Source organism: Pagrus pagrus, assembly GCF_965226575.1.
Source record: "Pagrus pagrus genome assembly, chromosome: 1".
Classification (NCBI taxonomy): Eukaryota; Metazoa; Chordata; class Actinopteri; order Spariformes; family Sparidae; genus Pagrus; species Pagrus pagrus.
In genome coordinates this window covers 16288796-17327892 of record NC_140185.1, presented here as the reverse complement: position 1 = coordinate 17327892, position 1039097 = coordinate 16288796, and the positions used below count along the sequence as shown (strand labels likewise).

At 40.7% G+C, this 1039097-nt stretch overlaps 53 protein-coding genes, 4 long non-coding RNA genes and 1 pseudogene across 107 annotated transcripts; 19 read left to right on the top strand and 39 right to left on the bottom strand.

The window, feature by feature from the left end:
* Window positions 1-11880: 11880 nt before the first annotated feature.
* Window positions 11881-24011, bottom strand: rbm26 (RNA binding motif protein 26). 2 transcript variants are annotated; one of them, XM_084349509.1, is made up of 22 exons: window positions 23534-24011; window positions 23202-23320; window positions 22963-23081; window positions 22753-22844; window positions 22392-22663; window positions 21496-21768; window positions 21156-21398; window positions 20067-20207; window positions 19811-19951; window positions 19435-19543; window positions 19133-19289; window positions 17347-17544; window positions 16148-16249; window positions 15981-16049; window positions 15779-15877; window positions 15602-15676; window positions 14981-15148; window positions 14629-14733; window positions 14228-14431; window positions 13230-13316; window positions 12998-13111; window positions 11881-12614 (listed from the first exon to the last, which is right to left on the bottom strand). In XM_084349509.1, exons 1-22 carry the CDS (start codon window positions 23590-23592, stop codon window positions 12525-12527), a joined length of 3036 nt encoding a protein of 1011 aa, XP_084205635.1. In that variant the 5' UTR covers window positions 23593-24011; the 3' UTR covers window positions 11881-12524. The 2 variants fall into 2 exon arrangements, with proteins under 2 accessions (XP_084205635.1, XP_084205636.1); XM_084349510.1 differs by having other exon boundaries at window positions 16148-16246.
* Window positions 24012-24463: 452 nt separating this feature from the next.
* On the bottom strand, window positions 24464-33953 carry cyp27c1 (cytochrome P450, family 27, subfamily C, polypeptide 1). The gene is made up of 9 exons (XM_084350139.1): window positions 33516-33953; window positions 32099-32289; window positions 31595-31794; window positions 31022-31231; window positions 29529-29692; window positions 27255-27421; window positions 26886-26964; window positions 26467-26670; window positions 24464-26061 (listed from the first exon to the last, which is right to left on the bottom strand). The coding sequence occupies exons 1-9, from the start codon at window positions 33804-33806 to the stop codon at window positions 25942-25944; spliced, it is 1626 nt and encodes a 541-aa protein (XP_084206265.1). The 5' UTR covers window positions 33807-33953; the 3' UTR covers window positions 24464-25941.
* A 1530-nt stretch (window positions 33954-35483) lies between these two features.
* Window positions 35484-43504, bottom strand: ercc3 (excision repair cross-complementation group 3). Its single transcript, XM_084349719.1, has 15 exons — window positions 43334-43504; window positions 42543-42742; window positions 42168-42404; window positions 41988-42037; window positions 41754-41889; window positions 40614-40784; window positions 40053-40257; window positions 39427-39741; window positions 39156-39340; window positions 38337-38539; window positions 38136-38232; window positions 37699-37816; window positions 37459-37577; window positions 36570-36719; window positions 35484-36455 (listed from the first exon to the last, which is right to left on the bottom strand). Exons 1-15 carry the CDS (start codon window positions 43359-43361, stop codon window positions 36318-36320), a joined length of 2352 nt encoding a protein of 783 aa, XP_084205845.1. The 5' UTR covers window positions 43362-43504; the 3' UTR covers window positions 35484-36317.
* A 528-nt stretch (window positions 43505-44032) lies between these two features.
* On the top strand, window positions 44033-46845 carry gpalpp1 (GPALPP motifs containing 1). Its single transcript, XM_084350377.1, has 7 exons — window positions 44033-44231; window positions 44342-44471; window positions 44548-44652; window positions 44758-45022; window positions 45127-45291; window positions 45396-45497; window positions 45632-46845. The coding sequence occupies exons 1-7, from the start codon at window positions 44144-44146 to the stop codon at window positions 45848-45850; spliced, it is 1074 nt and encodes a 357-aa protein (XP_084206503.1). The 5' UTR covers window positions 44033-44143; the 3' UTR covers window positions 45851-46845.
* A 110-nt stretch (window positions 46846-46955) lies between these two features.
* LOC311255837 (general transcription factor IIF subunit 2-like) lies at window positions 46956-53673 on the top strand. 2 transcript variants are annotated; one of them, XM_084350489.1, is made up of 9 exons: window positions 46956-47089; window positions 47662-47735; window positions 47974-47998; window positions 48686-48824; window positions 50430-50489; window positions 51692-51773; window positions 52311-52410; window positions 52526-52669; window positions 52836-53673. In XM_084350489.1, the coding sequence occupies exons 1-9, from the start codon at window positions 47024-47026 to the stop codon at window positions 52956-52958; spliced, it is 813 nt and encodes a 270-aa protein (XP_084206615.1). In that variant the 5' UTR covers window positions 46956-47023; the 3' UTR covers window positions 52959-53673. The 2 variants fall into 2 exon arrangements, with proteins under 2 accessions (XP_084206615.1, XP_084206616.1); XM_084350490.1 differs by lacking the exon at window positions 50430-50489.
* A 2577-nt stretch (window positions 53674-56250) lies between these two features.
* LOC311271038 lies at window positions 56251-58649 on the bottom strand. 2 transcript variants are annotated; one of them, XR_014624334.1, is made up of 4 exons: window positions 58523-58649; window positions 57333-57529; window positions 56916-57011; window positions 56251-56502 (listed from the first exon to the last, which is right to left on the bottom strand). It is a non-coding gene; the product is annotated as an uncharacterized lncRNA (long non-coding RNA). The 2 variants fall into 2 exon arrangements; XR_014624335.1 differs by having other exon boundaries at window positions 57333-57526; window positions 58523-58636.
* A 2184-nt stretch (window positions 58650-60833) lies between these two features.
* LOC311258669 (protein TANC1-like) lies at window positions 60834-101538 on the top strand. Its single transcript, XM_084355165.1, has 29 exons — window positions 60834-60921; window positions 61146-61250; window positions 62629-62838; window positions 65274-65366; window positions 66903-67033; window positions 71100-71400; window positions 72467-72748; window positions 79286-79402; window positions 79569-79859; window positions 80720-80847; window positions 84152-84383; window positions 85207-85373; window positions 88242-88550; window positions 91635-91835; window positions 92062-92165; window positions 92270-92378; window positions 92781-92903; window positions 93557-93793; window positions 94058-94267; window positions 94487-94568; window positions 95843-95976; window positions 96058-96181; window positions 96274-96449; window positions 97054-97186; window positions 97623-97652; window positions 97736-97827; window positions 97926-98072; window positions 99084-99184; window positions 99352-101538. Exons 2-29 carry the CDS (start codon window positions 61175-61177, stop codon window positions 100700-100702), a joined length of 5691 nt encoding a protein of 1896 aa, XP_084211291.1. The 5' UTR covers window positions 60834-60921; window positions 61146-61174; the 3' UTR covers window positions 100703-101538.
* LOC311258676 (WD repeat, SAM and U-box domain-containing protein 1-like) lies at window positions 101356-115293 on the bottom strand. Of its 3 annotated transcripts, XM_084355178.1 has the most exons (13): window positions 115227-115293; window positions 113314-113726; window positions 112897-113084; window positions 111921-112007; window positions 111379-111472; window positions 110540-110573; window positions 110368-110408; window positions 105849-105955; window positions 105719-105736; window positions 105203-105229; window positions 104608-104787; window positions 103107-103241; window positions 101356-103008 (listed from the first exon to the last, which is right to left on the bottom strand). In XM_084355178.1, the coding sequence occupies exons 2-13, from the start codon at window positions 113709-113711 to the stop codon at window positions 102857-102859; spliced, it is 1461 nt and encodes a 486-aa protein (XP_084211304.1). In that variant the 5' UTR covers window positions 113712-113726; window positions 115227-115293; the 3' UTR covers window positions 101356-102856. The 3 variants fall into 3 exon arrangements, with proteins under 3 accessions (XP_084211304.1, XP_084211305.1, XP_084211306.1); XM_084355179.1 differs by lacking the exon at window positions 105719-105736; XM_084355180.1 differs by lacking the exons at window positions 105203-105229; window positions 105719-105736.
* Window positions 115294-117070: 1777 nt separating this feature from the next.
* Window positions 117071-186172, bottom strand: baz2ba (bromodomain adjacent to zinc finger domain, 2Ba). 11 transcript variants are annotated; one of them, XM_084381874.1, is made up of 38 exons: window positions 185957-186172; window positions 172452-172494; window positions 149343-149528; window positions 144748-144939; window positions 144495-144659; window positions 143687-143883; window positions 143294-143494; window positions 141882-142490; window positions 139157-139925; window positions 138695-138964; window positions 137304-137364; window positions 137033-137141; window positions 136169-136270; window positions 135386-135608; window positions 134213-134305; window positions 132801-132862; window positions 132459-132524; window positions 131691-131756; window positions 131379-131423; window positions 131045-131077; window positions 129093-129158; window positions 128615-128755; window positions 127802-128056; window positions 126814-127037; window positions 126243-126317; window positions 125932-126163; window positions 125785-125847; window positions 125013-125157; window positions 123877-124679; window positions 123502-123754; window positions 123101-123256; window positions 122731-122891; window positions 122094-122431; window positions 121366-121501; window positions 120854-121000; window positions 119920-120221; window positions 118690-118833; window positions 117071-118507 (listed from the first exon to the last, which is right to left on the bottom strand). In XM_084381874.1, exons 3-38 carry the CDS (start codon window positions 149524-149526, stop codon window positions 118351-118353), a joined length of 7245 nt encoding a protein of 2414 aa, XP_084238000.1. In that variant the 5' UTR covers window positions 149527-149528; window positions 172452-172494; window positions 185957-186172; the 3' UTR covers window positions 117071-118350. The 11 variants fall into 11 exon arrangements, with proteins under 11 accessions (XP_084238000.1, XP_084238006.1, XP_084238003.1 ...); XM_084381880.1 differs by having other exon boundaries at window positions 122199-122431; XM_084381877.1 differs by having other exon boundaries at window positions 131051-131077.
* A 13326-nt stretch (window positions 186173-199498) lies between these two features.
* On the top strand, window positions 199499-209819 carry marchf7 (membrane-associated ring finger (C3HC4) 7). Of its 4 annotated transcripts, none has more exons than XM_084341052.1 (11): window positions 199499-199719; window positions 201743-201935; window positions 203227-203373; window positions 203525-203696; window positions 205611-205799; window positions 205907-207089; window positions 208379-208548; window positions 208644-208747; window positions 209001-209105; window positions 209371-209419; window positions 209580-209819. In XM_084341052.1, the coding sequence occupies exons 2-11, from the start codon at window positions 201750-201752 to the stop codon at window positions 209669-209671; spliced, it is 2397 nt and encodes a 798-aa protein (XP_084197178.1). In that variant the 5' UTR covers window positions 199499-199719; window positions 201743-201749; the 3' UTR covers window positions 209672-209819. The 4 variants fall into 4 exon arrangements, with proteins under 4 accessions (XP_084197178.1, XP_084197177.1, XP_084197179.1 ...); XM_084341051.1 differs by lacking the exon at window positions 199499-199719 and adding an exon at window positions 200011-200034; XM_084341053.1 differs by lacking the exon at window positions 199499-199719 and adding an exon at window positions 200030-200110.
* Window positions 209820-211172: 1353 nt separating this feature from the next.
* On the bottom strand, window positions 211173-236022 carry ly75 (lymphocyte antigen 75). The gene is made up of 35 exons (XM_084352964.1): window positions 235740-236022; window positions 234081-234449; window positions 232176-232349; window positions 231739-231900; window positions 230109-230228; window positions 229202-229342; window positions 228174-228377; window positions 227766-227926; window positions 227490-227597; window positions 226268-226356; window positions 225907-226076; window positions 225259-225458; window positions 224928-225070; window positions 224373-224451; window positions 224057-224128; window positions 223361-223484; window positions 223092-223127; window positions 222765-222934; window positions 221713-221780; window positions 221498-221574; window positions 220338-220474; window positions 219950-220058; window positions 219663-219823; window positions 219224-219353; window positions 218636-218856; window positions 218375-218537; window positions 217357-217521; window positions 217097-217219; window positions 215780-215965; window positions 215468-215691; window positions 215106-215313; window positions 214773-214934; window positions 214564-214680; window positions 213594-213776; window positions 211173-213173 (listed from the first exon to the last, which is right to left on the bottom strand). Exons 1-35 carry the CDS (start codon window positions 235834-235836, stop codon window positions 212998-213000), a joined length of 5229 nt encoding a protein of 1742 aa, XP_084209090.1. The 5' UTR covers window positions 235837-236022; the 3' UTR covers window positions 211173-212997.
* A 1475-nt stretch (window positions 236023-237497) lies between these two features.
* Window positions 237498-264556, bottom strand: pla2r1 (phospholipase A2 receptor 1). The gene is made up of 30 exons (XM_084352975.1): window positions 264295-264556; window positions 261994-262374; window positions 261707-261880; window positions 261333-261497; window positions 260978-261091; window positions 260059-260208; window positions 259568-259762; window positions 259301-259464; window positions 258276-258386; window positions 256537-256649; window positions 256263-256432; window positions 255960-256168; window positions 255255-255400; window positions 254300-254384; window positions 254071-254206; window positions 253952-253987; window positions 252952-253112; window positions 251133-251197; window positions 249043-249146; window positions 248823-248959; window positions 245907-246024; window positions 245602-245741; window positions 244882-245023; window positions 243180-243415; window positions 241284-241464; window positions 241047-241181; window positions 239910-240032; window positions 239646-239822; window positions 238653-238688; window positions 237498-238505 (listed from the first exon to the last, which is right to left on the bottom strand). The coding sequence occupies exons 1-30, from the start codon at window positions 264437-264439 to the stop codon at window positions 238288-238290; spliced, it is 4467 nt and encodes a 1488-aa protein (XP_084209101.1). The 5' UTR covers window positions 264440-264556; the 3' UTR covers window positions 237498-238287.
* A 1790-nt stretch (window positions 264557-266346) lies between these two features.
* On the bottom strand, window positions 266347-280318 carry itgb6 (integrin, beta 6). 2 transcript variants are annotated; one of them, XM_084352987.1, is made up of 16 exons: window positions 280130-280318; window positions 277416-277485; window positions 277016-277095; window positions 276481-276679; window positions 276141-276387; window positions 275868-276033; window positions 275590-275751; window positions 275340-275435; window positions 275042-275131; window positions 273625-273759; window positions 271989-272406; window positions 271689-271911; window positions 271115-271209; window positions 268518-268634; window positions 268266-268432; window positions 266347-267101 (listed from the first exon to the last, which is right to left on the bottom strand). In XM_084352987.1, the coding sequence occupies exons 2-16, from the start codon at window positions 277468-277470 to the stop codon at window positions 267000-267002; spliced, it is 2352 nt and encodes a 783-aa protein (XP_084209113.1). In that variant the 5' UTR covers window positions 277471-277485; window positions 280130-280318; the 3' UTR covers window positions 266347-266999. The 2 variants fall into 2 exon arrangements, with proteins under 2 accessions (XP_084209113.1, XP_084209114.1); XM_084352988.1 differs by lacking the exon at window positions 277416-277485.
* Window positions 280319-285054: 4736 nt separating this feature from the next.
* rbms1a (RNA binding motif, single stranded interacting protein 1a) lies at window positions 285055-306005 on the bottom strand. The gene is made up of 14 exons (XM_084362395.1): window positions 305394-306005; window positions 301715-301857; window positions 299559-299617; window positions 297961-298052; window positions 296661-296818; window positions 296074-296153; window positions 295856-295956; window positions 294024-294073; window positions 293841-293931; window positions 291321-291371; window positions 290350-290451; window positions 288829-288897; window positions 288538-288612; window positions 285055-287235 (listed from the first exon to the last, which is right to left on the bottom strand). Exons 1-13 carry the CDS (start codon window positions 305442-305444, stop codon window positions 288544-288546), a joined length of 1116 nt encoding a protein of 371 aa, XP_084218521.1. The 5' UTR covers window positions 305445-306005; the 3' UTR covers window positions 285055-287235; window positions 288538-288543.
* A 4288-nt stretch (window positions 306006-310293) lies between these two features.
* Window positions 310294-314788, top strand: psmd14 (proteasome 26S subunit, non-ATPase 14). Its single transcript, XM_084350454.1, has 11 exons — window positions 310294-310427; window positions 311346-311401; window positions 311739-311810; window positions 311923-312042; window positions 312210-312280; window positions 312516-312666; window positions 312810-312917; window positions 313262-313336; window positions 313420-313545; window positions 314237-314299; window positions 314614-314788. Exons 2-11 carry the CDS (start codon window positions 311354-311356, stop codon window positions 314710-314712), a joined length of 933 nt encoding a protein of 310 aa, XP_084206580.1. The 5' UTR covers window positions 310294-310427; window positions 311346-311353; the 3' UTR covers window positions 314713-314788.
* Window positions 314789-334533: 19745 nt separating this feature from the next.
* On the top strand, window positions 334534-356164 carry fn1b (fibronectin 1b). Of its 2 annotated transcripts, XM_084362093.1 has the most exons (46): window positions 334534-334820; window positions 335093-335218; window positions 335535-335672; window positions 336589-336720; window positions 337049-337186; window positions 337272-337418; window positions 337511-337693; window positions 337863-338045; window positions 338192-338368; window positions 339292-339447; window positions 339557-339685; window positions 339819-339962; window positions 341180-341301; window positions 341984-342152; window positions 342238-342414; window positions 342905-343033; window positions 343151-343240; window positions 343330-343524; window positions 344927-345205; window positions 345285-345548; window positions 345641-345735; window positions 346228-346396; window positions 346529-346615; window positions 346807-346998; window positions 347645-347932; window positions 348155-348346; window positions 348463-348552; window positions 349012-349278; window positions 349577-349693; window positions 349783-349944; window positions 350033-350188; window positions 350305-350421; window positions 350629-350898; window positions 350988-351175; window positions 351260-351347; window positions 351444-351623; window positions 351711-351800; window positions 352511-352699; window positions 352820-352909; window positions 353334-353773; window positions 353867-354005; window positions 354417-354578; window positions 354672-354797; window positions 354884-354990; window positions 355085-355180; window positions 355420-356164. In XM_084362093.1, exons 1-46 carry the CDS (start codon window positions 334679-334681, stop codon window positions 355495-355497), a joined length of 7395 nt encoding a protein of 2464 aa, XP_084218219.1. In that variant the 5' UTR covers window positions 334534-334678; the 3' UTR covers window positions 355498-356164. The 2 variants fall into 2 exon arrangements, with proteins under 2 accessions (XP_084218219.1, XP_084218220.1); XM_084362094.1 differs by lacking the exon at window positions 347645-347932.
* Window positions 356165-356720: 556 nt separating this feature from the next.
* On the bottom strand, window positions 356721-364784 carry atic (5-aminoimidazole-4-carboxamide ribonucleotide formyltransferase/IMP cyclohydrolase). The gene is made up of 15 exons (XM_084361520.1): window positions 364600-364784; window positions 364276-364402; window positions 364004-364147; window positions 362365-362453; window positions 362032-362183; window positions 360499-360655; window positions 359487-359612; window positions 359295-359402; window positions 358815-358900; window positions 358631-358720; window positions 358422-358547; window positions 358224-358316; window positions 357952-358134; window positions 357292-357447; window positions 356721-357094 (listed from the first exon to the last, which is right to left on the bottom strand). Exons 1-15 carry the CDS (start codon window positions 364616-364618, stop codon window positions 356975-356977), a joined length of 1776 nt encoding a protein of 591 aa, XP_084217646.1. The 5' UTR covers window positions 364619-364784; the 3' UTR covers window positions 356721-356974.
* Window positions 364785-372075: 7291 nt separating this feature from the next.
* On the bottom strand, window positions 372076-376447 carry mnx2b (motor neuron and pancreas homeobox 2b; the record flags this gene model as incomplete). The annotated part of the gene is made up of 3 exons (XM_084350242.1): window positions 372076-373099; window positions 374640-374800; window positions 376030-376447. 3 exons carry the CDS (start codon window positions 376445-376447, stop codon window positions 372695-372697), a joined length of 984 nt encoding a protein of 327 aa, XP_084206368.1. The 3' UTR covers window positions 372076-372694.
* Window positions 376448-402746: 26299 nt separating this feature from the next.
* Window positions 402747-409338, bottom strand: stk16 (serine/threonine kinase 16). The gene is made up of 8 exons (XM_084354056.1): window positions 409229-409338; window positions 408722-408834; window positions 408251-408470; window positions 408034-408167; window positions 407250-407337; window positions 406215-406343; window positions 405940-406061; window positions 402747-405406 (listed from the first exon to the last, which is right to left on the bottom strand). The coding sequence occupies exons 2-8, from the start codon at window positions 408805-408807 to the stop codon at window positions 405268-405270; spliced, it is 918 nt and encodes a 305-aa protein (XP_084210182.1). The 5' UTR covers window positions 408808-408834; window positions 409229-409338; the 3' UTR covers window positions 402747-405267.
* A 251-nt stretch (window positions 409339-409589) lies between these two features.
* On the top strand, window positions 409590-412555 carry pcnp (PEST proteolytic signal containing nuclear protein). 3 transcript variants are annotated; one of them, XM_084354073.1, is made up of 5 exons: window positions 409590-409699; window positions 410372-410598; window positions 410719-410793; window positions 410890-410945; window positions 411092-412555. In XM_084354073.1, the coding sequence occupies exons 1-5, from the start codon at window positions 409651-409653 to the stop codon at window positions 411201-411203; spliced, it is 519 nt and encodes a 172-aa protein (XP_084210199.1). In that variant the 5' UTR covers window positions 409590-409650; the 3' UTR covers window positions 411204-412555. The 3 variants fall into 3 exon arrangements, with proteins under 3 accessions (XP_084210199.1, XP_084210198.1, XP_084210197.1); XM_084354072.1 differs by having other exon boundaries at window positions 409599-409699; window positions 410369-410598; XM_084354071.1 differs by having other exon boundaries at window positions 409639-409757; window positions 410421-410598.
* A 155-nt stretch (window positions 412556-412710) lies between these two features.
* Window positions 412711-421693, bottom strand: LOC311258007 (interleukin-18 receptor accessory protein-like). Of its 2 annotated transcripts, none has more exons than XM_084354037.1 (12): window positions 421429-421693; window positions 421026-421236; window positions 420220-420379; window positions 419973-420138; window positions 418097-418168; window positions 417832-417961; window positions 417554-417708; window positions 415955-416092; window positions 415693-415803; window positions 415466-415609; window positions 415276-415391; window positions 412711-413106 (listed from the first exon to the last, which is right to left on the bottom strand). In XM_084354037.1, the coding sequence occupies exons 1-12, from the start codon at window positions 421520-421522 to the stop codon at window positions 412870-412872; spliced, it is 1734 nt and encodes a 577-aa protein (XP_084210163.1). In that variant the 5' UTR covers window positions 421523-421693; the 3' UTR covers window positions 412711-412869. The 2 variants fall into 2 exon arrangements, with proteins under 2 accessions (XP_084210163.1, XP_084210164.1); XM_084354038.1 differs by having other exon boundaries at window positions 412982-413106; window positions 415203-415391.
* A 2716-nt stretch (window positions 421694-424409) lies between these two features.
* Window positions 424410-430144, bottom strand: LOC311254738 (interleukin-1 receptor accessory protein-like). The gene is made up of 10 exons (XM_084348678.1): window positions 430026-430144; window positions 428163-428409; window positions 427838-428024; window positions 427486-427630; window positions 427330-427395; window positions 427106-427235; window positions 426858-427003; window positions 426043-426186; window positions 425649-425801; window positions 424410-425052 (listed from the first exon to the last, which is right to left on the bottom strand). Exons 1-10 carry the CDS (start codon window positions 430069-430071, stop codon window positions 424715-424717), a joined length of 1602 nt encoding a protein of 533 aa, XP_084204804.1. The 5' UTR covers window positions 430072-430144; the 3' UTR covers window positions 424410-424714.
* Window positions 430145-432168: 2024 nt separating this feature from the next.
* On the bottom strand, window positions 432169-476502 carry LOC311254717 (interleukin-1 receptor accessory protein-like). 4 transcript variants are annotated; one of them, XM_084348629.1, is made up of 10 exons: window positions 476426-476502; window positions 435406-435661; window positions 434373-434559; window positions 434079-434223; window positions 433923-433988; window positions 433722-433845; window positions 433457-433602; window positions 433170-433313; window positions 432936-433079; window positions 432169-432850 (listed from the first exon to the last, which is right to left on the bottom strand). In XM_084348629.1, exons 2-10 carry the CDS (start codon window positions 435612-435614, stop codon window positions 432498-432500), a joined length of 1518 nt encoding a protein of 505 aa, XP_084204755.1. In that variant the 5' UTR covers window positions 435615-435661; window positions 476426-476502; the 3' UTR covers window positions 432169-432497. The 4 variants fall into 4 exon arrangements, with proteins under 4 accessions (XP_084204755.1, XP_084204753.1, XP_084204754.1 ...); XM_084348627.1 differs by lacking the exon at window positions 476426-476502 and adding an exon at window positions 439818-439930; XM_084348628.1 differs by lacking the exon at window positions 476426-476502 and adding an exon at window positions 439818-439930 and having other exon boundaries at window positions 433170-433247.
* LOC311254705 (coiled-coil domain-containing protein 81-like) lies at window positions 441187-453019 on the top strand. Of its 2 annotated transcripts, XM_084348606.1 has the most exons (16): window positions 441187-441413; window positions 441580-441641; window positions 441747-441900; window positions 442947-443131; window positions 443220-443294; window positions 443379-443550; window positions 445148-445262; window positions 446151-446244; window positions 446643-446789; window positions 447981-448079; window positions 448863-449032; window positions 449120-449198; window positions 451224-451334; window positions 452035-452144; window positions 452225-452350; window positions 452600-453019. In XM_084348606.1, the coding sequence occupies exons 1-16, from the start codon at window positions 441338-441340 to the stop codon at window positions 452736-452738; spliced, it is 1914 nt and encodes a 637-aa protein (XP_084204732.1). In that variant the 5' UTR covers window positions 441187-441337; the 3' UTR covers window positions 452739-453019. The 2 variants fall into 2 exon arrangements, with proteins under 2 accessions (XP_084204732.1, XP_084204733.1); XM_084348607.1 differs by lacking the exons at window positions 448863-449032; window positions 449120-449198.
* On the top strand, window positions 476462-480322 carry LOC311254753 (serine protease 23-like). Its single transcript, XM_084348703.1, has 2 exons — window positions 476462-476738; window positions 477841-480322. Exons 1-2 carry the CDS (start codon window positions 476713-476715, stop codon window positions 479024-479026), a joined length of 1212 nt encoding a protein of 403 aa, XP_084204829.1. The 5' UTR covers window positions 476462-476712; the 3' UTR covers window positions 479027-480322.
* Window positions 480323-480594: 272 nt separating this feature from the next.
* tmem39a (transmembrane protein 39A) lies at window positions 480595-495440 on the bottom strand. Of its 2 annotated transcripts, none has more exons than XM_084348680.1 (9): window positions 495145-495440; window positions 490067-490280; window positions 488851-489073; window positions 488421-488504; window positions 488125-488279; window positions 486073-486430; window positions 485735-485922; window positions 485528-485648; window positions 480595-484462 (listed from the first exon to the last, which is right to left on the bottom strand). In XM_084348680.1, the coding sequence occupies exons 2-9, from the start codon at window positions 490177-490179 to the stop codon at window positions 484223-484225; spliced, it is 1482 nt and encodes a 493-aa protein (XP_084204806.1). In that variant the 5' UTR covers window positions 490180-490280; window positions 495145-495440; the 3' UTR covers window positions 480595-484222. The 2 variants fall into 2 exon arrangements, with proteins under 2 accessions (XP_084204806.1, XP_084204807.1); XM_084348681.1 differs by having other exon boundaries at window positions 488851-489067.
* Window positions 495441-506696: 11256 nt separating this feature from the next.
* ildr1a (immunoglobulin-like domain containing receptor 1a) lies at window positions 506697-514274 on the bottom strand. The gene is made up of 9 exons (XM_084354854.1): window positions 514083-514274; window positions 513226-513396; window positions 511961-512110; window positions 511378-511497; window positions 511027-511173; window positions 510176-510298; window positions 509859-510034; window positions 508065-508676; window positions 506697-507906 (listed from the first exon to the last, which is right to left on the bottom strand). Exons 1-9 carry the CDS (start codon window positions 514141-514143, stop codon window positions 507868-507870), a joined length of 1599 nt encoding a protein of 532 aa, XP_084210980.1. The 5' UTR covers window positions 514144-514274; the 3' UTR covers window positions 506697-507867.
* A 2978-nt stretch (window positions 514275-517252) lies between these two features.
* LOC311257671 (immunoglobulin-like domain-containing receptor 2) lies at window positions 517253-538140 on the bottom strand. 3 transcript variants are annotated; one of them, XM_084353485.1, is made up of 10 exons: window positions 537973-538140; window positions 533782-534165; window positions 530181-530300; window positions 526646-526702; window positions 524099-524245; window positions 523818-523985; window positions 523238-523366; window positions 522500-522845; window positions 521574-522309; window positions 517253-519800 (listed from the first exon to the last, which is right to left on the bottom strand). In XM_084353485.1, exons 1-10 carry the CDS (start codon window positions 538088-538090, stop codon window positions 519765-519767), a joined length of 2241 nt encoding a protein of 746 aa, XP_084209611.1. In that variant the 5' UTR covers window positions 538091-538140; the 3' UTR covers window positions 517253-519764. The 3 variants fall into 3 exon arrangements, with proteins under 3 accessions (XP_084209611.1, XP_084209613.1, XP_084209612.1); XM_084353487.1 differs by lacking the exon at window positions 523238-523366; XM_084353486.1 differs by lacking the exon at window positions 526646-526702.
* A 3074-nt stretch (window positions 538141-541214) lies between these two features.
* Window positions 541215-546529, bottom strand: LOC311256773 (cell surface A33 antigen-like). Its single transcript, XM_084352073.1, has 7 exons — window positions 546298-546529; window positions 545226-545398; window positions 544832-545048; window positions 544555-544719; window positions 544330-544446; window positions 544087-544213; window positions 541215-543079 (listed from the first exon to the last, which is right to left on the bottom strand). Exons 1-7 carry the CDS (start codon window positions 546359-546361, stop codon window positions 542650-542652), a joined length of 1293 nt encoding a protein of 430 aa, XP_084208199.1. The 5' UTR covers window positions 546362-546529; the 3' UTR covers window positions 541215-542649.
* A 1083-nt stretch (window positions 546530-547612) lies between these two features.
* Window positions 547613-552089, bottom strand: LOC311256783 (cell surface A33 antigen-like). The gene is made up of 8 exons (XM_084352084.1): window positions 552011-552089; window positions 551259-551431; window positions 550865-551081; window positions 550375-550539; window positions 549291-549410; window positions 548922-549086; window positions 548021-548137; window positions 547613-547887 (listed from the first exon to the last, which is right to left on the bottom strand). Exons 1-8 carry the CDS (start codon window positions 552072-552074, stop codon window positions 547778-547780), a joined length of 1131 nt encoding a protein of 376 aa, XP_084208210.1. The 5' UTR covers window positions 552075-552089; the 3' UTR covers window positions 547613-547777.
* A 1356-nt stretch (window positions 552090-553445) lies between these two features.
* On the bottom strand, window positions 553446-565794 carry LOC311268726 (inactive tyrosine-protein kinase 7-like; annotated as a pseudogene). The gene is made up of 14 exons (XR_014624876.1): window positions 565697-565794; window positions 564948-565120; window positions 564554-564770; window positions 561399-561563; window positions 560301-560420; window positions 559932-560096; window positions 558813-558932; window positions 558444-558608; window positions 557329-557448; window positions 556960-557124; window positions 555628-555747; window positions 555259-555423; window positions 554402-554518; window positions 553446-554268 (listed from the first exon to the last, which is right to left on the bottom strand). The product of XR_014624876.1 is annotated as an inactive tyrosine-protein kinase 7-like (transcript).
* Window positions 565795-567585: 1791 nt separating this feature from the next.
* LOC311268652 (cell surface A33 antigen-like) lies at window positions 567586-574744 on the bottom strand (the record flags this gene model as incomplete). Its single annotated transcript, XM_084372401.1, has 6 exons — window positions 567586-567831; window positions 567965-568081; window positions 568539-568703; window positions 568816-569032; window positions 569210-569382; window positions 574603-574744. 6 exons carry the CDS (start codon window positions 574742-574744, stop codon window positions 567725-567727), a joined length of 921 nt encoding a protein of 306 aa, XP_084228527.1. The 3' UTR covers window positions 567586-567724.
* A 2331-nt stretch (window positions 574745-577075) lies between these two features.
* grpr (gastrin-releasing peptide receptor) lies at window positions 577076-585273 on the top strand (the record flags this gene model as incomplete). Its single annotated transcript, XM_084348057.1, has 4 exons — window positions 577076-577383; window positions 582732-583083; window positions 584348-584461; window positions 584992-585273. 4 exons carry the CDS (start codon window positions 577076-577078, stop codon window positions 585271-585273), a joined length of 1056 nt encoding a protein of 351 aa, XP_084204183.1.
* A 4778-nt stretch (window positions 585274-590051) lies between these two features.
* On the bottom strand, window positions 590052-595708 carry vegfd (vascular endothelial growth factor D). 2 transcript variants are annotated; one of them, XM_084349958.1, is made up of 8 exons: window positions 595354-595708; window positions 592512-592713; window positions 592307-592427; window positions 591607-591676; window positions 591335-591462; window positions 591123-591238; window positions 590404-590566; window positions 590052-590314 (listed from the first exon to the last, which is right to left on the bottom strand). In XM_084349958.1, the coding sequence occupies exons 1-8, from the start codon at window positions 595465-595467 to the stop codon at window positions 590296-590298; spliced, it is 933 nt and encodes a 310-aa protein (XP_084206084.1). In that variant the 5' UTR covers window positions 595468-595708; the 3' UTR covers window positions 590052-590295. The 2 variants fall into 2 exon arrangements, with proteins under 2 accessions (XP_084206084.1, XP_084206085.1); XM_084349959.1 differs by having other exon boundaries at window positions 595366-595708.
* A 2041-nt stretch (window positions 595709-597749) lies between these two features.
* pir (pirin) lies at window positions 597750-611340 on the bottom strand. 3 transcript variants are annotated; one of them, XM_084350477.1, is made up of 10 exons: window positions 611202-611339; window positions 610128-610224; window positions 609955-610047; window positions 606362-606442; window positions 604019-604225; window positions 602099-602183; window positions 601242-601286; window positions 598371-598453; window positions 598142-598207; window positions 597750-598030 (listed from the first exon to the last, which is right to left on the bottom strand). In XM_084350477.1, the coding sequence occupies exons 2-10, from the start codon at window positions 610218-610220 to the stop codon at window positions 597911-597913; spliced, it is 873 nt and encodes a 290-aa protein (XP_084206603.1). In that variant the 5' UTR covers window positions 610221-610224; window positions 611202-611339; the 3' UTR covers window positions 597750-597910. The 3 variants fall into 3 exon arrangements, with proteins under 3 accessions (XP_084206603.1, XP_084206602.1, XP_084206604.1); XM_084350476.1 differs by having other exon boundaries at window positions 611206-611339; XM_084350478.1 differs by lacking the exon at window positions 601242-601286 and having other exon boundaries at window positions 611206-611340.
* A 742-nt stretch (window positions 611341-612082) lies between these two features.
* Window positions 612083-617272, bottom strand: LOC311273031 (uncharacterized protein). The gene is made up of 10 exons (XM_084379881.1): window positions 617199-617272; window positions 616680-616893; window positions 615579-615772; window positions 615276-615491; window positions 614320-614698; window positions 613574-613707; window positions 613228-613467; window positions 612918-613079; window positions 612386-612475; window positions 612083-612297 (listed from the first exon to the last, which is right to left on the bottom strand). Exons 2-10 carry the CDS (start codon window positions 616891-616893, stop codon window positions 612127-612129), a joined length of 1800 nt encoding a protein of 599 aa, XP_084236007.1. The 5' UTR covers window positions 617199-617272; the 3' UTR covers window positions 612083-612126.
* Window positions 617273-620236: 2964 nt separating this feature from the next.
* LOC311254482 (uncharacterized protein) lies at window positions 620237-625010 on the top strand. The gene is made up of 7 exons (XM_084348266.1): window positions 620237-620277; window positions 620363-620481; window positions 621772-621868; window positions 622099-622474; window positions 622576-622701; window positions 622832-622971; window positions 623871-625010. Exons 1-7 carry the CDS (start codon window positions 620266-620268, stop codon window positions 624087-624089), a joined length of 1089 nt encoding a protein of 362 aa, XP_084204392.1. The 5' UTR covers window positions 620237-620265; the 3' UTR covers window positions 624090-625010.
* A 960-nt stretch (window positions 625011-625970) lies between these two features.
* On the bottom strand, window positions 625971-636609 carry ace2 (angiotensin I converting enzyme 2; the record flags this gene model as incomplete). The annotated part of the gene is made up of 17 exons (XM_084361711.1): window positions 625971-626073; window positions 626168-626362; window positions 627074-627288; window positions 627402-627460; window positions 628999-629177; window positions 629290-629412; window positions 630053-630151; window positions 630383-630527; window positions 631457-631683; window positions 632352-632524; window positions 632685-632782; window positions 633831-633936; window positions 634021-634136; window positions 634425-634568; window positions 635980-636073; window positions 636172-636330; window positions 636421-636609. The coding sequence occupies 17 exons, from the start codon at window positions 636607-636609 to the stop codon at window positions 625971-625973; spliced, it is 2424 nt and encodes an 807-aa protein (XP_084217837.1).
* Window positions 636610-643118: 6509 nt separating this feature from the next.
* On the top strand, window positions 643119-699337 carry nhsb (Nance-Horan syndrome b (congenital cataracts and dental anomalies)). Of its 4 annotated transcripts, none has more exons than XM_084359782.1 (12): window positions 643119-643708; window positions 687565-687717; window positions 687811-687947; window positions 688316-688363; window positions 688655-688699; window positions 688928-688972; window positions 689697-689889; window positions 690109-690240; window positions 690927-691079; window positions 691415-694600; window positions 694844-694967; window positions 695076-699337. In XM_084359782.1, exons 1-12 carry the CDS (start codon window positions 643429-643431, stop codon window positions 695701-695703), a joined length of 5124 nt encoding a protein of 1707 aa, XP_084215908.1. In that variant the 5' UTR covers window positions 643119-643428; the 3' UTR covers window positions 695704-699337. The 4 variants fall into 4 exon arrangements, with proteins under 4 accessions (XP_084215908.1, XP_084215907.1, XP_084215909.1 ...); XM_084359781.1 differs by having other exon boundaries at window positions 694826-694967; XM_084359783.1 differs by lacking the exon at window positions 688316-688363 and having other exon boundaries at window positions 694826-694967.
* On the bottom strand, window positions 671305-689711 carry LOC311261307. Its single transcript, XR_014623132.1, has 3 exons — window positions 689657-689711; window positions 684606-684699; window positions 671305-671685 (listed from the first exon to the last, which is right to left on the bottom strand). It is a non-coding gene; the product is annotated as an uncharacterized lncRNA (long non-coding RNA).
* LOC311261304 lies at window positions 689773-700202 on the bottom strand. Its single transcript, XR_014623131.1, has 3 exons — window positions 699999-700202; window positions 690087-690216; window positions 689773-689863 (listed from the first exon to the last, which is right to left on the bottom strand). It is a non-coding gene; the product is annotated as an uncharacterized lncRNA (long non-coding RNA).
* A 3122-nt stretch (window positions 700203-703324) lies between these two features.
* On the bottom strand, window positions 703325-735308 carry scml2 (Scm polycomb group protein like 2). 4 transcript variants are annotated; one of them, XM_084354620.1, is made up of 14 exons: window positions 735152-735308; window positions 729654-729741; window positions 729320-729385; window positions 727475-727545; window positions 726965-727199; window positions 726029-726117; window positions 725005-725248; window positions 710807-711123; window positions 710404-710533; window positions 710100-710306; window positions 708766-708939; window positions 706979-707197; window positions 705661-705812; window positions 703325-705444 (listed from the first exon to the last, which is right to left on the bottom strand). In XM_084354620.1, exons 2-14 carry the CDS (start codon window positions 729673-729675, stop codon window positions 705319-705321), a joined length of 2052 nt encoding a protein of 683 aa, XP_084210746.1. In that variant the 5' UTR covers window positions 729676-729741; window positions 735152-735308; the 3' UTR covers window positions 703325-705318. The 4 variants fall into 4 exon arrangements, with proteins under 4 accessions (XP_084210746.1, XP_084210744.1, XP_084210747.1 ...); XM_084354618.1 differs by having other exon boundaries at window positions 705661-705815; window positions 735152-735307; XM_084354621.1 differs by having other exon boundaries at window positions 706979-707194; window positions 735152-735306.
* A 4964-nt stretch (window positions 735309-740272) lies between these two features.
* cdkl5 (cyclin dependent kinase like 5) lies at window positions 740273-788257 on the top strand. Of its 7 annotated transcripts, none has more exons than XM_084353213.1 (21): window positions 740273-740587; window positions 743924-744294; window positions 749092-749126; window positions 760806-760851; window positions 760938-761074; window positions 761488-761608; window positions 763410-763469; window positions 764408-764498; window positions 767470-767572; window positions 769653-769739; window positions 770299-770379; window positions 770510-770685; window positions 772733-773562; window positions 773825-774165; window positions 776051-776152; window positions 776467-776572; window positions 777997-778132; window positions 778743-778848; window positions 781214-781375; window positions 782821-783087; window positions 784239-788257. In XM_084353213.1, exons 2-21 carry the CDS (start codon window positions 744258-744260, stop codon window positions 784644-784646), a joined length of 3432 nt encoding a protein of 1143 aa, XP_084209339.1. In that variant the 5' UTR covers window positions 740273-740587; window positions 743924-744257; the 3' UTR covers window positions 784647-788257. The 7 variants fall into 7 exon arrangements, with proteins under 7 accessions (XP_084209339.1, XP_084209341.1, XP_084209337.1 ...); XM_084353215.1 differs by having other exon boundaries at window positions 740273-740592; window positions 781214-781336; XM_084353211.1 differs by having other exon boundaries at window positions 740273-740592.
* Window positions 788258-788313: 56 nt separating this feature from the next.
* On the bottom strand, window positions 788314-796030 carry rs1a (retinoschisin 1a). The gene is made up of 6 exons (XM_084352276.1): window positions 795656-796030; window positions 795252-795277; window positions 794845-794968; window positions 791707-791848; window positions 790297-790492; window positions 788314-789824 (listed from the first exon to the last, which is right to left on the bottom strand). The coding sequence occupies exons 1-6, from the start codon at window positions 795708-795710 to the stop codon at window positions 789672-789674; spliced, it is 696 nt and encodes a 231-aa protein (XP_084208402.1). The 5' UTR covers window positions 795711-796030; the 3' UTR covers window positions 788314-789671.
* A 1121-nt stretch (window positions 796031-797151) lies between these two features.
* On the top strand, window positions 797152-797931 carry LOC311262595. Its single transcript, XR_014623278.1, has 2 exons — window positions 797152-797513; window positions 797660-797931. It is a non-coding gene; the product is annotated as an uncharacterized lncRNA (long non-coding RNA).
* A 1067-nt stretch (window positions 797932-798998) lies between these two features.
* On the top strand, window positions 798999-813665 carry ppef1 (protein phosphatase, EF-hand calcium binding domain 1). Of its 2 annotated transcripts, none has more exons than XM_084352692.1 (19): window positions 798999-799183; window positions 800927-801083; window positions 803235-803267; window positions 803535-803662; window positions 804644-804704; window positions 805945-806108; window positions 806200-806314; window positions 806748-806794; window positions 807646-807812; window positions 807916-807952; window positions 808040-808189; window positions 808854-809005; window positions 809098-809341; window positions 809439-809624; window positions 809708-809850; window positions 810284-810390; window positions 810486-810649; window positions 811592-811676; window positions 811787-813665. In XM_084352692.1, the coding sequence occupies exons 2-19, from the start codon at window positions 801029-801031 to the stop codon at window positions 811996-811998; spliced, it is 2250 nt and encodes a 749-aa protein (XP_084208818.1). In that variant the 5' UTR covers window positions 798999-799183; window positions 800927-801028; the 3' UTR covers window positions 811999-813665. The 2 variants fall into 2 exon arrangements, with proteins under 2 accessions (XP_084208818.1, XP_084208819.1); XM_084352693.1 differs by having other exon boundaries at window positions 800905-801083.
* Window positions 813666-814393: 728 nt separating this feature from the next.
* LOC311268581 (uncharacterized protein) lies at window positions 814394-821168 on the top strand (the record flags this gene model as incomplete). The annotated part of the gene is made up of 9 exons (XM_084372277.1): window positions 814394-814586; window positions 814829-814993; window positions 815128-816300; window positions 817026-817178; window positions 818216-818338; window positions 818444-818572; window positions 819154-819366; window positions 819563-819679; window positions 819913-821168. The coding sequence occupies 9 exons, from the start codon at window positions 814394-814396 to the stop codon at window positions 820065-820067; spliced, it is 2421 nt and encodes an 806-aa protein (XP_084228403.1). The 3' UTR covers window positions 820068-821168.
* Window positions 821169-827268: 6100 nt separating this feature from the next.
* LOC311262242 (uncharacterized protein) lies at window positions 827269-854655 on the top strand. Its single transcript, XM_084361507.1, has 14 exons — window positions 827269-827498; window positions 836002-836172; window positions 838419-838662; window positions 839271-839407; window positions 839605-839866; window positions 841416-841544; window positions 842045-842068; window positions 842261-842302; window positions 842902-842933; window positions 843581-843665; window positions 843976-844110; window positions 844299-844397; window positions 844894-844999; window positions 854328-854655. Exons 1-14 carry the CDS (start codon window positions 827440-827442, stop codon window positions 854351-854353), a joined length of 1551 nt encoding a protein of 516 aa, XP_084217633.1. The 5' UTR covers window positions 827269-827439; the 3' UTR covers window positions 854354-854655.
* LOC311269863 (tripartite motif-containing protein 16-like) lies at window positions 833439-835109 on the bottom strand (the record flags this gene model as incomplete). Its single annotated transcript, XM_084374353.1, has 1 exon — window positions 833439-835109. The coding sequence occupies one exon, from the start codon at window positions 835107-835109 to the stop codon at window positions 833439-833441; it is 1671 nt and encodes a 556-aa protein (XP_084230479.1).
* LOC311262235 (uncharacterized protein) lies at window positions 845540-856663 on the bottom strand. The gene is made up of 3 exons (XM_084361500.1): window positions 856553-856663; window positions 856163-856203; window positions 845540-853819 (listed from the first exon to the last, which is right to left on the bottom strand). Exon 3 carries the CDS (start codon window positions 853808-853810, stop codon window positions 847547-847549), a length of 6264 nt encoding a protein of 2087 aa, XP_084217626.1. The 5' UTR covers window positions 853811-853819; window positions 856163-856203; window positions 856553-856663; the 3' UTR covers window positions 845540-847546.
* A 14712-nt stretch (window positions 856664-871375) lies between these two features.
* On the top strand, window positions 871376-882672 carry LOC311252187 (troponin T, fast skeletal muscle isoforms-like). Of its 3 annotated transcripts, XM_084345124.1 has the most exons (12): window positions 871376-871774; window positions 876638-876655; window positions 876922-876942; window positions 877568-877586; window positions 877682-877727; window positions 879082-879198; window positions 879403-879480; window positions 879764-879877; window positions 880019-880128; window positions 880374-880464; window positions 880979-881019; window positions 882400-882672. In XM_084345124.1, exons 1-12 carry the CDS (start codon window positions 871564-871566, stop codon window positions 882434-882436), a joined length of 903 nt encoding a protein of 300 aa, XP_084201250.1. In that variant the 5' UTR covers window positions 871376-871563; the 3' UTR covers window positions 882437-882672. The 3 variants fall into 3 exon arrangements, with proteins under 3 accessions (XP_084201250.1, XP_084201251.1, XP_084201252.1); XM_084345125.1 differs by lacking the exon at window positions 876922-876942 and having other exon boundaries at window positions 871377-871774; XM_084345126.1 differs by lacking the exons at window positions 876638-876655; window positions 876922-876942 and having other exon boundaries at window positions 871377-871774.
* A 1400-nt stretch (window positions 882673-884072) lies between these two features.
* LOC311254323 (myoblast determination protein 1 homolog) lies at window positions 884073-888919 on the bottom strand. Its single transcript, XM_084348034.1, has 3 exons — window positions 885734-888919; window positions 884887-884959; window positions 884073-884554 (listed from the first exon to the last, which is right to left on the bottom strand). Exons 1-3 carry the CDS (start codon window positions 886751-886753, stop codon window positions 884361-884363), a joined length of 1287 nt encoding a protein of 428 aa, XP_084204160.1. The 5' UTR covers window positions 886754-888919; the 3' UTR covers window positions 884073-884360.
* Window positions 888920-899287: 10368 nt separating this feature from the next.
* On the bottom strand, window positions 899288-952670 carry otog (otogelin; the record flags this gene model as incomplete). Its single annotated transcript, XM_084372162.1, has 55 exons — window positions 899288-901819; window positions 901966-902045; window positions 904574-904619; window positions 905457-905576; window positions 905912-906016; window positions 906829-907007; window positions 907361-907436; window positions 907808-907848; window positions 908044-908142; window positions 908492-908593; window positions 908683-908787; window positions 909300-909404; window positions 909517-909726; window positions 909887-910075; window positions 910655-910793; window positions 911040-911260; window positions 911421-911607; window positions 911727-911816; window positions 911915-912066; window positions 912207-912384; window positions 912685-915443; window positions 916425-916504; window positions 916761-916878; window positions 918373-918651; window positions 920244-920420; window positions 920521-920547; window positions 920778-920934; window positions 921119-921235; window positions 921550-921669; window positions 922343-922489; window positions 922745-922879; window positions 923192-923330; window positions 924017-924124; window positions 931828-931993; window positions 932314-932357; window positions 932710-932784; window positions 933851-934016; window positions 934832-935044; window positions 935144-935268; window positions 936902-937079; window positions 938584-938716; window positions 939642-939787; window positions 940586-940632; window positions 941009-941117; window positions 941378-941503; window positions 942629-942738; window positions 943479-943585; window positions 943719-943849; window positions 944426-944634; window positions 944780-944901; window positions 946213-946370; window positions 946966-947067; window positions 948022-949318; window positions 951297-951351; window positions 952612-952670. The coding sequence occupies 55 exons, from the start codon at window positions 952668-952670 to the stop codon at window positions 901619-901621; spliced, it is 10866 nt and encodes a 3621-aa protein (XP_084228288.1). The 3' UTR covers window positions 899288-901618.
* Window positions 952671-957096: 4426 nt separating this feature from the next.
* aph1b (APH1B gamma secretase subunit) lies at window positions 957097-961605 on the bottom strand. Its single transcript, XM_084357048.1, has 6 exons — window positions 961312-961605; window positions 960425-960595; window positions 959119-959192; window positions 958413-958535; window positions 957974-958101; window positions 957097-957812 (listed from the first exon to the last, which is right to left on the bottom strand). The coding sequence occupies exons 1-6, from the start codon at window positions 961422-961424 to the stop codon at window positions 957645-957647; spliced, it is 777 nt and encodes a 258-aa protein (XP_084213174.1). The 5' UTR covers window positions 961425-961605; the 3' UTR covers window positions 957097-957644.
* A 1131-nt stretch (window positions 961606-962736) lies between these two features.
* On the bottom strand, window positions 962737-966636 carry LOC311257090 (troponin I, fast skeletal muscle-like). Its single transcript, XM_084352539.1, has 6 exons — window positions 966498-966636; window positions 966362-966398; window positions 965030-965158; window positions 963630-963719; window positions 963216-963392; window positions 962737-962946 (listed from the first exon to the last, which is right to left on the bottom strand). Exons 1-6 carry the CDS (start codon window positions 966503-966505, stop codon window positions 962860-962862), a joined length of 528 nt encoding a protein of 175 aa, XP_084208665.1. The 5' UTR covers window positions 966506-966636; the 3' UTR covers window positions 962737-962859.
* A 2873-nt stretch (window positions 966637-969509) lies between these two features.
* On the top strand, window positions 969510-992912 carry LOC311263203 (Golgi apparatus protein 1-like). Its single transcript, XM_084363123.1, has 26 exons — window positions 969510-969855; window positions 975646-975675; window positions 977896-977982; window positions 978357-978572; window positions 978694-978897; window positions 979357-979428; window positions 979505-979691; window positions 980137-980354; window positions 980620-980741; window positions 980989-981090; window positions 981463-981616; window positions 983460-983597; window positions 983798-983884; window positions 984000-984062; window positions 984314-984427; window positions 984958-985046; window positions 985202-985319; window positions 985638-985730; window positions 985890-986027; window positions 986398-986521; window positions 986616-986758; window positions 986944-987045; window positions 987256-987363; window positions 987498-987618; window positions 987791-987897; window positions 989243-992912. Exons 1-26 carry the CDS (start codon window positions 969523-969525, stop codon window positions 989408-989410), a joined length of 3438 nt encoding a protein of 1145 aa, XP_084219249.1. The 5' UTR covers window positions 969510-969522; the 3' UTR covers window positions 989411-992912.
* A 1876-nt stretch (window positions 992913-994788) lies between these two features.
* Window positions 994789-1028368, bottom strand: pacsin3 (protein kinase C and casein kinase substrate in neurons 3). 2 transcript variants are annotated; one of them, XM_084349326.1, is made up of 11 exons: window positions 1027853-1028368; window positions 1022750-1022816; window positions 1010829-1010929; window positions 1009936-1010092; window positions 1008850-1009085; window positions 1008378-1008533; window positions 1007291-1007466; window positions 1005127-1005247; window positions 1001279-1001421; window positions 999326-999495; window positions 994789-996986 (listed from the first exon to the last, which is right to left on the bottom strand). In XM_084349326.1, the coding sequence occupies exons 3-11, from the start codon at window positions 1010880-1010882 to the stop codon at window positions 996871-996873; spliced, it is 1329 nt and encodes a 442-aa protein (XP_084205452.1). In that variant the 5' UTR covers window positions 1010883-1010929; window positions 1022750-1022816; window positions 1027853-1028368; the 3' UTR covers window positions 994789-996870. The 2 variants fall into 2 exon arrangements, with proteins under 2 accessions (XP_084205452.1, XP_084205453.1); XM_084349327.1 differs by lacking the exon at window positions 1022750-1022816.
* A 772-nt stretch (window positions 1028369-1029140) lies between these two features.
* Window positions 1029141-1035743, bottom strand: ero1a (endoplasmic reticulum oxidoreductase 1 alpha). The gene is made up of 15 exons (XM_084349683.1): window positions 1035429-1035743; window positions 1034547-1034666; window positions 1034369-1034452; window positions 1034246-1034287; window positions 1033818-1033894; window positions 1033478-1033551; window positions 1032468-1032588; window positions 1032201-1032262; window positions 1032083-1032109; window positions 1031901-1031993; window positions 1031483-1031729; window positions 1031016-1031085; window positions 1030216-1030302; window positions 1029965-1030101; window positions 1029141-1029710 (listed from the first exon to the last, which is right to left on the bottom strand). Exons 1-15 carry the CDS (start codon window positions 1035498-1035500, stop codon window positions 1029650-1029652), a joined length of 1374 nt encoding a protein of 457 aa, XP_084205809.1. The 5' UTR covers window positions 1035501-1035743; the 3' UTR covers window positions 1029141-1029649.
* Between the last annotated feature and the right edge of the window lie 3354 nt (window positions 1035744-1039097).

The following is a 1039097-nucleotide window of genomic DNA, read 5'->3' as shown; positions in this document are numbered from 1 at the left end:
GGGTGAGAGTTTGGCTTAGCTATTGGCATGGGGTCACAACTCCTGCCCAAAAGAGAGCAGAGATAAAGCAAGTGGAGCAGCAAGCCCTGTTTGGGTCTAAATTTTGCATGCTGGTGAATGTCAGTCTCATGAATAAGCAAAGCAGGAATAAAGCCTTCCTTGGTCCTCAGTTTGTTTTGAAGTTTGACCGTCTCAGTGGGGAATACGAGGCCCGAGTGGGCGATTTGACCCCATTTCAATCATCAGTGGGGCTTATGCAGGTAAGTAGCCAAATATAAGTCAAAAGAAGGAAGAGGAGGAAGAAGTGGAGGAAGGAGAAAACTGAGGTGCCAGCCGAGATTAAGACAGAAGAGGAGAAGACGAGACAGCAGAGATGGAGTCAGGGAAAGCGTGTGAAAGAGACAAAGGCTCGGCTGTTTGCTCTCTGTTCCTGCTGTCCCAGGTCATGCGTTTTTATATTAATGGTTTGAGGTCATGTGTCAGGTCAGGGAGAGCTAATCTTAGCTCCGTGGCTGCAGGGCACCTTCAACCCACGGGGCATTTAGGTATCTCTTCAACCCAACAGAGAACCACCAGGCTCTTCTCTTAGCATGCAAATGAGACAGGAACAAATGTCCCGTCACTTCTGGGGCTCCATGTCCCAAAGTGCTTAACACTCTTCCTGTCAACTCCCCCCACTCCAGCTGCTTCAAAAACCCCTCCTGCACCTCGCTCACTCTTTTTTCCTCCCTCTTATGTTCTTTAAATGAGCTTTCCAACTCCACTTCTTTCTCGCAATTCAATTTTACAAGGCCATTATCCCGGGTGTAATGTGGAGGTTAAATATATCGGGGCAGACATTATGTGAAAATAATTAGTGCTAATGAATAATGCACTCATTCAGCTGATGAAGGATGGTTGGCAGGGTAATGGAGTGCAAGGGAGGGGCCCCTCTGACAAATGAAATTAAAATATTTAAACACTGTTTTACGATATTACCGGGCCCTCACACTCACTCCCTGTTACCTACTCGCTACATGGAGCAGGCCGGCCTCCACGTGACATGATAGTTGTGTCATTACTCATGCACAACATCTGTCTCACCAAAGACAGGGCCCGGATACAAAGAGGAAATGTCCCCGCACTACACTTTTACAGTACCTCACCCCACAGCTAATCATCCTAGCCCCGATAATCACTTCGAGGACATCAGAGACGCCAGTCTTATCGACAGCTCCTGTCTGTCTGCCAGATTATATTTCGTTCCTTTTATTTATTGCCACTACACTCATTCGGCCTCTTACGATCTCATTCTGCGCCCATCATGTGACAATGAAGGATGCGGGTTTTAAATCGCCCAGTTTACAGCACCCTCCCAGCCAATTGGCCTTCTCGAATCAATAATGGTGGACCAAGCGCTCTGCGACTGATAAATGGTAAAGCATCAACACCATTTCATTAGACATGATGGTGAGAGGAGGGTGTGCCTTTGGCAGGGGACAGATATCTCATGAGCTGATGATACATATCGCAAAACTGTCAGGTGCAAAGGTTTGATGACACTTTTGATGGATCCGTTCACCCAATTTGGGAAAAAGCATCCACTTCCACTAACTTTAGCCATTCTTGTACTTTTAGTTTGTTTGCTCAGGTTTTGAGCAACTCTGAGATGTCTGCTTCCAGTCCAATACAAATGAAGTTAATGGAATTTCATTTGTGGTGCTAAAAATAATATTTAAACAAGAGTCTGCAGCCATGCTAGCGGCAGTGTTGGCATGTTATAAGCTCACTAACATGCTGATGCCAAGCAGGTGTAATGTTTACAACCCAGTCCCCAGAATAAATGTTAGCTAAGTGTGTTTCTGCAAAGATGCACAGATGAGTTAAAACTGAACTTTTCTTTATGTTGCAACTTTACGTTTGTTTATTTCTGTTTCACTCTTGTCACGATGCTGTGCTCATGCTCTGCTTTGGTTTAGGCGCATTTGGTTTACGATCATCTTGTTTTGGCTTAAGATACCTGTTTTGGTCGTCACGATCACGGATGGAGATTGTTCGACTTCCTTTGACAAATAGCCGGCTTTGGTTGCCACAAAATCTGCTGGACAAGTCCACAGGTCTCCTTAAAAAACATCCACTTTTGTCACAACAAAAATGGATGGAAATATCCCCAGGTGTCCTCAGAAATATCCACTGGTGTGGCTCAAGCTGCAGTCAGCTGTTGGGCAGCCTTGTTCGCCGTAAAAAAAATCCTTCCCCTCCACCCACTGATGTGGAAGTCAGCTAATAAGCATTTAATGTAAACATGATATGCCATGTTCGGTACAGATGTCAACCTTGGACGCATCTGCAGTTTGCAGAAACATTAATTGCTAACATTATATCCTGGTGACTGGGCTGAATGTTAACCCTGATCACTGTCTTGATTTAGTGAGTTAGCATGCAACATTTGCTAATTGGCAATTAATACCAAATGCAGCTGGGGCTGATGATGTGAGTTAGTCACAAACCAAAGTACTCGACATATTGAAATTTTGACCTGATGATGGCACTATATTAAACTTTTAGATCACTGACGTTATTAGTATTCATTTTGAGGGGAACATGAATGTGCGTGCCAAATTTCATGGCCACCCAACCAATGGTTGTTGACACATTTTACTCAAAATCGCAAATGTTAAGCTCACGATGGCTGTCAGGACGCGGCTCTGGAAGTCGCAACAAGAAGGGAGAACGTACCATGACAAACATTTACAAAATATTTGTAATATTTGAGACACAGCCAAACTAAAACCTTGCCAGCTAGGAGCAAACAAGAGAGATGAAGAAAGAGAAAAAGAGATATCCAGCCCTCTTATAGAAATCAGGAGGAGTTAATTCGGGTTTGGCTCATTCTCCTGACACACCTCTGTCACTGTGCCTCTAAACAGCAACACACAAAACACACAGGAAGCCACAAACAGAGTGGGATGGCCCGTCACAATGGCACAAGAGGAAATCAAGCAAAAGCCTGACATTGCCATCAATAAAGCCTCTGAACTAGCATTGATAAAAAAAAATGTTTTAAAAAACTGTTGACAGCGACGTCTGTGTAGGTATAAGTAAGTTAAGATTTTTTTAGATGTAACGTTTTAATGCACTACAAAGGACATTTCAAAGCTATTGTAGTCGAGTGGAGGCAGAAATCCAGATATCTTAAAACTTGGGCAAATAAAACCAAAACTGTTATCATGGATAGACGCCACTTTAGGTAACAATGGGGTTTTCTTGGCAATATTTGTCAACTGGCCCCTAAAAAATAGGCAAGGGAAGGCACGTGATATGACGCACATGCCCTGTTGAAGCGTAAAAGGTCACAGTTCTGACAAAAAAAATGTCATATTGGATCTGAGATCCTTACAAATCATGCAGCTCTTTAAGTCGGGGTTACGTTCAGTTTTCACAGGACAATGGGCAGCCTTTATAAAAAAGTCTGTTAGCACTTCAAGTGTGCTGCTCTTCCCCTGCGGCTTAGCAGAAACAGCCAGCACACCATACCCCGCCACATGTGACAACTTTCTTTTATTAATCTCATATTTTGCAGATTGGCGCCATATACATTTGACTTGTAAAACAGACCTAATTACAGGGCCTGTAGTATGCGAGCCACACATCAAACAGTAAGTTACAGTAAAAGCCTATGATCTCAGTCGCCGTCTCCCTTTTTTCTCCTCCCCTCCCTTGCCTCCGCACACCAGAAACACTGATTATAACAGGGACATTAAAAGGGAATTACAGCGAAACAATTTACACTTAATGTAGCAGTCATATGAACAGGGAAGAAGGATGGACAAAGATATAGCAGTATTAATAATACATGCTTTAATTAAGCAGCTGGGAATGCATGGAGCAGGATCAAGGCACGGGGAACGACGAGTGAAGGGAGAGTGGTGGAGATGGGGGGGGAAGCAGTGAGAGAGAGACAGCTGAAGGAAAAGAATTGAGAGGCCGACTGACAAAGAAAGTGTAAAACAGAGAAGAGGGTAAAAAAAGTGGAGGAGGGAGGAGGATCGGAATATGTTGCTATGGGTTTTCTGCGAGCCGTGATTCATGGGCAGTAAATATGCAAAGCCTGATGGCCATAAGGCAATCAGAGTAGCGCCACTCATCTACATGTTGCACAGTGGGCTATAATCCATCTGAGGGGCAAGGAATAATGATACCAGGAAGCAGGAATAAGAGCAGGGTCTGTTTATTACCTCAGACAGATCCATAATGCATACAGATGTGAGGGAGGCATGCAGCAGCCTCTGGCCAGAGCTCCCCATTGAAAAGTACAGACAGTAATATTGTTTTTAGTGTGAATCAAAGGCAATCTGATTTAAGCACCTATTAAGGCGAATAAGTCAGCTGTCATATAAAGTTTTAGAAGAGCAGGAGGAGTTAATCAGCAGCAGTAAGGTCACCTGAATGATATGGATTTTGCAATATGGATGTAAACTCATATATAATAAAATGTGAGGTTATAATTTGGTCCAAATATGCACATATAAGACCTTGGCCATCATTACGACCAGACCTGTAAAGATAAAATATACCACTAGCAATAAACCTGTAATTTCACTTCTTGGTGTCATTGTGTTGTGTTTACTTTTCTTTATTTGCAAAGAGACACACATAAACACACACACACACACGCTCTCCAACACAAAGACCTCTCTTTCCTGTCTCCTCACAGAGGACATTAACACCAGGATCCTACTGGTGCCGGAGTGTGTAATAAATTGTGGTGAACATTGATAAACTAATGCAATTACCTGCAGGGCAAGCAAGTCAGCTAATTTAAAGATACCAGGTTGTGTTCATGTGGTGGGGGGCTCTGAATAGGCCCCAAGGGTGAGAGATGGCACCTTTATTACATCTGAGAGGTCAGCTTGGTAGCACTGTATTAGGATTGATCTTTTGATCCCTGCCTGGAACCCCCTGTACTGTACCGACCCCATCTGGCTGAGGAGAAAAAAACGCTTATCTGGCGCAAAGGGTTAACTCTGCTAGCCAGGCAGCCTAATTGAGCACCACACATCTCAGCTACACAGCAGAAACAGGAACCCAGAGGGTCGTAACAAGCCAGGCGTGACTTATTCACATAATAAACCGAGCAGATATCTAAATGAGCCATTGAGCTAGCCAGAGGGAGGGAGGCCATTAGGGCGCGCGGACCATGGGTACATATTTGTATATCTACAATTGCCCTATCATTTGCATATGTGGCCGGCTATAGAAATGTTAGTCGGTGCTTTCACCCGGGGGCCTAATGACACAACAGAACAACTTTATGCTCACTCACAGTATCATAAACAAGTCAGAGACACGTTTCTTTTAATCCTAAAAAATAAAACAAAAAGTGATGGATCATTTAGGTCAAATTGAAACAGAGCAGCTGGAGGTCTGAAGTGTTCAAAACACATAAGCCCTCGACATGCCATGACTGCACATCCTCCTGGTGAAGGCGGAGTCGTTTTTATTATCTACAGCTCAAATATAATCACCTGACTGACCTCTTGCCCTTTCATGCATGAATTATTAATCAAAGATCAAAAGTGAAAATCCTTCCAATAACTTTTTTTTAATATATGTTATTTTGAAGGAGTTGGATGTCCACCACAGTGGACGCCATGCATTCACAGTATTAAAAAACACATTTTTCAACAAAAAAAATGTTATAAATACTTTTCATCCAGATTGAAATGATATTTTTTCTTGCACATCTTTTTTCTGTGCAGTGGATGTTATGCGCTAAAGGGTATCTTCTGCCACTTAGGCCTAAATTTAGATAATATCTGAAGACTGATGAAAATGTTGGATAATAGTATTTCTAACAACTTATTTACTTGAAACTATCTGGTTTTCTGAGAATAAGAGGATTTAACAGTTATTCCAGAGGTACTTCCTGCATCTCCTCTTGTCTATGTCATTTCACATTTATGATGCCATATCTCAAAATCTCAAAGATGATAATCAACTGGAATTGTGGACATGACTTTGGAGGTCCTCCACCTGGTAGTTTGGACCTAAGACTCCATCTTAAATGGTTAAAATGGTTTCCAAGTAGTAGTGGAAATCATGCATGAAAGGTCTAGAGTGGTATCTTCTTACACTGCTTGTTCAACCTCCGATAAATCAGACTTAACAGGATTTCAGCCATTTCTTCTTCAAACTTCAATGTGTGCCTCACCATTTCTTGGCCGGAAGATGTTACCAGGCATAGAGCGAATACACATATTCCCCAAAATGTCGAACTATTCCTTTGGCTGTGTATGTATGTAGATGTGTAAATTCAAATGACTCATTGATTATTTAAAGTACAACATGACTTTGATGATTCAGGATGAGTATTGACAAAGAAACCCAGCTGAGGTGTTAAATTAAATGTCATGTCACGTTGAGCTTGTTGATTCCTTAACAATGCAGTTTCAAATAAAGGTTTTAACAACAATTTTAGCCTGTAAATGTTTTATGTTTGTATGTTTTCATTAGGATGTAATAAAGACACTGTAGCCTCACCAGCTGTCTGACTGTGTGGTTATTGACACGAGTATTTTTGACAGGGTAAAATGATAGATGTTTTGGTTGTTTTGGGATTTCAGGACAGTGTTTGATGATTGTTTTAAGTTATTTTATCTCTTTTTTTAAATAAGTCTATTTATTGATGGATTAATACATGACAAACATGAAAAAATTGTAAAAAATCCAATCCTAAAAAATAAAGGTTCAAATTACCAAACACGACGTTCACACACATTTTTATGAATAAAAATATGGTTCGGAGAGCCGTAACAAACCACATACTGTACAGTACTGAGGAATCAACCTGCAGATTGGATGTTTGATTTATTATTTCAGAGACCCCATAAAAGCACTGATCCTGCATCAATGACCTGTTATCTACACTCGTATTTGTCTGTTATTTTGTTCATTTCAAAGAATAACACGAGGTTGTCACTAATCAGCAGAGTCCTGGCATGAGGGGTCAAGGGTCAGCCTTTAATGTGACCTCTGACACATAATTAAATTGCCATCTTTAACCTCAGTTACAACCTGTCACAGAGCATTGGATTACATGCTGCAAATCACTCCACCAATCAATGACAGGGGCCAGGGCAGAGGGAGGGGCCTGCTGTGCCCAGCCACGTCTGCACAGAGATTATCTTTAATGGAGTTGAACTGTACAGTGATCATGTTAGTGTAAAGCCTAATTAGATTGTGAATGACCTGCTGCAATAACACACACTCATCCTAACGGGGAAAAGGAGACTGCAGATAAGGTATCAGAGAGCCACTGGCAATGTCCAGTCACATGACTTGTTTTCAGTTTAGCTATTAGTTATGCAAATGTATATGTGAAAGAAGATACTCCAAAGTTATGTCAAATGAAAGCTTCCTCTTGGCTTTATACAACCAACGTGAGGACGATCTGCAGCTCTTGTTGTGACTGAGAGGCCTTCATCACTGTCAGGTCACAGAGGGAAAAACACTGGTGCAAATAATACAATTCATTCTGGCTGAATTCCTCTTAGCTACTTCAGTTTTAGGTACTTGATATTGTGCATGTTGGATTGCTGTCACTCTGTATTGTCTTACGGGGATATTTGAATAACAGCATTGTTAATGATGTTAGTAGAACCTGTGCTTTTTCTACTATGCTTTGAAAAAACCTTTTAGGCAACCCAATCCCCAGAATAAATGTTAGCCAAGTACGTTTCTGCAAAAACCACAGATAAATTCAGACTTGACGTTTCTGTTTGTTGCAAAGTTACGTTTCTTTAGGCTCAATTTTCACTTTTCCTTGTCACATTGCTATGTCTGTGCTCTGGTTAGGCAAAGGCACGAAAACACTTGGTTAGGGTTAGGAAAACATCATGTTTTGGCTTACAATACCTGTTTTGTCACTACAAACGAAGCTGCAGATAGCCCAGCTCCCTGTCAAAATGATCCGTTCTTTGTCGCCATAAACACGGCTGGAAATATTTCCGAGGTATCCTTAAAAATATCCCGAAGTTTACAAATGTTGAAACACAGTGGACCCTCATCTAAAAGTGAGGGTTTGTATCTATAGGTTTTGGATTGTTGTGTATGTAACAAAGTCATTTTATACCACTGTATTGGTGCTTTTTTTGCTGGATTAAGTATAACAGTGCTGATCTGTTCCGCACATTTGAAAATAAAATGAAAGAAATGGGCAGAATTGTCATTCTTATTCATTTTAGATCATAAATTGGGATTGAATCGGGGGATTATAGTGACATTGTATTACTTCTAAATTTCCATGAGACCTGTCTGGACCACCATCCCCCAAAAAAGGCACAAAGAAACTAAAAGTGAAAATTCAGGATAAACCGGCTCAAAGTGTTTTCAGGTGTAAACAGATTAGCTGCAGCTTCTGGTTGCAGCATCATGACTTGAGGGAGATTTATCGTGATCTGCAGGTTCAGGGCAGCCGTGTGTTGATTTATTGATGGTACTTCCCTGCTAGCAGAGTTACCTGGGGTCTGTGGTCAGTAGACAAGGTTAAAGGGCTTTGTTATGTCTAACACAGCAGTATTTCCAGACACACTGAGGATGATGGAGAGGGGTTTTTGTCTTGCAGCTGAGTGATAACAAAGATCTCTTCTATGTTACACTAAATTGTACTAGTGGAGTTTTACAACTGAGGCTGCCGTCTTCACGCAGATTCCACACCAAAAACTGCAGCCGGTGTTACAGAAAGAAATGTGTCCCCAAACTCAAATGATCCTGAATGGCTATGCTGATTATGATTTAGGGGCTGCTAGTTTTGTTTCAAACTGTGCCTTGCTTTGTGGCTGGGGGCCCTGTGTTGTTTAAAGGGTTGTCGGGGTATAAATACTAAATTAATCATGCTTTGGCTCAACTTGCTAGCGACTGAAATTTGCTTATGGAGGCCCATGATCACATAAAATATTAATGGCTTTACAGAGAGCTGGCATTGTAGCGATGGGGGCAAGGCATGTGAAAGCACAGAGCAGTGTGTTTAGAGGGGGGGGTCACAGTTGATGTGAGACCAGAAACACCTTCTTTACATCTTCACCTGAAATGAAAAAGTGACAGTGACCCAAACATTGTGTTATTGCACATTATCCCCCCATTAGGTTGAATTTTGTACGTATTATTCTACAAAATTGGTTAAGTGGTAATTGGTATAAATTGGCGTGTAGCAATGTTTTTGTGTTGTGAAAATGAGGGGGTAATATTCAAATGAATCTGAATAAATACATTAGAAGTGTGTAATGTTATGCATTTTCCTAGTTGTTGCATATCCATATGACCGACTTCTTGAGCTCCCGAGGGCTTCTACAAGAAACTACAATCATTTTCAGTGACAAGCAGCGAATCTCCAAGAAAACAAAAGTGAGACTTTGAACAAATGTATTCTATTTTTTTGAGACACAAACTTTCAATTTCATCTTCCTCATCCGAACAAAAGAGAAAAAAAGAAAAGCATCATTACAGCCCACTCCAAAAGTCCATGCCATTTGTCTCCCTGACACAAATCAGAAAGTAAAGATTTATATAATTGATGACACGGATGCTGTAAACTTGTTAGCCCATATCTTCTGAGCTCACACAGAGCACATAAACATCCTCGGCCCACTGAGACACAAAGGGTGGCGGGCAGAGCTCTCAGACATTCCTGCATGCTGGTCACATCAGCACTGAAGACAACATGAGGCACAGTCTTCAATTTTCTTTCCATAAAGTGCTACTCAACAATTGTCAGGTAATGTGGTAAATGTGTCAATCAAATAAGACTTATAGGTACACGACACAACTACACATGTGAAATTTTCTTCTGAGTTCGGTGGCACCACAGTAGGTAAATGAGACGACAGGAGGGGGCATTTAACACTCCCACACTGAGAGACGGAGGGTATTTTTGGTGGCGGCGCAGGGGAAAAAGGCTTAAATGATAAACAGCAGATATTCTACAAGCGCAAATCGGATTTCTCACAATTATCTCTGCAAGCCTGACAGGCACCAGGGGTGGGCCAGGAGCACTGAACTGGTGGACATTGATTGGGTTATTTGTCCTCTCTTATTCGAGGCTGAGGGATTGTGGTATCTGGACTGAGGAGAGCCTCTCTGCAGGTGTGAACCAACCCCTTACAGAAAGCAAAATCCCCTTTCCCTAAACACCAAGACTCATATTCACCCATGGTTTGAAGAAATCCGAGGAGAACTAGTTGTAAAGTACATATAAACCAATGTTAGCTCACATTGATAAACTCAACAATAAATTAATGCAAATTTTCAAGGCGTTGTTCTAGATCACTCATAAAATATTTTTATCCTGTTTCAATCTGTGAGTTAACGTCTCAGCCAACCTGAATTTTGAATTAAGTACCACTGTCACAGAAATGTGGTAGCTACCTTCTAGGTATGGTAATGACACAGCACAAGTCAATACATTTTTTTGGACACATTCCTGCAAATATTTCACAATAAAAGCCTTGTGAGGAAATGAAGAAAAATGCTGAACTAGGTTTGAAAGGGATCCAGGAAGTGTTGGGTTTGTGGTAACAGCATAATGCAGTAACAAAATTTAACAGGTCAAAAAGGGAGCAGGGTAGAAAACAAGGGGGCTTTTTACTGAAACATGACCAAATACACTCATCAAGGAGAGGCCTATGAAATAAAGGCCTGTCTTTATAACAAGGCTGATTTGAATAAGATGCCGGGCTCTCCTTGCAGTTGAGGTAAAGAAAGGGGCAACTATTTGAAATACTACGAGAGCTTTAAGAAAACAAATCATCCCAAATGTAATAATAGCTTTGTCGTGATGTGAATGCTATTTTACATCAACATTAACATTACAATTAGCTCCAACATGATTTGAATGCGGCATAAGTACATCATATGAGTTGACACTGCTGGCTTAATTAAAGCTATATACATATAAAGTGCTTTAAAGCCCCCCCCCCCCCCCAAAAAAAAAAAACTTTCTCAATCAGCTTCTCACAATAACCAATAGAGAAAGAAAGACATAGAAAGGACATCAATGCAGAAGATTTACCAATTAGGATTTTGGCCAATTTTGATGATACTTGCTTTTGCAGTCAGGCCATTGTCAATCAAATATGATCAAACCACACCCACAACTGAAACAGACCAGCTGAGTTTTTAAACTTTTAACTCTCGAGAGTTGGCTAAAATAATGATAAAACATTAACTTTGATTTGTGCTCATTCAGTCACCACTATTTAATGTTGTATAGAAATATTATGTTCTAAGCCAAGACTTTGGGGCTTTGATCAATTTGATCACCTGAATTTCAACCAGGGATCAATATGGATAACTTTTAAACCCACGTGGCACAGTGCACTGAGCCAAAGGTCTCCACAAAGAAGCTTTTCAACTTATATCAGGTTATTGGTGCATTTCACTAACCCACAGGTAAAGGAGGGCTCAAGCTATTATGACATACAACATGAACCATTATGAGTAAAAAATGGATTTTAATACAGCAGCTCTTTGTTTGACACCAAATAAATACTGTTACAGTAGATACAATAGTAAATACAATATTACATTAAAAAATGTTGATCATTTTCAAAGACATAAGCGTGGATGCACTGGACGGACAGCTCCTGCAACAAAAAGAACACAAACAACATTAGTAATTGTTATTTTAGTATTTACATCAAATATGTCAGAACTTTGCAAGATTACCGTTAAACTGGGCAATAATTAAAACTCTTTTTAGCAAAATTATACAGTCAGATTATGTCATGGTCTTACCTCGGCATGAGTTGTATACATTTGGTTACCTTACCGATCCTTAACAAAAATAAAAATGCATCAGGAGGTAGGAATTTATAGGAAGTTTGCTCTCTTTAGGGGAGGAGGAAGTTTTTTGTTTTTTGAAATGGTCTTTTTTTCAAACTCTTTTAGGAGTGTTCTTTTTTCACTGCCACAGCATTTTTATCTTTTTTTGTCTTTTTTTCTTTTTTTGTTTGTTTTTGGCAGGATGTTTTCAGACCATTTCAATTCTTTATTTTTTTGTACAATCCCAAGTAAAGCCAAGAACTGAGAAGCCAAGCTTTCATACAAATCATTTAAACACAGACATAAAATATTTACATGTGAGCATTTAAACCAGTCAACTTAACACTATCCTGCAAAAGCTACCGTCTGTTATTCAGTTAAATTACATCACAGGTTTTGTTTTCTTAAACTGACCGTTTAACCTGTGATCAGCTGTCACGTGTCCAGACAAACTATTTGTGTTTTGTGAACCAAAAAAGAAAACAAAAACAAAAAACAGAACTAATTCTACATTAAGAGCATTAAAAAATTCACAATTGTTAAAATGAATCAAACTCACACATGGTTGTTCTGCCAGTTAAACATTTGTGAAGGAAAAAAAATGTCTAGCCAAAGAGAAAACGTGCCTTGTTAATTTATAAACAGGCATTGAAATCTTATAAATTTGCTGGATTGTTGCTCCTCTTCCACTGCTGTGCCTCCGGGGAAGAGCATCCGACTGATCTTCATCTGCGCCAGGAGCGAGGCTCGTTGTCATCCTCTTCCTCATCGTCATCCTGCAACAACGCATCGTCACTCAGTGACTCTTCTGGGTACTAATGGCAGGAAAAAATTTGATTAGTGACTCTATAGATGACAAAAAATGAACAAAAGGCAAACATCTTCTATTTCAAGCTCAGCAACACTTTCACCATGTACTTAAACATGTCAAGAGAGACTACATTCTCAGCTTGAGAATATCATGCTGCAGACGGACCAGATGCTTAATAAAAGTGGCCATGCAAGAGCCACATGGCGACAATCCTTGCTGTAGTGTGTAATGGCTCCCTCTTGTGTTTTCTAAATATAACACAACAGGAATTTTAATAAGTTTTTCTGATAGGATATCTGAACAGAAATCATCCAAATGTCTCCACTGACCCCTTTTCCTTAAGGCTCATCATCTTATGTATGCAAAGAGAGAAAACTGTCTACAAACCTCTTCGTCCTCTGGTTCTGCTTCATCAGCATCTGTAGCACTGAGATTCATTACAGCCTTATGCCAGGCCAGGCGCAAGACCTGGTTGTTGAGCCTTACTCCATGAATAGCCGCCTGACGGGTGGTCGGAACACAGGGAAGAAAGAGAAAAACATGTTTAGAGATTATGAAGTCTAAAAAAGAGAATAATGGGCTTAATCAAAGTGTGGTATGGCTGGTAGAGCTGACTCACCTGTTCTGCCTCTGCTCTCGACTTGTAAGTGATGACTGCAGACAAGTTGTTTTCATCAATCTGGCAATCTTCAATCTCTCCATATTGCTTCAAAATTGTGAACACAAAACATGTTGGTCACTTAATAAAAAAAATGAATTCCTGTGCAATTATTGAAAACTTATATGCATCTTCTGTCATTACCTAATGAACCAAAACAATCTCAAGTGACATTCCCTGGTGTTAGAGGGCTGTATTATCTACAAATGGCCTTTTTATATTGCAGCTGCGTTACCTTATTCTTACTGTTAAATATAATTTGAGATTAAATGACTGGTGCTGGTTTCATTGCTGCTAAACTCAGCAGCATTTCCATACGACAGTCACATGGTGTTTGTGGTTCTGACATCCTAGACTACTGACTGGAAGGATTTTGTATTTGTAGTTCAAGTATTTGTTCTGGTGGTTGAGTGAATATTTAACCTTAATATGAGCCAATTATGTAGGTGAATTATCACTTTAGTTATTACGCCGATGATGTGATGTGCCATTTTAGCATTTCTGTAATTTGTATTTAGACAGGCTGGCCTGTGATTGTGTGTGCACTGTGCAATTGTAACCACCAGAGGACACTGTTGATTGTTTTTGCTACACGGAAAAATAGCAATAATCCAGTGTTCTTGGTATTACTGTATAAAATATATCAAATATATAAGATTAGCTAAATTAAAGCCCAATAATTTTTACTTAAATTTTCATTTGTGTCATCACTTCAGTACATATAGTAAAATAGTACATGGGATTTTTGCCCATTTAGGTTTTTTATTTCTTCGTCTTTTGCTCTATATAACCACATTACAAATGCCTGCATTCAAAGTAAGATCTGAATTTCCATCTTCTCAACATTTAAGCTTGAAGTGCCCTTTAACACAGAGTCCTCTGAACTACCACCGAAAGGGTCCTATTGGTTCAATTGTGGATACTAAATCTCATTTTCAGTCAGTTTCAGTCCGACTTACAGCAAAGTGTGGCAGCAAATCTACGCAGTCCGTTCCAACGAAGCCGGAAATCTCCAGCGCTCTTGGTCGATGGTCCACGACTGCATGCAGTGGCACACCTCTCCCCCGACCTCTGGAGCCCCTTCCCCGGGCTCTGAGAGCCCCACGGCCCCGAGTGTGGACCCCGCGGCCTCGCCCAGGTGAGAGGATTCCCCTTTTAGCTGCCTGAGCAAACAAAAATAGGGACGGAAAAGAAGTCAAACAGAGCACAAATAACAACACATGATTAGAGTTGTGGAAATTTGAGATCATTTCAAGTTACAAGAGCACAAGTGCCCTCCAGTGGCAGGTGTGTAAGTAGCATTTTAGCACTTGATTATAAGCTTGAGGAAAAGTTTTCATTTTCAAGATCAAGTGATTACCTCAATTTGCAGCTGGGTATACTTGATCTTCAACATAGCAGTGTCCTCTCCAGACTGAGTCTTCTTGTACAGGTCAAGCTCTGCATCCAGCAGTTCCTTCTGTGCCTGACCATAAAATAAACTCACATCAGGAAAGACGGCATTGCAGATCAAACATAGTAAGTCAAAGGCAACTGGATAGGCCAGACACAGAAAATCGAGTTGACTTTGAGACGAATAAAGACGCATTTTCTGCAACCTCAAAGGAACAAAAATTCAGAATGAAAGCTGGTTAAAGAGGAAGTGTAATTCAGTATATAACTGCTTGCTAGTTAGATGTCTGGGTGTCTGTGTGTTGCATGGACAACACTACCTGAGCCTTGCTCTTGGCTGCGCGTAGTGGGTTGTTGCTGCCTGAGATTCCCTTTATCTCCTCTTGCAGTTTGGTGATGCTCTTGGTTAACATTCCCAAAGTTTCCATGATCTTGGCTTTATCCTCTGCCTTCATTGCTTTGTTCTTCTCAAGTTTGGATATCAGGAGCTGCAGAGGACGGGGGCAGAAAGACAGAGATTCACAAGTTTAACTATTGTTTGTACTTGAATAACTATAAACAAATCAAGTGGATGGGAGACAGTGTTCGATTTATATGATTGTGGTGAAAATATGGATGATTTCACTCTCAACAACAAGTGGTTAACTTTTTTTTGTCACATCACTTTTACAGGCAGAGACAATATTACAAGTCGACACATGATCTTAATAATGAGTAATGAGTCACAGGTCCCACACAAAGCTTTCAAACACTGTTGCTAAATCTGTTGAGCCAGAGAAGACTCCACTGACTGGCCTGGGGACTCCGCATGTTGCTTAAGTGGTGAGTCACACTCTTGTATAGCTCACACACTGACATTTAAATCTAGTGCTGAGAGGTTGCATCTGAACCTAAATGCAGAGTAGAAATGGGGACATTTGAATGTTCAAAAAGTCTCTTACCTTCTGTGTCTCAATGTGCTTCTCTAGTATCTCCTGCTTCTTTCTGCGCACATCCTGCTGTAGCCTTAGAGCTTCCTGTGAAGGAATTATAGGCGATGATTAGGTACTGCCTTCTGTTCTTAGTACTAGAATCAAAGTTGCTCGTTTCTCCCATTATCCCTCAATTTGTCCTCTTACCTGCTTCTTCTTCAGGGCTTCCTCTGAGGTTTTCTGGGCTGCCTTCAGTGCAGCAGGATTGTATACAGTCTTTGTGAGGCCCATTGACGTTGAAAACACCTGAAAAGAGGAGACAAATTATAACAAATAACATTTACACATTTTGAAAGAGGACGGATTCAAAAGGGAAATCATTAATCCTGAACAGTGAGTGGATGCTTACTTTTTCAACAGTAGCTGCTGGTTTGGCAGAGAAACCCAGACGGTCCTTCACTGACAGTTTGGAAGGATTCTGCACCAAAGAGGAGAATATACATAATGTTGATACACACCTACTGCAGATTTGGACAAGTGTATGTGAAAAAGCTCAGCCTCGACACCATCACATACCTGAGAGGCTACACCGGAGTCTTGGGAGGGCTCTGAGTTCCCAGAGAGCAGGGGTCCGAGGCGGTCTTTAACGGACTGCTTCAGAGACGTGGCTGAGGGCTGCTGAACGACAAAGATGTTTATCACATTAAGTCTAGTGAATTTTAACACACCCACAGTCAGAAATCAATTCTGATGTTTAATTATCCAGTTTTCTTGCCATCCTGAATTTTAGGTGCATGCGGAGCATCTACTTTATTAACTGTCTTCTGACGTTTCCTATAATGATTCACAAAAACCCTCATTGAAAGACTGTAAATGAAGGCAGCACTGGCATTAATGCAACAGGTTTTTCCAAGTGACAAAAAGTGAAAGCAGGAGAGAACACTGCTGTGTGCCTTGCCCAGTTTTACAGATGATCAAAAACACCCTTGAAGCGGGGTGTTACATTTCAAACAGCAACAATGACAGAGCAACAACAAAGCAAGCTGAGGCTGCACTGAATTATGCTCCATTAAATCTGATGATAGCAGAGGAAATGGTATCTCTGCCTCTTCTACAATGGATTTCTCAAATCAAGAGAAGACTGTTGGATGTTACTGCAGTAACAGTAACGGTGAGCCCTAAAAGAAGCCTCTTAAAAAGAAAACATGACTGTAAAACTGTACTGAAGTTGGACATCTCAAAAATATGTCTGTTTCCAGCACATGGTCACCATGTTGCCAGTCTTGATTAATAAGAGCTAAATAAATACTTGGAGCAAAATCGCAGCAATAACAGAATTATGCTTAAACTGTAAACAAAGCTTTTGTTTACAATCCAGAATGTATCACTCTCCAACCAGTAGATGTGTTCAAACCTGCACCAGATATAATGATTAATGTGGTTAATTCGTCAATGTCAATAAATCTGTCTGATCCTACAAGATCATGCAAGCATGATGTTATTCACGTTTGGCCAGTTAACAACTAACAAGTACAATACAGTAGCAAACTAGGGTTGATGTGATTCTCCAAATCCACGATTGGATCAGACATTTTCGAAAGAATCACATGGAATATACTTGTTCATTCACTTCATTCAAGTGCACCTTCCTTCCAGATATTTACTCTTACTGGTAAACACGACGCAAACACAGACAACATTTTTTGTTTGTGTTGGCACACAAAATTATACAAGAACCACATGTTATGAATGACAGTTTTAAATGAACTTTTTACCATGGTTGGTTGTGTCTGAGGCTGCTGCTGTGAGTGTGACTGGCCCTGGCCCTGCCCATCACTCCCATCGTCACGATACCAGTGCACCCTGATGAAGCGGTTATTGAGAACAGCCTCTGTGCTTTGCATAGCCCGCTTGGCCTCGTCGGGTGAGGCAAACTGAATCAGTGCACCTTCTGGGTCATTCTGGTAGGCCACCTGTGAAGAAAAACAGCGGTGATCCAAATTGAAATGCTCTTAATTTCATATTTAAATCTGGACTCTACCTCAACACTGTCAGGTTATCAAATGGACACAAGAGCAACAATATGGAGTGATTTGACATTATTAAATGTGCAACACTCTTCAAATGGAAGAGAGTAAGTACATTATTATAGTCTTTAAGGTACCTAAGATCAGTTACTGGTTGGTCAGATGGCTTAAATGCCCTATTTTTGTCCATATAAGCTACGTTTTAAAAGCCGACAACAAAGATTAAATCTAAACTACCACAAACTCCAAAACTTCTCTCGAACACATTATCCTATGTGTTGAACATTGATAATGAAGTTGTTTTAAAGCTCCTTCAAGTTCTGATTCTGGATTCACACATTCATATTGTTCACATATTAGCTACCTATGGTTAAGGGTGCTCCTATTGAAAGGGTAACAATCATTATGGGCTGATATACGTTGTATAAAGTTTGATTGCTGGTCTCTATAGAACCCGATCAATAAACACAGGAGACAGTTTCTCTGTGTGCTGCTAAAATGTCACAGCCACACACACCACAGGACTCTGCTGCTCACTGGCTAACTTTCCTCCTGCCATTATCAATATGGAGTTTCAGTGGCCTCTTTGTGTAACCGGCGGCAAACATATTAGCAAGGTCATGCCAGCAAGCTGTTTGTGACTGAGGGGATAGATGGACCGGTACTACGGAACCATCCTCATAACGTTAGGTCTCGCAGTGAGTGGCCAGCCAGTGATTATAATTAGCGCTGACACAGTGTACGTTTAATCATCTCTCCCTGGAGAGAGATAACTACGGTAACAGCAAAAGAAGACGCGCTCCACTGGAGTCAGAAGTAGTCTGTTCAATTTATCATTTGGGATTGTCTTTGTGATAAGTATATTTTCTCTCGTCCTGCGTGAGAGCTAACAGCTGACTGAGCTAACGGCTTACAGTGGAGGCACAAAGCGAGAATGAAAGTTTCTGTTCAGAGGAACATTAAGTGTGAAACAGTGAACTGCAGTTTAATGCGACAACACAACAAGTTTACACTAAATAAATGTACTGAAGTAGACTACTTATGCTGAATATAGTTGACTTTGAGTTTGGAGTTACAGACACTTTACATCAGTGTACATTTTATCAATCTTCTGTCAGAGATGAATGTAACCAGATTCAAATAGTGAGCCGGTGGTGGGGTACTGGCTTCAGGCCACAAATACATCACTACAAGGACTGAGACAACCCAAATTATGTGTTACTGAATTCTGTGTCCTATTTACTTTTTTTATATATACATATATTCAATGTTATTATTTATTTCTTCAGCATTTTAATGACACTAAACTCAACAATGCGACTAAAACCGAAGAACTTTAGATGACAATAAAGTAAAGAAACGTCCTTTTGATCTGTGATAGGTCTTGGCGGATACCGCTTCCAGCAATAGGTGATCGGCCACAAAAATCCTGATCGGATCACCCTCACCTATGGTACTGCATAGTAACAACATACTTTATCGATTGCTAACCATCAAAGCTGTGACTCATAGACACCAACACACAGGGACTGACCTGTAGGTTGACGATGGTGCCAAACTTGCTGAAATGTTCATTGAGTTTGCTGATGTTGTTGAGCTCGGAGGGAATTTGCCGAACCAGCAGCTTGGTGTTAGGAAAGAATGGAGGTCTTTTGTGGTAACCCTGGTGGTTGGGTTTGTTAAAGTTGGGTCTGAACAGCAGAGGAGAGAAATAATCAAGCAATTTAATGAGGATGCTGTTAAACATCACTCTGTCAAATGAGCTTAAACGGCAACTTTAAAGGCAACATATTACTTTTATATTGATATTGGTATTATAAGAAAAAGATCTCTTACTTGTCAAACCAAGGTTTCTTGGGGGGAAGGCCTACATCGTGGGGCATAGATGGTCTTTTCCTTGAATCAGACTCCATAACGATCCTCATACTGTTGTTTGGAATCTTGTCTGGTAAAGGACAAACACTGACATGTCAGTTCTACAGCACACAGCTCAGAAAGAGATCACAGCTCTAGGGCAAAACGTCTGAACACTCAGCTGAAACACAGATACAGTAGCATGTACTGAATACTAGTATTCTACGCGTTTGTAAAGCAGCAACAGGTCATCACAATGGCCAAAGTACTACGCATGTTAATGGCAGAAGGGACAGGACAAGCATGTTTTTAGACAATCTGCTCAAAGCCCAGATTGTTCAGTTGATGCGAACAATACCTCTCTGCGGCTGGTCCACCTCCCCCATTGTGAGGCCAATCAGATTGGGTCTCTGGGCATTGACCCGGTGGCGGTAGATCGGCCTGGAGGTATTAGTGATGCTGGGAGCCTCAGGATTGTACACATCTGTCTCATAGTTGTCTGGTCAGGAGAGAGAGGACACTTTAACTCATAAAACTGAAAGGCAAGCTACAGTAGCAGCGATTTATTGGTACAAAATTAAATCTGTAACTTCAAAAAGACACACAGTCATTACCAGAGGGGAAGAGCGGCACTGAGGCCTGGGGAAGAGAGGGGCGCATCCCAGAGGTGACGATGGTGGGAACAGAGCTGGTGATGGAATTGGGAGGAGCATCCATGCCTGACGGTTGCAGTGGAGGAAGTGGAGGAGGGGGACCTGTATCAGAGAGAGAAACAGAAATACAATGCAATTTAATTGACATTTGAAGGGCTGTAAAGGTGATTTTCCCCTGCGGTTATTTAGATCTGATCAACAGCACTGTATGCAGTATTTTGCCATTCTTTCATTTGTGTTTGCAAATTGGGCTCCTGCAGTGGGATAATGTTATCTTTGGTAATTCAGTGTTTCATCTTGGTATCTGCAGGCACTAATCACCTGCACTCTCTCTTCTCCTGCCTCCTGAGTCTTTCAGCCGTGGGACACAAACTCCACAGCTGTGGTGAATTGGGTTAATTAGCAGACCAGTCGTTGATTATACAAAAAAAATGACACTGTTGTTGTTTCCAGTCAGGAGCACCACAGCAACTGAGCCTGAGGCTAGATGATTTACTCCTTTGTGACGATACGATTCTGAGGCAAAATTTCCATCTGATCCTGGGACACTGTTGTGCTCTAACTTTGCAGGGAGGGAATCCTCCTGTAACCCTCCTTATAGCTTTTCTGCCGTGTCGAGTCTTTTCAGCCTGGCCATCCTTGGATGTAGATTTTGCATATGGCCTCGTCTAAATTGGCTGGCTCTCCCTTTTCATTCAGTTGAAAGCCTTGAAAGAGGTTCCAAAACTATTTGTATCTTAAAAAGAGGCTGCTCGACATTAGCATGTTATTTCATTTTTGTGGTTATTGCGACAGCCATAAACAGTGGTAAAAATAAATAAATAAATAAAGTCTCACCCTTGCCTCTTTTCCAAATTGATTTTTTTTGTAAATTCTATTTTCTTGTTCTTATGTTTGTTACTATTCTGCCTGTTTAATATTGTGTTAAATGCTTTCACTGTAACTCACATTTTGAAAACTGTGTATACTTTTTAAACTTTACTTTATCCTGAACTCATGTGTCATCAAAAAACAACAACTTTAATTTCAGAGTAATATCTGAATTCCTACCTGCAACAGGTGGAAGGCTGGGTGGGAGGGCCCCCGGTGGGGGCACAGGGGGCCGCAGGTTCACAGGTGGGGGGTTCATGAGAGGTGGTGGTGGTGGGAGGCCTGGGGGCGGCGGTGCGTCCACACCTGGGATTGGTGGAGGTTGGAAGGGCAGCATATTGGGCAAATTCACATCCTCCACCACAACTGGGTCACTTCCATGGTCAAAAGGACACATGTCCCCTCTCATGCAGAAGCCCTTTTCTGGAAAAGGGAGCAGACATTTGTAGAACATCAAACACACAGAACCAAAACAATACAAGTCTACACACAAAAAATATGTTTAATCATCTTTCCCTACCATCATAGTCCCGACATCGCTTCCTCTGTTGAGGGGGCGGTCCCCGAATGAAAGGGCCACGATCCACAGGGTGCTCAGGGCGAAAGTTTGACCAACTCTCAGTGGTGTTGTTACTGTGATGATGGGTGGGAGCGATGACTGTAATGGTGCTGCTCAGTGTTGGCACAGGGAAGTGTGACGTGGTTGCAGTTGAGACCAGGGCTGCTGGAGTGTAGCCATCACCACTCTCTGACCTGTGATCGTGATCATACTTCAACTTCCCAGAGTCACGTTCTGTGAGGAGACAAGAACAGCCAGGTCGAAGAGAAAAATGAGTTTCATTATGGCACGTACACCTGTGAAAACCTTAAAACTTTAAACATGATCACATTTTTAAACTTGTGTTCATAGTTTTTGACCTTAGTTGATCCATTGTCATTGTTTGTCTGCCTTATCTACTTATGATCAGCTGTCGCAGCTGCCATCACTGTTGGAATGCATCTCCCAATGCTCAGCTCAATACAGATAGGTCTTTTTTATTTTCAAGTAAAAATGGGCTGGTTCTATATTCTATATCTTTGAATAATGGCGAAAATAACCGGAAGATCAGTCGACAATGACAATGATCATTAGTTGAAACCAAAATCTAAAGTAAATTCGACAAATTCATGAGATAAGCTTTGTGGTCCGCTGTAATCTGTCTCGACCCACAAATGTCAGCAACATAACGGGGTCATAGTTCAAATGAATTGAACTTTGAGCACACTGAAGGATATTATGCAAGTGGTGTCTCAAAACCTGGGTTTTGGTGTCATTGCTCTCTCCAGAGAAAAAAAGCTTCAACTTGCAAAAACAGATCCTGCTGGTGATCATGTGAAGCACCTTAGATCATTTCAAATCCACCATTCACTTCTTACCTCTACTCCTGCTTCTAGACCGAGTTCTGCTGTGGGATGGGCTTCTGCTGCGATCTCGATCCCGGTCTCTGTCCCTCTCTCTATCCCTGTCCCTCTCTCTGTCGCGGTCTCGGATGCGATCCTTGCTCCAACTCCGGCTGCGGCTACGACTGTAACTGCGACTGCGACCTCTCCTGCGGTTGTAGCGATCACGGTACGAATCCCTTCTTGGTGGGTTGCGGTCATATTCCCTCTTCCGTGGGCGATCGTCTCTCTTACGATCATCTCCTCTCCTGAAAAGGTGGGTAAGCAAGGATGTGATAATTAGTGAGAAGTACATACACACTGAAAGGGAAAAAAGGAAACAGGCAGTTGCACACACCTGCCATCTCTGCTGTAGCGAGAGCTTGACTGTGGAGGGCTGTGATTCATTCGTCGAGAAAACTTCTTATCCCGCTCTTCATCCCGATTTGTCTGAACAAAGAAAAAGACATATCTATTTAAAAGATGGCCACTGACATGAGATGCCCTCCACATTTTTTGGTACCTTTAGGTGCACATGTGATTGTGATGGACCTTATAATGAGATTACCTCATCTTTCTTCGGCTCCTCTTTCTCAACCTTGGCCAGAGAGGATGCCTGCTCTGGCTGCGGGAGGTAGTTTTTGTTGTTAATGGCTTCAAACAGCCTATCCACAAATGGCTGGGTCTCTGAAAAAAGGCAGTAGTGTATATGTTAATACACAGACAAGTGACGGAACAGGCTGAATCACATGAAAGAGTAAGGAGGCTTGTGCAATAACACTTTAATGAAACAAGTGGATTAATTACCTTTCTGAAGAAATACATCCAACTGGTCTATACACAAGGCTTTGAGTTCCTTCTCACTTTTGTCTTTCTTCACCAAAGCAACAACATACTTGGCAAGGGCAGAAGGGTCTGCATCACAGCTGGAATTGAACAGGAAATAAACATAAGACACATGGATATAAAAATAAGTCATAATTTAAATAAATTGCGTTATCTGTAATTAACGATACTCTAGCAGCAGTTGCACTGTGTGTGTTTGTTTGAATAAACATTAGGTTGAGTAACAGACTGACTTAAAGTGCCAAAGGGGAGTTGAGAAAATAGTTGTGTCGCTAATAGCTAACGTTACTCACATAGGCTCGAGGGTATCAGACAGCCATGTTTTCAAGGCATCAAGGTTTTCAATTAGCATTTTAAATCCAGCCGAGCTTCCTCTCCACCGCGGCCAGGGTTAACATTAGCTGGGGTGACGTTAATTATGCTAAAAAAGGCTAGCGTAAGGAGAGATAAACTGGTGAAACTAGCCACTTGTGGTCTTTGGCTAGGCTGTGGAGCTAAAAGCAACGTTAGCGAAACCGCCGCGTTAACGTTGGCCAGACTAGCCACGTTAGCATACGTCTTTCCAGGCCCCAAACGTGCAACACGATTCCTCCACTCTCGTGTCGTATTTATGATGGAAATGCCGACGGACGCGTCTATCATTCAACAACGTTCAACCCACTAATTCTTCAGGGTGGAAATTACTTTATCCGTAAAACGTAAGGAGCATCCACGCTTCACTTGGTACTTTATCCCCTCTTACTAGCTAGCCATGCCATGGCGACTATTTACTTCCGCTTGTGTTCTCGTTGGTCAAATATCGCGAGAAGAAGTTTATACAGTATGTTTCTCCCGTTCTGTAAAGTCACTCAGAAAATGTTTCTTGATAGCAGCTCCTCATGTCTCAAGGCGAGACAACACACAATAAAGATTCAGGCTAAACCAGAGACACATGATTTTTATAGCATAGTATGGTTACATTATATAGATATATTATCTATTTAGATGTATTGTCCATCATTTTGTACAAATTACCTTGTTATTTACATAACATACAGTATGTGGTATTGTTTGGCACCTTGGTCACTGGAATAATTCACTTATTGGTGACAACTCTCAAAAACTACTCAAAAGATTCATTTTATTGAGTTGTTCCTTGTTTTCATCTATTACTCTCTGTAGTATCTTTTTTTATATAAACTTCTGATTTGTGGACACAAAGATCTTGACAAAGACAATGCACGCAATGTTTAAAATAATAATTGGATAATTTTTATTGTTTCCCAGTTTTACTGGAACTACAGTAAAAAGGTACAGAAAGACAAAAGTGATAAAGATAAATACAAAGATATAAAATGTTTCCATTTTCCTCTAAGCAAACCAGTGTGATTCTTCATTATGACACAGTCCAACAACTTGTCTTATCCCCCTTGCACCTCTGTAACATACATTATCTCTCTCAATAAAATTGTAATGTAACCCACGTTCTGACAATACTCCACACAAACAGCATATAAACCAAATCCTCAAGACATTTTTTGGATCCAAATATATTGTGTGAAAAAAACAAAATGCAAAGGGTTTTTCCTAGAATTTTATGTTTACATTTTAAAATATTACTAACTGTATATTATTAACAGTTCCATGAGTTTATAGTACATGGACTAGAGTTTATAGTACATGGATTAAAACATGTAATGCCACTTCAATGATTAAAGCAGCATTACGGAGAGATTGGCATTTTGTGTGATTTGTTGCCCCCCCCCACAGTTTCCGAGTGCAGCACCACTGTCTGACAAATTGTTACAGACCTGGGATTTGTATTTACACAGACGTAATGTAGGTGCTAACTACAAACAAAACTGAATACGTGTTAACAATGTTATGTGTTGAGACATTGTATCTTGAAGCAAACATGTATGCAACGTTGTGATCCTACCCTCTCACTGAAGTTACATAGTGCAGAAACAAGTGATGGGGGGGAGTGGCTGAGACAGTGACACCATTCACCCTGTTACAAGACACTGCACCATCAAAATAATTTGGAATAATTATGGTAAAAAAAAGTTACATAATGTTCCTTTAAATGTTCTTCCTCGGTCTGAATAAAAACATTGTGATGCCAGAAAAAAAGAGAGCTACCTGTAACAAAATTTTGGTTTGCAACACAGTCTTAAAATAAAGCTCATTATATACATACTGGACCTCTTAAAACAGCTCATTTTCAATACATTCATAGTTGCCCTTCAACATTCTTAGTGAATTACACTCTCAAACATAGGGAGGAAACAGTCTGATTATGTATTAATGTGTGTGCACACATTATTACATACATGTATGCACATTAATATAAAATAATACAGGTTGAGTACAAAGATTATAGTTCAATTTACACTTACTATTTTGAATAGAATGGTTGAGAGGAGTACCGGTCCAAACTGCAGTGGTTTTCACTAAGTACAAATAATAAAAACATACAAGGACAGCCTTCATCTTTACATTATCAGTCCAGTACTATTTTTGTGTCCTCCTCACTAACGGGAGAAGGTGAGACACATTTTTTTGCCTGAGTAAAACCTCAGCGTCAGCTCACTATCGACAATCTAACAGTCAAAGGTGTACTAAAAGCAGTGTATTTCTAAAAAATAAAAAAAAACCCTAATAACGAATCAGCGCTTTTGACACATACAGTACAGTAGTCCTTGTGGAGAGGAGTCTGTGTCTAGGTTTCCCTGTCGATGAACTGCAGGTTGATGGGGGCAGCAGGGCAGAGCAGGCCGTGGGTTTTGGCCTTGACATCATCAGTGAGGGGAGACATGCCAATGTGGAACCTTTGAATGAGCTGGACAAGGAGCGAAACCACAGAGAGGTCAGTCAGATTGTTGGACTCATGTTTACAGCAGGCATAACATTTAAACCAAAAGATCTTATGGGGCACATCTGGGAACTGGTGCTTCCTCAAGGGTTGGCACATTCAGAAATATTCAGTGACTGTGAGATATGTGATCTGGGAGAAGCGGAAAGTGAGTCCCATGTTTTTGCGCTTTACACACGATTGCTTTTAGGTACTCTGAACGCTCAGACTGGAGAGTACTACACAATGTTTGCCACGATCTGATTTCTTTGAATGCTTTTAAATGCATTTTGAGGAACCTGATGCCAGAATCATTTGTGTGTTGGTGCTAAAACTGAATAAACTCTTGTGTTCTTCATTTGAAGACAACTGATAAATGTCCCTGTAGCCTACCCTTGTGAGAAGAAGATGCATCTCTAACTCTGCTATTCTCCTGCCGATGCAGCTTCTGATGCCGTAGCCAAAGGGAATTGAGCCAAAGTTGTCAACACGATCTGCGGTATGTTTCCTTATCCAGCGTTCCGGTCGGAAGTCTAAAGCATCAGGGAAGTTCTCTTCCTCCAAAGATGTGGAGTAGTGACACAGGGCCAACTGAGTCTAACAGAGGGAATAAACAGAAAAAATGTGAGTTGGGTAATGAAAACAGCTGGACTATTGTACATGCATCTGTACGAGAGAGATGAGTAATGCAGGATCACGTTACATCTTGTTCCACTGTAATGCTTTTTTGGCTGACGCTTATGGTCACGCTTTTTCTTCAGCACATGCACACACTGGAAGGCCTGCATCTATTATGTCTTCATCAGTCTTACCCCTTTGGGGATGAAGTATCCGCCCACCACCAAGTCATCCTGGGTAATCCGTCCGTTGCCTGGGAGAACTGGAAAAAGCCTGCTCCCAGGGAGGGGCGCACAAAAGAGTGTTATTCAACAGCACTATACATTAATCTGTTACAAAGTTTCCTTCTTAGATAACAAATGGAGGCAACACAGCGAGAAAGATAATGAAGAGTCAAATTAAAAATACTCATGTGAACATGTATAACAAATGTGACCACTAATTTTAAAAGTCTGTTGCCGAATTGTTTCTAACGTGACAAGTGACAGCAAATTATAAAAACTTTATTATATTATATATAATTAATAGCCAAAGAAGAGTTTAAAAATCCATGCAGTCTGCACCTCAGAGTCTCTTTGACCAACCCTCTGATGAGAGGCAGACGAGGTACATCATCGGCTGTTGCCACCGCTCCAGGTCCGAGAGTCCTCGTCACTTCTGTAAAGATTTGCTGCTGTATATGAGGGTGTTGCGCTAACAGGTAGCTGGCCCACGAAAGAGTGAAGGATGTCTAGGAGAACAGAAAAGGGTATTTTTGAAAAATGATATCCAGTATACTACTATTGTTCATTAGCTCTTCTATTAAATCTGTTTTGCAACAGGTTTGACTGCAATACCAGCTGATATAAGAGTGACTGTGATGTTGCGTAAGCGTTAGGAAACAGAGAGGGGCTTTGAGGCAGAGGGGGCTAATTCCACGTGCTGAGCAGACAAACACTCCAGTCCACTCGACCAGCTGCACTCCCCGGCCCTTTAGCCCAAACAGCACTGAAGTGTGCCACATAGTTTGGAGCAGTACAGTGTGCACTTTACATTAAATGTAACTAGCATACACAGAATTAAAAACAATCCAATTAATTAGGAAATGACAAAAATCTAATGGAATTTTAGGCCAATTCTCCCTCCCCCTATTTTTAAAATTTCCAATATATCATTACTCGAGCTCTTCCTCCTAAATCTTCTCCCACACATGTTGTGACACTATGATCATTTTCATTTCCTCTTTCCGTCATTGCAACCACCCTACGCCCTCATTACAGTTATCTCCCTGATCTCAATTGTCCCAACTCTTCCTTCTTCTGACTCGCACGTCACTGACATTTCAATTTCAATGACGTGGGCAGATGAGAAAACGATATGGAAATCGTCTTTCTCGTGTTGCCATCCTATCTTTACCGTATGCTTTGTTACCCAAGCCCACATCTCACTTCTCTTCCTGGCATCCTGCTCTTCCTCCCACTCTGTTATCACCCTCTTCCCATCTAACCAACTTGCACCTAATCAACCCCAGCTGGGACAGATGCTGGCAACACCTCAGACAAAGCCAGAGAGGAATCATATGACACAAGCTCATCCAAACACAGCTCTTAAAGGCTTAGGCCTCTCCCCGCTATCGCCCCACATCTTCTCTTTATTTCCTAACAACCATCTTACTCCCAACCCCAACCCCCCCATGACGCCAATTCTCCAATCTTCGATGTATCACGTCAGCGTCCCTCTTCCTCGAGCCTACCCCCTTTATTCTCCCCCTCGTCTCACCTCTGCCCAGTCTGTGCTATAACTCTGGCTGCGGCTAACGTGTCTTGACAGCTCTTGTGTGTGCCGAGTAAAGGCAAATGCACCAAGGGGTCAGGTAATGGCTCAGCTACATCCACCCCCTGCCGGGACGTGGCCGTTGCAACAAGTTCAACAAAAACACACACACCCTTTTATCCCGTGGCCCCCAGTCCAGAACAAAACACTCTGCAGACATAATTCTCATTAATCTGACAGTACCCCAAACAAATTAGGCAGTAGCTATGCACGTGTGCACGTAGTGCGCACACAGATGCAAATACACACACATATGCACCAGATGAGTGTGACAAAGTTGAAAAATCATCCTTAATGAGTACAGATCATGATTTTTGAGTTTAATTCAAGATATCTTAAATTTTCTGACTAAATTGTGTCTTGTGGAGGCGTCTGATGACTCAGTGGGCTGAACCATGCAAAAGTAACATCCTGGATCCAAATCTGACCCAGGACCTTTCCCATGTGTCACACCTTTGCTCCTTTCCAGCGTTTCCCCATTTCTGTAATCTTCAATGTGCCAATTAAAAAGGCATAAAACTCGCCCAGAAATGATACTTCACTGACATTAAACCAACAGTCTTAATCATTCGCCAGTGCCATCTAATTAAGTTCTGATGTGGCAACACGTGAACACACAACACAGATGTCTCGCAGAGGAAAAAAAGAAGACAAAAGCCCCCCTGTGTAGATCTAACAGACAGAGACAAATGACAAGAAACTAAATCTGAGTGAGAACAAGTTTGTCAGTGGGACACCGTGTAACCCCCCGATTCACTGCTCTGACCTGACGCTGGCACAGCTACACAGGCACAGATATGGCGCCAGAAACCCAACCCTTGAAACTCAACACTGACTCACACACACACACACACACACACACACACACACACACAGACAGAGACACACACACAAAGACAGAGACACACACATGCACCTCCCAACCCCTCCACCTCCAGCTAAAGCCACACTCACTGCATCTCTACACTCCTCAAATCCCTCTCTGCACGTGTCCTTTCAAACTTCTGCTTAAAAAACACACACACCGTGTCGACCCCGGCCAGTAGCATCTCCGTTGCATTGGCGTAGATCTCCTCTACGCTCATCTCCCTGGTAATGAGCATGTGTGTGAGCAGCCCTCCCTGCACCTCCTCTCCCCGCTCCAGCTGGGTCTTGATCTCTGCAAGCCTCTTATCAACGTGAATACGGCCTGCGATCAGACAAAGACGGAGAAGGTGGGATGAATAGGAAAGAGGGGGAGTGGGTGAGGGGAGGTGAGGGATGGTAGTGAAGGAAATGAAGGCGAGGAAAGAACAGGTTATGTAACAGAGGAACCCCACACTGCCACAGCCCCCATGGTACAGCAATGGAGATTTACATGCAAATCAACATTCCTTTCTATTGATGCCAGGCTATTTGTCCAAAAATAGAAAAAAGTTTGCAGACCTAAACTTTACTTATTTGTGTTTCAAAAAGCACCACAGAAACAGTATTATCTAATATGTTTACAACACGAACACGATCTAGGAAAGATCTAACATGATACTTTACTTTTTTGGATAATGCAACAAAAAGGATGAATAAACTTCAGTAAGATTCAAAGCCCTCGTGGTCACTGGAAAATGGAAAATCTGGAAAATCTCACAGGGGCATTACATTTCAGCCTGTGAAAATATTTGTATAATGTCTTCTGTGGCTCTGGAGATGTTTTGTCAAGTCTGAAAGATTGCTCCTGATGTTGGCTTTAGTTATATCAGCTTCTGCTTGGAGACTACAAATACATAACAAAGACTCCACAGCATCAAGTGTTTTTGGACCTTTATCCTTACTAGTCAGGTTATATCTGCTTCCTCTGCCAAGATTTCCATTTTTTTAATCTTTCCTTTGCCTCCAGCTTTTTGGAAGTGCAGCACTTAATTGCTGGAATACCCTTTTAATCTGAAAGTACTCGGGGTAATGTAGGCAGACAGTTCACTGGAACAACAATATGCAAGACTCAGCCTCTTGTCAATTTCACACTAAAAACAAACTGGGTAGCATATCAACAGGGTAAACACTAACTGTAGCTGTCATTGACCATAATCACAGGGCAGTCCTTGTCCTCTGACTTCACGTTCAGGGATGTTGTACTGCTGTGTTCCTGGTTGCAAGTCAAATATGTTGTTTTACCTTGAAATATGGCCGCCGTGTGAATATGGTCTATTAGCTAGTTAGCTCAGTTTCGAATTCATCTATCAGTCCGAACTGGGAGTGTAAGGTGTTTACACAGCTAGCACAGGAGCTTTAGTATGGGACGGGTCAGGGCTGGCTGGTTAGCATAACTGGAGATATCCCTACAGCACAATACATAGACATCATAACCTGAAAACTGTCACTTCTACCCAGTCTGTTGGTAATTTAAGTTAATGTTTGAATGTTTTCAACTAAAGAGGTGGGTCTTGAGCTGTACAACTCAATAGAGGGGGCAGATCTGATGTAGGGGGGCAGTTTGTTCCACGGACTGGGGCACCGTGAGCTTTATAAGCTTTCGACCACTTACTGAATTTGAAGAGGCCGTCCCAGGAGAGACAGAACTCCTCCCACGGTTTGGGGATGACAGGTCGGAGCCACTTGGGGATCGCCCCGGCGTACATGGTTGTCTTGAAGGAGCTGAACATGAGGTGCAGTGCACTGATGTAGTCTTGGGTTTCCTGGGGAATGTGGTTTTCCAAACAGCCTAGTCGGCACTCATACAAAATGGCTGCCACACCTGTATAGACAAGCGCGACGCAGAGGGAGACAGAGTTTCATTTAACTTTTCGGTGTAGATGGAAAGCAGTGAAAAGGATTCCTAACCCATCACTGGATACATTTAAGCATTAGCACGTGGCAACTCGAGCAGTTGTTGATTGTCAGGACTCGCCATCGCCATGTGTAGCCTAACTTTGAGATGATTGAAAAGTATTTTTCTTATTCCTGTCAACTTTCTCTCTGCTATTACTTCTTTGCCAGCCTTTAGTTCTCTCCAACAGCCTCTCCTTTCCCCCCTCTATCTATTTCTACTACATCTGCACTCTGCTTTTCAGATCCACCCTGCCAACTTTGAATTCCTTCACCAACAACCTCTACCAACCTTCCATGGCGTATTTGAAGAAGAGGTCATTCACATTGAAGACAGTCGCTCCGTCAGAGTGCTCGGTGCGCAGAACACAAATGTTCTTTATCAGGTCGTCTACCACCTCGTTCACGTCATCGGAGAAGACTGCTACGTCACGCGGACGCATGATGAGCTGCCTGAGCACGCTACGCATCTTTAGCCAATCTTCTCCCTCTCTGGAAAACAGGAAAAGGGAGACAAGGTGAATTTTTGGCATTCTCGTGAACCGTCTCATATTAACACAGCACATTCACAGACACAGCAGTGAATCTGATGCCAGAGTTTATAGATACAAGAGCAGAGTTTTGAGGAGTAAAGAGCATGCACGCTAGACATGAGCTGATCCTGGAAATGTACCCCCCAGAAGCTTTGTGCTGTGCCCATCTGCACATATGGAAACTGAAGTGATTATCCTGTCAACTCTAAAGTCAATAATGTCAGGTGGTGCTTGTCCAGACTCAAAGGTTAAAGGGGACTCACGCTGAGATGAGTCCAGTGGATCGGCCTCTCATGTCTCTGTACTCCTTCCAGGACTCCATGTTGGCTCTCTGAGGGGCCACACCCTCGGCCCTGAGTACTTCCGCCACCAGGTCACGGTCCGCCACCGACACCACCAGCTGGGGCCCGAAATGGGATTTGAAAATTTTGCCATACATCTGCCTGTGCTTCATCTATAAGGCAGTAGTGACATCAGTATATTAGTTGTCGTACGTATTTCTTGTTTGACTAAGTTCACTTTTGAAGCAACATTATGTAACTTTTTTTCACCTTAAATAACAGCTTCAAAATCAATTCTATGGTACAGTGTCTTATAATAGGGTGAATGGTGTCTCTGTCTCAGCCACTCCGCCCCCCTATCACTTGTTTCCCCACTATGTAACTTCAGTGAGAGGGTAGGATCACAGCGTTACATACAAGTTATGATGTAATGAGTTTTGTTTGTAGTCAGCACTAACATTACTTCTGAGGAACTGTTACAGACCGGGGATTTGTATTTATGGCAGTGGTGTTGTACTGAGAAACTGTGGGGAGCGCTAAATTGCACAAAATGCAAATTCCTGCATAATGTTGCTTTAAACTGGCATATTATACATAAAATCTAGAAGGTAATGTAGAACATTTTGGCTGTTGCAGCCCAATGCAGATCAAATAATAATTGTAATAGCCAAACCCCTCTGTAATCCAATCCATCATCCAAATATAGGCCTGTACTTAGAATTGTCATAATGTTGGTTAAGTGGATATCTATATTTGAATGGAAAATGGTGCTGTTCAAACAGCTGTTATCAAATAAACCCCTATTGAAGAATGTGATGTGCCATGATCTGCATTTGATCTGATCTTATCCTCTGTCCTGACTTCTCAAGTACTGATTTGAATGAAATCTCTTTGGACATCATATCACTTGGATTTATTTCCAGATTAAATTAAGAAATATAGTAGTAACAAATCCTCTAATAAAATGTATGTGTATACTCCACTTTTACACATCAGCACAATGCTTTGGAAATAAAGAATATTCACACACATTAAAGAAATAAATGAATACGTGTAATGATATAATAGGTCTCATTATCAGTTTCTGTCAAGTCTCAAGACAAGATCAGCAACACAATACACCAGAGGGTAATGACACAGGTACTCGTGTGTCGTGTTTTGTCGTGTTGATTGACACCTGAAATGGCTAATTTGCACATTTCTTCCCTCTTATCTTCAAAGATGATTACGATGACGATTACAAACTCGTACCTTGAGTGGAAAACTGACCAGCGGCCAAACCCCCGGTGCGCTTTTACGCAACGGTCTGTGCCATTTTACGCATAGGTGGCGAATTTGGCAGACTCTTTGCCACTGGTTAGAAACAAAGAGATGGTCTCAAGTTGAAGGCCGTCGTTACCTGAATTTCATGAATTCTGCTGAACCCGTCTCTCCAGAAGAACTCGACCAAGTTGGATAAGGTGCTGGGTCCAGGCATCTCCTTCAGGGTCTTGACTGTGGTTTTCTCGCCGACATCCGCCGGCGTGATCAATCTCTCAGCCATGGTTTCTTCTCCAGCCGCGGAGATCCCAAAAGCCTCGCTGGCTGCTGACTTGTGTAAGGCGCGTAAAATGAAGAACAGCTGCCTGTTTGGCCGGTCGCCTTGAAAAGTCTTCCAGCATGCTGTCGTGAATTTATTCAGGATTGCCATTCTGTGGATACCTATCGGGGTTTCCGTGAGCAAAAGCGTTGTATGATGATTGTGTCTCCTGAAAAGTCGAAGGGCGCAGAGTTCACATCTGCAAATGCACGTTCCTGGCACGTGCAAAACGCAGTCCTCCGTGTGTGGTAATGTAATGTAAGATGGGATTGTGTTGTGGAACGCTTTTAAATAGTTGCTTGTACAACCTCAGAAGTGGAAGAGGATTGGATGTTCGCTTCAGAAGAAGGGAGGGATAACTCTGTATTCGGTTGTGGGCGTTCCCCCCCCCCCCCAAAAAAAAAGCTGCTGGATCCATCGTGTCGTTGGAAAAGGAGTGGATCACAACGTGCCAACACGCAGTTACATCACACCAATCAATCAGCCTTACACACACACTCTGAATTAACCTTAAAGTGATTAACGCCACATGAAACCACATTGTAATGTTTACACTGATCATAAAACAAAAGGAGAATCCCTCCCACAGGCTGGCTCATGTAAGCACGTGCACAAATCATCAGCTGTTTATACCTACAAATGTAAGAGCTCACTGGTTTGTTAATGTTTAGCTGATATATTTTAGGAGATACTGACAAGACCGTGGAAATAGAACAGTTATCCGAGTCTGGAGCTCATAGAGGGATGAGATTTATAAGAGCCACATTTCTCCTGAACATGAGAGGTGATTAAAACTTTCCCAAAGAGAAATGGAAGGCCAGGGCGAGATGGCAGCTCAGCTAATGTAAAATATTTGCACATTAGTCTTGTCTCTGTCTAAGAAAGTATTCATACTGATAAGAACTTGGGCTAAAGCTTTCTCTGTTGACTTTTACAGATCTTGAGGTGGAGGTTTAGACCCTAAACTCATCGCTGCTTTTGAACTTTATCGGCTTTCTGATGAATCAAAACTGAGCTAAAACAATATCACAAGTTACAGATCTCACGAACCATGCATCAATTAGGATATGCATCGCCACACTAGATATCCTGATGCCTTCTGTGTACATTTTTTCCCCTTCACTAGGATGGTCCATCCTCTCACTCTTCTCATCTCAGCGGACACGTGAATTCAGATCTACTCGTCGCTCCCTCCGAGCCAATAAGCATCAAGTCTCCAGGGGACACATAACAAGGATTAACCAGCCCAGGCCACAAGAGGGAATTGTGCCCTGTGGTCTTCTGAAGGGTGGCTGAGCAGAGCCGGGTATTTTCCCACACTCACTACTTTGGCAGCTTGCATAAGGCACCCGGCGGTAGATGTTGTTTTCTTGGCAAGTCATTACCAAGCAGAGAGGGTAGACCCCCAACCCCTTACCCCTCTGTGGCCCCGGCTTTTACTCATGCCAAGTCCAAAAAAGGCTCAAAGTTTCCCTTCTTTCAGTCTTCAAGGGGGAGGAAGCTTGCAGCTGCACTTTGCCTACTAGAACAAATTCAAAGAAATGTGTGCACAGGGAAAGAAAATGTGATGTGTGGCCTTCATTTGATGGTAGGAACAACAGTTATTTATGTGTTTTTATAGTTTCATGTTAAAAAAAACATGATTTTAATTACGTCATGTTTCATTATGCTATATTTTTGTGTGTTTTATAAAGTACCGTTGTATATAACAGACAAATTGCTCCTCCAGGCCTCATGGCTTGCGGAAAAAAGTGGAGTTTTAGAATCAGAGGCAGAATCACAAAAAAGGACATTTCAAAGACATTTGTTCTTTATAAAACATATTTAACAACATTTCAAGAAGGAAATTCCAGAGCAAAACAAACGATTGAAAATGACCACCAGTAGGGCTATCAGGAACAGATTAATATCCACCATGTATGGGCCACAAATGAAGCCGCATTTACAAAAATATGTATTGACAAAGTCCAACATACATCCTCGTTTTTCCTCCTCAGATACAGTTGTCAGTGAAGCAACCGCTGGCAGCACATAAGACACCTTATTCCTCTCCAGCCAAATGACTGAGAGCTGATCTTTAGCTACTTAAAGGGCTCACCTATCTGACTGCCATACTCCAGTACACATCCTCCGTACAGACATTTGTGGCTGAATTGCACTGCAAACAGCAATTTGAAGCCTTTAAGTGTTAATAACTGGCCATGATCAGAAAGCCATATAACGTTCTTTTTCCTTTTTTTTTTTTTAAATGAGAGCCAACTGTTGTCAACACTTGGAGAGAGTTTGCATTTCATCTGCAAATGTCATGCATGTAGGTGTTTGAGGAAACTGGAGCTGACACGTTCACATTCATCACATGGAGCCCTGCAGGAATTGTACGCTGCCTTCTTAACCAGATGAAGAGGTCATTTCAGCCCTCTTCATCAGAAAAGCAATGTACAGTACATTATCAGTAGTTTCAGATGATATTCAGTTCCAGATTATCTCAAGGCTTTACTCTGTTCTCTAGAAAATCTGGACTATCTGAACATGCTGCTTGTGACCCGCTCCTTAGCTTTCTTTAACTTCATCCTATTTGCCCTCTTGTAGCCGAGTACGTTTTCAGGTTTTGAGTTAGTGCATCTACTTTCTGAAGCGCTTGAAGAGTGGATGAACGCCCTTTGCTAACGCGGCCGCTTTGCTGCCTCGACTGTGATATTCCATGTAGACGGTGTCATCTGCACCCGACATGGAGCTCATGGTGCATGGTCGCCTTGTGAACTGATGAGGAGAGAGAAAACATGTGGAAATATATCAACATGCAATAGCACAACAGCAATCATGCAAAGGGAATTATGTGTTATGTGTTGGTCCACGCTTGGTGCATGTACTCACCTGTGGTTTCCCACCCAGCTCTCCCGCCACCACTTCCTCCTCGGCATCAAGATCTGAAGCAGCTAGGACCTTCTGAAGCAGCAGCTGTTGGTCATCTCTGTGGGAGAACATCAAGTCCTCTTCCTCCATACCTGCCAACTTTGTGATCACCTGTGAAGAAGAACATGACAACTTAGAAAAGGTGTTTGTGAAGAGAGCAACAATGAGGTGACCAAGGATGAAACACAAACACATTCATAAACATTTTCCTATTTGACCTAAAGGGTTTGTCACAAATACATCAGATTAAATGCAGCTTCCTCTGGAGCCGCAAAAGGCTTTTAGCTACTTTTTCACATATGCAGTCGTACTCCACATGACCTGTAAGATAAGGTATCTACAGCAGAATAGGTGAAGTTCTGGGTGTTAATCATTTCTGTGAGTAGAAGATGCTCTTTCTGAAACCAGTGTATTTTCTGGTTCATTCTTTGTTTTGTCCCTGTAAACCTGCCAGAATGACTAGGATTTCTTGGTTCACCTTGGCCAGCCTCACACTACACAATGCCTGCCAGACTGGATCGGATGAAACCAAACCCATTTACACATCTTATATCAGGTTTTAACTAGCCTGGGGCAAGTGTATCCACAACAGAAATGGAAACAAAGGAAATCCAACATTCAAAATTGATACTGTACTTAAATCAGGCTGTTCAAAACTAAGTGAAATAAATCTCAGCCCCTTCAGATTCTGTGTCTAATGTCACTCTTGTATGAATCATGAGTTCCATAAAAGGAACGTACAATCTGGTGTTCGAACGGGGTGAAATTAGTGGTGTAATGTTGTGAGGACACACAAATAATGTGAAATGTGCAGAGATGATAAAATGCTGTAATGTAAGGGTGAACACACCTTAAAGCTGTATCCCTGATCCACCAGGAACCTTTGCCTCTTGGTGGAGTAAGCCATCTCCTGAGTGTCCTGGGACACCAGTGAATAGAAGTATGCATTGTACTCCTCTGCTACCATCCCTAAAACAAGCAAACAGATGGGGTGAGAAAAACTTTATTTATGGTCATGAACTAACATATGACAGTTATGTCAGCATGTGTCACGCAAAACAACAACAAGGTTTTTTTTTTGCAAAATAACCTTTTTTGGCTCGTAAAACTCTTCCAAGCCTCTGGGCCTCCTGTCTGCGTGATCCACCATGGGAGGAGATTTGGATCAGGACATTGGCTTCTGGCAAGTCAAATGAGGTGTCTCCAACCTGTTTCGCAAGAGAGATGTGGTATGAATTCAAATACAGGAAATATCACCACTTCATCACTGTGTCTGCATGCATTTGCTGTTTTAAGAACATGTTTCAGATTTTCTCTTACAAAAAGGTCCAAACCTCTGAAGGTGAAAATCTTTCATCATACTTACATCAAGCAATAACATTAAATATAGGCACAGAATGCTTATCATGGTTAGGTAGTTGTCTAGAAACTCTGGTCTGCCCCCTACTGGCCATACGAGCATGGTGCATGGTGGCTGAATAAACCCATATTATATACACAAAGTCCATTACAGATTGATTGGTTTACCTTGGAGATGAAAATGGTGTTGATCTTGGGGTTGTGTTTGAAGTTCTGTAAAATCTGCATACGTTCCCCCTGAGAGGTCGGACCATAGATGTATGGCCTTGAGAGGAATTGAGAGCAGAATTAAAAACATTAAGAAATCTGATCTCAGCAGGAAATTTACAGAAACATTTAAAGTGCTGCTCTTGTTTCTAAATAATTTACTTGTTGAGGCGAATGGCGTATTCCTTCAAGGCAAACACGTTGTCAGCAAAGACGATTATCTTGTCATTGCGCCGCTCGTGAAAGCGAATGAGAAACTGGCAAGCACGGAATTTGTTGGGGTTCATCGTGTAAAGCAGGATGCGCTTCTTCGTCTTGATGGCCACATACTCTCTGTAAAACTCTGGAGACATTGGGCACCACACCTGAAGCACAGACAGGGGTACATTGTTCAGATAGCTTTATCAATGTGGATCATGCTCACTTGGTAATGCAGTCACCTGTCATCATGGCAATTATAAAAACAGACTATGTAGGAATAAAAGTAGTAGTTCAAGGCTTAACAGTAAAAATTTAGTGCACTTAATGTGTTGGATTTTGGAAATCCAACACATTAAAATAGTGAAAGCAAGCTGGGTAATCCTTTATATTGACCTTTCTCAAACAAAGGTCAGCTTTCAGATCTCTGGCACAAAGACGATACTTAAACCTTGTTTGCAGCGAGAACACAGAGCCTTGGCCAAATATCACTGAGTCATATGATATTGAGGTTAAGACAACCACAGTGTTGTGAGTGTCTTGTTTCACAGAGAAAACACTTGTTTATTCAGCTACATCTAAGAGTCCAAACTCTTATATATGTGAGACATGAGCCCAACTTATTCCATGATCAACTTTTTGCACGTGGTGCTGCAAGCACTACAGCTCTACATCAATCATGTATCAAAGTCTACACAGACAGAAGAGCACACATCAAAGCTGCCTAATTCATGAAATATTACGTTTATGTCCCTTTATCTTAATTAATCTTATATTTCTCACCTCTGCACACTGGACTTTGGCGATGTAGCCGTTGTTCTGCAACTCCATCCAGTTGGCCTCAAATAGCTTTGGCCCAATTAGGAAGTTGAGGTCCACAATCTTGTCATCTTCCCTGACCAGTGTGGCAGTGAGCCCCATTTTGCAATGCGCCTGGACGATGGTCAGAACACGACGAAACATTTTGGCTACAGAGAAAACACAGAGTTAATAAGTTAGCATAACGTTACGAAAAAAAGTTACACCGAGAACACGATGTACCGTAACAGCTCACCAGGGATAGTGTGCACCTCGTCCAGGATAATCAGTCCCCACTCCTGGCTCCGCATCCACTCCATGACCCTCTCAGCCTCCCAGGAGCGCTTGGTGGTGTGACCCAACATAGAGTAGGTGCTGATGGCCACAGAACAGCCGATGGGCTTGTCCTTTGCGTCGGAGGTGAAGCGGCAGATCTGAGAGTCGTCGATAGTGGACCACATCTTGAACTGTGCCTTCCACTGCTCCACGGACACTGAGGAGTTACCCAACACCAGGCAGCGTTTACGCACCGTGCACGCTGCCGTCACACCCACCAGGGATTTGCCCGCTCCTGGAAAGCAAAGGGAAGATAAAATAATTGAAACGTACAAGATTTATGCTACAAAATGATTCGAAATAGTAAGTAATAGGCTGGGTTGCTTAAGTGGATCTAAGAAAAGATCTAAGAAAAAGAAAAATACAAGAGCATATCCCTTTTTCATAAGGACTAAGCTATTATTTGTTTAACACTTTATATCATACATCCTTTCATATGAAAGTTCTACTATTTTTCCATTTCTGGTTTGTGATTTTATTGAGATGAAAAGCTCTGGTTGTGTCTTTTCTGTTGTGGAACTCAATGTTCCAATCGAGCCGTCTCACCGCAGGGCAGCACAATGACCCCAGAGCGAGCACGTCCATTTCCAAACATCTTGCGCAGACTCTTTTCCTGGTAGGGTCGCAACACAGCAGTGGGCTTCAGGTCTATGTTGATGTCTGGGTTGACTGTGTCGTTGCGAAAGTCGTACTCTGCCAGGAGGGGGTACTCCAGCTGAATGCAGCGCTTCTGCAGCTCTTCAATCATCTCCTACACCAGATCAGAGAAGAAAATAGTTCAGAGTAGTGCAGGAATATATGATTTCATTTTTTTAATGCATTGCACTTAATTTGAAATAGAGCCACAATAATACAGTATCATCTTGCGGTAATACAATTGCAAGTAGAGTGCCAGATATAGAGTTTATTTTTACTCAATCAATCATAAAAATAAGGAACAGATTGTTCAATAATAACTAAAAGTTGTCAGTTGCAGACCCTCACAAGATTACTGTAATAGATACTGCTACATACATATCAAGAGACACAGAAAGTCAGTTTAAAAAACAGTCAGTAATGTATTTTAGGGTCAAACAGCACAAATTGAAGAAAAAATCAGATGACTACCTGGCGAATCTCAAAGGACACAGTCTGAGTCTCTTCCTCCTCCTCTTCCTCTTTATCCATCTGTTCATAGTAGCTGAAGATGTCATCCGGGACCTGCTGGGTTGACGTTTGTTCATCGCTCGGCTGTTGTGAGGTGGAAGTACTTCCCTTATCCTGAACAGACTTTGAGATCTGTCAGAAGGAGACACACAGGGACATTTGTCAGTGTATGATTAAGGCAAACTACAACTCCTGTTGGTCCTCTTCAAAACCATTGCCAAAACTTGACTGGGGTTGCTTTTCAATTGAATGATGTTAAAATGTACTTAAGGGCCTGATATAACTGTTCACTTCCTACATCAGACATCTTTCCTCATGTCATCAATCATTTTTTAAATGTGTGCATAATGACATTTTTAAGAGTAGCTACACACAGGTTGAAAATCCTGGTTGTGCTGCCACCTAGTACACAGTACACTGCACTGCACTATAGTGCAACACTACATCACACATGGGTGTGATATCAGTTATTGTCAGAAGTGTAACAGACATTTCTAAACATCCAAAGGTCTTTAAAATTATCATTATTATCAAAATGAAGTGGCAGTAAGTTGAGTCTTTTGTACCTGGGCTAGAGCTGATTGGCTGATCAAAAGAAATTAATTTCCAGCTATTTTGATAACTCATAAGTTGATTTGTCATTTTTCATGCAGGTCTCAGCATTTTAAATGTAAAGACTTGCTGCTTCTCTTTGTCATTTATGTGAGTGAATGAAGAGTTTGGGGTTTTGGGGCAATTGTAAGGTTCAGGAATATTTCAGAGAGCATTTTTTTATATATATTTACAGACTAAACAATCAATGGATTAATCATAAAAATAATCACCAAATAAATCAATGATATCTGGTGAATATAATTATTGTGAATTGCAGCCCTAAACTGTATCCCTACCCAACATTGGGTAGTAAAGTCAAACATATACCTGATTAAAACATGTTTAAATTAATAAATTATTTACATCTTATTCTATATAAAAGGTAAAGTTTATGTCGTATAGCACCTTTCACAGAGCAGGGTCCCTCCTTCACAACTTATTCATGTTATAGTTTTTATTGAAATGATACAACTGTATGGGGGTAGAAAAAGGTGTTGGATGGCATACCGCTGACTTGCTGTGGACGACTTCAGTAATAAGCTCCGTGTCTGCCCCGTCTGCAGTACGGAGACGACATTCACGGATCACGTTGTCCTGCAGAAGCCGCTGGATCACATCAGGGAAGGCACTCTCAACAAAATACCTGAGGGTAGATAAGTAGCACAGTTAAGGAAGAGCACTGCACTGAAGGGATAATTAAAGATGCAAAGACAGAAGGAATGGTTGTTGAAATGAATTTACCTATTGTGTTTGAGCACCAGCTTGACTTTGCCGTAGCTCACTGTGCAGAGCTGAAGGGATTAAATGCAGTGATTAAATGACCACATTTTGCAAACATGACATCAAAAGCGCGTTGAATATTTTTTTCATTAAAATTCCCCTCCTATTCCCTCAAACCACCAGAACCTCTCCCATTCAGACCTGAATGAACTGCACGATCCCATCAGGTACAGATGTCTTGCTGAGTTTCTGCAGATACTCCACAATATCAGAGGTCTGCAGCCCGACACTGACAGCTGCATACAGGGAATAGGCTGTCAGCTTGTACTCATGGACATGGTTAGGCCTGCACACTGGCTCCGCAATGGCCACCAAGAAGTCCTGGGCGTACTTATACACTGGTGAGAAGGCTTCGAGAAAGATGTGCCCATCTGGGGCCTGGAGGGGAGGAGAATTACAAAAAAAGAAAAAATGTACAAACAGAAAAAACTTGTAAAACTGCAGGAAGGGGAGCAAAAGATTTTGAATTTGTAAACTGCCTCATGTGAAGACAGCAACAATCCAAAAATGTCTTACCACCCAGAGGGGGCGTGCCGAGTGATCATTCTTCAGTAGCATCTGAGCACGGTAGTCTTTGGCTCCATACTCATCCAGTTTGGTACTGGACTCATCCACTTGTTTTCCTGCAGCAGCAGGGATGGCCTCCTGAGACTCACTGCCCCCCGCCTCTTCTTCATCATCTTCCTCCTCAAAGAAGCGCTTTTTGGACTTCTTGTCTGTAGCCAGACAGTATGAGTTAAAAACATCCAAGGTAATAGGGTGGAAAAATAAGTGAACTATTTGTAGATTCTCACAATCCAAGCAATATCATGATACTTATTTTCTTAAAACAAACTGATTATTAGCATTTTTTTCCATGTCCAAGTGTGTTTGTTTGATAAAGGACATATTTCAGTCAATAAGTCATACGGTTTGTGGCTGATTCATGCTTTTTGAAATATAATTAACCATTCTAGGCTGCAGTTTATTCTTTACAGTTAGCTGGATATCAGTCACACCCATATAAAGCCCCACTTTTAACTCACATTTATTATCTCTTCATTTGAATATAGTGGTGATACAAGAGGTAGCTACCAAGTACAGCAAGACATATATCATAAGATATTACCATAAGGAACCATTTCACTATCTGTCTGCCATCTTTATCATCAAATGAGGCGTCCAAAGACAAGTGTGTTCAACAATACACAACAGAGAAATGTGAGTTTCCGTTAACACCTCAACATCATCATCTGTCAACTCGCCACAGAGTTAGCTAATAGCTAGCAAACGTTAGGGTTGGTTAAGCTGTAACGTTAGCAACTCACCCCGATCTCCTCTATCCTTTTTGCCCATTTTACAGTTTTTGGTAGTATCTTTCCAGCATGCCAGCTATATCCTCACAACCGGCTTGATGTACTCCTAAAATACCCTGAACGAGACTGCGTAGTGACACGTTAAGGTAACACCGCCGGCATAAGTGTCGAGTACTTCCGGTCCCAGACTTCAAAATAAAAACTCCATTTAGATGCACTAACGTGATAAATAAATTAATTAAAATATACATACATATAATGCAATAAATAAATAATACAATAAATAAAAACATTTAGTAATACAAAAATAACTAATAAATTAATTTTAAAAAGGTGTACATAAAGGGGAGATGAATATACCTAACATTACAGTTTTTCTCTTCCCACCAAAATGGGACACTTTAATACATGAAAATATCTTTGTTTTACTTAATTTCTAAGAAAAAACTTATTCAGTCTATGGTACACACAGAAAAAATAAAGACATTACAAATAAAGACAATAATCAGGAATGATAAAGAGATATATAGACTACGTTTGTACAACACCAGAAATCGTATTCATGGATGCATGTTGAAAAGTAGCTAACTGCTATAGCAGCAATCACATATAATTTCTAGTGCTTTTATTCTTGCAGCGGGATAGCTTACTTCTGTTTTCAGTGCGGCTAACTTTAGCTAGCTTGATACAAGATGCTAAAGCCTTATTGTTTACTTCCGGGGTGAAAGGTCGAAAACGTCCTTCGGGTTTCCTCCGGTTTATGGGGCACCCTTTTTTATTCACTATTAATTGCTTTGACTACGTGACTGAGTATTTAACAAAATGTCGTCCGACAAACTAATCGGACCTGCCTTACCCCCGAGGTTCAGACAGGAGGAGAGCGATGAAGACTCTGATAATGATGACGAATGTAAGTATCAGACAAAATACCTTTCACTGTGCACTATAAATCAATAATTTTTGTATCAGGTTGCTTTCCCCATGGTAGTTGATGTTTTTTCATCTCTCAACCTGTTGTAGTCTCCGGCCCTGCTTTGCCTCCCGGTTACAAACGGGGGGAACCGTCGAGCTCCTCGGATCAGAGTGAACCGGAGGTGGCGGTCAAAAGAGCGAAAACAAGACACACAGATGCGGACAGATCTACAGAAAAGTAGGTTCAATACGGACTAAAATTATAGAAATAAACGTCTCAACAAACAAAACAGTAACAGTTAACTTTTGAACAGAGTGGAGAGCACAAAAGAAGAAGAAGAAGAAGATGATGATGATGATGGTTTCTTTGGACCAGCCCTGCCACCAGGATTCAAGAAAAAACAAAATTCACCAGAAAGGTGAGCAAACAAATACTACAATGTATTCCAGTTAATTATGACGAGTGTAAATAGTTATTTTAAATGGTTAATCATGGAAGCTGTGACTTCATGGTGTTCTCTCAGGCCACCTGTACTGGGACCAGCTTTGCCTCCTGGGTTTCGCAGAGCAGCACATGAAAACGATGATGATGATGACCATGATAGTGAAGAAGGAGAGGACATCCCAGGGCCTGCCCTTCCCCCGGGCTACCAGGCCGAGTCCTCCAGCAGCGAGGGAGAGGATGAGGATGTGATCGGACCCATGCCGTCCAAAGGGCCGGTTCAAGACTCTGTGGCTCTGGACTTTGAGCGCAGAGCACGAAGGATGAAAGAGAAGCTGACAGGAGATGTGAGTCCTCCACTCCTCCTGGTGCTGTTCCTTTTTTATGCCTTTTAACGTTTTCCGTTTCTGCTAGCTGAATGTGTTTCCTGTGTGTATTTCTGTGTAAATAGGACACTCCTGAGGTGCTCACCAGAGAAACATGGATGACTGAGCTCCCACCAGAACTGCAGCACATTGGCTTGGGGGCTCGAACTTTCAAGAAGAAGTCAGGTCCGGAAAACAAGGATCGCTCTATGTGGACAGATACACCAGCAGACAGGGAGCGCAAGATCAGGGTAATTAATTAAAAATGACTAAACTAATATCTTTTTACTTAATATTGTCAATTCTTTTCAAACATTACTTTCCTGTATTTTATGGATCTTTCCTTGGCCAATAGGAACGCCTTGAGGGAAAGAAGAAAGGTGAGGTGGAGAAAGATGATGCCCCACAACTCTCCAGAAAGGACTTGGAAATGGCAGAGAAAGTGTCTAAGTATAATGTAAGTATCATTACATTATCTTTTTTTTTTCTTCAATGTCCCAACATATAATTTATGCCAGATGAAATGCACATTTTAGAAGCGTTCATATGAAACTCAGGACTGAAAGTTCTCTGTCCACTCCCTGTCACCAGGACACTAAACGTGCCGAGTCTCTGATGACTTTACACACAAAGACGATGAAGGAAAAAGCAAAAGAGAAGGTTGACAAACCAGTGGAGAGGAGACCATTCGATCGAGATGAAGACCTGCAGGTGAATCGTTTCGATGAGGCACAGAAGCAGCGGCTGCTGAAGAAATCTCAGGAACTGAACACACGGTTCTCCCACAGCAAGGACAAGATGTTCCTGTAACACTTGTCAGAATGTTAGAAATGTGTTGCTTCCAGTTACAGTCTGGCTGGTGATATTTTCATTCAGGGGTTCTACAATATGGACTATGTTTCTATGGATAGTTGTGTTACACAAATGGAGAATTTATTTGTTTTTGTTTGTCTATAAGGTAAACTAAACTGGACTTAATGGACTATAAAGACATGTCCATTTATGAGAGTTCATGTCACTGGCTGGGCAAATGTTGGAGCTTGTATTTTTTCAGGAAACACTCTCAGGCCTGATGACATGGAAGGATATATTCAAATAAATTCAATATTTTTCCTACATTGGTATGCAGTTTGTCAGGTTATCTTTTGAAAACCGTAAAATCACCTGTTGAATTTAGTTTGCTTGGTTTTCATCCTGTTGGACTGATCATTTTTATCTTATTTGCTAAAACAATTGCATAACTACACTTTGAAAATGCAGATTAAGCAATTGCTTAAAACGATTAATTTTGACTAAATAAGCATCAATAATGAAGAACAATCCATCATTGCAATTACAACGATAGGTGATAAACAAGTATGAATGATGTTAATCACAAATGATAAATCGACGGGCGTACTGTAATGCTGGATTGTTCAATGCTGCATGAGATCATCTCCTTTTAATATAGCTCAAGTTTTGAGCAATATTTAACAAGCCTGTGAAAGTCCAACCCTTTATTCTTATTTGTAACCTCTAATAATGTTTGTTATATATGAGTGGCTTTTTAGAGCCAGACATTGCCCTTGATTGCCCTTTGGCCAACCAAATCACTAAAGAAATCAGTCTTTCAATGCTCAGCCTTGCTAGTTATGTGGCCCTTTGTAAAATTTTGATTGATTTATTTGTTTTTATGTCAAGCCTTTTCCAGATTGCTGTAAAATGCATTGTTATGCTGCATTATCCTGTACCTTTGCAATCTTTCATGTGTCTGCTTCTGACAGTTTTTTTTTTATATAGTTGATTAAACTTTGTCTTTTTTCATATATTTGTTATTGTTTTGCACATACATTCTTATAATTGAGCGTATTGGTTACATATTGGCAAGAAACTCAAAGAATGCGCAGTAGATATGGACCTTCTATGTTGCCGTACTGTCGTAGTTCTTTTGCGCATGCGTGTGGCGGTTGCATTAATAAGCTAGAAGAAGTATCATTTTAAAACATGTCAGAAAAAGGAGAAGTGGATTTAACTGGTGCCAAGCAGAACACGGGTGTGTGGCTTGTAAAGGTGCGTATTTAACCTTTTTGGTAACGCCAGTTCATGGGCTATAGGGACAGGTATTAATTTAAACCGCGAAGGCTAACAGTAATGTAGCTTAGCATGAGCCGCTACAATGAAAGATGCCGTGCGTTGAGCTAACGTTGGCTAACTTCATGTTAGCTAGACAAGTTAAGCTGCTCTCAACTCACTGTATATTTATTTTTTATGCACTCCACTGCTTCTCTTCTATTATTTTAAATGCAGGTAAATCACCCAAAGTAAACAAAAGGTGGTCAGAGTTATAGCCTGTTAGCAGGGAAGGCGATCGATGAGCTCTGGAGAAATGCACTTTGTAAGGAGGGATGTTTGGCAACTGTCTGTACAGAATAAATAACTTTGCACAGCCCGTCATGTAGCTGACAAAGTACTTTTTCCTACTGGTGGCAGAGTAATGTAGTGTTTTCGTTAACGTCATGTTTTTCGCCAAAATTTGCAGAAATGTAAATGATTAGCTCCTAATATGTCTGTCAGAGCCACAAGGTCTTTTGTCAAGGTGCGAAAGTAGCCCTCGTAAAATATGCCCATGTTTCTTCATGCAGGTGCCCAAATACCTCTCTCAACAATGGGCCAAAGCGACTGGAAGAGGAGAGGTCGGGAAACTCCGAATCTGCAAGTATGTGAAACAACTGAGCAGCAATTAAATAGCCTTATGTTATTTAACTGTCTGTGTTTAACACAAGTGTTATCACAGCATTTGAATATGCAATTGGAAGTGAAAGAGAGAAGTGTACATTTTGTGTGTGCTGATTGAAGCCTATACAAGTAGTGTTTTGTTGTTGTACTAGCACTAGAATAAAGTTATTCTCGACAGTCAATTAATTCAAATTTTGCTAATCTTTTTTATCTCCAAGGAAAGGAAACCAAGGAAAAGCAGAGGTAAGTGATAATGAAAGAAGTTACATATAATGCCATGCACAGTGAGATAATTGTGTGATAGTTAATCATATTGTGATTATTTTGACAGATATTGTGAATGCAATATGATTACAGAATAGTGAGAATGATATTTTTTGCATCACAGTTTAAATTTAACTAGTGAAAGTGTAAAAATCATGAAGATGGGACATTTATTCTGAAGAGCAAGATTTGTTGGCCAGAGCATCTCTGCAGCCCCACAGTACTTCATTATAATCCTTCACTGTAATCTTGCCACACATTTTATCTTTATCAAACATTTTCAGCTTCTTTATTGGACATTGCACTTAGCTATATTGCAATAATAAAATATTTTCTTTAGATTAATTACGCATCCTAGGAAATGGGTGAGATTATGCAATGCTTTTGTTTGTAAGAGAAACTCACATAATTTATGATAGCCATTCTTGTGTGATTTAAGAAAAAAATGACATGGTCTTGGACATCATTATTGTCAAAGAAGTATGTGATAGATTAGGTAGGTTATCTCGTCTTTTTTGTTTCAGAGCAGTCAGAACAAGTGACTTTATTCGTACCTGTCCTGTTATACTGCTGTACTGGATTTGTGATAATGGCAGTAAGATTTTTTTTTTTTTAATCTGGAAAGGGGCTGAAAAGATTAAATGTAAATGTTGCTGCTCCTTACAGGTGTCTTTCACTTTGAACGAAGAGCTGACTGTGATAGAGGGTATAGAAGATAAGACGGTGTCTGCACCTCGTGAGCACCCCTTCACCATGCAGTCAGTTGGTGGTCAGACGCTGGCGGTCTTCACCGAGACTTCATCAGGTGAGTTTCTGTTTTCATCTGCCAAGTGTCTGACTTCAACACCTCTGCTGCAAGATGAGGTGCTCGTGACAAACTACAAATTCCTTTATACGTTTTCTGTGATGTGAAATATTTGTTTGTGTTTGAGCCAAGAGGTAAGTTCTGTGGTGGCTGAGGCACCCATCCTGCTGCTCTTTGTACAGCTTGCTCTTCCCGCACAATCTTTCTTTTGCCTGCCCTGCTTGTCTCTGTGTGTTGTGAACTCTCAACAGAGTGTGAGGTTGTCCACAGTCCTAACAGAATACATATGAAAAATGTACTGCTCAGTGGATAAGTGACACTCAGTTGCACACAGAAGAGAGCCGGTCTGTTGGAAATTGTTTTCATCCAGTCTGATCTGTGTTTCTGTCTCTACGTATATGGGAATTTTAGTTTCAGTGTTTGATCTTCTGTCAGTCATTTCTTTGTGGTTTGACCTTTTCGGTCCACCGCCAATCAACTCAGCAGATTGGGTATCTGATCAGGTGCAATTGCCCAATTTGGGATTCTTTTAACATAGAGTAGATCAATATCAACACAAATCCTCACTGAATTTGTAGTTGATTTAATTTGTGCATGTGTTTCTTCGGTTTGGTTTGAATTTCACCAGCCTTGTCTGCCCTCTGTGATGTAGGTGTTTTGTTGCTACGGGTGCTGGTGAGCTTGTGCTACTGTACTTACTTTGGGACACCGACTCATGTGTGTGTGTGTGCGTGTTTTAGGGCTGCACAGTTGAATTGTTGTTTTTGTTTGTTTTCTTATTTTTATAAGCATTTAAAAGGGATGACTTGATATTATTCTGTAATGGAGGCTTGGCCAAGAAGGCAGCTGCTAAAAAAAAGTTGGACATAATGGACATAATAAGACATCGCAACTGTGCCACAATTCTCAGAATCCATGATTCGATTTTACTTTTGAGTTTAAGGTCACAGTTTGATATCATTTGATCTAAAAAAAAAAAAAAAGAAAACACACAAATCAGCCCTGACGACCATGCTATTGTTAATTACCAATTCATTAATTTGTAAAGATCAACAGATCAATTTAGATTTTCAGATTCTTTCAACAGATATGCTACATGGTATTAAGTGTGATGTAACCTCTATAGATGTATTGACTATGTAGCACACTAAAGACCATATGGTCACATTTTAATTATTTAAAATGTAACAACATTTCACCAGTTTATGGGGCTGTAAAACATAAAAACAAATGTAAGATTCACTAGATGGCAGAAGGGTATTTTACAAGAACAGCTTGAGTTTCTACACCTGCAGAAACCCACCAAGATAAGAATTTCTTATCCTGGTGTTTTTTTTGCAGCATGTGTCTAGCAGCAGAGCTTCAGTGTTTGTGCAGCCCTCTCTGGTGGGGTAGGGATCTGTGCTCGCTTATTTTAAGGGCATGCTTGCTTTGCTCATACGCACGCGTGTGTACTCGTCACATTGAGCCGAGGGGCTCTGTGTGATCAAACGTTTTCGTGTGCGACTAAACCCTGGGTGTGGTTCTCACTGTTCGATCCCCTCCTCCCTCCGTCTTCCATCCCCTGTATTTTCATGTTCACCATCCCTCCCTCCCTTCCTGTAGGCCAATCAGAAGAGAGATCTGATGGCAGCAGCTCAGGGTCTGGGGCGGGGGCAGGTCCAGGTGAGTCCTCCGTTTCGCCAGCAAGTGACAAAGTTGCACACTTAGGAATCAGACATACTGAGTGTCTATTATTTTTATTAATAAATAGTGTTTGTAGTACCACAATAGTAACCCACATACATGCTTTGGAAGATGCGTGTATTGGTATCAAAACTGTAGACACCTTGTGCCCATGTAGCGCCCAGTTTTGACCTGACGCAGCTCACGGGCCTTTTCTGTTTTTGAGCACAATTATATAATCCATATGGAGCTTCTGCACCCTTGGCTTGGAGGAGAGAGCTACCTGCTCGTGGTGGTTGTAATGTCAGTCAAGTTGTGACATCGTGTTGGCAAAGATAATTAATATTTGACTGCTCTAAATGTTAGTTTAGATCTACTATACAGTACATTAGCAAGCTTTCTCAAAACAACATGTAAATAAGCTAAGACTGTGATCAAGTGTCACTTATAAGATTTGTTGATGATTTGGCTATTTGATTTTTGTGTTTCTTTTCTTCTTTCACTTGTTTAGTGTTTATCAAACTAATATGACAGAATCACTCATTAACGTGATTTTCTTTTTGATGGGTGAAACTAATAAAGCTGTTTATGTATCCAAATGCCCAGCAGCCTATAAACAGCTTCACATAATGCATATGAAGCAGGCTGAAGGTTTTTTTGAAATGTTATTTGCCAAAATACTGAATAAATATTTGTTGACAGTATAGAACTATATAGATTTTGCATAAACCTTTTAGCTCTGGCTCAAACATTTTACTGTAACCAACCGTAGTTGCTGGTTTGGAAATAGCTTTGAATAAGTGGTAATTTTCAAGTACTTGTAGAAAAAAGGATAATTGTACTGTACTGGGATGTTTTTGGTAGAAATGCATTGACTGAGTTGGAATCAATCATGGGAGGAATAGTAGTAATAGTACAGTCTATTGTGGAGTTTGAGAAACTGACTGTGGATTGCTCTAACATCTTAACTTCGACTTCAGAAGAGAGCCTGGGCTGAACTAGATTCACGTCACTCGCAAACTGTTGGAGTGTATTTTTTTCTCTACAAACTGACTCACTCTTAGTGTATTCTTTCATCACTTCTCTCTTACACACATGCAACGGCTCAGTCTTCACTGTCTATGAAGTAAACACTCACCTTAAAATGGCAGTGGGACGCGTCGACTTCAATTGAGGTATTAATTAACGCTTTTATTTTTCAGATAAAATAGCCTTGGAGGGAGTGGTAGTACAGAGAGCAGAGTGCAGACCTGCTGTTAGTGAGAGCTACATGAGGCTGAAGAGGTGAGTATTTACAAAATAGTGTGTTAAGAACCTGAACCTGCAGTCAATTTGCAATGTTAGATGAATGATCATTGATTACCATTTTAAAGGGGAATTTTGGTATTTTTAATCCTATATTTCAGTAAATACAGGCCCCAGAATTTCCCGTTTCAGTCTAACTTGTTGTGCACGTTTATCTGGAATTGTATGTGGACATACAGTATAAATGTCATTTTTTCATGTGTGTTGCATGTTCAATCTTAATCATGTCCATACATATGGGTAAACTGGGTTACTTGAAAAATGGAACCCCCTGTATAATGAAGTATACACTATAGCCCTTTTTATCATTTGAATAATTCAAATTACAAAGTTTGACACTTTCAATTTTAATTTAAGATGCTGAAATCACATAAAAAAGTAACAAGCAACACACAAAATGTATTAAATTTCATTACATCAAACTGGTGTTTCTATTTCTTAAATTTTTTCAGGTCACTGTACGCACTATGTCATGTATTGTTGTTGTCAATTAAAATCATTGTCGTCATCCAACAGGTTACAAATTGAAGAGTCCTCCAAGCCAGTCAGGCTCTCACAACAGTTGCAAAGTCCTGTCACCAACAACTACAAACCTGTGGCCAACCACACGTACAATGTAAGAAATAAATCCTGTAATAAGACGCATGATGTGCAAAGCCACTGGTATGGCTCTGTAATGTGTAGGTCTATATGTGATACCGGATCTGTTTTCTGTTTACTTTTTGCTGCAGCTCGACTATATAAGGAAAAAGAAGGAGGAGGGCAAGAGAGCAAGAGCTGACAAACAGCAGGTGTTGGACATGTTGTTTTCTGCTTTTGAGAAGCACCAGTACTACAACATCAAAGACCTGGTGGATATCACCAAACAGCCTGTGGTAAGACTGGAGGGCAAAATCAGGGCTGTTTATACCGACTGATTTCAAACAACACCATTGGCCACTATTTGGTGCAGAATTTTCAAAGTTATTATAGCTTTCAGTCACACAGAACGAGAGCTCTGAGTTATCCATCTCTTCTGATTTGATTTTTTCCCTCTTCCAGATTTATTTGAAGGAAATCTTGCGTGATATCGGCATTTACAATGTGAAGGGAACACACAAGAACACCTGGGAGCTCAGGCCAGAATACCGACATTACCAGGCCGAAGAAAAGACTGATGAATAGTTTCTCCCAAGGCTGATCCACCACCTTCATTTGTTTCGGCGGTGAAGCCTTCCCAGACCAGGCCTTGGTTGGACCTTGAAGCTCTCTCCTGAGTTCATTACATCAGGACTCAGAACACACTGGAACATGAGGTCAAGCGAAAGGAAGTTGTACAGGGAGATGTTGTTGTGTGTTGTTATTTTGTATGAAGAAGAAGAGGCGCTGGGAAACAAACCGGCTCTTCCTGATGTGGTTTGTCACAGCTCCCGTACTCCCTCGAAGGAAAACCAGCCTGTATTTTGAATTAGATCTATCTATCAGAGGCAAGGGACGTAGCACTCTGGTTCTTAGCATTGAATTATGTTTTAATATTGTTAACACAAGTATCTCCAGAGGTAAAGATACACCTAAAGACCACAAAGGATGCGACACAGGTAATGGCCCTCATCACTAATTTGATATGTGCAGAGCAAGTTTCTTTTTCTAGATATTTTATAATCTGACATCTGACTCTTTGACACATGATGCTTTTTTTTAAAAACAAAAAACACATCTGCTCATGTTTCTGCACCATGTCTTGGGAAAACCAAATTCAGCCTGAACTTATGTTGGCTAAATTCTAAGACAGGCACCATTGCTGTAATTTCTGAATTTGTGCTTCAGGTTTCTTTGCATTTGCCCATTTTCACTGTAATTTTAATTGTCTTATGTAATAAATGTTTCATTAAAAAAATAATTTGACTTTTTACTAGAACAGCATCACAGAACACCTCTACAGCAGTGTAAATCACATAATTGAAAACAATGCACTAACCAGCCATTACATATTCTTCATAAAGCTCAGCTCATTTTATTTGAACGAAATCCTCTGAGCTCATATTGCTCTAATCTATGACCGACATTAATGTTTAAGTGGCTTTTCATTCAATGTATTACACTGCATAAATGCTGGAATTTACCACCTGCTTCAAACCTTTACCTGTCTGTACAGTATTGAAGTCTATAGCTCAGAGCAACTGATATCTGATTCATAAATCTGCCAATACTTTTGCAATAATCCCTCAATTGTGGTTAACACTAAACACCAAATGTGTAGTGGTGGCAGGATATTTTTAACTAACATTAAATTGTCTAAAATGACAAACTTTTGCATAATCAGCTCTAAAAATAAAGCTTTCACAGTGGAGGTTACCAAGTGTGCCAATCATGGATGTATTATTAGTGGATACAGGACCGGAAAATGGCCGCCGTTGATTTCAACGGAGTTGCTCGCCTGGCGCATACGCCGAAAAAGTTTCTGACTTCCGGGTTTACTTCCGCGTTATGGGGCCCATAGAGCATGCGCAGTTGAGTCACCCCCCATGATGCTCTGGGGCCTCCCATCGTGCCCTGGGGCAATGAGAACGAGCAAATTGCGTTCTGGACAAGCGCCGCGCGCTCATGAGTGCTTGTGGATGAGTTTGAGCGGTAACGACAAATCTACACAATCAAATGATGGATTTATAGCGCACATCAACCGATGATGTTCTCAAAGTCATGGTTATAGACTACACGTGGTTAATTTGTGTTGTGTTATTATTTTTAAGTAAGGATAAAACGTTGTTCTCCGCTGTTTTCCTAACCCTCCTCCCGGTCGTATGCATTTGTTTTCAGCTTAGTCAATCGGTGGATCGATGGATTATCATATTCATGTTATGTTGTGTGTATTTGTGTAGTCCGATCTGTCATAAACAACAGATTACATGTTACGGGGCGCGTAACGTGTCGTGGACTCACGGTGCCACAGAGATGGGAGCTTTTTTTTTTTCACCGAGATGAGAGAGCTGAGCCTGTGGCCAGAGCGACTGTCTGTTTAGTGTTTCATACTGAACACAGTGACTCAACTAAATGCACACACCTATGGCACTATATTCTACACATGTGAGACACAGTAATTATGGCACATGTTCCACCAAATACTAACAAAGTGATACAGCATGTCCAGTCTCCCTCTATTCAGGATCCTGACTCTCCCTTTCAGGTGGAGCTGCTGTGATGTGTAAACAATGTTGTGTGCGAATCCAATAAAGTGCAAATATCTACCGAAGTGCAAGTGCCATTATTCATGTGCATTAAGTTGATTGTTCATATATGTATAAAAAAAATAATTGTAAAATATTTCCAAGGCTCAAACAAATCTGTCCCAAGTAAAAATTGTTTAATTTGTGATTACAGTCTGCAAACCTGAGAAAAATAGTTTGTAAGAGCCAAGTGAGAGTATAACATGTGACTGCATGTTGACTGTTGTTTCTTACTTTCTTTAAATAGAGAATGCTTTGACATTACGTAACTAAAATGTGCATTTCTTAATTCATTTTATCTTTTTTTTCTATTTTATTCAGCTTTATTATTTATTGCGTTGTCGTTTATACTTGCATCATCATCAGTATGCTCTGCTGCAGACTGCATGACTCCAGGCCATCAGACTGAGACGGTTCAAACCGTAATAAAAGGTCGTTATGACAGGATGAAAAGGATATTAAACAGTCATCATCACCGACACTATCACATGCATGGTAAATAACTTTTTGACTTTTCCACAGCAGTGGACGGCAGTAAGTGAAAATGTGGTCATTAAGCGGGTGATTTAACGCCAAAATACCTTTAAAATTGCATTTAAAAATACATGCCATTAAAATATGAAACTTGTATCACAACTCTGTCTCGAAAAAGACTCACCCTGGAGTCGTTTAATTCACTGTTCCCACCACGTTTAGCCCCGTTCAGAGCTGTCATTAAGCCAACAGGCATCCTCGCTCCCGAGACACAGCACGACCGCGCTTGGGAGTTCACGCACACAGCTGTGACGTCACCATTGAAAATGAGACTTTGGGGGGGCTTTTCTGGCCTTTAGAAAACTTTTTGACGGTTTAAAAGTCCATGACTTAAAAAAATGGAATACAAAGATTAGCAATTAACAGTGGTGACAGCTGGAGGTGTCCTGAGAACAGTTTTACAGGCTTCTCTTTTACTATTACGGCTTATGGGAAAAATGCTTTCTGGGCCCCATGGGATTTTTTGTTGCAATACCGCGAGTGGCCACTGGAAAAAATCGGCGTGCCTGCTGAGAGGCGTCGTCATATCCAGGTTATATTATAGATCCATGGTGCCAATACATCTTAGTCAGGCTCCATTTTAAAAGTATGGTGGCAGAGTAGCTGAAAGTACAGTTTGCTCAAACTGCTCATGTTAACTGCAAGACTGCCATGCATTGATTAAAAGGGTCTAACATTATGCAACAAGATCCAGAATAAAGTCACAAAAATCCATCAGATGGAGTTTAAAGGTTTATTTAACACAAACAGCATTAGTTTGACATGTTACATGTACAACATAACTGTACAACTTGGATGAATTCTGTTCAGACAAATGCTGCTAGCAGATAAAATTTTTAAAAAGTTGCCAGTGATCAGATAGGGCAAACTAAGTGCAAACATTTGAGGAGGTTTGTTTGGCATCAGGGGGAAGAGAAAATGTTCCACTGGTCCAAATCTCCATCAGGCCTTCGCAGTGTCTCACTTATTTGCTGCAAGAAAATGAAAAAACTATTAAGGACGCACCACAGCATTCGAATGTCACAAAAACAGTAATTCTGCAACAAGCACTTTAGCCTCCAGATCTTAAGATACAGCAAGTAAATGGAAACATGCTTTAATAAGCTGCATTATTTACTCATGCAAAAATTAGCACAGTACAGAAATAAACTTCAAAATTTAGTGGGTGATGTAAAAATATCCATAGGTCAGACTAAAAATGTGATCTGGGAAAGCTTGCATGTATTCCTCAATTCAATCTGTGCTGCTATAGAATTTAGCAGTCAGAAAGCACGAGGAAAGCTCAGTTTAGCATCTCTATGCAAACCCAAAAGCCAATAATGCCTGCTCCAGGTCTATCAGTGGATGCAAGTTCACTACAACTAAAGACATTTCATGTGCTCACCTTTAAAGATAAGTTCTGACCACAACTTCTCAACGGTGTCAGTTAGATCTGCTGCAGTATCCTCTCCAGGTTCATCTCTCCAAACAAACCTTGAGACTGGAAAATGGAGAAAACATTTACACTTTACAGTATGGCACATGTGATTTATGCACCAATTAAAAATGGTTTCACAGTTCAGATGTTTATCTGGAATTACAAGTTTCAGACATTGTTTTGGATTTATCCTCCCCGATTCAATCTGAGACGCCACGGAAAAGAGGCGGGCAGAAAGCGCAGGGACATTTAATATTGCATCTGAAATAGTAAAACCCAGGATATCTCACACCAGAGAGCCCAGGCTGTCAAAGATGCAGCTACTGGTCAAGGTAAAACATTATACTCAAGTATACATCCTGACATCAGAAACATTTTACATACATTTTTACACAGCACTGGATCCAGATGGTCGGCGTCCTCTCCTTTCTCGGACACATTTTTCCAGTAATCATACCGCCATGGCAGACTGTCACGTTACATCAGCACCATCATCTGTGGGACTTTGTCAGAACTGGTAAACAGCCATCATCCTCCTCCATCTGGCTCATACAGGTGTCCACCACATGGCATCTGATCTGCTAGGAAAAAGTGCAAGAGAAAAGCCATTATTTGCCAGAGAAGCAGATAGTTTTATATGCTGCAACTACACAGTGCCCTTTCAAAGTAAGGTTTCTCAAGCCAAATCTGCATTTCTGACATTACATTTAGAAAACACAGCTATGGGGCAAACTATTGCAGTTCAGCATCTCTGTGCAGTAAATCAAGTGTTTTATCTGCCATCAGATAGGTGAATAAATACTTTATTTAATCAGGAAGTCGTATTGAGCTCTGGATCTCATTAACAAGCAAGACCCGAGTACAGAATAAAGAAATTAAAATGGTATAAACACGTCCTCAGACCAGGATTAAACAATCCTTTATATTATGACATACTACTAACATGCTATGCTACGTCACTGAATACAACCACGTATTGAAATGATAAACAAGTCAATATATCCTTGACGGAAGCTTGTTTTATGTGAAGTGAATGCGTATTTTGGGCTCACAAGGCTAAATTAAGGTCAGTTACAGCAGTATAAAAAACTATGACAGTTAAGGCAACACATTGCTCACGGAGTGAAATCATCCAAGCCATTTAAGATGGCTAGTATCAAGATAATACACCAACTATCACGTCGATGTTAGTTAACCGTGATATTATGATCGCTGCAAAACTCAACTTAGCACTACCGTTAGCTGGCTACATGAGGGCATGCTAGCAATGAGGCATATCCGGTGCCATGCTAACTCTGGTATGCCTGTTGGAGATGTGCTCCCCTTCCCCGAAAAACCCTTCGGAACCGGGCCATATTTCGTCGTCGTTAATTTAACTTCGCCGATTCAATCATTACGAGAGCTAACTTTGCTGTGGTATCCTCGAAAGTGAACTATGAAACCGATTCAGACGGTGATTAAAAAAAAAAAAAAATGGCACCAACACGTGTCAACAGATTGAGATTTTAAACTAAAACTTCAAACGCTCCGTTAACTTTTCTTTCTCTTAACAGTACGCGACGTTATATACTTACAACAGAGCTCGCCGGTGTTGAAGACTGGACCGCTGCAGTTGTTTTGCATTGTTAGAGATTGTTTTCTGAGCCTCCGCTCCCACTGAGAGCGCAGCTGCTGAAAGGACCGCTGAGAGAGGAGCAACCGTTTAAATAGGTTCTGGCTCATTTCCGCCCCCTTCAGGACGGACAGGGAACTTCACATTGTCGCCCCCTGGTGTTCACAGGTGGACATGTCTCGTTATGTTCAAGATGACATAAAATAGTCCTCAGTCCCACACCAGGGAAATTAGCTTTATTACAGAAGAGAGCATCAATTAGAAATAGTAATAATAAAATAGTAAAAGCAAAACTTCAAAGATATTTACATTAATTGTAAGTGTAAGTGCACTGGATGAAACCTTTCCCCAAGTGAAACCATTTTCATATCCAGATTCAATTTATTTTTAATAAGGCTGGGTTGCGATTAAATTTGGCCTATGTTGTCTTCTTGGTCTAACTGATATTTTGACAGAGAATCAGAATCTGAACATTTGTAATGGTCAATCATGTGTACACATTCAAGGTTTTTCCATAAATATCAATGTTGCACACAGTTCTGATAATGATTTCCAGGAGGACAGATAGAAATTGACATACATCTAAAAAATAAAGACAATAAAGCAAATATAAACCTAAACATGTAACTTTAATGTGGGATACATATAAAATGGATGTTTGTAAAAAAGGTGAAAATAGTTGGAGGCAGAGTGCAGAGAGTGGTGGAATAAATACTGACAGAGGTTAATGTGACAGGTCACTTTAAATTAAGTATATGTACATTATATCCTTGTATAAATGCAGTAAAACAATGTGCTTGGATTTATATTTGACAATGATCAGGATTTTTACAATATAAATATAAAATGGGTCATATAAATAATCATTTGTAGGTAATGACACATAATGACATGCAGGGATTTTAACCCTCATGCAACTGATGACACATTTTATGTTTTTTTTTTTTTCAACTTTCATTTTTGGATTATTTTTTGCTGTATTAATGCATATTGCATACATTTTGGCAAAGATGTTTGTTTGTTTTCATTTCAACCAGAGCTCATATAATATGTTTACAATATACTGTGTATATTACAGACAGACAGCTAAAACTGTTGGATATATTATGAACCATTAAAACCCATTAAAACATTTTTCCCCATCTCACTGTCATTACAGCACACAATCATGCATCCCATGTCATCAGACTGTCATTGTGTGGTCCTGGATGAGTTCTTGTAATTTTTACTATTTTTCACTGGATAGGTAATTTTACCTGTATATTTTCAACTGCATGCTATTTCCTTTGTGTCCTATAGGGGGCTTTGATAATAAATAATAATAAACTCATATATATATAGCACCTGTAAAAACAGAGTTTACAAAGTGCTTTGACAATCAAGCAAACGCAGGAAACACAGGAAGACAATATTACAGAATAAACACCCAACAAACACAAGGAAGTCTAGACGAAGGTGAATTAAAACAAGAGGAAAATGTAAAAACACTAAAAGTCAATATGAGTCATTACAAGTAAAATGATTACAATTGATAGAACAGGCAAAATCACAGAAAAGGAGGAGAGAGAGAAGAAAATAAACAAATAAATAAATAGTAAAATAGAAATAAAAGAATAAAATCAATAAAGAACAATTAGAGGAGACTACATTTAGTACAAAAAAAGTTCCAGAAATATTGAAATCAACTTATTTTGTCATTTAACAAAACAGTGGTGTCATGTAAACAAACTAGTATTTAAAGGGTTCAAATCCTGAAAGCGACTGAATATTTGTTAATAATTGTCAGCACTGGTGTTGGTTGAAATATGTAACCCAGAAAATAATATTAATATATAATATTTTTTATGGAAGTTTTCTGACATGGAACATTTTTTATACTAAGTATAAACTATTTAGTATTTATTTAAATCTTATTTTTTAATTTTCAGTTGCTCGAGGGTTAAATATGCTGCAGTCAATTTCAGCTAACGTTATGTAAAGTAGTCAACACGGGTTCAACACAGATTTTTTATTTATTTATTTATTTAGTAGGTAATTAGGCCCGTTATTCGTGGTGTTGTGGTTGCACGATGATATAAATAAAGAAGTTCAAAAGAAAAATAGCCCACACTTGTAGGTTAAGGGAAGACAACGGGTGAAGATCAACATGAAATCATTAAGCACACATCAAATGTGGAGCATATGGCAAACACGCGCGTGCACGAGGCGCGCGCCCGACTCTTCCCCCAGCCCTGCGTGAGTTGACTGAGGAGCTGCAGCACTTCTTAATTGGACTCCATCGAGTTTAAATGGTTCCTCCTCCATCAGCTTCCTGTGGATTTATGTGACGACACGCAGGCATCAAAGGAGACTTGAGAGCAGGTAACTTCAAGCTCCATCGTGTTTTTATGTGTGATTACCCTTTTGTGTGATGCTTAATTTAAAGAAATGACTCATTTTAAAAAAAAAAGACTAATCATTCTCTCAAAAAACATCAATTCATTCTGGTTACCCAGCAGCTGAATTAAGAGCTAACAGGGGGAATTAATGGTGCCTGAAATAATGTGTTCCTAATTCAAATTAACATTTTGCTTTGTCTTCCACAGGCGGTCGACAGTGAAGCAACAGCCCAGCTATGTTCAGAGCAGTGTTTGGAAACAAGAAGGAGGGAGGAGGAAAGCGAGGAGACAAGAAGAGCCACAGGCACCAAGGTAAGAGGAAACACTACCTGTGTAACAAAACTGTGGGATGTCAGCACTGTAATGAGCCAATATTGCACCTTTGGGCTTATATCTTAAAGAGATTTATCCCAGTTTTTATCATGTGGATGCTTTCTCTTTTTGTATCACAGTGCTGTATATTCACTAGCTCTTGCATTATTTGATGGCAATATTCAGGTTCTCTCCTCTCCCGTGATTTAAGTAGAGCCATTTCAATTAGCCTAATTCATCAGCCTGTTCTGTCCTTCACACAGTGTCCCGCTGCTTGCATTTAAAGTGTGTCAGGAGAAGTTAGAGTGGGTTAGGCAAACATCCTGACCTACTAAAAAACATACTGAATTTCACAAGAATTTATGAGTGGGCGACAACTAAATGAGAGGAGTCTGCAGCCTTATTATGAATGTGTTTAGTCTGTTGTACACAAACTGCACGTTCGGTTGTCATATTGTGAAAAGTGAACAGAGCTGGAACATCTTGCTGTTCAGATGAAGCAAAGGAGATTGCGTTCCTCGCAGGGTGAACTTGACAACTTTGCTGCAGTACAGAGGAGATCTCAGACTGCGCAGTGGAGATAGATGAACATGAGTAGAGCTCAGTATTAGAGCAACCATGTTGCCCATTAATATTTAATAATTTGCTGCTCTGGGACGCAAGAACGGAGAGGATGATAGAGAACTGTGTCAGTCTCATTAAAGTGATATAGTATGTTTACAGGGTGGCTCTGATCATTAGCAAAGAGATATCACTTCTCCTCAAGAGCTTATCGTGAAAGGTTTCAAGGCAATGATCTTTCCATGCATGGCCCTCAACAACATATCGTTTGAATTTGTAATGTTAGATGGTGGACCTCTTAATCCTGGTTTTGCTCAACAGAAACAGACTCATTTAAGGAACCGCAAAGTGAATGGCTGAATTATACCACAGGGGAAACTACTGCAATCTGGTGTGACCATTATAAGTGGCAGTAAGGTCTCTATAATCACCTGGCTTTGTGAGTTCTCATGCATAATGTTTATTTGAGGGTGCAGGATGAGGCTTAATGGCTGCAATACGAGTGGACATTAAAATGATTCAGATATTGAATTGAAATATAAGTGTAGCCTCTTTATTGAGTGTGATCCCATTCCTTTAAATAGATGTTCTGGCATTGCCGACTTTCCATTACCTCATTCAGCAAAATGCCTCCAAGACAAGATACGTTTGCTCTGTCGCAGCCTTATGTGACACATATTTTTAAACAGCTCTCACTGTGATATGTTAAATCTGTTCTGTTGAAACAACTCGGCCTTTTGAACTCTACTGATTATGTTTTTTTTAAGCTGAACACCTTCCCTTCTGTATCTTTCCTTCTCACTCCCATCATTCCCAGGTGCAGGTGGCGAGGTGTACACCCACAGCACCTTGCAGAGGAGCAGCGGCGGACACGGCACGCGCTTCCAAGACCATGACAGCGGCTACACCGACAGCCCAGTAAAACTGATGAGACTGACCAAGGGTGTGTCCATTTCTTTGCCGTCCTCCCCTCTTCTCCCTCGCCAGGCTGACATAGTCCCCTCCCAGTCGTGCGTCAAGTTCACAGGTGGGTTCAATTGAAATAAAAACAAAGCATGGTCTCATTACGTGAAGCAGAGAGTGACGAGAAGCTGTGCATCAGGGAATAGATGCAAAAATAGCAGAACGCTTTCATGGGTTTGCCTTGATTAGCAGAGAGCTTCTGTGCGTTCAGCTGTTCCATACATGTGACAGCAAATACAAGAGCATACAGACTGTGCCCCCCCGGGCCCAAAACCATGTGACAGATTGTCAGAGTAAATGATTGAACAAGATAACTTAAGGCAAGGAACCCAAATTAGGTAGGTCCATTTTTGAAACATTTTATTAGTTTAGATCCATAAAGACATGATCAAAGATAACTTATCATGATAAAAAATCATGCTCAAGGTCCACTCACGAGTTTTTGTGCTTTCAGCTTTTTTTTTGTGCCTCATCTGTACTAAAATAATCTTTATTGGCAGGTTTCTCAAAGCAAAGTGCTGTCATATGCATTGTAGGTAATAGATGTAGCGATGCAAGTGTGTCATGTATTGCTCATGTTTCATGTCAGGTTTCTACAATCAACTGTCCAGTAAACTCAGAATGACAAAAAAAAAAAAGAATCAGGTCTGCAAAAAAATAATTACTCTAATCCTTCATCATTAAAAGAAATCCACAATGAATAAATATGCAAATATAGTTCATTTAAAAAGTATTAACTGATCAACAGAAAATGTCCCCTACTTCATTAAAAAAGTCTATTCTCAGTGTATGTCCTCTGGAGTATTCAGATTAACATGTCACACTTGGGTAAGTTGAATACTGGATGAGGATTTGTCTCCAAACTAGTTGTGATATCATGAAATCATACTTGTTAATGTTAAGATAAGACAAGATAAGATAAGACGTACCTTTATTGAGCCCCTGAAGGAGAAATTAATTTCACACACCAGCACAAGGGAACAAACAGTGTGCAAACACAGAAAAACGTAGCAGCGCGAGGAAGTAATTTACTAAGAGAAAAATCTAATAAAAAAAAAAAAATATACTCAAATAAATAAGATAAAAAAGAACAGAAATGCTTAATACAATAGATTGATCTGTGTGCATATACCTGTGCAGTGTTCATGTAAATGTGCAATGATTACACTTGTTAAAGTCAGATTAAAGATGAGTACGGAGGGACTTCCCCGTGAGGAGATGAGTGTGAAAAAACTGCCTTCTGATGTCACAATCTGCACATACATCATCCTACACAGTGACGGTTAAAGGTAATATATATGACTGTAAGCAAAACACAACTTTGAGTGGAGGGGACTTTAAAAATGTCTTTTCTGAATGGATTTTATAGCATCTTTTATTAGAAAATGGGTCAAATTTAGCATGTTCTACAGTGTACATACTGCTTCTTGAATATTTTATAACTTAATCAAACTGGCACATTTTTGCCATGTCTATGCGCACATTACTAGTTGAAACAATAAAATTCACACGATGAAGATGTTATCTGCTGTTTTAATAAGTTTTGTGACAAATAAACAAAAACAAAGTTGAACATGCATTTTAAGGAAATGTGAGTTATTGTAAAATGTTCTATATTTTCTTAAACAAAAAGTGTAATACTTTAAGTTCTGTAATCATGTAAAGTAAATAATTGTTGTATGGAAAGAAAACAAACTCCATGTTTACCTGGGGGAGGCCTCCTTTTAAAGGAAGCACTAGGTGGCAGTGTCCTGCAGCAAGTCCAGCCATTCAGAAAATGTGCTCTTACATTTCATCGCATGCAGCACTGCCTCGTCTTTCCCCCCCAGTACACAGAACGAACATGACGAGGAAATTTACAGCAAGTAAAAATATACACTGTCATGGTGTCTTATATTTTCAGTAGTCATGCAAAATCAGATATCAAGCTGCATGTTAGACTGTTTCTGAGTCTATCCACACTCATGACTCAAACACCGAATAACCTTGAGTGTAAAAATTCAGTACATCTGAGTGTTCGCAAACATCTCGTCCCTGTGAAATGATCTCCAATCCTAAAGAATCTGTGCTTCCAAGAACCCTCAGATGTTGTTGCATAAATTGAGACACACCCACACACATCAATATGAGTGCACCGCTGTCCCTGCCATCTCACACACACACACACGCACACACAAACACACACACATTAGCAATGTTAATATATTATAGATAAACACCCACGGTACAGTGAATATTGTACTGTTTGCATGCGTGGCTTGCACTCTGTACATACTGCTTTATACTCCTGGGACACAATTCAAATTCTGCACCACAGATCTCATCTGGGGAGGCTTAATCTCTCTCTCTCTCTCTCTCTCTCTCTCTCTCTCTCTCTCTCTCTCTCTCTCTCTCACTTTCTTTCATATCCATCCTTATCTCCTCCCTCAATCCCTCCCTCCCACCCACCCTGCCTGCTCACCCTCCCTCTCCCTTTCTCCCTCTATGCTGTGGCCAAAGGACGGGTAAGGAGGCTGGAGTATGTGGATGGCTCTTCCAGTGTGCGAGAACCTCCTGTCTTTGCCTCGTGCCGTGGCAAGGCAGACTACAGAGGTGAGAACGGGAGCGTGTTGGCGTGTGTTTAGCATCATGTCTGTTTATCCAGGTATTGATCAGGGAAGCTGAGTGAGAATGAATCGGGGTGGAGGTGATGAGAGGAGAATGAAGGATGAGATATTGGAGAAAGTCAGTGTGTGGTTGTGTTTAAATTACAGCTAAAAGGCTTGACAGTAAGTTTTTGCTTTCAGATGTGTGTGTGATGTGTGTGTAATCCTCAGTGTATTATTCAGAGCGGATTTGTTTTATCACAGTTTCTCCTGAGTCTCTGTCCTGACTTATCTGCATGCTGCTTGTATAGTTATAGTTAGATTAAAGCAGTAATGGTGTAAATACCCTCATCTCAGCCAGCTCTCATTGTGTTTGTGACCAGAGGGCTACCCTTAGGCTAAACACATTTTATGAAGCATCTTCCATCCCGGTTGCCAGGCACCTCTCAGCTTCCCGTTTCCAATGGCAACTGCTAGGTGGTTTGATGAATAGTACTGGACATTCAGTTTGTCCTCATGTTGCTCCAGATTGGATCTCAGTGGTCTGCTGACAAAATGCAAAGTTTTCCCTCCCCCCCTCTCTCTCAAACACACATCCACCCTTCCTTACCCAAGTCTTCAGCAGCTCTACAAGCTGTGAAGTGAAAAGAGTATTGACAAAGACTATCACTGGGGCGCTGTGTGGAACAAAAGTTGCCAGGCTCGGCTCTCAAAATTGACCTTGATCCTCTCAAGGCTAGGCTTATGTTCTCACACAATTGAATGTGAGAGCTATGTGATGCAGTACCTTTCAAAGGAGAGCGTGATCCAGCAAGACGGAATGAGAAAGAAGCAGTGGAGGGAGTGCGAAAATGAATGTGATGTCTGAACGCAAAGATGTTTGTGAGGAGGAGTGAGCTGTTCCTGTAATCCATGATGTCCTGTCATCCTGTTAATATGCCTACTCAATATGCATGTTACTCAGCTGATAACAGTACATAGGTGAGGCGTGAGAATGGAGAAATGTATTGCTCAGCTGGTTAAAGCACAGAGATGCTACAGCCTTGCTCTGCAGAGGTGAGCGTGGAGGAGCCGGGGTTGGAGGTCAAAGCACCAGGGAGCCTTAAACAGTGATAAATGAATGCAGCACATGGCCTGTGTCAGCCAATCTCTCCTGGAGCAACAACGAAGGCAGAGCCAAGGCACTCCTTCTTTCTGCTCCGGAGTCGACACCGAGCTCATTGAAATTCACAACCCGTCTCTTAACCGGGAGCACCTGGCAGGCGTGTGCACAGGCAAACTCACAACCTCACACAACCTCTCGCTGCTGCCTCAACCAGGGACTGGAAAGCCACTGTCTGTGAATTCGTAATCAGGGCAGCTGGAGCTGTGCTGACCTGTGGATGCAGACATTTCTCTCAGTCCACTGGCGATGCTGTTGGGTGGGAACCTTCTGAGCGAGCTGAGCTGAAACGAGAGCGTCAGTTAGATGACGGTATCATCTGGCTAGCCGTGTTTCTGTTTGCTTGTTAAGGTGTGTGTCCTAAATGTGCGTGTCTTCCAGATCTCCACGTGGAGCCCCAGCCGGGCTCCTCCCTTTCTACCCAGGAACTGATGACCAGACTATGCTTCTTATTGGGAGAAGTAACACCCGGCACTGCTAGCTCCCCTATGGAGGACAGGAGGGAAAAGAAGGTAGGGCAGCATATTGATTTAGTGGCCCTTTGCTGTCATGTCATATAAAAAGATGATGGATGGTTTATGAAACGACCTTCTGTCTTCAGCCCTCACATTGCCATCGGGATCTTAGTTTCCTTTTCAAACATTTAAACATCACCTACTAAAGATTAGTTGATTGTGTTCTGAAAATGAAGTTGTGTCCAAGGAAATACTGTGTTAAATACTGTGTGCGCTACGAGCACTCAAGTCCCCCTTGGAGAAATGGATCAATATGTATCCGAAACATTATAAACTGGTGTTGCTATGCCTCCGCAGGGCTCCTTTTCTGTACTCGGTGCCCTATTAGTTTAACCTGTATGAGGGTTATTGTATGCGCTTACGTCTCTCCATCTCTATGCCTTTGTGTTGCTCAGCCATGGCCCATTTTCTCAGCCTCATTCCACCACCTGAGCTCCAGATTCAGTCAGTTTCACAGAGATAGCGACTCTCATATGAGGAATGTGGGTTGTCCTGGCTAAGATAGATGAGGCTCTGGTATAAAGGGAATAACAGTGAGCTGTTTCAACTCTGCTGCCTCGTCTCCCTACAGTCTCTGCGTTGCAGAAATATTGCATCAGTAATGAGGAGACCTGAAATGCACGTGATCAAACTACAAGGATCAGGAATACAAAATAAATACTACCTGTTATTCTTAGAAAATGTGCATTTATTTACACAAATCTCTTGATGTTGTGAAATGAATGTGTAATAAATACTAGAGCCTTTATTTTTGGGTCAATGCCAATACTGATGATAGGACGTTAAACATCCTGATATTGATATATTGGCTGATATACACATATATTATTACAATGATCATTTAAAATGTGGTTATCAAACACTTGTAACAAAGATGTACCAGAGGCAGGATATTTTTAATTGACTTTATTGTCTCAAATGACACCAGAACACTAAGACAGTAAACTTGCTCGGAAATTATTAATTATAAATAAAGGGCCCGTGTCCACATAGTGTTTCTTTTTGGGCAGAAAAGTGCTGGCTGTGCGCTCAAGAGCGTTGAGATGAAGCATTTGTGTGCCGAGAGAAAAAACGGTGCACGTGCATCTTGTCTCTATGACAACAATATCTTGCCAACCGCCGGTATATGATCGACACTGTCTGTTTGTTTTTTATTTGACATCGGGACATCAGAGCAAGGAGGATGTGGGTGCATCCAGGCCAGGAAAAAGAAAATGAGTGGTGGTGACCTCACCAGCACCCTTTTTGAAAAGTTGAGATTTTTAACTGGAAGTGCTCGGAGCGGCAGCACAAAAAGGGCGGTCGCCTGCTGCAGCAGACGCTCGCTCCTCATTGGGAACAATAAAAAAAAAATCTGGCGCTCAGAAAAAAAAGCAATGTGGACACAGGCCCTAACCCAAGAACTTTCTTTTGACATTATAATCTCTGGAAAAAGAATATTCGGTACTTAGACCTTCCTCAGGTTATCTGAGATAACAACAATATACGTTTTCAAAATGTTGTCAATAAACTTAATTGCAAGTGAAGTGGACAGTGTCTTTCCTACGCACCTGACGACCTTAAGGTGTGCAAAAGTGAATCTGGCGCTCAGAAAAAAAAGCAATGTGGACACAGGCCCTAACCCAAGAACTTTCTTTTGACATTATAATCTCTAAAAAAAGTCTTCATATCGGACAATTTATACACCAAGAACCATTTATGCTTAAGAACCTTTTCCTGCTGTTCAAGGTTCTTTGGGGAACTGAGTGCAAAAAAAGAGTTCTTTAAATCACACATTGCAGCACTGAAACCCTTTTTACATTAAAAGTATGTATAGCTGTCATTAATGGCTACTGACCCCTTACCTACTGGCAAACTTGTGGCTGTGCATGTAAATGAACTCCCGTGATCAAACGCTATTTCACGCCATCATCATTCAACTACATTTTTTGTTTGAATTATTTTGATTTGGGTGCGTGGTGCATTTAAGAGACATGGGTATACACTGAAATAAAAACAGCATATGTTTCTCTCTCTGTTATTATATAAAGGCTTCATAAAAGTATGTTTTTTTGCACAGCTACAAAATTATGTTGCGATATATTGTGTAGATGTACTTGCTAATATCTATACACCAGGTGTATATATACTTTACTCTTAAAACATGGACCTAGAAGGCTCTGCATCAATAGATGTGAGATGGAGCTCTGATAACAGATTGAAAAACCCTCTCAGCTTTTTCCATCCTGGCTCTTATTTGTGTAGTTGTTTTTCCATCGTGATGACTTACTGTGTTCAAAATCAATTTGTATTTTGCTTTGATGTAGAGCTTCACATGCAGTTGCTGCACATTGCTATCCGAAACACACACACACACAGTGCTAACTCCAAAAAGCAACTTAACACAGTAACACACACTGTAACGGTGCCTTCATCTAATGTCAGATTTCCCATTTCATGAGTCTCTGTATCCTCATTCAGGCAGTCTGATGCTGCTTGTGTGTTCATTTGATTTTTCATACTTAAAATACACCCTGGCAACTGTGAAAAAGGTTCATATTTCATTTCCGTCTCTGTGAAATCAGGCCTGTGTGGAACAGAAGAATGTGTGTACAGTGACTTTTGCAGTAAATGTCTATAGCGAGTGATTTACTTTTGAACACAGCCAGCTGTCATTATGAAAAAGTTGGAAAATGACAGCCAGGGCGGAAATAACTGGAATTATCATTTCATTTCCCATCTGTGTGCACACAAACACGCTCAGTCACAAACACACAGAAAAGTGTGCGTGAAGGCAAACACTGTCATGCAGAGTGGAGTAGTGCTAAGCGGGGTGACAACTGACGCTGTTAATTTACTACATTTTTCAAATAGAATAGTATCGCTTTGGGTGTGTTTCTGCCCGTTCTCTCCCTGTTCTCCTGGTGCAGAGTTGATCAGGTTGAGTCTGTGTGTATGTCTCAAAGGGACAGTTCACCCAAAATGAAAATTACCTGTAGGACTATTTATTCACCTAGGTTATAGTGTGAGTTGCTGAGTTTTGGAGGTAGAGATGTCTGCCTTCCCTCGAATATAACTCAACTAGACTGCACTTGGCATGTGGTGCTCAAAACACCAAAAAATACATTTGAAAGACTCAACAGGAATGTCCCTTTCTAAAAAGATTAGTGAACCGGTTACTCAGAATAATCCATAGACCTTGATGTTAGAAGTCTCATGCCGAGGAGGACGCCATTAAAGTTTACATACCGCACTGTCATGAGCATGAGCCTCTCATCCATGAGTCGATCGATGCTTCCTTTTGTGCGATGATTCGGTTGGCAGGTGTAGTTTGGTAGAAAGACAATAGTTCCCACATGAAACTGCTCACAGCAACGTCTGTGGATTACCTTGAGTAATGGGGTCATGATATCTGGAAAGAGACATTGCTGCTGAGTGTTTCAAATCTATTTTCTTTGCCACTCTGAACATCACTTTTCCCCCTTTTTACAGCCTTTTGGAGTATTATATTATGCATATGAGTGTCTTTTCTGTATGTTGTAAGCATGTAAACATTTTTTACATGTGTGTCATTTCATCTCTTGTTATTTGACTGCTTCAGTAACTTTTTGTTTCACCTGGTATGTCATTATCTGGGTCATGTGCATGCCTCCTATTGGCTGTAGTCACCATATAGGTGGGGTGTTGTTTGTTTGGAGCCCTGATGAAGACTTAATGTTCGAAACATGTTGCCCTTTTCATGATTTAGCCACAACAATAAAGGGTTTTTAATATAACCTTCCTCGTTTCTTGATATTTTGTTTTCTGGAGTGCCTGCATTGCCTTTTGAATCATTTTTTTGCCACTTTGAGCACCACAAGCCGAATGCCATCTTGCTCATTTATATTCGGGAGAAAGCAGAAATCTCTACAGATGATGCCTCAAAACACTGCAACTAACATCAAAACCATCTAGATCGTCAAGTAGCACTACAGGTAGCAGGAAAAATATGTCTTTTTGATTTAGGGGTGAACCATCCCTTTATTTTTCTAACACTTAAACTTCTTGGTCACGTCTCACCCTCTTTCTGCTCTCCCTTTCTCAGTGTGACACCTCCGCTCAGGGGGGGAGTCCCAGCTCCACTCTGACCTGCAGCACTGCCTCCCCCTGTTCAGAGAGCCCCTCCTCCACCCTGAGCACCAGTGCTGGAGGCCAGACTTTGCCGCAGCCCTTAGCCTTACCTTCACCGCTCTGCAGCTCCAGCACCAGCCCCAGTGGAACCCTCTCCAGCCCCATACCCAGCCCTGCTCCTTGTCACACTCCTGGACCCTTCACTGGGAGCAGCCCTGTGCCTCCCTCTCAAAGCCCGACCTCCACCCTGGAGAGCAAGGATAGTGGAATCATAGGTGAGAGTTGCTGCTGTGTATTTGTTCGACATCCTGGCCGGTTTTTCAAATTATGTCTATCCACATTGTATGGGCTCTGATTGGTTTTCACACTAGGCGAAGCATGTCCAGCACAAAAGCCGAGCCATGCATCAGTGGAAGTAAAGAAGAAAAAAAAAAAGTGAGCTATAAAAACAGCAATGGCCTATTTAACTCAATGTGGAACCACTTACATTATCTGCAATCCCAAATCTGGCTGATGTCATTAAAATGCCACACCTTCCTTAGTGGTGATAGGAAGTTAGATGCCACATCACTCAAGTTGTAAGTCAAGTGCGGACCCCTACCCCACAGCTAGTTTGTCTGTGTAGCCTGTGCCACTTCAGCCTCAAGGCTTCAGCTCCCTCCTGTCAAAACTGGGACACTGCTGTCTTTGTTGCTTATGGGTCTGATTCTCCTAAAATAGGACACTTTTTTTCTCCCATAAATAGAGTTTGTATTTATAGTTACATACAAAAGTGCAAAGGGCACATCAAGTACAGTAAAACAAGATGATTGAGGAGGTTTGAGTGTGCAGCTGATAAAACAGTATTTTATTATTCATTGAGGTAATGTGATTTCTTGAAGTTGAAGGTAATGCTAAATTTTGGGCTTTTAGTCAGATAAATCTTTTGGCTGATATTGGCCTTTCACAGATATATCGTTGTTGTGTTATAGATATGTGCCGATATGAAATCTTTTTTAATATAGAAAAAGACACTTCTCATTTCTCATTATTAAATTCCCAGTGAACTTTACTGTTTCAGTGCAGTTATGTCATTTTGGACCATAAAGTTTAGTGTTAAACTGTAAAATATCCTGCCTTCATTAAATATGTATCGTTAACACATTAAAGTCTGCATTTATTCATTTATTCTGTGTGTTTGAGAATATTGGCGATTTATCAACATCAGAATTTTTTGTATTGGCGTTGGCCCCAAAACTCAAGTATCAGTCAGGCTCTAAAGAAAATACAACCAAGTTATGCATGCCATATGTTCTGTTCTTGGCTGTCTTCCCTAACCCATATTTTCTTGATTCGGCTCAGCAACCATCACCAGTTCCTCTGAGAATGAGGAGCGAAGCGCCTCCAGTGAGGTTCTGACGAAGGATGAAGGCCTGGGGGGCGGTGCTGGTATAATGGGCCACGCAAGCAAGGACCGCCATCCTGGGCCAACCAGGGACAATCTGACCGCCCAACCAGATGAGGCCTTACCTAGGACTGAGATCATGGAGCCCAGGACTCCTCCAGCACCGAAAAGACCACTCCCACAGCACCACCTACACAGCCTTTCCTCCCTCGTGATGCCCCGGCCAAATTCTGTGGCAGGTACGTTGACTTTTCTCATGCGGTCACCTATTGTTTTGTGATTACAAGAAGTAGTGCGGTGACCGTTCAAAACACGCTGTTCGGCACAGATTATCTGGTAATGTGCGGGGTTTACAGATCCAGTCTTAAGCCTCCTGAACTGCCCTTTTAATATAATATTGATATTCACCATTTAGAATCTGGATGATCTCATCGATACTTTCCGAACTGAATCGCAACAACTGATGAGGGAGGCATCCTGGAGCAGCTAAGGGTGTTGCCAGGCAATGATAAACATTCTAGCCCTTGAGGAGCGTGTTAGCTAGCATACTACTTTTGACAGAAACTTCTCACCAAACATCTCACCTCCAGTTCTTACTGAAGAATAGAAAATCTGTGTTGATCGCATCTCCCCACTCATCCAGGCTCGTTTAACCTTCTGCTTATGTTTTTTTCTCACCGCAACACCTTACTACAACAAGTTGTTGCAACATGCTTATCTCTATTTTGTTTACGTCCGCTTCCTCTTGAGCTCACGTGAGAGTAAATATGTGTGCTCTTAGCATCAGTCTGCAGAGCCATGAAGCCAGAGTGCTGAAGCCACGCCCCCACTGCTGTTTATTCAAGATTTACTAATATTCAACATGTCGCATGTCCAAATCCAAACAAATTTGACACTGCACTTCTGTGGGTCCTCAGCAACAAACCTGTCAAGTGAGAAGTAGATTGGATAAATGGTTCTCAAGATATGTGAGCAACAGACAGACAGACAGAGATTCCTTGCTTCATAGTTAGATAGTTTTGGGGTAAGACACTTCACTTTCTTTCCAAGAGTTTCTCATTTCTGTCAATTCAATATGAGACTGGAGCCAGCAATAGCTAAACTCAGCATACAGACTTGAAACAGCTAGCCTGGCTCGGTCCGAAGGGAACAAACTCGACCTACAAGCACCTCTAAAGCTAATTTATTTACAAGTTCAATTCTAGGAAGTCACTGCTCCCAGCCAGGAAATAGTCCCACTCGAACCCCTCCCCATAAAACCACTGTGTCATTTGCACACTTCCGTTTTTGTACGTATTAAACAAACGAGACTTAATGTTTTAATTAGTGAGCTATTGAGTGAGCTGCTAAAGCCTCCATTATTTCGGAGATGAAGAGGGTTAATGAAGGAATAAATGTGACAGCTGTGACCTGAGTGATTTATTAACAGACTGATAAATATTGACTGAATGACAAACTGATTGGATTGATTGTTGACTCGCCATTTTCCAGCTATTCATCCGATGCAGAGGAGAGCATAATTTGCAAGATCTCCGTGATGCAGAACCAAACTTCGTTGCACCATGTGCTGGTGCTCTACTTACCACTGAGGCTGGATACACACTGTGAGCAGTACCAGTTAAATGTCCTGGGAGGCCTCCAGTTGTCATAAAAATACCCCCCTCCCTCTCTAGTCACGATCTTTGCTGGTGCACTCGCCTCTTTTTCTTTCCTTAGATGTCAGTTCATTTGTGGTGGGAGCAAAAGAAGAGATTCCCTTAGGAGTGGATTCACAGTAACGCCTGCCAGTTTCTTCTGTCAGCTGGTGCTTTCATTTAGGCACTCTTGATGAAATTCAGAATAAAGATGAACAAGCCACAGAGTACTGTAGCCGCTAGAAATTTACTCTACATTAGACCATAGAGTGAGGCCATAAATACACATTATGATGCACATTAGGAGATAAAATTAAACTTTAATTATTCACAGATGGAAAAAGTAGTTGTTATAGCAGCAAAATTGTCAGGATGTAGTGAAGAATTTGCTCCAGTATTTTTTAATATCAAGCAAACACTATAGAAAATGTATGATATAATATGTTTAATGAAAATGTATTATGAACAATGCATCATGTATGCAAAACAGCAACATTAACAGCAGCACAACATCAAGAGCAAACAAATGAACTCAGAATATGTAGATTACAATCTGCGCATAGTCCATATATATTAATAAATGTAGAATTGCATATGTTCGGGTTTAATATAGCAATTAGTCACTGCATGTGCAATGTGCTTGTTCCTCACTGTCTGTGCTCATTAACATCTTTATAATCGCAATTTATTGAGTGCATGGGAGTAGCTCATGTTCTTTACGTTCCCTGAGATAAATGCTGATTGTCACAATCACAGGAATACAAAACGTAGTCAGAGACAGTTTAAAGAATCAGTACAAGTTACCTGCTTCATCACCCCCCTAGTGGGATGATATTGGGGCCATTTTGGCAGGAAGCATTGTGCAGTATGATGGCTGTCAGCAGAAAGAGCGCCTTCTCCTTTGTGAACAAGTCAGAGGCAGAAGCTGCGCAGTAGCTGCATCAGCTACAAACATGATGTTTAGTGTTGTTCGTGCTTTCACTTTGTTTTCCTGGTGTTAATCAGCGAGAGACCAAGGAGTCTTACACTAGGAGCCTTAAGATGATTCAGTAGCAGCCTGTTAAAGGTTTTTACTATGAGACGTTTCAGTGCCACTGGCCTCTAAGAGCACTGGAGTGTCCCATTTTTAATAATGAGACAATGCAAGAGGTTTTCCACAGTGGAGGGAGCATCTTCAAATTCAAGTTAAAGGAAATGTTATGCATTTTAGGAAATACGCTTAGAGTAAAGAGTTAGATGAGAGCATTGATACCACTCTTATGTTTTTCTTCCCCTAAGGAGGCTATGTTTTTGCCTGTGTCCATTTATTTAGTTGGTTGGTTTGTTAGTAGGATTACACAAAAACTATTGAATGGATTTCCACAAATCTTGGATGATGGATGGGTCTCAGCCCAGAATAGATCGTAATAACTTTTGGTGTGGTTCTGGATAAAGGGTCAGATCCAGAAGTTGTTTTCTCACTTTCTTTAACATTGTGAGATAGGGCATTTTTTTGTACATTTTACTAGGAATAATGCATGGATCTTGCTTAAACAAAACAACAACAAAAAAAACAAAAGAAAAACAGGCGTATTCAGATGGGTGGTATCTATGAGTAAGTACAGTTCGTACAGATCCAAAGAAATCTAAATTTAAATATGTTTTTTTAATGTATAGTATATTTGAATAGGCTTGATATAAAGGAGACTGTTGGGCCTTGGTGGACATATGTGCTTTACTGTGTGTCATTCTAGTTTAAGCCTGAAATTGACAAAGGTTGATCAGAAGTTGCTATTATTATTATTTTTTAGAAAATTATTCCCAGAGCTACCTCAGAATTGATATTCAGATTCATGGTTTTTATCACAAGAGGTAGTGAAATATTAACAGAACATTTGTGAATAAGCTTCATTCAGCTACCCAGTGAGGATTTTTCTTCATTGTGAGTACAGATATTGACACATTTTTCATGGGTGACACTGAAAAATATTCTTTACCGGCACAACAAAAGATAAGCAGCTTCATTTTCCTTTGGACATAACCAGGCTAGCTCTTCCCCCCTGTTTCCAGTCTTGTATAAGGATGTTGCCATATACTTGTCAAACAGATGTATGAATGGTATCAATCTTCTCATCTAACCCTAAATTTCACCAAATGCCGTACTGTTCCTGTATGGGTGAATAGGCACTAGGTGGGCTGCTCATGATTGAAGTGTTCTGTGGCGGATGTTATCAGGGATGCTGGGAGCTTGGTTCCAGTGCTGCGGAGTTGACCTTTAAACCAATGACGGATCAACAGGGGTTGTAGGATAATCAACCACACTGTCCTTTATGTCCCGGGAACATAAAGGTAAGCAGTGCGCTTGGAATGGGTGGTGGTGAACAGGGTCCCATCAGGCCGGTCTTGTCAGGGGTGGAGGGATGAGCTGTCCTGGTGTCAAGGCGACTGAAAATGTGATTTAACTCTTTCACTGAATCCTTGGTCCACTCAGCCATTTGGCCCGGCTGTCTTTAGTCAGCAGTCTTTCTCATCCCACTCCACACCTCCTTCACACTGTTCTGCTACAGACTGTTCTTCATCCTCTCACTGTGGATGTTCTTTCAAATCCTCAGTTCTTCACTTCAGCTCTTGCTCGACAATTATGGCAATATCCTTCATGTTCCCCATCTTTAAAGCCCCTTTCTTCCTGTTGAAAGGGATTTCTTGTTTATCATTCCCAGATTGATTTTATTTTTTATCATAATTGGGGTTCACACTTTGACTCGTTTTGAACGAAGGGAGAGCCTCTTTATCCGCATGTGCTCTTTACAGCCCTGTAGATTATAAGACGGCCTCAGTGGCTTTCACCCACACTCTGGGTGTTGCAGGATTGATGGACACATGCAGGGATGCTCGATGTATCAGAATATGATGTGATTTGCTCAAGTGCTGAACAGGTGGTGGTGGTGGGACTCTTTGTACTGGTGTTGCAAAAGGATGTTCAGTGTGTCTGTCTTCTTGTTTTAGATAAAGAGGAGGGGGTAATAGACCTGTGTTACACATGTAGTTAACATGATACATCGAGTAAAAGAGCACAAATGCTTACGTCTGCAATGCATTGCATTCAGAGATTGTCTCATGATGGAGGGTGCTTACGGACATCACTGGCCAGCATCTTCAGGCTGTGACCTTAATTGCTGCTTTAAAGCTTTAAGCCCATAACAGCTCAGAGATGTAGTGCAGCTCCCTCAGATGCTCTGAGATTACCAATGACTGCATTTAACATGTGCTGTACATGATTATTTACGTGAGCTCATCATCTGTCTAGTGGCTGCACTTTCCTGTGCCTGTTTGACTGGTCTGTCTACAGTATTTTATACAGTATATGAGTGCAACGTGACACAGCCCCTTTTTATATCCCACTCTGAGGGATTAGAGGCAAAAGTAATGCCAGATTTTCAGATTTTACAGAGGATTTTATATATATATATATATATATATTACAGAAATAAATGAATGAAATGGACCGGTCTGTCACTTGTCATTGAAAACAAACTGTTAAAAAAACAATAGTTTTCCTGTCAGACACATTTTTCCAGGCAGCTTGAGCCTTTTCTTTTTTTTAGCAGTAATACTGTTTATGTTAATACTATTCACAACAGTGTAGATGCATCCTTCCTGATACACAACCCAATAATATAAATAAGAGAAAACCAATATCATCACGACCCCAGAGGTCCCAATAGATACTTCCGATTGCAGTGACTGTAATCTAGTTGGCTGCTACTCTGCCATGCCTGGATTCATAAACCACTCGGATTAGATTCCCCTTCATCAACAGAGAGAAAGGGAACTAGGAACAGTCTGAGACCAGACCAGGACAGTGGTTCTTGACCTTTTCTCTTGCCAACTGCTGCAAGGACAGATGAGCCTCTGACCAAGAATGACATTTTACTTTTGGAGCCTTAATGTGAGGAAGTGTGCTTGTAAAAGACACATACGTTAGTTTTTAGGGTTTGAAATATATCCATCTTTGTTATGTCCCCTAGGTGAATCCTGGCAGCGATTAAATAGAGGCAAAACTGGCAAAACAACAACAACAACAAAACAAAAAACTGATGAAAGTGCAATTTAATCAAACAGCCCTGAAGCAAATTCAGCCTTATTTAAAATGCTCAGCTCAGTTTTCAGACTACTTCACTTGTTATGTGTTAAATGGACTGTTTTTAAACTATTACTTATACTGATATACTGTATTACTTATCTGCAATATATCAAAATATCTTCATAATATCTTATCTACAATATGCATTGTCTAAAAGATATTGAAAAATATTTAGTCCACATTATATACAAACACTTTACAGCTCAGTGCAATCAAATACAATAACCAGCAGAAACTACAGCCTCAAAAATGACGATGACAGTGTTGTTGTAAGTGTATTTAGACTGTATTGGATTGTATTTAAGTGTGCAGCACTTTCTACTTTTACGTCACTGTGTTTTGCTGCGTAATGATATAATATTAATTGTTGCAGGGATCAAATTTAAGAACCAGCTGATTGCATGAAGCCCTTTTCTTTCTTTTTTACAACAGCCCGCACTAAAGACTCTAATAAATGTCTTGAAAACTGCAGAAAGTAAGCCAGGCTGACCTGTAATCTTTGTAGTCTGAGTGGGTGGATGGATAGGCGAATGTAGGAGTAAACAACTCTTTCTTTTTGTTTCTTTCCCTTCTGTACGACATGTTCTTTATTTTATTTATCATGCTCGCTTTTATTTGGCGTATGTAGTCATTTCGAAGAATGTTTCTAATCCTGTTATTGACAGTCGATGCATTCTTGCATTACTGCCGCCGATGAGTTTCCAGTTATTATCACCGATTTGGTGTCCTGATGTGTGAGACGGTATGAAACATGTGGTCATTTCAGACCGGTGTTAACTTGAGATTACACAACGCGAGAGGAGTTGTTTTCCTTTCTTCTTGCTCTCTCTTCCCTCCTCAAGGGCACTGAGCATTTATCATTGAGAGCAACAACTGTTTATGTCTCGCGTCGCCATGGTAACAATAATTTGACTCGAGCAATGAATTTGACACTTGTGTGGTATACATGTGTATCTTTGCACAATTCCTGCATCTCTCTCACACCCTCACTCCATTCCCCACCCGCTCTCTCTTTGCAGCAACCAGCTCTACTCGGCTGGAGGATTTGAGTTATCTGGACAACCAAAGGGCTGCTGGACACAGGAGCTCCGTCCGTAAACACAACACAGCTGGACGCACAAATGATGACTCCAAAGGTATTTTGTGGCTTAACCTCGGGGGTGAAATGTAGTGTGTAAATATAGCTTGGCACAGCTGCTAACCTGTGTGGACCATGTATGCACTCCCCCAAAGTCACTGCTTAAATTACATAAAGTCAACCATTCTCATATAGATTTAACTCCATCCTCTCACTTCATCTAGGGAGGTTGGTGCCATTCAAACAAGCCGACATCATGCTAAAACCACTGCTGTTTGAAGTCCCCGGCATCACCGCGGACACACCTTTCGTCGGACGGGATTGGCTCTTCACGCGTCTGGATGAGGTCCTGAGAAAAACGAGCAGCTGTGAGGGACGGGGCGCTGTCATCGTGGGGAACGCAGGCTCAGGCAAGACTGCCATCATCTGGCGGCTGGTGACGCTCAGCTGTCACGGCATGCGCACGGCACAGGGAGGTCCCAGCATCCCTCACAGCCCCAGCTCCTCCCCTAAATGTAAGACTCCTCTCTGTACTCACAGCGCTGTAATTTGTTTTTGTTTGCATCGCAAAGCATTAAAGGAGAACGCTCGAATTTATACATGTGCTCCAGTGAAGCCAGAGTCTTGCAAGATACTGGATGAAATATCACTTTTTTTGGGAAGGAGTTGGTAACTGGGTCACGCACTTCCCTTTCAAGTTCTCCCCTGAGGTTTCGCTGCTGATTGCAGTTGTGTAAGGGGACTGAAATTGTTGTTTTTTTCTCATCATGAGTGGCACTGGTATGCTACTTTTGTCTGGGGGAAAAAAAAGAGAACAACTCTCATACAACCAGATTCCGCTCATTGCACTATAAATGCACGCTCTGAAGTGCTGGTGATTTCGTTTTCTGAATAAATTGTGACACACCTGGAGTCATAAAGAAGGAGAACGGCAACAAATACAGATTTTCACCTTCTTTCAGCCTATTCCTGTTGTGTAAAAATGAGTATTGTTAAGATTACAGGCTGAGGGAAAGCAGCATAGAAAAAGCAAAACTAAGATAGCGTTCAAAAAGAATACTGTGCTATTCATTTTTCAGCATCATTGCATTATTCATTGATATCTGTACTGTATCTTGTCATTTTGATTTACGTTTAACCGAGGGTGTAGCATGAGGTGTGCAGGAATCCAGACACGTCATCCAGCACTCTCACGCTGCCATCTAATGTGGTTTTGCATAGTCTTACTTACAGATGCACTAATTAATCGCAGCAGTTAACTGTGTTTCTTCATAGACTTCGCTCCTGACATTCGCAAGCTTACACCAGAGACTTCATCTAACGAGTGTAAATGGCAGCTTTGCGTTTGTTGTGGTTGCTTTGTTGCTCTGTTCAGGTGCTGATCGGCAGGGCAAAGCTGGCTCCAAACAGCCAGCTGATTCCCAGCCCAACCAGAGTGCAGCCGCAGGAACAGGCGATAGTGCTGCACAGAGGAAGGAGGCAGTCAGATGCCTTGCTGCCAAGGTACCTCAAAACACACATGCACACGTTTCTACCACTATACTCTAGTTTGACATTTTGACAGTTAAATGAGAAGATAAATACCGCTTTCATGTTCTAATGCTTAATATGACGCAAAGCCAGGAGACAGTTAGCTTAGCTTAGCATAAAGACTGCAATTGTGATGAAACACCCAGTAGCTCAGTTGGTAGAGCCTGCAGAGGCTATATCCCAGGTTTGATTCCAACCTGTGGCCTTTTGCTGCATGTTGCCTAGAAAACCTCCAAAAAAATAGCATCAATAATCACTTAAAAAAATCTTTGGCTTCAGTCAGGCTTTCTCGCATGAATGGTCGCGAGGACATGAACAGAATTGAGACAAGGAAACATTTGGACTTTTATACTACGTGCAGGTTTCTATTCTCCTCAAAGTTCTCAATTTTCTCTGCCCATTCACGTGCGCATAGTTAGAAAATGTTGGAGGTGCAACAAACAGGCAAAAACCCGCCGCATGGTTTCTGACTGTGTGACGTCACTTTGGCCCTGAAGACACTCGCAACCCTCGCTGATGAATCTAGCATAAGTCAAGCTTCAATGAGCCATTTTTCATCTTTAGAGGACAGAGCCAGGCAAGCTGTTTCCACTTGTTTTTAGTCTTTATGCTATGCTAAGCTAGCAGCTAGCTAGTAGCTTTTATATTTAAAGCTGCTGTAAGTGTTTGGTTTTTTTTTCAAATTAAAATAAGAGTTAATTAGCCCTATTTTCCAGCAGTAATCACTGTTATAGAGTGTTTGGTCTGTAACCCATGTCTCTCACTATGCTCATGCAGTAAAAGAGAAAAGACATTTTCTGGTATCCCTGCCCACTTTATCCAATCAGGATAGAGAACTACATAAAGAGCAGGATCCTCTTGTTTGCTGCCATGTCTCTGCAAAACAGACAAGAAGTTAGCTAAAACAACAACAACGGTTACAGCAGCTTAAACTAAGTGTAAATACCAAAAATGTCAAACTATACCTAACTTAACTCTTATCATTTCAACGTTAAGCCAAAAAACAAACATTCCCACCAAACAGCATTTTAAAGAAGCAAGTACTACTGAGCAAGATGTTCACTGTCAAGGACTGAAATAAAAAAATACAATAAAAACTGGGTTTGGTACTCACAAAGACACAATACACACATAACCACACTATGCCCTTCTGTATAAAGACTCTTGTTATTTATCCTGTAGCTGAGCAGGCTGCTGACTCACCTGCAGTTAAAACAGACAAAAGGAAGATATTATGTTTACATTAAAGAAGTGCTCCTGGATTTAGCTTTCTTATTATGACTCTTTTGATTGCCTTGGATTTTTTTATTCCTGCACTTCTCTTCTCTCACCATATTTGCGAGTAGGGTAATAAACCACGGCATGATAAACAGTACTGAAGGGAGCTATGACTTTTAAGAGCCTTCACCAAAGACTGAAGAGGGATTGGTTCAAAGCGATAAACACACATCAGCAGGAGTGCCGTTTTCAAAGAGCTGTGGGGCTGCACATTTGTGACACGAGATTTTAATGTCAGAGTGTTCCTCTCTCTTTTTTCCGGGCACATGTAGAACATGCTGCTGATTGCATCACGTAGATGACATGGAAGCTTCTAAATTTACTAACTTGGCCTCAATAAGAGTTTCCATGGGAACTAGTCAGACTACTTATGACGGTGAGGATGTTCGCTCAAAAGTAAAATCATTCATAACGTTACATATGATGGCCTCTCATGGTTTAGGGTGGGACCCCTCTGAGCCCCATAAAGAGTGAGTGAGTGAGTGAGTGAATACTGCTGAAGATATATTTTCCTGCAAAAATGCATTTAAAGTTTACAGAACAGCTTTTAATCATCCAGTAAGACAGTTGCCATTTATCACAGTGTTTTTGCATTTAAGGATTTTGTTCATCATTATTGATGTGTGTCATTTCTCAGACTCTTGTTTGTTATTCAGCCTGCTGCCTGAATACACCACCTTGTCTATTTGCTGAATATATTTTGGAGAAACTCTGCAGTAATGCGTTGAATTAAGCTCTTGTTGTTGAGTTTCATGGGCGGAAACTGAGTTATGACTCTGCTACTTCAATGATTTCCGCAAATATCTGTGTTTACATCCTGGTGTTATTTTATTGTTACTGTTATTGTTTTTATATTCAGCGTTATTAGTCTCATATATTGTTTTTCGTCTTTTTATGTCTTCCTTATAGGGATATGACCAGATAATGTACTCGGAACAGATGCTGTACAAACAGCATCTGAACTTGTGCAGTGATATTTGTCCCCCTCGCCCTCCATCTGACAGTTCACTCAGTTGATATCATTAATCAAGCAGCACAGCACCTCTTGTTACAGTCATAACCAGCAGTGGGAAAAGTATTCAGATCATTGACTTAAGTAAAAGTACTAATATAATTCTGTGATGCTGTAAATGCTATTATCAGGAAAATGTACTTAAATTGTGAGGCCCCTGTGACTATGATATTGTATGTCATTAGATTGTTGTTGCATTAATAGAAAAGCATAGATTGAACTGTTGTAGTCGGTTGAGGTGGAGCTCATCTTCGACTATTTTGTGTCAGACTGCAATTAATCTGCTGATTATTTTCTCGTTAAAGCAGCTTGACTTTTCCTGACTCAGGTTTGCCACAATGTGAACAAACGGGTCATATTCTGAATACATTGAGGCAGAGCTACAGCGGTTTATCATTTAGTTGTCAACTATTAAATTAATTGCCAATTGTTTTGAGAGTCGAATACTCAGTTTGAGTAATTTTTTCAGTGACATGACAGTACACTACACACAAGGCGTTTAAGGATGTCGTGCTGGGCTTTGAGAAACACTGATTAACATTTTTCACCATTTCCTGACATTTTAAAGACCACGCAACTATTCAATTAATTGAATTGACTATGAAAATAATCGTTAGTTGCGGCTCTCTATAGAGGTGCACATAGTTTCAAATTCAATACTCAGATGTCCTGCAAGGTTTATCCTTTTTCCAGATACTGAAGCCAGCACTATCTGCACAGTAGACAAATACCTACGAGCTTTTAAATCTAAAAAGTGCAGGCGTTCCCAATAGCTTTCTCATTTTTTCCGTCATTTCAGACCAACTTAACATTCATATTGGATTCCTTTCATTTCAGCACCTCCAGCTTTTAAAGAAAAATCATTTATTTTGTTATATCTCTTCTATTTCCCCTTTCATTTCCATCCAGTTCACTAAGAGTTTAGAGCAGAATACAGATATATATGTGAATTTTCATTTTTTTTAACCTGCTTTGTTCTCCTCTCAGGTCGTGGCCTACCATTTCTGTCAGGCTGACAACACTTACACCTGCCTGGTGCCGGAGTTCGTGCACAGCGTTGCCGCCCTGTTGGCCAGAGCGCCACAGCTCGCTCCATACAGGGAGCTGCTGGTACAAGAGCCTCACCTACAAAACACACTGAGCCTGCGATCCTGCGTTCAAGACCCCATCGCTGCCTTCCGTAAGGGTATCCTCGAGCCCATCGCCAGCCTGCGCAAGGGTAATGAAGTCTACACACACACACTCTTTAAGAAAAATGTGATATTCAACTTTAAAGACCTTTTTAAATTTTAAAAAGGGATCAGTTTTAAGGTGGAAAACTGTCTGCTTCCTTCACCCCGCAATTAGGGAGCCGACTGCCATATCCTGTGTGAAATAGCCCATTAATGACTCCGTGATGGGCCCATAGATTATTTTCCCTAGTTAAGGTCAATGATTGGAAACACGGTAGAGTGTGAAGCAGATGTTCGGTCATTTACATAGGGCGATGATGAGTGTTATTTTTGCCCTGGTGAATCATCAGCATCCCACAGGATATCAAGGTCACAAAATACTCCAGAGGGGGCGTGAATGTTACGGACATATTAGCCAGCTCAGTTTCTCATGATACAGTCAGTCAGCTAGATTGATGTGTTATTATGGCCAGGCCCTCCACAGTCTGAGCAGAGGAGTGTTTTGTCTACTCCATCACTATTAAGCAGGTTAGGAAAAAAATGGAGAGCCCTTGTGCTTGAGTGTGTGAGTCCTCACAGGCTTGCAGGGATGCATTGACAGCTTAGATAATGTGAAACATGATGGATATGTCCTGTTTTGAGCTAATAAACAACAGTGGCCTGTGGCCCCTTTCAGCAGAATATAATCAATATCAACAGTGGGTACTTTTCTCAACAAATCCTATGCTGGAAAACACAGATGCACCTATTTCTAGCCATGAAAGGCTCTGGATACAACTATCATACCATCTTTCTCTGGCTAATGTAATAAATCTGGTCTTTGAACACACTTCGACCTCTTTTTCTCTGATTTTTGCTTTGTGTATGCAGAGCGCAGGCTACCCGAAGAAGACTACATCATATTGGTTGACAGTCTTAATGAGGCAGAGTTCCACAAACCAGACTATGGGGACACCATTGCCACTTTCATCACCAAAATAATCTCCAAATTTCCACTCTGGCTGAAGCTTGTGGTCACAGTGAGGACAGGCCTGGTGGTAAGTGAGATCATTTTCATCTTTAGCATTACCACAACCACAACACACCTGTTTAAAAGGGTTGGTTCACCCAAATTACAGTTAACATTTCTCATTTATCTCTAGTTGTATCTAGCCACACTTCTAGCTTCCACACTTATACAATGCCTGATACTGGAATTAAAGATAGCCCTGCATATGTACATTAATGTTCCTCTTCTTGGCCCCGCCAACTCAGTGCTGTTCAGCCAATAGATTTTTAGACTGGGACGATGTCACACACATTTGTTTTACCTCCGCCCAAAGATCATTGTCACCAAATTCTGCTTTGGCGCCAGACTTTGGTGACAGTTGTATTGAAGTCAATAGGAGATGCATGGAGAAACACACTAAAACCCAACCTATGTACGCTGTATGACTTCTGATGAAGACAAGCCTCCACAAAATGAAAGAAAACACTTCAGAGAGGAGGTTAACGGCAGATTTCCCCCCCCCAAGTGATTTAGGAAAGGCTCCTGTTCAGGCTGCTGTTGGCAGTGTTAGTTCGGTCTCGTCAGCAGAAATCAGTCGGACCTGCCCCGTTTGATCACAATATTATGAGCCTTGTCAGTCATTTGGGGAAAAAAATCTGCCGTTAACCTCCTCTCTGAAGTGTGTTCTTTCATTTTCTGGAGGCATTTCTTCATCACAAGTCATAAAACGCAGATATGTTGGGTTTGTAGTGTTTTTCTTCACGTGTCTCCCATTGACTTCCTCCACCAAGGAAGTGTTCAGCCATGTCCATTCGTCGGTTGGTTTGTCACCTTTTGTTGTTGGTGCGGATCCGGAATAAAGGGATGGATCCAGTATTTTTTCCTCAGTTCCTTTAATATTGTGAGAGTGAGGGTGTTTCTCACAGAATAATGCATTAATGTTGATGAAAAAAAAATCTGTCCTATTTAGGTGGCTGGTATATATGATATCCAAATAAAAATGCAGATCTAGCAGATTTAGATGTGTTTTATTTGATATTGGACTAGGCTTGACTGAATTAAAGGAGACTGTTTGGCCTTGGCGGAGGTATGCGCTCTACTGAGTGCCATTCTGGATGCAAATGTAAAACCTTCGTGGCTAAAAATTTTATAATGAGGTGACCTGGAAAAATATCTTTTGAGGCCCAAAGGATTTTTTGTTGCAGTACCACGATTGGCCAACGTTGCAAATATGCACTAAGGCTGCAGGCAGCACTGTGTCCAGTTTAAGTGTGTCCACCTCTATCTCAATGTTTGCTGGGATGTGTTCCAGCCCCTGCAGTCCCTTAAAGATTAAGTGGGTAATAGAAATAGAAAGTTGGATGTGTATTTCCCAAAGGCCGTATAAAACATGGACGTAATCTCCTGTGATGTCACTCATTGATTTCCGATGATCCATTGTGAAGCTCAAGCTGTCACCATCTTGGCATCGCCTGACTTCGCCTAACTTGGACATAATGAAACCTTGTTGCTGACAGCTAGCAAGACAGCTAGTGGCTAGCTGTCACTAAAAGCAGCCATTCCTTTAATGAAGCGTTACTTTAAGTCATAATAGAACCTAAACGAGTGAGTTACATAAAATTTCACCCCACAGAAAGTTGTCATGATAGAGGAGAATAGCTTCAGGGTCTATGGGGATTAACTTGCCTTCGAAACCCGCCTCAAGTTTTTCTGCATTGGCTTCATATTTTAGCCCTGGAGATTGTCGCTTGGTATTTCAGGACAAAACGTCTCTGGATAGTTCACAGATCTCATTGTGAACAATGTTAATTGAAACTTCTTTTTACCAAAATAAGTCTGGTCTCTGAGAGCTGTTGCAAATGTTGCTTTGACATTTTTTACATGTGATTTTTAAATATCACAAATTATATTCTGTTTATCTCTGACGTATCGGGATGACCTTACACAAATTGCAAAGGTATTCCCACTAACTGTTTCTTTTGGTCTTAGTTCCCTGCATGCACACTGTAGTTCACTGTTGTGCTTTTACTGCCATGGTATAGGCATTGTGGTTTTTGGCAGCACTGCTCACTCTAGTCTGATGTATTTTTTCTCAATCCGGTTGGTAATCCCACCAAACAGCAGACGCATCTGTCCCATGCCAAAGCCAAGCCTCCAAATGCTGCAAGGATTATGCCTTGAATAGATGGTAATACTACTGGGAGTCTGCTGGGAGTCTGGAGCTTGACAGCCAGCCAGCCGGTTACATAATTTGATTAGTGTTTGGGAATACACAAAACACATTTCAGGTCATTTTCTTCGTGATACATTGAAGTCAGCAAGCATTAAATACCAAAATTTGAAATGAAGCATGCAGCTATTATACCACCCTCCCAGTAACCCCACTTCCCGATTGGATCGTCAATCACCCTTCCCCTTTTTAAAAGCCGTTTCAGAGAGAGTGTTTTATAAGAGCCTGAATATTTCACAAACAGTTGAGAAAGGGTTAAGTGGAGCACAGTCCACGACCACAAGTCAATTACTTGTCGTTGCACTAAAATGTCAGTCGTTAATGAGGAACTGAGCCGCAATAACATGGATTTTTATTTATCATTCATGGCTGGTTTTGGCCGGTGTTGAGCAGTTAAGGATGGCAAGAGGGGAGATGAAATGTGACTCTGAGAGATGCCTGTGAGCAATGTTGGAGCTTGAGTCATTGTCACACTATTTACTGTACTGTATCCCATGGCTCTGCGTGAGTCAGAGGCAACAGCATCTGAGGAATGGGTCTTGTTTTTAGTGCTTTTAATTTGTCCTTAGCTAATGCACCGCAGACGTGCTGCCTACTATTCTTTTAATATTGAGGTGTTTGTGCTTGTATGTGGTTTCTGTTTTTACCAACAAGCACACATGATTCACCTGCGCTCTCCTCCTGCAGGAAATCACTACCCTCCTTCCCTTCTCTGGCATCTCTCTGGACATCCTGCCAGACAGCAGCGATCTGGGAGCTGACCTGAGCGACTACATCCATCACCGGGTCAGCAGCAGCACCCAGGTCGCCGCTAACGTCACCACCCCAACGGGCACAGCCCCCGATCAGCTGCTCCTCAGCAAGTTCAGCAGCCACCTGTCAACACGGAGCCACGGCTCCATCCTCTACCTTCAGCTGACCCTGGATCTGTTCCACAAGGGCCACCTGACTCTAAAAGGAGGAAACTACCTGGTGGTGCCTGTCTCGCTGTCAGAGGTCAGACACGGAGAGAATTGATTCACAACAAGCAAGGGCTATTTGTGCCCCAGGGGCGTGCTTGTATTTTAGGTTGTCAGGGCTATGTGGAAAGATCGTTGAAGCTCAGCTTATTTGTAAAGATTAATCTTGTAAAGATTATATAAAAACACAGATTGTGATTGAGAGTGCAGAAAAACAAGAAGCAAACAAGAATAGGAGTTTAAACAGTTAAGTAATGGATAAACAGTTGAAATAGTTAACTAACGTGATTACTAAATGGTTGAAATAGCTGAAAAACTGAATTAGTTAACATTAGCTAACAAAATATACATATAGAAATGTTCTTGACTTTGTTTATTGTGTTTTGAAAGAGAGTATGTAACCATAAATGTCTGTTGTTTCTATATGATGAGTTGCAGCCACACACCAGATCCATGCTACGTAGCTAACAGTTTTTCTGTTGTATGGTGGTTGGTAATCCGTGTTAAGGTGTATTACCACCACCGACTATAACAAAGCGAGAACAGAAAGAAACAGTAAAGATTTAGGAGGTGCTGGATTATTTACACGATATTATCACGTCTATTAGGAACACAGTATCAGCATTTCATTTTTTGAATATCACAGTTATTTTCGATACCGGTTATCTGCGACATGCCTAGCCAAAAGTAATGAACTGTCGTAGCAGCTAATGCACATTGTTGCCAGATTTGTTTGATGTTTTCCAGTAATTGCTCAAAATCCAACCGAATTGATAAAGAAAACAAAGTCCCAAATAGTATTGATAAACAATACATATTAATTCATGAATGATAGCAACAGCATTGAGGTTCATCACAATTTTTCAACATGGCATAATAATAAAACGTGACAAGTGTAAAGTGAGGCTCCATCGTACAATTAAATCATAATTGTTTTTTTCCATTTCTGCCCTCTGCCTTAAAAATTAAGAAAAGACAAAGGAAACAAAACAAAACAAAAATGATCAGTTTCATCTAACTTGGTAAACTGCAACAAATTGACATTATGCCACACACACACATACACAAAGAGGGAGGGAGAGAGAGAGAGGGAAAGAAAGCGTGATAAATAAAGAGAGAGAAGGATGGACACAATCCCATGCTATCAAAAAGCCAAACAAATAATGATGTAATGTTGGAAGCATAGACGATTCTGTTACAAAGAAAATACAAATTTGCAAAAACACTACAGCTCATGTGTGTTTACAGGGTACGCCACAGGTGGGCTGTGCTGAGTGACTGGATGTGTTTGCTTAACTAGCCTAATGAATGCTTAATATAGTTTAATGTAATTTATTTCAAAACCTGCCACACTCACGGTAAACCAGCTCAAATCCGGCCCACCTGCCCATTGAACCCCACAAAATGCGACCCAAAACTGCCTAGCAACACTGGTAATGCAATGTCCAACAGTCCACCACTCCAAGTAGTAGTCTGATTATGTCTGACAAAAAAATGTTAGTAATGTGTATTTCATTAAGTAACCAGTTCATCTGCTATGTAAACTACAGTGTTTAATCCTCTTCAGCTAAAAGGACACGTTTAACCTTGAAATGTCCATAAAATCCCTGCACAAGGTACACAAGCGACAACCGTTGTTCAGGCATGTTTTTCACTAAAAAGAGGAAAAAGTGTACTCACGCGCTATTCAGATCAACAAAAGATAAAAATGACAGGATCAAACACTTTAAACAAAGTGCTTAAAATAGTCCACAGTGACTAAGTAAATGACAGACGCATTTTAATGTTACATAATCATCAGTGTAAAATAGGACAACAGATGAGCAAGTGTTATTACACACACACAAAGGCCTGGAAATGGGATGATTCAATTATTGGATAATGGATGTGGATAAAGGTGTGCTTAAGATGGGAGTGAACGGAAACTGTTACATACGAGAAAATGTGCATTAGTGCGGTATGAAAAATAGAGCAAATTTAACTATTTAAACAAATGAATTAACTCCAAATGATCCCTAATTACCAGACTTATGATATGTCTGGACTGCTATTGTTGTTATTGATTTAATAAATGGTTTACCTTCTAATCCAAGGTCAATAATTGGGGTTTTGCCACTGGCACTTTTGGCCGCGCCGAGTCAAACCGAGCCGCAATGATTTGCATTTCCATTACCAGTTTTACTGCACCGCGTTGGACCGAGTCAAGCTCGGGATGGACCTTCTCAGGAGAGGGGCCAAAGTGCGCCCATCCTGTCTCCAAGCAGGCTGCAGTGACGTCAACTCAAGCGTGTGTTGCGAGACTCAATTCAAGTCTGTGCAGGAAACATGGGAGAAAGGCATTTTTAAAAGTGTCTGTGTTCAGCTCTCAGAAATTTGGCAGCTTCTTATTGAATCCCTGTGGTTTGAAGTTTAGTTTCTCTCCAGTGTCCCCGTTCGTGCTTTCAGATATCTGCTGTGTTTTTCTGTTTCATCATGTTTGCTTTTAGCTGTTTCGGATTAAGTTACTGCTGGTGAAAACCTAAGATTTCCTGATTTTTCTGCCTCATTGTAAAAGCTTTTAGATAACTAAATAACGGAGGGCTTTTGTTGTGAAGAATTCATAGGAAATAAACGTGTTTGTCAAATTAGCTGAACTTTGTTAGCAGCTTTTCTTCGATAGTACTGCGGGGAGGACGAGTATGTTCAGCCGCTTCTTTGACCACTGCTCAAGACAAGCGAGTCATCAGTTAGAGTTGCTGTAATGGAAATGCAGATCCCTGCCGCGATGGGCTGACTTGTCGAATCAAATCGAGTCATGCCAGGCCAGCACAGATGTGTAGAAAAGCCTACGAGATGTCAGCTACTGATATTACAACTTAATATGTGACAACATAATAAAGAACTCAAATGGCACACAGAAATATTGTACACCCAAAAAACTACTGAATTTACTGATATGTTAACTTCACGCAATCGTAAATGGACAGACTAATTACATTGGTGGGGTTGTTGGTTTTGTTAATATAATGCTGCATATTTTCTTAACTTTCTAACTTGTCATCGGTTAAGGAAAAATGGAAATCCCTGACAGTCTGACAACAACATCATTAACGACTTGTGCTAACTTCTGAATATCTGTTAGGTGTACCTGCTGATGTGTCGTGTGAGCTTTCCGGATAAAGAGCTCTTTGAACGGATACTTCCGGTGCTAAATGTGGCACTGGCATCTCTGCACCCGCTGACTGATGAACAAATGTTCAGGGCACTGAATGCAGGCAGTGTGAGGGGGGAGCTGGAATGGAAGGACTTCCAGCAGAGATTAGACAGCCTGACTGGATTCATGGTAAGACTCTTGATATGACTACATGGAGGGGAACATTATGTTTAAAGCTTTTGTTTCAGAGGTTTGACTGTGGTGTTTGTTTTGCCACGAAGGACATCAGTTTCACTTTCATACCTCGTGATTCAGAGGAAATCTTTTCTGATGGACAATCTATCTCTGGAGGCGGATCATGTCCATTAATTGTGCCTTTCCATTTAAGAATCTTCTGTATCATTTGTGTTTGCAGGTGAGACGCAGGGATGGCACACGGATGCTGTGTCATCCCTCCTTCAGGGAGTGGCTGGTTTGGAGAGCAGATGGAGAGAGCTCAGACTTTCTCTGTGACCCTAGGTGAGACTAAGATGTGAATATACCAAGAAAAACATGTGTAACAAGACATCTTTATTTGCAAAGAGGCCATTTCCGATTAATAAGCAGTATACACGTGATTACAGGAGCGGCCATGCTCTCCTGGCCTTCATGTTCTCCAGGCAGGAGGGCAAGCTGAACCGGCAGCAGACAATGGAACTGGGACACCATATTCTCAAGGCTCACATATTCAAGGTAACAGGAACTGTGATTCTCTGTATGTAACTTGCTATGTAGGTGTACGACTGGAACTGATTGTACCTACAGTAAACCCCTCTGGAGCCCCTCGATTCCCAAAGGCTTCACGCAAACAAGGTCCTGCACTTTACTGTATATCACTACAGCATAGAAACACACATACAAGCGTGAACCTGTATCCCTCCCATCACCCACACACATTAGCACTACACATATAGATAAACGCCCACTGCACAGTGAATATTGTTCTGTTTGCATGCATGGCTTGCACTCTGTACATACCATTGTGCTCCTGGGATACAATTTAAATTCTGCACCAGTGATCTCAACTAAGCAAGTGTAATCCCTCTCTTTCTCTGTCTCTCTCTGTCTCTCTGTTTCTCTCTCACACATTCACAGGGTCTGAGTAAAAAGACAGGTGTGTCCTCCAGCGTTCTTCAGGCCATGTGGGTGAACTGCAGCACAGACAGTCTGTCCGCTGCGCTGGCCTCCCTGAGGAACCTCTATACTCCTAACATCAAGGTGACATTTATTTATTAGGTGCTCTACATTAAAGGTGCGATGTGTGAGATATGGCCAGACTTTTGGATTAAAACATTCAAAAAATTACATTATTATTATTATCAACATTATCAAATGAATATAAAGAAACAACAGTGTTGATGTGACAGATGTCTACATATTATGTTGCTCAGATGTCTACTGAAGTTAACGTGCTAACCAGCTAGCCCTTGCTCCTGTCTGGTAATAACACTTTCTACCTCAGGAGGCCACAGTCCTGCAGTTACAGCTGGAGTATGCAAACAGCAAGTTCACTACGTTTCACAAGCTCTCCCATTTTGGTGTAAAAGATGACTCCCCTTGTGATCTGAGGTCACAGTCCAGGCAGGCTGTAGTTAGCGAATAGGGCCACTAGCTGCACGGCTAACTGAGCTAACTAGATAATGGTAGCTAGTGACTACCAAGCCCCAAGGATGTATCCAAATATTTATTGTTAGATCCATGGTTGCTACAGTCATAGCAAAGAGTATAGTGAGCAGCAGTTAGCGGTGACTCTGGTAATATATTTTTGGAGCTAACTTCAACAGGTGGCCATATCTTAACACGTTACATCTTTAAAAAACATACCCAAGTATACACTCAGAAACATTTTGCTGATCTTTTTCATTCTGCAGGTAAGTCGACTCTTGATGCTAGGTGGCGCTAGTGTGACCTGGTGTACAGAGGTGGTAGGACGCGCCCCCATTCTGGCCGTCCACGCCCATCTGGGGCATGTGGAGATGGTAGCTCTGCTGCTTGAAAATGGCTCTCCTATAGAAGGGACAACCGACAATGGCATGACACCCCTCTGCCTGGCCGCTGCTGCAGGACATGCCGACATTGTCAACCTGCTCTGCAAGAAAGGGGCCAAGGTCAGTGTCACAGACAATGTGGATTTGGTGGGCGTGACCAGCATAATTACCATGGATAAATCCAGTTTTAATCTGTGACAGAACCCCCTGTGTCTCAGTATCTTTACACCAGTGATCCTGAACAGCGCTGGTTTCACATTCACACCAGTTTTGGGTTCTATTCTGGGAGACAGATGACATAAACAGGCCTAATCTAGGCCAGCGCATTACAGGCACCGGCTCGGACCAGTGTTGTAAGTCCTTCTGTGTACCCCTCTGTGCCAGGTGGGACATGCTGATAAGAATGGCCAGTGTGCGCTTGTCCATGCCGGACTGAAGGGCCATGCTGAAATCATCAACATCTTGCTGGGCCAGGATTGGGGAGCTGAGATCCCCACCGACCCACAGCAGCATCACGGCAATGGGTCTGTGACTGGGAAAAAACAGGCGGCACAGCAGGCGGTTACAGCTGCAGCTAGCGTTGGACACACACAGGTATGAATCAGCTCAAGGTCCTAATGATGATGAAGCACCTTTAACTCTTGGTTGAAACAGATTGTTTTAGGTAGAGAACGGTGCCTGTTCTTGCTTGATTTAGAGGATTTATTGGATGCGGTTTGCTGTTTGCTCTGGTCAAGGTCTTTGGGTGCTTTAGTTTTCTTTATGCACAGCAAGCCGACAATACAGAGGACTGTAAATTGTGTTTTCCTGCAGGTGGTGAAGAGCTTGCTGGACTTGAAAGATGAACAGCTGGCAGTGCAGATGGACGCTCACGACTCTCTCTGGGGAGAAACGGGTACATTTCTCCTATCAGTCAGATAAATTTAGCTTTCTCACCTCTTTCTGTCCATCAGTGTGGTTCTAGAGTCAGGCTCGGAGGCTCGAGGGTTGCATGGGCACATCTTAGCTCTGTGCAATGAATAAATATTAAACAGCTAACTCACCTTTGAATGGAGCTGGAAAGGCTCAGAATATTACCCACTAGATTTCCTTATTATGATTTTAGGATGCTATGGTTGATAGGAAACAGCTGATTCGATTGTAAATAGTTTTTATGTTTGGCAGATATGAAGCATCACATTTATCACCCAGGATATCTTGTCCTGCCACATTTGTAGCATCTAAAAAGCAGCTGTTATTCAATTGTAATACTTTTACCTCCATCACAGATGCGATAGCGCAGCTTGCAGAATTCTGTTAGGTCCATTTCCTGAGAGCATGTCGGATGAAGCCTGTATCTCTGCCTGCAGCACCATTAGAGTGTAATTCTATTACACAGTCCCCTCCAGTGCTGAGATAGAAACAGTGAGAGCATGAAATACCCTCTGAAACATTCACCTTTGCATGTACACTACAAGGGCTTTGTTTCATGTTTATGTTTAGTGTTAGCGTGATTTGATTACAGTCCATTTGCACAGATAAAATGATCAGTAAAGGATGCATGTTACTCAACCAGGGACAGTGCATACGTTTTTGAATATACTCTTTCGTAACAATAATAATCCTCCTGGTGTAGTTTGTGTATTTTAAGCAGCAGCTTCACTTACCCTGTTGCTATTTTATGCAGCTGTGAAAAGTCACCTCAAACAAAACCTACTTTTGTTTCACATATGACGATAACTTCTCTTTAAAGGCAATATTATACATATTGATTTGTTCACTGAAGCATGTGGTCACATGAGACACGATGCCATTAATCAAGAGGACTAAGACGAGGTTAGAAAATGACATCAATACCTTGCCCCAGCTGCTCAATTAGCTTAAGACCAATGCCGTTTGTCACAGTAACACTGGCTGGTTAAGGAGGGTACAATTTATCTAATGTGTGGAGTTATGATTGGAAATGATTGTATTTTCTTTGCTCTTGTTTTGGAAGAGAAAGTGCAGGTGTCTTTCATCAGTTTCAATGGCTAGTTCTCAGATATCTAGATTTGTAAAGAAATCAAGAATCATAAAGATTATAGAAATACCCATCTCTCCGTTTCTCACTCATGCTTCTTCTCTCCTAAACGTGTCAATTACATTTTCTTCTCCACCTCGCCGTCTCTCTCTGTGCCGACCCTCTGTCAGTGCTGAGCGCAGCTTCAGGGAGAGGGAGGATGGAGGTGTGTGCGTTCCTCCTGGAGCGAGAGCCAGACTTGGAGATACCCAACCGCCGGGGGATGGTCCCGCTGCTTAGTGCCGCCAAACATGGACACACGCAGGTGAGGAGTCTGGTGACCGGCATGGGTTTTTTTTTTTTTTTATTTAAACAGTTTTCGGGATAATTTATCTCTCTTTTCCAGATTGTAGAGTTGCTGCTAAAACAAGGTGCAGATATCAATGTCAGCGACAAGCTGGGTCGCACTGCACTGATGCTGGCTGCCTGTGAGGGCCATTTGAGCACTGCAGAACTCCTGCTGTCGAAGGGTCAGAGTCCCCGCCTTCCCTACTAATAACTTATCATGTTTTCTGAATGTATTTGAATTGCAAAACAATATTTGTATCGTTTGTGGTTGCAGGTGCCTCTCTGTCCTCTGTTGATCAGGAGGGGTTGACTGCGCTTAGCTGGGCCTGTATGAAGGGCCCGAAAGGTGCCGTGCAGCTTCTGGTGGAGGCAGGCGCAGACCTGAACCAACCAGACAGACAGGGACGGACTCCTCTCGACCTAGCTGCCCTTAACGGGGATGCAGATACAGTGGGTTTCATGCTGTTGTTTAGATTAAATCGTGTTGATAATGGAAAAGATAAATGGGGTCTTTATTTGAAATATTTTTTTATATATATTCTGTAAATATTCCTGAACAAAAATATGAATTTTCCTTTCCCTGTGTGGTTGGGATGCAGTTTATAGACCTCGGTATAGAAGTGTGCACTTGGCAATAGGTTGCTTAATATTATAATTATTAAAAGATGATTAGCAAAGTACAATATAATTATCTCTCACTCACAACAACACCATTTTAGCTATTTTTGACAAATGGAATAAATCACAATTACTAAAATAATTATAATTATCATCTTTACCTACAACACAGGACGTCAATTTGCAATCAGAGTTCATGTGGAGTAGAAAACTTGTGACTCATGTAATCTAATTATCAGCGGGACAGTAATCAAAAATATCTAATGATTAAAAACTTCAATCATCAGTGAAGGAAGGAGCAGACAGCTGTGTTGGTAATGTAGTGAAGCATAGTGTGTAATCAACTTAATGATTAAAATATCAAACAACTTTTTAATTGCTCGAATCTTAAATTTAAATCTAAAATATATGTTGTTATTATTCTATGCACGACCAGGTTCATTGCCTGGTGGAACACGGAGCGGTGCTGGAGAGAGCCGACAACAACGGAACCAGAGGTTCAGACCGGACAGCTGGCTGCCAGAACCCGGCCCTGGTGGCCTCGCTGCTTAAGAAAGGATCCAAGACGGGTATAGACACCGTGCCTATCATAACAGCCCTGTAGTAAATCCCACCTTTAGGCATTTTGTATTCAAACAAGATGTTCCACAAGCCATTGAACATTATACGACACCATTAAACGGCTCCACAAACCGCAGCGCAGACGCTAAAATGAGCATAAAGTTGAATCAACGCTTCTTTAACTAAACTCCCTTCCCAGAGTGGATTCATATTTCTATCTGACTTTAACCAATCAATGAAGACTCGGCTCACTTGGATAGATTTGTGTTATGTGCTATACTTTTGCAGCTGCACACTCTGCATTTATTACTCTATAACCAGCTATTTTACTCCCATACAGTATACTGTTACTCAGTATTCTGCAGCACCTGCAGTTTTACATCCACTTCTCTAACTCCCTCTTCTCCCCTCTCTCTCTTTCTCCGTCTCTCCATCAACCGAAAGGCTATAGAACGGCTCCACATGATCGATCAGGTACATGATTTATGTAAGACACAAAGTAAAAGAGACAAACAAGACAGATAACAGAAAGATAAATATTTGTACCCCTCCATCAGGTCACGCTACGTGGGCTATGGCTTCCTCCAAACCAGATATTCTCCTCATCCTGCTGCAGAAGCTGATGGAGGAAGGAAACATGCTTTACAAGGTGTGTTATGATGAATGTTAAAGAGTGGCTTGTGAGAGTGTAGAAAACATTGCAGGTTGTCAATTATCTCCCCCCCCCTCTTTCTGTGTGTTTCTCAGAAGGGACGTATGAAGGAGGCAGGCCAGCGTTATCAGTACGCCCTGAGGAAGCTTCCTCGCGAGGGGCAAGGAGAGGAGCTGAAAGGGCTCAAAGACCTGCGGGTCTCCCTCTATCTAAACCTTTCCCGCTGCCGCAGGAAAACCAATGTAAGGCCCCACAGCTCTATCAAACTGCTCATGCACTATTTAGCACCAGTAGGTTTATTAGGCGCTGAGGGGATGGCAGGAGGGCTGGCAAGGCAAGGCAAGGCAGATGCCTTCTTAAGATATATAATTTATCTGTATCGGCATAAAAAGATAATGTCAGCAGAGGTATAGCTCACTGTAAAAATATCTCTGCTTTTCAGATCTGATTTCACATCTCCCTGGTAAACAGAATGTACGTGTAAGACCTGGAAGCAGGTGGTGACATGGTGAATAACGGTGTGCTGTTAGTGTGGAGATAGATGTGTGTGGCCTGCAGCCAGTTTGGAACCCACCCTGGTGATGACAGACGTCCTAACAGACTGTGTAAAAATGCCATCCTTAGGGTCACTGTGGCCGATGAATAATGGAGCAGATAATGTGATGTGATAAGGTCACTCTCTCTGGCAGACCAAGCGCACTCTCTTTCTCTGTGTCTCTACAGGGGGTTATTTACAGTGGACGTGCGAGTGGGCTGGCTAAATCCACATATTATATCAGAATGCAGGCAGTAAGGGCCAGCAGAGAGACTACATGATACCGTCATTAAACATTCAGCAGCAACGTTCACAATCTCACATTCAAGGCTGCCATTTTGACCTTCCTCTCAAGGACAGAATCACAATGTGTTGGTGTCATTAAATATTCACCTGAGAGCGACGATGAGCGCAGTAAAAACCTGCAGAAAAACAAGCTGCTCTCTGTCTGTTTCTCTCCCTCTCCTTCTCCTTTTCCGGTCAATAAAAATGATTGCAGCGTGAGCTCTGTCTCATTAAACGAGCTTCGATCCTCTGATCCGCGTATGAAGATGCGAACACAAACACTATTTTTATTGAAATTGGCTCAGACCGTTTCTGCAAAACAAACACTTTCCAGTCTAGTCACTTAAACACACAGCTGATCATACAATGGCTTTGTTTTTTTGATTGTGCTGCGTCTAACATTTAAATGCACTTTTCTTATCTGAAAACACAGGATTTTGGCATAGCTGAAGAGTTCGCAACCAAAGCCCTGGAACTCAAACCCAGGTCTTACGAAGCGTATTATGCCAGAGCACGAGCCAAGAGGAGTAGCAGGTACCACCATATTAAATGAAGTATATTAATTCAGAGCACAGCCGTTTTGCTCCATCGAAAGTTATTTTTGCGGGAATCAGCAATTCACTGGGATGCTACATCTCTGTGGCACTGTAAGTTAAGTATTTTTAAAGTTTTTCTTTGTTCCTTTTCTCTATACTCCCCAGGCAGTTTACTGCAGCGCTGGCAGACCTCCACGAAGCAGCACGACTCTCCCCGTCCAACCGAGAGATCCGCCGCCTGCTGGTACGGGTAGAGGAGGAATGCAAGCATCATCTGAAGGCATCCAGCAACAACATGACACAAGGTTACAACAGGGACTCTCACACCCACCACCATCAAGCCACAGAGGAGGAGACAGACGTCTATTCACAGGGAAGTCTGGAGAGGCAAGTCCCTGCAGAGCACACTGATGCAGAGAAGGAGGAGGAGAAGGAGGAGGGTGAGGAGGTGAGCCTACAGTGTGGGAAAAGTCCAGAGTTTTGGCCTCTGAATCCGTACGCTCCAAACAGGACTCTCCCTGGAGGTGTGGCCTTTGGCGATCAGTCGCCGTGTTTCCCTCAAGAGGAATATGTGCGGGACCAACTGTTTGTGGACCTGCCCGAGCCTGTTCCTGCCATCAACAGGCAGAGCCAGAGCAGCAGGACTCATCACCACTGCCACTCCCTCCAGTCAGGGGGCAGAGTTGGAGGCAGGCCTCTCTCTCTGTGCGGCCCCTCCAGTCCTCTGCCAGGCAGACACATCTCCACCTCCCTGAGGCCTGCACCGGTGATGGGTATCGACATCGGCCCTGGATCAGCCAACGAACACTCTGGACACAGCCCCACCGAGCACTACCACCCCATGTCCCCCAACAGCTCCTCCCCACCTGGGCCTCTCCAGATGTACCAGCCCCGCTCCTCCAGCTTCTCCAGGGGCTCTGACAGACTCTCCACCCACTCTGTGGCTCTCGACGGCCTGGCTCTTGCTCTGGGGTCTAGTATGGAGGTTAGGAGGGAGGGTGGTGGTGGTGGAGGAACAGCAGGCTCAAGGGGCTCCAGCTCCAGTCAGGCCTCCAGTGGGAACCTGTCAGACGGCGGCAGGCAGCAGGTGCCGGACGCCCCATGCCCCATCAAGAGCAGCGGTAGCTTCAAGACAAAACCAGAGCTAAAGCCCCGGCCCTTCATGGGAGTAATGGACAAATCAGTGCGAGTCCAGGGCCAGCAGACCTCTGGCATGAGCCGACAGGGAGGAGGAGGGGTGGAGAGTTTCAGCATGTCAGTAATGGAGTTTCAAGGATTCAACAATGAGTACAAACGCGCTTCATTCCAGGAGCAGCTCCCTGGATGTCAGGCCAACAGCCAGCAAGGCCGGGACTTTGGAGAGCGGCTCCACCAGAGAGAAGCCAGAGGCACCACGTCCTCCCAGCTACGCTTCCCTGATGGGAGGCACAGACAGGCGAGCTTAACAAGAGACAACCCGGCTCTGCATATGGCTCCCATCAAACCCAAACGCTCATTTATAGAGTCCAACGTCTGAGTATATTTTAACGAAGCACAGATACAGGCTGTTTTCAACTAACTGTGCCACATAAGGTAGCAAGGGAGGCTGGTTTGAGAACAGCTCCCTTCCCTGAGCCTGTTTTGTAGAGTTATGCTGCTGCACTGCATTTACAATCTAGAACCAGTGTTCAACTCAGGCTACTATGCTTTTGCTTACATGTCTACAGCTAGTGTATTGAAGAAAACCAGACATACCTTAAGTAGGGATTTAAAAAAAAATAAGTATTATATTGTCTAAACATTTAATTTATTATATCAAATATAGAAGTCAGAGAAAGCTTTGTGCACGAATATGAAAAAAACCTCATGCTATTTAGTTGCAGAATATGACCATTTCTATTGTCGAGTGTCTTTTAAAAAACATTTATATTTGTACGGTGTACACTATATTTGCAGATTATATATTTCCCTGTAAGTGGTTATCTGTCAGCATTACAGGCTTCAAAAGAAATTACTTTGTGTACTCGAGATCCTTTGTCTTGGTACATTTGATAAAAAAAACAACAAAAAAAAACGCACTGTACATGACATTGTTGGAAACTTCTTGTCATAATCTACTATTGAGTTGACTGCTTCAATATTCACAGTATATGTTATTTATTTTTGCATAGCAGAGAACATATTCATATGGAGTGTGTATCGGTTTATTTGGACACAGAGAGCAGTTACAGGACCAACAGTCGAGGTTAACAAATCTTAAGAGACTTCTTACATCGCTGTTTGTCCATAGTTGTTATATTCCATTTTCAGAGTCATACTATGGATTACAGATTGTTACCACATTATCATTGTGGTATAATAAAAATATTAATGGAGGACTACATCGCTACATCTACTTCTTTCACAGTATAATCCATAAAATGTTTGCTAAGTTTCAGAATGTGTATGGATGGATAAATGATCTTGTCCTTTAGAAACTTATCTAAACTGACATTTAACCAAGCCATCAAAATAAATGAATTGTATAAAAATGTCGACAATGCACTTTCTAAATATTTTACAAATATGTCTTTAGAAGATGGGTGTTAGCTTGTACAGGGAAGTTAACCCCAAACTACTTGCCAAGCACTACTCCCACAGGGTTTGTAATAAGAAATGTTAAGACAATCTGAAAAATACGTAGATGAATGTATGATGTGTAATGCTTACCAGCAGATAGTGCAAATAGTGTTTTCAGTAAGATGACCAATATTACTAATTTTCATTACACGCTCCATTGAGCTATATTTCTAGGGGTTAATAATATTACTGATCCCACTGCGAATCAACAACCCTGTCAGTAGCTCTATGTAGCTTTCAGACCCTTACAGCTCAAATTCAAAAAGAAAAAAAACTGGTCATTATCAGTCAAAAGAAAGCACTTGTGCACAATGATCTGCAAGTTTAGCAAGGCAAAGAAACTAAGGTGCGTTTGTGAGGAGTTGGCAGACCAAGCCTTAGATAAAAGTCAAGTGAAAATTAAACTGGCGATAACTGATTTTTTTGCCACTTGGGGTCAGCAGAAACAAGTTGTGAGCACAACATTTGAAAGCATCAGCACAGTTTAAGTTGATATGGCTAACTTGTTAGCAAGCAGTAGCTAACTTACACATCCAGAATTTTCTATTTCAGAATCTTGTTTGTGGAAACCTGGTAAATGTAGGTGTCCAATATTTGCTGTCTTTTAGCTCCATTTTTGGTCTCCACCATCTCCTGGGTGAAATGTCTGGCTCTTTAGCTGCTAAATGCTCCACTATGTTCACCAAGTAGATGTTAACTGTGTCTGTCTGACATTTGATGCTGAGCAGCTGGTGTTTTTTTCCGCTGTAAACAGGACAACTTAAATGACTTGAAGCTCGCTTTAAAGCTTTGATTGTATAAAAATATTGATTATAGCCGCTTTAAATGTGCATTCTTCAGGTGGCCAAAAGAAGCACTGACCCTGGGGTGTCCAACTCAATGAGATGAAAGTACAGTTACACCTGTTGTTTCAATTTTGCCTTTCTGCTCACCAGCAATCAAAAATGGCATATTTTTATGCACAGTTTGCAGATGCCTCAAATTAAACAAAATCAGACACACCTGTGGCTGCCATTGCTGTAAGCACTGTATTTTGGTTTCTACTTAGAGAAAATATTTGGTCTTTCGGATGCTAGTGGGTGGTTTTCCAGCGGCCGATGGCCATCTTCAGGGTGTGGTTAGGGGTGAGCAGAGTGGTCAGCAAAGGGAGGTTGGTCATGGGGCTGGAGCGGTTCTTGGTGTTGATCCAGCTCTCGATGGCCTCTCTTTCATACGAGTATCCATCTGTTGGGAAACGACCACGGTTGACTCATGAGTGGACTCATATGTTGTGTCATTATATGTAAATTGTGTAAATTGGACAAGGTCTGATCTTCTCTTACCTGCAGCAATGACTGGTTCCCTCATAAGCTCTCTGGTAATCGGACAAAGGAACTCATCAGGAATGCCTGAACACACTGACTCACTCTTCAGCTCCTCCACCTTCCTCAGGAGTTTACTGCGCAGGCCGACTGACTCTACAGACAAACGCACACAAGAAAGAAAAATAAGGAAATTTGCCAGAAGAGACAACAGAACAATCGAGACTTTGTGCTCTCATTAAAACAATGGGACAAGATAAACTGAAGCAAACACTTAGATATACAATAATATCAATATCAAGGTTTTGAGCATTTGTTATTCCTGCCTTTAGCTCTGTTCACTCTTGGATGGCGAATGTAAGTGTGGGTGAGGTGGTGGGAGCAGATCATGTCTGCTGACTGTCCAATTCATAGTTAAATACTGAGCAGGTGCTCGAGGGCATTTTTATTTGAATACTGCTGTTTTATTAACATTGTTTCGTAAAACACGACTGCCAGAGAAACTAGAAGCATTTATTCAGATTATTCACAACATGAATGATCTGATAAAATAAAGAGCTAACCCCAGCTGAACAGGAACATACTTTGTAGACTCCCTGATCATCTCACTGGTGCATTTTGGTTTCATTTTGTCATTCTGCCTCTTTAGAAGAAAAGCACGCTTTATTGATTTCACTCCCACCTTCGACAAATATGCCTGTTTCTCTGTCTTTCATGGTGGTAGATAAAACACGTTGCTGCTCGGCACTGTTCTCGAAGTTGGTTTCTGCTAAATAGGTGAGATTTATGCTCCGTTACTAAAAACAGAACAATGTGAACACAAGCTGTCGCAGCACTGAAGCTGTGTAAACTGAGGGGTGATTGACAGCGACTGTGGGATGGAAATGACGGCATGGCAGTACAACAAACATTTGCTGACAACTACATGACGAATGCTGGGATAGCTGGTAGACTGACATCGACAGCACAACACTCCTACTTTAGTGGTTGCAAAATCTTGTAGAAGAGGCAGAAAAATATAGTCTGTTCAATCAAAAAATGCCTGAAATAAAAATAAAAACCTGACGTTCAGGAAGACTTGGAAACAACCAAAAAGGCCTTTATGATATTAGGTGTAAATCCACTTTCATACCTTATGGGAAATACTGTTTTGGGGATTGGGTTATGTAACTGATGAAGTGCTCCAGATTAAAGTCAGAACTGCTGAAGCCCCAAAGCTGAGCACTTTTGCAGGGCAGCCTAATATTATGTAATCTCACTGAGTAAAACCCCCATCATCATCATTCATTCATTCCTTCCTTACTTCACCCTTACTTTAATTTAATGTGTCACTTTTATCCATGTAAATAGGTACAAAAACCCTAATCCACACATGTTCATTCTTAAAAGAGAGCAGGCGTGTAATACCCATACGACTGGGTTTACATTCTTACATTTCGGACAAGCGTTAGGTCTGTGACACAACGAGGGACTGAAGAAGTGGCATAGCACCCGCTGAGCAGTGTGTGCCTGTCATCCTCACCTATGTGCAGCTCTGACGCCAGCGTTTCCTTGGTGAGATTGAGCAGCTCCGTCCCGTCTATGTTGTTGGCCGTGAATTTGTCCACCAATCCCCCGAGGCCTTCCTCCACTAGCCACGATGACACATCCTCCTCCGACCAATCGCTGACCAGCAGCTTCAATTGGCCCGCAGTGGTTCTCCCTGAGAGGGTGAATCAAAGCAGAACGTCAGTCCTTCACGGCTGCAGCACCTTTAGAAAAATGGCCAAATATTCTCCATGCAAGAATATCCTGGAATCCTGCAGACTAATTATTGATTAGGGGGCCGTCACGGGCACAGCTTGTATAGTAATATAAATAAATGTCTGGAGGTTTCATCGACATTTTAATTGACACAAGATGAAACTAGAAGGTGAAAAGGAGCTTGTGCATTGCAGACAAATTACTAGATCAAACTTGGTCTGGACACCTGCTGGTAAACACATTAAAATTACAAATTATTTTAGTTCTTTTGATCCACATATATCATGAGGACTAGTGTCTCAATGACTGATTTTTACTTTTTGCACCCCAGTGTGACATACTCTGCAGTACAGACATATTTTCTTTCTTCCTACCATCACTTGATGTCAGAGCAGACCGCTCTGAAACACAAGAAAAGGAATTAGTCAGTGTAAATATGAGCGATGCAATGCAATCCTTGAGCAAACCTCCAACACTTGAGACTGAAGGGTGATTAAGGAAAAGAGAGCACACAACACCTGTGTCCTTCACATCAAGATGAACGTAGTTTAACACAAGACATCTTAAGACACCGATGGAAGAAGGGGGACTGGCATTGAGGTGCAAGTCTTCCAATAAGACTGCTACAGATTTAACTGACTTCACTTGATGGTCTTTCTTAGAAGAGCCATATTTAGCTGCAAATAAATGCAGCATCTTAAACATTTTCTGCAGGTTTTTACAGCTGGCAAACAGAACGGCACCTGGGAATACAGACAGGAGCAATAAAACCAGGTCTGTGACTGCCGAATCGTGTTTGCCGTTACTTAGCGTACATCGTCATTGTAAAAGCAATTTCCTTTCGAGTCTCAAATGCTGCAGAACAAAAAGAACAGAAAAAGAAAACTCACCGGGGATCGACTTCCCGCCTTTCCATCGGACACAAGGTGGGGTGAAGGAGGCAGACAAAACAAATATAACTAATCGTCAAAATACACTGTAGATGTTACTCTGTCTGAGTGATGAGTGAGTTTTTCCCACCATTGGCACTGCACCCGTCCTCCAGCCTCCAGATGTTTACTGTCTTATCCATGGATCCTGTAGCAATTAGCGGTGAAGTCGGAGAGAAGGAACATGCTGTCACGTACCTGCGGCAGAGGACAGAAATCGAACAAAGAGGTTTAAAAAGAGACTAAAAGAGATTTATCAATCAAAGGCAAACAGCTGAGTTGTCAACGCACAATATGTAAATTCTGCCACTAGAGATTTCCCTTTCAAAACAAAACAAGAAAAGGCAGAGGGTTGTGGCGGAGGCAGACGTTCTGGAGGAATAAACACCTGGAGTCTGAATTCTGCTCTGATCAGGAGTCATTATCTGACAGGACGAGAGCTCAGAGATTATTTTTTAACTTCTGGGGTCGGAGTCTCTGGTGAGTGCTGAGTTTAGTGAGAGGTTGACATGAATTCAAAGACAACGACACACATACAGTACACAAGCTATGTGTGCTCCGTTGCTGGCTAGCTTACGACTAAAGCACAGTAAAGTAATCTGGCTGTTTGGGGCAAATTAACAATACAACAATTGATCCTGCTGCCAAACGCACTTCACTGGTGGTGAACACATTATTAAACATGCACCACTGCTGATGAAAATCTATCCGACATGACTCGGGCACAGATGTTCACAGATGAGGCAGACTTCCTTACTCACTCTATCCCGGAAGTTACAGCAACAGGCGACCAAATTAAATATGATCTTGAGTAAACTTGGATTTCTCGGGGTTTGAACATTGCTGGAAACATTTGGGATGATGTAAGTACAAAACTCCACAAAAGTCTTTGTCTTACATATTATGTCTTTAATTCGAGAAGTGCGATATTATCGGGACATCATCTACGGGTCGACCAATATGGCTTTTTCACGGCCGATACCGATTATTAGAAATCAAGGAGACTGAAATCGATATCTGGGAGCGATATTCATGTGTCAAAATTTCAATTTTTTTCAAAGTACTGTTCTTAGGTACAATTTTGAGGTACTTTACTTGAGTATTTCCATTTTGTGCTACTTTATACTTCCTCTCCACCTCATTTATTTGAAAGAATTGAAGTACTAGTTACTTTTTCAGATTCAGATTATTCAGTGTTTATAGGCTATTCATTGTGACGTGTTACAGATCAGACAGTGTTGTCGGTGGGACATTGTGTGAGAGGACGTCGCATCAACACCAAAGCACCACATTTTTAAATTTGTTTATTTTATCAGCAATCTGACAGAAAAATCACCAACACCGAAATGGCCTGAATATCAGCCCTGATAATCAGTCGGGGCCAATAATCGGTCTACCCCTAACATCATCAGCATCAGCCAATAAAGGCTTTCAAATGAAATATCACATCGGGCTGGAATAAACATTCTGCTGATATGACAGACTGATAAGATGATGCTCATCTTATGCACACACAGTGCAAACTGTTGACTGGATGTTCCTGGTAATTAGGTTGAAAAAATTGCCATCTATCAGTATCTGCAATCAAGTTAGAAAAAATGGGCATATTGGATACAGGCAGAAATCCAATATTGTGCATCCAAATGTTAATATATCAATTATAGGCGAAGCAAGAGAACTGACAGAGCAAGGTTTTTTACAGTTAGTTTAAAGATAGTAATGATTCCTCAAGCAGGTCCATTTAAAGCATTCAGAAACTGAAGCCTGAGGCCCCATTTCTGAGTCCTGAGCTTATAGCAGCAGTAAGGACTCAGTCTGAAGCTGCAGTTCAGCCGTTACAAGGTTAAAAGGTGGGCGCAATGACTCAATACCAGACTTAAATATGTAGCAGTGATGGAAATGTTCTCCATCAAAGGGCCAATTTAGAGATGACTTCCCACGTCAAAGACTCCACTGAGCTCTAAATAAGGACTGAAATCACATTTTCAGTAGATTCAAGAAAGTCAAAACGTTAATGAGGACGATGTCTCTCAGACCTAAGCTGGCTCGCTCAGAGGTGTTGATCCACTAAAGCTAACTGGCTTCAAACAAACGTCTCTAAAAACCTCCCATAGGAATTCGGTGAAAGGCTGCACTAACCCGAGACACACTGTTATATTATCAGTTTGTCTCGAGTCAAATGAGTTTCCTCCTGGAGGTATTTTGTCAAGTGTTGTCATTCACTTTTTCACCATTTATCCACTTTCTCTCAACTCGCCGCATCTACTTCCACTTCACTGAGTGATTTTCTAACATGACTTTCATTTTCCAACTGAAAGGAACTGAGCTTTCTGCCTTTCAATCACAGGTGGCTTGATGGACTTAAATAGCTTGTAAGTGCAATCATTCAGCTGTGGCTTATATGTGCGTTTATGTGTGTGTGGAGGGAGAGAGACAGTGATAGCTGTCCTACGTTTTTCTAAAAAAGGCATGTTTTATGACCGCGCTGGGTCATAATCTGTGAAAGGGACTGTCTCTGCCTTCACTGCAGGTGATATCTTGCTGTAAATGACATATACTTCTCAAGTTTATGTGACTGAGCAATTTGTGGTATCAAAACCTAATAAAACTAGACTGGAAATATGTCAATGTGTCGCCTCGTCAGTTGTTCGGTTATATGAAATACCAAACAAAACAGGTCCAGAAACACAAGTAGTCCACAAATACCTGTGTTGTTTATGTGTTAGCATTGCAAAATCATCTTGCAGCGAGTTTTAACCAAAAATATGTTCATTGAAGACAGACTGAATGTTATGTGTGCAAACAGGAAAGGTACCAGCAGTTGCCAGAGAAACGGTGTGAAAGACCTCTTTTCAGCACAAACAACATCAAGTGTGTGAGTGGTGGAGCATAAACAAGAGTGGACAGAATGGGCAAAATTTAGATTGCACAAATTGTGACAGAATGATCCCATTTTCTTCTGAAAAACCTCTCACAGTTGAAGGATTCTTGCCGTCTTGTGTAAAATGGAAATGTATGTTTTTAGTTCTGTACAGTGGAATTGTGCTGGATTTTCATTATTGCTGTGACCTTTTTTTTAAGTATTTGTTTTGGGGAATGTGACTTAGTTGGATTCTCCACTAATAAGCTCGTGATTATTTAAAGAAACAACTGCTGGTAATCAAGCACACAGAGCGAATGTGACGAGGCAACATGTGAAACACGTAGTTTGCTTCTTGTTGTTTTAATGTAATTGTTAATAAATTAGTGTCAGTCGTATCCTGGTGTGAGCTGGAATATTGAGTTTTTTGTCCCATTACCAATATATTGTAATATTTCTATTTTATTGATATTTTCACTATTACATAAAGACAACCGTTGCACATCCTATTGATTTAAAAAAAGAAAGTAGTGTTTTACTGGAAACACTACTTCACTGTTAATGTTCAAGATCTTACGGAAGCCCTAAAGGGCCATGCATTCATACATTTTATTTCCTCCGTTTTCCCGTGATAATGAGTTGATTTCATTTGTTTTCTCGAGATCTCGAGTTATTATCTCGAAATAACAACTGCCGTTTTCCCGAGATAACGGGATAATTTTCTCGAGATCTCGAGATAACGAAACTTTGTTTTCCCGAGATAAAGATATGATTAATTCGAGATCTTGAGAAAACAAAAAGATAGTGTAGTATATTAAATCATCGCAGGAAACATCATTCAGTGTAGCAATGTCAGAGGAGCAGGAGCATATCGATCACCGCGTTACATATCTTTTCAATCAAGGCCTGACACTGGCTGAAATAGCATTATGCCTTGCTATTACAGATAATATACACATTAGTGTGCGTCATCTAAAAAGACGGTTAGCAAGGCTTCAGCTATATCGGCAGCGCAATCTAAGTGAGCCTGATGTCGTCGTTAACTACAGAGCTGACCAGCTACGAGGTCCCGGGCGTCTCCATAATCTCAGGCCTATCATATCACAGTCATTATCTCGAGATCTCAAATTAATTATATCGTTATTTCAGGAAAACAAAGTTTCGTTATCTCGAGATCTTGAGAAAATGATCCTGTTATCTCGGGAAAACGGCAGTTGTTATTTCGAGATAATAACTCGAGACAGAAAACAAATGAAATGAACTCGTTATCACGGGAAAGCGGAGGAAATAAAATGTATGAATGCATGGCCCTTTAGGGCTTCCGTAAGATCTCAAACTGTGACACATGTTATTCAAATTTTCCATCTTATTCTTTTACACATGGAAACAAAAATATCTCCATATGAGAATTTTGTCAAACAACATTAAATAATATCATGAAATAAGGAATAATACACCAGATATTCTGTCTGGCAAGTAGAGCCTGACCAACCAGTTTTTGGGGCTGATGCCGATATCAATATTAGGGAGTAAAATATAGATATGTAGATATTTTTTAAATTAGTATAATTTTCTGCATTATAATCTCTATATCATTTTTTAAAAAGTTTTCATATCGGCTCACAGATAACTGATATGTCGGTCAGGCTCTACTGGCAAGATGAGAGAGAAATCTACGCATTAACCTGGGACAAAATAATATTTAGATTCAAGAACAAAAAAACAGTTAAAAAATATAGTCTGTGTTTACCTCTCGTGCTGGTTGAGTGTGTACAGCAAAACAGCATTTACCTGCAAACAGGAAAAGTGTGGCACATAAATACATATATATATATGACATTATGTTACGAATGGAGCAGAATATAAGTTTATGGTAAAACTTTGGACAACCACATGAATCAGTGAAAAGGGGAAGCACTTACAGCATCATAGACTGCAACAGTTTTGTCCACAGAGCTGAAGGAAATAAAAGATGAAACTCTGTCAGGAACATGTTGAAGTAACAGTATTTGGTACAGCATGTTCAGGTTGAAGAATACAACAACGCATGTCTCCCTCCAGTGGTTAAACTGAAGTACTGCACTCTTATAGTTGTGGCCTACTTAAAAATCCAGACAAACCATCTATATTTTACATCAATCCCTTGATCCTAAATAGATCAAGACATGGCTATTAATCTATTTAAGATCAAGAGATTGATGTGAAATAAAGTTTTCTTTCTTGTGATTTTTCCTGAGGGAATCAGGATGTTTAGAAATCTTTTAAATGAGTCTTTTAAAGTAGCACAAAGGTGGCATTTACGGTACATGTTTTAGCCAATTTAATACAAATGGTAGTAATTTATAGGACTGCTGACAGTTCCTCAAAGTGTACCAAAGGATTTTAGATTTTCTTTCTCACATTTCAGGCAGCCACTAGCTTGAAATAGACAATATAATGTCACAGTGAACAAGCGTATCCTTTTTTTTGACTTATTCATGTGTGTTTTGAAAACTCCTTTCAGCAACATTTGGCTTACTTTCTGAAAACCAAACTTTTCTTTTTTTTGCCCAATAGTGACACTAACTCTTCAAAATAACATTACCATGCAATATTATCATAAAGATGAGCAAATCCTAACTGCTAAAATTACTTATTTCAAGCAAGTTTCAGTCTCAGTAAGATAATTTTCATACTGCACTGGCATAAACAGAAAATATCGGCTGCCTGGAAAATAAGAAATTCAATTTACAGTTTCACATAAGCTTCAAGCAGATCCTACCCAGACACAAGCAGCTGGCCGTCAAAGGAGTACGCACAGGAGAGGACTGGAGCCGACTGGCCGGTTAATGTGTGCAGCAGCTGCATCTTATAGGCTGCGAGACAGAAACAGCTGTAGTCAAACACACAAATTAAAGTCCGATGCACACAAAATAGGATTTTTTGTCTTTAGTTTTAGTTTTGCCTGCACATAATGCTGGTACAGAAATAGTCACTGAACACATCTGTAATGCTGTTACTATCTGTGCAGCTTTGGACAAAAAATCTGGATGTAGATCTGTTTTTTTATAGCTTCAGTACTTCTGATACTATAGAAAGGATAATAAACGGAAATGGTATCGTGGTATTAAAGAATTCTTGAAGTATTGTTACTTTCGACGATCTTAGTGTATATATGATGTCTGAAACACAGGAACAGTGTACATTAGATAAAACAGGTTTACAATCTTAGCTATAAAAGGTTGTAATAATGACAGAGAGGTTCATATGAGCCACAGAGAGAAAGAGAGAGAGGGTCAAGTAAGCATTAATATATCCCTCTACCTCCAGAGCTCAACCTGTTTATGGCCCAGATCTTCAGGTGACTGTCTTGCCCACAGGACGCCAGACGAAACTGCACAACTTGACCACCTGAGAGACAAAAACATAGAAACAAATAAAATGAAATCAGCCTTGATGAGAGGCGATCGTCAGATGTTACAGTAAAGTTACAGGAAGGCCAAACAGATCAACCATTGATAATTGTTAACTGATTGATAATTGATAATTGTTGCAACGATTGTTAACGATTTAACCTACGGCAGAAATGTAAAACACAACTGGTGCACCAGAGGACTAATGTAGGGATATCAGTTTGTATGATGATATATATGCAAGAGACCGTAAGTTTTACGGGCTGTAGTTTCATGTACAGGCTGATTACCTGCTGGAGACGCAGTGTGTGTGCGCCTGTTGGTTTATAACCGTTTTGAATGACACTACTAACTTATTTTGTCACCAAATTCACCCTGCAGAGACGCAGAATCAATAGATTTAAGCACTCACTGGTCCCTGCTGTTATTGGGGTGTTAAATAACATTATGTAAGTCCCTGTTTTTATTTTTTCTTCTGTTTGTTTCATGTCTTCATTAGTGTGTTGACTGTGTGACTGCTGGCTGTGCGATCCCTCAGGGATAGTAAAGATTACTTTGACCTTGACTTATTTCTCTTAATTATATTTTAATATTTGCATAGTTATTTGTAGTTACACATATTAATTTAATTTCCAGTGAATTACCAGTCAAAATGTAATGTCAATAATGTATTTTATATTAGCTGTTGCTCTAATCAATTCTGCCTCCGTGCAAATCTCTGTAAAACTTTTTAATAATCTGATTTGAGGGATTCTTGCAAAAGTTATTCAGAAGTTTACATGAAAAAAAAAAGAGTATAGATCAATATAATATTCAGCTTTCATTATTCAGATTTCTTTACTCTCAAATGTTGCCAGAAACACCAGAATAATCCGTGAAGATCTCACCACTGAGGATGCTGGGAGCGAAGGTGCAGCAGGTGACCCCCAGGTCGTGGGCGTTCTTCTCTGCGTGGAGCTGGTTCATGTCCAGGTTCCACAGACGCAGGTCTCCATACGTGGAGCCGGTCATGAACACCTGACTGCAGGGGCTGAAGGAGCAGGCCACCATTGTTGTGTCATTCACCGCTCCGGTCCTTCACAAAGACAAAAAAACAGCAGCTCCATCATCAGGCACATTACATTTTAATTCCTTTATTCAAGTCTAACAACACCAGAAGTGGATGCTGTCGGGACAGTGCAGATCATGGTACTGCCAACAGCAGTGCGAGGAGAGGTTTTCAGCCTGTGATTGATCAACATTAGTTTTGCCAGTTGATAGTCTAATTGTTTCAGCTTTATTATAATACAAGCTATCATCTTTACCTGCGCAGCTGCTTGGAGGGGAAATCCCACAGAGCCAAAGTGCCGTCAGACGCTCCAGAAACCAGGTGGACAGAGTCCGGAGAGATGGCACAGACCCTCACAGGACTGCGACCGGGATGTTCCAGGACGGCCTCGATCTCCCCCGTGTCCATGGACCAGACCAGCGTGGTCGCATCAGTTGAGCATGAGGCGAGGAACTGTCCGCAGGCGCTGAAGCAGCAGCAGTGGACGCCGTAGCCATGTCCCGTCAGTGGTGAGAAGGGCAGCTCTGAGAAGTCCCGGGTGTTGTATATCCTGAGAGTTTTGTCCCCAGAACACGTGGCTAACAGTTTGCTGGAGAAGGCACACCAGTTGACATCATCTCGATGGTCTTGTAAAGTGCAAATCAGAGACGTCATTTGGAGAGCCGATTCCTGAGGAAGAAAGACAGTGGAGCACATAACTTAAATCACTGCTCTGGCTTCCTGTGTGTCAAAGGATACATTTTAAAATCTTATTACTTGTCTAAAAATAGAATTTAAAATGTTCTTACAGGTGCACTCTGTAGCTTTGGGGAGAGATTTTACTGATGAACTGTTTTTCATGCCTAAACAAACTAAATGAATGAACTGATCTTAAAGGAGAACACAATTTCATTTAAATAATTAAAATTTTTAAATAATTAAACTCTTATTTTTATTGTATTTCAAAGCCCCTGTAAAAAACCTTGAACTGCCTTGTGTCTGAATGATGCTATATAAACTTGCTTGCCTTGAAATTAACATACAGGGAACGTAAAAAATATATAAAAAGGAAAGTGTTTCATTAAAGCTAAATAACTCCATGCCAAGTTCACAGAGAAGTGATATAACAACATATTGCTCCAGTTTCGTTTTCCCCATGCAGCACCGCAGGGATTTAACAAGTCCTGAACTCAGAAAACAAGAAATGATTAATGACTCATTTTGTATTCCTGTCCTCAGATCTGAGCTGTTTTTAATCTCAAGTTCTGAAGGGCAAGTCCAGGTTTAGTCTCGGGCTACAACTAATTAGTACTAACTTTTAGTGTATTATGTCAAGACTGTTATATTATCATTATTCTTATTATCTTATTTTATTATTTTATTTTTGTCTGCTTTCTTTTCTCTAATTTAATGTAATTTTTCCTTGTTCTAACCTTTTATTTCTCTCTTTTTTTATTATTATCTATATATTCATTAATTTATTAAATGTGACTAAATAGATTGCTCTGCTTTTATTTGCCTCTGTGTTTATTTACCTTTGTGTCAAATCAACTATTTATTTACTTTCCATTTGATTGTCCTTTTTATTTATTCATTTTAAAATGTATGTATGTATTTATGTAAGCAGTTACTTCTGAATTATTTTCCACGAAGATCTTTATGCTGCATTTCCTTTTACATTTCTTTATGCATTTTTGCTTCCCAAAGGAAGAGGAGTCAAATCTCTAGTAAGTCAAGTCTTCAGACCTGGTTTTTTGAGCCTCAGGTCTGCAGCTGTGGCCTCAACATCAGTTAGTCACAGTGTATAGGTATAGCAGCCTTTATGATGTCATGTCTACAACCATTTGCTCGCACAGCACTTCACAGACAGACCAGGGAACAAGGAAAATCCACGTACATTCACTTTGGTAACATAAAAATTGTGACAAATGATAAAACGTCACATCACTCAGCTAAGGTAAGAATAAAACCCAGCTGACAGAGCAAAGTAAAGCTACAGGGATGCTGCTGTCTGTAGATACTGTAGCTAAGGCTGAAGCTAACCGTGCAGCAGAGCCGAGAGGAAACTTTCTACTTCAGGTTTTAACAGTCAGACATGAACCAGAACCAGCTGAGACAGAACAGTCCGAACAAACGAACCCGGACGGTAAATAAAATGAAGTGTTATTTAAGTGTGAGCTATGGTTTTACCTTTCTCCGTCGTGTTGAGCGTTCAGCCGAGTGTTGTTTACTTCCGCATCGAACAGCTGACCGTGACGTCATGCGAGTTACGTCACCCTCTCTGCAGACTTGAAAGTATGGGAGCTCATTTCTGACCTAAAGTCTTCATTTTTAGGAGCCAACTGGTTTTGTCTTTTCTCCTAACCTTGAAGATGTTGTTTGGTGCTATAATAATCCAGATGATAGCACTCACGAGGATGTGATCAGCTTCATCAGACTGGATGCAAAATGTTTCGTGCACAAACACAATCTAAATTGTCACTTTAAGAACTAAACTCACTACAAAAATCACTTAAGTTAATAAATAACCAAACTGTAATACATGAGTAATTTTGAAACCTTTTACCCTGAAATCTCTTCCTGATGATGTCTAAACTCATCTAAATATATAATTTTTCTGTCTTTAATTTTCATCTTACGCTATGTTTTGTACATATTTGTATTCTCCTTGTTTGATGTCCTTATTGTAGCTTTATTTTCACTCTTATTTGTTTTGTATGTGCTACTGTTTGGTCTTTGTAAACTTTTCAATAAAAGGTAAAACAAAAACAAAAACAAGGATGCACATTTCTGCCAAGTAGAAAAATTAATATTAGGCCTTGATAATAAGAAATATGCTCAGATAAAAAGTCAAAATAATGTGAAGTTGTAATTATGATACAATAAGTATAAGAAAGGCAATTCCACCAGTAAAAAGAAAAAAGAACAATGAAAACATAAAAAATATAATTGAACACAAGCATTTTAGTTTTCATCGATGAAATAGGGATTTAAAGTAAAAACAAAATGAGATAAAAATTTGAAAATCATAGGTTAAAACTCATAATTATGTCATCAATGGTCGTAATTATGACGCAATATATCTAAATTATGAATTGAAAAAGTCAAAAGATTCCTTATTTCTTATCCTTATTATATCATAATAAAGACTTTTTATCACATAAGTCTTTTTATCACATAAAAGTCTTTATTATGATACAATAAGGATAAGAAAGGCAATTCCACCAGTAAAAAGTAAAAAAGAAAGATGAAAACTTAATAAAATAAGACTCATCATCATTATGGTCATCATGTTGAGATAAAAGGTTTAAATTATAGTTTCAAACATGTAACAAATAGTTTTAGTAAACTAATATTTAGTAGTTATGATACTTAAGTCAAAATTACGTTAAAAAGTTTAAATTATGAGATAAAACCTGAAGATCCTGTTGTATCTTCAGATGAATTCACACTTAGAGTATTTTTCCTTCCATCCTTCCATCAGTGTACTCCAGCTAATGTATAGTAAAAGCTGATTAGGTGGGAAAAAACACAAATGAAAAACTCACCTTGCTGATGAATGCACCATAAAAAAATCACTTTTGATGATTAAAATCTAACGTGACTGAGGAACAAATGTTCACAGACGTGGAAGTGTTATTCATGTTAAGTATAGTCAGGTTTGCAGACTTTGCGACCGAATGAAAAGCACCGGATTTCTCAGGGTTTGAAAATTGTCTAATTTTTTGTTTTGTTTATGCCAGATTTTAATGCAGAATTCTTGCATATTAAGTCTTTAATTTTTTAATTTGCATTATTTTAAAAACACATTTTTAGGGTATCAAAATGGTTTTATGTCTCTGTTTTTGGCACCAGGTGTTGATTAAACTACAATACCAACGTTTAACTGTTACCTTATGCAATAGTCTACACCTTGACATTGAATAACATGCATTTCTTTCTGATATTTCAAACTTCAGAGAATAAACAGGATAAATCCACGGAACAAAAGCAGCTCTGTAGGAGGGAACTGAAATAAAACAAGTTTGAGTCAATTACGTTGAAAAACATCCTTTTAATAGGTCCGTGCCACACACTAGTGAAAAATAAAGCTCCTACAAAAGAATGATACTTTTATTCCACAATATCTTAAATAAAGTAACTTCAAGTACTCTTGACTTGGGTACAAAAAAATCTAGCTGCCTCCATCAGGCCACAACACACAGCAAGGTTCAACACAGTGGTTACAAATGGCCTTAGGTCCTCTGTATTGTGGCAGATTACGAGGAAATGCATCATGGAAGCATAACTGAATGCTTGTTGTTCCTTTTTTTTCTTCTTATGATGAGGAATGATTTCTGTGTCACTGTCCAACTTTGGAGGCCTTGTTGGATTGAACTCATATTAAAAAAATAACGTTGTGATAAGAATGAAAACTAAAAACAATAACATCCCCTACATGCCCCTGTTGGAAGGGTAGGCACTACCAAGATTAAGGATACCACAGTGTTTGCAGAGGATATGTATATACTGTACAAACAATATTTATGATAATGTTTTCATCACGTTCACTAAAATAGAATGCTACAATCATTCTAAGGCATAAACAATATCTTAATATTCTTAAACAATTTTTACACATCGTTCCAAACAAGACATAATATTGACATTAATAAACAGTATATACACATGAATCGCCATTGTCTAACTGTTCCTCTGCCGTTCCTGTAAATAAATGCAGTTTTACAGTTTGATCAAATGAATACAGTCCTCTGATGCCCCAAAGCACTGAACAGTGTAAACAGTTTTTTTTTTCTTGGCTTTGTTTTGATATTTGGGAGAAAAATTATAACACAAAGACACATTCCTTTTTTTTTTTAATTCAAAGCAGTTCAGCTGATTCTTCCTTTTCATAGAAAATGAAGTGGACCTTGATTCATAAATAATTATTACAAAATTAAATACATTCACTATAATACGATTAAATAACAAAAGACTATTTACAAGTAGTGGAAAGTATTCTAGCGCAGACACATCAGTGACAGTTGAGGATTAATTCAGTGCAGTGTTCTGAGACAGGGAATGGTATTGCACTACGACACCCCATTTCTCTGGGACTCTTTGGGGCTTTTATCCCTGTTGTAATAAAATCCAGCGCACCTCATGTAACGACTTTTTCTTTCTTCTTCTCAAGGTGACACCCCGGGTTCCTTATCAAGGATTTGACTTCTTCTTCCATCCCGCAAAGCCGCATTCTCCATCAGAAAACAAAGTAAAACCAGGTGCTCCGGTATGAAAAGTTGAATGGGTTTATGGGGAGAATCTGAACAGACGTTTAGTTTGTTTGTTTCAGAAGCTCCGTCCAGCGCTTCTCAAAGAACTTCCTCATGTTATGACCAGCTCGACCAATGTCTGAATTGTCTTCATTGAATTTTTCACAGTTATCAAACACCAAGTTGACGTCAATGATGAAAGTCTCCAGGTTTTGATACCTGAGATAAAAATAAAACATCTTACTGTTAGAAAGTACAACTTACATAGAGCTGATGCATCACATGCTGCAGTGTAACTAAAACTCATTTTCTCAAAAACACCACTCTGACTTTAAATTCTGTGCAAAGGCCCAGAAGGCTTTCACTAGAGAAGAGAACAAACAGAAGTGAAGGGAACTTACTGGCTGCTCACAAGCTTCTCACGTATGGTGGAGAAGTCCATCGGTTTCTTGATGACCTTCCTGTAGCCGGGGACCGATTTCAGGTTGACGGGTGTGAGAAAAGGCCATGCATCCTGATGCCGCTCCAACTCAGCAAGGAGTACCCTGTTGGAAACACAAATACACATAAATACACACACAGTTAGACACAAGCCGAGAATTTCATCTGTGAGAGGAAAAGCCTTCTTTGTCTTTTCACGGGGATTTTCTTCTTCCTCATAGTTCTTCCAACTATAATCTATATGTTTATGTTAACAGTGGATCACATATGTGTTGCTTGTAGTAATGAACCACCAGAGAATTATCAACTGTCTCTGTCCTCCTCAGTTCTACAGCGACTCGAAGCATCTTCAGCTCACGGTTTTACAACCAACATAACTTAATCTGTATCTTTGTATGTGCTTGCTTGTGTTTTTGATGTCTTTAAAATGCAATTTTAATATTTTCTTAATGTCTTTTTTTGTTTTTCAGTGTATATAAGTCTCCGTAAAGCACTTTGAATTGCCTCATGTCTGAATGGTCCTATAGGAACTTTACTGTTTTTGATTCACAAAATTTCGGCCGCAGCTAGCAAAAAAACAGGCTCAACAAACCAACCTGTTCATCACAAAAACTGCCTACAAACAAAGTAAGTGACTGGCTGGTGATCATAGTGGAGCATTTAGCAAATATAGAGCCAGATTTTTCCCTCAGGAGGTGGTAAAACAGAGCTAAAAACCAGTGAATATTATATACATATTCATCAGGTGGACACAAACATGACTCCAAATGAATGATGATGGAGCTCTGCATCTCTTGGATGTGTAAATAAACAGCTGTTTGCAAACAAGCTTGCCATATGAACTTAAAAGATGTTAATAATGTCAGTGTTTGTGTTTACAGCTTGTTCCTGCTGCCCCGAAGTGGCCAAGAAAATATTAGGTAATGTCTGTGTTTTTATGAGCTAATAACAACCAACACCACCTTAAAATAAACCAGACTTATGGCTACAACAAATGAGAGGTAAACATTGCTAGAAAATAACAAGCGGACAGGGTTAAACCAACAAATAATTTGATTTACTGATAAATGAAATAATCTTGATTCAGTCTTACAGTTGATGGCAGTCACCGTACAACTGTTGCGAAGAGCGCGATGTACAAATGAAGAATTCAACAGACAGACAAGTATGAGCAGGCCAGAGACACATACCTGCATAGTCCCAGGTCCCTGTTGTTGTCTCGAGCCGTCTTGGCTCGCTTCACACATGCAGGGCTCTCCTGATTGGCTGCTGGCAGAGCAGGTGAGCTCTCCTCTGTTTTTCTCTTCCTGCTGGTGTCTTTTGCTCCTTTCTTGGGTGTGCTGCTGGCGCTGGCCGGGTCATCCTCCGACACGTCGCCGTTACCCGCCTGCTTCCCGTTCTTCTTTGTCTCTCCGCCTTTCTTACCACCTCCAGCGGTGGATGCTACTTGTTTGCTTGGAGGTTTTTTGTTTTTTGGAGATGGACCACTTGCCTGCACAGAGTGAAAAATGCATTGACTGAGTTCTGTTGCAATCAAAACTAATAGAATAGCATCCACTTACACAGATTTATGATACTAATACTGGCCTTTTCTAAATAATGTCATACACCACCAATATTTTTTGTTCCATCTCTGACAACATCTTCATAAAAAACATTCTGTAAAGCTTGAAATAGCTTCCAGCTTCTCAGAATTTTATTAGTATGAATATGAATGGATGATTTTATTGTGACTTAATGGGATACAGGCCAAGTCCAGACTGCAGACAATAAAAGATGAGAGGGAACGTAATAAAACTTTAGGGGAAATGTATAATCCTTGCAGTTGAACCTGTGTTACATGTCGTTTTCTCTCCCTCTCCTCTTATTTCCTCTCGGCTCTCTGTCCACTTTCAAATAAAGGCATAAAAAGCCTCAAAATATTTACATAAAATAGTCCTCGAGCATGAAAGTGGCTGAATTTTGAGTACTTTTGCAAAATAACAAAAATATCTGTTTTGGCTGTCGTACCAATATTTACCTGAACCTCTAAATTACACAGGAAGGTGTGAATTAAATGCAAAACATGAACACAAAGTGATCCACTGGAGAGAGATGGCAACGCATTATAAAAGGCTCTGCTACCTTGGATATGCAGGCTGGGCAGTACCAGTCTCCCTCTGGGATACTGGTGATCTTGGGTTTGTGACAGTAAGTGTGGCAGCCTTTATCACAGCCATCACACAGCAGGAGGAGGTCCTCGTTATCCCCCTTCCTGCATATCTGACAGTACTGAAAAAAAAAAACAAATGCAACCATTAACATCGAATGTACACTTCCTGAATAGACTTTGACTTTAATTGCTGTGATTCTAGAGAGAGATGAAGTCCCGCCTCTTCCGGTGTGCCCTATGTGACCTTATTTTGTACAGTAGTCAATGGGGAGAGACAAATAAGCATTTGATGCTGTTTGAATTGTGCCATGAATTACACATGATGATGTTTGTGTCGTAAAGATAAAATACCATTTGGTTTTGTGTAAATGACATCGTCTCACTCAGTATACATCACAAACATGACCTTCACCGTGGTGCAGAGAAGTATTTAAAAAGGTAAAAATCAAAAGGACTCGACCCCTCTATTTTATCTGCTGCTCACCACTTTCATGATGGACCTCTCCCAGGCGATGGACTTCTGCAGTTGCTGGATACACATGGCCAACTGGGCAGCACTACGCACTTCAGTCAGGGCCTTCCTCCACACCTTCATACCATGGGCCACCTCCTCCTCACCGCTGAGAGAAGATAATGAGGTGATGAGAAACAAGAATGCACACACATATGTGAATTATGCTGGTGTATTTACACGCGCACAAGCAGTAAACTGCATCAGTTGACCCGGCCGCCAACAAGACAGCAGACCTGAAAGAGCTCCAGCTGTGCAGAGACAGGCATGAGGATTTTAGGGGTGTAGGGCACCAGGGAGAAGTTCACACCGATTTTTGTTATGTTAAGGGGACGTTCATGCAGAAAGAGTGAAGGAGTAAAACCTGTGTAAGTGTATGCTGAAGAGTGGGAGCCATGAGTATGCCCATAACCAAGGTTACTGATGCACAACACCATGCAGATGACTGCAGAAAGTAACAGTAAACCAGTAAATAATGCCTATAGAGGAAATGAAGCTGAGTGGAGTCCCCACCCCTCCCAAAAAACTGCACAAGACCAAAGAAACGAACAAAAAATGCAACAAGCCACCACAAAAAACCTGCTGTGAAAGCAGCAAAGACCCTCACTTTTTGAGTAGTATGGGAAACATGAAGCACACACAGAGAGAGGAAAAGGGTCTCAGTGGGAGAGTGGGGAGCTTTGGTTGGAGAAATGACCTACCCTTCCCTGTCAGCACTAGTGGATGGGGCGGGGGCAGGGACAGTGACCGTACCCACATTATCCAGCCTGATCTGAATGGTGGTACCTAAGGGGCTCCTCAGGTACCTTCTCTCGATGTTGCGCTCCAGATCGGCCAGACGTGTCACTGCTATGTCCAGCGGGTTGTCCGGGTGACGCATCACCCCGCCCTTCTCCCCCCGCTCCTCTGGATGCTCCTTGGAGTCCTTGGGTTCCTTATCTCCGGCGTTCGCTGACGCTGGCGTCGTTTTGGTTGGCGGCTTGTGCTCGTAATACACCAGGTCCTCCCGCTCAGACTGAGGGTCCGGGAACGTCCAGCCCTGGGGGAGGAAATCAGCTGTTCAGTCTTTTGGCCTCTGATTACACGTGTTTAACCCTCAATGACCAAGAACTATTTTGGGAAGACTCTCTAAAGCTCTCTAAAGCTGAGAAACTCCACTTTACATGAGTTTTTAAAGCATTTGGATACGATTAGCAGTTCAAACCATATTAAGCATTTTAGAACAATAGTTATTTTTAGCTGCTGGCAGCTGTCGAGGTCTTTGAGGGTTAAACACATTTTTTACACTTACTAACAAAACTTAAAGGGGGTATTTGTGTTCTTGTGCTAGTTTTTTACCTTGACCTGCAGGCTGGCTGCGGTAACCTTCCTCTCCAGCTCCTCCACCTGCTGCAGCACGGCAATGTCCATCTCCATCGCCTGCTCCTCAACACACCAGCCCCGCACCGACTCCACGCTGACCTGGCTTTCCTCCAGCTCATGCAGCTCGATCATGGCCACTAGATGGATGAAATGACAGATATCAGTCAGCCAGAAATACACAACTAATGCAGCTGAACACAGGTTTTCATGTGTCTGCGAGGTGTTCAGGGATCATTAAGAACTTTCTTCTTTACCTGTATCTATGGGTATAAAATCTACTTTCTTGTTCATGAAGCCAAGCTACATACAATAATTATATGCTGAGAAGAGGTGTTGAGACACTCACCATCTCTGTGTTTGGTGCAGACCTGGGGGATGATCTCTATGTATTTCTGCATCTGCCTCTGGAGGCCCTTCTCTCTGGTGCCTCGGCTGTGTAGAGCACTGACTAAAGCCCTCAGCTCGTCGATGTCAGACACCCGCCACCACCCTGTCAGCAACTCTGAGACAATGAGCACAAACAGGCATGTAAGCCAGAAGACACTCAACATACATCACTGTAAAAAGGTGCTTCGTTCAGCTTTGTTATACCCAAATGAAATTGCGTACAGCAGAGCAGAACGTTCCCTAATCCAATTATATTGGATTATTCAAGCAAGTGAAATCTTTTCAGGCAGGTGAAATCTTTTCAATTAAAAAACGGGGGTTGACTACTTTCATTCCTCTCAATGTATCGGTGTCACTCACCCTCTGGAATAGGACGAGGTAAGGGGTGGTCCAGGGATTTGGGCATCTCCAGGGCAGGAGAGGGCATGGATGAGGTTTTCTCAATGCGAGGTAAAGGTGATTCACTCTTACTGGAGACACTTGCTGCTGTGTTGCCCTCCAGAGAGTGACCTGGCATGGGGCTGGGGCTGCTGCACAGAGGCAGGCTGGGACTCATCATGCCACTGGGCCAGCTTCCAAAAGAAACTCCCAGCAATGAGCCACCTGACTTCACCTGGGGAGAAAAGAGGAAAAACAAAAGGGTGAGGGAGGTGGAGGTAGAGGAAAGTACAAGTCCCAGTCGATGTGATATGTTAACACAAAACACAGCTATCTCTATTTGGCCAGCAGCCTCACCTGCAGGGCTGACAGTGGGTAGTTGAGGAGGCCAGCTGGGTGGTGCGGGCTGGCGGAGGCTGAGGCAGCAGAAGGGGTGAGAGGCAGGGCAGGGGACTGAGGTGGGGATCTGGGCCTGGCTGGGGTGGAGGATGCCTGGGGAGACACGCGGGGTGCTCCTGTAGGAGTCGTGGTGATGGAAGCGAGGTCACAGGGGTTGCGAGGGAGCAGACTGAACCAGTGTCCGCTCCGCTCGGTCAGGACTCTGAGTAGCTGGTCATTGTTTTGGAATGCGAGGTATTGAGACGGGGAGGAGGTTGGAGGAGTGTTCCCTGGGCTTTCACGTGGGACAGATAGAGAGGTTGAGGCCAGGGGAGGGATGTTTGTAGTGTCATTAGTGGTCACAAGTGAGGGGGTTGTTGCTACTGTCATCGCAGAGGTATTGTGAGCAGGGGACGATGATGTCACTGTGGCTGTGGCAATAGGAGTACTCGTGGGGCTGCCATTTTGCCTCACATGGGGACTCTCCTTGTCCTCCCCCTTCACAGTTTCTTTGCCAACGTCCTTGTTGACTTCCCGGAACGTGCACAGTTTGGATACACAGCCTGGTTGCTGGTAGAAGCGGGTCGGGGAGTTTTTCTTCTCGTCATGCTCCTTTTCCTCCTCATTCTGCTGCTCCAAGCCTTGTGTTCGAGGGTTCTTCGCATCGAGGTTGGCGGTGGTTTTCTCCTTCTGCACCTCGATCTCCTGAGGTTCATCTTTGACCTTGACCTCCTCTGCTGCTCTCCTCCTCCTCTGTCGCTCCTCCTCCAGTTCCTCTGGAGCTGTAGGGAAATGAGAGGTGGTTGATATTACAATTGAGTACTCATTATTCTTTAACATCTTTCTATACTTGCTTTTGGAAGATAAGTGGAGTTGTGGATCACAGTTTAGAGATGAAAGCTCAAACTAGTCTTCAAGATTTAAAATTAAAATAAAGTATCATCAGCGTATCTCACACTTTCAAAAACAGCTGAACGTGCAGCTAAACAGATACACAGACGATAGTCCTTCCTTCCTCTTCCTGCAGCATCAATGCTGTTATCATGATTTGTATTTTCTAGATGTATTTTCTGGCATCTTCATATAAGAATTCATATAATTGTGTGTGTAACTACCTTCTCCACTCTCCATGGCTTCAATGAAGACCCCTCCGCAGTGGGGAAGCACCCAGTACCGGCGGCGGTAGCGGTCCTGGCCATACATCATGGAGCGCAGAGAATGGGATATTTCAAACAGCTTTCTTCTGGTCTGATGATGTTGCTGCAAGGTTACAAGACATCAAACAAACTCAAACAGTGATTTCTATGCATTATTTTGATCTATAGACCGTCAAGAAAACAAAAGACAATTATGGTACCTAATGTCCTTTTGTAATCAGTGTGATATATTAAGCATTACATGGTATGTTAATGAGGTAATTTATTAAGCGAATTAATGCCTTCATTAGCAAATAGCCCTACATCAGCGTACATGTTCATAAAATGTACAAAACACATTGTTGTTTTTAATACACAGCATATATAGGTTGCAGCTATTTTAAGAAAAGAAGTTCTCCATCATTTTCCAAAATGTAATCTATTATCAAAAGTGTAGGAGGCATTTGTGTTGTTAACTCTTTAGTATTGCATTTAAACAATAAACACATCTTCATGGGAACATACAGTGAAGACCTGTACAACCAAACAACAATAATACCCGCTTTTCTGTGCTTTATCTCTTCATAGTTGTTTCCCCAAGAGAATTTGTTTATCTCTCTGTCTGTCCCGTTTTTTAATCAAACATTATCAGTGTCAACCAACCATGCGTTCATTTTCTGATGCCTTATAAATTTATGTTAATGGGTATTAACTTTGTAACAGCACTTGCACAATTCAAAGAAGAACATACCTTGGCTAATTTCTCAATCTGCTTCTCCAGCTCCTCGAGACTGGTGGCTTGATCAACTTCATCCTGACAGGACAAAACAAACTTTAAATGTCTGCCAGCAACTTTTAAAAGTCAGTTTTCATACTGGATCTGTCGATCTGTTTTTACCTCGTCATATGTTTCCACTTTTTTAACCTTCTTCATCTCTTCCTCCTCCTCATCGTCCTCGTCCTCTGCCTGGTCATCGCTGTCTTCATCGTCATCATCATCATCATCGCTGTCTCCACCCAGTTTCCTCTTGCGTTTGGCGGCAGAGGACGGAGTGCAAATGGACTGGTTCTCTTCCACACCCATACTGGCCTCCCTCCTCCCAGTGCGTTTGGCATAAATGGTCTTCAGTCTGTGAAAACACACACAGGTTCAGTATGATAGTGTACAGATAATTAGATCAGTTCATTTTAGTATTAAAGTAAACTTACTTCTTCAGTTTTCCCTCCATAATGATCTTGTCCTTCCTCATGTTTGCCATCTGATCCAGGCTCTTGTCAATCTCGCTGCAGGAGGAAATGCAATGTTGTTACATATACATGTAGATATTTTTGGCATTCTCAGAAAGTAATGACAAATATATTGAGAAAAATATAAAAACTCAAGGGGACTCAGAACTAGCTACAGGCGAAGTAAAAAAGTTTAATAAGCTAGAATCCCCGAGCACAAATTAATACTTGCATAATTTGCTTACAATCAAAAGGACCCTGCAAATTACTGCTCCCTACTGCAGCTTTATTAAGCATTCTCCACTGCATCAATAAAACATACCATTATCGGCTAATGAAGAGGTTTAAGCAATATAAAAACACATACAGTGCACGGTAGATGAATATATTCTTTCAGTGGTGAACAAGAGTGTTAGATTTCTTATTTAGTTTTTTTTAATTATGTGAGTCCAGAGAGTAGACCAAGTACTGCAGACCACTTTATAACCATCTAACAATGCGTCCCTGATGCAGAGTAGGTTAAGAAAGTACTGCACAGTACTTCTTCTCCTACCTGATAACAGGTTTGCTGCATGCCAGCTCATTAGCCAGGAAGCCCAGGATTGAGGCCTTCTGGGCAGGCGTGTGGGCCTGGAAAGCCTTGGTCTTCAGACTGAGGGCCAGAGGGGCCAGTTCTGTGTTGGCACAATGGGCTCCCATGTACATCTGTAGCACCTCAGACACATTATCCCTGTTGATGCCAACGTTGGTCAGGTGATCCCCAAGCATGGTCTTTGTCTGATAGAGAAGAAGAGGATCAAGTTATGAACACTTCCTTTATAAATTTAAATTTTAGGCTTGTTATTTGCCATTTTAACATTATTATCAAAGTAATGTGCATGTACATTTATTTGCATTAAAGGAAACCTTTAATCTAAGCAATAAAACCATAGCACAATGGACAAAACATCCTACACACAGTCCTGCATTCAACAATTGCTTTAGTAAAAGTACAAAAGGATCAGTGCTTAAATGAAATGAATGACTAGTGTGAGATATCTTTAGACAACATATAACTAAACTACTGTATTTCATATCAAATGTGCTTCATTTTCTTTAAATACATATACTTAAGTTTTGAAAGTACAAGTAAAAGTATTATATAATACTGGCCTGGTCTATTATCTGATCCAATATTCAGCATTTTTCTGATTATCAAAATTGGTGGTTTTGTTCTATTTATTTCAATTGTAGATACAATAAATTCATTTTAAAATGTGCTACTTTGGCTCTGATGCAGCACACAATCTGGAAGGTAACTAAAGTTTTCAAAAAAAAAAGGAGTGGAGTAAAGGAGTGGATGTTTGCCTCAAAAATGTAGGGGAGTGGAAGTATAAAGTAGCAGAAAATAAAAACACTCCAGTAAAGTTCAAGCACCTCAGTTTCAGTACTTGAGTAAATTAAATTAGTTACATCCAACTTCTGAATAAGACTCCCAGATAGAGCAATAAGTGCCATATTTCCTTCTCAGATATAATGCATGACTTAATGAACAAGCTCACCTTTTGTCCAGGTGGCAAACCAGGATCACAGACTGCCAGAGACAGCAGTTTGACCAGAAGGTCTTGGACATGTCCCATGCTGTCCCCCACATTGAGCAAGCCCTCCTGTAGCATTCCCAGGGTGGGCACATCCGCATTCAAATCGAGACCCAAAACCTTCCCGAAGCCTCGCAGGAACTGCATCAGCATCAGGCAGTCGGACACGGCACGTCCTGGTAGTATGAGTCCAGGAATCCGTGAGAATTCAGGGAGAGGCTAGACAAAGGAAAATGGGTAAATTAAGGATTGTTTCATGTTTTTTGTTGTTATTTGTTTTGCGGTGAGAGAAATATATTAGATCCACTTTGAACTACAGGCAGGCGTGAATTATACAAACTGGGACATGGGAGGAAAGCTGTCATTTAATCTCACATCTCCTGACTGTTATCGAGATGGTGCTTTCCAGGTTAAAGTAATGACTTCTCATCTTTTTCACATTAAGCAGTACTCTCCTTTGACCACTTGGGGGCACACACTTCCATATATAAAAGTGTTCAACACCATGAGGTCTTAAGGCACTTACTGACCCCCAAGAAAAGGCTCATCTTAATAATAATAATAACAATAATAACAATAATAATAATAATATTAATAATAACAATATATAATAATAATATACCATACAGTATGATGATATGTCATATTTAGCAGCATTTAAACAAGGAAAACTGACTCTTCTGTGCATCACAGTGCGTATGGATTAAAACGTACAATTTTTTTTGTGATCAACTTAACATTCACAGCACTGACCGGATGAGCTACTATCTCAACTACCTTATGATCAGACAGACACATGTCTTCATTTGGCTTCTTCAGCTCCCTCGCTATCTCCAGCTCCAGCCTCCGTTGCTCCAGTTTACGCTCTTTGTTCAGGCGCTTCTCATCCCTTTTCTCCTGCCGCAAGCGCTCTCGCTCCTAGAGAGTCCAAAATTCAAGGGAGCATTAGGGAAGCAAAGTGTACGTGTGTGTGTGTATTTGTGTGCGTGTGTGTGTGAAAACAGACAAGAAGGTTTACTTGACTTTGCTGAGCAGTATTAGAATTCAGCCTAATGCTGCTGTGCATTCAAAGGAAAAGTGCTTGAGGGCCAGAATCTTTTGACTTGGTAAGTGTGTAGGAAAAAAATGAATGGGGGGAAAGAGCGCACAAAAAGGAGAGAAAGCGGGAATCCATCCAGGGAATAATGACTTAGGCTCTCTTTATCGAGTGGACTGTGTGTGTATTCCTGCATTTACTTGTGTGCATATGGACTACCTCTGCTTTCTTGCGAGCCTCAACAGCCTTCATCAGCATTACATGTTGCCTCCTCCTCTCCCTCTCCTAGAGTGGCAGAAAACAGAGGCACATTAACAAGCACACATTGTGCATACGACGCTCAAGGTCGACTTTATTAAGCATGTATTAATGTAAAATTGTGATGCACAAAATTCAATAGAGGTACCATACTTGAACAAACACAAAATGATGCTTCACATGTATACACTTTCACATGTATGGTGGAAGCATAAGTGAAGAGTACAGTAGTACGATGACAACCAAAAAGCAACACATAGATGCGATACAAAGTAGATGTGATGACAGGCTCAAAAAAGAGAAGCAGCTGGGATCGGTGACGGCGCCTCTAAACTAAAGCTGACACAACAAAAGCAACAAAATGCTGGTTGCCAGAAGTCTTCTGATATGCCACATTGGTGTTACAATCAAAATAATAAATACATGAGTCGATGCTAATGTTCATTTGACACATCATTCTCATAATATTTGGTGAGGGGACGACAAATACAAATGGATGGTAAAGGATAGCTTCAAACTGAGCAGTTCCACTTCAGTGGGTTTGGCAGCTTAAGTATTAGCGCACTATGCGACTGCTGCTGAGGATGAGACATCTATGTTGTTCTTTGGTGCATGATACACAGTCTACTGCAAAAGGGCACAGGAATCACCGGTGACTGACTATCATTTCATTTGATCTCTTTAGGTTTCCCGCTCCACCGTATCAGGCTGTCATTCCCTCTGTGATCCACCAGAAAGACACAATTGCTACTATTAGAGCTTGCCAAGGACATTTCCAGCACATAGTGACTAAAATGTGCTGTTTGGGAGGATTGTTTTGTCAGGCTAGATGCCAAGCACTCTGCTACAATATTTCTATGTCCTTCTTGGTTTGATTTATCTACAAATGGAAAACCTCAAAAAGGACAACTTCAAAAAGGACATAAAGCCTTTGGCATTCTGCTTTTTTCTAGCTTTCCAATTCATCAAAAACATTAAAATGTGTTGAGGGACACTATGATAACAAACTAGAATAAATCAAAAGCAATACAATTGCATGTGACAACCGTTAATACCAGGATTATTTCATGTATCTCAATTTGCCCCCCTTCATTGTGCTCGGAGTGAAGGTACGACAACCGGATCAGAGTCCACTGTGAAACAGATAGGCAGACCTGTGGATTCAGCTGCGACTTTGTATGAGTGAGAAGGGCTACAAGCAAGACAGCCAGGCCAAAACAAAATGCTACGCAGAACCATGTTTGTCCCCATGGTGGAATTGATTATATTTCTGTTCTATCCGGTCTATTTTCAAGCATTACTTCTGCTGTACCCTCACCAAACTGTGTATGTGGGGGGTGAATCTGATTTGAAGTATCTCCACCGTAAAGACAAAATGATTCTCAGTAGCCGATTTCATTCTTTGTGCAGAGTACAGAAACAGTGAATGACAGAGAGGCTGGGATGGGGCAGGTTAAAGTCCAGCACTCTGTGGACTGCAGAACAGATGCACGGACGAACAGACACAAGCTCAATGTCTGGGCCGAAAATCGTCAAGCACTCATGGGTAACACAGGCTACTCCAATACAACAGTTAGACAATGTATGTGATGGATGGAAACTCCTCGAGTGCACTTTCATACAGTGAGTGTGGATTGGCTAGCAGTCTTTGCAATGCATTCTGAGTAGAAGGGGGGAAGGACGGGGGAGGGGGACAGAAGCTGCCTGGCCACCGTGACAGGGTCAGTTGTCCCTCAGGACGAGCAGATGGAGGCAGCATACTGACTCTTTTTCTCTTTTGTTGGTTTTGCTGGGAAGCCATGCAGAAGAATGTAGTATGACAGCAGCCAGTGCTACACTTAATGCATTGCTATGACAACCATAACACAACCAGTTACACGATGCAGGTGTTAGATGTACAAAAATAAACATACCCATACCATATCTAGTCTATGCCTCTCCAACTCCTGGCAGAGAGAGTTGGCAAAATATTATGGAACAGAAGTGATATCCAACACCAATAAGCATGGGGTTTAATAATAAAGAGAAACACTGAATGTTTGCTAACTAACCACATTTCTATACACTCACACATGCCTGTATTTGAATGCACATAGATGCACAAATACACTCTCTCTCTCTCTCTCTCTCTCTTTCACACACACACACACCTGCACATTCCTACTCAAGTGAAGTCTGGGGTAAATAGTTTCATTCAGCAGTAACTATTACGTTCAAGAGGCTGAGCAAGTAGTAGTGAATGCCTACCTGGTGTTTGAGAATCTCCGCCTGCTGTCTCCTCAACTCTTTCTCCTTGAAGGCAAGAAAAGAGAAGATGAGGGAAAAATCAATATGCTTCCATTGTGCCAATATTACGAAAATCACTACAGACTGATGGAATTTCAGCCCGTTTCAAAGGGCCGCTCTAATTTTATTGCCAGCTGCTTCTTAAATGGAACAAGGCCCTCATCAGGGTACATGTGAAATAATTTAATCCATGTGAATTTTTATTAAAAAAGACACGTGTATGAATATTTATGGCATCTGTTTCAAGGGTTTTATTTAAAAATAGAATCATACCTTTATGCGTTTTTCAGCCTCCAATATTTTGGCATTTGCGGCTTCTTGCTTCTTTTTCCGTTTGGCCTATGAATAAAGATTAAGGTCAAGAATCACACAGACAGACATATATCAATCAGTCGTGGGTGAGGGCTTCGCTGCACTTTAACTGATTGTTTGCAGTTTTCTGGTTTGAGCAAAGATTTTATGCTTCTGAATGCCAGTGAAATTTGTAAAACACAGCGAATGAATAATGTATCTCTTTAACACCTAATTGTGAATATGTTGAAGCCTCCCGTTAAGAGTGGCTTGTCAACCGTGTCAACTCAAAATTGATTTAGTCCTGCTAAAACACTTTGAAGCTCCTACTGTATAATTGTGTGCGCCTGCATGTGTGTGTGTGTGTGTGTGTGTGTGTGTGTGAGAGTGTGGATGTTCATGCATCTTTGCATGTGTGTTTGCGCGTGTGAAAAACAGCACCTTTTTTTTTCTCTCGACCCACTTATGCTAAACTGTTACTGTTGTCTGATGAAAAAAAGACTTTTCTGTCCAATTTAAATAAGGTCTGAAGAGGCAGCAACAGCCATTTTAATATTCAACAGCCGTCAACCAAGACCAATTTAGCATTAGTTCCATGTGGAATTATGCCTAAGAAGACGCAACTCCCTCCAATGCATGCTGCTGTTCAGTAATGAGCTTTAGGAAGATTAAAACACTATAGACTGAGGGGCTGAAGCTATCCAGGAATGTTCTGCTTAATCAGAGGTGCTGTTGGATCAGATTCTGTACCTCCAAAATTTGCTGCGCCCTGAGTTCCTTCTCCATCCGAATCTGCTGAATACGCTTGATCTTTTCCTGCAGAAAAAACAACATAATCTCTTAATATTTTAGACATCGGAAAACATCCCGAGATAAAATCACTTTCCAACCACTCTACTCCAGTTGGGCTGGGCAAAGAGACAACAATAACTTCAGCAGGAGAAGTAAATGATGGTAATTAAAAAGCTTTAAAGCATCACAAAATAAGCGTTCAGCATTTTCTGCAGTGAACACAGGGACTACGTGTGTCAGGACACTTAGATAAGGAGAAAAAAGATTTGTCAGCACACACTGTATAAAAAGCAGACCCACCTGCTGCTTGAGAATCTTGATCTGCTCCTTCTGCTTCCTCCTCTCCTCCGCTGCCATGATAGCTACAAGAGTCAAGTCAGTGTTACATTAGTGTCGACAGAAATGACCTACAAAGCTGCGCTACAAACTGTATTCATATCTGAGAGAATTGCAGTTGGTAATCGTTATTTATTCAGGAGGTCTCACTGAGATCAAGACGTATTTTAAACAAGAAAGCAGAACAATTCTGAGAACTGGATCACGACTTAGATGAGTCAGTCACATCAAACAGTAATGAAACACGCAGACACACTCATTAAAACAATAAACATAATTAAAGATAATAGCATGTTCAATTTTGAATTGTCTTAGAGGTATGAGTGACTGTCTGCAAGTAAGGTGCATAGAGAACGAACATAGAGAAAGAAACGTATCTAAAAAATGTTGTGAGCATCGACATCCAAAGTTTTAGACCGCAGGTAGCAGATCCAACTACAACCAGGCCTACACTTTACCTTTTTAATCATAGTTAATGACCATCATGGAGGCTTTGAATTGTGAGTTGACCAGCAATTGTAGGATTTTAAACAGACAGGACAGCTTAGATATCAGCAGATCTTTTTAAGGTCACCATTCTCACCACATTCACGCAATTTATCTCAGCTCATTTCCATTTTAGCAGCAGCAAAAGTTGAATTACAAACGTGTAACAGTGATTTTGTAATAGGATCAAAAGTGTATTTACCAGTTTAAATCTATTGGTTTATTATACACTTCAAAAGATTAGGGATACAAATTAACAATTACTTTCACTCTTGATGTCAATTAATCCATTGAAAAATGTTGATCGGTGTTCTCCAAAGGCTAAGTTAGGAAATCATAAAATATACACATTTAAGAAGCTGGAATCAGATCATTTTGATCTTTTTCTCTTAAAGAAAATACTCAAAACAATCAATGGATTATTGCGATAGTCTGTGTATTATTTGAAAGTTAACAACTAATCAATTAATTGCTGCAGCTCTACAGAATAACATTTCTGGTTTGAGTTGTGAGTTTAGGTAAGAGTTAAGCACACAGTCCTGTGAATGTTTGTTGATTTGATTGCTTATCTTTGACGTCGTGTATAGGAATAAAACAAATGTATGAGCATAATGTTTGAAACCAGCAGCAGCACAGCAGCAATAAAGATTAGAGCAGAAAGAAGATTAAAGCTTGTGCTGTAAAGCGATGAAAATAAATATGTACATATATACAAACAAAGGCGATATAAGCAGTGTGAGTGTCTCCAGAGGCCCTGCTGCTGTTCTTCATACATCACCCATATAGATCAAAGTGCTTTGAAGTGACCAACTGACCAAACAAAAAAACAATGCTTGCAAACTTGCCGCCCTGCGCTCTTAACAACAAACAGGAAAAAGACTGGAGTTTACCTTGCTGTTTCCGAGCTTCTTTGGCTGCACGCGCCAGTGCCTGTTTTTCCAGTTTTCTCATCAGTTTCATTTGGGCGGCCTGTCGAGCGATTTCTGCACAGGTAACGGGACATTTCAGGACAATATCTCAATGTTGTTATAGCCTGATCAAGCACATTTGACTGAGATAATTCTTTGGGGCTTGTAAAAAAAAAATTGCCATTTTTGGTTACTAAATAATTTGTCCTAATTCTTGAATACTAAACAAAGCAATATAACTCCATTCACAACAAGTGTGGCTTGCCGAAAGATTCTGCTATCTAAAAGATATAGTGTCATACCTATTATATTAGATTACCTATATTAAGAAACATTAAATATACTTTAAGAGGATCAAAAGAACGTTTTTACTCAAATGGCAGCGTTTCCTTTCCTATTTGGCAAATCTATCAGTATTACCCTTGGAGTAAGGACTAGGTGGTGATGAGAGATTTGTCATAATTTCCACAAACCATGCCGAATTTGTCATTACTTATCTATGCATTTGCAATTTTGGCTGGCCTGCCTTCTTTTTAACATGTATTTACATGTTTTAATTAATACGTTTTAGATGCTCTTGCTTATGAGACTTAATCGATGTAAACCTATTACGAGCAGATGAGACTGAGACAGGGTATTATAATTTAAATGCTATCTTTTTATTTAGTTTCTGTTTTTGTTTTCTGTTTCATTGTCTAATGCTCTTGCCTATGAGACAAGCTGTGTCGATATGCCAACCTACAGATGAGACTGAGGCAAGGTATTTATTTGTTTTCTTCAATATTCCTCCTTTTGTTTGTTCTGTTTCGTTTCTCTTGAAAATATGAAGAATTGAGATATTTGGTACTTCTGGATCCTGTATTTTTAGCTACATGTCAAGCAATAAACAATACTTCTGAAAATTTCTGCAAGGGTATAACTGATTATAATTACTGGCTATTTTAAAAGCAATTCATCTCAAAAAGTATCTCTGTTACTAGAGAGATGATCTTACAAACAAGCATGAATCAGAAAAAACACCCCTCTCTACATACTAAAAAAATGTATTAAAACAGCAACTCCTTCCTTGGCCTCTGCTATCTGAACAAATGCTGGTTGATTAATGGCACACACACTTATGACAAACATATTTCAGGGCTCATTTCCTCCGCTAACCTTGAGCCTCTAGTTTGCGCAGAAGTTTGACCTCACTGGGACTGGGGCCTTCGGGTACCAGCGGATCGCCCACATTGGGCGGCCGCCCCTTCCGCCGTCGGCTAACTTTGGCACCGTCGCCTGCTGACTGACGGTCTGAATTAGGGGGGCGACCCCTACGACCTTCCATGGCCAAAATACGAGGAATGACCTCCTCTTCCTTCAACAGGCTCCACTGTAAACCCTAGAGAGAGAAGGGAAGTAACGATGGAGAGATTGGAAGGGGAAGTGAGAGATGAAAGAGTGAACAACGTGTTGACATTTCATGTGAATACAGGACAATTCAATCATTAGCTGGACTGATCTGAGTGTATTCAACAGGAGGTAGAGTATGATACATTATTATATTTTCTACAATAACACACTAAAAAGCTGGCTAACCGATGCATTAAAAAAGATTTACTGATTTGTCATGTATCATCTAGTTCTCTCTGGCCCCTCAGCACCAAGTATGTTCTCTATTCTGCTTCCAATAAGACACACGTCTATTTTCTTTTTTATCTCTGTGTAACACACACATAACATGGCATATATCACTGGTCACCTGTGGAAGTAATGTCAGCTGATTATTACATTTATCCATGCACAGTGAGAGGTCTATGAACTAGGACTAGTGAGGGTTTTGGTTGATTCCTATCCATGTCCTGACAGTGACTGCTGAATGGAGCTTTGCCTGCCGCTAGATGAAAAAGATGAACAGGGATCAGGGAGAGGGAGAGACAGAGAGAGATGAAAGGCAGTCACCTGGGGTCCTTCTCTGGCTTCATAGAAGTCACCAACCCTTATCTTTGCACTGAAGCTAAAATTATCGCGCGTGATGCCACTTATTCCATTTCTGGATAGATACTACAGAAGAGAAAATAATAATGGCGTTGGTTTAGGCAAGGAAAAAAAATTGCGAAATTAGCGACATTGAAAAGCAACTGGGAAGGGACTAGATTGGAGGGAGTTAGGTTACAGTGAGCATCTGTGCAGTGCTACTAATCATTATAAAAGCCAGGGGACAAAAAAAGAGCAAAAGCTCTCAGGGGAGAAAAACGGTTCTGACCTTGGGGTGCACAATTCAGGCCCTTTCTTATTTATCTGTGGCTTTTTACTGCCTTCTGAATGACTAGGAGTGAGTGAATGAGTACAAATTTTTCTCTTTGGGCCACTACACTCAACAGCGGTTCTGACGATTAGTGTAGTTGAGCTTTTGATGAAGTAAACAAAGATTATAGACTATGAAATATTGTACAAATAGGGGCTGAGGCTGTGCATCCCAACACTAACCATTAATCATTTTTTTAGGGGAAGGAGAGGTGAGAAAAGTGACACAAGAAGTGGATCTAAGAACATCATCTCTCACTATTAGGGTCACAGAAAGCGGGGTGGGGGTGGGGGTGGATTGCAGCAGGGGCAATAGCAGAGAAAACACACAACAAAACCTGATACACAAGCATTTGTTTGAGCAATGTGGATGAGCAATATCAGCATAAATATCCTTCAATAATAAATCTTAAATAATGATTCCCACTGTAACCGCTGTTACAAACTGCTCATCTGTATCCCTCAAAACATTTGCTTCAGTATCATTAACTAAACTGCAGCGCTGTGAGGCCGCAGTACCTTCATCACATCTGGGTACTGCCTTAGTTTCTTGCCACACGGGGCATAGTAGGCCACCTCGCCCTGCGGCTTCCCCGCCATTGATTTGATTCTTGTTTCTCTCCGCCACCTGGGTTTTTAAGAATGAAGAAAAGAGCAGTGTTGTTCAGAAACACAGTGTGTATCGTGCAATTGTGAAGGTTGTGAGGATGTGATCATGAAAGTGAATTCAGCACTCTCTGAAGTGAACTGCTTCATGAGAGCTTTCTTTCTCTCAGACTCTTGTACATACCCCAACTCCAGAGGTATCATCAACTCCTTCTCATCCATCACCCTCTTCCTCTTCCCTAAGCCTGTGAGGAGACAGAGTTCAGCCATCAATTTTACAGCACGGCTTATGACTGGTAACCATACATATACAGTAGCAGCAGTCAAAGCCCCTGAACTGAATAGATAACCAAGAACATATATCAGCACTGGGCTTTCAAAGAGGCATTTCTTTACCAGCATCACGTGACCATAAGAGTAAAGGGGAGACACAACAGGTTAAATCGGGTAAAAAAAAAATGCAACTACTAGATTGCCCAGTTGATTGCATTAAAAAAACTTATTTTTGTATTACACGTTTTCTGGAATTGAATGTCTAAATATGCAAATGTATCATTATCTAATAAAATATGTGCTAATTTGCTGACATTTCCAGATAAAACATTTTAACATTGAAAGCCAGGTTCAAAATTATCATTTCATTTTGTTGAAATATTAGAGTCAAAGGTTTTTAGACTCAATCAATCAAAAATGTTTGATTGAAAGATAATCCATTAAAAAAGTCATTTTCGTCGTGTTTTTAGGAATAAAATGTTACATAAATTAGGCTTTGAATGATATATGAACAAACCCCTCTGTAAAAACCTTCAGAATATACGTGGGAATAAAGCTGTAAAGTTCGGTGTATGCAAGTACGACTGAAGGTGAGATTTCTAGTTCAGAAAAAAATCTTTTTAAAAAGCGGCCTTTATAGATATATATTGTAAAATTCCATCCTTTTTAAGACAAAATATGGTGAATAAAGGGGATTTTAAAGGAGGGACATTAAAAAAAATAAGCAGAAGAGGAAAAAACAACAACTTATAATTGAGGAAAAACTGGAATGTCTGCTTGAAACATTCTTGGCAAGCTACACATACGTCCTATTTTGTCTGATCTGAATAATCTCTCATTGAAAGAAGGCGGAGATTAACCCGGTTGCCGTGCCAAACAAGTTGTCAGGGCTCTTAGGCATGTACCTACAGGACTTCAGTGCTCCGGTTAGGTCATCACAACCAACCTCCTTCTTCCCTACCTCCCTCACAGTAACAATCCCTTCTCACAGTCATCTGAGGATGATGGGCTGTTCTTGCTTTGGTAAACAAAGCTAGTGTTTCTGTACTGTATATGCCTGTGCGGGGAAATTAAACATCTGCTGTTCACAGTATGACGGTGAATCGGCAGAATAAGCAGTAAAGGTCGCATTTTGTTTGGTTTGCATTTATTCAAAGTCTGTTCTTAAATCTCTAAAGTCATTTCCTTCTGCAGCACATCACAACTTTATTTAAAAAAATCTTTTCTAATATGAGATCCTTTAAAAACCATCCTTCACCCCTCATTTTTCATTTTCTGTGAACAGATTTTCAAACACATTACCTAACGGAGAGGCCAGGCTGTAAGAGGACGAGCCTGGAGAGCTGTGATAGGCCAAGGCACTGGAGCTGGTGACAATGGTGGGACTCTTGATGACCTGTAGGTTGAGAGGGGAGCAGCTGGTGGCGGTGTGATTGGTTGAGGTGTTCAGTAGTTCTTGGCCTTTGGTTAGCCTGCGGGGAGTCATTTCCTTCTTAGATGATCCAGACGGCAGCAGCTTTAACTCCTTCACTCTCTTCCCAGAGATGTCGCTGTCTGAGTTGCTGTCAGACTCTGAAATGGGAGTCCAGGACACAAAGCAGGTAAGGAGTTGGTAGTTCAAAATGAATTGATTGACTAATCGAAAAAAATAATCAAAAGAGCAGTCAGTTATTAAAATAACTGTTGGTTGCAGCCGTGATATAAACATTTTATGGTCAGCTCATTATTAAATTGTGAAATGTACTATTACTAGAAGGTGCAAACCTGAAAGACTATCATCTGAGTCCTCCTCCTCATCCTCCTCCTCCTCCTCCTCCTCAAGGTCGTCATCCTCATCATCATCATCATCTCCCGAGTCATCAGATTCCTTGTTAGCCGGGAGACCAGCTGTGGGGTTACACATCCCAGGGATCCCCACTCCAGGAATTCCAACTCCAGGGATACTAACTCCAGGAATCCCAATCCCGGACTCTCCGCCACGAAACAAATCTACTAGAGACTGTACCAGGTGGTTCTGAGAGAAGCCCTTCCAGGCAGCTAAAGGGTCTGCTTGTCCCTGTCCTTGTCCCTGTCCCAGCCCTGGTGTCTGTCCTTTACCCTTCGGGGTCTTGTTCTTTCTGGATCCATGGCCTGTGGCATGGGGTGAGGTAGTGGAAGGCTGTGACGGAGCCCCAGCCTGGGCGGTAGCTTGGGTCCTGCTCGCCCCTGTGCTCAGATTGACAGGCATCGACCCAGCGTCGGGGTCGCACTGAGGAGACTTGCCTTGAGAGGCAGAGTCTTTGCGAGGTTTGGTGATGAGGGCCAAAGGTGCGTCCTGAGTGGTGCTTTGGATGACTCCATTGGGGTGGTGGGGTTCAGGGAGCCCCAGCAGGGCACTCGAGAGGAAGAGGTTGGAGTGATTGTTCTGGGGCGGAGGAGGCGGAGCGGGTGGCAATGGCGATGAAGACAGAGACGTCCTCTTGGGAGACTTGTTTGGCCCCTGCTGCTGCTTCTTTAGCTCAGCTGGGAACGTCTGCCCTTGGGACATGAGAGTCTGGGAGTGAAGGAGGAGGAGAGAGGGAGAAAACAAGGGAAGGCAGGGAGTCAGTGGGGAGGGAGGGCGAGGGAACGGCAGAATGGGAGGAACAATGAAAGATTTGGAAAAAATTAGAAAAGAAATGGGACAAAGTAGAGTTGCTCTAGCTGTCAGTTCACATCACTGTTGATTGTTTGAGCAGGTGACAAAACTACAATGCCGAACACTGGTACAGTTAACTGTGTCTAAGCCCCTTTCTGAGAAACAAAAAGAACATAAATGCAATAACCAAAGGCATTGTACTCGGCCAAGTTCACAAAAAGAGACACTGAGTATCTCTCTAAAATTGTAATTACTCGTCTGCACATTTGAAAAGCTCCGTCATCATTATTATCATGCAGCTGAGCATGTTTGCCTCTTTTACACTGATGATAAGTTTGGCTCAATATGTGTTTAAGCAAAGGCAGGTTAGACTTTAACATTGCACTTTCAACTGGATGTGATATGAAGTGAAACAAATCAATTTCACAGACCATGAAATACAGTAGCAGTGCTGAAACCACAGGGGGAATTTAGCTCGTTGTAAACTTCTCTATACTGGTAAAACAGGAAAGGGGAAATGATTTTCACAGAATAAGCTGATCTCAAAAGGTTTAGCTTATTGATTATTGTGCTATCATTCATATTTCATCTGAGGAAAAGGGATTTGAGGAATAAAAGCAAAGAAAAATGTCAATTTTTATGCTATTTCATCTGAACCGATTGAAAAACATGAATAATACAATAGCATGTGTGCAGACAGAGTGGTAATGAAAGTAAAAGCACCACGTTATCAACAGGCTAATCTTTGCAGCACTAAGCAAAGTTGTAGAACAACACACCAACACAGAGATCGTAGTGCTTAGCATGCTTTTTTATAAAAGGAAGTTTGAACTTGATAAAACACATTTGGCCTATAGCAGCTATTAGGTTAAACTACCAGCTGAGAGAGTGTGATGGACACTTAAATCCACAAGAGTAAGATGTTAGAGAGAAAAGAACTGGCTAATAGCTAACACATTTAATCAAATAAGCTGCTACAGGAAAAAAACTGGGGGAAAAAAGCCCATGTAAGTACTAAATAAACTGACACTAACAAGGCACTAAGCACTACAAGGCTGGAGGATATCAGTGAGAATTGGTTGCAGAGTTCATGTTTTGAACATCTCTAGTGTTCATTACACATTACTTATTAGCAATGAAATGTGTAAAAATATAGTCATGAACAACAGCACATGACAAAATAATCACTTAATTGAAACTCTTTTCCTCTAACCAGTGTTAGCACAGAAACTCAAGACCGCCACATCAAATGTATGAACAGAAACATTTCTTGGTAAAAGCTATTAACACATCTAAATGTCTTCGATGTTTAGCTGTTTTTCTATGTCAAATCCTTGCGCCCCACAAGTTTACTCAAACAACTTCCGCCTCCTTAATCAACTACACAAAACAAATATTCTCTATGATGCCCAACTACATTTGTGAGACTTTGCTTAAGGCGATGTTATAATTTTAAAGAGGCCCTTTGGAGCATGTTTATCTCTGATACAAAATCCCAGCCTCTTGTGAATGAGAAAATGAAATAGTCAATGTTCAGATTTCACTTTTAAATTGAGTGTGCAGCCTTGCCACTAACAGTTCTGTAGCTGTCTGTGAGCTGCTTGGATCTTGCGTTAAATAAATGGTCTAAATGGCCACGGGATTAAACGAGGTGCTGGTTATGGTGATGAAGAAAAAAGAGAGAAACTGCAAATCTAACTGCACATTCAGCTCTGGTGGATAAATTCATTACTGTCAATTTGTTTGGAATAACTTTGTTCATTTAAGATGACTGCGCAGCTAAATTTATCCTGTCTACGTCTCACTGCTTACTGTGTTTATGCAAACTACTGTGTGGCTATGGTAAAAACTGTTGTTATCAGGTTGGCTTACCTGTTTGAGCCTGAACTCATTGATCTGCGCTAGTGAAGCTTCCAGCTGTTTCCTTTTGTTGGCTTTGGCAGAGCCAGGAACAGAGTGCCGAGGTGGCTTCAGCGAGGACTTCTTGGAGATAGTTACAGATGAGGTCAAACCAAAAGGTTTGGGGGAGGTAGACGGCGGGAGAGTCGAACGGGGCGGAGAGGGGACGGAGAGAGGCTTCGGGGAGGAGCAGAGGGAGAGAGGCAGGTGCTGAGGGGAGGCGGAGGGCAGCAGTTTTGGAGGTTTGGGAGAAGCAGTGCTTGAGAGTGCCTTAGGAGATGTGGTGAGGGCTATAGGGGAAGTAGACGGTGAAGACTCCCTACGGGGCTGGGCGAGGAGTGCCAGGGGCTTTGAGTTGGCAGCCAGGCCGGTGGACTGGATCACACTGAAGTGCTGCTGTGGCCCCTCTGTCCGGGACCTGGAGCTGTGCAGGGCCAGCGGCGAGGTTTGGGACAAGGCAGGAGGGGAGACAGAGCAGGGTAAGGGCACAAGGGTTGGGGGGTTGGAGGAGACCTTTTTGTCCTGGGGCTCCCCAGAGAGTGGTCTGTCAGTTTTTGCAGTTCCAGTGCTTGATGTCAAAACCTGCAGATGAAATTTAATGAAGAACTGTTACAAGGAGTTTTAGTAAATAAAGGCACTGAGATCAAGCTGCTTCTAGGGTTGAGTAGTAACGAATTACATGTAATCTGTATGCAGTTTGCATGTTCTCCCTGTGCTTGTGTGTCAGTTAGGTTAATTCTCCGGTCAGTGCCCTTGACGAAGGCAGAGAACCAGTTTCACTACTTTGTAACTTGTATGATTTTATGTGAGTAAGTCTCACAAAATGGCCAGATTACATTTGAATAGTTTCACCGTCAAGGATCATTTCATTACATTTTTAATTACGTCTTTAAAATATCTCAATTTAGAAATGTGTAATTTATACTGACATTGAAAATGGAGGATGCGTGTTGTGTGTTACAAGAGCAACGTCCTACACGCACCATTTAATAAAAACGTACATGAAAGAAACAGCATCCCACGTATTGCAGAATACACATAGTACAACTGTAGTACTGTTTTTGTAAGGGTAATTTGACTTTACTCTCTGTACGTACTGAATATGCGAAATGCATTTTATTTGCATTTTATATGAGATGTATAAAAGAGAAAAAAGAAGATTTGTGGAACTCAATTTTTTGTGTCCGTATTAGGTGCAATTTATTTGATTCAGAAGTAATCCAAAAGTAATCTGAAAGCAGACAGATTAGATTACACTTTTGTAATCCAATAAATTACATTTCTGTTTACAAATACCCCGGCAGCTTCCTGCTTTACATTCTTCTCTATATGTAATTTTTTTCAGTTGACCAAAAACGTATTTATTATCTACTATTCTCTTTTACCTTTGTTTTCTTCTTTGAGTCTGATAATTCACTCTGTTTGTCCTCTTCCTCGTCATCCTCATCGTCATCATCATCGTCTTCATCATCCTCTGCTAGGTCTTCCAGATCGCTGCTGAGGGACCCGTCACTCGAGCTGTCTGAGGATGTGCCTGATTCGCTGTTGCTCGCCACACAAGTGTCTGCCGGCTTCTTTCGTGGCTTCTGAGTCGAGAAAAAGAAAACTGCATGAATCAGCCTCACTGTATAATGCATAACTTGTGCATTTCACATGTCAATTTGAGTTATTTTTGTATTTATAGCCCAGAATGACAAATCCCATTTTGCCTTAAGGAGCTTCACAATCTGTACAGATCGATTCAGATAAGTAAATACAAAAATATTCTCTGGACTGACCTTCTCTTTAGTTTTCTGAATTGGCTTTTCTGCCAACTCTGCAGGATTGTTCTGAGGGCTGCTACGATGACTGTTGGAGGTGTCTGAATTTTTGGTTGGCTTGGTAGATGTCTGAACAGGAGCCGGACTCACAGAAAAGCTCCCCGATTGTGTGGTGGGAGGACAGACACCGCTGCCATTCACTGCCCCATTCACCCCTAGAAAACACAAAACAGATGTACTGTATCACTAATCAGCTCCATCTTTGCAGAGAACTTTGCTACGCAGGATAATGAAATATCTGGAACGAACTGCAGAAGAAAAATATTGATTTATACATGTATCTCATCAAACATGCTGCCTGCGCGAGGCACAAGCCCAACATGAGTGGTTTACATAATAAAAGATAAATTAAAAGATACTGTGAAATTAAAAGAGTGCAAGAAACAGAGATTACGACAGGGAACAAGAGAGAAAAAAGGAAGGAGAGAGAGGTTGACAGAATCACTAAGTGAGGGCTGAAAGTCATTAAATGTGTCTTGAAAAGAAGAAATCTCATCACTGGAAAAAGTGGATTTTGGTTGTGGAAGAAGGAGAGGAGACAGGAGAGAGGGAAATAGAGGTGAGTTTGTTTATTTTCAGTGCAAAGTGCCATGAATAAAGCAATTAATACACATATGAACACCTACATAATACATATGATAGGGCAATGTTGACGACTATATAGATATGATGAAGTTTAATTTAAAACAGATTGAAATCACCTGCTATTAGTCTATCATAATAAGCATTTTTATCGATTAATGAGTCATCCGAGTGTGCACTGTACCTTTAGATGGGGTGTGGCTATTCTTGCTGGGCATCCTGATCTGAACAGGACTGGTGCTGTGGTTGGGCTGAATGTGAGGGGTGAAGAATGGAGGGAAGCCAATGAAAGAAGGGAGAAAGGCAGCAGCAGCTCCCCGTCCATGGGCTTCAGCAGCTCGCCACCACTCTGTTAGTGAGGAGAGGAGAGAAGAGGATTAAAGATTCTTTCCTCATTAGCCAAAGTGCTGCCCAAAACTCAAAAGTCCCCGTCTTACCAGAGAGGGCTCCTAGCTGGGGGTGGGCAGCCAGAGCAGCTGACATGCCCAGTGAACCCAGGCCTCCGAACTCAGGCCTGCCTGCTCCGGCAGTGTAAATGGCTCCGAAGGCTGGGTGGTTGACCAGAGGGAAGGCACTTGACAATGTGGAGCCAATGAAGGGCTGCTCTCCTGCTGCTCCAAACAGACGGCCTGAGATAGATCCAAACCAAGGAGGACGTGTTGAAATGGTGTCAGATGCAATGCATAACAAATACTTGTGTATAACGACACAGTGGCCAGTGATACAGAGCAACAAGTGGAGATATGTCCTCAACTTTTGAATGATTACATTTTAATAAACACACTATCTCTTCTTTAAAAGGATAAATGCTGTTTCAAGGAATTTTCAGCCTTTCCATTAAAAATTCAAATTCAAATAAACACCTGCTTCAGTGATAATCAACTTACGACCTACCAGCCAATTCTGGCTAAGGTGTCGGGTAGCCCACCCACCATTTTCTAATTCACAATGAAAATTAATTCATTCGCACTGGTGTCCTTTTTTGTTTGTTTGTTTGTTTATACCAATTAGTAAAGGTTCATTATTATCCATTGGCTGACAGATGTGCCAGTTTTGGATGACGGGTAAAATAAGGCGGTTAACTGAGAGAATGCTGGTTTTGTGTGATGGCCATTCAGACTGTGCAAAATAAATGCAGTAGGATCAGACGGTGAGCTATGCAGGGAGGACAACTATTAACTGAAAAGAAGCAAAAGTTACACCGAGATGAGGACAAGTGTGTATATCACAGTGCGATGAGTTATCTGTCATGCATGCCCAGTTTCAATCCGTGTAACAAGTTAATTTGGTTAATAATTTAAGTTAATATGTCGGTTAGTTAATTACATTGAAAATAAAAAATACAAAGAAAGATGAGCTAAAGGCCTTTAAATGTTTATTACATTTGTCTGAATTTGTGTTAATGTTCTTTTATAAACTGGCCCCTAGCCTCTTGTTGTTTTGCAAAAATGGCTCAGGGCAAAAGTTGAGTGTCCCTGACCTACTTCTTTAACAGTAAGTAAGATGCTGATTCGTTAACACAGAGAGGGTTTGACTTGTAAAAATTGCACATTTTCTTGTTGGTGGTTGATAGTATTTAAAGGTATTTGTGTTGTTTCAAGCTGCCGTTTCAGTTTCACATACTGACTTAAGTCCTATATCACAGGAATAAAAGAATATTTCAATACAGGGGTTGAATTTCAGCTTGAACTTTAGTGTCTAAAAATACTCAGCTCTAACTTGATTTTATATTTGTACATATTAAACAAATCTTTTCTTCCATAAAGTGCACATGAAGTGACATTAGTGTACAACTGGTGTGACAGTTGTTTATTGCACCTTTAGCACAACTCATTGCCCTACTGTTAGTTTTGTATATGTTTATTTATGTAGACCAAGAACACTGTTCTTAAATTACCTCACTGAGCTCTTTTCATGTAAGGACCGACAGTGTGTGAAAACTAGACTTAAACAGCTTTGAAGGCGTCGCTTCTTATCCACCTGACTATAGAAGAAATAAATACAGAACAACCGACTTCTATGTGTGTGAGAATTAACTTCAGATTTAGCTTTCACTGAGTGCACATTGCACCTAATTTTAAGAGGCAGCCGTACTGTTTCTGAGCATGACGGACTGACTATTGCTTCAGCATGACGCTTATGTCTATATAGTAGAACATTTACATTCAAATTACAGCATTTCGCTATAATCCAATTTGAGCATAGGGTACGACTATTTGTGTATTGATATTTCTTCAGTTTAGAGTTCTGTGACAAAGACTGGATGTTGTTGGTGAGAAAAAGAAGTGTGTGTATAAGGTGTAAAAAGCTAACCTCCTTCTCTCCTTTTGGCATTCAATTTCAGCACAGAAGAATACTTCATCAACATCATCATCGTCTAGCGTTTTCCTGAGCACAATCATTTCTGGCAGGGTCGACTGCCACGTATTACCTCCTCCCAGAGTCAGATGCAATTTGGTGTGAGCATATTTCATGCAAATTCAATTTCTATTCCAGAAAAAGGGAGAGCAAGCCTGCTTGATGCCTCCGCATAAGCCAGGTAATGCACATGCAAAAAAAAGAAAAAGTGATGACTGAAGAAAAGGAAAGCGTTGTACACAGTGCGGATGGAAATGTCAAACTACTATACACTTGCACACACCACAGAAATGTAAAACAGAGTGACACTGGAGCACTGTGTTTTCTGAACTAATGCAGTCTGGGATCTAATTATCCAGAGGGAGACACAGTAGGGCCAGTTATGTGTACTCTATACCAAAACACTGAGGTAGACTGTAAATGAACATGATTCTATAGATGCATCTCAGAGTCTGTTTTTAAAGTGAGAATCAAACCGTTTGTGGTTATGTGGTGAGAAACAAAGCCTTGCCTGCATGCCAGCAGTGTGAGAGTATAGTCCTTTGTGTTGCCTTCAAGGCCCCTCTCTACCACCAGACAGCAAAATCTGCCTTTTGAATGTCATTAGAATATGCTGAATATGTAGAGGCCGCCTTGCCAGCGTCAGCTAGTGGATACGAAGATAAACGACTGCATTGCAACCCCCAGAAAGGCCAGCCACAGCATTCACTTATGCCTGGGGTGCCCACCTCTCCCCCCCCACACACACACCCTTTCCCTTTCTAGGCATCTGCAAATGCCTTTTCAATATTAATGCAGGCTTCCAGAAGGCGAATAATTAAATCTAAAAATTTGAAGCGAGACAGAAGCACAGGAAAGACATACCTAGGATTACCTACTCTCTCTTCCTCACTCTGTGTCTCTGTCTCTCTCTCTCGCTCCCTCGCCCTCTTTCTCATTCTGTTTCAATCCTTCCTCCACTCTGACAAACTGCACCGCCTGCTTTTTTCATGTTTGGATGCTGCCGAAGGGGGATTAATTTGTTGTTTGTTGCAGTCAATCAAATTTCCACAGACAGATTTAAGTTAATTGCATCCGTGAGTTGATCCCCGAAGAAGAGAGTGCTACAAGCGCCGATCAGCTTTTATTCTCCGAGTGATATCCTCATCAATGACACACGCGTACATGTGCATGCGCGCGCACGCACACACACACACACACACACACACACAGAGAATCCGTGCTCATTTTTCTGTTTGTCAGATTTTCTTAAGTGTTATTGGCACATTGGCAAAGGACCTTGAATCAATGCCTGCACAGTCTGTGATGACACTATATCTCTGCAATACGTAATTACTGATGTTACCTGCTTACACAACACACTTGACATATTCTTGTTGTTCTGATTGGGAATGTTTTTCCTTTTAATTATGATTCTCGGATGTGGGAAAGCGACACCATAGACTTGAACTCTTTTGGCTTATTTGTGCGTGTGTATACTTGTTTGACATACAGTCCACACAACGTACAAGACATTGCATGAAATGAATAAGAATTGGCTCCCTTGATTCCCACAAAGCGCAGCAGAAGTTCAGAGCTAACAGCCTGCCTCTCAGCATTTCATTTGACGTTCAGTCCAAAATCGCTTATCTAGAAAATCTGAGCACACGTAATGGCACAGAGGGATAAGAGGGATGTATAATGCATAAGGAGGAGATGCTCCTAATGGCTTCTTCTTTGGGGCAACACTGAGGAGATGGAGGACAAAACAAGGGGCTTTATTTCGTTCTCTTCCTCTTCTCGTAACGGAAAGAAAAGACAACAATCATGGAGAAAGCTGGATACGTTATTCCCTGCTCTGTGCAATCTTGGTTTATGTGTGTGCATGTGTGTGTGTGTGTGTGTGTAGTTGGCCTTTGAAAAAACAGCAAGACATTAAGAAATGAGGAGAAAGAGAGTATGAGCAAATGATTCACTCACTCTCACAAGGGATATTTGAGAAACACACAGAGATGCAAACACACACACACACACACACACACACACACTAACACACACACCCACACACACACTAACACCAAATATACACACACTTCTCTTTGCCTAATGGCTTTGACCAATACATGGAAAGGAGTCTGGATGCCGGACAGGGCTGACTAGACACTGAGTGGCTGACAAATGTTAAATCATGCAGGCAGAGGCTCTCTCTCTCTCTCTCTCTCTCTCTCTCTCTCTCACACACACACACACACACACAGACACACACACATGCATGCACAGTGTCGTGCTGAGCCTGACTCTGAGGCAGCTGGAGCCAGAGAGCTGAAGGTTGTCAGGAGACATGGCGAAGCATGTGTGTGTTTCTCACACAAAAGAGCCCCCTAATTGTTTGGGATTCATTAATGCAGCAGCTTTTCAATTGCAACCCAAGCTGTCAGGAAAAAAAAAATCTTTGTAGCTGGGAGAGAGGTGTATTCACACAGGCTGCAAAATAACTGTATAATTAATACTGGAGGAAACTCATTCTTTCTTCATGGTAAAGAAATGAGGAGGATTGTGAATGCTATCGAGACATGAAGGTGACCATATTTGACATGTTTTTATGCTTACATAGAGACTGTTTGCAGCGTGTTCTGGTATTTTTTTGGTCTTTGAGAGACAGAAGATTGACAGAAGGAGAAAAAGTGTTTCTTACCAGAGGTGCTGAGGGTGGATCCCAGTGCTGAGGGGCTCGGGGCCAGGCTGCTCTTGGAGTGGGGAGCAGGGGATGACGAGGAGGAAGAAGAGGAGGAGGAGGAGGAGGAAGAGGCCGCAGGGGAGGAGGTGCGAGCAGCAGACAGGGTGGGCGCAGGGGAGGCCAGCCGCTCTCCAGACTCCATATCTGTCAAACACAATCCAATCAGCAGGGTTACAATAGCAAAGCACACCCGCCCGAACACTCGCAAACACACGCACTTAAACACACACACACAAATGCATACTGTCGCACCTACACAGCACACACACATCTCCTGACACTTTTCCTTTCACATCTCACTTCCCCTGAACAATATTTCTATTTAGCCATGCTCACTGGCTCCCAGCCTCCATTGATTCTATATAGGGCCGGGAGGAGGATGGCATCTTCTTTGATAAAAAACAACAAAGCTAGTATTAAACATACCAATGCTTAGACAGAATAGTCACTTTTTTACCGAAAACCTACTCAGTAAAGGGTCGAAGTGGGATGTTAGGACTGACAGAGGTTAGCAAAAGAACTCAGACACCAAATGGACAAATAACACATTTTTCACTTTTCTGTCATTCTCCCTCCCTCAGACAAACACGGGGGCGTGCATGCACAAACAAACTCACACACACACACACACACACACACACACACACACACGTGCACACCTGTGTTTGAGATCCTTTTACACGCCCTTGATAAAAAAGACTGTCATTTAAATTTAAGAGCTCTTTTAGGCCTTTAAAGACAACATTGCTCCCCGAGTCCTAACAGTCAGAAGTAGAACTAAATGGAGAGGCTTTTAGATGATGGGTGCATTAACTAACACGGTAGCTCTCCATTATCAGTCTCACACAGTCATCAAGCCAGCCATTATCAACCAACCAACAACATAAACCCTCACAAGAAACATTTGGTCATTCTGCAGCCGAATATTTCACTTACATTTTTCAACTTTAAACCCATTTTGCTTACAACTGAGAGCACAATGTGTCTGTGCCCACACAGCTGCTAACTTGTGCAGCTAAATAAATACAAAACAGTCTCAAAACACATGAATTTGTACACACACGCGTGAACGCACACTTCACACAATTCAACCCCCACTGCACACACACATACACAAAATCACCTCCCCTGTCTATCACATCAACCTGACTCTTTTTCTCTCTTCTCCTTTTCCATATCCCTCTGCCTGACACTAATCCTGGACTGAAAATCCCCTTCAAAAGCACAGTTTGCAGATTGTGTTTTACAGGCAGGCTTTGTTATTGTGTCATTACACATAAACAGTCTCTGCCTCCATCTCTCTTTCGTTCCCTCTCTCCTGCCACCCCTCCGCCACCCTCCCTCCCTCTCTCCTCTGCAGTGGGAGCAGAGCCACTGATTAAATCTCTGAGACAAAAGCTGCTATCCTCTGAATATCAAGTATCAGCCTTTCGCCAGGAGCAACACTGACAAGAGAGAGGGAGAGTGGGAGAGGGAGAGAGGGAGAGCGAGAGGCGAGGATGACAAGAAAACCTGCTGCAGTCCACGGGGAGGAGGCTGGTGTGCCATCGGACTTGGGCAGCCATGACTGCCATTGCTGCAGTGAAACGACGGTGGTTGTGTAATTATGAGCAAGGTCAAAGGTCCTTCGAGCGGCCTCTCATGCGAGGTGACAAGATGTGGGTTAAAGAGCCAAATTATCAACCCAAATAGCAAATAAATGAACATTATATGTTAGCTAAACATTTTCTGGCTGAGTGAAGATGAGGAGTTTTATTGTAATCTTAACCAAAAACTGTTGCCTCTCTGCCACATTTTGTTGCATGAATGGCTGTCACACTCTGTGCTCCTTTCACTTCGGCTGTCACCCTTTAAATGTCAGGTTAGGGTGAAAAACAAACATGAATAAACTCTTTCACAAGAGTTATTTTTCCGTGGTTACTCCTGACAAAAAATGTAAGTATCATTAGACGTGTGATGAAAATGGAGAGGAGCTGTGGCCCTTCATAATTATCATAATGCACATGAAAACAAAAGGCTCGTGTCTCCGAGGACGAGCAAGCTTATGTGGTGTCAGCTGGTAAGTGAAGCGGATCATTCCCTACCTTTTCAGGGGGAAGGAAAAACAGAGAAAGAGAGGAGAGAAAAAAAGAAAGATTTAGACGGGGGAAAAGGGATAAGCAAGACAATGCGCTCTGATTTTGTTGTGGAGAAAAAGACAGAAGAACGAAAAAAAGTAGAGAAGATGAAGGACAGGCTGTAAACCATTCCTGTCGTTTCTCAATATCTGCACTTAATGTCTCGCCTTGTCAAAACGTGATGATGTGAACAGAATTGATTTCCCCTCTAACAAACAACAAAAACGCAATCCCTCCTTTGCAGAGGTGTAAAGCAGAGCTACCCTCCCCCTCATCTCCTCTCATCTCTCACAATCTCTCAAAGGGCCTCTTTCTGGGATGAGAGATGGAGAGAGAAAGGACAGTGGGGGAAAAAATGACTGCGAGGCAAGTCCATCTTCTTCCGACAACTGCAAACTGATCACTTAGAGCAATTAAATCTAATAACAATAATAAGATTGAGCTCAGCAATGTACCACCAAATGCACAGCCACAACAATGATTGCAACAATAATGGAGCGCCAAGGTATTTAAGGATCCAATCCTGACTTAATTATGAGAAATTAAAATGGATTTAGCATCAGAATTAGCTTGATTTTATAGGTAATTAACGGCACACCACAGTGGCGGTATAAGGCAAGCATTATAATCTCCGTGAACGGCTAAATCAATTTGACTTGAACAACACCAACCAATCAACACGGAGCGGTGCAACCAGAAACAGCAGGTCCCGCAGATGCAAGGAGAGGGAGAATTTATGCTAATGACTGAACTATGATTTATAAGATGTCTTCCAGCGCCGGATTCAGAGTCACGTCCACAAATACACCACAGCACCCAGCTGTCAACGCATGCAGCTAATAGTGGCTGGATGCAACAGCCCTTCAGGAGATAGTGTAGCTATAAACAGCTCTGCGGTTTTATGATTGCATGTGGCCTTCATATAGGAGCCTTCACATGTCAGGATCATCTGAAAGGAGAGCAGAATTGTATAAAGGAGAGATGGAGTGTGTGCATTTGGTGGCAGTGGTGGTGTAATGGCCTGTGCTGCCTGGTATGTGGCCTTACATCACGCATTTGTTTTGTGGTGTTGTATGTCTGTGTTGCATGTATGTAATGGTGCTTGGTTACTCGTGCAGGGGTTTTACAAAAGCCTGCCAATACATGTGCCTATAGAAGTCTATGTGTGTGTGTGTGTGTGTATGTGTGTGTGTGTGTGTCACAGCCTCAAACTATTCAACCCCCTGTGTGTCTCACTCCTGCCCCTTTTCCTCCTCGCCCCTTCAACACACACACACACAAACACAAAAAAACCACACACACACACACGCACACACAGTAACAGATGGCTGATACTAACTGAGATAATCCGCCAACAGAGTCATCAGCATGGATCAGTGGTAATCAGAGTGTGGACACAATGTCTCTTCTCCAGCCGTAATGGAAGGAGCGCCTGGCGCAAGAGAAGGGAAATGCATTATTCCCCATGATGCCCTGACCCCATTCAAAGACACACGGTGGCTCCCAGCTCTCTTTCTTTTTTCTCCGTACCGCAGCCGACAAAGACTGTCTCATCGCTGCTTCCGCAACATTCACTCTCTCCTCTGGATCCCTCGCTCCCCGCCTTTTATTGTGATCTGCAACTGTGTCAAACGCAGACCTCTATTTAGCTGTGTCCTGCTCCGAGCGGCTAACGAGAGAAATGTCAACATAGCAAGTGTGTCATGATGAAGGTTGCTGGTGAGGAAGAGGATCGGAATGAGTAATCCACCATTAGCACTTCCTGTTAAATCACACACAGTTATTTTCTGTATAACTGAAAACAAACATACTGACTTGTTTTTATATTAACATTTCCAGCAAATAAAGAAGTACTTTCTGAGAACTGATAATATTCGTCATTTCCACAAGCTCCTCTGGTGGTTACCACGTGCTAAACTGTCAGTCAATTCTCAAGAAAACCCTTCTGAGGCACTACACACACACACACACACACACACACACACACACACATACCTACATACACACACAGACACACATAGAAAGGTACTTTCTGTTGCACTTGTGTTTGTAAACGTGAGATCATTGACTCTGAATCAGGAGGAACATCTTTTATTTCTGACCTTGTGCTGCACTGTGTTTGGACCTCTCATCTCTCTTTCTGTGTTTGCGTTATGTTCGTGTGGCTGCGTGTCTTTGCAGGCACGACATGTGCATATGGATGTGGATGTTTGTACTTTGCATGCTTGTTGGCAATGAACACTAACTGAGCAAGATCATCTTGCTTATAGCAGAGTGCACGCACAAGCTCGCTTGACCCCTTTTCTCCTCCCTTCATCCACCCCCCCTCTCTGCACACACACCGTCAGCCAGGAAATGACATAACCAGGCGTCTTGGCAAAAAAATTAAGTGACAACCTTTGTCCAGAGTCAAACATCAACTCAGAGAACATTTAAAGAGACAGCATGTCCTGAGTGATATCATGCTAGACCCACTGGTTGCAAAGTCTTGAAGGTCATAACAGGAATAGTATGATTGAGCCGAGCTGTAGTTTGATCATTTGCTCCATAAATAAGTGAAAATTGCTCAAGGTGATGTCATGCTTCTTTTGTCAAAAACCCAAAGAAATTAGGTTTTAAAACAGCAAATCTTCCAAACTGAGAGGCTAGAACCAGGGAATGTTTGGTATCTTTAATTGAAACTGACTTTATTAATCGCCTGATCGTTCCAGCTCTATTTTAGTGGTGGTGTAATGGCCTGTGCTGCTTGTGTTATATCACTGCAGCACTTCATGACACTTTGGAGGAAAGAGCTTAATGAAGTACATTTTAAATTCATGAAATAAAAAAATCTATACTGAATCAAGATATCAAATGGGATATTTGCAGAACTGCATAAGTGCCTCGAAAACTGACAAAGGATAGAGCCAAGGCCTGAAAGGAGTACAAAGAGACAGCATGCCCCAGAGTGGCCTGTCTAGGTGACAACAACTAGAGTGACTCAGACCCCTCCCTCGGCTCTACTCCTGCCCAGTGACAGATGGCAGAGCAGGGCATGTAGGGGATGGGCACCATCTCTCACCCCGCCTCAGCTAGCCTTGGCAGCGGTGCTGGCCACAGGTCTTATTACAGCCACACCACTGCTTGCCTGCCTGCCTCCATGTAACACTGGAGCTTACCACGCTAGAGCTGCTTACTGCCTGCCAGGGCAAAAAGGTAATGATATGGTCCTGTGTGTCGCGAATGGTGGAGCATGGCGGTAGCATTGAAGAGTTTCCAGCCTCAGTATTCCTGTCTTTAAAAAAAAACACATGCGTATCCATGTCGCTGTAAGAGGCTTTAGATAAAATATAAAACCAAATGGCATGCCACACGCATTCTGTATATTTTTGAAATGACAAGAAATCAGCTCTTGCCAAATGGCTTTATTTGCCTTTTCAAGCATACTGTAGATGCCAAAGGCTGGAATCAACACCCCTACTCACCATCCGTCTCTGCTGGGTTCCCAGTGACAATAATGTGATTTTGGGACATGGTGATGACTCGGTGGAGAGGAATAGGATAGGCTTGTCACTTGTGTTTGATGTCAAACCTATGTGTGACAGAATAGTGTTACTCAGCTCAACCAGACATAGCACTACTCCCATTTCCTGGCCATAAATAGAAGAGAATGAGCCGGTAGTGAGTGTGTGTCTGTGTTGTGCGTGTGTTTGAGAAAGACTATCTGTGCGTGTGTGTATCTGTGTGCACACAAGCACACCCATATGCGCCATTCTGAGTATCATGAAGTAAGCTCAATAAGAAAATTCCCATCTCTTATGCTCATTCGCATCTGCATCCAGCCAAAGCTAATTATTCTCCCCATGGTAACCTAGCAGGGTCTTCACATCAAAAAACCAGAAGTGTGCATCAGGCAATCATCCCTGATGAATCTGCCCTTCTCCCTCTGCTAGCCACTCACACTCATCTGCCAGTCTCACTGCTCATTACAGTTTTTCTGCAGACTGAACCAGATCTGCTCGCCACTGGCTGCATGTGTCTACAAGAGTCCATAATGACTTTGGAGCAGTTTGGAAGCACAGAATAACACCATCTGAACGCCTCGGAGAATACACACATACATCCATGCGCACACACACACTCGCACCATGCATTGGAGGCAAGGTGAGTGGTAAATCAATGCCTGTTGAGGTTATTTACCATTTAAATTACAGACTGCAGTATTTTACATTTGCTCCACTCCAATTTTCAGAACCGAGCATCGCTGCATGAAACTCAATGCAAAGTGCAAACCTGATGATTTGCAAAAAATGTACCCCGAGGCCTCAAACATTGAGCTTAGATACTAGGTGTACAACTCGCTTCACAAAATACATCCCACTTATTAAACACAGTTGCTAAAATTCTCCAGTATTTAACAAGACACCTGCAAACGTTTGCAAAATCCTGCAGAACTAAAACAACTTCAAATGCATTTTTTATTGTGTCTTATAATTTCCACTACTACTGTGATTTGAGCAGTACAGGCGAGCTACAACAAACTAATGCTTTTCAGCAACAATCACTTAATGTGTTTGAGCTGTGAACACACTGTTTTGGTTTAGAGCTGCAACGATTAGAAGATTAATCGATTGGTTCAATCAAAACAGAAAATTAGTTGCCAACTATTTTGAGGGTAGATTGTTTCAAAATCAAACATTTGCTGGTTGCAGCTTCTCTCCCAGATAAAGTGACTGTGACCAGAAAATCCCAAATATTAAAACATTATATTTTAAAAGATGTACACAATATAAATATGATCTTATATATATTGTGATTTTTGAGCTCATATCGTAAGCAATCATATAAAATCTCACAAACTTTCTGATACGAACCATGGATTATCACTGTTGAGAGTGATTTCCTGTTTAAATCTGAATAAGATATCCCTCATTCTGCGAGCTGCACATATTTAAATAAATGCAGGAAATACAAAAATACATAAAACTGAATAACAGGAAATAGCATCAGTTATCAGGGAATATCAAGGAAAGGAGGAGGGTGGGGGGGGGGGCGGGGGAGTGAGAGGAAGGGAGGAGGGAGAATGAGCGCAGTACTCCAGATATGCATAATGCAAATGACATGCATGTCAAATGGCAAAACAAACTGACAGTGACAGAACAATGGAATAGCCAGAGAGCGGCAAGCCTTGCTTGAGCAGTCGTTGGAGCCCCTTCTGTCCATTTCCATGGGAAGAAACCATTTAGAGTCAGTTCTGTTCTGCTGAAACTTTACTTGTAGGAGATAGGTGAGATCACTGTGTAAATGTGACAGAATTCAGATAAGTGGTGCGATGGCAGAAATAGCTTATTCATGACTACCAGTAACAAGAGCCTGGATGAATACCGGCCCTGGTGCACGTGTTGTCCGGAAGAATAGGTTGAACAGTCACAGAGCCCAATTTTTACTGCTCCCTCAACCACACAGAGCTTCAATAGTCAATGTTTCTTCTTCACTGGATAAACTGCCACTTATCCAGAGAGCTGCGCTGTAGAGAGATGCAATGACTAGTTGTCAACTAGTAAATTAACTGCCAACTTTACTAAAAATCAATCGGTTTTACAGATGTTTTTTTAAAAAAAAGTTCAAAGTCTCTGATTCCAGCTTCTTAAATCAAATGTTTTTCTGGTTTCTTCACTCTTCTGTGAGAGTAAACCGGATATATTTAGGTTGTGGAAAAAACAAATCTTGTCATACAGCAATGAATGATAAGTCGATCAAATGATAACTTATCAGCATCTACTTTGGTAACTGAAAGATATTGTGAGTTAGTTTTCAAGCAAGAAAGCCATCATTACTTTGCTTCAGCTTTTCTTTGTTTTACATGATAATAAACTGAAGGGCGCACTGGTTGCTCACCTAGGTAGAGTCTGATTTCAGCTCAATGCCCTTTGCTGCATGTCATCCCTTCTCACTCTCACTCTCTCACTCCTTTCCTGCCTTTTCTGTCTTTTTCCAGCTGTCACCATCACAAAAAAAACAGAAATGCCAAATAAAATAATTCATAATAACCGTCATTAGATTTATAGTTAATTATGCTTCAGTTAATAGTTATTTCACTGTTAACAAACAATGAAATGCTTCATAAAACATTTATTAAGAAATTGTTTCCTATAAAGTTGCAACAGAGGATTATAATACTTTTTAAATGGTTCATAAACACTGTTTAGTTCATTTATAAAAATTACTTGGATGACCATTATAAAGTTGCAACTGATGTTTATAAACATTTACAATTGCTTAATAAATGTTTTAGAAAGCATTTAATTGTTTGTTAAAAGTGAAAAGGAGATGAAAAACGTATTAATGATTGTTATTATTACGTGTAACCATAATTTGTCATCTTGCAATTATAGGCATCACTTTCCGACATTTTATAGATCAAATGCTTAATCGGGAAAATAACTTTCAGATTAATCGTGAATAAAAACCTGCAGCCCTAATTTCAACCATAACATTTCCAAAGGCCTTGACTAATTATCAGTAAGTTAATGTAAAACAACACTCTTACACCTGATCTTGCTGATTGTCTTTGTGTTTGTTTTGCAATACCACAATATCACAGCAAAGCCTGAAATATAACACTGTACACAGTTTAGGCGCAGTCATATTTGTTCTTTCCAGTTGTACTAAACACATAAAATGCAAAATTATTATCAGTGGGGTTTTTTTTAGTTCCTATAACTTGCATACAGCAGTTGCTGAAAGAAACGGCTGCTCACATCTGTGGCTTGATGCTGTGTTTATTATCTCTTCTGCGACCCCCCACCTTCACACCTTTCTCCCACCCAGCCTCTCCTCTCTTGCTCTGCTTTTTACCCTTAGTCTTTTGTTGAAATCATCATTAATAACACCTTCACCATAATGGCTTCATTACAGGAGCTTGGCTCTCTGTTCCACTGCAAACAGACAAATGCTAAATGAAAGTAAACATGTGCGTAACATCGGCTACTGGTAAACAGAAAATACGTTCAATGGCACATAATCCACAGTGTTACATGTGTGTCTGAATGCTTAAATCAATCAAATTAAGGTTTTAAAAGCTATTGAGCGGTTTCAGAAGAACGATCTGGCAAAGTGACGAGAGAAAATCCACCAGCAATAAACTCAATATGTCAATCACTTGTATTCCTCTGTTCAAACGGCTGCTTTACTTAATGTTAAACATGTGAAAATGACTGGCTGGAAGAGAATAGTGTTGTATTGACAGAGAGGGAGGCAAAGCAGCGGGCAGTCAGCCACTCTGTTCTGCTTCACTGCAACATGGGAGGGAGGCCAGCGTGGACACACACACACACACACACACACACACACACACACACACAGATGTAAAAACACACATACAGGCATGTACACACGGGCAAGCACACACTTGCACAAATGCACACACGCTGATTCTCTCTCTTCCTCTCATGCTCCCTCTCTCTCTCACACACGCGCGCGCACTCTCTCTCTCTCACACACACACACATACACACACACACAGTGCAGCAGGTGAGGTGCCAGCACATCACAGCGCTGCCATTTTTCAGTGTCTTGCTCAGGGAGAAGCGCTCTGACATTTTATGAAGCACTCTGCAGAAATCAGCAGCTTGTAATGGCGGCTGGACTGTCACTCCTTTCCACTCTTCACACTCCCTCTATCTCCCTCCCTCACACTGCTTTTAAGATATAATCTCCCGTGATTAGCATAATCTAATCAATTTTACAAAATTGGCTTTTAATTACAAAGAACAATCTCTTCTTCTTAGTCTCTGTTAAAGATTTAAATGTCTTTAATTTTTTTTTAAATAGCAAACTGGGGCGAGAAGTAAAACACTGGTGAGAGGTTAGAAAATGCCCATCAGCCTCAAGAGAGAGAAATGAATGAGATTAATGGTATAGATGGCATAAAAAGCATCATTTAAATTGCAGGTTTTTCTAAAAGAATATTTTCTTTCTGATTTGACATTATGAATCAGCAATCTAGTGAATGCTCCACACTTTTTTTTGCATGAAAGCTGTTATTTTCTCACACCTTAATTTAAAGCTTTACTTACTGGATAGGCTTAATAATTAGAAACCCAGCTGTTAAATATGTCCTCTGCACAGAAAAACAGGGATCTATATCCATGATTAACTCTCAGGCATGTTGTTGTGCCTGACAAGCTCTCTGTTGAGCAATGATTAACAGCTAGTGACTCTACAAACCACTGCTAGCACATTAACACAATGTTTAGATTAGCCAGCCTCTCATTGAAGCCATTACTGCTGGAGCTAAGCTAACAGCCGTCTTCGGGAACCAGGCAGCCGACAGCCTGTGGCCCGACAATTTACAACGATGACAGAGCTTGGCAACCATGCTCTAAACTTTTCCCCCAAAGTTTGACTCAGGGCCGGTACATTTTAGAGTAACTCAGAATAGTATGCCCACAGGAAAAAATGTGATTCAACTTGAAATATGTGGGAAGTGTCGAGGCCAAATCTCTGAGTGTAGGCTACGCTATAAACCTTAAACTAAGCCGATTTCATTAATGTGACATTAGCATTTGTAATGAGAAAAGGGGAAAAAACCCTTGGGACATCTTTGTACTGTTACAAAAAACCACACATAAACATGCACGCGCATGCCCACGCACTCACAAACAGATTCACAAATACACACGCAAACATAAACACACACAAGCACATAAGGCGCAATATCAGGCACTAATTTACATCCATATTACACAAGAATGACAAAATGCAGCCAAAACACAAAAGAGGGAAAATAGTATTTGCGTAGGTTTTAAAATGAAATATCTCAGCTTAGTGTCTGTAAACTATCTGTGACAGTTAGTAAATCTGTTCAACCTTTACTGATGAACTGAGCAGACAAATAAAGCCTGGCATTCACTCCCACTCTGTTGCTGCAGACGGAGAGTAGGGGAGGAAGACAGTGTCAAGAGCTAATCTTCAACTATCTCATCACTTTTAAAAGAAAAAAAAAAAACTTGCCAATACACGTTTGTGGTACTCCACAACTCGGCGCTCAGGCGATGTGTGACGACGCTCCTTGTTTCCTCTTCAACAAAACAATTGCTTATATTAAGCTGACCTGTCCCTTTTTCAGACCCACAGCAGTCCTGGCAAGCATCTACATGTTGATTTGTTGGTTAAGTGACTGTAAGGTTTTCATTAAGTCTATATCGAGCTGCACATTTCCAAATTGAACAAAGTGGCATTAGGGCCTGACCAATGGTTTGATTACTTTAACTGTTTGTGTGAGTCATTGAAATTAGGACCTGAAGATAAAGCTGAAAGGTTGGCTTTTAACTAACAGTGAGATAACATCGAATAATGGTACTGACAGATGAATGCGCCACTTATGTGTTACAATGTTAAGATGATACAAACCTACACAGGTCCAGTTATTTAAAGGTCCAGTGTGTAGGATTTAGGGGCAGAAATGGAATGTAATATTCCTAATGTGTAATGTTTTCAATAGTCTATAATCAAGAAGAAGAAGTCACATAGAGATGTATATATGTATTTGAAGACATTCAATGTAAAACAACAAACAACAAAACAAAAGCATGACAGCAGTGACTGAAAACAAAAAGTAAAATGTGTAGCAGAACAACTACACCTCACATGAGCGATGTAACTGGGTGAAGGTTATGATGATAACACTGATCTAAATCCATTTTTACTGGGACCAGCAGTAGAGAGTCACTTCATCAGTTAATCATTTGACCTTTTATAAATGTGTCTCAACGCCATATAATAAGCAACTAGCACATTGTATACTTTGGTTTTGGTTTGTATCACAAAGATTTTTCTCATCTAGACTCTGAGCACTGAGATGCTTACTGACTTCAGTGACACGAAGTCTTGTAATGATGTGTGCTTCCCCACATAATGAAAGTGGTCTATAATCACAGACTAAACACTGCTTTGTGTGGATTTACAAGACTACAAAACTAATGACATAAAATGTCTTTTGAAATGAGTGACATGTAGCAAAGATCCCCAGTCAGAATTAGACCAGAGATGTCGTGCATACTTTGTCTGGGGCATCTGGACACCCCATATGAAACATATTTCCCTCATAAGCCTGTAATTGCATTAATAAAATCCTTGTTGAAAGATTTGTGTTTTCCGTTTTTATGACAGTGTTGCAATTGTTATGTCACCTGCCAAAATGCTGGCAAGGATGAAACTAGAACAAAGACACTTTCGCATGTGTGTTTCCAAACATTTAGGCAATAAATTAAAGCACAATGCCAAGTCAGCGCTCATCAGGAATGATAAACAGTCCACTATTAATCAGTTTAACTTTGAGCTCCACTGATCCATGCAGTTGTTATTTGTTGAACAAGCTTTTTGGACTTTGGATTGTGCCAAAATTATATAGGTATGGAAGAAGAAAAAAACCCCAAACACTTGTGTTACCCTATGATGTTAAACATGCGTTTTTATAGTGAACGATCTTTGTCAACTAACTGTAAAATGTGACAATTGAATAAGTGCTACAAAATGGCAAGAAACTTAATCATACAACACAAATTCAAGACCACTGTGTGAGAGAGAGGCTTAAAAAGAGACCAAGTCATGGAAACCCACAATTCAGTGAGCTGAGATTAAGACCAGAGCTGTACAACATGGTGGTCACCACAGTTTGCCTCAAGGCATGGATAATGTTACTTTCACACAGTCTGTTCGCTCTTTCTGCTCTGCTATTGTGACATCTGATTCAATGCACTTCTGAAAAAAGCTGGTCCCAAAACATCCTGTGAACATGTAACTGTCCAGTCACGTTCTGTGCTCATGCCTACCCTGTCATCATTGTCAAATGACAAAATCGAGCCAGAAAATCAGGAAACTTCAATTTCAGCTAAATAATTTACATTGGTGAGAAATGGTTTTTATTCTCCGCAGCTCAATGTGTAATAAAATATGATACTTTTGCCCTAACATGCAGAATATAAAGATAATAAATGAGTGTCATAATGGGAAACAGCTTCACTCTACCATTTTGCCAGTATCACCTTTCTGCTGCTCTATCCAGGACACTTTTTCTCCCCCCTGGGGGCAAATGTAGAAGACCCTTTTAAAAGTCCAGCTGTGCCTTTAAAAGAGTTGGTCACGCCAGCTATGGGGTGCTTTGAAATGCTGTGCAGAATATCCACAAAATAGAGCTCCGTTTTTTTCCTGTGACATGGCCCTATTTCCTGTGTCACCACACTTCCCCTGCATGATTTCATAGAAAAAGTCAAAATATTTGAGCCTCCATTGTTGACTGTGTCAAACCCAGCCTTGACATTACTGCGTTGCAATCACACTCACACAGGTGGATACACACGTGACAAAACACACACACACACACACACCAACACACAGAGTTAGACTGAGCGTCACCAATGTGTCACACTATCTTTTCATGTGAAACTATATCCACTGGCCCGTCCTCTAGATCCTAACACTTCCTCATAGGTGAACCAATCACAAAGCTTGACATCAGGCCCCTTCTGTTACCTGATATTATTTAAGGAGGAGCCAAGCTGGGAAAAGAATAATAGCTCTGGCTTGATGTGAATGTATGCTTGTGTCTGGTGTGTGTATCTGTGCATATGTCACGACGAGTGGATTTCTTGTGTGGCAAGGATGAAACCAAAGCTGCCTGGGCCTGTTGTTGATAGCCGTGTCTCACCCACTCACTGCCCCAGAGGGAGTCAGGACCAAGACCACTGCTCAGGGTCTGTCTGTTCACACACATGAAACACGGGCTTGGATTACACAGGGCTCAAATATGACTCATCCCAACGAGAGGGGGTGGAGGAAGGCCCTGTCTGTTGTTTTGTACAAATGCACACACACACACACACACACACACACACACACACACACACACACTGCACGCAATGATAGCTACATCACAGGCTCAGAAAGAGGACCTTGTGGTTCCACACACCTGCCAAAGACAGATGTTAAGAATAAATCAGAGGGAAGCTTAGACTGAAGAGAAGCTCCACACTGCCGTATCTCCACTAACTCACTACACAGTACACTTACTGGAGAGCAAACAGCTGCACATGACAACACACACACCAGTAATGAAAGTAACAATAGCATGCATGCACCTGACATGCATACAGAAAGGGAGTACTTTCCAGTTTCCGTCTCACAGGCTCCACTTGCATTTTTGTGTTTTTAGCTCTGTTCTGTTGCTGTGTAACCAACTCCTCAGGAGCTGAGGGTTTTTAAGTGCAATTGTTCAGGAAGAAGCCGAAATCCTCAAACGACAGACAAACAAGTCACAACAAGGCTGAAAGCAGTGTGGGCGGTTAGGAGAGGAAGCTCTTTTTTCCGCTGCTGACTAGGTGAATTTCATGATTTCTTTATTTAAATATAGCTGCACTGGGTTGTGGAGGATCGACACACTCACAAAGCCTGCTCTTTAAGTAGATGTGTTGCACAATAATATACTCAAAAAGCTATTTTAGGGGACTGTGACCTCTAAAAGCACAATTCAAACACCAACGCAACATCATCCTACATCCTGTCAGTCAGTGTGGCACACTTCCTGGTTCCAGAAAACTCAGATGCATCCACACAACACACACAGCTTTTGTCTACGCTGGCAGCCGTGTCTATGGGCATCTTTTGTCACTTGTGGGTTGTTTTTAGCCTTTGTCGTCTAACAGGCTGAGAGAGGCAAAGTGGTCTGTGAAATGGTGTGTGTGTGCATGGTATGCATGTGAGGCGTGTGTGTGAGTCATAAACAGACACCCTTCACGCTTTGTGGCCCAGAAACAGGATAAAACAGTGAGTTAACCAGCAGTGCACTGACATTATCTCTTCTTTGCTGTCCTGGAATGCCAGCCTGCTGTGAAACTCCGAGTATGTGACGTCCTGTCACACCACATAATGTGTCTATGTGTATATGTGTGCGTGTGTGTGTGCTAACTCAGGAAAGGAGTGAGTGTGGGTGTTTAGCTTTGTCTTCCTGCATTAAAGGCACAAAGCCAAGTGTAAATGTTGAGGTCTTACAACTTGATACGTCTTCAAATACTAGAGACCTTGAGGCTCACAAGGACTATGAAATTATGTTGGTAAAGAAGTCCAAATCCAAAGAACCACTCAAAAAAGCAGCAAACAAACAGCTTTGAAATGAAAATCTGCAACAGAAACATGACAAATATGTTGACAAAGAGTGTCTGTGTATTTATTTATTGGTTTTTTTATCTTTGATCCAAGAAAGTTTGCTCCCGTCTGTGCTTACAATCACCGGGCAAAATAAAGCCCAACTTTGGCCCTTGTGATGTCGATGAGTCTAACATCCATGACTCAAGAGGTCAGGCAGCCCATCCAGGCTGAGCATTAGGGGTTAAGGGGATGAAACCAAGTGTGAAATGTGAGAAGACAAGCCAACATGGTTTCTCAGGCAACAAATAGAAAGGCGACAAACATATCTCTGTGACTGCGAGGAACGTGAGGTATGTTAGGAAGAAAGGCCGTCATGTCATCCATGATTCATACCAGAGCAAGATGGAAAAGGAATTAGAGTGGCTTTTTGAACTGACTGAGTTTAGACATGTTAATCAGTAATAGCCTGTTGTACTTCAGACGGGAGGAGTGTGAGCGCATTGGTGTGTATGTGTGTGTGTTTGTGTGAGAGTCTGGCAAGTCCAATGCCACTTGGATTTGAGCTGGTTGAGGCAACAGAAAGCTCCAGACCAAGAGATAATCCATCTGGACTGTTTCCTTACAAAACATATGGAAAAATGCAGAAGCTTTTTTTTTTCTTTTCCGCCCACAATAGCTATTAATATCTCACACAGAACATTTGCTCATGTCCCACTAAGGACTGGAATTCCTGCTGAAACACAGTCATCTCAGAAGATTAGAAAGAGGCAGTCAGGCTTTTTCACGCACTCTCGATATGTATTCTCTGTGTGTACGGATGAGCATATAGTCGCATAAACACATATAGTCACTAATGGCTTTGCACTCATCTTTCTCACTCTCTCTTCCTCTCTCTCGCTCTCTCTCTCTCTCACTCACACACACAGAGATTTAGGTAAATTGAAGTGACGTAATCTGAACCCTCAGACACGACACGACTTATTCCGCTCAAGTAATTTAAACAAAGATAGCCTTTTCTTTGCCGCTTTGGAAATAATTTACTCTTATATCAACAAGGACACCTAAATAATCACAACAGCTACCTGACAGGAATTGTTCACAGCAGTGCCAAAAACCTGTGTTAAAATGACAGCGCTGTAAATTGTTTTAATTATAGCCGACACAGATAACAGCCTGTGGAAACATCAACCTTTTCTTCAAGCCCTCTACAAGATCCAAACGTACAGTATTCCCTGGAAAACGCCGTTTGTTGTGTGTGTGTGTGTGTGTGCACGCGCGTGTGAATACAATATTCATTTTGCTGCAGGAGGACAATCTATGCATAACAATGAGAGGCGCTAATGAAATCAGCCATCAACCTGCGATACATACATATTAAAGCAGGACCTCAGAGTGTCATTCGCTTAGTGCATCATTTGTTCCCACTCGTTTTTTTCCTCTCTGCCACCTGACCTTTAGAGTATGTACCCCCTCCTTCACTTCTCCACGCTAAAAATAGGAAGTGTACCTGCAGTACTGTGGCATTATGCATACATGCGTGTGTGTATGCAACATCGCACAGACATGACAATACGTTTCAGGATTGATTCATGCCCTTAAGAGCAGGAAAAATATACTCTCTCGAGATTTAAATATAGACAACAAATGTTTGATTATCCAGAGTTTAGGTATCCAACTGTCACCTTTTAACAGATGACATTCAGCATCACAAACCATAACCACTGGCAGAGCTATACCTTCAATATAATGTCATATCATCCCAGCTGCCAGGGAGCGACGCTCCTCCCTTCCCTCTAAACATGCTTCACAGCTCTGGTCTCTCTTTCTCTCCCTCTCTCTCCCTAACCCCCACCCCCACGCTGGCAGGGAAATGGATCCCTCCACCTGACAGTGGCCATTTTGAGCCTTCTCTCTCCTCTCTACTCCTGCTTCCTGGTAAACAATGGGAGAGGGATAATTGATCAAACAGCCAGGGAACCCTCCGAGCAGGGGAAGGTCACCGCCCGCCAGCCCAGCTCACTAAGGAGGGGAGGAGCAGAGAGAGAGTGAGCGAGAGAGGGGGATGTATGTGTGTCAATATGAGTGTGTGTGTGTGTGTGTGTGTGTGTGTGTGTGTGTGTGTGTGTGTGTGTGTGTGTGTGTGTACATGCATGTACTGCATGTATGCATGTGTGTGTGTGTGTGTGACCAACTGTGCAAAAAAAAGACACAGAGGTAGAGACGGACAGAAAGTGGTATGTGCATAAGTGTGTGTGTGTGTGTGTGTGTGTGTGTGTGTGTGTGTGTGTGTGTGTGTGTGTGTGTGTAAGGGGGGGGGGGGGTCTCTCTGACGCTCTTGAGCTGCCATTTTTCTTCCCTGACAAAGACTCCATCTGCCACAGAGCCATTTGCTGCCTCCCGAGTCGGCAGAGCATTCTGCACGCCGTGTTCACCTTGATGTCACCTCTACACGGCTCACGCCTTGCTGACGCTGTACACACACACACACACACACACACACACACACAAACTCACACACACTCTCAAGCGCACAGCAACACATTCCTTTTCCTCCCGTATACGCATATATTCTCATTGTCTGCCACTCACAAACAAACACACTTTCGGTTACTGTCATGCTATCTTTGCACTTTCTCTTTCTCTCTCGCTCTCATATACACACACACACACACACACACACACACACACACACACACATATATTGAGTGTGTATGCATCTAGGCAGCGGCCCTCCCTCTCCTCTGCATGGCTGATATCACTGTGCAACCATCAGCGCTGTGCATTGTGGGAGTGTCTGTTGGGGCAGAGAGACGCGACAGGGGCTGAGGGATTCACACGCCTCTGAAAGACAGCCAGAGGGAGGGGGGGGCAGGAGGGGAGGGAGGCAGAGAAAGAGAGAGAGAGAGAGATACGGAGGGGGCCGGTAACTGGAAATGAGAGATGGCATTTTAAAGAGGAAGCTGAATTTCACCTGCAATTACCGTAGCTCCGGGGCACATGGCTCGGTTAAGAGACATTTCATTCCAAAGCCACCGCGTATAGCTGCCGCACTGAGCCCTGAGAGGCGCATAAAGACGGAGCGAGAGAGAAAATAGAGCAGTGGAAAACTCTCCTCTGCCCAAGATGGCCCTCAGCAGATGCAGTGATGAAAGAGAGGAGGCAGCCAGGGATGTAACTGGTAAATGAAACCCAGCAGAAAAGGCTGGAGAGGAGAGGAGAAAAGAGGGGAGGAAAGGAAACGAGGAAAGATAAAGAGACAGAGGAAAGCAAAAGGGGTATCTCATTCAGCAGGCCCCAACTCGGCCATCTGCACACCAGACCAGACAGCTGAACTGGGCCTCAGAGAGCACACAAACACATGCACACACACACACTGAACAAAGAGCAAATAAAATCCAATAACACAGCTACTCACACTCTTACAGTTAAGTACAGGGAAAGCTGGGGGTGTTTAATGATTAATATATTTCTTAGTATTCGTTCTCCTCTTTCGATGAAACCTTGCTCTCTTTCCCTCCCTCTCTCTGTCTCTTTCTCTCACTCTCTCAGAACTCCAAATGGAGCCGTAATGGTTTCCCCGAGGCTCAATGTCCAGGCTAGTTTCACCAGGAACACTGCTGTGTTTCATAGGAGAAGTGTGACTGCACAAATACAGTAATGAGCCCTCGCTGGGATCTGGGGGCCTCCTGGCACTGCTAATGGCTCCTCTGGACTGCAGCTGTATCCAGGTTACAACCTGGCCTGGCCGGCAGGCACAGAAGGGACAAACTATTCGCAGCCACAGGCACATGCTATAGTCAAAAAAACAGAACCATAGTGGACTATGTGTTTGGTGTGTGGGTGTTTGAAGTGGAGAAGGAGGAAAGAAGATCTGGGGAAGGGGGTTAGGGGGCAGGAAGCTGTGGAGGATGTCAGGAGACAAGAGGCCACAGTAGAGACAGAGAGCAGGGCATAAAGACAGTTGAAGATATGTGGTTTGGCCATAAACCAGCAGATAGACCCAATAAACCTGGAGGCTCTCATAGGGCAACAGCTGGCATCGGGTGAGCGTGGTTTGTGTGTGCGTGTGTGTGTGTGAGAGAGAGAGAGAGAGAGAGAGAGAGAGAGAGAGAGACAGAGACAGAGAGCGTGTGTGTGTGTGTGTGTGGTCTGCTTAATTAATCTCTATAAAAGAGACCCTACAACACTTGCATGTACAAACTATGAACAGAAAATAATACTCCAATTCAATTAGGCCTATTAGCAGTCATGTAAACACATTTAGTTAAGCTTTAAAAAGTAAATCAAAATCTAGATATTTAATAAACAAGACAATAAAACCAGACTCAGCACTCAGCAGGGACTCAGCAACAAAATGTAGATGTGATTGCATACGAGCTGGTTTTAACCTTTGAGCTCAATAAACCATGTGACAGATTCATTATTACAAATGTATGTTGAGTAGCCAACTTTATTTCAGACAAAATCACATGTTTCTTAAGATATCAACAATTTGGTAGGTTGGTAGGTAAGTGCAAGTGAGGGCAAAGGCTTGGTCATCTCTTGTTTTCGAACCTAGCAGGGAAACAGGCATTAGGGCTGAGTCCAAGGAGCTCAAATTGCAATCCCGCTTGTGTGGGGGCTAAAAGGTTTGTGATGTATGGGGTTTGAAGGTCCACTCCTAATGTTTCATAAATTACTGGCATGCAATTATGTTACATTATGACACCCAAAACTCAGCATTGTGTGTCCAACATCTCCCCTCTACTACTACAACAAACACATTAACACACACTCACACACACAGCCTGCTCCCATTGTTGCCCTCTCTGGGAAAGCTCACAGCTTGGGTTCTTTAGCTCCTGTTTTGTCTGGCCCTCCATTCAAAATGGCCCCCTCATGACCATGCACATTATCGTCCGGGCAGGCAGCCCCCGAGTGGACTGAGGCTCCCCGGGTGCGAGCAGTGATTCATGGCACAAGGGTCTGTAAAAGAGCAGCCTCGCCCCACGCTGAAGCCCTTCATAAGGACAAGGAGAGCAGGGGCTGTTTGGCAATGGGGGTGAATCAAAAGTCTGGCTAGAGGACTGAACCCTGTTGAGACCATGCGGGCTGAGGGGGAACGGTCAGTGTTTTCTCGTGTGTGTGTGTGTGTGTGTGTGTGTGTGTGTGTGTGTGTGTGTGTGTGTGTGTGTGTGGAGAAAGAGCGGGAGCCAGAGTGAAGGAGACAGAAGAGAGACATGGATGGGTAAGCCCCAAACTAATGCTGGAGTGTGTCTGTTGAATCTACACTGCTCCCTATCCCGAGGACAATCTCGCAGCAGCTTTTTAACAATCTTAGCTCCGAGGCAAGTACAAAGTACTGAATGTTTAGGCGTTATCTCTAACACTTCCCCAATCTAACAGAGCACCAGTTTAAAGGGCACTGGGAAAAAGACGCTGTTGGAAACAAAGAGGGCTCATGAATAAGAGCTGAAAAATGATAGTAGTTGCTGGGATTGATGAAACCCTATTCAGGTTTTTGTGACAGGCAGAGAGGCACACAAATTCTTTCCCCTCAGGCTAGAAGGTGTAATTTCCCCTTCCACTGTCACCAGAGCCATGTAAAAAATTATCTGTAGCTCAATGACTGACTGCTTCAAAGTCATTTGTAATGTACAACATGTATGCACAAATCTATCTATCTATCTATCTATCTATCTATCTATCTATCTATCTATCTATCCTTCTTGCGGATTGAGACGCTCAGAATAGTAACACTGCCATGCTTCTCCGTTGTAACACACGGTGGGATGCGGATGGAAATGCTGGCCCCATAGGACACACACACACACACTTACACACACACGCACATAAAGAGCGGACTGCTGTGGGGCTGACGCAAGACTATCTCTGTCTCACGTGTCTCTCCCCTACGGCCGCCCGCTGCTCCTGACCTTCGAGATGTTTTTCTCTCTCCTTCTCCCTCTCCCTTTATTCCTCTCTATTTCACACTCGGTACAACACACAGAGACACACACCCTCACTCACACATACACACACACATATACACACATTCTTTTCTGCACACCTCCCAGCCACTCAGTATTTTGTCATTAAAAGGCATTGCATTTCAAGCTTGGATCAAGCAGATGGGGCTGTGTAAGCATTGCTGCTCCTTCGCGCAGCACCTTGGCTTAAGTACAGATAGTCCACATGCATTACAGGCAGCGCTCTACCCGGAAAAAATGCATGCACACAAACACACATGAACACACGCCATGCACACGCACAACCTTCCTGGAACCGGAGAATCCGCCCGGCTGTGGATGGCTGATTCACGTGGGTACTGTGTAGCTCTGTGGTGTAATGCCGATCTGATGTAGCTGAATACCTTGAAGACATGCTCTACAAAGTAAGAGCGCTAAACAGCAGACAGAAGTATCATCTCCCAGTTAGTCGTTCTTATCCTTGTATATTTTTTAATCCTTTTCTGGAGACCAGTAGTTTGTGCTCTAGTGGCAAAACACTGACAAAAATACAAGCATAAAGTTCAATGGGTTCATAGCACACACAATTACACTGACACACAAACACACACATACGTGAATGTAATATAATTATATCTACGTGTCATTAGACACATTTCTCTGTCTTTCTTTCATTTTTTCTCACTAGTCTCAACATTTGCATATTCCTTTGGGTGTTTGAGTTGAGCAGCTCTTTCCTTTTCCCTTCTCTTGTCTTCCAAGCAACAAATGTCAGCTAATTACACCATAGCTGTTTGGATGGGCTCCATCTTTCCCTGTGCTCTGCTGTGCTTGCTCTCTATGGGGCTGCAGGGAAAGTCAGGAAGCCAAGACACCAGTCAGGAACAGCCAGCGGTGGGGGATGAGCTACAAGGCTACACCCCCGAGAAATTGATTCCCCAAGAGAGGACTCATCAATACTTATCATAAATGATACAACCAGCTCGCACCAACCTGCGGGGGATGTAATGTATCATTCACAGCTAGAGATGAAGCAGTAACGCCTAACACACAAGGCTAAAGAGCCAGTCACAAGCGAAACAGGTATTTCCCTGCACTCTTCATTCAGTAAAAAACCTTCTTAGAAAAGATCCCATTTCATCTAGTGACACACTCACAGGCACAAGGCCATCAAGTCAGGCAGGAGAGAAAAGTGCAAGTCATTGTCTGTGTGTGGAACAACAAACTGCCACCTTGGTGTGTGTGAAATGAAGCCTTGAGGACGCAGCCGCGCCCCTGAGTACAGCTAGCTCTCACACCGAGAGAGAGATAGTGAGAAAATGAAAGAAAGAACGAAAGAACGACAGGAAGGGACAGAGAGAGGAAGAGATTAAGGCTGCGTGTAGCAATACACATAAACAACTAAACCCAATCCAAGATCCTAACCTAAAAGCACTGTAGGGCACAGTTAACAACCATTTACATTCAGTGTTGGCTCTGAACAGATAGTGAACTCAAAGGATGTTTATTAGGCGCGTACGTTTCAGACAAATATTCTGATTAGAATGGGAGAAATCTAATTAATTGCTTGATTCACTGAATGAACCCCGAATTTGTAATGTAATCATAACAACTGCTTTTCAAGGGGCTCTTGTTAAATTTAATTGGGGGAGAGAAAAAAAACATCCTCTTTCACTGAATGAATGAAAATCAAATTAGGCCTGAAACTGGAGGAGTCTGCAAGTTTGTTCTGGCGTGCCATAAAAAAAAAAAACAGAAAAAAGCAGAAGTGGGTGACAATATATATTTTAAAAAGTCCCGCATCGACTGTTTTGTAACACGTAAAACATATACCAGGGGCACAAGGTGAAAAACAAGAGGAGTGACTGTGTACTCACTGTTAGAGATGTCTTCAGCTCTTTGACATAACTGCTGTAACACCTGGAGAAAAAGCGGAAACAAAAGATGAGTGTGGTTCAGGTTAAAAATACAATCTGAGTCATAGGTATTAAATGTTTTTTTTCCCCAGCATGGGTTGATTTATAAGATAATAAAATGTTTAGATTATGTACAGCATTGTGATAACTCTTGAAGTGTTCCTTTTAAGAGCCTAAAGGAGATGAATAAAACTACCTGGGTATCAAAGTTACAGTAACACAGCTTAGTATTTTGGGGTTTTCAGAAACATCAAAAAGAACATACAGTGACATCTGAAACACAGCCGTGGCTGTACACACTCACACACACAGAGAAGGATATTCACACACACAAGAAGTCTCTTTCTCCCCGAGCCTTTTCTTGCAAAACCTGTTTGTTAGAAATGGATCTAGACACTGGAGCTTTGAGTGTGTGGATATTTTCCCCAAACACAAGACAGTTCTTGTAGAGAACCAAGCCTTACCAGCGTTCTCACGCCCATCTCTCATGCATTGTCTCTGAGGCCCTCCTGTGCTCTTACAGCCTGAGCCTAATCTGAGGAGTTCACCAAAACAGACACCACCCTGCTACACACACAATATCATACTACAGATTTAACAACTTTTATTTATGCCATATACATATACATTTAGCATATTCTTGAACTTTTGATCCTCTAGAAGAGTTTTCAGCGACAATGTTAACAATGTCGGTTATAACTTGCGTCTGCATGATTAGATGGTATCAAAACACAGTTCAAACAAACTTGGAGCCTCCTCACACACATGCACACAGACACAGGAAAGCAGGCTCTTGTAGACTTTTTCAGACCCACACACAGACACCAACACACAAACAGTGTTAAAGCGTGTGTGGGCAGCTATCTAACAAGGTTTTGTTGACAGTAAACACATCCATCTGGTCAACAGCAACAGAACCAAGTCTGGTGGACGCTTCATCAGCACGAGATGTGACCAACTCTTATATTTTTACTTCTTATTTTAGAGACAGAGTTCAAAAGACCATTTTAACTGCTGTTTTTTTTGTTTTTTTTTGTAATTCCTGTTAATGTCACTTGTTGTAATCGCAGCCATGGTAAAATAAGAAACTGGTTATATTCATACTCATGAGCCAAAGTCTGTGGCAAATAATACAATGCACATCTGTCATTACAGCTCGATCTATCACTGACCAGAAATCACCTAGACTGGAGGTGTTGATAATAACCATACTTATTGAACTGAAATGGTTCATTATCTACACTCTTACACAGACAGACACACAAATACACACACACACACAGAGACTACAGACACACAAATACTTTGATAACTCATCGCAGTGATAATGATAACAGAGAGCCAGGTAGGCTGAATTCATCTTCAGCTTTTTCATAAAGGCCTATTAGTGGATGATTAAAGGATCTCTGCTCATAGGGCTTCAGCACAGAAAATGATTTGCCAGCCACGAGGCAGGTGAATTACGCTGGAAAAGAAAGCCAGTGCTGTCTGCCATCATTTGCCTGACTGAGAATCAGGCTGTTAGTCTATTAACCTCATTTTACTGTAAGATCTTCCTAGTTTTACATCAATGGCAGATGGATAAAATATCTCAAAAATATCCCTTTTTTCCAAAGACGCCTTCTTCAACTGCAGTGTCCTCATAAATCATGTCAGTACATGTTATCACATGATATCACTTCAACTAACAATTATTTTCATTTTCAATTAATCTGAAGATTACTTTTTCATTTAATCAATTATTCATTAGGTGTATAACATTTAGTAGTAGTAGTAGTAGTAGTAGTAGTAGTACAAAATACCAATTTAAAATCTTTAAAAGCCCAATATATCATCAAATTGTTCCTTTTGTTCAACTGACAATCCAGAAGCATACAATATTTAGTTTACTATCAAAAAGACAAAAATGGCAGAAAATTGTCACAACTGAGAAGCTAGAAAAAGGGCTATTTCTTTGTTTGAGAAATGACTAAAACGTTTCATCAATAGTTTGGATTGATTACAGGATAGTCAAATAACAGCACAGAAATAGCATGAAAATTGAAATAATTACAAAGATTTTACTATTTTAATCACCAAGGAAAAAGATTTGCCTCAGCATAACATTAATGACAGAGAATAAAGAAGTTACACAAAGCTATTTGTTATATCTTATAACAACAGAGTGATACAACAATTACTGCCCCAAGATGTCAGTGAACTTGTAACAATCAAAATGTCATTTTTATAATGATCATTATTACTTTCATTACTTAGCAATTTCCATCTAATTAACTTGAAAGGTAAAAAAAAAAAAAGAAGAAAGAAACAGAAAAACAGGAACTGTCTGCAAAGTTATAATTACCTGCATTTAGACTCCAGGCATGCATGCACATGGACAGTGCACAACCTCACTGTTATGATGTCTCTCTGAATTGTCTTGTTTGGCTTCCCTAATCTATCCGCCTTGCCTCAGCCACACATATGTTGACTTTACTTTAGGATTCATACAACAGCGTTCAGACAAGACAGAAAGAACGAAAAACAGAAAGACAGAAAGAAAGAAAGAAAGACAGAAAGAAAGAAAGAAAGAAAGAAAGAAAGAAAACAAACAAACAAACAAAAAGTAAGGTCACATCATGTTTCCTGTGCGCCTTCTTCACAAAAAACACTGTTGGTATTTGAGCATGGAAAACAAGTGTACTCTGAAAATACACATATTGAGATTGGCCTAAAATCCCTTGCTTTTTAATATTTGATGCCTTGTTAGAGGAGCGACACTGGTGAGGTGTTTGTCTCTGTTGTCTCTGTTGATCTCTGGCACACCGGGCCCTGTGGGAGTGAGCTAGTGAGACTTGGCCGCAGACATTTTCCTGAAGCCCCCAGAACAAAACAGGCAAGTCTTGACAGTCTGTCCGCCACCGAGTCGTCACACAATCAGTTGCAGGAAACCAATCCCTAAATAGCAGTGATTCATCTCTTCATCACACACAATGCCAGTACACAGTGCACAAAGAAGCTCTCTCTTCCCCTCTCTCTCTCTCCCTCTCTCTCTGTCTTACCCTATCTGTCTCAACCCCTTCCCCCCCAGTGTGGTCTCTCATGCTGCTTAAAAATAAGTGCTTCTCCCAGCTTTCTTTGCCCTGTGATTTACTGGCAGTGTTTAACTGCAGGGCAGCATCTTTTATTGTTACATGATCTGGGGCTGAAAGCTGACAAAATGGAATCTCTGTGCGTGTACCTTTGTATGTGTGTAAGCGTATGTTCAGGGCAAAGTAAGGAGCCGTTGGAGGAATAAAGAACTTGTGTGAGAAACGTTAGTCTAAGTGCAATTCAAATCCGCCCAGCCTCCCGGTGCTGTGTACGTGTGCGAGTATATGTGTGTGTTTGTCATTCCACTAAATGGTTTCTTCCTTGACTTGATGGAGCAAGTGCCATCTCAAGGGAACGGGTTACACCGCACACACACAAAGTAAAGCGCTTTGAGACTGGCGAAAAGCTCTGAACATTAGCGCGATCCATTTGTAAGAGGTATATGAAATACCAGGCTGGATTGTGCGCGTCTGTTTTTTTGTCGGTGTACATACCTATGTTTTTGTGTTGCCATGATAACTCTTCTCATTATGGCACAGAGCCCATTGCTGCATTACCCAATCCACTTCCTTTTCTCGCTTCTCTTTGGAAGATAAATCTCATTCACAAATGCAGTCAAGCTGGCCTTGCTGGTGACTGTCCACAGTTGGAACAATGATATCAGTACAGTATGTGACCGGATCATCACCAGCGGATAATCAGGCTAGCACAGGCCCACACAACAGGTTCGGTGTATCGTTACAGCCTTGATGATCCATCAAGATGACGTGTGAAGGTCAGTGTAGCCATGACCAACACAGCTGTCACATCTCTTCCCAGCACCCTTTTGGCTAACTGGCCTTCCAAAACACTCAGCACAAAACACGGCCAACTGGGGAGCGCAGGGGCCAAGGCCAACAGAACATGCCTATAGCCCAGGCTGGGCTCATAACATGACGTGATTACCCTCCATACAACAAGATGTAGTGAAGGGACGAATCAGAGCTGTTTTGGTTAATGACATTGCAAATCTGACAAGGAAACTGTTGGTATAGCTCACAATGAAAACACATCATGGGGTTGAACAAAATACAGATAAGGCAGTAAGAGGAAGCAACATAGTGTCTCACCACTGGTGCCAAATATCGACATTTTTATTAAAACATGAATGACTCATCGTGAGGTAAACTTATGTAAAGTTCATTTACACTGATTTATACAGATTTTAGTGAGGCGTAGTTGTATGCTTTACTCAAACATTTTAAATACATGTTAAATGTTCTGCTTTCTGTTTTTCTTCCCCAGTTTATGGCTATTTCACATAAAATGACAGCGACTAGCTGCCAGCAGCAAGTAGCTCAGCTAGCTGTGATAATGGGGGGAGTAATCACAGGTAATGTGGCTCAGTCAACCGGCCTGGACACCAAACTGGGACTGAACACAGCCTCTGAGACAGACAGATGCCAGTTTGAAGACAGCGGATACAGTACAGAGGCGATTTACAGTGGCTCTAACCAGGACTGTGACTCCGGGGACGAGAAAACAATGCAGATGGGAACAGGAGAGACGTGAAGCTGCAGAGGAGTGAGAGAGAAGAACCAGAGGTGATTGTGGAGAGACAAACCAAGACTGTTTTGGTGAGTTTTATTTCATTCATGTTGAGTTTGAAAAAGTGTGTTCTAGTTCGGTAAAGGATTCCGAAGTAGTATGGTTTTATTTTTCTTGACAAATTGTGAGTTTATTTTGTTAACTTATTAGAATAACTAGGGAACTTGCTGCTTTTACATCTCCCAGCTGAAACTGTCGGACTGTCACCTCTTGAGGAAGTGGTATTACATGACAGGACGGGTCAAGGCTAGCTGGTTAGCATGCTGGCATCAGTAGACATCTCTGTGACACGGTACATCGACGTCTTTGACACAGTTGTTTCCTCAAACTCTATTGGTATTGTTAGTTCATTTTTTTAAATGTTTTAAACTTGATTCTGGCCGTATCTTACAAATTGCTCTGTTAAATGACCTTTTTCCAGTTTGTGACTATTTTACATTGGAATAACGGCACACAAACATGGACAAGTTGCAGTCAGTGTGTTTGTGTTGAAGAGGCAATAAGAACTTTTTTGTCCATTGCTTCATTTCACTTTTGTGGTAAACTGACACCACAATGCAGTGAATAAATACTGGGCGGCTGTCGTCCACTAATCGGAAAGGTCGCTGGTTTGAATGCCCAGCTCAAGACGAGTGTTGTAAAGCGCTTTGAGAAGTCAGTAGACTGGAAAAGCGCTATATAACTGCAAGTCCATTTAGCATTTACCATACATAATTCCTTCTTTTCGCCTTGTTAGGGGTATATTTTCCTCTTCAGGTACAAAGACATTGTGACATTGTCTCTATATTGTGAGCCCATCGTTAATCATGTCCAACATATCGTGAAAGTTTCGTATCATGAGTTACTCTGTGATTCCCAACTCTTATGTCTATCAGTATTGGCTTTCAAAATTTAATCAAACACCCAGTATAGCAACAGTTTTAAATGACTACCGGCTCTGTTGTATAAGAGGGAAAGGCTACAGTGGTGCTGTGTGGAGAGCAGATGTGAATCCACTTTGATTTCAATGCCTGTGTGTGTGTGGAGCTTCTATTAAATGGATCTGCTGTCTCCTTGATCAAGGGAGTCAATAAAGGGCCAGTCCTGTCAAACCCTCAGGGGTAAGTGTGTATGCACATATGTGTCCGTGTGTGTCCGTGTGTGTGTGTGTGTGTGTTATGGACAGAATTTGAAGTGCTCTGACAGGTGAGTGATTGAGTGCTTTCATTTCCCTCCAGCGACAACAAGACACGCACACACAAACACATACGTAATACACACACACTCGCATACACACACATGTGGAGGATGGAGAGACCAAGAGCTAGAGAGAGAGAGCTGTTGTTTCCTAAAGGATGCTGCTCCTGCCTGCATGCTTAAATTAGCTCTAAATGTTTGGATTACACACGGGAGCTCTCACAGAGGATTTAGCAGCCATAGCCTACAGTCCGGGGAGTGTGTGGATGTTTCCATCTACATCTAAGCACGCACGCACACACACTCACAAAGTGTCCTTCTAGAGATCCTACCATATGCCACTCAAATAATACTCACTATATTCTGTAAACACTTGAGGGTACAAAATGAGTTGCATCCATCTAACTCAGAAAAAAGATGCCAGGACCTAAACAAACATCACACACTATTTCATTCATTTGGTTTGTGCTAATGGGGAGACTTTTATAAGAGTGCAGTCTTGGCTTCTGTTGGTGGGGGGAGGATAGGATATGCTTGCAGATGTAGAGACAGGGAGAGAAAGCAAGAGAAAAAGAGAAGGGGAACGAGGGAGGTCAGCGCCCCCAGTCTCAGATAAAGGCCCTCTCCCTCCCTTCTGCCTCGGCTTTCGAAGCCCCTGCCAGGATCGAGAGGCGTCTCACGTTACAGCTGTCTCTCAGTGTCATCGTTCAGAAAGAGAGAGCACAAGCGGGAGAGAGAGACAGACAGATAGAGGGAGAGAGAGACAGACAGAGGGAGAGGGGGAAAGCGGGACAATGCCACAGACAGAGCGGGGCTAGGCTTTCATAGCTGGACAAGAGAAAAACAACAACAGCAGCAGGTTGAACTGGATGAGGAAACCTTGTGGCTTGGCTGCCTGCTGGTGTCTTTTAATAAGAGATGTTAAAGCAACATACATTTTCACTACAATGTGGAAGCATTTTGAAATCACTTAAATGTGCTGTGACCTTTTCAAGACAAATTCTTTCGAAATGTAGTATGAACACAGCTAGTCAGATCATTTCCTCTACACCACCTGGGACTAACTGAACACTCTGAAGATTTCCTAAGAAGAAAAAGAGGAAATTCATTTTTAAATACCTTGTTTTGTGTCCAGTGTGAACCGAGAACGAGAAACACACCATTCTCAGAGAAAGAGATGGTAATGACTGTAAGACTTTGTGCTATAGGGCTTCTGTGGATTAGATAAGTCGCCTCTTCACACACAGGCATCCATTTTTAACCTTAAAATGCTAAAAACAGCATGTCCCAAGTCCAGTAATGACTAATCCAATGACTGCTAGCATTTCAGCCTGCACTACTAACAAGGTAAGGCCATGTAGGTCAGCAGTGAGTAAAATTAAATTCAGAGTGAATGCTTATTTAGTTTCTGTAACTTTTTCTGGCGAGGAATAAAAGACGCATATGAATTCCAGATAAAAACTTCATGAAGGAAAAGGGTGCTGTATATGCAGATTTTCACTCCAAACTGTAGCGCTTACACCGCCGACACATTGAGAGCTGATTGTACCAGTGCAGTTTACATAAAACACAGTTCTGAACAAATACACATATAGCTATTGCGAGGCTCAAAACTGCTCTCCTGTTTGTTTTTCTCTATCCTTGTCATTTCTCATGGCGTTCTGTAGGAGTTAAATATTTAAAATTCTGGCTTAGCTTGGAGCAGGCTTTGCCAGCACAGCTAAAATAAAAAGCCTTTGTGGCAGCAGTGACCAGATTTTAAATGCTGAAGAAGATCAATAAATGGGGGCTGTCGAGGCGCAATCTCATGCATTTGTGTGTGTATGTGTGTGTGTGTGTGTGTGTGTGTGTGTCCTGTCCCTATGCGTAATGCCTGTGTTCTGACAGCAAGTGTGTGTGTGTGTGAGGATGCTTGTGTGTGTACGTGTCTACGTGCATCTTAACACCCACCAAGGCTCACAGCTCCCCTGCCTGCTACAAGCTATTCTATAGTATCATCAGGAACCCCACTGACCCAGGAGGCACACCAATAGAGAAACCAATATCATTCCCATTGCTACTTCCGAAACCTTCTTCCCATTTCGTTTCCATTCCCAGTATCCTTTTCCCATCTGAGCGCAGCGAGCATGGGTGAATTCTAGAGAAAAGTGTAAATACAGCCCCCCGCTATAGATTGAGATTGTCAAGGTGTGGTAAACATCAAACTTAATAGCAGGTTTTTCCAGCCCTCATCGCTATTTCCATTATCAAGTTCCTGCTGAAACAAAATGACGGGTGACGAGACAGGAAGGAGAGAAAAATGACAGAAAACATCTTGTTTGGTTTTCTTCAGAAAACAAAATCCTCTAACATCATCATTAGGCGGTTCAAATTCAGCACGGTTCAGCTAATGTTAAGAGACTCTGAATGGCTGTGTTTCATGAAGCCAAAAAACACTGATGTGATTTCTTTTAAAGACAGAAAAGCATTCATAATGCTGCCATGTCTTTCTGTTTGTTGTCACTCTGATGTTTTAGAAAGACCACATTAAATGGATGCTTTCAGCTCACATAAAGTGATAACCTTCTTCGCCGTGTCCTTACCACATGAATATGCGATGGAGACAAATTATGAGGACTGGTATTTGCATCAGCTCTATGGCTCCACAAAACAAGAGGTACATCTGTATTTTCACCTCCTCACTAATGTACAAGACAAAAACAGCCCTGAAGTGGAAAAATCATCAGGACCTTTTGAGACTTCATTAAAAGAAACTAGCCTGGACTTTCCAAACAAGGCATCTCTTTGGAGGGGGAAATCAACCTTTTCACCTTGCTGGTGGAAAAACAGGCATCCCAACGAGACAGAGCATGCACAAACAACCTTGACTTTCATCAAGGAAATTCTCACATTGAATGATAAATAGAGGCCCAGGGGACGAACAGCAAAGAAGAAGCTTATCGCCTTTCCCTCCCAAATTTGGCTGCTCTGTCTTCTGTCTCCTGAAAGTCAACACGGGGTGACCCACTTGCACTTTACACTGCTTATTGTTTGGTAATTAATCCACCATATGTAATCCACACAGAAATGTAGAGAAAACTAAAATGGGTGTTGAGTTGTTTAGTCCTAATTAACAGTTGAGATTGTTCATTTGTTTCTACAACAGCGGGCATATGTGCCCTATCTCATTAGCTTAGTTTACACAATATAGATTCATTTCTCATTATCCAGACTCAGGCAGACATTTATGGTCAAAGACAGCCAGAATATTTGACACAGCTCACGTTAAAAGTGGCTGTCACTGAGCATGCACTTTAGACAATTATTTGTGTACCCTGATGATTATCAGGACATCCAGTGAACATGCAGCGTTACCAAAATAGCAAGGTAACACAAGGTTAGGTAGATCATCTGAGAGCTAACCAACTTTCCAGCTGAGAGGACATTAACCTGCCAGGCCGTGTAAACACGTATCAATAAGCAAACTGCCTGCATGGTCCTGTAACACAAGGCATAAAACAGCACATCAAGACAGACACACAGCACCCCCAATTTGATCTGGAACAATACAAAGCATTATCAATCTAATGCCGAGAAGCTTTTAGGGCTTTCACTAAAACATGGCTTTTTCTCAAAGGACCATTAGTCCTTATAGGATTAATGTCTCCTTCAAAAACATGTTTGAAGTCCTGAGTTTCTTGGTACATTATTTCATTTGTCATTATTGTTTTCTGTGTGTGTGCATACACATTCAAATGTAAATGGCTGAACGATGGGGAGGGAGGGAGGGAGGGAGGGAAGAGGAAATATGATCGGGACTCTGTCTAACATTAGTTCTTCAATCTTTTGGTTAACACAGAGCAGACCTCCACTTCCTCTCTTACATTCACAGCTCTGTGTCAGCAGCGCTAACACGCAGAGATTTGACAGGGCTCCCAGATGGCCTTTATCAATATACTGTTTTTAGGTCTAATTCATTTAAAATACTGACATCAATTCCATGAAATATTTGGGTTAGGAGTTATCCAGAGACTGGCTCTTAAGCTCTTTATATAGACCATCAAAAAGTATCAGAATTTTTCTTTCATTAGAAGTTTAGTCTTCTGTTATCATTCCTAAAGCACACATTGCTTACATTATGATATATCTTCTAGAAAATGTTCAAAATACGGAATATAAACAGGGTAGAGTAATAAAAATCAGTGATAGACTTAATAGCTGGCAAACTCACTGGGATGCACAATATTTAACTGACCATTTCTGTGGCCATTTTTGCATCTATAAATTGAATATTCAATTTCAGATTTACCTCCTCAAAACACTACATGGTAAGCTCATCTCTTGATTTAAGATATAGCAGTTTTAAGGTATCTCCCATCAATAAAGGAGATGAGGACACTTGATATATTTTGTGTAGTCTTTACTTTGTTCTTACATTTTATATCTACAGCAGGTGAACCTTTAAATACCACCTGTCAAACGGTTGCCACAAGTGAGCTCTACTCACTACACTTCATTACAAAAGTTTCTGGACACACAAGAGAAAAGTAGAATTGAAAGCCCAGCGGTTGTCACATTTAACGGAAAGAGTGCGAACTGGCAACAATAAGTTTAAGTGACCACTTAGTAACAGATGAATCATCCACGCGCCTGACCGAGTGGACATAATTTTGATATGAACTCGTACTGTAACATATTTTTACTGACTTGATCGATATATCATGCACACCTAATAAATCCCACTTCACTTAATTTTCAACAAAACGCACACTATGGGTTTCCTCAAAAAAAAAAAAAAAAAAGATAGCCTCATATTCAATAGTAAAGGATTATGGAGAATACAGCCATGTGTGCACATGGGATTGTCTTCTCAAAAGCTGTCCAAGTTCTGTCAGATTCAGCACCCCCAGACACAGAGCTCGTGAACCTAATTTCACCTAATCAGCTTAGTCAATAGCAACCGTTTGCTGTGACTTTGGTAGACATGCAAATAGGGCTTAACTATGTCTATCCTTAATTCCTGAATGTTCAAGTCAAGCGGAAGTCCTCCTTTATCTCTTCAAAAACAACAGTTCCAATTTGTGAGAGAGGAAGAGAAGCAGAGAGAGGGAGAATAAAACTCCAGCCGAGAGTTGATTTTTTTTCTCGGCCTGGCAAGGAGAGACATCTCTGATTTGAGTGTGCTTGAGGTAGCACAGTGTGCTTTCATTTCAAACCAACATGGCAAACAAACTCTGACAGATTTGTTCCCCTTTTTTCACTTTTGCTCTTGCTCCCTCTCTCAAATTATGGGAAAACACACTGCACAAATATATTAGTACTTCTTGTTGGTTTGTATGTTCAGCTGCAGCACTTGCACGCACACACACACGCGCACACACATATATTCAAACCAATCTGCGCAAAATGACGCTAACAGTAGACAGTTGTAATAGTGATAGAATAAGAGACACTGTTCCGTCTCAATTCACTGATACCACTAATGGCTTCTTAGCAGCTCCATGAAATCAAGCAGCTGTCATGTCGATGCATCAGCAGTGAGAGGAGGGAGAGCCATCCCCATAAGGACAGAGGCACCGCGCCTTCATGTTTGGCTAAACATCTGCTCCTCTGCACTCCAGCTTTGCAGCAATAAACGGGCAAACAAAAGAGGTGGGAGGTGAAATGATCAGATTTTCCATTTCAAAGCATTTGTTCGGGTTGTTTTCTCCCCCCACCCCCCCTCTGGCTTTTAAACTGCTTACAGGACACGGGGAAGAAAAAGTGAGATCCAAGTTTTAACTCTGAGGGACAGAGCGAACGCATGAGCTAAAATAACACCTTTTGTAAGATGGATGACAGAAATAAGGTCACCGTTTCTTTCTGCGAGGAGTCTCCTTGTCTTAAATGTTGCAAACCAGTATAACAGCTCAGTCAGGGGTGATTCAAACTGTGTGTGTCTGTGTGTCTGTGTGTGTAACGATGACGACAGAAGCATGTGTGTCAATCTGGCAAATCTATCAACCATACATCAATTCAACTTTGTGTAAACAACATTACACTAATTCACCAACAGACACCTTTTTAATCACGTAATTATTTCAAACACCTGTGTAATTCAAAGGAGGTCTAATCACTGTTATTTGGCAGTTGCATCCAGTTAAGTTTCATTTTGATTCTTCTTCTTCCCTTAATAGGTTTCTTGGTAATTAATATCCTTCCTTGCTTCTTTCCTCCCTTCCTTCCCTCCTTCCATCCGTCCTTCGTTTATTCATTCATGCCCGCATGGTCTGAGTAAACTTAGAAATCACATTTAACAACACACTAGGTTCAAAATAGCACGATTACTTTTATTTAATTGTGGCTGTAGAAAAACACCACAGTCCACCTGCCTCTCCATAGAAAAAAAAACAAAAAAAAAGCAGCATCCTGACATGTAACACTACGTCACTTTATATCTGCTTTTTAAAGCAAACGTCTCGGGCACAAACACAAACTGTCCTCTCTCGGAGATAAAAACTGGCTTCAAACCATCTCTGACAATCTGTTAACCACGTTCATTTCCATCCTGAAACCACAGGCAGTGCGCGATCCGCTGTCTCGTTTAAGTCTTAAAAAACTTTGGTAAAAACTTGCGAAAGAAGAAAAAAAAACGTGGATCCATTTCCTTTTAAAGTAGCCCGTGTGTTTGTGTGTGTGTTGAGAGAGAGACACACAAGAGGTGGTGGTGGGGGGGGAAAGGTAGGGGGACTTTGAGGGAGGGGGGCGAATTTTAAAATAACCAAGATGGCGAGAGGCTTGTTGTTTTGGACGGGGCAGAAAAAATGGAGGATATTGTAATATACACAAAGGGATAAATTTCAACAACTCGGCCAAGCGGCTGCTAGCTTGCCTGCATGCCTCTCGGTTTGAGGAAGCGACCGCGATAGCAGCTCCCCGGCAGGCAAGGCAGCGCTGGCCAGCAGTATGACTAGCAACACGAAAAGCTCAAACTCTTGACCCGCTGTGGGGGAAAGAAATGAATATTATACGTCAAAGTTAATCCGAACCGAAGGGGATATTTATGTATTTGTCGCTAATTGTTTTATTTTCGCGTCGAGGGACTATTAAACTGGATGGATTTCTTTTAACGGACGGACCAACGGCAGTCCAGTGCCTCGTAGTTACCCCCCTCGTACGTGTTGACGGTTTCAACATCCAGCCAGCAAAAATACGCACCCAAAGCCGAGCACAGCACATCCACACGATTCACAAAAGCAAAGCAGACAACACTATTAACCGATAAAAAGTTAAATTTCTCCACGATAAGACAAGTTATCAAATACAACAGCCCGAGTGAACGGTGCGAGAGAGAAAAAGGGGAGAGAGGGACACAAAGACGATTCCCACTATCAGGTCACCACTCAGAACAGAAGAGGAAGAAAAAACACTTCGTCTTTTTCACATTAAAGAAGAAAAAACTTTACGGATTTGAGCAAATGTACCGCTACGGAAGACACACACTGAATGAATTACAGCGTAACAGCCGACAAGAAACTATCTATAAACCAGTTTAAGCCAAGCTGAGGGGGGAAAAAGAAGCTAAGAAACTAGAAACGGAGCCAGCTCTACGCAGCTCACCGCTTGTTCTGTGATGTGAAGGCAAAACAGCGTCAGTGAAATAAAACACTTACCTTTTTTTAGTTTCGACACTTTACTTATTTCCAACGTGGGTTTTTAGTTCAACTAACACTTCGGCTTGGTCTTCTTCTCGCCTCTTTTTTTCCTTGGTCGGTTTTGGTTATGAAAGAGGTCGGGGACGAATGATAAAGAAGGGAATTGGGCAGTAATTGAGTCTCGGTGTGTGAGTGTGTGTGTTAGTTACTAACAGCAGATTGAAGGAGACTCTTCTCAAGGTTTATTCAGCTCCACTTCAAGGAACCGACCTGACGTCAGCTCACTACTGCCACACAAAGAAAACTTATTATTTGTGCAGCGGCTGTAGTAAAGGAAGGATATAGTCATTGACCGTTATTACTTTAAATGCGACATTGTCATTAGCTTCGCGGCTCCTGCAGAGATGTAGCGGTAACTTTATTTACTGCTGTTTGTTTTTGTGGCATCTTTACACCACACGGACCTATGACGATTATCAGCCACCGGTGTAAACAAATAACACAATAAGCAAATCGGGCTGCATTAAAAAAAACAACATTAATTTAGGATTTCTCTTATAAAAGTCACAACTTTTATTCAACTTTGATCAGTTTGATTAATTATTATCATGTTGATTTTTTTTTCTCTTTTTGCTTTAAAAGGCAGTTTTAAGTAAAATACGTCAAATTACGCGTGAGTGCAAAGATTTTGCAGGTCACAGAGGAGAGAAAAGTTGCACTGTCCTCTTCATATTTCAGACAAAAACACTTGATTTTCGTTTTCTTTATGGGTTTTATTTTTGAGAAGTGCTATATAAAACAAGTTGTGCACATTATTACTACAGCTCAGAACTGAGAATATTTGACATTTTTACTTCTCAAATGACTAAATCAAAATAGTTATCGATACATTTTTTGTCAATCTACTAATTGATTATTGTAAGGGCTCAGTTGACGTTTGTCTAAAGTGATTAAATCAGTTTTAAATAAATGTAACATTATAATACACACATTAAAGGTACACTATGTAGCTTTGGGGAAGACATTTTAATGAGAAGAGAAAGATCTTCATTGACTGATTAAATGAATAAACTCTTTTTGTTGTCATGACTGACTAAATAAACTGATCTTAAAGGACAACACAATTACATACTGTTTTACTTTGCTTATATGTGGCGGACCCTGCCACCTTTCTAGCTTCAAATGGTGTTCTGGGGACTTTATTTTCCTCTGAGATCAGCCTGTTTATTCAGTTATGGAAAAATAAATATTTCTGAGTTCAAGTTTGTATTATTACTTCATATTAAAATTATGAGTTTGCCCCTTTAATGAGTTTAAAATGTATCTTTATCTATCTATCTATCTATCTATCTATCTATCTATCTATCTATCTATCTATCCTCTTGTCTCACTGTTAACTGACCAAATGATCAATCCTCAGAAGATGATACGTGATCAAACAAATACAAATCGGTTCCACACAGTCTCTAAATTAGAAGGCGTTTGCTGAAACAAAAACAGAAATGGGACAGATCTTCCTCGGGATAGGATCAATACATTGCTTGGCAAAGACAGCCATCTGTGCCTAATTGTATGCTTTACCTCCTCTTCTGAACACACAATAAGCAACAGGCTGAACGCAGGCCCTCTGACCCAGACTGGGTTTCCAGACGGAGGAAGATTATTTCATTCAACTGGAAAACAACAAGGGGGTGGAGGGGTGGAGGGGAGTTTTTTTTTTTTTTTTTTGTTGCAGATGGAGTGGGCAACTGTTCTTATATGCCCCACCCATGACGGGGATGAGGATGGGTCACAGAGCCTGAGCCAACTGGTGTGTCTCTCTGCATGTCACATCAGCCCTGCTTGTACCCATTTTAACAGGTATTATAGCGGATTAACAAACTGTTCACTGTTAGTTTATAGACACCTCATAAATCACACGCAAACAATGAACTCATTGTTAGCAGCTTGATGGAGTGTTGCTTTACAGGCACATTCATATTAATGCTTCATAAACATTATAAATGACCATAAATGTATCCTTGCTTTTCTTCTCTCTCTCTCTCTCTCACTCCGTGTCTCTCTGCTGTTATGTCACAACATCCAAAAGTGTCACCGGAACATTTTTTGATGCTATTGCAAGAATTGCAACGATGTTGCTCAGAAGTCAGTCATTTTCATGCGTAAAAAATAAATGAAAAAAAGAAAAGGTGGTGGTGGCGGTGTTAGTGGTGGGGTGGGGGTTTGATAAAACATTCATGATCACCCGAGTTTTAGAGGATGGACACAGAAACCCCTTATTCAGCTTGTGGCGTGCAGTCAAAGCCATTTTATAAGCTCGCTCTCCATGTTCTTTGGCCATTGATTTTCTTCTCTGCCCCTTTCCATTACCTGTTGAGATGAGGGGGTTTTGCTCTTCTTCAAACACACACGACACCCACACACACAAACACACACACACACACACACATATACACAATCCTCTATATCTGTCTCTCTAGCCACTGGCACCCTGGTGTATTTCTCCATCTCCTCCGCCTCTTGTAGCAGGAATGACAGGCCATGAGGAATGACAGTGGCTCTGTTTGTCATACAGTAGCAGCAAGAAGCAAGGATTTTTAATTGCATTGGAGAATCTTCATTAAAGAGAGCACATGGGGGCGGGAAATGGGGGAGAGGGCTGCATGGGGAGGCGTCGGGGGGCACTCTGAGCATCGTCATTAGGAGAAGGCACTAGCAGCATAGAAGGGTGGGCCCTCTTTGCATGCACACTGAGAATGCCTGCCGTACCTCGGTCATTTGTAACATAATAAGTGCCAGCACAATGACTGCAATGCGAGAAAGCACACCACAGGGAAGAGAAGGGGGAAGGGAGACAGCATGTCTGTCTAAAAGAGGGACTTTTTTTTCTTGATTAGAAAGTATAATGAGCCACTAAAGAAACAGGAAAAAAAAGAAGATCTCTCCTGAGACTGATGGAAAACAAATTAATCTGGTGATTTGGATTTAATTATTATTTTTCTATTAGTCCACCATGCAAAGACAGGGACAGCCGTCAGAAGCGAGGAGCTGTGCTTGCATTTATTGATTTTCGCCCAGACACATTCAGGGAATACAGATTCATCTGCTCTCTTCCCCAACACAATCCGCTGTGTGGGATTCCATTAACACAAGAAGCTTCCAGCAACTCCGAGATGTTTAATTTGAACACCATAAATGGAGCTTAAAATAGTGTTCGCATACAAGAAAAGTGGCCTAAGGATGCCTTTTTTATGCAATTGAATTAGTCCTCACTTATTGTTGTGTCCTACATAATAACTATTAAATAAACACTCCAATAAATTGAATTAAGACAATGTTCTGCTGTTTAGAATGAGACGAGCTCTATTGTTCGTCTCTGCCTCTGACGTCTTGCGCTGCCATAAATGTTGAGTTTAATTTAATCTTTTGTTTTGGATTACTGTAAAAACCCTGCAACTGGACTCTAATTATTCTTCCCATGCATGTAGTATCTTCTCTTTGTTGCATCCCTTCAATACATCAGTAGTCCTGAACACAATGCCTTGTGAGATGTAATGATTTGCAAAGTCAATGATTTGAACTGCCTGTGTGATTAAAGCACAAGGGACCAATTTGCGGCTGCTATATGTAGAATATCGGTGTGCCTCAAGTAGCCCTCATATTCTCTCGCTGACATGAAATTCAGCAATTATGCCAGATGAACGCGGTTATTGATTGCTATCCGACCATCTCTTTCTGAAAAAGGTTTGCAATAAATGTAATGGCCTCAAGTGTGCAGACCCAATCGCAAATGTTCTGAAAGCCGAACTGCGCCTAATGGTATATGAGAATCCATCTGACAGTGACATATGCATTAATCCTTGACCTTTAACCCCGGGGACATCTACAGGAAGCAGGTTCAGGGATGTTACGTTGAGTGTTTTTGTGACACAAATGTTTTAAGCCGCATGATCAACTCCCAGCTTGTAAAAACATTTTCGGTACAAATTTAACTAGATAAAAAGTGATTTGGAAGATCGACCGAATAATGTTTTCCATGCGAGGTTGACTAATAAACCCCTGCACGGTCTAAATGAGTGCACTCGGAGGCTGTTTACTGTGGTGAATGTAGCTGAGCAGAACACTCTGTTGCATGATGTAATACACAGAAGGGAGAAATCATTATAATAGCAGAGTAGTAGAGTGACTCATTCGTTGATGAGGTACATTCACACTGTCATTCAATGAGCAGATGCAGTCTGTGTGCACATGTTGTAAGTGTGTGACCGATAGAGAGAGAGACAGAGACAGAGACAGAGGGAGAGAGAGCGAGAGAGCATTAGCATGTTCCTTTTCTGGGAATGAGGAGTCATTTGTGCCAGGAAAGTGGAGAAACAAGTCCCAGCCCCACAGTGATGCATCTCTCCGTGAAGAATTAGATCACAAGCAAATGTCACCCCAACCTGAGCAAAGCCAAATGACCTTGAATCAAATAAAAACACATCTCTTACCCACGTCAGTGTGTACACACGCCGCACAAAATGTCAGCACATTTTCCATTTGCTAAATCTGTGCCTAAGTGCAGGGGTTTAAGCACAGGTAATCGACCTAGTATTTTCCTGCAAGTCCTGAATATCACCCTGGAGGAACCCTGCTGTTAAATACAGCTAACTACAGTTACTTACTTATAATTTAATCAATTTAAAATAAAGTGGCGTGAAATTTTCCTTACTTATAAAGCCAATACTAGAAAGAGGAAGAAAAAAACACACAAGCTGACATTACTTATATCCTGTGACTATACCATTTCTCTTATTCTGCATTTTGAGACACATGAAGCTGAGGGGATTTTTCACGGGAAATGACTTTCACAGTTGAATTTCAAGCTTCAGTGCTTTACTTTATCATAGTTTGCATATAACTAGCTTTGATTTCTGTCCACTGTAGCCAGCACATATCTCTGACAATGAAGTATACTTTGATATATATGTACTCTTTCTATCATCATTACAGAGGTTTTTCCGGTTTCTTCTCTCCTCTCTGACCTACATAAAAAGCATGATATTAGACAATACTAAAGTGCAGGTGTAACACCAGTCAGTTTGTTTTATTTTTCTTTTAGTTTACATGGTCTATTATACATAAATACACTCACATTACTTGAATAACGCATGGTCATTACCCGTAAAATAAGAAACATTATTGTAATTCCACGGAGACCAGACCTGCTTCTCTTAAGTCACCCACTGGTGATTTGTAATGCAAAGGTAAGCTACCTTTTATGGGATTCCACTCAAATGCTTATCCACAGGAGGCTCTCAACTCATATTGACAGACATCATTGTTGGCAAAATCAGTCATTAGAGACTTAACAGTGTTCAGTCTCTGCAGGCGGAAATCTTTCTTCTTCTTTTTTAAGCGATGACTTTGACAAGTTTGATTTGGCAGAGAGTATCCTGAAAATATGGATCAAAGCATTGAAAAGGAATACTGCCATTTACACTGCAGTGTGCTGAAAGTGGAATTCGTAACTAATCTCAAATTAGATGTGCTTTGTGTTACACGACCGGCATTTAGTGTGAACACCGACTTTTTTTAGGGACACAGCAAACACATACGAGTGAGAATTTGGCACCTTTATTGAAGGGACATCGGGCCTCATTATGCAACAACTCCAGGCGACTAAGTGAATCATCTAATATGAAAAAGAACAGTTAGCCAGAGTCATGTTGAAACTGCTCACTTTTTTTAAAATTGTGAAACGTATCAGTTCCTTTTCCATTGAAAGCAATCAACGAGTATTTATGAAGAAACGAACCTCTCATATTTTGAAACTTAATTAGATAAAATAAAAATAAAAACAAGAGTAAAGTGTTTGTGTGTAGGAATTATTTTTTTGACGACATAAAACGGATAGTTAAATTATGCATCTGAAAGGTTGAGTGAGAACTACATGAGCTTGTTTCATTCAATTTGAATGACATTCAAGATAATGTACACTCTTATATAAGAAAAAATATCATTGTTGCCACATACATAAATAATGGTAAGAGCTGCCTGAAATACAAGTGGTTTCAACGGCCACACGTGACCACATGTGATGCATAGCTTACTTAACATAAAGTACCTGTGTGCATCTCGATGCGGACGCCATAAATAAAAAACCCTTTGAGAGCATGTGTGTATTTGAATTAGGCTCTGGTTTGTCCACCATGTTGATTCTCACAGATATTTGTTTCCCAGCAACAAAACAAGAAACATAAAAACAAATCCAAGGTAAATTTGATGCTAAGATATCAAAATGCTACTTATGGTCTAATTATAGACCTTAAAGTCTCATTTGAATGTGGAGAAAAAATGTCCACGCTTACCACATGAGCTATTTTCAGAGAGAGTGCGTCAAGGCCATCAGAAATCCATCTATTGAACAAGCTTTCATATTCATTCGAGAGGTGTGTTTGAACTGTGCATAAACCCCTAAGAGCTATTATAAAATGTATGAAAAAAGACCCCCGCTGCAGATATAACGTTGCATAATGCTGGCCGGCATCGCTACTCTTTTTAATCAGCAAATGCATGAAAGGAGAGAAAATGTTTTGGACAGTAAGGTCGTTACTGGTGTTGGATCAAGAAATCCAAGTTCCTGTTCCTGTTTTGCACCAAAACGGATTGTTTGATAAGAAATCCTAACAAAACTGTCCCACGTGGTAATGTTAGACAGTCAGAAAAAGCAAACTGAGAAATATTAATGACTTATTTCCAGATCAAACAGATAATTTTGAGTTCATTTTGAATACATTTTTCTCTGTAAGACAATCCTTAATCCCTCAGAGTGATAACAGCTTGGTTTATCTGCATTGTGAGCTGACATTTACCTCCGAGCCTGATCGCTGAACGTTTTCCACTGCTTCAATCCGAAAAACAACTTTGTGTTTAAAGATATACACCTCCTTATGGCGCCCAACAGCACATTCAAATCCCCGGCTTTCCTTCAGCTCACTGTTGATGTTTTGAAACTCAGAACATCAACAGCGAGCTGGGAGGAATTCTGAGAATTTACGGGTGTTGTTGGTCACAATAACAAAATCAGGGAGTGCATTTTTACCGACCTTTTAACTGCTAAAGTCCTTCTGGGAGTGGATTCTCTCTGTAAGACAGGTGCACAGGGAGCTTCAACTATATAAAAACTTAGAGACAAATATAGAAGATGTTGTCTTCGTGCTGCGAGTGACAAAGATTTCAGATAGTGAAGATAACGTCTGTCAGTCAGACTGCCACACCTGCATGTTTGAAAGTTTCATTATGAATAATGGCTGTTAAATGAACCCTTAAAGTACAGTAGTGTCAAAGAGAACATCACCTCCTGGAAATGAAAATGAAACGCAGGTTTGGTGTGTAATAATGATCTAATTTACAATGATATTACTCTCTATATACGAATTCAGCCTTTGGCCTTTAATTAGCAGGTTTTAAACTAAATACACGTATATTCCCTGAAGCAAACTATTATTTATTTAAAAAACATGTAAACATGTCTATTTATATATGTGTGACTGTGTGTATTTGTTTTAATGAAATAATTAACAGTCTCTATTAATTACTTGATTGGCAAATAAATTATTCAGCAGACATGTTCACACCGAACCGGAGTGTTAAAACAGCTACTGAGTAACAATAAATAACATGTGGCTGAATGTATGTAGAGCAGATTTAGGTCCGTGTTTAACTAAGATGTGCTAAAAAAAAAAAAAACGAATACATGAGTTATTACAGTGCTTAATCAATGAAACTAAAACAAAAGAGTCCGGACCACGAGGCTGAAACCACATTGTCAGATTGCTCAAATGATCTATTTGTTGAGGAGCATCTGAGCACAGACTTAGGTGGGCCTGCGGGGGTGGTCTTAAGACGATTTTAGGACTGATGAAAACAGGCCCCGCGTTAATTAATACTGGCAGGCCACTGTTCCTCCTGGCAGTGTGCAGGCAGACATGCTGGCCTGCCCTCAGTGACGCCTGGTCAAAAATAGGGCACCACACAGCACAGTAATGATCACAATGGTGACATCATCTCTGCCTTCAATGTGCTCTCCCCTCAGTGCTCTTCTGAACAAAGAGCAGCAGGCATGCAGGGAGCGAGGCAGATGTCACTTTGTGTCTGGGGAACATTAAGACCAACAAATGTCCTCTGAATCCCTCGGAAAAGCCTTTTAGTGGTCGTGTGGGGTAAAACACTGCTCTGCTAAATGACACTAATTGAAAAATGGGCGCCTCCTCTGTCAAGAATCAGTCGTGTGATTTCTTTTATTTCATCTGTGAGTTCAAATCAAACGTGTTGTGCTCGCTGATTGCGACAGAGCGAACCTATGGCGAGAGAAGAATGTCCGCAAATAACTCGCAAGCATTTTTAGATGGTGCCCCTCAAACATGTGACCTAAAGTGTTAACACATGTGGCCTTGCTTTTTAGCCATTGTTACGGTTCATGTGTCTCTAAAAGTGTGTTTGAAGCAGGCCCATACACACTTCAAATACACCCTAATATCTTCATCAAGTGGACAAAGACTTCCCCATCATAAAAATACTTAAACATTGTCTGTCACCTACAGAAATATTGCACTGTAAGCAAACAAGTGAACTCCGTAAAGCGTAAATCTTTGGCCACATTTAGCCCACGGTTTGTTGTTCTGCCCAATTTATGAACGTTAAAGTAAATTCATCCGCTGGTGAGAAGGTTTCTGAGAGCAACACAACACAGGAAAGTCCCACGGGACAACAACTTACAATATGTGCTTAGTAAGTTCACTCAACTCAGCTGTGTTGCCTGTTTGTTTCCATGAATCTTCTGTTTGACTTTCGCCGGAAATAACTCCCAACTGAGCCTGGATGCTCCTTCCTAGAGGTTTCTCAGAAGACTCTTGCTCTCTGTGCCCTTGAAGACACTGAGCTTGTATTGTCGTTCTCCTATAAACCAGCCTTTTGTGGTATTCATGCGTCTCCACAAACAGAGCGCAAGAGAGAGAGAGAGAGAGAGAGAGAGGGAGGAAGGGAAAGACAGAGGGAGGGAGAGACAGGGAGAGGAAACAGATTCTCAAGACCTGGACGAGCCGTGGGAAAAGAGGGGTCTTGTAGAGGAAAAGCAGAAATGTCTCAGGACATTCCTTTGTGATTACACAGTGCTGGACAAATCCAGACATTCTTGTAGTTATTCTGTGTCTTAGGGCTTGAGTTAAAGTGAATTTCATGAGCAAAGTGTAAACATCAACATCTCCACATCCTTACAGTTATATTTTCTGATTTTTAAGCCATTCGATTGGGATAAAAAGTCCAAAACTTGCACTAATCATTCATATTTATTCTACAAACTATTCTGGAAACTTTGCACCGTGCCATCCTGAACAGCTGAAAAACAAAAAACAACAACAGCTCAGAGAGATAGGCAGGTATGCGTCTCATATCCTCACCACATAAATAAGAGGATTCAAGTAAGAGGAGGGCATTGTGCGCCAATCTCAGGTTACATGCCCGTGATCTTAGCTGCAAGAGTAAGCTGCCCCCAGTGAGGGAAAAAAAAAAACATGCTCTTCCCTTGTCACAGCTAGCATGAATGAGAAACAGCTCCAAGGAATGCTCCATTATCGTCCTATCAGCAGCACTGGGGGAGGAGAGCTTGTAGTCTCTCTTTACGTCGCAGCAGTGTGCAAAATCATGTGTCTGAAGGAGGACGGAGGACGGGGGGTTTGTGAGTGGCATTGGCCTACAGACCCGCAATTGGGCTGAGCATCCTCCTCCCCAACTCACCAGACCTTGCACTTCCTCATTTGTCTAGGTCAGGCGTCCTTTTTGTCAGCAATTAATCTGCAGCCCCGCCCTCCTATATTTATCCCCTTTCACTCTCTGTTTCTCCTTCACCTCTTGTTCCGTTAGCCTTGAGGAGATTTACACTTGGTTTGATCACTGTTCACCGTTGTATACATGCGACTTATAATGGATCACCGGGCCTTTTAAGTGCTACATTTTTTCCCCGAGCACGATGAGTGTCTTGTTGACCTTCCCATTATTATGCATCTGCTGTGCAACAGTGCTCCCTCTCCGCTCCGAACTGACCTTTCACGGACCCCCCACACACTTAACATGATATCAGGGTGTTACAGATTTAGATGGTAAATGATTTTTTTTTTTTCCTCAGTGATAACAGAAAAAAGAAAAACATCTATAATATATGCAACATTGAAAAGAAAATGAATAGAAAGTATGTGTTTGGACTTATCTTTGATCAGTGCTTCCTAGGGTCTACTAAATTAGATGTGAGTTAAAGTATGCAAATCAAATGAATGCTGCTAATCCTGGATTTACTGTGATGACGGGATCGACAATGCCTTTTCAAAGCAATTATTCAAATCAATTTAATTAAACCTGTTGAAATTGGCTTTAATTGCCTCCCTGACTAAACAAACACTAAGTTCTGGCATGCAAATAATGGTGCAGCTCAATAGCTTCCTCCGAGGATGCGGAGGGGGAAAAGTGTGAACTACAGCGCCCCCGAGTGGCTAATAGCGTCCTCTGGCTTTCATAAATAATGACGTCAGCCCTGGACATTACTGTGTACACACTGTCTGTGTGTGTGTGTGTGTGTGCAAGTGTGTAGATTACCTTTGTTGCACATGACCCAGTTTCTGATTATTTTTCGAGCGAAGAGGGATCATCATCATCAACAACACCTCCTCCAAACCACAATTAACGGTCAGTGGTTCTTCAGAGATCTGCCTACATTTTTTGAGTTTAATCAGTGGCCGTTAGATGTAATGTTTTGTGTATATTTTAGATAAAGACACTAAATGTCCCCTTTCTTTTTTTGGGTCATTTTTATCTGGGATATCATTATCTTTCACTATAGTTTGAGGCAACCGACAAGGTCTGTCTGTACGTGCAAGCTTTAAATGAGATAAGACACTGACGACGACCTTACTGACCTCCTTCTCTGCCCCTCAGGATACGTGACACCACTTAAAGATCCAATATGTAAGATTTAGGGGCAGAAAGGAATATAATGTTCAAATTATATTTTTATTTGTCGGCTTTCTCCCTTTATGCTGTGTGTCTATCACCACTTCTCCAACACATATCACTATTTAAAGGGGCTCTGTGGAACGTCTGTGTTGTGCTGGACGACGGTCATTAGGTCATGTTGGCAGATCACATTTCTAAACTACGGTTGCTCTCTGTTAGTGGAGCAGAGATAGGCACTGAGACGAGGTACTGGACAATGTGCAATAAGTCACATCCTTTGGACTGTCGCAGAAAATCTGACCCGAGTCCTTCACAAAGAAATCCACAGTCCAGCAGCATTCAACAACTTAAATAAATCATCCACAGGCTTGTGTTGACAGCTGAGAGACAGGAAGGTCTAACTGTTCACCTCACGTTACAATCCGCTCACATATAGCCAATAAAACATGATTAATACATGCGTTAAGTGACGTGTCTGCATCTTGCACGGTTGTGACATTATCATGTCAACAAAAATCTGCCCGCAGACGGACAAATAAACATCTGGCAAAGTGCTCAACACTGGACCACAGATGTGGGGCAGGGGCGTAAAGTGAGGGGGCCAACCCCTAATTCCACCTCATTGCTCGGTCCACACCCATCTTTGTATTTAGCCGTCCCTTTTATCTCAACTACACACCTGTATAGTTATGTAACTGCCTCTTTAACGGCTGGGTGCTATCATGCTGACGGACAGACAGACAGACAGACAGACAGACTTTACAGGTTTGTCATTTGGCAAAGTACCCAGAACCGCTACTCTGTAGTTTTCAAGGTGTGTCCAGGGCCACACTTTGCCAAGATGACACACACACACACACACACACACACACACACACACACACACACACACACACACACACACAGACTCACAAGGTGAAAACGTTACCAGCAGACACTGTCTTGGACAGGAAAAATACATTTAATTAAATACTACAAAAACAAAAATCACACCTGGCTAACTGAGACTCTCATCTAATATACATAATCAATTATTAATGTATTGATTTAATAAAGACTGATGCGCAGACTTATTTACAATAATCATGACTGTCTGGCTGTAATATGTGAGAATGCTGCTGTTAGGATGAGGATAAGTGTTTCTCTCATCTCCATGGTCGTACATAAGATTGCTCACAGTTTAGTTTTAATTTACGGAGGATTTGAGATGTCCGTCTCTGAGATTTCTGCCTCCACCCTAGAAATGGATGAGAGTTATTTTGTGCGGCTCAAACCCTTTTTCCAGAAACAAATTTACTCTGGATAATCCACAGACTTTAAGGCAAACCATTTTCATTAAAAACAATCTATGGAAGAAAAAGTCCCAACAGTTCATCTCTCTGCTTCTCATCCACTGTCGCTAAATTATCAGAGGTGTTTTCTATTTTCATGACTCTCACAGAAAAACATTTGTTCAGTATTTGGCATTTGCCGAGCGCTGCTGAAAAGCGTGTAAGTAGCCGTAAGCGAGGTTTTTACTTATTAATTTTGACTTGTATTTACAGTGTCTCCCTTAGGGCAGTCATTTTGAAAATGTCAGAATGCCACGATGCACACAAGATGCATCACATGCCCCAGTTTTGTCAAAATCCAATGAGCGGTGTGTATGAGATATTGTACTTGAAAGACAGATACTCATAACGCTGTCGTGTCTTTTTTACTTCATCCTACAGATTCTGTGAATCTTCATAAACTCTATAGTTGCTGTTTTCATTCATACTTGTTTCGCCTCACATAGTTTTAAAAAGTCAGTAAAATGTGTTTGCTTGTGTTTGCGCAGGGACTAAAAATAATTTAGTGGTGAGACTATTTCACAGCTGTACATGGCGCTCTTCATTTAGTAGATGCCCGTGTTTAAATACTGAAACTTAACCATGGAAACAGAAGTAACAAAGGATGTTTGACGCACTGTACAGTATATATCTGTCATATTTTGAGAAAGTACATTTCTGCACATACGTCACAGTTTGATGTGTAAAAAAGGGGGCGTTAACCTTGAAATGCTTTTTTTTCAAAGTTCAGCACAGACTTCAATAAAACACCATGAGGGTTTACTAATGACTCAGCTACCCACCAGTATACAGAGAGACTAACATTAGACCCAGCTGCACCATGTAGTTCTGGGGAAGACATTTTAATCAGAAGAGAAAGATCTTCATTGACTGATTAAAGGACAACACATACCGTTTTACTCTGTTTATATGTGGCGGACCCTGCCACCTCTTAGCTTAGCCTCTTGTGTTCTGGGGATTTTATTTTCCTCTGAGAGCAGCTTGTTTATTCAGTTATGGAAAAATAAATACTTCTGAGTTTTGTATTATTACCTCATTAATACTGTAAATAATTCTGAGTTAGAATTTCTTCTCCAAAACTACATAGTGCCCCTTTAATGCATCACTCATTATAAATCTTACACGGTGGTATTTTTAAGCAACAAATCTGACTTTCTTATCGGAACCACACGGGGGCGCTGTTTGACTTTCCTTATACGTTCATCAGTCGTTGTGAGGTTTCAGGTCTAATTAACTCGGTACCGTTGAAGTGTCGGTTCTTCTCGAGGTGCACTGATGTAACATCTGAACATCTACTCACAGAAACGTGGATGGACCATGTGCACGAGGAGAACGAACCACCTGAGAGCAATCTAGTAAACCACGCCCTCCGGGTCGCTGTGAATCAGCTGACCTTGTGTGTCAACAGCAGTCAATACGGACGCCATCGTTCCTGTTGTGCTACTGAAGCAAGGCAGCTCAAAGGTGAGGGTGTGTGCTGACAGCGCGCCGTGTTGTGATTCATCGAGTGAGCTGCCACTTGTCGCTGCAGCTTGTTGTCTCAAACGAGCATCGGCTAATGTTTAAGCTAGCTCCGCTGGGTAGTTAACACAACATTCCAGGACTTCTTAACGTCATGCTAACCAGCTAGCTTGTAGCTAACGAGGTTGTCAACCGCAGTAGCTAACGGCCCCGTCAGAACACATCATCTGAACTGCAGCATGTCTAAACAACCACTGAGGAGACCGTTTATGTTTTAAGGACAGATACTTTCCAGATGCTAAACACGCTTAACGTTGTGTGCGTGCTAGTACCCAACAGCTAAGTTAGCGTTGTTTTGTTGCTAACGCGATCAGACGCCTTGAGCAAAACAACAGTAAGGGGAAGTTTCGACAAGGAAACTTTAACGGAAATAACACTCGGGTGATTTTAATGCTAACGCTTGCTAAATGTTGCGGTAAAGATGTTGTCCAACGCTCGTCAGTTAGCTAACGCCAGCTACGTAGCTAGCTAGCTAACTAACGTTTATAACCTTAATTGCGAATTAGCAGTGGAAACGAGACGGCTCGTAAATTATCGATCAGCAAATGGATCAGATAGAGGACAAGGCAAGCAGGCAGGCAAGATAGTGTTGTTTCACCTTGAAAACACAAGTTTTTTGGTGAAAGCCATCAACCAAACTGTCTCTGCTTAGCTAAACGTGTTAATTAATGGTGATTGATGCATGGGCAGGTTAGCTGCAGGGCTTGTGGTCTGCTGGTATTTCTTAAGGTGGTCAATGTAATAAACAAACAGCTCTCCAATAAATCATTATGTTCATTTTAATTGGAGGCTTTTTCATAGTAGTTGTCCACTCATCTATCAGGTCATTAAGAAGACTGTGGTTTGTAGTGCTGTTGAATTGCATTGCCCTCATTGTTAACCTAACTGGTGTGGACTAAACATTACAAACACCACAAACCACAACACATGAAGACATGACAAACTTTATGAAGGAAGGATGTTTGTTTGTTAGACTGCATTAGTTTCAGATTTCCCACATATCTGTTTGGGTGATTTTTCTGTCAGATTGCCGATTTGAAATAAATAAATAAGTAAGTAAGGAATTAAAAAATGTTTCTGCTTTGGCTCTGATGCAACATCCTCACACAATGTCCCGCCCACAAATATTTCTGATCGGTAACGCGTCACAATGAATAGCCTATAAACATTGAATAATACGAATCTGCAGTGTAACTACTAACTAAATGTTGACACAAAGACTGCATTTTTTACTGCAAATGGGTAAATATTGGTCCCCTCAATTTCTAATAATCTGTATCACTCCTGAAAAAGCCTCATCAGTCAGCCCTCGTTCTGTTGCAGGTGGTTTAACTGTTAAAAGTGCTGCGATGTGGATTAAAATGTCCGTCTGACAGGCTGCTGCTTCCTGAGTTATCTTTTACCACAGGTGCTGTAGCTAAAGTCCATGGATCCATATCACTGTCAGGGAGTAACTCATACTCTACTACCCTGTCTGAAACTCTCGAGTCCTCCTTTTAGGTTGGCTTTCGGCTCAAACGTCAATAGCACGTAAGAGAAGATTACAGTTTACTTGAATCTGTAGCGTGTGTTGGATTTAGTAATGCATCTTAATAATAAATGAACTCACGGTCTCATAACTGTCGGAGAGCAACTTGTTTGCTCGAACACGCAACTCGGAGCGTTGCTGCACGTTTGAAGTGTCATATTCATGTGACAGAGTTCAAAGTCCCCAAGATAGGCATCGTGACTCTGATACCGAGTCCGAAGAGCAGCATGGTGGCAAGTTTTGATGTTTACAGACACACTGTCACGTGTGCTGTGTCAACATCTCAGATACGCCGGCCCTGCGATCCTCATTACTTGCTGCGCTCAGCGGTTGCGGACACTTTCAGAAGTCTGTGCTGCATTGATGCGTTCGTGAGCGACATCTTCCTGCTTCCTGTCAGCACATCTCAACCATCGTGCTTTCATATTTTCACCACAGGCAATCCATGATGGACTCCAGGTCTCGCAGACTTCCTTTTTGTCTGCCCAGCTCGAGGTCATCCTACACATCCAGTCCAGCGGTCTCCTCCTCGTCTCTGGGCTCCAGCAGGTTGTACGGCAGGGAGACATCGCTGAATAATGACCGCTTCCCGAGGGCATCGTCAGCTTACAAGGCAGACTTGGAACAACAGGTAGGCTGACGGCACGGCCCTCTAAGGCCCGCTAAAGGCTAGGAACCATGCTTTGTCATTTAATACACGGTGCACACTCCCCTTTGTACATTGTCTACAGCGTATCTTATTCAACTGGACTGCAACACTCCCTTGCTTGTTGTATCAGTGTTGTTGTCCTGTTTATGTTGCTTCACCTAACATGCCTGATTTTTAAGCTGCCATGGATGAACACTAGTTTTATCTAAAGCAGCCTGGTATACAAAAGTCACGCTGTCAGGTGGAATAATGTTGCTTTAAGTCGGATAAAACAGAGCAACATAAGCAACAGCTGGTCTTGCTTGGTGCACATCATCCGACTGTATCCGTGTCGCTATTACTTATCTGCCTTTCTGGTGTATCCCAGAGAGGGAGCGTGCAAGTGAGCTCTTTTCTCACAGCTTCCCTCAGGAGCACGGTACAGTAGCTAACTACATTTATGCGTAGTGCAACAGCAGACACTTTCGAGGTCTTTTTATAGGGCAGCCTAGATTCCTTGGCACACGTTGTGTGTATTTTAGTCCCGCTGCTCGTCAAAGCCCGTCTCGAAAGATAGTGTTACTGTTGGCCTGGCTGATCGTTTCTTTCCAGAAGAGTCGCGAGCTAGGTGCAACAACATGCCACTCAAATATGACGATTTCATTTATTATGGGTATAAAGAGCAGTTTAAGCTGTCCTCTTGAAATAGTAGGAGTTTAAAGACAAATCGACATTGGTTTATTTATTTAATTTATTTTGAAAGTCACCAGTTGATGCACCGTACCAGATGATATCAGATCATCTGTGGTTCCTTGACAGGTCTGAACACAGAAGCAGCACAGTAACAGATTGATTTCAGCATTAGTCACAGTCATTAGTTTACAAGGTAAAAGAAATCTGTGTGCATAAATGTTTTTGTTAGTTAGTTTCCTACAGTTACCGTCTATTACAGGAATCCTGGGTGGTTTTCTTGTAAACAAAGTTATGTTTGCATTCACTTTTTCTCACCAGAACAATTAACTGGTTGAATGCATGTCCATCCTCATAAAACACTCCCAGAGCCAGTCTTTTGGACCTGTTGCGTACGTTCCATCTTAATATTGGCTGGCAGTTTTCTTCTTCCCTGCTCTTTTCTGTGTTTCTAAGTTTCATACAGCCATCAAAACAAGCGTGAGACTGTTGCTCCACAGTACCACTAGTGACGGGAACAGACAGGAAGAGTAACTTATCTTTGTTTGCCATATTTGCCCAGACACGAGTACTAACTATGATTTACCTTCTTCCCCTCCTGCAGAATTCTCGTCTCCTGAGGTCGTCCAGAGACTACACCAGCTCTGACAGTCACTCCACCAGCTGGAAGTTGCCGTCTTCTCTGACATCCTCCAGCAGATCTTATGACCGCCCGTGGGCTGAATCCTCTCTCAGCAGCAGGAGCAAACTGGTACTAGAGTTGTACTGTCATGTGTTTATAACAGGCAAAATACAGCCTGGTAAAATGTGTTTTGTAAAACATTTCAGGGTGGAGGTTAGAGGAATATTTCTGAATGATATCATTGAAATGTATTTCTGTATGTCTGCCTTCATTTCCCCAGACTGATTCTGAGGGGAGGTTGGGGATGCGCTCAGTTCTGTTGAACGCCACTGATGATGGCGATACTAAAAGGGCCAAACTGTCATACAGCAACAGAGGACTGTACTCAAGAACGCCCAGCACCTCAGTTACAGGATCCACCTATTCCAGTAATGGGCTTAGCAGTGGCAGAGGTACAAAATATCATATGACTTGCGGAGGTCATAAGAAGGAACACGTCCCCGGTTTTGCAACCTGTGTCTTGTCTTGTGCTGTTGTGGATGTAAAGATCTTAATTCACACTGATACAGTTTGTCCAGAGCGCACCCCAACCGCCTGGCTTGAGCTGCACATTGCATTTCCTCATTTCAGTCAATGTGCCTGCAGTGGAGGGCGTCTCTGAAATCAGACGGCTGCTCCTTTTTAACGTTTTATTGGCTCATTAGCAGTAGAAGATGAAATTACACTGAGTGGTTATAATTATTCACAGTAAATACACAGAAAGTATTGAGCATTTGAAGCGTGTCACTGAGTCTGGTTTGACTTCATTTCTCTGAACTTCAGTGATTGACTACTGGTGATCATATATGATTGCAGCCTCCAGCCTCCGACACAGTGACACAGTACTAGATATGTTAATTATGAATCGATTAATTGCCGTTAGGAATTTAACCAACAATCAAAGATGGGCACAAATGCATAAAAAAAGTGTCTTGTTACAAATGACAAATAATTGCTTATTTAAATGTATAGAAATAAAATATAAAATACTGGTATGAAAAAGTTTATTTGATTAAAAAACAAATAATTTGTAATTTTAAAAACACATTTTATACAAATGTTTAGTAATCTTAATATGGATTTTGTTGGGCCAGTTGTTGAATAGTTAAAAGCTTTTGTGTTATCTAGTTCATCATTCAAGTAACTTGGTGTTTACTCCTCCTGCTCTGTTCACTCTTAGTGTAGCCTACTCTGATTGTGCATCAAACAGGAAGTCACAGCAGCATTACACAATCTGTGATAGGTCTCCCAAACATGAATAGTTGTAAGAGGCCAAACGATACTTTAAACTTAACTGATCTCATGTAAACGTAGATATGAATGTTTGTTTCACTTGTAGGATTCAGGGAGTTTAGATTGAAAGGGAAATCTGTGATTATGCTGCTGTTATTTGTTTGAATAAAGCTTTGTCATCTGAGGTATGTCATGTTGACATTGAAAAATATAATTGTAATAACTCGGGTGTGTATACTTAAGAATAACATCCTAGTCAAATGTCAGGACCATCCCATTACCTCTCTTTCAAACAGGTTATAGTTAAGCTAACGAAAGCTTTGTCATTTGATTCAGTTGGCTACGTAACCGTCACACCTGGCACTTAGTGTGCAAATACTGAGTAATAAGTAATCTCTTCTGCTTTGTGTGGTGCAACCGGTTTTGATTCAGTGATGCATGAATCTTCACTTGGAAACCCTTCTGTTACAGCTCGGCTAAGTTCAAACTTGCAACCGGCTCTAGATGTTTATCGTGCTGTAACTTAGGCAAGGCAAGTTTATTTGCATAGCACAATTCAGACACAAGGCAACTCAAAGTGCTTTACAGGAGCATACAATTACAGTAAAAGCATTTAAAATACATTAAAACAATACATTAAAACAAGTTAAGAAATAGGAAAGTAGGCTAAAATAGAATAGATATCCTAGATATCCCATTGTTCTACTTGTCACTCGTCCCAGTGCACTTTATATTTATCCTTAAGATCCGGTCGTCACCGTGAATTCAGTTTGTTTACGCTACAAATTCTTAGGAGCAGGTTGTCAGGAGAAGGCCTCTGTCAGCTGTAGATTTAGTTGCAATTCATCACGATTTCAACCTGCAGTCACCAGACATGCATCCTTACTGCTAAAATGTCTGGGCATAAAATAAATTATTAATGAGTAAACTGAAAAAAATACATTTTCTCTGCTTAGATTTAAAAATGTAAAATAGTTCATGATGTGCCTGATTGAGATGTCAAGTCAAATTCAGTCAATTTCCTTCAATATGAAGCTGATTTGAAAAGAGATCCCAGCAAACCTCAAACAGTTTGTCTTCTCTTGTCTGAACAGGTACAGGTGAAAAACAAAGTGACACGTATGATTCATCGTGGAGCTCGCGCCGTTTACTCTCACGGTCGTCATCATCCTCCTCCACAAAGCCGCTGTCATCCAGGAGAGAGCTGGAGACGAAAACCGAGCCAAGTCTCTCAGGTTTGGGGGAAGGAAGGATGAGGACTCCTGGACTGGCTTCCTCGTTGTGTAGGCACACTTTATGAAATAAACATACACAGTACACAGTCTGCTTAAAGGTATCGCATATATATGTATAATCCAATAAAACACAAACTGCTCTTCTCTCATTTCAGATCAAACAGACAGGGTGACCTCCACATATGCACAGGGAGCTCGGCCTAAAGAGACTGCCTACACTCCCTCCTTCTCCTCCTCCTCTTACGCCTCCACTGCCAGAGAAAGCTCCCTAAATCGCCACCTCTCATCTTCCACCTCCCACCGGTCTCCTCCTCTGGCGCGTGACTTCAGCAGCAGAACGGCATCACGTTTCTTGAATGGCTCATCCAGCCTCCGCTCATCTCAGGAACAATCCAGAAACCCTGAATCATCCACAAATATCAACAGCTCTTACTCCTCCCGCACTTCGTGGTCTACCACTCCTCTGGCCGTGTCAGAGGCCACGCTCCCTACGAGGCTGATCCCTGAAGGTGGAGAGCCAGAAGGCCGTCGCTCCACTCGCCACTTCCTGTCCCGTCTCTTTTCACGGCGCTCTAGCCAGGACTCCTCTAGCGGATCTTCCAGCGTTCGCTCCCTTGACGACGACAGTCCGTCAACTGGCGGAGAGTCTGTGGACAGTGACGAGGGAACCAGGATGCCGAGCGCGGAGCCTGGCACTGGAGGGTCGGACGCGACCTTGAGTGGCCTGAGGAATCGCAGAGCAGACCTCGCCCCGATCAGGGAAAACAACAGCGATGGCTACTGTAGTGGCCCGGCTCAGTCCAGACCATCATTGTGGAGAGAGCCTGGCGTTGGCAGCACTAATAACACAAGCAGTGCAGGAGGAGGCAGCTCCTCCTGGCTCTCCTCCTCCCTCCGTGGCCGCTGCCCTCCCCTCCTCTCTCGCCTTCGAAGACACGTGAGGGACGAGAGCGCACAGTCAGCCGCAGGCTTAGAAGAAGGCTACAGTCGCCCGCAGCATTTGCTGAGAAGGTGGGATAACCTAGAGCATAAAGCGTCACAGGACGATGAGGATGAGGACGATGAGGATGAGGACGAGGAGGAGGAGGAGGAGAAGGAGGATGGAGCAGTTGGTGTAGAGGCCTTTGGTGCAGGTCATACCTGCAGACTCGAGGATGAAGCATTACCTGAACTGGAGGATGCCTCGGTTGGGTTTTCGCCACGCCGCAGAGTCGGAGTGTATGAAAACATCTCAGTTTCTAGGGGTCCATTGAGCGGTGTGGAGAGCCAGCTGGACGAACAGAAGGAGAAGCCCGTTTCCAGTAGGGATCAAGAGAAGCTGCGCAAGATCAAGGAGAGGTAATGGAGTTTCATCTCCCACATTATCTGCATTCATTACTTCTTGACAACTTAGAAAACTGGTGCTTAATAAACAATGTTTGATTGCCGTCTAAGTATGAGTTGGATAACATGAATATCAGTTTATTTTGTATTTTTAGTACAATGATCCTGTTCGTCTTGGATGTCTTTAACCTCGTTTAGCATGTTGTTATCTCTGCTCAGTTGTGCCATCTTTCCACTGCAGCGTATGACTCGTATACCCCTTCAAAGTAGGCTGGATTCTTAGGTGATCGTCATAGTGACGTCAGGTGAAACTGCTGCCACATCATCAACAATAGAAGATGGTTTGGTGTGCAGCATGTCCTCGTCATGCAAGTGACTTTTTTTTATTGACGATTCACTCACCAGTTAGTGGTGCAGTAGCTAGAACCTTGACTGAGGTGATACCAAAAAGAGGACCAGGTACTTCTCACAACTTTTGCCAATGGAAAACCGAGTTAGAACGGCTCCAAACGAGTCGAGTTCAGCCGAGCCGAGCCGAGCCGAGCCGTACCATGCAGTGGAAATGAGTCATTAGAGGTGTCATGTGTGACATTTATTAGAAAGCCTGATGTTCTGGGGCTGTTGCTGTTTTAGTTCAGCTCACTTTATCACAAACTGTTCTGGATCTGTGGCGATGTATAGATGGTGTTTGTTTTTTTTGTATTATCCATTGTTAAAATTGAACTTTTTAGTATTTGTATTACTTTTACTTATTATGAATCATTATTACTTAGTATTACAAGCATCAGTTTTTATCAGGTGTATACTCTTTTTACAACAAACATACTGTAATTTAATTTAATCTGACAATGAAATGCTTTATAACCTTTTCTTAACAACCTACTGCTCTAAGATCTCTGAACTATCATCTTACATTAAGTTGCAGGTTGGTCTTAAAATATACATGACTGTTTTGTCTCTGACATACAGCCTCAGTTGACTTTCTTAAGCACAGTGGATAACGAAACAGTAGCTCATGTAAAACTTGACTGACAAACGTGCTGCATGTCCACCTTGCAGCTACTGAACATCAAATCTGTTCAGATGATCTTCAGATGATGATCTTTAGTTAGTCAAAACAGAATGGCACATGAGTACTCAACCTACAAAGACTAACTGTATAGTCATTGTATCTCCTTCTCTCTAAGGCTGAAAATTTTAACGTAGAATATAATTTAACCACTGAAGTTTTTATGTATGAAATGATGTAAAAACTAAGTGTTGCATCTCCAGTGGAACTGAATGATCCTCCTGTCCTGCTTTAGGCTGCTGCTGGAGGACTCTGACGAGGAAGAAGGCGACCTGTGCAGAATCTGCCAGATGGGGGAGGAATCTGCATCCAACCCCCTGATTCAGCCGTGCCGCTGTACAGGCAGTCTGCAATACGTCCACCAGGATTGCATCAAGAGGTGGCTTCGCTCCAAAATCGGCTCAGGTAAATATAAACCTCTTGCTCGGCTTCAGCTTTCACCAAAACTACATCTTTTTCAAACAACTCATGTGTTTTGTTTTTTTTCGCTCTTCTTTTAGGCACAAATCTCGAGGGCATCACAACATGTGAACTCTGCAAAGAGAAGCTGCGTTTGAACATAGATAACTTTGACATTCAGGAGTTGTACAGGACACACGTGCAGGTGAGTCACTGTTATATCAACATTCAGATCTCCAGCCAGTTGAACATCTATGGTTCATCAGCCAAACACTAAATGAGCAAATATGGAGTTTGAGAGACTTTTATAATCTGTCAAGCAGCATTGAAACTATTCTGGAGGCTCTTCCTGGTTTCCTGACGCGCTTTATGTTGGCTCGTCTTTCATTTTGTCAACCATAGTGTGCGTGCTCTGGATAAAAACCGTTGGGTTAAAGATCTGTATTTTTGCCTCATAGTCAGAATATGATGAGTTCATCAGCAGCGGTCTGTATCTGGTGGTGCTGCTGCATTTCTGTGAGCAGAGGTTCTCTGATGTTCTCGGAGCGGTCGATGCAGCTGGGGTGAGAACACAAACATGCACACATTCACAGACACACACTAGATTTACCCACAGTGCTAATTCTGTATGACGATTGATTACACACTGGTCTTTCTTAACACTGGCCGACTGATATTTTTATTTCTAGTCGGTGCGTAACTCATTTCTGCAAACATTGAGCGACAGCGGCTCCGAGTCGATCCTGATTTACAAAACTGAAAATGTTTAAATGTTGAATTGTAGAATAGAAATCTTGAAAAGAGAAACTTCTTCCCTTTCTCACCCAGTTATTCAACCTGGTGAGAATTCTTCATGAACACATGGACAATCTTGAAAGTACGTTGCTCACACCTTCCCTCCTGTGCTTGTGTATTTATTGAAAGGCCAGCCTCATGTTTCTGTACATCACATTCATCTGCAGGTCGCTCACTCGTGTATATTCTTGTCATGTTAATAACGTGGCCACAGAATTTGACTTGATGTCTCTGGATTGCAGTTCCCCACGGCGAAAGTGACGAGGAGATTCGAGACAACAGACCATCGATTGAGTTTTCCGACCTGGACGACGATCTTGAAGAGGAGTACTGATCACGTGAAAGTGGGGGAACGAGGGTTAAAAGAAGAAGTGGGTCAGAGTTGCAGGGCTACTCCATGCCATATGGTAGCTCACCCAGTTTTAGCACATGCTTCGACATTATATTCATCTAAAATGCAACGGCAGTGAGAAACGCCGAGTGCACAGAACGCGTCTCGCCTTTGTCACAGGTGGCTTTTGAAGTTATGCAAACTTGAAATGAACTAGTGCGTAAAATATTTTGGTTGACACCACCGTCTTTCTGTTTCTGAGAGTGCACTTTATCCAATTATAATAAAAATGAAAATGCAAGTCTTTTTAACTGTTATACCACAAGTGCTTTAAAATGAAACGGCAGAAATTGCGAAAGCATCGAAGGGCAACAGTGACAAGTGTTGATTTGTACTTAAGTTGTGAAGGTAAGGATGACACTTTTCAGAGAGGATGTAAAAAGTGGTGGTTATTCCTTTTGTTGTCGGTTTTCCTCTGAGAATGTTTAAAAAAAAAAATAAGATCTTACCCCATTGTTGATTTTCTTCCTCTTAGTTTCAGTGTTTGCTTTATGTATGTACAAATCTAGTTTCATGCTTTTCGTTTTGGGAATAAAGATTGAATATGCTAACTGTCTTTTCTGTTCAGTCTTTATTTACTATCATACTTTATCGTTCCAATGTGTCTGTTGTTGATGCTGCAGGCACAATATAGCTGACAAGCATCCTTACATGTCATCTATACGTCATCCACTTATAATTTAGGTGAAAAACGGAAAATCTAAGAGACTGAGAGCAGCTGTGGTGATTTGATTGATTTACAGCTCGAAGCCAAACATTGAAATAAGTTGTTTATCTTAAAACTAACTTTCCATTGGACTAAGTCCAAAAGACATCGTCAGTTAAAATGTAATGCTGATTTCTAGTCAGTTGTCTGTAATTAATCAGTGATGGAATGTAATTAAGTACATCTACTATTATTTGTACTTTGAGTATTTTCTGCTACTTGCACTCCACTACACTTTCGAGGCAAATATTGTACTTTTACTCCACTACACTTATTTAATAACTTTGTATTTATTTTTAAGTCATATAAAACAAAAACAAAGCACTAATTCCAACAGTCAGTCAATATGCTGAGTATCTGAATTACCTCTACTTTTGATACTTTAGTACATTTAATATCAGATACTGACCTTTACTCAAGTAGTATTTGGCTGGGTGACTCACTGTTACTAAAGTAATATTTTAACAAGGTATTCTTCGTTAAGTATGATATACTTTATAAAAGTATGACTTTTTTGGTACTTTCTACAACACTAAATCATTATAAATATTTACTCTTACATCTTTACATTCTGTTTTAGGGTGGATTTTTCCCTTTAAAATACGTCTATTTCTACACGTAATGGTAGTGAAGTGAGTCTAACCTCATTGCTAACTCAAGCCAACATAATGAGATGTAAAAAATACATAATAGTTTATAACCACAGTAATCACAGTGAATGACATTGAGACGAGCAGGTGTTTGAAGACAGGAACTTTTATTTGGAGGACGCTGTACCTGATTTGAGCTGACAGATCTCTTAGGGAGTGGTGGGACAGTTAAAAAAAAAAAAAACTAAAAACCATTTGGTTAACAACTTGATATGAACGGGTTAACAAGCCGTACTGAGGAAAGCTCAGGCTTTTGACATTCAAACGAGTCAGAGCATCTTTGGTTCATTCTCAGTTATAAAACAAACATCACATATTTACAAAGCATTCACAGCAAAACGGCAGTGCAACATGAACGTCTTTAAAAACTCTTCAAACCTCGTTGTGCTTAAACATAGCAGGAACTATAGCTCCACGACATTTTAAAGTGCGATCTTACTCAGTAGTTAAGTGCATAGGAAAGTTTGATCGACATAAACAGACACTTCATACACACAGGTGTCCGATTCATTTTAAGACAGTGTCCTACACTTTTAAATCAATCAGCAGGACTGAAATGTAGGATTTTTTCCCCCATCATTTCTATATTGACAACTGTTAGGTGTTAATAAGTCAACTGGATCAGTAAATACACTGAACATTACTCAATGCAGTGGCTTAAAAACCTCAATTTCTTCTGAAGTTATGATGCTGAAAGGCACAGTCAGTGTTTGAACTTGTTTAAAGGCACAGTCCAACTAAAAACACGTAACAAAAATGTATTTTCTTTACCTCTTGAGTGCAATCTCTCAATCCAGATATCTGAAGCAATCATAGCCAAAAAACCCAAAACAACATAAAGAACTCAACAGCAACGTTTCTTGTAAAGTATAATTGAATTAAAGGGGCTCTATGTTACAGTATAGCCATTTACATGTATTAATCACTCATGTGAGGGGATTGTAATGTGATGCGAAAAATGCGTCTGTTTCGGTTTCCTGTACGAGCCTGTGGACGATTTGTTGAAGTTGTTGAATGCTGCTGGACTGTGGATTTCTTTGTGAAGGACTCGTGTCAGCACAACACGTCAGTTCCACAGAGCCCCTTTAAATATTGATATACCTGTATGGCGAACAGTCTTGAGTTTCTTCCCTTTGTTTGTGGACAGTTACGAGGCGTACCTTGGTAGAAACTAGTTGTAAAACTGTTCACAGCCACATCTGGGGAGTATTTGGAGGAGAAACTATCCAAATACATCACACTCAAGGTCAAAGAAAAACAAGTCTTCCTGTATTTTCAGGTGAACTGGCCTTTTAAAAGTATATCGGTGTATTGATTTATTGAAGCTATGTGAAAATGAAACCTTCTGTATTTGAAAATTAAAGCTTGAATAGTTTGAGTTATGTAAATACAGTAGTAAATCAATAAATGCACATTTTGTTTCCGGTAGTTTGGAGTCACTCATACATCAGTGCAATTTAACCCCGGCCAGAGGGGAGTGTTTTATCAGGCTGCATGTTTCTGTAAATAAACTGAAAGTCATTTTACAATCTATCTATATTATTTTTAAACACAAAAAAAAAACAACAACAAAAAAAACCCAACAGAACTCTAAAATCCCACTTATCTCAATAATCATCATTTACCAGAAAACATCAGCCCAGGTATTTACATTAGGTATAACACAGGGCTCTTTATAAACATCTAAAATAACCCAAATTAAGAGACTGAGTTTTTGGCCAATATTCACAATTCTCCAACAATATTTACAGTTTTACACACAATTGTAGAAAGTTTGAATCTGTGAGCAGTTTGAGCATGATAAATAAATAATTTAAAAAAGGGGGAAGGCTGCTTCTTCTCTTGCTCAAATTAACTAAAATGCACACGAGGCAGGCACATTAATACTCCCTGAGGCCGATTCCTCAACGAGCTCAATCAGCTTCTGTTATAATACTGGTGGTGTCCAAGTCATCCAATGTCCTCTCGTAGCGGACGGTGGAAGTGAAGTAGCCTCTTTTCTTCTTATAGACGATGAAGCCGATGGCTAAAATGAGAGCGATGAGGACCACGATGAAGAGACCCAGTGCCACAGGGGAGCCTGAAGACTCTGAGGACGAGAAGTTAAGTCAGTCAGTTTTGTGTTCCCACTGAATAAGATGTCATCATGTTGAGTTGTTGCCACTGTTGTCAATTAAGTTTTGTAACTTTTGAAACGGTGGAACTGCGGCTGAGATGAATTTAAATATACACTTGCTTTCTTGCTGAGAGTTAAATCCGATGATCAAAACACTCTCATGTTTGTACAGTCGAGACGAAGCTGCAGCCAGAAGCCAGTTAGCTTAGCTTAGCACAAAGCCTATTTTTTGTCAGGAAAGGAAACAAACACCGTTTAACAGCTCCTCTAAAGCTCACTAAGCTCTCTGCTGTTTGCCTGGTAAAATTTTACGGACAGAGCTAGCTGTTTCCAGTTTTTGTGTTCAGCCAACTGGCTGTATGTATTTTTCTTTACTGCAGCTGTGATACTCACTTGTTTCAGTTTTGCAGACAACACGACTGTGGCTCGCATTGCAGTTGACAAGACTCCAGCTTGCATCTTCTCCCACCGTCATGACGGCACATAGAGGCTCCGACTTCTTCCCAATAGACAAGGCCTTAGACCTCCAATTTGAGTAATCCAGAGCTGAGCCGTCCTGCCAGGATACAGGCTCACCTGACAGGAAGGAACGAGGATGTTGATGATGTTGAGGGTTAACATTCGACTCAAATGACTCACATAAATAATTAACTAAATAAATAAGTTTTAGCTGTTTTAGTGCAGATGCGACAAATTTAAGGTGAATCGTTCACTTTTTCACAAAGGCATGAAACTTTATGCAGTTGTACAGTTTGAGGTCCTGAACATTTTCAGATATGGAGCCATTACAAAAATGTCATGTAGCAGCCATGGTGGCCATTTTACTCTCCGCCATCACCAAATTATGTATTTTGCATCATATCTCCTGAACCGAACATGCAAACACAAAAAAGGTGACGTCTACCTCTATGTTTTGATGGTCAAGAATTACAATGATACCATATACTACATCATAAACTTTTCAGGTGAACACTCAATGCTGAATTTAGTGACATTATGAAAAGCAAATGACAGTTTCTGAGAGCCTGGGTGAGACTTATTATCATGTCAGGTGCATGCATGTTGTGAAGATTTTTAAAGCTTGATCCTGTTATTAACCATGCTGACACAGTGACTGTAAAGAGTGGAACAATATTCAATATATATATTTCTTAACCTTAATTTATCCAGGAAAATCAAACCAAATCAAATCAATTTAATTTATATAGCCCAAAATCACAATCACATCGTTTTCTATTGCTGTAAAATGTATTTGCAATTACGCTCATTTGAGAAACAGAGCATGCTTTTCCTTTTTGTACTTTCTATCAAAATCCTCATCAATGATTTACTGTCTTGCTTCTATTTAAATTATGGGGTTTACCTTTATCATCGAGGACCACGTCCAGCCATACGCGACTGGTGATGAGAGGGTTATCATTCATGTACTTTGTCACAAAGTCGTTCTCCTCTCTGGTTTTTACTGTCAGCAGTTCAGCCTCTGGCAGCAGAAAAAAAATAAATAAATGGTGAACTACAGCTGCTTTAGATGAATACTAGTTATAACCCTTTGTACACCAAACAACAGCTCACCCAAGCCCTGACAGATGTTCTTGGCCTGCTCCATGCTGTACACGTTGTAGTTGTAGAAGCTCATGTTGAAGGCGTAACAGTGATCCTGGTGCTGCACCCACTGGGACATACCATTGCTCTGAGGGCAGTAACTGGCCTCTTGGACAGCCTGCAGTTTGGATTCTGATTCATAACACAGAAACAAGTTAGATGACGGTCACTGCCACAATGGTACAACTTTGTACCAAGAGATACAGTGGTGCTAGTATTCTTCTCTGAATCAGTAATTTCCCTTATCCTGCAAGTTGAAAGAGGAACAATATGCCTCTAGATATATAAAAAAAAATGTCTTACTCTGGGAAGTGATGGTGTTGCTGGTGGTGTAGCATATGGCTCCCTCTACCAATGCATTGCAGCTGGTCCTCACCCAGTCTCCAGCAGGGGTTACAGAAACACAGATGGGCTCTAGTTTGTCTGAGCTGGATCTCTCCTTTGAGTCAGAGAATGCGACTGTGAAGTCAAATTTTGTCCCATCGGACCACTCGTAGTCTGAGCCGCTGAGCTGCAGAGAGAGAGAGAGAAACTGTTGTGTTAGCTCATCTTGTTTTTACAGCTGAAGTGAAATAATGAGCAAAGAATTCTGAGGTACCACCATGTGACAGAAATCTGACGCTTGATTAAAACTAAAATGCACAGATTTTAAGTGAAATTCTTACATCCTGGTTTGACAGGCCGATCCAGAGCGGGAAGCCATCCGTCTTGGCAATGAGCTTCACATGTGAATTGTGCTGGGTGTTGTGGACACTCGCTAGGTGGCCTCCACGCTGATCACACTCTTCCAGAGCCTGGTACCAACTCAGCTTTCGGGTGATGACCTCATACGTTAAGTTGCCATATTGTTGAAGATCCTTGGTTGACTGGTTGTACTCCTTTTTTGAATCTTGGAAGGGAAAGGATATAAACAAGTAACATTAATTTTGAAGTGGCCAGAGAAATATGAATTATGATGTAAAGTGTGATACACCAACCGTTATCCAGTTTGCAGGTCACAATGCTTCTTTGTTTGAACTCTGGGAAAAACTTTGGGTTTGAGACGAGAATCCAGTCGTTGTCAATGGTGAGACCGGCCATGAATGGTCCATCTACGTCTGGTCTGCCTTGAGCCCACTTGGAATATTGGACATTTGTGCCATCATACCACTTCATCTGCTTATCTACAACAGAAAAAAACAGACATATATACAGTATATAACCATGTGCACGACCAGTATCAGTATTAATATACTGGACATCTTATTGCACAGGCCTAAAAAGACTGCACAAGTAACATGAGGACTATACTACACTACAAAAACAAAGAAAATTTAAATTACAAAATTCCACACAGCAACACTAAAATCCAGCACTCTGTCTGAGAAAGGAAATCTTGTAGAAAAATTGGTGGCTCACAATCAAGAAAACAGCATCTAGACCATATATATGCTAATATAGCCCCAGAAAAACAAACACCAACCACAGGACTCTAGTAGCACCTCCCAGCATCCATATATTTTGAAGGGAAACTTTACTCCCAAATCAAAAATACCTAATTTTCCTTGTACCTGTCATGCTATTCATTCATCTAGCAATGTCTTTTTCCAGAAATCATGACCTGGTAACTCAAGATAAACCACAGACCTTGTTGTGAACTGTTTCATGTAGGAATTACTGTCTTTCCACCAAGCTACACCATATCACCGCACAGATGGAAGCAAGCATCTACTCATAGACAAGAGGCTAGCTAACTAAGCTAGCTAAAGTTATAGATCAGCCAAAGAGGAAGTCAATATTTTTACATCCCACAGCGACATTGCTGTCAAGTTTCTCAGATGTTATTTTTTTTTGCCACTTTAAGCACCACAAGCTATCTAGTTCCATTATACTCAAGAGAAGTCAGACATTTTTATGGCTGATATCTCCAAAACTCTGCGACTTGCACAACCTAGATGGATAAATAGCACTACAGGTAAGAGGAAAAATATGTATTTTTGATTTTGGGGTGAACTTTCCCTTTAAGGTCAATGAGCTCTTTGATGGAAACAATGAAGTCAGCCCGAGTTTGTGATCCGACACACCTGCGTATAAGACTTTCTGGCCAGTATCTGATCAGTATCGGCCAGTGCAATGAGTTTAGGTATCGAGATCTGTATTAGAAGAAACATGTCTTGCGGCCCCTTTACACAACACACCTACTGTGGCTTGTAAACAAATGATTTTACACAGATGTCAATAAAAGTAGCTACATGTAGGGATCACAGATACATCTTGTAAATAGACATCTGCAGTAAAAGTAATAAAATACAAACCGTTTTCATTCTTGAACACCCCCAGCCAGACAAACTGGACCAGGTTTTTAAAAGGTACGAGCTGCTCCTTAATGAACTTGTTCTCCTCTTCATTTCTGATGGTCAGGATGTCTGCATTTGCGTCTGAAACATAAATGCATCGTCGTTAGCATCATCAGTCCATTATAGAAAGTTTCATAATATCTGTATTTTTGTCATCATAATATATACCACTTATTTTTCAACACATGGCCGGTGTTTTAACAAAGTAAAATTCGTACGTAGTTTTTTGCAGGTCTCCTGAATCCGTCCTTGGTCAAACTGCTCCCATCTGGTGGCTATCAACTGGAAGGAGTAGCAGTTGTTCTTGAAGGGGATCCAGTTTGGGCCGTTAATCTTATGAGGGCACTTCACTGCAACGTCCTCTGGTGTGGTGATGATCTCTTCTGTAATACATAAGTTTATATCTTTATTCAGATAGTTTCAAAATATAAGTATTTGTAAGCACACTGATGCATGCCAACAGAGAGAGATTTTTGAGGGTATGAAACCTGTAAAGTTTTCAGAACACGAGACGAACGTAAAGTTAACGTTGATTAATCGATCACTCAGTCTATAGAAAATGTAATGCCTTCTACTTTTGATAATCACTTAAGCTAATCACAATTTTTCCAGCAAAGTTAACAAACATTTTCTGGTTCCAGCTTCTTAAATTTAATGATCTGCTTCCTATCTTTGTCATTTGACCGTATATAAATAGTCTTTGTGTTTTGAACTCTTGGTTGAACTAAAGAAGCAATTTGAAGATGTCACTTCTGGGACCAGTCCCAGGTTTCCAAAGGACAAAGTATCAGACATTTAACATGGATTCAATTAATAAGGGATAAGGGTGACAAAAAGTGATTTAAAAAACAAACAAAAAGTGTCCCAAGACTTATAATTTCAATCGAAAATAAAAATGAATGATGTGTCATTTCTTTCTTCTTTGATGATGTCAAAACAGAAAACCCAGGAATATTTATTAGGTTTAATTTTATAGACTCCCAGAACTATCTTGAGATGTGTTTTGACAGAAAATGTCATTAAAACACACAACAGCTTTTCAACTGTCTAGTCATTGAGCTAGAATTGACACAGTTAGAAGAGGAAGAAGATCCTTTCTATAATTACGATTATTCCAAAGAGATTCCCCTATTCACTTTATTTAGAACAAATGTTTCATACACTGGTGAATCCACCAGGAGCAGCAATAAGCTGTATGAGTGTTTCAGTATGTGTGTATTCAACATCTCCCCTCACCATGTGGTTTATGACAGATAGCGCCTCCCAGCTCTTCCTCACACTGTGTGGCTTTCCAGAAGCCGTCAGTGTCGAGGAAGACACACGAGCCACTGGTGTCATCAGAAGACCAGCGGCTGAACACAGTGTGACTGTGGTCGGTCCAGCGGTAGTGGGTCCCATCCTGAACACAAAACCAAAGACAACAGAAACTTTTTTTTAAAAAGAATCTTGTAAATACAGTGGAATAAAATAAAGGCAGCCATTCTTTGGCAAACTTACGTCTTCACTAAAGAGACCGATCCACATGGGAATGTGCGCACGGCTCACATGCACAGTGAGGGAAGACTGAATGAAGGTGTCGGCCACACTTGCCAAATCCATGTTGTTACTCATGCACTGCTCTAAGGCTTCAAACCAGGTGAGATTTTTGACCAGCAGCAGGAAGGTGTGGTTATTGACAGTGAAGGGCTCTGTGGGGATGTGGGGCACCTCTAGTTTATCTGAAATGAGAAACACGTGTTAAAAGAACATCAGGTCACGTTATATAATGCATCCTGTTTGTTTTAGTATTGTGTATGTATATTTGTATATTGTTATTTGTAATATTACTGTCTTTGTTACCTGCCAAGGGACTACGAATGTAAATTAGCATTCTTGCTTAATCCAGCATGTTTACTGTGTGTATTTTTATACAGAGAGATGGAGGTCCATGTGTCATTTACTGCTTTTTCACATGTATTTTCCAGGCATCATACCCGATATTTAATAAAACCTTAATCAGAATAAATCTGAAGAGGAACCAACCCAGATGAAGAAAAAAATCTATGTAATCAAGTAGTATTTGAAGTGTTGGAAGTGGTGATTTACCTGCATAGTGCTGGCAGACGGACAAATGTTGATAATTAGTGCAGGAAGAATAGTCCCAGGTACCCAGCATGGCGGAGTTGGGGTTATTGATCATAAACACACACAAATCCATACTCTCTGGATCCCACATCTATCAGAAAAGAACAAGTACAAGTACAAACAAAAAATAAATAGTGAATTCAAATCAGGCTAAGCCTTTTTTATTTGTTTGAAATGTTCCATTATAATGAACTACACTATCAGTAAATAACTATATCAATCTACGGTCTGCGGCTGTAATGCGGACTGAGTCCAGGGTCTTCCTCTGGAGCTACACAATTCATTACGCAACTTTTTATGCCACATGCTGCAGTGCTCTTCAAAACCTGTAAACAGACTTTGATGTGTAAGATCAGTGGAGTCACTATTTAATAAAGAAGTGAAGATAAGAGGGACTTACATTGACTTTGATAGACCTGTTCATGCCCAGAAGCAGTGGGTTAAAATGGCGGTAGTTCACAGGAGACTCGTCCATCCACTCAGGGTCGCCTCGTTTGATTTTCAGTCCGATCCAGATGAAGTCCATGTTTCTCATGTTCGGCAAAAGGGTGGTGATGAAGTCTTAAACAAAAGTATGTACAACAATTTTTAACGTTCAATAGAGCATCGGATTTGACTTTGAGAAATGTTATTAGACGTAGAAAGAAAGGTATTTAACATCATTTGAGACATGACAGATGTCCTCACCTTGCTCCACCTGATCTGATATAGTAACCAGGGTTCCCCTCAATGACTGGCACTCCTCGTTAGCATACTTGAATGACACAGGCTTCATGCTCCTCATCAGCGTGTAGCACTGAAAACAGACATCAGTACAACAATCATTTGAGCAAAACCTGCTTGTTCAGCCTCTCCGTTACATACTCTGCACTGTCAGATAAAGTATCTCAACAGACTTCCAAGTTAAATTACGGTTAAATTAAATAAAAAAAACCTCAGTGGGCAGATACAAAGCAAACCAATTTTGAATTTGTTAAGCAATAATCTTTCTTTTAACAGCAATTCTGTTGAATGTGATTGAAAAGTTTAGTGTCTAAAATGTAGCTGCAGTTTTAAATGTGTTTAAGAATCGGACCTTATTTCTGAAGGACAGGGAGCTGTTTCCACAGGGCAGTCCTCCAGGCTGAGGATCCAGAGGGTTTATCTCCACCGACGTGACATTGTGTTTCTCACACACAAAGGACAGTCGCTGCTGGCAGCTGAGCTCATGATCTGGGAGGAAGCATACGACAGTAAATGTTGTGTATTTGTAAAAAAAAAAAAAAAAAAAAGAGGAAAAGACCATAAGCATGGCTATTCTGTATCAAATCGAAACGAAAATAAAAGTAAGTTCATCAGAGCTTTTTTGCTCTCTGACAGGATTAAAGTGAGATTAGTTCCTGATAATTTTACCTTCCTGTTTTAGACTGCTCTGGCAAATTGTCCACTTAAATATTTGCTCATTTCTCTTGTTGCAGTTATTTTCCAACTAAGAACTGTAAAATATCTTACCTCTGTTTCACTCTGTATCTTTGTCAGAAGGTTTAGACACATTTGAGGGATCATTTTAAAAAAATGTGTGCGTGTATGGATTGATATCTGAATTTTTCGCTTAGGCTCTGCTTTAAATCCACTGAAAACTGTCAGGCTGTACTTTAAAGCCCCTAAAAACTTAAAGTCTTTAGTACTTCTCTACATTATTAAATATTAATCACTAAAACGGAGCAGTGAAGTTAAAGTTTGGAAAATCCATTAGATTTCTCTGTTAGGACTACAACACAGCACATGAATAAAACAAAACAGTCTGCCATCAGGTTTCGATAAAAATGTTGATGTTTCTAAACTCTGATGAGAGCATGAAAATATATGACATAATCTTTTTCCAGCTGAGTCTCAACCACTTCAAACCAGTGAGAGGAGGGAGCACAAAAACACAAATCTCTCCTTTAAAAACAACCAAAGCTGTTCCAACTCTGGCAAAACATCTTGTTTTCACATAGGACCCTGTCTCTCATAGTAAAACTCTCACTGAGAAATGTTTTCAGGGCCTTTATTCTCATTTTATCTTTTGGATTAGACCTATGGAAAAAAGATATCTGACTCTTCTTATATTAAAGAACATCCTGGATTCCCAAAGCTGTGAGATGCTGATACTTAAAATGACTTATTTCAAACTCTAAAAAATGCCTAACTTTCTTTGACTTTGACATGGCAGCCAAATGCATTGTGGGTGATGACACAATGATGTTTACGCACCTGGAAAGTAGTTATCAGGACTCATGGAGGTGCATCTGCCCAGGAAAACTGAATGATAAAAGTACATCTGGGTGTACCTAGAACATGCATTATTTCAGTCAGTCAATCTCCACATCACATTTTACCACATATATACAGTACAGGTATAAGCATCATGAGTATCTGCTTGATGTACAACATGTTCAGTATATGTGTTGATGATTAAACTGGCTTACGACATGGGAAATATCCGCCCGGGCTGACTCAAATCGATCCACCAGCTTTGCTTGGAAGAAGTTGATATCTGTTCAAAACATGACACAATAAATAAGTTATGTAATCAACTTTAATACTGAACAGAGTTCATAAAGTACTGTACAAAAGAGAACTTGCAAGGCAGTAATCATTAGGACAACACACAATGAAAGGGCTATATTTTTAGATGATTTTTGTGGTGAGCTTGGGGGCAGAATTTTGTTCCACTTTATTTTGACTGCTTCCAGCTGTGTTCTCATGAAAAACTGTCAGCTTTCCATGACCAGAAGTTTGTGGAAAGAATTCACTGGGTCGTTGTCCCCCGTCTCTACAAATCAACTATGAAAAAATGTAAACAAATGAGAGAAAAGGACAGGGTATTCCCATTTATTCCTTTTGTTACTGACTGTACAGCAATTTCTATGAACTTGGAGTCATCCAGGTAATTTCACCTTGAAGCACACAAGGTGGAATTAACTGACAGACTGCTAAAGCCATGTCCTACCAGCAATTGTCCAATTTTAGCTTAGCAACCATAACCAGGGCTGGCAGACCGGCTATCTAAGGAGTTTGCAGGGTAGAGGGTGGTGTGTTTCTTAGACTTTGGAAAACCAAAAAAATAAAAAATAAAAATGCTGTAACATGAGCTGCAAACATTAGCATGGTTTGTTTTTGTAAATGTGTTAGCTGGAATCATTGAAAAAAAGTTGTGTGGAGACAGTTTTCAGCCACCTCAATTAGCTTTAGCAGCAGCATTAGCTTATAGTAGGTACAAACAGTACAGCTGATAAAATCTGACAGTCACTTTAGCCAACAAAAATAAACAGTCTTTGCCCACAAATGACAAACCTGCTTTCGTCTAATGTGTTTTGAATCATGACCCATTTTTTCTAAATATTCCTTGCCATTTTTGCGTGGTGTATCTGCTACCATTATCACTGTCACCTGCATGTGGGCCCTTCTAGGACCAAGAGCTAAACAGGCAAAGCAACAGTAACTAACAGACTACAAAAACACACATCCTCTCACTTACATTTTTTATCTCCTGGTGGATCTGTGAGCCGGCAGTTGAGCTCTGTGGTGCAGCCAGTTTGCTGTCATTCCTACTGCAGTAGAGCTTTGCTTCCTCAAAAGTTAGTTTAGGCTCATCAACAAACCAAAACTCTGCTCCATCTATGAAGATTGATGTGTCATGGTGCCCACCTTAAACATTCAACAAACAGCTTTAAAATCAGGACACAGTTTAAACAGTAACGACAGACATATCAAAGAAAAAAAAAGTTGAGTCTAAGAAATCCAGGCCACTAGCAGATCTAAATTACAGACTCTAAGCATAATTAGGGAAAGATGTGTTCATTACCTGGATTGTACCACTCTGGGTTCTTTGGTGTCTTTCCTGTTGAAGCATCAGCAAAGAAAAGGAGTTAGAACCAGAATATAACCAGAAACACACAGATAAGATCACGTTCCAGTAGATTTATGTATTAGCCCAGATGGCACATTATTAAAAAGAACTGTACAAAAGAAGTCAACAACTAAAGTCTTACGACACTACAAATCCCTTTACTGAAGCAGTCTTGATTTGGGCTCACATATGCCTCACATAAATTCTTATATGTGTATTCTTACCTCGGGGTATTTGGCAGACCCACTCTAGTTTGGCGTCACAGTGAAATGGTGTGGCGAAGAAAGGAGTGGGGGGTAAGTCGTGGAGAAGAAACACAAACAGGTGTTTCAAGGAGCTCTTCATTGTCTAATGAGGACACAGATTGTTTGTTTTCAGTGACAATTTCTCTTTATCTAACAACACAATCACTAACTGAGACTAACTAAATGAGAGCAGAGATCAGAGTCTCGAAAAAAACCAAACTCTTAAATGTAGGGCAACGGCAAGAGTGAATCAGTTGGCACGCCTTTCTGTGTGGGACACAGAAGTCAAATAAACAAAAGGAAGTAACAGTGTCCTTTTGATGGGGAAACCCCTGTTCTGACTGGCTGTCTTTGTGGGATTTATTTTCAAGACAGCATGTAGGACATTGAATCACTAAGTGTGTGGGGGCAGATTTCAGCTGAAGGGCTTCTCATGACTCCCACGAACAGCTGAACAAATGGCCTTGATTCACAGGTCAAGCTGCACAGTATGGACAACAAGATTCCACGACACTAAACACATAAAAATATTGAAAAAACATGCAGAAACACAAGATAAGAGTCTATAAATTAAAATATATATAACTGGGAATGAAATGGAGAATAAAGGCAAAATAACAATATTTATTTCTCACTTTGAGAACCCATTTATTAGTACAGATCTACCCAGCCCACCTTGAATGCAGTGCAGTCCCGACTGTATATATCATCCTCGTGGAAATCCTGGTGTAAAACATCCATAGATACCTGTTGTAGAGACAATGAATAAACAGACTTCACACTCAGAAATAAATACGATGCAAGAGAGATAAATAAAGGTGCAGTTTCAGCTGCAGGTTTATACAGATATCCAGACTCATTCCTATTGAAAGAGTATAACTATAAAACGCTGGATGATCTGATATCAACACCGACGTGTTAAGATGCAAACTATACTGTATGTCTTCTCTTAATGTGTTATGTAGGAGTTTAGGGTCAGGGTCATACTCACAGGCTGGCCGTTGCTCCACTGCCACGAACGATCGGCTGGGTTTCTCTTGTTCAGGCCAACCCAGAAGTACCGATTATCACTGCAACAAGAACACCAGAAGAAACCATTATTATTCATGACACTAAATTAAATCTTCCTTCAAAGAAAAACATAAATAGACAAATCATCTTCAGTACTTTTAATAGGGATGCTGGCATCTTATTCTTACATACAACAGATTAGACTCAACTCAACTGCTCAAAAATGTAAGTCAGGAGAACTAATGTGTTTATTTTAACACTAGAGTAAAGTGCTGAATGTTTATGTGGACACTGAGAGGAGGATGAATTCTGAGGTAATGTCTGTGAAGAGAAGCTGGCCTGTTTAGCATTCATCTCTCTGCTCAGTGACCGGTAGTAGCAGTCTGATGGGAAATGGTTATCAGCCATTATAACCCACAATATTTTTCATTAAGAGTGTATAAAACCTTAATTGGTTAAAGTCAAAATGATCAAAACCCTGATTAGGCAATGCTAGTAAGGCTTCTTCACAGTACTTGTGTGCATGTGTGTTTACCTGATGATATTTCTCATGATGCTGTGCATAGCCCTCATCTCAACATTACTTGTGAAGCTGGGCAGGTTGGCACCCAGAGCCTGACAGAACCTCTCAGCCTCCTCCCAGGAGCGCTTCCTGCTCAGCCTTTCCTCATGAAACACCTGACAAGGTGAAAGAACAATTTACAACCACTTTTAAAACACATCCAGTAAAGGAACACACTGAACTGTAAAGGAGAGCCAATTCAACTGTTATCAGATCAGGCAATTTCCCTTTAACTCCCACTACAACCATTATCACCCTTGCCAAATGACTGCATGACTGCAGGTGTTCAAAGTCACACACACACCTTGTAGCAGTATTTGATGTTTGGTCTGGATACCCATCCATCAGGACAGGTTGCGTTGGGGTTCGGCTCTGGTTCTGGGGGTGGAGGTGGACTGAGATCTGTTTTACAGATGGTGCCGGCCTTAAAATTGGTGCAGTTCTGCACCACCCACTTGCCCAGGGGTTTTGTGGTGGAAATCGCTGCACAACCTCCATCTCGCTCTGAAATACACATGTAGATGACACACAAAGAAGTCAAACCTACTGTGTGGAACTGCTCAATGAGTTTTATTTTTTAACATAATCGAGGAGTTTGACTTCTAGATGAAAAAAATCTGCAGTTTTTGTATTTTATCACATTAAATATAAAAAAGGCCTGTTGTCCTGGTACACAGACATAACTTACAGAGCGCAGGGAGATAACATTAAAACGAGAGTCTAGTCTTTTGACATATGCTGTGTATGAAATATAAATACTAACTAGCAGTATACATAATGCTAGTGTGCTGTACATAAAACAGTGAATGGTAAAAGCTTTTCTATGCATTTTTAAATTATATCACTATACATTAATCATGAGTCTGTTGTTACATTGCTAGTCCTCCAGCCTTGAGCCATTCTGTCATTATGAACTGAGTGGTGCAGCAGAAGCAGTGTGACTTCTACTTACGTGGTTCAAACAAACCCCAGTTGGTGTATGTAACCACACCCGGGGACCCATCCTGACTCAGCCACTGGTACTCCCCTGTGTTCTTAATGTCCTGCAGCCCTATCCAAAAATACTGAGGGTTCTTGCTGATCTGCTCTCCAAGCAGACGGTTGATAAACGCCTGCTCAAACCTGTAAAAGACAGTCAAATATGAGTGACAGTGTCCTGCTCAAACATTAAAAATACAGTTAAAATACTGTAGTGTTTAAGAAAGCATATGTGATGAATGAGTTATAATCTGCCTCAGTTAGAAAGAGAAGTCTTCTATTGAAATGTTGTGAAATGTGTGGGAAGCAGCAGTTGAGTCACCAGCTGAACAGACCTGTTTCTTATTGTGATGTTACAGCGATCTTTGAAGGATACTTGTGCGATGTTCACTTGATAACAGGAGTTGCCGTGTCTCCTCCAACTCTGGGGGATTAACAGCAGTAAGACTTAAGATGCATTCAAATTATAAGAAGTTGCATTCACATATCAGCTGCTAATATAGCAACAAATCTGCCTTTATCCTCTTTATCAGTGAAAAGCTTACCAAATGTCATCTGAGCTTGATAGCATGTGATATCAATAAAAATACACACTTGCATGGCCACTCCATTCTAATGATTTTATGATTTGCTGACGGATGCATGCAGGTCGAGCACAAGATGTCCAAATGTGGAAGGACAGATTTCACACATAGATTAAAAAATATACAAAACATTTTTTAAATTTGATTAAAAACTCTGTTGGTCTGACCCTAATTTACATGACATAATAATTCTATAATGTCAGTTTCCAAGTAACACAATTTAAAGGATAACTACCGTTTTTTACAACCTGGACCTTATTTCTAGCAAACTATATGGTCATTTACTCACCCAGATAACTTTGGTGTCATTTGAAGTCGTTCGGACGAAATTAGATCCAGCGTAGCGCCGATATATCCATATAATGCGAGTAACGGGGCAGCGACACACAGCCTCTATAACGCATTATCTGCCACGAAACTAGTTCATTTCACCAATATTTTGTTACGATATGCTAGCGCTATTCCCCTCTGAGTCCAGGCTCATCCGTTATCAACATCCGGGGTCAAACTAGCAGTAGCCGCTTGTATATATGTCTATGGCTACAGGTAAACAAGCTGGGCTGTCGCGGGTGCGCGCGCATCTCAGAGACGACATCTTCCAGGTCAGAGGTAGTAGATCAACCTACAGACCCCGGATGTTGACAACAGACGAGCCCGGACTCAGAGGGGAATAGCACTAGCATATCGTAACAAAATATTGGTGAAATGAACTAGTTTCGTGGTAGATAATGCGCTATATAGAGGCTGTGTGTTGATGCCCCGTTACTCGCATTATATGGATATATCGGCGCTACACTGGATCTAATTTCGTCCGAACGACGCCGAATGACACCAAAGTTATCTGGGTGAGTACATGACCATATATTTTGCTGGAAATAAGGTCCAGGTTGTAAAAAACGGTAGTTATCCTTTAACGGTACTACAAAACACAGCAGGCTTCCCTGGAAAGTCACGACATTTAGACAATACTCACACCCTCAGGGGGACATCCAGTCTGTGACGTTGATTCCTTGACCTCTCCTTTCTTCTGGCACATGAAAGGTAGCCTCAGTGAGCAGTTCCCAATCCGCCAACCATGAGACTGTGGAGAATGGACATAGGTTTGATTTTCATGGTCTCATATAAACAAACTTGTGCAGCAGATCAGAAGAAGAATAAAAGAGAGCCTTGGCAGTGTACAACACATGTCTGACACTAAAAGATTGGACACAAGGGGAAGGGTTACACAAAAATGCAGACACAAACATACCTCTCTAGCGTAGAAGACACAGCTAGGATGCTGAGTGGGTTGGACTGGTTGGTATTTGTCCCAGTAGGTGAAGGTGACGGGCGCCTCATCGATCCACTTGAAGACAGTGGGGCTCAGGTGGTTACCAATCAGACCGATCCACACATCCAAGAACTGGCCATCTGATGAATCATAACACACATAAGAACATTACTCATGGAAATGTTTAAAGTCAGTCAGAGCAGGGGTCTCATGAGAGAGAACATTTTGAATTGAGTCCTCATTTCCACCTTGTTTAGTAGTCCAAGTAAATCATGAAATCCACAGATTCAGGTGATGCATTAGTAGATATTTCATTTGTTCAAAGACAGATGTCTACTTCAGGACTAAAGTAAAATAATATAAAAAACCTGAAACACAGAGATTTACCTGAGTGGAAATTAGTGCTGATCATTTCTTTGCTGTCGATGGAGTGGAGGCTGGCCAGAGAGCCTCCCCCTCCTCCCTCCGTATTGTTACAGTGCAGTATGGCATCTGTAAAGTTTCTGGGATTGTCCTTCACTAACTTGTAACACCAACCGTCCCATGGGACCCAACCCTCGGCACACGCTGTTTCTTTATATACAGAAGACTCTGTATAGAAGGAAAAAGACAGATAAAGCCTGTGAGGAGAAGTCAGGTTAATATTATAAATGTATATTTAGAACAGAAACAGAACAGAGGGATCTCACTTCAAGAACAAACAGCAGTACTTAATATGCTGGTTGACAACCACCATTAAAAACCAACAGAAAAAAGAAGAAGAAGCGAAACCATAGCATCGCTGAGTGTGTTAAAATCAATTTCATCCACATTACTGGGAGTGTGGGGCTTCAACAGTCCTCTCACTACATTCATTTGGCTCAAACACTTTGGTCATGTTGGATCTGATGTACGTATGTAGCGAGTAGTCTAGTCTGAGGGTCTGTCAGCTCACCACTTTGGACCATACAGAAATATCTCCACGCCTAGTTCCCGGATACATTCCTATGATTTTGGGTTATGACCAAATACCTGACAAACTGAATTACATTCCCTTCAGCTTCAACTGCAATTTGTTTTTATTACTAAGTAGCTAATGTTAGCATGCTATCATGCCAAACTAAGATGGTGAACATGGTTAACTATACACCTGCCTAATTAGAGCCCCACAGAGCTGCTAGAATGGTCATAAACTCTTAGTTTTACTTAAAGACGCTAAAAGGAACTTTTATTTTTTGTTGTTGCCCCCTGTGGACAAAACTGGTATGAGCACCACCACTTACTGTCTTAACGATCGTGATCTTGCTGGCGCATGCATTTGTTTTAAATGCGAGTAAAAGAAAGACTTTTTTATCTATTTGATTATATGTATTTTAATAACTGTAATGCGACACAACACTTAGGTAACACATAATCCTAAGGTAGCAGTAACCTACCTGTTGTTCCTGTGTGAGAGGCATTGACACTCTTCTTGCAGATGTACGGCAGCTGTTTGTCGCATGACTCAGACTCATAGTTCTGTTTGGAGTTCAGTACTCCACAGTCTGACTCAGTAATCAGAGAGGTGGATGGCATTCCTGTCAAACACATTCCCACACACAGTTAATAAATATAAAATCACATCCTGACTGTGACAGCAGAGCAGAGGAGTGGTGTTTACCTCTGGATATATTTCTAGGTTTCAGCTTATCAACTGTGTTTCACACAGAGAGGTGTAATGAAAGAGACGTTTTATGTTGCAGCAACGTTTCACCACAGTGCTGCTAACAGCAACACTGACATGCGGTAAATTACAGCAACCACAAAGAGGCTCATATCAGTAGAAGGCCAGATGGCTGCAATATCCTTAACGCTAACACTAGAGTTAAGAACGACACCAGAAGAAGAAAAATACAGCAAGCATATTACAATAGCTGGATGGTTTTATAAAGCCTTCCATTCAGTGCTATTAATGGGTTATTCAGCAACACTAACAATCCCAATGCCACACTGTGTCCAAAAACCAGGCACAATGAGCTTCTTTTTTAACACTGGACTCATTGTTTCTCTGACTGACACCAAGTTTGGAGTGCAAAGAGGAGCAGGTGCTGAAACCGGTTGCCTGTGGTTATGCAGGCGTATGCCGACAAATTAAGCTACAAAATTTATATATAGTATATCTTTTTGAACAGATATGTTGAGCTTAGGCACCTCTTTTTTTAACCAGCAAGAAATGTAACACTTTTTTCGATTCATGCACGTTTACATGTCATTTACATACATACTCTCAAAAATGGGGCAAAGCTTAGAAAGTAGCACAGGGGGAAGACATAAGAAAAAAAAAAATTACAAAACCACCATCACCTGTTTCCCAGCGCAGGACGGAGAGAGGGGAGCCATCTGACCACTGCCAGCCCTGAGAAGTGTCTAACTGGTGAAGGCCGATCCACATCCTCTCAGGCATTGTGTTGAAGCCGTCCAAGACTGCCCAATGCAAAGTCACAGCACACAAGCCAAATATTGCACACATTAAAAAAAAAAGGCAATTAGTCATTTGCACGTGTGAAAACAACATGACAAAACACAATCACAGGATAAAAAATAAATTGACCTAAAAGGAGACAGTCAAGCCCTTACTGCCACATGAAACCAGTCACACTTGTGATGAGGGTTTTTTGACTTCCCAAAACAAGTTAGTGGCTACAGCGACACAGACATAATAGGAGGCAGTTGCAACAGCTGCACACATAAACTCAACTTAACAACATGAGATTGTGTGGGTGCTACCTATGTGATATCCTGCAAACTCCATATTGCACACAAATGACTGTGGGCTGGTGTTTTGATTTTAATACTTCTAAAGACGTGCATCCTTGAACCAACAAGACTGTTTAGTTGACTATTCAAATATTTGCAGCGCACTGTAATTGCAATCAAACTGTATTTCTAGTTTATTTTATTATTTCATTGATCAAATTAATAAAAAATCTATCCTAATCTACCCTATTTTATTCTGGTTTTTATTGCCTATCGTTTTGAAAATCTCATCCTAATGCTTTTCTTTGCCTTTGTGAAACACTGTGTCTGTTTTGCCTCTGTGTTCAAAATGTATCTTACATAAATAAAGCTGCCTTGCCTTGAACTTGTCTCAGTTGTTTTCCGTTTTTCTCTTTTTTGACGTGACAGTGAAAAGCCAACAGCATATTGAACACATTTTTAAAAAAAGAAATAACAGAAGAAGAACGAAAAGAGGAAGCAATAGACCAAAGTGGCCTGTCTCAACATCCATTATTATTATTTGCAGAACAACGTATGAGGCTCTAAGAGTGGGGTGTTAATGTGGTCATGCCTCCATTGACACAAACAGATGGTTCTTAGCCACTATAGCTAATAAGTTTGACAGTAAAAAACACACATATGGGGGGCTGAAGAAGTAAAACAACAAAACAAAGTCATTACATGGAACCACTTTAGAAGCTGCACTGGACATAAACTGAATAGGTCATAACATTTTTAAGTGACCGGTTTGTGAAAGAAAGTTTATATGATGTGATAATATTCGATATAATAGTGATAATTTGTGATATTACTCATTTCACTAAAATCTTAAAATCACCTTAGTTCCTCGTGGTATTTGGGAATTAATACAAAAGCTGTTTCTCTTTCTATTCTGTTGTTTTTCTTGAAATAGTTTGGTACATAAAACTGTCAGAGATCTCCTCAAAATGAACATATTTCCTTCAAAGTTCTCAAACAGTATACATATCATTTCTAAGCTTGAAAAGATACAGTCCAGTTATCTTTAGAATAGGATTTGTTTTTAGTCGTTATTTCTCTTTAAAGATCACCAAAAGTGAGCGGGAGTCCAACATGTCCAACATGAAGTTGATGACTGTGACTGTGACTTTGTGTTTCTGCTTTTAACGGCTCATAGGTAGAGAAGAAACAAGAACAGATGAAGAAGAAGAAGTAATAAAGAGTAAATCAGTCTCACAGCTTTTGGAGTGGAGCTCTTCGGGGCCAGACACACTCAGCAGGTCAGCTCCCTGACTGCGACATGAATCCAAAGCTTGCTGCCAGGTCACCGCGGCACTGGAAACAAACTCATAGCAGGATTCCCCTTCCGGCCCGGCAAACAGAGTCTGGCAACCCTCCTCTGCAAAGTCAAAGAGACAGTGTGAGTGTGTGTCATTCAGTTTTATGGCAGACATAGTTTAACATGATTAATTACAGACAAATATAGATGAAAAAGAGAAAGTAACTTTGCAGACGTCAGTCTTGAATCGCATGATTAAATCCTGGAAAACATCGAGCTTCTTACAGTAATGACACATTTTTAAACCCGGCTGCTGAATGTCTCCATAGTCAGTTTCTTGATGAGTAAAAGTGCCAAATATCATGAAATATATGATAAATGAGAGCTCAACATACCAGGTGTTAGACAGTGTCCGATCTTTCTGTCTTGATCATTGCCCGATGAGGTGGCACACCAGGACAGTCCAGGTTGATCTGTATCTGGGAGGCATCCATGATGCCAGCTGCCATTGTATTTGAAGGGGAACTCACAGGGAGCCCCAGCAGAGTTCCCATTGGTGGTGTGGACAACTTCACAGAAAGGAGAGGAGAGTAAAGAGCAATGTCAAAGAACTCCTACAAGCCTCTGGTATTTGTGTCAACCAAAAACATGTGTAGATTTAATTTGAAGAAAATGTCACTCAAATAATAATTAACTAAGGCCAAAGGGGATCTTTCTTCTGAAATGTTGATAGACTGAAGTTTGTTTATATCTGGACAACAAAATCACAAAGACAAAAGACCTTTAGACATTATTAGTTTAGTGTTGCATTTTTGCAGAGGAAAATGATGGAACAGTACATCTAACACTCAAAATAGGTTTCTACAATCCTCACCCAAAACTTGCATCACATCCCGTAAGTTGGTAAATTAAAGGAATGACTATAACTAACACGGAGAATTAACATAATACAATATACTGTATATTATATATATAATACAACAACACAATATCTTAAAGAGGACATATTATGCTTTTTGGGTTTTCGCCTTTCCTTTATTTTGTTATGTAGCATTTTTGTACATGTAAACGGTCTGCAAAGGGAAAAAAAAACCCATGCCAAAGGGAGTTACTCTATCCCACAGAAAACACTGCCTGAAACGCCTGGTTTCGAATTGAGCCTTTACTTCCATAACTTATTTGCATCACTGTATAACAGACATTACATAAATATATATTTTTAAATATTTATCATAAAGTATATACACTCTGATCAGTCAACAGACATACAGCGGTAGCGGTGTTATTTTAGATCACACTATCTTTGCTCGGCATGACCCAGCCTCTGATTGGCTACATCCTGCACAAAGATTGAACAGAGGCAAGATGTCTCACTCTGTAGCTAAAACGGGGCATTCAAGACACAGTGTGAAAGGGATGCTGCTGGATACCACATGAGAAAAATAATGTGTTTTATATTTTTAATTGTCTTGGTGCAGAAAATCTAATTATTGAAGACGTGACACTTTGAGTTTGTTGTTTCAGAGACAGAAAGCAAAAATGGGCTGTCAAGGACCTAAAAATATTCAACCCTGACTACACCTATTGATAATTTTGAGTGTAAAATATGTTAAACTTGGATTTATTGTAATTCCTCACATTTTCCTCGCATGTTTTTAAAGGTTAGCTGATATAATTTGATTAATTGTGTATCAGTAGACTCTTGTTGTTTCATTGCCTATGAAACAAAAGTGAAAGCCAGTAGTCATGCTGCAGACCTGCTGCATATGAGTGCACTGACACAGTTACAAAGAACACTAAAAGGAATTCCCCAATAATTCAGAAGAGGCATTTTTGGATTGGAAATGTTCTTCTAGTGTACGTTCTTTCAGGTTTCAGAGGGAGTCCTGCCTTAACCTGGGATTTGACAAAGTTGTTACCTAGCATAAAGGAGTAATAATTGACAGGAATGAAGATAACCCATAAGTAAGGCTCTGTTGAAAAATGTACAAGAACCTGTTTGGTCAACTTACACAAGAGCCAAAGGAGGTATGACCTGTATATACAAGGATGTAACGCATCATAGGCTGAAATAAATTCACACTGAATTCAGGAAGTGGATTCTCTGGCACAATTTACTGTGTTGCACTCAACACAAACTGAATTTCTCACTACTTTCCTTTCCTCACTCATAATTTCCTCAAGCATTATTCAGTCCTCAGAGCTTTTTAATGGACAACTTGAAAGACTTTATGCAGTGCTCAGGTCTGCAGCTTGTAAATGTTTTCCCACTCAGATAAGATAAGTGAAACCACACTCACTGCGGTATGGCTTCTGGCAGATGTCCTCCTGAGATCCTCCTCTTAGCCAAATCTCATTAGTGTCCCGTTTGGCGGCAACTTTGCCCTCACTCGCCGCCAGGCCCATCTCGTAAGCGGTGAAAACAGCTCCATCCAGGCAACGCCACCACAGCAGGGTGTAGCCACAGTCAACCAGGGACAATGTCTTAGAGCGGACGTCCAATGTCAAGCAGAGTGACGTGGCCACATGGAAGAGCCGGTGACCCGAACCCCACTTCCACAGCTGGGACCTGCTGTCTGTGTCACAGGTGGTGAGGCTGAAGTCTACTGAAGTCCCTATCTCCAGGCACTTCCCTGTGCTCGAGTGCTGGATGGTGAAAGCATCCTCATCTGTGGAAATGGGCAGAAACAAAAACACACTGTTAGTTTATATGGTCTTTTTTAATGGCATATAGGCAAAATGACAAACAAAAATCATTTATAAAACTAAGTGGCTTAGTTTTAAAACGTTAAGATCACATCTTCTGTACTAAGGCGGGAGGCGGGGTGCACATTCTCTACTTAAAATTTAAAAAAAACAACCCATGGGAACAAAACCAAGGCTGGAACAAAAAGAAATGGTTGATTGATTTCATATTTCATGGGCTTGTTTTTAGATTCCTTCATTTTGGCAAGAGATAGCGAAGGCAAGGAGACAATTTGAACAGAATTTGATTACTTATTTGTCCTATTTTTCCAGGGAAAATCCCAGATAAATCAACGGCACGGGATGGATATCTTTAAAACACTTGTGACAAGAGCAAGAAAGCCATCATAAAAGGAAAGGCTGCATTTGTCAAAGAAACAAACTGTATGGAGAAACCTACCTTTTTTTAACAATATGTAAAACAGTGGGGGGGGGGGAATGACAACATATAGAGTAGTATATTTTTAAACCCTTAGTCTGGATGGTTATTTTAAAGGGCTGTTTCCAGTATTTGTCTAGAGTGTAAACTTGACTACTTTGAGGCCAAGGAATAAAAATACCAATCAAGTTTTGAGAAAGGCATCGAAACAACATTTGCATCTTCAAATTTTGAATTAAACTGCACATGTAAGTCTCCAAATAGAGACAAATGGTCAGTACGTAAAATACTCTGGGTAAATAGTTATGGGGGATTACAGCAAAATATGAAGCAGACAGATAAAATCTGCTGGCACACATAGTAACTACGCACACAGGCTTTCTAATGTAGAAACCAATATCATGTTACAGCTTCACTGTATAGTACTTCAGTCTTTCAGGCTTTGATTATATACTATTACTGAGTACAGCCTACACAATATGAGAGCTGTGTACAGATGTAAACATTGAGAGAGCTACTAGAGGAGGGAGGGCGGGAGGGATGAGTATGCAGTTTGTTTGAGCTGTCAGACATGGTGTGGCATCACACTCACTGTGGATTGCAACAATATCAAACTGCTAAATAACGAACTTCAACTAAAAGCTGGTTTGTGCGTATCTGTCTCCACTTGTTCTAGTCGAGCAGGTTTGTAGCTATTGTCCTCGGTCCCACGCCGTTGACAAAGTTATCAAGGCCAATGGGTCGAGTGTGAGTGGCAGAAACAGCTCAGACATCACTGAAAATGCCATTTACGACGCAGAAAGGAAAGGGAAAGTGGCGTAGTTAGATAACTTACCGAAGCCTGTAACGCTAGCCGGCGAGCAAGTCCCCGGGAACAACACCAACACAGTCAACAAACAAAGGCAAAGTGTCGCTTCGGATATTTTCAGCATGGTCACGGCAGAGACTTTTTGTTGGATTCATAAATACTCTGCCCTCCCGGAGTGTTGAGCTGTGAATGTAGGCCGGTCGATAAGTTAACTTCAAAGCTAAAGTAATCAGATACAGTAGCTAACCCAACTCTAACCCAGTTCTCTCAACTGTCAGATGTGTCGTCCGCTGTCCCGCTCCGAACACACTTGTTAAGCTAGCACGAGCCACAATGAAAGAGCAGACTTCCGGTGCAACGTACAAAAATACACCCGACAAACTGCTCATGAGAAATCAGACCGACACTATGAAGACGATCACGTATGTTCTGGTTTTCTATTTAAACTCCTCATTCTATTAAACATCGTCATTTATTGTTGTTTATGTGACGTCTCTTCCTTCAAAGTTAGCTAACCGCTAACTGCGCCACTAGCTAACTAAAGCTAATGTTCCAGATTCTGTGCCTGAGTGTATTTTATAACCCTATGAGCATTATGGAGTCAGCTTTGTACAGTTCAATAAGGTATATTAGGTGGTGATATAATGCCATATAAACAGCATAACAGATGATATAGAAGCACAGCAAATGTCAAGCGATGCTTTTATTTTGAAGGCGAAATCACTCGTCTTCCTGTTTGCCATGTTTAACTCTCCGGCTCTTTGCGTCGGTGCCATCCCTTTTACACTCCCTGTCCCGGAAATGCTCTCCATATTAAACCATCTCAGTGACTTCACGCCCACTCGGTAGTTTCCGTAAACTAAAACACACACACGCATATTGTGTTTTTCATCCCCCGTTTGCAGTGTCGAAAGTCCCTATTATGAATAACAGCAGAGCACTTGTATTGTTTACGTGCAGTGGAAGTTGTTTTTTTTATCTGTACAGGCACCAGCTGTTTTATTTACTGAATTATTAATTGCTTGTCAGATGCTGTCAGCAAAACTGTCAATATGCACTTTGCTGTCTCATTTATCCATTGTATAGTGCTGCCTTTGTTTAGGCAATAATGGCTTGGAGTGTGTTTTATTTAGATCAATCAATCAAACCTATACTGATTATTATATTTTTACACAAAACCCTTCAAACTCACACTCAGACTCCACAGAGATTATACTTGTGGCGCTGAAGAGATTATTCCAATTCGATAAAACAAGAGTGACAAGGACAATACTCAAGGAACAAAGATAAATTATCTCATTTTAAAATAACAACAATGACCTACTTGTCTCAATCTATATCAGTAACAGTCCACAAGGACAACCAACTAATTTAACTCAGCAGCTAATATCTGAACATGCAAGACCAGAGAGCTATTTTGTTTTAGGTCTATCTAGTAGTTTGTTTTTCTGACCTTTGTTATGATATTTAGTAGTGATGGTGAAACACTACAAGCAGCAAGCCTGTAGACTAGTATTTTAACATCACTCTCCATTAAGGATACAACACAAGGACCAAAACTGTAAACAACTGGCCCCTCAAAGATGTGGTTGGATTGTATTACTACATGACTTCTTGATCCAAGTAGTCATGAGGATGTTCAAAGATGACATAGCACATTATGGTCTTGGTCTGTGGAAAATTACAGAAAGTGAAGTGATTCATGGAATTGAAAGTGGGAATTAACTTTTTTTTTTGTATTCCTCTGTTATTCACACAGCAAGACTCAGTGATAAAAAACTGGAATTGTTAGGCCTAACTTCAGTTTATTAAAACACAAAGAAAATTGTGCAAAAATACATCTAATAACTTGCTATGCATCAGCAGACAAAAGTGAACAAGAGGACAAATCCAGTCATCAGTTATAGGCCATTTTCTATTAGTTTCGAACATACAAAAAACCTCTGGTATCAATATACAGCATGTACGCTTAAAAAAATAAAAATACAAAAGTAATACTGACAAAATTGCTGTAGCACATGTGCAGCTCCAACAGCTCCTGAATTCTTGAAATATACAAAATTTTTAAAAAATATCACTGTCATTTCTATTTTGTCTTTCGATCTGCATCTTTTTATTTAATGATAGTGAAACTTACTTTTGACACTGACAAGCAGACCAAGATTTTTCCTCAAAATATTGTTTCCTCCACTAAATATTGTTTGACAGTGACACACAACAAGTGTCCAGTACCTCTTTTAACAAGTTTCCTTCTCAACATTCTCATGTATGTACACTTGGTTAGTCTAGAGATTCAAATGTGGGCTCTTCAGTGTCAACACAAGAAACATCTTTACAAACATTTGTCTCCTTGACATGATTGGAATAAATGATAACCGCAGAGAGCAACAGGGATCCTTCAAGCACATTCTCAAATGAACGAACGACAAGCTTGCTTTCATCATCTCACCACTGTCCTGAGGAGTCAGCGTCACAGCTTTACAGTGTCATGTGGCATTTATACCTGATGGTGAAATGGTGAGAGACAGACAGAGAACGTGAGACATTGAAAAAAGGGAAAAGCAGGCATTGAGTGCTATTCTCCTGAGTGAGCCTCCAGGTCTGTGATCAGCACATTTCCATCCGACTCCGTAGCCTGTGAGCTGGTTTGTCTGTAATAAGCGCTGGCAAGAGTGGGAAGCCCCTGAAAACGTGTAGCGCTCCTCTTATACACGAACCACATCGCTCCTACCAGCAGGGCAAAGATGACTACAGCCACCAGCACTGCAGCTGGGATGACACCATGATGTAAACCTGAAAGACACAACATGATAAGCTTTATGTTTAATCATGCACTGTATCCTCACTGAGCTTCTAGATAAACACAGCTTCACATGTGAAACCATGTGCATGAGCTCGTGGCACAGGACACATATAATCGTCTGAAGTGTAAATCGTTACCATTTAGCGGCTCCACCTCCACCTCACTCACAACATCTGCAAAAGAACACATACAGTAAAGTTCAACTTAACTTTCAGCATGTATTATCTTCGTTAGTAGACCAAGATCATCACTATGAAATGTGTTTTTATTCCAAATACCAATCTGTATGAAAGGCTTATTTTTACCTTATTATCTTAATTAGCCTTTCCAGCAATTTTGTCTATCTTGTATCTGTGTGTAACTCTGGAATTGGGCATACATAGCCTACAGTGGATCTTAGTTTTACTAAACATTATAACAGTAATGAACAATAACTTTTCAGAAAACACATCTATCCTGAATAAATAACCACACATTTTTCTGCATACAGTAGCGGTGTTATTTAAGTATCTCGCCGGCCTGTTTTGGAGAATTTATGATTTATGAATTATGATTTTCAAACATGCGACTTCCTTTTTTACGTGCTCATTGTGTCAGCAGATACACGCTGTAAACACTGATTTAGCATAAACTTTTAAGGTTTTATGACCAACCTGCAAACGGCTAATTTACACATCCATTGTGTACAGAGCAACTTTATTTTGCAGGTGTATTTCTGAACACTTATGGACTGTAAGTCCAGTCTTTATCTGCTTAATGCTCCACTATGTTCACCAGCCAGTTGCTAATTGTGTCTTGTTTGGGGCGGTGTAGAAGCGTACTCCGACAATACTCTAACAAACAATGAGCTGGGAAATGCTGATATGCTCCTGAAAAGTACTCTGCCAGCCTACACTAATTGTACCATCCTGCTCTCTTGTCTGGTTTGTCGTCTACCGTCTGCCTGAGTCTTAATTAATTTTCTCTTTTTTATTTAATTTCATCCCTGTGGCGTTATTACTGGAGTAGAAAGGTACAGATTTTGGGGACTCACAGCTAGAGAGGGCCAACACATTTTCCAATATATTGTGTGAGTTCAATGCAGGGTATTCACTCTCCTTTGAGAAGCTTCAGCCCCAAATTCAACTTACTTGAGATGGTTTTGCAGACGAAGCCGAGCCGCTCGGTGCACTGTGACAGGTGCCACACGCCGTCAACCACCCTGGTAGTAACACAGGCATCTGCAGTCAGCAGCTTGGAGTCTGGAGCTTTGCTGGGCCAGTTGGTGTAATCCATAGGTGAACCATCCACCCAGGACAGAGAATCCGCTAAAAACAGAGATTTCTATTTAATGAAAAGGGTTTTGAAAGGGATCGTGATCATCTGAGGGGTACGGGAGAGTGACAGATCCTTACTGTCGATGTTGAAGTACATCCCCAGCCACACGGTGTGGTGAAGGAAGCCCGATGACCACAGCTGCTCCAGAACAAAACGGTTCTCTTTCTCACTCTCAATGGTCAGGACATCTGAGGTGTTTACTAGAAAGTGACAAGAACAAAAGAAATTCACCATCACCGAGGAATAGTTTGACATTTGGGGCAAAACATTGCATTAACTTTCCTGAGTTTTGATTCCATCCACATTTTTACAGTGAATATGAAGCTACAGCCAGCAGGATGTCAGCTTAGTTTGGCAGAGGGACTGGAAACTGTCTTTTCAAACTACAACAATACTTTACATTCCATTTTTTGTACAGATTAAAACTAAAAATAAATATTGTGTTAATTAGTGAGCTTTAGAGGTTGTGGTGGATGGATTTTGTTACATCTAGGGATGCCCAAACTTTTTCCTTGGAGGGCCAAAACGGTAAATTAATGGTGGGCCATGGGCCAAAAACAAACATCTATTATGTTGTATTTAATTTAATTTAATTGAATTGTATTGTTAAGATGCAAAGTGGTTCTAGGATCCCAAGACTCTCTGCGCAAAGTATCACTCTGCCCACCGCTCTCAGATTATGAAAAATAATGGAATCCCATACATTTAACAAACACATTTACCCACATAAACGGGATTTGCATTATGAGATTTATTTTTTTATTTTTTATTTTTTTGCTACTTGGAGAAAAGCCAGGACAGGAGCTGTTTCCCCGCTGGCTGTGGCTTCATATTTGCTGTACAGACATGAGAGTAGTACTCATCCCCTCTTCTAACTCATGGCAAGAACATGTAAAAGCATATTTCCCAAAATGTAAAATGTTTCCTTTGAAAACAAATGTAGATTTTTTTCAGATCAAGCAGGATTTTACTGTTTTTATCTTTGTCCTCTGAGTGACATTTTCAATCAGGAACTCAATCACAGCTTTCTATTTTTCAGAGCAGCTCCACCGTTTGACCTGTAGGGGGAGCATGTCACCTATCCTGCACATAAAGAGGCTGATTCTTTCATTTATATTTCTAATTTTCAATCATGATAATCTACATGTAGACAAATGCAACACAAAAATGAGTCAGATAATTTATAGCAAAAATCACATCTGATGAATCCCTACCTTTCTGCCTGCAGTGCTCTCTTGCCTCTTCAAATGTAAGTTTCTGCACCACAGGCTCAAAGTTGTAACAGCCTTGTCCAAATTTGACCCACGTGGAGGGACACGCCACCTCGTATGAGATAAATGGTTTACTGCCTGTGAGAGAGAGCAGAAAATGTTGTGTAATGTCACGCATTATCAGTAACAGAAACAGCTGAAGAGAGGCTGTGTCGAGTATTTCACTGAAGTAGCACTGACTTGCTGGGGGAACATGACAGAGGGCTCCTGGTAGCGGAGTTTCACAGTCGGCTCTCCGCCAGCCTCCGTTCACATCCATGTACACGCATTCTCCTGACACGATGTCTTCATCGTCATCGGCTGGGTCCCAGTGTGTGTACACCGTGTCACTGCCATCTGACCACTGATAATTGATGCCACTCTGTCAAGAAGTACCCACATGTCAGTCAAGAAGTTGTGGTGGCCTGTAACACCCGACACTTACTGAGAAAGCAGGAGTGGAGGTCAATCTGTGTAGACAGCAGTTTGATTAACAAGAACTTGGGGGAATACTTGAAAGACTTTTCGGATGTCTGTGTTGCCGTTCACATTGACCTCTGACATTATTTTCTTTATTGCATATTCTGTACGTACACTAACATTATCGTATACAGTAATATCAGATTCTTGTACTTAATATATGATGTACACTAGGGGGCGAGTCATTATTGACCTGGCTGGTTATTAGAGCCGATATTCAACATTTTTCTGTTTATGTTGTTGTTTTTTTTATTTGATTGCTGATGAACTAAATGAATTTAAAATGTGCTACTTTGGTTCTGATACAGCTGGTAATCTGCAAAGTAGCTAGTAACTACAATTATCATATAAATGTATTGAGTAAAAGCATAACATTTGCCTCCAAAATGTAGTGGAGTGGAAGTATAACGTAGCAGAAAATGGTAATACTCAGGTAAAGTACCTCAAAGTTGAACTTAAGTACAGTGCTTAAGTAAACGTACTCAGTTACATTCCACCACTGGTGTCAGCAATGTGTGGACAATCTATTTGAATGTTTTTACTGTAGTGTATACAGTAAAATCAAGTTTGAGTTAAAAATTAAGAAAACTTCACACCAACTCACCCAAAATATTGGTTCATGATCACTTTTACTGAAATATCCTAGATTTGGTTGCAAGTTAGAAACAAAATCTAAAGCTCAAATTAAATTACTATTTTAAGCCTTTTAACAACAAAACAATCTGCCCCATGCTTTAGTTACGGGAGATTCCAGTTACTGAATTAACGGAGGTGACGCACACTCAAGCAGCATGAATGAAGCAGACATAATAGTAACCAAACTATGTCAAAAACACTAAAGGTATTTGTGAGTATTGAACGATGGTTACTTTGGGTGGTTCACGAGACAGAAATCGAACAAGATCAGGCAAGAGTGGCAGAGCGAGAATCAGTTCATTCACTCCCTGCGTTCATTTCCCTCCATGACTAAGACATTCCACAGGGACTCAGTGATAGTTGGATCCGAATGTTAAGTCGCTGACTGTCTGTTGGGAAAGCACACGCCTGTGGATAGAGTACCTCCACATGGGGCAAAAGGCCAGGAGAAAAACCCATGAGGCATGTGAGATAACTGTAACTAGCCATCAGTGCAGGGCATCTATGTGACACAAACAAAACACATGAGGTGCCCAGTGAATATTTTAGGACCTCTTTTTTTTTTTTTTAATAATAGTTTCCTTGTTAATTCACGTATGTTACTGTTATAGCTCAAACTTAAAGTTAAACATTTTTAATCTTCAAAATGTTCCCTCAGTCTTGTCAGGTGGTGCATCATGGTGCAGCAAACTACCACACTGCAAGGATTTAGGCTGCTGATGACATGCTGACATGCTTTTAGTGAGAAAAAAAGAAAAAAAAAAGAGAGAGAAACACTTTGGACAAAGCCAGGCTAGCTGTAATCTTCTCAACTCACTTTTGGTAAAAAAAGTTAATAAGCATGTCTCCCAAAATGCTATTTCTTCAAACATAAACTGTAGGAAAGCAAACAAACAAACACAATGCCACCTGTCCAACACAAACATATAGCAGTAGACACAGCAGATGTATATAGTACATATTGCATGAGAGGATACATACGTCTTGACTATACAGTCCAATCCAGTGGGGGACTGCCAATCTATTGACAAGGACAGTAAGGAAAGCCTGGTGGTAGGCATCTGTAACGCTCACTAGGTCAGAATCATTCTCTATGCACATATGCATCGCGTCGTACCAGCTCATGTTGCCAGACACAACCTTGTAGCTGCGGCTCCTGTATTCAATGTTGTCAGGGAGGGGGTGGTGATTGGAGTGGGTGGGGGGTTTGGATGTATCTGAAACAAGAAATAAGGAAACAGAGAAGAGTGTGTGAAGTAGGTAAGACACTGGTAGACTTGGATGTTTTGATCAATTGCATCAATTAAAGGAATAGTTCCACATTTTGGGCTTGTTTTCTTTCTTGTCGACTCTGAATGTTAGAAAATTGTTACTGCTTTCCTATCTGAGTTGTGACTTCCTTGAGTTTTGTTGTTATTGATTCTGGCACTCCCAAAAATGAGTTATGCACATAACATCTGAGCTAACTGTATTCTGGCTGTAGCTTCAGACAATGGAGGGGTGTCAATCTTCTCATCTAAATCTTGGCAAGGAAGATAAGGAATAAACTAATTTCACAAAATGACAAACTGTTCATTTAAAAGTAACAATCAAAGGTATCAATTACTATACTATTTCTAATCAAATTTGGCACATGAAAGGAGGCGCCTGGTTTATTTCATTAAAGGAAAAAATATTTCAACCTTGCAGTCTCCAACAGATTTTTATATGAATGATTTAAAACGCTTGTCTCGCATCTGACTGAAGTTGAACACAGAAATTAGCCACCTGGAATAGCCATTACAGCAAGAGCCTGACCGGTACCTACTTTTTGGGGCCGATGCCAAAAATTCCAATATCTATACACAGGCAGATATACCGTTAGATACATTTTTTGCAGTGAACCCTCAAATAATGTAATCAAAGCCTCGGGCTCTAATCACGGTTACCTGCATGTGTATCTGCAGCAGAGCTATTTAACTGGAGGCCTGGGGGCCAAATGTGGCCCTCTTACAACCTCATTCTAGTCCTTCAATGATTTTGTTAGTAGGCTAATTAGCCTATTAACTATTCATTAGTTATGTCGGTTGCTAAGCAAAAAATACTCTTTTTTTTATAAAAACGTTTGAACCCAGGCTGTTTAACAGAGGAAATATATACAAAAATCAAGCTGACATCATTACATCTGAGATTAAAAAGGTAATTTTTCTTTGTCAATTGTGAAAACATATTTAACTAGAAGCATTAAAGGGCAGATATAGGGACTGTAAAAGTCTGTCCCCTTAGCACTTCACATTTTTCCAAATCGGGCCCTTCTACAAAAGAAGTTGAGTAGGCCTGATCTACAGTATATACTGGGTCAACAAAATCTGGAGTCACAACGTTGTATGCAACTCAACCGAAGTTTGTTCTGTTTGCCTGTTACTACACTGTGGTCCCACCACACTACAGTATGTGACTTTAAGGAAATGAAACACCTGCCAGAACTCAAGATTACACTTCATGGCAAAGGCTTTTTTGACTTGCAGAGAGAATAGGTTATAAGACAAGTGTATGAGAGACCATTCCGGATGAGAGAGTTAGAGCGGTCTGACAGAAAAATTGAAAGACAGCTGAAAAACACTCAGTGGGGCAATGAAAGGTTGGCGGTGAAGGAATGAAACCAAAGAAAGTAGTAAAGATAAAGAAAGTGAGGGGATCTTACCTTGAGGTTTTTGACAGACAAAGCCATACCCACTCTCGCTGCACTTCTCATCGTACCACTTCCCTGTCAGGTGGAAGTTGTGGTTGTTGGACAGAACAGTACACAACGGCTCATCAGCAAATCCACTGAGCCACTCGTCCTCCTGGGGGTTCATAAGACTGATGTTACACTTCAACTAATGTTTGCACAGGGGATGGTTGTTTGCCTTATATCATTACCAGCAACTGGTCAACAATTTTAATGGGATTTATGTTTTGTTTTTACCACCAGTTCAGGTACTACCAGGTCACTTAGAGCGCTTAGAGCGGAGTCACAGCAGAGAGTTTAAAAAAAATATTGAATGGTGTGTTAGTATGGACAGAGATTATTTCTGAAACCATAGTGAAATGCTTGTATTGATGGGGATTGTTTTTGTTTTAACACCGTTTTCATAAATATGATTGTGATCCTTGATCGTGTTACGCTATTGAAAAGTGATCGGGAGCCGTGGTGAGTATACTTGTCTTGTTTAAGAACAGTATACATATATCACATGTCCATACACACATTGGTAAGGTATTTTTCTACTTTTGGATGCGAATAGACAACTCACCTGTAGACCTGTGAGGGACACATATTCACACAGACACAAGAGATAGCTCTTTATAGTAAAAATAGACAACAGATTGTTATGTTTCTAACAGCAGTGTAGGCAAACCCGAAGAATTCACAGTAGCTTACAGTGAGATAGCTCTTTGGTTCAATTGGAGACCAGTTGGTGTAGCTGACTTGTTTCCCACTGATCCATCTCATGGTGTCCTCATCATGCAGACCAATCCACACACCTACAGAGCTTCCCTGGAGCAACATGGTGATGTATGCTGCAGAAGGACGGCACGTCAACAAGAAAGTAAAAGAACAAAAGTGTAAACAATGAGCAGTAATCTTCTCTGACGTGCTTACAAACAGAGCTGGAGAGGAGCTTGTCTGATGATGTTTTGAATATAAAATTTATATTAGTATTGTGTAGTTCACTTTTCCTCTACCTTGTTCAATCTCATCTTCTATAGCGACCAGTGTGCCTTTAAAGGACGAGCAGATGGACTGGGCATCTTTCCAACTCTTTCCCTCCTTTGGACTGCCAGGAAGGTGGAGTAGGAGACACTGCCAACACACACACACAAGTTCTGCACAAAACATGAACATCACACTGTGAAATACTAATTATTATTCCCCCATCACCACCTGGATTCTTGTTTGGCGAGTTCAGGTTTCCAATCCCAAGCATGTAGTCGTCTAACATCTGCCATAATTACAAGTTCCTGTTGAAACTAGAAAACAGCTAAAGTTTGGCAGCTGATTTTATGCATTGCCTGAGCTCTCCTTCTTAGGTAACGTTACACGTTATACACATTACACTGTTATATCCCAAGAAATTAAGATGCACAAGGTTAGAAAGGTTACAACTCGAGTACTTTTAGAGAACAAATCTTAGCTTTTACTGTGGGCAATAAACGTGTTTCAGCAGGAAGCGCACATCTTTTGCAAACAATAAAAGATAAGAATTGTTCTTTGTTGATTCCTGCCACTGTCATATAAATTATTTTCTTAGCTGTGGAAAAGTGAGGGCTGCTATTTTTTCATCAACCTTGAGCTGCAAAGTCCACAGTTTGATTCTGCCAGGGGGAATATAGTTTGATGTTGATGTAATCTCTCTCACTGCCCTCACTGTGCCTCCCCAAAAGAAAAAAATTAGATAATTACTCTTTGTTCCATATTTTATGTTCAGAGAGAGAAAGGGCAGACATTGCTACAAGGCTTTCCACTGTGTTTAATATGCAGAACAATGATTGTGCTAACAATAGCCATTTTCCATCTTTATGTTAATTATCATAATCGTTGTAGAATTTCGGCTCGCTAGACCAATCAGGAGAGACGAGGAAGACTCAAAGACTTAAGTTGAAATCGTTTATACAAACTTGATCAAGGAGGAACAACATAACAACACATCTGTGTGCACAGTGTAATGCCAAATCATTCCTCCCGAACCTTCTCCAGTTTCAGGTTATATCTACAGCTCAGAAAGCCTCCCTCCCATACATGGTTATCTGTTTAACAACAAGGAAGGGAGAAGTTGCTGCATGACCTTCTCCCTTTGTTCTCTGAAAGTGCTGGAATAGAAAGAAAAGATCGAAGGTCATCTTACAAGTTTAGACAAACAATCAGCTTTGGTTTGTTTTGGTTTGTCCGGCATCTGTTCTGTAGACATATCTACAGCTTTGCAAAGACCATGAGATATAAACTCATAGAGCAGACGTCCCTCATCCAGACCTTAAGGTTACAGGGTACGTATGACATCGACATCCTATCGTATGAAGACAGAATGTCCTGGGAGAGTCATATTTTTCTCCCACAATAAAGTTAGGCGTTTTTCTTACATGTGAATGAGATGTGAGGGAGTTGGATCGGCAAAAGTTAACGATGACATCGCACTGCTCTCTCAGTACGCAGTTCGTGATCTGAAGAACGAGCCGCTGCAGAAGCAACAGATTTGTTGCTAACACAGTAACGTTAGCACGAAGCACACAGCCACTGATGCACCGGGTGGCCTTTTCTGACTGAGGAACGATCAGCACAGCTATTGTGCTTGTGTTTATGTGATTATGACATTTAACAATTGTTATTTATGTATTTATTAGACTAAAAAAGTTAAGAAAGCTGGTTGAATGTAGCGAACTAGCTACTCACACACTGGCTAACGAGAGCTTCAGTGCAGTCAGTGTCGGTGTAGTCAGGCAGTCCGTGTTCATGTATTTTGAAAGAGTGGCTTTGATGGAGGCCTGAAAGGAGGATGTGGACTTTTTTTTTGGATTGGATACTTTTTTTTTTTGGATTGGATACTTTAATCATTTTGCTTGCTCTTGCTTATTTGTCCAATCTTACCAACCCCAGGTTTAACATTGTATTCAGAAATGTTGTTTTGTTGGAACTTTCTCCTTCAGTTTAGATGATTTTACATGTTCCCGACGGAGACTCACTTTTTTCAAAATATGTCTTTATTGAGGTTGACTCAGCTTGAGTGTCATCAGCAGGGGGTTATTCTGAAGTTATCAACAGAACTCAGTCAAGAACAGTGAATGTAAACACAAACATCCTGCATGAACCCCAGAGGCAGCTGGGGATTCAGAGAAGGGATCGTTTTACAGATTACAGATACCAGATTTTTTGGGGGAGAACGAGTTGAACTGAGACAACTTGTAGCAGTGTGCAAGTGAATAATCGTTTAAAACACAACCTTTTTACTTTAACGCATCTATTTAGCATTTATTAGGACTATAGAAGCATTTAACACATTTTTAACACAATATAATGTAGTAATAAGCATATATAAATACATTCTAAGTGTATGTCAACGATTATTACTTCTCCAGTAAAGACATATTATACAGAATTACAACTGTGCTTTACTACTATATCATCATTTATTGTCTGTTTTCTTTAGACACCAGCCTCCATTTATGGATATAGGGTGGTTAAAGAAGGGTTGTAGATTAATACACTAATAAATGCTTATGTCTGCTTACAACTACATTATTATGTGTTATAAACCATTTATTAAATGTTAACATACTGCGTCTCAATGCTTAATTGTGGAATTTAATTAGTATTACCTTCGCATCAATAAAGCACCATCATTTTAAGTCCATCATGATGTTTCAGCTCACAGATCTCAAAAGACGATCATTATTTATTCCCTATTTGAGGCAACTGCTGTGACTCACAGCTAAAGCTAGTGCAGAAGTGGTGCGGCTTCCTCCGCATACACCTTTTGTTATCTAGGCGAAGACGGAAACCTCCAACTTCTCTCTTGAAATAAAGCGATTAGAACATAAATAATATATGTGTGTGTGTATGTGTGTGTGTGTGTGTGTGTGTGTGTTTGTACAAGCGTATGTCTCAACCTTGTGTCCAAAGTACAGCCATTTTTCTGGACATCCTCCGATGTAGTGCGGCTCCCTGGGAGTCTCCACCACAGACACCGTCTTTCTCTTGCAAACATAACCATGGAGATCGCTGCACTTATTCGTCGACCACTTCCCTGCAACAAATCAAGACAATCTCAACAAGTTCTAGCGTGTGCAAATATACATGCATCAGTGCGTGTTTTCTGAATGTGTTTACCTGTTGACGAGGACATGGTGACGCACAGACCGTTTTTCCTAAGGTCATCTCCAGCAGGCCGCTCTGCCCAGTTCTGAAACTCTACCTCTGTCCTGTCGCTCCACCTGCGAACAAACACAAAAATACATTTAATGAACAGCCCTAGCTGATGTCCTGGTCTTAATGAGCCTGTCAGTGGGTTTACGTGCATGCAACTCATGCTGTGATGATCCTCTTCAGCTATTAAGATACCACCAATCCCAGACCTGGTCTTCATCTCAACACCTGTCCAACTCCTCTGACTGTGATTAAACTTCAATACGAGTCCAATTTCCAACCAAATTTAGCTCAAAAGAATTTCCAGAATAACGGCAAAATAATGTTTTTTATCAACAACAGTTCTGTAAATATCAGGATCGGGCTGCATTGATATGAAAAGCTCCAGTTCAGTCAGGGGCAGTTTAATAACAGGAAGAAGAAGAAGGTGCAACATGATGATTTAATTAAATGAGCGCCAGTCAAACATTAAAACATGATGGAGGTATGGTTACAGTCTCATCTGTCAACACAGATTTGATGTTTTCACCACAACACTCTAATTAAGTCTGCTCACATTGCTCTTTGTTGCGTTTTGCTTTTACATATACATCAAGTTTGCCACCTCATCCAAGCATAAAAACCTTTTTGAGACCTTTCATATTTAGTCATTTACCCTCTATTTTTTATGCACCAATTGAAAATGTGCATTAAAAGTGGAGGTGGGGGGTGCCCTGGTGGCTCAGTTGGTAGAGCGGGTGCCCCATGTACAGGCTGCGTCCTCGCTGCAGCGGCCCCAGGTTTGATTACACCCTGTGGCCCCCACTGCATGTCATCTGCTCTCTCTCTTCCCTCACCTCCTGTCCAATACTTTAGCTGTCCTATCAAATAAAGGCACAAAAGCCTCAAAACAATATTTTAACAAAAAAAAAGTGAAGGTGGAAGGAAACACACTAATCATTGTCTTGCTCAGCTCTAATGTTCATATTTTTGTTTCTCTTTGGTACCTTTTAAATAAGTATGATTACTTCTACATTTTCCTCCCCTCAGATTCTTTAAGAGCTGTTTTCCACCAAATCTAGCTGTATAACAATTTGCAATAAATAGTCAATTTCTTGTCATAAGTGTCCCTCTGTATGGATGTTATTTGTGTTATGATTTGTTTTTTTGGCTTACTTGTTTCCTGTTTTATCTTAGTAAATGTATTTACTGTGTCATGCTTTACTTTCCATTTCCTTTCTGCATGGTTTCTCCTGTGTTTGTTGTGTGTCCTCAGTGTTCCAGGTTGTTGTTCCCCTTTCTCATCTCCCCTTCACTTTATGATTCATTGTCTTTTTTTCTTGTTTTTTTCTTGGATTCTCTTTTACTTTGTAAATAAAGCTTGCTTTTTGTTTCCAACCTGCCTGCCTCACTGTCTCTGCATTTGGCTCCTCACATTTTGGAGACTCGCACCTGTGTCTCCTTTTGCCTTTTGTTTGACTTGTAACTTGTAATCTGTGGATCTGAGACACCTGCTGTTAGCTTCTCTGAGACTGGGCTAGGATTAGTAAAACTCTTTTTACATAAAAGCTGTTGTTTGGGGAGGAAAGCAGAAGAGCATCTCAGTCAGCTGAGGCTTTATTTTTATTTCTTTGTTAGCTTAGACAGGTTGGCAGCTTATAAAAATCTTGAGGCATTTTTTCATCCAGCAACACCTGTACGCTCTTTTCTTTTGAAGCTAGGCTCTCTTTCTTAATATGCCAATTCAGTTCAAGTTTGTTCAAACGATTTGCAGTGAAATTAGTCTACTTTAGGGCCAAACTACGCCTAGAGACCAGGGGCACATTTCATTAAATTTGCAACATGAGATCCTTGACATTCTTTATCGATCAAAACACTGCGAACCTTCCAGCGTTCGTAAACCTTGTAGGTCTCACTCAAACTTATCTGTAATTTGAAAGTGGCTGACGCCATTTGCAATCTGTACCCAAGCAGTGCTGGAAGTTTACTTTTATTAAACTGCCCCCTCATTGTATCTTCATCAACTACATCTGCTTAAAGATACAGAATCCGTGGCAGCACCAATAAACACACACCTGGCCTCCTCTCCAGGCTGCCCAATGGACAGTCCGATCCACCAGTCGGTCGGGCCCAGGGAGAGCTGAGGAGACAGAGTGAAAGGAGCAAAGATTTAAAAAAAGAACTTCACTTTTACCCTCCTCCTTTGCAATCCAGCCCTCACTTGGCTGGAGGATCGCCTTTTCAGAGCCCCTCTTACATGAGCTGCCATTCAGGCGCTCTCCTTGGCCCGTGCTTCGGCTCTTTCATCGCCGTGTTTTGTTCCCTTTATCCCCTCACAATCCCCGACACCACAAGAGACTCCTTTAGTGTCGTCAAAAAGGCCGCCGCCAAAAAAACAGCCTTTTTCTTGCTTCCTGTGTGTAGGAGCACTCAAGCATGAAAGTGTCACATATGAGGTACATTTTAACTCGTCGAAGTGTGTCTGTAAACACTTGAGATTGTATGAGGAACGAGTGTGTCATTTGTGTTCACACTTGTTCATGCACGTGTTTGCTTTTCAGTGTGTGTGTGTGTGTGTGTGTGTGTGTGTGTGTGTGTGAACTGTTAGAAGAATGGGATAAGTGGACCATTGAATGGAGAAGAGCCTCTGTGATTAGGTACATCACTTTGGCTGTGTGCTCCTGTGTGAATTTGTGCTCCTGCCCACTAAAAACAACAAAAGAAGTGTTTATGTCCAAAGATTCTGGCATCTTTTTGGTCACTGCGATTAAATGGTGAGAGTATTTTCATGCATGTTCTCTTAAAATCATGGCATGAGAAGTAAAGAGGTGGTCAAGAAATAACTCACTAAAAAACTGTTAAAGTTGTACATCGACAGAGATAATATTGTTTTCATGTGAAGCAAACTGTGTTTCAAAATAAGCAAAAAATGTTAGATTTCCTTTTAAATAAGCTCTATTATTTTGTTAAACACAATTATTAAAAGGATTAAAAAATAATAATTAATAATTTTCATAGAACATGTTTAAGAATGAATCATGTACAATTTTAAATACTTCTATGCAAAACAAAAACATGATTCCTGTGTGTTTTTTAAAATAATTCTCACGCACTCACTCATTTTCTTGTCTGCTATATCTCTATTTTGGGTCGCGGGGAGTTGCCGCTTTATCCCCCCTTTTGGGGGGTTGCGTGGCTACTGGGGCCAAATCTAATTCTCAAGGGGCGAAGGCCAAGGTACACCCCTGGATGAGACGCCAGCTCATCGCAGGGCCCTCTGATGGCAGAGGCTGCCTCGCAAGGTGCCAACTGCGCATCAGGAGCAGTTTTAGGGGTTCAGCATCTTGCTCAAGGATGCTTCGGCATGTAGCTCAGTTCCGCCCAGGGGAGCCGGGGTTCGAACCGCTACAGCCGCCCCCTTTTAAAATAATTTTTGGTTTTAAATGGGAACGAACATGAAAATTGTACTGTTATCAGTGGTAAATAAAATAGCAAAAAGTAATATTCTGGATAAAATGAATACTATTAGAGTAGTGTTTTGTCCTATATTCTAAAAAGGATTATAATTTAGATGTCTTCTGTTATGAATCTTTATATACAGCTAAAAAAATATATATTCCAGTGCAAACCAGGATACAATTGACGCTATTTTATTAAAAGATACACCTGATTGAATTACATGACGCAAGATGAAAAAGGCTTAGTTTGCTTCTTGTTGTTAGTGTCAACTGTATCCTGGTGTTCACTGGAATATTGATTGGGTTTATTGGGATCACTGTTGTGTACTCTGTACCAGCTGTAAATGGGGTATCTTCTGTTTCTTTCTCTATATATGGCTGGAAATATTACATTTCCTAGAATGTGTACAGTAAATAAGCAGTGGCAGTGACAGACCCGCCGCAAGCGCTCCTTGATGAAGTGCAGCTCCTCTCTGGAGTGAATGGACAGCAGGTAGCCTCCCATCATCTGGCAGGCCAGTGAGACAGCGTCCCAGTCAAAGGGCTGCTTGGCCAGCAGGTACTCAGCTCCGCGGTAAAACACCCAGGGCTCGCTCTCTGTGAGGGAGGACAATTATAACACAATACACATTTTTAAATAACACTAGTCTAAATATAGACATGACGTTACTTTTGTGACTTCCTGTTTTATTTTGTTCTTATATTCTCTTGTGTTTTGTTGTCACTTTCTACTTCCTGCTCATAACAGTGTTCCCAGTGTTATGTGTCCCTCCTGTGTTCCTGTGATCCTCCCCAGTCTCATCCTCCCCCCCCACACCTGTCTCACATCAGCCTCATTAGCACTTCCTGTTTGTTTAGTTTGTATTTGAGCCTGTGTTCTCCCCTCACTCTTTGTTTGTTCATCTGTTCTTGTCCTTACCTCAGTCCTGTTGTCACCCTGTTCTCCAGTCCTTCTGTTTTCCCTGTGCTCCTGATTTGCTCCTCGTGGTTTTCTAGTTTGTCCTCAATTTTTGTATGGCTTCTGTATTTTCCTTCGACTGCCTTTTTATTGTTTGCAACCCAATTTAAGTCTGCTCCCTTTCCAAATCAAGTCTGAAGGAATTTATTTTCTGAAAAACTATATTGCAAATCATCTAAACATTGCGTCTAGTCCAGCGGCAAAGACTTGAGCCTACATCTCTGACCCAGAAGGTCCGATTAGGTTCATACCAGCAGTCCTTTAGCAGATTCTTTTTCTCCTCTGGTTACAAAGCAGCGGATTAAAGCTCTGTATACAGATCACATTACTGCAGTCCTCACAAACTTTATCAAGTGTTTACAATCTGTACAACATACAAGACCATGTACAACAAGGTGCTGTAAAACCAGATTAGACAAATCTAAGATGAGAGAACTGCAATGTGGTGAAAAATGGAGTAAATAAAACTTCTACTTACGCTCTGTGTACCAGTAGGGTTTTTTCAGTTTATCACCTGCAACATGAATCAGAGTTCGGTAAGTAATGCAGTACAGATGTACAGTATGTGCTGTATGTCTGTGGTGTGACGGTGTTTACCTCGGGACATCTTGCAGATCCACTCGTGTTTGGTGTCACAGGGCTGCGGCATGAGAGTGTTGGTCAGGTCACTGTACACGCCACAGTCCCTCCTGTCGTCCTCCTCATTCTTATCCTCTATGAAGGATGTCACCACCTGAGATAAAACCATAATTAATACACTCTCAGGTTATTACGCTGTGCTACAAAAAGGCATGTGAATACTTTCTGAACATCTCTGCGTACTCACAGGGGATCTATCAGACCACTCCCAGGCTCCGAGATGTGCGGGGTCTCTTTTATTTAAACCAACCCAGAACCAGCGACCCTCTGTTCTAAAAAAGAGGAGCAGAACAAAAAAAACACTGCAACATAATCCAGCTGAGCAAGTCTTATAACCTTTTCACATTTGAACTCACCAATACATAGTGGAAGTCTTTTTAGTTGTATCTGAGTAAAATTAACTGTTTATAAAATACAGAATTTTAGTATTTATTTAGACCAAAAAAAAACAAAAAACAGAGTCTTATGTCTTGTATGTGTACACATACTTGGCCGATAACGCTGATTCAGATTCGCACATGTCTCCCTGTGAAGCACAATGACCTTTCTGATCTGTCCTGTCTAGTTAGATGTCAAGCAGAGGTGAAAGACCGTATGACTTTCTTCTATTAAAACCTGAAAACTAAAAGGAGACTGTTGTCATTGACCTAGATACCATGTATTGGTGCCTTTGCTAACAACATCAAACCTTTTGAATATCATTTGAGCAAACTTGTCCAGTCCTGTTTTCATCGTCTGACGAACATTTTCGTGGCTGATCCTTTCTCTAGGTTTCAGACTAGAGGGGGTCATGCTTTTCTTGGCATTTACCTGATTAATTACTTACTCACTGTGGTGCATCCACCATTGTTCACAATTTCATTTCAGAAACTTGTTATTTTAAAATGTTATGTTTGGTTACATGACTTATTCAGGCGTTGTTTTTTCCACTGGAGATGTTGTTTCTCCCTGTAGAAAAGTAATAATCTCTAGACAAATTATAAAACAATCCCAAACCACATTCTATCTTCAGAAGCCAATAAATGAAATGGTGTACTCGCTGCTCTGTGCACATAAAACCTCAAAACATAACTCCCCGACTGATGCATTTGTCAGTTCACATAACATTCCTGCACTGACGAGGCCCAGAGGGCTGTACCAACCCTTCAAACATGGTACTGAGGAGCTGCTTAACAAACACCTGCTCCTCATAGTGGTGGAAACTGGCCAGCTGAGCCCCGAGGGCCTGGCAGAAGAAGTCAGCCTCAACCCAGGAACGCTTCATCAGGACTTTCTCATCGTGAAACACCTAAAAGAGCAAAACTTGGTGTCAGCTGAGAGTTGGAGCTTGAATTGGCAACAAACACTGTCAGATGGGGCATCATATATATGTTTCTTTCTGTATATTTTAGAAATAGTTTGTTCATTTTTCCGTAAGTATCCGTATTCGTAAGCCAAGATTGTACATTATTCACTCAAGTGTCACATTTGATGCAATGTTTTTCAATCATGTTGAGCCATTGTGTATTAATTAAATAAGTATATGTGTAATATACTACGAGATAAATAATACATTTGAAATGCATTACTTATAAGTTTAATACTTGAATAAAGACACTATGTTTATGGAGATGTTCCCCTTTACTTAACATGTAATAATTGAATAAACACATCTGGTGATCCATTTTCTAAGTCTTATCTAGATGGTTTTCTCTCCTGAGTTTATGACTTGAGAACTGGTGGAAAAAAAAGTTTTGCTAGAGTAATGATGCGTGACTTGTGAAACTTTCCGCTTGTACAAACAGATACGTTTGGATTAAAGATCAGAAACAAGAGTCAGGATGGAGAAAAGATGAGGATGAGCCAACCTTAAAACAGTAGAGCAGCCCTGAGTGTGATTCCCACCCTGGAGGACAGGGGGCGTAGGCATCAATGTGGTGCTCTGGCAGCTGGACATCGTGGTAACTGCTAATGCTCTGCTTGCATAATGACAAGGCCTTGTGGGACTTGCAGTCTTTCACCTCCCAGTGACCCAAAGCAGGACCACCTGACATGGCAACACAGCCACCGGCACTGACTAGTGAAAGGAAAAGAAAAGGAGACGATTAAGGAGTTGAAACACAATCACAGTATTCATAACTAGCAAAAAAAAAAAAATCACGACTGTCTACCCGGCTGGTGTTTGTTCCAGTCTGTGAAGGTAAGAGGCAGAGAGGAGCCATTGTGAGGGAGCCATCTGTACTCTCCGATATTCTCCATGTCCGTGAGGCCGATCCAGTAGGACGTGCTACTGTTGGCCCCACTCTCACTGAGCAAACTGTTGACGAATGCCTGCTCAAACCTGAGAGGAGAGGAGAGGAGAGGAGAGGAACTCAAATGCTGTATGAACTACAAAAACAAATTAAGAGAATGTCAACACAATAAGTCATTTGCTCAATAAAACACCTGTTTTCCACAGTGAGAAGAGGAGCCTGGCAGTAATATCCCATTAGTGCGTCTCCATAGTTCTGTTCATGGCTGGTCACCATGTAGCAGGAGTGGCCATGTCGCTTCCAGCCCTGCAACATCAACAACAACAAAACCACCAATCAAACTCCATCTTTGTTGTATTGGAAGTCTTTTTTCTACATTGTGCGAGGCAGAAACATAATCAAATATGGTAAATATTTTTTAAGCAAATTTCATGGCAAACCTATCAAATAGTCAAAAAAAAAGAGGTCAGCCACGTGTGAGAAAAGTAAGGACATAAATGAAGTTAGTGGGCTTCATCCTCAGTACAGAATCTCATAGTAATCATCCAATAGACAAAAGGATCGACAGACCAACTATCAATAGAGGCACACCATAGCTAAAAAATACATGATGTTTATATTACTCAGGCTAAAGCTTCTTTTTGGCATCAGAACAGAATCTACAGTATTGCATTGACACGACTATTGAAAAGTTTCATATCCACCCAGTGTAAATTTGGAGTGTGGTTATTCTTTGTGTTTGTGTGTATGTGTACAATTTATGTAGGTCTTGGCGTTACTTTGTGTGCTGGGGGTGTTTTGACAAGTGGTGTCAATTTGCCCCCCTATTCTAGTCCCTTTTGCTTGCTAAAACCCCCGGTAGGGATCATCAGAGACCGCTGATTTTGTGCCTGCAGGGCAAGTTTCGGCCTCATGTTCCAGCGTAGAAAGTAGTCTGATGACTCAGGGGTCTGATATTCTTGCAACACGAAGGCCAGACAATATGTCAGCAGTGGAGTGAATCAGCTCATTGTGCTTCTGAAGGGGAAACTTGCTCAGAAGTTGAGGCAGCCATGTGGGTCTGCCTGTGCACGTCCTCATCTGTATGGATCTATTGTTGAAGTGCACAGCCCATAATCGGCTTGACAGAGCTAAAAATAAGTCACTTCCATATTAGTCAGATATATATAAAAAAAAATTTAGTGCGGGCAAAGCATTAAAAGGTTGTTTTAACTCAACAAGTCAGATTTTCTTGTAAATCATTTGCTCATGTGAGATATTTGTGAGAGGCTACAAGGAACTTTTATTTTTTGGTTGATTCTCGCAGCCCCTGTGGACAAAGACAGTATGAGCATCATCACCTCCTGCGGCAAAGATCTTGATCCGTCAACAAAAATAGCCAATCATTGCACTAATGGTTTATGAAGGTCATACACAGGCATCAGTTAAACACTCTTGTATTATGTTTAAATAATGCTTTTTGCTATTTCAGACACAACTGTCAGATATTACCTTTGCTTTTTTGGCTTGACCGCAGTAAAGCAGAGCTGGCGCTATGATCACAAAAGCCTGTCCCTGACCAAGTGATTAAGTTGCCCCATTGGTCGGTCAAGTGTTGGAGTTTCCCCATTGGCTGTTGCTCTTTCAAAATGAATAGGTCGAGCAGTGCTGAATTATGTCATCGAGAGGCTTTTGAGGCGTCGACAGCCCTCAATTATGTCCTCACGAGCACATTGACCATACACGCTTCAGCTAAATGCTAGGTTTCCACCTAGTCTTGTTTAAACCAGATTTTTGCCACATTATGGGCTGTCTGTAAGTGCAAAGCTACTGTTCAAAACTGTCCCACTGCACGACAACATTTCCTTGTCTTGCTCCAAGAGACTTGGGCCATTCAGTACATGTTGACCTGGGTGTGTGTGAGTGTGTAATTGTTCATTCATGCTCTCCTACCTCAGGACAACCCTCATCCCAGGTTCCACTGTGACGAACAGGATTCTGGCTCTCTCGTCTACACACTGCAGGCAGTCGTTCATCACATGATGCTAAAAGCCAGTTAGCTTCCTGTGGAAGAGGTTAACATTTTAGTCTCACACAGAAAGCACGAAATGAAGGAGACCTATTGTTTTACTCTTTTCCTTTCCTTAAGTGTTTTATAGTGGATTTAGTGCATGTAAAACATCTTAAAAGTTAAAACAGTTCAAAGTCTGCATCAACAGAAGCTCCTCTCTCCCACAGAAAACACTGTTAGTTAATTTATAAGTTGATCGATAGAAAATGAATCAGCAAATACGGATTAATTTAAATTATTGAATAATTATCACGTAATTAGTCATTTAATGATTCCAGTAACTCATGTGCTTTTCTTTTAAATTATAGTGAACTGAATATTTTGGGGTTTTAAACTGTTGGTCTGATGAGACATTTGAAGAAAACCTGACAGGCATATAGACTACTGTCTACAGAAAAATGACACCATCTGCGTTTGGATTGGTTCCCCTATAGCTCACTTTCATCATGCCATTTTGTCTGCAAGCAGGAAGGAAATCTCCCAGGAAACAGAAGGCTAACTGGTGATCCAGTCAGGCTGACACCATTTCTGTCTGCTTTCATGTCTCCATTACAGAGTAAATTACTAAATAAACTCATGTTTTGTCCTGTGTTGTTGCTATTGCTATATTACTCTGGGGAAAACAGGGAGTGATGCATTTTGGACTTTCATTGGTATCGTTCTTTTCCAGGCTACTGACCACTTAAAGGGCTTTACAACACTTGTCACATCCACCCATTCACACATAAATTCACACACTGATGGCAACAGCTGCCATGCAAGGTGCCGATCTGCTCATCAGGAGCAATTTGTTTAGTTTCTTGTTCAAGGACACTTTGCCGTGCAACAGTCGCCCCTAACTCACTTGTTATAATTGAGCTTCGAGAGAGTTCTCACATAAAACAAGCACCAACACAGGGTTCCCCACCTTTCTGTCAGCTTTGGCACAGAGTGTTGCATCTGTCAAGTTGTTCGGGGGCTGATACTGGTGCCAGAGAGTGAGAGTTACTGGTGATGCATCAGACCACTCTACAGTCGGTGACGATGCCTGTTTCCAAAGACCAATCCACACCTCCATACTCTCCCCGGAAACTGCAAAAACCATTGCATTTACAGAAACAAATCAGTATTTAGAGTATCTATTACAAAGAGAACTTTGTGTTTCTGTATTTCTGTATTGCACGATGCTCCTCACAGTTAGCCAGGAGGTTGAGCAGCATTTCCACCTCAGACAGGGAGTGGACGCTGATGAGGTTTGCCCCCTGAGAGCCACAGGCCCGAGAAGACTCCTCCCAGCTTCCTGCTTCTGTTTCTGACAGCAGCCTGTAGCAGAAACCATTATGAGGCCACCAGCCCTCAGCACACTCTGTATGGATATACTGCCAGCTCTCTGCAAAAAAAGGAGGAGAAATCAGACCACGACAGACCAGAATAACACAGATTCACAGCAGACATTGTTTTGGTCCAGCCGCCAACAGCGCAACAGACAGGGAGGTCAAAGGTTCACTCCCCAGGTGCAGTGCAGCTGTGGAGGCCAAGAGCCACAAAAAAGGCTTCAAAAAAGCTTCTCATACATTTTGCACTGACTCATTATTTGTCCCTGCCACAGGCTAGGACTCCTCTAAAGATGTATGGAGGGAGACTGCATGTCAGGTGTTCTTGCAACGTGTGCGCAAATGCTCTCACCCAGTGGCTCGGCTCTGCGGGTGTCGTTAGGCGTCTTCTTACAGATGTAAGGCAGAGCAGACTCACAGGACATACTCTGCCAGTGACCCTCGTAGGCCGAGTTGTACACTCCACACTGTCTGTCGTCCTTCAGCGGGTGGGCCGGCAGAGCTGACACAATGAAGGAGAAGATCAGTCGTAACTCTTGTGTTTTGTTGACATTCTCTATTCTTCTCCCCAAACATCAACTACTGACTAATGTCCAAACCCAACTTGAACCTTAATGTGAGCTGAATGAAAGTTTTTTCCTCCTGGAAAGTTACAAATAGCTTCTGTGTTGTGTTTAAAGCTCTGTCAGGTAAATAACAATCGCCAGGACTTAAAAGATGACTATGTAGTTGGAGCTCAGAATTGTATTATTTACAACATTAATGAGGTAATAATACAAACTCAGAAATATTTATTTGTTCCATAACTGAATAAACCAGCTGTTGTCAGAGAGGAACATGGTCCCCAGATACACTGTTTGAAGCTAGAAAGGTGGCAGGGTCCGCCAAATATAAACAAAGTAAAACAGTATGAAACTGTGTTGTCCTTTAAGCTCAGGTCAGAACAAAGAGATTTAGTTTCATTCATTCTGCTGAGCCATCATTAAAATGCAGTTGGCAGCAATTGTAATGGACTTAGTTAATAGTTAATCAGTGGCAAAGATTTATTTAGCAGATTAATTTAACACTCGACGCCTTCCAACACCACGTATCAGAAAAGGAGCTGGTGTGGTTTCTCTGGCTTGTACATAGATCTATGTCATGCACACATTTTACAATCTGTCAAAGAGCAACACATTGAAGGAATTTGCTTCTATTCATGTTAAAGCCTCATGAAACAGACCTCGCCCTCTCATTTGGCCCTGGAGTATACCGAACAAAATAATCAGCACCTGTGGTGAAATTGACCAGTGACAGAGGTGCTCCATCAGACCACTGCCACCCCCGCCCATCCTTCAGGTGGTTCAGCCCGATCCACACCATCGCTCCGACACTTGCAAGTCGATCTACCATGAAATACAAACACAGAAAGGTTTTAGGAGTTGGCAAAAAAGTCTTATCAGTTAGGCAGTTGGTAAACAATTAGTCAGTCACACTGGGATTTAAAAATAATCAGATCAGCAGGTGGTAACTCAAATAAATACTGAGCGCTAGAACAAAAACTGAAAAGGGAGAGGGCAAGGCCTAACCCTAACCCTAACCCAGCAACTTTCTCATCCTTGTGTGTGTTTCCTACCAGATGCCTACCTCTGATGTACCTGTGCTCTGCCAGGCTGGTGATGCTGAGCAGACTTCCACCTTGAGCCAGGCAGCTTGACTGTGCCTGGCTCCAGGTGAGGATGGTGTACAGGTTGAACTGGTAACATGCCCGCAGCTCCTGGTTTGACTCCCAGAAACGCTCGCAACTAAAATCTATGAAGAAAACAAACAAAAAGAAGACAAGTTTGCATTACAATGGGTTTGAATTCACATGCAAAACTGGGAAGAGATTCAGTTATGGATCTTGCACTGTGCATGGTGGCATTACAATATGTAAACAGGAGGCGTCCACATACTTTAGGCCATGATGTGTAATTACTCAAGCTCCTCTTTTACTCTGGTGTGTGTGTGTCCATTTTTACCGAGCACCGGACAGAAGCCCCATCTCTCAGCTTCATCATAGCGAGCGCTGGTTGCACACCATGGAAGATGGTCCTCACGCCCCTCTGTCGTGCACTCGGAGTACCATTTGTTGTTGTATCGAAAGGGCAAAGCGCAGGGCATGCCATGTGCATTTCCCAACAAAGTGTGGATATCTGCATATAACACACACCCAAAATGATCATTAAGAGAGTAACTAAGAAGACTGTTTGTTTTATGTGTCTAATCTCCCCAAAGACGTGTCACGCAGGCTATTACAGGCATTTACCTTCATATGGATATGCACAGGGCCCCTCTCTGGGGGTGTTGTACCTTATCCACTCATGATGAGAGTTCTTCTTTACCACCACCAACCGTCCGGCCACAGCCACCTTCCACTGGGACGGCCCGTACAGCATGTTTCCGCTGCAGCGCCACCACAGCACGGGGAGGGCCATGTCGCACTCGAACGTGCCGAGAGGCTGCGTCGTGTCCGACATGTTGAGGCCCAGGCAAGTGCTGGTGCCCAGATTGAAGAGGCGATGTCGGGAGACCCATTTCCACAGCATGCGGCGCGTGGGCCGCTCGCAGTCCTCCAGCACCAGGTTAGAGCGATCCACTGTGATGCAGCGTTTCAGAGGCTTGCTCTCCAAGATAAACAGACCTTTTTCTGGAAAGACATGGATGAGATAACAAAGAAGAAGATGAGATGAGTGATAAGTGTACGAAAGGAGAGGAAGGGGAGGTATGAAGAGAAAAGGGGTGAGGGAGATGAGGGAGGAATTGATGTGAATGTGTTATGAGGGGAGGATGAAAGCCTGAGGCAACCTTTTGTGTAACAAAGCTCTTATGTAACTGGATACTCAAACAAAACAGAGGATGTATACTGAATGTATACAACTGGCAGAGATGAAAACAGCTGGAGGAATGATCTCTTCCTTCATGTCAGTGTTGCATACTGGAGAGGAAAAACAATGTGTGTTACAAGATCTAAACTGAATATTCACATTGGCTGTGTTGAAATTACAGAGTTGGAACGATTGTTTTAGAAGCCTGAGGTGAACTTGAGGGATACGACACCAACACTCTTCTTTTATGTGATGTTATATTCAGTGTCCAGATTTCCTTCCTCTGTATTTATAGTGGCATTCTTACCATCACATTAATACACACACAATATTAAAGTTTGCACAGGAGGGAGGGAAAGTTGATACGTATGAATTCAACAATGACTTATTTTTATCCTGGATTCATCTTTTGATTATTTGTTCGATTAATCAAGTTACTGTTTTAGTATATAAGATATCAGAAAACAGTTTTTCCTCACAAGATGACATTCTTGTGCTTGTTTTGTCCGACCAGCAGTCCAAAACCGGAAGGTATTCAATTTAAAATCACTGAAAAAAAAAAAAAACCCAGCTGAAACCAGAGGTTATGAACATTGTTTTTGTTTAACTGAACAACTGTAGCGATAAAATCAAATTTTCTGCCAGTCATCTCATCAATTCATAAACTGCCAACTCTTATTTCACATGAAATGAGACACCAGCGATTACAAAAATGCTGTGGCGATGTGCTTCTTGGGCATCAAATACATAATGATTTAATATTTACAAAAAAACTAAGTTTATCAGCTTGAATCTAAATAAATTGTCTTTCGACATTTTTTAAAATTAAATATAGGTTAAAATGGATTTACAAATTATTGTACTCTATTTGCTTTAGAGCCTGACTGATATTCAATCTTCGGGGACGATGCCGATACTGATATTAGGGACTTAACCAACTCTGATATCGATTTATCAGCCAATATTCTTCTAAAATAGACAGTAATGTATATACACAGTATTAGAGCCTGACCAATAAGCAGTTCTGGGTGCCCTTTCTGTCTGCCACTACCAATACCGACATTCAGCAGTAAAAAATATACACACATTTTTTGCGATAATCCCTAAATTGTTTTTATTTAACACAGCAGCCCAATTCTGGAGGAATCTGGGGTGGTTCTGACATCATTCCTTCATAAATGAATTGATTTGCAGAACTGTCATTGATTATCAGTCATTGATGGATCATTTCAGCCCTATTGCAAACTTCATCCCATGCTAACCAGATTCCTCTCTTCAGTTTGAGCTGCACCATAAATAGCATCTGCATTTCCCCATGCTCAGACTGCAAATTATTATGTTTATCTCTATTAATGAGCTGATCTGAGGGACATAACAACATGGCCAGCACAGACTGGAAGAGCGTTCATTCAGCCTCTGACATGTCCTTTACAGCAGATGATTAAGAAATCACTGCTGGTAATGTGAGCCAAGCTGCAGCAGAGTGGCTCAAACTGTGGTCCAGAGCCCAATGAGGAACTTGAAGATAAGTTTAGCTCAGGGCAGGAAGAGTTTCACTTCAGTCATCACAATGACAACATGTAGGAATGATAACTCAGCTCTCTCAGCACAGTTACATAATTATCTAGGCTACCATGTTGAAGACAAAAAGCAACCGCAGTATGTATAGTGTGGATTTACTTTGCAGGAGGTTATTATTATTATTATCATTATTATCATAAAAGGACGATGTTTCAACTTACTGTAAAACTCCACGAGCTGTTTTTTCTCCAGGACCTCGCCGTCCTCCTCCGCGACACACATGCAGCTTTTCGCCAACAACACTGTCCCGCAAATAGTCGCCACGACAGCCACGGAGCCGACGAACCGAGACAACTGCGTGAACATTTCGACGGCGGGATGCGGTGCTGAAGCGCCAATGTCCGCACATACCGAGGCTCCTGGACAGAGGGAGTCTGTTTCTGGGGCTCGTTGTTTTTCCTCCTCACAGAAAAACTTTGGCCGAGTCAAAGTTTTTCAGCGGGGGACCAGCGACGTCACGTCTGACGGAGGAGCTGCTGCTGCTCCCCGGGCTGGAAGCTGCATTCCTGCCGCTCCGGACTGTTTTCACTGGGTCACAGGAGCCACAATAACACGGTTTAGACATAAATAAACCCACTTACTGCAGGCCTGTGCTTATAAATAAATAGTCTACCTCCGTTATAGGGAGGCTGCTTACTTTTTACTTCACTACTTACAAGTGAGCTGCGGCGTGAGGAGCAGACAAGTAAGCACAAGTCAGTAAAAGTAAAGATACTGTGTTCAAATATTCCTTTTGTAAAGTGAAGTCACCCATGTGAGTAGTGTCTTAGAGATAAAATGTACTCAAGTATTCAAAAAATACAAGTTAATTTAAATTATACAAATATTTACATGTACACTGGACACCATGAGTCGACTGATTATCGCCTAGCGTCGAAGATACTTAAAACACTCAAGTACAATTACCTTGAAATTGTATTTAAGTACAGTACAAGAGTAAATGTACTTAGTTACATTCCATGATCACCGTTAAGAAGTAGGCTACTCAAATGTTTGACTTAAGTGGCCTAAAAGTAGCAATACCACATAGTACAGATGCTTTAATTAAAGGTCATGTATTTAAAATGTTTATTTAAGTAAGATACTAAAAATACTGTACTTGTATAAAGTAGGCCTACAATTACCTCAAAATGTATACATACTGTACACCATGAGTCGACTGATTATCGCCTGGCTGATTTTTGGAACTGATATCCAGCTTTTTTTTTTTCTGATTATTGGAATCGTGTATTTTTTTAAAAGATTGCCAATAAAATAATTAAATTGAAAAAATAGGCATCCTCTGATGCCAAAGTAACTAGTCTATGCCTAAAATACTTGAAATACCTACCTCAAAATTGTACTCACTGGCAACGAAGTGCTTTTACTAAAGTAGCCTAAAAGTAGTAATACCATAGTGTAGAAATATGTCATTACAAGTAAAAGTCATGCATAACTTAAAGTACCAACGTTAAAAGTACTCATTTTGCAGAATGGCCCATTACAGCACAAGAGTAAATGAACTTAGTTACATTCCATCATCACTGCTAATAAGTAGGCTACTCAGATCTTGTACTTGAGTGGCCTGAAAGTAGCAACACAGAGTAGAAATACTGTATTACAAATATTGTCATGTGTTTAAAATGTTTACTTAAGTTAGATACTTAAAATACTCAGGTAAAGTACAATTACCTCGAAATTGTACTTCAGTACAGTAGTAGAGTAAATGCCCTTACTTACATCCCATCACTGGTAAGAGGTAACTTTACTAAAGTAGCCTAAAAGTAGCAATACCACAGAGTACAGATGTTGTATAACAAGTAATATCATGTATTTACCTATCTTGGAGTATTAGCATCCAAGATACTTAAAATACTCAAGTACAATTACCTTGAAATTGTATTTAAGTACAGCACAAGAGTAAATATACTTAGTTACATTCCATCATCACTGTTAAGAAGTAGGCTACTCAGATCTTTTACTTGAGTGGCCTAAAAGTAGCAACACACAGAGTAGAAATACTTTATTACAAGTAATGTCATGTATTTAAAATGTTTATTTAAGTTAGATGCTCAAAATACTCAAGAACAATTACCTTGAAGTTGTACTTCATTACAGTAGTAGAGTAAATGTACTTAGTCACCTTCCATCACTGATAAGAAGTACCTTTACTAAAGTAGCCTAAAAGTATCAGTATGAGAACGGAAACACTCCACAAGTAAAATACGAGAACCTCAAAGTAGAAAATGCACTTTAATTTTCCATCACTGGCCTGGAAAGAGGGAATGAGATGACTCTCACCGTAAACAAAACTTTAAATCCTCCAAATCCAATCAATCCCATCAATATCTGACACCCTTAAATGCCATTTTACAATAAGTCAAAATTCAACTTTATTTATGTGCCATGCCACTAAAAATCTTAATTATCAACATCGAAGGCTCAGCCTTGCTTTACGATAAAACAACAAACACAATATTAGAAAAAACATAATCATCCACCTGCATATTTACATTCATTAGAATAAAACATTTGTTTCAGTAGTAGACCACTCGTACGCCTCCTTTCCAAGCTGCATGTTACAGTAGACACAAACGTGTGAAGAGTTCGTAGGATCACGCAACAGGAAAGTGCAGTGTTTAACAGTACATTAACGGCAGTGCACTTTAACAGCAGGAAATTCATCATAATCTGTTCACAGTGTTGTCTACTGTGTGACAACATCTCTGAAACAACACAGAGATTCATTCAAAAACACTCCTGGTACAAAACCTTTCCCTCTTACTCTTCGTCTCACACAAACTCGCACACACACACACACACACACACACACACACACACACTTCTAAGTGCACTCAGATGTTGGCTTTCCATTGTTTCCAGTTTATCATCGGTGGTGATCCAGTGTAATAATCTTCTCTCTCACATTGTTTTTATAAGTTACATTTTTAAATGTGGACGTTGAGCTTCTGAACAGAGGGTTGGTCCCCTGAAGACAGACAAAGAAGAAAGACATGAAGCCGTTAATATTGATAATCACATTGAATTAACACAATGGATAAAAATGTTGTCACAAGAACATTAAGATCATTTTTGGTCAACAATAACTTCATATACCAATATACCATCCTGTCTGTGGCTTGTAGTCCCAAGCTCATTTGTTCTGACTGAAGACATAAATATTTAAACACAGGTCTGTAATGTTTTAGCAACATTACTCAAAATGCTTTTTTGTGGGACTATTTTTTGCTGTGGATTTTGCTGCTTGCGTATATTTACAGCAGCAGGATAGTTTGAAGGTCCCATATTATGCCAATTTTCAAGTTGCTATTATTTTCTGTGTCTACTTGAAATGTTTCACATGCTTAAAGGTACCTTATGTAAGAATTTTCCATCTGTTGAATTCATACTCAAAACAAGCATATTGATAGTGTAACCAATAACTGCTGCTGCTTTTAGCTAGTTAGCTCAGTTAGCTGTGCAGCTAGTGGTCCCGAACGGGAGCTCAGAGCACAGGGGGAGTGTAGGTGTTTAGACCACTAACACTTTGTGATATTTCACAGTATCATATAAATGTGAAAGAATGTCAGTAACTAAAGATAAACATGTAGTTTGGATGGGTTTTAGGGCAGAGGCTTTCAAACTGTGAAGCACACACTGTACACTCCTTCTCCGAGTCATAACTCAGTCAAATATGAACAGACATTATACACATATTTTTAGATTCTCTGTTATTTACACCTTCTAATCATATAATTATCTTTGATGTCATCATGCAAAAACATTCTTAAATCATCTGATTTAAATGAAAGAAATAAAGATGCTACTTATAACAGAACTTGCCTTAGAATCACCACATTTTTAAGTTTTCTTCAGGATCAAAGTAATCCAGCCACAGTTGTCTGTTCATACCTGGATACGGTGCGAGCAAGAACTGCTAATAGACAATTCGGCATACTTTTAATGCCAATTTGCCAAAATGTAAACAATCAGGCTTGAGTTGTAGGCTACAGCTATGTAGCTAACTCCGTGTGTATTATACTTCCTGTTCACATCTTCCTCAATGTGAATTGTAGTTCCCAAATTGTCAGCATTATTTTACCCTAAACAGCATAAGACAAAGAATAACAGTAAGGCTACTTCAATGACTTACCGTCTGCCATTTTGCCTTTGACCTCTCAGCCTCGAACTTGGCCACCTCTTTCTTGTCGTGGACCGACACCAGCAACTTCCACACAGCCAGCAGAATCAGGCCAATACACACGACGGAGAGGGAGACGCCCAGAATAATCATGGGGATGTTGGGAGGCTCCGGGCAACCTGGGACAGGACAGAGGATGAGATGAGACTCTCGCCAGAACTCCTTCTTTGTTTTATCTGTTTCGTATTTCACTGTAAAACTTACCGTACATCTCGAGGTTGTAGGCAATGATCCCCGTATCACCTCCTACCACATTAAACGAGATCCGGCACTCGTTCTCTGTCATCAGCGTGCATTTCATAGAAGGGCCCTTGTCATAATCTGAGAGGAAATGAGAACATGCATATCCATAAGGAAGCCATGAATCCACCGTATATCATCTTCCCTCTCCACATTGTGCTGAGAGTGTAAAAGGATACACTCGCCTCTGTTGTGCTGTCAGTGTGATTTCCATATCAAAGTCTAAAATCTGGTGTGTGTTCATGTGTGTGCCATTGTATTTCACATCTGAAGCCTGAAAATCCTGGGCGATAATCAGATATACCTCTCAACTCGCACAAGGTTTAAAATAATCAGGTCTATAAAGGAAGACGAGGTCCTGTGGCCATTCACATGCACTACAATAGCTCTGCCTGTACGACAAGGTAAATAATATGTTCCCCATTGTCCAGTGCTGCCTGAATGGACATGGATGGTGTTGTGTTGGAGGCGGGGGGGATGCAGGCTACAGACAGACACCTGAGTTGGTGTGGGTCAGCATTCCTCCAAATCTCTGACCCATGGGGGAACTTAGCATGGCTCTATGTTGATAGCACTATCAAAAACACTGAGCCGAGAGGACAAACTCCAAACAACATGCATTTACAGCACAGGTAGGAGGTCATGCTAAGAGGCAGGTGTATATGTAGTGTTAATATCAGTGCACATACTGTAAAAATAGACTTCTTTTATTTTCCTATCCTATTTTACTGTATCACTAATTTGTATGTCTTACCTGGCTAAAAAACCTTTTGCTGCTGGCCAGTTTTTCAAATCATATCAAGTTATTTCCTTCAAGCTATCCACTGATTTCATCTGATGCCAGTTTGATATGAATCCTGCCTGAAGTGTTCTTTCGGAGAGAGGATTTAGGTTTTCTTTTCTTTTGTTTTTTTTGCTGTCGATGTTATGTTATATTATTTCAAGGACAGTTTTGAATGTTCTCCCTTCTTAATCTCTTCCAAGACACCCTGACATCAACGCTTTGGCTGCCAGAAAAATCCGTGCTGTCCTCAGCTACTGTATGTTATCAAAAAACAAAAAAGAAACAAGCCTGGATAACAAGTAATAAGCAAACATGGACACTGTTTCTTAAGTTTCAGATTTTGAAGGTTCCCACGTGAATTTTGTAAACAATACCCTCCCAAAACTGCATCAGATGTTACATGATGGGAACATAATATTCCCTGTGATACGCTGACGATCTGAAGCAGGTTTTAAGTATCAGCCAGTTGATTTTCACACTATAGTGACATCTAAAGACACACAGAATGCCTTGGAAAATAGATAAATAATATTAGGTGCATGCCATTTGCAGTTAACAGTTTAAAACAAGCTAAATCCATGGTATTGTCCTCTTAAATGCCTGCATCCTCCAGTGGTTGAACAAATCATTTACCTTTTCAGTTATTTTACATTTTCAAAATCAACTAAATCACATCTAAAGTTGAACATTTGACATATACTTGACAAGAACTGGACAATAATTCAATGTTATTGTTAAAAAAATTTCAGCAAAGTCATATCATGCTGATTTGCAGGGGTGGCAAAAGTACACACAGTCTCTGCAGTGGTAATACAGATCCTCACTTCATATTAATATAATTCAAAGACCATTAATCTTATAGGTAGAATCAGTAGGATTTGTCCAAGCTGCTTGTAAACGCACCAGAAAGATAATTGATTGTTGAGTTTTATTCCAAGGATGTAAAAAAATGAGAAAATAAGAAAATACAGGCAGAGGGCTGCAGGGTCTCTGCAGATACGAGATAGTAAAACGTCTTTGACTCTCATTTGAGTCCCCGTCTCTGTCTGTTTCCGTCTTGCTATGCCTGCGTGATATGCCCTGATAGGTTGAAATCAGTCTTGCTGATGTTGAGAAGGCGGCGTGCAATGAAGCAAAAGTAAAAATAATCTATTATTCCCCTCAAATGCATTAAAACTAAAGGAACAAACCTGCTTTGGAAATGTGAGGAGTAGAAAGTACAGATACTGTATGTGTGTGTTAAAATGTAGGGAGTACGTAAAAAAGTAGTATTAGTGAAAATAAATACTCAAGTTAAGTACAGATACCTAAAAAATCTACTTAAGTATAGTAACAAAGCAAAAAAGGTGATTAAAGTTGATTAGTGGGACAGGTACAAAGCCTTTTGTTCTCATGTAATGCTTAACAGTCAAACGTGCAGTGAGACATTGTGATATATCGCCACGTTAGGAAATAAGCTGTAAGATAAGTGCAGAAAAGAAGCAGAAACTAAAGTATATTCAATCTTTTTTCAGGGAAATGCATTCAATTGTTTACAACCCTGATTCCCACAACTTTCCCAGTCTTTTGTCGCTCCTGTCCCAACTTGTTTGAAACGTGTTGCTGGCATCACATTCAGAATAAACATATATTTACAAAGATTAGGTAAAACATTAACTATATTTCCTTTGTATGGTTTTCATACGTCAGAGTATCACAGTCTGTTTTACACAGCGTCCAAAGGTTTTTAGAATCAGGGTTGTTAAGCAGCTAGAGCCTTTTAGCTCGAGTCCTTTACCTGCTGTTGTGTTGATGAAAATTTTAGGGACGCTGCATGTTTGATCACACGTCTCCACATCGTCCTTATCTTCCAGATGGCACTCTACACAGGCCCTGGTTGCAAAACAAGAGGAAAAACAAAAGGTCAGGTTTTCCTTCGGGGCGATACGGTGCCTCTCGGGAAGCTGAGGTTTAATGAGGCTTCAATCACTGACACAGTGAGTACAAGAAATCACAGTGTTGTACACTTATCACAGTTTTCCCAAGGCTTCGCTCACTCTCTATCACCAGCCTTGCCCTATAACAGTGGTATCAGATGGCACTGGCCCTGACAGCTGCTTTAAAATGTAGAAAGGAAATCTCTTAGTGCTGTGTTGGCCATTAGTTGTCTTTTGATGTCACATGGAAGGTGTAGACACATGTGAACAAGAGGACCAGAACCTGATAGGCCTGTACTCAAAGGAACAGACGGATCATGTGGCGTAAGGAGACAACATCTTATATCTTTCAGGTAAAGATACAACAATTACAGCCGACAAAAGCCTCTACATTACATCCTTATTCAAGAGCTGATGGCATGAATGTGCTCTCACCTTGCAGAGCTACAGGCGTCTCCACATGTAGCGCACTTTTCACACTTGTCCCCAGATGCTCCAGGTACAGAGCAGACGCACCGGCCACACTCGCATCTCCCCCGGTCGCTGCAGAGAGCGCCATCCTCTGAGATGCACGTCTCCGTGCTGGTGCTGCAGTTGCAATACTCCCCCGTCCAGCCGCTCTCACAGTGACACTCTCCGCAGTCACACACTCCGTGGCCTACGAACACAAAGTCGCTCAAGCAACAGGCTCAAAAACATATGAATAATGTATGACATTCACACATAATCACTCACCTCCGCAGAGCTCCCCACGGAAGCGAACACAAGAGTAATTGTCACACTCGCAGTACGGCCCGTAGATGCGTCCAAAGCTGGATGCGTCACACACACACTGGCCACAGTAGCACTGTCCCTGACCGTTGCATATCTCAGACCCATTGTTTGCCAGGCAGTTACTCAACAAAGCGCTTTCTTCATTGCATTCGCACTCTGCTCCCAGGAACCCTGGCTGACACACACACACGCCGCACTGGAAAGCCCCCTGGCCCTCGGTGCACTGGCTGCCGTTTGCTTCAGGAGGCTGCCGGCAGTCGCACGAGCAAAGAGACTCCAGTTCCACCTCCAGACTGTCCTGTAGACCCACCGGTTTGAGGGAGAAGTGCCGGACTCCTGAAAGGCATCCTGGGAGCGCCACAGACACGTTGAAGACCACCTGAGGAGCAAAGAAGCTACAGTTTTTTTTTCCACAAAATCTATTAAAAACATATCAACAAGCAGTGCCCAGCTGCTATTTTAAAAAATTAAACTTTGCATGTGTGATTTTTTAATTAAAAAAAAAGAGACATAGACAGACTGAGAGTCAGAAACTATTGAAAGATCATTGGTTTTAGTCCTTTCATGAGTTTGTTGCCAACTAATTGATTATTTTCATAATCGATTATTCTGTTGATTATTTTCTCCATTACTCCATTAATCATTTTGTCTTTAATATATCAGAAAATTTAAAAAATGCTTATCATAATTTCCCACAGCCTGGGGTGATGTCATCAAATTGCTTCTTTTATTCCCAGTAATATTTGCTTAACTATCATATCAAGCGAAGATGAGCAGGAAATCATCATATTTGATAAGTTGTAACTACTGAATGTTTGAACATTTTAAGCGATTAATCGATTATACGATCAATGACAGCTGCTCGAGCTCAGAGGGAGAACACGGCCTCAGAATTATATTCACTACGACGCAATGCTCGGCCAATGGGGAGCTTGAAACACAGGTTTTCCTCATGTAGTGAATGTTTTATCGCCTGTAAAATGTAGGAGTACAAGCAGACCACACATTACACCCATCTTTTTTTATCAAATACGTAAGCTTTTGTGTTAAATAAAAAATAATTTTATTAATAAATGAGCACATGCTCTTGCACTAGTCTTCTCTTTGATGTGTGAACCATGTAGTCCTCTGACATGAAACTTTAAGTTCAACCTGATTGCAGAGCAGAAACCTTTCATGCAGCAGCGTTTTGCTGAGGAGCCAGAAGTGTTGATATCATAAACATAACCTTTAAACCAACCTCCTTAACCTCAGGCTGCTTCATGATTATAATGTTTTTATTGTTTTTGCTGTTTGGCAAAGAAGATTCATTTATTTTCTCATTTTTATTTATAGTATCCTCATGGTCTTGTTCTTTTCTTCTTCTCTGCCCCGCCACTGTTTGAATGTTTACAAAGGAGGGGACACAGACATGCCGGGGGAATTTAAAAATGGATGTTTTCACTTTGCATCACTGATCCGATATGTCAATCTGGATCGTTACACCTGTACTTAACACTCTCATTAGTTTGCTTGTTACTTGTAAAGCACTTGTCTGTATGAAAGCCAGGTGTTATACAGAGACAGAGGTAGAGCGCTTGAGAGTAAAATAACTGACCATCTCTCCAGGTTTGATGTTGGAGCAGCGTTTTACATCGGGCAGGACTGTCCCATCCGGACAAATGGCTGTAAAAGACATCTGCAGGTCTTCTGTGTCTCCGAGGGCCTCCAGTTCAATCTCTGAACGCAGTTCCTGGAAAACAGCGCACACACATATATCATATACTGTACACATCAGCACATTGTATGGAAATGCCATTGGCAGTACAGACCTGCTACTGAACAAACTAGCAAATCAATAAACTGACGTCTATTATTTTTGCATTGCTGCTGTTGCTCCGCTGTCTGATGAGATTACCTGTCTGAATGAAGTTAAATAAAATAAACTAATCATGGGGAATTTCCAGGGCTTTAAGTGGAATCACACTTTGACCCTGCGCTGACCTGTAGCGTGCTCAAACCTCCTCTATAGCTCTCTCCTTTTGGGTGAGTCATCATCCCAGGTGTGCTGGGCTGCACAAAAGCACCTGAGGGAAGAGTGACAGCTAACCTCAGCCGGAGGAAACACAGTGTTTGACTGACTAATGAACTCTGTGACGGACTGTCTGGGGTGCTAGCACAGGGTTAATTGTGTGTTTCCTGCAGGCCTGTAATTGTACTATGTCTTCGGCGTTGCTAAGGAGGAGAAAACAGGGGGATGTTTAGTGGATACACCCAATTTAAAGACGGATTAAGGCGGAGTGGGTAAAACAGATTCATAAGACTTTAACTCTTATTCAGTAATACGTTGCAGGGTATTTAAATGTCTATTCGCTGAGCAACAAACATTAATCCAAAGATACAGGTGAGTATAATTAAAAGTCACATTTCTTCTGTAAATAAATAGGCCTCTGTTTAAGAACCGCAGGTATCTACAATCAAGACTCCTCTCTTCAGCGTGGTTAACGTGGCACAGACTAAAAGTAGGTGTCAGCGACGTAACTGATGAAGTAATTAGAGGACTCGCCGCCGTTCGCCGCCGCCAGGGGGGATTTAAAAAGAAGGACACCGAGTGCAAAGAGGTAGACAGACAGAGAAAGATAGAGATAAAGAGAGAGAGAGAGAGAGAGAGGGAGAGAGAGAGAGGGAGAGAGAGTGGGGAAGAAAGAGCAAGTCAGAGTCGAGGGACGAGGAGATCAAACAGCTGAGACAAGCAGAGACTTGCTGTCAAACATGCTGATGCAAAGCACCGGGTGGTAGAGGGAAAAACGTGTTTGAGGAAAGAATGAAAGAGGAAGAGCAGAGCAGGCAGAGAGTTAATTCATTAATGCTTCATGTTTATATGTGTTGTGGTTCAAACTCAATAACTTGATTAAATCCAATTTAGATTTTAGCAGGTGTTCTCTATCTTAATGCCTGCACACACACACACACCACACACACACACACCACACACAGTCAACCCGCACAGTCCAGATCACCGGCTGTTTATTTACCTTGTATGCCGTCACAATCAGCTCCAAGACATTCTGGGAATCTGTCGCCAGGACTCCGACTGTGGCGCCGGGAATGAGATTTGCATAGTTCTGTGACAAAAAAAACAGAAACAGTTAAACAGCAAAGCCACTGTTACAAATGTGGACAGACTTGGCTCGGCGTCCCAAAAGCAAAGAAAAGTACGCAAAGGAGCGGGGAAGAGCAGAGGGCCAGTTCGAACAGGTTCAATGAGAACGCAGCTCCATGAATAAATATGCAAACCTCAGTAAACATTGTGCTCCCTGACAAACAGCTTACCTTATAGTTGTGTGTCTGTTCTTTTGTCACTGCAAATATCAATAAGACATTGTTCTCCACCACTTTATCAATCAGCTGACCGAGAGTTGGATACTCCTGGAATAGAAATGGTGAAATGTCACCAGTGAGTGAGCTGTGAGGCTCATGATGAGATGACTCATCGTAGATGACCCTGAAGTGACAAGTGAAACTGAGGTCGTGTTTAAATGAGCAAAATAACCCCAAAAAGTCTTTCTAAACGAGGACGTACCTGCACTGTGGACATGGCGTATACGTTGTTGTCATCCAGGTGACACTGGCCATCATTAGGAATCACGATGCCGGCCATCTTACTGTCCATCCCAAAGTGTGAGTCAGCATCACTGACAAACACCAGCAAACGCATCGAGTCATTCCTCCAGCCGATCTTGTCCTGTAATGAGACATGTATTGTGTTGCTCCTGACTCAGCTGACTAATCGAGTAATGAGGCTGTCATGACATCACATAATACATCTTTTGGTCATTTTTTTAGAAACAAAAAACTGACCCCACAAACAGCCGCCTGCATGATGGCGTCAAAACCACACTCCGGCACATCCGTGTTTGCAGATACTTGCTGTCTTGCAATTATCTCGTTGAACTTGTCTGTGCTGCTCGTCAGAGACAAGACGTGTTTATAGCCAAAAGTTGGCAAGCACGTCGAGCCAACCCCGCTGCGACAAGGCAGAAGTGAAAAACAGAGATTTGTGAAATAAGAATACATCAGAAATCAGAGGATTTTGTTGAAGTGCCTGGACATGTTTTCATGTTTACTGCATACCTGCAGGGGTTGGCCAGCTCTTCTTCTGTGATCTTGATGAAGGGCAGCACAGGTTTCTCCACAAAAGAGCCAAAGCCCATTCGAAATTTACTGGTGAGGTTGGCCATCTCTTTGGACAGAGAGGAGCCCAGGTCTTTGATCTTCTTCAGATCGTCGAACATGGACGCTGACAGGTCCATCAGGTAGTAGAGGTCCACAGGATAGTCCTCTGTGTGTTGAATCTTGACCTGGAAAGTCACCTGACTGCCTGCGCAAAAACAAAACAAACAGCTTATCTCCAGCTGAAAATGAGGAAACCACTTCAGGAGGAAAATCGTCAGATCAAACTAGGTTTACGTACCAGGTCGCAGCTTGAGTGCCATTTTCTGTGGCGAGATCTGAGTGCTGTTAACGTTGCTGGTCTTCTTCCCGAGTGGGAGATCCTGCAGGATTTGACCTTTAGAAACAGGGAACTGCAGCTGGCTCCGGGCGCATCCCTTTTCTAATAAGATATCCAGTGTGTCACATCGTTCGCTGACTGAAAACCAGTCTGTGAAATTCTAAAAATGAAGGGAAAAGTCACATGTGCTGTTAGATGGAGGATGGTGTGATAATGTGGCATAAAATATTATTATCACCATCATCATGTGCAAACATATAAACAGAAATAATAATAATAATAAAATACTGATAGTAAATACTTTTAATTATGCACAGCAAATGACAGAAACAGACATGTTTCAGCTCTGGGCCTCCTCCAGCGTTACTGATCATGAAACATCTCAACAAGTCATTTTATTTTGCTCATCTGTGCCCAAAAATCCAACATTTTTGAACGCGTTATGGTCTCCTGCCAACATGTTGTGGTTTCATACATGCAGACGCTGTTTGTTTACCTCCTGTGTGCACCAGGCACATTGAGAACTGAACTGCAGACATTCATCACAAGTCACGGCGCTGCCAGATGAACATGATCCTGCAGTAAATATGAACACAGTATACACGTCAACATCTGCCAGAACTTCCTGCAACAATTAAAGGTCCCTCCAGGGAAGAGATCTTGAATTTTTAAAGTGTGTGACCTGTTAACATTAAAGAAAATGAAGATGTAACACATTTACTGACATGTATAACTATCTCTTTAACTATGTGTGCGTAAAACATGTTAAGAGAGTCATAAATACCAACAGAGAATTTATGGTTTGCTCTTGAGTCACTGTTACTCTTTGTTTGCACATTATTAACGTGTTGCCCTTGATTGTTAAAGCCGACAACAGTCCTCCCACTGCTGCTTACCCTCCACGGTGTTGATCCAGTACCGAAGAATCAGGCTCAGCAGTATAAGCCCCATTAGTCCGTGAGGTTACTGGTTATGAGGAAACAGAAGAAGAATATTTCAAGTTGTCTCATATTTACAGGAGTGAATCACGTCCAGTGGCATGCCTCCCGTCCTCGACCGAGAGCAGACTAGAGAGCGGAGCGCTGCCGTGCCCACTACCTGTACGGAGCGGGAGGAGGAGGAGGTGAGAGGCTGTCTCCACCTGAGCTGCCTTTTATGTTCACTTCCGTCCAGGTGAGAAGGCGGGGCGGGCGCGAGGAGAAATCAAAGCCACATGCTGACATGCTGAACTCATCTGTTTCCCGCCCTTAACGGTCTGATCATTAATCAGGTCATTTCACAGAGCCTTAGTCAAATACTGAACTGATGCCAACAACATGGAGGGACACTAAAACAAATAGTAGAGTAAAAAAAATTAGATCTAATCAATATTTAGAGTGTAGTAGTGTAGTAATCAGGTCTACAAGTACATTTACTCAAGTACTGCCACTTTCTGATGACCTATTCTTCTTTCTAGACCATTTCCTTTATCTGACAGCTAGTTACAGTAATTCCCAGGTTAACATTTCAAGTAAAACATGTAGTTAACCTTATATACAGTACAGTGCATTGTTAAAGATAAAACCTGCGGTTCCCTTTTTGGAGTGTGTCCCCGTACGAAAGCAGCACTGTGTCTGTCAAAGAGGAGTTTCAGCGAAACCTTTCAGGTGGTTTTATTTAAATAACGGCTCGAGGCCCAACGAGGTCGAATTATCCAATAATTCAATGCAAATTATTATTCAATTATTCAATATTTCAATCCAAATATATTCAGCAGAACTTTGTTTTTTTTATTTCTTTCCCAGTCAATCATCTTACAACCCCTCATTGACAGAGCTGGCCCATATAGGTTGAGACCACTGGACTGAAATTGATATAAAGTACTTAAATTAGCTGCGCCTCAACCAGCTTCAACCTTTAAATGCTGCTTACACATGAATGGTTTAGTATTAACGATATCTCTCTGACATGCTTGACACACTTGTGCACTCGCTGATGGAGGAGGCAAAGCAGGGTGAGGAGGGAGAGTGATAGAAACCAATGACCAGCATTTACTTGATGGAGAGCACCGGTCCTGTGTCAAAGTCTGTTCCCCCGCTGATATGTGTTCCCCCTTTCCACTAGGACTTGAGATGGTTCAAAACTGGCATTCTGTCTACTAGATCAATTAAAAAAAACCCTGCCTATTTATTAATACAACCAGGTGTTTAACTCAGATAGATAGATAGATAGATAGATAGATGGTGTTACTGTATCATCAAAAAGCCATATTAATCACAAATTAAACTTCTAAAGGACACTCAGAAAGCGGGGACATACCCTAAATATAGTGAATTAGCAGTGTAGGTCTAACAGTAATATAATAGCAACAATATTTCTAAAGTACACATACCCTGTATAGGCTGGCATTTATATAACTTATTACTCCAATCCCCTGAAGCTCTAGTTGTATTAAACAGTGTTGTACTTTATATGACTCATGCACTTATGAAGCACCTCGTGGTTGTGGATTTAAGAGGTGCTGTAGATATAAAGTTGACTTGCACATGACTGAGGGGTTGTTTACACCGTCGCTACTTAACTGCTTGGAATTAATTCCCAGGTGAGCTTCACTCTCTCAGTCATTGAACTATGGCCAGAGAGGAATAATAAAGTACAGACAGGCCACGCCATGAGCAAATACAGCCTGTGAACCTCCATTACCCAGACACCGTACGTTAATCTTTAACCACACAAGAGCGTGAATCACCGTCTTTAGTCGAGGAGGAATTTTTTATTGATTGACTCAAGACTAAACCAGTTATGCAGCCCTAAAAACAAGATATGAATCGTGAGTGTGTGTATGTGTGTGTGACACAAGGGGGTGAGGAGGGAGGGAGGCGTGGGGGTGCGTAGGTGTTGAACCATTGACAGCTGCAGTGCAAATATCCCTACTCACAGGAATCTCACAATTCATCACCACACCCCTCTGGATCTGGGTGAGTCCCATCTGTCACCCCCAAACCAAACCCCACCTCCACTGCTCTTACACTAATCCCCTCTCACCCTTCTCTTCTTCTCCTCCTTTCTTCTTTCACTTCCTCTCTCCTCCCCTCTCTGCATTTTGATCCACCTTGCCTAGTGGCCCTCTTGAAGTGTCGGCCTGTGAAATTTCATTTATAACCCCTTTGGGCTTAATTCCTCTCATTTTCTACCTGTGATTCGCTCCTCTCCCCTCCTTTCCTCCCTCGCAGCCTCCATCTTCTCCTGCCTGTCATTTTATTCTGAATTTCTCGAGAAGCATCTCAGCATGACGCAATGAAACACAGTTTTTTGAAACCTCTCTCTTCTTTAGGTGATTTCATGTCCTGTGTAAGAGTGTGGTCGAGCGGGTCGGATGTTTAAAGTGTAATGCGGTGTCACAGTTGCACCATGCTGTTACTGACTTTGCTCTAAATTTTAAAGCTGTTGCCTTTCAGTTTGTTTTCCAGGAAATTCTTCTCAATGAATCTGACAGTGTTTGAAGCATACCATGACATGTTTTTTAAGGAGTCTCATCAAAATTCAGCCACCCATAAATTATTCTCTCACATATCTCTCTCTCTCTCTCAGCACTACATGTGTAGATTAACCCTGCAATGAGCCAACTCACCTTCAGGGGCGTCCTCTGATAACATGCTGTCCCGTCTCAGTCTGTCTTCCTTGTCATCAAGTGAAAAATGTAGAGGAACAGGGAAGCATCAGACCAGCACATTCAGTCTTATTGTGTCCCGTCAGTCGTCAGAGTAACAGTAAACCTATTGTAACGGCGCCCTTTATGAAGCATGGCGCTAGGGTGACCCTGCTGCCCATGCTCCTTGGCTCATGTCTGCTTTTGTGTGTGTGTTTGAAAGTGAGTGAGCGTGTGTGAATGCATGTGTTTGTACAGGCTCCAGCTTGCCCATGTGTGTGTATGCGTGTGTGTATGTGCGCGCACAGGGGGAGGCTGTGATGATAATGAGTGACAGTAACAACTGCTGACCACGGGAACCGGCTTCTTTATTAAGAAACAACCTGACTGATGTGCTAGTGTTGCGCTCTAGAGGCTAAAGCTGGTGTCAACTGCAGCACAGCACTCCAGACTCAAAGCAATGGTGTTTGTGATTAGTTTAGAGAGAGAGTCTGTGTGTGTGTGTGTGTGTGTGTGTGTGTGTGTGTGTGTGTGTGTGTGTGTGTGTGTGTGTGTGTGTGTGTGTGTTTGTTTTTTTGTGTTTGCTCAAGTTCAATTTCTTCCTGCAGTGAGGAGGAGGAGGAGGAGGAGGAGGAGAGAAGGAGTGCCTGTGCTGTAATACAGCAGTGGTATGGCTGGAATGCAGGTGTACACATGGATGTGTGAGTGAAACAAAGTAATAGAGCACAGGCCTGTTTACAGGAATTAAAGATTACATTGTCCCCAAAACCACATTTTTTTGTCTCAGAGGACTTCGTACAACAGGCAACACTTTCTATGTGCTTCGACTGTTAATGGTTTGGATAAAACCAAGACTACTGCAGCCAGTCTGGTGGCTCTTCACCGTCCTTTATATAAAATGAACCATGGCCTGTACTCCTTCAGATATCATGGTGAACTGTTGTTAAGACCTCGTCATCTCTACAAAATAAAAATAAAAAAACTTTTTTTTGTGTATCTTCATTGTGTTTTTTGTTGACGTTTGGCACTTGTTGTATTTTTATAATCATCTGATTTTATATATAATTTTATTATGATATTTTATGTGTTCAAATAGTTTTAAAGTTTAAAAAGTTAAAGTTAAAAAACAACTTTATAATGCTGTATGTGAGCTAAATGCTAACATACTAACATGCTATACAAAAACCATTACCTCAAAATGACCAACTAAAGTAGACTAATCATTTTAAGTTAATTTAATAATCTACTTTACTGACTTTTTCAAAGAAAAGTCAGCTTTTAAAATTTACACTGCATTGGCGGAAAGAGTACTAAAAATCTGTATTTGCGTAGTAGTACAGTTACTTTACTGAAATATTACTCAATTACAAGTAAAACCACTGGTTTCACTGAGTCTCTTTGTGTGTGTGTGTCATCATGGCCGAATGTGGTCCTGGAGACACTTTTCATGAGAACTAACACTGAATACTTTTCCAGGTGTTCATATGTCTGTCTGTCTGTCTGTGTCAACGTGATGGCATCACAACTGCGCAAAATCTGACGAGTGTCATGGCTGTTGTAATTCCCTCACAATAATCTGTTTAACTGTGTGTTCATTAGTGTATAAGCATCTGAACCTAAGACTTGTTGTGTTTTCGTTACCTTAGAATGAGCCCTTGTTTCTACAAAGGGAGCAAATCCTCCTCTACAGAGTCTGCCTTGTTTCTACAGTAGCCCAGAACAGATAAACAAAGCAGTGGCTCTAGAGAGAGCCTTTTGTTTTGTTTTGGGGTTTTTTTGTGTGTGAAAGTGCTACCTGAACAGTTACTATGATTCAGTGTCTGATGACCATGAATGCTTGTATGGAATTTCACAAAAATTCACCCAATTGTTGTCCAGATATTTCAAAGTCGACCTCATGGTGATGCTACAGGAAGAGTCAGAAAAAGACCCAAGTCTTTAGAGGGTAACCTCTAAGCACCTTGAATTTCATGGCAATCTATCAAAGTGGTTGAGCTATTTCACTAAAAGCCAAAAATGTCAACTTCACGACACTACAGAGGAAAAGTCAGGGGTCCAAAAAAGTCTGCAGGATTCATCCTGTGGGAAACATGAATATCTGAACAAAATGTTAAAGCACTCCATCTGATAGTTGTTAAGATATTCAGTCTGGACCAAAGTGGTGGGCTGATAAACATTTCCATCCCTAAAGAAGTCTAAAAAAAAACCCTTTAATTAACAAAAACAGAAAGCTCAGGAAGAGCAACAGAGGAGGTTAACCTTTCCCTGGAATAGACAAACATGCAACACTGTCATATGCGCAGAGATACCATCGCTGTTCCAGGAAAAGCATGTGTTGAATTTTTCTTGAGCTGCGAAAGAATAACAGCTTTGTTTTCATCTCTGTGACATTATCAGACAATCCAGAGAGTTTTTGAGTTGTCAATTGTATATGAAGAAGTATTTTCTCACTAATAAAAAACATTTAATCCTTCCAATTATCTAAAAAAAGACTAAATACCAAATGACTCTTGTTGAAAGTACGGAGTTTACAGGAAGAAGATAAATACAGATAAACAAGAAGCTGTTCGTACCTGTAGTCACTGCTGTATGTGCAGTATGTTAAAGTGATCGAGATGAGGAACAATGTATAAAATACTGTTAGGTTAGAAGGAACAACAGAAACGGAGTGTGGCTTTTAATTTCCTTATTTAATATAAGTTGTTCTACCTTTACATTATATCTGATGACCACTACTGGTATTCAGTCAGACAATGACACAACTAAACACGGCCCAGGCTTGCTGGCAGATGAGGTTAACAGATAAGTTCACCCAGAAATGTTATCTACTCACCCTTGTGCCGATGGAAAGTTTTGTGGTCCACAAAACATTTCTGGAGCTTCACAGCAAAACAGAGCATTCTCCTAAACAACTGAAGTTGATGGGGACGTGTTTAAAAATATTAAAATAACAAAACTAGAAAAAACATAAAATGGCTTCATACGAGCTGTATGAAGTCTCCAAGTCTCCAGAAGCCCCACATTGACTTGAAAAGATAAAATCTTCACTGTAGCTTCTGGAGACTTGGAGTTTTTAAAAAACGTCTTTAAAACAAGTCCCCGTTGACTTCAGTTTGCTGTGAGGCTCCAGAAATGTTTTGTGGACTACCAAACTTCACCTGACTTTCCATCTTCTCCGTGAATAGCTAATGACTGTTTTTTTCTTTTTTGGGTGAACTTATCCTTTAATCAATCCAAGTCAACCAAAATTTGAATAGTTTGAACTGTTTTGTTGATCTTTCAAACATTTTACGTTATTTTTGGACTGTTGGTCGTAGAAAACATGACACGTATCTTATAAACCAGATAGTGAATTGAGGAAATGATCTGCAGGATTATTGATGATGATATAATTAATTATTCACAGTGCAGCGGACTGTCTGTTTGACCACCCCTCTTGGGGTTATGTCCTTTGTAACATTCCTTAAAACACTTGAATTAATTTGGAAATTATAGCACTGAGAGCAGCACATAGTAACAGTCTGCATCATCAGAGGAAGCATCCCATGTGTTGAACTGCTGATGAGTGTCACACTAAATGAATGATACTGGATACTGGAGCAGGCCTCCCCTCTTAACGTCTGTGCCCCGAGTCTGACCTTGGGCTTCCTCGAGGGATCAGTGCCATGTGTCCCCTCAGCTGTGGAGAATTAAAGGAGAGACGGAGAGCGGATGAGAGGAAAGAGAGGGAGACTCTACTTGTATCTTATGTTCAAAGGGTTGATGCCCTCACAAAAGGCACTTGATTGACATGTGTGTGTGCATGGGTTACATGGGACATGTATGTATATTCCTGGATGGATGGTGTGTCTGGAGGGGGGGGTGGGTGGGCGACAGTGGGTGTGATGGCTAATCTTGCATCCCGGCGGTTTTGATCTCGTTGACTGGTAGGAGATGAGAGCATGGTGCCTTCATGTCTCTGGGATCAGCTGTGCTAAGTCTGAGCTTAAGAAGGGAGATCCGGTATAAGAGTGAAAATACAAAAGCTGTGTGCCTGAAATAGTGCTGGAGAGGGCTGAGACATGAGCACACACACACACACACGTCGCTCATCTGATCTGTATCACACACAGTCACACAAAAAGCTTGAAAATGAGTTCTTGTGTGAATTGTGATGGACAGTTTTGGCTCACAGCACCCTCTGCTGCCTGACGACCAGCACAGCCCAATTATCACAGTTTAAAGGTGTCTTCTTGATATTTGTTGTACGCTCAGAGGACTTGAGTGTGTTAGGGTTACGTTTCTCTTCGTGTGTATTTATTTATTCAGTTCTGTTATTAATTGTTGATTGATATCTTTATGTGAGGAGTTGAAGAAATCTTAATGGAAAGCCCGGATTACAAACCTGAGATGCAGTTTAAAAATCAGGCTCATTACTTTATTGTGGTTTACTTCTACAATAGGTTTACACGCTTTAAGGCTCAATAAACACATCAGTTTTATCATACTGTTGATTGCTGCAGCAGTGAAATGCTGTTTAAGCTCCTGTCTCTTTAACTGTTGCTATGTGTATCCTTCCCACTCCTGTTTGTTGTTCATTAATTTATTGTTATTTAACTATATTCTTTTCTTTCTGTCAATGTACTGCTTTTATTTTTGCTAGATGCTTTTATTGAAGTACTTGCTTTTATTTAGGCTTGATAAATTCTCTTTCCCCTTGTTGTTACTAAATCTGTATCTTTCTAGCCCGTATGAATGTGAATTCAGCTCAATGTTAAGTACTTTCCCTGAATAAACAAATGACCTGCAATGTAGAAAAAAATATAGAAAAACACCAGAATTATTCTTTAAATGTCAAAATACACAACATTTAAAGGAAGAACACAGAAGCAAAGAGACGAGACAATCAAAGAGGCGGGAGTCGTATCTGAGAAAGAGCCTTTTATTCAGCATTGTTTTTATTTCAATGTTTTCAAAGGAGAGAGCAGGGATTAGAAGATTGATTGAGAATCAGTTGAAGGTGACAGGGGAAGCAATGAGGATAACATGTACAAGATTTTTTTTTTTTTTTTTTTCATTTTTACATTTTTTCCAGCAGCAAATGTTCAGAATGGGAACGCAGGCTCAGTAAAACCTTTGTATTACTGCTTGTATTTTCCGATAGAGAGCATTTGCTGCGACATTACTATTGATCGGGGGAGAAGCACCGCGATCGTACAGCTTTGACCATTTTTCTTGTTGTAGTTTAGAGTTCTTAAATCAGAAATCATCAGATTAAAGAAAAAAGCAAAGCAAACAATAAAACTCACTTATTTTTCACATTTGGCCCTGAATGTGTATAATTTACAACTCTTATTCTGAACAAACCAACCTTTGAAGAAACAGTCATGTGATTTCAACTTCCATCCAACTCTGATGAAATACTGCGTTTTTTGAAAGTATTTCATACATGATTGTTGCATTTATTTGCATGAGGCAACATTTGAAACTTTTCCACTCATCCAAACTGTTTGGCATGTACACTATTACACTGCTTTAACCAAATGACCAAAATTTGGTTGAATCCAAGCGTTATTTTTGGAGAGCTTCACAGTAGCAGTGTAACCCAAGATAGTGACTTTTAGTCTTTCTTAAAGGAAGAGAGAAAAGGAAAGGGAAAGAGGTGAGTCATCTAAGATCTGTCTAGAATGGCAAAGGCAGAAAAATGCACCAAGTAAATCCACATAGCCTGCATTCATTTCTTTCAAACACACCTTAAACCAACAATTTTAAGGAGTAGCTAGTAGTTTGTCTCATTTTGAATCTCTAAAATGGAGCCTCACAACTCAACGACACTCATCATGTAGAGAAATAGAAACACCAGAACAGAAGCAATGACAAATAAAGATGAAGCAAAGCACAATGTTTCTTTGCAGATCAGGAAGAGAAACGCTGCATGTGGGAGACAAACGGCAGAAGTCTTATTTTAGCCAGCTCCTGAGCGTGGCTTTTGTTCTGCTTCATCGACTCTGGTGAAAAAGGGGGCTTTACCTGCAAACCCCACAAAACCAGCAGATTTCTAGCAGAACCATGAGGTAGATCACTGGTCAAACTGACCACAAGAGAAAAAAACAACAACAACAACCCTCCTAAAAGATGTCCATTGGGTGTAAAACTTTCATAAAAGCACATCTCTTTTTTTTCATGTCTTGAAGTTTTAAAAAAAGAAGGAAAGAGGGAAAATAAGGAATTACCTTGCTCTGAGTTTGTCACCGTTCTTTTTTTCTCAGTATTGCCGTGGGACTCTCATTGTCTTTATTGCTACCAGAAGACTAGATAGCGAAACACTCAATGGAAATCTCTGTCAATGGATTTCACACACACATTTGATCAATCAGATAGAAATATGACACCTGATCAAGTTCGATGGAAAAGATGTTGGAGAATGTTTGATGTGACGTAAGGAAGGCACCTTTTTTTTTTTTTTTTTTTTTCCAATAATAAATTCATTAATTTCCTAATGAGGTGGTCACCCGTCAAGTATCAGCCGTCAAGTTCAGTTGAACAATAACTGATTTTGTGAGCTATTCTGTGGCAACTTTGAAAACCAAAATGAAGCTAGTCTGAAACTTCAGTGCAAACAAGGTTTTTCATGTATTACAAATAAAGGAACTATAAAATCATAGAAACCTTGAAGGGGGGAAAATATCTCAATCTCATGCATTTTAACATCACATCATACTCGGGGGAGCTGGGGACGGTGAGGGGGGTATGTGTGTGTGTGTGTGTGTGTGTGTGTGCGTGTGTGTGTGTGTGTGTGTGTGTGTGTGTGTATGGGTGGGGTGGGGGGTCCTCTGGCATTTGTTTGAGAATCCTTGATAAACGAGAAAAAGAAGAGCATGTGGTTTCTTATCAAAATAAATCTTGTTTTTTTTTTGTTGTTTTTTTTTGTCTGTGTGTGTAGCCAACAACTGCTTGAGTCCATTTACACTGTCCTTATTTTCCACCACAAACATCGAGGCTGTGCAAAACAGTTCATGTATCTGGTCCAATCAGAGAAGGTGGTGACTGTTGTGTCACTGTGATGTCATCAGCAGCCTGCCCTCTGGCTCACAGAGCGGGAATTTAACCTACAATGAAGACATTAATACAAAACATGAGGATGTTATTATCTTTGACCTACACAGTGTGGCGCTATTTTTAATAAATGAGGGTGGAACAGCATGATACGATAGAATTGGAAATTATTTGGAAAGACATTACGATTGAAATGTGATTCAGGATTAGTGGGAATTATCTTTTTTTTTTTTAATCCGATTTCCATTTTCACTGAAAAACCTATTAAAATCATAATGATTGCGCTAAATTACAAAGAAACATTTTTTTTCTAAGAATATTCCCTTAAAGTTAAGACAAGATCTTGGTAAAGATAAAAGTTAATCACAAGACAAATGATAGATGTTAATTGTTCAGTCATAAATGAAGGTTACAGGGACTCAGTAACTACGCTCAAAAATTTGTTTTGTTTAGTGCTACTTCAGTTAGATTTCTTTTTTTACATCCGTCTACTGAATGAAGAAAATATCTGTTTTTCTCGCCTTCAATCTGAGCTTCACAATCTCATAATCGCACACGTGAAGTGGGAGGAGGTATTTAGACAACAGTGGAACACAACAATACTTCTATCGAGGAGAGAACGTAGCTGTAAGAGTGTTTGTTGTTAAATTTGCATCCTGCTGAAGAATAACTGCTGCACATCTGAAGGTGAGAAAGAAGCACGTCACTTTAATATAATTTAAAGATATCCATCCATTTGTGGCTCATCTTGTCTACATGTTTTGGTCTTTAAACCTTTATTTTTTATCTTTTATGTATCTAATTAAACTGGAGGAACTTGAGAGGAAGAAGGATAAATACTTGTTGAGAATATTATTGGTAGCTTGTAAGAAAACCTTAAATAAAAGGCTTAAAAAGGGCATACCAAGTGTTGACGAATGGATCAACTTGATGAACAATATCCTGTACATAATTACTTTCAATGTGAGAACAGAGAAGAAGACATTTCTTGAAAACAGGGCAGAATAGATTATTTACATCTAAATTTAGTAGTATTTGTTAACTGTCCCCTTTAGAGGACAAGAAAATTACAAAAAAGTTCACGTTTTTTTAGACATGTCTAAAGGATGTTTTTAAGAAACCCATCTTTTCCGAGTAAGAGACCCCACTTTAGAAATGATAACTTTTTACCCTGTATTTCTTAATTTTAATGGTTTATAACTGATCTTTAAAGCATTAAAAAAAGCAATTAGGTACATCACATAAATTAAAAACTGGCACCATAACTTTTATCATCTGGCAGCAGAGTTGCTGAATTAAACAACCTGCTGTCTTTCACGTCAGACGCTTTACATTCAGACACACATTCGGCGTACCTGTGATTACTTGCTGAGCTGACTGTAAGGAGACGAGTTGTTGGAAGAATCAACTTGCTGCGGCGTGCCACTTTCCTGGAAAGCAAAACAGCATCTCTCATTTAGAAGGGAGTAATTACTATCTTCCCCGCGTTGGCACTGTGAGATAATTGATAGTTTTAGATGAAGAACACCTCGAAAAGAACTCAAGACTGCATGAATGGGAACAGGACTGTTGAAATTATTCCAAAACAATTATTGTTTTAAGATTTAAAATACAGTGAAACAGACTCAAAGATATAATAAACTTACAGGTGCTGCCTGCAGGGGAGGATACTGAGGCATGTACGCTCCCTGGACACCAGGGTTGGCTGAAATATACTGTAATTTAGGAGAAAAATGACATTAAAACCAAATTATTCAATAGTATATTATATTTAATCGGACCTGCCTGGCTATACATGCATTTTGTACTACTGAACTTTATTGATACAGCACTTTCAACAGAACACAGTTCATCCAAAGTGCTCTACTCCACAAATAGACACCAGGGAGGAGAAAACATGAGAAAACTATAATAACATACCAAGAATCACATGTTTACACCATGCATATAGAGATAACAAATTCCTAGAGAGTCCTCAGGAGGATAGGAGCAGATTAGGTCAATCGACAATAACACAATAATGGGCAAAAGTGTGTTCGAAGTTGACCCTGTCGCCCTAACAATAAGTTGTAAATCTAGAGCAGGGCTGCCTCAAGCGGCGCCCGTGGGCCCAATTCTATGCAACATAAGGTTCAATATGGCCCGCCAAAATGTTTCTAGTTAAGAAAAATTCAAATAAATTTAAATATACAGTATATATAATACAAATCAGTTTAAGCTGTTTCATTTTTTGTGAGGTGGAAATGCTCTTTAGGATGCCTAATTATTTATTATTTTCCATAATCTGAGCATGGCGGGCAGGGTGACACTTTGCAGAGTAAGTCAGTCAGTTAAAGGAACTTCTGAATCATCGTACTGTTTTTTCCTTCGTAACCACAAAATACTAAACAATACAAAAGGTGTTTTTGTGGTTGGCTGGTTGCCCACCATTAAGTTTCAGTTTGTGCCCGCCAAGGCTGTAAGGGCAGGCACCCCTGATATAGAAGATCTCAGGTTTCTAGTAGTGTGGTATGGAGACCTTAGAAAGAGGGCTGTATTTATATAACAAGCAATGCACTGCACATGTAAGTGTCCAGTCCACACGGACGTGAAAGAAATACTGTTTCAACTGGGAACCGTTATCTGACATGAGTGTAGCTCCTCTCACATGACATTATGTTTCAAACAAGAAACTTTGTGTTCTGTCCCAGATTCCTAATGGGTAATAAAACATGAAATGGACTTTGTCTTCAGTCTCACCCAAATTACATAAAAAACAAAAATACACAAGTATTTTCTCTTGAGGGAGACCAATAAACCTTCCTTTCTTTACAGCCGATGCTAATGTACAAGAACATCACTGTGAGTAAAGAAATCTTTCATTTCGGTTAAATTTGGGTTCACATAAGGATGTTTGTTTTTGTTTTTAAAATATGTTTGTACTAAATACCAACCGTCTTTACTTCTACATTAGAAATATTTTTTTAACAATATCGTGCAGCCCTAATTTGTGCTGAGGAAATTAAAAATGTAACCTCACTGATCCAGGGACAATCTTGCAAAATATTCAAATTGAACATCTTTATAGTTATAGTGCCATAATATATATCCTATTTAATCACCCTAATACAGATTCAATTTGATCAGTGCTCTGTATGTGACACAAGATATCCCAGAATTGCACTCACCGCTCCAGTGTTTCCCAGTGACAGCTGACCCATCTGCTGAGTAATCATGGCTGAAGGGTGCAGTGACATGGAGGGATCCACAGAGGGAGACATCACAGCAGCCTGTAACACAAGGCAGCTGTGTTATTACCACATATCACATGATTCCACAGACTAAATCAACTAATTCTGATAATAACCCACTTCATAAAATGCTGTAACAACAGTGGCAGGCAGTGTTGGGTGTATTTAAAGCGTGAGTGACTGTTTGAAACCCTTTGAATATAAATAGGACAGGAAAGATTTCTGTGGCTTTGAGGTTTGACAAAATGTGAAAATGAAACATTTGCAGCGATATCTGTGATCATATGTCACTCTGAGGCAAACATTAAGAATCCCACGGCCCCGAGGGAAGTTAAGGGATGGAAATAAGTAAAAGGTATGGCGTCGCCTGCTCTAGCCAGATGGGGTGTATTCCTTAAAACATGACGCCTTTAGGGAATAGACCATTTCCTAGTAAGAAGTGGGGGAGGGGGCAGATCAGGAGAGACACTTGTTCCACTGGAAACCATCTGTTGGAAGAGTCAAAGAGTCACAAGACTGTCTCTGCTTCAGGCATTTCCTGCTGGATCCAGAGAGAGAGGGAGGAGGAGGAGTAGGAGGAGGAGGAGGAGTGGGGGCAGTGGCTGAATGTCTTTTTAGTTGTTCCATTTCTCTTTTCATACACACTCCAGCACTCACTCACAACACGTAAATACACCGTGGCTATTTCCCAGAACTCGTCTCAGTTCTGTGCTTCTTCTTCTACATTTAGGGAAGTTTTGGACGCTGGTTTGATTGTGTCAGCAGAACGGGACGATTAAAGTAACAGAGTTACTGTGAGCTCAGAGCTTAAGCTGTGGCGGTGCCACACACCCATTTCCTGTACACAGAATTGGAGTGGGTGTATGACTGTATGAATGAAAAAAAAGCAAGTGCTGTTGTTCTCTTACCGGGTGTTGCATGATATATGGCTGATGTGCCACCCAAGAATGACTCTGTACCTAATGGATTGTCAGACAGGAAGGGAGAGGCAGAATAAGAGACAGATGGAGAGAAAAGAGTTATTGACTTGTCCTGAATTAAACTTTGATGTTACAAACTAACTTTATAATTGCAGTAAGCTTTGTTTTGTTTTTAAACAGAAACCCAAGAATGTCATCAGTCTGAAGAATACATTTGGACTGCAGCAGCCTGTTCATGCTCAGTGTCATTGGTCAACAATGACAGCCAGAAATATCCAAACCCTTCAGCTTTTTAGGGCCAATCTGGTTCCCCCTCTGCTGGCATGGGACAAAGGAGCTGTAAAACTACCCGTTCTGCTTCCTGTTCTCGGGGCATGTTTATCTGATTAGGTCAGCATTATGCCACCTTGCTGACAGAGTTCAGCTAGATCCTGCCTCTCCCTCCTGAGGTTCTACGTGGTTCTGGAGAACATCTTTGAGACGGACAGAAGGTTGTCCTGGCTCCTGGAAAATTACTGTGATCATGTTTTAGGCACCACGTGGGCTTTTTGCTATTCACACATGCAGCTACATTCAGGAGCGTTTCCGTCTTGCGCCTTTTCACACATGCCATGGACATGGCAGAATAGAAATGGATGCCAACTGCCATAAATCTCAACCAAGGAAGAAGATGGGGCAAGGCTGGATGTGCATGTAGGGGGCAGATGACTTCTGTTATTATTTTCAAGGAACATGGGTGAGGAGCTGTCTTTGTCCAGCGCTCTTGTGATGTATTTAATATTCAAAACGTTCGTGTGACAAATTATGTTTTTTCATGACAGTGAACAAGTCGTGGATTTAAATATTTAATCAGCGAAACCTAATGATTGGTTCACAAGCTCCACGTAACCCGTGGACGTAACCTTTTATGTGCTTGTCCCTGCAATGTTACTGCTTTCAATAACACACTTCCAACACAGCTTTACCAGCAGTTGCCATGAAATGTTACTCGGTCTTGAGGTGGGAATATGGCGGTACAGATTATCCCTGAATATCAACCTCTGATCTCATTCACACATGCAGGAAATGTTCCGAAAGATTTTGGAGAAAGGCTTCATGTGTGAAAGGGGCTTAAAATAGGTGCAATATCAACTATCAAAAATCATAATAATATCAAATAAAGCCATGAAAAGGCCAAACAAACTTACACTCCTCAAAGCAAAGGGTAGGAATCTGGTGTAAAGCCCAGTGGGAAAAGGGCAGGACACTGAAATTAGAGGGGTAGGAGCTGAAGTTTAAGTGGAAATTTGCCACGTCTTTTGTGGATGTCCAATCAGAATTGATGGTAAATGTGTCCTTAGGAGCAGCGGCTCAATTCTGACATGAGGCCCTTTGCTGCGTGTCATCTCCTCGCTCTCTCTCTAGCCTTGTCTTGGCATAATCTCCAGCTGTGAGTATCATTTTAAAAAGGCACAAAAAGCTCAAAAACATCATTTAAAAATGAAATGTTGCTAGTTTACAAGCAAGAGAATAGGTTATGTTCATGAGCGGCAGGATGCCCTTTGAGCTGAAATAGCAGGTAGGTCTTCCTTAACACCAATTGTATCACTGGTGTCAGAAGAACACATTTTGCAGCAGCTGTCTCGGTCAACGTAGCACGCACTTAAGAATTTATTGGTTGGATTGACTACATTTACCATCAACACTGATTGGACAGCCACATAAAAAGTGGCTTGAACTCTCCCAGTGGATGAGAGGGATGCTTGGATGTGAGAGTTAGGTCCTTGAGAAAGCTCTAACTGCTCCATATTCTCACTTGAAACTTCAGTGTTCATACTAGCAATAAATAAGGAACCTGGAGAGGAGCGCCTGAGATGAACTGCCTCTCCATCTGATTGATGAGGTGAGCCTTTGTCTGATACTTTTTCAAACACAAGAAAGCTCAAGTATCCCAGAGCCCTTAAGGTGCAGCCAGTGATCGACTTTGCACTCGTTTCATCAAATGTCAGCTGTCATCGTGACAGGAATCTGCACCAGACAGGCCTGGTAGACCCAAATATGTTGTGGGTTCATCTGAAGAACATCTGGTAGAGGGCTTCATTCAAAACCTCTATGTTTATGTTGCAATCCTGCGACACAGACGCCTCAGATTCATCCCTCATGTGTAAAATACTTTCAAGTGACAGATCTTGTCAGTGGTGGGAAGTGTTTCTGCTGCACCAAAAGTAATGAATCAAAACTTAGGAGTGAAATATTACGAAACAGTGAGCAAGAATCCGATTCAGAGAAGATGGCTGTAGCTGCTTCACTCCTATGAACCCCTAGGCTCGCAGTCATATTACATGATTTCTGGTTGAGCAAGCTCTTGCACCTTTTCCTACCTCTTTAGCACCTGTACAACCCACACACTCGCAAAAATACACCCTTACCCACATATACATAACCTCAAATGCAACATAGAAGGAGAGAGAGAGACAGAGATGGAGGATTTATATTCAGCTCTGGCTGGATCTGGATCTGTTGCTGTACCTGGTAAGCAGAGACTGGAGACATGTAGGGCGACATCGCAGGCTGCACAGTCATTATCCTGTTGGTAACGGGATACGGAGAAGGATAGTACCTAGGAAGCAGACGGTATTTCAAAATAAAGCTCCTGTATTATGACTCCAGTTAGACGTTTAGTGTTGTCATGACCTGCCAGGTGTAACTTACCCATTCTGTATAGCTGCTGAGGAGGGGTCATAGGTAAGAGTCATTGCGCCCTAAGGTGAGGAAATAGAGAATGATGTGGAATTACATATTTGTGTTCTACTATTTTATAATAACAAACCCAATATGAAATAACAATATGTAAGCATGAAATCCTTCACTTTATCACTTTTAATGGGTTGATATGCAGTTAAATTGAGCATTATAATTATTAATTCATTTGAAAAGAGAGACAAAATCATGTCGTATTCTGGTGCACAGATGATCAACACTCAAAACTCTGTAGAAAAAAAGAGATGACTGGTTGCTCCATGCGATACAATGCAGATGAAAATTGTGTTGGGTGCTTTTGGAAAATGGGAGAAGGTGTACTTCACAGACCAGAGGCAACCCAGGCACTCCAGATAACAAACAGCATCAGAAACGAGGAAGGAAATATTAAAAAAGCTGTGATACGAGTGGAAAAAATAATTAAACACAAACATGTTGGCTTTTTAATGATTTAGCCACTTTAATAATGGCTTTTTAATATTTCCTTCCTAGTTTTTGATATTTTTTTTCTTATCTCAAGTGCCTGGATTGCCTCTGGTTTTTGAAGAAATTATGTGTTTTCAAAGCCTAAAAGAAGGTGAGATAGACGGTTTAATTAGGATTTACACAATTTTCTCAGGTATTAATTATAACATGTCGTTGCTAGTAATCTATGAGTTCTGGGTAAAATACGAAAGGTCTGATATTATTGCAATATTTTTAGTCTGCATGGCAATATGCAATTCAGTCAGGAACACCTTCATCACATTAACCATTTAAACATTTATGGCAACAAATGGAAATGCTCTGTGCTGATGGCTCCACTCTTATGATGCTCCCCAAGCCAAAACAGGGAGTGCAATGCAGAAAACCCTGCAGGGTATACAAGAGTGAGCCCTAAGCGAGCCAATGAATGCCATTTTTTAACCTTTGCGCCCCTATAAGATTCAAAACTAGCGAGGTGGAGGTCGGGGGGGTGGCAGCGGAAAGCTTCACCAGCAGCATCAGTGTGTGACAGCATTTGTGTAGGAGGGATATGATTGAGGAGGGAGCCATATTGAAATGGATCGTCTTGTGGTGAGAATGGCTGTGATTGGTGTGTGACTGATTGGTAACAATGATCCAGTTGTCAGGCTGTCAGCTGATTACAGCTGGGCTGATTTTAAATATATATTGATATTTTGAAATCTCCTCAGAAACACTTGAGACAATGAGACACAATGAGAATTTTGATAAATAATCATCGGTAATGTGGATATAATGAGTAAAGAAGGAAAAGGCAAATGATAGAACAAGTAGAACAGTCTGGTAGATTCAGAAATGATTCTGTAATACATCCTTTAAAACCAGGAAGAGACAACACTGTTGCCGTATCACATTATAAAGATATCCAAATCTAAGACGATATACAGTCTCATATCACGCTAATGATATAATATCGATATAATTCTCAGCCCTGTGTACAAATAATCATTAAAGGGAGGGACAAAACCTTCACATATTCTGTTTTACAAATGATGAAAAACTTAAATGATGTGTTTTAAGGGCCAATATGTAAGAATTTTAGTGGAAAACAAAAGTATCAACAGAATGTGAAGAAAGAGAAATTTTGAAATCATGATGTCTATGTGTTGTGTTGCAGATACATAAACATATATGTAGCACTCAGCTTATGGTGTCTTATAAAGGCATAGTTATATGTCGGACACAATAACAAAAACTTAGTTAACTGATTCATTGTCACCAAATTAACGAGCAGTGCAGAGGGGGCAAAACGTTTCAAAAGAGTACAGGCGGTTACATACTAGTCTGAGATCCCCTGACTGTCCATTGGGAACAAATCCGCCCTGAGCATGTTTCTTCCTCTGACTGTCCGCAAACTTACACAGCAACGGCTGAGACGGAGCTGGGGGCAAAGCACAACAAAAACGACATATTAACAGTCACTCAACAATCAGTCATCACCGCCTCCACAGTTTTTATCGGAAGGAAAGTGTAGAGAAAGGTAGAAATTCTTTCCTACCCAGAGCTCCAGAGGCTATCTTGATGAACTTCCCATTAAAGTGGGAGATGACGGCATTACACTGCTCTGTTGTGTCCATCCTGACGGGGGGGAGAAGATAAAACAACAATGACTCAGTATTAAAATCACAAAGAGACAATTTACTGGAAAGGTTTCTTTCACAGAGGTCGGTGTTGTGCGGCGTGACGGAAATGGGGAGAATTCTTTGCTCCCTTCGTTCTACAGTTAAATCGCTGTTGATCATGAGTCCGTCGCAAAGTCAAAGAAAAAAGTCAACACAAACATTGCTTTCATGTTTTTTGCACATAGAAATCAGATTTATGCTGGTTGCTTTTACAAATGTACTGACAGCAGTGTGATACATCAGGAAATGACTGAATCCAATTCATAAGTATGACTGTTGAGCTGTGGACGACGTCTTTCTCTAAATTGCTATAAAACTCGTGCACCAGTGATTTATTGTGCTATATAATGTCAGAGATGTAGAGTTTTCTCATTATCCATCATCATAGGTTTGTGATCACAGCTGTACTTTTATTCTACAAAAAGACATGAGTGCTCCTTTATGTCAATCTTCTGTGACCGACCTGGCGAAGCCCACGCCCCGGCTGTTGCCGCTGTAGTCTCGGAGGATCCGCGTGGAGACGACCTGTCCGAAGGGCTGCAGCATGTTCTCCAGCTCTTTCTCATCCACAGCGAGAGGCAAGTTGGAAATGTACAGATTTGTGGGGTCCTGCTCCTGTTGCTGCTCACATCAAGGACGACAGAAAAGAAGAGAAAGTATATTGAGTGTGTTTTACATTATATTTTGCATGTGGCATCTGACCCAAGAGAGAGCCACATGCTGAATCGCATGAATCAGGCAAATTTGTATTGAGCCACAGAGAAATGCTGACACGACTGATAAATCTATATTTCTCTGCTGTGAAACGTGTCCGTGTGGGTAAGGATTTGAGAATAATTTAAAATATATAAAAAGGGTCAGAGGAAGACATTTGGTTAGATAAACATTAATAAGCTCCCCTCAACACACACACACACACACACACACACACACAAACACACTTCATCTGTACTGTGCAGCAGCTCAGCGCCTCCACGGTCTTCCCTAGAAACAGCAGGAGAGCAGCGTAGCCTAGCTACCACAACACACAAACTGTGTTCTGCCTTGTTTGTTCCAAACAGAGCCGCTACATGCAGTTCTCCGGAGAGCAGCCGCTTCATCAATGAACTCTCACCCACAGCAACACAGGCTGGGCCTGGAGAGGGAAGGGCCTGAAAGACATGTAATGATCGAGGCAATTTCTGCTGCCTACTACGAGACAAATCGCAGATGTGATGCACAAATAGCCTGCTCGTCTAAAAATATTTTTTGTCAAATGAAAAACTGGTGTTGTTAACTTTGTATTAGTCACAGCGAACGGAGGCTGGCTCCCAGCAGCAGTACTGTTGCTATAGTGCTTCGGTGCAGATCAGTATGCATGAACGATAATCGGTGACATACTAATAATACTGGTAAAAATCTGTACAATCCACAGAGCGTGGCCTAACAAGGGTGGTGTGTTAGTGTGGGCTGGTGGTCCTGTGTGTAACGTGTCACACTGACTGACAGGTTATTTGGCAGAGAGACGTGACATCTGGTTTCTACAGTGAAAGTAAATGGGGTCACGGGAAGAACAGCTTGTCAGCTGAGGTCACGTGACCAGTCTAATGTCATTCTCCATCATCACACACACACACACACACACACACACACACACACACACACACACACACACACACACACATTACTGAAGCACAAACCCAGAGAGATGTTCACAAGCAATATGCGCACACACACACACACCCACACCCACACACACACACACACGTCTGCACCAAACTCACCTTGGCCATCTGGGCCTGTATGCCGCTGGTTTTCAGAGCATGTACTGCCTTTAAAGCAGCCGCCGGGCTGTCAAAGTCCACAAAGCCGTAACCTGTCGTCGATGGAACAGTATTTACATTCATTAATAATTAGAACAACCTCCATTTTGTACCCTTTAATATTACTGAGGGATGAGTCATATGTTCATTCTTATTATCTCTTATTTCATCAATTATGAAACACCATTTTGTCATCTACATGAACACTAGAAACAAAAATCAAATTTGATTTCTTAAATATTGTAAATAGAGCCGAACTGAAACGCAGTAATTGTGGCCGATGCCCTTACTGATATATCGGCCGACAGACACACATTTTTTGCATGTGTGGTCGTCAAATACTTATGACAAAAATATATAATGGAGGCAGGATATTTTACAGTTTAACAATAAACGTTATTGTCATCAAAATCATGACATATTATGATTTATGATTACTGATTAAGTGACATCATTGAACTGAAACAACAAGCTTCATTTCAAATTAACAATCATAAATCAGTCCAAGAATTGTTTTTTTGCACTGTGTTTTGGAAACCAAAAGGCTTTCATATCTACAAAGTATACACAGCCATTGATATACCTGTGATAGGCAAATATCAACAACTATATATAAGTCTGGCACCCTAACCCTAATCCACTTCCTTTACAAGAGTTAGACGAGAAGATTGACACCACTCTCTTGTCTGTAGCTGGAGCTAGCATCCTGTTCGTTTAGCTTAGCATAAAGACTAGACACCAGAGGAACAGCTAGCCTGGCTCTGTCCGAAGGTACATTTACCCTCCCTTCGAAAGCTCAACGTGTTATATCTTGTTTGTTTAACCCATACAAAACTGAAGTGTATTCATGGAGTGTTGAACTGAACATGTTGAACTCTCCCCTTAAGGACCAAACCAGTCGAACCAGATTCATAACAAAAAGCACAGACTTTGCTTTCCTTTTCCCAGTTTTCTGAAGCAAAACCTGGTGTTTCTCATTTTGAATGTTTTCCCATCACCCAATCACTCAACAGTTACCCCCATCTGTTTGCAGAGTGTCTAAACCTGCTCGAGTTACGTAATCCGTCATAATCTGCTTTAGTTTTAGTCAAATTTATATTATCATTGCATTGTAATGCAGTGCAGACTGAGCAAATCAATTTGCACGTCTGGCTGCCATGTCATGCAACAACATAAAAAGTTTGACAGAAATAAAAGTAGACACGTCCACGGTTCATGTTCACGGTGATGGATTACCCAACCTGAGCAGGTCTCACATCAGCGCAAATTGATTTTCATACACTTTGGAAGTGAGTAAAAAACCAGAAGCTGCCTGGAAGGTATGAATGTTCATTCAGAGATTTAAAACAGCGCCGTATGTTTTCAAATCTTAGAAGGATGCAGTCATAAAAGTGTGAATAAAATGTATGACATTCAAAAACACTGCAAAAATCTAAGTCACTTTTATCAGGTCAAGTTTCCAAACTTAAACATGCTGTGGAGAAATGTTCGAGTACTGGAGGAGGATTTAACTTATACGGGTTATAAGGGGTGCATGGTGAGTTAATAACCTTACTGACCTTTACATTTGTTGGTTGTCTTGTCCAGGATTGCCTTCGCTGACTGAATCTTGCCATACCTGAGATCAGATCAACATGTAGATTACTGTCAAATAACTCGCTCTGACAAAATAAAGTCAGCAAGTGAGACTGGTGATATGTGTATTATCAATTTTTTTTGCCTTGGACTTCCTCATTCTGGTTTGTTAATGTCTGTGAATGAATTTGTAAAGAGGGAACCTTCACCATTCACAAAATACAACACAAGCAGACAAAAAACAAGAAAACAACAAACTGATCATATTAATGGGACCGCTAGTGATTTCAGAGACACATAATAAACATCACTACACTATAAATCCGATGACAATGTTTTAAGCTTTGCTTTATCTCTGACTTTATACTCAAGTTGAACTGTGAGCTGCTATCTGAGCACACAGTCACCATACAGACTGAATGCCTAGCTTACATCACCATTCAGACCTTGTTGCTATGAAAAGCGCTTTCATTTCTGCTTTGTGCTGGCAAACACCACTGGGAACATGAACAAAAACACAAGCAAACAGGACACAAACAGCTGCCGCTGCTGCTGGTTACATGGGTGAATGCCTCTTCTCCATATGTTTGTGATTCAGAGGGAAAAAGGAGACAAAACTCTGCTAATTATGGCCTCCACCACACTAACCACTCAGACTAAAGCCTATGGTATAAGGTATCTAACATGTTCACTTGGCTGCTTTACACGACTCTGCTTTATCCTTTTAAGTATACAATCATTTCTACAGTCCGCTTCCCATACCACAGTTGAGCTATGACTTTATGTGTGTTTATAGAAGTATGATGGTTGGAGCATTTTAACGGTCCATGTTGGCTGGTGGTTAAACCAGTTTCTTTTTGTGTCTGCCCTACAACTGCAGACAGTATTTTTTTTTGGGTCAAATTTCTGTTAAATTTATTTATCTACAGCCATTAAAATGCAAAATAGTTCATTTGAAATTCAGTAAATCTTCCCAAAACTTTCCTCTTATAAAAGTAGAAAACCAAGCTAATGATATTTTAGCATTAGAAGCTTGTTAAATAATAATCTGACATTTTTAAGAAATACAGGATTGATACAACTCCTACATTCATAAGGTAAATATGAAGCTACTGCCTGCAGATGGTTAGCTTAGCTTAGCACAAAGGCATGAAGCAGCTAACATTAGGGGCAAACAGCTAGCAAGGGTCTCTCCAAAGGTAACAACATTCGCCCATACCAGCCCTTTAAAACTCTTCTTTGTTGTTTTTTGGCCAAATTTCCGTTAATTTCCTTTATCGATAGTCATTTAAATGCAAAATATTCCCTTTTATTTTGTATATTTTCTCAATTTTCCCAAAAGCCTTTCTTATTAAGAATGAAACCTACCATAGACAACTTTAAAATGTTTGTGAGTGACCAAAACCTCTGTTAGATGTCGGATTGATACAACTTTTATCTGCATGGTTAATACAAAGCTACTGTCTGCTGGTTAGCTTGGCTTAGCACAGAGATTTGAAACCAATTACAATGTTAGCATTAGCTAACTCTCTCATATGTGTACGGTCATATGTGTACGGTAGCCTAAATATGAAGTTAGGTTACCGCCCACAGGGGGTTAGCTTAGCTTAGCACAAAGACTAGAAACAGGGAGGAAACAGCTAGCATATGGCTCTGTCCAAAGGTTGCAAAACTCACCAATTAACATTACAAAAACTTTTCATGAGCTAGCTGTATGTAATGTTAGGTGCATTTTTTTTACCCTTGGATAGAGCCATGCTAGGTGTTTCCTCCTGTCTCCAGTCTTTGCACTAAACTAAACTAAGCTAAGCTAAGCTAACCATCTCCTTGCTGTGGCTTCCAAATGTATCATACAGAGATGTTGAAATATTCTTTTAAATTTAGAAATGATTTTGAAAAAATATTACTGAACAGACAGCGTGCAACTGAAATGTTCACAGCCAGTTTTACAGTCTGTATTTTTGCACAGTATGTTCCTGTGGTTGGGTGTGGGCTTCATCAAATCAGACTGGAACGACATTGGTATGTGAGATCTGGGCCTTTTTTTTTTCAGCAAACAAGCATATCAGTGACAAAACACTGGCGTGCGCACACATATGCATGCCCATTATGTTCATACTGTATATGTGTGTGTACTCACTGGTGACAGAGTTTGACGAGGTCCAGGTCTGTGGTGGCAGGAGGCAGCCCGCGAATATACAGGTTGGTTTTGCTGAGCTGCTCCAGGCCTGTGCTGCTGCTGTTGCTGCTGCTGCTGGGACTGGACGGAGTCATGGGGTAGGACTGCACACAGAAAACACACTGTTAGGAAGTGTACGGGAGCTGGATAATCTAATTTAAACCCAGGTCAACAGAGATCACAAGAGCATCTCATCTGTGCGTAACGAAAATGCAGAAAGCTCACAGAGAGGGCACATTCGGATTTTTTTATTTCATGAACATGGTACATTCAAAGTAAGTCTTGTATTTCTCTTAAAATGATAATCATCAGTAATCCACACAGCAGTATATACAGCTTTAAGTGTTTCCACACTGTCACACGCCTGAGATAACATCAGGGTCCTGTGCATTTACTGATTCACTGTAGTTTAGAGGGAAATATTACACATTTCTCTCAACAACATTTAGATGAAACCCATGGTTACTTTACAGATGGAGATTTTAAATGAAATACATATGATGATACTTGATGTGTATTTTAAATTCAGGTATTTTTGGACTGTAACATTTCTGCTTTTACTTTATGGATTTCTGCCACTAGGGGTCTCTCATTTAAAACAAGTAACACAAAAGATGTAATTTAATAATGCCTTGGTGTAGCGTGGGCTCATGGGAGTTGTTTTCTTCATTGTTAAACAGCCACAATTGCCGCTGAAAATCAATCTTACGTGACTCAGGCAGAAATGTTCAAGTTTTATGGTGTTTACAGCGAACATTGTTTCGGTTTGAACATTGTTGGAAACGGGGCAAGAATTTCACGGCAGCCATTTGCCCCCTCAGTTTGGCCTTTTGCCCCCTCAGAAAACGACGTGCCCTGCAGCCACAGCGGCCTTGATGCTCGCGCCCGCACTGCCCCAGTGTTATTTCGCCATTTTCTCCACTGCCTCAGTCAGTCAGTCAGTCAGTACTATATTTAGAAAACTGTGTCTTTTGTTGACGGTCTGATTTCTTTTATTCTACGACACCAAGTGAAACGTTGTGCACATTACGAGTGGTGGGTTCGATTTCTAGCCTGGTATGAACCGCTGGAAAACCGGGCTATGTGAGAGAAGCTGTGACTGAGGGAACTTTTGAGAACAGATGACCCACTGAGGAACTGAGGTAAGAAAGTCTGATAAATTAACAGTATTATAGCCTTAAGTTAATGTTTGCAACATTACGTTTATGTTCACAAAGGTAACGTTAGCTAATGCTTGCTCGCTAAAATGGGTACCTGGCCTCGTTACAACATTAATGTTACGTTCATCCTTTTTATTCCCCAGCAGCCATCACACCGAACAAGCAGCGTAGGAGAAGATTTATACTATATTTCAAAAATAAATTCATCCTCCTAACCCTTAAAGGTGCAATCTGTAAGAATCGGCGTCCTGTCAAATTCAGACAAATTGGCGGCAGCATATCCAGAATAACCACTAACTGCTGCTAGCTGTAGCTACCTTTAGCTAGTTAGCTCAGTTGACCAAACTGTGGCTGTTTAACAATGAAGAAAACAACTCCCGTGAGCCCACGCTACATCGTGGCATTATTAAATGACATCTTTTGTGTTATTTGGTTAGCATGCTGACTTCAGTAGTTATCTCTGCAGCAACATACACAGACGTCCAAACGTCAAAACGCTTAATAATTCATATTCTGTCGATAATTTTAGTTATTTTTTTTATGTTTTCAACAAAAATTGGACCTTGTTGCACCTTTAAGCTGAATCCATTATTACTGCGGACTTATAATCACTGTTTTATATGATGGCCTTGCTCATCGGCATTTGGCCTTCGTGCCGTCAAAAAACTGCATCAAAATGAAATTCCAGGCCTTGTTGGAAACATTTGTGTACATCTAAGTACACAACATAATATATCTGACATTTTAATGTGGAAATGTTACGTATAATATCTTGAACACTGCCAGTTCTAGAGAAAGATAGCTGATGGTTGAGTCTTATTCCCAAGTGGTCAAATTCTGACGCTTTAGGCTGGTATGTCGGCAGGAAATCAACCCAAGGCGACCTGGGAATGAGACTCACCAATCAACTATTTCACAAATGAAAGAAATGATTTAAATTCTTCCTCCACCGCCTCCAGGGTGTCAATGACAGGTGGGTTTGACCTCTGAGCTCCTGGTTGCTGTAAAAAGGTGATTTTGTCCACCACTGTACCGCAGAGTACATCAAAATATATCTATTCTTGTATGTGGGCCTTTATGACTCACAAACTGATTAAATCTGTGTTCGGATCTCACATTATACTGGAGTGTTTATCAGAAAGCCACAGTTTTATTCATACTTGCGAGCCAAACCACGCAGCTCTGCCCCGCAAAGCATTTCCTTCCCCTTACTCATTCATTAAAATAGCTCCGGGCCACCCCAAACCCTCTCCGGATCAGATCAAAGACAAAGCATGGCAGAATCACACCATCTGTCCATAACCAAAGGACAATCCACTCCAAGAGCCGTGGATGCAGCGTGCCAACCAGAATCACTGATGTATTCTTCCGCCGTCATGTGATGGTTAAATGTTCATAGCAGCTATTTTTTCTCTCACAGATGAGGAATTGATCGCTGTGGCAGCAACATCTGTTAGGCCTGTTATGTCTTCAAGTGGAGGCCTTGCATTTTTGTTGGTGTGCAATTACCGCACTAACTTTGTTAGAGACCATCAAGGGTTCACATCAGGCCTCCGAGACTCTACGCCTACTCCATTAGAGGGCAGCTACGGCGGTACATTTCACAGAGGCAATCATTACACCTTATAGCCGACCAAAACCTGCGTTACACCCACACTGAAAACTCATTCACTGCTTCCCTGCGGGGATTCATATGTGGCTGCTTTCAGATCCCTCTCCTCCAAGTAATACACAGCACCTCTTCTGATGAATAAATATTACAGTTTATATCTGAAAGGTGGATATTTGGGGTCTTCCAGGCTGCAGGCAACGAAAAAAAACTGAATCATCTGCTCACACTCCCCATCATCAGAGGTTATGATCACAGCTGCTGCTCACCTCTGTGCCGGCTTTCTATTCCCATCTTCCATCTAAATCAAAGGGTGTGATGGGAGAGCAAAGGGGCACGGCCTTCAATTACATTTTTGTTCACCTGTGAGGTCAAAATGAAGGATGGAGGCAGCACAGTTCACCCCAGCACACTGACACACATATCATTACTCTCTCTCTCTCCCTCTCTCTCTCAGCCAGGATGCATTAATCTATAAAATGGACTACAATAACCGCCATGCATATTGACCAGAGTGGGCGAGTGACTGGGCAAACAAGGTTATATGGACATAATAATTTAAGTCTCGGTAGTAGAGCTATAGATCGGGTCAGCAGCTGGTTTTATCTCTGCGTGCAGCCTATCAGAGGATCAGCTTCCCGTTTGATAAGTCGACTGAGAGCAGGGGGGGTCTTTTATTCGTTTCTTATTTTAAATCTATTTCGTTTCTATTACAAGGATGATATTTAAAAAAAAATGCACATGAAGGCAAACAGGGGGCTTCCCAATGTCATTATCCAGCCCCTGGAGTGTGAGCAGAACAGAAAAGTAGGCAGAAATAACACAAAAAGAGAGTCATTACAAAAAGCAAATGGTGTGTTTTTTGGCCTACCTGCTTACGGTTGGCTGTCTTCAGCGGGTTGCCCGTGTTCGCAAAGATCATCCTGGAGGTTACTGATAGATTTTTAATTCCCACAACAACACACACACACGCACGCACACACACATACACACACACACACACAAAAAAATAATTTAAAAAAAAATCGCAACGATGAGCCACTGGAGACGGGATCCGAGCGGGAGGAAGGAGCTCTATAAAATATCGAGTCGGGCTAAAACATCCGCATACTGAACGGGCTGGTTAACAGTGATAAAGCCTCGGTCCTGCATAGGTATACTGACACATCTATACAGTCAGATGCACACCAGGCGATGGACCAACCCTCCGGTCCGGTTCATTGATCTACGACGTCCTGCTGCAGACCGCTCGAGCAGTCCCACCTACTACAGACCAAACCATCTCCGCCTCTGCAGGGTGTTTCGCATCAAACAAACTGCGCGGCCGCCGTATTTCACGTCGCACCGGCGGTTTGTTTCTCGCGACAAAGGCGCGTCGAGACGTCTGGTGTCTGTGTCGCACTTTATAATCGGACACAAAGAGCTGCGGGGTTTGATTTGTAGGCGCACAATCGGTCGGGCTCAACGCTCGTCGCCTCTCATGTTGTTGTCGTCCGCACATACCAAGCATTCTTCACCCCCACCTCCACCAACCACACACACACACACACACCCTCTTCCTCTTCCTACCCTTCCCCCCATCCAACACACTACATGTCAGAGAATCAGGATGCAATGAAATATAAGCAGGGAGCTGGCCTGGGCTGGAGGTCACAGGCTCACTATAAACCTGTGGAGGACCAGCGACTGGATATTTGGCTTTAACACACATTGAAACACCTTCACGTGCTCTGTCTCCAGTGTGTTGTTTGAATGCAATGCAGCCCGATGTCCTATAGACTTCATGTCATGTATGTAGATCATGTGACAGAGGCAAAATATTGACTCACAAGCCAAGGGAACCATTAATATTTTCACTTTTGAGTGCATTGGCAGGATTGATTTGCTTACATGCAGCCTGTAAAAAATGTAAACTAAGCGTTTTCCACATATGGCACGTAAATTACTCAAGCTGCTGAATGATGACAAAAGAGGAACTATAGCTTTCTAGCTTTAAACACTCTGTGGGATTGACTCTTTTTGGTTTGCTGTTGATGTTTCACGTAAAAACAGCCTCTTCCTAGATTTCTGGTCTCCACGTTTGACCTCTAAGGCCCTTTAGGTTCATTAGGCGCGGGCTTAAATAAAGCTTTCAGTTGTTGCACCCACATTGAGGAACAGCCTCCCTCATTACACCGGGGTCACATACCGTCAATCAAAAGGCGTTTAGCTCTGTACTTTATCCGCCTGCGTGCAAGTTTGTTGTTTTAGGTCTTTTTCTCAGTAATTGGGATCATATGATGAGCCGTCGACATGTCTTTGCGGAGGGAGTTTCTATAATTAAAACATTTTCCTGCTATGATTCCAGTAAGTTCAATATGATTTATGTTTAATAGTTATAAACTACCTTAAGCAGCTTTTTCTGAATTATGTTCTGTGAAAAAAGGTTTTATTTCAGACAACATGATACGACACATCCCTGTCCACTTTATCCAATCAGGACGGAGAACAGCACAAAGAGGCGGGCCTGTTTAGACAGGATCCTCCTGTTTAAAGGGAAAGCGACTTAAACTTAAACTACAAAACAGGCACAGCGAAGAAAAACGTTTGAAGATAAGAAAGAGGCAAAGAGCCGCCTCCAAAAAAGAAAGGAATCGTGCGAGTGTGCTGACGTAGAGAGGAGGGAGGAAGTTAGCTAAAACGATGACAACGCTTACAGCAGCTTTAACTGTGGTTCAGTACCCGATGCTACATAGGATCTTTGTGTCTCCGTCTTGTGTCTATTCCTGCGTACCTTAATGGGATTTGAAACGGCATTTATAATGCAGCGACATGACAATTTCATACAATACGACAATACATGACCATACAATGCATTAAGATTCAAACCTGAGCCACAAGCGCTGCAGCCAAACTTATTTCAGACACACCGATTTGAATCCGCATTTTTTAATATTTCACTGAGGGTTAGGGTTAAAGCTTCTATGTAGAGCTGGAACAAGCTGATGCAAAAGAATAAGATGATCTTTTTGTTTGTTACTGTTCGGCCTTGTGTGCCTTTTTCTTGCCTCTGGTGCTTAAATTATTTGAGCAACATCTTTTTGCAAACATGTAAAAGCCAAAGGGAAACAGACTTTACACTTGTGGTGTGATACAGTCCTCTTGTTTTCATTTCTCAAAAGGAAACTGGACAATCCCACTATGATTTTTGAAGTATCTCTTGGACATTTTTATTTAAGAGACGACAGTAAAGAGATGACAGTAATGAAAGGCGAGAGGGGTAATGATGTGCAACAACCTAGTCAGAATCGGACCACAGACTTTGCATTGCGGTTCACAGACGTTATATTTATCCAGACAGCTAAAGTAGGCAGATTGGTAGAGATGCAGAAGAGAAACTTAAATCTTAAACTACACAAGCACATATGTGGCCCCAGAGGTGTAGGACTTAACTCTCAAGATACACATTTACCTTTCACTTTTATATAATTAAACTCATTTTATATTCAAGTACGAACACTTAAGGGCACAAAAGCTGCGCTTGCCACTAGCAGCCATCCTGCTGCAGGTCCTGCTGGAGATTTATAAAGCGAAGCTAAATCCAAATCCCATCAGGGTGCAGGGAAGCTCTTAAAGCATCAAATTTCTTTCCCTTATTTCCTCTGCTGGTAGGATTAAGGTTTCATGCTGGTGTCGTGTTACAAGCTACTTGTGATGTTCTGAAGTCCAATCATTCCTATCTGAATAATCAGCTTCCTAGTCTTTATATAGATTGCTTCCTGTGCTATATATTACAGTTTGGTATGATTTATTTCTAATCTGATAACACATAAACTGCCCTTTTAGTGACAGGTGAGGTATTATACAGGATTTAAATGTAAATGAGCTGTATTTCACAATGTAAAGATGTGTATTGAGCATCCGTTTGCATTGTATTTCTTAACCTGCTCTGCTTCAAATGTAACTATCTAATAGGTCAAATGATCTGTAGCCTTTGTCTAATCTATCTATCTATCCATTGTTTGTCCAGGTCATTTATCAAAAAAGATTTAGAAATGACTCAAAATGAAATGGATGAATAGTTTCAAATTGAACCACTGGGAAGTCGTCAACCAATCAGAAGCAGAACTGAATTCAATGAGACGACCCGGTCAGCAATAATCATTCACCGAACAATAAACTCAGTCCACCCCCAAGGAAAATAATGACCGTTTGCTTCCTGTATTGTTCTGACTCTGATCGCTTACATCAGATCCTTTATTGGCGGATGTATACCTGCTAAAGTGTCGTTACAGGAGACTGCACTAAACTGTGTCAGCAATAATCTGACAGAAATGAGATAAACACTGAAGGAACTGGATCTAAAGGCAACATTAATAATATATACCTTATGTAGGTTAACTCTCAGCAGAAACTAGTTTAGCCTGTCATAAGGATGCACATCCTGAACAAGACTGCTGAACGTATTGAATCATGTCGAGGTAGCAGGAGTTTCTGTGGGTGTGGAGAGGGAGGGACTGAGGAATGTGGATGATTATCAGCCCCTTCCTCATCAACTGAGGAATTAAGGAATTTGAAGTTCCCATTGAACACCTCAGCACGTTATCTGACTAGTCTGGCTGGTCACTGATGACGGTGATGTTGCAGGGTGAGATTGTACAAGTTGTTCTGCTGGATTGTCAACTGTATCAGTAAAGAATACATGAAAGCCAACAGAGGAGCTTTTTCACAAGGCCAGTGATCGTGTGGTTTGGCTGAGAGTTTGTGGCTCCTCAGGGAATAATGAAATGCTCGCATGTTGAAATATGAGAAACCACACAAACATCACAGCTGCTTTCACTCTTTTTTAGTATTAAAAGGGAAACACTGTGTATTATTTTCATATCAAGATAACACCAGTACTGAAAGTGCTTGAAGACAAGGTCAGAGTGCAACTTTACATTGAATTCAATCTAAAATTGAATAGTTAATTAGTAAAACATGGACTTAAATATACCAGTAATACGCAACGTTAGTTTAAGCATGTAAGTATGTGAAGTTTATTTGTGTAGCACCTTTCACAGATACAAAATCTCAAAGTCCTTTACATTAATTTACATTTACGTGAGCTTGAATACACAATTACTATTTAAAAATGAAAAATAGTGAGAGACAGCCCGGAGCTGACAAGTTAAAATCACAGCAACATCAAAACAAATGGGGGTAGAGACACAAAAACAAAGGAGGAAGTAAAACTGATGAAAGGTCATAAAGGTTCACCACCAGTCTCCTCAAAATAGGCCCCGTTCATTCAGTTCTACTTAGAAAGCATAATGCAGTTCATGTAAAAACTTCCTATCGCCTAAAACATCATAACTTCGAAAATATTCCTCCTGTCAAAAGATCAGATGTCCTGTTTACAGAGAACACAGAACCGTTGATATAATAATACATTAAGTAAGTGGTCAATCATCATAAAGCTCACATGGAAATTGTAAATTGTGAAGCATTAGGTACCTGATAAAACATAACCTACTACATTTTAAAACGTTAGAAATATAAACTGCATGCAGTAATCAGTATAATGAATGTGACGTCTACATCTGCACTGATATAACTGCATCTTATTTTACAATAATTACATATTCATAATTATTAATTTCATGTTAACAGTAGTTGTAGCCGCTTGTTGTTGTATGCTAGCAGAAGCAGCAGTATGTGTATCAAGTACAATGGCTTTGGCGCCCCCTTGTGGCTGATCCTAGAGTTTGCAGTCGGCAGGCGGGCTGCAACAAAACACGTCATATGTGCGACGGAAGTAGTTTTTCTGACAAAAAAAAAAAGAGAGAAGAAGAAGACAATTCTGGCTGATTCATTGTAGGCAGTCGCTTTGATTCGACAGAATAAAAAACAGACTTTTCTGAACATCCAAAAGATTTGACAACAGGTAAGCAGACCTACAGCTTTAGCACAGTCAGTAGCTTTCATAAAATACGGTGAGATGGACTCGCTGTTGACAATTTGTTGCTACTTTTTTGTGCGAGCTGACAGAGGCTAAGCATGAGTAGGCTAACAGGACGCTAACGCTTTGGGTAACGTCACCTGCCAGTCAATTAATCCAGCGATTTGATATCACTTAATGCTACATTTGACAATTGTTTTAACGCTAAAGCTAAAACACACTAAATGATGATTTGAATCAAAGATAAATGTATGGGTATCTGGCTCTTGTTGCTGTGTTGACGTGACTATGGGTAATTAAGCTAACTTGGCTAACTGAAGCTAACTAGCTATTTGGTTGCTAACTTCAGTTTTCTTTAAGATTTCTATGGGCCCTTTAATAACTTAACTTCAGTTTTCTTTAAGAGTTAATAACGTTAAAGCCATAATGTCCCAAACTGAATACACGAGCCTCTGGCCTGTCTCATACACCAAAATTTACTAGTTTAGGTCATAATTTCAACACATATTTTGAAACTCCTCGGAAAAAGACAAAAACCGATATAACGTTAGTTATTAAACCCAATGCTGAGCTAGATAATGTTTATCAGTAAACACTTACGACACCTGTCAAGTCTCTTCGTAGAGAGAAGTCCAAGCAAATCATAGCCATGATACACAGATTTCCCACTGTAGTTCAATTTTAAAGTGAAGACCTTCAAGTCCAGCCCCCTATGTGTATATTTTGACATCTTTGTACAGGATCTGTCTTAAAATGCTTCTTGGTTTGGTTATAACTTATATTGTGAAGGACTTATGAAAGATAAAAAGCGTATCTTTGATGTATGACAGTCGTACAGGTTGCCGGTCAGTTGTATAGTCTGAAGGCAAGCTAATGTCTTTATTGTGTGTGTTTGTTTGACAGATCCCGATATGGACCGGCTTCTTAGGCTCGGAGGTGGAATGCCAGGGCTTGGCCAGGTAACACAGTGTTTGAATGGTCCTTAGATGAAGAACATAAACAAAAATGATGTATAGGCTTAAGCTTAATCTCGAGGTATCATTAGATAAGATTCACAAAACATTTGGTGGGCTAAACCCACGCTTCTGCCCATAGCACATTTGGGATTCATGCTTGCACAAATCTGTCAAGCCATCAATTTAGCATACCACATTATTAAAAGATCCAAAGTGATAACCCATTATACATTACATGCAGTAAAATTCTGAACAATTGGTGTATTATAATGATAAATCTGAGCACCTGCTGTATTTGAAAGACCTGAACTGATAAATAAAGTTGGTTTCGATTCCTCAGGGCCCCCCGACAGATGCACCTGCTGTGGACACAGCTGAGCAGGTGTACATCTCCTCTCTGGCTCTGCTCAAGGTAATCACACTTCATCTGCATTAAACATGTCCTTTCAAAGTATTTATATATGTTTTTGTAATTATATTAACATTTCTGTACCTTTTATCTCCATGTGTTTGCGCCACACCAGATGTTGAAGCACGGGCGTGCTGGTGTGCCGATGGAGGTCATGGGACTGATGCTGGGAGAATTTGTTGATGACTACACAGTGCGAGTGATTGATGTGTTTGCCATGCCCCAGTCAGGAACAGTATGTATCCTAATATATACATCTTTGTGGATCCAATATAGGAAATACCTAATCTAATCCCAGTAAACCTGACTTGTTTGATATATGCAGTGGGATAGTAAAGTTGTTGAATGCTGATTTTGACAATTTTACAAGAAATTTCATGGTGACAATTTTCTACTTCACAGGGTGTAAGTGTTGAAGCCGTGGACCCGGTCTTCCAGGCCAAGATGTTGGACATGCTGAAGCAGACTGGCAGGTAAAACTATCAACACATATCTACATTTGCAACATTAAGAAAATAATCAGTGTTTATTTGCCTGCATAGCCCTAAAAAATAATAGAATCAACTTGTAAAAATAATAATCTACCAATTTTTGTGTAAATTCAAAGTTGAGTTGTTTAATGAAACCTCATGTAGTCGACGAAGCATCAAAAATCTTGGCTAATTTTTTTTTTTTTTTTTTTTTTTTTTTTTTTTTGCTGTTCATCAGACCAGAGATGGTGGTGGGATGGTACCACAGTCATCCTGGTTTTGGCTGTTGGTTGTCTGGCGTGGACATCAACACACAGCAGAGCTTCGAGGCCCTGTCAGAGCGCGCAGTCGCAGTGGTGGTTGATCCCATTCAAAGCGTCAAAGGAAAGGTAAAGATGTGTGGCTGCTGCAGAAGTACCTTGTAACTCTTTAGCTCTTATTTTAGTTAAATTCAAGATCTATTAAGTACTGATTTGCTATTAATTGTGAATCCAAATTGACCAATTCAATAAACTGCCCCTGTCTCCTACAGGTTGTTATTGATGCCTTCAGACTGATCAATGCCAACATGATGGTGCTGGGTCATGAACCAAGACAAACCACATCAAACCTGGGTCATCTGAACAAGCCTTCAATCCAGGTAACACGCTGTAAACCACATCATCACCATAGTTTCAGGTGAATTTCTTCTGAAAGGCCTTGAATGGTTTGGTTGGTCTTTCCCCACCTCTGAGCCACACAGGCAAAATACTTGTGTCCCGATGAAGAGGAGCAAAGTTTCATCCTAATGGTTGTTTGAGTGAAATTATGTTTAATTTCTGCTGATTGAAAGTTTTCTTTGTTACTTCTCACGTTTCAATATGAAACTACTTTATTGTGACTCAATCCTCTGTTGCTGTCAAAGATCCAGTTCGGCATATTAACACTAATATTTAGGATTTTTCTGTTGGCACAGATACTAAATATTTGATTTCATGTTTTCAGGCTCTGATTCATGGACTAAACAGACATTACTACTCCATCACCATCAATTACAGGAAAAACGAGCTGGAGCAAAAGGTTTGAGAATGTACTCATCACACAAGGATTTATTTGAGTGTTTTTAACGGAGCATTAGATGCATAACTTTTATTATTCCTCAGATGCTGTTGAACCTGCACAAGAAGAGCTGGATGGAGGGTCTGACCCTGCAGGACTACAGTGAGCACTGCAAGCTCAATGAGACCATTGTCAAGGAGATGCTGGAGCTGGCTAAGAACTACAATAAGGTACAACTTTTAGACCTTATCCAGTCATTTTAATATATTTATTCATCAATTTAGCACAATCAAAACAACTATCAGCAATTAAACGGCATAAAAGGAACAAAGATATGCATTACTTCATGAGTAATATTTAATGAAGAATTCTTACAATTGATTTAAAAAGTGCACTATAGTGTTTTGGGAAAGAAATTTTAATCATAAGACAAAAATTGTTATTGACTTTCTTGACTCAATAAACTGATGCAAACCTTCATTGAAGGGCAACACAATTTTGTACTGTTTCACTTGGTTTATATTTGAAGTAGCCACCTTTCTAGCTTTAAACACTGTTCTGGAGAGCTAATTCCTCTCTGACGACAGCTTGTTTAATCAGTTATGGAAATATATTCATCAAATAAATATCTCTGAGCTTGGAGTATTACCTTATTAATATTGTAATTATTACTTTTTGGAGTTTGAATTTCTCTTCCAAAACTACTAGTGCACCTTTTTAAAAAAAAATAAAAAAATCGTTGTGCAGGGAATAAAGAGCAGTGGTGTTGGCGAATCACTGCTCCATCACTTCATTCAATTGTTCAGCACAAAACCTGTAAAAAGCATTGCATGCGTGTAAATAAGCACACGGTGTGTGCTCCTGTTGTGCTCCCGCTGTGCTCCTCTGCAATCTCAAGACACTGTTGTGTTTCCACCTCAGGCTGTTGAAGAAGAGGACAAAATGACCCCAGAACAGCTGGCAATCAAGAATGTTGGAAAACAGGTAACAATCTTTTATTTTATTTTTTTATTGTATGACAAAAATGTATACAAGTCAGTGTTCGTCACTGGTGTTGTTTAGAGGTAAATGAGAGAGAGAGAGAGAGAGAGAGAGAGCGAATTGGATTAGAGTCAGATTGTGCAGACATGTCGGTACGAGCAGAGATCGAGTCACTTTGTCATTAAAGTTTCCTGAAGGTAGTTGAAACCAAAGGCTTGTCAGAACTTGTGTGAAACATAGTCATCACAGAATCACTTCTCACCGTTGTTGTTTTTTGTCAGTTTTTCTTCTCTAATTTTATTCTGTGTTTCTTGCAGGATCCCAAGAGGCACTTGGAGGAGCATGTAGATGTTTTAATGACATCCAACATTGTTCAGTGCCTAGCTGCCATGTTGGATACGGTCGTTTTCCAGTGATGGCCCTGTGTGAATAACTGTTAATATTGCAACCCTTGTTTTCTTTTATATAAAATAAATGTATGTATGAAATGAAGTCTTGTGTCTGGTTTGTTGGTTTTACTCTGTAGCTTTGATAGGATCAAAACATGCAATGTATTTAAAGGTAGGACATGGCTGCATTGGTGCCTTTTGTACTGATGTAATACCCGTCCTAACCACGGGATGGTGCAAGAGCTGCAATTTACAAGGATAAAAACAAGAAGTTGTGATCAAGATGGAGAATGTCGAATCATAACAGTTTAACTCTCAAACAGGCTTTAGTTGTTTCAGTTGAAGGTGATGTCACTTTAAGATTGTATACAACAGTTATTGTTCGAGAGTTAAATAGACTTCCGAGAATTATTTGACAGTTTTGTGGAGTTTGATTTAACAGTTGGCAGAGAAACACCACGGATTGTGTTGCCAAAGATGACAAACTTAATATCCTCTTAACTGTGTCCACTGTAAAGTCTTACTGCTCCACTGGCTGTTGACACACTGTATGGCTCTTCCACTTGCTGTGTCTGCATATCACAGTTGGGATTCCTTCCTCTTTCTCTGTTGCAGACATTAGCACATAGTTTTAAGAAAAATGATGAGCAATGCTTACTTCTTGTCCTGTTTGGGGTAAAAAGGGCAAATCAGCAAGATTGAACTGTCCTTTTGTCAGTTTATGTGAAAAATGTACAGTGGACAGATTTTGAAGTGAGTAATCATCAGTGACGACATGAAAAACCTTTATTCTGAAATATTTCCACTGAACTGCATAGATTGCATCTTTAGTCGAAAAGCAAAGACACATGAAATATATAATTGTTACATTCTGCAAGACAAATGGTTTTGTTTACGAATCACTTGGATGAGCATACCTTCATCGAGAAGGAGTCAACCAACAAGAGCTTATCCAACCGAGTGTTTTCTTGTGAGAGGAGTCATGTTCTCATAGTGGAGCAGCAACCGACATCCCTCTCAGTTTATTACAGTCTGAAGGGAAAAAACTTTCCATAATGGGTTCACAGGATCTCAGCCAGAGATACAGCTCTTGTTGCAGTGACAGTTGAGAACATGGAGCATATGGTCTTTCTCCACCCTGTCCAGTGTATACTAACTTGACAGAGAGTTATGGCAGATGTGGCCCCCTGCCATTAAATCAGCCTTAAGGGTCCTCAGGTTACATCATTTTTGTCCCTGACTGAATTCTTCACAACTCACTCAGGACAAAATTGGCTTTCTCTTGGAGAAAAATGTGAAAGTTTAAGGCTGTGAAATGAAACACCTCTCTATGGGAATGAAAGAGTGGCCTCCGCCGCTGTCCACAAGGTAAATTCATAACCTAAAAGTCGAGAGTTTTTAAAAAAAACTTGTGACTATAACTGTGAAGTAAATCTAGCTGAATAAAAAACACTATTTCCATCTAAATATAGTAGAGTACAAGTATAAATGTAAAACATAAAGTACAAGTATGCAGTGTTTTTAAGCTCCCTGTCAGATATGTTTTAAGAAATGTAAAAATACTCAAAAATATTATGGAACTATTCTATAAAAAGATAAGTAAGGATATGCATTTAGTAACCACACTTGTTTCTTTCCATCTTTGTGTGAACCCAATAGAGGCAACTACCTTTTTTGTGCGGCTGATAGAAAAGTTCATATGATGCTAAAATGTGTGTGAAGCTACTGGAAGTTGTTGGGTCAACGATATAAGTTACATCGCTGATGTCCTTGGCATTGAGGGAAGATGAAAAACCTTAAAAATGTTTTGCTGTAAGCTCTAAAAGTTATACAAAGCTTTTCTGCATGTCCACATTGGTTTGTGTACTCCTGTGTCAGCTCCATTGTGTGTTTAAAGTGCTGAATCATCACAGTGTTTTCATTCTAGCCAGCTGAAATCATGGACACATTTTCAGACAAGGTCTATCCTGTTTAAAATGTCGGGCGATGTCTCACTGAGATTACAGTCTCAAATGAAGCCAGCATGCGTTCTGCACAGAAACCATATGAGACAGCAACAACAACACAATGTTATCTTTCTGGAGCCGGGATAAGAGACTTCCCCTCAAAAAAACACCACTGTAGCACACAAGTCTGATCTAGTTTTTTTTGTGCTTGAAAGCAGGATAAGATACGCCTCAGCTCTCTTCTCCTTAGATGTGTCTAGAAAACACTACATAGTTGTGAGTGTTACATAACCAGCTGATCCTTTGGGGTTCGACTTGGTCAGACATCTTTCTTCCACCTGTGCAAATGTACCACTTTTTCTCTTACTCATTGCATTGAGGCACAAAGGGGAACCAACTCCATGCTCCTCTGCCTGCTTTCCTCTCGTGGCAAACCACTTCCAAGCAGATGAGTTAAAGGGGGAGGCTTTCAACCAGACAGGGGCTTTAATAAATGCTGGTGCTGTTTGGTGTGGTTTTAAGAGGACAGATTACTCCCATGAGGCCTCGACCAAGTACACAACACTCTGGCCCCGCCTCGGTGGACGGAGCCAGAGGATGACAGAGTTGAGGCTTTTTAAGTGTTTGCACTCACAGATGAACATTTAAAAGACTCATAAAACGTGAACAACACGGCCAGAAACATGCAGATAAGCCAGGTTTTGTTTTATCTGAAGAGCTGAAAAATTCCTCGTTGCTGAGTCAGAGTGTAATGAAGCGAGGAGGCACAACAAATCCAAAATGATTTGTTTGAGAACCTTAGCTCTTTGAGTTTTAGAGCTCATTCTTGACCTCAGAATTAAGCTGTTGACAAAACACGGCCCATTTATCAGCTGTTCTGGAGCCTTTGATCATATCACGTAATCTTCACCGCCAGGGCTCGGCTCTTGGGATACTAATGACTGTTTCTCCAGTGCCACCATAAAGGAATATTTCACTGTGTTAAACTTTGCTTAATGAGCGAGTACCTGCAAAACTAATACATTCCCATCAGCCTCAACTATACTTTGTGTTTTGTGCTGATTAGCAAATGTTAGTATGCTAACATGCTAAACTAAAATGGTGAACATGGTTAACATTATTGTAACTACTTAAGGTGGCTGTGGGGAGCGTGTGGTCCACTCATCAGAGGGTCATTGGTTCGCTCCTCCACTAAACTAAACTGACTGTGCAGTGTGTCAATCAGAGATCAATACCCAAAAAATGACTTGCCTTTTCAGTCCCTAAGATGAGGAACAATAAACCCCTCTCCCTTTCCTTTTCCCATCCCCAAACCCAATGTCCCCTCGTACCCTACTACTTAGTTTCAAATTGTTTAATATTATTATTATTATTAGTTTAACTTTATAAGAAGTATAAAAATGTGCAATAGAGTCTGACATAAATAATTGTATGGAAGATGATCAAAAAAACATCACAATAAAGCCTTTATAGCATGCAGCATTGTCATTGTAAGCATATTAGCATTCCGACATTAGCATTTAATACGGCCTCAAAGCCTTATAATAATATAATAAAATTGCAATGTTTTTTAGGCTATATCAAGATTTACATGAAACAAGATATACATCTTGATATATTGAAATCTACTATGCACTTCATAATTGCTAGGACTGCATGCCACAATCAAATATCACAATATTTTTTTACCAAATACTTCAATATCAGTATCAGTAATATTGTGTGGTTGACTGTTGGTACTTTAACATATTAACACAATGAGATTATTGATAAATAATGGTCAGTAATGTGGATGTAATGACTAAGTGGGTAAAGGCAAGTAATAGAACAAGTTGAACAGTCTGGTAATTTCAGAAAATTACATAATTTTACTGTAATGCAGCCTTTAAAAGCAGGAAAAGACAACACTAATGCCACTGTCATGATTTAACAATATCCAAATCTAAGAAGATTCATAGTCTCATATCATGATAACAATAAAATATTGGTATATTGCCCAGCCCTAATAGGTAATTTAAATGCTGAGATGCTATATCTATAAAGAATCAAAAGCTCTAGAAAAGCTAATAAACTTGACGAGATTGTTTTGCGTCTCTTTCCTCTGCACAGTAATTTGGTGTAAGGACTGTGCATACTGGACTGCATATGTGAGAAAGTATGAATATTTCTGCTTGTCCATTGTTGCACATGTATGTGAATTTCTGCATGTGTCCTCTGCACATCTGGAGCTGCATCTCTTTGGGGTGATAAACACTCACCCGTCTATTCCAGATCTGCTTTCACACAGTCTCCATGGAGCACTTACAGCACCCCAACTGTATCCCACCTTTCCTCACTTTCGTGGACCGTTTGGGTATTTTAGAGTAATGCAGTCTGCCAGCCAGCTGTGTTATATCAGCTTAGAGTCTGACTCCCTTCTTGCATACCCTGCCCCATCAGTTAGAGTGCCCTTAACCTGCAAAGATCCTCACTCTCTAAACACATCTGTCCGGCCAAGAAATAAACAGCTCTGCACTCTCTGCTTAGTTCAGCTCAGGGTTAGAGGGCAGTTCATACCTGCTGTGTTTTCTGGCAAATAGTAATGTATACAACACATAAAAAATGGTGCCTGCTACTGTAAAAGGGGGCATGACATGTGTGGAATGTGGACTGTATTTGTACTCAGCTCTGAATCAAACTCAGAACCAGACAGAAGACTTAGATCATAGTTTGAACAATCAGTAATTGTCTGCACAGCTAGCCTCACATGACAATACCAGAAGTATGAAAGCATGAATGAATGGCAGAGAAGGCAAAGTAGTGACGCTGCCTCGAGCATGCCTCTTCAACCGTATTTCACGTCAGGAATACTTGTGGTGTGACAGTGTTTTGCTCCTTAAAAGGGGTGAATGAAAGCAAGTGGAGCTTTGTTACCAGGCAGAATATTTTAAAGGGTGACAAAAAAGAAGGATCTAAGGCAGGTTAAAAAGCTGAGTAACACACACTTAGTGACACTCTTCATGATGTCAATCTATAGGATGAGTTAGACAACAAATGAGGAACAAAATGAGAAGGAAATAGAGGGTGTGGTTGGCGGCTATGAAAGGGTCAAAAACACATCACTAATAGGACAAAACATAGTTTGAAAAGTGCATCTGGGTGCTGAACACTCCCCGAAGCTGAAAAATTCTCTGTCTTTCCCCAAACGAGTTAAAGGAGCCTCTGATCTGTATTTAGTAAAGCAGTGAAACAATGGACCATTTCCGTGAGCAGAGGGTTTAAAAGTGACTGTGCTTGTTGTAGCCTTTTAGACAGAGTGTGACCTCCACTGACCCCAACCCACAGAAATGATTCATCACAAGGTTTAAAGACCCAATCCAAACTTTTTTCAGCCATATACATTTGAGGTATAAAAATATGAATGAAATGAAATAGAAACAGCATCAGAAACCATTAGTCAACTTAGACAACTTAGTTTGTTTTCCACTTTTGACCTTGAGTTGAGTTTGTTTTAGGTGTTTCCAGGATCAAGAATGAACTTTCAAACTCGAAATTAGTAGCATACGATCTATTGTGTCTATTGTGAGTCCATGTATTGAAAGACGTATCAATCAAATCAAGTTTTTGGTGGTGCGATCCTTTAATTACCTCCACCAAGGAGGTTATTTATTTCTTTACCTGTGTCCGTTGGTTGCTTTTTCAGCAGGATTACACAACAACTAATGAGCAAATTTCCACGAAATTTGGATGGAGAATGGATCTCAGCCCAGAATAGACCCCATTAACTTTTGGTGTGGATCCAGGAACTTCCCCCTTTTAACATTGTGAGTGCACATTTGCATTACATAACCGGCAGGTTGTAGAGCAAGGTAGTGTGATCTAAAATAACGCTGCTACAGCAGTAGCAACTGTATGTCTGCTGACTGATTGAAATGTATATATTTTATAATAAATATATAGAAAACCTGATGAAGGTCTAAGCACTGAAACATTGTGGTCATTAAAAACTTAATTGCAAGTGAAGTGGACAATGTGTGGGAGTCGTTTTCCTGGTTTTTCCATAATAAATATACATAAAATATGTATTTATATAAAGACTGTTACATAGTGATGCACATAAGTTATGGAAGTAAAGGCTCAACTCCAAACCAGGTGCTTCAGGCAGTGCAGATTGCAAAAGCTGTTTAACATTTGAACACTGAATGTGCATTTTGCACCTTCTATGAACTGAATTATTTATTATTCTTAAAAACGTATAAAATCCCTTGTTTTCTCCTAGTCTGTGTTTGTATTCTGTGGTTTGCAGACTCTGACCTTGAAGGATTAATTAAGTAATTTAAAGTGATAAGAACTGAATCGTATCTTACAGATTGTGGTTTAATGCAGCAGCGTGGACGGGGAACTCTTTGTCCTCTGTCCGGTGTCAAACTGTGGTAAACTGCTGATTCCTGGGAAAAGGAAACACTGACTAAGCCTCCATTTGTTTTCAGGCATGTGTAAAGAAGCTTGTGTTCTGCAGCGAAGGCCAGTGGCCACAATTCAAAGCTGTAGCCACACAGGGAGCCTACCGACCTCCCTTTTCATATAATTATGTGAAGTCGTTTCTGCCCATGTTTGCCCTCTTCGCCTATGTTATGCAATGAAGCCATATGTTTCCAATCCACAGGAGAGAGTCGAGAGCAAATATGCACAAGAATTTACCAGAACCTCTTATCTTCCAAGGCACAGATAAACATATCAAAAAGTAGCTCACCCCCCTGGGAGTGTTTGTTTAAAGGTGGCTCTTGAGATATTGGATGGATAAATGATGGAAGGGAAGGATGTGATAACAAACAAGTACACAAAGGCCATCCGGTGCTGTCCAGAACATGTCATTTAAGCCTCGGTGATTCAATCCTTAATGTTTTTATCATTAAGCCGGATTTTCTGGAAAGAGGAGAAGACTTGAGAGAATAAATGAGCTCACTTTGTCTCCCGGAGAGATGTTTTTGCTCATTTGTGCTGTGTGTGTGTGTGCATGTTCCTCGATTGTTGCCTTTGCCTCCGTGGTTGTGGTGCAGTAATGACAGTATCACCGTGCCGCGGTGATGCGATGTTACTCGTTGCCCGGGACTACATTTCCACTCTTTTCTGTAATGTTACTCAGTGGTCTCGGAATGATGATGTCACTGTCCACAGAGTTTCCACCACAGCAGAGAGCCTGCAGAGATGAAGCGAGTGGGCGTGCGAGTTCTTGATGTGCAGTTCGACCGGCTGCGTTTGCACAGGGAAGAGGGTCGTGTTGAGCACAACCACAAAAGAGAGGCCCTGTTTTCATTGGTCTAGTCTTCAGGGACTCACCGTCTGGGTCGGTGTTATTTAAGTCAATAGTGAACTCTAACACACTCCTACACACAGCTCTCCATCTCACAGTATATTTGCTCTTCCTCCTTTAATTTACGGTTACATAAGATTTTCCCTCTCAGAATGGCAGTAATGAGATATGAACGACGGATACATTGGAAGTGGTTATAAAATTATGAATTACATGCTCGGATTGCTGTTTAATTTCCATAACTCAGCTGGAATTATTTCAATTTAAGTTAAGTTTGCGGAAGCCTAACATTTTGGAAAAATATTGGTGGGAAAACGAGTCAAAAAGCCATTCTGGTGTGTCTCCACCTCTTTCCTGTAATGCAGACAGTTGGGGAAAAAAGTGAACCAAATATGTCAGCTGGCTGCAGGAGCCTCTGTTAACTTAACACTTCTGTCAAATAATGATGTTGTGGAGTCTGAGTCACGGGCTAATAATTTTTATTATGACCAAAGTAAGATCTGTATGCAATTTGATTAATAGGGGAAAATCCTGATGCACTTTAAGAGAGTTATAAAAAACAGTAGATTAAGAAGAAGCTAAACAACTCTGGAAAAAAAACAAAAAACATTAATTAGACACATTCCTGTGGACGAAACACCAAACAGATGTCCTGAAAGAGACTCATATGTGATGTCAGAATTTGTTCTTTGAGAAAACGAGTTATTCACAAGCTTAATACTGACCTACGCCCTCCATCTTTAATGAGCTGAATTCACTCGAATTACACACACGGATGTGCCCGTTTCCGTTGAAACAGCTTCATAATAAAGTCATAACTCCAAAGATATGAGACAAAATACATTTGGAAAACCCCGTAAGACAGCCCTTTAGGATAAAAAATCCATATCTTCATATCTACCCTTAGTTGACTACGTGTGTTGTGCATTTGTGCACATGACTGTATTTTCAGGTTTCTTAGCAAGTAAACACATTTTCATAAGTTTTACTTCCTATTTTCAGAGAATTTCCTCAATTATTAGCCAGTGCGACCTCTCCTCAGTGACCTCACCTCAGACCTCCAACCTCCACACTTCCTCTTTGGTTCTGAAACACTCACCACAAACCCAGACATCTCCACAACAAACACAAACTTTCACAATTCTTCTCCATGTCGCTGTCGCATTTCCAAAAGCTGCAAGTTATATTTAGTTTGTACTGTATATGATTCAAATACTTCTGTGTCTGGAGGCATTTTAATCCATTTATGCAATGTTTAGTTCAACTATAGTTCAAACTGATATACAGTATCTACATAAATATCAGGAGAGACTTTTGTTTTCCATATAGGTATGCATTGAAATCACTGATATGTCACTTCCTCTACCTGTATGTGCACCTCACACCTCCTGTTGCATCTCAGTCTCCAGTGAGTCAGAGGTCACAGCAGCCTCTATAATGTGTGAACACGTGAAGATGTTCCAGCTTTTCCCTTTTGAATAAGTCACTTGCTTGTGGTCTGTCTGATGTCATCTGCTGGATGCCTTCAGGGGAGTATGAGCTGTATAATTATAGGAGGTTAGAAATGGAGAGAGACATCGAACACATAAACAGCGAGGCACAAACACACATGTATGCACATGTGATGATATCATACTTGTTTTTATGAGGCTTCTATCATCATCTGTTTAACGGCCTTTGGAGCTGCAGGATGAGACAGATTACCCTGAGTTGTCCGACAAATAATTACAGACAACCAAAGTGGATGTGATGCAGGGGTCAACGTTTTTAAGAAAGTCTGATTGAGGTTCTTCTTGATTGTTGCATCTTGTCCTCTTGCTTGTTACTTTTTCTCGTAAGCATACACAAATCAGAAATTTCACTTCCTGACACAACTGAGTAATGAAGTAATAAGTCATACATCAAACTATTCTGGCTTCATAACAAGATCATTTTGTTTCCAAGAGTGTGAAGTTGTTTTAATAGACTTGTAAATCTACTTGAAGCGGTGAACTATGATGGTGTGCCCGCTTCGCGATTTAACAGCAAAAGCTTTGGGAAAGTCCTTTCAATTCAGTCTTAATGTTTCCTCCATGCAGAAAACTATTCTGCTGGGAAATAATGTAATAAGGTCTGTCGGTGTGCCCATCCACAGACTGTGAGTCATTCTCTCACAGCTTGGTTATAATTTTTTTGTGCTGAACTGCCATACATGTGAGTCCCAGCCAAGCTGGAGTATTTCCACAGCCATAGCCAAATGAGCTTGGAGTTTATTATTACTACCATAAGTTTGCTTTATTTGGCTGTCAGTCTGAGAGGTCCGTTAACCATTAACAGTCACATTTAAGTAGCAAGGACACTAGACTTGAAGTGGTTATAGTGTTTGGCTCTCTGTGGCACAGTAAGTTAAACATTCTGGCATTTTCTTCAGAAAACAGCACTGTGGCAAATGGTGTGAGGCGGGCTGCAGTCAGTCTCACATGGAGCCAAATGGAGAGAGGCATTCAGACTGAGACCAAAAAAGGTAGTGGAGAGGAAAGAGGAGTGCGGGGGATGGTTACATGAGGGAAAAAAAATGAACGGATAACATAAGACAATGTGGAATGATATCCTCACCCACGTGAACATACTCTTTGATGATGTTTCTGTGATGTGACCGACTTCACTTTCCCTTTTGTCTGACCACAATTTGGACCAGTATATCTTGATAGTGGTTTTATTTGTTTTAGCCATCATAATTATTTTACCTTACTGCTGACCTTTAGGATTACCTGTCTATCATCCAGGTAGCCAGTGAGTTCAGTTTCTTACACTTGTGAAAAATATGAAAATAGATAAGTTTCTCAGTCAAGTGTCGGGGTAATGTGGCATCAATGTGTGAACAGCCCATAAAAGAGTGTGGGAACTGCTCTTCTCGTCAGTACAGTGAAACCACATTTCTTGTAGTATCTCAAGCCATAATATGAAAAATCCACTTGCAGAGACTTGTAACATGCCTGAGAATACCAGATAACAGTTAAATCAGCATAGCAATTACATGGTACTGCAGTCGTATGTTTAGTCGCGTGTTGAGAACTATTTTGTTGGTATATTTAAGAGTTTGCTTTGCAATATTTTAACCTTGTGAGGCAGCTTGATTCATAAGATCATGTGATCTTGCTAATCCGTCCTGCCAGGCTTCAAGCTGTGCACTTGTGGCTGTACCACAGTGCTTCAACCACGCAGCGTCCTATGAGGAACCACTGACAGCGACGGGCGTGGTTAAGATGTGGTGACCAGCACCGAAAGCAACTGTTAGTTTGAAAACATCAATGGCAGCTTGTCAAGAGGTTAGCTAAGATGCTTCTGCAAGAGTTATCAATTACCAATGGGCTCTGCTGTCGGTAGCAGCACTCTCCTGCTGCTGATGTCATTGGATGAAGTTAGCCTGTGATGGACTAGGATAGACAAATGGTTCATCCAATCTATTTTTTAATATTTTTAAAAAATCCCTGCCCTTTTCCAAACCGTAACCTTGGGTCTCAGGTTGGCATTATTTGATTTAATGGAAGCATGTAAATGTTAAATAATAGTGGCCCAAGGACTGAGCCTTGAGGAGCCCGACTCGGATGCATAATCAGATAAGACAAATAGTTAATGGTGACAAAGAGCCCTAGATCAGGGGCAGATCGGTGTGCGCTTCCGTGAACTGATTGAAGACATGATCCAGGAGCTTTCCCACATGTTTCCCACATAGCCCCTTGATATCTAGCCACCTAAATATCTGGCTGAGTCGCCGACAGGTCAGAGCATGCAAATTACAGCCAATGACAGCAGACAGTCCTCTCCTTGCTTCATCTGTCCTCGGCTGTCATCCGGAGTAGCTCTCTAAAAATTCAGCGCTGATGCAGTAAGAAGTGGACTCTTTCTGTAGCCAGGCAGATAGTAAGGGGGTGGAGGTCAGGTTGGTGGATAAGTGTTTAAGCACTGGATTTGTATCCCGTCACAGATTTGCATCTAAAACTTGCCTTTTAATTAAATGTAATCACAGTTTTATTCCTTTGTTCAGTTGCTCTAACATAACTCTACCTAAACCATAGTTTATTTAACACAACCACCTTACAGATTGTTCATCGTTGGCAATGAATGTAACAGAAAGGTGTAGTTTTTCTGTGGTGAAAAGTTTTTTCAGTCATGTAAAATCTACGTTCTTGTCCTGGGATAGGTTTGTAATTTGGTACTTTGGTCTGTCTTTGCAGGCGAGGTCACACTTTACAGTCTCAACATCATCACCACCATACCAACGCTGAGAAATGCTATTATATCCCTCCTGCTAGCCACTGGTAGAATAAATGTCAGGGTGTGAACTGTGACCCAAGCTTCACTCAGCAAGACAGCTCACCCTCAGCTACTCTGCCCTTCCTCCACCGTCCCCCTCTGAATCAAGCCTCCGCAGCCCTGCTGTGCTCACGCTGGCACAGCTACCATGTGGGCCCGTGTATCATTTCTAGCGGTGGTGTCAAAACAGGAGGCTAACACAGGTGTGTCTGCAAAACCGAGGACAGGGAGGAGAGATTTTGGCGGGTTTACACTGAAATACTTCTTCAATTCATGTTTCATTTATGAGATCCTTGCGTGACCGCATGCAACACACAAACGTGGTGAAAAACAAACAGCATACTTTGCAGACGATGTTTGCTGAGGTGTCTGTGTATTTCTGTGCATGCGTATGTTTGCGGAGGTGTCTGACTATGTGTGTGTCAGTTGAAAGGACTGTGTTGGTCTGTACTTGAGTGCTTTCCTCAAACCTCCACACAGACTTCTGTCAGTGAAGCTTCGTTTTTTCATACTCAGCAGACCAGTTCAGGAACGAGCCACGCTGTTGTCCCTGAAAAAGGGTTGTTTGCTTTCTGTTAATCATTAATTCCCCGCGAACCCTGCCATTTAATGTTAATAGAATTAGCGGGGGTTGTCATGCAATATATTTCCCAAAACAGGCTGACCTCACCTGTGATGAGGCAGGTGGGCCTCCTCCTCTTCCTCCTCCATACAGCCCCAGGTGAGCTGGCATGTCCATGTCGTCTAGACGGGAATGAGTGAGTAATGGTGATGCTTACAGCAAGGTACACAGTTAATGACATTTCCCCTCACTGGCTTGGAAAGTGTGTCTGCATCATCAGTGCTCGGTTGCAGAAAATATTCAGGGTTGATGGTCTATGAAAGGCATTGCTGAATGTTTGTGTACGTGTGTTTGTGGCACACACAGCGGGTGAGTTTCGACAAAAGGATTTCTGCCTTGGCAGAGGAATAGTTTTGTCTTTAAGCCTTAAAAGTACACATTGGCAGAGAGAGGGGGGAAAGAGCCGACAATGAGAAAAACACACGGCAGTGAGAGGGCGAGACTCCGAATTACATTTCCTTCACTTGCTCGGGTCTCGTAAACCTTCATTCTGCTCCCCTCAGGGGTCGGCACTGTGAAAGTCTTCTTTATGTCTGTGATGTCGTCACAAAGTTTTAGGAGGCAGGCAGGAGAGCTGGAATACACCTCACTCTGACCTGCTGTATGCTGTGTGCACGCCGGCCTATCATAATCTAGAGACAACAAGTGATTGTCTAATAAAACACATAGTGAAACTGAGCATAATGAACATAATGCTTACTCGTTAAGGCTGAATGTTATAATACGTGGGGAAAATACCAGAAGTAAAACAACGAGGACAAGGATCCAAATTGGCTCAACATTTCGGGCACAAACAACTTTTACTGCAGTAGGGAATTATTGTACAAGTGCGTCTTTGTGTTTTCCTGTATGTGTTTTGTCTGACTCTTGGCTGGCTTATTTGTTTCTTTCACCTCTCCTGAAGGCCAGCGAAGGTTCTGCCCACTCAAAGCCCCCCTTTGTCTCCTTCCTCCTGGAGCTTTTGGAGACAACCTCCTCAGTGAGAGGTGATGAGGAAGGCAGGTTGTTGCGAAGGGGGCCGAGCACAAACGCACGTCGCAGACACTCACCAGCAGTGTGAGTAACACGACCGACCAAGGTCAGCGCTGAATGATTCTCTGCCCTGCTGACTGTTAGTCCTTTGGAAATGTGCCCTGCCTGTGTGAATATCATCACCTTATTTCCACTGGCGGCCTAATCAGGAATTCATTAATGTGATGAGTTGTGGCCTCTGTTTTATAAGACAATCAGTCTTGGCCGGCGTGACAACAGGAAAAGGGACAGACGTTTTCACATGGGTCCCAAATTCTGCGGACGTCTGCGAGGCTCATTTTGTACCACTGACAAAGCGGCTACTTTTTCATTTCGGTGGGTAAACAAGATGCAGACTTGTTTCCACTACATTACCCATTAGTCTTATTGGAACCACAGGGACAGTCTGGGAAATTAATCCTACAGGGAAAGCACATGCAAGCGTGTGAGGGCAGAGGTTAAAGAAGCACACTCGTAGCACACAGTGTTCACTTCCACCGAGACCACATTCCCCTCTTCTCTCCTCTTTCACACAAACACGACACACGGCAGAAATGGAATCACATGTGTTAAGGTCATGCTTATTTACACCTTTTGCGTCATTGAAGGCTGCCGTCCTGGAAATGGCAGCACAGCTCATGTCAGGTTTGACTGGCGGAGGTATAAACTGTGAATAAACTGAGAACACACGGATGTCTGCAGAGGTGGAGGGTGTAGGGAGTGCTGATCTTGGATCAGAATAAACCCTAAAGAAAAGAGGTGGAAGATTTCCTCACATTCCACCAGTGAACAAAGTGTCTTTTAATGCGCGTCCAAAGCACAACAAAAGCACTCGTGTCTGAAAGTTGTTGCTTGAAGTGACGAACCAACAGATAATTATCTTAGTAACCTTAAGCTCTGTGGATCATTTTATTTTTTTCCACAAAAATGCTCTAAAAACCATCTAACCGCCCCAATCCAGTCACCAGAATAAAAAAACACTTGGTTAGGGTTAGGAAAGCATCATGGTTTGGCTTAAAATATCTGTTTTGGTCGCTACGCTCATGGTTGGAGATGATCCGACTTCCTGTGAACAACACCCGGTTTTGTCACCATGCCTTGTGGCTCGTCATAACGCCAACACCTTCCCCTCCACCTCCTGCTACAACAGGTGGCTGATAAGTATATGATGTGAACGTGATAGAGAAATCTAGTTTATTTTTGACGTGGTACAATCTCCAAACACAAAATAAACACCTTGAGATATTGGGCCTATGCATTAGCAGGACTTTGTCTCAACAATGTTAACGTAGCTTCAGAAGCATGAATGTTAAAAGACTTGTAATTTTCTTAGCATTTGACTTGGAGTTTTCTTTTGAAGGGTTGTGCCTTTGCTTGCGACTTGTTTTGACCCGAACATCCAAGAAAGAGCTCTGCAAATCACTGTAGACTGTATAAAAGGATCCAAGAATTGAATGATAAAATATTTTGTCTGCTCCCTGTGCTCCTCTTCCGGACTCCTGACACTGAGGTTACCTCATCTCAAGGGTGTGTGAGTGTCTTGTGTGACTCAACATATAATTCAGTCGATGAAGCACCGCCATCAGTACCCTTCACTTGTCAAGTCAAACCCTCGCTGTCACTCTTCAATGACCCCACCCGATCTGGTTTTCATGGTAACGCTGTATTGTAGCACAGTGTTGTGGAATCTTGGGAAATGCTTCATCAGAGCGTTCGTCTCCTCACGGGCCGCCTGCTCCCAGTGACCTCTGGCATTTGTCGTCAGCAGACGAGCAGATGCTCTTCACATCCTGTGCAGAAAATCCAGACTGATTCAGACTAGAGTGATGACAAGGAGCAATGAAAATGCTGACAAGCTCATATTACGTTGCTCAACCGTTTTCTATTCACCCCATAGCTGTTTGGAGTTTGAGCTTGTGCATAAGTGTGTGTTTTCTATGTCATGTTTTGAATTTGGGACGCATTCTTCCCTTCATATTTTAACAGAAAATCTGCAAATTCCCAAAACATACCACTTTTACAGCTCCAGGAGGGGAGCAGGAGGCAAACAGCAGGAGAACAGTCAGACATGGGTGTGACCGACAGACAGCCATGGTCCCACTGCTGCTCATCTCACCCTCCACCCTTCTAGTAAACAAACCAACAACCTTAACCTCCAACCCCTTTTCTCCTCTCCATCTATTGAATCCTCCCCTCCTTCCCCCAATTATCCCATCCAGCTGTGGCCATCTGGCACTCACTCTCCAAACTGCCAGTCCACAGTTTGGTTAAGCCGGGGTGGAGAACTTCACATAGCAAAAACAAGCGCTCCCAAGGGTCTACACGTGTTCGAGCCTGGCACACATTACAAAAGCTTTTTTTAAATTTGGAAATCGCTGGAGACTACTCAGGAGACAGCTGTTTTTACCAGTTTTATCTCTTAGTCACCGAAGCACAAACACACGACTCATTGGCTAAATACTGGCAGAACATCAACGACACATCATGATGATGACAAAACTTACTGACTACAGCAGCATTGGTATTTGTTTACCCTGTTGACTTAAATGAATAGTTTGACAGCTTATTTGTTTTCATGCTGAGAGTGAGATGAAAAAAAAAATGATTACACCCTCATGGGTTCAACCACTAGCTGGTCATCTTAGCAAGAAACAGTCTTGTGTAACCTGTAAAACCACAACGTGTCCTCTTTACTTTTCAGGTATTGCACAAATCAAACAAATGAGGGGGGAGGGGGAACGTGCTTAAAGGAAAGGAAACATTATGCATTAATGTCTTGGGGAATACTACTTTATGTGAAAAACTAGTATAAAGTTGTTTGTGGGTATAGAGGGAGCTGTGAGTCAGCTTTGGCTGAAAGCAATTGACGGGTTTCACCGGAGTGAGTTTAGCAGAGATCTGTTGCTGCTCCTCACCGCTCGCAGGCATTGGGTTTTAATGGACGAATACATGGAATAAAATAAATTCTTCTTCTGCTACCGCTGAATTGATTTTTGTTGCTTTTTAAATTGGTTACGACAATGTTACAGGAATGAGATGCTAAATCAGTGAAGTATTCTTTTAATTAGCGAGCTTCAGAGATGGTGGGAGGAGGATTTTGTTGCTTTTGAACTAGCCTGACTTACCAGATGTAGACTGTTGGTATTAAGCCTGCCATGTGAAACAACAGTGGCAACCTCCAAGCTGCTAACCTTCATGCTGAAAATGTCAAGTTACTCTAAAACTAACCAGATTTACTGCTGTGCTGCTGATTTACTGCTGTGGAAATCTGGCTATGCAAACTACTGCTGAACAGAGCGAGGCTAGGTGTTCGCCCATTTCCAGTTTTTAATGCTTTACAATAAGCTGGCTGTAGCTTTGTATTTACAGCAAAGACATTATAATGGTAAATAAGTTTAAAAGAAAGGAAATAAGTGCATTTCCTAATAAACATTGTCTTTTAAAATGACAAATGCTTTACATCACAGCTCACAATTTAATGCATATATTTTGGGGGATTTCCATGAATTACTTTACAGTGTGAACATAATTTTTGCTTTTATTTTTGTCAAAAATACATCATTGTTGCTTGGTAATGCACTGCAGACTTTCCTTGCAACTTTATTCCCATGCTGGTGTTATGCAAGAAAGACTTACATCAGTAAATCCAGACGTTGGGCTAATTGCAATCCATTGTCTAATTCATTTTCTTTGAAGTTGCTTGGAAATTAATAGGAAATCACGACCCTCTGAAAACTAGGAAAGCCAAATCTAAAAGACTATATCATAACACTCTGGAGAAACAGTTCCATTACATCAAGGATTATCAGATTAGACTTCCACCGCTCCCAAATACAAATCACTCACACTGAGGATAAACAAAAAATCACTGTAAAAACATCCAGAGCGTAGATAAATCTCTGTTGAAATATTGATGTTACATATGGAAAACAGACAGAAAGAGCAGAAAAGATGAGGTTGTTCACTTTGATATAAGCCAGGCAGCCTTCCAGAGGCTTCGAGAGAGACAGCTCATAAATCTGATAGTGAGACCTAACAGCTCAGGAAATTAAGTCATGCCCCAAGTACACCATTCTAGTGCGGACTGAATGTCTCTTTTGTTCACAAATATTTACACGTTCTTTTACACCAGTTACTCCCCTATAAAGCATAAGTGCACATTTTAGGATTTCAGTAAAATGTGTTGTTTAACATCAGTGAATATGGAAGTTACACTTTCAAAGTAACACTTCAGATCCTGCGGCTTGAGACTGTCCAGTGTTGTGAGCCTCCACAGTTTGGCGCTGTTTCACAAGTGGAAAGTATGCGGAGGCTTTTTCCACCAGGGAGAGTTTTGTGACTCATTTTCACTCACTTCAAAAACAAGGACAGTATTTTCTGCTGTTCTCTTTCTCTATTTCCCTAAAACCATCTGTTTCATTCTTCAGCCCGGAGTTACATCTTATTCCAGAAGCTCTCTGACAGGAACTCGTGCACCGCAGTCTCTCACACACAGTAGCTGCTCTCCAGACCAGAACCATGAGTTTAGTGGTACCAGAAGCTCCTGCACCATGGCATGGCCAAGGCACCAAGCTGTGGTCAGCTTCTATTTTTCCCCTCTTTTTACAGATTGTTTTGGAAAACATTTCATTTCTTGGAAGAGAAATTAAATTAATCTATTATCCATTTATAAGACACGAGGTTTACAATAAGATGAGCTTAATGAATGATCCATTTAATGCAAAGGTGCAGCCATATGAATAACGAGCTTCAAAAGGTCAAAGGTTCATTCAATGGTCATTTTACAACAACAGGTTTGAACAGCAAAGTTTTCAGTTCAAGTCCCTTTATGCTACATGAGAAGAGTGGAGTGCGGAGGACAAATTGAGGAGTCTCACAGCCTGGAGAAAGAAGTTTCTCTTCTTTCTCTGGTGGTACGGCAGCGGATACTTCTGTATCTTTTGTCAGATGGCAGCAGTGTGAACAGACTGTGGCTGGGGTGGGTGTCGTCTTTTAGCTTCCTTTGGGCTCTGTGGAGACCTCTCACTTTACAGATATCACTGATGCTCTGTAAATGGATACCAATAATGTTCTGGGTGGTTTGAATCACCCACTGCAGAGCCTTCCTGTCCTGGGCCGTGCACAAACCATGACAGTTTGTTAAGTTTCAGTTAGGATGCATCTTTGATGCTAATATTTAACTCATTGTATGTCTGATAAAGCTTCTACTGTGAAGCACAGGGACAAGTTTACTTTTATATCTGATGTGTGTATCAAAATTAAGGTACTTTCATTGTTAAACAGTCAAATCAATATTAACTGAAAACTAATTACACGTCACTGAAAATTCATTTGACGATCAAGAAATATTTATTACGTAAGGCAGAAATATTATCCTTGATGCTTTAGTGAGTCGTAATGTAACTTGTAGCGACCTTTGTTTTATGAGCGGAGGTTTTTTTTTTCAGAACGCTTTAAATCACTGTTGCTTGGAGAAGTCACGCGGACTGATCGTGAATTATGGACGCAAAGGAAAGCACTTGGGCTTTTTTTCTCTGTTACACAGACACATTTGACAAAACCAGACAGATGACGAATAAGGTAAGCAAAAACACTGTGATGGATGTGGAGCAGGTGGAGGGAAAGGAGAGAGACTGTGTGTGTTTACGTATGTGTGGTGGGAGGTGAATGGGGTTTAGATAACGCTGGCTGAGATGTCCTGTAACACTGATTAGAACTGTATTCAATTAACATGTTTTTGCACATATTTAAGGCATGTAGCAAGAGATTACCATTCAGTGTGATAGACAAACAACTATGCTATGGAAAAACACTTGCTGAGCAATGACTCAACGGACAGTCTGAAGAAAAGTGATGATTGTGTTTGATTTCTCACCATGGAAAGAAATATATGGCTGTGAACACTGTTACACTGTTGCCTTCCTGGAAGTTTTTTCTAATTTAGGATGCACCAACACAGACTAAGTGTTATTTCTAGAGCCAGCTGCTCAGGGGCCATCATCCTCCATGGCCCCCCAAATGAGTTGAATGGGAAACTTTATCAGACTTAATGAGAAAATGTGGACATTTGCTGTCTGATGTTGTTACAATAGCAAACTGAAGCACAAATTCCAATTTCAGATCTGGAAATTGAATATTTCTTTAAATTATTGCACATTTTGTGGGTTCTGTACCACATTTTGGAAAGTGCGAGCACTAGAACCAATCCTATCCGTCACATACATGGCACTTTATGACTACTAAGATAAAAAAAAAAGCTTTTGACAGTAATTTTCAGTGTCAGGGTGCATCTAATTGTTGCTTTGAGCATTTGCACTATGCAAAGGTGATAAACTTGAACATAAATCTCATTTCCCCAGAAAAAGACTTGCCCTGATAACCTGTCACTAACATCTATAGTGTGTATCTGGGGTTTCTTGTCATCACAGCAGGTATTAAGGCTCCTGCTGCCATCTCACCTGAACTGATCCCTGCCCTCATTCATCTTCACATCTTCATGTTTTTTTTTGTCTTGTGGTTCCTCTCTGTTTCCTGAAAGTGAAGTGTGGAGAGTATGAATTGCCCACATTCGGGCGGGTCATCATCATCATCATCATCATCCCGGCTCCAGGCAGAGCCCTCCCCCTCAGAGGGCTGCAGCGGTGTGTCGCGGTATAAAAGCAGCGCGCTCCCCGCTCCCCAGCCTGGTACACCAGCTGCGAGGAGGCAGCGGTGAGCTGAGAATAAGGGACAGAAGTTAGATCTCTCCAAGCTGAACTTTTGCACTTTTCTGAAACCTTTGTTAACTTTTTCTCCCTAACTTGAAAATCCTTATTTTCCCTCAAAATGACTGGCGGCCCACTGACAGGGTTGCTGGTTGCGCTGTGCGTCAGCAGCGCAGTGCACGGCTTGCCAAAGAAGAGCAAAAGACAAACCGGCCAGTATCAGGTGTATCCTGAGCTCCGTGACGCCTCGGCTGTGGCTCCAGGTTGGTTCAAGGACTCACATACTTTTAAAACAAAAAAAGTATTCTTGAGTTTTAATGTTTGGAAATTTAAAGATGAGTAATTTTTGGGGTGATTTTAAGTGCGTGTTGAGCCAATAAATGCAGAAATGTTACTGTATCTCTTCCATATCTAATTTTATTTTAATTCGGTCAACTTTCTTTTGAGATGAACCGAATCAGCCAAATCCTTAAACAGCCATTTCACGGTGTTGAGTCACTTTTATGTAACAATATTCTTATTATATTATTTCTAGTCGGCTGTGAGGAAAACGGTCGATCGTTCAGACAGAGCGAGCAGTGGGAGAAACCCTACCTTGGTAGTACACTGCTGTGCACCTGCAATGGAGCCTCTGGCATCAAATGTAAAACTAAGCCTGAAGGTCAGTGAGAGACCAGCCGGTTCAATAGAGACATGTCTCCGCAGGACATTACTATTGAAAACCAGTGGAAACTGATTATAGCCTGGGACAGTTGATTCCCCATGTCTAAGACCACTTGTTTCATCACTGTTGTGTCAGTAACAAGTACATTGAAAATATCCAGTCACACCATGACTGAAACACCAGACCTGATGTACTTAATTAAACTTGGGAGCAGACGCATATCTCCATCTGTGCGTCTTTACGCAGCAAGAGAAATATCCACAGCAGCTCTACAGGAACAACGTTTAACTTTCAGTCTCTGTTTCTCCCTCAGTGGAGGAGTCCTGTTATGATAAGTACAATGACCGGACATACCGAGTCGGTGAGACCTACGAGAGACCAAAGGACGGGATGATGTGGGACTGCACCTGTATCGGTTCTGGTCGGGGCAAGATCAGCTGTACCATCGCCAGTGAGTAACCAAACTAATAAACAGCATGCAGTTCAGTGATCAACACTCAGCAGGAGGAAATGGTTGTTTGTTTTGTTCCTTGCTTCTTCCATGCATTGCCAGCACATAGCAGTACACTTAAAGGTCCAGTGTGCAAGATGTAGGGTCAGAAATTGAAGGTAATATCCATAGATGTGTTTGAAACATCGTGGTTGTGTTACCTTAGAATTAGCCTTGCTTCCAGTATTGCCCCGTGGCAATACGGGGCATGTGAGCTATCTAACTATCTAACTATCTAGTTTGATTCAAATCTATGATGAAGACAAAAAAAGCTCAACTTCTCTGGTTGAAATTTACTTTGTGGGCCCGATAGAGTGTGTGCAGTAGAGACCTCCGCCTGCCGAGATGACTAACCTCCGGTTGAGCCCTTTTGCTAACTTGACTTGGGATAGAGTTTTTTAATTGTGCGGCTCTTCCAGATTTTCCAAATGTTTTCTGACCGAATGGACGAAGTACGATAGGGAAATGAATCATTTCCCAGGGGTTGTGCATTAAAAAATATACCCACCATCACACAGCCGCTTCTTTCACAATGTAAGCTTATGGGAAAACGTCTCTTCAGGCCCCAGTGCATCATGTGATACACAGTTTGGCCACTGAATCAAGTTTGCTTTAAAGCCTGGTACTATTACTACGGGCCTGGGAGCAAGCTCTACAGTAGCCCAGAACAGACAAACCAAACACTGGTTTTAGTTTTTTTAGTTTTTTAATTTTATTTTTAGCATCCACCGCAGGGATCAGTGGGATGAGGGGTGTCACTGCTAGATTCCGGGAAATCCTACACACCAGACCTTTAAGTTTTTATGATTTTATATAAAAGATTGATGGATATGTGTCATAGTCACGTTTTTTTAAACCAATGGCACGTCGTTCACAGATCGTTGCCATGAAGGAGGGAGGTCTTATAAAATCGGGGACACTTGGCAGAGACCTCATGAAACTGCTGACTACATGCTGGAGTGTGTGTGTCTTGGAAACGGCAAAGGAGAGTGGACCTGCAAACCTGTGGGTGAGTCCATTTGAACCAGGATGCCAACTTTTTCCATATGAACCCTGGAATGCAGATGCACGGGAAATATTGTGTAGTAATGTGTATTCAGCTGCCACCACACACTCATACACACACACAAAGCTACAGACAGGGTAGTTTCTCAGAAACATGACTGTTTGATACCATTGTAAATATTTAACAGCAGTCCAGACAAATAAGGTCTGTGTGTGAGAGAGCACGCCTCTCCTCTTTGCCCATCTTACGCCACAGATATTGATTCTTTTGCTCCTGGAAACATCTGGAATGATTTTAATGTATATGAGGCTTTCGTCTGATTTCTGTGCAGCTGAGCGTTGCTACGACAATAACGTTGCATTATCGTACGTCGTGGGGGAGACCTGGGAGAAACCGTACCAAGGCTGGATGATGCTGGACTGCACCTGTCTGGGAGAGGGAAATGGACGCATCACCTGCACCTCAAGGAGTAAGAAGGAAATGAACAGACGCACACAAACGCATACTTTACATTCTTGATTGCCAGCTGTTGACCGCTGTTGTTCTTCAACCAGACCGCTGCAACGACCAGGACACCAGGAGGTCCTACCGTATTGGAGACACATGGACAAAGCTGGACGCAAGCGGACAAAGTCTGCAGTGTCAGTGCTTAGGAAATGGCCGTGGAGAGTGGAAGTGTGAGAGACACAACGCAGGCAGAAGTAAGACTCAAAATCTAAACTCTTTCTCAAGTCTTGCCAGCAGTCACAGCCCTGACATTCATTATTCTTCCATTGTGTTTGTTTTTTTACAGCCACAGGTGCCGTCATGCTGACCCCCACCCGTTCTCGGCATCAGCCCGAGCCGCCCATCGAGGGGACGTGCCGCACAGACTCTGGAGCCACCTACTACGACGGACAGCGCTGGTTCAGAAGCCAGGGCAGCAAGCAGATGCAATGTACCTGTCTGGGCAATGGAGTCAGCTGTCAGGAGTGGGGTGAGTGCAGCAGGGAAGAAAGAAAAAAATGGTTTTCTTGATGTGAAATAAGTTTGAGAGCCCCTGATTCATGTCACTACAATCATATAAACATCATTATTTGATGCATATTGCTTTGACTCTTCTATAATTACCATCTTCTCTCCCCTTCCTCTCATTTATTTTTCAGAGGCCAGGAACCAGGCGTATGGTGGCAACTCTAACGGTCAGCCTTGCGTGTTCCCGTTTGTCTTCATGGGAAAGACCTACTACTCCTGCACCTCAGACGGACGCACGGACGGGCAGCTGTGGTGCTCTACAAGCTCAGACTATGAGAAAGACCAGCAGTACTCTTTCTGTACTGAGAAGAACGGTGAGACTCACGAACAGGGACTTAATCAGTTTCACACTTAATTCTATATAATATTGGTGCAAATATTATCAAATCTTTCACAAATCACTAAACACAAAAGTCCCCAAACATGTGCAGTTACTCTTGTTTTTCCCTCTCTATTCCAGCCATTGTGGCAACACGAGGTGGAAACTCCAACGGCGCTCTGTGCCACTTCCCCTTCCTCTACAGTGGCCGTAACTACACCGACTGCACCTCTGACGGGCGCCGTGACGGCATGAGATGGTGTGGCACCACCCACGACTACGACACAGAGCAGCGCTATGGATTCTGCCCCATGGCTGGTGAGCGTGTGCAGTTACTTTGAAACTCGTCAGTTAATACTCATATGGCGCATTGCTGCGGCGTCCCTTTACACACTGTGTCTTGAATGCTCCGTTTTAGCTACGGAGTGAGACATTTTGCCTCAATTCAATCTTTGGGGAGAGTTCCACATGCGCATTACTTAACGGGCAGGATGTAGCCAATCAGAGGGAGAGTAGGGCGGGTCATGCCAGGCAAAGTATTGTGATTGAAAATAACAACGCTCCCATGGCTGCAGTACAGCCATATGTATTTTAATAGATATACTTAACGCCTGTTACATAGTGATGCACATAAGTTACAGAAGTAAAGGCTCGACCCCAAACCAGGCGTTTCAGGCAGTGCAGGAGCAGTGTTTGCTGTGGGAGAGAGTAACTCCCGTTGGTGTGGACTTTGGGCCTTTTGTCTTTGCAGACCTTTTACATGCACAAAAATGCTACATAACACAATAACGGAAAGGCACAAATCCAAAAAGCATAATATGACCTCTTTAATTCTGGCACTAAAGCGACAGACACATGTTGGTGCACTTTATATGTTGTTTTCCCACAATTTATCCTCAGTGATCTGTTTTTGTAGGAGATGTAATTACACTAAATGTTTTGGTCTGTAACTCATCTTGTTGTCAGATGTCAATGACTGTTTGGTTGCATGGGTCACTTGTGGACAATTGGGGACTTAATAACTGTTGTTTAAAGGAGAGGGGGGTTTATGGTCATGGGACAGTGATGACTCTATCTGGGCTGTCATATGTGATTAATTACATAGTCGTGACACTGGGCTAACTGGACCAAGGAGAATTCCCTGTCAGACCACACACAGCTGCATGTGAATGTACAGACGCACCAACAACACAAAGTACTTTTTGTTTTTGATTTCTTCATTCCTGTGTTTCTTTCTGTAGCCCATGAGGAGTTGTGCACCACCAACGATGGACAGATGCATCGTGTAGGAGACAAGTGGGACAAACGCCATGAAGTCATGGGTCACATGATGGAGTGCACATGTCTGGGCAACGGCCGCGGGGAGTGGAGCTGTGTTGCGTACTCACAGCTGCGAGGTCAGAGAGCAGAAACAAAACTTCTGAAGTTGTCTTGAAGTAGTTACAATCTGACAACAGATCATAAAAGTTTTGTGTTGCTGACTTCACTCTTTTGTTTCGTGTCCAGATCAGTGCATTGTTGACGGCTTGAACTATGAGGTAAACCAGGAATTCTCCAAACGCCACGACGAGGGCTACATGATGAACTGCACCTGCTATGGACAGGGACGTGGGCGCTGGAAGTGTGACGCTATCGGTGCGTTCTTGGCTCATTAGCTCATCTGTTGGGGAATTAAAATGCTAATGCACGTGTCAGCTGAGAATTAAAACTCCACCCTTCTCTGCCGTGACCAATCATCTCTTCTGTTTTCTTCTGGTTTCTACAATAGATCAGTGTCAGGAGCCACAAACCAGGGCGTTCCACCAGATCGGCGACACGTGGGACAAAGCCATCCATGGCATCCACTACCGCTGTTATTGCTATGGCAAAGGGATTGGAGAGATGAGATGTGAACCTCAGCAGTCCTACCAAGGTGCCGTATATCATCCACTTAAAGATGTAATCTACTTCAGTTTATGTCATCTGTGCCCTACTGATGCAAATTGTGTCAAAAATCCAAATCTGAACACACAGCATGACTTGGATTGTCACTTTTATGTTACTGATTATATAAATCCATATAGAAATCATAGAGAAAAGATGCTCTTCCTCGTTTCAAAGTTTTCTTCAGAACTAAAGAAATCCAGTGAAAACCAGAAGTTAGTGAGTGCAAAAAGGAACAACCAATAACTAATTTGGCGTGACTTTTCATGGGGAAAACTGCCTTCAGAGATCAACCTCTGTGATAACTCTGAGGCTCAATCGGGGTGAGAGATTTAAATTCTAAACCCCCCCATATTTTTTACTTGAAAAGGTTTTTTGAGCTTTTTTGTTCACTTCTCCAGCACCTCTCAGTCCTTCTCCGGCAGCTTTTCCACTAAGTCAGTCAGCTGCCAGTGCTGAGTTTGTGTTTGCTGTACTCGTTCAACTCCCCCACATTATTGGCCTCCTTCCTCTCACCTTCCCCTTCCCTCCCATCACACGTCACTGAAATGAAAAGTTCACTTGCCAGGTTAGTGGAGGGAAGCGGGGGTTTGGGTTTTTTTTTTCTCGACTTTGAAGTCTGGCAAATGGAGAAGTGTCGGCCAATAGAATCAGCCCCGTCTTCCCCCTGGTCTTTGTAGTTGGAGTCCTCCCCCCGCCTGGTGTTGTTGTACCGACCTGCTGAGGGTGAAAGGGATGCTGGGCTGGGCGGAGGGTGGAGGGGTAGCCTTATTTACACACTTCCCCTCTGGTTGGGTAGAAGTTGCTTAATGTGGTACTTTGTACTGCGGCAGATTGTCTGGCCTGAGTCAAACGCTGACCTAAAACGTTAAAGTTGCAACATGATCTGTGGCAGATAAAAGTTTGAAGCCATTTGTGTGTGTGTTCTTGGGGGTACAGCAGCTAGATCAACTGTGACGAATATAGTACTCAGGTGTTATGTCACACTATAAGATGTCAGTGGGTGTTTTGGCTGGTTAAGCACCGTCTGGTGGTTTGGTTTTGTCTCAGAAAGATGAATCTGTCCGACAGAGCCTCACCAAAATGTAGCCAACTTTCACCCACACGCTCTGCAGGTAACACTGTTGTATTATGTGTATTTGACAGCGTGTGAGTCTTTGAGCGTTCGTGTCTCTCCTGATGCCAATCTTTTCTCTAACTCCTCAGACGGCCACAGACCTGTCCAGGTGATCATCACCGAGGCAGGAAAACAACCAGACTCTCACCCCATTCAGTGGAACCCGCCTTCATCTGTCCACATCACCCAGTACATCCTCAAATGGAGAGTTGTGAGTGTCACTTTCAGTTCAAAATGCCTTTTCAATAATGCCCTCCCACCTCCAAATGTTGTTTTAAATGTGCTGACTGGTGAGCAAACAGTCTGACAGACTGAGTTCCAGGTGCTTTTTGTAATGCTGACTGGAGTTTGAGCACAGACAAACAAAATGATTAGAAGAGTCCCCTTCACAGTCTGCATACACAAACACAAAGTTTTTAAGCAGATTCCAAGGAAAATATCCCCATGCCCTGCGATTTCTTTTCTCACACATCTTTTTCTCTTTGAAGACCTCAAACTGGTTGAAGTCAGTAGAAGGGGTTTGTATATTTTGGAAAAGTAAAGTCACTCCAAGCCCTCATCTGGCCCTCCTGCTGAGAATGTTTGAAGTTGTGCGACAGAGTGAAAAGCCAGTTTAAACACCTCTTAATCAGGATGTTGCAGTAAGTGGGTCAGAGACAGGGTTCAGTCCAAAATATACAGGCTACCATATAAACTCTTAATTTCTGGAATAAATGGAGGATTCCAGTAAATTCTGACAAAACTTTTTTTATTCAGCTTCATCAGTGCTTTATCTGTGTTGCTGGGACTTTTAACCATAGTTATCATTTATTTGTAGATCTTAAAAGCTGAGATTTAGAGGTCCGCATACTTTATGTTGTTAAATCTTGACTTAAAACTCATTCACCTTTCAGAAAAATAGCGGTTCGCCCTGGAAGGAAGCCACCATCCCCGGCAACTTTAACTCCTACACCATCAGTGGGCTGCGTCCAGGCGCCACCTACGAGGGGCAGCTCATCAGCATCCTGCGCTACGGACGCCGCGAGGTCACACGCTTTGATTTCACCACAACCCACGGTTCTTGTGAGTAGACTTGAGCAGTGACATTTTCTCAATCCCACAAATCGCAGGAGGAAGTAAGGAACATTATATCCCTTTGTGTCTCTAGTGGAAACATCTGAGGGAGAGACGAACGTCCCTCCTCCAGTGTTGGACACCTCTGAGTCGGTGACAGAAATCACCTCAAACAGCTTCGTTGTGTCCTGGACCTCGGCCTCTTCTACCATCTCGGGCTTCAGGGTGGAGTATGAGCTCAGTGAGGACGGTGCCAAGCCGCAAATCCTGGGTGAGATTCTTTGATGAGCACTGAGACCTCCTCAGTGTCACATGCAATGTTTTAAATGGATGCTTTGATTGTGTTGTTTTTTTTGTTGAGGTTCTGACGTATCTCAGGTTAAATGTGATCATCAGATTTGTTGTATTGCACACAGTGACACCAATTTCATTAGGAGCAGGGTTGGGTGGTAATAGATTACACGTAGACAGGATTACACAATCAGATTAGAAAACATAAGTAGCTATAATGAAGGATTTCTTGATTTTATGTTTGATTACGTCTTTAAAATAAGGCAGTTTTAGAAGTATGAAACTTTCTAATGAATATGTTGAATATGTTCTGCTGTATATCAAACTGAGGTTCTCCTCTCAGGTTGCTAGATTAGTTAATGGTGACTTAACTGATATTTGTTTTCTAATGATGATAATGGTAATTGAAAATGAAAATGAAAATGGAAAATGAACACTTTGAGTAAGTGCTCCTCTTGTGTTATCTCCAGATCTTCCTCGCTCAGCCTCCTCCGTCACCATCTCTGAGCTCCTGCCAGGACGCAGATACAACGTCAACGTCTACGAGCTTCCGGATCAGGGACAGCCCAACCTCATTCTGACCACCTCACAGACCACAGGTGGGAAAATCCTCCTCCTCCTCTTTGTCATGACAATTTGCTCAGGATAATGCAGATATAGCAATTTTTTACAAGAAAATGTGACATGAATGATTCCAATTATTGTCCTTTCCCCAGCTCCTGACACGCCTGCTCAGCATGCAGTCGATGAGGTGGGAGAGAAGTCCATCCGAATCAGCTGGTCCAGGCCTCAGGCTCCCATTACTGGTAAGGATCTTGTCTTATATATGAGTTGGTCATACTGTCGAGATCCTTTTTATTCTGGCTGTGTGTGACTGTGTGTCTGTGCCTGCCAGGTTACCGTGTGGTGTACACACCGTCGCTGGAAGGCAGCAGCACCGAGCTGAACCTGCCAGACTCAGAGACCTCAGTGACCCTGGTTGACCTCCGCCCCGGTCTCCTTTACAACATCAGCATCTACGCTGTGGAGGAGGACCAGGAGAGCGAGCCTGTTTTTGTGCAGGTCAACACCGCTGGATCTCCTCTACCAGGTACACATTTTTAAAGGGACGTTTAAGTTAGTGCAAAGCTACATTTACTGAAAACTGCCTCATAGATTGTGTAAGTCTGTGCTTCATACATCAGGCCAATGGCAGTTTTTTCAGTATGTTCGAATCATTCTTTGGCTTTTGGCTGTCAGAGAGAGCTGAGCAGATTAAGTTTATACTCGTAGCTGAAGATTCCTTATAGGGCCAGGGAGCTTTATGAAGGGCTTTCCAGTGTTTGGGAAAGACTGAGCTTGTCAAAACATTGTCAAAATATGCTCTTACAGCTTTAGCTATACCATCGGGATATCTTCTCAGAGGCCTCTTATCTTCATCTCAGTTTGTGGCCTCTGAATGAACTCTCTTTAATTCATGGTGGGCTCAAAAACACCTGCTCAGACATAGTTAAAACACTTACAAAGGCAAGCATGCATGTACAGCCCACACCTGCACAGAGGCACACACACCTCATAAATCCTCACAGTATCTTATATTGGATTTCTCTTTCTGACTCTTTCCTCTTCGTGCCGGGGTCGGAAAATTCTACAGTTTTATTATTCTCAGGAAACAAAACCAGATGCTGTAGGGAATAGCTCTGAATTGTTATTAACCATGTCTGGTCGAGCGTTACATTTTCTGCTTTATCAGAGCCATTATTGTTGAGAACTGCACACTTTTAAAGGTCTTCCTTGTAGTTTTGGGGAAGACATTTTGATCAGAGGAGAAAAATCTTAATTAGTTGAATAAATTAACTGTCCTCAATGGACAACACAATGTTGTACTATCTTAGTTTGTTTATATCTGCAGAATCCGTTCTAGCCTTAAATAAATAGATAAATAAATATTTAAATAAAGGTTTGTATTATTACCTTATTAATATTGTAAATATTACCTTTCTGAGTTTAAATGTATTTTCCAAAAGTATATAGTGCATCTTTAAAGCCTGATCTTTCATGTCACAGACTTTTGAAAAGCTGCTGCAAAAAGAAACACAGATTTTTATATCATTTTACTGGCCTTGGTGTTTTTAAGGCGACTAAAAGGAACTTTTTAGAAAGGAAACTTTGTTTTAATGCCCCACAGTACCACCAGGCTACAGGGCAGCTTCTTTCCTCCAGCTGTGCGACCCCTCAGTTCATCCTATTACCTAACTATAACCAGACTTTTTTTTTTTTTTTTTTACCATTTTTACCACTAAAAAAACACAATATTGCAATAAAGGAAGTCACTTTTTGGAAGAGCCAAATGTGGCTCTGTGATAATGTGTAAACAAAGGAAAGAGGACATTAAGTATTGCGATCTCTATGATTCGCCCAAAAAATAAATGTGGACACCTTTGGTATCGATAACGCGCCATATGTTGTTAAAACGTATACACCTTTCAATTAATACCACTTCCTGTCCGCAGAGGTGGTCCCGGCGCCCACAGAGCTGCAGTTCTACGAGGTTTCAGATGTGAAGATCACCATCACCTGGACTGGTCCACCCAGCGAGGTGACCGGTTACAGGGTGACCTACTCCCCTATTGGCTCTGAAGGCAGAGAGCTCAGGCCACTGCAGATGCCCATTTCACCAAACGCCTATGCTGACATCACCCACCTGCAGCCAGGCACGCTGTACCGCTTCTACATCTATGCCATCAATGGAGGAGTGGAGAGCGAGCCGCTGGTGGGAGACAAGTCTACCAGTAAGTATCACCACAGACAAAGGAGCCTCAATCAGACCACAAAATATATAACATGTGTTTTATTTTCTAACCTCTCCAGAACCTGACTCGCCCACTGATGTGCGTTTCACCGACGTCGGCCACGACAGCGCATTGGTCATCTGGCAGGCTCCCCGCGCCATCGTCACTGGCTACCGTCTCTTCCTCAGCATCGAGGGCTCCAGCCCCGTCGAGAAGAGGATCCCGGGCGGGGTCAACCAGTACCCTTTGAGGAACTTGCGTCCAGACACCCGATACACCGCAGTCCTCCACTCTGAGCTGGACAACGAGCTCAGCGAGGGCGTCACATCATATTTTGAAACTAGTCAGTATTAAGATTAACAGAACATCAGCAGAGTAGAGTATGTTGTTGGAATGAATTTTAATTATGTTTTCCTCATTCCATCCTCCTCCCAGCTCCTCAGATGGGAAACGCTCCTCCTTTCAGCACTGAAGTCACTGATACCTCGATCATCGTCACCTGGATACCTGTCCGCAGGTTCAGCTATAAGGTAGATCTATTTGGGCCAGATGGTGCTTTTTAGCATCTATAAGCTCATTGTTTTGGTTTTTATGGCAAACAGTTTGTGATTCAGTTGCATCCCTCTCAACACGGTACACTACCTTCTCAGCACCAAACGGCAGAGAGACACAGTTAGAGACTAGCTGGCAAGCACCATTGATGGAGTGTAACTAAATACATTTACTGAAGTACTGTGCTCGAGTACAATTTTGAGCGATTTTTTTTATTTTCTGCTACTTTATTCTTCCACTCCACCACATTTTGGAGGTAAATATTAACTTTTTACCAAAGTAATATATGAACACAATATCTTTACTTTTACTCAAGTATGACTTTTGGTCCCTGCTACAAGCAAAACAGGGCTGAAAGCAGACTAAATACTGGACTTAGACACTGTAAATACATTTTAATGTTTCTCTGTGTCTGCTAGAAATGTAAATAGGCTAACATGTTTCTGAACGCCTGCCTCTTTCTCCCCCAGCTGTCTGTCCTCCCCAGCCAGGAAGGCGAGTCTCCCAGAGAAGAGACCTCTGACTCCGGACAAATTTATATTCCCGGCCTGATTCCTGGAACTCAGTACACCTACTCTGTTCAGCCAATCTTCAACGGACGCAACCGTGGAAAGCCCATCACCCGCAACGTCGTCACTTGTGCGTATCTGTTTATTTTAACCTAGAGAAAAAGCAGTTGAAAAAAAGCCACTATAAAAGAAGTTGTAAAACTGATCTCAAGATTGATTTAATTCTGCTGTGCTAATTTCTCATGCTCTCCTCTCCTTGCAGCCCTGTCTCCTCCCACTGACCTCAGAGTGGAGTCAAGCCCAAGCACAGGAGATCTCATTGTCCACTGGGTCGCCTCCAAAACACCAGGTAAATATTGACTGTGCTCCCCACGCACGTTGGATCGTGCCAAGTCTAGACCTTGGCCTCTGAAAGTTTTTTTTTTCACCATTACAAATGGCTCTTCCCGGTATTTCCTCTTCATTTATCACACTGACTCATAAATTGTAAAAACCTCTTGACTTTATCTTCTATTTGTCAACTTTCCCCACCGTCTGCAGGCATCACAAGCTACAGAGTAATAAGCACGCCGACCAACGGCCAGCGAGGAAACTCCCTGGAAGAGTTTGTCCGAGCTGATGAAAACTCCTACGTGCTAGAGAGCCTGAGTCCCGGTGCAGAGTACAACATCAGTGTATTCACTACCAAGGGTCATTTGGAAAGTGTGCCTGTGTCCACAATTGTCACACCAGGTAGGAGCCACCAGGAAAGCATTCACACAGGCATCAAATACACAAGTGCGTCCACAGAAAAGGCCGTAGCATGTTTGTGTGCGAGAAAGAAGAGAAAAAGATTTGTGAGGAGAACTTCAGTCACCTGCGCCTGCATTACCCACAATGCAATTTACCCACTGAGTGATCTCAGTGGAGGCAATTTCAGCTTCCTCTGCAGCCACAAAAGACTTTATGCTACTTTTTTCACATATGCAGAAGTACTAAAGGTATTAAACCAAAACAATCTGCTGAAAGAGGCTAAAAAGCTGCATGCAGGGTTTGTTCTTTAATGCAGCTTTAATTAACATATCCTACTACTAATGTGAACATTGCATGGGGATCATGTTTAATAATTGGGTTGGTGAATGTATTTGTTTGTTTATTTTTTTGGAGCATGCCCAGAACAGTCATATTACTCACTGCTTTAATTATAATTTCTAATTGTGTATTGACTTAAGTGGTGTGTAATTATCTCTACCAGCATGGCTGCTGTTACACATTGGATTTCTGACTGCTTTACTGGGAATGAAATGAATGTTTTTTTCATATAACCAATGCAATTATTATGGCTTTTCTTTCTTCTTTCTGTCTGTCTAATTGTGCCTGTGCATGGCAACTAACCCAGCCCTTCCAGACATCCCCACACCCAGTCACATTGACTTTGTCGACATTACCGACACCACCATTGGCCTGCGCTGGATCCCTCTGAAAAACGCTGCCACTACTTCTTACCTGATAACGGTAGTAGCGTCAGGCGAGCGCTTGCCGATTTTTCAGGATATGGTGCGAGCATCTGCTGGTTATTACAGGATTCATGGTTTGGAGCCGGGCGTGGACTATGACATCAATATCTACACTATTACAGATGGCCGGGCAAGCGGGCCAACCACATACAGAATTCTAACACAAGCTGGTGATTCAACTCTTTGACTCCATCAGTGGGAAGGGCTTGGGTTTTGATCTGAGAGAACTGATGAAGACACATTAACAACCCTATTATTAACATACATGATACATTCAAAAGCTAGAGTAAATTTCAGATATGCATCATGTTATTAATGTTTTCTTTATGCCATTTTTATTCAGCCAGACTATTTCTGTGTTACCAATGGCTTTTAACTGCTCACTCTTCCAGCCATTCCAGCTCCCACCAACCTGCAGTTTGGAGGGGTGGGTCCTGACCACATTAGGGTGACATGGACAGTCCCCAATGTTGCCACACCAAGCGATATCTCTCGGTTTGTCATCCGTTACCACCCTGTGACCACAGATGACGACATCAAGGAGGTTAATGTTGGCGGGGCGACCAACACATTCCTGCTGCAGAGTAAGACGACATAAAAATCACATCTGTTTAAAAGTGTCTGACAGAAAATGAGTTGTTTTTCTTTGCGTCATGTCAGGCCATTCTAACTGTATAGTTATCTCTCCATTTTCATAAAGACCTGCTGCCCAACACTGAGTACAGCATCAGTGTGGTTTGCGTGTATGGTGAACGAGAAAGTCAACCAGCCACAGGGACTCAGAGGACAAGTGAGTATGACAGAGCCATGGGTCCCTCAATACTTGTTCATGTCCATTTTTCACCTTCCAGTTTTAATGTTTCATCAAACAAAAGTTTTCTTCAAATGTGCACAGCAACCACACCTACAACTGCTGACCTCTTAAGTTAATTAAAAGAAGGCCTGTACTGTATATTAGACTATGTACTATTGATTTGTTGAAATATGTCACATATTTTACATAAATGTTATTTGTTCTGTTGGTGCAATAAAAGAAATTGACATTCATGGTGTCAATTAGTAGCTTAGGTTGTATGTGTATGCATGTTTTGTAGGTCGGCATGTGTTGATCACAATAATCTGGTGCTATGGTATCAAAAGGACACCAGTCTAGAAAAAGTCCAAGTCAACAACCTACAAATTGTTGAAAGTTTTGATATAATGCATGTAATTTAACATTTCTCTTAATCTTCAACCCTTCTCTCTTCAGCTCTGGACTCCCCTACTGGCTTGGACTTCTCCGACATCCGCACCAACTCCTTCACCGTTCACTGGCTGGCTCCGACTTCTGTCATCACCGGCTACCGCATTCGCTACCAGCAGACGAGTGGCGGACGGACCAAGGATGAGAGGCTGCCCCCAACCAGAAACTACTTCACTTTGACCGGACTGACACCGGAGACAGAGTATCTGGTTCATGTGTATGCTGTCCACAACGGTCTGGAGAGTCTGCCCCTGACTGGCACACAGGCCACCAGTGAGTTTCTATACTGGTTTCTCCTTTAATTTCTTCCTCTCTTCCCTTCTTTGATTGCTCAGCTGAATCTCCATTAAAATTTTAGAAAAAAATCACAGCTATGTTGTGATTGACAAGTCGCTAAAACTTTCCTCAGATTTTCAGTCAGATCCAATCAGGATATCCTCCCCAGTTACACCTTTTTGTCTTCATATGGTCACTTCTGGCTCTATAAAAATAAGAAGGTGACGATCGCAAACCAATGGGTGATGTGATGATGGGTTTCCCCTTGACAATAATGCATCTCTTTCCTCTCCAGTCTCTGATGCTCCTACTGACCTTGAGGTAACATCGTCCACCCCCACCAGCATCACCATTCGCTGGGACGCCCCCTCTGTCACAGTGAAGAACTACAGGATCACCTATGGAGGAACAAGTCTGTACATGTGTTTTAATACATAGTTTTCTCTAAACCTCCAGCATATTCTGAGTTTAACACCTGGCCCTTCCTCAATCTCTATCTAGGCGGCGAGCGTCCTCAAGAGTTCACAATCCCAGGCACTCAGACCACTGCCACCATCACCGGGCTGAACCCTGGTACTGACTACACCGTCACTGTCTATGCTGTTACTGGAAGAGGGGACAGCCCTGCCTCCAACACCCCGGTCTACATCACGCACAGGACTGGTACAGCACCGTGACGGTTTTTAAAATATCCAATTGTTGAGGGGTTGAACTAACTCTGAAGCTCATAATGTGTCCATCTCCTCTTTAGATACCGAGCCCCCCACTGACATGAAACTGACTGACGTGAGTGACAACGCTATCACAGTACGCTGGTCTCCTGCTCAGGGACCAATCAGAGGCTACAGAGTCACCAGTGTCCCCAAAAATGGCCTGGGACCCTCCTACTCTGAGGTGGTGGCCCCAGGTAAGACGACAGACAGCTGATTAGAACCAGGATGTGATGCTTATTTTATATCTAATTTTAGATTTTTCCAACACAGTATCCTCTTCTCATTGGCTCCTTTTCTGATCCTCTTGCAGATCAGAGAGAGATGACATTCACAGGTCTGATGCCCACTGCTGAGTATGTCGTGAGTGTCTATGCTCTGGGCAATGACGGACAGCCCTCTTCCCCTGTGGTGGGAAATACAATCACTGGTTAGTTTGACTCAATTCAGTGAAAACTGATCATTTTCACATTTTCATGTTCATAATTAAATTTTTTGTTTTTACTGGAATAGGTTTACATTTATATTATTTCATTTATAGGCCTATATAGCCTTTGAAGTGTTTGTTCTTCCGTTAAAAAAAAGACAGCTGCTCAGAGCTGAAATGAATGACCTCCTTCCTTCTCCTTTCCTGCAGCTATGGACCGTCCCAAAGACCTGACCTTCTCAGACATTGACTCCACCTCCATGCGCATCACTTGGGACAGTCCAGACGGCACTGTGACATCATACCGCATCATGTACTCCAGCCCAGAGGAGGGAGAGAGAGAGCTGCGTCCAGCACCCAGAGGAGACCAGGACAGTGTGGTGCTGAGAGGTCTCCGCCCCGGGACAGAGTACACCGTTAAAGTCATCGCCCTCCACGACCGCACACCCAGCAAACCGTTGGTGGGAACCCAGGCCACAGGTAGAAATACAAAGAAGAATCAACACGTGACTTCATTTATACATTCCCATGACTCCAATCCTAAATCTGTTTTTTCTTTTCTGTCTCAGTGATCCCTGCTCCAACCAGCCTGATGATCTCAGAGGTCGGTCCCTCCACCTTCACCGTGTCATGGCGAGCCCCCAATGCACGCCTGACAGGCTACCGTGTGGTCGTCAACCCCAAGAACATCAACGGCCCCGCCAAAGAGATGAACGTTGCTCCGGACACCACACGTGTCATCGTACCAGGGCTCATGGTAAACATGGTTCTAGTCTCAGTGTTTACATGGATTCATAGTCAGTCAGTGAGTAAATATCGACTGTATGTCTGTGTATCGTAGGTGGCAACAACCTACCAGATACACGTCTACGCTCTGAAGAACTCTGTCACCAGCAGACCGCTGGAGGGAGAGACGACCACACTGGAAGGTAAGTGGCAGCACCATAAATGGACACATTTCCACTCATCACCAGTTATTACCCTCTGCTCTGTTTAATTTCTGTTTTCCTTCCTCCTCAATGCAGAAGTAAGTCCTCCTCGGCGTGTGCGTATCCTTGATAGGAAGGATACGTCTTTCACACTGACCTGGCGCTCCAAGTCGGAAACCATCACTGGTTACCTCATCGAAGCCACACCAGTGAGTGGCTCACATCCCACCATCAGCAGGAACATCCCAGGACAGACAAGCACCTACACTTTCACAGGTACACCACGACCTTTAAAAAGTCGCAAGTGTGATTCTGGTGTTTCGGTCTTGTTTGAGAGGTTTTTTTTGTTGTTGTTTTTCTAAGGTCTGCAGCCAGGCACCAGCTACCATGTCAGCATGTACACTCTGAATGGCAACACGAGGAGCGCCCCAGTCACTCTGAATGTTCAAACAGGTACCACACACACCTCCGTTTCATTGTGAACACATTTCAGGCTTCTTTATCTGAATAATCATCAGATTTTTCCATGTCAAGAAATGTTGATTAAAATGTTAGTTGCTGGTGTCTTCTCTCTATCATTACATACAGAAAATAATGTAGAGTCAGTACAATTGGAAAACAAGTTATTTAAAAAGAAAGAGATGGAAAAAATAAGGCACTTTAGATTAGAGGTGCTCATTTTTCCTTTGGAGGGCCAAAACTGAAACTATTATTTTGCATTGCTAAGATGTAAATGGTGTGTACGGAGGCTTTGAGAGGCAAGTGAGAAGAAAAAACTTTACTGACCTTATTTGCAAAGCACCTTTTATGCCAAGATGCAGCCCAAAGTGTTTAACAAAACAGGGCACAAATTAAACAGTAACAATAAGTTAAAACAAGCAAAACAAACAAGAAACATCTGGCGGGCCAAATCAACCATTTTGTGGGCCAACTTTGGCGCGTGTGCCCCCCTCTGGGCAGCCTTGCTTTATTTAAACGCAGCCACAGTAGATGCACCAGTTTTCAAAATATGGACATACAGTGTAGAACAATGTTGGTCTTAAAGGGAACATTGTTGTTTACACATCGAAGCCTACATATATAGAAGAAGCTGTACAAATCTGTACGTTGCTCCAGACTGAGCTCCACAATCAGTTGATCTAACATGATATTTTTCTCCATAGATGAACCGGTGGTCCAGGCTCCCACCAGCCTCCATTTCACATCTTTCACCCCCACCTCCATCTCCTTCACCTGGCAGCCCCCTGCCACACACATCACAGGATACTACATCACCTATGAGGAGTCGGGAAGAGCACCACAAGAGCTCATCCCACGACCCCACGCCGGCCAGAACTACGCCACCATATCCGGTATGCACTTGTCAACTGGTCCATTTTCAGTACAAATAATTAACCCACTGACAATATTTGTCACTAAAATAGTAACTATTACTGACAAGTCCCCTGTGTGATGATTTCTCCTCTTCTCAGGCCTGAGACCATCCACAGAATACATCATCAAGATCATCGCCATCCAGAACACACAGAGGAGCACCCCTCTGGTGGGAAAAGCCAGAACTCGTGAGTATTTGGGGATATCTGCTCTGTACAGTGACACATGTGTTAGTAAAGGTGATGCATTAAAATGATGTGATAAAGTCCAAAATTCAAATGAAAGTGTAAGGGATGGATTGGCAGCTTTAATCTGCTCAGCTGAGCCAAATGTTGCTGTTGCAGCTCAGAGGCCTTGAGATAAACTATGCAGTGAATCAGCGTTTAGCTCCTAAAACAATAATACCTGTTTTTATTTTGAATGCCTCCAGAAATGCCATTCAAAATACCTGGTGTGTTTGTAATACTGCATTGAGACACACTCATGAAGCCATGAAGTAGCAATGCTGCTTAACCGTCGCCTCCTGTTGGCTGAGACATGTTATTGCATCTCTGCTTTACCTGCCGCCTGATCTAACCTGCTTGCTTCCCTAACCCCGTCTCTCCCGCCCAGAACCAGACTTGCTTCTCCTGCCTCTGCCCAACCGCCCCGGAGGTTCTGGTGACAGGCTGGATGTGCCTGAGGACAACACAGTCCAGGTAGTGGGCAACAATGGCCAGGATGGGCAGGGTGGGCTGAGCCAGCATGTGGAGTACACAGAGTACAACAACAACGGGGACAACAACAGATATAATGGGAACAGTGGCAACCCACAGTCTCCCTATGGGCAAGTACGTGAGCCCCTGGTGTTTGTACCCCTTCCTGATGCAGAGGGCCGCAGACTGCCCATCCTGAAGCTGAACGTGCCCATCGGCGCCACGTTCGATAACGAGACGGATTTGCCCCAAGAGGTCCAGACTCAGACCTCCATCTCCTGGAAGCCTTACAGCCAGAGCAACGCCTACCTGGTGTCCTGCTCTCCTCTCACACACTTAGAGGAGAAGATGTTCCAGGTAAGAGACGAGCTCAGTCCATATTCATCAGTCGCATTTGATTAAATCAATTATTTAATGTGATAAAAACCTTTTCTCTCTCTTCCTGTTCAGGTCCGCCTGCCAGGCACAGCCACCACTGCCACCCTGATAGGACTCACGCCCGGAGCCAACTATAATGTGATGGTGGAGGCTCTGCTGGGGGCGCTCAAACACAAGATTCTGGAGCAGGTCGTCACTGCTGGAAACACGAGTAAGCTTCTTACAGAGTCTAACTGAGCGGATTTAGTCAAAAATTCAGTGTATAGCAACTCCTGATAATTAACTTGAGGCACCGCCTGTGTGAAGGAGAATAGTGTCTGGGGCAGATAAAATCTCCTGACAGGTAAAGTAATTAAGCACAATTTGGATTCCAATACACTAATTCTATCAGTTCAACAACACAGTCATGTCATATTCAACACTCGCGCAATAAATACTGTTTTTATTTAGCAAATATTCCAGTTGAGCTGGCCTATATAGATAAATAGTTAAATAAATAGAGGCAAATTAGAACAGAAATATCTATTTATGTCACATTTTATATATTAATGTTACTCAGGCTTATCAAGCTTCAATTATCAAGTGGCTTACACACATTGTTCCCCAACCCATCTTCCTTCAGTCCCAGAGGGAGTGCCCTCCAATAAGGACTCATGTTATGACGCCTTCACTGCAACCCACCATGATGTTGGTAGTGAATGGGAGCGGATGTCTGAGACTGGCTTCAAGCTGTGGTGCAGGTGTCTGGGCCTGGGCAGTGGCCACTTCAGATGTGATTCATCTAGTAAGTTTTGGGGATATTTTTTTCCTACATAAGCATATTTGAAATTATATGATTAGATAGTTTCTCTAACTACTATTTTTCTTCCACTGTTAGAGTGGTGCCATGACAACGGAAACAACCATCGCATCGGAGAGAAGTGGGACCGCCGCTCAGAAAACGGCCAGCTGATGAGCTGCACCTGTCTGGGAAATGGCAAAGGAGAATTCAAGTGTGAACCACGTGAGGACTCTTCAGACTCAAAGAAACGTTCTATGACTGTATCACAAAAGACGTGAAGGAGTAAAATGTGTGATGTGTGCCCACAGATGATTCAGTGTGCTACGATGATGGCAAGACATACCAGGTTGGAAACCAGTGGCAGAAGGAGTACCTGGGTGCTATCTGCACCTGCACATGCTTTGGAGGACAGCAGGTACGACACAGCTCACCCTGGCTTCGCGCCTGATGTTCAGTGTGAGTTATTAGAAGCATGTTTAAATATAAACTTGTGTGTCTGGTCTCACCAGGGCTGGCGATGTGAGAACTGCCGCAGACCAGGTGCTGATGTTGATGCTAGTCTGCTTCAGCCTGTTCGATATGGAGACAACACACTACGCAGAACGGTGAGTGGAATAAATCACATTTATTCATTATTTATGTTTTTTTTTGCATTATTTGGCCCTTGGCGCCATGTTAAGTTCAAAGATTGTTAAGTTGTCATACAAAAAGAGTATATTATTCTTGTTTTATGCATATAAAATGCACCTACTTGAGAAACAGATGAGGGGTGTGGACAGTAATGACAATAGATCGTTTGTTTCTAATTTGGCATGTGATCACACCTCTTCAAATCTTCCTCCAGAATATCCATTGCCCCATCGAGTGCCTCCGACCCGACCTGCTGGCAGACGCACACGTTCCTCAAAATCCTCGGGAGTAAAAGATCGGTCTTCTGATTTCTGCTTCGTTCCCTCACCGACCAATCGCTGCACTGTCCCTGCGACTAAATTAACTGCCTTATCACTTTCTGACACATTTTTTTCGCTAAAGGTGTTAAACTGCCCTGCTGCCTGATCAAAGTGATCCTCTTCTAAAGCCAGTCTTTTCACTGTCGACTGTCAAGTCTTTAAATTCAAGCTCTACTGGAAGATGCAGACGCCTGCCATTGCCATATTTTGTCTAACAGTGGAAGTTATATAGGACTTGTCACCCAGTCAGAGTTCTATACTTTTGTCAAATTGGCATTTGTTTTCCATTTAAGTATCCAGAAACATTTCTTCATCAAAGAGCAGAAACTGTCAGAAAGTAAGCACTGTGTTAAAGAATGTCAATGTAGTCATTAACAAAATGTTTGTCCATGAAAATGTGCTTTCCTTTTCTGTCGCCCTTCTTCTGAGGGGTCGCACTGTGTGTGATTGACACGTTCTGAAATCTGATGTCTGTTTACTAATTTATCCCTTTAATCTCAACGTGTGAATGTGTGAACTGGGATGTGAGAATTTGAACTGTTCTATTTTTGTACTTTGTTGTCCGTTCCAAAGTTGTTTCTACCTTCGACAAAAAGAAGTCCCTTATTTTAATAAAGCTGGAGAGATCCTGAAACCCAACTGCAATGTGATGTTGTTTTTATTTTGTAAAGAAGATATTTAAGGATGTCCTATATACGCTTGCAAAAAAAGCTTGCAGGAGACACCAGCTGATTGACGTTTTTGAAATGTGAAGTATCTAAACAATTTTTTCAGTGGATCATCGTGATATTTTGTTCAGTCATCAGCTGCCCATGTAGGATGAATTTTTAAATCACTTATTTAGGGCAGTCCCCTAAATATTTAACTGGGCCATCATTAGGTTTTAGTTATTATTGCCCCAGTATATTGGTTTATGACACTCCCATCCGCCTCAGCTCTACTGCTATTTATCAAAAAACAGCAAGCTAACACAATGAACAGTCTAACTGCTAAACATCAGCTGAGGCTGATGGGAATGTCATAAACCAGAGTATTGGGGCGGTAATAACTTTGAGCTGATGATGGCGCTAGCTGAACATTCAGCGGACCACAAAAGTAATTAAAAACATGAAAAATGATGTACCGACCACCAACATTGTCATGCAGAGAGACAGAGACACCATGGCTTAAAAATAACCCAGGCAGGATGCACATGAACTGTCATTAAGAGTTTATTTCACAGTAAATGCTACTGAACCAGAGTGAACAACAGTTACTGTATCTCTTTCTCTAACGTTAGGACCACAGGTCAGGAATGCAAATCAAGTGTTACAAAATGTGCATGTGTAACTTCTACACAAGATGCTCAGGAATGTTTTGAGTGTCAAGAACGTTAGAAAGAGTTTGACTCCCTAATAATGCTAAACTGTGAGTGGAGTTTAAAGAACACCTGGAAGAGCGTTGAGGTGTTCAGTGGTGGAAGAGCCGGAGGTTGGTGTGAACCAGGGTGATGGCCTGCTCATTACAGGCATTAATCACAACCTCGTCAGCAGCAGAGCCCGCTGGAGCTGCGATGTACTCAACGCCGCTCTGCAGACAGACACACAGGAAGGAAATGTTAGTAACGATGGTTGGCAAGCTCGTCAGCACACAACTGTCTTCATGATTAATAGTTTCCAAACTAGAAGTGACACGTGTGTAAAAGGCGCCTGTAGGCCATTCCCATGCAATTTTTATGGTGGATACGGTATAAATCTATGCTTTTGTGAGAGGTGTGTTATATTTACCCGTTTAGCACGATCTATGTTATCTCTGAAGGGGAAGAAGGCGTCAGAGCTGACAGCTACAGCCTGTAGGGAGCTGATCCAGTTCTTCTTTTCAGTCTCTGACAGAAGCTCAGGCACCTCGTCGTACATCGACTTCCAAACTGCCAAGTCTGGGCCCTGTCAACACAAAATACACACAATGCAAGACGTTTCGTTCATTTGGCACATTTTGTGATAAGATGTGACGTTGAAAATCAGTCAACACAGAGCAGACAGATGGACTGTGTGGAGCTGACAGTCACTGTGAAACCAATTTATTCAAATAACGGGATGTCTACTGTCGCCACAGCCAACTTACTGTAGTTTTGTTTAGAGTGGTGGCTAATGGGATAACAATGACCGGCCACTGACATGGATACCATTACACTACTTCATTAACCACTTTATAAAATACAATCGGAATCGGTTCACAAAATCAAATCCTGAATTTTTCTTCTGAAAACAAGTAACTATTTTTGTAAGGCTCATCCTCCTGCCATTTTTCCCCCACTCAGTTTCACACATGAAAAAAAAAATCTCAGTTTCTCATAAAATTTTTTCCCCCACATAGAGAAATTCATGATTATTTTTTTCCCCCCTGCATGTTTTACCGTAACTGCTGCTTTATCTGCCTTATCTTACCTCTCCAATGGTGTTGCTCACATACTGGTCGATTGCATTGGCCATCTCCGCTCGCTTCACTCCACTGCGAAACTTCATGTTCAGGACACGAGGGTGGTGTCTCAGCCACCAGTTATCAGCTTTGTCACCTGCCAGCCGCGTGCAGTGGATACGAGACTGCTGACCCGCGCCGATACCGACAACCTGTCAATTGCAGACAACGGGAAACATTTGAGAAAAACGGTACGATTCAGCCAGATTCCTTTCTCCTCCTTTCAGCAGCCTGTTCTTACCTGTCCATCTTTAGCATAGCAGACAGAGTTGGACTGGGTGTACTTGACAGCGATGGTGGCCACAGTGAGGTCACGCACAGCTTCCTCAGAGAGCTTGAGGACAGAAACAATCAAATAGTCAATTCTTCAGGTATGTTGTGTAAAAATGATTTAAGTACATAGCAGAATGAGCCTAAAATACAATAAGTAAACACTCACAGAGCCCTTGGAGACAACGTTGCTGAAGAATTTCTTATCGATTAGTCCTCCATTCCTCTTTTGTTTGAGATAGAGACCAAACAACACCCTCACCTCAGTCTCATCAGGCTCATAGTCTGGATCCATCTGGGACAAGATACACATTTTTGAATCAGAAACTGATTGGAAACACCCTTATTTAAAAACAGAGATTGATAGAAACCTCTCACCTGAAGCACACAGTAGTTGCCATTCTTCTTTTTGGAGAGAATCTTCAGTGCCTCCTCATCATAACCAGGAGCAATTATGCCATCGGACACCTGAGAGAAATCAAATTGAATCACGATTAAGCAAAACAACGTCACAACAAAAAGAAAACTTAATCTGAGTTTGTTCTTTGACACACGATTTTACCTCTCTTGATATAATCTTGGCAGTGGGAACATCGCACACATCTGACACAGCGATGAAGTCTCCAAAAGAAGACATCCTGTCTGAACCTGGGGGTGTTGAAAGAGTTAAACTCTGATTAATCTAATTTAGTTATTTGTACAGCACTTTTCATACAAACAGTCAAACACAAAGCACTTCACAGGGAAAACAATAGTCCTCTCACCCCATTCCACACAGAGTAATCAACAAAAAACAGGAAATGATGACACACTTTAATAAAACACATAATTAGACAAATAAAGTTGAATAAAAAGCCAGATTTTAAAAAAGTAGGACTTTTTGCTTTTTAAAAATACCAACATTCTCTGCTGCCCTCAGGTCTTTAGGAAGGCTCTTCCAGAGATGTGGATGATAGCAGTAAAATGATGCCTCACTGTGAACGTAACATCATACACTCCAGGTTATGTACTGTACTGTACTATACAATTCATTGTTCCCGACCTCTTGCCCTGGCGTAGGCCGTGGCCAGCGGAGTCAGATCCTTTAGCATGTCATGCACCATGCACACTTTGGCTTCCTCCTCAGTCAGAGGAACTCCTACTGCAGCTCCTTCAGAAGAAATTTGTGACGAGTTATTTCTGATATACATTTACTACATTTATACTGTGAAGGGTGAGTCTCTTCTGGCCTTACCTGCAGGGCTGACATGTTTGAAGGAAGTGGCAGCAGCCATGCCAAGGGCGCCCTTTAACTCTCTGACCAGTTGCCAGGCGTTCAGAGCATCACACAGGTTGATGAAGCCAGGGGAACCGTTGACGACTGAGAGGGGGCAGTCACAGGAATAGAAGCAAGAGCAAAAATCAAAGACATTTAAGGATAAATTTGTAACTTTCACTATTTCAAATCAGCATCATACTGAATTATCTCCCTCTCATCCTGTCAAAAAAAAAAACTTCTATCTTACACAGGATTTTATTTCTGTTCAGTGTTTCCCCTGGGTGCACTGTACTATTCACTATACACGTAACAATACAATATGACAAAAATCTTTGTTTTTCCCCTTTACCCTCCCCATCACACATATTCTGAGGCTAAATAAATTTATAAAACAAAAACAGGTCAAATTAGAACAGAAAATACATTTTGCACTGAGCGTATGTCTTCAGCTCGGGTTACTGTCAATCACACCAGATCCTCTTCTTTGCTGTGTGTGAGCAGCGATAAGCCACACGCTTGGTAGGGACACGTGAGCGTTCACGGCTCAGGAGTGAAACGCATGAAAGACGCATGCTTTGTCCCTTTCTTTTGGGGGGGCGTGCTTTCCCCCCAGTTGAAGGGTAGGGGAAACACTGCTGTTGTCAGCTCTAATCTGGGAATAATGACAGGCACAACTGCCAAAACCCCTGCTGTTTCATTCATAATTTAAACTCTGCTGTGCTGGCGCTTCTTCTGTTGCAATCACTGTTAGTTGGTCTGGACAAAACCATGGGTTAATACATTTATTTGCATTCAAGCAGAAAGTTTGCTCAGAAGATCAATACCACTCTCATTGTGTCTTTTAAATACAAGTCTGGAAAATATGAAAACAGCTAGTCTGGCTCTAGGGTAATAATAGTATTTCCCAAAAGTTCAAACGACTCCTTTAGAGACAAATTGCTAAACAGTGCTAACACTGACACGTTGTTGTGATGTGATGCAAGTCTACCTTTGAGGGGGAGGGCTGGGCGCAGGGTGTAGAGTTGGGCAGGTGCTTGGTGAGGGTTCATGCCGTAGCGTAGAGGCAGCTGGGAAACGCCACGACTGTACTGTCCACGAAAGTAGTCTGATATGGCCTCATCGTACTGTGCTGTGTGTGTGAAGGCCTGAAGAGCAAAGACCATAAAATACATGCAGATGAGAAAGACTACATCTTCGACTGAGTACCAAAGAAGAGATATAAACCTCAAAGCATTTACAACTTAACATTCGACAATTACGAATTTCATACAAGGTTGTGGCGACATTATGACGACTACATCTGCATCATTTCTGTGGGCATCATCCCAAAGCAAAGCAAAGCCATTTCTGAGCTCGAACGGATCCATTTAACTCATTTAGTTTAGTGCGTCTATAGAAGGAAAGTTCACAGGCTGTCAAATGTTCAACTCTGTGACCTAAACACAAATGTCAACACAGTGATAACAATCCTGAACTGGACTTTGCTTAGAGATGAGGGTCAGTGCAGGAGAAATGACAAAATCAAGGGAGCACAGGCTACAATCAGTACTGACAAAGACACAACTTGGTGACATAAACTGAGTGAAATGTAACATATTGATTATTTTAACTGACTTCTGTCTCAGAAACCTCCTTGCCTTTTAATGCGTTTCGTAACAGTCTATCAGCATGTCGTTACTATTGTGCAACCGTCATTTTAAGCCAGAGGCCTGCACATTCATTAAAAAAGCCAAAAGGCATGAATCACCTCTTATTCCAAACCATTTGCTTTAACTGAGATAAGACTGGGACAAGTCTGAACAGTGACAGGGTGGATTAACAATGTTTGAGGTACATGTGATTAGAAGATCAAGGAAGTCTGATCAGTAAAACACAATTTAAGTCCTTCTAACCAAAAAAAAAAAAAAAAAATTCATGTCTCATCAAACTTGTTATAGTTTAAGAGAGTGAATTTTACAGATTTTAATGTCGGGCTGCTGCCAACTATTATTCTCATGATCAATTAACAATGCAACCATTGTGTCTGCAATAATTTGGTCAATGAGATGTAAGAAAATCCTGAAAAATTCTAGTCATGATTTTCCAAAGTCAAAGATAAAAAAATATTAAAACAGCTTATTTTGTCAGAACAGTCTAAAACAAGATATTTAATTAATTCTCATGTGAGAAGCTGAAACCAGTGCATTTCTATTTTGAAATACTTTTAAGACGATTTTTAAAATTGTTGACAATAGTTTTTGGTAAATAAACTCCTTTCAGCTCTAATGTAAAGTGTTCTGGTTCTGACTCACAGCCAAATGAATATTAAATAAATAAATAAAGTGTCCATAAAACTTTGAGCTCATGAGTCCCTTCCTAAAACGACCCTCACATTTCTAAAAGTTAAGCACTGGGGAAGAAATACTGTTAATCTTGTAGCTTAATGTGCGCCAGAAGTCACCCTAAATGTGTTAGTCTTGTACAAACTCAGTTCATATACTTGTAACTCAAAATGGTGTGGGAAAGAGAGCAGCAATGTTACTTTGAGGGCCAGCGTCTTGCGTGTTTCCAGGGCTGTATCTTTGTCTCCTGAACTCTCCATCTCCTTGGCAACCAGCGAGTAGTCAGCAGGATCACACACCATAGTGACGCGAGCATGATTCTTGGCTGCTGCTCTCAACAGAGTTACGCCGCCTGAGAAGAATCGTAATCATCATCATAGTACCTTTCATATTAGTGAGGAACACGTAGTTTTTAATGCAATGTGACATAATTATCTTTAGGTGCTGTGCATTAGCATTATTTTTACACATTTAATCTAATTTAGCTTATCATTCTGAAAGTAAACGCACGCAATCTCATCTGCACAACTCACCGATATCGATCTGCTCCACAGCGTCTTCCACTGTGACGCTCGGATTAGAGACAGTCTTCACAAATGGGTAGAGGTTGCACACCACCACTCTTAAAATGAGAAACGCAGAATAAATGTCAGTCTACATGAAGATCATCATCATCTGTTTGAAAAAAATCCAAACACCATACACATACTTACCACAGAAAACAAGACTACATTTAGGATGACCTTTCTAATTTAAATCATGCGATATCAGTGTCAGAAAGTACTGGGACCTCTGAGGCCCAACATTCAAACAGTTTCCCTTGTGAGTGCACCTTCAGAAAATGTCTTCGTGATAAAAGGTAAGACTTGCTCTTTACTCTAGCTTTCACAGTGTGTTCATGCTCATGGCCTCTCAAAATGAACCAATGGAGAAACTCGTTTGACTTTTTAAAAAATTGGGTCAAATGTAAAAAGAGTATATGTGACATCATTTGGGTCTTTTGCAAAGATTAGAAATACCATGTGAGGCTCTGTGCACATGGATCCTCATGTGCTCAAAATTACGCTGTTAAATCCATTCACAGTTCAACACTCGGTGCTTTGTCAGAGAAAATCTACAACGACTCCAATTTATCAGTTTTCTTTCATTTATTTTGTCCATTTCAGATGGAATAAACAACAGTAGGATTCTCTGCTCTAACTGTGCGGAAAACAATTAATTTCATTGACCAATTTATGGATAATTTTCAGCATTTCGTCTTGCTTATCTAAAAAGAGTGATAAAGCCCACAAGACATCTTCCAATGCTTCTTTTGTCGACCCAATAGTCCAAAACCCACGGATATTTAATTTAGATTTTATATAAAAAAGAGCCAGCAAATATTCACATCTGAGAAGCTGAGACCAGCAAATGTTTGGCTTTTATAAATGTCTTCAATGATTAAAGCAGCAGTCAAAGTTGGAGTTAATTAATTTCCTGCTATTTTACTGCCTCTGATAAAGCAGCATGTCAAACAGACTTCCCTTTCGGCTAAAACGTTTTCAACATTGTCGTCTACGTCTCTAAGTTGGAGGGCCAACACTGAAGCTTAATGGAGGGCCACAGGCCAAAAGCAACCACCTATTTTTATGGGGTCAGTGTGACTCCCTGTACGAACATCAGCTGCCTTGCAGTATGAGCTTCATACTTATTCTTCCATCCTAATCAAACGATCCATTCAACCTTTATATCTCATGCACACAAGGAGAAAAAGACAAAGACATTGATCCTATTATCTAATCTGGGCCAAATTCTGTCACCATCATGTGTGTAGTTTCTTTCTGCAAAGACAACACTGACATCTCATACCTAATCACAGTCTTCCAGTCCTGAACAAATAAGAGTCACAAGATGAGTTTAAAGCAGGAACAGCAGTTTTCCAATTAACCAGCTGCTAAATCAGCTACATGTGCTTCCTAATAGCACAACACCAGTCTATACTTTAACCATATTAGAGTGTGATACAAGTGACACACGCTCTTTGATTCAACATAGTTCACTCAACTCTGCAGTGATTATTTGTAAGTTTATTGTACATAGAAATAAATATCCACCATATTATAGTACAGCCGAGGCTTTTTTGAAAATGTGAATGTTTTAGATGTTTCCAGTGGTTTGCAGTGCTTCTCTCACCTGACCAGGCTGTAGCCCAACTTCTCCATGTCTGCTGAGTCGGAGGGGGTTTTCCTGGCCAGGATGCCTCCATGGACAGCAGGATGGAGGGTCTTCACTCTGCCTCCCAGCATCTCCGGGTGTCCAGTCAGCTCAGACACGTCCCTGACACACAGCAGAGACACTGACAGGTCAGAGGCCATCCACAGGTGGCGAGGCTACAGGATTTAGTGGATTTAAGAGGTAAAAAACAAACACAACTGCACTGGATTTCACTTTTATTCAGCACCCACCTGACAGCCAGTCCAGCATCACGCAGGGCTTTGGCTGTACCACCTGAGGCGACCAGAGACAGACCCACATCCACCAGCCTTTTGGCGAAGTCCACCAGTCCAGTTTTGTCGGACACACTCAAAAGTGCTGAGGACACACGAAGAGGAGACCGAACAAACATTTACACTCACTTTTTAAATGGAGACATAAAGCTGTGTGTTAGCTTAGACTGCACTGACCACGTTGGCTAACGTTAGCTAGAGCTAGCAGCCATCCTGCATGTCGCAGCGCAAAACTTTATAGTGACGACAGCGAGTTAATCAAAGTGAAGAAGAAACTCTTACCGAGCTCTGAGGAGGCCATGTTCACAGTCAGTGTTTGTCTGCAGTCTGTGTGACGTGTTTCTGACGAGTCTGCACTCAGATCAGCTAGCAGACGCTGCAGAGTGAGGATGAGGAGTTTGAGAGTAAAGTCTGCACGCTTTTCATTTGGTCTGTCAGGCGCTTCCAAAGCAGGAAGACCCGCCCTGCTCAGGTCGGCCCGCCCCGCCCCTCACACACAAGCGCTCCTCAAAGAGCCGAGCGGCGCACAAAGTGCGCATTTTATATGCGCAGAGAGGAGCGGAGATATTTAAGAGAAGAAGAAGAAGAGGCTAAGAGATGTAGGCATTCATGTAATATATGTAGGTTATTTGGGTCGTACAAAAACGACAACAAGAATGTAATAATAAAAATAAGAAGAAGACAGAAAAAGAAGAAACAGAAGAAGATGAAGAAGAAACAAAAGAAGAAGAAGAAGAAGAAGAAGAGGAAGAAGAAGAAGAAGAAGAAGAAGAAGAAAGAGGAGACAAAGAAGAAGAAACAGAAGAAGGAGAAGAAGAAGAAGAGGAAGAAGAAGAAACAGGTGAAGAAGGAGAAGAAGAAACACAAGAAGAAGAAGAAGAAGAAGAAAGAGGAGACAAAGAAGAAGAAACAGAAGAAGGAGAAGATGATAAAGAAGAAAAAGAAGAAGAAGAAGACAAGCTGTATTGTAAACAATAGCATCCGCAATCCGCAGTTAAACTGAGGGTTGTCAAAACTTCTCATCTCTTACTACATTGTGACTTTAAATAATTATTTTGGGTTACTACTAGAATAGGTTTACATGCTTTAAAGCTCAAAACACATCAGTTTTCTCATGCTGTCCACAGCAGCTCTGTCTGAAATGCTTTGTTACAGCTCCTGTCTCTTTAAGGCCTCCCTCCTGTATACCAAGTCTTCTCTGATTGGTCAGCTCACATATGCCTGAGCCAGCACAGATAAGAACAACAGAGCAGCTGTGCTAAATCAATTCTCATGCGGAAAACTAGACGCTAGCCATACATTATCCAAATGAGTGACGCAGTGTGATGACACAAAGTCACAGGATTAAAGTCGGGGCTACTGCCGAGGCGTTTCATGAGCAGTGCTTTCTGTGGGAGAGAGGGGCCTCTGTTGGTGTGGACTTGGACCTTTTTAACTTTCACCATCTTTTACATGCACAAGAACCTTTAAAACACTGAAGGAAAAGAAAAATCTTAAAAAGCACAATAGATCTCCTTTTAATACAAACTGTCAAGAAGTTAAATTGATATAATTGTTAGTTCTAATCCTAAACCTAACCAGTCTATTAGCCTATTAGTTACAAATCAATCACGGATGTCTAAAACTAGCATTATGACCTGTCTTTTGCAGCAGCTATAGGCTACTTGTTTTTATCCCTCAATTAACAACTGATGTTATTGGTTGACTATTTAAATATGAGGAAGCTTTCTAAAATGCGCAAAAGCAAATAAAAGCTGCAAAATAGTCTGTGTGAGGAAACATATGGACATATGTTAAGCTTGCTGTTACCCTTATTGAAATATTACTTAAACAAGTCAAGATGCATAAAAAAATAGGTCAAGTCAGGCACAGTGTCTTCTTTCATTTTGCCACTAGAGGGCAGACACGGACCTTGTTGGTTAAACGCCAGTGGAAACAGTTTGGTGCTCTTTATTTATCAGTATCAGAAATGTCATGATAGCTAAATAAAATCTTTTTATTCCTCCCCAGCTGTTCTTTCTTCATTCTTTACTGTCAGATCAAATTGATTTCACCCACAGTAAACACAACAGGGTTTTTCGTTTCCTTTGGTTTGCTGCAGGTTAAATCTTTTCGCTGATCAGCAGAACTGAAGGTTACATTGACACTATATCCACTGTTATTTGTATAAAAAAAACAACAACACCTGTAACATTTCCTGCAACAATAAACGACTCTCATGAATACATTCCCCCCTCGGCCTTTTCAATAAACTTTATTGGTAAAAACGGAGCCTTTTCCACGCTTTAGAGAGCGTTTTGAGTCGGACAGATGTGAATTTATTGGGGCCCGTCACTCTCTGCCTGACTCGCCCATTAGTTAAGTGACAGGACAGGGCCCGGGGAAACCTGCACCAATACGTGTGATTACGTTAAAAGATCGCACAATCTGTTCATATTTACGTAATGAGCCCGACATTTCGCTGATTGATTAAACTACAGGGTGTAAATATTTAAAGGGGCTCTGTGATTTACGATCCAACAAAGCTAAAAAAAGAGGCCGATTTATTTGTCTAACTATGAAAACGGGGAGTTTCTGGTAACAGCTCCGTGTTTGAGGGCCGAGCTGACATCTCGGGGGTGACTTGAGTGATTCAATAGACAGTGAAACGTCTTTATAGAAAGACACAGGCTCACTATGCGTTATTGGTTTAAAAAAGACAAGAGGTGGAGGGAGGCCGTCAGCACTTTTTGTCGGGCTGGCTGTCGAGAAAACTGACAGCATTATCAGCAATAACTGTTATTTACGCGGGGAATTTTTAATCAACATGACTGGTGTATTCAGATTAAATTAGAGGAGAAACAGAATCAATGACCTCCATATATTGCTCCACTGCCTTATCAATTAGCTGTGATTTTTGTACTGTGTCAGAGGAGGGCCCGTGTCATAAAACGGGCCAAATGGCGTTTGTCATGCAGCTGACAAGTCACACAACTAAACGAGCTCCTATCGATTCTCGTGATTTTTCATCAGGCAAATTAAAAGCCGCAGTTTGATCGAGGTTCAGTCTGCTGCCGGCTTGTTGTGAATTCTGTTCTCGCCCATTAAATCAAGTCTGAAAAGTTCAATGAAGACTCTTGAAGTCCTTTAAGTGAGACGTGTAAACTGTATCCATAATGTGGTGAGCAGGGCGGTGTAGGTTGTAGTCCTAAAACCCGGAAATCAGTTCCCTCGTCTCAAAAACTGTGAGAGTTTTGAATTATTTTCGATTAAAAATGCCTGAAATAAAGTCTGTGGTCACTACAGGCTCAAGATATTTACATGTTTTGTTCTACCACATAAAAAAACATCATCAAATGTCCCACAAGTTCATTATAAAGCGCTAACGTGTCCTAAAAACGGCCGTTGCTAAGAAGTGGCTAATTGAGACTACAGACGTCGCAGACATTAAACGTCTTCACACCGTTAAAGGCTTTACAGGTACAAACTATACTAACTCTAACTTTTAAACTTGTAGATTGATCAGTTTATAGAAAACCTGTATCGTAACTGTGTAGTAAGATGCCTGGTGGTGGTGACGTTTAAATAATGTGATCGCCGTGTAGTCAGTTTATAGCCTGACATTAGCTTTTTACTTCTAGCGATTTAATTTACGCCCAAAAGTGGCGTTCATCTGTGAAGATTATCTTGCTTGAACAAAACGTGAAGGAATCAGGCACAAAAAAATGAAGTCATAACTGTAAATGTGTTTTTATTATTAAGGTGGAAGTAAATAAAAAACAGACACACCGTCTCAAAAATTAGCACATCATAGGCTGCTATATTTACATTTGCACAAAATGTGTAATAGCACATTCACATTACATCTTTATTAGATTAACTGACGCTCTGTTTCAACATTTGTAAAAGTGACGCCACTGGATATTTTTAAGGTGAACTCGAGAAGCTTTCTAGCCGTGTTTGTGTTGACAGAAGACGTTTTATTACAGGCAGTCGAGCCATTTGCAGCTGTTTGTGGCAACGATGCTGGGTGTTTTTAAGGATGCCTGGAACATGTACAGCCCTGTTTGTGGTGACGAAACAGGTAGCTATTTAGAGGTAAAACTGAAAAATGTTTTTTCTGGCACAAACTAAGTGGTTTTTGAGCTTAAACCTACCATTTTGTGACAGGAGAAAAATATAATTTTTTGACCTTCAGTTAAGTTTTGCAGTGTAGCTTACTGCCGTGGTTAGCCAGCAGCATGACCACACTCCCAGAGTCTGCTCATGCTGAGCGCTGATGTGTGTGAGGTGCAGGTTGATTGGCAGTGGACCAAACCACTGTAAGAGGGGGAACCCATTTTCAAAAACTTAAAAACATTGTTTTGCCTTTTTAATTAGTTCAAGTGTTTTCAGTGCATATTAATATATGAATTTAAAATTAAATGTTTTCACTGATAAAGGTTGTTAAGGGGGTTAGTCTCTGCCCCTCACTCCCCCTAAAATGAGTGTTCAACACTTCAATAGAGACTTTGTGCTAGAAACTCCTAATAGCCTATTTGATTAAATAGTGAATAATCTCATAGATTATTGTTGATATTCTTTGGAAAACCTTGAGAGTCTTATTAGTTTCTCATATTTTTGGAGTTGAACACATGATTAAGCTTCTTGCATCAGTGTTTAAAAGCACTACTTCTAATCCTTGCACAGTCCTGCTTTGTTTTCTTTTTTTCACAGGAGGGGGCCGGTGTCTGTCCAGCCATTAAGAATGCATTTAATCACTATATAAACATGTGACTGTGGTCTGAGAGGGGGCTAAATGACTCCACACTGCATGTCCTCCAATCTGCTCTTTAATCACAACCCTTACATGGCTGCCCAATAAAAACGCCCCGCCGCAGTTACACACACTCATCACGCTGTTGCTCCTGGAAATTAAATTGGGCCTGTGTGACATCACCATCAGGCTTTTGATTGCTTTACTTCCTCTTCATTAACTTAATTATTTGGCTATCAGTAAACCCCACTGAGTAATTAATATCTGAGAGCCTCTGTAATAAATTAAAAACAGTTAACTGAGAATTACTTTTGATCTGATGCAGCAGACGGAGTGCAGTAGCTGTGGAAGAACAGGGAGGAGAGGAAAAAGATGTGAAGGTAAAAAGTTTTTTTTTCTTTTAATGCCGGATTGTTAATGAAAACATGGACCTTTTTCCTATGAGTGAAGTTTTCATAAACCTTTGTGGTATTTCTTTCTTTCTGTTCATGTCCCCGAGGAGATGAACACAACTGACTTTGGTGATCCTCTGAGCTTTCTTCTAGTACCACCAGCAGGTTGACATTTGTGGTTCTGTGTCAAGAAATTAGACATTCCCGTTCCCCTTCAGGATGAATGGTTATCTTCCCTCTTTGAGCTCCATCAGACAAAAATGTCTTCTTCTTTGGTTTATGGCCGAATTCCAACAAAACAAATGACGTTTGCTTTGTTTATAGTGCTAATTAGCTGATGTTAGCATGCTAAAATGCAAAACTAAGTTGTTGAACATGGTAAACATTAGTCCTGCTAGACTTAAGCATGTTAGCTTTCTCACCGCGAGCAGGTCAGAAAGTTGGAATTAGCATTTAGCTCAAAGCACCGCTGTGTGCAGACTCTTTCGCTATGTTTCACATTGCATACTTTTTCTTTTTACTTTTAGCAGCTACACACTGCAGCTGCCCTCACAAAGTACGTACTTTGTATAATGCCTGAACTTTGACTGTCTTGCCAATACATCTGTCAGTCTGTAGCGTGAAATTCGCAACATAACTGAGCTGACATCTCTTGTCGGCTCAGTCGATCTGACAAATCTTCTGCTGTACAGAGATTTGTGGGTCAGAATGGGAGCATGCCTATGTTCCCACAGCCCTATGTTCCTACCCTAACCACTTCCCCTTCCCTAACCCTAACCACTTCCCCTTCCCTAAACCCAACCCTTCCCCTTCCCTAACCCTAACCACTTCCCCTTCCCTTAACCAAACCCTTCCCCTTCCCTAACCCTAACCACTTCCCCTTCCCTAAACCCAACCCTTCCCCTTCCCTAACCCTAACATCTTCCCCTTCCCTAACCCTAACATCTTCCCCTTCCCTAAACCCAACCCTTCCCTTTCTCTAACCCTTACCACTCCCTCTTCCCTAACCCTAACCTCTTCCCCTTCCCTAACCCAAAATTCTTAGAAGTGTGGGAACATAGGGCTGTGGGATCATTGGGCTGTGGGAACATAGGCATGACCACGGTCAGGATAGCCAGAAGAACATGCTGGCTTGCATAATGTGAAATATGACTGGATGCAGTTCAACATCCTGGTATTTTTTGACATAGTGCAACTACGTGATAGAGAGCGGCAGTGATGACATATTTTTGTAGGCAAACCCAGAAGTTATCCTGGTTCCCTCGTCAAAATGCTTATGGGTTTTTATCATTGTAATTTGGATTATTGCATAAAATAAGGTCTGCAGCAAACACAAGCTTATGATACTTTTGATACGTTATGTTCAGCAAGATAATCTTCACAGCACCACTTTTATGATTTATGAATTGAAATTAAATCGCCAGAAGTAAGAAGCTAATGTTAGGCTATAAACGATGTACATCGTGGTTGCACGACTTCAACGTCACCACCTGTAAGCACTAAACTATACATACTCCACTATAAACTGATCAATCTACAAGTTGAAAAGTTAGAATAGTTTGATAGTTTATAGTTAGTTAGAACAGATTGCAACTAAAGTCTGCCTGTAAAGACGGACTTGCAAGTAGGCGAGTCTCCGTGTTCGGCATGATTACGTTTACTGTCCGCGACGACCTCTGTAGTCTCATTTAGCCACTTGGATTAGCAAGAGCATAAAAACTATTCACGTGTTGGGTATTTTAATGATGTATTCTATGTCATAGAACAAAACATGAACATCTCTTAAGAACATGTTAAAGGTGGGGCACCCCAGTATCTCAGTTGGTAGAGCATACTCCTCACGTACAGGTGCTGTGTCCTCGCCATGTCAAATCTGACCTGTGGCCTTTTCCTGCATGTCGTTCTCTCCCTCTCTCTCATCGCTGTCAATCCTACAGCTGTCCTATCAATAAAGGCACAAAGACCGGCCCGGGGCTCTTTGTAACTCCTGTGCTGTGTTGAAGGCGGGTTCTTATTTTATGTTAGCGGACTCCACTTCGAAACTAACGTTAACTATTGTTGCTCTCGGGTAGCGGAGCGAAGAGAGGCACTGAGACGAGGCGATCGAGAACGTGCATAAAGAAACATTCTTTAGGTTTTCTGTTGCAGGAAAGCCGACCCGAGTATTTCACAAAGAAATCCACAGTTAAACAAAACGTGATTAATACATGTATATTGCTACAAATTCTTTCACAGAGCCCCTTTAACCACGGACCGTATTTCAGGCAATTAACCAAAAACCCACTGACTTTGAGACGAGGGAACCTTAACAAACTAAATCTTTTTCCTGGCATACTAAACTGTAGTCATTTGTTCTTTTCTTCGTCATCTTAAATTAAAGCAACACTTCAAGGAGAGCACGACAACTTCCCCGAGGACAGTTGATATTGATCTGATCACTCATTACTGGCTGCTCTTTGCTATTGCTGTTTTATTAATGTATTATTAACATTTGATGGGGCAAACCAAACAGGAACATCGATCAAAATGTGATTCATTTTTCAGCTCTTCTTTATTTCTTCAAAGCTGCATTTGTTTTTAATTTCACAGTTACACCACAAACAAGTTTCAGATAAATACATGTATGATTCATCTTTGCAATCATTCAAATAAATTAAGTTCATTTACATGTAAGTGACAGGAACAAATTCGTAAACATCGTCGAGAACAAAAAAACAAACAAAACATTGTTATTCACAGAAAATGCACAAAAGTAAATGACAGCATTTGACATGTTTTTGTGGTCATGGTGCAGGAGAGGCTGTGCCCACTGTACATTCTCACGCTGTCTGAAACGCACCACAGTTCACTCGTCTTACTTCACATCCTTCATTCACGATACGTGTTCACTGGGTGGAGTTCAGCTGTCAGCGGATGGAGCGAAGACACAGTGACCAGAAGGTGATTTGGCAGATGCTCGTGAAAACAGATAATTTTAGGGGTGAAATGAGCATCTTCTTTTCGGCATGCTACGAAATGTACAGTACTTAGAGATGAGTTTATTCAGAGATGGTTTACACAGTATATTTGTGTAGTGATCCTGTGAGCGTGTGAATGATTAGTGATTCCAACAAATGTCCTGATTGGAGCACATAAACATTCACAGAGCAGACGAGACAAAGATCTTTAGGTCTGGAAACGGTCTTCTCTAGTAACCTCAAACACAGACATGTCCCAGTGAAATGTCTCTGTAATGTCTCTGGGTGTCTCTTCACAGTCCTGCCCCGATCTTCCTGTCACCTCCTCCCACTTGCACCCCCTCCAGCTCATCGTCAGAGAAAGGGCTGTGGGGATTGTAGCCAATGTCGGTGCTACGCTGCAAGAAGTCCGTGGGTTGTGGCATCCCAACAGGAAAACCGTGCCTCGCTTCCTCCTCTTCTTCCTCCTCCTCCTCCTCGTCCTCCTCCTCTACCTCCTCTTCTCCGTCCTCCAAGTCAAGATCAATCCCTCCGTCGTCTGGATTCGCGGCTCGTCTGCTCTGGTCAGGTTTGTTGGTGGCTGTTTTTCCTCCGCTGCGTAGTCGCTGTGTCTCAGACTGGGCCGAGGCGGTGGCCTGCTCCTTCGCTTTCCGGCTGCGTTTCCACTTCATCCTCCGATTTTGGAACCAGATCTTGACCTGTGGAGAGATGACAGAGTAAAGAAAAGGTTATCAGAAGAAAATATAATCTAGAGTTTGTCCGAACAGATTTAAATACATGTTTCTGTTATTACATCTATCATTTGCAGCTCGAGAACAGAAGTCCCTCTCTTTCTTCTGGGTTTAAAAAAAAAGAAAAAAGAAATTCTCTGCCAGTCCTGGATGAGGGATCCCTCCTCATCTGAAGCAGTGTCTATAAATAAACTTGACTTGACTGATGCTGAATAAAAAGAGAAATCTGTCGACCTCAATATTCACTTTTTCAACAATAAAAAAGCAAATAACTTTAATTTATGAGTCAAATCAAATTCAAGAAATAGTGAAAAACCTCTAATATGTATTTGTATTAATAAAAAATAGTTTTTCTGTTAGGGACACCTAACAATAACAGCAACCTATCGTTGAACGTGCACTATGTAGATTTGAAAAGGAAATTCAAAATCAGAAAGGAAATATTTACAAAATTAATTATTATTAAAGGTAATAATAAAAACTCATATATTTACTTGATTTATTTCTTTAACTTTGTTCAATTTGTTCAGTTGTGAAAATCAATGAATGCACATTTTTTTTTCCTTTTGAGTAAAATTTCTTTCCCAAAACTACGTAGTGCACCTTTAAACAATGTAAAAAAACAACAACTATGAATCCTCTGGTTAATGCCGTGGGCTTAAAAGGCCTTTAAATATTTCACCATCCATGATCAAATACGCTGTAATTATAATTCATCAACATTACGAGAGTTAGAAAGGAATAAACGACCTGACACACGCAGAGCATTAAAGTCCTGCTCGTTCTCTGTGAGATAAACTCAGCAGCTGAGGCTGAAAACGGTCACAGACGGTCGAATATCAACACAGTAATAAAGTGGAAATACACAAAATGTGTCTGTTGTGCAATGTGCTCCTCTACACAACTTGTTCGCCCTTTATTTTAAATAATATATAGACCCCTCTTTGTTAAATCCGTTGATGAGATGATTTTTAGCAGCCACATCAGTTTTAAAAAAAGGTACAATGCAGTTTCCCAGAATGAAAAGATATTCAATGAATGTATCTGTTAATGGATCCCACACACTACTGACTGACTGTTATTTTTATGGTTTATACAGCTCATGGGCTTCTTTAAGGAGTCATTTATGTTGTTTTTTAGGTTTTAAATATTTAACATGACAGTAATAGAAATGTTATTCATGCTTTTATAATCACATTTGTGTTATTTGTCCTTTGTGTTAATTGCTGCATGTCTCGGCCAGGACAAAAGAGATTTTTGATTTCATTCAGGCTTTCTAAATAAAAGATACATAAGTGTGTTACCTACAGGAGTTATCCAAGAAATGTGCCTGCTCTTATTCACTTTAGTATGAGTCTGTTAAAATCCTGTTATCCTTTTGGATGACTGTGCTGTGTTTGTTTTGGAGTATTCATTATGTTGGTTTCCCCCCCTCATTCTTATTTCTGTGAATGTTCCCCTTGAAATGAAGCCGTTGGCTCGTGCAGCGGACCGGTTTCTCTCTTACCTGTGTTTCAGTCAGCATGAGTGAGGTGGCCACTTCGAAGCGTTTGGGTCTGGACAGGTACTTGTTGAGTTTAAACTGGTTCTCCAGCTCCAGCAGCTGCTGACTGGTGAAGGCGGTGCGGGGCCTCCGGCACTTCCCCAACAGACCAGACTGAGGGCCCGCTGGAGGAGGAACACAAGAGTTATCAGTCTTTGGCTTCATGGTTTGACAATTTATTTCTTATTTGACACTGGCCAACAAATCCTCATGAATTCACTCGGTTTTTAGTGGAGTTTTTATCCTGAACACATTAGCCTGAATTGTTTTGATAATCCAAGTTATTTTGAAACATCTGGAGAAGATTCAAGTCTTAAAGCAGTCTGAAATATTTCCCCAATAACTGCCACTGTAGTCTTATTTATATTACACCAAGGACATAGGAAGTTCAATGTAATTTTGTGGGTGGGAACAGGCGCACATATGCCCGCACTCTGTGGCCATCATTAACTGTAATAGCTTTACTCCAGTTTATTGTTGACGGGGGGACGCGGCAGAAGCGGGCGCAGAGGCCATAAAAACACAGGCATGCCATTAACTTAATGAAAATTCAATGAAGGCTTTTGGGATTTTATTGATGAACTACAGGACGTTTTAGGTGTTTGTTTATAGTTTCTTCATCACACAAAGACAATTTTCATCGGGTTGGCGTTTATGGAGGAATAAATGGGCCAAAATTAAAATATGACACACAGATAAGCAGTAAAGCGAAGCCAGTGTAGCTGCGGACCGGGACGATGTGTGGCTGTAATTAACACAAAATATATGTTTTTTTTTACCTTGAGTGGGATATTACACACAGCGTGCTGGAAAACTTTCTTTTAAAAAAATAGGCTGTAAATCATAATTAATGTGCATTATGTATTTTTTCAGCTTCAGTAAACAAAACTGCCCGTTTCTGTCCGATCTGAGGCGACACCATCGACATTTTATTAGTCTTTTTAAAACACAGGGACAAATATAATTTAAATACTGAATCAGCTGTGATTATTCTGACAATGAAAACAAGAAAACAAACCAGCAAGAAAGAGCTTCTGACGTAAAATGATTAATCAGGCATATTGTAGCTAAAAATAGACCTAATAATAATCTTGTTCTGTGGAAACTTCACTCAGTTTTATGTGACAATCACTCTGTGTTCAATGAGTTTATGACGCCTCGGCAGTTCTTCAGAAGTGAAACCACCTCATTAAATCCTCTCCTTCCTGTGACACTGATAACAGAAAACGGTTCATAACTGACGGACTTTTTCTGTCTTTGAAGAATTTAAAAACAAACACTTTGCACCTGTTTATCAAGCCTTATGTTTGGATATTTTGGGGCCTTAAAAATACTCTTATCCGCTCATACTCACAGCTGTAATCTGGCAGTCGCGGCATCATGATCCCAGCGCGGATCCAGTGCTCCAGGGGCAGAGACCCCGCCATGGCAGCCGCCTTCAGGTGCTCTGGGTAGGTCTGTGTTAGCTGTGTGAAGCCGGTGTACGCGAACGCGGGGTGCTGGCCACCCAACGCTGACAGCGGGTACATGGGTGCGGGATACATGCCGGGAATAGAAGCGAGTCCTGGATGCGGGAGATTGAGGATACCCGGTTTGGGGATTAGTCCGGTCTGAAGTTGCGCGGCCCGCGGGGACGGGGTGTCCGCACGGCGGCAGGAGACCGGGCTGCCTGCGGGGCTGTCGCTGCTCAGACCCGGGGAGAGGTCTCGGCTCATCCGGTTGGTCTCATCGGCGAGCAGGGCGTCAATTCTGAAGTTTCTCGATTTCTCCATGGCGGCTCCACTGAAGGGGGACTGCAGAGTAAACGCGTAAAGTTTGGCGGGTGCGCACCTGTGCCGTGCGTCAGCGCGCAGGAGCCTCTTCCACTCACAAACTCATGTGCTCTCCTTCTTCTCAGAAAACCTCAGACTGGACGGATAAGTTACAAATAAACACAAGACATTCTCAGCTTGTATCTTATTAACTGATTTTCTTAATAAACTTTTTAAATCACTGACGTTTGCACGCGCACCTCTCCATCTATTTCCTAGAAAAGCACCCAAACACGTCACTCTGCAACATCGCGCCCGTCCTGATCTTCAACACCAACTTCAAACAACAGAGGTGTGTGTCTCACTCCATCAGCCGTCCTCCTCCACCCCTGCAAGGCCGGTGTGAGCAGGGATTGGCTGGAGTCTGCGCTGCTCTGACGGGCCTCTAATCAGCTAATTACTCGCTCGTTTCTCCCCCCAGAAAGCATTCAGAGTGAGGTAATGTCCAACCCTTGTCCCGCCTGCGAACACCTTCAACTGCATCAAAAGCGCGGAGGTACATTAGAAGATTGGCCAATTGTATTTCCAGTATCTATCTTACTGCCAGCTCCTCGTACCCACCATGGCTGCAGCCTCCACCTCGCCATAAACAAAGAATTATATACACCAAACTCATTATCGGTGCTGCGAACATCCTCCACACCCTCCACACGGATACTGGCTGTTTTTCAGCGGTCTTAAGGTTATCGGATACCTGACTGGTGTCCACTCCACTCCAGTGTTTAAATCATTAATATTAACAGCTTGCTTCATTCTCATACTAAGGCCATACCGATGCTGTTAAACTTTACGATCAAGAACTGCACACAAACCGTATAAAAGTGTAATGGCTCGGCAGAAGAGGCTGTAAGTTAATTGGCCTTCTGCTTAAGGTGAACTAATGTCGGTTTAAGGCCTGAAGGAAGCTGAAGAGACTTCTGATGGCCGCATGTCTGTCAGCTGATCGAGGCCTAATCTACTTTCTGTCGAGCTCCAACAAAAGCAAAACCTTGTGGAAATAAAAGATATAGGTTATAATAAAGTGTGAACACCTGGTCTGATTGTGCTGCAGGTGAAATCTCAATTCAGACAACGCTGAGAGTTTTAATCAAACCATTTTATATTGAAAATGCTCAACATTTAAGAGTAAACTTAATATAAAAGACAAATGTGAACTTTTTTTTATAAATGCAACGTGCAGGCCACGACTTCAAAACGTTTTTCAAAATAAACTTATTGCTGATCCCCAAACAACCAAAGCCCTCCTCCCCCTCCTCAAACTTAAAGCCTGTATATAATTATTTTATTTTATTTATCTAATTATTTTTATTATTTTACGGCTGTCTAAACACTGTTTCAAAGACCAGTACTAAATCTTTTATTTATTAATAAATGTACTTATTTGTTGGCCTAAAACTGATCGTTTTTTTAATGCTGAATATAAAAATAGGTCTACTGTGATCCTGGAAGCCTTTTCCCCTCATATAAACCCTGCGGTTTAAGTTGTAGGATGCAAAACACATTTAAATAGTAGAGGAGATGACCTCAGTGTCCTGAGGCCCTGCACATCCTCTGTTGCAGACTGAGGTGTGGTGTCCATCAGACAACAGAACTAAAACAACTGCCTCAAATTAATTGGCATCAATTTTGGCAATTAATTCATCTTTTTTTTTTTAGCAACATTTGGCACAAATTCACAACTTCCAGCTTCCAAAATAAAGGAAGCTGGGAACATCTTTGAGTTTTTGCCTGTGGGTCAAACAAAACAAAACATTTTCAGATGTCACCTTGAGCTGGGAAGGTAGATGAATAATTTCCACCAAATGATTCATTGAAAAAGTAATCAAATTAATTAATGGTGAAAATAATCGTTAGTTGCGGCCAGGGATGTCACAATATCAGATTTTCACTACACGATTTTCATGTTCAAATAAATTCAAGGTAAGATATTATGGCGATATCTATAGAAATGTGGAAAATAATATAATTAATATAACTTATTATAAAATAGTGGTGTCAATCCTATCCTGGTGTGCACTGGAATATATATATATATATATATATATATATATTATAACATTTAATCTTTTACATTTTCTTTCTTACATTTTTTAATATCACGATTACGTGAATATCGCGATATTGCGACACGCCCAGTCGCAGCCCTCAGACAATATGATTAAATGAATTCCCTGCAGAAATGAAGCCTCTGGTCTTCAACACGCTCACTGGAGGAGTTTCATCAGCTTGCACGAGGCCTCGTCTGTTCTTCTCTGCTCGTGAGCAGTCAGACACCTTCAGCAACAGCCAGCACAGATGTGTTTGCTGCAGATGTCACAGTGTTACATCTAATCCAGACTGCAGCTCCAGACTCCACCCAAACAGCTCTAAATCGTGTATCTGAGGAAATTGGAATCCATTCTGCAGATATGAATAAAACCGACTCATTTCCGGACCCCCACTCACGATATGTAATTGGCTGGTGCGTGAGCGTGCGCGTAGTTGACCTCCAGGAAATTGGAGCGGTCTCTCAGGTCCGCCCACCTCTCTCTCTCTCTCTGTCCTTCCCCAGTGTGGCTCTGTGTCTCTCACCCTCAGCTCTCTGTCAGGCACATTGCCGCCTGTCTGCTGATACAGAGGTAATTTGCTCCGGTGGAAATCACAGTTGCTTTCTGCCTGTTTCTCTCCACCTCTTCCTCCCTGCAGAGCCTCCTTGTCTTACTTTTATGATTTGAAAGTAATTTAAGTAGCCAGTCCAGGGATACATCCCTCAGCCGGGCCTGCTGACAGAGGCGCACAAATTAAATTGAATGGGAGGCTGCAAACTGCTCCAGTGTCAGCTGAGCAGCGCTTTGACCACCGTGGTCCTCCCTGAAGGGATCAAATGGTGCTGTGTGTGTGAGCCGATGAGCCATGAAGTCCAACATTAGTTTGTTTGTTTTTAATTAAAAACTTTCAATGCTTTAGATTTACGCCTAAAAATGCTCAGATGTAGGAAAATGCACATCTTTAAAGAGTTGAAACTGAGAGGCTAAAGTATGTAAGCAAAGTAGTTAGTGAGATGGGAAGTCAGTAAATGGATAAATAAAGAATAAACTATTAAGAAACAATTTTTGTGACAACCATTATGACATGCAGGGACTCATTTAATAACCTGTTTGGTGTCTCCAGGAGAAATTATTGTCACCATTCAAGTTAGCCGTGTGCTAAACCGGAAGTTAGCCGGCTCAGCTGGCTGAAGTCTCTAGCGCATACGCTCCATGGGCCGGACAACACTGAAGATCCGGGTATTTTCATGCCCAGGAAGTCAAGCTGTTTTGGCTTCAAAACGCCATTCAGCAGCTTTCATAGGAACAACTCTGTGTCCAATACTGTGTCCAGATTTAATGTAATGTACTTGACTCCCCCCATGATGATGGAAAGTTGTGTGATTCTTTGTAGTCCACAAAACATTTCTGGAGCTTCTCAGTAAAACAGCGTTGCAACATTCCCCGCAACAACTAGAGTAGATCAGGACTTGTTGTAAAACTTAACAACCAACAGAAAAAACAGTAAATACATCTCAGCTCATCCGGCATAATACAAGTTTCCAGAAGCCCCGAGATCCCAAATGCATTTGAAAAGACGTTATTTATGCCCTGGACATGCAGTCGACCTCATGCACCCACTTCAGATGGAGTGCCCGCTAACGCTTTTGGCTCATGAAGATTTCAGCTTAACGAAGGGAAATAACTATTTTTCTAAAGCAATTAATGGATTATGCCTGATGAGCTGTACGAGCCATTTGTTTTCTTTTTGGATGTTTTTTTTAACTTTTAAAAGTAAGTCCCACATCTACTTAAAGCAACACTAGGTAGCTTTTCGACCTTAAAATAATATTTCTAAACTCAGTTAAGTGGTAGAATGACGGTTAATAGGATGAACGGTGACACCTCTGCAGCCTGAGGGGGGTCGTGCAGGCAGAAACCGCACTGTGTAACTTCCCAGAGCTGGTAGGGACATACCTGACGTAAAGAAGTCTAGTGCGACCTGCTTTACGGCGCGTTTATTCGTCGGTGGATTTAGCCAGCAGCCATTTGGGATTTTTTGTAAACCAACGCCATGGCCAAGCCAGCTAAAAAAACCAAGAAGGTATTGTCTGAGGAGGCGAAGAAAAGAAAAAGAGAAAGTGATATAACATGAGCCGGACATGGATAAATATTGGACCAGCTTACGCTCGGTGGTGCGAGCTGAAGGAACTGACGGCGACCTAGCCTAGATGCTACTGGATTTGTAAGTCATATATTACATATATACATATTTATTATCTTACCGACTTTTACTTTGAGTTGATTTGTTGTTATGTGGTGTTCATTGGGGCACTATTTGTCCACAGTTTATAACCATAATAAAGCCGGGAGATAAGCTAATGCTGTCTGTTTTGATAGCTTGCTTGTTTTCATGTAGTGACTGTAGACGGTGACTAACTTACTAGATTTCTTAGTTCATGCAGATAATCAACATAATTGTTGAACAGTGTGGTCGGGAGGTAACATCAGGCTATTGTTGTTATCGGTAACGTTAGCATGCTACTTATGTACTGTTGCCGTCCCGAGTTGGTTGTAGTTATTGCACCAAACACAACGTCAGCTTGCACGTTTTCATGTAGTGACTGTGGACGATGACTAACTTACTAAAACACTATGAACGTCTTGTCTTGAAAAGTTGCGGATTCCTTAGTTCATGCAGATAATCAACGTAATTGTTGAACAGTGTGGTCGGGATCGGGAGGTAACGTTAGCATGCTACTTACTGTTGTCATACCGAGTTGGTTGTAGTTATTATGCTGAACACAACATCAACTTGCGATTGTACTTAGTAACTCCCGAAAAACGTAGTTATATTTTCAGACGTTACTAAACACATTCACGCCCAAGCGTCGTGTTTTGGAAGTAACTTAGTCGGTGCAATCACTACAACCAACTCAGTATGAGAATAATTCTAGCATGCTAATGTGCGGTGCAGCCTATATGCTAACAAACTACCAACTGCTATCTCTGAATCTAGCTTGTTGTTGGCACTCAGTTGAGGTTTTTTCCAGACCATTTTGTGATTCGCCGGCTCTGTCAACAAATTCACGTGTATTCATTTTCCCCAGGGATACTCGTACAGCGACAGTATGTACGACTCTAGTAACAGATAATTGCGCCTCTTAACCAGCCGGGGGTAGTAATGAGTCCAAACTACCTAGTGTTGCTTTAAGTTGCAACGCTGTTTTGCTTGGAAACTCCAGAAATGTGTGTTATGTGGACTACAAAACTTCACCCAACTTTTCATTGGCAGGAGGTTGAGTTAGTAATGGCTACATTTTCAATTTTGGGTGAATTTATAACTTAAATAAAATTTCAGTTAATGAAATTATGACCTTACTGACAGTGCCTTGCGATGCCCCTGAAGGGGGGGGGGGGGGACGTTGGAGATTTGTAGTAGTAGTTTGACTTTACAAAGGTATCCAAGTTCAGCATTTTTAGCCATGCTAGTGGAGTGGCGGTGTTGGTTGGTCCACCACTTTGACTGAAATATTTCAACAACTATTGGATGGAGTAAGATAACTTCACTTTTTTTCTAGATCAGATCAAAATGTTATTTGTCCAACAGGCCTTCCACGGTTCACGAGAAAAAAGCCTCAGCTGTACTTTGTGTTAGTGCTACTTAGCCAATGTTAGCATGCCAACACATTTAACTAAGATGACTAATAAACAGTATACCTACTAAAAATCTGCATTTTAGCAATGTCATTGTAATCATGTTAGCATGTTAGGATTAGCTCAATGCACTGTTGTGCCTTCGGGCAGCCTCATAGAGCTGCTAGCATGGCTGCAACGCTCTTGGCCTTGTTTTCCTTTTGCTTCACACCTATAAATAGCCGAGGTGGTGATGTGATCCTATATTGATCCATTAGGGAAGAAACCTTTCAGAGGTCAGGGTCAGCCACAGTGCATCACAACGGGACTAGTAGGATTTACTGTGTTGTTGATGGACACTTCAGCAGTGTGGACGCTGCTCACAAGTGAGTCAAAAACAGCAACAAGCAGGTCGTAGATCATCAAATGAATTATCTGATTGCATTGATCTCAAGGCTTCTTAACATTGAATCAGATATGCCTAACTTACCCTTTCTTCATGTCCTCACATGCACGTGCCCTCTTGAACCCTTTGCGGAACTCTTGAGATGCAGCGCGCAGCCGTCAGACCGTGAGACAATTGGTTCAAAGAGACCGCCGGCCCTTGACGTTGCACTACAAAGCCAGAGTTTATCGACGAGTTATGCGTCAGTAAACTTAGCGGCCAACAGGAGTTTACTGAAACATTAAAGAGCTTATCAGCAATTACAGGCATATTTTTCAATCATTACCACAGCTCTCAGACAGCTTGCCCTGTCCTAAAACTAATCCAGGTGCTCTCTGTGTGCAGGCCTAGTCAGCACATTGTTGACTCCCGCTGGGTCACTGATCCTCGCTGATTTATTTAACCTGCTGATAAGCTCCTTTCACGCTGCTGATAGATGAGAAAGTTCAGGAGCTGAAATAAAGCAAATAAGGACCTTCCAGGGATTGTTAGTCTGATAACATGGTTGATATAAAAACAGGTCAGCAACATGCAACGGGCCATGAAGACTCAGATTCTTTCATTCAACTTTCCAGATGTGTTGATTGACTCTGAATCAGCGCGCTTTGAAAGTGTGTGTTTGTTCATGTTTGCGCATTCCAGCATCTGCTCTTCCTTCAGGTTTGGTGTGACGCTGTCGACCAGCACCGGTTTTCCCACCAGACCTGGAGTACGATGTCCGGGCCGCGGCTGTGATGAATGATCCGGGTGCACAATGGGCTTTCTGTGACGTGAAAATCAGCTCTCCATACTCTTGGTAATTAGACTAATTCCCACAATGTTAAAGGCAGACGATAAATCAGCTCGTGTTCTGCCAGACCTTGAGACCAAAATTAATGTCGTCTCATTAAGGAGATAAAAGTAATTTATTAGAGTTTTACTTCTCGTCTTAGTCTCCGTGCCCTGTCCCCATCATTTATTAACCAATATTGAGCTTTGCCATATGACATCTAGCCTGCTGGATGTGAATCTCCTTTTGTCTGTCTTTGCTACTTTGGCCCGTTCCCACTCCCATCGCTCTCATCAGGTGTGTATCAGCACTTTCAGGAAATGCTGGTGGAGAGAAAGTGTTTGCTGAGCCGGGAATTCATGTCATTAGTTGAACTTTTTTTGTTAAATTGGTGGTTTATTTCCCAGGGAGAACAACTTGGACAGCAATAATAAAGAATATGTTCATTTTAAAGAGCCAAAGAAATGCCTAACCAGACCGAACAAATCTCTCTTGGCAGAGTTAATGCTCCTGGTGAACAAAACCATTCCAGCATTCCAGCAATCACATTGTGTTTTTCAAACTGTTATTATGAGCAGCCAGACATCCAGATGTCAGGGAGCGCTGACAGCTACAGCACCATACTTCTGATTTGTTGAAAAGGCCGACAGATGTGTCGACAGAGCCACCATCACTGGGAGTTACAGTACATCTTAATAAAATCCAAAATATCAGCCCCTTTAAGCCTATTTACATGGTGTGACTACAAAGCTAGCAGGCAGAGGTACCCATCCTGGAACAATTCAACCCCAGTCGAAATAATGGGAGGTTTTCCTTCTCTTCCCGTCCTTCCTACATTGTGTGAACACAGCATTATGCCAAAGTGATGGTGTCTGACACCAGAAAGGCTGACACTGGCCTAAAACTGGCCCTAGTGCCGCTAACTAGAAGTAATTGAGACAGTCCTCCTAAAAAATGATAGAATCACTCAGTATTAACTGCAGAATGTTCAGTTATGTGTCGTTGTAATGGTCTGTCTGTACCCTCAAAACCTTGGCATGTCTTTACTATATATCACTGTGTGAGCCCATTTACATTTGATCCTCCTGTGTCTGAAGAGTGTCCTGACACTCAGCCACACTCGGCCACCTGGGATGTATTTTCAGTATAACATTTATTCCTATTGTGAAGTCCAACTGACGCTGCTGAAGGACCAGGAGTCAGAAGAGGGACGGAAACGCTTGTTGATGAAGGTTCTCAGTCATCCAGGTGATGGTAATTCTAAGTGCTGTATCATAGACACCTGGACTTGTTTCAGTTTCATGAAGCTGTTTGAAACATTAATTGCTATCATGGACAACTTTTACTGTAGTTACAGGGATATAACAAAAAGAAAATTAAGTCCTGTTAAACTGATATTTAAAACAAAGGCTTGTATTGTGCACTTCCAAAGATGTATGGATTAAAAGATGGACTCTTCATAGGTCTACAAGAAGCTCCACATAAACAAGTGTTGTAAGTAAGTGTCATATTGGTGACACATTTAAACTGTAACGGTTGAGATACTCACCCTACCTACCTGGCCTTTAGGTTAGGTAACACTGTTTCTGTAGTACTCATATTATATAAAGATATCTAAATGAATGCATAGGGCTGGTATTTAAAGGATTAATCTAATGACAGAGTATCTGATCTGAATAGCTCCCATACATCTTTCAGATACGTTCTTAGCTAATCAATGGCAGCTTAATAAAGTCGACACATTAGATAAACCACAATGGAGGCAGAACAAATAAAACGGCACAGGTTCAGAGTCTGCTGAACATCTAAATTGGGGAATTCCAACCTTGCGACTCTCCAATCTCTTTCCCAGCTCACCTGTTTATTTTTTCCACGCTGGAAACAAAAGCTTCCTTTCAACATTATCCAGTCCAGTGTGAGTTTTACGACCATTTAATGGGTCCTTCCATCTAACAGCCCTGGGTTTTACTGTCACCCATACAAGGGCCCATTGTGAATAGACATGGGAAGATAGGAGATAAATACACCTTATCAGCCACAACAACACATCATTACTTTCACCCTGCTATCTCACCGTCCCTCTATACCACGCATTATCTGGCCACTTATGAGGACATTCAGAGCCATCAAGTGCTTTGAAGATTTCCGCCAGTTGGCTGTTTGCTCTCTCTGTCTCATTTCTGCAGATCAACTCAGTTTCGAAACTGAACTCTTTTTGTCTCTGTGATAGTATTTTATGTGTGTGAAGGGCAAGAGTCTGCTCCTCTCCGAGAGAAACATGTGGCTCAGAAGAACAGAAGGAATTGTCGGCCGATCGGACCACGACCACCTTATAAGAACAAGCCATTAGTCTCAGTCTTTCATTCTGTCCACAATCAGGCTACTGAACACAGACAGTCACTTTTAAACTAGTTTGTTTATATGAACTATAACAAAATGTTTTATTACATATGTTATCTTTCCTGCTGCTTGGTGTATGTGAGTTGTGTGTTCTGCTTCCCAAGGGATCCAGAAAGTTGTCTGAATCTGAATCAGTGTCTTTCAGTCCACTGAGAGCCACACCTTGCTGTGTAAAATGACATTCAAATCTGCATCTAATTGCTACTCTGGGGACGAGTCTTATTGCTCCTGAAAGCATGTTTTCTGCCATGCTTTCCGCTGTGAGGAAATCGCCCACTGCCATTAGCGCTCAGGTAATGTCTTCTTATTGCCCAATTTACCTGTTAACACTAACCAAAGGTTACTGAGGGCACGAGGACAGACGAGCAGTGAAAGATAGTGAGAGCCAGACACAGGCAGTTTTGTTTTTCAAATAAAAAGAGTTAGACTTATCTTCATTTTTGTTTATTATCTCCGCCAAGGAGGTTATGACTTTACCCGTGTCCGTTTGTTTCTTGGTTGGTTTGTCAGCAGGATTACACAAAAACTACAGAAGGGATTTCCATGAATCTTGGATGGATGATGAGTCCCAACCCAGAATAGACCCTGTTAACTTTTGGTGAGGATCTGGATAAAGGGATGGATCCAGGATTGTTTTTCTGTAAATTGTGAGATAGGGCTAGATAGAAATAGTAAATTTCTCAGGGAATAATGCATGGATCTGGACGAAAAAAATATCATGTATTTAGGTGGATGGTATCTATGATTTGATGTGGATCCTAGATAAATAATGGTAAGCAGTTAGGGGTGGTTTAAAATTCAGAGTAGGGCTATCTGAGAGTTTGGGTTTTTTGGATTAGGCTTGATTAAAGGGGATTGTTGAGCCTTGGCAGAGGTATGCGCTCTACCGTGTGCCAATCTAGTATTTTTGTATGGATTATAAAAGCAAGATATCACGTGTTAATTTAGCAGATTTGTTACCTTTGGATTGTTTCCCATGTCTCGGGTATTCATTCTTAGCCAAATAAACTGTCTGCCACCGTTAGCTTACTATTTACCGCACAGACATGACAGATTTATGGATCATCTTGTTCTCAAGAAGACGGCAAATTAACTTACCTTCTTTAAGAGTTGGAAGAAACAGGTCTAATGTCCTGTTTATGTATAAATGTTTTCCAGCAGTTTTAATACTTTATTTTTCATAACTATAGCTACTAAAGATAAGGATAAGAGGGGATCAGGGTTTTATATTAAAACATAATAATTTGTGTGCATGTAAGCTGTCTCTGAAACATTCCCACACACATGTTGTGAGCATGTTAGCATGCTGGTGTTAGCATTTAGTACAGTCTTTACACAGTAACTCAGGCAGCTGTAGACTCTCGGTCTCGTTTAAGATTAGTTGTTACCTTTTCTTTTAGTTAATCACAGAGACACGCCACAAGCACACAAATGTTGAAATGAAGTTTCATTTCACCAAATTAAATCTTAAGATCTTACGTTGTTGTGAGCTGTGCATGACGGGACATGCAGAACAGAAAACAAATTCAATCAGGCTAATCTCTTAAGCAAATGAATCTCTTTATGGTAATGCTAGTAGTGCCACCTCCCATAAGGTAATTTCTGCTAGGACGCAGTCAATATTCCAAAAATTTAAATGAATTGATCAGTCACTTGACTCTGTCAATAGACTAATGGAGCGCCGTTAGGATTTGTCAATCCATGAAGTTATGGCAGAGGTAAATCACCGCATTGTGGTGTATTTTAATGGCTCTCGATTGATCAAAACGTCGTCAGAGGTGTGACAAAGTACGGTCAGTCAGGCTCCTTCGGCAACACTTCTGATGGAGTGACTGAACAAGCTGAATACTCTCACAGAGTACAAACAGACAGATTTCTAGTCATTTAACTTCATCTTAGCACATTTTACAGGTAACACAGTTTATTTTTTTACTTTTATTAACTTTACAGTATGGGGCTGTATCAAAGTGTCCAGTCCTACAAGATTTCATCCAAACCAAACACTTCTGTAGCTAATCTTTTGTTTTAGCCTGATATGACAGCACAATATTCACTGACTTTAAGGGAACAATGTTTGAAGTGGTTTAAATACAATCGTTCAATTCACGTTTTTTTTCTTCACTCCTTGTTCATTATATTGGCTCTATTTATGGCTTCAAGGGTAAAGAGGTCAGGGAACTCATACCTCTCTGTCAGCGTGCTAATTGGTTTGAATAAGCCGCCCCTCCTCCCGATAAACTACATGTACTCAATCTTTAAGGTAGCCTAAATCAGTTTTAGTTAGCCTGTCACAAAAGGACAAATTCTTCACCTTCGCTAAGATTCAAAATGTGCTTTGCAGGTGTCAAACATGTTGATATTTGTTTTATGTTCTAACTTCAGTCTTCAGTATTTTGTTCATTGTGGTTTTTGTGTTGTAAAGCACTTTTGTTTGGCGTGCTGTATAAATTCAGTTTACATCCTCTTTCCACGTCTGAAAATCATTTGGGGGAAAAAAAAAAAATTGACACCTCCCATATTTACATAGCTAAATCTCATGTTTATTGACATTTGGTTTTGTTCAAATATCCTTATGAGATTAGCACTGTTTGTGATATTCTGTTTGCTCTTAGTTCTCTGACGTGTTGAGTTTCTGGAAACGTTGCAGATGTGCCAAACTGGGACTGGTTCTGAGTGAGCTAACTGAGGAATTAGCAATTCCATAATTGGTGGTTCTGTCAGAGGTTCTGACATGCTGAGATGATGAAGCGCTCACTGAGTGATTTGTCTCCTGCTCTGTCTCACACTGTGCCCAGAACAGAAAACTTCAGTCATTAATTCAAACAGGGGTGTCCAAACTTTTTCCCTTAGAGGGCCGACAGGGAGACTTAAAGTCAATCTGCAATGAAAAATGCCCTTTTAACCATTTTAGATTACATCCACGATCACATTGTGCACCTATTTAACAATATATGCCAACAAATGTACAAACCCCCAATTTCTTTGTTTTTTTTAGGTCAACATAACTCTTACTCTCACTTAACTCTGAATGGCAGAGCAACGATGTCTTGCCTTGTCTTGTTTCACTGATTACTGTACAGAAACAGTAATTTATAACTTTATTCAGTGATTTGGGTGAGACCAGCTCATATTCTTGGCTGTTCTGACCCAACATGAGAATTTAATATATGTGATAGTCTTCCTGGCTGAAAAAAACACCAACGGTTCAATATGGAAGCACTGAGAGAGAGAGAAAAAAATCTTGTGATCTATTTACTAAATCTGATCTGAATTGTTTTCCCTCATGTGTTCATGAATTAAGAACAAGTATGAAAGATGTTTTGCTGGGATAATCTTTCAAAGGCCCTTTATTATTATTATTATTATTATTATTGTTTGTATTATTTGTATTATTATTATTATTTGTATTATTATTATTATTTGTACTGCAGTGTCCATAGATCTAGGATCACAAGTTCCTTTAACTGAACTGACTCCTCCTGTCGTGCTCAGATAATGACAAATAATTAATAAGTCAGGATCCTACATTTTTAAAGGGCACTTTTACTTCACACAAAATAAAACAGCATACATAGCAAGTCATATTATAATCTTTAAAAATCATTTAAATATTTTTTTGCTTGAAACTTTGTTGAGAAATGAATATATTAAGCCTAGTGAAAGCATAATGCTGCCCAAACTACAGTAAAATGTAAATTAAATCTTTTTTTTTTAGACATTTTCATGTTAAATGAAAACTATTTGCCTTATATGTAATAAAAAGGTTGCCATTCCCAGGAAAATAAATGGCAAAACCGGGTTTTTGCAGCCCGGTAGTGTATGACCCAAGGCCCAGTACCAGTCCACGGCCCGGTGGTTGGGAACCCCTGCCCTAGAAGGCATGTTGTATTTGTCATTGTGTGTACTTGGCCTCGTGTGGAGTTTAACATGGTGAACTTTGACCAGCGAAGCGGCAGCCACAACCAATAGCGAAGACGCATGTGTGGTTGACCCCTCAAACGGACTCCAGACCAGCAAAGTTCTGTGTGTGTCACATCCTCAACACTCATTCAGTACAAGCGGCTGATGGTCATCCACGCGTCTGTGACGATACCACAACATCAGCTGAAATGTTTAGGTTGTTGTTGGTTTGACCTCGACGTGGTCAGAGAATGACTGCACTTTAACTTTCCAACCATTGAATAGATAAAATTTATGAGAAATAGTTCAGATCAGCAATCAGTGGGACATTAATCATCTTGTTTAAAGAAAACTTAAGACACATCTGCGCCTGTGAACCTCAGGGTCAACAGGTGTTTAACCTTGTCCTGAAAAAAGTCCCCAGTAGTATGACAGGCTCTCAATGTTTGTCACATAGCTGACTACTGTAGTCAAACTGTTCTGTAAGGTTGGGCTGCTGATCGTCTGTCGATTGGAGACCCCAGCTAGTTTACAGATGTACAGTTGCCTTTCAGAAATGTATGGTGGGACTTTGGATTATGACGGTAGAAACGTGAATAATGAAAAATAAAAGATCCTATTTCATCTTCATTCTGCCTTAAGTCTTAAATAATACTATAGTTACACCCACTACTGTTTTCAAAACTCACTGAATTTGCCTTTAATGTCCTTCATTGTCCTCTCTGTTTTCTTTCACCGGCTCCCTCTCCTGCTCCCCCTCCCTCAGGCTGTGGGCACTGACAATGCAGCATTATGGAAATAAATTGTTCCATTAGGTGCATTGTGTTCTGTCATCAGGCCAACCACGCTGGGTTATTAATGGACACAGCCTCCGCTTTGATTAAGACGGGAGATTTATGAAAAAACACGCTCCGGTGGCGTGTCACTCAACATACTTTCCTTCACTGAGGTGTGTTCACACAGAGGTTCACTCACAGGAAGTGACCTTAGGAATGTCAGCAAAGTGGAGGACCCGTTTCCTTTTGGACATACTGATATTAAAAGACATGGAGTAAGCGGATTAGAGCTACCACAATTAATAGATTAGTTGATTAGTTGTCAACTATTAAATTAATCGTGCACTATTCTGACAATCGCTTAATCAGTTTGAGTTATTTTTTTCAGAAAAAAGTCAAAATGCTCTGTTTCCAGATGATTAAATGTGAATAATTTTAGGTTTCTTCACTCATCTATGACAGTAATCTTTGGGTTATGGAAAAAACAAGACATTTTAGTTTAAATTAATTGTAAGTTGCAGCCCTACTCTAACTTCAGGTCATTTAAATAAGACGTAAATGTATTGGATCTGTTTTCATTTGGTACTCTGTCTTTTTAACAGTGCTGATGTGTTGGCTCTGAGGCTGTAATAAGGCACAGCAGCGTTTCGAGCTAAATGCTAATGTCAGCATGCGAACACGTGCACAACGACAGTGCTAACATGATGGTGTTTAGCAGGTGTAATGTTTATGTTCATCAAATTAATTGTTGCTGAGTGTTAGCATGCTAACATTAGCTGAATAGCGTTAAACCCAAAGTACAGTTCAAGATGACGGGTGGTTAAGTTATTTAGTGTTTGTCGGCCATTGTTTTGAAGCCTCGAGTTTGACATTATGGTCGATGCCATTGTGTTTTTTTGAGCCAGAAGTGACCATAATTAGATGAGAGGGTGGAGCTGGGGAGGATATCCCAAGGACATGCCGTGGTCATGACATGTCATTCACAGTGTAGCCACATTTTACTCTAAATAGGACCATAAGTTACTAAATGAGCATCATGCTGTATTGAAGAAGACTTGAAACTAACGATTGAGACCACAAACTCATTCAGAAACTGTTTACTGAGGTAATAAATCAAGTGAGAAGTAGGGTCATATTCTCATAAGCTTACATAGAGTCAGACTTGTTTTAGATCAGTGGAGTTGCCCCCTGCTGGCCATTAGAAAGAATGCAGATTTCAGGTGCTTCCACATTGGCACCTTCTATATATTTTATATGGCTAAAAACTGGATAGATGAACAGAAGACTGCCATCTACCAATCTTCAGGTTATACTGAATATTTCTAAGACTAACGTGAGGAAGTGAGGGTGTTTATGAGAGCTCGCAGTTGGACATAGAGCCAGATACATCCCCTTAAATCTGATGTGATGGAAGTTTGAAATTCACAAGCACCTTTCAATGTCAATGTCACCTATCCAACACTTAACGAGCCTTCGCTTAGGTTCGCTTACAAAGACTTCTGCAAAACTTGACATCGATGTAAGAGTATGTTTGCGTGAGTGCAGCATATCAGTAGGCTACATGTTGTTTCAAGATCTGTATCTTCCTCCATTCTGTTGGTATTATACAGGCCTTAGTCATTCCCTCTCCACACAGGTGTGTGTGCGCGCGAGTGTGACTGATCCCATTTATCAGGCCAGTTAACCCTTGGCAGCAAGTAGTAATTCGGAGCAGGAGACCAGAGGGGGATGCAGGCACTTGCTCTAATTAAATCCCCCCTCCACCTACACAGACTGCCTCCCCTCCTCCGGCAGGAGAGACACTGACCTTCCAACCCGGCCTCCCCCCTGCTGCCTGCATCTCCCACCTCAGCTCTGCAAACTGCAAAGTGACACATAGAAACAGTTTTCTGCCCTAAAAGGAGTTTACACTTCAGTCTTTAATGTCACTAACTGAGGCTACAAAACATTATTTCACTGTTTAGATCATAAACTACAGATTCAAATAGACTACAGATTCAAATTAGATTAAAGTGTTTATATGTCACATCACACTGAGTTCTTGTCACTCATTGCTCAGTGTTAATACATTAAGAGAAATTAAGTTTACACATCAAAGTCACAAGGCCTCATATAAACACACAGTGACTGAAATTGCCTCAATCAGATTACAAATAATCAGCACCAGATTTTTCTATATTATAGTCAATATGATTAAAGATAAAATAGGCAGAAAATGATGGAGGTCCAACACTGAATGTGTGCTTATGTGTTTTAGCCACAGTAGCTTCTCTAGGGACAGCGTCGCTTCACAAATATTTGATGGATTGCCATTGAAATCATGGTCCCCAGAGGATGAAGCACTCCTCTAGCACAACCATTAAGCTGACATTTTTGTTTTGTGAGTAAAATATCAAACAACTATTGGATGGAGTGAGGATGAAATGGACACATTTCGTGATTCCTTATGGAGAAAAATCTCAAGGTTAAAATTTGAATGTGTTCAGAGCTTATTAGAAACAGTTAGCATGCTTATACCCCTAATACCCCCTCCACACAGGCATAAAAAAACCCACTTAGACCCGCTAACATCTGGCTTTTATGTGCAATGTTAATGTAAATTGTGTAAATTAGCCGTTGACTTGTTTATATCTTTCCATCCGTCTCTGTCAAGCAGCACTTGAACAGTGTCCAGTCGGCGATGAGTTTCGAAGGGAGAGTGAAGTAAAATATATTAAAAGTAACCGCTGTTTGTGTCTGTGTGGTCGGAGCCTCGTCAGCTGTCTGATCGGTACTGTGTGCATGTGTAACTCATCAGAGATCATAAAGCAACAGCAACATCTGTTATCAGCTCCAGAAAAAATATGTCTAATTTAGAATATTATTAATCAAGACTTATTAAAACAAAGCAATGTGAAAGGAGTTAATTGCTGATTATTAGCAGGTTTAGTCGTGTTTAAAAACACCTGTGTATACACGCTAACTTCAGTGTAAAAGTGGTGTAAGATGATTAAATCTCCTAAACATCAGCGTGTAGTCATTGTGAACTTGCATTTTGTAGCATCCCAGAGCTACTAGAATGGATTTATACTCTACCACTGTTTATGTGTGAAAGTCAAAATTCTGTGTCTGGTTTGTCTGTTCTGAGCTACTGTAGAAAAATGGCGGTGCAACATGGTGGAGTCCGTGGAAGAAGACCCACTTCCTCTGTAGATATAAAAGGCTCATTCTAAGGTAACGTGATTCTTACTTTTAGTTTTTTACACTAATGAAAACATACTTATAAATCTTATATTCCATTTCTATCAATATATCCTCTTCAGTCCCTCTAAATGGTTCACAGTGGACCTTTAAGATGCTTCCCAGTATGTCAACATTCAATCATAACACATCATTCTAGACTGAATACAGTGATGTAACCGTGGCCAGCAAACAGCAAATTAATCCATTTAAATTCTAACAACAGGAACATTGTGATCAGCTGTGTAATACATTAAAAATACATGGATCGATTTGAGTTTTCGCTGTCATAACTTTATTTGCTTTCCCAGGACTGTTGAGCTAATCAACACATGATGATGATGCTTTTCCCCTTTCAACTTTGTATGCCTTCACTGAACTGTTGACCTCCTTCTAATCCAGCCTGTTTTCAGTGTGAGTGACATATGATCTTAATGCTGACTCAAAACAAATGTGTCCTTCCTTCACTTGTGGAGTAATGACAGTGAATAAAGTGGCATTAATGTGTTTGCACGGGTATGAACGCTCACAGCTGGCTTTTGTGTGGCACTCTGGGTTCAAAAGCGGGTTAAGAGCAGGGTAATCTGTCTGGCTGACAGCATCAAAGCGGCTGGCATCATTAATACAGTTCCGGGCTGAGGCGTAGTCGCAACGGCTCCATCCACTGTTTGTGAAGGTTACACATGACTTTGCATGTCCACGTGTAGGAACAGGTATCTGGATTTGTGTGCACAAATTAGAAGAAGAAATCCAACGTTGTTCGTTTAACTAATGGTGGTGTTGCATTTCTTGGCCCATTTTGTGTTTGGTACTATTTGAAGCTTATCAACACAAAGTACATGAAATTTAATGGCGTCAAAGTGTTGAACTCTCTCTCACAGCCATGATAAATAAAAAATGATTCTCACAGTTCTTTCCACACATTCATCACTGATGTTCGACTATGACACATGAAGATCCATCATGAAAAAAGTCTGATAATTAGCGTGCTTATCACTAAAGGTTATCACACAGGTTCTCAGGCAAGCTAACTTTGTGAGCCATCTCTGTAAAGGAACTGTGAGGATACATTTCTTCTGAACCAAACCCAGACTGGGAAATATATAGTTTGGTACCTGAGAGATTTTAAATGGCACTGGAACTTCTGCCCGAGTGCTCTGTACTAAAACATAAACATTAGCATAAACGTTGGCAAAGGTAATGTTGTGGTCATCTCTCCAAACCTGCATCTGCTGCACTGTTTTGAGTTTTCATCAGCCCGTTTGTGATCAGACAGCGTTATTGGCTACAGAAATACAGATGAAAGGTTTAGATATTAATTCAGTTGTGATTTTAAAAGATTTTAAAGATTTGGTTTCTTGGTGTAATGCATATTTAAGTACAAGTAAAATTACAGACTTGAAAAAATATTCATTAAAGTAAAAAGTACCCAAAAATTACTTAATTACAGGACTGAGGTTTTGATCTGGGTTGCAATTCAGAGCAATATGTCATTTTTGTATTTTCATATCTATTCATTTTTCTTCCCAATATTACTTCATCTGTGTCTGTTTGTTTGCGAGATAGGGGGAAGAATAGGGAGAGGAATGGGATATAATGCATGGATCTTGGTGGCTGGTACCTTTGAGTGAGTGCAATTTGATGTTGATCCTAAATCTAACGATCTTAAATTATGGTTAAGCGGTTAATGGTAGTTTAAAATTTAGTTTGATATTAAAAAATCCAAAGTTTGATATTTCAAGTTATGTACAAATTATGGAAGTGTTTCCTTTCACTGACAATGTCGAGGTGCTGTAAATATTTGAAGAACTGTTATAAAGAAAAAAACAATTATCATAGTCTTGTGGAATAAAGGGCAGATAATTAATTTCTTCAGTTTACTACAGTGCAATACAACCACAACATTGTGCACTGCAGCTGTTGGTTGACCTTGAAAAGCTCTCACTCTCTTACTGAGCTTTTACTATACGAACACTTTCAACCTACAAAATGGGTGCACTGCATTGGCTCCTGCGAGTATCGGACACCTTGCTGAATGTCAAATGCAGACCTTTGGGGTGCCAGTAGCAGGTATGTTTAGATCAAATAGCAGGTAGAGTAGCAGGAGTGATACCAACTATACAGTATGCACAAGTAAAAGTACATATCAATTATAACAATGCATTGGAAGACTTTATTTTAATCTACATGCAACTGTCATTCAGGCCCCAGTTTAAGGCATATCTGCTAATATGTACCTGCTCCCATCCAATGAACTCATCTTCAGAACTTCTTCAGGAATGGCCTCTGTGGTTCGTTGAAAGGTGATCTTGGAAATGTAGTTTGAAGGTACAATTTGAAGGATTCACTCAGAATTAAAAATTCAGTCCTTATATACTCACCCTCATGCCGACTGAAAGTTTGGAGAGATTACACAGTCCACAAAACATTTCTGGGGCTTCAAAGCAAAACAGTGTTGCATCCTCCTCCTAAACAACTGGGATAGAAGTGGACTTGCAAATCAATTGGAGAGATGTTATTAACATCACCGCCACGCAGTCGAGCTTGTGCACCCACTTCAGACTGGGTCTATGCTAACACTTTTAGCTCCGCAGCTACAGAGAAGATTTCAGGGTGCAAATGACATGTTTTCAAATCAATTTGTGAGCTTCCAGAGAATAGGATTACACTGGACGAGCCATTTAGTTTTCATTTAGTTTTTTTGTCCTCTGTTCAACAAGTCCACATCTACTTTTAGGAGAATGCTGCAACGCTGATTGCTGCAAAGATCCAGAAATGTTTTGTGGACTACGAAGCTTCACGGCATGAGGGTGAGTAGATAATGGCTGAATTTTCAATTTATCCTTTAAGTAAAAGACAAACGTGCAAAAAACACTTAACAATAACTAAACTGATTGCGCGATCGCATTGCAAAAAAACATTATAGATGCACAATTAATGAAAGTGTTTGTCGTAACGGTGAACACGATGGATTCAGGTCATTTTCTAGATTTGTATTCTATTTACATGTGACTAAAGAGATACCAGTGTGTTTCTGCATGCATGCATACAGAGGTTCACGTCAACATCTCATTTATGTAATGGCTCCACATTTATTGCACGCTGACATGACTGACAGGTGGAAATGACATCACTAACATTTAAATCGTTGTCCTTCTCTCTGCAGAGTAATACATCCTAAGTGATGCATATTCCACCGCCGAGCTATTTCTACTCTCATCTACTTCATCTTTACTCCACCTTTCTCAAACACACGCGCACACACACACACACGTGCACATGCTTTAATCCCCCTCTCACTTTCTGTGTTTCATTTTATTGTCCCGGCAACCTCACAGTGTCACTGCGCTATCCAATTGGCATAATTGAGCCGGGTCAGATGATAAAGAGACCTATAACAATCAATGCAGGTGAAATAAAAAACAGCTCCCAGTTATTACTTTTGTCCTTTTCAGACGTCAATCAATGCCCCTCCCCTCCCCCCCTCTCCAACACACACACACACACACACACACACACACACACACACACACACACACACACACACACACACACACACACACACACACACACACACACACACACACACACACACACACCAGTTTAACAGACTGGGACTGCTACGTTTATTTAAGGGAAAAGGTTTGACATCCCAGAAGGAGGTGTAAAGAGACATGAGGAGGTGAAGGCAACAGAAGAAGAGGAAGAGATGGAGGAGGAAGAGGAGGAGGAGGAGGAGGAGGAGGAGGAGGTTGTTCAGGAGTATGAGAGCAGAGATAGATGAGATGTGACAGGCTGCCACTCTTCTCTACACCTTCTCATCAGCATGACACAGCTGTCGTAGCCCTATTTCAGGAAAATTAAACAGCCTTACGGTAAACTGGCCTGCCTGTGGGGGGAGGGTGTGGAGGAGCGAGGAGTGTGTGTGTGTGTGTGTGTGTGTGTGAAAATGAATAAAGCTTGTAGTATGCAGATGGCCTTTCTGCTTCTCTCCTCCCCCAATCTGTTCCCCTCCCTCAAGCACCATCCTCTCCTTTTGACATGGTAATGGCTCCAAATTGATGAAGACACTTCACTCATTCAGTGACAACTCTACTGCCAAGCGACATAAACACTTCCTCCACACCTCCTCAACCATCAATCACCATGAAGACCCTCCCTTCTGACCGCTTGGCATTGGCTGGGCGGGACGATGTTTAATCAGCTAATTTGCTCCTCTCCGGCCGCAGTTAATGACTGTGCCACCTCGGGATTATCTTGTCATCCCATCCTCTTAATCAGCGCTGATGAACTGCTCATCAAACTATTAGCCTCCTTTTGACTTTTGCCTTGGCAAAGGTTAAAGGCCTGTGATTAAAACTAATCTGTTGGGTCACATTTCTCTCTTTAATTGGCAGAATTGTAGGCATTTCAGTGGCATTCCTACAGTGGCCGAGAGACCTCGACTCTAAATCAAAAACACAAGCAAATGAAGAAAACGTCTCCCCAATAAATAAATAAATAAATAAACACAATAAGGATCTGTGCCACAAATAGAGAAAGCAAATAAAGAAATGTTGCATATTCAGTATTCTTAGTTTGCAGCAGTTTTTCCCCAAATGCTTCCTTCCTGTTATCATGCAATGATATTTTCCATAGAATAGGTTCCTCGTAAACACATTTGAGGACACTAGTAATCAGTCTAATTAATCGTAGGTGTAAACAAACCTTATCAATAATAATTTTTACAAGAATTGGATTATATTTTTAAAAATGTTTTAAAAAGAAATCTGTAATTTTTACAATAAGAATATCATTATTTTTCAATCTGCTGACAAATCCTACAAAGCATATTGTTCATGTTAACATAGAGCTGAGATGGTGAACGGTCCTCTTGGTTTTCCTTAAAGTTATCACTATATTACAGATGATCATCAATTATTTTCCATTGGCATACAAGTAGAAATATATCAGTTAAGATCCCTGCTATTATACTTCCCCCTTGACCAAGGCTAAATAATTATAAACTAGTACACCAATAGTGAAGTTTATCACCTTCTGAGACTTAAAAAATAAATTAGCTGGTGCACACAGACAAGAATAACTGACAGAAACGAGGGAATTATGTGGGCAAAAGTCAGGGTAAAATTTCACAGTAAGAATGCACAGATCAGACACAGCAGGTTGATATCAGTCATTATCATCAGTTTCTTTGTCAGTGTTGTTATAAAATTGATTGTTTCCACTAGAAGTTACATCCTTAATCCCAGTGAGTCAGGGGGTAAAGAGAGTGCCATTATCGACTAGTGCTTGATACGGTCAGATACCTTAAACTGGCAATAGACAAGTTTTTGCTTTAACGTATCATTGTGAAGTAAATGTTTATTGCACAATGTAACGGTTAAAGAATAATAATGCAGTCTGACATGCGATTGGTTCCCTATAAACCTCAATTACAGGTTTCTTGTGATCTACTCAGGCTGGCACCATTTCTTCCTTCATGTCTCCATTATAGACTAAAGAAATGAATAAACTAATGTTTTGTCCTGTGCTGCTTGGTTAGAAAACAGAAACAACCCACTCTTTGAAACAGCGGCACTATACCAATAAGAAAGAGGGAGAGGGAAAAAAGTTGTCCGTTTCCAGTTTGAGTTCAATTAGCTTACTGGTGTCAGGCAGTGATGGAATGTAGCCAAGTTCAATTTTGAGATACTTTTACTTTACTTGAGTATCATGTTATCATACTGTTAGGAGACGCACAGAATATCTTTCCTGCTCTGTAAAGTTCAGGATAGTGTTGAGCGCAGAAATGAAGGAATCCATCACTACGTGCTGGTTTACGTGATTCGGGTACACTGGACCTGTCCACTTTGGAGCTGAAGATCTTGTCCTAGCTTCCAATTTAAGCTACTTTCCGCTGCTTCAGCACAACCATGCAGCACTTTCGCTTTAGGTAAAAGAGTTGTGATGCCTTTAAAAGAATTCATAACATCCAACCTGTACTGACCTTATACGGCAAATAAAAACTATCGATCCTCCCTCCCCAACTCCCACTTTAAAAGACTTATTGTGGAGCTCCATTTCATCTAATCACTTGGCAAAAGAGTCCAGGGTCTAAATAAAGAAAGAATAAATAAAAAAGTCCCTGGGCCAACGTGTTGCTCTCACCTTTGCAGATGAAATTACCCGAAAAGCTGTTACAAATCAATATAATCAATGCAATCAGCTAACTGACACAGGCAATCTCCTGCCAGTAAGTAAAATACCCCCGGCGGAGATCTTTCAATCTCTCGTGCCATAATTGCCCCCAAGGGCGACGTTAGGGTGTAGCATTTTGTACACTTAATTAAATTAGTGAGCTCTGTGGACAGGGTGGGTTGCCGATCTCACAGAGAACAGATTGGTCTGGCCCTGAGCCAGTAATTAAGGCGATACCTTTCCTGATTACGCCAATCCCCCTTAATGAACTCATTATGCATTTTAACCCAAACACTCCCATGAATTAATGAGCACAAAGAAAAGCTGCTGGATGGAAAAGGACGCCACGATCACGAACACAAGGCATAACTCATCCACTCAACGGGGGAGACGTAATGTCCATATTTCTCCCTCTTTCAGCTGCAGCCAAGACTAATTTGGACTTGAGTGACAGCAAAAGTTCTGGGTCTGCACACATAAAGCTTTAAAGAAATAAGACCCCTCGTCTGGTAAGTGACTGCAGAAACTTTACTGGGCCCACTTTACAAGGTCCCACTGGGATCAGGTCTGAATTCACTCTGCTTCGAACTTTTGTATGGTCATCTCGCACAGACAGGACCTCATGCCCACACCCAAACATATGTGTAAAATGATTTAAAGAGACCTAGGAACACTGCGGGGTGGGAGCAGCTCTGCGCTGACCCATAATGCTTTGCTAATTAAATAATTCACTAATTGATTCATTGCCAAATCAATAAAGCCTTCAGATGGTTTATGGTGTGAGAGCTAAAGTGTGTTTGTGTTTGAGGACTGGGGTGGGATTTCAAATGAAACACACACACACACACACACACTCCAAACTGCCAGTGCACACCCCCCTGACTGAATGATAAGCAAAAGCACATGAAATTGGTGCTAAAATGCAGGCGAACGTTGAGTTGACCTTGAGCTCGTGTTGTATGACATCATTTCAGCCCCTCACAGCCAGATGATGGTGAATATAAAAGGAGGGGACAGAGTGTGACAGTGGGTGTGTGTGGGCACGTGTTGAACCCATAAACACAGCTCCGTCCTGAACACAGTCCCAGGGGAGTCTGGGGTTTGAAGGTGGGCCTGAGGAAGAAATCAGCAGGGATATCTAATTAAAGCGTAATGAATCCTTAGGGTGTTTGTGTATAAAAGGGTGTACGCACTGTAAATATGTGGTGTGTTATGTATACTTTATGACTGGTCATTTGGGTGTGTGTGTGTGTGTGCTTGTGTGCCGGGTAAGGTCGGAAAGTAATTGGGACAACAGTGAAGTGTGACATCTCACTGATCTGAGTGGACGTATGGGAAGTAAATCCCGCTACATGAACAGTTTGATATTTGTTTCCAAGCATGTGGGCACAAATACAAACACACAAAGAGAGATGCAGAGTGGCCACCAGTGCACAGTCACATGAAGGTTGTGCTCGCAGTCCATTGGAGATGATTCTTCCAAGACTGAGCCAAACTGAACTGAAACTGCCTTACTGATCAGAAACCTTTAAAAGCTCTAACTTAACAGTGTTACACCTAAAGGATTCAAAAACAACAATCTGTATTTAAATAAACAAACTGTTACTTCTCATTCTTCCGATCATCAGTAACAGTGGTTTTTCTGTCAGACTGCCGATAAACTAATTTAAAAAATGTGCTTCTTTGGCTCTGATGCAGTATCCTCTCACACAATGTCCCGGCCTAAGTGGAGAGGAAGTATAAAGTAGCAGATAAAGGAAATACTCAGGGAAAGTACCTCAAAATTGTACTTAAGAACAGTACTTGAGTAAAATGTACTTAGGTTCATCCCACACACACAGAGACTTTCATTTACCAAAAAGGAGTATTGCTCTTAAATATTGTTTTTTTGTCTCCTTGATTTCTAATAACTGGTATCGCCATAAAAAAGTAAAGATACAGTAAAGACATATCGGTCGAGCCCTATTAATAACTTAAGAAAACACATTTTTATGTGTTTTTAAGGAATGAATCCCACCTTGAGCAGCACTAAAAAACAAAACAACATGAGACAATTATTCCTCTCTGTCCAACCAAAGTGTGATTCATCACCTGAACATGACAACACGTTTCGATTGCTCCAAGCTCCAGTGGTGCTGTGTGTTTATGCACTACATACGGCGAGTATCGAGTAGTGAGTGTTGAAAGAGGAGCAATGATTTTTGCACAACCCAGCACTCAGCAGTCCTATTCTGAGCCTTCGCTGTTAGAAACTAAAAACATCTACGCCAGTACTGCACTTAATTAGCAATCTGAGGTACTTGTACTTGACCTGAGTGTTTCTATTTTATGTTATCTTTTAAATTTCATTTCAACATTTCGTAGTAAAACATTTGTGCTTTTAATTCAAACATTTATTTGAGCAAGTGAAGCTCGATTTATACTCGATTTAACAGGAGTCTTGCTGTAGGTACCCGAAGCAGTTAGTTCAGAGTTCACCTGTTGATGGCATCTACTGCAATGCTCGACACACAATTCCTACGTGATCCGGCCCTGCGGTATCTCTATCTCTAACTCCATCTCTGTAGCCTTCGCTGTAGTTTCGGATCATACGCACATAGCCACCGAAGGTAAGGTGTAACTCAAAATGCAGAAGTGTAAATGAAGCTCATGTCCCTAATAACTTTACAGATTAAGAATTTACATCCAAAACATGCACGATGAAACTTCCCAATGGGATTAAATTCTTATAATTTACTCCACCGCAACCAACTTTGACAATAAAATGCCACTTACACATTAATGCATCAGTTATAGAGTACAAAATATACACTGGGGTCTTCTTCTTTTTAATTATGAGTACTTTAAAAAGGTCCTTTTTGTAAGAGAATTTTAACTCATCAAATGCTGGTAATTGTTTCTGAGTACTGATTCACATACTTTACGTGACTGATACTTTTTCATCTGGGGTGCCATTTTATTTCACAATCATATTAAAAACTGTGTACAGACTGCTACATATATAACGTTCATTCATCCTTTACTGTGCAGTGAATAAGAGATAAAGCATAATTTAAACAGAATTTTCCATAATCAAATAACACACTCTTGCATATAATATCATCTGTGAACTTTACTAGTACACTTAAAAAAATCCTTAAATTTACCAGCCAGGTGATAACAGCATTAGTTCTCCATTAACAACCACACAAATATTCGTAGCCATTTCACAAACTTAATGCATTAAAAAGAAAATATATTTAAACAGTATGTCAATTACCATTCCAACAATTAACTGTTTAAGTTAACTGTCCATCAATCAAATATTTTGGTTCTAATATGGTTCAATATCAGCACATTACAGAGTCATCAAAGCATTTGTCTTCACTTGAATGCCCAAAGCATAATTTAATCTAATAACAGTTTTAAATGGTACCATCTAGGTCTACTACTTAAGACGGTCAGACCCTTTGAGATGTGGATGAACCCTGAGAGAACAAAAGTGTGACACCACATTCACACATGACATGGAACGCAATAATGAAAATGCAGTCATTGTCTGCTCACCCTCATGCAGATGGAAAGTCGGTTCAAGATGCGTAGTCCACAAAACATTTCTGGAGCTTCGCAGCAAAACAGCGTTGCAGCATTCTCCTAAATAACTCAAGTAGATGAGGACATGTATAATAATAAACAATAAAAAGGCTCCTGCACCCACTTCAGACAGGGTTTGCGCCAACACTTTTATAAAGGGTGTTAATAACGTCTTTTTTAAATCCATTTGCAATCTTGAACTCACTGTTTGGAGCCATTTTATGTTTTTTTTCTGTTGTTATTTTAGTTTTAAAACATGTCCCAAGGCAGTTTAGCGAATGCTGCAACGCTGTTTTACTGTGAAGCTCCAGAAATGTTTTGTGGATTACCAAACTTCACCTGTTTTCATCGGTATGGTAATGAATCGATAATGACTGAATTTTCCATTTTTGAGTGAACTTATTCAACATAAGCAAGGCTGGAATGGAGAACAGTTTAAAAACACAATACAGAGAAAAGTGAAGTACAAACAGGGTTAAACTGCAATAGGAGACATGACAATACCTTTGACTTACAGTTAATAAAATATTTCTAAGTCATTCCTTTAACTTATTATTTCCTTTTGTTTACGCTTTTAACAGTAACACTATTCTTGTTAAATGTTTTTTTCCTGTGTGTAAGCAGATACTGTTCACCTTGTTTTATAAAGAGCCCAATCACACATAATCAACTGTGCAGGCAGAAACATGGTCAATCATCACGTCAACATGTGGGGCAGGGGAATGTGATGGTGGAGCACCTCTGTGTGTTCAAAAGCAGCATTGCAGGTGAGGAGCACCCTGCCTCTCAACTTTTCCCCAGTAGAGACAAACAAGATAGCAAGGGTGGAGAAAAGCTGATGGCAAGGTTGTTATTGTGACACACGTGTAATGACAAGATGTTACACACATAAAACTTAGGAATACAGTTAAAAATAATAAAGTGAATTGGACCATATTCCTTCATTGTAGGGAACCTAATCTGATATGTATTAAACTCGGTTAGCTTTCATCAACTGGAAAGTTTGGCAAAGCTTTTATGTAATCCCTTTTACTGTATAAATAACTACAATTTTAAGATGATTTTATTTCTTTAAGAATATGCTAGACATACAGTACATGTATTTGTGAAGGCTACAGCCTGTTAGCATAGCAAGTAGTTAACAGCTAGTGTAGCTCTGTCAAAAGGTAACAAAATCTCCCTTCCAGCACTTCTAAAGTTCACTAATTATCACGTTATATCTTCTGTGTTTAATCTACACAAAAGCTGAATGAACCCCACAAATAAACCTCCTTAAAACCACCACTTGTCATCTTTACATTTTGGGTTTTGTACAGATTAAACAAACAAGATATAACAAGATAATAAGTGAGTTTTAGAGGCGCTTGTAAGGGATTTCTTTACTTTCAGACAGAGCCAAGCTAACTGGTCCCCCCTTTTTCCAGTCTTCATGCTAAGCTATGCTAGCAGGCTGCTGGCTATAGCCTCACAATGAACACACAGGCATGAGAGTGATGTCTATCCTCTCATCTAACTTTCGGAGAAAACAAATAATCACATTTTTTAAAATGTCAAACTATCCCTTTAAGATTACACGGTAAAGGCATTTCATTATTAGAGGCAACATTTGACCATTGCAAAAGCATCATATTGGATAATTAAATTTAAGGCCCTTCATTAGATATCTCTAAGTTTATGACAATCCACTATCGTACACTGGCTGGATCAGGTCAATCAAACCAAAAGTTGATACGGTTGCCAAGCTTCCCAAGCTGAGAGAAAGCCTGTACCAAGGCCTTTACAGTAAAGTCAATAAATAAAAGGAATATTTTTCAAGCTTAAAATTAGAGATGTTTATTTATGTGTGCAAAGGTCTCCCATATTCAGTGCACCGTGCAAGATCAGACCATGTTGGTTTGGGTGTTGGGGCTGCGACTCTGCAGGTCCTGTACCTGGTCAAGAACCCAGCTGATGTTTGGTCTCTCCTGGGGATTGGACACCATTATGGAGCTCAGCAGCATCTGAAGGCCTTGCGAGTAACTGTGCACAAGACAAGCCGACACCAAGTTAAAACAGCTTGACATTTGATGTGTATTTAGTTAGACAAAACTTAATGAGTGACTTTTAAACTTAAGCACAAGCATGCATCATTAACATCAATTTACAGGACTATTTTGATATGAATAACCTCTTTATACTAAACAGAACAACATGAAGTGAGGTTTCCAGGTCAGATCTGAGTTAATACACAAAAAACCTAAACTACAAAATATACCAACTTGAGTTTTCACATTGCAATATTGTATTGTTATTAAAAAGGGAACGGTCAGTGCAAGTTTGGAACACAAAAACCCCCCAAATGCATAAGGATACGTTTCTTTTCATCTGGGTCACAAAATGGTGCACCACTAGAAGATGCAGGTAATGCAGAACCAAAGCTTAAAGCTTTGGTTCTGCATTACCTGCATCATCCTACAAACTGTGTACTGTGTACTCAAATGGTACTAACCCAAAGGAGCGATCTGCTGCTACACTGTTACACTGCAGGATAATGTTACAGTGTGAAGACTCACCTGCAAGACTGTGGGATTGACACTGGATTCTGGACTGCCAGGGCAACACTGTCCCCCTTCTGAAATACCATGTCATACGGCCCCTCCAACATCATCATGCAGTAAAGCACACAGCCAAGTGACTGGTGGGGTATGGGAAGACATCAAAAGACGAGAAACAGAAACAGTAAGTGAAGGATTGATCACTTGATTTGAGAGACTTAAGTGGTCTCACTTGACAATGCAATATACACAAAATACACAAGTGTAAGGGGATGAAGAATACAAGACTTTACCCAGATATCAGTACGCTCATCTATTATGCAGTGGCTCTCGACATTAAAGAGCTCAGGAGCCCTGTAGGAAATGGTGCATCGCTGGGCTGCCCAGTCCTGAATGGTCATGGCTTCTCTGGATCCTCTGACCTGAAATGAACCAAGTTTTATTAAAATTACTACAGGGTAAGGATCACGTAGTTAATGTTTCATATTTAGAGGACAGGCCCTAAACAACACAGCCAGCCAGAAACAAACAGACTTTTTTTGAAGGATATGTGATGCTCAGCAGACAGGTATGTTGCCCGCTCTACAAATGTTACATAAACATTTATTCTTTAGCAACAATTGCCATGGTCTTGCTCTTGCATTTTTGTCACTTGTAAGCAGGGAGAAAAACAAAAACATGACAAACTTCCTGGGTTAGGTAGCAAAAGAGCAAATTATGACAATAAGACTACAAATTAATTGTGCTTCAATAATATCTCCTGATAACATCACTCGTTCTTCTGTTTGTTACACTCTTTATTTTTTTTTACATTGGTAAAACACGGGTAAAGTTAAAAGCTATACTATTTTAGACAATACCTGGTAGCTGCTCTTTGTGGGTTTAAATGTCTACCTGACCACTCTACTGTTCGATCTCTCACTCTCAAAGATACGTTATGTTATCGCAGGTTTCCATAAAAGCTGCTACCTATGGATGGTTTAATGTTGTGATTGTGAAGCATGACATATTGAATATGTGGTTCATCGACATTAAAAAGGTAACTCTGCCATCTAGAGGCAGAAATCTGGACATATTTTGTACAACAATGTGAAGCATAGTGAACACTTGCTCTCAAAACATTATCTGCACATGAACTTGATGAGGGGCCACGGTTTGTGACGTTGTAGTATGTGGAGATTACACATCTCCCAACATTGCAGATTTGTCTTTGTTTGCCTGGATGTTTGTTTTCATTTTAAGACTCCTTTCTTGTAGCTAACCAAGCTTTTTTTTTTTTTTTAAATCAGTAAAATATTACACACTCTTTGTAGACCCTGCACCCTTACCTCAATCCTGGCACGGTTCATAGAGCCCAAGTCCATCAGAACCGGCCTGTCATCCTCATCCAGAAGCACATTTGTGGGCTTAAGGTCTCTGTCAAATCAGAGCAGACAAAAAGCATTCAGATGCAATTTAATAATGCAAATATTAAAAAACAAGAAACACACTGAAGTTGCCATTTGGATAATTAAGTCAATGATTACATGACAGTTTAAAAAATGCAATCTTGTTCATTGAGCTAACATGATGTTGTTGCTGTTGACATTTTTTCAAGTTAAATGATCAACCAATTTGTGCCGAATACCTTCACTGTCATATGAATGGTTTTACAGTATACTCAGTCACACTTGGTACCTTAATATCTGAACAATCCACATGATTTTTTTTAACCGCATTTTATAAAATCAAACAAATGTAATGCAATTCTCTATTAAAGTTTACAAAAATATGCAATTCTCACTTGATCAAGACAACGTACAACATGGCAGAGGGCTACAAAACGTTAAACCTGTTAAAGCACTTTTCAAGACAGTGGTCCAACATTTAGTCTAACATTTGACGTTCATATATAACATCAACATTTGTATCCCCACTGTCTCGTGGTGGGCAATTTGATTCATTTGGCAGAAATTGTTTTTAGCACTAGAATAACATATTTGGACGTCCATTTTGAGCACTCATTGATACATTACTAGCTCTGGGCATTTTCCCATGAATAGTCAGCACAAGAGTATTTATGCTGGTCATATGTGTCCTATGCACATGTGTGTGTATGAGGAGACAGTTTACCTGTGTGCATAGCCTTTTTCATGCATGGCCTTGAGTCCAGAGCAGATGCCACGCAAGATTTGCAAAATCTGTTTTTCAGGCATTGAGCTCCCCTTGTCTCTTAGCTTCTCCAGAACAGACCAAAGGCTGCCTTTCTGTTCACACAAACACATCGATTTATCAGAATCAGATCATTTACCTGGATGTTTTTTGGACATACACCCCAACATCTACTTACTCTCATATAAGGCAGAAGTAACCAGGCTTCAGTCTTGCCTCCACGATCAACAAAGGTGTGAGCAACCAGGCTCAAGATGTTGGGGTGATTAAACGCCTGATGCATCTCCACCTCTGTCTGAGCCTCCTGACGGCCTTCACGGTCATGGCACAGGATCTTTTTCAGGGCATAGAAGCGTCCATCCTTTGCTCCCTCCACCAGATCGACAAAACTGAACCCACTGAAGAGAGGACACACAGAGATTAAAGTCCAGGGGGAAAAACATTCAATGTCCATGGTTACTCTAATGAAGACAGACGTCACCCACACTCAGTTTTTTTTTGTGGAGGTCAGAGGTGTAAACTATAATCAAGCATTGGCTCTACAGACGGGACTCGTAGGATCACTTCAGTGTTGGTCTGGTCTTTTTATGGGAACAAATAACTAAACACTGAACCTTAAAGGTGTAGTTAACTAGAGTTTAAAACTCACCCTTCGTCTAGTTTCTGGACAAAGTAATATGTTTTGTTGTCAATGCTGATGGAGCCACGGGAGCACATGCACAGGGTCTGCCCCATCTTGACTGGTACACATTGTTTAAGGGCCTGGGAGAAATGAGACAAGTAAAAGTTTAGAGACACAGCCAGTGAAATACAGGTAGTGATCCAGTGTTAGCTACTAGCTAAAAGCCATTATTAAGAAACTGCGAGACAAGCTATGGGCCCATTGTAAACAAACAAACAAACCAACAAGACAAACACATGGTAAGATAGCAAACAAAGTGTCACAAAGCAAACTTCCCCTGTTGACGTTAGCTAACACAGCATATCACCCACATCTAACGTAAGCACAACAACTTTCAGGCTACAACTGCGACATGGACGTCATCTTATCAACGTTAGCTCGAGCGCTGTGACATTTTAATTAGTACCTGACAAAAGGAGCAGATAAATATAGCACACCAGTTCTGTAACATCAGGTTTACGTCTTTAATCTTACCAGCTAGCTGTCTGTATGCCAAATTAGCTTACTGCCATATTTTCTCCTCCTTCTTCCTCTGCCTCCTTCTTCTTCGTCTCTTTTGGTTTAAGTGGCCGTCGGCAGCCAGAGGAGGCTCTCGGGTGCATTAGCGCCACCTCTCGTTTCAGTGTAGACTCACGTAAAAATCTTGTGATTCACTTGACAGATTCACACATGTTTTAATCATAAGAGACATTATCCACCACAAAACAAGATGAAATTCCCAATCCTTACAAAGGACGTTATGATCATACCGATCCGTCCTCACAATACGTACCTGTCCATGTTGGTACTTCTTCTTCTTCTGTTTAAACAGTGTACGTTTCAGCGTCTTTGGCTCACAGCGCCAAAAGAAGACTGGCGGACACGACTTCACTGAGCTGGCAAGTTTCAGAGGAGATATGATGGCGGACTACAAGCATAACAGAAGGAGTTTCACCGAAGACGGAGGTGATATTTGTGCTGGTTTAACGACTAACACACGGTTAAGAAAAGAGCAGTCGTTCCTGTTAGTTTCATTTGCTGAATATCCATTAAAACTGACCCATTAAAACTAATGTCAGAGGAAACGTTCGTAAAACTTCACTCAGCTAACTCGATGTTAGCTATGTAACGTTATCATTGGCTAGCCAATGCTAGCGAAGTTACACTCAACACAGTCTTAACGTTTCTTCTTTTAAACTGTATGTGGAGATGTGGCTGGTTCTGACTACTTGGTTTAAGTTACTGTTAACGTTAGCCTGGCAATAAAGCAAAGTCTTGCTTGCAGCAGACAGTTATCTTGTTAGCTTGCTAACTTAGCATTAACCTAGCTAGTGTGCAAGTAGCTAGCCTAAGCTATTGGACGCAGGTTATTGCCATAAGGATGAGTAACAACGTTATTATTATTGCCAGACCCTGCGTACAGTACCCCTAGGTTAACTTAAAGGCCGATATTGTCGGTAGATTTTACACATAGTCCCCTGGCTGACTTATAAAACAGGACACAGGTTATCTTTGTTTCGTTGATGGGTAGAAACGTAACATTAGCCACACAGGTAAAGGTGATATAGGTGGTTTATATTATTCTCCAGTTCACAGGAAACTGTTGTTCACCTTGGTGAGTTGTCTTGCCTCAAGCAGGGCCGCAGGAGGAGGAAGGCAGAGTGAAAACTAAGCCTGTCTCTTGTAGCAATGTGGGAGGAGAAGGGACAGCAGTCAAACGCACATCCCAGCATCTCACGCCCGAGGATGAGGATGAATCCTCAGCAGACCCTCCAGCACCCCGCAAAGTCTCCAAGATAGGCTTTAGCATGAGCAGTCCGCTGGGAAAGAAGTCCAACCCCATATCTATCAAACTTGGAGCAACAGTGAGTGTGTTGCAATGGACCTTGTGTAAAAGAAAGTTTTACATTTGATCTATTTGCATTTTATTATCTTAAGAAAGTGAAGATATTAAGTGCTGTGTTGTTATCCCCAACCTGTTCCAGAAACCCAAGGAGCCTGTACCATCTATCCCTCCGAAAAAGACAGGGCTGGCGTCTGTTTTTAACGAAGATGATGATGTAAGTGTGCATGCAAACAGTGACGTCCTGATTGTATAAATCCATAAACAATAAATATGCAGAGGCTCACCTTAACTTTCTCTTGCCCACATGTAGAGTGAACCTGAGGAGATGCCTCCGGAAGCAAAGATGAGGATGAAGAACATTGGCAGGTATAAACACACTCCTACAAACATGTTTCCTCACTTTCTTCTTTTATCAAAACATTAATGTTTTGAATATTTTTTTTAAATAAATTGCTGTTTCACATTTAGTGTTTCTACTTAAGTTTGGAGTGACTAATCTGCTGTCTTTTCAGGGAGACACCCACATCTGCAGGACCCAACTCCTTTAACAAGGGCAAGCAGGGCTTCTCCGATCATCAAAAACTTTGGGAGAGGAAGATGAAGGCCCAAGCAGACAAACTGTAAAAAAAAAAAAAAAAAAAAAAAATCACGTTTTTGTCTCTAATGGATAATTTTCTATAATTTGACAACATGTGAGTGATACCTATGAAGGCTCAAATTATTTCTCACTGTAGCCTTGTGTTTGACACCTTCTCAGCATTGTGGACATGAGATGAAGAAAAATGTAAGCTTCCCATGATACTCCATGACTGACTCACGTTTACGTTTTTAACCACTACGGGCTGATGCTAACTGAGAGGAGAGGTACCAGACTGTTAAACCTCTGTGATGAGAGGAGACGAGTTGGGAGATGGGACATAGAAATTAGCCAGAATATTGTTCAAACTGTGTAGAATTTGCTACGGTTGCTTTCAGCTGGCTAATGAGAAAACATAGTATTTTAGAGCCCTCGTGCCCCTTTTGTGACTTGCTTGTTCCTATCTGAAGCTGGTGACTGTGGTCCTGAGTGAGCTCTTAGTGTTGCTTGTCTTATTTTTGTGTAAAAATGTACATACAAGTGTGATAATGTTTTATTTTTAAATCCACAAATGGGAGTGTGCATTTGGGTATTATGTTAACGTGCATGTGTGTGTGTGGGGCATAGTCTAGACGTACAGATTGTTTTATTTCACTTAGTTTCTAAATGTACAACCCTTTGTTTTCACCAGCTGTGCCACCTCATAGGCATTCTTGTTTGATTTTTATGTTTGAGCTTTGTGCCAGTATTTCTGGTTCTGCTTGTTCAGTACCAGATTCCTGCCTGCTTCATTGAAACTGGCAAATGGAAGGACTGATAGTGTGTTTTTAGTTTTAGTTAACAACTGTGTGAAGAACAGAGTCATACAGCTGTGATGTTGACACCAGGGTGCTGGTCATGTTCAGTGATTTCTGGGTGGTTAAGATATACGTTAGCAATGATAAGGCTCACTCAAAACTCTTTATCGTCTGCTTCTCATCAGAAAGTCCACGCTTCAGAAATAAAGCCCCAATCCTTTTGGTTCAGGTAATTGTGGTACGTCTGTGAGTTTTTGAAAGATCCCCTTTATCAAAAATATAAACTTTCAACTCCCCTGTACGTTACCGTTCTGTTGAGAAGGGGCTTTCCCTAAATGAATACATTTCCACTGCCCCAACCTGATTTATCAAACATACCTCTAATGAAAAGATATTTAAAAGCCAATAATAATAAAACACATGGATGAAACAGTGTGTCAAATTTTCATTGCTGATGTGTCTGCTGTAACCCCACAAGTTGTTTGCGTTTAAGCTGGTTAACTAACAGCCGTATGAAAACTAATTCTTTGAAGATTTATTGTTAATAGTGTCCATTTTTTTCTGTACATTTTGTCATTTATAAATGTACTAGAAATCAGTGAGATTGATTCTTCTTGATGTTTTTAACAGTAGAGTTAAAAATGAATAGATAATTCCACACTGTTTAACTGATGCAGTTTATTTAAAGAACGGGTTCACTCCCTGATGATGAGTTTGGCCCAAAGAGTGAATCATTTCCCCCCTTCATTTGAAAATGATACATTATGATTATGTGTCTCTACCCCTACCTCATGGGGATTTCCTCTAATTGCACATGCCTGCAAACAGTTTCAGTGAAGAATGTAGTAATACAAGCTGCATTGTACAATAAATATGCTGTGAATATCGTTAGGAGAAAATGTTTAATGCAGTCTTATCATTGGGCCGATGAGTGAACCAGCTGAACTCTATGATCGGGCAGTCTCTTCCTCAAAGTCTTCCAAAAGTTGCTGGTGGCTCTGCCAGGTTTTCCTGATGTCCAGTCCAGACTGGGTAGCACCTTCAGGGCCCTCTGGACCAGAATGGGCAGCGGAGGCTTCGGCTGGACAAGAGATGCTGAGGCTCTAGTGGTCCATATTAGCAGGAGTTTGAGGCTAGAGTTTTGCAGCAGAGCCTAAAGATATGGACCAAGTTACAGATCATTAATGAACTGTGTTTTTCTGAGTGAAATATTAAACCAGTTCTTTAAAATAATACAGAACCACTCAACAGAACTCCTGTGTAAGAAGTTGAAGTGATATGGTTTTGCTTGTGGCTTTATTTTTAGAACAACTTTCCTATCACCCACAGATCTTGTTTTGTTGTCAATGATGTTTTAAAAGGAAACCAATGTGGTTGTCTTAGGCTTGCATGGATTACTGTTACTGGGAACTACAGCCCAGAAGAAGACACTTTCTTAGAATAGAAACATTTACAATTACAGGAACAGGAAACAGTACAAATACCAGAACGTGGCATAAACAATATCAGAATGGTTAAGGAACTGACAGAAAAATGTTTGACAGTAAAGTGTATGCGATCTGTAGTTAATGCGCTAAATATGCAAGTAAATCCTCAAATTCCCTCCTCTTAGCACATCTTGACGCAGCCTTACCATTAAGGCAAAGGTAGGCAATTGCCTTGAGCCCCTTAACCTGCAGGGGCCCCCAACCAGCTGCCCTCTCCCCAACCAGCAGGGGCCCGGGGCCTCCGGCCAGTAGCCCCCCACCATTGTCTTTGTAAATTATAATTGTGTACTTCTAAACAGAAAATAAAGAAAAAACAACAAAAAAACATCAGAATGCCCAAATCATACTATCTGCCCCCCTCCCCTTTCATACTATAATGGATGAGTCGTCATGACCGCGAAAAGACGAAAGACAGCAGCCAGGAAGTGAAGTGCTGCGGTTTGTTAACGAAAGAGGTGTGCGGTCGGAGTTCTGGTAAAATGAGGGTAAATATCCAAGTGGGTCTAATAAGAGGAAAACGCGAGAAGAAACTAAAAAGAAAAACACCACACTACCAAAGTTAACAAGTTTTTTTACTGTGCCACCACCGGTTGACACAAATAATAACGTTAATGTCGAGGAACACGTCGTTGCAGACTCAGAGCCTGAGGAGCTAGCCCAATGTTGTGGCGAAAATGAGGAGCTACAATCCGCTGTTCCCGAGTCCGATAGTGCAGACAACCCAGTAGAGTTGTGGAGGAGCTACCAATGACTGATGAAGACGTGTGATGTGGTGGTAAGTAGGCCAAATAGCCCCCCTTCTTCTGACCACGAAAGTGATGTTGACCTACTGGAAGATGACTCCCTCTACTTCTCTCCCTCTCAAGCTCTCTAGCATTAGTTGCTTTACACAATGTCCGTTAATAATTACCATTATTACAACCTCACTCCCATACACTCAGTCTCTACTAGTCCAACTAAGCTCTCTCTCTCTCTCTCTCTCTCTCTCTCTCTTTCTCACACACACACACACTCACACACATGCACACATGCGTGTGTCTGGTGAGATTTTTACAAAAAATAAATATTTGGCACTTTGACACACTGGTGTTATATCTGAAACTTAATTCTCACACTCCAGTCACTCTTTATTTAGAGCGAGTGGTGACAGGTGCCTTTGGGGTGGCCCTTCCTACTTTTTTTGTGTTAAAAAAACAGATGTGGAGGGCCCCCTAGCTAAGTTCGCCTTGGGCCCCCAAAGTGCTAAATCCGCCACTGAGCACATCCCTGTGGTAGCAACATGGCTAACTCATATGACCTGTTTACTTCCCAAAGCAAAAAATCAACCGTAGCAATCCAAATTTGACCTAAAATCCTGATCTCAGTACTACAAAAAGGCAGAGTAAAGCACAAATTAATTTTTAATTAGTTAATCCATCCATCCATTTTATGCCACATATCTGGGTCCAGGTCACGTTAAAGTCATTAACCCTTGATATTAACTTCATTAACTGAGATATTAATACATCTAGGCCATATCTTCCTTACTGGAAACTTTCATACATTGACCTATATGACTGTAAAACAGGTATTAAAATACCTTATATGTCCTTTAAAAACCTAACATGGTGAACACTGCAGAAAACTGTGGACTGATGATAAAAAAACATTAAACATGCGCTGAATTGCACTGAACGGTTGTCTTTGGCAAAAGTCTGTTTTTCTGGCACTAATGAATCAACAAAGTGGACATATCGAGGCTTTAATAAAAATATGAATTTACCAAGCAGGTTGGAAACTCTGGATTACTCTGATGTGACAAGAAAGTGTCGTCAGCCTGGGAAATATAGTCCTACCCGAACTCCTGATTCCAGTTCAAACACTGCATTGCTGTTGGACAGGTAGTCAGCTGACAGGAGACAGATAAGCATTCGGCTTCTCTGTACTGCAAGGACCACATCATTTGTGTATGCTGAAAAACAAAATGGAAACCATCAGGATAACTTGCAGTCAGGACACACAGAGACACACGATCGATCCTCTGACCTCCTCCAGGAAGCATGTCCCTCTCCAGCAGACAGAGGCGATACCCCCACCGGTCCTCTAACACTTTGGGAAGCAGCACTTCTAGTGGTCTCTGGGTGGCTTTACCCTCCTCGCAGTTCAGTGGGTCCATGCTGGACGAACATGCTGCCAATAAAAGTGATTGTTACTGTATTTTACGAGTGTAGCTGCATGAAAATGAATCAATACAGTGAACTTGTTGGACCTACTTTCGGCATCATTTTCAGGTCTTGACGAGAAGGAAGGCGTCAAAAGTCCCTCCACGTCTGCTGATGTGGGGCTCAACACGTACGACAGAAACACATCAAACTCTTTCTCGTCTGATTGGTGGTGGGATATGAAAAATACAATTGTGGCACCAAAACATTAGAAATTTAAATCTGGGCTCTTAAATGTATTTCTTTCATGCTACACGCAGCTTTGGCAACACTTTTAACAAGTGATAAGTTAGTGATAAGTTGGCATTCTCACCTATGTCACATTTTCCATGTTGGAAGCGGGATCTGTAGATCAGCTGCAGCTCCAGCCACTTCACATGCAAAACAATTCCCAGCCCAGCAACCAGCCCCAAAGCCACAATGGGATAGCCAACCAGCGACGGCCATTTCACTGAAACCCAGTCCAAAATACACTCATTAGATCGTATGATGTCTTTACAGCAGCAATGTCACCTTATGGAGTTATTGAGCAAACAGTTGCTGCAAACATGTCGAAACATTCGCAGTAATTCAGAGTTGCGTTTGGAGTCCACCTCCAGCGCTTTCTTCTCTAGCTGATTTCTGATTCTACTTGTACTGTTGCACCTCGAGCTGTTGTAACATGTGTATTTCCACGTTGTGGGATAAATAAAGACAATCTTAATCTTAGCTAGTATGTCTGTCTGCCAATGGTAATGGATAAGTAGAGTACAGTTGGTTAATTTGAGCTTTTTGCTAAAAAATGTTTGCTGTTTCAGAAAATGATTTGTGAGATTGAACCAGAAAAAAAAAAATTAGCTGGGAGACACTAAAAGGCTGAGGGAGCAATACATCTCTCTTGAAATCTCGATTTCTAATGGTGTGTTCCCAATGAAAGTGAAGCAGAAGAGTCAAGGTTACATACAAAGTCGATGCAAAGATGCTAACAGATGCAGCGCGAGTGATGCAAACACACTAAATTTCTCCTCCAGTTGGGGATGAGGGGGAAATGAGGAGAGGGGAAAAAGAAGAGAGAGATCTTGATGTCTCTGGTGAGTGCTGAGTTCATTGAGATACTCATCTGAATTCAAACACACACACGCCCTCACTGCATGCTGTTGCTAGCTAGCTTATGGCTAATGTACAGTAAAGTGTTCTGGCTGTTTGGGGCCAGTAAACAAAAATGATTGTGCAATCAAACCCCCGCTGATGCAAGGAGGACAGTTTGCATCACTTGTAATTCACCAAATTTCACAAGATCGATTACTTTCACACGATGCATGGTCATTTGATCCCTTGTAAATATAAAAATATTGATTTGTGCAGCTTTAAGTGTTCACTGCACAAATAAAACCTAATGTTTCAAACTCAGTGGCAGACATAACTGTGTGCACATGGATGTTTGAAAATAGCTACAGTTTTTGTGGTGTCACTGTTGAGCCTCTGGATTGGTTTCATAATCTTTGAACTCAACAGGTGGAACTTTTTCGGTTTGAGTAAAGATATCAAAATGGGTCAGATGCTGCCTTCTTTCCGACCACAACAGATTAAACAGGAGTTAAGTCTTCAGGTTCATAGCTCACAGCAATGAGATTTGCCTGCACAGACACATCCAGCTGCCTCAGTGACTGGTTTGAGGCAACAACCTCACCTTCAACTCGTGTTCCCGTGGTGTAAAATGTGTAAAGCGTCTGCACTTTCAGGGAGATGCACTCGGCTCTCAGCCTGAAGGGACTTAGATTATATTTATTTTCTATTATCTGTATTGTCATTTAATGTTGATATCTTTGATCTATATTTAAAGAACTATTTGCATTGTAATGTAACAATTTTATGTAGAAAATATAGTATGAATTAAACAAAGACGAGAATATAAAAATAGAAACAATTGTACCTTTAATTTTCCTCTTGAGCTTGATGGTGACACTGCTGTTTCCAACAGTATTACTGGTGATACAGGTATATGTGTTGTTCAGGTGTTGTAGGGTCACATCTTTTATGATGGCTCTTTGTGTGACCTTGAACCCTTCAGGTTCTACCTTCTCACATCTGAATCACAAAAAGAGTTTCAGGTAATTGATGAAACTTCAGAAATAAAACCTAATGAAATGTTATCGTGCAAGCCGACCTGAAGCATCATGTCTACAAATTCACAACCGACTAATAACTCACTTATGCGGCTCCAGGGGCAGTGGGGTCGCATTGTTCGTGTTGCCACCATAGTTCATGTACCAAAGCACCTCTGGTGAGAACTCCATCTCAAAAGGAAAATTAATCTCACATATAAGAGTGTGATTCCGACCTAGAACAAGTACAAAAACATGGCCATTATAATCTTGCACTGAATGTCCTGATCAAAGTGACATTCAATATCTTATGTATATATAAGTATGAGCTACAGTTACAACGGTATCATAGCATGTTTGGACACACTTACCAAGCTCCACTTTCTCTGCTGTTTTGCCATCAGGATGCAAAATTTTGGGACGCTTACTTGGTGAGAAATGAGCTGTTGGGGCAGGGGAAAGAAAGTCACACAGTGCCGAATTATAATCTGTCTAGTGTATATTGTGTCTGAAAAACATTGATTCTGTATGAATCAGAACCGACCTCTACTTCGCTACACCCACGTGTAAGAAAGTAACACGTCAAGACGAAGAAGAATCACGACGTTCAACTTTTAATAAAAAAAAGAAACTTTTGCCATTTGCAAGTTCAACTGAGGGCTTAAAATGACTACATTAATAAATCAAACAGTTAAAGTGGAATACATTCAATATGTATAACAATCACAACAGGGTTTCATCAGGAAACATCAGTAATGATTAGAAAAGTGAAAGCTAAAGAAAACATCAAAGGTGTTACTGCGACACTCTCTTATGCCATTGTCACTACACAACTTTCTATCGTGTAATCGGGAGTACTGCATTTTTTTTGGTTCGCGCACTACATGACTGATCCACGACAGGGGGCACACATTACAAGATCACACCCATGAGACGACCCATGAAGTCCAAGTTGTTTGTGCGCTCATCTGCAGCGGAAAAGAAAGACAATAATACGGGCGAGAGGATGGATTATACTGCGAAGGTTTGTTAACTGCTTACTCATAATGCGGTTCGGCAAGGATGACTTGGTTACAAATACTGAAAAGCTTGCGTGGATATATCAGGATATATATTCAAGTTGGTGTTATTAAACCGTATGCATGCTTAGTAGTACACCTAGGTGGTAAAAACAAGTGTTTTTTATTAGATTTGACTGGATACTGGATGTGATTGTATACATGCAGTTTTTATATCCTGGTGACCATTGAAAGTGAAGTTACAGCTCTCTCCCTGGTCTTGTTAGCGTGGTACACTCAAAATGTCAAATATTTTTTGTAATATTGTTTATTGATATTAATATTATTTTAAGTCTTTATTTTCACTATTTATAAAAACAAAACACAATACGAGTATTAAGCCTAATAACCAAAATGACTCTTTCCACAATCTGTGAGACAAAGCCTTAGTTCATAGGACAGAGAAGAGCGGAGCTAATGAGCACAGGTGTTGCTGCACCCAGGTTTCTTACGGCGAGGGTATCCGCCCCCTCCCCAGAGGAAATTTGGGAAGAGAAAGCCTCGGTTTGTGTCTTCATTCCTCTGAACTTTCACCTGTGTTTTTCAGGAACCAGAACGGCACCGAAGCAAAAATCATTTGTTACTGAGGTACTTACCGTGTTGAGACCCGTAACATTAGCACGAAATAACTGCATGGGGTCGTTGCCAATATGGCTGCCGAGTGGCAAGACTTTCCTGAAAAGAATTTGATAGTACACAGCACCTGAGCCAGCTAGATAACCCAGAAGTACTTAGCACGCGGCCCTTGAGCTCAAGATTAGAGCAACACACTCGTTTAGTGGCTAACGTTAGCACAAAGCACACACGTACTTAATTGCCCTTTTTGGACTGATTTGTGGTCATGCATGATGGCTATTGTAGTATTTAACAGACTTGTTTATGTCTGTATTTAAAAGCTTGTGGAATGTAGCAAACTATCTGCTAACACGAGAGCTACAGGGCAGTTTGTGTCGGTGTAGTCAGGCAGTGCGTGTTCATGTCACTTCGAAGTGGGATTTTTTTCTGTTGGATGCTTTCCAGCTTGCTCTGGCTGGTTTCTACAATCTTGCCAACCACAGCTTAAGCTAATGTTCCCTTGTTAAGTAATAAGGGAACATACATTTCCACTCCAGTCCCTCCAATAGAGTGGTGACAATTCACCCAGTACTTCCCCTCACCCACTACACATGCAGAGAAACACAGCACTTACGTACTACTCTGACGTCAACACTCCTCCTGAAGGTCCACCTGATTCCTTGTTCATTCACTTGTCTGTCACAGAAAAATACACCAGTATCCTGTTCCTTGACTTGGCAAAGACGTAGCCAGCCATTCTCCACACAGCAGGTTCTCCGCTCACACACTGTTTTGCTACCCTTTAAGAAAGCACACACATTTAACTTGTGCTGTAGTTTATATGTTTCCATTTAAAAATCCTCTACCTGTGTTTAGTCTACCTTGTACCACCTGACATCTGTGTTGTCACTACAGTTGAGACCTGGGCAGGGGATCTTCCCCCCGGCAGCCTGGCGCAGGCTTGTACTGGTCTCCTCAGGCTGGAAGCATCTCAGACTGCTTTTCTCCACCACCTGTAGATGGATGGACAAATTGCTGCCACTGGAGGGCAGAAACACGGACAACACACATCAAAATTACCATTTAATTTGTATTCCAAAGGTTTTTAAAGTAGCTACTAATGGAGACAACTTTTGCGGTTGGAACAAACAGTAATTTCAGCAATTTTGAGTATTTTTAGATGAATATATGTCTCTGTATTGTCAATATACAGTATGTCATACTTTTATCAGTGTGATAGCATCACACCTGTCCAAAATAGCAAGGGGGCTGGAACTAGAGAGGTAGGAAGTAGCAGCGGCCTCGATAGAGAGGGTCGCAACAACAGAAGTTCAAAACGCAGATCATCATGTGATTCACGGAGAGAGACAGTTAAAGGAAGTTTTAAGTGGTCAACTTAAATGAATGAATCTAGAGATTGGTTTAGGACTGCTGCTTCCTGTATGCAGGTATCAACCACGTCATTCACTGAAACCAGAAAACAGAGTTCAGACCTTGCTTTGTGATCAGAAAGTCATTACCAATTACCAAAGTCATCATTGTATACACATGTAGTTGTGCTTTTCTCTATTTTATTTGTATTTTTTGTGTTCTTTTGCTGCCACACCTGAATTTCACCCTCTTGGGATCAATAAAGGCATAACCTTTTATTTTTAATTAGTCATGACAGTGAAACATGATTATTTACCATGTGAGGGACGTGTATTTTCCAGAATGTTTGGCTTCAGCTGAGAACTCCCTCCCACAGTGAAAAGATGGCTGTTCATTTCCATCTCTGCCTTCTCCAGTCCTGGACCACACCACCGCCGTGTTCGGGTTCACACATTTTAAGCATGGCATCATGAATCTTTCCCCCTCCACAACTCTGTAGTGCTGGTGTATGATATTCTGCTCGAGCCCTACAGACATGATCAGTTCTGCAGTTGGTACAGAGTCGTATGTCTGTTTCATCTTAGTTGTACAATGTAAAAATGTGTGGGACGTCCTTTATAATCACATTTATGTTTCCTTTTAAACATATGAACAGTCACATTGAAAAAAGCCTCTTTTAGAAAAAGTATTGAAATACAATTTGAGTTGAAATGACATACCTGTTCTTCTCTTTTTAAAGTTTCCCACACAGCATTCCTCCGAGAAAACAGGAACGATTAAAAAAATAACAATGACAATGTATCCAGGCGGCATCCTGTAACCCTGAAAATGTAAACACTGCTTGTTGATTGACCACGCTGATGAAATCCGTTTTCTTCACATTTCAGCATTTTTTCCTGTCAAGTAACCACATTCGGAGTTTTTGACGAATGTTTGCTCCTCGCCTCTTCGGTGGTAATATGAGGTGCAAAATGTTTTCACACAACATATAGATGTTCTAGTCGGTGGTAGCTAGGGTTTCCTGTTTGGTTGGGTTCGAACATCGTTTCACTGGAACCTGCTCTAGAACGGTGCTCTCGTTAGTTGCGAGGGGCTTCCTGTGTGAACTGCTATGGCGTAACATTTGACTGTGTTGTGAAAGAAAACACTGCAGCAAAGCTTCCTTTTTTGATTTTAAGCATAAAAAATGTAAATACTTAGTAGGCTACAGTGATGCACAGAAAATATGGTACTTTTTTAATGCTTTTTAACATGATAAAATTCAGGAGACTATACTAAAGGGAGACCCAAACACAATTTTCTAAACATAAATTTAAATGTAATTAGGTTTAACCTGAATGTGGTGTACACCCTGAATTTCTGGGTCACACCTGTTTTTCATTGGCCTGTATCTGTAATCTTAATTTCTATCAACGCAGAATGATTCGAACTCTAGCGTAAACTTGCATAAAGCTGTGGCATAAAGTAACATATGCATACATAGTCATACATTCGTTTTCTGCCCCTGCCCTGTGTTTGTCAGCCTCTCGATAGAGATTGACGTGGTGCGACCCGGCCGGTTTCACTCAAGGAACAGAAAAGGCCAGAAGAGGCCTTCGAGAAAAACCTATTATATTGAATATTCTGTTGTATACCACCGTTTACTGCTTGACTTCTCATTACCCTTAACTGGCCAGCGAAGACGGTTTCAATAAGTTCATTTTTTGTTTCTTTCGAGTTTGAATGACACGTTTTTTGAATTGTTGTTCAATTAAAAATATGTATGGTTGTAAGGATAATGGGTGATTATATTTCCCCTCCACACTTTGTCAGTTTATTTTGTTTATTTAAAAAACTAAGAGCTTGTGGAACGTAGCAAACTCGTAGCTTGCTCACATCTCCCGGCTGAAACGGGGGTTTTGTTTGACACGTCAACTGTAATTTCTTCTCATTCTGTAATGTTTTAAACTACATTTTTTACATTTTGCACCTTTAAGCATGTCCTGCTCCTGCTCCATACAGACACGAGAGTGATATTGATCTCCTCACATCGGTCTCGGAAAGAAAACAAATATTACCTGGCAAACAATTGTCTCTCTGACCATCTGACAAGTATAAATTCAGTCTTTAGAGGCATTTTGCTCTGTCGAGGTCTCCAAAGCTACTGAAAAGGTCTTTCTGAGTGTGAGCTGCACAGTAACATCTTCCGTCTCCATTTGGTTTATGAGACCCTCTTTTTCTGAAAATGAAATATGAACCCAAATGTGCACGTTTCTGTTGAAAGCAGGGTTATCAAAACCAAAACACGGAGCTTAAAGAGGCTAAAAAGCTTTTAAGAGATATAGTCTGGACAAAATTTTGGTGGTGTTACGATTGAAGATACAGTTTATTTTGAAGCGCAGCTTTAAAATATTTTGCCCTTGGGCGTCACAGTGGCACTTATCATGGTACAGTAAACTCAGGGAGCAGAGCTCGCATGTTCAAGAACAAATTCAAGTGAAAGTTTTGCACACAGTGGTATGGCAAGAAATGTACAATGATAAAGACAAAAAATCATGTTACATCTTTCAAATACAGGCTACAACACCGCTCTTGTTCGAATCATCTGCCTCATCATGTGGTTGCCAGTTTGTACACTTAGAGTTAGAGACTGTATACGTTGCTACCTTAGCCAACGTTGCTCATTCTAGCAAGCAAACATTAACATTGATAATGCTAGCTAATGTCAACATCGATAACCCTTGCTAATGCAAATGTGACACTAGCTAGCAAATGTTGCTAATGTTAGAGACTTAAGATAATACGTTGCTACCTTAGACAACGTTGCTAACGCTGGCAAGAAAACAAAAGTTAACATTGCTAACGCTAGCTAATGTAAACGTAGATAATGCTAGCTAATGTTAGGCCAGTACAGTATGCTGAGTGCGTACTGTAGAACTATAATACCAAAGGGGTTTTTATACTACTGTTAGAATTCTTCCACAGACACAACAACACAACAACACAATCTTTTTGTACACATTTTTGAAAACAATGTAAAATGATTAATTCACATTCCTGATAATGTTTTAAACAGAGATGCTTTTATTTTTCACCTTTGTAAATGCTCTGTAGATGTATTAAAACAAAAGAAAAAGATTAATCTCCACAAAAATGTATCAATATGACCTTTAAGCAATTATATGCCTGTAGTAACAGTGTATAGCCTGATGTTATAACAAAAAGCAGTTTCATATTTTTATATTACATTCATATGTACATACATTATATGCATTTGCGGCCGAGACGAAAAGTTGCTTGCATCAGCGGCCATACAAGAGGAGTTTTCGACTGGGCAATTCGAGAATACAAGATGTTATATAGGATTGAAAAGTAAGTAAAGTTAAAGGAATAGTTCACTCTATAACGAAATTCAGTCATTATCGACTCACCCTCATGCTGATGAGAAGTCCAGTGTAGTTTCTTATTCCTCAAAGTGCAGCTGGAGACCTGCGGGGCACTATGGAGGAATATTACAAAGTTTTTGTGTAGTTTTATGGACCTTTTCGTCTTGGACACCATTTTACGCTGTTATATGGATTTTTGCTGCAGGAGGGTACCCCGCGAGTCTCCAGCTGCACTTTGAGGAATAAGAAACTACACCGGACTTCTCATCAGCGTGAGGGTGAGTCGATAATGACTGTATTTCGTTCTAGAGTGAACTATTCCTTTAAAGGTTCAGTGCATAGGATTTAGGGGCAGAAATGGAATATAATATTCATAATTATGTTTTCATTACCATGTAAGCACCTGAAACTAAGAATCGTTTAGTTTTCGTTACCTCAGAATGAGCCTTTTATATTTACAAAGGAAGCGGGTCCTCTTGCATGCAGTCTGCCATGTTTCTACAGTAGCCCAGAACAAACCAAACACTTTTTTCACATTTTTAGCACAGATACAAGGGCTGTTCAGTTGGTTGCAATCTGCCCTCTCACCCCTAGATAGCACAAAAATCCTACACATTGGACCTTCAAATGAATTTGGTATTTATTTAGGTAAAAGCCTTATTTTTGATGCATTCTGCGGGGCAGGTAGGTAATAGCGAAGCTGCTTCCAGAAGGAGGAGGAGGGCGACATGGAGGTTACGCCCTTCCAGGTGACGCAGTCTCCAGCCTCGCTGAGGAGCTGTAAGGCCTCTGATAATGAACCTGAGCTCCACACCTCTGTTGCCTCAGTTCTGATGAAAACCAGGCCAGTCTGTCGCTCCACAAGGGCTTCATGGATAGCACTGAGAAAGCCAGCTCCTGGACCAGGATCCGAAGAGGTGGGAACCAAAACAACCGTCCGGCTCTGCTGCACGCAGTCTAACACAGCGTCCTGTACAGCTGCAACCAACCAGAGAACAGATTTCACTTCATGAAGAGTTTTAGGTAGATTTTCCTTAAAGTATATCCTTAAGCTGCTACAGCTTTAATGTTTTTGTTGTTTCTGGCAGCCCCTGTGGATAAAAGTGGTGTGAGCTTCTTTTGTAAAGATCTTGATCTGGCTAGCGTGTGCATTTGTTCTGAGGCAACACATAACAGACACAAGTCTGTTACATGGATGCAGGATACATGCTGATGAAGTTATGTAAATATTTGTGGCTATGTAAGATTAATAACTGTAATATGATGATGGGGAAACAAAGTAAACTGTGTTTTAGTGCTGTACCATAATATGAGACTACAGGACAGGACAGCTTCATTCCTCAGACTGGGAGACCCCTCAATTCATCCTCAGCACTCCACCATAAAAAATATTTTTGTAATGGTGATTTATGAGTTATCCAACTGTAAGTGACAGGCATTAAGAAGAACTATAATAACTCGACAAAAATAGCCAGTCTTCTTGCTGATGGTCTTATTTGCTTAGAGGAATCAGTATTAAATCGTGACAGTTTCTAACCAGTTAAAAGTTCCTTGTAGTACATTTAAACACGTACCTTTCCCCGGTAAGACGTCACGATCAAAAAGACAGAGACTGTAACTAAATTTCTCCTCCAAAACACTTTCCAGCCATTTTCTGTCATAGTCATTCAGTCCTGCGTCTGTGTCGCTCTTGTAACACATCAAAAAGGCATCGTAGCTCTTTCCATCTAAGCAAACAACAACAAACAACAGCGTTTTCACTGATATCACATTGTCCAAAAAAGTATGAATGTGTACCCCTCAAAGGTCCAGTGTGTAGGATTTAGTAGCATCTAGAAGTGAGGTTGAGGTTATATGTCCCTTTGTAGATGTAAAAGGCTCCTTATATTACATTTTTGCCAATAGATCCTGCTATATCCCACACAACTGACCTTTAAACATATGTTTTTAGCAAAATAAAACAAATACCTGAGGTGCTGCTATGGCAGCCAAGAGTGTCTCTTAGGAAAAGAGTGATGTAAATTTTGAACTTCACGTAGATAACTACTGTCAAAACCATCACCACCACAGTGAAGACGATACCAAGGGCCAGGGAACCGTAAGAAGGGCGAGCTGTAGGGAAATAACAGAGAGAATACATTTATGAAATAGTAATTAAACGCTCATTAATGGTAGTACACAACAAGACGGCAGTCACTGTGTGAATAAAAGCTGGATAAAGTATCGTGATGAAATGGTGAGTCAGTTAATTGATAAACAACATTGACATTTGCAAATACACAATTGTTTATTCTGAAAATAAATGAATAAACACGTTAAGCAATAATGAGAATAATTGTTAGTTGTGGCCCCATTAACAAGTGAAACCAGGCAAGATGATTGATAAGGTTTGAGATTTAAAGGTGCAAAATGTAAGAATTTTAATTTAGAAATAAAGTACAATTTTAAACACAATGTGAAGAAATAACAGTTTTGACGTTATGATGTCTGTATATTGTGTTGCAGAGATATCATCTAAATTTAGCATGTTGACCAGCTAGCTCCGGCCCGTCCCGGTCCAAGCTCCAGCGATTGCGGTGTAAAAAAACAATTCTCCCCTGGTCCCCAAGCTCCCTGTCCGTAGGGTTCGCTGCACAGCTAACTGAGCTAACTAGCTAATGGCTGCTACAGTTAGCAGCAGTTCACTCTTACTCTGGTGATATGCTACCCCCCTAAATATGATTCTTACATTTTGCACCTTTAAGGTATCGAACACTTTTGATCTGTCCATCCATCTTACATACGTTTTTGAACCAAGGTGATGGTGACAAAGCTGGAGGATTGGCGTTCAGTTTCCAGCTTACAGGTGTAATTTTTTAACAGATCGTCTTTCGACACCTTTTTGAAGACTAGAGATGCCGTCAGCTTAATCTCTTCAGTACCACCTTCACTGAAAAGGAAACCAAGGAAATAATGGAGGATTATAAAAGAGAAGTTATTTTGTGTGTGAAGAGTGTTTATGTGGCCCTGTGTCACATATTAACTTCCAAACCTGGAGTTTGAAGTGTTGTAGAAAACTGGTAAGCTGTCGGTTCTCCCCACAAATGATTTGTCCATAAACCAGGACACCTCATCATCCTTTGAGTACACAACAGCTCGACAGTCAATCACCACCGTTGAGCCTAGAAATAGCAGACACACAAGATGTAAAAGTAGTAATTTACAAAGGTAGTGAATGCTTGTATGTGTATTTACGCTACAAGAAATAAAACTCACCAAGATCTACAGGAAATTTGTCACTCATGCGTGGTGAAGTGATCATTGCAGATTTCTCAACTTTTGCTGTGTGAAAAAAGAAAAAACACTTTACATCCATCTTTTTATTGAAAATATAAACTTCCTTCAAGATAAACCAAAAAGTGTTTCTCTTACTGCTTGGTTGGACATCAAGCTCCACCGTAAAGGTCATGTTGTATATTTGACCACGATACAGGTAAGATCTGATACAGGTGTAGACACCACGGTCATTCTCCTTCACACTCGGGAAGTATTTAGCTGTTGAGGATGACTCTCCTTCCTACAAGATGGATATTGTTGTAGAATTTTTAAGCATGCAGTGAAAGAAAAAGCCTTAAATGTCAAAGAAAAATAATAATTTGCCCCCTAAATGCTATGGTACGCTGTGGTATGGTTAAAACATACAGTCAGAAGATCACCTGATTGCACATCTGGAGCTTCTTATTATATAACCATGCACATTGAAAAATTTGCTGTGTTTAAATACCTTTTGCCATATAGTGCTGTTGAAGGTAATATTCCTGATGTTTTCAGAAGGTGTATTTACATCAGGGCATGTCAATCTGCAGGACTCTAGTGTGTAGCACGTCTCTGGGTACGTTGTCATCTCTTCATACTCTCTGGTCTGTGTTGTATATACGATCAGCTCAAACCAGAACTGTCTGCTGGCTTTCCTGTTATGTCATTAAAGAAGAGATTAATATGAAGGTTTAAAGGATAAGTTCACCAAAAATATAATTATCACAGTATTATTTAAAGATATTAGGATACAAAACAAAGTCAGGATCATTGTTAGACTGTCTGTACTTTACCCCTGAGAGCATGAGTAATTCCCCTGATGGTTTACAGAAGCATTGAGAATCACAAGACTCCTTCCATGAACCAGCACTCCCATCTCCATCTGCTCCGCTGATGACATGTTGCTGGTCAGATCCATCTCCTGGGTGGTGTGACTGGTCCAGATCAGTTTGCCAATACCACGATCGTACCCTCTGTAACGGGGGCACTGCAGCGCCACCATCTCACCTGCCCTGACATATTTCTTTTCGGGATACACACCTGCGAATAAGTGTCACAAATGTTCGCCAGTTTTAGTGCGTAAAAATATCACATGAAGTGGTTGGTGAAGCAAATGTTAAAAATATCGTTATTGCTTTGTCGTACAGAGAAACTTGGCTGGTTAGAACCAGTATTGGTGGGAACGCTCGCATTCTTGGTGAACCACAGAAAACCGGTGGGAAGAGATAAGATAGAAAGATAAAGACAGGAAGTACAAAGTCAAACACGACACAACATTATCTACAAAATAAAACAGGTTAGGTCAGTTTATAAATAATCCATCATAAAACTTCACATCCAGTGATGGATTGTAACTAAGTACATTTACTGCAGTACTGTACTAAGTGCAATTTTGAGGTAGCTGCACTTTGCTTGAGTATTTCCATTTTTTGCTATTTAATACTTTCACCTCACTACTTTTTGGGAGCAACAGTGTATGTGTACTCCATAACATTTATTTGATGACTTTAGTTACTAGTTACTTTGAAGATTGCATGCTGCGTCAGAGCAAAAGTGGAGCATTTCTTAAATTAATTTATTTTATCGCCAATCAGATAAAAAAAAACTATAATTCTGATTAAAAAAAAGCTGAGGATTGAATCCGACAATCTGCCGAACTGATAACCTGATAATCCACAGAACAATATTTACAGACATGTTAACATGTCTAAGTACATTTAGTGCCAGAAAATGACTTTAAGAGACTTTTACTCTGGTTTTATTTGTACGTGTGACTTTCACTTTTAAGATTTTAACACAATATACTAACTTTAACTCAAATATGACACTGGGGTACATTTTACAACACTGTTCTAGTCAAATAAATATTCATTTATTAAGACGTGCAATATACTTAAAGCTGATAAGAAAGCAAAAACTCAATTTCTTTTCTGAGTGTAAGAGCTAAGTGGGTCATCTGTGAAAGGAGCTGGGCAGATGCCACTGTCAGAAGCACATTGGGGGGATTCTGAACCACATCCTAATTTCTAGGAGCCTCTAGTCTTGTGATTTCTGTGTGAAGAAAAAAACGAGTCGACTTTGTGCTGAGTTTTTAAGTTTCCATGTTGTGATATACTGTATGTAGAGCTGGTGATTATATCTCCATGCCACAATGTGGCATAGAAGCAGCTGTCTGTGTGGTTGTTATCAGTTTTGCAAGGGTTAAGCAACGTTAATGCATCAACAACTACAATGTGAATTATTCTGAAATGGGTCATTCTGCATATTTAGTTCTTTTACATTTATAACTTTAAGTAGCTCTTTTTGATGCTGTATTTATGTCGTTTCACAGAGTATTTCTACACTGTGGTTTTGGCTTTCACACAAGTGAAACGCGTGTATATATTTCATCATCTTCTGGTAGTGCATAATGCTGTTTTAAATCCAGTCTATAGTGGATTATATATTTTAATGTAATTTCCAGTGTTGGATTGAATCTGCCTTTTGGTTTCCTTCTTCCTATTTTTCTTGCTGTGTCCATACAGAAGTGCGTCAAATGCGTCTTCTTTATTCTTCATTTCCCTTTTTTACATTTTTTTTTTAATTTTTACGACAGAATCAAATCGGACAAAACGGTGCATTTCCTCCCTGTAACACCACGAAGAGCCCTCTCTTACCTGTCACTGATACAAGAAGGAGAAGCAGAGGGATCGCCACCATCATGTCAAGCCTGCAGCACCGCACACCGAACTGTCAGGAGCGTCGTCAGACACGCGCTGAACGATCCCCAGATGCAGTTAGGCGGAATTAAAGTGGAACATTTCCCCAATCTAGTGAAACCACATGGGGTGGTGATGACGAAACATGAAACTTAAGGAAGAGCGTCATGTTCTAGCTGAAATATTAACACCCTCTGATTCCACCACCAACATTTATTCTCTATCAGTTCAGTCATCTCACCTATTTATAGACTGATGGCACATTATTTTCAAATATACCGTTCTTGATAACGATGTTTCCCCTCCACGATGAATGACATATAGTGAAACTCGAACTCAAAATCTCCTTTGTTGTAGTTTCGTGGCAGTCAGTCCGTGAAAGTGGCTCCAGTATAGAGAAGGGTAGAAGACTATACTATGTTGTTCACACAGCTGTGGAGGGACTGATAACTTTAATGTAAGTGAAATAAGCACAACCTCAAAATAATACTCCGTTCAAACTCTTGGTTAAGTCAAAGTACACAAGTAGTATCAGCAAAATGTACTTAAAGGGGAACTACCGTTTTTTACAACCTGGACCTTATTTCTAGCATAAAATATGATCATTTACTCAGCCAGATAACTTTGGTGTCATTTGAAGTAGTTCAGACGAAATTTGATCCAGTGTAGCGCAGGTATATCCATATAATGGGAGTGATCCGGGCACTGAAGCGCAGCCTCTATGAGCATTATCTGCCACGAAACTAGTTCATTTCACCAATATTTTGTCATGATATGCTAGCGCTATTCCCCTCTGAGTCCGGGCTCGTCTGTTATCAACATTTATTTTATGCTAGAAATAAGGTCCAGGTTGTAAAAAACAGTAGTTCTCCATTACCTGTTTACTTCAATATACAAGTTTAAACACATAATATTGTTATGATGTAGAGAGTTTTGTTTGTGGTTAGCACCTACATTGTCTCTGACAAACTGTTCCAGACCTGAGGTTTGTATTTATGACAGTGGTGTCGCACTGTAGGAGAAGTAGTAGCAGTTAAATCTATAATAATATTTTTTTTATAAACTGATCATATAGGTTGGACCAACTAGGACCATCTACAGGTACCCTCCCCACAGCATGAAAAAAAAGGCTTAGCTTACCTGACTAAATCGAGGGGAGTTGGATTGAAACTACTCAACTTTCCCTCGCTTTATTATAAAGTTTCGTTATTTTAAATGTTTGTGCGGTCCTGTGACAGAGGAGATTTAGATTTTGATGTATTATTTACTATGTATCCTTGAAATGAACTGGAAATCCTGTGTTTCAAAGAATATCCATTCTTTGTAGCTGCACTTGTGGATTCTTCCACTAGGTGGCAGACAAACATCAAATAAGCTGACATATAAACTGCACTCATCATGTCATCTGCTTATAAGGTTCTTAAAGTTGATGACCTACTTATTCAGGAAACATGGAGCAACAACATGTTTCCAGTCACCTGATGAAGAGAAGTTCAATACTCACTGGCCTTTTGGCTCAGTTGTTGTTCCCCGAAATGTGTGGGTCAAAGCTGATGAATGGGTGACATGGATCACTCTCAGTATTATACTTCATTTTACTTGAAGGGACACAATATAGTAACTACTGATTAAGTAATTAGTATTTAATGAGTCTTTGGGTAATTATTCAGTATTATGTCTCACTTTACTTGAAGTCGCACAAAAATAGTAACTATTGATTAAGGAATTAGTAATTAAAATTCTACTTGGTAACTACTTAGTATTACTGTGCTTGAATGTACACAAAAAGAGTAACTACTGATTAAGAAGTTAATATTTAATGAGTCTATGTGGGTATCTACTCAGTATCATGTCTCACTTTACTTGAAGGTACAAGAAAACAGTGACTAATGATTTAGTAATTAGTGAGTCGTCACTAGTTTGTGCCAATCAGCGGGTACTTGATAATTAATCAGGAACATGTCGATTCACAGATATTTATGAACTAATCATTATCCAATGATTCATTAATGTAGAATCTCCCAGTCTGCACTCTAGTAACTCATTATTATCTACTTAATAGTGCTCGGATCACAGTTATTAAGAAATGACTCATTAACAATTAATTCAATGTGCTTTATTTCATGAATGTTACAGAGAGGAGAGAGGGAAAATAAGAGAGAGAAGGGGATTCTCTGGTGAGCTTAATTCAGCAAGAGGTTGACCTGAGTTCAAACACGTGACCTCACATAACTCATCACAATATGTAATAATAATGCAGAAATGTACATGTTATATCTTAAAGTTAAATAATAATTTTCTGTTATAAACATAGCAAAGATGTCAACCGTCTTGCAGTGTGACTTAGCTTAAAAACAGTATATTCAGTATATAAATTACAGTTGCATACTAAAACACATTGATATATTTGCTGTGGCATTGCTTAATATTTTAACAGTTATCACCCTGGGTAGCTGTCTGAGGTAAAAGCGTATTTTTTACTGCATGCTGTGCGGCAGGTAGGTAAGACCGAAGCTCCTTCAAGAAGGGCGTCATGGAGCTTTTGCCTCTCCAGGTGACACAGTTTCCAGTCTTGTCGAAAAGCTGTAAGGCCTCTGATAATGAACCTGACCTCGACGCCTCTGTTGCCTCAGTTTTGATAAAAACCAAACCAGTCTGTTGCTTCACAAGGACTGCTTGGATTTTCTTCAGCATTCCAGCTCCTGGACCATGATCTGAAGAGGTGGGAACCAGAACCACCGTCCGGCTCCGCTGTACGCAGTCTAACACAGCCTCCTCTGCAGCTGCAACCAACCAGAGTCCACATTATACACTATTTCATTTAGATTTTTAGGTAGATTTTATTCAAATTGTATTTTAAACACGTACCTTTCCCTGGTAAGATGTCACTACAGAGACTGTAACTAAATGTCTCTTCCAAAACACTCTCCAGATATTTTCTGTCATCTTCATTTAGTCCTGCATCTGTGTTGCTCTTGTAACTCATCAAAAAGGCGTCGTAGCGCTTCCCATCTAAGCAAAGACAAAAACCAACAACAGTGCTGTCACATTTTGATACAGTTCGAGAGGACTTCACTGACGAGCCAAAATCATGAATCCCACCTGAGAAGCTGCTATTGGAAGCAAGAGTGTCTCGCACGAAAGGAGCATTGCCCATTTTGAACTTCACACCAACAACCACTGTAAGAACAATCATGACCACAATGATCACAATGCTGAGAGCCAGACTGAGGGAGAAAGAAGAAGCTGTAGGGACATGAAGGACAAGGATCCCTAAAAATGACAATTTATTTGAAGTAGAAGGCGCCAGATGAAAGTTCCCTGTTACTTGAATGTACAGATAAGAATAACAATAGTAAACCAAAGCTCTATCCGTGTACCTTGCATACCTTTTTGGGCGAAGGTGATGGTGACAAAGCTTGAGGGTTGAGATTCAGATTCCAGTTTACAGGTGTAAGTCTTTGCTAGATCCTCTTCTGACACTTTATTGAACACCAGAGATGCCGTCAGCTTTATCTCTTCAGCATTACGTTCCCTGGAAAGGAAAGGATAAGGGAAGATACAGACGGACAACTGTAAGCTATAGTGTTGACTGTTGATGTGGCCGTGTTAGTCTTAGTTGAAAGAGCTGGAACATCTGTGTGAAGTGTTTACTGTTTGAATTTGTAGAAAACTGGTAAGCTGTCGTTTCTCCCCACAAATGATTTGTCCATTAACCAGAACACCTCATCAGACTCTGAGTACACAACAGCTTTGCAATCAATCACCACCTTTGAGCCTAGAAAAAGCAGACACACAAGATGTAACAGTAGTAATTTACAAAGGTAGTGAATGCTTGTATGTGTTAAAACTCACCAAGATCTACAGGAAATTTGTCACTCATGTGCGGTGAAGTGATCACTGCAGATTTCTCATTTTTTTCTGTGTGAAAAAAGAGAAAACTCTTTACATCCATCTTTTTATTGAACATTTAAACTCCTATCAAGATAAACCAAAAAGTGTTTCTCTTACTGCTTGGTTGGACATCAAGCTCCACCGTAGAGGTCATATTGTATATTTGACCACGATACAGGTAAGATCTGGTACAGGTGTAGACACCACGGTCATTCTCCTTCACACTCCGGAAGTAATTAGCTGTTGGGGATGACTCTCCTTCCTACAAGAGGAAAAAATGGACAGAAAACAGCTTTTTCATTTCTACATAAACTATGGTAAACCATAATATTATATAAACAAATGATGTATCATGCAAGATAAGCTTCTTTTACTCTCATGAACACTCAACAATTTGCTGTGTTTAAATACCTTGTGCCATATAATGCTGTTGATGGTAATATTCCTGATGTTTTCAGAAGGTGTATTTACATCAGGGCATGTCAATTTGCAGGACTCTAGTGTGTAACACGTCATTGGGTACGTTGTCATCTCTTCATACTCTCTGGTCTGTGTTGTATATACCATCAGCTTGAACCAGAACTGTCTGCTGGCATTCCTGTTATGTTAATAAAGAAGAGATTAATATGAAGAGTTCATGTTATTTTAAACATTTTGCAGGTGCTTTGAACCTGGAAGTAGAGACAGAAGGATCAGTCTCCAAAATAAAATCCCTCTTCGCCCCTGAGCTGTTTCTACATCCAGATAGTTTTTGTATTATTTTTCAAGACCTGTAGATGTCTGCCAACAAAATTTTAGAACAGACCTAAATGGCATTTTTTTTGTCAGGTTCACAATTTTATTTTGGGTTACTACTAGAATAGGCTTACATGCTTTAATGCTAAATATATTAGGTATAGCATGTATTGTCAAACACATGAGAAAACTCCATATATTAAAATATTAGAATGTAGTTTTTAATATATTACATTATATTTTCATTCTATGTCAATATGCTTGTTCTGTAAGGGAGAATTGCTATGACATTACAAACATTAATGTCCCCATTAGGATGAACTGCAATCCCTTACTTTTCATTCAAGTAGCTTCATCATCAGGTCAATTTTTAATTTTTCCAATACTTTGACCAAATACCTGCAAATCAAAATTGCCTTCAGCCTCAGCTGTTCTTTGTGAGTCAGCAGACTAAAAGCTAAACTAAGATGAAAGACTTTGTAAACATTATCCACTTAACATCAGCATGTTAGCGTTGTTATTGTTAGCATGTTTGTGCTCTGACTTCAACTTCTAGCTGCAGGAACCTAATCTGAATCATTTATGCCGCTTTTATAGTCTTGTTTAGCGTATGACAAAGTAACAAAAGCCTCTGAAGTTGAAATCTCTGGAGATATTATCTCCCTTGTAGTAGAGGAATGGTGTTTATCTATTTGGGAATGTACTTTACCCCTGAGAGCATGAGTAATTCCCCTGATGGTTTACAGAAGCATTGAGAATCACAAGACTCCTTCCATGAACCAGCACTCCCATCTCCATCTGCTCCGCTGATGACATGTTGCTGGTCAGATCCATCTCCTGGGTGGTGTGACTGGTCCAGATCAGTTTGCCAACACCACGATCGTACCCTCTGTAACGGGGGCACTGCAGCGCCACCATCTCACCTGCCCTGACATATTTCCCTTGGGGTCTCCGGGGACACACACCTGTGAATAAATGTCACATATTTTGGTTCATGTTACTGTGTAAAAATATAACATGAACTGGTTTGTGGTCATGAGAATGAAATGTCAAAAATATTACTTCATCTGACATTTTCATCTTAAATCAGTTGCTATAGTTTTTCAAGAGGAAGGAATGGCACTCCTGATCTCTGATAAACATTATTATTTACTACGTTTTTTATCGCCATCTTCTGTTTTTTTTCCATTAACATGGCATATTTTTCCTCACTCGAATCGAGGGTCTAAGGACAGAGGATGTCATTCACTGTACAGATTGTAAAGCCCATTGAGGCAATATGATTGTGATTTTGTATAAATAAAATGGATTTTATTTGATTTGATTAAGTCAGTACGGTTTGATCACCATTATTCACATTTCAGCAACACAAAAGTGATAATAGACTAGTACACAGGTAATAGAGGTATCCATAGGATATGCACTTTTAAATCCAGACTTGTATTTGGTTGCAGTTGTGGATCTTATTCATAGAATTTTATCACAAAAACATCAAATGTCATGATGCTGATGATTTATTATCGATATTATTGTGATGTTTTTGTTTTGTTTTTTATATTAATATTATTATTATTCAGTCATGGTCTGATTGCTGAAGCGGGCTATAGCTTAAAGCACAGTCATTCAAGCCAGAGCACGAGGCGTCTGTCTGTTTTATGTGCACACATACAAACAAACTGAAGGCAGTGAGTAAAGGCCTTTAGATTTACACTTGATAGACTTTGGTGCCCCCTGGTGGCAGCATCAAGAAGACACTGTAGCTGCTGAATGTACCTGATTACAACAAATGCATTTCAATGAATGAATGAATGAATGAATGAATGAATGAATGAATCAATGCATCATTCAATCACATTTCAAACAAAATACAAAAAAACCCAAACACTTGACTCATCACTAAATTGCGTGAATATCGTACAGCCAATATATATGTGACTCTAACAGGCACTGCACAACTTGTGGTCAGAAACGGTCTCGTCCCTGTCTGCACGCGAACCAGCAACCTTCTTTTCTCAACGGCTGAGCGCATGCGCACTGCGAACATTCGAAGTTATATCTATTGAAACCGCTGGGCCATCGCTGATGATGGTCCCCTCCATTGTGGAAAGAAGGGGTGTCTTAGGTGCTCTTAGTGTCAGCGTCTCAAACCTGTCTGACGTACATGAACTCTAGCATCGTCCTCGTATCACTCATGGTGCCAACTTGAATTTTTTTGCCAATTAAATTAAATTAATTAATTTAATTAATTAAAGAAGCACAAATCAGGCACAGATCAGGCCCAGACAGACCCAATGTCAGCAGTCCTGGCAGCTCCGAACCTGGAGCTCGCCAGGCAAGTCAGTGTGGTCAGACGCAAGGCTCCAGGGTCGCACGACAGTGCACGTCATCGACACCTCAGCCCATGTCACGCAATTGCAGGGACATCGGTGACTTTGACTTACAGTACATAGCAATGGAGGTGACAAAAAGTGTACCCTCCGAGGCGTCATGCTGACAGACCCCAAATATACCGTGGTCTGTCTAAATTTGTGGACCTAGCCACAAAAAGGACAGCGGTTTCTGTCCAGTATAAAAACGCTTAGTGACACACGTACGTCTGCCTCTGAGGAGGAAGACAGTGAGCCAGAGCTGCTAGGAGGAGATGCCACCGAACCCCCCACATCCACATCAAGCACCACATATTGTGCACCTAAAGGACCAAGTGGGGCCCATACCTACTTACCTATCTCTGAACCTTTTTTTAACAGCTGCTATTATGATATGACATAGTATGGTAAACACAGGTGCTACTAATGGCATTAATTAGCCTAAGGTCCAGATTCAGCTTCACTTAAATTGAACAAAAGCTTTTGATGTCAAAACGACTGTTGTGCAAATGGTCTACACATAAACCTATAAGTTAGCCACTGTTGGCCACAGTACTTTATCTTGTATTTAAGTATTTCAGTATTTAATCCCTTGAGATGTGTGTCCATAACTACTTAATATGTATTCTGGACATGTCAAGATCCAGAGAGGAGGGTCCTGTTCAGCCATGTCTGAGAATGTTCCCAAGAACTCAACATGGAACAAGGAAGGAATTCAACAGCTCTTGGTGTAGGAACAATCCATGGCTGGAGTCCGAGTCAGGGTTTTCCAACTGGAAAAAAGCCTTGTTTAAAGATGCCGGGTTTAAACTTCACTAAAAGTCAGAACATCACATGAATGCCATGTATGCCTGGAGTGAACCCAAAAGGGGCCATTGAGAGTAACAAATGAATATTGGACGCCTTAAATGAGGGTAGAAAAGTTACATAAAAACAATTGCCGAGGTGCTACTGCTCCGAGGGGTCAGTAGCTGGACCCCGGACTAACGGTGACATAATATTTTCCTTCATTAGTATATGGACCCCCTGATGAAGCCTTGCCCACCCTCTGGCCACCCCTTGTATAAAAGTCTAGTTCCGCCCCTGAATAGTGTAGGTTGGCCCCTTGTGAAAGTATACCATGAGGATGTGACTATTAGGAAACATTGTGAGCAAAGGGACCACATCCCTGTTCTCCAGTGGCTAATGGTCTTGTGATGTCCAATGTGATAGGAATAAGGTCAACATATGTGGAAGTACTCTGACTAGGGAACTCTTATTCATGTTATTTGACACGTCTCGTAATGTGCTGCATTACCACATGGAGATTTCACAATGGGGGGTTGTTGATATTGTGTGTATTGGTTTGAAATTCATAGCAATAGCACTATAGTTACATCGTCAACAGAATTTTAATTTCACACCTTTTTGTCTTGATATTGTCATATAAAAGTTGATGGCCTCTTAACCCCTTTTTGGCTCGACAATCTTCAGAATCACAAGATCTGCTTTAATGCCTGTTCTTTTATAATAAAAAGGTTGTTTCTCTCACATAAAATTGATGATTAGTCCTTTTTAAGTGTGTTACTACATTAGTATTATTATAATCCACTTACTTTTTAAGACTTTTTAAGACTTTTTTTTAAAAAACCAAATGACTGCAGTGTAATATCTGTGTTATTATCAAACTGGAATGGCACTGAGTGGACAGCATACTTCTGCCAACAGTCCCCTTTAATTCAACTAGGCTTAAACCAATATCAAATAAAACATAATAAATCTGCTAGATCCAGATTTCTATTTGGATCTGTATCAGACCAAAAATATTCAAGACTTTTTAATGCCTCATCATGCCTATTTTTCAAGGGAACTGAATTCAGTGTGTTCAGATGCAGATACCCTGGTAAATACTAAAATAATGAAAAATGACTCCATTATAAGTTCAAAACTACTATTTACATCAAAGTCACAGCAAAATGTTAAAGTCATTACGCAAGAAATTCACCCCTGCCAGTGATGTTTCACCAGACTTTTAACCTGATGCAACGTGTAAGTAGCATTTCACTGTTGCAGTCCAGGTAGAGCCGGTTTTAACTACCTTATATTAAGTAACTTTAGTCAGGTGGTTTTCAACAGACAGTGCTGAATGGTTCAGCGATAGATAACATTGCATGGGTTGTGAGATGATTAATGAGGGGTAGAAAGAGGAAAAAACTAAGTTCTGCTGCATAAATCTACCCTTTTTTCTGCTTTTCTTTGAAAGATTGACCATTTACTCCCCTGCGTGTGTCTGGGTGAGTTATTTACAATGTGAGAAGATAAGAGGGGCAATGTCTCTGGTGAAAATGAAAACAAGTAGTAGAAATGTGAAAATGGGGAATGAGTTGAAAGGTTGGGAACCACAGGTTTAATCTTTAACAGTGTGATGATGGTTATGTAAGATCTTAATCAAATAAGTAACTAACAACACTAATAAAATAAATGTAGTGAAAGAAAAAGGACAATGTTTCCCTCTCAGAAGTAGAATAAAATGCTATACAAATGAAAAGTAAAGTATAAGTACCTTCAAAAGTTTAGCCAAGTAACAATAAGTTACTTTCCACCACTGAATATGTATATTTAAGTGTATTCATATAGGACTATACATTTATTAACACCCACTTTAAATTTTGAATATTTAACACCATAAATAGTTTGGAATCGCCACCTGTTACCGCTGAGAGATTTACACAGAATTCAACCTGTCTAATTATGACATGCTGTGTCAGTCACTTACCTGTCAGTAAAGTGAGGAGGAGAAGCAGAAGAGCCAGAGGTACTTTTGCTGCCATCATGGTGATGCTCACTGCAGACTCATTGAGCTTGCTTAGAGGCGTGCCTTTTTATAACCAGCTGGCACACTTCTGAAGAAATCAAAGGTTGTGTCAGGTGTTCAAAAACTGAAACTATAAACAACCACACTCCCTCTCTGATCAACTGAGTTTAAAAGCCTTCAGAAACATGTCCTGTCCTATGTTTACAGTAAATGTCATAGTGTTTGTTAAACATTTACAAACAGGCACTAACACATCAAAAAGCCTCAATAGCTCAGCATTAATTAACAAAGATGCCTTTCTCATGTAACGTTTCATTCACGGTATCTGAATATTGCATGTGTAAAAAGGAAGCTGTTGGAGTCTTATCAATGTTCAGCAGCTGCCGCAGTTCGCCACATCCTTCCAGATCCATATCATAGTTTCTTCCTGATGGGGTAACCCCCTGAAAACAACCTGTATCGCCACTTCCCAGACAGCACCACTCATTTCCTCAAGGGTTGGCTAATCGTTGCCAAATAACCCGTGATGATGATGAGGGTGAGCATCACTGGGGTGATTTCAGACAGCTCTGTAGCAGACATGCAGCTGTCCTCACAGGCAATAACATGGTGCAATAACATTTATGTGTAAAACCAGTGAAGTTTCAATTTCGGGACAAGCTGGTTCCTCAGAAGTGTATTTAAGAGTACTTGAGTAAAGGTACTTTCCTTTATTTACTGTTATTACTTTCCTGTAATTACTATATTAATAATAATAATAAGTATTATTATTACCATTATTATTATTATTTTCAATCATTAATAATTAATAATAATTACTATAATAATAATTTGAACTATAATACTTTGAGGTACTTGTACTTCACTTGAGTATTTCTATTTCTATTTTCTGGTACTTTATACTTCCCCTCCACTGCATTTTAGAGGCAAATATTGTAGTTTTTTACTCCACTACATTAGTTAGTTACTTTTCTCATTACATGCTGCATCAGTGCCAAATGAGTGCATGTTTATTGACAATCAGAATAAAAAGAAAACTGATTCCACTAATCAGAAGAAACATGCTGAATATCGGACCTGATGATTGGCCAGGACGATAATCGATCCATACATAATTTACTTTTAATATCAGATGCTTTAAGAATGTTACTCTAATACTATTTGTATGAGTGACTTTCACATTTACCACAGTATTATTTTTAACGCGATATCTTTATTGTGACTCCACTGTGACTTCTGGGTACTTCACACAGCGCTGCTCATCTTAAAACCTGCTCTGCTGTATCCGCAGTGACAGAGAGACTCTACGACGCACCGGTGCGCTCTGGAGAGCCCTGCATTGCATTGCATTGCATTGCATTGCTAAGGGATACCGAGGCGCTCAGGTGCTCCGGAGACTGTAGACAAGCAGGATAAATACAGCAGAGACTCGTTTTGAAGTGCTTCACCCTGTGAGGATTCTTCCGACGAGTTTTACAGAGATGACTGACATACTGCGGCTGGTGTCAGAGGCGGACAGACGGACTTTACCGACTCTCCGCCAGCTGTCTGAAAACGGTCCGATTAAAACTTTTGTCTTCTGTAAACCAATGACACTTTGTTTAACTCTTCGTCCAGCTGCTGCTAGTTTATATGCTGTGTATACAGAGCCAAGAAAGTGCGCATTTGCCTTTCACGACGTCTCCATGTCGCCAAATAACCAAACAAAATGCGTTTCTTTCAGATATTAACTGTATCTGGGGCGATGTATCCGGCTACATTGAGCGTCAGATGACCTTACAGAAGGTAAGTCTATCTATCTATCTATCTATCTATCTATCTATCTATCTATCTATCTATCTATCTATCTATCTACAGTATCTAACTACCTACCTACCTACCTTCTACTAGGGGGTCCACCTGGCAGGACTAGGGACCTTCACCTTCTCTCAGCAGAAGGTGGACACAGGAAACAAGTTCACTATGATCCAGAGACCCATCTTCCTCCTGGCCGGGAAGCTGGTCCAGTCTCTGGGTTTGAAGCAGGTCCGACCTCTGGCTGCAGGTGAGCACATTTTTAAATGAGCCGCAATAACAAAAGCAAAAAATTACAGCCTTTGTTGTGATATATATTGTAATTTAGGCTGTATAATAACGTTTTAAAATGCTTTAGGTGACCCTGTTCCTATCTGGAAAATTGGTAGGAGAGTAATTGTTGTTGCTGATGGTAATCCTATTAAGAGTTCAAATGTTTCAGTGTCCCTTTACAGCTGTTGATGGCATCATGGCAAACGCTCTCAGTTGGACTTCAATAAATAATTCAAAATTCTGGGAAATACAGTCATTCACTCTCTTGCAGAGATTTAGATGAGAAGATTGATATCTTTCTTGAAAGGTAAATATGATGCTAAGCTAACACCTGCTACCTTAGCTTAGCATAAAAACTGGAACCAGGGGGAACTGTTAGCCTGGCACGGTCCAAACATAAAATCTTCCTACCATTACTTATTAATAAATGCATTGTCTCTTGTTTGTCAATTCTATGCAAAACCAAAGTCTAAAAACACCAAATCACAGCTGAGCAGAGCTTCAATAGATTTAAAGCTAAATGTTGAACTTTTTATTAGAAGCTGCTGTAAGTGTTGTTTTCTTATTAAAATAATTGTAAAAAAAAACTCTGACAACATCGCCAGCTAGCCCTGGCCTGTCCTGGTCCAAAGCCTCTGGGCTAGCAGTATAAACACCGACACTTCCCCAATGCTCTGAGCTCCCAGTCCGGGCCGCTAGCTGCACGGCTAACTGAGCTAACGGCAGCTACGGTTAGCAGCAGTTAGCAGTTACTCTGGTGATATGCTGCCCCGTATTTGTTTTGAGTATGGATTCGACATGTGGCAAATGCTCACCTGTTGCACCTTTAAACACTTACTTGACAATAACTGAAGATGTTATGTAATACTACAGGGAAATGAGTAGCCTTCATTTACTATAAACAGGGAGGATATGCTGGAAAATCATAGCTGCCCTCATGACAACAGATACTCATTTGAAATTGTATGAATCTTAAAGGGAGGTGGATCAATCACGTTAACTGTGTGTGTGTCTCCTTTGCAGCAACACATCTACCAGTGGTGCAGCTGAACTTTGCAGCCGTGTCACGAGAGACTCCGTTCAGTCGAGACGTGGTGGAGGGCTGCGTTAGAGAAACTCTCCTGCTCCTCTTCAGAGCTTTGGCCTCTGAACAAAATGTGTTCCTCACCTTACAGGGAATCGGACTTTTGTCCTTTAAGAACAACAAGGTGCTCATACTGTATTTCTCATGCTGTGATTCACATTGTTTTCGACTACGACCACTGTTTCGTTAATCTCATGTGATGTTATTGAAAGGTGCGGATGAAGTTCAACAGAGATTTTATAAATGCCATGGATGGAACTGGAAAGCTGCTGTTAGCCTTTAACAACGTGAGTATAAAGAAGCGCATGTGTGTGTTTGTATGTATGTACAGTAAGTGTTATTGCAGATCATGTGTACTTTTGCCCCCCCAGAGACCTGGCAGCAGCGTGTCTTTAATGTCGGGTGGACTGTCCAGGCTTCAGAGGCCACAGACTACTAACCCCATCACCCTGCCAACTGTCTGCTCTTCTCCGCCAGACAACAAAGCTGGTGACAAAGATCTGTGGAGCTTGTCACCAGCTCCAGACCAGAGGAATGCACGAGGTGAAAGAGCTTTTTGCACAAGGCTGACAATTTGGGATTTGATTGCACTTTAATGAATCTAAATTAAGTATTGAATCAAATCCAAACTCTTTGAAATCTCTTATCAACTTTCTGCCAAAAAAACCAACTAATTTGTTCCTCACTGTGATGATGATCTTGAGCAGCAGTGGCTGTAGAAGCTGAAATAAGCGTGATGTGATGGAAATGGTAGTTCTTGTTCATATGTCCGTATGTGCGAAGGGCTTTAGCTGTTTGGAGGAGTGGATACCATCGATATTTTGGTGAATAAGTCTTATTTTATTTCTCGCTGAAATGTTAGCTGACTCTGGTATCTCTCTTTAAAATATGAACCTACATCCAAGGGCCAATTAGCATAGCTTTACATAGACTGGAAGGAGGGGAAAACCAGCCTGGCTCCGTCCAAAGATAACAAAATCCCTCTACTAGCACTTTTATACTTGCTTATGAAGAAATGATATCTTGTTTGTTTAATATGTACCAAGAAAAGAAGTGTAAAAAGACAATTTGTGATTTTACGGGGAGTGCAGAACTTTTTCTCAGGGCCCTGACGCACCAGGCCAACGGTTGACTGTCGGCCAATGTCGGGGCTGTCGGGGTGCATCTGTGACCCCAGCTTGTGTGGCGAGATTAGTGTGAAACAAGTGGCTAATGCTTCTGTAATCCGGAGCCTTCCCTTTTCACTTTTTGAATGACAAATACTGACTACTGCCACCTGGTGGTATCGGAGGTATTTCCTCTCATGCAGCCGCAGAAGATACGAGCTAGTTGGTCTTCAGCTGTCGTCTTTGCGGTGTGTTTAAGTGAAGCACTTTGGCCGAGGAACAGGTGACATGAGGCGACGCAACAGTCAGCCTTTGTCACTGCTGGTTCTTCGAAAATAAGGCTCGAGGAGGTTTATGGATTCACAGGTCAACTATTTTACCCTACTTCTAGCCTTTATGCTTAGCTAACTGTTTCCTTGCCAAAGCTTCATATTTGTCATACATTCATGAAGGCAGTAATCTATCTTCATCAGAAAAGCAAATATTTTCCAGTGTCAAACCAGTGTTTCCTCTACATTCATTCAGGAGTGGTGGACCAGCACGATAAGAGCATTACCACAGCAGCTAGATACAATGGGAAACAAAACAAAAAAACACACGTAGAACAAATGAAAGTGTACCTCCTGCCAGTACTGCTGCAAAACAAGTACAGAGGAAACACTGCCGACTATTCATTTAAGCTGTGATCTTGCAGTTCAAGATGAACTGGTTGCACCAACAGGTTGGGGTGGAGCCCTGTTTCAAATAAACCATAAATAAAGCTTTTAGTTTCTATTTGGTGCATATAGAAAGCTGGTGATAGTGAAAGCTAGATAAGAGATTAGATGAGGCTTAAACATTGTACCAAGTTGGAGCTGGCTACTGAAACTCTCTTCAGAACATAAGTAACACAATGTAGCAGGTTGAGATACAGAAACGAAAGTGTAACTATTGAGTGAGGAATGACAGAATCAGTGATGATGTATCTGGAGCATGATAAGTGCAGCTACTTTTAGGAGCAGTGAACCCCCTCAGAGTGTTGTGTGTCTCTACAGAAGTTCCCCAACAGAGAGAATCTAAATCCCATGAGACTCCGCAGCCTGCCAAGATGAAAGCTGTCAGCCTGACTGAAGAACCGAATCCGAAACCCCCAATGGAGGCCACAGACAAGTACTTCACACACAAAGACACACACAGAGAGACAGATAAAGGACACACAATCAACAGAGAGGTTCAGTTTGCAGTGCACAGAGCTGTTGTTTGCAGGTGGATGAGCCAGTGAGAACTGAGAGCTCAGTGGTGGTCTTGTATTGTTACTGGCCTGAGGCCGTTTCCAGCCCCATCAATGATGCACAACAGGCTGTGGGACAGATTTCTCCTCTGTCATCACCTGCCTGCACTGTCAGCCTCCCCCCAAGGTGCTTCACTTGAGTATTTCCACTTTATACTTATACTCCACTACATCTCAGAGGGAAATATTATACTTTTTACTTCACTACATTTGTCTGACAGCTTTAGCTACTTTTCAGATTACCTTCCTGCCCAGTGAAGACAACACGTGTTGAAGTTAAATCTTTGTGATAATCTGACAGTGTTGTAAAAAAGTACCCATAAGTCATACTGGAGCAAAGGTCTTAAAGCGTCTGATGTTAAATGTACTTAAGTATCCAAAGTACAGGTAAAGTTAATTATTTACTGTACATACACTGTATACTATGAGACAACTGATTATCAGAATTAGTGTTTTTTATCTGATTGTTGGTCAAATAAATTAATTTAATTAATTAAAAAAATAATTGAAGTGCTACTTTGGCTCTGTTGCAGCATGTAATCTATAAAGTAACTAGTAACCAATGTTATCAAATACATGTAGTGGAATAAAAAGTTTAAAGTAGCAGAAAATGGAAATACTCAAGTGAAGTACCTCAAAATTGTACTTGTACTTGAGTACACGTACTTAGTTGCATTCAATCACTAAAGAAGATGACACCAAACTGCACATGTACAACGGAGTCATTCCCTTTATGTATACAGTGGTAACAAATCTCTCACTCACAGGCCCAGCACCTCCATCTCATCAACAGAGGTCGCTCCCAAACTGAAGGCACCTCGTGTGAGTGTTAGCTGCTCTGGCCATGCCCGAGCTGGACAGGTGAGTGTTTGTGTGTGTGCGTGTGTGTGGGGGGTAGGTGCAGTCATATATCTGTGTGAAAGTGTCGATCTAATCTAACTTTGATAGCATAGACTCTAAAAATCAAAGTGAGTGATAAGAATGAGATTTTATTGTTATTACTCCAGTATAACGTTGCCCTGGTTCTACCTGCCTCTTTGCTTTGACAGGCACCATCCTTCTGAGACCATGCAAGTAGAGCTTGACAGTACAATGCCAGATAAAGCTTTATTGCTTTTACAGGAGCACAGGACTTTGTCAAGGGAGCTGTGGGGATGTAACCACACAAATGCATTCTTTACAAATAGTTCATATTAGAATGCCTGTGCAGAAAATAATAAAAAAAAATACTATAATTATAATTCCTGTGGCCTTCATAGGAGCTGTGCTACCTGTGTATGCAGCGGGCCCAAAAAAATGCTCCAGTGTACCTGAGGGAGCAGCAGCAGGCAGAGGAGAAAGCTCAGGAGAAACTCTTACTGCTTAAAGAACAACTGAGAGACAAGCAGCACATGGCCGAAGAACAGGTAAGATAGATGAACTTTAAGTAAATGCTTGTGCCAGAAACTGCTCCGAAAAAAAAAACTTAAGTAGTACAACCAGTAACAACCAATGGGTTCCTTGGGTGAGGGTCACACACTGGGACCAGTTAAATTTAAGTGAAGTGTACAAAATATAAAGCGTTTAAGGAGTATAAGCAAAAACCAGTGCCTAATGGAACAACAATAGAAATTCTTTTACAAAATTTGATTGCAGAAAATACTCACATGACATCAAGCATCCCGTTTAACTACTGTAAATCACCAGCTTGTTGCTGTTAAAGTGGAAATGCATTGTAGGTTATATACACCTCTGGAGTGACACTTGTAATGGCAGCAGGGAGGATGAGGTCAACAATGCTATTGTCAGCATAGTAGCGTCCTCATAATGACAATGCTAACCTGCTGATATTAGCATTTAGGCCACCATCTAAATTGAGCATGCTAACATTTGGTAATTAATGCAAACACAAGTAGGCCAACAGCTGAGAGCTGTAGAAATGTAAGCAGTTTTGCAGGTATTTGGTCATGACCATGAGATGACCAGAGTTGACCAGAAGATGTAACTACATTAGCATCCCCAGAGCTATGCTGCTAGTGTGGTTAAAACTATGATTATGTTTGCCAAGTGGGCGAGGGCTTTCTCACCGTAAAAAAATCTTTTAAAAGTTTGTAAAATGCTTGAATAAATATAGCCTTTTTATATTTTTTCATAGGCTCTTTGTAAGGACCTATTTCATGCTGTCTGCTGCAGGTTATTGAAGGTGGTTTGTGAGTGCCCTGGGGATTTGTCAGGAAAAAGTAAAAGCTGCCATAAAAACAAAAACCTTAACCAAACAAAAATGGAAAAGATTAAACATCTTAAAAATTGAGGAGTAAAGGGTGGTTCCACACTGGTCAGGGCCAGAGAGCTGAGCAAACGGCTTTATCCCCTTGTGAGAACTGAAGTGTGGAACATTATAACTTCAAAATTAAACAACTTTAAGTGCATGTTGTTTTTGCCAACATTAACAAAATTCAATAAAACAGCCTCTAAAACAAATCAGTGTCCCCAAGAATCGATTAAGGAGCCAAAGAGAGTCATTTTGTTTACCCTGTGATGATATGTTATGTTCTCGATGTCTTAGAACGAATACAAATAGAATAAAAGGAGCCTGTTTCTTTGTGTTCATCTGGCAGGCAAAGCTGAATGAGCAGCGTGAGCATGCAAAGCAGGTTGCAACATTCAACCTGCAAATGTCTGAGAAGAAAGAGAAGACTTACTGTCCTCTTTACCCTGTGAGTAGAACCTGGACACTCAAGTTTCAGTCTTTTTCAACAGAAGAGCAACTGTTTTATCTGTTTACAGTGCAGCCAAACACAAAAGAAGCCACATGTCAGCAATGAGAAGTATAAGTGCTTCTAATAACTAAATGTAGTTCCTTATTCCTGTTCCATTACTTCCTGAAACATTTAAAACTGTCCCACAACACATTTTTGATTAACCACCATGCTGCTGCTGACCTCGGTGTCAAATGTCAGTCTGGTAGATAAGTGTAACATGCACGTAACGGAAAGGCCCGCTTTCGTGCAGAACATCATGGACTTGCCTTGCATGGTCACTTTGACAGTAATTTTGTTGGCAAATGTCAGGCGTTCATTTCATTTTTGCACCGTCAGAAGCAGAAACAAGGAAGTGAGTTTGGTGATGTACATGAATGGCTCAACATTTTGCATGGTGGACCGCTATGATTGGAAAAACTTGTGGGAAGCTATGATTGTTGGTCAAATTTTCAGTGATCGGACAAAATGACAAGGTTGCGCTGGCCATAAGGATTGCTTGAATTTGGGTAATTGTTGTGATTGTGTGGTGTATACTAGAGAGTGCTTTGAATGTGAAGAAGCAGCAGTGGGATGTTTGATTTAACCGAATACAGTTCTGATAGACTGTGGGAGGGTTAATAGTAAAAGTACTTTAAAAACATTAAACCATACTTTAAAACTCTTGTCACTCACTGCATCTTTTTAGTGTAACAGCAGCTTGCTAAAATTCAGTGTCTTCTCTGGGCTTCATGTGTTCAGACTTCATTCATCTTCCCGACCCGACCCCTTACTCCTGTCAGGAGGATTCAGCAGCATCGTTACATGAACGAGCTTCAGAGTCAGATAGAGAGCCGGCGGCAACATGAGGTTCGAGACCAGCAGACCCGTCTCCTCATGGAGCATCTAGACCAGGTCCAGCTGGTCCAGGAGTGAGTCTGTGACAACGGTACTGCTCGGGCATTTCAGATAATCATCTGTGGTGATAACTAGTGCATCATCTGTTGTGTGTGTTTTAGGTTAGCTTTGCAGAAGGCTCAAAAGCTCCAGCAGAAACACGAGAGAACTAAGCACTACAAGAGGGCTCTGGACACTCAGGCAAGAACATACCACACAAAGCTGACTTTCAGACTTGACATTGTCGTGTATCGACTTCTTAATCTTTGTTTGTCCAAAAAGGTGTTTCAGAGTTTCAGAGTCACCAATAAAAAGGAAATAATCTCCAGGAGTCCTCCAAAGCTGAGTGCAGTAATGTTTACTTGTCGACAATTAAAGCATGAGATCATACAGACAGAAGTTCATCTGATAAGACCCAACTTCTCAATACAAAACATACTCCTTATATTCATTAATTTGGGGGCTGGGCCCCAAGGTTTGTCCAATCCTGGCTCGTTCTTTTGTTTACATCCAAATTTTGCTGACTTGGGTACTTTCCTTCTCGTGGCAAAAACACGTGCCCCCCTCCCCTTTCTGCTTGTGCCCGTCTTGTGACCTCTCTACGATATTCTCTACTCAACATTAAAACGCGTGCCCCCTCCCCTATCGACTCTTGCCCGTCTTATGACCTCTCTACGATATTCTCTGCTCATCCTTTTGTGCTCTACCATGGCGGCAACTTCAAATCTTGGAGGCCAGGCAAGGCGGAGCTGGAAAGGCGGGGCTGGCAGCTGCACTGACTCCTTATCTACATGTTTGACCTTGGCTTCTCTGTGAGCAGAGCAACACCTTCTCTCCTCCATGATCTGCCCTACTGACTGAACAACAATAATATAACATGACTTCACTCTTTCATTTGTGGTTATATTTCACTCCAAAGTAACACAATTCAGTCATTTAATCATCACTTCAATCAATAGGTGCCTGTTCGATCAACTAGTTCATTTATGATTCATTCACATTTTGATTAGATTCTTTAATATTTCAGTACTTGTTACCAGTTGTTATATGTTACCACTAACTACTTATTTATGATTATATGGTTATATTACACTACAACATTTTGCAAATGATTGTGTTCCCATACTTGATCACCAGTGACAGTATGAGCAGAGTAGGACACGGCCATCTTTTTAGTCTGGGATTGGTTACTTTTTAAAGTTTAGGCGAATACACAGTGATTCGTTTTCATTTTTATGTTTTATCCATAACTATTGTTTGGTTAACAAAATAAGCCTGGTGTTGGCACTTTAAATATATATTCTGACAGTGATTATTTATGAAGAATCTCAGTTCTAAATATGGAAGATGAAGGACGTCCACATGTGCTGTTGTGTTGTTCAGGCTGAGGAAGGTTGTAGGTCAAAGGAAGGCAGCAGAGTAAAGCTACCGCCCATCCTGCCAGTCAAGGGCCAGAGTGCAGGCGGGTTTACCCTTCACGTGAATACTAGAACATACTGTACAGTATGTCTTATATGATCTGTCACATATTAGGTTATATGTTTAACATCAAACTCTACTATGAAAATTGTGAAACAGGATCTGGTTACTTGTTTTATTGCAGCATACTGTGTTAGAGTTTGGTCACTGCTTCTCTTAAAATTCCTGTTAAATAGTCTTGTTCTGGCAACAGTACTCATTAATAAGAAAGAAAGAAGAAGTAAAACAGGGGCTTTCAGGGAAGTTACTGCTCTTCTAAAGACTGCTTCTTTGCACAAGGCGGTTGAAGGATACATAAACCAGTACCAGCATAACAAACCCAAACCTCTGACTGCACTGTTGGTGGTGGAGTTGCATTGGGGATAATGTCAGCTCCAGATTTTGAGGAAGAAGAATGCATTAAATAAAAAAATATATTTTGGATTCTGCTGCAATGATTTTAATGTCCATTTACTGTCCGTTGTGAATAAAATTCATGCCAGCTGTTCTACTGGTGGACCAAAATCATGCTTGTGTCCTATGTTCAACATGCTCAGGTGCTGCGTGTGTCTCATCAATTTCAGAGAGAACTTGATTTTACAAAATTCTTCAATATTTTTTGGAATATCAACAAACAGCAACACAATTTTCATTTGGCTTTGTTTTGATCTCTTGGGTGAGAAAAGCCACATCCAGCACAGGGAGATTTTTTTCCATGATCTGCTCTGTGTTAATCTACATCCAAAATGCATCTGTTCTGTCCTTTAGGTGGGAGATAAGAAGTACACAGACCCTCCAGAGTGCCAGGCTGACAACTGCGGGTTCAACTGCTGTGAGACAGCAGCCAGTAACACCGAGGGCCGAGAGAGGGCGCAGAAGGTCACCTCTGTTTCTGATTGCTGCCATAAAGATTGATTTTCAGTCACAACCTTATCCAGATGTCAGAAATAACCACAAAGATGTTAAATTATATTAAAAGTGTCGGCTTTGTTTTGTAGTGGAAGAGGTACTGGGATCCCTGACTTAAAGGTGCAAAATGTCTGAATTGACTGATTTTTCATACTCAAAAAAAAAAAAAAGCATATCACCAGAGTAACCACTAACTCAACATAACGTCAAAAGGTTTTAAACTGAAATTAAGTAAACATAGTAAAACTACAGTGTAAAAATACCCTTAGAGGTAAAAGTCCTGCATTTTATTTTTACTTAATTAAAAGTACATACAACATACAACACCAAAATGTAGTAAAAGTATCAAAAGCCAACCATGTTATATTATTATATATATTATATTGTTGCTATTAATAGCACTGATGCATCAACATGTAAGCAGCAGTTTCATGTAGTATCTAGCTGAGGTTTGGCAATAGGATGGCTTAAACTAAACGTCCATCAGATTTTATTTATCTGAGCTTTGTATAAAATCTTACCCAGCATTTAGTGGAGTAAAAAGTACAATATACAATAAAAAGGTACATTTCCAAAGGTATAAGTACACTACTTGAGTACTTTAACAGGTATTTTCAGGCTACTAAGACGCTTCTTTAAATTGACGCGGTTTCATTCTACATGCTGGCAGCTCTTCCAGGTAAACTTCAGCGCTGCCACTCAGAGGAAAAAGGAAGAACTTTACAACCGTCAAGAGCAGCTGGAGAAGGAGAGAGAAATTCTGAAACAAAACAAAATGGAGTGAGTAAAGAAAGTTGGAAGTGAAAGAGATACCAATGAGAATGTGTAAACTATAGTAGTTTGATATGTTTCCTGTCCAGGTTACTACTGGATCGCATTAATCACTTTGAGAAGAGGAGGGACATCAGTAAGTCACTGGAGGATGAGTGGAGTCGCACTACGAGGCTCAAACATCAACGAGAGGAAGAGGAGAGGCGCTTTCTGAGGTGTGTGGATGTAGGATCGCCCTGAGCCACCATCAGCATTCACCCATGCATTTACATCTGTTCATCTATCCATAGTGCTGTAATCAAAAGTCAAAGTTCAAATTCAAAAGACAAATTTGAAGGTCAGAACTGCCACAACACTCATCTGATTGCGATCTACTGTACTTTGACTTAGAGGATATATCACGGCCTTCGTCATTCATACAGGACGACATGATTTCCTGCTGTGTTCTGTCTCCCTGTGGTCAGGTCTGCTGGTCAGCTCCTGGTGGATAAGCTTGAAGAGTACAGGCGCTGCTGCCAGTGTAAGAGGAGGACCACCAACTGTGGAGAGACCAACATCTGGAAAGACTCCCACTACCTCTCTGGCTCCCAGTTCATGATCTGATGAGCAGTGGAGCCTACAGCAGCACTTGAACATCGATACCTCACAAACTAAACAGGACCTCAACCCTCGTAACTCATCGTGTGACGGCAACTAAAGATTGAATTTACAAGTTAAGTGTTATTGAAGCATACTTGGATGTTTTGGTGTGTACTGTCCTCTCTTCTTGCTCTTTTCCAAAATCAGTCTGTGGAGTTCATATTTGTTGCTCTTTTATTTTCCCTAGTATATGGTTGTTTTTGGTATTTGTATGTACTCACCCACATATTCAGTCAATAAAATATTTACACATATTGACTGATGGTAGAGGCTTCTATACACAGTGCCAGCTGCTCATCAGGGGGAATCCACTGCTTCCTACGCACTATTTTCTTTCTACCAAAATACTGTAGAAGGAAGCTTGCATCTACGCATTGACCAGACATCGTCACTACTGACATTAATGGTTTCCTTCTTGGTGGAGTTGTAATGTCAGCTAACTTCGTCAGCTTGCCTCTAGTTCATGAGTAGATGCGCACTTCCTTCTGTGTGGTGATAGAGAATGAAAGTAATTCCTACACGAAACTGCTCACAACAAGGTCTGTTGGTTATCTTGAGGAACCCGGTCATGATTTCTGTGAAGAGACATTTTTCCAGTTCTTCAAATATATATACACCTATCAGCCACAACATTAAAACCACTGACAGGTGACGTGAATAACATTGATCATCTCATCACAATGCGATGTTCTGCTGGGAAACCTTGGGTGCCACCCATCCAAACACGGTTGTGGACTAAGTACACCTCCTCATCACAACAACACTACCCTATGGCAGTGCCCCCCCAGCAGGACAATGTGCCCTGACACACTGCAAACACTGCTCAGGAACAGCTCGAGGAACACAATAAAGGGCCCAAGGTGTTGACCGGGCCTCCAAATTACCCAGATCCCAATCTGATCAAGCATCTGTGAGACATGCTGGAGCAGGTCTGATCCATGGAGGCCCCACCCCCCAACATACAGGACCCAGAGGATCCACTATAAAACGTCCTGGTGCCAGACACCACAGGACACCCTCAGAGGTCCTAAGTCCATGTCTTGACAGGTCAGAGCTGTTTTGGTTGCACAAGGGGAACCTTCACAAGCGAAATGCAATCTAGTTGCATTATAGTCAAAAGAAGGCAGACCAGACATCTCTACGGCCGATATCTCCAATACTCAGCAACTCACACCAAAACAATCTAGATGATAAATATCACTACAGACAATAAAAAATATATTTTCTTATTTCGGGAAGAACTGTCCCTTTAAGTATTTTATATAAAAAAAAAACTGAAGAGGAAATAGCATCACTAATCAACTTACAATCAACAAGCAAAGCCTTATGTCATTTAGCATACACCCTGTATGCTGCACAGATTTAACAGCCCGGTGAGATTTCAGGTTGTATAAATAAAACTGACTTGACCCCAGCAAAACATTTGGTCAAGGCACACAGCAAATTAAAATATATTTCCCTCAAAACATTAAATGCAGTAAGCCTCTTTTTTGGCTTTACCTGCACACCTGTTGTTTCTGTGTGTGTTTCTTGAGGTTTAAGCCTTCACGCTCACATTTATTTTTTATTTTGTAAAGTGCAAACGGATAAGTAAACAAACAAAGTTCTGTGGTTCTCGTTTAGTTTGGTCACAAGGCACAGTGTATCAATGTGGGACTGTGCACTTTTCGGAGAGGCTAATCAGCTACAGTAGTTAGCATGTAACCTGCATAAGGGCTTCGATGCATTTTGCAACAAACAAGAACCCTCATCTTTACTCAGTGCGGTCTATGAGAGAATAAAGCAGGCTAGGTCATGTTAAGTTTTTTGACTGTGAAGTTTTCTTCTTAAAAGGCAAAGTAACATGGCTGTTATGATAAAACGATATTTTTAGATTCTGAACAGCTTTGGAAATTCATGTTTTTTTGTCAGTGCCTGTCCTTCACATACTTTGAAGGTTGGCTGTCCCGTCTCTGACCCTGACAAGTAATGAGAGAATGTGTTTGCTAGAATACAGAGAAGTACGTTATTTACAGAGAGATCAAATGCAAGAGGACCCCAATAGGCCTCATGTTTCTGAACACTGTGAGGATAAAAGAAGCAAAACACAAGTCTTCATAAATCATTGTTGTTTTCTTTATAAATGTTGATTGGATTAATCAAATTGGAGCAAAGAGAAAGTGAAGAAAATAAAAGAAGATGAGGATGAAAGGAGGTATGCGTCTTTCATATGGGAGTGTATGCAGTTTCTCTGGATGATAAATGTGTTGCAGGATCATGACAAGATTCTTCTGGCTGAGGTCCCAGTTCTCTGTGAAGCCAAAACTCCTTTTTTAATCAGTTCATGGAGGCATTTTGAAGGTCTTTGTACTGAAACAGATGCACCACACACTCCAGCTGATTAATGTACTAACTGGGAGATGTATTGTGTGTATGGACGAAGAGATGTGTGTGTTTGTGGCTGCATGTGTGTGAGACATATCTCATATTCTCATAAGTTTATAAAAATGATCTGATGAGATACGCACGGGGAAATCCAGACACGAGTCAGAGATAACGTCATAAATGTGCAAAAGTGCAAAAACTAAACCAAATACTGTCAAATACTCCCACGTCTCTGTGGTCCTTTGCCTCAAGTGTTTGGATGTGACTGTGTACGACCCACCCATCGCAAGCAAAGTCCAGTGGTGTGTTATTGTAGGGATTTAACAAGCCCATGTTGAATCTCCCGTAAGTATTGTTCCAATACTCTCAAAACTCAAGTGGACTTGTTCGAGATCAACCCTTGAAGAGGAAACGACCTATGTTCTTTGTGAACATAAGCATGCTGCTGTTTGGACTTGTGCTCAAGGAAAAATGTGTTTAAAAGTCCAATTTGTAAGAAAGTTGATTTTTGAGCCTCATTCTCAACTTCAAATACTGAAACTGAAGCCGACCCGACCTGCAATCAAAAAGCGTCAGTGTTTGACGCGTTGGAAATGAGACTAAAAAAACTGCCACTGTCACGAACACAAACCTCTTGTCCATGAGTGGAGGGATGCTTTCTTCTGTGGGATGATACTGTTGGCGGGTATAGTTAAGTAGAAAGAAAATAGTTCCTACATGAACCTGCTCACAACAAGATCTGTGGATTACCTTGAGTTACTGGGTGATGATTACTGTAAAGAGACATTACTGTTGAGTTTTCGAAGCAGAGTACCGTCTAGTTCCATCATACTCGAGAGAAGACAGACATCTCGATCGCTGATATCTCCAAAACTCTACAACTCACCCCAAAACAAGTTGGATAAATTGCACTACAGGTAAGTAGAAAAACATGTATTCTTGATTTTGGGGTGAACTGTCCCTTGAAGTTAAAGTCTACTAATCTTGTGTCTAGCAGAGATCACGTCCTCTCCTGCTGTTTGGACAATCATTAGTTGTGTGTGTGGACTCATCAGTGTCTCTGGTTAGGCTCATTGAGGGTATGTCGTCTAAGCTGAGTCATTGGAGTGCATTGTGGGGCCATTAGAGGGGTGGAGGGCACCGCCTCATGGGGCATCTGCGTTCCCCTCTGAGAAGCAGACAGCAGGAGACCAACGACAGCATACTTTAAGTTGTTTGTCATGCACACAATGACTGTGAACTCTCCGGGGGGTTATGTGAGGACGAGTAAAATTATATTTGGCTGAAATGTAAACCTCTTTCCTCTGGAGTAAATCTGTGAAATGTGTGAAATTAAGGAATCTTGTGAAAAACTAGTGAACGCCGCCGTTGCCCTTTGTTTCTCTCTTCCATCACCCTTTCTATTGTGTGTGTGTGTGTGTGTGTGTGTGTGTGTGTATTTCCGTGTTCCCAGATTCCCAGGCCTAGTACATCTAAAAGATATCCATCTTAGTTTTGCTGGCAGACAGAATGTGGTTGGCTTTTTGACAGTCAGTCCAGACCCAGATGTTCCCACCCTGCCCACACGCCAGCCCACAGTGACAAGAGCACAATCCCCGTTAGCCAAACACATTGTGAGAGCGGGTGGGCCGTGTCACTGAAAGACAACTAACACATGACCACTTGTTTTTACTCTGAGAGACACTAATGGGGAGCAACATGTGTTTATATCCTCTGTATGAGCAGCCACTGTATGGATTTCTCCATACTTTGAAGCCGTGTGAATGGGGCTCTTGAGAGCCATTCAATCAAAAACAAAAACACAAGAGCAACAGTGTAAGAAATTGGTTGTTTGTGACTGCCTATACTGCATTTGTTAGCATATCCGGATAAGTAGCATTACCTACTGTTGTACCCAAGGGTTACTTACAAGACCAAGAGCATATCATTCCCTACGTACAAGAGCATCCCAGTCGCCAGAATAAAATGTTATCAGTTAATATTACTGCAAACCACAGACACCTCCAAGTCATGGCATAGGCTACGTACCATACTGACATTTGTACAAAACATGCCATATCGCGTTCATATTACATGTTTATTAACTGACTTTGACATCAGGGGATGGAAGGGACAGTGGTGGAGTTACAGCTGATGAGGATGCCAAATGGGACCGCAGTTTGAGTCTGCATTGCAGCATTTGTAATCGTGAAAGAGGTATTTTAAGCCAAACCATGATGTTTTCCTAACCCTAACGAAGTGGTTCTTGTGCCTAAACCCAGCCAGAGCATAAGCACAACATTGTGATAAGAGAGAAACAGAAAATTTAACCTGAACAAAAGTAAAGTTGCAGCATAAAGAAATGTACGACTTGAACTTATCTGTGGTTTTGCAGAAATGCACTTAGCTAACATTATTTATTCATAGGCTAAAAAACTGAATCAAAATCTTTCTCAGGGACAAAAATCAAAAGGACTTTAAGATATCAGACAGAACTGATGCAGATTAGAAAAGACAAAAGCCTTCAAAAGCGAGATCTGTTATTGATTAGACTCCTTTTCAGCTTGTCTGAGAACCAAAAGCCGTTTCCTGTGATGAAACCAGTGCAGGCCAGAGCCCAGAAACAACCACGCCTGCTCCCTCAATCCCTTAACAGTGTGTCTTACATATGAACACGTGAGTGCGTGGAACACACTCACACACATGCACATACAAGCAGAACAGACACAACCAGAGGGCATGCCATGTAACACACTCTGCATGTCAAAAAATCTAATTTCCTGTAAAAAATATACTTGTACCGTTCTACTGAAGCCTCCTCCTTTCCTGTTCCTCTTCCGATCATAAAGGTACAGCCTAATGGTTCACACATGAATAACCTCAACACACATACACACACAGATACGCACTCAAAAGTGCAGCTCGCCCCTCCCCTCCTGATCTCTATCCTCTTATCCACATTATCCCTCTGCTTCTCCTTCTCGTCACTTCTTCTCCTTTTTGACTTTGATAAATTTCTTCTTCTAGATGACTGCCGTTCCTCCTCCACCACCTCTCTACATATTTATCCCATCTTACTTCCATCTATCTCTTTACGTTTGCCCGTCCCCAGCGTGTTATCTGTGGTTCCTGTCCACCTTAACACAACACACATGTATTCAGTATTAAGTACAAAAACACAGCAGCTGCATGGAGCCCATCTTGGCAGCGTCGCAGAGAGGTCAGCATGGATGTGCCAAAGCGTGTGCACGTGCTGTGGTTTGCGGTACAATGCGGCTAAATTGTTCTGCACAGTGCAGTGTGTCATTAGAAACTATTTTTCAAGCTGACAGTTGATTCACAGACAGCGAGCTGCGATTCATTCTGAGCATAATGACTTCCACGTTAAGCAGAGGTTAAATTAGCTCTGCGTATGTGCATGTACTGCACATGCACTGGTGGACTCAGGGAGGGGGGTCGGCTACCCTCAGCTAAAACGCTGAGGAAGTGCCCTCTTGAATGCCCCTATGGTAGATAAAACATGATAAGTGCCCTCTACGGTGCCCGCTCAGTACCTTTTCTGCCCCACCACATATAGCTGGTGCCTTTTTTATTTTTCTTGCCCCTGCCAATCAAACATCCTGAGTACATGACATGTTTGTGTGTAGCTCAGAATTCAGCCCTCTCCCATGCCTGTTTATGGGCAAACTATGCTAGCAGGGTCTGTCAGAGCACAGCCAGAGGATATGGGAAGAGTGAGAGAGTGACTGAGTGATGGAGAGAAAGAAAGAAACAAAGTATAACTTGCCTGTGCAGTACAGTTTAGTTGCTTTATGTAATATCTAACCACAACTCCTCCAGATTTTTCATTAGATTTGTCCTGTGAAACATGAGCGAGCTAAAAAGCCAGAGATCAAATTCAAGGCTCCCACTCTTACTAATTATCTCACTCTGGTTTGTACTTTATGCCCTGGCTTGAGGTCACTTCAGTGCTTTACTCTTCCAAAGGGGAAATCTGATTTGCAGACATTTCACAACATGTGTAAACACAAGTGGTGGATAATTGAAAAATGTAAAAATGATTCATTACATTGAAAAAGGTAATTGCATTCCTTAACTAATTACTCAAACGACTCTAACGCATGCACACCCATATTATTACGTCCACTAAGGAGGTTCTTTTTCCACCCTGTCTGTTTGTTTATTGGCTGGTTTGTCAGCAGGATTACACAAAAACTGCTGAACAAATTTCCAGGAAACGTGGAATATGGATCTCGGCCCAGAATAGACCCCATTGACTTTAGGTGCAGATCCAGGAATTTATTCCCACTTTCTTTAACAATGCAAGATTTTTTTTTGTAACATTATCATTAATTTCTCAGGGAATAATGCGTGAACCTTGATGACAAAAAATCAGGCGTGTTAAGCTGAGGGAGTACAATTTGATGCCTTGGCAGAGGTATGCGCTCTACTGAGAGCCCTTCTAATTTCATATATGATGATGCGGACCATCAGTAGTGGAAGTACAGAGATCATTAACTAAGGTAAAAGTACCAGATACAACAGTGTAAAAATGAGTACTACTGTTAGAATCTTGTATAAGTAAAAATACAGAAGTATTAATGGCTGCTATAAATGTGCTTAAAATAAAGTACTCATTCTTACTCATGGCCCCATGGCTGATAAATATACTGCATATGGCCTTATGAGATTGTTTACATTTGCATCAACGCATAAGCATTTTACTTGTGTAAGTCAGGGTCAGGTACCCTCACTCAGAGGGTCACTACATAAATGTGAGGGGCTGTAAAGACGAAAAAACAAAGTTTATGTTTTGGATTTTTGATTGTTTTGGGATGCTGGGATATTTTACTTTGAAAAATCTTTAACCTGTTTGGGCCTCGTTATTCATATGAAATCGTTTAAGAACATCAGAGGTACAGTATCTGAGCGTATACCCCAGACTAAACACATGTCAGTCCACTATCAAACTCACAGTAAGACAGTGAACAAACGCAAAACATTGTGTGCTAAGGGGGTGAGTCAGTGTAATGTAATATCTGAGTTTCAAAATAAATCCCTCACACTGCTTGTCACATTACCAGAACACTTTGCTAACACATAACTGCCAAACACTGAACAACACTCACACATATTAACTTAACAAGCCTTTATGGAAAACTGTCAGTGACAATAAGGTTCACAAACAAGGCATGGAAAGCTCCCTCACACACACACACACACACACACACACACGCTGAACTGCATGCAGGCCAGTCCCCGTGTCATCACTTAGTAATCAGCTACACTTCATTCTCTCCGATCCCTCTGCACTTGTTCTGCGTCCTTTAATAACTGAGACAAAGGGTGTCTCCTGGTACCATGAAGGAACAGTGGCCTGCAGTTTCAGGTTGAGTCTGACAGCACAAGGTGGAGATACTTTTTTTGCAGCAGCAGTTTGGCAGATAACAACAGGGAGGAGCCTCTAGAGATTTGATCCAGCTGCAAGCAGATCATGGTAAAGGTATTGCAACAGTATGACTGATTACACTGCTGCTCTGCCTGAACACAAACACCACATTCAATGTCAGTGTGTCCATGTGTTAGTGTGTGTGAGCTTGAATGGGATTCAGTACAAAAACTCTATTCCAGCCCTCTAATTGCCTGCTGTTAATGAGTGGAGTCTTGATAGATGTGAACAGCTGGGAATGAAGGGGAAAATAAAGGAAGATGGAAATATTGTTGATAATCTGCCAAAACTGAGAAGCCAGGCCACTGTGTGTGTGTGTGTGTGTGTGTGTGTGTGTGTGTGTGTGTGTGTGTGTGTGTGTGTGTGTGTGTGTGTGTTGACAGGCTGCTGAAGAAGATGTCTCAAGTTGTGAGGACATTTTGGTCTTTCCCCACAGCATGAACATTTTAATTCAGGGTTTAGATTAAAATTGATTACGGTTGATTAAACCTGCACTAATCCCTTTTGTTTTGGCTCGATCAAACGTGTATGTGACAGTTGTCATCATCATCCGACTCTGCAGTTCCTTTCAGCTCTTATTCTCTGACCTGCAGCTTTACTGTTTTAGTTCACTGCCACTGCCATACTTGTGTTGAAAATATAAAAAGAGAGCTTGAGAAGGAAGTTTAATTGAATCTTTGATATTGGTAGGTACCGAAATTGTCGGATAGGGATCTACCCACTAATCCTATGGCAGAAAATTGTCGGGGTTGTTATCGACAATCCACATAAAATTGAAGGCAGGCGACACAAATGAGAAAAACAGTCTTGGGCGAATACAAAAAAACTAAAGAGAAATACAAAACTGAATGAAGCACAGATCAGGATGAAGCTTGGGGAACACAAGCAGGATGCCAAAAACATGAGGGGCAGAAAACACAAACACAGTGACAGAGGGAGGGAAAAAGACAAGAAAAGAAAAGAAAAACAAACAAGGGCTAGTGTACAAATGAAATGCAGGTGTACACAGAAAAAAGGAAGGGAAAAGGACAAAGACAGGAAGTGGAAAGTCACAACACGACACGTGAGGATGAATTCTACAAAATAAAACAGGATGGAAATGAGTGCTATCATTGTTCACTGTCGGCAGACATGTTTGCTATATCAACTTTCCAAGTAATAAAGATGAATTTACAGCTTGTTCTGCTTCTCCCGAGTGGCCGTTAAATCGATTTCTGCTGTTTCGAAATAACGGTTCGGCACCGTGTCCTCACAACTATCACAAAGCCACGCTGTGTGTGTGCGTGTGTGGATTGCAGCTCAGGTCCAAGATCAGCATGTAACATAACATGATTACTCACTGACCTGAAGTCGAGCCAAACTGGCTACAGGCCATTTCCTGTTGAGCCCCTGATCCGGACTGTATGTATTCAATATTACAACACTTCAGCCGTAGTTTGATAGATTACAGAGAAAAAGTGAACTGCAATCAGAAACATGTCAGGCACAGGCCCTTGGAGGAAATGTTGGCTTACGTCTGAATCCTACTGGGAGACAAACTGTAATATGCACATCCATCTTAGTCAAAAACTGTTTTAAAATTCTGCTTTTTTAAGTGAGTTATTTTGCCAATGGGAAAAGTCTTGTTTCCACAACAGTAACACTCTCAAGAAGTGTTAAGAACCTGAAATGAAGCAGGAGAAGAAAGGTCAGATGAGCCAACTGAGACTCTCTCAAAAGATGTGAAGTAGCTGATGAGATGAAACAAGTGGAATTATATACAATTAAGTATGATTATACCTATTTTATCAAGTACACATAGTTTTGAAGCGACAGAATAATGTCCACACTTTGGTATGTGGAAATATTTTTTAAGATATGACGCACAATAGACTATACATAGCCCAGACAGGATACAAGAAAACACCCGGAACATAAAGTGTCCCGGTGGTGCTGTTTGTACCAGCAAAATAACACTGGAACAACATTCCCACTGTCATAAAAACACGGAAAACCCCTTTGTCAGAATGACGCAGAGGTCTCCCTCCTGCTGTGAGCACACCCCTTCCCACACGGAAGCTCTCATTAACCCGAAATGCTCCACACTTCCTGCTGGTCAGCGATTGTGCCCTGGTTAAAGGGTTACTATGGCAATGGTTGCTTTGTAGGAGCAAGTGCGTCTGGGTAGAGAAAGAGGTCAAAGCAGGCAGTATCTGTATAGTCTTGTATCTGTATCTCTTTCAAATGGGAATTTAAAAGGGCACTATGCAGCTTTGGAGAAGAAATTCATACTCGGAATTTTGATATTTGCAATCAGAAATGTTTTTTTTTTCTTTAACTGAATAAACCAGCTGTTCTCAGAGGAAAATAGGTCCCCAGAACACTGTTTGAAGATAGAAAGGAGGCAGGGTCTGCCACATATAAACAAAGTAAGACAGCATGAACAGTATGTGTTGTCCTTTAAGGTCAGTTTGTTGATTCAGTTTATTCAGTCCTGAAAACAAAGAGAGTTTGTTTAGGCAGAAAAGAAAACAGTCAATGATTACAATTTCTTCCCCAAAACTACAGAGTGCACCAAACCAGTTGATCCTGAACAGCAGCTGGCAGTGTAAGGTGAGGACACACATGCACACACACACACCTCAGACATCACATCAGGAAAGGATGCGAAAAAATGCAGAAGATCGAACCTGTTCCGAAAATCAGCGCGTAAACATGATTGACAACATGAGGTCATATTTGGTTTTAAACGTGAGGCAGTTTAAGAAAAAAAACATGAACCAGACTGTGTGCAAGGGTCTTTAGACACAGCGGTATTTCAAAATGACTTCAATACAAACCACTCAGCGCCAACCCTAGAAGCGTATAGCCACCGACCAGGCTGCTGTATTTGACGTGTATGGAGTCAGAGTCTGAGTCATTCAGATAGTCTCAGTGGACCAACATGTACATACAGTGTCCCTGCAGCTATGTGTACAACAGCCCTGTGTAGAACATGTCTCTGTGGAGCAGATGTTTGGCAGAAGTTTCCTGCCAAACACCAGCTGAGTTAATTGTGTTAATAACTGTGAAAGTGGCCATTATCTTCATGAGACAAACATCTCAACCCTTCCAGGGACACATAACTTCTGAAAGGGAAAGAGAAACTTCTGTTTCTTCTCATGATCACATCATCAAAATAACATTATCAAAATAAGATTATCTTTGGGAGGACTGTTCACAGCAGCCTTTTAAAAACAATGTCTACTGCCAGCTGCCTACTGGATGCTTGAAATTTGAGAATTTAGGCTCGTAGACCATTGCTCCGTACTGACGTTGTTCTGGGTGACCCTGAGGGTTAACTGCAGAATGTCTGTTTCTCCAAAACCACTCCAGTGAAAAAGGAAAGCAAATTGCTCAGCTAAACTCGTTGATTATTTCTGTGACATATATTTAATGGACTGACAGTGACGCCTTCCTTTGAACACAGATAACAGCAGTGGACTCCCACATGGCTGTATGGATGGCAACGGCCATTCGGTCCACCACTTTGGTCCAGACAGAAATATCTGATAGAACTATTTGAAGGATTTTCCAGATGATCTTCTGACCTTTTGACGAGTACTTGACTATACTTATATATGACTAAATGCAAACATAAAATACATTCCCATCATCTGTGTTTTGTGTTTAGTGCTGATAGGAAAATATCAGCTCACTCACAAGCTAAACCAATTGTAAGCTAACCAAGAAGTTGGCATCGCAAGGTAATTGTCTGAAAGGAACACCACTTTTATTATTTTTGAAGCGTAAATGCAAAAGCCAGAGGAAAAAGGCTAATTTTAGGTTATAAACTGCAGTTGCATGACTTTAATGTACCCACCAAAGTTATTCAGGAGCATTTTGTTTATTTGCGACAAAAGGCAAACAACTTTAAAAACTTTTTTGGCACACGACTGATGTTTGTGTATGCTCCACCGGACTGGCCTCATTCAAGTGAATAAAAGGGCTTCGTTTGTTCAATCAGAGCTGAACGGACCTGGCCTGGAAGTGACTCACAGGTCCCAAATCCCAACCCCCATCAAAAACATCCCCCACACCTCCCACAGACACACACACACACACACACACACACACACACACACACACACACACACACACACACACACACACACAGTACTGTGGAGATAATTGGGTCTGGACCAGAGAAATGGAGATCATTTCATCATCAGAAGTTCATAATGGGGCGATTGTGGTCTGCTGGGTGCTTATTATGGTCAGAAGTGATCTTGCTGGTATGCTAGTAGACTCCATGTTCAAGCTTGCGTCGTGTGGTCAGACCACCTCTGCCTGGCTGGAAGAGTTTAACCTCTGACCTCTGAACTATGAGGTCATCAGAAATTCAGAAATGAATACATAACAGGAAACCTGCAGCTGAATAATAGTCATTGTGTCGATGGTGCTTTGGGTTATCTGAGTCACACAGCTACAAAAATGCTACCATGCACCGTCCCTGCAGCTCTGGAAAGAACATTTGAGAGATTAATACGTCGTCTCCTGAGCAACAGATGCTCATCTCTTTCCTGACACTGAACCACTTGTTGCTCCCTAAAAAGTCCACAAGTACACACACGGCTTGAACTGCTGTGGGGCGAGATATTATCTCAAGATGTGCTCGACTGTGAGAAATTAGTATCTCAGTCACACATAACTGCTACAGACTCAAGGATAAATAGCTTTTGCTCGGAGAATGAGGCAATCCCTGGATGAAAGCACTAAAAAATTCCTTTGTGATGACTTGCAGGTTTAAAGATGGATTTGATTCACAGGAATTCTTGATATCTGGGGTCTCTCTGTAGCTGAAAGACTGTCACTTTTCTCAGTGTGTGGTTGCTCTCTCAGGGATGGGTGGATGCTCGCAGTGACTCAACTTGGATCAGGATGGGAGCAACCAGTCACAGCGTCCTTTGGCATGCAGTGCAGTTGGATTATTAAAGCATGTTGCTTATATGCTTTGAAAATGAATGTAAACAGTATGATACAATCAAGATTTTACAAAATAAAACAAAATGTGATAATCTTTGGAAGTGGGGTTCTAATGAAAAGACAAGCTTGTGTTTTGTCGTGAAGTATACGTGGTATGCTATCCATCCATCCATCCATCCATCCATCTGTTCATCCACATCCATCCATCCATCCATCCATCCATCCATCCATCCACATCCATCCATCCATCCATCTGTTCATCTACATCCATCAATCCATCCATCCATCCATCCATCCATCCATCCATTCATCCACATCCATCCATCCACATCCATTCATCCATCCATCCATCCATCCATCTATCTGTTCATCCACGTCTACCCATCCATCCATCCATCCATCCATCCATCCATCTATCCATCCATCCATCCATCTGTTCATCCATCCATCCATCCATTGGTATGAAAATACAAGAATACAATGTTCTTCAAGGCAGGTGAACCAACTGATGTAGCCAGTATTTTGCCTGTGGCATCAAAGATTGCAGAAAAAGTGGTAACTGAACAACTAACTGACTTTCTAAATTCTGGACAAGCCCTCCTTCATCCTATGCAATTCCGCTTCTGAAAAAACCCTTTGACCGAAATGGCTACCTGCTATTTTCTTGAAAAAATCAAATCAAAACTAGACAGTGGGAGTGCTGTAGGAGCTGTTTTTTTGGATCTGAAAAAAGCTTTTGATACAGTAAATCATAATGTTCTTCTTTCAAAGTTGTCAAATTTTAATATTTCTGATGACGTAATGAAATGGATGGAATCCTATCTTATTTTGAGAAGACAATGCACCAGAGTTGGGAATAAAATGTCATCATTGATTAACTGCTCTGTTGGTGTCCCGCAAGGCTCAGTCTTAGGCCCTTTATTATTTAGTTTATATGTAAACGACCTACCACTTGCATGTCCTGAAGTTAAAAACTCAAATGTACACGGATGACAGTTATCCTGGCACATGGAAGAGACAGATGTGAAGTAGCAGCCAAATTAAAAGCAGTGATGGCCAAAATTGCCACCTGGCTGTCAGAGTCTTGCCTGACACTAAACGTCAGTAAAACTGCATGCATCTACTTTTATATAAGAAAAAATGGAAATCAGCCAGATATCTTTGTAAATGGGTAAAAGATCCAGACTGTGTCACATTTTAAATATCTGGGAGTTACTGTTGACGCACAGTTGTCTTTGAAGAAACACATAAAGCAGGTGTGTAACACTGTAAAATTCAACCTAAGAAACTTCAGACACATTCGAACTCAGCTACCCTTAAATGCCGCCAAATGATATATGCACTCAATGATTTTTTTCCCATATTGCATACTGCATCACAAGTTGGTCACATACTGGAAAAACAACACTTGCTCCACTACAAACGCTCTATAAACAAACTCTCAAGGTATTAGACAAAAAGCCATCAAGTCATCATCACTGCAACATCATTCAAAAGCACAAACTCTTGACTTTTGAAAATTTAGTATGTCTTGCCGATGTTAGTTTAGTGTATAGGGTAATTCAGAATCTGGCTGCTCCTCCGTTAAAGGAGTTCATATCACTGCGCCCAGACAACAAGAGAACAACTAGGACGACCAGCAGAGGTCACTGTGCAGTACAACACAGATGTACTGAGTTTGGCAGATCAGCCTTTTCTGTCAGAGCCACTAATTATTGGAACTCAGTACCAAACGAGATCAGAGACATTAGTACATTTACTGGTTTTAAATCTAAGATAAACTCATGGCTTAAATCTACTCAATCATGCACCCACCAACCATAAATTCAAACATTAGCTCACTATCTTGTAATCTTTTGTGTTGTATCTCAACATTGTGTTGTTGTGTCTTAACATTGTGATTTTATTCTTGTTGTTGTGTTGTATTGTGTTTTAAGAGTGGGAAACTGTGTTATTGTTGTTGTTTGAAAGGCTGCTTGTGTGATGAGTTTTTATATTTGTATGTGCTTGTCTGTGTTAGATTCATGTTATTTATTCCTGCCCAGGGACTACAGATGAAATTTAGCTAGTAGCTAATTCTGGTACGACTGAGAGCCGTGCACTGTCCCTGTTAAACAAATAAATAAATAAATAAATAAATAAGAATACACTTATTTGCTCTTTTTCCTCATGTTTCTCATGTTTGTTAAATATGTAGCTGGAGTCAGGACAACATTAGCCTAGCTTTGCATAAAGACAAGAAGCACGAGGAAAGAGGTAGCATGGGTCTCTAAAGTTCAAAACTATGCATCAGAGCGCCTCTAAAGCTGACTTAATTTCAGTACACAGAGTATCTTGTTTGTCTAATCCGGACATAAACCAAAATGTTTGAGCAGCAATTTGTGGTTTTATGGAGAATAATATGCTGTAAATACTTCTTGAAGAATAGTTTTCCCATTTATCAAAATGTGTGGGAGTAAAGATCCCAGTAAGTTGTGCGTGTGTGTGTTTGTGTAAGGTGGGTTTTTTGATTGGGTGTTTTCAAAATGTTAAGAAAATATTTGTAAGAGAGTTAAGAGTGTGTGTGTGTGTGTGTGTACATGGAAGTATGTTTATGTATGGGTGAATCATATATGTATGTAGGCGTATATATAAATGTATGTGTGTTTGTATGTGGCTATGTATGTGTGCGTAGATGTATCTTCAAGTTTAAATTTTGCACAGAAATTGTTGAAATGTTCTTCTTTTCTTCTCATTGGTAGGTTACTCTCCAGATGCACACGATGAATAGGGAAGCACATTGATATGGGTATTTAATGTGGGTGGAAGGGGGTAGGAGTGAATAAGTTTTACACTTCTTCCTTCTCCTTCTCGGACATGTTATTTAATTTCAGCACTGTTATTATTTGGAGAAGAGATGAGACAAAGTGTCATAATTATGTCGATGTCCACGGACAAGTTCAGCTAGAGCTTTATCAAACTGGTAAGCCATGAGTGGAAGTGAACCCGCAGGCTGCAACACTCTGAATTGCGTTACAATTCTTGAATGACATATTCTCGAACACAACGATGCGCGCCATTGATTTTGCGTAGCTTGAAGCATCTGCGCCACATCTCCGTGTAATTGCAAGGACACTATTTCTGGCCTTGGACTAGAAGGTTTTCTGGTTATTTTGGCCACCACCGGAAAGTTTCTTCTGCCTCTTGATTATTAGCAGGTGCCTTGGACAAGGGCTCTGACCAGAGAAATTACCCAATAAACATGTTTTGAACCAGAGCCCCCACAAGGAGAACATGCAAACTCCACACAGTGAGGTCTGGCCCTAGCTGGGATTTGAACCCAGCACATTCTTGCTGTTGGGCACCAGTGCTAACCACTGCAACACTATGCTGGGATGGCCCCCCCACACTTTATACCCCTGGTCCAGATACGTTTGGATGCACCAAACTTTACAAGTGTGTAGTTGAGGCATAATTTGATGGGTGTGGTTGGACCCATGAGTACTGAGTAATAATATTGTGATGATAATATTGCAGTAACTACTAGTCATATAGTCATTACAGTATTAGTAATATTAATATCATGTAGTCATAGGCTGGAATGTCAACATCAAGTTGTATTATATACGAAACATACATATAAACCTGCTTAAAGGAGACTTTAGTGAATTTGTCAGCTAAGGTGCAGCAGAGTCTGCTGATCGGAGGGTTTTTAGAAATTGTTGAGTGAGTTAACTTATTGTATATTTGTGGTGTTTAAATCAGAAGTAGACACTTCTTAAAAGTAGTAACATTCAGTTCAACCACACGATAAGATTAGGATTTTTTATGGCCCATCAACATCATATTTCACTTTACGAAATTGGCATCTCTGAGACTATTATTTTTAATCATTCAGTTGGAAACAAGTTTTCTAATTATATCGAACACCCTGTTGTCCAATAAAACATGACAAGTATGACGCAACTTAAACGTATTTTACACTTGAAAATGATGATGTAGGACAAAGAATAATACAACTAAAGCCAGATTTAGCAGCAGTCACATAGTTTGACATTTATTTCTTTAACCTTACATCACGCACAGGACCCCTCAAAGGATTTGAAAGGGTCACATCAGCCAAAGCTGTCAAAGAAGATGAAAAGAAACGGCACAAAAAACCTCAGCAGAAACGAAAAAATTAAGAAATCTCAGGCGAGGCAATGCAAACTGAGCCAGAAGTGCGGCTCCTTCTCATCATTCCCTCCGTCTCATCCGTGATGTCAGATCATGAGTCTTTTTGCAATAAATTGTACCCATGACCAGCATTCCTATTGCTGAACGGTAAATACCACAGAACTTTGTATAATGAAAGACCCGATGTTTTGATTAAATTACCCTTTCATCTGATTATGTGCCCTGGCCTTAGGAGTGAAAAATGACTTCAGAGGAGTTCAAATAATCTTTACCTTCTAGATGAAACCAAATTACGTATGCAAGGACATCAGATTAAATCAAATTGTAAACCAAAAAACTAGCAACAGAAGACCACAACTCCTGCTAGATGTCATAAATGTTTTGCCATATCTTTCACAAGGATGTGAGTCATTTTCCAGTGAGCCAGAGTATCACATGTCATGCCAAGCCGAGGGTTTTACCCTTAGTCACGGCGCAAAACTCCTTTCCTGTAGGCGAAAACCATTTCGAAGGCCTCGGTCATCAAAAGCATTTGTATGTGAAAGGACACTGAGGGAGAGAAAGAAAGGCCTGAACTGAACTGTTTGCGTGCTGTTTCACATTATAATTCCCCATTTCTTTTACTTCCTCTATTAAACTTAAATGCCATGCAGTGATGTGTGCGTGTCAACCTGTTGTAAAAATATGATTACTAATGAAAATCCTTACACATTCACCCCAGCAATGATGTCAGACACTGACCACACCATGGAGTCACGTCTATATCTGCATCAGGGTGAAAGGTTAAACAACTGGTAAGCCAAAGGTTCAATGTGATTTATTTGTCATTATACAACACAGGATTGTAAAACCCAATGAAATTTGTAAACTCCTTCATGCTACGTAAACATAAGCATACAGTTTATACAGTTATTTTTATACATATAAACAAGACACTGATGATAATATGGTTGGCATCATCATATCATCAGTTTGACATCAGGACCGCTGTCCTCAAACTTTGACTCGTTAAAGCACCAAGCATCAATGATGTAAACAAAAAAACAAAAAAAAACTAAAAAAATGTAACGAAAATTGAAGCATCTGCATATGCCGATGATCTTTGAGTTGGTTTTAAGTTGCTCTTAAAGATTTACTTCTCATCTTGCTGCAGTGACGTACAGGTGGACCACACCCAACTCCACCTGCTGGGTGTGGTGAAACATGAAACAAGCTTGGAACTTTTAATCGGAGAAGGCAGCAAAAGAAAGCCCGCTGTGAAGTTACTCTTTAAAAATTAACTGTACCCTCAAATTATGCGAGGACCATTCCTTGCAGCATATTTTTTTAGAAATATAAGAGGGAGTGAGGGAGCAGTGACTGTAGGTGGCTACACAGTATGTGACGCATATGTAGCGCGGATGCATTGTCTGAACTATAGAAAGACGGAGTCGTGGTGCTTTGACAGGCACTAGAGGTACATGTATGACCCTCGGAGAGAGTTACTATGAAGGCAACTGTGTTGCTGTCTATCATCTCTACTTCGAGATGTGTGTTTCTGTGGGGTAGAGCCAGCAGACGGCAGGAAGTTATGCTGTTCGGCGGACACATGTGCTGTGTTTGCTGCCACTAAGGAAGAATAAATCTTGTTCATGCACAATGTGATCTCTCTGCCAGCACTTCTCAGGCATGCTAACCCTACAGCTATGCAGCCATGTTTGAGAGGCTTTTTATGAATGATACAGCAGTTATCAGGGCTCCAGACTAACTCTTCACATCGGTTGCACTGGTGCGCCTAACTTTTTCATTTAGGTGCACCAGCACATAATTTAGGTGCACCCAATAATACATTTTAAACAGGAATAAAGATGCAAGAACAAGAACAAGAATTTGCAATAACCTCAATTGTTTAATAAATAAAGTAAAAAAAAATACTGATGTTTAAAGTGCTTGACAAACTCAAATAAATAAATCAACCGCAAATCTTATTGAGGTATTATAAAATAGAGAGAAAAAAAAGTTTACAATCTAATCTACAAAAAATATGTTTATAGACTAAAATATGTTCATTCTTTAATTAGTCATGCTGAAAATCAGTGTGACCATTAGGTACAAAATACTTTGTTGGGCCTTAAGGATGAATAGTATACTAAGGGAGAAACACTAAATCTAAACCTAAGTGTGTTTAGAAGTAAAGTCCAGAAGGTAATTTTCAAATCTGTCTCCACCAAACAAAAAAATAGACGATGTCATGTCAACATTTGATCCAAAACAATAGAGACTGACTTCCAACAGTTTGCAGTCAATGTGTAAAGTGAAGGCTACACCTTGAAGTGATTGTTGTGGCACCAGGATGCAACTAATTTATGCAGCAAAAACAGGAAACAGGATATGGCATAAGGTATACATGCATGGCAGAGGAAAGTAAATGCAGTAAACTAGAGTAGAGAATAAGTGGGCGAAATGAGCATCAAGAGTGGAAATTTCCTTTAGCTTCAGCTGAACGAGACAGTGTTTACCATCTTTTATATGAGGCGTTAAAATGTATATATCAAATGTCCTTGCCAACAGTTATATTATCTTCCTTTGGCTTTGCCTTTAGCATTAAACTTGGCTTTAGTTCCCCCCTTGATTTCACAGCAAATAACTTCTCAAAGGAGCTCTGTGGTTTCCGCGTTTTGCCAAACAGCTGTCTCATGGCCTCTTGGGGACGAGCGAGAGAAGAGAGAAGAGGTCCAGGATGGGAGAGACGATTCAAACAAGAGACAGAGAGGCACAAGGACGGGAAAATACAAAGAGGGAACAGACAGACTGACAGGCAGACAGACAGAGGGACGTAAAGAGAGAAGATTCAAACATGTGAGGACAGCCACACTTGCTTGATTGTGTCTGTGGCCAGAGGAGAGAGGAGGAGAGTGGGAGGAATAAAACAATTAACATGAACAGTACTCCGGGGAATGTGGGTTTCCCTGACAACAGCAGCCATAGTCAAACAAACGGGCCCTTTCATAACAATTCAAAACAAACACAAATGTCTCCCTTATTAGCACCCAGGCACTGGTAGAAAAAAAGGGCATTCCTTCCTGTTTTCCTAAGGAGGAAAAATAATCATCTTTTTCCCAAAATTATTCTGGTAATTTAATTTCAGCTTCCGAGCTCCGTGTTTAAAATGTGCACAGATAAAAAGTGAGAATAACAAATAGCAAAAGCTGATCTGCAGGGAATGTAAGAAAACATCTACTTCAGGTACTTCAGGAAAATGTGAGAAACCAGCAGAGCTGTGGAGGACGAGGCGCTCCTCAGACCGTCCTGCCCCAGATACTGCTCCAGAGAGAGGTATGTGTGTGCGAGTGCTAATTGTAAATTTGTGTTGAGGGATGGGTGGGGTGTTGTGTTCTTCAGAGTGGTGTTTGATGAGCCAGCAGGTCCACCCTGTGTCCTGGCAAAGGTGCAGGTCTATAATCAGTTGCAGGAGCCCTTGAACAGCGTTTGAATCTTTTTAAAGCAATACTTCAACATTTACTTTGCTCTTCAACATTTAGATGAGAGGATTGATATCACTCTTATGTCTATATGGTAAATAAAGAAGTGAAAGCCTGCAGCTGGTTAGCTAAGCTTAGGATAAAGACTGGAAGCAGAGAGAGACAGCTAGCTGGGATCTGCCAACTACTGAACAAAATCACTTTTAAAGCTCACCTATTAAAGCATGATAATTTTTTAAAAATCTGTACAGAAACCTAAATGTAACAACTACTATTCCCCATTTTATGGGTTTTATGTGCTGGACTATTTCTCACAGGAAATCGCACAGTAACTTCCTGAAGATGACCCTGGTTGTCTGGCGACCTCATAGTGATGAAAAGACTGAATATATTAATGATGTGTTAAAAACTTTAGAGGGTTCAGACGGCCACTAGCTCAGCTGGTAGAGCAGGTGTCCCATGCACAGAGGCCCTGTCCTTGCTGCAGCTGCCCAGGCTTGTAGGTGAACCTTTCGGCCAGGCTAGCTGTTTCCTGTTTCCAGTTTTTATGCTATGCTACGCTAAGCTAACGGTGCCATGCCATTGCCTTCTAGGTCTGTTGTTCCAAAAAGACACACTCTGTCATTACCAACATACACACACCAAGTAGTTTTGTTGATTAAACCTTACAAAACTGCTAACATTTCAAAACTTTAACCATATGTTTATTATTGTTACCATGATGGCAAAGGTCACATGACTTCGTCCTTTCCTGCACGCGCAAATACTCTAAGACCACTGTTTTCTAATTGTAGTAGTAATAGTAATTGTAGTACCGCTGGCAATCTTCCTCTAGTGGTGCGTAGAGGAATCCAAGAAAAGTTTTTTTGAAAAAGAAACAAGTTAATGTAATCAAAATACTGCAGAGTTTAAAATAAGAATACTGAAATTGAAATGTGATTTAAGATAAGCTTTTGTCTGTCCTGTAATATTTTTGTTTCAGCGTGCTATGTAGTCACGTTCATGCATGTCGTGTGTGCACACGCTATCCATGACTAGTTAAGTCTCAAACAGCTAAACTCAAACTGTGATGGCAAGATGGCAAGCGGAGGTTAAATGAAAGGCCACTGAAGCTTCACAACACCTGCTAAAGTTAGTAGCGAACAGCGCAAAACAGTAAGCTGAATAGGTCTACGCTACTGTATCTTATCGTCGGTCATAACGTTGAACCTTGGACAGACTAATATTTTCTGAGGTGGTGCACGATGTAAAAACGTTTTAAGGGTATAAAACTCCAGCGAGAGTGTCTATTTTTAGAACAACCTACTAACCGGCCTTCGGAGGAGTGCGCTTTTGTTTTCAGGATAATGGGCTGTTGGATGAAGGGGCTTTCGGTCCGATCAAACATTTTTCAGACTGTTGGAGTTTTGGAATAATAGGCCATCGAAACAATGGGCAGTCCCTGAGCTAACAGCCTGGTGGCTCCAACGACAAATTAACCACATGAGAGTTATCCTCTCATCTGACTCCCTGCCAGAGAGTCAATAAACATATTTTCCAAAATGTCAAACTTTTTTGTACTAAGACACTCAGCTGCACATATATTCTGCAACGTTTTCATGACAAAGTCCACTTATGAACAAATTGCTGCAGGACAGGGAGAGATGGGTGGAGGTTGGCTAACTGTTCAGCCATGCATGAGTCCCCACTCACCGCCCCCGCCCCTCTTGTTCTTTCTTTCTTTCTTTCTTTCTCCCTCTTTCTGGTGGCTGCTGAGCCTAATGAAATCATTACATGGCATAATTTCTACCACCAGCTTGCACATTTTCAGCATGGGTGGGTCAAGTGGAAAAAAAAAACTTCCGACACTGGCATCAGAGCTGCTCACTGAACTGACTCCTACCAAGAAAAAGTCCCGAAAGAAAAGAGGTCACTTTTGAATGTAGATGTCATATTTCAGAGAGCTGCATGATGTGAACTGAGCGAGGGTTTTTGTTGTGAAGTAAACAGCTTTCTACCAACTGAACCATGTTTGTGACTATGCCAAGAAGAGTCATGAGGGCGAACCAACAGTGTGAAAGTTTGTTTAGGCAAAACAGTGATGTATGAGCGCTACGTAATTATTTAATGAGTAGTTTGATGGCGTTTGTGTGAGTGACACAAAGCGAGAGGGAAAGGAGAGAGCAGGAGGGGGGCTCTGGTCGAGTCCCCCCAGATAACGAATGAATGTGGGTCAGTGTTTGTGTGACGAGTAGGTCGAAGCATTCGCAATGTCGCAATTTTTTCTCTCAAACACAAACAAGCCCACACACAGAAACACACCCCTCCAGTTCCTTGTCCATCATCCTCTCTGCACTCGCACGTTTCCTTTCCCTACGACCTCGGTTTTGGACAGGCTGCACATGTCTCCGTCCAGCTGTTTTGGCCTGTCCTGTTCATAACAAAACGTCAAGTGGCTGTAAACTCTGAGCAGCCCCTCAGAGGATCATCCTCTGCAAGACTAAAGCAAAAATATTTTGATGAGACTGTATTTATGTAATGTAAACCAAGCATAACTCTATCCTTTTCCTAATAAATAAATAAATAAATAAAGGGTTCGTTAGTTGAAGTAATGACAATCTCATTACAATAAAGGTAAGTGTAATGGTTAATAAATCAGTTACTTTTTCTTTATATATCAGTTAAGAACAACTTTTGGGGTGCCAGGTTGTGAAAAATCCTCCAGCAGGTTAGAGTTAAAGTTAAACCTCCAGCAGGACACTAAAAGCTGTTTAATTCAACAGGAAGACCCTCTGAAGGACCACTTATCTTCTGTAAACTCCTGCAGAGAATCTGGAACAAAATCTATTTCACGAAAACATATTTCCTCGGTTGGTGCTAAAATAAGTTGTTAAAGCAGCCAATCAGTCATTTTTCATTTTGAAGTGTTTGCATTGAATCACTTAAAGATGTTTCACTATTGCTCAGACAAAGAAAGCAAACTAAATATGCAGTCTTGGTCACTGGGGGCTTGCAATGTCATTGTTTCTGAAACAAAACAATTAGGCCTTACTCATAAAAGGGAAGTGATCATTAAACGCAGCCCTAATGAAATCTGAGTGATGTGCGATACCTAAGTGCGTTGAAAATTGCAAATAGTTCTGAAACAAATGCATCAATTTTAATTAAAAAAGCAACTTTTGTGCATTTGATTCAGTCCTCATTAACCTTCCTGTTGAACCGCAGAGAGAGGAGTCGCCTGTAACCAACACGATGAGCGCAGTAACCAGCAGCAGTGATGGGATGTGTCACATGACCGTGCTGGGATCAGATAGACTCACTGTGTGTATCCTCGTCGGCAGATGTGACAGTGTGAGCTCAGGCAGTCAGGAGACCTCCTCCTCCAGCAGCGCACGATGATCCAGACCATCAACTTTCGGACGACTCCAAACTGTGCATGCGGATTAAATAGAGCCGTCCGTTCCTGAGAGAAGAGCCGAGAGCTCTCTTTTTGCAGCAGGACTGTTCATCAGCTCTGCTCCCATCGCGGGCTCTGCCTGTTCTGGTTTGAGGGGGTCTTCCCCTCAGTGTTCAACCAGCAGCTCACCTGCAGATACCAAATAAAACCATGCGCTCCCAGGCTGCGCTCCCCCGGTAAGTCACCTCTTCATCAGGTTTGTCTGTGCGTAACGGAGGATTTACAGAAGCTAGGGGAAAAACGTGTTCAGGACAGGAGTTACATTTTAAAGATGCAGTGCTGACAGAAAAGGATAGATAAACAATATTTTAAAGGGGCACTATGTAGTTTTGGAGAAGAAGTTCAAACTCAGAATTTTAATATTTACAACATTAATGAGGTAATAATACAAACTCAGAAATATTTATTTGTTTCCATAACTGAATAAACAAGCTGTTCTCAGAGGATAATAAGGTTCCCAGAACACTGTTTGATGATAGAAAGGTGGCAGGGTCCGCCACATATAAACAAAGTAAAAAATGTGTTTGTATACTCAATAATGAAAACAAAGACAGTTTGTTTATTTAGTTTGTTCAGGCACAAAAAACAGTCAATGTAGATCTTTCTCTTCTGATTAAAATTACATAATGCACCTTTAAAGATAATTCCCCCTACAATAAAGAAGCTAAACATGATAAGATGCAGATGTGCCATTCTGAAGATTTTATGAACATGATGCTTTATTTTTTATCTCTGCACTGGTTTCCTATGTCTCCTAATTAAAATATTGCCTGTTGAAGTCCAGACAGGGCTCAGCAGTAGGAGAAGTCTGGGGAAACGAAAGCATGACTGTGTCTAAGACACCAAACTTTGGCTTTAATCACCTATAACCCATTTACAAATAAGTAAAGTCCATATTCAGTGCAACAGAAATGTTAAACAGCCACTCTTGCAGGCTCAAGGCCAATCCCTCAGGCCGCTTCAGGAATTTTCCATCAGAGCCTAGTAAGGCCTGATCTTTGCCCCGTCTGTCATGTTTGCAGCATTAAAAACAGTGGAAGTACACAGCTGCCAAATTCCAGCGCAGATAAAAAAAAAAAAAATTCGAGTCGAAACGCTCTCCCTCAACTCCCATGCTTGTAAATCCGTGATGCTGGATTTGGGAATGAGAGAGTTTTTTCAGGGGACCCAGACATCCGGTCAGAACCACTTGAGGTCTGTAGAAGTGTTGGTTCTGACAGTGGATGAGTCAATCACTCCGATGAATCACATTTCATCTTTCTTTTTTTACATCCACAGGTTTACCTCCCTCCTGTTTCTCCTTATCCTTCCCCTTGTTTTCTCCTCCTCCTCTTCCCGACCTCAGTGGGTTCTCCAGCGTGTCCCTGTGGTCCTCCCACAGCAGACGGAGGTTCGACCAGCCCCTCACTTCCTGTCTCCGGCCCGCTTGGATGTCAGCTCGCCCTGTGACCCTGAATGCCACAAGAAAGCACCTCGCCCGAGCTACTGGGACCTGCGGCGTCTTCTGGCCTACGAGACACTTAACTCTGATGGCCAGCTTACCGAGACCGCCATTGGGATCTACGGCTACAAGCCCACTTCAAACACCAGTCCGGCCGACTCCTCAGGGTCGTCTGGGCGGGCTGAGCGGTCTCATGTCAGGAGAAAGCGCCAGATCTTTGGCCACGATGGGCGTTTTAGCATTGCTGGGCAGGACTTTCTGCTTAAATATCCGTTCTCAGTGTCCGTGAAACTGTCCACTGGGTGTTCTGGTACGCTGGTGGGGGACCGTCATGTTCTCACAGCAGCTCATTGTGTTCACGACGGTAAAAACTATGTGAAAGGAGCCCAGAAGCTTCGGGTTGGGTTTCTAAAACCCAAGCAACGAGAAACACAGTCGTCCTCCTTTTACCTTCACTCAAACTTCACCAACCATGTTAAAGGTGGCCCTGCTCCTTACGCCCCGCCAACCAACGACAAAATGAAGTTCCAGTGGATCAGAGCCAGGCGCACCCACGTCCCCAAGGGATGGATTAAAGGGAATGCTAATGACATTGGCATGGACTATGACTACGCACTGCTTGAACTCAAGAAACCCCACAAACGCCGCCACATGAAGTTAGGAGTGAGTCCCCCGGCTCAGAGGCTGCCCGGTCGACGAGTCCACTTCTCAGGATTCGATAACGACCGCCCAGGCCAGCTGGTGTATCGGTTCTGTCGGGCCGGAGAGGAGACGTCAGACCTGCTGTACCAGCACTGTGACGCACAGCCCGGTGCCAGCGGATCAGGAGTCTACGCACGGATGTGGGATGGGCGGCGCCGGCGCTGGGAGAGGAAAGTGATAGGTGTGTTTTCTGGGCACCAGTGGGTGGAGCGACAAGGGGCGTCTCAGGAATTTAACGTAGCGGTGAGAATCACGCCTCTCAAATATGCTCAGATCTGCTACTGGATAAAAGGAAACTTTGTGGACTGCCGAGAAGGGTGAGGAAGAGATGGAGACTGAGGACGAGACACCATAGTCCTACTACATCATCAAACATCATACTGCTATATTGGGGCCCCAAGAATCTTCACTTTTCACCCCACTACACGAAGCACTGATGTAACTAGAGCTGCAACGAATGATTATTTTCATTTTTCGATTATTTTCTCGATTCATCGATTAGTTCTTCGGTCTATACAATGTAATAAAAAAGGTAAAAACGTCAATCAGTGTTTCCCAGAGCCCAAGATAACGTCCTCGAATGTCCTGTTTTGTCCACAACCCAAAGATATTCAGTTTACTGTCATAGAGGAGAAAAGAAAACAGACAGTATTCACATCAAAGAAGCTGGAATCTGATCCTTTTGACCTTTTTCTTAAAAGAAAAAATCACTGAAACTTTTTAAACGATCATCAAAACAGTTGGCGATTAATACATCAGTTGAGAACTAATCGATTCATTGTTGCAGCTTTAGATGTAACATCAATATAAAAAGCTTTGCTGCCACTACAAGTGAAGTAAAAGGCAGACACAGATTCAATTATGACACTAAATTATGCAAGAAGGAGGCGTTCATTTCATTTAGTTTTGCATCGTCACTCACATTTCAAAAGTATGAAAAGGCAACATTGGTGTTAGCTGGGGAAACGCCTCGTGGTTTGACAGAACAGAAGCAGGTTTATCTGCTTCTTGGAACATTTGTCTGGATAATAAAGTTATCTGGAAGATCATCAGATCTGGAATGTGGACTTATGAAGATGTTTTGGAACAAGGGGCCCTCAGATTACAAGGAGCAGGACGGTTCAAACTGTTTCACTATAGCCTTTTTATCGTGCTCATACTAAAGATTGCACTGTTAAAACTCTTGAAGTTTTTCTACTGAAACTGATTATTTTTGTGGATGAATGTACAAGTCAGCTACCAAAGGTGCCAACAGTTTATCATGTATCTCCCGTCACTGGACACACTACTTATCTACAAGCATAGTGTACTCTGCCAGCTAAATTAACAGTGTTTTGGAAAGAAATATATTAAATGTTTGCAGATGACTCTTGCCACAGCTGCAGAGTACATGTCATATGAAGCACATGTTGTTGAATGTTGTACTTTAATGTTTAGCTCCCTCTGGTGGCAAAGATCAAACATTGCAGGTGTCCTCAATGAACATTATGCAGACTTAGACTAGGCCTACATAAGCACTTTTTACTTTCTCCTCATTTAACATTTGTGAAAATGCATTATTTGTGTTTTAGAAACAGAAGACTGCGGCGATTTAATGAAATATATGCTTTGAAATAAGCAACTGCGTCCCAGCTTTCTTCTCAGTCTGCTCATTCGACAGATCACACACACACACAGACAACACAATCTTTGTTTAAACACCATTTGTTTTATTTCAGATTTCAAAAAGCATTTTTTAGAAATGCTGTGGGGAAACTGAACACTGTAAAAAGCCGAAATATGAGGACCAGCTCCTATGACTTCTCCAGCACCGACACATTCATCAACAGGTTCAACCACGACTCTGAAACTGCATCCTGGGATATGGCACATACAAAACAAACTGGGACTCAAATTTGACAACTTTTATAATTATAGGGCAAACAGATCAACATCAATTACAAACTTGTCTTCCAATTTTATGGAGGCTAGAAGAAGATCAAGTACACTTCTGAAATCTGAAATCTTTCCAATTCTCGTCTCACCAAACCAAAGAAAGCAAACACAACGTGTGTTATTTGATACTTGGAATTCAAGTAAGAACTGACGAAGGAGGAGGAGGATTTGCAGCAAACAATACGTCCATGAAAAATAATTATTTCGGTGGATGCGCTCCAATGAAGGATGGTGCTCCCAACTACAAAAACATGCCAATTCAAGTCAGCAGCATTCAATTAAAAGTTATGCTACATTCAAGTGGAAAACGGCTGCAAACAAAACATAAGCACCAAGGAATTGATTTAAGGGCCGAGTTTGCAGACAAAGCAGAATAATGGGCACGTGAATGGTAGTTGTGATTCATCAAAGATTCCTCACACATCTGCTGAGGCACAGAGGAGCACCGGCAATCCAGGTGTGCACACTGGTTCATCTCAAAAGTACTTTCCTCCACCTTGTTTACACTCAACCTGAAACTGAAATCAAAGCGGTCACGGTGAAATTTGCACAGGAAATGTTAGCTGCAGTGGAATAGTCTTCTTTGTTGCTTAAGATGGTTTCTAATCGGGATCACCCCGAAGTATCCAAGAAGCAGCAATGATGCCAATTCACCAAATTCTCTACATGCTCAGGAAAGGAGCTTCAATACTTCCTTTCTTATCTACTTCAAGATAGTAAACACACTGAACCATTAAGCAGATAATCCCAAGTGTGAGTACAGTCTGATTCTCTTAGCACCGTGGTTGTCTTTTCTAAATCCTTACTTCTTCTCCTTCACATCTTTTCTTGACCTCATGACGATATCCACCGACATCAAACAAAAAGGTTTCAGAAAAGACACCCTACCTAATTTCTTCAACTATCCAAATGCAGCCATTGATAATCAGATTTGCTTCTCCTACTAAAAGAGACTTTCAGTTCAAATTGTATTGATCTCTATCTGACAACAGTAATTTAATCAGTAATAATCAGACAATAATCCTTAATACCGCCCCAAGAGGAACCTACTTGAGAGTAAGACGATGTTCAACAAGTGTGACTTAACAGAAAGGCAACAACATGCAAGGCAACCTGTGTGTAACACCATTCTGGTAACTGAGAATACATGAAATGGTAACAAGGTCTTCTTCACCCTTTGATTTTCATCGCCCATGGAAATGTCACTATTAAAACATCCTCTGCTGTCTAATCCGAACGGGAGCGTGATGATTGCAGTGGGAGAAGGGTTAGGTCCTGGGACGTACCACCATTAATCTTTATTATTGGCCACATTCGTTCTGTTATCTACATCCAATCCACAGTGAGATGGACCCCGTGTGATGTGGTCGCCCATTGTGGTTTACGCATTCAGGCACCAAAATTGAATAAAATAAAAGTGAGTGGGTGACCTTTGAGAACACAAATGAATCATAGAAGATTTCAGCATGTCAAAGTGTGGTACGACATCAGTATGACTTTGTACTTAAATAATCACCTGGTACAGCAGCAGCCCTTCAAAGTAATCACAACCAGGGCAGGAATACTCTGTATGACAAGATAACACCACCCATCTGTTTTTGACATTGTAAGGTGTGCTTTGAGTTCAAGGGTAGAATCTCAATCCCTCCTCACTTGTTGACGCCCTGGTGTGAGTTTTCAAAGGCTGGTACTGTAACTGCCCTCCAGACAGCCAATGGTGAGAGACAAGCAGACACTCATAGTAAAAACACAGTAACAAAGTGAGTGAGGAAGAATACAGCATTCTTTGCAGAGGCAGTGGACGAGAGTACCTAAGGTGTTTTTCCTGCATGCTGATCTAAAGAGGTCAGTTTGTAGGAACATTTTTAAAAATCCCCTCTGAAGCTCTGCTTAAAGCGAGGTTCAAAATCATGGGAAGTACACAATTTTCTTTCTGGCGGCGAGTTAGATGGGAAATTTGCGGCAATTTCATCAGCACATCAAATGTGAAGCTGAAGCATGCAGCTAATTAACTCATCTGGTAACAAGGGGAAACAGCAAGCCTGGCTCTGTCCAAACTAGGTTACAAAATCTGCCTACAAGCACCTTTAAAGCTAACTAATTAGCATGTAATGACTCCTTTGTTTTAAAATTGATCAAACATTTTCTATTTTACGGGAGGAAATATACCATATACCAATATGGAGGTTATGCATGTCTCTGGCAACGGCAGATAACCTCTGTAAAATTGTAAAATTGTTAGTTATTTTTGTTGGAATTAAACAAAGAAGACTTTATGTGTTAATTAGTGAGTTTTAAAGATGCTGCAGGCAGTTGTTTTGAGCACTGATAGAACTAGGCTGGCCGTTTCCCTTTTCCAGTCTTTGTGCTAATGATAAAGGATAAGTTTTGTAGTCCTCAAAACATTTCTGGAGCTTCACAACTAAACAGTGATGCTGCATTTCCCTAAACATTAGAATTAGATGGGGACTTGTTTAAAAACATAAAAAAACAACTGAAAAAAAAAAAATACATAAAAATAAAATGGATCCATACATCTTGTCCAATATAATTCAAAATGCCTGACTCCTGAGATCCAAAATACATTTGAAAATATGTTATTTACACCCTTTTTAAATCAGAATTATTACACTGTAGCTGCTGAGCTAAAATTAGCAGGTGCAGAGCTTGACTGTGCTTTGAAGGTGTAAATAATGTCTTCAGTTGGATCTGGTAATCCGATGGATGAGCTGTATGGTGCCATTTTAATTTTTTTACGATTCAAAACAAGGTCCCTGAAGCTACTTCAGTTGCTTATGAGAATTGTCCTTGCCATTGTGCCGAGAAGCTCCAGAAAATGTTTTGTGCACTACAAAATTTCACCCAACTTTCCATCGGCATGAAGGTGAGGAGATAATGACTACAAAGACATTTTGGGTGAACTTATCCTTTAAACTTCCTGTCTGCATGCTGTGGCCTCGCATCTGATTATTCTCTATCTTCTCATTTAACTCTCAACCAGAAAGCAAACAGCACATTTCCAATAAACTGCTTTAAATTCCCCAGTGAAAATGTGCCTAGAGCAGTGACAGTGTTTGCGTACTGCTAACATTAACCCAAACAGCTGTTTCACCGGCTCTAGTGCCTCAGGGCTGATGCAGAACAGCCCAATCAGGAGTCAGGATCTCAGGCACAACTCCTTCCACTGCTCTGAATTGCTCGTCTGGATAAATTGACTTTCAGAAGCCAAGTACGCTCTGTGATTGGCCACCTGCACTTAAAATATCTTTGGTGAAAGTCACCTCCTGGCATTCCCTGACCTCCCTGTCGCCTAGCAACAACATAACACAACATGCTAATGTCGTCAGCGTGGTAATGCCCGGCGTAACTCGAAATAGTATACAAAATAAAAATATTCTTTTAAATAGGTATATATAAACATTGCATTAAAAATAGAACCGTATCAAAACACGAACATGAGTTCACAGTCTGTCCCTTAACCTCCAAGCAAGAGCGCTAAATCAACCCCCATCTTTACCAGGCCTTCACCCAGCTCCCCTCCACGTCCAGAGTTCGTAGGTGAGGTCTCACTGTGAAGAGCCTTTACTGCGACTTCAGCCCCAAACTGGTGGAGGACAGAGGGTATGAGTAGGCTTTGCCCAGCACTATGCGGTCTCGGAGCAGTTTAAAAAGGACATAATAGTTGCAGCAGAGAATAAGGCCCAGAGACAAGGTGTGGTTCCAGCGCTCAGAGCGCAGCAGAGAGTATAACTGGTACAAAACCACACTGGACTCGATCCAGATCAGCAGGTTCAGGATCCGCAATGGCTTGTGGAAGAGGAACTGAAAAGAAGATCAGAAAAGAAAATCATGTCAAAGATACAGATATGTGATATGCAGGGGGTGGACATAATAAAATGGACACCTGTACTATGTAAAACACGGCAAGCTTTATAGAGCCAGTAACTGTATTCATGATGAACATGATGGACTAAACCTCAGAATCTGGTCTGGAGAAGGAGACAGTCAGAAATTATTCTGATTGATTCAACAGACACAAATCTGCTCACATCAAATTTAAGCTGCACTGATTATTTTTGATAAATAAGTTAATCAGTTGATCGACGGAAAATTATAAAGCAACTCTTTCAACAGCTAATCAATTGTTAAAGTATCTTTTAAGCAAAAAACAAGACTGGGATTGAAATGTTAACCACTTCATGACATTTACGGACGGAACGGTTCATTTAAGAAGAGAAATAATTATTAGTTCCTACATTAAACAGGCTTGCTAGTCAATGTGTACCTTTAAACTAACTTCTATTTATTGCAGACCACATCAATTAAAACGTAATTAGCAATTATCAAACTATCTTCAAGCTAGTGTTTGACCTGCTGTGCTGCTTGTTCTTTTTTGCTATTTATTTACAAAATCCCACCAGAATGTGACTGATCGAGCCATTTGACACAACACATTGCTCTTATTGATTATTGTGGTGTTGACATGATCAATAAGTCACATGGGAGAGCTACAGTTTTCTGAGAATAAAAGGATTGAACAGTTATTCCAGTGATACTTGGTTCATCTGCTCTTCCCTCCGGGTCTGCCACTTGGTGGTTGGGACATGGCACTCCAGCTTAAATGGTAAATAAGGTCTTCAAAATATCTGTCCACTGCAGTTGACACCATGCATGAGAGGATTAACATGTGGCTCTGTGATAAAAGTATCATTCTGCTGACGTTAACAAGAGTGGCCTTTCACATGTGTGACAGCAGATTTTTCAACTTATATGCTTCAGTTCAAACACCTCAAAGGCTGTGTTCTGCACTGTATTAATGTTCTTACTATTGTGAAAAATGTACAGGCTACACCCAAAGTCAACATAACATAAAGCAGAGGTACTCACATAAAACCTTGCATGAGAGACGTCAGAGGGCAGAGCGACATTATAGGGCCCAACTGCCTTATAAAGAGATCGACTGTGTCGTACCAACACCCCCTGAGGCCAAATGGTACTTTCTGACCACCTGCAAAATATATCAACACCACAGTTACACACAAATCATTAACGGAGTAATTTAGAACCTGTGTGTGTACAGAAAGATCCACTCACACATGCTGAGGTGCGTTGCTGTATGAGCCGTGCTCCAGTTTCTGCCAGCGGCCCAGGTGAGCTGCCGAGCGATGAAGCAGGTCACAGTAGCTGGGGGGCAGCAGCTGACTCATCAGCATCACAAACGCATTGATCCACACCATGATCAGATGCTCACATGACCAGCGCATGTCGTAGTATTGGGTGCTCTACGGAGACAAAGTACAGAATTAGAGACAGATAAACTCAAGAATACAGGCAAGATTGTAGGAAACCTTTACTGAACGGATGGTGGAGCATGAAAGCAACCTCAACAATAAAATCTTAAAGGAGAAGAACCACAAGTGGCTGATACCAACCTTGACAAAGCAGAGAGGCAGGAAGGCGACGTAGTAAGCACTGAACAGGGAGTTGAACAGCACTTCCTTGATTCGCCGGTTGAAGTCACTCTTCAGCTCCTCCACCTCGGCTCGAATCAACTCCGGCGTGTGCGAGTGTGTGTGTGGTGGACAGGTGTGAATAGGCATGTGCGGGGGGCTGGAAAACTGCTCTCTGAGGTTCTCTCGCAACAGGAAGAGGAAGTCACGTGGGCGAAAGAACGGGGTCTCCGTTAGTTCAGTCTGCTGGTGGTCGGCTGGGTAATCACAGTCAGATGGTGCCGTTTGGCTTTTCCCCCCCTCCTGATGGAAACAGCAGAGCGGGACGTACACACCAAATCTGGCATGGGAGGGAGGGTGTGTGTGGACAAGGACAAAAGAACAGAGCAGCAAGTTTTAGTTTCAAATGATGGCAGGATGAAAAGGAGATGTATAATGTGAAAACATCATGCATATTTAAAATGGTGAGACACTTTACGGGAGGGTCCACAACTTCTAGTGCCATTAGCACACACGAAACAACCAAACAGGCGTCACATGCTCACAGATTAACAGCTCTATTGATCGTTTGTTTTGAAAATCAGATTCATATCACGAAAGAGAATTTATTTGTTTTTTTCATGTGATAAATTTTGTTTTTTCTTCCAGACGCAATTTCATTTTCTATGTATAAAAGGTTTAGTTTTTTTTGTTTTTAGTCTTTTCTTTTAGACTTAGATGCTGCCGCAACTAGAAAAACTGGTATCACATAACTTATCTCTTGTGCATTTTTTATGTTCTTTGTTTTAAATTTGTTGTTTGTTCCATCATGTGGAACTTTTTATGCTGCTTTCTTGGCCAGGGCTCCCTTGTAAAAGAGATTTTGAATCTCCATGGGATTATTCCTGGTAAAATAAAGGTAAAATAAAAATAATTAAATAAAATTATAATTTGCAACAGAGATAACCTTGGTCAGGTGTTATTATGACAATTGTGGTTCATGTGCATCACAAAGATTTCACATGTAGGATGGCAAAAAATATTTCAGCCAGACACCAATTTGGCTCCAACCCATAAATGTGTATGAGTTAAAGCATCAATATCCTATACTCATAAAAGCATAGACGTAATCTCTGTGACGTTATCCATACGTTTCGAAAGAGCCATTGTGTGGTGGCTCCAGCCGTGATGTTTAATTATGACCTGTCAAGGGACTGCAGATGTAAATTAGCTCCAAGCTAACTCTGGTACAATGCATCAAATGGCAACATTGATTGCTTAATATTGTACATGGTCCCTTTACAAATAAAGATGAATTAAGTTGAATTGAATCATCAACTTGGAAGTGCCTGTCTCCACCAAAAAATGGGCAAACAGGTGGAGCATCAAAGCGGCGACAGCCTCAGTTATGCATAACTTTAAGCCATAATATTATTTAAAAGAGAGAGTAAGACAAAAAAAATCCCCCGTCATACAGTTGTCATGAATGGGGAAATTAGCTATAGATGCCAGAACTCTTCTTCTTACCAGTCTATAAACAAGTTTATTTCTGCTGTAAAGTTGAGCATTTTAATATGGGGGTCTTATGGAGATCGAATCCTTTTAGGAGCATTTGAGGAAATGCAGTTTTTGGAATTTTTGTTTTGGCTTCATTTTTCAGCTCCGGAGGTTGCAGCTTGGTCACTGTGCTTCAAATAAATTGCTTATTTGATTGCCAAGCAACCGACCAAACCCTACATCTGAACAACAGTGGAAGATGGGGCTGCATTCAAGAAATTCTGTATCTTTTCAAAAACAACAATTTGCCATCGCTGCACAAAATGAAGTAGCAGAGGTGAGAAAATAAGCAGAGGCTGAACTTCACACAACTCCTTCGGCTTATGTTTGAACAACTATGTCTATATTTATTCCCATTTGTATGATTCATTACATCTTACTCCTCAGGCCTTTTGTCCCTTCAACAGGTATAAATACAGTTGTTTTCGTCAGATGACAGCTTGTATAAGCACAACCTGGCCTTTAGAGGGTGGGGGATGGCGGTTAAGAAAAACTCACGGGTATCCCAGGAAGAGCAGGTTGAGCACGGAGTGGTTCTTGCAGAGGTTGACCAGCGTCCAGCAGAGAACCCAGCCACACATGGTCAGCAGGCTGAGCCGAGCTGCAATCAGAACCACGTAGCGGAGCAGTGACCCACCGCTGCTCTGAGACACCTTGGCAAGACAGAGGATAGAATTAACTCAGAGCTTCCAGAGATACTGTGGCACCGACTCTGCCCCAAGTGGGGTTTGATTACCACAGTCATATGTGGACTGAAGTCTGTTAGCTGAGTGGATACAGGTCTGTGTGTTTACCTCTGAAACTATCGTCCAAACAAGCCTCCTGGCCAACATGACTGTGATGAAAATAGCCAAGTGGTAGTCCATTAGATGAAAGTTCTGCAGGAGCAAAGCAGATTTTTTTTCATCTTTCATTATCAATTTTCCATGAAGACATTTTTAAATTGTACATATTTAAAAATGTGTACAAAAATAAGTGTTTAAAATAAGATCTGAACCTGCCTAATAAAAACCTGTTATGTTCCAAAAAAATTAAGAAATCAGTGTATAGAATATTTTTCTAAAAATAAAAACTACATAGAAAGTGAAGAAAAAGCAACTGATTTTGCAGCAGTAAAAAACAAAAAGAAAACAAATAGTTAAGTTACAGTTCATAGGTATTAAGAAAGACAAGGCAGTGATTTCAAGTTGCCAGAAACAACATAGCTAGTGTGGGAGTTCTTACCAGCGAGGTAGAAGCAGCAGGGTGGCTGTATGGGTACCACCAGACCGTCCTGTAGATGTTGATGTACTGGACAAACAAGGCCACCAGCAAGTAGAGAAAGAGCAGGAACTCGAACAGCAGGCTGCTATCCAACGGCAGCTCAGGGATCCTCGAGTGGCGGACAGGCTCTGGAGTGATGAGGGCCGAGAGAGGGGGCGCAGAAAGACCCACCGAGTTACTGCTCCTAAGAGAAGATGTAGTTAATACTAATCTCAGACAGATGTATCTGTGATGCAGAGTGTGTTTAGAACAATGTGTCACATCACACCTTCTGCAAGTTAAAATAACAGAAACATTTACATAACAGTTTCTAGCACTGTAAATTAATGTACTTTAATGAGCTCTTATAGTCAAAGGATGTTAGAATTAAAGCTACAACTACAGATAGTAATTATTTTTTCATTATCAGTCAGCTAACTCACATGGAAATGATTAATATGTGAATGCTGAACATGTGTAGGTGATGTCTGCTGTTTCCTCCTAACTCCCCACGAGGAAATGCCTAGCTCAGCTTGGCAGGGAGGGGGAGGGAAAACACTAACATCCCCCATAGGTGAGGATGAGTCGGAGCCTGCAGGTGGATGCTGGTGTGTAAGTGGAGCTTTTGAAATACTGAATGAACAGCAGCAGAGAAGCCACTGATGGCTTAAGTGGACTGACGTTTTTAAACATTAGCATTAGATATTTGCAATGAGAAAAGTTAACCCTTTCAGTGTTACGGCAGACTCAAGTTGGCTGCATAAACCAGCCTGCAGGTTTGACCTTATTCGTCGTTTTTGAAATTTAAATGTCACACAATTCTGAAAAAGCTCAATTATAGTCTAAGGTGACATCTTCAAAAGACTTGTTTTGAGGGACTCAAAGATGGTTTAAAATTGGGAAAAATGAAGACACTTACACTTAGATCACTTAAAATATTGTCGATTAAATTTCCTTTTCTTAGATTAATCAACTAATCATTCAGCTCTTGCAAGAATTACTAAAACTAAGATGAGTTAAGACTACTTTATTTAATTAATACAGTTTTTGAAACAATTTCAAACAAAGTGGACAACAAAGAGGATTAAAGCCTTACTGTCACAAGCTCTACAGTGTAAAATAGACGGTTGGTCTACAGACTGTTCAGATAAATTGTGTGTCGTTATCAAAAATCATTTTAATTCATCAGTGTGCTCACCTGTTCCTGAGTCCTGTACCATTGCCAAGGTTGCCTCCAACCAGAGTCTGCAGGGACGGCAGAGCAGAGCGACTTAGCTGCTGTCTGCTGGGACCCCTGCGACCTCCTGGCATGGTCGCCAGTTACCGTGGCAACCACGCACGCCGCCCACCAACCAACAGCCGCTGGGACTTCCCTCGTTCTCCTCAGTGAGCCACCGTGTACAGCCAGGCCACTGCAAAGGAAACCAAAAGACAAGACAGAGTCAGAACGAGAAAAGTAAGATTAGATCAGGGAAACAAAAACAAACAAACCTGAGGCTCTGTCAACATTTACAAAACATTTACAGACCACATCAGTCCCAAGGTATTTACTTTACATGGCAAATAAGTAAACAGTAGTGCTGTTAATAAGGCAAGGATTATAAGAGCACTGGTCCAGTTTTTATTTAAGCTAGTTCTTATTTTATTTCTTATCTTTTATTTTATTTAGTCGGCAAGGTCCCCGTTAAGATACAAAACCTTTTCCAGAGTTTATTTGTTAATCAGCAAAATTGCTCGAAAATGTAAAACTGATTTGATATCTGAAAGGGGAAATTACTGAACTACAGTACTACTGGGCTTTAAGTTAACCATCTGCTTGAAAAAATTAACGAGAAAATGTTCCATCATCGCTGCTGTTGACAAAAGATAAAGCCAAACAGATTTTTACTGCGTTGTGTAATTTGTGTGTCTTTGAAAAAGACACAGCACCTGTGTGACAGCCTTATGTGAATCTGCCTCATATTTAAAAATGTAAACACCTTAATGTTTATTCACAAGAGGTTTAAAGAAGCAAACTGATGTCAACATTGTCGGACTCAACACCAAACCACTTCTCGTTTGGCACCGCTTCCATCAGTCCTTATCAAACCTACTTTGGTTGACGGACATGACATGTTATCATGACATAAACCATGTCAGACAGTGGTACATCTCAACTCTCTCAACCCTGACAGGGTTTTCCCCAGGAAATTACTTATCAGGGGTGGTGAGCCATCCATATCCTGACGCATCTTGTTTCATGATCAATTTACTTAGTAGATGACTGCCAAAAACAACAGACACACTCATTTAATACACGGTGCTGGTTGTGTAAAATGTTAATATTTGATTTTGTAAATGAAGATTTATTTACGATGTTAGAAGAGGTTGTGTTTATTTCAATATTTTACAACACCTGCTGGTTTTCTTAGCCATATATGACAAAATTTCCTTGGGTTTTGGCGTGTTGGTCGGACAGAACAAGTTTTTGTTTGGTTTTGTTGGTTTGATTAATTGCCATCTTTCAATGAATCGTTTCATTTATTTTTCGTGGACAAAAGGTCAAACATTTGCATTTTCTTCTCTGCTTTTCTGTTGTCACTTTTGGATTTCACAATTTTTGTAATAGACTAAACGATTAAACGTGACAATAATTGGCAGATTAACTGACAATGAAAACAACAGTTAGTTGCAGCCCTAATTTTAAGGGAGTGGTTTGAAGAAGTGGGCGAGCTGATGATTTTAGATCATGGTCACTCTTGAAGGCATCCAAAATCAACTTTTCAAGTGAATTGTAGAGATCCAGTATTAAATGTCCTCTTACTTCTGTTTCCAAATTTCACATAACCTCATTGACAAGCAGGTCGGTGACATGAATAAACCAATAGAGTGATATAGCAAACTTACCGATTTATTAGTTGGCCGATATTGGCCTATTACAGTAATATTATATCGGAAAATATGTTGCCCATTATGAGAAGATATAATAAAGAGACAGATGCTTGGATATTTTATAATTATTTAATTCCCAGAGAAGTTTACTCTTCCAGTAATCTGTCATTTTGGACAATAAAATTTATTCTTAAACTGTAAAATATCCTGCATCCATTTCATATCTTTGTCATAAGTGTTTGATAACCACATTTAAGTTTCAAAAAATGTGTGTTTATCGTCCGATAAAGCAGACATTTTTACTCCTTAATATCAGTATCGACATTGGCACCTTAAATCAAGTATTGGTTGGGCTCTAATGCTGACTGGACAAATTACTTCATGTGTCTCATCCTTTGGTGATGTATTGTAAATGATGCAAGGTGAGTTACCGCTAGCAGCGTAGCAGTGACGGAGCTTGTGCCAGAAAAGAACGATCTTTGATGCAATATTCTGTTTTTAATGGTACAAATGGAGAAATGGAAGTGGCGTGCTGTTTAATTGGTTTACAGAGAAGCGTTTCTAACATTTAGTCTAACCACACTGATATAAATCGGGTGGACAAAACATTAGACACCCCACTCAGTATAATGCATTAAAGCTTTACCACTACAGCCTCTTAATGATCATACAGTTGAATTAACATCTCTTCAAAACAGTATTGACATACACTAAACATTATAAACTCCATGAAGACAGGATTTATTGCAGGACTGTTAAATCAGACTGCGTTTATTTTAGCTCAATGTTCTTAATAAACTGGAAACTGAGTGAACAGACACTGAAGTAACTTTTCCCCTGAGGTTTCACTTCATAGAGACAGTGTACCAGACCAGAGAACCATCCTGAAGCCTTCCTGGTGGCATCACTCCTGGCCAATGTCAAACCATTTCTTAACAAAGCAAACAAACTACAACTACCCAGAGTATCAGGCCTGTGTATTTGCAGTCTGCCTGCCTAAGGCCACAGTGAGGTCCTGGAAGTGTTTAAAGTACAATTTCCAAGTGTATGTCCACGTCAAATAACTGACCAAGTCAAATACTGAAACTGCCAACACTACCTGGAGAATATAGCTCAGCCACTCCTTGCTATTATCAATAAATGTTAATAATGGCCATTCTTCTTCACCACTCACATTTGACCTCATCGTTAACGTCACCAATGGCTCTTCAGGCATGCCAGTGAACTACAACAACAAATAATACTGACACACCTAAATAAAAGACAGCCATTAAGTACAGATACTTACACAACACTCTGGTAAAAGTAGAGGTACCGATTCGACTTCTTTACTTAGGTTAATATAAGAATGTATCCCTCTGAAGGACATTTCTGTGCAAAGCTTACTGAACCTCACATCATATTAATTTAATTCAAAGACTATTAAACTTAAACTTAATAGTACTTACTTCCAACCTCTGGTTTTAAAGCAGAAATGTTGACAATTCTCTCGTTATTGAGGATTTACTCTTTATGTGATAGTGAACAGGACATTTTTGTGTCTCCTGGACTATGGTGGACATTATTTCACCATTTTCTGTCAATTTAAGGAAAAATTTATGATGAAAATAATTCAAGACATTCAATTAAGTCCCATCTGAACTAGGGTTGCAACGTTATGTCATGGTATTACACAATAATATAAATCATTATTATTATAGTTACAATAACCCTTGAAGGGATGAAAACAGGAGGTTTTTTTTGGATGCTTTATTATAGTTTTACAAATTATTATGTCCTGACAGACATGAAAATGGATATAAACCTTTTTAACAACACTAATATCATAGAAATCAATACCATAGATATGCAAGTACACATAGTATAATCACCATTTGTTTTCATACCATGTTAAACCGATATGCATCTGATAACTGGTCAATATGATTAAGATAACTATGATAGATAAAAAATGCAAATAATGGATTTATATGTTTGATAAGGATAGTATATCAGTAATGAATTTATATTTCATAGTAGCAAAATGTATCATTTGCATTTAACCACACATTGTTGTTTACCTTGCACTGTTTTCTTTCACGTATTGACCTATAACCTCTCGGTTTATTACACCTTTTAGCACTGTGAATTATGACTGTCCTAAGTATGAACTGTTGGACTTGGGGGGGAGTGTTTGTGCACAGTAGCACTCTGTGCTCCCCGGACGCATGTCGGCTGTTGTGGGTACATCCAAGGCCGTCTGGCCAGCTGCATATTGTTTTGGGAAAATTAATTAGAGTATAAATTTAGACCATAAGGGAAGTCATTGAATGACTTATGGAGAAGGGGTGGGTTTAATAAATGTATACGTCTTCTCACTCCTTTTTTTAAATATCTAGACAAAGTCATCAAGTGTTTGACAATTTCTTTTGCTTTATGCTTTTCATTGTTTGTAAATATACATTTTTTTCCATCTGTCTGCTATTCTTTCAGATTATTTTATTTTATTATTCTTGTCTGTCATTTCTTGTTCTTTACGTATTGGAAATAAACATTTCCATATCATACCTCTCATCTGAACTAGTGTAGCTGTAACTAAAACCCATAACATTTGGTATCATCTCCTCTCATCACTGTTCAGTGGGTCTAAAAAATAAAATAAAAGTAGTCCCGCCCCAGTTCATCAGCCAGTAACAGGCTCCTAAAGCGGAACACAAACCTGAGGCAGATAACATCCAGCCCCTGTGTATATCAGCATTTCCTTTCTACAGATAAGACTTGATGGAGATGATACTACAGCATGCTCTGTAGACAGTGTGTAGCCCCAATATTAAATATCAAAGTTGAATCTTCAACAGGAAACAGCCGTTAGCACAACCACACACACACGCACGCACACACACACACACACACACACACACACACACACACACACACACACACACACACACACACACACACACAAACTTTGAGTTGAAAGTCAAGAGTGAAAACAGGAACTGTGAGATCGAGAAATTAACTAGAGTGAAGGGATTGCAGGATGGTATTTTGCCATTTTGTGGAAGTGCAACACGTTTCTGGTTTTCACCTCACCACAAGTGCTTTAAAAGAAAAAAAAAGTGCTTTTGAACACGAAGCTGTGTTGAGCTGGTGTGTTTGTTGGACTGCACTGACTTTTCTTCAGGGAACACTTTGTTAAGAGGTGGGTTTTTTTTTGCTGTTGCAGAGACCTGCTAAGACATGTACTGAAGCTGCCTGTCTCAATCATGACATCAGGCAGCGTTGTCATTTTGTCCACCGCGGAAACTTTAAGCACACTTTAGCAAAGACGTTAAAAATAGACAGATTGAAGCTCGTAGCTAGCTCTTAGCTTGCAGAATCAACGCTAGGGAGTTTAAAAAGCTCTGTAAAGCCACGGCTACTCACACAACATCGACAGCATACGGTGGGGTGAGCTGAACGAGGATGCATCAGTCAGTTGTGTGGCTTCCAGCCTGACGAGTCCAGACAGCACCGAGCATTTCTCCGCCTTCCAGCTTCAATATACCCGACTGCACTGCTGTGGCGAGGAGCTACGACGGCACCGGTGACGCTGGAGGGTCTCTTTCTCTCCGGTTGTAAACATAAAACGGCTTTGAAAGTTAGCTCTGGGCTTCACGAGCAACAGTGTAAATGCGTTGCACAGAGACCGACGTGGCAAACCCGCACCTCCTCTCAGTGCGACGTCATCAGAGCGCGACTTAAACAAGACTGCACTGCACAGTCGCAGTTTGACAAAACACACGGCTGGTCTGGAGTCAGTGCTGCTCACATACTCTCGATTTTTGTTAATGGTTGTATTTATTATCAATGACATGTGTCGGCGTCTTTCAGCTAGCATTTTCCAATCAAAGAAATAGCCAACGTCGCATTTTTTTTCTCACAACTTGACACTGGAAGTTAAGCTTATTTGTTTATTAGGTACATGAATGTATTAAAGGGAAATCCACCAATTTCACAGGTCTTTGGGTACCACTGCATTATAAGCAAAGGTAGTGTAAAGCATTTTGTGGCTCCAGAGTAAGCTGCTTGAGTCTGATAAAGTGTATTGTACATCTTACATTTGCTGTGCATTTCTCTTTGTTATGATTTGTTGTGTACTGCTCTCACACTCAACTTTAAAACATGGTTCTCTTCATTTTGAACTGGACTTTTGATCATCTTTTCTTCTCTGAGGACTGCAGTCCGTCTATACATTATTAAATTAACACTCTGCCAAACCTCCAAAGTTAGGTGCACCAGTGAAACCAGTTAAATAAGTTAGTCTTGAGCCCTGATTGGCAGTACAGATACTTGTGTAAAAGTGTGCATTTCTCTGCATTTTGACAGGGCCAATTTGGGCTTGCACAAATACACAGCGGTGGGAATCAGGTAATACAACTAATATACAGTAAGAACTACTATACAACAATAAATTCTGAACTTCCCATTATCACTGTCTCATTACAGTCCAGGCCTTTCTAAAAGTTTTATTAAATAAAACATTTAAACAATCTGAATATATTACATACATAAAAAAAAATGTATTCATTGAATTACTTTCATATAATCTAGCTTTGTGGATGTATCGTGCGGCTTACATAGAGAAGATCCCTCAGTACGCTACAGAGAAGTGCTTCTCCTGCTTCTTTAAAAAGGAGGAACTGCAAAAAAAAGTAATATTCTACAACGACTCTGAAACTCAGAGCTCACGTGTCCTAAACAACTCTGTCAGGACACACCCACACATAGTTTAAAAGCCTGCAAACTCCCCTCCACTTAGTTAGAACAAGATTTGCTAACTTAAATTAGCTTGCCCTTTGTTTCAGTGAGTGATTTTAACTCTGTCCAGTAGTCATTAGAAATTCCCGGTTAGTCACTGTTAATGTGTACATGTAACGTGCATTTATATTGTCTGATAAAGCTACAATATTCATTGTGAATTATTGTAAACACATAAGTTGTTTTCTTCGGTAAGGAAGTGAACTAAGTTTGGTTCAGTAACGAATTCATTATAGGTCTTCTAAAAATGTGACCAAACCTGCTGGGTCAGAAATACAATACAGTAATTCTAATATTTGTTTAAATGTCTCTTGGTCATTTTCCCTTCAATAAGGTGCTTTTGATAGCCATCCACAAGCTTCTGGTAGTCGTCTGACTGAATTTTTAACCACTCCTCTTGACAGAATCAGTGACGTTCAACTAAATTTGTCGGCTTCCTGGCACAGATTTGTTTCTTCACCTTCTCGCCTCTAAACGTATTGCTGGTCATTGTGGCCAAACAACTCAATTCGTGTTTCATCAGACCACAGTTTTCCTCCAGAAGGTTTTTCTTTGTCCATGTTATCAGCAGCAAACTTCAGTCAAGCTTTCAGGTGCCGCATCTGAATCGAGGGCTTCTTTCTTTCACGGCACCCTCTCAGCCCATGGTTTTAGGTTGACTCTGGGCCAACCTGACCAATATTCTCTCAGCAGCAGGTAGGGCTGGGCAATTAAGCGATTTTGAACTGACCTTGTGATCAAAATTATGTTGATTTCGGTGAAAAGCCTCGTTCATTTTTACTCGAAATGGATCTAACAGCCTATCACTTGGCAAAAATAAACGCGACTGCAGCCAGGGACTGAGTCGGCTAATTTCCAGTTTAGCGCCCAGCCCACTTGAATGAGGATAAAATAATTTAATCGAGTAGCCCTTCTAGATTTTCCAAATTTTATTGGACTGAATGGCTCAAATTCTGCCAGTAAAACAAGTCATTTCATGGGGGTTGTGAGGCTCAAAAACAATTATGCACCATTTAACCGACGCTTCTTTCACAACGTTAGCTCATGGGAAAAGGTCTTTTTGGGCCTGAGTGCATCACGCCACGATGTAATCACACAGTTTGGCCACTACGAAAACTGGCTTCAAAGCCTGGTGCTATTCATGGGGGCTTGATCTCGTGAATGAGGCCAGCCATCTTCTTTGCAGAGGAAGTTCCGGTCAAGCCAACAGTGTAAATTGCTCCTCCTCTTCTTTGTCGGTTTTACCGGCAGACTGAAAACCACACCACTTTCCATTGTATGGGAGTATGCTCTTCACTGATGGGTGAGAACGGGAAGCGCAGATCCAAAAATTAGAAAATCAATTAGTGGCAGCCAATGTAGATATTGTGGTGGACTGCCATTAATAAATGAATGTGTGGGAAACACTGCATGATCAATATTACTTTATTTTATTGTACAGGTGTACTTAAATATGCCAGGACTGTCGTGATCCACTTTTTTGTCTAGGTTGTATAAACATTTGAGATGATCAAATTATATATTGTGATAAATATCGTTATCGATCAATATGGGGAAAAAAAATCACGATTATATTTTTTGCCATATCGCCCAGTCCTAGCAGCAGGTGATAGTTTTCGTTTTCTTCCTGATGGTGGCAGTGACACAACTGTGCCATGCCCTTTATACTTACAAACAGTTGTTTGCACAGTTGATCTTGGGACCTGTAACTGCTACGAAATGGCTCCAAGGGACTTTCCTGACTTGTTCAAATCAATAGTGAGCTTTTTCAGATCAATGCTGAGCTCCTTAAAGGACAACCTTTTATTTGCACTGCAACTTCCCCCAAGTAAACTTAAGCTTTGAATTCCCAGGGTAAGAAGAAAATGCTTCCTGTTGTTACTCCAACAGTGGTGCACTACTACAACTCTCTGTGGAGTGGAGGAGAGGCAGCAGGAGACGTTCTTCTTCTGGCGGTCGACCGGACAGTTTACAGGTGTAATACCTCCACCTGCTGGACTACAAGAGTGGTAGTGAAATAAAATGGAATAAAACTGATCACACCTTTACACATGTCTAGCAATATCGTATTTTGATCTTTCATTATGCTGCTAGTTTCTCCATGGCCTCTTTTATATACAGTGAATGTCACCCATCTTGCCCTTAACGAGATGTTCCACTCAAAGCAAATTCTCATTTACCTCCAATGGCATCTAGCCATTTATTATTGTGATGTATCAGCTGAGGATTTTAAATATGTGTCTGTGAGATGTTTAGGGCCACTTCACCACAGCTGGGAAGAATGAAATATTGTTAGTGGTAGAAATCAGAAGCTCTTCAGCACCACGATATTGACGACAGGGCAGTTATGGAGTGCTGACCTTATCATATGTTGATCAATGCAAAGTTAGCTCAGACCTGACTTTCAAACTTCTGTGTCATTCTCTTGACATTCTCCCATCCCTTATTCAGTTTGGCAAAGGTTTGGGTAAGGTTGTGGTCATGGTTTATGATTAGTTTGAGAACCTTGTGTTGGGCACTGGGGAGCCGAGGCCTGAAGGCACATACCAAGACTACAACATTCTTGGTTTGATTCCAGCTGTGGACCTTTGTGACCAGCCGTACCTGTTTCATGCTCTTACTATACTGTCTTTTTGTCCTTTTTCCAAAATAATGTACTCAAAGCACATCTGAAGAAAGTGCAACACTTGGGTACTTGTGGGTATCAGTGTAACCGGTTACACCATCTGACTTTTATTACATTCCTTTTGGTTAGAGGCTGATTTTGTCAAATATCAGTAGTTTATAATGCTGATTAAAGATGTAATATGAACTAACTTACTATGTGGAACTATTTTCAAGTGTTAAGTGTTATATTTCTTATGAAGAAGTGGTGATTTACCCACAACTGTATTATCAAAGCTCTGGGACGTTAGGATAAAATTAATATATAATATATATTTGTATTCCATTCACTTGCAATTTTAAGCAACATATAGTGCAATATATGTAAGTTCATAATGTAGCAGAATGACGTGGGTGAACAGTGACAATGTTGAACATGAAAAGCAGCTTTAAAAAGACTTAAAACTCTAATAATATGAGAACTGTGAGAACCTTAAAACAGAAAAATACGACTTCTTCCCTGAGACCAGGAGAGATTCACCTGCCCTCAGGCAACTTCTGCCCTGAGACCAGGAGAGATTCACCTGCCCTCAGACAACTTCTGCCCTGAGACCAGGAGAGATTCACCTGCCCTCAGGCAATTTCTGCCCTGGGACCAGAAGAGACAGTTGACTCCCTTTTGTCCAACTACGTTGCCTTAAAACAGAAAAATACAACTTCTGCCCTGAGACCAGGAGAGATTCACCTGCCCTCAGGCAACTTCTGCCCTGAGACCAGAGGAGACAGTTGACTCCCTTTTGTCCAACTACGTTGCCCTGAGAACAGAAAAATACGACTTCTGCCCTGAGACCAGGAGAGATTCACCTGGCCTCAGACAACTTCTGCCCTGAGACCAAGAGACATTCACCTGCCCTCAGACAACTTCTGCTCTGGGACCAGATGAGACTAAACAGCCATGAGTAAAATCCTACAAAACAACTTCTGCCCTGAGACCAGAGGAGACAGTTGACTCCCCTTTGTCCAACTACGTTGCCCTGAGAACAGAAAAATATGACTTCTGCCCTGAGACCAGGAGAGATTCACCTGCCCTCAGACAACTTCTACCCTGAGACCAGGAGAGATTCACCTGCCCTCAGATGAAATTGTGGGAAACAATGGTCTCTGCCCTGGGACCAGAAGAGACAGTTGACTCCCTTTTGTCCAACTACGTTGCCTTAAAACAGAAAAATACGACTTCTGCCCTGAGACCAGGAGAGAATCACCTGCCCTCAGACAACTTCTGCCCTGAGACCAGAGGAGACAGTTGACTCCCTTTTGTCCAACTATGTTGCCTTAAAACAGAAAAATACGACTTCTGCCCTGAGACCAGGAGGGATTCACCTGCCCTCAGACAACTTCTGCTCTGGGACCAGATGAGACTAAACAGCCATGAGGAAAATCCTACAAAACAACTTCTGCCCTGAAACCAGAAGAGACAGTTGACTTCCTTCTGTCCAACCACGTTGCCTTAATCACTGGGGACAGCGTGACCCCTGAGACATGGGATGTAGGTTTAATGTGAGGACAACAGGAGGGTTAAGAATTGAAATCATCGCCATTTCCTATTGGGTCAGAAAAACCCCCTGGTGTGGACAGAAATTTTTAATCACTGGGGACAGGGTGACCCCTGAGACATGGGATGTAGGTTTAATGTGAGGACAACAGTATGGTTAAAACAGAAAAATACGACTTCTGCTCTGAGACCAGGAGAGATTCACCTGCCCTCAGACAACTTCTGCCCTGAGACCAGAGGAGACAGTTGACTCCCTTTTGTCCAACTACGTTGCCCTGACAACAGAAAAATACGACTTCTGCCCTGAGACCAGGAGAGATTCACCTGCCCTCAGACAACTTCTGCCCTGGGACCAGAAGAGACAGTTGACTCCCTTTTGTCCAACTACGTTGCCTTAAAACAGAAAAATACAACTTCTGCTCTGAGACCAGGAGAGATTCACCTGCCCTCAGACAACTTCTGCTCTGGGACCAGATGAGACTAAACAGCCATGAGTAAAATCCTACAAAACAACGTCTGCCCTGAGACCAGAGGAGACAGTTGACTCCCTTTTGTCCAACTACGTCGCCCTGAGACAGAAAAATACGACTTCTGCCTTGAGACCAGGAGGGATTCACCTGGCCTCAGACAATGTCTGCCCTGAGACCAGGAGAGATTCACCTGCCCTCAGGCAATTTCTGCCCTGAGACCAGGTGAGACAGTTGACTCCCTTTTGTCCAACTATGTTGCCTTAAAACAGAAAAATACGACTTCTGCTCTGAGACCAGGAGGTATTCACCTGCCCTCAGACAACTTCTGCCCTGAGACCAGAGGAGACAGTTGACTCCCTTTTGTCCAACTACGTTGCCCTGAGAACAGAAAAATACAACTTCTGCTCTGAGACCAGGAGAGATTCACCTGCCCTCAGACAACTTCTGCCCTGAGACCAGGAGACATTCACCTGCCCTCAGACAACTTCTGCCCTGGGACCAGAAGAGACAGTTGACTCTCTTTTGTCCAACTACGTTGTCCTGAGAGCAGAAAAATATGACTTCTGCCCTGAGACCAGAAGAGACAGTTGACTCTCTTTTGTCCAACTACGTTGTCCTGAGAGCAGAAAAATATGACTTCTGCCCTGAGACCAGGAGAGATTCACCTGCCCTCAGACAACTTCTGCTCTGGGACCAGATGAGACTAAACAGCCATGAGTAAAATCCTACAAAACAACGTCTGCCCTGAGACCAGAGGAGACAGTTGACTCCCTTTTGTCCAACTACGTTGCCCTGAGAACAGAAAAATATGACTTCTGCCCTGAGACCAGGAGGTATTCACCTGCCCTCAGACAACTTCTGCCCTGGGACCAGAAGAGACAGTTGACTCTCTTTTGTCCAACTACGTTGCCTTAAAACAGAAAAATACGACTTCTGCTCTGAGACCAGGAGAGATTCACCTGGCCTCAGACAACTTCTGCCCTGAGACCAGGAGACATTCACCTGCCCTCCTACAACTTCTGCCCTGACATCAGGAGAGATTCACCTGCCCTCAGGCAATTTCTGCCCTGAGACCAGATGAGACAGTTGACTCCCTTTTGTCCAACTATGTTGCCTTAAAACAGAAAAATACGACTTCTGCTCTGAGACCAGGAGGTATTCACCTGCCCTCAGACAACTTCTGCCCTGGGACCAGAAGAGACAGTTGACTCCCTTTTGTCCAACTACGTTGCCTTAAAACAGAAAAATACAACTTCTACTCTGAGACCAGGAGAGATTGACCTGCCCTCAGACAACTTCTGCCCTGAGACCAGGAGACATTCACCTGCCCTCAGACAACTTCTGCCCTGGGACCAGAGGAGACAGTTGACTCCCCTTTGTCCAACTATGTTGCCTTAAAACAGAAAAATACGACTTCTGCTCTGAGACCAGGAGGTATTCACCTGCCCTCAGACAACTTCTGCCCTGGGACCAGAAGAGACAGTTGACTCCCTTTTGTCCAACTACGTTGCCTTAAAACAGAAAAATACGACTTCTGCCCTGAGACCAGGAGGTATTCACCTGCCCTCAGACAACTTCTGCCCTGAGACCAGAGGAGACAGTTGACTCCCTTTTGTCCAACTACGTTGTCCTGAGAGCAGAAAAATATGACTTCTGCCCTGAGACCAGGAGGGATTCACCTGCCCTCAGACAACCTCTGCCCTGGGACCAGAAGAGACAGTTGACTCCCTTTTGTCCAACTACGTTGCCTTAAAACAGAAAAATACAACTTCTACTCTGAGACCAGGAGAGATTGACCTGCCCTCAGACAACTTCTGCTCTGAGACCAGGAGACATTCACCTGCCCTCAGACAACTTCTGCCCTGGGACCAGAAGAGACAGTTGACTCCCTTTTATCCAACTACGTTGCCTTAAAACAGAAAAATACGACTTCTGCTCTGAGACCAGGAGGTATTCACCTGCCCTCAGACAACTTCTGCCCTGAGACCAGAGGAGACAGTTGACTCCCTTTTGTCCAACTACGTTGCCCTGAGAACAGAAAAATACGACTTCTGCCCTGAGACCAGGAGAGATTCACTTGGCCTCAGACAACTTCTGCCCTGAGACCAGGAGACATTCACCTGCCCTCAGACAACTTCTGCCCTGAGACCAGAGGAGACAGTTGACTCCCTTTTGTCCAACGACGTTGCCCTGAGAACAGAAAAATATGACTTCTGCCCTGAGACCAGGAGGTATTCACCTGCCCTCAGACAACTTCTGCCCTGGGACCAGAAGAGACAGTTGACTCTCTTTTGTCCAACTACGTTGCCTTAAAACAGAAAAATACGACTTCTGCTCTGAGACCAGGAGGTTTTCACCTGCCCTCAGACAACTTCTGCCCTGAGACCAGGAGACATTCACCTGCCCTCAGACAACTTCTGCCCTGGGACCAGAAGAGACAGTTGACTCCCTTTTATCCAACTACGTTGCCTTAAAACAGAAAAATACAACTTCTGCTCTGAGACCAGGAGAGATTCACCTGCCCTCCGACAACTTCTGCTCTGGGACCAGATGAGACAAAAACAGCCATGAATAAAATCCTACAAAACAACGTCTGCCCTGAGACCAGATGAGACAGTTGACTCCCTTTTGTCCAACTACGTTGCCCTGAGAACAGAAAAATACAACTTCTGCCCTGAGACCAGGAGAGATTCACTTGGCCTCAGACAACTTCTGCCCTGAGACCAGGAGACATTCACCTGCCCTCAGACAACTTCTGCCCTGAGACCAGATGAGACAGTTGACTCCCTTTTGTCCAACTACGTTGCCTTAAAACAGAAAAATACGACTTCTGCTCTGAGACCAGGAGAGATTCACCTGGCCTCAGACAACTTCTGCCCTGAGAGCAGGAGACATTCACCTGCCCTCAGACAACTTCTGCCCTGACATCAGGAGAGATTCACCTGCCCTCAGGCAATTTCTGCCCTGAGACCAGATGAGACAGTTGACCCCCTTTTGTCCAACTACGTTGCCTTAAAACAGAAAAATACGACTTCTGCTCTGAGACCAGGAGGTATTCACCTGCCCTCAGACAACTTCTGCCCTGAGACCAGAGGAGACAGTTGACTCCCTTTTGTCCAACTACGTTGCCCTGAGACAGAAAAATACGACTTCTGCCCTGAGACCAGGAGAGATTCACCTGCCCTCAGACAACGTCTGCCCTGAGACCAGGAGAGATTCACCTGGCCTCAGACAACTTCTGCCCTGAGAGCAGGAGACATTCACCTGCCCTCAGACAACTTCTGCCCTGACATCAGGAGAGATTCACCTGCCCTCAGGCAATTTCTGCCCTGAGACCAGATGAGACAGTTGACCCCCTTTTGTCCAACTACGTTGCCTTAAAACAGAAAAATACGACTTCTGCTCTGAGACCAGGAGGTATTCACCTGCCCTCAGACAACTTCTGCCCTGAGACCAGAGGAGACAGTTGACTCCCTTTTGTCCAACTACGTTGCCCTGAGACAGAAAAATACGACTTCTGCCCTGAGACCAGGAGAGATTCACCTGCCCTCAGACAACGTCTGCCCTGAGACCAGATGAGACAGTTTACTCCCTTTTGTCCAACTACGTTGCCTTAAAACAGAAAAATACAACTTCTGCTCTGAGACCAGGAGAGATTGACCTGCCCTCAGGCAACTTCTGCCCTGAGACCAGATGAGACAGTTGACTCCCCTTTGTCCAACTATGTTGCCTTAAAACAGAAAAATACGACTTCTGCTCTGAGACCAGGAGGTATTCACCTGCCCTCAGACAACTTCTGCCCCGAGACCAGAGGAGACAGTTGATTCCCTTTTGTCCAACTACGTTGCCCTGAGAACAGAAAAATACCACTTCTGCCCTGAGACCAGGAGAGATTGACCTGCCCTCATACGTAATTGTGGGAAACAATGGTCTCTGCCCTGAGACCAGAAGAGACAGTTGACTCCCTTTTTTCCAACTACGTTGCCTTAAAACAGAAAAATACGACTTCTGCCCTGAGACCAGTTTTTTCTTCATTGAAAATAATAAATAAAAGTTCAATTGACCTTGTTTACTGTCATGCTTGATTTTTTGTGCCAGTTTCTTCAACAAACAATGGCCTTTGACTGTAGAAGCAACATAGTCAGGTGGTGTAACTGGTTTGTGCCAATTGGTGTAAGAAATATTTTTCATAAAAATACTATAATATACAGGAAAATTCATGTGGAATAAGATGTAATCCTCTATTGCAGTGTATTAACATAATTTTTTAACAGTTTATACATAATTTGTCAAATATTATTTAGAAAACACAAAGTGTTTTTCAGCATTTGTCCTGCTCTATATTACAAAAACGCCTACAATTTTAATTTAAAAGAATCATAATAAAATCTATTTTCATGTGATATTTTAAAATTAAGTAACTGTTTTCATAAGTACACTTGCATACCCTCTAGGTGGAACGAAATATTTATTATTTCTCCTTTTGTTGTGGTTACACCAATTGATATTTTCAGGGACAATCAGTCTTACCTTTCGTAAAAAAAAAAAAAAAGCTCAAATGCTATTTCAAATGACATGAAACCAACATAAATACAAAATATACATTTTAGCAAACCTGATGCAAGCTTTTAAAACAATTTTTTAAAACATTTTTGAATAGCTCATAATGCAAACCCTTACACTTTGAAGTACAATTCAATGAATGCATCCACCATGTAAGAAGAGTGAAATGATTTACCATGTTTGAATTGATTCCACTTCTTAGCAGTTAAACTGTATTGGCATGTAATTAATACAATTGTATTGCATTTAATCATCCACACTTTTTTTATGTGAATGCCTCTATACATATATAAATCAAACATTTGACTTGTTTAACAATTTAAGGGGTATTCCACCAATTTAATGCACTTCCAAAGAGTGGAGGGACTTGCAAAGGACAGATTTAAAATGAACGGTCAAATTCAAATCAACCTGATTTTTAGTTAATAGTTGCCTATGGGTTAAATATCCCATTGTCTGGGCTCCTTCATGATGGTAGAAGGACTGCTTTTTCGACAGACCGAAGGGCTCTCACCCCTTTGTCTGGACTCCTTCACGGTGGGAGAAGGGCTGGTGTTGCCTCCAGGAGACAAAGGGCTCTCACCTCTTCGTTCATCTCCTGAAGACCGAGGACTTTGAAAGGAATTTACTCCAGAAATTGAAGTAAACATTCTCAGTGATATGCTTCTTAAAAAGACGCTGTTGAACTGCAGACACAAACACGCAGCAGACATTAAATCAAATTTTAATGAATTAACATTGTTGGGTTAACATTGTCAAAATAACACACACAGTGGGGATAAAAATGGAGAAAAAAGCCTTTCTTGACTAAAAAACAACTACTTAACTGTTTAACATTCTCGGCTTATAGCTTCAGAAAATACTACAAACCTGTCTTCGTTCTGACTGTGCCATGTTGATATTCTCTGTGTTGTTACCTTTGTCATGCAGCTACCAACACAAGATAAAACTGTTATCAAAGTTCAAATGGTAATAAGGACAATAAACAGTTTTGTTATACCCAAAGGTAAAACATTTATTATCAATATTCTCCATAAAGACAAACCGACTGTACAGAGTAAAAACAAAAACAAATGAAAAAATGCTTTTAAAACATCAATGGAACATCCAGCAAGTCTTTAAATCCATGTGGATGTGATTTTTATTCCACTGTTAACTTCTGAAATTAACCATGATACAAGAAAGACAGGAAGAAAAGAAACCAGGTAAGTTTCCAGAAATGTACACTGAAAAAAAAAGAACCCAACAACCATCGTGCTGACAAACATCGTTTCAAAAGAAAAAACAACTGTTTTTGGACCGGTAACATTTATTTCCTCTGTCAACACCATTCAACTAACTTATTTACACACTGTGTTTACAGTTATTTAAAAGCACTTAGTGTAAATACTTCAAAATGTACAAAAAGTTTTAAACCACTTGAACAGAGGCTGATGTTAATGCTAATAAACACCTTTTCCTTCAAACCATTACTGAAACAATACATTATAGTCACTTCAACTTATCCAGGAGACATTAAAAAATAACTATTTACAAAAATTATAAAAAGCTACAAACTTATTTAAGCATTCACAAGAGTCTATTCATATTTATATGGGTTTTAAAAGTACATGGGAAATTTTTACTTGTTAATTAACTGGCCCTGAGAGTCATTTCTTCTGCACTTAATGTTTATTTTTTATGGCTTAACAAAAAGTAGGAATTATCTGTGTTACTGCATGACAAATAAAGTGTTTTAAAAGGAGAAACTTCACTTCTAAAAAGAGACAAGAATAATCTAACAGGAAGCTTTTAGTCCAAAGCTCCTCTGAATATTTTCATTACACCGGTGAACCAGCAGAGGGGAATATTATCCCAAAAATCTGTTTAGTAGTCACAGTAAAAATTTGCTGTTTTCCTTAAGCAATATCAGAAAAAAAAATATTTATAGGCTACCAAATAGGTCACTTGTGAATCTCTCGATCTCACATTTTATAAATCCTTCTGCCGGCTTTTCACTTCTGAACAAAGGTAATAAAAAAGTTGGCTCTTGACTATTTAAATACATAAAGATTGTGTCATTTAAAAGTTTACCAAAAGCCAGCCAACAAGGCTCCCAGTTCTAGTGAGGTGTGCATGTTCTCTGAAACAGAGGTCGCGGGCGTTTCACAGCTGGAGGGCTCAGATGACGATGCTGGTGCCACTGCGAGAACTCTTGTCCTGAGAGAGACACACTAACTTTAGATTCACTTCACTAGGAATCAGTTTGACTCAGACTGTCTGTTATAATTACTGTTATTTGAGTGCGTGTGCATTTGTCTTGATGTAAGTGCGTTGCATGAATGTATGTCTATCAACTAAAGCAGCGTGTTTCTTACGGAGTAGCGTTCATTCCTCCGTGCACCTGGTTTGTGTCCAGGCTCGTACTCGCTGTAGGTGGGAGGTTTATCAGGCCACCCTCCACCTCCTCTCCTCCCTCCTTCTCCTCCTCTCCTGCTGCTGTCCTCATCGTCCGAGCTCCAGGACCCTCTTGAGCGTGAGTAGTTTCCTCTGGACCTGCTGTCAAACAGGTCATCCCTAGAACGGGAACGGGGGCGGTCCATGCCTCCTCGTTCCCCATTGCGACTCAGCCCGTCCAGTAAATCCTGGCTGTGGCTCCTGGGAATACCTCTAGACCTTGGTGGTGACGGGTAACGCCTGCCCGCTGGTCCTCGTTCATCACGGCGGCCGAAGCCACTGCGGCTGCTCTCGCTGGAGCTCGGGGGGCGAGTTTTGGGTGCAGGTGGTGGGATTCTGCCCTGTTCTCTTATCGGTGGAAGTGTGATGACACGACGCTCCATCGGGCCATCATCAAGGGCAGAGATCATGCTGGGAGGGCCGGGGGCAAATGGGACGTTGGTGGTCATGTGCTGTGGAGGAGGTGGGATCTGCTGCATGTGGTGGGATGGAGGTGGGATCTGCTGCATGTGGAGGGATGGAGGTGGCTGAGACTGATGGGAAGAAGAAAATAGATGGACATAAATCATAAATACAAATGACAACCACCAATTGCACATTTCAGTGAAATTTACAGGTATAGTATAAACTGTGTTGGCAGTTATAACATAAGCAATGCTGCAGTTTAACCTTTTGTACCAACAGGAAATGACTCAGTCAGTGCCCTGACAGATGTGGATCAAAATAATCAGAAAGTAACACAAAAAGCTAAATTCTTCTCTAAAGATTGTATCCTTTTGCTGTTCAGTGGTTTAGAAGTGTTGCTTTGCTAATGAAATGAAACATTATTGGCCTGTATGCTCCATCATAACTGCTTGTCCGATGGTCGAATAGCTTTGGTGACCTCTCTCTGTGACGGATGACTTTTAACTCTGCCTTCGACTGTGGCTCTCCAGAATGACTATTAACTCTGATGATGACAATGAACAACACGCCTTACAAACTAGTTCTGATTGAGGATAAACCAACCCTAACCCTACCATGACCTCTATGAGACACCCAAAGTCTCATTTCATCCACTGCCATGATAATAATGTTAACTTAAAATCACATTGATTAAGATTGCACCTTCTGCACTCTGTGTTGACTTTTTTTTTGCAAAAGCAAAAGCTTTGAAAATAAGTTTGGTAGTTTGTGCAATTGCAAAACTGCAGAAAAAAATTTGATTTTTTTAAAGATATATTGAGTGACATTTCTGCATTAACATGTCTAAAAACAACTAGACCTTTGTTTTATTTTGCTGAGTTGTGCACATTCTCCAAAATGTTTCTAACAATGTTCAGAAATCCATTATTCTGCTCAAGGTAACGGTGTGTTTCATTTGGTCGCGTGTCTCTAGAGCTGCTGGTAGAGGTCTGTGAACGTTCCTGCCTGAGTTACATAGATACATTTTCATCAGCAAAGATGGTTGTTAAACAATGAAGACAACTCCCATGATCCTATGCTACTTACATCTTCTGTTTTGTTTTGACTGAGAGATGACTGTAGCGGCAGGAATTACATACTGTGCATTAAACATACTAATTTTAATCAAAATAAAATAACTGATAATGTGATCGCCTCCCTGGAACTGATACTAAAATACCAAGCTATAGTAATCAGGAATGGTCGTAGAAAGGGTTTACATACATGATACATATCAGATTTGAGATATGAGAACATCTGTGGTTACGTACCTGTAGCAGAGGACTGTTCATGTCCATCCCTCTCACCTGGCCCTCCAGGTAATCAAGCATGTGATTGGTGTTGGCAGGCGTGTGGTTGCCACTGGGAGGGGGCATGCTGTAAGCTGAAGACTGAGGAGGAGGGAGGGGCATGGGCTTCATGGGGAAGCTCTTGCCTGAAACAGATCCTGGAGAGACAAAGACGTTCACAAAATAAAGTTACCTGATACAATGAATACCCACCTTCAGGCTGAAGGTGTTAAAGCCACAGTGTGCTCATTATCTGACTTACTGTGTAACATGATGTGTGTGTGTGTGTGTTTGTGTACCTGCATAGAGCAGCGGGTTCATCTGGGAGGAGGGATGGCTCATTGGTGCATAAACCGGCTGTCCTCCTAACCAGGGGGCCATGGCCCTCTGAGCCTCCTTCATCATACGGTGCTGCATCACCGCTGAAAGATGAGGAAGCACAATATTCTTATTTAATAATACAGGAAGGTTTTCTCTTAGTATTCATGCTACAGAAAGACATCTGCAATGTGAAGCTATGAGCCTTCAGCCAATCTAAAGTTACAGTGTTTTTTGTGTAATATTGTTTCCTTGCTGAGCTCCAGTGGAGGATAAGCAACACAAAGAGTGAATACTGTACTCAAAACACATCTGATTTGACTAATACAGACTCACGAAGCCTTCTGCTAAACTTAAAAATGCAATTTTACACAAAACAAGGAATGTAGATTTTAAATCACCCATCGTATTCACATAAATTGTGATGTTTTCAGGGTCAGTATGGACAGGAGGAATGCTAACAACGATAAATAATTCTCGTAATGTACACATTGTCGTGTCAGTATTGTTTTGAGATGGACTTGATAAAAGTTGAACTTATCCCTTAAATGCAAACAACCAAATTCAGAATATGTGTTTTTACTTTCCTTCCCTGCTACAAGAGGTTTTCTGTCAAGGGAGTTTCTTTTTTTTTTTTACTAATTGAGAGGATTTTAGGCCAAATAAATACAATTGACTTGACACGACAGAATGTGTTGACGTGGCGTTTATTGCCACCTACTGGCCAGGCCAGTGTGAACAGAATTTTTTTTTTTAAACCAGGAAACAAAAATATCTGTTTAGAAAAATCCCCATTTGTGTGTGGACCAGTGAAGAGTTTTCCTAATGGTACCTTTTTCAGGACAGCAGCATTGCTGTGGGCAGCAGGGACAGCGAACATAGCAGCAGCATCTCTGAGGGCAGCACTGGCAGCAGCAGATACCGAAGAGGATGATGAGGAGGAGGGCTCCGATGACGATGAACAACACCGTTAACCAATCTGAGAGAGCAAGGAAGAGACACCATTACTGTCTGTGTGCTCAAAGAAATGGAGCGACAGAAATAGATGGGTATTTCCGTTACTGATTTTTGTTATAGCTCCCAACAGCAAACCACAAAGCCACACATATTCGAGGCACTATTCAGGGCTACCATAAAATCAGTGAGTGGATCTTTGACCATGTTTTTTCTTCTCGTTTCTTACGGTAAACGATGAGTTTGACTTCTTTGTCAGAGTCTCCAGAGGTGTCTCCAGCAGCATCGACCGCGCAGAAGTACACCCCGTTGTCCCACCACATCACCTCGTTGATCACCAGGTCTGCCTCTGTACAAACACACACACTTCCAGTTAAACAGTGGCAGAGTAAACTCTAAAGCACTTTTTAAACAATCCAAGTATCTCCTTGTACTGTGATAAAGCAACACATCGGTTAGGTAGCAACTAGCAATTATTTTTTTATTAATATGTGGATCATTTTCTCAATTATTAATTCATTGTTTGGTCTACAAAATGTGTCCAAAACTGACATTTAAAAAAAAAATTACTGACTAACATTCAAAAAGACAAAAACATGTTCACTAAACTAAAATAGAAGACTAAGAAAACTACAAAATATGGCAAATAAGTAGCCACAACTAGTGACTTTTTTTTTCTTTTGGCATCACAAATTACTTAAATTATTAATCAATTATCCAAATTGTTACAGATTAATCTTCTGTCAATCAATTAATCAGCTTTTCATTTCAGCTCTATTGTGCAGTATGAACAGGTAAAAGTGAAAACTCACTATTCTGGATGGTGATCCTGCGCTCACGGTAATCTGCTCCCAGTGTCGGCTCGTTGCTTCCTCTCTTCTGGATCACCGTGCGCACCGTCCGCTGACGATCTGGACAGTCATTGGCTGGGTCCTGTCCCAGCTGTAGTGCAGACTGGTACGCTGCAAAACCAGAGGCAACACGCTTTCATTAAAACAATAAACGACAATCGTTCCTGTGATTGGCAACCACGCCATCCCCTTTGTTTTATACCTGTGTGCTTGGTAGGTATGATGAGCAGAGCATCTTTACTGTGAAGCATCACACAACGCTACAGCCGTTCAAGATGAGTATTGACTATTCAAATAGTGACACCAGGGAAAATTATGGAAATAAGTCCAGGACTTCTAAATCTGACAAAGTTGGAAATTTCCATTCGTAGACATTAAAGAATGAATACTACTGACTACAACTACCTACTTTAATGATTCTCTCACTTTTCCTCTACATGTATTTTTAAGTGAAATGCCAAATGTGAGCATGCAAACCAGGATGTGTTAGCATTTAACTAAAAGCACAAGCTTCACATAGTTGCTAGCATGACCACAGACTCTCAGTCTCATATAAATATATTAAAATATTGAAAAAATAAACCAAAATCCAGAGCGAGAGCCTTTATCAACCATTCAAAATCACATATAGCTTAGCATCAGCAAGTCCCCACATCATAATTAAAGGATTCAACAGATTTATTTCTCACATAAACAAGCATAATGAGGAGTGAAATGCAGTATTATGGCTGAAAAAATGAGAATGAGACAATATAGATTTAAAAAAATGATATAATTTGATTTGACATTTCTCATGGTGCGCTTATACTGTGTATATCCATATATATGGCAATAAAAGAGGTGAATGAAGAATAATCTTCATTTGTTGTCTGTGAGTGTTTTTTTTATGGGAATGTCGTTCTTTCAGATCAACCTGAGGCGTGCCTATGACTTGCGAGTTCCTTATTTTATCAGACGTTGTCATGTGAGTGTGGGACTTGACTTATAGCTACAGAGCTAGAAAGTCTGTTGACAAGGATGAATTCTCGATGCTGAAATCATTATTTATCATCAAACACCAAGTGTTTATGATCGGCAAGAAGATAGTTGGAGCCTACAGTTAATACATCATCTAATTACAGAAAGAAATCTAATATGCATATGAGGTTGAAAACATACTGGAAGTGTTTTTCTCTTTTACTCCACTATGCTTTCTTCTGATGTGGGGGGTATGTTGCTTACTGTACCTGTGGAGTAGTACTCCAGCACGGGGTCCTTGCAGAAGGACTTGAACCTCCAGGTGACCAGAACATCTTGGAGGTTTGCTGAGGTGGAGAAGTCACAGCGGAGGATCACCGAGGCAAACAGAGCTGTGCTGCGCTCCTGCTGGGGAACAATCACCTGAATACACACCGACACTGTGGAGGGACGGGAAGCGCATGTTTACTTCTGCAAGTGTGTAAGAATAAAGCCATGTGCCCAAAAGATGCTGGCAGCTCACAGAAACAGTGGCCTGTGTCATGTCAAAATGTGGAGGAGGAAAAGTGAGGTCAGAAGGAAACAATGTGTGTGTGCGGGGAAAGGGGTTGTTTCTCTCATTTCAAAGCGGCAGAACCAGAAAAACAGGTGACACAAAGACACAGGAAGTGGCTTACTGTGAAACTACCAAGCAAACATGGAACCTGGAATGAAACCTGTTGAGTCAAACTGCCTCTGAATGTGGACAGGTCACAATGACTCACTGAAATATGATGGAGGACGACAGAAATCTTAAAAAAAAACACAACTGGATCATCTGATACCAAGCTGCAAAGTACTCTAAATTAAGAAAGGACATTAATAATAAAATGGTGGGGAAAACTCTACAAAAGATGCCTTTATTGGCTTTGTCTCAGCGCATTTCAACCACACACAGGAGCCTCTGAGCAGGCCGCTGTAAACAAGATATCCATCTCTGCGTCAGATAAACAAAACGGTCATGTGACCGATACCTCCAGCTTGGCTAGTTTCCCTCGAACATTTCGACAAACTTTTAATTTAATAAACAGACAAACAAGATGTAATTTAAACCAACATGAGGTAAATGTACAGAAATAAAAATTACCTTGTAGTAGCGACAGCAGGAGGACTGCGGCGGATAGTCTCCGCATGGTGACACGAAACATAAGCTCCGACTAAAAAAGTGTGAAACAAAACTCCTCGACTGACGAACTTTGTTCTAACAGAGCTCAGATCCAGCTGTTCATCGTGCGGTCCTGTGCGTTAGTCTGAGCTGTGGGTATCTTCATTCCACACACCGCAGTCACCGTCTCATCTCTGGCCACACCCCGAAACAGGTGCATTCATCCCGGCCTGTGACGTAGCCAGGTGCACGGAAGTCCCCTCCCCCCCAAATCAGGAGTGGATGACTCAGGAAGGGCTGAGGCTAATTTAGCACCACATACATAAATAAATAAATAAACAAACGTGCTATTATGAGGATTTATACTTTTAAACAATCTCTGCTGCAGGCTGTTTAGGCCACATTCAAACTCTAGTACAATTATGACTCATGGACTTTATTTTTGCTTACAAATGTTGGCCGGTTAATTAAGATGAAAATGATTAGCAGATGATTTTAAGTCCTACAAAGCAGATTTCATTTTCCCAGTTCAAACTCACATTTAAAGGGGCACTATGTAGTTTTAGAGAAGAAATTTAAACTAATTTTTTTTATATTTACAATATTAATGAGGTAATAATACAAACTCAGAAATGTTCATTTTCCTTGAGTGAATAAACAAGCTGTTCTCTGAGGAAAATAAGGTCCCCAGAACACTGTTTGAAGCTAGAAAGGTGGCAGGGTCCGCCACATATAAACAAAGTAAAACAGCATGAAATTGTGTTGTCCTTTAAGGTCAGTTTTATTATTATTATTGGTTTATTCAGTCATGAAAACAAAGAGAGTTTGTTTAATTAGTTTGTTCAGGCATTAAAAAAATCAGTCAGTGAAGATCTTTCTCTTCATGAGAGGTGAAACGTCCTCAAGAAACTCCAGGTGCCTATGATACAGCACTGACCATGACCTGGATGACTGAGAACCTCCATCAACATCTTTCTCTTGTATTGTTCCTTGGTATTACTTTTAAATATAAATAATGAATCAGTATTATTTGGGTAGATCAACCTTTCAACTATAAAAAAATGAGTCAGCGTTTTCTTTAGGTTGAATCAACCATTAAAACTATAAATAATGAATCAGACAGTAGTATTTGGGTGATATCACCTAAAGTTGGGCTGATGAACGATGCCATCGTCCATCGCCGATGGCTGACAGCCGTGGACTGCTAATCCCTGACCATCGTAACATCGTGATTTAAAAGTGAATTTTATTTGGGTGGAATAAACCTTCAAAACTATAACAAAAAGTACTAAAGTAGGGTCCTGGAAATGCAGCATCCACTACTGCAGGAACGTAGTACTGGGGGTGTTTTCTTCATTCATCAACACTTAGATGTAACTCTGAAGTATAACCACTAGATGTCAACCTCAACGTGGTCTAAAACCAGAACTGGATCTGGATTATTCTGTGAATTATGTTAAATTCTCTTCAGTTACACTATAAAACCAAGCTGTTTAGTCCCTGGAGGAAAGACGCTTTTCAACATGTCCGCCCTCATAAACGTCTGGGCCCATCTGCATATGAATCACAGTACTCTACCAGTGAGTTGTGCTGAAGTACTTTCCGAGTCCTTCAAATTGTCAGACATTGTTTTCCCTCTGAGCACTGCACCCAGTCTGCACCTGCGGCACTTCAGAGCTTTTCTTTCCTGGAAGCTCTGCCAAGATCCACTTGTTCTCCCTTATATCCTGTCTGTCCTTCTGCTGAGGAACTGAGAGAACAAACACAACCTCACTCATTGTTCACTTGAGATGATTGCATGCAGATGAAGTTTAAATTGGCCTGAACACTTTGCCAGCTCATCTAAATCCACATACATACTGCAGCTACTGTATCTATGTGGAGTTATATAATTAAAACAACCATCACTTAAACATGCACACAGATCAGTGAAATAAATCTGATTTTATCAACAGAGACCAAACAACCCTCCAAATATCACCAGATTTTGATGAACTTTGATTGCTGATTGGGGCACAAAAGTACCTGGCATCACATTTCGCCGTCCATGTCGACCCAGTGAGGGGCGCACCAGCAGAAATACAAACAAACCTCTGGCATTGTGGTATACGGTGATGTCATATTTCCTTGATGATGCCTCCGTAAAGCTCAGGAGGGAGTTGCTCAACAACATTCCTGACATACTCTCAAACTGTGAGTGGTCACTGTCTGAACCGATCCCTCCCATCACAAACAGACACTACATGAGCTCAGATGTACATACAGCCTCTCTCAAACACACAGAGAAGACTACATATACGACAAGACCCAGAAGAATGAGTGTGAATGTGATAGTAAAAATAATTCCTCTTACAGTGTCTTATAACCAAACCGTTCCTGCCGTGGTGGAAGAGGTATTCAAGTTTTTAACAGATGTAAAAAAAGTGATGCCAAACAGTAATAGTCCTTCACTGAACTGTCATCAACTATTCCTGTTACTTTATAACTTATAAAAGACAATTTAAAGGGGATTTAAAGGTGGAACTTCATTAGCAGCAATAAACGACTTAAACAAATAGTCCACAGGCTGTATAGGCAACTGAGAGACAGGGAAGGACTCATACAAGTACATGGAGAAAAAAACACAATATTTAAAGATCGTGAAGTAGCAATATAAAGTACCATAAAATGCTAATACTCAAGTAAAATACAACCGTATAAGAGGTGTACTTAAAGCTACTACAAGGAACTTTGATATTTTGTTATTTTTGGATAATCAACCCTCCAGTTGACAAAATCAAAATCAAAACCACAAAATATGTCAAAAATAAAATGATCTAAGGAAAAATCTCCTGCTTCTGTAACTTGTGTAAAAACAGGCTCTTCTAGTCAACAGTGGACCCGGTGGCTGCATCAATATTGAACTGAGACTGTTTCATAACAAGTTAAAAACTCCTGACAGTAGCTTTAAGTACAGTTGTTAAATAAATGTGCTTAGCTGAATTCCACCTCTGCTTGTCACATAATTCCTTGAAATAAATAGCTTGGTTTAATGATTTATGCTAAGCTAGTTCGCTAAGAAGACGGAGATATAAACCCTTTTGGTCTTCATGTTTGTGTTATGCCAAACTGGATCCTGCCGGTTTAATTAACAGACACTTTATGGACTTAAGTGTTGTAAGAAATTATTTATGTGGACGACAGAACAACTGCGACACAGATAACTGTGGTTGAGCTGGCAGAAGTGATATGTGAGTTTTGACACAGCTGTGCAGTAAAGACAGGCAGTCAGTCTGTGATTAAAACAATGAACAAAGACATGAGTCATACTCAATTACACATTGTCTCCTTTACAGAAAAGTAAAGACTCATCTCTCTCTCTCTCTCTCACACACACACACACACACACACACACTTGTCAGTACCAGACAGCAGAAAACACAATGAAAGAAAAAAATTAAACACTGACATTAGACTTTTCTCAAGACATGCCGACCCAACGCTGAGGCAGGAATAATAAAATACTGCATGGTGTAATGTTAGACAAAATAAGCAACACGACTGATAGAGAATCAGTACGCTAATGTGTGTTTTCTTTTGTGTATGTGTGTGTGACTGCTGCTGATAACACATGAAGGTGTTGGTTCAGCTGTTGACTCAGCAGCGATAAGAAAAGGCTGAATTACAGTAATCAACTCAAAGACACTTCATCTTATGTACACTGAAAGCTTAGACAAACATAATCGTTTACAGATTACAACAATCGTATCACACTGCACACATAAATAGGTCGAGTTTATATATAAAATGTTTTCATTATGTAGTACAAAAATGTTTTAAAGGCGAGAGCCTGCTAAATACCTTAAATGATTTTAAAAAATACAAAATGTCTTCAGGTTTTAGTCCGTTGGAGAAAATAGTTACTTTGTGCAAACTAACATGTTTTAATAGAAGATGAAAAGCTCCACTGACACACAGGGTGGAGACAAAATAATGTTACTGCTTCATGAATGAGGACCGTGACTTGGAAATCATTACTGCAATGCTGCGACACATGTGGGTCATACAGGGTCAGAGGCCAGACTGCAGTATTAGTCCTAACCCATATCAATTTGGTACTTTGTCAGTGTAGTTTTGGATTATACTGTATGTTGTCATGAATTTCAAAATGATTCCCATTAATAAAATACATTATCAAATACTTTTATGACTGGCACTTCTGCAGTTTGAGCACAAATTCATTTCATTTCTTTAGAAATCCTCTCTCATCTTATGTGTTGCCTAAAACACTTCACTAAACTAAAAACCAATAAACATCTAATCAATTGACATACTTATTTTCTAGCTGATAAAAGGTCATTTACATTTATGACTAAGTCACTTAAAGCAACGTAAGTTGGTTTTATGGCCACACAGCGGCAATAGGAAAAGCTGTAAACACACTGGGATATTATCATCTTCTAAAGCTGTTAGGGGAAACATTTTCGCAAACAGTTGCTTATTTACACATCCAGTTACAGAGCAACAAATTCATTCATTTGGAGTCGTGTTTCTGTTCACCTGATGAATAAGTCCAATATTCACTTTCACTGTAGTTTTGTTTTGGTCTCCCAACAACTCCTGAGGGGAACAAATGCTCCACAGTTTTTACCAGCTAGTCGCTAACTCTAGCTCTTAACTTGATCAGGAAGCACTGCAGCAAGGTAATAGGAATCAGAGAAGCTAGTCTGCCTGAGTTATCCAAGATAAGACAAGCCCACTACACACAGAGACTTTCCTCACAAGTACCCGTTTAAAGGTACAGAGCATTAAAACAAATAGATAGCAACAGCTATAAGCTTGCTAAATAGATAGGCACATGCACCTTGCTGTAGTAACGCTTTAAGCTGAAGAAAGAGCTGAAAGAGGCCACAACTCTGTATAGTTGAGGGGAACTGCAGAATTGAATAATAAATAGTCAGCACAAGTGACACTTAACACATTCGATCCATTGTCAATCTAAAATATTGCCGAATGCAGCTTTCAGAGTTACCATCCCTTTCCCTGTTTGCATTATTTTGTCCACTCCCACTTTAGATACACATCATATCAACATTTGGAAATGTTAGTTAGTAATTCCAGCTTTAGTCAACATTAAAATCTCCTTGCAAAAGCCTTGTGAATTAGGCGCTTTAGTCCCTGAATATGTTACTGAATGACACAACTGAGGCTACAATACGTCCTGTACAATAATGGTGTTGTCATATACCTTCTGTTCGACCACTGAGCTCTTTAAAATGCAGATATCTCATCAAATGGAAATGAATGCGCTCATTGTGCTGGAAGCGTAAAGCAAGTCTCTCCGTCTCAGAGCCTTTTCTATAGAGACGAGGGGAGACAAACATCGTCCTGCTGGGCGGGACAGTCCAGGTCATACACCCAGCCCACATTGGTTCAGTGTTAGTCCAGCCGAGATACATATGAGGCAGTCGGTGACAGAAACTGAGCAGTGATGATTTCATCACTCAGCGACGTCACAGGCAGAAACCCCAGTGACAGCCTCGATAGTAAAAGTCTGTAGTCCATTTCTTCATTCAGCTTTCCTTCAAAGTTTGCTGTTCTTTGCATAAATCCACACTCATTTCTGTCATCAGCTGACATACAGTTTCTGCAGAGTCTGTTCGAAGTGCTCGGTTTGAGCGGCTTTCAGACGATGAGGGAATCCCGGCTGAGAAGAGTGCTCTGGTGAAGATAAAAAAAAGTGTAAGCGATCAAAACAAGAGAGTTTATACCAAAGGATGAAGATCTTTTTCAGTAAAATGAGAGAGTAAAGTGATAGTAAACATTAGCCAAACGGGGTTATTATGGTGGAATAGAACCTGGGACAAACTGCATTTCAACTCCTTTTTTCAAATTAACTGAATATTTGATCAAAAGCTAGTAAATCAATTGATCTTATACAGGAAGTCTTTGATGTTGAAAACCTATTTGGCCCAGGTTTTATCAGGGAGGAGACAACCAGTTATGATTGTTATGGAGAGTAGTTGGATACAGAACAGAGTTTTCTACCTAGTTTTCACTGTAGTAGCTTCTGAACCTGACCTGTCAAAGGTACAACAACAACACTTACTGTGGGCCTAAAAACTTTCTCAACCTTAGAGTTCATGATGAGTTTGAGTACTCCATTGTTTTTTAATATCAGCAGGTTTAAGATACATCATCCAATCCACATGATAACTTAACTCTCTAAGTGCAGGGCTCATGAACATTTCAGGGGTCTCAGTTTAGTTTTATTGTCAGAAATATTTTCAATAACCGCCAATTACATTCCTTGAAAAAAGGATCAGCTTGAAAAAAGGATTAGACGAAACGTAATCTTGGATCACATGTACATCTAAATGTTCAGAAACTGATAAGCCTGACTAAAGATACAGAACAAATATACTTCCTATTTAAAGCATGTTTATACGTACCTGCAGCTTAAAGCGGTAGTTTAGCTTGAAGGCAACTCTGTTATTTCTCAGCTAGCAGTACGCTTAACTTTGATCGCTTTGTGTACTTATGTTATTTGATGAGCTAAGCCTCTTCTGGTTTACTTCATGGATGTCCACAGGACACGGAGGACATCTACAGTGCTGTATATCAATAAAGCTCATCATAATTACCACTAACTACTGCTACTTGGTGGAATAACTCCAGGAACTTTTGAACCAGATAACCTAAACTCAGGAACTAAACTAGAAACTAAAAGACCCTTTTGTGCATTCTTGTTTGAGATTTTACGGCATTTGAAAAACCATGAAAATAAGGCACTTAGATCTGTGACTGATAATAAAACACCTGCTTTTGAAACCTAATTTTCACAAACAAGAAAGCAACAACACAGAACAATCCTGTTGTTCTTTGTATTTACTGTTACTCTGATTTAAATTAAAAGGAATTAAAAGGAGACTGAAGTGGACAACCTGTTTGAGTAAGTTTATTTATATCTGCTTTGAGCCGTGATGACACAATCAGCAAATCGAGTTTTATATCTATTGTTTACTTGTTTGTTCTCATATCATTGCTCCCTCTCGTGACCGCCTCTCTCCTTGTGAGCAGCTACTGGGTCTGTGTTAACCAGTCAGCCCCCTGCAAGCTTCTCCCCAATACTTCCAAAATCATCAGAAAACTACCTGTGGTGTCAAGACTTTTTGCGACCTGGAACTATCATGTAGGAACTAAATTTAATCTCTGGTTGTCCAGTTAAATGCACAGTTTACTTCCTAAGTTCCTCAAAATGTTCTTCAGGAAAGGTCCTAGTATACTCCCTTAAAGCAGGGAAATACAACTCTGAGTGTTAAAGACTTTGTAGTTAGCCTAGTGTTAACTTTTTTCAAACATTTTTGGAAGCACCATCAACTTGTTTTAAATTACTAGAAAAGATGCGAGCTCTACTCACTGCTGTTGATCTGCAGATAACTGTTACTAGAATACAATCCTGACAATAATCTAAAAGGCTGAAATGCAACTCACCACTTTGCGGCTCTTGTCTCTGGGTTCCTCTCTGCGCCCGGGCAGAGAATGAGCAGGAGGTTGAGGTGAGCGAATGTGTGCTGGGGGCGGCCGTGGAGACGGCCTGTCAGGTCTGCTTCGCTCTGTCTCTGTATAAGGAGGCAGTGACTCCACCTCAGGTCTGTTACTAGGAGAGCGGCTGCAGTGCCGACTAGATTCCCCGCTGCTTTTTTTGCTGCTGCTCTTTGAGGGTGTGTCTGAATCATCCTCACCCCGGGTCCCACTCTTGCCCTGGCCGACCCCTCGCAACTTAGCCTTACGATCGAGCAGGCTGTTCAGGAACGTGCCATCATAATCCCTCTCTTGAGAAGAAGTAGACGGTGGACTGACTCTGGGAGGAGGTGGGACAGGGCGCTCGCTGTCCCAAGTGCCACTCCTCTTTTTGGGTGATTGAAGTGGACTTATGGCATGTCCGTTTTTCCTGTTTCGTCTGGGATGATCTTCACGGTCGCTGCTGTCTTCAAACTCATTTTCATCATTGTAATAATGCTGAGCTGGACAATCCCGGTAGGAAGGATATCGACTGAACTCCAGAAGCTCCATGTCATAGTCTCCCCTGTCTTCCTCTCTTTTCTCTGTAGCTCTGCCTCCTCTCTGCTTATAAGTGGCAGCAAACTCCTCCAGCTCATCCAGTGAGCCAGTTCGTCCTGCAGTACGGTACGTCTTTCTCTGCAGATGCTCTGAACGAGGGTTCCACCTGCAAAACACAACACAAGGCCAAGAGAAGGTCAATAAGATTGTGATTATTGTGTATGCCAACAGAGAATATGTGTTTGCAGTCATATGCTGCTACACTTTCATGCAGGTAAGTAAATGGGTTACAGTTGGCTTTGCTAAGTGAAAACTGTCCTCTTATTTCACCCTCAGTCTGCTCTCTCTTTCTGTACCTGTTGGGGTTTTCCTCCTCACTGTGATTCTGTTGCCGCTGATTTCGGCCGGGCCTGCGCGACTGAGAGGAGGACGGAGGGTCGTCGCTGTACCGGCGTGGAGGAAGGGGCTCCTCCTGGCAGCGGCGAGGCTCCGAGTCAGGGTCATCACGATATCGTTGCGGTGAAGGGGGATTGTCACGGTAACGCTGCGGCTCTGGGCTGCGGGTGTCACGGTAGCGTTGGGGTTCAGGCTGAGGGTCGTGGTCGGGAATGGCAGGGAGAGCTTTCTTCTGGACGTTTCTGTATGTTTGGCGGAAGCCGGTTTCTCCCTCGTGGAGGGAGCTCAGCTCAGACATGCTGCAGGCTGGACGTGTGAAAATGAAAGATTAATAAATAACTGAGAAATAAACAAATAAATCAGAAATTTTCTCTGTGAGGAAGCACCAGATTTGATGAAATGAAGGCACTGTAGAAGAAGACAGTCAGAGTCAAGGCCTGCAAATTTGAGTGAGAATTGTTAAAATGTATCGTCTGCATGCACACCTGCTGCTATGCACATCTGAACTATAGGAAATTCAATAGGCAGAATGCTTGTGCAGAGAGGCATGCCAAGACAAGCTCAAGAGTGCAAGAAGGCAAGAGGCACTAACAATAGTAGATGTGCAGCATGCATTGACTATTGATTGCGTCGACATGCAACAGAAGATCCAGACACAGTTTCAGAGAGTAAATCCACAGGATGTTTACGAGGCTTACACTGGTGGCTGATGGACCTGGCAGGGTTGAAGTGAGCCAGTTGTTTCTCTACATACTGTAGCACCCTGAGAGAGTCCTGATCCTGAGGCGATGGCACGCGGTAGGGAACCCCTACAGCATGCATGGGCACTGCAGATACAGACTTGACCCATCAGCATGTAAAACTTGGGTTTGTGTTTGTGTTAATTGTGGAGCGAGGATCAACCTGGTGGTTTTTTTCTTAATTTTTTATTTCACTATTTCATTCCAGTTCTGTTGTTTCTGGACATGATTGCAAAATAAAAGAGTCAATACACAGTAATATGAGAATACACACACATCAATTCTTAACTAACATATGTAGAAAATAAAAAAGAACTGAAAGAAACTATTACGTTCCTGTTAAAACTTTTTTTGAACGCTGTGCGTGAATGCCTCACACAAAGGCAGTTTTTTCAAATTAAGTTTATTTTAAGTTTTATAAACTCTTGGGATGACTTGAGCGGGCTAAAAGATAAAAAAACTAAAACAAAACACAAATATGGTCTTTCAATTATTTTTAAAACACAAATTCACACGTTAATAAAGAAAAGGACCTCACCTGCTGTGAGTAGGCTGCCATCCGAAGGGGGGACAGAAGACATCTTGTCCACCAGGGACGGGGGGGCGATGGGAACCATCGTAGGGACACCAGTGACGAAGTATGGAGGGTAGACAGGTGATTGAGGGGTGGAGGTGCCCGTCTTTATACCCTTACCTGCCTCGTATACTACAAAAGCAGCACACAATCCCATTCAGACTTTCAATTAAAAAAGTACTTCTTTCAATCAGCGTAAGTGATCTTTAGCATGTGTGTGTGTGCGTGTGTGTGTTTATACTCACGGTGTCGAGGGCAGCAGCATGTGTCAGGGCAGCACCAGCAGCTGACGTAGCAGCAGCAGGAGTGAGGACAACACTGACACCAACAAACGCCAACAAACAGCAGGAATAAGATGCTGCCGAGCGCCACCGCCGCCACAAACACCCACTCTGGAAGAACACACAACACAGAATTCTACATATAAATCAACACATACAGTAGAGCATTTACATACAGTCCCCTCTGAAACTATTGAAACAGCTCTGATTGATCTTGATTTTCCATCTTCCCTCAGCTTCAAAATTGCTTGCTTTTCTCCCATAGTCATCTCTCTGGTCTTCATGTTGGTTACACCTTTTTAACTATAAATGCAGTCTGCAAAGGCAAAACCCAAAGCTGAAACTGAGAGTAGAGAGCTATTTATTGTTTGAATAATCAATGATAGGACACACCTGGGCAGCAAAAACACCTGTCAGTCACGTGTTCCAATAATTTTGCTCACTTGAAAAATGGGTGGGTTCAAACAAAAGGTGCTATTTATTAAGTTTTTTAACAAATCTAGATATAAATACCTGGAAATGGAAGCTGACATACTGATCTCTAGTCTCATATTCATCTTTTGGTGTCAAACCCAAATGTTTTCAGTGTACAGCAAAAATAAAGGAATTGGCCTCGTTGTTCAAATAGTTTTGGAGGGGACTGTAGGTTCACACATGGGAACAGTTTGATTTGATCAGATCACTCTGTTTGTTGTTTGGCTTGAAAATGGCTGTTATTATTTATCATTTTACACCCTGAATATCTTTGGACTCACAACAGACAGTTAGAAAAAAACGATCGAAACCGATGCAGAACGACCAGAGATATCTTCTGTTTAACCCCACACATTCCTCTTCAATGTCAAAACTTGCTGCATCCATTACCCACAATGCAACTTGCTATTATTTGGTATAATATACACAGACTAAAATTATACTGTGTCTGCATTACATGTAGACTACAAGCCTCTGTCCCAGCTGAACACTGTATACTTTTAAAGCCTAAGTTTGAGAATGTCTCATGTTTACATTAGAAAATGATGAAAGCACACTTAAAATGCGAAAATGCATGCTAAAATTGTTTGATTTCTTCATATCCTGCTGATGAAAAGAACAGAAATGAAGGAGCAATTCATAGCTAGAAGAATGGGCCTAAAGTTAGTCGCATGAGTAAATAATTGACTAGGGATGACTTAACTGATAGAAAGGTATTTATAAAAAACCTTTATATAGTAATTCAATCTTCACGATTAAAAATGGCAGCTACAGATGTCCTAACATGTATTAGCATTAGGTTTATAACAAGAGAGAATCCCTAATAAGCTGACAGTGTGACCATTAAGTAACTGCAATAAGAGAAGATAATAATAATAATAATAATAATAATAGTAATAATAATTATAACACAGTGAGGAATCATTCCAAACTGTAAAGCTGGGACATCAGCTAGGGACATAAAAATGTTTTCCCGGAGAAAATTGTTTTTCTTGCGATGCAATAAATCAGAACAAATTCAATCTTAACTATGAGTTACAAAAAAGGAAGAGATGATTTTGGTACTGGAGTAATCGGCTGTTGAAGTGACTGATACAGAAAGTACAACAGATAAACTACATGTATCTGTCTAGAGGGACAAAGCAAAGGAAAGGGAAGGAGAGGGCAGATAAGGAAATCTTTAACAATGTAAAACCAACGACAAACACACACACAGGAAACCTGATTTTGCTACAGGAAGGAACAGGGCAGTTTACACTGCTCTGTAAGATACTGACCATTCGGCTGTGACAACAAATTAGCTTGTAATGTGATCTCATCTGCAACTATTATGACCCCTACACACACACACACACACACACACACACACACACACAACGCACACACACATTTCAGGGCACTGCACTGTGGGAGTGGATGTGTTCAACAACATGTGCGTATGAAACACTAACACCAGAGATAAGCATGCAGTAACCATTCATCATACCATATCTTTTTGGTCGACCTCCACACAATTCATCTATTCATCTATCCTTTCCCACAAACTCGCTGATAATTAACCCCACGCCCCCCTTTGATCACTGTGTGTTTACTGGAGTGTCCAAATGATGTGGGATGACATGCTAACCACAGCCATAAATAACTATAATGACCATAATAGCTGTTTTCCAGCACAGCTCATCTTAGTGGGAGTGATGGCCAGCTCATTATCTGATGGGTGTGGATCAGACGGTTGGGTTAAAAAAAGCTCTGAATTCATTCTGGTGAAAAGTCATTGTAGTTGAATCACACTCTGGAGAATAGGTTAGAGAGCATCAGAGCGGTTAGCATAGGAACCATTAAACATTGGGGAAAAAACATTTTGTCCGCCTCTCTTTATCAGATCAGTTGTCAAATGTCAGAGATCATTTCTCTCCTAAATGCCACCACCACCACCACGACCATCCAAATGGTTCCTACACCCATGATTAGAGCAGTAAGTAGGGTTAGTATGAATGGAAGGAAGCAGGTGAGGAGGAGAATACATTATGCCCATACCTGGCATAATCTTCAAATCAAAGTCTGGCAGGAGATCTTCAGGCACACCTGAGAAACCTGGAGAGAGACAGCAGAGGTGACAAAAGGAGGAGAGGAGAGGAGAGGAGAGGAGGTTGATATAAATTTGAATGATTGATTCAAAGAAAGTTGCAGCAGCAGCATGCATGAGAAGAGAAAAAGACAAAAACAGAGAAAAAAGATAAATAGATAAAGATAGCAGCATGCACCAGAGGACGTTCTGGTCTTGTTCCAGAAAGTCTTCATATCAGAGCAACTGATAAGCAGTTTGATCATCTGGTTTCTGATTTTACAGTAAAGGCTGTGAGATTATCTGTCTGGTAAGAAGACAGACTGGAACATGAATCATTCTCATGAAGATAACATGACAAATAGGCAGGAGCTGTGAGTAATGTTACATGCAGAGCTGCAAAGTCACAGGTGGGAAAATTCCTCATGTTCAGAGCCAGAAAACAGGCTGCAGAGAAACATTTTGTTCCTGAAACTGTTTATTTGTCTGTGACTCTCTGTTGCCAGAAGAGAGTAGTAGGTCCTGAGTGAGACTTGGACAACCATAAGTCCATTCCTTCTCTCTGTAATAGTCTTTCTCCAATTTGATAAATCATCATGCTTGTCAATTCAGGAATAGTTGCTATAGACAGCCAAAGTTGAATGACATTGACACCAGTTAGTTTCTGCAGCTGAATGTGCTCTTTTATCATGCTGGAACATGTTTCTGGGCGTTCCTGTAAATTATCTGAGATAAATTAGATGTATTCACAACAGGAATGCTACAATTTGAATACCATATAATTTTAACAAACATTAAAAATGACTAGTTCTTGGCTGAGAACAGTGACTTCCTGGATCTTGCACTGATTGTCTGGCAACCGCACACTGTCGACAAGACTCTTCCCAAAGTGTCAGACTATTCTAACTACAATTCCCATGAGGCTTTAGCAGCATGGCAATGGCCAATATTAATGGATAATTTAACTGTTGCTGCTTATGTGTATATTTATCTTGTCTTCATTTGGTTTACAATTTTGGTTCATGTATTGGTTTTATTTTTAAATTCTCGTACTGTATATATAGTGAATTTATTCTTTTAAAACGTCTTTTCAAAATCAATTTTGGTAGAGGGCGAGATCAATTATTTTTAAACATAAATGTGTTTCAGGACAAAGAAAGCCAGAAATAACCCATGCCGTTAAAAACCATCACCACCTGTGAACTGTGGTCCCTGGTATCTCTAGTGTTGTGTCTTTCTCCTTTCATTTTCTCTTTAAACGACTCCACACAAGGTCAGGAGATGTCTGAACCAAACATTAACATGACAGATGAGGGTCAGTGTGTCACAAGCTGGCAAGAAAATGGTCCTCGGTATGTTTTGTTTGAGCATGTAATTTGAAGCTTTTTGAAACGTGAATAAGCCAGAGTGTGATGTGAGCAGATGCTGGTGTTTTACCGTTGATTGAGTGATTATCACAGAGGGTAGGAGAGGAGTGCAGGAGAAAGAAGAATTGGAGGAACAGAGAGCAGGCTGGACTATCTTGGCCTGACTCTGGCTGACAGTGCACATACCTCACTTAGTATCTTTCTGGAAGGCTAAACGTGTTCTTTGCTGGATTAGAAAACAGAGAGTTTATTGTGAAGCAGCTGAATCACCACATGAATTCAAAAAACTTTAAGGCACCTCTATTTTACATCTGTTTTTTTGTCTGCTGTCCGTTTCCTGCTCGAGCAGTAAAAGGAAGCTCACTTGAGGAGTTCCCACTTACTCATGAATTTGCCTGCAGGCTGGTGATTCACTGAGGTTTATTTTCAAGTATTTTGGGTTTGCTTGTTTTCCCATATATGGTTATCCAGGTGCAGGGTGGTGTTTGTACACTGTAACGTATACTCCTCCTCCTATAGAGATGAATTGTAAAGGGAGGGTGAGCCTACATGCTGGTAGAGTTCTACAGAAAAGGGGGTAAATAATAGTTTGTTACAGTATTGGCCGTGAAATAAAACATATCAGTCGATCCTGAAGATTGTTTATGCTTAAAAAATCCTATCTGATGATATATTGTTATTAGATTGAGCCTCCCAACATTGATATCCTCAAAAGTTCAGCATCTGCAGACTTTTAGACTGGAATAAAAAAAATATTCTAAATACCAAACTGTTAAAATTGACACCATGCAAGAAATAAATCTTGTGGTGGGAGCACATGGCAAATGACCTGGCCTTATACCTATTTAAATTTTTTGTATGTTGTATCATTCGCGAGTAGCTTCTGAGCTAAGACAACTCAGAAGAGAGAACAGAGTGAGGCAGAATTCTTCCTCCTTTCTATCAGCCACTGATTCCTCAGAGATCCACATCAGTCGAGTGGCTCACATGGTGTCACCCTCCATCTTTTGTATCACTGTGCTCTGCTGTCCCTCCTCTACATCATTAAATCATCCCTGTCTCCTTCTTCTGAGCCCGTTTGCTCAAAAGACAAAAGACCCGCTGAGCCATTCGCTGTGGCCCCAACTGTTGTTATGGAAACCCGACAAGTGCCTCACATGCCATATTAGTTACACCAGGACCACAAAAATACAACATGTTGGCACTGTGATAGACTTAAGGTCTCTTATGCCAGGTTAATGACTGCACAGGGCAACTCATGTCGCATAATCTTATCCAGTCTACACCTTTAACATGTTATCATAGCAAGGCTGTACCCAACATTTAAACGGATTCAGAACTCACTCAAGTCTTTGCAAACTGTAAAAGCTTACTGTCTAGTACTTGTGTGTGTTTGTGTGTGTGTGTGTGTGTGTGTGCATACACATAAGTCTCTGAGTGCCAGCCAAACAAAAGTTCAGCCTCACAGTGAATTAGAGCACCAAGAGCCACATAACCTCTCAGCTGTTGCTATGGTTACATTTGTGACAAAAAGAAAAGTACACTGACACTGTAAAGATACAACACATCGCAAATACTCTTACACACACACACACACACACACACACACACACACACAGACAACACATACATACACATAGGCTTAAGTGACATATTAATATGAAAGTCAAAGACTGAAACAAGTGATAACTATTCTGCAGTAGCTACGTTTCAATACCTTCCTCTATACAGTTACATACAGTATGAGTGAATGCAGTTGCTATGGTTACAGATTAAACAATGCCACTGCTTGTTATAAATCAGCTCATTAATGAGCCTGTATTGTGCTGTCGGTGATGAATAGGTCAGCTTATAAAGGCCTTGTTATGTAACAGCAGCTCATTGGAAAATTCAATTTACACTAAATGATGTGTGTTTTTGTGTCTATATCTAATTATGTATAAAGGATCAGTCAGACTCCCCTTCAGTCCTGATATTAAAATAGGAAATGAGAGAAGAAAGTTTGTGGTGGGACACTTTCAATAGTCTACCACGTAAATGTACACATAAAAGATCAACAATGAAGAATGTGCCAGAGCTTAAATTGAGTCAGACTGAAATCCTTTCCAATAGGCATGTTGGGAGAGTAGCGACAGCTTACCAAGAACCAGCAGCTCCACAGAGGCTTCGTTTGGTCCCTCCAAATCGTCAGATATAATCACTTTACAGATGTAAACTCCACTGTCTCCCCACTGGACCTCTCCGATGCGCAGGTCTGCCTCTGCAGGGAGAAAAAGGGAAGAGCTTATAAATGACAAGCAAAATCCTCATATCTTATAAGCAAATTAAGAGCATAGAGATAGGGGAAAAATCGAGTCTTACATGCATCGTCATTCTCTCTTGAAAGATCATGTCTCATGTTTAAAACCCAATTCTTGACATTATGACCATCTGTGTGTTTGTTTGTTATGGTTGAACCAATTGGAAGGTAAAACGCAACAGATGCAAACATGTGCATTGTGTTAACAATCTACACTAGGCTACTTCTTGACTTTTGGTGTGGATAGCTGAGCACGATCAACGATAATGCAAGTAAATTCAACTGTTTGTGTTTTATTACGAATCATAACAAATGAAGTATGTTTGAAGAGGAGCAAGTAGTCCCACAGTGAGAATAAAAGAATCATGCATATAGTAAGCAAACATTATGATGCATCAATAATCACTTCATAATAGTATTGTATGACTTTGAATGGAAACAAATCCTGAGCTGCCTAGAGATTCACACCTCTAGATCGACATTTAGTTCTGAATCTTCATTATTTGGAGCAAGTAGCTTTTGGAAAATAAGGCTTGCCTAAGTCAGTAAGATAGTTATTTTAATAATGAAATAATTACAATTCAATTTTTATTCTTGGCCAAGTAGTGTAATCATGTTAGCTCAAACTAATGTACAAAATTACAACCTATGAGTCATTTTTCATGTTTTTCCTAATTATAGAAGCAAGATTCCAAAGAAATGCTATTTCATGTGACTGAGATGCCAGAAACACAATTCAAATATAGTTTTGCCAGAGAATCCAACACACAGGACAATACTGGGTCACTGACTCCATTGTATGCGCTCAGACATGTAAATACAGCAGAGAGGAAATAGGTTTTATAATTCACTTCCTTTTCCTGTTAGCTAAGGAAGAGGAAGGAGAGGCCCGCTGACTGCACAGCACATCTGTGACCAGTCTCTCTGTCTACTTTATTTTCATTTAAAGCTACTTTGAAATAAATTAGACACACATTCTGTCGGTTTCTTTTAAACTTTTAAATGACCATGAGTGTGTGTGAGTGTGTTGATCTGTCTGAGTTAGCCATGTGATTAACAGAACACCCCCTGCCCGGTGCACGCTGGGACAGACTCCAGCCTCCCAGTGACCCTGAATAGGATTACATGGGTATGGATGACTGGCCGTCTCTAGAAGCAACATAGTTTGAGCTTTCACTTTTTGCTGCACTGACCTGTTTCAGCACAGGAGGTGAAGTGGGACAGAGGAAGAGAAAAGATAAAGTGAATGAAAAGCCTTACACCGAGAGAAATGAGTGCGCGGATGGTGGGATGCAAAGAGATCTAGAGAGCGAAATTGAAAGCGGGACATTGAAGTACATCAGAGGGAAGGAGTGAGAGGTCAGGATGAATGAGAGGACAGCGTGAAAACCATTTCTTTTGTCTGTGTTCCTGGCTGGGGAAGAGAGGGTCGATTCTTCAGCCAGAGTTAGAGGTCTATAAATCTGAGGCCTACAAACAAGACTACCTCACTGTCTTCAACGAGCACACACACATACACACACATGCAACCACAAAAACACATGCATGTATGCACAGTAGTGTCCCTTAAATGCTCTTTGCATGACACGATGGTAAGGCTGTCCTTTAATGTTGCCTTGGACTCATGTTCGCACACACTGGTAAAAGAATGTGGTCACATGCGGCCCAGACCAGTGTGGTCTGTCTGAGTGATCAGCTCTGAGATGTGTCTTGGGGTATTCATACCTGTACTTAGAGCTGTCAGCTTGTGATCGGATCACTTAGGACAGATGTTTATATATTGAATAGGAACTACTGGACTCCAGCAAAAATGTCCAGGCTGGGGCTTAGGGAGAATGATAAGTGTTGGAGATGTGAGAAGGAAAGGGGCACACTGGTACATATGTTCTATGAATGTGAAATGGTGCACAGCCTCTGGGTGGCTGTTATCCAATGTATTAATAAAGTACTGAAGGTAGAGTTCAGGGAGGGGCCAGCTTTATGTATTCTGGGTATTTTGCTGAGGAAAACCGGCCTATCCACACAAATACACACATGGGTGAAATTAGCTCTCGCAACAGGAAACAGGGTAGTCTTGAGACACTGGAAGTCAAAAGAAAAGATCAGTTTTAAGGAATGGAGAGATGAACTAACCAAGATAGCCTCATTTGAACGACTTATTTATAAGATTAATAATAATTTAGATATCTTCTGGAAGGTATGGGCTCCTTATTTGGAAATGATTGGAAAATGATGATCACAATGGCTAATACCTGTACACACCCCCCATGTACCTCTTTATCTATGTAGGTTCAAGGAATGTCATGCAACATTGTTTTGTGATGAATCTGTCAAGAATGTGCATCTTATTAGTTATCATTTTTACATTATTTATTTTGTGACCATGATTATTATTTTTATTTATTTATTTATTTATTTATTTATTTTAATTTTAATTTTTTGAGTTTCTTCTACTCTTTCTACTTGTTACTGTCAGGTTTGTTTTATTTTTCTTAAAATGTTGACTTAATCTTGTTTGCAATGTTTATATTTACACACTGGTTGTGCATCTGCATTTGTAATGAAAAGTCAATAAAGAAGTTAAATAACAAAAAAAAAAAGGACAGATGTTTATACAAGGTCTGAACAGAAAATATTATACTTTTTGCACATGTCATACCTCCAGTACTTTGGGCGGCTTCTACATATTAACATGCCAGGCTTCACTATCCGATTGATCAGTGATTTCTGTCTGGGTGGATTTAAGATGTGAGACCATTCTTCTCTCAGAATAAACCTCTCTATCTCTTACATCTGACATCAAACTCTTTTCTACTCATGCCAAACTGTAGAACTGGATAATAACTGTGGAGTTATGCAACCCGATTGTTCTGAAAGCTCTAAAGGTTTTCAGTAAAGCCTACCCTGTTTCACTTCAGTTTGGGCACTTAATCAGGAATCTGTGGGAATAGGGGGGCAGTGCTCCAATTTATGGCTTTCATAAAGCTTGCCAGGCTTGGCTGCAGGTTTGGATCAATATGTTACAGAAGATTTAGAGAAGCTGCTTTTCTTTTATGCACAAAGTAAACTGGAAGCTCCCAAAAATAATATGTTTTTGACTTGGTTTCATTATACGTCTCTGGGGGGGGGGGTTATTTGTGTTACTTGTTATTTCTTTCATGTTTTTCTTTTGTTGTTTTTCTCTTTTTTGTCTTTTGTGTCAGAGGTCTAGAGTATTTGGCTTCAATCATTTTCCAACACAACTTGTAGATTGTAAGCAGATGAACTGAAATTCCATCTAAAGCTGGTTCAGCTTAAGTTCAGCCTATAACACTTAAAGAAATGTGTTGGCATGGCTACATGGCTGCTGTTTGATTTGAATATAATAAGGCATGGGGTGATTTTCAGCATGGACCTCAGAGAACCAGAACCGCAGGTGCAGTTTGTACTACAGAAGTCTTACTGTTGATGATGGAGATGTCTCTGTTCTTGTAGTACTCTGACAGTGTGATGGAGGCACCAGAGATGGACGCCACAGTTCGAACCGTCCTGCTGCTGTCAGCGCAGTCGAGGTAGCTCGCCGTCATCCCCGTTTCATACCCTCCACCGACTCCTCCGGTTCCTCCCGTCAGCCCACCTCCACCCAGGCCTCCACTCAGGCTGTCGGGGAAGTTGAACGAATCCCGCGTGCGGTCGCGGCAGTACGACTTGTAAACCCACTGCACCACGGGGGTCTGGGTGGACACGCTGTTGTACTGACACGGGAGGACCACTGACTGGAACAGCACAGCGTGTCTCTTGTCATCTCTCACAAACACATGAACCCCCGAGCAAGGAGGGAAGACAACTGTGGGAGGATAGGGAGATAATGAGGAAGGATCAGTAAAGTGTGAAAGAAGGAATGGTTAAAGAAACTTCTGGGTAATCATTAATTATGTTTTACAACCCAGAAAAAGTCACACTCCTTTTTCTCAGTGTCATAACACAAACCTGAACACACAGACATGATGTAGATATTGTTGGATTTAGTGTGACCTGAGGTTGTCACGACATTTGAACTTCTATACAATACTAAAAATGATGGGGTTTTTTTTGTTTTTTTTAAAATAACAACCTGCACATAGTGCTGGCACATAAAAAAGTCACTGAACACAAACCAACACATTTGTGATGTTCATGTGCCACCTTGGTTAGTTAATCTGATTGTACTGATTGTAGATCTGCCTTTTTTATAGCTCCGATAGTTTTGATACTATCAATTTAATAATTAACAGAGATTGAGAAAGCATCTAAAAAAATGAATAAATAAAATCAAGAAATCTGCTTAGAAAACTTTTTTTTAAAGTCGGTCTTTATAACTCCAGTTATATGCCTCAGAATCAGCACGTATTTAAGTTTTTCTTGAGTATCAAACTACTCCAGTGATAGTTTTCTGTACACCGTGGGTACACTGCAAATAAGAGCTGCTAATAGCCAATTTGGCACGGTTTTAATGGTGCCAGTTTGTTGTTGGTGGGACACAGTTATCTCGATTTAACAGTTTCAGACTTTACAAACACACCACAGCTCTGGCAGCCACAACAGGTAGTAACTGGGATTGTGTAATGAGAGGGTTTTGAGCATCACTACAGCTGACAGCAACTCACATTGAGTCAGATGCTGAGTCGAGGTTTAAGGAGACACCAGTGCTTGTTTGCCAACTTTAAAAATATCTGATGGATCACATGCTCTCCTCACATCATACATTTTATTCGCAGACAAGATTAAGTAAAGTCAAGTTGTACACTGACTGGAAACACATATTCTTATTTTCCTTTTCGCTGGAATGTAATGAATCATTGTGCAGTTTGGCAAGATAAGTGTACAAAAACAAGACTGTTTGACTCAGTGAAATCTCACTGTGAGCTGAGTTGACCTGACGTTGTTTTGGAGCTTCTGAAGCCGCAGGACTCTGAGTCACATGATGACCAGGAGCTCGAGCTCCATAGTTTAACAGTAACACACACTGGAGAAGTGACCATGTGAGAAAAACACACCCACACACACACACCCAGAAACATCTGCGTATGCTGCTGTGTATATGTGTGTTTTTCTCTGGATAAGCAGTGGGAGGTGAGACTGAACTGGACCAGTGAACAGGGATGAGGTGAGGGATGAGAGGAGGGCAGCTTCACTTAATCAAGACCAGGCCTGTTGAAAGAGCTTTGTTTTCTTTTTGTTACCAGGAATGAATCTAAACACCTTCTGTGGCGTCAGAGAACTAACAGATTTAATCAGAACACACCAACAAGCTACATCAAGCACAATGTCATGTATACCAAGGCCATTTGTTCTAGGTCGTTTACAGACTTTCATGACTTACACCGGCACTTTTTCTATTAAAAAACATCACAGACGTAAACAGGGATACTATCCAGCGCTGAAACAATTAGTCAGTTGATCGATTAGTTGATAAAGAGAAAATTAAGCAACTGCATCTGATCACTGATTGATCATTAAAGTCATTTATTCAGCACAAATGTCAAACATTAGCTTGTTCTAACTCATCAGATGTGAAAATTTGCTGTGTTTTCCTGTTTTGAATGACTGTAAATTGAATAATAATAATTGAATATATTATTTTAATTGAACATGAATTGTAATATACAGCATTATAAATGCCTGTTGGGCATGCTGTTAAAAAGAGATTGTTCACACCTTGCATGGTAGTTGTGTGCTTTAACTTTTCTTAGCAGTAAATACTGGCATTCTATATATTTATTTAAAGGCTTTTGTGTGTCATCTGAAGCCAATTTGGTGTAAAGTAAAAGTTTGGCTGGAGCCGTGTGGCTTTAGGGGGAAAAAAAGAAGCCTTGTTTAAATTCAGACCGAGAGGAATCAAGCCGACTAAAACATAAATTCCTCAGTGAGAACTTCAGTCTACGACTTCTAGGAACTGGAACAAAAAAAGCCAGGAGGTGGGTCTTCCTGGGATCACAGGCTGTGGGGCGATCCAGGCTTTATTAGTTTTTCAGGGGAAGCCACCTCCAGAGGAGAAAATGAAAGCAAGACAAGGAGGAGGAGGAGGAGGAGAAGGAGGAGGAGAAGGAGGAGGAGAAGGGGACGGTAGTTACTGTTGTAATATAGAACAGAGGAGCCTTACTGAGAATGTTTGTAAAATTTGAGTGTCGTATCAATGTTTTGTTTTCTAAATTTGTCTGATTTCATGTGTTTTCCTAAAACTTTTAGAGAGGGAAATATCTAAACAAGCTGTTTCACTGACTTCTCACCTCTCTCTTTTGTTTTTCATAGACGTGTTATGTGTCTCTCATGCGCATTTTCATTTGATTAAAATGATACTACTCAAAGACATCCATTATCAAACACCTATAGTAGCCTTTATGCAACAGTAGTATTCCTGTGCTGGGATGCATTAGGATGCTACTCCTCCTGTGACTTCAGTGTTGTATTTGTATCTTATATTTACTATAACATGTTTATTATTCTATTTTCACATTTTGTTTTATTATAGTTAGAGCCTGACTGATCCTTGATTTTTGGGGCTGATAACGATTTTAGTGCTTAAAAAAATCTGATATCAAGTCCCGGCAGATACACACACATTTTTTTGCAATGATTCCTAAAAACCTGGTTATCAAAAACTTATTGCAAAGATATGTAAAGGCAGGATATTTTACAGTGTAGCAATAAACCTTATTGTCTAAAATGATATCAGAACACTGAAACAGTAATCTTCACTGGGGATTTACTGATAATAAATAACCCTAAGCTTCTTTTTTCAGTATTATACATCAGACATCATAAAATGACAACAATATATTGATATTGACGAATAAATCACCTTGAACGTTGAATTTGTGATCGGCCGATAGTATATATCCCAACTGATATATCTGTCAGGCTGTAATTATAGTTGTGAGATTTGTGCAACTTGATGTCTTTTTTCCATATTCAGTTTACTACCACCATAACAGACTAAGAGAACCAGAATATATTTACATTTGAGAAGCTGAAGCTGATCATATTTCTTGCCATTTTTGTTGAAAAATGACTTCAATTATTAATCGGTTATCAAAATAGCTGCAGATTCATTGTTTGCCGATACTTCTATAATATCAGTGAGTCACACTGTTGTTTATGCACATTTATGAATACAACATACTGTCATTTTTCTAATTTGATGTATTTGTTATTGTCTGTATGTATAGGCCTGCACGGCTAATTTACTTTACATGAGTCTACTATGTCTTTAATCATTATCCAATGTATTTTGTCCGTTAAAAGTAGAAGTCAGAGCTCCTAATCCACAACCCTCATAGCTTGTGGTCGGATCATTGACACATGACTAAATAACAGTCGCCTGCAGTCTGCTAGCATACCGGACCAGAGGACACAGGCTACAACTGCTGCTACAACTTCTCAGTTAAATAAAGCAGCTTTTGGAAAAGTTGTAAAATAATATAATTAATACGTGGGGAAAGCTTTCGTCTAACTGCTTAATTCGCCTGTGAGGGCTCAATCATTACTGAGCCAGTGCAGCTAGCTTAGTTACAGTGACGTTAGTTTGTACTCCAAACTTCAATCACAGCTCAACAACCTGTTACACCCTCCACACACTGGTTTCCATCTTTCCCCCCTCTTCATCCCCTCTTACCTGTCAGACAAACGATACAAATCCACCACGTAGGCATTAAAATCATTTTCCAAATCCCGCAGGTGAATTTCATCGAGGTTTTCTGATGAGCGCCTGCTTCTTTCCTCTTTCGCCTCATCCCGGGACGATGTTTCAGGCTGCGGACGGTTGAACTGGCAGATAACGGGACCGCGGCGCTGCGGCTCTGCGAGCAGCGTCAAGCATGTCAAAATAAAACTCAACGCTTCCGGCAGAGCCTTTCAAAATTGAGGCTTTGAAAGTAATTTGTTAGAATGAATTTGAAGTACCTGTAAGAATTCATTTGTTTTAAATATCTGCCCATTTCATTTGAACATTTTGTTTAATTAGGGGAGAATGGGGGTAAGTTGAGCCAGTGGGTAAAATGAGCCACCCCCCTGGTATCCAGTGGTGAGCTAACTTGAGCAAAAATGATAATTTTATTTTGAAGTCCAAGTGACCCCATATCCGGTAGTGATTGTCTGGTTGTGTAACTTGATGCATGTCCAGAGACAATGGATGTGTGGCGGGGATGGAGGGAAGCGGGAGGGAGTCAGCAGTGTGGTAAGGACATTTAACTATTATAAAATAAACGTTTCAACCGTGCATGAATCCCCCAAATTATAATAATATCTAATTCTGCTACAACTTAGAAAAAAACTCATAATATATTTTTTTAGTTCATGCCACATGGAGAAGTCCGTCAATAGATCCATCATGTGATTATATGAGAATTAATTTGTTTGTAATGTTGCCATCTAGTGTTCTGGATTCATACAGTTGTTTTCATTTGATTTAATCTCCTTTCATTCTTTTTTTGTTTTTTAACAGAATATGTAATTGTTATTAATTTCAAAATATTGCACTATAACAGGACATTTTGATAAATCCCAGAACTACTAACATTACCATTGCTGAGATAAAACAACAACATATGAACACTGTCATCATATTATAATAATATATATTAAAATATTTCAATTTCAAAAGAAACATGGTATTAAAAGTAAAATACAAAGGCTGCTGTGCATGTTCAAAAATTAGATGTATTAAAATGTGAATTTTCATTTTAGATGAAAAATAAATAAATAAATAACTCAGAGACATTATCAATCACATCAGAGGAAGTTGTATTACTTTTCAAAATTGTTATGGGGAAATAAAAAACGGGAAGCAGGTAGTACTGTAGTTTTTCTATTGAAGAACTGTAGCATGTTTGTCCGGTTCTTAACAGCTTATATGACACGAGTTTTGGTACACAATAAGGGTCCTGGCCAGTGTTTGTAACTGTGTTTGAACCCCCCCCCCATTTTGAAATGGTTGTGATCAGACGGCCACACTTTGACGACAGCTCAATGTACAAAGACCTGTGTTTCTCGGTGCCCATTTCTTAAATATAAAGAAAACATTTATGTCATTTAATTATTTTTACCTACATGTTAAATATATTCCTTTCTCATCGCTTTAAGGCTGGGGTGTTTGCAAGAGGCACATGGGAGTTTGCCTTGAGGACTTTCTGCCATAAAGTCAGGTGATGTTATATAAAGACCGACAAAGTACACATAGGAAGGATGTTGTGGTGGATGAATGGGTCATACACAGGACTTTCAACCAGGGAACCAGTGTTTGTGTTCTCCCGTTAAACCAAAAGTCAGAAGGAGCTTCCGGCTCATTATGTTCGATGCCATGGTGCTCTTATCGATGTGGCCAAAAAGCACGATGAGAAACAGTGGGGAATAACTTCTGAGGGAGGCAGTGGTGTGTGTGCGGTGTACTAGCTGTGAGGCACAAAGCTGAGCACATTCAATTTACTTTTTCCTGGTTTTAGAGGTTTGTATGCCAGTCAACCCCCTCCAAAAAAGAAAAAAAAAACAGGTCCTTTGCAGTTTCTTGCCCTTCAGCACTGAAGCAAAGTCAAAAAGGACCATCCCCTGATCTCACTGTGAGATGACAGCCTGAGGCGTTCTGCTGTGGGGCTGGAGGGGCATCTTTGAGAAGAGGGACTAAGGTAGTGGTACAGGTGGACCTCACAAGGCATTAGGTTTCACAGGGAACTGACTCCTCCTGCTGCCTTCAAATTTGTGGGTTTGCTAAGAGAGAGGTGGAAGGTTTTGCATCATGCATGTTCAAATTGCATCCTGCAGCTTTAGGTTTGAAACAACAAGTCTGATATGCAGTGATAATATGCTTTAAGGAGACAAACTATGCCATAAGGTCAAGTCAACAACATAGTCATTTCAATGATATTGATTTCAAGGGCTGATTTCTAAATTCTAATTTGCTTGCTTATACTATTTTTTTTTTTTTTTTTAAATGGGTAACAACACATATGATGGCACAACTCCTGCCATCATATGTGTCTACAGCCCATAATATAGCAGAACATAACAAAGCAAAACAGAAATGCCTATCATATAATTTTGTTTATCTATTAAGCCTATATTTCAACAATCTGCTTTACATCGCAAGAGAGAGAGACAGACAAAGGCCAGAAAACAGGCAACCTCCAGACAACGACACACTGGTATCAGATTAGGATGCTACTTGGTATCGGCTGATATACAAAGCTCAGGCTTCAGGTTTCAGTATTGGAAAGGGGAAAATAGTATCCATACTGTGGCTCTCTGTTTGAAACTAATAAAATAAAGAGACAGTACACTACAGTGTGTGACATTAATTGTGCCAACTCATAGCAGCTGACCAAGTCGCTGGGTAACGGGCTGTTGTTGCATACCAATTTTTATTTTTTTTATATCAATATATTTAGGAGAGGGGGAACTGAGCAGGCCCAAGGCTGACAGCAGGACAAATAGTATTCATGTTGGTTCAGCAGGAAGAAATTAGCATGTTTTATGCATTTATTTGTTGATTTTATTGATAACAGTGAAGCCAGAAAGCTCATAGTGAAACTGGGAGCCGTATTAATGCTCAAGTCTAATTATTGTCTATAATTCTGAATTTCATCAATGTTATCTGCAATGTCTGGCTCCAACTGTCACTGCTCCACTCACCAAGAACATCTCATGATGAAGTGTGGACCAGTATGACATTTAACATACCAATAAATACGTTTCAGAAATGAATGGATCCCACAAATAACAATAATTAATACTAGTACAACTAATAATATATTTGTATATTTACAACACATGTAGTATTATTATTGTGTGATCATATGAAAAATAAGTTGTTTGTAATGTTGCCATCTAGTGTTCAGTGTTCGGTGTTGATACAGATTCAGGAAGCTGCTTTGTTCATTTTATTTACTAACCTTTATTGTTTTTACAGCACATTTGGTGAATGGGATGCAACAGAAAACAATTAATCTCAATGTAAAACTGATAACATTACCATTACTACTGCTGAGATAAAAATGATAACATATGTACATTGTCACATTACCCCAAATTTAAACATAAATCCATATAAAATAATTCAACATAAGAAAAAACATTTTAAGGTGAAAGACAATAATATATTATATACTGTTGGTTGATTAAAATTAGAAAATATATATTTTAAAAACCCAGAGATCTGTTTTGACATAATCAATCCCAGCAATCAGAGGAAGCTGTAGTACTAGTATCTACAATGTTTTCACAAAAAAACCTGGAAGCACTCAGTAGAGAGGACACTGAAAGCATGTTCAGTGTCTACGTATACAAGGATATACAGTACCAAACTCAAACAAAGAAAAACTATTGTATAAAGCATAAAAAATGACACAAAACTGAAGCAATTTTCTTTAGTATCAAAGTAACTTTCTGAAAAACAAACTACCACCAGTTACAGTACACCCAACAGCAGAACCATCTAAAATCAACACACATGCACCTAAAGCTTTGCATTCTTAGTAACAATGTCAACATATTGTGTTTGAATATAAAACAACGACTAATTAAACAGCTCTCTGTAGTTCTGTAAAATGTTTGTCATGTACCAAAACTTGTCATACAAATATAAGGAACTGGACCCCACCCACTTCCCCACCTGCCCTTCTTCAATCAACTCACCACAAACAACTCAATTCAACAAATAATTCAGAGTCCTGATTTTTTTAGCCGTGTCATTGTACACAGAAAAAATGCAGGAGCAACAGCATGCTAGGCTGTAAACTTTACAACACCAATCACAAAACTAACTGTGATGGAGCGGAGAAGGGCGATGGCAACAGAAGGCAGCGTGATGGCGGGCAGCATGAGGCAGGGCAGCACGATTCCAGTCTGCTGGGTGCTCCGACGCTCTCTGCTCCAGTGTTTGACTGTCAGTGAAGTCGTGTTACAACTTCCTCCGCTGTTGTCCACTGTTTGGCTCTTTGGCTCACAGCGCTGTCAGCAGCCGGGCAGGATTTTATAGGGAATTTATAACTGAACTATGGGAATGAAGACGTTTCTCTGACTGTGTGGAAATCAGATTTTTTCAGAAGGCATTAAAATGGGAGATCTACGGATAAACATGAGACTCATGTCGGAGTTTAGTGTGGCGCTGGACCTAAAAACAAGAAGGAACAAATCATCGAATCTTCGTAGTCAAATGCAATTCAACCAAGAAAATTCTACGTCTGGTACAGCCCTATTATACTTCCTTTCAATTAATGGAGGCAAAAATTGGACAACTGGACTAAAGTCACTCATTACGAGATTAAAACTGGAAGATTGTGGCTGATAAGGGTCGGTGGCCTTAGTCGTCGTAGTCCCTCCTCGTCGGCTTATTGGCTGGTACACTTGGTGGTTCAAGGTCACGATCATCGTAGGGCTCGTCATAGCGGTCATCATCATAACGGCGGTCATCGTAGCGACGCTCGTCATCATAACGGCGCTCACTGTCGTAGCGCTCATTGCGGTCGCTGCGGCGGTCGTCGTAGTCGCTGCGGCGATCAACGTAGTCGCTGCGGCGATCGTCGTAGTCGCTGCGGCGATCGTCGTAGTCGCTGCGGCGATCATCGTTATCCCTGCGGCGGTCGTAGTCGCGCTCACTCCTTTCCTCATAGCGGTCACCGCCACCAGCAGGCCTGGCGTCATCATGACCTTGTCTGTCCTCTTGCCCATCAGCATGGCGACTCTCACCGTTTAAAGCTGGCTCTTTGTCACGGTACTCTTCCTCACGAACTCTGGAAAATCAACAAAAAAAACATAGATGTCAGATGTTTGTGTGGATGTACTGCATTTTGGCCATTTTGATAATGAGGGGACATCCATCCTTCATCCCGCCTCAGATCACTGGTCATTGGACCAAATGGAGCAAATGTGGTTGTGCAAAAGGAACAAAGTGCAAATATGTGAATTGTGTTGACTTGCACCTTCTTTGTTCACAATATCCAACCCAGTTTCAAGGAAATTTGTAAAAAAGTGATGAAATTAAATCTATAGGATTCATAAGTTTTAAACTCAAATACTTGTCCATGTATACAAATCGTAAAAAAAGGTAATTTCATCAGCATTTCACAAACTGATTTATTACAGAAATCATGATCTTCTCCTAACTGAACCAAAGTGAATCTCATAAACTGAATCTATTAATTCTAGTGTGACGATACTGGACATCACTCCACTGTCAAATCATCCCTGCGACGCTAAGCGTTGTGTTTTACTCAGTCAATGAAATGTGGTGCAGGCACAAACAAAGTGATGCCGACAGCCCTGAAAACAATTTAAAATTCCTGTCGATGTACACGAATCGCGTGGATTATATTGCGTGACTATTTCACAAACTGATATGATACTATGTTGTAGGGTCAGCTGGAATTAAGGATTTTTGGACGAGCTGTCTGTCTTGGTTTACTAAAATGCATGAAGAGGAAGTAAAACTGGATGTCCCATGCAGACATCTGTTAAGATTATTTTTGAATTATTCGTGACATGCTCAAACTTCTTTTAAAACAAACCTCAAAACTTTCTTTTTTTCCAGTTATGTCTCTTTATAACTGAACTCAGCTATATTTGACCTTGTGGCTATGAAAAGGTGTCTAATAATTTTACTACTGTCCTGATAGACCGACAATTTGCTCACTAACCCTGAATGGGACATATTAGATGTTAATCTCTGTTCACATCACATCGTCTTGTTAATCAGTCAGTGAGTGCTTTTGTATGTGTCTTTATGGGGAAAAAACTATACCCCATGGCATATTCCTCCTCCTTCTTCTTCTTCCGGCAGCAGCAGCAATAGATGACGACGATGAGTACGATCAAAGCGGCGACGACTCCACCAATGATTCCTGCAGTGGAGCCTATGTTCATTGACGCTGCAGGAAGGAAGGAAGATTAATTTGGAGAAGGATACATATTGCTTACATATTTATTGGGATTACCAAGTTCTCAGATTGTTAATGAGAAGGCATAATGAGAAGGCTTTGCTCACGTGGCATGACTGAGAGGGTGACGTTGCAGGTTGCAGAGCGGATCTTGTTACTTGAGGTGCAGATGTAGAATCCCGATGTGTCTCTGGAGATATTGAAAAGAGACATGATGCCTCCCTCTGAAAGACAGCAAGACAAACATATGTCATTGCCATCATGATTTTATAGATTTTTATACATTCCAGTGTTTCAGCCCATTAAAAAAAGACGGTGTCACTGATACTTACTGTCAGTTGTTCTTGGAGCTGCAGCACGAGGCCTGTTACCGACGTCTCGACTCTCCCACTTGTAAGTGGGTGGTGGCGAGCCTTCCTCAGACAGACATGTCAGGTTGATGTTCTGGCCGTACTCTGCCTTACCCTGGATCTTACAGATGGGTGTAGATGGAGCAACTAGACAAAAAAAAAAGGAAATATGTATAAAGAATTAAATCATACAACTTTTTTAGCAACTTGTTAGAAACTTAAAAGCAGAATATTTCTTTGAAAGCAAATGAAATATTACCTAGAACCACCAAACGTGCCGTGTCGGCTGGTTTGCCTTCGTCATCACCCGGGATCTGGACACGACACTCAAACACCTTGTTGTCTGCTAGTGTGATGGAGGACAGTTTCAGGTTGGCCCTTCCCTTTGCAACATCCACGTCCAGGGATGCCCGACCTTCATACAGCGATTTGATGTCAGTAATTGCACCAGCAGAATAATAAGTGAGGATCAGGGTCTGTTAGAGAACGACAGCATCAGAGGAACATTAAAAGAGGAAGAAAGCAAAGTTCTCTTGTCTTCTTATTGTTCTTATTCATAAAACCATCATACTGAATTATGCTCAAGTTAATAGAGAATCACAGACACATACAGCATATAGACATAATGATAAAACACATCGTAGTAGTCTGACCTCTTTAGCACCAGCTTGTGCACCCTCAGCGGACCATGAGATGATAACTAGTTCGGTCCCCTTTAGTGGGGCTTTGGGTGAGAAGCTGCAGGGCAGTGTGATGTTGTCACCTCTGGCATGCTCATATGCCTCCTCTGGGATGTTCACCTGGAGGGCACCAACACCTGACAGCACTGTAAGATTTAAAAACAGACAATAATGATCAACATTTAGCTGCATCTACATCTGCTGTGGTTAAATTGATGAAGTCATGTTAATCTGACCGGATCACAGCCTGTGTGTAAAATGTGCACATACTGAGAATGATTCAGCAGTTTGACCTGCATCTGTACTAATGTGTTTGTACCCCACCCTCCCAACCACAGACACACACAGCACAGAAACACATGTTATGTTTGGAGATGAAACCATTAGTGAGCGGACGGAAAAGAAATCAACAAATTTTGTTAATTTGTTAGTTATTTGAGCAAAAGTGGTGAATAATCACAAGTTCCAGCTTGTCAGATGTGAATATTTTCTGGAGATGTTACTCTTCTGTGTCAGCAAACTGAATATTTATGGATTTTGTACCTTTTGTCGAACAAAGCAAGACGTGCTAAGACTTCATATGGGCTCTGGGAACTGTGATGGGCATTTTACAGGCCTAGACCAAATGCTTCAACCACTGATCAAGAAAATAATAGACATTTAAAAAAGCTAATTAAAACAATGGTTAAATGTAGCCCTAGTTGAGCTTTATTGATTATCACTCACACGTTTGAAACTAGTCTCACATGCTCTTCATACTTAAACCAAGGTGGCGTATATGAGAAAGAAACCAAGTCGAGTTAAAAGCATATTAATATCTGATGATGTTGATTTAAATAGTTTCCATTATTTCTAAATATCGCTTTGTTTGTTAATATTATTTGCTTTTAGTTTTTATAAAAAAAGAGGTAGGCCTAACTTAATGACAAACCGAAGATACAGGTCACCTGCATAAACAGGCCTGTTGTGAAGGTGCGCAAACAGGTGTGGCAGCTCGGTAAGGCGCAAAGAAAGAGAGGCAAATATTCCTTCAGTAGTAACTCACCCAGGCACAGAAGAGCCAAGGAAGAAATCCTCCCCTCCATACTCAAGACTTTTATTATCTTCATCCAACCGTCACTGAGTCTTCTGTGTGCTGTCGCTCCCTCTAAAATGAAACAGAGATCTGGAGCCGCCCGGGACGTATTTGCATCGAAACCCCGATGGCGTCTCCTGAGCCGCGCTCCCGATGGGTGTGCCCGCCGCCCCCGATGCCTGACAGACAGCGCTCCCAGCCAATCACCGCAGCTCCTGCCGCTCAGGTAACATTCTTGATCCGCTCACCTGGCGTGTTTCGGCCTGTCGTCTAATCAAGAGGGATACCTGACTGAGAGGATACTCCCGCCATGAACGAATTTTCTCAGGCTTGTTTTGCCAACAGGACTGAACTGATTTCCCTTTTCTGTCTGTGAGACATCACAATTAAACGTGTCTTCATCTTGAGCTCTAGTTAGAGCTCAGGATGAAGACACCCCATAATACTAACAGAAATACCAATAAGTACAATTTATTCATTTATTTATTTTAAGCTTTATGTTGCAACAGAGAAACAGACGAGGCGCATTAAAGGATAACCAAACACCACAGTGTGTGTGTGGGTGTTGCTGTTGGAACAAGAGAAGTGTTTGGTCCTGTCAGACTGGTTTGACGAGGATTTATCACCTCCAGGCAAACACACACACACACACCACATACACAACGACACAGTCAAAGCGAAACAAGGAGAGGGCACACTGTTTCAGGCATATCATCAGCTACTGTCTGAGTTTAAAATATTTGACTACAAGTGACTAAATGTTTTGGGTACCAGCTGAAGGAGCTTCCAGTAAACAGATAGGCCTAAAACATATGTAGCTATACTGAAGTACGGGAGAAAAATCTAACTTGTAAGAGGTTTTTCTTTGCTGAAATCACCCAGTTTCGATGAAAACAGCAGATAAAGATAAAGATATAACATATAAAGAATAACAAGACTTGTCCCTGGCTTCCATCTACTGTTGAAAATGGCATTGCAATTAAGTGCATTATTTTGGTTTAAACTGGATTTAAATTACTCACATACATGTTTAAAAAAGTATTTTCAAAAGAAAAAAAAACAGAGATCATCTTAAATGGCTCAGTTTTATGTTGTAGCCTATGGTTTCTGTGTTGTACAGCACCGCTCAGTGGAAGTAACTGGAACTATGACCTCCATCCTGGTGTTGTAAAGCGATTTGAGCATTCAGTAGACTGGAAAAGAGCAATAGAAGTCCATTTATGTTGTTCCTCTCATTTTTATTACTAATTTGTTTTTTATTTAATAGGAACGATGCAGTTTAACATATACAGAGTAACAAAATGATGTGCTGCACAGAGCAGATATTGCAAAATTTTTAATCCATGACTTGCTACAGTAGCTTAATTGAAACATTTGAATGTAAACATGATACTGACTGAGCTTTAACATCTCTGGGGAGAAGAAGGATGCATATTTTAATGCATTGTCTTCAAGATGTTTTCTTCTTGCAGCAGCAGCAATAGATGATGATAAAGAGTACGATCAATGCGGCAACGACTCCAACAATGATTCCTGCAGTGGGACCAATGTCCTTGGAGGCTGCGGGAGGGAAGACGGGTTGGGAGAAGAAGAAAGATGCGTATTTTAATGCATCGTTGTCAAGATGTATTTTTTGAAAATACCAAGTTGACAGATTGTTAATGAGAAGGTGTTAAAAGAAGGCTTTGCTCACGTGGCATGACTGAGAGGGTGACGTTGCAGGTTGCAGAGCTGATCTTGTTACTTGAAGTGCAGATGAAGTATCCTGATGTATCTGTGGAGATATCGTACAGAGACAGGATGCCTCCCTCTGCAAGACAGTGACACACAGCAATACTGTCATTATTGTATTGGCATCGTATATTATGTTATATATTTTTTCATTAAATTCTAGAGTTTTCTGTACGTAAAAAAATCCAACGGTGCTCGATGAATAATTAATGCTATTTAAAGTAGTTCCTGGGATTGTCAGTGTAGATTTTGGTGATATAAAGGTATGATGCAGTAGAGTGAGATGGTAGTTCGGTAGGTCCTAATCAAAATAGACTAAATCGTGACTACTTTTACGTTACCTCACGATACTTTTGCGTTTCTTCACAATATTTTTTTCCTTGTGTTCCTTCTGCGCAGCGTTATTCTGGATCAATCACATCAACCTCTTCAGCCTCTCCCCCAGTCTCCCCACTGCTCCTCTTTGGGTCACTCATCCTCCAGAGCCCCTCTTCACTGCAGAGTGTCTCTGGGTGGCAGGCTGCCCTGCTGCCGCCGGGCTGCCCTGCTGCCGCCGGGCTGCCCTGCTGCCGCCGGGCTGCCCTGCTGCCGCCGGGCTGCCCTGCTGCCGCCGGGCTGCCCTGCTGCTGCTCTGCCACCCAGCCTGTCTGCTTTACCTAACGAGCCCAGAGACACTGCAGCTGTGACAGCCAAAAAGGTTGGTGTGTTTACTGGCAGGGCAACTACTGCTCACAATACGCTGCATCAGCTCTGCCTCTGGCCAAATGCGAGAAAACCTCAAGTACAACTCATTAACACCAGAGAACTATTTTATTTTTTCCAGACTCGATAGTCCCATCAGAATTGGTGTCACTGATACTTACTGTCGGTTGTTCTGGGATCTGCAACATGGGGCATGTTCTTGAAGTCTCGACTTTCCCACTTGTAGGTGGGTTGTGGCGACCCTTTCTCAGACACACACGTCAGGTTGATGTTCTCACCATACTCTACCTTACCCTGGATCTTACAGATGGGTGTAGATGGAGCAACTGGTAAAAAAAGTAAATATGAGTAAATAACTAACTCATGCAACTTGTTATAACATAAAGATGCCAGCTGATAGATAATACTGACTGAGCTTTAACAGCTCTGGGGAGAAGAGGAAAGATGTATATTTTAATGCATTTTTGTCAAGATTTATTGGGAATACTAAGTTTCCAGATGAGAATGTGTAATAAGAGGGTTTTGCTCACTTGGAGGGTCGACTGAGAGGGTGATGTTGCAGGTGGCAGAGCGGATCTTGTTAGATGACGTGCAGGTGTAGTGTCCTGATGTGTTTCTGGAGATTTGGTAAAGAGACAGGATGCCTCCCTCTGAAAGACAACAAGACAAACACACATCAATGCTATCATGATTTTATTGCCACCTTATCTTATATATCTTTTAGTAAAATTCTGCAGTGTTTTCTGCTCATAAACAATCCAAGGGTGCTCAATCAGCAGATGCTGGACACCTGACCTATCAACCCAAAGTGTGATGTGATTTTGGTAATACGAAGGAGAGAATGCAGAAGAGTGAAATAGTAGTTAGGCCTGTCCTAGTCAAATGTGTTTGTTTCAGTTAGGTCTTTAAAAAACCTAAAATGTAGTGAATGTTTTAGTCCTGAATGTATTGGCCAGGCAACAGCCTCTGAATTTATTTTTTTGAAAGTCTAGTTAGTGCCACCGAATCTCCAAATGTGCACCTTACTCTTTGTTGGTGTTCAGAAACGTGACAGTGTAGTCTTCAGATTCGTGAGAGCTACACACAGATCCTGTGGTTCAGCTTTAACCCTTGTGTGGTGTTCATATTTTTGCTATTCAGCCAGTGTTCATGGGTCTGGTGGACCTTCGCATTTTTGGGTTTTTAATTCAACACTTACGCACGCACGCACAACACACACACACACACACACACACACACACACACACACACACACGCGCCCTCGGTCCAGCGGACCCGAACATCCTGTATGTAATGTAAATGTGTAGGGGGGTGTACAGTGTGTGGTCATTGAAAATGTGTTCTGATATATGTTCTTCACAGAAAATGAGCCAAGGCCATTGAGTCTGAGTTTGAAAAAATAATTAATCGTATCGTTTTTCTTTCGATAAAAAGTGAAAACGCGTCCCACAGACCCGAACACCACACAAGGGTTAAACATAAATGCAGTTGAGGATTGACTCCAAAGTGACCGTGAGACAGAGGTTAAGCTTACAACTTGTAGAAAGTGACGTGACCCTCACTCTCATGACCAGAGGTGAGTAAACCTTTCCCGCCAGTGTCACTGATACTTACTGTCGGTTGTTCTTGGGTTTGGAAGAAGAGGCATGTTCCTGAAGTCTCGACTTTCCCACTTGTAGGTGGGTTGTGGCAAGCCTTCCTCAGACACACACGTCAGGTTGATGTTCTCACCGTACTCTACCTTACCCTGGATCTTACAGATGGGCGTAGATGGAGCAACTAGGAAAAAAAGGAAATATGAACAAAGAAAAAGGTCACTTTCTCTAACTTTGTTAGATAAGATAAAATGAGTGTTGTGACATAAAGATGCCAGCTGGTAATACAGTGAAGTAACAAAGTTGGCAAAGTGGTCAACACAGAAAGTTTCCTTTTCATGGTCAACTTACATTTAAATGCAAAACATGATACTGACCGAACTTTAACATTTTAAATACATACAGTATAATACCTGATATTAAGCTCAATGGAAACCCAGACTAAAGATGCAATACTCAAGTCTTTTTCCCACTTTAAAACACTAATTTGAAAACAAATGAAATGTTACCTAGAACCACCAAACGTGCCGTGTCGGCCTGTTTGCCTTCGTCATCACCCGGGATCTGGACGCGACACTCAAACACCTTGTTGTCTGCTAGTGTGATGGAGGACAGTTTCAGGTTGGCCTTTCCCTTTGCAACATCAACGTCCAGGGATACCCGACCTTCGTACAGCGATTTGATGTCAGTTTGTTTATTAACGGAATAATAAGTGAGGATCAGGGTCTGTTAGAGAACGACAGCGTCAGAGGAACATTAAAAGAGGAAGAAAGCAAAGTTCTCTTGTCTTCTTATTGTTCTTATTCATAAAACCATCATACTGAATTATGCTCAAGTTAATAGAGAATCACAGACACATACAGCATATAGACATAATGATAAAACACATCGTAGTAGTCTGACCTCTTGAGCACCAGCTTGTACGCCCTCAGCAGACCATGAGATGATAACTAGTTCGGTCCCCTTTAGTGGGGCTTTGGGTGAGAAGCTGCAGGGCAGTGTGATGTTGTCACCTCTGGCATGCTCATATACCTCCTCTGGGATGTTCACCTGGAGGGCACCAACACCTGACAGCACTGTAAGATTTAAAAACAGAGAGTATTTTCGGTCAGTGACAGCTATGTATTGTGTTGAAGAGATATCTATTGAAGTTAGCATGCTAACCAGCTAGTCCCGGCCTTGAAAACCACTATCTCTGTTTCTGATTTTGTACTGTTTGTCGAAAAGAGGAAGACATTTTAAGACTTTGGGCTCTGGGAACTTGTGACAGCATTTTACAGGCCTAGACCAAAAACACTGATCAAGAAAATCATAAACAAAAGAAAATCTAAATAATTAGAAAATAAATGAAAATAATGGCTAGTTGTAACCCTCGCTGAGTTTGATTGTTGCTCATATGTTTGACACAAGTCTCACAAGCCTTTAACACCAAAACAATTCAATAAGGTTGCGTATATGTGAAAGGAAATGGGTCTAGTTGAAAGCATACTAATAACTGATGATGTTGATTTATAGTCTCTATTCCTAAATTTTATTTTTTTGGCTAATATTATTTTTGGTAATGAAGGTGAACTTCATAACAAGTCACCTGCAGCTGTGGCAGCTCGTTAAGGCGCAAAGAAAGAGATGCAAATATTTCTTCAGGAGTAACTCACCCAGGCACAGAAGAGTCAAGGTAGAAATCCTCCCCTCCATAGTCAAGACTTTTATTATCTTCATCCAACCGTCACTGAGTCTTCTCTGTCTGCTTTCTCTCTCTAAATGAAACACAGATTTAACGGCGTCGATTGAGCGATGAGCCTGGTGGGTGTGCCCCAAAACATGACCAGACTTGACTTTACTTGACTTTTTCTTATTAAAGCCTGACGTGTTTTTTCTTTGCTGAATTATCTGCCGTTTGGATGAAAACCGCGCTCCTGATAGAGAATAACAACAAAACCAGTCTCTGGCGTCCATCTGCTGTCGACGGTGCCATCTCAATTAAGTGCATGGTTTTGGTTAAATCTTGAGCGCTCATATAAAAGAAGAGAAAGTGTTTTTCAACAGCAGAAAACACAGATCCCCTAAAGCGACTCAGCCTCAAGCTGTACTGTGTGTCTGTGCTGCAGCACCGCTCAGTGGATGTGACTGGAGCAATGCTCTTCATCCTGCTGTTCAGGGACGGAACAAGCCGACACATGATGGGAATGTGTCATTACCTTCTCACCCTCATGTCCAAGGAAAGTCAGGTGACATTTCTGGAGCTTCACAGCAAAACAACGTTGCAAGTAGATGGTCAGGGCCGTAGCTGCCATTGAAGCCACTGAGGTCATGAGGTCATGTCCTCGGTATTGTTTTCTGTCTTTGATATCTTTATACATATATTTGTTAAGACATAATAATATCGATCATATCATTTAAATCAACAATAATATATAATTTAAAACGGCAAATGTGTAGTTAGTTAAACTTTATTTCACTGTTGACAAGCAATTCAATGCTTTATAAACGACTTATTAGCAATCGTTTGTTGAAAAGTTGCAATTGATGTTCATAATAATAAATACTGTGGTTCATTTATAAACGTTATTTGGATAAGTTGCAACTGATCCATGTTATTGTTTCTTAACAGTAAAATCACTGAACTATATAATTATAAAGTGTTACCCATGTGAATGCTCTTATTTTGCACATTTTATATTAATATTTGAATTGTATCTATCCATCTATCTTGTTACTCATCTTCTTCTTCTGTTGGAATCTGAGTCCAATTTTCAGATATGTGCTGGTACTGATATTATTTTCGAAGCAACTTTAGTCTTCAAAATGTTCTCGATGTATGGGTGGGGGTGGGGGGAATGATCTCAGTATTTCTAAAATCCTGCTTCTGGTGTAATCCAAGTCTCCAGAAGCCCCCAAACCGCAAATTACATAGGCCTGTATCTTACAGGGGTCCTATCATAAAACTGCAACACTCAATTAATTTAGGAAAGCAATAAAATACACACATACCACAACACATGTAAAACCTACATCAAAAATACAATTGACAACATCAGGCTAATAATAAACTTTATTACACATGCAACATGAGGGCTCATTTGTGGTGAGTGGACTACTCTTCATAGAATGAGACAGCAGGATGGAGACGGACAACTTCTTGAGCAGTGCCCTTAATATTTCACATGAGCTGCTCCACAGTAACAACCCCACTTCCTATCTCTCACATATGACACTGAACTAACCAATCAGGAGCCACCAGGACTTGGACTAAGGTAAATGTGAGCAAATCAGAAGGGCACATTCAACAGGTAACTGTTGTAACTGCATGTAAATATGCCAATAATAGTTTTGTTAACATACTGTACATCTACAAATAACCAGCTGTGTACACAATGTAAATATATTTTTAGCAAAATAAGTCAAACCTGAGTTAACCTAAATTAACTTAACTTCTGAAATACATGAATTAGCTTTACAGTACTTCTGAACCATACACATATATTAAAATATACAGACTACAACAGTAGTTTGCTGTGGATCACTGTTATTCCTCCATGCTGACGGAGACAACAGTTAATGAAGGCACATCTGTGAAAACTCTCTGAGGAGGCGTGTTTGCAAAGGGCAAAGCTGGCAAAGCGGTTGAAGCAGAAAGTTTCCTCTTCATGATCTACCTCCTCTTGTCATGGGCTGCTTTGTAGCACTTTATTGTGGTTTCATGACCTGCTGCAGTAACTTAATTAGAACACTTAAATGTAAACATGATACTGACTGAGCTTTAACATCTCCGGGGAGAAGAAGGATGCATATTTTAATGCATTGTCTTCAAGATGTTTTCTTCTTGCAGCAGCAACAGATGACGATGATGAGTACGATCAATGTGGCGACGACTCCAACATGATTCCTGCAGTGGGATCAGTGTTCTTGGAAGCTGCAGGAGGGAAGATGGGTTGGGAGAAGAAGAAGGATGCGTATTTTAATGCATCGATGTCAAGATGTATTTTTTGAAAATACCAAGTTCACAGATTGTTAATGAGAGGGTGTTAAAAGAAGGTTTTGCTCACGTGACATGACTGAGAGGGTGATGTTGCAGGTTGCAGAGCGGATCTTGTTACTTGAGGTGCAGATGAAGTATCCTGATGTATCTGTGGAGACATCGTACAGAGACAGGATGCCTCCCTCTGAAAGACAGAGAGACAAACACACATCAAGACTGTCATTATTTTATTGCTGTCTTATATTATGTTATATATTTTTCATTAAATTCTACAGAGTTTTCTGCTCATAAAAGAATCCAGGGGTGCTCGATGAATAATTAATGCTATTTAAAGTAGTTCCTGGGATTGTCAGTGTACATTTTGGTTGTATAAAGGTATGATGCAGTAGAGTGAGATGGTAGTTCGGTAGGTCCTAATCAAAATAGATTAAATCGTGACTACTTTTACGTTACCTCAAAATACTTTTGCCTTTCTTCACAATATTTTTTTCCTTGTGTTCCTTCTGCGCAGCGTTATTCTGGATCAACCACACCAACCTCTTCAGCCTCTCCCCCAGTCTCCCCACTGCCCACCTACCCCTCTTTGGGTCACTCAACCTCCAGAGCCCCTCTTCACTGCAGAGTGTCTCTGGGCAGCAGGCTCCCGCTGCTGCCGGGTTGCCCTGCTGCTGCCAGGCTGACCTGCTGCTGCTCCGCCACCCAGCCTGTCTGCTTTACCTAACGAGCCCAGAGACACTGCAGCTGTGACACCAAAAAAGGTTGGTGTGTTTACTGGCAGGGCAACTACTGCTCACAATGCGCTGCATCAGCTCTGCCTCTGGCCAAATGCGAGAAAACCTCAAGTACAACCCATTAACACCAGAGAACTATTTTATTTTTTCCAGACTCGATAGTCCCATCAGAATTTGTGTCACTGATACTTACTGTCGGTTGTTCTGGGATCTGCAACATGGGGCATGTTCTTGAAGTCTCGACTTTCCCACTTGTAGGTGGGTTGTGGCAAGCCTTTCTCAGACACACACGTCAGGTTGATGTTCTGGCCATACTCTACCTTACCCTGGATCTTACAGATGGGTGTAGATGGTGCAACTAGTAAAAAAAGGAAATATGAATAAATAACTAACTCATACAACTTGTTATAACATAAAGATGCCAGCTGATAGATAATACTGACTGAGCTTTAACAGCTCCGGGGAGAAGAAGAAAGATGTATATTTTAATGCATTTTTGTCTAGATTTATTGGGAATACTAAGTTTCCAGATGAGAATGTGTAATAAAAGGGTTTTGCTCACTTGGAGGGTCGACTGAGAGGGTGATGTTGCAGGTGGCAGAGCGGATCTTGTTAGCTGACGTGCAGGTGTAGTGTCCTGATGTGTCTCTGGAGATTTGGTAAAGAGACAGGATGCCTCCCTCTGAAAGACAACAAGACAAACACACATCAATGCTATCATGATTTTATTGCCGCCTTATCTTCTATATCTTTTAGTAAAATTCTGCAGTGTTTTCTGCTCATAAACAATCCAAGGGTGCTCAATCAGCAGATGCTGGACACCTGACCTATCAAACCAAAGTGTGATGTGATTTTTGTAATACGAAGGAGAGAATGCAGAAGAGTGAAATAGTAGTTAGGTCTGTCCTAGTCAAACGTGTTTGTTTCAGTTAGGTCTTTAAAAAACCTAAAATGTAGTGAATGTTTAAGTCCTGAAAGTATTGGCCAGGCAACAGCCTCTGAATTTATTTTTTTGAAAGTCTAGTTAGTGCCACCGAATCTCCAAATGTGCACCTTACTCTTAGTTGGTGTTCAGAAACGTGTGTGACAGTGTAGTTTTCAGATTCGTGAGAGCTACACACAGATCCTGTGGTTCAGCTTTAACCCTTGTGTGGTGTTCATATTTTTGCTATTCAGCCAGTGTTCGTGGGTCTGGTGGACCTTCGCATTTTTGGGTTTTTAATTCAACACAATCAAACAATTTTACGTTAAATTACTCAACAGATGTTTACTTCATCCTGATTACAAGCAATATAAACAGCATACATGGTTCATATTTGCCCTTTACCTTTGTTAGATGACATTTATGAAGTGCTAGTCGTTTTAAATAAAGATTGGTTCCTGCAAGACAGTGGGTAAAATGTGCGGAAATGTGAGAGCAGACGGTGTTGGTGCATGAATTTTGCAACAATGTTGCAACCTTGTGCAGGAAGGGCAGGGGCAGAAACACAACACACACACACACACACACACACACACACACACGCGCCCTGGGTCCAGTGGACCCGAACATCCTGTATGTAATGTAAATGTGTAGGGGGGTGTACAGTGTGTGGTCATTGAAAATGTGTTCTGATATATGTTCTTCACAGAAAATGAGCCAAGGCCATTGAGTCTGAGTTTGAAAAAATAATCAATCGTATCGTTTTTCTTTCGATAAAAAGTGAAAACGCGTCCCACAGACCCGAACACCATACAAGGGTTAAACATAAATGCAGTTGAGGATTGACTCGAAAGTGACCGTGAGACAGAGGTTAAGCTTACAACTTGTAGAGAGTGATGTGACCCTCACTCTCATCATGACCAGAGGTGAGTAAACCTTTCTTATAGTCCCGTCAGTGTAACTGATACTTACTGTCGGTTGTTCTTGGATCTGCAACATGGGGCATGTTTTTGAAGTCGCGACTTTCCCACTTGTATGTGGGTTGTGGCAAGCCTTCCTCAGACACACACGTCAGGTTGATGTTCTGGCCATACTCTACCTTACCCTGGATCTTACAGATGGGTGTAGATGGAGCAACTGGTAAAAAAAGGAAATATGAATAAATAACTAACTCATACAACTTGTTATAACATAATGATGCCAGCTGATAGATAATACTGACTGAGCTTTAACAGCTCCGGGGAGAAGAAGAAAGATGTATATTTTAATGCATTTTTGTCAAGATTTATTGGGAATACTAAGTTTCCAGATGAGAATGTGTAATAAGAGGGTTTTGCTCACTTGGAGGGTCGACTGAGAGGGTGATGTTGCAGGTGGCAGAGCGGATCTTGTTAGATGACGTGCAGGTGTAGTGTCCTGATGTGTTTCTGGAGATTTGGTAAAGAGACAGGATGCCTCCCTCTGAAAGACAACAAGACAAACACACATCAATGCTATCATGATTTTATTGCCACCTTATCTTCTATATCTTTTAGTAAAATTCTGCAGTGTTTTCTGCTCATAAAAAAATCCAAGGGTGCTCAATCAGCTGAATTAATTTTTTTTGAAAGTCTAGTTAGTGCTACCGAATCTCCAAATGTGCACCTTACTCTTTGTTGGTGTTCAGAAACGTGACGGTGTAGTCTTCAGATTCGTGAGAGCTACACACAGATCCTGTGGTTCAGCTTTAACCCTTGTGTGGTGTTCATATTTTTGCTATTCAGCCAGTGTTCGTGGGTCTGGTGGACCTTCGCATTTTTGGGTTTTTAATTCAACACAAACAATTGTTACGTTAAAATACTCAACAGATGTTTACTTCATCCCAATTACAAGCAATATAAACAGCATATATGGTTCATATTTGCCCTTTACCTTTGTTAGATGACATTTTTGAAGTGCTAGTCGTTTTAAATAAAGATTGGTTCCTGCAAGACAGTGGGTAAAATGTGTGGAAATGTGAGAGCAGACGTCGTTGGGGCTTGAATTTTGCAACAATGTTGCAACCTTGTGCAGGAAGGGCAGGGGCAGAAACACAACACACACACACGCGCCCTGGGTCCAGTGGACCCGAACATCCTGTATGTAATGTAAATGTGTAGGGGGGTGTACAGTGTGTGGTCATTGAAAATGTGTTCTGATATATGTTCTTCACAGAAAATGAGCCAAGGCCATTGAGTCTGAGTTTGAAAAAATAATTAATCGTATGATTTTTCTTTCGATAAAAAGTGAAAACGCGTCCCACAGACCCGAACACCATACAAGGGTTAAACATAAATGCAGTTGAGGATTGACTCGAAAGTGACCGTGAGACAGAGGTTAAGCTTACAACTTGTAGAGAGTGATGTGACCCTCACTCTCATCATGACCAGAGGTGAGTAAACCTTTCTTATAGTCCCGTCAGTGTAACTGATACTTACTGTCGGTTGTTCTGGGATCTGCAACATGGGGCATGTTTTTGAAGTCTCGACTTTCCCACTTGTAGGTGGGTTGTGGCAAGCCTTCCTCAGACACACACGTCAGGTTGATGTTCTGGCCATACTCTACCTTACCCTGGATCTTACAGATGGGTGTAGATGGAGCAACTGGTAAAAAAAGGAAATATGAATAAATAACTAACTCATACAACTTGTTATAACATAATGATGCCAGCTGATAGATAATACTGACTGAGCTTTAACAGCTCCGGGGAGAAGAAGAAAGATGTATATTTTAATGCATTTTTGTCAAGATTTATTGGGAATACTAAGTTTCCAGATGAGAATGTGTAATAAGAGGGTTTTGCTCACTTGGAGGGTCGACTGAGAGGGTGATGTTGCAGGTGGCAGAGCGGATCTTGTTAGATGACGTGCAGGTGTAGTGTCCTGATGTGTTTCTGGAGATTTGGTAAAGAGACAGGATGCCTCCCTCTGAAAGACAACAAGACAAACACACATCAATGCTATCATGATTTTATTGCCACCTTATCTTCTATATCTTTTAGTAAAATTCTGCAGTGTTTTCTGCTCATAAAAAAATCCAAGGGTGCTCAATCAGCTGAATTTATTTTTTTTGAAAGTCTAGTTAGTGCTACCGAATCTCCAAATGTGCACCTTACTCTTTGTTGGTGTTCAGAAACGTGACGGTGTAGTCTTCAGATTCGTGAGAGCTACACACAGATCCTGTGGTTCAGCTTTAACCCTTGTGTGGTGTTCATATTTTTGCTATTCAGCCAGTGTTCGTGGGTCTGGTGGACCTTCGCATTTTTGGGTTTTTAGTTCAACACAATCAAACAATTGTTACGTTAAAATACTCAACAGATGTTTACTTCATCCCAATTACAAGCAATATAAACAGCATATATGGTTCATATTTGCCCTTTACCTTTGTTAGATGACATTTTTGAAGTGCTAGTCGTTTTAAATAAAGATTGGTTCCTGCAAGACAGTGGGTAAAATGTGTGGAAATGTGAGAGCAGACGTCGTTGGGGCTTGAATTTTGCAACAATGTTGCAACCTTGTGCAGGAAGGGCAGGGGCAGAAACACAACACACACACACGCGCCCTGGGTCCAGTGGACCCGAACATCCTGTATGTAATGTAAATGTGTAGGGGGGTGTACAGTGTGTGGTCATCGAAAATGTGTTCTGATATATGTTCTTCACAGAAAATGAGCCAAGGCCATTGAGTCTGAGTTTGAAAAAATAATTAATCGTATGATTTTTCTTTCGATAAAAAGTGAAAACGCATCCCACAGACCCGAACACCATACAAGGGTTAAACATAAATGCAGTTGAGGATTGACTCGAAAGTGACCGTGAGACAGAGGTTAAGCTTACAACTTTTAGAGAGTGATGTGACCCTCACTCTCATCATGACCAGAGGTGAGTAAACCTTTCTTATAGTCCCGTCAGAGTCACTGATACTTACTGTCGGTTGTTCTTGGATCTGCAACATGGGGCATGTTTTTGAAGTCTCGACTTTCCCACTTGTAGGTGGGTTGTGGCAAGCCTTCCTCAGACACACACGTCAGGTTGATGTTCTGGCCATACTCTACCTTACCCTGGATCTTACAGATGGGTGTAGATGGAGCAACTGGTAAAAAAAGGAAATATGAATAAATAACTAACTCATACAACTTGTTATAACATAATGATGCCAGCTGATAGATAATACTGACTGAGCTTTAACAGCTCTGGGGAGAAGAAGAAAGATGTAAATTTTAATGCATTTTGGTCAAGATTTATTGGGAATACTAAGTTTCCAGATGAGAATGTGTAATAAGAGGGTTTTGCTCACTTGGAGGGTAGACTGAGAGGGTGATGTTGCAGGTGGCAGAGCGGATCTTGTTAGATGACGTGCAGGTGTAGTGTCCTGATGTGTTTCTGGAGATTTGGTAAAGAGACAGGATGCCTCCCTCTGAAAGACAACAAGACAAACACACATCAATGCTATCATGATTTTATTGCCGCCTTATCTTATATATCTTTTAGTAAAATTCTGCAGTGTTTTCTGCTCATAAACAATCCAAGGGTGCTCAATCAGCAGATGCTGGACACCTGACCTATCAAACCAAAGTGTGATGTGATTTTGGTAATACGAAGGAGAGAATGCAGAAGAGTGAAATAGTAGTTAGGTCTGTCCTAGTCAAACGTGTTTGTTTCAGTTAGGTCTTTAAAAAACCTAAAATGTAGTGAATGTTTTAGTCCTGAATGTATTGGCCAGGCAACAGCCTCTGAATTTATTTTTTTGAAAGTCTAGTTAGTGCCACCGAATCTTCAAATGTGCACCTTACTCTTTGTCGGTGTTCAGAAACGTGACAGTGTAGTCTTCAGATTTGTGAGAGCTACACACAGATCCTGTGGTTCAGCTTTAACCCTTGTGTGGTGTTCATATTTTTGCTATTCAGCCAGTGTTCGTGGGTCTGGTGGACCTTCGCATTTTTGGGTTTTTAATTCAACACTTATGCACGCACGCACGCACACACACACACACACACACACACACACACACACACACACACACACGCGCGCGCGCGCCCTCGGTCCAGCGGACCCGAACATCCTGTATGTAATGTAAATGTGTAGGGGGGTGTACAGTGTGTGGTCATTGAAAATGTGTTCTGATATATGTTCTTCACAGAAAATGAGCCAAGGCCAATGAGTCTGAGTTTGAAAAAATAATTAATCGTATCATTCTTCTTTCGATAAAAAGTGAAAACGCGTCCCACAGACCCGAACACCATACAAGGGTTAAACATAAATGCAGTTGAGGATTGACTCCAAAGTGACCGTGAGACAGAGGTTAAGCTTACAACTTGTAGAAAGTGACGTGACCCTCACTCTCATCATGACCAGAGGTGAGTAAACCTTTCCCGCCAGTGTCACTGATACTTACTGTCGGTTGTTCTTGGATTTGGAAGAAGAGGCATGTTCCTGAAGTCTCGACTTTCCCACTTGTAGGTGGGTTGTGGCAAGCCTTCCTCAGACACACACGTCAGGTTGATGTTCTCACCGTACTCTACCTTACCCTGGATCTTGCAGATGGGCATAGATGGAGCAACTAGGAAAAAAAGAAAATATGAATAAAGTGATAGATTTGATAGATAATCAGTGTTGGGGAGTTACAGAATACATGTACCGGCGTTACGTATTCAGAATACAAATTATGAGTAACGTTATTCTGTTTCAGTTACAATTTAAATGGATGGTATTCAGAATACAGTTACATTGTTGAATTCAATGGATTACATGACGGTACTTCTCTCTTTCACAAGTTTATTCACTCTCTAAATAAATTACGGCAACTCAATGCATTTCCCAGAAGCCCCAACATGAAAACGAATGAAAATGAGCTAGCACTATTTGCGTGATCAGTCACAATGGAGTCGGAAGAGGAGCTAGGGGTAGGGCTGGAGCCGGAGCCGGCACAACAGAGCCGGGGCAGGAATGCGTTTCTATCTTGGAAATTCAAACAGCATTTCACATTAAAGAAAGAGAAGGGAGAACGAAATATAACTGTGCAGTGCAACCTCTGCTTGCCAGCAACCAACCTCCTTTCAGCGTCCAAAGACTTTAATTAGCCAGGGGTAGTTGTCTGCTGCAATTTTACTGGTCACCTTGCTATTTTATAGTGTCATGTACAGTAGCTACCTGCTTAGTTGATGTGCGACTTTACATTCTCATATGTGCTGATTTACTAGCCCCAGAGCCGTTGAAAGACTGACTAGCCCTATTTGACATGCTAGCTAATGTAAGCTAAAATTAGCTTGTGTTAGCTTAGACTGCATATGAGTACGCGTAATGACTACTGTGAAGTGTAATGACACCATCAGTACCTCTAGGATGTTGTATTTAGCCTATAGAGTAACCACCTGTATAGGCCTACAATAGTCCTCTTTATTCTTCCCAGCATAAAACAATTTCAGTGTTAATTTGTGCTCTTTCTGTCTTTCTTTATTTTAGAGGAAGCATTCCAGTGTCTTGCAAAGAGCAGAAATGCCATCAGATGATGGTAGTACAAAGTGCCATGTCCACCACACCTCCTCTCAAACAAGCAACACTCAGCACCTCAGCAATCACCCAAAAGGAAAGTAAACTCCTTGGTTCTTGAGTTCATAATTGCAGATGTGCAGCCCTTTTCATTAGTGGAGAATGCCCCATTCCACAAGATAATCGAAGGAATACCTGGGGGTAGGACACCCATGTGCAGAAAAACATTGATGCTGTGCATTGAAAGGGGATCTGATCTTGACAAAGTTGCCTCATGGTGTTTCTCAAAAATTATACAGAAGTGCAATGTCAAAATGTGCTGCAATGTGGAATAAGGCTCATCGCTTATCAGGTGCTGCTGATGCAATTGAGGAAATTGCCCAAAGGAGATGTGTGGTTGCTTCAGTGACTAGGTGGAGCTCAGAGTATCATGCAATCAAGAAGTTAACGAGTCTCACTGAGAGCCAGCTCAATGGAATCGGTGACCATCTGAAAGTGGCCAAACTGCATCCTCAAGAGACAATGTTTCTAAAAGAGTACACAGCCATTCTGAAACCTCTTGCCTACTCATTCAACCTGCTCCAGGGAGAAAAGAACTGTTACTTTGGATAAATAGTTCCCACCGTTCTCAGCCTAAAAGCCAAGTTAGCTGAAAAGTTGACACAAGTGCAGTTCTCAACCCACATCCTCTCAGCTGTTATCAAAGCCATTGACACTCGATTCGGGCAGTTGTTGGCCTCCCATGAGGCAAGGATGGCGGCTTCCACCATCCCAAAGTTTCGACTGTGGTGGCTTGCTTATGAGGGGAAGGAAGCCATGAAAAGAGCAATGGTCCAAGAGACTCGTCTTCTTCACACAGAGCCTTCTGAGGATGTCTGCACCACTGGAAATGCGACAGTTGGAGGTGATCCAGCACAGATGACAAGTTCATCAGCGGAGGAAGAGGTGCAGAGGTATCTCCAATATCCAGACAAGTCATTGGCTTCATTGAAGATATATCCAATGATCGGAGCCCTCTTCTTAATGTACAATACTACTCTGCCATCAAGTGCTCCTGTCGAGCGGCTCTTTAGCCAGGGAGGACTTATTTTCACTCCACACTTCTGTTCACTTCTGTTTTGTATTGACGGACTGTTATTAGTGTGTCATTCTTAATATAAGAACATTAATGTGAATATAATCAGCTGTAACAATCTTTTTTATGGAATGTTTCATATCATCCTTTTATGTTTTTAGGAAAAGGGTAAGGGAAAATGCAGGTTTTCTTCTGGTGCTTTTTATTTTAAGATGATAAGTTGCAACACCTATGCACTTAGTCGCTCAGTGAAAAAAAATGTCAGATGTAACAGCAAATTCTGTACAGAAACAGAATATTTAATGTTTGTCCATTTTCCCACTTTTGACAGCTGAGTAAATAAAGAAACTGAAAAGGGAAAATTGGTCAATTCTTCTCCTTTTTTAACCAAGCAAAACATCTTTTGCGTTAACATACCCTTACAGTCTTTGTTCCTCTAAAGCAAATGATATATACTGTATATAAAATATATTGCACTTTCAGGGAGACTTGGGCCTAACACATTCAGCCAGTTGGAACAGAAGAACACACCAGAATAGGCCTGTTTAGTACGCAGGATTTGATTGCTGCATTCCTCCATGTTATAAAATGCACTTCAATGTGGAAGTAGTCCAAGTATTCAGATCGAGTAATGTAATGGAATATGTTACAGATTACATTTTTGAGCATGTATTCTGTGATGGAATACGTTTTGAAAGTATCCTTCCCAACACTGTAAATGATGTAAAATGAGTGTTGTGACATAAAGATGCCAGCTGGTAATACAGTGAAGTAACAAAGTTGGCAAAGTGGTCAACACGGAAAGTTTCCTTTTCATGGTCAACTTACATTTAAATGCAAAACATGATACTGACCGAACTTTAACATTTTAAATACATACAGTTTAATACCTGATATTAAGCTCAATGGAAACCCAGACTAAAGATGCAATACTCAAGTCTTTTTCCCACTTTAAAACACTAATTTGAAAACAAATGAAATGTTACCTAGAACCACCAAACGTGCCGTATCGGCTGGTTTGCCTTCGTCATCGCCCGGGATCTGGACATGACACTTCAACACCTTGTTGTCTGCTAGTGTGATGGAGGACAGTTTCAGGTTGGCCTTTCCCTTTGCAACATCCACGTCCAGGGATACTCGGCCTTCATACAGCGATCTGATGTCAGTTTGTTTATTAACGGAATAATAAGTGAGGATCGGGGTCTGTTAGAGAACGACAGCGTCAGAGGAACATTAACAGAGGAAGAAAGCAAAGTTCTCTTGTCTTCTTATTGTTCTTATTCATAAAACCGTCATACTGAATTATGCTCAAGTTAATAGAGAATCACAGACACATACAGCATATAGACATAATGATAAAACACATTGTAGTAGTCTGACCTCTTGAGCACCAGCTTGTGCACCCTCAGCAGACCATGAGATGATAACTAGTTCGGTCCCCTTTAGTGGGGCTTTGGGTGTGAAGCTGCAGGGCAGTGTGATGTTGTCACCTCTGGCATGCTCATATACCTCCTCTGGGATGTTCACCTGGAGGGCACCAACACCTGACAGCACTGTAAGATTTAAAAACAGAGTATTTTCGGTCAGTGACAGCTATGTATTGTGTTGAAGAGATATCTATTGAAGTTAGCATGCTAACCAGCTGGTCCCGGCCTTGAAAACCACTATCTCTGTTTCTGATTTTGTACTGTTTGTCGAAAAGAGGAAGACATTTTAAGACTTTGGGCTCTGGGAACTTGTGACAGCATTTTACAGGCCTAGACCAAAAACACTGATCAAGAAAATCATAAACAAAAGAAAATCTAAATAATTAGAAAATAAATGAAAATAATGGCTAGTTGTAACCCTCGCTGAGTTTGATTATTGCTCATATGTTTGACACAAGTCTCACAAGCCTTTAACACCAAAACAATTCAATAAGGTTGCGTATATGTGAAAGGAAATGGGTCTAGTTGAAAGCACACTAATAACTGATGATTCTGATTTATAGTTTCTATTCCTAAATTTTATTTTTTTGCTAATATTATTTTTGGTAATGAAGGTGAACTTCATAACAAGTCACCTGCAGCTGTGGCAGCTCGGTAAGGCGCAAAGAAAGAGAGGCAAATATTTCTTCAGGAGTAACTCACCCAGCCACAGAAGAGCCAAGGTAGAAATCCTCCCCTCCATAGTCAAGACTTTTATTATCTTCATCCAACCGTCACTGAGTCTTCTCTGTCTGCTTTCTCTCTCTAAATGAAACAGATTTAACGGCGTCGATTGAGCGATGAGCCTGGTGGGTGTGCCCCAAATCATGACTTGACGTTTTTTTTTTTTATTAAAGCGGGACGTGTTTTTTCTTTGCTGAATTACCTGCAGTTTGGATGAAAACTGCGCTCCTGATAGAGAATAACAACAAAACCAGTCTCTGGCGTCCATCTGCTGTCGACAGTGCCATCTCGATTAAGTGCATGGTTTTGGTTAAATCTTGAGCGCTCATATAAAAGAAGAGAAAGTGTTTTTCAACAGCAGAAAACACAGATCACCTCAAGCGACTCAGCCTCAAGCTGTACTGCGTGTCTGTGCTGCAGCACCGCTCAGTGGATGTGACTGGAGCAATGCTCTTCATCCTGCTGTTCAGGGACGGAACAAGCCGACACATGATGGGAATGTGTCATTACCTTCTCACCCTCATGTCCAAGGAAAGTCAGGTGACATTTCTGGAGCTTCACAGCAAAACAACGTTGCAAGTAGATGAGGACGCAGCTCTTCTGGTCAGGGCCGTAGCTGCCATTGAAGCCACTGAGGTCATGACGTCATGTCCTCGGTATTGTTTTCTGTCTTTGATATCTTAATACATATATATATATATATTTGTTAAGACATAATAATATCGATCATATCATTAAAATAAACAATTATATATAATTTAAAACGGCAAATTTGTAGTAAATTAAACTTTATTTAAGTTATTTCGCTGTTCATAAGCAATTAAATGCTTTATAAATGACTTATTAGCAATTGTTTGTTGGAAAGTTGCAATTGATGTTCATAATAATAAATCTATCTATCTATCTATCTATCTATCCATCCATCACTTAACTTCTTCGTCTGTTGGAATTTGAGTCCAATTTTCAAATATGTGCTGGTACTGATATTTTCGAAGCAACTATAGTCTTCAAAATGTTCTCGATGTATGGGTGGGGGTGTGGGGCATGATCTCAGTATTTCTAAAATCCTGCTTCTGGTGTAATCCAAGTCTCCAGAAGCCCCCAAACCCCAAATTACATAGGCCTGCATCTTACAGTGGTCCTATCATAAAACTGCAACACTCAATTAATTTAGGAATACAATAAAATACACACATACCACAACACATGTAAAACCTACATCAAAAATACAATTGACAACATCAGGCTAATAATAAACTTTATTACACATGCAACATGAGGGCTCATTTGTGGTGAGTGGACTACTCTTCATAGAAAGAGACAGCAGGATGGAGACGGATAACTTCTTGAGCAGTGCCCTTAATATTTCACATGAGCTGCTCCACAGTAACAACCCCACTTCCTATCTCTCACATATGACACTGAACTAACCAATCAGGAGCCACCAGGACTTGGACTAAGGGAAATGTGAGCAAATCAGAAGGGCCCATTCAACAGGTAACTGTTGTAACTGCATGTAAATATGCCAATAATGGTTTTGTTAACATAAATCTACAAATAACCAGCTGTGTACACAATGTAAATATATTTTTAGCAAAATAAGTCAAACCTGAGTTAACCTAAATTAACTTAACTTCTGAAATACATGAAGTAGCTTTACAGTACTTCTGAACCTTACACATATATTAAAATATACAGACTACAGCAGTAGTTTGCTGTGGATCACTGTTATTCCTCCATGCTGACGGAGACAACAGTTTATGAAAGCACATCTGTGAAAACTCTCTGAGGAGGCATGTTTGCAAAGGGCAAAGCTGGCAAAGCGGTTGACAGAAAGTTTCCTCTTCATGATCTACCTCCTCGTGTCATGGGCTGCTTTGTAGCACTTTATTGTGGTTTCATGACCTGCTGCAGTAGCTTAATTAGAACACTTAAATGTAAACATGATACTGACTGAGCTTTAACATCTCCGGCGAGAAGAAGGATGCACATTTAAATGCATTGTCTTCAAGATGTTTTCTTCTTGCAGCAGCAACAGATGACGATGATGAGTACGATCAATGTGGCGACGACTCCAACAATGATTCCTGCAGTGGGATCAGTGTTCTTGGAAGCTGAAGGAAAGAAGACGAGTTGGGAGAAGAAGAAGGATGCGTATTTTAATGCATCGATGTCAAGATGTATTTTTTGAAAATGCTAAGTTCACAGATTGTTAATGAGAAGGTGTTAAAAGAAGGTTTTGCTCACGTGACATGACTGAGAGGGTGACGTTGCAGGTTGCAGAGCGGATCTTGTTACTTGAGGTGCAGATGTAGAATCCCGATGTGTCTCTGGAGATATTGAAAAGAGACATGATGCCTCCCTCTGGAAGACAGCAAGACAAATATATTATTGCTATCATGATTTTATAGATTTTTATACATTCCAGTGTTTCAGCCCATTAAAAAAATCAAAGGGTGAATAATTTCATTTATCGTAGTTCCTGAAAGTGTCATTATAGATTTTGGTAATACAAAGGTGTAGTGATGCAGAAGAATGAAATAGTTGGGATCCATTGTCCTTCTAGATTTCACTGTTTCTCGATTGCTGATCAATTGGCAAGTGGTAAATTGACAACAATTTCTTAAATTCCCTGCGTTTATAGGGCTTGCAACCTGGAACACAGCAACATAAAATCATCCCAGTATTCAGGCTTCCCACCCAAAGTGGGATGTCAGAGGAAAATGGCCGCCTTGTTAATATGGTTTATGCAGAGATAAGTAAACCTTTCTTCACTGAAAGTTAACATATTTTTGTCAGAAACGGTATCACTGATACTTACTGTCAGTTGTTCTTGGAGCTGCAGCACGAGGCCTGTTACCGACGTCTCGACTCTCCCACTTATAAGTGAGTGGTGGCGAGCCTTCCTCAGACAGACATGTCAGGTTGATGTTCTGGCCGTACTCTGCCTTACCCTGGATCTTACAGATGGGTGTAGATGGAGCAACTAGACAAAAAAAAAAGGAAATATGTATAAAGAATTAAATCATACAACTTTTTTAGCAACTTGTTAGAAACTTAAAAGCAGAATATTTCTTTGAAAGCAAATGAAATGTTACCTAGAACCACCAAACGTGCCGTGTCGGCTGGTTTGCCTTCGTCATCACCCGGGATCTGGACACGACACTCAAACACCTTGTTGTCTGCTAGTGTGATGGAGGACAGTTTCAGGTTGGCCCTTCCCTTTGCAACATCCACATCCAGGGATGCCCGACCTTCATACAGCGATTTGATGTCAGTAATTGCACCAGCAGAATAATAAGTGAGGATCAGGGTCTGTTAGAGAACGACAGCGTCAGAGGAACATTAAAAGAGGAAGAAAGCAAAGTTCTCTTGTCTTCTTATTGTTCTTATTCATAAAACCATCATACTGAATTATGCTCAAGTTAATAAAGAATCACAGACACATACAGCATATAGACATAATGATAAAACACATCGTAGTAGTCTGACCTCTTTAGCACCAGCTTGTGCACCCTCAGCAGACCATGAGATGATAACTAGTTTGGTCCCCTTTAGTGGGGCTTTGGGTGTGAAGCTGCAGGGCAGTGTGATGTTGTCACCTCTGGCATGCTCATATGCCTCCTGTGGGATGTTCACCTGCATGGCACCAACACCTGACAGCACTGTAAGATTTAAAAACAGACAATAATGATCAACATTTAGCTGCATCTACATCTGCTGTGGTTAAATTGATGAAGTCATGTTAATCTGACTGGATCACAGCCTTGTGTGTAAAATGTGCACATACTGAGAATGATTCAGCAGTTTGACCTGCATCTGTACTAATGTGTTTGTACCCCACCCTCCCAACCACAGACACACAGCACAGAAACACACATCTGTTATGTTTGGAGATGAAAAAAACATTAGTGAACGGACGGAAAAGAAATCAACAATTTTGTGAATTGATTTGTTGTTTATTGAAGCTAAAACAACAAAAAATCAATTGTTCCAGTTTGTCAGATGAGAATATTTTCTGGAGGTGTTAATCTTCTGTGTCAGCAAAAGTAAAATTTTTTGGATTTTGTACCTTTTGACAAACAAAGCAAGACATGTTAAGACTTCATATGGGCTCTGGGAACTCTGATAGTCATGATTTACAGGCCTAGACCAAATGCTTCAACCACTGATCAAGAAAATAATAGACATTTGAAATAGATAATAAAAACAATGGTTAGATGTAGCCCTAGTTGAGCTTTATTGATTATCACTCACACGTTTGAAACACGAAGAAAAAAGAAAAAAGACAAACTAATTGATAGTTCAAATAATGCATTAGAAAACAAATTTTAAAATAAATAAAAAAATAAAAAATAAAACTAAAATAATGTTTAGTTGGTCAGTTGTAACCTTAGTTGAGTTTGATTATTGCAAGTTTGAAACAAGTCTCATATGCCTTAAATACAAATACCATTCAATAAGGTTGTTTCTTTGTAAGAGAAATAGGTCGAGTCAAAAGCATATCAATATTTGATGATGTTGACTTCAAGAGTTTCAGCTGTGGAAGCTCGGTAAGGCGCAAAGGGAAAGAGGCAAATATTTCTTCCAGGAATAACTCACCCAGGCACAGAAGAGTCAAGGTAGAAATCCTCCCCTCCATAGTCAAGACTTTTATTATCTTCATCTAACCGTCACTGATTCTCACGCTCTCTAAAATTAAACTAAAGAGATCTGGTGATGTTGGCTGAGCGATGCGCCTGATGGGTGTGCCTCAAAATGATGCCTTTTTTCTAGAGAGATGCATTTTTTTGCTAAATTCTCTGCAGTTTTGATAAAAACGGCACTCCTGATAATGTATATGTATAATTTAGTTTTGCTTTAAGTACATTTATTTCCAAAAATCTTTTAAATTTACCAAAGTAAAATTTTAACCCGATAACTTTACTTTTACTCAAATATGACTTTTGGGTACTTTTGACAACAGTCTTTAGATTTTGGACAGTAAATTGTAAAAACAAACTAATTTGGGGCATGGGAAATTGTGATGAGCATTTCAAAATTTGATATAGACTAAATGATGAGTTATTTTTCTGCATTTGACTGCCAGGTTTAAGAGAGCCGTTGGTACTGCTGATATTGTTGTCATGACTTTCTGCCAAAGGATGTGGTAGAAGCTCATGATTTTACTTCCTGAAACTGCTTACTAGAGAAGCAACCACAGTCTCTTACATGCTGAAACCAGTCATGTGAAACAGGAATTAGAAATGGTGCCTGTGTTAGGAGATAGCAAAGATAAAATCAATCATTTATGACACATAAATGAGCATGGTACATTGCACATGTGTAACTTTCAAATAAGCTTCTTTTGTCACTACTGTACGTTTCTCACTCTGACACTTATGTGCCATCACAGACAGGTGACTCTGAAGGAAAGATGTAGCACTGTCTTAATCCTGAGTGGTCAAGGCTGGAGGCTGTAAACATTTATACTACCACCCACCTTTTTATTTGTCAGTTTGAAGGTTTCCTGTGAAACCTGCTGCCTCGACTGTCTGGTCATTTCTTTTACATCCTACAGCATTTTTTTAGAGCTTCAGTGTGGTAATTTGTCATGGTAGCTAATCACAGGCAGGGGGTTTGTAACAAAAGATAATTGGAGTGTGTACTTCTGCTGTAAAATTAAGCATCAAGTGTCTGATCATAGTGTGAGTGTCACAACAACATCTTTTGATTGATATATATGATGATGTGTGTGTGTGTGTGTGTGTGTATTATCTGACTTTCACATCAAGTGGTGTAGGGGATGGTAGTGGAGTCACAGGTGGCAAGGTTGCGAAACAGGTGACTGCAATTTGGGTCTAGATTTAGGCCTTCGTAAGTGTGAAACTACTGGATAGTTTGAAGGAGAACTTGGGACACTTTCTAGCTTTGTTTGTGGCGACCAAAACTGGACATCTTCGGGCCATCTCCAGCCTTGTTTGTGGCTACAAAACCAGGTGTTTTTATGGAGACCTCGGGACGTTTTCCAGCGGCGACTAAAATCGCATATTTTTCATGTGAAGTCTGGCCATCTCTAGCTGAGTTTGAGTCTACGGAAACTGGGTGTTTTTAAGGTGACATTATGACATTTACAACTGTGTTTGTGGCGAATAAAACCGGCATTTTTCATGTCATGTCGGCCGTCTTCAGCTGTGCTTGTGGCGACAAAACCACATTTTCAGCCATGTCTATCATGACTAAAACAGGCATTTAAATCCAAACCATGATGTTTTCCTAGCCATAACCAAGTAGTTTTTGTGCCTAAACCTAACCAGAGCACAGTGTTGTGATGAGAGAAATAGAAAATTAAACCTGAAGAAAAACGTAAAGTTGCAACAAAGACATTTTAACTTGTCTGTGGTTTTACAGAAACGCACCAGCAAACACTATACTGGCGATTGGGTTGGAAAAGTAATCGAAAGATTATTTGCTTGCATACATTGTGCTTTTCCCCCACATGTACAGGTGTATATATATATTCATATGTATGTGAATGAGACCATACAGGTTCACTTTATCCAGGCCACCCTCACCTCCAGTTTTCTTTCACTATCTCTCATCCCCTCCTTCTCCTCTGCTTAACACTATAACCAATTTAATCTCTTGTGCTCCTGGCAGTCTTATCTTGCCCCCACATAATGACTCCAGACACCTTTCATTCGCTATCTCGTACAATTAAAGCAGGTAGAATTGCCTGGCAGCTCTTGACAAACCACAGAGAAAACCAGGGATTAGAGATGTTCTTTCTCTATGGCATATTACACCCTGCTGGATAACAGGCCACCATTCTTTCTGGGTTTGTATCTGCTGAAGAAACAATTCAATGCATCACCTGCAAGGGGTCTTTAATGGATCGTTACTCCATTGAGCGCATGTTGATGACCTGTAAGCCCTTTTTCATCTCTGGTATCTGTTAAGTGCATTACCCTGAGGCAGTCGTCCATAGAGACGTCACTTTCTACAGAGACCCGCCGGGCTATGGCAGTATGTGAAGCTGCCGGGAGATCAGGTAAATTGGACCAGTCAGTCTGTGAACAAACCACATCTCAAAGCCCCCACAGGAGCACAACATGACTCACTCTATGCTCCATGCACAGTTTCAGATGACTAGACCTGAACTGAGCTCAGATTCTCAGCATGCAATTTTAACCATCAAAGAGCATAATCTGCACTAATGACGATAATAAAAATGATGATAACACCTAAAACTTTTAGAAGATCTAAATGATTGTATTCATTTGCTGAATTTTTCTGAAATGATTGCCGTTTAAATTCGATACAGATATTCATGGTGCCCAGAGGATAAGTCCTTTTGACTCTGGTGAGTTCCTGACTTTTCTCCTCGCGCCACCAACAGGTTAACATTCCTGTCTGGTGGATGTTCCCTATGGGTTAAGAGTGCAAGTTGTTTCCCCAAGTGAAGAAGTGTGTCAGTCTCTTGAGTGAGGTAAAATGCAAAATGCATAGAGTGTGTTTGAAAGACTGTTTGGTGTGGCCTCAGCAGGGATGCAGGTATTGTACTGGGACGTTGTGGTGAAGAGGTAGCTGAACAGGAGGGCAAAGCTTTTGATTCACCAGTTGGTCCACAATCTGACCCTCACCTATAGTCATGAGCTTTTGCGTAGTGGCTGAAAGCGGCTGAAATGAGTTTCCTCCATAGGATGGTTGGGCTCAGCCTTGGAGGGAACTTGGATTAAGGCTGGATGCAAAGTTTTGGCAGCCTTTTGGGGCATGTCCAGCTGGTGTTGGACTCCAGGGATGAACACGTTGGAGAGATTATATATCTCATCTGGCCTGGGAATACCTCGTGATCCAACATGAGGGGCTGGAAACAATGCTGGAGACAGGGACTTCTCAACCTCGTTAGCCTATTGCGACCACAAACTGGTTCCAGGTAAGTGGTAAAAAAGATGGATGAGCAGTGAAATATCTCAACACCTGGGATCTTTGCTCTTAGAGGATAAAGCTTAATGACTTGGACCTCTGACCTGACCTTGAGGATGATTTGTGTTTTTTGTGAAAGCTCTATCTTACTATTGGAAATAATGTCATTAAACAAACATTCATGCCACCCTCAGGATGAATTTTAAGAACTTTGGTGATCACTCAACTTGCCCATTAGCACCATCTTCTGGACAAAGTAACAATTGTCCAATATTTGGGTTGTTGAACGTACAGTGTACCTGCAACAAATGAACATCAACTATGCTTTGCGTTTGGTGATATTTAGAGTGCTAAAATGCTAAAATAAGATGTTGTATATGGTAAAAATTCTACATTCAGAGTCTGTAATAACAATTTGGTCCTTTTTAATGAAAAATATTTATCCTTGTCAGGGTAATTTCTAATGGTAGCTTACAATAACACCGATGATACACATGTTAGAAAAAAAATCAAAAAATGATCACTGAAAGGCAATACTGACCTTCAGCTACACCACATATGAAGTATGAAAGGAGCTATACATATAGACGGTCGTTCCAGTTTGATGGAGATGAATTTTTTTATTCCTCTTTCAAACCATCTGTCATCTCTGGCCAAGATGTTTACATTGTTGTCCTCAAAGGAAGGATTTTTTTCATTTTTCAGCATGAACTACGTGTAGTTTATGCTTTTCAATGCAACCAGGGCTGCACAGATATGTACAATGGGGAGACAAAACAACCTCTCCATAAATGAATGGCATGCTTATTCCGAATAACATTGCATTTCTATAACCTTGTTTTGCTTTCTGTTCCCACAAGCTGCAAGCTGTGTCACTTTCACTCTCTATAGCTTCCTCCCCCTCTTTCTCCTCCTCCTCCTCCTACTCTCTTTTCATTCAGGCTCCCTTCTGATGACCTCGGGCCCCAGGGACCATCTACCTCTCCTGGCTCCTACAGCCCCACATACTGTCGGGTCTGGATTGTCACACCCGGGCTCCGTTGGATCATTCCTCTCCTTGTTTCTCTCCTTGTCTCCTATCTCCTTATAACTGTATTCCTGTAAATGTTTAGGCCTCCTCATTCTGATCTCTCTATCTATCACTAATTATCCTGTGTGGCCTGCCCTCTTCCAGGTCACCACGGTGGACAGGAGGTCGTGTGGCTCGGGAAACCACCTGGTGATGCCTTGTCCTGCTCAGTCGTCTCCTGGATCCACATACTTTACATATATAATTTGTATCAGATTTTCTGTCAATGCAACCTGTAAACTGTGATTGCTGTTCTTTCTGTACATGCGACATCTAGTGCATGACTGTCCGTCCTGGAAGAGGGATCCCTCCTCTGTGGCTCTTCCTGAGGTTTCTTCCATCGTCTTTTTTTTCCCTGTTAAAAGGGTCTTTTTTCCCCATCAAGATGGCAAGTTTTTCCTCACTCGAATCGAGGGTCTAAGGACAGAGGATGTCGTTCACTGTACAGACTGTAAAGCCCATTGAGGCAATGTGATTGTGATTTTGGGCTATATAAATAAAATTTGATTTGATTTGATTTGATGGCACAACACAGGAGGGCCAACTCCTCAAGACTCTGCTGTCCACTTACATCTGAAGGAGAAAAATCATTCCTTCGAGGACAACAGTTTAAACATCTTGGCCAGAGAAGACAGGTGGTTTGAAAGAGGAGTAAAGGAATGCATCTATGTCAAACTGGAACGACCGTCTTTGAACAGAGGAGGTGGCCTAAGACATTACTTTTCACCCACCTACAATGCAGTACTGACTTCCCTCCCCAGACAGCTTAACAACCATTCACACCTGGGCTCACTTAGCCTTAGCAACCTACATGAAGGCCGGTTAAGACAACAACCCACAAGTAGCCCTCACGACTCTGAAACTCAGAGCTCACACAGGTCCTTCACGACTCTGTAAGGACTCTCCCACACAGAGTTTAAAGTGCAGTGCAGAGCTGTCTCACAAACTGCAGCAAATGTTAGTTATTATAAAACAATGAAAAGTAGGTGGGATAAAAAGACATATTTACACACATGGGAACCTGCAAATAGCCTACTGTTTAAAAAACATACAATTGTGTCATAATATTCAAATTTATGGTGTAATCTCTGCTGTGAATCCATTTTGCTGTACTGTAATTCTGTAGCATATTGCATGATTGTAATAAAATAGTGGCATGGTTCCTGCTGTATAAGTGAGAAACTATTTTCAGTCTAAGAATATGTCCCACTCTACTCAAGTAATGTCATACTCAAAGGACTGGGGATTAAATGCAAGGGACCATTGCACTTTTTCCTTTAGTCGTACAGGCAAAGTTGTCACTCAGGATAAAAGCTAAAAACATGCTTCCAGTTTTATCCAACATTAGAAAAGAGAAAACGTCAGAGGTCAGCCAGGAAAGTGATGGTTTAAATAAATGTTCCTGATAAGCGTTAGTTAATAGGTAATAAGGTCCTTAGAAGTCCTTATAATGTTCTTATTAACATTATTAAGGTGCTAATAATTGTATAATAAACATGTTTATTGTCAGATTATAAGACAGTTATAAGCATTTAAAAGACACTTGTTAACATTTGTAGACATTTTAAAAAGTCTATAAAAGTCTTATGAGTTTCTTACAAGCACGTAATAAAAACTATATTAGCCTTAATAAGGCATTGCTCTCACTCAAGGTGTGGTAGTTGCAAAAAATACACTTAACTGTTAGGAAGTGCATCATTAACTTCTTATTAATGTGTAATAATGCATGTATGAATATTAATAACGCAATAAAAAACCGTAGTAAATAAATGTTTGTAATAATAATAAATAGCCTAATTATAAGCGTTTATAACTGCATAACTGTAATAATGATATAATAACTTAAAATCTAACAGACTAAACTCGATTATTGCACTATTATTACACCACACAGGACATTATTATTGTTATGCTATGTTGAGTAATTGATTTCACATTAATAAGCATCTTGTAAGTATTTATTAACTAACACTTGTAACCCAAGTTATAAAAAAACAAACATGGCAAACAGACTTTCTTTTACCAAGTGTTGGAGCACATTTTGATTAAACACGAGAAATAACGCTTCATGCTTGTCATTTTCTTACTTTCTCTCCTAAATTGAATAGAGTGACACACGTATTGATTGTTCTTTATTGGCGCATGTTGAGCTCACTGGGTGGGTGGCAGCCCCTGCAGCAGACCCACCGACGAGGTCGTGCACAGCAACTCTAAAGTTGGACACGAAATTGTCACCAGAATAGTTTTGCCTTCTGTCGGTATTCCTCTGAGTTTGAGGACTATCTCTTCGGCGGTGACTCTGCTGAACACTTGGAGAGATGGAGCATCTGCACCCAAACGCGTCGCGCAGCGTCACTGCTGCCATCCAAAGCTCGGCGCGGACGATGTGGTTCACCGGCGTGGCCGTCGCTTCTGTTTACGGTGTGATCAGCGTGCTGGGGCTGATCGGCAACATCACTCTCATCAAGACGTTTTGCTCTGCCAAGTCCATCCGCAACGTGCCGAATCTGTTCATGTCCAGTCTGGCGCTGGGGGATGTTTTGCTGCTGGTGACCTGCGCCCCGGTGGACGCGAGCCGCTACCTGTCAGAGGAGTGGCTGTTCGGCAGAGTGGGCTGTAAAGTCATCCCGTTCATCCAGCTCACATCGGTCGGGGTGTCTGTGTTCACTCTCACAGCCCTCTCTGCTGACAGGTAGATATGCTTTTTTGTTATTATCATCATCTTTTATTTTATTGACCCTATAATCAGTAACTTTAATATGGCCCGTGGCAGCCAGGTGACCCACATGTCATCTTCTCTTTGTCTCTAAAAAAAGAAATACACGCCATATGTGCCAAACTGATCTGTTATCATTCTAATGGAAAGCAAATATTAACTGTGTATTGATCAGGAGACTATCAGGAAGCTGTCAGCCACTGATCGATTGCTGCAGAATCAGTCGTCAATGAATTGCTGTCAACTAGCGATTGAAAATGTTGTGAGGTGACTCTCACCTTACACAGTCTGGAGGAAATGCTCAATATCAGGATGGATGAGGTGTTCGTGGATGTTTTGTGCGCCTAAAAATATGTTTCAGGTTGCTTTGATGGAAAACATGACAAGAGGAGTCTGTGTGAGAGAAAACACTGGATCACCTGCTGCTGGGGAAATCATTTTAGTCAATTGTGCGAGAGTGAATGTCAAGCATGCACGTGTTTCCTCTCATTAGCTCTCTAATTAACCTGCTTTTATAAATAATAACTAATAATGATGTTTAAATCCAAGACTCATTCTTGGAGTCTCATACTGGATTGATGATTGAGGGTGATGTGTCTTTGTTGTAGATTAACACTGATCATACTCGTCATACTGAGGCTGCCTCTTTCTTTTCACCTCAGGAGAATATTATAGTTAAATGTCACTGTCAAACTATCTTGGTAGAGCAGCAATTGTTTTTGTCAGTAAGGTAAATCAATCTGGATTGAATGAGTGGGTTACACTGTGCAGACGGTATTTCTGGCCTCCTTCCCTACACCATTTTGATATTTGGTAACCAAACGAGAAGACTAATCTGCCACAATATTATCATTATTTTCATTTATTTAGTTTAGCTTATCTATTTATATGTACAAAGTATTGTCCTTTATCATACAATTCATTTATGTGCATATTAAAGGGGCACTTTGTAGTTTTGGAGAAGAAATTCAAACTCTGAATTTTAATATTAACAATATTAATGAGGTAAAAACACAAACTCAGAAATATTTATTTTTTCCATAACTAGATAAACAAGCTGTTCTCAGAGGAAAATAAGGTCCCCAGAACACTGTTTGAAGATAGAAAGGTGGCAGGGTCCGCCACACATATAAACAAATTAAAAACATGAAATCGTGTTGTTCTTTAAGGTCAGTTTGTTTATTCAGTTTATGAAAATATCTGAAAACAAAGAGAGTTTGTTTATTTAGTTTGTTTAGGCGGGAAAAATCAATCAATGAAGATATTTCTCTTAATAGTTTCTTCAACAAAACTACGTATGCCGTTTTTCCAACAGCACTTTTGGCCGCGCAGAGTCAAACTGCAACGATTTGCTTTTCCATCACAAGTTTCACTGCGCAGAGTTGAGCCTATTGAGCTGAGCTGAGTCAGTGAGCCAAGCTACGCCTGCACCGGCAGCCAACCCGTAGCAAGCAACACGTTTCCCCTCAAATCGATGCTCAACTCATGTGCAGAAAGTACTTTTATAGCTTCTAACTGATTTATTCATATCTCGTCCTGTTTGTACTTTCAAACATCTACTGTATTTCACTGTTTCATCTTGTTCGTTTTCAGCTGTTTTGGGAGTCTTGTTCAGTTACTGCTGGTGAAAACGCAACATTTCCTCTAATGCTGCTACATAATGAAAGTTTTTAAATGATTAATTAACAGGGGCTTTTATTGTGAAGAAGTCACAGGAAAGAAAACGTGTTTGTAACTGAATTAGTGGAGCCACGTTGTTAGAGGTTATTCCTTGATAGCACCGCGGGGATCGAGACAAGTGCGTCATTAAGACACCTTCAAGCAGGTAACCCTTTTGTGGTGGAAATGAAAAAACCCTGCCACGCCGAGTCAAACCGAGCAGAGCCGGGCTGGCTGAAAAATGACAAAAGCTAGACTGTGGATTGAGGGATGAGGATGAGGGGGATTTTCTACGACAGCCCAAAGGATTGACTTTGTGCCTCGTCTCAGTGCCCCTCTCCGCCCACTCTACAGAGAGCAAGAGTAGTCAACGTGGAGTCTGCAAACATAATCATACGACCGCTTTCAAGCACAACACAGCGGTTCCTCAGAGCCCCTTTAATGAGTCTTTACTTATTCAGATTTAGATGGAAAACTTGGATGCTTTCTCTTGACCTTTGATAAAGTGAAACCACTGAAATATTTTTTCCTGCTCATTGATGCTGACATTGTGTATTTTTAAAGAAAACAGACATTAATAATTGAATATATATATTCATTGAAATAAACTTTTAGATCAGAGATTTTTTTAAATGTAACATAATTACATTAAAATATTTGTGAAACATTATTTAATGTAGACAGTTGATGTCTGGATCTCATACTGGCAAGGAGGCCTGTGCCTTTGGAGTACATCCTTCAAACTTGTCACAGAGCTTAAATCGATAATATGATTTGTCTGCAAAAGTATTATTAACGTGCACATGTGCCCCTGTAGCCCTCAGCAGTGGCACAGGATGCTGGTACAGTGCATGTGTGGGAAGCAGAGCGTTTTGGTGGTGGCTGACCTAAAGTCTTTACTTTTCTCACTGAATGAAATAAATAAAACACTTGTATAATAGCCACCAGTCTTCATTTTCTCCACACAAAAGTTTGTGTTCACGTATGGACCCGTTGCTTATAGTAAGAAGCTGATTGAGAGAACATTTATTATTCATCCTTTGATGATTAAAAACACAGACATGGTCATTCTGCAGATACAGTGCTGTGATACACGTTTTCAATTAGAGAAATGTTGCAAAAGATGGCAGTTCAGTCTCCAGGCAGAGGTGCTAAACTCAGCATGTGATGAGTTATCAGCTGTGTGTTTCATAAGTTTGTAATGAGCAAAGGATCCTTGAATCAAGTGATGTTTTCAAAATGGGTTTTTCAAATGTTTTTCTAAAACTACGTAAACTACTGCCTTGGACACAAACAAGTGGAATGTGTGGAGGACTAACTCAATTAAAACAAGATTAAATTAGACTGTGGAGGTGAAGTAAGGAAACAGAAATGTACTTAACTGCCTTTGTGTATAACTTTGTGTATCGCTTATCGTCTCACCAGGTTTAAATCCATTTGAAGATTATATGAATCATTACTCCCTCATAATATTCATAACACTGCCGGGTTGGTGTTATCTCCACGATGAGGCTCATTGCTCCTCATTTTCTATATTACTTCTTCAAATTCAACAGGGCTAATGTTTTTACCTCTAATGATTAACAGATCAGGGACATCAAGAATCACGAACAACTTTTGATTTGACGGATTGGGAAAAATATACTCGGCTGACATTTATTCCTGTTGGCTTTGTCATTTTGGCTGTAATTGATTCAGGGTGACCTCTCCAATGAACCCTTTTACAGCACACACAACTGCAGACACGTGTCTGCAGTTGTATGTGGCTTATTTGTGGCTTATTTGTTTACACTGCCTCTTTTTGACAGTTAATGTTGTTTGTTATTACTGAGACAGAGACAGCGAAGAAGCCATTTTAGGCACTATATATATTATACATATTTTTCTTATTATTATTTAGTGCCATATGTTTCTAAGTGAGAAACCCGTGACCCTTGGAAATATACTGTAATAACTTACAAAAGGGAGAAACCTGTGAGTAGATGATTGACTGACATTAATAACCTCATTACTACCCAGTGTTGAAATGTAACTGAGTACATTCACCCAATTACTGTACTCAATTACAATTTTGAGGTACCTGTACGTTACTTGAGTGTGCTTTCAAATTTTGGAGGCAAATATTGTACTTCTACTCCACTACATTTGTTTGATAGCTTTAGTCACAAGTTACTTTGCTGCATCAGAACCAAAGTAGCACATTTTAAATTAATTTATTTTTTAGCAGGCAATCAGATTTAACAAAAACACAAAAACACAGTCTGATAGTCAGATAAATGGTGAATGGCTTGTACTTTTCATACTTAAGTACATTTAATATAAGAAACTATAAGACTTTTACTCAAGCACTATTAGTATGTTTGACTTTTGCCTTTACCAAAGTAATATTTTAACATCGTTTTTTTTACTCAAGTAGGCCTATGACTTCTGGGTACTTTTTTACAATGCTGTTACGACCAAATAGAGTCTTCACTGAAACAATGTCGGACTCCCAAACTTGACAATGAAATATCAAAAAAATCTCACCATACACATTTGTCCATGTTAAAGAAGCTATAATCAATATTTTATATCAACAATAGATCACATGACTACTTGTATGTAAAATGGTGGTTTGCAGTGATGAACTCAAGGAGAATAACCTTCAATTCTGCAGTTTCCTGCAGCTCTACAAAGCTTTATTTTTAAATTATATATTATATTTTCAGCTTACTGTTCTGGTTTTGCTGCCATTACAAATATACAACTTTAATACAGGTTCGCTTCACTCTCATTGCTCTCATCAGCATCGATTGTGGTTGCAGGAGATGGGTGTTTTTAGCTAAAGCTCTTAAAAAACTGTATGATGCCCAGCGGCAAGCAGCTAGAAGAAAAGTGGAACAATAAAGAGCAAAATATTTCCCCCAGGAACAGGAGCTAACAGGACTAAAATAACATTTGAATGAATATTAAAGGACACCAAGTGTTGAGTGTTTGTCTAGAAAGGGGTGTGAGAGTCATTGTGGTTTCTCACATCGAGACACACTTTCTAATAATTTGTTTAAAAATTAATTACCCCGATATATCCACCAGCCTTTGTGTATAACTTTGTGTATCGCTTATCGTCTCACCAGGTTCAAATCCATTTGAAGATTATATGAATCATTACTCCCTCCTAATATTCATAACACTGCCGGGTTGATGTTATCTCCAGGATGAGGCTCATTGCTCCTCATTTTCTATATTACTTCTTCAAATTCAACAGGGCTAATGTTTTTACTGCTAATGATTAACAGATCAGGGACATCAAGAATCACGAACAACTTTTGGTTTGACGGATTGGGAAAAATATATTCGGCTGACGTTTATTCCTGTTGGCTTTGTCAATTTGGCTGTAATTGATGCAGGGTGACTCCTCCAATGAACCCTTTTACAGCACACACAACTGCAGACACGTCTGTAAAAACCGACTAAACAAAGAGAACAAAGTGGAACAATAAAGAGCAAAATATTTCCCCCAGGAACAGGAGCTAACAGGATTAAAATAACATTTGAATGAATATTAAAGGACACCAAGTGTTGAGTGTTTGTCTAGAAAGGGGTGTGAGAGTCATTGCGGTTTCTCAGATCAAGAAACACTTTCTAATAATTTGTCTAAAAATTAATCACCCCGATATATCCACCAGGTATAGGGCCATCGTGAAGCCCCTGGACATCCAAACATCAAGCACCACTACCAGCATAATCCTGCGGGCGGCGCTCATCTGGGTCCTCTCCCTGCTCCTCGCTGTCCCCGAGGCCATCTACTCAGACCTCCACACCTTCAACGTCACCTCCACTAATGAGAGCTTCGTCACGTGCGCCCCTTATCCCCATGCTGGGGAACTGCACCCCAAGATCCACTCCATGGCCTCCTTCCTCATTTTCTACGTCATTCCCCTGCTGGTCATATCCGTGTACTACACCTTCATCGCCCGGAGCCTGATGAGGAGTGCCTCAGACCTGCCTGTGGAGGGGAACGTGCAAGCAAGACAGCAGGCCAGTGTTAAAACTGTCATTACCAGGGCTGTAGGCTGATTTGGGATCAGTGAATTTGTCATGTTTTGATTATTCAGGTAACTGTTTAATTGTATTTTTCTGATGTTTCCTGCTACAATCAGAGCCAGTATGGTCACATTTCTGGTTCTAAACCTTCATAACATTTAAAATACTGACTAAAATGTCAGATTACTGAAACCTGCCAATTAGATGCCCGCCATCTGTTTGTCATTTTATACAACTTAGTCTAGACTCCAGATTACATGACCTCAGTGACCTAAAGGTTAACTATAGCCCTGGTAATTAAGTGTTGTATTTTGTGTGTGGTGCATGCAAGTAACTAAGTGCTTTCACTAAAGTACTGCACTTAAAGATGCATGATGTAATTTTTGGGGAAGAAATTTTAATCAGAAGAGAAAGATCTTGATTTTTTTAAGTCTAAACAAACTAAATAAACCAACTCTATTTGTTTTCATGACTGAGTAAACAGAATAAACAAACAGATCTTAAAGGTTTCATACTGTTTTACTTTGTTTGTATTTCTAGCTTCAAACAGTGTTCTGGGGACTTTATTTTCCTCAGAGAACAGCTTGTTTACTCAGTTATGCAAAAAATAAATATTTCTGAGTTCGTATTATTACCTCATTAACAATGTAAATATTAAAATTCTGAGATGTAGTTTCTTCTCTCTTTTTCCTCTTCATCTCTTCTTTCTAATTAATCTGTAATAATAATCCAATAATCACATCCATACCAAAACATCTGAATAGGTTGATTAACAGCATCTTCCACTCCCAAATATGTTTTTATGTATATATGTATATATGACTGTTCCCAAAATAACATGGTGCTGCAGCGTAACAACGACAGCCATACCAGACTCTGTCATATGCTTGCAGTTTTCCTAGGTTTCAGCAACAAAACAACTTTAGGAAAGGTAGGTTTAGGAAAACACTGTGTAACTTTTGTAACATCAGTCACAAACGTTCCTAAGTGACTTGCATTACATTATGTCCTTGACGTAACTTGTTAGTAAATTAGAAGAACTCACTGTTGACCTCAGGTTTCACACTGGACACAAGCAGCGGTCTGAATTAATCCTGAATAAAAATCCTGTGCTTTCTTAATCCATCCTCTATGCCCGGCCACCTTCGTTTTATACTACTTCTCCTCACATTCTTCTTTTGTGTCAAAATGATTGCTACAGCTGCTTGAGGTAATAAGCTGCTTTCACACGTCACACTTTCTCTCTTTGGTTCAACAGGTTGAATCGAGAAAGCGCCTGGCCAAGACGGTGCTGGTGTTTGTTGGGCTCTTTGCAGTGTGCTGGCTTCCCAGTCACGTTATCTACTTATATCGCTCCTATCACTACTCCCAGGTAGACAAAAAGCACTTCTCTTTGTTTCTAGTAGAGTCAGTGTTGATCTGTTGATCTATCTGTTTGAATATACTGCTGTGTAACTCAGAGATATCTGTCTCTGAGGAATCTACATCCACAGTAAAATGGAAGATGATAGATAGATAGATAGATAGATAGATAGATAGATAGATAGATAGATTCGCTTTTAATTTCGCTGAGCCACATTGCTTGAGTTTTCTTTAAAAAATGGAGGTTGTCGAAATTACTGTAAATTGTCTGAATAAATTCAAGCTGGTCTGGAGTGTGTGTCAAAAAATGAGAGGGCTATTGAGGAAAACATAAAAGCTCAATGGGACACATTTCACAGTTTGGTTCAGAAATAGTAGTTTCTGGGTGTAACTGAAGGCAACTCAGATGAAAAGAAAGTGTCTAATGAATAATACATTCATATCTGAAGATGTCTTTGTATTGGTTTACACCAGTATACACACACCTCTATCTCTTTTCATCTTACGAACCCTTTTCTTAATCCTCTCCCCCCTCACCAGGTGGACACTTCCCTGGTTCACTTTGTCTGCAGCGTCATTGCTCGTATCCTGGCATTCACCAACTCCTGCCTCAACCCGTTTGCCCTTTACCTGCTGAGCAAGACCTTCCAGAAGCAATTCAATCAGCAACTTTGTTGTTGCTGTCGTGTGATCCTGAGACGCTCCTCGCAGAGCCCGACACATTATAACACACGAGTGACCTCTGTCCGCAGCACGCATCACTCTGTGGCGAGTCTGAGCATGATCAACGGCGTACGGCTCTATCAGGAGGACTGTGTTTAAGTGAAGCGAGCGATGTTTTCACAGCCTATCACAGATATATCGCCATTGGTGTACAGTACTGTGTTGTCTGATTTTGGCCTATATGAAATCTTTTTGGTTTTACTGAACATGATACAGAAAAAAGATGCAAATGAAAGGATAGCATTTTTCCTCTGTGAGTATAATCATCTCTGTGAAGTTAGATTTAGTGTGAAGACAGCATCACCTCAAGGAGTTATAGAGTGCCTTTAACGAGGTTTGATAACTTTATTGATGATAAATAAGATTACATGCTTTTGTTATGATGTTTCCAAAAGATAAAAGTTCATTCAGTGTGCTTTAATACTGTTGTGGTATCTATTTATATTTGTATGACTATGGTGTGTAAGAATCTGTCTACGACCTGTTGCTGCATAATATTTCTAAGTGTTAGATGCTGTGATAACTGTGAAATTTTAAGTGTACCTCTAGATATGTATTTTAGATGTTAGTTGTCCTCTGGTTACAGAATGTTTATTGAGATGTTTTTGTATACAGTGTGAGAAACAAATCACACTTGTAATTTGTGGGTTCATATTTTCTGGTTGTTTTAACTCAATTTTCATGCAGTTCTCAAGGAAATTAAACAGACACTGAGTCCGTGTTGCGCTGAAACATATTGCATCATGCATTTTTCTTTTCAATAGAAGAAACGTCATAAAAAAATCAATAAAAATGTCCAATTTGTGTGCACAACATCGATTTCTGCATTACATTTCACAATGGAAGTTGAGCCTCATGCGCATCTTTGGTTATGTTTAGACTCTCAGTCCTGTTGACTGTGTATACACCACATAGTTTCTGCATCACTGTGTTCACTGGACGTGATTATTCTGCACAGTCACATGCTACGTTTACATCACACCGCAATGTCCTAATTTGGTGCTTCACAGACAGAGAGGATCATGCCAGGTTGTGATGAGTGGGAGTATAATTCAGTCTGGATACTGTTTGTTTAATTGTGGTGTAAGCGCCGTGCCAAATTTCTGTCCTGCGCGGTCTCAACTGTCTACTTAACATGTCATCTTTATGGTCAGGCTCATTCTTTGGAAAGTCTGGAATGTAAATAAGGATTAGTTACTATCTTTTGAATTTAAGGAATTAAACACACACAAATCAGGACTGATAAAAGGACAAGAACACGTGTTTGAAGTCCCTAAACAAAGTCTGACAAGAATCCTGCAGAAACATGGAGAGGACGCTTCACAGTCCTTACAAAGACCTGCAGACCTCACAGATTCATGACGGATATCTGTAGGTATTTTCATTTAGCAGGAATTAAGCATAAATGCTACAGGATGATTCATTCTGCACAATTCCTCTTATGTCCTTTGAGATTCCTCGGCTTCCTTCAGGAATTCAGAAGGATGTTTCTCATGCTTGAACCTGCAGGATGACAACAGTTATCAATCAAGTTCATTAAGTGTTGTTTCAGACAAACAGACAACTGCTAAACAGACAGGAATTTTGCTAAGATGACGAAAAGCTTACAGCAGCTTTAAGTTGGAGCCTCTTATCGGAATGATTTCAATTGGACTGCATAAATGTCGTTCTTGTAACCACAGAGGGCCACAATCAAACAGTGCACCTGTGTTATTTACAGTCTGTTTCACCACATGCACGAACATGTGACCCCTTTTCTCTCTCTCAGTCTTCAGGAACTTGTTAAAGCAAACGCCAGTCCAGAAAGGTGGGATTCGCTTTACTGAACGTGAAGTTCAGTGAGATGTGAAGTTGGCTTTCCATTAGATGTGTCAGTCTCATCGAACGAAAGAAATTAAAGCAGAAACACCTCGGGCCGCACTGAGCCCCCCTCAGACAGTCACAGTCACAATAAAGGTCAGTGTAGTGTGTGGATGTTGCACCTGGTTGCTGAGCCGAAACAACCAAATGCAAAGTGTCAGAACTTTCAGCAGACACCGGAGGACGGAAATGTCATCGTTTTTATGCAACAGTCGGTGTCAGAGTTACTTTATGGGAAATTTAGTTGGAATTCACAATTGTTTTTCTTTTTTACAACATTTCACCTTGTAACGCAGCAGTTAAGAGTTCCAGCAAGTCTAAGAAAAAACTTTTAGATGTCTGTTTGTTTGAGTCTTTTTAATTTTGATGTACCTTGTCTTCTTTTACTGTGAACAAAGGAACTGTTGCACCACATATTAATGGCAGAGATGATTAAGGAATAAGAATTTAATAAAATGAGTCAATAAAATTGCTGAGATGTTTTCAATTTATTTGCGACCTTGTCACATTGTTATTTCAACAGTAATCTTTTCAGTGTTTTTGTTATCTGCTGACCTTCATTGGTATGTTGCTGTTGGGAGGACGAGGACGATATGCTCTTTTCTTTTCTGTCTCTTTATTGTCTTTTTAATGAGTTCTCTGGCTCCTTTCTTAAGCAAATCTGTTTGATAACGAAGCATCGTTTTTCTCTCATTAGGATGACTGGGGCAAATTACAGTAGTTCGTGCAGTTTGGTGTCCTGTAATATGCAATAGCAAGTTCCTGACAGCATTTATGGACGTGGCTATTTTTGGCTATTTGTGCACCTTGGAGACTTAAAGAAAACCGGTGTGTCTCTGTGACAATGTGTGAAAATCTCTCACAGGTATTTCAGGTGGACTCAAGCAGCACAGTGCCATAAATAGCACAGACCTTTTCTCCAGGCCAGTGACACGAGCATCAGATGCAGCCTTTTTTTGGAAATCCCCTTTAGCTCCAGCAGGTCCCTTGTAATTAATACCCCATATGGCCAAAAGTATGTGGACACATTCTTGTATTTGGCCCCTCAGGTCCAGCGAAGGGAAATCTTCTACAAATGACAATCATTTTTCAGACAACAGGTTGGTGAAGGTCCTTTCTTGCAGTGTGGAAGAACTTGACTAGGATCAACTGGACTCCCAACTGGTAGTCAGGCCTTTCACCCAACATTAGTGGCCGCCCGTATTGCAGCGTAATAAATGTGGCCCTATGTGGGGACTATTTTTGGCTGAGAGCTGTGGCTTCCTAGACTCGTCGCTGGCTGCCTGCGAACCTCATGGTGACAACAAAACTCCCAAAGTCACACCAAGAAACAAACAAGATGTGATGCATCAGTGAGTTTTAGAGGTTCTAGTACATATATTTTGTTACCTTTGGACAGCCAGGCTATTTGTTTCCCCCCTAACATTATATTATTAGACTTGAAAGTGCTTCCACAAGTGATTTTTCTCCAGTACGACAGCATGTAGCATTTACTATATGGCTGAGGAAGTAGTCCACAGTCGGCACCTGAAGATCACGATCTCATACTTTTAGATTAATCTCTTAGTGACACATTTATCTCATATCTTCATATGAATTACATACATTAATTTTCATATTCATTTGGGAAGCTTATTCAAAATTCAGGGATTTCTTTTTGTGCAAGACAACAAGTATTTTGTCATGAAGTTTGTACTTCAAGTTCCAGTGAGAAAACAGGAGTTCATAAAGAGTGCAGGAAGGGGGAGACAAAACTCCTTGTAACTTCAGGCCTGTTTAATATTTTGGATCATTATTAAATCTGTAATATGTTGTTTCCAATAACTAATCAAAATATTTGCATGAAATACATGCAACACTCAATTTACCAGGACAAGTTCAGGAGTAAAAAGTTTGAACCCATGTCAGGACTAAAAGGAGACAGTGGTTCTGTGTGTGCCTTTCATTGTCAGTTGCTGACACATTAAAACATTATTATGGCATCCTGACATTTTATGATTAGCACAAAATCAATTCTGGTGCCAACAAAAGGAGGAAGGACACACTGCACTTTATTGTTTGCAATGAATTGATCAGCAGCACTGCCGGGAGATCAATGCGTTCTCCAAGCGACAGCAGTAAATGATGCACGTTTAAAAATGACGCACCTGTTTTGTCTTCAATAAAGCAGAGTTGTTCCTGCTGCTGTTCTTCAAACATTATTGATGAAGCCTTAAATAGTTAACATACATTAAATACAGGAAGCATAGCTTTGTATCTTCTCTGTCATCTGGTGAACAAAAGCTCTCAGACACTGAGCAGATACCAGCAGATCTCATGTCAACTGCTTGTATAAAACTATGTAAATGATTGATTAGCTAATAATTATATGTTTCTACTTGGACATTATCACATCTTCTTCTGTTGGATGAGAGACACAAAATCCAAATCAAATCCCTCTAATCTCAACATTAAAACATGAAAATGAAAGACTTAACTTACTGGATATTGTTCAATTTATATTCATATGTTTCATGAAATAATTCAGCTTGATGCCCATGAAACATTCAACAAGTTTGAACCTTTTTTTTTAACGGCCATGAAGCAGGTGACAAGGACACGGAAAAAGCCAAATTCACCAAATCTGAACAAAAAAGTGGAACAAGCAGGTATTCCCCTCCCAAACCCAATGATCCTTTTCACCCCGCCCTACCTCATTCTTAATTTTGTTTTTCTTCCTCTTTTGTTTCTGAGTTGGTGTTGTATCTTCTGTTATTTATAAATTAAAAAGTACAAAAAGTATTAAAAAAATAAGTGCAATGGACTCGTAAGTAAATAATTGTACGGAATATAATCAAGGAAATTGCAATAACATATTTTTTTCTTTAGTTTGAACCTTTTTGTTTTCACAAGTCGTTTTCCACCCGCTTAAAGTTAAGCTCAGCACACACGAGTTCTGTACTCAATTATTTGTCCACCAGAGGTTAAACAATAATCCATAAATTCAAAGAAAGTTAGTCAATAAGTATTCAAAAATAATCTTTTAATATCAGTGCACAAAGAACAAATGTACAAACAATAAACATCATAAACTTTACAAATTGATTGAAACATAAGGTAAGCATGTTAAAAAAATCAATTAACATGGTCATGTGTGTTAATATCTTAATTAGTTAAAGTGATCAGCATAAATAGGATTGTAAATAAATTATGAGCCTTTTTTCTCTGCCTCCAAACATTCTCGGCGAGCAGGTTGTCGTATTTTATTTCCCCAGTGGACTTCTACTTGGGCCATTTGCATCTGTGGATAAAAGAGGAATCAATCAGAAGTTTGAATATGATTTAAAACACAACAGAGCTACGGAAGCCCAGAGCCTCTTTCCAGCCTACCTGCAGGTGGCGGGATCGAAACGTTGCTGTCTGTGGTCACAGATGGAAGAGTTGAGTTGACAGCGATAAACCGGTCTCTGGAGAGGCGGCACAGGTCGAGGAAGACAGTCACAGCGCTCCACGTCTATCTCACAGTCGGGCATCCATGAACTGAGGGGAAAGTCTAAACAGGAGGTAATAATGGTGCATTTAAGTCACAAAGACAGTTCACATACAATAAATGACTTTTAACGTGAAGTTTAATTCTCTAGTTATAATATACTTGGACATTAGATCATAACATGGTTAGTGTTTTTATAAACTGCTCTGTGAAGCTCGGCTTTCTGTGCTAACTTTTGCAAAATACTGCTGATGCTAATACGTTTTACAGGGATTCGGTCTTAAAGCTGACTCATAATTTAAGCTCAGTTTCTTTAAATGTCTTTTTGGTAATTCATTAATTATTACAAAGCACCATCATATTTAATGTTCCTAATATGTTATGTACAGTATGTGTACGTATATTCTTTGTAAAGTAGCTAGGAGCTATGAGGAAGCAAAAAATGTTTCTCTCTGAAACGTAGCAAGTAAAAGTATAAAGTGTTATGAAACCGGCTATACTCAAGTAAAGTGCAGATACCTCAAATTGGTGCATTACTTGAGTAAGTTTACTTAGTTACATTCCACTACTGCAGTTGACACACACACACACACACACACACACACACACACACACACACCTGGTGTACTGGACGGGTAAGGTATGCATCTGTCAGTCGAACAATCCCAAATCAACCCAGTGGCACACAGTCTCCTGGAGTCCTCGGCCTCTGACAGCTGGCCCATCGGAGAGCAGCTGCCAACGAACCAGATGGATCAGAACAGAAAACAACAAACATTGTGCCAAATGAAGCTGACAAATAAGATTTCAGACGGATGTTTTTAGACTCACCCACTGCTCCTGTGAGGCTGAGCATTACGTCGTATTATGGCGGGCTCCATGCACCTGCACTCTGTGTGATTAGCTACTTTTATTAGCACTGGTTCTGGTACAAACTTAAATGGAATGACACTGAGGACCTGAAGCACAAAGAAACACACACAAAGACATTGGTGTGAGTGTGTTTGACTGCTGAAAACTAGTGCTGATCTTGAAATACTCAAAACCACAGCAAACAGTTAAAAAAGAGGTACATTTACCCACTTATCATCTGAGACACTCACAGTTTTATTCACATATACAGTAGTTGTGTTTTTGCAGGTGACGCCCTCTTGATTGCAGCAGCCACTGCACCTGTCATTGAAAAAACAATAATGATATAGCTGTATCAATAATAACTGATCTCTGAGATGAGAAGATCAATACCACTCTCATGATTGTGGTATAGGCTTAATATATTTTCTACAGCCACTAGCACAGTTATTTAGCTTTTGGATTTGTTAGATATATAGCTCGCTGTTTCACACTTTGTCTTTATGTTACGCTAAGCTAACCAGCTTCATATTGATTCTACAAACATAAAAGCTCATTTCTGCTCCCTTTATGTCCAAATAGAGATTTCAAACCACAAAACCGTCACTGCCCACATACCTCCATGCATCCTTCACCTGGGCATGGATGTTAAGCAATACAACCACTAGACTAGTACTTTAACAATATGGTTATAAAACATATTATAAGAGCTTAAGTAGTTTTGAACTGATATGTAAAATATTTGCTGAAAAACGCAAACTGCTTTTTCTCAATAAAGTCCCTCTGCAGGCTTGCAGAGGTCAAATATGGATGTTGTTTCAACATTTGTTTCCACTCCGAGGTCTGTTCACACATGTTGATATCACAGAGACGACTGCTGAGATGTCTTGTCTGTTTGAATGCCTTTGAGCTTAGTGAATAAAGTTAAAGTTGGTGTCATGTGAAACGAACCTGTGAACGGACACGCAAGGTGGCTTGAAGAACATTGATGGGTCGGTGCCGAGCTCCTTGGCCACGTCGACGCATGTTTCCCTCGGCATGCACTGAGTCCGCTGCCATTCTTCATCTATGGCTGAATGGGAGACACACAAAGTTCAGAACTATCTTATCACACAGACTCACAGGTCACACGTACCCTATGTTTTATGTATCCAACCTTTAAGTATCTCCAGGCTGTAGGATTCTGCAGCGTAGCGCGTAGAGCGGTGTGAGCCTCCTGACGGTGGAGATGAGAGGGTCTCTGGCTGCTGCAGTCGCAAGCGACACTTCCACAACTTCCAGTCAGGAAAGTCTGCGAGCCTCAGCAGCTCATCCAGGCTGGAGGCTGAGCGCACCTGCCTCTCCCACTCCTTCATTCCCTGCAGAGACCACAGCCAGTCATCATTTCATGTAAGCGTGTTAGCATTCTGATGTTAGCATTTAGTTTAAAACTCTGCTTTGCCTGAGTACAGCCTCACAGAGCTGCTAATGTGGCTGTGGACTGTCAAGCTATGTTCAGACTACCAGCCCCAATCAGTTTTTTGGCAAATTCAGATCATATCCAGACTGATTTGAGGAAGTCTGGACGGATTTCTAAAGGTTTGCCTTTGTCCGGACACTCTTCCCGCTCTTATTGGATTTCAAAGTGTCTTTGGTGTCACTAGTAGTGCGACACAACTACGATGTCAAGTCCACAGAGATGGAGGTTGAGGTGCCTCAGAGCGGCTGAGCAGAATCCCTGCTGCTTTTTAACCCAAGCAGTCGAGGCAGATGGCCGCCCACCATTGAGTCCGGTTGTGCTTGAGGATTTCTGCCTGTTAAAAGGCTTTTTTTCATGCCACTGTCGCCAAGTGGTGGCTCATGCGGGTAATGTTGGGTCTCTGGAAATAAATGAATTAGGGGGGATTGTTTAGACCGGCTTAATTTGGAAAGTGTCATGAGATGACTTTTGTTGTGAATTGGCTCTAAACAAAGATTGATTGATTGATTGATTGAGTCTATCAGAAAAAGAGACATTGTAACCACCTGACTAAAATAGTAAAGTGCAGACCAGGTTTATTGATTGACTGATTGATTGGAAGAGCAGAGTGGTATGGAAGACACCCAGAGGACAGTGGCTGGTCACGCAGGAATAAATACAATTATTTGTCGTTGTATTCTCACAAAACAAGTAAAATATAATGAAAAAAAAACAGAATTGGGCAAAAATGCAATGGATTTACAATATGTACATTTCTGATGTCACACCCATTAGTCAGTGTGATTATCAACAGCTGCAGCAGCAGATTTGTGTCACTGCTCTGGTCTGCCTTTCATACCTCTCTGTCTCTGAAACCCTGCTACGAAAGAGGGTGCATTTGTATGAAAGGATGACTGCAAACAGATTTAACAGATGATTAAAGTATAAACTATCCCTGGCATGTCTCCATAGAGAGGAGAGGAGCTGTGATTCAGGGGTGGGAGAAAATCATAAAACCACCTGTCGTTCTACCAGAAGTGCAAAGTTCCCATGATGACACAAATCAGAACAAAATGGAAGCAGAGTAGATAAGATGTGCGAGGATGATGCAAAATAATCACTCGCACTAATTCTAAAATGATATCCTGAAAGATTTTACTGTTTTGTTTGTGTTTTAAGTTGTCGACACAGAACAGCCAAGAGTGTGATTTATCTGAGAGCCGAGAAGAGAGAAGTTATAATCCACAACTTGCCAGGCTCATTTTTGAGGCAGTAAAGCCAAAGCCTGGTACAAGATGGTCTACAACCAGGGCGGAGGCACGTCAGAGGACAGTCAGTCATGGAATATTGCACTTGTCTGCTCAATGTTTGCTTTGATTTCCTCTGGACAACTGTAATGATCTGAGCCCTCTGATGTGTTCAGTATGTTGCAGAACAGAGGGTGGGGCAGTTTGGCTCGCTGACTGCTTCCACTTAAATCAGAGAAGCAACAAAAGAAAATAGGGAGGTTTCCCCTCCGCAATTTCTACCAGGGGATAGACCCGCTAATGAGAAACAGAGAGGGAAAGCAACAGAGGGAGAACAGAGAGAAAGTGAGGAGAAAGTTAAAGGATAAGCTAACCAAACATGAAATTTCATTCATGGGCTCGCAGTCAAACCGACGAAAAGTTGGCTAAAGTTTTGTAGTCCACAAAACATTTCTGGAGCTTCACAGCAAAAAAACGTTTCCCATGAACAACTGACTTGTTTTAAAACAGCTTAAATGGCTCCATACAGTTCATACGGTATAATCCAACAAGCCCTGGGATCCAAAATTGACTATAAAAAGACAATATTTACATCATTTTTAAAGCTGAAGTCTCCACTGTAACTGCTTAGCTAAAAGCATTTGAAGTGGATGCAGGAGCTCAACCACACATCGAGGGTGTACATTTTGTCTCCGGGCCATTTTATTTTATTTATCTTTTTCTTTTTCTTTTTTCAGTTGTTCTACTTCAGTTGTTTAGGAGGATGCTGCAACACTGTTTGGCAGTGAAGCTCCAGAAATGTTTTGTGGACTACTAAACTTTATCCAACTTTCCATCAGCTTGAGGGCTTAAATAATGGTGGTGAATGACATCTATAAAGAAAATCAACTGAAGTATAAGAGGAAAGAAGAAAAGAAGTTGATTGGGTGAATAATTCCTCTAATGCAGGTCTGATGGTGATGTGTATTTCCTCTTTGCGGCACGCAAGCGCAGACGTGATTTCTGTCAGCTTTGGTGGCAGTGGACAGAGCACGGTGAGCACATGTGAGCGTGCTGCGCTGGCAGCAACCAGACATGAGTTAAGGTTATGAGATGGTGAATGGAAAGAGTTAACAGAGGCTACAAAACACTGCAAAAACAAGTGAAAACTTGTTTATCTAAATAAAATTAAACTAAAAGAAAACATTAAATCACTTTTAGTACCAACGGCAATAAAATCTGTCATACATCAGCTACAAAAAGCAACTGCAAGAAGTTTCTTACGCCGCTACTTTGATAAATCAAACACACTTGAAGTGTCACGCCACACTTACCCTGTTGCCTACCTCCATGTGCATGCTGTGGCCCACGTTTATCCAGCTCAGCTCCACCACCAGAGTCACCAAGCAGGAGATTCTGCACAGAGTCCGTTTTATCTTCATCATCATCCTCTCGGCTCCGCTCGCTCTCTCTGAGAAGCACTCAGCAGTGTGGACTTGTCTCCTTGGACTGCTGACAGAAAGCACTGAGAGCTGGCTGCCTCTCTCACTCACTTTCCCAGACCAGCTGAGACCCTCAGACCACACACACACACACTCAGTCCTCTCAGCGCAGGTTATGTGCAACACAGACTCTTGATCTTACAGCTGCACAGTAGAGAGAGAGAGAGAGTGTGTGTGTGTGTGTGTGTGTGTGTGTGTGTGAGCTCGTTGTAACCTGTCACAGCAACCCAGACGCCCACGAGCCAAATGGAGGAGGCTGAAGAGGCTTTAAAACACGCACCTATTACTGCAGAGGCTTTGATGCAGAACCAGAGGTGTCCAGTTAAATAAAGAGGCTACTAGAAGTTAGAAGCTGGAAATTACCTCAGAAGAAACAGAACTCCACACTCGGTTTTGTCCAAATGGATCCTGGAGCCTGTGAGATTTTTCAGGGGGTCTGAACAGATTCCTCTATGTTCAAGCTCTTCTTTATTTTATCACCTCCTGGCAGACTGCTGATGTCTGCCTTTACTTAACTGCTAATTTCAGTGGCTACAATATCTGTGTGTCAGTCCTCAGCTCTCCAGATCCTACTGTGGTTACTCCGTGTAAAAAGGCCCTGAGGTGCACGAGTAGCCACACAATCCCTTCCTCTAATTCAGAAAAAATCTCTGTCAAGCTGTCTGTCTTGCTGTCTGCCCTTGTGTCTCTCCCACCGCTGCTGCTCAGAGCTCGCCTTTTTATTTGCCTGTGTGTTCCCGTCTTCCCTTTCTAATGTCTTGTTTGTCAAGTGGTCAAATCCCCGGCCTGTTAAATCCCCTATCAGTGTCTTTTCCTCAGGAACTGCCAAACCGCACACAGCCGAGGAGCAGTAACATGTGTTTTAAATGTGATCCAGACCTCCGTAACGTGTGAGGGGAAATAAGAAGCCGGCACCACCCCTGTCCCACCGACACCCCACCCACTTCACCCAGGCCCACTTCACTCATTCTACCAGGAACATACATAATGGAGGAAACGCAACAACAATATTCATAAGTGTATGCAAATGAGGAGCAGCAGCTTTGCTTATGATAATGATAAAACATTCAAAAAAATGTTTTACAATATTTGAATGTGGTCTGTAAAGGTTCCTGGTTATTCAGGTCATGTGCTGTAGCAGCTGGAAAACCTTTTTTGTTTCACAGCAGCCGGATAAATTAGTTAAATTAGGTTTCGTTAACAATTCTGAGGCAAAATATTAAAACCTTCATGCTTCAACTTAAAGCAACACTATGTGGAAACACATTTCGCCTGTCATTTTGCAATGATTTGGTGCAACACCACTGTCGTAAATACGAATCCCAGGTCTGTAAGAATTTCATTTTCTTTGTGTCATAACAATGTTATGTCTTGAGAACTTGTGTGTTAAAGCAAACGTGTCAACGCTGTGATCCTACCCTCTCACTGAAGTTACATAGTACAGAAACAAGTGATGGGGGGCAGAGTGGCTGAGACAGAGACACCATTCACTCTGTTACAAGACACCATGTTTATGTACCATTAACATGATTTTGAAGCTGTTGTTTTAAGGTAAAAAGTCACATAATGTTGCTTTAATGGGGCAAAATGTAGGAATTTTTTTGCTGAAAACAAAAATTATCCAAAATTATCAACACAAAGTGAGGAAATGCCAGACGTATTGAAGCATATGTATCAAACACACTCCACTCACTGGTGGTTTGTTTGTGAAGTCCAACTTAGCCACGCTGATTTGCATTTCAATTACTAGTTTTACTGCGCCAAGTTAAGCCGAGCCGCGTCTGGGATTGATGAAACCTGAGAGAAAGACGTTTTTAGTTTAGTTTATCTCCAGTGTCCCCGTTTGTCCTTTCAGATATCTGCTGTATTTTACCGTTTCATCGTGTCTGCTTTCTGGTGTTTCAGAAGTCCTGTTAAGTTGCTGCTGGTGAAAACCCAACATTTCCCGATTGTGCTTCTTTCTTTTCAATAACTAAATAACGGACTTACTGTGAAGGCATTTCAGGTAATGAAGCGTGTGTGCCACCAAAATGATTGGTGCTTCATTAGTGAATTTCTTTTGACAGTGCTGCGGGGGAGGAAGAGTGTTTGCGGCTGCTTCTCTGAAGACTGCACAAGCCGAACACCTCATGAGTTTCATGATAGCTCTGCTACAATGGTATTTTTCCTAACAGCAAAAGGAAAATGAAACAAAGCTTAAATTCAAGTGTTTGGAGCAGTCAGAACATTTTAACTAAACAAATCTTTATTTCAAGGAAGAGGGGGTAAACTACAACACTGCAAACAATGGAGCGGGGTATCTACTCCCACATGAAGCACTTGGACGTGTTACAACCTTCTATAGCAGCAAGTAAGGCAAACATTTTCACCAGGGAAGAAAGTGCGGTGTTCAGAAGGAGTCTCTGATCTTGGACCTCCAGCTAACAGCTCTTTCAAAGCCATTTCTGCAAGACTGGTAGTCGCTGATAGCCTGTTTGATCTCCTCCTCTGTGGTCATTACAAATGGACCTGAAGGGCAGACACAACACTCATTACAAGTTCAGTGACCTCTGAAACACATGAAGCAGCTCTTCTGTTTAGTAACTTAATGGCAACATGAAGGGAATAACAAATGACGCACGTGTTGTACAACAGGCTCTCTGATAGGTTCTCCAGCGATGAGCACAAAATGGGAAGCTTCAGCGCCCTGAGGAGGAAATAAGATGTCATCTTTCATCTGTAATTGTATGAATTAGTGGTTCCCAAACGAGGGAAGTCATCAAACAAGCACATCACTAAAATCCTCAATTAGGCTAACGGACTAACGGACCACTGATCTTGATATGGAGGACTTACTGTAAGTGTCTCACCTTGTTTTGAACTTTGACACAGTCTCCATCTCCAAACACCACAGTGTGATGGGGCTCCACCTTCTGCTGCTCCTGATCTGGACCTTGAAAACAAGAGAAGGTCACAGTTTTGTCCTTAAGCAATGCTTGAACTTTTGACTTATTCAGTTTCAGCTGAAATCTGCAAACTTCACTTCATGGTGAACGCGAATTTGACTCAACCACTGACTCACTGACTGACTGAAGCCAAGGCGGAGAGTCTTAAACCTCCACTCTGTCTAGTGGCCAGCAGGGGGCGGCTCCAACAGTTTAAAAAGGAAGTTCAATTGTACATGAGCTTGTGTGAAAATGACCCTGCTTCTCACATGATTTCACAGTTTCCTGATGAGTTCATGGTCTCCACGGCTAGCTTCAAGCCTTCCCCAATAAAGTCTGATGTTCATTTAGTAAATTATGCTCCATCCTCTTGTCCAAATATGGTCACTTCTGGCTCCTAAGAGCCAAGATTACAACAGCCACACTTGAGGCTTCAAAACAGTGGTCCACCAACCATTCGGTGCTGTCACAGTGGGTTTACACTTGGACTCAACCCAACATTCACGTACTGGAGTACTTGCTCTTTGACAGGACTACAATAGCATTCAGTGTGACAATGTGGGCCCATAGAGTGATCGCACCAGAGACTTCTGCCGACCAAGCCGGTTAACTTCCAATTTAGCTTGAATAGAGATAAAATGATTTAATCTCGTGCCTCTTCTAGACTTTTCAAATTTTGTTAGACGAAATTACTCAAATTAGATGTAAGCTCAGAGAACAAAAAAGTAATCAAATTTTTGAGCCCTTTATTATCATTTGTGATGACAAACTATGGCTGCATTTGAAACAAATGTCAGATAGAAGTGTCTTGACTAGTGGTCTCAGACTTTTGGACCCCACGTGTTCTGCCTCATAAGTACGGCACATTATTACCGTTACTTCTAATCCAAGGACAGTGAAATGAAGAGAAAATGAAACATTTGACTTGGACAGTTCTTCTTATTCATTTCTGACAAAATGGTTCAGTTATGTTAGGAAACAAACCACAGAACAAACATGTTATTTGAAATGACTGATTATGGTTTGAGGTTTTGGAGCTGTTTTTGATGTATTTGTGAAAACAAATGGGACTCTGTGACTTCTGGGAGTGGGAGCTTCTCATTTGGGGAAACCAAAAACAAAGACATTGATGGCCTAAAGTCAATTATGGTCAATTAGTGCAACAGGGAAGAAAATGAGATGAAACCTGCTCAGACGTTTGTATTACTATGTACATTTCCCCCCAAAACTAGATTATTTGCTGCTTATGACGTGCATCAATGACAATAATGACGCTTGTACAACAGGTCTATGTAGCTTAACAAACCCACTGAGAATTAAACAGAAATTTGGCTAGGCACCTGCGTGTTTCAGGCTTGACCTGGTTTAGCACTTTGTTTGCACGCTGCAACACTTAAAGTACTGACATTAAACGCTGAGAAACCCAGACAACATCCACTTGTGGTCGATGCATTCATCAAAGCCAGCTGGTCCTGATTTGGCCAGATGACATGCAGAGTCGGAGACTTCAGATTCAAATAACTTTTTTCTTTGCAGCCATGTTCATCCTTCTCGTCTCATCAAAACATCTGCCAGCAATAGCCACCAGTCTGAGAGATCCCGCAGTGTATCGACGGATAGTTATAAAATCATAATGACATTTTATGAAAGAATAATAGGAGGGGAATTCTGACGGAAAACAACAGGTTTGAACAAACTAAGAAAGCCTCTGAAAATGAGTCCACTGTCTGGAAGGGTTTGTTCACATGCAAGGGGAAATCCCTGATCACATACCCGGGCAAATAAGCAGGAAATGCAGTATTCCAGCTGTCAGACGGACACGCTGATACGTACAACATGTGGGTCAGGTGATTTATATAAGGCCAAAATCTCAGATGGTCGTAATTTATATACAGTAGCACAACAATTTTTCCAGTGATGTTGGGTAAACTTCAGATTGGACTGGAGTGGTCAGAAGTCTGAGGAGATCAGCGTCAATATGAATCCACCAAGTGGAACACATGGGCCTTTGAATGTAGAAGGGGGAGTCACGATTGGACTGGGATCACGCACATATTTGTAATGTAGACATGGCAGCAGGAGGAGCAGCGAGGGAAGTGAGGGAGTGATTGAGTACACTTAAAACAGTGCATATATACAACTGAAAGGTGTTAGTATCACCCTGATTACTAGGGATCACACATTATTGCATTAATATATAGTACAATCCTCAATTTAATACTGATGCCTTTGTATGACCTACATAATCAAACCAGACCATCATGTGGGTCGAAAACTATTTTTTATGGAGTAGTGCTGAGGATGAATTGTGGAGTCTCACGGCCCCAGGAGAGAAGCTGCTCTGTCGTCTGGTGGTATGGCAACAAATCACCTGTCTTACATTGTAACAGATTACGTTAGCCCTGATTCTGAGCTATAATGTACTGTTGGCTTATCAATGATGATAACTTTAGCTTCAGATAGACAAAATCACAGCTAGAGAGCAAATGAATTGGTTACCTGTGTGTAACCACTATGGTTGTATGCCTCAACGCATCAGTCAAGTTACTTTTCCAGAGCTGTGGTGCTGAATAATGGCCAGAACATTTTTTGCTGAACACTATGATGTCACACGTGACATTTATCCCCTGACCTTTTGGATTATTTCCGTAAAGCTGCTTTAACCTGAATGGCGACAGGTAATGTTCTGTATGTCTTCATAAGGGAATAAAGTAACTCTTGGTTCGAAAGATGGTAAGTTCAAATAGAGACGGTGTACAGTGGCCTTTCTGTTTAGAGAGCATTCATTAGACTCACCGACATGAACGGATCCTGATAGTGTGTAGATGAATGCAGTCCATCCTGTCAAACACAGAAATATTAACTATGAGTGTATGTGTAAAAAATAAGTTGATTAAATATTTTGAAAGCATTTTTCTGTTCTTATAAACCTGCATATGAAATGCTGTCCACTTACAGGCAGCAGAAAGAAGCTGTGAACACAACACTGAAAGATCGTCACCTTTGGCGACCTGAGTCCAATGTTGAGCCCAATTTGTACTTTTGCATTACGTGAAATTTTATATTTTAAGTAGTTTTAAGTAGTTTCCCCTGTTTCTTGAGTTGTAAAGCTCTCTTTCTCTCCACGTCACTCTTAAAATACTGAGCTGTTCTTGACATTTTATCCACTTTTCTCTTACTCCTCCGCAGTTAAAGAGTACAGGCTCTGATATAACAGCTCATGTCAAGCTTGTGTATACTGACCTAGATCCAAAACACGGTACTCTTACTATCGTCTGATGAAATATGAAGTAGAGAAGAGCAATTAAGTTATAAATTGAGCATTGCTGAGTTTTATTTATCATTAAATTGAACTTCTTATTTGGAGGGTGGACAGATAGAAGGTTATCATGTTTTTAATCATTTCTGCAGCTTTTGACCAAAAAACACAAAGGGCTCAAAAAATAACAAAGCAGGGTAAGCTGCTTTTCTTTTCCATTATAAGTCCCCAGTGTCGTCTCAGGGAGAGGACACTTGAGAGTACATTAATATTTCCTACAACAGGAAGGCCAAACCAAACAATACAGTATCTGCTTTTGTGTAAGCAGCCTTACAAACCACTTATGAGCATTTACAAAGACACTGTGGGGTAATTATGAATGTTTCTCTCCTACCTGAGGGGACGGGCTGAACATGAAGTGCTCCTGCCTGCAGTGTGAAGTCGAGGTACAAGGTTGGTGTCCTCGTAAAGACCTTAGACTGAAAGAGAAAAAGGACAGTAAGGAAATATGCTGACTTCCTCTGACACAGCCGCAAGCTTTAAATATTTCAATATTTAACACTTGTGGCTTTGTGTGTGTGTGTGTGTGTGTGTGTGTATGTGTGTGTGTGTGTGTGTCCAAGAAAATATTTAATTCGTATAAAACGGAAAACACATTCATGCAAACTCTGACACAATGGCGCCAGTGACTGTCATGGTCACTTTTTATGACTTCAGAACCATCTGCACGTCTGTTCCCTGTGAACTGTGAGTGAAATCTGCTCTGTTTTGTTGCACATAATCTTGTTATCTGGCTCGACACCGCTAAAAGTCACTTGGTTTTTCAAAGATTCAATGTCAGAATCTGTTATTGGAGGTCCGTGGCTTACGCTTCTTTCACTACACAGCGGTTTCTTTGTGCATTTTTCTTTTCTTTTTTTTTTACTGTGAGTGAGACATTTCACCGGAGAGAATCAGTAATGGATGCGAATGAGCTTAAAGAAACTTCAGCATTGAGGATTTTCAAATAGGGAACGGGGTGCGCATACGAAAGGAAATACCTCACTGCGGATATACAAACCGTTGACATGTTTTGACACCACTCTCACTAATAAAGCCTCTTCTAATCCAGAATATGTCTGATAAAAAGTTGCACATGGCACTGGCGAACGGGCTGAGGAGGAAATAAGGAGAAACCGCACTAAATGGGTGAAATCATGGCTTCTGCACCTCAAGGCTCAGGGGGCTTTCCCTTTCCTTTTCTGTTTCTTTTTTCATGCACTTATCCACTTACCTGAACAGCCAATCAGAGTGACTGAACCCTGGGCCCTAACATTTGCGCAACAGTAATAGTAAACTATCTGCACACATACAGTTAGAGCCTAGCTGGTGAACAAAGCGGAGCATTAACAAAATGATAAAATAAACAGATGAAATAAACAGATGGAAAAACATTGTTACTGCGGGTTTACATTATGACACGATCGTGGAGAAAACTGATACTGACTGCTGACTTTTGCCACTGGGAGCTGCCTAAATTTGTAATTTGTTTATCCTTTACTGAGGGGATTTAAGGGAAGTCTGTTTCAAAAGCGACTTTTTAGAATTTTGTTTCATTGGAAACATTCAATACTTTAAATACTTTCTTAATTTGAGGGACTGTTCAGTATTTATTATCAGATGTAGGTTGTGACTTGGTTTTATCTCAAGTTTACATCATTTAACGTCCTCTGCAGTCTGGAGTGTTGTCTTACTGTAGGGAACAACAACATTTAAAGAATTATGGCTCAATGACCTGTTTTAAACCAAGAGTTTTTAATGCCAGACCACAACTTGCTTAGTCTCATGCCCTGCAGTAACCTCTTCCTTTGTACACACACACACACACACATACACACACACACACACACACACACACACACACACACACACAGACACACACACATCTGCACTCTAAGTCATCCCTCGCAGGCCAGGGCAATCTGCTTCTCATTTGCTGTTTCCTCTTTTCAAACAGACTCTCCTTACACTCACACTGGTCAAATAGTGAGGTTAACAGGCATTCTCAGACACACACACACACACACACACACTCACTCACACACACACGTGCGTGCGTGCAAATGCATGTTTATGTCATTGTTTGTCAGTTTTTCCTGTTTGCCTTGAGCATCCAGTGAATGAGCAATCACCATGAGATCAAGAGCTACCAGGAAAGTAAACATCATGTTTCAAAGTGCTCCTCTGACTGCGGCTTCATTTAATGATGCTGCAGTGACATCACAAGCTTGTAGGAGCTGAATTCACACACACACACACACACACACATACACACCTTTACTCCTAAAGCCTCTCCAGATATCACAGATACAGTGACTCCTCCCTCGCTGGGTTTGGGGATCTCGGAGCCTTTGAGCTCCTGGTACGCTGGTTCCACCATCTTGTCTCGTCTGGGCAGGTTCACCCACAGCTGTAAGCCCACCACCGGCTCCTCCGACACGGGCATCTCAGCATGGACCACCCCCTTTCCTGCTGTCATCCACTAGTGGACAAGGAGACACGAATTACACACATAAGCATAAATGCTGAGTGTGTTCACAGATGACACTATCTGTATTTGCATTGTTATATGTTGAAGCCATAACATTGTGTTTGTTATTGTATTAATTTAGCAGAGATGAGGGGTTTTCATTAGCCATGTATGTGTCGTGGCGCTAGGAACGGCATGCCGATCAGTGGACTGGTCCACAACTTTGGTCCAGACAGAAATAACTCAACAACGTTTTGAGGATAAAATTTTGTAGACATAAACTGGTGACATCTTGACATCTACAAGGATGGTCACACAGTTTGGTCATCCATACTGTAGTTAGTCAAGTAATTTATCCTAATAACTGGGGACAAGCGGGTACACCAACATCTGTATCTGTTCAAACAACAAAATTATCTGTATTCAAAATTGGAATGGGCTTAAACCAGAAGTGGGTGGTGCTTAAATAGGAAGTAGGTATGACTAACCAGACCCCACTTCTTACCAGGGCTGGGATAATATGCAAAAAGTATCTCCTGATTCAATATGTATTGTGATTCTACAAGTATTGCAATTAAATATAATGATTTATTGCAGATTTTACTTGCTTTTCTAACACTATACTGTGGGAAAAAGTTTCATTTTACACTTCTGAAGACTGTATATCAAGAGCCATATTTAAAAAAATGCACATCGCATGACGATTAGTCTTTCTGAGTTTTATTTGGCAGCATCGTTGCTATACTGCATATAAAAGTGGTAAATCAAATCATTTTTGAAGTGTGCTACATTTAGCTGTTCATGCTCACGAAGCCAGTGCTATAAGAATAACAAATAAAATGTAAAATATAAATGTACAGTCTATAGGGATGAATAGGCATGTCAGCATGGATGTTATGATATAATAAGCTCTAAAAACAGGCAGCTGGTTTCAGGTAGTGATTCAAAACACTGGATGAAAGTCAAACAGCTTCTTCTTCTCCTTTAGGCCAGCTGTGATTTTCCACTCACGTTAAAGCTTTGCTTTAAGGCAGCTGGTCACTGATCATTTATCTGTGACTATTCATCGTAATGTTTGGTTTCTTTTATTGCAGTGTGCTGGGTATTAACTGTCACGGGTCTATTGGGTAATGCAGAACAAAAAACTATAACTAGACACCCAAAGAACAGAGGCAATACCTAATAAAGATGTATGTTAGTGTATGATTTAAAAAAAAAATAAATGTATATACAGTATATAGATGTGGAAATAAGTCAAACATTAATTGAGTGAATTCTCAAACAATTTCTCTGCTGGTGTTCTGTCTTCCCCACTTCCTTTAATGAAACCCTGCTTTTATCTGAGACTGTTTGAGCCTTCCCTGAAGGACCCACATGACGTCTACAGAAGGTGCACGTGGTGTGTTGGAGCAAATTCAGCTGAACTGACTGAACCTCTGCTGCGGATTGAAGCTGAGTCAGCAGGCCGTGTGTGTGTGTGTGTGTGTGTGTGATATACTTTACTACTTTAAAAACACAGGAAACAACCCTCAGGGCATGATATCCAATTAGTGTGAGTGAACAACATTTTAATGCATATGAAATGAGTTTGTGGGGATTTGTTTGCTTAAGTCTGATTCTGCTCTTTTATTTACGTTAATAACAAGTGGGCTGAATGCTTCTGATTAATGTTAATGACTGCTACTTTACTATTAGAGGAATACAATGACACACGGGACAACAATGATGCAATGTTAGATAATGTGTGTCTCTTCCACATTTGACTTTGTCCCTCGCTCTCTGATGGGTTAATATTATGGATTTCTCAGGGGTGGAACATCGTTGGAAACATTTGGGATAATAAGTACACAGCTCATCAAAATATATAACAAAGCTCTGGTTGTTTTTAGACATTTAAATGAGGAAACGTTACATATCATACCTTTAAACAAATAAGATATGATAAGTGAGTTTTAGAGGTGAAGGTAGGCAGGTTTTCAGGCTAGTTGTTTCCCCCTGTTTCCAGTCTTTGTGCTAAGCTAACTGTCTGGAGCTTACTGCACATGAGAGTAATATCAATCTTTTTAATCTAACTCTTGGCTTGAAGTAACTCTTAAAAGTTCTTAAACATAACTCATAAGATGAACACCACATGAAATAATTTAGTACTTGCAGATCTCCAGGTTTCAGTCGTCCTGAATGACCACAGAAGTCTTCATGGGCCGTGATCCCCTCTAAGACATATGTTACCTGTTTGAGCAAAGATACACATGCAGTCAGCTATTTCAAAATTGTATGCAATTACCTCAGATGACAGATGAAATGGGTTTCTTTAACTCATGCCATGAGCTTTCAAAAGCACGTGTGCGCTCGTTTCACCGCCCCAGTTGTCAAACTGGACAGGAAGAGAAGTGCTGATTGTGAGGTCATCGGTTCAAAGGTGAACATCTGTCTAAGGGAGGAAAGCTGGGGCCCCTGCAGTGAGCTGCCTGTGATCTGTCTCCACAGCTGTGTGATCTCAAAAGTCATACGAGTGCGGGCAAACACACCTGCTGAAAGGCATGCTGGGAGTGTAGCCTAGTCCTGTCCACCCACACTGGGAGATTTAAAGTTGCATCTGCCAAATAAAACACACTTGGAGGATCATCTGGCAATCTAAGGACAATATCTGGGTTGCTTATTTTTTTTTTTTTTAAAGACACAAATCCAACCTGCCGCATTACCTCCGTTAATCAAACCACACTATAGAATTAAACCATAATTTAAAACGCACAATAGGCTTGTGGAGAGTTTAATGTACAGCATTAAGATGAATGAAAAAGCCAAAAACAAGCATAGTTCACAGTGGGAGCCAACCATTACATTTTCCATTCACAAGCTGAAGAGTTATTCAATCAGGCAATACCTCCCTTTATTCAGACACACAGAATAAAACAGTGAAGTCCAGGCAAAGCTCCCGGCCGGCTGTACATTTCTAAAGATGCAATTAAATGAAAAACTGAGTAAGTAGTACACACACACACACACACACACACACACACACACACCATTTACTATATGAATGACTGCAGCAACTACTCTTCACTTCTACTTTCCAAACCCTGCTCAAATGTATTTGTCCATTACTAAAAGCATCACTGATTGATTTGGCCACATCAGGGAAGGGAACAAGCTGTAAAAGGAACACTGACTTATTGTTGCCTCATGAAGTCGTGACGGCTTTTAGAAAACAGTCATCCGTTAACACTTTGAGCAAACACATTAGCTTTCATCTGGAGTTGTGCTTCTGTCCATCTGGCAAATGTAAGTCCAATACTCACTCTCCTCTCAGTTCTGTTATTGCTCTCTACCCAGGGATGATCAAATCAAATCAGTTTTATTCATATAAGCCAAAATTACAATCATGATGCCTCAGTGTGTTAATGATTAATCATTGATCATCAATCTATTAATCACTGTTTTTAGAGAATTTAAATGATTAAAAATGTATTTACAGACAATCAAAATGCGGCACAAATACATCAAAGAATATATTTTTATACTAATGAGAATAACTTATCAAAATACAAAATACTGGTATGAGGAAATGTTTTTAATTGAAATACAAGTGATTTGTCTTTTTAAAAATACAAATAAACATTCAATACAAACTGATATTATTCATTTTCAGCCATTGAGTAGTCTCAGTATTGGTTGGATTTCGTTGGGTCAACGGTTCATTAGCATCATTATTTTGTGTTCTTTAGTTTATCATCTAAGTAACTTGGTGTTTACTTTACTATTTACATACTGTTATTTTAACTCCTGATGTAGCCTACTCTGATTTTGCATCAAACACAGATCATGTCAGTGGTTTTCTAATGGATAAATGTCCAACATATTTCAAATATTATTAATGATTACCCAATACTCGATTGTTACAGCTGTTTAAGAAATCTCTTAAAATTTGCATCTCTACTACCAATCCTGAGAGAAATGTCTGGTATGCCTGGCAGCTAAAAGCTGCACTATGTTCACCAGGTAGTCGCTAACTTTGTCTGTCTGCTGTTTGGTGTTTGGAAGCCGAAAGAGCCTAAAACGCTGAGTAAACCTGAGGGAAACTGCAGATTTATAAACTTTCTCTGTAGGTTTGTCACTGCGAGCAACATCTTTCACATTACACACAGACATTCATTGTTCATATAAAAAGTGAATTAGTGCAGCTTTAAAGTAGGCTAAAGGTGTTTTAATAAACCAGCCAGCTTTAAAACATTATACATATTGAAAGGGGGGTAATGACCGACAAGAGATGGAAAATTCCTATCACACAGAAGCCCCCAAAACAAAGTCTTAATTAACAATTAACAATTTATTTTCAACACTAAAGTCTGTCAAGAACTAAAGACAGCAAATTATGACAACATACAGGGAAGGAGAAGTGGAAAATAAAGACAGAAGGGAAGCTGTGGGTTATGAACGAATAGAGAAAGTTATAAATATGTTATAAAATCATGTCATGGAAAAGGGGCAATACGAGAAATCCTTCGTTATATATTGTAAGTAAGGATTCAAAAACAGACTTTCATCAGAAGAGCAGAGAGTTTTGTTTCACAGGGGGAGAATATGTAGAGTTTAATCTTTTATAAAAGGCTGCTGCAGTAATTATCATATTTCTTGGCCATACATGTGTTTGAACTCTCACTTTTTAATAATCTACCCAACATGTCAGTACGTCAGGAACAACGGTCAAGGAAAACTCTCTTCAGTGGAGACATGATGCAATCATTTCAAATTCCTCCAAGAACAAACAACCACAAGACCAAAGATCGGAACAATTCCTCTCTTTCAAAATAGGGGATTTTTAAAAAGAGAAATTTTGTGAGTTATGTCATATTTCATCATCATATCTTAAGTCTAAAGCTTTCTGGGCTGAGGTTGACCCAAGGCAAACTTAATAGCTCCAGCACGTATAATATCTGTGATAAAAGTGACTTTCTGCATGATTTTTGAAGAATATAAACCTGAAGGCAAAGCGGCAGCACAGCTTCCTGTCCGCACACTGTCGTGCTGTCTCCATCTAGTGGTCAGAGTAGGAGCTTCACCCCCTCAGTAACACCTCTTGGTCCTGTGCTTGTGTACTCATGCTGCTTTATTAGATCTTTGGTTAGAGGAGCTGTACTGTTCAAATTGTAATGCACCTGTGCTACGAAACTTAGATTCTTCTTTGCCCTGAGCTGAGTTTTGAATTTTAAAATGTGGTTGTTGCTTTGTGATAAAACTTTTTCACCCATTAATTGATGAAGATGAAAGATTGTATCCTACATAATATGTTCTGCAAATGTATTTTAGTTCTGATTTGGTCTATTTAGTGTCATAAAATAAAAAGCCCATAGCCTCAAGGCCACCAAGGGAGAAAAATACAAGTATTTTGTAAAAAGTATTTTTAAAAACTCGTGATGATAACGTGGTTTATATGCTCAGTACAACAAGTATCAGTGGACTTTCAGGACAGCAGAAACAATCTCAGACAGCTAATGAAGGCAAAAAAACAGCCCAAATTTCTTGGTGTAGTGAATAAAGTATGGTTTCCAGGTGAAAGAGGAATGTTTTATAAAACGTCAAAAGGTTTGTGTTCCTCCCGTTTAATTCAGCAACTGATTTAACAGCCACTTTAATGTGTTTAATAGGCTACAGGCTCAAATGTTTATGTTTCTCCAGCTCATATGAAGATTTGCTGCCTCCATAAAGAGTTTGGAGTTCTTAAAATCTGAGTCAGCACTTACCGTCTCAAATCCTCTGTGAGGATGGTCGGGGAAACCTGCCGGCTTGCTCACTCGGAACTCATCCAACATCAGGAAAGGATCCAAGTTTCTCAGCTGGAAATAAAATATGTACAGTTGAGTTTTCATGAAAAGGTGTTGACAGTTGTATTATATCAACATGTTGAGGAACTCACCTCCTTTCTACCGATGCTCCTGCGGACACGAGCACCGACTCCCTCTGACTGCTCCACACTCAGTACTGTCCTCTCCACTCTCCTCACATTCATCGTGCTGGGAGATATTGATATATCAAACACCAAGAAGTGACAATGATGTGTAGCGGAGGCAGGATATTTTACAGTTTAATGATAAACCTTATCATCTAAAATGACATCAGTGCACTGAAACTGTAAAGTTCACAACTATAAATGATAAACTTTTTCTACAATCTCTGTCTGAAAATAGAAGTTTTCATATTGGCACACATCAGACAACATATACACCGATATATCTGTGATCATGAACAGTCATGTTAAATATATTTATTCAGCTATTTTTCCCAACATGCAATGGGTGAAGGCTGGGAAACACATAACCTTAAAAACTTTAACCCTAAATCTTATAATATGGATTGCAGTACATTCAAAAGGTTATTGTTGCTGGTGTTTTGCTTGCTGGGTTATGAAAGTGTCTTGTAATAATCAGACAGAAGGAGATAAACAGGAAGAACCTGTCTGAGGAAAATGACTAAACAAAATACTGCAAAGTAATATGACACGACAATGTCACGCAATCGCAGGGTTTTCCCGGATTCAGGACACTAAGGAGGAGGGTTGCCTGGTTGCTTCTCTGACGGCTGTGAGCGGATCAGCTGAGCGGTCAGCTGAGCGGATCAGCTGCTCATCAGCTGATCTCAGCGGGATGGACTCACAACTCTCGCGAAAAATCATTGCAGGGAAACTTTGCACGAAATGTATCACAGTTGCATCATCTGTGCGCAGGAATCCGTCATTGTACTTGCTTAGTAAAACAAGCGCGCCTTGATGATGCAGCTCTGACCTCAGATCTGTTGACAGGCCTCTGCTCCTTCATCATGGTGTTGTTAAACAGCTGCCGAGTCCCTGTTGACAACTCTGCCTGTTTATTGGCTTCGCAGCTTCCAATATCTTCATTGTGCATAATGCAAGTGGGGCCTGTTATTTAGCTTGCTTTACGTGGAGGAACAGAGCTTACGTCAATGTTAAACCTACATTGTAAAATACACCCACCTACCTGGAAGTGTTAGACAACAAGTCCCGATACTGTTCTGACTGTTTTTACTTGTTTTATGACGATATTTGATTGACTGGCAGTTTATTGTTGTGTCCTCCGGCGTCGTCACCTCCTCAGGTAGAGTTACAATCCGGAAGTCAGGCAGGGGGCGTGGCTAAAAGGACAGCTGGAAATGATTCAGCACAATATACAAATACAGTAGTTCTTACCAGGACCAGACTGGACGATCAGTGATCTGACCGTGACCTCAGATTAACTCCACCACCTGCACAGGCCTGGAGCAACCAACTGAATCATACAGCACGGATTCATTCATTCATTTCAGATAGCTTCACAGTATGAGACAGTCATCATCAGACCCTTGATTCAGATAAATAAAAACTCTATAAATACATATTTTAATGTAATAAAATATCCGCTTACATCCAGGGCTGGATTACATTTATAGATATTAAGACTGTATTTTTTGGGGCTCACCTGACCACATATTTTATTACTTGGTAAAAAAAAAGAAAAGATATATATATATGTAGTTAAATGGCACATGATTATTACCATGCTCATTCATTCAGTTAGTTATACATTTTAGCTTGTATATTTACATTTTTGTATGTGTATACAATTGGTAAGGCGTGTGTTACAGGGCAAGTGTAGTTTATGTTGTTTTTAAAAATCAATAAATATATATAAATAACTTTTCAGATCCGAGATTCTTTATTGAATCAAATTTTTTAAATATTTTGATACACACTGCTGAAAATTAGTTTGGGATATTTTAGTGTTTCACTTCAATGTTTATTCTGTGACATTTTTATTTTGCGTTTTGTGAATATGTTTGGTCCCCAAAAATAATGTGACACATTTAATTAGACTTTTTATTGCATATACACCAAATACTTTGAAAAAAAACGTGTGCTGGAGTTAAAGCCATAGTAGGCCTTGCATCTGTTGAATATATTCCTCAGTTTTAGATTTCTCCCCACTCAGCTCTGAACACTCTGCATCGCCCTGTTGTTGACGGCGTTTGATGTCCTTGGCGATTCGCATACTGGCAGCCTGTCCGCCAGCCAGGTTAACTGCATGAGGCCCAACCTTTATGGAGAAAAAAAGGTAGTGGAGACGTTCTCTGTAAATTAATTGTATAGAGTATTTGTTGAGACCTACTCTTGCAAAGGCGTACCTGGAGAGCGGTGTACTGCCCCATGAGGTAGAGCGGGCACCCTTCTGCCCACTGTAAGCTTTCTGATATGCACGGCCAGCCATCCATCACCTTCATGGCAGGAAGAGACGGACACATTCTTAGGAATTTATCCGTATGGTTCAGGTTACATCATGAAAATAGAGCATGAGGGTGGGTCTGATTAATACATTGGTCCTATCTCACCATCCTTCAATTCATTTAAAAACCCACCAAATATGGATATTTTGCAGCTATCTTGGGGCAACTAAACCAGGAATTTTTGAGCCCAAACACCATCTTTTCCTGATCCTTTTGTGCCCAAACCGTACGGCCTTAAACACAGCTTTGTCACAACATAACATTTGTTATTAAAACATTGAAAAAATTGTAAAGTTTCAACATATCTGTACGACAAGAAAAGTTCAAGTTAAAAATATGACAAATATAAAATTAACATACGATACCAACTTTTATTCTGGTGATTGTCTATGCACACAAAATAACCAACAAAACATGTGCTTGTCTAACCCACCTGAATGGGGAATTCCTTCATCACCTCAGAAAGCAACGGGTCTTGTCTGACATCAAGTTTGCAGCCGGTGGCGAGCCAAATCATATCTCCAGTCCAGCGCTCTCCTGTGCTGAGCGACAGACTCCAGGCTTGGCTCCTGTAGCACCATCTGGCTTCACTCACCTGCACAGTTGCGTGAGATTCAAATACAAACCTTCTACATACCTCACATGTTACATCACCTGTCATGAGATCATCTTATCCCACCTCATCTAACTTTACCCCATCTCATTACACCCTCAACTCTACACTCTGGAGGATGCTCATGTACCTCACAGTAAGTCTTCACGTCCACCTGTCCGCTCAGGATGAATGGCTGCAGGTGGATGTAGGCCTCTGGGGTGACGGCCCCTCCTTTCCTCGCCTGGCGGATCATAGCCAGCCGTTTGTGGAGACTCCGCTCATTATAGAACTGACGCAGGTAGGCTTGGCCGTCCATCTTGATGCCGTGCTCCACGTGGGAGTAGCGACCCACCAGGCTCTCCACATCGCCCACGTCAAACTGTTTTAACTGTGGAAGAACCAGTGAAGACTGATACATGTGTTGGAGGCAGACGGGTGTATCTACAGTAAGTCTTTATGGTTTGCCTACATGCAGTTTCACACTGTCACTAGACCTGCAGGTACTTCCTCATGACCCATGTTACATGGCTGGCACCTTGCTGCAGGGCGATTGAGACGACATGAGCGCTGGTCAGACCTCCACCAACTACCATTACTCTCTGCCCTGCCTCACACACTACACACACTTCTAGACACACATAAGGAAAACGAAAAGCAAAGGAAAGGAAAGGAAAGTGTTGCAGCGAGGATGAGGGATCAGAAGCAAGGAAACCTCAGGTGAAAGCAAAGTATTATTGACAGGTCAATTACCAGAATGAAATGCTGGCATCGTACGTTTCTGCAAACCGGAGATACATTACAGTATTTTAAGCACGTGATGTTGTCCTAATCCTGACCAGTGGTTTTTATGCCTTAACCTAACCAGAGTGTAAGCACAGCGCTGTGACAAGAGAGAAATCAACATAAACAAAAGCAAAGTTGCAACATAAAATATTCAGTTTTAATCTGAACTTACTTACACTTATTAGGTTGCTGGTCAAGAGGATGGTTCAATATTTGTAAGCGTGAAACCACGTGATATTCTTACGTGATGTCAGGACACTTTACAGCTGTTTGTGGCGACAGAACCAGGTAAGCCACAACAGCGGTGTCACAACATAAAATCGAATACTTAACATAAAGAATCCTGAAGTTGCAACATATCCGTAGTTTGCAGAAATGTACATTACAAACATTCATTCTGGTTTCCATGCAAAGCTTTTTCATATTATTGTGATTTTACATAAAAATGGTGTCTCACCTTGAGTGAAACAAGTCTCACTCTCCCTCTGACAATCTTGAAGTTGTTGCCGAGCAGTTGTCAGGTGGTGCATCAGGTGCACCGTGTGCTGCAGACGCTCCTCTGGGTAGCTCTCTCCAGTACTTTTCACCCATGAAGGGATGTTTGCCATCTGGGCACGGGTTGGACCTGTTGCCATAACGACCTGACGGGCTTTTAGGATGAGGCCGTCTCGAACTTGGACTTGAAAATATTTCACTCTCTTTCTTGAAACGTCTCCCTTCCTTTCAGTCGCTCTCAGTTCACCCTCCTGTATCCAGTCATTTTCTTCTTCCGTCACAGGTGTGATATGCTCCACTGTTCCCTTCACCAGCACTCTGTCCAAGTTGTATTTCTCCACCTGTATGTTCAGATTCACCCACATAATAATTTGGGAATTAGCAATGCTCAGATTTAGGTGCTCATGCTGCTTAAAGGATAATGTTGGCATTAGACTTAAACCAACAACCCCCCTTTATTCCTACAGAAGACATACATTTTGTCATTTGGAAGTGGCGTAATGCTTTGAGTAATATATTGTTTAATACAGTGACTTGCAAACGTTTTGAGTTGTGACCCCCAGAAGGTTGGCTACCATCCCATTTTTCCATAATTTTAAATAATTAACCTCAACATCAAGGTAATAGATAGATAGCTAGAAATAACTCCAGCAAGCATAAAGCAAAATTCAAACTACAGCACAGGTTATTTAGATGCAGGCTGCATGCTTTTGAGAAGTTATTTATTATTTATTATTATTTTTATTGAGTGTGAAGACATGAGAGTGACGTGAGAGAGCCCAGTAATTAACACAAATTAAGATGTTTATTTACAAACAAGTCAAGCAAACACAGTGTTTTTAGTATCATAGTACTGTAATATCCATGTAACATTAAACATACCATGCAGAACACACACACACACACACACACACACACCTGCTCTTTAAAGAAATCCACACTTAGTTTGGTTCCTGGCAGACTGAAGGATAAACTCTTCTTGAGTGTTGACGTGATGTTGAGCCGTTTCCTCTCCTTCTTGCCGAGCCTCGTGTCATTAAAAAAAGCATTTTCGTCCAGAATATAGACCTGGTCTGGAAGACTGTGAAGTTCAGCTGAACGATTATTCTTCAAAACAAACTCCTGCAGAGCTTTCTGTGAAGGAAAACATACACACACATCTGTTTATTTACATTCATACAAAAGCAAGTTCTCTAAAGGGGTGTTTGTTTGTGTTTATACCTTATTGAGAGGGTCTGTATGCACCAGCGTGTGTGAGCGCAGGTGAGGGATGTTCAGAGCTGTGAACTGGCTCTCCCACAGGGTGGTCCACTCTCCGTAAGAATCTACCGCTCGGAGACTCAGCGGGGGGCAAACAACCCTCTCTGATGCCGTTGACTTTGCTAGTTGCTCCTCCAGTGTCACGCCTGCAGAGACTAACAGCAAACCACATGTGAACTGAAATATGAACTGTGAAAAACTAACACAACTTAAATTATTTAACATTATCACAAATGATGAGAACATACTGAGTCATAATTTCTGTGCCGAGTTTATTATTTAGATCATGGCTTCAAAATTATGATTTGTGACCATTTTAAAACCAGGATCATAAAAAACTAACAAATGACAAACTCAAGATATGAGATGACATTTTAAAAAAGTGACTCACTGACTCAAACTGAAACCCAATGAGAATGACTCATAATATTTCTCTTAAGTCATACTTTTTGCCATTAAATCACAAGTTAAATTATGACTTACTGAGTCAAGACTGAATCAAATAAAAAAATGGAACATTTATATGAGACATGACACCAACTGAACAATTGCTAAATGGAACACTGGACCGAATGGCAGAACATCTCCAGACAGTCTGTCAACGTTATTATTATCATTACTGTTACTTTAATCTGGATTTTGTTTTGTATTGTTTTGCTTATTTGCATGTGAAAACTCAATAAAAAATTTAAGTTAAAAAAAAAAAAAAGACTGAATCAAAATTATAGCTTCAATATGTACGATATCTTAGAGAAAGAACAGTTTTGACATTACGTCTGTGTATCATGTTGCAAAAGTAAGCATGCTCACAAGCTAGCCCCAGCCTGTCCCTGTCTAAAGTTCCTGTGTTAGCAGTGTAAACACTAACACTCTCCTGGTTTTGGGGTGTTAGGTCGGGCTTACCACCAACCCTAAGCGTCAGTAATTGACAACATGGGAATGAGACGCAACAAGCAACTATCTTACATATTGCACTTCAGTCAAAATAGTTGGCAGTTAATTCTCTGCCTTTCAACAAATCAATTAACCAATAATTTTTTGTCAGCTCTATGTTGAGTGTACCAGTTGTTGTCCTCCTCTTCTTCTTGCCCCGGCAGCGTTTGCTGTTTGATGTCTGCTGGTTCGCCTGAAGCCCCAGAGGGTCCAAGCAGGAGGGGGAGAGGGCTGAGTCATGACCTGGGTCTGAGTTTGGAACAGGGTCAGAGTTGGATAGCAAGGTAGCAAGAGTCAAGGCATGAGGGCCTCCCCCTATTATCAACACGTCAAGTATCACCATCTGAAAACACACACAGACACAGTACAGCAAAGTGTTAAACATTATGTAGTTAAAAGTGAGTCCCGCTTTTAAAGCCTGGTTTGTAACCAGAGTTGGTTCCTTAAAATGCAACTTTCACTCAATGGTGGTTGACTTTTTTGGATCAGTAGCTAGTTCACTCATGGTTATTGCAGTATTCATTAAAATTCAACAAGGACATTCTAGTTCTAGTTTCACTCTTTTGAAATCAATGAGTTGTTCCTGGAGAAGTGAGGTTAAGAAAAACCACAGCAGTGAGTCACATACATCATGCACAATCTCTGTACCTGGTTGGGGTTTGATCGTCAGCTTATACCAGGCTCTGAGATGACGGTGGAGCGTGGTCGGTGTCTCAACTCAGTGTGTGCTGGCAGACCTGAAAGTTTGCGACAGTGGCGTGTGCCTCGCATGTAACTCAATCCACCTCAGCGTCTACAGATTTAGCCGGACTTCACTGGCTCGACGGGGAAAGCTGGAAATAGCTTCAGTGTGTGTGTGTGTTTGTATAAATTTAGTAACACAGCCCATCACAGTATAAAGACAGTAAAGGCGCTGCACCAGCTGATGTGTTTGCAGTCATGTGAACACAGACTGTAACATGATCATCTTTTCTTTCTTTTCTTTTCCTTCATTTAACAGACTGAGAGTCTCATTGAGACTGAAATATACTAGACAACATGCCAAGACAGCATCATTTAAGTATTGTTACAACAATAAAAGGCAGAAGAAAGGACTACAAAGCTGCGGGTTGGTAAAATTGTTGAAATCAGTGCACGCTAAATTTTCAACGTATATAACCGACCCCTAGTGGAAAGTATCTTCCTTGCAAATGTTTTACAAGGAAGGAAAGGCACTCAGCATGTTCAGGTGCTTTGATGAGAAACAATGAATGTAAACATAACTTTGTTCTTCTCACAAAAAGCTCCAATAACTTTTTAAATTATTAGGAGAAATATATATAATATATTTACCTTTTAATTATTTAGCTTTAGTGATTTTATAATACACAATAACACATCAAACATCAAAGCCAAACGGTAACAGACTGACCGTTACAGTTTGTTAAGAACTGTTAGCTATTCCTTCCGTTTCTTGTTTGATGGTCGATAGAACCACACATTGCATAAACATATGTTGTTTACCCTCCACTACAGAGTAACTTACGGTCACAGAGGAAGTACTCTTCTTCCAGTATTTTTCATGTCTAATGTGATATACTGTAAACTGGACAGCGGCCAGTTCCTCTTTTCTCTGTGTAGGATTTTGAGTCTTTATGCCAATGTTTGACAGTAACACTGCTGTTACTGGTAAACATGGTTTGTGTTGTTAAAGATTATGGTGAAGTGAACATCTAGGAGACAAAGAAAAAGGTGGTTCATATCAAATGTTTAGCCCACTGTTAGTATGGTGTGTGTGTGTGTGTGTGTGTGTGTGTGTGCGCGCGCATGCATGTGTGTGCCTTAAGATCCACTGCTGGCGACAGTTATTCAACTCATCATTGTATCTTTATGAAAAGGTGGGGCATCTCAGTTAGATCTAACATGAAGTGACAGGCATTGTTTTCCAATCATTTATGTAACTCGTAATGGTAACATGCCTTCATACATCACTCCTTTATTCAACCGTTCGTTGTTTGAATTGTTAAGGTGATTGTGAATGCTTATGGTTCTGCATGCAAACACTAAATTTGAGGAATTTTTGGTTTCGTTTGTTGGTTTGTCAGCAGGATTACACATAAATTACAGAATGGATTTCCACAAAACTTGGATGGAAGATGGGTCTCAGCCTAGAATAGACCCAGTTACTTTTTGGTGCAGATCCGGGGACGGATAAAGGGACGGATCCAGAAGTTTTCCGACACAACAGTTTTAACATTTTTGTTAATCTCTCAGGCAACATTGCATGGATCATGATTGAAAAAATGTATTGGAAAAGGCCGATTGCATTTTGAGTCACTGTCTGTTTTTCAACTCCACCACATATCTTTAACCAAACCACGAATGGTCGTACCCTAACCAATGTGGTTTTTGTGCCTAAACCGAAGCAGAGCATAAGCACAGCTTTGTGGCATGAAAACAATTGAAAATGTTTCCTACGCAAACATAAAGTTGCAACATAAAGGTCCATCCAGGTTTGATTATCTGTTTATCTGTGGTTTTGCAGAAACATACTTAGCTAACATTTTTTCTGGTGATTGGGTTTGAAGGTGTCTGTTAGGCCTGGGTGGAGGTATGCGCTCTACTGAGTGCCATTCTAGTTATGTTGGTTGCTAGGCACAAAACCCTCTTATGTCATTGAAAAGTCTTTTACCCATGCTGTTTAAGTAGAGTAGAGAATTCACAAGAATTAAACTGACAATCTCCTCTTAGGATTTTGTTTATTTTATACTTTTGTATGTTTAATGTTTCTTTTTCAGTTGTGAAAAAGAACAAACAAAGTGGACAAAACACTGTTTTAAAAATGAATTAAATTCCGAGCTTTCTATAAATGTAGACCCTCCAAAGACTTAGTTGAATACCATGATAACAAACTAGTGCACGCTTGAATGAAACAATTAACTGTATTCTGTTGCTTGTTTGTTTCATCATTAATCGTTGTTCGAGTGTATTCATTCTTTATTAAGTGTACTCTCAACATTACCAAAAATGAGGTCATGCACTTAATGATCCTCCACGATTTAAAGCAACATTATGAAGAAATTGGCATTTTGTGTGATGTGGCGCACCACTGTCGTATATGCAAATCCCTCGTCTGTAACAATTTGTCAGACGTAATGTAGGTGCTGACTACAAACAAAACTCATTACGTCATAACAATGTCATGTGTTGAAAACTTGTTTCTTGAAGTAAACATGTCTGTAACGCTGTGATCCTACCCCCTCACTGAAGTTACATAGAGCAGAAACAAGTGATAGAGACACCATTCACCTGATTACAAGACACTGTGCCATCAACATGATTTTGAACCTGTTATTTTAAGGTAAAAAATTACATAATGTTGCTTTAAATAAAGCCTCAATGAATAAGAAATAATGAGGAATTAAATTAAATTAACATGTAACATAACATCAACGGAAACTTAATGCTTTATTGATAAATTCTCGAGTTCTGTTTTCGAACAAAATCACAGTGTACACTGGGTCTATTTTTTATTTAGGATTCACTAATCTTTACCGACTTCCTCTTCTGACATAAGTTCCCTGTCCATGACTGTGTGTGAGTGACCCTTCACTCTTACTTCCCCTTCTGTTCATGCAAAGCAGAAGCACAGACGTGCTGAAGGTTTAAAAGAGCACCGAGTCACTGCTGTCAGCTTCAATCTTTCGCTTCATCGGCAGTGGGCACAGCTTGCACCATGGATTTGAAGGTGGGTGACAAAATCTAACTGCCTTTAACACAAAACACCGCTAATATGTAAGACACATTTTAAAAAGTCTGTTTATTTATTCCAGGATTCTCTGGTAAAGGGAGGCGTGCTGATCAACCACCAGATTCATGAAGGAAAGCACCAGTATGAGGTGGAGAATGTGGTGAAGTATAAAAAAGCGAGTGGAGGAAAACCGTTTGCCAGGTACAAGTCAGACACTGCCGCAAATACAGACTGGTGTTTTTCTGTGCCCCAGAAAACGTATTTATTGTGAGAAAAGAAAACTTTATTATAATTTTCAAGCACAGACCAGTGTAGTTCCTTCTAGTGCAGGTAAAAATAAATTCAAACAATTAATGAATTAATAACAAGCATGTCACACAAAACATAGAGGCTCAAGAATCTGTTATTCAAGAAAATAAATAAAGTAAGTAAGTAAATAAGTAATCACTTCACCATTTTTTTAGAGCAACTACATTAATTTATCGACAACCTATTAACATACATTCATTCACGTTAACTGCGGACCTGAAACTTATGACGTTTGTTGCCAAATTCCACGGAAAACAGAAATACAGAAGTCTCTCATGTGAAACAACCAAAACTATTGCCACTTTGGCAGCATACAGTGTGAATGTAGGAGCCCATTGCCATTCATATTGGGATTTTTTTTAAGATTAAAAAGTTTAAATGTTATTTAAAAATGTAATGGGTTTTAGGCCAGAAGGAAAGTTGTCAAAGATACATTAACGTCTTTACTATAAGAGACAGAAACATATCTATCTGCATTTGAGATACGTTGTCCCATCTGAGTTCCAGTGAGACAAGTGTTGATTAAAAAGTAATAATGGAGGCATTGTCACTTGTTCAACTAACAGCAACTTTATGACTTTCTAACCAAAACATGTCTTACTGAGACATGTTTTGTTGACATGTCTTAAAAATGATGTTACACTACAGGACAGGGACGTGGGACACCAATCACAGTAGGGGTCGCTGAGCAGTCAGTCTATATAATGACTTCATTGTAATTGGTGCAACATTCATGTTTTTGTATTACTATTAATGGCCAGGCTAGCTTTTATGTAACCGGTATTAATGATAATTTACAACAATCTGAGAACATTTGTACAACAGCAGACCATCAACTACAGTCAACAACAGCAAGGAGATGAAGAGGGAGAGAAGTTCCCCAAACTACCTTATAAAATCGCTCAACCTTTGTGAGAAGTTGAGTTAGGAGAAACTTTATAAATGTTGTGTAACTCTTTTTATGACAAATTCTGAATTACTTGGGCCTCATAGTAAATTCAGCATATGTTACAGATTATATTATTTTTTTTCTTGTGCAAAAAACCTTGTGTCCGTTTGTCCCAGTGATGTTTATTTGAATCTAGAGCAGGGAAGTTTATCCACTACAAATGGCTCATCACATTAATATTCTCCTTAGCTGTAACTAATGTATACGCCTTAATGTGCTCTATTTTTCCTCAGGAGAGGAGACAAACTGATGGAGATAAACGGGATAGACGTGCAAGGTCTCACACCTGAGGAGTTGGCACAAATGTTAGCTGATGGCAATCCAAAGCTGGTGAGTTCACGGACTTTACGTATCGTTGTATGAAACTATTCCTCATTATTTTAAGAGAAAATCGGTCAAACTCAAACTTTGAGTGTAGAAAATGTGTGGATCCCAGATAGAGTTGTTGCTGGGGTAATAACTAATACGGATCCTATAAACAAATAAACAAACAAAGTTATTGTATCACCAGCAGGCCTATTCATATTGTATTTAACCCTCACTCCCCTTCTGGTCCTCAGACAGTGCACAAGACCGGCAGGATGGAGGAGCACCCTGAGCTGTCCTCCCCAGCTGAGGAAACTTTAAGTCCCTTCTCCAAAGAGTCCACAGTGCTCAGTTTCAGCATGGAGATGAAGAGGGAGGAAGACCTGGAGGAGAATGAGGTGGAGCATGAGGGGGAAGGAAGAGGGAGTTCGGGTATAGTGGATGATGTTTGTAAAGATGAGGAGAACGGGGAGGGTTCAGATCTGCTCATTGTCACCATGATGAAAACCAGCATCTCTGTGGTGAGCGGGAGGGGCTGCAAGGACGGGAGCCCCTGTCCAGGGTGTCAAGGGTCAGGATGTACCTTGAATGACGTGGTGGTGGTGGCAGAATCCAGCACGGTGGTGCTTGGTGAGTAGAGTAAAGTCAGAGACAGGTATTCAGTATCTGAAAGAGGATCTAAATCATGAACTATATCCTCTCTGTTTGATTGTTCCCTGTGTCACTTCAAGTTCCAAGAGGAAGTGGAAGTTTCAGAGTGGAGAAGCCGTCTGAGGTAGAGGTTGAACATGTGGCCACTCACTACTACCTCAGAGGTCTCTGCCCTCAAAGGACCCTCTACGCTTCACCAAATCCAGGTTTGTCACAAAGAGCAGTGAGTAGGACCCTGCCATCAACTGAAAAATGTAAATATCAGCCATCACAGATGTGTTAATCTCCCTATTCATTCATCATTATGTCATTTTCTGTTGATTCTTTTGTGTTCAGAAAAGATCACCATCTACTACTACAAGTCAAACATTGTGGAAAGGATTTTCAGAGGGACGCCAGTGGTCCTAAACTTCACTGGGTCCAACTGCTTCATGAGGTGCTGCAAGGAAGGAGACAGGGTGCGGCTACAAGTGGAGGTAATAACTATTACTGAGTCAGTGTTTAAGGTGCCTCAACCTGTTTTATACAGAACTAAGTTTCATGGACACAAAGTTTGAGCTACAGTATGATTTTGAGTTTCAGTATAGTTAGAATGCAACAAACTTATCACTGCAAATAGATGTGTTTCTGCACACCAAGGATATGTTGAAACTTTATGTTTCCCTGGGTCCAATTTTCAATGTTATGTTGTCACAATGCTGTGCTTATTCTCTGGTTGGGTTAAGGCGCAAAAACTACTTGGTCGGGGTTAGGAAAAATTCATGTTTTGGCTTAAAATACCTGCTTTGGTGCCAAAAACACGGCTGTAGGTGTCCAGAGGTCTCCTTAAAAATATCCAGTGATGCCACACTTGCAAATGTTGAAACGCATTCTTGAACTCCCCTCCACCTCCTGATATGACATGATATGAGTCAGGCCATAAACATGTAATGTGACATGATATGACACATGTTATAGAAATGTCAATATGAAGTAGTCTATGAATGTGAAAGTATTATGTAACTTGATTAACAGAAACGTTCACTGCCAACATTTATTCTGGCAACGGAGAAACAGAACAGACAAACCAACAAAGAGTGAGGGAACAACACAGGCTTAAATACAAACTAAACTGATGAGGGGATAAGGTACGGAAGCCCTAAAGGGCCATGCATTCATACATTTTATTTCCTCCATTTTCCCGTGATAACGAGTTAATTTCAATTGTTGTATGTTGATGTATGTTATCTGGGTTTTTGTTCTAATTGAGTTTAACTTGTTGATCACTATTATTGTGACATTAGTGCAAAGAGCAAAGAAATCAGCTCACTACTACTACCAGGATGTTGAACGACCTGTGCTCTCTGTGATGAATATCACATCTTTGTTGTTGTAGACATGTGAGAAGCAGACCCTGATGCAGATCTCCCAAAGCGATGCGAACGGCCTCTCCTACGTCTTCTACATGAAGTCCAACCGGTCAAAACAGCGGAAATTTGAGTCAGCGCTGCATCTCGGCTGGTTCATCCAAATCGTCAACACGGACTTCGTGGAAATGGGAACCCTGGATCGACCGGAGGGAGAGCGGGCGTTCCTCTTCATCATCAAGAAGTGACAGAGAGTCACAAGTCTTCATACATACTCTCAGTTCTCAGGCAGGTCAGCATAAGGGGAGACACTAAAGGTGAAAACATTGTTTTTTCATGCTCCGATAAATTTTAAGATGTTGGACTATTTTTTCATCTATCTTTCAAAAATACACATCTAGGTGTTTATTTTCAGTTATTTTATGGAAATGTATGCAACTTAGCTGTATTAACTTAGAAAGCCTTATTTGCATATTGAAACATAAATCATCAGTGTAAGGAATCAACTTTAGTATCATGGTGCAGTGTCTCCCCTTAACATTTAAAATTCTCTTGTGAATTTTGACTTGAAGATGAAGTTAAACAAAAGAACAACACACGGAGCTCTTTTGCTTTAGCCGTCCGGTCCAGTGATAGAAAACAGTGTCACTGTGTCAAATTCTGCTATTGCAGAAGAGCGTAGATATGTATCATACAAGTATTTACATTTTAAAAAATGTATTGTGTATGTCCAGACTTTTTATATGTGATGTCACTTTTGGTAATCAGTTATGTTTAAAGTGACCTTCCAAGCTAATTGTTCTTTTGTTTTTTTACAAACATGATTATTTTGTATTCAAGATATAACTTTTAACAAACATACACTGTATTTTCAAAACAGGTATAGCAAACAAGGGATTTTGATAATAACTTTATTTAACGCTTTCTAATGTACATTTTTTTAGAGATTTTGTGAACAAAATTAAACTATAAACATGAGTCCAGTGTATTCTCAATTCTCAATGACTAGTTCTTACACTGGAAATGTGCAGAAACTGAATTTTTTCTTTTTATTGTTACATTTTCTTATGCAGCTATCTACCAGATATGCATTGACAACATTTAATTTGACATTTTAAAACGAGTAAAAGTACAAAACAAGTAGAAATTACAAAACATATCTTTTGCCTTTTACAGAATATTAAACATTAAAAAGTAATATTGACAAACACAATTCTTGTTCTTTTAATTGACTGTCTAGAATTTGAGCTGCATGACACTTAAACATCCACATCACATGTTCATGTTCTATTTATGAAAAAATACAGTTCGATTAACTAATTAATTATTTTGACATCTATTTTGAGATCTACTTGAAATATAACTTAAATTTACATAAATTACTATTTCAGACAAAGTGTTTACATTAAGTATATAAAACTAATATGTGCAATTTATTTCATTTTTTATTTGATTTATATTTGTCATAAAATGTTCAGTTAATAGGTATAGAGAAGTAAATATACAGAAAGTACAAGGTAAATGTCCATTATTATTACAAAAATGTACATATAATTATAACTTACTGATGTCTCAAAGTAACACAGTTGCAGCACTACATATTGTTAAAGGTGCAATACATAAGAATAAGTCACCTTGAATCCATACTCAACGATTAGGAGCAGCATAAAACCAGAGTAACTGCTAACTGATGACAACTGTTTAGTTTATACACCAGTGACTGTAGCGACTGTTAGCTTGTAAGCTCAGTTAGCTGTGCAGTTAGCTGGACTACCAGGGGAATGTTGGTGTTTTGAGCTAAAATTCTTACATATTGCACCTTTAATACTTGTATAGAAAATAGCACACTTTTTGGACATGCACATGTTAGTATATTACAATTAAGTATAATTAGGTCTACCTTTTAACAACCTAAATTCACTATACAGCTGTCTGTTAGGGTAAAACTCTCGGACAAACTAAAACTTTCACACATATACACATTAAGCAGTTACACTGATGGTTAATAAGAGGCCGTGCAGCACTGGTAAACGAGGGAACGGCCTTATCAGAGCAAGAGTTTTAACTTTCCCATTCTTGGAATATGTGTCTACTGTACGTGAGCACTGAGGACACCTTCGCTCTGTTCCTCAGAACCCAGTTTGTTCATCGTCACTCTCCTCAAAGGCTTTGTTAGTTTGTCCTTCTGCGTTTTCATCATAGGGATTCTCCACACCGGTCGTTGCAGACTTCCTACAAACACACAAGGAATACAACACATCTTTAAGTTATGCGAGTTTCAAGCTAACATGGCGGATATAGGTCACAGTCTTAAGAGCAAACTTACTGTTTGCGCTCTTTGATACCAGAGAAGATGAGGTAGACGCCCAATAGTACAACGACTCCCATGACCACTCCAAACACCACCAGCCACACCTCCACCGGCTGCTCCACAGGAGGGGCCAGTGTTGGGATGATTCCCGCGAACTCCAGAGTCTGGTCATCCAATTGGAAGGCATCGTTGATTCTGGCTCGAGATAACCTGGGATCAATATTAAAATGGGTTAATTATTGCTCACATTTATTAAATGTCTCAACAGAAAGGTCACACAGAGTTTGACATTATTTTTAGCAGGAAGCGGTTGAAAGAGAATCCATATGTTAGAAAGGCTCTGTTAGCAGCTCTGTGAGCTAATTGTTGATGTTTAGCAAGTATTATGTTTATCATGCTCACTGTCTTGGTTTACTGTATAATGTTAGCATGCTAACATTTGCTAATTAGCACAAAACATAGTGCAGCTAAGGTTGTTGGGAATGTCAATAGTTTTCCAGGTATTTGCTCACATACAATTTTAAGTTTTGCCCTGACAATAGCGCTCGTTGTCTTGTTAAATCTTGAGTCTTTGACCAGCTGGTGGTTTGTTTTTTCTCTTATGTAGCACAAAGGAACTTAATCTCAGTTTCATTTGACAACCTTGGTGTTGTAAGATGAGAAATAAATGACCTTTGAACCTTCAAAATCTCATGGCAATCCATCTAACATTTGTTGAGATATTTCAGTTTGGACCAAAGTGGTGGACCAACAGACCAAAATTGCCAACCTTAGAGCTAGCATTACTAAAGATATTTAAAAACTCAATTAACTTGGCCCGTATAGCTGCTCAGGGTCAAACAAAAACGAGTATATTGCAGTCAGTGTTTTGGAAGATATTGTAAATAATCAAAATACACTTGAATAAAACTAGAGCCTCACTGTATGGCAGCAACCACAACATCCTTTGGGATAAAGTCGTTGGGAGTCTCTGTGTTTTTGACCATAAAGTAGAAGGAGATTCTTGGAGTCCAGGGAGTCGTGACCACGTCCTGTGCTGTGAAGGAGCCGCTCTTGTTCTCTTGGGCGTAGTACTGCCTCAGAGCATACGCAACGTTGGCCTTGAACAGGTACATCTCATTTTCATTCCAGGGATACTGAAACATATTGTAGTTGATTAGTATTCATTGTGTTTTCAAACAGATTGCAGTTCACAAATTAATTTCATGTATAGTTACATCATCTTCTAAGAATGATTAATAGTACTCACAGCTTTATCGCCCATGGCAGCCTTCAAACTCAGTCTCACTTTGATTTGATTCTCTGAATCTGTAAAAAGTCAAATCATGAATTCAGTGTGATAACTTGTGATTTTGTTTTGGCTAAACACATTTGTTGCTTCCCATTAGTCATATTTCATCAAGTCAAACGTGACAGGTGAAAGGTTGTCTGCCAGCAGATTGCAGCCATCACATGCATTCTCTTCAGGAAATGTATTGTACTTTCTAGGAAATTAGTGTAGTTTGAAAATGAAAACACAAGTGACTTAAGTCTGTGTTTTTTTTACTTCCTTAAAAAAAAAAAGCCTTTAGGGGGTTTTTCACATCAGTATCTGTGTCTGCTCAAAGAGTTTAAATTCCTGCGGGGCAGCTTTATGAATGTATCAAAAAGGGTTCAATTAATTGTGTTTGTTGTGGACTTAAACACAACATACACATGATATGTCAGTATAAATAAACTCAACCCATATTAGGTTGTGTGTGTCAAGGGAGTAGGTTTGATTTTGAGATTGGTGGGGACACAAAAGTGCTCAAAGGCAGCACTCCTGAAAGTTGACGTTTTTTTGCATTAGCAATCATAATTTCACGTCACGAGCATGACGTGAAATTATGATTGCTAATGCAAACACATGCACACTAGTAATACATGATGAGGCCTCTTAGAACACCAGACTTGATATACAGCTCTGATTTTAAAGCCACATGGGTGAAGCATTGCTATTCAGATCATCATCACACTAACATTTGTCACAGTGCTGAATCTCATGACTAACATATCCATCATTATTTAACCTCACCTGTGAATTTCCAGCCTCTTTCAGCTTCTCCTCCTCCTCCATCTCCTCCATCTCCTCCAGCTTCTCCTCCTCTATCTCCTCCAGCCTCTCTTCCTTCATCTGCTCCAGCCTCTCCTCCTCTACCTCCTCCTGCCTCTCTTATTCTCTTTTATTCAATATCTGTATTGTTGAGCCTCTACCTATACACCCTTGAAGTAAGTTACACTCTGACTCCTAAAGAAGTCTCTTATATCCAGTTTTCTTTTCTTTGACACCCTTCAAATCCTATACAGCACACACACACGCAAACACAAATGTAAATGACACCACTGATATTAAAATCCATCTAGCTGACGTGACCCGGGAAGAACAAATGCCGAACATGTTGACAACTTACACTCGCAGTTGCAGATAACATGCACTGCCTGTCGTCCGGTCCAACTACAGTAGCACTTTGCAGGTAGTGGTTCAATATGAACAAATCTTTTTTATGACTCAGGAGTAATGAGTCATCCCTACCCAATTCTACGCCCTTGGTGTGTGTTATTTGCTTTTCTAACCAAGTCATTAGTTAGAGGTTACAAAATCAATATCAACCACATCTGTAAAATGTAAATAAGGCTCCAGCACTGAGATTGTTAGCTTAGCTTAGCACAAAACCCAGAAACAGGGGGAAACCTAGCCTGGTTCTGTAAAAGGGTAACATTTCATCAAAAATCATTTTTACCATACAGACATGAGAAATATTCCTGTCATAAAACTGATTGTTATTTTAGTGGCGATAATCTTCAATATGAGTATCTTTACTCACATGGAGATGTTTCTGGGTTCCAGCCCACCATCCTGTTGTGTTTTGTGTTCTCTACTTTAAGCCAGTCATGAAGCTTTTGGAAATAGTCCAACAAGGGCGTGGCGTCCATCCTAACGTCACCGGATATCGTTTGCAAAGCCTTGGTCCAGGACTGGGACCTTCCCAGCTCTAACATCTCCCTAACAGAAAACATTGATGATAATAATGATGAGATGTATGCATGTGTACCACAATTACACAATAGTGTATGCCACACTCCTGTTTTAAAGAGGAACAGGAAGTCGTCCATACCTCAGCTTGGTTCCTGCTTCTTTGGAATCAGTAATGTCGCATGTAGACAAGGGTCCCGTATGATTGGCAGCATCGCAAAGCGCCTTTTGGAACTGAAACTGGTAGATGGTTCTTGTGAAGTACCTGCATTCACACACACAAATACACAAACACTCATGGGTGATGTCTCACAGCACAACTGGGGTGAAAGACCATATTTTTACACAACGGCCATTTCCCTCCAACTTGCTGAGAAGCTCAAATGTCATACTGCCTTGTTCCAGGTCGCAAGTCAAGTGAATAAGCAACTGAAAAATTATCCAGATTGGGAGTGTCTGACTTTACAATGCTGGCACAGAAGCTTTGGACCGAGATGGGCCAGAGCTAACTGGTTAGCATGCTAACTTCAGTAGATATCTCTACAAACCAATACATGGAAGTCTTAATGTGAAAACTTGTATTTCTTCACATGCTGTTGATAAGTTTTCTTTCATTTTTGAATGTTGTCACCTAAAATTCTTACATATTGCACCTTTAAAGTGTGTTTACAGGTCTTGGGGCATCATATGTACGAAAAGTGACTGACATCACTGAAGGGAATTAATCAGCTTACACGTAGCTTCCTCTGAAGCCACAAAAGGCTTTATACTACTTTTTTCACAGATGCAGTAGTACTCCCCAAGCCCTGCAATCACACTTTTATGTGTAAAATTGTTGGAGTTGCCCTTTAAGGTGTCTTGCTTTTATTTCCGTGAAGTGCTGAGCTTTCCAGCAGGAGTGTTACCTGATGAATGAATAGTCTCCAGACACATGGAACAGAGCGGGCGGGTCACAGTAGGTCTCATCTCTGGGGTATGGCTCCGCCACCCCGACCAGCTCCCTCCTGTTATGACAACAGAGAGTCAGCACTGACGCAGGCTGATGCTGTAACTATGGACCTGCAGCGAAGCAGCCGCTGAGGTTACACAACATGAAAAGTCATAATACTTGTCTGCGCTACGTCCACTCTTGATGTTGTGACCACATTTGATGACATCAATATTATTGTGAATTATCACGGGCTGCACAAGTTAACTGGCTTATTTAGAGATGCTTCATGTACGTCTCTGCTTACTTCATCTCCCACCACTGCTTCATCCATTCATCCTTGGGGATGTTCCCTGCGAACACCTGCCACCTCCACTCCTCAAGCATGTAGGTGAATGGCAGTGTGGCCACGATGGTGAGCGCCTGTTTCAGGAGGAAGTTGATCTCAATCTCTGCAAGGCAAAAAACACAAAGTAGTTGAAGATATATGAAGTGAAAAGTCAGGAAGCTTCTGGTCTGTAACTTCTCAACCAGAAGTTACAGTGGCTACAGGAAACGTTAGCAAAGATCTTGATCTGGCTAGAGCGTTCATTTGTTTTCAATAATTATAGAGAGGTAGCTAATCTTCTTGCTGATGGTCTTGTTGGCTTCAGTATTAAATTGAGACTGTTTCATAACCAGTTAAAACTTCCCTGTAGTACGTTAAAGCTTTCAACTGTGTCTAAAAAAGACATTGATTCCCCCTTTTCTTTTAACAGCCTACAGCCCTGCTGTGTCGCACTATTCTTTTCTGGGAACATTTCAGTGAGTTTACTGCAAGACCCAGAAGTGTTTAGCACTCATTTGACATGCTTTTTATGACACCTAAGTCCAACACTGTAGCTAAATGACAGTTTGTATAACAGTTAGCAGAGGGCCCAAGGTCATGTTATGCCTCTGGTGTCTGTAGTAAACAGGTGAAAACGGGTGTGACATCATCTATCCGTGTCATTCGAGGGCAGCAACTCAGACATATAACTCACACTTACTCTGATTCAGCAAGATCTTTAAATTAATTTGTCACTGATTTGCATGCAGCCCAGGACAACAAAGGCGAACCGTATTCTGATTTGTGATCTGGCCAACCAGATACAAGACAGTTGAAATGACAGTTATCTCATGGATATTGGATTGTTATTATGGAACGATTGACTATAGCAACCTGAAAGGAGAATTCAGTCATTTTCTACCAAAACTTCACCTGACTTTCCATTCATATGGGGGTGAGTAGAAAATGACTGAATTTGAATTTCTAGGCAAACTAACCCTTTATCCTTTACTTTGGTTTGATAATTGTCAGTGTTCTACATCAACAGCACCGTTCATATTAAACAATACATACGTTCATCATAATCAAAGTCAGGAGGTAGGAGCTTCAGGCTCTGCAGGTGTTTGGGAGTCGCAGCAGAGAGGGACATGATTTCTCCGACAGCCTCGTGGAAACCTTCGTTGGCTCCGTCCCTCAGGAGGTAGGTCAGGTTGCGGTAAGCCATCTGGTACTGGTTGTGACCCATCTCGTGGTGCACTGTGAGGAAGTCGTCCATGGTGACCTTGGTGCACATTTTGATCCTGAAGAAATCACAGGAGAACTGTTGTTGTCAGCAGTTACAGTGTTGGACACAGACATGGCACAATCATATCAGATATACTGCACCAATAAAAAAGTCCGCGCAATCACATGTTTCTGATGAGTCAGATGTAATGAGCACTGAAGCCCAAGTCCACAATAATAAATTAAGTCCGTGTCTAAGGACTGGAGGGTTTCATAAAGGATATCTTTGATTCTTTTTTTAGTAGATATAACCCAAGCTGATACTAGAGGAGCAATAATAACTGACTTTTGGAAAGAGTCACATTTTAAATTTGGACACTCAAACCTCAGAAAACACGAGTATTGGATCAACGATATGGATTAATATTTGACTTTGGTTATCTTTATCAGCAGGAAAGAATGACTCAGAGAGATTGATCAAGATCATTGTTCCAGCTAGTTAATATTTATGGCTCTCGTGTACTGATCTACAGATTACACTTCTCAACGCAGCACAAATACCCCTATAAATCATCTCACATGGAAATATGTTTTATGATGACACAATATAAGCTTTTAATCAATTGCTCATAAAGGTTTGCTCATGGAAGTTTTATTTTAGAGTCAGCATTTTCAATATCACAGAGTTGCCTGGATTTTCTATTTGATAATTGTTTCAGCATATTTATGTGTGGAGCTTTCCTACCTAAAGTCCTCTCTGTTTCCCATGTCCCAGGCGGTGGGGTGACAGACCACATTGCGTCCATCCGTAGGCTTCGTCAGCATGGAGTTAGTCCAGAAGTTTGGGAACATCTCATAAAGACCTACAGACATGAAGAACTTCTCTGCTTCTTTGAACAACTGAAGCTCTGTCCAGCCCTGAAATCCAATTTGACATTTGGTTTCAGTTCCAATATAAGTTTCTAATATTTAATTTCTTAATCACTGTGTGCACTACATTAGAAAGGTTGTTTTTGTGTTTCATTTCGAGTGTTTAATATACAAATAGGAGCAAAGAATCAACTAAAGTGCAGTGTACCTGTGCCACCATGGTGTCGGTGACGTCAATATCTTCTTTGCCAGGGTAGGGGGTTGACAGGGGGTACAGGTTGGTCCAGAATCTTCCCCACATGTCACCTGAAGAATCGACACAAAGGTGAGATTTTTTTCACTACGCGCCGAGCGGAAACTAAGATAATCTTCCTACAGCAGAGTTTAGTTACAATCCTTTCAGATGTTGTCATTATATTACATCTGTTTCACTCCTATCTGTATTTTTACATTTTAACAACTAAAAAAGTAAGGAAGTCACATTTTCCTGAAGGTCAGGTGTCTATCTTTACCAAATCTCAAAAACATAAAGAATTTAATGATTCAGAATAAATATATTCAGCTTGTTTCTCAAGCTGCCAGTCTGCACCCTCCTCTTCGATCAGTCATAAACAAACTGGTAGTAATATGCCGTGGACAGTAGAGGGAGCCAAACACAAGTTCTGGACTGGGATTTAAACTTACATCAACATCCAAATCCTAATACTCTTTATATCGTCACATTATAATCAATACCTATAATTCACTGCATGTAATGTAAGATGATATCATGACACTGTTGCACACCTGAGTTACATTGGCTGGAACAGGGCTTGAGTAAAAGATGTGAGTTTTAATATTGTGCAGAGATTCATGTTTAGTGGTGTGTGTGATCCTGGGGTGGTTATCAGTTATAATTAAAACCTCATAAAGTAAAGCCCTTTTCCCCAACACAAGACAAGGATCCCACCCACAATGCCAGTAAGCCTACGTTGGAGAAACAAAGTAAAGAGAGAAAAATAAAACCAGAGGTGCAAACAGGAAAGAGACAAAGAAAAGACCAACAAAATAATAATAATAATAATAATAATAATAATAATAATAATAAAAGAGGGACATCAAAATGACAACAAAAAAAGACTTGCATGCTCTATGAGAGGACAGAGAGGACAGCAAGTGAAGAATATAGACATTTACACATTATAAAACCATGATGAACTTCTGTCATAACCTCATCAAACAAAGAAAAGAAAAGAAAAGAAGAGAAAAGAGAGAAAAAAAGAAAATATATAGAGCAGTGTATGCAGCAGGGTTGATAGTTGTAGTTTGATGCCTCTGATCTGATTCATAGCTCTGAACAAAATCCTCCACATACCCAGCAGGTGGGCTGGCAGAGGTCCCTCTGGATCAATGTCCCCTTTGTAGACCTCCATCAGCCTGGCTCTCACATAGGCATGCAGGTCCTTGTATAGGGGCATAATCTGTGGAAAAAACAACAAATAATTGTAGTTAATCACTTTGAGATTGACATACAATCTACTAATAGGGACATTTATTAGACGTACTTGTTTGTATACAGCACGGACGTCCGTCATCAGCTCATCTCCGGTGTAACGGTACAGAGGGTCCTCATCAATGGTCTCATAGTTAGATCTCCAATATGCTCCATAGTCTTTAAAACCTGCAAGTGTGTATGTGTGTCAGAGGGGGTTAGGCTCACACTACCAGCTGTGTGTGTTCATCCCGTGTCCTATCAGACACTATAGCTCCATGATAACTTTATAAATATTTACACTTGGTTTTATGGGAGTGAAGTGCAGGATTTATGAAAGCTACATTAAGTTTCCAAGCAGAGTTAACAAGGACACCAACACTAAGGAACACTGTAGCTTCTGTCATTCACACACTAGAAACAGTCTAGAAAGAGTCTAACAACATCAAGTGGGATATTGTGTTTGAGATGCATCACCATTAAGTTGGGAAGCTTCGTTCTTCAGATCCACATAGTCTTCATACAGAGGCCTCATCCTCTTCCCCACCTCTCTCCTCCAGCCCTCCCACACATGCAGACGCTCAGCGTAGTCTCGGCTGTTGGCCATTACATGTTCCAGGCCTGTAAACAGACAAACACGCAAGTCAGATCGCATTAATGTCAGACAAATGTTTGTCTTTTCATCAAATCAGCAAAAAACCTGCAAGGAGGAAGTTAACACTCAAATAAAAATGATAGAGCAGAACAAAGGACATTTATTTGTACAGTAAGTACAGTATTTATACTATTTTATGATCATTCATACTGCTATTCAACTACATTTCGGAAAATGTTCTATATTAAACTCATTTACTGTTATAGATCGAACTACTCCACAGTATATAAAGTTGCTGAAATGACAACATGGAAATTTTACAGTGTTATAAAAAGTACCTTAAATTCATAATTGAGTAAAAGTAACGATATCATGTCAAAATATTACATGTATCTGATAGTCTTACAGTATCTGATATAAGATGTACTTAAGTATCAAAAGTAATTTTCTGGCAATAACTGTACTTAAGTATCAAAGTACAATTAAGTTAATTATACATGTTTACAAGTGTATACTGTATATACTGTATAATATGAGTTTATCGATGAAGTATCCGATCATATTTTTAGCATTTTTATGATTATCAGAGTGTTTTTTCTTCAGTTTTAGGCATTTTGTTGTTATGTTTTTTTAAGTACTGTACTTGAGTAAATGTATTCAGTTACATTCCGCCTGTGAAATGTTATTATCATTGACAATATACATGATAATTAAAGTACTCTGAATGGAGCCATATTGAATAAATAATAGTTTTGTAGTACGTTTCGCTACTGATACTTCTCAACTTTTACTTCAGTGAAATTTTGAATAAAGGACTAGATTACATATAAGGTCTCAGTACTTTTTCAACAACTGTATGATAGAGGTCTAAAAAATCCTAAAAAAGATCAAGTATCAAAGTAAATGTATTCAAAGTAAGAATACTAAAAATGGACAGTGCTGGATATAACTAGTATACAGCATTATTAGATTGTTAATAATGATGCAACAATGTTTAAGCAGCTGTTACTGTTGTAGTGGGTTCAGGTGGAGTTAACTACTTGACTACTTTACATTCAGTTGAATACTTTAGTCCAGTGGTTCCCAACCTGAGGGTCGGGCCCCTCCACAAGGCCACTTGGTCCATCTGAGGAAACTTGTAAAACTTATTTGTATTCTTTGCTGTTTTTATGAAACTGTCAAGATTTTACTTCTTTGACTTTCAATATTTGTTGAAACGAAACCGCCTTTAAAAAGGGGAAATCTCTTTTCGGTGGAACTGCTGACAGCTCATAGACATCTGACCTGTGACAAGAGACACCCAACAACAACAACAACCATGTTGTGTGATTTGGTTTTTTAAGGTTAAATCGTTAATTATAAACTGCTTTATCTGGCTGTGGCTGACAGTAGCAGGCAGCCACGTCGCCATAACCGGCTCTTACTAACAGAGTTTACCTGGCTCCAAAGTCTGGCAGTCAGAGGGGTCGTCCTTGAGACACACGGTCGTGGTGCTGTAGATTGTACTCATCTCACTCATGATCTTACTCAGCTGTGGGCAGATTTAAGAAGATTAAAGAAGATATTTTAAGACACATTCAAACACATAACTACAACAAAATGAAATTAAACATGGAGTAATTGTCTTACATGTGCAGCTTTATCTGGGGATAGGGCACCAGAGCCTTTGTCTTGTAGGGAGATGAGCTGTAATTTGATTTCTGGATCCTTGATCTGGTCGATGGGGAACTTCTCGGCCTCTTTTGACATCTGGGTGTAGAAATTGCCCCAAATTTGCCCCTCTTGTGCCTGGATAGAATGAAAACAGACAGATCAAATTATGTACATAAATCAGTAACTTACATCAGGTCTGTATTTTAAAAGTCTTCGAATGCTTACCAGTTTGTCTGAGGTCTCCTGACTGATGTCGGTGTTGTACGCCCATGATGCCAGCGAGTACTGGTACATTAGTTTGGTGGCATTCTCGTCGAACCTCTGCAGGAACTCCCTGGCTTCGGTCTCCACATCTGCCTGGGCAGAAACAATGCAGGACAGAGCCAGCAACGCTACAAAAATCCTAGAAGTCATCTCGGCTGCTTCTGCTCCATCCAGATGCACGCACTTACTGTGAGGAGGACGGGCACTGCACTCTGTTATACAGTTTCAATAACCTTCGCTGCTGCCTTGGCCTTTGGACAGTAGAGCCATAACTGAGGGTTTATCTGAGTTTTCATTTACAGATAGGATGTTAAGAGGAACAGTGAACAGTCTTGCCTTCAGTGTTACGCTTTGATACGTTATCAGCCGCAAAATAGACACATCATCCCTTTTAAAAGTTGAGTTATGTTTAAATCTAGTGAGTGAAAAAGTTGTGTACATCAACGTGATAACACATAGCTCAAAATCTTTTGGCATTAAATCAAAATCACAATACATTCAATGTGTCTACACAAGTGAATCAAGGCTGGTGAGTGGTAGTTAACATGTTCTCAAATGTGAATTGTGATGACCTCCCAAAATCATGTTTCTCTCATGGTTGAGCTGATGTAGCATATGTTGTGTTTTAGCCTCACATGAAATCAGCACATTGTCACAAATTAGTGCATGTTGCCTTTCAAATGAGTACTCATACAAGCATTCTGGCTTCACAGTTCTTCTGCTACAAGCTTTATTGTATCTGTATGTCTATTAATGTGATGTTAAAGGGGTTAAAGTGGACAAAACCTACCAAAATGATGAGCTTCCCTTAAAAATATAAGACAATATCTTAAATCTCCTCTTAAAACTTTTTTTATCTGTCTTAATAATTATTTTTCTCAACTGATGGATTATTTCATCTCATTGTATTTTTAAAGGGTCACTATGTAGTTTGGAAACAAAATTCAAACTCAGAATTCTTATATTTAATGAGGTAATAATACAAACTCAGAAATATTTATTTCCCCCCATAACTGAATAAACAAGCTGTTCTCAGATGAAGGTTAAGTCCCCAGAACACGATTTAAAGATAGGAAGGTGGCAGGGTCCGCCACAGATAAACAAAGTAAAGAAAGAAAGTAAGACTGTTTATTCAGATTATTCAGACATGAAACAAAGAGTTTGTTTATTTAGTTTGTTTAGGCATAAAAATCAGTCAATGAAGGTCTTTCTCTTCTAATTAAAATGTAATCCCCAAAACTACAGAGTGCACCTTTAATTTACCTTTTTATTTATTTATTTTAGTTTATTTATCAGTAAAAATAAAGTTCTTATGATCACTTATAATAACAGAAGAACTAATATATGATCTGAGCAACAATAATGTGACAACAAGTTTTGTGCTCATGTGCACTATCAATCGATTTTCTCCAAGAGTCATTTGTCAAACAAACATGACCCTTTGAGGATAGGAAATGTCAAGGAATCAGGAAACAAAAGCATTAGACGAGCCTCCAACCTCCTTATCTGCTGGAGGTGGATTTACCAGCAGCAGATAAAATGCAAGTCACGCACTGTTAAGCCCTAAATGCTGATAAGAAATCAGCCACGAGGGCAAGGTTTATTATTGAGATTTATCATCAACACCGAAAGGTTACTTAATACTCTCTCTCTCTCTCTCTCTCTCTCTCTCTGTCTCTCCCTCCATTAAACCATCAATAAACAAAAACGTTAAAATTATTCATTTAATTCACAAAGGCAACATATTTGTGTTTCTTGGTGTCGATCTTTTGTCTACGTTTCGTATTTCAGTGTATTTCCAAGTTAAAATAGAGGCTAAATGAATGAAAATAAATCAGATCAATCAAAGGAGTCCTCACCTTCTGTTTACCACTTTTGACATTCATAGTTGTTGTTTTTTAACTTTATTTATATATTTGTTCTTTGGCGTGCCACTATCCTGACTGATCAGAGCAGCAAACACACTGAGGGGAAGTTCACATGTTTAACATCCACAGGAACATCATGCAACAGCACCTTCCTGTGGAGATAGGTGGTACTGTCATGCTCATTAAAGGACAGACTCACATTTCTGTCTTACTGTAAAACAATACTGACATGCCCACATGAATATTTAAAGCTTTAATCTTTCTTTAATTGTTCCTCTTGTCCATACTAGCCATCTCCTGTGAGCCATAACAGTGTGACAAAGGGACAGCCCTTTAGCAGTCTGTTATCACCCACTGAGTGTATAAAGTTGCGTGACATCAGGTAACTCCCAGCATAACTCCAACAGTGTACACCTGACTGGAGGTCTAATCAGTTCACAGTGATTGACAACACCTGTGTGGGTGTGCCTTTAGTGTAAAGTAATTACACCTGTCACATAATTAAAGAGGAGTAAAATGTACAATATACTACTCAAAATCAGTTAGGGATATTGGGATATGTGTGCAAGAATTATCACAAAACACAAAACAGAAAATCAGATACGTCACAGAATAAACAAATAAAAAAATATCCCAATATCCCTTACTTATTTTGAGTAGTGTGTCACTGAAATGTAGTGAAGTAGAAGTACAAAGTTGCATAAAATGGAGATACATTAGTAGCTACAGTAAAATTACCTCATTTAGTTACTTTTCACCACTTCTGAACTCAAGTGTCAGTTGACTTCTCTGGACATTTGAGACATTACATGCCACTCATCAGCCGTGACACATAACACATAAATAGTCTAATTGGATTTAAAATGTCTCAATCATATAATTTAAAGGGGCACTGTGTAGTTTTGGAGAAGAAATGCAAACTCAGAATTTTTATATTTACAATATTAATGAGGTACTAATACAAACTCAGAAATATTCATCTTTTCTGTAACTGAATAAACAAGCTGTTTTCAGAGGACAATAAGGTCCCCAAAACACTGTTTGAAGCTAGAAAGGTGGCAGGGTCCGCCACATATAAACAAAGTAAAACAGTATGAAACTGTGTTGTCCTTTAAGGTCAGTTTGTTTATTCAGTCCTGAAAACAAAGAGAGTTTGTGTATTTAGTTTGTTTAGGCATAAAAAAATGGATGATCAATGAAGATCTTTCTCTTCTGATAAAAATGTAATCCCCAAAACTACAGAGTGCACCTTTAAAGTAATGATTAACATGTCTGACATTCATAACAAAGGTGAAAGAGGGTGAACATTTTCATGTTATGACTTTTACAAGAAACTAATAATATTGTTCATTCCCATTCATTTTAGTTTACTTTATTTGCTTTTTTTTGTAAACAAGAAAATTCAGGAAAAAACGTCAATAAAACTAAAATACATGTGAAGGTAGTAAGAAACCCATTACGGACTTATCTGAAAAAACCTCACCTCAGATAAAGAGAAAAAAAAAACAGTGTTAAATAAAACACATAACTTCTACATGCCCAATCACATTTTAAGTTATGAAAGCTGCTAATGGAAGACAACGACACTATGTTGACAACACAAGATCAGATAGTTCATCGTATAATCACATTATATTATTATGTTATTATCTTGTTGTTACACATTCTGCAGCTATAAATAAAGACATAACCAAAATTAGTTGTATCAAAACCTTTGTGACATCAAAGTACTTATGAGTCTCAGTTTGTAAGTAGACAAAGACATTGAATCAGTTACTAAGTACAAGTTTGTATTCCATAAATGAACTCCACGATATTTTAACGAGTAGTGTCCTCGAGATACGGTACATCTGCAGGTAAAGGTTTTTTACTTGTTTAGTTTTATGAAAAAGAACTTGAGACTTCAAAACAAAGAACTGTTTGAAACTTTGTGGCAAGTCTGCTTCCCTTTAAAGATAAAGGTGCATATTTGAAGAATGTTAATATCAAAGATAGCCAGTACACTTCAAGAAAATGGAGAATAATGTCATGAAGTTAGATGGGAAAAGTTATTGCCCAATATCATAGTAAAACATTAACATTAGCTTCATAGGCTGGTTATGAATAAGATCTGTATAATGTTTATCGTTTGCTGGGATGTAAATACTGACCATTTTACAACTTGTAGCAGGCTCGTCTTCTAGGCAGCTCAGAGTGAGGCCCGTGACAGGTTACTGTCAATCTGTGCTGCCTCAAATTCGCTGCAGCAGCAAGTTTATTGCGGACATGTCTATATACAGACTGAGCCTGGAGGCTATAGGCTAATCACTGTGAATGAAACACACAACAGCCAGGCTTAGCATCCTGGAAACTCACATTCAGCAAAAAAAAAAAAAAAAAAAAAAAAAATCTGTTCACTGGACATCGTTCAGCTACAGTATGGGCTCCTGCTGTTATGAACTCTGTAGAGAAAGTTGAATGTAGAGACTCAATGTTTGACCAGGTGGATGAAGTGCATCACAACACATACTGTTTCCTGTAATTCTGCTGTATTACATTTTATTTTGTATTTTTAATTACACATTAGTGAGTTTAAAACTGTTTGTGAGTGAGGAAAACAAATTTAACAGAAATCTCCTGATTGTGTGCTTATTGTGTTTGTGATGTTTATCATGGCCCAATATCACCTGCGCCTGTGATAATCGCACCTGTTACATAAACTAGAAGTATGTTGGTTCATCTATGGATGTGGTGACATCTTTATTTTTTGGTTTGGAGTCTGTGTAACCCATAGATCCCAAATTGATTTGAAATGGTGTTAATAACAGCCTTTTTTAAGCGCACATCCTGTCTGAGGTGGGTACAAGAGGTCTACCTTGCCTTGAGGGTGTAAATGACGTCTTTTCAAATCAATTTAGGATCTCTGACTTCGCATTAGAATATTATCAGCAGTGCACAAACTCTTCATGTTACACAAATCATTGTTGAGTTCCTACACATGTTATTATTTTCTGGAAGTCCATCACCAAAGTTTTCTAAAAGGTAGGTTGACAACTGGCTGAGAGACGGTTTTAGTGCTTGTTTTTTACTAACAAACAGAAAAGTACAACATGGCAATGCAGATAACAAAAATATATCATCTTAACACAAAATATACATTTCTTTATAGCAGGATGTTACGAATACAACGTCCCTCTGCCCTCCACTTTGGTCTACACTATAGTGATTAGTGATATAGTGATTGTCTACACTATAGTCCAGAATATTTGGATTGAAATTGTACTTGCAAAGGGTCAAATATAGAATAATTTAGCAATTTATGAGGAAAAAGTGTGAACTTAGTCCACTCTGTCTTTATATTTTTTTCTTCAGTGTCATTCCTCCAAGCTTCGACACTTTCAGATAAAACATGGGAATGAGAAAATAACGGTGCATAAAAAAATGGTAATCCGATCTTTCAGCAATGCAGGATTTTCAGGCCAAAACATGTATCAATCCATTTTGAATCCATGAATTTAAAAAAATCATGTTAATAACTAGTTTGTTGACATTGGCATTGTGACCTCATCGTTTGGGGTCCAACAGATCCCACTGCTGCGTCTGCAAAATAATGAAAAATCAACCTTTTTAAAAAGAAAATAGTAATTTTTTCTTTCCTTTTTTCTTCTTCTGAATATTTGAAAAGTATGTAGAGACATTTAAGGAGTAACTCTCCCTTTTGACACAAAACATGTCACGCACAACTGACGAAGGTGACAACATACAGAAATGACCACAAACCATTGTTATCACAGCAGATTGTGATATTTTTGTATGTTTTATGTGTTAAAAATAGCCAAAGATATGATTCTTTTGTTTGCCACAAAGTTATTCTCATACAAAGAAATGTATAATATTTTATTCTTCGAGGTGGTGTTACACATATCTGAGGTTTAATAGATCAAACTGCTACTCAGACCCCTTAATAACAAGCTGTGTGCCTATAAAACTCCAAATTCAAAGTTTTAAACCTGAGCTCTTTGAACAACAAACAGGAGTAAGGTATTATTTTATTATAAGGTATTTTAAATGTTGCTTCGTTAGTGAAAGCCTGCAGAAACATCACAGCTTCCCGATTATATTGGCAAATCAAATCCCAAGACTTTTTTGAGTTATATTGGAAATTTCATGACTAAAACTTCCTGAAATTCTCAAGTTAAAGTAGATTTTGGTTGCCTGCTCCTTTGAATGTATTGCATAGATCAACTAATCCAGGGGTTTGCTTCTCATGTGCAAATGCCTGATACTGAACCTCATTCTGAAGTATTTAATATATCTTAAACTGTAACCTGATCACCCACATCAGGGTTAAACAGCAGACTGGTTCTCATCTCTGTAATGAATGACTCCTCTGTCAGGTTGTCCTGACATGATAAGAAACTTGATTTTGCCTCTCTGCACACATCCACATCTTTTACCTCAGTATTCTCTCTCATCCTCTCAGCCTGCTCACTGCTCAGGCCACAGAGCCAGGCTGCATCAATCCCCTCCACAAAACAACCACAATAAGACCGGAAAGAGAGGACACGTCTAACAAAATAAAAGCCCAAAGCGTGCAGACCAGATCAGAAACTAAAGGCGTGTGGTAGAAAGGAGCCTCTTCAAGATGGTCTGTGTTTAATCGTTTCTGAGTTTATATCAGTTTCGCAGAGCTCAGTGTTATTTTTTCGTGCTTCTACTTCATCCCAGGTTCTTATTCTGAAATTTCCGAGCGGTGCTTCCTTTTCGCTCCGGCTGGCTTGACGCTGCACGGAGGCAACCCATGATCGCAGACTCAACACGCATCCTCACACCACTGACCTGAGCTTAGCTGTGTCCTGCATGTGTGTGCATGTGTGTGCGTGTGTGAGCGGGAGTGTGAGTGATCCCCAGAAACCAGCAGCAGGATGGAGGATCTCAAGGAGAACCTGGGAACTTTGGATTGACGCCCGGGGATAACGCGCGGCTCGGCCTGAACCTCACCGGGGTTTCTCGTGGATTTATATATTTGGATGTTGTCTGTTTCCCCCTTTTCCCTTTTTCTTCTAGGCAGTGGGAATTTACGCTTGGCTTACAACTCCTCTATTATTTGTGGCGTGCAAAGATGCCATTCGCCAAAAGGATTGTGGAGCCGCAGCTTCTGTGCAGGCACCAGATCCCCAACGATGAAGGTCTGCTTTTCGAGGACCTGTGTGCCATCAGTAACGTGGTTCTGTCCCGGACCTTGCGACAGCTGTCCGACCTGGCCCGACACGCCTGCTCCTTATTTCAGGAGCTGGAGAACGACATCATCAGCACCAACCAGCGGGTCTGGGTCCTCCAGAACAAAATAGGCCAGATACAGCAGACCGCCAGTGCCCTAGACCCTAAAAAGGAGGCAGTGCGTAAGTAGAACACCACAAGTGTATAAACCCAGTGTTTAAAAAAAAAAAAAAAAAATTAGAAGAAGAAGAAGAAGAAAAAAAAGAGGAAGAAGAAATCCTCTTCTGATTTTACACTTGAGCAATGTGTGATTTTTATTCATTCACGTCTAACATGTTCATGCTTCGAAGGGCGCCCACCTCAAAATTATTTTTACCCAGCTGCACGCACGCATGCACGCGGCCGCGCTCCCCCCCCCCTATTGAAATGTGTCACACGGTTGCATTTGCACATTTGGCCATCCAGTAACATCGAGACGCGTTTTCACAGCGCAGGGTGCTGTTGACTGCTCATTCATTTGGCGGTCCAGACTCGGATGTGTGTGTGCGTGTGTCGACGAGGGAGTGGGGACGTGTGTGTGTGTGTGTGTGTGTGTGAGAGAGAGTGTGTGTGTGTGAGTGTGTGTGTGTGCGCTCACAGGCAGCGCGCGGAGAGGAGCGGAGGGGCGTGTGTTGCCGCTGCATTGGCTCAGCATCGCAGTCTCGTTACTGCGGGTAGCGCACACCTGAAGCATGTTCGGGCGGTGCGTTCAGGGCCACAAAAAAAGGGGGGCCGCCTCGCTCGTTCGGGGTGTGAATATTTCAAGTTCAGCGTGGAGGGTGTGTTAAAAAAAAGCCTCTTTTTTTGAGACGTGTGTGTGTGTGCGCGTGTGTGTTGGGGGGGTTTTTCACAGGCGACTCCCCGTGCGCCAAACCCACCCTTTCCACATGCAGCGGCACCAACACAGCATCAATAATGAATCCAGATGTCGGTGTTGCGGGGGTAAATATGGACAGATCGGGACTAGATCTTCAGGGTATCGCTTAAAATCGCCTCACGTGAGAAATAAGCCCGATTGGCATCAATGAGAGACGCTGCAATTCAATGTAACAGCGCGTTCTGTACGGCAGCTACATATTATTTATGTCCTCTGCAGTCCCTTCAGTGTGAGGCTTTTCATTCCAGACGATCCCTTTTAGTGCTTTCAGTCCGATTGTGTGCAGCTGGATTCATCACCGCTGTAGGTTATAATCTGGGACAATCAAAGAGCATTTTGGGGCCTAAAGCTACTGTAGGCTCATGCACTCCCTCTTTAGATTCACCCCCCAACCCCCAACAACACACACACACACACACACACATCAGAGCATATGTGTCAGCGAGGATGTCTTCATTGCATAAAACAGTAGGCTTGTTACTGTTTTGCTCTGTTTACTGCTGCTGTGTGAAGGATTGTTTGCATTTCGTCCAGCAGAAAGGGACACACTTGTGTTTCTCATGCTGAATCTCGCACTTCAAAAGTCTCCTCACGCAAACACTCACTCACTTCTCGCTATTCTGAACTCCTTAAACCTGCCAGCAACGATAAACCCAGAAAACCTGCCTGTCTGTTACACCTGTTGTGCTCAGAAAACCCTGAAATATTGATTTGTTGAGTGGATTGCGCCTCCACATCCCTGCAGCCAGTCGAGACATACAAGATAAGTATCACATAGCACATGCTTTTCCATGAGTTTTGTGAATCTTGAACCAAAAACTAGTGAGCTCACCAATTAGGACATCTTTTGAGTGAACGCTTTTTTCTCGAGGCTGTTAGATAAATCTAGTGGGTTTCCCAGGTAGGAATTTAGAAAGAAAAAAAAAAAAATGAAATTCTGATACATGAAATTAAACTTATTTTTCAGAATTTTCTCTCATATTTTCTTCTCTCTCGTGAAAAGTTGTAGTTTTTACCTTTCAGACCTCTATATTCAAAAGGAACCATGCAAGAGGTTAAAATCCCCCCTTATAAGTGTGTTGTCAATCAAAAATGTAGTCTGAGGCCTTTATCAGACTCTCAGCACAAACCAGTTTTTTGGCAGAAAAACTGAAAGTCTGTCCTGCGAAACACATGAAATGCAATTTTTGCCAATGGGATCTAAGCCACAGTTGGCGGCAGTCTGAAATGAAATCTGTTTCGGATTTCTACAGATACGTCTCAGTGTGGACGCTCTGGCCGCTCAAATCAAATTTTTTCAGTGTCTTTTGTTGTCTTTCTCAAAAGTCCTGTCTTCTCAAAATGAACAAATGATTTGTAAATGCAAAACCTCTGAGGGGAATCTAAAGTGGACAGAATCCAATTTTCTGTAAACACAATGGATTAAAGATATAATAAATAATGAATTAATATTATAAATAAAATTTATTATTATTATTATTATTATTATTATTATTATTATTATTATTATAATATGTAGGAATTCTGCATTCAAATATTTTAAATCAACTTGAACTTTGTTATGTGTTTTGTCCCAAATGTCTCCAACGATGTTCAAACTCAGAGAATTCCTCAAGTTTAAACAAAGCTGATTTGGCCACCTGTAGCTTCTTCCGGGATAGGGCCAACAAAACTAAACTCAACATAGATCAAACTTTAAAACCTTACCTCATCTTTGAACATTTGTGCCTGAGTCACATCAGATAGATTTTCATCAGCAGTGGTAGTTGTTTGATGGTGTATTCCCCACAAACGAAGCGATCATTTGTGTTTATTTGGGTAACTCACGCAGTGTTTATTGACCCCAAAACAGCCAGATTTCTTACTACATTAGCCATAAGCTAACGTTAGTGAGCAACCTGCTGCAGTCAGGTTGATAAACAGGAGTGAAGATAATCCATTTTTTAATCACAAACGTTAAAAAGTAATCTCCGAGCTCTCCTTCCGTCGCTAAATGGCTCCAAGCAGAATCCGATGTGTTAATTCTCCAGAGGGTTTGGCTCTGCACCCGACTCTCTAGGCAGCTCTGAGCAGCTGAACAGCGGCTTTTCCCAGAACCCGGCCAAGTGTTAGTATCCAGACTTCACAACCCACCTGCATGGGTTGCTTTGATAACAACATCGGCGTCATTATCTATGTACGCTAATGGTGTGGCTATCCAACACATAAGAATGAGAAATGGAGATCCATCATCCCGCTCTCCAAACAATCAAGCTGTCACGTCGCGAAGCAGATCATTTATTTCAGTGTGACTACCAGTGGACGGTTGCTCTCTGTCTTGTCTGCCATAATGCTCTGCTAGTAGCCGCCTGGATTCTGCTCAACCTGTCTGACACACTTCCCAGAGCGTCCTGCCTTTTGCAGAAAACTGGTTTGAATTGTATCAAATTTCATGTGATTTTTGGCTGTCTGGACTTTCTATAATTTATCTGGGTACAGTCTGAAATGCAAAAAAAACAGGTTTGGGCCGGCAGCCTCAGACATGTCCACCATTGGCCAATTGACATGTCACTGCTTGCATCCATTTTTTTTGTTCTATTTAGATTGTAACAGTACGATTCAACAATTATCAATCATATGTGGTACAAATGTCTAAAGGTTTGGTGATACAACATCTGGGATCTTTATACTAATTTGTATTTTGGCTGGTAGATATTTCATTCAACACATTGTGGAGGGAAAATAAGATCAAATAAACCTTTATTAATCCCACATCAGGGACATTTGCAGTGCTACAGCAGCAAAGGGGATAGCGTAGTAGCAAAAAGCATCAGTAAAAAAGAAAGATATAAAAGATAAGTAAACAGACTCAACAATTGAATTCACATTATTGCACATAAATATTGATATTGCGCAGTTTAGTATACAAAATGAAAATACAAGTAAAATGAAAATAAACGCAAAATTGAGAAAAGACTCTTTGGTTGTCTGTGTGGGACAGGGAGAGTCTGAGTCCTCTGTAGACCAATGCTCATACTTGGATGCCCACCAAAGTTTTGCTATTTTTATTCAGCTTTCAAAAGGGCTATTATCTTCTCTCTTGCTCTCAAATGGCAGCAATAACCCTGAGGAGCTGAATATCTCAGTGTGTACACACAGACTGAGATAAAATGTCAGTGACAACAGAGTTATCCTCACTTCAGTGTAGAGTGTATCAAGATTCAAGGCAGTCAATATGGAGCTAACTTGGATTGATCCTGAACATGGCAGTAGGCCGTGTTCAGATGGTGTTGAGACAGTTTTGTCTGTCACATTCTTGGAAAACAATGTGTTGTGTTGGATATCCATCCAAAACTTGTTTGAACAATCTGTTCTAGTAGTCATCTTTGAGCACTAGCAGTAGTAGCAATAGTAGCTATCTATCGACACACGGTGTTAACAGTCAAAGAGTCAAGTATAGTGCAACTTTCAGCTTGTTTGATGATTTGTTTCACTTTATTGCAGTGGTGCAGGGAAATATACATGTTTCTTCCAATTCAAGTCTACATCATCATTTATTTTCTGATACCTAGCATCAAGTCTCAGATCATCAGTGCTAAATTTAGGAGTTAATACTTTGGTAAAACCAAACATATAGCGGGATCCCTTGGCACAAAACTAAATTAAATGATCTACTGATATCCAGATTGTTTCTTAATTGATTGTCATTAAAAGTCCAGTTTGCAGGATTTAGTGGCATGTAGCGTTGAGGTTACAGATTGCAACCAACTGAACACCCCTTGTCTCACCCTCCCCTCCGGTGGCATGAAGGGCCCTATTCAGAGCCAGTGTTTGGTTTGTCCGACCCACGCCCGCTGTAGATGAAAGGGCTTATTGTGAGGTACTGAAAACTCAACTATTCTTAGTTTCAGGTGATTATACAATAATGAAAAGTTAATTATGAATATAAGATGCCCTTAAAGGTCGAGTGTGTAGGATTTAATTGTTTGGCATGTAGTGAGGAATGCTGGTTATAGTTTTAGTGCCGCTTTGGGTATCTACGGTGAAAAAGATATCAAATTTGTTGTTACAGAAGTCTAAGAAGACTAGTGAGTATTTGTATTAGGGGGCTGTGGCCAGAGAATGTCCTGCACTCTTGCTTTTAAAGATAATAATTAAGCGGCTGTCAAAATAGTGGCAGCATGGTTTTCTGTTTATCGACTGGTTGAGTGGTAATTGTTTCAGCGGTACTTTTCTTTAGGACTATGTATCATCACAGCCAACTGATGGCTGACCACCGTCCCAGCATTAGTCAGACATTAGACCCTAACATCATGAGAACAAAACCTCTGACAGGCTGCAGTCACTGGACCCAGAAGCTGTTGCTTACCTCCAAACACCAAAGACTTGTTTGGTTTTTCTACGTGTTACTGTAAGAACACAATACACATGTGGTGATCGTCCCACTTTTCCTCTAGCGTCAAAATTTTAGCTTTTTATTGAACCATCTTGACAACTATCACATAGATTGCTGATTGGTACAGACACTCATGTCCTCCAGAGGATTAGTTGTTCGAACTTTGATCAGCTAGTTGCATCATCAAGTCAAAATATGTTACATGTTAAAAATAGCAAATTTAGTTATAATGCACCTTTTGTCTGGTGTGACCGGGAGGCTAGAATTGAGTGGTAACCAACAACACAACAACTGCACGGCATCCGTTGCTCAGTTTCTGGCCTCGTTATTTGTCGTTGCATAATTATATTTTGTTGCGTAGATTAAGCTTAATTACTTACATGTAAAACTCTGCTAATACTCGTGAGTTCAGGGGCAAAATTACACACAGCATACACCAACTCATGGCACTGCACGCATGCATGCACACGCGCACACACACACACACACACACACACACACACACGGTGGAATGGATTTTAATGTGAAAATATTGGTCTGCAGCAAATATATTGTTCTGCTCTGGCAACACTGGCTTTTCCTGGTATGCCATTAAAGCAAATTTGACTTTGAATTTGAATTTGAGAGAGTATGGCCTGTGGCAGCGGGGGGACTGCTCTATCTCACTAGTCTGCATAGTAACAGGAGAGAGAGGGAGGCCTGCTTTAACCTTTCAGCTGAGTCAATCTCTCTCTCTCTCTCTCTCCCTCGCTGGTCATACGTTTTAACTCGGTATCTTTTCTAGAAGAACCAGCATTTTCTTTTGCACGCATCATACTGTTGAAACTGTTTGTTGTGGACCAAATGAAAAGAGAGGAGGATAGAGAGAGACTGAGAGCCAACAGTGCAGTGTGTGAGCCTCAGTGGTGTGGAAGTAAATGTGTTTTTTTCTGTCTCTCACTTGCAAACACAGAAAAGCTCCCGCAGTAAAAGCAGATGTAGAGACATATTTACCAACTTTATATTGTGCATCTGGCCAACAGGCTCATTCTGTTCAGTGCTTGTTTCTCCGTGTGGTTCACGGATCTGATTTCAACCACACAAGGCAGGTTAGGATGCACTCTGTCCAGGCACATCTTGTCTGTCTCACACCTAACCACACACACACACACACACACACACACACACACACACACACACACACGTATCTCACACCAAGAGCATCAATTCAGATGTTTTCCAAATCCAATATGTGTGATGATTTATGGGCTCTTGTGTGTCTCTCACAGCTTCTTCAATGTCTCTGCCTCTGCCTCCATCTGTCTTTCTCTCCATCTATGCATATCTGTGTCCATTCTCCTCCTCCTCCTCTCCATCCATACCTCTTCCCTCACTGGCCTACTTTCCCCACCATCATCTGCATGGAGAGACTTCTGCCTCTTGACAGCATATTTAATGTTTAATGCACTTTGATTTCCACCCAGACACTTACAAGCCTGAGAGGAGAGGAGGAAGAAAGTTTAATAACAGAGTGAAAAGGGGAGAGACAGAGAAAGATAAGGGAAGGCCATGGTTGTAACGGCTTCTGATGTGAAAGGAGAGGAAAAAATACATTCTGAAAATGGAAAATGTTGACAAGAATATTAAAGAGAAATGCCCCTTTTTTTGTTTCAACATGCCAACACAGTCTACAGCCATGCTAGCCATGTCACGCTGCTATTTAACAAGTAATGTTTACCATATTCACAGTACTCGCTAATTAACACCAAGCACTAAGTACAGCTGAAGCTGATGGGAATGTCATTTTTCCAACTATTTATAACCCCCAATTAGATTTGGTAGAGTTCTGCCATGACATTAATGGTGCTGTCATTATGGATGGGAAAAAATACTGATATGGAAATATATCATATCGCTTCATCTTGCAATACACTAACGTCAAACATCCATATTTTTATTGAAACAATCAGCTGTTCTCAACAGATTCCCCTAGAAATTTGACTTACCAGAGTCACTACTTCATTACTCCTTGTGGTGTAAACTACTGAGATTAATTTACACAGAATTTAGCAAGCCGTCCTGCACTTCAGTTTGACAGTTATTGTAATGTAACATTAGACGATTGTCTTTCTATGTATCAATTATCGCAGAATAGTTGTATGTGTCTTTTACAGACATTATAATGGTGATATATAGGTAAAAAGCTTTTTGGGCTGCATGGCATTTTTTCGTTAGAGTACAGAGAGTAGCTACTGGGACAAATTGGCATCAAGGCTGTTTGACAGCACTGAATCAAGCTCTCCCATGTATTCTTGCTCACAGACTGTCAGCTGTAGCCCAACAGTAAATAACAGGCGCTACAGGGACGCTCAGTTCTTACCAATAGTTGGCCTTAAGCACAATACTCAAAAAGTTTCATCCCCTTCATATCTTGTGCAACTTCTATGGCACTATGCTCATTAGATTTTCAGATTTTATTTGTACATTTTAGCCTGGGGGGGTCCAAGCCCTTAGGAGTAGTTTTGATGTAGAGGCCATCATCTTAACTTCAATAAGAACCATTAGGCCAATTTTTTAAAAGAGACCATTCATTCACGTGGGCAGTGAGCCACTCTGCCATGGTAGGACACTGACTTCTGTGTTCACTGGATGAGCAGCTTTAACTAAAGTGAACAGACACCTCATTTAATGTTTAATACATGCATGGGAGTATCCGAGTGAAAGTGGCTCATCCTCTGGTGAGCATGAATGTACTCATTAGTGTGATTAAATGATTGCACTAACACAGCATATATGTTGATCATTTTGAGACAATTCATCAACTGTGTAAAGATAACATGTCAAAAAAAACATTACATATTGATCAAGAAGACTAAAGTTGGGGCAATCTTGCCTTCTATCTCTGTATTTATTACCCATCTTGTTTCGTTGTGTTTATAAAGACAGAGTAAGAAAGAGAATCACACAAACTTCCTCGACTAAATCAAAGCATATGGTCAGCATATGTCCACTTAGGTTACCACAGAAACATGTGGGCATGACATGTGGGGAGGTCACGAGAGGGATGTGATGACATTGCGTGCGCAGAGATGTAAACCTACACTGTTGCACATTTTATTAGTATGAGCACAAGACAACAGAGCACCCAGCTGCAGCTCTGCTTGATTTACACACAAACACTACTCTCTAATGTCATGGAGAGTAAAAATCATCACTACAAATTTTCTGTTCTCATGGCCCAATTACCTCTATGCTAATTTTGGCTAAAGCCTCATATACAGTAACACACACACACACCAAGTTGACATGCTTTCAGATACAGTAAGCCTTCCACGACCGGCAGGTTAACACTCACATAGCAATTCACACAAACACACTTGCACATGAAAACACACTCGCACAAGGGCATCGCATGCACACACAACCCGCTGAACTCTATCGAGCCTCTTCTTTCGGTCTCTCATGTTATCATTTGAAATTCCGCTTTAAGTGCCCCTGTCTCTGTTGCTGTTGCAGCGTGTTATAAAACATGCATGCAGTGCAGAACCGCTTGGTCTGTACATCACAGCACTCGGCCGGCTGGATGGCTGGCGTGCTGGCTTTGTGGAGATGATTCCCCGTCTGTGAAAGCTGGCCTCTGGCTTTTTTATGTTGTTGTAGTTCTGCTATAGCTGAGCAGCTATGCCAGAGATAAACAAAACCACCTCAAATTTTGGCTCGTATCATCAAGGACGGAATATTGGCCCTATGCAAACTGTGTGGTAAAATACATTAACATGAAAACAGGTACATGTATCATTGCTATATTTATTGTTATGCGTTGATATCACATCATAATTACCTTTATTCTTCATATCTGAATAATGTATAATAAAGGTCTGCTATAAGAAATGATAATTAATATATATTTAAATACGTTCCTGTTGCTTTAAAGGGGCCTCATGCAGCAATGTGTTAATCACTTTTTACTGGCCATGTGTGAGTGGATTGCGACATGACGTGAAAAATGACCTTTCTTGTCTCTTTCGGTCGCCTATACAAGCGTGTGGACAAGTTTTTTTGTATAAACTGTACATGTTTTCATCTACATGGGTTTTGTGTACATGCATAGAGAAACATTCATGGGCTATTTCAAGTCTGTAGTCAACAAGGCATTTTGAAAAAAACAAATCTAAATTGTGCTCATAATCTTGAGATAGTGATTGCAAATGTACTTTAAAATGACAGAATCAGGTGCTGGTGACACTTTTTTGCTTTACACTTGTTTCCTTGTAAAACTTGACACTACAGCTCAGTTTGTTGCTCCGCTTAGTGTGTCTGTGTGTGCATCCAATATGTCTTTCCATGCATAAATGCCTCCCTGATGTGTGTGTGCACATTTGTATGTCAGCCTCCTGTGACATGCTAAACTGAACTGTCCTGAACTGCTGTCATCTCTGTCTGGAGACCCCATCATCATCACTATTCCCCCAAAAACCTTTGACAGATGGCTGGGGACCAAGAAAAAAAAGGGAAAAAAATGCAACTCAGCAATCTCTCTGGGTCAGTGTGTGTGTGTGTGTGTGTGTGTCCGTCAGTGTCTGTGCACTGAGTGGACGTCTCTGTAATGTAGTGACTCCAGCATGTAGCGTAGTGTTCAGTGCTCTAATTCCAGAAGCAGCAATGAGTAACTCTTGTCCTTGTGTAATATTACGTAACAATAGACTTCAAGAGTCACTGCACTCTGGGGCAAAGAAACTGACAGAAGCATATACATAGATGTTGTCTTTTCTTTAGGAAATACCACATTGACAGAGTCACTAATGGTTTGCACGTTGCAACAAGAGTGTATCTAGTGTTTAAACAATCTAATTATTATTGGCTACAAACTTAATTGTTCCATGTTGGCAAACAAATGAAACTGCTGGTGATCACGACCTCCTCTGAGTTAGCTATTTGAACTATGGCTTTACTTGAACTGTAAACAATGTTTACACATCTCAAAGTGAATAATAGTATTCAAGGGAGCTAAAACAATTAATTAATCAACCGAAAGTTAAACAGTATCAATTTTGATGATCAATTTTTAAAATTGTCAACAGAATATCTTCATGTTTTGGACTGTCAGTTGAGAAAAACTTGTAGATCTTTGAAGACTCTTCAGCCAATGAAAAAGATGCTTGGAGGGACTGGTACTGGCCAATATAGACATTGACAACAAAGACTGAGATATGTACCTGAGTTCTAGTTGACTGTCAGGTGGTATATCTCGGCATTAAAATGTCTCAAAAAAATGATGTGTTAAAGAAGTATTTTGCTGCGAGAAAAAGAGTAGAAAAAGAGGCAAATATTGTTGAAATTGGTGCTACATGACCAGAGATAAAGGCGTGTGATATTACCTTTTGCTCGAAAGGTAGAAAACCTACAAAAAACAGAAGGCACTGTGTTGCACTGCACCAATAAACACTCCCACTGCTGGTGACGTATTGCGAGTTGGGTGGTGCTCGGTTTTGGCTCTGGGGTCCGCTTTGAAACAGGAAACGTAAGCAGGCCAGCTGGTAACAAACAATATCATATTACAACTAAACAGTACACTGAAATACATTTATGAAAACATTTAGGAGAGAAATAGCCAATGAAGGATTGTGGTTCATATTTGATCAGCACTGTCGTGTTTTACGTTAACAGAACCAATATGGTGGCGATTTCCAGTTCACAGTCTTTCTCTATTGCAGCTAAATAGTATGCTAAAACATGTTTCTGAGAGCATTTTAGGCAGGAAATAGGCAGTGTAGAGACATAATGGTTTGGTTTATAGTTTATCAGCAATGCCTAGTTTATACAGTTTGTTCAGAGTTTGGTCAGACGCCCCTCACTCGATCCAAGACATAGAGAGACGACTTTCTCTGGGTACAGGCAGAATCGATAGCTTGTATTTACTACCAAAATTGTAGTGATACAAAGCTGGTTGAAAATAAGTAAAGTTCCCATTTAAGTTGCTCTTTAACTAACACCTAAGGATTAAACAAAGATACTGAGATCAGTCATCTGCCACTTCGTAGTACCTGGCTGAGATCTTACCACTTTATCACCATAACACCTGAAAGTGTGGTGACAAAAAGTGTCACTGCCCCTGATATTGTTTCAGCTTTAGCTTTAAACCAAAACTCCATTCAGAAAGCATTATTAACTTTAAATGAAAGCCCGTAAATGAAAGCATTTTTGAATTGAGCTATATTTACAGTATTGTGGAAGGCCAAACAGTTATAGTAGACAGACAAATAGACTTTCATTCTCTTCATCTCCCTCCCTCACTCACTCAGTGATTTCCTCTCAGCATCACAAGAAAGTCCCACGCAGAGGCTCTCACAGACGGACGTTTTTGTACTTCACAGGGGTGCTGTTGGCAAAGAGCAGTCATGTTAAAACAGACAGAGATAAAAAAGAGAGATGCAGAAGAGACCGAAAAGAAAATACGAATATGTGGAAAAATGGAGTTCATGATGAGTGAGCACAAAAGAAGGACCAGTTTTTGTTCATCTAAACATAAGACACATGAACTCCATGAACTTAAGCCTGATTATCCTTGTTTCTTACACCAGATTAGTTAAATTCTCACACTGGAGCTTGTACCTACAGGTTCTTTGTTGACGTAGTTACTTCTTTATTGGCTCAGCAGGACTGTTAATACTACCCCTATAGCTGGAATGACCCGAGCTGTCAGTTGTTGTAGCCTGGTATTAGCAGATGACAAAAATGGGATGGGAAGCCAATTATATCAATAATGTTGTGACCATGTGCTTGAGCAGGGTTCAGAATATGGACAGCAGAGATTATGAGTATCAGCTGGGGATTTGGGGGCAAAGCATGGAAGGTTGAGATGATTTTCAACGGACGAGCTTCTGGACGGACTTAGTCAACTCTCAGCATAAGATGGAAACAGATGGAGTCAGAAAAAAGCTTAGGAGAGGTTGTCTGCTGCTTGTTTTAAGGACTGAGCTGCTCTTAAGGAGTTCCTTAGAAACAGATTGTCTTTTGTAAGAACCTTAGTGTGCCGTAAAGAAGAGCCAGGCTAATTGGACTACTAGCAACCCCTGCCACGAAAGGTCAACACGCTCACCGTGCTGTGCAGGCATGTGTGTTTGTGTGTGAGAGAGCGCATGTTGTGCAGCTGTACAGTTTGTGAACACGCATTGTAGATTTAACAACATTTTAAACACGTTTTTCTCCAAATTACAAAACAAATCTGTGCTCGTTAAAGAAACTTGCGATTGGTTGAATTCCACGGCTGATACAGTGTATTAAGGCGAGGTAAATTAATCCAATTTCACAGCGGGCTGGTGAGAGGTGAGGACAGCCGAGCCAAGGCTGCACTAATTAGCCATATATCTGTCACTATCAATTGTATCAGCGAGCCTACCAAAGCCAACCACTTTCTTCTGCATCGCACACAAACACAGGCATATATGTACACACACACTTACACACATGCACTGATCCCAAACAGGCACTTCCTTTTTTAAAGAACCTCTGATATCAGGACACCCATTCCTGAGCCGCACACAAACGCTGCAGTGAGGACTGACACAATAGTGTGAGTATGTACTGTGTGCAGGCCTCGCATGCTCGTTGTATGTCCTGCTTGATGAGCGCGCTAATGTACCTCTGGATGACAAGCCAGAGATGCGTTAGCTAAACGCTGCAGGCAACCACAGCTGTTACAGAGGAGAGGAGGGGAGGGGAGGGGAGGGAAGAGGAGAGGTTAGGTGAGGATATTAGGGGCAAATGATTGACTGGAAAAAAACTGTTAAGCTGTACAGTAAGGTCAGAGATGTACTCGCTTTTAACTGCACATTTGCGTGCGCAGAATGGCTGCCTCGCGAATCCGAAACATGCTCATGATAGTAGATCACTGTCGCTGAAAAGCGCAGGTTGATGGCAGCTCTGTGAGGATGTGATTGGACACTAATGCCAACATGCCTGCAGTGACCACGAAAATGCTGATGTTTAGCAGCTACTGTCTTTACCATGTACACCATCTTAGTTTAGTGTGTTAGCATGCTAAATCTATCCGACAGCTGATGGCCTTAAAGGGCCTCTGTTGTACCTTTATGTTGTGCTGAAAGCTTGTTGTTTTGTTTATGTTAGCAGACTCCATTTTGAAACTAATGTTAACGACTGTTGCTCTCTGTTAGCGCAACCGAGAGAGAGACAACTTAAACAAATCGTCCACAGGCTTGTATAGGCAACCACGAGCGACGGAGAAGGTCCCATTTTTTTTACATGACGTTTCAATCCGCTCACATATGCCCATTAAAAAGGGGATTAATACTTGTTAATTGCTTCAAATCTATATATTAAGCCATTTTAAAGAAAAAGTTAAGGAATCACAACAGGGCCACCGATATTCTTGCTCATGCCCAAGACAAGATCATCTTCAAAGGCCAATATAGAGCTTTATTTTAAGGGAACATCTGACCTGGTGTTCACCAAAGGTATAACTGGAACATGAATGTTTGAGGCAAATTTGAATGCAAATAATTTAAAAGTTGTCCAAAAAATCTCACTAAAACCCCCAATGTCAACGTGATTATGGGACTAGATGAAAAGTTGAGGGATCACCAAAGTCATTAAGATTCATCTGCAGACCATTGTGCACAAAAACTTATGCCAATACATTTTCTGCTGGTGGCGCTAACGGAAAGGTCAGGAGATCAGCAGATTCATCTGCTGGGCACCATGAACATTTTCAACAAATTTCATGACAATCCATTGAGATAATTCAGTCTGGACCAAAGGGCACAGTGATCACCGGGCCAACTGTCAGGCTAAAAAATGTAAGAATCACATCCACGGTGAGGAGAGGAGGGAGAGATAGTTGTTTTTCCAATATTATACAGTACTACTACTCCAGATACAACATGTGTAAAATAATTACAGTATCCTGACAGATTCTGCTCCCATTCTATGATCCAGTAATTATCACCACACAGTCGAATAATTACAGTAGCAAGAAATTACAATTAACCAATTGTGCGACTTACTGGGGACTTCCCAGCACTATTGTGTGTGTGTGTGTGTGTGTGTGTGTGTGTGTGTGTCTGTGTGTGTGTGTGCGTGTGTGTGTGTGTGTGCTTTACCCAGCAGATTACTCCACTGAGGCCAAGTCCCTACAGATGACATGTGATAGCAGATTAATAGCCTAACATATTAAAGTCACAATCCCTATTATTTCCCCTTGTATCAGTGCTTAATCAGTTAATATCTAACAGCTGAGGACTTCTTCACCACTCGCTGCTCCTCTGCGTCACCTTCAGCATAATCGAAAATTAATCACAGTAAATTGGCATGTGGTTCGTTTTTATGTACAGTTGTTTTCTAGTTAAGGGCATTATGTAACTAAATGTGCGCTAAAATGTTCTTATTAAGGCAAATCAAGGCAAGTCTAGAACATTTCATACAAAAGGCATTTCAAAGTGCTTTACATAATGCATTAGAAATGAATGTCAGTTGTTGAATATCAGTTTACAGCAGAAATGTGTAAAGACAGCATTGGGAAAGAAAACAAAACCAAAAGATGTTAATTGCACTCGCTAGATAGCTAATACACACTAACCACATATGAGAAACATGTATTTAGTTTTATTCTATCCCAGTTTAGGTTTTGTATTATATTTGGTCAAATCAGGGAAAATGTGAGTCTAGATCAACTTAAAATCGTGTTTGGAGGAGACTGTGTGTTTACATTCCAGCGTCACACACAGATGGCAGCCATAAGAATAGTCATTGTAATGAACTTCATTTCTACTGTGCTCAGTCTGTCTCAACTTAAATCATATTTGTAATTAAAGCCTTAAATAATTGTTCATAGAAGAGAACTGTTTAATGTAACGTACCAAAAAACTTGGTGGAGGTCATTTTTCAGTACTGATTGTGGTTTGGGGTTTACCAAAACTTATAATAATATAAGACAATTGTTTACCAAACTTTTTCTTCCAGCTGTCTTATTCATCAGGGAGACTATGATTGGTTAAAATCCTTCCCAGCAGCACAGGATAAATCTAATAATGGACATTATTATTTATTAAGTATTTTTTGCACAGATGTCAGTATAGTTGCAACAAAGCTGTGTTCGTTATTTCAACAAAAAATCTTCTCTCAGAAATATACGCACTTTTTCAGCCTGTCTTCATCAGAAAAATGACTATAGGTCAATTATGAAGGCAGTGTATTACAACGCATATTTACGTTTGTTGTTAGGCAGCAACCTCTAGCTAATGTAGTCATTATTAGGGCTGCAAAGAGGGAAGCGAGGAGAAGTAGTAGAGCGAAAAGTCCGTATAGGGAGGAGACCAGGGATGGATGGTAGAGGACACCAAGCACTGGACCTTCATTCAAGTCAACGGTCATTTCTTTTATCTCTCTAAGTAATAACCTGACGTAAGTTAGTTACAGTACGTAACGTAGGTACATTACTAACTAAATTAAGGAAGTAACAGTTATTCTAACCTAAACCACAATGTTCTACTGAGCCTAACCAAGTAGTTTTCTTGACAAAACCTGTGACCGTGTGACGAAGGTCTGGTACGCTTATCGCTGGTATGCTAGACATTGTTTAGGTATGAGGGGGTGTTATCTGGTTAGCTGGTGCACCGTGGTACAAATCAAATACTTTTCTGATAATGAAGCAAAAAAAAGGAGCTGCATTTATGACATTTGGGTTTTGAGTCTCTGATTGGGCTATTTGGTGTCAGTCAAATCTATCAAATCTGACTTAAAATTTTCACATTTGAATTTTTGACTGGTTGCCATATTTCATAAAATAAATAAATAAATAAAGAGCTGCACATACAGTGATGCTGACAGATTCAAATCAAGTGTCCGTGGCGGGGCAAACCAGACCTTTAATCCATGCGTGTTAAAGTGAAGCGGAGCCATATGGTTTGCGGTGGATCAGAAGCAGTGATCCCGAGGATGATACTGCCCCAGCTGAACCTTTGTGCAGCGCATTTACACCATCTGATGTTTATCGTTGCAGCGTGGTCACAGCCCTGATAGCACTGATCTCACACAATCACATCGCTCATTATCACAAATGGAAACAGCTTATGCATGTTAATGTAGCTTCTGCATTTTGCCGCTTGTACCAACACTGCAGTATCAAGAAAACAAAAATGATGTCTACATGAGGGATGGTCTCTTTTCCTCATGTTTCTCAAGAAGAGAGCAGAGCCTTTTTTCTTTCTACACAGATGTATAAAAGATTTCATACAAATACACTAAAACATTTACACGCATGAACCTACACACAAACACTGGTACGACATGCTCAGACAAACACAGAGATGCACAGATCCATGACCAACACTTGGATGTCCCACAGAACCTGGCCCTCCTCTCATCCTCGGGATAAAAGGGGAGATAATGCATTATACATTTTCTTCTCTCTTCAACGGCTCATTATAGTACAGTCAAAGCCTCTGCCTAAAAACAGGTCGTTTCTAATGAGAAGAAGCTTGCTACATAACCTGTTCACTTTCATTCGAGTGTAACTCTGAAATGATTTTCTGGGTGTGTTGTTGCCTGCTTGTCCCATCTCGCACGGATGCCGATGATGTTCACTTACAATGACCGAATGGGTTTTTCTTTCTTCTTTTTTTTGCAGATGTTTGAGAACATTTTTTCCTTCAGCATTTTGCTTCTGTAATTTTAGATTAAAAATTATGACTGCAGTGTACAGAGCGCTAATTATTTATACCACCTCAGCCTATAGGCTGTCAGGATCTCTCTCTTTCCATGAAATGCACTGAAGAGGTGAATCCAGGTAAAAGCCATTAATCTTCCCTGATTTATTACAGTAAGTCTATACCCATCACAGACGCAGATAAAGAGAAGTTGATGAATCAGGAATGGATTTTTAAACTTTAGGATTATTAAAATTAACATTATGCAGAATGGGCTGCTGCTCAGTATCAGGGACGGGGTATTTAGTTTATCTCCGACTATCTGAGGTTCAAAATGAAACGCTTTCAAACCTGTGGGTATGTACAGCACATAAAAAAATGGGCTATGGATTCAAGTGGAGTTGGGTTGACCAACATAGATGATGGCTTGAGTGTCTTTACCCAAAGTTACCTGAGACTTGTGCCATAATGGAGGATGTCCCTATGAATTGTGAATGAAACACAAAACTTGCTGGTGAGGTCGTGGTGGTAGATCAGCATCCATGGTTTTCACTGAGTCTGTGGTTAGGTTGAGGGAATGTCAGCACTTGTGTTTAAGGTTGGGAAAATGTATTTTCAGTTTGCGAAACAGTCACAGAAAGTAATCTATAGGATTTACTTTGGTTAAGGTTAGGGAAAGATCATGATTTTGGTTTCATGTTAATCAGGGACAGATTGGGATTTTGGGCATATATATATGACAAAATCAGTTTGTGAAATAATGAAGAAATGAAATCTTTCGGATTTGTGTAAGATGGACATGCTTTTTCCATTTAAAGTGTCCATTATAGTGTCATGAAAACAAACAGATAATTTGTGCCTGTGTGTGCGAATCCTATGGAAAAAAATATGTCACACTTTCACAAACTGCTGTGATACTGGGTCGGTTCTACATCTGATTGTTATTGTACTGAATTATCTTTTCCTTCCAAGACATTGTTGAAGTCTTGTCAGTATTGTGAGGCAGAAGCTCAGGTCAAACTGATTCTGATTTCTCTCCTGGATGTGTATGTTGGTGTCACTGTTCTGGAAAGTTATGAAACCGTACAAAATCAACTTTCGCCACTTGCAGACTGTTAGAACATCACTTTCAAGTTGAAAGTTAAAGGCAGATGTACTGAATTTCTATTATAATAGTTCACTAGATAAAACAGCTGCCTGCATGGACATTTAAAAGTTGAAATAGGAAGTAAATAAATGCAATGAATAGTTGAACTTAACTCTGAAGACTGCACAGTCCATTTGCCAGAATAAATTGTTGGCAGTTCATGTTTCAACAAACCACAGATAAGTTCACATATGTACATATCATAGACTATGCACCATATTGACATTGCTACAATGTGTGTAATACTGCATTTACAGTACATGTTTATGGCCTGACTTTCATATCAGGAGGCAAAGGGGGTGGAGCGGAGTTAAGCGACAGGGCTGTCAAGCCACTGACCGCTGTTCAAGACTGCGTTTCAACATTTTTTAGACATTTCCCAGCTGTTTGTGAAGACAAAAGCTGGTGTTTTTAAGGAGAACTTTAGGGCTGCAACTAACGACTATTTTGATAGTCGACTAGTCATCGACTAGTGCAACGACCAGTCGACTAGTCAGATTATGAATTGCACAAAAAACAATGGCTCTTATTTATTACATTTAAGTGGCAGCAACAATAAAATAATGCCAAGACAACTCAGTCTGCACATACGGTAATAGGCTAGCTACTAGCATGGGAGCTAACTATCTTACCGAGGTGCGTCTGATTCTTCTAAAATGTGTTTCCTCCTCAATGCTCATGCATTGCTGAGGTGACCCCATGGTGCGCAAGTTTCATCTTACACATTTTGCATGTCACCATTGTCTTTATTGTGTCCAGGATGAAATGTTCCCAAACTCTGGACCTTTTATTTGCATTGGCGTCACTTTGGCCGCTTCCATGTTGCTCCTGTTCCCGGTCACAAGTGTGCATGTGCTGTCAATGCATCAACGAGTTGGGAAAAGTGAGATGTCTCACTCTGAGCTAGTTCAATTGGCTATGGTGAAACGTTGTTTAGCGTGGCATTGTATGCCGTGGGATACACACACGATAACGTCACTAACGACTAGTCGACTACTAAATTAGTCATTTTGCTGTCGACTATTCATCGACTACTCGTTGCACCGCTAGAGAACTTAGGACATCTCCAGCTAAAACATGCTACTTTTCCAAACCCTAACCAAGTGGTTTTATGTGCCTGAAACTTAACAATAAGCACAATGCTGTCACAACATAAAATTGAAAATTGAACCTAAAGAAACATAACGTTGCAACACAAAGAAATATAGTTTCAACACTTCCCTGGTTTGCAGAAACATACATTGCCATCCTTTATTCTGAGTGCATTGCAGTACTTTCATTAGTTATGACTCTTTGTTGTGACCTGCTTTTCTTTACTCCTCTGTGATTCCATGGTGGCCTTCCTTTATGCTGTTTGGCAACTGAAATTAAAAGAAGCGTCTCAGTTGTCAGTGTTTATACATTTTTCCAAATACTGAGACCAACACAGTCTTTCCATACACATTCATGGCTAGACTCCATATGGTTGGAGTTTAGTGAGTTTATGTTCTTAAAACTGGGGTGATATGTAACCAGGGCTATGGTTTCAAAGCCTTTGAACAGATTTAGACTGTAAATACCTTGCTTAACTCCACAGTAAACAGATAGATTGGATAGGACTGACACTGATCTCATTATGTTGTGTCCTTTCGCAGGAGTAGCAGAATTGAGAGCAGGATTGAGTTTACAGCCCGTTAATACAGCTGCAGGAAAGCATACTGGTGGGAGCTCAAATGTTTTTCCTTTTTCTTTACTCATAGCATTCAACATTTTATACTTTGACGTTTTCATCGGAACTAGTGCTCCTTCATGCCTTTGATAGAAGTGTTTTTTGTGACCCACATGTATGGTAATACATATATTTTATACATACTTTATTTGCACGTTACATGTTGAGGTCTATTCAATAAAGAACACTGCAAAGATTTCTGTGATACGAGCATTTGCTACAAACAGTGACTTATTAGCAAGTGACAGTCACAGTCTGACACCTCTGCCTGTGAGTCTGTGAGTGAATGGTGATTTTAATGGGACGAAAGTCCCTTTTAACACCTTCTTTATTTAATTTTTTAAAATGTATTGAATTAAAATGATGTTCTTGAGCACAGGGACGGTTTAGTGAATACACCCTTTCTATTTGTGTTACTCAAAATCTGCTGTACTAACAATTATGCAGCCATGTTTCCAATTTCTTGTGAAGTCATTTACACTATGCTTAATAAGTCCTGTAATTAATCCAAGAAGCATTCAAGGCAACGTTTTTTTTTAATTATCATTCTAGCCAGTCGTTTAAAAGGTATAATTGCATCTGTTACTGCAAACTACACAGGTTATCTTTACACCTGGTGTAGTCTAACTACATCAGTAAGCAGTCTATAGACAAACGCCACTGTCTGATTTTGTTAATACATCAATGGTTGTTTACTCTGTCCTTGTGACAACGGCAGCTAGCAGAAGAAGAGGGTTACACATTCAGTTGTAGTGTGTTTCACAGAATATAAACAGGATTAACAAATTAATGGATAAATATGTACGCAAGATATGTATATGTGATTGCCAGTAGTCCTTATTCTTTCTAACTTCTGCAGTCCTAAAGGCCATACTGACCTCAGCTGCCCTGGTGACTGATGATCAAGTTTCCTTGATCAAACCATCTGCCTTTAACATCACAGATGACGTGCAGCATTTAAGCTGCTTTTTTACTTACCGCTTTCATGTAACTAAGCCTGCAAGTGAGAACATTTGAATTGTCTTGAATATTTTTCAAGTCCATTCTTGACCTCAGAAACAGCAGCTTATAAAACAACCTTACTACAAGCTTCATGTAGTAGCCATTGTGGATCTATCAATCACCGAACATGATGTTCTCATTTGTCATGGACATTTTAAAATTGCTTTTTATTTGAGCACTTGAAGGTTTTCTTGTCCGTGTCACTGAAGGAAATTTCGACCGATAGTGGCATGATATGATTGGAAATACGATCACCGTGACATCAAAAAATGAAATATTGATATCATGTTTATAATACACATTTGATAACATTGTCCTACTAATGTTCAGCTTTGTGCATCGTTTGTTCAAGAGTTCCTCTGGTTGCCTTTACATTAGCAATTGAGTAGTTGATAGTAATTGATATTTTTGTATATTTATTTTTTATATGGTTACAGACTCTCTCCACCTCCCTACACTAGAGGAAAAACACACAAAGTTTCTATAGATATCGCAATAATATCATTACCGGAAATTAGTTGCAGCCCTAATTGGAAAGTTAGTTAGATACAAAAATCTAACTTAGATCCACTTCTGGAGGATTCGATCATGTGGACAACTGCGCAAACTCTATAGCTATCTGCTGAGGATCATCATATGATATGATTGAAAGTACCAGAACAGCTACTAAATGGACCTTATCGTGAGATTGTGGAGTGATGAGGAGTTGGCTAAAGACGTATGTTAAGTTCACTTTTTTCTAACTCCACACCCTGAGATTTTCACAATTTTTAAACTTTTAGTCTTTATATTTATTTCAAGTAGAATCACTTGAGGCAATTTATCAATTGTATACATTTTTTAAATTTTATTAAAGCCTTCATGGACAAGAAATCATCAAAAAATTGAAATCTACAATTCAATTAGATTATTCTGCGACATGATCAAAAGCGTTCAGACAAACTAAATGGACAGTGTGGTGAGAGTGTTTTGTCCGATACTTAAAGACTTTCAAAGCTGTGGTAATCATTCCTCAACATTATGGATACTTTCATATGCACGCATGCCCATTTTACTCCACTGACATCTACTTGAACTCTCAGGGGATTAAATGTGAATTAAATCCCCCCTTGGGGTTTAAATCTGTGTTTGTATCTCCATCTCCTTCAAAGCTGTCAGAATTGTTCAGTAAATTCCAAAGGTGATTATCCATGTGGCCATCCTCAGCCACATCTTCCTCGACTAATACTGCTCACTTTGTTTTCATCTGAACTCGGAGGGGTTGTGATTTGATTTCAAAACAAGGCCTGTGAAAACACATTCATTGAGTTTTGATATGGATAAGACAATGATGGCACATTTATATCACATTCAAAAGGTGTTAGGGTGGTTCAGTGCAGCAAACATGTGCTTCTTCATCTTCTGTTCCTCTGGACTAACAAAAGTTTTCATGTCAACTTGCTAAAAAGAGAGTTAGCTGTATTGCAATATATTATATATAGTGCATCAGGGTTGAAAAAGGCATCAGCTAATCCTACACAACCCACTTAACTGGACCTTAATCTTGACTGACAGATAAACAAACTTTATGTTGTATAATCACAGATAGTCGCTTGGGAAACAGCTAAAACAAGCCCATCAATTTTAAGGGACAGATAAATATATTACAGGGGTGGCTCAGGCAAACAAAGAACATGTTTTCCACGTAGCGAGGCAACACCATGATAGTAGCTGTGTATCACAGCTGATATTTGACCACAAACACAAACATGACTGCAGCGATTACACAGTAGTAGCGCCTCATTCACAGTGTTAAAACCAGATAAAATAGAAGTTACTGGGATGTAACTCCAGTTCCATCGGTATATGCACAACACACTGAATAGTTTTCACATGAACTACTCTATGTGGTTCTGAGTGGATCATCTAGAACAACGAGAACTGTTGTTTCTGGAAAGAGATGTTTCCGAATATCCGTGTAGCTCGACAAAAGACAAACATGAGGGAAAGGCTGCAGCTGTGGCATTTGTTGGTGCTGCACTGCAGGTTTGCTCACACATGACCTAACAGCGACACATGAACAGGACCCTCGTCGTACAGTATGGTCACAGTTTTGGTAGTTTTGGCAAGAAAATGATTTGCTTGAGGTTCAGCAAGAAAAAAGACTTAGGATTAGAATAAAAATCATGGTTTGGGTTCAAATCACTACGTTACATCTGTAATTTCCATTACAAAATAACCTGTTAAGTACGTGACGTTACTTCACTACGTTAGTAAGTTGTAATAGTAATAACAAACGTAAATATGGGTCTTAACCTACTTGATTTTTCAACATATATATGGTCCTTTTTCTAAGGAGGACAGGCTCAATGTGAAAGTGGCTGCGGGTAGTGATGAACCTACAGAAAATTATTCCCTGAATTTGAAGCTCCCTTCAGCTTTACTGAGTTATAGTAAATTTCAGCTCATTGTTTAGCTCTCGTAACAACTTTAATGTAATGGTTTATTCTCACCACTCTTATGCTGTTCTAAAAAATCCACTGTACACATACTGCTCATCACGAAACAGCAGATAGAGCTAGTGATTAGCTGGTGAACATACTGGAGACTAAAAACAGAGCAAAAAGAGAGTAAATATTGAATTGGCATTCATCAGGTGGCCACAAAATAAAATAAATGATAACGTTGCTCCATGTCTGCTGGAACTGTTTCCTAACAAGTTCGCCATATCAACCTAAACGGTGATGATATGTTAATGTTGTGATCACGACTTATTTCCACTGGCCAAAAAAATCAGCTGTTGCATTTTTAATATTCAAGAAGAAATTCATCTGACAGACAGAGTGTAGCACTGTGGTTTGAGCATGGGGATCGCCTCAGGACTTCGGGAACTCACATCTGATATAAAACACTCTAAAGGATCAGTTATTAGCATTTCTGGAGCTTTCGACAAGGGCTGCAACCAACAATTGCTTATTTTGTCTGACCCACAGTTCAAAACACAAGGATATTCAGGAAAAGACAAAAGAAATCTAAAGAGATTGAAAAATTGCTTGAAAATATCACATGACCCAACAATTTCACTTGATGAAACCTGAGCTACCATTCGGTGACAGTCGAAAGCTCCAGAAAAAGCTACCAGGCGAACTTTGAGTTAAGAACATTTCATCACACGATGATGATTGGCTAATAGCCATTGGTGTTTGGTCAGCTGAGGAGGTGGAGCGGACACAATGCAATCATCACAGTTGGTTGGCCGCCAGGATGCAGCCGTGTTGAAGTGCAGAGAGAAGAAGAAGGGGCGAGGGAATAAAGAAGGATTGGTGAAGGGAACAAGAGATAAAAGGACGACGGGGGAAGAAGATGACAGAAGGAGATAGAAGGGAAGGAAACTGTAACCATTGTACAGTGTGTGTGTGTGTGTGTGTGTGTGTGTGTGTGTGTGTGTGTGTGTGAGACAGTGAGAGACAAAGTATGTTATGGATGTGAGGGGGCAGTGTGTAAGAGAAGAGCAATAAGGCTGGGGTTCCTTGAGGAGACTCACTCTCACTGTCACATCGATCAGACTACAACATCACAAACACTCACGCACCCAACACCCTCTCTGCTCTTTCTGTGCTCTCATTAAGAGCTGTATGGAGAATATAGAGAGGAAGTGAAGCTCTGACGCTGTCTTGAATTTAATAGAATTTGGCCCTGAGATTTGGCCTTAAAACAATATTTTTTGGCTATACTGAGATAAACAATATATATCTTGGCATTTTGAAATCTCCTCAAAACATTCCTCAACAGCGATATTGTAACGATATTATAGGGATGACTATTGGTGCCTTTACAAAATATTAACACAACAAGATTTTTGATAAATAATCATCAGTAATGTGAAATATATTGACTAAGTGGGTAAAGGCAAGTATGAGAACAAGTTGAACAATCTGGTAAGTTCATCAATTTACTGTGATGCAAACCAGGAAAAGACAACATTTAGGCCATATCACGATGGAATAATCCAAAATCAAAGACAGTATATAGTCTCATCACAAAAACTAGGGATGCATGATATGGATTTTTTTTTAGCGGATAACGATAACCAATAGTTACCTGCTTCTCATGGCTGATGCTAATAATATAACTGATAATTGCACCTTTTTTGTATTTAAATAAAAAAGTTTCTTCACCTTTAGTTTATTCACACCTGGGGATGAGGAAGGCTTGGATTTAGTGAGTAAAAACAGATGATTTAATTTTGTTTGGCTGCACACTTTCTTGTGTTTATTGACAAAACGCAGACCAGTCTTAGAGAAGCACGCTGCCACCTTCTGTATCGGAGTGCACAGATGCTACATTTGTTAAAGCAACATTATGTAGAAATTGGCACTGATTTGTGTGATTTGGCGCCCCGCACAGTTTCTGATTGCAACACCTCTGTTGTAAATAAAAATCCCATATAAAAAATCAGATATAATGTAGGTGCTAAATACAAACAAAAACATTAGGTCATAACAATGTTATGTGTTGAAAACTTGTATCTTGAAGTAAACACGTCTGTAACGCTGTGATCCTACGCTCTCACTGAAGTTACATTGTGCAGAAACAAGTGATGGGGGGCAGAGTGGCTGAGACAGAGACACCATTCACCCTATAACAAGACACTGTACCATCAAAATGATTTTGCCACGTTATGTTAGTTCCTTCTTAAAAGGTTATTCAAAGACTGCAAAAGCCACAGAATTACTCATAATGTGATAACAAATGTGCAAATGGCTGGTTGCAGAGACATAAATAGTTTTTTCATAGGCCTAGTTTTGTACTGAGCTGAACGTGACAGCTTGAACCTGCAACGAACTGACGACAGTCAAAGCATAGTAATAAATGCCGATGTGTTCATTTTCATAAATTAATTTGATGAAAAATTAATTACAAAATAAAGTCAGTGTTCACAAATCTTTGAGCTGAAAGAACAAAACAATTCAAAATAAAATCAGCAAATTGATTTGTAATGTGTGGGTTAAGTAAAACAGATATGTCTTAATTAATGAGCTTTAGAGGAGCTGGTATGTAGATTTTGTTACCCTCGATTGAGCCCAGGCTAACCATTTCTGTCCGTTTCCAGGCTTTACGCTAAGCTAAAATAAGCTAAGCTAAGGTAAGCTAACTGGCTGTAGCCTTTCACTGAGTGGATGGACATGAGAACACCATCATCTGACTTAGCAAGCAAACAAATAAGCATTTTCCCCCAAAATGTCAAACTATTCCTTTAAGACGAGAACATTCGGCCAACCTTGTTCTTTTTCCCACTAAAGCTTCTAAAGCCTGAATCGTCTGCTGCAGCTTGCAACTCTTAAAAATAGCCCAGGTAGGAAATTCATAAATAACAGCGTCAAATTTTAAGATTCACACAGGTACGTGGGCTTATGCAAAAACTGCAGAGGTGCGAGTGTTATTTATAATGCAATGACAATATGGGTACAGAATATATTACGGTTGTTGTCTTTGTTCTGCATCAGCTCCTGGGAGGAGATTTAAAAAGGGGGCTGGGTAGATGTAAAATAAAGGAGGCAGGATTTTTTAGTTGAAAGGAAATATCTTGTCTTTCAAACATGTGCACAAAATATATAAATAATCGCAAACTGAGCATACACATTAATTTTATAGGCACTGGCACACACACACACACACTCGCACAGGGCTGCAGGGTGTGCCCAGCATCAGCGAGAGTACTCCGTGTGCCTGCTCTCTTCCTCCTGGTGCCCTTATTGGTTCCTGCCCAATCCGGCCATCCAATCACATCAGGCAGAGCGAGTCTGTGCATAGACTTGCAAATAATCTGCAGTTTTACAATAACACCCCACAACCGCCACCACCATTATCCCTATTTCTGTCTGCATTTTCATTCTGTAATCCTACAAAAAGTGACGAATGTCATGTGGTGAATGTAAATTACCTGCCAGCTTACACTCCTTACTGCTACATATAACTTATATCCTTTTGCGCCTCCTTTGGTACACTATATATACATATATATCCTATCTTACATAAAGGACATCCTGAATGTGACATTATTCTATTTATGTGGCTATGTAAAATGCATCTGTAAAAACTGTTGTTGTTTTCCTGAGCCTGTCATTTAGTAGAGTAGAGGCTTATAAAGCTGTAGTGAATTATTAAGCAGGGTGAATTATGGGGCTGGAGTGAGAGAGAGAGACAGAAAGAGAGAGGAGAGAGAGAGAGAGAGAGAGAGAGAGAGCGAGGTCTGGACAAAAATAGGTCAACCTAGCAGTGGCAACCCAGGGAAGTAGAAATGATTCTCTCTCTGAGGAGGAGCTTTGTTTGTGTGTGTGTGTGTGTGTGTGTGTGTGTGTGCGCGTGTGTCTGTGTGTGTTTGCGGCAGGGGAGGCTGCGTATTTGTCAGCAGCGCATGGTGTAATGCTAATTCATATCCTACAACAAAGCAATTTAAGAGGAAAGGTTCCCCCCATAAGTTCCGAAAGAGGTAAATGTCAATACACAAGTAGATCTTGGCTGGAAAAGATAAATAAATAAATAATATTCTGTAAACATCAGCACACACACATAATTTGAGTTATGACAAAATAAGCATTAACGTGGTATTTATTTTTAGGCAGTTTTTACAACTTTTACTACCCCCAGTGGTGAAAAGGTAACCAATTAGTAACATGTGAGTTTTGGTTGGGTGGGGCAGTGCTTTAGTTTCTGCCCAGCCCCTCTCACACATGTTGTATCTCAACTGTCTCAAATCCTTCTCCAATTTGCCTGGGCCTCTCCTTCTCATGGTTTAATAAGGGAAATCAACAGTGAAGAAGAGTGCATGATCTAAAAACTCTAAAACAAAGCTCCCATTTGAAAAGATAAAGCACAAAGTTAAAAAAATGTGTCACCTGTGCTGAAAAGGAGGGCATTAATGGTGAGATTTATGACATTTTGTGACAACTTTATAAAATGTTTTTTTTTTAAATCTATTTTGGATCAGTACAGCACCATAGTTAAGTGTGAGCCTAACTGCCAGTAAGCCCAATTAGCCTTGTTAGCTTTAATGTGACCTTTTGGCTGTGAGGTACAGGATTGATATTTAGTCTGTTTTACTTCCCCTAACTTTCTTTTTCCGTTTACTCTTCCATTGTCATTCAGGGAGTTCAGACGTTCGACAGTATGAACGTACTATGTCAGTAACAATAAATCTTATTATGTAAACAAAAAAATGAAATGGCATGTGGTATACAACACTTAATGGCCAAAAGGATGCGACACCCTGGAAAGTCTTTTCACAAGATTTTAGCTTGAATCATTTGCCACAAGAGCTGAGGTCTGCTGCTGATGTCATTCCAAAGATCTGGTCAGATCAGGGCCGGTCATCCTCTTCAACACCAAACTGGGAAAACAAAACAGATTTTTAAGGATCTTAATTTGTGCACAGGGTTACTGTATAATGTTGAGACTGGTGCATGGTGTTGCCTAAACTGTTGCCAAAAAATATTGAAGCATGCTCTTGTCTAAAATATTATTGTATACAGATGCATTAAGATCTCACTTAACTGTGGCTAAGGGGCCTAACTATAAAAAGCAGCCAAAGGCCCAAACTATATATAGTTTCTAGTGTGAATTTTAAGTGGGGGAAATTAAACTAGAACTAGTGGCACCTCTTGAGCTCCATAAGGGAAAAAAGTTCAAATGTTGTCACCTTATCATCAGGGCTGTAGACACAGCTGAGGATGGAAACTAGTGATATTTTTGGAAATGTAGAGACTGATAACAACATGAAGAGGTTGTTGGATTTTTTTAAATGAACTTGACAGCAGACCATGCAGCAGACATGAGTAGTTTAATTTAAAATGTTAAAGAGTTTTGTTGTCAAAGAGTTAAACATTTTCTCCTGTGGATGGGCTTCCACTGGAGAAATTTGGACTCATGATCGAATTTCTAAAGATCCACCAGTACTTCATAAAAATAAATACATCTCTAATATAAAATTCATCCATTGAATTATTTTCTAAATCCAGGCTGACTACTTAGTTCAAGTCTCTGACTTACTGTGATTTACCTGATTTACATATAATCTGCTGGCTTCTATAGCTGCTGTTCACATCAAAACCCTGCTTGTGCTATACTGCAGCAGAGACAGAAGCAGTTCAACAAGGGTTCAGGGGAAGGCAGAGGGAGTGGTTTTTTTTTTGTTTGTTTGTTTCAGCATGATTTTACTCTGTAATCAATTTTTTATCATCGGTGGAAATATTGGCTGCAGAGGAAGAATCCTAGCGTCTTGTGAGCCGTCCGTCCTGTGGGGAACAGATCCACCAGTTGTTACCAAACAGCTGAGAGTGTTACCACCGAGCAGAGTACCACCCCACCCTGAGTGAGACCGAATGTCTGTGTGTGTGTGTGTGTGGGGATGGATGAATTGTGTTTGAATGGGTGTTTGTGTGAGTACACATTTGTGTCTGTGGCTGTGTGTGTGTGTGTGTGTGTGTGTGTGTGTGTGTGTGTGTGTGTGTGTGTGTGTGTGTACCTATGTGATGAAAATACACTTTCTTATCTGTTTCCTGTGCATGTGTGTGTCTGTGAAGGGGTGAAGAGGTTTATGTATGTGTGTGTGTCTCTTAAAGTGAGAGAGAGCGAGAGAGAGAGAGAGTGAGAGATAGAGAGAGAGACAGAGAGAGAGAGAGAGAGAGAGAGGAGAAGCATGACCTACATTTGGCAAAGCTCATCGTATGAGCATGAAACTGCCTAACATCACCCCAGAGCTCCTCAGCACAGAGCCACCCGATTGGCTGCTTTCAGCTCCAGCCTGACAACAGCACTGGCATCACCCAGGGGGAGGGGGAGGGGAGAGGGAGAGAGAGAGGAGGACATGGGGAGGAGGTACATACATTAAATCCAAAGGAAGAAAAGATGTAGATGATTGGATGGAAACAGAAAAGAGGCAGACAGTGTGTGAGTGAGGTAAAGGCTACAATTAGAGACAGCGGTGCTCATGAGTTTGTGAGTGTGTGTGTGCATGTGTCTGTGTGTGTGTGTGTGTGTGTGTGTGTGTGTGTGTGTGTGTGTGTGTGTGTGTGTGTGTGTGTGTGTGTGTGTGTGTATGTGTGGGTGTGCGCGCGTGCTTGTGTAACTATGTAGTATATATTTGGTCACTACCCGTTCAGGGACAAAAATAACTCCCCCTCAACATAAGACATTACATTTTAGTGTTAAGAGTCTTTAGCCACGCATGCAGCATTGGCTTTGGGAATGGAATATTGCTCGGTCGGTGGTGGGTCCACTACTTTGGTTTCAGACCTGAAATATATTTCAACTATTGTTCGAAAGATTGCCATGAAATTCTGTGCAGACGTTCATGGTTTCCAGAGGATGAATCTTAATCACTTGTTAATCGCCAGACTTTTCCGCTGGTGCAACCACGAGGTTCACATTTGTGAGTTTGACTGAAATATCTCAACAACTGTGTACACACATTCAAGTCCCCCTCGGGATGAGTTGTAATAACTTTGGTGAACCATTTGCCTTTTATCTAGTGCCACCAGGTTTAGGACTAAACACCTGCAGAACTAATGACAGTCCTGTCAGCATCAACAGTACTTTGTGTTAAGTGCTGATTGGCAGATGGAATATACCACTTTTACACCAAAATTAGTGCGTATGTAAGTTTTTTACTTTTTACTGTTTAACATTGCCAGGAGACAAGTTTGCCTTTCTATTTCTTTTCCCTTGTATGTCACGTTTGTTATCATGAATGTGCTGTTAAATCACGGAACAGTAGAAAGCAGCAGGTCATATTCCTCATCAGATTACATCCAGCATACGTTAAAACCTTCCAAAAACATCTTCCTGAAATAGACACATTGTTTTTTCTGGTACTGATGACAAAACTTGCTAAGGAGTGAGACATCTCGCTTAGTTGCACATGCGCAGTACAGATCAGGCAGCTGACAAGCACGGAAGCCATTAACGGTGATTACTTTTTAAATATCTCTTTCTTTAGCTTCACATTCAAACTCAGCGCCGACTGCACGATGTTTAAGAGCTTGAACAGCTGGGTTTTGCCTTCAATGAGAAAGGGTACAATTGACTTTCACTCCCAGGTCAAATGACTGTGCAGCAGTCACTCGTGTTTATTGGCTCCAGCTCTGATTCGCAGAGATGAAAAACATGACAACCGGTAACGTCTAATTTCCGGCGCAGTGCTATAACACACATTGAAGTTCCAGACATCAGCGCGTTTATAGTTTCCATTCGAGCAGTGTTTGGACATTGTTGAGTCGGTCTAACGATGTTAGTAACCTTGTCAGTGCCTTCAAACATGACACACACACAAATAATAACCAGAAAGGCAAACTTGCCTATTTGCAATAGGGATGGAGTCAATTGCCTGTTGTTAGCAGGTCGACCCGCGTTATTTGTGCTAATGTTGGTGTAAAAATGGTATAAGTCTTGTTTGATTGAGGTATAGGCTTTAGTTTTGGTTCATGTTAGTCTATGGGTTTGGGGTTGGCATTACGTGTTTATGGTTAAGGTTAAGTTTCCAGGGAATGAATGTTGGTAAGTCAATGCATTGTCGTCCTGAGGGACAAAAACAAGTTTCTGTCAGTGTGTGTGTGTGTGTGTGAGTGTGTGCACATACTACACTTGTGTGTTTGTGCATAGATGCTGAGTTTGGTGTCTTTGGTCATGTGAGCTGTCACAATAGAGCGGGGATTTGTAGCACAGCACCTCCAGAGCTGACAAACACACACTGGCACACACACACACACACATGCGCGTGTGCACGCGCGCCATGCACTCCCTCTTCTGCATCCCACTATGTCTGTCTCTCTTTTCTCTCTCTCTTTCCCTTAGATCCCCAGGCACAAAGCATTATGGGAATCACTCTGGCATGGCTCTCGCTCTTCACAGCTTTAATCTTTAAGTTGTTTCCATAGAAACGACTACGTTCACTCAGTTGATAACTGTTGGATGGTTTCTAAAGCTATAGAAGAATGCCCTCACCCAACATAAACCTCCCCCACAACCCGACAACAGAGGAACGTCTTAGTCACTGTAGGTTCATTGATCCATTAATTATAAATAATGAAGAGTCAGTATTGATGATGCCAGAGACACAGGACCAAAATTAACTGCATGCCGTTCACTACAATCACATTATTGTGTCAGTACAGCGGTGAGTTTTGAAATAGAGGTGTTATAGTTTAAGGAAAAGGCTCAGTCACAGCTCACCTGCATGTCGGAAACAAGGCAGGTGACATTTGGTAGGTCATGTGTTTAGTAAACTCGTAGCCCAGCCCGGGTTATTTCAGGTTGAGGTAGCAGCAGCCCCCACCACCAACCCACCCACTCCCGTTGTCAGGTACAGCACATTGGTGTTTCCTCAGTTGCCTCAGAAGCCCTTTCCCCTCCCTCTCCTTCCTCCCATCTCACTCTCAGGTGTGACATATCTCCACACACACACACACAGATGCCTCAGAAACTGTAACATACTAATATAAAAAGACAGGCTTTTAATTTGAAAGACTGGATTAACACATGAAAAAAACAATTAATAGACTAACACACAGATGTGCGTGGACCTGTACACGCACGCACACGCAAAATCACACTATGACCAGCGGCAGGAGTCTTCCTCAACACACGCACAGCAGGAGATCACCCCCTCCCTGCATATGTGCCGGTTTCCATGGAGACACGCAGTTAAAAATAACATGGGCGATGGCTTGTCTCGTGCCATTCCACCAACATGGCTGAAGCATTCACAAACACACACACACACACACACACACACACACACACACACACACTGATGGCTGAAGTCTGTTTGACAAGCGCACACAGAGAACAATATGAAAACACACACACACACGCACACACACACACAGTGTCACCATCATTGTTGGTATGATAGTGGCGTTTATTCCCACCCTCCTGCTGCTGGTCTATACAGAGATGATATCCGATGTTATGATGGAGGGAGATGGAAACAAGACGCCTACTGCAGAGCTGTAAACTAAACTGCTACTTCAGGTGGAGTTATGTTATAGTTAGGTGAGATGTATGTTGTTTTAAGGTTTTAAGGATAACGCTGACATTATTCCGTATTTTTTTTGTGTTTTTGTCCTGTTTTTTGGCTTGTTTATTTTGTCAATGATCAGTAACTTCCCTAATGTGTCTGTGTTTTTCAGCCCCCAGCCCATTCATTCCTACAGAGGATGTCAACTTTTAAAAATTGCTCACGAATATGTTTAATTTCCGAAAGGTTTCAGTAAAATCTACTCCTGCAAGCGGAGTAAAGAGTGCTTTTGTTGGGCACTATTTTCAGCTGTGGATTAATACACGTTAAGGGAGTATTTATGTCAGCAGGATGGTGTATGTATGAGTTACGCAAAAATAAACAACAGTGCTTGTGTTCATTGTAATGAAGGAACATGCCAGCTCATCGATATGATTTTACCAGCATTGTTTTGGACAACAATGGAGCTCTATGGTGGCACAGAGGAATAGCTTTGGCTACAGAAGCAGAACTCGGTAGTAGCGTCAGTTATTTTGACCTGGTATTCAAAATTCTAAAAATACAGACTTACCCTTTAAGTTTTGTATCTATGATAAAGATAATTCGACTGATCTTGACCACCTCATATAAAATTGAAAAAGAGTGATTAACGTTTCTCCACACATTTGTATGTGTCATAGGCCTACGTACCATACTGACACTTCTACAAAACGTGGCACATCGCGTTCACATCACATTTTTATGACCTGACTTTCACATCTGGAGGTCGAGGGGATGGTGGTTGAGTTACAGGCCAGAAGTCTGCCAAGCCAGTGACTGCAGTTTGAGACTGCGTTCAAACATTTTTACCAAAAACAGCTGTTTTAGGCCAAAACAGGATATTTTCGTCAGAGTCATTTATCTGATTTGTGATCAAGCAGTTGCTAGTGAAGCTAGAAACTGGGAGAACCACAGGATTTATTTCCTCTACTCTAGCCATTAGGGTTATTCACTAAAATCCACGCTAAGTAACTTATGTGAGCAGACAAATGTCCAGCGTGTCATTTACCAGGAATAACATTTAATCCAAACACAAAGACCCCAGGTGACCCTCTTGTTACCTCAGACACTGCACGTACTTGACAATGTGAGTGTGTGTTTGTGTGTGTGTGTACATTATTAATACAAATTTACACACGCAAAAGAGATATGACTTATATAGACCTTTTTTTTTGTTTAAGTGACTCTATTATTTCCAGTATTTTTATTCCTGATTACTGCCTCTTTAGGAACAATACTGCCATATTGATGAGGTCTGGGGAAATATAGAAGCTTCAGAACATATGAGCAAGGAGATGAGGCCCAACGACAACATGACATGATAAAACGTTGATCTCCTGCTGCTGTCCACAGAAACATATTGCTCAGTTAATGTTTTCATTTGTAAAATGTGCTTATTCCCTCTTGCAGAGAGTTATATGAGAAGTGTGATACCACTCTTATACGTGTACAGTAATTATGAAGCTACAGCCAGCAGCTGGTTAGCTTAGCTTTGCTGGCTAAGACTGGAAACAGGGAAACAGCTGGGCTGGCCCGTCAAAAGTTATTTAAAAAATCCACCTTCCAAGACCTCCAAAGCTCACTGAATAACATGTTATAAATTGTTTGCAACACACAATATTGTTGTACATTTTGTTGTTTTAACACCAAAGTGTAAAAGGAGCACATTGAGGTGTAACAGGGTGTTTACGGGTCGTACATTTTTTGGTTTTATCATTTCCAGCCTTTGTGCTAAGCTAAGTTAACCAGCTGCTGGCAGCATATTTACTTTACAGATATGAGAATAGTATCAATCTTCTCTTCTAACTTCAACTTTAAGCTTAACATAAAGACTGAAGGGGGAAGGCATGTAGTTTGACATTCCCCAAAACGTCAAACTACTCCTTTAATGGAAAAAAAGGGGGATAAATGAGTGTTCTACTTCAATGGCTGTTCAATATTTCCAGCCATCATTAAGAACATGTTGTTTTGTTCCATAGTGACCTTATTTTCTCCAGTATAATGTTTATGGCAGCACACATACTGAGGCTTTTTCAACTGGATCATCCCTTCTTACATATATACACACAACATATAGAAAGTATGTGATAAACATATGGCAGCAACCACAAATCCACCGAGCACTTCAGTGATGTGACTTTTAGTCCACACATACAGCACAAACAGCATTGTCTCTTGCTGTGTGTAGTGTTCATGCTGTGCCACTAAGGGGCAGTACAGGAGCACCTTGAGTGGAGTCTGTTAATATTGGGTAAACAGTGTATGCAGAGCCAGGAAATAATCCCTTGAACATTTAACCTGCTGTTATGTTGTTGATATTTTCTCTGGCTCGTCGGGCTCACTGTGACGTGGTCGGTGCTATAAATAAGACTTTCGGGTTCTATTGTAGACACTGTGACTCAACTCTGCTAGCCTTTACAGACAGGCCTCAAACCCTTATAGACATGCACACACACACACACACACACACACACACACACACACACACTTGTTAAAACATGAATGTTGTGTAGGTCAGAGGGATTGAGGAGGGAGCCTGAACAATAGTGCAGGTGTGCAGCTGGGGGAAGAGGGATGAGAAAAGGGAATGAGGGTAGAATGATTTATTCATTTTGGGAGGAAGGAGAACAGAGACCAAAACACAGGGACAAATATAGAGAGGAGGGGGGGAAAGAAATAGAGGAAAATTATACATATTTATTCATCATCATGGCTACTTTTATCACTAATTCTCCAGAGAGATCAAACTGAAATCCAGAAAAACAATTGAGCATGATCCCCACATGAAAACAAGTCAGTAAAAGTGTGTTTTAAGTGACTTAAAAGATGATACTGAACGTGATTTGACCTAAGCTCCTCAGGCAGGACGAGCCATTAGGGTCCTGTCCAAGAAGCTCAGGTTACGACGCAGCTCATGTGTGGTTGAAAGGTCTGTGATCCAGCCCTGATGTTTCATAGATCACTCAATACCACAACTGACAAACAACCCCAGGGACGACAAGCTATTAAAGGCCTCCCGGCAGCCCTCTTTAGACAAACTGCTGTAAATAACTGTGCCAACCCAAGAGGAACATCGGTACATTTAATATTCACAAGCACGTTCTCCTCTCCGTTTGTGCTGATGTTGACCACTGCGGCGAAGCGTGTGTGGACACGTGGTGGGGTTCGCATGTGTGTGCAGACATTTTCAGTGTCTGTGTGTTGTTCCCAGCCACGGCGGGAGGCTGAAAGCTCCTCGAGCAGACTGCCAGCTCCGCCAGCTCTACTCCAAAGTCAGTGAACTGCCAGAGCTCCAGATTACAGCAGATTACCGGGTGGGGTGCTCGTACACTTTCTCTGTTTGTGTGAGTGTGTGTGTGTGTGTCACGCTGTTTATTTTGCAACATGGGGATGTTGAGTCCTCATAATCAGTGTAGACAAAGACAAAGTTTTCTTTGAAAAATTTGTTTTAAGCTTGAACATTTTTGGTCTGAAATGTCCAATTCGTACTTTGTTGTTTTAATGTTCATCAAATATTTGACTGTAAAAATTAATGCTTTTGTGAAAATACAAAGTCAGGTGTTGTCACACACATTCCCACTCACACACAGCCTTAGATCATTATTCTTTGGTGGCAGCAATAGAAGGATTGAACACGTGATACATATTCCCAGCATGTGGTGGATTAATACATTAATACTTTGTGGCTGAACCCCCCCACCCCTCCCTCCACATATTACTGCATCATAAAGAGATTACGGTCAGGGACAGGCCATGCCCAGGCAGGATCCTACCATCTGACATCAGCCGACGGGGGTGACTCATGGAGATAACAGTGACGGGACAGAGAAGTGTTTGACTTTGTGACGAAGCGTAGGTGCATAATTCCTTGTGAGTGCCATGTAGCTCTCGGCGAGTCCAAAGTCAAGCACGTCAAAACGGACATAGAAAATGTTTCCTTTTCAGTGACGTGTTGGGTCAGCTGAAGGGAGGAGAGAGCAGGGACAGCAGGTGGGTGGGTGGGTGGCAGAGGAGATGGAGGGGGAGGGTCTGTGTCTGCAGATGTTGCTCGTCTGGGTGCAGGACTTGCACAGGAATGTTTCAGAAAGATCTGTAAGAGTGAAAAATGTGGCATTGACAGACAGATGACAAGGAGTCTGCAGAAGAAAGGGAGGAGCAACCGAGAAAGACAAAAAAGAGGAAAAGAAGAAGGAGAGAAAGTAGACAGCTGCAAACAATGGCTTTGGCTTGTCTCGGTCTAGGCTGCGTCCCTGTGCGATCCAAAGGTACTGTGTGTAACATCAGTGTGTTCCTTAAAACTTGTTATTACCTGTTACCAGTACCTGTTATTGTTTGATTATGTTACATTACCTTGAATCGAGACAGGAATATGACTGCAGTGTCACTGTGATGATGGTATCATATGAAGTTACTCTCATCTAACAGGAAAAATATTTATCAATCTGTCTGATTTAATTACAACATGCAATATATTTTTCAACGAATCACTGTTGGATCAGTGTGTGTGCACACTACACAGTTGCTGAAGCGATATTGTTTGATTTTCACTTAAATTCTGAGTGATGAATAGCCCGATCAGAAAGTTTACATAGTTTAAACATTTATGGCTGAAATGATTAGTCAATTAATAGATCAGTTTATGGACAGAAAATTAATCTACTAGCTTCATACTCTCATGAGAACATTTCCTGGTTTCTAAAAGTGGTTCACAAAAGTAAACTGGGACCATCGACTGCCTTTTTTGAGACATGTTTACACTTTATAAGCATGGGGTATTTACTGGTGTATTTTATGTCTGGAGCAAAACATGAAAATCTCTTAACTGACTTTGAGACGAGGATTTCTGACAACAGCAGCTGATTTAACAACTGAGGGCACTTAAAAGACAAAGACAAGGAGAGTTAGCTCCTGACACATGCTCTCAAAGACTTCTATACATGCACATATCTACTGAATGAAAGTGAAAATGACAACTACAAATTGTATTTACTGCACGTTTCACAAACACACTATATGAAGTAAAAATTGATGAAGTGGTAAAAAGTAATTGTTGATTATGCGGCCGCCATACTGCTGTGATGTCATCTGTGTATATGTTGGCAAAACTCAGACTAATTCCTGCAGCAATCTATTTGAGTATTTAGACTTTTAACACTTGAAGACATCACTTGTATTCTGGGAACTTGTGAGTGACTTTGATCACTATTTTGCGGCATTTTATTAACAAAATGATTGCTTGATCGATTAACTAATCAGGAATTAATTGTTAGTTGCAGACAAATAACCAAACAGCTACAATGATGTATGACGCTGTCAGACAGGGTGGAATACGATCCTTTGCACAACCTTAAAGCTAGTTAAGAGGGGTTACTGTATGTTAACTGGTTAATGTGTCATGTGATTATTATGTAGCGGTTCTGATCCACCCTGTACGCCCTGCCAGTGGGGTGTTCATCTAAAACTATTATTCCTGAAAATCAAAGTGTTATTCTTGCAAAGTTGTCAACAGTTTGAACACTGTGGCTGAATCATTATAAATATAAAAAATGAATAGCACTACCATTGATGAGATGAGGTGGTGTGTGGTGTGACTGCTGAGCCGTTGTATGCCCTCTAACAGAGCTAACAGTGCACAGTTTTTTCCTCTGCAGAACTGGCCAGCCAGTGCTTCTTATATAACAGCTGTCTACTACGACAAGATTCTGCAGCTACTGCCATAGGGAGTGTGCTGCCTGACCCAGATACACCCTAATACATTCTCCACTAATGACTTACATTCACTCACATCTGGACCAGAGAGAGAGACAGACAGACAGACAGAGGGATACAAAATCATATAGCTGTACCAGAAAACGAAAGAGCAATATCAAAGCAGTGACATGTGGAGAGTCAGCGTCCTCATTGCAAATGTCATGGATGGTTGTGCCTGGTTGTCATGTTTTTATAGTTGGTTGGCATGGCTTTTTATTCCACTATAGTGTAACGCTGGATCAATATTGTTCTTGTTCCCCATCTCCTCATTCTTTCTCTTCTACTATAAAATGTTTATGGATCTCAGAGACCATAAAGCTCACATCAGCCAAGCCTCTTAGATATTTTGGAAAAAACTCATCCACTCTCAGGTAATGAAAATTAGACCCATTAGCCAGATGAGGTGATAGTGATGCCATAAAAAACACTTTTACATTTCAGCCAATAACTGAACATGACACATTTAAAACCTCTGCATTGACAGTGACAGTTGAGATGGCTCTCCTTACACCACACCACATAAATTATCACAAAGTTGGGCCCATCGGGCTGTTTCCTTATATTTGATGTGTTCTGTCTTGATCGAAGATTGAATGAAGCCCATTTGTAGCAAAGATTTGAATATGTTGAATATATTGTGAATCTATATTAGGTGTTTATTTCAATCAGCTTCACCCTGACTGCTATCATCCAACCACATTTTAAAAGCTCATAAAGGCTGATATGTTGTTTTAAATCTTGAAAGTTACTTCCTACACTCAGTCCATCCGTCTATTGATTAAGCAGGGTAGCCTCAATGATCTTTTCCATAGAAGCCCTTTTGGGGTATTCCCAAGCGCTCCTACTTTCTAGCTACTGACCCTGCCAATAGGAAAAGGAGGGACGTCCTTATCGGTTGCCAAAACAATGTCTACCTGGCCCTCTTAGTGCAAAACAGCAGCAGTTTGACACAAAAGGTCTTGGAGTTGCTGTTCTTTCGATAGCTGAGTCAGGCTGATTGTACCTGTCAGCTCATTAGAGTGTTCTGGCACAGGATGGCCAAGTTTTCACCTGTAGACTTTGGCTGTGTGGGCTAAGGATCAGCTTCCATTAGCAGCTCTTGGTCTGGTTTTGGGCCAGTGTCAGCCTCTGGCCTGTTCTGCTAATCTTCTGGAGTCTGGAGGTACCAAGTAGGCTGCAAACTGGCATTACGCCAAAAGGTATAAGACCGACCATTCCACCGTGTCACTGTCGTGTTTGGCCTACCTATCAAAAAACAACATGTTCTCATTCGGGGGTCAAATTAGCAATAAAATATATGCAACATCTTTTTACACTTTCAAAATAAAGGCACCAAAACTACGATCATGGTTTGGCTTAAAATAACTATTTCCTTAAAATCACACAGGACTGAAACTCAGCCCTTCTGGGTCAAAGCTCTGTGACTTACCCGACCCATCTGTACCTTCTCCCTGTGCAGACTTTCTGGTGTTTTAATACTACATTCATCCTTTGCGTCCATCATTACTGTCGGCTGGTACTGTACTTTTTGCGCGTAGATGAGGGAAACCATTACCCTCACACGCTGACCTGTAGTTGTTCAACCAGTCTATTACCTGCTCTGGCATAAGACTGGCCTGTAGGCAGAGTAGTATAACTCCATGGAAGTTTAAACACACCTTCCTGCCCTAATACTTGGGGTATGCAAGAGAAGAGCTCATTTGTACCACATGTAGACAGATAATGTGGAAAGGCGTACATTTTTATAGCGGGGCTCGAGACTAACAGTGTCCGGTCGTCCTGGGGATGATAAAAAAAAGGGTTGAAAGGGATTTTTGTATGTATAGAGTATATATGACTATCACTTAACAAATGACAAACCGAGCACCGACAACAACAAACTGAGGCTTCTCATGCTGTCTCACCACAGCGCTGTGTCAGGGCTAGCTGCTATCACTGCTGTCCTTAACAGCCACACTCGAAGGCCATGAAAAGTTAGCCATTATTGAGATGAGTAAGACTTGAAAAAATTTTAATCATGGGGAAAGGCTTGCTGCTTCACAACCACACACCTGGCCTCACACAGCGTGAAGTGAGCATTACTGTTAGATTGTGACAGACACACCCGCATTCACCGTTCCAGCGTCAGAAAGGTGTGGGTGGACTGGAGTATACTTGCACGTTTAGACACCTTTCCTCAAATTTCTTCAAAGTCTTTATCCATCCCATCCATCCGTATCGACAGAGTGTGAAGAAACAACTGATTGCTGTTATGTCAAAGATGTCTATGTACTGCATTGCAGAGATGTTAGTATGGCAACCAATTGCCTTGTTAACACTCTTCATTCAAACTCGACATAAACAAAATCAAACTCACCAAAACGATAAAGTTCATGTACAACTTAATTATAAACATCTGCTTTGCTTTGGTGTAATCTTTGAGCCTTTATAGAACGCCTGTGCGCTGCTGCATGACTCTCTTCTCTGTATTGAACTGCATCTTTTTACTACATAGTGTTTCCTACCTTCGTTTTCACTGTGCCTCCTCTCCTCTCCTCTCCTCTCCTGGTGCTGTTGGCAAGTCCTGATGATGACAGTAGAAAGTTGCTGACGTTGCACCTGCAGATTTCAGGATGAGGGGAAACAAAGATGGAGGAATACAGTAAGGAGTGGGATGATGGGTGAAAGACAGAAAGAGAGCAAGGGAGACAGGGTGTACGTTACATGAATGTGTATGTGTGCTCATCCATGTCTTGACTGGTCCTGGATGTTCGTGATGGGTAACTCCCAGCAAAAGCTTTATTACAATCGAATGCAGATGAGGAAGAAGCGGTGCAGGACAGCGAGAGTGAGGCAGGAGCGGGGCAATGCAGGTACGGAAGAGAGGTGAAACCAAAAGATGCGGAATACAAAAACTTTGTTACATGCCGCTGGTCATTTTTGGGGGGGAAATTATTTGTATTCCTGGTGGAGCCTCTGAGATATTAACTTTGAATGCAGCACTGCATTGTTCATGTTTTGCTGAGTCTTTTTGGGGCTTGTGAGTTGCTGCCAGAGGGAAGGTTGGCGAGGTAGTGAGCCGAGTGGTAAAGAGGAAAAAGGTGATACACCCTGTGTGGACCAGTCTGATGTTAAATATAATTTATTTTTACAGTAATTGTAGACTTTATAGGTATATATTCAAGCCCCCAAATTTGACTCTGCTCATTGCTGCTTCACTTGGATATTTGCGCTTCCCTGTGCAAACTGATTTATGTGGAGAGTTTGGTGCTAGAAGGATGAAAGTTTCTCTGTGCTAAGGCATTTACATACAAGCATGATTTTGTGACATCACAATGTTTTTGGAGCCAATCGTCATTCACTATGCAACTAAAACAAGAGTGATGTGAAAGCATCTATCTATCTATCTATCTATCTATCTATCTATCTATCTATCTATCTATATCTCTCTCTGACGCCGTTTTAGCACTGTAATTTGAGGATAAGGATGAGAAGACACCTTCATATTGTAGCAGCAGCAAGAGGGCAAGAAATTGGTACCAAAGAGGAAGAGAAGGAAGCAAAGCCACAGTTACAAATCAATCAGTTTTCTAAGAAACACCTTTGTTTCCAGCCTGGTTCCAATATTCTACTTCTCAGTCCCTTTTTTCCCAGTAATTAAGGTAATTACCAATCACAGTCACAACCAGGAATAACAAAATATTCAAAGCATGTTTTTGCAGATTTTGCAGATCTGTCAGTTTAAGGAGCAGAATAGCTCTATGAAACTAATACAAGGATCTCCCAGAACTTCCTTAAACATCCCATCATTTCAGCTTTTACAAAAAAGAAAATAATGTGACAAATGCCATTATGCTGAATTTCATCTTAAATTAGCTCCAATTTTTCTTATTACTGTTGCAGTTTAACCTCGACAATAGTGGATACAATTTCACCTGCCACAGGAGTTTGTACAGCTCTTGGTTGTGTTTTATGATCGTTATCTTCATTAATGTTAAAGACACAAGGTTTGATATGCAAAACAAGAAAATGACTGTATCTGTATGTGACAGTCTTTGGGGCAGAAAGCTGTATAATTGTTTATTTAGCTCAAATAAGCTAGCCTGCTGTGCTTCTTTAACTTTGTAGTTTAAATTGGCCGAATGCTGCTGATGTGAGCTCGCTGATTTAATTGCAGACAAATATGAGCCTTGATGCGTAATGAAAGGTTGCCTGGCTACTGATGTACTGTGTGGCTTTCAAGGACACAATTGCATTTTGAATTCTGAGTTAAAAGAGGGGAAATAGGATTCATAATAAGAGCTAAAGGGGCGCTGAGAGCAGATAAGAGAGATGGATGATCACAGTCCTTCTCTCTCCTCGTCTGTAAATCAAACGTTTTAATCCTTGGAAATGAAAGTTAGAGACTCTCGGTCGTACATCATTCATGATGACAGGCCTGTTGTGTTTCCTGATGGTAATATGTTGTGGTGGCAGTAAACATGGAGGAGTGTGAGAGATGTGCAGTGGTCTGTTGGTATATGCAGTGTTGCAGTAGTGGGGTGTGTTTAGCTGCCACCTGCTGGTGTGTCACAGCCTTGTCTCACGTTTTAATTTCCAGAGGTTTTTGATGTTCCTTACATCACACTTTCTTCATAGTTTTGTGTGTATCAACAGTTTGTGTATTTGTATGTGTTAACTGGCTTTAGTGTGAGGCATCTGTCTGTGGATGGTAACTTGTAAAACCTTGGATCTCAGCTTATTGCGGTTTGCTCTCTGATGATGGTAGAACAGGCATGGTTCAAGAATAACAAGATTAACATCTCTGGTATCTTCTCTCTAGAACTACTATGATATTATATTAATGCCTAAACAAGACTGGACCTTGTTTTTGGAGAATACGCACGACTAAAGGGCCGCATGGTGGATCCTGGCTTCACTTCAGTCCATATCCTGTATAGGGGCCATATGTCAAAATGTAGTTTTAACAAATTTTTTTTGATCATCAATCATGTTCTTCACATTAATAAAATGTAGACCATTAAATACGTACAAAATACCTCAAACTAATTGACATATGTGGCAAAAGGTAGCATTCCAACAAATGTACAGGTTGGTTTAAGGGGCACAGAATGGATATAATATGCAGTGAGAGCAGGAAGTATTAGTGGTCATCACAGTCCTACATTTTTTTTTTACTCCAGCCTGCTGGTTGGTCAATGACCATGGGTCTTTAAGATTCAAAGATATATTCTCAGTTCCCTTTGAATGGACAAATAACACAAATGCCTGTACGTTTGGAACAGGGGCAAGACAGACAGATTGATACAGTGCACAGTGGACATTGAGTTTTAAAAGCATATAGTATCTTCTGGCCAAAACAATGCATCAAAAAGAGTATGGAGTAACACAGAAACGACTTAATGTGCAGACCAGCTGTAATTTATTTGATCCAAGAGTCCATAGAGATTTAACACGTTCGCTCTCTCTCCTCTCTCATCTTAGCGGTGTCGAACCTGGATATAGAGAGTAAGCTGTCGCTTCACTATCAGGCTCCATGGCACCAGCAACACAACGTGTTTCATCCCTGTACCCGACCACCATGTCTGGAGGAGCTGCACAGAAATGCTCAGCTCAGTCTCAGAGCCCTGCACCGAGGTGAGAGAGACTGATAGCACCTGCACTGTTGCATACACTGTGTACAAATTACATGGATTGTCAGTTTTCAAGTGTTAGTGTTTGGGTTAACAGACGAACAACAGCACCACCGCTCCACGAGTCGGGAGAGAAACAGGGTGACCATCTCTATCTCAGTGGCGCCCCCCATGCCCACCTTCCCCTCACCACACTCCATCCGCCGGCAACAGAGGAGTCGCCTGGCACGAGCGGTGAGAACAACACACTGTGCACAAGGGAAAATATGATATATCTCACAATCAACCAATCAAGGGGTAGTTATCTAGGAATGGGTTATTTTAAATGGCAGGAACTACAACTTTTGTATGTAAGTGTAGTTCTCATCAAGCATTTCACACTTGCAGGTCAATAAATTCTGGGCTTGTGTCACTTAATGTGGCTTGGGTTCCCTTGTTCATGTTGAGTGAGGTAGGGGATAGTGAGGAAGACAATGAAGACAATTTCAGGAGAATATCACTGAAATTAATCTTAATCTCTATTTTTTTGTGCATCTTTAGTTCTTCTTAAATATGTGTTATAATAAACTGACACAGTATCTCATTCTGATGTTGCCATACAGCAAGAGAGAGCAGAGAGGGAACGAGAATTAGACTATCAACCCAGGAAGGTAAAACGGATACTTGTGTGTTCATGTCCATTAATGTCGCTTGCGTAAGATTTATGTTATATCCTCTTGTGTGTACAGTTACTGCTGTGTGTCTGGGGTTTCATGTAACACCGTGCTACAGCACTACAGTAGATACCACTGTCAACATCTTTTCCCTTTTATGTGTGTATGTGTGTGTGTCTGTGTCTGTGACTGTATACCCGTGTATTGTGGTTATGTTTTGTTTAGAACTTGTGTCTTTTTTAGTGCGCCAACTTCACCTTAATTTCTTTCTTTCTGAATCTCTTAAAGGAGAGGACCGTGAGAGAAACAGAGATCCAGACTATTCAGAGAAAAGTAAGAAAAACTCACTCACACATGGTCAGAATTTTTTTTAAATCACATCTAATCACATCTATTGTATTTTATTGCTATCTATTTTATGTAAAGCACCTCGGTCAACCTAGGTTGTTATAAGGTGCTCTATAAATAAACGTGACCTTGACCTAGCCTGTTAAAAGACTTCACTAATTTTACATGTTAAGCAAGAAATGTTTATATATGTGTGTTTTCCTGCTGCCATAGGAGAGGCCAGGGAGAGAAGCAGATATTCAGACGATCCAAAGAAAGGTAAGAAAGCCTTTTGAATGGCGCAATAACAACTACAACAGATTCCACTGCCATGAAACTCAGGTTTGAATAAAAAAGACAGGGTAAATGAGCACAACAAAAGCTCTACGAGGAAGTTTTAAACACGAGGTGACAAATAAGAATATGTGATGTGGAGTGGAGATTGTTTAAGATTGTTAGAGAGGTGAAACTGGAGAAAAAAATAAACACAACATTGTCGGACTCATTCATCTTTCATCTTTTTTTTCTTTTACTTTTCTTTAATCTTTTTCTTTAAAATTATTTTATCTTTTGATTACTCATGTCATCTGTTCTTTTGTTTTTCTTTTGTTGTATTTTGTGTTCATAGTTTGAGTGCTTTTACTCACTTCACCCTATTGAAGGTTGCATCTTCATTCCATGGAGTAGAAAGGTATCAAGAATTTGTGTTCTTCTAACTTTCTGTTAATCCTTTATTCATGTTAGTTGTCCAGCAGTTTCTTTTGTATTTAATTATCGATAGCTTCACTCCTCACTACCTTTGGTATTGTTTTTGCTGTGACACAAATCTCCTAATTTTAGAGAAATAGTAAAATAGTGGCTGCTTCATGCTACACTGCGCCATTGTAAAGAATTCCTTTTAGTCTTTACAACTAAGCAACTTGTGTATTAAAAATGTAGGACTGTAACTACCACAGCACCTACCATATATATAATGTTGCTGCTGTCTGTCTGTTTCTTCCAGGCTACCTCGACAGGGGAATGCGAAGGTGGTGAGGTCCTGGGCAGCCACAGAGCCAAGGCCTCAGCCCCCAAAGCCCCCTCAACCCAGGACAAACAAACAAACTGGTCCAAGGAAAACCTCCCACCATCAGATCAGAAGTCAACTGCCGATTCTCACACCATCTCCTCCTGCATCATCCCCATCAACGTCACAGGTAAGACGAAGAAGAAAAAAGGAAAAGTAAGAAAGAGCAAGGATAGCTCTGATGAAAGATCAGGTTATTCTGAAGTAGACAGAAAAAAATCTGTATTTTGTATAATTTTTTTCTGAACACAGAAAGTATTGTTAACCTCTACTGCGTCAAATAGTCTACTGTATTCATAAATACATTACACTTTTTGTATGGCTTACGTCATCTGTGTTGTTATTGCAGGAGTTGGGTTTGACAGGGAAGCAAGTGCTCGTTGCTCTCTCGTCCATTCCCAGTCAGTTCTTCAGAGGAGAAGGAAGCTGAGGAGGAGGAAGACTATCACGGGAATACCTAAAAGAGTACAACATGACATGGGTATGTTATAGATCACACCTGGTCATTTAGGGGGAGATTTAAGGACAATATACTGTACATTTGTAGGTCTGGCAAATTGTTAGTGGTTTTATTAACATTTACCAGTTAAATAATTAAGATCCAGGGATGAGGTGACTAATACAGCCATGAGTTAACTGGGGCAATCAAAATGAGCAGCAGCACTCGTATGCGGACAAAAAAAAAACATGGCAGTCGATTAAATCTTCCCAACCCAAACTATACTGGCTACCTGTGAAATATCTCCTGGGTTAAATTCAACCCATATACCTGCAGTTACACATACATGCAGTTTATAATGCAATGGACAATTCTCAGGTACATTTCAGATTATTTTGTTTTGTTTTTGGATCCAAAATATATGGTTTAAGTAAAATGGCTTCGTTAGCTCTGGATTTGTTTACAATCTGATCATGAACAAGGGAGGTCCCGATTCTTAGCAATAAAGCCAGTGTGTAAAATGTTACCATTACCTTTACAACTCAAGGCCAAAACAACAAAAATAAGATTTTGTTGTAATAAATAAATACAATTTTCTTTTAAGCCTTGTTGTGGTTCGCCTTCCAATGTAGGGACCACGTTTGGTAATCTTTTCCTTATATCCTCTCAAGAAAAGTTCTGTACATGATATTTCAGACACTCAGCATGCTTTGTCTCTTTGCATTCAGACTCAGATGAATCACCCGTAGCAAGAGAGCGCACAGTGATTGTCCATGCCAACCCCCACCAACTCTCTCTCTGTCATGAAGACCTCTCAATTAGTGGTCGTCTACATCACACGCGTGACTCTGGCTGCCAGACAGATGATTTCCTTATAGCATGTAAGTTTCTGAGAACGGACAAGTATTTTTGTTTTTTATTGCAGTTATTTTTTAGTTTATCAGGCTTCTATATTTGTTCAATGGACTTGATCAAGGAGAACTGATCAGATGATTTCTAGGATAATGTTTTGATCTACTCCTTCTGCCATTCCTAAGGTTGCACAGTACAACCATAGGAGAGCTGCCAATAATATCAAACCAGTAGTTTCATCTTCATTTTAGATTCATCAAACTGAAATTCAAATTATTCATTTATGATAACTTGATCAACATCAATGTGAATTAAGAAATGTCTTACCCTTTTCCCTCTCTCTCTTCTGTCTCTCCCTTTTCAGGTACAGCTGCTCCCTCCAGAAGGCGCATCAGAGCTCAACGTGGCCATCAGGGAATCCCTGCCTCTCTATCCCATTCAACGGGCAATATTTCTTCCCTGGGTGACCAGTCAGACTCCACATACACCAGTGTTGCAACCCACAGTGGACGCTTGCGTTCTCGTAGCCTACCACGAGAGGGTGGTCGTCTGATGGACAGTGACGAGGATGACGATGATGACAATTATGATGATGATGATGAAGACGAGGAATTGTCACCATACGAAGCAGAGGACTTTATTCCACCTGGCCCTAGTCCAAGAATGAAGATGATGATGATGAAGGATGAAGAGGAGAGTACAGATGACCAGGCAGCTCCTGAGCCACTGCAACTTGGAAGCCTAAAAAGGCTGCAACGATCGGGGGAAAGAGACAGAGGGGGTGGAGGAGGAGGAAGCCCAGAGCACAGCTGGATGGAGAGGGGCCGTTCTCGCTTGCCCCGCAAGGCTGACATGGGCAGCTGTGAGATCTCATCGAGTTCAGATACTTTCAGTAGCCCTATTCACTCTGTGTCTACAACAGGAGTTCTTGGCAGCCATGTGGACCACAAGGAGGACCACCAGTCATCTAGCGGAAACTGGAGTGGTTCCAGCTCCACCTGCCCCTCTCAGACATCTGAAACCATTCCCCCACCCTCTTCTCCACCACTGACAGGCTCATCCCACTGTGACTCAGAGCTGTCTCTCAACACTGTGCCCAATGCCATTGATGAAGGATTCTCCCTGGATCCCTCATACCACTCTGACCTCAGACCCCAGGGGCAGGGCCACAGGTCAAGCTCGTTCACATCCTCAGCCACAGACCAGCTAGACGATGCAGGGGTCAGTACGGCCAGTGAGGGGGAGTGGACATACCCTCCGGACCAAGACCAAACTGATCCGGACCATGACCCTGACCGAACCCAAAACCTGGGCCAGAGCCACAGGTTAGCCCAGGAGTACAGCTCCAAAGGTCTAGAAGACCAAACCTGTTTCAGTGAAAACAAGACCACCAACACTGAAAAAGAGCCTGGCTCTCATTACCCATCTGATACAGAAGGTTTCTACTCCTCTTCTGTGCATTTTGGGGAGTGTAGCCAGAATTACAGAGGATACATGTATAACTATGCAGACCCAGGACCTGACTGTGGCCAATCCAACACTGTGGCAGTACCACTATCCCATGGAGTTTACTCCCAGCCCTCAGCCGACTTCAGGGCAGGCACTATGACCTTGGGGAGGACTTGTCGTCCGCTGAGGAAACCAAAAGCAAAACCTCCACCACCTAAACGGACCTCCTCGCTGAAGGAAACCAGTATTAGTGTTGACGTTGGAACGGATACACAGGCAGATCAGGATCAACCAAAGACGGTTAGTGAACAAGAGCTTACCTTGTCTTCCACAGATATGAAGCTGGAACTGGAGCTAGAGCTTGGAGGTGCTCCAGAACCATTACAGACATCTTGTCTAGTGGCAGAGCCATTGGGAACTTGGGGAATGGGACTGAGAGAAACCGTGGACATAGTAGAGCCCATGTCCTTCAGCTCTGCAGATACACACTCATTTAAGGACGAAGGTGCTGTGCAATCTGACTATGCAGACCTGTGGCTTCACAACACTGAGCTTAAGTCCAGCAATGGAGAGTATACGTCCATGTCCAACTCAAGCACAGCCACAGGCACTACTGTAATGGAGTGTATCAAGTCACCAGACAGCTCTTCCTCCTCCACAGAAGCCCAAACCCAGGCTCTTGCCCAGGCTTCAGAAATCAGGGCAACTAGTCCACCTCTCCCACCTGGAGACTTCAAACTTGGGTCACCCGAGAAGCTGGCTGGCCTGGCCTCACCATCAAGTGGCTATTCCAGCCAATCAGAGACTCCTACGTCAACCTTGCCCTCATCTTCGGCAGCATTCTTCCCAGGACCTCTGTCTCCCTCAACTGGCAAAAGAAAGCCAAAGGTGCCTGAGAGGAAGTCTTCTCTCTCATCACTGCAGCACTTCCCCAGAGATGGAGCCTCAATTTCCTCTGGCTATAAGAGAGACCCAGACTTCCCACCTCCACCTTCTCAACTTGATCTCAATGTTCTTCATGGTGGTTATGTCAGACACACACTATCCCACCGGACGTACCACATGCACACGCTCCACCACAGCAAACACAGAGTTGCAAATGTTTTAGCCACTGGAACAAAGCTGTTGGCCCCTGAGGCATCAAATACCAACCCACCACCACCACCAAACACTGCTCCAAAAATCCCAAGCTCTAATCTATTGGTGATAACTCCTTCTGCTCTTCGTTCAGTGCAGCTCCATTCTATTAGCCACTCTACAGAAACTGCTACCGCTCCAGATCAGGAAACGGCAAGTGGAGCAGAGACCGTCACGAGACCCAAATGTCCTCCAAGTGCTTCTACTCTTGCTCCACCACCTGTTAACACTAGGCCTCTACCACCGCGTAGACCGCCTCCCAGACCCCCAGCTCATGACCACACCTCCTCCCCTGAACACTTGCAACCACCTCCCCCTGGCCGCCACCCTGATGGGCCTCCATCCTATGAAAGCCTGTTACTCAGACAGGACCGCTATGGACCTGGAACCTTCTGGGCAATGACAGCCTTCAGAACCCGGATGGACCCATCATCAGAACTCTCCGATGAAAGCTCACCCTTGCATCGGCCTGTGCCACGTGCTCCTCACCCTTCGCCTGTGGATCTACACACGCATATACACTCGCACACAGAGTTCAGAGGGCTCACGCACTCAGCTCATGCACACCCTGAGTTTAGGGTTTTGGGGGAGCGCTCATTCTCCCAGGATGATGATGATGATGAAGATGAGGAGGAGGAAGAGGAAGAGCAAGTGAAAGAGCCACCGAGGGTAACATGTTCCAGAGGAGGCATGCGATCTGACCACCCTCCACCCCCAGCATACGAGTTGCTGGGGGGATCCCACTTAGACTCAGGGCCCTGGGCTAGTCCAGTCAAAGTGCCTGGTACCATAATGGAGACATCGCATCCTTACCTAATCAGCGATGCAAGGAAAGGAGGACAAGAAGATCAGGAAGAAGAGGAGGAAGTGACATCAGGTGCTACCAGAAGTGCCCATCAGCAGCAGCTACATGAGAGCAAAGATGACTCCACCACTCCTGACACTGAAGATTACTTCAGTAAAGGTAAGATTTTAAACTAAATCTAACTGACAGTCACAGAAGTAGCAATCTTTTCTAAACATTACGGAAAATAAGATGCTGGGATGTATTTACATTACGACAGAGCCAAACTGCAATAGCTGATAAATCATGTTGTAAACTTTAATCATAAATTAAAAGCATGGTTAAAGAATGGTTATTTCACCCACTGTATACTAAATGATCAGACAACCAGATGACATGTGATAGGGATCTTCTGTGCTGCAGATTCCACGCCCAGTGATAATTCACTCTCCCCCCTCACGGATGACACCAAAGTTGATGAGGACGTTATCTTAACATCACCCAACAAGTCCCGCACAACTGAGGACCTGTTTGCCATGATACACAGGTGCTGTAAATTTTGCAGTGGTGGTTAATCTGTTTGACTCTCTGTCTACAGTATTTTTCAGATTTTAGTGCTTATGCTCATCCACTGTCTGTCTTCTTCCTCACTCAGATCCAAGAGAAAGGTCCTGGGACGTAAAGATTCAGGAGACTTAAATGCGAAGTCTCGTCTCTGCCCTACAGCACCAGTGGCTCCTGTCTCCACCGTCATTATCCCACCAGCCCCTCCTCTCAACATACCAGCCACCTTACCTACTGCTGCTGGGGCACAACGTGCCCCTGTGCCAATTTACCGCAGCGCCAAGAAATCCAGCACATCAAACGAGGAGTTTAAACTCCTGTTGCTGAAGAAAGGTAGCAGGTCTGATTCCAGCTACCGTATGTCAGCTACAGAGATTCTGAAGAGCCCTATAACCCCTAAAACCCCAGGGGAGTCCATTCAGGAAGGGCCCATAAGACAAGCTGAGGAGCCACTCTCTACACTTCAAGAGCCCCCCATTCCCGGCCTGGAACCAATCCAGATACCGGGCCTTTTCCCCAGGGCCAACTCTGAGAGTTTTACCCCTAAAACCTTGCCTATGTCAGCTGCATCTCGACAGGGACGTTCTCGGATTCCCCCTGTAGCCAACAGCAGTCGCTACAGTACACGCAGTCGCCTCTATACAGCCCCCATGCAAGCCATTTCTGAAGGGGAGACGGAGAACTCAGATGGGAGCCCCCATGATGACAGATCATCCTAAAACCACCTGATGAGAGATGTCCTCTACTCTTAGCTGTGTCCTGCATTTGAAAAGGCCCCTCTTACTTTTCTAATCTTTGGTGTGTCATCAAGGCCAATAGCATAATTCTTCTGACACACAAAATCTGACTGTTGCTATACTGCACTCTACTATTCTATTTAAGGGTGTCATACAGAGTGTTGTGAGATGCTGAATCATAAAGGGATGATTATGAAAACTTTGAGGATATACCTAAATACTGTATCATCAAAAGAATAGCTCCCTCGTAGTTGAAAGAGCAAGACATAAGACCTATTTTGATTGAACTGTCTTTTTTTAAAAAAAGAAAAAAAAGTCCCAAATGTTTGCTAAATTATAATGAGAAAATACATTTTGTGGAGTATGGAAAACGTGCGTGTGCATGTACAAACACACGCAACATCCACTGATATTTCTACTTCTTGTGTTTTGAATGGTGTGGGTGTGTGTGTGTGTCGCTGAGGAACTGCTTTGTATTAAAATGAAAATTCTTATGAAATTTAATATTCTTTCAACTTTTGGTGCCCAAAGCATTGGTCAGACTTCCCAGAGTCCATACTCAATATTCCTGCCAACAAGCAAGGGTTGTTCAGTGGTGGAAGTTATTAACAAAACAGCACCAACTTATCTATTATATTTCCATCTGCAGACCTGGCATAGAAAGTATATCACACAGAGCCAATCATATATTTCTTCACATTAATTATATCCAAAAAGATAACATGATGCATGTATTTTTGTAAAACTGCGCCTCAGAACATGATGATAAAGTTTCACCATGTTGCATGACCCTATATGGAAACATCCCCTGGATCCTGGTTTCTGTCGACATTTTTGTGGTTCCTTTGTATTATAAGAATGATTAGTCTTTCACTGTGAAAGGTTTTAGTGACATTTGTACCACATTGACAGTGATCTAAATTAATTTGTCTTGGATTTGAGTGTCTAACAAGAAGGAACAAGGGCTTGTGCCTAGACGGGGCCCATTTGATAAAGATACAGGCTAATTTTGGACAATCGCACAGTGGCCTTTCTCTACTAGAGGTGGTTGTAAGCAGGGCATTTAAGCATCCCTGCACATATACATGGACCTACACCATGTTCCACCAGAGTTCAATCACATACTACCAACCTTGAAATCTAGTATGTTTAGACTGATTTAGCTTTTCCAGCAGCTGGCCAGTCTTGCTGTGCTGACTTGAAGTGGGAAAGTGCATTTCAAAACAGTTTTAAAGATACCATTGAGTGCAGACGGTGAAAATGCTTTAGAGGGTCCTCAATCGGTTTGACTAGAGGTTAATTTGGAAAGGTTTCCAAGAACCAACCTCGCTTTTGCACTTCATGATTCTTCAAGAATATTCCTTGAAAAGAAAATATATCTTATAATGAAATTGCATATGTATATTTGTACTGAATATAAAAAGTAATATCTATATAAAACAACAAGCAGAAATTTTATAGGGAATCAACCTGAGTGTAGCAACGAAGAACAGGTCTCACTGATACTAACATTACACATGACTCTTAACAATGTACACTGTACTCCTCTCCTTGTTGCCTCTCCTTCATTTGCACTGACCCAGTAGCATTAGACAGGTGAAAGCTCAACCCAGTGGCTGGTGTACACCATTTTGTCTTACCCTTCACACTTCATATCACAAAATCTGAAAGAGAGGAGGCAAGAAGAGGATAGGACAACAAACCACCAACAATTGTCAGCAGTGCATCCACTGCATTGCTGCAGCCTTTTCTACCCAACACCAGGGTTAGAGTACGATCTCATCCTTCCAGTTAATGTTATGCATGTAGAATATCCAGTGTGTAACAGAAGCAAAGATTGAACTCTCACCTGCCTACCACAGCAAACACAAAACATACTTCTTACATTCAGAGACCGTACTTCAGTAGAAACCATTCACTGTATTCTGTGAATACCTCAGCAAGCATATTACTGTTTTATTGTAAATGCTATAGATAGATAGATAGATAGATAGATAGATAGATAGATAGATAGATAACAAAACCACAACTGTTTGATACTCAGCGAATCTGAATTGCAGAACTGACACTGTGTAAGATGGAGAGCGTAAAAAGCTGTGAAATGATTATTAGAATTTTACATTCATCATACCCATATTGCTGATGCGCACTTGTTCCTGTTCATTGTTTTATTTGTTGTGTTTTCTATCGCATGCAATAAGTAAAGAAAAAAAAAGAAGAAGAAGAAAAGAAAAGGACACCACCATATCATTATTTTTATCTGAGGGATGTCTCCATACCACTAGAAAAGATTTTGTATTTTCTGTTCAAATGTCAAGTTCAATAGTGTGTTCTATAGATGTACAAACTGTCTGGCTAATTCTGTTCTGTATAGTCGTGATCACAAACAGGGGTTTATCTTGTACTGTATATCTACTCACTGGACAATCATACGTATAAGAGACTGTAAAGAAAATCTGTTGGGATGGAGAATCTGAATACTTTTGGTGCTGGGTCCTAGTCTTGCTGGAGCTGTGGAAGTTGGAGTGAGAGAAATATTCTCCAAGAGAAACTGCTGATTCAGTTTTAAGTGCATATCTGGACAAGCAACACTGGATCAAATGTATAAATAAAAGAATATAGAAACGGAGAAAAAAAAATCCATTCATAGGCCCAGAAACTATTTTGATCTGATGAGAAGGTCATTGTCTTTACTTTTGACTCATAGCAAAATAATTTGATGCCCACACAACATTAAAAATACACAAATCTGTAGGATTGATACAGTATTGCGTGAAAAATGCAATGTGACTCTATGAAATACCATTTAAAAGATAAAAAAAAAGAAAAATACTCAGAGTATTTGACAATTTGTTTAGTGGGATTTTTCCGTACTGTACCTGGCATTGATGCTATAGAGGTTTTTTTAAGACTGTTTCCTTTATTTGTAAAAGCAGTTAGCTGATTGACTGACACAATTTGAATAAAAAGACAAACTATGAGGTTGCCATGCAGAATCTAGTTTAGCCCCTTAAATCTTCAGTCCTCAGTTCCTTGGGAATAAATAAAAATAAATATATATAATCTTTATAAAGTCTTTGTCTTTTTCAAATGTCTGCACGCAATTTTGCCCAAAAGGGAAGTGTGACAATAATCACTGGATAATTTTGCTCAAATGTGTACAGTATGGAATAACACTAAACAGAATATGAGACAGAGAACAGAAAAAATACAGACATTGAAGAAACAGTGTAACTATCTATTTAAAAAGAGGCTCCATGTTTAAAACTAGCTAGGACTTAACAGATTTGAATCACTTTTGTATTTTTGTATAAACCTGTAAATAAGTTTTTAAAGAAAAAATGTTTCAAATTCTTTCTTTTGTAAAATAAACCAATAAAAGCATAAAAACAAAAAAGTTTTTTTTTTTTTTTTTCAAAGTTTACATGATTATTTCCAAGCCTTTGTATATTTTGGAGCTGTGCAACACCTTCAGTCTTGTATTTATTTTTTTTGGGTGGGGGGGTTACAACATTGTGAAAATTCCATCATTCTATATCTAATTCATTTTAACAGCTCATCAGGCTGCTTAGTAACTGTGCATAGAAAAAAAGCCAATAAATGTGATTGCGTTGAAACGGAAGGCCTTTTGTGTGACACTTCATTTCCTCCCCATCAGAACCAAGTGCACTGAGACAACCTCTCCACTAGATGGTAGTGCTTTACTGTTGTCTAGTTTCAGTCTCGGCCACAGTACAAGTTTATTTTTCGCATGAACATTTCACATAAAATTAATATATTTATAATAACAATCATATGTTATATAATTCAATACCTTAAATCACCAAACGTACATGTACATCGACCATCAGTTTCTGTAACACGGTATGCCTTGAAACTGGTATATTGCTGCAACCCTGGTCAAGTCAAACTAAATGCGGAGCTCAGATTGGACTTTAGACTTAACTTTGACTTTCTACAAACTTTAAACGACCTGAGAGAAATAAACATCCAGATTCAACTAATTAATTGCTGGGGTTATGCATTAAATGGACTTGGTCACAGTCTCAACTGTTGTGAAGCACCTGCAGCTATTAACACAGCTTTGCTAGCAGAACGTCTAAAAATGCTAATTCATTTTAATGGTAATCATATAAGTCTTTTAACTTACTTTGCAAAGAGCTTTCCCTTTGCTTTGCAAGCGTTGTGACTTGACTGGAACTTGTACCTGAAACCTGACTTGACACTTGTAAAAGACTCACAGACAGTTGAAAAGACAGCTGAAAATCACCTCTTACCTGAAGATCCAATACTAGCTTCCATCTTTGATCATGTGAGTATAACTGCAGTTGAAAGCTACAGAGAAAGCTAGAAAATACACCTCGAGTTAAGATTATTGTTTAAGTTTTTTTTTTGTCAAATTACAATAACCAAGGCCAACAATGATTTAAAAACAACTCTGCTTGCTTCTAAATCTAATTGTACTCAGTAGGTGCTCTCCATTACTGTCATTACTGTCAGCCATGACAGTGGCAGCCATTAGTGTCTGGAGCTCCTAGCGGCACGAGTGGTGCGTTCACAGGGCAAGTAGGAAGTTGGAATTTCCGTGATCCAATTTAAAAGCGTTGGACGCTCCCTGCGAGCGGGTGTTTGAATGGCAAGTCTGCGTACTTCACAAGCAACAACAGCAGCTGATTTAACAGTTGAGGGCACTTAAGGATCAGTAGGCTCCTAACACATACTCTTAAAGACTTCTATTGAGCACAGATCAACTGAAAGCAAGTGAAAATGACAACTACAAATTGTATTTAGTACACATTACACAAACAAGCACTATATGTAAAAAGTGATGACAAGGTAAAAAGTAATGTTGTCTGTCTTTACGTCGGTGATCTTGGGCTACGCCAATCTTGCCCGAGTTTCCGACTTGGAATTCCGACTTGGATGGCTGTTCTGTATCTGAGGTCGTCCGAGTACACAGGAACGCAGCATGAGCCACCTTGAGCACGAGTCAGCAGCAAAAAGAAGACCTTAAGGGTTAACTAGGTAGCTCATTAGCTTAACTAGCAAGTGTTCCTGTTTAATGTGTTGTGTGTACTGTAGATTAGTTAGACTTAACTTCACTGTGGTAGAAATCTGAAAGTTGGAGATGAGGACCGACGTCTTTGAAACGTCTCACCGCTTTCCGTTGGTTTGCCAAACGTGACGCAAGATGTTGATTACTACTTTTCAGAGGTGAATCTTCTACTTTTTACTCAACTACAGTTATGTGACATGTAGTTACTAGGCTGGGAAGAAATTCTAAAGTTAAGAAGCAGTAGGCAAGTTAGACTTTATAAAGTAGGAATAGAAACTAACCCTGATACTGCATTGTCTCTAGGGTGACTAGAAGTCCCCGCTACAACTGTCCCTGGAAATGTTAAATGTTAATTGTGTATTAAAAACATTTACATACATTTACTCAATTAATTAACTTAAGTACTCATTAGAGGTACTTCTGCTTTGCCTGAGCATTTTCATTTTAAGTACTACATCACTATATTATTGTACAATATTGTACTTTTTACTACAACACATTTATCTGACAGCTTTAGTTACTTTTCAGATTACAATTTTTCACACCATTCCTGTCAAGTGAAAACCAGATATGTTGATGTTGAATGTTTGTGATAAACTGATAACAGGCCATTTTTCTGACACCATGAAAAGATGACTTTTTAAAGACTCGTCGTTCTCACAGGAGAGCCACACGTATGATGATCTTCTATAATATGATGCATTGCTGTAGATTAAACTGCCCAACAGTATATAAAGTAGTTGAAATGAGCTTAACTTTAAACATCTACAGTTAGTACACAATTTTATCAATTGGCCTGCGCCAAAGTTTATTAGAATAGAACAGATACTGTTTTTAAAACACATGAAAACAGAAATGTCCTTGTTTTTTAAATCACGGATTATAACATTGGATATTTTAAAGATATATTGACCATAAAACTGGAAATGTGTGTTTTAAGGAGGCATTTCTGCTTTACCCAATTTACTTTGAGTTTTACTGTTTTGGCCACAGCTCAGAGACAAAGGACTTAAAATACTAGATACTCTACCTGCTCAGCATCAAATGACAGATAGACAAAAGTTAAGCCTCTTCCATACATAGATCCCAGTTTAGATAATTAGCCTGTTCATCATGAGTGCTGCTGGTGAGCTATTTGAACTGGCTGATCTTTTGAACAATGATGCCTATTGGACTGTCACTTTCCTTAAATAAGACATCCATGATCCCTTGACCCCCAACCCCCATACCCTCTAGATGCATGCACACACACACACACACGCACGCACGCACGCACGCACGCACACAATGTTTTCACTGTTGGACTCAATTTGACTGGGTAGCCCAGTGGTTCACAATCTCGAGGCCGCGACCCTTAACGGGGTCTCACAAAAAAAACTGGGGTAACGAGATGATTAACAAGACGGGAAGATGAAAAAATGCTTCTATGCTGCACAAATTTCTATTATTTATTCAGACTTTCTTCTGAAATTAGCTTTTTACTGGACTGTTTCCCTGCAGGCCCCTAAAAAAATAAAACAAGAATAAAAAAACCTCTTTATTTGATTTGGTCATAACTCACAAATATAAAACTAATGAAGATCGATTACAAGTTCCTCTGTTTTAAGGGGTCGAAAAGGTTGGGAACCACTTGACAAGGCTATTTAAAAAAAACAGTCCCTGTCACCAGTGTGTATCTGTACATGTCATATATAACATATTGACATTTCTACAACATGTGTCATGAGTATATCAAATGTTATCATACTTGTGTATGACTGTAGCCAGTATAATCATCAGTACACATCAAGTATGTTAATGTTAATCTATTGTAATCTAATAATGTAAATATGTTAATGTATGATCAGTTTGCTCTTTTGGAATAACTAATTTTGTGCTAAGTATATTTTAGTTGTAATTCAATTGTACAAAAGCACAATTGTATTTAGCAATTTTTTTATTTGCTGTGGAACAACTTCAAGTATACTTATACTTTAAGTATATTGATGTGTATGTACTAATATACAGTACATGCTTGATTAGTTAGTTACCTTATTTGTGTTTAAAGTACATTAAAAATGTATTGTGTGTGTCTTGCAAATATACAAACAATATACCATTAAAACATTCTTACTGTAGTAATAGTATGCTCAGTTATACGACTAAAAAAGGACACTTTGCAGTTACTTTGCTGTACTACTTTGTACAGTACATTCAGATTATATGTACTATATTAGCTTACTTTCATGTCTGGAGGTGGAGGGGATGGCTGGGCAGCAGCATTTAGGTAGCAAGGCTGCATAGCCAGTGAATGCAATTCAAGACTACGTTTAAATGTGAAACCGCCTTTTAACGAGACATTATGACATGTCCAGTCTGCTCTTGGGCGACAAAACCAAATGAAAACATACATTTTTTTTTTTCATAAAATAGAAAATTGAACCATAAAGTTTCACCGCATCTGTGGTTCGCAGAAACGTACATTGCAGACATTTATCTGGCAATAAGGTGAAAAATGATGCTAGTATCTACCATGGTGGCCTTGTGCCGGGGTCTCAAACACTTAGATGATGTAAACAAATGTTTAATTGTGTGAATGCATATCAAACATATTTAACAAACATCTTTTGTTGAACATACAATAAAAAGTCATATATATACACATGAAATGCTGCAGAGCGATAGATGACAAGGCATAATAAAAATATACATAGTTGGTTATTGTGCAGTCCCTCTATGTTGTAGTAATGAAAACAAAATGCTAATAATGTAAAACATCTTCTAAGAAACAACCCCCTACTAAAACCTGAGGTTCACATTAAAGCAAGACGGATTCAAGTATCAACTTGTAACCACTACAGGAGAGCAACAGTGTGAAATGCAGCTACAACACACATGATTTGGTTTGCAAATGGTTCTGAAATGTTCAGAAAATTAGTATTTCTGCCATCGAAAGCAGATAAATACTTTGAGACATATGAATAATTACTCAGACACAACATTGTCCTGTAGGTAGTTATTTGATGGTGCACAAAAAACTATTCAGGCAGAAAAAAATTTGATTACACTAATGCTTGATACAGGTTGATACACTTTGTTATAGTACAAAATGATATCAAAAAACAACCTTTTGGCTTTTCTTTATACAAAACAGTTTCTCCAGCATGTTCCCTCTCAGGAGCACTTTATCGTTCTGTACAGCACTCAGACTAGACAGTTCATGGCTTTATCTTTACTTTCATGTCAACACTTACAGTACTCCAGTCAATTATACCTGTATATCTTGTTTGATAATGTGACTGTCAAAGGATATTACAATCATGTAGCTACGTCAGAGCTCAAACTGATACCGTTCAGCTTGAATGTCTTCCAGCACACGAAACAGACAAAAAGAGAAATAACTGCAGTAACTGATTCTCGACAACTACAGCTTCACTTGAAAGGTTTTCTTCTATAATTAAACATCCACCTTTTAAATAAAAGTGATGCCCACTCTGCCTAAGTTAATTTATCATCTTTGTCAAAAAATACTTCAGTGTTTAAGGACAGGAATCACCTATGTAATGATTGACTTCAGGGAGCAAGACGGCTTCGACACTTCACATAATTGGAGCACTCCTGTTCTTTAGCACCTGCTACTAATAATGCTCATGACTTCATACATTCACTGGCTTGCATAAACTAAATTTGACAGTCTGTAACAGACGCGATCATCCAGAAACCTTATTGCATTGTTAGAAATGATGCAGCGAGACGTTCACTGCCAGTACCTGAACTAACTTTCCCAAACTTGAGTACAGGGCGTCCATCCTGAAATTCTGATCAGGGAAAAAAACAAAACTTCAACAGCAACAGATACCCATTAAGATAAAGCTGCAAATCCTTCAGCGTACTGTATGTCTCAGTATGTGTGTGTCTACAAGTATAAATGTAGAGGTAAATTAAAAATGTGTTAAATTAGTTCATCATAAGGCAAAAAGACACTGACATGAACAAAAATCATGCCTATGCTCAGATATCTGATACTAATTGCACAAATGATGAATTCATCTACTGTGTATCTATTGTCATGTGGAAGTAAAGCATGATCTGTAAATGAAAAACAAAATGTCCTCAGATCTGGCTCACATCCAGGATTTTAGAAATACCAACAAGAGTAGTTTCATACTTCAAATACACATAGTTAGATGACTGTTCAATTACATTTTTCAGTGACTTTCATTTCTCAGCATGACTGTCTAAATGCAGTTTCGAAACCTTCTCTGCACTGCCTAAAATAAAAAACCTATTGATTAATGTATTTATAGGCCAAAAAGTAGTCAAATTTGATCAGCTGTATTTAAAAATACTGGAATCAGCTCATTAAATGAACATCATGTGTATGATTTCAAGTGTAAACTCCCTGCATGTTGCTAAATCACAGAAAAAATTGACTTGACCTCAGTGGCCTTAATGGTAGCTACAACCCTGGTTCAGGTGGATTTACACTGTAATACGTCCCTGTAGAATAATCCGTGTTTATGTGTTTGGTTGCCAGTGAGAGAAGAGAGCGCTGTCATCCTCTATTGTTTGGTCTGCTTCAGCCTCTCGATGTGATGACAGAGTTTGAGTGCCGGGCCCAGCTTCAGTCCCATGTACTTCATAATGATATCACTGCGCAGCAGCATCAGAGCTTTGCCATCGATCTCCTGTAGACAGAGGAGCACGCTGTCAGCAAATGAGCACATTACAAACACTTCTCTCAGAACAATGGTGGAAATGGTGGACACTACGCTGTACGTGAGAGTGTATTTAATCCAGTTGACTGCATGTTGCAGCAGAATGAGTGAAAAGCAGCGTTGTCTTTTAGTCTGTTGACCTTTAAACAGGACAAAGAGGACAGTTCATATAAATGAAGTACTCACATGTTTCCTGAAGAGTTCGACATGTGGGCCGAGAGTCTGGGGATCGGCTTCTTGGACAAACCGTATGACGTCATCGACTGACCAGGATGAAGCGTCGTTCCCTGAAGCCTCCTTGTCCTGTTTCATATGGTCTGGGCCTGTTGTTGAGCTAGCTGCTTTAAAGTGTGAAAGGGCAGGAAAACCAAATCAACCATAATCAGATATTGTACCATCTGCTCATGATTTTATTTACCAGTATTATGGTAAGATGTTAGAAGGATAAGTTCAACCAAAATTTAAATTCCGTCATTACTTACTCACTTACCCTCACACCAATGAAAAGTTTCATAATCTAAGAGACACTTCTGGAGCTTTACAGCGAAGCAGCATTCTCCTAAACAACTGACTTGGTTTAAAATGTAAAAAACAATTGTAAAACAGCATTAAATGGCTCCATACAGCCTGCCCAGTGTAATCCAAGTCTCTGGAAGCTCCAAGATCTCGAACTGAATCAAAAAGACATTATTTACATATTTTGGATTACGTCAAATGGTATGGTATGGTGCCATTTTTTTCAGGATGCTGCAATGCTGCTTTGGCATGATGTTGAGTAGATACAGTAATAACCAAATTTTATTTTTTGGATGAACCTATTCTTTAACAAAGTGTTAGGTGAAAAAAATGTCTTTGAAATTATATACCATTTCTGCCAAATTAAAATAAATGGTGGTTAAGTTGGAAAAGCTAATTGGCCACTAGCTCAGCCCCTCCCCCAAACAGGAAATGTCCAATCCTACTTATGCATGTGAAGCTGTCAGCGGTCATAATTTCCTAGAAAGCCACAGCGGACAGCACAATCTGAATGACTTACTGAACTGAAGGCAGTCTGACTCAGCAGAGCTAAACGTTGGCTCGTACAAACAGTGATACGCTCACTTGCTGATGTATAAAGTGGGGTGCATTTGAAAAGTGATGCGACCACATAGCTTAGGTAAAAACTGAACAAAAGAAATCTTCAGTGACTAGAATCAGTGGGGGATTTGAGTCAGCAAAGTGATTCATGGTTTCCACCTCTAGTTATCATTGTAAACTGTGTATGTGCTGTGTGATAACTGAAATCAGGCAAAGCAGCAGTAAACTACAGGAGGCACGGCTTCGCCTTCAGTCAGTGGAAGGGTGATGGACTGTCTGGGGGAAATATCACCATCCTCTTCTCGAACATCCAGAGTTTAAAGAAGAGGGACAAATTGGGACATCATTCAAAATCATACAAGTAGGAGCTGTCCCTTATAATAAGTTATTTTCGCCTTGGGGACCATGTCTGTGTAATTAACCTTACCCTCCACTCGTCTGTGTGCAACCATTGGGCCAAGCTCAGTTGGATTGGAGCTGACACGTCGCAGGGGTGGTGGTGTGTGTGTCTGTCCTGGGTAATATGTCCGTTCCTTCTTTGCTGCTCTGTAGTCTGATGCATTGTGAAGGGTGCGGGTTCCCGAAGCGGGTTCCTTTGTGGAATCGTCTTTGGAAACACCGTTCTCGGTGTGAGACAGTGGTTCTGCTTCAAGAGAAAGGTAATAGTGAGAAAGGTACCGTTGTGAGCGCAAATCAAAAACATGCAAAAATGCAGTTGTGATGTGACGGAATGATGTGGGGAGACTGAGGAGGAGATTTATTCAGAAGGAAATGTCTGAATTCATGTGTTGTTTCTGTGGAGATTACTTCACAATGGATTGTTGCACAACTTTATAAAAATGTTTGGTCATGTGCACATCACGCATACATGATATGACTCAAGAACGAAAGAGGAAGTCTGCTGTCAGTTGAACACGTGAACAATGATGAGTGATCGTTTTATACAAATATCTGGATATACCGATACTGTATATATAGCAGTGTTGTGATAGAGTAAGAGTAAAAGTAAATATATTGTGCTAAAATATTACTTTGGTAAACTTGAAAGTCACCTACACGAATAGTACTGAATAGTAATTTTTTGGCAATAAATGTACTTGTAAATGTACAAGTAAAAGTAAATTATATATATTTACAAGTATCATAGATGTAATAATGCACCAATAAGTTGACCTATATAGAGAGGTGAAGCCACGCCCCTCTGGTGGACCACCATGGGACCTTACTTCAGAAAGAATATGTATGATAGTGAATAGAGAGAGACAAATAATTGTTTGATCCTGTTTGAATTGTGCCATGAATTACACATGATGTTTGTCATTTAAAAGTTAATTTCCAACTGAAGAAAGATGCAAATGAAGGTTTGTCAGAAATCTAATGAAATATAAGACTGTGAAAATAGGTAATTAGACAGACTACAGACCCAACAGTCATGTTAGTGAAGTTGTCTCGTTTAACACTCACCAAAACCCATATTGTAAACCTTGTAGAGCAGGTCCTGTATATAAGCTAGCTCACAACATTACAACAGCTATGCACAACTACCTCTGCATAGCTGCAGCTGTCTGCATGACCAGACTTGTGATTTTCACCCTTTTCAACACTTTTTCTGTGCCGAGGTGACGTATATTGAGCGAGACAATGCAGTTCTGTTTTACACAGAATTTTGACTTGCAAAATAGACATCACATGTGTCACGGGACAGTTCAAACAGGATCAATAAATTATTTTTTTTCAAAATAAGGCCCTGTGGAGGATACTGGAGGGGTCGACTTATCGGTCGATTATTGTGTCTGATAGTCTGCATTTTTTGTGATTATCTGAATTGGGTTTTTTTTTTCATTTGCTTGCCGGTAAAATAAATAAATGTAATAACATGCTACTTTGGCTCTGATGCAGCATGCAATCTACATAGTCACTGATTGCTGAAGTTATCAAATAAATGTAGGGGAGTAGAAAATGACAATATCTGTAGTGGAGTGGAAGTATAAAGGAGCAGAAAAGGGAAATACTCAAGTATAGATACAGAACAGATACGGATACAGGTACCTAAGTACAGTACTTGAGTAAATATACTTAGTTACACTCCATCTCTGATATATAGTCATTTGTTGAAGGGTCATTTTATTTGTTAAATAATGTTACTGCTCATGGAAAGTGAGCCCACAGCTAACCTAGTCATCCTGTTAATTACTCCATCCATACTCTGCCCACCTGACTTGGTCCTGTTGTAGAAGCGTGTGTTGTTGTTGAATGGGCTGAACGGCTGTGAGCTGAACAGACTGTCACTCTCCAGATGTTGGCACATGTTCTCCAGGAACCGCAGCACAGAAGACGTACTGGAGGCGGAGGGCAGCTTCACGTAGCGGATACCATGTTCTGACCGCACTGGTGGGAACAACACAAACAGCTATTAGTCTGTGTGCATAATGTACACACACACACACACACACACACACACACACACACACACTGTATGCATCACAGCTAAAGAAAAGCAGCAGATGGTTCAGGGTTAGCACCCTCCCTTTATATGAACAAACCGGCATTTTTCTCCCCATCACACACTGCACTACACCCTCCCACCCAAGCCAAGCCCCCACAAAGCCACAAATTAAACCCCCCCCTCCACTCCCTGCCTAGCCTCACCCATAGCCTTCCCAATCCAGCCCCCCAAGGGAGACCCAATCCCAGCATCCCAAACCAGGTTAGACGCACATGTCATTTCTGATTACCGACACAGTGCTCTCATCAGCTGCTGCCACGGGCACTGTCTTTTATTCTCTCTCTCTCACACACACACACACACACACACACACACACACACACACGAGTGTGTGCTTAAACCGATTTCACCTGGCTGATTGCCTTTCCAGGCTTTACGGCACTTGGAATACATTTAGGAGTTTATCCAGCACTGCTTTTCAAGAAGTGACTTTTAAAGGAATAGTTCAACATTTTGGGAAATGCGCTTATTCTCTTGCTTGCCAAGAGTTCAAAGAGAAGAGTGACTCTCATGTCTGTGCAGTAAATCCTGTATATAGATAATGCCAGCAGTTGGTTAGGTTAGCTTAGTGTAAAGACTGCAGGGTTCCTACACATTTTTCAAGCATTTTAAAGTGTTTTAAGCACCTCACAGTTGTGGTAAAATATATATTGACATACAGGACTTGTATACTCTAAATTATTATTTCTCTTCATCACATTCAATCAGATGTTATTGTGAGATATACAACCCAAATAATGTTTCATGATGGCATTCTACAGAAGGGTGAGAAATTAATGGAAAACAAAAGTATTTCATGTTTCAAGATGTGTCACCTCCCTTTAAGTATACTTGCATCAACCTGGCTGGGGTAATAAAACTAATAAAACATCCAAAATCAAAACACTTTCTTATTCCAGCTACTGAAAAATTAGGATTTTCTTCCCTTATCTGTTTTTTTATCGTTTAATATTAACTATATGTAGATTTTGCACCATCAGACAAAAGAAGCAATTTGAAGACATCAACTTGAGGAATATTCTGTAGTGTTCATTGCCTTTACCTCTGATGACCTCTCCTCCTGTGTGGGACTGGCTCTGTAGGAACGACAGCAGCACAGAGGGCTGGTACGTACAGTCCACGCAGGCCTGAACCGCCTGCTGAAGCACTGCGTTTACTGGAGCGGGACCAAAGTGGTCCGGGAGCTGCTGCACCAGTTTTCGGTCAAGATGCGGGCCATAGTCACCGTGCTTGTTCACATAGACGCACACTGGAATGACACAAAGAATCGATTAAAAACCAAGAAAACCAACTGTGTGTACATGAGTACACAATCAGGCGTCAGTCGTATCTGTTATCCAGTTTACCTGTGCAAACTACATTCGAGCCGTTGCTATGGTTGTTGTCTGCTGAGACGTGGCTCGAGCTCAGTCGGGCCTCTGGAGGCGGAGCTGTGACTGATGTCGCCCCGAGGGACTGCACCACCCGAGGCTTCTTCTGGAGTAAAAAACAAACAAACCGTCTCTTATTAACTGTCTGTAACCTACAAAGGCTGGTAGTTAATGATTTATTAAAAGCCTGTTTTAACTCTTTCACTGCTACACATGAAGTGCACTGCATCACATACAGCAGCTCTCGGAAACAAGTCTGTTCTCCTTCCCCACCTCTGACCCTGCTCCTCTTCATCAAAATCATTTCTGCCATAACACCTAAAACAGAAAAAGGCAGTGGACTGCAGCATAACAGATTACAACTCTTGTGACATCTCACCTTGTTCTTGGGCTTGGGCCCTCTCTTCTTGTGTGGTCTGGGGGCCAGTTGAGCCTCAGAGACAGTTCTGGCAGGGCTCTGTGACGCTCCATTTACTGCCGCAGCCGCCGCAGCCTCAGCCGCTGCCTTCAATAAGGCAATCGTCTGGGATTTGGGACGTCGACCTCGGACACCCTTGCGCACGGGGAGGGGTGGCAAGGGGTTGGGCAGTCGGTATGAGGTCTGCATGGAGGAGGAGGAGTTGGAAGAGGAGCGACGTGTAGTGAGGGAGGCTGAAGTGGAAGAAACAGGAGCAAGGAGAGCACCGGGAAGGGTAACTGGAAGAAATGTGATAAGGGAAAGAGAAAAAATATATTGTTATTCTTCTTGTAATCCATGTTATACAATAATACAACATTAAGTTGGACATTAGAAGTAGGCTGCTTGTTTTAAGGTACATAATTGTAAACCCGCAAGCAGACATGCATACAAAGGATCATAATTAGATTTGCCCTCTGTCCACACACACACACACACACACACACACACACACAGGTCTCAAACAAAGACATGCAGAGAATCAACTTTGCTGTAGGTCCTTGAGATGAGGAGGGGTTTCACAGTTCAACGTTCTCTAAAGACAGTAGTTGCCCGAAAATGAAGAGAAAATCTGACCAGGCAGACAAAAAATGGAGGAAAGTGAATAACTGTGTGGTCCTGCAGAGGAGGTTTGTTTTGATTTTTCAGAGTCTCCTGAGAGTGGCAGGTCCTTTGTATTAAGCCCCTCCCTCTGCTGAAATCAGAGTCAAAAGTCACGATCCCCCAGAGACATGCCTGCTAGACGATTCCTCGAACCTTGTGCTTCCAGCAATACGACTACATCTTGATTATGGTGATAGGGTTTAGACTCTTTTCCACATACAGCAGTAGATATTGGATTCTTGAGGCTGATGTCAATAGGGAGTCTAAAAAATCAAATAAATATATATCAGCTTTTAACATTAACACTTGTTATAATAATTGTTCGAATGTGGTTATTACAGAGTTGTGACCAAGATGTGCAATGACTAGGGAATAACAATGAAATCAAGTATAATTGTTAATCAGTAAAGTTAACTGGAAAATTTACAAGTAAGAATAATATAAAATATATTTCAAGGAGACATATTATGCTCATTTTCATGTTTGTAATTTTATTTTGGGTTACTACTAGAACAGGTTTACATGCTTTAATGCTCAAAAAACACTTCAGTTTTCTCAAACTGTCCAGTTCTGTTGAAGCAAAGAAAAAAAACGAGCACAATAGGTCACCACATTAGCTTTTTCATAAATTCAGACACCTAGCAAGTGTGTTTTAAACGGATGCTATGGTGCACAAAAACCATTTAAAGACATCTATATGTCGATTTTCATTATTTTTCTATACTTTCATTGTTTCTGCCGGGCTCCACTACTAGCACTGGTGCTCCTTACTGAACATTTTAGGAGCACCAGCACATAATGTAGGAACACCACTAAAACTGACATGCACACACAACACTTCACAAAGTGAAGTAGAGCTTTAAGACAAAGTAATTTCCATTACTTTTTCAGTGGAGGCTGCAGCACCCCTAAAACAGATATTTTAAAAAACATAAATTAATAACTAAAAGTTTGAACTGTGTTCAAATAGTTTCAAAACTGTAGTGTTGGAATACAGATGTGATACTGATGTTTCACATGATCTACAATGATGATTTTAAAAAGCGATGGGGGCCATGTTTGCAAGTCGCATGGGTGCTCCCAGTTATAAAATGTAGTCGTCAGTGTCTGCAGAAATGATCACAAAATGCAACTAAATGCAATCGCAGTTTGGAGCCCTGATCTGAGTGACGCAATGGATAATCGTTGGATATTATCAACCTGGTTGATATCATTCAGACTCTATACAGTACAACACTGTTAAAGTCCAGGTGGTTTAGGGTTTGGGGATCCTGATCATGTAATCTGACAGTGCCATCACCTCCTCTTGCCTCATTGCCAAGTACTGTCCACATTCCAAATAAAAGAAAAGCTACCCCCCCAAAATACTTGAAAAACATCTCGCCCCTGCTTGAATGCACTTTATGGATCACAGATGCCCTCCAACTTTAAGCATTTGCTCAGGAAATAATCATTATTCCAAAATGCTTATCAGCTTAGGTGTTAAAATTGTCATTGTCACTTTATTTCTAAGTGACAATGAAATGAAGAAAAAGGCAATAACCATTGTTAAAACAGCGGCACCATCACCTCTTCCTGCCTTGATTAGCCGTGAGCGTGACTCTGTGATATGATCACACAATCATCATGGTGGGTGTTTGAAAGAAAGAGAGCAAAAAGCAGAAAGAAAGAAAGATAACCATTTCCTATTTCAATACAAACGCACTGCCTGGTGAGAGCGGGGGCCTGCGAGTGCATGTGGAAGCTCTCAAGAGGCCGAGGCTTTCATTAGAGCCTCCTTGACTGCGGCGATATGGAAAGACTATGGAAGGTTTACAGTTTTCTCTGAGGGGCCAGCAGGGGCACCCTGAAAGCTGCTTAATTGGGAAATGAGTGAAAGTGGGCGTAGAATAGAGCCGTGTCTTGTTTCAGAGGGCGAGGGCTCTCTCGCTCACCAGGAGTGGTCACACAAAGCATGCTCTCAGAGGAGCAGGGATACCAACCTGCTCGCACAGTGGCACACTCATTCACACTGAGCTCTGAGCCATAAGCCCTACAAAGGCAGATCAAAATTTGTTTGCAGGGTACCAATCAGTATCAGCGGGTTTTAATTCACCGTAGGAAATCTGAGTTGGGGTGCCTTCTCTGATCCTTCCCCGAAAATCTAATCCATTCACTTTATGTGACAGCCACCGAAGCAACACACACCGTTTTTCCACACTGGTGATTAATGTCACATTCTACCGTATATTAGTTTATCATCACATTTATTTAAAAAAAAAAAAAAAAAAAGACTAATCACCTCTGCATTTTAACTACAACTTCTGAAGAAAATCTGCTTATAAATGCATTTCATTCCACATCGTCTGACAGGATCATATATATTCTGTATCAGCTCTATGTTGAAATATTCAAACCCAAGACTGCGTGCTTTTTATATGGCTGCACCTTTCCATTACATGGATTTATTTGAAAATGCCTGAGAATCATTTTATAGGCTAAGCTTCACTGTTTCAACAAAATATAGGCTGCCATATCTGGTATCTATGGAAACTTCTTGAAATTAAAATCCTGTCAGTTTGAACAATGTAAGACCTCAACTGCTTTTAAACAGGTGAAAGGACCAAACCGGGTACACTTTGCTGGAAATGTAGCTCCTTGACTACAAATCATTTTATTTGTACAGTCGGAAATTTTACATTTTAGCTGACCAAATATATCATTTAAGTGCTGTAACTAATACATGCCTATTATTTTCTCAGTTATTTGTTCAACCAATAAAACAGTTACGCCCTCAAAGAGTTTGTTTTTTTCCGAGCTACATTCAAAAAAACAAAACTGTTCAATTAAGAAAATCGGCAAATGTTCACATTTAAGAAGCTGGGACAAGTAAAACGTCTGATATTTTTGCTAAAAATAAGATGTAATCAATTTTATAAACTCTAAATGTTGTAAATTAATTTCCTGCAAGCATTTATTTATTAAAATAAGTGTTAAAAAAGCTCTATATTCCAACAATAGAGTGTTTGCTCATGTCTCTCCTCCTCCTCCTGCTCATGCAGGAAAAGAAAGAGGAAATTTTCTGGCATCCCTGCCCACTTTATTCAACCAGGACAACTCTATAAGGAGGCGGTCCTGTCTGCTCGGTGAACACACAGAGAGCAGGATCCTCCTGTTCTGGTACCAACACCGGCAATGGCGGAACGGGCAAAGCTACCAATTCCAGCGCTCCCGGCGAAATGTCCAGTATTTTTGCTACAAATAAGACGCAAACAATCACTTAAAGTAAGTTAAACAGAATTGTTGCAAATTTAGTTTCAACTGATTTATCCATAAATCATCTAAATCAATAGTGTCAGCTCTACTGTTTATGCTATAGAGTTTTAGATTTTTGTAGCCATTGATTTCTGTACTGTAAAAAAATCAACAGTAATCAATGGCTGCCTAGAATGAAAGGATGCATTAACATTTCTAAAGCAGGATGGTTTGCACATGGTTAGATATATAAGATTTGATTTACTGGCTTAAACATGCAAAACCATTTAGGTAAGCGAGTGTATAATATTGTTCTGTAACTCTGAATCTAAATCATTTCTATCAACAAACATTAATCCTCAGATGCTAATTTTTAAAAAATCTGAGCAAAGCGTCTCCAACATGCAAAGCAGAGGCATATGGTTCTGATCATGACTATATAATTCTAACTCGACCCGCTGACCTGTGTGTGCCACAGCCCGAGGAAACGTGTGCATGTGCGAGTGTACGTGCACGCATGTGAACGGGGTCGCTGAGAAGTGTGTCTGCTGTCTGGGGGGTGGGGGGAGGGGCTGCACAGAGTTGCCTCTCATCTAATTACACACACACACACACACATCCTGAGCACCCTCGCAGCACATTCAGACACACACACTCACTCACACACACACACACACACACACACGAGTGGTTCTTTTGAGTGAATCTGAAGAAGGAAGCTGGTGAATTGCAGATTCAGGTGTGTGTGTGCAGATAGCAGCAAGGGGAAGTAACTTAAATAGCCCTGGGGCACAAACACAACAACAAGACTTCTGCAAAATCACTATTGTTCTACTGTGACTTGTGTAGATGTTCGCCTAATAACAAAGACGGGTGCGTAACATCAGTGTACTGAAAATATCTGATATCCACTAATCCTTGCCTGAGCCTTCTGCAAACTAATTCCTGATGCTCTACACACACACACACACACACAAAAAACACATGATCAAAAACACATGGAGCTCCAAACTTAATTACAGCCAGCAATACTGTTAAATCTGCAGACTTTGAGGCTTTCTGACTACAGCAACGGCCTCTACTTTCAATTTACACTGAATTTGAATCAGTGCAAGTCATTTCAAAAGTGTTCCCGTTAAACAAAGAAAAAAGTGTGAAACAGCAGCTTTAATCATTTACACCCGAGTGGGAGGCTGCGATGGCTTTCATGTGAGCAGCAGATTCAGCTTTCGCTTCCTTTTTTTACTGAAACAATAAATGAAGGCGACATGAGCTTTTTAGTAAACAATCTTAGCAGGGACATATAATCAAGTCTAAACAAACAATAATTTTACAGACATGACAACCACTTCCTGGTTCACTGGCTGAAATCACTTGAATGTGTGCAGTTTTCATTGATCAGGATCTGTTACATTTTAGGGAAGTTTCAGTGGAAATTTATCTTTCCCATTATAAAAAAGGAACACGCATACTTCCACAGAAATGAAACGTGTTATTGTGCCTACTCTTCACTTAAATGTATTGCATCTGCTAGATATAATCCTAAAACTTTACCTAAAACACAATCTTCTAACAAATAAATGCTGGCAACATGAACTGAGAAGTTTCTCTTTCTTTTTTGAAAAAGAACAAAAAGATCAACATACCAAACTCACCAGGAAATCCCCACCGAAAAAAAAAGCAGAACTTCACTTTTACGGTTGTGGCTTTTGTAGTAGTAGCAGACGTAGTAATCGCAGGAGTAGAGATAGTAGTAATGCTGATGTCCGTCACCCAGTACAGTCCCTTCCTGGTTCTCTCTCTGGAAACTCTCTTTGATTTGTTTACCTCTCCGTCTATTGTTTCCCTCTTCCTAACTTCCTCTAAAATCCACTCCTCATCTTTTCTTTCCGTTTTCTGTCCCTCTATCAGCTGCTTCCTCAGTTGTCTCCGTGTGTCTCTCACGTCTCTTTTCTCCCCGGCTGTAGTCCACAACAAAGCCCACGCTGCTGCTGCTGCTACTGCTGCTGGTTAAAGCCGCTGCAAAGCTTCCCTCCCAATGAATGAGCAGGGGGAGGAGAAGGGAGGTGGGGGGGCAGACGAGGAGGAGGAGGAGGAGGAGGAGGAGGAGGGTGTTTAGATTTGCATAGGGACAGGGGAGGGGTAGAGTGAGGGAAGGCAGAGTGGGTGGGAGGGGAGAGTTGAGCCCTTTATTCATGTTATCTGTAGGCCATATCGACAGTCTACATCAGTCACCTGCTTCTCAGCGTGCCTCTGGGGGAGGGGGAGATGACGGGGGAGAGGGGTTAACGGTGGGGCTCCAAGAGTGGAATGGGGGATGGGGAGATGGGGGTAAAAGGTTAAACTGGATCAGAAGAGTCCTGATTGAAACGGGTGACAAGGGGCGAACTCCTGGAGTTGGTGCACACATAAGCAAGCTTTCCCTCGACACACACACACACAAAAGCTCTCAAAGCTCAGAAGGAGGCGTCCCCTCAGTGTAACCCTAGACTATTCAGACATTCCCTGGTGAAAGATGGCCAGGTCCAGCATCAGGAAACAGTCGCACAGTCGGATATCACCCCGGCTCCGGAACAATGCGGAGCAGAGAAGTCAGAGGAAGCCTGCACGGGAAAAGTCCCTTCAGCCAGAAACGTCTTAATCTGCTGAAGGACGAACTGGAGCACTGATGTGGCATAATCAAGAAAGAAGTGACTGTTGATGAGATATGGCTTACAGCAGCCTGTGGGACACATCTGGGCCAGAAGCAACCTCCAAGTGGCTCAGCAAACATAAATCTGATATATGACAAAATATTTAAGCAACACATAGTGAATATGTCACGTATATGTCTTACACACATAAGCTTATAGATGTGAAGTACATAAAAGTCATCATGTACCAACAACAACCAGGCCTGGGGAGTAACAGGATGACATAATGAGGATACAAAAAAACTGTATTCCATTTCAGTTACAGACAAAAAAAATGTAATTAGATTACAGGTGCATTCAGTAAAAAAGGGGATTACTAACAGGATTACAATTTTAACCTTTAACGTTATTTAGAGTTAATAAAAGTCATCTAATTGATATTTCTTTTTTCCTCATCTTTATTTGCATTTGTGTGCTATTAAGGTAATGGGAAGTAATCAAGTAACATTACTTTAATATTGTGATACTTCTTATGTTACTTATTAGTTAACCATCCAACCCCGACGACAACTATTCAACTGTGTGCTGTTCAGTTTTTCTGTGCAATATCATGTTGAATCATCCTCTGTTCCTCCTATCTGTAGCAATTATTTACTATGTGCTGTTAACTACTGTCAACTATTACATTCTGTAATATCAGTCAATATTTACACTGTGGTTATAGTGTGGCACATATCTTACATCTCTATTTCTAGTAGCAACTCTTCTTATAAATGTAAATACATATCAAGTTGTCGCATAGTTTAATGCAAACATTTTATTTTATATTTTATTACTTTTATATTTTATTTTTACTTTTATTCCTTTTTGTCTTCTCTATTCATATTTCATTCAAATCTCTCTAAGGTGTGATATTTCTATTCTAGAAGGAGCTACTGTAACGTGCCATTTTCCCCTCAGGGATCAATAAAGTATTTCTGATTCTGATTGCTGCTTTTTTACACCATTCCTCTGCATCTGTTTATGCTGAAATACATTTCCTGGTTTTAAAATCTGGCCCAGTTAAATTTATAATTGAACAGCCCTGGCTCATAGATACACATATAATTACTTGACACTAGTCTTGCATTCATAATGTATCTTCAGGTCTATTCAGTTTATCTGTCAGGACACCCACTGGGAAGTTGATTTGTTGGTTGATGATTTCAAAATAAAATGCAGCAATAAATGTATACCATTGATTTTTTTTTAAAAGAATGCACTCATATAGTAATTTTTTGTATTAATTAAATACTAATATCTTTGTAAAATTGAGTCAAAATGCATGGCAGCTTGTTTCTGTCTACATTAGTCAAGTATTTAGAAAAGTAAATGTCTACGGTAACAAAAAGCAATGTTATTTTGGCATATATAGCCATAAAAGCGTCTCTGTATCTGCAAAAATACAGACATGTTTTCTTCATGCATTATTCAGAAACTACTTCTCTGCACTCTGACCCAATTTAATACCAAATGGCAAAGACAAAAGACTGACAGACAATGATGAAAGCTTACTTTAAAAAAAAGAAAACAATTAGACACCCAATCTTGGCATCCTCTATAGCTTTCTACAAAAAAGTGTTGCAGGGTCACAACAGGACAACTTTGATGAAAGCTAATTAGAAATTTCAAATGTAGTTTAATAATTACAGAGTCTCTCACTCCTTCTCTCACATGTACAGCTAATTATCAGCTCATTAACACCTCAGCCGAGCCCTACTTATTCACTTACTCACATACAAACATTAGCTGTCTGGTGATTTACATTATCCTTATTGTTTTTTTATTTTTTTATTTTCTTTACCCACACACTGCACTCACACACAAAGAATAAATCTGTCCTCACACATGGGCCTGGTTACACACAGACAGACTTTGACTCTGGCGTAGGTTTTACTAATAGTCAAGCTTCACATAACCGTCTAAATTCATCTGTCCAATAAAGCTTTCTGGTTCCGGACTATTGTAAGTGGAACTAATGTCATGAGAGTAATCTAAGAGCAAAGATGGGCCTCCACCACCAGTGATGGAGGAAGTGGTTCATGTACCAAACTTTAAAAATACTCTCCTGCCTTGTCCTGCATTAAAAAGGTTGCTTAAGTAAAGTAATGTTAATGTAACGAAAGAACAATGCAGAAAAATGTCCCCCGTGATTGACAGTTATAGCCTATATTGCGCTATATGTTTATTTCAGTTGTCAATTTCAGCCGTAACTGTAACGTTTAAAGACATACAGGATGGTCCGACCTGTCTGATGTTTCTGTCATGCTTATTATAGCGCGTTGCTATGCAAGCGTTCTTGATATCTACTCAACAGCGGCATATCGGTGGTTAAAGTCTTGTTATTAATGAGATATTAAAACATCAAACATGCATTTTAGATTAATGAGATTCATACACTTTAAATAAAATCATGAAAAAAGACAATGAACTGTGAGCTAATGTGTAATGCAGGGGCTTTCAACCCAAAGGTTATTGTTAGCAAACAATGTGATTGTTTATCTATTAAAGAAATACATTTAAAGTGTTGAAATAATTAAAAAGGAAATCTTCACATTTGTGAAGCTGGAACCATGAAATGTTGTAGCATGAAGATTATTAAAGTGATTAATTGACTGATCGTTTCAGCTGTACTTTTTGGGTAGCTATATTTTAGAAGGCTTTCATATGCTTTGTGTGTAAAAATCATAATCTGTACCTACTCACAGATTTCAGTTACATTTCACCTCTACAGACCCTGCTAACATAGCTTTGTGAAACTGGTCCCTGGTGAGCTCAGAAGCAGATATAAAGATGTCATGTCACGATCTTCAGCCACAGGGATTAGTATTTTGTTGGTATGAAGTAGTGGTGTCACCATATTGCAGTATTATAACATCTTGTAAAAAACACATGGAAGACGTTTGGCCTTATGCATCTTTTGACAAAAAACACAGTTTACATAGTGAAAGTTAGATTTGATTGCTTGCAATGTATTTTTCAAATTTCTAAAATTTCACAATAATGTCGTTAGTGTGAATTCATTGGCCATGATAAAGGTGTAGTGCAGAGTCTGATACCATGGCAGCCTGAGTCTGAAGCAGATATTACAGCCTCTCTACTGTATCCACACATAATGCCTCACTGCCTGAGGATGGGGAACATGCTCCAACAGTCATGTAAGTGCTGTCATCCATCAATAAAGTGGAGGGATCCCAACATAACACACACACACACACACACACACACACACACACACACACACACACACACACACACACACACACACAAACACACACACACACACACACACACACTTCCCATTAATCAAGAAGGTTGTAGGTCTGGGTTATTCAAAGCCACATGTTTCCTGACCAGTGGGTACCAACAACAGGGTGAAGGGAGGAAATGATGATGATTGATATTTATTACACCTGCTGAAACCCCAACTTCAGAATCAACAGACTCTCTGCAGAAACATTTGTCAAAGTGATTTTGATGGATGACAAATGTCTAAATATCTGCCAAAGAAACTAAACAGCTAAAGCTTAAACATAAAGCTGCGGCGTTAGTGCAAATCACATCCTGTAACTGCTGAGCGTAATTACCATATAATTACATCCTGATTGATAATTAATAGTTCAGTACCGCCTTCACACTTCATAAAATCAACCAAAGCTCTGATTTACACGGATACATACGGGAGTCCAGCATGGGAAAATTAGGAGTGTGTAAAAACCCACAGGAGGAAGTGGTGTAATGTGTGTGTTATCTGAAGGGGCCACAGACAAATTTACACTATTAACACATTTTTGAAAGGTTAGAAAAGAACTGAGAAATATTTAAATTAGTAATTTCCCAAGGATTTAATCAGCTGATCGCCTATTTTCTTTCTGAGCGAAAAAGCAATAGAAACTCCTGTAAATAATGTATCATATTTATAAATCAAAAAATTTAAATCAAATACATTCAACATAAACAAATATGAACTGAAATGCTGCATGGAAACAGGTACACTGAAGAGTTATGTCCTTTATGACAGCTTGTCTACGGCAGTGCAGCGTTTGTTTTATGTTGTTGCTGTTTTTGTTTTAATGTTTCTTAGAAATAGAGGTGTCACGCTACACCCATAATGACGATGATCATGATATTTAAAAATAAAATATTCATTTTGTGTTAATAATGCATCGCTACTGAAATCATTTACATTTCTATCTATATTTCTCATAGTGTAATTGTTCTTTTTGTACGCTGTAGTTGTGGTTAGAGACTCTATCTCCATCTCGCTACACTTGTATTTTGAGTGTAATTAATTTGCAAAAATAGAGACACAACACACAGTAAACACAGTTAAAGATGAATTTGACTGCTAGCATTATTTTATCATTATTATTATTATTATAATGTACATTTTCTAGTGTGATAATATCATTATTGTGAATTCTTTAGACCATGATAATCATGTTGTCAGCCATACTTTGAGTGTGAATGTGATATATAGGCTCCTCTATAAAGACAATAATGAATAATGTGTGGTTAATAATCTCAAAATAGAAATGTTTTGTTTCTTGAGGGTATTACATCAAAAATATCTGCTTTTGAATTATCTTAAAAAAGATGGAAGAAATTAGCTGGTTGCCATTATTTTTTACCAAATTAGGAGTTTCTTGATGAATAACAACATTGGCTTCAAAGCTATCATAAAGTAAACAGAACTGAAAATGTTATAATGAAAGGCTAAACCTATAATTATATTCATTTTGACAGTTTTGGTGACACTTTTCCTCTGTGCATCCTTATCCAGAGGGACTGCTTTCCTGTCTACATTAAACTAAACTCAAATATATTTTTCCGTAATTAAACATCCATTTATTTCACTCCAAATAAACAATTAAAACCAAATTTAACTCAAGCAGATCACATCTTTCATATTCAACTTCTTTAAAAAAGCAAAACAGGACAACAAATCCAGGACGTACCAGAGAAGACTGAGACAGTTTCAAGAAGGTGATATGTGCAAACGCAACACTATACAGAAGATTATAACCTCAAACTTGTTATTTCTCAGCATACGTGACTATAAATCTGTATCTCTGTGGAAAATCAGTGATTGTTCTTGCTTAAACTGTGAAGCTGCTTTGTCACCTCAAAATGGACAAAAAAGACAAAATGGAGCCAAAAACAGCCAAACAATCACACATTAAAAAAACAGCCCGTGGTCATGTAAAGTAGTGGATTAATATATGAGAAAAAAGATCAGAAACTGGAATCTATTCAAGCTGAATCTTCAGGGAACTCTGCCGAGTCAATGTGGAGGTCAGTGCTGCAGGTCACAACCCCAACAACAAAGAAGAGAACTGAACACAGAGCAGAGGGTAAAAACATGAACAGAGGAGGCACGGACCGAGCTGCTTCCTCCAAATTTCTTCTAGTTTTAGGAAACTTGTTTCAGTGAAAACCAGCACTGAATAAAGTTTAAAGTAAAGACTATAATTCTGCATCTTCTACAATGTTTCTGCTCAGCACTCAATTAAATAATCACAGCATAATTTTGGAACAAAGTGGAAGCTGACTGTGTTCAAGTATTTTTTCCTTTTATAAGAATAATGGAACCAACACTTCACTGGCCACCTCGCACCACACATTAACACATTATGTCACAGTACTACATAATTACTCTAACAATTACTTCATAATTAATAAGCAATTACTTTACCCAATAGTAGCCCTGAACACTTATGTGCAACACTTTATAATAACCATCATTAATGAATGGTTTATTTATAGTCTGGCTAATAGTTATTTCACTGTGAACAAACAGTGAAATAAAAGTACTTTACTCAGTACAATGTTGAGATACTTGAACTTCACCATGTCCATTTTATAATACTTTATACTTCACTACATGTTCGAGGGGAAAATAGTTTTAGTCTACTGCATTTATTAAAAAGCTTTTTTATTGATACAAACTATTAATTTCTATATTATTAAAACCAAAATAAGGTAATTAATTCTGATGTATTATTTTAGATTTATCTACCCAGCAATATATAAATTGGTTAAAATTAGTTGCTAATTAGCTGTTGTGCTAACACAGGTACATAAACATTGATGTTAATGTTGATTGTGAACCAACAATATAGTATATATACTTCTGACAGGGGCCATAATGAGTTTACTAATCTTGTTTGAGTACTGTAACACTCTTGTTATTGCCACCAAGGTACAACACGTACAGCTGCCACACTTTAACTTATGTGAATAGTTATTTCACTTTAACAATAAAAGGCTTTATAAACCATTTTATCATTTATTGTAAAGTTGCAACTGATGTCTGTAATACTTGGTAAGTGGTTCATTTATACTGTGCAGTTCATCTATAAACATTATTTGGATGCAACTGACGTTTACAATTGCTAAATAAAGCACTGACTTTGTTGTTAACAGTAAAATTTTACTTCAGTACTTCTTCCACCACTGGTCAGGGCCGCAGATTAGCACTGTGCAAGCAACGAAGCAAATTCCTATCAACTGTTTCAGACACATTGTGATCTCAGAGGGATCCAGACAGATTCAAGAAGCCCTGAACAACAAGGCCTCTCTGTGCTGATAATGGCTCCAGGCTACAGCTGGCAGATATATGAAACCCAGCAGTCTATCAGGGAAGATAATGCACAAAACAATAAAGGTTTTCATCTGCTTGTTATAAATTGTTTCACTTTTGGCACAACTTTACAACTATGCTGAGATGTTTGTGACAGTTGCCACAACTCAGTTGGTAGCCTGCAACGATGAAGCAGATACATCACAATATGTGCTCTGCTGCTCTCTAGTGGTGAGTATTGGATATTGCAATTCAAAGATCTGAGATTCAACACCTGTCTACTATTGCAACAATAACAACGAGATGAACATCATGAACATCTTCTGGTTGTTAAAGTTATCAGTGGGATCAAACAACCTGAATCCTTTATGAACCTCAGTCTCCACCAATGAGCACTTGAGCAGTAATGTCCCTTTCTAATCATCATGATACATTAAAGCCAGGATAAAATGTTGGCAGTTTCTGTAAACCACTGGTAATATGTACTATATTGACTTTTCTACAAAACCTGTCTAATCACATTCATGTTACATGTTTAAGCCAGTGACAGCAGTTTGAGACTTTTAACATTTATATGTGTCACTGGACTGGATATTTTTAGGGAGATGTCAGGACATTTTCTAACTGTGTTTTTGGCAACAAAAAAATTATTTCTTTTGACAGGACCTTGTTTGTGCCGACAAAAAAATAGCTGGAACATCTGCAGCGTGCAGTGTTGGTGGCAACAAAAAACATTATGAAAACATCACCTTTTCCTAACCCTAACCAAGGGTTCCTGTGCCTAAACTTAACCAGAGCGTAAACACAGCGTTGCAAACAATAAATATGCAACATCATAATTTCTAAAGTTTCTACATATATACGTGGTTTGCAGAAATGTACATTGCCATCATTAACACACAAAATCCTATAAACATTGGTAAAGAATTTAAATCTTTGCTCAAATTGTTCAAAACAACTTGAATTCACAGTGCCCGGGTCGCTGCACGAGAAGAAATAAATAAAACAGTAATGGAAGCAGCACTTACAGAAGTTTCCCGGCGGCTGTAAGCTGTGTTTTGTCAGGGCGCACCAGCCGACGGGGAAGATGTCTCTCGAGTCGAAGGGGCACCAGTAGTCGAAGGCGCCTCGCCAGCCGTCAAACATGACGAAAATCTCCTGACCTCTGACCTCTCCCACTGTGGCAGGGCAAATCAGGTAGGGGTTCTTCCTATCCACCGCCTCCAGCTTCATACCAGGTTGGAAGTAGTTTTTAGCAGGGCTGGCAGGTTCCTAAATACACACACATAAACAAGCAAATTAATATTGTACATTCTCATAATCTGTCTTTAAGTCAACAGATAGCTAAATTATGCAAAACTGTAACCAGTATACGTAAAAAGACTAGACATACGTTTGACTCCAATTGAAATAAAATGCCCTTTTCTCCAACTTTTTCTGTAATAAATACTGTAAATAGTAAATACTGTTGCCTGCTGCTGTGTCTATCCAGTGTATATGAAAAATGAGTGGCTCCCCCTTGTGTTTCTGAAGATTACTGCAATCTCCATTATTGTTTCACTCCTTGGATGAAACCAAGAGAAAAGCGATCACTGCAGCTTGTAACAAGTCATATTTTAGCCACCTAAAAGAAGGCCTAAATTAAATTATATATATAGTGCAGGCTATATTTTGAACATTTCTGGTGCTTTACATTGCCGTCATTGCTGCAATAAAGTGCGAGGCAGGCAAAGCTGCGCTTGTGCGTAAGAATACGGACATTGTATGGTTGAGGGAATGTAGTGCTAAAGGGTGAGGCTGTCTGACGACAATGTAAAGAACCAAAAATTGATATATTTTTTTTTTTTAGGTGCTACACGCTGCTTCTCCACACAGGGGGAGAGCTGACATCTACTGCAGTAATACACTGACTAGGGATAAGTACCTTATACAACTCCACATCAAAAGGCCCAAACTATTACTTTAATTTTTGCGACATCACATCAGTAAGCTCAATTGACGACCTCAAAGTGCCATCAGGTATGGTCAGCTCCTTCCAGTTGTCATCACTACCTTTTTGAAAGCAGAAGCAGGAGCCATCTCTGCCCCACTCAGCGTCCGCAGGAGGAACATGGGCCACGATGAGGCATTCATCCTGAAACCTGAACACAAGATTAGAGTCAATTCAAGTTCAAGTCAGTTAAATTTATATAGCTCAAGATCACAAATCACATGGCCTCAGGCGGTTTTACAATCTGTCCTTTGACCCTCGATTTGACTGAGGAAAAACTCCCCCCCAAAAAAATCCTTTTAGCAGAGGAGAAATGGAAGCCACAGGAGAGATCCCTCTCACAGGACGGACAGACATGCAACAGATCGCATGTACCGAACATACCAACAGATCACAGAGCATACAGATTGTGTGTAATGTAGTTTTCTAGTATTCTTCTCACAGAGCTGAATAGTCAATTGTGTCTCCAAACTTGGAAAACAAGCTTGGAAATCAATGAGCACAACACCAGACCAGTTTGAATAGTTGATGAAATCAGAAATTTGAGCGAGGATCAATGCAGTAATCAAAATGATAAAGTTTAAAGTTGTCCCACCCAAACAGGTTCAACAAAACAAAAGGGAAACTGGAGGACATTGGCCTTTTCACAGCAGACGTTTTGACTTGTCTGAGTCACGGATGGGTCTGTTCTATTAAGGTTCCCAATAAGCCATGAGCCAGAATGCACAACGAAAGAAGCTAAATGGAATCCAGCCATTACGTCAAAAAGAGCTTTGCCAATGAAGCACAGTCTGTACACATTCACACAGTTCAGCTCGTGTGTAGCGGCTTGAAGATTCAAATACTGTTATTGTAATGTCATTTTTAATTAAAGGACCAGTGTGTAGAATTGTGGCATCTAGACACTTTTGAATATCTTTTGAGTAAGTATTTGTTTGAGACATTTCTATTTTTTTTTTTTTTGTGAAACTAGATAATAACAGTTTAAAGACACTCACCCAGCGGTGGCTGCAGCATGTCTCCGTTCCTCTCACACGTTCCTATTGGTTGGATCTCTAACGAGTCGACCAGTCTCCAGAAGTCGTTGGTGTTGTCACTTCCGTCCAGACGCAGGCGGAGACGAGTTCCCATCATGCCCATCACCGTAGCAATGCACACAGAGTTTGAGTTGCGAGGGTCCCGAGCCTCCAGTTTCATACCTGCTTTAAAGTCATTGGAGGGGGGGACTCTGGACTGCAGGGGGACACACACAGACCTTCAGTTACTGTCATGTATTATAAAAGACACTCGTGATTGGATGACCCATCAAATTTTACTCCAGGATAGAGTAAAAGAGTGGCACCAGACTGACACTTTAAACAAGACGTGTAACTAAGAAACACCTCAGAAAGACCAGGCTTGTCTTCGGCCACGGCAAACTGTATTTAACACTATTAAAAATACAAGGACACAATAAAAGGGAAATGAAAAATATGTGACCTTAAAAATGCATCATAATGAACACCTACTTGTTTGAAGCAATTAGGCGACGCTGCAATGGAGGACGTTTCTCTCAGATAGTCTTCCCAACTGAACGGTTCTAGCAAAAAAAACAGAAACATACTGATTAATGAAAGATTGTTCGAGGAGAGTTTGAGAGAAAAGTACACAAAAGATTTTAAGGAGGAGCAAACCTTCTGAAGTAATATTCTACTGATTTCTTTTAGCCACTTGGGGGCAGCGGAAAGTAAGGATTGTAGGGATCCACTTAAAGGATTGTGAAATTCTGGGCCAACACCACTAACCATGTTTAAAATCATAATTCGGTCGACAGCTGATGCCAAAACCAATGTTTGTTGTTGATGTTTACTTATCTATTTATTTATTCTGGGTATCATTAAGATTACATCACACATACACGTGGCGAGCCGCGTCTCTGGGTGTGACCCGGTGTTTTTCCTGCATAAGACCACCAGCACTGTTCTATCTATGTATGACAATCATGCTGCATGCTAAGTAGCTCACTTACACTGATATTAACTCCTTGGGGATCAAAATGTAGTATCAAATTACAAGACAATTCTTGATACTCAATAAATACCCAGCCCTATAATTATCTATCTCTTTTGTTGATATTTATTCCCCCATTGTGCCGGAAAACAAAGAAATCTTCATTAGATAAAAGATTAATTGAACAGTTATAAAGTCATTCAGCCATTCATTACGCTGTCATTGAAGGACTGCAAATTAGATCATAAAAATTCATGAAACAAACTTCAAGATAACCTTCTTTCATTTTTTTAAAGTCATTTTTCAAAAGTCTTTTTAACCCGCTGTTCAACTACGAATCTTTCAGTGCTCACAAATTCCTTACAAACTGATGGCAGGAATGTCAAGAGCAGGGATGGGACAGTATTATATATTATTACGGATAAATTGTATAAATTGATCTTGATAAATTTATCGGGACAATCCTTGATAGCCTCATATGAATTAAGATTTCTAGATTATCACAAAATTGCCACAAGGGTAGAGCACGCATCTTTTCAGCCATTCCAAAATCCTAAGCCTGTCACAATGGCTGACGGCACGGCTTGTCCACTGTATCCCCAAGAAAAATCAGATATGTGGAAATGTATTCAACACTTGATTCAACACGTGATTTAAGTATAGTTTGGTGCCATTTGGAGTTTCAAGCATAGTTTGATGATTATCGGGATAATATCGTGAATCACAATTATTTTGTCCAGGGATAATCGTGACACATCAGATACACATCCGCCACTACCATCGGTAAATATCATCTTATTTGCTTATTTGCTCGCAAACAATTGTATTCATACATCCAGTAGCCAGTAGCAGTAGAGTCGGAGTTTGTGGCCAAGCATATGTCCAGTATTCTCAGTTCTCTGTCTTTTAGCTCTGTTTTTGATGTCTACCAACTCATGTGGTCAGTCCCTGGCTCTGTAACCAAAATCTCTCCATTTCACTACATTTATACATAATTAAGTAAATAATAAACATAGCAGGCACGAATAAGTTGTGTGCATGTACGAATTACAATGGATCCCACAGTTGCTCAATCTGCCCAGCTTAGGAGGTTCAGAAACAAGACACTAATAAATGTTAGTAGAAGAGAAGAGGGTAATCTCTGTTGCTAAAACTTTCCGAGGAGACAGTTTAACATGTAAACTGAGTGCTTTTGTTAGCGAGCCCAGAAGTTACAGAAAGAAGACAGAATAGGTTATAGATCAGTATTAATGTCACAAACACGACTGAAACAAAGAAGCTATTAACTCAAAATGTTTTAGATTAGACTGTTAATGAAAGGATCAACAACGAAGAGGAACAAGGCAGAGATCAGAGTTTCCAACCGTTAGATTTGTCGAGGGCAGATCCTGCTGTGATGCTGCTTCGTCTCTCCTTCTCCTCCTTTTGATCTGAAATCAAAAGATGATTGAACTGCTCATCAGGATTTGGGAGCGACTGATATACAGACCATAATTACTGTGCAAATGAAGGCGAGTAAACCTGCGACAGCAACAAGGGGAAAAATGAACAAACCTCAAACGTAGCAAACACCAAAAATTCTAATCATGTGGCAGAAAACATCAAGGAGCGTTTTGATCTTTGTGATCAAATTGAGACATTTGAGAATCAGTCTAAGAACAACAGGACGAGCAGAAGAACGGCCACATGAAGGCCTACCTCTGTGTGGTGTTCGGCCCATGATGAGCAGGGTTAAATGTGCTGCCGCAGAGAGGTGAAGTCAGACAGGCTTTTACCTACACAGACACTGGAGAGGAGACAGATACAGTCAGAAAAATTCATCCAGAATGAACGGACCCACCGTAAAACTACGTACTGGCTCCATTACAATTAAGAGATTTTAAACCTACATGCAAAATTCATTTCACTTTTGTCCACTTAGACCAAGAAAGTGGATCACATCACTCCGGCATGCAAATCATTGAACTGGCTTCCTGTGTGTCAGAAATGATTTTAAAACACTGCTGTTGGTCAGTGCTGAATGGTTTATCACAGGTCTGCTTACCTGTGATAGACTCTCTGTGTTAAGTCTTGACTCCCCAGAGTCAAGACTTAACACAGAGAAGCAGCGTTCAGTTTTGATGCGCCACATATCTGGAACAAAGTCACAGAAAACTTGAGGTATGATCATTTTTCTAAAATCAAGATTTCTCTGTTTGCCACTACATTCTATTTAAGTGTATTTGTGACTATTTATTCACATCTTGACTGCCCTGTAGCTACTCACCCTCACGCCGATGGAAAGTCGGATGGTGTCTCTAATTCCAAAAAACATTTCTGGAGCTTCACAGCAAAACAGAGTTTCAGCATTTTCCTAAACAACTGAAGTAGATGGGGACTTCTTGTAAAACATAAAACAAAAACATTGGGAATAAAACAAGAAATGGCTCAATAATCAAAGTCTCCAGAAGCCCCAAGATCCCTCATGCACTTGCGCTACCGCTTTTAGCTAAGCAGCTTCCAGAGACAATTTTGACTTAAAAAAGGGTGAAAATAACGTTTTCTCAAATCAATTTGGGATCTTCCAGCGACTTGGATTATGCAGGACGAGCTGTATGAAGGCATTTTGTTTTTGTTTTTAGTTGTTTTTTTACTTATTAAAACAAGTCCCCATCTACTTCACTTGTTTAGGAGAATGCTACAGCGCTGTTTTGTTGTGAAGCTCCAGAAATGTTTTGATTTTCTATCAGCATGAGGTGAGTAGTTAAAGACTGTTTACATTTTTGGGGGAACTTGTCCTTTAATGCTGTTGACGTCTCATGTAAAACCCTTTGAATCACCTTGTTGTTGAAAGGTGCTTTACAAATAATCTTGCCTCTTTTGTAAAGTTGAACAGCGTTAATATTTGTTTCGTGATATTTTTCTTCTTGTCAACAAATCCAATGAAAACACTAAAACCAAAAATGAACTGATTGAACTCACAGAGTAGAAGTGCGAAGCCAAAGCCGTACACAGTGAGCTACACTGTTTAAATGAGTGACATGTTCCTTCATTACAATGAATACACACAGTGTAGTTTATTTTGAGTCAATCCCACATGGAACCATCTGTCTGCAGTAAATATTCACTAAAGCGTCAAATTAATGTGTATTAATATTAATATATCAATGTGTATTCATCCACGGCTGAAAATAGTCCCCAACAAATGCACTATTTACGCCTGTTTAAGTCATGTTTGTCTAAACCTACAGTGCCCAGCTGCTTTAGGAAATAATTTAGCCTTTTTTAAAACATTAAAAAAAAAAGCTATATATTATAGTATATATAGTATATATATGATAGTCTTAAATTTACATTTATAAAGATTTTTATCTGCAGTAGGAAGAAATTAGTTTTCAATGAGAACGACGCGATAATCTCAAACTCACTTAAAGATTCTGTTTTACTGCAACTTGCTTCAGATTATATTCTGTTGTAGTCTGTAATATTTTTCTGTTTGCATCAACATAATCCTGCGATACCAAATCTTATTACTCACAACTTTGATATAATCAGAAAACACTCTATGATTTACTCAAACTTTGCACATCAAAAATACAGCCGTCATTAAAGATGCATAATATACCAGTCAAAACATCGAATCTTATTAATTTTGCATGATAAATACTTGTCATACAACACCATGAACATGTCGCTCCTGCTGATTTAAGTGGACCTAAATAAAAAAGTGCCCCAAAAAATGATGTGTTGTTATTCAACAAGTCTACACAACCTCCTCTGGATAAAAGGTTTGAGTTAGCATCTTAGAAATGTACTCCTGAGACCCTTTGAAAATGAATAATCAAATAAAAACGTTACCACGCTATTTATGCTGAAAACATCCAGGTTCACAAAGGCCCTGAGCACAGCCACTCTCCCCGCAAAGTCCGTACATAGTGATAGCTCAAAACGAAGCAGAAAATAATCCAAGGCACCCGAGCATCAAAAAAGTGATACATTCGAAATTAAATCCAGAAATTCAAAAGCTTAAAATCCCAAAAGAAGCCGGATAACATCTCCTCTCCTTGTGTTCTAGCATCTGCAATGTATTGTGGCTGTCCCTCCCTCTGAAGACCCCTCTATCTCTGCAGCGAATCCCATTGAGTCAGAAGGAGCCATAAAGATTCCAAGCTGCCATAAAAAGCCATTAAGACGTGTGGATGTGGGACGTCTGCTGGCCGACTTGAAAAGGATTCCAGCTCCAGACTGGTTCAGTGTTTGCGCTGGTCTGTCTGCCTCGCTCAAGAGGGTCAGACAAAAAAAACGCCCGGCAGACCAGGAAGCACTTAATTTTTTACAACCCTCCATTTCCACTAAGGCAGCCACTTATCTGGGATTAGTGTAATGTTCAGCAACCTGAACGGTGAGAAGATCTGAAAAATGACCCAAGACCTCGTTTCAAGGGAGGTTGTAAGTTTTCTCTGACAGGAGGAGCTGTCAAAGTGTTACTGATAGCATTTTCTCTCATGTGAAAACTTTACACTTTTTTACTTTATACTCAAAGATGCAAAATTTCAAAAGAAAATCATATATTTAGTCTGCGTTGCGCAGCAATTTACACTTTTATATTTGATACTAAAACAAATATTGTAAATTCATTGTGTAACTTCACAAAGTATAGGCTACTTTTGATCAGAAAACTACACAGGTAATGTATAAAGCACAATATAACTGGCTTCCTAACTGTCTTCAGAGGTTGTCTAGAATAAGAGGTAAGGACAAAATTTAAAAGACAAGTTTAAAATAAGGTGGTAAGCAGATATAAAACTCAGGTGTGACCTTTTGGTTTATGAAAAGTGTTGGACCTGCCTACACCTTTCGGTTCAATATATTTTTTGTTGTTTAAAATTGTTAATGATGACCGAAATACCCTGAACTGAAAGTTATATCCTGTTTCAGGTTACTTGAAAGACAAAATGTGACAGTAGGAACATTTCTGTGAAAAATAAAGTATCTTCCACAACAAACAGTGGATTACTCGTGCAGTTAATTAATTAATAAATTCTTTAAAACAGGACATTTGTAGAAAATACAAGCTCAAGGTGACGGCTTCAAACTGCTTCTCCAAAATGTTTACATTTACAGCAGCAGATCCAGACGTTTGAGGAGCTGGAACCAGTAATGTAGCATTATTGCCTGATAAATGACTTAAATAATAATGTTGATTAATAATCCATAAATCGACCAATTGTTTCAGCACTGAAAACTTTTGCATAGGTTTCTTTTACATGTTTAAAACATAAAAGTGAAACAAACATTTTCATTTGTAATACAATTATTTGTTCTCACAACTAAAAGAAACTTGGTTTTGTTTTTTTCTGAAAAAAGTAAATCCTCAGAAGTCATTATTTCGACATAAAATTTACAGTTAAGGAGTCAAAACAATTATTAAAATATCAACACAACATAAACTTTATTTTGTGTGGATGTCTCCAAATTACTCTTTCTGTCCAAAACCTAAAGATATTCAGTTTACAATCACTGAAGAAGAAGAAAAGCGTCAAATCAGCTGATCCCCGCATGACTCGATCTACTGAAAATAAACTAAGACACCTGTTTTGATAATCTGTTCATCAGTAGATTCATATTTAATATTAATATTTGCTGAACTCTGCTGATTTGCTTTGTTTTATGGGACTTTAAAGGGGCACTATGTAGTTTTGGAGAAGAAATTCAAACTCATAACTTTATTATTTACAATATTAATGAGGTAATAATACAAACTCAGAAATGTTATTTTTTTTCCTTAACTGAATAAACAAGCTGTTCTCAGAGGAAAATAAATGAGGTCCCCAGAACACTGTTTGAAGCTAGAAAGGTGGCAGGGTCCGCCACATATAAACAAAGAGAAACAGTATGAAACTGTGTTGTCCTTTGAGGTCAGTTTGTTTATTCAGTCACGAAAACATAGATAGTTTATTTAGTTTGTTGAGACATAAAACAAAATAAAAATCAGTCAATGAAGATTTTTCTCTTCTGATGAAAATGTCTTCCCCAAAACTACACACTGCACCTTTACACTGGATATCTTTCATTTTGTTGAACTGTTCTGCATTTGTCACCCTTGTCTCTGGGATTTAGTAAAGACATATTAGAGACAAATAAAGACAAAAAGACAGAATAATCAATAATTAAGATAACTGTTAGTTGCAGCCCGTGAGTCACTTATCGCATTTAAAACAGAGGAAAGCAGCAAACGTTGGCATTTTTGCTTGACAAATGACTTAAATGTTGATTAAAAGTTGCTCTGACAGTTTCAGCTCCATCTGATGCAATGTTACATCTGCAACTGACAAAGTGAGTTTGCATATTTACCCTGCAGCACATCCTTCTGCATGACTACAGGGGAAATAGGCCTTTCTTTTTTTTTTCTTTTTAAAGAGATCAAGCTACACATCTCGACTGAGAGCCATGTTTTGATGTTTTCGGTGTGAGGCAGGACAGTTTGGAGGCAGGAGACTGAGAGGATCACATTACTGCTGAGAAAGAGGCTGCAGGGCGTCACCTCCACAACCACCTCACATCCAACAACTTTGATCACACAACATCTGTCACCCAAAGTGTTTTCTTCACACCAACACTGAGCTTACTCATCACACCTCTCTGGGTTTAGGTTGCATGTGTGGTTGATTTTTTAAAAAAAGAAGAAGAAGAAAAGAAGAAGATCATTTCTGTCTCTCATTTGCATGATTTATGTCCGGAGGGGGAAAGACTGAATCAGCAGAATATGTCATTTAATTTGAAGAAAAGTCTGTGACGCATTTTCATTTGGTTTATAGTCACATTTTGTGGGCGGGACGGGGCTCATCATGCGGGCTAAAAAAAAAAAAAACGCTGCTAACGTTGCGTTACAGCGGCGGGGGTGTGATAGTAGAAAAGCTGCGGGATCGAACGTGCCAAGCGTTTTTTTTTTTTCTTAGTTGCGGTGTAATCCTCCGCAGGGAGCCGGTAAACAGAAAGCAAAGGGAAATCTGCAGAGTTCAATGTCGCTGCTGCTGCTGCTGCTGCACAGTCCGCACCGAGCTGCCGTCCGCCTGCACAGAGACACTGTCAACACGCTCCGCCGTCCGCCACACTGCGGGGACGGACGAGAGGGGAGCCGAGCGCCTTCTCATCCGTCCCCGCAAAACAAAACCAGAGACAAACCCGAGTAATAATGAGACATGAGCCGTACCCACCGTCTGAGCAGGGGATTTTGATGGGAGATTCCTCACTTTCTATCAGATGCAAGCCGCCATATTCGCTGCAGCTCCGCGCATGTCCACCACGCAGTGCTCTAATTCATATTTTTCCACTGGAGGTGAAAAAAAAAAAGAAAGAAAAAAAAAAAAAAAGGAGAAGAAGCCCACAGAGAGACAGAGGAGGGGAAATTATTAATTAGTCCTTTGATTTAGATGGGTTTTGCTTCGTGTCGGGGTTTGGTAATAAACTGCACGTCGCGTGGGAACGAAAATTGGAAAGTGTGTTTCCTGTTTGTGGTGAAGGAGGAGAGCGAGGGAGGAGATGGAGGAGCAGGAAGGTCAGAGTGGTGTTAGGGAAACACACCGAGGACAAAACACACTGTCTGTTGTTACGGTAGATGAGATAACAGGCCACACAGAGGCACAAACTGAGGAGGGCAACATGAGGAGATTATTACTGGACTGGTTTATTATTAATGATGGAGGAAGAACCAAATATACTTTGTATGCTTTTAAAAGTACTAATACTACAATGTAAAAAATACTCAAACAGTCCAGTTTTTACTTTAATACCAAATGTTACTCAGTCACGTAGTACTTGAGTAAAAGTCTTAAAATATCTGATATTAAATGTACAAAAGTAAAAGTAAATCATACATATATTTACATGTATTTACTGTATACTTTGGGGCGATTGACTATCAGTCTGGACGATTATCGAATTCAATATTCAACATTTTTCTGATAATTCTTCTTTTTAAAAATCTGTTTGCTGGTTGATTTGTGTAATCTGCAAAGTAACTAGTAACTTTGGTTATCGAATAAATGTAGTGGAGTAAAAAGTGCAATATTTACCTCCAAATCGTAGGGTGGAAGTATAAAGTACCAGAAAATGGAAATACTCAAGTAAAGTACCTCAGAATTGTACCTAAGTATAGTACTTGAGTAAATGTACTTACTTACATTACATCACTGGTAATAATAGGCCACAATGAAGCAGCCAAATTTATGAATACAACGTGGGGAGATCAACACTGGATCAAAAGTAATTTTCTGGCAAAAGAAATGTACTTAAGTATCAAAAGTACAAGTAAAAGTAAATTATGCATATATTTACATGTATATAAACTGTATATTTTGGGTCGATTGATTATCAGCCTGGACCATTATTGAACTCGATATTCAACATTTTTCTGATAATCAAGAATGTGTTTTCTTTTAAAATATCTGATGCAATTGATTTATGTAATCTGCAAAGTAACTAGTTACTAAAGATAACAAATAAATGTTGTGGAGTAAAAAGTACAATAATTGCCTCCAAATTTTAGTGAAGTGGAAATATGTAGTACCAGAAAATGAAAGTACTCAAGTAAAGTACAAATACCTTAAAAGTGTGCTTAAATATAGTACTTGAATAAATGTACTTAGTTACATTCCATCACTGGTAATAATAGACCACAATGAACCAGGAAAACAATATGAGGAGATTATTATTAATGAGTTCCAAATATACGTTTTATGCTTTTAAAAGTACTAATACTACAATGTAAAAAATACCAATAGTCCATTTTTTTCAAGTGTAATTAGCAAATTGAGCTTAGCATCATAAGTAAAAGTACTCATCCGAGAGAGATTGTAACTTCATTAGATCAATTAAGATTAGTATTGAGGGAGACTACTTAATATTCTGTTGCATCCAAAGCTGTAGCCAGGATTTTAGAAATACTGAGGTCAAGTACCCAAAAGTCATACATGAGTAAAAAAGTAAAAATATTGTGTTAAAATATTACTTTGGTAAAAGTGAAAGTCACTTATACAAATAGTACTGGAGTAAAAGTCTTAAAGTATTTGATATTAAATTTACTCAAATATCAAAAGTACAAGTAAAAGTAAATTATACATATATTTAGTATAAGTATATAAACTGTATACTGTGGGTCGATTGATTACTGGCCACAATTATCAGATCCGATATTTTAGCATTTTTCTGATTATTGGAATTAACACAAGTTAATTTAAACATGCACTCATTTGGCTCTGACGCAGCATGTAATCCAAAAACTAACTAGTAACTAAAGTTTTCAAATAAATGTAGTGGAGTAAAAAGTACAATCTTGGCCTCCTAAATGTAGCAGAAAATGGAAATACTCAAGTAAAGTACATGTAACTCAAAATTGTTTCGTATTGTTTCGTCAAGATTGCTTTCGTAAAAAGTACTTTGACATCAGATGAAACTCTAACTAATGCTAACTCTAGTTCATTTGCAGTTTTTCTTGAGCACTGTCTAAAACCAGCAACATACAAATAATAAATCTGATTTCACTGGGATGAGTAAAGTTGGTCTTATTTTATGTTAAACTGTTTGTTTGTGGCATCTTAATATGTAAACAAAAGAGTAAAAATGCAATATTTACCTCTGAGCTGTGGAGTGAAAGTATATGTAAGCATAAAAGGAATACTCAAGGAAAGTACAAGTACCTCAAATGTGTCCCAGTTACAGTACTGGAGTAAATGTACTTAGTTAAATGATATAACTGCAGATTAAAACATTAAAGACAACAATATTAATGAATAATAAATATTGTGTCTAAAAATATATCTATATGCTCCAAAACTCCATATATATTCTGTGTATATACTGTATATATGTCCTCAAATGAAGGAGCTCAGTGTTTTCCAGCAGTGATACTGTCACTGACAAAATGTGAAATCATTTCTTTCAAGTCTCGATCTCTAAATATTCAAACACTTTTCTCTCAAATAGCAAATGTGGCATCAAATGTAGGTGAGAAACTTTTTCTTTGGCGACGAATCGGACCAAATGTTCCACATTTTATGAGTGTGACTCTGCACCGAGTTAAATATAAAATGTCACCTCGTATCTGATGATAATATTCAACGGTAAGAGTGAGTCACGCTGGTCACACACGGTCTCAGCATATAGGCCACGTGTGAAAACTTAAATAGAGGTACAAATCTATGCACTTGTACACTTGCAGCTTTACACTCCACCGCCTTCCAGACTAAATTAGCTCTACATTTATCTGACGGCTGCTCACTTTAGCCTGAAAGATTTGAAAACACAATAAATGACAATCTGAATTATGCACTGCTAAAGCTCAATCCATTCAACAGTACATTAAGTGCTTATTTAAGCTCCGTCTCAGCCAGCTGCAGCATTAAAAGCATCAGCGACACAATCCAGAATATATTTAATGATATTATGAAAAGGGACATTCTGTAATTTACTAAAGTGTGGTTTTGATAGAGGACATTAAGCTTACGTGCACACATGTGGATTAGGGATCGACCATTATGACTTTTTCAGGGCCGATACCGATTATTAGAAATAAAGGAGACTGAAAACCCAGATTTGACACCGATATTCATTTGCAGTAAAAAAAAAATCATTTTGTGTCAAAATTTTGAGAAACCAGTTTACTCAAGTACTGCTCTTAAGTACAATTTTGAGGTACTTTACTTGAGTATTTCCATTTTCTGCTACTTTATACTTCCTCTCCACTGCGTTCATTTGATTCATTTAGTTACTAGTTACTTTGCAGATTCAGATTATTCAGTGATTATAGGCTGTTATCTGTGACGTGTTAGATTGTGTGTGAGGATGCTGCATCAGAGCCAAAACAGCACATTTTTAAATTAATTTATTTTGTCAGCATCTGACAGAAAAATCACAGATAATCGAAAAATGCTGAATATTGGCCCTGATGATCAGCCGGGCCGATGATCTGTCTACCCCTCGAGTCGAGTGACTGTTCTGATGACCTGCAGCTTGACTTGACAGAAATAAATGACTTGAGACAAGTCGACCTGAATGACTTGCCTTGTGTTCATTTCATGTTTTCAGTTCATTTTATTTATTTATTTTTGTCTGGCTGTTAGTATGTCACTGTTTAAACGTGATGAGAAGGTGATATCTCTCGAGAGATATCACCTTCTCATCACTTTTAAACAGTGAAGAAAACTCATTTATTTCTTTATTTCTTCTCAATCAGATCTGATTGAGAAGAAATAAAGAAATACATAAGTTAGGTAAGTATTAACTTGTTTATTTCTTTATTTCCCCTGGAGCTGAACTGGTGTTACAAAAGTCTGTTATTTTGAAATAAAATCACACTGATGACATCACTTTACCTCCTCTGACCTATCTCCTGAAGGTCTGTGACTAACTCCACTGTCTCTTTTCAGTTATAAGAATACTTTACTGGTGTTACTGTGAGTTAATAAGCTTTCATTTATGTGTATTCATAGAGTCAACGAGTGATGGAATAATGTGGTTATAAGTTTAAATGTTAGAAAAGGAAGTCAATTTTCACATTTTACATTTCCATAAGTGGATGTTTCTGTAGAATGAATGATATTTCTATTCTAAAAGGAGCAACTGTGACGTACCAGTTTCCCCTTCGATGGTCAATAAAGTATTTCTAATTCTGATCTAATATATTACAAATTCAATCCTTGGGTGCACTTTTTGAACAGATTCGATAAATTGACCTATAATATCATTATTAGACAGCAGCTTGTGTTTTCTCCTTATAAAGCCCAAATACTGCAGGTAAGACTGACATGCTGTCTCCAGGGGGGAAGAAGTGACTTAACTTGGGCCTTAACTTGCAGAAAAAGACTTTGTACTTGCTTGAGACCAAATTGAATCACGTCTGCTCACACTTGTTACACTGTGGTAATGGATGTTTGACAGGGGAACAAAGCCAAAGTTTTTATCTTCTGAATACAGCATGTAAAAACTAATTATCATAATGACAGTTGTTACAAATGTACAATAAAGTTGTGTCAGTGGTGACAGTGAGCTGTGGGGATGTGAGTGGAGACACACACACACACAACACGTGGCCTGTGGAAGAGGGTGGTGACTTGCAAACAGCCTGTAGCTGCGGCGTTTAATGTACAAAATATTTGGTAACACCTGCTCATTACGAAACAGACAGAGTGTGTGTGAATCCAGGGAATTCACACCGATTTCGCCAATTAACGCAGTCATGAAGGGGAGGTGTAGGTGGGAGAGAGTGGAGACGAGCTGCAGGAGGGTTTTTAATCACTGACACCGCACGGACTCACCAAAGAGGGAACATCATCACACACTGGCTGTGTGAAATCCGTGGCTGATTAATATCAGCCATATTCAAGATTGAACACATTATGAGCTGGATTGCATTTCCATCCCAAAGTTTGATCCCACCACAGCTCGGTCTGGATGTAAAAACCACTGCTGGAACGCGCAGACGTCTGCGTTTCTATTGGCTGCGCGCAGCGTCGCTCAGAGGAATGACGATTTTGCTGCTATAACCAGCTGATGCTGAGGCTATGAGCACGGAGCCTCTGAAGAGCTGTTGACGGTACATGGATATCCCGTCATCGGCGTTATGCCTGCGGATTCGGTCTCGTCTCCATCCAGAGGTTGAGTGAGTAGGATATTTGATCGTGTCACGACGCACAGGCCCGGGCTTTCCCCCCCTCCTGTCGCTCCACATGATGTTTCTTCGTCTTCCCACATCATCATTTTCATGGGCATGGTGCTGTGTGCTTCACAGATTGAGCTTTTCTCACCTCACACAGGCGACACATAACATCTGCAGGTAAAAAGAGGCTCGTCGGTTTTTTTACTGACGGACGGGCTGCGGTGGGTTATTCCTCTCATCTTTCATGTGCTTTGCGTGCGTGAATGGTGCCTAATTAAGTTGTTACGGGCACACGCTATTTGTCGATGTTGTTGTGCAACACTGTCGTGAACATCGGTCCGTGGACAACGTTTTAATGTATGCACGGGTTACTGTGTAGGCTGAGAAACGCGTGGACAGCGATGGAATGGTGGTGCGCTCCGCAACGCAGCGAGGAGAGAGACGCAGTTTCGATGCAGAGAGCAGCATTACTATCCTCTCTCTCTCTCTCTCCCTCTCTCACCTCACACACACACTATCTGTCTCTCGTGCACGCGGACGCACGCACCTTGCTTTTAAATTCACACTCGCAAACTCACTCATCCCCGTGGTTGTCTTTGCTCGCAGACGCCAACAGGCGCTCGGTTCAAGACGTATGTGTCCGTCCGCTCTGTCAATATTTTCTGGACTTTCACGGTGATGTTGCCACCTTATTTCCATTTACCAGCTGTCCGCCTGATGGCTGCAAGGACAAGCAGCAGCTTATCAATAAACCGACCCTGTGCTGTACCCATTTTCCTTTTAGGAACGTTTTTCCTAGAGTACAGGCAATAACGCATCCTTGGTAGCTCCAGTTGCAGGCTTTCGAGGTAGATTTCTCTCTTCAGACCGGATGCATTATGGATCTAAGCACTCCTCACTATATCCTTGAATGACTAGCCATGGATGGCCTCAACATCCACCTCATCACTTCCCCTGGAAAGACTTAGCTGTGTGGAGCATACACTGCATAGGAAAACGCCCACACAGGCACATGAGCCAAATCAACATTAAAGTGTTTTTGCACTGGTGAATAAATCAAGTGTTATACAAATGAAGTTGGACTGATACTGTGAGAAGCTTTGATGGTTCCAGTCCAACAGCGTTCGCATTACAAAAGAGGCATTTAATAACCATGGTCAGTTTTTGGATGTGTGACAGGAGGAGATCTGAGCCTTTGAATATAATTGTTCTCGGTGTTCTTGGCCTTTTTTTCTGCCTCAAACAAAATGATTTATCTTTTGGTGTGTGTACATTTAGGACACAGGCTCTTTGAAAGCAATGTGAGGGCTTAATATTAGCACACAGTTTAAGTTATAAGATTGTTCAATCGTGACCCATTTCAACATGTTCAGTTCCACAGTTTGAATGTGGCAGCACAATAGAGCTGTAGGTAATTATACATCGGGTACAGCACAAAGTGCAGCTGGGGCTGAACAAAATGTCCTGATGGTTTTGCAGGTATTTGCTCAAAAATCAAAGTCACAAAATCATCACAACTTTGATGTGATGATGGTGCTAGATTAACCAAAGTAAATCCGATTCATCCTGAGGATGCTAACATTAGCTAATTAGCACAAAACACAAAGTATAGTTGAGGCTGATGCGAATGTCCGTATTGTTTTGCAGGTATTTGCTCAAGGCTCAGGGATCATTTATTTGTCACTCTGTAACATTGGATTGTCTGAGTAAAGAAGCTGCTCTTTAGTCTGGTGGTACAGCAGCGGATACTACTGTATCTTTTGCCAGATGGCAACCGGGCGAACGAAGTACGCTACATTAAAATCTCGGCGCCACATCATCCCATGAAAGCTGCTGAGTGGTGCATGAAGCCAAGACGTATAGCGGTATAGCGCCCGGCTAACTTGAACAGAACTTAAATGATTTAATCTTGCGGCTCTTGCAGACTTTGGACCGAATGGCTTAATTTATGCCAGTGAAACGAGTCATTTCGTGGGGCTTGTGATGCTCAAAATATAATTTTCCACTGTTCTACAGCTGCTTCTTTCACAATGTAAGCTTATTGAAAAAAGTATTTTTGGCCCAAATGCATCACTTGACGTTATAATTACACTGTTTGGCCACTACGAAAGTTGGCTTCAAAGCCTGGAGCTCACCAAAGTGTTAGACGCAACTTCGACCCATTGATGGTACTAGGGTAAAATTCAGGGGATTACCATAGAAAATCCAATTCATTTGTTTATGTTAGCTAATTAACAAGTACGCCTGAGGCTGATGAAATTGTCCACAGTTTTGGAGGTATTTGGTCATAAATTGAAGCATTAATTCCTCATGAGGGAAACATAATGTCTGTTCCAAAAGTCACATCAGTCCATCTTGTAATTGTAACATTTCATTGAAAACCCACGGAAGTCAACCTGCCGATGGTGTAAGAGGAAATCAAATCAGTAGAATATAAAGTCTAAGAAAAAGATTGTGCAAACCCACCTACTAGATGTTGAGACATTTTAGTGGATAAGTGAACATTTTTGACTGACTGGTGGCACTAAAGCAAATGTCACACAATGCATCGAATATCTTTTGAGATATTTCACTAAAAATAAAAAATGTCTCATGGTTCCCTGAGACAAAAAGTCAGTGGATCACCAGAGTGATTCATCTTCTGGGGGGCCATCAGCGTCTGTTCAAAATGTCATGACAATACATTAAAATAGTTGTTGAGACATTTCACTAAATCCTTGAAAGTTCTTGTAAGAGGATGACCAAATCAGTAGGATGCATTGTCTAAGGACCATGAATGTTTGTACCAAAAATTGTGCCAACCCATCAAATAGTTGTTGAGACATTTCACCAAAAAAACAAAATGTTTTTTTGGTGCCACAGAAGGAGGATTCATCCTCTGGGAGTAATCAGTGTCTGTACAAAATGTTATAACAATGCATCCAATTGTTGAGGTATTTCAGCCTGGTCCAAAGCGGTGGACGCACTGATCGCTGGGGAACTACAAGGTTAGACTTGTGTAAAGCAGGCAGGGCTTAAAGTGCTGCCAGCCATTACACATTCCCTGATGACTCTCACCCTTGGAGCATCCTCCAGACTGAATGCATGGCTGTTGGGAAATGATGGGACAGAAAGAGTGTGGGGAAGTCATGCTTAAGTCATTCATGATTTAAATATGTCCTGAAGGAAATGCCTTCCTGTGCAATGTGCATGTCCTAGTTAGCTGCCATCTGTGCCAGGAATACCACCAGCATGCTACTGCCTGTGCAAGGAATGATGGGAAGTCGGACCTTGGAATGACCTTTCGACAGCATGAATAACATCTCGCTTCTCTGTTTTGTCTCTGCTCCTCCAGGTACGACCGTGTGGAGGTTTGGATAGAAGCACTAGACGGACAACCTCAAGACATGGAATAAAGGGAATTTGGAGACAACTGAAAACACTTTGAGTCAGATCCATAAATAAAAGAAACTGACATTTTAAAAAAAGGCTTGAAGATAGCTGTAGGGTGAGGAGGAGAGAAGCTGAAGTAGAAGAGGAGTGAAGATGGGGTGTGCTTCGACGCTCGCCACCTTTCGTCTGGACTCTACAGTTCACTCAGTCAGCCGCCGGACAAAGCAGGAGTCGCCTCGCTAAAACCAGAGCTGCTCATTTCACCTGCTGGAGGAGCCCCCACCCTCGGTGATGTGATGAATAAGTTTGAAGTCCTTGGCATTGTGGGAGAAGGTGGGTGATGTCACACAGCGGATTTTACTGCATTTTTGTGAGGATTGTACGTATGTGTTGTTAACTGAACTGTGATCCTGGTGATCAGGAGCACCGAGGTCACATCGATGGGAATGTGGGCGTTTTAGCAACCTAAGGTGCATTTTGCTTCATATCGGTGTTGTCAAATCTTGTATCTCCAACATGTCCCCTTTAGAGGAGCTTAGCATTTCTTACACAATGCAGAGGGTTGTTAACTGGCTTTAAGAGCCTGAGAGGTTGTAGAAGTTTCTGATAAAGTAGCACATAATCCTGTCCTCAGTCTGTGCTCACAAAGAAAACAACAGCATTAGTCATTTGTTTACCATGCATTCTCAAGTAGTTTCCAGGGCCTCTGTTTACCTCGACTGCAGAGAGAACCGAGCCTTCATGTGACAGGACAAGACTTTATTCGCCAGTTGAATATCGAATCAGATTTTTTGTAAGAATGATCTGCCTTAGTTTTAATTTGCTGTTGATGCCAACTCAAGACATCCTCCATGATCACCTGTTTGTCTTGATAGTGTAAGTTGCCACCGCACTATTTTTATCACGTCGAACTCACGACTCTGCTGCTGCGAGTCTCTCTTCTCGAACAGAAACACTCTTCTTATTCCCTTATTATTTCCAGTTGCTTCCACTTTTCTGATTTTTTAAGCATTGTTAAGTTACCATCAATGAAATGCAACACTTCCTGGATTGATGTGTCACATATAAAGCCCTCCAGCAGCATGATTCATCCTGTTAGGGGTAGGCTTTTAACCAGCAGACAACAGTATGAGATTTTCAAAGTACAGTTACTGCCTGAGAAATGTCACAGTTTCACAGTATCACAGTTGGCTTTATGGTATTACATTATTATTATTATCATCATTATTATCATTATCATTATCATTATTATTATTATTATTAGTAGTAGTAGTAGTAGTAGTAGAAGTAGTATTAGTTACAATGACCCTTTAAAGAAAGGGCTTTATTCTTATTTCACAAAATATGTCCTGACAGACATGAAACATGACTAAACTAAACTATGTTCGTGGCTCTCTGTTATTCTTATAATCTGAGCAGGGCATGCAGAGTGACACTTTTCGCAGGAAGTCCATCAATTAATGGAACTTGGGATCCTCGTACTTATCTGCATCTTAAAATCAATACAATACAATACAATACATATATACAATTTAAGTTTCACTTTTGGCCCTTCAAGGGAAAAAGTTTTGCACCCCTGGTTAAGAGCATATGGTCAATTTTCTAAATAAAACACCCTGTACAGACTCAGGATCTACACAGCACAACAAAGTTGGAAATATTAACAATAAACACGCTTAAAACAGACAAACAACAAAATGATTTAACTGTGTAGCCTAAGCTACCCAGCCATGACAGATGCAAAAAAATGAAAGGAAAAATGACAAGACAAACAACAACTTATGTTAGCATCCACCGCTTCCTAGCTAACATTGTGTTACATGATAACAGAAAAGGTGTAAATGAATTGTAAAATATCAACGTAGCTGATCTTGGACATATTTATTTAATGGATGTAGGATAATCAAACGGTAATTTAGTGAGACAAGTGGTTGAATGTTAACGTCAGCTAATGGGTTATCACTTTTGTTTTAGCTGATATATAACCTGATGTCCCTCCAGATGTTCACCATCTGTCACCTTAAAAAAATTATGAAATTATGACAGTTTGTCAGATTCACTATGTTCATACAACCAGCAACCTGGAAGACAGCAGCACAACATAATCCCAGCGTCTGAGCTTCCCGTCTTGAGTGTGACGTAGGAGGAAAATGGCTGCTCTGTGAATATGGCCTATTGATTGTTTGGAGGACTCAGATCCGAAAATATGAAAATAAACATTTTGAGATGCAAGAAAAGTTTAAAATTAATGGCATGAAATTTGTCCTGACCTCACAGTGAAACTTTCCATGAGCCTCGATTGTGTGTGCGGGCGTGCGCTTCTGTGTGTGCTCCTGTGTGTGTGTTTTACTGAAACACAAAAACACTGGTCAACTCTTGCTCCAGTGACTGCATTGATGGGTGGTCAGAACATGAAATAAACGAGGATAAAATTTTAAGTCTAGCGGCAAATGACTCGCAAGCATTAAAGACACACAGGTCCTTCACACGTTAAAGCATGCAGAAATAAGTTTCTTTCAGTCAGCCGCGTCATTTGAAGCTGAATCCAGTGAGCTACACTGACATGCATCCCTGGCTTCACTCTAATGTGATCAGACAGAGTAACCGAGTGTTTATTGTACTGTTGATAATTCTCACTAACTGCGATCTACATCAGTGGCTGTCAGCATTCATTAATCAAAAAGTTAGATACACAAGTTTAAAGCCACAGCAATAACATTTTTCTTGATTTTTCACTTGTCTTTGAGATGCTATGTGTTGAATTTGTTTCTGCTTATATCATCTTTCAAATAATTCTGACAGCTAACGTTAAAGACACTAATTCTTTACCAACTTAAATTTTAGTGATATTGTTAGTCTCCTCATCATAGAAACAATGCCGTCTCCAGAGTAATTCAACTACACTTTAAATGTATGTCATTGCTGTTTGTTTTAATCACATATCTGTATAAATATTGTTCCTAGAAATCGTGCTTTTTAATATCAAAAGTAGCTCTGTACCTGGGAGCCTCGGCTGCCAAGAAAGAGAGGCCAGAAAATCATGAATCAGAGCCGGAGCTAATTCAGAACACTGATGTTGTAATTAGGAACAAAATACTGTATCAGCAGAATTCTTGCAAATGTGACCCAGAATCAAAACAGTGGTCTCATCTAAACCACTGTTTCTACAGTGTGTAACCTGTAGCTTCAGCTCACAGTTAGCTGTACACAAGGGAATGTTAAACCCTTGATCTGGTCTTTTTCTGTATTTTTTACAATCCAACCAAGCGATATCCATTCGAGCCTTGAGAGTGCTCCAGCCACCATTCACCTGACATTTTCTATGGAGAAAGTGCTGTAAACATTTTTACTTCTGGAATCCTGGAGCACGTTTCACCAACATGCAAGCTGCATTTTGCAACATGGGATCATTTCCTCTGACATTTATTTTCACCTGTGTCCATTTGTTTGTTTGTTGGTTGTAAGCAGGATTATGTACTGTTTTATCTGTATGCAACTTGTGCTAATCAGTGGCCACTATAAAGTGACAACGTTAGCTAACGTTAGCCACAGTAAGAACAGAAAGTGAACTAACAGGTGCTTCTTTTGAATTTCAAAGCAACAGTGTAGCGTCTTTTCTGCTACCTCCACTGCTTCACCTTAGCGGCAAGGTAACGTTACCGTAAGGCAACTGTAATTTACAAAACTGGCAATCCAGCTCACCTTTATCAGAGATCTTTCCATTGATGGTATCAGATCCAAAAGGCTCCCACACATTTCTTCTTAGATGGTTTGGTATCATGAATAATTGTCAAAACAGAGCTTGCTACTGTTCCAGTTGTCAGATCAATTAGGGATGCAAATTATAATATAAAAATATGTTAGAAGTTTATTAGTTTGAAAACTGTTTGTAGGCTATATTAGGAATTAAAAGATAAAGTAAACACCAAGTTACAGAAACAAAATAACACAAAATAATGACTTCATTTTAATAGCGGGGCACCCGTCTGTCGCCATTACACAACTGGCCTGAAAAAATCCAACCCATACTGAGGCTGCTAAATGGCTACAATGAATTAACATCAACTTGTACTGAAGGTCTTTTGCATTTTTAAAATTACAGACTACTTACTACTACTTGATTACATATAAGTTCTTATACCCGTATTTTTGATTTTATGTAGATATATGTGATGAGCAAGTATTTTGTAGTTTGTAACAAGATACTTTTTGAGCCTGTCTCTGATTGTCGGTTAATACGTTATGAATCTGTGAAATTCTTAATAATCGATTAACGATTAATCATTAACACCCCTTACATCAATAGTGGCCTATCGGGCAATAAGGCGTGCAGGTCAGATTGACAGCTGGTTGCACTTTTTTTCCTCTAATATTATTCTCATTATTACCTTTGCCATCTTTTCACCTCTGCCAGTTTGTTTGTTGGTTGGTTGGTAGTTTGTGAGCAGGATTACACAAAAACTACTGAACTTGCAACACATGGAAGAGCATGTGAGCTAGCTCCACAGAAGTACTCACAGATGTATCCGCAATTTGCAAGTGAAATTACTTGTGAAGTCATGCTGCAACCATTTGTGATCTGCATGTAATCAGAACACGCAAATTGCCTTTTCGCAGCACCTTATTTCCGTTCATGTCCGTAGATGAAAGGGTATCTTAACGAGATCATGAAGACCATGTTCATTTAATGAACATAAATCAATGATGGCATCTAAAGCAGTTTGAAAAGATATTGAAAATAATTAACCAATGCGAGCCTGGATGAACAGCCTCAAAAAATGTTTTTTCAGTCATAGACCAGGCATCTGAAATATGGATGATCAACAGAGAACATGATGTGCTTAACAAAGACAGAAAGCAACAGGGACAGTGTGTGTGTGTGAGTGTGTGTGTGTGGAGGGTGATTGTTGTCAAAGGTAAAGGCATACGTGTGTGGTGAGTGTGTGGGAGGGTACGTATGCCTCCGCCACCTATTAACTGTTGTTTCTCTGGTGGTTCTCACCTACTGCTCTTGATTTATATGAACATGTTTGTTCGAGGTTTTAGAGGCCAAAACGTAATTAAGACGTTGAAACTTCAGCACACACTCTCGTTGATCTTTTGTGTCTTTCTCTCTGTTTCCCTGTCCAGGAGCATATGGAGTGGTGCTGAAGTGCAGGCATAAGGTAAGTGAGCATTTCACATTTCTGTGGGTCTAACTTTCATTTGAATGAAATTCATATTTGTGCTTTTTCATCCGTAACTTAGTTAAAATAATTCACGTTTCAGTTTGCTTTGTGTACATAGTTCACAATTTACTGTCTTTGTGTATGTTGTTCTTAACTTCTGTAGTCTCATTTAGCCATTTGTTCGTTTTTGAGACACGTAAGAGCTTTATAATTAAATTGTTGGACATTTAATGATGTATTTTATGATGTAGAACAAAATTTGTAAATATCATAAGCCTGTGGAAACAACAGACTTTATTTTAGGCATTCAAAACCCTGACACTTTGATAAGAGGGAACCGGATGTACAAAGACGCTAATTGATTTCCAGGTTTTAGGACTACAGATTACACCACTCTATTGCTGGATAAGGGATTTAAAGGGATTTTTTTTAAGTGTCCAGCTCTATCTTCGAATTACAAAGACCGTTCTTCATTTTAGCTGCCACCTAGGCGAGCTGACAGCTAACCTCGAGAGTTAAAAACACCTACATGGTTATCTAAATGATCAAAAATGATAAAAACACTATATACAAAAACAAATGATACACTATTAACATTAACAATACAAAGCAAACTGTGAATAGTGAAGGATATGAACTAAGTTACGGATGAAAAAGCATAGAGATAACTACAGAATATACTGCAGAGTCAGCAGATATATGTCAGACTACTGCGCAGGTGACTCAAGCTGAGGCTGATTAGAGTTGATTAAACAATTAGCAGTTAAAAGAAAACTATCGACTCATCTTTTGGGTTATTTGTAATTCAAATTTTATTCATTCTATTTGTCATCAACAGTGGTCATTTCTACAGACAAGCAGATACTCTTTATAATACCCTGATGCACACTCACGAACCGGAGTCACATGCTCCTGACCTACCCTCTCACATGGTTTATTGATGTCACATTGTATGCGTGAATCTGAATATTCTCTGAGAAAGACTGGTGTATAACGTGGGGCTCTTCAAAAACTAAATTTATGCCATTAATGTGCTTGGTATGCATGAAAGCAAGGCCTGTTGGTGTGACTCATCCAGCAGTGCCAACCATACGTGACTGCATGGCTCCCAGCTCATGTATTGCTGTGGCATCTTCCTCTACTTGCAATTTCTCTGCAGTATGTTTATCAAGCAACATGTGGTGTTCTGATCCTAAATTGCTAAGTGATTTTTTGAAATAAGCTAAAAAAAGAGACCAAAATAGCTGTAATGTACCATTTTACTTTCACTTTAAATTGAAAAACTGTCAACTTTCAAGCCAGAATATGCAACTTTTGCTAATTAATGGCCCCTATGAAGTGATAATGTTAGCTAACTTTAGCCACAAAAAGTTATACTGACATTTTATTCTTTCAAATTTCAAATGCAACCATTTAGTCTGATACCTCTACTGCTTCACTTGAGTGGAAAGCTAACGTTACTGTCAGGTAACTGTATTTTACGAAGTCAGCAAACTTGATTACCTTTATCAGTGATCTTTCCATCGCTGGTATCAAATCCAAGGCTGTCTTGCATTTCTCCCTGGTTTGGTGCCATGAGTATTTGTTAAAACACAGCTTGTGACTTTTCTCAGTTTTCCGTTAGTGAAGAGAACAACAGTAGCTTATCTGGCAACCGGGTGTGCAGATGAGATTGACAGTCCATCATCTGGAGGATGAGGCACTATTATCAAAAATACCGAAATATCAATCCACATTAATTCTGACTATATGAAACAGTCTCAAAACTTACAGAATGAGAGAATCTTTTTCTAAAAGAGTGTAAATATTAATGTTTACTACTGTCTTCCTGCTGTCCTTTGCCACTGATGTTTGGCAAGACAAGAAAAGTCGTAATTCATTGTCATGTTATAGCCTTGACATACATACATACATATATTTTATAGATATTGTATACAATTTTCCCTGTGGTGGCTTAAGTTTAAAATCCAAGCATTGTGATGACACTAGTTTAAAGTTTGTGTGGTTATTATAGATTAGATATTAGATGATTATGATTATGTTCGAGGGGTGGTTTGAATTTCAAATAAAAAAATGAAAGCACTCTAAAGTGGTAGTTTTTGAGAGTATTGAGTTGAGCAAATATTTTATTTGTAAAGAATTTAACCAGGCTATCCTTATTATTTCATCCTTTAAAAGTTACATAGTCTTAATTTAGGTAACTTTTGTCTTGTGAATTATTGTAATTTTGATACATTATAATTGTAATTCTTGTAATATTTCACAACTTAGTTATAGATGCGCACTGAAAAAGTAATCTACTTACTAATTACTGACTACTTACATATTAATTTAAAAATACAGAAGAACTTAATGGCCTTTTTATGCAACTTCTTTACATTGATATCTAATTTTAGGCCTATAAGAAATACATGGATTGAAATAAGAGATGGATTAATGATTGTTGAGGAGCCTTTTTTTTTTAGGAAAACGTCTGATTTATTTTATCTTGAACTTTTTCTAATCTGGCCCCCAGTTTCATCAACAACTAAGCAAATTTTTTCTCAGATGCACAAACTCTTTTTAAATGCTGCATTACTGGCAGCAGTTGACCACACCACATCTCAAACGTCAGTACACCCGCTGAGCAAATTAAGACCTGGAACTAAGTAGAGCAGCTTTGTGAATACAATGAAATTGACTCACGGAGGCATTTTCCAGACTTGCTTTTGACATAATGTCTGGCATGCATGTTTTAGAGAGCAGGAGAAATATTTTTAGCTACAAAATTCATATACATAAGGGATTACTTTAGGAACAAGTTCAGAGGATAAAAACATCTTTAAATCCATCAATGTTGTTATGAATGAAACACCAAACTGATCAGACAGAAATGGGGTTAATGGCAGATTACTGAAACTATTATTAGCTCCTTTATCCAAAGCCCCAATAATAAAGTGATGACTGAGAGATTAAATCTGAACAAAAGGTGATCCATTAGCAATCACATTTCCTTTTTATAATCTATCAAATGATTGACACATTTTACTTATGAAATTAATTTATCCAAAGTTTGCGTGATAAAATTCAGTGATTAATTAGAAGAGATTCTAAAGGTGAAACATAATCAGTTTAGGAACTGTCTGTACTGTCATCTGTATTTCAACCCATGTCTATTACTTGATTAAGTTAACTACCTATGATGGTAAACACACTGACGCATACAACATAACAATGAAACACCACAGAAATGTTAGTTGTAGTGATAAATCAAAAAAGGTTCAGAAATCAGGGGTCTTTTTCCTCAAACTTGCAAATAAGAGGTGAAAGTATTACATAAACTATTTATTATATAACATATAAACTTTTTAGATAATCACACCATGATGGGTAACTGGAAATAGAAATTCAAGAACCATGCCAGAAATATACCATTTTAAGACGGTACGTCGCAGCTCTGTCTGACTCCAAGACAGACAGAGAAGAGCAGAGACTTTTTTCAACACGTGTATTAAAGCAAAGATGGAAATCACAATTAAAGATAATTTTAGGTACTGGGAGGGAACTGTAGATGCAGGAGTCACACGAGCTGCAAAAATAGCCACTTCCACATTTAGAGCTGCTGAAAATATAATAATATACCAAGCAGTATAATCTTATATCAGCTATCACTTCATTAAGCCTGTGGCACTGTTTTCTTACATCAGATAGGGCTGGGCAATATATATGACAGATATCGTTATCGTGTAATGAGACTACCGTCTGAGATTTTGGATACCGTTTTATCGTGATATGACGTGAAGTGTTGTCTTTTCCTGGTTTTAAAGTCTGCATAATAGCAATATATTATCATGTACCATCAATCATTTTAAGGCCATACTGCCCAGTATAACATCAAACGGGAAAATTGTGTCAATCAAACCGATGCTAAGTTAATAATGTGGCATTGAATACGAAACAGAGAAGATTTGTTAAAGCATGCCATTTTTAAGGTAATGGGGCAAAAATCCCCAGTATAGTATTATAACGCTACTCAAAATGACATTTTTTTCCTGTTGTATTTACATCTTAACTGGAAATAGAAGTATCTTGTTTGATTCTAGCCTCTTTTAAGAACAATGTTAACTAAATATTAAAACACACTTAAACCTCATGGTGATGGGGTCACATGTACTGCCCAAACAGGCTGGGACACCATGAGTGTAATAATTTGCTCATGCTTTTTGACGTATACTCCACTGAAAACAGTACAAAATATAAATATATTATTTATTGCTTTACCTCCTCAACTTCATTGTTTTTTGTAAATATGCACTTCTGCTGAATGTGATGCCAGCAACATGTTTCATGTTTCAAATTGTGACAGGGGCATCCCAGACAGGCTCACAAGCACAGGTGGGGCGATGTTCACCACTTTGTGAAAGACATATTTGTATGAAGGATATGGGCTCTGGAACAAATGCAAATTATTTTCTTATTGACGTTTTACTTAGCATCCCAAACGTTTTGGATTAAGGGTTGTATAAAGTTACGTCTTTGTAGTCTGATTTTATATCGTTCCTTCTGTCAGCATTAGCGAACATAATAAGTTTGTTAAAAACACCTCACTCCACACATAGAGTGAAAGAGGACGACTGTGGGAGGAGTGACAGTTGCAGCAGAGTCAACGAGAGAGGAGAGAATAAGAGATGGAGAAGATGTTTTTTAAATGTTTAAAGCTGCTGCCATCATAATGTGTTTCTCAGAGGAGATTTACATTAAGAAGAAGTAAATCTCATTTAATTTTTTGTGATCATTGTATCAAGGCTATTACTACCTATATTGTATAACAGATGAATTGGACATTTAACTAACCTGAGATGAAACCAGGCTGATTCATTATAGAGTACTGTGAGTGCTTGGTGTTTGCCGTGTGGTCCCTTTTCTGTATGTGCCATTTGTGCATGTTTCTTTCATTTCATGCCCTACATTTATCCATTGACCAAGAATTTCTCTCAACGCTAGGCTTCATGAAAATTTTAAATGAGCCATAAATTATATACACTACACTGAGTGAAATCCTAAGTATGCATATGCTGGCATTCTGCAGCCATGAACAAAATGACATGGAAAGCAGAAAATTACGATGAGAGAGGAGGAGCCGGACAGTGAAAAGCAACTTATCTTATTTTCATTCTTGATTTAGTGCAAAATGAATATTATCTAATGTCAAATATCAGAAAGAAGCATAATATGAACTATGAGCTATAGTCCTTTTTTTTTTTCCATTGTCTTGTAGCATGGGTTTCACAAAATATTACTGTTTCTCCTGCATAGACAGCCCAGTTTTACCGCAAGGGCCGTCTTTCCAGTGATGAAATACTTAGTATTACTAATAACTAAGTATTTTGTCATGGTTTTGGGATTTAGTTTAGTTGCTTCCTGTTCGATTATTTTGTTGATTTTATTTTCTTGTGTCGTGTTTTACTTCCCACTTCCTGTCTGTTGTTTTCCCGCCCTTTATCCTGCACACCTGTGATTCGTTAGTTAATCAACCCCTGCGTATTTAAGTCTGTGTTTTTCTGTTACTCTTTGTTGGTTCGTCTCCATGTCTGTGTCTGTTCCCTGGTCCTTGTGTGTCGTCCGTGTTCCTGTTTGTGCTCCCCGTGGCTTTCTGGTTTGTTCTCAGTTTTTTGTTTTACAGTACTCTTTAGTTTTTGTTGGAGTCTCCTTCGTCTGAGTTTTTCTTGCCAGTGTTTTTGTCGCCTGCCGTTCATTTTGGACTTTGGTTTTTGGACATCGAGCTTGTTATCGAAGCTTGCTTTTCGTTTTTTAACCTGCCTGCAACAGTGTCTTGAGTTTGGGCCCTTTTTTGATCAAATATAACATTTGTTTGTGCTCTGAATAGGGACTTTGTCAGTTAAAGTTAAATGCTGCACTTGGCAGAAATGCTTCTGTACCGTCACTAGTTGTTTGTATGCATCAGCCAACAGAGAGAGAGAGCAACTAGGCCAAAGAGACCGAAGCCTGAAGTTGCTGATTATGACTTTGTTTCTCTGAACTGAAAGCAGCATGAGATGTGTCATCTTGTGAAAAATGAAAGCAAAGAAATTTAAAGAAGTTTGTCACTTTTAAAACACGACAAACTTCTCTTTAAATATACTGTGGCTGAAGCAGCAAGTCATTAAATCAGGACATTTTCTTTAAATTCAGGGTTTTGTCTTAATCTCCTTTTGGTTTAATTGGACCATGAATTTCAATGAACCCTCCTACAAATTCAGATACCAGAAATGAAATTGTCTCGCATGTTAGTCCAAGTATCCAACTAAGTCATGTTTCTAACCTCTATACTGTATATGTAGGGGATTCATGTTCACATGTAGAGCCAGAGACTCAGACCATGACAATAAAAAGCTTTCCTGCAAGAGAGCAGTTATTTTTACTTTTCTCAGCTGGAAGCGGGTCAAAAGAGAAAAGGGTGGCAGAGGGAGAGCGAGAGCGAGAAGCAACGTGTGAGTGTGTGTGTGTGTGATGGAGAGGAGGGCTTGCAGAGGGAGGTATTGAATATGGAGACTGTGCCGATGGTAAATGGGTCACCCTGTTAGGAGTCTACAGCAGACCTGGTTGAAAGAATTACAGACACTGTGAGCACCGGGGCTAAAACCCAACCAGGTGACTCAGAAGAGACTCTAATTGCACTACGGAGACAAGAAATGCATTTTAAATGTGTGCTCCTGTATGAATTATGTATACTTTACAGTACAGTATGTGTTCGATGGAACATTTAATTAGCCGAGCGAATGTGTGCTTCTGTTTGTGCAATGTTCTGCCACTTTATGGAAGTGTTGTATTAGCGTATGTGGGTGTGTGCATGGAGGCTTATGTGTTATCTTGAATTTGTGACAATGGCTCAACCTACACACTAGCCAGTGTTTCCTGGTGCCTATACAGTGTCTCTATGCTGTAGTGACGAAGGGATATGTTAATAATTAGTAGTTGATCAACAGGAAATGTATCGGTGACTCGATGATCTATTAATTGATTAATTGTCCAAACAATTTATCAAGTTAAAAACCCTAAATATCTGCTGGTTACAGAGTCTCACATGTGGCTTTGCTTGATTTTCTGTGTTTTACGTCTACGTAAGTGGAATACTTGATGAGGCATAAGCTTAGGCTGCTTAATTTATTTTATTTGTAAATTATGTAGTGGATGATTGTGAAAATTGGTTCTTAGTTCAGTCATAGTTATTAGTTACTTTTATCTTAAATGAAGTTTTGTTCGAACCGGTCACCAGGATAAAATGTGGCAGGTAGTGTTTCTGCAAACCACAGATATGTTCAAATTCTTACTTATCATATCACCATATAGAGAGTTCTACAACATATGACAAACATGTCATATTATGTTCACATCAGTGGATGACCTGATTTTCATATCAGGAGGTGACGAGGATGGTGCTGGAGTTACAGGCGAGAAGGCTGTCAAGCCACCGACCACAGTCCCAGACTGTGTTTTAAGTCTAAAACCACCGGAGCACTTGGGACAATTTCCAGCTGTGCTTGTGTTAATAAGAAGGGGTATTAAAAAAGGCTCATTTATGCCCAACATTAGATACGCATACGGACGGTGCCTTCTGTCTGTACTCTGCATTCATTACATCTGCATTTCTGCATGTTTTCTCAGAGATTACGAATACAGACTAACGAATCAGTACCTCAGCTGTCGGGGCCAGTGTAGCCAAAAGTTCAAGCGGACACAACCACAATATATGTCTCAAGTTGGTGAGAGGTTTTAAGCGTCTGTGGGATGTTAGAGACAAACAGTTACTACAGAACAGCTGGGGAGGAGATTGGACGGGAATTAAATGTGAGTTGGACGATGGCGAAGGAAAAGTGGAGGTCCGAGCAAGACTGATTTGACTCTGAGCACCACCATCACATTATTTTAATGAATATTGTACATTTTGTAGAGAAGAGGACCTGGAGTTTCAATTGTTTTGCCAAATTGGAAACTGTTGATGGATAAAATAGCCAGGTGGAAATGTATGTTTGTCTAATCCAGTGAATTAGATATCAGACAAATCAAGATACTTCATCGCATGGATGCAATATCATCGTTAAATCCAGTTAGTACATACAGTTAGTGATGCCAATGTTGTGATTTCCTTGTGTTTTCTTGCCTTTTCCTTTATCAAAAATGACTTTGTGTAGGTTGGGCTCCTGACTTGATAGCTGCCAAGGTTTGTACTGGGTAGGCTGTTCAAGTGAAACCTCATGCACTGCACTGTCTGCAACAGAAAGTGCAAAATGTTTCATGTTTGTACTGTAAGTTGAGTCCTTGTTGTGTAAGAGGAACCATGGGTAAAGAAAGCAGGAATACTACATACAGTCTCACATAAAGACATTGTGTGGAAGAAAAATGGAGAAAAAGGAGTCGGTCCTATCGGCTCCATTTAATGGGATCCATTAATGAATTATTCTCACTTTTCCCATCTAGCATGGTAATGATGTCCTCTGTTTAACAGACCTGTTTTGATATTAAAAGATAAGTTGATGACTAAACAAATGCGGCAACATCACTATGTCACAGTACATTTATTATGCCATGCTATGCTAAAATATTCATGGCTGATGTTCCTGTGATAAAAACAATGAAACGCTTCAGCTTGTGTGACAATTGATGTGACAATCAGGAGCTTCTTGGGTCATCAGCAGAAAATTAGCAAGCCTGTGTCTATTTTTAGGTGTGCTGACTTAACAGTGGCTCCAAAGGTAAATGAGTGGAGGTCAGAGACACCACACATGAGCAGAAGCATCATCAGCACATTGGGAGGTACTGCCACAGAGCTTGAAATGTCGCATGTGCCGTATGTGTGTTTTATTTAGCCTCGCAAACACTAAATCTGGCAGTTTGTGACTGTGGAAACTGTGGCTTTACTCTCAGGATTAAGTGTTGTTAGAGCTGAAGATCCATGATGTTTAATTCCATTTGTCACTCAAGTGAAAATCTCCAACCAGACAGCTCTGTACTTGAAAAGCATGTTCAGTCAAACAATTGGCTTGTGTGAGCAAAAGCACTGACGTGATGTGCAGCTCCTCACTCCCTTCTCCACACTGAGGTTGACTCTGTTGTCTGACCCTCCCTACACAAAAGGACAATAGAGGAACATGAGAGTATAGAGGAGGTTGTCATTCCCTCTGGACCACTCCCTTTAACCAGTACAGTCTCAGGGTCCAACATTAAGATTGAATAAAAGGGTTTCCCATTTAATCAGGGCACACGATGTCATGAGAGAAGCTTGATGGAAAATCAAACTTTGTCTTTTCGAAGTATATTTGCAAATTACGTAATTGCACATGGACAGAAAGTGAGGTATCTGAAAATGAGAAGAGAGGAGAGTATGTCAAAGTAAAACAGGAAATGATGAATGAATGATTTAATTAATAAATGAAAGAGTGAAAAATACAACCTAGGGAGCAGGGTGGGATGACACAACAAGTTATTAAAGCAGTTATTAAAAGCACAGAGGCTCCAGTCAGTATTAGAAGCACGAATGTAGCAAAATATGCCAAACACTCGGCGTATTGTGAAAAAGCTCACGATGTGACACGCCTGCAAACCTTCATGAAATAATCTGTACAGTATGTGACTTTATTTTTCTCTTAAAAATCATAATAATATTATGCCTTTTCCATCCAGAGCCCTCAGTCTCCTGCCACATGCACTGTTTATTTTAAACGGCCATTAAGTAAGGGATAATCAAATCAGATCAGTTTTATTTATACAGCCCAAAATCACAACCACATTGCCTCAGTGGGCTTTACAATCTGGACAGTGAATGACATCCTCTGTCCTTAGACCCTCAATTCGACTGAGGAAAAACTTGCCATATTGAAAAAAAAAACCCTTTTAACGGGAAAAAAAGATGGAAGAAACCTCAGGAATAGCCACAGAGGAAGGATCCCTCTCGCAAGACGGACATGCAATACTGTAGATGTCGCAGATACAGAACAGAACAACACAATTTTACACTTTTTCTTGATAGAATGTCTGATACAAGTAAATTAATAAAATATATAAGTGTGGATCCAGGAGGACGACTCAGCAGGCCAAAGCATCACCAAGTGGTGCCCGTGTCACACAGCTCCACTCCACCTTGGTGACCTGGAGGAGGACAGGCCACATAAGATGAAAACTCATCAGAATGTAAAAGGTTTAAACTTTACAGAAGTACAGATATAAGGTGATAGTAAAACAGAAGAGGGCAATGATCCATGGAGGCCCAAAGGTATGATCGTGATCCGTTGTTCACTGCTCCACCTAATAGGACGGACCTAAAATAGGCCCACGAATTAGCAACTTAGCAACTCAGCTTATTGAATCCTTCGGTTCAGCTATTAGCCAGAAAGCTAACGTTATGCTAGCAAGATTCAAAGTAAATAACATTGTGTACGGTCGAAAAACCAGCTGCAGCCTTTTTAAAATCAAACAACACCTTTTCTTGAATTATCTATTACTTTTTACGGACAGTTTAGCCAGCGGACACTTAGGATAGGTTGTTTTGTTTTGGTAGAGCGCCCCCAAGCTGCAGATGTTGCATATTGTAGATTAAAAGTAGAAGATTCATTGATGGTTGGACGCCGTGATATTATTAGTTGAAATTGATTGGTGCAAGCTTATGTAAGCACACGTGACATTTTGTTTTACAGGAGAAAAACATGACAGGAATTTGATATAGAAACACAACAACTGATTTGTTGTCTTTTTTCTGCAATATATTGTTAACTGGGTGCACAATGTGACCATGGGTGTCATCTAAAATGGTCAACAAGGAATTTTCATCTCAGCTCGACTTTATCGTTGTTTCTCTTTTTATCAACCTATTATTCTTCCTCTACGCGATGAGATTATGTTTCCATCTGCGTTGTTTTGTTGTCCTCGTGGTTGGCTTTTACCGATCTGGTGAGCTTACATTATTGTGAAGAAGTTATGAGAGGTTTAAAATCTAGAGTGATACAGGGCTACCGAGTTTGATATTGGATTTGGCTTGATTGAATTAAAGGGGACTGCTGGGCCTTGGCCTTGTGCCATTCTCATTATCTGATTGTAATCACTCTATTTTGCCCAATTTCCTGATTCCCGGAGAGATAAATCCAGCAAAACCTAATTAAGAGTATATGAAGACATTTGTAATTATCAGGACATGATTGTCCTATTCATCGTGTCATATCGACCAGTGTCGAAGGCACAAGTTTCTCATGACTTCAGCGTATGATCAAAAACAAGGAAGTCTTCAGTTTTATCTTATTCTAGTAAAACTGTGCAATATATATTTGAAGTCTAACCTGTAGCGCTCCATCTGCAACCGAACCAGTATGTTAAATTCAGCACTGTCAATGAAACAACCGGAAAGGAGCCGAAGGAGAGCTAATATGCATATAAATTACACCGAGGACTTGTTTTTTGTATGTGTGTGTGTGTGTGCGTTTGCCCTGTGGTGAAATAATTGAAATGAGAGCACCAGCATGGCTCTTTTGTTGGCACTGGCAGCAACATGGGTACACTTTTTTTCAAGTTAAGAGTGGGCAGGAAATGAATTTAGAAACCATTTTCATGATTTCTCCTCTTCACCTTTCGTTCTGCAAATACTTCTGATCTGAATGTTCAGTTGTTTTCTTTGGTCTCAACACAATGCGCGCTCTCATTTCTTCACAGGACACCAATGAGCTGGTGGCCATTAAGAAGTTCAAAGACAGCGAAGGTGAGTGAAGAAGAGAGCAGAGGAGAAGAAGGAGGAGGAAGAGCCGGACAGCTGTAACATTTCTGCCCTTATTAATTTCCTTGCAGAAAATGAGGAGGTCAAGGAGACGACTCTTCGGGAGCTGAAGATGCTTCGGACGCTGAAGCAGGACAACATCGTGGAGCTGAAGGAGGCTTTTCGCAGGAGGGGGAAACTCTACCTTGTCTTTGAATATGTGGAGAGGGTCAGCTTGAACACAACGTTATTATTATTTCACTGAATTCTTACATTACATATCTCTCTTCTGCTCTATCTAGACTCAGTTTCAGCATGTTGAGACTGCTCAGTCAAGCATAAAAAAGCATCACCATGGCAACATATGAACTATGCTGTTGGTGAATAATGGTATTCCCCACTGTGTTGCCAGGGTATCCAGCCAAGTGTTTATTTCATGATAGGTTTTATTTTCATACTGTATTCTCGTCATCTGAGCACGGCGTCCCCTCTCGCTCCCCAGTCAGGGTCTAAAATTAATTAAGCAAGACCCCACTGTAAGAATTATCTTTGAAACACTTTCAAAAAATGTTTTTACTTTACATTTGAACATACAGCTACACACTGAGCTCTGTCTAAAGACAAACGCGTTGTGTTTTGCAGAACATGCTGGAGCTCCTGGAGGAACTGCCCAACGGTGCGCCGCCTGATAAAGTCCGCAGCTACATCTACCAGCTCATCAAGGCCATCAACTGGTGTCACAAGAATGAGATAGTACACAGAGGTGAGGAGTCTATGTTGATCACTCTGCTGTAAGAATATCCATCACGCCTTGTTGTGTTGAATCTCAAAATCATTTGTCACGTACAGTAAAACAAGGGAAACAAAAACGACACTTTTGATGCCTAAAGTGATCTTCCTTATGTCAGATGTTGCTACTTGAAGTTGAATGTAATGTAAATGCAGGTATCTGACCCACACAGCCGTCAGGTCTCTGCCATTTGTTTTTAGTGACGTGCAAGGAGTTACATTTAAAACTCAATATTTAAAAGTAGGCTGGTTCCAGATCACTTAGGCTGGTGTTATTTCCAGCTAACCTGTTTAAAGGAATAGTTCATCCAAAAATGAAATTCAGTCTTTGTCCTTCTTCCATGCCGATGGAAATCCAGGTGAATTTTTGTAGTCCACAAAACATTTCGGGAGCTTCACAGCAAAACAGTGTTGCAGCATTCTCCTAAACAACTGAAGTAGACGGGGACAACTACTAAAACATAAAATGGCTTTATACAGCTGGTCTGGCGAAATGAGATCCCAAATTGATTTAAGAAGACGTTATTTACACTCTTAAGCATGTGCATTAGCATGCACCCCCCTTTGAAGGAGGTGCAAAAGCTAGACCATGGGTCGAGGGTGTAATTAAAGATTTTCACATTAATGTTGGATCTCAGGGCTTACGGAGACTTGGATTGCTGTATAAAGGGTTTTATCGTTGTTTTTTTTACGTTTTAAATCAAGTCCCCATCTACTTCAGTTGTTCAGAATGCTGCATTCAGAATGATCTTTTGATGTGAAGCTCTAGAAAAGTTTTGTGAACTACAAAACTTCACCTGACTTACCACTGGCATGGGGGTGAGTAGATAATGACAAAATTTTAAATTTTTGGGTAGACTCTTCCTTTAAATAAAAAAGCGACCAATCAGAGCCTAGCGGGCAGGGTTAGCTATCATGATGTCATCGTCCTTGACAGCTAGGAGCTGTTACAGCTGCTGACACTCAAATATTCCTTTGATCAGAATGTTAACAGCTACAAGCAACCAGCGCCACAGTTTTTATGTTGCCTCAGTATTTGCGTTCTCTACTCATTTCTAAAATTATCAGCAGCTACAACCTTCGGTCATGTGGACAAATTATGTACGTGCTTTTGAAGTTTTTGCAGCCTCATCTTTCTGCAGAGATACCTGATACTTGATTATGCAATAAAGATGGAAGATTATAAAATTAGGATACTATTATACTATACTAGGAACTATTTTAGCACTGAATGCACATGGTGTGTTTCTGAACATATATCCCAGGTAAAATAAAGATTAAACTAAAAATGAAGGTGGCAGGAAGGATATACCATTCTGGACCGCCCAAAAAATTCAGCCAACAACAGTGAGGTTGGTCAATCTGATCATTGGGATCATTTAGATGTTGATCACAATATTTGTAGACTTAAAATAGATTTAAATTTTGCTACCTGTAGGACAACACATGTAAAGTATATTGTATTTTCCCCCAACAACATTATTTTCTTGACAGTTTGGCTTTGAAACAGCATTTATTTTCATGTAGGAAAATAATAATCAAGAGAATGAATAATAACATGCAAAAACATTTGAAAGACTTTTAATAAAGAATTATTTTGTTATTGATGTATTTAATTGTTTCTCTTCGTGCACCCATACAACAACCTGTACCACTGATCTACTCCAGCATCACAATGTCGTTTTGTTTTTCAGAGAAGAGTTAAGGGATTTTAAGCAACAACGATGCGATTGAAGCATGTTGTCAACAGGCTTTTGTCTTCGTCTCTCTTCCAGATATCAAGCCGGAGAACCTCCTCATCAGCTCTGAGGACGTTCTCAAACTCTGTGACTTTGGTGAGTCTCTTCCCCTTCTGTTCTTTACAGCAGCCATATTGTCACGAGAGATTTACATGTGCGGAGCAGTAAAACCACACAGTCTCTGCACATTTCACTTGTCAAATAAAGGCAACAGCTTGGAGAAGCAAGGTATTTGTTCAACAGACTGAATCAGCTTTACTGGTGATTTCTCAGACGTTCTGCTGTGGATGTAGACTTGCTGTAATTCTGTCACATTATCTGAGATTTTTGCAGTTATATCTGTGATTCCATTTTGGGAAGTTTGGTTTGTTGGACTCGGCTCACTGTGAAAAATCCCACCATTAATTTGTCACCTTGTAAATCGTGCATCAGATGGATCAATTCTGCCACTGGGAAGCAGCCAACCAGCACTATAAAATGTCCTCTGGTGGTTTTTATCACAACGAATCTGCCAAAGGCATATTTCAAGGTCAGGTTAATGTTAGGCACCTTTAAATACTTATAAATGGTAATGACACGGCACAGTTTGGTTACTTTACAGTTTCCCAGGTGTGTGTTTTACATTTGGATGAGTCTTTGCAAAAATCACACGGTCAATTAGCTTTGCATAATTGGCTAATGCAACCCTACTGAGTCAGCTGGGGTGAGATTTGTTTGTTATTCACTGTTGGAGCTGGCATGCTGTTTATTGTGATTTTTCATGCTTAAAATTGTCTCTCTGTACACCAGTTATCTGAAGCATGGTCTCAGCCCGCCTGCAGTGACATAACTAATTAGAGTCTGGTGACATGAGATGATGACCATGTTGCCACTGTAGCTGTCCAAAATGATTTGAGTGTTGGATGTAATTTAGTCTTACTAGCGATCTATTCATAGCTTCATGTGAAGTACTGTTAATCATCTGTATATCATCATGCCTGAAATACAGCATCAGGCCTGTGTGATTTACTCATCTGCACGTCACTCTCGCTCAGGTTTTGCTCGTAACCTGTCTGAAGGAACAGATGCCAACTACACCGAGTACGTGGCTACAAGGTGGTACCGCTCGCCTGAGCTGCTGCTGGGGTGAGTCTGTCTGTATGTGCTGTGTGTGTGTGTGTGTGTGTGTGTGTGTGTGTGTGTGCATGTGTGTGTGAGAGAGAGTGTGAGAGTGTGTGTGTGGAGCTGACTGTGAGAAACAAGGAGAGAGAGAGAGAGAGAGAGGGACTTCATTCTGTTTGCTGCTGCAAATAATTCTTACTGTTTATTTGTCCTGAGTTAATAACCAAAGACTGTTTTTTAACGATTAGTGTTACTTTGACTGATGAGGTTGAGACAGAAGCATTTTTAGTTTGAATCAAGGAACCTAAAAAAGAAGGAGGAGTCATGACGTCACTGAATCTTGGTGCCAGTCTGTGGTGCCAGCTTGTATTGAACACATGGAGAAAGCACACTTAAAGGGATAGTTCAGGTCTTTTGATGTGGGGTTATATGAGGTGCTTATCCCTAGTCAGTGTATTACGTTCAGTAGATGACCGTCAGCTGTACCTACCATGCACCTTATTACGCCACACAGCTGCACTTGTGCGAAGGGAATACGGAGGTTGTACGGTTTAGGGAATGTAGTGCCAAAAGGAAAAGGCTGTTTGACGGCAACATAAAGCACCAAAAATGTTCAAAACATAGCGTTCACTTAAACACATATATATGTTTTAGGTGAGATTGATTTTAGGTGGCTGAAATACACCTTGCTGCTGGTTCAGTTCACAGCGGTACAATGCTCTGCTTCTTGCCAGCGCTACGTGCTGCTTCTCCACACAGGGGGAGAGCTGACGGTCATCTACTGAAATTGAGGGGAAAACAATGTGTCATTAAGAAATCAGCAGTTAACCTACTCTCTGAAGTGTGTTCTTTCATTTTCTGAAGGCGTTTCATCATCAGAAGTCATACAACGTAGATGTGTTGGGTTTTAGCTCAGTCATGGTTTAGTTTCTCTCATAGACTTCAATACAGCTGCCACCACAGTCGAGATTCCGGGACGTAATGACCCTTCCTTCTCTTTTAGGTTCCTTGTTGTGGCCCATCAGCATCTGAGCTGGGAGGCTGCACTGACTTTAGCTGCAGCAGCTGCAGTCAAAAACACTGTACTTCTTCAGATTTATTGAGTTCTGTACTTGTGTTACCTCCTTTAAACACAACTTCCATTTTACATTTTGCATTTAGTGGCTTTTAAAGCAGTTTGATTGTCATTTGGGGGCAGTTATGAATTTTAAAATGCCAGCTACAGTATTTCAGAATGAATTTACATCAGATAAAAACAGTCGGTGGCTCAGTTTGTCCGGGAGCGTATCAATAATTTGGTGGTCACCGATCAGAGCACCACATCGGTTGTATTTTTTCTAACGCCAGTTCTCTTGTTATTGTTAAATTCAAAATCAGTCAAACTCACTGCACTTATTTGCATGTCAGGTAACATGCAGCCAGGGAGTGCTTTTGCACTAATAACTTTGAGTCTGCCATGACTTAATGAAAATGAGAGATTTCTAATGATCTGTGAATAATGATCCATATACCAGTCATCACAAACTAACACCAAAGTGTTCATGGATCCAAAATGTGTCTAAACTGATGCAGCACACAGGTAGAACATTTCTATCTTATTGAACAGCGGTGGGTTCAAATCTGAAGACTAGGAGAGTTTTTCCTCTAGGTACCTCCCTGTGAATAATTGCTTAGGTTAATTACTTTTTAGGTGTGAGAGTGGCGTTAATATATATTGTTGGAAACAAGAGGTAGGAGTAAAAATTGGAAATAGAATTGAGCCAAAGAGTACGAGCCAATCACAGGCAGAGTAGGATTAGTCTGGTCCATAGCCATGAGTGAAAGTGAGCCTTGTGATCGACTGGCCAAATGGAAAAGACACGGAGTCCTGGCCGATACCTGATCCGTTTCATTACTGGTGCTAATACTGATCCAGCACAGCGGATTAGCGCCTCAATAGTATGAGATCCTGAAAGTTGTTTGACACACTGAAATAGGCCACAGATATCTGGTGGTTTCCAGGTCCATGAGGGAATTACAGGAAGTCCCCAGAGAAATGAGCAGCAGTGGTTCCTCCAACAAGAAAATGACTACTCTGCTCCTGGTTGTCATTCCTAATACATCGCATTACTTTCAGCACAGCTCTACAGTTGTACAGTATGTCCACTCATCCAACATATTGTCATTGTCACTGCATTTTTGAGATAATCCCAGTGGATTCTTGTGACTGTTCATTTAGTCTAAGAAGTAGGGAATGGCTTAAACAGTCTGCGGGGCACCAAACAATGTTCAGTTCAATTCAAACCAAATCATTTGAGGTTGCAATGATGTTGAATTTATTATTATTTTAATTTATTTAATAAGAGTTTAATTATATTTGCTTCAAACCATTTTGTGTAATTTCCACGTCTCCATCCTCATTGTTTTAATTCAGCTCATCGTATTTTCCCCTAAAAGAGCCGATGATTCACCTGCTGCCGCACGATGACATGAACCGTCATGTGCACACCGTACGCTCAGATCAAATCTCTGTTTCGCAGTAGTTTTTCTCGCTAAGGTTGTTTTTGATGCCTCCGCTGCATTGAATGTCCATTCTAGCTCGGAGACAGCTGAACGTCATCTAGCCTCACTGCTGTAGCCTGATTTAGTAAATGCCCTGGAACATTTATTGAGACAGTGTTTGAATGCCGCCCACTCAAATACTCTCTCCCTCCAACACCACCGCTCCTCTGCATCTCTGCTGCCAGATCTCTCGCCATTTCTCACCAGACTCCTCAGCGCCGTGTCTTCAGAAATGACCATCTTCTTTATGAGCACCTCCATCAGAAACAAAGCATCCATTGCTTTCCTTTGCTCCACCACTACTTCTATTAACATCGCCCCCCCCCCCCCCCCAGCGACGTCATCCTCACAATCATCTCCCCTTCATTTTCAACCCTCCATCCTCAATCCCATTTTTGCCATCAGGTCATCACAGGCTATTCTCCACATAAATTATATTTTGTCTCTTTCTCAGGGCTCCCTATGGAAAGGCAGTGGACATGTGGTCGGTGGGGTGTATCCTCGGGGAGCTGAGTGACGGACAGCCCTTGTTTCCGGGGGAAAGTGAGATAGATCAGGTTGGTGAGCCCCAAGTATGATGAAATATGTTTGACACAAAATTATAAAAATAACAATTTTAATAAATGATAATTGGTACGTAATTTGTTGTAATAGTACAGTAGTTGAGTCAGTAATTTGTCAAATAAAAATGGTATTTGAAGACTGTAGTTGTGAGGATTTGAAGCTTTTCTTTATCTCGTCTTTAAAACGTGAAAATAAAAGGTTCCTCTGTACCTGATGAAGAGCCTGAGAAAAATAGACATTTTAACAGTTTTGTGTGTCGGTGTGAGACGAAAATCACAGTTACAGTTCTTCTGGATTCAACACCTGGACAGGACAGATGTGCTTGTCTTTTGTTTGGGTCAGAAAAAAATAAGCAATTGCAAGACAACACAGTGGGCTTTTGGCGATTGACATTTTCACTAATCAAATCCAGTCAAATGTTTTTATATATCGCCCAAAACACAAATCATGTCAGCCCTAGCCCCGAGCCACCATGAGAGAGGCTTTGTGGATTTGTTGTGTCCCATCTTTCATCCCAAGAACTGTGAAATGTAAAATTAACAGAGTAGGTCAATGCATTGGGACATTTGCTCTTCTGGTTGCGGTCATCATCGCCGCATTGCCTCATAAACAATATAATATATCTCAACAATGATGCAAATAAATAGCCGGAGTAGACGGGACAGCGCACATTTATCAATATCACTCTGATGTGATGTCAGACGATGCCAAAAGGTTTTTCATTTTCATCTGGCATGTTGACGTCATCCATTAAAGCAACAAAGAAGACATACAACAAACATACCAATGACAGGGTCAATAAGAAATGCATACAATTCTTTAGATATTCTCAACAATATTTTTATATTCATGCTCATAGTGATGACATTCAGCTTCCCCTAAGCTCTCCTGAGTGTTTTAGCATCTTTCAGCCATTGATTGTTTATTTAACTTTACTGTTTACTCTCACTTTCACCCTCAGCTGTTTTAAGCAAAAAACTCTTAAAGTGAGAGTACGCCACCAGGACAGACTGGGAACGTTAGGGACTAGCTCATGAACGTAGTGGAGAATTTAGTAATTAAAGGGACAGTTACATTTCTTTCAGGAGTTGGTGGAGAGGAAAACAGAGCACTTTTTGAATGGTCAAAATTTTAGTTTAAATCTTTAAAAGAAATGACCTAACATTTCCAGTAGTTAGCATGCTAACCAGCTAACCCGGCCTGTGCTGTCCACTTTGTTGCATAACAAAATGATAGCCCCCATAGTTTCAGCTAGAGGATGTATGTGAGTTCACTACGTGCAAGCTCTCTTAGATTTTGGTGCAATAAATGAGCAAAATAAACTCACAGAATGTCAACAAAGGGAATACTCTTACTCCTCACCAAACAGAAAATTACAACCTTGCACCTTCTGAATTCACGCTTAATTGCCTCTTTAACTTGTCCTTAAACACATTCCATGAAAAAAATAAGACTCACATAAAACTGTCTTGGTTTGTCTCTCCTCAATCACCTCTGGGTCAGCCGAAATAAATCCACAATTCACTGAGCAAGATATAGCAAAATAAAACGCTGTTTTCACCTGCTGCTGATGCCCGACTCGCTCATCCACTGTCTCATTCAGTGGAAACACAAAAAAACTCCAAAAACATGCTAATATAGTTCATTAACTGTTGGATGTTTCAGTGTGTTATTGACAGCCTGTTGTGCTGCCCTCTAGTGGACATAATAAAATCAATCAATGCAGGTTCAAAGAATGTCCCCTCATGAATGTGTCGACCTCAACCTCAAGGTCTCTTCGGTGACTCTTTGATTGTGTCACAGGATCTCAGTAGAAGAGTTTGCCCTGTTGTCATGGGAATGTAGGGCCCTCCGTTGAGCACTTTAAGGACTTCCTGTCTGCGCTGGCTTAAAAGTTGCGACTGAAAATGAATTCTTGACCTCGCAAACAGCAGCTGACAAAACAACATCAATATTTATAACCCTTTTTTAAAAATGCTCATCCTGCATGTGTTCATTCTGCAAATGTCTTGCTGGTGAGCGAATGCATGTACAGTAAGTCCACTATTAACTATGATGCTGCTTCATTTTCAGCTCTTCACCATTCAGAAGGTTTTGGGGCCGCTTCCTGCAGAACAGATGAAACTCTTCTACAACAACCCTCGCTTTCATGGAATCAGGGTAGGAAACGCTCACCTTTTATCCTCTACACAGTATCCAATGTTCTTCTTCTTTCTCCTCCTCCTCCACTTTTCCCTCCTTTCCTTCTGTCTCCAGCTCTGTCTCCCTCTCTCTCTGTATCTCTCTCTCTCTCTCTCTCTCTCTCTCTCTCTCTCTCTCTCGTGGCAGCGTTCCCAGCACCATGACTGAGTGGATTGCTATGACTCATGAGATAGGTGGTTGGTGTTCAGTTTAGCAACAAGAGAAAATGTCCCAGAAGGCCGAACAAGACTTTGTGTGTTTGTGTGCAAGTGTGTGTCCATGTGTGTGTGTGTTTGGTAGTTTGTTTTGTGTGATCCAGTGATTGATTTCTGTATGACTTGAACGGACAGCATCTTCTTCTTCTTCTTCTTCTTTAATTTTTTTTTTTTACTGTCTACTGTATCTTGGAAACAGCAATAGTAATTATTGCCAGCAAAAAAAAAATCCGTTTGGACACAAATTTGATCCATTGTGTGTATGTGTGTGTGTGTGTGTGTGTGTGTGTGTGTGTGTGTGTGTGTGTGTGTGTGTGCGCCAGTTTCCCTCTGTTACTCATCCTCAGACTTTGGAGAGAAGGTACCAAGGCATCTTGACTGGTTTGATGTTGGATCTGATGAAGGTAAAATGTCAAGAAATACTCAAACACTGCCATAAACACGATGTGTTATCTATCAATAAGTAGTATCTGTAAAATTTTACATGCAAGCCACTAAAATATCTTCCCTCCATGTGACTCCTTCTTCCTGTAGAACCTGTTGCTGCTGAACCCCACCGAGCGTTACCTGACAGAGCAGAGTTTGAACCATCCAGCCTTCCAGCCTCTGAGGCAGGCAGAGAGGGAGCGTCCTCCTCCTGCGTCTCCCAACCCGCCACGCTCCTCCAAGAGGAAAACACACCATCATGGAGAGAACACGGTTCCCACAAGGTGAAGCTACACTTCTTTATTTTTACTTCCTATCGCTGCAGCTTCTACCTGCAGTCAGCTTACTATGAATCCCACTTAGTAAACACTGGGACTGATATTGGTTTTTGCCTCACCTGGATAACAACCTCAGTCACAGTACAGGAATATCTTTACTGCCGGCCAAATCTTTATCATTCATCCTAATTCGAACATGGCAGCCAGAGAGCGAATGCTAATGCTGTAGCTCTTGAAGGAAAGGAGTTGAAGTGAGTGAAAAAAACGCGTCCTCCAGAGCTTGTTGAAAACAGACTTTGCATAAAATGATTATATGGTGTATACCATCCGTGTGTGCAGGGAACATCTTTTCTTTCCCGCACTGTACAATGCCCCCTTTTAAAAAACATTTATCTTTATGAGATTGAGACAAATAATATTTCAAGGTTAAATTGGCCCTTCATCAGGTAGAGAGGCGTCACTATCATTGGCCGCGTTTCCCAGATTCGATCGTTCTTAAGGACTTAAGAAGGCTCTTAAGAAGGGTTCGGCTAAGAAGGAGCGCTAAGATACGGGTGTTTCCCAGATGCGTTCTTAACTGCCTTCTTAGGAGAACCTTAAGATCAAGCCAAAGAAGCTTCTGAAGAAGCTCTTAGTGGGAGCTGTCCACCGCGCTGCTGCTGTGCTGAATCAATCGATGCCAGGCAGATCGATCACCAACCTCTTTATCAGCGCATAAGTGCGTGTGTGTGTGCGCGCGCTGTCAGACCGGGCTGTCCAGGCAAAGAGATCCAACGGCCGTTGGATCTCCGCACGGGGCAGCCGGTACTTTGCCTGGACAGCCCGGTCTGACAGCACGTCCAGAGGGGAGAAGTGCTGACGCACGTATGCATTTATGTAAACCGTCTGGCTTCGCGCACGGCGACGCTGTTGGTTCGCAGGGGGAATGTGCTGTATTGCAGCCATGGTTTCTCACACGCGCGGACTTTGGCAACGCAGAGTAGCAGGGGAAGCCTCTCTGGATGAGGTTCAGCTGAGTTTAATACACCCGTTCCCTTGATATCTGTGAAATGCCACAGGGTTGTTGTTTTTTTATGTGTAGTACTATAAACTCATATATGCAGATGTTGCGGAAAAGTTAAACGTGTAATTCAATAAAAAGGTTTTTTTTCATCTACCATTTTCTTATTTTTTTTTTCTTGCGCCAGTGGTCCGCAGCTATGAGCGCATTTCAACACTGAGCATTGTTTTATTATTTCGCAAAGTGGAGGATATAAAGTTCCCTGACGCGCTTGATCACTGAGCATTTGGTCGCTAAGAAGGCTGTTAAGAGTGGGTCAGCTCGATCTTACATTTCCTTCTTAGTGAAAGATCTTCTTAAGCTAAGAGCGACTCTGGGAAACGCATCCTTCTTTCACAGCGTTCTTAAGAGCGCTCCTAAGAAGATCTTAGCACTTAAGAGCTTCTTAACGAATCTGGGAAACGCGGCCATTATCACTTAATGCCTCTGTGTCTTGTGAAACAGAACATTTTTTTGGACGTGGAAGAAGTGTACGTATTTTGCATCGTGATCTGTACTGTATTAAATAAAGCAGTTCCCATTTTTTTCCTTTATGACGTAAATCTGTTTTGTTTTTTGTTTTTTTATGAATAAATTGAAGCAATCATTGCTTCTTTTTGTAAGTATTGTTTCCTGAGATATCCGATCCAAGAAAAGATTTATCTCGGTTTAACTTTTCAATTCGACCCGGCGCGGCTGAATCGCATTCAGGCTGCAATGTGGTTATTTTCCGTCCTTCGCACGACTTCATACACCACTTGAGGAGTTGAGCATTTTGCTTGACCGGATTTGTTGACATGCTCAGATTTTGTTGATTTGATTTTGGATTTCGATATTATCTTGATTTTTATGTTTGGGGTTTTTTTTTGTCTTCCATAAGAGAGTTGAATGTTTTTGAGAGACTCTTTAAACAGTTCTTAGATTAAAACGTAGAGAGAGTTTCCATTAAAAAAGATTTGGACTTGAAGCTTAATATAAACAGTCCCCTCTCGGTCTATCTGTCTGCCCCTCCAGGAGTCACACTAAGAGCACGAGCCGTCGCTCCAACAGCAAAGAATGTTCCAGCCTCCCTCGACATGGCGACCTCCATCACCTTAGCAACAAGAGTTTCCTCAATGGAAACAAACCGCCCCCATCCAGCTTGAGTCCTACGCTCCACCCCAAGGGCCAGTACATGTCCCAGACCCTTAATCGTTCTGCCTCATCCAGCAAAGACCTGGCTAACAACAACCTGCCACACCTCCTCAGTCCCAAAGAAGTTAAAGGCAAGACAGAGTTTGATTTCAGCTTGGGCCCCTCCCCAAAGCTGTCAGACCCGGGACACGGGGCGAAGTACGGCCACAGCAAACCCAGCTCCTCCCGCTCTCAGCAGCAGCAACAGCAGCCTGGCCGCCACACCTTCCTGGAAGGCAAGACCAACACACTGCAGTCTGGAGGAGAGAAACAACACGGCCGACATGCCCACAGTATGGCCGACTCTGCCCATGGATCCATGTCATCCTCTTCTAAGAGTTCAGCCTCTTATCTCAGCCTGTCCAAGAGCCACAGTGCGCTGAGTGATGCCAAATCTGTAGGGAACCTCAGCGACGGTCGACTCCACCCAGACGACCCAAACTCCAACACGACAGCAGGGGTGGGACCCAGTGCCCGCTTCTTCCCCGCCAGCTGTTTAGACCTCAATGCCCCTTCAGGTCCTCCGGGGCCGCCTGGCAGCCCTTCTACTCGACACAGCGATCGATCCGGGCACAGCCCCGCCTCTCGTAGCAGCGGCAACGTCCGCATGGAGAGCAGCACTCTGGACTCATCATCCAGACACAAATCCAGACATAAATCTATGGCACCAGGTAGGTTGAAGAGTCGGATTTGTATTCAGTAGTCCACTTCATTGTCCACTGAATTAAGAATGGAGAATTGAACTTGGCTTCAGGCGTCAGCCAGATTTTTTTAAGTATTTATATCCAGTGCATCAAACACTGGATCTCTGCAACCTCCCTCCTCCACCAAAACAAACAGAAATTCAGACAGCCGTCAAATTATTAACACGTCAATAGTAGAAAAATCAATAATAAAAATAATCTTGACATGAAGTTATTTTCTTTTCTCCAGAGGAGGCCGGTGCTCCGGAGCTCTTAGACCCAGGAGGAACAGGGATGCCCTCCACTCACACTCTGCCTTCTCCACATGAGTCTTATCACTACGGCCTGGGCTACACCTCCCCCTTCTCCTCTCAGCAACGGCCTCAACGCCACTCCATGTACGTGAGGAGGGAGCGCCATCGACCACACGGGGTCGAGGGTGGGATGGCGGGCTTGCCTGCGCCGGGGCAGGCCATACCGACACGTGCCAGCAGCCTGCAGCTCCTCTCCCCCCAGCTGCAGCACCGGACCACCCTCACTGGACACTCAGTGAGCTCCTCGAGAGAGGACTGCACTGATGACATGACGAGGGTTAGTGGCGGACAGTCCTGTGAGTGTGGGGAGTTAAAGGAAAGATTCACCCTAAAATACTGACACTTGTGCTGATAAAGGGTCCATTAACCAAACATTATTACTATTCCCAGGCGTGAAATGTAGAGGATATACTGTATGTTCTACCATGGCTTAAATATTGGGCCAGAACATTGTTGTTCTTAAAATAACTACATGCACACACGCGTGGAGGATCCTTTTCCTCTTTGTTTTGTGAGTATTAAATGAGTTAGATCGTTGACTAAAATGCAAAGCAGCTCATCCTTTGAAGCACACAAGATTTGACACTGAAAACTCTGAGGTCAAGTCTTCAGTAATTTCATGACAGCAAGTGTTTCTTTTTTTAGAATGATGGTATATTTGAGACTAAATAGCTTTAAAAAAAAAATAACCGTCTCAAGCAGAATAAAAACACATTGAAATAAAATGATATGGATGTGTATTTCTCCACCAGGACAACATACTGTATCTGTCACTGTCGAGAGAGTTTTAAACAACATAAAGACCTAAATATAGGAGATAAGATGTACAGAAAAAGGTTGAATGGACAGTTAAATTAACAAATAAAATATTATTAATCAATTGAATTTAAGTAAAGAAATGGTGGTAATAAATAATAAAAATGTCTCTCCAAATGATTCTGATGTAAACAAAAGCAGCTGTTAGTCCAACACTTCTTTTGGTGGTGGGACTTTGGACTCAGGGCCTCAGTATTTCTTAAATCGTGGCTACGGCCCTGATATGACAAAGAAATGATGATGGAGCAGACTGCTAGTCGACGAATACCATGTTAGTGCTTTCTTTTCTGGAAGCTGCCCTCGTAGGAGTTGTTACCGTCCCCATGGCAACAGCAACATCTGTCGTAGGTTGAATTTTCAGTATCTCTGTCTGTAGCTTTACAGAGAATCTGGTTTTAACAGACTGTCTTTAAAGCACTCGTAGCTGCTTTTCAATCTTGTAGCTAATGCTAAGTTTACCTAAGTAGTGTTTTTCAAGTTATTACTAAGTTTCTTACTTTCAAAACACTTAAGAGTAACTATTATTTTTCAATAATAGATAATCTCAAGAGGGGAATTTGATAATAGTTGCCTATACACATAAAAAAGAAAACAGAAACAAACGTTAACATATATACACAACAGATAACATATGAAACAAAAACTACAATATTAACACAAACACATAATCCACCATATATATTCCAGGAGCCAGCAGAGCAACAACAATAAAAAGTGAGACAGTATTAAAGGAGACATATAATGCTCATTTTCTGGTTCATAATTTTGTTTTGGGTTTCTATTAGAACAGGTTTACATGCTTTAACGCTCCAAAAACACATCATTTTCTCATATTGTCCAGTGCTGCAGCTCTGTATTCCCCCTGTCTGTATCTTAAGCTCCTGTCTCTTTAAGGCCCTCCCCCTCCTGAATACCCAGTCTGCTCTGATTGGTCAACTCATGCCTGAGTCAGCACCGCTAACGCCAACAGAGCAGCCGTGTTAAATTAATACTTATGTGCCAAACTAGGCGCTCAGCATTAATTATACAAATGTGTGACATGATGGCATAGTGTGATGTCACAAAGTCATGGAAAAAAAATGGAAAAAGCACAATAGGTCTCCTTTGATACAACTAATTAGTTAACAAAAGATCTTGACTTGCATTCAAGCCCACACACACATTACCGATATTACACTGCATGTCTATGGGTGAAACTTTTCTTTGAAACATGTATTGAAAATATATTTTCAATACATGCTTGACGCGTGTGTGCCGGGACTGTCACTGTCTCACATTATCATTGCCTCTGCTTCATGCTGCTTCTGCAGTCTGCTTTGACCTGCGCCTGTCCGTCTTCTCAACAGAGTGAGCCTTCCCCTAAAGACATGAGCCACCCTTGTGCCCCCATCAAAGACTCTACGAGGGACAACACAGCTGCTTTTCATACACAGCGCTCTAAAAACGAGGTCCGACCCCTTGACTCCTCCCTACCTCAACACAGCCAGTAGCTCTTCTGACCGCTGGTTTCCATAGCTTTTTCTGTTTCTACTCAGGTCAACAGCTTCACTGCACGTTGTCGCTGGTATAAATGTAGCTTCACTGAAATGCTTTAAGATTGTCCCGAATGTCATGTGATGTGAGCCAGCAGTCTTAGCTAATGATAAGCAATGAAGTGATTAAATGGAGATGGTCTATGACAAAGCTGAAGATACTGAGAACTCTGTGTGGTCCTGTGTCCATGTGTGTACCTGTTTGTCTGCATGATGTGTGTGTCTTTAAGGTGGGCATGTATCACGACCCTCATGGCGAGGATGGAGGTTCCTCCAAGGAGAACCGGATGATCTTCACTGAGTCCATGCCTCGGAGAGTAGGCAGCTTCTACCGAGGTAAAGAACAGGACAGAGTGTGTGTTGCGTCAGGATGGTTAACGATTTAAAGTTTAAGTTCACCCAAAATTGAACATTTTGTCAGTATCTACTCGCCCTCATGCTGATGGAAAGATTTTCGTAGCCCACAAAACATTTCTGGAGCTTCACAGTAAAACAGTGTTACAGCATTCTTCTAAACAACTGATGTTGATGGGGACCTGTTTTAGCGAAAAAGAAGTCCCCAGTCTTTGAGGGTATGGAGGTGATAATGACTGAATTTAATTTTTGGGTGAACTTATCCTTTAAGCAAGTTTATTTATGTAGCACCTTTCAACAACAAGGCAAATCAAAATGCTTGACACAATGTAGAATAGGCCAACTAGACAAGATATAAAAGAAATACAAGGCAACATAAAAGGACACAATGAGAATAAAATAAATAGGAGATCATTATTATAATAAATAATACAATACTTTACATAGTACCTTTGAAAACAGAGTTTACAAAGTGACAAACAAGCAAAAGCAGGAAGCTCAGAACGGAAATATTACAGAATAAATACGCAACAGTCAAGCCAAACACAAGGAAGCCCCGTCTAAGGTGAGTTACAACAAGAAGGCGAGAGCAGAAAATGTAAAAAAAAAAAAAAAGTCAACCTGAGTAATTATGAGTAAAAAGGAATACAAGTGATAAAACAGGCAAAAATCACGGGTCAAAAAAAGAAATGTAATAAAGAGATAAATAAAACAATGAATCAATAAAACTCCAAAGCCTGCTAGCAGCTTTGTGGTGCTGTGAGACAGCATGTTGATGTTTAGCAGATATAGTGATTACCGTGTGTACCGTACACAAAGTCTGCTGAGGTTGATGGGAATGTCATTAGTTTTGCAGCTCTTTGGTCATTAAACAAGGTATTGATCAGCTTACATTTTGACTTGATGGGGCAAGTGGTAAAATGAAGGTAAAGGATCATTAAGACAAAAAAAAAAGAAATACAACCCATAAAGGACCTGAAGGAGAGATTTAAAAGAAACCCCCGCTTTAACATACAGTATGTGAAGATATTACCAGAGAGCTTCTCTGGATGAATTAGTTTGACACAAAAAACCTGGGGGTTTCTGACAGATTAATAGTAAATGTCAGGTCTTAGAATCAAGGAACAAAGGTTTCTTTCTACATTTGTCATTTTGTATTGTGTTCAGCAATTATACAGGGAGAAATCCATAATGAAAAAGGCAAAGTGGGCTTAAATAGACAAGGCAGACATGGTGGATTTTGGGGAATGTGAGTGCAACATGAAATAATAAAATAACTCCCAGAATATATTAAACGTCACAGATTAATAATATCCAAGGCAGATTGCCCTGTTAAAATTTACCAACAAATGCTGCTCAGTAAAATCTACTGATATACAATTTCTCTTCTCTTTGTTTGTCTCCAGTCCCCTCTCCTAGACCAGACAACTCCTCCTCTTTCCATGACGGTGTCGGGCAGGGTCGAGGGCCAGTCGTCCCTGTTGTACCCGTAGATCCTGTCGCCATGGCCAACCACTCCAAACGCCAGACGGCTTTTGACTGGTGAGAATTTATTCATCATGAAATTTTTTGAACTGTGGGTGCCCACCTTGAAACTGTGGTGACTGGAGAGATCTTCCTTGCTGCTGGGTTGTTGTGTGACGCATCCTTGTTTATACAATTCGTAGTTTTTTCATGTTCTATCAGAATCACCATTTTTGCCAAGCATGTAAAAAGATATGAGGAGTTTAGCTGTTTTGTGTTTTTCTTAATGAACGTACAAACTAATAGACAGTGTTGTTAAAAGTGCTCAAAAGTCATACCTGAGTAAAAGTAAAGATATCATATCAAAATGTCACTTTGGTAAACATGAAAGTCACCCAGATAAAATAGTACTTGAGTAAAAGTCCTAAAGTATCTGATATTAAATGTACTTGAGTATCTAAAAATTATAAGTAAGAGTAATATGCATGTATTTACATTTATGTACTGTGATTAATGTATACTAAGTTATTTGCTTTAAAACTTCTTATTTTGCTTAAGCCATCTCTTCATACTGTAAATTTGTTGTAGTCATCACTTAATCTACTGCGGTTGCATTTGAGACACACAATCTTGAGCTTGTAGTTACAACCATGAGTCATATGAACAATTACCCAAATGTGCCTCGTAGGACCACCGCAGAAGCAATGGTCATGAATCCTCCAGAGCCGACCAAAGAGAAGGAAAAACAAGGCTTCTTCAGAGCCATGAAGAAGAAAAAGAAGAAGACACAAATAGTAAGATCATTTAAGCTGTCACTTGTTATTTCATCCAGCACACCTGCAAACATTCCCTTTGGTAACGTGATGTTTCCCTTGTCTATTTTAGTTTGTAGGTGCATTTGAAAATGATTTTCTGTAGAATCAATATCTTTTGTCATCAATGTTTAAAATGTTCTAAACAGCATCAAAATGACATAAACGCACTGTGTGGATGAACACTGATGACAACCGAGAGTGTTAATAGTACAGGGGAATACAGGTTTATTGCAATGTGGGTCTTATTTTCATAATTTCCGCCATCTTTCATATTGATATTAGTAACATTGGACTCACCAAGCTAACTCCTAAAATCAGGGAAACATCAAGACAATGAGGAACGACGGGCCAAGAAGCACGACCAGTGAGACGATCCGACAGATTGTAAAAAAGAAAAAGGCCCTGTTTACTCAAACATAAAGGCTTTCTCGAAGGCAGTGACTATTGTTGTGAAACCCTCTGCATTTTTTATACGTTGAGTTCCGGATGCTTCCATCAGGGCGGAGGCTTAGTCTCCCTCAGGGCAGCACGAACAGATACAGATGATCTTTTATTCCATCAGCTATTGGCTTTTTAAACAAACTATAACCTCTATGATCTACGGTGATAGTGTAAGTGGATGTGGTTGATGTATTATGCATTTGTGTTTGATTACTGTCTGTAAGGCAAATTGCCCCGCAGGGACATTAAAGCTTTACTCTACTCTATACCTGGAAGAGACAACAAAGGTGAACATTAAAATTATCCTTTCAGCTGTTTGCTGAAACAGTTTACAGACGAGCTTCTAGGTCAGCATAAACCTCTTGTTTAAGTCAAGTTTTTATCTAATGTAGCTCAAATTTTAACCAGATTTTCAGAAAAAGGAAATGTGAATGAATTCACACTTTCAGCCACTACTGTTATATTATAAAGTGATTAAAGGTCCCATATTATAGAAAGTGAGATTTCATGTCTTTTTGATTCTAGGTGCTATATAACTGTGAAAGTATCAAAACACTCAAAAAGAAATGTGCACAGCCTGCATTCAGAAACTGTGCCTTTTTAAACGAGCCGTCAGCACTTCTGTCTACAACTATGCAGTCAGCACCCTTAGCTACACACCAAGCACTGCAAAAACACTGGTCGAACTGATGCAGAAAGATGGTGAGTGGGGCCTACTCAGGCCTGTGAGAGCTAACCAATCTGGGCTTTTTCAGGGGAGGTCCTAAAAGAGACAGGAGCGCAGGAAACGGAGCGTTTAGACAGAGGAGGATTAGAGGTTATTACTGAGTAAAATAATTTGTTTTATGAACATTAGAGCATACATACTTTAGACACCCATAGTAAAAGTACAATTTGAACCTGAAAATCAAATGTGGGTAAATTACTGGCGTATTTTATGTCATAAAACAAAACATGAAAATATCTTAAGCTTGTGGTAACCACAGACCTTATTTCAGCCATTTAACTGAAAATATAATTTAAAAAACCCCATAGACTCATTCCTGCGGCACTCTACACCATGAAACAAAGGGGACCCAAACGCAGACACACAGGCTGGCAGGTAACAAAAGGCGAGCCTTATTAACATAAAGCCAAAGTCCAAAATTGTGGCAACAAAAGGCAGAAAACAAAAAAGGAAACAAAAGCAAACAGAAACATTGCTGAGAATAAGGGACGCATGACGAACAGAACAGACGAACTGACAGATGGTGAGGGGAAGACACGGACTTACTGTAAAGACGCAAGGGGTGATTAACAGATAGACCACAGCTGAGGAGAGAAAAGGGCAGGAAAACAGACAAAGGGAGGAAATGAAAAGCAAGGGAGGACAGAACTTCAAAATAAAACAGGAAAAACCTAAACCACAAACTCAAACCATGACAATATGGGACCTTTAAAATGATTCCACTTAAACACTGAGATTGAAATATGGCATGAGAATATTTTGATCTATTTATTTGAGGAAGGTTAAAGTTTCCTCATTGGTCCAAACATATCTGATATTTTCACTAAAGTTTCACATCTACTGTATCTAGTCGATACACCCTCTGTACAATTTTCATTTTTTGCCTTGTTGGCCATCGTTTTGAGGTCGCCATGTCAATTACAGGTAGAATTATAATGCGCAAGTTGTAATACACAGAATTATCCTTTATTGCTGCTCTGAATTTACACCCACTCTGTTTTTCTTCTCTTTCTATCTTAACAATCGAATGTTCGTGCTGTTATTGATTTTCTCTCTGTACCTGTTGTCCAGTGGTATTTTTTTTAGATGATTATGCATCAGGTGCTGCAGTAGTTTTTCTCTTTGCTGTCAGAGATTTGTGTTGAGAGTTGTGGCTGTGCATCTTCTGCTCCACAGACAGACATGGAGGACGGGAGGAACCCCAGCATCAAGAAAAGCCTTTTCCCCCTCTTTAGCTCTAAGAATAGCTTAAAGCACAACTCAGCAGTCAAAGTCCTACCTGTAGTCGCCTCGCCCATGGTACAACACCAGCCTCCCGCGCCCTACCCTGCCTCACCAGTAATCTAACCTCAACACTACAACTGCATGTTAACTGACACGGCACTAACCACAATGAGCTGGTTTGAAATCCTCTCAATTGTCTGCTGATTGGTTGACTGATAATCCAAATTGAAAGGATTTCAAATACGTTTTGAATCTGATGCTGCACGGTGTTTGTGCATTCGTTTTGTCTCGCCATACAGTGTGTCAAATGCGGTCACCTTGCATTTACATTGCATTGTTAGACGTTGATTTCATGCTGCAGTGTGCTGTTTGTGAGGCCGACACTTCTGCACGCCGAGACTCATTCTTTTCAAGCAGAACGTCATGTTATCATATGAGGGTCATCAACTCATTTATGGGCACCTGAACCCACACATTCATCCAAACTCATACCTTTTACAGTGCTGTATACACCACATTTAAAGCACAGCCGATTCAAATGAATGGGGCGTTGTCAGGCTCCAGCAGAGCTTGATGACGAGCTGATCATTTGAATCAGGTGTGTGGAGCGGGGAAACAGTTAAACATGGGCAGAACGCCACTGGGACCAGAAATGAAATAAACAAATTGGTGATCGAATAATCGCAAAAGTAAAAGTCAGTTATTAAGCTAAAGGAGTGTTCGCCCCTTTTGGCTTCTCAAAGAGAGCATGTGCTTTTCTTTGTATTATAACAGTTTAAATTTGATCTCTTTGTCTTTAGACTGTTGATTAGACAAAAAAAGACAAACTTAAGGATGACGTGGCTCAAATCGGAAAATCTTCTAGGGCCTAGCCAAACTTTTAATCACAACTCTGATCCCATCATTGTTGCGATGTAGGATACGTGCTGATGTTGTGTTGAAGACTGCAATGCTAACCCCTGACCTTGACCTACACTTGAATGCAGTTTAAGGTCAGCAGGAAAAATGGACTTCAACACAACACAAGACAAAGAAAAGTTCACGTGAAGGAATAGTAACACATAATTTAACTCCTGTTTTAACCAGATTACTTTTTAAATGTAAATATTTAATCATAAATATGTTATTGTAATTTCAAACTTATCCACAGAATTTAATATTGGAAACGTATATTTATTGTAAATTGTCTCTCGCGGTCCATCTGCAGTACCTTCAGTGCCCACCAGGGGGGCACAGCCCACACTTTGGGAATCACTGGTTTAGAGATTAAACGATTAATCGATTAATTAAAAATAAATCTGATTGACAGTCAAAATAATGTTAGTTGTAGCCCTGATGCGAAATTAACTTGTGCATTTTTTTCTGTATAAAGTCATCACCATTACCATCTCCTTGTGTTTTGTCTGCCAGACGGGTGCATGAAACACCTCACCGGGATCTGACTGAGATGTGTTGTGTGAGGAAAATGAGTGTAGTGTGACCTCGCCATAGAGGGAATAACATTGACATGAAGCAAATATTTTGGAATTATTAATAATAACGCCTCTGTATTTTGTTAGGTTCCTGGTAACGGACAAGAGCACTTGTCCCTGCAGAGGAGCTCCAAGTCGTCCTCTCACCACGGCAGCCGGCGGAAAAACCGTGAGCGATCCCGAGACAGAGACCGGGAGCGGGAACAGAGCCGGGACCGAGACCGGGACAGAGAGCGCGAGAGGGAGAGGGAGAGAGAAAGAGAGAGGGAAAGGGAGAGAGAGAGGGAAAGAGGGAGGGAGAGAGAGAGAGTGAACGACTGGCCACCAGACAAACCAGTGGACTCCCACTCTCAGGTACCAACATGCTGAGGACTCAGTTTGTTTTTGTTTGAAGATCATGGCCCAGAGCACAAGTCACACAGAGTCTGTCAAAATACAGTGTTGTTTTATAACCATAACACCCCCTCAGTGTCAGTCATGAATGCGTAAATCATTTGAAAATCATGTTAATTCAGTGGCGTAATAGCTATTTGTAGGTGAAGTCATAAGAAGCACTTTAAAACTCAGATTCTGTGTATAATGTCCTTCGAGAAAATGAAAGACTGTGGACAAAAGAATGTCAGGATGTCAGTCGAAAGTGAAGCAAAATTGGTCCTGAGTGTTTAGTTATGTCAATGAAAATATATTATAACTATAAAGTCACACATATATTTCTTGCAGAGTAGTGGTTTCGACTTATTGCATGGTAACAGATTTAAAAAATAAATAAACTTTGAATACCCTGTGTTCATCAGGCAAATGGATCAATCTATAGAATACCCTGAAATATCAGCAACACCAAAGAAAGAAAATAAATAGATTATACTCTCAATTATTAATCGTGATTATTTTCTATTTTAATCATTTTCTATATTTTAATCCATCAATAAGTACAAGTCATCAATTTAAATGTTAGGTTTTTTTGTGAAAGGCAACAGAGAGTTACACAATTTCAACTAATCACTAAGCCCATTCCCAGAACTGACACACATCTGCATTTCACATTGATTCTCACTCTGCATGTTTCAGGGATTTACAAACCTCAGGAAAAACAGGAAAAACATGAAATGTTCATAAATGGAAAAAAGTATTTAATGTGTTTTTAAATACACAATATCTTGAAATTTGAAGGTGCAAGGTACAAATGTATTTGTTTATTCACAGTAACAAGCTTTATTTACTATTTAATAGCTCTTCTCACAGAAACACAGATCAATAGAGTTAAATTAAATAGAGTAAAATAAATAATAAAGTGCAAATTTGTGCATATTTATGATAATATCTTTCAGTTTGTGTTTTAACTGTATTTACCTGCAGTGTCACGGCTTATGTTTTCAGTTTGAATGAACACAGTGTAGGAAAGTCAGAGTATTTGGAGACAGACTGATGAACGGTTGGATTTGATATTTTGGTGGGAAGTCTTATCTTTTGAGATTATTCATCAATATTTTTTTCTCTCTGAACAGAGTCAACCACTCAAATCACTCCGCAGGCTCCTTCACCTCTCCCCTTCTTCCTCAAATCAAGGACAGCCTCCTCCTCCTCCTCCTCAAGACCTGCGCTTCCAGCCCCCCCTCCCCAACCCCCCTCAGCCCTCCTCTAAAGCGGGCTACTCCGAGGGTCGAGGACACGGCGAGAGCAGGGGCCACTCCGGGGTGAGCAGCTCTGCCCAGGCCAAGAGCCGCAAGGCCAGCTACCCCCTCCCCGGACAGATCGAGTCCAGCTGGCACGTGTCTGCTTTACAGCGGGCCGAGGGTGCTCAGTTCACCCCAGAACAGCTGGGCATCAAACCGGGACAGAACGGACCCACCTTTACAAGAGCCTCCCGCTCCAGGATGCCAAACCTCAACGACCTGAAGGAGACCGCGCTGTAACCCCACCCCGAACCACACCACCTCCAACATGTCTCCATCCTGGAAGCATCTGCCAGACATCATGGTACTGTCGTGAAAGTTTACATGAAAGCCTATTTCACTGGATCAAGTCCTCTTCAGAAACATAGTTTCATTTGATGCTCATGTCTCTGAAATCTACAAAGACTAGACATCGACAGGCCGAACACAAACAGAAGTTACTGTGTTGTTTAGGGATTCAAAGACAGGAAAGAGTCCGCTCCCTCTCGGGATGCCAGTACTGTATCAGTTGTATGTTATTCTCTCTCTACTTAACAAGGTTAGAACATCAGAATGAGCTGATCTTTCCTGACAAGGAGACACTGCCCATGTGGCCTCTTTGCTGCCATCTTCTGCTCACAGGACTCTACAGCAACACATCAGACAGCCGCCATCACAGCGGCGGCCAATAAACTCAAATGTTTTTCAAGCTCTGATATTTGATAAGAACAAAAAAAGAAGAAGATTTATATCAACATTATTTATTAAATATTTATTTGTTTTAAATTCAAGGATATAAGCTATAAATGACACAGTATGTAGGCTATATGGGAATATTATAAGGTAATATAGAATTAAATGTGTAATTGCAAGAGCTTTAGTTTCGACACAAAGAAATGCATAGATATTTATGTGTTGATAATACAATATGTCACAAGGAATATTTAATAATGGTGAATGTCCTTTTTTGTTCAATTTGATATGTTATGAACAGATTTTCACTTTATATCATGTTATTTTTACCCTTTTTTCTGTTTGTTTCATCCAACTGTAAAGAAATATTGCTTACTTGGTACCCAAAGTGGAAAAAAAAACATCTATATCACATCTAGTACAAATCTGCCCATCACCCTCATGACATTAGTTTTGAAGTTTTTTGACAAAATCGGGCTATTTGTCAACAGGGTTTGGTAGCAGAAGAGCCAGAGTGAGACTGTTACATACAGTTTGTCAGTTCACTTTATGTCCCACTCTTGTGAAACGTGAAGCCTCATATTCAGTCTCTCAGTTCATTTATCAGCAACAACAGCTTTCCAGCTCCATGCTGCCATGTTGGTTTTGTCTACCGCCTTAACAGCAAGTACCAGGCATCGAGACTCCGGTGCCCTTATGTAGAGAAAAGTTAACCTCTTGAAATGAGGTTCAGTCGACTCAAATGCAACATCTAAGTGTTGAAGATCTGCAAAAAAGGCATACCTCACCTACAACCTTTAAGATCTTAAAGGTTAAATCTGGTGGTGTTTTATATTTTGTCAATGTCAACCAATCCCGTGATGAGACCAAAGCCAACAATGAATTGAATTTACTAACGAGTGGTGTCTGTGTATCTAAAACCTGATGTAGCTTATAGCTCTGTGCTGTAATTGTTGTCCAATTAGAAACACATTCGTGAGCCGCACTGTCAAACTAGGTGACATGTACGTACACCATCCTGCAGCTGTAAATACTCACTGGAGAACCAAATAGGTGTATGTATTAATCCTCAGCTCAAAATAGTCCTCAACAAATGTATTATCTATTTCTGTTTGAGTAGCTACAGTACCCAGTTGTTTTAAGACATGATTTTTAAAAAAAATGTATAAAACTAAACTGACTAAAATAAAACTTTATATTTGTGACCAGTTTTTAAGGATTTACATTTAAGGTAGAAACAAATAGACTTCAAGTATTGAGAGACGGATGATCGTGCGTTCAGACTGACTTGAGCCCTGCATAAAAAAAGGCAGTCGTCTCGTTAATTTAAAGCAACATCACGTACTTTTTTACCTTAAAATAAGAAACATAGAGCTCATTTTGATGGTACAGTGTCTTGTAATAGAGCGAATAGTGTCTCAGTCACCTTGTTTCTGCACTATGTAACTTCAGTGAGAGGGTAGGATCACAGTGTCGCATACGTTTTTACTTCAAGATACATGTTTTCAACACATGACATTGTTATGACGTGATGAGTTTTGTTTACAGACCTGGGATTTGTACTTATGACAATGGTGTACTCAGAAACTGTGGGGGGCGCCAAATCGCACAAAATGGCAATTTCTACATAATGTTGCTTTAAATGAGGCCAGTCCTGCTGTGTAGTGTCTTTCAAAAAGACCCATTATTGTTGTGACATCACTTAAATACATACTAGCGCACATTAGTGGTAGATTACTTGTTGCCTGTGATTTGAACACTGTTTCTTCTGTTTGTCTCACACTTGGCATGACAATAGATATTCCAGTGTGTTGTAAATCTAGTCTTAGAGTAAAATAGTCAAAGAGTATTATAAGTGTTTTAACATCTAAAAAACCTTTAAACGCATTAATCTCTTACTCCATCCACGACGCGGGGCTGTTCTGGGTCCGCTTACACATTGTTGGTTTTGATTTTGTTCATGGGATTTGTTTACAGTCATGAGATATAACGATAATAACACCAGACTTATCCTTTAACGTGTGTTTACATTTTTCTGTGTGCATTTTAAAAGCTTGTGTTCTCAACGTTTTTGTAAATGCCTTTTGTAAAAATCAGAATTTGGTTTTCCTACTTTTTCGCATAACAACGTTTACTTTTAATATCAACAACAGTCATGATCAGGGATGATTTTACCTAACTAGGTTAGTCATAAAAGCATTTACTTGTTGTCTACTGACCTGTGGATGATAAAAGAAACAGCGTTGTATAGAACAATAAACTATTTGTGGCCTAGGGGAATATACAGGATACTTTTCCTTCCAGTTTCACTTCAATCTGTTGTTTCTTCCTCTTCTTCTGTGGTTTCAAAGCTTAAAGTGAAGAAGAAAGGCTTATATATCACAGAAGGAGGGAAGGAAGGAAAGCAGGTTGGATGCATTTGTGCAAATTTCAAGCCATCTGTGGACTCGAGAGAGGGTTTAGTTTTGGAGAATTTCATGTTTTGTTTCTCGTCTGTGGAAAGGATGAAATCACACATGCAGAAAAGAAAGAAAACGCCATTTAACCAATTGACTTCATGGCTGATTGAAAGCAATAACTTTCAGAAAGAGACTCCGACTGATGCAGATTGCACTGGCTAAATAAGTGGCTAGGTGAATTGGAGCCAAATATAGCACAGAGAGGGATTTCCAGTAGGAGACTGTGATTAAAGCAACTGTTCACATATAATATCAAGACATCGCTCTGCAATACATTTTTTATTTTGGATTTGTCCTCGTACATGACCCAGGACGGATTAAAACTGCCCCATGTTGTGTATTGTGGAAAATCCTGATTGCTAGTGATTGTAAACGACTGCTAACGTGGGTTTGTCCGTATCATTAATGGGACAGAGTGATGACAACGCTTGCCTTGCCAGTGACCCGAAGCCTTATATTAGCTTACTGACTCAACACTTCAGATGGAAATGGAGGCTTCAACCCCCCCAGTAAGTCACATACACTGAAAACTGAGATGAGACGAAGAATTTTTGTTCACAGATATGAATGTGTTTCCTAAAACATCAGTTCTTTTTTTTCATTAAGCTGTTTCCCACTTCTTACAGGGTGTAAATAGAAATAATAGAGTGTATCTATACTGACCATTCTACTTTAAAAATGATAGGGTCTCATAATAAAAGCCAACTGTACATTTTTGAACGGCTCATGTGTTTGTTTTGTAGCACAGACGGACACAACATCAGAACAGATTCATTCACAGATTCATTTAATCAAGGAAATTGTTTATAGATACAATAAAGAGCACATAGTCAGAGTAATCAAACCTCTGCAATGTGCTCCCAAAGCACCATGGGAAATTGAGTTGAAATGTTACCAAAAAAAAGGAGTTAACCACAACACAAAACCACATCTGAATATAAGTGAATTTGCCTCCCCTCCATCTTTGTAGTGCACTGAGGAGTGATATTTTAAAAAAGTGGCTGAGATAAAGATTGTGAAACATGAGAGAGGAGAAGGAATCACACGTATTTAAAGACAAAGTCTGGCATTATTCTACATTTTTCTTACAGTCATAAAATCCCACGAAAAGACCAAAACATGTCCTTTTACCCCAATCCCTTCTGGCTTCATTTGTTGGTACTGAAAAATGAACAGTAATGGAGGGTCACAATAGCATACTTTCATATTTAAAGAAAAATGCCAAATAATGTCCTAAAACAGCAGGGCACTGCTGCCTTCAAACACTCAAACAGGAGTACACAGTGCATTTGTATGGGATTAATTGGATGAACACACATTTGATACACATTCAACCACACCACATTGTAGATGATATTAACTCAAGATAAACTACAGTGCCCATGTTCATGCTAATGAACTAACATGTCTCCAAGTGCAACAGTCAGGCTCACTGATGTTTTAATAGCTGTTGTTAATATTAAAAAGACATCAGAAATATAGAAATAAGACCTATCATTCTTTGGCCACACAACAATACTTGTTGGTAAGATCAATTCATTGATGGATTCGGTCTTTTCGTGGGATTTGTCGACAGTAAAACATAAAGTGTAGAATAACACCAGCTTTATCGTCTGAGGAAGTTGAGGAGAGACGGAGTGCTGCAGAACTGTACATTTCCTGTTTACCATTAAATATCAGGAGAAGAAAACATAAATTGATAGACCTGTCACAGAGGGACGAGAGCTCGTCTCAGACTGGTGAATACAGCCTCCATAGCAACGCTGCATCTCTCTCTCAGTGCCTAATTATTGCTTTGAATTTATGCCATTTCATTGCAAATGGAACAATCTATTGTGAACTCAGCAAATTAAAGCCCCCAGTATGAGACATGTTAACAACAATGGAAAGCGGAGTTAATGAAAGCTCATCAAGCATATCAAACACATATTTTAATGAAATAACATAACTCAAACTGTTTGTTTGTATTTTAAAAAGGTTGCAATTACAATATTTTTGTCTCAGGTTGTTTTTTTTGTTTGTTTTTCAATGTGGGGCCAAATCTGTGGATATAATAAGAGACAGACTTTGACATAGGGCTTTAGGCGTAGATGAAGTTCTGGGACAAGGCCTCAGGGATGGCGGCGGGAGAGGTTCAGATGCATTTGCTCATGCAGAGCAGCAGCTCCAGACGCAGAGCGATGCGTGTGTGCCATCCGAGCGGGAGGATGCGGATGTAACGCGCCACGATGGGCGGCCGCAGGAGGTTCTGCACAGACGAGGAGCGGTCAGAGTTCCCATAAAACACCTGAGGAGAAAAGAGAGGGATCAGTTCAGGCTGACATTAGTACTGACTGAGTGTACTGCTTTTTACATCCAAGCTACTGCTGTTTTTACTAATGATAGGATAAAGCTGGATAAAATGATATAAACAATAACTTGATGAAGGAACATTGCTGGCGACTTATTTACTATTTAATCTTCACAAGGAGCATTGTAGGTGAAACATTTATAATTAACGTATGCATGCAAATGTTTTTATCAACAAAAATGTAGACAAGACAGTAACAGATCACATTTCATGAAATGTGTGTGTCACAAAGATTTGATTAGTAATCATATCACCATCAGGCTGAACAGTGTAATGTTTTTAAATGGCAGAACTGTTTGTTAAGATGTCCTTTGGTTTTTATCAAAATGAAACGGGATGCTACCTGTAGCTTCATGTTTTGTTTGGGGCACGTATATTCTACTTTTATTTCTGACTGGGTTGGACTCACCCTGTTGTTTCCAGTCTGGTCTTTGTAATAGATCCAGTTGAGTTTTTCGTCTGTGCGGTACTGAACGCTGTACTTGGTGACCCACTCGTCAGCGTCACAGCGGCCCTGAGTCAGGATCCCTGACACCACCATCACTTCCCTCAGGTCGATCTGCAGCCACTGACTGTTGTCCTGGAACTTAGACAGCCAGGCACACCTGGAGGAGAGACACAAACAAGGGATATAATGCAGCAGTTAGTCTGCTTTACATCATTTATGCTCATGTGGACAGTGGTTGAGTGTTTTTACTTTTACTTTGGTTGTCTACAGGAAAAGGTTTATATGCTCTGATGTTGAAAAAGGAATTATTTTTCTCACACTATCTGTCACTGCAGCACCTCTATTCACCCTCTGTCTGAACGCTCCGTTTTAGTTTCTGTCTCTTTAAGGCCCACCTCCTGAAAAGGCCAGACTGTTCTGATTGGTCAGCTCACACAGGCCTGAGCAGGCACCGCCCACCATGTTTCCACATCAACTCACATCAAAACTGCTTTTTTCTCACCCAGCTCTCTACATGAGGGTTGATGTTGTTTTAGCAATTACGTCTTATATTGTTTTAAATCTATGTTCTGGCTTTATTGTTACTTTTATTACTCTCTTCTCATATCTTCTGTTACCTCCACCAAGGCATATGGGTTTCACCCATGTCCGTGTGTTTGTTGGTTGGTTGTTCATCAGCAGAATTACACAAGAAGTACTTAACAGATTTCCATGAAACTTGGATAGAGGATGGGTTTTGGCCATTTATTTCTCTTTATGCATTGACAGTTTTAATACTGTTGCACCTGTAACCACACCCAACAGTGATGTAATGGGTGGCAGGAAGCTGCCTACTGCAGGTTTGCAAACACAATATTTTCAGGGGGTGTGAAATTACTCCATATTATTTAGGACTGAGGTTCAGTTCCCAGCCTGATGCATAACAAAAGTCCACTGTGTCACTTGTTTGTGTGGTTTATAATATGAGAGAAAAAACAGAGAGCCCTCAGTACTGAGCATCCTCAGAGTCAGATGCTTCATTTAGCATATATATCCTTGCATTGCCTGTCTTATGTATATTTTAATGTTTTAAAGCAAGAACATATTGCATGTCAACCTCTCTAAATGCACCTTACATAATGAGAGCTGGGTTACATTCTCTCTGAGTGAGCTTTTTTCTAAAATTGTTCCTCACAGATGGCAGCAGCCCAGACATTTGTTTATTAGGGTCTTTTTCACTGAGACAGAACAGTCAACCACGCTTGGCAGAGGCAACATTTTGCGAGTTAAATTAAGACAAATCTGAGGATTCATTACAAGAGCTTGAAAAAAACCTGCAGCAAATGTTTTGTTTACTGGAAATAATACGTCGACATGTTGGTCTGTACCTACCCGAAGCCCTGACTGTTGAGCCGGGCCCTGCTCGGGAGCCATGAGGAGAACCAGCCGGTGTACTGTTCCTCGTTGGAGCAGGTGATCTGGTCTGGATTCACTGATCCGGCCTCGAAGCCCAGAGGCTTGTGGTAAGGACACTCTGCAAGAGGATGAGAGACAAAGTTATAAGGTGTATCTGATATCACCGTGTTGGTGTGTCCGAAAATATCATAATTAAAGCTGCTTTGTTGTGTTTTTTTTGTTTTGTTTTTATTAAAATACATGTCAAATAGCTCTGTACTCCAACAGCAATCACTGTTATGGAGTGTTTGGTCAGTAATCCTCCTCCTGCTCATGCAGTGAAAGAGAAAAGACATTTTCTAGTATCCCTGCCCACTTTCTCCAATCAGGACAGAGAACTCAAAGAGGCGGTGCTGTCTGCTCCTGACTGTACAGAGAGCAGGACCCTCCTGTTTGCTGCTATGTGTGGTGATTACAGCTGAACATTCATCTGGTGACGTAGAGAGGAGGGAGAAGATTGCTAACTGCAAAACAGACAGAAAGTTTGCTAAAACGACGCCTTCAGCAGCTTAATGTTGCTCCCGGACCGGCCCATTTTGAGCAAGCCATGTGGCGACTCTCACTCAGAGAATGCTGTTACTGAAAACATTTTTAGTAATAAAGACAAACATTTTTCAAGACATAGGCCTTGTAGTAACAGAATCTTTGCATTTGACAGTTTGATCTGTGAGCATTCTGGGCTCAGATGCTGCTTTCTTTTGTTTTTCCGTCTTGACTGAGTGACAGAAGCACACGTCTGCGACGCTAGTTCTCTAGTGCAATATGTAGCGGGCGTGTTTGTCATATATTCAACCTTTTAATATCATTCATTTTTCATTTTAAAGACTGGCTGCGTGGATTTCACACTGAAATGTGACCAGCAAATGATCATCACTAATCCTTCCTGCATTAGGTGCTTAATTTTTTCATCTCTTCATCCTCACACCCTCCCGCTTGTACCGCCCCCTGCAGTCAGCAGGCCCAGTGTGACCTGTATCCCATCCTAAAAGCCTGCAGTTTAATTCTCCACAGTGAGAGATCAGTGATGTCCATTAGGGCGGCAGGAGGACAGATGGCCATGTTCTACTCTCCACAGCTTTAGCTCCGTGTTGCTCCCATGTTTTGATCGGTCAATCTGCCCTCTCACTTTACACTGGGATCACACGAGAGGAAGTCCTTTGTTGACTTTAAATACGAATTATAAAAATATGAATGGCAGGGCTGCACTTGAGTGAGTTTGTCTCTCTAAAGTTCCAGGGGGGAAAAAAATCAGCTGTGGAAACCTGCTGCGCTTTTGTTTACTACTGGCTTAAGCCTATCCGGCACAGGGTCACATCCTGTCTAATCCCAGTATTACAACGCATACAGCAGCAGCAGCAGCGCCTGTGTGAGTCAGGAGATAAGTGTTTGCATAACAGCACTGTGAGTGATGCTGGAGTCCTCCTTAATTCATTTCACGACTAAAATAAAACATATTCAGGACGACTTAATGGGGAGAAAATCAAGAGGTGAGACACGAGGAACTGGAAGTTTGCCCCACTTGTCATTTATCATCACAAAGTCCATGTCAGGGTAATTACTGGTTTCTGTGATTGTGCGATTGGCACAGTCTATTAAGAGCCCCGTAATCTTGAGTGTCATGTTCTGAGATAATGATGATCTGCTGAACTTCTTTCTCCCCTCTGTCACCAGTTGCCATGTGATTTGTGGCTCAGTTGACATGTATTGAATCAGTGAGGGAAACCCTTTCACTCTACATCAGCTCTGGCTTCGCCGTCTCTTCAAGCCTGACATGATTCGAGTCTTATCTTTATATCCGAGCCCAGCGAGGCTTTTTGTTTGTGTGTTTGAGCTCAAAAACAGATTTCACTGCACACACTGAGAGATTTGGTGGAAAGTTAAACCCTGGGCCAAGTCCTTAACGTGATGAGGAAAATGAGATGAGATTTCCATCTGCTGATGAATATGATGTGATATGAGCTGCTAATGGACGTCGTGCCGGGATTATTTTGTCAACTGCTGTTTTTATGGTTCAAGAATGAACCTTTATTTTCAAACAAGTGAGCACTTTATGGTTAACGCTGTAAGACAGAGCATCTTTAAACTAAAATCCGCCACATTTATCCCATGATTGTCCATATATGTCTATATCATGTTGTGTTTTAAAATGGTAAATTTAACGAATGCATATTTCTGTTTCTTTTCAAGGCTCCATCTGCATCATCTTCTCTGAGGATGTCCAGTGGAGCATGTCCACCCTGTGGCGTCAAATCTGGAGGCTAATGCATTCATGCATGTACATGTACAGTATATATTGAGATTCTCCATCTTTATCACACACACGCAGTTTATCTCGTCGTGCATGTGCTTTGTCGATTTTAAAAGATTTGTTTGGCAATCGAAGGGAATTTACCCAGCAACTAGTTTGATAGTCATTCAATTATTTGTCATCAATTTGTCGTGAATAATTTTTTTTAGCAAAATTGTCCAAAATTTCATGTCTTCAGCCTCTTAAATGTGAAGATTCGTAGCTTTACTTTGTCATATGTTAAAGTAAACTTACTTTTTGGGGGGATTCCATAAACAAAAGTCTAACCAGCGACAAGGACTGAAAATTCACCATGGCCAGAAGCCCAAAAAACATTGCATTAGTTGCATTTTAATAAGATATAACAATGCCTACATGTATCATCTCTGTCAAATAAACTGATGAATGAGAAATACACATATTGAAAATGATGCTTCCATTAGTTGAGAAAAAAATTCTGCAGATGAATTCATAATAAAAATAAATAACCTTTAGCTGCAGACCTACTGCATTCTTTATTCTCTCTGTCAGCTCCATCATCTGAATCCAATACTACCATATCTTTTTGTTAATAATACTCATAATATTATGAATAAATCAATATACCATCTAATCATATAAAATCAGTTAATTAGTTAATTTCAGTTGGCTCACAGCTTTGCATGTTCATCATCCAACACTGCTTTCAAAATTTACTTTACCTTCAAAATACTATTTGTTTGAGATTCAAGTGCGCTGTCACGTGTCTTTAACAAAGAGAGAAAACTGTATTTGATGCATTAATTTACCTGGCATGCAGTCCACTCCTCGCACCATAGAGCCGGTCCCAATGGTGGAAAACTCAGTCGGGGATTCTCCTCCTTCACAGTCACATTTGCAAGACCTGCTGGTCCACGCCTCGGACACTCCCGCCTCATAGAAACACACACAAACAACGTTAATGGAGTAAATCTAAAATAGTATCATGTAAATGTGTGTCTATTTTAAAATACAGCTGGTTTGCAAAGAAAAGGATAATTTGATGAGAAGCTTCTAAAGTCAACAGCAGATTTCTCCAATGGAAATTATTTGACATTGACCAATGTCAAGAGATCCAGCTCAGATGTTTTATATTTCAGTGTCAAATGTCTGTATGCAAACACTGCTGATTTGAACATCTCTGAAATCTTTAACTGTTGCTGAGGTTTCTTCGTACCTCTTGAGCATGAATGCTGATGAACACTGTTCAGGCAGATGGACACAAAGAGGAAAACAAACGCCAGCCAGCCGAGGAAGCACAGAGGAGAAAAAAAAAACTGTTAGGACACAGTAGACACTGATTGTAGCAAACAAAATCTGTGCATCAGTCTGTCATTTTAAACATATTAAGAAAAGGTAAATAACCACAACACAGACACAGAGAATCAAGTGTGAGCTCACCATAGGGAAAGGATTACTGAGGAAATCTGCTCTATCTGTCAGATTCTCAGTAAGGATTCAGTTTGTTCTTTGAGTTTCAGAGATTTATCCAGTCTGAGTTAAATCCTTTAAATATTTACCATCCTAAATCACCCAGACTTTGAGCTCACAACAACCAGAGTGTCAGGACTGAAATCTCACCGTTAGCTCCCAGAAGAAGCAGGGCCACCACGAAACGCTGCACGTTGAGAGCCATCTTCCAACCCGCTCCAAACCAGACGAGACCGACTGTGGACTGAACAACCAAGCCGCCAGTGATAGAGAGGCTGGATTACAATAATCCACAGGACGCTAATGGCCTTACCTAATGCCGTCTTTATCTGACAAAGCCCCTCCTACAGCTGTTCACCCACCACCATCAACGACCCCCAGCACCACTGCTCGTTCTGGAAATCACAGGGGTCAAGTCAAAAATCCTGCAGGAAAAAAAACAAAAGCCAGCGTGGTTTTGTCGGTTATGTGACAGATTTGGGTTGTGTGTACGACCATCCAAATGTGAATGTGTGTGCAAGAGAGTGAGCGAGAAGGAGCTGGAGGGTGGTGATGGCTTCTGCTGGGCCTCGTGATCCATATAATTGACCAGAAGGTCTAGTGTTAGGTGATTTTACAGCTCTCCTTGTGTATTTGGTGCATTTAACATTTGTATTAACATGTTACGTATAATGTACAAGGAAAGAAAGAAAGAAAGAAAGAAAGAAAGAAAGAAAGAAAGAAAGAAAGAAAGGTACAGTATATTTCTAATTCAGGTGATTCTCATCAGATATGTTTGTTTATGTTAAAAAAGAATATCGGTTGATACTGTTAAATTTTTTATCAATCAATTTTCATCAATATCAGTATGTAGCCTACTTAAAGACGTGCAAAGTTTCAACATATATATTTGCACAAAACGTGCACGGCTGTCATTTATTTTGGCAATAAGGCTTTTCTAAATATATAAACCCTTTTCACAGCTGACATTTTGATTAGTCAAAGCAGGAAAAGCACAGGTGTAATTTCTGACATCAGTGATTGCTTCACTCCACTTAGTCAAACTTGTTTCAGGGCTCTGCTGTTGTGAATGCTGACTGACTGACCTGGCTTACCGGGACACTTCATGGCGTGGAGCATTCGTTAACGTTTTGGTCCCACCTCTGCTTTTCCTGCTTTGACAAGCCAAAATGTTTGTCGTCAATACGGTCTATTGTAAAATGAGAGAAAAGAGGATAAATCCATATATTTTTTTCACTTCGTAATAACTACATCTCTTTGCAAGATGCAATCATGATGAGATTTCTATTATCTCAAGAATGAGATTCGGCAAAAGTTACAAACAAGTGCAGAATCATCCTTTAATCTCTAACATCATAGCAGATGCTCAAAATCAACTTGCCAAAAAAGATGCATTAATGTTCTCTCATCACTTTGGAGAACAATTAACCTTTGATATTTCATGAATCTTGTGAATTTCGTCTCTGTAGATGTTTCTTCTGTTTCAGGCATGCAGGAGGAGGTGAACGTCTCACATAAACATAAAGGAATTTCTTTACATTTGCAGACATTTTGTGTTTATAAGCTTAAACTTATATTGTAGATTATGTAAAACGTCAATTAAAATGTGTGCCATCAGCCGTCATGTTCCTGTGTACATTTGACTCTTCTCTGTGCTGCAGATACTCAGGCTGAAGGCGTCTGAACCCACATTGAAGGTCTCAAAGTAATTAAGCCTAATCAAAGCAAAGCTGTTTTCAATTTGTGTTCATCAAAACATCCCTTTCACTCCTCACACGCTCTTCTCTACCCTGCTCTGATTCCTGCCCTCCTTCTGAAGAAGCTGCTGCGACTCTGATCTGTTATATCATTTGATTTGGTCGGTTGATTTCTTTCAGTCAGTGTGTGTTCTTGACTTGACTGATCCAGCGAAATGAAAGCTCCTGTCAGAGCAACACGCAGGATTCCTTCACAAACAAAGAGGAGGATTCGAGCTCACTCCACTCTCATCTATAGAGCTCACAAAGAGGTGAGAGAGACAGCAGAATGACTTCTGTAGATGTGTGGTGTTTAAAACTTGACCAAATATTCTTGATTTTCATGATTTTAGAAGTCTGGTCCCAGTGCTTTGAATTAATTCCTCTGGTCCTAAAGAGCTACTTTTCATCTCTCCAGCAGGTCGGTCCGGCCGGGATGAGGAGTCCAGACTTTCTGAACAGTCGGCTCAGTTTTCCCAGACCAGTCCTGCTCAGACTGGTGAGCTCGGAGGCTTCTCGGCTGTCGAGGACCAACAGACTGAAAGCCATCACTGTGCAGGAGATCAATGCCGCTGTCACACTTGTACGACGGCGGATACGTACCAGAGCTGCTGCATGAGGAGCTGAGCCTGAGCTCTGCAAGAACGTCATTTTATTAATGTGTATTATTAAAGAGTTTTATAAATTTTTTATATTTTGCCTATTTGTACAAGAGATTTCACATGATGATGCAAAGTCAGTAAGCAAAATGGGTATAGGAGAAGGTTCTGTCAAGTTTTTGATACAAATTCCTGATGTGGTACATGCTGGAGTTAGTTTGCTTTGTCTGGTTGTGTATATCAGATAAAATGCGTCACACTCCTTGTCAAGTTATTTCAGTCCTTCAGACATATTACTTCCATGTCTAAGCCAGTCAGGTCTGCTCTGCATGCAACTGCAAAGACTGGTATTGAGCAGTGTGATAAAAGCCCTACACACTGATGGCGGGCAGCAACTGCCTACTGCTACTAAGCTGCCTTTTGAGTTAGCTCAGTTAGCCGTGCAGCTAGCGGTCTGCACTGGGAGCTTGGATCACTGATGTGCTGGTGTTTGATATCTTTAGCACAGGAACTTTGGATCAGGATGGGAATAATGTATCCCTGTTATATAGTTGCTTCCTTCACAATGGGTCTTTTGTTTTCTGTTACAAGTGTTTCCAGCGCATTCATGACGTACAACGTGGCGCTCCAGGTAAAAATCAGACGGGAGTGGGGTCAATAGGTGATTTTTAGCAGGTTGATCCGCTTTCAAAAAATGCGTAGACCCGCTCATTTTGGTGGGAAAGCGTACTAGATGATATTTGACTTTAATTACGACCAACTGACTTTCTTGACTTGAAAAAGTATATTTTAAATTCACAAACGTCATGTGTGTGATTCATGGCACAACTCAAGCTCAAGGGATCAGAAATTTATTTTTTCTCTCGTTTACTTTCATACAATGTTTTTCTGAAATAAGGTCCAGTGAGGGGAACCGGAAAGGGGCGTGGCGACTGTTATAATCAACAGGAACTTTAATATTGTCTTCAAAAACTAAAGTATAATGATCATCCTCGTCCCTGTGAAGCTAAGTGCCACGAGTGAACAGAGTGTTGGGGGCGGTTACCTGTGAACACCTCAGAGGTGTGTGAAGGTGGAGCATGTGTGCACAGTGGTTTCTGTGGTTTCCTCCACCTGTGATGTCTCCGCCTCCTCCCTGAGCCCTCCGCTCCTCCAGCAGCAGCAGCAGCAGCTCCTGCAGCGTCCACAGCTTCTCTGCAGCCATTACTATTATTACACTGAAACCTCCTCCTAACAGTCATTTAGAGGAAACGTAGCGCAAAGTTTACTTTAGTGTGTGCGCATCACATGGATTGCGTGTCCCATTCATGATTTCCGGTGGATCGCGCGGATACAAGCTGCAGGTAGGAGCCATGATAAATAAACACCGTGCTGATGTTCTGGCACCGTGTGCGTCAGATGATCTTTCCTCAGTGTGATTCTGTGGGACAGTGGAGGAAAATGACGCGCAATAATCATCAATTATTATCCTCTCAGTTTGATTTGTTTTTTCTCTACAGTTCCCTGATGTGTTCAAAGCATGGTGCTGTTTGAGTGTTGAAGCAGCAGCCATTTAAAAGCTTTTTTTGTGGCGTGTGTGTGTGTGTGTGTGTGTGTGTGTGTGTTGTAAGGTGCGAATTGAAGCCTAATGTTAATGCACACTTGTTGGACTAAGCAAGGAGGGAAGGAAAATGTCATCAAGCCATAAGTGCTCGTTTGAGTTTTGCCTTTATATCTGTATTGAAATCTCACTTAAATCTTTCACTGAAGTAGTGAATATGGCATTCACAGTGTAACTTAAAGGGGCTGTGTGTAGTATTGAAAACAAAATTCAAACTCAATATTAGTGACTCAGAAATATTCATTTTCTTCAGTAACTTAATAAACAAGGAGAGAAAAGGGGAATAGGTCCCCAGAATGCTGTTTGAAGCTAGAAAGGTGGCAGGGTCCGCCACATATAAACAAAGTAAAACAGGATGAAATTGAGTTGTCTTCAAGATCAGTTTGTTTATTCAGTTTGTTTAAGCATGAAAATCAAACAATGATGTTTTTCTCTTCTGATTAAAATTTATTCCCCCAAAACTACATAGTGCACCTTTAAGTAAAAGTATAGTATTCATATCAAAATGTACTTATATTTTAAAACCTTGATTGTTATTCAGAATGGCCCATTTCAGAATAATGTATATTATATAATTGGGCTATAATTACAGTAGTTGAGATCACTTTGCGCATCACTTTAATGATTTGAGGTCGGCCAGTTTTTCTGGGTGATATCAGTCCGTCACACATATATTGATATCAGCATACATGTTTGCTGATATGAAACCTTTTTTCTTTACAGAACATAATGCAGAAAAAGATGCTGTGGGTAATTTAAATGTATTGAATTCCCAGTAAAGTTCATTGTTTCAGTGCACTGATGTCATTTTGGACGATAAGGTTTATTGTTGACTTGTAAAATATTCACCCCCTGTTACAGAACATTGTCACAGTTGTTCCACATCTGAGGGATCTTTGCGAAAACTGCGTGTTTATGTTCTGTGTATTTAAGAATATTGGTATTCACCCCAAATATCCAATACATCGGGCTCGGACTTTATGTACTGCTGGGCATCTGGTGAATTTACCCCCAGGAATCAATAAGAAATCTTATCTTTACCCTTAATAATCATCATTTATTTGTTGATTGTATTTTGCATTTTTAATCACAGTCCAAAAAGTAACGTAAGTTATGAAATTAATGTTGTGAAGCAAAAATACAAGATTTGCCTCTGAGTTGTAGTTGAGTAGAAGCAGAAAATGAAAATACTCAAATTACAAATTGTACTTAAAGTGTACTTACTCAAGTCTACTGGATTATGTTACTGCAAAATGGACTGACACTGCCCAAATCAGAAATAAATAAAGAAATAATACTAAGGTGCAAAAGTTAATTTAAAGGTACATATAGAGAGGCAAACTGAAGCAGAAATATCAAACTATGTTACGTTTTATACATTAATTAATGCCTACATTTATTTTTTATTATTATTGATCGAGCCATTTATTTTTCATTTTCTTTATTTATTAATGGTTTGGGCAGTCAAACCAACCTTTCTTCTCAGGTCTCATCACAGCTGTCACATGCCACCAGCCAGATGTGACCCACTGCTGCGAGCTTGGGAAAAACTCACTGATGTGACCTCTGGACCTCCTCGTTGGTCATAATGGGATGTGGCACCTCCGTTGCTACGGAAACACAAGGGAAAATAGTAGACACAGGTAATTATACTCTTATGGTCCCTTCAACGAAGAAAACAAGAGTCACATATTGTCCTGTCAGCAGGAAAATGTGGTTGACATGTAGGCCTGTTGTCTCAGAGGAAAGGTGTGAAGAAACACCTTGGCATAAAATTAGAGCTGACATGTTGGCACACCTGGTCTGTGGGTAGACGAGCGCAGACAGGTCATACGTGTTGGACACTAATGATGTGCAAGCTCACGAAAAACTTACAGTAAATGAGGCTTTTGTTATGAACGATATAACGGAACATATTTTCATGTCCCTTCACAGTTTTTCTTTTAAGATTTCTCAAATCACAGTTAAAGCCTTCAGTACATACTGTTCACACTGACGTCCCAGTTATCAAACTCACAGTCCTAGATAGAACAATAGATCCTTAAACATCTATTGTTCTCTGCTTAGTCCAGGGGTCTCATTTATAAAATATGTTCTTAGATTTATATTTAAACTTTGATGGTGTGCTTCTGTTAAATTCATAAAAGATGCTGAACATTAAAAACCTTGCCTGAGCAGTTTTTAAGAATCACATTTGTAACTTTACACACCTGTGATCTATAAATCTCAAATCAACTGAAATTGATGGTATCTGCCAGCACAAATGAAGGTTTAGTCAGGAATAAACATGGACCAAAAGAGGACTTTAAACATTGTGGAAGATGAGATCACAGCAATGGAGGAGACTGAAACCAGACAACACATATTATTCAGGGGACTAAATAGCAGGTTGATGAATCCAAACACACAAGCGTGGGAGTGTTGCCACTGCTGCACATTGTTCAAGTCAAGTCAATTCTAGACTTTGCTTAGAGATAAGATCATTTCCAGGTCTGCTTATGTGTGGCTTTCTACTTATACTGGAGAATAAAATTGATTGTAAGTCAGTTTTATAAATGAAGCCTCGGATTAAATACTAGAGCTGGAACAAATTGTCCATTTATCGATTACTCGATTGACAGAAAATTAATCTGCAACTGTTTTGATAATTGATGGATCATATCAATCATGTTTAAAGCAAAAATGTCAGAAACATTCTCTGTGTGTTATTAGGGCAGACTAATTGATAGTGAAAACAATCATTGTTTGCAGCGCTTTGAAAAACTAAGGATGCAATCAGATTGTGTAAATTTTGATAGTATTTATTGTTTAAAGGGTAAATCCACCAGTTTTCCACTTTATAGTATGTTTACAGGTCCGGAGGAGTGTTACTGCATATGTGAACAAAGAAGTTTAAAGTACTTTGTGGCTCCAGAGAAAGCTGAATATAATCTGATAAATTGCCTCCATTGGCGTCAGTCAGTGGCTATGTTGCATTGTGGGTTATGTAGGCGCCAGGTTTTAAAAAGGAAAAAGACCGAGTGGAATAAAAAGGTGATATCCCTGGTTCTGCTGAATTGATTTTGATCAGTAGTTTTTAAACTGTTATCATGAGTCCAACAGTGTTACAGGAGTGTAGTGTAGACAAGTGGACTGCTTTTCAAAACCTGGTTCCTACATTACCCACAATGCAACTTAGTGAGTGACATCACTGGAGGCAATTTATCAGATTACATGCAGCTTCCTCTGGAGCCACAAAAAGCTTTATACTACTAACTTCACATATGCAATGGTATTCCCCAAGACCTGTAAACACACTTGAAGGTGTAAATTGGTGGAGCTACCCTTTAAGAACTTGTCTTGCTCTGTTTTTATGTTGATGATCTCCTCTGTGAAGCATTTTGTAACATTATTTGGGAATCGTTCATGTTCGCAGTAGTCCCGGCAGAAGTATGTTACTCATCTCACTGTCACACTGTGTAGTATGAATCTGATGGTGATTAATCTTTGCAGTTGTAACTCTTCCTCTGACTTGTTGCACACACACACCCCAGATGTTTGACAGATGGCGCTTTGCTTTTCTTCAGCGTCTGTCTTATCTCCTCTCTTTAATGAGTGCCGTTTCTCCTGAAAGCTCTTTTAATTTGCTCAGCTTTTCCAGTCGCACTGCTGCTCATGACCTCCCCTGTGTCTTGTTATCTCTCTCCCTATATGTTTGTGCATGCGTGTGTATGTGTGTGCGTGTGTGTTGCCTTGCACATGTTTTTATTTAATTACCAGTTTCTTATGCTGATTTGTAGTTTTTCTTCTCACAGACGACACAGTGAAGACTCCCAACCCAGCTCTGAGTAAGACTCTGCTCTGCTCTGTACATTTTTCATATTCACCTCTTGTTTTTCAAATTGCTAATCATCAAAAGATGTAATTGAATTAGCTTCAGCTTTTGGATCAGGATCAGTTCTTGATTTAGAGACACAGGCGTAAAGAAATATTTCTGTCTAGAGCTGAAGTGTCTCCCATGTTAGTTCATGAACTGTATGTACAGTATGTGACTCCATGTATTCAAACGTGTCTTCCATCTGAATAAAATCTAAATAGCTGGTGTTTTGTCGTAGCTTTAAAGTCAGCCGTTTTGATTCAGCGATGGTACCGGCGCTACATGGCCCGTCTGGAGATGAGGCGCAGGTACACCTGGAACATCTTTCAGTCCATCGAATACGCCGGCGAACAGGACCAGCTACAGGTAACTCTCAGCACGGGCATTTCCATCTTAATAAAAACAAGCCCAGGCGCCAGAATTACATGTTGGCATTTTACATTTCTGCAATATGCACTTACAAGCCATGTTGACATTTCTACAATATGCATCACATCACGTCACATCACAAAATGCTGCTACTAAGATTATTCTGTTTATGATAATCTTTTTTTAATTGGTAATTTTTTGCTAAATGTTGTTTGTTGTAAAGCACTTTGGTACAAACGTTGGTTGTTCTCAGAGCAAGTGCTCTGTAAATAAATGTCACCATGACCTTGGCCTCACGTTACAGTACATGTATATGAGCTGACGCAGTGGAGGGGATGACGATAATGTTACAATGTTGAGACGGTTGCTAAGCCAGAGACCACTTAGCATGAAACCGCTGGATATTTTTCAACCATGTTTGTGCAACAAAACCAGATATTTTTGACACGATGTCGGGACATTTACAGACATGTCTGTGGCAACAAAAGCAGGTAATTTAATCAAAAACAAGAACTTTTCTTAAACAAAGCCAAGTGTTTTGTGCCTAAACCTCACCAGACCATAAGCACAGCATTGCCACAACACTGAACTAAACTTAAAGGGGCTCTATGTGACAGTTTGTAGCAAGTTGCATGTATTTTTCACTTTTCCATTGGCCACATGCAAGCAGATTGTGACTTGACGTGAAAGATGAGACACTCCCTGTCTCTCTCGATCGCCTACAGTATACAAGTCGGTGGACGATTTATTTAAATTGTTTAATGCTGCTGGACAATTCAGAAGTTATTCAGAGCCTCTTTAAAGACATTTTCAGTTGCATCATAAAGAAATGTAAATTTGTAACGTGTCTGTGGTTTGCAGAAACGTATCTTGCCAACATTTGTTCTGGTGATTGGGTTGATAAAACTAAAGTACATGTGTATGCTTTATTTCAAAAGCCTTATCTAACTTAAACATATTTTGTCTTTATTTCTTCAGCTCTCAAGTTTCTTCAGTTTTATGCTCGACAACTTCACTCAGCTGAATGGAAATGGGCCAGGTAAGGAGCGAAAAACAGGCCATCTAAATAATATGTTGAACAGATAGTATAATGTGTATTGCACACTCCGATTTCATCCATGCAATTTATTTTAGAGTAACAGTGCTGCCATATGGATGTGATGTAGCACATTTTAAGTGAATTCAGTGACTACGAATGGATCCTACTTTGTTATTTTGTGTGTGTGAAGCTTTCACCTTTCATTCATATATTTAATTTAGCTTTATATGTCATTTTTTGGGGTTTGTTTGATGCTGGTGTGCTATTATGTGATTCTTGATAGCCAGAAAAGAATGTTATGCTATTTTTAGGTAAAGACGTAAACTGTAAACTGAGAGCTGAAATCGTATTAATACATTATTTCAACAAGTTTATTAGTCAGTGTTAAGTGGTCGTTGTTTTGAACGCGTTCTAACACAAAAAGATTATATATAGATGCATTCTTCACCTCCATTAAATTCACACCGGTTTTGTTCGTCATGTCTCTGTATTTTGGTCTGTATTAGAAAACCCATTGCGTACACCCTGTTGCTTAGCAACTCCTGTGAATGCGGAGGCCAATGTGTCGGTGTGTTGCACTGACACAGCTGTGGCTTAAGTATGTACTGACCCACTCATCCAGCGGAAAAGCATAATGCTCCATTGACAAGCTTATCCTTAGGTCAGCCCTTGTTGTTGAACATCTACTGTCCTCTTCGTGGGTTTTACACCGACTCAACATAAGTCACTGGAAGAGGCCAGACTCTGTTGTTTGTATTTATTCTGCACAGCATCTGTGTTTGTACGAGTGTGGCAGAGTAGAGGACACGTGATAGTTACTACAGGGGAAATAGACCAGAGGAATACGCCTGTAGCCGAATGTCTGTTCATGCCTTGTTTGTTTGCATAAATTAGAGGCCATCGGTTTCCATTAGCATATCGGAGTGGTCTTTTAATACAACGGTGAGGCCGCACAGAGCTGGATGTGGCGCTGTGTCAAGCTGTTTATAAAAAGGATCTACAAATTAAAATCTGTATATAGAACATGCTTTAGTTCAGTGGGGGCACCCTGCTGCGGATGGGACAAACTGAATATCATATATATATTTTTATTTTTTATTCCACACATTCGTCTTTCTTGTCAAAACCTGATGTCTACAGTACATTACCTACTGAGGTTGAGTCAGTACTCGGCCTAAACAAGTACCTTGTACTTTTTATGAAAGCAAGTTTCAAGTTATGTTCACGCGTTGTTTTCCAGACTTGATCTCCCAGCTGCTGGACCCGGTGGTCGACCCCTGGTTAGACAGAGAGACCTGCTACAACTTGATCCAGATCCCCGAGTCGTACATCGGCCCCCGACTATCATTTCCTCTCTCTGTCTACGATACGAATGCTCTCCTTAATGCGTTCAAGGAACAGCAGGTACAGAATCTGGGTCTTTTCTTTCTCACTCTTTTGATTGTCTGGTTTAGATTTCCTGCTCTTAGGGGATCATTTATTTTCTTCCACGCAGACTCTACATGCCAGATATGTTCTGCAGCTGCTGTACGAGACCAAAAAGCTCCTCAAACAGATGCCAAACATCATCCACTTGTCGACATCCTACGCCAAAGAGATCACTATATGTGGTGGGTGACCAAGACCTCAGCTTGTTCATTCAAGAATTTGCTGCTTTGATGCTGCTGCTGCTGCTTCGTCTTGCAGCACAGTCGGAGTAAAAAAATGACCTGCTTACTGGTTAAGTGATTGCTGATGTTTGTAAATGTGTTTTTAAATGCAGTCGTCTGTACCTTAATGGCAGCGTTCCAAGAAAGGAGGTCTTGTTTATTTGCACACTGATTAGGCACTTGACTCCTCATCCCCGACTGCCTCCTCCTGCAGAGTCGCATCTCATTAAACTCGAGAATACTTGTGACTAAAGCAAAAAACACACACTGTTTGGTGGTTGAGGTGGAGCGATCGGCTGTCATGTTTTAATGCCATTTAGGACTTTTAGACATCCAGTTAACCCAGAAATATTATTCCAATTTCTCCATTGCTGTGATTTTCCTTTTGATACAGGTGATCTGCACGGCCGGCTTGATGACTTACTTCTCATATTTTATAAGGTAAAGCTACGTATGTTTTATTTTATATAAATCCATTTTCTATAAGATAAGATATAAGTTTATTGATCCCCTGTGGGGCAAATTCAATTTGACACAGCAGCACAAGGGAACAAAAAGTAGCAGCCAATTAATGTTTTCAAGCAAATAAGAGCTGTTACAATTAATCATTTAATCGATTAGTTGTCAGCTATTAAATCAGTGAATCACCAAATAATCAATGAACCCCTTTGAATATTTTTTTAAGAGAAAAGTCCAAATTCTCAGCTTCTTCTTTTTTAAATAATTTTATTGCAGTACATTTATATTTCAGTATAACCAGCAAAAGTCCATGTTTTTGCATAGGCCACTTACATTCATTCATGCATACATACAGTTTATACTTACATTCACTTAAATTAATAAAATTTAAAAAAATAAAGGTAACTGGACAGACAGCCAAGTAAAATAAATAAATAAATGCATTTAAAGGAGGGTGTGTGTTTGTGTGTCCCTGATCGTGTCCTATTCATAGGATTCATTCATCCTATTCCAAGGTGTGCCTCTGTCTAGTTGTAAGTTATTTTGTCATTTTGAGTGAAAGTTATATCACAAATTCATTATCAGCTTCTTAAAAATGAATATTTTCTGGTGTCCTTTGCTCCTCTATGACAGTAAACTGAATGTCTTTGGGTTGTGGACAAAACAAGACGTTGGCAAACGTCACCTCGGGCTTTGGGAAACCATTTTCTGAAATTTTGTAGACCAAACAACGACTCGATTAATCAGCCACATCAAACATGCCTGAAGCACGCACTCATCACTAATCTGAAATCAGATTTCAGTGTTTTTACGGTTTTTACGTTGCCCTTCAGAACGGCCTTCCCTCTGCGGAGACGTCATATGTGTTTAACGGGGACTTTGTGGACCGTGGGAAAAAGTCGATTGAAGTGGTCGTGCTCCTGTTCGCCTACCTTCTGCTTTACCCCGACTACATGCACCTGAACCGAGGGAACCATGAAGACCACATAATGAACCTCAGGTGGGTGAGAGAAGAGAAGTGAGAGAAATATTTATCATCATGCAAACATGAGAGTGTTAAAATATCAGTGTCCCATTGTGATGTTTATATGTTGTTGTTTCAGATACGGGTTCACAAAAGAAGTCATGCAGAAATACAAGGTACAGACACATGTCACTATTCTGCTTTTATGATGTACAGAAGCTCAGAATGACCTTTCATTACTGTGTGACTGCGGTTGTTTGCAGACTCATGGCCGTGAGATCCTCCAGCTGTTTCAGGACGTTTTCAGCCTTCTGCCTGTAGCGACGGTCATTGACGGAAAGATCCTGATCGTTCACGGAGGGATTTCAGACCAGACTGACTTGGACCTCCTCAGCACCATAGAGAGGCACAAGGTCAGTGGAAACAAGCAGCCAACCTTCAGCCTACACCTGTCCTCCATCTAGACCCTATTAACTGCAATCATCAAATACGGCCACTAGAGGTCAGAAAAACAATTGTATAAATCCTGACAAATTAACAGCCACCTTTCATCTTGTTTCCCGCTATTTAGTTGTGGTCTCCACAAACTTCTGTGCTTAATATTTTGCCTGTAAGCTTCCTACGTGCTAGACTTTCTTCAGCAGTCTGTTAGTAACTTTGTTTATCTGCTGCAAGGCTGGATTACCAACAAGATAAGTGGGCAGCAGTAATATCTTCATCATCAGCAGTCTCAATGAATTATCGCTGAATGCACAGGTTCACATACAATTAGCAACATTTAATTCTGGGAAACTACAGCTTGAAGTCGAGGAGAATGTACAGTTATTCATCACAAAGTAACTCCTGGAATAAATCATCTGTACTTTATACATGTATAATAGTGGTAATATGTATCATTAGGTTGTATTTTTACCTTTTTAGATTACCCCTGATAATAATTTGTGCTTACAGGAATTAGTACCGTACTAAAGATGTGTTTAAGTGTGTTAAGTCAAGAAGTTTTACAATCTGTACAACATTATGTAAGTTATCCTCTGAACTAATACCTTTGTTCACATTTTATCTCTGCTCTTCCAGGTGAAATCTGCCCTGAGGTTTCCCAGACACAGTTTGGAGCAGCTGGACATCAGTCAGTCCTGCAGGCAGATGAAAAGACTGAGATCGACCGACAGCTCTCGTCCCAGCAGCAGTCACAGTCACAGCAAGGGCCAAAGAACCCCGAGCCAGAGGTCTGACAGCAGCCCATGGTGTTGCGTAGTTGTAATGAGGGTCAGTGTCAAAGGTCTGTGTACATTAAGCCCTCTCCCCTGTTTTTCTGTAGAAAAAGGCGATGCAGGCTTAGCCGTCAAGACAGCGCCGTCTCCACCTCTTCTTCCTCGTCCTCCTCATCGTCCTCATCCTCTTCGCTCTGCTCTCCTCGAACTCCATCCTGCCTCACGCCTCGTCAGTGCCCGGCATCTCCCAACATGCCTTACGCCATCAACGCCCTCCAAGTGCCTTTCCTGGACTCTGTGTCCTCTGTTCCCCTTCCTTCACCTCAACAACATGAACGCGAGTGGAAACAGGTTGGAGGCATTCAGTGGAGGAGAAATGAATATTGTTCAGCTGTGCCATATATTGTGGCGTGATCAGCACTTTTACCTCCTCTCCTCTCTCCTGCAGATCGTGGATATATTGTGGAGTGACCCTAAAACTCAAGAAGGCTGCAGTCCCAACACATTCAGAGGAGGAGGCTGCTACTTTGGCCCCGATGTCACCCGGAGACTGCTGCTCCAACACGGCCTCCAGCTGCTCATCAGATCCCATGAGTGCAAGCAGGAGGGATATGAGCTCTGTCATGGTGGACAGGTACACTGGATGCAGTAAATTAGATTGTCCAAAAGTCTAAAAACGTCTGGAGGGATGAATGTGTGCATGTTTTGTTTCTGTAGGTGATCACCATTTTCTCAGCGTCTAACTATTATGAGGAGGGAAGCAACCGTGGAGCGTACATCAAAGTGGGCAGAGAACTGGTCCCCCGCTTCTACCAGTACCAAGTCAGCCGCACGACGCGCAAACTCACCCTGACACAGAGGTACAGCTGGTGTCTGGTGTGTGTGTTCCTGCAAAATGTGTCAGATTAGCTACAGTTGGCAGTAGTAGTACTTAAATGAGTAACAAACGAAAAAATGAAAAATAAAAGGCGACAATTTTGACATTGAATTAACAATTTAGGTTATTTATCAACCATCAGCATCTCCCATCTGAGGATTCTGCATCTGAATTGTTAAAATTTATTTTTTTTGGATTCTGGACTTCTTGAAAGTCAAAACAAGCTATTTGAAGATGCAACCATTGGCTCCGTAAATATCTAATATGCATTATCACTATTTTATGCAAATGTATAGACTAAAAGATTAATGGATTAAATAATTGACAGATTAATCAAAAATGAAACTAGATGTTTGTAAGTTATGTACGAAAGCTCGATCTTAGTTAATGAGCCGTGTTTGCGTGTGTGTCTGCAGAGTACGAGCTGCTGAAGGCTCGGCTCTCAGGGCCCTGAAGGAGAAGCTGTTCACTCATCGCTCTGAGCTGATGTCGGGCTTCCAGCAGTACGACCACAATAACACCGGTGAGCTCTTCTCACTCCGTTTCCCTCACTGATGCACATGTATTCACCCAGGTTCACATGTGTTGTTGTTATTTGTAAGCACTTCTTTTTCTCAGGTAGTGTTTCAGTAAGTGAATGGGCTCTGGTGTTGGAGTCTGTACTGAGGCTGGACCTGCCCTGGAGGACGCTGCGTCCACACTTAGCCCATCTGGCACCAGATGGCAGTGTGGAGTATCAGTCCTGCTTCGAGGATATGGAGCCAGGAAATCCTCTGACTCAGGTCTGAGAAGTAACCGAGTACATTTACTCAAGTACTGTCATTTAAAGGACTTTTTCAGATACTTGTATTTTACTTTAGTATTTTAACTTTTTTACACCTTAATGGGAAATGCCATACCTTCATCATTTATTTGATGCCTGTAGAATTTTTTTTTTTTTTTTCATTTTTTCAGGAACTCGATGACAGTACATTTGTTTTTCTTTTTCTGTGTTTGAAACAACAAGGTGTAGTTTTTAAGAGAAAGAAAGTTGATTGTTGAGTCTCTGCCCAGGTTGTCAGATTTTGTCACTTCGGTTTGTTGGCTCAAGTCCGAAACCAACGCAAAGCAGCAGTATTTGACTACCTACTACTCAGCAATCAACTCCTTTTCTCTGAAAATAACATAATTTTTGGATAAGGTCTTTGAAAGGGGAAAAGATTGGATGATTCTCTCAAGAGTGTTATCATGCACACAAAATTAACCTTTCCAAAGGGGAGACTTGAGGAGACAGCAACACAATGAGGCTTTTCTATAATAACTCTACTGTAACTCTCCATAAATATATTTTGGAAAAGGCTTCCTAAACAGATCAGTAATGACAAAAGAATAAATAGACAGGAATGCAGGAAATTGTAAGATGTAGGCACATAAATATAGGCACTTAGAGGAACTTAAGTTACTCTGCCAAGCTTGAAACATGTTAACGACACAGAGTTGCTGCCAGTTCAAGCTTTTTTGTGTTCTTCATGCCTCAGTGTGTCTTTATTTGTTCACATGCTGTGCGGACCATCTTCAATTCTACTGACGTAGTTATAGCCAGACTGTTTACAGCATTGAGATGCTTCTGACTTCTTATATCTTATATCTTATATCTATCTTTACTTTCTACACCTGCTGCTATTAAACACAGCTAGTGGATTGTTTAGGACTGTACTGTTTTGTTCTGTCTCTTCACCTTTCAGGTCACTCCAAACTTGGCTGAAACTCTGTTCAGATACAGGACAGACATCGAGATAATATTCAACATTATAGACAAAGACCATTCAGGTAAAAAAAACAGATTACGCAATCTCTTTTAAGACATTGTAACAATATTCATAATATATTTCTTATAGTTCAGTGATGTAGGTGTTTACTGTACATGTTGTCATGTTCAGGTCTGATCTCCATCGAGGAGTTTCGTCACACCTGGCGTCTCTTCAGCACCCACCTGGGTGTTGACATCGACGACAGAGCCATCGATGACCTCGCCCGAAGCATCGACTTCAACAAGGACGGCAGTATAGACTTCACTGAGTTCTTAGAGGCCTTCAGAGTGGTCCACAAACTGGACAGCAAGGATCAGCACTTAAACGGAAAGATGGATTGAGAGACGTATTCGTGAAGGGAAGAATCTGGATGCTAAACTGTTGATCAGTAGAGAAACTAATGTCTAGTTTCTAGATTAGAGAAACTAATCTACCTTTGAACATGTAAACACACTGAAAAAATAGCAGTGATTCGATGATGTACCAAACTATTATTGGTACATTTTTTAATTTGTTGATGTATTTTTAGCTAAACTAGCAGCCAGGCTGTAGGAATGGCAAGGTCAGTCTGTAGGTTGCTTCCATCAACCGCTTTGGTTTCAAAGTAATATATCTCATAAACTCAGACTTTGTACAGATTTTCTTGTTCCCTAGAGGATAGATCCTTTAGATTTGGTTATCGATTGACCTTTCATTGAACCACCAGCATGCCGAAGTTTTCGGCACAGTGAAATATCTCCACGTCAACTACATACATTGACATACCTTTGGGTACCGACATTCATTGTTCCTTGACGATGAATCCTTATGACTTTGCTGATCTACTGCAGTTTTCATTTAGTGCAATCGCAGGCTGACATTTATGAGCATTTCAGTGTGGAACGGCTCAACAAACGTTGGATGGATTGCCATAAAATAGTATCCAGAGGGATTATGTTCAATGGGAAATGGCTGTATTTAAACAATGCTCAAATATACAACATTCATGCAAGAAGCTGACCTGACAATTGGGAGCAATTTGGTCTCCAGTGGTTGGCCCAAGGACACTTTGGCATGTTGACAGGACGAACTGCCAACCTTTTGATTTCTGGACAATCCACTTCCTTTCCTAATCCACCGCCGCCCCGTGTTGGCGGGAATATGGAAGTTCTTGGCATAAAGCTGCAGAGAAAAGGTTTCTTGACCATGTCAAAAAGAAATTGCTAGAAAAAGTCTGAAACAGGTTATGAGGCTACGTATTTTAGGTGCAGTTTGATTTAGTACAGATGTCACCTCTGACGGCAAACCTGTGAGAAACATAGTGTACAACAGATACAGCAGGAGAACCAGTGTGATGCAGCACTGTCCAGATTGATCACTAAGGCTTCAATCAGACCAAATCAGGAGCTGTGGTGATCACATCAGGGTTGTGCGCTAGTTTGGGAGTAACAACAGATTTCAGAGAGGCTTTCTCCATCTGCAACAAGATCGCAGAGTACTTCTCTCTCTTGCTGATGCAGTCTCCCGGCAGCACAGTGGTGTATGAGGCCCAAAGCAACATTATTAAAACTCAGAGCAATTTGGCGGACCTGTGAATGTTTGTGCATTTGCCTTTTCTCGTCCGTTTTGACCCTGACACAGAACGTCACGTCAACCAGCACTTATAATAAACATGAAAGACGTATTATAGAATCAGGCTTTATTTATGATGTCATTTTATAAATTTAGTGTTAACAGCTTAAACAACAATACTGTTGACCAGCCGGTCTCATCACAGGCTCGTGATTGGCCACGTCAGGTTGTGTTCCTCCAAAAGTTGATTCTGTTTTAACTTTTATCATATTTTTTCCAGCAACTCCTCCGGTTTGCACCATCCACACTAAGAATGAATGTGATGAGTGGTGTTTTCCCTGCACTGCCTTGGTCTGAATGAGGCTTCGGCTCAGAAGGAAAAAAAACCCTCCTGCTGAACTTAGGGTTTGTGTGGGTATTTACCAAAAAGGAATAAAATCACTTTTTTGGAAGTTAATTGTTGCATTTTGTCTATATTTTTACTGTGATTCAGTGTGTGTTTGTTCTTATACTTCACTCTGGCATCCTGACCACTATAATTTACCAAAGGTGAGAGCACTTAAACAGGCCCAGGCATCCTGTCAGCCTGAGTAAATGATGGGTTCAGATTTTACTGAAGAACACACACCCTACAGTTGCAAAAGGCTCCAGAAGTGAAGGGTGAGAGACAAACTGGGAGGTGTGGAGACTAATAATTTTTAAACTGATTGTTTTAGTGTCAGATTTCTTGGATAATACCGCTTTTTGTCAACAACCACTTATTTCTAAAGGCATGATATCACTAAATATTTAAACAACAAGTAAAATTGCTGTTTACTATGAAGCAGGTAAAAAAAAAAGAGACTCTCCCCTGATACCTTTCCATCCATCTGTCAGAGTGTTTTGCGTATGCACCATCTCACCCCTCCTTCCTCCCTTCCTTCCTAACATCTGCCTATCCTGTAGTAATCCCAGACCGCATCTCTCCTCCCCTCGATCTTCAACCTCTTATAAACGTCCCACTTTCACTCTCCAAGTACTTCTCTTTAACCTCCCCTCGCCTCCAAATCTTATGAGGGTGGGAGCTCAGATGGGGCTCTTGGCAGCACTGGTCACTCTGCTCTTCATCTCCACTCCAGGTACTTCTTCAAGTTAATTTTCAAGCTTGTTCAGTGAAGCACTGTTTTCAAACAAAAGCAGGCATTCATGGTGAAACTGTCTTCAGTGCATGGAGCTGAGGGATGCAGTGGTTTTAGACACCTGGAGAACGGGCAGACGTTTTTCCGTTACGGAGGACTGCTGGTGATCTTCCGCTGTCGTCCTGGCTACAAGCTCCATGGATACAAAACCAACAGCTGTGTGTCTGGACGCTGGTCCCGGGACACCCCGGTCTGTGTTGGTGAGAAGCTTCACCGTGACCTTTTTACTGTATACCTTTTTATATTTTAGTTTCCAGTTTTTGTCAGTAGATGGATTTAGAGGATAATCTTAACTCATTTGTCTTTTGTTCAAGTATATTTTGAGTTTGCTTGTATTACAGTGCACAGTAGAGAGTTGATAAGACAACAACAACAAAGGTAACACAGCTCCCTGGTCAGATTCCAACTTTGAATCACTTTCCATCATTCTCTCCTTCGTCAGGCTCCGGCTGCTCCAACCCGGGGCCACTCACCCACGGATCGATCAGCATGAATGAGGATGGCTCTTGGTCGGTGTTCAGCTGTAATAATGGCTTTCGGCTACACGGGCCCTCAATGTTATACTGTAAGGGCCACACCTGGAACAGCACAAAGCCTGTATGCAAAGGTGAGCACAGAAAACTCTCAGCTATTACAGCAATAATTTGACATTTTAGAAAATATTCTTATTGGGTTTTTTTTTGCATAGTAACATTAGCAGGTTGATTCCTCTCTCTTTGTTGTCTTTTTTCTCAATGTCAGAATCTGACATGATGAGCTCAAACATACTCCAGAACCTCCAGGCCGCCGTAGCTCTGAAGACCCAACAACAATCCCACTACGACAACCTCGCAAACACTGCCTCCAAGGAAGTGAACCTTAAACTTGGCTTGATGTCTCATATGCCATCCCAGATGTCAAGCAGTGAGAGAATTAAAGTGACTAACCCCAAAATCCACCTGCAGCAGCATATTCAGTTTCCCAATCTTAAAACCAAAGATGAGGCCCAGACTTCTCACAGTGAGGCTCAGGATGTAAACGAGGCTCAAGGAGAAGTGGGAACAGGGAACAACGGCTCAGAGGGAGAAGCTTCACGTGAGGAAGCAGAAAGGGTGGACGAAGTTACACAAATGTTTGACTCTAAATCACATCCATCTCCAACTATCTCATCTGCCTTATCATTAGTGTCAGGAATCCCACCGTCATTTTTAACAGCCCATACACCTGCTGTCACTGCTCTCACGAATACTGCAGGCAAACATACTCCCCCACTTGTGTTTGGACCAACGTCATCTGTCTCCGTCTCGACCCAAGATGATGTGACTCCCTCTGAAGTAGTAACAGACTCCTCACAAACTGCAGGCGAAGAGCAACCGGCTGAAACTAGCTTCCAGTATCCTTCTTTGTCTCAGGCTGGATCAGGAGATAATGAGGAGCCCACAGAGACTTCAGCCCACACTTCATCTACTTCTGCTTATTTCGTCTCCACCAGATCTTCCTCCGCTTCATCACCTGCTTCCTCTGCACTCTCCTTATCAACTCCTCTTCCTTCCTTTTCTGATCTGATTTCCATGAGTACCAGCTCAGCCCGGTCCGATATGAAACCCCAGCTGCCTCGTGTCACCTTTCCTTCAAACACCTCCACCTCCACTGAGCCCATATCTCACTGGACTGAATCTCACAACGTCGCGATGAACGCCACCTCCAGACCCTCTCTGCTGCCTCTGAGCCTCAGCAGACGTCCTGTGTGCCCGTACCCACCTGTTCCTGCTCATGGGACCTTCTACTTTCGTAATGTGGAGAATCCAGGTCCCAGCGAGTACAAGCATTTCATACAGTACGCCTGCTACCCAGGTTATACGCTGGCTCATGGAGACGTGCACAGCTACTGCCAGCAGGGGGGGACGTGGAGCGGAGTCACACCTGTTTGTCGGGGTAGGTGATGTTATTGTTTCATAGAGATTGTTTGATTCGTTTGGGGATGCTGCAGTTGTGCTCATAAGGAAAACAAAAGACGTGGTGATGCAGAAAAAGATGGGTTTAAGATGTTTATTTGCCAGCGTACTACACAATGCTAGTCTTTTAAAAATATTGTTTTTTGTTTGTTATTGTGAAAGTGTTTTTGAACTGGAATTTTACCTTAATAACATGTTTGATATTATCACTGGATTCATGAGCTGCCAAATCACCTGGAGTAACTATTTAGTCTTTATTTCCTCTGCCAAGGAGACTATGTTTTCACTGGTGTCCATTTGTTATTCGTTTGTTTGTTTGTTGGTTTGTGAGCAGCATCACATAAAAAGTATTGAGTGGATTTCAACAAAACTCAGATGGAAGCTGGGTCTCTGCACTGGCTACCGATGAGTCCAGGATAGATATCTCAATCTTATTGAACAAACTGACCTTAAAGGACAATGCAGTTTCATTCTGCTTTACTTTGTTTATATTGTCCAGTGTTCTGAGGACCTTATTGCCCTCTGAGAACAGCTTGTTTATTCAGTTTTGGAAAAAAATTAATATTTCTGAGTTTGTATTATTGCCTCATTATTATTATAAATTTTAAAATTCTGAGTTTGAATGTATTCTCCAGAACTACAAGGTGCACTTTGAATTGTCTTGTGTCTGAATTGTTCCATAAATAAACCTGACTTGCCTTTCAGAGTTGACACCATGTTCAGTTAACAACGGAGGCTGTTCCCAGCTGTGCTCTCACTCCCAGCACTACAACCAGAGCGCCAACCAGAACCAGACCAGAACTCGGTGCCACTGCAGACCTGGATTCACTCTGCTGGATGACAGACTAACGTGTCGCGGTGAGCATATCAATGTTTCTTCCTCTTTTCCCCAGGGCTTTCACTGTGACTGTAACATTCTCCTGAATCCTCTGTGGTCGCCCCGGGCTCTTCCTAACAACAACACAGTGTGCACCGAGGCATGTTCCAGCACAGCAGGGAATCTCCTTCACATGTTTTATGTGTTTGATGTTTCATGGCTCAAAGACGAGCGTAAGTGGGCTGTGAAATTTATGGCAGCGCGATCACTTGAAAGACTGACATTTTACTTTGTATATTGTGTCAAGTTACACGTGCCTGCTCACAGACAACCTGTCATTTGTGAGGGCCATCAGTGGACGGTGCTGCTGTTATCTATTGAACAGTGTTATTATCAGCGTGGTTTGACAGATAGTCCTGTCCAGGCTATCGTCGTTTGACTGATTATAGTTTTAGCCTGAAAATTACACTGCAGTGAAATAAGGCTTATACACATTCCTGTCTGGCAGACTGTTCAAGAAAAGTTAGCTTTATTTTTGGTTATTTCAAATCATTTCATTTATTCTGGACCGGAATTTGTCCACATGTCTTTTCTATTAAGCAGAGATGTGTCAGAAAATGGAAACATGTTGAACCATCGACACAGAAAAGGCAGGTATATCGAGAGACATCAGGTTGGGGAAATGGTGTTTCCTAGATGGCAGGGAAACAAGGGCAGACCTGATATACAAGCTTTCTGAGTCCTCTGCACATCCTTGTTTCCTGTCTCTGAAGAACAGGAAGCCAGAAAACATCTGTATTATGGTTTGCTCATTACAGGCCACAACAACAAGCAAAACATGGAGACACATCAATGAGGTTCAGATTCCAGCTTCATTCAGAGCGGCAGGGGAGACGACCACCTTTCATCTGCTGCTCTTTTTCTTTCATCTCACTGCAGCCTGGACTGTGTGTTGTTGTCGGACTGACTGTACACAAGAAGAGTGTGTTTTATTTCATCTGCGTCCACTCAAACCAGTGCAAGATATGTGTTTGTGTTTTATCTCTGTATGTAACTATTGTTGTTTACATGTGTGTAGATTTAGACGAGTGTGTGGGGGGGCAGCATCAGTGTCAGCAGAGGTGCATCAACACATTCGGTTCCTTTCAGTGCAACTGTGATGACGGATATCACCCAGCTCATGATCAGACCTCCTGCACAGGTGTGTGTTTGTGTGTGTGGAGTTGTGTTTTTATGCCTCTGTCTGTGAATGTTTTTACTTCTATGAGCAAAGTGTTTTTGACTGCACCATTCACCATCTTTCCAGATGTGGATGAGTGCCTGCTGCCTGCAGCTGTAACAGGCTGCGTGTTCGGTTGTGTTAACACTCCAGGGAGCTTCCACTGCCAGTGTCCTGCTGGCTACAGCCTTCAGTCTGCAGACAGCCACTGCCAAGGTTGGGATATACTCGCTAAACATACTGTGAACCATGACGTTCTCTTTTTGGCCATGCTATAGTCGCGTGGCTCTAGGGATGCTAATGTCTGTCGATTGACTTCTGGGTTTTCTATATATGCGAAACCTTTTGAGCCTGTTTTTCATTGGGTTCATTTGTAAATTGAAAGTTACAGCTTGTAATGGCTTGGTTAGATAAACAGTTGATGATGTCCCCGACATGAACTGGGAAAAGTTCTGGGTGAGCTGGAATGACCCATACAACAAATGTGGTTGGTTAGTTCTTACATGATACCATTCAAGGTTATTTTATTAGGCTAATTATTGGAAATGTTACTTATCTTGTGTGACTAGCTCTCTCCTTATATCTTCTATTTAACTACTTAAATAAATGTTACTGAAAAAGAAGCACCAAACATTTCCAACGCCAGAAATATGTTTTTCAGTGCAACTTTGTCCCAGTACCTTTGTATGTCATGTCATGATGAGACAAAAAACAGAATATATAAATAGAATTACAATATTATAATTATAATATGGTTACAATGGCTTAAGGCCTTTATTCTTCCTTTTCTCATCCAGATATAGATGAGTGTGCTGGTAATCAGGGGCTTGGGCCATGTATGGAGCAGTGCCACAACTCACCAGGATCCTACCGATGCTCCTGCTCGTATGGACGCATCTTAGCCGGAGATGGTCACAGCTGCATCGCTGAGTGTCCACCTGGCTTCAGGAAGCAACCACCAACGACACCTGAGAATTCAACTGCACAAGCTCTTAGGGAGGACTGTGTAGGTAGGAAGGCTCATTAGCGCACATACTTGTATCAGAAACTCAGGAGTTTTAATGTTGCCATCACCTTTAGGAGAATATTTTATTCTTGCTTTATTGAATCTGTTCTAACCTTCTTCTTTCTTTTGGTCTGGCTGTGCAATAAATTGCTCCTCTGGGATGATAAAGATCCCCTTTCTTCCTGCTTGTGTCCACACAGATATAAATGAGTGCCTGGAAGAAAAATGTGAGTGGCAGTGTATCAACCTGCCAGGCTCTCACCGCTGCATCTGCCCCAAAGGATACACACTCCAGAGAGACGGCCGACACTGCAAGGGTCAGTGGTGTCATCCAGACTCATACACACACATCTGTAACAGTGTTAAGTTTGGTATGTTGGACAAGTGCGTCTGCTTGATGACACATTTTGGCAATAACTCAACAATGACATTAGGGTTATGGTAAAGAATAGTAAAGAGTAATTAACATACATATCAAATCATTTTATGTGTAAATATTCTCCATCATTGTTTATACTGACTGAGTTTTGGAAAACTCCCTGTCCTCCAGACATAAATGAGTGCAGTCGGAAGAATGGAGGATGTTCCCACCACTGTGTGAACCAGAAAGGTGGACATAAATGTGCCTGTCCAGCGTCCCATCGCCTTTCCCCATACAGCTGGAAGAAATGTCTACCAAGGACAACAGCGAACTCTGCTGGCTGAGACGGAAAGTGCCACAAATTGAAAATCAAACAATCAAATGCATTTCCTGTAGAAAATACAGCACAAATGCCGACGGCTAAAATAAATATCAAAGGATTGCTGAAAATTTAGAAATGTGAAATGAATTGACTGATTAATCATAAACGTTAAATGCTTTGCTCTGCATTTGTGAAAAACCTGGAAGCTGAAATGTCAAACTAGCAGAAATGGAAGCTGAACTGCATTACCCAAATAAGCTAAGAGTTGAATTACATAAAAGCTGAATGAATTGCAATGTGAAATGATTTGCTAGAATTGGAAGCTGAACTGCATTATTTAGCAAGAGAGCAAGAGAGGAGGAGTGGGCTACAGAGGTCTGATGAGGTGATGTCTTTCTACAGTTACACAACCCAACCACCCCTCCCCTCTCCCAAATTTTTAAAATTTGTGGTCTTCAGCCCTGACCAACACTAACGCCACATCACTAGAGGCAACTTATCAGACTTCAGATACTGCTGTATTACTCCCCTGGATCTTTAAACAGACTTGGAGTGCAAAATTGGTGGAAATGACTGTGGTCATATAGGAAACCAACTGAAAAGGACACGTATTCCTTGCTATCAAAGACAGATCTTTTGAAAGTCCGACTTCTTCCCTCGACAACTGCTGGAGGTTTTGCAGCACTATACTGCCACTATGCTATTTACACCTTTGCTCCCAACTTCCCAAATATGGGAGTTGACCTAAGCTTTATTAGTTTGATTCATAGATAAAATCACACATTTCCTGTCTGACATATGGCCTACAGTACGTTGACAATGTCATGTTTTTATTGGGTTTCTGCAGAAACATGACATTTTAAATGTTTATATATGAAATTGTGTTTTTTATACATTTCATTTTCCTGTTTAAAATTACATTTTTAAATGTATAAAGTAATGCACATGATGTTTCATTGTCGAGGATTATCTTTGTGATGACATACTGTATGGATATGAATAGAAACCAACAATGAGTGGCTGGATATTAACACAAACACATCAAAATATCTAACACTGTAAGGTATGAGTTGTCAAATAGTTAATCATCATGTTTAATTCACATTGTTTGTTCTAAAGGAAATTAAATGAGAGACTTGAACTACAAAAGTAGTGTTTTCAGTAATTAATAAGGATTTGATGTTGCAGATCGACCTAATCATTTACTATTCAGCGGACAAGACCAGTGTCTGTGGTTTCAAATTATTGTGCAGTACAGTTAGATACTCACTAGGTGGCAAAAACACTCTTTCTAACAGGCTGCGGACACACTGATAAACATCCTCTCTCTCACGCACACAGTGAGTTTCATTTAAAATACCAGTGACTCATGTGAGGCGCTGATTCCCAAAACTTTGAGCACGAAACCAGCCAGAACTGTGAAATCTGACCCCTGACCCCTGAAGACTCACACACCTACCTACCACCTACAGTATGTGGTGCTGTGGGCAGAACTTGGTCATGTTATCAACAGCAGAATAAGTTTAGCTAAGAAAAATGTCTAGATGTTTTTAGATGTTGGAGATTTGTTGCAGATAAAGGAAAAACCATGTGAGTCAAGGGAAGATTCTAGATGGTTTCTTCTTATTCTTATTTATTTATATATTTATTTTATTTAACCCTCATTTTACCAGGAATATTCCCAGTGAGGTTCAGAATCTCTTCTCACTTTTTACGAGGGAGTCCTGGCTAAGACGGCAGCATAGAAGGTTTTACATAAAGGAAAAAGCGAAAATTTAAAAACAAGCAAAATAAAAAGTTTCACAAACAAGCGACTGACTTCAGCAAATTACATCAAGACAATGAATTTACCAGTGTTCAGTAACAGAATATGTGCATTCAGTGCTCAAATACTTCTTAATCCTATTTTTAGAATTAATTATAAGTTTAATTGATTAGTTAGGTGTTGACCATTAAGATGTCAGAGTAAGAACTAAGCCCAGAGTACAGCTGAGGCTGATGGATTCTCCCATATGATGTTTCAGTGCGTACACTTTTGGCTGTACAGGCTTAAACCTCTGGAGGCGAGTAAACAATGGCAGTTTTCTAACTTACTTTCATTCCCTTTTGTTTCCCAATCTACATCAACGCCTTCAGCAACTGCTCCTGTCGCTCAGGATGGAAAAGTTTTTCAATACCAGCAGGCATTTGCAAGGTATTTTCCTATTAAATAAAGTGAGCTCACACACATAATGAATGAGTGTCAGACACACACACACACGACCACACACACACACACACACACACACATACACACATACACACACAGTATATTTTCTATTGCTTATTTCTTTACCACTTTTCCAGCAATTTATAGTATATTTAAGTATTATCTGCTCATTCATCAAATTTAGGGATCTTTTTGTTGGCCATTTTGTCCCTCCCTCCCTCTCTCCCTCCCTCTCTCTCTCACAGACAGACACAGCTATCTCTATTTATACTTACTTAGCAAGCATCAGGCACATGCAAACTTTCTTGAGAAATTGTCTATTTTTCCATGCTCCTCTTGTTACAGATTTCAGGATTGCCTGAGTGCGTCAGTACATCCATCAGTTGTTACAAAGACATATACTCCTGAGGCAGCGTTTCCGTTCAAGCTGTGTGCACCTCCAACAAGCTAACTTCAACTTTCTCAGATTAGCTGTTGAAGACTCCTTCCTGACGTCACTCACTTTGAATCCATTCCCTCATCTGTCTGGATCGGCAGCGGCTGCTGTCCTGCCCGTGATGGCGTCTTTACAGGACAGCTGGCAACGTTTACTGCAGTGAGAGACACTGACGGATTGTTAGAGCCTATAAGAGAGAACAGGGCTGCAGCCTTCTGGCCAAGACTCAGACCGAAGTTCTTATAACTGTATTGAAAACTTATTAAACAGTAACATGCCTGTCAACTGTAGACAGGAAGCAACAGGTTAAAACGTTTGATTTCACAGTGAACAGTCAATGTGGAGAGCAGAGGCAGGTTCACTCCAGGTGACATGAACTGAGGAGACACATCTGTTCAAGTTGCAAACACATCCAGCGAGACATTTTCATGATGCATCAAAATCTAAATCCAGTCAACCTGTAGATCCAATCAGATCTACACATGGTGCAAACTGACCCTTTAACTAATCCGTAAGACTCAACCCACGCAAGCATTACATGTCAGTAAGGAGAGATCATTCTGAAGTAAAATACAATATGAAATCCAACAATATTGAATAGATAACACTTTAATTTAACGCCCTGTTTGGTATTTGTAAGTATAAAGTGAATAAATGAGTTCTAACACACTATGATGTAGTTGTAAGGAGATAGGGATCATTTAAGTTTTTATTAATATACAGTATTTGCCAGTAATTATATTACATATTTTATGTTATTAGAACTTTATTTTACTATTTTATCATTCATTATCTGTCTTCATTATCTGTGTGAATGCCAAATGGGGAAATAAATGTACTCAACACCTTTGTTTGGCTTTAAAGATAAACCCAATGCATTTTGGTGAAAAACACAACATAAACATAACTTTATTTGTTTACAGGTCCCTTCAAAGAGCAGCAGTCAATAAAGATGAATCCATAGACTTCCATTAAATGGAAAATAAGTGGAAAAAATGCTTGATTTTCGTATCAAGCATTTGCTTGTATTGCTGATTTTCTACAGAAAATCTCAAGTTCCACTAAGTGTAGAGAAACAGAAGGTTTGTGCTATAAAGTATATTTTTGTAATCTCATCCTCATCAACAACTTTGCATTGTCCCAGTTTCTTAAAACAGACTGTTGGCGTCTTTTTAACATAAAAAAAACAGCAAATACTTCATAATAAAAAGCCATTATTCACAGTGCCCCTCACTAATGCAGCTACAGTTCTTACAGAGACTGTGGCCTGTAGATTGATTATGAACTTATTAGAGACGAGGAGAATAATCCTTCAACTCAACATGTTGATCAAAGCAGTCAGCTGTGACGTTTTGGACAATAACACACTCTGTTTTGTGTTTCCATGCTTTAATTCTCTAAACTGAACTCCTCCTTCGGGGAAATACTGGAGAAAGTGTTGAAGTTGGCGCTCTGTCGGCCTCAAACTGAGCTCTGACAACAGTCAGACTGTGGTATAAAGTGCTGTGGGAGTTGTTGCTGTGGCAACCGTTTTGTGGAGTGTTTGTGAGTGTTTCAAGCTCCCGTGGGATTTGGGGGGTGGGCGAGCAAGAAACAGTGTGTGTGTGTGTGTGTGTAAATCAGTGTTGGCTGGAAATGCCTGGGTGACCTAATGCACATCTGTGAGTGTTGGACTGATACATGGAGAGAGTTTTTAAAGAGAAAAGCTCCACTTATGTCTCTGTGTGAAGAAACAGAGAGCTGAGTCTCTTATCGGAGTGTCTAAACACAAACAAACAAACAAACAGACAAACAAACAGACAGGAGCCCAGGTGGTCTTGAGCCCTGGTACTCTGAGAGTGATGACACTCAGTATTCAGAGGTGGACAGAACTGATCAGCCCGTTCGCCTCCAGCAGCTGCTCCTGTTCTGAGCTGCCATATCTTATTCATAACCTGTTGAACAGTAACCAGATCCAACGCTGACTCGTTCTCTGGCTGCCGCTCATACCTGTGTAAAGAGAGGGGCTTCTCTGATCTGTAGTCCTCTTTCAAGTCACTTATTTGCTGTCCTTGTTATGTTTTCAGGCATGCAGTCACATCCTGTTTACAGAGTCCAAGATCATTTTCCAGCACCATAAAGGTAGAGAGAGAAATGAGTTGCACTTGGAGTAATTCATTCATTCTAAAATCTGATAAAAAAAAGAGGTTTGTCTCAATCAACCAGTACAGGAAGAAACGTGTGTTTTTATTGCAGTATATAGAAAAGTGTTTGAATTGTATCATAGCTGTGTTAATCTTACAAAAATGACTATACTACACTTTTGTCTTTTGTTTTTTCTTTCCAAAAGGTCCTTGACTGGACGAAAATGATAGTGGTGGAAGTCTTCAAAGCCACAAAGTAAAAGTACTATGTCAGCGATGGAAAAATACTCTATTACAGCATGCAAAGTAAGTATCAAAACAAAAGTATCATCAGCAAAATGTTCTACAAGTGTCAAAAGTAAGTTCTGATTTAGTGGAAAATGTCCCTGAATAATAATACATTACATATGAGATTGTTAATACTGACGCTCAAAGTGGAGCTAGCTTTATCTTCTTTATACAGTTTAGTAGTTTCGTAGTTAGTTTACCTGTGGTTCCCAATACTGCTTTATTGTGATGATTAAAAAGCCCAAAACTGTTGGGGACCACTGATTCAATCATTCAATCATGTACTGTATTTTACAGAGGCAGCATGGCAGGTTAGGCGCCGTTTGCATGTTCTCCTCTTGTCTGCATGGGTTTTCTCCAGGTACTCCGGCTTCCTCCCACAATCCAAAGACATGCAAAATCGGTTACTCTAAATTGTTCGTAGGTGTGAATGTGAGCGTGGTGGTTGTTTGTCCCTATGTGTCAGCCCTGCGATGAACTGGTGACTTATTCAGGCTATATCCTGCCATCACCCGATGTCAGCTTGGATCGGCTCCAGCCCCCCTGTGACCCTGGATGGATGGATGGATGTATTTTACAAGCTTATCAATTGGGTTTTATGTAAAATATGAATCTGAAAAATAGCAAAACACAGGCATCACCATCTTCAGCTACACTGTAAATAATTTTGGGCTGTTTCAACTTAAGAGTGGAAGTTCAATTGCTGCCTTAAATATTTGAGTTAGGCTGAATAGTTTGTTTAAAATCTTCTTTTAAGTTTTATTTTTTGTGAAACACAATTTAAAGTTTACTGAACTTGAAAGTACATGTTTGATAAACTTAAGATACTAAGTTGAATCATAGATTGTTCAGTGATACATTTAAAATAGTCTTCCTTTTACATTTAAAGAGTATTTTGTAGGGTCAGTTCTTCATCTCACACGAAGAACAGCTGCATCTGCTCCTATTGGTGCTACTTTGTTCCAGCATTAGCACAAAGACACTACATGAAGCTGCTCTCAGTGACCTCATAAAATCAAGAAAAGTGTGATGGGGTAAAGATTCAATTCAAAATTTAGCCTTTGTCATGGTTAGCATTTTTTTCATTATTGTGAAAAAAACAACCATGTCTTGAAATGTACCAAAAACATGCAGCAAGTTTCCATAACGGATGTTTTTCTTCAAACATGAGTCTCAGGAGAGTTTTACCTCTCAAACAATGCATGCTGGGAAGTCTGCCAATATGCTGATCATTAGAAACTTATTGACTGAAGTCATTATTTCAAGTCAAAAGATTTCAAGTTGAAAGAACTCTGAAAAGAAAGAAAAAAGAAAAACTGTAAACTTTAAGTTTAATCAACTTGAAACAAATAAAACTTGCATATTTATAAAAAAGAAAAAAAATAAGTTGATTCCACTAAATTCCATAATTACAGTGTAACACCCCGATCATGTCTGTCATGTCCACATTTAAAAGTCGAGTTGTTTTTAAGTGTTTATCAATTCATAATTTATCATTTTTACTGACTGGATTAGATGATTACAGGTTTTTTTCTCTTTTACTTGGACATGAACAGAAAGAAACTTCTGGTCAACTTGACCTTTAACATTCAACACACTTGTTGAAGGGCTTTGTTGAAAAGTGAGATACAAACCAGTGCTCATGAGACCGGTCGAAGGACAATGCAAAATGTTGCATTTATAAAGTGCAGTGACTGATGCAAGAATTGATTATCATAAGACAGACTGAGTTTGTACTGCTTTATTTGTTATTGTCTTGATGTTGAATGTTTCACATTAGGATGGCCGCTCGACAAGCCCTTATGGGTTTTTTGGCTCTTCCTGCACATTTCTCTTTGAAATTATTGTTTTTATTGATTCTTTACTTACCCAGTCATTATGTACTCTAGGTATTCTGTTTCTTTTCACTGATCTAATATGTATTATGTGCAATGAAATAAATAAATGAACAGACTTATAGCCTCACACTGTGTCCCTTCCCTCACATGAATATTCACAGTATACATGAATATTATATTATCACGATCCACTGTTATGATATCATCTTACTTTTCCCCTTGGGAGAGTCACGTGACCCCTGTGAGAGAGGGGGGGTCAAAACGCTTCAATGAAAACCACATGGAGGGTGGAGAGAGCTGCACTAAACAGGGAGAGAGAGAGAGAGAGAGAGAGAGAGAGAGAGAGAGAGAAGCCAACATGAGCCACAGAGGCAGAAGAAGAGGAACAAGAGAGCAGCTGTAGTAAAGATCTCCAGAACCAGAACTGAGGTCGAATCCAGGACAAGAGGCTACAGCAGAGCCAGAACCAGGACCGCAGACCAGGAGCAGTCCAGTCCACCATGTCGGAGCCCATCAGGAGGAAAAGCTCCAGCAGACAGCTCCTGCAGAACCTCATCAGGTGAGAGACAAATGACTTTTACACATGACAATCACAAGTTTGTATCTTTTACTTGAAACTGCAGGTTAAATTGTGATGCTGTGTTTGGTGAAATTTGGTATTTTTTAAGGAATGGAGTGGAAATTATCATGCAGCTAACTACATTTACTCAAGTCCTGCACTTCAGCATAGATCTGCACTATCCATCCATCCATCCATCCATCCATCATCCAGAGTTTGAACCTAACACTAGACACAAGTGACACAAATATTCCACAACTGGAAAATATCACAAAGGAAAGCAGTTTGTGTTCAATTTCTTCCCACTTCCTATCATGTGTGTTGTAAAAAATAACACATTTCCATAAAAAGTGGTAGGAAAATATGAGAAAATGGAAATACTCAAGTAAACTTTGTGCTTGAGTAAAAGAACAAAGCCTGTGGCCAGAACCTGCTGTTAAGAGGTGATGAGCAGCCCTGAGTTTACTGCTAAAATAGGGCAGCCATCAGAGGAGGGAAGTAACAAAGTACAAATAGGTATCTATACTTTACTTGAGTATTTATTATATGACAACTTTTTACATTTTAATACAAATATCTGTACTTTCTGCTCCTTACATTCTCAAAACTTTAGTTTGAATGCATTTGAGAGGGTTATTGAATATTTACGGTGCTTTTCCAACCCAAATTGTTGGTATTTGATGTCCTGGGAACAAGACTCAACAATGTCTTTGTGCTGCGTTTATGAACAGCTTGAACAGATCCTCCTAACTGCCTTTAAGTTTAATAATCTTTAAATTTTATAAATATGAAGTGAGGTTCAGCTAACTTTGCAGAGAAATGGCCAGCAGAAATGTCCTTCAGAGGTACACGTTTATCCGCCTGTAAATTTTACTTTTACTTGAGTAAAGAAGTTAAATCAGTTCCTCTACTTTTACCAGAGTCTCCATTTTTTTTTATCTGTAGCTGTCCTTCAATTTGAGTAAAGAATGTGTGGGCTTTTGCCACCTCTGGCAACCATCACCATCGACAGTCAGCTGTTCATCATAATTGAATTATTATTATTAACATGTTTAACTAATGTATGCTTCCAAAGTGCACTGATAGCATGTTTGTTTTTTCTAAATATCTTGGCTTTCAGAGCTCCACTCACGCCACAGATGAAACAAGCTGTTTTTGTTTCATTAACAAATTAACAAGTAATTGGCTGGTACTATTTGTCTTTATCTACCATACTGTACTTTATCTAAATTTTATCTGTCATCTAACAGTGAAAAGACCTGATTCAGAAAAATCCGATACTGATATCTTTAGTTTTTTCCTTTTGTGACATCAGCACAGAAATTAATCAAATTGTGCAATTTCATCATGTTAAAAAGCTGAAGATCACTGAGAAATTTTAGCGTCATGCTTTCGTAGCACCACAAAACAAAACTTGAAAAATTCACCCAAAGACAAGAAAACATTTGTTTTAACTCTTCAGAAGGATGGCAGAGGTGCAGCTATAAAATTATTTTAAAAATTGGTTTTGTAAATTTTAAATGCACTCAACACCTTTGTTTGACCTTATGATGGACCCAATGTATTTAGGTGAAAAACATGAATGTAACCATAACTTCATTTGTTAATTGGATTGACACTTATCAGTTATCAGTCTGAACTCCGTCATCTTTCATTGTATCCTCTTGTTTTTTCTGTTTGTTTTGTTTTTTTGTACCATTTAGCTGATTATTTGCCTAGTTTGTCCACTTGATACAGTCTGTTCTGATTTACTCCTCTAACAGCCACGGGAGCCTAATATCTTGTGTTGTTTTCTCTATTTGCATCACTGCTCCTAACTGCTTGTTTGTCATTGTCAGTGAGGCTCTAGTTTCCTCCGTGATCGGTGGAACATTGCTGTGTGACCTCACTGAAAATGACACTGAGCTCTGAGTTCAATGGCTTCCTTTATAGCTGCAACTTCCTTAATGGCCATGACATCATCTGGCTGACTCCTGAGCCCCCTCCTGCTCAACTTCACACACAGACACACACGCACGCACAAAGAAAATGCCGTTCCCCAGGCCTCCATTGCCTCATTGTGTAAATGGTGGAAAAAGTGATGCATATCAGACTGATTTCCTCCATAATTTGCTCGTTTCACATCTAGGCCTCACAGCATCACGTTAAAAGTCCCAGCAGAGTCTGAAGATAAGTACAGGGACAATACCCTCTACCAGCACTGACTGTGTGAATCATCTCTGAGATATTTACGAAGTCCGGAAAGATTTATTTTTTGAGTTTTGTGTTTAAAAACAACCATGTCTCCTAAACATTCAGTATCTAAAATGTCTTCCCAATTATGCTGAGGTGAAATTATATGATTTTTGCTTGTAAATGTTATATAATACATTTTTTTGGAGCAAAAGCTACATTATCTACTGCACTTGAGCAGTAATGGAATGTAACTAAGTACAATTTTGAAGTACTTGTACTTCAAAACTACTTCAATACTTGAGTATTTACATACTGCTCAACTACATTTTGAAGGCAAATATTGTACTTTTTTATGTTAATTTAATTACTTTAGTTACTGGCTACTTTTTAGATTACATGCTGCATCATTTATTGACAATCAGATAAATAAACATTGATCCCAATAATTTAAAAAGTTTCTGAATATGTATGATTTACAGTGTCACTGCCAGATGAATCTACATGGGGTTGTTGGACAGTCGTGTGGTGTGGTATTACATTAGAGGACGGGCTGAGGTAGACATCTCCGCAACACAACACGCTACACAGACGTCTTTGACATAATGTCAATACTGCCCTGTCAGATATGTTCATAACAACTTTTCCTCATTATGTTAATAGAAAACTTTCAGACGTATGCTGTAATTTCAAGGAGGCAGGCTAAGGAACAAGATATAAACACAAAGTTCATATCAAGTTATTTTCCTGCTCACACACAATCCTTACCTTTACAACAAGATAATAACTTTATAAGACAAGATACAAGATGTGCTCACTGAAAAACAGCTTCAGTTTATTATTTTATGTCAGGAGTAAAATATGTGTGATTTGTAGTTGGCTGAAACTTTTAAACATGCAACACTAATAAGTGCATGAAGGATTTACTTCTTCCCCATGTCGCATTTCAGGCAGAAATTATGAGGTCCAGACAATCAAACCTCATCCCCAGTGGACCCATTACCCCTCAAACACTGGTCCAACTGAGACGCCAAAACAGCACCATCACACAAATCGATTTACAGCGACTGGGTCCTGCCAATATGGCTCCCACTACATCTCTTGTGTGTGTGATCTTATGTAGGTCACTTTCCCACATAATAATGACCGAACCCTGTTTGACTCAAAACCAGTCATGGCCAGTGTCCTCAGCGACTGCGGCATCAGCCTTTTACATCTGAATTTGGTTTTTGCACTTTTTATTTTCAAATGATGATTTCATTCAGCCAAATGTTTGATGAACTAAGGGGCTGACATGTTGGGAACATAAATCATATTTTTGGGTGAAGGCCTGTGCATAAATTTACCCGCAACTGGCTGAAACAAAAGCAAATGGTCTGCATGTTTTATGTATTTTTTAATGAGAACCAACAAACTTGAGACCTGTTTTTCTTCCATGATGCTGTAGTTCTGTGACTAAATTCACATTATGCCTTTACCAGAAGAAGAGAAGAGAGAAGTGATGCCTTCAAAAGATTATCTTAAGTTGATATTAGGCCACAGTAGTCTGAGTTAATAAAATAAAATGAGTTTCTCCCTATCAAGTTACCGCTGTATTAGTACAAAGTCCCCTTTGTGTTACTGTCTATTCACTGCAGCTTAACAAGGAAACAATTAGGCAATGTTGCGATTAAAATACTTTAAGTTTAGACAAAATGATTGTTAAACTCGGCTCTAGATCATTATAAACCTTGTATTCACTTCATGTAAACTGATATATTTTTGCACAGAATAAGAGCTGTGGAGGGCAGTGGAGGCATGTTAAATACTAACATTTTGATCAGACAGACAATTAAAACAGTCCTAAATATACAAATGTCTTTGCCAGATTATGTAAATCCTTTATCTAGACCTAGGAACAAAGGTGTGTGTACATGAAGTGTCAATAATAATCCATCATTCAATGTGAAAACAGTAACTACGGTAAATGCAGTGGGTCAAAGTTAAATCATTACATTCTGTAATCTGCTGGGTGTTTACAACGAACAGTTTGGATAATAACTTCAACAGCTTCTGTTTTTGCTTTGGCTTTAGTCACGTATGACTGTCATGTTTCTGGCAAAGTCAGACATTTTTAGTAAAGGCACAACATTCTTTGAGATCTCAGCATTTACTTTGGGCCAAATCTCCAAAAATATGATCCAAGTTATAAACTCCAATTATCCTCTAAAACCAATGACATCATGCTTTGGAAAACTTGTTTGTACCCAAACTCCAAACGCAGGTGCTCCCCTGGGATTTCCAACCAATCAAATGTCAGACTGAAAATTTCCAAAGTTCTCATTGTGCCAATTTTTCGACAAGATTTTCTCCAGACCTCCGTAAGTATGACGAGATGGCTACACAGGATTAAAGTCTCTCTCCATCATCCGTTCTGCTCCTCCTCCTCCATCTCTTCACCTCCTCCCTCGCTCCCTCTTTGTTTCTCTCAGGAGATTGAAATTAAGTGAAACAGCACAGCAGCTGGCTCAAGCTCCACCAGATGTGCTTCAACAATAAAAAGAGTTATTGTTATCAAGTCCCGCCCTCTGGAAACTATAGAACCGATCAGACACGAGAACTGAATGAGCTTTCTATGAAACAGAGGGCCGAGTAATTTTTTCCTAGAATTTATAAATCTACTTACCTAAGAAAATCCTGATGCATACACTTTTCCATAGGTACCTTTCACTGTTATAGCAGACAAAGAACACATATGAAACTTTCTGTGTGCTTTGGTGGAGCAGATAACAAGGTTTAAAAGGTCATCGCTTGACTTACACAGTATCTGTCTTCACTTCATAAGCATGTGTTACAGATACTTCTATCTTACAATTTTATTCATTATGCAAACCTTCAATTCATTCACATACCCCATCAGTAAATAATGTGTAATGCCTCTTGTTCCATGATTTCACGCACAGATTTATTTCATCCACACAATCAGGTTGTCTGAACAGAATCTCACCTACAGTGTATATAACAGAAGATAATGGATGAACTCATTATTGATTACGATCATGACAATTACAGTTTTATGATACTTAAATTGTACGTCATTTTGAATGATGACAACATCTGGTCTGCCAAACATATAAATGCAATATAAACATGCTTATAGATTTCTTTACAAAAGTACAAAGTGGAGAGAACAAAATATCTAGGATAAAGTAAGATTTTTGGTGCTTTCTCACTTAAGATCCATGCATCGGAAGAGAAACAACAGCATACAAATACACCAATAAAAACATTAAACAGACATTTGGAGCTCAGAGAAGTTTACTTTTACATGCAGAGACAAACCAGTTCTGGCCAACAAAAATCATCACATGCAGTGATAGCCTCCATGCCTGAGCAAACACAGAGATGTGTAAGATGCCTGCTAAACAGCAGACTATTGTTAGAGACCACCTCGAGATCCCCGTTCTTCTGACAAAACTGGGTATTTTTTACAAGACATTTGGACATTTTCCAGCTGTGTCTCTGGCACCAAAAGCAGGTATTTTAAGCCAAAACATGGTCTTAATCTAACCCTAACCAAGTGCTTTTTTGCGTAAACCTTACGTAAAGTTTCAACATACAATATCTGTGATATATATAAATGTACAATGCCAACTTATTCTGGTGATTGGGTTGGTCAAAGTACCACCTATAATCACCAACAGGTGATCTTTCTGCAGTAAATCTCTGCAACCAACATGAAGCCAAAACAAACTCAACTCAGTCTATTGTCCCTTAAATGACTTCTGTCTATTTGAGTTTACAAAACTCAGCAGTGTCTTCAACAAAATAAAACCAAAGTCCAGCATAGAGAGGCTGAGTGAATGTGGTCTGGACTCTGTGGAGGAGGCTCATGGTTTCAGAGATGCTGTAGAAGGACAAAATACCTGCACTGTGGTCCAGGTACACTCCAACTCTGGAGGACTGAGGACCTGAGACAGGAGTCCTAATATTGTCGTACCAAAAGTTGTAACTGTTTCTGGTACAATATAATGCCCAAGATTTGTCATTGTTTCCAAATCTACATTCATCCGAGCCCCCTACTCTGCTGATATTCTTGTATGCGACTGCCACACAAACTCCTTCTCTCCACTCCACCTCCCAGTAGCAACGTCCCGTCAGACTCTCTCTGCTCAGGACCTGACGCCAATTAGTGAATCTGTCTGGGTGACTAGAATAAGACTGTTGTTTACTCACTAGTGTTGCTTTCCTGTTTCCATCAGATAATAACAGATATGGCTGTGCTGTATTTGGATCCAGCGTGATTTCACATGAATACTGTAAGAATTCAGCTCTGCTCTTGGGTTCTGGTTGTGGCATTAAAACATCAGCTTCAGTCACTGTCAGTGAGATGCTTGTCCACTTCTCACTCAGAATGTTCTGTAGTTTATCTCTGACCTCTGACACAGCCACTGGAACATCCTCAAAGTACCGCACAGAATGGATATTGGTGCTGGATGACTCTGTAGTTTCACTGAGTCGTGACAGTGAGGGGTACTTCTGCAGAAAATGGTTGTGATCCTCTGTGTGTGAGAGCTGCTCCAGCTCAGCGTCTCTGCTCTTCAGCTCAGTGATCTCCTGCTCCAGCTTCTCCTGAAGCTCTCTGACTCGACTCACTTCAGCATCCTGCTTGGATCTGATCTGCTGCTTCACTTCAGAGCTGTTTGTCACAATGAGTTGAATTAACTCAGTGAAGATCTTCTCACGGTCCTCCACAGCTTTATCAGCAGAGCGATTGAAAGCCTCCACCTCCTGATTAAGCCCCATTACGACTTTCTCTCTGTCCTGGATTCTCTGCAGGATTTTTTGTCGACTCACCTCGAGCTCTGTCTGCCTCTCAGCCCTTTCTGCTGCAGCTGCGACTGTGTCGTGGCCTCTATGTTCATTTACAGAGCAGAGAAAACAGATACACTGCTGATCAGTACGACAGAACATCTTCATTACCTCATCATGACGAGAGCAGATGCTCTCCTGGAGCTTCTTTGAGGCATCGACCAGCTTGTGTCTCTTTAATGGAGCCACATCATAATGAGGCTGGAGGTGACTCTCACAGTAAGAGGCAAGGCAGACCAGACAGGACTTGAGGGCTTTCAGTTTTCTTCCAGTGCAGAAATCGCAGGCCACATCTTCAGGTCCAGCATAGCAGTGATCAGCAGGAGCAGCTTGGAGTCCAGTCTTCTTAAGCTCCTCCACTAAATCTGCTAACAAGGTGTTTTTCACCGATACAGGCCTCGGTGTGAATGTCTGCCTACACTGAGGGCAGCTGTGGATTTTCTTCTCATCCTCTTCATCCCAGTGGGTTTTAATACAGCTCATGCAGTAGTTATGTCCACAGGGAATAGTCACCGGATCCCTCAGTAGATCCAGACAGATTGAACAGCAGAATTTCACTTGGTCCAGCTGAGTTGCTTGTTGCGCCATTTCACCTGTCAGTGATGGTGACTGTGAAACAGTTTCTCTTTCTCTGAACAGAAACAAAAGATTTCTCCTCCTGCTCTTGTTCAGTTGCTGCAAATAATGACGTTAGTCAGATCCTTCATTCCACACTATGTTGTTGACACCCATCCTTTTACCTGCAGTGACACATGTGACGGGCAGGGAACAAATAAATATCGTGATAGGGTGGAGCTCGCTGTGTTTAAGAACAAAAGAAAGAGGGAAGGGTTTTCAGGTTTTACTGCATTTCACAACGAGTTGTTTTTTCTATGAGAGATGGGGCGTGTAGGGTGATCTTTAATTTACAACGTGCAGAAAAATGAGTTGGATTGAAAGTGGAGACTTTCTGCTCACAACTTAAAAACACTTAACCCAATCACCAAATAAATGTTAACTTTGTACATTTCTGCAATGAATGGATATATTGAAACGTTACTTTTCTTGAAATTTCAAATATACATTTCTTTACGTGTATGGTCTGGTTAGGTTTAGGCACATAAATCACTTGGCTAGGGTTAGGAAAAGATCATGTGTTGTCTTAAAATACCAGTTGTTGTCACTACAAACACGGCTGGGAAATGTCTCAACAGCCACTAAAATACCCGGTTTCGTCAGTTGAAACGGGAAGCGCAGAAATGATTTGATGGCAACTGGGCTCACTTAAAACTACTTTAAAGGGGAAAAACTGGAGAATTGTATGTTAAGAGGTAAACATCACTATCTTAAAGATCATTGTGAACCCTGATACTTGCTGCTAACTTTTCACATATAGGTAAAGTTCTTCAGGTAAAGTTATATCCAGAGAGTTATCCTTGGATCCCTGAGGATGTTAACTAGTGTGTTGACAGGCGTTGGTGTCCATGTTGGTTGGTTTTAGGGTGACCGCCCAGCGGAGCCAGGAGGATGCTGAAGAGGTGGAGCGGGAGCGAAGGAGGAGAAGCAGGGAGAAGGAGAAAGGAGAGGGGAGTCCCTCCGGGCCAGAGCCCCCCCAACACAACGACCGAACACACCATGACCGAACACACAACGGCCGAACACACAACACAGCGTGAGTACGACAAACTGTTATACCACTTCACCCTGTAATGGCCTTCAATTGCAAATATCTAAAAGCCAGACTAGAAATGGAGAGCTATTGGATAGAAGTCTTACAAAAATGATGGCTTGAAATTTCACATAACAGATCCGACGTTGGCTGAACAGGCTGTGATGTTTACAGCTCAGATTTCAATTGGGGTACTTACTACAGTGCTGATTACAAGGGAAAAGACTTGTGTGCATGTTTGTTAACAATATGTTTAGTCATCTTACACAGTCCAGTGGTGCTGCAGGTGAACGCGCTGAGAAAGCTGCTGCACCATCAGTTTCTGTTTGATTGCTCAGAGATGTGACGAGGGGAAACATGCTCATCACCTGAGACTGTAAGCTGCTGAGCAGACTCATTTACAGCCCCGTGAAGTAAAATGCACTTCACTCGTCACTGGTTCAGTCATTAGCCTCATGGTTAAGGTGTACGGTTATGTTTGGTTACCAAAAGTTAAGACAGTTTATTAGTGCACAAAATTGACAGGACAGACCAAACTGTCTTCAGCCTCAGGCTGTTTATATTGGATGATAAAATCAAATCCGAGAAAAGAATGAAGTTGTTTGTATTCTAGCTTTGCTGATGTGTACTTTTGAAATAATACAAGTGATTACATTGTTGGTTGGTTTGACATTTCAAAAAACCAAATTCAAACATTTTAGAAGCTCAAATATTTTGAATTTAGTTATAATAGAAGATAATTTTGTGCGAGGGCTGTTGATAATCATGTGAATCTTTCATCATGTGACTCAACTTGAATCTTTCAGCCAAACACATCTTTTGTGTTTGGCTGAAAGAGGTTTCAAGTTGACCCAAGAGGTCCAGGAAAAAAAGTTTTCTGTAAATGTATTCTCAGATGTCTGTCAAAACATAAAACTATTCATAAATGGCCACCTGGTGATTCTCCAATTTCCAGTTAAGAGTGTTGAAAACTTTATGAGACGTACTGCTAAGTAACAGACAGACAAACAAACAAACAGGACTGAAAATGTATTGTCTTTGATGGAGGTGATCATAAACACAAACGGGATCAACCAACAGTCAGCCAAAGGCGACACTTACAACCAGATTCCAAAACAGTTGGAGCGCTGTGCAAAGCATTAATAAAAACAGATGCAATCATTTGCAAACAGTGTTACAAACTTTTCCTGAGCCCATGTGCAATAAAATCCTTTTACACAATCATTTGTTTCACACAGTGGTGAACCTCGCCCCATCCCTGCTTGTGAATGACTGGGACTTTCGAGGATGCTCCTTTCATACCCATCATGACACTATCACCTGTCACCAATGAACCTGTTTGCCTATTCAATGTTACTAAAAGGTTTTTTTGGAGCACTCCTTAACTTTCACAGTCTTTTGTTTCCCAACTTGTTTAATACATGTTGCCCGCAACAAATTCTAAGCATATATTTACAAAACTCAATAAAGTTCATGAGGTGAAACAAAATATTGTCATTGTACTGTTAATGACTGAATATATGTCAACAAGGATTAACACATTATCGGTTTCATTTATGTTTAATACAGCATCCAAATCAAGTCCAGATCAGAGAGCACCAGTAAAAAAATATGTTTGCACTGTTCAGCCAAATGTGCAACACAATCCAAGTAAGCTGAAATTAATTACATGAGGGTTACAGCACTCGCAGCTCAGCTTTTGGGAGTTTTGTTCCTACTGATGAGGTACTGTCTGCTGATGTGAGCTGATCTGGAACGAGAGGCTGCAGCTACTCTTTGTTTATTGTTTCCATGGAGCCTGAAGCTGCAGGTCCTGTCTGCCACCTGCCTCCTGGCTCAACACTGTGCCCAGTTAGAAACCTTTGGATGACATCAGAGACACTTGGTAACTTGGAGGGGGAAAAAAAACATCAGAAACAAGAGATAAGCCCTAACAACAGGCAGCACTATAACTGGAGGAGATGGAGGAGATGGTTAAACAATGGAGGCATGAGTGAAAACAAACTGTACTGATAGCTCTGAGATCATTTTCTTTTACAGTGTTTCGATCCAACAGATACAAATAACCCTCACAAAGCAGAACAAGCAAAACACTGGAGGAGAAAATAGTTGGATTTTGAGTAGACATGTGTGAAAAAAAGAGGTTTCAACCTCAATTCACTAAACCACTGACATGGTAGCACCAACCTCCAATCAAACTCTTTCATTGATCAGTCAGATGACTAAAAGGATCTCTGTTTGGTCCTCAGGCTGGACGAGGATCTGAAGCCAAGCTGCTGCTTGGTTCTGGAGGAGGACGAGGGCTTCAGCGACTGGAGTCACAGGTTGGAGAATCGTAATGAGCAGGAGGTGCCAGATGACTGCAGGGTCAGGGTGCAGAGACCTTTAACATCACAGTGGAAACCAGAGCCTGGAGAGGACAAACAGCAGGGGGATGAAGAGGAGGAGCAAAGCAGTCGGTCCCAGGGAGCTTCAACAAGACCTCCAGAGAAGGTTTACCACATAACAGATCAATACAGTCAGTAATGGGGCTTTCAGGTGGAGCGACTGTTTGGCAGAAAAACAACTGAGTCTGGTTGTCTCATGTTTGCGGGCGATCCCGTCTTTTCCATTAGTGCCACCATGAGGTTCACATTTGTGATTTTTAATGAAATGTCTTTTAGATCAATTGCCACACAATTTGGTTCTGATTTCTGATGTTCCCCTCAGGATGAATTGTAATAACTTTAATTATCCTTTAAATGGTCGGTCCGTGTACAGAGAGTGAATTGGCATCAATTTCCATCATTTAAGTAAACTTAATGCACAAACAGTTCATGGTTGCTTCACAAATATGAGGATTTGCAGCTTTTCTTTTAATTATTTGAATGATTTTGATGTCTTTTTCATCATTTTGACGTTTTGAGTGTGAAGTTGTACAAAGCTGGACAAACCATCATTATTATACTTAATACTTTAACTGAAGTAACACTTATTTCTAACAGAGTATTTTTAATGTGAGGTATTAGTACTTTAACTAAAGTAAAGGCTCTTAATACTTACTCCATCGTATCGTAACTGTAAAGTAACAAGTCACCTGCTTTGCTTTTGGTTCATTTTAGAAGTCCAACAACAGAAAAGAAGTCAGGACATCATTCAGCTCAACGGTCTTCCTGCCACAGGACACCAGGCTGCAGCACGCCACGGGTCAGCCAGCAGACAGGACGTCTTACCTGGTTGCGGGGACGATGAAGCCTCGGTGTGTTCTCCACTCATGTCTGACTTTATCTCCCTCTTTGTCAAGTAGCATGTTTTAATAACCCTAAACGTTTTCTCATGAATAGTTTATCTCTTGGTTCATGTATGGTGTGTTTCTATCCTGGGATGTAAACATGCTCTTTTATCCAATCCACAACTTTCTCACTTTATTAACCAACTAAATCTTCATCTCCACAGTGGAGGAGCCTGCAGAGTGGATGGGCAGGTGGAGCAGGAGGAGAAAGAGGAGGTGCAGGCTGCTCTACAGACAGACTGGATGTCAGCAGAAACCCGACAGATCCCCAGAGATGAGGATGATCAGGAGGAAGAAGAGGAACTGAGCTTCACACATGAAGAGAAGGAAGACCTCCACCTCAGGAGGGAGGAGAGACACAGGGAGAAGGAGGAAAAGGAAGAGGAAGATCAAGAGGAAGAGGAAGAGTACAAGATGTCAGAAAAGGTTGGCCTTCCTACTACTGCTGCCTCTACTGCTACTGCTATGTCTATTTTTTGTCACTCCTTAAGATGACATTTGAGAGTTGGATGATCTTTTTTTAACCGTCATCTTAATCCACACCTAAATATGTTGGAAACTACCATCCAGATTGTCATAAAACATGCTGTGAATATTCAAAATGTATCCTTGACCAACGCCTACACTAGTTTACGGCAACGCATCTTGAAAACAAACTGCCTGATTTCCATAAATCGTGCTGTGGATATTCATGGTCCCCAGAGATGTTTTTGAGACTAGATGATCTTTCCTGTAGCACTGCAATCAGACCACAGCTTCCATTTATTAGCCAGTCATAAGAAAATCTAATGCTGAATCGACCATAGACTTTATTTAGCGCGTGAATGTTCCCAGAGGATGCACTGTTCACTTTATGTACATTCACACGTGAGCATAGATTTAGCGTTATCCTCAGGCTGAACCGTCAGGTCTGTTGAACATACTTCTAACAGTCTATTGGACGGATTGACATGATATCTGCTGACCACATTCACTCCCAGGCAAAACCTTACAAAAAAACAGTATTTTTCACTAAAACACATTGTGTACATTCTCAGCAACCAACACACTGAATCCATTTTCCTCCTCATAAAATTTTTGGAAACCTGTTTTTTTTTTTTTGTTTAAAGTTTGAAGCCTGCTTTTTTTTATAATGATGTTTACGAGCATACATTTTTCTTCTCCCCTTCCTTTCCCAACCTTTGCTGTGTTTCTTGGCACACTGCTGCGTCCTGTAGATAGACAGGAATAGTGTGAAACTCTCGGCGGGAATGTGAATCACGTCACCTGCGTGTCTATGCATGTGTGCAATTGTGCACAAGAACGAGAATAAACTAAACTCCATGGGGTACCTTTAATGTCCACGAGTCATCACCCAGGTGCCCCTATCAAACATACTTCATTTTTACCTTCATGACTGGATCTCTAAGTTGTATGTTGTTAGTTATGTACAACTTTTTCACATTTTGAGGCGTCATGAAGGGCCTATTTTAGAAATTTAACCTTTGCATATCTAATTCATACAATACTTTTACTACTAAGCAGTTCAGTTCTGTTTTTTTCTCCCAGTGTTTAATAAAACATTTAATCAAACACATGCATGCTTATTAGAACTCAGGGTTCATACAATTTGGCTTCAAATCTGAAAGCAATAAAGTAGAAAAACGCAGCTTTGGCTCACAGGGTATAGAAATGAGACCTGACGAAAGCAGCAATGATGTAAGATGTTGTAACAAATTCCTACTTTTACCGCTGGTGCTTTGCCAGTGTTTCATTAGTCTTCTGCCACCAAATAACACAGCATGGGTGAACAGCGTGAACATGTTTTTAAAGGTTTCAGCCATTACTTTTGGAAAAGGATGCGGAAGAAAGAACAGATGTGAGGGGAAACTGTTCTTGAGATTATACCCTTGAACACAATAAAACTTTTGTTCATCTTGATCAGCTTTCTCATTATAAAATAGTAACAGTTGTTGACGTGTTTCTGTTGTGCTAGAGGAGTCCAGAGTCAGTGGAGGGCGGGAGGAGCGAGGAGGAGAGCGGGAGATCTACACGCTCGCTTTGCAGCAGCAGCGAAGGCGATGAGTCGTTAAACTGCTACGGTCCGATGAGCCCAACATTCAAGGTATCTCGTCAAACCACTGGTGGTCAGTACAATAAAGTTTTCCGGATTCAAATCACCTTTAATTATGCAGTTAATCCAGTAGTAAATCTCGGATTTCTCCGACCAATGATGTCACAGAGAAAGCACAATGTTCTGTTTCGTTGCAATGCTTGTGCACGAATTTCAGTAAAGCTTGGAAGTATAACTCTCAATTTACGTTTCAAGTCAAGTCAATTTTATTCATAAAACCAAGTATCATGAATCACTAGTCTGCCTCAAGGATCTCTACAATATGTACAGCATACAGCACCCTTTATCATAAGACCCTCAATCCAGATCAGAAAAATCTCCCCAAAAAACTTTGAATGGTAGAAACAACAGCATCAGGCTGCCAGTCATCAAAATGATTGTGTCAGTAATGCCTCTAAATGACTGTGATGAATTATTAATGATTTTGCCTTGTTTCATATTAACCATGCTAACATGTTTTGTCTCTTTCATGCTCGCCGCTGTTCCACCAGAAACTCCTCATTCAGTTTTACCCAGTAAGTGCATGTGTCAGCTGACTGTTTGCCCTGAGGTGTGAAGAGTTGATTTGTGTCAAAGTCCGCTGGACTGAGTTCATACTTAATGTTTGAATCATGAGAGATGCACTGCATGTCAGAGTTGTACTTATAGTTATTAAGCTGCTGGAGACTGCAGTCATCTGCATCTCAGCCCACTGTGTCTTTTTACAGGATGAAGCAAACAGCAAAGTCTCAACAGACGGGAAATGCAAGGTGAGTGCTTCAGTGGACGAATGTCAGGGTCAAAGGTCGGCAGCGGCCATAGTATTAGGAATGTAACAGGTCGAATTTACCACTCTCTGCCCAGAATCAATGACATCTTTTATATTACCTTTCCAACATGTCTTCTCTGTTCTATATGGTTGTTTTGATCCATTTTATTTTTTAAGTAAGGCTTTTTGTAGCTTTGCTTTGAAAAGGCCTGTATAAATATGGTTTATTATTATGAGTGTCTTCCACAAGTCTTTCGATTAATGTAGCAAATGTCGCTAATGTGATACAACTAGGACCTGTCTTTTTAACCAGGATTACTAAGTTAGCTAGAAAGCTAGATCAAGTAAGACCTTTAACAACTCATTTTAATTTCATCCATGTGCCAAATTTGAGGGGTTCTCTCAAATTATTTCCTTTAAAAAACAACCAGTAGATAACGTACATTTCTGCCATACTCTGTGAAGAAAATATCAGTATTTAGTAGGTATAAATTACAACCTTGTGCCAGTTTGCAGGCCTGAACTAAAGCCAGCTTCCATCAAAAGTCTGTTTTCTCAAGTGTGAGTTATCGTCAGTGATTGTCTTATTTCTTTCCACAGATCATAGAGAGAACTGAGTCTCTGAGGAAAAGGTGAGTCTGTGTTCTGATGCATTGAGATAGATTTAAAAGACAGTCAATAAAACAGTCAGAGTAACTGACTGCTGCAACACTTCAGAACTGCAGTGGGTTTTAATTAACCCTTCAGATTATGTCGGTCTCCAGTGCCACTCAACCTCTATTCCCAGGAATAAAAATCCAATTTGGTTGTGCAATTGAGTTCACCCAAAAGTGTTATATCTCCTAAAAGAGTGGTTTTCATTTAGCGTCAGGGGACCTTCAGGGGTCTTTGAGGGCAGTCCAGGGGGAGCAGTGCAACAACAGGAATCATTATTTTCACTTTAATTCCTTTCCTTAAGTAACACATTAACAGAATGTTTGACTGTGTTGCTCATGTGTTTCATACGCGTTCTGTAATAAAACATTTAATGGCAAAATCAGATCGGGGACACAGGAACAAAATCTTATGAAATGGGGGTTCGTGGTCTGTTTAGAGGTCACTGATATGAAACAGACTCACATCTTAGATAAAACATAACTTCTTATTTTCCAAAGTTTTCCTTCGGTGGATTTAGTTCATGTGCAGCAGGGACATGTTGCCCGTGCAACAGCTGCATCTGTGTTTTGATTTATAACACGTTGACCTTGACTCATCTGAACTTTTATACATTCTTCTAAAGCACCAGCAGCATAAAGAAGACGCTGCTACCTGTTCCCGTTTCCAAGATTGACAAAAAACTGGAGCAGTACACACATGCACTCGAGGTAAAATCACATTGAGTTACACTCATTTGGATATTTTTTTCCTCTTATTGAGTTAAGCAATAAGCAGATAGACCCTGACAGTACGTCCACAAAGTGCTAACTGTGATTCTAAGATAACAGGAGCAACTCTTACTTGCCTTTCTGTTCTCTAAAAAGAAACCATAACTGATAAGCAGCCATTATGTTGGTGTTGTAAATTCAAAGTAGTCTATAAATTGCAGGAATTTGTTGCTATACCTTGTAAAATATTACACACTGTGTTCCTTCTACAAAGCACACACAGTTCTGAATCTCACTGTGTTTTTCACAGGTCTCCTCCTCCAGATCAGGCAGTCACGTGCTAACAGACTTGACCAGTCCCACCGAGCCTGTCTCCTCCAAGAAATGCCTGTTTGAGGCCGGAGAAGCCTGGAACCAACACGCTGTCTCAGTTTCACCATCCAAGGTTAATCATTACATAAGATGCATGTTTTGCTTGGACTATTTAATGTTTTTTAAAAGAAAGAAACAAACAAACAAACAAACATTTTGGATGCACAAAACAAATGCAGGTGGTCTTTAACTCTGAAGCACATAAAACCAGGCATTTGTTTTGTCACAGTCAATTAAAAAAATTCTTCTTTTCTGTGTCAGGATGCAGATGGTTTAAAAGTTGGTGTCGCTGATCTCATCAATCAGTGGGTGAGAGGAAGTGAGGATGGAAGCAGATGCAGCTCGCCCTTCAAACCAGCAGTATGTCAGAATTTTACCCTGAATTTCCAGTAATGTATGAAACTTTTTCAACCCTGTGCTCAATTTTTCCCCTCTGTGACATGAGGTTTACAACAACTTTTTATTTCTGTCAACTTCTCTCAACTCTCTACCTGTTTGAGAACTTCCTTACCTTTTCTTTCTCAATTAAGTTTCATTATTTTTTTTAACAAGCTGATTCATTTTGTGTTCCTCTCTGCTTCATGCAACCGCACCCAAACCACTATTCATCTGGCGTAAATCATCTCAACTCAGCTCGACAGTGCAGTCTGTAAAAGTCTGCCCCCTCGTGGCTGCAGCAGCATCATTCAGATCTTGGAGTTCAGACAGAGACGAAATGTGAACTGTATGCTGTTATATTTCCAGGAAATTAAACCTGATGGTGTTTTAAACAAGAACAAATCACACACTGAGGTTTCAATTTAAATGTCTGTGAATCCATCTCTGATAAATATTGTTTTCTCAACTGAATTTTTAGGACAGCTCTGGTGGTAAAAGATATAAATTTGTGGTGACGGGTCACGGCAAGTACGAGAAGGTTTCTGCTGACGACGGCTGCAGTGAAGATGCAAACTGCCAGTCAGGTAAAACCCTCAAGCATCCTTGATTTTGTGCTGTAATAATAATACATTTAATAAAATGTTAACCTCTTGTTTAAGTGAAGTGTTTAAAGTAATTTGTTTGAAGTATTTTTTTTGAGAATTGATGTCACTGATGCTGGTTAAACTCTTCATGCTTCATGACAAGCTAATTAAAGGATTATCTCATGATATCTTACTGTCAGCAAATCAAGCATCAAATGTGTATTAATCCGCTGCTGAAAAATAGTCCCTAAAAAATGCACAATTTCCTCCCGTTTGAATAATGTTTGATTAAACTACAGTGCTCTGTATCAAGAAGTTGTAACCCATTTTAAAAGGTTTACATCTTGAGTAAGAACCAGTGGTGCAGACGGGGTTATGAACACATTGTTGGTTTTGATCTCTTCCTGGGATTTGGTAACAATAAGAAAAATAAAGACAAACACAAGCCTCATCAGCTGTGATTAGTTCTGTTGGAACTTGTCATATTTTGGATGCAACCAAAGCATTGTAATAAAAAAAAAAAAAGAAAAATACAAGACACAAGTTTCACATTCAGCTTTATGTATATTTGAGAATCACACAGTAAACAAAAACATGTCATAGTTTAAGCATCAGTGTACAGTACTGAATCAGGCTGTGGTTAGCTTATAGGGGTAAGGTTCCCCTCATCTAAAATAAAATCCACATCATGACAGTCATCTTGGGGAAACAACAGTTTTTAAAATCTTACATACAGACGAAACAACAACATGCTAATATCTGCCACAGCAGCAGCAAAATCCTCCAAAGCTGTGAAACATCACACTCATCATCTAATATCTGTCCTTCTTCTCCAACTTTCAAACACATTTTCTTCATTCTGTCTTCAGCAAGCCTCAACATCATAATCATCATCATCACCATCATCATCATCATTCAATTATTTTCCTTTCTACATCCAAATTACAAACTCACTATTATTGTTCAGAAGTCCTGGAAGATCCACCACAAGGCAGGAAATTACTACACAGGCAGGGTCACTAAGTTTATTTGTTGTTGGATGTTTCAGTGTGAAGTGTATCTTCCTAGACTTCGCGCAACACCAGTGATATAATAAAACAGGATTTTGGTTCAGGGATGTATTAGATGTTGCATATTTTGTATTGCTAACATGACCATAAAATGAGATTGTGTTGCTTTTGTGGGCAAGGGAGGCCAAACGTAACTGACACAGTGGACTACAGGGTTTGTGGTGATACCAGGTTGAATGAAAACAAGACAAAGCATCAAAAGCCATGCTACCAGCTCAGTGCTTTGAGCTTAATGCTAATATTCCCACTGTGACAATCCTAGTCTAGTGTGTTAGCATGCTAACATTTGCTAGTTGGTGCCAAATTTTAAGTGCAGCTGAGGCTGCTGGGAATGTCGATCATTTCGCAGGTAGTTATAAAACAAAGTATTTGACAAATTTAAACAAATTGATCCAATAGTTGTTGAGAAATTTAAGTCGAGACCAAAGTTGTCGACCAACTGACTGACAGACCTAACATTACCATCCCAAGAGCCGCTATAGTACAAAAAAACAAAAATCTCACCGACACATGCACATGTAAGCCTAAGCTGACATACAATTATATGTATCGACATCAGATGGGGATCTTTAGTCATCATGATATTTTTCCACATTGCCCAGCCCCAAGATGGACCAGCCTGTGTGACTGTAGTTTCCTGCCTTGATTGAAAGCCTGGACATCCACTGCTTTGTTTTCTATCCAGACCTGACTTGCAGAAACCTAAATCTGATCTGACTTGACCTTCAGCCGTCATTCATCTCTGTTATCCTTCTTTCAAGAGCCATCTGCCCTGTTGATCCAGGAATGTAAAAGCCCTATTTATCACAGAGATTAAAAACTCTCTACCAGCGGTCTACACTAATAGCCTTTGTTTAGAAAAATAGAAAAAAGGTACAGCATGACAAATGAAACCATCTTTAACCTTTAAGTATCTACAGCGCATGCATTCAACACTACAACAAAAGAAAAAAGACAAATCTATCCAAGTTGCAGATAATATAATGATCCTTTCTTTCTTTGCATTATTTTTTTCCCATTAACATCCTTATTTGATTTGATTAAAAAGTGCAAAAAAGCCAAACCTGTATTACCTTATTTTTTTTACCTGGAAAAGCTATAACAGCTAAATCATACACTAGATAAACTGATGAAAATGTCAGAAATCCTTATTTGACATGATGAATTCTCTGTCTTTGCTTTCCCAGGTTATATTTTAAACCAGGGCCAATACGTAGCTCCAGTATTGACTCAGGTAGATGGTAATTGAGCAGTAGTCCCCAGCAGTCTACCTCCTCACTGCAGCCTTGACTTATAAAATGACCTAAGCTATTGCAGAAATCCATAAATGCTTTGAGATGTATTTTCTTCCAAATTATCTTCGTATGATTGCTTTTCTCAGAGGCTCCCTCAGCTACCTGAGATCTGTCTATTTTGTAATCACTTAGAGAAACCGCCCACATCACTCATGAACCCCAAACATATTCTGAATTCAGTTCTAGTTATTTACCGTTTTTTTTTTCGAACCAAATCCTCTGGCTTTTCTGTTGAAGTCCTTCTGTTCGTCTTCCTGACCTTTGCGTTTTATCAGCCCCCTTTCAAACACTGCTGCTATTTTCGTGAGCGGCTTCTCTGCTGCCTCTTTAAGTTTCCTGGCATCAAAACGGGGGCTGTACAGCAAAACTGGCAGGCGATTGACAAAAGCAGGAACATCGGCTTGATTGTCTTTAGGGGGATTGTCTTTCGAGGCCTTTTTGTCGTCAGAGTCTTTCTTGGTGGAGTTGATCTGCTGCATGATTCTTTCTTTGGTAGAGAACATCTGAAAGAGGAGGGCGTCCCACATCTTCAATGCCTTGGGACCTTGTTTGTTCATAACCATCTCTTGATTGGCACATTGGTCTGTAGATGGTTTATCCTCATTACAACCAAGGTCTGTGTTCTCGTTGCTGCCACTGGAATCAACCTGAGATTTGGCCTCTGGCTGTGGAAACTCCAGTTCCTCTGGCTCAACGACCATGTGTTTCTTGAGCCTTGACCATCCGCTGAGCTTACCCTTGAGGCCTTTCAGCTTCTGGGCTGCTTTGGGCTCAGCAGATGAAGGGGAAGTTTCTGCTTTAACAGCTTTCTTGTCAGTTGAAGATGCAGTCGATGTCGTTGACTTCCTGGAGGATTCGACCGCCGGGGCTTCCTTCGGTGCAGCTGTAGTTTTGGTCCTCGGAACATCCTTGTCTTTGAGTCCAGTTTTTTGCTGAGATGGCGGTGATGTTCCTCTTTTTGGTGATGGAGCTTTGACTGAGACTGAGGCCTGAGGCAGAGAGGCAGGAGTGGCAGAGTCAATCACAGCGGCTTTAACTATGGATGGTTTCATGTCTGTGTCTGTTGCTGGCTTTGCAGGGGAAATGTTCTCTACTGGTAGCTCTTTCGATGGCTGGACATTACTGGTGTGTGAACTAATCTGGACGGGATTGGGTGGAGACTTTGAGTCATTTTGTACAACTAATGGTTTTGTTTCTACAGTGGCAGAGGGGGGCCTTGGTTCTACCTGTTTAGTAGGAGGTTGTGATTTTAGAGTGGGTTTACTGGTTAAAACAGGATCAGGAGAATGAATCGGAGAATTAGCTTCAGTGTTCAGTGGGGAGATTTTTTCTTTCTTCATGGAATTTGTTGCTAGGTTTGTTTTGATCTTGTTAGTTTGGGAATGTACTTTGACCTCAGCATTGTTTGTCATAACTGAAGTGTCCGTTACTGTGAGTGCTTTTATTTCTGGTTTTGAGATATTCTCTTTGATCAATTTAGCAGATGGCTGAATAGCGCTAGTAGGAGTATTATTTCGAACAGGTATAACTGGAGGTTTTGTCTGGTCTTTCATGATGATTGATGAGGGTTTCGTTTCTGTAACATGGTTGAAAGAGACAGGAGTTTGAGGGGACTGGGGCAAGGTTGGAGTATAGGTCCGATAGGTAGGTGTATTACGCACTCTTGGCTCTGGTAGAGGGGAGGATCTTACTGTAGGAGGGCTAAGTGGGGCTCTTGAATCTCTGGTGGCTTCAGCAGGGGGGTGAATATTTGTAACAGTGCGGTAATTTAAATCAGTGTGCGATACAGTTTGAGTATTTCCAGTCTGAAAGTTAGTTTCTATAGATTTCTGTGTTTCAGTGACAGATTGCCGAAACTGTTTCACTTCCGTCAGAGAGCTCAATGAATTCACAGATGCTTTAACGTTATCTCCAGATGTGATTTGACTTGCAATGGTTTGCTGTTCTGCACTGATACTAGATATGTTAGCCATGGCATGTCCAGATAAAGTGGAAGTTGTTGTCTCAGTCCTAGATCTTAGAGAATGTTTGGTTCTTGCAGGCGGACTTGGTAAAGTTTTATTGACTAATATTGGCTGAATCAAAGGAGATTGCTCTTTAACGGTGATGGTGTCATTGGTAATTTGTGGTGCAGAAGATCTGGGATCAGCGAAAAGGTTGGCAATTGGTGCCTTTGAGTTTGTGTAGATTCCTGTTTGAGGAACAGAGCCAGAAACAGGTTTTGCATCAGTAGCTGGTTTTGTTGCAGATTGACTCTCAGGTCTGTCTAATCTCAGCTGAGGGCTTTTTGGTATGACATGCCTCATGATGGGGCTTGACGGCACAGGACTTTTAATAACCTGCACAGTGTTTAAAGATTGTTTGATGCTCGCTGCTGGGCTGTTCATTGTAGGCAAAATAACTTCTGCATGAGGAACATTGCTGCCGAAATGTTGTTTGTTTGATTTTGCAATTTCAAGAGGTCTGCTTTGCTGAATAGCCAGTACACTTCCAGGTTGTCCGGGCGAGACTACGTCTGTCAAAGACTTACTGACAGTGTGCGATCCTTCAGATGGTTTGTTTGACAGTTTGGTTTCACTGCTCGGTGTGTTTAGTGCCACGTTTCCTTTTGCAGGATTAGAAGCTGGTCTCGTTTCAATAGCACATTTTGTTTGAATGTTTTCTGCTCTAACAGGTTTAGTGGGAAGATACTGCATTGGTGTTGTCAGTAAACCTACTCTTCCACTGGTGGGTTGAGGATGCAATTCTGTGTCTACTATCGAGCTTCTGATTCTGTCAGTGGGGGTTTGGGGATCTATATTAACTTTGCTCAACAGTTGTGTGTCTTTTGCAGCGATGTTGAGATTGGTTTCAGTTACTCGTGTGGCCTCGACGGTAGTTCTGCTTGAATTGGTGTAGAAACTTTCCGCTTGAACAACTTTTTCTTGGCCACTCAGTCCTATGCTTCGCGGTGTCTTTAGAAGCACATTTTCACTAGTTGTGGTTAGCTTTTGGGGCTGTTTTGTGGCCACACTAGAGGCCCTATCAGGGAATCCAATATCTGAAATGTTTGGTGATTTATTTGTAGCGACAGATTGGTCAGGTAGTTTGGTTTCTGTGGTGAGTTTCGGTGGGGCAGTATTAACATAAGGCATATTTGGTACACTTGGCACTTGAGGTGATTTCAAAGACAGACTTTCTCCCAGCAAATGGATCTTGTTTTCTACTATTTTATTATTTCCATGAATTTTAATTTCTGCACTGAGCTGTTGTGTTATTTTTGTGCTTTGGAGGGATGCTGTGCAGATACTGTGCTGTGCAGAACATACAGATGCTGTGACTGGCTTATGTAGCAAAACGGATCCTGTGGTAGCATTAATTGATTCTTTAGAAAATATATTTGAATATTGGGTCTCAGTGTTTGTTTTGTCAGGGATACGTTCTGTATTAGCAGCCACAGAAGACAAAATGTTCCCTGTGTTTGTTTTATTTGGTAGAGGAAACCCACTGCTTACATTGATATTCTGATTAACTTCTTCCCTTGGTTGATGTAAAACAGTTTCAGTAGCCAGCTTGGTGGCTTGTTGTTTTCCTACGAAGGATGCACCATTAATGATGGCACTGCCTGAGAATTTGGGCTCTAATTCTGCGAACAGGGATTGAACAACCAGGTTTTTACAGTCAGCTAGGTCTGTAACAGGCCTGGGGGGGAGTGACGGAGGGACTACACCAGCAGTTTGATAAGACTTCACTGGAGCTATCTCTATTTGTCCTGACTTTGTGTCTTTGGATTCACCTTTCTTAGATGTTTTCTCCGGACTTACACCGTTCTCTCTGACATTCTTGTCTTTTGCACTTTTTTGCTGTGTTTCTGTATTTGAATCTACTTTCACTAAAGGTAAGGAAAAACTTGACAGACCACTGCTATCAGCCAGACATGGAGTCGTATTTAGTGCTGCCTGTATAGAAAACAGTGCCGCACTTTGTGTGTATACCTCACCTGCTTTAGGTATTGGTATTGGAGCCTCAGTGTACGAGGCTTTTGATGCGGATACTTCACTTGTGGACTGTTGAATTGTTTTCTCTGTCAAGCCAAGGGGAAGCTCAGGTTTTATTGTGTCCATGCTACAAGTTTTGAGTGATTGTATTCCAATACTGTGAGCGTCAGACCGACTTTCCTCAAACACATCTTTGCTACATGTGACAATCCCTTCAGAATCCCTTGGAGTTGATTGAGGCTGTATATTTTGAGCTGTGGAAACCTCCATCGAAGGGGGAAGATCTCGGTGTCCATTAAGTTGTTCTGTTGCATCAGACCTGGAGATATGTGATCCATCTACAGCTAGATCTGACTGTGTTCTGTTTGAAGAACTTTCATCAACCCTTGGGGGTACAGGGCTCTGATGTGATGACGCAGTCCTAATCCCACCATAGGCGGTATATTGAGCTGGAGTAAGCCCATAGTACATTGAACGTGATTTGGGCTTTGAGGCCGCTAATGACATTTGAGTCTCCAATAGTGACGACAAAGACTTACGGGCCTCATTCACAGGGCGATGATATGTGGATGGCAGGGGGCTTGGACTTAGTGGTGCTTGCATCGAAATCACTGGTGTAGGGTTGAAATTGTTTGGTGCAGGGGAGAAAAATGATGGAACCGTTGGCAAAGAGGAAACTTGACTCTCCAAAACTTGGTCTGTTTGCAGTTTTGGGGTGATTGGTTCTATTAGTGTTGGTTTAACTACAGCAGAGTCTGGTGCAGGCATACTTAATGCCAAATTCTCTCTGGGGTATTGCTCAGTAGTTTTTGTTCTTTGTATATTTTGAATCTCTATCTCTTTGTAATTGTTGGCTTGTATGATCGCAGTCAGTTGATTACCATCAGTCACCTTCAGTTCTTCTGTGGCAGCAGGAGGTTTACTTATACCACTATTTTGACACGCTGACTTTTGTCTTGGAGCTTCACTGTGTCTTGGAGCTTCACTGTGTCTTGGAGCTTCACTGTGTAATGGAGCTTCACTGTGTCTTGGAGCTTCACTGTGTAATGGAGCTTCACTGTGTCTTGGAGCTTCACTGTGTAATGGAGCTTCACTGTGTCTTGGAGCTTCGCTGTGTCTTGGGGCTTCGTTGTGTCTTGGAGCTTCGCTGTGTCTTGGAGCTTCATTGTGTCTTGGAGCTTCGTTGTGTCTTGGAGCTTCGTTGTGTCTTGAAGCCTTGTTGAGAATCGCCAGAGTTTGTAAATCTTGAGAGGAGTTGAAAGCAGGACTTGCAGCAAATAAAAGCGGGTTAGGTTTGGATATTTCAATAAAGGGTGTGGATACTCTAGCTGGTGTGCAAGAGGGAGTCTTAGGTCTTCCAGATTGGGACCACGCCACCGACAGTTTCTGATCAGTTTTCACCACTGATACAGCTGTTTTCTCCCTTGATACGGCTGGTACCATTGCTCCCTGGTGGGTTGCACTTATTAATGTCAGGTCCTGGATGGAGGGAGGTTTAGAGATCTCATAAAATGTTGCCTTTGATGTGTAAATCCTGGTCTGTGCTGTGTCAGGCCTTGTCTCCTTCACTGCTTCAACAAGTGATATTTTTGAGGCGGTTATCTCAGAGGTCATCTGGCATGGAATGAAGTTGCCATTACTGGTAGGTCTGGCAGTCCAAGATGATGCCTGGCTCTGAGGGTAGACTTTTGAACTGGTGTTTGTCTCCCTCTGGCTGGGAATAAAAGGTTGTGTCTGAGTGTTTGAAACTGATAGCAGCAGTGGAACAGGAGGTAGGTCTGAAACTTGAGAAGGTGGCATGCCCGGGCCACAGTTGGGGGCGGCCGGGGATAGGGTTAGGCTATGCGTTGATATTTTGGTGCTGGACTGCGACATGGCGACTGGAGGGACTGTTGTGACTGACCCATGGGAATTTGGTGTCATGTTTAATCTGAGAGCAGTAGAAAGAGGTGGTGCAGGAACTTGCTCAGGTTGTGACCGGGGTGGTGAAGCCGAAGGTGGCATCATGAAAGGCGTCACGTCATCGAATAAAAAAGAGGAGCACTCATAGAGCGGAGCCACCTGCTCTTCAGAAGTTCTGATCTGAGCATTGTAGGACTGAGGGGGGAAGCAACCAGTTTGGCTGTTGGGGCTGCTCCGTGGATGAGGGAATGCAGATGCAGAGTGATCGTAGAGGGAGCTAAAGGGAAAACTAGACACTGAAGGGTCTGCAATGTAGACCGACTCTGGTGTCCTGGGCGGGCTGGACTGGTCACTGTGCTCAAGGTCCGTGCTCGCTTCATTGACAGGCGACAAACAGGAGCGAAATGGGATAGGCGTCTGAGATAGGCTGCCTTTTTTCTTTGCTCGTTTCTTCTTGAGTTTCTGAAGCCTTGCATTGTCTTTGCCTGGCTTTGGCAGTAAGGGCGGAGGATAATGCTGGGAAAGGTCGGGATCCAGCCCATTACTGTAGCTTACTTCCATCAGCATTTCAGATTCCTGCAAGACAGACAAGAAACATCAGTCTTTTTAACTTCATCCAAAAATTTGCTGAACAGACACAAACCAGGCAAATCATTCATCATAATAGGACTGTCATCTAACAGTCGGTTTCATCATAAGTATATTGTAGTCCATATTAAAAATGAGTTAAGGTTTCCAAGGAAAAAAAACAGAACATCAAAGCCAAGATCCAACAAATAACTTAATAGAAACTAGATTATTCAGAAGAGAAGAGCAAGACTTTGGTGAAATCCTGTTGTTGCATGGTGTGTTGTTTCTAATTACTAAACAATCAGGATTGTTGAGAAGTTTTATTCCAGTGCAGAGTCTGGCCAGAAAATGCATTTTTAATGTCAGAAATATCAGCAGCTGGGCAAATAATCACTGTGTTTGTTTTTTATTAATTGGAAATGAGATATATTTAATTTAGGTCATTAACTATGTTTGTATGACGAATATAAATGTTGATAATACAATGTAAAAACTTGTTGTTCTTCTTTTTCAGCGGGAAATTTCTATGAAGATTTGTAAAACACATACTGGACTTTAAAGAATTTTGGGTAAAAAAAAATCTTTGATACTGCACAAATTATAGCCACTATCACTTTACCATTCTCTGTATTTCAGGTATAAGTTGGAAATGAATTTAAATGATGTTGTAATGACAAATTTCCTGTAATACTTTGTTTACTGTTACAAAACGTAGTGAAGCAAATAGTGAGTCTTTTTTCTTTTTATCCTGAATTATAATCTCAAGATCTTTTAAAACTTTGCAATAACTTCAATTAAACAGATTCCTGATGTTTGTTCCTCAATAAAAGTTTCTGTCTTTGCTTCTTTTATCATTTACTGTGTCAGTGACCTTATCGTTGTCTGCTGTGTTCCCAGTATAGTGTATTCAGCTGCTTACCATCTGTACTGATTTAACCTGTGCTAATGGCTCTGAGACAAGTCTGCAGCTGGCTTTGAAAACTATGAGCTCTCATGACAAACGAGCTCATTAGGGTTTCAAAACTCTTAATTGGGTCCTGAAGATGCTGCATGGCTACAAGAAGCGTCAACATTGGAAATAGAAAGGCATGTAAAGCTGTTGCTTATGGCAAGGCTACTTTGAAATGATGACAAACTACTTATGAAAATAGTCTCTCAAGGAGACTGTCGGATTTAAAAATGACCTCTGCAAGAAATAAAAGTAAACCCAAAGGACAGTGATTGACACTTACAGGAGGGTGACCAGGTCCATGCAGGGAGGAGGGGCGCTAATAGTGAATGTTCATAAGCAAAGAAACGTTCAACAAATGTGAGCATCAGTAATTTGGGTCCAAATTCCTCAGTCATTGACATAACAAGCAGACAATGAGAAGGGGGTCAAAGGTCAGAAGCATAATTAACCGACAATAAATATGACATACATGCCTCTGTAGCCAGGATATTAGACAAATGTGTTTAAAAAGGGTTTGGGAGAAACTGGAGCTGCAGAGGAGGGAACTGAATTAAATTAAAGTATATCACCAGTCATATGGAGGAAGATTCATTCATTTCAAGAGAAATCTGTTGGAAAATTCAACTACTCTTCTTTATAATGTGTTTTCCAAACAAAGTATTCTACAGAGGAAGCTTAAGCAATATCTCAAAAGATAATTCATATTCAAACTTTGATATTGACAATTTATTGACATTCATGATACTTTAGTTTACGGTATAATCTACTTTTACTTGGCTGTATTGAGTGGCAACATATGAGCTTATTGTTCCTTTCCTGTCTGAATACTGGAGTATCTTTGGTGACACTAGAAAATGTCCACGGTCTAATTTTAGACTGAGGGAAATAAGAGCAAACACCCTGACACCGAGCACCTGCTGCCTGCTGTCCTGCACTCACACAAACAGTCTCAGTCTGCTGGAAATCAATCTGAGACCCAAATCCTCTCAGAACGACTCCAACTGTGAGCTTGGCCTCGTGTTTTAGAGTGAGGATTATCTTTAATTTTTGATAACGTCATGTTGCATACCTCCTGTATGTCATGAAATTTAAGGTTTTTTGGCTATTTTTGAGCAAATGTTTAACATGAATCTGTGTTGTCGAAGCGACTCCTGCAGTCACAGTGACAAGGAAGCCAGCTGACACATTAGAAGTCCCCCTTTTAAGGCTTTGGGGTTGGATATCTGGGAGGTTTCCATTGGAGCAGCTCAAAAGGGGAAAGTATAATATTAGCTTTGTGATAAAACTGTGTCATGACCTCATTCTATCTAGCTTTGAAGAACACAATTAAACAAAATGGAGGGCAGGCTCTTCATTAATCAGCATGTTGCAAGTTTATGAATCTGAGCAACACTTACCTGAAGTGGAAAAAGGTGTTGCTAGTGTTTAGCTGGGCAGGCTGCAAAGCAAACAAAACAGAGAACATTTATTTGCAGCTAAAAGTGGAAAACAAAACAGGCTAATAAAAAGATAAAAGTATAATTACTGTGCAGGTGTGCAAGTTTTGCTAATGGCTAATTCAAGCTTTAATCTATTATAGCACAAAAAGTGTGCAGAAACAGGGTAAACATTGCAGTGCATGCTCTTCCTCTCACAGAAATACATACAGTATATGCATCGTGCGTTTAAGATTTCATATCGCGCATTGCTTCTACCATGCACCATTTGCAAGTTAGCACCCAGCTAACAGGTCATGCTGCAGTATCACCAGCTTGTCAATCAACAGACACTGAGTTTGACTGGTTTACCTTCGGCGAGCGGCTGTCGGGACAAACTGCTCTCTGCTTGTTAATCCCCGATCAGGGTGCCACATGGCCGACTCATCCTGAAGTGAACTGAAGCCTTAGGGAGCGAGCCACAGTGCCCGTGGCCACTCCAAAAATAAAACTGTTGCCTTCAGTGTGTGTTGCAGGGGCAGATGGGGGTTTCCAGGCCACCTGAGATGGCTGAGATGCAGCCCCTACAGGCGGTCTGCAGACACCTCCACCTGAGGGAAGGTGGTCGTTGTTGTTAGCTCAGCAGACAAGCAGGAAAAAATCCAGTTTGTTACCAATGGCATGAGGCCTGTACCTGGCATCAACAAGGACGGGTTCACTGTTTTTTAACCCGGTATTTATTCAAGTTTTGTTTACCATTAGATCCTCAATCATAAGCCAACTTCTAGTCCAAGGGAACGATCTGTAAAGGACTAAAAGGTTCCTTCAGCCCGTTGTTGCCTGTGTTTTTATTGGTCTGATGTATGAAGAAGCAACAGCAGTTTTCACATTTTTCACACGACTATACAACAGCCATTAGTGTCTGTCCATCTTTCTTCTGTAACTCTATGTTGATGTGTCAAAGCGCAATCTAGAAAAAACAAACTGGTTTGAGGCTGCAGATAATTTTAAAAATGGTGGCTGAAATAAAAACGCTGTGAGTACTCCACCAATCAGAAATGTTCAGTGCTGCAAGCTCCACCCCCAAAGCTCCTGTACTTTTGAAAAGTCCTGTTCTCCAAGATGGTTACTTTTTGGAGGGTAAAATAATGGGCCTGCAGCTTTAAGGGTAACTCAGTGGCTACGTTAAATTGTGGGTAATGTAGGTTGAAGGTTTTGAAGAGGAAGAAGAATTCATGGAATGAAAAAGGTGATATCTCTTCTGCTGTACTGATTTAAATATTTTTATACTGTCCATAAAAAGTCCAGCATTGTTATAGGAGTGCTATGCTAGACCCCTGGACTGCTTTTTAAAATCTGGTGCCTACATTACCCACATGGGAATGTAGTCACTGAGTGACATCACTGGAGGCAGTTAATCAGATTACATGCAGCGTCCTCTGGAGCCACAAAAGGCTTTATACTACTTTTTTTCACAAACACAGACCTGTAAACGTACTCATTAATGCCTTAATGTGTAAAACTGGTGGAGTTACCCTTTAATTTAGACCCGGTCCCTGTTGCGGAAACATGGCTTTACCTTTAGTTCGGGTGATATAACAACTACTCTTAAGTTTCTCAGCTTGTTCAGGCTTTCAAACGCTGTGATAAAGATCAGTTTACAAAAAGAGAAGTCGTCTGATGTTGAACCAAATCAAACACAATCTTTTTTTTTCCTCAGGTTTGACGTTGACTTTATTTTAACCAAATTTCTGTCTACATTATAGTTGTAGTCTAAATGAATACCCCCAATAGACCTAACAGAGAGCATGGTTTGCAACTGTGTTTTTATCAGCAGAACAAGTGTGAGTTTATTGTGACCTTTCTATCAAAAGGAGTTTTATAATGACTTAGAAGTCCTAAATGAGTTCTACACTTGATGGGGAAGATGGCAAAAATGGCAAGTTTTTTGATGGGGAAGTTGTTTTATATAGAAATGAGAAGTATTTAAACAAGTTTTTGAGAAAAAACCAGCAGTGAACCCTTTAACCTCCAGACTGTCTGTAGTTGACTAAAGTTACAGCTTCTGTCAATGCTGCTATAAACACGTGTTTTCATGCGGTGCCTGTTCTGCAAACCAAGTGTCACTTTACATCATAAAACTTTTCCTCCTATTTCCTCTTGGGGATTTATTTCTGTGAGGCAGGATCAGGAAGTGGGCCTGGAAATAAATGTGCTCTGCTTTGTAGTCTGCCAGGCATGTACACCAGTCACTACACCAGTGGAGCCACTCAGAGCCCTCAGTTCCCCGGTGAACAGGGAAATGTTCAAATATATGTAACTGTGTCTGCCAAAGTTGTGTGTATTTTGTGATTTATGATAACTGACAGTCAGTGTTGTTGCACCAAAGCCTCTGACCACTAGTGGCAGCATTGGGCAGCATTGAGTGAGGCCTTCTCCAGGGAGGGGTCGAGGGTAGCACAAACCCCTTCCAAGGCTCCTCTACTCAAAGCTGGAGTGTGTAAGTTATTTTAGGCGTCATTTGGTCAAAAATCAATAGTAATCTTTCAGCATATTGTAATTCATAGTGTTGTGACACAACACTGGACTTCTGTGTCTTCTCTTGGCTCTGTATTCAGGCTTTAAAAAATCAGTGCCGTGACGGCAGTGTTCAGCCAATCACAGTTTATTTTACAGAGCAAGCTGTTTTGGGCGTTCCTATTGGTTGCTCGACCAAAGTCGATGCGCGTTCACCTTCCATCGGTGGTGAAGGTGCAACGGTGGACGTCCCGGCATGAAAAGCCGCTATCCCGGCATTACCAACAAAAGCGTACACGGCTAAGCAAGGCAAAAAAGGAAGACTGATGTAGAGAAAAGAGAGTCTAAAAGGGAGAGTGACAATAGACGGGATAAGTCGCGTGTAAACATTGGACAAGCATATCAGAGGTGGAGAGAGCTGAGCGATAGCATCGGGCTGAAGTTGGATACTGAGTTTGCTGATCTTGTCCTGGACAGGTGAGCCTCCAATGTAAGCTTTACATAGCTGACAATCTAAATGTGTGGTAGTAATTGAAATGACCATGAATCTAATAAAGCAGGTGGTTTGTGGTCACAATTGACGAGTAATGTTGTGAGTTGATAAGCTTTATGCTAACCGTAGCCAAAGGCTCACGACAGCTACAAGCAAGTCAAAGCTAAAGTCAACGTCAAATGTATTGTCAGTAGCGTTATACAAACACATGATACAGAGGACGTGTGCCGTGTAAATATGGATGTGACAGTTATCATTTATTTTCAGGTTACGGTGAAAAGAAAGAAGTGTCTGAATAAAGTGTTTGTCTCCAATAGTCCGTGCATGTGGGGGTAATTGTTTACTTTAGCGTTATGTGTTGTTTTATTATTCTTAGCATTCACACCTCTTTCCCGTGATATATGTGTTGCTGTTGTCATTAGATTATGCTGTATAAGTATCATGTCAGTATGACAAATATCGTAGCGTTATTAGTGCCAGACATGTAGGCTATATCATGCTGAGACGTTAGCAAGAAATAATTGTTGTCGGTCTCTATCATGAGAGAAAGGTAAACTACTTTCTTACCTGTAATTCGGCCATGGCAAGTGCAAGACAGAAAAGTTCCGACGTGATTATTTCAAGCGCTACAGTCGCACATGTCCACGAGAATTCAGGCAAAAGACGGGGTGGAGCTACGCAGTCGAAACAGGGAGGGGAGGGGGGAGCGCAGTTGTTTCCCTCCCAGTCTGTGAACCAGGTGGAATCTCAGAGAAAGAATGAAGACAAATTAGCAACAAATTTGGAAGCACCCTTTCAAGTACCATCAAATAAATGGTAAGTACATTTCAAATAATGAAAAAGATGTGATGTAGTGCTCAAGGACTGTCTTTATATTATCAAACTCAGACAAACACAGGTGCTCTTGAAGAAAAGGATCGGCACATGAGAAGACACAACAAACTTCAGGCACATATGCGTGGAGCAAGAACAAAAAGCCTTTATTCAAAACATGGCCACTTACTTACAGAAGGTATGTCATCTTCAACATGGGATTCATTGATATCACCACCTGCATTCACTCAGTCAAGTTTGGGTGACACCCTTTGCCAAGTTTATAAAATGTTTGCTTGATCTTTGTCCAGCATTTTGTATCCTGATGAAGACCTTCAAAGTCAATGCCGGGCAGCATTTTATTGTTCTGAAAGTAGCCATGTTTTGAATAAAGGCTTTTTAATCTAATTCAAGTATTTTCTGCTCCACACATGAGTGCCTGAAGTTAGTTTTTCTTCTTAAGTCTATAAACATGTCAGTGGTGGAAATGGTTCAGAAAAACTGCTTTCAAAGCTGTATACATTGATTTTGGCCACTAACTGAAACAACATAAAGGAGAAGCAACCACCACCCTACCACCAGCTTAAGTTGTAACAGGATACAGGGTGTGAACAGACAGCATCATTAGTGTTCATTAGCGGTCATGTTTCTGGTCACCTGATGAATTGAAGTGCGATATTCACTCTCCTTTTAGTTCTGGTTTGGTCTTAGTACTGACGTCGGGCTTGTGCTTCATCATCAGCTGCTCCACTCACGCTTCCCCATCAGTGGCTGCTGCTTCTACTTGTCTACCAGCTGACAATCAATCATGTTCATTGAGGTGCACAGATAGGCCATTATAACCTGACACTTCTTACTATTACTCTGCTGATGTACGCAGTGACGATGTTTATGTCTGTTAATGAGGATCAGCTCTCTCGTCCTTGTCGATGCTCAGATTCATGAAGAGCTCCCTTAAAGTACAGAGCCTCTCCTGCCAAACATAACAGTTAACTATAATTAGTCAACTCCAGAGACGTCAGAGGTCTGCAGCCCCCATCATAAGTATGGTTTGATTTTAGAAAAAGATGCTCTGTGGTTCTGGTTAAATATGTTTTTGAAAATCGATATGTTTGCTCCATTCTTCAAGTCACTGTGTACTCTTTCAGACCACCATCTTTCCTTAAACTTCACCCTTTAAGTGCCTAAAAATAACTAATTCAAAATTAACAAATTATTGTTTAGGCAGATATTATATTGCATAAGTGGATATTGTTTGATTAGAAAGGAGAGAGAATTGTCTGCAGATTTATTCAATGTAAGCATTTTGCAATTATGTTTATTAGAATATTTCCTAATTATATTGATTAAAGAGTAAGTTAGATTGAATTTTGTTTCCCAGAAAATGTATTTGCTGTCAACAAACTCATTTCTAGGACATAGGGTTGTATGCAAGTGGTGGAAGATGTCTTCAGATCAGTCTCTTAAAGCTCTGGTCTACGATCTGAGAAAGGTTTGAAAAAAGCATCCCCCCCCACACACACACACACACACCCCTCCCCTCTGTGCTCCTTAACCCCTCCCCTCCGAGCTTGTATCGCTCTCCCCTCGGAGCCCCGCGACACACCCCCTCCTGCTACAAGCTTTTTTTTTTTCTCTTCAACGAACTTTATACGTCCCGCACCAAGAGCACCAAGAGCAACAAGCCGGCAGAAACCAAATACAGCCCAGCTTTGAATGCGGAGTAACGATGTCGGATTCACAGATAAAGTTATTACAATGCACGTTGAAACTCACGTAACTCTTGTAAGTCATTACAATGTCCACAGCTAAGCTCCACAGCCAAGCTAGCGTAACGTCATTAGCATGCTACAGCTACGTTACCTTACAGCTACGTAATAAGTTACAACAGCTAAGTTAGCCACTTCTAAAAGTTACTGAGGGCCAAGAGACTAACAGATGCTGCCGCCAGCTTTCATCACAACGATCGCTTCCACATTGTGGCTGAAAAACAAACCTTCATGAGCCTCGGACCAGCTGTGTGTGTCCCAGCTGCTGTCTGAGCAGCACCGCGACACAAACGTGCCGTAAACCGTGATCTCTTGTTTATGACAGATAAGACACACAAATACACACATCGTAACGCCTATATGATAATCCATCATATTGATTTAGCAAAGGCTTCGTTGAAAACAAACGGACAAGACCGGGAGGAGGGTTAGCAAAACAGCTGAGCAGTGACCGGGCGAGAGGTTGTTATGGAGAAATAAATCTGAAACCCCTCCGCTTCACGTTGGGGTTTCATTCATCCATTCATTCATCTTACTTGCTGCTTCATTTAGCTGCCACGAGCAAATAAATAGGCTGATTTGGTGTAAACATGTTAGCAATGTTAGCTTGTTGTTAGCTTACAATGCTAGCATAGAGGCTAACGTCTCCATCGAACAAGTAAACAAGTGTTGACAACACTGCAGAGACAGACACCGTCTAATAACAGAAACAAACTAACGGCAGCTTCACAGTCATCAGCAGCATCGGCATGAAAGTTATCTGTGTCAGAACATCCACAATAAAGACGAAGGTTACCTGCTCAACAGAAATGCCGCTGTATCAGCACCGGGCCCATATCCTCACAGACCTTTCGCCACCGTTCAAACGATGACCCGATGTTTATTCCGTTTCGAGCCCTCTTTGTTTCACATCTCCGCTTTGTGTCTTTTCAGTGACAGACTTTCTCTCTTTGACTCTTTGTCAGTGGGGCGAGCAGAGGCAGCTGAACTGCTCAGGGCAAAACAAACCTCTTGTCCGCTTGTAGTTTCAAATGCGGAAGTGGGTCGGGACCAGACGTGAGCAGGAGAGTGAGCGAGGATTGGATCGGAAAATTGATCCAATAGGAGCCATCCGGGCCGGATGGCTCCTATTGGTCAATTTCTTTTCAGTTTTACAGACACTAGAGAGAATGGATTTTTTTGGTTCCTTTTACTCTTCACATTGTGTGGGTGGTACTATTGGGTCATAACCACCATCTAAATGATGTTAATAATAATAACAAATCTTTCAAATCGTAGACCATAGCTTTAAGTAGAAGTATTAATACCACAATGTAAAAACAAAAAGGTAATTAATGTGAAAGCAGGATTTTACTGTTGTACTTGTTGAGGTGGAGCTCATTTTGAACTATTTTGTATAGGACTGCAAATAATGTTATCATGGACTAGTCTGCTGATTATTTTGTCCATTATTTGATTGATTGGTGAGAAATGCTCACAATTACCCAAAGTAACGACTTTTTACAATATTTGTTTTGTTCAACAGCCAGTCCAATATTAAAATAATTAAAGGAAAAGTAGCAAATCGATACATGTGTGAAGTATTTTTACATGAAAAATGACAAATTATTAAAGTAGTTAATAATTAGTTTCTGTCAGTTGACAAATAAATGTATTGTCCCAGCTATACATGTAGAGTAGCCTATATTGTTGGGTTGTTTATTTTAAAATAAAACATCATTCTATAAACTCTCATATAATCTAGTTACTAAAGCAGTCAAACAATTGTGGCATGAAAAGAAAAGGTTCAAGTTAAGTACAAGTGCCTTGAATTTGTCCTTCAGCATCAGTGACTATAGTTATTCACATTCCACCGCTGGTTGTGTCACGGTTTGAGTTTGTGGTTCAGTTATTTTCTGTTTTATTCTGAAGTTATATCCTCATGTGTCTTGTTCACTCTCTGTACTTCCTCCCTTTGTCTGTTTTCCTGCCCTTTTTCTGTGATCACCTGTGTACCATCAATTAATCACCCCTTGTGTATTTAAGTCATTTTGTTCCCCTCTCTTTGTCAGTTCGTCTGATCTGCTTTGTCCTTATCTTTCTGTGTCTCCCTATCCCATCCTCCCGTTGTGTGTTTCTGGCTTTTGGTTCCTTGTTCCTTGCGTTATTCCTGGTTTATACTTGTACTTTGCTTTTTTGGTTTTTACTTTGCTTTTTTGGTTTGTTCTTTGTTTTGCATTTGTTGTTTTGTTTGCTGTTTTGTTATCTGCCTTTAATTGCTACATTTTGGATTTTGATTTTCAGCTTTTTAAAGGTTAAAGGTTGCTTTTCATTCGACTTACTGTCTGCGTTTGGGTCCCCTTTATGTAAACCTAACAGGTTGGGTATTGACCTGCTACCAACAAGTCCTCCAAATTTAACAACACCCTACATCATCGTTTTTGTCTGATCTGACGTCATGACATATATCGACAGGATGATATTTTTGAAGAATTTTTTGATCTTATACTGTGGTTAAGCTTTTGGCTCCAAAACAACATGCTACACCTGCATCGTCATGGTGCTCAGCATTTTTGGCATGAACTGTTGTGGTTTTGTTTGACGATGTCTACTGTAGACCTTAGCTATTTTCGAACTGAGTGGCTTAGAAAATATGTCATGGAATGTAGTCGCTAATACAGATTGGGTAATAACCCCCTCACACCTTGCACGGCCTGGTAGCAAAGCCCTCTGGTGACGTTGCGTTAAACCTCCCTGCAGCTGTGCCCATGAGGCTGGATTAGTTCTGCATGGGCATTAAAACAGAGAGCAGACCACCAGAGGTGGACTCAGATTGTCTGAGGGGCAGAGGCAACAAAAAGGGGCACCAGCTGCATTCTGAACTATTTCAAGATTAAAATTGTTTAAATTCTACTATATTACTGTTATAAAAACACACAGGGAACTATTAACTATTTAAATATTTATAGTCACGTAGATGCCAACCAATTTTCTAGCATGCAGGACAGCCAAGAAGGCACCGAATTACATGTTCTTGCCTGTTTGGCCACCATAGAGAGCTACATATTTGGACATTCATGAATACTAAATAAAAATATTAAAATATTTTCATTTGTTGTTGATTAATTGGGTACCACGAATAATAATCAGGCTTTTAAGCCGCAATTTACAAGCTAGCAAAAAATTAAAAGTAGTGCTAAACATGTTATTGTCCCTTTCTGCTCCAGTGGACTGTTTTTACTCCAGTTTCTATTATTATTCTGTCACTCTGTTGCTCTGTACTGACTGAGTGTCTGACTGATTGACTGACTGGTTGATGAAGTGTGCTGGTGGGCACATAAACACGCACACACACACACACGCTCACACACACTTTCGCTCCATTGTCTGGATGCCAGGCTGATGTGTAACCCCCCCTCTCAGCCTTCTATCACTGTAAATTTAGCAACAGAAGCTTCTCAGCTGCTCCTTTCCAAAACCTGAGCCCTCCTCTTCCATCCACAGTATTTCATCCATCTCCTTCTCCAGGGTCATGGCTGCCCCCCCTCCTCTCCCCACCTTTTCCACACATAAACATACATAGTACACACACACACACACCTCGCTCTCATCCCACAGCCAATAAGGGCCTGATGAGCTCAAGTATCGCTATAACACAAGGACTTATTCTCTGAGCGGAGCCTGGAGATTCTTACAGACCTTCATCTTCATCGTTGGAGGAGCTTCTCTTCTTCTCTGAGGTAGGACGACCACTGACAGGCAGCGGCTCTGAAATCACACTTCAGCCATCAACAACCTTTTTTTTTTTTTTTACACTTTTGTCTCTCCTTTTAAGCCAAAATTGGCTGGTTTTAGATTTTGCTTTTATTGAATTTATGTGACGTAGAAGGAAAGGGTCAGCCTCAGGCTGAGAGGAAACACAGATCTGTCCTCCAACACTTGCGGGCAGTAACTTCAGGAGGGACGTCTGAAATATGTGCAGACATGTTCAGCTGCATGTCAGACATGTGTAGTTTATGTTTGGGACGGTTCACAGTCTGGCTCTGGAGCGGGAGTCCAGTTTCCTGAGGCAAGATTGATTTAACAGATAGTAAAAGTCTCACTTTATGTCATTGAATCATTAAAACCTACTTAAATTTTATATGTTTGTTTATTAGTTTATATGTTTTAAGTACATAGATCATAATTTGAAATGATGAAGTAAAACCAAAGAGCTTCAGAGAGAAATTTATGCAATTAAAGACATTTACTGTAAAGCACGATGACAATGAAATGAATGAAAATGAAATTAGATGTCTTCTCTTTCTGTGTTGTTGAAGTTTAAGACAATTAAATAGATGTTTTTATTTTTACGTCTTTAATTTACCTTCTGACTGTTTTACCTGCATGCAAAGGCTTTGTGTAAGTAATAGTAGTGATAAAATGGCACACTTGCCACATTGGCACTGAAGTTTGGCATTGGATGTAAACTCTGACCTGCTGAACTGCTGACTCAATATGAACGAAATTCCTGGGGATACAGTGAAGGTCCCTTAGAGAGGCTCACAGACGTAATCGCAACTAGTGCTCATCTTTAGCCAGAAGTCTTAAAGAAACAATCATTCTTCTAATGCCAAAGCCTCAAACCACACAGATTATTTTCTGATGTACTTTTGTTGTATTTGCAACATTTTTCAATTTTTTACATATCATTTTGTGTGTGGTGCTGGCCCCCATGAGCATGTGTGAATGTCAATGATACATGCATGTTCACACACTCACAGCATCACAGTTCATCCTTTTTTTTTTATCTCTGTCTAAAATGTTCATTATACACACGTAAATGATAGAAACATGATTCTCCTCCAGTAACCTCTTTATGTTGAACTTTAAACTGATACACAGGCAGAGGTTTTGAGATAGTGATGATACGTTTACTGTCAGAGGCAAAACACACATCCCTGTCCATCTACCAGTTCCTCTCTTCTCTCTGTGTGAAACTGCTGTGATGTTTCAATGAATCCGTCTCATATTTCAGTCTAAATCTGCTCTCGATTGGCTCAGGATGTGATGTTCCTCCGCAGTCTCACCTGTTTCATCGGTCTTTCAGTTTCAGCGCCGAGTTTTAGTTTCAGAAAAGACTCAGAAACACTTCTCAGCATCCAGTGCTCTCATACTTAAGAAATGAAGTGGCCACCCACTAAATATACAGAGTGCTGAAGTGTCGGTATGTACTGCATGAATGCTGCACACACAGAGGTGAGGCCGCTGTCAACTGTAAGTCGATCAAAGAGCTCATTTGTTGGACGAGCATGGTGATTGGCTGTTTGAGTGCAGAGGATCCTCCCGCCGGACCGAGCCCAGGGATTAAAGCAGCTATTTGGACACCGTTCCTCAGCTGATGGGCAGAAATATGATACAGAACTAATCCCCAAAGTCCTCTGCAGCTGTGCCCACTGCTAAGTGTGAAGGAGTCATCCAAAGACACTTTAAATATACATTTATATATATATATATCAAATACGATATAGAATAGACAGAGAGCAGAAATCCTCTAACATTTGCTCCAACAGAGCTTTTCCTTTGGACTGAAATGATGTCACAACATTAGCTGAGCCTCAGAGTGCCTATAGGAACATTTTGGGCTGGTTAGAGGGGTATTTCCTATATATAGGATCGGAGTGGCAGTTTTTATGAACTGTGAAAGCTGGTGTTGAATCCAGGAGAGCATTTATTGGGTTTGAAGGACTGTCTGCAACAACAGTGAAAAACATTTGCTCTGTACTGTATGCATTAAGTTGAGCGCTAGCTATAAAAATGTATTATTTTTTTCTCCTACCTCTGGTTTCGGGTCATACAACCAGTTTGGTTTAATGTGTCCAAGTGTTGAGATATCCACACATGCTTCCACACCAGTAAATGGAGGTGGATGGAATTTCATTTGGAAAAGATACCTAGCTATCATCCAAAATCATTTCTTGTGGACTATAAAAAGCATTAAATTGATATTCTTGTCACTAAACTAGACCTACTCAACTACAGTTTTTTGAAGGGCCATATTTGAAAAAGTGAAGTGCCAATGGGCTGGACTTTTGTAATCCTATGTCTGACCTGTGAAGCTCAGAATTTGAATGTTTTCAAACAGTGCCCTGTTTTTCCTCTCCGTTTTATTAGTTATCACAATTTAATTACACTCACAAAAGTACAAGAAAAAAAAACAATGGACCTTTTTAATCTGAAATGTCAATCAAGAAGTTTGTCAGTTTGATTCTCATAAATTCTCTTAAACAGCCTGGGTTAAAACCTTTTAACCTAAAAAGGGCATTTCTATGCAGAAGCTAATGATTGGGCTTATTAGCAGACTAACAAATGAGCATATAAAATGACCAATGTAAACTGGGGTGCATTCGGCCCACGGGCCATCAGTTGAATAGGTCTGCAGTAAACCCTTTTATTGCTCTATATAGTTCCCTTTAAAATTTCAACAATGGAACGTAAAAGTACTTTCTACAATTAAATTCAAAATGAAAAATGTTGTATTTTCTAGACAGACGTTTAGGCAGAATCTGATCACTGTGTTGGTGTTGTTCCTGGAACATCATAATCAATGTCATTGCTGTGCGACCTGAAAAACTGTCTGTTCCTTAAGTATTTTTGATGAGTATACCGAACCAAACAGTGACAGAAAAATAATAAGTGAACAAAATAAGCTATAGCAATATGTATCTGACCAGAAAATGAGAGTTCTTTCAGCCAGGTTGACATGTCAAACCTGGAACAACTTTAATCATAATGTTCGATTAACAGCACCAACACGAGTCACAAAGATATGACATCAGAGCAATGTGACTGGTCAGCTGCAAAGATGGTCCTGGAACAACATTCATTAGTATAAGGTTGTGGGACTAACCGACAGTGATAAAGTCATTAAAAAAAGATTCATACTGAAAGTGTCTAAAATCACAATTTACTGCTCCCTATTGTGTTACCTATTTACACTGTGCTTTATATTACATATCTTATGAGATATCTTATAAGAGTGATCATTGTCGTTAACCTGCAGTTATTTTGGATTTGCACCTGGTTGATATTTTATATTTTATATTTACACCCTTACTACAACTGCTGCAAAACAGTTTCCCTCAGGAAAAAAACTTGACCTTTCATGATGCTGGCCCTTTAAGGGATTGTGTAGTCTGCAGGCGATAGTAAATGTCTCCTCCAACAATCATTTTTTAAGCTAAAAATAGAGCCAATGACGTAAGTGTTAATGACGTGTGGACCTTGATTGGATCCTCAAGTCTTGTAACAAACCTGCAAAGAAGATAACACCTCACGAACAGCTGAGCGAACAGTTCTGGACAAGGTGTTTGGATCAAGTGATAAAATCTTTGAGGACAGATTAAATATGATGTAACTGCATTACAAATAATACTGGCATTCAAAATCTTACTTAAGTAAAAGTGCAGAAGAAATATAGCCTACTTCAAGGATAATAGTAAAAGTATGACTTGTGCTATAAATGGCTCTGTTGTATTAAATGTTAAATGTTATAATGTACAGTGGGGTATACTGTATATTCAATTGGCTAAAAGTACAGCTAATTTTAACAACTTTATTCACTGTTGGATATTTTCATTGTTCTCTTGCCAAGAAATTGAATAATACATTTCCTTTATGTTTTTGAGTACGAAGTCTTCCAGTGTAATAGAAATAAAGACTAAACCGGAGCTGGAGATAAGTTTTTATTCCTGCAGCAGGACAGATGTCTCTGTGGGGATCAAACTCTAACCTCTTCATATCCACAAAGTCTCTGCTGCGGTTTCAACCCTGTCAGCTCACTGGGCTGTCTGTCTGTTCCCACAGGTGTGAAGCCTGCTGTCACCATGTCTGACACTGAGGAAGTGTAAGTGAATCCCACACTGTCAGTACTGTGGTTTCGTCTTAACTTTAATAAAACAAGCTGATGCAGAGAAGCCGGCTGAGATTTCATGTTTGATTGATTTCTGAATTTCTTTTCTTCATATTTCAGGGATCAGCTCGAGGGTAAGTGACAACAACATGCTTGGCTTTATTTCATATTTACAGTTAAGTGATAAATGTGTAACAACCTCATTAGATGAGGTGAACTAAATATAACTTATAATATAATTGTTTTTTAAATATAGTAACTTGACTTGACAACTTTATATAAATGTAATTATGAAATAACACTGTGTTATATTTGTTTCTGTTGTCCCACTTTATGCCTTGTTTTTCCAAAACTGAAGATGAGGAAGGTAAAGACGACTGAATCGATTTGAAGACGTTTCTCCACTGCACTAATTTGTCAGCTGCCTGATTTCACGCTTAAGTTGAAGTGTTTGACACCGATACCTGTTCACTATACAGGATATACTAACATCAGCACAGATTTATTTTGGGTTATTTTCTGGTGAATAGATCTCCCTTGTTGCTTTATTTACTCGGTTTCATTAGCTTTGTAGATTTTACCCAGTATCATAAATGCCTTTTATACAGACACAGTTGTTCGTTTCCTTTTTGTTTCTTTTTTTGTGTGCGTACGATCTTTTATTGTTGGTAGGCACAAAAAGAAAGTGAAGGCCTCTTTCCTAGGGAGAAAGCAGACTAGGCTAACACCCAGCTGTCAGTCAAACACTTCCAAGTTAAGGGTGACTTTTTTGTTTTTCAGTCACATGGTCAAGAAAAAAATGTGATCGAGCTACTCAGCTCTCTACATTGATTTTCTTGTCATGTGACATGTTACTGTCATCTGTAAATGTCACATCAGTGCAACTGTCATTGACCTCATTCACACAACGGCCATATTTTCAACAGTGATGGTGGAAAACTAGCCTAAATGGACAGCTTGTCGTAAAACTTAACTTAAAAAACATTAGGCTGCTCATCCGAAAATCACAACGGTCTTCATTGAAATTCAAACTGGCGTCAAATAAAAAATAAAAAAAAATCAATACAATACACAATACATTTAGCAAGGAGTTATAGCAGGCTATATTAAGATATACTGTAGGTTAAGTATTTCACTTAAATGTTGCTTACACTCTCCTAGCTAACAGTCTAGATGCTTTTCCATTAGCTTGTAATTCCTTTATTTTAGGTTTATTTCATTGGTCTTTCCACACATTAAAAGTGAACATGCTTACATGCTGTCTGTGACCACAACAATCCTGCTAACAGCCTATTAAAATGTTATTCCTTTATTATAATCATTATATTATCGACATTATCATTGTTGTAGAAACCATTCTCTTTCTGGAAATGTGCCTCTGCATGTTGACATTTGATTACAGTGTAGATAAATATATTGACTAAATTATCTCATCTTATCTAATTTATTCTTTTTTTTAAAAAAATAAAAGTGTCTGCTGCCATACCACCAGACCATTCAGCAGCTTCCTCAGGCTGGGAGACTCAAACCAAGTTTTATTTTTGAAAATGTTCTCAGTAAGTGTTGTTACCTCACAGCATTAAGATGTCAGTGATTTTAAGATTATGAGGGATATAAAAAAAAGCCTTTATGACTGCTCTAGGCTCCCGTACCAAATATATAATATAATTCATCTGGACCTTTATTTTAATGAGTTTCAAGCTAAATGTTTTATCTGTGTACATAAAATCAGCAGAAAACTGGCTGCTCTTTGGGCAGGTTTCCACCTCAACAGTTCAATATGGCTTCTGTGTGAAAGGTTGACTGACTTTCTCTCATCATCATGTGTTTCTCTCTCTCCAGCAGCTCTGTCCCTCGCTCATCTATCCATCCTCTGTGTTACTAAAGTAATCTCTCACTTTTGGTTTCTAATGGCTCTGTCATGTCTGTGGTCTTCATTAACGGCCTTCTCCGACACCCACCCTCTTCCCGGCGGTTTGGTGCATGCTGCGTGCCCGTAGCCCAGGAGGAGGTAGTAGAAGTAGAAGTAGCCCCTGAGGCGGAGGCCCAGGTAGAAGCAGAGCCAGAGGTAGAGGCTGAACCAGAACCTGAACCAGAGCCAGAGCCAGAGGAGGTGCAGCAGGTGGAGGAAGGTATGTGGCATGGGCAGTCCGTTCACCTTTCTCCTGCAGGACATTCAGCACTCTGCTCCGGAGGATAGACAGACAGTTCAACATCAACACGCTGCAAAACATATCCTGCCTGACAAGTCAACTTGTTCTTAAAGGACAGTGTTTGAGGCATGGTTTGAGTTTCTGCCCAACTTTTACATTTTATTTCCCTCCTGCGTTGTTTCTGTTCTTGCCTTTTAAAAAATATTTGTTTATACATTAACACTTTTTTTAATTGAATCACCATTTTCACAGTCAAAAGTGGAACTTGTTATTGAAGTTGATAATCATTAATGCATTAGTTTCATAGTTTTTAGTTACTACTGCTGTAACACCTATTTAGTTAGCAAAATATGAGTAAAGAGCTGCTTGTAAATACATTTCATACTGATAGATTGCACTGAACTCGTCAAAGTTAATGGTGTTAGGGTTATCTTATCTGCAAGGCATTTGTTTGTTTGTTTTTCTACGATTAACATTTACCTATGAATGAAACATTAGCTCTGATTACAATAAAGACTCCACTGCTCCTCTTTTTTGGAAGGAACTCCTTTATAACTTATGAATCAGAGTCATTTTCAGAGCAGATACAGAATCCAAATGAACAAAAATTTCAGGAAAGCTAAAAACGAGCAGAAACTCAAATCGTGCTCAAACTGGTGTTGAAAGTTTTCCTTGACGCAGTGACAGAAATCTGCCAGTATGTGGAGATATTTTCCCAGTGTAACCAGTTGAGTTATTATCTGTTTCCTGGTGGAGATAACTGTGGAGTCTCTGCAGCAGACATTAGTGCTGCTACATCACACTCTACTGGCAGATTTAAAGACAGAACATTTGAAGACTAAAGAGTCGATTGTCTTGTTAGGTTTGATATTTTTGCAGTTCACTAATCTAGTTCCTCTTTAGCTTCCTGTCAGCCCTTTCCACTGGAGTTACCTCCTCTTCATAACTGCCCACAGAAGTGATTCAAGAATTTAAGCAGCAGCATGTTAGAAACCAGCTGCACATCTCCTCCATACAGTATTTTGACTGTGTAAACAGAAACATACAGTACAGTGTAGCTATTTAAGCCAACATAATGGTTCAGAGTTACATTAACCCCAGTGGTGGAATGTAACTAAGTACATTTACTCAAGTACTGTATCCAAGTGAGATTTAAACTTGGACTTTGCTTGAGTATTTCTATTGTATGCTACTTTATACTTCTACTCCACTACATTGTAGAGAGAAATGTTACTACATCTATTTGATATGTTTTTTACGATATGATCAGCACGTTTTTCTCCCAGTGCATCAAATATGGCGGCTTGGTCTGTGGCCAACGCTTCAAACTACAACACTATAGGTTCCCCTCTAGATTCATTTCTGGATTATAGAGAGTAAAGGACCGACAAAATTACACATGAGGATGTGCTTGGGGTCATTGGTTGGGTCAGGACGCAGGACGCAACGCAGGACTTCCACCCAGGAGATCTTAGTTTGAGTCTTGTGTGTGACCAAAATTCAAAGTTGAATTGTTTGTAACTTAAATAACTAAAGTTACGTAACTGAACTTATTTACTTATTTTAAACACAACCAAGTAGTTTTGGTGCCTAAACCTAACCAAACTGCGACTGTTTAACAATATTAACCATATGGATCTCATGATATGGTAAATGTTTGTTAGCAAGCTTTATTTTGAAAGTCTTACTGGACTTTAGATATTCAATATTGCCAACTAGACCGTGTGCAAAACTGACGCTAGAGGGGAAAGTATTGCGTCATACAGTAGTTTGAAGCCTAGAATCACTGACCAAACCTACATTATCTGATACGTTAGGAGTGAGAACATGTTGATATGATGGTATTTCTTATGAGTTATGAGAGACCCACGTTCACTCTGTCATACCAAAGCAGAGAAGTTAGGCATGTTTTTGTAAAAAGATCAGAAGCTAGGCTGAGAGTTAGACCAACTTCAGACACACATGGGTTTATTCCAGGTCACTGTTAGTGTGAAGGGACTATCAGTTACACCGATTACTGTACAGAGAAGTGTAGCAAATCTGTCATCATGACCTGGGAACTCATGGAGATGAGAGTTAATGCTCCAGCATGAGATGCACTGTATAATAAACTGGCTCTTTTTTATAATCATTTGCCTTTTCCACCCTTAAAATGACACACCACAGGATCATACCAGATGGTGTGTCTGTTCTTCCACATGTCCCACACTTTTGGTCCAAAACTAAGGGATTCCTGGTGGATGTTCATGGGCGGCCAGAGGATAATTCCTTATGATATTTTGAACTCCTTACTGCTGGTTTAGAGCCACATACATACGTGTTGTGAATATTCATCGTCCCCAGAAAGCAATCGTGATATTTTAGGTGAACTTGGACCAAGAAGCACCCATCAAAATTCTGGTAGTTTACTTTTAAAAGTTACTTTGAGCTTTTTCCGTTTTGGATACTTTACTTAAGTTAGACCCTCAGGCAAAAAAATTAACAAGATATCTCTTTAGCTTGTTGGCACCACCGTGAGCTATTTTCTGTGCACATTAATGTCACCAACATGGTAAACCATTTTGATATTAACAACTTCAGCCAGCATCAATTCATTCATTCATTCCAGTGTCGTGAATGTTGCAGCCACCAGGGGCAACGCACACCAGCAGTGTGTCATAAACACTTGAACCCATTGTTTTCTATGTAAGCACGCACACCTGCAGCATCAACGTCGGGACACTGCCCTTTTCCCCAGCGTCAATGTGTCAACTCTCGTTTTATCACGTTCGCTCCCTGATCTGTATGTCACGTCAAGGCCTGTGTGTTGCACTTTAGTCTTGTTCTAATGAAGAACACTAAAGTGCCTTTCGGTGTCTTCGGGCTCCTCGAAGAACCGCCATGAACCCCTGTTTTTTAAGTGCAGTGCACTGCAGCAAACATTTGGGCTTTGCTTTAAAAAATGTCCACAGTTATCACATCACATCACCATCAGTGTTAGATGTCACACAGTCAACACATTTTGTCCTGTTTCCAACACTACTGCTCAGTGTCAGATGTGTGTTTTTGATTTGATTTGCTTTTAAGTGTTGAAAGGGAGAAGAAGAACATCATCTGTCTTTACATGAATTGACTACCCTGTCTCATCCATCACCCTGTTTATGTCTCATTTTGCTGTAAATGACGATCACATTTGGCAGACTCATGTGTCAGTCTTGAAGGCTGTAGCAGAGAGGATGATGGGTAATTTCAGTCATGTAAAGCTGTGTCTTTGCCTCCCTTCAGTCCATGTTTAGCTTTCTTTCTTTCTGTGTGTAGACGAAGAGTGAAACTGGCACACCGCTCTGAAGCATTTACATTGGGGTGTTGTGATGCAAATTCGTCATCTGATCCCTCACTTCTCAAGTTTATTTAAATGCTTTTATGATCCGAGCAATCTGTTTCACACAGATTGAGTCACTGCAGAAGTCCCAGGCTTTACTGTGTGCTTGCTGAACTTGTATCATTTTAGAAAAATCATATTTAGCTCTGTTTCATGAACGACTGACTAAGAAATTGCTGACCACTAGTATGGATTTATTATATCTTAATCTTATATCTTAATGAAAACAAATCAAAAAAGGAAAAAAAATGAATAAAAGACACTTTGTAGTATGTATTCCATTAATTGTCATAATAGGATGGAAAACATATAGTAAAAGGACATTCATATGCCTTTTGCCTTTATTAACTGAATAAAATGAATTCATTTATCTTTACTGCTACAATTATTCAATTCTTAAAGGTAAAATGTATTTTTTCATTTCAAATGTATGCCTTTCAAAACATGTTTTTAATATTATTATGTCACACACATAAAAAAGGAAATGATGTTACAATGTGTATTTTATCTTTTCATTTAGTCACTGTAAATCCTCCGTACACTACGATGCAGAAAGACCCCAAAACAAACCAAATCAAAACACCAAGTTATACTGGCCAGCAGGTTGTAAATTGAATTTTTTTCGATCTTTTAGCCACCAGTGAAGAACAAAATAGGTCATTTGTCAGTTAATTCTAATGAATTCACATGACAGTTCATAATAAAACTCATACAAGCATTTTTTTAATCTTCCAATACTAAGTTTAATGTCTGGTTTTGTTCTGCTAACTCAGAAAAAATAAACCAACATTTAGTGCTAGTAAAAGAGGCAAAATGCAAATCCTAGTTTCCAGAGTCACACAAATTCCCAGAAGTATAACAATGTGACAGTACTTCCATCTTTGCTATTGAAACAGGACAGTCCGTACACACAAGAGTCACGATCACCAAATGGGACTTGTCAGAAAAACATAGGTCAAACGCAGGTCCTTTTAAGTGTTGCAATTATTTAAACATATATATAATCAATGCCACCATTTTCTGCCAATGGCAGTTCATATTTGGGCAAAAAACCTGATGTAACACTGTAAACGACTGTTGTCCTATGTAACAGAGCACAGATACACATTTACCACTTTATGCTCACAACCATATTTGTTGTGAAATCCTTGTAATATTCATTCCCTCCGATTAGTCTAAACAGCATAGGGAAATAACCAGACTATTATTTGGGAAATAAACATATTATTTTCTATTATTAATATCAGGAGGAACATGCAGTTTCCTGTCCAAATAAAACCTCAGGATTGTTTGGAAAGCCTTCAGAATGAATGCATGGCATGATGGGACTTCTGTAGCGGCTGCTACTGCAAAATTAAAAACATGAACACCTCCAATGTGCTTTATAAGCTGAGCACCATAAAGAGGACATGAACAGGCTGCCCAGTCCGACCACTAATGATCTCTGTTCTGCTCTTGCTTTGGACGCTTGCTGCATGCAGAGGCCTATGAAGAGGAAGGTATGTTGATTTCTTCTCTGTTCTTCTGATTGGACCTTATGTCTGTTTCCTTGTCTCCCTGGCACTCTTTCACACATATAATAATTCAAGCCTTGTGCACTTATTTGTTTCACTGATCTTTCTTAAGGAAAGACAAGAATTTATCCATTCACTTTAGTCTCTTCGTGGAGGAACAGGCCGAAGGATTAGGAAATGCTGAGTCATGGTTAAGGGCCCCACTGCTCATCTGTGCTTCTTCTCTTTTTTGCATGAATGTGTCCTGCCAGTGGACGAGGGAGATCAAGATGGTAGTTTGTATTTCCTGCTGAGTCGCTGTTGCTTTGCCTGCGTTTTCCTCCCGTGTTGTCTGTCTTTTTATATAGTGTGAGGGTCCCATAAAACAGTAAAAAGCTAATCACAAACCTGGTTACTCGTTTTTTGTAAAAATCCCACTTGTGTTTTTTTACCATGCACATCAATTAACTGTCAAACTCCTTGTTGTGAAAGTGTGCAATGAAGTATGTTCAGACAATTAAACTATTAAATAGTTAATGTGGTGATTTATGGAACACAGCGTACTGATCCTGATTAGTCAGATGCCCCCGATTATATTGGTTTGATTTACACACTAATGCACAACAAATTAACACTGTAAAATAGAACAATAAGGTAACACTGTGTACTTACAGCACTGAAAGCAAAGGCTAACACACAGGAGTCGGACCACTGATCGTGAAAAGTGTTGCTACATTGAGACTCACTCAAATGACTTCGAAACAACCTGTAGCCCTCAGATGTAAACTCATCCTGTCCACATGGCTCTCCCCAGATTAACCAGCAGTCTTTTAGTCTTTTCCCATCTCCATATTTATGTTTCTAACAGTGTGATACTTCTCTTCTCTCCCTGTCACTGTTTTGATGCTGAAAAACCAGAGGAGAAGCCAAAGTTCAAGTGAGTGCATTTATCATCGTATCCATCATGTTTTCACATCGCTGGCACCTTAAAGTTACTCCTTGTTACAATTTGAATGTTATTTCCTCCAACAGACCCAGTGCTCCCAAGATCCCTGATGGCGAGAAAGTGGACTTTGATGTGAGTAAACTGAATAAATTAGGGTGATCATTTTTCGGGGCCCTTAGGTGAACCACACATGCATGTGTATGAGTTCAGGTGCGTCTTCTGTGTTGTCTTCAGGATAGGAAAAAATTATTTCAGCGCTTAGCACATCTACTGTACCAAGACCAGCTTTTAACACCTTGAATGTAACATTTTTGTTGCTGGGTAATTTACAAAGGGCAGAGTGAGCCTCCTGGAGCTCTTTAGAAAAGACTGACTTTATCAGCAGCATGACAGCTAGCTGGTGGTATGGGGAGTTATTTCCTCTCACACAGAAACAGAGTGTATGAGCTAGTTGCCTGTCACCTGTAGCCCTTGCCGTGTGCTCAAGTGCAACTGTTTGGCTGAGACACAGGCGACTTGAGGCGATGAAACAGTCAGCCTTCGTCGACAGAAATTCTTTGATGACGGTCGATTGATTGACACACATACAGACTAATCAGTGTTGAATTCAGATGTGTGGTGCATTATCTATGGTTTCATATTGGGATCATGATAAACGTATATGAAAATGCTAGAAATAAAATTTTAAAACACTAACAAGAATAATAAAAACAGGAACATTTGGAAGAGAACATTGAAAACTGGGACATTTTAGTGTTTTGCAGATATTTGTCAGGAATCAGGACATGCAGCTTGAAACTGGGACAATCTTGGATAGACACGTCTGGTCACCCTAAAATGGTGACAAGATCCAGAAGCCGTTTCCCTAAAGATTTGGTACACACTTATTCCACTCAAGGCAAAGAAGTGTGAGATCAGTTCCAGTCAGAGTGTGGTGTGGTCCTGTCATGCAGTCAGAATGCATCCCACACGACTCCCACGGGCTGGAAAATAATTTGCACGTCATGACAGCATCATTCACTCGTCAGGCACTCCTGCATTGTTAGCGAGAAAAGTGAAGAGATAAAATTCTTCACTGATGTGTGAGACGATCTTTATGTCGCACGGTATTTTTCCTGTTACGTTTCTCAAAGAGGGATGCGTCTTTTAACTTCTTTGTGGCCCACAACTGTGGTTGCTCTCCCTTTAGTCACGTTCTCATGGTTCCCCACCTATAAAGTGTTCCCACGTTCTCGACTGTCAGGAGGCTGAGCAGGTCAGCCACTTATCACGAGGTTCGGGATTTGATCCTCGCTCCTCCTGTCCGCAAGTTCCTTCCTGGTGCTTTGGTTTGTATTTGCTAAGAGAATTGTATCTGCTGAAAACTATACTCATAGTGTTTCATTTTGCCTTTCAGAAGCCAAGTTGTGTTAACACGTGTGGGTTGAGAAGCAAAAACATTGATCCTGTTAGTCAGTAAAATCTGTCTCCTTATGATCTCCAACAGGACATCCAGAAGAAACGTCAAAACAAAGACCTTTATGAGCTGCAGTCGCTGATCGATGCTCACTTTGAGTGCAGGAAGAAGGAGGAGGAGGAGCTCATCGCTCTCAAAGAAAGAATTGTGAGACTTCATCAAAATATAAAACATATACTGTATCACACATGTTATTGATATGCTGAATACTCTATACGTACTTTCATGACAAAGTTTGTTTTAAAGATAGCCCCAGTCCCAGATATGTTGAAAAAATCAAACAGTTCAAGCATTAGCTTCCTTTCTGCACATGGTAAAAAAACACTGACGCATTGTGTTTTGATTTTTCAGGAGAAGCGTCGTGCTGAGCGAGCTGAGCAGCAGAGGGTCCGTGCTGAAAAGGATAAAGAGCGGCAGGCCAGGCGGGAGGTATGCAGACTGTGAACTGTCACGGTGACTTTATTCTTTTGATTCTTTCAACAAAAGTGACCTGTCTCGAATCAGTCAGAGTAGATTCATCTTTACAAACAACCATCAGTGGTTTTGAAGTGTGATTCTTCAGTTTCAAGTCTGTTGCACATCTCCATACAGCTAGGAGTGATACCACACCCTGACTAAATCTCTGCATCACCACAACAAGGTTGACCTTCTCTTTAACCTTCTGTGGACTGATTACTTATTGATGATATATGTTTTAAAATTCATTTTTCAGGCTGAGAGGCAGAAGAGGGAGGACGCCGACGCCCACAGGAAGGCTGAGGATGAGGCCAAGAAGAAGATAGCGTTGAGCAACATGGGATCAGGATACAGTGGCATCCTGCAGAGGGTAGGTTTTTATCACTTATTTCATTAATTGTTAACTGAAATAAATATTTATTGTTTTTTACTGTTTTTGCTTTAACCTCAAATAAAACAGGTAACAACATACAGTGTTTATGAAGAGTTTTAACTAGTTGGACTTTTCCAGGCTGAACAGAAGAGAGGCAAGAGGCAGACTGAAAGAGAAAAGAAGAAGAAGATCATGGCAGATAGATGCAAACCCCTGAACATCGACAATTTGAGCGACGACAAGCTGAGGTAACCCACAGGAAGACACAAGACACAGTCCAGATCATACAGTAACGGCACCACAGAGAGCGTTTCATATTGTGTTTTTGGGGTATAAGCATGATTTAAAATGTGTTTTACATCACTTAACGACCCAACACCTCACTGTGCATGAGTTTTTTTTACGAAAGATCCACAAAACCTTTCACTAATAAGCAATATGCTGCTTTAAAAAATTGTTCATTGAATGTTTGGTTCCTGGTTTGTGTTTTCAGGGAAAAGGCGAAGGAGCTCTGGGAGTGGCTGCAAAGCCTGGAGGCAATCAAATACGACCACAACGAGAGCCTCAAGAGACAGAGATATGAGGTCTGTGAGGAAATGTTGTGACTGCTGCGACATCTCCTGGTTTGTCTGTTTTATCTGAAGTTTAGTACCAGATATGTCTAGATACTCAAATACCGCCTGTTCTCAAAGAAGTGAAATTCTCATTATTGAAACAACAAACGATGGTAGTGTTCAAAGACACAGGAATCTCCTTGACCTGGATGTGTGCTTTCTTTTCATATGACATGTATTTTACCTCATTGATGAGGTTGAGTTTTTCTGTATGTGGTTGTTTCTCCTGTGGTGGGACAGATAGTTTGGCAGTTGACTTCACTTGTCTTTGATTTCACTCCGGGTGCTCCTCACTCGTCACATCCACATTCTCCTCTGGTTAAACAACCCAGGACAAGTCACAACCAGGTTTAAGGAAAAGGAGAGATGAACCTGAAATACTGTAGATGTGGTTCAATCACTTTTATTTTAATGTGGAAGAAGTTGTATCCTGGTGGTGAGATACCTGCTGTATCTGCTTCAAACACGGCTCTTTGTTTTTCAGGTGATCTCTCTCAGAAACCGCATCGATGAGCTGCAGAAACAGTAAGTCGCTCCCCAACAACATAAACAAAGTGGTAAAAATATCAAAGAAACTGTGTGTCACTGTGTCAGACTAGATAATGTCTGTCTGTGAGTACTGCTCAGTATGTTCACACTGGAAGAGTGACAAAACAATCCAACTAGTAACAATTATATTTATATGTGTAAACACTTATTATAGTTTAATGCAACATTTATTAGTTATTTTATATTTTATTACTTGTATATTTTATTTTAACCGACTCTTATTTGTTATTGTCTTCTCTATTTATATTTAATTCAAATCTCGCTGTAATGTGATATTTCTATTATAACATACCAATTTCCCCTCAGGGATCAATTCAATATTTCTGACACTCATTTTGTATGTTAATCTAATTACCTTATATCAGGGGTGCCTAAACTTTTTCCCTTGGTGAGCTGGAACTGAATGCTTAATGCTGGGCTGTGGGCTAAAAGCAAAAACCTGTTTTATTAATCTATTATTATTGATTAATAACCAGGGATCCTACATATTTAAACAATTGTACCTCACAAAAAATGAATGGCATAAACAGCAATTTGAATGACATATTTTGAAAACCTTTTTTATTACAATTGTAATATCAGGCGGCCAAATAAAACCTTATGGCGAGCCAAATGTGGCCCACAGGCCCCACACTGGACAGCCCTGCCTTATGTACTAGCCTAACAAATACAATAACATCATAGTTTATTCTGGTATAGATATAACTAAAGTGGGTGTAAGAGTAGAGGTATAAAGTAGCAGAGAGTTGTACTTGGCTACCGTATTTGTTCTTTCAAAAACTCAGTCAGATGATTTTGTTTTTCATTCATTTTGTTTCTGTTGTAGTTTTGGGGAAGACACTTTATTCAGAAGAGAACAATTTTTTCTGCCTAAACAAACTAAATAAACAAACTCTTTTTGTTTTCATGAATAAACAAACTGAACTTGACAACATCATTTCATCCTGTTTCACTTATTTTCTTCTGAGAACAGCTTGTTTATTCAGTTATGGAAAAAATAAATATTTCCGAGTTTGTATTATTACCTCATTAATATTGTTAACATTGAACTTCTGAGTTTGATTTTTTTCTCCAAAACTACATAGTGCCCCTTTAAATAAAGTATCAGCACAGTGTAGGTCCATGGTTTTAAGTGTAGGCCTGTTGGTGAACACTAGAGGGCGCAGTACCTTTTAAGGAAAAATCACCCTATTATATCTGAACTGGTCCAGAAGTGTGTTTGTTTGTCTCCCCTGTTGTAGTTTCCACACTGTATCCGCAGTAGACATGCTGTATCTATCTGCACTAATGAATTTTAATCCATCACCTATCGCTTCACAGATGTGACTCTGTTTTTGCTCTTTTTGCACTTTGCAGTAGCAAGAAGGGAGCCGCCTCGCGCCGCAGGAAGTGAGCGGCTCCTCAGTGATGGTCAGCCCGGACAGGAGGCGCCTCCCCTCAGCTGCAACAGCGGCTCAGAGCCCGTAGACTCCCTCAGCTCCGGAACAAAGGCAACTACTGGCAACAGTCTTACCGCCTGTGTCTGCTTGAGTGACATGGTTTTCTGGATGAATTTAGCTCCAATAAAGAAATTTTAACTCCGTGTGTTTGTGTATAAAAAGATACAAAGAATAAAATGCCAGAAGTATCCTCCAGTGTGCACGTTGTCTTCTATCTATTCTTGTCAAACACTTTGAAGCGAAGGGTCTGAGGTATCATAAAAAAAAATGTTAAGTAACGCTTCCTATTAAGGTCCAGGTGATAATTGTTGATTAGCCCCTTAGAAGTCATTTTAAGATCCTTATTAACATTATTATGTGTTAGTAAGACTATATACTGTATGTGTTCATCAAATGTAAGATTACAAAACATTTTTGAGCACTTTTAAAGGTGCAATATGTGAGAATTGGCCATCTTGAATTCATACTCCCGACAAAAAGCAGTTATCCTGGTGATATGCTGCACATATTGTGCAACCTATCACCAGGATAACTGCTAAGTGCTAAGTGCTGCTAACTTTATTTACATCCATGACTGCTGTCAGTTTGTTAGCTCAGTTAGCTAGCTGGACTACCAGGTGAGTGTTGGTGTTTACACTGCTAGCATAGGAGCTTCGGACCGCTAGGGAGAAAGAGGTTTTCAGGCCCGTGGCTACCTGGTTAGCATGCTAGCTTCAGCAGATATCTCTTCAACACAATACATATATGTCTGCTGTTTTCTTTCGAATCTCATACTTGGAAATAGGCTAGGGCATAGAAACAGGCCTGCAAAGTGAATGGGATGGATCAGAGGTGAAATTTGACAGAGTGACAGGGGGAAAATTATTCAATTATTCCTCCAGAAAGTGTTTAGGGGCGTGTTTCGGGCCGTTTGGAGTCGGTTGGTACCTATTTGTATTGACATTTTGTCGGATCTAGGGTTAGGGTCAGGTTAGAGGCAGGCTTGCAAAGTGAATGGTATGGATCGTTTCTCCAGAAAGTGTTTTATGTTAAAAAAAAGTTACATAATGTTGCTTTAAGTTTTTTCCTAAGATTCAAACTTAAGCAAAATTATGCATTTATTAGCAGATAATATGCACTCATTAGTAGAAAACAGTTTTTTGTATCACCAAGTCCCACACATCAGCTTTAGTGTGATTAATTGTCAGGGTTAATAAATCCATTACTGTGCTGTTGTTAAAACATAACTATGCTTTTTGGAGCTCCCATTTGGAATGAGCACTGTATTTTGTCAAGGTTGATAAAAATGTGAACACAAATTACATATTAATGCAATATCTTAGCTCTGAAGCACAAAAGCACACTATAACACGGCTCTTTTTAAAAAATTGTTCTTACTGGAGCCACATGTGGCCGCAGAGAGAACGGTCCATAAATCATAGCCTCAAACAGGCCTTTGAAAAAAGACTTGTTCCCAAAAGGCCAACAGTTTGTTAAATTTCTGTAGGAAAATGATGCATTTCATTTTTATAAAGACTTATATAGAGGTTGCATACATAAAAAATGAGATCAGATTAAATCTGTTGAAGAAATTTCACTTAAGAGAGGAAGTCAGAATATAAATATTTCTTTATTAAAATGTAATTCACTCATAAATAATATATGGAAATGTATGACATAACAATCCTCTCATCGTGTGTGTGTGTGTATGCATACATATCACAAACTAACAGATCTTATTTACAGATATACAAAATGGTCCTCAGTTATCATATCTGCAGCAGAAAGCAGTGAGGAAAACGTCCGCTCCAGTCTGAAGGAACTGGACTCAAACTTCAGGGGAAAAAAGTCTTGAAAGTTTGTGTTTTTGTGGAATATGAGTTCCTCGCTCTGTCAGGTTCAGAGCGGCTCGTAGATGCTGTTTGGTTCAGCAGGGGGACTGGAACCAGCAGGGCTGTTCTGAGGCGATCCCGGGCCCTGGGGGACCACGCTGTCGCCTGGGGGGGCCGCAACTGGATCTGTGCTGATCCGCTCTACGATGCTGGACAAACAGTCGAGACTGGAAATGAGTGACCGTTTCCTGCTGCTGGAATCTGTAACAAAGAAACACATTTTTTGTTTAGTTTTGGCTTATATGAAGGACAAAGGAGGAGGAGCTGCTCATATTAAAGAAGAACGGCTCATAGTAAAGGTAACATGGAAAGAAGCTATGATTATATCAACGTCTACTCATATTTTAGAAAAACACAGTCAGTTCAGAGGACAGACTGGTCATATTTAGGGAGAAGTCAGTTTCATAAAAAGAGGAATTGCTCAGAAATGAGTCATTTTAAAAGAGAAATTGAAACTGCCCATATGAAAAGACAAACAACTCATACTGAAGTAGAAACACATGACATTAAAGGAGTGACTGTGAGAAACTGACCGTATGCTGTCTGGGTGCCGAAGGAGCCGTCACTGTTTTCACTTGTGGTCGAGCACGGAGAGATGAAATCCATCTGGAAACAGATCAATCAAGACAGTTTCAGTCAATGAACTTTTTTACTTTGCAAGTTTTTATGCTTTTATTATTTACATAATGTTTTTTAAACAGTAGATAGTATTTGTTCTGTTTACTGCAACTCCTTAGTCTGCATGTTATCATGTAATGAGAATAGGTCAAAGGATCATAATGCTAAGTAAAAATATGTGACTTTTATTAAACGGATCAGGCATAAGTTCCCTGTGCAACACACAGAAACAACCAGGATGCAGAAAAATAATTTGCACTAAAATAACTGATACTGAAAGTAATGCTTTCATTCAAAATGAATGTCAATGTCTTTATTTTAGCTAATCTGAACATGAAATTCTTTCCAAATTATTTTACTGTCATACAACTGTCACAAATGTACAGCAAATCAATTTTTAGATAATTTAAGTATTAGAGGCTGACTGTTTCTAATGTGGAAGCAGTGAATCTATGGATGCTTTAGAGTCAAAAACAGATTTTGTTCCCAGATGTGACTTTAAAGATCCAGTTTGTAAGAATTCCCAACTCGTCAAATACTGAGGCTATGGGATGGCGGCCAACCCGACCTACGATCCTAAAGTGTCAGTATTTGATGAATTGGGAATGAGACTCAAAAAATCAGCTTCCTTACAAATTGGACCTTAAAGATCCCCTTCACTGAGAATATATTGAACCACTGTGGCCAAAAATAAATATCTCACACACATTCCAAACATTTCATACAGCAGCAGTTGAACCGTTCAGCTGTTCTTGAACTCACCATGCCATCGGAGCAGTTGGAGCGGGGGCTGGAGGCGTCTGAATCCCCGCTGTAGTGCTCCAGCGGTGGGTAGAAGCTTTCGTCCCGGCCTGTCCGCAGCAGCGCCTGCAGGGACTCAATGTAGCTGATGGCGTTGCGCAGGATCTCCACTTTAGGCAGCCGCTGGTTTGGATTGGAAGCCGTGCAGCGCTTCAGGGTCTCAAAGGCGTCGTTGACTTTACCAAGTCGCCGCCTTTCCCGCATCGTTGCCGCTTTCCTCCGGTCTGCGTGGGTTGTTTTCCTCTTGCAGGCCTTGCAGGCCCAAAGCAGGCAGTGCCCCGCCTGGTGGAGGCCCCCGGGAGCCCTCACATGCTCATCCTCCTCCTCTGCGATGGGGACGTGGTGATGATGATGGTGATGAAGATGGTCCTCTGGCTTCAGCAGACCGGCGTGCATCAGCCGGGCATCCAGGTCATCAAAGAAGTTCATGTCGCTGGTGCTGAAGCAGGGGTCATCATAGAGGTCATCAGCAGAGGAGAGAGGGAAGGGAAGGTCGGACAGATCCATCGGCCCTGAGAGCGACATGAGGGTGAAGAAGAGGAGAAAGAGTCCACCGAAAAGTTCCTCCGATGACTGAGAGAAAGAAAAGGTTAAAGTGTGCCCAAAGTGTCTTCTGTTTGTTCCAACTACAGAGATAAAGGGAGAAAAAGGGAAAAGGGAAAGGAAGTGACAGGAACAACTCCTGTCAGAGCTGGCCTGATGAAGAAAGTAGAAAGTGTCTACAGAGGATATCAGTGTGTTTAAAGGGCCAGTCTGTGTAACTTCAGCTCTCTGGGTTTGGTTTGTCTTTATAAAGGAGTCAGTGTGTAGGCGGGGCTGTTGTGTATGTGACCAATGGTTTGAGGGGTGTGTGTGTGTGTGTGTGTGTGTGTGTGTGTGTGTGTGTGTGTGTGTGCGCAGAGGGGAGGTCACTAAGGTGAAACTCAGCGACAAAAAGGAAGCAATAAAAAAGTCCATGTTTAAAGTCCATCTTAAAATCATAGAAAATCAGCCCCATGATGCTACTAATGGTAAAAAAATATATATTTTTTTAAATCTCCACACAAACATATGAGGCTATACAATAACTGTAACTTTTTATAATACAGCACCATCTGTTTCTATATTTTCTCAAATAAAATTTTAAAATCCTGAATAATGAAGTTAAAGTTTCTGCATGAGAAAGATATTTTGAAATCAGAAAACTGTCTCCACCTGACATGATTTGTTACCTCTCTTAGGAAATATCTTTGAAAATAATTGTGTTGTTTTTTATGTTTACATTTGTGTCCCTCAGGTGTTACTCTATTTTGTACATCAAATGTTAAAAACGGTCAATTGGTCTTATAACACAACTTTGTGTTGATGAACATTCAGGTTTTGTACTCACCTGACATTAACATGTTATAATTGTTCACATAATTGTATAGTCAGGGTGAAGGAAAATAGTTTTTTTAAGGAGCACTTATGTTAACAAACATGTTTCACAAAAGCGCATGTGAAACTTTATATTTCTAGGTTAAACGACTTAGACTGAATGTAGGTTCAGTGCAGCATCAGACAGTCGGAGTGGCGACGTTGAATGCATTGCGATGTACTGGTTCAATACTTTATATTTACACTAACACATTGTGATAATTCTCATTAATAATCAAAGGTGTAGTTTACAAAAAAACATTCATATTGTTAATGTATGCACAGAAAAACAAATTTGCACTTATCTTGGATATTCTGTCTTTATGATTAAAATCCCACTGAAATAACATTTATTTGTTCATTTGTAGGCCTATGTGTTTATTTACAGAATTTATTTATGTTGGTGTTTTTAGCACAATCTCTCGCAGCATACAGATATTTGACAGTTTTAGTCACTAAAAAAATCTGACCTTCTGACTTTTTTTGTGTCTTTAATTGTTACAAAGATTGTACAATCATGTCAAACATTCAGACAGCTGCACTTGACTGAAACAAAACTAAGACATCCCAACAATTACATGTTTTGCATTGAGGTAACAGTGAATGTCAGCGTGGCAGTAACATTACAGGAGCTCAGATGTGATATGACAGAGACGAGACTGCTGAGTGCTTCGGTCTGATGTCCTACTGAGGAGGTCAGAATGTCACACAGTTGTCACGTCTCTGATCTGAGGAGAGCGAGGCTCCTCCCCCTTAAAGTGTGTGTGAGTGTCTGTGTGTGTAAAGGGGGGGGGGGGTCATCACTGGACAACAGTTTAAGACAATTTGTCCAAACAGATGATAAACTGCACTCACAGACTGATTCTCATTTGTTTTTAAGTCGTCGTCTGTTTTTGTCTCCTGTAGTTTTTGTTTCACGCCTTTAAAATCCTGCTGAAATCACTGATGTAATATTAATGCACCATTTATTATACTTTTTTTTTTTTTTTACTGAGCCTGATCTAGGGAAGATAAATGACATCATTTGGTCAACATGTGTATGAAAAATTGAGGAACGTGTGAGGTTAATCAGTCTAATCTTTTTCTGGCCTTTACCTTAAAAACTGACAGAAAAGTTACTGAAAATCAAAATTTGCAGTATTGTTACAAAAGACACAACTAATTGCTTTTCATGAAATATGAATTCAAGAGTTCACTGTTTTGTTTTTTGGTTGTTTGTTTGTTGTTGTTGGAAAGCCAAACCCAGTAAACACCTGAGAAAAGTGTGGAATTTCAGTTTCACACAAAATTTCGATTCTCATTTCAGCTCGAGCGTTTCCTTCGATTCGACAGTTTTATGTGTTTTGAGTTTATTCATGTATTTGTTTTGTGAATGTGAGATTTCTCGCAGCCTCGGGGATATAAAGCGTTAGTGTGGGAAAGAACTGCTCACATCACAGACTCCTCAGAGCTTAATGGGAAGGCAGTGCGTTAAATTTAGCAGCTTGTGAAATCTAAGACAAGTGCCCTTTAAACTGAAGCTGGTATCATTTTGGAAGATCCCCCCACCCCGACTCTCGCACCCACTCCTCCCCTTGGGACACGTTTGTATAAACCGAGAGAACATGAACCTGATAGCAGCAGAATCAAATGCTGTGATAAAGATGCCAGTCTTGGCATACTTTTGAAGTTTGAAACCTGGCAAATAGTGAATGTTTTTTCCAGCTCTGTTGAAATGTTATGTACACAGATTCACAAGGTTCACATGCAAAATCATCAAATAAATGATCACGAATAGCTAGCTCAAATATGTATTTTGTGACATGAAATACTACTAAAAAAGTGTCCCAAAATTAAGTTATGTATGTGATCTCCCTGCCAGGTATGTCACAATTATTCAAATTGATCTCTCCTGCAACAAGCGGCATGAGATTATGCAGGTTTGTCTTTTACAATAACACGACAATAACAAATGACAAAGTGTTTTGCGCGCGTGACTCCATGTGATCCTCTGTCCGTGTGATCACAGCCCTCAGCTCAGTGCTAATCCTGCATTAAACTGAGATATTAAACCTCTATGTCGGCCATAAAGAAAGGCATCAGAGCCGTCTCTTTGCAGCTGGAACGCTGCCCGAGTGCTTTGGACTCAGTGTGGTAAAGACATCTGAGCAAGCAGCCAATCAGAGGCCAGTTAGGGGCCAAGTAGAGAGCAATCCCAGTCCAGCCACGAGACAGGTTGAAGCTGAGATACTTTAAATGCTTGGCAGCTGTTTAATTCCAGCTATACACTTGATAAATATACAGCTAGTATTAGCACCACTTACACTGTTGTATAACTTCATAGATGTCTTTCAATGGACATTTAAACTGGTCATCGAACACTAAAGAACTGCAGCTCATAATCACAGTTTTACTTTGATTTTTGCTGTTTTCTTCTTCTGGAGGAGGAACCCACTTTAAATAGAAAAATACCAAAAATCAATCTTAACCTCCAGTCACCCTGTATGCCCAAGGCTTTGCTGTTGTAATATGTCGTGACATTGAATTCTGAGTCAGTCACTCCCGATCTTGTGATACAGTCTGCTGTTTTTTTTCTTATGCGTTGTTCTGATTTGAAGAGAAATTCCCGTATTTTTAGTCATGTTGTTGAACAACGGCCGGCCTCACCACCCCACCCTGATTCCACAACATTCTGATAATATACTGTGTGTATGAGTGTGATGCCTGGAAACAGCACTCCTCAGTGCTCCTTTGCAATCTACAGCACCATCTTGCAACAGTCTTCGTTCCATGTGAGGTGTGTGGGAGGGTCTGTGTGTGCAGATTGTGCAAAATAATTTCGAGTCATTAGGATATTTTTAGACTTAAAAACAGTGTTACAGCCACTTATACAATAGAAAAACAGATGGACATGATTTGTGTTTTACTGTATTTACTTTAAGGATAAGGACTTCCTTAATGTCACTGCAGCATGCTTAATTTAAACCAATTAAAACTGATTAAGTTGCTGTCCTGGGCTCGTTAGATAGAGCCTTGAGAGCACACCAGTCTTTGACCAAGCTTCAAATGCTTACCTGTACTGTGCTCATCATGCTTGTGTCATTAAAGTATTTTGTTAATATTTTTTATCCTCTATTTAAAGAAGAAAGCTTTTAGTTAACGGTTAAAGAGAAGAACATGACCGTGGCGTTTTTGATGAAGCACGTCTCAACTATATGCTCTACAGCGTCAGTGTGTGTAGAGAGGACATAGAGCAAGGATTCCCATACTTTTACCCTTTGAGGGCCAAAACTGAAATTTAAATGGTGGGCCACCTGCTACATGCATGTGCGCATATTATTCATTTATATATAGAATCAATACATACGAGGAAAATATTCTATCTTTATCATTTTTGCTTGTTTTTATCTTGTATTCTTTATCTTTTATTTTAACTGTTCCTTTTATTGCAAATTGTGTGCATTAATCCCTAAACCTGTTTTTATTTTCTTAATACATCATGTTTTTCAATCACTTTTAAAGCGTTACAGTGTGGTAAAAAGGTGAGGACCCAAATGCAGAAACACACACACTATATAATCTGAAACCAAGAATTGCAAAATGCCAAAATACAATGTGAAAATACAAAAAGTAAAACAAATTACAACCAAAATCAAAGTTGAAATCAGGAGACACGAGAAGACACGAGGAAATAAAGGGAACACAAAACCAGAAACATACTACGAGGTGAAACAGAGACACTGGAGGGAACAGACTCAGGTGAGAAACACAGGACGGACTGACAAAGACAGTATGGCGCACACAGGCTTAAATACAAACTAACGAGGGGATGAGCTGCAGGTGGAGTGAGGACGGACACATTACATTTGGAAGTAGACGTGAGTAACGTTGATTTACAATCAGCCGTTACTTATCTTAGAGATAATGATGGCTACCTCTGTGACTTGAATGTCTGCTGAGACATGAGAGCACCACAGTGAAAACAATCTGTAATGAAAAGTGACTTAATCAAATCCCATTCTGATGTAAACTGCAAAAAATATGAAAACTAACAATTGAATATCACAAAATTAAAAAGGGATCCATTCTACAGAGTGAGGCCAGCCAAAGACTTCATTAGTTCCTGTCAGTTACAGGACTCACTTTCTCAAACAGTGGAAATCCCATTTTTAGCATTAAGTATCAGAGTGAAACCAGATAGTTGGCTCTGTGGTTCTGCAGAACCAACATGTTCCAGCTGGTTGTGTTATCGTCCCGTCTGTCCACAATCAAGATTTTCTCTGTTTTTTGAGTTTGGCTGAAGCTCTTAATCCCATTTCCGTCTGCTTGGTGAGAGAGAGAGAGAGAACGTCTCATGTTTCATAAGAACCCTCGATACCCCACCAGGGACTGATGGCAGAGCAATTTATAGCGCCGGGTACAAGGCGAGAATATTTTTATCAGGCTGTTAAAGGGACGTGTGTGTTGTTCAGGGAGGGAGCATCTTCTGCTGTTGTGTTGGTTTTTTTAGATTTGAGCTGTCATTTGTTCATATTGATTAGTGTACTATGATGATTATTTTCACGATCCCCAAAGCAGTTTCCAGAGTCAAACGTTTTTAATCAGTAGCTGCAAATTGAATTGAACTGAATTTTTACTTGATAATTAACTAAAATAATCATAGATTAGATGAGTTTGCCCCTGATTGACCCAGACCATTTTCTGCTCAATCCTGCCTTTGTCAAGTGCTGCTGTTGTTTGTCTTTCTAATGGAAACAAACAAACAATAAATCTTCGGTCCCCTCACCTGTCGTCGACGTCATCATCAAGGCTCAAACGAGGAAACCATGAAGCTTCAATCTGATCTGGTGTGCTGTGAGCAGACATGTTGGGACACGCAGAAGAGGACAGGGTGACAGCCTGCTGGACCTGGATGTGTAATCCAGATGGATCTGAGCTCAGAGGGACTCCCCAAACACACACACACACACACACACACACACACACACACACAACAGCACTGTACCCCCTCCTCACTTTTATGACTCCTGTTAACAGTCAAAGCAAACTGAGCGTCGTCTGGTTTATGAGTTGTTTCACTCCTCTTGATTCTCAGCACCCTTCATCTTCAAACACCTTCAAACACCTTCACTTCTGAGCTGTCGGTGGCACAAGACGACTTCATCGACTGTAAACTGTGGTGATGGTATTAAGATGCACAGTGACACAAAATCTGGGCCCAAAACAAAAAAAACAGATTTTTCCTCTTACCTGTAGTGCTTTGCAGCTATTAAGATTGTTTAGGTGTGAGCTGCTGAGTTTTGGAGATATCAGCTGTAATGACGTCTGCCTTCTCTTGAATATAACAGAACTAGATTGCGCTCGGTCTTTGGTGCTTAAAGTGCCAAAAAAAACCTGGTTACTCAAGATAATCCACAGACCTTGTTGTGAGCAGCTTCATAGGAACTCTTTTATTCTACTAAGAACGAGCTGTAACATTTGCTGTCTTAGTTAGCTTAGTTAGCTTAGTTAGCTAGCACCTCATCCATGAGTAGATGCATGCTTCTTTCCATGTGGTAATACAAAAAGAAAAGTTCCTCTGTTGAACTGCTCCCAACAAGGTCTGTGGACTATTTTAAGTAAACTAGTCTTGATTTCTGGGAAGTGACACTGCTCTTGAGTTTTTTTTAATACATTTTTGGACGCTTTGAGCAACACAAGGGTGAGTCAAGACCACAAGAATGCCACCTAGTCACATCATGTTCGAGAGAGGGCAGACATCTTCACTCAGTAACTCACACCAAAACAGTCTTGATGGAAAAATAGCACTACAGCTAAGAGAAAAAAAAAATGTAGTTTTAATTTTAGGGTGAACTGTCCCTTTAAGCTGAGCCGCTCCTTAGAGTGTGAATTCCATAAACATTTAGCCTTTAATAAAACAACAAACATCATTCAAACTGTATCAAAATATGTCATTACCGATTTAAACATGTAGGTATAGAATAGAAGAGAAGAAGAAGAAAAGATACGAGTTGAAAGAAGAAGAAGAAGAAGAAAACTAAACTCCAGACAGCTCCACCGGGCAGCTGCTGCGTGTGGTGGTGCTGTGAGAGAGGAGCTGTTTGTCAGGTGTACAACTTCTCTGAGTGACGCTGACACTGGCTGACTGTGAATTACTACTTCCTGTTGCGTGGCGAGGTGGGCGACCTCTGGACACACTGCGATGGCCGTGACTAACTGCTCTAATAGGATCTAAGCAGCCTGCTGGGACACGCACACACATGCACAGGTGGGTAACTGTGCTGCTCTCTCCATCTTCAACTACTTGCAGCTCTTTTTTTAACAGTTCATCTAAAGAAATGTCTCTACAAAATAAAGGCCTTGTCTTTAGCTTGAACATCTCACACACACACACACACACACACACATACACACTTATGTCTTCAGTATATTGACCGATACACCGTTGGCCTATCATAGATATATTGACAGATATAAAAACGTGTTCTTACAGATTAATTCAGAATTGAGGTAATTAGTAAATTCTCAGTGAGGTTTACAGTGAAGTTTATTATCAAACTGTAACATATCCTGCCTCTATTATGTATGTATCTTTGTCACAAGTGTTTAATAACCACATTTGATGGAGAATTGCAAATTAAATGTGTGTTTATTTAGATATTGTGTTTACACGAATATCGGCCGACACGTGGATATCAGAATTTAATATTGTGTCTGCATCAGCCCCAAACATCTACATGTAGTGTCAGTCGGGCTCTATTATAAATGCTGTACATATATACACAATATGTTTGGTATTGAAGTGGTTCAAGTCTTCAGAAGACTGTTTGCTTACTGACAATGAAAATAGTAACTGATTGTTCCTTTTTCAGAAATTACACTTTAGGGATTACTGCATTTCAGCTTCATGTCCCAAAACACAATCAATATGAATCTTTTCCTCGTTATATTGGTCAAAAAGCCGATGCAAATGAGTAAATGGACAGGACTTTTTGTCTGTACATTTGCTAATTAGCACTTAACACAAAGTACAGCTGAGGCTGATGGGAAAGTCATTAGCTCTGCAAGTGTTTGGTCATAAACCAAACTATCAGATAAAATGAAGTTTTGACTCCAATGATGGAAAGTCTGGAACATTTCAGCCTTGAGCAAAGTGACTGCTACTCCTTAAAAATATGTTTTGTTGGGAACATTATTATTATTTTCACTTCCTACAGAACATATTTCTACAGAACAGGGCTGTCTCTTCAGCTCACCAGCATAACATCAGTGTCACAGCTGCTTACTCAGTAGTAAGGACTCTTCTTGTAAACACAGTGAACTCAACTCTTCTTAAGCATGTTGTTAAATGTCAGTATTACTGTAACTTCTCTGTACAGCAATAGAGCTGATGTAACTGTATTATAACCATCATCAGGGCTGGAGTTCAGATCAGAGTGATCTCGGCTGCAGCTGCCGTTCACTCTGATCTGAGTGTCCAGCTCTGATTGCTCATGTGTGACTCCTCACTGCTCTGTAATAGAAAAACAGATTCCCCGTGACTTACGTTTTTTCCTAATAATTCTCTGGTTTTCCCCCCCGTTATGAAACAACACTGCAGTCGTGAATCACCACGACTGACAGAAAACCACAGACACACATTTCTTCACTAGGTTACGCAGACTTTGGTTGATCTGTGCTGATTTTGAAATGTTCAGATACAAAGAAGATGAATGGTCCGGCGAACAGTTTTAGGAAGCAGCAGAATACTCTTTGTATCTTTATTCTTATCAGTGATGAAATGTAACCAGGTACATTAGTTAAATTAATAGTTACTTTGCAGACTGCGTGCTGCATAAGAGCCAAAGTGCATTTTTAAATCAATTTATTTTATCACACTTGAATAGAAAAAGATAATAGATAGATACTATCTACTACATTTATTGGCAAAAAATTACTTTTCATATTTAAGTACTTTTAATATCAGATACTTAAAGACTTGAACTCAAGTGCTATACACAGGGGTGACTTTCACTTCTACCAAGGTAATATTTAAACACATTATCTTTACTTTTACTCAAGAATGGCTTGTGGGAACTTTACAAAACACTAATTCTTATACATAATTGATTAACAGGGGTGGAAGTAACTTATTACAACTACTCAAGTTATAGTAATTAATGAGTCATTCTTTGGGGTAATTGTAAATTTTTCAAGTCTGTAATTTCATTAATGTAGTTCTTAAGTGCATATTATACTATGTTGTAGTTAGTTTTAAAATCATAATTGAGTACTGAGTTACAATTTGAATTAATATCTAAACCGCTCATCTGCATTTTTGTAGCCAATGAAACCAACGCCTGCTACTGATAATGCATTAAACATCGACAGTTAAAAAATATGATAACCTAAAATATATAAAGATATAAAAGAGGCTGTTCTGCTTGAGTACTTTTGAAATTTTTAATATATTTTGCTGCACATATTTATGTTCATTTAATTACATTTTGAATGCAGGAGTTGTATTTGTACAGCGCATTATTTATCAAATGCTCATTTTGAAACACTCATTTACAGTTTAAGGATGCAGCCCCGTCTATCTCTCTGCTGCCATGTTCCTTCACTGTGTTTTGGTCTTGAGAACAGATCAGGTCCACCTCTGTCTTCCTCTCAGGGGTCGAAGGTTAAATCAATTCAACCTGCTCTCTCTATCTGCTCCTGCTGTGACAAAGCCATCAGGTCACTTCCTGTAGATGGGACAAATGTCCAGCGCTCTGTCCCAGGACGTCACCTGATGGCCGGGGTCTGGCCTGGTCATCAGCTGCCTCTGACGTCAGGATGTTTTTACACTCCTCCTCCTCCTGGATGTAAATCAGAGGGAAGCTGCCGTCCGGTTCAAAGACACGGCGACAAAAGGGGCAGTGACTGAAGTGCTGACGGTGCTGACATGTTTTATGAACTTCTGAGCTGAAGGACTAATCGGCATGTCAAAGCCAAAATCTGTGGGATTTTTTCATCGTTCTCTTCTGGTAAAGGTTTGATAAATATTAAGGAGAGGAAGGAGTTTTCCGTGTCCTGCAGGCTGTCATGATTTGGGGCCGTTTCTGGGAGATTCCTAATCATGCTGGTTGCTGGTGATATGCTGCGAGTGATTTAGTGACAGTGGTAACAACACAACTCTGTCTCTGTCAGATTCAAAGAGCTTTTCTTTCTCATGTCAGAATCTTTGGAGCACAGGAAACATATATTAATTCCAGTTACTGCACCATATTACTGTACAGTATGTGCTTATATTCAGCAGTCAGTGCATGTCGGTAGCAGAATGGGGAACAGTATGATGGAGAGAAGTACAGCAGAGCCTCAGGGCAGTAGCATGTGGAGGTTTTTTCAACATACACCTGGGAAAAAAAACTTTAAAAAAATCAAAAACAAACTGGCGTGGATTGCATTATGTAAAGCTGAGGTTGTCTGTTTGTAAATAAACAAAATAAACATGCCGAAACACGGTATGGTCCTTTAATCTTTTACATGTGAAAATATAATCAGAAACGCACAAAATACAGCAGCTGATTTTTGGTGATGAAGATCGTGACGATGATGGAAAACTAGTGTTTGTGTGTGTGTGTGTGTGTGTGTGTGTGTGTGTGTGTGTGTGCAGCTGCTCTGAGCTTGTCATTCTGTCAGTCACTTTCCAGCGATTTAACTGTGAGCCATCACCCACAATGCACTTCTCTGTGGCTTTGTGGGCCAGCCAACCCCAGTTTTAGTTGTTGCTAATGGGCATCCCTGTTGTAGGGCGGGTTGGCAGTGTTAGCGCTGTTGATTCAAAGCAAGAAGGTCATTGGTTCGAGACCCGACTCAGCCGTCCTCCCACAGTCCAAAGACATGCATGTGAGGTTAATCAGTCACTCTAAATTGCCCGTAGGTGTGAATGTGAGCCTCTACTGTATGTGTCAGCCCTGTATTTCCTCCTCACCTTCACTAGAAATATGATATACATTTTGTGCAAAGATGGAGTATCAGTATTTGGAGCAAACTCCCAGAAAACTCTCAGTTCTTTTAATTTGACACTCAAATCCTTTGTGTTTCCCTCCTTTTGATTAAAATTGGATATATTTTTCTATACCATTGTAATAATACCATGAAAACTGTTGTAATTATGCCACATATTTTTCTGTTCTATTCCAGTTTAACTTCTTTTCCTCAGTTTTTTACTACGTTAAATACTATTTGTCCCTCTGTATCACTTTGTGGTTCTTATATACCTTTCCGTGGGGCTTTTTTATGTCTCCTGTAAAGAAATCTTCTCTGGTCAGTTTGTTGTTTTTGAGGCAGGTCAGTGCTGGAACGTTGTTGGTTGACAAAATTAATACAAACACTCAGCTCTTTATGGTGGGGGGGTTGGGGTGTGAAGTTTGAGGGGGTTGCAGCTGTTGTAGCAGGATTACAAGGACGAGATGACCCTTCATAACCCCCCAGACCTCCATCCACAGCACATGAACACCCTACCAAACCCCGCAGGCAGCACACACAAAAAAATGAAAACGTGTGAATGGGTATCAGTGTAACGTGACTTTGAATGCAGGGGGAAAATGTTTAAATGTGTTCTGTCTCATCAGGTGAGGCTGCAGTAAATCAAAAGCGCACGGTTGTTTTTCAGTGTTTAAAAACTCTTTGTTTTGTGCACTGTGCTCCTCGTGCCAACACCTTTCCTTACTGGGTTATTTCCTTTGATAACTGAATTTTACTTTGAGATTGGATGAGTGTTTTTCTTTAACCAAACTGTTGGATGTTGTGTTATAAAGAATAAAAGCAGAACATGACTTCATCTACAAAATTCACGAGGCGTGCGCTGCAGCTGTGTGAACATGATTTAAACCATCATACCCCACATACTAGCTTTCTTTGATGCCAGTCTGGCACTTAGTACAGTGAGTGTTTTGGGCGGCGGTCCAGCCGGTCGGACGTCAGCAGTTGTACAACGCGATCAGATGATCACTCTGTGCCCTTCTCATCCCTCGGCGCGGGCTTACAGGGGAGGTGTCGGCCAACTCTTAGTCACACATTCTCATGTTTGCTTTGTTATCCCTGCCATACACTAACTCTCCTGTCATTAAAGATCCCGATGCAGTAAACAGTTTTCTCACCATTCCTCATCCCCTCACCTCACCTCACCTCACACACCTGTTAACACTTTTCCCATCAGCCCTGTTAGGGTTAGGAAAAGATCATGTCCTAGCTTAACTGGTTCTGTTGCCACCAACACAGCTGGTATCTTTTAGACTATCCGGTTGTTTTGTGCTTACAGCTGTTGATATGACACGTACTGCAGAAATGTAGATATGACACACATGAAACGTACAAATGTAACAAATCTGTTGTTTGCGTCGACGTACAATGCCAACATCTTATCCTGGCTAGCTGGCTGAGTAAGACCTTTGAGTTCCCAGGACGTGATGTAACCTGCAGTTCAAACTTTAATCACTACGCCTACGTGAGTTGTTTTACAGCTCAGCCCTGTTCCTGACTTCACTTCACCATCTGAGCTTTGTGTGATCTCCTCGTCTGGTCTCTCCAGCTCATCGGATATAAACGGCGTTGGCCTGGTTTACATATCTGCTAAAAATCCCTGGATTTTCTGGGTTCATTGGCTTTGTGGGCTTAATATCATTCTCTCGTCTGCCCGTGCCAACGTGCTGCAGCCGTGCGTTCAGACCAGCCAGCCAGTCTGGAGTCTGAGCAGGCAGTGTAACACCAATACGAGAGGAGGAGCAGATTTACTGCTCTTACTTCCTCTGGATATCCATCCTCACACATCTGGTTTAGTAGTTGATTGATACTGGACACTGAGTCTCTGAAATTAAAGAGGCAACTGCAACGTTTTTATACGGTTTCAATTATCCCAAATGCTGGTCAAGAGTTTACACACCAAACAGTGAAGTGTGAATAAAGATTTCACCATGTTTCAGGGTTGACTGTTAGCGCTTCAGGTAGAAGAGTCTGATAAACATTATCTAAAAATTAAAGCATGAACAAATCTCAGCAAAAGACGAGTGTGTAGGGTCTCTCTCAGTGACTTAACTGTTATCTAATAAACAGAGCGAACCATGTTTAGTTTTTCCAAAGGAAATATTTATTGAAAATGCAAATGTACACTTGTATGATACAAATCCTCTTTAACTGGACTATCCAGGTGGGTCTGTTTGACGTCGACAAACACATTAAGAATTTAGTCCACAGGGAAACATACATCTATAATGCAACACCATGATCTCCACATTATTCTGTCGTTGGCAATTAAACCAGATCAAAGTTTTGGATCCTGTCAGTTTTGTTTGATGTCTAGTTGGGTCGAGTGCTTCTCTTCTGGTCGTGAACGGCTGTGCTCTATCAAACTCCAATAAATAAATAAAGTGCTCCACATACAGCTGGATTCAAATCAGTTAATACACCTCACTAGTGTTGATTATATGAAGAATATTTCACATCACTGAATATACAGTTTATTGTTGTCTCTCTAGAAGTGAAATATCTAAGAATTTGATTTTGCAAATCATTTTAAGAAGTTAAGAAACTGAGTTATTTACAAAAAACAAAGAACAGCATGAGGATTTCTGGGTAAAATATTAATTTCAAAAAGGATGGTGATGATATCTCCTGATGGCCTGTTTAAAAACGTTTTAATGTATATTTTAAAATCTTTTACTTTTCAGCACAGAAAGGCAGAGAAACAGTTTCCCGCTCAAACACAAAACAGCAACTTACTTTTTCGTTCTTTGAACTCTGGCTGGCAGGGAGGTGGCAGAGCAGCAGTACAGTGAAGCAGCGTGTTTTTAAGGGTGTTCATCCATCATTTTGATCGATTATAGCAATTAGTTATCAGAACAGTATTTAGAGATATGAAACAACTTTAATAAAATGCCTCTGATTCGTCTTCACATCTTGGGGAAAAAATCTGACTAGTTATGACAAAAACAGGAAGTGAGCAAAATGATGATAGTTACGAGCAAACAACAGCAAAACTACCAAAATGTGGAAAATGAATGACTCACTCTGATTCAAAGAAGTTAGACTGATGTGGTTCATCCCACTTTCTGTGTTGCAGGCATCAAATTGAGTGTTTATTGACTGTGTCTATAAATGAGTTTATATTTATGACAAACAAAACGGTTATCAGTTTGAACATTTGTTATCTAGTCTTTGTAATGTATTTAATTTAATTTATGTTTAACGTTGTGTCTAAACTTTTTTGGACTCGGGGTAGTATGAGCAAAAGATCACTAACATTTTATATTTTATCCCTCTAATAATTTACTAATTTACTACAAATATTTAGCAATATAGGGATCGACTAAATAATATTAACTCTGTTATTCTTGACAATTCAAAATAGTATATATGTGACCTTCTGATAAATATTGTTAATCATTTCATATCTCATTTCATTCGATCACATTAACATTACGTCACAGAAGAAAATGCTACTAAGATTGTTCATCATTCGTCTATAAAATCTGACTATTTCAGAGGGAAGAGAACAGGCTGAGGAGGAATTTGCTCCTTTCTGTTGAGTGATCCAAGTATTTTTACAGTTTCTCAGGTCCGTCTTAAAACAAAAGTCAGATGTACGTACAAACACTGAAACAGGCTTTGTTTGGTGGAATCACTCCTACTGTTCATACTGACAGCGAAGAAACTTCCTAATGTGTTTCCACTGCGAGAAATGAAGGAAAAAATACACTCTGAAGTTTATCGGAAGTTAATATGAGGCTTTAGTCGTCTGAGTTACACAAATCAAATGAGTATCTTCCAAAGTTACTGTGTTTTATGAATAAAATGTTTGTTACTGTCTGTTTACTGCAGCTCAGCATGAAACACTGCACGGGAAACAGAGAGAGGGACATTTGTAAAAAAAATAATATATAAGAATATATTGTTGCACCAAACTGTGGATATTGTCCCTCATCCCTTAACAGCAGGAGTGATTACAGCAAGAAAAAACTGCTTCACTGTACATAACTTGTAATAACTTACTTATAATAATTTTATGTAATAAAATATGTTTCTGTTACGTTTGATAACTCATCATGTGGTGTCAAGTGGGCCACACTTATTTTTGTCCCACCCCATTTGCTTCACTGGGAAGGGGCAAATCAGAGGTCAAAGGTCACCTTACAGTGTCCTATAGTTTGCTGCTGCCTGCAGAGGAAAAGGACTCTGCAGTACCTCCTCCCTGCCAGCAGAGGCACCAGGACAACTAACTGATAAGAGTCATTCAGCCCTGGAAATCACAGCTCAGTACTTCACTCTCCCAACATCCTATAGCAACATGGCTGAGGTTTCTTCTCCCTCTTCTTCTATCTCTCGTGGTTTTAGGGGATGTAGATCTGAATACTGTGTGTGCTTGTGTGTGTGTGTGTGTGTGTGTGTGTGTGTGTGTGTGTGTGTGTGTGTGTGTGTGCGTGTGCGTGTGTGTGTGTAAGTGCTGTGTGTTTAAGACCACTGGCAGGAGCAGTCGGTGGGCTCCTGGATGGTGTAGCTGACCCAGGTGGCGTTACCGCTGCAGTAGAGCTGCACGGAGCGCCGCTGCAGCCCCGTCTCCCTGCAGCACTTGCAGAAGCGAGCGTACGTGTTGATGTTGTAGTTGTAGATGCTGGCAGACGGACACTTCCCATCACATGACACGATGTTCACCTGCAGGACACAGAGAGTCGGTGCAGAGCCAATAAGTTGAAGTCATAATGATTCCACCACAACATCAGATTTAATACTTTATTGTGTTTTGTGGTCAGGTGCTTCCAACAGCACCAGCAGCACATCACAACAGACACAAAACATACCGGTCTGTTGCTGCGACAGTCGTTCTTCCTGATTGTCATCCTCACTGTCACCTTCTGGCACGACTTCCCATCTTCTTTGCCTGTTCACACGACAACAAACAAAATCAGTTGGAACAAAGTTAACATGAGAAACTAAAGACAAAACATCTGACCTGCTGCATGTAGAGAACACAGCAAACACCAAGAAGAAGAAGATGTCAGAGAACAAAGAGTCCTGGGAAGCACAAAGCCTGTAGATCATGCACAAGCTGTCAAGCAGTTTTAGTGGATGGATGAGTTCAAAGAAAGAAAGGAGGACATACAGCCGAGAAATCATATAAATGCTTTATAGTTAGAAAGCAAAGGAGGAAGCTTCCCCGTCAGTGATAAGTGATACAAAACAAAAATTTAAAAAATATATATATAAACAGCGATGATGTGATCCTTCATGCATATATTGTGTGCACAAAATGCCTTAGAATAAATGTTTTTAAACATTTGAATCTTTCAAAATGGGTTAATAAATGAAATGAAACAGTTTGCACAAACATGCTCCATCAACCTTTGTGCCATGTTGCAAAAAAACAAATAAACAAACAAAGAAACAAAAATATGAGCATGAACCTAAAGCTGCTGTGTGCGGCCCTTCTGAAGAGATTTCAATATGTTTTAGCATCTTTTTCTGTCTGTGTTTTACTTCTCTCAACATCAACCATCATCAGAAACTCCTTCTTTTCGCTACTACAACCATTCAATATCACCAATGGTAAATCTATGTCACTACAGTCTGTAAAATAAATAATAAATCACCGTCATAGAATCATTCATATTCATAAGCACATTCAACTCCTGTGTTATTGTGAAGTAACACAGGAGTTGAGATCAAATCTAAAACACATCAAAATCCAATTTGAACATGATGAGTAGAATAAATTATTTACATAATGTCAGCATCATTTTCAACTTTTGTTAGTAATACTGGAACAACTGCACTTTTCAGTTCGCCCTCAACCAAACTTTTGTCTTGTTTACCATCGAATGATAGATGTGTCGTTCCTAATCTGTTTACTAGAGGAACACTGGTAAGAACAGAGCAAACTGGAGTAAATTAAACATATATGTTTGAAATATTACACTTTCAGCAATATTATGGCAAATATACATCTTACATATACAAGTTAAAATTTTTCAATCAGTTTAGTATCACTTTATAATCACAGTACCCATCAGCCTCAGAGGCCGTTGCTATGGCGAAGACTCAACCACAGGCATGAAACTGTTGCTCACAAGTTGCAGACAGATTTCCTATAGAGCTCTTTCTAATGGCACAAGATGCAACTGTTGTTTTGTTTTGATTGGTGAAATGTGTCAAAATAACTTCTCTATTACTTGAGTTTTTCAAAATGCAGAAAATACAAAATGCATAGACGAACGTTCAACTGTTTGCTCTGATGATTCTTTGATGGTAAAATGCCTCACACAGCAGCCTCAGTTTCCCACACAGTTCCCCCTGGTGGCGGAGCAGCACTGCAGCTGTGGTGCAGCAGCATGCAGATCTTCTACAGCAGCTACGTGTTTCATGAAAAGACCCCGACACCGACCCACATCATGATCTACTGACACATGCAGACGTCTAAGCCCGACTACTGGGCCACTACCAACAGTACATTGTTGGCAATCAACAATGCACTGCCCAGACAGTGCTAAATGGGGAAAGAGTTTAGCTGTCGTGTACATGTACGTGATCCACAGGGAGGGACGGGGGTAAATACTGTCCTCTCAAGTGTGACGTCATTTTTGGCCTACATACAGGATTGAGTCCCCGCCTCCTTTGAAGGTGTGAAATTACATCATTACATCTTCTTTTTTAAGGTGAAAAAAAAATGGGTATCATGAGGAAAATTCAAAATTTAACAGCTTCAGGAAGCAAACAGGATGCAACATCTGTACCACGAGTGCTATAAATATATATGTTTATGATTTCAGTGGCATGTTTTGGCCTCGTTTGCATCCAATTTCTTCTGATTTTTATTTCACAGAGACCTGAAATGAGACAGCAGTTGAGAGGACTTGTTCTGCAGAGAGGAACAGGTTGCAGTCAGACTTCCTGTTTGTTTTGAAACATTGTTTTTGGAGGGAGTACATTGTTGAATATCAACAATGGCACTGACAAGCCTTGTTGTTTTGTGTACCTCGTTCACAGTTTGTGTTAACTGTGGGAGTCAGGGGGCTAACAGGGAAAGGGAACAGAGGGAATCCAGTACCTGGTGGGATTGGTACATGATGGTAAGCTGCAGCACATAAACCACAAACCCACTTGCATGTGATCAGATGCTTTTCAGTGACACCTTGAATGAGTCATTCGTTGCCATTTTTACTGACAAGACTGAATTCACTGAAAAGCACGCTGACAGATATCTCTAATCTGAATACACAGCAGACAAATGTCATGGAAAACAACAGCCGGGATCCAATTCAGACAAGATTTTTGGACTGAAACGGACAAACTGAAGGGCAAACATGTTGGAAACATGTTGAGCGGCAGGTGAAGGCGCTCTTCAGTGTCAGCTGCAGCCTACAGCTCTACACTAACTACAGAACTGCTGCTACGCTCGGATCAGATACTCACACGTCTTACAGCATCCGTCCATGTAACTTACGACAGTTCCACCGATCTGAGTGCAGATGAGAGTCAAAATGTTAAGACAGAAGTAAAGAAAATCTCCTATTCTGTGACAACCCTCTGCCTTTGCATCAGATTTTGCATCAGACATTCTTTAGTTGACATCCCTGATGGTCGGTGTTTGCACAAATACTATAATGTGAGACTGTTCTCATGAAAAACTATTTTGGGTATTCTTGTTTTATCACGTGAAGAGCCTTTAGATCAGTGGTTTCAATTTAAATGTTTTAATTTGAATGAAAAGCGAAAATTACCTTTCCAAGTTAAGAACTGAAGTTTAACCCCACAAAATACACAAAACTCTCACACTATACTGACAGAGAACTCCAGAGACAGAAAGGCCTCAGCATATGTTGCTCTGATTGAATACATCTTGCAAACCATAAACCATAAAATTACAATAAGTGTCGTGTAAAAATAAACTGCAGTTTTGCCTATTTCCTCCCCCCTTTAGGATAAGTGTATTTAGGGGTGGATAAAAAAGTCCAGTCCAATAACATGTAGAAGTATATGACAGATTCTGGGGTGATCCTGCCGACCTGCAGTATTATATGTAAAACCTGCAGGGAAACAGTAATTGATAAATGCATCTTTTACCTATAAACAGTTTTTTTTACAATCAATTTAATGACAATATTAAGTCACACCATCATGAAACATAAACTTTATCATACAGAATACAAATCTCATGGAAAAACATAATTGTTCTGCTATTTTGTGTTTGAAATTTGCTGTGTGTAAACGTATTCCCCATCAAACCAGGGAAGAGAATAATGATTTAAAAGTCATTTAACTTGAACTTTAAGAATGTGTGTTGCTGCATGCTGACCTTCATACACTCTGTTTCGTTGAATGGTGGGCAGCTGAAGGAGTAGGAGATGAGCGTGGGTCCAGATAGAGTGTCTGTGCAGTCGAACTTCATGCAGTTTGATACCCAAGACTTCCCCGGCTGAAAACACACGAGCAGCATCAATGACATCACATGCTGAACCACAGGAGCTATGAAGGAAATCTGATTGCTAAACTGGCTCAGGCTCAGTTACTAACTTGTTGGCTTGTTGAGCCAAAATCGCTAATACTACAACTGAGCAAATGTTCTGATGGTGGAGACTGTGAGGTACTGTATGATTTGAGAACTCTGGAAAAGCTCCAATTGTAATCTTTCCTTTGTCAAACTCATTTATTTAAATACTTCAAGATGTACTTTGTACCGGTGATACTACAGGTTATGTAATATATCAAAAAATATACTGTTCATAAACATTTAATGTATAAACATCCTACCTTATAGAGAACTGTTGTCCCGTTCTCGTGTTCGTAGAGGCAGGAAATATTCTTACACACACCGCAGCACGTAGACTGATCCTTTGGAGGGACGTAGATCTGATTCTGAAACACAGAAACAGTCTCGATTAGTTTTGTGAAACAATGACAAACATTTCAAATTAGACAAACGAAGAATTTTTTTCAGCAAGAAAAGAAGAGAAGATGGTTAAACTCTAATTACTGTAGAAATGTGCGTGTTTCTTTCTGTAGAACTGTCTTCCTGATATGTTGCTCTGACTGCGTGAATAAACGTAAAACATGACATCACGTTGGGGTGGCCAAGAGATGTTTTGGGTTATTCGTGATATTAGTTTGATTAGGAATAAATTATCTCAATATTTTACTCCATGTATTAAGAACAGGAACAAAATTAAATGACCATGGTTTCAGTTTAACAGTTACCTTACAAGTTTGTTACAAAATAGTAAAAAATATGAAAGTAAATCACAATTTCATGCAGATAACGTCTTTTTTTATGTCAGCTCATTGTCACAGAGGAGATGAACACTGGCAAATATTCACATTTGAGACATCAGAAGCAGTGACTTTGTGATGCTTTTGTTTAAAAAAATGACTCCAACCATTAATCTACTATTAAAATAGCTTCCAATTAATGTTCTGTCTGTTTGAATGGTAAAATATTCATCGTGGTCACAGTCGGTGAGATTTTACCTGTGTATCTGGGAGGTTTGGCTTCTTCTTTTCTAAGGTCAGGTATATTTAAAGGAAAAGGAAGAAGGAGGAAAAGAAGAAGAGGAGGAATCAGTTCAAGATGAGGAACAAGTACAGGAAAAAGAGAAGTAGCAGTGTTCGAGCACTGAAGTAGACTTTGTTCTCCCTGTCTGAGTGTACTGGTGTGTGTGCTGTGGTCTTACTGGTTGGCAGTGGGCGGAGCAGTTGATGCTGCTGGTGCGGAGCAGGTGGAAGCCGCTCGCCGGGTCGAGGCTGCGGCTGCACTGCCTGCTGTGACACAAGCCGTCGTCGTCGTGTTCCACCAGCGTCTGACCGGGCCGCAACACACCTCGCTCGCCGAACACACACACGGCCTCGCGCACTGAACACACAAACAGAGAGGTCAACGTGTACGAGGTTGTAGTTTCCGATGGAAACTGGCAAAACATCTTGTTTAATTAAGATATTTTTTTGTCTTTTGCTATTTTACTTTTAAATTATTTTAATTGTACTTGTTGTTGCTCTTCCTATATGATGTAAGCATATTTATCAATTTGTTTATTCTCGTTTTAATTGTGAATCAGTGTCCATGTTTTTGGAAACACTAATTAAGTTCATATACAGTCTGTGATTGCTGTTATGAGAGAAAATGTGTAGTAGCTGTTGCAGGAAGTGGAGTATTTCTAAATCACTTATCTCAGTTTCTCCATCTTGAATTTGAGCCCCAGCACTCACCACACTTGTATCTTTTGCAGGCACACTGATTCTGTGGGTCCGACAGGAAGGCCCGGTCCAGCTGAGCGGCCTCTCCCTGCAGAACACAACAAGAACCGAACCAGGGTCACATAGAGAATACACAGGAAATAGAGAGTAAACACAGAGAACCAGGGAAACATTTAAACAGAAAATGCAGAGAGAATTTGATTAAAACAAACACACAGAGACAGTGTACTGTACATAGATTCAGTTCTATGTTACATTGTCTGGTAGTGTCTTGTAGTTTGACACACATTTTAAGCATTACTTGTGTGTTCACTGCTTTTAAAAATGCTTTAAGAAACCTAAAGCTCTCTTAGCTGGAGCATGATGACCTACTAATGTTAAATCATGAAACATATATAGATCATGTAAAATACATCATCAGATGTCCAAACAGACTGAATAGAAAGAATTATGACGTACCAGGCCACATTTAGGGGAGGCGATCTTTTCACAGGAACACTCTGAAAGGAAAAAACATGAATCATCTTCAAGTTCATCAAAGCCCTCATCAAAGTGCCAATTCAGGGTGAATTCAGCCTCCAAAATGCCAAAATTAAACTTATTTTGTGCTGAAGTGAATCTCAGTCTCACTGATTTAGTAATGCCTTTAATACAATTTAAAAATGTTTTTGCTGGATTGATTTTACGAGTCGTACCACATGTTTGGTTGGGACAGCAGCGACCGGGACTTGATACAGACATCACCGACATCCCAACAGGACAACCAAGCTGGGCACACCTGTAGGGCTCACACACTGCACACACAAACAGACACACACACACACACAGACACACACAAACAGAACAGTCATTTATGTATTCATAGCTGTTTTCAGCTGTATGTACCAGAGCACAACAGATGAGTCAGCCAAGACATTGCAGAAATGCCAAACATACAGTAGGTTTAAGGTGATTTAGGTGAGTTTATCATTTTTCAACTGTAAAACGTCCAGCTCAGCTCGGCACAGTTCTTTAACCAAACAAATGTAAGGGATCCTCAAAATTGTTGTCTAACTTTAAGTCTTATTCTTGTATTTGTGTGTCTGTTAATGTAAAATTGCAGAAAGGGGAAATAATACAATGAAAAAGTGTGTGTTCACTGACCACACTGGTAGGTGGGGCAGCAGCGGTCTGTGGTGTTACTGTCCACCGTCAGCACCTCGCCATCCACGCAGAGAGGAGGCGACTCCGGACAGGAAGAACACACTGCAGAGAGCACACACTTCATTCATCACACTGGTGGTTGGATGTGACACAGAAAATAAAAATGAATTTCAATGATTTTTTTAACTGACTGCAGATGTGTGCGAGACAGCAGCTGCCATCAGCTCTGGTGGCGATCAGAGTCTGGTCGTCTCTGCAGGAGGGAACATCTGATTCACAGAGGTCAGGATCACACTCTGTAACACAAACACAAACATTAAAGGGCTAGTTGCACAGTTAGGAAACATGCGACTAAGATATATAAAAAACTAGAAGTTGTGGTTTTAAGGGTTGATTGTGCCAAACAATTTCTTGGCCGGAAGCAGTGGCTTCCTGTTGTCACTGTGAGGCAACTACAGTAGCAGAGACTTCAGGAAGTGACTATGACCTGCAGTTGTAAGGTACAAAATCTCCTGTAAAGCCAAAACGTCTTTGTTTGCTATGAACATGAGATAAAATAATGTATTTAGTGCACTTTAGATGGGGTTTTTTAACATTATTTTGAAGCTGTATATTAAAGATTTAAGATTGCACTAGTAGTCACTGTGACAGTAAGTAAACTCTACTGGTGCCAATAAAACATAAAAACATCTGTGTTTGTATCAGTTAAAGACGATTAAAATGCTATTGGATGAAGATAATTTAAATACAGGGCATCCTTTAGTACAAGAAAGGGAAGCAATCACTCTGTTGATCAGATGAAACTCACCACACACGTAGTCGGGACAGCAGGAGTCCTGTCTGTAGTACGACACCAGCTTCTCCCCATATTTACACTCAGGAGGCAGCAGGTCACACAGGCTCTGGTTACACACTGCAGAGTCAGAAGTTACATCATCACATTTCTAAAATGTTTTCAAATATGAAATGAGCCTCAGAATTGACCAGTGTGGCTACTTGATTTAAACTAAAACTCGCAGCCTCACCGCAGACTCTCTGCGGGCAGCAGCTGGTGTCGTCGGCCAGGCTGATGATCACTTCCCCAACTCGACGGCACACCGGCTCCGAAATGCTGGAGCAGTTGTACTCCACTGGGACGATGGTGTCGTTGTCGCAGCGGTACATGCAGCAGGCGTCCTTCGAGGCTTTCCAAACCTCGCCGTGTGCACGAGGAGCACCAGAGCTGTCAGTGCAGGCTGCAGAAACACACACACAGGGTCTAGAGCATTGCTAATGAGCTGAGAGTACTGACGCAAAAATCTACTAATCCACCTTTAAAAAATAAAAAGCACTGATCAAAAAGAGTGAAGACATGATCATAAATGTATTACAGTTACAGTTAAACTGGCACCTTACCACACTTCTCAGGTGAGATGCAGAGGGCGGAGTACGGCCGGTGGAGGAGCGTTCCCTCAGGGCACACGCAGCCCTCCGTCAGGCCTGAACACTGATCCGGGTCAGAGTCGAAGTCGTGGTTGGGGCAGGACTGAGACGTGCAGGCCGGCAGACAGGCCTGATACCGCAGAGTGTTGGGACACACAAAGGCTGAAGGAGGAGACACAAACATATCAGAATCTCACACACAAAACTTGACTTCAGTGGGGGTGGACAGCAGATTTCTAGAATCTTAAGATATTTATTGTTTTCTTTCTTTGATGCAGTGATTTTATGTTTTCAATATCGAGGGCATGTGGTACTTTATCTATTAAAACACAATGCACAGGGGATGTAGTGCACTGGTTTCCTAAAACAGAAGACATCTTCAATCATGACAAGTTAAATGTCAGTGGTGACAAAGGACTGTGGTGATGTTTGTGAGTTGCTTCGATTCTCTTAACATTGTTGACCAATTGCAAGCCTGAAAATTTTGGGACAGTGACGAGGCTGTACAGAAATTTAGACAACCTGTGCTTTGTTTTTGTCGCAGACTTGCAATGCAACTTAGTTAAGGGTACACGTCCAGCCTAAGAAAGTTAGAACAGTCTCTGACATTTCCAGTAAGCTATTTAATCAGATCTTGTTACTGCAGTGTTTGGGTTGTTCCCCAATAGATTCAATCTGGTTCAGAAGCTGCTGCTTTGTTCTGCTTAAATTCAATCTTTTAATGGCAGACAGAAATCTTACGGCAGTAATCTGGACTCCTCCACTCAATGCAGATGTTGAATTTGTGGCAAGAAGCCACGTAGGCAGCCAGCGCCACACACTGGTTGTTGACGTACTCTTCATCTCGTACCCAAACCTCACAGAATGTGCTCGGTGGGACCTGGAAACACAGAAACAATCAAATACATTTGATCAGAAGCTATTGATTATTAGTAAATATGTTCAGCCAGAATACAGATTTTGCCATCATTAGCAGTTCTTCACCCTGACATTTCATCTTATACCACATAGAGTTAGTCCACCTGTTTTGACTTACTTCAAACATGTATTTCACTGAACTACGTATCTACTGACTCCTGTGTGAGCAAAGAAACCTGGAAATGAGTTCACAGACGGGTTAACGTACGAAGGCGTGGCAGGGTGAGAAGGCTTGGTTCTGCAGCATGGCCAGGCAGGTGGAGCAGTCGCTTGTGGAGCAGTTGAGTTCTCGGCGGCGGCTGTGGCTGATGTAGCTGGTGGTGTTGGGAACCTGCCAGCTGTCGATGAAAATAGCTGGATCCTCACTTGCGCCCACTATGGTGCCATTGGCCAAAGTCAGGTCATTTGTTGGGTCTCCATCACAGAATCCTAAGCGTTCACAAAAACATTACATTTACTTCAGACATAACAAATGTATCCCTGAATGTCGCCACTGGATCTTGCAGCCATAGTAGTAGTTTTTAAAGAGACCTAATACAATGAAATGTGTGGCTAGAAAACCTACTGCAGGAGTAGGAAGTACTCTTACCACAGAGGCCCATGGTGGGGAGCTTGTTGCTGGAGCTGTCGGTGTCGATCACCATCATGCCGGTACTGTGGTACCACTGCAACTTGAGACCAGACGGGCTGCGGATCAGGTACATGTTGCCTGTGTCGTAGATCTCAAATCCAAACTTTTTGAATCGAGGCTTGGCGTACCGTGAGTTGACATAGAGCTGAAAGAAAATGAAAAGGGCTCGTTATCAGATTTGATCAGATTTTATTAGCGTTAGAAAGCAATTTTAAGCTTTAATCTGCAGATTAAATATCAGGATGAGATGGGAGTGCCTCCTACCCTCCTCTGCAGCCTGTTGATGATGATGTGGTTGGATTTGTGGGTGATGTTGAGCGCCACCAGACACAGGTTGGTGAAATTCCAGAGGAGCTTTGGAAAGGAGAAGAAAATCAAGTCGAAATTAGTGACAAATCAAATTGGTGACTTATATTCAAATCCCAATCAAGTGAGTCTGTCACTTGGCTTACTGGTGACTCAGAGTTAGCTGGACACTCTTGAACCAGGACACTGACGGTCTCATTGGGCAGTCGGGTCACTATGTATGAGGCAGCTTTGTAGACGGCAACGCTGTTCCCGTCAAATGTGATCACATTTAGATCTGGAAACACCGAGCAGCGACCTGGAACACGGGAGAGACGACAATGAAAACTTGAGAGCAGAGTCTGAAAGTTGAAGCGAGCTATCTTTAATTTCAAGACACAACTTTAAAAATTAAAAAAAGGACCACAATGTTATTTTTTATGTGTCTATTTTCCTCACATGGACAGTCCCACTTCGGGCAGCACTTGTCTCCATTGACCAGGATGGCAAAGCCAAGCAGGCCGCAGTTGGGAGGATCAGAGGTGAAGGGACAGCTCTGGGATTTGTTGAACAGGACAAGCTGGCTGTTGACGCAGATGTACTTTGTGCACTCATCGACTATCTCTGCATACGGAGGCTGGAGGGCAACAAAACAAAAGATGAAAACCCAAAAGTCGCACAAGGAAAAGAAGAAGACAACTAGTGTGCCACAGGCATATTATTTGATATAGACATAATGTAGACATAGACAAAGGTCTATAACCCACGGTGTGTTTTAAACATTAGCTTTAAAATGCTCCCATACAGTGTGGCCCTTTTTTGTACAAATATAAATTAAAGGGAGAGAAAACTTGAGACAAAGTCATTATAAAACTTATCCATCTTGCAATATTTTAAAATGATGTGACTGAAACAAAGATACAATGACTGAACCTACAGTGCACGTCCTTGTAGGTGACACAGCTATGGATGTCGTCGCCTCTGCTGTGTGTCTGGTCGTTTCTGAAGATGTATAGAGTGATGGTTGTGCAGGAGGCGTTGTTGAACCTGCACTGGTGTGATCGACTCTGTCCTGCTCAGACGTTTGGACCGAGGTGGCTGCTGGGAGTGAAGTTGTAGTGGCAGCAGGAACAGTGGGCCTCTGGGTGGAAATCAGTGTATCAGGTGGAGGCGTCACTGGTTGGGATGTGAGCGGTGACACGTCAGTCTCTTTGGTTGTCGTGGTTTTCTCGGATGTGGCTGACTCTCTGGTGGGGACAGCTGTAGATACCGTGACTGTTGTTAGAGTAGGAACGGGTGCTGGAGCAGTTATGGTGGTCAGGCGGGAAGCTGTTTCGGTTGTGTCGGCACGTTCAGTAACGCTCGCTGTAGTAACCACCTCGGTTGTAGGTGGCACTCCTGACGTGGTTGCTGTGCCAGGGCTTGGTGCGACTGTTGGTGGGCCCAGAGTGGTTGATGTGATGGTCACTGCTGGGGGCCTTGTTGCTACGGTAACCCTTGCAGAGACTGGCCTGACAGTTGATCTCTGAGTCGGCGTGATTCTGGGCGTGACTCTTGTTGTCACGGGAACTCTGGGTGTCGTTCTGAGGGTGGTCGTCCGTGTGGTGGCTGTAGTTGATGTAGAAGGCGTAGCTCTTGCAGTGGACACCAGCCGGGTGGTGACTTTGTCCTGTACAGTTGTTGGCCTTGGAGCTGCGGTGGAAGTGGTTGTGTGCAGCTGAGACCAAGATGGAGGCGGCGTGGTTGTAGCTCTCGTTGACACCTCCACTCTGCCGGTCACTGGATGTGTTGTCCCTGTAATCGGCTGAACAATGACGGGTCTGAGAGTGGTGGTGTCAACATCTGGTGGAGCTTCAGCGGAGACAGTGGTGAGATGTGTCTCAGGAATACCAGGCGCAGATGGAGGAGGCAGTGTAACCAGTGTCCTGGTTGTAGTGGCTACAATTTCTGCAGTTGAGATTTTAGGAGAGGTTGTAGTTTTGGCAGTAGTGGTTGTAGCAGCAGCTGATGTTGAAGAGGTGACAACCGGCTGTGAAGTTTCAGGAAGGTGAGGCACTTCAGTAGTTGTAGTGGAAGAGATGACGTGGACGACAGCTTCAGAAGTGACCTCTGGTGTAGTTTTCACTGTCGGGCTGTAGACCAGTGTGGAGGAGGTCTCCCGATGGGGAGGACGCCACGGCTCAGAGGTCTTCACAGTAGTCACAGGATGGGTGGAGCTCTCTGTTGTTGGTAAAAGTGGTACAGTAGTGGTATCTGTAAGAGACACAGGTGTGACAGGATGACTCGTGGACATGGTGGAGGTTTCTGGAACCTCTGGAGGTCTTGAGGTGGTTTTCTCTGTTGTTGGTGAGGCAGCGGACCAGGAAGTTCTCTCTGAATAGGTTGTGGAGGTGGACACAGTAGTGGTGTCTGTAATCTTCAGAGGTGGAGCAGCAGCCATTGTTGTGGTAGGGACATGTATTTCAGACACAGTGGATTCATGCGTGGTCACTTTCTCTGTTGTTGTTCTCCAGTGTGTAGTAGCTGAGGTAGGAGCAGATGGTGCAGTTGTAGTCGGTACAACATGGAGTGGCTGTGAAGTTTGTAACTCAGCAGCAGTCGTTGTTGAAGGCGTCAGTACAGTGGGAGTGATGTGCAGGATCCTCTCTGTGGTAACAGGTGGTGGTGTTGTCTCTGGACTTAAGTACGGTGTTGTTTTACTGGTGGTGAAAGGTGCAACTGGTGTGACTGATTCTGTGGTTGTAGCTGAAGTGACTATCGGCAGAGATACAGTTCCTGTTTCGATTGGTGGTGAGGTTGGGGGAGGTGAAGAGGTTGTGGAGCCTGTGCTTGGTAAACCAGGAGGGATAGGTGTAGTTGTTTTGGGGGGAAGTTGCTCCACTGTTACAGTCTTTGTGCTGGTGTCTGTGTATGCAGTGGTAGCTGTACTGGGAACAGTAGTGCTGTCTGTGACTACAGATGTCTCTGAGACTGGAGCAGGAGTTGGACTAGAGGAGGTTACAATCGGAGTAACTGCTGCCTCTGTGGTCTCTTTGGTTGTGTGCACAACAACAGGAGGACGGGTACTGATGGTGGTCGGCCCTTCAACTGAGCTTGTTGTTGGTTCTGCAATGCTGGATGTCTGCAGAGTCGTGGCAGTGGTGGTGAAGAGCGGCTGCGGGAGGTCGGTGGGCTTGGTGGTGGAGGTGAGCCAGAACAGAGCAGTGATGGCGAAGGGAGCGCTGGATGTCTTCGATGTGATGGGGTGCAACAGGCTCGTAGTCGAGCTTTCAGCTCTTGTCGTCCATGATGTCGTACCTGTTTCACTGGTGGGCAGGGCTTCTGTCACTCTAACAGTAGACAGCGGCTCCAACACCTCTGGCCTGACAGTAGGCGGCACTGAGGGAGGAGACGGAGGTCCTGCTGTTCTGGAAAGTTCAGGAGCTGCAGAAGGGGAGGTGCTGACTGGACGGGTCGGCTCATCAGGGGCGGGTGGTGCCTCAGACGAAGTTGTCTGTGTGATAACGGCAGGAGTAGTGGTGGCGATTTTAGTGGTAGGACTAGTGTCTGAAGGAGTGGAGGGTGTAGTGGTGGTGGTGGTTTTGAGGGAGGTGGTGGAGGCAGCAGTGCTCGTGGTGGTTGCAGGAGTGACAGCTGCAGAGGTCAGCTGAGCAGTGGATGGTGTTACAGGCTGCACAGCAACTGGGACCTTAATACCTGAAGACAAACAATAGAAAATGTTTATACACAGTTCATGTGTGATAGGAGCATAGACAGCTTCTGTCACAGATAGTTACAAATACTTTGGGTTAGCAGTGATGACTGCAGTAATTAACATGATTTGGCTGAATCCAGTACAACTATAAATTCTATCGTCGATAACTCCTCTTTGGTTTTTGCTCATTTCAGGGTTTAATTCTGTTCTATGTTTTTAGTATTATCTATATAACTGATTTTGTATTATTCTGTCTGAAACTTTTTATGCTGACTTGGTTGCCAGTTCTCCAAATGGAAAGATGAGTACAACCTAAAGGAGTGCATCGATCAGGGTAAAACCATTTTAAAGGTAACAAACTAAAATGAGGAAAATATGTTGGAATGAACTATGAACATCAGTATATGCTCCATTTTGAGGAAACACAGCCAGGTGGAGACCAGTATCAGTAATAATAAGTCAATCAAAACTTAATTACGGAATGTAAGCGATACCATTCTTAAAGTGTTGTAGATTTTTTTATTTTTTTTTTATTAACCAATCCGTTCGGGAATATGGTTTATCTAAAATACTCCTATCTTTTAAATGAAGAATGTGAAAATGTAAATGGCAGGAGTCAGGGCATTAAACCAATGATCTGTTGATCTTTACAAATCCAGATGCAAGTCTGACAAAAGCATAGCTGTCAGTGCTGGAAAAAAACATGAAATCAAAAAATCAAATCAAATTGAATCGTGACCTTTATATTGAAAGTAAAATGTGGATATGACAAATTGTGACACCCCCACATTACTGTGACAAATTCCTGTGATCCTTGTGTTAAATTCCTTTACTGAATACATTTGTGTGATAAATGTTAGTTTCAAAATAGTCCCTCCTCATGTAACCGCCTGGTCAAAAAGTCAATACCACAAAACATCCTGTTCTATAAATGGATCGGTTTAAATTCAAAACACCACTGAACTCAATCAGGGGATACTTACAGTCTTCAACATAGACACAGCGACGAGTGACCTCATCCAGGACCATGTGTGGAGGGCAAACAGGGAGGCAGCCCTCCACTCTGTAGAGAGAGCAACACACAGTCGTGAAAAAAACACACAGCAAACAGCAAATAAAACTATAAAACTTCATCAGAGTTCTCAGACCAAAGCAGGAAGATTGTATCAGTAAATGAAAATATCAAAAGGAAAAAGGTTTCTGCAGGTTTTCTGGACTGTAGCTGTGGTCAGAGAGGAAGGTGTCAGATCAGAGGCAGATGACATCAGATATACAAACTGATTTGTGTTGAGAGTTCTTGAAAAGGTCAAAGATCTCACTGTGGGATGGTGATGCAGGCTTCAGCTGACGGGTCACTGCAGGTCTTGAAGCAGGGGACAACACAGGAATCGTACCTCCACTGACACCGAGGACCAGGCGGGGCGTCTGGGCTGGGGCCTGATGAAAAACACACAATGCTGAATTACTACAAGCTCACAAGTTTGTTATGTCTCAAAATTTGGCTCAAAACGCATGCAGTGAAACAAATTTCAATATTTCAGATCAGATTTGATTTTACTGTAGTTTAATGAGCATTATAACTGTATACAGTATTTACCTATTGAATAACAAAGAGAACGTTACAGTATCATACCTGCTTTTTTAAGTACTTCATTAAAGAGGGTCTGTGGAACTTCTGCGCTGGAAGCCAGTTGTTAATTTATGTTTGCGGACTCCATTTCTAAACTAACATAACGTTAGCTACCGTTGCTTTCTAAGAGACGCACTGAGATGAGGGAATGTGCATAGAGATGTTTTCTTTGTACTGTTGGGCAAAGAAATCCACAGTCCAGCAGCATTTAACAATTTCAACAAATCGTCCACAGGCTTGTACAGGCAATGGAGAGAGATCGGGAAGGTTGCATTTTACACGTCATGTTACAATCCGCTCACATATGATGTGTGAAGTGATTAATGCATGTTAATTGTTGCATAGAGCCTCTTTAAAGTTGTATCATAATTGATTAAACATATTGAAAACTGTTTTGAATGGTTACATGGAATGGAAATATTCTGGATGTCATGTGTATCGTTTTATAAACATATCATATCTGGTATCTTTGTGATCTTGGATCATAGTTGAAATCTAAAATTAAGTTTTGTGGTTGTTCCAAATGACATAAGTGTGTATTAATGGACCCATCTGAGGTTGCAGCAGGATCAACAATGTTAAAATGAATGAATTAACCTTCTCCTACAGTGTCGTTACAAAATTAAAATCACTTTGATGTATGTGAAAATATATCACGTTACTAATCTAGACTAAGGCTAAAACTGACCCACAGATGTTTTCACAGACCAGTAATGTGATGAATTTAGAGAGTCATCAGTGTAAAGTCTGGACTTCATCTCTCACTCTGAATGTGTGCAGCATTCACTGCTGTCAGCGGGAAATCCAATCTGCTATTGGCTCGTACGCTTTTTCCATGAACTAACACAAATGCTGCTGTATTTTTAGCATCGGTGAGTAGCCTGGCTGCTCTCTCAGCAGAGTATGCGGGCAGAGGAGTCCCTAGTCTTGACCTTTGACCCCATGGAGATGAGCTGATGTCCGACTGAACCTGGAGCAAAGCTTCCTGAATGCTAACTGATTGTTGAGTGAGCTTGGAAATATATATAACCCCAGAAAACAATGCAGATCAGAGAGGGAAGTTTATCCACCTGATCCAAACCCATGATGAGTACGACTGAAATGAGGTCAGTGAATGTCGGATCAATGTTGCTAGAATTTCTGAGCCGACAGTTTCTACTGAGGCTGAACAACTTCAATAGTTTTACAATTATTTCCATTATATTTGTTACTTGTTGACTGAACCCTCAGTAATCCCTGACTTTTAGTGAGCGGTGTGTGTGATGTGTTCACTGCATGTTGGTCATCTCAGTGATGCTGACCTGTCAGTCTGAACAGCGTGGCCTTGCGGAAGCTGTCAGTGTGTCTGTATTTGAGCAGGTGGAGGCGGGGCAGCGTGGCGTGCAGGAAGAAGCCGGGTTTTGCGTGGGACTCCAGGGAGTCGTAGCCAGGGATCCAGGTGTTCCTGTGCAGGACGAAGGTGGCTCCGTCCCAGAATGCCACGCTGTCCTCCCACTTGGCCAGCCTCACCTGGCCGCTGGGGCTCGCGTACAGGAAGTAGTTCGGTCTCTCGGCTGCCTCAAAAGAAACCCGCGATGTGTCTGTGTAGATGAAAACAAAGGCAACCATAGAATTAGGGTTGAATTAGTAGGCAACCCTTAAACTACACCGCCTTACTTGTTAAATAAGCTAAATAAATTGAGAATTCTCTTTTACAATAAAATTCCCATCTAGTGTTTCTCTGAGGAAACAAGACAACATGTTTCAGCTCCGTTTTTGGTCTCAACCAACTCCTGAGGAAAACATCGACGAATTAAGCTGCTAAATGCTCCACTTTGTTCAACCGCTACTCACTAACTCTGACGTTTGGTGCTGAGCAGGAAGTGTGCAGGGTTTATGAAAGAAAATATAAAAGAAACTGTTAAGTTTCAAGCCATAAAACCAAAACAGTAAGATGAACAGTGACGCTAAAACAGCTTCATTGAACTTGGAAGAACTGCAGTGTAGTGATGACTCTATGGGTTCATCTTCATGAGCGACAACTTTTAGACTACATTTAATTTTTTCCATTATTAATATACACATATTGAGTAGCATCGCTTTTCAAATAGCTTTTCCGCCTCTTTAAGACCATGGTCCATTATTTTCCTCCACAACACCGGCCTGTTTCTTGTCACCAAATGTTCAGAAGAGGACCTGGTTTAATACAGCACTTGTCCTGGCATACAACTTAACACAATGTTTTCAATGAAAACAATGTATTTAGCATCCTGTTGCAAGAGCAGCACATGACTGCATTTCTGTGCATCTTCTTAGATTATTCAGAAAACATGAAAGGAGAAAAATAAAATATAGATAAAAAAATATATAAATATATACTTAATCGTGCAAAATGTGTCTGATAACGATCCAGAGTACAGCAGTATCACATGCAGTAAACAGTGAGACCAGCTTGTTCCAGTCTTGGCTTGCTGACCGGCCTGCAGCTCAGGTTGCCATATTAGCATTTGGCAATCTGATCTCTGAACTCTTCTGCTGCTGGAAGTCAATGGAAGTCCATCTCCTCCATCAGTGTTTTCACTGGGACACTCGAATCATTACAAACACTGACGAATGCAGAGATAACAGTGGAAGAGGAGACCGTTGACTGACCGGCTTTCAATCAGAGCGCAGAGAGTGGAAACTCTTAGATTGTCAGATTAGCTGAAAGAGGACGGACAGCCGGAGAGCAGCCGGTAAACGGGAAGAAAACACAGCGATCAGTCGTATGATGCAGTGAAGAGCTGGATGCCTACACCATTTGGTCAAATCAGGGACTCTTATGACACAATTGATGTTTAATTGGTTCCCTATAAACATTTAACAATTTTGTTTCATTGGAAATTAATGAATAGACTCAAGTTTTCCCTGTGTTGTTGGTAGCTGTCAAAACAGACATCATCTAGTTGTAGCACGAACAATAATACCACTTGGAAATGCTCGGCGAGCAGGAGTTGACCTCATCATATAAAACCACAATTCACCTCAATTGCTTTAATCATACAAGCGCACCAGTTTCTCTCAGGTCTATGAAGCATTTTAAGATCATTCAGCTCATGTTGTCGTTTGCTTCCGCTCTAAACTTTATCGTTCTGTTTCACTCTCACCGCCTCCATTACCATTACGCCCTGCGGTCACAAAAGTAGTAACTTACCGTGCGGCCGGGCTCTGCTGAGGCCCGGCGTCATCATGAACAGTGAGAGAACTCCCGGGGTGGCAGTGGCGCTGAGGTTGCCCCGCTGCAGGAACACAGAGCCACTGGAGCTGCTGGCTGCCAACAGTATTGTCCGGTCCCTGAAGGTGATCAGCCTGAAGGGACCTTTACCCAGAACTGCAGACAGGAGGCCATGTTAGGGCACCAGTGGTTATTGTCACAGAGTATTTGTGCAGTAAGTATGTGTTTGCATCCGTGTGTGTGTGTGATGTCATACCTTTGTTGTAGAATTCACAATCATACGCTGCAGAGAAGCACAGAGACCGTTAAAGGCTATAACATCGATAACAGTAATATACAGTGCAGTATTGTTTATAAAGAATGTTTAAGCTGTAACTAATGGCTTTGCTAATGTTTACAAAATCTTAGAATGATCATTATTATTATTATTATTTTCAGCTTCAGATTCATATGATCTCTTAAAACAGAGTTTTTTTATAAAGTAGGTTTCTCCCTCCCTGTGTCGTGACTTACGGCACAGAGACGGAGCTCGCCAGTCGACAGGAACACCCTGGTGGCAGCAGCGTTGGGCGTACGCCGCCACGCTGGTGCAGAAACACTCGCAGTCGCCTCCACGACTGCAACCACACGTGTCTGCCAAACAGTTCATGTAGAACCAGGTAACATCCACCTGAACGTGAAGAAAGGAAGTGAGAAAAGGACATGACTGCATTCTCAAGTCATACTCCACTTAACAATTTACCTAATTATCCATTTATTTTATTTTACACCTATCAGACATAGGGAAGTGTTTGATACTCAAAAAACACAGTCCAAACTTCAGGACAAAGAGCTGCTGTTGTACTGTCACTCACCACTGGGTGGCAGGCCTGGAAGACCTCACCGAGCAGGACGGCACACTGACGCTTGGCGTAAGGCTCTCTGAGAGGACTGAGGCTGCAGGGGTGTCTGATATCAGGACTGTTCACACACTGAACACACAAACATACGAAGTGGTTTTAAATTACAACTTTTATTGGAGGTTAAATAGTAAGGTCTTGTTTATTGTAATTTGTTGGTTGAGGAAGTGTTTAAGACACCTGACAAATCCAGTGATGATGTGATAAAAACAACAGTGAGTCACCACCTCCTGTTTTTTGTGTTTTTTTGTCATTAACATTGTTTTACACCATTCTGTGTTGGAACAAGCTGAAACATGATAAGATTAAGTTTTTTTCTATCTTTAAAGTTACAATATTCAGTTATAAAATGCACATGATGATGGTACGAGTCACTTTTCACTCACCTCTGCTGCAGTCCAGCTGTTTCCGAACTCCTGTGGAGTTGGGGAGTCGATGTTGTCGGGGGTCCTCATCTCGTTCACCGTCTTCATGTCAAAGTTCCCACACAGCCCGCTTAGCTTTCCCTGAACACATCACCAACATCTCTTTAACAGCATCATTTTTACGCATTGAAATCCACTTCTTTTACTAAACAGAGTGAACCTCACTTTCTGTTATTCTTATTCTGATAAGAAAAGACTGTGAATGAACAAGATAGAAGTGAACAACAGTCTATGCCTATTGTAGCGGTGCTGCATCACACCCTCTGACCACCAGTGGCAGCACTGCGCATATTGCTGTTGAACAATCTGGTGAGTGAGGAAGAGACCACAAACCACGTTTGAGTAAAATGTTGATGTTTTATCTAGAAGCCAGTAGAACAGCAGATAACAAATCACAACAATATTTGAAAAAACAATCCTAACTCAAGGACCACTCACTTGCCTGTTATGCATCTTTTAACTGTATATCATGGTCTTCATTAATAAATGAAGTATGCTTACTTGGAAAATGTAAAGAATTAACTGTCAAGCTAAACTTTTCAACCAGCATGGACAAAAAAAAAATCCTAAAAGTGCTCAGAAAGGAATATCTGGAGATCTACAGTGGGCTGAAGGTCCTTCTTAATATGAACAAACAAATGTTTTAACTCTATATATTCTAACTTGGATTTGAGCATCAGCTAATAATGAAAGCTAAAATCAGAAGCCTGCACACTCCACTGAGTCAGAAAAAGGCACTGAACCAGCGACCTACCTGCCAGCGAGGTCCGACCTGGACGTGGACAGTGGTCTTACGGTCCCAGAGCACGGTGACGTCTTCCTCTGGGAAATGAACCACTGTGAAGTATCCAGCTGGCCAGATGAACATCCTCTGCTTCCTGTCAATCACACTGGATGGATTCTGCAGGGGGCAGAGTAATTTAACTTTCTGAGCTATTCTCCACCTGACTTAGTCAACACAATCTGTCAAAGGAGTGAAAATGAGGAAATGCTAATGCTACATAACCCAACTCAAGGTGCTACAGCATTATTCAGTTGCACATATTCTGTATTTTAGGATTCACGCTCATTTTATGATTCATTTTATGAATCTCCCTGCTGGCAACCTGCATCATTCTTTAACAAATATAGTAAATATACTGAAAGTGACTCTTACTGGCTTCCCAGTGTCATCATCGAATGCTACGAAGGATCTTCCGATGTTGATCAGCAGAGATTTCCTGCAGATGGCTCCGCTGTCTAAACAGTCAACGTTCTCGGCTGCTACACTGAGCATCACATCAGTGCTGCTCTGTGGAGGAGAGAAAACACCATCACAGAAACTACCAAAGTCTTAATAGCTGGAAATTGCTTCTAATTTTAAACCTAATATAACATATATAGTCTTATAAATTGCTTGTAGTTCCATCTACATCCATCTTTTTTCTTTATTTTCACTATTATTTTAGCTGCCAGTGTCACCAGGGGAACAAAACCCACTGCCCAAAAATGACCACAAAAAACAAAAGCTATTAGCATCAAGTGTACAGTTAAACAGTTAATAGGTTAAAATATCCCAAACCACAGTTTTGTTTCTCTTATTATAAATACATATTTCCAATACCTTTACAAGATAGACTTTGCATGCACCAACGTAGTCAAACAGCAGCCCATCAAATGTCCTGTAGTGGCGATCACCGTAAGCCATGCACATTGACGGACACGGCTGAAACACACACTGGAACGTCCCATGCTGGCAAACACTACAAAGACAGCAAAGCTTCAGTGATTCAGCATCAACTTGTTCCCACTTAGTGCAAGGACATTTTTTTCATCTCTAATGGCCTCCTTTTGTCGAAAGCCTCAGGTTTACAGCAGGCAGAAAAGTGGCTGGTGAATTGTCAAAGGCTGAATCACCGCTCATTGCGCTATTAGGCTGTCATCTACATCTTCTTCCCTGGCTATGGCTTGAAGAAGAAATGGAAGGATGGGAGAATGACTGAGATCACTGGGAGAGTGTTTCCTTTCACCAGCTATGAACACTCTGAAGCTGAGGGAATCAAAGAGTCATACAAGGGCCTGCTCTGTTTTCCTGGCCTTTTTCTGTCCTGTGATAACGGAGAATTATAGATATCAGGTGGCCACTTTCGCTGCTCTGACAATCTCAGGACTCAGCGCTTTCAGGCTGAATCTGACTTTGAAAAATTAGCGGCTTTGTTGGAGATTTGTCTTAAATTTGACAGATATTGTTGGCAGATGATTGGTGAGGGTAATACAAATTTGTGCGCCATGACAAAATGGATGAAGACCCACTGAGGGAAGAAATAGAAAAAAAGTTCATCAGAATCATATGGGAACACCAGACATTATGTGTCCATGAACATCACTTTGTATAAAAGCCTGATCTGATTTTATATTTGGCTCGGGCTCCAGAAATGCACAAACTCACCACTGATGGCAGGGGGAGGAGACTCTGTCACCGGGGTAATACTCCTTCCCTTTCCATAGACACGGGCAGGATGCAGGTTCAAAGCACTCGTCTCCATGTTTTAGCAAGCTGGGGGCAAAAACAAAGTTGTTGAGGACAAAACACTCGGGTGGGACTTCCTGGAATGTTTCCTTTAACACATCCACCACATTTCAACAAATGGCTGCTGTAAAGTACTGCAAACCATTTAATGGAAACATATTGCTAAAATAGAACCTAACCTGTGATGACACACCACAAAGAGACTAAAAGATGACATCACAGTTTATCAGGGCCCAAGATAAAATCTTCAAATCATTTGCTTTGTGGCAGAAGCACCACAAAGTACTCTGAAGCGCTGCGTGTTTCCTTCCGGTGCCCATGTTGACCAAATGGGCTGGTCAGACAGGGCACGCTGCTGGCTAACAATATATCGTTTCGGCATCTGTTCTACAGTATTTATTCTGCATACCACAAGTGAATCTGGCAAGAAAACATACAGATAATCTATGAGACATATTTATTCCTTAATTCCTCAAAAGCAGCAAGTCCTCAGATTTAAGAAAGAGAACCAGAGAATCTTTGGCGTTTTTGCTCGATAATTGAGCAAAACAATCATATTGATTACCAAAATTGTTGCAGACTAATTTTCTGTTGATTGTCTAATTGATGAATCAACTGACTCTTTCACGTTTGGTGACTGTGTCATCAGAGACCACAGTTTGTGTCCAGTCACCATTGTTTGCTTTTTGTCACCATGAAGTCGATCGATTCCTAACAGCAACGCCAAATAGTTTTAGGTAGATGAAACCCAACTAGACTTTACCATAGAGGTGGCAGAACATGAAACACTGATATTAGTAATCTTAGGGGAAAGGTCATAAGGGTTGTTCAGGAAGTCACTGCCTAATGACCTTTTTCATCATTGAGGTACAATGAGGTCTTAGACAAACTTCTGATCAACAGACCAAAGACAATGAGAAAAAGTAGTCCCACCTGAAGAGATGTGATTGAAGCCAATCAGAGTACGAATACGTTGATTTATTTGCTTAATGGTTCATCTGTTGTTCCTGGAACATCATTAACTAATCATAATCCATTGCGACTGCCCAATCATGTTGATGTGATGTCAGACATTTGCCACTTGTGACGGTGTTGTTCCTGAACATTGTAATTCATGTTCCCGGACCATCATTTCAACAAGAGCGGCAAAGTCTGCTTCGGAGCAGGCCGTTGTGGTTGAATGAGTACAGGTACAGGACCCTCATCCAACCAGGGTTTGTACCCAGTTTGGCACATATTGCTAAACTGATCACTTCATTATCTTTACACTAAGTTAACTTCTTTTCCTTTTCGTTTCAGTTTTCTGTCAGTGTTTGGTTAGGTTTAGGAAAACATGATTGGGTTAAACCAACTTTAACCATGTGTTACAACAGGCAACTTCTAACATGTGCGTATTTTCCCAGTCTTTGTCCTGAATACAAAAACGCCAATGATCAGTTGCAGCAGTATGATGGTCCTGGAGGAACATTAATTATGATGTCCCAGGAACAATATCCGATTGTGCTTGTTGAATCATCAATAGGCCAATAAAAGAGCTTCATATCTCAGTACAGTCTAATTTGGAGCAATGTTGGTTATTATTCCTGAACTGAGGGCTAACAGGCTGCTATCATGTTATAGCATAATGATCTTTTGGAGCTCCTGTGTTCATCTCTAATCCAGATATGAGGACTGGTCTTTGCCAACAGAGCGACAGAGGCAGAGCCAAAGCAGGTTGGCTTCCAGGGTGGAGCGATGCCAGGAAACAAGAGGGAGAGAGTTTCAGGGGTGGGCGACTGTGATGATGAAAAGCGCTAACACTCGTTAGCTACATGAGAAAACCAGACAATTAGGATTCTCAGAGATAGAGAGAGAAACAGTCTTTGTCCGGATGCCTCCATTTGCTTTCCACTCCGCGAGACGAAGCTGATAAGTATCTTGTAATATCCAGGGTTGAGCTATATCCACTGGCGAGGCTGCAGACAATGAAGTGACATACTGAATGGTCCCGCCACAAACCTCAGGTTCATCTGAGTAGAGTTACACCCCAGATAAAACGGTGTTAACAGCTTCCTTTTTCCGGCCGCCAAGCTGCCGTATCAATTACTTTGATCAAAGATTCAAAAAACATTCATTCTCTCGACGTACTTGCACATTATGAATAAATCCGCATAAACACAGACCTCATTTTGAATTTAATCTTATCAGACCATGTAAAAGTGACTGAGGAAGATGCATTTGCATAGAGCGGTGACAGGCGAGCCAGGCGGTGCGATGGATTGACTGTAGTCTGTGATGCTTCTGGTGTTGTTCCAGGTTGTGCACACCCCTGAAGTTCACAGGTTTAATTAAGCCAGATAACAAAAGCAGAAACCGTCACACATACTGTTGAGAACTCATCAATGGTGCCAACTTAGGCCTATGGTATAAATATCAAACATGCTAAATCATACACAGTTTCCAGGTCCTGCAAAGTAGGCCAGTGAGATAAACAGCTGAAGGACAGAAAACAATGTAATAAGTGGTGCTGATGTTGTTATTAATTTTCTTTTATGTTTACATGAACATCAGGTAAAGCTTCACGTACTGACAGACAGCCGCTCTACTGTATAGGTCAATCTGTTGGTCTGTCGGTTGGTCCATAAACATTTGCCCACATTTTCAAAGCCATAGGTTCAATTATCTTTTCTTAATGTTGTAATCTTGAGATCATGAGTTAAATAACAAAGACCTACTCAATATGGGTAGTTTCTTTTCCCAAGGCCATCGAGAGGTTGTAGTCTACTGGACAGCGACACCTATCCCTTACAGTAGCCGTAATTTAAATATCAAATCAATAGTCAAAACATTCAAATGGCAAAAGTTTATAGAAAGTTCATCTGATTTGCTTTGAAACTCCCAAAACCACACGTCAGTGCAATGTGTGTTGTAATGGTCCATTCTTATTATTCTTATGAAGACGTTTTCTCATGATAATTATCTTTTTATTTGGGGAAAACATCTGTTATTCTGCAATAATGACATAAATAACAAAGCAAATCAAATTTAATTTATCAAGGGAAAACAGAGGAAATTATGTGTTTGACCCATGACCGTTAAGGGCTTCAGTCGTTTTCTCCCCAGGTGGCAAAAATTTGACATAAAGGGTCAGTAAGTGTGTGTGTGTGCAACGGTGTGTTTGTGCTCATGCTAACTGGCTAAAAAGAGGCATGGCAATGGGAGGGGTCTATCGCAAAAAACAGGCACATAACTTCCAGGTGGATTCAGGCTTGCACAACAGTTTGTGGAGAGCTTGGTGACGAGCCTTAGCACAGCTGACTTCATGTATAAAATAATTTAAGATATACTCACAGGTTTTGTTGTAGCACCTCATTATGACCTCAATTCCCAAAAGCACCAAGTGTGGCTAACTGCATCTTCGCTGTGAGTTTGATGTTATTTTATGTCTTTATTCCGTACTGTATCAGTCTGTATTTGGTCATTACACTCTCCAGGATGGTGTACAGTCAAATAACAGGTTGTTATGGTTGTATGTATGTACGTACTGTAACCAGAACCAGATTCTGGTATGCTGCAGGCTCCTGTGTTGCACCTGAAACTTCAGGTTCATATGAGTTCAGCTGGGCTAATTGTCACAGAATGAGGAATGAATGAATGGTCTACATTTTGATCATAAACAAAGTGTGCCATTGTGAATGAAAACACAATGGATTCTCCTGTCAGCACCTCAGCTAATTATTTCCCATTAGAAGTTTTTAAGTCCGGCTGCAGATGAATACCTTGCAGTTGACTTTGAGTTGGGATTTGGTTTTTTTCCTGTTTTCACGATAATCATCTAAGTGTGGTATTAATATGACAGAGGGAACACCTGCTTATCATCTGCTGTCTGGTTTAAAAAAGGGAAACCAAAGCCAGCAAGTTGAAGACATGGGCTCATGTGTAGCAGGCCAATAAAGTAATGAGTAAAAAGCTTTGTATTTTGTGATATTTTATCGATCTTTGGCTCATGTTAATCCATGAGAAAAAGTGCAAGGTGCTTGTTATGCTCCTCACAGGTGAAAGAAAAGTAGCTTTCAAAGGTTTCTTGTATAAATTTTAAAGTCAAATTCAATGCTAAAGAAAAAGTATGAGGGTGCTGCATTGTATAAAGAACAATGATGAGGTAAGATGTCTAAACAAAAGACATAAACAGTCAGTGAAGATCTTTCTCTAGTTAAAATGTCTTCCCCAAAACTACATTGTGCACCTTAAGACCCAAAAAATGTCTCAACAATATCTGAGAAAGAAAATAAAAATAATTTATGGGATCCTAATGAATGTCATCATTTGGCTTGAATGGCAATATGTGAAGAACCTGTAGCATCGGAGCTCTTTTTGTTTCTGAAGGTGGCATGAAATTGCTTAATGCAGACTGTTAAGAAGTTTCAAATGAGTTGCACTAGTGGGATTCAACCACTTTCACCCCACAGTCCCTACTGTGAAAGTCTTTCTGCATAAAGTATCCCTTGCTTCATTTCCTGGCAGCACTAACCACAACCAAAGCTTATACTCCTCCAACCATTTGTCATTAAACTTGCATCTCCCCATCTTGGCTCCTTGCTTCCCTCAAGTGTTAGCTAGCTATCACCTATAACTGATGATAATGAAGAAAAAAGGACACAGACACCAACATCTGCAGCTAGAAAACATAAAATAATGTAAAAGTTCTATAAATGGCAGAGTTTCTCATTGTGTCATATTTAATAAATCCAACAAATACGTTTCACGGTCGGCTATTATTTGTGACAATTTTCCCAACAGCCTTAAATGCACCATCTGAAAAAATTTGGAATAATCAACTTCATTCAGTTTTGAGCCTGAAATATTCGATATGATTCATACTCAAATTCTGTCAAAAACAACCCAGCTATCCTCAAAACTGAACCCATCACTGCACTTATTAATACAGCTGTCATCATGGAGCTGAATGAGATCTCTTTGTCTCCATATTTACCACGACATTAGTTCACAAACTATCAGGTTCCAGGGAGTTATCAAACTCTCTCAAGATTATAATCACCATAAAGGTCATCCTGCTGGAAGTGGCGAGTGGAAAAAAATGAATCACAGCGGTGAAGTCAACAGATGTGACGCAGGTTCAAAATGACTAACAGGTATCTCTGTACCCGGCTCACCTTTTCTCTGTGTCGCTGTGTTTCATGACCAAACACTGCGCTGCAACACTCAGAAATTGCTGCTATTTTAAGACAAGGACTGACTTGAGGAAGGGGTAAGGTTAATTATAGTGTACATGTTTCACTTAAATTAAATAAATTGAGACTGACAGTTAGTACTTTTGAGTTTTTTCTGCTCTTTGTATTTCTATTTCCAGAAGATATATGCTTTTTGTACAATAGCAGTGTCTTGTAATCTCAAGTGGGATGGACTAGAAATTGGGCGTGACACAGAAATGTAAATAAACTAAGCTAAAACTTAAGTTATAGATAGAAAATCGGCATATTGTATGTTGCTCAATGGGCTATACATTAAAATAAGACTGTATAAAGTTTTTTTTTTTTTACTTGAGGTGATTTTTGTTCAATCTCACAGATTTTAACCATGGTTGCAAAATATAATAAACCCATCTATTTGGAAGTTATACCCTACTGGCTCAAGGCCTAACGACCCATAAACTTGGGACCTCTTACTCTTGATTAAACTTACCTTTCTTTATAAAGTGGCTGTTTACTAAGAGGTTAAAGGCCACACGAAATTTGTTTAACTGCAGTGTTGACTGGATTTTTCAACTGTGAAATGTTGCGATTTTCACTGATCCTTATCAAAATACTTGTCATGTGTTCATGTGAAAGTAACTGGCCGATGAAAACAGAAAACCTCAATAAATTAGATTTAGTTGTTATCAACATCATTTTATGTGGTGTGGCTCTTCTGTTGGGTCTTTCTTTAACAAGTACAAAATAAACCTTTCAAAGGTGCTATTTGTAAGAAAAGTTTATTTTTGAGTCTCATTCCCAACTCGTCCAATAATGACGCTTTGGGCTGGCGGCTGACCCGTCCTACAATCTCAAAGCGTTCTTGACGAATTGGGAATGAGACTCAAAAATCAACTTTTCTTACAAATGGCACCTTTTAAGGGCACCACTGATTATTTTAGGAGATCTCAAGCTGATATAATCCAATATGCCCGTTGTTTCTGCTAACTGCTAAACATAGGGCCTCTGTTGTCTGGTTTAGAGGGGCCATCAGTCAGCTATACAATCTGTGCAAAAGTGTCATAAGCTAGGATATGTTTAAACTGACCCCTGTCTGTGCATATTGTAATCAGGATGACTCTTGGTTGATGTCACAGAATGAAACCACTTAACCCTCCTTTCAGGCCGACAGCCAGAGGGGATTACAGGGATCAGATGACTGTAATCTACTCCATGATGTCTGTCCACCTCGTCTGCCGGTTGTAAGGACTTTTGTCTCCTACAGATGATCTAAGACTCATCAAAAAATATGGCTTTTAGCAGTAAAGAAACAACTGCAGTGGACTACAAAAAAAAAACAACCAAGTTCTTTAAATCTCAGCAGATCAACATGTGGCTCAGAAGTCTTTAAACTAGTTCTATATCCAACCTGAAGTCCGCTCAACTCATAACAAACAGATTAACAAACTGATTAAACGCTTTTGTCCTGAAGTCTTTGTTCAAGAAGAACTGAAGCCAATATAAAAACAGGAAAATGACGAGCAAATTTGGCAACTTTGGCCACAGTTGGACGATTGCAAATGGACCAAAAAGATTCTGCAATCAATCCAAGAAAAATCTGTAAAACGCTACGTTAAAAACACTCCAACATGACTCCTTGTATTATAAGAATTATCTTTAAGTACTGATGGGTAGCAGTGGTCCTGTCTGTATGAAGACACCCAGCCCCGTTAGCAGGAGGATCGGATGATTATTCTTGACTCGTGTGACATTTTTAGAGAGTCTTTAACCAGCCTGCAGCCCAACTCATGCCGATCCCAGCTTCAGTGACACAGTCAGCCTGGGACACTCAGAGCTTTAGATTTCAGCAGACCTACACAGTCATTTCTTAACCTTTATTTACCAAGAATAAAAAGGTCACACTTCTTGCCACATCAGACTGATTCACCTTCATGCATGCACACACATTCATACCTGGCAGCTGACTGAGAAGACTAACCACGGAGGGAAGTGCTGTGACGACAATCTTACAGCTGCTGTGAGGACTCAAACCAGCAACCTTTCAGGCACTACCGCTCATGGGTGACAAACAAGTCGACTGCAAACATGTCAGACCCTACAGAAGTCACCCTCGGGGCAAGTCAGCAACAATGAGGGCTGCATCATGTAGAGAAAATGTTGAAAAGGTGATATGAGATGTGATAAAGAATAATTGTTTGCTGATATCAAAACTTTCGAGAGTATAGTTTATAAGGAACTTTGCTTTTTTAAATTTTGAATAAAAGCAATAGTCCACTGCATTTTATTTTCAAGACGATGAAGTTTTATAATGGCAGGGCTGTAGTGGGGTGTGAACTGAAAATGATTTGTCATTCTGAGTTTTAGTGTTGCCAGCAGTGATATCATATTTAAACATTAAATTAGATTTTATTTGTCATACATCATGCATGCAAAAACGTCAAATCAACTAGATTCAATTCTTCCATAGTAATATTGGCAGTCCTGAACTTCCAGACACAACTAACTTTTCAGTGACTGTTTTTGGAAGGCATCACTCACCCAGGAGGGCAGGTACATCCAGCCACACAGGGCTCATGTGTCGAGCAGGTGAGGTTGAGCAGGTAGGATTCACAGGTGTGCTCGCAGGCCACGCCCCTTCCAGACATCAGGCCATCATCCCCCTCTGAGCAGTTCTGGTAGAGCTGACCAGCTGGACACAACCTGTCTGTAAGAGGAGAAGAAGAAGGTGCTGTATTAATGAAGACTTCTACTCAGCTCTTCTCACCTTCGACAAACACCTTCTTTTATTTATTTTTTTTATGGTTATGATCATTTCTATTATTTTGCCTATATGCTGTAAGACTGGTAGAGAGATGACGTTGTTGACTCAGGTTTGACGTGCCTCTGTTTGTCATGTATAAGCAGACAGCTTTATAATCCTTGTAGATTAATACAAAGTAATGTGACATGAACAAAGCACTGGATCACTTCAGCTTACAAATAACATGAATGAACTGAACAATGTGTTTGATTAAAGTCACTTACCACTGTCTGCAGTTTGGGACACCAATTTACCGTTCAGACAGAGTCTGCGAGGAAACAGAAAAGACAGGACAATGATCATGATGGTGATGAAGATGATGATAGATGATGAAGGTAATTCCAGAAACTAGATGAGAGGTGAGCACTTGAATAAAGTGAGTTCATCTGGACAGCTTTGTCTCTGTCCTGATGAAACTGTTCTGGTTGCAGCTTCTCATCAGTAATTGATTATCTTAACTAACTCCAGTTGTTTTCCACTGTCGTCTCTAACTGTTTGCTAACTGAATTGACTGAAGTTTGTGAAAAGTGTTTCTTCAATCAACATCATTAGTCAGGAAAAATGTGGGAATGATTTGAGGGGTAAAATGAGGACGACAGAGACGGAGGAGATGGTCTTACTGAACACCTGCTGACGTCATGATCACATCTCCCGGTTCATAATCTGCCCCCAGGAAACTGCAGGGACACTCGCTCCTGAAGGAGAACACACCAGTAAAAAAAAACAAAGAACACACAAATGCCGATTCAGATCACTTGATGCAGCTACGTGACACATGCAACACTTCTCTGTTAGGTTCAACACAAGCATGAGCAGACAGCTTTGATTTAGATGTCAAAAGATCTCCAGAAACCTTCCAAAACCGAAATTACACATCAGGCTTTGAGTGATGTAAACCAGACACTACTTAGTTTGTTCACTAACGTGGAAAGAATTATGTTAAAGAGGGCTTTGTGTTACCTTAAACAGAGTATTACAGGTAAGTGGATAGGGGACAGATAAGCGGGCTGTAGGAGGTGAAATTAGCGCTCATGGTGCCGAATCCACGACCAAACCTCTTTCAAAAAACTTCATCTGTTTAGACTGAATCCGAATTACAAAAACATGAAATTGCAGTCAATCTGCGCTGCTGTAAACGTGTTTAGCGGAGGCTGAAAGCCTTGTAACATATAGGCCAGCGCCACACATCGGCCTCTGTACTACAAATTCTTTCTCACTGGTTATCAGATATCTGTGTCGTCCCAAGCCCGAGTGGGAATGAAAGGGGGGTTTCACGGTGAATTCCTTGATGTAACTCTATCACATGGTAAGTAAGGCACTGCACTGCACTAGGATGTAAAAACCTGGGACATTTAAGAGGAATTAAGCTGCATGTCTTCTAGGGCAGAGCAGGCTGAAAGGGGGAGCACGATTACTGAGGTCCTCTGGCTCTGTAACGTCTGCAGCAGAGATACAAGGCTTTCCACTTAAAGGCTGACCTAAACTTCAGAGCAGATACAAATATCACTTTGAGAGGATTTGTCTGGTGGAGTGACTCCAGCCCGTTAGCTGTTTAACAGGCTTCACAACCCTCCACAACAGGCCGAGCTGGAGCTGCGATACGATAGTCTCAAAATACTGTAAAATATTTTAATGTCCATAAAAGTAGCTGTTACTCTCTCCTTGTGTTGCTATTTTGCTCAAAAATATCAATTTTGTGCGATTTATATTTTTGTTTTCTTCGTTTACTTCTGCTCAGAGTCCCCGCCCCCTCAGCCCTACCTGTGCACACAGGTGTGTGTTCGATGGTTGTAGAAGGATCCCAGAGGGCAGACGCAGCCCTCCTCACACTCCTCCCCACAGTGCTGCGGGACGGAGAGGGCGGAGCAACGGCGCTGGCAGGACGACACGCAGGTGCCATACTGCATGGTGGCAGGACAGGTGACCGCTGCAGAGAAGGACAGCGTTAACAAAAAGACAGAGATTCATATTTCCATGTTACTTCATAAACCTACAGAACAGGAAGCTGCTGTGTGATTATTGTGGACAATTGTGCAAACAGTAGCATATTCACACATCCAGCAATTACAGAGCAACGTTTTCATTCATTTAAAGTCCCGTTTCTGTCTAATCTTCACTCTCTTCTAGTTTTGCTTTTGGTCTGTACGAACTTCTGAGCTCTTTAACTGCTAAATTCTCCCCAATGTTCTCCAGCAAACTTCTAACTTTATCTCTTCAAGTCTGAAGAGTTTATTTTACATTATTTTCTTGGTCTTAAAAGCACAATCAAGCTATTTAGCATTGCACCACTAAAGCAATGTCAGACTCAAAATGAAGTCTGGCACCTGCATAACCCACAGTGTGACTCATCTGCCAACAGTCTAGTCTGAGATTCAGGTGTGTTATGCCAGTAGTAGCTAATGTAGCCTCAAGCGGGTAGTCTCAGTCTCAGAGAAGAGGAGCTACAAAGGTCTGGCAGCTCACTTCCTTCTCCAACAAAGAATATATTTGAAATGTTCAGCCCAAACTAACGCTAGCTCAAGTGACATCATTGAAGGCAATTTATCAAAGGTAGTTCATTGTTGAGTCTCATCCCCAGGTCGTCACTTAATGACGTTTTATGTGATGAGAAGTAACATGGTTGGTTACTCAGATTTAAAGGATGGCACCTTGTGGCTCCATGCCTTCCTTCAGTTCATTATTATATGTATTTCGTGCATAGGTAACAGTGACAGGTGAATCAGAAATATGCTGAATACTCACCACAGTCCGGTATCTGCGATCGAAAGTCAACGATGACAGAGAATCTGCGGCAGTGGTGAGCGTAGTGGGCCAGCGCAGAGCAGAGGCAAGGCGTCCCGCACTTACAGGTGTCTGAGCGACACTGCTGATGGAAAGATGTCGGGCTGAGGTACTCATGGCAGGCAGAGAACAGATCCTGGTTCAGTACGTCACACATCTCTGAGGCGTAGGCCACTGAGAAGGGGAAGGAGCCGGTAGACAACACGTCACACACATAAAAACTTAGAAACACCACTGAAACAGCAAAAAGCTAAAGGAGGAAGAGAAACTGACCGGCCTGCTGGTGTGTGTCACAGGGGTCGAGCTGAGGCGTACTCAAGCTAGACGAACATGCCGACGAGATCCTCCAGGCATTTCCAAACAGCTGAGGAGTGCTTTCTATCATACCTGACGGAGACCTGCACAAAAACAAAACACAGATTCAAATCCACAAGCTATGAAACAGCTAGCTCATTTTGCTTATCATACAGTGAAACTGATGCGAGGACGAGCCTGTTTAACCCGACTATACCAGGGTAAAAGTGAGTTTTCCCATTGCTGCTGCAGGTCCTCTAACATGCTGACGGCTAGCATTACAACAACACAGCTAGCTTAACATTAACTGTAGCTAAAGCAACAACAATGCTAACTACTGCTGCTTCCTAAATGAACCTCATACTGTTTTGTTTGCTTGTTTGTTTCAGTACTGAGTGTAACAGCTGTAGGACCTCTGCTGTATAAAAACAGCTTTGACATGCTTATTTGCAGTTACTAGCATGTTGATCTACATGTTACATCTTAGTGTTTTTAGTGTTAAAGGCGACCTGTTATACTTTTTCATTTATTTCCTTTACTTCAGTGTTTTATATAGGTTATTGTGCTTATAAAAGATATTGAAAGTTAAAAAGTCCAATCAACAGAAGCTCCTCTCTCTCACAGAAAACACTGCTCCTGAAACACCGCGTCAGTAGTCGTTAACGTCAGAGTTAATACAAGCATTCAAAAGTTCTTTTTAAGGGGATTCAAAAACAATTCACCTCTCACCCAAGAGAGGAAGAAACCTAAAAGAGCTGATCAGAGAGAAAGGCTTTTGATACCAAGCCGCCTTACAGTATGCATTACAGAGAGGCTTCTTCCTCTTGGATGAGAGGGGGAACATCTTTAAAAAACTCAAGAAGGTCCAGTTGCCTTCATATGGCACCTAGATATACCATGACCTGGATGACTGAGAGTCTTCACCAACGTAAAGCAACACTCTTCATCAAATTAAATACACTGACAGATCAGCGTGGCCACAAATTTAAAGACAAACTAAGTGTTGTCCTAGCAGCCCCGTCTGCAGTCCCACCTCTGCCTCCGCCTCTCAGATGGACCTGGTGAACTTTGGAAATCAGCACAGCGGAGGAAAGGAGCTATCGCTGTTCCTGACTTACTATCCAGATTGTTTGAGCCATTTAATGTGCCAGTTTTTATTAATTATGTCTAAAATAGCTGTTAACCAATAAAATGTAACTACTGTAGCTTTACGGCTCATAAAACTAAAGCAACACACAAAAAAACAGCAGAGTCGGTGCTTGGCATCAAAGATGAAGTCAAAATATTAAACAGAGGATTCTGCAAGTCATCATTTTAGTCTTCTCCTGAGAGCGTCAGGTAAAGAGGATTCTTTCTAGCAGCATACGACCACTTGAGTCACCAACTGTGATGTATATCCATTTACAGCTGTTAGACAACATCCGCCCTTTATGGTCAGCCATTACGATGCGGTACAGTGGAGCCCCTATTCCACTAACAGTAAATTCCTTGTTGAAGTGGCGTGTCCAGTTGGGCGCTCATCTGGCCCGCCTAAAAGAGCTGATCAGAGAGCGGGGCTTTTGATGCCGAGCCGCCTCGCCAGTGTGCATTACAGACGGAGAGTGTGAGAGAGAGAGCACTTCACCATCACCTCCCTCTCTGCCTCTGAAACAGGAGTATGCTCACTCTTTTTAATCATCAGAGGGGGGGTTAACGGGGGGCGCGGGAGGGGTCAAAGGTAAGCGGGCACACACTTACAGGAAGTCATCTTGAATGTTGCCGTTGAAGGTGCCGCACAGGCCCACTGTGTCATCCTTCCACAGCTCCTCAGCCTGCAGGTAGAGGCGAAACTCCTTCCAGCTGTACTGCAGACGCAGGCCGAACGCCGTCTTCACCTGGAGGAACATAGACGACAGCTCCTGGATGTGGAAGATGTCTGTGGACGAGAACATTGACACTTTGTTTAAATTAATATAAGCTTGTGTTTTCTTCCCTGTGCTTTTGTGGCGCATTGCTACATCTTTTGGCATCTGTTCAGCACTGGGATGTCAGCAGGACTCTGGGTACATCCCAAGTCTTTAATTTGATATCCCCTCACTCCTCAATCCTCATTTGAACCTGAAGTTGTTCTGGTCGGCCATTTGCAGGCTGTCCCAAAGCTCTTATTCCTACGGTGAGGAGTGAAGCGCGAGGAGGGATGGCTGAATGTTGCTTCACACTTCAGAGGAAAAGACATCTCATCTCTCTTAAAGCACATTTCTAGTTTCCTCTCTCTTTGCATGGTTTCCACGCATCCTTGGTGGAAAGGACCAAGCTGCAAGTGAGGGAAACATGGATGCAATTTCAGAGACTTGGGATACACCCTATGTAAGTCAATGATACAAACAAAACTTGTTTATAAAAAAAAATTATTTCACAGCACTAATATTGATCAAAAACTTCAGTGGTTTCACTTTTCATCTTGTAGTGATGTAGAAGTAAACTCCATCCATCATTGTCTGATGATTTCTCTTTGTATAAGTGCAGAACTGTACCTTTATAAAGAAACCTAAAGAAAACCAAGTTTACTTTTTAGATCAGTGAATCATTTTCTGCTTTCAAACTCATGAAGTGAAGTGAAGCTCATGGAAATATTAGAGGGTGATATCGCCATGTCTGTTTAACTTAGCATTCACAGACTATGATTATCAATTATTTGGACAATTAATCAATTTGTTGTTTAGTTAATAAAATATGACAAAATAGTGAGAAAAAAAATGACCCTTACAAAATTCCCCAGACATTACCGTCGTCAGACAAGCAAATCCTCACATTTGAGATGCTGGAATTATTAATCATCGACAGTTTTTCTTTATAAATGCTTTTGAACAATTGAATCAAACGTGCTGTTTATTTATTTATTTACTTATTTATTTATTCATTCATTTTCGGAAAAACTAAACCATTACTTGACAACATGTTTCAACACTAGTTTTGATCTGTGTGATCTACTATTACATTTAATGTTTTTTCTCTTTATGTCATGTTGTGTTATTGCACTTTGTACTTCTGTTGTACATGAAAGGCCCTATAAAGACTGACTGATTGATTGATTGATTTGCAACAGAACACAAAGTGCTGTAAGTGTTACTGTTGTTTTTATCCCCGAGGGACCAAAAATCAGATCATTCTCACAGTTCATCACAAAACAAACAAAAGCCCAGCGACTTGATCAACAGAATGCCGCAGTCATGTAAACACTGGTGTGAAACGGGAGTAATGCTCAGAGGGATTTCACATTTTGTGCAACACAATGCGAGCGCTAACCCAGTAAAGTATTGGGAAAATTTCTGTTCAATAGCAGAGCGGTCATTCAATCCCTCTCTGCCATGACCAGCAGAGTGCTGAAAGAAGTCAGACACTGGATGTGAACAATGCTGGAAGGTGATAAAAGATGTTACCGTCAGAATACGGCAGGGAGATGCGGTACTGTCCGGCCATGAAGACCTCTCCGACGTGACTCAGTGTGATCTCCGTTCTTGGATCCTCGTCAATAACCAGGTTAACTGATTGGATGCAGGCCCCGTCCAAATTCTGCAACGGAGACCAGATAAAGCATGCGAGTATTATCCCAAACAGCAGCAATTCAGATACACAACAGGACACACACTGAAATGAAATAATGGGAAGAGAGAGAGAGAACAAGAAGGAGAAGAAAAGTAAAAACAGTTGTAGTTTCTGTACTGAAGCACATCACCAATTAGTTTCTCTGCCACTCCGATATTTTTAGAGTAAAGAAGCCTGCACGCTGCTGACAGTAAGCGATCTGCCTCTATGAATCGTCTCTTTCATAAGTGGCAGAGCCCCATAGCCGAAAGGTTTTAGCAACCCCCTCCTCCTTCTACTCTTCCCATCATTCACCTCCTGTTTTCGCATAACCTTCTCTCTGTCCAAGTCCCCCACCCCTCCAGTGCCTCTCTTCACCTCCCTCCTCACTACAAAGCCGTCCACAGCTCTGTCAGTCAGGCCAGATAAGGTAATCCTGTTCAGTTGGCTGTTAGAGGTCTCAGGCCTCTGCTCTGATGAGTGGGACATCTTATATCTCGCCTCCTCCCCTCCATCGCCCCCTGTTTGCTGTGCAGCTCAAAGGCTGCTGGGAAATTGAAGGCTTGGAGTGAAGAAGCTGTCAGTCTTTTGTTGCTTTTCGTCTTCATTATCTGCCACAGTTTGATCGGGACGTTTCCTCAAGGCTTTCATTGCTCTGAGTCGCAGCATGGCTCTTGAACAAAAATGACCTGGACTCAGCGAGGATTATTGAGCACTTAAATTATGATATGATCTACATGACAGACAAATTGCGTGAACCTGTAAGCCGAGACAGCAGAACAGTTTGATTGCAGAGAATAAAGTGGGAGAGGTGTGCGAGGGATGTCGAAGAAAGAAAGTTAATCGCAATTCAACAAGAAGGAATTCAAAAAATAAAAGATAAAAACAATAATGCAGACTGAACATAACTCACAGCTCCACAGGGGGCGTTCTGGATGGTGACTGTGAACTTCCCTGAGCTGCGACTCTTGGCGAGGACGTACTGACACGTTGCAGGGAAGGTGAAGATCCGTCCGTCAAAGGATTGAAAATACATGTCACCAGTCACCGAGCACTCGCCTGTGGAGAGAGTGAGATCATTTTCACTTATTTCCATTGTTCAGTCCACAGTGTGGTATCTACTGGGCAGGCGACTTGTTCAAGAGCATTTCAATGGTCTTTCAAGGTCTCTCCATGTTGTCGGAAAAGTTAGATTCCTTTGTTTAACCAGGGAGTTTTCTATGTTCTTGTGTCCTATCTGTGTATTTCCTTACCTTGCTCCCTCACTAGAGTGCTTCTTTTTACCCATTCCTTATCAGCGAGCTTTGTTTTTTTACCCTAATCTCTCCTTTCTTCTTTCTTGCTCCCTAGCCAGAGGGGTTACATGACTACAAAATGGAAGCTTGAGGGAGAGATGACTTGTTGAGTGCATAGTGGGCAGTGATGTCCCTGGTGTTTAGGATTCGTCATCTCACCAACGCAGCCTGGGTTCAGTTCCCGGTCAGGAAACTTCCTTTAAGAGCAGTAATAGCTCAGTCCATGTGGACTTGGTTTGGGAACTGGAAGGTTGCCTGTTTAGGTCCAGCACAGACCACAGTGTGTAGTTGGAGAGGTGCCACTTCACCTCCCAGGCACTGCTTGGAGCACCAGCTGTATGGTAGCCCTGTCATTTATCCAACTAATGCATGTCTGAAGGTCCTGCGTTTGAGCAGATTTTCGTGCGAATGTGTGTGATTAATAAGATTTAATGATTTAATTTAAAATGCTTGTTCTTTCTCTCTAATAAAATAATCACCTCCCATCACCACGCTTCTTTGAATTGATCAGCAGCAGAGTTTGAGTAAAAAATGTAACCACCCACCAAGGGAGGGCACAAACCTGGGCAGCTGTAGTCGGTACAGTTCCACACTCCACCCACACATGTGCTGAAACAGAAAGCAGAGATGTCCACAGGTGGGTAACATTAAAGGCCGAGCTAATCAGCAGCATCGCCGGCAGAAACTGGACTGGACACTGAGCCCAGGTGGTCAGATCAGAGAAGATTAAAAGGACTGTATGGATTATGCAGGGTAATATCCAGTTTTCTTATACATCATTGAGACATGTAGTGCAACATGGTCTGACAGATGCAAAGGGCGTGAAAGAAGTTCATCAGTAGCTGGTACTCCTCACTGTTTCAAACATTTTTATGGGATAAAATAACAGTATTTGAAGAGGTAAATTCAAGCTGCTATCCAGTTTCTTCATCTACAGTCTTGTTAAAATGATGTAGAAGGTAAGAGAGAGGTTAATTGTGCTCACCAGTTGTTGCATTCCTCCTGCAGCGTCTGTCCAGATGGATAAAACATGCCATGGTACTCACAGGGACAGTCGGAGGGCGTCACACAGCCTCCGTCCTCGAAGATTAGACCTGAGGAGAGATAACAGAAACACGCAGATGAAAACATCAGACAAGATGAAAGATTATATCACGTTAATTAAGGATTAGATATTGATTTAAGACTTTTGAAGGACGCAAAAGTTGTGAACAATTAAGGAAAGGTGGTTTAAAAGGTGGTTAATTTATACATAAACAACCAATAAATACAACTAATAAAGGATGCAATTGCGGGGAGTTTTTCCAGGGTAATAAACAACACCAAAGATGAGAGAATCTAAATGCAAAATCACCTTCAGGACAGTAGCATCCGTCCAGGCAGGCCAGCTTGCTGTCGATGCATGTTCGCTCCAGGTTGCAGGACGCTGGACAGCAGCTGATGCATTCCCTGTACTGCAGACCTAAGGAACACTGCTTCACTGGTCACAACAATGAAACACAACACAGATGTCAAACATTTTACACAGAGAAGACTGAGACTAGAGATTTCACATGCAGCAGACGAATCAGAAAAACATTGACAGCTAACATAAGAGCAGCCGCCTAAAGACAACACCACAAAGTACGGCCTTAAATTGCCAACATCTGTCAACAACAGCATGATTGCTGTTGTTAATATTATACTGTAATGAATTTATAATTCATAATGGTCACCAGCTGAGTTGTGATCAACCTAAGCACTGCAGACTGTGAAGTAAATTAATAAGTTGAATAGCCCTGTTTGCATGTTGACTATTAAAACTAAACCATGACATGAATAGATAACGTGGAACAGTTGTACATTTGCTGCAGTTGACATTAGCATCAGTTGTGTAAGCAAGGCTACAGCAGTCTGAGCTATAAAAATCACTTAAGTGGGTACCAGAGAAGGGACTGAAAGAAAGTAATGTAAGTTAATCACCTATTAAGAACTTTTATACAAGATTGACTAAAATGTGGTGCCTACCTGTTCCAGCAACTTTCAGTTAACTCTGAAACGGTAACAGGCTAATGTTACAGCAACAGTTCTTTAGCTAATATTAGGTAGGTTACGCAAGTATGAAAATAATATTAGTGGCAGGCAACACTGAAAGGATTGAAACTAAATAATAATATTACATAGACATTTTTACATAAAATGAAATAAAGATGTATTAACTAATTTCTACCCCTGTGCCCACTAGCTAGCTAACATTCTTTAGCTAACGGCTACAACAAAGCAAACATCTGATTTGTAACACACGCCGCTTAAAGTACTGAATCAAAAGTGATTACATTTTGACAATTTTTACACAAAACAGACAATTTTTATTTAATTTGTTTTACCTTAGTGTCATTTTAGGCACCATTCCCTCTTGCTAGCCTCTGTTCCACATAATGCATAATGATGAGATAAGGATACTGTATTTCCAATGTTTTTTCTTTTTCATTTTTTTCTTTTTTGATGTTTCCCAAGACCGGGAACTGAGTTTAAAATTCAGCTGCTGTAGAGTTCGGTAGAAACTTGAACGTGCAGCTTCTTGGTCCTCCGTGGCACGCAGTTAAAAACACCTGGAAAAACGTACCACAGTGAGGAATGTGCTGCCTCCAATCGTGCAGTGGGTGGTCAGCATGGGCGCAGGCCCGGGCATACTCGCTGAACACCTGGCATACCACATCACCGCTGGGACCCGACCTTCAACAGAGTAACAAACAGAGAAGGACTATTCGAGCGAAGCCAGGAGAGGTGTGGTCATAGAGGCAGGTACGTTGAACTGATCAGACTGTTCAGCTAAAACAAATAACTACCCACCAGCTGGAGGACCGTCTGCTAATGAATAAATCTTCAAACTAGTGTTGAAATGTAAAGCTGTAGATGAAAAAGTTTGTTGTAGTACGTTTGTATCAGTGATGTTCATCATGCAAGTGAATCTGATCAGGTACATTTGTTTCTGAACACAGTAAAGTCTTTAGCCGTAGTCTTTGTTCCAAATCACTGTGAGTTAACAGAAACAGATTAGCCGGGGCTAATGTTACTCAGAGAAGGAGGGGCACGTTCAGGATCGTGGACCTGAGCCACCGAGAGACACAACCGAGAGAGCTGAGAGTGGGTTTCAATCCAGAAACTAACAGAAGTGCTCACATTCTGCTTTGGACACATGGACAATACACTTCACCTGGCTGAAGATAAAAAAATATGTTGAAGATGAGTGATGCCCCAAAATACTTACAAATACACGTAATTGTGGTACACTCCCCTGAGGACGAAGCCTTTCCATTTTGGATACTCCACATTATCACAAGATCTAATAAACTACAGCTATATTCCCACATATATATATGGATTTGAGCCCCTGAGCTTTCATCAAAAGCCAGAATCAGGTCAAAGGGAACACGAGTTATCTCAACAGGCAGTTCTGAACCTGGTGCTCTTACATGCAGAGGTCGTTGGAGCAGCTGGCCATGTAGGACAGCGGGCTGACGAAGTCGTGGCAGCTCTGAAATGGGGGATCCAGCAGCATCGCACACACCTCCTCCACTTTCTGCAGCCGCAAAACAGACACAGTTTTTCACTCGTGCAAAATTTATATCACGAATAACAAGTTTGTTTCAAGTCAGTTTTTTGTGTTGGATTTGCTCTTTATGTCAAAGGAGGATGTGTATCAAACCCCTTACCAGCAGGACATGAGCTTCCACTGCAGCACAGGGTGAGGGGAAGTCAGAAGGCACCATGGGACATCGGGCCTCGTGTGGATCCGCCTCCACCCAGCTATTCCCGAACATTTCTATGTCATGAGTCAGCACACCTGGGAGGGAGAAAGAAACTGCTTTGTAAAAGCTCTGATTTGCTGAAATGAAGACAGGATCACAATGTCGAGGTCGTCAAAGGAGGGCAACTGGACTTGGACATGGTTTTCCTCTCACCCAGACAAAGTCCACATTCTTAAAGGCTGGATTGTTCTGATTCCTGGCTTGATCCAAATATTACAATATATATTCAGTCATCTCACCTACTATCTGTGGACTTTATGTGTTGCATTATCATGCTTTTGTAAATGAAGGAAAATGTGTACCTGAATACATCCTCAGTCTTGGATTGATCAGATTGCAGTCTGTCTGGATGTGTGTACACCAGGATTCTTGTGTGGTTAAGTGCTGACTGATTACAATCTGATCCACTAAGATGCAGATAGATGCAGGCGACAGGAAGCTGAGCTGCTCTCACGCTCCGCGGTCAGATTTTAGAAGTGATGACTTAAACTACTGTGTAAATATCTGTGAACCCAAGACAACTAGAGGACTTTCCCTTTCCCCAACCCTGACGTTAACACTGCGGGACACTGCTAACTGTTGGATCACGTCACAGACAAAACGTTCTTTACCATAACTCGTCTTCAGGTCATCCTGGACGTCTGCGTTGAAGTTCCCACACAGGCCACAGGTTCTGCCCACAAATTCAGGGCTGAGTTTGATATAAACGGAGCCGCTGCGTCCCTCCCAGGCCAGCGTGAAGCCGTGCTGCTGCGTCACCAGAACGTACTGTGAGATCTGCTCCAGCTGCAGGTCGTAGATGTGATGAGGCAGCTGCAAACTAAATACGGAGACAGTGAACACACCACGAGAAACTGAAATAATTTGTCAATCCTGATATAAAGAATTCCTAAAAAGGAGAAAGTGGAAATAAATATATAAGGAGTATGAGGATGCTCTGTTGTGTGTTGTGTTATATCGCTGACCTTTGGCCTTTGAAGGTCACGTTGGTGGCGTGCAGCCGAACTTCACCCTCCCACGGGAGAAAGAGGCTGACGGATCGCTGGCAGGTGTAGGGAGCGGAGCTGCAGCCCGGGTCATTGTGGACCTGCAAGCAGCAAGACGCAACATGGAAACAAAGCATGTTTATATTTATTTAGGAAGCAGTTAACAGTTTGTGTTGAAACCTGTTGTAGTGTCATGCCATGCATTATACCTCTTAAAGGATCATACCAGTGTTTTTTCATGTTTTCCCTCCATCAACTACAAATCCTCACATAACAAGTTTTTCAATGGTTTTCCTAACTTTCAGACATCATTTCAGTTCATTTCACAACACCATAAAAAGAAACTTGCAAACACCTAAAACTTAAACCTGCAGTGCAGAAGATGTGTCTCCCCCTTCTGGCAGCGGGACAATTGACTCAAACACTAATGACGTGCTTGTGACGCTATAGGCTGTCGATGTTGTTTGAAGCACCAAGCAACATAATAGAAATTTAGTGCACCTCTGAATGTTTTTTTCTGCATGTGTCTTTTTTTGGCCTACATGACAGTATCTGTTTCACACTGACACCGAGCGCATGTCGACCAACGCCTAAAAACAGATGAAAACCATGCATTGTTTTGGCCTGATTTTTTTTCCTTTGTTTTAACTTATCTGATTGATTTTCTTTGGTTAAAGAAAGTTACGTCAGCAGAGGGGAGGGTTGTACTTTATTTCAATCATGCAGTATCTGTAATGTATTTTCTGCAAACCACAGATACAACACTAGCTACTGAAGAAATGTAAACAACAAGTAAAAAGTTAAAATGCTGAAACTCAACCCTAAAAGTAACACACACACACACACACACACACACACCAATTTGCCATTTTATGGCATTGTTGATGATTAAGTGTTGGGTTTGTCTACTGCAAAAGAAAACGTCCTCTCAACTCCTTCTTACATGTTAAGCATTGTAGTTTTTTGGGGTTATTTTTGTTTGTTTGTTTGTTTGTTTGTTTATGAATTTCTCCTCTTTATTAATATCAGTATTAATGTACTATCAATAATCATAATGCATTTGGATCTTTTCATGTTCACTCTTTGGTTTGGTTTTCCCATACACGGATACAGTATCTGTTGCCTTTTCAGGGGAACAAAGTCGCGGTCTGTTGCAGATGCTTTCAAGGCATAGTGGGTAATTGCAGTATTTAATGGTAATTGACTCTAATAACCAGATAGCTTTCACTAATCTTCAGAGCAAATCTTTTCCTCAGGCAGAGACTAAACCTCGCAGAAGTCAGAAAGGAGAGTGTGTTTGAGAGCAGGACGCCACAGAGTCCAAGCGTTCCTCGACTGGGAGCAGGCGTCGGACCGAAGCATTCTGGGCAGCTTCTAGTCGGGAGGATTTATTTCGTCGAGTCTGAACTGACCTGGACGACGATGCTGGCCTGGGTGGTTTCTTCACAGTCCCTCAGCAGAGTGTATGTGCACCGACCGGGGAAGTAGTAGTAGAGGCCGTCAAAGGTCTCAAAGTTGTACTGGCCCCACGTCCTGCATGTCATCTCCCTCTCGAAGCCAGGATTTGGAACTGGGCAGATGAATTGGGGTGGAAAATAAATGATTATGAAAGAATTTCTCATCACTTAAATGCACAGTATGTAATTTAACGTAAGCAGCATGGGATCATGGGAGGAGAATCTAATAGAGGTTGAAAGGCTCTAAATCTTTATGCAGAAATATGAAGATAATGACTATAAAGTTGATTTGTTTGGGAAACAGAGGAAATGATCTCACCCCACTGGCAGTAATGTGATTTTAGCTTTGATATGATGGACCAAATTACTTGTTAAGAAGACAGAATCAGACTTTTTGTCCAGGTAAACTGCAGCTGAGTTGACCAGAAATTGTGTTGATTATATACATGAACAACCCTTCTTTCAAAACATATATTTTGCCTAATAGTTATAAAAGAGCAGGGAACAAAACTGAAATTTCTTTTGAAATAAGTGCAAGTGATGCTGCACTTACTGCAATTTTGCCCATGACACGGTAAATGCAGTATGACAAAAACTACTACACTGAAAGTACTTCATCTTATTCATTTCTTCACCACCAACTTAGTGAAAAACATTAAATTGACTCAAATGGGCTCTAGAAAGAAGAATGTCAGGTGTGTGGTTTACCTGTCTGACATCTGTGTCCAGTGGCCTGAAACACGCTGCAGTCACATGACTCAGACTGAACACACTGTCCTCCGTTCAGGCAGGGAAACACACATGGCTCCGCTGAGAGACAACAAACAAACAAACAATTCATCGGACTGGAAATAACAATTCTCCCTTTTTAGGTTTTTTCACACAAAGTTTCATCATTCAGTCATTTAGATGCACCTGAATCATACCTGATGGAGGTCGACCGAACCATTATGATGAAGTAAATGAAATTTAAATGACTATTTGTGCTTCTGGTTTCTAATCATTTAGTATTTCACAGGTAATAAAGGTAAGAAAAAAAAGATAAAACATTTCTTGACTGTGCCAAATTTTCTCTGTGCATCCGTGCTAGCAAACTAAAAGTCAACATCTGTCAGCACTCATATCCAGTTGCGGGGCCCCCAAAAAACATTCAAGTCACTGAACGCACCACCAAACACCAGACAATGGCTGCTCATCCTGCAGTAACACCATCTGCTCAGTGGACTTACAGCTTGTCTGCCCAGCCAGCCATGTCCCACACAAGCATAGGTACCATACAGGGGTTTTGGTGTTGGGGGATGGGGATGGAGGTGGGATGGGGGGGTTAATGAATCCGATAAAAGCTAATTTCCTTCTGTTAAGTCTGTGATGGGGAAGTAAAAGAGAGGGCTCATTTGTTGCTTTGTTTGAAGCCACATTACAAAACGCTCTAGTGGTTCAGAAATGGCATCTGAAGATAGCTGTGAAAACTGTGGACCTCTTTAGCCAGAACGCCTGTCTGGTCTACAGCTTCAGCTTCAGGTCAGGAGTCAACATTCATGCCATAAGAACAATTTGAATAAGGCAGTGGCTTTAAGTCTGAGGGATACAGACCGAAAAATCATTTACAAGAATTTTGCCAGACATCAGTCTTTTCCCTAATTGCATCATCTGGAAGGACTTAAACCTGGGAGATTTGTGATGTTGCATTTCCAAACTACATGTCATCTGCACACATTTAACATCCATATGAACCATATATAGATTCCATCCATACAAACCTACCTGGAGTCCTACGAAGCGATGACTTCAAGGCTTCCTTCGCCTGCCTGGTGAGCAGTGAAATGTTCACTGGATGCTCATCTGGTGAAAAGACTCCACTGACTGAGTTTCCTGGTGATGCTGAACCAGGTGATGATTGGTTTGATGGCACTGCACTGGTCAGGGATTGGTCAGATGGTGGTGAATTTGATTGGTTATGTGATGTTAAACTGGACGATATGTGGAGTGAAGTTTTTGAGCTGTTTTTGGATTGATCAGCTGCTATTAATGTGGGTGGTGAGTGATTAGAAAATGCTGATGTGAGTGATGATAGGTTTGATGTGTTTGAGCTGGTTTTTGACTGGTTCTGTGGTATTTGACTGGATGCCGATTGGCTAGATTTTGTAGTACTGCCTTTGGATTTGTCAGATAAGGTCTTGGCTGGTGTTTTGCTGTCTGGTGATTGACTGGCTGGCACTACATTGGATGGTGATTTGCTGGATTTTGGTGTGTTTGCTGGTGATTGGCTGGTTGGTGTTGTTCTGCTTGTTGATTGGCTGGCTGGACCTGTGGTGGTTGGGGATTGGTTTCGTGGTGCTCTGGTGGTTGGTGATTCGCTGGCTGGACCTGTGGTGGTTGGTGATTGGCTAGGAAGTCCTATATTTGTCACCGATTGAACAGATTGCGCTTTACTGCCTTGTGATTGGCTAGCTTGTACTGGGCTAGTTGATGATTGGCTGGCTGGTGTTGTGGTTCGAGATTGGCTGGTTTGTGTTGTGCTGCCTGGTGATTGGCTGGCTGATGCTGTGATGGATGGTGATTGAATGTATGTTGCTGGGCTAGTTGATGATGGGCTAGCTGGTGTTGTACTGCCAGTTGATTGGCTGGTTTGTGCTGTGGTGGTTTGAGATTGGCTGGTTTGTGTTGTGTGTCCTGGTGATTGGCTAGCTGATCCTGGGCTGGTTTGTAATTGGTTGGATTGTGCTGTCTTGGTTGCTGATTGACTGGCTGGTACTGTACTGCCTGGTGATTGGCTGGTTTGTTCTGTGCTGCTTTGTGATTGACTGGATGTTTCTGGGCTAGTTGATGTTGTGCTGCTTGGTGATTGGCTGGATGTTGCTGTTCTTGATGGTGTCTGACTAGATGTTGCTGGGGTTGCAGATGATTGGTCAGAGCTGACGGTCCATGAGGAGGTCGGTGTCCTCTCTGTGCTGGAGGACATGGGGTTGGACGTCAGGTTGGACGCAGCAGTCCTGCTGACCGGTGAATGACTGGAGGAAGACGTGTTGGCTTCTAACACAGCAGCTGCTGTCTGGAGGTCCTTCAAGGAGAGAAACTGAATCAACAAGTATTTCATGCAACAGTTGCAGCCATTCAGTCATAAAGCCATAATCCGTTCCGGTCTAGCAAAGTTTCAGAGGCTCTTCCAACCAAATATATTAAATCTGATCATTTTCATATTGGCCCTTGGCACAAAGAAAGGGAGGAGGCAATTTCAGCAAACCAAAATTAAGTCCCTGTAACGCCGTCTGATTCTTTTAATTAATTCCATAATATCAAGCAAATCTGGAAAAACAAGCTCAGCTCTCGGGTGACAGATTAATAAAGCTTTGATTAAAATGTAAGACACCCAAAGCTTTTTACAATTATGTGTTCTGTTTGGGGCAAAAATTCCTCCCAGAATTACGCTGGTTGTTGCCAAACGAGAGTCCTGACTTTTGAGGATGGAACTGAGGCAGCGCTGGGAAAAGAAGAGGCTGGAGAGAAAAGAGCTGTCATCCAGCCTTCATTAACAACTCCTCTGTGACTTCCAACTCAGCTTTCCCATCCAGGTCGACAAACCCCACCTTCCCCTCCACCACCTCCCCCGTGTGTTTTTCCCATTTTGGAGGATCTTTGTTGTATGAGATATGAAGTGAGGGGATGTTTATGGAGAAGTTTTCTGAATTAAAATGTGAATATGTTTTAGTTGCCAGGTTTTACAGTTTGCCATGCTGAAATTAAGCCGTCCCAGAACGAAAAAAAACTTGGGTTGGTTTGAATATCTGGAGCCTTTTTCGCATGAAAACTGTCATTATTTTGATGGACAGATATTAAGCAGAAAATACAGAGTAACAGCAGCTTTAATTTAAAAATATTGACATTCACAGAAACCATCAGTCGGACATTTTTTTCTACCTGGATACCTGAGCTCTCAAACCAAGTCTTTCATCTCAAAGAGCAGGAACAAAGCAGATGCTAAGAGTGAAGGGTGGGAGGGTATGAGGGGTGTGTGGCTATGCATTATTAATCAGTGATCGGTATCAGGAGATATCGAGACTTAGCAGGTCAGACTCGAACACAGCAGATGTCACGATGCATTGATTGAACTAAGGGCGAAGTTAAAGCTCAGAGATCTGACATGAGATAGATCTCCTCCGTGACCTGTGCTACTAATTACTTTGTTCGTTTACTAACCCCTATAGTTTGGACCGGATTCTCACGCCTCCCTGAGCCAAAGGGAAGCCGGACAAAAGGAGCGACCACATTCAGGCAGATGGAGGGTCAGATAGAAGAAGGTTGAGACAACAGACCAGCTACTGTATATTCCTGCTGGGACTCCCTCACATGTCGGCATCCGGTGAACAAATGTCACTTGGAGCAATTTTACTACTTTTGCATGCCTTTAAATGCACATCAGCTCATATCTTTACGTGTCATCGGGGTGTAGTTTCGGCCAGGTCTCATGGGAAACTTGTCCGTTCTTTGTGTTTTTTCTTTTGTGCAAACATACACATGGCATGTATGTTTGTACAAAAGAAAACTATCGTTTAAAATACCACAATAAAAGCATTAAAATACTATGTGATGAGACATTTTTAAACTGAATTTGAATTGTCAAATAGTATCTGAAAAACCTTTAAAAAAAAATAATGATTGCCACTTTCTTAACCATATGATAGAAAAACATGTCAACAATCTGCATCTAAAGCTACACAATGCCATCTGTTATCTATCTACAGAGGGTGTATATGTACAACCTTGTGTATATTTAAATTGTATAAATATTTGGCTATACATCTACTGTTATGCATATATTGTTGTGAAGCTACATCTATAAGCAGTTAGTGAATATATCTGAAGTTTATACAGGAATACTGGGTATAAGTTATTGGAATAAAATTCCTTCAGGTGACGGTTGTTGTTTCCTTTTCTCTGTGTTTTGGTGTGAGCGATGCAGATTTTTGGGGTGATCTCTGGCTGTGTGTTTGCCGCCTGAAGCAGCTCCATCAGCATCAATGATCAATGCGGCTGCCTACCTGCCCTCCCTGGGAAGCGGTGTCCCATTTCTGCTGCTTTATCCTGCTGCTCCCGCTGCTGGGACAGAGAGAACAAGGAGAGGTTTGTTCCCGCTGCAGCATTCCCCCTGACACCACAAACCCACCACCAACCACGAACCGACCAGAACACCAAATAACAAAAAAAACCTAACTATCAATCAACCAGACGAGCACTGCCTGCTCCATGAAATACTACTGACGAAGAGCAACCTGAAACAACCAGGGCTGCACCTAACAATCATTTCAATATCAATTTGATTTGCAGATTGTTTTCTCGATCAGCTGACCGATCAGTTGGTCTATAAACCGTCAGAAATTTGCAATTTGCAATTTTGCATATTTTGTGGAACCAAACAGTCGAAAAGTTAAAAATCTTCTGTCACTCAACTTCCATATTGGACAAAAACAGAAAATATTAACACTTGAGAAGCAACAATCAAGTCGTTTTTGACAATTTTGCTTAAAAAATAACATAAATGATTAATCAACTATAAAAAAAAAAGTTGCCCTTTAATGTTCTGTTGATCGGCTAATTGATTAAGCGTCAATTATTTCAGCCCTTGTTACAACAATAACATGCGTTGTTATTGTTAATATTTGTATTAGTAGGCTATTTTAACTATTGTTATTATTGCTAATTGAAATTAGTAAAAAAAATATACGAAATAGGAATAATATATATATATATAAAATATAAAATAAATAATTTCAAATGTAAATGGAGCTTGTATACAGTTTATGATATTAAAATAAAATATAAAAATTAATAAAACAACACACAATGATACTAAGATAATTAATATTTAAAAAAAATAAAATAACTCACTTATTAAATTCTCCCAAGTTAGAAAGGTTCACTCTCTCAACACCCCAGGACAGATGCGCTGAAATCAAGAACAACAAATAAAATATAAGATAGTCTGAATAAATAAAAATTGATCACGTCAATGTAACTCAAATAAAAGGAAGACAAATAAAGTGAAAAGAGAGAATCCACATTAAGACAAGTGAGAACAGTTCAGACTAGAGAAGACACTCAGCTGACATGTGAGCGATGAACCCGCTGACATCTGATTTACTCTGAACTTTAAAACGGAACAATTAGAAAATCTTTCTTTGTATTTTCCATTTAATCTTCCAAACAACAGCACGGACTCAAAGTTTGTGACTCACCTTGATAAATTAGGACAAAATACACAGATAATAAGTGAAAAAGCCTTCTCCAGCTCCGTCTTAAATAGGGATCCATTCGTGTTTCGCGGATCCGCAGTCAGTCGGGTTTGGACAGCATCACCTGTTGAAAAGCCTCCGGCTGGACTCCCGCTGCTCCCTGCGCTGCTCCATCCGGCTCATCCCCGAGCGGCCCGCCGCGCGCCTCAAGAACCGAGGCACCTGCTCATTAGCATAAAATATGCACAGGTGGGCGCGCGGGTGGGCGTGGCTGAGACAGGGCGATAACACAAGCAGCGGTGCTCCGATACTGATGATCTGAGCCCCGGACTGAAGGTATGAAATAAACCAGCTGTGTTTCCAGGTTAGGTTTGATTTACCCTACTGGTTTAATATCATTTAAATCCACATATAGCTAACTACAGTGAAAAGTTAAAAAAAAAAAAAGACACAAAAAGTCTGAATCACCTTACAAACAAACTGACAGGTGTAACTGTGCGGTGGTGACACTGAGCAGGAGCCATGAGAACAGCGCCCCTCTGTGGTCCACAGTCAGTGGAGCATCACAGCAGCATGTGGAGGCAGCAGAGACCATCAGACAAAATGAAACTTACAAGATGAATCCTTCATTAAAAGTTATATTTTAAACAATGAAAAATTACGCAATTTTCAAAGTATGACAGATTAAGGAAGACTTTGATTTTTGGTTACTCGATTGACTAAACCTGACCAAAATGTCAACATTGCAATTTAAACATGCAAGCAGACTGTCTGGCCATTTCTGGTGCTTTCTACGTAAATGTTTGACCTAATAATCTTTTTAACTCCAATTTACGTGTTGTTCATTAATCAAACATTTGCATTGCTGTGATGGGGTTGAACTATCATTTCACATATTTGAAAGAGCTGTTGATAAAGGTTCATCCAGGCCATGGTAACTCTGAGTGCTGTGTCGTAGGCAATGTGAACTTGTTGAACAGTTTCTTGAGGAGTTCTCCTCAGGTCAAGACTCATTTTCCATAATACATGTTTCAAAAGGAAAACATTTCAGGTCCAGTGTGTAGGATTTAGTGGCACCTAGTGGTGTAGTTGCACATTGCAACCAGCTTAACACTCCTCACCCCAGCCACTGAAAATGCAATAGATCCTCTCTAGAGTCAGTTTTTTGTTCCTCCCTGGGCTACCGTAGAAACATGGCAGTGTAAGATATCTGAATCCATAGAGGATGACCCACTCCCACTAAAGATATGAAACGCTCAGGGTAATAACAAAAACAATTCTCGGTTTCCGGTGATTATGCAATGATAAAATATAATGATTGTTATTATAGTCCATTTCTGCCGTCATCGTGAGAATGAGTGGGCGGTACCAGCTGTCCCATCTTGGCAGTACTTGACTCCTCCTTCTACTGGCTAATCAGTAATGGACCCACCTAGCTAGAAGCTGCCAAGCTAGCTCAGGCTAAAAAACTATCTGTGTTCACATATAAATATGAGCCAATTCTGCCTCATGTCATTCAGGTGAGTTTAATTGCAGGATCATTTGTGTGTGTGTGTGTGTGTGTGTGTGTGTGTGTGTGTGTGTGTGTGTGTGTGTGTGTCTGTGTGTGTGTGTCTGTGTGTTTGTTCCTCCTGAAGCTTGAGGCGAACGTGGCAGCTTTGGCAGAGTTTTGCCAGTTAACGCTAACAGGGTCAGTCATCAATCCAAAACACCGGCATCTGTCCCCCCGCTCCGGTCTGTTAGTGTATTTATGCACACAGCAAGCCGTATTATTTGTCTGATATCTGCATTAAATATTCTTCAAAAGGCATCAACACCACAAACACAGCCCCAGCTCTCGGCTAGCTGTCACTCAAAGCCCTTAATTATGCATGACCTTAAGACACCAACAGTTTTTTGTACCAGGCTGTAAACATTTTAACATGGGCTCTCATACTGGTTCACAACAGGGACTGCAACTTTTGTTAATTTGCTTTGGCTTTATTTTGGTTGCCACTTTCTGCCAAGAGTTCCTCCTAAATCCTACACACTGGGCCTTTAATATTTCCTTCTTTGTTGGGCGTCCCCTGGATGCTGTTCAGACTGTGACGACCTGATCTGAACCCAAACATACCGCCTCCTAATACCTGACAGGAAACACACACCTTTCATATCACCAGTGACCCCAGTGTCACCAGCTGCACGGATTTGTATTAGCATGTGAAAGTCTGGAGGAAACTCCTGCGTCTCTGTCTGTCTGTCTGCTGTCTGGGTAAAAAGGCCTTTGACTGACGGAAGCCCTCAGAGACCCCAACAGGCTTTGTGTCGCCCAGCCAGGAGGTGTCTGCTTTCATAAATGGAAACAGGACCAGCAGAGAGGGGGGCAGAGTGGAGGTAGGTTTTAAGAGGCAGCATTAAAAAACTGGAAGTGTGTCTGATTCTTAAGTGCGATTAGTCTGTTGCTCTGTCACACACACTGCTTCAGGTCCTTGTCTTTAAGGGCGTGGAGACTGAAGCATCCCTCTGAGGCGTACAGGGCTTTTGCCCCATCACACACACACACACTAACACACACACACACACACATGCAGTGTACAGGAAAGCTGGCGCCTGCTTTGTGCCCTGCAGACGGCTCATTAAAGCTCCCATGAAATGACTGATTGTTTTCTGTAGATTTATGTGTTTCTGCATGAAGTTAGATGTTGTGCACCTGAACAATACGTCCGATAATATTTTATCTCAATACTCTCTGACCTCACTAACCTGTTTGACACTCAGCCCCAAAATGCACAACTACCTACTGAGGACTTAAATATTAATAAGAGTTTACAGGCATGTTTACAGCTCTGTGAGGCTGTACTGAGGCACAAGGTGTAATGCCAAGTTGACAATTTTAGTTTAAAGGAGACCTGTATTCCTTTCCTTCAGTGTCTTATAAATGCTCTTGTACTGTACATGGAAAAGATCTTGAAAATAAAAAAGGTCACAGTGTGAAACAGAAGCCCCTCTCCTCTCTCCAACAGAAGACACTGCTCCTGAAATGCCTCGTCAGTGGTCAACAAAATTTTGACCTGATGATGATGCTGGAGAGAAGTTAACAGATCAACAAAGCTAACGACAAGGAGTTTTCAGTTGGTAGTCACCATACCATGACCTGAAGCACCAAGCTAGCTAAACATTTAAAAGGTAACTCCATCTTACACATTATAGTGTGTTTGCAGGTCTTGAGAAGAAGTATAGAGTATATGAAAAAGTAGTATAAAGCCTCTTGAGGCTCCAGGGGAAGCCACATATCAACTTTTTTAATCCATTCAATCTTCTATCTTTCAAAACTTAGGCACCTTCATTACCCACAATGCAACTGGGTCACTGAGTGACATCACCGGAGGCAGTTTATTAGTTTGCATGCAGCATCCTCTGAAGCCATAAAAGGCGTTTACTATTTTTTTCCACATATAAAGAGGTACTCCCCAAGACCTGTAAACAAAAAGTATGTTTAGTGTGTAAAATTGATGGAGCTACCCTTTAATTCTCTTAAATTTAAAGCACGCTTTGCCACCATCTTATGAGCGTTGGAAGAGGTTCAGTACAATGTAAAGCTGAAAATGAAGTTCTACAGAAACTAGATAAAATATGGAAACTGCTTGCATCACTCATCAGAACTCGGTCTGGGGTTCAGACAAACAAGGGGTCAGTATTCTGCTTCTAGCATTTCTTTTTTTCCTGAGGAAAACATGAATATGTTATATATTGATGCTGCAGTGGTTGACACTGAAGGTTTTGATCCTGGCTGGGGCAGGGCCCTGCTGTTTGCATGTTCTCCCCATGCTTGGGTGAGTTTCCTCCATCATCAACAACATGCACATTAGATCAAGGCGCTGGCCTCCATCTGGAGCTGGTCCGTGGGCACTGTGCGTCCACTGCCCACTGCTGATAAAGATGTGTCAGTAAAAAGGAATACAGATCAACAGCACCACAAACTGAGTCACTAAATTTTTAGCAAAGTGTACCTAATAAACTGCCAACAGAAAGTAGGCATCTTATCTACTTGTGTGAATAACCAAAACAGATGCTATCTGGAGTAAAGTGGCAGCACAGAGCAGGAATCATGCTGAACACAAAGAGTTACAATTTACATCTGTAACGAGTCGCTGACATCAATCTCCTCCTCATAAAACACATCGGACCTGAATCCATACAAACAAAATCAGGTGCAAAGGAAAACACCCATTGTTTGGAATTTTAGCATATCGGAGACTCATTCATAAAATGTTTTTTTCACAAGATAACAGATGAGATGGCTGACAGCTACTGCATGTATCAGAGCTTTTTGAGGGGAATATCGGAATCTTTGATCAATTAATGATCCATCAATCTTCTGTTTCTCTTCAGTTTACAGTCACTCAGGGTCTGAGAGCTGCTCGCCTCTCTGGATGCAAACAGCAGCAGGACAAAACGTGGTATTTCTTGATAGCAGAAGGAACATTTGTAATTAGATTTGTGATCAAATATCTGTCAGTTATGTTATATTAAGAAATAGAAAGCTTAGAGCTGAAGCCACAATATGTCCTACAGAGGGAGTGACCTCCACATAACTAAATAAAACAAATCAGTCATGTCCCCTCTCAGCTTCTGTAAATCAATGTTCATTTTTAATTCAAAGGCAAGTTCTCATACAGATTAAAGACGGTGTCACATCTTGAAAAAAAAGCTAAAACTTCACACTATCTACACATCAGGGAATTAAAAATGCATAAATATTTACACAAAGTGTTTGAATGATTTGACACATTTGAAAGAAGATAGCCGTCAGAAAACATTAGGGTATGTACAGAATATAAGGAGTGTCGCCAACTTGAAATATTTTTGTAGGTTCGTTCATCTGTTGGTTCTTCTAGTGCATCAGCCAACAAACCGGGGACACTATCAGCCAAAGAGATATTTAGTTTTTTTTTAACAGAATCTCATAATTAGATGTAAATTAAATCCATACAAAAAAAATGAGCCGAACGTGAATCAAACTTGACTCCCATCTTAGTTTCCTTAGGTTTGCCTCTTAAGTGAAACGGCAGACTACCAGAGGATTTAACACTCCTTCTGCGCTGCATTCAGTGAATGTGTGTATGTGAACTCGAGGATCTTTGGATTGAGAGTCCTGCACACTGCTGGTGTGCTGCGTTATCTGGGCCGGTGGTTGGCGAGGAGGAAGTCTTTGTCTTTGCAGGTGAGGCAGAGTTTGAGGTTCCTGAGTGAACCACCGGCAGCGTAAAACGCCCAAATGCCCATCAGGAACAAGATGACGTAGGTGGGAACCAGGCTGGCGACGTACTCGGGGTTCTGGAAGGTCTGCATGAGAAGAGAAACAGATAAACACAAAACATGAAAATACATACAAAGATAACCACTCTATGCTCTTTCCCAATTTCCTTCTTTTTTTATTTATATGATCTTAAATAACCACAAACCCAGTTTTCATTGCCCCGTCCCTAACCCTTAGCAACACTCACCAGACAGGAAACGATGAGGTGGCTGATGACGACAGCAGCCACGGCCCACCAGCGCTGCTTCTCACAGGCATCAAAGAAGACGACGCCCCAGAACATGTGAAGCAGGATGATGGCCATGGTCATGAAGGCTGAAAGAGTCAAACGGTGACATGAAGGACTGTGTAAACTCCAACTAAGTTAATCCTCTTCATATTCCCACTATTGCATTACTAGGATGCACTTTTCCTTAACTTGCCTCTATGAAAGGGGGCGGGACATTTTACATTTGGTTTGTATGAGTAGAGAGCCAAAACAGTTAACCAACTTCACAAACTAAAAACATGCTTGTAGTGTTTTGACACAAACTCATCTATGTCTGGGTAGGACAAAGACACATACACACATTACAATGTCAAATTACACACTGCAGCTAACTGGACATCACTGTGGGCAATGCTACCTGAGGACAGGAAGTAGTGCTGAGAGTCTCCATGGATCCCGACAGTCCCCGGCCCCACAGAGTCGGCCAGGATGTTCACAACCGAGAACGCTCCACTCATGAAGCCGAAGCCAAGGCCAGACACTGAAACAAAACAACAGCAGGGGAGAGTTTTATTCCAATGCTACATTTGGCGTTTAAGATCATTTAGAGTCAGAAAATGTGTCTCGCTCAGATTGTTTGTCTCCCAGACAGCACAGAGAAGTTTATTTTATAACTGTAAAATATCTTCCTCAGTGTATATATTAATTCTTTATTAACAAAATTTAAGGGATCCAATGAATTAGTATCGTACTTCTATGAGACACGAGAGACCCAGACTTTTATAAGAGTAGTAAAAACGAAGCAGCAGAGGCATCGAGGTCCTGACTTTCAGTCCATCGTGCCTCAATGCTTTGTAAATGTCCACATCTTTCAAGTGTTCACAGGCTGCGTACTAGTACTTCCATGACAAGTATTAATTTGATATGTAAAATCAGTTAGCAACATGATTTTCAAACTCTGAAATGTCAACACAGAGGGTGTCAAAAGACAAAAGGTGATCAGTGGTCTCTCATCAGAATCCATCATCCTGTTCAGCAGCGGCACCTTTCACAGAGCACCACGCAACTACAGTCAGTGTTGAATAAAAAAAGCAACAGTGAAGTGAAGTGCAGACTAACTGTACCGTAGGCCAGCTGCCGTATGGAGATCGGCATTGTTTCCTCCTGACTGAGAGTGAGCAGGCCTTCATTTGCCTTCCTGCAGGAAAGCACACACAAACACACACATCAGTGTTTTAGTCCTATGTTTCACTGCGTGTCGTAAACAAGAACATCAATAGGAAATATGTGTGTCAGTCGGTGGAAGATGATATGAGCTGCAACAATGACCCTTTAACAGAAAGGGACTAAAGGTGGGAAACTGGAACAAACTGGAACAAACTGGGACACCAGGACAGACAAACATCCTGGGAAAATACTCATCAAGGTATGAAGATGATGATAATGATGATGATGATTATGATGATGAGAGTGCAGAGGTTCCCTTTTTTCTTGTAAGACGACTTAATGTTTAACTTTTTTAAAATGTTTCAAACAGGAGTCTTTATTGTCACTTGCAGCCCTGAATCTGAAATAACTTCTTACTGACAAGCACTTACAAAGTTACAAGCATAGATTAATACAACAAGACAAAAAACCAATGACAACATCAACAAAAACTGATTTTATGTGCGCAAACAAGTTTCAAGTTTCTGCATGTCAAGTCAGAAACAACAAATTGCTTTTGAAAATCATCAGCTGTAATTTTTAGCATATCAGTTTGTGTTATAAGGTCTAAAGAAACAGCGATACGGCAACAATACTGTTAAAAATACTGAATCAGTGGCCATTCAGATAACTGGATTATAACACAGATTATAAAACTTTAGTGGCCTCTGCTGGCTGCTGATATTCAATAGAATTTCCTGTGACCCCCAATTCTGAACTAAAACCTCATTCTCAGCAGATTTTGATTCAGGTAAACTAAAATAAGGCAGAGTGCATATTTAACTACATCTGATATTTGAGTCCGATGTTCACGGGCAGTACTGACCCATGAAACAACACACAAAGAAAACAGAAAAAGGGTTTTATCTTTGGAAAACTGTTTTGCTTTGTAACTGGCAGCAGCATTTGAAAGTCACAGTTTGATTGACTTTTGACTTAACCACATATAACATCATATCTTTTTCATATAAAGTGGTTAAGTATGTTGATTTGTTAAGCACCCACTACAAAATCAGTAAGAATTAATATGCAAAGACTACCATAACACACAACTCTACACTGACTGAGATGAGGAAAACGTTGGTAACAGACTCAGTGCCAGATGAAAAGATTCACACTGAATAGTGATGAGTGATTATGTGAATTTTTTGTGACAGAGACAGTGTTAAAGACAACTATGTGCAATACCGTCAGAAAGCTGTGAACACTGTGGCAGCAACTTACTTCAGCAGCTTGTAGTAAGCGAAGCGGAAGGTTTCTTGCAGCAGGACGGACAGCACCACGCCGAAGATGAGGAGACCTTTCTGCTGCGCCGCGCTGTCCTTATTGCTGATCTGAACAGAGATGAACCACACCAGAGAGGACAGCAACAGAGACACCAGCCAGAAAAACGCTCTGAAAGGAAAATAACAAGAAATACTCAATTAGTTACAGTATATGGAGAGGAAAAAACTCCAGCAGATATGACATTAATTTAATTATGGCATCTGAGAGGATTACTGAATATGGTTTTATGTCTGATTTCAGTCCAATGACTCTGCCAGATCTATGTTGCCCGTCATCTCTCCTGACCTAGTTATCTTTGATTAAGACTTTCTCAAGCTCTTATTACTCACAAATGGCTGTGACTTCCAGCCTTACAGTCTAAGTGAATGCTTTAAAGTAGGCTTTAGGGTATTCACTTTTCGACAGGCTGTCCAGAGATGAGATACAGCTTGAAGGCTTACCAAGTAGGAGACAGCAGGACATGAATGTTAATGTCATACTCACTGAGATCAGAATGGCACCTTATAGCACTGAGATAACCTAGAAAAACAGATTATCTGATCTGAACTGATTCTTTACAGTGTTACTGACTTTAGGTCAAGGAGAAATACAAATATTTACAACTGAGAAGCTGGAACAACAGAGTTTGAGGAATTTTTGCTTCAGAGATAACAATTAAATGGAAACTAGCAGTAGCAGCTAGCTAACGAAGCGGTCTGTTAGCTAGCTAGCTAGCTCTAGTAAATACTGTGTCTTATCTGATTAAAAACGTGATATTAGTGTCGGTATCACTCTATTATCATGAGCATAAGTTTACTCTCCCCCAACTTTGATGGGTATCTCACCCCGCTATGAGGAAGATGACCCTCAGGGGCTCCCGGGCGATGGTAAACAGGAACAGAGCGATGGCTGGGCCGAAGGCGATGAAGGTGCAGCCGAAAAACACCGCCGCCGTCATTTTGGCTCTTCGTTGGGGAAGTCAGCGTCCAGCAGCGCTACTTTACAAAGACCTTCTCTTGTTCCTCTGAAGGGGGATTTACAGATACCTGTCTTTAAATCTCACAAGTCGCGTCTTTCTGTTGTCTTGAATGGTTCACTTCACTTCCTTCTTCTTCCATACAGGCGTATCACAGGGTCTGCTCGTGACGTCACATGTTGTCACGTGAGCGAGAAAAAAAAACCCAAAAACTTTATTGTAAACAAAAATAATGACAAACACATTAAAAAACCACTGACCCACAATTTCTGGAAGAAAAAAAAACATGTCGAGATTTTTATAAAATTCACGGGAACTTGAGAAATCCTACGGCTGAATTTTTGATTCAATTTCAGGCTTTTTGTGATTCCTTGTATGTGTATTCCCAGCCTCACCAATCACTCATTTTTCACTAGGTTGGGTTGAAATTTGTCCTGAACATCAATGAGACCCTAAGGAAACTTGCATGGAAACATGTTTGTATTTAAATAGTTGTTGCTGAATGGTGAACAGTAATAAAATAATAAAATTAAGAAGCGATGTCATTTTCAAAAATTCTTATCTTTACTAGTTTTCATATTCTGCTTTATTCAACACAATCTGTGGCATTCAATTTTCTATGGAGGACCAGTTATCATCTGTATGCAATAGAGCTGCATTAATACTACACAGAAACAGAAAGAAGTTTGGTTGCAAGAAAGTGAAAACTAGTGGAGATGTGGATTTTTGAAAATGACTTTGCTCAGGTAAGTTTCCTTAGAGTCTCACTGATGTTCAGGACAAATTTCAACCTAATCCAGTGTTAAGTCACGCAAATTCCCATGTTTATATATATATATGTATAATTGACCTGGAGTTCTGGGGCCAACAAGGAAAACATAAGCAGCATTTGTCAAGAATGGCAAGAAATACACCACATCTGGGTTACTAATCTTCTGAATATCCATGTTCACATGTGTTTCAGTGTTCCCATGATGTGTTTACAGACAAAACACTTACGACCTCTGTTACAAAAGTAATGAAATGATAACAATACACATATGCAGTCTATTTAAAACACTAAAAAAGTAGTGCTAAGTTAATGTTTTTTACACTAATGATATGCCTGTCTATTATTTGTTTAACTTGTTTATTTTATTCTTTTCGAGTTTACTGTTACCTAACTTAACTTGTGTCATTGTTATCATTTGTGGTCCTTAAATGTGTTTGTCTTGATTTATCCATGTAGAGCACACATACAATGTGTTCTGTCCCAGCCTTTTTCTATTTAAAGCTTTATCAAGTTATCATCATGAAACGTACAAAGGCATCACACCACATATTTATTCCATCATTTGTACAATTTTCCAACAGCTTGGATTCGCATAATACACAGAAATGAATAATGCTTGTAAACAGCAGAACAACACATCGATGTTTATGCTTCTGTCTCGAACATCTTCTTTCTGCCGTCCATCCCGGCCTTGTCTTCGATGTTCTTCCTCCAGTCGCCTGTTTGCTTCTCCTGAGAGAAACACATGGAAAGAAAAGCATCAGATTCACATTATAATCTAATGATAAATGGTTTGTGAAGGGTTATGATTTTGAGTCTGGTCTGTTGTTGTGATTGCTTGATATTAATCTAAATTACTGTTGTGTATTAATGAGCCAAAAACTGATTTGAGAGATGAAACCACACAATTGAGAGGAGCACAAGGAATCAATAACATGAAATTAAATTTAATTGTGCCTTAATTTTCCTTCAGTGTCTGATGTAAAATCTGGAGCACCCACCTCCTCTTTCACCTCCTTCTTGACCTGCTTCAGGTTGGCTCTCAGGTCCATGGACACTTTATGTTTGGAGCCCAGCAGAGCAGCCAGCATGGTGTCGGCCGACATCCGCACCTTCTTCAGGGCCGGCTTCTTAAACTTACCCTTCAGTTCCTGAACCATCAACTTCAGGTCGTCAATCTGACAGAGGAGACACTTACTCAGACATGTGTGTTGTGCGTGTATCAAAAACACATGGTCTTCTTAAATGGCAAATCTTGAAAATCCATCCACATATAAAAATGATGTATAGCATTTTAAAATCTTGTAGCCGTATATGTATAATTTTGGTGATACTAGTTTAGTTTCTTTAGACTGAAAATCAAATGACGCTGGTGTGATCTTTCACCAGACTTCAATTGACCTAAGAAGACGTACCTCCTTGTTGGACTTTGTAACTTTGGTCTCCATGTCGTATCGCTCCTCATCCACCAAATCAATCTGCTTGTGAAGTTTCCGGCACAGCTCCTTGTGTTGAAGTAGACAGGAAAATAGAGAAGTGAAGGTTGAAACTTTATTCACATACAAGGCTGATGCACTACGCAGAGGATCCACTCTCAACACTTTATGCTACTAATCCAATTTTCTGCCACCTCCTACTCTTATTGTGTTCAATTATTTTGTGTTACAATATAGCATGTAGATTAATACATATATAAAGCCACAGTATTTAGGTTTCTCTAAACATCAGGATATTTCAAATTGAAGCTGCATTGATTTATTTTTTTCCTCCTTCTTTTTGCCACTTGGGGGCAGTGGAACAAGTTGAAACACAGCCTGGACATATTATCACCTTACAGTATAAAGTTGTTCATAAACTTGTCAGCAGAACTTATACACATGCTTATTTACACATCCAGCCTATACAAAACAACTGTATGATTTATTCTGACGAAACTGATGAAACTGATGTAACTGATGATAAAAATGCTACATGTATATAGCCTCTCGTTTTAGCTCTTGTTATAGCCAAAACATTGAGCTGAAAGAGGCTAAAAAAGATTAGGGGAAACCTATGCAATACGTCTAATACACACTGTTGATTAAGAAAATATAAATGTAATCAAACATTTTTGAATGAACTATAATCTCAAAGGTTGTCGATTTATGGGTTCATTCTATTCTATGATTCACATTAAGACATAGAAATAAACATTTAGGCATTAAAAAACGATTAATTGTTTTGTTTTGTTTTTTTAAATACATATACATGTGGTCTTTAAAAGCCCAAGAGAAAGTACTATAGAGACGTAATTAAATGTTGCCCTCATACGGTGTCAACACATCCAACTTCATGCTTGATTTGTGTTTCTCTCTTGGCACTGACAGCAAGCGGACACTTATGAGAGAGACTGGAGGGATTCAGATTCACTAAATGTACAACTGAGGTCTTATAAGCTTACTGGTCTTGTGGTTCCCAATTAAAGCACACACTAATTTGAACAACTGTGGAGCATAACAAACATGAGGTTCTCCTGTTTGTATTTTTAGTGTTCAACAATAGGAGCTCCCGTGGGATTTTTGTTTCCTCGTGCCCCACCAGTGTCTCCTGGGAGCAGCTGTTGAATGTCTAAATATAACAATTATGTGTTTGTTAAAATGATAATATGTTTACATGTAATGGGCAAATACAGTATGCATAAACATTTAGCCCAGAGCATGAACTGACAGTGGATATCAGCTCTACAGTTGTATAAACCTGCTAAGATAAAGATCAGCCATGTTCATCATCTGAGTGTTTCTGTCCTCCACCCAGCATCCAGGTGGTGGAGGTTTACCTGGAGCTCCTGCATGCATCCTGGGTTAGAGATGGTGGGGCACTTCTCCTCCATGTACTGCATCTTCTCCTTCTCAGCCTCCTGTGCCTCCTCATCCAGCATCGCCTCACCGATCTGCAGCAGCAAGCTCTGAGAGGAAGGCGAGGAGAGAGTCTTGGTCTGTGTTTGTGTTATGATATTCAGTGTTGCTGTTTTTAACTGTTAATGTATCCTATTCTGTCCTTAAAACATGCAAAAACCCTATTAAGTCTATTATTGTATGAAGTCACAGTACAGAAATACATCAACGGGTCAAAGTCAACACATCAACGAAGGCATAAAGTATTATTGTGTTTATTTTATTGCAATTATTTGAATTGCAGTGATGTATTTTCAACATGCTGAAGCCTTCTCTCATATAGTTTCATCTTTTCCTTACTTTTTCCTCCTTCACTATTGGCTCCATATAACAATTATTCTGCCATTTATTCAGCAGAAAAACTCACTCAAGATCAGAGATTTCAATCTTAACACCCTGGTTCAACAAAGAATAATATGAAACTGATTTTTAAAAAAGAATGAGATAGAGTTCTCATATTTACAGGTGAAAGGTTGGTTACTCCCATTAAAAAACACCATGGTATGTAGGCCAATTAATATTCACAGCCATTTTCATCACCCTTTTTTACCTGATGGTCACCAAAAGTGAGTAGAAATAAACATCTGAAGATCTTCGACATTTATACCAACTTTTCAGATATCCTTATTTAAACCAAAGGTCTTGTTCCCAACCTGTGGTTGTACGGTAAATCTGAGGGGTCATGAGTCAATTCCAAGAATAGATAAGGACAAAAAGAAAAACAAAGGAATTATGCTTTCAGGCATTTCTCGAATCTTTGCTTTTTCTTATGAATTATTTGATAACGTCACCTTTACAAACCTCTAAATATCATTCAAATTGAACAGAAGTATATACAGTAGATATGGACGTATGCAACCAGTGACAATAGGTCACAAGTAGACTTTGCTCTGTTCGGAGGGGTCACAGGCCAAAAAAAGAGTCGGGAGCCACCGCCACAGATGACCACCTGACCAGCATTGTCCTAAAGGTTGTTTGTGGAACGTGATGTATTTATTTGCTGGACTAAAAATTCCAGTTTCATGAATAAAAAACAGTTTCATAAATACTAATGGTTCCTCGTGTGTGCAAGCTTCTAATTCATGTCCTGTACTATTTTAATATTTTCCCATCAAACACTTAGTAAACTGCTTTTACAGGCACAGCAAGAAGTTTTTAACACAAATGTGAAAACTAATAAACTCCAGGCCTTCATCAGCACCATCTTACTGTACCTTGAGCTGATTCCTCCGGCTCGACGACATCTTTTTCCTTTAGAGAAACAGGAAGAAGAAGGAAAATAAGATTTACATCATAATTCTTTGAGTTTTATCGATTCAGAAAGTTTCCTCAGTGCAGATCAGGACTTACTCTGCCATCCTGACTGATTCCTGCCTGCAGAAGCGAGATGAATGAGAGTACCACAGCTTTGTGGTCTGTTTATAGGTTTTGGTTCAGTGTGTGTGTGTGTGTGATGGACCAGTAGCAGTTGTCCTCAGAAGCTGTTGGTTGAATTCCTGACAGGGGTCAATGGCGGCAGCTGAGCCTCAAACAAACACTTCAGGAATCTCTAGACAATGTAGGACCAAGACAAGGACTACACAGTTTTAGTTCAGATTTTTAAAGGGTTGGGTTTAACTCAGATAATCTTGGTTAAAGGCGAAGATAGGATGGCAATGCTCAAACTTTTCTTATTGTCAACAAATCTCACAAAAAAACCCCAAACCAACAGTGAAGTATTGTGCGTATCAAAGCTGATTTATCTTCTTCGACTCTGCAAAGAGCTCCATTGTTTTCCCAAAAAACATGGATAACACAACAATGAGACAGTGTTGCTCTGGGTGACATGTTCCTTTATTACAACAGACACACGCTGTTCTTGATTTTGATTCAATCCTACATAAATCATTCTGCTGCCTCAAATACTCACAGCAAAAAATGTGGATTAATCCGCCACTAAAAATAGTCCCCAACAAATGTTCTTTTTCCTCTTGTATGAGTTGTGTTTGCTAAAAACTACAGCAACCAGCTGTTTTACAATATTATTATTGAGCCCTTTTAAAATATGGAACAAAATTATTGTGAACTGTTTTTAAAGGTGTATGTCTTCAGTAGGAACCGATGGGCTTTAGACTGAGATGGACTAACACATTGCTATGGTCTTTTTATGGGATTTATATAAACGTCTAAGAGCGGACTATTAGCTACTATCACAGTGATGATACTATACAGTATGTGAAAGATATAATTGTCTTAAACAATGCTGCAGTCAGTAACAATTGAGCCAGTAAAGAAGCTAATTCATCAACAGAACTCTGCTGTCAAGAGACAAAGTGTGATATTTATAAAGTCTCTTCTGTGACATTTGAAGAGAGAATAAAACCAGCCAGCACATGATCTTCTATAAGGACAATGAAAGCTCAGTTCACTAAACTGTGGAGGGTTTTTTTCTGCTGTCCTTGATTTCCTCTGAGTCAGCTCAGCTGTAGTCTGTAACAGCTGACTGCTCCTTTCATCCATCTGTGTTTGTTTCATTCCTTCCTTTCATTAGTTCACGGACAGTAATGTGAGCGCAGCAGAGATTCATATGTAGTTATGTAAAAATAAAGATATGTCGCTGGATACTGAACTGTTTAAGTGAATGTCAACCGTTATGTTAAAAGTATTTGATAACACTTTTCAGGTTGTGTTTATTGTAAAGAAAGCAACTGAACGTGGCATATGAAAAAAATTCCCAGAGATGATGTCGATTATTAAAGACAAAAAAAAAAAAAGAAAATATTTTTCTCGCACCTGTTCGCAGAGAGGTTTGTGGATTAGTAACCAGATTGTGAAAACAGATGTTTATTACTGATTGAACCTGAACTCACTTAAATAGATTCTCATTTTTGTAAAGAAAAGTAAATGTAGCTGAATAACAGAAAGTTGTAAGAGGACAGATGGATGTGTTGCTGGTGGTGAACCAGAAAAAGCCTCCCAGCAGCTGTCAGCCCTAAACTGGGAGGATTTATTGCTCTTACTGGTTCCCATTATATTCAGCTACAACCTGGGAGGGAAGGACACACACACACACACACACACACACACACACACACACACACACACACTCAGAGTGATGAAATGTAACTAAGTACATTTACTTACTGTACTTACAATCTATAGGTACTGGTACTTTACTGGAGGCAAATATTTTACTTATACTCCTCTACAGCAAGTTCATTACTGTAGTTACTAGTTACTTTACAGTTTACATGCTGCATCAGAACCAGAGTGGCATATTTTAAAACATATATAATCAGCACAACCATGCTATACAGTCAAATAAATAAATGTATAATTTACTTTTACTTTACTTACTTACTCTGATACTTAAGTACATTAATTGCCAGAGCATTACTTCTGATACTCAAGTGCCTTTAATATCAGATATATTCACATCAAAAAAAGAAATAAATAACAGCAATCTAAAAAAAAAAAGCTAAATCAAAAAATACATTTTTTTGTATCTTTTAGATTTAGGTGTCTGTTAACCCAGGATAAAACATATAATACATGTATAATATGTCTTTCTGTTTGCTGTTCAGTCCTGGATTTAAAATCTAATCAGATAAAAGTACAATATTGGCATCAAAATATTAGTTAAAACTAGTTAAAGTATCAAAAGTAAAAGTGCACATTATGTATAATGATGCATTTCAGAAAAATATACAGCCTATATCATGTTAGGATATTTGTATTTGTTTTTATTGTTTTATCATAAATGTCATGAGTATTATCATTATAAGTCATAGTCCACCAATGACAATAAGCACAATATGGGATCTGGAGTCACATTCATAAAGCTTAATTTCTTTAAAGGTGCACTATCTAGTTTTAGGGAAGACATTTTAATCAAAAGAGAAAGATTGTTATTAACTGATTTCTTTATGCCTAAACAAACTAAATAAACAAACTCTTTGTTTTCATGATGGAATAAACTGAATAAACAAACTGAAAGCACAGTTTCATACTGTTTTACTTTGTTTATATGTGGCGGACCCTGCCACCTTTGTAGCTTCAAACTGTTCTGGGGACTTTATTTTCCTCTGAGAACAGCTTGTTTATTCAGTTATGGGAAAAATAAATATTTCTGAGTTTGTATTATTACCTCATTAATATTGTAAATAATACAATTGTGAGTTTGAATTTCTTTTCCAAAAACTACACAGTGCCCCTTTAATATCTTGTCCATTACAGCAGTAAAAACAGGTCTGGTCTAATTTCATTTAATGAGATTTTCGGTAGTCACAAAATTACCGGAAGTCAATATCTCGTCTTGTCAAGAGGGCTTTTATTGTGAACTTGCTGACCGGAAGTGATGCAGCATAATTAGGACCAGCTTGACAGTGGTGTGAAGATGGCGGCGTACAGTCGCACTCAGCTGCTGCTGCTGCTGTTATCGTTACTGAGTCTCTGCGGCTTCGGCTCCGTCCTCGGCTCGAAGGCAGCCAGCGGCCCGGCCGAGCCGCCCAACCCGCCGGTCATCAGAGCCGCAGATCCCCCGGCAAAGGATGCACCTGCCGCGGCTGCTGCTGCTGCCGCCGCCGCTGGGGCCTCACAGCCTCGAAGGGCGACCGGTTGGAAGCTGTCGGAGGAGGAGGCCTGCCGGGAGGACCTGACCCGCCTCTGCCCCAAACACACCTGGACCAACAACCTGGCCGTGCTGGAGTGCCTGCAGGACCGCAGAGAGGTAAGCGACCTGCGGCGGGGCTGGAAGGGTTCACACCGGTCCCGGGAGGTGATGGGGATGTGCTGGGTGTGTCGCCCCGGAGGTTCAGACCCACACCGGCTGTCAGCATGATACTGATGGAGAGGCGAACATCTGCACCTGCTCCAGCCTCTACACGCTCTCACACACAGCTGATTAGTCTGAGGCAGATATTCATGTTTTCCTCCACACTCCAAGAGCTGCTAATTATTTGACCACAAAAACATGTGAGAAATATTTAAATTATGCAATATTACAGAGGAGTAACTTCAAGTGTCTCGGACACACTTTTCACAGATGCAGTGAACTTCGTCTTCCACCACACTCAGCCTGTCCCACATCTGTAGTCACTTCGTCAAATATGGTCTATGATGTGTTACTGAAGTTTGGTAATATTAGAGGTCAAATTAACATTGTATACAGATACAGATAGAGTGTGTTCAAATACTGTATGTACCCTAATCAAAGACTTTAACATATAAACTAAACAAAAGTGACTGATGTGGAAAAAAGACCATAAACAGTAAAAGAAGAGTTTAATATCTCAGATCTTGAGATGTTGTCTAGTGTCCAAATATCTCTCAACAGTCTGTAGTTTTGCCTTAATGCAAAATGTACTGATTATTTGGATTTCTAATATTTTACTCAATTAGTTAATTGTACATTTGAAACATCATATAATAACATAAAGGCCTGAATGCTGTTTCAAAGTCCTCTCCACAATCGATTAATCGCTGGACAGCAAATGTAAATATCCTTGTAAATGAAATGTATTTGGGTTTTTCAACCAAAACAAGCTATTTGAAGACGTAAGACCCATCAGAAGTATTTACTTTGCTTTTGTTTGTTTGTTTATACGATATATTGACCTAAAACTACCATGTTGGCCACTCTTACTCCACCTGTATAACTGGCAGGTTCAATTAAATAGTACAGTACTCAGTTTAATGCAGAGGTTTGATGTAGTTTGAGGTTTTCCCACCTCTGCACGCCTCACACTGTACCTGCTTACTGCCACCTCAGTAAGGTAATAATAAACCTGAGTGAGGCGTGAGGTGTGTCACATGACTAACAGGGTGAAGATAAACCACAGTTTTCCTGCTTGTGTTCTGTTTCTTTGTCGCCGTGATAAAACATAATCCAAGCTATTATTTTTCACACTGATCACAATCTGTTTCCAGATTTGCCGCCCACGTGCACACATTAATTTTGGATGGTTATTTTGGAAGTGAATGTGAGGATCAGTGAAAGTACATCCACCCAAATACTTTACGTAAATAGGCTAAAGTTTTGAGGTTCTTGCACTTTACTTGACTAATAAATATCAAACATATAGGTTAATCTACCCAGCAGCATATGAAGTATTTAAAATACGGCCAACTTCACCCAGCTACAACAATGAAGTGATGAACACATCAGTACATCAGTAATTATAATATAATAATGAATAAATAATAAATATTTTTCTTTTTGGTACTTTGTGGTACCCATATGTTGCTCATTTTCATTCTCTGTTCACTTGCTTTAATTTTTAAAAAACACAATATTTATTTCATACTGTCCATTGCTGCAGCACCTCTATTCACCCTCTGTCCGTCTGAACGCTCTGTTTGACCTCCTGTCCCTCCTGAACACCCCAGTCTGCTCTGACTGGTCAGCTTCCACAGGCCTGAGCGGGCATCGCCCACCAAGTCTTTATATGAGTTCTGCCGGTGTTTTTGCATCCTTGCTGGGGGCGTAGCTCAGGGCGCTGACTGTATGGTTGTGACATGGAACCTCACTTTTTACAATATGGGGCCTCTATGCAGTATCTTGCTGCTCATACCATGTACGTTTAGTGCAGTAAGGACATTTACTTGTGACAGAATAACTGTTGGATAGTAGGAAGCACAGTACAATGGCTACAAAATAATGACATCATCGTTGTTCCGCAATGGTTCCCTATAAACGTTGCTTTCACCGTGCTGTTTTGGACGCCACCAGGCATGAAGTCTGCTGGAGAAATGAAGACTGAACAATGATCCGGTCAGACTGGCAGTCTGCCACCATTTCTATCTGCTTCATTTCATCACGTTTTAGGCTAAACAAATGAACAAGCTCGTGTTTTGTCCTGTGTTGTTGGTAGTTGGTACTGTGTGGAAAATGGAAAGCGATCCGGTTCTCTTTGCGACAGTGGCGCCGACAATAATACCACCTGGAAACGCTAAGGCGGGAAAGTTGTTAAGTTGTTTCCACTTTAGGTAAAAGATCTGAGCACTTCTTCCACCGCTGACTTTAATGATGAGTCGTTTAATTGATTAAATTATCAATGGCAGTTATTAGACTTGTGCAGTTTTGGAGTCTACTTGTTTAGTTTATGTGTCCAGTCAGGTGACCCCTCACAGTGTAGACTGCTGCTCTTCTTAGGGTGTGTCTGATTGAGGCTGATTTGAATTTGTAAAACTCATTGAGGCAAATTTGTGACCTTGGATTTGACTTGACTATTTTGAAAATGGATTAATTGCAAGCTAAAATACTGGTTCCAGCGTGCAACATGTGAGGGTTTCCTGCTCATCTTTGTCTTCTGTGATCTTGAATTTTATGTCTTTCGTCGTGGACTGTTGGTTGGAGATGAAGAGGCAGTTTTATGGGCATTATGAACTTGCGATGGCCGTTTCCTGACATTTTAAAGACCAGATTTGGCAGGATGTTTGGCAGATTCATTGATAATGAAAATGATCTTCAGCTGCAGCCATAAACTCAACATATAATCATCTAGTGGCATTTTGTTGAATTCTGCAGTTGTTTCCTCTTCTTTTTCTCCGTCAGATTCAGAGTTTTGGTCTCTGATCTATTAGAGGTAGTACCCCAATTTAATCTGTCCAGTCTTGAACTCAGTGTTGCCACTTAATCTTTATCTATTTGAATGGATTTGAATTTACATTTTTAGGGTTCGTCAATTTAAATATAAAATGTCCAGTATTTTAAAAAAACTGAATTCAAATTTCTCAAAATTCAAGAGTCAAATTTGCGTCTGAAGATTAAAGTATTCAAAAAAATAAATAAATCAGGTTGCTCAAATGGGATTGGTTAAATACAAGCACTAAAATTCAGCATTTAATAAATGTACATAGTCTTACATTTTTTGATCAGAACTGTATCAACATAAATGTATTTATACTGTATATAATTTATTTATATTCATATATTTATTAATTTGTGCACCATAATCAAAAAATAACAAAGATCATTGTTGTGAAATCGGCCCACTTCAAATCACCTTATTGAAAAAGACAAGAAAACCACCTGACATCAGATACGTGGCTTTCAAAATAAAATATTTCAGTGTTCTAAAATCAGCATTTAAATGTCAACAATAGGAACAAAGTGGTTTGATAATGGGTTTGTAACACATGATAACATCCTGTACACAGATGTAAGTGTTTATTGATGTTTTTTTAAACAACTATAACTCTTCATGTGAAACACGGTTGTAATGATATGAAATATGTCTCCATAGGAGACGTTATAACTGTTGATGCCGCACATTCATGATTAATAAACACTTGAAAACTGCTGACGTGCAGTTAAACATATTGAAAGAATGAACATAAAACTGGACTCTTTCACCCCAGAACCATGTTGACGTCAGCCTCCACCTTCCCCCATCATGCTGACGTCAAATACACACACACACGGACACGGACACACACACGGACACACACACACACACACACACACAGTCCTCCTCCTCCTCCTGAGCGATGTCCTCTTTACAGAGATAATTACAGCGCTTCAACTCTATAACAGCTGTGGCCTCCTGAAGAGGTAAATGACTCTTATAAATCTGCCTCCTCTCCAGAGAAAGACACCCCCCACCGACACACACACACACACACAGCCCAGACGCAGCGCTGGCAGTGAAGCAGCGTGTGGTTACTGAACAGACAGTGTTTGAGTATTTATTTGTGGTGGTCTAAGCCCTGAAATCCGACACTTGAGAGACATTTGAGGAAACGCAGTTACAATCTGACTACTGAACAGGAAGACACTTTGTCGCAGCACAAAGAGCCCTGTGGACATTTTTAGTGGTCATTGAGTCAGTTTGTCACTTACCGACTGTGGATTGACAGTGTGTGGATGCTGTGTGGATCTTTGAGCAGCTTCACTCTGCCTCACAGAGAGGGAGGCAGAGTGAAGCTTTCTGTCAGTGCAGCTTTTTACTCCGCTGCCAGCAGGTTTATTTTGATTATCGTTCACTACATACAGATGCTGGCTGTCCATTTATTAAGACTTTCATCACAATAACACTATCTACGTGAGTGGTTCCCTGCCTGGGGATCGGAGGCCTCTCAAGGTCTCACAAGATGAATCTAAGGGGTTGTGAGATAATTACTGTTAACCTCATCTCACACATCCGATTTAAATTGTTTTTGCGGGGGGAAACAATGCGCAAGCTTGCCTTCAGCCATGGTGACAGACTTGGGCAATTCAAAATAAATCAAAAAACCTATATAGGACTGTTTGTCAGCGAGCTGGACGGCTTTTTCAGGTCATTCATTCAAGGATAGTGACGATTGTTGCGAGTGGTGCTGACTTTGTCCGTCTGCATTACGTCGCCGAGCGTGTGGATATATCAGAGCTTTCTGCCGCTTGCTGCTGCTGTAAACAAGGTTGGAAAGACCTGTAAATGCGGCGTGAAGCTAAAACAGTGAGCTATAAGAGGCTCCTGTAGCGCTACTGACTTGTAGACAATTCTCTGTGGATGCAACACTGCAAGAAACATGTAGTCACTTGAATGACTTTTATTCACAGTCTGGTGCTGCAGACAACCAAAGAATGTTGCACAACAGGCATTTGTGTTACAGTAAACCTACAATAAACCCTTTGTTGGCTTAAATGTAGTGGTTGTTTTCACACTGCCAACTTTCCTGACTCTGGCCTTGATTTTATCATATTGTGTTTTCTGTGATATAAACAGAGTTCTGTCACATTACCCCCACACAATTATCCCTGTTACCACTTCAGTTTGATCAGTCTATGTGATTAATCTGGTCTTATTTCAGAAGCCTTTGATGTGAATGGAACAGCTCCTCCTTGATTAATAACCCATAGTTGAACTAATTAGACATTTTTATCCAAGAGGCCACTGAGGGTCTTTTTCCTCATTACAGTTGTTCCTCTGTCTCTGAAACATTTAGTGGAAATGGCATTTTAAAGTCAGAAGGAGGCTTTTTGTCTTTGTTCCCGTGGGTTGAGGAGAGTTAACATGAAGTGGCTTTCATGTCTTTTTACTGCAAAGTGACGCGAAGCTGTACGAACAGCTTCTCCCCACTGTGTTTGCTCTGATAGTCAAGGATGTCTGTGACTATCTGTGAGGAGCCTCTGCTGCTTTGTTCGCATGAAACTGCAGCACAGAAACATTTCACTGTGCCAGTCACTCGATCTGATATTGCTACCAGTTTCCTTATACCTGGTTGTTCTCGTCTTTTTGAAGCAAAGTATAGGAACAGTACAGGAAAATGCATTCACTGCATTTTCCATCTCACACAGCGACACAAAAAGACAGCGCTCAGGTTTGGCTTGAATATTGTGTTTTGTTGGAGGACCAATAGGCAGATTTGTGTGTGTGCACATGTTGTCTCTCTTCTTCTGCCATATGCACACACCCACATAGTGTAAATACACAGAAAGAGCTTGATTCTGCAAAGAGATGTATTTTAAATCTTTTTTTATAGTGATTTGTCCAAAAAAGGCAGCCGTTAATTTTTTTCTCTCTGTGTCTTTCTGCAGGAAACTGAGATTGCTCCTGACTGTAACCATGTAAGTATTCCCTCCAGCACACACGTTCTCAGAGTATTTTTTTCTTTATTAGATCATTTATGGATATGACACGTAAGAATTCTGCATTAAAAATCAGAGAATGAACAGGCCTTTGTTATATACATTATCCCAAATGTTTCCAACATTGTTCAAACCAAGAGAAATCCAGAGGTTTACTCAAGGTAAGGTGCATTTCATTTGGTCGTCTGTCGCTACTTCCGGTATGGGGAATTCGGAGACTAAACTTAACGTGAATAAAACCTAATCTCTACTCGTCTGAGTGGTTTTTTTTCACCCCAAACGGCCAGATTAGCTGCTTAACTGTACATTAGCCGTAAACCAGCAGCTGAGACACCGAGGGTGTGGCCCTCCTAAAGCCTTAAGCCCTGAGCCCTCAGATGACCTTACTGTACACACAAATAGATGCAGTCGGAGGTTTCAGTAAAAAAGTTCCTAATGTGTTAAAAAGCTCATTGCTTGTTTGTTTGTAATAAACTGAGTGATTTAAGTTGAGAATCAGCTCTAAGAGAAAATGTCAGATGTTAGGTAATATTTTTTTATTTATGAATAAAAAACGTTGCATTTAGAAAAATGACGACATCCAGATTATTGTGTCTTATTTTTGTAAGTGTTTTCGGGCATCCAGTGGATGTGACCCTTTGTTAAAAATCTATGAACTGTGGGTAATTCGCTCAGGCAAAGTCTGCAGCAATGCAGACAGATGGAAAGTGGCCGTTAAGGGCTCAAAATGTCCGTGAGAGAGCCCTCAATCGCTTATCGATATGACAGGGGAACAGCCTGTGAGTCTGTGAGGGTGGACATTGGGCCTATGTGTTTTAAAGCAGGTCAGCTGTCACTCAACTCAGCACTCACCACAGACTCTGGTTCCCTCTTTTCTTTTTCCCCTCTCTTCTCTGTTACGCTACGTTCATGAAGTATAGTACATTTCCCCTCCAGATCCAGTCAGCAGTCATCGTTACAGAACATAAACACCCGATAATAGAGATCACCTCTGCAGATCGCTGCTGCAGTCAGGTTGATAAACAGGAGTGAAGATAAATCCACTTTTTAATCCCAAAAGTTAAAAGTAATCTACAAGCTCTCCACTAAACGGCTCCAGATCAGAGCAGAATCACATGGGTTAGGTCCAGATGGGTGTTTAGTCCTCTGGATGTGCCTCTAGTTTGTTTTTCAGAGCTGTAGCAGCAGAAATGACACATTTTGTGTTTAAAGGAGAGAGGAGAAATTTGAATGTGTTTGTGTGTGGTGTATGGCATCATGTCACGCCTCACAGATCTGCAGCATGGCCGGAAACTCTTAGTGCTGTTAAAGTACATTTAGTGTCGGTGTTAGAGGCTAATAATTAACAGCAGAGATTACCCTTTTTTATTCAAGACAGATCCCAACACACAAACCTACATAAATCTATCTCCTTTGTAGGGCGGTGCAACAGGATTTTACATTGCACAGCCCCAAAGATCAGGATCAAGGATTGTTAGCCTCTTAGATCATAATATTGGATGAATAGTATTTGATATTTACTTGTTTCAAACCTCCAGAAATGTATGAAACTTCCTTTTAACACCTTTAACACCTCAACAGTCACGTTGTCTCTTCACGTGTTGCTGCCCACACTCTTAAAAGTAAAAGAGTCTTGAAGAATTCTCATCTTGCGTACAAACCACAACTGACAGCCTTCACAAACTGTACGTTCAACACCTTCTTACTTAGTTTTGAGGCTCCTGAAGCTCGGCTCAGTGTCGTCTGGATGATAAAACTTCAGTGTTCAGAGTTCACAGTATTTAACAGCACTCGGGTTTATGAAACGCCACAAGGTTAATGGACCACTTGGACTATCTTTTTTACAGCAACGGAAAGCACTGGCTGTAATCAACATGACACACACACACACACAGAGACTCTCTTGTTTTGTTGTGGTGTTATTTTCTGGGCGGTCTGACTGTCAGTTGCTGTTATCTGTGGCTGCTGCACCTGGAGCCTCACTGGCAGGAGAACAAAACCATAAATGCTTGAATTTTAAAAGACAGAAAGAAGAGAGAGGAGAGTCTGAGGACAAGACAGACATTTAGAAATCTGCAGGGTCAGTGTTGGGTTCAGTTTAGTCTAAAGTCCTTGTATATGTTCGCCTTCTCGGCAAATCGAACTGATTCTGATTCTGAAAATGTGTTTTTTCTTTTGTTTTGTTCCTTTCTCCTGCAGCTCCTGTGGAACTATAAACTCAATCTGACCACAGATCCGAAGTTTGAGTCGGTGGCCACGGAGGTTTGCAAAAGCACCATCAGTGAGGTCAGTCTGCACCGCCGGAGGCTCAGGGTTCAGCTTCCTGTCAAGTCAAGTGAAGCTGTCAGTCTGAAGTGTTGTCAGATGTCATTTAAAAAGCACAGTGGGTGTTTCGGCACAGAGTTACATGATTGAGTGAATTAAGATTGAACTAAGTGAGTTTGTTTACAGATTTGATTTAGGTAGTTTACTTAATTAAGGTATAAGTGAGTCCTACATTATCATAGTGCACGATATCAGTAATCTCAATGCTCAAACATGTATAAGTCTCTTTAAACTTTGTATCTCATTATTATTTTTTTTTTTCAAAATCATCACCAAGACAAACAGTTTAACTTTGTATCTTGGTGTCCGTCCTGTCTCACGTTCAATGCATGCAGATAAAGGAGTGTAACGAGGAGGAGCGGGGGAGGGGATACCTGGTGTCCTGCCTGGTGGATCACCGTGGCAACATCAGCGAGTACCAGTGTAACCAGTACATCACCAAGATGACCAGCATCATCTTCAGCGACTACAGACTGATCTGCGGCTTCATGGACAAATGTAAAGAAGACATCAACAGCCTGCACTGCGGCAGCATCAACGTGGGACACAAGGTGAGAGTGTGTGTGTGTGTGTGTGTGTGTGTACCTTTCCTTTCCTTTATCCAGCTGTTATTGTCAGCAGTGATGAAACTTTTGCACATCCTCTGTCTTACATCTGCCTTTTTCTCATCAGGACGTCCACTCCCAGGGTGAAGTGATCTCCTGTCTGGAGAAGGCGTTGGTGAGGGAGGCGGAGCAGCAGGATCACGTTCGACCAATCAAAGAGGAGTGTCAGAAGGCAATCCTGCGGGTTGCTGAGCTGTCGTCAGACGACTTTCACCTCGACCGACATCTTTACTTCTCCTGCAGAGACGACCGCGAGAGATTCTGTCAGAACGTAAGAAGAATCCGCTGGTTCCTGCAGGAAACAATAATACAGATGACAGTTTCAATGAATCTAAATAATATTGATATGAGGGTTAATTATAGAAAATGAATATGCATGAAAATACACTTATAATTAAGTTCAGTTAGTTTATAACGAAATGCTGGAAATGTAAAAAATAAATCCACTTTGTGTCAGTGTGAAGAAATCCTCTTTAAAATTCCTCGATTGTTTTAATTGTTGATTATATTTTGTATTAATTGATTTGTTGTTTGGTTGGGTGATTCATTTATTAGTAACTAATTGATTAACAGTTGCAGTTTTACTTTTCACAAAATTCCATAAAATATGTTTATAGTTTCATCTGATAACTAACAAACAAACAAAGGGACCAAAAGAGATAATTATCCCTCGTTAAGAATCTATTTTGAAATGTGATAAAAAATTCTCTTTTGTTTCTCATCTTCACAGATTCAGGCAGGAGAAGGAAAAGTCTACAAGTGTCTGTTCAATCACAAGTTTGAAGAGGCCATGTCAGAAAAGGTATGACCAGCTCAATATCTACGGTGGATTAGAGTCACCTTGTTTCGGGCCATTACGCTCTCCTTCTCCTCCACAGTGCCGGGACGCTCTGACCACCCGTCAGAAGCTGATCTCTCAGGACTACAGAGTCAGTTACTCTCTGGCTAAAGCCTGTAAGCTGGACCTGAGGAAGCAGCGCTGCAGCCTGGACACCAACCTGCCGCGAGCCCGCGAGGCCCGGCTGTCGTACCTGCTGCTGTGCCTGGAGGCCGCTGTGCACCGCGGTGAGTGGAGCGATTTAGGCCAAACCAAGGGTTAATTTCCAAACCATCAAAGTGCAACACATTATTGAACTTTCTGCCTCCTGATGGCAGTAGAGTGTCATATAGTCCAGTGAACTACTGTCATACAGACTCATACAACTCTCAATAAACTATATAATGACTGTGATGCTGTTAAAACACTGCAGTAAACCGATGCTTACAGCTGATAACGCTGCAGAAAGTTTCTTAATCCTGATGTGGGTGTGTTATGAATATTCTGCCTACTCTCTGTTATCTGAAGAGCTTCAGGACTCTCAGTCTAAAACTTTACACTGATACTCTGCTGAAATGAGAGAGAATTACAATAAATCTACTGCTTTTATCGTACTGTAAGTAAATGTATGGACCCCTTTGGTGTCGTCAGCGATTAATTGTGTCAGTAATAACTGGATCTTGTGCTGTGCAGGTCGTCCAGTCAGCGGTGAGTGCCAGGGTGAGATGCTGGACTACCGGCGGATGCTGATGGAGGATTTCTCTCTGAGTCCGGAGATCGTGCTGCACTGCCGGACAGAGATCGAGGTTCACTGCTCCGGTCTGCACCGCAAAGGCCGCACACTGCACTGTCTGATGAGAATCGGACGAGGCGACCGCAGCACCACTGTTGACGGCGTCTGTCAGAGTGCCGTAAGACCGCAGCCGTTATTTTCACTGTGATGCTTTAGTGTTTAAGGAACAGCTGAGAGGCTGGACTGTCACTGACTAATGACCTGACTTATTACTATGCTGCCTCTGTTTTTAAGATTGTTAAATCTGGCGCTGCGACTTTCTAGCAAAAATGATAGAAATGTATAGAATGTTCCACGACAAAATACAATGTTTGACAATGAAAATAAACTGTGTTTGTCACACAAACAATCCTCCTGCTGACATTTTTATGTTTCTACTGCAGCTGCAGACTTTGATCCAGTCTGCCGACCCCGGAGCCGACTACCGGATCGACCGAGCGCTAAACGAGGCCTGCGAGTCCGTCATCCAGACCGCCTGCAAACACATCCGCAACGGAGACCCAATGTGAGCTGGTTACACACACACACACACACACTTTATGTATTGTAACTATTGTTACTTTATGCTAAATCATCTTTAAATGACGATCAGCTGATCCTTTTTGTTTTTGAATCTCACTAAGAGTGTGAATGACGAATCTTGAATTATCAGTGTTTGTCCCTCATAGACACTGGTTCATCATCTAATGTGTGTGTGTTTTTGTGTGTGTGTGTGTGTGTGTGTGTGTGTGTGTGTGTGTGTGTGTGTGTAGGATCCTGTCGTGCCTGATGGAGCACCTGTATACAGAGAAGATGGTGGAGGACTGTGAACACAGACTGTTGGAGCTGCAGTATTTTATATCCAGAGACTGGAAGTGAGTCTGCTCTGAGATCCAAACATTCATCTGGGCATGACATATTATTAATGACTGTGCAGACACAACAGCACTTTGAACCTTCAAAGTTCATTCTTGACTGTGGTAATACTAGTCTGACAAAATAGATCCACTTAGTTGCTGTGATGTGAAGGAAAGTAAAGACATTTTCTCAGACTTTACTCTGATATATGACATTTTTCACTTGATTTATGAATTCTAAATTTGACACTCAGAATATTGAGGTGAAACCAAAGATTCGGACTTCATATAATAATAATTTTCTTTTCAAACTGAGCTGTTAAACAGAGGAGAGAAGTCGTTTAATGGTCGTGGTATGACACATATGAAGGCCCTCTCTCTGTCTCCCAGACTGGACCCCATCCTGTATAAGAAGTGTCATGGCGACGCTGCTCGACTGTGTCACACGCGTGGCTGGAACGAGACCAGCGAGTTGATGCCGCCGGGCGCAGTCTTCTCCTGCCTGTACCGCCACGCCTACCGCACCGAGGAGCAGGGGCGCCGGGTATGAAGACGTTACAAACACAAACACACACACTGGTTTTTATGTATTCTCTGATTCATTTTATCAGCGTTCAAAAATGTTTTTGTTAGTGTGGTTTTGTATTTGTTATTGATTATGAGGGTTGATGTGTGTAGGATCAGCAGGTATAACTCCAATGTGTTTTAAATTTACCAGGTGAAACCAGAGGAGGGGGTAAGTTGTCTGTTGTGCACCTAAACCAATGATTATCGATCTTGGTGAAGGGTTAAATTGCTGATGATGATGGCAGTGATTTCATCAATGTCTGTCAGCTTAATTTGATGCTGCACAGCACTTACCTGTACAACAGTTTACCAACAATAGCGACTTCAATCACTCATGTAATTTTGGTGGAAATGTGATGACTATAAAAGAAATCTTTCAACCTCAAGCAGCCTTCATCATTTTCAGTCTACAGTCTTGCTAGCAGCTCTGTGAGGCCGTACGTAGGCACAGTGGTGCTCTGAGATAAATGCTAATGTTGCCTCCTTATGCGCCAATAATTAGATATATGCTAAAGATTATGACGTCGTAATTGTATGATTTATTGTTTTTCTCATATATTTTGTAATGAAAATCACTTTTCTGAGCTTAATGGTCTCATAGAAATCCCACCTCTGATCTGTGACTGTGAGCTCTGGAGGTTCAGGCCAAGAGCTGACTCTGTCCTGAGCTGCTGTTTTAGTGAATCAGCTGCTGAATACACAAAGATTGTGGCTGCAAATTCAATGAAAACTGCAGCCCACATTTGTAAATCTGGCCCAGTGTGTCTTGGCATCATATCAACCCGGTAATCAGGGCCAAGTCGATAAATACAGTCAGAGACAGGAGCAAAAATTATATCTTAAAAAGTAACTGGGAGCCAGCGCAGGAAAGTGAGATCAGGGTTGATGAGAGCTCTTTTCTTTGGACCAGTTCAAATATTTATGTGTGTATATATATACAGTATGCAGCTTGCATCCAGTTCCAGACTCTGGTGCTGGTTTGCAAGGCAGCGAAGGGAACTGGTCCTTCCTACCTCCAGGCCACGATCACACCGTACACAACACTGCTCGACAAGTGGCTCATGTCATTCCTAAAAGGAAGAGAAGAAGTCTAAGAACTTGCTGGCTGTGGCACTGAGCATATTCTTAGTTTCTTGAACAAAAGCAGCTGCCGAATGAATGTAATGATGAAGCCTGACTGTCCCTGATATCCATGTAATCAGTGTCTGTCCGCGGAAAAACAATGAGTAGGACGGTCCACCTGGCCCTGATTTTTGGTAATTACACACATCAGCGGGAAGACCCTTGACAGCTTGATTTGATGTGATTATACGCTCTCGGTAATCATTGTGCGTGTGTGTAAGCACATTTTTGGAAAGTGAGGACATTTTAGTTGGCTCACACTTCTCCAAAGAGCTGTTGAAGACTTAGTTTTATGTCGAGGTAAATATACGTTCCTCTGCCCTCGCTCACGATGTGTGTGGGTGCACAGCTGCACAGCTCGACATTTATCAAACTAGTTTCTCAATAATTTTCAGTCCATGAATCGTTCCAGCTCTACACGTCTGTTTACCTTTTAAGGCACTTCTGTACTATTATGTGCCAAGTCTGGTCAATCAGAGCTGGTTGAAACGAATGCAGTTTTAGGGTCTGGGTGTGTCAGTGAGGGTCCTCACAAGAGTGGACAAATAAATCAGATCATTTTGGTCACAATCTTTAATAATCAAATTAAAGGGATCCTCATCAAAAATATATACTTTCTTTGAAATATCACTATCTGCCTCAACAGTTCAGTATCATCAGGCTCCAGTATAAGTTTACGTGTGTGTGTGTGTTTGCAGTTATCTCGGGACTGTAAGGTGGAGGTTCAGAGGATTCTCCACCAGAGGGCGCTGGATGTGAAGTTGGAACCCGAGCTGCAGAAACGCTGCATGACTGACCTCGGCAAGTGGTGCAGCGAGAAGACGGACACTGGACAGGTGAGACGGACTTACACCGTCACTGCTGCTGACACCAGTTTCTATTTTAACCCTGTGATGGATCTTACGGCGCCCTCTGTTGGTTGTTGGTTCGTCATAACAGCTCATCTCACCCCTCATCGTGTTTGTTTGAAATAAACACTTGAAATGCTAATCATGTATATTTTACTGCTGACCACTTCCACATCATGTGTGTTCAGGAGCTGGAGTGTCTGCAGGATCATTTGGAGGACCTGGTGTCGGCCTGCAGGGAGGTTGTGGGCAACCTGACGGAGCTGGAGTCAGAGGTCATTAATATTAAGTGGAAACTAGAATTAATGCTCACATGAGCAGCTGAGGTTTAAATAAGTGTGTTTCTTTGTCTCAGCTCTACATTTTAACTTCTCTGTCTGTTTGCTGCAGGACATGCAGATTGACGCTCTGCTCATCAGAGCCTGTGAGCCCGTCACACAGGCCCACTGCCATGTGAGTACATGTACTTTTCTACGTGTGCACAAATTTACATGGGGGTACCCAAGATAAAACCAAACATCTGGTAATATGAATCTTTTGCCCTCATAATCTGGCCGGATCCCGTTAAAAGTTCCTGATCACTTCATGCTCCAAAACATTTATTTAGTGTTGTTACAATGAAGCAGGACTCAAGACTCCCTCAATGAAATGTATATAATTTTATTGTTATGTTGTGTGTGTTCGTGTGTTGTGTACGTGTGTAGGATGTAGCCGATACCCAGATCGATACGGGTGATCTGATGGAGTGTTTGGTTCAGAACAAACACCAGAAGGAGATGAACGAGAAGTGCGCAGTCGGCGTTACACACTTCCAGCTGGTCAGTTGTCATCTGTTATCTCTCTGTTCTCTCTCTCTCTTGATCAGTGTTAATTTGCTTTTCTCATTTCCTGTTAATTAGTTTATGTCAAACTAACAGCAGTTTTCATGTTCACCTGACCAATTCAGGAGATTACAAATCCAAATGATCTTTCTCGGTGTCTCTCAACCCTTTTGTTGCCTCTGCCGAGGAGGTTTTAGTTTGTTCGATATCAGGATCTTAAAAAACCTGTGGACAGATTTCACTGAAGTTTGGTGCGAAGTTAGTTCAAGGCAAGTTGTTAGTTCTGGTTTGGAAAATCTGAAGGATTGTGCTGCCTCATCAGAGATTTGCTCCTTAGTGAGTGCCTCTGTGTTCTCCTCTGTCGCTGTCATCTGTCGCCTGATCTTTCCTGACATGTTTCACATCATATTATGGTTACAAGACAGAAAAATGTCAAATTAAGAAGATGCAATTTTGCAGTGGTTGTTGCTGTTTAATAAGTCGTATCAATAAATGTCCAATTCTCCCCAACTGTGCTCAACTTTTAGATTCAGATGAAGGACTTCAGGTTCTCCTACAAGTTCAAGATGGCCTGTAAGGAGGACGTTCTCCGCTTGTGTCCAAACATCAAGAAAAAGTGAGTTCAGTTGCCGGAAAAAAATGCAGAAAAATAGAAACTTTTGTCCGTCTTTCCTTTTGTTTTGTTCTCTGCGCCGCGTGGGCGTTGTATGTATCCATCTGATGTGATTTAAAAGGACATAATTCACACTCTCCATATCCGTCAACCTGCAGGGTGGATGTTGTCATCTGTCTCAGCACCACAGTGAGGAACGACACGCTGCAGGAGGCGAAGGAGCAGCGAGTTTCGCTGAAATGTCGTAAACAGCTGCGGGTGGAGGAGCTGGAGATGGTAGCGCGCACACACACACACACACACACACACACACACACACACACACACACACACACACACACACACACACACACACACACACACACACACACACACACACACACACACACACACACACACACACACACACACACACACACTGTCCCTTATCTGAACTCACATTGAGGCTTTGAAAACAATGAAACATTGAAACAACTTTTACTCTTCAAATAATAAAATAAACTAGGAAACTTTCAAGCTAAAGTAACACCTGGAAATTTTACAGCTACAGTACAACTCCTGTTTCTCCTCTTCGTCTCCTTTTCTCTCTCTCAGTCGGAGGATATTCGTTTGGAACCAGAGTTGTATGATCCCTGTAAGTCCGACATCAGTCGTCTGTGTCCCAACGTGGCGTTTGGTAACGCTCAGGTGAGAGGCATCACACACAGTAGAAACAGGTGAAACACAAACATTAAAAATATTATGTTATCAGAGATTTCTGACATCTATTTTTGCCTCTCTTCCTCCCCTTTCCTCCATCATATCATTTCTCTCCTCCCCCCTGCCTCCCCCTCTGCTGCTCCTCAGATGATTGAGTGTCTGAAGGAGCAGAAGAAGCAGCTCAGTCAGCGCTGCCACCAGCGGATCTTCAGACTGCAGGAGGTGGAGATGAGCGATCCCGAGCTCGACTACCAGCTGATGAGAGTCTGCAAGCAGATGATCAAGGTGACGAAGAGGAGGAGGGAGAGGGAGAGGGAGAGGAGATGGGGGAGAAAAGCGCTGGGATTTTGTAGGATTTCAACTCTTGTTACCAGTAGCTCTACAGCTGTCAGATAAATGTCGTGGAGTAGAAAGTAGAATCTTTCCAAGTACAAAAAATAGTATTTTGAGTAAATGTTCTCTATTACTTTCAATGAGGGACTATCAGCAACATTTCCGGTGCACTCACTTTCAGTGTGACCTCGAAATAATGTCATTAAGATGACGGCTGGTTGAACTGTTACCATGTGTCTTTGTTGTAGCAATGTCACCGTGTTCCCAGATCTCAGCGGTTATTACAAGTCTAAATGATCCTTCAAACTCTTCTCTCCTGCAGCGGTTCTGTACCGAGGCAGATGCCAGAAACGTCCTTCAGTGTCTGAAACAGAACAAGAACAGCGAGCTGATGGATCCCAAGTGTAAACAGATGATCACCAAGAGACAGATCACACAGAACACAGGTCAGTGAAGAATCTAGTTTCAGCTGATATGAAAGATTCAGTGAGTCTGAACCTGATCTGACTCAGCAAATTCTTCCTCCTCTTCCTCCTCCAGACTACAGACTGAACCCCGGTTTGAGAAAAGCTTGTCGAGCAGACATCCCAAAGTTCTGCCAGCCCATCCTGAACAAGGCGAGCGAGGACAGCGAGCTGGAGGGCCAGGTCATCGCATGCCTCAAACTCAAATACGCCGACCAGGTCAGTGCATGACTGCACAATCAGCTGCCTAAAATGTGTGTGGATAAGGATAAAATGGGGCCTCAAAAGTAGTGCTTCTATTAGATATGCACATCTTTTAATTGCACTGGTAAAAACAAATCAATTCTGAAACACTGCCAGTTGCTTTATTAAATTGTGTGTTTTCTGGCTGGGGTTTGGTTCAGAGGTTGTCTCCTGACTGTGAAGACCAGATCAGAGTGATTCTCCAGGAGTCAGCGCTCGACTACAGACTGGACCCACAGCTGCAGATGCACTGCTCAGATGAGGTACACACACACACACACACACACACACACACACACACACACACACACACACACACACACACACACATACACATATGTCCGGCTTTCTCTGCATCAAACCGACTCTTTCTGTTCCTCGTTTTTGTCTTTCTCACTGTCGTCATTTTCCTTTTTCTTCTTTTTCTCTACATCCTCCCTCCCTCGTCTCCTTTCCTGTCTCCTCTCCTGCAGATCTCCAGGCTGTGTGCGGAGGAGGCAGCAGCTCAGGAGCAGACCGGTCAGGTGGAAGAGTGTCTAAAAGTCAACTTGCTGAAAATCAAACAGGACACCTGTAAAAAGGTAAAATCTATTTACCATCTTTGCTCAGTCCAGTGCACGTCAGGACAATATGGCCTGAGTGGATTCAGTGTTAGTGCAGAAATGTAGCTTTGTTTGCTCCATCTTCCTCCTTTCTTTGTTCTTCTTGTTTGCAGGAAGTCCTGAACATGCTAAAGGAGAGTAAGGCGGACATTTTTGTGGACCCGGTTCTCCACACAGCCTGCGCTCTGGACCTCAAACACCACTGTCCTGCCATCACACCCGGCAGAGGACGACGTGGGTGCTTTCATACAATATATTTATATTTGCACAAAACCTTTTCTGGCTCATAATGATTGGCTTATTGTAGGATGTGGAAGAATTGAGAAGCCGTTATCTTTTTCACTGACTCTGATTCTCCACTGTGTTTTTGAATGTCTTCATTTGTCTTCTCCCTCTCACCATCCAGAGATGTCGTGTCTGATGGAGGCGTTACAGGACAAAAGAGTTCGTCTTCAGCCCGAGTGTAAGAAGAGACTTCAAGACCGCATCGACATGTGGAGCTACGCCGCAAAGGTGAACGTTCGCCTGGTCATGACTCCCACAAAAGACTGCATTGTTTCGTCTTCATGGCTTGTTCTACTTTACATATTTAATTACTGTTCTATTTGTATAGCAGCTCATTAGCTTACACTTATTATACACTAATATTTTGACATGTCAGTAAATACACTTAGTTGCTTTCTTGCTAAGAGAGATTAATACTGCATTCATATGTTTAGAGTAGCTAAAGCCAGAGGAGAATCAGCTTAATTTAACATGAGCACTAGAAGCTAATAAAATAAGTGGTGATTTTGTGGGGTATGTGTATGACTGTTTTTGACGCCCAAAGAGAAAACTTGCAGCACAGATTTCTTCCAGAAACAAAACTTGTTGGCACATTGGTCCTTCGAGCTATACGCTAATGTCAGTATGCCAACATGCTGACGGGTACTAGTTCGCCATCCTACTTTAGTGTGTTGGCATGCATACATTTATGAATTAGCTCTTAAATGCACAGTATGTAATTTCTGCTGCTACAGATTTCTCAGTCACAACAACAAAAGGCAGAGTTTGATGATGTTGTGAGGTGCGTGGGATCATGGGAGTTCATTATTAAACAGAATAGGCAGCGAACAGCAATGAATAACTTGTGTTCCATCACAAGTGAGCGATCCTAACCAAGGTAAACAATGACATCTAAACAGTCTTCCTTCCTCACTCTCTGATGAATCATCTGGTGTTTCCACGGTTTCCCTGGAAGTTATAGCAACTAGAGTGGGTACAGGGGACTGACAGGTGAACAAATCAAACACACCGTTATCTAGAATGAAGTTACAGGTTTCTTTGGGTTTGAACCTTGTTGGAGACATGAGAATACTGTGAGATTCAGTGTGCCGTACCAAGCTACAAGAGGGAATAGATACAAAATATAAATATAAATATAAAATACAAACATGACTATGCATTTGGGATAATGTGAGCACACAACTCAACAAAGTCAGTACAGCTAGTGTTCATGGGAATGTCATGAGTTTTAGGTATTTGATCTTAAACCAAAATACTGGACAGGCTAAATTTTGGACTGATGACGGCGTTGGAGGAAAAATTCAGGAGATTAGCAAAGTTATGACAATTCATCTTCTGGGGACAATGAATGTTTGTACCAATTTCATGGCAACCGAACCAATAGTTGGTGTGACAATACACTTAAAAAGTTACAACTTGCTGGTGTCTCTCTAAGAAAAGTCATCAGGAAACATCATTAAGGAGCCGTGAACATCCAAAGTAGTCGACCGGTGGACTGACCACCAAACAAACATTTCCTCACTGCTAGCGTGGCTAATTTGCTACATCAGTAACCTATCCCTCTGTCCTGCAGGTGGCGCCAGCAGAGGGCTTCTCAGACTTGGCCGTGCAGGTGATGACATCACCCTCCAAGAACTACATCCTGCTCATGATCGCACTGAGCGTGTGCGTCCTCTTCTTGGTGGGGCTGCTGTGCGGTCGGATCACTAAACGAGTGACGAGAGAACTGAAGGACCGGTAGAGGACGAACGCTCGGCCCCTCAAAAATGACTGACTCCTCTTCCTCCTCCTCCTCCTCCTCCTCTCCCAGATGCTCGGTCTGTAACCAGCCAACCTGCACAGTGCCAACGCCAGTACCCACATCTGGAACTCCTCTGTTTATTGGCTGCTGCTGAATATTTGCATCAAATCAAAAAACCTTAAATCTCCATTTGGGCATCTCCAAACTTCCAGAGAGCACTGACTGTCGGATTGGAGCATTTTTTTCTTTGATGATCATATTGTTTCTCCCAACAAATTGGCTTTTGCCGAGGACTTTGATTGGGGTCGGATGTGAGGTCATCCGGCATCTTTAAGTTTCTAAATGAGCGCTGTTCATGATGTGACTGAGGGCTGCCGCTTCTGAGGTTAAGATCGCTTTCCCCTCGTTGAGTCCTGATGCTTTTTGTGATATTTAATGGAGACTGGAGCATGTAGAGCAACGGGACTTTGTTTCTTTCGAAGTGACTGTGGCTGCCTGAAACGCATACGGAGCAACTTGAAATCTAGAGGGAAAACATTGGGGTTGAATTATGTGATGTTTCCGTTGCTTTTAAACATTTTCTCATCAGTCATGACCTCCCGTCCTCACTCCTGTACAGGATCAAGTCAAGCTCGACAGGTACGACTCTCTCTACATTTGGACTAGTTCAGCCACCTAAAGAAAATTCTTCTGGATATTTTCATCATGATCTGTGTAGTCTCTGTTCTCTGTTGCCTTTAACACAATCAGTCATATAATACACAGAGGCTTCATGTTATAACTGGATGACCTGCCAGTGCACAAACAGCAGTCTTCTTTGTTTTGTGAGGGAGGAAGTGATTGTTAACATGGATGAAGCATTTAATCATGAGACTGTTGGTGCTCTCTGCATAGGAAGTTTCTTTTCTTATTTTCAAAAGTCTGATTATTTGTGTATTGACGGCATGCAAGAGGTTAAAACACGTTATTGAACCCGCACTGAGCTACTAACACATCGGGCTGCGTTCCCTTAGGCCCTAAAAAGGGGCACTATGTAGTTTTGGATTAGAAATTCAAACTCAGAATTTTAATATTTACTATTTTAATGAGGTAATAATACAATTTATTTATATTTATTTTCCCATAACTGAATAAACAAGCTGTTCTCAGAGGAATATAAGTGTTCAGTGTCCCAGAACCCTGTTTGAAGCTAGAAAGGTGGCGGGGTCCGCCACATATAAACAAAGTAAAACAGTATGAAATTGTGATGTCCTTTTAAGGTCAGTTTGTTTATTTGGTCATGACAATGGAGGAAGTCAATGAAGATCTTTATCTTCATTGATTAAAATGTCTTTCCCAAAACTACGTAGTGCTCCTTTAAAGTCAGATTCTGGATTTATACTGGAACAATCTGCATGTAAACGTACAGTAGACAAACTTCAGTCAAAACACTTTATGAAATGAGCACATACAACTCAGAAATGGCATGTCATACAGGGCCAAAGGATACAGGTTTTTTTTTTTTTTATTAACCTGAAGGCAGTTAGCCTAGCTTAGCATAAAGACTGGAGGTTGGTGGAAACAGCTTAGCTCTGGCCAAAGTTTTTAACACCTTTTAGATCTCTAATCAACAAGCTTTATCTCATTTGTTTGATCCAAACACAAACAGAAATGTGAGTGTTCACAGGTTCACACAGTAAATTGTGGTTTCAGGGGGAGTTTTGCACTGGATCTATTTTTTGGCGGGGTTTAATGACTTCTCTGAGGTCAGGCTGGGCAATATATCAATATTATATCAATAACTCACAGTATCTTCGTAGATTGTGGATATCATTATATCATGACATGGCGCGACTTTTCCTGCTTCTAAATGCTGCATTACAGTAAAGTGATGTAATTTTCTGAACTTATCAGACTGTTCTGATACTTGCCTTTATCCACTTAGTCATTAATCTGAGGATTATTTATCATAAATCTCATTGTGTTAATGTTTTGTCAAAGTTCCAACAGTCATCCTTACAATATTGTTGCAATAACGGTAGATTATTGATTTTCATCAAAAATATCGTGATATTTGATTTTACCATAGCACCGCCCAGCCCTACCATGAAGTTGCCAGGCAACCAACGGAAACAGTTCACATAAGCACTGTACTAAACACAAACTGTTGTACGAAATAGTTTTTACATTCATGTTTGGATTAAACAAACAAGCTATAACATGTCAGGCAGTGATCTTTTCAGGCGTTACTAGGAGAATTTTTAACTGCACGGAGCCAGGCTAGCTGTTTCCCTCTGCTTTTTAGTCTTCATGCTAAGCTAAGCTAATTGCCTTCAGGCTCCAGCTCTTGTAAAACAACTGTGCGCCACCAAATGTCTTGTTCTGCTGCCCCCACGTGGCCAAGAAAATCTATTTATATCAGATGAAGCAGCTTTAGTTAGGAGAGAAAAAACAAAGTGCAGCATCAGGGAGAACTGGGGTGAACTGGAATATTCTGATGTGTTTTAGATCAAAGTTGCATATGACTGATTGTGATTTAGATAATTCTGATTTATTTCCACATATGAGTGTTGCCTGAAGCTTGAACTGGCTGATCAGATGTACATTTGCACTTCTATAATACATGTATGTGACGCATACGAGCAAAATATCTGTCACTTTTACCAGGCGATGTGAAGCTATTACTAGAAATGCATCAAATCGTTATAATAAAGCAAAAGGAAACTGTTTGGCTTCATGCTGACGTAACAACAAACCCCCAGATAGAAAATAATCACTCGGCATTTTACAGACATTCAAGCCATAAACATATTATTGTTTTTTGTTTCAGGCTCATGACTTGTAACTTTGAGTGTAACTAAAGAGATGCAAACATTATTTTGTTTTTTTGTTGTTGTTTTTTTCTGATTGATGAATATTTGATATTTGATTTTGCACTTTACTTGTCTGCAATGCTTTGAAGTTTGTTTGCTGACACGAGCTGATTGGACAGTGAGCCTCGTTCATCTCATTCATTTGTAAAAAGATTTCTAAAAAAGTAACCACACCTTTCTTTCAGCGACAGATTTGCAGCTTTTGGCTGCAGGTAATATTTGTGAACGACTGAAAAACAGATGGTGATCACCGTTTTTCTTCTCGTTTACAACAGTTAATGCAGCTGAAGTTGCAAATCGGTTGCAAACACATTCTCAAAGGATTTCGTGTGAAAAAAGAAAGGTCCTCTACCTGAAAGCCGAGCCCATCGCTCGTCAGATAGAAGCCAACAGCTCGCCGCTTTCAGCTTTTCTAAATGATCTTTATGTTCCTGTGTGTGTCATCAGATTTAACAGGAAGTAAAGAAGAATATCATAACCAGTTTTGTACGCAAGTCTCTACGTGTACGAACCTTATCAGTGTGCAGTTTGTTTCTTTTCACATTATGCCATGTAATATGACGACGTAACAGATTTATCATTGTGAGATTTGATTTTGCTGTACAGATAAAAATTTGTCGATTTAATAAAACTGTCTGCAGATTTTCATATCTTTGGCTCAACTTGTGTCTTATTATAGATACATATATATAAATATAATAAACATCCTGGACCTTTGCCTAAAAACACTCAGATAATAATATCGCTAGCTATGGTGAGGAAACGGCTGTAAACAGAGCAAAAACAAACAGATCTCACATGAGGCAACTCACCAGTTTATCTCTTCCTCTGTACACAAACATTGGAAGATACAATCTAAGGCAAACCGGTCCAACACCTCTACAGTAAACTGTTTCTTTAGCCACATTTAACCAGGATAGTCTCCTGAGATCAAGCCTGCTGACCACAACGACAGTGTGATTATGTGACACAAGCTAACAAACACTGAAAGACATGTCACAGTAGAACGTCTGGTGTATTGAGTTGCACAAACTTGCAAACATCTCTGTATTTTTCAGAGGAAGGGAGTGGTGTCACTGAGCATTGGACTCAACGTCTCTGGATGACTTCACCTCCTGACTAGAAACAACTGCATTTTACCACCAGATGGCGCTACTGTTATAATCCCTGAGCACCCTGACAGGACACAATAATATTCATGTCTTTGTGTCTCTGTGCTCTGCTTTGTAAGTAAATTGATTTTTTCACAAAAATGACTCAAATATTGACAAAGAGGGGTGCAGCTGCTGTACGTCAGGTGGAACATCTTGAGTGTTGAGACTCATATTTGACCTCCTTGACCAAGAATTTATAAAACTTATTTGAGCTCAAGGTTCAATTTTTAGGTTTCCACCATGTCCCAGTCTTCCTCAGTGAGTGAGGTTACTCAGGTGTCATCACGATATCTCAGCAACCTTCTTTCCTTCCAGCCCTGAATCCGAATAATTGTTTCTGTTCTCAGGTCACGTGCTGGTGAAGGTACCTCAGCTCTGTTCACTGAAGAGGGCTGTAGGATATGACTGAAAGCTTCAGACGGACAGGAGTTATCAGGTGAACCCTGAGTTTTTAATAATTTATAATTTGTCCAGAATTTGAAGGTAGCTCCAAAAACAAGGGGGAGACATATCACCAGAGTAACCCACCTATCCTTGACTGTTTAAAGGTGCACTACGTAGTTTAGGAAAACACATTTCAATCAGAAGAGAAACAAACTAAATAAACAAACTCTTCTTTTTCATGACTGAATAAACAAACTGACCTTAAAAGGACAACACAAATTCATACTGGTTTACTCTGTTTATACGTGGCGGACCCTGCCGCCTTGCTGACATCAAACAGTGTTCTGGGACCTTATTTTCCTCTGAGAACAGCTTGTTTATTCACTTATGGAAAAAAATACAAATTTAAGTTATTAATATTGCAAATATTTTAATTCTGAGTTTGAATTTTTTCTCCAAAACTGCATAGTGCCCCTTCAAGGATTCATTCTTATTACAGCTGAAACATGAGAACATTTTAAATACCGTGATGTAATTTGAGCTGACTTTCCCTTTAATTTTTTATTTTAATTTTCCCTTTTAATTTAACTGTACAGTAAAATTAGTCCAAATTTGTCTTGGTTATAGTCAGAATCATCCTGAACAGGATTATTAAAATGTCCACGAACCTCTTAAGGTTTAATTTTTATTACAGCTGAAACATGACAAAATTGTGCATCATCTAATTCAATTTGAGCTGACTTTCCCTTTCCCTTTAATTTTCTCCAAGACGTGAAAATAAAATGAGTCAAAATGTGTCTGAACAGGAATCCACAGAAAATTTCCACAAACTTAACAAAACTAACTAAATTCTGTCCATATGTTACAAATTTCTCCTTTAACACAAGTGAAACATTAAATCACATCATTATATTCATCCAGCGACTTCCTTGTATAGGATACAATATTGATTTCTGCTGTATGAAAGCAACATGAGGACAAAATAAAGTCTGTTGTATAAAGCGCTTTATTGTTGCCTCCCACTTTATGTTACAGTTTTGGAAAGGAAAGGAAAGAATCAAAAGGAGGAGCACAGTAGCGTTAATTTCTCTATTATCTCTCTTATTATTTGGACGTCTACATGGGTTAGCTGTAGCGATGCTCAGATCAGCAGGACAGAGGAGCTCCCTCGCACACAAACCACAACCTTAAACATAAAAACCAAAAAAAAACGGACAAAACAGTATCACTTATTTTAGATGTTTGAGGGGCGTGTGCTTCATGATCCCAGCACAGCAAAACAAACCACCTTCCAAAGGTTACATCTATCAGTCAACTTTACTCTCCCTGCCTCTGCCAGTCTAAAATGAAGAATGATCGCTGAATTAAAGAGGAAAATAAATTAGAAAGTATATATGTTGACTGTAAAATTGCTATTCTTAAAAAAAATGTCACAAGGAACAGGTAGCAACAGTTTAACCGTCCATAATCAAAATCTTAATATAAACATACAGCTATCATATTAAAAAAACAAATAAGGAAAGAAAGTGAATTCAGTGTCACACCTAAAAATCTACAAAATAACCGAAGCTTAATGATGTAAAGCTAAATGAAGAGGGGGAGGGGCATCAAAGGTTTACAGCCAATCAAGTGCTGCCTGCACGATCAAAGTTTAAACATTTTAAAGTCCAGGTGACAGGAGATCTACTGGTTTCCACTGGGATCAGACTGGAGGTCATCAACAGATCGTCACCCAGCTGGCGGCTGCAAGTCCTCGGTCAGACAGCAGGGCGGCGCTGTCGCATTTCTGGCCTCATTGATTAAGGCACTGACAGTCTTTCATTGGGTTTTTCTCAGCAACCACCACAGCTGAGCGGAGAGGGCGATGAAGAGGAGCCTCCAGCTGCAATTCCTCGAATGAGATACTGGATCCAAGACTGAACCGACTTCCACTGGAGGAGCCTCAACTTTTCTATTAAAAAGTCAAATTTATCTTCACTTCACGTTTATTTCACTGAATGTGATGATTAATTTAATAATGAGAATTTGGAAATGTGCTTATTCAAAATTGCTACAAGACTGACAGCAGTTGGTTAGCTTAGCTTAGCATAAAGACAGCTAGCCTTATTCTGTCCAAAGGTAATATAATCCACCTTCCCGGCCCTCTCAGCACTGTAGTGGTTGGCTTCCACTCGCCGTTAACGTTGCACAAGTTTAAAAGCTTGTGATTGAATGTTTCTTTGGATGTCATGCATTAACTTGAAGTTTTTGAATTGTATAAGCTTGTAACTTTGACTTTTTAATGAAAGAACCAGATATTTTCTAATGCAGTTAGAAAAATCTTTTCGACTGATGAGTTTCATGATGATCCAAGCCGAAGAAATGCTTCAAATGTGAGTATATATATGTTCATAAAACGCTGCCTAAGGGAAATATGAATTGGACTTTACCTTTCAGAACTCGTTGACCTGAAATAAGTCCTCCCTCATCCCAACTCTATAATGCACCTACTTTACATGTAGGCTGTAAAACTTCCAAACTTTAAGCTAAGCTAATCTAACCGGCTGCTGGAAACAAACTATTTCTTCAAGAGGAAGCATGTGTTGATTGATTGACAGATGTATCAGCCATGGTGGTTGCTCGTTGCTTCTTGCCCCAGCTCAGCTCTGACCAGGCCTTTTCTTCCTTGATTAAATGTTGATTGTCCGACCCTAATGACTGAAAATTATGATAGTAAGCAGATAAACAAAATCCAGAGATAGAAAACGATGTGTGACGTCCCAGATCTTATGTCCATGTTCCTCTACAGTCTGTTCATGATGGCAGGCCTCCAGAGACTTCTTTCAAACAACAATGTCGTTGACCTCAAGCTGAATGAACAGCATTTAACAAAAAGTGGACTCTTCCACTGGCTGGTTTTCAAAAACGCAGAAGAAAAGACAAACTCAGTGATGAGTTTTACAGTCAGTAACCAAAAACTGTCTGGTTTCACACTGGGCGTGTCTACATGTCAGCACTAATAGCTTTTGATTGGTCCTGGCATCTTGAGTGTGAATGTACCATTGGCTGGGTGATCAGAGAGGGCGGGCCATCAGGAACCAACCACCTGGACGTAGTTGGCGGGGTAGAGGCCGACCTGGCCGCTGCTCAGCTGTCCTTTACACCAGCCCTGCTCGTCCTCCTCTCCCATCTTCAACAGCTCCTCGCCTGGAAGGAAAGTCAGCTCACTGTTAGATTAAAGGCACCGCATGCACATGCACATACACACATTCGTGATGCAGATGATCAAAACTGGAGGAGGAGAGGCCACCTGTCCCAGTTTATCAGTCATCTGGTCCTGGTTCAGGCTAAGCAGAGCTGAGCTTGGCTAAGCTTTTCCAAACTGAGGTCCCTTCCTCTGTGGTCCCATCAGGTCCCATCAGGTCCCATTAACTCACTCTAAACCCCAACGAGACAGGACTGCCCTCAGGGGACGGACTAAAGCTCCACGGATTCAGCCTGGTTAAACACCGCCAAACAGGGCAACCTCACCCTCCAGAGTGTCCAGACCTGAGAGAATTATCACCAGCTCTGCAGCTCCATGGATCTCCTTAGCCTCCTTTAGCTCATTGTTTGGTTTTATGTTTCATTATGTTTTATGTGGGATTTTTTTCTCCTCTTACCTTTATTATAAGGTCAACCCATGTTAATAAACATTTCTGTAAATGTGCCAGCTTTCGGCGGTGAGCTCAGCTCTCTCATCAACCCAATAAAACTTTTTCAGTGGGACAAAAACAAATTTGCATCACTGGTGGGACAATAAACGCACTAAAAACAATACGCTATTCCTTGTCCCATGATACCTTGTGAGGACTCTGGGCATGACTTCTGTTTATTCATTTTACTGAACAGGCCTCTGTAAAAGATAATAGAGATAGAGAGCGACATGCTACAGGTGTCTTCCCTATTCTTAGAGATTTCTTTCAATAATCAAATGATGTGGAAACAACTCGGCCTTCTACATCAGAGGGATGGAAGGACAGCCTGAGGAAGTAATATAAAAACATTAAAAACTTGCAGCTGTTCTCTCTGAAAATGTTCTGATAAAGCCACAGTACACAACCCGCCCAGAACCAAACACCAGTCAGAAACAGTTAAAGACTAGCTGGTGAACAAAGCAAAGCTTTGTCAAATAAGGTGCAGTCTGGACTGCGGTGGTTTTTCAGTGGAAAAACGCACTCGTACATGAAAGAAATGTATTCCTCTTCAACAGCAGTCAACACAACACATTGGCCTACTGTGACTGTGTCATATTCAGAGCTTAAAAAGACATTTAGGCAAACACGTAGATCAAACAACAAATTACACTGATATTTCTGTTTTTCCCCTGAAGTGTAAGTCACTTCTGTTAATCACTTTTAAGCATTTCAAACCAACTGTGTTACATTGTTGTTCCTTGACTTACCTGACAGATGAGCGAATGATTTAAATCAGATTATTTTGATAATCCGTCAAATTAGGATAAAACACACAATTAGCATCCTTGATATTCAGACAGAGGTGAGAACATCCAGTGAATCAGGAAGATAAAACCACTCATAAAGGGTTTCATTTCCATCACAAATACCTCAATTCTTTGGTGAGACAGTTTTTTTTTTAATTTTCAGCAAAATAAAAGCATCAGTCCTCTGACAACATCTTCTCTGTGCTGGACTCAAAACGCTTTTATTTCCAAATAGACCTCATCAGCAGCCAGTGATGATGTCAGGCTGCAGCAAAAACACACTTCTCATGTTATCAGCAATTTTACATTGAAACTTTTGCAAAGATGAGCCAATTCAAGTCACAGAAGACAGTTTTATATCTTAACAGAACAACACAGGTGGAACTTTAGAGAAGGGAAAATATCGATATCTAAAAATATCATATATTTAGTGTTTGGGGAACACTGAGGAAGCCGCTTTCATTTCAAACTGCCATTTAAACAAAAATAAGTTGTCTTAATCTGCTGAAGCTGAAGAGTTTCTCCAAGTTTTACCTATATTTATTTATTCATTTTAAAGAGGCGGCGGTGTTTCTGTGACTCAGGCGGACTCACTCATGCAACATTCATGAACGTTCAGCAAGTGACTAACATGCAGACTGAGGTAAGCTGTAATAGTGTGTTTTACGGGTGTGTCCCCACGACTTTACAGTCTTACTGCGTCATCAGTCCACATGTTTGAAACAATGTGCTTGACATGAGTGCGTGTGTGTAAGTGTGTTAAAACAAGGCATCACAGGTGAACAAAAAAAACCAAAACATATTTTGCTTTTCAACAGAAATCTTCAGGTTCTGTTTTCTACTTAGACATATAAATGTTCTTTTATTCATCAAAGCTGAAGTTTCAGATAAATTTGCAAATTGGTTGAAATTATGTTAAAAAGGATCGTGTCAGATTTAACTCCGTTTTGCATATTTTATGCAACAACAGCAATAGTAAAACTACAATTTATCAAATCAAACCAAAAATCAACACTCTTTCCTGTGATGCCTCTCCTCCATAAGCATTAGTAGGTGTTAATACCTGCTTTAAAGCTGAGCTCATCGGCCTCCTGGCCCGTGTAATCATAGAGCGCTCGGACTCGCACCGCCTCTACCTGATCCTCCTCGTCCTCCGCCTCCCCCACGCCGTTCACTGCCAGCACCTTCTTAGGACTTTCGTCGTCTGACCAGTCTGATGAATAATCTTTGACCCTGAGAGAGGGGATGGGTAACAAAGGGACAGAAAGTCAAACAGACACCAAAATACAGAGTCTGAAGTGTCCAACCCACCAGATACTTCTGACAACTAAACGCAGCATCGTGAGTTAAATAAAAATAAAATAATTATCCAATAGTGAAAAATCCTATTAACAAGAGTATCATAAAGTCAAATTAAGTTAATTAAAAAGTTGCAGCTACAGTCTGCTGTTCATCACATGAACCCCTTTAAACTTAATTTGCCCCAAATGAGGTGTTGTAAATAAACTCAGAGAGGCTCTGTAGCTACAACATGTAACTTCTGGCAACCGCAGCTGTCGTCATCACGGACGTCCAGCAGAGAGCACAGTGTGTGAGAGGAGTCAGACACCACACAGTTTAATGAACAACACACAGAGGGAGACAAGCTCATACAGAGAATAACAGATGAGCACAGAAAGTCACTGGAGCTGTCTGAAATCAAATCCTATCTTATCTGAGTTTCTGAATTTTAACTGTTACTGGACTATATAGTCCCGTCAAAAATTGCCTCAATTGAACAAAAAAATTGCAAAATCTGACAATGCAACACTTTGCCTTTGATAGATGTGCAAATTAAACTTGAGTAAACTAAAACTCAAGATAAAAACAGTAACAGTACAGAAAAAATATATCGAAATGCATTTGCTAAGGATGTCTGTAAAGTGTTTTACTACAAACTGTACTGGCTCTTGAATAATATTTGATACCATCAGAGAGTAAAGTGATATCATTTCAGTCATTAAAAAAATTACAAACCAAAAGGACTATGCAGCTTTTATTACATATTGAGCCATTTTCTCAGAGTCAGAACATATCCAAGCTAGCTGCAAAGGGCACAATACTTCTGTACAACTCAAGGGACATATATATTCTCTGCAAGTCCCCTTGAGTGCTAGCAACAGTGTTATTATTAGCACTTTTAAGGACTAGCACAGTCTGCCATCACAGTGCCTCGCCGGAATAAGCTAAATGTAGATTGTATTTTTCCAATTCAGATGTTTACCCACTGTTAAATTTAGAGAAATCATTTGATTTTCCTGCCAAACTGTATATTTGCATCATTAAAATAGGCTTTTTATTTCACATTTCACATCTATGAAGATTTATAAAACAGCAGAACTTGACAACACATAAACAAAGCACGCTCCTTTTACCGTTGTACACCTGACACAAAGACATTATTCATATTTTGTATTGGAGTTTAAAAAGAAAACTTTCTGTCTCATCTGCAATATAAACCTTCTGTCTCAAAAGGCGACTGAGCAGTTTTACTGAACTTGTTTCGCAGTTTTTTTCAACCGTCTTTTCACTTGCAAACAATAATATCTGGACATTTTTTTATGATGTTTCAATGCCTGTTTTCTGCTGAGGGAGGGATGGTGGTGTGTTTGTGAAGGATCAGCAGCAGACATGATGACATGACGGGATTAGATGGAACAGCCGGTGACTTGTAGCCAAATATCTGTTGCTTTTGAGGAAACACACTGCTTCAGGGGATGAACAGTGGCTAAATCTGGTAACAAAGTCTCTCCCTCTCTCTCTCTCTCTCACACACACACACACAGTTTTCTAGCTTCTAATTACAGTGTGTTATGTACAGGATGTTAACTCCCCAGGGTGACTCCAAGGTAACAAGCTAAACTACCTGTCTGTCTGTCTGTGACTCACAGCACACACACAGAAAACGACCTATAATGAAACATGGTCATAACGATGATGATTTGTCTGCAGCAGACGTAGAGACGTGTCCTCCTACCTGCCGGTGTTCAGGGTGATGGGACTCGGCGGAACGTCCTCTCCACCTGAGGAGACGATGTTGGTGAGGGTGACCACGTTGTCCTCGGAGTTTCCACCTCGATCCTTCCTGCTGATGGAGCGACTCGCCTCTGGAGACCACTCCTGCACACACATGCAAACACACAGAGAATCTACTTACACTGTTTTGCAACACAGTCAATTTGATCAAATTAAAGCAGAACTATATAAATTAATTTTGCTTCTCAAAAGATAAAAAGTCAAACTCATAAGCTCCTAATACTCTTGCTACTACAGTCTCATGTTTGGTCTGGTATGACTACCTGCAAAAAGTGGCTCATGTAAACAAACTTTTCATAGATATTGATGTGAACAGACCTACTGTCATTTGGAACTGAACTCTGAATGTCCTGTTTATGGAGGTGTGTTTGTGTGGCAGTTAAGCCTCTGACAAAACTCTCATTTTCTGCTATTCTCTCTCCCTCCCCTCCTTTTTCCTTTCATTTCCCTAGATTCTCTTGAGTCGGAGCGTTTTTAAATCATGGAAATTGGCTTATGAAGCTTTATGAATTTAAGTGTAAAGAGACATTATGCATGCCATTATCCTGTAACTGCCACTTGTGGCCACAGTGGCAGCTGTTCAGCAGTTTACCATGTCTGATTTACTAAATTCAAAGTCACATCGTGGTGGACCAGCCCAAGTTAACACCTACTGTTTGTGTAGACAGACGTGGCATGATTGCAAATAAAATTAATGGAAAGACAAATTCAACAAGGGTGTAAACTGGCAAGCACGAGTTGAGCTGAAGTTTTGCACTTGACACTTCATGAATCTAACGTTACTTCATAAACGTATCGAGACAAGTGGGAAGAGAAGACAGATTGGAGGGGGAAAAAAACACAGAAAAAGCTTTAAGCCGATTTCTGAGTTGAGTCCAAGACATTGGCCTTGCCATTTAACCAACCAAAACGCATTCTCATATTTCATAAAAACAAGTGGGCTGCTAAGACAATACATTAAATGTGCTTTTCGTGTCTTAGTGGCCAGTTAATGAACACTCTCTCTGGTGTAGATAATCAATGAGTCTATCGGATCACACCCAGACAAAAACAAACACAGACACACTTTGGCCATAATAACAGGGTGCTGACAGAAGGAGGTGGCTGGGGATATAGTTACTGCTATTTACTGTCTCAGTGGAGCACAAAGCGGCCTCTAAACCAACAGCACTTCAGCAGGTGAGTGTGTGTGAACCAAATGTCCTCAGAGTTATAGAATTAACACCACAAACTCACAGCTTGTACCTCTAAAGTTGAAGATTAGAGGAAACTGTAATGCTCCTCCCTCTTGAAAAAGTCTTAAAGGTCTAAGCATGCAGCAGAGGTGTTGGTGTTATGAATGAATATAACCGACAGAAAGTCCCCACAAGTGCAGAAATACAAATGTGTGTCTGTGTTGGGACAATGGCCCTCTGTTTGCGTGTCAGCAGCGCTGTGGGAACGCCAGGAGATTCCTCAGAGGACAGAAGAGATTCTTTTCTTTCTGCCAACATCTCTCTCACTCCTTATTTTTCAATCCAGGAAAAACTGGGGAAGCTTAATAGATTTAACTTCATCACTAGAGGAAGGATTCTCACTGTTTACAAACACTGAAAATAATATGAAGTCATTTCCAATTGACAAATCTCCTTTAATGTGAAGAAAATCTCATGTGGTCGTTTTGTTTTAAATTTTCAGTAAGCTGTCTCACTCTTAACATACTCCTTCCTGATCTTTACACACAAGTCTGAAACTAAATGCTCACCTGACTGTCACCTGACTCCATGATAGAAACAGCTGAATTATCCTTTAAGCTGTTTACGGTATAATGAACCCCTACACATACGTACAATTTTCTTACTGTAAGGGCCTCAGCTGCCTTTCTTTATTGTTACACTGAGACCCAATTTGGTAACACCTTACTTTAAATACCCCTTTTAAGCATTCATAAGTAGCATGTAAACCTTTGATAAATAGTTTATAACACTATAGGTCTAAGCAGATATACTGCAAGTGTTTAGTAAGTATTAGTCAACAACAGTATAAACATATAATGCATGACAATGTAATAAAACACAGTTAAAATGTGTCTTCACAGGAAAAGTTATAATTGTTGACATGCAGCAAAGGGCCACAGGCTGTAGTTGAACCCTGGGCCGCTGTGCTGAAACACACTCTGTACATGGGTCGCATGCTCTACTGACTGAGCCCCATTATTTGATATTTTTATAAAAAGAAGCAAAAATGTTCAATTGTTTTGCCTTAAACACAGAGATGTTTCTAATATTTTGTCTTCCCTCACTGATATTAAAGAGATGCAGTTCTCTTTTCGGGTATTTGTATGGGTTAAGCTAAGCTTTCAAAAACATGAGGAAGCACTAGTTTTCACATGTCAACATCTGCCTCTTTGTGCCTCTGACGCACAACTTCTTGACAGGCTTTGTTTGAGCATGGCCAAAATAATCTTTACCAAAGGAGCAAACACTCCTCCGTTTGAATGAGCCGCTGTGTGAACTGCTGTGTGAACACACCTTTAGTCATCTGATTTTCATGTATTAAATTCAGAGAAAGGACAAATCGACCTGCAAACATCTGAAATCTTCTGTGATCCAGTTCCCGCATTTTTATGTATTACATGTCAGCTCCTTTGTATGATTTGAAATTCGAGGATCCAGGTCTGGAACAGTGCACACACGCACGCACGCCAAACGCACACACACACAAACCCACACTCAGTGTGTAGCAGCCAAAAATAAAAGTGGAGGCTGGGAGGCAGGAATCCAGGTGATTGTATCTCTATTGTAACTTGACAATTGGGTCTGCAGATCTTTTTTCAGACAGAAAATAGGACGCTACAATGATTTCTTCATGGTGAATCACTGAAAATGAAGCGGGTGTGGAAATACCTGAGAGTAACTGATCATAATCAGTTAAAGCCTCAGGCTGGATTTACAAAACCTCTTGATGAAAGTACTGAAACTCATCAAAATTGATGTCTCATTCTTCCATTTTTATCTTTCGTACCTACAGTTTCTTAAAGGAAAAGTTTCCACAACTGGTTTTAAGTAAAACTAACTTAAACCATGCAAACACAAATGTGTTTAAATTTACAACTTGATCTGAGGAAGCCAGTCTGACGCAGCCAACGAGAAAATCTGAGCTTCAAACTGTTCACGGTTGAGAGCTCCTATATAGCAGGAAGTTAAGAGGCAAACCAAATATAGATAATCTGAGGAGAATAATGCAAATCTATGTCTTGTGCATCCTAACCCTGACAGCACATATCTTATCTTACAAACATGTTTCAAAGTTTAGAACTTTTCCTTTAAACTCTGTAAAGACAACAATCACAAACAATCACTTGTATTCCTGCTTCTTAGAATCGGTTGTCTGTTTTTTCATATCTGTAAATATTTGTTTGTTTGTCCTCTGGTCTGCACAGTTGAGGTGAAATCTGTAGATTTCCACCAACGTCTAAATAAACCTGTGTGTGTGTGTGCATGTGTGTGCGTGTGTGTGTGTGTGTGTGTGTGTGTGTGTGTGTGTGTGTGTGTTCAGACATTCCTGACCCCACTCAGAGCTCTCAGTCACACAACAAGGCTTTCACTGGAAGCCTGTTTAATATTCAGTCTGTCTCTCTGAAACACACACACATACACACACACTGAACAACTACTGTATCCTGCACAGTACTCTTGTTTTCTTTACATGAATGAATCAGGCTACATAAATAATTCCTAGTATGAACTGAAACAGAGTGAAAAGTGTGTGTGTTTGTATGTATATATGTATGTGTGTGTCCATCCACACCTCAAACTGTGGCCAGTTCATGCTCATGCCGGGTCCGTGGGTGTTCCTCCACCATCTGAGATCATCAGTATCGTTGGCCGCTTGGATGGTCTGACCTAGGTCCCGGTACAGCACTTTGAACCTATTGGACAGAGCGACCGTCAGTCATCACAACACATCTTCACTATCAGGGAATTATCAGCTGAATCTGCAGCTCCCCTCAGCTTTACGGAGCATTATACCAACTTTAATGTCATCATCTTGACTATTTCTTTACTTTCACCGTTTTCGGCCGTAGCAGGCAGCTGTTATCACAGAAAAAGATAAAAACAAAAAACCACTGTACACTAACCAACAACCGACACTGTTAGAGAGGGGCAGATATTTCCCTCTGGAGTTGGTAGAAACCAAATCAAGAGCTTACAGAGAGTAAATATTGGTCTTACATCCACCAGGTGAACACAACATGACTCCAAACGACTGATAATGTTGCTCAATTACTACTGGTTGTGTAAATAAGCAACTCTTTGTCAACAAGTTCAACATACCAACTTCAAAGGTAATGAGAGGCACAAACAATTTCTTGCTGCTTTAAATTAAAACAGATGGTGTATCTAAAAATAAATGGCAGAGTTACTGGAAGAGAACAAATAACAGGTCAGACTCAGCTTATCTCCTCAACACGACTGCTGTGTTATACAGTTTAAGCAGCATTATATTTTTGGTCACTTCGGGGGAGCAGAACAAGCTGTAAACTCAACATTGACATTATGGCTTGAAGTCCCGTTTGTGTCACCTGGTGAGGGTAAGGCCCTATATTCTCTCTCTTTACTCTCTCCCTGTGTTATATTTACTGCAGCACGTTACTGATCCGGATGTGTATTTTGGGGGCTGGGCCTTAAAATTCCTGAAGCTTCCATTTAAAAGATGGAATTCCAGATAAGGCTATTGTATGTGCACATTTTGTAGTCGGCACTATCAGCTCTCTGCTGGTTTGTTTACACTCAGAGATGATATGAAGGAAAAAACTGCCTCCATTCACCAACATCCAACCTTCCTGGGAGCTACAGGTAAATGCTAAAAAAAAAAGCCTGCTCGAACACTGTACCTCCTCTTAAATCCTTTTGACTCTATTCAACAGAGCAAAGAGGGCTATTCTTAACTATAAACTCCATCCACTTAATGACACGAGAGACTGTAGAGCTCCAACTTTCAAACTCAATATTCCACCTTTTCCTTATGGTACATGTGCAAACTGTGATGTGAAACCCATCAAATCTTTACGTAACGTTTCTTGCTGTCTTGCATAATTCTGACACGTAATACTACAAAAAGGGTATTTTAAACTGCAAAATCTGTTTGTAACTGCTCACACGTAAAAACTTATGCAACCCTTGACAAAGGGTCACAAGTTGACACCACTTCATTTTATTGGGTAAAAATTTTCATTTTACCAAATCTGTTTCTATCTGAATCATTTTTTGTGGCTGTCATGATTCCTCCTGTTCTCACAGGCCACAGAGAGTAATTTCAAACTTGGTACATGAAACAACATAATTTTGACAGCTCCCTACTTGACTTGATTTTTCCACCATACATTACAACAGATATATGTAAAGTCCCTTTACAGCCAGTATGGACAGGAGGAAGGATTACAGTGGCCAAAAACTGTTTTAATATACAAATGGGCATGTGAGAATGGTCTGAACTGAGGTCACTGTAGGAGGGCAGGTGGTCTTTCATTAGTTCATTTCATTTTTACAACTCGAACTATAAACTTCTATTTTCGAGACTTAACTATTTTAACTGTAAAATAGACCTTTAAGAAACAACAGAAAAAAAAATACACTCCCATCAAATCTCACGACTGCAGGATTCACAGAGGTAGTTAAAGATGACTTTCAGTCCAATATTTGGATAAAGATTTTTCTTGAACTTTACCAATCATGGTTACTGTGGTAACAGTGGTTTGTTTAAATAGAGTAAGAGGTCAATAGTTAATGAACGACAACATGAGTTTTCTATTAACTCCTGTGTACATACACACATGTTCACACACATCCAGTCCTTGACAGTTCTGCATGCCTTCATTCTGAGTCATGGACCCTGAATCACCTAATCACCATCTTTCTCTTAAGATGTGTGTGTCCATGTATATGTTTGTATGTATGTGTGTGTGTCCTACCCTTCTTTGACGGACAGGTCAAGGTGTTTGTGGATGTCCAGCAGGACTTCCTTAAAGAAGCGCAGCCTCTTACGCTCGGCCTCTTGGGTGAGGTCGAACACCTGCTCCATGTCCTCCATGTAGCGAGGGTTACAGCGGTTCAGCTCCTCCAGGGCCTTCGAGTAGCGCTCCTTTGCCTGCCACACACACAGAGCACATGCTGAGCCACTGTACAACCATTTGTCAAACTAAACTCAGAGAGATGAAGAGAGGCAAATGTATCTACGTGTCATTAAAACTTAAGATTGATGGCTGCTCTGTCGGAGGCAGTGTACACACTGTGAGAGGCTTCATTCAAGCGTCATCCTGTTACAGCTGCTGCTGAGAGGTTGTGACTGCATCAACTGTATGTAATGACCTGCAGCTGAGAGGTGTTGAATAGTGCTGAACTGCAGAAATTAATTTCAATATTCACCAGGATTTCTTGATTGAACCCACTGTATTATGTAGTTAATGCTTTTTTGCATATGTGCTTCTATGTCCATTTGTGCTAAAAACTTCTGCTTTGTCCTTACAAATAGCATTCAAAGTATTCAAAAGAGAAATCATTTATTTTAAGCCAGCCCAATTCTAAAGCCATCCCTCACGCAAGTGAGTCAAATGGTTTCACTCCTCAAAAATCCTCTTAAGTGTCAAAAAGATTGCTTGATATTGAAAGCTAGGGTTCATTTACTTGTCAAGAACTGTCTCATTTAAAGAGTCTCTGGTTGCCTGACAGAACTCTGTGCTCTGTCTGATCTCGAGTTTGTCTCAGGATTTCCCTGTTTTTGGTTCATCATTTCCCTCTTCACGACCTGTAGCTACTTCTGTGCCGTTGGGTTTGTACAAAGCAGAGAAGACAAGACAAGCCCGGTCATGTTTCAAAAGTCAAAAACATACACAGGTATGTTTTTCTGGACTCATGGACACACCCAGACTGGTACAAATGGAGCTACGCATGGGACCATATGTGTGTAGGTGTGTGTGTGTGTGTGTGTGTGTGTGTGTGTGTGTGTGTGTGTGTGTGTGTGTGTGTGTGTGTATGTGTGTGTGTGTGTAAGCTTAGTACTTTCTCAGCCTCCTGGTTGCAGCGCTCCACCCGTGTCGTGTATTTGCGGACTTCCTCCTGTGACTTGGCCGGGTCAGCCTTGGCGTGCGTTTCCCTGGTAACTGCCGTCCACTCCTCCTTCCTGGCCTGATGGTAGCTCTTCTTACTGGAATCCACCTTGACAGACACGCAAAGACACACAGACACACACACACACAGACACACACACACACACACACACACACAATGCTCCATCTTGATTTGCTGTTGTACTCAGTATAGCTCCTGTTACATACACCACACCTCGTTATCCATCCTAAAACGCAGTCTTGTTTCCTAATCAACACATTTGATGTAACAGTCTAATATTAGAAACATGATTCATTCACAAACACTCATCACAGTATTTTGACAAATTAACCCCCTGCAACTATAAATGCAGCTTCACTGACATGCTACAGAATGAATCAGAAACCAGTCAGGCAGCCCTCACCTCTTTCAGTTTGCGGACCCAGGGTTTCTGTGCTTTGCGGAAGCCGTCATCCGCATCCTTGGTCTCCCTGAAGCCTCCGATCATCTGCTTGTGGTAGGCGTCCTTCTGCCAGCTGCGCATCTTCTCGCTGTCCTCACCTGCCAGCCTCTCCCGCAGCTCCATATGCAGCTCGCTGAGCCGATCGGCTGCCTGCATAAAGGCATGCCATGCTTTCTCCAGCGTACCGTACTGAGGACCTGAGGTACAAGGAGAGGAGATACTCTCTTTCCATTCCACTTAGCTTGAAACATATAGTGGGTGCAACCACTATTTCATCCAATCATCTTTGTTGGTTTGTTTGTGTATATAACTTTTCATTCTTAAGGTCAAGGTCAAGATTATGTACGAGCTCACTGAATGTGAAACTTGCACAGACATATTATCATTCTAACCAAGAAATAGTTTGATTGTGGTGAAGATGGTCAAGAGTGTTCAGCCTATGCTTTCCTAAGTACACTTATGAAATAAGACAGTGAATTATACATAAAGTCAATTATAAAAGTAGTGTTTTTATTTTTTTTAATTTTTAATTTTTATTTTTAGTCTACTGTCTAATTACAGGTTACAGGTTAAACCCATGTCTAAAGTTTGAAGCCTTAAAATAGAGCTCCATAAAAATATTTCTTGAGTAAAATTAGGGATTTATTGATTCGCTGCAACAAAACTTGAAGCTTTAGTTGTAGGGCTGACACGATATGAGATTTTTACATCTCGATTAATTTGAGACTAAACAAATACATGAAAACAATATTTTTTAGTTATCCAGAGAAATTTGAAGAAAAAGAAGGGAAAAAACTAGCAATTAAATATATCTTTATCTTTGTTTACTGTGTGTTTTGTGACTTTTTGGGCATTAAATAACCCCCAAAATATGAGTGTATGAAGGTTGAGAGCGTCTGTAACCAGAACTAAACAGAAAATAGGTTTATAAAAAGTCGGTATTGCGACACCGCTACTTGGCAGTGTAAGAGATCAAACATCTCCAAAATGTACCAAAGGTAAAATACTAAACATTTTGTTGTCATATGATCAGTGTTTTCAACTCACCTTTCTCCACAACACCCCTCCATCTCTTGGCCCAGTCGCTCAGCTGCAGAGCGTAGCTCTTTTCTATCTTTGCCCTCTCCTGGAAGCAGCTGACCACCTCACTACACAGCCGGTGACCATCGTCGACCCTCTTCACAGTACTTTTGTAGTTCCCAGGCTGCACAGAAACAAAACACACATATTGACTGGGGAAACGGAAATAAGACTTTACCTATGTGGGTCATTCAAATCCTTTTCAACTGCCTCATCTGTTGGTCTGTCCATCATCTTGTTTGCTAACATTAGTGTGGCATAGTGTTAGCATGTCAACACTACAGGATGATTAGTGACGATGTACAGAAGACTGAGATAGAGATAAAAGTAAAAGAGGACAGACAGAGTGAGAGGAGTTGAAGGTATGTAATTTTCCAGATGGAAGCCTGTGAAGCCTTATTTTCAACATACGCCTGCTTCTCCATTTTTCAGAGTTTATTGACAAACTGCATCTGATCTGGTTAAAAAAGTTGAGTACATAATGTCTGCTGCTTGATGTTAAGTAGCTGATTTTGTAATGCTACACCCTGTGGCTCACTAAGTAGAGCGGGTCATCCACTAATCATGGGGTTGGTGGTTCTGTCCATGTTAAATGTCCTTGGGCAAGACACTGAAGCCCAAATTGCTCCAGGTGGTCTGACCAGCACATTAGTTGGTTAGCTCCCGGTCATCAGTGTGTGAGTGTGTATGATTGGGTGATTGAGAGGCAAAATGTGAACTGCTATAAATGCAGCCATTGCTCAGTGCACAGTTGTAATGATGTCACAGTTGTAATGATTTCACAATTCATCTTTTCTCTGAAGTTGTCTCTTAGCGTCAGAAATAAGTGTGTTTGTGTGTGGTGTGTGTTCCTTCTGTACCTCCCAGAAGCTGTCAGAGCTGCCCAGGACGCTGAGGTCTCCATTGGAAGACATTTTGGGGTCGCCCTTACAGCACAGAATGATGGCGGCTACAGAAAAGACTGCGGAGAGAGAAAGAGAACACCATTTATTACATGCAGCTGCTTTCAAATTAAAACACTCAACACACTATCACAAGCTAGGACAATCTCATGGATTTGTATCCAGTCATCTCAACAAACAGAAAAGGACATCAGGAAAATCAAGAAAATTGACAGCTATCAAGCACCTTTACAGAGTTACGTCCAGTTAAAACGGATCTAATGCAAACTGACAAAGGACAAAATAAGAACAGTGAAACAGTAGAGCCTAATGCACACAAAGCTTGAAAGACAATTCATGATTTCATACTGAATCGAAAGATCTTCGACATACGTAACTTGCGACAGACTGATTTAAGCCTAGTACGCACAAAACAGTTGATTTAAACATCTATGATTCCATGACAAGCTCAATCTGCTGATGATGACCATGATATATGATTGAAGGCTCCAGAACAGCTAATAAATGGACTTTCCGATATGTGTATGTATGATTGTCCTATAACACATCTGTAAAATAATACATGTTGTCTATTTTGGGCATCAAACCTGTGAGCCCTTAGTCTCTGTACACAGCTCTACACTTTCAGCCTCTGGCAAACTGCAGCTCCACGTCAGTCGACACAGAAAGCTACAGAGTCTTTACCGCTAGCTGCTGCCCACAGGGCTGTTTTCTCCACGTCGCTGCCCAATTTGTGTTCCACACACAACTGGACTGTGTGTAGCCGACAAACACTGATGCCCTGTCTCACACATCCGCTCCATTACTGAGGCAGGAATCTGTGTCAGCCAGTCCGGTTCATCCACAAAGGATCTCATTCATCAGAGAGAGGATGCACAAACATTTGTACTGAATCATCTCTGATAATAACTCGCAGACACAAATCATTTTTGACTTTGCAATGTCTGTGTCTCTTCAAAAACTAGTCCTCAAACTGCCACAGAGGCAAAGAGGGATGAGATAAAGCCTGAAGGTGACACCTTAACTAAAGCAGGGTTTCCACTCGGTGGACACCTCAGGGGGTCCAAAGAAAAAGCGGAGGGGTCACACAATGATTAACATAATAATTCAAAACAATAAAATAAATAAAAAAGGGAATTTCTGACAATTCTCAGATTTTTTTCTTCTGAAATAGAATCTTTCACTTAGTCTGGCCCAAACCCAGCAACAATATTGTGTGTTACAAACCACATATTAGATATTTATAACATGCTTATAAAAGCTACATACGTCGAAGTAAAGTGTTAAAAATGATTACGTATATGCAAAGAAATTCTCCATCAACATTAACAATAACCAACATCATTCTGATGGTTAATGAATAGAAAGAAGCAGCAGCCATTAAGCCATAAACTTTATAAATGTAATATAAATCTCTCCTTTTGGAGTATTGATTACTTCTTAAAAGAGAGACAAGGGTGTAATTTACATTTAGACCTGTATGATGTAGCAGAATAAATATGCTATTTAAATTCAGCAGAACTCCAACATGACCTGAGGGGACTTCTTCAGCTCTGCTGCTCTGCAGTCATTCAGCTGATGAACCCTGTCAGCAGTTCACCGTGACCCGACTTCTCTATACATCAACTTCCTTCATGCTGTCATCCCATTGGACAAAAACCTGTTTCAAGGCCAGACAACATCCTGTGGCAGACACAACAACCTGGAAGGAAACAAGCCACCGCTCCAGTCCTCGCTGTGTGTAGTGATCCTCTGTCTGCAATAAACCAGAACCCTGCTGCTTGAAACTGACCCGCTGACTGTGAAAAACTCAAGTCTCGTCTCCGTCAAAGTCACTTTGAGTAAGACGGTTAAAGATTTGTGCATTGGATTTTGGTTCATGTGCTGCAACTGTGGGTGTAGAAACTGGACCATGAAACATGCGCGATACAAAAAACTGCAACCCAGAAGAAAACACTGAGAACAGAGAATCATCAAATAATCGGTGAAATTTAAACCATCACTGGGGGAAAAAACAAGAATTTATAGGTGCCTGTACCTCACCATGAAGTTGTATAAAGCATTTTGTGACTCCAGAGGGAACTGCTTAAAAATAGTTTGAAAATGAAAAAAAAATCTGTAGGTTTTTGCCACTCCTCATCTCTAAAAGCAGTCTAAACCAGTCGTGTACTGTTTGTGCAAAAGAAAATTACTTAAACGTGAAATGTAGGAAGCAGAAAACCTGATTCTGACTCAAGTTGTGGGTATCGTAGGTGTAATGTTTTGAGAAGACTGCAGGGGATTAAAAAAAGAAAATATCTCTGGTTCTGCTGCATCGATTTTTATTCCTTTGTTTAACTGTCCATTATGAGTCAACAATGTGCTGAACATGTACTGTAATACTTTTATAAGCATACAGTACATGTTCACTTCTGCTGCATGAATTACAACAGCACAATTAAATAATGTCACACATGTCACTTTCCTTCCTTACTTGAAGGAAAGATGGCCATTTATGAAACTAAAAACTACCTTCTCCGCCCTGACAGGTTGGGAGGCTTTTTGATGAGGAAATGGTGTGTTTGAAGTTCTTAATTAACACAGTAAGTCAGAGAAAACAGGAAGACTCCTCACTAAAATTTGGTAAAATATAATTGAGGTAGACACAGTAATACTTAGTAGACAGAACAACTTTATTATTAGACCATCGCATTTCAGCTTGTAACCTTCCATCAAGGTCATCATCAACCAGATAAAGCCTGATGAAGGCCACATCATATTCATCCTTGATGAGAGGCTGTTGTAGATCCTCTGCATTTAGACTCTAAGTTATTATGTTACCAGGTCTGAGCTGTTAATGTCAAAGTTTTGTTTATGCCAACACTGTTTGTAAGAGGCAAAACAAATGTTAATTTGTATCTACATGTCAAAATCTCTCCAAAAATCCAAACTATATGTAAATATTTGTAATTCACATGGTCAAAACATACTGAGTGGACTTCTAAGGTGCATTTTTCCAGAACAGTAAGGACTACACCTATGTCATAATTTAATTTTTTACAGATTTATTACTTTGTAAAGCAGTTTGAAGTGCTTCTATATGAGGTTGACTTGACAAGACTGTGAGAAGTTCCTGTTTTTTTTTCCTCCTCCCCGTATTTCACAATGTTCTCTCTCACTGTAAATAACTAGTTGACTCCCAAAATAACAGCAGCAGATCTGTGCACTGGGAGCAAACTGGTGGTAAATTAGATGCTGTGTACAATAGCAGCCTTGGTGAAATCTGCTGGGAACAATGTGGGAGTGAGTCTAAATAAACTCTATAGACTGTAAGACTGAAATAACAGACCAGCTAACAGCAGAAGAAGGAGCATGCACCTACTTGTGCGACATGCTAACTCTGGGCTGAGCCATTAAAAGAGATCAGGTTTAATATGTATTTGTAGGCGTGTGTGTTGTGGCTGGGTGTGTTTTGTCTGAGTTACAATTGACGTTCGACATTAGCAAACGCTGACGTTCATCTACACAACAGCACAACATCACAGCTATCGGACAGTGCAGCTAATCCCCTTCAGACAGCTGGGTTCTAATTTTCTCCCCACACTGTACAGCACAGGTGGAAAAAGCAGAAGGGCGTGTGTGTGTGTGTGTGTGTGTGTGTGTGTGTGTGTGTGTGTGTGTGTGTGTGTGTGCGTGCGTGTGCGTGTGTGTGAGATTTTCGCAAGTGAATGACAAGTATGCTAGCAGCAGAAGTATCTGCCACCAGCATGCTAGAACATGAGTGAGTATGAGAAAACTGACTTTGCCAGGGATCACTAATTACTGCTCCTATATCCTACAGGACAGCAGTGTGTGTCTGTGCGTGTGTGCCTCTGTGTGTGAGTATCTGGGTGTGGCTCAATGAAAGCTAGTAGGTTTGGCTGCTTACACTTGCATTGTCTCTGTAGCTAATCGAGTTGTGCAGACACTGACCATAAGAGTCAACAGAGACCTACCGTTCAACACATAGTGCTTCATGCAACACGCTCCCTCATAGAAAACAGCCACTCAACCATAATTTCAACACAAACTGCTGTCATGGTCGATCACATTCAAACACAAACAGCTCTGTATTACACGTGCTGGGTCCTGATAGGCTCAGTGCTGCTGTGTGTGTATGTGTGTATGTGTGTATGTGTGTGTGTGTGTGTGTGTGTGTGTGTAATCTGAACAGAGGTTGATACTCGGTCTGATCTCACGTGACCCAATTCTTATCTTAATCCTAAAAAACAAACAACAAATAGTTTTGAGTCATATTACCATCTCTCTATTGCTAACATGCTGATGTTTAGCAGGAATAATGTTTGCCATCCTAGTTTTGTAAGATAGCATACTAACAAATACTTGCATCTGCTAATTAGCTCAAAACAAAGTACACCAGAGACTTATGGGAATGTTACTAGTTTTTCAGGTCCTGCAAATAGACATATTACAAAATTGGCCCTGATGTTAGTTACAGAGGATACTTTTCTGACATTTCAACCTGAGAGGAACATGAGTGTCTGCAAATCTGTTAGCAATCCATCCATCAGTTGAATAAATGGATTATAAAAATGGATTTAGCCTCTTAAAAAAAAAACGAAAAACCATGCCAGGCATGGCGCACCACCGGAAAACACTGGTTTACTGGTGATGTGTTTCTAGTGACGTGTCTTGCTGTGATTGGCCTCTAAGGCAATTTTCCATTAGTAAAATTATGCAGCTAAAATGTCTCAAGAATCACAAATTAGATGATTAAACTAACAAATAAAGAACATGTTAACATAGATTTCCATGTACTTCAAAGTTACTTACTAGTTTAAGTGATGTATTAAGTATTGTTATGAAAAAACAGTGTTTCAACTATCAACACAAAGGTAAGATGAAGCAGAGAAAGAAGAAGCACCTTCTAATCTCATAAATAACAGACCAAAAAAAAGAAACCACTCAACTACATAGCCAACTTACCCATAGTAGTATTGCAAAAATCAGAGTCAAATCAAATCAACAAAATCTTGTGTCCAAAAAAAAAAGAAGAAAAAAAAAAAAGACTAATCGGGCAGGCAAAGCACGCCACTTCTGAAACACTCCCACTGGGATATGAAGTCGTGCGGAGGACAAAACAAAGCCAGATTTCAGATTCAACGTCATAGAGCCGTGCTCGTCAGAATCAGGGAGCAAATCTGAACATTTGAATAAATCTTGTTAAACATACCTGAATTAAAAATACTTCAACATAATCCTACTCAATATTTTGCTATTAAATTCCTTTAATTCCCTCATGGACCCTGGCCTGAAAAGTATCTCCATGAACAGATGGTCAGTTGAAAGTTCTGTGTTTAGTTTATGTGGAGAGTCCCTGAGACACACACCATCCCTCCAGTGGCTCTGTGTGTGTGTTTCTGTGTATCTGCGTGTGTTCTTTGAGGATGTTTACATTCCTCCATCACTGATCATGAACTTGGGTTCAATTCCCTCAGTTTAACCACACACACACACACACACACACACACACACACACACACACACACACACACACACACACACACACACACACACACACACACACACACACACACACACACACACACACACGCGACAGGACGTCAGCCCGTCCTGGAGGTCAGGGACCTGCTGGAGCTGTAGACAGTATGGTCAGAGGGGTAGGAGAGTATGTATGGCACATACAGTAAGGGCCGATGTGAAGGTGTAAAGGTGATAACTTACAATGTGAGAGATGATTTCAGATTCAAGCTAACATCTCTGAGTATTTATATAGCTTTATATGACACGAATTAAGCAGAGGCCAAAGTTTTAGCAAGCTGTTAAAAATATTTCAAGATGTCAAATAACACGATATGATTTTTTCATACATAAGCCATTAATTCAAATGCAATTAGGTGCCAAATATGTAATTAATTACAAAATGACAAAGTATTGCAACATGGCTGCTCCCTTTCATTGAGCTGCTACTAAATCTTGATGTATCGCAAACAGAAATGTGACAGCAAGTGGAGAGGATTGAGATGTTCAACTAAAGGAAATCTTTGACATTTAGGGAAATATGCTCAATCGCTTGCCAAGAGTTAGTGTACAAACATGAAACTGATATCAAGCTTTTTATCTGAGCATGAAGCTCAGATAAAAAGATATCTGAGAGGTAAACCGCAAGATAGAGGTAAACCGCTATCTTGGCTATCTTGGCTTCATCCAAAGTTGACAAATCCACTTACCAGCAGCACTGGGCCATAATTAACACATTGTATATCATTCATTTAAAATGTACAAAAACCTAAATGTAAAAAGTGACGATTTCCTGACCAATAAATAGTTGTGGCCAAAGCAGTTCTACACTTCTCCTTGGTGCAGATTGACCAAATGACATATAAAGTATTAATAATGAGATTTAGTATGTGGATATTATTACGTTAGTACAGACCTAGCCTAGCGGTTTCCTGTCTTTATGCTAGCCTAAACTAACTGGCTGCTGGCGGGGCCTTTATATGTACTATACAAACTTCAGAGTGGTATTACTTTTTCATCAAACTCTTGGGAGAAATCAATAAGCACTCAAAATGTCAAACTTATGTGCATCACCACGTAACAGGCGTTATAAAATATTTATTTTAATATATTTACTATAAAACATATACACTCCAGTCAGTCAACAGTTGCTACTGCTGTAGTAGCCTTGTTTTAGATCACACTACTTTGCTCAGCATGACCCGCCCTATTCTGCCTCTGATTGGTTACATCCTGCCAGTGAAGTAATGCGCATGTGCAACTCTCACCAAAGATTGAACAGAGGCGAAATGTCCCACTCTGTAGCTAAAACGGAGCATTCAAGACAGAGTAAAAAGGGCCGCTGCAGCAATGCACCACATGAGAAAAATAATGTGTGTTTTGAAAATTAAAGTATGTAAACCTATTCCACTAGGACCCCCACGTAGAAGAATGAACCTGAACATTAACATAATATGACCTCTTTAAGAAAATACTCAGGAATTATTCAAATCTTTTTAAAATGTCCTCCATCACAATTCTGTTTTTGTCTCAAGAATGTTTGTGTTACTGTGGCCCCTGGTTTCGCTTTCATTGACTCCCTTAACCATCTGAAGGCATCCAAAAGCAACAGGTACGCTGGTGATCCAAAACTGGGCAGCAGACTGTCAGGCTTGACTGACAGAGAACAGGAGGACCGTTGAAAGAGGGAAAAAGTGATGGAAGGAACGAGGCCATGAAAGAAGAGAGAAAGAGAAAAGAGAAGCTTTTGAGAGATTAGCGGTGAAATTAGGGAAGTGCAGGCAAATACAAACTCAGTTTGGGATGAGCCAAGTGTTGCTCATCATTATGTGCGGCAAAGAAATGTGAAATAGAGACAGACCTTTATCAGTAAAAAGAGAAGTGAGGAGGAGGGTGAAGAGGAGGAAGAGGAGGAGGAGGTCTGATAGCACAAAACAAGTATCTTTTGATGTGGTTTCTGTCACATAGCAACAAAACACTGCTTAAAGGGAACGTGGAGCTGGTTTGGTGAGCTCATATAAACAGAAGAACTATGGATGCACATGCACACATACACCAGCTAAACGAATAAATCAAGTATCAAATGACATTGACAGAAGAATTCATCACCTCTACTTCTCTTTGTGCTCGAGTACCGAGGTTTGGTTTCCTCACCACAAAGGCTGAAACACCAGTCATCCTATCTTGTATCTTAGAGAAATAAATTGTCTTTTGAGTATTAAACACACCGGTTTCCAGGCGTCTGTTCGCTGCTCACCTCTCCAGTTTCTGAATTGATTGTGCTCACTGATGTTTCCACAGGTTGGAAAAACTACTGAGCTTTCTTGGCAGGATTAAAAATAGAGACACAATCTTTCATTGTCGGCTGAAAAATGCAGACAGAAAAAGTGTCAACAAGCAGATGTACAAGTTACGTACAATACTTGATTTAAGGAATCCCATAACAACTCAATCTGCCTTTATTCCTTTAAACAACAAAAAAATACTAACTGATCATAGCAACCACTAGCTTCAATGTCAGCTAAGAGTCTACAGTCGAGCACAGCAGCACTTTGTTTGAATACCAACATCAGCATGCTAATATGCTCACAATGACAATGCTAACATACTGATGCTAAATATGTATAATGTTCAGCTTGATCACTATTGTAGTTTGGCGTATTAGCATGATTACATTTACTTATTTAGCGCTAAACACACAGTACAGCTGAGACTAAAGGAAATGTTCTAAGTTGGGAAGTATTTGGTCTTAAACCAAAGTCTCTGACAGATTTAAATTTTGACCTGATAAAGAGTCTGGAGCTCTCCAAACACATTAGAACTTCTCCTCTGGGCACCATGGATAACTGAACCAAATTTCATGCAAATCAAAGAGTTGTTGAAATATTTCTGTCTGGAACAACATGGTGCGTTGACAGACCAACATCGTCATCTGTAGAGAGCCTGAAAATCATATCAGCAGGATGGCTCCAACACACACTACTGATTGGTTAGGTCAAATTAACAGAAATGGCAAACATGAACTCAATATCAGACAATGGGGAAACTAAATTGCATTTCAATCTGATTATCAAGCCAACAGACACTCAGTGTGGCTCTGTAAAGTTTGTGGTTTGATTCTTATCAAAGATGGCAACTGTAGTCCGCTTGGATTCAACTGATTCCTCTGTCCGTTTATACTATTATGTTTAGTATGTTCTCAACATCTATAGTTTCTCAACAACATAACTAAATGCATTGCATTAGTATTGCATTAATGCCTCTTATTAAGCTCCAAAGCTTCACTGGTAGTAGCATATTATGGACAAAGCAAGGATTTTTGGGAACATGCTGAACATACAGTTCAGCTGTGCTGCAGGGACAGTTTGAGAGGTTCCTGTTGAGGTTTTGATGCTATTTTTTGCCATGACTGAGTCTCCATGTGAATCCATTTTTACTACTGGAAATCCAAGCTGACAAGACACAAACCTTTAACAACCCCTTTTCAAACCTGCAGCAGGGAGGGTCTGAAATTCTCTGATTTCTTTAAATATTATTACTGTATTTGTCAGTGCTCAGTGTAAATCAGTAGTACAGCTGTACATCTGTAGTCCAAACTACCAGAGTAAACACCACATATTCTCTTCCCAATAAAGCACCATTTGCTAGATTCTCCTGCAAGTTCAGTGACATTTAACATAATGACAAAAACACAAGTTGATTCAGTCATTTATCATTCAACTGCGATTTACTTCCCTATTTATGACTTAATTTAATTAAAGTATCATATTAAAACAAACCAGACATCTCAGTTCACAAGCACAAAGAGAAGACAATCAAAGAGAGACATGAAATTCTGTCAATCATGTCACTCAAATACACAATAAGGAGGTATCTGCATCTAATCCAGGCCTGCTACAGAGATGGGTGATGGTAGAGAGAGAGAGGGACAGTCATGGCAGGACAGGAGAGGATCCTGGTTGTTGGTTTACAGAGAAATGGGTCAGGCCAGTGTGGAGGAGGAGGAGGAGGAGGAGGAGGAGGGGAGAGACCAGCTGAGGGAGGGATGAGGAGGAGGGAGTGACGGATAGAGAGGCAGGTCCAGACCTCATAAGCTCCACTGGAAAACTCACGGTCATTAATCTGATTAATGTACACCAACAGTTTCCCTGCAGCCAGATTCGGTCTATATGTTTCTACATATCCAGCAGGTGGAGGCCAGCATGAGTATAAGTCTATAAGCTCCTCTGCTTCAGTATGTCTGCATTCCTGCAGAGTTTCTGAGAGTATGTAGGTACACGTCGGGGCCTGGAGGCCTCTAACATCTACAGTATAAACAGAAGCATCTTGTGATACTTTTTTGCTCCAGCTGCAGTTACTCTGCCAACAGCTGGCCAGAGAAACAGCTGTGTACCAGATCTCTGCTGTGTCTCTTTTCAAAATGAGAGACTCGCTGTATAAAAAAAGGAAAATGATACCATGCTCAAAATTATGATTGCTGTAGGCAAAAATAAAGCACATTATGGGCCACAAAAAGCCACCCTTGTACTGTGTTTTGATTTGATTTAACTATCTGTCCTTTGAAATGGCAACCAAGGTACAAACAAGGACTAAAATCTATCTCAAAAAAAGTTTGGAAGTGTAAATGTGTTTTGGACTGAATTACGTAATGGATGAGCTCGCCCACAAGCTGTTTTATTAGACCTGTTTCCATGTTACAACCCACCGCAGTGTGTGGCTGAGCTGTAGCTGAAGCTTCTCCAAAATGCCAACTGTACTTGATTATCGCTGCTTCTCCAGCCCACGGTGTAGTCACAACTACCAAGTTAGCAGATACATGCTGAGTGAAGAGTCAAGACTATAAGAAAGTAAGAAGGAAGAAGTCTCTCTCCATCCTCGCAGCCAGCAGCTTTAAATCTTATGCCAATGTTAAACAGTATACAACTCACTACTACTCCAAAAATTACATCCAAAAAGGTTTCATTCATGTTTGTTTGTTTTGAATTGTCTTGACATGACTAATCGATTAACACTCCTAGTTTGTGTGATTAAGGTAAGATGAAAGTTTGAAGGTACAGTCTGTCATTTGGTGAAATACACTTATTAGCTTTCTTGCCATAGGTCACGTGAGAAGATCAATAGCACTTTCATGTCTGTATAATAAATACGAAGCTACGCCAGCAGCCAGTTAGCTTAGATTGGCAAAAAGTCTGGAAACAGGGGGAAACAGCTAGCCTAGCTCTGTCCAAAAGCATCAAAGTCCACCCACCAGCAACCCGACAGCTAACTGATTTATACATAATGTCTTGTTAGTTGAATCAACAGAAAGAAAATGTAAAAGTGTAAAAAAAAGTGTGCAGCCATTTCCTCCTGTTTCGAGCTATGCTAAGCTCACCAACTGCTAGCGGTAGCTTAATATTTACCATGCAGACCTGACAGAGGTATCAATGTTTTCATCTCATTTCCAGCAAGAAAGCAAATTATTATTACATTCTGATTTTAAGAATGAAGAATTTTTTCTCAAGGTCAAACAGTGATTGTGAAATTCGTCCAATCACATGACATTACAGACAACAGCATATTGGGGACTCAACACATATTGATGTGTCGAGTACACTGCCAGCATTGCCCTCACAACTCAAGCAAACAACAGTTTCACTTTGCGTCTTGTGACCTTGTGAGGCTTCAGAGACATCTGCTTGAGGCACATGTCATTTAAAGACAAGGCTGAAGAATGGGTTATTGATTCCTCTTCACTAAGACAACATGAACCTTTCCTACATCTGACTGGACAAAACCACAAGGTATCATGCTTTTGCTTCGGTTTTCCAAACTGGAAAGACATTGCAGCTGTTCTGGAAACTATACACCAATATCTGTTTCTGAATAGAGTAAATGTGAGGCAAGACAAAGGTAGTTCCTCATTTAACATATTCAACACAGTGTATAAATTGTAGATAAGAATTTTGATAGGTAGTGAGCCTTGTATTTAGCTAGGTCTGATACCTATCTTTTCAGGCTAAATCACATTTCAAAGTATGTTTAAAGACTTAAGACTTAGATATCACCTGGTATCACTGAGTTTACAAAAAGATAACAAATCAAGATACTGAGAGGATTATAAGTAGTGTGTGGGAGGTGCGAGCAGAAATCATTGTGTGGAAGTCACATTGTGCAAAACACAGAAAGCAATTTTGGTGAATCACAAAAGCAACATGTTAAATGTTAAAGTGCTGTCATTAGATGACAGGAGCACAATTAGCATAATGATGAGCAGTGAATACACAACATAAACAGCACACAAACCACATGTTACATAGGAACAAAAAACACTGCACGCACTGTTGAAGAATACAGCCCAGAGAGACAGCAGGACTTACCTTATCAGAGCCGAAAATAGAGACGGACAGATGTCCAAACAGAAGACAGCCTTTTGTCTCCGCAGGCCTGAGAGACAGAGAGGGATAGATAGAGAGAGGAGGACCCTCAGGCAGAAGCGACAGCAAAGGGAAAACACACAGAGAGGTTTGTTAGACAGCAGAGCAGCATGCGGTTAGATCCCCCTGCAGACCAACAGCGTTCAGATGAGGCTGGGCCAGCCGCCCGATATATGGCTCAATGGTGGCTGGAAGGTGGCACATTCTGGGAGTCGTGGTGAAATGCCACACATGGAGCCTGTAGTGGACGGCTAATGAAACAGCCAGAGACCAGCGGCCCCCATTAGAAGAGGTCAGAGCAGTTAGCTCACACCTCTAAAATTACCTGCCTGGGCAATGAGATGAGAAGGGAGTGTCAGCTTTTAAAAATGTGATTTTTCCATGAGCTGATTTATTAAAAATCACTTCACTTGAAACTTGAGACTTGAAATATGTATAAGATAGGACATCTATCACAGTAAACCTCAATCATATATGTTTTTATTTTTTAAGTTTTGTAACAGATTAGTACGGAAGACTTAAAACGTTTGATTGTTTTTATTTAGATATTTTAAGTCTTCATATATATTACAGGAAATGTTTTCAAATCAATCCCCACTTCAAAGCAACATTTGACATGTTTCATCCTCATCTTAACAATAATGCTTTTATGATGACTGGATAACTGTTCTAATTTGACACCAGAGCCAAGAGCTGCACCCTCTTTACAACACAAACAGTGAATGCAACGGGTTAGTAATGAACACAGCATATAATAATAATTTAGAAACACAAACAAGCTGCATCATGACATGAGGTTAGATATTAGAGAACAGTGAGAGGGCAAATGAAGCGTAGCGCAAAGGCAGGCCTGTTCCAAGGAAACCAAAGCAGAACATCAACTCACTTCATTTGTCTTTCATGCGAGTGCTTAACTCAGAATCGATGCACTGTTTTTAAATTACGATGAACACCACATCAAGCTGCTGAAAATAAAGAGTGACTCGTTCGGGCTTCAAAAACAAACATTATGAAAACTAAACTAAAATATTTCACCTTTAAAGGAATAAGAATAGTTTCATTTTTGTATTCCATGTTTATTTAATGAGACAGCAAATTGGGCCAATAGTTACAGAATCCAGTCACGGTTTAAAAGACTGAATGCTAAGTGGGAAAAAATTATCGTGACTTCTTGATTGACAACTAAAAACTTTTCATGGTTAGTTATCATCATAATCTTTTCCTGACCTCTGATACACCATCAATGAAGTGACAGTTGATCTTCTCAGGAACTCAAAGTTGTGAATCACATGGAATTGCAGGTCTTCGCATTAACATTTCACACTCCTACTCTTCTGGTGATCTCACAATTGTATTGTCTGACAGCCCGAGGCTCTACGTCTAACTGACAACCAACCATGTGATGGTTCTCCGGTAGAGGCGAGCCCAGGACAGACAACAAAACGAAAGCAGATCTAAGAGAGGTGGAGTACAGCAGACTGAAAGAAAAGGACAACTCAGCCTTGTTCCCACACACACAGCTGCACTCCCAGCTCATCTCTAGCTCTAACCATAACCACATCAGGGAGGCCATGTTGGGCCAGAACCGCCTCCATGCCAGCTCTGCATCCAGCCCTGCAGCCTGCAAGCGCGACGCAGGCTGGGGCTGGCTTGGCACAATCTGTTGCATGTCACAGGCAATACGGCCAAAGATTAATCCAGAACCTGCTTCTCCTGCTGCTCACATTTGACTCCAGCCTGGCCGCGTTAAGCCTCGCTCTCTAGAAAATGCAACACAGAAATCCCAGGAATTACATTTCCTAACATAATACAGCTTTAACCAAAACTTCGTGAAAGCAGGTTTCTAAGAAATAGAGCTGAAATTATTTTTTTAAGGAAATATACAAAACGTGAAGATTACAGCCTCTCAAATGTGAGGATTTGTTGCTTTTCCTTAACGCTGAACATGACATCTGAAGTAAATTAATTTATTCTTGTCATTCTAGGCTCTTTCCGCATTGTTTGTATGTTATTACATTCATTCCTCCTGATCTATTAAAATGTTATTTATATAAATCAATTTCATAAAAAAGTTTTTAGAGGCGCATACTATAGTAATAGTACTATACTATACTATAATCTCTATGGTTTTGCATCTTTCAGGTCATTTTAGGTACTCTTTTATGTCATAAATGCCTTCCTAATGGGAAATAATTAATACTAATGTTTGCCAACATATTATCATAAAGTAAGAAATTATGATGGGGAACAAAATGCACATGCACATATTGTAAGCTTCAGATGGGTTTTAAAACTCTTTGAATGTGACAAGAAAAAAAAGAAAACCAACGGTCCTACTGTCCCGGGATGCACTACTTAACTTTTTGACGTCAGGTGTTGCTTTGTTAAGTTTTAATTTTAAAAAAGCACAGGCAGGTGAGTGACCCAACCAGAAGAGAGCTCACAGACTGGGAGGGAGTTAACGTTCAGCGTTGACATATTTCATGTCTGCATGAAATTCCACTTGCTTGGCAGGATTTGAAGCCTGCAGCTTGGGGAAAGTTTCTACCTGCCTGCCTGCCCCGCCCCTCTATTCATTGTACTATAATATATGTTGCTTCTCAGGAACTCCAAAACTCAGATTTCTGTCAATGATCATCTGATGAAACCTTTAGTGGTTAGAAATTATTCAGAGTTTTATGTCTACTCAACATTCACACAAAGCATGAAAACAAATGGTAATTATTCTCGTTTGCCATCATACAGGCTCAGATTCACAAAGCCTTTTTAACTAATTTGATGGTTTGAGGTCTGTAAACGGTCTGCTTTTCCAAAGTCAAGAAATGTTGCTACTTCGATGTTTTGTTGAATGAAACCATGTGACCATAATTAAGCAAAACCGAAAACATGACCAATGATGGCAAATTAGAACACATCTGAGGGAGTTTTGAAGGGCCACAATTAGTCACATTTTCCATTACTTTTATGAGGAAAAGTGGCAAATACATCCTAATTCAGAAGCGATGTACTTTTTGGTGACTTGAAACCTTAAATTTCCATTACACAACATCTCTTAAATAATACAGTTTAATCACATGACACTGTTTAACAGAGGAAGGCAACTTAAAGTGTCAGACCCACAAAGAATTATCCCCTAACTCTGCAGCTTTATAAAAAACACACTTCCCTCTGTCTTTAATTATTGTATTGGCATACTTGGCCTCATTCACACTTACCAAGACTGGGCCAGTCATCTGCTTTGACCTGCATTGCACATAACTTGCACAGAGGAATTGTTTTAACTTATTTCTGCTCAGAATATTGAAAGTTTGTATCTCAAAATGAGCCAGACAATAAGCCTCTAGGCTTCTTGGATCTGTCACCGCCTCTGTTGGTTACTATGTCACTCCTTTATTTTGTTGTAACTTGTTATCTTACTGAAACTATTCAAATTTTAGGTTCTGTTTTTATCCAGTTGACTTGCGTGTTGTGTATATGCAAATAAATACACAACAAACAAGTCGACTGTACACTACCTCAACAGCACACTGCAGCAGAATGACAAACTTAGTAACAAGCTGGTGAACAAATCGTGGCTCATGAGATGGACACAAACATAACTACAATGGGATGGCAATGTTGCTCAGTATTTGCTGGGCACTGAGCAAAATTGGACACCATATTAGCCATAACAACTTGATGAGCTAACGGTATGTGAAAAATCACTCAAAGCAGCTTTAAAGCCAAAAGATAAAAACTATTCCTTTAATTAAGTTCAATCTGGAAACGTTAAATATTTACCTCTAAAAATGTTCTGTACATTGCACGAGTACCGGTATGTTAATTTTTTGTCATATTTTGATAATGGAAAATTAAGGGCAGTCTGTACGTATAGGAGCAGTAACCTACGTTAGCAGCAAATCTTTAAAGCTAACTGGCTAACGTTCACGATGATAAAGTTAACCTGTGTTTACTAACAACTGCCAGCTAAGGGCTCGAGTCCACATAGTGTTTTGGGGGGGTTTTTTTCGGACAGAAAAAGCGCGAGCAAAGCGAGAGAAATAACACTGCACGTGCGTCCTGTCTGTATGACAACAATATCTTGACAACCGCTGCTGTATGATCGGCACTGTCTCTTTGTGGTTTACTATCCGTTTGTTTTTTATTTGACATTGGGACATCAGAGCAAGGAGGATGTGGGCGCAGGATATGACCCATAGGAGACAAAAATACTGTGAATATTATAGCCAGGAAGAAGAAAAAGAGAGACAGTGTCGTCACCAGCGCCATTCGGGAACGTTGAGGGATTTCAACTCAAATACTGAGTGCTATATCGTCTGCAAATGGATCGATATAGCTCTTAGTATTACCTTGACCGAGAAGACTGAGAACCTTAATCAACATTTTCAACTCAAAGCACTATTAAGATACAGGCCCTTAAGTGTTAGCCATAACAACTTGATAAACTAAGTCTAACTAACTATGCCAGGGCTGTACTCCTGTTAGTTTGTTTAGTGAGTTTTTCTGCCCCCTACTGGTAATAAATATCCTAATGCAGCTTTAAAATATTACCTTTGGTGAAGAACAGCCTCTGTATTGTTCTGTATACTTTATGAGGTCTATATTTGGGGGATTTTGATCATAATACATAGTGTGCAGTTTTCCAAAGAGCAGACTCAGGCTAGCAGTCGTGTCTTTGGCGCTAACGTTAGCTTTTGGCGTGTACGAACATTACTGCAAAGACTTAACAACACATTTTTGATATTATTGTAATGAGGGATACTTCTCGAGCCATTTTCTTTACAGTTTAATATAAAAACAGAAGCGTTATCCACGCTGCATGTGAGATAAATTGTCAAGAATCTGAAAAAGCTAATAAATTATAGCTAGGTGTAAGCTAGCTTCGGTGCCAACTGTCAGTTTTTGGCAGTTGAGGACAGCTCGGTTGGCGACTGTGCGAAAGTTACTGACGTTACACCCGCAGTAATATGTAACGACGTGTAAAACAGGATTACAAGCGTGCTGGGTGTCAACATGTGCTGGCTGCACACAGGTGAGCTCTCTTACCTGTTTCGCTCCGACCTGGAGTCACAAACCAAGCCCCACAGCAGCAGAGTCTGACCGCCTCTCCTCTCACACTGACAGTTTCACACTCAGACGTGTATCTTCGCTTAAAAGCACAGCAGTAAGTCCTCTTTTCAAGCCTCCACAAACTGCGACATGTTGCGAGTTTACTCCACCGTCACTCGTCGGTCCCCCACAGCCATTTATCCGATGAGAAGATCCGACCTGCAGTCCTCTGGAGGAAACTCACCGTGTTTTTCCTGCTCTCCTCGGTTAAAAACTGAAGTTGGACTTCCCGAGAGAAGATGAGGAATAAAGAGTGAAGTGTGTTTGTCTTCTTCGGAGGGGAATGAGAGGCAGTTTCGCCTGTTAGGTAATAAGTGTCTTCCCCCTCCGATGCCTACTGGCGTCTCTGTGTAATCAGATGCTGCTCACCACAATATCCATTCATCCTATTACACAGTTTAACCCTTCACTGTCTGCGGACAGGCTTTATGCTGCCTTCAGGGACCGTCGGACAAACTGCGACTACAGGCTGGAAAAACTGTAAACATGACGAGTCACCTGAATACAGGAATATAAATACAGTGAGTTGAAAATATCATGCATGATATAGTTCTGCATTGTTCAAATTATATAAGATGTTAAAACATGTATTTAGTTGATAAATAATAGTTCAAATAACGCCAAATCAGGCCTAAAGGCTAACACTGTCATTAATAGTTGATATTTAAACATATTCAATTTATACGCTCATTATTGTATGCCTACAAGATAAATGACCTTGTAAATATGAAAAAAACAATATATATTTGTAAAATCTGCATTTCCCCTTACTTTCAAACACAGCAGCACTCAAATGATTCATAATATTGGATATATATGGCACATACATTTATTTTACAAGATAATTCATCTTATATTTTGAGGATAATGAGATAAATTGGCTTGTTAAAAAAAAGAGAGCGAGAGAGAAATAACTATAACCTTCCAAACAAAATACAGACTAGTAATTAGTGGATTATTTATTTCCCAACTCCTCACTCTGCGTTTTCAGTCCTAAAACAGGTTTAGATTATGCATTTTACATTTTGCCCTCATGGCAGGCTTTCATTTAATTTCCTCATTATATATATATATATATATATATATATATATATATATATAAAGATAAACATGGACATTGTGTTCTCGAGGTGTAACTGAACGCACCATTAACCCAGAAAGACCCACTGATAGAAGTGGGTTAATGCACGCAGGCACGCATACATACACACACAGGCAGAGGTCATGAACTTATGAAAACATGTGATATTTATTTAAAAAATCATCTATAAATGAAACACATATATTAATTTAATTCTCACACAGTTAACACTTTAACACACTGTACATTTACTTGTTTACTTGACATTGATTTTCCAAAGCAATTACTGAAGATTTTGCATTTAGCAGTTAAAATGTGTTAACTTTACAAACAGCGCCATCGTCAGGTTGCCACAAAATCACAAAAACACTGGCCACTGTAGTGAAATGTGTCTGATTAGGTAACACTAGCAATCAGTTCAAACATGAAAATTATCTGAAATGATTTCATTGATCAAAGCATGTTTTCATATAAAGAAGCACGTTCTCTTTAGTCTCTCCTAACAGCGGAAACTATTACAGTTTCACTCAACAAAACAACCTAAGACATAAAACAAACACCTGAAAGAATGTTTAAATATTGGCAGAGGTGTGACTTCATTCACCACGGAAAGATAAACTCAGGGCTGGTCCTTCGTCATGCTGAACTGACCGTCACCGGTCCTCTGCTAGCAGCGATCTGAAGTTCTTCAGCTCTCTGATGCTTGTGGAAATCCTGTGGGACATTTCATGAAGAGGTAGTAATCAGAGGGGGGAGGTGTACACATTAGGAAACAGTATCAGAAATGTGATTTCAGCTCACACATACTCTCACTGCCATTAACAGCAGTGTTTACACAGATAGAATGTGAATATTTGCAGTTTCTTATTTTATATTCTACAGTATTTATATTAGCTTTCTCTGAAAACAAAAGTTACTTATTTTACAGACGACAGAAGTTCACACATGATGCCGACGGACTCTCTCACCTTCCAAAGGCATTGAGCAGGGAGACGATCTCCTGTCGGCTGAGCTGGAAACTGGGTCGCTGGTCGCTGGATGCGGGCAGAGCTTCAATCTGTCGCTCTGAAAACAAAATCTTTAGTGATGTTCCTAATCCCTGAGTCTGATGGGACAGAGAGAGAGAGAGCGGGAGAGATCACAACAAAGCAGCAAATCACAACACTATACATAATAACCGTTTGACTGACAGCAGATCGTATTGTAACAAAGCACTCGCCTGCAGTTTCCCCCACAGTCGACACTTGAAGCAGCCCACACAGTCCATGATCCTGGAGATGTTGAGGAAGGCCAGCCTGACATCCTCCTGATGTCAACACAGCAGAAGAAAACAAACTTATCTCACTTTGAAGGCTGCAGAAATATGTTAAAACTGGGTTACAATGAAAGAAAAATAGGCTGGACCTGTGTGACTTAATCAATATTCATCTCTGCATGTTACAGTGCAATGATTCACTGCAACTTCGGTCAATATTCCAATAACAGTCTGGACTGAATCTGTGAGCTCACTCTAAACGCTACAGATCCCAGCGATGAAGACATACAATCTCTCGATGGCAAGAAGAATCACTGATATCGATCAGCCTTTTGGAATTCTTGGCTCTCAAACTGGCTGTGGGAGATTGATGTTAGTATGACGACTGTTTAAAAATGATCCAAGCATTCATTCTTTTGCAGCTGAGAGCTACGCTAAGCTAAGTCTTTGAGGTCATCACCTTATACACTTTCATTATGTCATTTTGTTGCATGTGCGCTATCGATGTTTGAAAAATGTCTTTGCACTCTGTTCATTAAAATGAGCATATCTCAAAAACACAAGTAAAATAACTAAAATAACTTGTTTTAGCTGAGATTGTACAGATTCTAGTGATATGAAGCATTTGAAGCAGTCTTGCCATGTCCACAAAAGCCTTGTTTGATAAATTCAGTAGTAACATCTTTGAATAAGAAGTCATCAGTCTGTCCATGACTTTGTTTCTACAGTTTACATGTTCAACTGAGTTTTAAAAGGTTGCCGACCTTCAGTTTGGCCGCTTCCTTTTCATCTCCAGCAAACAGAGACGTCTCATCAAAGTGCAGCGGGAACGATCTGGAGGAAAAAGTTGAGTTTTTAGTTATACAATAAATATGACGGCAGCACAGTAAACCACACTAAGAGAAGTGACAACATTTCAATGACATTCAATGACATTAGGGTGTTCCCACTCCAAGTGCTTTAATAAAATAAATTATTTAGCACAGATTTCACAGGAAACTTCAAATAAACTAAAAGTGATTGCATAAAAAGACAAATGAAATAAAAAAATAACATACAAATAAATAGAGACATCTTATTTTCTTGTAAAACTAATAAAATATCAAGAAATAATTTTAGTTTTCCTTTTATACATAACATAAGTGATGGTTGTGACTGAATATTGGATGGAGAACGTGAACTAAACCTCCTAACAGCCTGTTCTGGTGTCAGTATCGGGCCTGGGACTGACCTGGCCAGCTGCAGGATGCTCAGCAGCAGCTCTTTGTGTTTCTGGTCCTCCTCTGGTCGGCCAGTGTACAGCTGGAAGGACTGCTGCTGGAAGAACGGCAGAGCTTTGGCCAGCGCTCGCAGCTCTATCAGGTACAGGAAGTAGAGGTTGCGCAGCCTCTTGGGCCCCTCTCCGGCCGTCAGCTCCGAATCAAAACGCTGTCTGAACTCTGACACGTTGTGACCCCACTTCTTCTGAAACCAGCTGTCTGGAGGGGTCAACAGAGAGAGAAGGAAAGCTGAGTTTAACATGAAGCAACCAACAGCAGGTGCCTGATTTTGTTAAGTTTTGTCTAAAAGAAATCCTGATTCTTCACTCCTGACAGAAAAGAATAGGGTGAATAATTGGCGTGGGGGTGTAGGGTGTTGTCATGTCTCACCATCCAACAGGTATCTGGCGCTGAGGTGTATGTTGATGCTGGAGTGGAGGCCTGAGATGAGCCGGTAGAAAGCCCTCTTCTCCACACACTGACCTGAGAGAGGCACAACCAGAGAGAGCTGACAGGAAACTGCACAAAAACACTCCACTCTGTCGATCTTCTTCAGGTGTGACTCAGCTTACCTTCCAGCCAGCTGTAGAAGGTTCTCGCTGTAATAAATAAAACCAACGTTGTTGTTTATAGACACAGGGATAAAACTGACAACTCAGATGGTGCAAGATGACGTTAGAGACCACTTACCTTCACTTCCTGAGCTGCTGTGGAACGAGTTGGGATTTAGTGGACGCCTGACAGTATACGGCCTGTGAGGGGGGAGTGAAGGTAAAACACAAACACACACTTCCGCTTCATTTATCAGTTAGATCAAGTCAAATTTTTGAGCATGTTAACAAGCTGGCATTAACATTTAGCTTCTACAGCCTCACAGAGCCGCGAGCATGACTGTGGACTCTTGTTTAAACTGTGCTTTAGAGTGGAAGCTCCTCGTTTTCAATTGTGAGTGTTTACTTGAAGCAGTTCTCCTCATAGATGCTGTTCCAGATCTGCCAGGCCTCCGGTCCTCTGTAGCCTGTGAAGCGCTCCGGGTTCAGCAGCAGGTCGACGTACTGGGAGTCCGGTGACTCCTCGTCTGGGAAAGAGCAACCCTTTAGTCAGCTGTGAGTCTCTATTACAACATCTTTACTGTCAGCAAAGTGTGATCCAAATCCAAGAAACCTGAAGTCAAAGGTGGAGGAACATGTGAAGCATGTGAAGCAGCAGGTGGATAGTCTGATTTATTCAGAATAAAAGATTTACACACGAGCGTTATAATAATCCGCCATGGTTGAGTACGGTGCTTCAAAGGCGATGTCCTCATTGTGTGAAGCACAATCAAAAGTGCTACACAAATAAAGTTTGATTGATTGATAGAAACAGATGAAGTGTTGTGAAATCTAAATACAAAGGAATTCATTTGTTATTTGTTATTACCTCAAACTTCTACATTACTTGTTGTCATACATTGCTTTTCATCATGTTCCCTAAAAATATTCGCAAATTACTTTTTGCTCTTTCAGTAATGTTTTCCTAAAAATTGATAAAACATTAAGCCCCTTAAAATAAGCTGCATTTCACATTCCAATGTACATATTGTTTCCATTTTAATTCCCAAAAACCTGTACATGTTCCCTTAAAAACACATTATATATTATAGTCAAATGGTTTAATTTACTTTTCAGTTATGTTCCCTCAAAACATTCCTTCCATTATGTTAACAAACAATTAAATGTTTTAATCAAGTCCTCTGAAATATGAATTATTCAACATCGTATTATATTTCTGACAAAATATTATTTTCTCTCAATTAATTTTTTCAAATTTCTATATTTTCATGAAACAATTGGTGTAGTTCATCATCAACTCATTTGTTCCCACCTTACATTTATATCTGGAATAAAGCAAAGTCACGAATCTATCTACATTAAAATAAGTTTGTTTGTTCATTCAGTCATTTGTTCAGCTGATGGAGTGAATGTTACCGTCAACCACACAGAAGCGTTCGGACTCGTCGTCGTGTTTGCTCCAGTTGAGCAGAGCCTCTCTGGTCTCGTCACTGGAAAAGAAAACAGTCACCATCACTGTACAAGCCCAGAGGTCAAAGGTCACACAGGAGGTTAAAGCTGTTGGGATGTGGTCGTTTTGTCTCCACAGCTGAGTCAGAACTGATTCAGAACATCTTTTTAAGGTGTTGTGACATCTCTACATGTTCTGTAGTGATACCATGAGCATTCATATTCATTCACAGGAGCCTGTATTAATGTGTGTAATACCTTTAATGTTGATCTTTTGATTCATCTTTTATTATCTAGATCGACTCACCTTAAGGAGACATCTACAGCTCCAAGATGCTTCGCCTGCTCACATTCAACCAGCTGCTCATTTGCTTCTGCCGAATACTGAATACACACACACACACACACACACACACACACACACACATTAAAAGACAAAATGATTGCTTACATTTCCTCTCAGTCGAGGTTTGTTTTGTGTGTCATATTTTTCCTGTCGTTTATCATAAACTGTTTACAGAGTGAAATCATTATTGACTCTTGTTAATTAAAATTTCATCAATAAAAACTGGACTGAAAGCAGCACTGAGGGGTGAAATAGGAGGGCAAGACCTTGTTTCCTTTCTCATTACACACTATAATAGATTATCACCAAACTGATGATGTGATGTTGAACTTCAGAAAAGTCTGTCAGTGATGACACAAACAGCCTGAAGCCCATCCTGACGGACTCACCTTGTTGTGGGAGGACGATCGGATCCCCTCTGGCACCTCGTTCTGAAAGCAGACAGAGTTTCAGTCAGCCTGATGTGGATAAAGCTGATGAGACAGGTGAGGTAGAGGAGAGGAGGAACTCACAGGAGAGCAGGGCTTCACTTCACAGTGCGTCAGACCACAGTGACTGCTGACCGTCCAGAACGGACACGGCTTGTTCAGGTTCACCTGCAGAGGATCAAGTCCCAACACGAGTGGTTAATCTAATCAGTGTGTGTGTGTGTGTGTGTGTGTGTGTGTGTGTGTGTGTGCTGTGCCCGACCTGGTAGAACCTGAAATAGTCAGACTCCAGTAGAGTTTGAAGTTTGGGGAACAGCTGGTCGTTGTTGAAGCCATCGATGGTCTCCACATCACAGGCGCAGTCCTCCACATCACCTGTGACCTGCGTTAGATGGAAAACACAAACAAACTGATTATCTTCTGAGCATTTATTATTCACACAGAGAAACTGAGCTTTAATCTACAGGATTTGTATACAACGGCACGAATTGTCCCTTTTTTTTTTGAGAAACTGAGCAAGAGTTTAAACAGGAAGTTAGACAGTAAGTAGTTGGAAATAAAAATGGCACGATGAGTTTCCTGAACATGTATTAAAGAGATTACCAGCTATTTACTGCATGTTTATTGGAAAACAGCTGAACATTACTATTAAATAACATTAGGTTCATTTCCAGTTAAGTTTGAGGTGATTACTGGGGTAATTTGGAAGTTATTTAAAAATAGATTTCAAATATGTTGCTTCATTATATCACTGAGTTACCTTGAAATGTGAGGACCTGTGAAAAGAAGTGTTACAGATTAATTATAGAGAATTTACCTCTAATAGTTTTGTGCCAATGGGTTTATTTTAAGGTCTAATGTACCTTTCATCATGTACACATGTCAAACAGCGTATAATGATATTCTCTCCTCATGTTTGACACACTGATGTGGTTGACTCTTTGGTGAAGGCTGTCTGGTCTCCAAGTGATTTATTTACACCTGTCACCTATAATGGGCACCTTAACACAAAACATGCACTCACCTTTTAGTGTGGCATTTTAACAGAACAAAGTATTTGTCTTGTACTAAGTGTAGAAAGTACCATTACAACAGAATATTGAACGTGCTGAATAAAAACTTAATGATCTTGTTCATGGCTCACCTGACAGAAACACCTGCTGTCGGCTGATCCGGACACCTGGAGGAGGAGGAGCAGGGCGACCACCAGCTTCATCACGACCTCTCTTCTTTAAAAAACTATCAAACACTCTCAGTATGTTCAGTGTGTGTGAGGAGAGCTTCAAGGAGCAGCAGCTGGGCGGAGGCGGAGATCTGATGTGTAATTTTGCTTCCTGATCAGTCGTTTCCTGTCGTTTCCAATCCGCTACGTGTGATACGTGACTGGTCGATCAGACTCACATCACTCCGGTCTTCATGATGCGTTCACATCTAAACATGTGTCATCTGTGTTTTAGGCTTTTGGGGTTTTTTGTTTTTTTAAACTGGAAGTGTATTTTCTTCCTGTTCGCTCACAAAACAGTCCGACTGAAACCTTCAGTGTGTTAAATTATTTCACGGCAGGATAATGAGAGTAATTCCCGGAGATAAAATGTAAAAAAAAACAAATGTTTTCAGGTGTGTTTCCAGCCAGACTCAGTTCATTTTCCTGCTGTTTTAAATGTTTGAGTTTATGTTGAGTGTTCAGTTCCAAAGTCCATGTGATGCAGTACAGTGAGTGAGCCACACGGTGGAGCTAAAACACTTTATTTATCCACAAACATGTAAGAATGATTATTCTCTTCATCACTAATAACAGTAGGCTGATATTATGTGACTATAATCTGTCAGTATGATAAGTGAAGAGTTTATGATAATAAAAAATACTAACAACATATGTAACCAACTATAATCTAACAACCGAGTCTGTGTTAAAACATCAGAATAAAAAAGAATAATAATTTCCGTTTTTTGTTTATTTGCATTTATAGGCTTGTGTGCAAGTCTTCCTCTCTCACTGTAAAAAGAAAATGTTTTACAGACATGTACCGTAAATAAACACAGCATTTTTTTCTGTCTTTTGTATAATGACAGAATATACCTGTACAATATGGGAAAATCCCCTTTTTTTAAAAATGAGTCTGCTGTAAAAGTATGATCAAAGTCTACTCTTTTATAATAGGACAATGCTTTAACTTTAAGGGTGTCATTAAGTAGTTTTCCCTGCAGAAACACAGTGTTCACTGCAAAAACATGGTTATTTTCAATAAGTTGTAAAAGACATTAAAGTGACCATTTCTTTAAAAACTTCTCTTTATCATACTGTAAAAAATGTACTTTGACAAGCGTATGTTATAGATTAATTTAATAATTCTATTTAAAAAAACATAATTATGCTGTTCTTAGATCATAACCTTCAAATTGCAGAGTTTAAATGTTTTTATGCAAGAAACATTTTTTAATTCTTTTAATAGCCGACAGTAAACAAAAAAACTGAAGAAAAGCAAAGCTGAGTTGTCCCTGGTGGGAGTTTGTATGAGGAGACCTTTTTCCTCATTGATGGAGTACTTAAGTGATCCATGCAGCATAACTGTGGCTTTCTTTGGTTTCCTTGACTGGGTCCCATAAGTCTTTCATTCATTTATTATCCCTTTCGTCTGGGGTATTCTGCATTTTGGGTATTTGTGGGAAATCTTATTGAAGATTACATCATCTGTTTCCTTGACATGTCACATTCTGAGGATGTTTGAAGAGCCCTCCAACATCCTGGACTGCTGTGAGCTCCCTCTGCTGGAGGAATTTCACTCTGTGGCTGAATGAATCTGCGGAGAGAAGGAACAACTAACAGGAGGGATAACAGGAAAGCACACTGACTGCATTGAAACTCACTGAAAGATGACTTTTTTAGAATATGCTCTGTGTTACAAAGTCAATGGGAGAGGTGGAGGGAGAGTTCAGATTGATGTAAAAAAAAAATCTGCATTATCTTGAAAGGCCATTATTTAGGCTACACTGTTTGTTTTGTATGCCTGCATTTGACTTTTAGAATAAAGTGCAGACGTATAGGCTGACAAAACAAAAAACAAAGATGAAGTGTATAATGGCCTCTCTGTACACATCGTTTAAGCTGATCTAGGTGGCTTCTATATGCTTATTAAAATGTGAAAATTGCTAAATTTATTTGTAAAATCTTTATCTTCAAAGTCCCTCATATGGCTATCTGATAATACTCAATAATACCCTCCAGTAGTGTGTGGTGTCAGCCAAGTAAAAGTCGGTTTACTACACCATAGAAATACTTTAGAACATGTAAATGTCTGGAATTTGACATTGTACATAAAAGCACAGAAATGTTACTAGAAACGCACATACTCTGTACTCTGTATTATTACATATAACACATTATGGCAATATTATTAACATGTTAACAGCATTTTAATGTTGCTGGATGAGGTGGAGCTCATTTTTGGTGATTTAATGTTACTGTGCTGTTTGTAGACTTTATACTGATACAGTGTCAGCATACATTGCTGTATATACTCAGTGCTGTAAAACGTACCCAAAAGTCATATGTAATATAAGTAAAGATATCTTGTTAGAATATTAATTTGGTAGAAGTGAAAGTCACCCATACAGATAGCACTTGAGTAAAAGTCTTGAAGTGTCTAATATAAAATCTACTCAAGTATCCAAAACAAAAGTAAGTTATACATATATTTACATGTATACTATGGGCCGACTGATTACCATGTCCAATATTCAGGATTTTTCTGATTATCATAAGCAGTGTTGTTTTTAATCCACTTGCCGTTAAATTAATAAATAATAAAAAATACTTATTTGGCTTGGATGCAGCATGAAATCTGCGAAGTACCTAGTAATTAAAGTTATCAAATAGAGTAAAAGTACAATATTTGCCTCTAAAATGTAGTGGAGTGGGAGTATAAAGTAGCAGAATGGAAAAATGGAAAAAATGAAGTAAAGTGCAAGAATGTCAAAATTGTACTTCAGTAGAGTGCTTCAGTCAATTTACTTAATTACAGTCCACCACTGGAGGCCTATACTGATGTACTGCAGCAGATTAAAGTACCTTTCTTTATTCTACTTTCTCTTGAATGAACGGGTTTGACTTAACATAATGCCATAATGTAGTACTTTAACTGTGTTGTATTAGTCAGTTAGATGATCTGAATACTTCTACAACTGCATCCAGGTGAAGTAACAATAGAGCAAAGACATTATAGGTGGAGTGGGGACTTCACTGTGAATCATATTCAATTAGCTCATCACATGTTTTTAAATGTAAAATTATGATCCACAAGGAACCATTAGCCTAACTATAGCTTTGACATAAATGTGTAGTGGAGTAAAAAGTATAACATTTCCATCTGAAATGTAGGGTAGTGGAGTAGAAGCAGAAAGAAAGGGAAAATGGAGAGATTGAAGTAAAAGTAAACATCACAAGTGTACTTTCCACAGCTGCTCAACATAATATGTGATGTTTAAACATTGATCTCCATCTCTGTTGACTTTATTAACAATGGAAACGTTTCCTTTTCTTACAGTTTCGTCGCTCCTCTCCCCCTCCTCTCTTTCTCCTGCTCTCTCTCTATTTTGGTGCTTCCTCGCGCTGCCAAGCCCCTGACGTAATGCTCCGCTGTTAATGATTAGCATGTGGAAACGAGCAGCGCGAGCCTCCCTGCGTCAAGGCGTCCGGAACGTAGCCGGAAGTTGACCGGTACCGCCTTCAAAATAATAGCGCTGACTTTTCGTCAAACTGTTTTCAGAGGTCGCACAAATCAATAAGCACCAAAATAGTAAGATGAAAATTTAG

Bases quoted from the DNA above. Each gene is read 5' to 3' on its own strand.
- rbm26 (XM_084349509.1), bottom strand. From the start codon at position 23,592: ATGCTAATTGAAAACCTTGATGCCTTGAAAACATGGCTGTCTGATACC. The intron at 22,845-22,962 runs GTAATCTCATTA...TTCTTTGTTCAG, and splicing joins AGGAGCCGAAGAAAGATGAG to ACAAATCGGGATGAAGAGCG. The intron at 22,664-22,752 runs GTGTGTGCAACT...CCACCTTTTCAG, and splicing joins CGCTACAGCAGAGATGGCAG to GAGAGGAGATGATCGTAAGA.
- cyp27c1 (XM_084350139.1), bottom strand. From the start codon at position 33,806: ATGGCAATCCTGAATAAATTCACGACAGCATGCTGGAAGACTTTTCAA. The intron at 31,232-31,594 runs GTTGGTAGAGGT...TTGTCTATACAG, and splicing joins CTTCAAATACGCCATGGAAG to GTGTGGCAGCCATTTTGTAT. The intron at 29,693-31,021 runs GTAAGTGGTCGA...GTCTGATCGCAG, and splicing joins GGACGGCCTCTTCAAATTCA to GCCGTATTCACGTTGATAAG.
- ercc3 (XM_084349719.1), bottom strand. From the start codon at position 43,361: ATGGGCAAAAAGGATAGAGGAGATCGGG. The intron at 38,233-38,336 runs GTAAATTATTTA...ATTCCTCTCAAG, and splicing joins TACGCCATTCGCCTCAACAA to GCCATACATCTATGGTCCGA. The intron at 37,578-37,698 runs GTTATTTTGCAA...TGCTTGTTTTAG, and splicing joins AGTTTTACGAGCCAAAAAAG to GGATGGTAGCAGAGGAGTAC.
- gpalpp1 (XM_084350377.1), top strand. From the start codon at position 44,144: ATGTCGTCCGACAAACTAATCGGACCTGCCTTACCCCCGAGGTTCAGA. The intron at 44,472-44,547 runs GTAGGTTCAATA...ACTTTTGAACAG, and splicing joins GCGGACAGATCTACAGAAAA to AGTGGAGAGCACAAAAGAAG. The intron at 44,653-44,757 runs GTGAGCAAACAA...GTGTTCTCTCAG, and splicing joins AAACAAAATTCACCAGAAAG to GCCACCTGTACTGGGACCAG.
- LOC311255837 (XM_084350489.1), top strand. From the start codon at position 47,024: ATGTCAGAAAAAGGAGAAGTGGATTTAACTGGTGCCAAGCAGAACACG. The intron at 50,490-51,691 runs GTGAGTCCTCCG...TTTATTTTTCAG, and splicing joins TGGGGCGGGGGCAGGTCCAG to ATAAAATAGCCTTGGAGGGA. The intron at 52,411-52,525 runs GTAAGAAATAAA...TTTTTGCTGCAG, and splicing joins TGGCCAACCACACGTACAAT to CTCGACTATATAAGGAAAAA.
- LOC311258669 (XM_084355165.1), top strand. From the start codon at position 61,175: ATGTTCAGAGCAGTGTTTGGAAACAAGAAGGAGGGAGGAGGAAAGCGA. The intron at 79,860-80,719 runs GTAAGACTCCTC...TGCTCTGTTCAG, and splicing joins CCCCAGCTCCTCCCCTAAAT to GTGCTGATCGGCAGGGCAAA. The intron at 94,569-95,842 runs GTACATTTCTCC...ACCCTCTGTCAG, and splicing joins CTCTCTCTGGGGAGAAACGG to TGCTGAGCGCAGCTTCAGGG.
- LOC311258676 (XM_084355178.1), bottom strand. From the start codon at position 113,711: ATGACGTCTCTGATTTGCACTTTACAAGACCATCGAGATGATGTCAAC. The intron at 112,008-112,896 runs GTGAGATCTTCA...TTTGTCTCTCAG, and splicing joins CGCTCCCAGCATCCTCAGTG to GTGGTCAAGTTGTGCAGTTT. The intron at 103,009-103,106 runs GTAAGAGAAGAT...GTTTCCCAACAG, and splicing joins GGAACCAGTCATTGCTGCAG to ATGGATACTCGTATGAAAGA.
- baz2ba (XM_084381874.1), bottom strand. From the start codon at position 149,526: ATGGAGTCTGGAGAGCGGCTGGCCTCCCCTGCGCCCACCCTGTCTGCT. The intron at 127,038-127,801 runs GTGAGCTTGTTC...CTTCTCTATCAG, and splicing joins GTTTGCCACCTGGACAAAAG to ACAAAGACCATGCTTGGGGA. The intron at 123,257-123,501 runs GTGAGTGACACC...TCATTGTCTCAG, and splicing joins ACCTCGTCCTATTCCAGAGG to AGTTGCTGACAGGGTGGTGG.
- marchf7 (XM_084341051.1), top strand. From the start codon at position 200,012: ATGCTAAACACGCTTAACGTTGT. The intron at 200,035-201,742 runs GTGCGTGCTAGT...TTTTCACCACAG, and splicing joins CTAAACACGCTTAACGTTGT to GCAATCCATGATGGACTCCA. The intron at 208,549-208,643 runs GTAAATATAAAC...CTCTTCTTTTAG, and splicing joins TCGCTCCAAAATCGGCTCAG to GCACAAATCTCGAGGGCATC.
- ly75 (XM_084352964.1), bottom strand. From the start codon at position 235,836: ATGCTGAAAATATCCGAAGCGACACTTTGCCTTTGTTTGTTGACTGTG. The intron at 225,459-225,906 runs GTAAGTAGAAGT...TGTGTATTTCAG, and splicing joins CTGGGGTTTGTTTGAACCAC to AGCGAGATGGAGGTTGTGCA. The intron at 217,522-218,374 runs GTGAGGGGAGAT...TATGTATTACAG, and splicing joins TATCTGTCATAAACCACATG to AAGAGATCATCACCACACCA.
- pla2r1 (XM_084352975.1), bottom strand. From the start codon at position 264,439: ATGTTCACGCAGTTGTCTCGGTTCGTCGGCTCCGTGGCTGTCGTGGCG. The intron at 259,763-260,058 runs GTGAGAGCATTT...CTTTTTTTGCAG, and splicing joins CCGCAGAGCCGAGCCACTGG to AGAGCTGGCAGTATATCCAT. The intron at 255,401-255,959 runs GTTGGCTCATCC...TTGCTCTTTTAG, and splicing joins GGCTGCTCTACTGTTTTAAG to GTGTTTCACGATGAGAAAGT.
- itgb6 (XM_084352987.1), bottom strand. From the start codon at position 277,470: ATGGGGCTTATACTGCTGAGCCTGATTCTTCGGTACTGGATCAACACC. The intron at 275,752-275,867 runs GTCAGTTTTTTG...GTCTCATTACAG, and splicing joins TGCAGGCGGCTGTTTGTGGG to GACAAGATCGGCTGGAGGAA. The intron at 268,433-268,517 runs GTAAGTTTTACA...GTCCTGTCCCAG, and splicing joins CTACAACCTCGAGATGTACG to GTTGCCCGGAGCCTCCCAAC.
- rbms1a (XM_084362395.1), bottom strand. From the start codon at position 305,444: ATGATCTTTGCGAACACGGGCAACCCGCTGAAGACAGCCAACCGTAAG. The intron at 295,957-296,073 runs GTAGGAAAGAAT...CTTTGCCCCCAG, and splicing joins GATAGCCTCTGGAGCTCTGG to CTCCGTCTCAGCCGTTGCTG. The intron at 291,372-293,840 runs GTACAGCAACAG...ACAATCCATTAG, and splicing joins CTCCAGTCTCTGCTTACCAG to GTACAGAGTCATTCTTGGGT.
- psmd14 (XM_084350454.1), top strand. From the start codon at position 311,354: ATGGACCGGCTTCTTAGGCTCGGAGGTGGAATGCCAGGGCTTGGCCAG. The intron at 312,667-312,809 runs GTAAAGATGTGT...TGTCTCCTACAG, and splicing joins TTCAAAGCGTCAAAGGAAAG to GTTGTTATTGATGCCTTCAG. The intron at 314,300-314,613 runs GTAACAATCTTT...TGTTTCTTGCAG, and splicing joins TCAAGAATGTTGGAAAACAG to GATCCCAAGAGGCACTTGGA.
- fn1b (XM_084362093.1), top strand. From the start codon at position 334,679: ATGACTGGCGGCCCACTGACAGGGTTGCTGGTTGCGCTGTGCGTCAGC. The intron at 347,933-348,154 runs GTGATTCAACTC...TCACTCTTCCAG, and splicing joins CAGAATTCTAACACAAGCTG to CCATTCCAGCTCCCACCAAC. The intron at 349,945-350,032 runs GTACAGCACCGT...TCTCCTCTTTAG, and splicing joins CTACATCACGCACAGGACTG to ATACCGAGCCCCCCACTGAC.
- atic (XM_084361520.1), bottom strand. The intron at 358,901-359,294 runs GTCGGGAACAAT...CAACACCCCCAG, and splicing joins GGCCTACGCCAGGGCAAGAG to GTTCAGACAGGATGTCTTCT. The intron at 357,095-357,291 runs GTAAATATAACA...GTCTGTCTGCAG, and splicing joins ACATAGATCGTGCTAAACGG to AGCGGCGTTGAGTACATCGC.
- stk16 (XM_084354056.1), bottom strand. From the start codon at position 408,807: ATGGGGCAGACCCTGTGCATGTGCTCCCGTGGCTCCATCAGCATTGAC. The intron at 408,471-408,721 runs GTGAGTTTTAAA...TCCTCTCTTCAG, and splicing joins GTCCAGAAACTAGACGAAGG to TGGGTTCAGTTTTGTCGATC. The intron at 405,407-405,939 runs GTGAGTCTTCAC...TCTTGTGCACAG, and splicing joins TCAATCCCACAGTCTTGCAG to TTACTCGCAAGGCCTTCAGA.
- pcnp (XM_084354071.1), top strand. From the start codon at position 409,651: ATGATGGCGGACTACAAGCATAACAGAAGGAGTTTCACCGAAGACGGA. The intron at 410,599-410,718 runs GTGAGTGTGTTG...AACCTGTTCCAG, and splicing joins CTATCAAACTTGGAGCAACA to AAACCCAAGGAGCCTGTACC. The intron at 410,794-410,889 runs GTAAGTGTGCAT...GCCCACATGTAG, and splicing joins TTTTTAACGAAGATGATGAT to AGTGAACCTGAGGAGATGCC.
- LOC311258007 (XM_084354037.1), bottom strand. From the start codon at position 421,522: ATGCCGCCTGGATACATTGTCATTGTTATTTTTTTAATCGTTCCTGTT. The intron at 417,709-417,831 runs GTGAGTTATTAG...TTTGTGATTCAG, and splicing joins CTGCCCCTGGAGCCGCATAA to ATGTGAGAAGGTAGAACCTG. The intron at 415,392-415,465 runs GTCAGAGGATCG...TTTGTTTTTCAG, and splicing joins GGACATGCTTCCTGGAGGAG to CATACACAAATGATGTGGTC.
- LOC311254738 (XM_084348678.1), bottom strand. From the start codon at position 430,071: ATGATGGTGGCGATCCCTCTGCTTCTCCTTCTTGTATCAGTGACAG. The intron at 427,396-427,485 runs GTAAGAGAAACA...TTTTTCACACAG, and splicing joins GCTTGATGTCCAACCAAGCA to CAAAAGTTGAGAAATCTGCA. The intron at 425,802-426,042 runs GTATTTGTTTTA...TTGTTTGCTTAG, and splicing joins CTGCCATAGCAGCACCTCAG to ATGGAAAGAGCTACGATGCC.
- LOC311254717 (XM_084348627.1), bottom strand. From the start codon at position 439,875: ATGATGGCAGCAAAAGTACCTCTGGCTCTTCTGCTTCTCCTCCTCACT. The intron at 435,662-439,817 runs GTAAGTGACTGA...ATTTATTCACAG, and splicing joins CCTCCTCACTTTACTGACAG to GTGTGTGTCCCCGGAGACCC. The intron at 433,080-433,169 runs GTGGGATTCATG...GTCTTTGCTTAG, and splicing joins TTCCAATAGCAGCTTCTCAG to ATGGGAAGCGCTACGACGCC.
- LOC311254705 (XM_084348606.1), top strand. From the start codon at position 441,338: ATGACTGACATACTGCGGCTGGTGTCAGAGGCGGACAGACGGACTTTA. The intron at 441,642-441,746 runs GTAAGTCTATCT...ACCTTCTACTAG, and splicing joins GTCAGATGACCTTACAGAAG to GGGGTCCACCTGGCAGGACT. The intron at 452,145-452,224 runs GTGAGTAAAGAA...TTTCCTGTCCAG, and splicing joins CTGAAACAAAACAAAATGGA to GTTACTACTGGATCGCATTA.
- LOC311254753 (XM_084348703.1), top strand. From the start codon at position 476,713: ATGCGCTCCCAGGCTGCGCTCCCCCG. The intron at 476,739-477,840 runs GTAAGTCACCTC...TTACATCCACAG, and splicing joins TCCCAGGCTGCGCTCCCCCG to GTTTACCTCCCTCCTGTTTC.
- tmem39a (XM_084348680.1), bottom strand. From the start codon at position 490,179: ATGCCAGGAGGTCGCAGGGGTCCCAGCAGACAGCAGCTAAGTCGCTCT. The intron at 488,505-488,850 runs GTAAGAACTCCC...TTGCTCCTGCAG, and splicing joins CTGCTGCTTCTACCTCGCTG to AACTTTCATCTAATGGACTA. The intron at 488,280-488,420 runs GTAAACACACAG...TGTCTTGCCAAG, and splicing joins TTTGGACGATAGTTTCAGAG to GTGTCTCAGAGCAGCGGTGG.
- ildr1a (XM_084354854.1), bottom strand. From the start codon at position 514,143: ATGTTTCGTGTCACCATGCGGAGACTATCCGCCGCAGTCCTCCTGCTG. The intron at 512,111-513,225 runs GTACAGTAAGCA...CTGGTTTTGCAG, and splicing joins GCTGGAGTACTACTCCACAG to CGTACCAGTCTGCACTACAG. The intron at 507,907-508,064 runs GTAAGAAACACG...TGTCTCTCTCAG, and splicing joins GGAGGAATGAACGCTACTCC to GACAAGAGTTCTCGCAGTGG.
- LOC311257671 (XM_084353485.1), bottom strand. From the start codon at position 538,090: ATGAGGCGAAAGAGGAAAGAAGCAGGCGCTCATCAGAAAACCTCGATG. The intron at 530,301-533,781 runs GTAAGACTTCTG...TTCTCCCTGCAG, and splicing joins AGACATCTCCATCATCAACA to AGGCAGACCTGCGCATCGGA. The intron at 522,846-523,237 runs GTAAGCCTCGTA...TCACACGTCCAG, and splicing joins CAGGTCCATCAGCCACCAGT to CCTGCAGCATGTCTGAGCTG.
- LOC311256773 (XM_084352073.1), bottom strand. From the start codon at position 546,361: ATGAAGATAATAAAAGTCTTGAGTATGGAGGGGAGGATTTCTTCCTTG. The intron at 544,720-544,831 runs GTAATATTTCAT...TTTTTTGTCTAG, and splicing joins GGCACGTTTGGTGGTTCTAG to TTGCTCCATCTACACCCATC. The intron at 543,080-544,086 runs GTATAGTTTTTT...TTGATTTTCCAG, and splicing joins GAGGAGGAATATGCCATGGG to AGTTCGTGAGGAAGAGTACC.
- LOC311256783 (XM_084352084.1), bottom strand. From the start codon at position 552,074: ATGAAGATAATAAAAGTCTTGACTATGGAGGGGAGGATTTCTACCTTG. The intron at 550,540-550,864 runs GTAACATTTCAT...TTTTTTTCCTAG, and splicing joins GGCACGTTTGGTGGTTCTAG to TTGCTCCATCTACGCCCATC. The intron at 547,888-548,020 runs GTGAGCAAAGCC...TCCCTCCCGCAG, and splicing joins CACCCTCTCAGTCATGCCAC to CCTCCAAGGACATTGGTCCC.
- vegfd (XM_084349958.1), bottom strand. From the start codon at position 595,467: ATGATGATGAAGATAAAACGGACTCTGTGCAGAATCTCCTGCTTGGTG. The intron at 592,714-595,353 runs GTAAGTGTGGCG...TGGTCTCTGCAG, and splicing joins ACATGGAGGTAGGCAACAGG to GGAATGAAGGAGTGGGAGAG. The intron at 591,677-592,306 runs GTTCGTTTCACA...TTTCAATGACAG, and splicing joins CCTTGCGTGTCCGTTCACAG to GTGCAGTGGCTGCTGCAATC.
- pir (XM_084350477.1), bottom strand. From the start codon at position 610,220: ATGAATGTGAGGAGAGTGGAGAGGACAGTACTGAGTGTGGAGCAGTCA. The intron at 606,443-609,954 runs GTAAGTGCTGAC...TTGCTCAAACAG, and splicing joins CTCACAGAGGATTTGAGACG to GTAACATATGTCTTAGAGGG. The intron at 604,226-606,361 runs GTACTAAATTAT...CTTGTCCACTAG, and splicing joins TGAAACCTGGAGATCTGCAA to TGGATGACAGCAGGAAAGGG.
- LOC311273031 (XM_084379881.1), bottom strand. From the start codon at position 616,893: ATGGTGATACTTGACGTGTTGATAATAGGGGGAGGCCCTCATGCCTTG. The intron at 614,699-615,275 runs GTGTGTGTGTGT...CTGAACATACAG, and splicing joins TGGATTTCTTTAAAGAGCAG to GTGGAGAAATACAACTTGGA. The intron at 613,468-613,573 runs GTCTAGTGACAG...GTTCTTCCACAG, and splicing joins TCATGAGGAAGTACCTGCAG to TTAAAACAGTTTGACGTGGG.
- LOC311254482 (XM_084348266.1), top strand. The intron at 620,482-621,771 runs GTACAAGTCAGA...ATTTTTCCTCAG, and splicing joins GGAGGAAAACCGTTTGCCAG to GAGAGGAGACAAACTGATGG. The intron at 622,702-622,831 runs GTTTGTCACAAA...TTTTGTGTTCAG, and splicing joins CTACGCTTCACCAAATCCAG to AAAAGATCACCATCTACTAC.
- nhsb (XM_084359781.1), top strand. From the start codon at position 643,429: ATGCCATTCGCCAAAAGGATTGTGGAGCCGCAGCTTCTGTGCAGGCAC. The intron at 687,948-688,315 runs GTGAGAACAACA...GTTGCCATACAG, and splicing joins GGAGTCGCCTGGCACGAGCG to CAAGAGAGAGCAGAGAGGGA. The intron at 694,968-695,075 runs GTGCTGTAAATT...TTCCTCACTCAG, and splicing joins CTGTTTGCCATGATACACAG to ATCCAAGAGAAAGGTCCTGG.
- scml2 (XM_084354618.1), bottom strand. From the start codon at position 729,675: ATGGGCCGAACACCACACAGAG. The intron at 710,307-710,403 runs GTAAACTGGATA...GTGTCATTCCAG, and splicing joins CTCGAATGTAGTTTGCACAG to TGTGCGTCTATGTGAACAAG. The intron at 705,445-705,660 runs GTGAGTACTTCA...CTCTGTCTACAG, and splicing joins TCGAACTCTTCAGGAAACAT to GAGATCGATGGCAAAGCTCT.
- cdkl5 (XM_084353213.1), top strand. From the start codon at position 744,258: ATGAATAAGTTTGAAGTCCTTGGCATTGTGGGAGAAG. The intron at 769,740-770,298 runs GTAGGAAACGCT...TGTGTGCGCCAG, and splicing joins CTCGCTTTCATGGAATCAGG to TTTCCCTCTGTTACTCATCC. The intron at 774,166-776,050 runs GTTAGTGGCGGA...TCTTCTCAACAG, and splicing joins GCACTGATGACATGACGAGG to AGTGAGCCTTCCCCTAAAGA.
- rs1a (XM_084352276.1), bottom strand. From the start codon at position 795,710: ATGGCTCTCAACGTGCAGCGTTTCGTGGTGGCCCTGCTTCTTCTGGGA. The intron at 794,969-795,251 runs GTACGAAGAAAC...TGTTTCTATGAG, and splicing joins TCAGCATTCATGCTCAAGAG to GCGGGAGTGTCCGAGGCGTG. The intron at 789,825-790,296 runs GTGAGTCCAACC...TTTTCTCCTCAG, and splicing joins ACCAGACTGGAAACAACAGG to GTGTTTTATGGGAACTCTGA.
- ppef1 (XM_084352692.1), top strand. From the start codon at position 801,029: ATGGGATGTGGCACCTCCGTTGCTACGGAAACACAAGGGAAAATAGTA. The intron at 807,953-808,039 runs GTACAGACACAT...GGTTGTTTGCAG, and splicing joins AAGTCATGCAGAAATACAAG to ACTCATGGCCGTGAGATCCT. The intron at 810,650-811,591 runs GTCTGAGAAGTA...TTCACCTTTCAG, and splicing joins CAGGAAATCCTCTGACTCAG to GTCACTCCAAACTTGGCTGA.
- LOC311262242 (XM_084361507.1), top strand. From the start codon at position 827,440: ATGTCGGAGCCCATCAGGAGGAAAAGCTCCAGCAGACAGCTCCTGCAG. The intron at 827,499-836,001 runs GTGAGAGACAAA...GGTTGGTTTTAG, and splicing joins CTCCTGCAGAACCTCATCAG to GGTGACCGCCCAGCGGAGCC. The intron at 842,934-843,580 runs GTGAGTCTGTGT...ATTCTTCTAAAG, and splicing joins ACTGAGTCTCTGAGGAAAAG to CACCAGCAGCATAAAGAAGA.
- LOC311262235 (XM_084361500.1), bottom strand. From the start codon at position 853,810: ATGCTGATGGAAGTAAGCTACAGTAATGGGCTGGATCCCGACCTTTCC.
- LOC311252187 (XM_084345124.1), top strand. From the start codon at position 871,564: ATGTCTGTGGTCTTCATTAACGGCCTTCTCCGACACCCACCCTCTTCC. The intron at 879,481-879,763 runs GTATGCAGACTG...TTCATTTTTCAG, and splicing joins AGCGGCAGGCCAGGCGGGAG to GCTGAGAGGCAGAAGAGGGA. The intron at 880,129-880,373 runs GTAACCCACAGG...TTGTGTTTTCAG, and splicing joins TTGAGCGACGACAAGCTGAG to GGAAAAGGCGAAGGAGCTCT.
- LOC311254323 (XM_084348034.1), bottom strand. From the start codon at position 886,753: ATGATTTTAAGATGGACTTTAAACATGGACTTTTTTATTGCTTCCTTT. The intron at 884,960-885,733 runs GTGAGTTCAAGA...ATCTGTTTCCAG, and splicing joins CCAACTGCTCCGATGGCATG to ATGGATTTCATCTCTCCGTG. The intron at 884,555-884,886 runs GTCAGTTTCTCA...TCTTTGTTACAG, and splicing joins CGGCACCCAGACAGCATACG to ATTCCAGCAGCAGGAAACGG.
- aph1b (XM_084357048.1), bottom strand. From the start codon at position 961,424: ATGACGGCGGCGGTGTTTTTCGGCTGCACCTTCATCGCCTTCGGCCCA. The intron at 958,536-959,118 runs GTACAGTTAGTC...GTTTTGTTTCAG, and splicing joins CATACGGCAGCTGGCCTACG to TGTCTGGCCTTGGCTTCGGC. The intron at 957,813-957,973 runs GTGAGTGTTGCT...CTTCTCATGCAG, and splicing joins ACCTCATCGTTTCCTGTCTG to ACCTTCCAGAACCCCGAGTA.
- LOC311257090 (XM_084352539.1), bottom strand. The intron at 965,159-966,361 runs GTACAGTAAGAT...CCTTCCTCTCAG, and splicing joins GCCGGAGGAATCAGCTCAAG to AGCTTGCTGCTGCAGATCGG. The intron at 963,393-963,629 runs GTACGTCTTCTT...CTCCTCTGTCAG, and splicing joins TTACAAAGTCCAACAAGGAG to ATTGACGACCTGAAGTTGAT.
- LOC311263203 (XM_084363123.1), top strand. From the start codon at position 969,523: ATGGCGGCGTACAGTCGCACTCAGCTGCTGCTGCTGCTGTTATCGTTA. The intron at 978,573-978,693 runs GTGAGAGTGTGT...TTTTCTCATCAG, and splicing joins GCATCAACGTGGGACACAAG to GACGTCCACTCCCAGGGTGA. The intron at 983,598-983,797 runs GTGAGACGGACT...ATGTGTGTTCAG, and splicing joins AGAAGACGGACACTGGACAG to GAGCTGGAGTGTCTGCAGGA.
- pacsin3 (XM_084349326.1), bottom strand. From the start codon at position 1,010,882: ATGTCTTCCAATGGAGACCTCAGCGTCCTGGGCAGCTCTGACAGCTTC. The intron at 1,010,093-1,010,828 runs GTACAGAAGGAA...GTTTCTGTGCAG, and splicing joins GCTCTGACAGCTTCTGGGAG to CCTGGGAACTACAAAAGTAC. The intron at 1,009,086-1,009,935 runs GTGAGTTGAAAA...CTTGTACCTCAG, and splicing joins GAGGGGTGTTGTGGAGAAAG to GTCCTCAGTACGGTACGCTG.
- ero1a (XM_084349683.1), bottom strand. From the start codon at position 1,035,500: ATGAAGCTGGTGGTCGCCCTGCTCCTCCTCCTCCAGGTGTCCGGATCA. The intron at 1,034,453-1,034,546 runs GTCGGGCACAGC...GATCCTCTGCAG, and splicing joins ACTATTTCAGGTTCTACCAG to GTGAACCTGAACAAGCCGTG. The intron at 1,031,086-1,031,482 runs GTCAGTCCCAGG...TTTTTCCTCCAG, and splicing joins AGCATCCTGCAGCTGGCCAG to ATCGTTCCCGCTGCACTTTG.